The sequence below is a fragment of the Suncus etruscus genome, chromosome 10 (genome assembly GCF_024139225.1).
Source record: "Suncus etruscus isolate mSunEtr1 chromosome 10, mSunEtr1.pri.cur, whole genome shotgun sequence".
Taxonomy (NCBI): domain Eukaryota; kingdom Metazoa; phylum Chordata; class Mammalia; order Eulipotyphla; family Soricidae; genus Suncus; species Suncus etruscus.
Window position 1 is genome coordinate 7,193,875 of NC_064857.1, and position 1,153,433 is coordinate 8,347,307.

The 1,153,433-nt window shown below is 36.2% G+C and overlaps 6 protein-coding genes, 6 non-coding genes and 3 pseudogenes across 13 annotated transcripts; 7 read left to right on the forward strand and 8 right to left on the reverse strand.

The window, feature by feature from the left end:
* Positions 1–137,844: 137,844 nt before the first annotated feature.
* LOC126021030 (U1 spliceosomal RNA) lies at positions 137,845–138,004 on the reverse strand. Its single transcript, XR_007499652.1, has one exon. It is a non-coding gene; the product is annotated as a U1 spliceosomal RNA (small nuclear RNA).
* A 78,343-nt stretch (positions 138,005–216,347) lies between these two features.
* On the forward strand, positions 216,348–739,992 carry PIP4P2 (phosphatidylinositol-4,5-bisphosphate 4-phosphatase 2). The gene is made up of 8 exons (XM_049782130.1): positions 216,348–216,353; positions 685,729–685,864; positions 708,775–708,923; positions 714,673–714,779; positions 716,102–716,222; positions 725,663–725,715; positions 738,425–738,515; positions 739,633–739,992. Exons 2-8 carry the CDS (start codon positions 685,759–685,761, stop codon positions 739,774–739,776), a joined length of 771 nt encoding a protein of 256 aa, XP_049638087.1. The 5' UTR covers positions 216,348–216,353; positions 685,729–685,758; the 3' UTR covers positions 739,777–739,992.
* LOC126021540 (U6 spliceosomal RNA) lies at positions 294,822–294,928 on the reverse strand. Its single transcript, XR_007500047.1, has one exon. It is a non-coding gene; the product is annotated as a U6 spliceosomal RNA (small nuclear RNA).
* Positions 362,183–362,285, reverse strand: LOC126021765 (U6 spliceosomal RNA). The gene has a single exon (XR_007500240.1). It is a non-coding gene; the product is annotated as a U6 spliceosomal RNA (small nuclear RNA).
* On the reverse strand, positions 384,802–520,383 carry SLC26A7 (solute carrier family 26 member 7). The gene is made up of 18 exons (XM_049782122.1): positions 520,191–520,383; positions 495,655–495,765; positions 493,570–493,742; positions 471,915–472,079; positions 449,184–449,336; positions 443,281–443,363; positions 441,887–442,034; positions 431,761–431,874; positions 416,730–416,807; positions 415,485–415,580; positions 410,386–410,492; positions 409,889–409,955; positions 408,710–408,847; positions 406,045–406,093; positions 392,135–392,235; positions 385,993–386,047; positions 385,812–385,915; positions 384,802–384,837 (listed from the first exon to the last, which is right to left on the reverse strand). Exons 1-18 carry the CDS (start codon positions 520,381–520,383, stop codon positions 384,802–384,804), a joined length of 1,971 nt encoding a protein of 656 aa, XP_049638079.1.
* Positions 440,772–440,904, forward strand: LOC126021139 (small nucleolar RNA SNORA51). The gene has a single exon (XR_007499749.1). It is a non-coding gene; the product is annotated as a small nucleolar RNA SNORA51 (small nucleolar RNA).
* LRRC69 (leucine rich repeat containing 69) lies at positions 559,769–634,254 on the reverse strand. 2 transcript variants are annotated; one of them, XM_049782126.1, is made up of 8 exons: positions 634,072–634,254; positions 609,962–610,088; positions 604,172–604,244; positions 599,832–600,027; positions 596,869–596,940; positions 578,553–578,654; positions 573,359–573,538; positions 559,769–559,879 (listed from the first exon to the last, which is right to left on the reverse strand). In XM_049782126.1, the coding sequence occupies exons 1-8, from the start codon at positions 634,252–634,254 to the stop codon at positions 559,769–559,771; spliced, it is 1,044 nt and encodes a 347-aa protein (XP_049638083.1). The 2 variants fall into 2 exon arrangements, with proteins under 2 accessions (XP_049638083.1, XP_049638084.1); XM_049782127.1 differs by lacking the exons at positions 596,869–596,940; positions 599,832–600,027; positions 604,172–604,244; positions 609,962–610,088.
* Positions 592,674–592,791, forward strand: LOC126021258 (uncharacterized; annotated as a pseudogene).
* Positions 596,602–596,700, forward strand: LOC126020999 (uncharacterized; annotated as a pseudogene).
* OTUD6B (OTU deubiquitinase 6B) lies at positions 647,670–665,627 on the reverse strand. Its single transcript, XM_049782128.1, has 7 exons — positions 665,467–665,627; positions 664,350–664,501; positions 662,348–662,428; positions 656,247–656,559; positions 653,349–653,410; positions 649,282–649,388; positions 647,670–647,922 (listed from the first exon to the last, which is right to left on the reverse strand). Exons 1-7 carry the CDS (start codon positions 665,549–665,551, stop codon positions 647,838–647,840), a joined length of 885 nt encoding a protein of 294 aa, XP_049638085.1. The 5' UTR covers positions 665,552–665,627; the 3' UTR covers positions 647,670–647,837.
* Positions 739,993–753,399: 13,407 nt separating the features above from the next.
* C10H8orf88 (chromosome 10 C8orf88 homolog) lies at positions 753,400–774,878 on the forward strand. Its single transcript, XM_049782415.1, has 6 exons — positions 753,400–753,472; positions 755,693–755,766; positions 759,376–759,451; positions 768,754–768,860; positions 773,956–773,974; positions 774,823–774,878. Exons 1-6 carry the CDS (start codon positions 753,400–753,402, stop codon positions 774,876–774,878), a joined length of 405 nt encoding a protein of 134 aa, XP_049638372.1.
* On the reverse strand, positions 774,749–960,907 carry NECAB1 (N-terminal EF-hand calcium binding protein 1). Its single transcript, XM_049782416.1, has 12 exons — positions 960,895–960,907; positions 960,043–960,151; positions 910,363–910,388; positions 899,990–900,087; positions 835,176–835,312; positions 826,777–826,898; positions 823,582–823,658; positions 816,720–816,773; positions 791,882–791,994; positions 784,659–784,736; positions 783,312–783,403; positions 774,749–775,043 (listed from the first exon to the last, which is right to left on the reverse strand). Exons 1-12 carry the CDS (start codon positions 960,905–960,907, stop codon positions 775,015–775,017), a joined length of 948 nt encoding a protein of 315 aa, XP_049638373.1. The 3' UTR covers positions 774,749–775,014.
* Positions 960,908–1,033,964: 73,057 nt separating this feature from the next.
* LOC126020841 (class I histocompatibility antigen, Gogo-B*0101 alpha chain-like) lies at positions 1,033,965–1,042,766 on the forward strand (annotated as a pseudogene).
* A 42,402-nt stretch (positions 1,042,767–1,085,168) lies between these two features.
* LOC126021087 (small nucleolar RNA SNORA29) lies at positions 1,085,169–1,085,310 on the forward strand. Its single transcript, XR_007499700.1, has one exon. It is a non-coding gene; the product is annotated as a small nucleolar RNA SNORA29 (small nucleolar RNA).
* A 3,890-nt stretch (positions 1,085,311–1,089,200) lies between these two features.
* LOC126020996 (U6 spliceosomal RNA) lies at positions 1,089,201–1,089,306 on the reverse strand. The gene has a single exon (XR_007499626.1). It is a non-coding gene; the product is annotated as a U6 spliceosomal RNA (small nuclear RNA).
* Positions 1,089,307–1,153,433: the final 64,127 nt, after the last annotated feature.

Below are 1,153,433 nucleotides of genomic sequence, written 5' to 3' on the forward strand. Positions count from 1 at the left end.
CTTTCTTTCTTTCTTCTTTTCTTTCTTTCTCTTCTTTTTCTTTCTTTCTTTCTTCTTTCTTTCTTTCTTTCTTTCTTTCTTCTTCTTCTTCTTTCTTTTTCTTTCTCTTTCTTTTTCTTCTTCTTCTTTTTCTCTTTCTTTCTTTCTTTTCCTTTTTTCTCTTTCTTTCTTTCTTTTCTTTCTTTTCTTTCTTTCTTTTCTTTTCTTCTTTCTTTCTTTTCTTTTCTTTCTTCTTTTCTTTTCTTTCTTCTTTCTTTCTTTCTTTCTTTCTTTCTTTCTTTCTTTCTTTCTTTCTCTTTCTTTCTTTCTTTCTTTCTTTCTTTCTTTCTTTCTTTCTTTCTTTCTTTCTTTCTTTCTTTCTTTCTTTCTTTCTTTCTTCATTTCTTTTCCTTTCTTCTTTTTTTTTCTCTCTCAAAACATCTTGTTCTGCATCATATTTCTATGCCTTCTTAAAAATTGAAAAAAAGTGAATGGTATCAGGAGCAAAGCAGTCTCATGAACATTGAGTGGAAATAAAAAATGATCAGACCTAAATATCCAACCCAAAGTCAACAACACTAGAATCAATTAACCCAAACTCTGACAAGCTAGACACAAAAAGGACTTGATACACCAGCAGCATGGATTCATGCTGGGAACAGTGGCAAAGGTATGTCAACACTGGTGGTGGGAATTGCCCTAATTCGCTGTTGCTATGTAACTTAAAGATAATTGTAAAAGACTTGTACTTCAAAATTAAATAAACAAAAACAATAGAAATACTACTGCAATTGATTTGCAATCCACTTTGGTCAAAATAAAGAGTATTAATATAAAAAATAAAATTAAATAAAAATTACTTTATTTAAAAAATAGCAAGAAATAAAGACTCACAACATCCTTCCTATTTTGTCTGAAATTCATTCATTTCCTTACGGACCAGAGCCCTGGGGATTTAGCAGGCCTGGTGCTAAACAGTCTTTGAGCAAACTGTGACACAACAAGCTGGCATCTGTGCTAGGAGTATGCATTAGGCGCCAGGAGTCATAGGCAGATTCGTTTCACAGTTACTTCTATAGTATAGGAAGTGTTTGGAAGGAAAAATTAGCTCCCTTGGATCAAGTGTTAAACAATCAGCACAGGTCATACTACACACCAGGAGCTCAGCAAATATTTGGTACAGGAAGACTTGCCGTGTTAACCAAGAGAAAAGTTCGTGAAATATGGGGATAATTAAACAAGTACACTTTGAAATATAACCTCTAGTCGGCTACATCATTTCATAATGCACTTAGCAGAAACCAAAATGACTGTTTCAGAAATAATGAAATGGTGTTCAAGAAGAGCTTTCAAAATAGGAGCGTGTCCAACCACAGCAATATTAATGTGAATTTCATTAACTTAATGTCATGATTTCATTTTAAAACTAACATCCACAATCGGTAATTAAGTTTTGGGGTGCTTTTCTCTATATCTCTAGGAACTTGGATTTCCTTCAATCCTACACTGCCCCTGTGAACTTGAATGATTCAATGCCAATAGAGTCCTTACAGCAACTTTAATCGCCTCTACATCTCTCTCCCGCAAAAAAATGGAATTTATAAATGCAGGTGTGGAAACATAATTAAAGACATAATGTTTTCCATCTCTTCTTAACCACTGCTTTACTTCATTCATGTTCCAGTTTGTACGCCTTGCTCTCAATGGAATAAGTCACAAGAGAAAGTCACAGATGCTAAGAATACGTACACACTAAATTAATCCTTGCCATTTGAGAGAACTGAGAAGGAAAATGTGCAAAATCCAATGCATTGGATATCTCATGCCATGACTTTCCATTTTGATTCCTCTTTATATATAAATGTAGGCATCAATTGCAAGTAAGCACAAAACTGGTCCTTGAAAATGTATATAATCAAACAATTGATATGTTTTTCAGGAAAATAGTTACTGAATATGTGTGTGAAATGATATAAAAAAGCCCATCTGAGAAAGACTGTGGAATTTTATTAATAAAAATTTCTGATTACTTAAACATTAAGACAGATATTTTAATATGATACATATTTACTAATGATGATCAATTACTGATGTACTAATTTTTCTTTGGCATTGTCTATAGCCATGTAATGATCCTGACAATCCATTTCTGAAGTTTTGAAATTATTAATCTTTCTTTCACTTCATAATGCATAAAGTCAGAAATAAGATGATTTGTTCATCCAATGATACTTTTCTAGATCCTAGGATTCCTGTCTTTAGATACACAGTTTTTAATGCTTCTATGCCACATTCTTTCAATGGATACTCAATGAATAATTTGTATATTACAGTTCTTTCTTGATACTGTGATGACAAAAGATGATTGATTTTATACTTATCTCTCAATGTGGTTTTGAATATTAACCATAGTTATAGAGTATAATATTGAGACCTAGAGGTAAAAGTCAATTTTATTAAGTTTTGATAACTCCATTTTTCTTTGTATTGTAAAAAAATATAAGGTAAATATGTTTTTGTCTGCAAGAGGGTAGGATGTGTTGTGAGTGGGGAAAAGCAGATATTGTTGAAGGGAAGGTAGTGCAATTGGTGTTGGAATATTTAATGTCTAAAACAATTGATGTATGAACAACTTGGTTAATCATCATGCTATAAAAATGGAAGAAAGAGAAATGAACTCTCCTTTTATGAAAAAAAAAAAAGCTCAAATTGGGGCCAAAGAGATAGTCAATAGGTAGGTTTTCACTTGCATTCTGCCAACAAGGATTTGACTACCTGTGCTGCACTTATTGGCAAGAGTGGCCCTTGAGAACAAAGTGAGATATATAAAGTGTGTGTTCTAATATATTTTATTTCTTTTACCTATCTTGATACCACATAATAGCAATTTGGGTAGGTTGTCTAAGCATGTCTGTCAAAATATTTTTCAATATATTATTTTATCTCTCCTCTAAGAATAGGTTCATGTATTATTCTTTTCAATACTACTACTACTACTACTACTACTACTACTACTACTACTACTACTACTACTACTACTACTACAACTACAACTACTACTACTAAATACTTATTAAAGCAGACACAATCTATTCTAAAATTGCTTACTGCATTCCAGGGCACAGTATTTATTTTCTAGATCCTTCCCTTCTCCATCCTTCTCTCTCTGGAGAATCTCAGTCTCAGAATCATCCTTCAATAGGACTATTTTATTCATACACACACACATAGAGTTAGCATCTCATTTCTCTGTAATGTACTTGGAAATTCTAACAATGGAAGAAAAAAGTGGACAAATGCTTTGGAAAAAAAATCAGGAACTCATTTGCCCTACATGTTGACCAAAATTTGAAAATTTTGAGATTTGTTCAACTCTCCTTTTTAATATTTACTTTGAGATAGACACTTGTTTTTTGATGGTGGGGAGTGAAGTTGGTTGAAGTAGCTCCCAAGTGGTGCAGGTTGGGGGATATATAATCCATGATTGTCCGCCAACATGGTTGGCAGTCAGTGCAATGGACCAAAGATTGGATGCGATACTCAAATCACCCCAAGGTGGTGCTCAGGACCTCCAATGCTATATCCAGCAATGAACAAAGAATGTTGTGGTATAGAGAATGAAACCTGGTCAGGCTCAGGCATATGACTAACTTGATACAGCTCACTATTTTTTCACTTTACCACATGCAGTTTGGAAATCTTGTTTCTTTTGAAATGTTTTTACTGATATAATTTAGTATTTTAATAAATACATTTATTAACATGTGTAAGAAGTCATCCCTAAGTTAAAAAAGTGTTCATTGATTTTTTATCTCTTTATTTAAACACCATGATTACAAATATAATTGTAGTTGGGTTTCAGTCATGTAAAGAACACCCCTCTTCACCAGGGCAATATTCCCATCACCAATGTTCCAAATCTCCCTCCTCCCCACCCCACCCCCACCTGATGTTCATTGATTTATTGTAAGTCACTATTTAAATAATTGAACAGGGAGTCTATGTACTGATTCCTAGTAATACAAAAAAATATTTGTGCTTTCTTTAGAATACTGCAACTTGATGTCTCCCTTTGCAATGTGAGATAACTAAATCTGCTTATTCCAGAATTTTTTTTTTTTTTGGTTTTGGGTCACACCCAGCAGTGTTCAGGGGTTACTCCTGGTTCTACACTCAGAAATCGCTCCTGACAGGCACAGGGAACCATATGGGATACCCGGATTTGAACCACCATCCTTCTGCATGCAAGGCAAATGCCATATCTCCATGCTATCTCTCCAGCTCCTCCAGGAAAATTTTGACATTTAAATAAGGTAGTATGTAAAAACAGCCCTTCGTAAAGTGAATGTCTATGTAAATGCAAAATCATAATGATACATTTTCATATTTTTTCTTTTGGAGGCCATACCTGCGCATGATTAAGGAATATTCTTGGTTCTCTACTCATGTAAACTCAGGGGACCATATAGGGTGTTAAGGTCATATCGGACATACAAATCAAGTATTCTATACATTGTACTATTGTTCTGATATCAAAATAATATTGCTTATGATGATATAGCCTTTTAAATACACAATACATTATATGTATAAAATAACAGAGTTTGGGACTTTCAAGATTTCATCTCCAATTCCATAGCCAGTTGACACAGTCCCTCTTCCAATGACTCAAGGTTTCCACCCTCTCCCTTTTATATTCCTTAACAAACTTTAATAAATTCATTCATCAAAATAAGTTTATTCATCAAATAAGTTCATTTATCAAAAATAGTGTTGACTTTCATTGTTTTGATGTACATAATTTCTTCAGCTATAAATCAGCAAAATATCCAAGGCCATTGGACAATGTTCTTATGTTACTTCCAGTCCAACTCTTCATTTCTATCCCATCTTCCCTTTCCTTGGCATAGTGCTATTCTTAGTGTAAGTATAAATTTTTTTAATAATTTTTACTGTAGCACCATTATTTATCAAGGTGTTAATAATACAGTAACTTTAGGCATAAATTTTACAACACCAATCTCACTTTCAGTGAGATCTTCCCTTCACCAGTGTTCCCTATCTCCAATCCATCACCATAGTCTGCCTAGTGCAGGCACAAATTCACTTCACATTGCTTGTTATAACACAAAGGATAATGGAGTTGTAAAAATTTAGAACAACGAAGCTTAATTTAAATGATTGTTATATCTATCCATGGTGTTATATAAGTCATAGTCTAAGGATTTCCTGGGCTGTGATTGGTGCTATTATTCTATTATTATTGGTGCTATTATTATTCTGTTACTATTTAGGCTCACTGAGCTTGGTAGATTATGGGTAACTTCCCCATCAGATTTCCTGTAATAATACTGGGCTGAAACTGCTCTAAAATATGACCAAATGGTCCATAATTTATAGATCTAAGACAAATTTAGTGGCTTGAAAGTTTGATAAGGTTGTAATGTTTCTAAGCTGTTTTAATTGGAGGGTAGAGAGAGTAGAGTTGGACTGCTGTCTTTTATTCAGAAAGAGTAATCTGCCCCATTTTTACCCTTTTCTAAGAATGCCACAGAGGTATCAGCCAGAAGTGAACTACCCGGGAATTATTAATTGTCCTTGTTTTTTTCTTGGAGCTTAATAGAGGATCCTGGCTATTTTCTGCAGGAAAGATCTTCTCCTAATATTTAAAGGATTTGTCTTTGTTACAATAATATCATATCTATAAAAGATTGCCTGAATATCACATCCCATAACATATTCAATTACTAAAATCTGATCAGTTTATCAAAAAGAAAAATGTAATAACTTTCTATTGTTGCTTTCTTATTTATTTGTGGTCGATTTATTTTTTTTACTTTTTGGGACATATCCAACAGTATTCAGCACTTTGTGTGCTCAGGGAATAAATTTGCTGGGGTTCAAGCCCCAGAAAACAGTTTTTATATGGACAATAGCCTTGTTTTTATGATTCATCTCAATTAAAATTTCTCTTTGCACCTTAAAAGTCAATGCATATTTCACTATTGTTGGGTTTTAGATGATGTTTTTGTAAGTTATTAACATTTTCTCTATCTCTATGTTCTGCAAAGATTTTAGTAAACACTCATTAGGTCATTTTACATATAATTTTAAATGTTCAGAACATTGGGCACATTTTTCAAAGACCATTAAAATTTTGTTTAATATGTTCTCAATGTTGGACAGCAGATCTTTTGAATCACTCATCTTGTAATACTGAAATTTGGTACTCACTAAACTACAACTCTCTATTTCTTCCTCTTTCTAGCCTATGGCTGTGGCTATTTACCATAAGAAAGCCAATCAAAATATCAGTATAAAATTTCTTCAGATGGAGACTAAATCACAAAGAATAAAACAAACATTCCAGGAGATAAGAAAACACATAAAATATTTCTAAGCATTTAGGATCCTCTGGACAGCGATGGGAGAGGCCACATACAAAACACTAATTCCTTTCATAAGACTTATTACCTCATAACCTAATTACTTACCAAGACCCCATCTCTTAAACCAATGACATAGGGAATTAGTTGGAGTTCAACATGAGTTTAGATGGACTAAAATTTCAGTCTGTCATAATGATTGTGTGGTTGATGGCTGATTTTAGATTTGTGCTTACCTGACTTTTTTTTTTTTTTTTTGGTGGTGGGACACATCTATTAAGGCTTAGGACTTACTCCTGGCTCTGCATTCAGGGATCATTACTGACAGGCTTGGGGACCATTCAAGGTACCAGCCATCGAACCTGGCTTGGCTGCATGTACCTACTGTATTATTATGCTGGCCCCATGTTCATCTGGCTTACTGCAACGTTTTAGCCAGATTTTGGACTTCTGTAGATATTGTGTTCCTTGGACTTATGTTTCTGTGGAATTGAGGGCTCAAGCTTTCTAGCTCAACATCTTGCTCATGTCATTCCTGCTCTCTATGCTTCCACCCACCCCACCTCAGTACTATTTCTAAGCTGGGGCTAAATAAATAGATTCAATCGTTAGAACTGTCAATCCAGTACATGCATGCTCCAATTAACCAAGCAACCAAGAAGATATTTTAAAAATAGGCTTGAAGAGTTCAGTGTTTATTCTCTGAGCAGGTTTTTCAAATTAGAAATTAACATTTAAGAGAAAACAAACAGAGGGTTGTGGCAAACCAGGACTAAAAAAACTCACATTAGCACATGATCATGTGGATTCTTTTTTCAGGAAAAACATTCCAGATTCCACAGATTGTTAGTGGAAAAAACAAACACAGAATTCCCATCCACTTTCAAGTATGGCAGAGTCTGCACCAAACTTGTCTGTTTCTGCCCCTGTTTTCTCAAAAGCACAAATTGCGACCTTAGTAAAAGATTAAAAGTGGGCAGAGCTTAAAGTATATAGCAAATAGAGAGGACATGGAAATGTTTGTTTCTAGCCTCAACACCACCGTTTTTAATCTTAGCATTTAGATCATTAATGTCTTCATATAAAATATAATGTCTTCATATAAAATATAACAATAAATAATATTCTTTGTATGATTTTTCCAAGGTATTTTGAATTAAAAATAAGGAACCCAATTATAAAATATTTAAGGTACATTCATTTACTGGTTTTGTTAAATTGATTTTTTTCATGTAGTTGTCTATTATAAATCAACTCTAGAGGGGCCAGAGCAATAGTGCAGTGGTAAGTCATTTGCCTTGCATGCGGCTGACCCAGGATGGACCCCGGTTCAATCCTCAGAGTGCCATATGGGTCCCCAAGCCAGGAGTAATTTCTGAGTGCAGAGCCAGGAGCAACCCCTGAGCATCACCGGGTGTGGTCCCCAAACCAAAAACCAACCAACCAATTAAGCAAACAAACAAAAACAATAAAAACCCCAATCATCTCTAGATTTGGGCTTCCCTAGATGTGGGCAACAATACACAGTGCCATTGTGGTAAAGTTGCTTTGACAAGAAAAATACTGACTGTGTTATTTACTGATAACTATGGTTATATTTCTCACTATGATTTATATTTCTCACTATGATTAATTTTTGAGCTTGCAATTCACAAAAATCCTGGATATCTAGTAATTAGATGCTGGATGTACATTATAGATCTCCAGCACAACTACAGACATCAAAGAATATTTAAATGAATTACAAAGAATTTTGAAAAAAATTTTGCTTCTTATTCTTTATTGTTGTTCTAGACTCTTGCTCTCTTCCCCATTTTTTTCTATCTTTCTCTCTGCTAAATCAACTATGACTGCCTCCGGCTGTTATGAAATTTGAAAACTGGCTGAGTATTTATTTGTTTTGTGACAAATACTCAAATACTATAATATGAATATCAAATACTGTGACAGTTACCCTAACAATATGAAAATCTTATTTCATGACTTGAAGTAGAGATTAAATAATAAAACAACTTTCATAAATCTGGTGAAAATATATGTGTGTTGAAGAAGAAAGGGAATTCACACAATATGTCCTTTTATTCTAACAGGTTGTAGGTTGTGGCATGCAAATACAGTGTATTTCTCTCCAAATATTCTAGATTGAATTCAGTATTAGAAATTGGTGTATATATACATATATAGGCATATATATGTATTTTAACATGGGGCCAGTGAAGAACCAAACTCCAAAGTTTCTGGATGAGTTTTAGTTTCTTAGACTATAGATAGGAATAGAGAATTTCATCATAAAACGTATTTTATAAAATATAAGATTAGAATATTTTATATAAACTTTATATGACTTAGAATACAAGGAAGCAGATGGTTGCTCACATTTATATTGGGAAATATTTGGGTATCAAGTATAATTGAAATGCTACAGAAAAGCATAAAATGTAGAAACAGCCACCTTCCTTATTTATCATATATCTCTGTTAGTCATTATTTTAAGGAGACTCGTGTGATCTGGATTTAATCTCAAAATATTTATCAGTCACAAGGGTCAGCCATTTTCATTCTATTGGTCTCTCTTCAGACCTTTATTGGGACCCACCAAGTTTCTCTTCATAGGTTTCCTTCTCTGAACCCAAGTGTAGAAACAATCTTTGAGTTTTAGTGCAAGATGAAGATCCCTTTAGGGCCTGTTGCACCACATCAGGCATTATAGAGATGAAGAAAGAAAGAAAACCACACAAGGAGTAAACTCTAAAAGTAGAGAATTGTTTCTTCTTTAAAATCTCCACAGAAGAGTTGGAGCAATAATGCAGTAGTTATGGTGTTTGCCTTGCACACTGCCAACTGGGGTTCCATCCCTGGTATCAATCATCTCCTAAGCACCACGAGGAGTAATTCCTGAGTGGAGAACCAGGAGAAACCCTGAAAATCATCATCACTCAGTGTGGTCATAAACACCTATAACCGCCATAGTGATATTTTTGTATCTCAACGGTGACTAGGATATAAATGTTCATTCATTTTAAATCTTAAATATTTAGAGTCATGGAAAAATAATTAAATGGAAACAGTGGAAAGAAGAACAAAGGGAGAAATCATGAAAATAAATCATTTCTTTCTAGTTCTACACATGCACTTGTTTTTAGCTTTGTTTTGTTTTGGGGCCACCCAGTGACACTCAGGGGTTACTCCTGGCTATGCACTCAGAAATTTCTCCTAGTTTGGGGGACCATATGAGTCACCAGGGGATCAAACCGTGGTCCGTCCTAGGTAAGCACATGCAAGGCAAACGTTCTACGGCTCTGGCCCCAAGTTCTACATATAACAATTGAATCTTCCATACTTGTGACCCTTCGTGAAATAAGAAGTCCATTTTGTCTTTGATCATTAAAATTTCTTCTCTATTGCTGAGCTGTGGTGGAGTGGAGAATGAAAGAAGTGGAGAATCTTACATTTGTTCTAGAATTGGTGACCTCCAAACTGACTGGCTCCCAGTTTATTTGATATTAAAATGAAAAGAAAGTAAAATTGCCATAAAAATTTTCTTACTCGGGGCCGGGAAGGTGGCACTAGAGGTAAGGTGTCTGCCTTACAAGCGCTAGTGTAGGACGGACCGCGGTTTGATCCCCCGGCGTCCCATATGGTCTCCCCAAGCCAGGGGCGATTTCTGAGCTCATAGCCAGGAGTAACCCCTGAGCGTCAAACGGGTGTGGCCCAAAAACAAAAAAAAAAAAATTTTTTTTCTTACTCAACAAAGTGAAACAAGTAGCTATAGTACTTTTTTTTTTATTTTTCAGGGGGGGGGAACACCCAGTGATACTCAGAGGTTACTCCTGGCTATGTGCTCAGAAATCACTTGAGACTTGATGGGGTGCCATAGGGAATGCCAGGGTATCTAATCATAGTCCTTGCTGGGTCAGCCGCATGCAAAGCAAACACCCTACCGCTGCACCATCGCTCCGGCCCCATTTATTTTTAATGTTATTTTTAATGTTAACTAGTATCATAATATTTTTGAACTTAGAGTTAATACCAAGAGAAATTTCCTAGCCATAAAAAAGAAAAGGGATAGATTTTAGGTTTTCTGAGAGTTATTAGTATGATCTGCGACATTCATGATGGGTCAATCATTATTTTATCATTTTATATAGAAGGACATGCAGCCTTCTGCTAATATACTACAGTCTATGATTCTTACAAGATAAACCATTCCAGATGAATAAAGAAAATACTAAAGTCTTAAAACTTCCTTTTATTATGAAAATATTTTAAAGAATTGGTGTCTAAAATTTAGTTTTTCTGTACGAATCCATGTATGGGTTTGGCAAGTTTAGCAATATTTTGTGTACTGCAGAAGTCCTGGAAGGTAATAATATGACATCATGAAAAGTTGAGTAATCGCACAACAGGAATTAATTTTCCACAACAAAGAAACTTCTCTTGGTTAAAAGTCCTTATCCTCTACACTAGAAATCTGAAAGATAACATAAACTTGAGAAGAATTAACTCTCATTTAGAGTTAGGATTAGATTAGTCCAGGTTAGAGTTAACATTCTGTCAATTCTAATTGCAAACTCAATATAATGATTTTTTTTACCCCCTAAATTGCTAACTTTTATTTTTACTTGGGACTGAAGGAATTGGCCAATCTGCACATATGAATGGATTTAGGGGAGGATGACTTTTATTGTCACTTTTAATGTGACTTTTATTTTATTCCCATGTGTTGTGTTGTGTTGTAGCTAGATCTTATTTCTGAGCCTCTTGCCCTGAGCTTTTTAGACAGAATTGAATTTTCCTATTTAGTTTTGATGCTGTAAGGCTCTGTGGTTATGTTTCTGACACAATCTCCACTTAATTAAAAAATTATTTTGTTGTTGTTTTGGGGCCACACCATGCAGTACTTTGGGCTTACTCCTGGCTCAGCACTCAGGATCAGGGAACCATATGGGATGCTGAGGATCAAATGGGGCAAGCATCCTAACTGCTGTCTTTATATTGCTGGGCAATTTTTGCTTTAGAGATCTGTGATTTGCATCACCATTGTTGCCAATATCCAGCTTTTATTTGACCACTAGTGTTTGGATCCATGCAATGTCTGCCCATTATTACCACATACAAGATTAATCTTAGCTAAATGGTCCTTGTGGCCTGAAAGAAGAAAATGCTCATCTGTGTTCTCTCTCTACTTTGCAGCATCTTCATAAACTTTGACAATATTTAATTTCTTAAATAACTTTTATTATGACCAATATGAATTGCAAGTCTTTCAAAGTTGTATTTAAGGTACATAGTGACAGTGAATTGGGGCCATTCCCATGACCAGTGTTGACCTCCCTCAGCCACTGTTCCCAGCATGCATCCCGTACCTCCACCCTTAGTCCACTGGACTGCTAGTGTAACAGGTCCCCTTTGTGTATAGCTTGTTGTAGACTGGGTTATCTTGATTATGTTGTCATTGCCTTTGGGTTTGTTGTTTATGTCTGATCATTTTTTATTTCTACCCAATGTTTAAGCGTTTCTTTGCTCCTGGTACCATCCACTATTTTTCCCCCTCAATTTTCCAGGCAGAACAAGATGATTCAAGTTCTGTGGTTCTGTTGGGGGAAAAAATCTGGGTGGAGCCCTCTAAAAGCTATAAATATAGATTTAAAAGAAGAAAGAAGAAAATAAAACAAAGTAAAACAATTAAGAACATAAAAGACAACAGCAACAGACTTGATGGGCTCTTCTCTAAAAAGGGCTAATTCTTTTATACAACAAGTGCTTATTTAGTGCCTGATGGATGCTGGATGTCTTGTTGAAAATCAGGAATCCCTGGGTTGACAAAAGTCCTTGTTTTAACAGAGTATAGACAGTCATGAGAAAAACCAGGCACTGTTGGAGGAAATGTAGGAACTTTGACAGGAAAAGAATTTCTCTTTGATGGCAGCACAGTAGACACTGCTCCGCAGACATATAAGAATTGAGACCTTTGACAAATAAATGGAGTTGGAACAAGGATGTTTTAAACTAAGTAATAGGAAGCTCTAAAATGAAATATTTTCTTTTCATTTTTTAAAAACTTTATTTAGTTATTGGTTGATTGGTTAATTTTTGGGCACACCCAGAGGTGCTCAAGGATTACTCCTGGGTATGCACTCAGAAATTGCCCCTGGCAGACTGGGGGACCATATGGGGTGCCGGGAATTGAACCAGGTCCTTCCAGGGTCAACAGCATGCAAGGTAAATGCCCTACAGCTGTTCTATCTCTCTGGCACCATGAAATGATTTATAATCCCCACAGTGTTGGGCTCCTGAAATCAAGAGGTCACCATTGAAATTATGACTAAGTTATTGGTCACAGGTTAAAATTTTGCATTGGATAGGAAGCTGGCATCCAGACCTGTGATCTGCTGTGTCAAACCTTGATAATAATGCTCAGCAGTCCTGTGGCATAAATAACACAGGTGAATAATGGTTAATGTCACAACTGACCCACTAGCTTAAGTACATGTCTACCATGAAGCCAATACCTCATGATATGTACTTCTGCTCTTTTCATTGTTGTCAAGCAAGAGTTAATGAAGATTTTTTTTCCTACTGTCATTGCCAATTTACTGGCAGAGCTGAGCCTTCGGATGGAAGAGATGTTAGAAAAGGGGAAGAAAAAAGAAAAAAAAAAAAAACAGGAGCAGCTGCTTTTGTGCTCCTAGGCACAGAGAAAAAGCAGGCCAGACTAGTCATAGGCAGAGGAAGGGGTGAACCGGGGGACAAAGAACAGATGGAATGTGATGGGGGCACAGAGAAACAGATTTGTGAAATACAGAGACAGGATGAAGGAAATACAAAGCAGGACTAGTAAGGAGACTCTGGGCAGAAAAGGAAAGAAATGGTGAAAACATAGGAAAGAACAGAATAAAATCAGTGGGAGATAATGAAAAATAGAAAGATAAAATGCAAAAATAAAGAGAAAAAAACACCCTTCTTCAGTCACCGTCTGGTTTCCTTTGACAGTCTTCTTTCCTGAACAGGTGACAGAAGCCTGAGAATATTACACATGACAAGTCACTTGCCTTGTATGTCTCATGCTCCTTTTTCCTCCTCCTTGTACTGGAAGAAAAAGCCAGATATTAAATCTCTCTTTGGGATGGGGAGAGAACTCAAAGGGCTAGACCTCAGACTTCACATTTGAAAGTGTTGGGTTTGATCCCTAGAACCACACAATGTCATATTCCACCAGATCTGCTCCCTCCAATATCCCCTATATATGACCTTCCCTAATATTATATGACAGAAAAAGAAGAGAATGAGGGATTTGGAGCCTCAGGTGCTCTGTCACTGACAAACTACCCGATGATTTTCTGTAGGCCAGGTGTCTCTATTTAGATAAAGATTAAAGATTAAACAAAAGCTTCTTGCAAATCAGGCAAAAATCATCTTTTCCTCTGAACAGAACTTTTACAGTTATTTTTATATTTTATTTTCCTTTCATTTGGGAGCCATGTCCAGGAGTGCTCAGGCTTTACTCCTGGTTCAGTGCCAGGACTTTCTCTTGGCAGTGCTGGAGAGAGAATTTTGGTAGAGTGCAAGGTTTAGCCTCCACCCTATATCCTGGCCCCTAGGATGTATTTATTATTCTCTGGTGATATGATGCTTCCAGGTCAGGTAGCATATAAGCTTTTTATTACTAGTCACTGGGTCATGAACATGGTTCAATAGAAGCAAGAAGGAAAAAGTAACACAGTAAACAAAAAGAACACTTACTATTCTATTTCCAAGCACCAGGAGTACTTATTTCAATAGTCAGTGATTAATTAATTATATAGAAAACATTCAGTGACTACGATTTCTTGTCTTTCACACAGCTAACTACTATAATTCAAATATATACAAAACAGACCAAATAGATCCCAAACAAGCCCTTTAGGAAGCTATACTGTACAGAAGGTCAAAGAATAACAATTATGGCCATTCAGCAGGAAGTGGAAAAGATATTGGGTGTGATTGGGTGTGAGTGCAGAGTAGCAATGTTTTTAAATGCTGAAATATCTCTGTTGTCTTTCTTGTCTTCATAATTTATTAATGGTGTTTTGTTCAGCTTCTTATCTTGAGTCCCTTTGTTCTTTAATCCTCATATTGCATATATGTCATATTCTCTGACACATGGACCTGTGATAAACACTCATCCAAGTTCTGTTTGCCATATTTCTATGTGCTGAGCTGTTGTCATCTGTTTCTCTAAAATGATATTTCTTTGTATCTCACTTCATTTTCCCTGTGCCCCCACCCCCCATTATCACTTATTTTGGCTCAATATCTTTTACTTTTGAAATTTTTACTTTGAGGAAACGATCTTATCAACTTATCAGCAAAAATGTCTTAGGAGGTTTGTAGACATTTTAGGATGCATTCAAGATGCTTATTATCTCAAAGTTATTTCTTTCACAGGTACCAAAGTCAAGTTTTCTATGTTCAGATAGAATGAATAAAAAACATACATCTATTTTTTTTTCAGAATATCAAAGAAATTTATCTTAGAAGCAAAAAGAACTCCTTCTTGTAAGTTATTCACAAAGTCTGTTGGCTGTCAATTTTGGACGTAAGGTGAACATTTGGGGTAGAAATTCATTTATTGCTCGCAAAAATGTGACTTCCTGCTTCTAAGAATAAAGGCCTGAACAGACTTATTATTATTAGAGGGAGGCTCCAAAATGACTTCTTAAACTTCAAAAAGGTCTTACAAAACAGCATTCTGATGAGTAAAATGCACATGAATTAGAAGCATATGTATTAAATTTCCCTTAAAATACACATGGGCTTAAAAATTAAAGAGGGGAGACTCTTGGCAAAAATCTATTTTAAATTTGGCTAAATCCAAACCATTTGAAAAGTTATGTTTGAGGAATGGTACAAAAGACAGATTAAAATTCTTAAACACATTTGAGCATTAAATATGTTTTACTTTTTTTTTTTTAATGAGTTAAGCTTTCTTGAATAAGAAATGCTGCATTTGTTTAAATTTTTCCTAAAATGAAGGGGAAATTGCCTGGGAGCAAAATTCATATTTTTTTAAGCATGCTGAACACTTGGGGGGAAAAAGCTAAAAATCTTGACAATCGTAAATCAAAGACATGGCTGACTGCAGGAAAAATAGGACTTTATTCAAGAAAGTTGTGACTTTTTTGTCCTGTTTTATTGCTCATGTTCCATTAGGAAAAACTAAATCTCTTTCTAAAGCTATTTCTTCATCTCGCTTATTGGTAATGTCATACTTTTCCCCCTTTCAACCACACCAGTGCAAGGAAACACACTCTCATACATAAATTTACATATAGGAAACCTAAATTAACTGATTAAGTCATGTGATGGGTATGAGGGCAGAGGAAAAACATTCAATATTGAATATAGTGTGCTTAAAACAAAGAATAGTGCCAGACCCTCATTTAAGTATAATGACAAAAATATGGAGGTTTTGAACTGATTGATTGGATTAATTAGAACCTAGAAGAAATGAGCTAGGGTAAAAAAAATTATTAAATTCAATGTCTATGAGAGAAAACAGTTGGAGCTGGGTCTAACTTTTTCTTTGAAAAAATATGAACGTTGCTCAATAAACTAGAAATTGAGCTCCCATATGACGCATAATACTGCTTCTGGTAGGAAGTTTGCCACAAAGAGTGGGGACTGTATTTAGGGCAGATAAGGGACCACTATGACAATAATTACTTGGAATAAATCTGGGCATGAACTGGGTGATGAAAGGAGATAAAGTGATATGTGTATTTTTCCCTTTTAGCAACTATATTTATTGCAAACTAGTGTTTAGGCAGAAAAAAGGAAAGATAAAGAGAGAGAAAGTTGGCAAGTGTCTGCCATGGAGGCAGATAGGAGGGAGGCCAGTTGTGAGGGTGAGAAGGGAACTGGGGAAGGGAACTAGGGATATTAGTAGTGGAAATATATTGGGGCCGGCGAGGTGGTGCTAGAGGTAAGGTGTCTGCCTTGCAAGTGCTAGCCAAGGAAAGATCACGACCGAGGTTCGATCCCCGGGCGTCCCATATGGTCTCCCCAAGCCAGGGGCAATTTCTGAGCGCTTAGCCAGGAGTAACCCCTGGTGTGTCAAACGGGTGTGGCCCGAAAAACCAAAAAAATAAATAAATAAATAAATAAAAGGAAATATGCACCGGTGAAGTGGTGGGTGTTGAGCATTGTATCACTGACACTGAAACATGAAAAAATTGTAACTGTACTTTGTAAACTGTGTTTTGTGATCAAAGTAAAGTTTAAAACAAGAGATCAGCTGTCATTTATAGAACCTTAAAATAAAGTTAGGTAGTATTTAAGTTAGCCATAGAAATATTTGGTTATACATTATAAAATCATGATAAAGAGAGGCACAAAGCTAAATAAAACCCTAAAATTGGCATGAACTTGTAAAAACTTTTTAAATAAGACATCAATTCAGAATACTTGGAACCAATAAATTTAACATTTTTATCTTTTTTTGAATGTGTATGTATGGTTATGTATGGGTAATAGTCTTCAAAGATCAAACTAAACAAAAACAGAACTTGCAAAGTTGAGTATAATGAAAAAAGTCATAATTTATGATATGTTCAGAGATACTTATTTATTCCTAGCACTGTATCTTATATTTTATAAAAAAGACAAATAAAAAATTGTCTTGAATATCAGATTGCCAAGATTCTATAGTAAATCCAAATTTCATATCTATCATCAATATTATCTGTATTCCCTTGAGCCATTTGTATAATCTATAAAGTATGGGATAGTACCAATTTTTTATAGATACATTGCATATTAGTGAAATTCTAGAACTTAATACATAGTGAAAATAGTGATTTGTCTTCACAGGTGGTGAATGTAGAATTCTGCAAGAAGAGAGGAAAGAGTGGGATACTACAATAGTAGTAGGAAGTAGGTAAAGAAATAAAAGCCTTGGAGTTAAGCACTTGAAACAGTTTGTTGTTCTCTCTGCAGCAAACCAGCCCAAAATTTAATGCTGAATTAATTAATATTTACTGAATCTTACAAATCTGAGGTTTGAGTCTGAGCTGGTCAGCTATCGATGACCTACAACTGTCAGGGGTTAAGATTATAGGACCATTAGGAGATTCGAAATGACTGAAATATCTCAAAAATGGTCTTTATTCCTCTTTTTGACTTGCTTTGACATTCACATGACTAGAGGTTTCCTAGACATAAGACAAAATAAATTTTACAAACTGAAAAATGGATGACACTCATTATTGGAGAAAATGGCACAATTAAATAATGGGATAAGCTAGAAGGTAGAAATAAAGTGGAGGAGGATCACTGCCACAATTTTCAAAATCCAAATAAAAGTTCTTACATTTATGTGTTCAATAAATCCTTCCATGGCTATTTTTTCTAGTTCATGAATTTAAACTAGATCTTGGCTTAAATTATTTTTATTATGCTTGAACCAGGAACTTGTGGTAATATCAGCTTCCTGTGGAACAAGCTCTCAGGTCCAGGGAGAACCAAACAACTTAAAGGCATTTGTATACCATCACCATCACTCATATTCTGAGATAACTAAGTGTAATTATTCAGAATCTATAGTGAGGTAATGCATGTGTTATCATGTAGTGTTCACTAAACATCCTATACATTTGTTCAGGTTACAGGTGTGTATCTGAGACCAGTCAATGTATATGTGCAATTGTCTGCCTGCTTCAATTCAGTGCCAGAATAAAACTCAGAATCAGGGAAAATCTTGTGTTTAAAACAAAAATGATGAACTGGAGAGATAGCAAGCCGTAGGGTGTTTGCCTTGCAGGCACCAAACCAAGAGGGATGGTGGCTCAAATCCTGATATCCCATATGCTCCCCCATGCCTGCATGGAGCGATTTTTGAGCAGAGAACCAGGGGTATCCCCTGAGCACTGCCAGGTGTGACCCAAAAACAAACAAACAACCCCTCAAAAAAAAACCAAAAATGATTCTGTAAAAACAACCTTTTCCTAAGTTATTCTGATAAATTGCTTTAAATTGTTCTGAGCACATCAGAGAACCCCACGTGAAATGAAAACGATAAAGGGACCCGGAGGAACTACAAATGAGAGTAATGATGAGTAGTAAACAATGTGACCCCAAGGGAATGGGGGACATTATAAAAAGTAAATGTAGAAAGATAAAAAGGAGCAAAGGAGAACAAGTAATTTTAGAAAAAGAGCCATATGATGGACTGATTTCTAAAATGGAAACATGTGGATGAAATGACACTAACGACAATAAAATTGACACTACAAAAATATGACTATTATAAGAGCTTTTCTTGTATATTCCAAAAATTATTTTACTGTATTCTTCAGTGAGTTAGGAACACAGCCTCTTGGTCTCTACTGGAAGTCAGATGTTGAAGACCTCCTACTTATTCACGTGTCTAATAAGCCCCAGGGCCTAATAAATGCTCTCAATCACCGAGAAACCATTCGTGCTTTGTTGTGACTTGGACTGGAATAGATCAATAGCTCCCTAACATGTTCATTATGTTTAATATTTTATGCATATATAAGATGATTGATCATCTAAACTGTTCGGATGTGATTACTCATCTTAAGTTCTGCTCCTGGGCTGCTTGTTTGCAAAAGGGCTTTGTTGTTAAGGAACAATAATGAAGTACTCTAGGTTTATTTTCAGCCATAAAGATAAGATCCATTCAATTCTCAAGAGTTTTGAAGATGCTGAAGGTAGTAAATAATCCCTGCTGGTCTATAATAAATGAATTTTCTAATAGTTAGAGTAATGTTCACCAAGTATTCACTTGTGGGTTTCTAAGAGACAAACTCTAGAAATAAATTGGGTGTGAATTAATATGGTTTATCTGAACCATGTGTTTTTATTCTACTGAGTATTAGATGATATATCTGTTGGCATGAATCTAGGATATTTCTTATTTAGTTTGGGAAGTTTTTCCACAACACTTTTGTATTTCTAATATCTGTGTTTTATCTGTCGGACCATGACACTATTGACTCCATGGTTTTGTGACTTTTTTTATGGGGTAGTATTTAAATTCATTTTTAAAAAACTCCAAATTTGGGCCCGGAGAGATAGCACAGTGGCATTTGCCTTGCAAGCAGCCGATCCAGGACCAAAGGTGGTTGGTTCGAATCCCGGTGTCCCATATGGTCTCCCGTGCCTGCCAGGAGCTATTTCTGAGCAGACAGCCAGGAGTAACCCCTGAGCACCGCCGGGTGTGGCCCAAAAACCAAAATAAATAAATAAATAAATAACTCCAAATTTATTTTAGACACTGTAGTCTACAAAATTATTCATAATCTAGTGTTTCTGCCACTTAATATTCCACCACAAATAAAAATTCTTTTCAACCTGGTCATCAATGTATCAACCTCCATGAAGCCTGCTTCTTTGGTACTTAGGAATAATTTACTTAATAATTTGTGTACTACTACTGGGAAATCAGAACTAAAATTACAGGGTGTTGTGCAATCATGTAAGTGGTTGGGTGGTTCAGAAATTTAGGATCTGTAGTGCGGGGCAGATGAGCTCATAAGGCAACAGTTATGATCCCCAAGGGCTGAAGGGTTCCAGTTCAACCAGCTGTGAGACTGAGATGTCCATGAATTTCTTTTCTGCCTATTGAGCCTCTCTTTTGAGAGTTAAACGAGTCTGCACACACATGGTGGAAGGCTCTGATTCATGGGCAAGGCTGCGGGGTGCTGTGGAAGGACAGAGGTGCACGGGAGACAGGCTGATCTCTTTCCAAAACTCCTCGGAGATGCCCATCCCATAATCGGCATATCTAAGTTTCTTTTTCCAAATGGACCTTAATGTCTCTTCTAAATTGGATTTATGTCCTAATTTTTTTTTTTGGTTGTTGTTGTTGGTTCACACCTGGCCGTGCTCAGGGGTCACTCCTGGCTCTGCACTCAGAAGTTGCTCCTGGCAGGCACAGGGGACCGTATGGGAAGCCAGGATTCGAACCACCCTCCATCCTGATTGATGCTTGCAAGGCAAACGCCCTACTGCTGTGCTATCTCTCAGGCCCCTGTATGTTCTAATTTTGTTAACTGCTTCATAATTTCCACAGTCCCACTGGCTGTTGAAGATTATTTTAGTTCTTCTGACATCATTTCCCAGAGATCCCAAGCCCTATCATTTCTCTCTCTAAATGATTTGAGAATTTCTCATTTTCACTTTCTTCTGTCACTAGTCTACTTGAAATTTTAATTTTTTTTCTTCAGGTAATTGCAATTTAATAAATGCTGTAAGTGGTTTACATTGTATCCTGCTCATTTATTTAATAGATAATGCCTACTCATCCATTCATTTATTCAGTAAACATTTACTACATGTGGCACTCTTTTAAGTACAGCATAGAGAACTACACTACAGGGACATAAATCTCTGATATCTTGGGGCTTGCATTTCACTAGAAGAGCAGGGACTGTAGAATATAAAGTATACAGATTTCTCTAGCAATAAATGATAACGAGAAAAATCAAGCAGTGAATTTTTATGAAGTCTTTGCTGGGAAAGTAGAAGAATATTTAGATATAAAGTTTTTAAGAAAATGTAGTGGGCCCAATTAGAGTGGGAAATAAAGGAGGCATCAGGACCAAACAGGTGTAAGACTACGAAGTAATAGGATAGGTACAGAGGGGACCACATATCCTAGCAGCCCTGGGGGTGAGGGAAGAGGATATGGGAGGTAGGACAAAAACGGAGGAGTAGGGAAGACAAACCGGTGATGGGAATCCCCCCTGATTTTATGTAAATATGTACCTAAAATATTTTATGTAATATGTACAATATGTAAACCACTATGATCAAAATAAAAATTATGTTAAAAAAAAAGAAAATGTAGTGGGAAGTCACAGTTGATGTATTTTGAGAATAAAACACTGAAGGAGGGCCAGAGCAATAGCACAGTGTAAGATATTTGCCTTGCACGCTGCTGACTTGGGATGGATCTAGGTTCGATCATCGACATCCCATATAGTCCCCCGAGCCTGCCAGGAGCGATTTCTGAGCGCAGAGCCAGGAGTAACCCCCTGAGTGCAGCTAGGTATGGCCCAAAACAATAACAACAACAACAACAACAAAAAAAAAAACTGAAGGAAAGAGAAAACTATAATTTAGATAGGGTAATAATAGATATTTAATGTATAAATCTCCTAATCTCATTGCTGAAACTGGAGCCAGGGAGAAAGCATGCACTATTCATCTATTCAATTCATCTCTGGCATTGTTTGGCTCATGGACCATAGAGCATCACAAAATGTAGTAATGGGAGGACTGTGTAATATGATCCAGGAGCCCCAGAATAACACAGGAATGGGAATACTGAATCTTCAGTATGAGCAGCAAATGTGATGCCATGGAACATCATAACTGGCCCCTGACCTTCTGACCACTGCATAGGAAACTCAGAGTAAATAAACAAAGATGTGTATTTTTAATGATATAAAATGCATGTAATTTCACAAACTTTTATGTGATGATTCAAAACACAGTTTTGACAGCTGCTATGTAGTCAACTTAAGCTTCAAAGACAGTATGCACAGTCTTCTAATGATGGTCATTTTAAAATCCAGTGTCATTTTGGGAGTTCAGGGTTGAGAGATAATATAGCAGGTATGTCATTTGCTTCACATATAGTTGTCCTGGATTTATTTATTTTATTTATTAATTTTTGTGGACAAAAATTGAGACAACACATTTCTTCCTTCTTAGGTCATAATTTGATGTTCTTTTTTCCCCTTTCTACCAATTCTTTTTTTTTTCTTCTTCATCACACCCTGATGAAAACATATTCAGTTGTTCTATTTGCAAATGAAATTGCTAAGAACAAAGGGTGTATGTATCTTGTCTTACAGCTACAAAACTCTGGTTTTTTACATTACTTTTATGTTATCTCTTATATTTTGTTTTTTCTTTCTTTATTTTTTTTAAAAAAAATTCCCATCACCAATGTTCTAAGAGTTTCTTCTCCCCACCTCACACTGGTCTGTACTCTAGACAATATCTACTTCCCTCATTCAGTCACATTTTGTTATGATGGTTCTCAGTGTAATTATTTCTGTGACTGCACCCATCACTCACTCACCTATGGGTTTTGAGAAAAATAAAAGACATTTATGTAATGATTCTCAGAGACAAAATAGAGGAGGACTGGAAAGTCCAGCTTGTGACATGAAGCTCACCAGAGAGAGTGATGGGTGCAGTTGACCTGGATTTGACCCCAAAAATACCCTCTATAGTCCTAAAGACCTGCCAGAAAGTTTCCATGAGCATGTAACCAGGAGTAATCCCAGAATACTGTCCAGTGTGCCACCCAAAATAAACAAAACATTTAAAAATGTTTATATTTGGGAGCTCACAGGTTATGATTTCTTACCACCTTGATATAAATTTACGACTATTTCCAATCTTTATTCGATTTGATTTAATGACACACTAGAACAATTTACAGAATGTAGAAAAGAGCTGCACTTAGAATTAGTAAATATACATTTTTTATTTATAAGCTTGTTTTGTTTTGTTTAGAGGCCACACACAGTAGTACTCAGGACTCATTCTTGACTGCACACAGGAATCACTCCTGTCTGGGTTCGATGGACCATATATAGGTTTCCAGGGACAGAATCTGGGTAAGCCTTGTGCAAAGTAAACACCTTATTTACTGTATTTTATCTCCAACATCAGGTAAAAATTTTATCAGCCAAAGGAAGAGATTCATAGAAAGAGGTTTGGAAGGGTGTTAATGCAATGGCAAGTGATATTGCACACAATATTAGCTCCTTTGTTTCTATAGTTTTTGTTGTGGATTTGCCTTTATAGGCAAAAATTATTGAGTCATTCACTGGTCATGTTTCCATACTTATATTGATAACACATGCTCAAAATTTCAAACCCACTCACCACATCGTTGGCATTTCTGACATAACCCTTATGCTGATGTGTATTATGAATACATTATCAATACATTTATTTTTAATATTAAGCTAAGGACAATGACAGTGAGCAACAAAGACAAAACTATTATCACTCTTGATATCCCAAAGGTATATTCTAATAATATATCTCTCAGAAACCAAGAATAAGGGAAAATCAACATTTTTATAACACAATTTTCTCTCATGGAGTATTATCTGTGAACATCAACAGGTTCTGTAAAGATTTTTGTTCTAGAGAAGAACAACAAGGTAAAAGTTAGCTTTGATAGATCCAGAGTGACAGAACCACATCAACATTTTAATAGTCACTCAGCAGAGCTAGATGCAAAAGGGAACAGGAAGTGTGAGCCTTGGCTAATGACAGAACTCCAGAAATTTACACTCATTTTAGAAGGGGAAGAACATCTGGACCAAATTAGTACTTTCTTTCCTTTTTTTTTTTAAATTAAACAATGACTATTTAAGCACAGTGCTTACAAAATTGTTCATGATTGAGTTTCAGTTAAACAATTTACACCATCTTTCACCAGTGTTCATTTCCTGTCACCAATGGCCCCCAATTTTATTCTCACTCTCCAGACATTTTAGTTCTCTTTCTCTCTCACTCACTCTCTCTCATTTTTCTGTTTGCCCCTTTTGACACTGTGGTTTTTACCCTTGCTAATGAAAGGGCACATATACATCATTTTATCCCCTTTCAGCACCCCATTTTTGTCCAGAGTGATCAGTTTCAAATGGTCATTATCATAGTGTGGCCCCTTCTCTATCTCAACTACAATCCCAGCTCTTTATTGCAAGCATTCTACCATGGACTGGTCCTCCTGGCCCTCATCTTAATTGTCTCTAAATATTATCACCATACTGTCTTTTATTATTTTATATCCCACAAATGAGTGAAATTATTCTATGTCTATTATTCTCCCTCTAACTCATTTCACTCAGCATAATCATATCCATGTTCATCTATTTATAAGCAAATTTTGTGACTTCACTTTTCCTAATAGTTTCCTAGTATTCCATCATACATATGTATCACAGTTTCTTTAGCCATTCCTTGGTTTGCGGGCACTTGGGTTGTTTCCAGATTCTAGCTATAGTAAATAGCGCTGAGAAGAATATAAGGAAGGCAGAGGGCTTTTTCTGAATGGCAATTTTTGATTCCTGGAGTGGTATTGATAGATCATACAGAAGCTTAATTTTATATTTTTGAGGAATATCCATATTGTTTTTCAAAAAGGCTGAACTTGTCTACATTAGAAAGAAAATGAGAATCCCTTTCTCCTTGGATCCACACTATCACTGATTACTTTTTTGGTCTTTATGATATCTGCCACTCTGTAGTGTGAGATGATACCTCTTTGTTGTTTTGATTTGCATCTCCCTGATGATTAGTGATGTGGAGCATATTTTCATGTGACTTTTGGCCATCTGTAGTTCTTCAAGTTAGTACTTTGTATCATATTTGACATAATTTCTATTCCAAGTATTTTTTTGAGTGGGCGTCACACCCAGCAGTGCTCAGTACTAGTACTCCTGGTTCTATGCTCAGAAATCACTCCTGGCTGGTTCAGAGACCATAAGGGATGCTGGGATTCGAACCACTGTCCTTCTGCATGCAAGGCAAATGCCCTACCTCCATGCTATCTCTTCCGCCCCTATTCCAGGTATTCTTAATTCTTCTAGAGAATAATAGATTTCCAAATTATTTTATCCTGATCATATTTCTTCATAAATTATTAAATATATTGTCTTTCAGGTATGCTGGTAATAAATCTACTGTGTGTGTGTGTGTGTGTGTGTGTGTGTGTGTGTGTGTGTGTTTAAAAAGCTTTGTTTGGAGTGTTGAATGCTAAATTGATTTTTTCTTTAAGTATTTTGACGATATTTTACCCTATTTTCACTTGTATTGTTTCACATGAAAAATTTCTTTATTCTTTAATTCTAGTCCTCTGTTCACAAAGTGTTTCTAGTTTTGTTTTGTTTTTTTGTTTGTTTGTTTTGGTTTTTGGTTTTTGGGTCACACCCGGCAGTGCTCAGAGGTTACTCCTGGCTATCTGCTCAGAAATAGCTCCTGGCAGGCACGGGGGACCATATGGGACACCGGGATTCGAACCAACCACCTTTGGTCCTGGATCGGCTGCTTGCAAGGCAAACGCCGCTGTGCTATCTCTCTGGGCCCGTTTTGTTTCTTTTTTAAGGGAAGCAAGGTCTGGCTGTATTTGACTATTTTTTTTCAGTTTTGAAGAGTTTGATTATGTTGGCTTGATAGAGTCTTATTTATATTTCTCATACTTGCAAAGGCAGGTAGTAGTATTTTATTAAATTTGTAAAAACACCATGTTTATTCCATTTTTTCTGACAACTATCCAAAGAAAGGAATAATTATTCCTCATATAATATTATGCTATTTTATGCTATCTCACAACTAAGATGCTATGCTTTTCTTTATTAAATATTTTCTCTTTATGTTTAATACCATTTTGTAAAGTTTATATTTTTTCTTCTACTAAAAATTCTACCAGAAGTCTAATTTACCTTTAATTCCATTACCATGTACTTTATTTTGTTTTGTATACTGCAATTTTCATCACTAGAACTTTATATTTGGATGTTTTGAATAATTTTTTATATCTATCTATAGCTAACATTCAATTTTTGCTGCAAATAATTGAACATACTTAATTCAATTCTGAGATGTTTAAGGATACAAATGAAGGCTAATAAGATCAAGTTTGATCAATTAGATTTCTTCTTTATCCTTCTCTTGCTTTGTTGAATATCTGGCATTCTTAACTGGATGTCAAACATCTTGATTCTAGTTTGGTATTGTCGTTCTCATTCTTCAGCTTTGTTGTAGATGTAGTTAGGTTATTTAGGTTTACTTAATAATCTATAAAATCTTTATCTTTATAAAACATATAAATATATGTATATAAAATATCTCTACAGTTATTTTTTATAATATTTTAAGTATATTTTATCATGGTTTTAAAGATTTGTTAGACCTAGAATCATGTTTTAGGCTATTTATTCTCAAGTTACTAAGGTAAGGCTTGTCTGAGCACTCTCTTCAATACACAATATATATTTTAACTTCTGCCAAGTTGGCACAAACATTGTTCCTAGTGTGTGAGCTCTAGGTACAATAACTTCTACTTTTAATTGGTCCTTACCCTTGCCTCGTGTATTTTATCAACGTTATGCTAATTAGTATTTTGCGAAGTAAAGATAATTTTACATATTTAAAGAGATTCCCATGTATCATCATTCCCCACTTCTCTGCTCTGTGATTATCATCCTCTTGATTTTTATCTCTTTTACAACTAAGAACTGTGCCCAACTGCATCTGTGTTTTCCTTGTGCCAAATCCTGGAAATAATCAGAAGACATTAAGTTTTAAGCATTTTCTGGGACAATTGTAGGATTAAGTTTGTAGCTTTTTGTCATTAATGGTTCATTTTTTATTACCTGATTTTCAATAACCTAAATGATTATTTAATATAGTTACTTTTTATTTACTTGTTTTAGGTAGAAGGGTCTATCTCTTTCTTTTTTCAATATCTTGATTAAAAGTAGTGGTCGGGCTGGGAAGGTGGCGCTAGAGGTAAGGTGTCTGCCTTGCAAGCGCTAGCCAAGGAAGGACCGTGGTTCGATCCCCAGGCGTACCATATGGTCCCCCCAAGCCAGGGGCAATTTCTGAGCGCTTAGCCAGGAGGAAGCCCTGAGCATCAAACAGGTGTGGCCCGGGGCCGGGAAGGTGGCGCTAGAGGTAAGGTGTCTGCCTTGCAAGCGCTAGCGTAGGACGGACCACGGTTCAATCCCCCGGCGTCCCATATGGTCCCCCCAAGCCAGGAGCGACTTCTGAGCACATAGCCAGGAGTAGCCCCTGAGCATCAAACGGGTGTGGCCCAAAAACCAAAAAAAAAAAAAAGTAGTGGTCATTAATAATTGGAGGGAGAAAAATGGATGGTACCAAGACCAGACAGTCATATGTTCATTTGGTGGAAATAAAAAATTATCAGACTCTAATACCAAATCCAAAGTCAATGACAACAGAATCGATACTGAATCTACATCCAGCTGTTCAAGGGGGGAACAGTTGCACTAGCATTACAGGAATAACGGAGGGAGATGTGGGATGTATGCCGGGAACAGGGGTGGAAGAATCACAACACTGGAGGTGGGAATGTCCCTCATTCATTAACACTATGTGCCCTTAAATATTACTGTGAAAGATAGGTAATTCACTCTGACCACAAAAAAAATTTAAGAAAGACTTAAGATGCAAAAAACAAAACAAAAAACATAGTAATTTAGATTTTGGGGTGATATTCATTCTGTTTCTTTTTAAATATAATTATGTGTTCAGAATGGAAAGATGCTTATGTTTGAGATAAATAGAGAACTATAAAGTTTTTGTGTTAAGTAAGAGTTGTCTACCCTCCAAAGTAATCACTTGGAAACAAACAAATCACAATGTTTTGTTTTTAAACAATAAGGCTATTTTATAATTTCTGAGTTTATTTCAATTCTAACTTTCTAGATATGATAAAAAATAATTCACTCAAATCATATTTGGTACATTATGTATAAACTACCCTATTTTTATTTCCTTTGTATACTTCTGGGGACAGATTTTTAACAAATCAGTAGATTAAAACAAACACACACCATGTGATTTTAATGTTTTTTTTTTTCTTTAAGTAATACTTTTAGATGTTTATCAGTAACACTATTTTTTTTGTTTGTTTTTATGTGTTTTTTTTTTTTACCATATTGGCTTACATATCTTTCACAGTAAAATTTCAGGTACATATTGACATTGAATCAGGGGGAATTCCCATTACCAAATTTCTCCTCTTCCACTCGTTCCCATCTTGCATCCAAAACCAAATCAAAACAATTTAATCTTTGCCTTAAAGCAACTGAACTTCCAATAACTTTATAAAGCATATGTCACATGGGAGAAGTTTGTAAGAAGAGGTTGATCTGAAAGAGGGTTTATATAGCGTATTGTTCTTTGACAAAACTATAGGAAGCTGAATGCTTAGTACTTTCATCTACAGAAAATCAGGATTAGGAATACATGATTATGGATAATACTGGATTTCAAAATGCTTTGAAGCAATAGTCTGAAAGTTGTTATTGCAGCCACTTAATTCTTTTTATAATTTGTATTCATTGTCTTATTTTTTATTACTTTTATTTTAGTTATCATCTGGAGTCAACTCTATCTTCATTCTTATCATAGAGGTTATCATCAGACAAAAATGATGAACAAAATTTTTTAGAAATTCTGGGCAAGACAGAAAAGCTAACCAGATACAGAAATACAGAAAAGCTCCACAGCAATAAAATAATGGAAGTTTCATTGGGGGTGGAGAAAACAGTCTTGAAGTCTGGGGAATGGATAAATTAAAAAAAGGGGGGGGGGAACAAGCTCAGAGCTCAAAGAAACAGTTTAGAAATTTAAATGGAGCTTGAACTTTAATCCACAGTCCTCAAACTCAAGCCCATCAAAAAGAAAAAGGAAGACTACACAGGAGTGGATACTATCTTCATTTCAATGGGGCAGAAGAATAAAAGCACATTCCCCCCTCCCCTGAATAATCACTACCATTGAGAATTTATCCAATTTTGAACCTTCGGGTTAACGAAGAGGGTTTCTTCACTTCACCAAGGGGTTCATTTTTCACATTTTTGTTTTTGACTATTTACTACCACATTTCAGAAGTGTTTGAGATCTTTTCTTTTTCAATCTCTGCCTCATTTCCATGCGACACTCTACAGTTTGCCTTCCCCCAGTGCATAAAATTATCACTTCTCCATTCTAATTAGCTTCCAAACTGCTTCTTTTGTCACCCCCACATTTATGATATTGGCTCCATATATCTTGATGTCTTAATTGGCTTTTGATTCATCTCATTTTGCACATGTCGCCAAGTGCTCCCCCTTTTGCTTTTATATACTTTTAGGGTTGTTTTATAGTGTAATTTTTTTTTTTTTTAGTATGTCCTTTTTCAATTCTGGTTTTCTCCTCAACATAGCTCAAATCTGCTCTACTGGCAACATATTCAATCTCTAGGGAAAAAAATAAATAAATAAAAGCCCTTTACCGAGTTATAGTTTTTATCTGTAGTGGTGTTCAATCCACTGCCAAATAAATTATTTTAAGCATTTATTGTTTTTTTTTTTTTTTGCTTGATATTCCTGGACTTTTGTCAGTGATGACAATATCTTTCTATTGAAGCTAAGAAACTTCTTTCTTGCAAATCACATTTGTGATAGCTTGTAATGCCTTGAAGACTTTAGGAGGTAGACATCTGAAAAGTGTGATTTCTTGACAGACTGTTTATGTTCTAATGTGTAAAATCTCCCAAAAATCTGCTCTGCCATTTCTGTTGCCCGTGGGGTTGAGATTTCCAACGGCTCCGTATGTTAGTGGTTGTCTAATCATGTTGTCTTGCTTGTCTGTTCCCATTGACTGTCACTCAGTAAAATAGTCCATCAAAGTTTCTAAAAATGTAAAAATAGTTCTTTTCCTTAGGATTTTAAGTTAAATTACTCCTGCCAGTTCATTGCACATAGCAAGAATTTATATTGACACATTTCAATGTTTAAATAAAAAAGTAAATATAGTAGTTAAAAGTGAGAGGAACAAATATGAAAATATAAAACGCTTCAAGCTTTGCTATTGTGGTAATAATCATTAAAGTCCTTGGTTGGTTATAGTTTTCGCTTTGCCTTTGAAGACTCCAGTTCTGAGTTGGAGGGTCCTGAGCAAAGTGAAATGAGTGATTCTATTTTAAACTGTCATTAAAAGAAATTGCTTTTAGCTCATTTGTATGGAGAGCATTAAAAGCTACAGAACTCTCTGTGAATCTTTTGAAAATTGGAAACTTAGGACAAACAAGTAGGTGGATTTTCTATTTGAGTCACTGACTCAGCAGATTAAATATTCCCTTAATTGCCTCATCTCTAAAATGGTGATAATGAAAATCTTTAGCTTACTAAATTGTGGTGAGAATTAGATGACATGATGAATGACTTGAAGCCTGCTCTGTTGAAAATACCCTGCAAATGCTAACTTTATTATTTGACTTAATGGGTTGAATCAAATTATACTTAAGTCCACATTGTATCCAATACATCTTAGGAGATATTATACTCTTCTGTGTCCAGAAGAGTCACCTTGAAATTTTTAGGTGGAGGAGACACTAACGTTAGAAAAAAAGTGCCAGGAATTATTGTGATGAACACGAAATCATTTTCATCAAGAGCACCAAAACCATAGTACTCTCTCCTTATGCTCAACTTCATCTTGAGGGACCTAGCCCCATGTATGAGATTGACTCCCAGAATGATCTCACTTTCCTTTCCGTAAGTTCCAAGAGAAATGAAATCATGGTTGTGAATCAGAATTTAACTGAACATTCCCTCTCTTGATTTCCTGGATTATTCCTTAATGAATCTTGTTAATTATGTTGACTAATTGGTACCTGGAACTCAGTTTAGAGCCCATTCAGACCAATGACCAAGCATGGGACAAAATTCCTCTCAGCCATCAAATACCATTGCCCATTGGCCACATCCAGGTTTTTAGCAACCCACACTGTCATCTTTCTGGTCTTCAGTTAATGTTTTTTTCTTTCTTTTTATATTTAAATATCTTTAAGCATTATGATTACAAATATTTGTAGTTGGGTTTCAGTCATAAAAAGAACACCCCCTTCACCAATGCAACATTCATATCAACAATGACCTCCGTATCCCTCCTCCTCCCTTTCTCTGCCTGTATTCAAGACAGGTATTCTATTTCTCTCACATAAAACATTGTCATGATAGTTGTTACTGTAGTTATTTCTCTAACTGCACTCTTTACTTTTTTGCGGTGAGTTTCATATCATGAGCCAGTTCTTTCAGCCCTCATCTCTATGGTCTCTGGGCATTATTACAATAATGTCCTTAGTTTTTCTTAAAACCCATAGATGAGTGAAACTATTCTGTGTCTATCTCTCTCCCTCTGACTTATTTCACTCAGCATAATAGTCTCCATGTCTATCCATATATAAAACAATTTCATGACTTCATCTCTCCTGACACCTGCATAATATTCCATTGTATATATATTATATATCACAGTATATATACACACACACATATATATGTATATATACCGGTTTCTTTAGCCATTCATCTGTTAAAGGGCATCTTAGTTGTTTCCAGAGTCTGGCTATGTAAATAATGCTGCAATGAATATAGGTGTGCAGAGGCATTTTTGTATAGTGTTTTTAGGATATATCTCTATGAGTGGTATAGCTGGATCATATGGGACGTCAATTTCCAGATTTTTTTGATGAAATTCTCCCCTAAATATGATCGAGTACTTTAAAAAAGAGAGAAGATGAATAGTCAACATCTGCCTATATTTGAGAAGGGTGAAAATTAACTAGTTACTATTTTTAAGTAGTTTCTTTCTTAAATGACCACACTTTTGGTTTAAAACAAGAGAAGTGTATCATCTTGTAGTTCTGCAGGTTAGAAGTCAGATTAAGAACTTGTTTGTCTAGCAACAAGTGCCTCTTGAACCATATTCTTTTGGGTGGCTCAAGAGGAAAATGCTTATTGTTGCTGCTTCCAGCTTCCTAGGCCACCTGCATTTCCTGCACTTGGCCCCCTCCCTTCAGATTCAAGACCAGAGGACTAGGTTTGTCTCAGATCACATCACTGTCATTTTTATTAGCCACATTTTCTGACTCTTCAATCTCTCTATTATAGTGACCTCTATGATTATATCAAGCTATCTGGATAATCCAGGATTATCTCCTTATCTCAAAGTCTTCTAATTGACAACTCTAATACCCTCTGAAACTTGAATTACCTTCTACCTTGTAACCTATGAATTTACACAATATGAGGACAAGGTTGTGAGAATCTTTCATGCAACGTTTTTTTGTTTTTGTTTTTTTTTTATTTTAATTATGACAACAAAGATGCAAAGAAAGAGGACAGGGTAAAGTTACAGTGGAAGCCCAATCACCCATAAACAGAATTCTCGGTAGTCCCATGGATGATATCCCAGCCTTGAACTTTCAGCCAAAGAAAATTAAGAAAAACAAAACTGAACCCATGTACAATACAATTACTTTGTCCCTCAAATCCCCAGTTGTAGTACATACTATTTCTTAGCAGCACACAATATAATCTAAAGACATTAGACTTATGTAACTCCTTAAACATTGAGGACAAAGTACATTTATCTAGTTCCATGCACATGCTTACTAGTTTAAGTTAACCTCAAAAGTTTTAGTGGGTTGTTTTTCTTAAAGATTGGAGTCAAGGGAACATTCATGCAATGTTTTAATTTAAATACCATGCCCATCATTTATTACATATTTTATTGTATGTTTTATTAAAGGGAAAAATTTCATAGGAGAAATGAGTAGCAAAAACAAACTACTTAAATGTTCTGTGTAAACTCTCCAGTCAATTGTAGAGTCTCACAAATAATGACATGGGTAAACACTGAGTAATACGAGGAAACATGAATCTGCTCTCAATACTCCTGATGGAAGTGGTGGGAAGTCTTAATTAGAAGAATTCTACAAAAATGTAGTTTCAGTTGCTATAAATGTTGCAGTGTCAAGGTATATGATGTCTAAAAATGGGATAGTGTCTTTCTTCAAAATTCATCTGAAAAATGTTGAGTGAGCTTTTGCATTAAAAAGTAGATGAAAGGGGTCCGGAGAGATAGCGCAGTGGCGTTTGCCTTGCAAGCAGCCGATCCAGGACCAGAGGTGGTTGGTTCGAATCCCGGTGTCCCATATGGTTCCCCGTGCCTGCCAGGAGCTATTTCTGAGCAAACAGCCAGGATTAACCACTGAGCAACCCCGGGTGTGGCCCAAAAACCAAAAATAAAATAAAATAATAAAATAAAATAAAAAAGTAGATGAAAAGTAGATGAAAAAGAAACAAGGAAAGGGAGAATAGAAGCATTACTGGGGAAAGACATTAGGATGCCTCAGACAGACAGAAGGATAGCAAATGCAATCAGAGTTGCAAAGCTAGAAAGGAGAAAAGGGGAATCTGGCCATAAGATTACCTCATTACTTTCACACTTATCCTTCCTTGGCTTAGTGAAGTATCACTGGAATGTGCTAATAAGAAACCAGCTGAAACTGAATATGTGCATTGTTGCTTTTGCCTTTTGCTTAGAAAATACCTCTCAGGGTAGTTTGGTGAATTGATTCAGAAGGTTCCAGCACCAGAAAAAAGAGTCAAAAAATGCCAAATGAATACAAAGGGATCGTTTGGAATCCTATGACATAAGACTAAAGAAGTAACTGGGAGAATAGGAGAATGTGCTTCTTAGAGAGGAAAGAGAGAGAGAGAGAGAGAGAGAGAGAGAGAGAGAGAGAGAGAGAGAGACAGACAGACAGACAGACAGACAGACAGACAGACAGACATCACATAAACAAAAACACATATTGAAAGTTATTTCAAAGTTATTCCAAGAAAGATTCAATATAGGTAGATGATGACAGGAATATGTTAAATATATTGATGCTCTCTTTCTGTATCTTAGGTATTGCACCTTGGCTACAACATTGGTGGGGGACCTATCGTTGTTACTCCAGTCTCTGGTTGACCTTAGTCCTCTCTAACTATCCTACTTCATTGCATCTAATGCCATTTCATAAAAGTTTATGGTTTTTGTACCCAGGTGGTTCTTGCTTTGTTTCTTTGTTTCTGTACCAGGCAATGTAGGGTAGATTGGTTTTGTGGCATAAATGACACAAGAACTTTGGTGGTGTGTAGGTGAGGTGCTCTGCACATAGATATAAGCTGCACAGACTGAGGCATGAAGCTGTATTCCCCAACCAACAATAAAAATAAACTTCTATTTAGAAACAGCGTAGTAAAATTTCAAGCTCAATGTGTCTGTCCCTACCTTTACCTTTACAGAGACTTGCATCCTAGCTCGAGATAAAAGACCATTTTAATTAAGGGTAGCTGAAATAATGGGGGTAAATGCAGGTTGGTGTGGGATTTCTGAGAAGGGGTACCTAATTCAGGATTGAGAAATCAAAGAAGGGTTACTAAGTCAAATGATAGCTAAAAGAGTCAGTTGAGGAGAGGCGTTATGGACCTCACAGAGGCAAAATTGTTTTGGGCAGAAGGGACAGCATATGAGATCTCAGGCGCTCCCGAAGAACCAGAGTTTCATTTCTTTTAAGGAAGTTAGAAATCAAAAGAGGTGTTCCTTTTATGATTGAAACCCAACCACATGTTTATAATCATAGTGCTTAAATAAAGATATTATTTAACAAGAAAAAGGATAAGGAAAGGAGGAGGTGGAGAGTGTGCAATGAATACATGGCCTTGATTTCTTTCATTTTAAAGGTTATCTTCTGCAATGATATCTGAGGACAGTTAGTGGGGGTGAGAGGGTGGTTGTGAGAGAGAAAAGGGTCTTTGGGATAAGAGTGGATGAATACTAATACTTTGACTATGGACATAGTGTTAAAGAACGGCAAATATAAACCTTTAATATCAATACTAATTCAAGCCATGATGCTTCAATAAAATTATGAATTTATAAGTCAAATTTAAAAGAAAGCTGGTGGGTGCTAAAGAGACAACAATGCCTTACTCATAGTTTATTTATGTGCAATCTCCAGGACTGCATATGGTCCTCTGAGGATCATCACGAGTGGTCCTTGAGCTCAGATCCCAGGTGTAAGATCTGATTGTGGGTAATGGAGACAGCGAACATAACTTTGGCAGGGAGAGGGCTTGGCCCATGTCTTCACCCATGATGGCCAGCTTTCTGCTCTGTGTAGGTTGGTGTTCTCCTAATCTTTCATGGCTCAATTTACCAGTTTGTTATGGAACATTGTACTTAAATCTTTAAAAGTTAACTACCAGGAATATTTCTATTTTTCAGTGATGAGTTTGTGAGTTTAAGACCCTATAACCGCTGTATTTGTCTCATTTATTTTTTTACATTTTTTCTGTTTCTTTTACTATTTACTTTAATTATCATTATAATTTAAGTAACATGTTGATATTATTATAACTTATGTTTAGATATAGTTAACACGACTAATTGTCTCCAAAGTGCCCATTTTCTACTTGACTGTTCCTGTGTTACTTCTAGTCTACTTTTCCATTTCCTAAACTACTCCTTGGTTTTATAATCAAAGGCCAAGGTGATTCTATTTGTGTGATATTTATAGTTTCATACTATAAGTGTGATGCTAGTATATGGTTGAGTTTTCTTCAGTCATTTGCATTTTGTTTGGGGGACCTTACCCAGGTCTTACTCCTGGCTCTTCATCTACATAGCACTTCTGGCTGGAGTTGGGAGACTATAAGGGATGCCAAATTTTGGACCTACACCATCAGTTTGCAAGGAATATGATCTAGAGTCTGTCCTATGACTTCAGTCCCATTTTTTTGTCTATATATCAAGGATAAATAAGATCATCTCATAATTGTTCAACCCCCTTAACATGTTACATCCATGCTGAAGCAAGCTTCTTGATTATTTCTTCATATTTTTTCATTTTTATTTATACCACAGTTTCTTTTTCCATTCATTGACATTTAGGCTATTGCCTTATCCTGGCTGTTATACTGTGCATTATAATAAACATGGGCCTGTACATATATATGTGTATATATATATATATATATATTATTCTATTCCCAAACACAAAAACATTAACTCATATATATATATATATATGAGTTAATGTATATATATATATGAGTTAATGTTTTTGTGTTTGGGAATAGATACTAAGAAGTGGAATTTCTGGGTCATTTAGAAAACTGTTTTTTAGTGGAAATCATTTTCTGGTGTTGGTTTTTACAGGGTTCGTATTAACATATCGTTAATTTTATTCTTCTCTTAAGAGCATGCTGACCTGGGCTATTTTGTTCCTAAATTGTCATTTAATCATCAGAGTTTTCTTTGTGTTGCTTAATGCTGTTATCTAGTCTGATTATGACTGTTACTTATTCAAGTCCCTTTGCAGGTAGCCTCTAAGAATTAAATAAATAAAAAATCAAAATAACTGTAGAGGTTTTCCAAGTGAGTTTTTGACTCAACAAAATTTCAAAGATAAACAAGAGAAACACATTTATAATTAAATCATTGATACTGACACTTGTGATTATTTTATTATTAGTTTTACCTTTAACTCTTAAAAGTAGTTCTTTTATGTCTATTTTACAGATGCAACACCGAGGCTAATAACATTAAATATATTATAACAGCTAATTAACTATGAGAAATATAAATGGCTCCTATAGGTATATGTTCTTTATATTTATTTGCTGCCACTTAAGCCATGTTTATACTGTTCAGTAAAGAGGAAATGATTTTAAGGCTCTGTCCCATTGCCTAAAGTCCTCAATTCCCTTGATACCAGAAGAGGAGCTGCATAAGTCTTAGAATCTGAATGCTCCTAAGCTAGGAGAGTGGTGCTCAGAGCATTCAAACACTGATTCTTTGAACATCGTAGCAAGTCGCTATCGAAGTGGCTACTCAGCCCAGAACTTGGAGTGGAAATGATTCTTGATGCTGTCATTCAGCAGGAAACTGCTCTTATTTCTTAATTTCCAAATAAATTGCCCCCACTTTCAGGTCTCTTTCCTCAGACCCACTCTCTCCTGGTGCAGTTCCCGCTAAGTAAGTTTCTCATATGGTGCTGCTGAGTGATCTTGAAGCAATACTTCTTCTCTGATCCCAGCAGTCGGATTGTGCTTTGCATTTTTGTTTAAATTGATTACTTCCCAGGTTCGTCTTCAGACCTGCTGAGTGAACATGTTTCTGATTACCTCCTCCCAGATTGATTAGTTGTACTTTTCTAAATGGAATCTAATTTTCCTCTTTTTGCCCTGTATTTGTAATCTCATTAGATCCATTTGTATTAATTCTTAAACTCCTGGTGTGTGCCACAGCTTCCAAATTTGTAACATCTGCAAATTTTATTAACATGCTGTGTGCTCTTTCACATCATTAATGCTAACCATCAATAATCAGATTTTAGTGAAGACAAGAGCTTTAAATCCAACCCCTATGGTCCTCACTAGTTTGTTCCATCCCCCAAAATGTCATTTGTCATCACTTCTTGTTTATGACCATTCTACCCAGCTAACATTGGGGTGATCATATTTTCTCCAAATCTAACGGTCATTTCAAAGCAATACTTTAAGATTAAATTTCATATTTCACAATGTAAAGTTGTTTTTTGGCATAATCTTGCCTTTTGTGTGGCTCTCATTAAAAATGTTCTGATTTTTCAAAAGCATTAAAAGGAACTAAACTAAGAAAGTATTTAGGTCATATTTCTTATTTATAAATCTGCTTCATACCATTTCAAGTCATTTTATAATTGCAAACTGATTTGATAGAGTGTATTATTTTTTAATTGTGAAGAAAATGAATATTTATTGGACATCAGTGTGCAAAATATCAAGGTCCCTAAATTCTGATGAATGAGTTTTGGAATTTGCTTAAGTTTCGAGTTGAATTTACTAACAAGTTATGCCTTTGCTGTTTTCATATGCATTTTATTGTTTAAGTTTCTTCTTCTAAAAGTATTTATAGTGTCTTTAAGTATTCCAGTATAAGAACTATTCAATTTTTGGCAGCATAGACACAATAACATTATTCATAGGATGAGTTTTTCACTTTAATATAATTTATTTTTGACTTTCACTTCAGCGTATACCTTACTGGAGAAATATCTTTTTCTTTTGAAAAATTTTAGGTTGCCTTGTGTTTCTCTTGGGCTCTCTCTCTTTTTTCATTGTTGTCTTTACTTTTATCCCATTTCTGTTTCTAGAATAGAACTTTTGCAAGTGTTATTCTGCTTAATTCTCACACTTATTATAAAGTGAAGTTATAAACTTCACTGATTACATTTATATTCATTAAAAAAGCAGTGCTATATTCTTAGGGATTTTTATTCATAATCCATTAAAATTTTTCATAATATATTTAAAGAACTTTTACCAAATGTAAAATATTGGACATTAATCAAGGAAAACTATTAATGTATTACTAATGATTATAATTTCTATGCAGCGGTTCCATTATTTTAGTATAAGTACATATTTTAACTTATTTTTGCATGAAGTCATAGTAGATGAAATGTAATAATAATTCCATTTTAACTAAAAATTGAATTAAAAAATCTTGTAGCACCAACATTTTGCTATGTAATAAGAAAGGTGGCATTTATTGTTGATATATGCATAATTAAGGATTAAAACTAATATTTATTATAATAAAGTATATTTTAATTAATTTCCTATACTGATAACTGACAATAAATAATATCCAAGTAATAATATAATCAAGGTTTATATATTTTGGATACACAGATTAAAAAATATTAGTAGAAAAGCCTAATCCTATAAGGGTTTACTTTTCTGATTTTAGAAATAAGTAATTCCAGAGTTGTGCCTGCTTAAATATTAAACAGTTAAATGAGTCAAATTTCTTCTAACTTGTTGCTGTCATCTTTTGATGATAGGATTTGCTACTGCAGGCACCTGTTTTCCAGTTATAAAGAGAAAGAGAAAAAAGGAAAAAGATGTTTAGCCAAGCTCATCTTACATGATTTGAAGAAAGATCAAGAAAACAACTCTCCTGTACCCAAACCATACTCACTAATATACTTCTGTTTATTTTGTTTGTTTATTTTGAAGAATGGGGTTTGGATCACACCAGGCAGTGTCCAGAGCTTGCTCTTGGATTTTGTGTTTAGGGATTACTCCTGATGTGATTGAGAGAACCATAGATGGTATTGGGGATAAAATCCATGTCTGTCTTATGTGAGGTAAGTGCCTTAAGCACTGTAGGTTTAGTCCTAGATTTGTACCTAATCTTTCCTGTTTGCAAAGGAATTTATGAAGAGAATATTTTTAACACCTTGAAATAAAAAGAAATATAAATGTCCTCTCCTTGTTTTCTCCTTTTCTACAAGAATTTCCTACCAAGAAGATCAAAAGCAGGGATAGGGTAAGATAACTCTATAAAAATATGGTAGCTTTTTAAAATACAATTGTAGTGTACTCCAGTAAGTTGCTAACATTTAACAGACTTGCTTTTTCTTAAAAAAAAAGTCATTTTTATTAAGATCAATATAAATTACAAGTCTTTCACAGTTATATTTTAGGTACATAGTGCGAATGAATTAGGGCAATTCACACCACCAGTGGGGAAGCCTTTTGTTTTTATATATATTAAAACTAGAGATTAAGGCACTTCTCAATGCCATATGGTTCCTGACAAAGTCATTCTTGTAGTTTGAGATCTTGGTTTTGACACAGGTCCAAGGGTGAAGCCTAGGATAGTCTTTCTTTGTGGTCCCAGGAAAATTTCTGCTTAGTTGTGGTTGTTATAGTCAGTTTTTTGTAACTAGAGATATTGGTTCTTGTAGAGATCCTAGGACAGAGTGTCTTCTGATTTCATCTTAACATTGAATGGTGAAGTAAGCACCCTGCCCTTAGATCAAGTTGTTGCTATTTTCTCATTGTCAGGATGTCTTATGGACCTACTCTGAAGCAGGTTGGTGCCAGGGAGGCATTCAGGCCTCCAGCAGAGAGAGTTTGATTTCTGGTACTGGTGCCATAAACTGTACCAGTACCAATGTTGGGATCTGAGGTTCAGGGTTGTGTGGTTTATGTCTAATCCATTGAGGCCTAACTCATGTCTTTATAACAAATGATCAGGGTGAAAGGCAGCCTTTCCCGATAAATGTATGAAAACCTATTTCTATTCAATAAGAATTTCTTTCTATATAAAAGATTTCCCCATTTTAGTGCACCTATGCAAAAAGGAACAATGCCTCATGATACTCCTGATGCATATGGGGGTAAAAATAACAAGCTAAACAATAGCAATCTCTATAACCTTATTTTAACCTGAGCTCATAATGCAACCAAGACTTTTCTACAAGACTTTACTACCAAGCAGATCGAAAGCAGGGATAGGGTAAGATAACTCTATAAAAATATGGTAGCTTTTTAAAATACAATTTTAAAATACAATTTTTAAAGTACAATTGTACTCCAGTAAGTTGCTAACATTTAACAGACTTGCTTTTTCTTAAAAAAAAAGTAATTTTTATTAAGATCAATATAAATTACAAGTCTTTCACAGTTATATTTAAGGCACATAGTGAGAATACATTTAGGGCAATTCACACCACCAGTGGTGAAGCCTTTTGCTTTTCCCCTTGGCCTTTCTGGCCAATCAATCAATCTGACCAAACAGATCATTGAACCTTCTTTCTTCATGGGATATTTTCTTTTTAACCAATGCAGTATTTTCCCTCTTGTTTTACATCGATGTTTGTATTAACACATAGATATATTGATCCTAGGAATATTGAAGTGTAGCTCTTCCTGTAGTTTTTATATTTTTTTATTTATTCATTAATTTCCTCAGTCATCTGTTACTGAATGATGTTTTTTGGCAAGCGGTATTCTTTTTTTTTTGATATGTTTATTATTTTTTATCTAAACAACTTTATTACATACATGATTGTGTTTGGGTTTCAGTCATGTAAAGAACACCACCCATCACCAGTGCAACATTTCCATCACCAATGTCCCAAATCTCCCTCCTTCCCACGCAACCCCCGCTTGTACTCTAGACAGGCTTTCTATTTCCCTCGTACATTCTCATTATTAGGATAGTTCAAAACGTAGTTATTTCTCTAACTAAACTCATCCCTGTTTGTGGTGAGCTTCCTGAGGTGAGCTGTAACTTCCAGCTCTTTTTTCTTTTGTGTCTGAAAGTTATTATTGCAAGAATGTCTTTCATTTTTCTTAAAACCCATAGATGAGTGAGACCATTCTGTGTCTTTCTCTCTCTGACTTATTTAACTCAGCATAATAGATTCCATGTACATCCATGTATAGGAAAATTTCATGACTTCACCTCTCCTGACAGCTGCATAATATTCCATTATGTATGTGTACCACTGTTTCTTTAGCCATTAATCTGTTGAAGGGTATCTTGGCTGTTTCCAGAGTCTTGCTATGGTATTTAGTGCTGCAATGAATCTAGGTGTAAGGAAGGGATTTTTGTATTGTATTTTTGTGTTCCTAGGGTGTATTCCTAGGAGTGGTATAGCTGGGTCGTATGGGAGCTCGATTTCCAGTTTTTGGAGGAATCTCCATATTGCTTACCAATAAAGGTTGAACTAGACGGAATTCCCACCAGTAGTGAATAAGAGTTCCTTTCTCTCCACATCCCCGCCAACACTGCTTGTTCTCATTCTTTGCGATGTGTGCCAATCTTTGGGGTGTGAGGTGGTACCTCATAGTTGTTTTGATTTGCATCTCCCTGATGATTAGTGATGTGGAGCATTTTTTATGTGTCTTTTGGCCATTTGTATTTCTTCTTTGTCAAAGTGTCTGTTCATTTCTTCTCCCCATTTTTTGATGTGATTAGATGTTTTCCTTTGTAAATTTCTGTCAGTGCCTTGTATATTTTGGAGATTAACCCCTTGTCTGATGGGTATTGGGTGAATAGTTTCTCCCACTCAGTGGGGGGGGGGGCTCTTGTATCCTGGGCGCTATTTCTTTTGAGGTGCAGAAGCTTCTCAGTTTAATATATTCCCATCTGTTAATCTCTGCTTTCACTTGGGCAAGCGGTATTCTTAATGAAAGAAATAGATAAAACCATTTCAAACACATAGCCAGGAACTTATTAAAATACGATGACTAAATATTCTAATATGCTGTAATCAGTTTTGTTGGACAGAATCCCATTAACAGAAAGCATATTTTGAAGCTCTGCAACAAGGATGGCAAATGGACAGCTATCTCTTACACACCCTTTATCCATTTCTAATTCTATACGTGGACTCTTTCTCTGGAACCAAAAGCTTGAGACTTTGTATCAGCCTGAAAAATCATTAGCACACAAGCCTCAAATAATTATTTTTAAAATAATATATTTAAGCACCATGATTATAAAACAGTTTGTAGTTGGGTTCCAGGTATAAAAAGAATACCCCCTTTCACCAGTACAACCTTCCCACTACCAATGCCCCTCATCTCCCTTCTCCCCACACTATGCCTGAATTCAAGACAGGCATTCTATTTCTCTCACTCACTACCATTGTCATGATAGTTGTTACTGTAGTTATTTCTCTAACAGAACTCACCACTCTTTGTGATAACTTCATATCGTGACCTGGTCCTGCCAGCCCTTATTTCTATTGTCTCGGGGGATTATTACAATACTGTCTTTGATTTTTGTTAAATCCCACAAATGAGTGAGACTCTTCTGTGTCTATCTCTGTCCCTCTAACTTATTTCACTCAGCATAACAGTTTTGATGGCCTTCCCTATATAGGAAAATTTCACGACTTACTCTCTCTTGGAAGCTACTGCTTCAAATAATTATTATTGGTTTCTTGCCTTTCAAGAGGGTGAGGTTTTACTCTAAACGGACTGTTGAAAAGAAAAACCAAACCAAATGATAACTATACATACAGTGTTGGTATGAAAAACCTAGATCACTGTCAACGACCCTTTCCATCCTCAATGCTTATTTTCAGATCAATGTGTATATATATATACCTGGCTATATCTGGCATATATTTGGTTTCAGGGGCCTATGTAATTTATATTTTCATGCAATTTCTAGCATACTAGGAAATCCTGACTTGATATAGTTGAAAGCAAATGCTTCTTCAGAATTTAAGCATAGATATCATATGTATACTCTTGAAATTGGTGTTTTCATTTTTCTTGTTCCCAGTATAAATATATAAGCTTCTATTGAAGACCTTTCTAAAAATGGAAATATAGCAAAATATAATATCCCATGATTTTTTAATTGCTTAATTTATTTAGGCTCCAAATTCCAACACAGGATATAATAGAAAATAACATAACAAGGAAGCTGTAATGTACACAAACATGCTGGAACTATTTGAATGTAAACATTTTGAGAGTAAATATACCAGGCTGTTTGGTCCTAGATTTATTAAGAAAGCAGGTGCATGTGACAGAGAACATTCTTGTGAAAAAATTCATGTATTTTCTATGACCAATTATAAAATGTATAAAGGTTTCACTGGAAGTTTATATTAAGTTTATTTATTTAGTTTATATTAAGCAGGAAGTTGAAAAATCAGCATTGTTTTGTAAAATTTTAAAACAATATAATTAACAAGGATCTATTGCAAAGACTAACTGAAGAATTTTCTACTTACTGCTACTGGGTTTATCTTTAAAGTTCAGTGATAGGTTTAATTTCTTGTGATGTAAGCCCCGGCATAATATTATTGTCTGAATTAGCTCTACTTTATGGACGTCATTTTTGTTTCTTTTTATTTAAATCATGGTGTTTTATAAAATTAATTATAGTTGAATTTTAGACAAATGTTTCAGCACCAATACTATCACCAGAGTCAAAACCCATCCACCAATGTTCTCATTTCCCACTTCGTCTTCTATCATCACAGGTTTGTTTCATTAAAGTTTGGGTCCCAAAATTTCTTTGTTGTTGTTTATGTGGCTTGGATATTTAGTTATTTCCTTTCTTCTTATATAATTTTTTATTGAGACCAATGTGAATTACAGTTGTATTTTAGGTGCATAGTGACAGTGAATTAGTGCCAATCTCACCACTTGACCTCTTGAGCTCTCTTGGCCATAGTTCCCAGCATGCCTACCTCCGCACTTAGCCCCTTGGTTTGCTTGGGTAGCAGGTACCATTTCTGTATAGTGATTCTATTGCCATTGACTTTGGTTTGGGTATTTAGGATTGTCCATTTTATTATTTCCACTCAATGCTCCTGAGACCTTTTGGCTCCTGGGTCCCATCCACTTCTGAGTCCCATTGTTGTAACACATCTGTCTTTCTCCTCCACTCAATTTCTTTCCTTGCCACTATAATCAAAGCCCAAGAGTGTTCTAGACAAATCCCATTTTAACCATTGCATTCCTTCCCACAATTATTCTAAATGACAAATATAGATAATATCATCCTGTTTTGCCCTTCTTCGGGCTTACAGCATTTAACGTAATATCCTCCAGTTCCATCCATGTTGCAGTAATTGCATGCTTGCAATGTTCCTTATGGCTATGAAGAATTGATTTTACTACAAATGCACCAAATAATCATGATCCACTCATCTGTTGTTGGATATCTAAGTTAATCCCAACTCTCAGCTATTGTATTGAGTGCTGAGATGAATAGCAATATGCAGTTATCCTTTTGAATAAATGATGATTATTCTGTCCTAAGGACAGATTCCCAAAAGAGAAATTACTGGGTCATACGGCAACTCGATTCTGAGCTTGCTGAGAACCCTCCATACTGTTTTCCATAGAAATTGGACCTCAATATTTCCATCAACAGAGGATGAGAGTTTCTTTCTCACCATATCCCTACCAAGACAAATTGTTCCTAGAATTTTTGATATGTGCCATTTTCACTAGTGTAAAAGGATATCTTATTGTCTTCTTAATTTGGAGTTTCCAAATGATAAGTGGTGATAAGCATTTCCCATATATCTGTTGGCCAGCTATTGGTCTTCCTCAGAGAGGTATCAGTTCAATTATTCTTCTGCCCCCCCCCCCCTTATTTTTCAGTTTTTGGGTCACACTCAGCAGCACTCGGGGGTTACTCCTAGCTCTATGCTCAGAAATTGCTTCTGGCAGGCTCAGGGGACCATATGAGATGTAGGGATTTGAGCCATTGTCCTTCTGCATGCAAGGCAAATGTCCTTCCTCCATGCTATCTCTCTGGCCCTTTTTCTCATTTTTTGGTGGGGTATTTAGATTTTAACCTTTGTGAGTATTTTTATATCCTAGATATCAACCTTTTATCTGATTTGCTGAGTGCAAATAGTTTCTTCCACTCAGCTGCCTTTTAGTTTCAGCCAGTGTTTCCTTGCCATACAGAAACATGAGTTTTATGCAGTCCCATTTACTCGGATTTGATTTTAAAGCCTTGGCCATTGGCATTGCATCTTTCAATACTCACTTGAGACTAGGTCTCGGTCTAGAAATAATACTTGTGTTAGTACATTTTAGTAAAATTATTTGTGTGACTTCAATGCTCAGGGGTTACTCCTGACTTGGGGAACCATATGGGACACCAGGATCGAACCATGGTCCATCCTAAGTCAGTGTGTGGAAGGCAAAAGCCCTACTTCTTGCGCCACTGCTCCAGCCCACAAAGGGGTCTTTAAAGAAAGATAATCAACACTTCCTTCACATTCTAGGTAACTTTATATAATGAGAATAATGAAGAGTATGGATGTAAATAGGTATAAGTTAGATGTGTGACCGCAATTGCTTCTAATTTTGTTTTAAAATCCTTTGGATGAATATGTCAAGGCTAATTTTTGTTTCTATATTTCTATATTTGAAAAATAGCCAGACACTGCTTATGGTTACTGTGGATAAAAATCTTCTTAAGTTGTTGCATGCTATATGCTTTCATCCTTATTTCTGAATTCTCTAAACTAAAATGAAACAATTCTGTGTATATTTGAGGATGATTATGTAAAAACTAGTTACATGATGCTAACCATTGTTCATTTATGCTAATCTGGCATCATTAAAAACAAAAACATAAAACATGTTTTATAGATTTGGTCCTCTGCAACTAAAAGCTATTTTATTGTTTTACTTTTCAAAATCTAAAAATAAAATAAAGCATGTCTGATTAAGATTTTTACTATGTGATTGATGTTAATATTAGAGAACTTAAATATTTTCACCAGGAATAGCATTCACATTTTATGATAATGTAACTTACTACTTTCAATGTATTAATCAGCATATTTAAATGTATCTTGACATTGCTTATTTTCTAAGCGAAAAACCTAGTCAGCCTAGAAATGTGAATCTGACTATAATCACCATATAAATAATTACCAAAACTGAACTTATTATTACCCACTGTGAAATGTTTAATTTACATTTTTATGGTTTTAAACTAGTAATGTACAACTTTGATTATTAGCAAACTATGATTGCCTGAGTGCCACTTAGGAACTTGATTTGGTTTCTAGATAAGATGTTCCGTAATCACCTAACATATTCACAAAACAATGACTGGGTCTCAGAGAAAAATAATATGTGTAGAATATCATATAAATATCTTCACACTGACAGCAAATAAGCGAAAACTCTTGTTATAGTGAAATCATTTGGTTTACAATTTTTTTTTAAATATAGTAATAGTAGTGTAAGAAAATTATTTACAAATTAGAAATAGGCAAATGAGAGGGTTTTTTTTCCTTATTATTATAGAACTAAAACAACTAGACTTGGTTTACTATTTGCTAGATAATTTCGAGCATTATAAGAATTGAGATAAATTCATTTTTTTCCAGTAAAGATGTAAATAAGATCTTTCAATAAAAGAAACACCTTCAAAATGTTTCCATTTTGGGCTTTTTGTGCCCTAACTACTTTCATGTGGAATAAAGCAACCTTACCAAATATTTCTTTCCAGGACTGGAGGAGAGACAGTATAATGTTTAGGGCACTTGTCTTGCATGTAGCTAACTGGATTTGATTCCTGGCATTCTTTCATGTCCCTTGAATTCCTGAGTGCACTATTGATTATGAACCAAAATCAAACAAAACTTTTTTTTTTGTATTTACCTGTTTGTTTGCTTGGGGGGACCACAAGGGCTAATCTAATGCAAATTTAGTGCACATGCCAGTCTCTTAAGTGCTCCATGGATCACATGAGGCTAGGGAGTAAACAGAGACCTTTTGTTAGCAAAATATGTGCTCTATTCACTTGAATTTTCTTCCAGCTTCCCCAAATATTTATTTTTAAATCTCCTTACATTGAAGCCGGAGTGGTGGCACAAGTGGTAAGACCTTGCCTGAGCTAGCCTAGGACAGAACTAAGATCCCCCGGCATCCCATATGGTCCCCCAAGCCAGGAGCGATTTCTCAGCGCCTAAGTCAGGAGTAACCTCTGTTCGTCACCAAAAACCAATAAATAAATAGATAGATAAATAAATAAATAAATAAATAATCTCCTTACATGTTAGTATCTCAAAAAATGTTTGACCAAGTTTTAGCATCTTATTCTTCCAAAATAAATTATAAAAGTAACTAAATCTTTGACATGTATTCTTGTATGTGCTATCATGATTTTACCTTTTTGAAAAGTATTTGCTGTTAACTAGCAAACCAACCAAACAAGAATTGGGAACATTGGGAACATTCATCTATTCTACCTTTTATTTCTGTATTCTACCTTTTATTTCTCTTTCATGAAAATTTTAAATTTATTTTCCAAGGTCTTATTATGCTTAGAAATATTGATCATTTTTTTATTTCATATTTTCTTGTGATTCCCAAATGAATTTATTGTTTAGAGGCCATAGAGAAAACAAAACAAAACAAAACAGGTAAGGCACTTGTCTTCCTGAAACTCACTTGGGTTTGATTCCAGGGTGGAGAGCACACACACAGAAGGGACCACATATATCAGCAGCTGTGGGGAGGGGGGGGGCAGTAAGAGAAGGGGATATAGGATGCATGCTGGGAACAGGGATGGAGGGAGGACAGCATTGGTGGTGGGAAAGCCCCTGATTCAATGTCACTATGTACCTAAAATATTACAGTGAAAGACTTGTAAAAAATAAATGAATAAATAATAAATTTTAAAAAGATACCTTGGGACCAGAGTGGTAGCACAGTTGTAATGTTCTTGCCTTGCACGCAGCTGACCCAGAACAAACCTAGGTTCGATTCCTGACATTCCATACGTTTCCCTAAGCCATGAGCAATATCTGAGGGCAGAGCCAGGAGTAACCCCTGAGCACTGCAAGGTGTGAACCCCCAAACCAAACACTAAAAAATAAAATAGAAGACTTACCTCTCTATGCTTGGGGATTACTTCTGTACTCAGGGTTTATTCTTGGCAGAATGTGGGAAACTGTGCAGTTCCAGGGATTAAAGCAGGGTTGTTCCTTGCTCCATAGTATCACTCCACCTCAAAACATTTTTTTTTATTTAAACCCCATAATTTACAAAGTTGCTTATAATACAGTTATTTCAGGCATTCAATGTTCCAGCACTAATTCCACCACCAATGTGACCTTCTCTTTATCAATATTCAATATTGGTATTGAATACCTATGCTCATTTTACAAAGAAGCCTAAAGTTTACTGGAAAATTAAAATATACAACTATTTTCCCTATGCCCTCTGACTCCCACAAGATCTTTCTTAGAGTTGTAAATTTGTTATAATTGATACAATTACTTAGCAAAGTCCTATGAATCTAAAATTTATTGTTCTCTTCTTATGCAGTTTAGATAAATATATAAATTTACATAGCACTTATTATGGTACTACATGGAGTATTTAAACTATCCTAAAAATTCTGTGCTTCCACTTAGTTATCTTTCCCCAGACTCTTGCTATTACTGGTATTTTTGCTATTCCCATACTATTGCTTTTCCCGGAGTGTCATATAGTTAGAATCATGTAGTATATAGTTTTCTTGGATTTAGTTCACTCAGTAATATGCATTTAAGTTTCCCCTATCTTCTTGTGACACGCTAATTTATTTTATTGTTTGTGACATAGCTTAAGTTCTCCAACTGAAGAATAAATATTCTGTTGCATACAAGTTTCAGCAAGCACAAAGATACTATAAATATTCATGCTCAAGCTTTGGATGGACATGGTGTTTATAATTCTATTGTGTAAATTTCAAATAATATGTATACTAGGTCTTATAGTAATTTTATATTTAGATTTAAAAATCCTCCAAACTTCTCTTTTATGTAATATTTTCCATTTTTCATTCCCATCAACAATGAATGAATGAAAACTCCTGTTGCACTAAATCTTTTTCAGCATTTATTAGTATTGTTAGTACTCTGGATTTTAGCCATTGTATTAAGGATGTAATAGTACTTATTTTTATTTTATTTGATTATCTCTGATGATATCTAGTGTAGAATCCTGAAATTTTTATTTTGAACTTTTTATAATTCCAGCTGTAAGAGTAGTTATATGGAACAGTTCTTATTTAAAAATTTCTAAAACATTTAAACATAAAATAAATTTTAGACAGGAAAAAATTATAATTCAATGCTAAGGACCATGAGGACAAAATAATAAGAAAATAGTTAAAATGGGGCTTCTGAATTATCCATGAAAGAGAAAGCTCTATTTTATTTTTATCCTTGATATTAACAGTTGAGATCACTTATTTCTCTAATATTTTAAGATTTTCAATGTAAGGATCTACAGTCTGCTGTAGATGCTCCTAAATCCCATAACTAGGGATTGAGAATTGGTGCTGCCATGATTTCAGTGCTTTAGTTTTTGAAAATTAGGTTCTTGCTTTATATTCAAATCTTTCCTATTTTATTTACTTTATGCCCTAAAACCCCCTGGCATAGGCTCCAGCTCTGTAATAGAAGGTTTCTACTATACTCTGGTTCTTTAATGGCTTGGTTCTTCTGTTTATTATTTCTTTCCACTTAATGGAGAAAATCTTGGGAGTCCAACATCTTTTGTTTCTTTTGTTTATCTCTTGCTTTTTGTCTGAACCTTGTGTCTGAATTTTACATTTTATATTATTTTTTGATATATGATACACATTTTGCCTTCCTATACTCCTTGTTTTAGTAAGTATTCATTGACTATTTGCCCATGCCATGTTCCTGATGGTCTTTAATGCTTTGGATTATACACTAGGTTTGTGATTTTTTTATTCTTCTTCATAAACTGCTCTTGAGTTCTCGTCCATATGTATTTGTTCTTTCCTAAAAGCTCAAGTTAGGGATTGGAGACATTTTTTAATAGATAAGGAACTTACCTTCAGGGGGTGATCCCTGAATTTATTATATTCAAGGGTAAGCCCTAAGTACCACCAGATGTGACCTTCCAACCCCCCCCCTCCAAATTTAAAGAAAATAAAAGATTGGGTTAGTTACACTTTCAGTGTCTTATTTTTGAATAGGCTGTTACCCTATCTACATTTCTCAGTATCACTCATGACACCTTTAGGATAAAGGGAAAAACAAATTTTTCTCTTCTATTTTCTTCTACTTATATGATGTTTAAATAGTCCTCAAATGAAGATTCCTTTGTTATCACACAAATTTGTGACCTGGGGAATTTCACATGGTTTATCAATAACTCAAAGCATTGCTTTATGCAATGTATAAATCGTGTTACCATCACGGATTATGTGTAATATGCATTAACAGAAGTTTATTAGAATTATTGCTTTTTCCCAAGTTCTCTGAAATATGTATTAGAAATCACAAACTTTAGAATGCAGAGTTAATGTAGTCATTTTAATAAAATTCTCCAGGTATATTAAAATATTGTAAGTGATGGATAAAGGAATACACTTTTATCAAACAACTGGAACTAATCATCACCACTGTAGCTAACTTAATTAAATTTTGTAACTGCATTTATGGATTTTATTCCTGAACATTGTCTGTGGATATTTTGCCTAATCCATCCTTGTAACTCAGAAAGAAAGCAAATTAATATAATTAATATATACAATTTGATTAGCACTGTTAAACATAGGAAACTTAAGACTTTTGATAGGTACTATTGACCTTTTTCCAAAAACTATCAGTATTGTATCACACTTGAGACATGTTAAACTTGACGTTTTAGTAACTATCCCAATTATGTGCCGTACTTATTATTTACTAGATATTGATAAGATTTAAGAGTTACATAGTTTTAAATTTTAAGAGAAATCTCGAGCAGTTAATACTATCTCTGTTTAATATGAAAAAACAAATTGAAGTAGAGCTATGATGTAATGTGTTTAAAATCATAATAACTTAATTAATGGTGCTTTCGTTTCATCCCTAAGTTGCATTAAAAAGGAAAGTGCCAACTTATCTAACTAAAGAGCTGGAAAGTTGTATAATGCATGATTCAACTTCTCTGAAAAACAGTAGCTAGCAAACCAATCACTGGCTTCCTTGTCTGCATCTCTGTGGCGCTGACCTCCACTTCTTTGCCCATCTTGTTCACTTTTATTCCCATTTCCTGACTATGTCCTCCCTACCCCCACTCTAAAGATCATCCCTGGTGTCCAGAAGGCCTTATGAATTATCTTCAACTGGAAAGAGTTTGTTCTTAGGTCCATTAATACTTTGAGTATTGGCTAATATGCTTGTCTGATCTTGCATTTGAATGCATTTCCCTAATATCGAATTCCCAAATTGTTTTAAATTCTCCATTAGGATCAGTTGGTCTTTAAAAATGTATGAAGGGTTGATGCCTTTTGATGGGAGTCTGTCAGTCACTGTCTATGGCTGGCATAGAGGTTCTATGATAAGGCTGTATGCTACTGCTGGCCTTAAGCAGACCCACCGCACAATCTTCAGTGGACAGAGTAATATCTTAACCTGTCTCTAATATAATGTTGTTTTTTTATCAGCTAAGTCAGTTTCTTATTTCAGACTGCTTTATGTTTCTTCTGAGCTACGAATTTCTGAGATAAAAGTGAACAAGTAGAAGATTGTAAAGAAAAACATTCTTAAGTATACCCTATCAATTTTTGAAATTCACACTAAAAATGAGCATGAATCTTAAAGATGGAAGGGAAAAATAAATTATTTAGACAAGGTTTTAAAAAGACAGTTTTTCCCCAAAATAAATAATATTTAGAATAGTGTCTGCTATTAGAATGCATCAAGAACAACACAAGAATAGGGGTAATATTGATTTAGAAGAGTTTGAAAGTCTATTCAAAGACCCAAATGATGAACCATGCTGCGCTGCCAGTTACTTCTCTCTTATTTTGAATTATGACTGCAGAGAATCAGACTGGACCAATCGAACAAACTGTGGCATTTGTAAAAATTTTCTTTAAAGAGAAAAAAGAACACTCCATCTTTCTTTTGACTGCAGTATGAGACCCAAATTTTCCAAGGCCATTCACTACTTCCTATATAAAGCAATCATAGTGGTAGCAATCTGTGTTCCTGCTTGCTGAGATAAGTTTACTGATGCAGGGTGTTCAGATTATACTAAAGTTGGGGGTACTTATTTGGAGAAAAATGGTTTCAATTCATGGTCTAAGGGAAAGGTTTAAATATATGTGGACCAAGCGAATATTGTCTGTAACCCTGTTATAAATATATATTAATTAAGGTTTCCTGAGCTAAAATAGATCAGTTAAATAATTTTGATTTGCCGTGTTCATGTTAACTCAGTTACTACACTTGACTTGTAGCGATAAGGCCAAGAAACAATGTTTGTATTAATTCAGGATATCTTCAATTGTTGCTGTCTTTATGGCACCTTAGACCTATTTCTATAACTATTTTGAACCATTGTGCATGCATCATAAAATTTTGAATTCCTTTGGAATCAGATCATCAGTTGGCATAAACCAAATTATTAAATAACATGCATGGAAAAAAGGATCATTTAAAATTAAAATAAAACTATTATTTTTTTTTTACCCAGAAATAAATCCCAAGATTTTCTTTCCCTAAAGGAAAACTGGAGCTAAATTGGTTTAGAGCTTGGAAGAATTCAACGAGGTTAGCGAGAGAGGGCTTCAGCATTCCTTATTTTCTACTGATGCTGACCAGTAAAGACACCTCTCTCTATTTCTCTCAATTTGAAGAAAGACACTTCAGTGGACACAATACAACTCTCAACCACGGGTTCAGGGTATTATACCCCACAGCAGGAATCCTCTTCATCCTGCAGGTAAATCGGTTTCCATTATAACCCTCAACTGCTGGCAAGAACACAGTTAAGGACTGAATTAAGTTATTGCCGCAATTGCAAAAAATTGGACACAACATCTTTCCATTTCCATTGAAGATATAATGACAATACATAAGGCTTACTTGAAGTGGAACAAATATACCCAGCAGGCTTATGGGAGCATAAATCTGTCTATGACAACTGTAATAGAGTTACACAGGCTGCTGCTTGTTAATCAAGAGTTTAAGTTTTAGATGGAATAACCATTTTTCTGTGGATTTTTGTGGTTTTGTATTTTTTTTTAAGATATAATTTAACTTTTCTCCTACACATTAGATCCTCCTGATCTCTGGTTTCTTTTTGATCTCTTCTCCTGTTTGCTCATCTTTAATGTAAATGTACCTTATGGATTGTTGAACTTTCCAGAGACTCCTGCTGCGTTGATTAATTGCTAATGAATGCTAATGAAGGAGTGAGGTGAATCTACACTATGATGTATTTAAGGGATGATTGATTAGATTTAGCACTGGCTGTCAGGAGAGTACTTACCACAAGAACAACAAGTCCATAAATATGCAGGGAATGGTTGACAGTCTCCCTCTGTGACTCTGGCCTTTCAAGTCAAGTTCCTGGGTTCATTGAATCAGAGAAAGAACTAACCTTTTAGGTCTTGTAACGAAAATAAATTTTTCGTGTTAAAAATATGCTAATTTTGCTAATGGGGTGTAATGAAAAATTGATAATCAGTGGATATTTAATTGCTGGAATGCTATTCCGCATCATTTTTAAGAGAAAAATTAATTTTTGCTCAAAATGAGTTTGATCACACAATCAGAAAACAGATCCCTAAATGAAAATTAGTTGGCTTTGTCAAGAAGAGAGTGCATCATTGTTTAATAAATGGAGGCATATTGGTTTATTTAGAAAATATAAAAATCCGTTTTTATGGTTGTGAAAATGGATTTTTACTTTTATCTCTTCTAAATGACCCTTGCAGTTGCAGAACTGCTTGGCAAAAACAAACAAACAAACAAACAAAAACCCTGAGTTTCTTTTCATTTTGTTGAAGCAACCTGAAAACAAAGAAAAATTGTTTAGGGGTTCAGAAATTATGCAGTTTTAAGAAGTCTGGGTGGCCAATTCCTGCCTGTTTTTTGAACATTTGAGAGACCAGAAAGGATACCAGAAATAGAGTCATTATTGCTCATAAACCTGGCTTTTGAGAACATAATTTTGATTTGTGGCCACAATAGACTTTATTATTGCATAAATTATCTGTTCTTTTCACCAACATACTCATAGTTCGTTGGATTTATAGACTCCTTCAGTGAGGGCCACCCTATTTTTCTTAGGTGATACAAAAGTAGAGAAGAAAATTACTTCCTGAGGGAGCTATTGACAAAAGAATAAACAGACAGGAATAGCTGAAACAAGTGTGTTCAGTTCATCTCCTAAAATTTCAAATCAGATGTTCCAGGTCTCTCACCCAAGAGAGATGTGAGGGATGCACCAAAAGAAATGGGAATAAAATTTCTTTCACATAGAAGGAAATGTGGATAGCTATATTGGGGGAGAGCATATTCCCCAGTTTAGAACAATAAAAACAATTTTCTTCATCTCAAATGAACTAAAACATCTACAAAATAAAAAGAATCTATTTAAAAATTACAGATGCGTTACACATTACAAAGCATCTTAACATTGAGGGATGTTACAATAAACTATCAATTTTTATGCATGATCTCAGATACATGCCAGAGCCCAGAAATATTAAGCTGAAAAATTACTGCTTCAAATTTCATTCTAAAATTTTAGGAACATAGTCACTAAAATGTATATAATTTATCACATGAGATAAATGTACATCTGATTTACTAGATATAATATAAAACTCATGTATACAAATGATTGATTTCATCATCCCTATTTTGCCTTGCATTATTTTTACAAGTACAAGTACATAAAAACATGAATGCTATTTATTAAAAATAAGTACAAATTTTTCCATTTAAAGCTATATCAGATTGAATTAGTCTTATTTTACATGTCTTATTTAGGGAGCATTTATAAATTTTTATTATATGAAACTAATAGTATATTTCATGTTTATTTTTTATTCATGGTATAACAGAAGCTATAGTTAGTAAATTGTACTCAAATCAGTTTTTAACATTATCATATGTATTTACATAAACTTGTAGATTTAGCTGATAGAATGGGACTGTTATTTGACATATGGAAGCTATAGAGCACTATATGTGTAAAATACTAATAGACTTAAAATGCATATACTATATCAATATGGTTCTACTTTTTTCTGAACTTTGTCCTTAACTTGTATGATCTGTTTTCTGATACTTTTATTCACATGACTGATATGTTAGAGCACTAAGGAGATATCAAAATATAATTGCTTTCATATTGACATTATTTTGTAAGGATAATTTAAATATTGAATGACTACTTCCTGAAGGGAAGTTTTGTAATAAAATTTTAGCAAAGCAAATATAACTCTCTCTATATTAAATCTTACATCTTGACCACCGGGTTTTTCCAATGATGCAAAAATGGCTCAGCATATAGTATTATAATATTTTTATTATACTGTTAATTAAACTTTTCATGTGGACTTAATTCCAACACTGCATCAATTATCAGAACCTCAAAGTTCTCTGACTCCACCCTGTAAAGTCAGTTCTATATATGACATTCTCAGTTCAGATGATTTTGTTCATCTGTTGTCCCTTACAATATTTCTTTATATCCCATGACAAGATATATTTTTAATTGTAGAGGCCATTATATCTACACATAATTATTTATATATTTTTGGCTTGGAAGTGCTCAGGGGTTACTCCTGGCTCTGTACTCAGAAATTACTCCTGGAAATCAAGAGACCATACGGGATGCCAGGGATAGAACCCAAGTCAGCCACATGAAAGGCAAATGCCCTACCTGCTGGGCTATATTGCTCAGGCTCCATCTCTATGCATTTAAATGATTAAAGTTAAACTCCTAAAATCCCACAAAATTATGAATCAATGATAAATTGAGAAAATTATTTTTAATAAATTATATCTTTCTCTTTTTTGTTTTTAAAAATTTTAAAAAACAGTAGTATGAATTGCATTTTAATATGAACACTTAATCGATAAATCCTACAAATATATTATTTAGTAAGAATGAGGAGATGAATATTAAGAACATTTTAAAGGATGGGCCAGAGCGGTGGCACAGTAGTAGGGCTTTTGCTTTGCACATGGCTAACCGAGGATGTACCGTGGTTTGATCACAGGCATCCCATATGATCCTCCAAGCCAGGAGTGATTTCTGATCTCAGACCAGAAGTAACCCCTTAGCATCACCAGGTGTGGTCCATACTCCACCCCAAAAAAGAACATTTTAAGGGAAAGTCTAAATAGCCCAGTAAAGGCATACAAGTGGGTTTTACCCTGAAAAGAGTCTGTTTATTTTGTGTTATTTTTTTGGGTTATTCTTTTTGAGTTTTTATTTTTATTTTTTTTTATTTAAACACCATGGCTATAAAGCTGTTCATAATACAGTTCTCTTCCACAGATAAATTTGTTCATGGTTGAGTTACAGTCATACAATATACAACAATAGACGGGATTGGAGCTGTGGCACAACTTGTAAGACACCTGCCTTGCTCACACTAACTTAGGTAGACATCGGTTTGATCCCCTGTGTCCTATATGGTTCCCCAAGCCAGGAAAGATTTCTGAGTGCATAGCCAGGAGTAACCCTTGAGCATCACCAGGTATGGCCCAAAAACCAAAAAAAAAAAAAAAAATCCCAAAAAAACAATGGACAGTGCTCATTATGACAATGTCTTGATAAAATACTTCAATATACCCAGTATGACACTGAGAAAACTGAAATAGATAACTGCACATCACAGATGTATGTTTTAGGATCCACTCATTTGAGTATGTATTTGTAAATTGCTATTATTTTGTGCTATTTTGTTTTGGACTCACATTCAGTAGTACCCACAGATTACTCCTGGCTTTGTGCTCAGGATTCACCCTCAAAGGATTTGGGGGACAATATGGGATACCAAGGTTCAAACTCAGCATGACTACATACAGGACAAATACCCTACCTAATATTCTAGTTTTCAATCTCAGAAATATAGGCTTGACCTCATAAAATATTATATTGTAGATAATGCTTCAGTATATAAGTTAATAAGTAAAAAATTTTAATAAAATATATAAATTTAACAAAGCACTCAAAAAGACATAGAACTTTCAGTATATATTAAGTATTAATTCCTAAAAACATAAAATTCCTTACTAAAATGTAAACATATTTTTCTTAATTTCTTAGAGGTCAACAATAAATGAATGAGTGAATGTCATACTCAATATCAAAGTTGTTTTTTTTTTTTTTACCATTTTATTTTACTTTTCGGGGAAGGGTCATACCAGGTAGTGCTCTAAGTTGCAACTGGATTGTCCAAGTGCAAGGCCAAGACCCTACTGCTGTGCTATCTCTCTGGCCCCATCTTGTCTTTTAAAGGATTTCTTAAGGGGCCAGAGAGATAGCATAAAGATAAGGCATTTGCCTTTCATGCAGAAGGACGGTAATTTGAATCTCGGCATAGCATATGGTCCCCTGTGCCTGCCAGGGGCGATTTCTGAGCATAGAGCCAGGAATAACCCCTGAGTGCTGCCAGTTGTGACCCAAAAACCAAAAATAAATAAATAAATAAAAATTCTTAAAAGTTTCTTGCATCATGGGCCGGAGCAATGGTGCAGTGCATAAGGCATTTGCCTTGCACTCACTAACCTAGAACTAACTGCGGTTCTATCCCCCAGAGTCCCAGATGGTTCCACAAGCCAGGAGCGATTTCTGAGTGCATAGCCAGGAGTAATCCCTGAGCATCAACGGGTATGGTCAAACAAAACAAAACATAACAAATAAATAAACAAAAATGGCTCTTGCAACACTAAAATTAATGCTATGATTTCCATTGGCTGTTTCCTGCCCACAAAGCTCTGACGTTTTCCTTAAAATCTAAATGATAATCTAACTGGATAGTGTTCTTGTTGAGATGTCCTTTGATTTTATTTTTTTAGTTTTGTTCCACCATTCTCTTCTGGTTGGTACTCTCATTTGATAGATTTTTCAGTTAATCTTATGGACTTTCCTTTTATGTAAATTCCTTTTGTGATATGTCTGCTTTCAATATTTTTCTACCCTTTGTATGATCTCTTTGACCAATCTAAAACCTTTCTTTTTTAAGTGATTTTCCGCATATATAACCATGTCATCTGCAACACTGAGAGTTTAGATTTTTTTTTCAACTCCAATGCCTTTATTTCTTTTTCTTATTTGACAGTAGTATATTCTATAATTATTTTTTGCCTGAAAATAGCAAAAAAAAAAGTTATCATCTTTATTTCAGAGGGAAGGCTTTCAGCTTTATTGCCACTGAGAAGAATGTTAATTGTGTGTTTGTTGCTTATGCTACCTATGTTCCTTCTATCTGCAATATTTAGGTTTTTCAAGAAAATCATAAATGGATGCTGAATTTTGTCAAAATCATTTGCTGCATCTATTGACTGATGATGTTTTTTTTATTTTCTTTCCCTTTATTAAAATTTTATTTTACATTAATGAATTTATGTATGTTAAACCTCTCTTTTATACCTGGAGCAAATCCCTTTTGTTCAGGGTGTATGATCCTTTTGATTGCTCTATTTAGTCCACTAATATTTTACTTTTTGGTTTTAAGGACTCACCAGATTGTGCTCAGGACTTCTTCCTGGTCCTGTGCTAAGGGGACCATAGATGATATTAGATATTGAACTTGAATCAGTCACATGTATTATCTTTCTGCCTCGTCTTAAAGAGTTCATTGAGAATCTTTGCATCATTAGTTATCAAGGATATTAGCCTTCAAGATTTTTTAATACTAGAAGTTTTTATTTATAAAAATTAATAAGATAAATTTCTATGTCTTCAGTATGTTGGAGATCTCTAGGTTTATTTTCATTGACGTCTTAATCATATTTACAAGTGAAACCTTCTGAACCAGGGTTATAATTATTAGAGTTTAAATTGCTGTTTTAATGTGTTGTTCATGATTTGTCTGTTGAGATTTTCCACTTTGTCCTGTCTCAGTCTTGAGATTAATATGATTACAAAAAATATTTCTATTTTTTTTGGTTTATTTAGCTTGATAAAACAAAGTTGTTCAAAGTAACCTCTTATTATGTTTTATATTCTTTGTTTCTAAGTTCTATTTTACAATTTCTCACAATTTGTCTCTAACCTGATTTATCTGGGTTTCTTTCTTTATTTTGTGAATCTATCATTGAGTTCGCCATCTTGTTTATTATTTTTATTAAAATTTAAGATGTTTGAACTTTATCTATACACCATAATTTACAAAATTAATCATAAGAAAAACTGTTTCAAGCATTCAGTGCTCCAACACCAATCTCAACGCCAATGTGACATTTTCTTCACCAATGTTCCTACTTTCCCACCCACCCCACAAGCATGACTCCTTAGCAAGCACAAAATAATTTATTTTATATTCCTTGTTACCAAAAAAAAAAAAATAGCAACTAGAATTATCAAAAGATAGTTCAGTAAAAGAAAACTTGTGGAAATTGTTACATCTCACCATAGTGTATCTAAAGTTATTGTCTGAGGATTTAATGAGCTGGTTGGTACTGGTGGAATCTATTATGTTATTGCCTTCTTTTTAAATTTTAAGTAAAAAGAGGTTTTTTTTTTTTTTTTTAATGTTCTGAAGAAGGAGCGGGGATAAGAAAGAGAGATTAAATAGCATGCTCAAGAAAGAATGCAGGATTCTCCAAAGGTAGAGAAAGCCTCAGTTTAGAGCCAAAAGTTAAAATATAAAAGTATATTTCTCGGGCCCGGAGAGATAGCACAGCGGCGTTTGCCTTGCAAGCAGCCCATCCAGGACCAAAGGTGGTTGGTTCGAATCCCGATGTCCCATATGGTCCCCCGTGCCTGCCAGACAGCCAGGAGTAACTCCTGAGCGCTGCCAGGTGTGGCCCAAAAACCCAAAAAAAAAAAAAAAAAAAAAAAAAAAAAAAGTATACTTCTCAATAGAGGATGACCTGTGCTACAGCATGTGCTCAGACACCATGTACCCAGGTAACACATTGTGAGACTGCGATACCATTTTGACTCATTGAACTTAGTGAGCTTCTATGAAACTTTCCCAACAAATTTGCTTTGCACCTACTGGGATCGATACTGCAAAATTTGGAGGTGTCATGCCGCAATGTATGAGGTAACATGCTCCAGGAGTTGTGAAGGTGGGACAATTCAGTGTTTTGGTGTCTTTTCAAGATTAGTTGTGGAGCTGTGTCATTTATATGCTGGAGAATGTTGAATGGGGGTATGGGCTGCTCAAGCTTTCGGCAGAGTAGAAAACTGGCCCACCCACCCTCCATTCTGAGAAGGCTTCAAAGTCCTTAGCTAGAGACCATTCTACCTGGGACAATTCGGCCATTGCCTTCAAGCTTTCCATCTTTTTAAACTTAGTTCAATCGTGGTTATTTTAAAATTTTATTTTCTGGTTTCATGACTTTTTTGTTTTTTGTTTTTTGACTTTTATCTCAATCGTTACTGCTCTCATTTTTATTTTTTCCTCCCTTTTAATTTCCTTGATATTAATTTATTGTTTCTTTTTATTAGGTCAAGATATGGAGCTAGGGCTTTGTTTTAAGCTATTCATACTTTGCTGATGTAATTCTGTATTGCTATGAAAGTCTCCCTCAGTAACCTTTTTGTTTTTCCTCAGGGGTTCTGCTAGCTTATGTCTTCACTCTCATTCATTTTAAAGAATTTTTTAATTCCTTCAATTTTCCATTTGATTCAACAATTATTAAACAGTACATTATTCAATTTTGAAAATAAATCTTGGTGTTAATTTAATTAAATATTTTACATTTAATAATTTAAGTAATTAAATAATTCCATTTACTATTTAATTAACCATCTGTTAATTTGTGGCTAATTTTTGTTTTTGTGGCATGGTGCTGGTGGTAATGAATCTAGTCTAGCATTTATGAAAAATAATATGGAGATTCCTCAAAAAACTTGAAAATGAGCTCCAGATGATCCAGTTGTACCACTCCTAGGCATTTACCAGAGAAAGACAAAAACACAATACAAATATCCCTTCTGCACACCTATGTTCATTGAAGCATTATTTATAATAGACAGACTCTACAAACAACCAAGATGCCCTTCAACAGATGAATGGCTAAAGAAACTGTGGTACATATACACAATGGAATACTCTGCAACCATCAGGAAAATGAAGCCATGAAATTTTCCTATACATGGATGGACTTGGAAACTATTATGCTGAGTGAAATAAGTCAGAGGGAGAAAGATAGACACAAAATAGTCTCACTCATCTGTGGGATTTAAGAAAAATCAAAGATAATATTGTAATAATACCCAAAGACAAAAGAGATGAGGGCTCGAAGGACTGATCCATGATATGAAGCTTACCACAAGAGTGGTGAGTGCAGTTAGAGAAATAACTGCAATGACAACTATCATGGCAATGGTAGTGAGTGAGAAAAATAGAACGTCTGTCTCAAATACAGTCAAGGAGTCAGGAAGGAGGGAGATAGGGTCACTGGTGTGGAAAGATTGCACTGGTGAATGGTGGGTGTGTTTTTTAATAACTGAAACCCAACTACAAACATGTTTGTAATCATGGTGATTAAATAAAGATACTATTAAAATAATATAATTTCTACTTTATGACTTTATGGACATTAAATTGCATCCTAAAATGTGATGTATCTTGAGTAATGTTCCATGTGTGCAGAAGAATAATGTATGCATGCTTTTCTGAAGGTGGAGTGTCCTCCTGTGATTGTCTATTAGATCCATTTCTTCCAATTCCTCCTTAAGGACCCTTGTTTCTTTATTGATGTTTCTGTCTAGTTGATCTGCCCAATGATTAGAGTAGGGTATTAACATCTTCCTTACTATTGTGTTGATGTGTCTTCTCTGGTTTATTACAGTTGCTTTATAAACTTTGCTGTCCTTCATTTACTGTAGATATATTGCTACGATTTATGTCTTCTTGATGTATTGATCTCTTAATCAGACTGTAATGTCCATCTGTGTCTCATTGTCTCCCTTAGATTGAATGCTATTGGGTCTGTACAATTTTTTTTTCTTTTTCTTTTTGGGCCACTCCTGGTGACCCTCAGGGGCTACTCCTGACTATGCACTCAGAAATCACTCCTGGCTTGGGGAACCATATGGGACACCAGAGGATAGAACAGTAGGCAGTCCTAAATTAGCGCATGAAAGACATGTGCCATCACTCAACCCCAAGGTGTGGTACAATTTTAACTGAAAAGTCTAATTTGAATTTTATGTTTTCTTTGTATTTGTGGCTCTGCTTCTCTTCTCCCTTGTTACTTTAAAGAGATTTCTCTCAGTTCTTGACATGTTGATATTTCTATTTTTTTTTTAATTTTTGGGCCACACCCAGTGGTGCTCAGAGGTTACTCTTGGCTCTGCACTCAAAAATCTGTCCTGACAGGCTCAGGGGACCTATGAGATTCTGGGTATTGAACCTCAGTTGGCCAGTGAAAGGCCCTATCTGCTGTGCTATCATCCCAGCCTGAATGTTGATATTTCTTGATATTGTTTGGGTCTATTTTGTTTGGCTCTCTATATCTTTTGGGTCAGTGTACAAGTTTTTCTGCTCAGTTTGGGGAATTTCTTAGCAGTATCTTTTCTACAAGACATTTTTCTCATATTTCTCTTTTAATTCCTACTGAAATTCTTATGACTTGCAGGCTATTCCTTGTAAGATGATAAAAGAATCTTACATTTTCTTCCATTTAAAAAATATATTGGCTGCTACTTCTTATTTTGTTATTGTTTGTGTTCTACATCTGGTTATTTTTAGGGTTTATTTCAGGTGCTGTGCTCAGGGATCATTCCTGACAAGTCTTGGGAAAACATATGGGATCCCAAGGATTAACTCATGCCAGTTACACACAAGGCAAACACCCTACTCACTATACTTTTGCTCTCTAAGACCTGCTACTCCTTTTTTTTGGATAATGTCATGTGACTAGTTTTAAAAGTCACTAATTTGCTGTTCACCTTCTTCCATTCTTCTACTGAGTCCTGCTATTGTGTTATTTAGCTCATTCCTTTCTGCTTCTATAATATTCTATTTTTTCATTAATTTCCTGAATTTTTTTTGACTCTTACTTTGACTTACTCAGTTCACTAAACTTATGAAGATAAGTGTGGCTCTGTCATTCTCAGGCAGCATCAAAAGAAATTGAGGGCTTTCTTAGATTTTAGTTCTGAAAATTTGAAGCTGAATTCCTTTAATTTTTTTCTGTCACTGTAGAAAGTTAGGATGAAGCTCTAAGTTCCAGATGTTCTAAGAATTATCCTAATGCTCTTATTTGCATTATGAGACCAACGTCTATGATTCTACTGATTTTTAATGGCTATAAATATCTTGTGATTTTCTAAATGTTTGGTTGGCAAACATTCATCTGGATGGCAAAGAGAATGGGGCACAGTGTTCTGAGTTGCTGTCATGCCTAAATTCTAGGTTATGAGGATCTGGCCAAAAAGATTCACAGTTGTTGATATATGACATTTGTTGCGGCTTCAGACTGATCATATATACTCAATCATGACTGCAAGTATCTGCACCACTTTCAGGATATAACCTCTGAACCAAAACCCAATGGATGCAGCTCACCTCCCGGTATCTGCCTTCAGTTGTACCTCGAAAATAGCAGCTTCAAATTCCTTTCTCAGTAATACATTTCCTAGTTGTGTCTGTGCTGCCCTGTTTCCCCTAAAATAAGACTTATATTAATTTTTATATAAATTTTATAATTTAATATAATTTATATAATTAACTAAATATAAATATATATTTAATATCATTAATTTTGCTTCCAAAGATGCATTAGGTCTTATTTTCAGGGGATGTCTTATTTTTCCATGAAGAAGAATACAGTACACATTTATTGTTAAGTTAAAATAAAGAAAATGGATTACCTATATATAGTACAGTACCTGTATATGATAGTTGTCAACACAAACCAGAAAAACTGTGACTCATACAGTATCAAGAATTTACTCACCTAGCAACCAATTTATGTTAAATTAATTTTTATTCTGAGATAGAGCCTAGGGGATGCTTATATTTGGGGCGTGCCTTATATTTTACCCAGAAGGAAACCTGTATGTAGATCTTAGTTTTGGAGGACATTCTATGTTTGGGTAAACATGATATTATCTGTGCTGGATAACTTTGACTCCTCTCTCTTCTCACATGGTGGGTACAAGCACATATTGAACTATTTTATATTTTCTCTATTAGGTGTTCTTCAACTTAGGTTGAGAGTTAAATATAATGTGCCCACTTTGGGAGAGCTTCCTTGAGTAATGAGATGGCTTCTTTTCTAAGCCTGTGGACTGTGGACAGCTGTATTTGAATAAGGGTAATGGGGCTAATGCTATGAGTTTTATGGAGACTGAAATTATAATGCTATAGGAGAAGAAATGTGACTGTGACTCTAGCTGAAACAGAAACTGAGTCACGGACTCTATAGGATGGTGTTCACCTCCATCAAAACTACCCCCAACACGAGCCAGGTGTGGTTATATCATTCTTTATTAAACTTAAGAAGTCCTGAGCCTCTGAAGCTTGTGATATTCAATACAGAAATAAGTTCTATGAGAAGCCAAACTGTTCAGTAAGTATCTGCGAGAGTAGGAGGGAGTCAGAGGAAGGGAAGGTAATGTGAGGAGGCTGTGGAGTGGATTGGGTCAGTTCAAGGATCAATAGCCCCCTATTGCTCTTTTGGGGCAAGGCCAAGGTCTTCCTGGGCATGACTTACCTTGTAAATGGAAGATTCATTCTTGAGGATCTGGGCAGTGGACAGCAATAGCAACTTTGCTTTCCTGTTATATATTGTCTGTGACTTAGCTAGTCCCTTTATCCATCAATGTTCTGTAAATTCTTTGAGCTCCAGTCCCACCCACCTTTGATTGGTGTTTTCTGTGGTACAAGACATCTTTTCACCTTCACACTGTTTCTGTGCTGGGAAGTGCTCCTTAACTGAATTCCCTTAGTGCTATGTTCCACAGCGTTGAGTCTTCCTAAATGGATGGTAATTTTCCCCAGAATTCCTATAGAACTGTCCCTTGGGAGCCATCTTGGGCTTGCTCTCTCTCCCACAACACTTTTAGTGTTCATCCATGCTGTAGCATGTGTCAGAATTTGTCATTCATTTTTATGACATTGAATAGCATTTTATGAGATGCTTCTTCCATATTTTGTTTAACCATTCATCTGTTGACAGGCATTTGGATAGATTCTGCCTCTTAAGTATTTTTATAATGTTGCTCTGAACATTGTGCGCAGATTTTATTCCTTCGTGAAATTTCTGTCTTGGTTTAGGGCCAAAGACAGAGTTGCACAGGACTTCTTCCTGGTCCTCAGATATCACTACCTGACAGGCTAGGAGATATATATGAAGTGCTTGAATCAAACCCCAATCAACTGCATGCAAGGCAAACTTCCGACATGTTGTACAATTTCTGCAGCCTTGATTTTACTCCGTTTAAAATAATTTTATTGTATTTTTTATCATATGACTAAACATTTCTCAGTCTATGAACCTTTTGGATTATCCTCCTTAGAACATAATTCATAAATATTTTTACATTAGCCCAGCTCTAGCCTCTTTACATTATATTTTCTCTCTACTCTCCCCCATATCCTCAAAAGTGCAACTAAATTAAACTAAACTAAACTAAACCCTCCTAATTTCCACTGACTTGAAAAAACACACAGAGGTATAATATACAAAATAGGACATGAAACTTCATTATTAGTGAAACTTGCTTAATAAGTTTTTATTTCCTCATTATACTGCATATCAAACTCCAAGTTATTATTAAGATATTTAATTGTGAAGTTCTCATTAGCAGCTCATTATTGTGCTCCTCCATACATCCTGTTTGTTTTTAAGTTTCCTTGTAAAGCCCTGTTCTCAGAATGTGACGGTGTAAATGCCAGAGAATATCTATTGCCATAGCATTGGAAATGTGTCTGAGATTCTTACAAAATGAATAGTTCAGTAATTAAGAGCTTAACCTTCCAGGTAGAACAAATAAACCATAGCCAAGAAAAAATGACCAATGAATGCACCTTAAATTAATTTTCTTCCTAACACCCTCATTAATACCTAATTGCTAGCAAACAGATACGAAATAAATTCCACAAGTATTGCCCAGGCAGAATGCAATCTGTGAGCCCAATTAATTTCTGGTCTGTCATGGTACTCAATTTAGATAAACTGGCTCTTTAGTAAATTGTTAGTTTCCTGACACAGTCAACAATTACCTTTTAAAAAAAGATATCCAACTCTGTGAATGAAAAGCAATCCTTTTTTACTCTCACTATTTGTTTACCCATCAAAAAAGTATAGAGTATAGTTATGCATCTATATCAATGTATATGATTGTTTTAAACATAACATCCTCAAACCTAAATAGCATGTTCTTCATCATCTACTTTTCTTTCTTTTGTTTTTAAGTCAAACATAATCTATTTCATTATGTGCACCTGATAATAACTTTTAAAACGTTATGGTAAATAAAAATGACCATAACAAGAAGAATATTCTTTATTTAAATATTTTGAGTCTTATTAATCTCTTTATTTAAACACCTTGATTACAAATATGATTGTAGTAGTTGGGTTTCAGTCATGTAAAAAAACACCCCCCTTCTTCTTTCTTGTTATTTGTAACCTAACCTGACAATCCTGACCCCCTACCCTGAATGACTCTTCTAGGGATGACAGTGGTGAACCTGTGAAGGGTCATGCACCATTTCTGGACATCTGTATTTTCCGAGAAGTTGTTGCAACACCCTTCGATTAATATAGCCAAAGGCCTGCATTAGATCAGAAAGAACCACATACCACAGATGGCACTTTTCACATGCCTTTTCCGGGAGCTTGTGAAGAGAGTGAAGATCAAGTTCACAGCAACACGTCCTCCTCTGCAGCCATGCGTGCTCTTTGGGGAAAGTGCTTTTTAGCATATGGGGATGCAGCCAGTTGAGAAAGATTCTTGCCAGAGCATTATCAAGAGTAGATTGACAGGAGATCTCCGAAGTAATTTTCACGCTCCATTCCAACACGTTTGTCTCATGTGGAGACATTAGAATTGCAGCTTTGAAGTAACTTGGCAGGATTTTATTCGCCCCCAGAGACAACTAATTGTGAGAGATCCCAGGGTTAAAAAGAAGCACGCCATCGAGGTAGTGATTTGGTGTAACTCCTCTGATTTCTTCAGGTAGTTCTTGCCCACCATCTTGGATACTGCTTTTTTTGGTCCCCTGTTTGTAAGAATATTCATGTCTATTCCTACCAGATTAGTTCTACTCTGAAATCCTCCCTTCTGCCATTTGAATGGTTTCAATGTAGCGTATCAACTGAGAATGCACCTAGTCACTTCTCCTAAAATATTGGTGAAAAGAATGACTCAAATTTCTTTTCATTTAAGTTGGTCATTGCAACCAACTTGGAAATTTTTATTATCTCTAGTAAAGACAATAATTATCAACAATAAATCGACTACTATTAAAATAGTAGCCTGTATTTAACAAATGCTGATAATGCAATGTTTTACCTATTAGCTTCATGTGTACTTTTTCATATTTAAGCCATAGAAAACCCTAGGGAGCTCAAGAAGATCAGAGGTTAAAATCTATACGAAGTCATAAGCACTAAGTGGTCAAACAGGATATGGATGTTAAGTAGCTTGAATTGAACACTTTTTTTTTTTTAAAGTAAAAAGTAGGTTTTATTTGGAGGTGCTGAGGAAGGGGAGGAAGATAATATAAAAGAGAGAGTAATGAATAATGATTCAAAAGAGAGCATGGGTTTCTCCAAAGGTGGACTGAACCCTGATATACAGCCTAGTATGGAATTAGGAAAGTACACATTGTAATCATTTGATACATGGGCAACTATTTTGTCCTCAGACCATCATTTTGTGGTTTTTGTTTTTGTTTTTATTTTTAATTTTTTTTCCCAACAGAACCATAGAACATATATCAGCTTGTTCTGCCTCATAAATTGAGAAAAAAAATGTGGATAGTATCAGGAGCAAGCTGTCTCATGAACATTGAGTGGAAATAAAAAAAAAAAAAAGATCAGCCCTAAATATTCAACCCAAAGTCAACGACAATAGAATCAAGAGACCCAAATTACAACAAGGTATACACAAAAGGACCTGTTACACTAGCAGTCCCCGGGGCTAAGGGTGGAACCAAGGGAAGCATGCTGGGAATTTGGGAGGGTCAGCACTGGTGATGGGAATGGCCCTAATTCATTGTCACTATATACCTTAAATAGAACTGTGAAGGACTTGTAATTCACACTGGTCTCAATAAAAATTATTAAAATAAAAACTTAAAAAAATAAAACAAGCTCTATAGAAGTAATCAGCCAGTCCAGAGATAGGACCTCCTTCTGAAAATGAATAAGCCTTTTTGATAATTACCTACTAAAACAGTCTTGCAACTTATAACCATATTTCCCAATATTGTGAACTTGCTTATCTACTTGTGCAGATATGTGCCACTCTTTAAAAGGTTTGGAGAAACTATGGTCAGAGCTGTACTGTGCACACACACACACACACACACACACACACACACACACACACACACACACACACTCACACACAAACACACACATCATCCCCAAAGAGAAGTGTAATTGCCCCTCAGCTAATAAATAATTCCTGACTTAAGCTTTGTCGAGTGCTTCTTTTCTTGTCATCCTGGGACATAACACACATCTCAAGAGTGAATTGAACATTCTTAACTACTTTGATTTACTGCTGTTTAAAAGCGAATATTTCCCATAAACCAAGCATTTCACAACTATTGCACTCATTCATGATACTTCTTTGTGTGTTCCATGATCATATAAGTATTTCTCTTATGCTACTTTCTATGTCGTTTCTTCCATCATATCTGTGTGCTCTTATTTAATTTTTTTTTTTAATTTTGGGGTCACATCCAGTGGTGCTTAGAGGTTACTCTTGGCTCTGCACTCAGGAATCATTCCTGGCGATGCTCAAGGAACCAAGCAATGTAAGGATCCAACCCCAGTTGGCAGCATGGTAGGTATGACTCTTACTGGTTGTACTATCTTCCCAGCCCCCAATTTACTTTATTTATGTTTCACTGAGGCAACTCTACATGAAAACAAAAATCTTATGTTTTACCACTTATTATACCTAATAGTACCAACATATGTAAAGATACATGAGATAGTGTTAAGAAAATGGATCAATAAATTTAGAAATATTATTTTTACATTAAGTCATTCAAATTTAATTGACTTTTAATGCCATAAACCTGAGTTTGTGTATTAGTGCCACATGCATAGTATCTTCAGATATTGAGATATTCTCTTTGGAATTTTAAAATAGTATCACTTTCTTTGGTGAAGAATTCGCTCGTTCTTGCAGTTATTTTTTGATATCTTGATCATCAATTAATTGAGATTCTCTGTCACTTGGGATCTACTTGAGGTCTGTCCTGGGTCAGCCCCTGTGCAAGGCAAACACCCTACCACTGCGTCACCACTCTGGCCCCATCCATAATTTTTTAATTGTTGTCTTAATTTCTGTTTTTTTTTAAGCTAGTTTGCTGGAGAGTTATCACTTCCTTTTATTTTTATTTATTTTTATTTTATTTTTACAATAGTTTCCTTTGGAACATTTTTGGTTCAGAAAACTAACTAGTGTTAGTTTCTTTCATTTTCCAAAAGTAATTTCTGTGACTTCAGGGTTGGAATTTTCTTTTGTTTCTTAGGCCTTGATGGGTGGACCGGAGAATATATCTATGAGACTAAAAACCACATCCAATTACACTGTTACTAGTTAGATGAAATGAGGTAGAGAGTTCCACACCTCCATTTCATTCAGGACTTTAAATACTTTACACCATTCCATTTGGATCTATAGAACTTCTGTTGAGAAATCTGTTATCATTTTTGTTTTGTTTTGTTTTGTTTTGTTTTGGGTTTTGGGACACACCCGTCGTTGCTCAGGGATTACTCCTGGCTGTCTGTTCAGAAATAGCTCCTGGCAGGCATGGGGGACCATATGGGACACTGGGATTCGAACCAACAACCTTTGGTCCTGGATCGGCTGCTTGCAAGGCAAATGCCGCTGTGCTATCTCTCCGGTACTAACATTTTTGTATTTCATTTGGATAACTTCCATTTTTTTCTTGCTGTTTTCAAAATTTTCTGTCATTTTAAAATAAATATAAATATGTGTATTAATGTTTACCTTTGTGTTGAAATTCCTTAACCTCTATATGGATATCCAGTTTGGGGAGGTCTTTGTTAATATTTATTCTGGTAAATATTATCTCTTTCCTTCATTCTCATATGCTTCTAAAACATCCATAATATGTTGTTTCTGATTTTTTTTTTGTGGGACAGTGATTTGGGGCCACATCTGGCAGTGCTCAGGACTACTCCTCCTAAATACGTAGGAAAAGTTTCCAGTGGTTCTTAGGAAATATGTAGTACCAAGAATAGAATTCATACAAAGAATGTGATCCTGTCCTTTGTATTATCTCCCTGGAACTGAATATTATTTTTTGTTATCCCATTAACTTGATCATTTTTTTGTCCTGCTCTTTTTGGATGGTTTCACTACCCAATCTCCAGTTCACTAATTTCATTGGCAGCTTTGTCCACATGATTCTGAATCAATTTGTATTTAACTCTATCAATAGATGTTTCTTACACCTGTTAGAAAAATGGAGTCATGGAGCTAAAGAGATAGCACAGCGGCATTTGCCTTGCAAGCAGCTGATCCACCACCTAAGGTGGTTGGTTCGAATCCCGGCATCCCATATGGTCCTCCGTGCCTGCCAGGAGCTATTTCTGAGCAGATAGCCAGGAGTAACCCCTGAGCACTGCTGGATGTGGCCTCCCCCCTAAAATGGTGTCATGAAATTTGTCAATAAATGGATGAATAGGAGAGTATTATGTTGAATGAAATGAGTCATTTGCTTATAAGTGGATGGATATGGAAAGTATTATGATGAGTGAAATGAGACATAGGGAGAGGGATAAACATAGAATAATCTCACTCATTTATGAGATATTAAAAAAATTAAAGATAGTATGATAATAATATCCAGACGTGATAGAGGCTTACCAGGCCATCGTAGGAAGCTTGGGACACTTGGGACAATAACTGGGTGGTGAATGAAGACAAAAAGATATACTGTGGGTCCAGAAAAATAGCACAGCGGCATTTGCCTTGCAAGCAGCCGATCCAGGACCAAAGGTGGTTGGTTGGAATTCCGGTGTCCCATATGGTCCCCCGTGCCTGCCAGGAGCTATTTCTGAGCAGACAATCAGGAGTAACCCCTGAGCACCGCCAGGTGTGGCCCAAAAACCAAAAAAAAAAAAAAAAAAAAAAAAAAAAAAAGATATACTGTGTATCCCTTCATTAACAATAGTGCAAACCACAGTGTTTAAAAAAGAAAAAAGGAAGAGAGAGAAAAAGAGAGGAGCAAAAACCTGCCCCACAGCCAGAAAGGGTGAGTGTGGAAAGGAAACTGGGGACATTGATGGTGGGAAATGGGGAAATGTTCATAGGTGAAGGTTGGTGTACAACTATGTAATCACAATGTTTAAATAAAAATAAATACGTAAATAGATATTTCTATTTAAATTGATTGCTTCATTATTAAACTCTGTGATATCTCCTTGGAAATATAAATTAATATGATAGCTCATATCCTTCTTCAAATTCTCATTATAATTCCCCACTTTTAAAAACATTTCAGTAAGCATCATTATGATAGTTTCTGTGAATTTCTCTACATGCCCTTTAGTCATTTTACATTAAAATATCATTCCTGAGTTTTGTCTTTATCCATCAGTTTCAATAAATTCCTGTCTCCTCATTATGTTTGGCGATCTGTGTTTCAGTGAAATAGCTATCCTTCCATTTTGTAACGGGCTTCCTTTTAATTGGAAAGTTACAAGTACTGGCTTCAATAGTGTCTTACATCCTGCACTTTCTACCCTAATAGCCATAACATGTATTACCTCACAGGTAACTAAAATCTAAGAGTCATTGTATAGCTCAAGAATCCAGCCTATAACTTTAGGAGATGAGAAACACAGAGGTGCCTTTTGTCATGTGTCAATGGGACATACTACCTCAGATTTTGTGTGCTTTCAGCTAGGAAAGCCTCAAAAATGTTGAATCCACTGACCACGCTTGTTCACATGTCTGCTTCTACTCTCGGCCAAAAACAGTTGAAGCCAATATCAGGCTGATGCAAAAACATTTGGCAAATTGCCCGGAAGCCTGGTGAGTCCAGATGGGGAATGTTCTGGTGTCTAGTTGGAAGTTCACTGCCAGCTTCCTGCAAGGTTTTCCCCAGAAATGTATCTCAGCTGTAATTGCAGGTGAGAATAGCATAGAAAGCTAGAGGCTAGAGGAGTGGCAAAGGGCAAATGTTTCTCGGGGCTATCCCATCTATTCCTTGCTGGTTCTATGCTGAAACTGCACACTCGTGGGACCTACAATTAGTTGGAATCCATAAGCAGAAAAACTGTAATGCCAGGGCCACTGGTGGGCTTTCCAGGAGCTCAGTCTGATGCAGACATGGGCCTCAAAAAATTGTGAGTCTGGTGATACTGGTGGCGATAGGCCTTTTCAGAGGAGTGGCCTACTTACTTTTAGAGAACTAGAAAGAAAACTCAAACGTAGATAGGGTGGGTCTTGGAGTGATGTGCCATCTGGCGTGATGGTGTTTGCATTAAAGTCATAGGGGCCGGAGAGATAGCATGGAGGTAAGGCGTTTGCCTTGCCTACAGAAGATTGGTGGTTCGAATCCTGGCACTCCATATGGTCCCCCGAGCCTGCAAGGAGCAATTTCTGAGTGCTGCCGGATGTGACCCAAAAACCAAAAATAAATAAATAAATAAATAAATAAATAAATAAATAAATAAATAAATAAATAAATAAATAAATAAATAAAAATAAAAAATTTGGGGGGCCGGAGAGATAGCACAGCGGTGTTTGCCTTGCAAGCAGCCAATCCAGGACCCAAGGTGGTTGGTTCAAATACCTACATCCCATATAGTCCCCCGTGCCTGCCAGGAGCTATTTCTGAGCAGACAGCCAGGAGTAACCCCTGAACATCGCCGGGTGTGGCCCAAAATCCAAAACCAAACAAAACAAAAAGACTGCATTAAAATCACAGAGACAGATTTGTTTTAGGATGGAAAGCACAAGACCAGTTGTTCTTACAGAGAGTAGAATTTTAAGAGTACGGCAGCCTGAGATACAGCACAGCAGTAAGGCATTTGCCTTGCACGAGGCCAACCCTGGACGACCTCGGTTCGATTTTCTGCGTCCCATATGGACCCAGAGCCTGCCAGGAGCTATTTCTGAGAGCAAAGCCAGGAGCAACCCCTTAGCGCAGCAGGGTGAACCCCAAAACAAAACAAAAAAAACCAAAAAAACAAAAAACAAAAAAACAAAAAAAAGAATTCTAAGGGTATCTAGCAGAGAACAGTATTTATTAAGCAGGTCTTGGGCTGGTAGGGGATCAAACCATCTGTGCAGCCACTTATTAGGTGGCTGGTTGGTATGGTTGGTTTGTTTACTTTCCTATAAACCAAGTGGAGTCTTACAAGGGCTTCTGCTGCTCTGTCACATAAATTCTCTGGGAAGTTGTGTTAACTATCCAAATTTAATTTCTCAGTTTACAGGAGGAACCCAGTGTTCTTCTAGGGGGTGAGTGGAACTCTCACTAGAGATTTGCCCCTGAGGTTTACTAATTTGGAGGGTGAGTTCAAATATGGTCCTGGCAGTACTGTTATGGGCAAAAAGGTTGTAAAAAGGTTAACCAAAATGGTGCCTACTAGACTCTCATCCCATCTGCATTCCCAAATGAAATGCCTCATGGACTTAATTGCAATATGAGGTTTTTTTCTCTTAATGGGCCAGGTTATATTGTCACTGTTTTGGTCTCAGTACAAGAGAATCTGTTTGCAGGCTTCTCAAGCACTGTTTCGTAGTGCCAACTTTTCCTGTGGTTTTTCGATGTTTCCCCCTTCTGGGTCTCAATATAGAGGTTCCAAGCACCTGTCTCCACAATTCTGAATCTTAGAATTGGTAATGATAGTTGTTAAGTACAGTATATTCTTTCCTTCATACTTTCCATACCGACCATACCCTGGGAAATATTCTGAACTTTAGTGATATTTCAAATTATGCTTTTGTCCAGTTCAAATTGTTCTATTGTCAAAACAGTAAGAATTTCGTCCTTAACTAGAGTTTCCCTGTCTCTATTCTGTATACCTTACCATGAAAGATCTATCCATTCAGGTTTCAGGTCTATTTCTGTGAAGATTGGTCTTATTTTTGCAGAGATTTGTTGTGATCACTGTAAGAGATATAGCATATATTCTTCCTAGTTTGTCATCTTGGACCTCTCTACTTTTCAAATATGATGGATGAATACAAAGAATCAAATTTGTGATCCATTGCGAAGTTGAAATTTAAGTATTGGTACCATTAGATTTGTGAATAAAATTAATCTCTCTTTTATTTAAATATTTTTTCAAATATTTTTAGTTTTTAGAATAATTACTTTTACATATTGGCACATTGGGGAGGGAATGGGCCACACATGGAAGTGGTCAGGATGCAATATATAATACCAGAGAACAAGTTTTGCTTGGTTATGTGCCTTAATCACTGCACCATGTCCTCTAAACTATGCACATTTTAGCATAATTGCAAATTAGTTTTAAATTATTAGTCCCAAAAGTTTCTTGCTATTATACAGATGATTTTTATTTCTTAACTATTTCTTTTGGATAGACCATAAAGTTCAAATATAATTTGGGGTATTAGTATTTTCAACACAGTCATGCCATCTCTGGTAAAAATCATAAAAACAGTTCTTTCTTTTCAATGCATTTATCTTAATATATTGCTATTGCTTTTATACTCTTTAAACAATGCAATGCAGAATAGGAAAAATGAGGAATAGAAAAATGACAGCATTGTTCTCGTTCTGAAAAAGAAAATAGCCTTTCTTTATAATGGTTAATTATAGTTTTTATATCCCTTTTTTAAAGAATTATAATGTTTTTTTCCTAAATTTCTAGATGGTTAAGAATTGTCATCACTTCAGCTCATGATACGAAGTTCACCACAAAGAGCGGTGAGTGCAGTTAGAGAATAACTATATTGAGAACCATCATAACAATGTGAATGAATGAGGGAAGTAGAAAGCCTGTCTAGAATACAGATGGGGGGGTGGGGAGGAGGGAGATTTGGGACACTGGTGGTGGTAATGTTGCACCGGTGAATGGGAGTGTTCTTTACATGACTGAAACACAACTACAATCATATTTGTAATCAAGGTGTTTAAATAAATATATTAATAAAAAAGAAAATATATTAACTCAATCTAACAAGAAAAAAAGAATTGTCATCAGGATCAAAAATTAAAATTTACCTTATTTTTCTATATAATTTATTTAAAAATATTTTTATTTATTTTTAATTGCTTTATTCAAGCATTATGGTTACAAAGTTAGTTATTGTTGGGTTTCAGTCATACAATGTACATCAACCTTTACTGTCCAACTCATTCTTGTCTTGATCTAGGGCAGGCAATTTGCTATTTTCTCTCTACCTCTCTCTCCCACTCTTTCTCTCTCTTCTCTTTGATACTGTACTTTGCACTATTGTTAATGGAGGGGAGTCTTGCTGTGAGTTTCTCCACTTTCAGTGCCTAGTTCTTGTCCAGAGTGATCAGTTCCAACTATCATCGTCCTGGTAGACCCTTCTCTACTCTAGCTACAGTTAGCATTCTTTGTGGCAAGCTTTCTACCCTGGACTGATTCCATTGTCTCCATTTGTCTCCATTGACTCTGGTTATTACTACCATATTATCTCTTGCTTTTATTATATCCCACAAACAAGTGACATTATTCTATGTCTATTCCATTCTCTCTGGCTCATTTCACTCAGCAAATAGTCTCCATGTCCATACATCTATAAGCAAATTTCATGACTTCATTTTTCCTAATGGCTAAATAGTATTTCATTGTGTAGATGCACAAATGTTTCTAAAGCAACTCATTTGTTGTCAGGCCTCTGGGTTGTTTCCAGATTCTGGGCACTAAATAGAACTGTGCTGAAAATGAGAGTGCAGAGGCTATTTTGGTATTGTGATTTGTCTTCCTGGGTTGTATTCCTAGGAGTGGTATTTCTAGAGCACATGGAAGCTCAATTTCTAGATTTTTGAGTACTTTTCATATTGTTTTCCATAAAGGCTAAACCAGTCTGCATTCTCAAAAAGCTGTAATGTTAATCCTCAAAATCCAGGAGTACTGCACATGTCTCTTTCGTTGTGTCCTACTTCAATTTTGAAGCAATGTTTTGTATTGTTTCTATTTCTGTACCTCTTTAGTTAAGTTGACTCCAATATAATTGATTTTCTGATGCACAATTGTGTATTGGAGTACTATTTTTAATTTCTTTTTCTTCTTTATTATTTATATAGAGAGAAACCATGCACTTTTGCATATTAACTTGTAGCCTGCCACTTGACAGGCTATCTATATGTATGTGTCTATATACAAGTCTATATATAAGTCTATATACAACTCTAAACAAGTCTGTTGTTTCTAGATGATTTTTTTGTGCAGTCTTTAGGATTTTCTACATACATTATCATGTCATCTACAAACTATGAGAATTTCACTTCTTCCTTTTCTGTATTGATTTCCTTGACGTCTTTTCTTGCCTAAATGCTATGAAAACTTCTTCCAGTACTATATTGAATAGAAGTGGTGAGAGGGGTAAACTTGTCTTGTGCCAGATGGTAGAGAAAAAGATTTTAATTTTTCTCCATTGAGTATAATGCTTGCAGTGTGGGTTGTGATACATGGTTTTGAAAATATTTAGTAATATTTCTTCAACTCCCATCCTATTGAGAGTTTTTATTATGAATGAGTGCTGGACTTTGTCAAATGCTTTTGCATAGTCTATAGATATGTCCATATGGTTCCTATAGTTTATTAATATGGTGTATTATATTGATTTAGTTGCATATGTTAAACCATCCTTGCATCCCTGAAATGAATCCTACTTGGTCATGATGTATGAGCTTCTTGATGAGCTGTTGGATTCAGTTTGCTAGTATTTTATTGAGGATCTTTGCATCCATGTTCATCAAAGATATGGGCCGGAGCTCTCTTTTATGTAGTATCTTTGTCTACTTTTAATAACAAGGTGATGTTGGCTTCATAGAAATTCTTTGAGCCTGTTTTCTTTCTTAGATGTCCTGGAAGAGCTTGAAGAGGATTGGTAGTAGATCCTCTTTAAGGTTTGAAATAATTCACAAGTGAATTCATCTGGACCTAAATATAGGTTTTTGGGAAGCCTTTTGATTACCCTTTTTATTACCCTTTCAATTTCCTCAATCATGATATGTTTGATTAATTATTCTTGATCATTTTAGCTCAAATTTGACAGGTTGTAGTAGTTCCAAATTTTATCCATTTATTCCAGGTTCTCTTGTTTTGTGGTATAGAGACTCTCAAATTCCTTTCAAATTACTCTCTGATTACCCAGTGTATTTCTGTAGTGAGCTCCCCCTTTTCATTTCTAATTATGAATATTATTTTTCTATCTCTATCTTTGTCAGTCTTGTATGTTCAATGGAATTATTTTATATTGCTTTTAATTTTTAAAAATATTTTATTTAAAGCATTGTAGTTTACAAAGTTATTTATTGTTAAGTTTTAGACATGCAATATTTCAGGGACAATCCATTACCAATGTCAACTTTGCTCCACCAATGCTCCGAAAGACCATCCCATCCCTTCCCTCAGCCTCATCCTACCATCATAAAAGGTACATTCTTAAATTTGCTTTTTAAGTTCAGGTATTGTTCTTTTTACTGTTGTTGACTTTGTGGTTTGGATATTTAGTTCGATCTTCCTTAACTCCACCAATGCACTCAAATCCCCTAGTTCCTATTCCCCATCATTTTACATCTACATTTCTCTTTCTCCACTCCATTTCTTTTCTTCTCAGTTTATACTCTGGGTCCTAAAGTATTCTAGGCAACCCCATTTAAATAATTTTATTCACTCATGCCATTGTTCTAAATAGCACATTAATATATATAATTCTGTATTTATCTTTCGTCTTCTGAATGACCTTACTTAATATGATATATTCCACTTCCCAAAAGTAGAATAATTATGGCAGCTCAATTCTGAGTTTATTGACAACTGTTCAAACTGTTTTTCAAAGGTTGAAGCAGAAAAAATTTCCAACAGCAGTGGATGAGAGTTCCCTTTTCACCACATCTCTGACAACACAGATTTTTCACAGTACTTTGGATATGTGCCTTTCTCACTGGTGTAAGATGATATCTAATTGTCATCTTTATTTGGATTTTCCTTATAATATGTGGTGATTGGAATGTTTTAATAGACTCAAACAGAACAACACCAGACATAGTAATTAAAATATCAAAAACCCAAGAAACAAATTGACTTTTTAAAGCAGCAATGAAGAAGAAAATCTTCACTATACAGAAAAGAAGATAGGAGTCACAACATTCCTCCCTTATGAAATTGGTCAAGAATGAAAGAAAGTAAAAAAAAAAAAAGTTGAATGACATATTCAAATTACTGAATTAAATTTAACCAAGAGTCCATTACCAAGCAATGGGAGAGGTGTATAAAAATGTTCTCGGACCAAAAAGAACCAGCAAAATTCACAAACAAACTATTCTAAATGAACAAATGAAAGATTACTTATATAAATGAAACAACTGATTGTACAAGCAACAGCCCTATACAGTAAGCAGCACATTAGCCCCTTATATCATAAAATACTTGCAAGTCAATAGGCTAAACTCTCCCATCCAAAGGTACAGAGCTGTGTGATAAATCAAGAAATAAAACCTATCATTTTGCTGCTCACAACCACAACTAAAAATCTAAGGATAGACACAAGCTCAGAGTAAAAGAATAGGAAACAAGATAAAAGCCACCAGAAAACAAAATAAAACAAAACAAAACAAAACAAAAAAAACAATGCTAGGGCAAGTCATACTTATATGAGACAATTGCATTAAGCCTAATGAAACTAATTTGAGACGAGATTGAGAACTAATTATTGATCAAAAAAAAAAAACAACAAACCAAGAAGGACCAACACTAATCAACATATACTTTCCAAATTTTGAGTTGGAAATTATCACAAACCTAGATAAGCACATGGATGAAAACATGATAGTAGTGGGAGATTCTCAGCATGCTACTCTCTCCATTGAATAGATCCAGTAAGCAGAATTCTGTTAAGGACACAAAAGAACTGAATGAGCATCTAGAAAAGCTAGAATTATTATTATTTTTTACAGAACTTGTGAACAAGAATTCCCCAGGACAGGTTACATTTTCTGACACAAGTCTAACTTAGATAAATTCAGAAACATAAGAATCATATTAAGCATCGACATTTCGACAGAGAAAAAAATGATTATAAAACAATGTAGAGAAATTCAAACACCTGGAGCTTGATCAACATGCTGTTTTAGAACAGTTGGATCAAAGATGAAATGGAGCAAGAAATACAAAGAGTGAGACTAATGATAATGAAGAAACAAAGTACAAAAACGAATGGGATAGAGCAAAGAGGAAATCTAGTCTACAGTCCAGCACCAGCCAGCCAGCCATCAAAGGGGTCCGTCTTTTTAAATAAGACCCTAATCATGATTGGCTGACTGAGTCTATAAACCACTTTCTCCAGGGGGGAAGACTGGGTCTGGAGAGTTCGTTGGAGTAAATGGATCAAGCTGTTTCTACCCTGACTATGGCTTTTCTCCCTAAATTGGACAGACCCTTGACTACTTTCAGCTGTATCCCTTTACTTTACCTGACCCTCAATCTGACCTTACCCTGGTCCCAAACCCATCGCTCCCTCTTTATCTCTCTCCTGGACTAGTGGTTTGTTATAGGCTGCTGAGTTCCTCCAATATATAAGACTGAGATATTTGTCATTCTTGCCTGCAAGGTCTGCCCCACGAACACCAGCAGTTTGGGCCCATCTCCAGCAGCTCAGCTCTTGTAGAAAAAACTCACAGTGATAAAGGTATACAACAGGAAAGAATAAAACGATAAAATTGACCATCCAAATGTACACTTTAAATATCTAAGAACCAACAACAAAGGAACCCAAACACTAGTAGAAGAAATAATAAAAACCAGAGCAGAAATCAACACAATGGAAACTAATAAAAGCAATACAAGGAATCAATTATACTAAGAATCAATTTTTTTTTCAAAAGTATAATCAAGATAGGTGGACCATTGGCAAGACCCACAAGTACAAACAGAAAAGTGCTCAAATAAATCGGATCAGAAATAAAAGGGGAGAAATTATAACAACCCCTAGAAATCCAAAACATCATGCAAACTAGAGAATATAGAAAAAATGAGCACATTTTTGGAAATGTTATATTTAAACTAGATGAGGAAGAAGTAGCTAGCCTCAACAAACAAGAAAAATGAAACAATAAGTAAGGATAAACCCAAGAATAAAACTCCAGGCCCATAGGCTTTATAGGTGAGTTTAATCAAACATGCAGAGAATTACTGCCACTAACCTGTACCAGGGGTCTCAAACTCTAGGCCCGCATGCTGCAAAGGGCCCGTACAATATTTTGTGGCCCTGCCCTAGAGGAATCCTTTTTTGTTTTGTTTTGTTTTAGTTATTTGGGTCACACCCCCCAATGTTCAAGGTTTACTACTGACTTTGCACTCAAGGATCACCCGACTTTGCCTCCTGTGGCCCCTAGGTAAATTGAGTTTGAGACCCCTGCTAGGAACCCTCCCTATCACTTACTATGAAACTAACATTTATGCTAATTCCCAAAGCTGACAGTGATACTACCAAGAGAGAAAACTACAGAACAATCTCACTTATGAACACTGATGCAAAAATCTTCAATAAAACTTTATCAAATCAAATATTAAAATTTTGATTTCAAAATTACATCAAAATATATATTATAATCATCTGGGTTTCATCCTGTGAATGCAAGGATGCTTCAATTATGCAAATAAATTAACACGATATACCATATTTTCCGGCATATAAGACGACTTTTGAAACAAAAAAATGTCAACCGAAAATCGGGGGTCATCTTATACGCCGAGTATATCCCCAAAAATGTTTCAATATGCCGCTAAATGAAAATTGTCTGAATATTGTCACAAAAGGAATTTTCCAACTGGATCCTGCACCAATCACTGCCAGGCTGCTCGGACCCTTCGCCTCTCTGACTCAGCCAATCCAAGCAGACTTTTTAGGCATGCAAATTAGACGATGTTCTGCACCAATCACTGCCAGGCTGCTCAGACCGCCTCTCTCACTCAGCCAATCCAAGCAGACATTTTAGGCATGCAAATTAGACGATGTTCTGCACCAATCACTGCAAGGCTGCTGGACCTCCTCTCTGACTGAGCCCATCCAAGCAGGCTTTGGGTGCATGCAAATGAGACAATGTTCTGGACCCGAATGGACACTGTCAAAAGCCTGTTCAGATGGCCAGAGTCAGAGAGGAAGTCTATGACAGTAGAACCTTTGGACCTTTGCTTGTTGGGATTGGCTCACTGTGGTACAGACAGTTGCAGCACAGGAACGTTCTGTCTGATACAGGAATATAGGCCTAAACCTATGTTTTAACTGCAAAATTAGGGGGTCGTCTTATACGCGGAAAATACGGTAATACATCAGTAAAAGAAAATAAAACTAAAAAATCTTATTAATCTAAGTGGAACTGCATTTGACGATCTACTCATAATTAAAGCCATAAACAAAATAGGGCTGGAAAAATTTTTCCTAAGATAGTAATAGACATCTGTAAAAAGCCCATAGCCAATGTTATTATTTTTACCCCCACCCCACCAATGTTATTCTTAGTGGTGAAAAATTGAATGCATTCTTATGAGGTCAGGCACAAGGCAAAGGTATTCTTTGTCTTTACTATAACCAGTGGTCGGCAACTTGCTGCTAGCAAGCCACATGTGGCTCTTTCCACTTTTAATTTGGCTCTTCTGTGTGCCAGGCGGCCACTCCAGGAGTCAGAACTCTGCTCCTGCCTCTGTCAGTGCAAGCCCTGTGTGGCTCTCAAAATAAATTTCAATCGTGGTTTTGGTGAGATTTGGCTCAGTTGAAAAAAAAAAGGTTGCCGACCACTGCTAACCTACTGAAATTATTGATATGAACTGAGCTTTTAATGTGCTTTTTGTATTAGTATTAGGCTAATGCTGATTTTATTGAAGATATTTCTAATTTTGGAAGTTTATATAAAATTGCTGCTTTCTTTTAAAGTATTCGTAGAACTCTGTGTGCTATATAGGCATACAGTTCTGTCTGTGGGAAGGGTTTGAACTAAAAATTTAACTTACTGATAGAAAGAGTTTTACTTAGTTTAAAATAACATGTGTGCCTTTGAAGGAATTTATCACATATCATTATGTAAAATAAATATACATACATATACTAGATTCTTGAGTAAAACATATGGACTTTAGTGCTTTATTACCTTTCTTAGAAAAATAAATTTTCCCTACAAATACTGCTATAATTGTGTCTCAAAAAATGGTATGGTGAGAATGGGTTATGAATTAAAGAGAAGCACAAAGACAAAATTAAAGGGAATTTGGCACATTCCTGTGCCAAATTATTATTAGAAAATTGTATGCATGCATTGCTATCACTAACTGTATTTTGAATCATGAAACTATCTTTTTTTTTTTTTTACAAATTTGTTAGTTATAATTGATGGTGGGAATGCCCCTCATTCATTATCACTATGTGCCTTAAATATTACTGTGAAAGATTTATAATTCACTTTGACCACATAAAAATAAAAAAAAATTGTTAGTTGTAGCCATATTACAGCATGTTACAAAATCGCTTTAGCTATTTGTGGTTCCAAAGAATATCAGGACTGTTTGATACACTTCTTTGAAGAACGTCCTGGGTATCCTTAAGGGGATTGCAATAATGCTTTAGGGAATATTGGCATTTTAATGATACCAATCCTCTCAATCCAAGAACAGGGTATGTGTCTCCATTTTCTTGTGTCCTATTTTACTTACTTTTTTTGTGACTGAAGCCCAATGACTGTCATTTTTGTAATAATGGTGCTTAAATAAAGATATTATTAGAAAAATAGTATATTGCAAGCCCTTTTTATCTTAGATTTGTATTTTTATTGTGTTTCAACTTATGAATACTGTCAAGATGATATTAATGTATGTAGGTAAAATTGTGGCTTTATTCATCCTTTATGTATGTATATATTTTAATTTAATATATTTTGAAGCTTTATTATAGGTGCATAAACATTTATCTCCTAGATAAACTTCCCCTTTTTATCATTATATGATACTATTTATTATAACTGGTAATTTTTCTTGTTCTTCATCTGATAGTATATTGCCACTTTAGATGAAGAATTATTATGAAGTATGATTAGAAAAGTAAATGTTATCATGCAAAATAGAAAACAGGAAAATAGGAAGATCCCAAATCAATTCATCCTTTAGGTGAAGATTTTATTTGACAGAAAACTTAGCTTGTCTGTTACCTGCAATCCTACTGCAAGTATAACATTTAGATAGTATTCTCTTTAGAAGAAAGTAATGTTGAATTTTAAGTGGAATCACTTAAGTCATCAACAACATATACCCTTACCCCAGGAAACCTTGTGACACTTTTCATTAATTGCACCAATCTTCTTTTGAATTATTTTTATTATTGTTATTACTATTATAATTATTTGGTTTGGCCAAGGTTAGTAGTGCTCAGGAATTATTGCTGGTTCTGCACTCAGGGAATGTAGAAACCCAGATATAATAAACGTGTTGTTTATCTTTAAGGTGTCATGATGTCACTTATGAAACATCACCCTGTAACTGACTGTGCCCTCCAGTCAGAGCTGCCAACAAAGAACAGTTAGAGCTTAGGTATATATAGGGAATGTCTGACAGTTAAAAAGAATCTGAAAAAGAGCCAGGACAGAGCCTGATGCTGTGGAGGATCAAATTCAGAGAAATCCTGAAATGTCTGCTGAACTGTCCACTTGGCCACTTAGCTACTTCTCCGGTGATTTTGACACAAATTTGTGTTTTCTGCTCCCCCCCAACCCTACAACATCAAAGGAGACATTTTTATTTCAAGGGACTATTCCTAGATGAGTGTCAAGGATTGAACCTGGGTTGGCTGCATGTAAGACAAGTACCCTTTTTTAGCCCCTTTCTTTCAGGGATTACCTTCCTTTCCTAAAATTAAATTCATTGCTTGAGTCAAGTACTCAAGTATTTTTTAAGAAAATCAAAAATCTTTTGCTAACTGTGTCACGTCATCTATAGACTTTGGTTTGGAGACTTTCATTGAGAGAGAACTTAAAAGAGCGACTCTATAAATTAAGCTCTGAAAATTTCTTTAAATCAACATAAACTTTTTAAGTGAAATGGCAGTTACTAAAAAGACTGTCTCATGCTTATTCAATCTTTCATTGGTGATACAACCTGGAAAGTACACTTGAACATTCTAATTTTCAGTATAATAGAAAGAGGAAGGTTTTCATTCTCTTGAATGCAAGATTTTGTATCTTTCTAGTAAAAAAAAAACTATTCTCAGGGAGATTCATAACAAAGAAAATTCATTGATAGGTTCTCTGTATCTATGTTTAATGCTAAACGTGCTTATATTTTTCTAATTTTTTTTTTTTGGTTTTTGGGTCACACCCAGCAGTACTCAGGGGTTACTCCTGGCACTACACTCAGAAATTGCTCCTGGCAGGCTCGGGGGACCATATGGGACACCGGGATTTGAACCACCAACCTTCTGATTGTGAGGCAAATGCCTTACCTCCATGCTATCTCTCTGGCCCCATTTTTTAAATGTATTTAGTATGTATTTCTTTACTTTGATTTGAAGGTCAAATACAGTGGTATTCAGGTTTTATTCCTGGCTCTGTGATGAGGGAACACACCAAGTGAGCTCAGGAGACCATATGGGTGTGAAGGATTGAATCTTTGTGGACCTTCCTTAAGCAAGGTAAGCATGCTACATTCTGCACTATTATCACTCAGGCTCAAATAGTTTAAAGTTTAAACATGCATCACTATTTTCCAAAGTAATTTGGCAGATCACCTCAAAGTTATTTATTTACACAAAAAAATTCAAAAATTTCTGAAAAATGTTTTTGCACTTCAACATAGCACTATTTAAAATAGTGCATAATTAAAGGCATTTAATGTTCACTCTAGTGGAGTTGTTCTATAAAGTCAGTATACTCATTATATGTTCCATCATAAGGTCATATAAAAGTATGTTTTTGAAGAATGTAGCATTTTTCTATAAAAAAGAAATATTAAAATCTTTATTTTACTCTAAATTTGCTACATCATGCAGCATAGACACCTCCATTCTAGGGAAAGCACACCTCCAGATGTATCCATTATGATTTTCCTGGAGCAGTGATCTGATATTCCCCCAAGAAATATTGTAGCCAGCAGGCCCTTTGGTGGACGTTAATTATACCCCCTACGAGGATTACTGGCAATATTTCTGATATTCATGACATGATAGTGACTTTACAATTTCTTTCTTACTATCTGGCACAGTCTCTCTCTTGCAAAAATACAGGCCAAATTTACAGGCTCAGTCTATGACTCGGGGAAATTTTCAGCACCAAAACTCTGCTGCTAGTTTCCCCTGCTGGCCAGATAAATCTGCATTTCTAAAGCATAGTTTAGTGGTCAGTGAAAATACAAATTCGCTTTTCTAGTTTCAGCTTCTAGTTGGTAAACAAAGAGTTCCTATCTTCCTTGCTATTTGCTATGGCTATTCCCCAAATTGTAGCAAAACAAGTTTCTCATCCTTTGTCATCAGAACCTCCTTCTAAACTAGAACACCCCTTTCTCCTTATGTTACTTCCTCCTTTTCAGCTCGGGATTCTTTTCACCTGTATTGGCTAGTTTTTGATATGTATATTTTAGGGCCTGTCTTTTGTCAACGTGGAAATGCCTTTCATACCAGAGACTTGTACATAGTTACCAACATGGAGGAATAAAGTTGTCTCACGGTTTATTGAAGATGCGGATCCCCATACAATTTATTTTGTGTGGTTTCATTATTTCAGATTTCAGATTTCGCCGCCTATGCAACCCACTCTCCCTAAAGTTGATTCGTTGAAATCCCACTGATGGCTGTAGGACAGAAGCCGCCTCCAGCATATATTTATTGAGTAGATATTAATATGTAGACAGATGTTAGAAAAAAATTTACTTTATTCTTAATGATTGTGGGATAATGGTGCATTTTCTTTATTTTGTTCACCTCTTTTGGTAAAAGCTAATGAGCTCTGTCTGAAGACTTACATTTTATAAATGTATTGAAAAAATAAAGAGTATAAACAGTGTCCTATTGATGATATTATTTGCTGGGAAAAATGAGAAGATTCAGCAAGAGAGGACATTCACATTTTATCTCAAAAACCAACGCAAATATTCAGAAATAATGAAAAAAAAAATAGTGCTTTTAGGTGTAGTCTGAACCCTTTTCTTGTTGTTATTCCCATAAAGAGTAACTAAAATATGTTTTCTCTGCCAAAATTTGTACAGGGAATTGTTTGGGATCATTATGTCAAAATCAAGCCTAGTGAGTTCTTCATGTCTTTTTCTTTTTTAAAAATTTCCATCTCCTAGTATGCATTATTGCATACTGACCATTATTGTACTGAAGTGATTTGATTCCATTTACACAATCGCAGTTCTTGAATTATTTGGATTTCATTTTAAAATTTATAATTTAATTTTTGTTATTGTTAACTTCAGAATCAGGTAGGATGTTTCTAAATTGTCAACATCTTGGACATTAATAATGAAAAAAAATTAAGAATCTGATATATATATAGTTATTTACTTAATTACTTAAGTTTAATAACCATAATATACAACATTCTAAATTATGGAGTTTCATGCATACAATTGCCCACCATAGTTACACCTTTTACCAGACTATGTGCTTCTGCTTCCCTTTATCATTGCCTCAGACTTTCCTCCTTGACATGTTAATTCCTCCCATCTTCCAGTCATGGTAAATTTCATATTGGGTAGATACAGAAAGACTTCTATCATGTGTATATAAGAAGCATAGTAAGATTCTTGAACAAATGGTTCAAGGCAACAGAACCAAAACCTAATCTAAGAACAATTATTTATAGAACTGCACTATTTCAACTAATGCTCCGACTATTGTAACTTTGTCACCAAATTGCTCTACTTTGCAAATAATTCTATCCTTTAATATTACAAGGTCAGTATTTCATTATGTTAAAAAATACAGGTTTGGGGCAGGAGAGATAGCACAGCAGTAGGGCGTTTGCCTTGCATACGGCCAACCTGGGACGGACCCGGATAGGATACCCTGCATCCCATATGGACCACCAATCCTGCCAGGAGAAATTTCTGAGAGCAGAGCCAGGAGTAATCCCTGAGCGTTGCTGGGTGTGCCCCAACACAAAACAAATGAACAAACAAACAAAAATAAAAGAAATACAGTTTTAGAGAATAAAGCTTGGAAATTGTTGGACTGGTATTGTCTCTGGGAGCACAAATGATGATCTGTTCTAGAAATAGTTTTTTCAATTGTCATATACTTTGAGATAGGGCGACTTGCAAATCATACCTGATTGTGCTCAGGGGCTCTTTGCTCCAATATTACTCCTGGTGCTGCCCAGGAGAAGAGGTAAAGTTACACGTATTTGAAATAAGTGGATTGTAAACAGGAAAGGTGCCTTATTACCTCCTTATACCTGATTTAAACCAGTTTCTATACCCCGAATTAGTATCAAAAATACTGTTCCAGGATGAAGGATTCACCAATGAGATAAAAATCTTGATCACTTGTCTTTTTCCTGGGTGTCCCTTATTTTTGTGCTAATTTATGTTTTGGGCCAAATAAGTGCCAAATGATAAATATATTAATATTAAAAGATTTAATAATTTATCTAGTTTAACTCTGTCTTACTTCTTCCATAAGAATGTCAATTTTTCTTGTATCAATTATAAGCCTTTAATCAATAGTCAATGTTGTCATGTCCTATATGAAAATGAGTCATTATTTCTTAAAGTGTTCAGAAATCTAAGCTTTTACATGAAAGTAATATTCGAATTATCCCAGGTAAGAAGAATAAGAAACTAACATCAATGATGTAACGACAAGATGTAAGAGTTCTTTTATGAGTTTTATTATGCTATTTTATTTATGTGATGATTATTGTTCTTATTTTAACAATAATAAAATAACTTAGCTTGCTTACTTAGATTTCTATAATTATATTGCTTAGCTTTCTAGAGTTGTTTTCATAACCAGTTGAATAAATAAATGATATCTCACCCATATATTTGGCTACAAATCCAAACAACTTTTTAACAGAGGCATGCTCACTTTTGTTGTTAATGGTTTTTAATCACAACTAATTAATTTGGAATTTCTATTCCATGAAGTCATTTACACCATTGCAAGTAGCCTTTACTTTTATGTGCTAACTGAATGTAAATTTAAATGAGGCAAAAGTAAGGAACACTCTGTTCTGTATTTTGTTTTTCCTTTAATTATTTAGATTATGCATGTCAATTTATTGTCTTTTTCTGAGCCTCAGTTGCTTATCTGTAAAATAAGTATATGATTAAAATATCCCTTTCTCAGCTACTTTTATGATGATGGTAATATGATTACTTAGTAAGCTAAAAAGCACTGCATAAATATTTATGCCTCACTGATGTATCTTATGACAGGTGTTTCAGTTTCCTAACAACTTACCCAAAACTGGGATAGTTCAAATAACCAAAATGTATTCTCTTACAGCTTTATACATTAGAAATCTGAAATTATGTTTTCATAGAACCATTGCCTCTCTCATGCCTGAAAGAAATAACTTTTTTTACTCAATTACTCTGTATTTTTTCAGCAATCTGTGAAATTCCTTAGCTGGTTAATAACCACTTGAATTGCATAACTGTTTTCTCCCTATTGTATATGCATCATTTTTCTCTGTGCCCAGATTTCTCCCCCTGTTTAAGATTGAAGCATGACACACTGCTCTATTATAGATATACCTGTGTAAATTATTTTCAAATATGGGGCCAGAAGTATAGCACAATGGGTAGGATGTTTGTTTTGCATGAATTGAACTGACTTTAATCCCCAGTCTAAGCACTGCCATGTGTAGCCCAAAAAAATAAAAAGAAAAAAATATTTTCAAATATAGCCACTGGTAGTGATAAATTCAGTTTATCTTTGAGAAGGAGCACAATTTAATCCAGTACAACAAAGTAATGCTAAAAAATAGCAAAGATAATTTAAAAATAATTAACACAGTGAAGACTGGGTGAAGTTGTAGCCATGTTTGTATTTTTAAATAAGTAAAGCAAATAATCCTATTAATTAGTTTACTAAAGATCCGGATTCATGTTGACAGAATCTGCTAATTTCTGGATGTTGAAAGAATAATCCTATTAAATGATAAAATGAAAGGGGATTTGAAAAAAAAAAGAAAAAAAAAAAAGAAAGGGGATTTGAGATTTCGAAGTTCACCAACCAACATCCTTCTGAATATATCACAGTTATTCACATAATGTGATTTTTTAAACCTTTGGACAGCAAAGAAAGATATTTTAAGTAACCAATGCATATTAGTCAATTTGGAAATTAAGTGTACGGTTATTTATCATTTTAATTTAAGTGAATGAATCTTAAAGGGTATTTCTACACCAACAGCATCAAAATAACCTGAAAACTTATCATGAGCTTCTGAATTAGAAGGTTCTCTGGGAGAGGAGGTTCATAAATGCAACTTTAACAAATTATTTATTTATTCAAATGAGATTATATAATTAAGTGCTTCTTAACCAGTGGTGCAAGATTACTAAATCTATAATATTTATAAATCACATACTTGTCTTTGTATATATCCCTCCTCAAATTCTGAATTATAGACTGTGAGATAAGATATATGAAAAATCTACCTATGATGCAAACATTTCAGATTTAAAACTACCCCAGTACTGAAGAACTGTACCAGTGTCAGAATTGTTTCAGTAGTTGGTTTTTTGTTTGGTTGGTTGTTTTTTGTTTGTTTGTTTGGTTGGTTGGTTGGTTGGGTTTCGGGTCACAACCGGCAGTGTTGAAGGGTTACTCCTGGCTCTCTACTGAGAAATCACTCCTGGCAGGTTCTAGGGACCATATGGGATGCCAGGAATTGAACCACCATCCATTATGGGTTAGTGTTGAAAAAAGCAAATACCCTACCACTTTGCTATTGCTCTGGCCCCAGTATTTTTCTTTTTACTCATTAATTAATGTATTTATTTTTAATTTAATTTTACAGGACTGGAGCAGTGGCACAGCAGTAAGGTGCTTGCCTTGCATGCGGCTGACCCAGGATGGACAGTAGTTTGATCCCCGGTGTCCCAGATGGTCCCCCAAGCCAGGAGCGATTTCTGAGAGCAGAGCCAGGAGTAAGCCCTGAGCGTCACAGGGTGTGGCCCAAAAGCAATACTACTACTACTACTACTACTACTACTACTACTACTACTACTACTACTACTACTACTAATAATAATCTTATTTTCCCTCTTTCCCATTCTTTTATTTCTGAACACCGGAGTCACAATCTTAGGTTTCAGAGCTCACCAAAGAAAGACATCACGCTTCTTGGCCTTCAGACAAAAACTCTATCACTGAAGTATTCTAGAGCCACTTAAATCGGTAATTAGCTTGGAATGAGTGAAATCAGAGTCAGGCTTTGGTATCCAAGACCTAGGAATTTGTTTGATGCTGTCCTTGGTGCTGATTTAGCTTCACCTGAAGCATCTTGCTTCGTGTCCTATTGATGCAAGTTTTGTGTTCTGCCACTGAACTGTTTGATAACATTTATCCATCATACCTTTTCCTGACTCCAAGCCATGAATTCATGTATTTGAAGGACACAATTAGTTAAATTAGTTGTAAATTTTGTTGACCCCAATCCGATTAATTGAAGTTTAAATGTTAAGGTGAACATTAAGATTTGCAGTGCTTTTGTACAGAATGTTAGCCTAAACAAATAGTGATACACATAAAAATTATGTAGACATAGAATATTTATTAGACACTCATGTTTAAACCTTGGGACTGAGGACAGGTTGAAGTATATTCTCAACAGTCTAGTGGATGATATTGAATGTGTTATTAGGTAAGAACATGATCTAGGTGCTGGAGCAGTGGAGCAAGCTGTAGAGCAGTTGCTTTGCATGTGCTGACCTAAAGATGAATGGAATTTGATCCCATGGCGTCCCATATGGTCCCCCAAGCCAGGAGCAACTTCTAAGCACATAGCCAGGAGTACCCCCTAGAATTACCGGCTGTGGCCCAAAAACGTAAAAAAACTTAAAAAAAAAAAAAAGAACCATGACCTAAATTATTACTGTCTGTTGAGTATAGAGCAAAGTTTCTAGGAAATTGAGATTTTTCTTTAGTCAATAATTGAATCAATTTTCCAAGGAGGAACAAGTTTTACCTTAAAAGTGTTTTTCAGCAAATAGATAAATACACATTGTTTTTCTTCTATTTTCTAATGTTTGTTTTTGAGAAGCAATTTGACATATAAATGGATTTTTTCAAAGCTCGTGGGTTGTTATATATAAAAAGGCTGTAAACAGCTAAAATGATAGCTTCTAATTAAGAGCAAGACAATTATCCCCATAAAGTACTCAGCTTCCCTTAACTCTCAGGCAAGGATCCACCTGTCATGTTATTTTTGGAAGCAAAGTTTCAAGTGTTCATAAATTGCAATGGCATACCATTGTGTGTAGCACAAGTTTATCATTAATATGTATAACAAACATCAGTGTACTGTCAAACAGGGGTTTAAGTCTCAAGACTCAAAGATAGTTCTGTTAGGCATAAGCAATGAAATTCAGATGTATCTTTGGCTGTCAGGGAGAAAGGAAATGGTTTTACTTTTAAAAGTTATACAGTGAAAACCCTGTTAAACTGATTAAGGAGTTTCAGACATAGTAGAAAACTCAGCTTCTTAAAAAATATCTCAGACTATTGCAATTCAGCCTTAGCAGGACATTCACAGTTTTGTGAAGAACTACAAATACTGACTTAACAAAATTTCTTTTTTTCCAGGAACATTGGTCCCAATAACTCTTGCAAATTGAAAGCAGAAGAGAAGAGCTATTAACAATATTGATTTGAAGGCTTGAGATGTAATGTGAATAGTTACACACAATGTTCATAATTTGAAAATCCATACCTATTCAGTTTCAGAAATACAAAAATATGAAATAATCCCTGCTTTCAAAAAGAAACCTCTAAAAAGAATATCCTTACATTACAAATACAGTGAGCTCTCACTGTGATACTGCTTCAAGTCATCAGAAAGAAGGTGTGGAGAAATTGAATCTTGTCAGTTATGAATTTTTCCAGACTGTTTAAACAGATATTTTTGCTGTACTTCCTTTCACCCTACCACTCTGATCTGGGCTTTAAGCTTATACATACTATAAAACTACTAGTTTTTGCTTGCTGCTTAGCAGTTTAGTCATTCTCTTCATGACGGATGCCAAGCTGGGTTTTGGAAAATGTCTGTTATTTGGATTCAATCTGATGGATTCAATATGTGTAATATATAGATGAGACCTTCCTAGGTAACAAATGGGTATTCGGGCATATTCTTATGAAATCATTTTGTATGCCATTCTATAAAGAGCATGATTTCTGAATGGTTGGATAAGAGAAGTGTAGTTTATCATTCTTTGGAGTCTTGTAAATCTGTCAGAAGTTATTGGACTCAACCCATGTAATTCAATAGGTAAAGTGACCTAGAAATATCTGTCTTTTCTCATTTCACAAGGAAAGTTTTAAAAAATAAAAAGAAAGGATGCAGTGAAATGCATTTATTTTCCTTCCCTTTTACCTGAGTTTTGGTAAGGTGCTCAAAACATTTCTTATTTAGTTCTGTTTACAATTCATTTCTTTTAATTACAGCCAGCTGTTTTCTCTCAAGAGTAGCCTGAAAAAGAAATATTGTTTGGATAATCCTTTCCCAAGCCTATACATTCTTGGGGGTTAGAAGGGACTAAATCCATAAATGATTTACACTCCTGTTTGCTTCAAGGGCTTTATAGTTTCCCTTTAGTCTCCTCCAAACACAAAAGGTATCCGAAGCAGCAATCCCGACTCACCAAGTACAGAGCTCATTTATTCAAAATGGAAATAATGGACAATTTTTTTTGGACAGAAAAATTGTTAAAGAAAAAATTGTCTGCTTTAGATACAATTGATGATAAAGAGTCATGGTAGAGATTGCAATCTTGTCTTTCCTTTTCTTTGCATTAAAATGCTCTAGTAAATTATTATAGAATTTAAAAATTCTATAATTATACATAATTAATATTCCTCTATGGAATACTAAATAAACCATCATGGTGAGGATATACAATTGCAGTGGATTCTAATAAAAAATAAGCTTGAATATGTTACTAAATCAAAGTCAAAGTTAGATCTTGAGGATTCAAAGCATAGAAAGAGAAATGAAATGAATGGTTGTATTCATAAGAAAAAAGGTATCAGTTTTTTCTTGGTTGTTTGCATAAATGCCACTAATACTGCCTTCTAATAATGCAGTGTTAGTGTCTATGACTTTTATCAAGCATTTTACTTAAAGAAGTGACTTTTTCATAAAGGTTTCTAATGGGTAATATGTTTATAGGACATTGTAATGTACTTAAAACCTTTAATAAGCTTTCTAGTAATAAGATAACTAAAATTATTCTAGCATAATACATTCTTTCTTGACACAGTACCTCCTTCAAAAATTATCTTGCATCTAATCTACACTTTTCATTCTGAAGTAGTGATTCATATGAGGAAGAGAAAATAGCAAGACCATGACCATAACTTTTAGAGCCTAAAAAATATGGATGTACCAGGAGCAAATTACTCACATGTTTTCTAGTTAAATCAAACACTGGACAGCTAGAGTTATAAAAAGGGCAATAAAGTTTTTTATAACAAGCAATAAATACAAATCTCTGTTAGGACTGATTGAAAAAGACCATTCTTCATAGACTCTATTTGGTTTATTTCTGGATACTATCTTTTCTGCAATTATATTCAGGAGACACTTTGCATTACATTCATGTAGTTTAAAAAAATTTTAAGAGTTACTATTAGAAAAGAAGTCATTGACTAATTTTATTCTAGAAAGTTAAAGAAATATTTTGTCTTTTTTATTATTTGTTAAACATGCCAATAATTTAATAAGTTTACTTAGTCCTCTTATATATGGAAAGTTCAGTGTTCTTCAGTAGCCTGTCCAATTAATTGATCCATGTTCCAATCCGACTACCCATCTGTGGATGCATTCACCTGTCATTTATTAATATCTTTATTTTGAGTGTGTAAAAGAGACATATATTAGTGTGAATAAAATCCACTAAAATGGCATGAATAGTAAAAGTAGGAATTTTTATCTGAGGACCTGAATTATGCAGCAACAAAATGGAGTCATCTGCAATGTATATTTTCTATCTTTGCTCCAATTTTATAAGACAGATCGCAGTAAAGCCAGAGGAAAAAAATCAACACTGTAAGGTAAGGAAAGTTTATACAAAAGACAGGTGCCATTTCTAAAGCAAGTCCTTATTAGATCCAGATGTTCTACAGATTGTATCGCTTAGCAAATAATGTGTTTTGAAACTAAACTAAACCTTGTTTGACACTCTCCTAAACTTTTCTCCTAGTTGTAAGAGAATACGAGAGTTGTGGAGGAAAATACGGTGAAATTCTGAAATGCTATAAAAAATATACTCATAATTTGTTTGGGGGAATTTTGGGGCTACACCCGTAAAATGCTCATAATTTATCATGGCTCTGCACTCAGAGATAACTTATAGCAGACTAACGGGGATCAAATCTGGGAGTGCAACCTGCAAAGCAAGCACTCTAACTACTGTATTCCCTTCAGCCCCAATTCTCATTATTTTTAAAAGTGGGTACACTTTTCTGTAGTAAATAATACTTAAAAAATACATTAAATTTATATATTTGATAATTTTGAATAAATCATCACTAAAGCTAGAAGGGAAAAGTACATTTTAATTTTTACTGAAATACCATTGCCTAATGATAATTTATAGGTTACAGGTTAGATCTAGATTATAATTGCACATCCGCATTTACTTCATTATTATCATTATAAAAGTATAGTTTCTATTCACATAGCAAAAAGATAAGATCTGGCTATGTAGGTCAGCTTAGATCAGGGGTCTCAAACTCGCGGCCCGCGGGTCGTTTGTGGCCCTCCGTACAACATTTTGTGGCCCGCAGCTGGCCTTCAAATATCGCAGTATTCGCAAATATTCACTTACCGAATAATCACAATAAAAATTGCATTAGTAAGAAAAAAATCGCATTAAACATTTGCATACCCCGAGCAGTTTCGTTAATGCGATTTTTTTTCTTACTAATGCGATTTTTATTGCGAATATTCGGTAAGCGAAATCCCTTTTGCGGCCCTGCCTCACCCCGACTTTGCCTCCTGCGGCCCCCAGGTAAAATGAGTTTGAGACCCCTGGCTTAGATAAAACTGGAGAATGCTATACTAAATGAAATAAGTCACAGATAATAAAGACAAATATGATGTCGCTCATTTGTGAAACAAAATAAGCAAAGATACTCCTAAAAGTTGCAAAATTTATACATGCACTTTTGTGTGTTTAGTACATTTAAAGTCTTTTTTCATAATTACTTTATTTAAGCACCATGGTTAAAAATTGTTGAGTTGAGTTTCAGTCATAGGATATACACCCCTTTATCAGTGTACATCCATTTTTTGACTCAGTAAAGTATTCTGTCTAAAGACATCAATGTTTTTTTTTTTACTATTGCTATTATTGGAAACATGTATGTCTTGGTTAGGGGCTTTACCAATATAAACTATGTTAAAGATAGATCGTTAAAGGCCAAATGTAAATTTAAAGGAAAATATACAGAACTCATATATTTGAAAATATTAATAGATTAAATATAATATATAAATATATTGTGTTTATCTATGTACTATCTGAAATAGAGTTCACACTGATAGGGTTCAAACCTCCAAAGTCAGGGAATAATATGTGGTAAGGGGAAAGAGATACTGATACATTCATATTGATATCTAATTGACTTTAGATTCTACAACTCCTGGGCTTTATTGAAGGCAGAATTGTATGAAATCTAACAGCATTTGATATTGAATTAGGTTATTTAAGAGTAAACTTTGGTCTCACCCAGAGACTAATATTTAAATTCATTGTAAACTACTTAAGTGTTCTGAACTTCAATTGCCAGGTGGATAAAGCAATTTGTGATAAATTTAGGGGATGAAATATTAATACAGCTCTCTACATTCATCATATTCTGTGCAAAAGCACAAAAACTTTAAGTACAGTGGTCAGAGTTACTAGGCCATGAAAATATGAGTGAACTTTGATTTCCATTGATTTGTTTCCATCAAAGACCATCATATTCAAAGCACAAATCATTGCTTAAAGCTATACTTACATATTTATAATTCAGTTATAAGAAACAACTGTATTAATGGGTTACTATTTATTTTTGAATGTACAAATAAAATAACAAAATTTTAAATGCTTTAAAAAATCTCTTTAGGGGCTTGCATGGGGCTGACCCAGGAGAGACCTCGGTTCGATCACTGGCATCCCATATCGTCCCCAAAGGAGCGATTTCTAAGTGCATACCCAAAGTAACTTCTGAGCATCATCAGGTGTGCCCCAAAAATCAAAACAAAACAAAAATCTCTTTAGTTCAATTTCATCTTGAGTTCTTAGGCCAACAATTGCTTATCACAAGTGAACAAGAAACAGTATAAAGGACTATCAATTAAGATATTACAACAATTACTTGATTATATTGATTTTTGTTCTGTGTGGAGAAAGAATGATCAAGCTTTATCTTCATTAATTTCCATTCATTATTAACTATACAGACCATGTTTTACATTAATCAGAACTTTAATAACTGAAAGTTTGTAGTATTTAATCTACATCTTTCCTTTGTTCTCTCTTAACTCCTGGTAATCATTTTCATCTCCCTTTTTATAAATTTTTAAGTTGTACAGATATGTGATATTATGTAATAATTATTTGTCTCTGGCTAAATTCACTTATTACATCACCCTCCTGCTATATCTGTGTTATTTCAATAGCACGATTTTTTTATGGTTAGATAGTATTCCCTTATGTACATATCACATATTCTATATTATTTCATATATCAAAAGAAAATGTATATGATCTTGAAGACTACTGTAGATGATTCTAAAATAAACCTAGAGTAGTTTTTAAAGCTTTAGTACATGAGAGATTGTACAAAAACCAAAATGTGGCAAAAAATTTTAATAGGGTTGGCTAAAGAGTAGAGAAGGTATCATACTTGCCTCGCATGTAACTGACCTGGGTTCAATCCCTGGCACCCCATATGTGACTGGAGCCCTGCCAGGGATGAATACTGAGTGCAGAGCCTGCAGTAAGCTCTGAGCATCACTGGGTATGAACCAAAGATTGTTTAAATGAGATTTATATAGAGGAAACATTTGTAATAAATGTTTATAGATATGCATAAGTAATTATGTGTGTATGAAATAATTTTAGTTAGTTTCACATTAAAGCCAGTTTAATTTTGCAGCAGGTAAATAAAAATTGTTTGATTTTATTTCCTAAGTTGTAATGTTTCCTCCCTTTAATTTTTAATTGTAAGTCTTTTATAAGACTTTTATAAGAAACATGTACTAACTCAATGTATGTGCATATCCTTATAACAGCCTGTACAGTTCAATCCGTTCTCTAATATTTAACTGTATTTGTATGCAAGCAAATGTGAATATTCAGAGTATTTTTCAAAGGACTTCTCTTCTGGCCTTTGGGGACTTCTAATCAAGATTGTGAAACAACTTTAACTGAGGCTGGCCTTCCAGGCATTTCACCTTAATTACCTGTTCCCTGTATAAATCACAGCTTTCTGCCTGTCATTTTTCAGCCCTCTCCCCCTGTGAATCTAAACCAGGTGACTATGCGGCTATGTTGGAAAGAGAAAAGTGACAGAACACACCTGAGCTTCCATTTTGCCCAGGGCAGTGATTATTAATGTGAGAAATCCAGAGTGATGCAAAGTGGCCAGAGTTTCAGCAAAATTTATTGCTTACAGCTTTGGGGTCCCCTGGCCTTTACCAGCTGTTCCACACCTGGACGTGGAGTGCAGAAACATCCCTCTTCAATTTATCTTTCCTGGACTTGTTGCTTATGGGACTCAAATGCCAGGTGACAGGGCTGGGAAGCAGCAGGGAGAGGCTCCACCTGCATAGCCTTGAATTCCCCAAAGAGCTTTTGTTCTGACTGGAGCAGACACCAGTTTTAACAGTACATGAGCCTCAAATTTGTGACTGGGAATGGTCCCATGCAAATTCATCTTTTCAGTATGATCTTGAGTCTAATCTGAAACCAATTGATTAGAGGAGGAGGAGGTGAGTTCCATGAAGGTTCAAGGACACTGTTTTTCATGAGACAATGAGTACAACAAGCAATTCTTCTTTGAAGGTCTCATTTGTTTGTCTCCAGAATGCCAGAGGAGATATTATACTTTCACATGTAGTGATTTGCATAAAGTAAGCAACTATTTTACTCCCTGAACTGTCATGTAGAGTGGCCCAGATTAGGCCCAAAGTAAAGGTTGTCATGGAATGAGTCGTTTTATTGAACTCTAAGATGCACACACTCTATTTCACAAAGAGAAAGCATAGTTTTATTTGTAAAATTTTTTTTTCTTAAGGCACTGTGATGTACAAAATTGTTTACAATAGAGCTTCAATGTTCCAACACCAATTTCACCACTACTGTGACCTTCCCTGCGGCTCCCTCCCAACACTGCCCTCAACCTGCGTAGGTACATTTTAAAATTTTGGTTATTTTAGTTTGGGTTTCATGTTGACAGTACCATTGGTTCTTGTGATTAAAATATATACCCACAGCTCACAGGATCATTATGGATATTGTTCTATATACAACTTGGAATACTCTACAACTTCAAGTAATGATTCGTGCATGTAAGTCACTAGAAGTTGGAAGCATCCATTTTTGTTTGTTTGTTTTTTGTTTTTGAAACCACAGCTGGTGATGCTCAGGGTTTCTCCTGGCTTTGTGCTCAGAAATTGATCCTGGCTTGATGGACCATACTGGATGCTGGGAGATCAAACCACGGTCCATCATAGGTCAGAGCACGCAAGACAAACACCCTATTGCTTGTGCCACCACTCCGGCCCCAGAAGCATCCATTTTTAATTATGTTTCTCTACCTAACCAAATAAAAATATCTTAAATTATCTGTTTCTTCATTTATAAACTGATAGTATTATTAAATAGTACTTTTTATAGTCATTTTTTGGATGATATGAAACAATGCAACATGGCAAGGTAAATTTTATCATCTCCCCTATCTGATGCTTGATAATAAACTAGAAAAAAAAAACAAATAATAGTAACAAACAGACACTTTTCCATTATAAAGTAAACTTTTGCTAAATGAAAACTAACCTTGCCAGTATAAAAAAGTCTGAGTTTTTTTTTATTTATGTGTTAAAGATCTTTCTCCTCATCTAACACCAAAGCCCAATGGAGGTGTGCAGAGGAAAGAAAAGCCAGAATGTTTAGATCTCCAAGATAAACCCTTCTATGAGTGATAACTTCAAGAAATTACTGTGTAAAGAGGTGTTCTTCTTTTGGTTATGAATTAAATTGTTTAAATTTAAAGAATAAACAGTATTTTCCCTTTTACAACAGATAAACCTATTGATCTAGTTTAAATATATTTTATTTAATTACATAACCATTGTTTATAAAGTTATTGATGAATGAAAATTAGGCATTTAATATTCCACCATCAGTCACTACTTATGTAAGTTTCCTTTCACCAATGTCCCCATTAACCTTCCTGCATCTACCGTCATTCCCACTGACCCATACTCAGACTGTCACCATGATAGGCACATTTGAAAGTTTTGCGGTTATAAATTAGATCTCATGTTTCAGTATTGTATTATCTGAGAGTTTAGATTATGATTATTAAATTATTAAATTATCAAATTATATTTATGCCATTCTTCCATCTTACTGTTATACCCAGGCCCTATTTCCTCTATCCACATTACTTCCTTTGCTCATCTTTTTCCCTCTCCCTGCCTCCACCCCTATTGGTTTCTTTCCTTCTCTGACTTCAATTTTCTCTGGCACCAAGGCTGACTGAGTCACCTCCACTTCACTGCATTACATTTTCTTGTCACGTATTATAATATTGAAATAAATGCATAATTTTGGGGGAAGAAGGCACACCAGTGACGCTCAGGGGTTTACTTCTGGCTATGTGCTCTAAAATCGCTGCTGGCTTGGGGGACCATATGGAATGCCAGGGAATCAAATTCTAGATTGGCACAGGCAAAGCAGACACTTTACGCTTACACCACCTCTCTAGACTCAAATATATTACTTTATTTTGGGGGGGGGCCACACCCGTTTGATGCTCAGAGGTTACTCCTGACTAAGCGTTCAGAAATCGCCCCTGGCTTGGGGGAACCATATGGATGCCGGGGGATGGAACCGTGGTTGCTTGCAAGGCAGACACTTTACCTCTAGTGCCACCTCACCGACCCCAAATATATGACTTTTTAAAGTGTAATTGGAAGCCTGCTTGATTCTTTAATATTCTTTTAAAATATATATTTTTGTCCTAGAAAAAGAAGGAAATGTTAAGACTTCTAAGGTGACAGGTCAAGCATACCCCTATTTTTCTTTTCCTTTTTTTTTTTAATTAGATGTCTTTTTTTAAACACTGCATTTTAACAAGTTGAAAATAATATAGTTACTTCTGGCATTCAATGTTCCAACACCAATCCACCATTCTCACCAGCTTCCCAAATGTCCCCAAATCTGCTCTTTGGCAGGCATAAATATTTTATTAAAGTAGCTTGGCACAAACTAAATGGCAATGGGATTAAAAAAAGAAACTTTAAAGGCAATTTTGTGAGAATGGTCATATATTCTAAAGGGGTTGTTATGTCAGTGTCTGAAGATCTACTAAGCTATAAAATGTGTAGAACATTCTCTTGTTGGTTTAGTTATTGACCTATGTGGCTTGTATGGTAATTTCATGTTCAATTTGGTATATTCCTAATGAAAACACAGTATTAAAATTATGTAGCCTTATGGTTTGAACTAACTGAGCTGATATGTTCATATGGTGAAAGCAGTGATTTGTGCGGCCCCTCCAAAGGGCCCTAGTATGATCAGCGAGGAGGCTTGTATGTCCACGAGGTTTTATGCTAGCTATGCCTCTCTTTTGAGATTTAAATGAATCTATGGTTTCCATGTCCATCCATGTAAAGAAAAATTTTATGACTTCATCTCTCCTGATAGCTGCATAATATTCCATTATGTATATGTAACACACTTTTTTCAGCCATTCATTGTTGCAGGGCATCTTGGTTGTCTCCAGATTTTGGCTATGGTAAAAAGCGCTGCAATGAATATAGGTTTGTAGAAGTCAATTTTGTTTTGTGTTTTTGTGTTCTGAGGGTATATCTTTAGGAGTGGAATAACTAGATTATATGAACCTATAAACTATTGTGCTGAGTGAAATAAACCAGGGGGAGATATATAGACATAGAATAGTCTCACTCATCTATGAGTTTTAAGAAAAATAAAAGACATTATTGTAATTATGCCCAGAGATGAGGGCCTGAATGATTGGCTCACAATATGAAGCCATACCACAGAGTGATGAGTGCAGTTAGAAAAATAACCGCAGAGCCGAAGAGATAGCATGGAGGTAGTGCATTTGCCTTACATGCAGAAGGACAGTGGTTCAAATTCTAGCATACCATGTCGTCCCCCAAATGTGCCAGGACTAATTTCTGAGCGTAGAGCCAGGAGTAACCCCTGAGTGCTGCCGGGTGTGACCCAAAAATCAAGAACCAAAAAAGAAAGAAAGAAAGAAAGAAAAAGAACCACGGGGCCGGGAAGGTGGCGCTACAGGTTAGGTGTCTGCCTTGCAAGCGGATGGACCGCGGTTCGATCCCCCGGTGTCCCATATGGTCCTCCCAAGCCAGGGGTGATTTCTGAGCACATAGCCAGGAGTAACCCCTGAGCGTCAAACGGGTGTGGCCCAAAAACCAAAAAAAAAAAAAAAAAAAGAAAAAGAACCACACTAATAACTACCATGAAAATGATAGTTAGTGTGTTAGAGAAGTAGAATGCTTGTCTCGAATTCAGGCAGGAGGTGGGGAAGAGGGAGATGGTGGGGGCATTGGTTGGGAAAATGTTGCACTGGTGAAGTGGGTGTGTTTATTTTATGACTGAAACCCAACTACAATCATGTTTGTAATCATGGTGCTTAAATATATTATTTAAAACATATAAATAAATAATTGAGTCTATGTTATTGGTTGACTGATCAGACATGGAAGAAAGCTTTGAATTGTGGGCAGGATGCTGAGATTTCTCTAAGTATAGAGGCACAGGGAAAGGAGGTCATCTTGGCTTTAAACTATCTCTGAAGATGTCAACTACAAAACCAGCAAACCTGCTATGTTTTGGTTCCTAGGCATGTTGGCAGATTAATGGAAAAGCAGTGAATCTGGGACATCAGCTGGGTCTCAGTGGAAGGGTAGTCTGTTTATACAGCTTCCAGGACTTCAGCTGGGTAGGATATTTGCCACACTCCCTTTCCTAGGGACCCAACAGAGTCAGCTGTAATATGTATCCAAGACTCTTAGCTATTAGTTTTATCTCTCTTTTTAGAGTTCGATGAGTCTCTCCCTATTGCTTTTCTTTTTTTTTTTTTTTTTTTTTTTTTGGTTTTTGGGCCACACCCGGCGGTGCTCAGGGATTACTCCTGGCTGTCTGCTCAGAAATAGCTCCTGGCAGGCACGGGGGACCATATGGGACACCGGGATTCGAACCAACCACCTTTGGTCCTGGATGGGCTGCTTGCAAGGCAAACGCCGCTGTTCTATCTCTCCGGGCCCCTATTGCTTTTCTTGATATTATACCAGCTAAGACCTGCTAAGAGAATTTTGTTCCTTTCCTTCTTGGAGGAATGTTAAAACTACTCTTCTCAGAGAACCACAGGACTTCATGCTCTCTTCCTTCAGGTATAAAACATTTCTTTTCTTCTTTTGCTGAGTCTAGAAAAGATGTAGGTAGCAATTACAGTGTATTCATTTAACTTCTTTAATGGGTTGTGATCTGTGAAAAAAAAAACAGTATGATTAGATCTACTAAGATAACCAGTTCTTGATTCCTCTGTTGGAACTTAGAAGGTAGCCTTCAGAATATTATAATGTACAGTAATATTTATAGCATTACACAGATTTTATAAGAATGTGCATCTTAAGAGAGTTAATACTTATTGGTTTTAAGGGTGTTAGGAATTGAGCTCCAGAGTATTTCAAAAATCCTTGAATGAGAAGATATGGAATATATAGTTAGGGATCTTTACTGATAAATATAAAATCATTTTGGAGTTTTTAAGCCATTGTAGACTTTGTTAGAATCTGTCACTCAACCTTTGCAAAGCTGACATTTTATTTAGTATTCTTCTTTTTCCTGTTTGCCCTATTTTTCTTTGCCAATAAACATATACACAAACAAACATATACACAAATACAAACACAGCAATACACAAAAATATGTAATCATGAGATAGTATTTTAATATGATACCTTGAATTCTTAGGCTCCTTGCTAAGAGCTACAACCTACCTTCTCGCTAAGCAAGGAAATAGTTGACAGTAGCTAAGTTTACTAAAGCAAAACTGCTCTGGACAACTCGGCCAGCTGGAAAGCTTTTTGTCCTCATAATTGATTTTAAGCACTAGTGCTTTTTACTAGCAACACAATTACTCCCCGCTGAAACACATGAAAAGAAAATCAGACATTTAATCAGCTATATTCAGAACATTGCTTCTCTTTGCCTTAACTGTGACTTTGTGGCCTATAAGGGGATCTTGCAAGAGGTTGGGTAGATGATCTTATGTATTGTCAATATAATTTATCATTCAATAGTTGTTTTTTAAAGCAAACATAGAGCTTATCTTTGTTGTTGTTGTTTATTTGGTTTTTTGTTTGGCCATATTCTGCTGTGCTCAGTATGTGATCCCTGGCTCTGCCATGGGATCATAATGTGGTGACAGGAATCAATCCAGTTTGGATACATGCATAGTAGACACCTTTCTTGCTTTATTCTTTCTCCTGTCCATACTTGTGTCTTTCATGAAATCTCAATTCTTAATTTTGAATATCTTTGCTTTCTGAACTTCTAGTTCTGAGTCTCCACTACTAGGAAACACTGGCGCCCAAAACTGCTAGAATCAGATATAGATATTATCTTTGACAGTAATAGACTGCTCTACTATGCTGATCTTCTAAAACCAGGGAGATTGGTTTACTTCTGCATATCAGGAAGAGCTTCAAATAAATATATATGCATTGTTAAATGAATGTATTAACATAATTTGCTAGATGATTTTTTCATCATCTAGAAAAATGAATTAAGCATGGCCTCAACAATATATTTCTTAGACACTGAAATGGCACTTTGATGCTGTTGTACAATGGAGTTGTAGGCTAATTCATTTCTTGTAAATAAGTCGTGGAATTGTCTGTCTTCTTTCTATGATAGACATCAATATTTAAAAATATACCTTTTCATTTGCAGTGCTACCAGCAAATTTATAGTTGGTACGATCAACTTTTGTTCATGAATCAAAATGAGAACACGCAGGAACGGAAACAGGTCTTATGATACCTCAAAATCATACCCCAGAAATCTGGATCTCAGAGACAAGAGAGATGAGAGCTGGTAGGGGCAGCTCATGACATGAAGCTCATCACATAGAGTGATGAGTGCAGTTGGAGAGATGACTACACAGAAAACTATCATAACAATGTGAATGAATGAGGGAAGTAGAAAGCCTGTCTCGAGTACAGGTGTGGGGGGGTGGAGAGGAGGGAGATCTGTGTAATTGGTGGTGGGAATGTTGCACTGGTGAAGGGGGGTGTTCTTTACATGACTGTAATCATACAACTATAATAATACTTGTAATCACGGTGTTTAAATAAATATAATTATAAAAAAGATATGAATTTGACACTTTTGCTTACAATTTATATTGTTCAGGATTTGTATGATGAAGGTAGAATATTCCCTACACATACTGCTGATACAGATTGCAAACTTGGAAAATGACCATCGATAAATTAATAATGAAAACAGTTTTAAATATATTTCTCTTTCTCTTAAAAAAATCTGGCTCCTCCTTCAGTGAAGAAATTCAGATTTATTATCCTTTTCTTTTCTTTTTTATAAGAAGGATACTAGGTACAGATAGTAATCAACTACATCTGAAACATTTTGAATAAAATTATTCTTATATTTTAGAAATTTACTGAATAAGTAATAATATGATCTTAATTTAGACTTCTACAAACTGCTTTTGCACAAAATTTGTTTGAGCACTCTGAGAGCTTCTTGATTATTCAAAGCATTATTTAAGAATAGATGCAATCCTGGGCTAAGATATTTCAGCAGGTCGGATGCTTGCCTTCCACGTGGCTAACTGACCAGGTTTGAATCTTGGTGCCCCATATGGTTCCCAGAGTCATGTCAGGAGTGACCCCTGAACAAAAAGCCAGGAATCTGAGTACTGACCATCTCCTAGTGTCCCCCCCCCCAAAAAAAAAGAAAAGAAAATCTGACCCATTTGGAGGGGAAAAAAAGGTGGTCTTGGAGTGAAAATGAAATCTTAACTATTTCAAAGCTAAATTTCAGGGTAATTTTGTGAGATCAATGAAAAAAAAGCACAAAGTGAGAGAGAGAGAGAGAGAGAGAGAGAGAGAGAGAGACAGAGAGAGAGACAGAGACAGAGACAGAGATAGAGACAGAGAGAGACTCTATTAGCTAAACAAAAGTATCTCGGACAAAAAAACAGTTATCTTCTGTCTCCATCTTAAAAAAAAACATTGAAATCAAGATTTAAAGCCATTCAAAATAAAGGGAAATAATATATACATTTTTTATGACATGAAAAGATCACCTAGGTTTATAAGTAAAACGGTTTATAAGTAAAATGTGTCTTGGTGTACATCTATTTGGAATTTCTTTTTCTTTCCTGGATCTATATGGCTCACTTTTCTCAGTTTGAAGAAGAACTCTTTCCTTTCAGAAATACTATGATGCTGCCCTAGATGTTAATCATATTTATCTTTGTTTTTTTTTAATTAACTTCTTTGGGGTTGGCTTTTAGTATTTTATTTTTGTTTTGTTTTGTTTTGTTTTGGGTCACATCCAGCAGTACTTAGAGGTTACTTCTGGCTCTCTGCCCAGAAATCGCTCCTGGCAGGCAGGAGGGACCATATGAGATGCTGGGATTCGAACCATTGTCCTTCTGCATGTAAGGCAAATGCTCTACCTCCATGCTATCTCTCCAGTCCCTAGTATTTTATTCTTAAGCTGACTGATTCAAATGTTAACTTTTGCTTTTGAAAGTTTTTTTTTTTTTTGAAGTTCATCAGGATTTCAAGTCTTTTTGGGTTTTTGTTGTTGTTGTTGTTGTTGTTGTGTTGACTAATTCAAGTTTTGGCATGAATTTATCATGCTCATAGGAGGAGGTAAACACAAGATTTCCCATTTGGTCACCTTATCTCACCCACTCCTAAAAAGGACATAATTTAAAAATGCCATAGGCCAAAAGTGGGCAGAGTCCTTCTTGAGGATCTAAAGATCAGTTTTAAGTGAAGAAAGGGAAAGAGGATGAGGACCACAACAATACCAAAAGGAAAAATCAAACAAGAAATCCAATGAGCACTACAGCAGTAGACATATGCACCACACATTAATCATGCTTCTGAAAAAAAAAAAAGTCAAAACGGAGCACAAAAGAAGAAAGGAAACAGCAACAACAATAACAAAACCAAAAAAGCAAATGCAAAGGCAAAAAACAAACAAACAAAAACAAAAACAAAAAAGGACAAAACTAAAACTTGTGCTGGTTCCTTTTTTTTTTTTTTTCTTTCCTTCTGCATAGGCACAGTAAATATTGGGTAAATTAGAAAGGGAATTCCCTTGGCCTAAGTGATACAGGGTTCCTCCGCCCTTTAAGCATATTGTCATGGGATTAACTACAGACTGCATGTGTGTTCATTTACTCTCCCCTAGATCCTTCTGTGGTGTATGGGAGATATCTGCTCCGTCATGAATAATAAAATCAGACCTCTGTATTTGGAGATCTTGGTTTCTGTATCGGTCAAAGAATGAAGTTTATGAAGAAGTCTTTTTATTTTTTTTACCCCATTCTATTTCTTCTCTCTCTCTCTCTTTTTTTAATTTTGTTTTTGCAAACATAACCACATAACTGGAACCATCTTGCTCTGCCCTCAAATTGAGAGGCAAATAACAGAGGGTACCAAGTCCAAATAACTGTATGATCATTAAATAGTAATAAAAATGATCAGACTTAATCACCAAATCCAAAGCCAACAACAACAGAATCGATACCTAACCTACAACAAGCTAGATACAGAGGGGATCACTTATATTAGCAGCCTAGGGGGTAACGGAAGGGGGGTATTGGATGAACTGGGAATGAGGGGGGAGGGAGGTCAACTTCCTTGGTGGGAATTTCCCCGTTTCAATGTTAATATGTAGCTAAAATATTACTATGTAATTCACTTTGATCAAAAATAAAATATAAAAAAGGACATAATTTAAGTACTTAAAAGCTTTTGTATGTTAAATCTTGCTGTAGATTATACCTCCTTTTCAATGCCCTAAAGCAGTAAATAGTTCATAAGTCTTTATCTTCCAAATGTAAGTTAACATGAAATAAAAACTTTAAGGGGAATAATACATCTAGTTGCATATCAGGATTATCTTTGTAGAGCATCTGATTATTGAACTCCGATTAACGGGAGATTGTTCATATATTATTTAATAGTTACCAATTTTGCTTTTAACATAACTATTAATTCACAACTCAATTGAAGTATTTTTTATATTTCTCTGTTTCTGTTAACATATTCATAGTCCCTTCAGTTTCTTCAATGTCAGGATTTTATTTGTTAACGTTCAAAGTAAGTATTGTTTTCTTTAATGAAGTGTCTTGTTATTAAGCAAGAGGTAAGAATAAATGGTGGGGGTGGATCATAAGAAAAATAAACATATATGAACATATAGGTATGATTTGGAATCAATATAATAGATAATTTAATTCTAAAACAAAGACTACTGGAGACTGATAAATTACTCCACATTGCTTTGGTTGAATACACATATATAAACAGTATTCTTTTGCTTGCATCTTAGAAGTTTGAATTTAAATTTTGGAAAACTAAATTAATACCTCTTCTCCAGTAGGTTTTTATCCCCCATGGGCCAAAACATACTTTATTCATCATTAAGTAGTTGCAACATGATTTTACTATTTAATTACAATCAGAATGAAAATGTCAGTATTCAAGATATATTTCATAAGAACAAAATCATTATTTTGACACATGTCCTCCTACACTATGTTGACTCATAAAAATTCCAATTTATAGGTCAGCCGTGTTATTATTTAAGTATTCATTTTATAAGTAATTTATCTAAGAGTTCAGAAGTTACAATGCTTGAAATAGCTCGTGGACATATAATTAGGAATTCTCTTTGGCTATAACAAGCAAGTGTGATAATTCGTTTGCATTCTTTTTTAGTTTAGTGTTATTAAAAGCATATTCCAAAATGTGAAAAATGTGAGGCTGTTACTTTCACAAGTTTTACATAAAAAGTTTTTCCTTAAAAAGGGATGTAAAAAACGTTAGTATTTTCTACAGGTACCACTTTTACTGTTGTTGATTTATAATCCAGTTGTACATAAAATACTGACTCAAAAGATCCGAATCCAAGTAGATTTTTATTGAGACATATGAGCCTATCATTAGTTTAAAATTGAGCAAGTATTTCAGGGTTTTGTCAAAGAATAAAATGTCAAGCTTTATGAAATTCTCTTAGTAAGAAAAGCAAATATAAAATAAGGTGAATGGGATAACCCTGCCCGGTTAATACTTTCAGTAGTTATTCAGTAGTTATTATGAATTAAGAGTAGTTATTAACCAATAGAAATTGTAGAACTTATTTGCAGGAATTTTTGTAGGTTGGGTGAATATCTAATTCTAATAGATATTATCTATAATAGAATTAGATAAATCTCTTCATAAGATTCAAGCAAAAGAATACTGTTTTCTGTCATTTCCTTGTTTTAGGATCACATCCAGAGGTGCTCTGGGGTTATTCTTGGCTCTGCCCTCAGAAATTACTCCTGGAAGTCTCAGGGGACTATATGAGATCCACCTGGGTTGGCCACATGCAAGGCAAATGTACCCACTGTGCCATAGATCCAGCCCCCCAAATATTGTTAATATATTGATATTATTCTTATGAGCCAGGAATTTCTGTTCCCTGACAATTTTATGCATAGGTATGATTTGAAATCAATATAATGGATAATATTATTCTAAAACAAAGGATACTAACTTACAGTACTGGAGATTGATATCATTCTACTCCAAGTTGCTTTGGTTCAACACACAAACCCATATATGTGTGTATATATATGTACATATATACATGTATATGCAAATCCCTAACAGTCTTTATAGTATTTGTTTAAGAGAGTGTTTGTCTTACTAGGAGATAGTCTTAATTTTTATAAAGATAATTTTAATCTACTCTTAAATCCTCTCTAGATTTTCTAAATTTTTCCTAATGTTCAAATACACTATACATTAACAAAACAAACAGATTATTTGAGAATATATACCTATTGATACCAGAGAGTTGTGAATTGAGATCATGATGCTTTGGTTTTTTATACTTAAAAACAAATTTTAAAACACACTCTAGATTGTGTTTTGGTATCCTATTTTCTGCCTGCATTGAGAAGCAAATCAAAAGTACAGCATTTACTATCATGTTTATGAGAATATTTTTCATCAGTCTCAACAATATCTAGTATCTGAGACCCACTGAAATACCTCTGGGCTTCACTGTCAAGAAAGCTAAAATCATCCTGAGCACTAGTGTTTTACATTAGTATAAAATTGTGAATTCTTGAAACCAGGCTTTTCCAGAATTTTTTTATCATCATATATCCTGGATTTGTGGTTGAATTGATTTATGAAAGCAAAATCTCAGGGATGAGTCTGGTGATTTTTATGATCAACTATTTCTTTCCTGTTGCTTGTCATAACCTGAAATTCTGGCTTTAAATACTGGAAAAAATTTTTAATCCTGCAATACCTGACTCCACCCCAGTTGAATTACATCAGAATCACTAACTGAAATTTTGTATAAACAAAAGTACTATGTAATCTTAACATATGGCTGATTTTGGAAAATGACTTTTTGCTAAATTTTTAGCCCATCCAATTTTCTTGGCCTTTCAATATACATTCTAAAATTAAATTCATCCCCGAACATCATTTTACTATCCTGTCACTTTTTTCCCATTTATCCTGACTTAAAATAATTCATGCTTCTATTTTATCATAAGTGATGAATAAATGAATGCAGAGAGCAGCCAAGAGTAAATATAAAATATTCCAGAATATATCCCAGAATATCAAAGGATGAAAGCAACCACTTTCTCCCAAGAAATTTCACTTCTTGACTTTTTTCCTCAATCCAGCATTAAAAGCAGTGGATTGAGGCAATCTGTCCAGCGATAGAAACAAAATCCTAAACACAGCTGTGCCTGTGATCTGATGGAGGGACTCAGCAATGTAATAAGAGAAAACAAGAAACATGGGTAAAGATGGGGGAAGAGAGCATATCCTTTACCAAAAAAGAGCCAGTTATTTCTCAGTGTGGGCAGAACTGATACTAGATGCTGCCATTTTCTGTCACCCAGCAAGTACTGTAATACAGTAGCACTAGTGATACATGTTCAAATGAAGGACACATTCTGGAAATTTAGATAATTTCTATGCTTATTCTCAGCCTGCAAGTGGTTATGTATTTTTACTCTTATGAGATGGCCTATGTTTCCCTGCTTCTCACCAGGAATAATTACACTGATAATACTAGTCTTTCTAGAGCATAAGTATCTCTTACTAGCATTCTATAAACAAACCCTCACCCTCCATTGATCAAAGGTGCTTTCAGAACCCACACTAGTCCATTATACTCTCTCTGAACATATTCATGGATGATAACCTTATTTCTCAAAGGCAGTAGTTAAAAAAACTTACCTCTGTGTTGTTCTGACTGTGGTAATGCTTTCAAACCAAGACCATGTACCATGAATCAATAATGTAAATAGTTAACATTTACTGAGTATTGATCCTGTGGTAAACTTTTTATTATATATTAACCAACTTAATCTTTACAAAATACAAGGAAATTAACAATAATATTACCTTAATTTTTTAAGGGAAGAAGTGAAACACAAAGAAATTAATTGCACAGAGATGTTCGATTGGAATAAAATATCTAAGATGTGAGCCCCAAATCCTGCATATTCAATCACTTTACTATGATCATGACATGCTGACTCATCATAAAGACTTCATCCTGGGTTTCTCTAACTTCACACATGGGCATTTTCTTATTCTTAGTCTGGTCCTTCCACTGGAATTCACCTTTGCACTTTAACTAGGGAGTTTACTCATATCCTTTTTCAAATATTTTCATCTATCCCAGTAGAAAACCAGTAAGATCCTAGGAGAGCCACTAGCTATTTAAGAAGTTTTTAAAAATTCCCTTTAGCATGCCAAAGAGAAATATGAAGCATACAACAACGGGCACCAGGTCTCAGGAGAGAAACCGACAGTGAGAGACCATCTGTTTCTACTCATATCTGTTCAGGCCATCTGCTTTTGCTCAAAATGCTGCATGAATTCTACTTAGGGTCATTTAAGGTCAGAAGAACCATCAACCTTTTAACTGAGTCTATCCACACGCTCACCTTGCCCTCTACTGCTGTCCTCTGGGCCTGAGTCATTAAAGACCCAGATCTTCGTTCAGCCTTGACAACTAGATTGAGAAATGGTGCTAAAATATTAGTTAGGGAAACCTTCCCACCACACCACATGAACACGAGGTCAAGTTTGTATTACATTGTTTAACATGAGGCATTAAAAGGAGCAAGAGAACATTACATCCACTCTACCCTAGTCGTATAAGTCAGACAGTTTGACCCAACAGACTTTTCATGCGATTCAAAAACAAGCCTCAGACTGGGAAGATAGAATAAGGGTAAGGATGCATGCTAGACATATACCCAACTTGTATTTCATCCTTGGTATAATAAAGCTTCAAGAGCATTTTTCAGAGTGGAAGTAGAGGCTCCCAATTATAGCAAGGATGGCTTTGCCAGTCCCCACAACCATGGGATATGAGGAGCATTAAATTTCTGGACCTAAACACTATCCTGGTTGACTGGCCAAATGTCTTGGCATGGTCCTGAGGTACATTTTTTATTACTTGGGAATGCTTCTTCTGAAAAAGGACTAAAAATCCAAGATTAGCAAGAATTCAAATCAATTAATTACTAGAAACTTTCTTTATATTATCCTTTGTATGTCTCCCATGTCCTCTTTACACTCTCTTATTGCTACACACTTGTGATTAAGACTTCCATACCAACAACCAACAATATCAGTACCTGCCTGGAGAAATGTCATCTATGAAATATGTACTGAGAAAATTTACCCAAGATCAACATTGGGTGCAGCAGAACAGCTACAGAGTAGAAGGCACACTGGAATGGCAAGGTCTAATCTGGGTGAAAGAATAAATTTGGGAGCAGGTAGAGACAATGCTTAGACATGTGACCCCCCAAGTAGGTAGCCACTTAGGCAGCTGAAAGATAATATCTCATTTATAAAAGCTCTCCAGAAACCTTTCTCTCAGTGGGGAAGATTGACAGTGATATTTGATCAAAGCACTTGAGACTACAATAGAAACATTAAAAAAGCAACACAAAAACAACAACAACAAAACAGAAAACATAATGCCTTGTTGGTGAGGATTGCAATCCTACAGACCCAATCAGTAGTAAACTGATTTCATAAACATAGATTTCATAAAACTCTATGCAATAGAGTCAGAGTGGAAATGTTTAGAATGTCCAGAAAGCTTAAAGAAACAATGGAACGTGCAGTGAGTAAAACATAAGAAATGAGAAAAATATAAACAAAAATATCAACACTAAAATATTGGGTAGATAAAATTAAAAATTCATTGGAAGGCTCATTTGCTGAAACAGATTTTTTTATTAAACATAACAATACTTGTCCTGGGAATATAAATACTCAAATTCACAATGTTAAAAAAAAAAAAAAACTTCACTGCCATATTCACTTTAGTTCTATTTACAATAGTCATATCCTGGAAAAAGTCCAAGTGGACAAAAACAGATGATTGGATAAAAAAATTAAGGTATGTTTACACAATGGAATACTATGAAGCTAGTAGAAAAATAATAAAATTTCTTATGCATAAATAGTCATGAAGCAACCATCTATGTTGAGCAAAATTAGAATAGGAATGGATAGAATGATTACACTCATCTGTGGAATATTAAAACAACAAAGGCCCGTAATATAAAAATAAAACCCAAAGGCAATAAAAAAAAGTTGGTGGGAAGCACAGATAAAACAGAGACTTTACAGATATAATAGTTGGAAATAATAGTTTCAAGTAATCACTATGGATAAGATAAGGAATGGCAATTGAAAAGAAGCAAAGTGATATGCATGATACCTCTTTATTAATAGTATTAAGAATCACATTAACTAAAATGAAGAGAGAGAAAGAATTAAAATATCTGCAAATTCAGGGTGAAGGAAAGAAAGGATACCTGGGGAAATGAGTGATAGATTTTCTTAGTGAAGAGATTAAGTGTTGGAACATTATATGACCAAAACTCAGCTATCAACGGCTTTTTAACTCTTTAACTCACTGTTATTTAAATTAAAAATAAAAGAAAAGAAAAAAATAAATAACCAATACCATGAGAAGAAGGGGGTGAAATATGATTAGGCTAAAGGAGAAATTGATATATTTTCAGGCATGATGCTTTAGTCAACTCAAGACTAAAATGAGTATCTTATTTCCCTATCTGCGTAGCTTGTTATTGGGAAAAAAAGGATTTTATTGCATTTATGGCCTTCCCTTTCTGCAAATGTGGGTTGTACCAGAAATGATGTGACTTTCGATGTACCAATTCTCTATAGTTGAGACTAATCCTGAAAGGAATGATAAGTAGAGAAAGTATGTCGACTACTATGTCTGTATCTGGGCAAAAAATCATTTTAAAAAGGGAGGTTTATGGTGTGGTATTTTCATTTAACTTGTATATATCTTCATGCTCTAGAGAATCTTATATGAGTTGGGAGAGATTTTGACCTAAAGAGGATGAACTCTTCTATGACTATTATCCTGCCTTTAGATAGTTATCTCTCTAAGCTATTTAGCCGGGCCTCTGGGGATTGGTCATGGTTTCCTGTGCTTTTTCTTTTCTTTTATCTTTACTATGGGTTTCTTCATACCTACTTATTTCAAGAATCTTTCCTGTACTCTTTTTCAATCTTCTTTAAGTTATAACATTCTAAATGTATCTTCTCACCACATTGTTTTTAGTTATGAGCTAACTTCCTTACATGTTTGTTCAATGCATGGAATTTTTTTCAAGCAGATTCCAAACTTCAGAGAAAAATAATATGCACTGTTAGTGATGCAAAAGAATATCTTAGTGCAGCTTTCTTGAAGTACAGAATTTCACTCTGCATTTTATCCTTAAAATGGATGTGAACTTCGTATTCTATTCTATACATATGTGCCAGATTTAATGTTAAAATAATGTTTAAATTACTTAATAGTAAAGTTTATTTTCTTAGTGCATATAAGCAACTTTACTAAGTTCTTGTAAAGGAGAAAAAGACATATTGAATTATTTTTTGAATTTTTCAGAAGAGTGAGGAAGGTGTACCTGAGTGTTTAAGGTGTCAGTCTTTCACAATAATATAGAAGTCAGGTAATCTGAGTTATTAATATAGGCAGATATATGTGTTTTGATTATCATAAAGGTTAAGAGTTCTTACAAATATTAAATGGTTTGTTGAGGTTTCATTTGTTTATTTAAGATCCAAATTCAGTGATGCTCAGATATTATTCCTAACTCTTACCTTAGGAATCAATCTTGGTTGACTCACGGAACAATCTGAGATGCTGGAAATAGAACCATGGTTAGTCATATGCAAGTCGAGCATACTACCTGCTACACTATTGCTCTGGCCTATTAAATAATTTTTTATCTGAACTCTTTGCATCAACAAATGACCTCCTACCCCAAACCTTGAAAATAGGAGGGTCGCTCTGAAATAACTGTGGTAGTAATAAAGCCACTCTAGGTTTTCACTGATTATAGTCAACATAAAATTTTTCTTTACTCTTTTAATATATTTGTATTTAATATTATAAATGAATGTTTTGAGAAGCACATAGTTGAATTTAGATTTTTTACATAATAAAATTCTACCTTTAAAAAAAAAAGAAAATAAAATAGGAGGGTCCAAAAGATTTCTCCAAAGACTATTTGCATTAAGTCAGTATTTTGTGAATATTAATTGTGTAAAAACTCCAGGGGACACAAAGAGCAAATACTCTTATGGGTTTAATGTTTTTATATACTCTATTCTTGCCCCACTTCCAAAAACATGAAAAGACTTTTCTTTAATAATCTTGTAAGGATGGTAAAATGTTATTGTTTTATTTTATATTTTCTTTTGCTTGTGGGACATACCTGGCATTACTTGGGGCTTACTATTGACTCTGTGCTCAAGGAACAACCCTAAAGTGCTCAGGGAACCATATGTAAAATCATTTTGACTGTGTGCAAGACAAACATATAATCTCTTGGTCTTGAATGCTCAAGTTTTAAATCATGAATAATCACTACTGTTTTGTGTATTTTATTTAAATAAAATTACTTATCTAAGAAATGATTTTATAAGAGCCTTCTCTGTACCATGTACTGTCCTAGAATCTGTGTCAATAACAGAGAGCAAAAAGTTTACAAGGTTCTACGTAATACAATTGTTTCTGGCATTTAACATTCCAACCCCAATCACCAGCATAACATTTACTTCATCATTTTCATCAGTTTCCCAACCTGCCCATAGCCTTCCCTTAGGTACTTACAAACTATATACTTAATATTGTGTGTTACACAGGAACTCGTACACATCACAAAGAATAAGAACAATCAGTATACTGGCAGGGATGTGGGGAGAAATAAACTCTTATTCACTGCTGGTGGAAATGCCAGCATTTATGGAAAACAATATGGATATTCCTCAAAAAACTGGACATTGAGCCCCCATTTGGTATACTTATGTGGTAGACTGAGGTGGTTGATTAGTTGACACAGGTTGGTGGGATTGGTCTTGAAATACTGTATAACTAAAATTGATCATGAATAACTTTGTAAATCATAATAATTTATACAAATATTTATTTATACTTAAAATTGGTTGAAAATATAAAATATGTTTTGCCATAAATGTTAGTTTACAATAAAATAATGTGCATGAAAAAAGGAGATGGTAGTTATTTTTAAGAAAGAAAAAAGAAAGGAAAGCAGAAAGAAAAAGGAAGGAAGAAAGGAAAGAAAAAGGAAGAAAGAAAAAAAGGAAGTAAGTATAGAAGAAAGAAAAAGGAAGGAAGAAGGAAAGAGAAAGTAAGAAAAGAAGGAGGCCTGAGAGGTGGCACAGGAGGTAAAGCATCTGCCTTGCAATCGCTAGCTATGACGGACCTTGGTTACATCACCCAGTGTTCTATATGATTGCCCAAGTCAGGGATAATTTCTGAGTGATAGCCAGGAGTAACCCTGAGTGTCAAATGGATGTGGCCCAAAAATCCAAAAAAAGAAAAAGAAAAAAGAAAAGAGAGTGAAGAAAAAAAGAAAAAGAAAGAATGAACAAAAGAAGAAAGATAAAGTGAGAGATAAAGAAGAAAGAAAGAGAAAGAGAGAGAAAGAGAAAAAGAAAGAAAGAAAAAGAAAGAAGAAAGAATGAAAGAAAGAATGAAAAAAGAAAAAGAAAGAAAGAAAGAGAAAGAAGGAAGGAAGGAGAAAGAAAGAAAGAAAGAAAGAAAGAAAGAAAGAAAGAAAGAAAGAAAGAAAGAAAGAAAGAAAGAAAGAAAGAAAGAAAGAAAGAAAGAAAGAAAGAAAGAAAGAAAGAAAGAAAGAGAAGGAAGGAAGGAAGGAAGGAAGGAAGGAAGGAAGGAAGAAAGAAAGAAAGAAAGAAAAAGAAAGAAAGAAAGAAAGAAAGAAAGAAAGAAAGAAAGAAAGAAAGAAAGAAAGAAAGAAAGAAAGAAAGAAAGAAAGAAAGAAAGAGAAGGAAGGAAGAAGAAAAGAAAGAAAAAAGAAGGAAGGAAGAAAGAAGAAAAGAAAGAAAGAGAAGGGAGGAAGAAGAAAAGAAAGAAAAAGAAGGAAGGAAGAAGAAAAGAAAGAAGAAAGAAAGAAAGAAAGAAAGAAAGAAAGAAAGAAAGAAAGAAAGAAAGAAAGAAAGAAAGAAAGAAAGAGAAGGAAGGAAGAAGAAAAGAAAGAAAAAAAGAAGGAAGGAAGAAAGAAGAAAAGAAAGAAAGAGAAGGGAGGAAGAAGAAAAGAAAGAAAGAAAAAGAAGGAAGGAAGAAGAAAAGAAAGAAGAAAGAAAGAAAGAAAGAAAGAAAGAAAGAAAGAAAGAAAGAAAGAGAGAAAGAAAGAAAGAAAGAAGGAAGGAAGGAAGGAAGGAAGGAAGGAAGGAAGGAAGGAAGGAAGGAAGGAAGGAAGGAAGGAAGGAAGGAAGGAAGGAAGAGAGAGAAAGAAAGAGAGAGGAAGAAAGAAAAGAAAGAAAGAAAGAAAGAAAGAAAGAAAGAAAGAAAGAAAGAAAGAAAGAAAGAAAGAAAGAAAGAAAGAAAGAAAGAAAGAAAGAAAAAGAAAGAGAAAGGTAGGAAGGACGGAAGGAAGGAAGATAGAAGGGAGGGAAAGGAAGAGAAAGAAAGAGAAAGAAAGAAGAGAGAGAAAGAAAGAGGAAAGAAAGAAAGAGAAAGAAAGAAAGAAAGAAAGAAAGAAAGAAAGAAAGAAAGAAAGAAAGAAAGAAAGAAAGAAAGAAAGAAAGAAAGAAAGAAAGAAAGAAAGAAAGAAAGAAGAAAGAAAACAAAAGAAGATATGTTAGTTTTAATCTTGCTTCTGATAAGGGCAGGTAACCTTAGGAAAGTTAAGGCATTTTGATTTTTATTTCCCTTAATTCCATTTGTATGAATTCTCTCACCTTCTCTAAAAGTTCTTCTTTGGGTTGGTTGATTTGTTCATCTATGTATTTTTTGAACTTGCTGGCTAGTGAATCTTTGATTTCTATTGCCCTGGCTTTCATTGCCACTTTTAGGTCCTCATCTATTGGGCTCGTGCGTTTTGGTGGATTTGGAAACTTGCTAGGATTTCTCTCTTTCTATTTCGTCTGCTAGTGTCTTCCTTAATTTTCTCATATTTCTTTGCATTTGGTGGTTTAGAGTGTTCTGCCCTCAGGTCTCAGTCCTCCTTTGTCACCTGTGGTGTGGGGATGGGTCCCTTCTCTGGAGTGGTATGATGGTGGCAGTCATTGATGTTTGGCCCTGCCCTCAGGTCTCCTCCCTCCCTTTACCTGCAAGAAGGTGCAGGCCCCCTCTCTGCGCCTCAGCCCTTATGTACTGGTAATCAAGGGTATTTTATTTTATTTATAAAATAGATGGCTAAATTTCAATTAGTCCCAGATTCTATTACTGTAACATTCAAAGAGCTTAAACTAATTATGCTAGAAATAACACATTCATTGTAAGTGAAAAATCAAACATAGACATATATTTTCAAATAAATTGTAAATATATGTACATATTTTGCATATTTTCTAATTTTACATATTTTCTAATTTCATGAATAAAATTAGTTTTTTAAATAATTATTAATGAATGTGCTTTATTAGACATGTTGCTGGAAGTTTTGACACAGGTACATATGGGTTTTTTAGTTTCAATTAATTATAATTGAATTAAGTGCTGGGATTATTCTGATTAATGTATGTTTGAAAATCAACCAGTAAGGACTTTGTAAATCACAATAATTATAACAAATTAAAATAAAACGAAAAAAGAATGTTGCATAAATGGAATCTTTCAAGATTAGTCTTTTTTTCCCCATTTTTGTGTAGTTTAAGTTGTAGTGTGGAAAAAGTAACATTCCTTCTTATTAACTGGATATATGACAGCTTAATCTATCTGCCCATTAAAAGAAATTTGGCTTGTATATAATGCTTGTAAATCACAAATAATTATAACTCTGCTATAAAAACTATCTATATAGTTAAAATTATAATTAAATTAAATTCAGTAAAAGTTTGTTATATTTTTTGTTTTAAATTATACATTTCAGCTTAGTAGTCATATGTGGCATAGAGTAGATATAAAACATATGCATAATTTCAAACAGTTTTATTCGATAGTGTTAATTTATAGTTTCTCTTTTTCTTACATATTTCTGGGTACTTTCCATGATATATATATATTTTTCCCATGACATATGTATATATATGGAGTATATATATTTTGTTTTTCAACCAGTGTTAACAAGTGACCGGACTTGGAATAGATTCTAGAATATCCTGATAAGACGTGTAAACTTGAAACTCTCATGCCCTTTTAATATTGTTTATTTCTCTTAGTATATACAAGATTATATCTTTAAGTTGAAACAGTCTAGGGTCACTGACCACTTTTTAAAATTTGAATCAATTTCCACTGACTTCAAGTATATTGTCACTTAATTGCATCTATAAAACTACTTAAAATCACAATTTTACAAAGAGCAGTTGAAGATGAACCATTGAGGTCATCCCCTATGCATTTAGAACTCAACTGTAAGCCAGGAAGAAGACGTAATCTTATTTGTTTTAGAGATATGACAGAAGCCAGTCACAGTTTAATGAATTCAGGATTGTTTTCATTTTGATTGCATGGGACAGATCTGTTAATAGAAACAATGTATAAATAAAGAATATCCAGAAAAGGATGTTGAATAATGATGATGGTAAGGGGGAAGGCTGTCAAGAACGAAGGTCTGCAAAAAATCATCTTTCCAAGAGAGACATAAATTGGCTTTAAGCAGATGCTCCAAGACCCAGATTTGTTGAAGAGGACAGCTTTATAAATAGATGCACAATATTCAGCCAGCTGTTGGAAATAATTGCCAGGCAATATTTAGTGATGACAACCTGAAGAAAGTCATCAAGGCGATTATTTCACACCAGATCAGTCCAGCAGATCGGTTGAACCCTCTTGCCTATTGTGAGTGAAATACTCATTATTCTTGAAATGCCAACATAGCTTGCTCGCGTTCCCTATAATAAACAATGACTTCAGCGGCAATTGTATTGTTGTAGCAGAGTTATTAATAATTTCGTCTGTGACAATTAGCTCAGTGGGTGAAAGTTTTAGAGTATAAAAAGTGAAGTCCACTGTGTTTCTTTATTTAGACAGAGACTCTGTCCCAATTTCATTTTCTAGTGTCCCAATATAATACACTAAGTTATTTTATTGTTTGCTATTTGAGGTTATACATCCAGTTCTGCTCATGGATCACTCCTAGCTCTGTGCTCAGGAATCATTTCCGGTGATACTTAGGGGACTTTAATGGATGCCAGAGATTAAACTGGAATCAGCCATGTGGAAGGCAAATGCCATTCCCACTCAGCCATGCCTTAAGGACACACTTCTCTCTTCTTTTTGCTCATGATTACTATCTATTTGGCCCCCAAACACTAAGTTCTTAACACTGGTTATGCTAGTTAATTCTATAAATCTTTCAGTGAAACAGTAATATGTAGCTTCATAAGCTTTCCCAAAAAGGTAAAGAGATGGGAACACTCCAAAATACATTATAAGAAGCCAATATGTGATTCCAAAGAAAAATGAAAAAATAATACAAAAGAAAGTCATCAATACACATGGAAAAAAATCCTCAACAAATATGAACTAATGAAGTCAAACAATACCTCAAGACCAAGTGGGATTTTCCCAGAGATGCAAGACTTGTGACTGGGGCCACATTTATAATAATCATGAAACTTCAGGGATGCAGTTTCAGTTATGAAACAGCAAGGATAGTTTTTATTCTTTTGTATTTGAGCACTTTTAGTTGTAGTAGTGCCAATATGTCTCCACTTTTGCCCTAATTATTTATTTAAAGCAATATAACATGGAGTAGGTTTGGTGTCATATAAGTTATTCCTTTCTGTCTCATTTATGGGCATATTTCTTGACTGTGAAATCTAAAGAAGTTAGGTTAAATCTATGTACATCTTTATTTTAATAGTTAAACCTAGTTTGGGGAATAGATATTTTTGCATGCAGAGAGATAACTGTTCAATTTTAATGTAAATGAGTATTAAAGAAAAAGAAACCAGTTTCAAGGGTCTCTCTTGTCAAATTTGTCATCTTTTTAATATGTTGTGTCATGACCTTAATAATTACTTATAATAGAACAAATAAAAATCTGTGGCTCTAAAAGAAGAGTATAGGGGAGAGAGTTCATTTACTTCCATTAAAATGGTGTTTTCAATCTCTTTGAAAAATTATAATGCAAGAAAAAGAATAAATATCTTGACATATTTTCAAAAGAAATGAGAGGTCAATCTACTAAATTAAAGGAAACTGTCCTTTACATAAGAATGTTAGTTTATAATTTAATGTCAAGGAATTATAAAACTGGTAAAGTCAACGTTTTCAAACTTTTAAGAACAATATTATGCTAGGCATAGAACAGCAGTGGGTGTTCAGGTCATTATGAAGATAATAACTGGGAATAGCTAATTTACACACTGCATAAGTGTCAGTTCATACTCTACTTGCCAAATGTAATGAGGAAAATGTACCTTTACAATAGAGACATCTCTTTACTTTCTACTCTAAGTGACCAAACAAGGTAACAATAAATGTCCAAAGGAAGAACTGATTGTACCACATAATTGAGTTGGGAGGGGCATGGTGATAGGGAGGGAGGTTGAAGTTCTTGGAAAAGGGAGATGTGTACACTGGCAATAGGTGTGGTAACAAAATGATGTCAAGAAAAACAATTATTAATAGTATGGTAGACCAAGTAAATAAATTTTTAAAAGAGGAAAAAATGAATTAAAAAGAAAGAAAGGAGAGTTGGTTTGGTAAGGTGATTCGTGGACAAAAAAATATATTGTCAATAGATTTCTATTTTAAATCAAAAGATTGAGAATATTCGGCTCATTGACCATACACGTCTTGTTCAATTATGTGGTTTGTTACTGGTTCACTTGCTACTGACATGTATGCTTTTTTTCAGGTACCCATGGCCCTCTATTTATACTGTAAGAGCCGAATGATTTTACAAAATTTCATAGAGCCATTGGCAGAAAAAATTTTCCCAGACCAATAAAAAAAATCCAACAATATATGATAGCAAAGTATTCTATATAAAATGTCATTGATTTTTCTTAATTTTTTTTCTAAATTTTTTTTAAATTTAAAATTTGTTTTAAGAACAACAGAAGTTTGAAAATGAGTAGCTCTTTAGATTGCTACTACAAAATTATTCATTTCTAGGATGTGATTGGACATAGTACGATTACAATTTAAGAGGTACTTAGAAGATATATATGCTGAAGCATATTTATGTCTTTTACTGACTTTCATGGTATTCTTTAAATATATAAAAACAAATATTTTAGTCATATTTGGTAAATGTGGCAAACATCATAATGACTGACTTATATAATTGGTAGATTAATGCTCATTTTTTAAACCTTTTTGTTTTATATGTATAAGACTGATCTGCACACAAAAGGGGGCATATATATTTTATATGTTCTATTTTGTGTATACAGGTTCTCGAGTGATGGTACTACAAGTCAGATGCTTGTTGATGCTACTACAAGTCAGATGCCTTGCAAGCACTCCATCTGAATTTAATCTCTGGATCCCCATATTTTCCAGAATTTTCTCAAATTTTCTAAGAATGATCCCTGAGCATAGAGTCAGGAATAAACCTTGACTACCACTGAGTGTGGCCACAAGACAAAACAAAACAAAAAGATTGTGTAAACAGATGAAACTAAATCTCTAAACATGCAATAAAAAATTTGTTCAAGATTATTTGTATGTCTAGATGATGATGCTTTGTAGGGAGTTGGTGGACCCCAATTCAACTTGTGAAGTAATTGCCAGGGCATACCTAAGCTTTTAGGGGGGCTCAGCCCACCAGATGTATCTTCAGATTTTCCTGGTTGGTAGAACTAATTTAACCCCCATGGGGTTTCTCAAAAGGCCTGCTGTGGACGCCTTTCTCCCCTGCATGGATGGTTGAGGAATTTCCAAAGAGATGCCTGGCAGTACATTTTCAAACAGTATTTGACTATCTCTCCTTTGTATATATCAGGCAAAATAATAGCCTCTATCAAATAATTTGGCTCAGAAATTCCAGCACCAAAGTTTATTTGAGAACCCCTTTTTCTGGATATAGTCAGCCCTAAAAGCAAAGACCATTTTTCTCTTTGCAACTGCAGTTTCTGGTAATCAAGGGCGTAACCAGAATGCAGATCTTGACCCTCCTTTAGAAATAGGGAAGCTCATTCTTGGGGATTTGGTTCCTCCCTTCACTTAACCTCTAGAACTATAGAGTCCAGCCTAGAAAGATCAAGTTTCTAGGTATTTCGTACTTTCTCCTAATCCTGACTTTGCATTTAAAGTAAACTTGCAAGGAGTTACCTTGAGTTTGACCTTCTCTCTTGTAACTTAGAATTTTTACAGTCACACCCATAGCTTAGGTATTGTTATTGTTATACTAGGCTTTCTGATTACAATTATTCTTCACCTGTGGCTAATTTTACCCCTATAAATTCCCCTGCTCAAAAAATTAAACGTGTTGACCCCACATACTCTGTGTGGTTTCACTTATTTCATATTTCACATTTGGCCGCTCGTGTTTCCCGTTTTCCTCCCGTGAAAGGACTCCGTTCTACTAGGATTGCTATATTCTTGCCTATAGCAAGTAATGTCAGTCCATTTTGGATAGACGTGTCTTCCTTTCTTTTAAATCTGTAATGCATGCACAAAATTTATGTGGTGTCAATAGAGTGATGGATGTTCCCAGTACTCTCAAGGAATTATAGACATATGTGGCAACCATACCATATTGACTGCCATGAAATGAGAAGAAACATGGCATGGCGGTGAAACCTGGGATAAAAGTAGAGCCCAGGAATCTAAGAGCAGAGAAAATTTGTCAAATTGCATATAAAAGGGATTAAGATAATAGTGAGCATAAGGAGGCAAGATGTATGGAAGACATGTGGCATGAGAATGTGCCATATGGTGTTGGAAGGTGGCAAATAAAGGGCGAGTGCCCTGAAGAGATGATGAAGGTAAAATCGCATTCATGAGGACCAGACGGAGGTCAGCACACTGCAAGTGGGTGGCAATTCTATCACAAGGTGATGGGAAGCCTAGAAACAATTCAGAACTAGCAGCATGGTGAAAATAAAGGAATCCACTTGAGCTGGTGAGTGGGCGATTTTGAGGTCAGGAAAAGTCAAGTGATCTAAAGCCAAGCCAGCTTGGAAGAGTGAAAACAGTATGAGCTTCAATATAGGATCAATCTAATTTTAAATCCTGGCTCAGTTGCTTACCTGTTTGACCTTGGAAAAAATAAGTTGTGGCCTCAATTTTATCTCTCAAAACTAGTAAGATACAATTTTGAGTAGAGATTGTAGATGAACAATGAACTTTTAATTTATTCCCAGAATTGATTGGATATTATAATATGAGAAATACCCTGATTTCATTTTATACATAGTAGTCTGAATTTTATACATAGTTTGAATTTTATACAAACTTCAAAAGAAATTTAGAGATGATTGTAATATATTGGAAGATTGGTACTTTTAGTGCTATCTTATTAAGGAAAAAAGAACAGCAAGGTAGAGGATAGCTATTAAGTAAATAAATCACATTAAAGAGTCGATTAAATTTATTTTACTTATTAATTTATATTTTATTTAACACAATTTATTGAGGATACATACACAGTAAATTTATTTAAGTAATGTTGCATATAGTGATTTAAATATTTATAGGTACCTTGTTCTACACCAGAAATGTGTCCAAGGCCCCTTTCCTTGCCCCTATATTATTTCCAGATTTCCTAGTCTGGATTCCATCTTCCTTTTATCTCATTCCTTAGTATTTTTATTTTTTGTAATTTGTATCTAGTGTTTTGCAAATTGTTGATACCTTCCATTATCTTACCAAGATACCAATCTATATTCTACAGAGTAGTCAGAGCATATGGCATTTGACCTTACTCTTCTGTTTTACTTCACCTAGCATGAGCACCTTCCATTACCATCCAATTTTCAGTGAATTGAATGATTTTTATCATTCCTTGTGATTGCATACTATCTCATTATGTCTCTATTCCACAACTTTATTATTCACTATTCTGTCATTGATAACTCAGTTGCTTCCAGATCCTAGCTATTGTACTATGAGCTGCAATAAAAATAAATTATATTAAGCACTACAATGAACATAGTATAGGTCTGCATATATCTTTTTTCATCTGAAAAGATAGATGATTTTGTGTCTTGGGAGTGGTTACCAGCAGTGAAATCACTGGGTCACCTGGAAACTCTATACTTAGTAACTGTTGTTTTGTTTTCTTTTCTTTTAGGAACCTCTATATTATTTTCCAAAGAGCCTTAACTAGAAAACATTCCAGCCAGCAGTGTGTGAGAGGTTTTGATTTTTTTATAACATCCTAACAACACAGGTTGTTTCTAGAATTTTCAATCTATGCCATTCTCATGGATGTGAGAGGACATTTCATTTCCATCTTAATTTGAATTTTCCTGATAATTAGTAACTGAATGTTTTTTTACGAGCCTACACTATCTTTTCCATTTTCATTTTTTTTCTTTTTCTTTTCTGTGTCTTTTCATTTTCTCTTCTGTATTTTCATGCAGATGTTGATTTTGTTAACGATCTTTGTATTTTAGATATTATTGACAGTAGCCTTTTTATATATATATCTTGTGAAAATATTTTCTCCCATTAAATTGGATGCCTTTTGATTTTAGCTTGCTTCTTTTGTCATGTAGAAACTTATTCATTTGACACAATACTATTTTTGTTTCTGTTGTTTATGCCAGTGAAGTCTTACCATTGAAAATTGAAAATTTCTTTGAGATCTAAATCCTGAAATGTTCTTGTATTTGTCTGTATATTTTATGAAATTTGTTCTAATCTTGAGGCCCTTTTGAACTGACATTTGTGTCAGTTATGAGATGCAGATCCAGCTTTATTTTCTTTATGTGTTGCTATCTAATTTTCCCAACACCATTTGTTAAAGAGGCTACTTTTACTCAACTTCATTGATCCTACACCTTTATGGTAATTTACCTGTACTTATATCTAAATGTTTATCATTGGGCTCTCAATTCTAACTCATTGAATGTCTTATAATATGTTTTTGTGCCAATAACATGCGATTTTGATTGTTTCAAGTCAAATAATGCAATACTTAGCTTTATTATTTTTTTTCTCAGAATGACAGGTTATTCTAGTGTCTTTTTTTGGGGGGGTTGGTTTTTGGGTCACACCCAGCAGCGCTCAGGGGTCACTCCTGGCTCTATGCTCAGAAATCGCTCCTGGCAGGTTTGGGGGACTATATGGGATTCCAGGATTCGAACCACCAATCCTCTGCATGCAAGGCAAATGCCCTACCTCCATGCAATCTCTCCGGCTCCTTCCATATAGATTTTTAATGATTTTTTTAATTCTTTGAAAAATTTTATTGTGATTTTGACAAAGATTGCATTGAATCTATAAAATAATCGAAGTAGAATGATCATTTTGGCCATGTTGATTTTTCCAAACCATAAACTTGGACCATTATCTAATGTACTATTCATATTATTTTCTTCTGTGACTTGTAGTTCTCCAGGTAAAGATCTTCATCTTTCTTGTTATGTTTATGTATAGATCCTTGATATTTGGGTCACTCTTGTGATAAAACTAGTATTTTAATTCTCTGTCTCTTCTAGTTCACTATTGGCATGTACAAATTCAATTGAATATATTTTTGTGTATTAAAATTGTAGTTGCTATTTTTTGTATTATTTTTGTTGCTAATTGTTTTAGTAAAATCTTTAAAGTCATTTATTATTTCAACATGTATCTTATGGGGCCAGAGTAATAGAACAGTGGTAGGGCATTTGCCTTGCACGAGACCGGATGGACCACGATTGGATACCCGGCATCCCATTTTGTCCCCCGAGCCAGGAGTGATTTCTGAGTGCTGAGTGCTAGTCAGAAGTAACTCTTGAGCACCACCGGGTGTGGCCCAGAAAAAAAAAAAGAAAAGAAAAAAAAAAAAACAAGTATTCCAACACCACGCATTTTATCAGAGTGTCTGCTTCCCCCCACCATGTGTCAGTCATTCCTTCCAACTTCTAGACCTTGCCCTGGATAAATTTAGCTTTATAAGCCAGGTTTTGGATTCTGTTGTCTTTGATCATTTGTTATTCCAAAACTATGTTTTTTTTTTATATCCCATATATGAGAAAGCTTATTCTCTATTTGTCCTAAGTAGAGAACTTTAAATGTTGACCCATATTTAAGAAAATTATAAAATAAGGCAAGTTTGCAACAGGATCAGTGAGCTCTGTGCTTGAATATTACTACACAGAAAATATTATGTGCATCCTGAACTTTAATTTTATGATATGGCTGCTTTAAATTATGTACAAATTTTGAAATTCAAATTATGTGCACATTTCTTGTAAATTAGTCTCTATATAAATTTTGTGGCGATGAGCTCTAGGATATATGTGGTGCTCTGTCTGTTTTGTACTTTTAAAATTTTTCACTTCCAAAGAACAAATTTTGGGCAATTATTTTGAGATAGATATTCAGGTTTACATTCAAATGCTAAAGACAAATTTGTTTCTAGTATAACTTGGTAACTGAAGAGCATTCTACTTTGGTATTTTCACGTTTCATAAACTTTTCTCCACAGTATGTACTGAAGAATATAACTTGACATTTAAACAAGAAGAAATTGTCGCATTTATTCATACATAGGAACCACCAGATGTAGTCGGCATCATATTTAAAATATTTTCTCACCTTGTGTTTATGGTAGACAACATAAATCAATCACAGGGCCTGAGAGATGGCTCTGTGGTAGGGTTTTGTCTTGCATGTGGCTTACCCAAATGGACCACAAGTCGATTCCCGGCATTTCATATGGTCCGTCAAGCCAGGAGCAATTTCTGAGCGCAGAGCCAAGAATAACCCTTGAGCATCACAGGGTGTGCACCCCCCAAAAAATAAATCAATAAATCACAGTAAATATTCTTGCACCTCTTCTACTGAGAATCCTCCATAATGTAGCATTCATTCTAGGCCATTGATACCAATTAAAGGCAGTTGGCATGATTGATAATTAACATAGCTAATCATAAAAGGTTATATGTAAAATATAATATTTATATGTAAAATAAAAATTAGAATGAGTGTATATTATTCAGAAAAAATATTTTAATAGCAGAATTGAAGAATTATAAAAGCATTTTATTTGCCAGTATTCCTCAAATAAAGTTATTCCTCATTACATGGTATTGTACCTGGGGAAAGGAGAAGTAGTTCAAAAATTAGGAACAGAATTACAAACAACAAATTCCCATGAAAAGAAGTATGAGAAGCTTTTTGGAATAAAACAGTTTAGAAATACTGAGGTTGGGAAGAGAAGGACATTAAGGAGAAAATAGAAAAAAATCGTATTGGGGTGTATGTAACTGAAAGAATTGACTCTAATGGAGAAGAAGCTTTCATCAAATAATAGCAGACATTAATGTTTCTGAGTTTCATAAATTTTGTACTGCTATATGCTGGTGGGTCTATGCTTGTAGATTGAAAATAGTTTAGAATTATTACTTAAATCAACTCTAAATGTGAAGTTATCAAAATATATTTAATCATGATTACAAAAAATATTTTCAAGGGCTGAGAGATAGCACTGCAGCAGGGCATTTGCCTTGCCTACAGCCAACCCCGGAGGATCCCTTATGGTACCTCAGCCTGCCAGGAGCAATTTCTGAGTGCAGAACCAGGAGTAATCCTTGAACACTGCTAGGTGTGGCCCAACAATCAATCAATCAATCAATCAATAAATAAATCTTTAAAAATATTTTCGTATTTTATAATAGTAAAATTATTTCTTAATTGATTTTACTAAAATTGTTTTGGGTAAACTCTTTCCAGTTGATTCATTTTTAGGAGTATGGGCTGTGGCATTCTACAACATGTGGTACTCCTAAAAAGCATTATGTAATTTATCATGTCAAATGATGTGTTTTATCACCTGTCCATTCTTCTTAAATATTTATTTAATCCCATAAGTTTTCAGCTACGCATAATTCACCCTAACCTCTTCGCTAAAACAAAACAAAATTAACAAAAAATAAATGAAAACGCAATTTGAGTTCTATGTATATTAAAGCAGAGATACCAATATTAACATGTATTAGAATATTTTGCTTGCTATTTAAAAAGCACTAACATTTTGATTTGAAAGTCTAAACTTTGCTATATTTGCTAAATCAAGTATAATCTTTGCACTATTCACTCTTTCAAGAATACATACCAGACACACTATATATAGTAGTTTGATGGCTATAAAGCTTCATAGAAAAATGAGTGCATTATGGTACAGTCTTTTGTGATGTCAGCTTCTACTACAGCATCAACACAAAATTCCAAAGGCACTCTGGGCTCTGGACTTAATGGAAGAATTTAACAATCCAGTCTGTTGTCCTGGTGTTTTCGAGTTGCTCAGGGCTGGTTTTCAGCAGTTCATTTGGCAACCCGGTAGGAGAGGTTAATTAGCAGGGAGAGCTGAAGGGAGCAGGAGTCCTCTGCCCTCTGGGAGACTGGAAGACAAACAAAGAAGTTGGGAAGTATTTATTTTCTCTGTTGGGGAATTTTTTTCTCCACAGGACTTGAGTTCAAACGGGGGCCAGCACCTTGTTGCCTCTACATGAGACACAGCATCAAAGTGCCCTGAAAATGAATGATGCTTAGAATGGGATCAGAGACTTGTAGTCGAGAAGGCAAAAGGGTTTTGTTGCTCTCCAAAAATCAAAAAACTATTGATTGCTGCAAGTAAGTGCTTGTTGTTACTTGAAGTTTAAGTAGATTCAGTTTTGTGCCCTTTGAAAGTGCCTTGCCGTTAAGAACTACTGTAGAATTTAGTGCTTGTTTAATATCAGGTGAATAATTTGTGATCAACCATGACTGTTCTTACAGGTCTGATCTCCTGGTCAAGAAGGGCATGGTGCTTTGCATAATGTATATTATATTTAAGAAATCATCCTTGAAGGGGTCTTAGAACAATACACTTCAGCATGTGTCTTGCTTTCAAGACTATGACTTGAATGCTGAGACATCAAACTCTTTTAGTAATATTTTTACCACTGTCTAGAAAGTCACTCTAGAGTCTAGAATATGGTAGTTGGCAGTAACAGAAAATGAATGTCTACTAAACAGCATCAATTAGATTTGCAATCACTGATATACATGCTACTGTACTAGTGTAAGGTTAATCATATGTGTGCCTACCCATTTTCTATATCTACAATTTCTTTACCAAGAGTCTGGTGTGCACAGAATGCACAATAAGGAACATCGAGGTTGTGGATAGCTTTCCATCTCTATTTCTAGCTTGAAGATTAAAAGTTTTTGGAATCATCCTTATCAAATTATAAAAATAACATCTTGTGGATGTTAGAGTAGAGTGGGTACAGTGCTTGCCTAACACATAGCTGACCCAGATTTGTTCTCAGGCATCCTGTATCATTCTCCTGAGAACCATCAGGAATAGTTCTTGAGTGTAGAGCAAGAAATAATGCCTGAGCACTGCTGCATGTTGAATTCTCCAAAAATAAATATTATAAATATTTTAAATATTTTAGAGCAATTCTGTTTGCAACAAAACTTAGGAAAAATAAAATTTTCACTCTTGTGTCTTGCTTAAACATACATAAATCTAACTCCATTGTTCATATCACTTATCAGAACAGGATTTTATTGTTTTTATTAAGGATAAACCAGTGCGAATATACTTAATCATCCAAAGTCCATAGGTTATCTTTATGTTCACTTTTGGCATTTTAAATTATGTTTGATTTTCTAAGTTATATAAATTAAGTCTCCCATATCTTTTAATAGCCTGGCACTTAATTTCCTGTTACCCCTGAATATTATTCTGTTATCTGTATATACCCATTTCCTGATATGTCTAACTCTCAGAAGACTTCATAATTATTTTCCAGTTTGGGCAAATATGAATAAAACAACTACAAGCATTCTTGTGCAGGCCTTTTACTTTTTTTTTTTTTTTTTTTTGGTCACACCCAGCAGTGCTCAGGGATTATTCCTGGCTCCAGGCTCAGAAATTGCTCCTGGCAGGCACTGGGGACCATATGGGACACGGGGATTCCAACCGATGACCTCCTGCAAAGGCAAACACCTTACCTCCATGCTATCTCTCTGGCCCCAAGGCCTTTTACTTTTCATTGGCTTTTTGAACATGTTTTTAGGTCCTTGGAGGTAAATAAGTAGAGTTCTCACTGGATCGTGTGGTACAATATGACTAGACTCATGAGATTTTGCCAAGCTGTCTTCCAAACTGGATATACTATTTTGTATTCCCACCAGTTCCTATGGTTCCACTTTCTCTCCAGCATCTCTGTTGTCATTGTTTCAGATTTTGACAACCTTTTAGTCAAAAAGGATATATTGTGATATACTTCCTGCTGCTGTTTGGATTTACACTTTACTGCAAAATGTATGAAGTGGAATTTCTTTTTTCTTCTGTTAGCTTCTTTGGTGAGGAGTCCGTTATGAACTTCAGAATGTTCATAAGTCATATTTGTCTTTCTTTATTAATTATCAGGGCCACATCCTGTGTTATTGAGGGGCAGGGTAAGTCCAAGTATTACTTCAGAGGAATTGAGATTACTGCTTCTATATTTTAGAATTGCAATGTTACCAAACTGTCGCTTGAACATACACACACACACACACACACACACACACACACACACACACACACACACACATGCATCACTACCGCAGGCTTTAGGACTCTTCAACCCACTCCTCCATCTAACCCCATTTCCATCCAACTGTATTCATTGGACATTGTCTGTTCCCTTAACTTATTTCTCTCTATAATATATCACAAGGTGATCTAATGTTAGTCATGTTCCTTTGGACTGATTCTGCTAACCACAGCCACTTTTAGTTTTATTCAGATAGCAGAAACCAAATTTCTCTCTTATATAATCTCAGGAATATTTCACTAAATATATTGCATCTTCTTTAATTATTCATCTATTAAAATAATTTAAAATTACATTTAATTGAATTTCTTCTGTTGTATCATCCTTGTATTACTGTAACAAATCCCATTTTATATAATTTCATTTGGCTTGTTCAAATTTTGTTAGTTATCTATACTCATAATGGATACTATCATGTTGTTTTCTCTTTTGTGTGTAATGTTCCTGTCTGCTTCAAAGGAGTGTTTGGAAAATTCCTAATACTTTCTTTTTTTAAAAAATATGCTTCTTTTTGTGTATGTCTTTTAACTCACTAGTAAGACAATATGAACTTGAGTTTTTCTTTTAGTGAAAATTTTTAAATACTGAATGCATGTCTGGGGAATATTCTCTAAATTTTTTTTTTTTTTTGGTTTTTGGGTCACACCCAGCAGTGCTCAGGGGTTTTTCCTGGATCCGTGCTCAGAAATTGCTCCTGGCAGGCTCGGGGGACCATATGGGGTGCCGGGATTTGAACCGATGACCTTCTTCATGAAAGGTAAGCACCTTACCTCCATGCTATCTCTCCGGCCCCATTATTCTCTAAATATTTAAGTCTATTCCACTGATGTGAGGTTCTGTCTTTGTTTCAATACTATGCTGTTTTAATGACTATTGCTTTGTAGTACAATTTAAAATGGGAGAGAGTGATGTCTCCCATCTTCTTTTTCTTAAGGGTTGCAAAAATCCCACAGTGATATTTGAACATACTTTCTGTTATATTCTTCCAACATTCCTTATTTGCACTAGTCCCTTTTAGAAATACTAGTTGAGAATTTGCTTTGGTCTAGTAGACTGTTTGTTTTGTTCTTTACACACTTGAAAATCTGTATGTGCCACCACAGATTTCTATTAGCCATATCATTAAGACCATTGCCTTTATAGCCATGTACAAATTTTTCCTTACTTGGAAAAATTTATTTCTTTCCTGGAAAACTTTTTTTTAGCGATCATAGTTATAGATAGGAAACTTCTATTCCCACCTTCTTGAATTCTTTTATCATTCCATCCATACACAGTGCATCAAATGATAACTTTATGACCTAGAAAAAAGTACAAAAGTATAGAATTCAGAAGGGAATACAGAGCTGGAGTATGGCTAGGATCCAAATCACAAAGCAACCTGAATCAAAAGAAAATCTCTAATACCTGCTCACAGCTGGAAAAAAATCATAATTGTGTTGCTTACTTACTTTGTGCACTAGTGGCTCATGTTAATTACAGGAGATTCCCTGCAATTTCCCACAAGGTATAACAATGGGCCACAACGTCTCCAGTTATTTCTATTAAAAGTAATGACTTTTCAAAGCAGCGACCGTGTCTTGCATGACTTTACTGTCACATTTTCTTTAATGAGACGGAGTATTTAACTCAGCCTTTCAGTGCATCCTATTCCTTATGAAAATTTTTGGACGTGTTTTCTGATTATTTTTTAAAATAGAGGACCGGATAATGCTGCCTTGCACTAATAAATATCCTCTGGTAATCTTACCAAATCTTTTGATATTTAGCATTCTTAACTGGGCCATTTTATCAGCTAAAATCGAATATGGGCAAATCCAAAGTTCTAGGTGATAATTTTGTGAAGAAAATGAAAGGTAGAGATCAAGGAATCTGAGAATGAGAAATTAACAATTACTGAATTGGAGCCATCATGATAATACAGCAGACTGGGTGTTTGCTTTGCCTGGGTTTGACCTAGGTTCCATCCCTGGCCAGATTATGTAATTTCTGAACACAGAGCTAGGAGTACATGTATGTGGCACCAAAACAAAAACAATTACTGAATGCAGGTTATGCACTTAATTCTTTCAATGTAAATGTCTCAACCCTGTAAATAATTTTCCTTTACACCTTTTCTCCCAAATCCAGGAATCAACGATCAGAAAGGCTGCATTAATTAGTTAAGGAATTTAAGACACCACAGTATTCTCTAACCCAGAATTGAATTATCCGTAAAGGCCCGAGGCTTATCAAAATAAGCTTTACATATCCACATTTGAACTATAACCTTCACTTAATCATCTGTAAGACTTCTCCTCAAAAGGAAATTTACTTGATATGTGATCCCTTTGTGTTTTGTATACATGTTAATAAGTATTTTAATTAAAATATATGTTGGAAAAATGACATTGACATAGATGTATTTATAAATAGAAAGGAATCACTTTCTGCAATTCACTGTTTATAGAGACAGGCAGTCATATATATCTTTTGTGTGTGTGTGTGTGTGTGTGTGTGTGTGTGTGTGTGTGTGGTTTTTGGGTCACACCTGGCAGTGCTCAGGGGTTATTCCTGGCTCCAGGCTCAGAAATTGCTCCTGGCAGGCACAGGGGACCATATGGGACGCTGGGATTCAAACCTATGACCTGCATGAAAGGCAAACGGCTTACCTCCATGCTATCTCTCCGGCCCAAAAATACCGTTTTTGTTTGTTTGTTTGTTTGTTTGTTTTTTGGCCACACCCGTTTAACACTCAGGGGTTACTCCTGGCTATGTGCTCAGAAATCGCCCCTGGCTTTGGGGGACCATATGATGGGACTTGCTGGGGGATCGAACTGAGGTCCATCCTACGCTAGAGCTTGTAAGGCAGACACCTTACCTCTAGCGCCACCTTCCCGGCCCCTGTCATATATATCTTATGTAGTTTATATCACTACACTTCACAGATGCTAGTTATTTAGACCCAAACTTCGGTTATCAGTAACAGAGATCTGAGTGAGAGCTAGATCAACAATCAATCACACACAAATGAAAATTCTCAAGGGAGGAGAAACCACAAAGATGATAAATAGAGAAAAAGTTCAGTTATTTTTTTTCTATTCTATATCAGTGGCCAGAATTATTTCCCCTGTGACCCAAAGGAAGGAAAGAATTCAAGGTTGATCATGTTTTCTACTTTAAAAAGGAGGGAGAGTTACCACAAGAGACTGAGATGAACAAATGTCCACTCTTAGAACTAAAATGAACTGGACTGCCTCAGAAACTGGACTCCTTGTATGTAGTGGGAACTGAAAAGTAGTTAGAGAAGTCTTAGAGATGATATCCTAAAAATATCATGTAAAATAAATTTGGAGATATTAAGAGCAAAAGATCCATATAATTTCAAGGAAAATTATTTAACTCATACCATGATTTAATAATAAGCAACATTATTTTTTTCTAATTAAAATTTCATCTTTTGCTTTACTAGTTGTACTTCCCAAGTCAGAATCACATCAAATTCACATTTTCCATGCTTAAAAATTGTGAATGGAATTGAGATCCTCAAACAATATCCATGAAATATTTGTAATTTAAGTTGAAAACAACATCAATTAGTCTTTAAGAAAGGTTCATGTGGCCCAGAAAGAGAGAGTACAGACACACATCTTGCTTGCAGCTGACCCTGATTCTGTCCCTAGCAACATATGGACCCCCAGCATTGCAAAATACAGTTCTGGAGGTCTCATTAGCAGAATATTCCACAGTACAACCAGACTTGGGCACCATCATATTTTCAACCCTTGATAGTCTAACCTGGTAACTCAGAATTAAAACAAACTGAAGAGTATCTTTTTTGTTTATTTAGTTATTTAGCTAGTTTTGGGACCACACCCAGTGACACTCAGGAGTTGCTCCTGGGTCTGCTCTCAGAAATGGCTCCTGGCAGGCTCAGGGGATCATATGAGATGCTGAACATTGAACTTGGGTTCTTTAAGTGTCATCTGCCTACAAGGCAAATACCCCACTGCTTTGCTTACCCTCCATTACATGAATAGTATGTTAATAATAAAAACTTAAAAATGGAATATCATCTTGATAGAAACTGAAGAGCATCTTAATAAAAATGGTTATAAACTGAATAGTATCTTTCACCTAAATATTATTTTTTATTTTTGGGGGGGAAGGGTTATATTTATAGCTGGAAATAATCAGAAGCCTCATGGCAATAAATTCAAAATCACTTCAATTACTGCTCAGGGGATCAGATTTGGTACAAGGGAAGCACCCTTGCACTATCTTTCTGGCTCTTGAAGGAATTGTCTAAACACAAATAAAAATAGCAACTAATATCTAATAACAACAAATAATGTTGACATACTTTAAATATACAGTGAAAAATAACTTTACAATATTTTTGTAGCATTCCTGTGCCAGGCTATTTACTTATTCAGAATTAGTAGTTATTTCCTCTTTAGAGAAGTTGTTTGAATACAAACTGCAAAGCCAGGTTTAGCTCTAACAGTGAAAACACACCACAGCAAGCCAGTGTTTAGCTCTAACAGTGTTGATGAAAACTGGGCTCCTGATATTTGCGTTCTCAAAAAGTGGGGGCTATCATATGAGAAGTGTGAAGCAGAAAAGAACAAGAGTTCTGATTCCATGATTCACCAACTGTGGTTCTATCCATGTGTTAACATGTTCACCCATTTGTATACACATTCGATAGACACCCATGAGCACATTCTATGTACAAAAACTTAAATATGACACAGTTTTGCTCTGATAGACTATTTTAAATATAAACAATTGATCATAAAAATCCCAATAATGTACAGAGGTAATAATAATAGTAAGAGAGATAACTATACTGACAGGAGGGAGGGATTCAAGCTGACAGGATGTCAAGGTGAAAAGATCTAGGTTGACAACACAGACCAGGATAAAGCAGTATTCAGGTATATAAATCATAATTCACAAAACACAAAGCCATAAACTGTAAAGGTGAATTTAGAAATGTTTGGACAATATTTATGAAGAATGTATGAAAAAGGCACCATGAACTCATTGTGTGGTGGTATATGCATTTAAAGCAGTTGTATATTTTTGTAAAGGACTGTTTTGAAATTTGTTGTTGCCTTTGGGTTCAGGGTTAATTCTGGCTCAGAACTCAGGAATTACTCTTGATGAAACTCAAGAGACCATATGGACTGATGGAGTTTTTTTGTTTTTTGTTTTTAATTTTTTTTAGCGCGAACACAGTCCCCCACTACCACAAATTATGCAGTTCGAGTTTCCCACATTTGGGGAAATCGCAGGGGTCAGCACACCCGGAGTGCAATGGGTGAGCCTCGCCCTGGGGAAACCACCTTCGTGATCATGGTATCTCCCCTGCCAGGTCAGTATCATGTGCAAAGCAAGTGCCCCAGTACTATCATTCCATCCACAGTTTTAAAATTTTAGTATTTAGTGAATTAAAATGTTGACAAGCAAAAATTCGCTATTTTAATAACATTGTTTTAGATTTATTTATAACAGTGAAACATCGCTTTTCTCTCTACCCAAGACTTTAAAAATCAAATACGAATGACAGCATCTTCTTCAAAGTTATCTTGAGAAATTTACAATGAAGTTAGTTTCCTTAGAACTAGCAGCCCTCCTCACTATTATAACTCAGGTTTTTTTTTAATTTTCATTAGTTAACATTTTTTTTAATTTCTCTTTTACCTTTATTTAAACATCTTGATTACATATATGATTGTGATTAGGTTTCAGTCCTGTAAAGAACACCCCCTTCACCAGTGCCACATTTCCACCACCAATGTCCCCAATCTCCCTCCATCCCACCCCACCCCCACCTGTACTCCAGACAGGCTTTCCAGTTCCCTCATTCATTCACATGATTATGGTAGATTTCTGTGTAGTTATTTCTATAACTGCACTCACCACTCTTTGTGGTGAGCTTCATGAAATGAGCTGGAAGTTTCAGCCCTCCCCTCATTGACTCTGAGGATTGTTGCAAAGATGACTTTTATTTTTCTTAAAACCCATAGATGAGTGAGACTATTCTGCATCTCTCTCTCTCTGTCCCTCTGACTTATTTCACTCAGCATAATAGACTCCATGTACATCCATGTATAGGAAAATTTCATGACTTCATCTCTCCTGACGGCTGCATAATATTCCATTGTGTATATGTACCACAGTTTCTTTAGCCATTCGTCTGTTGAAAGGCATCTTGATTGTTTCCAGAGCCTGGCTATTGTGAATAGTGCTGCAATAAATATAGGTGTGAAGAAGGGGTTTTTGTATTGTATTCTTGTGTTCTTAGGCTATATTCCTAGGAGTGGAATCGAATGGGAACTAAAGTTCTAGATTTTTGGAGGAATCTCCATATTGCTTTTCATAGAGGTTGGACTAGAGGGCATTCCCACCAGCAGTGAATAAGAGTTCCTTTCTCTCCACATCCCCGCCAGCACTGATTGTTCTCATTCTTTGTGATGTGCGCCAATCTCTGTGGTGTGAGATGGTATCTTCATTGTTTTGATTTGCATTTCCTGATGATTAGTGATGTAGAGCATTTTTTCATGTGCCTTTTGGCCATTTGTATTTCTTTTTTATCAAAGAATCTGTTCATTTCTTCTCCCCATTTTTTGATGGGATTAGATGTTTTTTTTTCTTATAAAGTTCTGTCAGTTCCCTGTATATTTTGGATATTAGCCCCTTATCTGATGGGTATTGGGTGAATAGTTTCTCTCACTCGGTGGGTGGCTCTTGTATCCTTGGCACTATTTCTTTTGAGGTGCATAAGTTTCTCAGCTTAATGTATTCCCATCTGTTGATCTCTGCTTCCACTTGTATGGAAAGTGCAGTTTCCTTCTTGAAGATGCCTTTAGTCTCAATGTCATGGAGTGTTTTGCAGACGTGTTGTTCTATATACGTTATGGTATCAGGTCTAATATCAAGGTCTTTAATCCATTTGGATTTTTACCTTCGTACATGATGTTAACTGGGGTCTATGTTTGCTTTTCTGCAAGTGGCTAACCAGTTCTGCCAGCACCACTTGTTGAAGAGGTTTTCCCCTGCTTCACTTAGGATTTCTTGCTCCTTTGTCAAAAATTAGGTAATTTTATGTATGAGAGTTAACAATTTTTAACATGTTTCTTTTCTTTTCTTTTCTTTCTTCTTTCCTTCTTTCTATCTTTCTTTCTATCTTTCTTTCTTTCTTTCTTTCTTTCTTTCTTTCTTTCTTTCTTTCTTTCTTTCTTTCTTTCTTTCTTTCTTTCTTTCTTTCTTTCTTTCTTTCTTTCTTTCTTTCTTTCTTTCTTTCTTTCTTCTCTCTCTCTCTCTCTCTCTCTCTCTTTCTTTCTTTCTTTCTTTCTTTCTTTCTTTCTTTCTTTCTTTCTTTCTTTCTTTCTTTCTTTCTTTCTTTCTTTCTTTCCTTTTCTTTTCTTTTCTTTTTTTTGTTTACTTGGACCACACTCAGTGGCACTCAAGGATTACTCTGGCTCTGCACTTAAAAATTGCTCCTGTCTTGGAGGACCATATAGGATGCTGGGGATCAAACATGCATCCATCCTGGGTTAGCCCCATGCAAGGCAAATGCCCTATTGCTGTGCTACCACTCTGGACTCTTGAACATGTTTCTTTTTTAACATAAATAAACATTTTTATTTTTTAAATAATATTTTTGTTTAAGCACCATGTTTACAAACATGTTTGTAGCTCATTTTCAGTCATAAAAATAACACCCCCTTTCCCAGTGCAACATTCCCAACACCAATGCCCCCATCTCCCTCCTCCCTACCCCTTGCCTGTATCCAGACAGGCATTCTACTTCTCTCACTCATTAACATTGTCGTGATAGTTATCAGTGTATTTATTTCTCTAACTGCACCAGTACTCTTAGTGGTGAGCTTCATATCATGAGTTCGGTCCTTCTGGCCCTCAACTCTATTGCCTTTGGGCATTATTACAATGTATTTTATTTTTCTTAAAACCCATAGAAGAGTGACACTATTCTACATCTAACTCTCTGACTTATTTCACTCAGCATAATAGTTTCATGTCCATCCATGTATAGAAAAATTTCATGGCTTCATCTCTTTTGATGGCTACATAGTATTCCATTGTGTATATGTACCACAGTTTCTTTAGCCATTCATCTGTTGTCGGGCTGGGTTGTTTCTATATTCTGTAAATACTGCAGATATGCAATAGGTGTGCAAAAGAATTTTTATAGTGTTTTTGTGTTCCTAGATTATATCTCCAGGAGTGGTATAGCTGGATCATATGGGGGCTCAATTTCCAGTTTTTTGAGGCATCTCCATATTGTTTTCCATAAAGGCTGGACTAGAAAGCATTTTCACCGCAGTGACTAAGTCTTTTTCTCTCCACATCCCTTCCAGTGCTGATCTCTTTCTTTGTGATGCCAGTCTCTGTGGCATTAAGTGATAACTTATTGTAGTTTTGATTTCCATCTCCTTAATGATTAGTGATGGACATTTAAAAAATTTCCATTCACATTAGTGTCATACAAGTTCAAATGTAAATTAACTAAAAAGGTTAAGGATCTATAAGAAGAAAACTGCAAAAATCTGCTTCGTTAAATAAAAGAGGACACAAGGAAATGGAGACACATAACTTGTTCAAAGACTGGGAGGATTAACATAATTAATATAGCAATACTTCCCAAAGCATTGTATGGATTTAATGCAATTTCTCTAAGAATGCCCATGACATTCTTCAAACACTTCTGAACTACATTTGGAACAAGAAACACCCACAAATAGCGAGAGCAACCCTTAGGAAAAAGAATATGGGAGGCATCCTTTCCCCAACTTTAAATTGTATTACAAAGCAATAGTCATTAAAACAGCTGGTATTCAAATAAAGACAGACCCTCGGATTAATGGAATAGACTTGAGTGTTAAGAAAATGTTACTCGAACACACAATCAATTAATCTTTGATAAAGGGGCAAGAAATAAAAATGGAGCAAAGAAAATCTTTTCAACAAGTAGTGTTATGACATCTTGTCTGTCACATAAAAAAAGTGAATTCAGACCTCCATTTAACACGATGCACAAAGGTCAAATCCAAATGTAGTAAAGACCTTTATATAAGAACTGAAACCATATGATGTTGAATTACATATTAATTATAGAGTTCTGGATGGGTATGGATGGTGATGCATGGAGGGTGAGAGGCCTTTCTCCTCCAGCCCAAACCAGGCCCCTTCCATCCAGCGGGTCTGTAGTTATCAGGAAATGATCCACAGGCAATCAGGTTCAGGAGACATCAGCTTTATTCAACTAAATCATTAAAAAAAAAAAAAGAAGAGCATGAGCAACAAGAATGTGAAACATTTCTCTTGAAAATATGGCTATTGAGTCATTCTCAGTAGGTTTAGTAATCTCTTGTTGCTAGTTGATCATTGTTATTTCTTTTGTTTCTAAATATTAGATGGCTTCAGATACACATTGACGTCTTCAGATATACATTGATGTCTAAATTGGTTTGTTCCTATAAGGATGACAGTATTAAAATAATTGGAGCTGTCTCACATTTGCAGTCACAAGATTCTGGAATTCCAATCACTATTGCTATTACTGCAGCTTTTGTGGGGTGTGTTTCTGACTTCCATAGCTTCCAGAAGTTCTAGAAGTTAGGGAGAGGGTACCTGCGGTCACTCCAAGAAAGTCCTGATGTCGGCCCAAATATCACATACCTGGAATTTGGGTCAGATTGGTGCATCTTCAGAGATTTGTAAATGAGTGGTGGGTGAATCAGGACCTCTAGAGAAGCTTGTGTGGGGGTGATGGGTACAGCACACATGGTTTGGCAGGACTGGGACTTGTTTGGTTCACCCTCTTCTCCCAGATTGCCAGCTTTTCAGTTGCATGTCCAATGTAGTCATAATTTTTTTACAGCTTGACTTATATCATCAGAAACAGAGTGAGCCTGTGGAGTTGGCCTGATGCAGACACAGTGACTCTGTGCTTTATTTTTATAAAATCAGCCTCTGGGTATTCATAGGTCAGGCCTTGCAATTCGACCTATTCAGGTCTGGAATGTATTCCTGTGAAGTCATAGGGAATTTGACCTAATTTGGCTTGAGCCACTCCTGAGTTGAGATGAGATTACCAATTGAGTAGAATTATAAAGAGTGATTTGGTATTTCTGACCTACAGTCAGCTGGAGACTAGAGTTGGATCATCTCACCTATGAAATTTCCCTGAGGGTTGATGGAAAATGATTTTAAATGCTAATTACTACATGTAGTCAATGCTCTGATAACATTTAGAGCATTTTGATTTATGATGGATATTAAGTAAAAGCAAGGGTGAAACCCAGTGGATTTAAGCATACTCAGAATGTTTGGGCACAGTAAGAATATTAAGAGGTCTTTTCTTTTTCTTTCTTTTTACTAATTATTTATTTCAGTCCAGAAACTTTTCCCTCAATAACTCCACTATAAAAACTGGCTCAATTCTGATGGAATCTTTAATCATTAAAAAAAATTAAAACCTAAGTGTCACCTTGAATTTAGAAGCAATTTTAAGTAAGAGCCTTGAGTATTGAAGGAGGTCAAATACAGAACTAAGTAAAATTTGTAAGGGAGGGTTATTTTGTCTATGTATGGACTTATTTAGAAAGGAGCACATCATATAGGATCCAGGAAAAGACATTTTCTTCTCCCATCTCTCCAATCCCCATCCCTATTCTGTTGATAATTTCTCAGACCATATATTTAATTCCCAGAGATAAAGAATGGATTAGATTGTATGAATTTAGACCATAAAAGCATTATTGGGACTGTTCTTTGACCTCTTACCTGTGGCCAGTTATTTAACCTTTCTAAATTTCAGCTTATGAAAAATTTATAATTTTATGTGCATTTTTTAACATAATTTTTATTTTGATCATAGTGGCTTACATATTGTTGACAATAATATTTTAGGTACATATTTACATAAAATCAGGGGGGATTCCCATCACTGGTTTGTCTTCCCTACTCCTCCATTTTTGTCCTACCTCCCATATCCTCTTCCCTCACCCCCAGGGCTGCTAGAATATGTGGTCCCCTCTGTACCTATCCTATTACTTCGTAGTCTTACACCTGTTTGGTCCTGATGCCTCCTTTATTTCCCCCTCTAATTGGGAGGCAGGAGTAGGTAGTTCAAGTTATGTGGTTTTGTTTGAAGAGGAGAAAAGTAATAAACTGGGGTAAAAGTCTAATATGCCGGAAATAAGCAGAATTCTTCTAGAGGCTCTCGTCATCGGTTTGAGAGACGAAGGAGAAAAAGAAGGTGAAACACTCCACCCCTACGAAATGAAGTGTCAAATATCTATTAAGAGTTCCAACAATAACGCTAAGCACCACAAAAACAGAGTATGTGCATTTTTATACAGCTATTCTAAGCACTAACTGCACAGGTTTTACATGCAATGCATAAGAAAATTATTCTTCCTTTATTTTGGTTTGTTTGTTTTGGGCCACATCTGATGGCACTCAGGGATTATTCCTGGCTCTGTGCTCAGAAATTGCTCCTGGCTTGGGGGACCATATGGTATGCCAGGGATTGAACCCAAGTCCGTCCTGGGTTAGCCTATGCAAGGCAAACACCTTACTACTATGCTAACACTCTGGCTCAAAATGATTCTTCCTTTAATAGAATTCAGAACACCTGGCTTTGAGTTTGGGTTTTGTCACTCTATGTTCCTACAACATTTCAATCTATGTCATATTTTGCTTATCTTCAAAATTAAACAAAAGTATTTAATTAGAGGAAAAGACTAACATGAAAAAGTGTTTTGGATTACATAAAATGTTAGAATTATTTTTTAATATTTTTAAATACTGTAATAAATGGGCCTGGAGCAATAGTATAACTAATATGGTGTTTGCCTTGCACACAGCTGACTTAGGTTCAATCCATGGTACCTCATACAGTCCCTCGAACTTGTCAGGAGTCATTTTTGAGTGCAGAGCAATTAGTAAGCCCTGAGCTCCTCTTTTATGATGTTAAACCAAACAGAACACTGTAATACATTATCATCTATAAAAGTATTTATATGCATATATGTGTGGTGGGTTGTACATGATTACTTGTGGAATCTAGTCTTGTTTCAGTATTTCACTCTGAACTTAAAAAATTGAGTTAGTATATCCATTTCTAATTGCAGAGGTCCCTATTAAAGATATGAAATAAAGTATTTTATTACTAAAAATTTAATTTCTTAGTTCATCTGAATAAAATAAACACAATTTTCTATTCTTTCCATGCATGTAATTTACTAGCTATCTTGATGAGTTGAAGATGATGAAAATCAGCCTTTTAACATTCTCTTTCAAATACAGCACAAATGTTTTTTGAGAACTCTGAAGATTGTTGTTTAGTTGTATATAGACTTGGCATGACACTGCACTGAATGCAGCAATACCTTCGCAGTTAGAAATCTGAGGCAAGAATTCCAAGTTTCTTTCTTATATTATTAAAATAATATAATAATTATTACATGATCATATATAATATTATTATACTTATATTATATCCTATTTAATTATTATATATTGTAGATATCATGTTTTATATAAATATATTATATAAGTATTATGAATTTATATATAATATTATATATTACACTATACATATTCTATTCTACTAGAATAGAATCAAGGGACCTAACTTCAACATTCTAAACTTAAAGGGGCCTGTTATACTGGCAGACCAGGGGGCAAAGTGTGGTGGTATAGCATACATTATGAGGTCATTGGTTGAAGGAAGTTGACACTTGGTGGTGGGACTGGCCCTCTCAAATTCAACCATAAAGGATTCTGTTGGTCATGATTGTTTCAATAAAATAAAATTCACAAATAGAATAATCAGAAAAAACGATTGCATATTATTAATAATTACTATAAAATAATATATTAAAACCAGTGATGATAAGATTATTATTGTTCCCTGGAGTCCACAATCTGAGCTACAGAGCAATATTGATTTGCAAAATGCTTTGACATATACGTTTGGGTAACAGGGATTATTGTCATTTTCCATGTGCACATAAGGAACAAATAGTATAGATCACTGTAAAGCATGTTTCAGAAAAGTTTACATGTACCCAAACAGTTGCTTAACCATTACAAAAGGAAAAGCATTTTTATTACATTTTTAGTGGAAATTCTTTACGAATGAAGTTACTCTTTCTCTTCGGGACTATTTTCATAAATCAATCTGTGGTTGAGTCCCCATGGAAAACATATTTCACTTACGAACTTTTATGCTATGTCTTTGTTTGAAGACGAATGTGATTGATTTTACAAGACCAATTGTTTGATCAGATTAGTTTATTGGATTAGCCTTTTAAGATCACTCTGATTTATTTGTTTTCCATGAAGTATTTATTTAAGTACTTTATTGCTGCTTATCCTTGTACAATTTGGGAAGATTGAAGAAAGAATATTAGCATAGAACAAAATTCTGCTTACGGCCTTGGGTGAAAGCCATAGGAGTTATATGAGAAAGACATCATTAATTCGCATACTCAAGAGGGCATATGATGGCCCTTTTATAGTAGCTGAAATTCAGAGGAAAACAAGTTGAATTATATTATGCACTGGCCTATATTCAATAAAGTAAAATATAGACAGGGGTATAGAATTTCCCATTTGAAAAACATTGTGTGCTGTTTCCCATTGCTTAAGTTTACATTTGAGCCTGCTAAATTCTGTACTTCCCTAAAAAAGCAATAATTCAGTTAAAGATTCCAGTTCAAAGATCAAGGAAATCAAATTTAATTTCAATAATATACTTATTAAGGTCAAACAAGTTATAGTCTATATTAGAAAGGACATGTCCATATTGTGTTTAGAAGGAAAATGTTCATACTTTTAACGTCTACATTTCTCATGTGAAAAAATATGCCTTTAGAAATTTAAGTTTGATTTCTTAAAAACAATTTGAGGATATACTATATACAAATCTATGAAGTACTTGAACTAAGCATTAGTTTTAAAAAGGAAGAAACCAAGGATATTTCCTACTCTGTTACTTTTCTTTTTACATAAAGATATTTTCTTTTTTTTTTTTTTTTTTGGTTTTTGGGCCACACCCGGTAATGCTCAGGGGTTACTCCTGGCTATGCGCTCAGAAGTTGCTCCTGGCTTGGGGGACCATATGGGACGCCGGGGGATCGAACTGTGGTCTATCCAAGGCTAGCGCAGGCAAGGCAGGCACCTTACCTCTAGCGCCACCGCCCGGCCCCATAAAGATATTTTCTAACACTAAGAAATCATCAACTGTTTTTGAATGCACTGTGAGAGAAGTACGAGTCCAGTAGCATTACAACAGAACCTTGAAGGTTGTTAATTTGAGAAACAGCAAGTTTGCAGAAATCCTGACTTAGTCACTAACTTCAAGATAATGTCTTCATTTTTCTTAGCTCAGCCTCCTACTTTTTTAAAAAGTGTATTCAATATTAGTAAAAGAGAGGCCAGAGTAGTGGATCAAACGGTAGGGCATTTACCTTGCATGCATTAGCCTAGGACAGACCACGGTTCAATCCCCCAGCATATGGTCCCCCAAGCCAGGAGCGATTTCTGAGCGCATATCCAGGAGTAACCTCTGAGCATCACCAGGTGTAGCTCCCCCCAAAAAAAACAAAAAACAAAACAGCAACAACAAGAAGAGTAGTAAAATAATTCAATTAGGCGCTGGAGAGATAACACAGTGGTAGTGTGTTTGCCTTGCACGCTGCTAAACCATGACAGATCTGGGTTTGATCCCCAGCATCCCATACAGTCCTTGAGCCAGGAGTGATGTCTGAGCACAGAGCCTGAAATAAAACTCTTAGCTACACCTGGTGTGACCCAAAAAAACAAAACAAAACAAAATAAACAAACAAAAAAGTTTTCAATTAGATAGCCACAACAAAAATGTTCCTAAGTATTTAAAAAGTGGCAAATTGTCAACAAACATTACCTACCTCAAGAGTCAACACCATTCCCAAGTTTTCTATGCAATGAATTTTTTAGAATTTCATGTTTTCTGGTTACCTAGTATATTTTGTATTATTAAAATGAACTAGTCATATTCTTTTAGGTCAAATAAAATCATGTACTATCATTTCAACTCTGCATGTGTGGATTTTTTTTCATGTGTGAATTATTATTTTAAATTATTTTTAAGGGGCCAGAAGTGGTAGGATATTTGCCTTGCATGTGGCTGACCCAGGAAGAACATGGGTTCGATCCCCAGGGTCCAATATGGTCCCCCAAGCCAGGAGCAATTTCTGAGCGCATAGTCAGGAGTAACCTCTGAGTGTCACCAGGTGTGACCCAAAAACCGAAAAAAAATTTTATTTTTAAATGTGTGGATTTTGGCAGCATTATTCACTCGATGCAATATGTTCCCAGATACAGTGAACAAATGGTATATAAATATATCGAAGTGGCACTGTAAATCTAGATGTATTTATCACAAAGCTTCAGAACTGATACAAGACTACCACTCAAGACCTCCTAGTTCAGTGTCTGCAAGCCACGGCTCGTGCCCACCACTAGTTCAATTCAAATTCGGACTCTAAATTGAGTTTGGTAACTGAACAGGAAAAGAATTTGAGGGTAGTCATATTCAAGGGTAGCCAAACCTTTGAACGTTCTGCAAATGAAGTCTGAATATGTATCATTTTCTCTTCAATTTCATCACCTTACTTAGACCCTGTCAGAAAATTTCCTGAGACACGTAAGATGGAAATAGCCTCAGTTGCTGAGAAAACTTTGAACAGTGCTAAATAGAGCAATTGTATAAGTATCTATATGAACCACGCAATCCAGGCGATGAAAACATTTTAAGGACAAGAAATTTAAGATGACCATCCATCTTATCAAGATATTCCTGATTCTGGCACTGAAATTATCCATGGAAAGCCTTCATCCTTATGCCATCCAGATTAGTTGATTACTGTCTGCCACAAATTTCTCCCCAGCTGACCACAGAAAATTGGGCCAACTTCTTCTTAACCAGGCTATTCCTTGAGCTGTAATACACATACCCAATGGATTGGGGTGCAAGATACCAACTCCACATTAATGACAGTGAATTTTGCTCAAAGTATGATGAAAGAAAGGAATATATGTGTAATTTAAAAATATTATTGAGGTAGCATGGATAGAACAATATCAATATTTATTCTTTGTGGGTTTTTTTTTTGTTTTTTGGGTCACATCCAGTATGCTTAGGGGTTACTCCTGGCTCTCAACTCAGATATCAGTCCAGTTCAGGGGGCCATATGGGATGCTGGGGATCAAATTCAAGTCCGTTCTGGGTCAACTGCGTGCAAGGCAAATGCCCTACCACTGTGCTACTACTCCAGCCCCAATATTAATTCTTTGGTGTATACAATTACTGTATCTCCACCAAACTTTCTAAGATTCTCTATCACCTATGTTGCCTATCATCTACTTCATCTCCCTAACTACCCCTCAACTGGATAACATCAGTTATATTGTGATTTCAAGAATTTATTTTCATTGGATGCTTCCATTCCTTTGCTTTCTTTACATGTCCCATGTGAATACAGAAAAACAAGATACTTACAAATTGAACATACAAGTATGAATTGTTTTGATCTGGGGCCACATCTTTCATTCACAGAGCACATTGAAACACAAAGAAAACACCAAGATGGGTCCCTTTGTATGTGCACAGGATATGTGACACTATCAAAAAGGCATTTTTATTTTATAGATACGTAAGTGCAGTAATGTATAATTGTGTAACTTAGGTGGACTATCAGTATTGTAAGGACATTGGTGGAGTTTCTTGAGCACTTTTGTGGTAGTAAGGGTACAATTATTTTGTGTACCAAAAGCATAAATGGTCACATGGTTATAACCATATTACATATTACAATAAAAATAAAGTATGTTTCTATAAGTGTGTCATAATTTGAGTACTTGCCCAATTTTATAACTAAATATATTGCTTATTGCCATTGAAATGACTTGTGGTGAAGCCTTTTTCTTCTCAGACAAAATCTGTATACAATTTACTGGCAAAGAGACTAGAATTCACTTGGAAATGGATCTTTGATCAAACAACATCTGGAGAAATTGCAGAGACTGGTACATCAACAAGGCTGTTCTCAGAAGTGAGGTCAGGAATCTAATGAGTTATATTTCTTAGTTGCACAACAATTAGACTTTATCCTGTCATGTGAGTAAGTGGATGATAGATCGTATGTTAACAGAGTGGACTCCACTCACACCATATTTCTCTAAAGATTTTCTTCAATCTCATATTGAGTTTTGATTTTAGTTTTCAAAAATCATGAAGAATGTTAATAGGTTCTCATTAAGTGGGATAGATTACAATCTAACACAAGAATAAAATAAAATAAATTGTATTACATGGTAGATAGTAATGAATTCATTCAATCTATTGTGTATGATCTCTACGCAGTTCAAAGGATCAAATTAGATACTATAAAAATCAATCATCCTAGTAATCTATATGAAAGTAAAATAGTAATAATTTGGGCAGAAGCTTACCCACTTTCATTTGGTGGGATACTTTTTGAAGAAAATTCAAATTTGTATATGTCATGGTCTTTCATGCTGTTGTCTTCTTAAAAGAGGATTTACACAAGATGACAAGGTTCTGAGACTTCTCTGACTCAAATGCCAGAAGTGTAAAATTCCCCTTTGGAGAGAAAATGTTAGCTACCATACAATATTCATTTTGCACTTTCCAAAATATAGGAAAAAAAATCTGTGCAACATACTTGAAGAGTAGGAATTAGCAGGAACAAAATTTGTAAGGCAAAAAAGACCTCACATGAAATAGGCTATGAGAAAACAAATTATTTCAAAAGCACAGATAAAATTATATTTAACATTTGGCATAGTATAGCAAGTGATATAATTGGGAAAATTTATTTCTGAACAGTGAATGTTCTAGAGCAGAAGATATAAATTTTTCAGAAATAATAGAAGCATATAAATTTGCTACCATGTCAGTTTAAGTTAGAGAAGTTTATGTCCTCTTTTCTTCCTTTTCTTTCTTTTTTTAATGTTCAGAGTTTCAGAAATGGTTTACTAGAAAGAGTTCTATTTTATAATAGTGATATTAAGCTATACCTGTTATATTCTTAGTAAAAGGTATAAAATGAAATGACTCATTCCCTAGAGGTATCCACTTTACCTATCATTTTTTAATCTGTTGCATTATTCAACACATGGACAAAAATTTCTACAGCAATTTTTTTTATCTAAATAGAAATGTAAATAAAATGAAAATCTAATTTTTTCTAAATAGAAAAAAACGTATACATGTAATGATAACATAAATACAATTGCATATTCTTTGTTCTTATTTTAGAATAATATTTTTTAAAATTAATACACTTATGTGATTTAATTTTACTTAAATTAGTCCTTAATCCTATGTTAAGGTATATTTCTCCAGTTTATCATCTGTCTTTTCACTTTGTTTAGGTATTTTCTTTACCATGAAGGTTTTTAAAATATTTTAAATTTGGCCAAATTTATCAATTTTTTATGACTGTATTTTTATTGTAAATTTTTTCAAGTTAAAATAAAAAAGAAATACCTCTTCTGTTTTGTAACTGCTCTTGTGACCTCAGAAAGTTTTTTCAGATAAACGTTTTATTAATCTAAAATTTATTTCAATGTAAGACTTCAATTTAATTTAGTATCTAGTTACTGAATCCAATACTAGTTTTGGAGTAACTGAATTTTTCTTTTCCTTAAAAATGGAGTGCCAGGTTGAAGCAATAACATAGCAGATAGGGCTTTTGCCTTCACGGGACCAACCTAGGATCAATCTCCAGCACTGTATATGGCCCCTGAGCCTGCCAGGAGTTATTTCTGAACTCAGAGCCAGGAGTAACCACTGAATGCCACAGGGCATGACCCCTCCTCCAAAAATGGAGTGCCAAGAATAGTTTCTGGAGAACTTCTAGTAAAGAAAGAGACAAAAATCTCAGACAAAGGGAAAAAAGTGAGGCTAAGTGTGATAGCAGCCTTCGAACTTCCAACCCATCCACTGCTTGATTTTAAACTTTTTAGAGAAAACTCTGAAAACAGCAACTACTAACATCATTTATATTCGGTCTTCACCTTCTACAAGCTCCAGGGTAAACTTTGCATAGGCATTATCCCATTAATATAATGCCTTCGCTTAGGCTTTATCCCATTAGCTCATGTAGGTCATGAAACTGTCACCAATTGCAAGGTGAGAAATATGAAGGAATGAAGATTTATTAACTTCCCCCAAATTACACATCCAGTAGATAGAGCAGAAGCTAACTTGAAATTTAACATCTGTTTTCGCGTTCCTGAAATATAGGTCACATCACATATCTCTGATCTCACTTAAGCAGAACCTAAAATTGTTCCGGAGAACAACATTTGCTTCCATTATGCCCTTTCAATTGATAATTATTTGTTTTCCCCAAGACAGAAGAAAGATGGGGTTCAAATCTAGATGCAGAGACACAATTGGGTCTGTTTCAGAAACTCAGAGAACATTGAAAAATGTATGAAGCAGATTAGAGTAATTGGAATGAAAAAAGACACCTTTATGGGGACCGGAGAGGTGGCACAGTGGTAGGGCATTTGCCCTGCAGGCACAGACCTAGGACAGACATTTCTGAGCACATAGTCGGGAGTAACCCCTGAGTGCCACTGGGTGTGGTCCAAAAAAACAAAACAAAAAAAAACCAACTTTCTGAAAGGTGAAAAAAAATCACTGAACCACATCAAATGGAAAAAAAAATTAGGTCTATGATGACAGATCTGTTTTATTCGGTTGATTGATGATATCATCAATAAGAGAAAATCCAGTATAGTGAATATTTCAAGGATAGAAGGATTATTTAGTGTTTAACTAGAAATAACTAAGTGGTTTGCTAACTACAAAAACTTAAATAGAGATTGATTTTGGAGTATCAGGCTTGAAAAAATCAATTAACAGAATATAGAAATGAAGATTTTGAAAACTATTGAAACAGAACAAAGTTCAGTATCTATGGTACAAAATAAGAAATAGATTCCACTAATATTAAAAGCAACCAAATTAAATTATATAGATATAAAATATTTTTTACCCTGTGGTAAGACCATTGTTGATCTTTTTTCAGATTAATTAGAGAGGGAAATTGAGTATACATTTTAGTCAGTTGAAGTATTTATAAAAGTTGCTATTGACTTGCTTTGCTAGGTAGCTTAGAAGGCAAACAATGAATATTCACTAGGTATATAACATTGGAAGGTTTTCTTAGTGTTGGGGATTGTGGAGAACGTTAAAATGAAAAGAAAGCATAGAGTTCCAAGAGAGAAAGGATCTTTTCCTATAGGAGACTGGAGAGGAGATGTCTGTCAGGGAAGGCTGATTTTATCCTCCAAAATTGAAAAAAATGAGAGGGCACAAATTTCCAGTGATAATTTACATAAGTCATGGGAATGTAAAGTACAACATGATGATATAGTGATTTATAAGATATTGAAGATTTGAGTTGCTAAGGTTTTAATTATAAGAAAAATATTATTGTAGGTGTCATAATGGATGACATTAGGTCTTTATTGTTGTGATAGTTGCATGATATGTTCAAACATTGAATCCTTTCATTGTACACATAAAACCTATACAATACTATATATCCATTATATCTCAGATTCAAAGAGAGGACAAAAAAGAAAGGTGACGTTGGGTACAAGGTAAGTTTTCACTTTTCATAACCTTGAAGTTTATAATAAATGATTATATTCAACTGAGAATATAAACAGTAGGATGATGTCATTTTCTTAGGTAAAATTGTAAAATTGTATTGATTCTAAAGACATTTTAGATGCTGTATATTTTTGACAAAAGATAAAAGTGTTTAACCAAACCCAAAGTCAATGACTACAGAATTGATACCCAATCTACAATAAGCTCTACACAGAGGGGACCAGTTACACTAGCAGCCCAGAGGGCACTGGGGGGAGATATGGGATGCATGCTAAAAACAGGGGTGAATGGAGGATAATACTGGTGGTGGGAATATCCCTGATTCAATGTCACTGTGAAAGAATTGCAATTCTCATTGGTCACAATAAAAATTATTAAAAATTATAAGAGAGTTTACTAGTAATTTACCTTACTTTATTTGGCAATTAAAAATCAGATGTTATAGGACATTGATTTAAATTGTTGGTGTCCATTCTTGGTGTTGCTAAATAGACGATTATTTGGTAAGAATAATTTTGATGGCTTTTCTGGAAAGTATATTGTAGAGGCGTGCAGCATGCATGTCTCTATTTATTAGGGAAGCATGCACCAGATGTAGCTTTTGGCTTTCCTGGTGCAGTGCCTAATTTTTCTCCCAAGAAGTATCTGCCAGAAGGCCTGTTGGAGAAGTCAATCATTGACCCTTGCATGGATTACTGGCTATATTTCTGACATGGCTGTGACATTACATTTTCTCTTTACCTTTTATTTGATTTTGTCTCCTTTTCTATTACAGAAATTCGGCACTAGCTATCCTGCAGTCACAAAGAAATTTCAGTACCAAAGAAAGCCCGCCAAAAGCTCCCTGCTGGCTAGTTTATTTGTAACTCTTATTTCAAGTATAACCTGGCGCCAGCAACTTGTTTTTCTGGGTCTAGCTCCATGATGGTAAACAATAATTTCCGTCCTCCCAATTTCTCTTTTCCTTTCAACCTGCTTCTCTCCTCCTGTTTCTTGAAAAACCTGTTTTTTGCTTACCCAAAAACACCTCCACTTCATCTTTCGCCTTACTTCTAGCAGGGCTCTTTCTCACCAATATCGGGTAGTTCTTTGATATGTAGATTCTAGGGTCCAGTACCATTGTGTTGTCCCTCCTAATGATCCTCTGCCCTTTGTTTTTCCTGAAATTACCTTGCATACCAGAGTTGTGCTTAAAATGTCATCGGCTGAAAAGTAAAACTGTCTCTCGTCTCATGGACGTGGGTCCCCATACAATGCATTTTGTGTGACCTCAATTATTTCATATTTCATATTCGTCCACCTCGTGAATCCGCTTTCTTCCATGAAGGTTTTTCTGACCCCACTAAGGTTTTGCTTAGGGACGCAAGATGTCTGCAGCAGGATATTACCTAAAAACTTTACCTTTTAAGCAACATGATCAACCTTTTAGTTTAAGTCACCTTTTTATTTATTTGGGGAAGGGGTTACACCAGATTATGCTCAGGCTTCACTCCACCAGGAGTGATAACTGAACCAAATGAAGTGCTAAGGAGAAAAGCTGGATCAACTTTATGCAAGATTCTTTGCCTGTTGTTCTATCTCTCTTTTCCCCTAGTGGCATTTTTAAAATATGAATATAGGGATAATACATTGAGTTTTTTAAGTACTGTGAACTTTCATCGGTTTTCACAAGAGAAGAAAATTTGGAGTCCAATGTGCTATTGTGGCAGGAAGATCAAGAATGAGTAGAATGAACATTAAAAGTTTATGAAAGGCTTTACCTTTATAGTTGAGAATTTATCAATTGGCAGATATCTTGAATATTCAAGAGAGATTGCTTAAGCCAAATTTGCTTAACTAAGCATTTTCTTTTAGAAAATTATATGGGTATGGAACATACAGTGAATTTCAATTTTAACAGATATTGAAAGTCATATTCTCAAAGTCAATATTGATAATGCATCAACCATAGTAACAATCTTAGCAAGATAATGTTTAACTATTTCCACTTCTTTCTTATTTCACTTATAGATGTATCACTTTTTTATTTTTTACATTTGGATGCTATTTTTTTAAGCAGCCCTCTTCAATCTGGTGGTTTTAAACCTTGTGTTTCCTTTGAGAATTTGTTTTGTAACTTGCGTCTAAGGAGTAGAAGATGTTATAAGTAATGCTACTGTACCACTGAGACCAGGTGGTAGAAGATAGAGCTTCAGCCTGGCTCTCTATTTTTTGGAATAATTATGCAACCTAGTTATGCTTTAAAAAGAGAAGCTACATCAAAGTATGTATTTAAACTGACAACCTCATTGTAGTTCCCAATGTAGAAGCCTCAGAAACTCACAAATACAAGTGAGAAACAACCAGTTCAGAGACTCGAGGGGAAAACTAATCCACAAAAGTAACTCTATGACAATTGGAGAAAATAGTAATAAATGATCACTGTTGTTTTACACCACTGAAGTTTGGAGCATTGTAATTATAATCAGAACATTTAATTAAGCTTAAAGATTAAATCCGAGTTTACAAAATGTATGAACAAACTAAGGGGAGGGATGGGGAGAATCAAGTAACACTAAAGATGATGGTTGGTACAATGGTGAATAGTCATAATTTTGTACAATAATACCATAAATTTTAATGACATCGTAACAACCTTATACATAATAACAAAAGTACAACAGTGCAAATTTAGAGGGAAATTTTGTTGTTGTGTCATTTTGTTTGGTTTATACCCAATATTCATACCCACTGTAATATTCATACTCACTGTGTTCAGAGCTTTCTCTTGCTTCTAAGCTCAGGGGTTTCTTGTGGTTTGGGGAACCATCTGGGTGTATTGAATCCCACTTGGGAGCTTGCAAGGGAAGTTTCCCTACCTTCTATTCTACCTCTGTAGCCCCTAAAGGCAAATGTTTCATTCAGGAATATATTAAAGTCATCAAGCCTTTAAAATTGTCACTTTTGTCTCCTTCAAGCTGTTATATATAATGTGTTATTGTCTTTTAATAGATGTAAAAATGTGGGGTTTTGTGCCATTTTTTGTTAGAGATTTTGGGTCATACATGGCTAAGGTTGTTTCTCTCATCTCTGTGCACACTAGGATCATTCCTGGCTTGGGAACCTTATGTGGTGCCAGGGATAGAATCCAGGTTAGTTCTATGCAAGGTAGGCTCCTTCCTCACTTTACTATATGTTGAGTCCCAAGTTTTTAAGAATATCATATTTGTTCTTGCTTGGTTCTAAAAGTGAAAAAGAATAAAATCCAAAGAAGATGGAGTAGAAGTGACATAAAATAGTGGTGGAAGGTTTTGGGTACTTTGGTGGTGGTGAAGTAATATTGTTCATAAAACCCACAAGCATTAGCATTATTGAAACCCTATTACCTAAATAACAAGAATAACTTAAATTAAATCTTCTTTGAATAGCTGTGAAAACTATTAACACCATTTGACCGAATAGAGAAAACACACCATCTACTTTACAGGATTTAAACTCTTAATATCAGGGATTAAATGGCATAATATAGGATTTTAAATTTTTGGAGTTCTGACTTTCCTAATGATCATGGGAGTATCAGAAAACATTGCTTATCTAGCACAGTTGGTTCCAAGAATAAATCCTATAACCCATAATGTAATGAGGAGTTTTTTTAACCTCCTAAATTTGTATTATAAAGAAAAACACCTGTTAGTTCAGCTACTACAGATAAAAAAAAAAAGTGTTTCTAAGTAAATTGTCCAGGAGTAACTGTGCTATGAAAACTTGATGTTTCTGGATATGATGTTTTTTAAAGACTGAAGGTGTTTTTTTTAAATTTTTTATTCCAAATACAAAAAAAAATCCAGTTTTTTAAATCATAAAACGAAGAATGTTCAGGACAAGAGAAATAGGGCATGAGTTAAGGTACTTTCCTTGCTTGCAAATGAATTTGGTTTTATTCCTGGCATCATATATGGTTCTCAGAACACTACTAAGAGGGATCGCTAAGTGCAGATCCCTAAGTTTAGATCCCTAAGTGTAAGCCCTGAACACATTTGGGTTTGACCCCAAGGACCAAATAAAACTAGCATATAGCAAAGGATCTTTACTAAAGTAGATGCTAATTTATCTGATTTCTCTGCTTTTGTAATATCTTCCTAGAACTTAAGAATATTATATATGTATCTGTTGTCAGATTAGATATTAAATGGGAAAACAATATCAAAAATTCTAGAAACTGTCTTTATAGTAAAATAAAATTTTATTATTATTTAACTGAACTTCATGACTTTTGAAACTTTCTAAGATTCCTTAGCCAGGCCTGAGTGACTTCTCTGAGAACTCTGAGTAACTCTCTAGTTTGAGATCTTGTTTGAAATCTTGGCCCATCTAGGTAAAAGTACCTACTCTTGTTTTTCCAATGAATCACACTTTTAAACCAACTAACATAAAAATAGGTGTTTTTAGGACAACAGCTCTCTTTAACTTCTCCATATTTGTCGAATTCTGTAGAATTTAATTCATTGCAGCACTATTTACAGTGGTCAGACTCTGGAAGCAACCAAGATGCCCTTCAACAGATGAATGGCTAAAGAAACTGTGGTACATATACACAATGAAATATTATGCAGCTCTCAGGAGACATGAAGTCATGAAATTTTCCTATACATGGATGTACATGGAATCTACTATGCTGAGTGAAATAAGTTAGAGGGAGAGAGTGACACAAAGAATAGTCTTACTCATCTGTGGGACTTAAGAAAAATAAAAAATATTATTGTAATAATGCCAAGAGATAATAGAGATGAGGGCTGGAAAGACTGCCTCACAATATGAAGCTCACCACAGAGTGATGAGTGCAGTTAGGGAAATAACAACACCAACAACTATCATGACAATGTTAATGAGTGAGAGAAGTAGAATGTCTGCCTTAAATACAGGCAGGCGTGGAGAAGATGGAAGATGGGGGGGTCATTGACAGTGGGAATGTTGCACTGGTGAAGGGGGTGTTCTGTTTATGACTGAAACCCAACTACAATCATGCTTGTAACCATGGTGCTTAAATAATGATTTTATATTTTAAAATAAGAAAGAGAAAGAAAGAAAGAAAGAAAGAAAGAAAGAAAGAAAGAAAGAAAGAAAGAAAGAAAGAAAGAAAGAAAGAAAGAAAGAAAGAAAGAAAGAAAGAAAGAAAGAAAGAAAGAAAAGAAAGAAGAAAGAAAGAAAGAAAGAAGAAAGAAAGAAAGAAGAAAGAAAGAAAGAAAAGAAATAAAGTGAGAAAGAAAGAAGAAAGAGAAGAAAAAAGAAAGAACAAAAAACCCCAAAAAGAACAAAATGATGACAAAACTATCAAAAATAGTTTAGCTATCTCTGATAACTCATATTAGAAACCATCATCCCCCAAAGCTTCAGTGCTCCTCCTTTTGTATAACACAATGTTTCTGGTAACAATTTAATCCCACCTCTACCCTCAGCAGAGTGGAGAGCAGCTGGCAATATGTTCCTTTCTAATTTTTTTTTTACATAATTACAGATGGTCACCAACCCTTAGCTTTTCTTGTTATACACAAAAGCAGGTCAGCATTTTGAAAAAAATCTGTACCCATCGGATATATTTTGTTCTTTAAATTTTATCATCCACACTTTTATATTATTTACACTCTTATTTTTCTTTGTTTTTCTTTACTTCTATAGGCCAAGTTATGGGACCCAAACTTCATGCACCATAGAAAAAGATCAAACAGAATTTTTCAAATGACAGATATTATCTATAAAGCTATTAGGGGACCAGGTTCTAAAATTCAATCTAGTGGTATAGACAATTGAAAACAAAACCCAAAAAAATTTAGTCTCATTACTGTGGTTTTGTTTAGAAATCTAATTGACTGCAATTTAACTTTAGCATCACTTCACTTCATAGAGGAAGGTGATGGCCATTCAGAATTTTGAGAGATTTGGCAATAAAAGTAATGGAGAGACACATGAAGAGTCGGGGGTTGTATTTATGGCAGTGCAGGGACCACTGTGACCTGATAATTGGGAATCATCACTCTGGACAAGAATTGGGTGCTGAAAGGAGATAAAGTAATATACATGATAACACCTTCATTTGTAATCTTGAAAACCACAGTGCCTAAAAAGAAAAAAGGAGAGACAGACAGAGACAGAGAGAGAGACGAAAAATCTACCAAAGAGGCAATCAGGGAAAAGTGCAAGGAGGTCAGGAAGGAAACTAGGTACATTAGTAGCAGAAGTGCGCACTGGTAAAGGGTGTTGCTCGTTCAGTGACTGATATTCAATCATGAACAACTTTGTAACTGTAGTTCATGGTGATTCAATTAAAGTATTTAGTTATAAAAAAGAAAAATGTGGAAAGAGAGGGAATGAAAATATTTTTAGAGGGGCCGGGCGGTGGCGCTAAAGGTAAGGTGCCTGCCTTGCCTTCGCTAGCCTTGGACGGACGGCGGTTCGATCCCCCGGTGTCCCATATGGTCCCCCAAGCCAGGAGCAACTTCTGAGCGCATAGCCAGGAGTAACCCCTGAGCGTTACCGGGTGTGGCCCAAAAAAAACCAAAAAAAAAAAAAAAGAAAATATTTTTAGAGTGAAAAAGCTTGAAGAGAGAAAAATGCGAGGAAAGGGTGTGTAAAACTTAAAGAGAAAAACATGAGAATGTAGGTTTTTGGGAGAGTAGAAAGAGATATACAAGAGTGATTTGACTGGTCCATAGACTTTATTTGAAGAAGCAAAATTGTGTGGTATGTGCAATTTTGACTTTGACTCTATACTGCTATTTTCATTTTTTTCTGATTTATAAGAAATTCTTTTACATTGTGAATTTCTTAGTGCTCTTTGAGAAATAAAAGCAGCTCCTTATTTTTTGCTTCTTGAAGTCATTATTTCCTATGTGCTTTTGACAATGTTCCTTAGATAATATCTGGAGCAGATACACATCCTATTTCCTTCTAAATTCCCTTGGCGACTCAAGTCTTTAAGCTACATTTTATTTTATTTATGAGGTTTTTGTTGCTCCCTGTGAAAATGATTGTTTTATTTTAATTGCATTAAAATTCTGTTTTAAAATGCAAATGATTCTAATTAACTTGCACCCCTAATGATCCCTTTCTGAGTACTTAAGGGTTAGTCATCATTTATCTATTTTATGTCTTCTGCATCTTTTAAATTCACACCTTTTATTAAAACAATCAGATGTCCTAGAAACCTATCCAAAATACTTGGGTATGAATCCATGTTTTTTTTCAAGTTTTAGATTTAACCCTCTTCTCAGGTGCAACCCACTATGTGAACAAAAGCTTTTGGTGGCCTCCTCCCTTCAGGGATGCTTTTATGGGTGATATCAAAGCTGAGGATGTTATTTGGAGTAGGCTGAAAGCAAATCCATTTTCTTAAGCTGGATTTTAATTAGTCAAATGGGACACGTTAATGTTTTTCATTTGAGTTTCAGGGAAAAAGGAACCAAAACATTGAAGAACACAGCAGGCAACAAAACAATTCAGGTCCTCTAACCCTTCAAGAACCTGGGGTGGCCCTTACTCATTTTTTTAAACGAAAATATTAATCAAAAAGGAAAAAAATGTGGAAGCCTAAATATTACCCAAGAATCTGAGCATATGTGCCACTAAACTGCTAAAGGCTCGGGTACAAGGCATATAGCATTTCTTTGCAGCACAGTTGCTTATCAATGAAGCATGCATGCAATCAAATTAACATAATTGGAGCGACTATAATTATGCTATCATTTTGTTTACTTTAGCACATTCTGTTGAGGTATATGGGTAGCAATATTTGCTATTGAAATATTGCCCCCTTGCTGCACGCAGGTAGTTTAATCATCCTGTTTATTCTCCTTTCCTTGTGGCATTGCCCTCCTCTGCCAAGGTAAGGAAAGTGTTAAGACCTTGGAGCCAGCAAAGTAGAAAAGAAAAACAATGAGCTAATCAGGAGCCCACAGCCACCAAGTTCCAAGAACAGACAGTTTTGCAAAAGCACAATGGGGAAAGAATACTCCCCAATTCAGAGAATTCAATCTAATAAAAAAATGATGGCGGAAATTGATTTCAAATGGAATGTATTTTGTGTATTCATCAGACAGAGCTGGTCCCTCTCTGTTCTAAGCAGGAGAAATAGCTGAGGTCTCATTGTGGAAAGAGAAAATAAAGGGAAAAAAAAAAAACAGCAATGCTCAGTGGGGTTTTTACACAAAATACCCCATGATATAATTAGTACCAAAAGATTTTTGCTGTGACCTTTTAAGTGAGGCTGCAGCAATGATGAGAGAAGGTTATTTCTTTCTAAACAAGAATCCAACTCCTACATCTTGCTGGTAGAGGTGCTTGTGATTCTCCTCCCAACAGAGCTCAGATATAAGAACTTCACAAGCCATCAGGACTTTGTACATCACTCCTTCCCAGCATCTTCAAAGGGCTTGATTTTCAGAATTCGTTTACATGGCTGTTCTGTGGTGCAGAAGAGGTTACACAGGTGTTGCAGGCCTTTGAAGTTTTCTTTTTCACTCACGGTGTTTGTAAAGGGAAGGTGTGGTCTGAGGAATTCCCCATGGATCCCACTGAAGGCGTCACGCCAAGACGAGCAGATGTTGGTGTCACACTCAGAGGCAATGAGTGTAATATCTAGGTTTTCATAACTATGCTTAGAGCATAAACAGAACACAGTAAAGATCAATAAAACAGGAGGAGACATGCTCTCTGCCCTCTCAGCCCACTGTGCTCTCAGAATGGCTCCTGCCTACATTTCCTAAGTTCCCTGGTAGACACCAAAAGTCACAGAAAATAGAACTGGCAGGTATGTGCCTCCTTAAAGGCAAATAACGTATCCTTTGCCCAAGTTCAAGACCTGGTTCGAAATCGTCTGCCAGATGTTTTTATTTGCTGGTGGTTATTTAAAATTGTTTGTAGGATGGGCTTATTTCATTCTGATATCATTCTATCTAGAAGTCTTCAAATGCATATGACATGTGTGTTTCTCTAACAAAGACTCGGTAGTACTATTGAAGACTGAAAACGGTTTGTAAAGCCGCCACAAAACCATCCACTCATGAACATGCTGAGCAATAGTTTATAATGATCCTAAGAATAAAAAGAATCATTTCAAAGAGCGTGAGAACCGTCAGTAACCCTGTCAAAATTCCCTTTTCTTGATCACTGTATCTAACCCCCCAAAAAAGAACCGCAACCCTAAGTGTTGGTGGTTAATGAATGTCTTACTTATACTTGTCACTTTTCAAGAAAATTTTCTTCTTTTTCTTTTTTCTTCCCTTCTTCCTTTTTTTTCTTCCCTTCTTCTTCCTTTTCTTTCTTTCTTTCTTTCTTTCTTTCTTTCTTTCTTTCTTTCTTTCTTTCTTTCTTTCTTTCTTTCTTTCTTTCTTTCTTTCTTTCTTTCTCTCTCTCTCTCTTTCTCTTTCTTTTTCTTTCTTTCTTTCTTTCTTTCTTCTCTTTCTTTCTTTCTCTCTCTTTTCTTTCTCTTTCTTTCTTTCTTTCTTTCTTTCTTTCTTTCTTTCTTTCTTTCTTTCTTTCTTTCTTTCTTTCTTTCTTTCTTTCTTTCTTTCTTTCTTCTTTCTTTCTTCTTTCTTTCTTTCTTTTCTTTCTTTCTTTCTTTCTTTCTTTCTTTCTTTCTTTCTTTCTTTCTTTCTTTCTTTCTTTCTTTCTTCTTTCTTTCTTTCTTTCTTCTTCTTTCTTCTTTCTTTCTTTCTTTCTTTCTTTCTTTCTTTCTTTCTTTCTTTCTTTCTTTCTTTCTTTCTTTCTTTCTTTCTTTCTTTCTTTCTTTCTTTCTTTCTTTCTTTCTTTCTTTCTTTCTTTCTTTCTTTCTCTCCTCTTCTTTCTTTCTTATTGCTACACACAGCACAGCTCAGCGGTTATTCTTCCTCATTCTTGGCATTTCAGGAACCATATGGGATGCCTAGGATTGACCCCCTGTCAATCAGGTAAAAGACAAACACCCTCCCTGTTATTCTATCACTTCTGCCCCAAGAGAATTTTTTTAAACTGATTGATTTATCTAATAGTGTTTACCTGACAATTACCCCAAAATACTCATACTATATACACATTCAGGGTAACTCATTGCCAATCACTGATTTAAATAGGCAGATACAAGGTAGGTCTCCTTCTCTCTGCAGCAAACCTTGTTCTTTGATGATAAACCTAAAGCTTGAGATAGACTAGGACCTTATTCTCAGTTTGATCTTTCTACTATGCTATCAAGCCTCCCACAAAATTTTTCTGTTAAGAGCATCGATCTTACTGCACTCAAATGTAAGTTCTAATTCTTGATGATCAAGAGAGTGGGAAAATCTATATAATTTATACTACTATTACTTGGGCTCTAAATAAGACAAAATGTGGTCTACATTTTTTAAAAGAACAGTATGTACTCAGAGCAGAAAGCATTCTCTGGTTCTAACTTGCAATTCTATTTTTATTTTTTAATTGACCAAAGAAAGAAACAAAAATGGGTTGAAAGTTATTTTGACAGATAGTTGTGGTTTTTAATGGCCCAGGTCCTCCACAAATCTGGTTCAGGTATGGTTCATCTTTTAAAAATAGACCAGGACTAGCTAACTTATTGAAATTCTTTTCTCCTGTTTTTTTTTAATTAATAAAGTTTGTTATAAAACATTTTAAAAGAGTTTTTATGAACATTACATGAATTGATATATATATATATTATATAATATATATAATATATATATAATAAAATTTTTAGTTGCTTTTTGTATTTTGGCCTACACCCAGAAATGCCAAGGAGTTACTCTTGGTTATGTGTTCATGGATTGCACTTTGTGGTGCTGGGAGATCATAAGGGATGCTTGGAATTGAGCCTGGATAAACCACATGTAACTGCTTAACACTTAAAATATGATTATTTAATAAAATTAATCTTTTAATTTCATTAAATAAAAATAAAAACCATTAATTACATTTGTATTTATAGAATGATAAAAGAGAATATAGAAATAGATCTATATAAGCATCAACGCAAAAGTATGACAAAAATAACACTTATAAAGGACACTGCAAATGAGGAATAAATGGATTTAAATAAAATAACTGGGCCACTGGATGTAAAAATAAAAGTGCAAAGTTTTATATGGCCCCAATCTTCATATGAAACAGTCAGTTCTTGAAATTTTATACCTAAATGTTAAAGGCAGAACAATAAAACTGCTAGAAAAAAAATCTAAAGGCTATATCTACTACTCTGGTATTACATTTTTTTTTAAAATAATTTTTATTGTGATCAAAGTGAATTACAAGTCTTACACAGCAATATTTAAGGTACATAGTGATAATGAATCAGGGGCATTTCCTTGATCAGGAAATAGCTCCAGGAGTGGCCCTCAAGAGTCTGTAGTAGCCAAGGGCAGGTAGGGGTTAAAGAGTTGTGGGCTGATCCACTCCTACCTGCAGTCAGAATCCAGAGAGCTCAGTTTCCTGTGTTCTTCTTGATCAGGAAATAGCTCCAGGTGTGGCCCTCAAAAAGAGTCTGCAATATCCAAGTCCAGGTAGGGGTTAAAATAAATCAGGGCCATTCCCACCACCAGTGCTGTCCTCCATCTACCCCTGTTTCCAGCATGCATCCCATACCTCCCTCCTTTGCCCAATGGACTGCTCGTGTAAGTGGTCTCCTCTGTGTATAGCTTGTTGTAGATTGGGTATTGATTCTGATGCCGTTGACTTTGGATTTGGTGCTTAAGTTTCGTCATTCTTTATTTCCACTCAATGTTCATACAACTGGTTGCTCATGGCATTAAATTTTATTTAAAAAATTAAAGTACATTTGACTTAAAGGAAAAGACTGAGAATGTGGAATTGATTAAAATTAAGAAACTTTGAAGCCAATGAAGATAGGACTGCTGGTAGGGAACCTGCCTTACACGTGGAAATCTAAGTTCCATCTGAAATACCACCTTTATTGGCGCCTCAATTCTTACCATAAATTGAGCTGGACCTTCCAGCCCTCCTCTCTTTTGTCTCTGAGAATTATTGCAAAAAATGTCTTTTATTTTTCTTAAAACACACAGATGAATGAGACTAGCCTATGTCTATCTCACTACAAAGAGTGATGAGTGCAGTTAGAGAAATAATTACACTGAGAACCATCATAACACAATGTGAATGAATGAGGGAAGTAGAAAGCCTTTCTAGAGCACAGGCCAGGGTGGGGTGGGGAGGAGGGACACTTGGGACATTGGTGAAGGAAATGTTGCACTGGTGAAGGCTTTTTTTTATTAAAAATAATAAAGCATCTATCACTGTAAAAATATTTTTTTTACCAGGAGTGATCCCTGAGTGTAGAGCCCAAAACAAGTCCTGAGCAATACAGAGTGTCTCCAAAATATCTTCAAAATGAAGAAACTTTCAAAATGTCTTTATGAGATTATTAACTTTTGAAGCAAGTATTTTGGGGCCAAACCTGGCTGCACTCAGAATTTGCCCCTGGCTCGGAGGCCCATAGGGGATGTTGGGGATCGAATCTGCATCAGTATAGGGTCAGCCTCAGGCAAGGCAAACTACTACTGTGTTACCACTCCGATACAGATATTTTTACTGAGAGAAATTTAAGAGTATGTTAGGGAGAGAAAAGAGAAAGGTGCATGCTCAAGAGAGAACATGGGCTTCTTCAGAGTAGATAAAAATTATGAGAATTTTTGTCTTGTCTATTTTGGGGGCCACATCTAGAAGTGATTAAGCATTACTCCTGGATCTATGCTCAGAAATAGCTCCTGGCAAGTTTGGGGACCATATGGGGTGCCTGGGATCAAATCCAGGTTGGTCCCCACTCAGCCATGTGCAAGGCAAACATCCTACACCCTACCTGCTGTGTGCTATTGCTCCAGCTACAATATATATATTTTGTTTTTTATATTATTTAGATAGATACCTAGGAATTGAATTGTTTAAATATATTGTAACTCTGAATTTAGCATTTTGAAAAACTTCCATCCTTTTTTCAACAAACTGGACAGTTGACATTCCTTTCAACACTGTACACCAGTTTTTTTTCTCTACACTCTTGCCAGCACTTGTTTATAGTTTTTTGACAGAGGCCATTCTCAAAGATGTGAGAGTATATGTTACTGCCGATTTAATTTAGATTTTCCTGATAATGCAAACATTTATTTTCAGTTTAAAATTGATTTATTTTTTCAACTTTGTAGCAAATTTATTTTTCTCATATATTTATTTAAGAACCATGATTACAAATATCTTTTTAGTTGGGTTTTAGTTATATATTAAAAAAAAGAACATCCCCCTTCCTTCACCAGTGCAACATTCCTACCACCAATGCCCTCCATCTCTCTCCTTCCTCACCCTTTGCCTGCATTCAAGTCAGGCATTCTATTTCTCTCACTAACTACAATTGGCATGGTAGTTGTCAGTGTAGTCATTTCTCTAACTGGACTCACCACTCTTTGTGTGGCAAACTTTATATTGTGGTCTGGAACTTCCAGCCCACATCTTTATTGTCTCTGTGTATTAATGCAATAATGTTTTTTCTTTACTTTTAATAAAACCCACAGATGAGAAAGACTTCTGTATCTATCTTTCTCCTTCTGACATATTTCACTCAGCATAATAAATTCTGTGTACATCCACGTATAGAAAAATTTCATGACTTCATTTTTATTGACAGGTGCATAATATTCCATTGTGCATATGTACCAAAATTTCTTTAGCCATTCATCTGTTGAAGGACATCTTGGTTGTTTCTAGAGTCTGGCTGTTATAAATAGTGCTGCAATGAATATAGGTGTGAGGAAGGGATTTTTGTATTGTGTTTTTGTGTTTCTAGGGTATATCCCTAGGAGTGGTATAGATGGATCATATGGGAGCTCAATTTCCAATTTTTGAGTTGCCTCTATATTGTTTTCCATAAAGGATGGATTAGACTGCATTTCCACTAGCAATGAATGAAAGTTCATTTCTCCCCACATCCCCACCAGCACTGATTGTCACCAGCACTGATTGTTCTTCTTCTTTGTGATGTGCACCAGTTTCTGTGGTTGAGATGGTACCTCATAGTTGTTTAGATTTGCATCTCCCTGATGATTAGTGATGTGGAGCTATTTTTAATGTGCCTTTTGGCCATTTGTTTTTATTCTTTAAGAAATTGTTCATTTCTTCTCCCCGTTTTTTGATGTGATTAGATGGTTTTCCTCATTAAGTTCTGTAAGAACCTTGTATATCTTAGATACTAGATATGTAACCAATATATATGTTTTAGTACATGTTAATATATGTTATATGTTATAATATGTTATATGTTTAATATATATGACATATATTACCAAGAGATATGTTTTAATAGTCATAGAGTACAAGAAGATGATGGTAACATATAATCTTACTCCTACCCCATTTACCCACACAGATACATAAAATGACAAAGCACCTTCATCCAGATATATAAAATATACCTATAAACCTAAACAAAATGCAAATAATTTAATAGAATAATGGAAAATTTTTAACAATTTTTCACATGACTTTATAAAAGAAAATATATTATAAAATGTTTTCCAAATTGTACTCACAATTACAAGAATATAAATAATAAAAGAAAATAAATCATTGCTGCACACTTGCTAGAATTGCTAAAATGTAAAACAGTTGTGGGTACATGGAAAATCAAAATCTTAAATAAAATAATAGGGAATATCAATTGGTATAATTGATTTTGAAAATCATATCTATATAATACCTATTACATTATTGATTATAGATAGAAATGCAGAAATATGAGCTCCAAAATATGCATGTATTTGCCTTCATTAAAGTACTATTCATATGAAATAGCCCTAGCTAGAAAATAATACAAATGTTCATAAACAGAAAAAAGATATATTCAAATAGTAAATTATCATGCAGCAATGAAAAGAATTAAGTACTCCTATGTATAACATGCATGGTCTCACAAACACATGGAATAAAAAAAGCCGATTACAAAACTCAATATACTGTGTAAAGTAAAATAGCCTATATAGAGTACAAGACAAACAGAGAAAGGCAATATATAGTGGGAGAAATCAGTATAATTATGACCTTGTGGAAGAAAGAGGTTCCTGGAGAAGCCTTTTAAATGAGGCTTGGTAACTTTTAGCAATGTACAGTTAAATTTTTTTTTTTGGTTTTTTTTTTTTTTTTGGTTTTTGGGCCACACCCGGTCACGCTCAGAGGTTACTCCTGGCTATGCGCTCAGAAGTTGCTCCTGGCTTGGGAGACCATATGGGACACCGGGGGATCGAACCGCGGTCCGTCCAAGGCTAGCGCAGGCAAGGCAGGCACCTTACCTTTAGCGCCACCGCCCGGCCCTACAGTTAATTTTAACCTTTCATTTTTCTTATTTATTATATAAATATTTTAATTTAGAAAATATTTATATCAGTATAAAGGTTTATACACTGTATGGAGATAATATATTTTTTGGATTTTTTTATTTTTCACAGCATTATTTATGGAACATAGTGATAACGAATGAGGGGCACTCTCACCCCAGTGCTGTCCTCCCTCCACCCCTGTTTCCAACATGCATCTCATATCTCCCTCCCTTTCCCCCCAGAATACTAGTGCAACTGGTCTCCACTTTATAACTTCTAGATTGTCTATTCTGTTGTTGTTTGTGATAAAAAAGGATAAGAAGAAAAAAAAAAGAAAGAAAAAAGAAAGGGAAAAAAAGGAAGAGGAAAAAAATGGCTGCAACTACCAAAAACAGAAAGAGAAAAAGAAGAAAAAGGCACCCGGCTAATGAGAAAAGAAAAAAAAAATCACCAAATAATAACCACAGGAGTGAAAAGGGAAGAGAAAAGTGGAGGAAAGAAGGAAAATAAAGTCAAAAACTAACAAATCAAAACAAAACAAGAAAAAGAAGGGGTGCTGCAGTGGTAGGGTTTGGTGTTCCCTCCACTTTTTTTTTTTTATAGGCACAGTAAGCATTGGGAGAGATTGGGAATTCCCATGGCCTAGGAGATTCAGGGCTTCTCCGTCTTGGAGCGTACCATCATGGGATCAACCCCTGGCTCCATGGGTGTTCATTACCTCATCCCAAGGGCTCTGTATGTGGTGCCAGGAAACTTTCCTCTCAGTTGTGGGTGAGACAATGAGGCCACTGTATCCAGCGTTCTTGGTATTTTACAGGTCCTAGGACAGGGTCTAGGTTGGAGTCTTTACGGTTCTAAAGGTTCTGTTCCATCATTGTTGTGTACAGTCTTCTGTATCAGATGCTCCCTGTTTTCATTCAGTCCCCAAGCTGAAGTATGGGATATTATAGATCTAAGAGTTCTGCTCGGTCTCTGTTGTCCAAGTTGGGTTTCTGCAATAAGAAATCCTTTTTTTTTATTTAATAAGAGTTCTGGTCTACAGTCTAGGGCAGGGTTTTCCTTATCGGTCCCAAGGATAGTTCTGCCCAGTCGCAGCTGTCAAGTCAGTTTTCTGTACATGGTGCTCTTATTTTTTGCTGTTCAAAAGACAGTACATCTTCTGGTTTCTATCCAGTGTTAGGTGAGGTGATAAGACAACTTGGTCTTGGGTCAAGTTGTCTTTTCCTTGTTGTCATATCATAACTGGTACAAGTTAGTGCCAGAGCTGTGCAATTATTCTCCCAATGGAGTTGGTTCCTGGAGTTGTTGCCCAGAGCTGTATCAGTTCTATATCTGGGATCTGGGGTTTGGAGTTGAACTGACACTGTCCAATCTCCTGGAGACTGGGTTGTATCCACATGACACATGTCCAGGATGGGAGGCACCCTAGTGTTATAAAAAGTGTGAGGTGTTATCCCTAGAAGATAAGGTCTTATTTCTGAGTCTGTGGTTTCCCCTTATTTACTGTGCCCATACAAAAATTTATGGTTTCATATTGAATTGCTGGTGCTATTCTGGGTAAGGATAACTGGTTATACTCACAATTTCTGTGGTCCATTTTTGATCTGCCATTTTTATCCCAGGCAAGGCTTTAGTACCAAACAGCACCAAAATGGTAAGGATAGCAAAAATATGTATATATTAAAATAGAACAGATAAATAAACCTGTGTTTAAAAAGAAAAAAAAAGAAAGAAAACAAAGGTATTTGAAGACAACAGGTGATAGTTGAGTTTGAGACATTTTTGTGTGTGTGTGTGTGTGTGTGTGTGTGTGTGGTTTTTGGGTCACACCCGGCAGTGCTCAGGGGTTATTCCAGGCTCCAGGCTCATAAATTGTTCCTGGCAGGCATGGGGACCATATGGAACACCAGGATTTGAACTGATGAATTCCTGCATGAAAGGCAAACGCCTTACCTCCATGCTATCTCTCCAGCCCCTAGTTTGAGACATGTTTTGTGGCATTACGGAACCCTATATTATCCTTGAACTAGGGGTTTTGCTGAAGCTGATTCCGGTATCATGCAATAGTCCATAGTTTGATGGGGATGAGAGGGGCCACCAAGCAAGGGTCAGCGGGCGTGTTGGTTGTAGTTCTTTGTCAAGGCATGAGATGGGGACCAAGAGGGTGTCTTTCAATGAGGAGCTGGATGGTGGTCTGTTGGGGCAGAAGGTCAGTACTGCTGTCTACCCAGTTAGGAACTGAGGATAAAGAGGGTTAAATAAGGGGAAGATAATGGTTCAGGGTTGGGGGATGAGGGGGTAGGAGAGACACAGGGGTGAGGGGAGAGGCAGTACATGATAGAGACTATATACAATACATAGATGGACTGTTTATGGTTTAGTCTTGGAGTCAGTATGAAGAGTCATGTCCACAAAAAGACTAGACAATAAAGGTCTATTTGAGTGTTTTATCCAAATCTTGGGCATCCTGATTCCATTCCTAGGAACAGTCTAGGATCAGGAACGTTTTTGGATAATGCTTAAAAAGTATATTTGTCACACGGGTGCATTTTTGCTTGGTTTTGAAAATTAATATTAGTAACAAACAATACAGGGGGTCCAGTATGCGTAGGAGAGGGGTTTCCCTTCTCCGCCCGCCCCCCAGGGCCCGAGTTGCCAGGGCCGGCCATGAAGACCAGTCTGGCCTGGGGGGTCTCAGTCTCCTGGACCAAGTGTTCAGTCCAGGAGGCCTATGGCCCGCTGTCTGCCCAGAGACCCTGACATACCAGAAAAAAGAGGGACAGCTTTCCTGGCATGTGCGCTCTGCTGGGTCCAACTGAAAGCTCCTGAGAGATAATATTAATATATCATACTAATCAGCAAAGTACCAATATCTATCTACCATAGACCATTGGTCTGTTTCTTTCACTCCTTATGCCTCCTAAGAAACTATTAGCTACTGCCACAAAACACACACTTTAATAAACCTCTTGAGTTCTTTAGTCAGAATCTAAAAGCTTGTTTTTATTGGGTATTGTATATTCCTTTACATCTATGTGGTATATATACATATATATCAAAAATTAGTAAAATTATTCAGCAAAGAGACAGGATGTAACTGTATCTTTCCTTCCTGCTTGTTTCTCTTAGCACAACCACCTTCTTGTTCCATCCATGTTATACGTTAAGGTATGACTTCATATTCTATAATGTCCATGCAATATTCCCTGTGTACATAGAAATACATTACTCGGAGGAGCATTATTCTTAGATTTTTGGTTATTGAAGATAGAGCTGTGATGAGCATATATCTTGTAAAAATTCGTGTTTTTGTGTTCTTATGATAGATACCTAGAAATGGAATTGTGTTTGCCTGTAGGTATATTTTTAATATTTTGAAATTTTTTGATATTGCTCAGCATAGAAACTAACCATCCAGTATATTATGCAACCAACAATGAATAAAAGTTCTGTTTTGGTTTATCAACACTTACTGCTTCCAGCCCTTTAAAAACACATCATCTGGTGCTGGAATGATTGCACAGTGTATGGTATTTGTCTTGCACACGGCTGACCCAGGACACACCTGGGTTCAATTCCTGGCTTCTCATATGGTCTCCCAAGCCAGGAGTGATTTCTGAGAGCATAACCAGAAGTAACCCTTGAGCATCATTGGGTGTGACCCAAAAATAAAAAAATAAAGAATAAAAATCCACACACATAATATGTGCTGCATAAAGGGATAAAACTAGGAAATAGATAGTATTTAAAAAATTGTCAAACCCTTGGCCTTGTATTTACAAAGATTTATTATTAAGAAACTGAAGACAAGAGTGGAGATTAACAAGGTGGAGTAGATATGATGCAGGGTCTTAGGCATTTTGGTGGTTGGAGGGTACAGAAACTTTGTAATATTATAAATGTTAGCATTTTTAACCATGTAATCTATGGAGGAAAATTAAAAATATATCACCAAACACGTGCAATTGGATCCTATCTCATATTGAAAAATTATATGCAGAGGTTCCTATTACAAGGGCAGAGTTTTCTTATGGAGGTTGAAAAGAGGTACAAAGAAACTGATTTTTCACTTTGTTGATTGATTTTCTAATTCACCTGTGATGAACATGTATCACAGAGTGATAAGAAACAATTTTTCTTTGATGACAGCAAAAACAACAAAAACATAATGAAATAGGAGGGGAAAAAATAAAGACCAAGGTGAGTTATTTTAAAAGATAATGAGAGATATCCACTCCTCTACAATTCTCTGTAGAGACAGCAATGTGACTAATGCTGGATACACTGTTATTTGGACTAACGTCTCCAGGACTTGTTTTGGACTGAGTGTGGGCATTCTCCTCCATCTTCTTATAGATCCAGAAGATCTGGCAGTCAAAAACACACCCCAGAAATACAGCCACCATGTCTGCACCCAGAAAGCTCCAGAAACTTATTCTCTATCTAAAGAGATATAAATTAAGCAGTAAAATATCATAAATACACCTGCCAATCAACTAAAAGCTGGAAGTCTTGGGAGGAGAGAGTAGACTATGTCTCCACCCTGCCAAAGTTACCCTTGTTGCATTCAGTGCTCATAATCACCACTTTGCCTATGGTCCTGCTTTACCACTCTTCTATGATTCTCTGTAGAAACTCCAATCTGACAAAACTTCAGGTCTGTCAGTATTTGGGTTAAGATCACCAATAATTTTTTGAGACATCTTCTCGTTCTCCTTCTTGTACTTCTGGAAGACTTGGTAGCCAAAAATTCACCCACAAAAGCCACAGTATCAGTAATGGTGCTTTAAATTTCTAGACCATTTAGTCACATTTTTAGCAAAGCAAAATCTTCATTTTTTTGTTTTATACTGTCATCCCCATAGAACACACACGTTTATATGCCAATGTGTAGTTATAGTCACAGTGCTCAGAAAACAAATGAAATAATAGAATGGTCAGCTTGTAATAAGAGTTTACTAAACCTTCTGAAAGTGATTTAATGACCTCATTGGAGATACAATAATTTTCAGAAATTTTCTTGTTGCTGTACTTCTTTTCTTTTTTCCTTCTCTTCTCTTCCTTCTATTTCATTTTATTCTTCTTATAGATTTAGATAATTTTTGTTCTCATTTACCTATTGACAAATGTATTATAAGAATGAGAATTTGTGAATTTGTGAGAAACTATGAGAATTTGTGAAAAGTGCTCTTTAAATAAAGTAAATTAAAACAAAAATAAATAAAGATAATAAGATATCTAAGTGTTTTCATACACTAAGAGAAAAGATAGAGAAAGGGAATGAGATTTTTATTATTTTCTGATACCATGTAGGGAAGCTATAGACATCATTTATACAGTTAACTAGAATTTGCTTTAAACAGGAATTACTCTCTTTATTAGATTTTATTATTTTTTATTATATTTATTATTATTAGATTTTATTATTTTCTCTTTATTAGATTTCTTCCCATGTGTACTATAGTCAGGCATTTCAAAATATCACTTTCTATAACCAGTTCATTTTTTTCTAGTGAATGAACATAAGTAAATTGTCAACAATGTCAACAACCCAAACTACAGTAAAATATACACATTTTCCTTTGCCTATAGCAAAACCTTTATGTTGCAGGGCCTTAAGACCTTACAACTATTATTAATCTTTTTTCCTGTCTTATTGTTTGCCAGCTAAATAACACTTTTCCAGGACTCTACTCTTTGATATTTGTGTTACATTTTAGTACCTTAGCCCACCTGCCAAAATCTTCCTGAAATATACGATTCAATTCTATTGATAACTTTTGGTTGAAAGTTGCATAATTTCCCTAGTCTAACTATTAACAACTCACTAAATGTTTCTAAATGTTCTTTAATACTAAGATCTGCAATTATGAATTAACAACTAAGCTTGATAGCAAAGTCAAACTTGATAACCACTCTCTATGACTACTTGGCCAAGCAACTACTTTACTCTTCATATCAGATCCAAGTTCTCAATGTTCAGCCTTTATGTGGATTAGACTAGTTGGACATCTAACCCAAATATCTTGTCACCAAACCAGGAATCTTGTGGGCATGTCTAGTCCCCCACTACAAGTACATCTTAAGGCAAGAAAAGTAAGTGATTAATTTTACTTTCCAAGACACCTAGAACAAAAGAAATTAGATTATTAGATAGTTATAATTGCTTGTAGAGTTACCTGAATTTTTTTTACTTCAGGAAGCATAACTTTATGCAGTAAGCTGATTTATGTCTGTCATTCTAAAATTTATCTTAAAAGTCCTAGTCTCTGAATCAGAGAATGCATTGTATTGGATATCAGACCTTCCCAGATGAAATTACAGTAAGATAAAGTCATAGAATTGTCTCTCATCCAAGGTTACTGATGTCCCATAAGATTAGGGTAGTAATATAAAGATAACCAGTGAAGTAACTAGGTAAAGCAATGGAGGAATTTAAAACCCAAAATGAAAAGATTCATGAAAGAGAGATCTTTTTCCATGGATTTCTGTTCTCCATGAATGATAAAAAGGCAAATTTCTTTTGTATCATACTCATCTCTGGTACTTGACTATGAAAGTCCTAACAAATTATACTACTTATTAAATCTTATTACCTTTAAAGTGCTTATTAAAGTTCTACTGTGACTTTTATTGTCCTCTGACACCACTTTTCTGCCTCTGTGAAGCTTCCCGTGCTAGTTCTTCTTTAGCAAGTGTCCTTCATCCCCACACCGCATTGCTCTTCTCTTAGAATGTTGTTTTCTGATTTTTCCATCAACAATTGTCTTTTTCTGTTTGCTTTTTGGGTTGTTATTTGGGAGGGTCACATCTGCCATGACTCAGGTCTTACTTTTGATCACACTCAGGGATCATTCCTGCTGAAGTTCAGGGACCCATTCATAGTGCTAGCAAATAAATTCTGGTTGTCATCAGACAAAACAAATACCCCCCTCACTGAATTATCACTCTGATTCTCATCTACATTTTTTCTCTTTAGCTTTGCCTTTTTAGCAAACTTGCCTTAGGTTTTTTCATTTACCTGTCTGAGGAAAATATTTATCAAGAAAATTATAAAAATTTGTTCTTTAGGGGCTGGAGTGATGGTGCTAGAGGTTAGGTGTCTGCCTTTCACACACTAGCCTAGGATGGACCTCAGTTTGATCCTCCAGCTTCCCTTATGGTCCCCCCCAGGAAAGAAACTATTTTTGAGTGCATAACCAGGAGTAATCCCTGAGCATCAAATGGGTGTGGCCAAAAAAGAAACAAAATAAATTTATCCTTTAATTTAAATTTACTGGTAACCTACATTTTATCTGTCAACCTGCTATCTTCTCCATTGATATGGCATCCATATTTGTCAATGTTCTTGTTATGGCATAACTAATTAAAATTAAGGGAAATTTACATCCATTTGAAAAAGTGCAAAGCTAGAATAAGAAATTGAGTTCAAAGCATTCTAACATGCCCTCTAACTTTACAAAACAGTGAACATTTAGTTTTATCAATTATCTTTCTTTATTTGTAAAATGTCAATCTATTCCATGTCAAATCAGACTTAGAAGGAGAAGGCACACTTTCTGTGACTTTCTGTCACAGAGCAGTCTCATTCTACTTCATTCTGGCTCCTCTAAATTTTTGAGCTTTTCTTTAATTTCCAAATCCTTTAGACTTGCTCCAAACATAACCAAGGCAATGTCCAATTGCTCATTCGCTTCATTGATCTCTCTGCATCCTGCTAGCCAACTCTAAGGAAATGTTTTCCATTCAATTCTTTGGTATGAACCATTGGAGAGCATACCCAAAAATTCACTTATAACCCTCCAAAACCCAGTTCCCTTATCCACCATCCACAAATACTTTGAGAGAAAAGACTCTTAATTGTACAGTAACTTGCATAAAACTACTCTGCAAGTATACTGATTTAAATTTTACTCATGATCTGCTTGTCAACTCCAGAAAAGGAATCAATAGTATATTCTGTGACTTTGCTTAAAGGGATACATAGTTAAGTAGTTTAACAAATACAACATGGGCTATACTATAGTTGCCCAGATTAAAATGTTGATTAACTACCCAATGTTCCCATTTAGACTGATATTCCTTAGGAAACTTGCCAAAGCACATGCATGTCCTGTTAGCATCGAAGAAGTTAAATAGAAAGCCACTTCCTGCTTTCCCTGAATACATGCTAGAAAATAAGAAACTATAATTAAATGCAAATGTGGCACTTTTCACAATATGTTAGGTTGGTGGTTCTAATTATTATCATACATACCATATTTGATCTGGGAGAACATGTGAAAATGTTTATAGACTTTTTACGTTATGGTTTAACAACACATATAAACATTTAGGTACAAAAGGATTGTAAATTTTGTAAAGAAGCATTGAATTACTGTCAAAAAGAGAAAAACTTTAGCAATTATCCCTGTATTTTTTGCAAACTTTTTTTGTCACAGAACAGTTTTAGAAAGTAAAACTGTAAGAAAACCCAAATTGAGGACGTGAGACTGAAATGTGTCAAATAAACAGAATATATTTTGTTGGAGCCATCTTTTAGGACTTCTGGGACTCAGTACGAATCTCAGAATTGGGGGGCAAGGGCGAGTCCTGAGCCTTTCCTATTTTTTGTTCTACTCTTAAACTGGGGGGGGGTGTCAATATGATCATTCAGTGTATCAAAGAAGCTTCTGTTTTATCAATAAACTACTATGTCCCAAATACTTTCTATACATAAACACTATTCTTGACCATTTGCTCTCTCTCAAATAACAAATGCTTCATCCAAGTAAAATGTCTTAAGTTGGGGCACAGTAGGAATGGAAGTTCTTTGAACTCTGCTATCCCAGGTTTCATCCCCTGCATCTCATATGGTCCCCTAAGCATTACCAGGAATGACTCTTGCATGCAGAGTCAGCATTAATCTCTGAGAGGTGTGGTTTAAACCCCCCCAAAAAAATCCTTAAGTTTTATATTATTATTACTTAACTAATTATGAAAAGGATTAGAATTACAATCAAATCTATGTATGAGAACAAAAGTTTCCTCTACTACTGGAGGATGAGCTACACTTGGTCTGGACAGCACCTCTCAACTGTTGGGGGGGCGGTTAAGTTAATTAAATAAGGGCAATAGGCTGAAATAACTCTAATCCTTAGCCAGTCAGCAGCAATTAACCAAATTTTAAGCCTGTTGGTTGATGAAGGTTAAAGAATTGAAGCTTAAGAGCAATCATAATTAATAAAAACTTTCTCACATTTCTTCCACTTCTATATAAAATTTTCTATCTATCTCCTGTCTGCAGTATTTCTAACTATTGGGTGAAAGCTGCCCAATTTTAAAACTATCTATTTTTAATCTTTCTATTGTAATTCTTTTTTACCTTTTAGCAGGGTAAAAGGATTTTTATAATTTTTATATTTGAAATTGTATTTGATATTTTAATTTTTTAACTTTGTATTGCTTGCAGAAAGATGGCAAATAGCATCAAACATAGCATCAAACATCTCATTTGAGAAATTTGCATGCCGTCAATTTAGAAAATATCAGAGTTACATCGCCTGAAAGAGTTCTTTCCTTGTACCTATGGAAATTTTGAAGTGTATTTGCATGGGTTTTGGAAACATTACCTTCTGGTGTCCTTAGATCTCTAAGTCGAAGGCAGCTAAGTGAGGAAAAAAATTGGTCTGGGCTTTGGTGTTGAGACTTACATAATGTGTCATCTTAGACCCAAAGTCATGGGAATTATCTGTATGACAACCTGACAACTACCACTATGGTAATTACCATACTGGGAGAATTCTCTATGTTTAAGCATGTAGCTAGTCCGGTCAGTTTGGACAGTTTCTCCTAATGTTCTTTTTTTTTTGGTTTTGCTTAATGTAGAGCTCAGTTAATCAAACTCAAACAGCTCAAATCCAGGGTCAACTATTTACTACTTAACTGACAGAGCTGAGGGTACACCAGAGGGAGAAATTGCAATCCCCAGTTGGAGCCGCAGATGAGTTCTGTGGTTGGAGTGAAGTTAAGATGCCCCAAAGTCTAGACAGAGCGACTCATCTTGAAAGGTGGAATAAGGAGTCATAGAGAGGGACAGTCATAAAAGGAGTCGGCTGGCCTAATAATGACTAGAAGCAACCTGTGAGGGCTCCCTTCTGACTTACACCATTAGAGATAATCATAGTGATTTATAGAGAGAGGGGAGTAGAGATCAACTGCCTTCCTTCCTTCCCCCTCATTCCTCTAATGCATTTTGAAGTTTGGTGATATCATAGGAACCACTTTCCTTCATTTCTAGTTCTGAAGCATATCACAATTATTCTTTTTAGTCATCAAGTAACATTTTTTTTTAATTTTTGTAAATCGCATATTCAGGAGTTATTTTTTTGTTTTCTTTATTTAACACCAGATGGTTGGGTACTGACAGTAAATAGCACAAAGGCAACAGAAAAGTGTTCGGTACAGAAGCAAATTCATTAAATCCACCTTTTTCTGCTGATTTCCATTTCCAAGGCTTTTTAGGACTAGGATTAGTACTGGTGCCTAGTGTTGGGACCTGAGTTCTGAAAAAGGAGGGATGGCATTTTGTAAAGGTCACAGGGCAGCCTTCTTCTCAGGTTCTGAACAGGGAAAGATACCATTTTGTAAGAACCACATGGTGTAAGTCATGTTAGATCTTCACAGGTCAATTTCCTCAAACTACCTGGCCATACCAGGTAGCCTATCAAGGAAGGACAAGGAAACAGTAGGAGGGTACCCCTAGATATTAGCCAATCATGTTAAGGATCATCAGAAAGCTGGAACCTCGGTATATCCTTCCCCTATATAATCTTCCTCGTGACCTTGGGCAGGCGTTATTTCCATTCAGAGGTGGCTCTGGCTGGCCAGGCTGGGGGCCTTGTTGGCAGATGGATTAAGTATTAAACTTTATTCCAGTTGTGTGGTCTCGTCCTTCTACTCTGGACCCTAACACTAGAAAAGGAAAAGGCTGCAACTGATTCCACAGGGAATTCAGTACAGGGGCTATTAAAGTACCCTGAACTACCTCTTTCTTCTCCATTGACCTCACAAGAAAAACATTCTCTTACCACCTTCTATTCAGTTTTTTTTTTTTTTTGCTCCTGTCTCTCTCATTCCATATCGACTTTTTTGTGCTCTTTTATTTTTAAGAACATCGGTAACACAAAAAGGTCAATTAAAAGCAGGAAATATAAGACTAGCTCTTAGGATACTTGGCTACCATTCTCAAGGCACTTCAAATTAGGTTCACCCTAATTTGGTGAAGACAAATAGTTTTTATTCAAAGAAATTTAGACAAAGAGGAGAAAAAAGTAGAAATATGTGCTCAGGAGAGAAGGAACTATATGCCAGAATGTGAAGAAGTCAAGAATAGCTTCTTGGGAGGAAGTTACATGCAATTTCTCTAACTTGTCTTGGCCTAAGCCTTTTTGCATATATAAAACTCAATTATGAGCAACTGTGTAATCATGGTGTTTAAGTGAAAAGAAAAAAAGTGATAAACATTCAAAAAATCATTAATCTGGGTATTGTCATTGGGAAAACCTTGAACTCATAATAAGTCTTTATTATTCTTATTAAGACCTTATGTATTTCTGTAGCTTTTCTTTTTCTGAGGGGATCACAAATCTTTGCTGTGCCTCAAATTATGTGCCTGGATGGATCTTAGTTTTGCCATAATCAAAGAGTTTGGGGTTTTCATGTAGCAGCCTTTGGGCTGTTTCAAGGATGGACAATTTATATTTAAGTTTTATTACTTCTTAGTGACTCGAAACCAAGGCTCTGATAAGAATATGCCTGCCACATTTCCACTAGAGATTTCACATCCGTAAATCTTTAAGATTACGTGGATTTGATTCCCTTGGCGATCCTCAGGTGACTTAAATGAAGTGGGAAGGAGGAAAGCGACAGCTTTGTGAAGGGAAACTGATGCTTGCTTTCTTTGTCTCCACTCTTCATCATCCCAGGATTGATTGGAAAGATCTAGAACTGTGAGCCTTGCTTTAGCAAGGAAAGCAGTCAATTCTAATCCCTACCTAGGCCTTTCTTTCAGGTCCCTTATCTCATCTTTCCTCACAAAAAAAATTTCAAGAAGAAATGAAGTAAAAAGCTTTTATTTGGAAATGCTTAAGAGGAGGAGGGAGAACCTCAGAAAGAGAGTGAGGTGCTTAAGATAAAGCACTTTGAAGAAAGATTTCTCCAAAGATGGAAAGAGGCCCATAACACAACCCAACATGAAGGGAGGAAAGTGCACATCTCAAGAGGGAAGAATAGAGTGACATGTGCATGTGAGTACCGTGAGCTTTAGCCCAAGAAGCAGGTACCTCACTTTTTTGTTTTGAGTTGGTTAATAAAGGGGTTTCTCCAAACCTGGCCCATGGGGTGCTTTCTATTTACATAAGAGTCCTTGGTCAAGGTGCTTTTCCAAAGGGTGGTTGATGTTCCTGTTTTTGGGCATTTCATCCTTGGCATTCATTCTCACAGAGGGAAGTTTCTGGATATGTTCTGGCTTTTTTTTATTACGTTCTGACTCCAGTTAAAGATCTTATCAGGCCATGGTCACTAGACTAACTGTTTTGAACTGGTCTTTGGAGACTGGCTGGTTTTATTACATCCAAGAATTTGTTGCCATGGGAGGCACCTTCCCACCTACCTGTCTGCTGGCCTCAGATTGATGGCCCATTTTCTCTAACTCTTTCATGTTGACAAAGGGCATGAATTTGTCTCTGTAAGGAAATGAAATCTCATACTACTTAGTATGAATAGGGCCTGGGCAATGAATTATTGGTTTTCAAAATTGTCAATCTGAGAGAAAAGTCAGATTAGACAACCATTTTTATTCGTATAGTATTAGGCCCTAGAGGAGAAAAGCTTTCTCTGGCCCAGGGAGGGCAGAGTGTTTAAGAATACAAGAAAATTATGACCAAACAGTCTAATCTTTTGTTCTTTTCTTTTGTATTTTATTAATCTATTATAAAAGAAAATTTAGCTTTTATTTCTGCTGACCTTCTGTACAAAGACATAATCAGATGAAAAGAATTGTTACTTAGCATTTAGTGTTGGGTTTTCTTAAGAAGTTTATATATATATATATATATATATATATATATATATATATATATATATATATATATATATATATAAGAAATTTTGAGTCCTCAAAGGCTTCTTAGCAACAATTTGATCTACTTTCTATTGGAGTATGATTGCTGGAATATATAAATGGAGATGATTTTATCTTCAAGAAATTAGCTCAGTTAGAAATTCTATTAATGTTTACAGCAGTGGGATGGCTTAAGGTAAATTCATAAGATCCCTCTTATTTAGTTCTTAATCTGAAGGGTATCCAGTTTTCTTGGTTTTTACTAAGTCTTAATCTACTAGATTGAATGTTGGTTGAGATTCTCTCTTTTAATATGATAAAGCAACATTTTTCACATTTTTTAATAGTTTTTATCGAGGCCAATGTAATTACAAGTCTTTCACAGTTATGTTTAAGGTACATTGTACCAGTGAATTGGGGGCAGTTCCCACCATCCATGTTGACCACCCTCTGCCATAGTTCCCAGCATGCTTCTTCCATTCTTCTCAGTATGCACCCCATACTTACACCCTTAACCCCCTGGACTGCTGGTGTAACAGGTCTCTTTTGTGTATAGTTTGTTGTGGTTTGGGTATCTTGATTCTACTGTCATTGACTTGGGTTAGCTATTTATGTCTGATCATTTTTATTTTTATTTATTTGTTTTGGGGGGCTATATCTGGTGTTATCAGGGTTTTTCTTTGGACTCTTGCACTCTAGAATCACCCCTAGCAGTCTTTGGGGACCTTTTGGGGTGCAGGGGTTCAAACTGGGTCGGTTCTATGTAAGGCAAGCACCTTGTACTATACTGTACAATGTATAATGTACTATATCTCCAGCCTATTTATTTTTAAGCTTTAATTTTATATTTTTTGTTTTTGTTTTTGTTTTTGAGTCACACCCGATGACGCGCAGGGGTTACTCCTGGCTATGCGCTCAGAAGTCACCCCTGGCTTGGGGGACCATATGGGATGCCAGGGGATCGAACCGTGGTCTGTCCTAGGCTAGTGCTGGCAAGGCAGACACCTTACCTCTAGTGCCACCATGCTGGCCCCTTGTTTTTAAGCTTTAAAACAGAGTATAAAAGAGTGAAATAAAGGTGAAAGAAGAACTATTGTCATTCTGCAGTAAATCTAGAAATTATTTACTTAAGCAACTTTTTAAAACTATTTATGAAGCAAAATAGTTTTCCCAAATTTCTCAGTACAGGTGAGGAATGGGATCTCAGTACAGGCAGTTGGTAGAGCACAATTCTACAACTGACACCAGCAAAGGTGTCAATAATAACTAAAAATGTATGTTTACCTAGAGCATATAGAAATTGGTGTGAAGTCAAGCTACTGGACCTTACTGCTAGGCAGGGTTGCCAGAAGGAAGGCCCAGGACTCCACCAGGTTCTAAACAGTATGCAAAGCACAACACTGAGTTTTTTCTCTTTCTACTTACTACACTGAGTTACTTCTCTTTCTATCCCATTTAGTACCTTCCCATGGAAAATAGTTTTTACTATTGTTTAAGCATCTCTTCCTACATGGGAAGGCTCATTGAATCCTTTAGCTATTTTCCACTGCATTGGACCAGGAATTAGTAATTTCCCTTGCTTAATAAACCATCCATTAGTTTTCTTTTGAAAATTTGGTTGCAATGCCCATTGTTTCTCTCCTTCAGAGTTTTCTGGCTTAATAGGAATTTTCTTCAAGTGGCATATAAATCCAATAATTAAACCAGATTTAAAGGCACTCTTATTAGCTATGGCATGTGCTTGGCTATTTCTCTTAATTATATCAATATCTTCTTTTTAATGGTCACTGCAGTAAATGACGTCTATTTGGGAGGCTTAGAGCACTTCCAATAGTGTGAAATTTTATTTACATTTTCTTAGACTATTTTTTTTAGATATCCCCTTTCCTTCTATACTGTAACATTAGACTGTAGGTCTAAGGAAACACATTTAAAATTATTATAGTTATTTACTCTGAGTTTGTTAGTCAATGGGCAAGCTTGGGTAAGAATTTATTCTGCCTTCTTAGCTAAAGTTCCCCTCAAAAGTCTTAACTTTCCATTATCCTGGTCAGAACCTTAGCAATATATACACCTTTCTGGGTGAACCAGATAATTGTCATCAATAAACCTAGTTTCATTTGGATTATCCAGAGGTATATCTTTTCATTCAAACCTAAGATAATTTACTTGTTCAATCACTTGTTCAATACTTGTGTAATACATGTATTTAGCACACATGAACTATACTTTCATGGGTTTCCCATGATGAAAACAAAAAATGTTAGATTAAGAGTGACAAGAGTCACTCACGAGGAGTCTAACAGTAGATTTCTGGTGTTTAGTCAGTCTCCTACCTGTCAATTATTGATGATTTCTTTATTTCTGAGATATATATTTTCAAAACAGGAGATAAAACATAATTTTAAGACATTACATGACCGTTGGATGGCATGGTGTTGGAATAAACAAAGATTCTCCCATCAATGGAATAAAACTAAATATCTTGAGACAGATACCAGGCATATGATGTTACTTTTTGAAAAAGGACCAAAAAATAAAAAGTGAAGCAAGAAAAGTCTCTTTAACAAATGGTACTGAGAAAATTGATGTGCGAGAAAATAAACTCAGATCTTGTTCTAACACCATACGAGAAGGTCAAAGCAACATATATTAAAGATCTTGATATCAAATCTAAAACCATGAGGTACATAGGGAATATGTCAGAAGAACTCTCCATGAAATTTTCATTCTTTAAGAATGAAACACCACAGACCAGGAAAGTGAAAGTAAATATAAAATAGGACTCAATTAAATAAAGAAGCATCTGCATCTTTTTTTTTATTCTTATATATTTTGTTTATTGCAGTACTATTTACAATAGTCAAGATATGGAAGCCACTTAAGTTAACAGATAAGTGAAGGATTGTGATTAACATATACAACCAAATGTTACTTAGATATAAGAACAAATCAAATTTTGCTTTTTCCAAGGGGCTGGAGTGATAGTGCAGTAGCAGGTCATTTGCCTTGCATGTAGCTGGCCCGAGATGGACTGAGGTTCGATTCCCAGAATTTCATATGGTTTCCTAAGCCAGGAGTGACTTAGAAGCACAAAGCCAGGAGTAACCCATGAGCGATGGTGGGTGTGGCCCCAAACCCCCCAAAAATATTTTTGCTTGTCCCAATAACATGGATAAAACTGGAAGTTTTGCTAAATGAAATAAGACAGAAACACAAATACTGAACTAGCTCACTCCTTTAAGGGATATAAATAAAAAACAAACAAAAAAAAAACATTAGAGGATAGAAGACAACGCAAAAGGGTGAAGGGGTTCAATATTCTGTGGTGGAGGGAATATTGACATTTTGTAGTAAGTGTTTTGTGGTAATGAATTTGAAGAGATGCAACAGTTATACTCCTTAAAATAGATGCGATTTTTTAAACCAATGTTACCTCACTTCAGAAGTTTTAGGGACTCTGTTCACTATGTGGAATTGTGGTGTCAAGGTTACACACAATAACCATTGCCCACCTCTGGGGAAAAACTTCACAACTAGAGATCTTTCCAATCGTACTTCATTGATGGTGAGAGGGGGTTTCTCTCTTTGTCTTTTTCATTTGCCTGAGTGCTGCCTTTTTAAATCTTGCTGGGAAACTTCAATAAGTCTGTTTGCTAGGATAATTTTTATAGATTAATCCATATTTTGGTACAGGTTTGTTTGTATCATGGGAAGAGATAAGCAGAAATCATGTTGCCATTATGGACAAGGTATATCAGAATACAAACTATCATTATTTCCTTGTAACTACAAGTGCAATTTTGTTCTTTTTTTTTTTAAGATTGTAACACACTGTAATATTTCTTAGCACACAAGGCAATCTAAAGCCATAAAACTTACATAACTCCTTAAACATTACAGGCATAGCATTTTTTTTTACATTTCCATATTCATGCATATTAGCTTAAGTTAACCTCAAATCTTAAGCGGGTTCTTTTTAAAGATTAGAGTCAAAGGAGCACAGCAAAAATGGTGTTAGAGTGGCAATTGTTGTTTGCATAGGCCCACCAAAATATGAGGGACATGGAAAGAAATAACCTTGGCCTAAATACAAAGAGACCTGACCCCTGAAGTTTCCTGGCACAAGAACAACTCTAGGCTCCAGGCAAGCTAGATCGTCCAATCCAAGACATTGTCTGTAGTGCCAACATACTTTTATTTTTCACACAGTCTCTGTGTTGGTATCAAGCTTCTGTATTAAAGATCCTGGAATCTGTATATCCAACATTGAAGTCAGGATGTGGAGCGTCCTCTGGTTTCACCTCACAGTCAAAGTGCAACGCAGGGAGCCCTGTCCTGTAAGCAGGTCGTTGTTGTTAAGTCTTCTCAGTGTTAATGGAAGTCTCTTTTGAGCAGGACAATGTCTGAGCAGTGTAGAGTCTTCCTTGGTAGAGGATTGATTCCAGGTGATGCTATAGACCAGCCTGGATGTTTTGTGGATGGCTTCCCTGGTTCAGGGAAATGCCCTTTCTTCTGAGGTCTGTGCCAGGTCGTTATGTCAATGTTCAGGGTGTAAGGTCCCTTTGCACTATAAGATTTGTCTGTAACAATAGGATCTTATTTATATGTATACTATTTTCCCATTTTAATGTGCCTAAAGCATCTGCATCTTAATAGAAAGGATGACCAGAATAAAAGGAATGGAGAGATTACTCATTCAATAGCCATCTGATAAAGGGTTAATATATTTAAGATGATAGTAAGAAAATAAAGCTTAATAAGAAAAAACATCCAACACCTTCAAAAATTGAGAAGAGATGAACAAAAACTCAAAGAAGAAAAAACCCACAGATTTCTGTAAGGCACATGAGAAATGTTTCATATAATTAATTATCAGAGATATAGAAATCAAAATAATAGTGTGATATCTTACACCACAGGGACTGGCACACATCAAAAAGAACAAAAAATAAAGAGCTGAAATTGATGTAGGGAGAAAGGAGCTCTCTTTCACTGTTGGTGGGAATGTTAACTGACCCAGTCTTTTTGGAAAGCTATGAATTTTTCTTAAAAATTAAAAATTGGGCAAGAGAGATAGTATGGAGGTAGGGCATTTGCCTTGAATGCAGAAGGACGGTGATTTGAATCCCGACATCCCATATGGTTCCCTGAGCCTGCCAGGAGCGATTTCTGAGCGTAAAGCCAGGAGTAACCCCTAAGTACTGCTGGGTGTGACCCAGAAACAAACAAACAAACAAACAAACAAACCCAGAAATTGAGATTTTATTAAACACAGCAAGACTTTTCCTACAACTATAACATAGCATCCCAAAAATAATACAGAAAAGCCCTCTGCACTCCTGTGATCATTACAGGGATGTTTACAATAGCCAGAATCTGGAAATAACCCAAGTGCCCAAGAAAAGATGAGTGGATAAAGAAACTGGTACATCTACATAGAGAAATGCTATGCACCTGCTGTGTAAAATAAAGTCATGAAACTTGCTTAGATAAAAATTTACATAGATAGAATATCTATCTATGTAAGATATCTATCTATGTTGAGAGAAATGATTTAAAATGAGAGAAGAAACAATTAATTATTAATTATTAATCATGGGATATTTGTATATATACTATGGGTGAAGGGATTGTTGCATATATATGTATATTAATATTTTACCTATCAGTCAGGGTTGCCTCGGAAGAATCCCTGGTTTCCAGATTATTGTTGGTTTTTTCTTAAATTTCAGAGAAGGGCCAAGCAATAGTGGCAAATCTGGATATTCATTGTTTTCCATAGCAGAATGATTTCAGATTTTGAGCAGATCTGCCATTAGGATCTGCCCAAGATTGACAGGCATTACTAACAATAGCTGCTAATGTTGAATCTGCTCTTAAAATTTAATCTCGACAGAGGCTCGGCTGGGCTCAGAGCACTCCGCATGCCAGGATTTCTGGGTGTCTTTGCCTGGTATGTTGGGGGCTCTGGGCAGGACAGCTAGCCACAGGCCCCCTGGGCTGACCACCTAGTCCAGGGGTCCAAGGTCCCCCCAAACCTGGTGGGTCTTCAGGGCCGCGCCTGGTTAATTGGGCCCTGGGGGGAGGGGGGGAGAAATTCCTCCCTAGGCATCCAAAAACTACAGAGGCACAGCTGGGCTCAGAACACTCCGCATGCCAGGATTTCTGGGTCTTTGCCTGGTATGTTGGGGGCTCTGGGCAGGACAGCTAGCCACAGGCCCCCTGGGCTGACCACCTAGTCCAGAGGACCAAGGTCCCCCCAAACCTGGTGGGTCTTTAAGGCCACGCCTGGTTAATCGGGCCCTGGGGGGGGGGGGGAGAAATTCCTCCCTAGGCATCCAAAAACTACAGAGGCTCGGCTGGGCTCAGAGCACTCCGCATGCCAGGATTTTTGGGTGTCTTTGCCTGGTATGTTGGGGGCTCTGGGCAGGACAGCTAGCCACAGGCCCCCTGGGCTGACCACCTAGTCCAGGGGTCCAAGGTCCCCCCAAACCTGGTGGGTCTTCAGGGCCGCGCCTGGTTAATTGGGCCCTGGGGGGAGGGGGGGAGAAATTCCTCCCTAGGCATCCAAAAACTACAGAGGCACAGCTGGGCTCAGAGCACTCCGCATGCCAGGATTTCTGGGTCTTTGCCTTGTATGTTGGGGGCTCTGGGCAGGACAGCTAGCCACAGGCCCCCTGGGCTGACCACCTAGTCCAGGGGACCAAGGTCCCCCCAAACCTGGTGGGTCTTTAAGGCCACGCCCGGTTAATCGGGCCCTGGGGGGAGGGGGGGAGAAATTCCTCCCTAGGCATCCAAAAACTACAGAACTGCGCGGGGGCATGAGCCCCCGCGCGTACTTCATGTACTTCATGTATTCAGAATATTCCTTATTCTTTTTTTTTTTTTTTTTTTTTTGGTTTTTTTGGGCCACACCCTGTGACGCTCAGGGGTTACTCCTGGCTATGCGCTCAGAAGTTGCTCCTGGCAACATATGGGGACCATATGGGATGCCGGGGGATCGAACCGCGGTCCGTCCTAGGCTAGCGCAGGCAAGGCAGGCACCTTACCTCCAGCGCCACCGCCCGGCCCCTATATTCCTTATTCTTATGTTATGTTTTGCATATACAGAATGTTTATTTTGTATTCTGCCCTTTCCCACACCCATACAAAGCTCTTTTTTACTCCTTAACTCTCTAACCCCCTCTCAAACATCACTAACCTACATTACTCTTTTTAACTTCAGTAGTGTACAATCCTAATCACAGTCCAAAAATGTGCATTGTGTGTGACAACCCCAAATTGTTTCAAGATACATAAAATGGACACGTATTTCTTTAGAATATTTTGTGGGTTTTTTTGGACAGCTATAATTCTTACTAAATTTTGTCTTATACAGTGATGATTCTAACACTTTTTATCTTCTCTTTTTGAGCTGTTTAACAAGGAATTTTGGTGGAAGAGTCCCCCAGTTTATTGCTTATGATTGAACCATGTCATGGGAATCATTGGAATTGTTCTTATGGCCCCCATATGCACCAATAACACCACGTGGCATTGCTTCTTATTTGCATAGGCACATTAAAATGGGAAAATACTATACATACAAATAAGATCCTATTTAATAGAGATTGGAACACACAAATCTTGTAGTGCAGAGGGACCTTACACCCTGAACATTGACATAACGACCTGACACAGACCTCAGAAGAAAGGGCATAATCCGTTCTCCCCTGAACCAGGGAAGCCATCCACGAAACATCCAGGCTGGTTTATAACATCACCTGGAAGCAATCCTCTACCACGGAAGACCTACACTGCTCAGACTTTGACCTGCTCAAAAGAGACTTCCCTTGACACTGAGAAGACTTAACAAGGACAACGACCTGCTTACAGGACAGGGCTCCCTGCATTGCCCTTTGATTGTGAGGTGAAAGGAGAGCATGCTCCACATCCTGACTTCAATGTGAGATATGCAGATTCCAGGATCTTTAATACAGAAACATGATACCAACAACAGAGACTGTGTGAAAAATAAAAGTGTGTTGGCACTACAGACAATGTATTGGATTGGACGATCTAGCTTGCCTGAAGCCTAGACTTGGTCTTATGCCAGGAAACTTCAGGGGTCGGGTCTCTTTGTACTTAGGCCAGGGTTATTTCTTTCCATGTCCCTCATATTTTGGTGGGCCTATGCAAACAACAATTGCCACTCTAGCGCCATTTTTACTGTGCTCCTTTGACTCTAATCTTTAAAAAGAACTCACTTAAAATTTGAGGTTAACGTAAGCTAATATGCATGTATATGGAAATGTAAGAAAATACTATGCCTGTAATGTTTAAGGAGTTATGTAAGTTTTATGGCTTTAGATTGCTTTGTGTACTGTTAAGAAATATTATAATGTGTTACAATCTGGGGACTTGAGGGACAAAGTAATTGTACATGGATTCTGTCTTATTTATCTTAATGTTCTTTGGCTGAAATTTCAAAGTTAAGATATCAGCAAGGGGACTTCTGAGAATTATGTTATGGGTGATTGTCCTTCCACTGTAACTTTACCTTGTCCTCTTTCTTTGTACCTTTGTTCTTATAATTAAAAATAAAAAAAAAATAAAAAAAAATTTAATCTCATAGTTGAATTCTGAAATCTGCATATATTAAGGGAAGTGCATACTACAAAGAGAACAGGCATCCTTTATGGATTTACGCAAGCAAGCATTATTGGCAAGCATTAAAAAATACCTAAAATTTTTAGAGAGAAAAATGAAAATCTTTCTCACTTTAGTCACAAAAAGATGAATTCTACCAGGGACTGCAATGAAGTCATATTGGGTAAAGAATTTGCTTTGCATTCAGCCCACCAGAGTTCAATCCCCTGCATTCCATATGATCTCTTCAGCCTGCCAGAAATAATTTTTTAGTGTAAAGCGAAGAGTAACCCTTGAGCACCAGCAGATATGGCGCCCCCAAAATGAAAAAAAAAAACAAACAACCATAAAACCCAACAACAATAAAAGGAACAAATCTACCTATTTGCTGTGCAACAGAGTCGAGAGGAGTTATTTAAATCAATAAAGGTAAAACATTATTTTAAACAATATTCTTTCTGTTTAGTGCATTTCCTCCATTTTGCAAACTTTGATTTTCTGTACCTTTTTATTTATAATGACAACTCTGTACTTGGCAATACTTGTTAAGGATTTTCTTTCCTGCAGAATTTTCTGAACACAAGACATTAGAACAGACCTATAAATTGCAAAAGGCTTCAGAATGCTCACCACCAAAGATCTTGTAACACACTATATATGGTCTGAAAATATGCTTCACATTGTGAATTAATAAAAATATATTAGACTTCAAGAGTTTTATACTTCTAATTTCTTGGAAAACATATAAAGAGACTAAAACACACCAATTACTATGAAACAAGAAAGATTTCATATGTACCGTTAAAATTTATTTATCTTAAATCAGAGACTAGATTATTAGAGACCTGGTGACAAACAGTCATGGAACAAAGTTGTTTTAATAATGAATTATGTTTTATTTTACTAGACAGTGTAATTTGAAGAAACTGATTAGTCATTTCCCACATATTTTCTCCATAACATTTTCCACTCAACACTGAAGTCAATGGATGCCTTACAACTGCTTATATTTCTTTTCTTTTATTTAAACAAGTGGTTATGGAGTTTTTATTATTGCATTTCAGTCATACAATGTACATCACCATTAACCCGTGAAAATTTCCTACAATCAACATCCCCAGTTTCCTCCTATATTTCTTTCTACCTGCCTCTGGATCATGCATTTTACTTTTCTTTCTCTCTATTTTTCTCTCTTTCTCTCCTCTATCATGCCCCATTGCCCTCTTCCTTTTAGACACTGTTGCTTGCATGATTGTTAATGAGAGGATACAGTTAATGCCACTTTATTTTCAAACAGTACCCAGATTTTGTTCAGAGTGACTAGTTTCATCATTGCTATAATGGTCCCTTCTCTCCCCTCACTAGACTGCTCCACTATTTGTGGCAAGCTTCCTACCATGGACTGATCCACCTGGCCCTCATCTCCATTTTCTGTAGATATTATTATATCATACTATCTCTATCTTATGTTCCACAAATGAGTGATATTATTCAATGACTAATCCTTTTCCTCAGACTCACTTCACAGCATAATACTCTTCATACATGTATAAGCAAATTTCATGAGCTCATTTTTATGAACAGCTGTGTAGTATTCCATTGTGTAGATGTACCAGTTTCTTTAGACACTCAAATGTTCTCAGTCACTAGGATTGTTTCCAGTTCTGGCTATTGTAAAGAGTGCTGAGTTGAATATAGGAGTGAAAAGGATTTTTGGTACTGTTTTTATGTATAGGTATATACCTTGAAGTGGTATTGCCAGATGCTCAATTTCTAATTTTTCGGATATTTTGTTATTGTTTTACAGAAAGACTGGGGCAATCAACATTCCCACAAGCAGTGAATAAGAGTTCCTTTCTCTCCACATCTCCATCAGCACTGATTGTTCTTGTTGTTTTTTTTTTTTTGTGATGTATGCCTGTTTCTGTGGTGTGAGATAATATCTTATTTTTGTTTTGATTTATGTCTCCTTAATGTTAAGTGATGTGGAGTTTTTTTTCATATGATACGGCCATCTATATTCTTTACTGAGGAAATTCATTACTATTTATTACTTCTCATTTTTGGATTTAGGATTTTATTATTTGTTTTGCTTTGTTTATTTGCTGAGCTATACCAGTGCCTCATATACCTTAGACGTTAACCCTTTGTCAGATGGGCATTGGTAAATAGTTTCTCCCATTCCTTGTGTAGTATTTGTATCCTAATCATAATTCCTTTGAGATGCAGAAGCTTCTCAATTAAAATTTTCCCATTTGTTTATCTTTTATTCCATTTGCTTGGCCAGTGTTGTTTCTTTCTTAAAAATACCTTTAGTTTCAATGTCATGGATTTCTTCCTACATTTTCCTCTATGGACCTTACAGTTTAAGGCATGATATCAATGTCTTTAATGCATTTTGTTTAACCTTTGTGCATAATTTTTTTTAATTTTTATTTTGATCATATTGGCCTACATATCTTTCACAGTAGTATTTTAGGTACATATTAACATTGAATCAGGGGAATACCCATCACCAAATTTGCCCTCCCCCATCCTCGTTTCCTTCCCGAAACCTATATCCCTCACCATCACCCCCCGGGTTGCTAGAGTAGGTGGTCCCCTCTTTGTCTAGCTTACTATTAGTGATCATATATCTGTTTGGTCCTGGTACCCTCCCTTGTTTCCCCCTCTATTTGAGAGGTGTAGCTCGATAATTCGAGTTATGTGATTTTGTTTGAAGAAAAGAAAAGCAATAGAATGGGGTTAAAAAAAATCAAATAAGCTGAAAATGGGCGGAGTCCTTCTGGAGGCTTTCAACCTCAGTTGAGAGAGGACATGAAAAATGTAATTGAAACACCACATCAATACAAAAAGAAATATTAAATTAAATATCCAGTGAGCACTACAGCAATAAAGACAAGCACCACACAATAGTCCCTGTTCTGAAATCAAACCATGCCAGAGTGCAAAAAGAAAGAGAAAAATAAAATAAAATAAAATTGGAGACATCAACTTCAATATCTACACCAAAATAAAGACTTCAATAAAAATAGATCAATCAATAAATATATATGTGGAAAAATGACTATTTTGTGCTTTTTTTTCTCTCCCCACCCCCCTCCGGCATAGGCATAGTAACTATTGGGGATATTATAGAGGGAATTCCCTTGGCCTAGGAGATACATGGTTTCTCCACCCCTGATGTTTACTGTCAAGAGATTAACTATAGACTTCTTGCATGATCATTTACTCTGCCCTCGGTGCTTTTGTGGTGTATGGAAGACTTCTGCTTCCTCATGGATAGTAAAATCGGATCTCTGTATCTAGAGATCTTGGTGTCTGTACAGCTCAAGGAATGGAGCTTATGATGAAGTCTTTCTTTGTGGTTCTAGCAGTTCTGCTTCTTCAGTGTCGTCTTAATCCATCTTCTGCAGTTGGTGGTCTTGGTCATTGTGTTGCTCCTAGGATGGAGCGTGGGATAGAGTCTTTTGTTATGCTTCCGGAAGACCGGTTCAGAGTTGCAATTGTCTCAGTCAGACCTTTGGAATTGGAGATCTTGTTTGTTGAACAGATCGTAGACCAAAAGCTAGGCTAGAGTTTTTTGTTGTTGTTGTTGGTCCCGGGATGCATACTGTACAGTCCTGTTTGTAACAACCAGTCATCTGTATATAGCGATCTTGACTTTTGCACAGATCAAAGGGTGACAAGTCTTCTGATTTTGTCTTATAGTTGGCTGGTGAGGGAGGACAACTTGCTCTTGGATCAAGTTGTTCCCATTTCCTCGTTGTCAGGTTATCAATTTAGAACTGGCGCATATTGCTATCAGAGCAGCATTATGGATGCCCTGGAGGGGATTTGGTTCCTGGAGCTGTTGTGGAACACTCTGTCATTTCTATGTCTGGGATCCAAGCGTCAAGGCTGGATGGTCGGTGCCTAATTCCCTGGGGTCTAAGTTGGTTCCGCATGACATACATTCAGGGTGGGAGTGTACATAGTTTTTAATAGAGGTCTCAGTTAACATTTTTGAATGGAGTTGACCAATTTTCCCAACATCACTTACTTGCTCAAGAGTTTTTCCTTTCCTTTATATTTATAGCCCCTTTATCAAATATCAAACACCTGTGGGTCAGTCTCAGACTATTCAAGTCTATTCTATTGATCTGAGGGTCTGTCTTTATTATTATCATTATTTATTTTTAGTTTTATTTATTTTAGTTTTATTATTCTATATGAATTTCAGGAGTGTTCGATCTATTTTTTTCTGAAAAATGTCCTGGGTATCCGTATAGGTATTGCATTAAGTCCGTACAGTGCTTTGGAGAATCTTGATATTTTAATAATGTTAATCTTCTCAATCCATGAGCAGGTATATTTTTCCATTTTTTGTGTGTTTTTTTTTTTTTTTTTGCTTGGAGCAGTATTTTGTAGTTTAGTTTTTATAGGTCTTTCACCTCTTAGTTAATTTGACTCCAAGGTATTTTATTTTCTATCAATGGGATTATTTTTTAAATATCTCTCTTCTCTTTCATAATTTATATGTAGAAAAGTCATAGATTTTTTGTGTATTGCCTTTTTTGTATTTTTTGTGTGCCTTACCTTGGTAGCTGCCACTGTACTATATAGAACTCTTGTTTCTAGAAGCCTTTTTATACAGTATTTAAGATCTTTTTAAATATAGTATCATGTCATCTGCAAAGAGTGAGGCTGCTTGTATTTTTAATGTGACCCATTTTTTTAGTCTTGTTTAGTCTGTTTCAGCAGCTTCCTTAGCAAATTGAAAGATTTCCAAGACTGGATGTTCTCTGTAGATGGGAGAGGAGTTAGTACTAGAGTTTAAGTGAAGCTCTTTGAATGTGCCTTTAAGCCTGAAGCATTAGTGACATTTGTATCTTTCCTAAGCACTTTAAGGGAGATATTTAGAAATAAAAGCTTAATTTTCTACACTTCTGCATCCTTTCTAGGAGCAGCCTATGAGGCAAAAGAAAAGAACCTAAGATGGTGTATTTCTGACATTCTCACTATCAGATTGATTTTTAGTTCAAAGAATGGATTCTCTATTTTCATGGATGATATAACATCAACCCCTTATGTAGGCATTGACCTGTATGTCTTAGATGTTAACCCTTTATCAGCTCCCATGTCCTGCATGAGACACCCCTAAGAATTGCAGGAGGGGATGCCATCCCAATAACCTGGCACAGAAAACCCTAGAAGTTGTACAAGAATCATTGAATTGGACATCTTCATTTATGGTCCCTGCCTTTAATCTCAGACATCTTGAAAGGAGGAACATGGCTTCTGTTATTACTACATCCATGTTCTGTTATTGCTACATCCATGCTGAGGGTTTTAAGCTTATTCCTTACCACAAAACTTGTATGAGAGTCATTTGGATTGGATGTGTCATCACTGACCTATGCATTCCCACCTAAGTGTCATGGGAAGATTAATTTGGCTTCCTTGCACCATGAACACTTTGCATGCTTAGCCTAATTATGATGTAAGGTATGACATTACAATATGACAATCTGAAATACATACAATCTGACATACATGCAATTTGACATACATACAATACATACATTCAGACATACATTATGAATACTCTGTATACTTAGCCTGATATATGACTTAAGGTATAATATTACAATATGACATACTTAATATATGACATTACAAAAGCACTATCACTGGATCTGGGTCGAAATTCCTCTCTGACTTGCTGGATAGCAGCCTGCTACCTGAATTTATTGCATGTAAAACTCAGCTTGTGCTCTGGCCTCAGTAACATTCCAGTTCCTTCCTAGGGATTCATACTACCCTGCTGAACCAGTCAACGGTTAGGGAAAAGAACATGGTCTACTGGCATAGCAGAAATGTCACACAATTAACATTGGTATTTTGGCCATGCTACAGAGATATTCCCAATAGAACATGAGGCATCAACATATTTTCCTGAGGTTATCTCTCTTTTCTGGAGGTTTTTGTTTTGTTTTGTTTTGATTTGTTTTTGGTTTCTGGGCCACACCCTGTGATGCTCAGGGATTATTTCTGGCTATGCACTCAGAAATAGCTCCTGGCTTGGGGGACCATATGGGACACCGGGGGATCGAACCGTGGTCCATGTTAGATTAAAGCATGCAAAGCAAACACCCTACTGCTTGTGCCACCACTCCAGCCCCTTCTCTGGAGATTTTTATCCTTAAGTTTCTTCACGTTTCTCCTGGCTTATTTACCAGTTCTGTTGTATCTGAACTGGAGAATGAGTGCAATAGGCTTGAGCAAACAATTCTTCCTCATTTTTGCTCAGCTTACCTCAACCACCTGTGAAAATGTCTGGTGTGGACCAGGACTAGTAAATTGTGTTCTGAACATCTTTGAAATGCAAATGTTTGTCTCCCACCAGTGCCATGAGGAACTGTCAAACTGCACCTGAAGTCCACCTGTTCTGGACAGCACAGTAACAGGTCCTCACCACCTGAGTTCTTGAGAAGTCAGAGATTCTGGCTGAAAGCAAACGTTGCTATTTTAGGAAAATTAAAGTCACTCCTCACGTTGGCACAGGCATTATATACATATCTACTGTCTTGCCCTGCAGAAAAGAATTTCAGAAGACAAAATAGTGGAGGAAAGTCATTTTATTAAAATAAATTTACTTAGAAAAATGTGAGAGGATAGAAAGTCATTTATATGTTCAGGAGAGAACATGTGCTTCCTAAAACTGTAAAAAGTTCACTATACTAATTTTAAAGTATTATTGAGAAAAATAAACATATGTATTAAGACTTGTCCAAAATACAGAAGTATTGCATGGTTTACTAAGGAGATAAGAGAAATAAGAGATATAAGAGAAATAAGTTAAAAGGTGGACAGGTTTTAGTATTTTAGAGTTCTAAGGAGCATGTTAAGAAATCAACACTTTAATGAGAAATATCAGATTAAATGGAATACAGAAAATATACATTTGTAATTTTTGTTTCTTTCTCTTTTTTGGGGGGAGCACATCCAGTTTTATTAGGACTTATTCCTAATTCTGTACATAGGAACATTCCTGGTAGAGCTCAGGGTACCTTTTAGGAAACCAAGGAACATGACTTTGATATGGGTCCCTGTAATTTTCTTTCTGTGGACAGAACTATAATATTTTGGCCATGCAAGGGAAGCATCAAAAATACAAATATTTAAACACAATAATTTATTTTATTTTATTTGGGGGTGATTTTTGTCACATCTGTGCTCAGGGTTACTCTTGGTTCTGCGCTCAGAAATTGCTACTGGGAGGCTCGAGGGACCATATGGGATGCTGGGAATCAAACCCAGGTTTGTCTGATGTTGGCTGCATGCAAGGCAAATGCCCTCCCTCTCTGCTATTGCTCTGGCCCCAAAGCATAGTAATTTAAATATTCAATCTAACAAATTAAGGCATGAAAGAAATTAAAACATCAAACAATGTTAAAGTCAATTTTGTACTACATTGTAATTTTGTTGTTGTTGTTGTTGTTGTTTTGGCCCAAACCCAGTGATGCTCAGGGGTTATTCCTGGCTATGCACTCAGCTGGCTTGGGAGACCATATGGGATGCCAGGGATTGAACCGAGGTCTGTCCTGGGTCAGCCCCATTCAAGGCCAGCGCCTTACTGCTACATTACTGCTCCAGCCCACTATTTTTAAAACATTTACAAGAAGGAAGTTTTACACACACACACACACACACACACACACACACACACACACACACACACACAACACACACAGGTGTAAAAGATGAATAGAGGGGTCATACTTGCTATTAAAACAACATAGATAACAATTGCTTTCAAAAATGTAGAGGAAGAAAATCTTTGTACATTATTATCAAGAATATAAACTGGTGTAGGGATTATGGAAAATGGTATGTTTGCTCAAGAAATTATATTATGAGAGCTGGAGTGGTATGGCAGTAAAGTGGTAGGGCATTTGCCTTGCATGCAGCTGACCTAGGACAGACCACAGTTTTAATCCCGGCATTCTTTATGGTCCCCAAACCAGGAGTGATTTCTGAATGTAGAGACAGAAGTAACCCCTGAGCACTGCCAGGTGTGGCCCAATAAAACAACAACAAAAAATAAATTATATTTTTAATAAAAAAAACTCACCTACCACACGATCCATATATTCCACTATCAGATACAGCCCCAGAAAAAGTAATATAATTATCTTGAAATTAAATCTGTGCCTCTAAGTGTATATATATATATATATATATATACACACACACACACACACACTATAGTATATATGTATTTTCACAATAGCAAAATGTGTGGGAATAACCCAAGTCTGTCAATGTAAAAACAACTACAAACATAGGTACACAATATGTTATATGTATGCCTACATCTACATTCACACATCAGTGGAATATACATCTGATGGAATTGGAGGGCATTATATTAAGTGAAAAATGACCAGAAAGACAAGTAATGTTATCACTTACCTGTGGAAGAAACAGAGTTTTTGACAGAGACTGGGGTATAAGGGAAGTAAAAACAGAGATTTGTGAAAGGCTATGTCCCTTGAGTCTGATTAAGATTTGAGGTACTATTTTAGAGCTCCCATTTATTGAGAATTGAACTTAAATATTTACAAATGCAAAAGAAATAATGTGAGGTAATGGACATGCTAATGGAATAAGAAGTCAAATTCCTGCGTATCCATGGGCATTGCATTTTGCACTTGCTTTTATTCTGTTACATCGTTTGCATGTTCTGTTTCTAGAAGTCACAAGAGGCCACATGCACTTTGCAGTTTTGCTCTGACCTTCACTCCTGGTGTGTACCAGTGAATTTGTATGCCACAGCAACACTGGTAGTGCCAGATAGCAAAGCTACAAGGACCATAATAGCCCTGACTCACAGTCTCACACTGGTACTGCCGTAACTTTCACTACTGAAACATCCACACAGTTTTACTGCATTATTTCTAATAAGGTTATAGAACTTAATAAAAATGCAACAACAGCCATTGCTGTACAAATACGTGATATCATTATTTGTTAACACATCTGCTCATTTATGTGTCGTATTTATAGATAATGGGATTTCAGAGACATAGATACATACTTAAAAATCTGTGTTTTAAGCAGATCTGGGTTTGAATCCTGATTTTGCCACTTAATCTTATGTTATCTTAGACAATATTTTTTATAACATTTACATAAACGCGTATTTTTCTATAGGTGAAATATATGTGAAATAGAACTACCTGACAAAAGTATTCAAAATAAGCTGACAGTTATGTGAATGTTTTATTGTTTTCTAAATATATTTCTTTTTTCCATTTGTTTGTTTTGGGGGCCACACCTGATGACACTCAGAGGTTACTCCTGGCTCTGTGCTCAGAAATCGCTCCTGGCAGGCTGGGGAAACATATGGGATGTCGGGGGTGGGGGGGATTGGACCTGGGTCCATCCTGGGCCAGCTGCATGCAAGGAAAATGCCCAAGCACTGTGCTAACACTCTGTCCCCTCTCAATATATTTCTTACCCTACTCTTTTCTCAAAATTGTAACATAATTTTCACTCTAAAAATTTGAAAAAAAAACACAAGAGATACTAAACATTAAAATTATAGTTCTAGCTAAATATTCTTCTTCTGACATTCAAACTTGCTATGAGCTTGTATTGATAAATTTATTTATACACACTATTTTATTTATTTTGCAATCTCATAATCATATTGGCAGAATTACTGATACCCTTTCAAGTGCTATTTAATGTACTTTACATGTAATATTGACCTCATTGAAAGGCTGTACTTCTCCAGTCAAACAGCTAAAATGCATTTATTTCTTGGTTCTTACTGATTAGTATCATATTCAGATAGCCTCCTTGAATCTCACTATTACTAATGTGTAGACTGACAATAATAAGAGTGCCGTATCATTGATAAACACTGAGAATGAGGTGTGATGTGACTGTAAGGACTGCAAAGTTTAAAAAAGTTGTCCAATTATTTTTCCAGGGAGAGAATTTACCTCCAGAGTTCTAGCTCTCAACCTTTGAGTCCTACTTGAGTTAGATTTTAGTTTTAGGCTATTAGTTCTGCAAAGGTTTTATTACTGGCTTTATGCCTGGAGTTATACTCTCTTTGGTGCTTTCAGTTCTAACGTCAGAATTTTTTACTATCAATAAATCATTTATTGGAGATACTTAGAAAATTCATTTTCTGACATTCATTACTACCATATTTAAACAGTCAGTTTAGCACTTGAATTTGTAAATCAAATAGGTAAAAAGCATGCATTTCTATCAAATATTTTCAAAACACATATAAGCATTTTAGAGTATTAAATACTTGAAAACATAGATAAGCATTGTATATTCAACATTTAAAAAACATCTAAAAGTCAACATTGTTATGGAACAAAGACCTCAAACATATTTAGAATTTTAATAATATAATGACTGTGTGGATAAATGGATCTGGCTGGGGGAAAATGTATGGTAAATCTGTAAGAACAGATAATTTTATTCAATATTTATATTAAAATCTATATTGAGAATATTCATTATTTTTCTTTGTATTTAACTGTTCTTTAGCTTCTGTATTTCATACTTAGCAGAAGAAAATCTGAGGGCTAATGGTTGACCAATGCCAGGCCATCATTTGGAAATAATTAACTTAGACAGCAAGCATGAACCTAACATGTGTAGGGCTAATGTGAAGCTCAAAATAGCAGATGAATTATTTCATTTTTAAGTATCCATTTTGCCAAAGAGCCATGAAGAAGACAGGTGTTTGATTCCATTCCCTACATCTGCCTCACTCACAACACAACACTGAGTTCTCTGATTGTACCAGTGGAGCATACTGGTGTCATTTTCATTTAACTGTCACCAAGGCAATCATTTTAATAATTTACCTTTATTCTATTTTTTAAATTTTGGTACTCAGGGTTTTCTTCTGGTCTACACTCAGGAATCACTCCTGGCAGGCACAGGGAACCACATAGGATGTTTAGAATTAAACCCAGGTTGGCTATGTGCAAGACAAGCATCCTATACAATGAACTATCTCTGGTCCCCACTTTTTCTGAGGTTAACAAACTTCCAGGAGCTCCTACATCAGAATGGAATCAGACATTATGTACTAATTAGTCTCACACAAGAAAAATTATAAACTTCCATGATTGATCTTGCTCTTTGATTATAACTCTTACATGGACATGTCAGAAGCGTCCATTTTAGGACATGGGCCTTATTTATCCTTCTGCAAATGAACTTTCTATGAGAAACAGGCAGCTCTTTGATCAACGCTCACAAAATATCTTTGGGGCATTCCATTAACATTTTTGAGGATGGTGTATTTCACAATCAGCAGCTAAAAAATCTTCAAGGACATTCTCACAAGGAGAATACCAGATTTCCCAACCTGAAACAGATGTGCAGCTTCTCCAAGCTCAGCCCCTTAGACCCTTCCTGCTCAGGGAAGTATTACCCAGATGTTGCTACCTAGATCTTCAATGACTTGCATACTTTGTCTGACATAATAGGTCAGTGACCCGGCTCCTCGGTTCAAGTTAGAGGTAGAGTACAAATGTAGCAGAAAACGCAATTGCGCAGCATGGCTGCTGGTGGCTGGTCTCTGCTTTCACCCTGGTTATAAACTGAACGGTGTTGTCTGATTTTGAATCAAACTCCTATGCTCCATTTATTTTAGTCACGCTCCACTGACATACGGTTAGTCAAATGGACAGAAGTTAACCTCAACCCCTCCATCCTCCAGAAACACTTAAGTATGTTTCATCTGATTTAACATCAGCACATATGTGCCTTACAAATCTTTGTTAAAGACCACTAACCTCAATGCTTGAGGAAAAAATTAAATGAATTTAAAACATGAAAATAAAAAACAAGGATGTCACAAGATTGCTTTTGTGAAAAACTGCCTTATCATCAAGATTGCCAACTGGAGAATGTTTCAAAGGTAATGCTACTACAAAGAAGAAAAGTGAGGGTTCTCCCCACAAACATATGTTTTGCAGCTGAGCCCTGCTCTCTGTTTTGAATCTTGTTTCATGTGGTGTCCTGATTCTCTTCTTTGGCTGAAAGCCAAACATCTCTCATGATACTTTTCCTATCTTCCCAGATGTTAGATTCAGTCACTGAAACATTAAACCCGGAGTGAAGTAGAACCCCCAAGAACCCCCAAGCCCTGAAGTGTTCAACTGACCTCTCTTTTCAAAGGGGAAAAAAGTAAAACAAAAGCCACTCGTGCTATTTTGAAAAATGTTTGGGGAGAATTAAGTTTTTCCTAAAATTATTCCTTCCTCTTCTTACTGAGATGTGACTGAAGTGAGAGAAAGGAAATGCAAAGAAGGGAAAGCAATGGAGAATTCTTGAAAAATTGGCAAATATTATATATATATATATATATATATATATATATATATATATATATATATATATATATATATATATATAAAGATTCCAAAATGGTCTCAAAGGATAGAAAAGTCACTGTGACTCTCATTCGCTTTTGGAAATGTCAACTGGTCCAACCTTTATGGAAAACAATATGGACATTCCTCACAAAACTAGACATTGAGTTTCACATGACCCAGCATTATCACTTAGATGATTGCAGCACTCACAGAAGCTAACAGAATGTGGAAAGAACTCAAGGGCCCAAGAATAGAAGAGTAGGTAAAGAAACTATGGTACATCTACATGATGTAATATTATGCAGCTACTAAGAAAAAAAGTTAGAAATTTGCTTATACATGGGTGGATATGGAGAGTATTATGCTGAATTAAATAAATAAAAGGAAGAAGACTAGACAGAATGATTGCACCCATTTGTAGATAATATATATATATATTCTAGATAATATATATATATATATATTGATAGAGACAAGTCAGAGCGAGGAGAACTAGTCCATGGTAGGAAGCTTACCACGAATTGCTGGGGAGTGAAATTAGGGCAGAAAAGGGATCGCTATGACAAAGAGATGGGCAAAAAATGAGTGCTGAAACATGCATGATACCCCTTCAGTAATAGTATTAATGTCACAGTGTATAATTGGAAGAGAGAGAGAGAGAGAGAGAGCAAGTGAGCAGAAGAGTCGGGCAGGGGGCAGGGGGGAGGGAAACTATGATATTAATGTTGGGAAATGAGCATTGGTGCAGGGTTTTGGACATTGTTTGACTGAAACTCAGTCACAAACAACTTTGCAACTGTGTGTCTCCTAATGACTTAATTAAATAATTTCTTTAAAAAAATAATAAAATAGGGGGCCGGAGCGTTAGCACAGTGTTAAGGCATTTGCCTTGCATGCAGCCAACACAGGATGGACCCTGGTTTGAATCCCAACATTCCATATGGTCCCCCGAGCCTGCCAGGAGCAACATCTGAGTGCAGAGCCAGGAGTGACCCCTGAGCACCGCTGGGTATGACCCGAAAGCCAAAAATAAAATAAAATAATAATATAAAATAAGTTAAATTAAAATAAAATAAAACAAAGTAGTACTCCCTGAAAATAAAGAAAAGTAAAGAAAATGCACCTGTGAAGGAAATGAGGTCATTGTTACAAACAAGCCATGTTAAAGAGCATGTGTATTGATGTTAATTGTATTGAGAAGATGGGACTTTCTGAAAGATGAAAAACTTAAGGTTAGCTCCCATACATTCTGCTTACCAGATGTTAAAGGTTTATGGCTAAAATAATCGCTTCAGGTCTTCCTCCACTCAGATTGAAATGGCAGAGAAATAGGAGCACCCTGGTTTTTCAGGAGTAATCTGATTCCCCAGCATGTTTACCTCTCTCCTGAAAACTTTTATTCTTGTTTTCATTTTTTGGGCTTCTTTATTTATTTATTTATTGGTTTTTGAGTCACACCCGGTATCCATTTCTTCCAGGTTCTCATATTTAGTGGCATAGAGTTTCTCAAAGTAGTCTCTGAATACCCTTTGAATCTCTGCAGTATCTGTAGTGATCTCCTCCTTTTCATTTCTTTCTTTTTTGGGGGGAGGGGGGTTGGGTCACACCCAGCAGTGCTCAGGGACTACTTCTGTCTCTATGCTCAGAAATTGCTCCTGGCAGGCTTGGGGGATCATATGGGATGCCGGGATTCGAACCACCGTCCTTCTGCATGCAAGGCAAACGCCTTACCTCCATGCTATCTCTCCGGCCCCAGCTGTTTTATTTTTTTGATAATCTTTTTGCAGCATTCACATCTCTATTAGATTAGTAAGGAGACTGTCACATAATTTCTAACTTAATTTTCAGATTTGCTTTTGTATGAGTTCTGAATGAAATTATCCAAATATTTGTAGTGACAGTTATGACTCATTCATAGTCTACATTTTTAATAGTGGAAGTAACATGGCTACACTTATACTAACTTTTATTTATTTATTTTTTTGTTTTGGTTTGTTTTGGTTTTTGAGCCACACCTGTTGATGCTCAGGGTAATTACTCCTGACTATGCACTCAGAAATCACTCCTGCTTTGGGGATCATATGGGATGCCAGAGGATCAAACTGTAGTACATTCTAGATTAGTGCGTGCAAGGTAGACACCCTACCGATTGTGCCACTGCTCTGGCCCCTAATTTTATGATTTTGCTGTTCATAGTTACTGTACCTCACCACCACCAAGGTATCCAAGACTTCCATAACTATGCTGTCACTTCTTTTAGTTTGATTTTCAACTCCCCTGACACAACCATTGCCTGAATAATGACAAATCTTGATCTTGGGTAATCAAACCGAAATGACAAAATTTAGGTTAATATTTTTCATTAATTCTCAGTCCCTTTTTACTTAAAGTAAACATCTTTTCTGCCTACACTCTTTCACAAATATACCTTCAGTTCTTTGTAGAGAAACCTACCGATTCAGGAACAAGTCCTCCTGTGTGGTAACTCATGTGATCTGAGACAATTGATACTATTTTTATGGATGCAGGCTAAAAGATGTCAGGAACCCTATTGTACTTTTGAGATCTATAGTCAGAAATCCATTCCTCTGATCCCCAGTCTTTCTGCTGTTATCATAAGTATAGAAAACAATTTCTACTTGGATCTCTTCAAGTTCTTTTCTTTGTTTATGGTATGTCTTAGTATTTTACTGTTGAGTGGCATTTTATTACATAGATATACCATATTTTGTTCATTGATTCATCAGTTACTGAACATATGGGTTGTTTCTACTTTTGAAATACATGCTGCTAGAACATTTAGGCACGAGTTTTTGTGTGGGCATATATTTTGCTTCTACCCAAAAGTAGAATTGATGTTTCAAATGATGACTACCTGGTTTAACTTCAAAACATTTTTTTATTAAGACACAATGATTTACAAGTTTATTGATAGTTGAATTTTAGACAGGATATTATGTGCTCCTTGGTGAGTCACACATTGTTGGACTCAGAATAAATTAGGCCATAGTAGGCTGTGATTTTTTTGTTTGTCTGTTTGTTTGTTTTTGTGTCATACCAAGTGGGACTCAGGGGTAACTCTTGGCTCTGCACTCTGAAATCACTCTCGGCAGGCTCGGGGGACCATATGGGATGCTGGGGATTGAACCTGAGTTGGCCACTTGCAAGGCAAATGCCCTACATGATGTGCCCTGGCTGTGATTATCTTTTAGTAAAATTACTCTTTTAGTTTTATTTTTTACTTTTTATAGAATGTAGGTATCACAGAAACTTTAATCTAGAAATATGTTCATGTGGCAGAAAGTAATTTAAAATGCAAGTCTTCTTTATTCACAATTGTCTTCTCTATTCACAATTCTCATATATCTTCCCTTCTTTTCTTGAAGGAATTCATCAACAGATTAACCAGAGCCTCAGATTTCTTTTCTTTTCTTTTCATATTTTTGTGATTTTTTTATTTGTTTGTTTTTGGGGGCCACACCTGGTGACACTCGGGGTTACTCTTGGATATACTCCAGAAATTGCTACTGGATTGTGGGACCATATGAGACATTGTGGGATCAAACTGTGGTTTGTCCTAGGTTAGTGTGTGCTAGGCAGACACCCTACTACTTGCACCACCTCCCCTGCCCTAAAGCTTCAGATTTTCAATAAAAATTCCTTCGCTCTCTTAGAAAATGGTCCACACTTGTCAATTTTCTCATGACTTAATGTACTTTCATAAGTACATTGATACTTTCTGAAGTACATTTGTACTTATATTAGGGCTTTACTTTGTCTTAAGTGTCAAAGAGGATGTGGAGAAATTGTACAGTGTGTAAGGAGTTTTACTTGCGTGAGTTCAGCTAGGAGTGATCCCTAAGCACAGAAAGAAGTAAGTCTTTAGAGTATAAAGATTTCTTGGGATGTGAAGAATAGATTTGCCATTTCTAAAATAATTTCCAGATCAAAATAAAATTTAGAAAAGAAACTGAAAATAGCTTTCATGACAATGATTTCCTCACCTAATCTGATATTTGGGTAACACTACAAAGAGAAGGGGCTGGAGAGATAATAAAGTGAATAGCTAGGACATGTGCTTTGCATGTTGCTGGCCTACATATGATTCCTACTTAGCATATTATATAATTCCCCTAGCAGCACCAGGAGGAATTCCTGAGTGGAGAATCAGGAGTTACACCTGAGTATTGCTGGATGTAGCCAAAAACAAACAGCAAACACAAACAACAAATAAAGACTACATGGACGGAAATTAAAAAATCAACTCCTAGAAAAAAGTGATGGTGAGCTGTGAGTTTCATCATTTTGAAGCCAATTCAGAGTAGCTCTCACTTAATGAAGCTCACCACAAAGAGTGGTGAGTGCAGTTATAGAAATAACTACACAGAGATCTACCATAATCATGTGAATGAATGAGGGAACTGGAAAGCCTGTTTGGAGTACAAGTGGGGGTGGGGTGGGATGGAGGGAGATTTGGGACATTGGTGGTGGGAATGTTGCACTGGTGAAGGGGGTGTTCTTTACATGACGGAAACTTAATCACAATCATATTTGTAATCAAGATGTATAAATAAAGATATTGTATAAAAAACATGAGCTCCACCCAAAACAATGAAATAGAAGAGATGAGATATTTCGGGGGGCAAAAAAGCATACAGGGATAAACAAAGCTTACAGAGAGACATAATGCAAATATAAAAGAGTATATCATTGCTGATTATTGTTTCAGTGTAAAGAAATAAAAGTTTGATATCATAATGTCAAAAAAAAGAATAGCTCTCAATTCCTCTCAGAAAACTTTTTTTCTTCTCTCGTCTAGTAACTTTTATTAAATTTTATCTGTTAATTTGAGAGAGAGTGATTCAACTTGCTGCTCCACAGTTGAAAAATTTTAGTAGACCAGAAATGGTTTCTTTTACTATGATGAACAGAAACAAAGAATTCAAAACAATGTGACATGAAAAATTCTGACCAGGACAGGTATTGACAGGACCAAACTGGTCCAGCACAAATTAGATGAAATTTGGCCAAATTGGGATGCCTCAGAATGGGACAAGAACGTTTTATTAAGTTAAAATGTTTCCTACACTCCTTATTTGTTCTTCATATCAGTTCTCACCTCCACCCAAATTATTATTCAGTGCAGGAATTAATTATCCACAAAATTAGAAGAATTTGCTTCTACGCTTTCTAAGTATTTTCTACACTTTCTAAGCTGTCCCCGCTACTGGGTGAATAGAAGAAACACAAACTCCTGAATGTGCAACATGAATATTTTAATTTCTAAATGTCACTCTCTGATATAAACAAGCTAGATGATATTTTATTAGAGTATTATACCAAAAAAGTCAAATTTTCTAGTCACGAAAAATAACTCAATTAAAAACAAAAGGACAAGACAAATTAATTTGCTTTATTAAAAAATACACAATCCTGTATGTTAAATACACCAATAGTAGTCACATTGCCAGAAAACAAGAAGTAAGTCTCACATTTATTTTGATATATGTGCAGATTTCTTTTTTCCTTCCTGATCTGCAAATGTGCGATATTTCATTTTTAAATTAAAACTTCTGTCATGTTTCCAATAGCATTGATACACAAAAATTATTATTATAATCATTTTAAAGCTAAAAAAAAAACAAGAACAGTTAGTTCAATGGTTCTAAATCTCCAATGTCTTAACAATGAATGATTTTGGTAGTGCTTATATTCTTAAATAGAATATATTAAATACAGTTCAGATTCTGTAGTTCTAACCATCTCCCAATTGATATCAGTGCTGCTGGTTCCTGAACTGCATTTTGCATACATAGGTTTTTAGTCCACATCTGTCATACCTTTATTTATAGCCAACTAAAAATACTTCAAAAGAATGAATGAAAGGGTTGCAGATAAGATAATGTAATAATAAAGACAATTTTACAGCAGATATCTCTAGTACGCATGTTGGTGACCTAAACAGCCATACTTCTCTTCTGTTATTACTCCTGCCATGTGTTATACAATTTAGGTGCTAAATGTTGTAATATTTTCATCACTATCAGCATATCACATAGGTAACAGTAGCAGTAGCAGCGGTAATAAGGGTTTCTTGCTGATTGACTGGCTTTGCTGTTTTGTTCCCACTATCATCCAGTGCCCCCACCCAAATACCAGAATCTGATTTATTATAAGACAAGTTTCTATGTCTCAACTTAGAGTGAAACTCTCTCAAGAAGCCTAGCTAAAATTTAATTACATGAGTGTCTCTTCCTCCTCCTCCTCCTCCTTCTTCTCTTCTTCTTCTTCTTCTTCTTCTTCTTCTTCTTCTTCTTCTTCTTCTTCTTCTTCTTCTTCTCCTCCTCCTCCTCTTCTCCTCCTCTTCCTCTTCTCCTCTTCCACCTCCTCCTCCTCCTCCCCCTCCCCCTCCTCCTCCCCCTCCCCCTCCTCCTCCCCCTCCCCCTCCTCCTCCTCCTCCTCCACCTCCTCCTCCTTCTCCTTCTTCAATAGTATCCTGAGTCTGCTTTCACATGATCATTAACTATATTATTTTGAAATTATCTGTTTATATGATTGCTTGCATGCTTCTTCAAGAATGGTATCATCTTTTATTATTCTTTATGATCCTCAGTGATTAAGAGAATTGTTGAGACACATCAAGCACTCAGTAATATTTAAGAACATCATGCTGCCAGTTATTCCCATACAACTCAGAAATTCTAATTCTATGGAATCAAACAAGCTAAGAAAATATATACCAAAATAAAATAAAATTATTATATCATATCGTAATATATAATAAATATCATATATAAATCTTATAGAACTCATATATAATATGATATGCATTATATTATGTTATAATTATTATATATAGGATATAATACATTATAATGTTAATGTAATATACATTAATTTAATATATAAGATTTTATGTAATATAAGTCATACCTTATAAAATATTATTATATTAAATTTATATTATACAATGGAATATAATTTTAATATTATTGTATATTATAATACAATGTTATATTTTAAAATATACACTGAAAATATGTATGCATTGTTCACAGCAGAATTATTTGCAATTTTTCTAAACTGGAAATGTAGAAATATTTAACAGCTAGTTAATGAAGAAAAAACTTCACATACAAGAAGTTATGTTAAACAACATAAAAGGAGTAAATTACTGACACATGGTACTACTGAGTTAACTTATTTTTTGTCTTATCTAAGTATTATAGTACTGCACCATAATGTTTATGTTAGATGTATAACATGATATATTGTATTTATAAATCATAAAATGATTATCATTAAGAATTGTAGATAACATTCATTCGTCATACACAATTCCAGTTTTTTTCTTGTAGTGAGAGATTTTAAGATCTAGTTTCTCTACAATTGCCCAACACCTATAGTAATATTGATTATAATCCCCATGAAAATAAATTCTAAGTAAAAGAAATGAGTCGTTGATGACAGAAATTGTGCCTGGTGAAGGGTGGTGTAAGTTCTATAAAACTCAACTATCGATAATTTTGTTCAATTTTTGTTTATGGTGCTTAAATGAAGTAATTAAAAATACAGAAATGAGTCTCAAAAATATATTACAATCCATTTATAGTATCTATAAGAAGCAATAATTTTAATAAAATTTTAATAAAAGGAGACAGAGTTTTAATAAAAGGTACCTAGAAGCAAGGGCAGGAATATAGATAAACTTCAAATGTTATGATAGTGTTTGAGAAATCAAATAAATTTGAGGTTACAATGATAATAGTATAGGAGGTAAGGTGCTTTGTCTTGCACAAGGATGACCGGATTCAATCTCCAGCACCCCAGAGAGTCCCCCAAGACAATCGGGAGTAATGCCTGATGAGTACAGAGCTAGGAGTAATTCCTGAGCACTGCCAAGTGCTCCTCTCCCCCCCAAAAATGAAAAAGTGTCTGAGGTAAAGGAAAAATTCTAAAAGTGTATTATGATCATATTAACATGACTACATATACTAAAATTATTTAATTGGAGAAACTATATATGGGGACAAGAGAGAACAAAGATTAGAAATATGATTTTATCATTTATTTGGAAGCTACCCAGATTTTAATGAATATACTAATAAATGATATCACCTATCTATTTATTTTATTATAATAATCATAACTAGCCTCTTTATAAAATGTATTCTTACAATAGGCAGACTGAGTGTTTCTTTTGATTGGGCCAGCTAAATATCTTTTCTACATAGATTCATTCTTTTCCTGCTGTGAGCAAAGTCTGAAGTAGTTGTTTCATCTGTTTCATCACTAAGAGACTGTGGCTCTTCCCTTTATTGTGGGATTGTCTTCCAAGCAGTGCTCGGCTTCATTAATTGACAATTAATTGACAATTTAATGATCAAACCCAGCAATGCAATTGCTGCTTGGGTTCAGAAGTTCTGGGATTCCCAGGGTCAACTGCAGCAGTGCTTGGGAATAATATGGTGTCAGGGATCAAACTTAAGCCTTGCTTATGCCAGTTAGACTTTACAGCCCACGAGTTACCATCCTAGGCTTTGATTCTGCTTTTTCTGAAAACATTCTTACATACCTAATGTAAAAGCATCTAGACATCTTCAGAGTTGTGGACTTTCATGAGTTCTAGAAATTTCCAGTATGCAATATGACATGGTACACACTGAATCATCGTCTTCTTTCTTTATTACTTTTCAGAAGTTTATTTCATTATTCCTAAGACCATGCTTTGAGCACTACAGATTCCTTAGAAATTTGATTCCAAAATTTCACCTTCAATATTTTTTCTTCAGAAATTACAGTGATCTTCCTCTTTTCTGTTTATATCTTTAAGTCACATCACTTTTATTTTATAAATACATTTATTTAAGCATCATGATTACAAGCATGTTTGTAGTTGGGTTTTGGTTATATTAAAAACAAAGAATACCCCCCTTACCCAGTGCAACATTCCCACCACCAATATTCCCCATCTCCCTCCTCCCCCACATGCCTGTATTTGAGACAGGCATTCTACTTTTCTCACTCATTAACATTGTCATGGTAGTTGTTAGTGTAGTTATTTCTCCAACTGCACTCACCACTCTTTGTGGTGAGCTTCATGTCATGGGTCAGTCCTTCCAGCCCTCGTCTCTACTGTCTCTTTGTATTTTACAATAAAGTCTTTTATTACACTTCTGTTCTAATTTATTATTGTGCTTTTTTTCCAGCAAGTATCTTTGTTGTACATCCCCTGAAGAATCTTTTTATTTTTTCCAATTTTATTTTAATAACATGATTTATGCTATTCATAATATGTCATTTAAGGTAACGAATATTCAAACACCAATTCCACCATGCAGTGTGACCTTCCCTCCACCAATATCCTCAATCTCCCACCACCATAATCTGTTTCCATACAGATATAAATTTACATCATATTCCTTATTACAACCCTAAGGCATATAGATCAACATGGTTAATTTGAAATGTCTGTTATTCCAACCCATCATGTTGTGTAAATCAGTGTCTAAAAATTTACTAAGCAGTAGTTGGAGATAATTGAACCCTCTGTGTTACTATGTTGGCTCACTGAGGTAGGTAGATTGCTATATAACTTTCCCATCAGATGTCCTATGATATACTAGGCTGACATTGCTATAATATATTATGGTGTCAACTGTGCAACTACGTAGTCCAGGATTTATAGACCTAAAAGAAATTGGGTTTGTTGGAAGTTTGATAAGGTTAAGTCCTGGTGCTGGGCCATTTCTGTCAGAAGGTGTAGGTGATGGTGTCCAACTGCTGTAGTTCATGCAGAAAGGGGAAAATGCAGCCCTCTTTCTGAAAATGCCACAGAGGTATCAGCCAGGATCAGGCTTCTGGGAAGTATTGGCGGCCTTCATTTTCTTTTGGAGCTTAGCTGGGCTATTTTTTTGTTCTGAGAAGAAGGCCTCTTTTTTTTTCTTTTACATTAATTTAAGTTTTTAATATTTCTCCATTTTTATTAAAGTACTTTTATATACAATACTGTTAATTATAGTCACATACATATATTGTTTCAACACTATATGCACAGAGTGTTGACTTCCCTCCATCAATGTCTAAGACATGTCCCATCCACATCCCCAACCTATCACCCTGTAGCTCAGTTTCGTAGATCAACATCTCCAACCCTATTGCCATTGATCATTGGTTGATCCCTTGCTATAGATCTTCATATCCTACATATGAGAATGCTCATTTTATACCAGTCTCTTTCCTGAATGATTTCACTTAGCATGATATTTTCTAGTCCAATTCACAGTGCCTCAAATTACATGATATGAATCCATCTTTAAGCAGTTGCATAATATATTCCTTTATATATAGTATACTACAACTTTCTGATAGCTTCATTGAAACTTACTTAGAGGAGTAGTATGCATTCAATAGATAATTCAGGCTTCTCCAGAGAGGAAAAATGTATGCAAAGAAATATAGAGACAAACAAATATGTGTTCAATGGAGAAGAGCACGTCAATTTATTTTAAGTGAGGTAACACTAATTTCAAAAGTAATTTTTATAAGTATAATGTTATAACACATCACTAAGGTGCCAATATTCATAAACCATAGTCTATTGGGTCCCTTAGCTTACTCCACACTACCTTGACAACGTATGTTTTGTAGTCAGTCTAAGGATTTATTTTAATTTGACATTATTATTTCTTACTTTGTTTTATTATATACTACATTTATGTGACATCTGCTAATACTTGCATTTCTTCTGAATCATTTCACTTTGGTTGACTCCTTCATGTTTCATCCATACATAAGACGAAATTTTATATTAACTTACAGTTGAATAATATTCTATTGCATATATACAAAGCATATCTTCTATTCATTCATGTTATTGGGCATGGGTTGTTTCCAGATCTTGACTATTATTAATAAAGCCACTGCAGTGTTGCAACTATCTTTTCAAACTCAGGAGGGTATTTTTGTATTTTTTTGGATAGAGACTCATGTGGAATTGTTGGTGGTCCAATTTTTAATATTTTAAGAGATCTCTATAGAGATTAATCCAATTTACATTCCAGCCAACATAAATAAATTTTTTTTCCTCTACATACTCTTTCAGTGTATGTTGTTTCTGGCCTAGTACAATTTATTCTCTCTGGTATGAGGTGATATCTCATTGACCTCTTGATTTGCATTTCCTAATAGTCTTTGATGAGGTACACTTTTTCATGTACTGCTGGGAAGTTTTAATTAGAAATGTACTGTTTAGATCTTTCTCAACTTCTTGGTAATATTTATTTTTTCCAGTCATTGAGTTTTCTGTACTCTCTATAAGTGTTGACTTTTACCCCTTTTTTAGATCTATAATGTGCAGATATTTCTTAAATTTTCTTAAATTTTTTGATTTGATTACAATTTTCTTTTAATAAAGAAGAAACTTTTGATTTGATGTAATTTTATCTGTTTATGTCAGTTTTGTTTTCTGTTTTGAATCTCCCAAATTTAGTATCATGGTATATTTTACTTATTCTATGTTGGATATATTTATGGGAAATGAAATACTCCCGTGTAAGACTTTTTTTTAAAGGTATACTTTATTTTAACATTGGGGTTTAAGTTTGCTTCTTTTATTTCCTATTTCAATTCCAATCCCACTACCAGTGTAACACTTCCTCATTCATTGTCCCCGGATTCCCACCTATCCCCAAGCTTACATCCTTGGTAGTCTTGATATAATTTACTTTATATTGCTTATCTATAACTAAATGATAATGGAATTACCGAAAAGGCTACAGCAAAAGAAAATTTGCAAAAATTGTGTTATTTTATAAGACCTTTAAGATATATATTGTCTGAAGATTTACTAAGTTAATTAAAAATTGTGTTATTTTATAAGACCTTTAAGATATATATTGTCTGAAGATTTACTAAGTTAATTACTAGTTGGTCAATTGGGTTATTAGTTTTCTATACTACTTTGATATCTAGTTTGGTGCATTACTTTTTCTATACTACTTTGACATATAATTTGGTGCATTACTACTGGGGTGTCAGAATTGAAAACTTTGGAAGTGTTGTATAGCCACATATGCCTATTCTGTGCCTTACATGGCTGCAACTATGGAATTTCTGTGACTGTCAGGGCTTTGAAAGTATGGAAGACTGGGGTAGTGGTATAGGGGGGCTGCTCATATTAATTTTACAAAGACCCTTAAGTTCTCATTCAAAATACTCATTACCTGGAGTTTTGATTAGTTAGGTATCTCTGCAGAGGACAGTAGTAAATAATGAATGTTGGGGTATTGACATGGCAGATATTGTGGGTTGTGAGGTCAACACATGGGGCTTTGGCAGGTCTGAAATCTAATACACCTCTTCTCTTTATAATGACCCAGTTTTAAATTATGAGACTAGTGTACCTATGATAAAATCTAAGTCTTTAATCAATTTTGCATTAAACATAGCTTATGATGGGAGCTAGTGGTTCAATTTCAATGTTTTTATGTGAGTGATCAATTATTTCATTAAAAATTGCTAAAGAGATTTTCTCAATTTTAGAAAAACATTCTTGAGACATCTTTTTTTTTTTTTTTTTTTTTTGGTTTTTGGGTCACACCTGACAGTGCTCAGGGGTTACTCCTGGCTCTATGCTCAGAAATCGCTCCTGGTAGTCTCAGGGGACTTTATGGGATGTCGGGATCCAAACTATCAACCTTCTGCATGCAAGGCAAACGCCTTACCTCCATGCTATCTCTCCGGCCCCAAGACAGCATTTTTAATTTATTTTTTTTTGTTTTTGTTTTGGGCCACACCCGGTGACGCTAAGGGATTACTCCTAGATATATGCACTCAGAACTCGCTCCTGGCTTGGGGGACCATAGGAGAAGCTGGGGGGATCAAACCATGGTTTGTCTTAGGCTAGCACAGGCAAGCTAGATACCTTACCGCTTGTGCCACTGCTCCGGCACCATTTTTAATTTACTTTTTTAAGGGAAATGCATATGTCAACATAGTTGATTATAATACGTTTCTTTCCAGATAAGTGAAAGATCAGGAAACGGAAAGAAAAGGTTAAATTCATGTGTTAGAAAAGAGAAAAAAGAAATAAAATAAAACTCACTTGTGAAAATTATTGCATCACCAATGAAGTCATTAATACAATGGCAGAAGGTTTAGTAAGTTCTTGTGGTTATAATCAGTCTGTTAAATCGAGGTATTCCTTTAGGGATGACAGCATCTAACAAATAAAGTTGTCCAGAAATTCAAAGCTATACTGCTATGAATTTTAGGGGCATATACTCAGCTGAAAGGACTCCTGGAAGAAGGCCTGCTTTGAACATGGCTATTGAATTTATGGATGTGATTATAGCTGTCAGGATTTCTTGAAAGAAGTAAAGTACTGGGGAAAGTGTCCATATTTACTCCAATAAAAGTCGTGTGATATCACTTAAACACCCAACATACTTGAAGTGTGGTCAGATCAGCCTCCCCACAAAGAATCATAGAGGGTCAGTGATGAGGCAGACTAGTGGGCAAGCAGTGATGAAGCAGCAAGCATGTCTTCACAAGTAGTGAGTTGGCCCACCCTTCTCCCAAGATGGCCAACTTTGTGCTGCATGAGCCAGTGGAACCAAAATCTTTCACAGCTCAGTTTACATTGTATTTGAGAAAAGAATGAGTCTATAGAGTTGGCCTGGTTTGAGCATGATGACTATGTTTGTGGGCATGGAAGATAGTTGATTCAATAAATATACTTCTGATTATATGGAAATATGCCTTATGGTTCAACATGTGGAGAATATTCCATGTGCATTGGAGAAGAATGGTTATTCAACGCTTTGAGTCTGTGTTTGATCTGGCTATTCAATGTGTTTCTGAAGCCAGCAAAATATTGGATTCAACTTTCTGATTTATTTTGCTGCTCTGTATCTCTTAATTGGTGCATTTAGTCCACTGATATCAAGGGAGATCATTGTTATGGGATTTTATGCCATCATTTTTAGAAATTTGGTATGTTTAGGGGGTTCATTTTGCCTTAAAGTATACTCTTAAATTCTGCTTTTAAGGTAGTTTTAAGGCTGAAAAGTTCCTGAGCTATTGTTTTTTCTGTGAAACAGTATATCCTTCCTTCCAATATAAATGATAGTCTGGTTGTGTAAAGTATTCTTGATGAGTCATTCATTTCACTGAGTTTTCTCACTACTGCTTCAGGCCTGTAAAGTTGCTTGTGATAAATACACTGCAAATCTTAAGTATGGTTCTTTGTTATTTCTCTTTTTGATCTTGCTGCTTTCTGTAATCTATATCTATGGTTTTTATTTTTCTGTATAAGATTGCCTTGATTTGCCTTAATTTGAATCTGTTCTAGCTGCTAATCTTCAGACATCCAGGTTGTGTGTGCAAGCAATACTTAGCTCTGGAAACTTCTTTATAAGTGTTTTCTTCCGGTTCTCTGTTCCTCCCACTCTTAAGCCAACTTTTCCAAAGCTTAGTATAAGTTTCACAAGTCACAAAGTCAAAGTAGAGTTTTAGATCTGCTAAGTGGGATTTTATAAGTTGATTTTCTAAATCATTATCACCTTTATTATGCAAAAAATATGCTTGCAAATATGTATTATAGAAATATTTCCTGCATTGATTTTATAAGAAAAAAAGCACACAGGACTATTCTATTGTAGATAGAATTTTAAATATTATAAAAAATTATTCAATATAAGATCAGTCTCTTATGTCTGCTGGTTAGCAACATATCAAGTATATATTCTATAACAAATGCAAGTTATTAAAAAACATATATGACCTAGACTGTGGACTTTAGTTCTCTTTATTTGGATTTTCATTTGAAGTGGACTCATCTTAATTAATATTTATTATATAAGCTCTTACTATGGACTAATGCATTTGGTTTTTCAGAAATGTCCATTCAAATCTCCCCTATGCAAGATAAGTTCAAATGCCTCAGTAACTATCTCATTTTCCCTTTCAATTTAGTTACAAAAGATGAGCAATGTTTTTCACACAATGTTGAAAAAATTGCTTCCCAGCTGGGATACTGTCTTCTTCTAGTTTTTAACCAAAAAATATCAGATGAAGAATTTTTAAATGTTGGCACACCTTTAATTACTGTGCCTAGAATAAATGGCTGTTCTAAGATGGTTCAAGCATTATTTTCTATACACTGAATAGCTACAGTGTTGTTACTTATAATTCAAAGCTAGCTGGTATTTTCAAAAAAAAAAAAAGACATGTGGCATCCGGAAAATGTAATTAATTTGATGGTATAAGCTTTCATAAATTATCAAGTATTCCCAGTAGCAGCCATGAAAATCTTAGAGAGAACATGAGCTGCCTTTAAATTGCTTCATTTGCTCACAACCAGGATTATTTTAAGGTGGTTGAGTTGCTACTGGTATTAAAAGATGTGTGAATTATTAATAATGCTAATGGCTAACTCCACCTTTATATAAGGTGATAGAGATTTGGAGGCACACACAAGCCAGCATCAGTCTCGAGGCTGTCATTCTTCCTGCTAATGAACTGCAGCTTACAGAAATTAATTATGGGGGAAAGGTTGATGTTACCCCCACCACCACCACTAGGAATGAAGTCTCTGGGTTCCAAATCAAAGATTGCCGAGGAGGAAGTGCAGAGGCTGCACCTCCCAATACTCAGTTCATGTTGTGTTCTTTCTGCCAGGAGCAAGTGACATGCTTGACTGCACAGTGGGAGAAGAATAACTTAGGGAAGGAGTTTTTAATATTCACAATAAGTATAAAAAGCAACTCTAGCTAGACAAAGCAATCTGCTTGCTAGAACAAATCCCAGGGCCAGAGCAATGGATTCTGAGTCGGAGATCTGGGTGACCTAAAATTTTTCATTGCTTATGAACATAGTGTTTGCCAAATAAACAAGGTGATATGCGACCTTGCAAACTTTCTAGACATATTTATACATATATTCATAGGCATATTTGTAAATGTATACATGCACATAAAATCATGTGTGCATGTAAAGATAGATGAGTTGGGAGAGTGGCTTTTTTATTTTTTTGGTCGAGGGTGGAAGTGTCAGGGAGTAAATCCAGGGCCTCATATATACAGAAGTACTGTATCACACAGCTACATCAAAGGCCTTAACATAAGTTTTTGTTAAGTGCAACTATGAATAGTATAATTCTGCCATCTGAAATAATAAAAGAGCAATTATATTCTGCTAAATATTAAGGTAAGAACTTAAGAATGTCTTAAAGAATTGCCTCTTGACAATCAAAGGAAAATACACAAATAATGCAACCTCCTATTCAAAAACAGAATAGTTAGTCTTGAGAGAATGTTGTTACTTAATTTTTCATAATGAGGTAGTAAGACCTAACCTATTGTTTAGTCAATTTTATGAAAGATTTGAGTACCTACATAGATTTATAGAACTGTGTAGTTTGGAGGTAACTACTGTCATAATGATTCTTTTATTATGTAATAAGATGGTTGTAGAAGGGAAGAGAAATTAGAAGAAAAATTATTTTATACAACTAGAATAATTAAAATAATAAGTTTTATTTTTATTATTATTTAAATTTAAGTGAGAATAAATAAATCTACCTACATTAGAGTTTGCGGTAGAATCTGGAGACATTAGAGTTATATTAGCCATTTTCTCAACTGCACAATTGCCTACAACTGATTTTCAGGCAAATTTACAGAAATATTCTCATCTTCTTACTTGCTGGGAATAAAAAGAAATGATAAATGGGCTCTATGAATAACTTGACTTAATTTGAACTGGAACTTGGGAAAAACACTCATTTTAAGAGTTGGTTATTAACACTAACAGATCAGAGCCATAAAGGAGCTATAAGATTATTTCTTAAATACGAAGAAAAACATTTTCCTAATAATGTCATACACACAGGTTCAAGTATGTTATATAATTTGATTCTTCCATTTATGTATTTATGTAAACCATATTAGGATATATTAACTAAGAATTTTGACATTTATCAAAGAATTTTCACACATTGAATAAACAAAACACAAATTGTTCCACTATAAAACTGCCTATCTTCTGAAAAAACTTTAGGTTATATATTCTGACATTAGAGATGAAAACATACTGTTAACAAAATATAATTGCTATAATATTATGCACGATAATGGTAGTAATGACCCTATACAGCTCTGCTATCTTTAGTCATAAGAACTACAAAGTTAATGGCATTGTGTCCACTTACGGCTTTCTGGTACAGCTTACTCAGAGATCTACAGAAAATACAATGATTAGTTTATCTATCTCTCAATTTATCTACTTATCCTCTGTTTTGCATCATTTAATTATTATCTATTATCAATGTATTCATCTTTCCAATCTACTCATCTACCATCTATTTCCTAATTTTCATCAATGTAGAAGTATGGCACAAATCAAAAACTAGTCAATTTCTGATAAGAATTTCTAGCTCAGTATTTGCCAAAGTCCTTCCAGTCATATAAATACAAGAAAACATTTAAAAGTATTAAGGGACCAAAGCAGTGGCGCTGCAGTAGGGCTTTTGCCTTGCACATGGCTGACCTAGGACAGACTATGGTTTGATCCCTTAGCATCCCATATGGTCCCCCAAGCCAGGAGCAATTTCTGAGTGCATATCCAGGTGTAACCACTAAGCATCACTGGGTGTGGCACAAAAATAATATATATATTATTAAATTACTTATGTCATCTTAATGATCATCTTTCTGAAAAAAATTTCACTTAGAGGTCAACCTACAGATAAAGGGAAAGGTAACAAAAGTAGCATTTTAAGGAGAGTGAGAAATAAAATATATCTACATTCATATATTCATTTATTCATGAATTCTATTGAAGGAAATTAGAATCTCCTGCTATATTCATTCCCAGGATCATGACAAGTCTGAAATTGGCTAAAATATATAACCTCAATTACTAAATTTGGTGGAAAGAGGGTTGATTAATATACTGAAACAAAAATATTATAAAAATAACAAAACCATTAGAAAGGTTGATTGAGCTGCTCAATTTGATAAAATATGAAGATGTCACCATTGTTTTCTGTACTTCCAAAAAGTATAACTTCATTTTTACAGCTCTTTAAAAGAGGTATTTTTGGGCTTGTGCAGATGGAGAAGAATGAATGAATTCATCCGTCCATCTGGTAGAGAGAGTGTGAGTCAGAACCAGGAGTATAAATCATAAGCAAACCCTGGACTGGAATTGGGGAATATGTGTCCAAACTCCACATTCTGCAGATAAACACTAATGTTTTAAAAATCAATGCATCCAAGCCTGTAGTCTTTGTAAAAATTATCTTAAAATCTTGGTAGAGTTATTGTTTTAGTGAGGATGCCTGGGAAGAGTCTGGGATTTTATGCTTCTAATAAATTCTCAGGGGTCATTGCTGCTCTGTGGGGTACACTGAAAGTAATGAGTAACAAGATGACTTTTGCCAAGTCTGCCAGCATCTTAGCTGATACACCTGACTTTTCTCAGACATTCTGTTTATGCTAAGTGATATAATTTGTGATACTAAAACAGGCAATAGTTTGATTCTTACTTATTATTAATTATAGATATGCTTCATTCTGTCTAGATATGGAATATGGAATATGCATTTGATTATAAAAGGTGGATTCTGTGATAAACTTTCTGGATTCAATTGCAGTTTGCCACTTACTAATGGTGTGAACGTGGAAGGTTTTCTACCTTCTTTGTTGTTTAATTTCAACTGTAAGGTAATGATGGTAATATTTACCACATAGGGATCAGTTTTGTTTTGATATTACTAGATCATAAATTAGTGACAGTATCTGATTTAAAATGAGCACTTAAATAATTTTGGAGATGTTAAAAATAAAATAAAAAGTAGTAGAATAAGACAGATCAGTGGTTACAAAAAACTGAAACTAAGAACCAGAATGATAGTACAGCAGATAGGGTATTTGCCTTATAAGTCACCTACCTGACTTCAGTCTCTGGCACTCCATATGTTCTGCTAGGAATGATTCCTGAGTGCATCCCAAAGTAATATCAGGTGTGGCCCAAAACAAAACAAAACAAAAAAACACAATAATAATAAAGCCATACAGAACAGAGTCAGATTTAACAGCACCTATGTGATGCTAAAATTGATTTCAATAGTTGGTGATAGGACCATATTAAGAGGAGATGTATTTTTAAATCTCTTGGAAAATACTGAAAGTGATTTGTTCTTGATATTTGTAACACTAAGTGAAATAAAATTGAGTGTATTGTCAACTTGCTCTAGAATTGTAAGAAAAATTTTATGTGTCAAACACTGATTTTTCCTCAGATACTTACTATTCTACCTTTAATTTTCTAAAAGACCATGTAGAATTGGGTTGTGACCATCTTGTCATAGGTGAGATAACCAAGGCACACACACTACATGAAGATCCAGTGCCACCTATTAGCTACAATAGCAAGCACACCATTTAATTCAACTTGACTGACTAACAAACCATGGAAGTCATAGATTGTGAGCCCCGTGATGTTGAAAGAAAATAGTATGAGTTATAGTAAGCAAAGTGAAGCTCTATGTACCTAGAAATTACCCCTGTAATTCTCCTAAAATGATCACATATTGAAGTTCTATAACCCAACACTTCAAAAGTTGTGAGGAAATGAGAGAACATGTCAATTCTTACACATAAAAATCAAGTCATTTTTTTCCAACTGTCGAATGTTGGTATTTTTTTTCTGATTTAGGTATTTAGGAGAAGGAATATGAAAAAATAATATTTTCTTCAATCACTCTTTTACCTCCCAATTTTCCAACCCTCTTCAATATATATCACCATGATTCTTGTAACTTCATAGAAGTTCTGTTCTCACCTGAGACTATTTGCTTAGAATTCATTCTCTTATGTTACTATATATCAGTAAGTGTTCTAGATGAAAGAAAGGGTATATGCTGGAAACATCTCATAAAACTACTTAAAATTGTATTACAATTTTTCTTCTCTCCCAAGACAAACTTCAGAAAAAAGTAACCAGTCTTCATACTGAGAGATGTCATGATCCCTCTGTCAACATTATTATGTAACATCTTGATCTGCTAAAATATTCATATTGTCTAAAATGTATGTCTGGTACTTTTATATCTAAATGCTTTAGGAATTAAAAACCTATCCTTGAAACTTGTTGATAAACTATAGGAATATATGCATGTATTTTTGGCAATGTGCATTATTTGAATAAAAAGGATATTTTAATGTAATTATTTATGAACAATACAATACAGTATTATAAATATAGAAAATGTTGGGATGACAAAGTCCATGCAAAGCTTCATTAATACGTTTTCATCATAATTTCTGGTAGCCTTATAATAAATCAAAATTACAAGAAGCTTAAAAATATCAAATTCATGGGGCCAGAGAGATAGCACAGGGGTAGGGCATTTGCCTTGCACACAGCCAATCCAGGAAGGGTGCTGGTTCAAATTCCAACATCCCATATGGTCCCTAGTGCCTGCCATGAGCAATTTCTGAGTGTAGACCCAGGAGTAATGCCTGAGCATTGCTGCATGTGTCCCCAAAACATATATACATATAATTATTCGACATAATTTTACAGGATTTTATCATCTTTAAACTCCAATCTGAATCACTAAACTATCCCCAATTGCTCCTTTATCAGAAAAGACCAGTGATTTTATGTAAGGAAACCCTCAGTCCCACCACACTACCTGAATGTCATTACTTTGGATGAGGTACAGTGGGGGAAGTCACTTGCTGACTTGCCATTGTCTTCAGTCAGTGGTAATTCCCTGTTCCTAGTGCCTTCTCTTTTGAGATGCTATTAAATAAAAGAGCTTGAGAATGGAATGAAATTTAAATACACACATACATACAGACCCATCTTTTCTCCTTTAGCTACATGTAAACTTGACAGCGACTCTGATTCAATTTTATTCTTTTAGTTACATAGACAGTCCAGCTCATGATGGCTTATTAAATACAGGTGAGAGAACATAAGTGAAAGCATTTCAAATAGAAGCCAGATTCCTATTTTCTTATTAGCCCAATAATAAAATCAGCCTTCCTCCCCCAAAAGTGCATTGCTGCAGGTCATCCTAGGCGTCTGAAGCACCACCGAGTGACTAAAGATTTTCATTCTGATGGCTCAATGGTCATCACTTCTATTCCCAGGTGCAAGCATGGCAAGGTAGGAGAAGTGACTGAACTTCCTCTGCATTGATTTATATCTCCAGGAAGTGACTGTTTCCACAGGAAAGCAAGTGACACTAGCTTTTTGCTGCTCAGCAGAGGGTGTTGGCTTGATGCTGGAGACCTCTGTGACGCTGACAGGTGCAGCAGAAAGCTAAACAGCTTCTTCTACACTGGTTCAACTGATCATTCTTTAAATCCCCACGGTGCTGGCATCAGAAGGGCCCTGGGGACAAACAGAGGCCAGCTTTCTCACTTAGAGTTTCCCTTTCAGTGAGGCCTGACATTTTTAAGACTAAGCTGGCAAACACTCTATGATGACAGCCTCAGAGGAGCCTCAGATTAAGTAACCACCATAGCTGGAGTTTATAGAAGATCTTTCTTAGCACTTAACAAGTTATTTCATTTTATCTTGGGAGTCTCGCTTAGAAAGCAGATAGGAGTTCCCACTTCTGTTTCCCAGCTAAAGCAACAGAAATGTGGATACCAAATGTGCTTCTGCCTAAATAAGATTAAAAACTAGGTGTTGTGATTTTTCAGTTGAAGACTGTCTCACTGTAAGACTTAGAGATAAAAAAAATAGGACATTTCAAAACACAAGACAGATTTACAAAAAAAAAAGAAAAGAAACCAAATATAAATCAAAATGCAAAAAACAAATCAGGGCCCATTTTCTCTTCTCTTTAAATTGACATTCTAAGATTCAAGTATGGTTTATTCCTGATTTTTATCTTATTTTATTTTGTGCTTTTTACTATGAGTCAAATTTTTCAAAAAATATGATATTTTTAAAAGTTTTCATTGGGGCCAAAGTACAGTAGGCAGGACACTTTTCCTTTCATGTGTCTGACTCAGATTTTTTTACTGGATCAGATCAGATGTGATCATCCATACAGTTCCCCAAGCACCACCAGGGGTAATTCCTGAATGCAGAGCCAGGAAAATGCTCTGAACATCTCGTAAATGATTAAAAAAAAAGAAAATTGAGCAGTGAACCGTATTTAAAACACATAGTGACTAATGTAGTTTTTATTTTGTCATTTTACACAATGCTTCATTGATCTAAGGAGTGAAAGTCATCAAAATTATTCTCAGATTAAAAATCTATCACTTTTAAGACCAATTAAGAGTTTAATTTTCCACTGAATTATTCTACTTCTAGTATGGAAATAAGTGTAAGTCCAGAAACAAAGATAAAATAAAAAATATAAGGCATATATAGGATGAGTTTTCAACTATGTAGCTTCCTCGGGTACCAGTTTGGTCACCTCCGTGATCAATTGTATCTTTACAGCAGTATGAAGGATTCTCTTGTTACACAGATATTATGCATAATCTCAGAAAATTTTAAATAAAGGATCCATACTCTAACCATATAAACATCAGTCTTTGTCCTGCCATTATCTAGAGGAAAGATCTCACTTCCTCTCATGAATAAGAAAGATGTTTTGAACATTCTGAACATTTCTTTGTTGGAAAACTTGTAGGTATCTCACCTAATCTATTTTTAATAATATTTCTATTTCAAAATTGTGATTACAAACATGATTGTACTTGGGTTTCAGTCACAAAATATGCTTATATATGCTTCTCTCCATGGTCCTGAAAATGTAAGACCATCAACTATGAATATTTCTAGACTTCTCAACTATTTCTGATTTATCACTATCACTCCAGCACCATTACCACCTTGCACTTGACCTATTTAATCACTCTAAGTTTTGTAAGTATCATTAAAAGAGGGTAACTAATTCAAAATTTTACTCCAAAATAAATATTTTTAAACAAAAAATACTGTATGATTTTATTTTGCTTGGTGTAATGACCTGGTGTTTTTTTTTTTTTTTTTGGTTTTTGGGCCACACCCAGTAACGCTCAGGGGTTACTCCTGGCTATGTGCTCAGAAGTTGCTCCTGGCTTGGGGGACCATATGGGACACCGGGGGATCGAACCGCGGTCCGTCCAAGGTTAGCGCAGGCAAGGCAGGCACCTTACCTTTAGCACCACCGCCCGGCCCCATGACCTGGTGTTTTAATGGGAAATTTTATTCCTAAATATTACCTCCCTCCATATTAGTTAACTTTCTTTATAGGCACATAACACATACAGTGTCTTATGTAACTTTCTATAATCTCAGAGGACTTTTAAAAGCAACCACAAAAAATATTGACTTAAGAGATTTCTATTGACTTGAGTCCTTGAAAATTTGTTATGGGAAGAGTATCTTTGTAATGAATTGTGCTGAGTGTACTAAGAAAGCTGAATTTTACAAAATTGTTGATCACTTAGATACAGCAATGATTGCTGGAGGAGCATTTTAAGAAGAAGTGACATCCTCTGTAGCAATAAACTAAGCCTCAAGAAAAGTGTTAGTGCCATTTGAAAAAATAATAATAAAATAACAAAAATACTTATTCCTGATGACTCTCACAAAGCAACAAGAAGCAAAGCAACAATTTCAATCAAATCAGACTTCCCAGGAGTCCTCAAGCAATTCTTCATCCATTTCAAGAGATCAATATTTAATCTTGATTAATGGCAAGAAAACAAATATAGAAATTCTTTTCTCTTACCTATTTAGGAACTCAGTATAGGCCTTCACAGAAAAAATTAGGAAATAAAATGAAAAATCATTTCCCAACATGAAGAGAAAATAAGGCAGGGTGGGGAAAAACAGATTTTTTTTAGATCAAACAAATGAGCTTTACTGTGATCCAAGAACCAATTACTTTCAGTGATTTAAAAATACATGTCATCTTAATATGATTCTATTACCAACTATGGAAATGAATTTTAGTATCACATAGGTGCTATGAACAGAGTACCCAAAGGCAATGAAGGTGCTCCATGACTGTGCCAAATATTTCCTATGCCACATTTGCATAGAAAATAGTCTAGATGGGACCTCCCCAGCTCCCCAAAATACCAAAGCAATTTAGAATGAGAGTCCAAAACATACAAAAGTTTTATCTGCTTCAGGCAGAAAAATTGAAGCCAGTGGGTAATTTCACTTGTTGATGTTTTTCTTCTCAGGCTCCTTCACTTCTTCCCTATCTCCTGACTTAACTTCCTGACCTTAATCTTGTCTAGTAGGATAGCAAAATGTTTGTGCCTTGTGCCATATGTTCTGTAAAAAAAAATGTCCCTATGTAATTTATATGGTAGACCCCTCATGCTGCATTTTTCAAAACATTCCACTCTTGCATTTCCTCAAGCTTCAAGAAATCTACTGTGTTCCTACCCCCTTTTCCATGCATCATATCTGAAATGAATGCTTTCCTCAATTTTTATATGTTTGATTTTCTGTGAGTAATTCTGACTGACATGTGAATGACTTCAGATTGGACATTTCTTCTTTGAGAGACTCACAGGTCCATCGATCTTAGTATTCTTCAAAGTACAATGAAGTCATTTGGCTGGGAGAATAAAAGACTGCTCTTACTAATTCAAATAAGTGAAATTTTCCAAAAGGATGCAACAAGAAAACATCTGAAGATAAATGCTAAAGTGAAGTGAGTGACTAAGCATTTAACTAGAGAATTATACTTTCCCATAAATAAGACTATAATTCTGGATTGTTTGTTTATCTTGTTCAATCTAAGATGCTTTTTTTAATTAAATAATTTTATTTTGACCAAAGTGGATTACAACTCTTTCACAGTAATATTTTAGGTACATAGTGACATTGAATAGGGGCATTCCCACCACCAGCATTGTACTCCCTCCATCCCTGTTCCCAGCATGCATCCCATATCCTCTTCCTTTGTACCCCCAGGCTTCTAGTTGAAGTGGTCCCTCTCTGTCTTGATTGTTGTAGAAAGATGCTTTTATTATTTATTCTTGTATTTTAGTAGAACTACAAGTAACTACTGTCCTAGATATTGGTTTTTATTTTACTTTATTTTATTTTACTATCTTTTTTGGGGGGGTTTGGGAACCATATCCTAAAACACTCAAGACTTACTCCTGGTCTACCTACATTCAAGGATCACTCTTAATGGGTCATGGAAGAGAAAAAAAAAACACTGAGACTTCTAATTGAACCCTGCTCATTCATGAATAAGAACGGCATCTCCCCACCTTACACTCTTTCCTTTTAGGTGAATAATTAAATGCTCACTTTGCAGTGTACCCTAAAACGTTATATTGAAATATAACAGTAGGGTTGGTTAAATCATTAGAATAATTGTCTATTCAGAAAAAAAATTATTTCTGTGTATTCTAATCAGCCATCAAAGCAGATGTGAGCTTTTACTCTCACACTTTCTCAATGATTTCAAATGGCTGCAACTATTTTATGCAGTTTAAGGAGAAAGATATATTTATTTTCAAAAGTAAAGTAAACTTCTAAAATACATTATGTATACAAATATGTATATACAGGTAAATCTATAATATATTATAGGTTCTTTGTTACTCCAAAACAAGTACTAGAAAGTAGGAGTAGATTGCAAATACATGACTCTAATTAGAAATCAGTGAAGAAATGAGTTGACTCATCCATTGGATTGGTTTGTCACTAATGGCTATCATCTAATTAATATTTGAAACTTCACTACTCTATTATTTAATTATTTTTTATTTTGGTGCCATACCCGATGGTGTTTAGGGCTTACTACTGGTTCTGTATGCAGGAAAAACTCCTGGTGTTATAGCAAATGTTGTACTCGGGATCAAATGCAGGTCAGCCATGTGCAAGCACCCGACCTGATTTACTTACTGTGTTATCTTTTTAGTTGATATTACTGTTACTTGTGATTTTTACTATTGGCTCTCACTTTACTTAATCCATTGTCTTCTAAAATGCATTAAGTCAGTTTCCTCCCAGGAACATGTATATGTTTCAATGCTTAATTCAAATATTTGTTCAAATGTCACATCCGCAAATACTTTTCTATTCATAATCCTCTTCAATCAAAAAATAACTCCCTGCCACTTTCTAGTCCTTTACACTGCTTTATTTTTTTCTTGGTATTACAACAGGTCTTCAAATAATGTATTTTGTCATTTTTTTAATGTCGTTTTGTTGTGACATTGGTAAGAAAAGTAGCCTTGAGTACTTCACTCCTTGCTAGTTCATATGCTCTTGCGTAATTTGAAAAAAAAAAACTAGAAAATGGCTTTAATAGTATAGCTTTCTTTTTTCTTCCTTCTTTTTCCTTCCTTCCTCTATCTCATTTTTCTTTTATTTCTATTATTATTTTTTTACTTTCTTTCATTCTTAACAGACAGGAACATTTTATGTCACATGTTTCATAGTCAATATGTAGTGTCTTTATAATATATTTATTTAAGCATCATAATTACAAACATGTTTTTACTTGGGTTTCAGTTATAGAAAAGAATACCCCTTTTCACCAGTGCAACCTTCCCACCATAATTAGTTATGATTTTATATTGATTTTTTATTTTAATCATCATGAATTTTAGAGTTACTAAGTTATTCGGGCATGCAGTGTTCTGACACCAGTCTCTTCACCATTGTCACTTTCTTAAACCAACTTTTCCACTATTTGAAATAGATCTCATTTTTACTTTGTGCCATCATTAAGATATATTTGCCAGTGATTTTACTCCTTTTTTGTATTAAGCCATTTATTTTTGTTGTTGTTGTTGTTTGTTTTATTTTTTGGTTTTTGGGTCACACCCGGCGGTGCTCAGGGGTTACTCCTGGCTCGATGCTCAGAAATCGCTCTCGGCAGGCTAGGAGACCATATGGGATGCTGGGATTCAAACCACCGTTCTTCTGCATGCAAGGCAAATGCCTTACCTCCATGCTATCTCTCCAGCCCCAAGCCTTTTATTAATAAAGAAAGGGTGAACATGCCAAGACTTAAACTCAGTAGCATGAGGGACAAGAACTTCTACAGTCTAACTTTTCTCCTACCCCACCCAGTCTTATTATAGTAAAACAACCTCACTTCAAACTATTATTAATCTGTAAATAAATTTCCATTCTTCTATGAGACAGATTTGTCAATGTGTGCTTTTCCTTTGTTCATCGACCTTATTCTATCAAGAATCTTATGATGTTGGTGATGTCCAATATGGCAAATACCAGTGCAACTTCTAGTTTATGTCATTTCTTTTATAAAGATTTTATTCTTGGGGCCGGGTGGTGGCGCTAAAGATAAGGTGCCTGCCTTGCCTGCGCTAGCCTTGGACGGACCGCAGTTCGATCCCCCGGTGTCCCATATGGTCCCCCAAGCCAGGAGCTTGGCTTCTGAGCACATAGCCAGGAGTAACCCCTGAGTTTACCAGGTGTGGCCCAAAAACCAAAAAAAAAACATTATTCTTATTTAAATTTAATACCATCTAATTTTATATTATCCAACATCAACAACAGATTATTTTACTCCTTCAACAAGAATAAAATCTCTCGATTCAAATCCCAGAAATAACATATACATTATGCAATGTAAATTCTCCTAGTTCTACAACAAAAGTTAGCAATCTATGACTCATAGACATAATCCATCCTGCTTCCTATTTTGTTAATAAAGCTTTATTGAAATGCAGCCATGCCTATTCATGCCTGTATTATTTATGATTGCCTTCAGCCAGACATGTTGCATTTGAATATTTGCAACAGATGCCATATGTTTAATAAGCTGAAAATATTTATTATTTGATCCCTTACGGAATGGAAGTTTGTAGCCCTAGGTCTACAATATAAGGTAGGTGCTGTGACTCACAAAAGTACAGTTTTAAAATACAGCATTTTTCCATATATATTTGCCACACCTGTTTTATTAAAAAAGGTTGAGATAAGCATCCTATAAAAATAAAATGGATATCAATGTATATTTTTTAATTTTATGATATCAGAACAGAATTGATCTTCTTTCTATCTGAGATTGGGGACTACTCAAGGCCTTGTTTTTGTGATGAGGCCCAGATTAAATATGGAAAGGCAGAGATTTATACCTGAACTATGTTTGGAGATGGCTCATTTTTTTTAACTTTATTTATCGAATGATTGATTGGTTTGGGGGCAACAACCGATGGCACTCAGGGGTTACACTTGGCTCTGCACTCAGAAATTTCCCCTGGCAGGCAGGGGAACCATATGGGATGCAGGAATCGAACTGGGTCCCTCCCAGGTCAGCTGCATGCAAGGTAAATGCCCTACCATTGTGCTATCTCTCCAGCCCCTAAAGATAGTTTATTCTAATAAAAAGCTTTGATTTTACTTTGATGGCATACAAGACAGGATGTTTTTCTTCATTCTTCCTCATAAGTCTAAAATCTGAAATGACCTCCCTAGTCTATTGACCTAAGCTTCTCTAAAGAGAAAATTAAATAGAAATTTTAACTAGGAGAGAGTTTCATAGTCCAAAGATGAGAGGCAGAATTTTTAGTGGTGAGAGAGAAGGCAGATGAAAAATATGGGAAAGGCATTCAGTTCCCTGAGTGTTATCTTAATTAATAAGAATAAATATGTTTCCTGAATCTACTTTTACAATAATAACTAAAATATTCATGCTTGGTTTCCTGAATTCTTTGTTATTTGATAGTAATGAACTAATGCTTGTATCCATCCATCTCTGTCAATGTAAGAGGTTAAAAGTTGTCTTGCATGTTTAACCTAGACTGTGATACCTTTAAAATAGTCATTAATTTGGGAAAAACGAAGTTATCTTCTGTGATGGTTCCAGACTTCAGTATAAAATGGAACAGAAAAACATTGGATTTGTCATTGAAATAAAGTGTGTTCTCTTTCAGATCTAACAGATTTTAGTGTATTCAAAGATGTTTCAATATAACTGGACATATGTAGGCAAGTGTTCGTGGTTCTTTACAAAAGCAGATTTTTTATAAATTATTTTACACTATTCACCAGCAGAAGGGGCAAGCAAGCATGACAGTGCCATCCCTTGCCTGACATTTGACAAAAGAAGAGAAAACACATGCATTTTCACATCTGTTCTTGTTCTTTTGTATTTTCCTGTTGTTGTTGCTATTGTTCGTTTTTGATATTTTTGGGGCCTCACCTGATGGCACTTTGGGGTTACTACTGTGCTCAGAAATTACTCCTGGGTGGCTCAGAGAACCATATAATATGCTAGGGATAGAACCTGGGTCAGCTGCATGCAAGGCAAACGCCCTATCTGCTGTGCTATCACTCTGGTCCCTGTTCTTGTTCTTTGTTTTAGCTTAGGTCTGTTAACAAATATACCTGACTAGGTATAATTGATAAACTATTAAAGGCACTTTAACAAGAAGAGCATTAAAAGCTAATAAAAAGAAAAGGGAGAAATTGTTTGACTTACATATGGCAGGTACTTTCAAAAAAAACTAGAGTGACAGATATTTTTAAAACTCGGTATTGTTCTAGGAAAATTCCTGCAGTACCATGGTGACTAAACTATAAATAACTTCGTTCCTCTTTGCCTCCCACAACCACACTAAAATGTTTAGTTCTTTGTTTTATTAAAAATTTACAATAAAATTGTTATTAAACCTTCTATAAGTTACTTGGTATTCTCTAAGTCCATTATTGAAGCTCACCCGATTTTAGTGATAGGAAATTTTAAGTTCATTGACTCTATCACACAACTGATCAAATAGCAGCGGGAGAGGATCAATGACAGCTCAAATGTGCCTTTTCAGCTTATAAACTCTGTTCTTGCACTTTCCTATTTGTTTAGAGACATGGCTACATTCTCACCCCCTGCCTGTATTTGAGACAGGCATTCAACTTCTCTCACTGGTGAAGGGGTTGTTCTGTTTATGACTGAAACTCAACCATAATCATGCTTGTAATCATGGTGCTTAAATAAATATTTTATAAAAAAAAATAAACTCCATACATGAGAAAGACAAAAAAAAATAAAATAAAGAGGCAAGATTGGGTGGCAAAATGTTGTTACTTGAAACTTAAGAGTTTGAATCCTCCCTTTACTCCATTGCAGCTGGGGATTTGATTTAGAGATTTAAATTTAAAATACAGTTACGTTGGTTGGAAATGGCAATATAATCTAACTCACTGGTATCTACTTTGAGTGAAATAAAGAATTATTTAACAAATGCCTGAAAAGGAACGGACCGTCATGAGCCACGATCAATTTTGCTTTCCTTTGACTTTGTCTTTTATATTGAATCATTCTGTATTTACCCAACTAGCCAGAAAAGACAGAGGCACTTAATATTTAAGAAAGCAGTTCAAATTATTGTGTTAAATTTCTATATGTGATAGAATTTGTTTCAAAAATAATATTGTGTTTGCAATGGTTAAATCTTTTAATTTTACCATTAGTTTTACATTCTTAAACATCATGATCTTAATATACCAAAGATCAGAATTTTCAAGCTCTCTCTCTTTTGCAGGTGGGAAGCCAGGAGTAGGGGCAGACATTGTGGTGCGCAGGAGTTATTTCCTGTCTTGTCCTCAGGTATCACTTCTGGAGGACTCTGGAGTTCAAGTGGATGCTGCAGATCACACCCAGGACAGATAGATACAGGGCAAGCTATACTATCTCTCTGGCTCCTTCAAGCCATGTTTATTTCTCAATAAGCTTTTAAAGGAAAATATCAGAAAAAAAATTATTTTCAAGCTCCACCAGAAATGATCAACTGAGCAACAATCCATTTAGCACTTTCTACCTTAATTTGGAAATTCAAAAGCGTTATTATATGATTTTGCTTCTGTTATCCTTACCATCCAATCAGAGATGTTGATTACACAATAAAGTATTGTTTTTACTACAATCATATATATAATATAAACAATAAAGAATAGCAATAAATAACTTCATAAGGATGACTTTCTGAATGTACCTCCAATTAGCAGTCTGGTAGAGGAGGGGTAGAGCAAACTGAAATCTTATTTTCTAAGTTCTAATATGATGTTTACCATTCTGTCTTATATCCTGAGGGAAATGCTTCAGCTGCACTCTCTGTTCTCCTGTAATAATACCTTAGATGATTAGATAAAGAATGTGGCACAGCTGCAAGCGATCAGCAAGGTTACACTTTACAATTTAAATTGTATTAGAAAAGATAGAAAATACTGTGGAATAAATATGTATAAGAAGTCAAAGAATGTGATGCTAAGTTGTTCCTTTTCTCTTTCTAATTCTACATTTCCTAATAGTGCCCTAGCTAATTTAATAGTAGATTAATTAGCTGGTTCCCTTTATTCCTTTAATCTAATATCATAATTCTAGTAGATATTGTAGGGAATGGAGAATAAAGAAGATCTAGATCAGACAATTTATTAATGATTTAAAATTGGAAAAGACACAAATATTTAGTACTGTGGCAATCTTAAAAAAAACTTTAGATTTTTACATTTTTTTCGTTTTCCATTCTAAAAGCCATGAGATTATTTTATCTATATACTAGTAATTTTCCAGTATAAATAACATTGTTAATCACCTGTAGGTAAATCTGAGATAAAAATTAATCTAGAAGGCAACCCTTAAATTTCACCAAATAGTTATTCAAGAACCAAATATGTTACATATGTTTATATATGACACATAATATATATTTTACATACATGTCTTGTACATAATTATAGAAGAAAATTGAGCTACAATGTACAATCATGTTTACCGGTGTTATTAATTCAGTCCCTACCTATAATCCCATTGCTCTCAAACCCCATTGCTTCATATGTAAAATTACGTATGCCAGGTATCCATTACAATGAAAAAAAATTATGCCAATTATGAGTTGTGTTCAAATATCTGAATTCAGACAAGTCAGTAAGTCCATCTCGTCTCTTTTACACAATTAATTCAATCGAATTAAGATAAACTGGGGTCATTTGCCAACTGAAGATTGGAAGTATAAAAAGGGTTCTCATTTGTGTCTTGGCTGGTGCTTCATGTAGGGGGGACACATTGACTTTTCTCTCCCGTCTTTATGGCATGGTGACTATCTCCAAAGAACAAGTTCCCCCACACAACTAAGCCAAAGCAGAAACTATCAGGCACTTAATCTTAGAATCGATCATTGCAGCATTTAAAACTGTTGAGAGCCTGCTAATACACAAAAAGAGGAAAGTAGACCCATCTCTGATCCTGCATTACATGAGAACTGGAGCATTTGAAGTGGCAGATATTGCTGTGGCCATTTTTACAATAACCATCCAAATGATACTATCTACCTCTTAAACATATTTTCCTAATCTACTTTTGTCTTTCAGAAAACCACTTGATAAATGTTTAATATTTTAAAAATATGTTCAAAAATCACTTTCCAAAAACAATGAAATTAAAGCTCAGCACTCAGTTTAATTTCTACTCATGGTCCTTTAAGTCCCATATCGTGGATTCTCCAGTGACTTCAAACCCTTAGAAATCAGTAGAGTATGGCAGTAGTTCAATGAATTGTGAGAAAATGTTTTTAGTGAACTTTGCTAGTGAGACAGTGCATTGCTGTCATCAAGTCCCTGCTTGTATTATTATACTTAATTTAATATTCTTTTGTTAAATATTGCTCCTTTCTGCTTTTTGTATGAAACAGACAATAAAGAGAGGTTAAGCTAAATACATCCAGAGAAGTTTGGCCTTGATTTACCTTTGACTAAGAGCTTTGCTCTGCCCAATGGTTTTTTATACTCTTTGACACATGCAAACCCAGACCAACTTAGAAAATTTTATTCACAAATTAAAAATTAAACCTAATGTCATTATAAAATATGTCTGTTTATATGCATGTGCTCACACACACTTACAAGGCAAAGTACTCAGTTTGCTGATTGGCAAATTAGCAATGTATTATCAATATCCTGATTCTTATCAATGTAGTTATATATAAGGCCAGTTGGGAGAAAATAAACAGATCTGACAGAAACTTTCCCCAAATGTTTCCCAAATGTTGTAGGAAGCCCACAAAGAAAAATCCCTTAAATGTTTGTCTTTCCCTTAGAAAGTTGTTCTTGCTACATGCCAAATATTCAAACTAAATAAAATCCCCAAATTATTCATAATTTCACATTTTCCAAATAGTTAATATTATCCCAAAAAAGGAACACTCAATTAAAATCTGTTTACCTCCAACTTTTATTTTGGCATCAAACTATTAAACAAGAGACTGAGAAAGTCATTGAGTATAGTAGGAAAAAGATGTATATTGAACTCTCAGAAAAATTGCAAGGTATATTTTCTCATTTGTGAAAAAAGTAAAATTAAATAATGTAGTAAACAGAGTTTTCATGACTTCTATTAAACGGTTGCTTCCATTAATGACAAATCAAACCATCTAAAGGAAAATAGTGACTTAAGATATAAATATCAGCTAACACCTGACTTTCTATTTATTTATCTTCAGTCTTTGTGTCTTTAGTAACCCAGCTCACAGTATAAAGGTCAGTGGTAAAATTTCTGTGCTGACAACATTTATATTGAATCCTGAGAATCAATTTGAGCATTATAATACATATGTAAAATGTTTAGTTTATTAGAGTTTAGGTAACATACTTACAATAGTATTAATATCTATAGTTACTTATCCCACCAGTGCCAACATGCCAAATACTCTCCACCAATGTTTTCATGATATTTTTCATTCTATCTCTTAATTTCCCATCCAAATATCATCCCACTGCTTGATAATCTCAGTTTTTTTTTATTTTTTATGTTTATAGTTGGGTTTCAGTTATTAAAAGAATACCTCCCTTCACCATTGCAACTATCTCATAACAATGCTCCCCCATCTCTCTCCTTCCCCACTCCCTGCCTGTATTCAAGACAGGCATTCTACTTCTCTAACTTATTAACATTGTCATGATAGTTGTTAGCATAGTTATTTCTCTAACTGCACTCACCACTTCTTTTGGTGAGTTTCATATCATGAGCTGATCCTTCCGGCACTCATTCTATTGTCTCTGGGTGTTATTACAATGTCTTCTATTTTTTCTTAAAGCCCATAGATGAGTGAGACTATTCTGTGTCTATCTCTCTCCCTCTGACTTGTTTCACTCAGCATCATAGTTCCCAGGTCCCGCCATGTATAGGAAAATTTCATGACTTATTTCTCCTGATGGCTGCATAATATTCTATTGTGTCTATGTACTACAGTTTCTTTAGCCATTCCTTTGTTGAAGGGCATCTTGGTTGTTTCCAGTTTCTGGCTATTGTATAGTGCTACAATAAATATAGGTGTGCAGAAGGTATATTTGTATTGTGTTTTTATATTCCTAGAGTTTATCACTGGAGTGGGGGGCTAATATCTAAGATATACAAGGTACTGACAGAATTTAAAAAGAAAAAAATCACTTGGCCTAAGAGATATGGGGTTTCTCCGCCCTTGGGGTGTATTGTCATGGGATCAACTATAGACTCTGTTTAGGATCATTTGTTCTCCTGGTGGTGCTTTTGTGGTGTTTGGAAGACCTCTGCTCTGTCCTGGGTGATACAATCAGGCCTCTGTGTCTAGGGATCTCAGTATTTGCACATATCCTGCGGTGGGATTTATGATGAAGTCAGTCTTTGTGGTTCTAGAAGTTCTGTTCCATCAGTGTCATATTTACTGTGCCAGGGCAGGAGGGAAAAAAACAAAAAGCACAAAACATTATTTATTTATTTTTTATATATATTATTTTGTTTTCATTTATTATTATTATTTTTATTTACCTATCTATTTTTGGTCAATTTCTCTGTTTGGGTGTGTTTATTGAAGTTGTCTCCAGTTATACTTATTCTTTCTCTTCCTTTCTGTTCTTTCTTTATATGCTATGCCATGTTTCTTATATCAAGACCATGGCGTTTTTTTTTTATTGTTTTGTTTGTTTTGTTTTGTTTTGTGTTTTTTGTTTCTGTTTTTGTGGTTTTTTTGTTTTGTTTTTGTTTTTGTTTTTGTCTTTGTTTTGGTGCTTGTCGTTATTGTTGGAGTACTCACTGGATTTTTGACACTTCTTTTTGTACTGGTGGAATGTTTCACCTTTTTTCTCTCCTTTGTTTCTAAAACCGATGATGAGAGCCTCTAGAAGAATTCCGCTTATTTTCGGCATATTAGACTTTTACCCCAGTTTATTACTTTTCTCTCCTTCAAACAAAACCACGTAACTTGAACTAGCTAGTCCTGCCTCCCAGTTAGAGGGGGAAATAAGGGAGGCACCAGGACCAAACAGGTGCAAGACTACTAAGCAATAGGCTAGATACAGAGGAGACCACATATTCTAGCAACCCTGGGGGTGAGGGAAGAGGATATGGGAGGTAGGACAAAAATGGAGGTGTAGGGAGGACAATTTGGTGATGGGAATTCCCCCTGATTTTATGTAAATATGTACCTAAAATATTATTGTCAACAATATGTAAGCCACTATGATCAAAATAAAAATTATATTAAAAAAAAGTAAGTGCTAAATTACAGGGCTAGAATCAATCCAGAAACATGTATTGATTTTCTATTCTCTGCAAGTTACCAAGGCATAATTATGTAAGGCCAGCTTCATACTAAGAATGGAGTAATATTATTAAGATGTAAGATATATTCAAACAAAATTAATTGAAGAGAAAAGAGATTGGAAGAAGGAAAGAACTACAGAAATATAGATTTTCTTTGGTGCCAGAGAGAGCTATCTAGGTTTTAGAGCAGGAAAATAAAAAATGAAAAGTTTTAGGAAGATTAATACAAAAATTCAGTTAAAAGATAATCACTAAAATAGAGCAGGCTGGTGTCTAGGGATATTCTTCCTCTATTAATCAGAGAGTTGTAAGTTGAGGATTTATAAAACATTTTAGCCAAGTACTATTTGATATTTTATGCAAAAATTATCTTTTTTAAAAATATTCTATACTGTTTATAATGGTTTGTCACAATTCAATGTTTCTCCTTCCTGAGTAAAAAGTTGCAAAAAATTAAAAAAAAAAAAAGAAAAAATCTAACTCCATCAAAAAATGAGAAGGAGAAATGAACAGACACTTTCTCAAAGAAGAAATAGAAATGGCCAAAGGCATATGAATAAATGCTCCACATCGCCAATCATCAGGGAGATACAAATCAAAACAACAATGAAGTACCATCTTATGCCACAGAGATAGGCACACATCACAAAGAACTAGAGCAATCAGTGCTGGCGAGGATGTGGAGAGAAAGGAATTCTCATTCACTGCTAGTGGGAATGACATCTAGTCCAGCCTTCATGGAAAACAATACGGAGATTCCTCTAAAAACTGGAAATTGAGCTTCCTTATGATCCAGCTTATTTTTTTGTCCAAAATCTAGGTCTTTTCTTTGTTCTTTTCTGTCTATTTCCTTATTTTGTCTCTATATGCCACAAATGAGTGAGAAAATCTGTTATTTGTCTTTCTCCCTCTGACTTCACTTTGTCACTTATCAAGAAGTGAAAAATCAAAAGAACAATGAGCTGTCATCTTACGCTAGAGTCTGACAGATATATAAAAAATAGGAAATAATCTGCGTTGGTGGAGAGGTGATGAAAAGGGGAACCCTGTGCCAGGGCAAAGTACAGTGGGCAGGGCATTTGCCCTGCAAGAGGCTAACCTGTGTTCAACATCCAGCATCATTTATGGTCTTCTAAACTGCTAGAAGTAATTACTGAGTGCAGAGCCAGTAGTGACTTATGAATGCCACTGAGTGTGGCCCATCAACAAAAAGTAAAATATTGAAAGAAAAAGGGAACCTTCATTCACTATTGTTGTGGGAATATAGCCTGGTTTATCCCCTGAGATTCCTCCGAGTAAGAATCGAGTGTCTATATAATGTAATCATTCCACATAGTGACATCAACTTCCCCCAAACACAAAACTTTATTTAAAAAAATATAAGCACATCTATGTTTACTGTAGTACTTAGTCCAATAGCTACATATGCAAATAATCCAAATGTCCAATGGCTGATGGATGGATGGATGGATAAAAAGTTGCATAATGAAGTATTATGAAGTTTCAGGTACATATTGCAATTGGCTGCAACATGCAGGGAGCTGGAGGATATCTCGTTCAGCAACATAAAGGTACATGTGGGAAGAGATGCAAATGCTAAAGTGGGCTTGCTGTTTTGGAAGGCAGAGCTACCATTTCTCCAATACTGAAAAATATTTTAAATATATACTTTTGAGACACTGTAAAAAAAAATCACATCAGATTGATATGTTGAAGGATGTAAGTAAAGGGAGGTGGCTGATGAGGGTAGAGCACATATTGAACATACACAAGGTTTAGGTTTAATTCCTAACACCGTCTGGCCTCTCTAGCACTACCCTGGAAAGGAGAGGTGACCCTCAACCAAGCTAGCCAGCTCTCCGCTTTCCACCCCCAAATCAATGCCAGTGTACATTTTCCCAATGTAAGCCTGCTCATTGGATTTCACCATTTGTCACAAAGGAATTACTTAATCTTTGTGACTACCTTCAGTTCCTAGATTTCTGATGCTACTAAATTTTTAAAAACTTCAACTAAAACTACGATGACAAAATAAAGTAGCCTTGAGAAGTACAACATCTGGACTTATATGCTTCTTCTCTCTTATATGATGGGAGGCTTTCAAATCTCTGATTGTAGTGAAACAAATTAAAGATGTAAAACAATTGTTTTAATTAAGCCTCAGGTATTTCTGATCCTAAAGCATATGGATAAATGAAACCTACAGTTAACTCCAAAATATTGGAAGTCCTGCCTCTGGGGAAAAGCTGGAGAATTGTTGTAAGGTCTTGGCTTCAGCATAAAATGGATTTTGCATTTTTTTTTAGACCTCTGCCAGTGATATATGACCGTACAGTTCAGGAAAAGTGTCTCCAGATTCCATATGCCAGACAGTATCCAAGACTCCACCTAGGCTTTGCCAGGTTATACTTAGGAGATATTCGGTCCCTGAAATTGAGCCAGAATTAACTTCCTGCAAGGCAAGTCTTAATTTCTTTACCTTCTCTTCAGTGACTTCACTAAGCTAAGTAATCAATGGATTAGATTAGATTCACAGGGAGAAAGAGAATTTTGGAAGCATTCTATTGGAACATGTGTTAATTACCTATAGCCATTGTACAAACTATCACCAATGCAGCAGCTGAGAGTAATATACATTTATTATCACATTTTCTGTGAGTCAAAAATTTGAAACTCCTTTGGGTCCTTTGCTTCCAGGCTTCCCAAAAGCTACAATGCCAATGATGGCTTGAGTTTCATCTGGAAGTTTAAGTAGAGGAAAGAATTGTTTTAAGTTGAGGAGTTATTGACAGTTTTCAGTTCCTCAGTGGACATTTAACTGAGGATTTTAATTATCTGTACGGTGTTTCAACTGAAAATCTTTATTCCTTACTGGTTGCTGCCAGAGGTTTTTGTCATATGGGTTTTTCACCAGGGTAAAGTACCTCACTAAAACCTGCAAGCCGAGAAAATAACAAGATCTGTTTGCAAGATGAAGTTACAATATTTTCTAGAAGCATTGCGTTACATTTCTTTTATCATCTTAGTTAGTTGCAAGTCACTATGGCTAACCCTCTTTCAAGGAAGGATCTTAGACACAGGCCAGAGTACTAGTAGGCAGTAATTAAGGGAGGCCCATTTGAGTATGTACACAACTTGAAGTGGTTGAAGATTAGAGTTTTGGGATTGAAAGAGAGTTTTGACTCTTCAGGATGATAGTTTTTAGGATAAAAACCACAGCCCTGTATAGGTGAAATCATCAGCAAATTGAAGTTATAAGATTATTTTTTTATTCAAAGTCTTAAGAGAAAACGAAGAGATATGACACTCTTTATGAGACAGACTGTGACAATGGGTGAAAATAACAGACATAGTTCTTTTCTGTATACAGCACAGCATTGCTTCAAGTATATAAAATAGGGATCTGGAACAGGGATAGAAGTAGTGGAATTCAAATTATGAAGTAGGTTGGAAATTGTGTCCTTAGGCTTTATTCAACTTAAAAATATAATTTATTAAAAGTTACAAGATTGCTCTTGTTTCTTTGAGCAACTTTGTGTATATTTGCTGTGTAATTAAACACCTAAATATTTTGAGAAATATATGCCATATGTTTAGTAGTTTTATATTCTTCCCTTTTTTCTTCTGCCTCAGTGACCAAGATTTTGATTCTTCTAAATTGTATGTAAGAATAGGAAATCCCAGGGGCCGGGCGGTGGCGCTGGAGGTAAGGTGCCTGCCTTACCTGCGCTAGCCTAGGAGACGGACCGCCGTTCGATCCCCCGGCGTCCCATATGGTCCCCCAAGCCAGGAGCGACTTCTGAGCGCATAGCCAGGAGTAACCCCTGAGCGTTACCGGGTGTGGCCCAAAAACCAAAAAAAAAAAAAAAAAGAATAGGAAATCCCAATATCAATTAATTATTTGTTTTTGAACAAAATTCTGAGGAAGGGAGATTGGACTATTAAAACAGTTGCCAAACACTTTTAATTTGTACCAGAGGTTTAAAGGAATCAAGTTACATAATATAGAAATTTTATAATAGGGGCTGGAGAAATAGTACAGCAGGCAGGGCTCTTGCCTTGCATGCAACCAACTGGTTTAGATCCTCAGAATCCCAAGTTCCACCATGAGTTGAGCCCTCAGCACAGTCAAGAGTAAGCTCCATCATGAGCACCATGATCTGTAGCCTTCCAAATTAGAATAATAATTGAGAAGTTATTGATATTCTCACATTATTTGTGGTGTTATATTAATTTGATATTAATATAAAATTAAGAGAAGTTGTTGATATTCTCATATTATTTGTGGTGATATTGAATGTTTAGCATACAAAACCATAAATAATTTTGTAATCATTAAACTAGCTATACATTCACATACCAAATTATTCAAACAGGACCTTAGTATTGATGTCCTTCAATTAATAATAGATTTAAAAAGACTATACAAAAGAAAAAAGAAGAGATGAAGACAGAAGATAAATATGATGCTAATAGTTTTCCTTCAATAATTTTATCAATACTTTACTGGAATTTATATTTCAAGGACCATTACAAAGTGTTTATGTGTCTTCTTTCTTTGGAACAAAACACCTCAAACTCTTCATTGAATGAAGGGAAGAACAACAAAAGACTTCAATATCATACCATTTTTTTAAATTGGTCTAAAATTTATTTTCTAAATAATTTTCTTTTAATTTATGAAAGTCCATTTTCTCCTAGAGATTTAAGGATGGTGTTTCAATACCACCTTATGTCTAATATATATCAAAGCAGGAGAGTCTAAAGGATTAAAATGTCTAAACTTTATCACACATTTGTGTCTGCTGGCAAGACTATAGAACAGTTGTTAATATTGAAAATGAGATGAAAGATGTTCTAAATTTATCTTATCAGCACTGTCTTTCAACATAATGATAGTTACTTGACGCTATCAGATTGCTTTTCAGTCAGTTGAAACCAAGTCTTTAAAGGCACAGATTCATTCAAAAACTAGGGCTCAGAAATATAGAATCATGCCAAGTGAAACAGATATATGTTCAGTCACCTAGGAACCATATTTTCACTGCATTATGGTGCAAATAGAAAAAAGCACTGTTCACATCAATTTAAAATCATACTTAAAAGTCTTCAGATGGAAACCATATATTTGTCCAATATTCATATATAAATTAATATGTACCATCTGGGTTACATCTGGCAGCATAAAAAATGTTGTGTTATGAACACTAAAGGTGTGAGAACCATCAAGCACATCCAAGTTGATTTGGCAGGTTCTTTACATGCTAAGATTTAACCTAGAAAGTATATAGATATGTAAGAACCAACAAAGATCAAAAATAAAATAAAAGAGATGGGATGCATTCATATTGATGAAATGGTCAAATAGCATTCTGCATCAGGTATTAAATAAAAGGAAAATTTATTTTTCTTTGATCCCTAGTACCACATGATCATCCCTAACAAGTATACACCTAACATGTAACCACGGAGATCCCTAAGCATGGACCAAGTGTATTTGGGCATCCTTGGCATTGTAGGAGTAAGACAGCATCATATCAAGCTCTAGATTGAATAGTCAAGCCCAGTTTGTCAAATACTGCACGAATGGCTCAGGCTTTCTGAATATTGTTTAGCAACTCTTTTTCCCTTTCAAAATATAGAGCATTGCATAGTAAAATCTTCATGCCTTTGTCGCTATTAGGAAAATATCATTTATAAAGGTATCACTAAAATAAAACAAAATTCTTTCCAAATTAACACATCATCCCTATTATTAGAACTCTTCACTAAAGACTACATCTGAACTTAATACCCTTTCTTCAATATAAACAAAATTAGATTTTTATTTTGGTTTTGGGGACACAGCAGTGATGCTCAGGGGTTGCTCCTGGCTTTGGGCTCAGAAATACCTCCTGACAGGCGCAGGGGACCATATGGGATGCCTGGGATAGAACTGAGGTCCATCCTAGGTCAGCCATATACAAGGCAAACGTTCTACCACTGTGCCATCACTACAGCTTTTGAACAAAATTAAATTTTAAGAAAGGATAAAATAACTTCCCTGGGCTTCAGTTTCTATGTATTTCAAATGCAAAGCTACAAAATATGATTAATAATCCTGCTTCCTTCATGGGTGCTGAAATTCTAAGTGGGATATATATAAATGAACAAGATTGCAGATGGGAAGCAACCAGTGTGACCATATTTATAATGAACACTTATTCCATTAATGGGCAAAATGATGAGAAAAGCAGTAAAATGCAGTAATAGAATATGCCTAGTTTTCTTCAATCTGTAGGCAGCTAAAAACAAATGATGCTTTAGCCACACCTTAGGACTCTCCCTGATTGTGGCACTAAATAGAATGACAAGTGTGCTTAGTGACCAGTGGAGGATGGGGAGAGAGAAAGCTTCTGGGAAGAGCTGAACCCAAAGTATCTGTCTGAGTACCTTGAAGCCCTCAGCAGGATGTCAAAGGCAAGTTAATCTGTTAGCTAAGATTACATGGTGCCCCGAGCGCCATCTTTCTCTTTCTGGCTTCCTGCTATTTTTATGCAAATTAAATGAGTCCTTAGTGAAGCCCAAGGGAAAACCCGGAAGGACTAGAAAAGCCAAAGCTGGTAGGTACCCTGGGAGTTGCATGCCAAGAGGTGACACAGACTTCAGCCTGCAAGGCAGAGAAGTCAGAGAGCAAACAGTCCCAGGGGTGCTTGGTGTGTGTAGAGGGTCCAGCAAGAGTGTGACTGGCCCATGATGTGTCATTTTGACAGTGTGGTTCAGAGGACGCCCTGTGGTCCAGTACAAGCTGTCAGCACTGTACAAAAATTACCATAAGCTGAAGCCTGCAACTGCCATGCAAATTCAAAGAAGGCAAAATGGGCCGCATATTGAGGCAACTCTTCTGAGGCAGATTCATGCTAATTAAATTCATAGACCTGATGACTCTAGTCCAAAGGCCATTTATTCTCTTCAGTGGCTGTCAGGGTCTGGCTGTCCAACTCCTCGTGGGCTAATCTGTTCCCCTACTCCTTGGTCACTGTGTGTGGTGATCCAGATCTTCTTGACCTTCCTCAGAAACACCAGTCTTGTCCCTTCTTCCCAGTGTTTCTCTTCTTGCAGACTTTCTAACTTGTTTCCTTGGCTTTTACAGGTCATTTCCCCCCCCCCCCCCCAAATGCCAACTTCACAGTGAGAGTTTCACTACTTAAAATTCATCATCTTCTCATCTTTCCTTCAAATCTCTCCCTTTCTGCCTTTTATTTTCAAAGTCTACTTAACATCTGATTCATTTTCCAATTTACTTGCATCACAGTCTATTAAGTTATCATTCTGCTTATTTGCCTGTTATTTTAGCCATTCCTCTCTTCTCAGAATCTAGATGACTAGAAGAAACAAAGTAGGATCACAAGATAAAAGAACATGCATCGTGAGGATGAAATGGGAATCTTCCTAAAAACAAGTGCCAAGGGCAAATATTCTCCTTAGTGTTATGAATGGAAAGGAGGGAGAGAAAGAAAGTAGAGTTTGGGGGAGCTTTCTGTTTTAAAGCTAGTCTAATATGTGAAATTACAATGTGAATAAAGACATAAAGAAACAGTATGTTTTATTAAACTAACACAAGAAAATATAACTATGTGTATTAAAATACTTCAGAGAACCAAATATAGTGGGTATATGTGTTCATTTAGAAAGAAATAGAAAATTATCTATTAAAAATTGACTATCAAACTTATGGATTTGCTATCTACACACTAGAAACATGACAACTTAACAAAAATAGTTCAGTTTAAAATTACAGGTCTGACAGTAAAGAAGAGGGTGATAGTAGGGTAGACTCTCATTCAAAGCACAAGAACTAGAATTACAATTGCCTAAGGACAGGAAGAGAGTAGTGCCAGTTAAGCAAGGAGGACATCCTCTCCTCTCTTAACCTTATGTTTTATTTTGGTTTATATGAAGCCCACTGGCATCGATAAAAGCAATCTTTTTCTTCAGTCAACTGCCTCAAATGCTAACCTCTGAGACATCATCACAAATGCACCAGATAATATTTTACCAGTTTTCTGTGAATCTCTTAGCTATTAGATTTAAATGAGACTGATCATTTTATTAGTTGACACATTAAATTAATCATCACACTACATAAAACCAGAGATCTGATCATCCATGCTATATGACACTTGATGTGCTAAATTTGATACTCTGTTACATATAAAATTTAGACATGCTACTTGTGTACAACAGGATCGCTGCATTTATTCACAGATGATAGAGATTGGTAAAAATTCAAGATTGAAAATTGCTTGAGGAGTTTAAAGCAAGACTCAGAGAATTGATTGCACATCAAGTGGCAACTAAATCTTGAACCATAATTTTGGATAGACAAATCAAAGAAAAGAAAAAATCTGGGGAAGAGAAGAGAAAGTTTATTTACATTTATTTGATTTCTCATTCAAGCTCATTTGTATCGGTACCAGAATCACTTAATTTTCAAAAATTCAGGATGACTATTTTTTAATCAGAGTAAACTGCCAGTTCGAAATTCTCTTTTTTCTTTCCTTGCTTATTTCTAAGCCTTGAAGTTTGTTTAAAGTCACTACATTGAGGAGAGAGACTCTCTGATGCTTGGTGATAATCTCCAATATTTAGAAATATTTAGAAAGCTAAATATTATGCTTTCTTTTCCGTACTATGGAATTATTTTCAGAAAGAAAATTATATAGCCAATGTTTGTCATTACACATTATTTGATCCAGATGTTCGTAGGTCACTAGTTCTTATCTTTTAAATAAGAGTAGAGATGATGATCTTTCAATCTGTGCCAGAATTTAAGGAAGCAGGTGAATGCCTTTTCCACTTTTCTTTTCTTTTTCCTTTTGCCTCCTGCATTTCAACATTACAGAGTCAAGAAGTAGTTACTGAAAGTAGATAATGTGATATGCAGGACACCCCTTCAGCAATAATACTGCAAACCACATGTCTAAAACAAAAGGGAGACAGAGAAATATATATGTATACAAATATACATATATAAATGTAAATATATGGATATATATGTATGTATAGAGAGAGAGAGAGAGAGAGAAGAAAATGTCAGAGAAAGAGAGAGAAGAAAATGTCTACTTCTGGGGCAGGCAAAGAAAAGGACAGGAAGGAAACTAGAAATACGGTGTCTGGAAATGTGCACTGGTGAAGGGTTTTGTACATTGAATGACAAACTTAAGCAACTCTTTAATTGTGGGAAAAAACTGTATTATGAACGCCTTTGTAACCATGTTATTTAAATAAATAAATTTAAAAAGGAAAAAGAACTGCAAGATGAATAGAAAGAACTTAGATACCCAATCATCACATAAAAAAAACTGGCCAACAATCAAAATAAACTCACATAACTGATGTGCAAGAAATCAAATAAAGTAGGAAGATAGCTCAAGGAGCTGAGTAGATGTTTTGTATGCGAAGCCTCCATGTTTATTCCTCAGTACCTCATAACACCAGTCTCTGCTGGAAGTGACTGATAAGTCAAAGCTGGTTACGGCCCCTAAGGTCTGCTGGATGTGGACAAAAACACCTTAAAATATTAAAGGATAGAAAGAAAGCAAAAGAGAAGAGAATGAGAGAGGAGAAAGAAGAGGAGAGAAGTGAAAGGAGAGATAAGAGAAATGGAGGGCAAAAAAGGAAAGGAGATGGAAATTTAGAAAGGAAAAACGTTTGGATACAGATGCAAGCATTACTTTAGCAAATTTAGTTTTGTGGCTTTCCTGAACTAGGTAGAGAATGAAACTCAGTAACATCCAACTGTCTTACAATCATTTTTGTAATCTAATCCCAGTCATGAAATCATCATCTAGTATTAATATGCAAGAAAAATTTTCCTAGTGATATTAGTCCTTTATGAATATGTTTTAGGAAGAAACCAACATCTTTCTCTCATATTTTATAAAAATGCTTTGACATTTAAATTGAAGTATTGCTCTTGATCATTTTGTCACACCCTAAGTGCAATAATCCTTCTGAAGTATTGGAAACTTCCAGATAAATGACGAGAGATGTTAGCCCTAGTTAAAGTAATTGGATTAGAAGTGATAAACCTCAATTGAAATAATCTTCTATTACTTCCTGTAAATGATGACATCATGACATTCGATGGGATTTGCCATGCAATCATAGCACACAGATTATATTTTTTAGACAGAAAACCTGAAATAGGTCCTACTTTTTCCTAAAAGGTGCTCTGCTTAGCTTTACTGATATATGCCTTTATCTGTTCTTTTCTGGTTGCTCCCTGGTTGTAGCCAGTGCATAAAAAATTCTTAAGTATTCATTCCTGGAATTACATTATCATTGATGCTCATAGTTGAAAACTTTTAAGGTGACAAAACTGATTTATTGTCAACAAGTTATTCATTTTGGGAGGCTACCCCAGCAGTGGTCTGTAGAACATATTCACTCCCAGGAATACTACTTCAGTCTTAGAAAATTTATTGCTCAAATCCAGAAATACTTTGTCTCTTCACATACAAAGGAGCTCAGGATCCTGCAGTGGTACCGCAAGCTGTCTGTGCTGGGAATCTATCAATGTTGGAGAAAACTCCAGTTCCTTCAGTTATTTCCAAGCAAACTGCATATTTATTTTATAACGGATATTATTAGTCAATAATCAAATATATTTTAAGTATTTTTATTATAATTATGATTTACCAAGTTGTTCACAGTACAGTTGTTTTAGGCCTTAAATGTTCCAATACCAAGACCACCACAAGTGTGACCTTCTCCCACCATGTTCACCAATTTTCCATACAACATCCCTATTCTGCCCCCTTAGCAGACACAAAAAAACTTCACTTTAATATATTTGTTATAGCAAAAAGGCAAAGGGAATTATCAAACCTTTGTGGTCATTATTATATATCACAATATTGTTACTGAAGTCATTGCCTGTGAACTTGTTGGGCTGATTATTGTTCTTAAGCCTTCTATATTATTCTTAGGGTCACTGAGCTTAGTGGTCTTTTATCAACTTTCTCATCAGATTTGGAGGTGGCATGTGGTCATATATATTGTCCTGGAGTTATGACACTGGAATAATTTGGTATGTTGTCAGCTTGATGAGGTTCAGATGTGGAGCTGGACAATTTTTATTTCTGAATGTATTACATATGACTATGAGCTGCTGAGTCTTGAAACAGAAAAGGGAATGTCACCACACTCATATCAAGAAGACCCAAGAGTTGTAACCTAGGACTGGTGTTCATGGGACAACTTGTCAGCATCATGTTCCTTTACAAATTAGTTGTGGAGCTGGGTCATTTTCTTCCAGCTAAATGGTGAATGTGATTGGGGGTGGGGGTGGGCTTTCCAATGATGTTGGTATGTGAATTGGTGGGATGTTTGTATGGAGGATTCAACCAACCCTATTCCAAGAACATCCTGGACTATCAGTCAGTGAACTAGTACCACTTTGGAGGATTAAACTGTTTGTCATTCTTTTTGTGTTTAGTTATGGAGCTGGTAGTAGGTGTGGTTGTGGGCTGCTTTGCCTTTTACCTATTCTTATTCTGAGTATACTCCAGAATTGTCAGTCTGAAACAGGGAAGATTTGGCCCCATTGTGCTCTTACAAGATCAGTTGTGGAACTGGGCAATCACATATCTTACTTCTAATATTTGGGGAGCACAAACTATCTACCCACATTCTTATATTTGTGGGGCACACCCAGTGATACTTAGGGTATACCCCCAGTTTTGTGCTCAGGCTAGAAACTTCTGACCATATGGAGTGCTAGGAATTGAACTTGGTTTAGTCACAAGCAAAGTAAATGCCCTTCCCACTATATTATTTCTCTGGCCAATCCCCAACTTCTTTAACTTTAGTTATACGAGGCATTTATTCTATTATATATGACACCAAACTACATACTTGGAAAAGTCAACAGAAATTTGGCTCCTTCACCTAAATGTTAGATCAAATTTCTGGAGTGGCAGAAAACAGCCTTCCTGGTGTCTATAGACTCAAGAATTGGAGATATATGAAAGGATTCCCACTTGAGTATTTTTTTAGTAAGCAAAAGAAATACCTTGAATATAGTGAAATAAGATCACACACTGAGTATCCTGGATTTTAACAAGGTACAATTATTCTATGTACATTGTTTTCCTGAGATTAGTAAGAATTCAGTTTCGACAAAAAACAAAGCTCATATTTAATTTTGAGTCTATGTTGTACAATTTTGGAAAGTGATTGTTTCTGATATTTTCAGTCTCTACCTGGAACTCTACCAGATTAATGAACTGAATGCTCCTTATTATAAAAACCAATATATCCCTATTTTTTTTTTAGATATTGGGAGTGAAACGTGTCTTTCTTTTGAAATTAGGAGATTATGATTTGTTTTTACCTATTAAATATTGAAACAGACGTTTAAGGCAAAACCTTCATTGAAGACTATATTTCTTCATACAGAATGAGAAAGAACTGGGAAGAAATGCCTTTGTACTAAGGTTTAAGAATACTTGTAAATAATAGAGAATATGTAACTACACAAACAAATTTGAGCTGGCTCTAGTAGTTTGGTATAGTGCTGTTTCTTTTCTGTCTGCTTACATACACATCGCTTCCTTGGGCAAAAATCATGAAATGACAGCATATGAAGCTCAGAGGTCTTGGCAATTAAAACACCTTATAAATTAAAAATTACTAAAGAAATGAGGTCGTTAAATATGCACACTGAAGTATGTTGGCTATTTCAGAGAAAAGTGAATAAATAAATTATTTTCTACTAATAGTTTTTAATAAGAGAAGGATTTTGATACTTATTCAGTTCTTGTAATAATAGGATGACTACTCTAAGGTTTGACATATTAATAAGTCACAGCAATGAGGATCAGGAAGGCTAAGTTTTTACTTAATAGTAGGAGAGCTAAATTTGAAAACTTTTATTTCGGAATTTTTTCCCATTCACTGTTATATGTGCACCCTTAAACATACAAATATAAAACTAGCACAACTTTCCCACTTTTTTTGTTCCAATTCTACCTACTAGAATCGACAGACCTTACTACTTTTTTAAAGTATTTCCATACATTTAAGGAGTCACTGCCCCCTAGTGCACATTAAAGACACTCAATCAAGGAAGAGAACAGCTGTTTGTGAGTTAAGAACTCAATGTCTATTTCCAAGATCCCAACAAAGTTTTATGCTCTAATTTCCATTTTTTTTTCTGGCCACACCTGTTTGATGCTCAGGGGTTACTCCTGGCTAAGCGCTCAGAAATTGCTCCTGGCTTGGGGAAATCGAGCCGCGGTCCTTCCTTGGCTAGCATTTGCAAGGCAGACACATTACCTCTAGCGCCACTTCGCCAGCCCCTCTAATTTCCTAAAAAAAAAACAAAACAAAACAAAACAAAAAAAACCCTCAATGCCCACACTAGGAATTTTCCATAGAAAAAATTTTCAAGGTCCAACTGTCTATTGATATTTAAATATATATGTGATATATTTTATATATTTAATTTTTAATAATAATTTAAGCACAATGGTTGTACATGTAATCTCAATGACTTACCTTCTAATCCCCAAAGAACCAAACAGTGAAAGGAATAGTTGTCAGTAAAATACAATCTCTTAAAATGATATTTTCCAACAATGACTCTTTGGCAATGCTAATGCTGCTTCTTATCTTTGTTTTCTATTAGATTGATGGATGTGGTTCCCTCCATTTCTATTTCCAATATGAAACTGGTATTGGCAGCAGAGGCAGGCCTCACCGGTGAGACTTGGCTGCAGTGAAAAGTTTCTCACCTTGTTTATACACAATTTTCTTTGGTATTTATTTCATGCTATGTCTTAATCTGCATCTTGGTAGTCCCTCCTCCCAACTATAGAAGGGTGTAAAAATGAAGGGAATACCAGAAACACATTTTTATTTTTAGACATACAACTATTATTCATGGATCACTGACTAGGTTCCACATACTGTATCAAATCAGGGAATTTAAAACAAGTCAGGGTAATACCGATGGACCCAATTAGCTTATTCTACGATATTGTATTTTTGATTTTAGATTTTGTTTAATTTTCGTATTCTTGCATGGTTGAACTAACATTCCAAGGTTCAGTTTTGAGAACCTATGTAGCTGATATTGCCAAGAGGATGGCAGCAGGTCATTTGAGAATGAGATGATTTATATGACTCAAGCAAAATATATATCATAGTTTCAGCATATTGACAAAAAAAAAAAATCAAACGCCGATAGCCAATAGCACATTTTTATAACAAAACTGAGACTATCTTCAGATGCTTGTGTACACTGAAAGACAGCGTTCAAGGAGCAACTTTTTATGATTATTATTATATGATTATTATATTATTATTTAATTATTATTATAAAACACATTCAACGAATTGATTCCAGGCAAACATTGCCAACTTTGACTCCTTTCACTGATCAACAGCTTTAATTATGCACCTAGACCCTTCACAAAAGGTTTTTCATGCAAGTACCTTATTAGAAAATGAAATGTCACTCCTAAAACTGATCCTGCTTCCTTCTCTGTCTTAGCCCACAGCTTTTGACTTCAGCCCGCACACTTCCTTTTCCACCCACATGTCGCATCCGCCATCACCGTGAAGTCGAATCTTTGAGTGCATGAATGTCAAAACAATGTGCTAATGTGGAACCCAGCCACCCAAGTTTGCTCTGAGCACAGCTATTGCAAAATCCAATCTATTTTATCACTCTGTCTTCGTGCTGGATTTAGCAGCTTCATAATTCCACACCTCTGTCAACGAGACCCTCATTATGCAGGCTTCTAAACATTTTACTTGGGGAAAGAATAAACAACATATTTGGTACTAATGAGGTGAGATATTGCTTTTTATTTGCATTACTGTTTAATGATTGTGATATCTCCAGCACTTTAAGCTCTGGGAGCTTGTTTTGATTGATGTAGTTTTTCAGTGAACAGCTCTTGCAGACAACCAGCTACTTGCACAGTGCCATTTGTCACATGTTCCGGATGTATGGCTTCAGAATTATAGCAAAACTGGAGCGACTCTCTTCCACTCACCATGGTTGCAGTACAGGTGAGAATGCAACTCATTGCGTTTATGTTGTGGCATGCACATTTAAAATGGACTGTTCACTAACCAGAGATTTTTTAATCATAATATGTATTGGGTATTTTTCTTTCTCCTTTGATATGCCAACACTTTTAAATGTTTCTCCAACCCCAATTTATCCTAGTTATTCAGCCCCCCCCAAATCCCTTATTTGAAAAAATTAAGTTAATTGGTTCCATCATATAAAATAAATATTTAACATTCACTATAAACTAAGAATGATAATAGAAATAACTTTTGTTTTCTAAATGGAAAATTTGGGGAACAAGAGCATAATTATAAGTTAACTTCATAAGCAATCAAATGCAAAAGTGAAAAGAAAAGTCTAAAGGTTGTGTGGTCAGGCAACTTTGTGAGTTCTAGCTATATAGGTAGTATTTTCCCAAATTCATGCTAGTGTTTAATTTGTCATGCTGGTTCTTATTAATAAATAAGATTCAAAATACTATCATTCTTATTAAAATCTAAGAATTAATGCAATGCTACACATGAAATTTCATTGTAAATAGTTCTGGTATACAACAGACGTTCAAAATATTTTTGATTTTATTATTATTGTTGTTATTGTTATGAAACCAGTAGTGAGGCAGGTATATAGATAATTGATAACTCTATAATGATGCTGAAGCAGAATGCTCACAAGAAGATTAAAGGAGAGGAATGTCCTTTTTATTTTCATGTTGAATATTTTGACTGTGAAAATAAAAGGCTACTCTGATTTCACACTTTAGTGTGAAATGGCCTTTTTCTGACACTTCAGCCAATTTAAAGACTTCAGTGTGTCTACAAGATATTAAGGAGTTTTTAAATTATGTGCCTTGCCAGTTGGCAAAGGAACTATTCTAAAATAAAAAGCAGTTCTATAAAACAAAGGCTGTAAATAGCCAGTCTTAGAATATGCTGAGGTTGTGACCCCTAAAATCCAGTGAAAACGAGTCTAGTCTAGCAGAAATTATAATCCAAATTATGTTTTTTAAAAAGTATAGAATTTGGCAAGTTCCATATACTCACTCCTTTCTCAAAAGAGATGTATACAAAGTTGGGAAGACTCCTGGGTACACTGGACATGAAGCTGAAAAGGACAACCTCAGAAAAGAGGGAGAGCCAAGTTCCCATCCTAGGGTAACCACACCAGCTGCACACACCACCCACAACTGCTACTTCATCAACAGCCCAGCTTCACCACTTATCTATGGTTCTCTGCAGATACCAATTTGACCAAAGCACCAAGTATACTAGTATTTGGGGTGACATCACTAGGACATTTTGTGATTCAGTGAAGACACCCTCCCCTGCCTTTACTCACTTGTTGAGGGCTTCATAACTCAAAACAAACCCCCCAAAGTCACAGTATCAGCAAGATTGCTTGAAATTCTCGACTGAATGACTGCAACTTCAATTTTTTAATACTATTATCACCAGAAGAATACAACAATTTAAATGGCAATGGTTATCTGAAGAAACAAAAAATGTAACAGAATAATCATCTAGAAACAAAAGCTAAACCTTCTGACAAAGACTAAATGACCTCATTTTGAGATAGAATAATTTTTACAATGTTCTGTTTTTAAATTTTATTTTTCGGCTTTTGGGTCACACCTGGCATTGTTAGGAGTTACTCTTGGCTTTGTGCTCAGAAATCAGAGACACAGGAGCCATATGGGATGCTGGGATTCAAACTACCTTTTACTTGAATCAGCTTTGTGCAAAGCAAATGCCCTACTGCTGTGCTATCTCTCCACCCCACCCCCCCCCACAAATATTCTTGTTGCTGTACTTTTTTCTTTCTTTTCTTTTTTAAATAATTTTTTTAAAAATTTAGTTTCACTTACCTGGAAACAAATATATTAGGATCAACTATGTCAACTATGTAACACGTACTAATTAAATTAAGTAATTTATATATTAAAAAAGGTCTAGGATTAAGTTTGGAAACTTATAGCTGGAAAATTATATTGCTGCACTTCTAGTTTTGTATTTATAACTGTCTGAAGGCCTGGCTATAAATCCAGATTTGGGATACTCACCAGTCTATAAAGAAAGTTATAATCTATTCAAATCAAACAACTATTGTGAGATTCACATTGGATAATTTAATGGAGCAAATTCTAAAATACTTTATATATTCTGGGTACTTACTCTCACTGAGGTGGAAAAATAAGTTACTATTTAATTAGCAATTCTATTTAAATTTACTAATGACTTTGCTTAATTAGTAAGCATGAGTCTTAAGACTAGTAAATTTGTTTTTCCTTCCAAATTGCTTGGGGTGATCTGTCCGCATTAAAATTGTTAAGCCATTTTATGGGAGAAGACACAGTCTCAATAGTAGACTGCACTTAAATAGCTGAAGATTGTGTGAGCTACGACATTTATACAGGACAAATCTCTGTGGTTTACATGATAATAAGATAGGGAAAGAAGATACTACAAGTTGAGTAAAAGGAAGTTTGACCATGAATAAACTGATTTTTTAAAATTATTTAAAATTTTGCATAGCTAATGGGTGCGTTTGAACTCAATAGAGCATCTGAATTCCTCTAAAAAAAATTAAGGGTGAGGAGATAGCTCAAATGACAGTACATGCTATGTGACTGCCTAAACTTGAGGCCCATCTGTTTCCTTAGCAATACCAGGAGTGATTCCTGAAAGAAAGAGAGAAAGAAAGAGAGAAAGAGAAAGAGAGGAAGAAAGAGAGAAAGAGAAAGAGAGAAAAAAAGGAAGGAAGGAAGGAAGGAAGGAAGGAAGGAAGGAAGGAAGGAAGGAAGGAAGGAAGGAAGGAAGGAAGGAAGGAAGGAAGGAAGGAAGGAAGGAAGGAAGGAAAGAAAGAAGAAAAAGCAAGCAAGCAAGCATGAATTTTTAGACTTACCAGATTTCTCTTTTTCTACTGGAACAATCTTTAAGATGCCATTTGCTTTCCATAAATAAGTGTTTATAGTTAAGTTCTAAATTTGTATAGTTCCAAGGAAATGCCAAGTTTAATATTTATTTTATAGATTACACAGTGAATTTCTACATTAAAATAAGTATTGGCTAGTGAAAGTCAGTTTATGTGTCTGTAATGTTTTGGAATATAGTAATCATATTCTGCAGTGAAAACAAAATAAAGCAACCCCAGATAAATCAGAATTAAATTAAAATTTAGGTACATGTGACTATAATCAGAAAGGATTATGTAAATAGTTGAGCTTGGACACAATAGAGAACTATTTTCATTATGCATAGTTAATGCGTAAAATGCTGCTGCAATTTATGTGATTATAACCAACATGGTTGGCCTCCTGAGCAAGAGAAATAGGTGTTGAAGATCCACTTAACTTACATTTTTTCCAAATCAGTGGCAATGAGCTGCCAGTTTGCCCTGCAAGAAAGGAAGAAATTAGTTGAAAGAGATTACTCATAAATTATCTGAAGGCTTTGGTGTTGGAAACACATTTCAAAATTTTACTCGTTTTATGGCATTTCTTACTTTCCCCTCTATTATTAATACAGAACAGAGATAGAATCGGGTTTCTTTAATAAAATATCATGCCTGTATCCACAAAGGCATGGGAAAGGCATGGGAATCAACCTTTCTAAGAATTAATTCCTTTCAAACCCTCCAGCTTTCATATATTGTCCTTTTATGAACCATCTTTCTGACCCTGCCTGAGGCAGGGTCATAAGAAGATGGTGACACTCGTGCTGAGAATAGCAGCGCCGCTGTTAGGCAGAACATTTTTCATCTCATACATGAATCTTGACAAATGTAGATGCTTATTAGCCCAGTGTCTCTTGATTCTCGACCTGCTGCCATTTCTTTTGATGCCCACAGTTATCCAACCGCTATTCCTTTAGATGGTCTCCTGGGGCCAGCTTGAATAGACCCAAGTTTTAGCCCAAGCCTGAGATGCAAGTTTTCATTCATCCTATTTCCTTTCTGATTCTTAGAATATGTAGCTTAAATTACATTTGCCTTGGTGGTGAGGAGAAGCGGGAGGTGGGAGAAGGGAAAGGATAGGTAACTAAATGACAATATAAATATGCTCATTAGAATTTACTGGTTCTATAAAAAAAAGAAAGAAAAAAAATAAAATAAATTACAGGTTCTCATAGAGATTATCAGATCAATAGAGCTATACACCATAATGGGTGAGAAAAGTAATAGGTTAGATAAATATAGTATGAAACTTTTTAATATACTCAGCGTTCCATGGATCCATTGCCACAAGTCACTGTAATGAAATATGAGTACAAAATAGTGCATACTCTGCTTTCAATTTGAAAATTAAGTTTCCTGGGATCATACAACTCATCAGAAATCTGGAAAAATGAACAAGGAAAGACCTCTTGTTGCTCCAACTGTAATATAGAGATATCTTCCAGTAAACTCTATAGAAACATTCTCACAATTTTCTGAGTAAAGTGTCAATGCATTTCACATGTCTTTCATTTTTATTCACATAAGTAAATATCCACAATAAATATTCATTTCCTGCTAAATTTGGGGCTGTAGAAAAAGTGCTGATGCAGAAAATGATTCTAAAAGCTGAATATGAATGTCTGGTTCTATTTGCTTATTTTAATATACATCAATAGATTCACTAGCTTGACTTTTAAGACAGAGTTTAGTAGGCAAAAATTAAGAAACAGCATATGCTTTAAAATTTCTTTGGCCTAATTTGTCTCTCATACTATATTCCATAATGATATATTCTATATCTATCAAGATGAGGTAGAAATAAAAATTACTAACCACGGTTCTGAAGACATAGCTGAAGTCTGGACTGAAATCAAAATGGAGCTTTCTTATTCTATCCATCATGATTTACAAAGAATCTGTTATAGAAAACTTTCACTGGAAAGAGTTCACATTTGAATATTAACATATCAAAGTTGAGATGCTAGCAGAAATCATGTAATATTGAAGAGTTGTTTTTTGTTTTGTTTTCATTTTCACTTGTTTAATTTTTTAATATCCGAATGTCTGGACTTCATCCAAACTAAATTTAGTAGAATATTTGGAAGCTCAATTTAGGCATCAAAATATTTTTTTAAAAGTTTTCTAGATAATTCAAATATAGAAAGGAATAGAGAGTACAGGGTTGAGATTGATTCCACTAATTCCACTAGCCCTGAAAATTAAGTTTTTGTCTTTTAGGGATAGTATGAAATTTTAAGAAAATTTAGTATGCAGTAAGGGAAGGAAGTTTTTAATTATAAATAACCTATCACCATATTAATAAATTCTGTTAGTAAAATGTATTAAATAGTAGTCTGAGCCAAGCAAAGTGACAGGGGTTTACACAAATGGCCAAATCTCAAGGTGAACATTTTTCTATCTTTAAGAAAGACTTCAATTACTTCTCTATCCAGGGATCAACCAAAAAATAAGATCAAGAATAGCTAAAGATTTTTTCAGACATTTCTCTAAATCTCTTTGTTTGCTTCCATTTTCATGTTTTACAGATTTAATCTATTTGAATTTATTCTCCACAGCCTGAGGACTGTTGAAACTAATTTTAATAGGTAGCCACATCCTTTAAATCTTTGAGTTTGCTTTCTTTTGGGGGGCAGACATACCCAGTGATGCTCAGGGGTTACTCCTGGCAATGCATTCAGAAATCGCTCCTGAATTGGGGGAACCATATGGGACACCTTGTATTGAACCGTGGTCCATCCTGGGTCAGCAGCGTGTGAGGCAAATGCTCTACCGCTGTGCCATCGCTCCGGCCCCTAGAGTCTGTATTCTATCTTTGATTTCTACTGAGCTCAGTGACTGCTAGAATTCCTTGACTAGATTGTTGCTCTTGGAAGAAAATGTTCTTTTATTATTCTTATTCTATAGAAAAATGGGAGAATAAGTTCAATGCAGAATGAGGGACAATAATTACAACTCCGAAAGAATATATGAAAATAGAAGTATCATATCCAATGTTTTTTTTTAACTCACAAAGAACCCCAGCAAAGTATATGCTTATTTATTCTCTTTAGAGATGATACAAACCTCACAATATTTATTCTATTGACCTGTGGTAGAGTGGAAGAAGAAAAGATTTACCCAAAGGATACTGACTTTGAAAGGTCTCTATGGTTTGGGTCATTGCCCTAAGATTCCGATTGGCATGAGCTTTGAAGATTTGTACATTTTAATGGCATGATTTTGATGGAAAATTTTTGCTCTCTACAGCAAAACTATAACTATCGATTTTTCCTTTAGGAAATGTGATTCTTCTTAGATTTGGGGATTTTGCAAAGAAAAAGAAAGACAGATCATATCAAGCAATATTCAAGAAAGAATCAGCACTTTCAGCCTGAAAAAAGAAAAATAAGTATCTTCTTCTCAAGATTAACAGGTACCCTTTAATTTATTTTGAAAATCTAGAGCTAGTTGTGTAACTCCATTGCATCTTTCTGAAAGTATTTGTGTTCCCCGTGAACACAGTATGGGACTCCTCAATCTTTCTAACATCTCCCTTTAATTACGCAGCAGGCCCCTCAGTACTTTACTCTCATAGACCAGCTCCACAGCTAGTCGACCATTGTGTTGAACACAGTATGTGGCCTCTCCATTTTTGCAAATAGCTTTCTCATAGAAAATCTCACCTGAAGACTAATGGTTTCACTACAGATTGTCTCTCCCAAGTGAAAATATCCCATTTTTATTATTATATATTTTCTTACCTAAGTCACAATCCTTTGCAAGAAAAACCATGAAAAAATAAAATGCATTATTGCAAAGCAAAACAAAATATGAAAACCTCAAGATGTTAATTCCTTATGTAGAATACATTTCATTTTTTATATTTTGACACAAAATGTTCATATTTTATTCATTAAAAATTCTGGTTTTTAATTTGCAAATAAAGTCTTTTAAACTTTTTCTCTTTCACACATGAGTTTATATTTACATGCATTGATGTTTGGAATCAACTTTGAATGTTTTTATTTAGAAATTAGGGACAGAAATACTGTCCATATTTGAAAGCAATTAAGAAAGACTTGTCTACAAGATCACTTCAAATATTTACTGAAATCATAATGCACCTGGACTCAATTTAATAGTGAAAAGTTTTGTCATAAAAGAATAATAAACACCAATAATGTTGCTTCATTTTTCACTCATTCCTTTCTTTCTTCATTAACCATCAAATGTTAAAAGGCATGTGGTACAATTTACTGGAGAGCGTGTAATCAAGACTAAGACATTGTGGCCTCAGCTATTTGGAATGTAAATGGTATGAAAATGATAGAAAAACTCGCCCTTCAGGTTCACAGAAGTCAGAATACTTTCAAGTGTTAATTCTAAATGTAGTATGTATATATGTTGATTTTCAATGTGTGCACCTGAAACTTACATAATGTTATGACTCAATTTTTTAAATTTTATTTAGTCACTGCGAATTACAAAATTATTCATGATTGGGTTTCAGGCACATGGTGTTTCAACAACAATTTTTATTCCAATGGCAATTCTTTTTTATTAATATATTTATTTAAACATCATGATTACAAATATGATTGTTGTTGGGTTTCGGTCATGTAAAGAACACCCCCCTTCACCAGTGCAACATTCCCATCACCAATATCCCAAATCTCCCTCCTCCCCAGCCCATCCTGCCTGTACTGTAGTCGGGCTTTCAACTTCCCGCATTCATTCACATTGTTATGATAGTTCTCCGTGTAGTTATTTCTCTAAATGCACCCACTACCCTTTGTGGTGAGCTTCATGCTAGACCTTCCAGCCCTCCTCTCTTTGTTCTTTTACCAGTGTTTACCCCACACACTTTCATATCATTCGTCAGCCTCTAGGGCAGGCACTTTTTTAATGACATTTTGCTTGTTGATTTATAAGACTGTTATTGATATGGTTTATGTATAACAACACTCCACAACCTTTTATCACTCCCTTCTCTTGTCTCAATTAGTTCTCCTGTGTTTCTTGGTATCTCTCATATGGGGGGGGGGCAAAATCATTCTGTGTTGATCTCTTTCCCTCTGATTAGGTTCATCCAACACAATACTTTACAGATCCATACATATAGAAGCAAATTATTTTATCTCTTCTTATGATCAATACTCCATTGTGTATATGAACCATTGGTTCTTTATCCAGTCATCTGTTTTGGGGACTTGGTTATTTCCAAGCATTTGTTATGTGACTAGTGCTGCAAGAAACATAGGAGTGCAAATGTCTTTTCTTTGTTGTTTGTTTTCTTTGTTGAGCCCTTGGGTGTATTCAAAAAAGTAAAATTTTCATATCAAATGAGAGTTCAAATCCTAATTTTTTTGAGGAATGTCCATCATTTTCCAGAAAGTTAACATTCCCACCAGCAATAAATGTCTATTTTTCCATGGAGACATGCAACTCTTTTTCTTGTTCTTCTTGATGTGTGCCAGTCTCTGTAGTGAGAAGAGGCATTGCATTGTTGCTTTGCTTTGCATTTCTCTGAAAATTAGGGGTGGCTGAGCATGATTTCATGTGTTTTGTCATCATTAGTATGTCTTCTTTGAGGAAGTTTCTATTTTTTCTTCTCCCAAATTTTTTGGAGGGTTTTGTTTATTGGGCCACACCTGAAGGTGTACTTAGGTCTTCTGGCTCTAATCTCAGGGATCACTATTGTTGGGGTTAGAGGACCACATGGGTTGTTGGGATTGATCCCAGTCAACTGTCATGCAAGGCAAGAGCCCAACCTACTCTTCTATGACTTGGCCATAGGTCTCACTATTTTTTTGCTAGAGTTGGGATTTTCTTTTTTACATTTATGCTAGTGCTTTATATACTTATATATGTTACTACTTGCTTGACAAACATGTTTTCCCAGTATGTGGGATGTCTTGGTATTTTAGTGACCACTTCCTTTGAAGTAGAGAAGCTTCTTAAATAAATGTGATCTCTTGTGTATCTTTGTTTCTGCTTGTTTAGTTACTGGTTTTGCCTACATAAAGTTGCCTCTATCTTCAACATCATGGATAGTTCTGTTTATGTTTGCCTGAAAAATAACTACAGAAAACTGACTTTGACAACTGTGACTGGGCAGAACTTACCTTGAGACCATTAAGGAAAACCCTACCCTAGGGTATAGCTCAGGTCTCCTACAAAAATCAAGATTTTTTTAGTGCAGAGGCCCAATTCTGACAACAGAGACTGAGCAGAACCTTTGGAACCATAATTTCCTAGACTTCGGCTTAGGGAACGAGCAAAAACATGGAGCACATGAGACAAAAAACGGAACACACCAACAATGTTAAAACAGTACCTTAAAGACTCTATCCTAGGCTTTGTCCTAGGACCTGCACAAATACCAAGATTGCTTGCTACAGTGGCCTTATTTTCTCATCCACAACCGAGAGGAAAGGTTCTTGACACCACAAACACACACACACACACACACACACACACACAAAACAAACAAACAAACAAAAAAAACCTGGGATATGGCAATGAGAAGGTATGGAGCCAGTGGTTGTTCCCATGACAATGTGCTTCAAGAGTGGAGAAACCCTGAATCTCTTAGACCACGGGAATTTCCTTCCTTCCCCAATACTTACTGTGCCTATAGAAAAAAAAATAGTGGGGTAACACCAAGCCCTGCCACTGCACCACTTTTTCTGGTTTTCTTTTGCTTTATTTTTTTGTTTGTTTTTTGATATTATCTCACTTCTCTCTTTTCTCCCACTTTTTTCTTTCTTTTTCACTTTTGTGGATATTATTCGGTGATTTTTTTCCTTTCTATTTTAGTAGTTGATACCACGTTTTTTCTTCTCTTTTCCTTAACCTTTTTATCTCCAACAGAATAGCATAACTTGAATCATTCAGCCTCATAAATTGAGGGGGGAAAAGAATGATACCAGGACCAGTCATATGAACACGTAGGGTAAATAAAAAATGACCAGACTGGAACATCAAACAGAATGGATACGCAACCTATAACAAGCTGTAAGGTGGAGACCAGTTTCACTAGGATTCTGGGAGGTAAAGGAGGGAGATGTGGGAGACAAGCTGGGAACAGGAGTGGAGGGAGGACAACATTGGTGGTGGGAAAGCCCTTCATTCATTGTCACTATAAACTGTAAATAATTCTGTGTAATGAACTGTAGTCACAATTAAAAAAAAAGATTAGCTGTCCATATGCCTGAGTGTCTGTCTCTTGATTTTTAAGTCATATTACGTTGGTGAGAATATGTGCTTATTCTAATACCATGCTATTTTAATTACTATAGCTTTGTAAAACAGTTTGAAGTTGGGGTTAGTGATGCCTCCACTCATCATTGTTTTTTATTTAAGATTGCTTTGTCTATGTGAGTGTGTGTAAGGGGGTGGGCATTTCATAAGAATTTCAGGAGTATTTTTATCTGTTTGAAAATATCATGGGAATTTTTAAAAGATGTGTTAAATCTGTATAATGCTTTGTGGATTGTTTTTTGTTTGTTTTTTGCCATTTTGACAATTTTAATCCTTCTAATTCATGAATGGGGAATGTGTTTCCATTTCCTCATGTCCTCTTATTTATTTTTTGTAGTTTTTGTAGTATTCTTATTATACATTTTTTCACATCTTTTGTGTAGCTTATTTTCCCAAGCAAATTTTTAAATTTCTGTCTCTTTTATTTCAATATTTGCATATAAAAAACAAGGACTTTGTGTTGATTTTTTTAGCCTATCACTTTATTATCTAAGTCTTTTCTCAGAGCTATTTTGTGAAGCATTTAGGACTTTCTAAGCAAAATATAATGTCACTCTCAAATAGAGAGAAACATAATTTCTTTTTTTATCTGATGGCCCAATCACTTTTCCTTGCCCAAGAGCTGTGGCTCTATTACTTGACTAGAAGTGATGAGAATGGTTATTCTTCTCTTCTACCTGCATAATGCAATTTTATTTTCAAAAGAAGAAAGCTATAGGGGATGGAGAGATAGCATGGAGGTAGGGAGTTTGTCTCACATGCAGAAGGACGGTGGTTCGAATCCTGGCATCCCATATGGTCCCCTGAGACTGCCAGGAGTGATTTCGGAGTGTAGAGCCAGGAGTAAACCCTGAGTGCTGCCGGGTGTGACCCAAAAACCAAAACAAACAAACAAAAACAAAAAAAAAAAAGAAAAGAAAAGAAAAAAAAGAAAAAAGAAAAAGAAAAGAAAAAGAAGAAAGCTATGAAAGATTAAGAAATGAGTGAGGAGGAAGAAAGCATTGGAAGAAGAAAGAAAGATAGAAGGGAAGGAAAAAGGAAGAAGTATTCACTGTATTAGATTATAGAAGTTTCATTCAAAATTATCACAACCCCATTCATAAATCTGTGAACAAAATACCTTTATTTCTTATGTGTTATTTAAGCCTGCTTTTCTTTTCTTTTTTTTAATTTTTATTGTGGTGGGGCCAGAGAGATATAGCATGGAGGTAAGGCATTTGCCTTTCATGCAGAAGGTCAGTGGTTCGAATCCAGGCATCCCATATGGTCCCCTAAGCCTGCCAGGAGCAATTTCTGAGCATAGAGCCAGGAGTAACCCCTGGGCGCTGCCAGGTGTGACCCAAAACCAAAAAAAAAAATGTACGTAGTCACAGTGAATTACAATTATTTCACAGAAATATTTAAAGCATATAGTGACAATGAATGAGGGGCATTCTCACAGCTAGTGTTGTCTTCCCTCCACCCTTGTTCCCAGCATGCTTCCCGTATCTCCCTCCTTTAACCCCCATCATGCTAATGTAACTGTTCGCCACTTGTTCAGCTTGTTGTAAATTGAATATCGACTCTGTTGTCATTGACTAGGGGTTTGGTGTTCAAGTGTGATCATTTTTTATTTCCACTAAATCTTCATTCCCCTTCTGGTCTGGGTACCATCCATTTTCCCTCTCGAATTGTGAGGCTGAACAAGAGAATTTCAGTAATGTGGTTCTGTTGGGGATATAAGAAAAGATAAGGAAGAAGAAAAGAAAAAGGAAAACAAAAGTAAAGAAAACAAAGAAACAATAAAAGGAATAGGAGGAGTTTGTCTGAGGTGTTATAAATTCTCTTTAGAAGGAGAAAGGGAAAAAAGAAAATGGTAACAAAACAAAGCAAATCAAACAAAAAGAAAAGAAAAAAAACAAAGAAACAATAGAGCTTTTCAAGGTAAGGTAATCTTCACAAAAATGACATTGTGAAAATGTCCCTGTTAGCATCTATTCATTTTTCTATCCTCAGGTCTTCAAGACAAGATGTGATCATCAGGAGGCTGCTACTGCCACTTGTGGCCCAGTTACACTGGCTTTGTGTGGCCCATTCACTGACCATCATCCTGCTTATATCCGTGTTGTTGTCTTTACAGTTGTCTTTACAGGCCATGAAGGACATGCCACATTACCCTTCTGAAAATTGATTTCCGGCCTTGTTTAGAACAAGCAACTTTAAGAATTTCTCCACTCTTATTGATCACACTATTTATCATTAACTTTCTCAGAAACTGTAGAGAATATTCTATTGAAATACGCTAGATTTCTCAATCTCACATCAATAAAAGAATTACTGCTATTACACAAGGATAAGCCCTTAATAAGAAATATAAATTGCTATTATTACAAATAATTCATTAGGGGCCAGAGAGATAGCACACCGGGTAGGGTGTTAGCTTTACATGTGGTTGATCTAGGTTTGATCCGCAGAATCCCATATGGCCCACCAAGCATTCTAGGAGTAATTTCTGAGTCTGTACAGAGCCAGGAGTAACACCTGAATTCCATCAGATGTGCCCTTCCTACTCAAAAAAGCAAACTAAAACAAAAAACTCTTATCTCTGTGTGTGTGTGTGTGTGTGTGTGTGTGTGTGTGTGTGTGTGTGTAGTAGTTGCAAAAAAAAACTTTTGCTTTTGCTTTTATTTTCCAATTTGCTCCTAGAAATGATTGTAAAATTTCAGATGTAATGGTTCATATTTTATAGGCAATGAAAATTGGATAATGAGATTGTGTTATGTATGAGCTACACATTGATAAATTGCCATTGCCATAATTTAAATACAGTCTTCTGACTTAAAATTCATTATTAACATACAGGTACTGATGAAAGTTCATGTGCACTTATTTTGTTCTGAAAAAGTTATATAATTATATGTTTTAGGTTTTTTTTGTTTGTTTTTGTTTTTTGTTTTTTGTTTTTGGGCCACACCCGCGGTGCTCAGGGATTACTCCTGGCTGTCTGCTCAGAAATAGCTCCTGGCAGGCACGGGGGACCCTATGGGACACCGGGATTTGAACCAACCACCTTTGGTCCTGGATCGGCTGCTTGCAAGGCAAATTCCGCTGTGCTATCTCTCCAGGCACATATGTTTTAGTTTTTAAGATAACAAATCACAAAGACAAAAATTTATTTTGTCTTCATATTTGACCAGCCAGAGTTACATTATCAAGGATATAAGCTTACTTAACTTTCTTTTCTTCTTTTTCTCTTTCTATCTTTCTCTTTCTATCTTTCTCTTTCTATCTTTCTCTTTCTTTCTTTCTTTCTTTCTTTCTTTCTTTCTTTCTTTCTTTCTTTCTTTCTTTCTTTCTTTCTTTCTTTCTTTCTTTCTTTCTTTCTTTCTTTCTTTCTTTCTTTCTTTCTTTCTTTCTTTCTTTCTTTCTTCCTTTCTTTCTTTCTTCCTTCCTTCCTTCCTTCCTTCCTTCCTTCCCTTCCTTCTTCCTTCTTTCTTCTTTCTTTCTTTCTTTCTTTCTTTCTTTCTTTCTTTCTTTCTTTCTTTCTTTCTTTCTTTCTTTCTTTCTTTCTTTCTTTCTTTCTTTCTTTCTTTCTTTCTTTCTTTCTTTCTTTCTTTCTTTCTTTCTTTCTTTCTTTCTTTCTTCTTTCCTTTTCTCATTCTACTGCTTCTCATTCATTTTATATTTATTTATTTATTTATTTATTTATTGGGGCTACACCCAGCAATGCTTTTAATTTAGTTTATGTGAAATCAGGTTTAAAACACCTCATAAAAAACATTTTAATTTAAGATGAGCATTATTTGGATAAATTAAGTATGCAAAACAGTAGCTGATGATGCCTTAGCTGTCACTCAATAACTTTTTCCTCTCAGAATTTTCCTCTAGAAGCAATAAAACAAAGTGTCTAATCTTTGCCAAAGTTGGACCAGTGATTATATAGGGTGACAGCATTTTCATTGCCTAGGAGACAGTTTAACTAGTTCTTGCATTGGACTCCTTAAACATGCATATGGAGCATTCAGTGTATGAATGAAGCATGTGTGATCTTCAGGGAGAGCTGGCCAAAGTGCTAAAGTGCATGGATTTTAGATAAGTCAGTGTGAACATGTGGCACTGTGTGAATAAATGTGATAGTGCTATCAGAATGAGCCTGCATCATATTCTTACTTGACACGTTAAGCAAAGCTTACAGTTCTGTGCTGTGATGATGATGAATTTTTTTTTCCACAATTGTTTTGTCATTCTAAGGCTTAAACTCAAGAAAAGATTTTTTTCCTTACTACAAAAAGCACAGGAAATGCCCGTAATAGTGTATTCTTTACCTCCAGGATCGAGAATCACTTGCTCTCAACATTCTACAGAGCTCTTAGTCTGTTGAATGGCCCCATAAAATACTTTATTTGACAGCTGATATTATACTCTTAAGTTGCAGTGACACATTCTTAATTTAAAATTATTTGACCAGATGAAATATAGGTGCAATTTTTGTATTTATTGATGCTATAAATAAATTCATTAATATTTACCTTCTAATACATTGATATAACTTTATGCATTTATTAGCCTATCTGCATTGATGAATATATAATAAAATCTACTAGTGTTTGTTTTTGTTCATTTTTTGATTTGCATCTTATTTTTCCTTTAATTTATAATTATGTACATCTTCAATGTATTCTTCATGGATTATTTTAGGATAAAGGCATTTTTTAATACTGGGCTTCTCATAAAATCTGTATCAGAACCAAGTAGGAGTGTTTTATTGGGAAATACAACACAGAAAATATAAATGAAAGGGAGGTAATTAAGGATGAAAGGAGAAGCAAAATCAAGATTTCTTTATGAATTTGTTGTGGCTCAATTAATGTTGATTCCATAAGACCTATGAATAAATAAAAAGCATATTTTATGACAGTATTTAGGAAAATAAAGGAAGAATTTATTCGTGTGACCTTGTAGTCCATTAGTAGAATTACTAATGTAAATTACAACTGAATGACTCCTTCAAACTATACTTGAATGAGTAGATAGATATTTGTCCAACCACCACAGCATTATCAATGGAAAAATTTATGAAGTACCTGAAATTCCTTTTAGGTATACACATGTGAAATTCTCTAGAGCCAAATAACAACTGATTTTTCTATAGCCTTAATAAGCAAGCATCTATGGTGGTTGCTAGGAGATCTGTAATAAATAAACCTATTTAATAAAAGTATTTTTAAATATGCCATAGGAATTATTTATTCACAAAGAACATAAATTCAATATCCTTCTCTTTGGGTATATAATATAAATATATATTCAAGGGTAACATGTCTATATACATACATAAATGAAATTCCCAGAGTAATTTAATAGTAACATTTAATTCTATTGTATACAAATATTTAGATTAAAAATTCAATGAATAAACATACTAAACTTATATTATTATAATTCTATGGTATATATAATGAATGAAATGAACATTGAAACAATAAAAATACATTTTAAAATATTATATATTTTAGTCATAATGGGTTGATGATTGATTTCATTTTTACTACAGTATTGGTGATTGATACCAAATCAAATAATTGGTGGGGTAAAAATAAAAACTGAAGAGTAAAATATTGAAGGAAAGTATTGAAATTGTGAAATCTTCCTGTATTACTTTCTTTTTTTTCTTTTTGGTTTTTGGGTCACACTTGGCAGTGCTCAGGGGTTACTCCTCACTCTATGCTCAGAAATCGCTCCTGGCAGGCTCGGGGGACCATATGGGAATCCAGGATTCGAACGACTATTCTTCTGCATGCAAGGCAAACATCTTACCTCCATGCTATCTCTCCAGCCTCTTTTGTATTACTTTCAATAGTTGTTACTCACAACATTTGAATGATTGTCTCATAACATTTCATCAATAGGATTATTAATTCATTAATGCATCATTATTTACAAGGATTTACCAAGTTATTTATAGTTGAATTTTAGGCACATCCACTTGTTGGTTATCCACTCCAGGTCACAAAAACAATTATTCAAAAAGACATTTTTACACCACATTTATTGCAGCACTTAGCTCCATAGAAAGGATAAAGAACTAATCTAGGATGATGAAGGCACAATTTCCTATTCAATTCTTGCCTCTTTCCCAATATATTTAAGATACCCAAACCTGTTTTACTTCTGTTTTGTTTTTTGTCCCCTGGGAATATTTTTGCTAGCCCGATTATCTATTTTAATTTTTCCTGGGTGCATTATTTGCTTGCCTCGATCATATTCTAAAATTCCCAAAGTGTTTTGTACTAAGTGCATTGATCCACATAGGTGAACATATATCAGTGGTGGTAGTGGTGTTGGGATGATGTTCATGAGAAACTATAAATTCATTGTAAACCATAGAATCTCAATTTAAAATGTTTATTTATTTGTATTAATTTTTAACACTTATTTACTTATTTTGATTTGGGGGCAACACCCAGGGGCACTCAGGGGTTACTCCTGCCCTGAGTGGCTACATAGGTGGAATTTGCCAAAATTATTCATCATCGCTGTATATGATGATAACTATGACGATAAAAATACTTGGAGAAAACAATAAGCTAAGACCTGAGGAGAAAATTTAAGAAATGAAGTTTTTGAATGAGGATATGAAAAGCTCTGACATATTCCTGAATTCTGAAAGGCTTTTATGTGTCTAGAAGTGTGTGCATGCTCTGAGGAAAAAAATTGAAGTCTTATCTTTCTTATCTGGCTGTACTTTCAACTATACCTGTTAGAGTATTTAAGACTGAGTTGGATGGCATGTAGAAACTAAGTTTCAAAACATATAGAATCCTCCCATAAAAATTGAATTTTCTTTTTTATTTCCAGAGGTCATCTTCGTAAAGTCACTAGATAAGCATGATGTTAACTGAATTCAGAACTTCAATCACTCCAAACAGCAAAGAATATCAATTTTATAGAACTAGTTCAGAAAGTTCAGTAAACATATGAGACTAGTTTCAACATATGTCAAAATGCAAACCATAGGAAGAGGATTAAAATATGTTTTATAAAGTCATTACATTGTAATACTTAAATAATCTCATTTTAACAAACAATACAAAATATGCAAACAAATAAAAAGGGGTCCATTTATGGGAAAATCAATGAATAGAAAGTCTGATAATACTAATGTTGGAATAAAAAATAACTTTCAACCGTGTATATTTTAACTATAGTTAAATGTTTCAGGAAACTAGGTCTAAAAAACTTAAATATGTATAAATCAAATGATGAGGAAAATATTTCATGCAAATAATAATCATAAAATAAATAATATATTAATATCACACAAAATCAAAGTTAAGTAAAAAATTTTATGAGACACAGAAGACATTATAAATAGATAGAAATATAAAAATAGAAAGTTTAATTAACCAAGATGATTAAATAATTAGAAGTCGCTGGAAAATAGTACCAGTAGTAAGGTCCTTTCCCTGCACACAGTTGACCATGCTTCAAAGCACGGAATGTCATATGATTTGTTAAAAACTGCTGGGAATGCTCCCCCCACCCCAAATGATAAAACTGCATGCTCCTTTTACTAAGCCAAAAATAAATGGAATATTTATTAATAAACAATAAAGAGGATCAGATATGTGACTTCATGGTAAAGTGCCTACCTGGTGGTTGTGGGCCTCAATTCTAAACCCAACACCACCCTACATCACTAAGTGTGGTCCCCATGACATTTCAGATGACAATTTCTAAGATTTAAATAAATGTGCTATCTCCAACTTGGACCTTAACTAAATATAGTGAGCGTAGGAACCAGAATGTTCCAGGACGTTGTAGCAGCAACCAATGGGAGAGGAAATGTAAGGGAAGGGCTAACGGGAGCATAAACAGCTCAACAATGATAAATATTGACATTTTCTATCATTGATATCTAGGTAGAGAGTATAAAAGACTAGATTAGATTTGAAGGTGATAAATCAGCTAAGGCTAAAAGGAACAACCTAATATAAAGCAGAGTACCTCAAAACTGCAGAATATGTTTTCTTCTCAATTGTACCAGGAAGATTCTCCAAAATGAAAAGTATAAAACAGTAAGATAAATGTCAATAAATTTAAAGGATTTAAATCTAGCATTTGAGAGCTAACTCAGTACTTTGAATGCAGGAGGCCTGAGTTCATGGGATGCTCTCTTAAATATCAGCAGGAGTGATTCCAAAATACTAAGCTGGGAAAAACCACTAAGTACCACAAGGTGGAAGTCCAGAAACAACAGCAACAGCAGCAACAACACAACAGAATAAAAATATCCAAAATGTTCTAGGGCAGTAATGGAGTACAGTTAAAATCAGTCATTGGAAATCTTAAACTTTTGAAATTATCTATAAATTAACCAAATATCCCTAAATAATAAGAAAAAAGTCAGGAGGAAATACATACAATATTTTTAGTTAATTAAAAACATAATCCCCGATTATCAAGTTCATGCAACGTAATAAAAGAAGCACTCCAAGAAGATTAATAGCTGTCATCACTTACATTAAAATAAAAAGCTGTGTCAGAAAGATAGTTAAGGGGTTAAGATGCATACAGCTTCACATATGGTTCTTTGAGCACAACCAAGAGTGATCACAGAGTCAGGAGTAAGCCCTGTGCACCACTAGATGTGACCCCAAAAATCTGAAGCAGCAGCCATGAAAGTGAAGCATTACTATAGAGCTAACTGGAGCAAAGGAAATTCTAAGAGCATAATCTGGATATTATTTAATTAGCTAATTAGATAAACTGAAAGAGTTGAGCACATTCTTAGAAATGTGCAATCTGTTAAAAGTGTCCCAAAGGGCCAGAGAGATATATAGTAGCTAAGGTGCTTGCTTTGCATGTGGTCCACCTAGGTTTAATTATCATTGTCCTGTAGTCCTTCCAGGAGTGAATCCTATATAATACTTTATTGTATAGAGACCCTGAGGACTACTGGGTATGACTCATATATTTAAAAAAAAAGGTGACTCAAAAAAAGGAAAGTATACATAAACTAATATAAATTAATTAACTCAGTAAATAATAAAAATATCGATAGATTTAAATTTTTCACAAAAAATATCGAGAATCACAGTCTGACTGGTAAATTCTGTAAAATGATTAAAGATTAAAGAAATATCAATGCCAGTTCTTTCAAATCCTTCCAAAAAAAAACTAATGATAAATATTCTTTATGAAGATAGATGTTAAGCATGTGATTAAAGTAACAAGCAAAATCCTTCAGTATAATAATAAAATTGTATTATTATACTCATATGTCATGACAAATTGGTATTCATTCCAAAATAAATAAAAGTGATTCAGAATATTAAAATAAATAAGAGCATTTATTATATTAGAAGAGCAAATATCGAGCGAGCACCAATATTGGATAAATATTGCAGCAGGATGTCAATAGTTGCAAGAATTATTTGAATCCAATATAATGTTATTTTATAATTAAAAAGAAGAAGAATAGGGAACCTTTTCAATCTGAAAGAGAACACATAAAAACTTGATTTTACTCAGTGCTAGAGGGAAATGATCATTCTGAATAAGGATTGGGTTTGAAAAAAGATATGGTGATATGCATGGTACCCTTTCAGTAACAGTATTATAAACCATGGTGCCTAAAAGGGAAAAGAAAATGTGTCTGCCATAGTTATATGCTGGAAAGGAGGGTAGAGGATAGAAAAGTGGCAGAGAGAAGTTGATATAGGTGAAGGTACTGCAAAATAAATAATGACTAGAATAAAAGTCTATAAAAGACTGGAAGAAAAGCGTTTGCCATGATTAACCAGATAAACTAGCAATAGCCAAGATACATAAAAGCACTCGTCAAATTTAACAACTTAAAAATGAAAAATAAGAAAAAAAAAAAACACAAGCAAATACTTGCTTACAGAAGACAGCCAGGTGGCAAATAAGTATATGGAATAATGCTCTTTATGAAGGGTCATAAAAAATATGTACAATCTCACATCAGTGAGACTTGGGGTGCTATTCAAAATTAAAAGTGAAAACAAGTATTGGTGTGGGAGCCAGAAAGACAGCACAGCGGTAGGGCAATTAATTGCCTCTCACACAATCGACCCAGGATGGACGGTGGTTCATATCCTGGGATTCCACATGGTCACCTGTGCTTGCCAGGAGTGATTTCTGAGCACAGAGTCAGGAGTAACCCCAGAACCCGCCGAGTGTAACCTAAAAACCAAAAATAAAAAAGTATTGGTGTGGATATGGGGAAAACGAACTTTCATCCACTGGAATAGTATTCTGATAAAAACAATGAAATGCCAATATTACTTTACCATGAATGAATGTTGAAAAATGATATGTGAAGTAGGCCAGCTACAAATTTTGTACATATTGGTAGAGATATCTTTTAGATGATATAGCTGTTTAGATTAGAAAAATTCATGAAGACAGAAGGTATATTAATAGTTACTGGACTTTGAAAGAGAAAAATGGAGGGTAATTGCTTAATAGTTTTGAATTTTCTTTTGGGAGTGATTCAATGTTATAAATTTATATAATAGTAATAGCTGTGTGACATTGCAAGTATTCAATGATACCATTTTTGAATGATTAAAATCATAATTTTATGTTATGCAAGTTTTATCTGATTTTTTAAAAACCTTAAAGTTTATTTAAGTATAAAAACTATTTTCTCCTAATTGTACAATTAAAACACTATAAAATTAAATACATATAAAACTACTTGATTTTTAATGAAAAAATATGAGTATGATTTTTATTTTGTATACCTAGAATATTTTTTCTCATTAAAGGTAAAGAAACAAGCTGTAAAATTATTTGAAAAGTATTCCTAGGCAGCTGTCTGAGGAGAAGGAAAAAAGTAGGCTTTGCTATTTAGTATGGGGATTGGGTTGTTCTTTTGAATTAAGCAAACACAAATATTTTTATCTCAAATCATTGGTTTCTCAGGAATAATGGATTTTAACTATAGCTTCCAGTTATATTCATTTAAATTCAAATTTGTGGCTAAAATCAAAACTCTTTCAAGTAAATTAAATAGACACACAAATTTATGTCTATGTCTCTAGCACTGGAGGTAGGAGCTCTTTGATGTAATTAAATCCTTCATCATTTGGAGCCATTCTAAGAATGCACTAATTGTACTCACACAGGAAACTTTCAGGCAATAAATCATGAGCTAGGACTCCCTTCCTCGAGTATGATTATAGCTCGCGTTCAGCTCAAATGTGCTTTCTCTCAGGGCTCGCTAATGCCTTCAGTTGTTGCGGCATATCAACTTCCTTCTGAACAAAATCGTAATGGAATGCAGAGGGCATCCTTCAAGATGTATTTGTTTCAAGGTATGGAGGAGAGGCAAAATTATAAAAAGTCAATAAAATAAGCATAAACAATTTTGGACTTGATATCAGCCATTTTACTACTAGTAATTTACTTACTATATTAACATTGTTTTTTCATCGCTCATTGACCAGAAATAAAAGTTTCACTAATGTTCATTGCTCTCGAAATAAGCAGAGTATCTTTCAGTAAGATAGACAGGAACAAAATAAATAATAAATAATGACCACTTGATGTGCCTGATACAATGACTGAAATATGCACATTGAGAACACAAACCAGAACTGTATAAAATGAACTGGATGACACGGGACAGTTTCTAAGAGATAATGTCTTTATATGGGTAAGAGCAGACAACTAGATAAAAAAAAAGGAAAAGGAGAAAAATTCTTTTGAAAATATTTCATAAAAATACCTACACAAATACATTTCTCCTTAAAACATGACTGTTGTACTAGTTTTAACAACTAAAATAATGCACTTTATATATTATATAAATCATATCAACTTTTTTGAGTTACTCTGGTTCTTAAAAGCATTAATATTTGTAATTTAGGGCAGTAGTGTTAACCTTTATGATGATTTACCTCACCTTTTCTTGCTGCAGAAATTTTAGGCTCTTGTATAAGATATTATGGCAATTTCCTTTATTTTTTTCTTGCTGCAAAACAAAAGGTCTCATGTCTTTAAATTTTCTTTGGTGCTATTGATTTGTAACAGTTTCATTAAAGTCTGTTTTTTCACTTTTCATTGGATACAGTCTAAATTCTTACAATGAATATGACAATACAAACAAAAAAGAAAAATAAATCTGCAATTAAAATACATGGGCAAATAAACAAAACACATAATGTACAGGTAAAGCAAAATAACAGGTAAAACAAAATATATTTTGCTTAAAAAATGGTCAGATTAAAGGTGACTTTATAAACCCGGAGAAACAAGCAAAGGATTGAGGCAACCAGAGTCAACTCTGGTTGGATACCTGGCACCACACTTAGCAACTGCACTCTGCCAGGAATGACCCCTGAGCACAGCCAGAAAGATGCCTTGAACTTTGCCAGGTTTGGTCTAAACTATTTTTAAAGGAACAAAAGAAAACTTTGTATGCTTAGCTTAAGGAGTTTGACATTACTATTTTAAGAAAACTTCAAAAAAAATTTAAATCACAGCAAAAAAAAAAAAAGAGAGAGATCAAAATGTGTTTTATACAGGATACTTTTGAAGAGGTATAGAATTTCAGAAAATTTTAGGAAATGGGCTAATGACATATTTTATGCATCATAAACTTTACCCAATTTATAGCATATGTCTACCAAACATTAGGAGAAACTTTTGACATGTAGGTGTTTGGTCTTATACCAAGGAAAAATTACATTTTTTTATTATTATAAGTACTATTTTCTCAAAAGGAATCTTTTTCTGAGTCAGGAGAACATGACAAGCTACTAGTTAGAAAATAAGTCTTTAATCAGATTTTAAAATGGATAACACAATAATAAAGAAAATTCAATCTCTTGAAAGCAAAAAGGCAAACAGCCATCACTTCATATATCAGGTCCCTGTCATTTGCCTCTGATAATAGACATATAATTAATTCCAAAGTAATTCCCAGTCCAATATATAAGATGAATTAGACTTTTTTTTGTCAATTTGATTTATTTTTTTAAAAGCAAAGGAAAATAACTAGATCACTATGGAACTCAATCAAAGTGATAGTGCTTGTTTCATTGTAGACAGTTTATAGTGACTTTATCAGGCGAATCAACAGTGTGGTAACAGCAAACACTGCAAAGGTCACAATGAATTTTAGAACCATAATACACAACTATTTGGCAACACCATCAATTGCTCTGCAGTAAATGATGCATATAGATATGCCAGGATAAAGTAGAAAAGGATTGCTATGATTACAGATAAAGCATAAAGTATAGACTTCCCTCTTTTATTCTCTCTCTCTCTCTGAAAACTTTCATCTCCTAAATTGAAACAGTGTCTTAGTGTCCTGAACAAAATCTCTCCTTCTAGAAAAAAAAAAGCACCATGAAAATTAACGTCCACTAACATCAATGTTTGTTTGAAGTAAAGAGTCTATTATAACTCCATTAGAAAAGAATTGCTGTGGCATCAAATTACTGTGGGAAACTTGTCCACACTCCACCTTTCCACACACACATTGCTAAGACCCCGTAGAGAATCCATTAGTGGAACCCACAGTCACAGTAGCCTATAATTTTTCTTTGCCTTAGGAAAACAGTAGCCTGTAATTTTTCTTTGCCTGATATATTTTCTTAAAGCTGTCCCTGGCTTAGTCTCATGAATACTGTCATCATATCAAGTCCAACTAATATCTGTTTGGACACCTATGAGACCAGGGTCCACAGCATATGTGACAGGCTTTACGGAAATAGGCTTGCTTACTTTACTAAGTATCTTATCAGTAAGCAAGAAATTACTTTTCTCTGAACTCTCGAATATTCATTGTAATTGAATTCTCATTTCTAAATGCCTCTCAAATATTTAGTTTTAGTTTTGTCTGTCTTCAAAAATTTTCAATTAATCTGTTGCCGATGATTTATATCAATGATTTGATACCAAGTTTTTATCAAGCTTCAAATAAATGATTTGAAATGTAACTATAGTGTGCTACATACGAGTATTTGATTTTTATGCAAGGTCATACTTAAGGATCATAATATAATGCTCAAATATATTATGTTAAAATACATAGGCTAATAATTTAAGACAACATTTCTTATGAGCATAAAATATTAAAATAATGATTAGAGTATTTTAAGCGTCAATTATGAACTATGTATATTCGGACAGCATAAAATATTAAAATAATGATTAGAGTATTTTAAGCGTCAATTATGAACTATGTATATTCGGACAACATTTTAAATATTTACGTTAAAGAGAATAAAGGATATTTAAACAAACAAGGTCTACAAATATATATATATATATAAACATTTAAAAATTTATTTATTTGTTTTTATTTGGAGCCATCCCTGGTAATGCTCTGTGTTTAGTTATCACTCCTGGGAATCTGGGAAAACCATATGAAGTGCTAAGAACTGAAACTGGTTTGATCTCATGCAAAGCCAGTGCTCAAACCAGTGTACAATATCTCTAACAGAAAAGGCAACTTTTTAATTTTTCAATTTAAAACTTATTTTATCCAAATATTAACCATGTTAAGTTAAAGTTTATAAATGAAATGATTTGAGTACTCTGTATTAATTCCTATAAAGACTTATGAAATAGCAAAACATTACAATGAGAATTTTATATTTTCAATCTTTACCTAATAACAATGTAGCTTTCCCCCCAATTTAATGGTTTTTACGTTCTTTAGATGGATGGAAGTTTGATTGTACAAAAAATAAAATATACAATATTTTCTAGTACACATATGTAAATCATATTTTACAAAATTGTGATTTTTGAATCTGCATTAACTGTCCTTTAAAAGAACACAGTCATCAAAAATAGAGGCGGTGAACTGTCCAAGCAAGTGAAAAAAAAAGATAAACAAATAGGACTATGTTAAACAGAGAAGCTTCTGCACCTCAAAGAAAACAATGACTAAGATAAAAAGATTACTCTAGAATGGGAGAAACTATTTACCCATTGTCCATCAGATAAGGGATTATTGTGTAAGATATAACAGACACTGATAGAATTTTACAAGAAAAAAAAATCTAACCCCACTCCAAAGTTAGGAGAATAAATGAACAACATTTCCTCAAAGAAGAAGTACAGATGGCCAAAAGACACATGAAAAAAATGCTTGACATCACGAATCATTAAGGAGATGCAAATTAGGACAACAATGATTCATCATCTCTTACCACAGAGTCTGGCACACAACAAAAAGAACAAGAACAACCAGTGTTGGCACAAATGCTGAAAGAAAGTGACTCTCATTCACTGCTGGTGGGAATGTAGACTGGTCTAGCCTTTTTGGAAAACAATATGGATATTCCTCAAAAAACTAGAAATTGAACTTCCATAAGACCTCCCAATACTCCTCTAGGGATATACTCTAGGAACCCAATATCACCATGAAGATAAGTCCTCTGCATTCCTACATTTGTCTCAGCACTATATGCAATAATGACCAGAATCTGAGAACAGTGCTTGAGAAAAGACGAGTAGCTAAAGAAACCGTAGTACATCTACACAGTGGAATACCATGCAGCTGTTAGGAAAAAAAATAAAGTCATAAAATTTGCTTATGTGGGAATGCCAATGGAGAGTATTATGAGGATTTGATAAGTCAGAGAGAGGAATACACATAGAACATACTCACTAATTTGTGAAATATAAGGAAAAAAGATAATATGGAAATATTAGCTAGAGACAATAGAGATGAGGGCAGGGAGTCATGGTAAGAAGCTTGCCACAAAGAATTATGAGTGTAGCTAGGGTAGGGTAGGGTCCACTATGATGATGATAGTTGAAACTTATTACTCTATATAAGAACCAGGTAATAAAAGGCCTATAAAATGATATGAATGATACCCTTTTATTAAAAATTGTGCAGGGGCAGGAATGATGGTACAAGCAGTAAGGCATCTGCCTTGCCTGAGCTAGCCTAGGATGGACTGCAGTTCAATACTCCAACGTCCCGTATGGTCCCCCAAGCCAGGAGCAATTTCTGAGCGCATAGTCAAGAGTAAACCCTGAGCATTACAGGGTCTGGCCCTCCAAAAATAAATAAATAAATAAGTAAATAAAAATAGTGCAAACCAGTGTCAAAATAAGTGGGGGGGAGTAAAATGCCGGCCCCAGAAGCAGGCAAAGGAGGGTGGAAACAGACTAGTGATATTGGTGGTGGTGCATATACACTGGTGAAGAATGGTTTACATTCTATGACTTAAACCCAATCAGTAATAATTTTGTAACCACGGTGTTTAAATAAAGTAATTATAAATAATTTTAAAAATAGAGATGGTGATCATACGGCAATAGGCTATTTCTGCTGTAAAGAAACAGACACAGTCCATATATTTTTCATTTTCCTATATATCTAGTCAAAAATTAATATAGACAATTGGCATAACATTTTTCTGGAATTATCACACTTCTTTTCTTGAATTTCAACCTTCATTTGACTCCTCATATGTTCCTCCTATTTTTTTGCTCACCTATATTTACCTTTCCTTTCCTATTTCTATCCTAACGTTCCAACTTCAAATAATGGAATGTCTAAGAATATTCAGTCCTGACATCACTTCCTTTAGATGCTTGCTCACCAACTCTTGGCATTCCCAATCTTGTCATATGATTCCAAATATGCTCTCCATGCAAGTGACATGTAGGTTCATTACTCTCACCTATCTTCAAAATATATCAAACCATCTCTGAATATCCAATTGTTTTTGACCATTTGTGAAATATCTAAACTGCATCATTTAAGATCATTAAACCATTGACTCTTCACCCCTTCTATTGGTTCTCTCAGTTGCACTATATCAATAAGTATGTTTATTTAAATTAGAATAATTTAGAATAATAAATAATATTTTATTTATATAAACATAAATTAAAATGTAAACACATATATATTTATTGTTAAGTATAAGTAACAATTATAAATAATAATTTAGAATAAATTAAAATTATTTAAATAGAATAATTCTATTCTTTAACTACTTGGACCAGAAACAATTTCAAGTTTTCCCTTGTTGCTTCTTGCTTTCACAACCCAGACTTTTATCTATTAATAACTCCCATTGTTTCTACTTCAGAATATTTCCAGTATTTAACCATTTCTCACTAGACCACCATTAGCCTCTACTTTAAGCTAAAGCAATTATCAACTGATAATCATAATAATCTGCAATTTTTATTGCTGCTTATTATTCTACTACTTATTTCTTACAGCCTGACCATAATATCTCCTTGTTACACATTTAGATAATTCTTCAATTTGATTTTTTCATATTGCCTTATATTACTTAGAATCAATGACTGAGTTTAAACAACTGTTTACATACATATGTACATTTCCCTTTTTTAAACCTCATTTTATAGCATATTCCTCACTCTTCCTGCTCTGCTGCTGTGCTATTTTTGTTCCTGAGATATGTCAAGCCTGCTGACAGGCCAGAGCCTTGACAACTGCTATTGTCTCTGACTAGACCACCATTTGTATCCTTATCTGGCTTTGTTCAGGGTTTATTCCTGATTTGTTCTTAAAGATGACACTTTGGCAGGGGTTGGGGGCTATAAATATGGTGCCAGAGATCAAACCTGGGTTGATGTGAGCAAGGCAATAGTCCTGCCTGCTGTACTTTCTCTTTCTACCCTAGCTTACTGTAACTTGTAGTATTTTATTTAGAGCACTAATGCTGTTGAAGTTCATTTGCTTATTGTTAGCCTCCCTTTCCTCCCAGGTTAATATTCCTTGAGGCCAAGTCACTTTTGTCCAAAGATATAATGTCCTTTCAAAGACATCTGGGAATCTAATAAAGTTTGTTATTTCTAATTCAGGGGAACATGCTTTACCATTTTTGTGTTGTAAAGTAATTTTAAAAGTTTCTGTTTTGAAGAGAGAAGTGTCAGCTTCCCAAGCTGTCTTTCAATTTCTCAAAAACCTGCTTAAAATATAAATGATTATATAAGCTTTAAAAAACAAGTTTGCTGCTTTGGCAAGGAAATCACTAAGGAATCTCTTACTATTTATTTGCTGATACTTTCTACATTACTAAAGTTTCTAAATTATTTTTTTGGTAAAATTACCCTATAAACATTTATCAGTTTTAAAATGTTTGTTTAGTTTTCTTGTCTAAGATTATGGTCATCAATACATAATTTTATTTACCCTATGCATTTGTTTAAATTAAATCTTAAATCTGTTAACTAGACTCACTAGCAGCAATACTTTAAACATTAGACTTATGTACTTAACACATATATTCCAACTATAATTTTAAACTATGTCTCATTTTTGGTTAAGTAAATTCAAAAAATTCTGCTAGAAGTTGCTGTCCTCCAGATAGTCTTAGTTAAAGATACCTGTTGATGATACATTCCTGGCATTCATCACACTGATAGAGTTTTATTCTCCCTATTTCTAGTAAATGTGAGGAAACAAATGAACTAGATTTATTGACTGGGTTTGTATATTATATTGCTATTTGTCAAATAGCCATAGATAGCACTAATTTTTTTTCTCAGCATGTTTTAGTTTTAAGTAAAATGAATATATCTGCTTTGTATTTCCCCCCACAATAAAAAACCCTTTATTTTTATGTGTATATAGTATATTTATATACATATGCACACACAAACACAATCTTAATTTGGTTTGAAAAAAAAAACAGTGATGAATGACTCAGATTTGTATAGAACATTCTTCTAAGGAAGTAAGAAAATCTTTATACAGCTTATTTTCCAGTGCTTCAGAGTAGTAGTGTAATATGATCCCAGTTGGACTTCCTTTCAAAAACACACCAATGTATCCAGCTACAAATAAAAAAATTTCTTGTGAGGAACAGCTATGAATGAGCAAAGCAATTCTCCCATAGTGATGTACAGTAGGGCCATACAAAAACAGGTAGTTAGAGCAGTTATGTCAAGAAAACCCACAATGTGATGATTCAAAGGAATCTCTTAGTATTTTCCCTGAAGGGGAGAAGTTTGTGTCTCACATCAGATACCTCTAAAAAGAAATTAATAAAAATTCAATAATAAAGGGTTATTTGCTTACATATAAACATAAATATTACTGAAGCTTAATATATATGATTAAATATAATAACTCAGGTTTGAGACTAGAGCCTAATTAGTTTGCTGAATGAGACTATTGTTCATTTTTAAGTAATTTTGGTCAAAAATGTGATTCCTTTTTGACATGTCTTTGAATAATTTACATTCTCAGAACAATTACTTTATGACATATAAAGTTTGTTCATTTGTTTCTATTGATGATCAAATTGTTAATTATCACCTCAACTCATTGGTTACCGTCATAAAACTAAGCCATATAATTGGAATTCTTACATTCTGGGTTTTTGTTTGCTTTTTGTTTTGTAGTAACACCCGGATGTCCTCAGGGTTTAGCTTTGACTTCATTCTCAGGGATGATATTTGCAAGTCTCTGATGACCTTACAGGGTATTAGGGATCAAACCTATGTTAGCTGCTACAAGGAAAGTGCCGTGACCACTGTATCATTATTTCTGTCCCCTTGCATTACTTCTTATCACAAGTACTTGTGTTCACTGTTTTCTTCTTCAATAGGGCCTTGTTCACAGTAATTTATTCTTAGAGTAGAAATTGAATACGGCAAAGTTGCATCCTGAAGCTAGTACTGATTCTACTTTGTCCAACAAGAATAAAAATTTCTCAGAATATAAATAGTTTAAAGATACTGTTTTCTCCTGTAAATGGCACACAGATGGTGCATAACTATTCTCTGAATCATTTCCAATAATGTGCACTCTCTTTAATAGAGAGAACTGAAGATGGTTGAGGTTCTATGAAAATCTTTAGAACTTGTGTTTTTCTAGCTTTTAGATGGAAATTTTGCTACTTATGAAGTTATTTTGGGGGGAGAAAGTTTCATGGGAATGACATTGAATGAAATTTAACAACATCTGTCTAATAAAATATTTTAACATATTTTCTAAATTATTTCATGGATGGTTAAGACTCTCAAAACCCAAACACTTTCGATTTCACCCCACATGCTGGCTAGTTTGTAGGCTCACAGATGGAGCTTATAACAATTTTATTTAGATTTCACTCTTCCTTGAAAGATATATCATACTGTTTCCAGAACTCTACATATTTATTTTCTTGAATTAAAATATTCACTTTACCCTTTTTATTTTCCTTCTCTTTGATACCTTACCTGTTAAGGCGATGAAAACAAAGCATTAACAGGTAGACAAATGGGTGAAAGGGAGAAGAAAAAAATAAGACTAGAATCTTCAAATTTCATGTTTGCTAAAGAAGGTTTACCATTCAACATAAAGTCTATCATTGACATGCCTATGACCGTAGTCTTTCTGATGTGTCAATATTTCTCACCTGGGAGTCAAGGATGACTCAAAGATAGTACTGGAAAACCTTGGGTGTCAGGAAACATAGCAACATGTGCCATTCAAATGGAGAATTTATCTGTAATTATGGCTATTTTCAAATGAATGTAGAAATACCAAGTGCCTAGCATAAAGAGAAACTCACGGTGGCAACCTTAAAATAATTTACAGAGGTTTTAGACAAGCCCAACAAAATTAAAACATGGTATTTCTAAATGAAACTATTAAATCCCTAAAAGAATGGTTTACACCTGAATGTGTTTTTGTTCACTGTTATGCTATGCCAATTAATCTACTAGTGTAAAGGAAGGCAACCCTCCCCTCTAGGGAACCTGGCAGGTACAGTCCAGAAAGAGAAATGCAGATAGATGAAAAGGAGCAACATGAAATTGTTCAGAACAAGAGGCCATGTTTGCCAATATTTCAGTGAAAGGCACAGCACATTCAGTCCAGCTCGAGTGAACAGCCATGACAATTATCTATCAGAGGGCCAAGTCAGTCCCTATCATTGGGAATCTTCTTGAGTCTGTGGGTCACTATTCCAGTGGCAGTTGGAATGCTCCATATCTTCAACCCCAAGTGAAAGAGACTATAAAATAGAGTCACTGCACAAAATAATCCAGACCAAGGGGGAAACACAAGTATTCTGGCAATCATCTCCATTATATCAAGAGTGAGTTGCCTGCCAGAAAGATCATTTTTATAGGCTACAGAGACATCCCAGGTGAGGAGGAGTAAGAACACCCTAAGGACAGACAGCGCAGACTATCCTGAGCCAGTCTTGCCCAGGTTTACATGTAAGACAATCTCTGTTTGGGGATAAAAACAAGTTGCAAACAAATAGATACAAAGGTACCAGGGATTATTTTATTATTAGCCAGCAAAATCTCTACATTTTATTATGATTTCATTCTACCCGTTTATTTCTGGGGTGTCACAACAGACATTTTATAGTTTTCTATGAGTCACTCATGTCACAAATAACATATATTTATTTCCCTAATGTCACTTTGCTATATGTACAGAAATCATACTTATGACATCTTATTTATTACTTTAACTTTCATGGTAGAAATATAATTGAGTATATTAATTTGTCTTAGAAAACAATATAATTTCACATTACTCTGTGCAAGAACTTGAAGAAATAATTACTGACATATTCTATGAAGAAAAACAAGACATCTTGAAATTGACTAAAATTATTTAGTCATAGATATGACAAAAAGAAATGCTGTATTATATTGTTGTTGAATATAAGAAAAATTAATGTAGGGTTTTCTAACCCATATAACTATAATTTGTCTTTGGACATGTGGTATTTTAACAAACAAATTGTAAGTTAATCTAGGTCAGTTGTTTTTAAATACTGATCCGATGATTTAAAAAGTTTGAAAACCACTGGACCATAACAAAGTATATGAACAGCTGGTCTGTGGACCCCTGCACAGTACAGAAAGTGAGGGCATTCACTTAGTTATTAAAAGATTAAAAACCATTAGTTTAGCCCATCTCAAGAGTTATTCTGTGCTGGTGTCATTAAGTTTTGAAATTGCTCCAACCTATATTCTCTTTAATATGTTATTTGTAGCAATATATTTAGATGATTATCATGAAGGATAAAAGAACAAAATATAAAAAACCTGAAACAGTAAGATATATAGAACAAAACATAGGTAAGATACTTCATGACACTGAGACTAAAGACATCTTCCAGAAGGAAACAGCACTCTCCAAACAAGTGAAAGCAGAGATAAACAGATGGGAATATAGTCAGCTGAGAAGCTTCTGCACCTCAAAGGAAATAATGCCTAGGGTATAAGAGTCACCCACTGAATGGGAGAAATTATTCACTCAATACCCTAGGATAAGGGGCTAATATCCGTAATATACAAGGCATTGAGAGAAATAAACAAGAAAAAAAACATCTAACCCCATCAAAAAATGGGGAGAAGAAATGGACAGACACTTTGACAAAGAAGAAATACAAATGGCTAAAAGGCACATGAAAAAATGCTCCACATCACTAATCATCAGGAAGATGCAAATCATAACAACTATGAGGTACCATCTCACAACACAAACATTGGGACACATCACAAAGAATGAGAACAAGCAGTGCTGGCGGGATTATGGAGAGAAAGGAACTCTTATCCACTGCTGGTGGGAATGCCATCTAGTTCAACCTTTATGGAAAGCGATATGGAGATTCCTTCAAAAACTGGAAATTGAGCTCCCATATGATCCAGCTATACCACTCCTAAGGATATACCCTAGGAACACAAACATACAATACAAAAATCCCTTCCTCACACCTATATTCATTGCAGCACTATTTACCATAGCAAGACTCTGGAAACAACCAAGATACCCTTCAACAGATGAATGGTTAAAGAAACTGTGGTACATATACACAGTGGAATATTATGCAGCCGTCAGGATAGATAGATAGATAGATAGATAGATAGACATTTATTGTAAATGCAGGCATTGAAGATAAGACTGTAATGCAGATTAGATGAATAATATAACAGATAAGTTACTGAGATACCATCATTATTATTTTTATTTTTGTCAATTACCACTATTGCTGCCACTATACTTAACAAGTTAACAGGAACAGGGTCAGCAAAATCAGAAAAGAGAAGGAAATTCAAAATCTTTTCTAGAACCAACTCGGTCTTTTATGTTAAGTCACTCAGTGATATTATATCTTCACAAACAGTAAAACTGTATGCCTACCTTACATTTACCCCAAGGATTTTGCTCACAATACCTTTCTCATCTGGAATGCCTTCTTTTTTTTCACCTCTATCAATTCAAACTTGACCTTTGCTGTTATGCTCAGCTGGAATACCACCCCTCTAAGAGATTCCTCATCAATCTTTTATTCTGTAGAACACCTCAAGCAATTATAGAACATAGACTTTAGTGCTTGTATTCTGTTATATTTTGTTATATTTTCAGGCATTGTTTAATAAATATAATTTTTTCCTCAAGCCAGGTATCCATCGCAGTCCTGTACTCTGCTAGTATTCCCTGTAATTTATCTGATTGAATTTTTTAGTCTAAAGATTCTTAAGGAAATATTTAATTACATGGCTTTATTTCTTAATTCCATTTATATTACTAATAGACAAAAATAATTCAAATCATGCTACTCCTAATTTAATCTGCAAACATATATATTTAATTTTGTGTATATTTTATCTGTTTTTTAAATATTTTATTTAAACCCTTATAGACAATTAAATACAATTTTGTGGATAATTAGTAATTTTAGCAAAATATTACTCACCTCATTTTTAGATTAGCTGCTGAAATGAACAAATACTCAGGAATTCTGGCTACTCACAAATACAATTAAGTTTATGTAAATAATGAGGAAATGATAAGGCATGATAAATTTTCCCACTTAGAAAAAATTCAAAAAGAAAAGGCATGTAATTTTAAAAATACCATATAGCTTGTCCATTTTCATTTTTCTTTCTCATAAAACTGTTTGATATTGTATAGACAATGCTAATATCTATATGATGACAACATGTTCACCATTAATGAATTGCCATGTAAGGGAAAAATCAACATTATTTCATAAAATTGATGAGATACAGCTGATGCATCTTATTTTAGATGGAACCACCATGCTCAAATGGATTTTGGAAGTTTATATTTGAATCCTTCAAATTTAGAAAAACAAAAGATATGAACAAATAGAACATGTTTTTTTTTTCAATGCCAAACTTTTAAGAAAACCAACAGAGAATTCCTGAGCAAACGAAGACAGGTTTCACCTCTATTAAGTCTAGTGAGAGTGTGTTGAGAAGTAGGGGAAATGCTTTATTGATCACAAGCAGAAATTGTCTCGAGAAGCTTCTACCTTTACAAATAAAAGCTTAGTTGAAAACTGTTGAGATATTGAAAGCATGACTTGATTCCAAGGTGGAGAAAGACCACTTTTTATCAGAAATTTTCTGCATTCAGCATTTTTCTTTACTTCAAGGTACAGAAAATAGTATTAAACAAAGAAATCATAAATTATGTGCTGCCATATTCTAATTACACCATAATTTTTCTTTGAATTTGATAATAATTCAGACTCTGACAGTTCCCACTGAAGTGTAAGAACATTAAATGAGAAACTCTAAAACCTATTTTCCAAAAAAGTACTGAGGTAAAAATCAGCATCTTTGCTACAGGATATAAATCTTAGAGTTAACTAACTTGGATTCAAACTTCTGCACTTTCATTAATCAGTTTTGCTTTCTTATTAACAATTTGACCTGACTTATTTAACTGTTTGATTCTATTACCGGTGAATCGTGCTTTACCATTCTATGATGAGATTTAATAAAATCCGAAATAAAATATTATTTGTAAACCATAAAGTCACTTTCTTAAAAAGCTGGGCAACTAGATCAATGACTTTCTGATTGTTATTTATACCATCAGGGATCATATGTATATAAAGTAATCACACATTTCCATTTATTCAACTTGTTGAATCCTCTGTTCAATATCTCCTAAATATATGAAGAGTATTAAATTGAATAATGTGGCTATGAAGACATTTAAGAGTAAATAAGTTTTGCTAGGGAGTTTCTAGTCTGAGGGGAAGGACAAAAGAAGGTGTTAAAGGCTCTCAATGTCTGAATTACTGAAATGTGGACATACCAAAGGAGGATGCTCTTTTTTTTTTAATTAAAATTATTTTTATTTTTAAAAATTAATATCTTTATTTAAGCCCTATTATTATAAACATGTTTGTAGTTGAATTTCAGTCATTAAAAGAACACTCCCTTCGCCAGTCAACATTCCCACCACCAATACCTCCCATCTCCCTTCTAAAATGGCAGCCTTATATTCACTTCTAGTTCTGCCTCCTCTTCTCGAGGATGATACCCAAAGACTTTACACCCCCTCTTTGAAATCTGAAAATCAGTGCAGGATTGATTAGATTTAGATAAGGGTCTGGCCCTTCTCTCATGTTGATTATCCCTGTATAATCATACTGTAACTGAAGGTCATTCATGCCACTCAGTCCATGTGACTGGGAGCCATCTAACACCAGGCTTTTCTCTATTGTTTGTCTTGTTTTCTTTTCTTTTCTTTTTTTTTAGGGGATGTTGAAATAATAATTTCTTTTATTTTTCATTATCAACCTAGTGCTACATTATTCAATTTTCTTTTTTAAATAATTTTTATTTTGACCAAAGTGGATTATAAATCATTCACAGTAAAAATTTAGGTATATAGTGACATTGAATCAGGGGCATTCCCACCAACAATGTTGTCCTCCCTCTACCCCTGTTCCCAGCATGCATCCCATATCCTTCTCCTTTGGGTATCGATCCTGCTGTCGTTGGCTTTGGATTTGGTATGTAAGTCTGATCATTTTTTTATTTCTACTCAATGTTCATACGACTGTGTGGTCTTGGTACCCTCCATTATCCCCGAAGTGCCCTGCTTTAGTACCATTCACCCGGAGCTGGACTTGGACAAATAAAAGCCAAGACATGATTGATTGAATTTCCTTAGAATAATAGTTATGTGTGGGCAGAATCTATATAGATGTGTTTGCATTTAGTCAGTCAAAATAATTTCTTTAAATGTACAAAATTAATGATGGTTCCAAGGAAAGAGGGCAATCATATTAACATCTAAACAAATATATTAAAGTATAATCCAATATGTAATATCAAAAATATAAATTGTTTAGAACAAGAGATATTAGAAAGAGATTCCTTCACCTCCCACATCATGCCATAATCTATTTTCTGGTTTTATGACCAACCAGATTCCTTTCATAGTACCCTGAAATTCAAGCATTTTATTTTGCTTTCTACATCTCTCTGTCACTTATTCTCACAGTCATTCCTTAAAGGGCATGACAGTTTTTTTACTCTCTAAATGACTTTTTTTCTGGGAGGTGTCATGAAATTGTTATGATATAAGATCCTGGCAAGAAATATCAGAGAATATGTTAGGCAAGGAAGGAGGGTTTGGCATAAAAAGAAACTCTTTGCTTGATATATTACTTCTTAAATACTAAATATGTTTTCAAATGTTATTTAAATCTAATATAGCTTTTATGTCATTCTAAATAAATCACATTTTATATCTAATTGTAACTATTTTATCTCCACTTCCTTTTAAAATTAAATTGCATTTTAATATTTAGTTTTAATAAATTAGTTTTATTAATTGGGTATCTTCAAACATATATTTTTAGCATTTAATAGGTATACATTCATATAATTATGTTTTCTGTACACATAAAAGTAATTTATGTATGAATATTAACTTATAGTAAGACATTTTTAAATAATGTTTTTACAACTTTAAGTTAAAATATTTTTTCAATGTCAAGTTGCTGCTATTTCTTAAGTGTTATAGTTATTGTTTTTATTCTCTTCCTACAACAATCTTTCAAATAAAATCAAGGACTTCAGAAAAATATATGTATTTTTGCTTACAGAAATATATAATTGGAAAACTTTAAATATTTGGGGTTTGGGAGAGAAATAAATAAGTAAAATTTAGAAAAAATATTAAAAAAATAGAAACATGCCTTAAGTCATATTCCATAGATCCCAAAGACTGATCAAATATAGTCACCCTTCATTTTTCTAACTAATTAATTTTCCTTTAGATAGTCCTCTGGCTTGATGTAAGGATGTCAGTTTTTTACCATACTTCTAACTACCTCTAGAAATCTTGGAGTATTTATTTTATACTCTCAAAATATTTTCTATTACTCATCAGTCAATTGGGATAGCAATGTGACCCTGGGCTCTCTTCCATGGTTCTGAGTGAGCTGCATTTCCATATCTTGGGGCTGATATATATAAAAGAAGTGGTGGATTTCTCTAGTAAGGTCATTCCTCAGTTCTCTAAAGCACCCGTACTATGTAATTTTAACAAGGTTATCGTTAAAAGAATGAATACAAAGAAACTATAATGCAAAATACTTTGACTTGCTTGTTACTGAAGACTATATAATTGTCTTTTAGCGCTATTTTCTGCTCCTTAGACGTTGAACTGCTTCACTGTATTAAAAAACTTAATCTTCCAGGGGCAGGAGTGATACTACAGAAAATAGGGCACTTGCTGTACACATGTATGGCCAATCTAGGTTTGCTGCCAGTGGATACCACAATTGTCTTTGAAGCCATGCCAGGAGTAAACCCTGAGCACAGAATCAGTAGTAAACTCTGAGTGCCATTGTGTATGGCAAACCAACCAACCAATCAACCAAAAACCAAACTTATCGTCGTTGTCTATGTAAGCCTCTACAGGAATGTATGGAGATTTCTCAACAAAAGAAACTAAAACAAAACTAAGAATAGAACTCCCAAAGGACTGAGCAATTCCATTTATTAGCATCTATCATTGAAATACATAAACATTAATCTGAATATAATAACCAGGTTATAAAAAAAAACAAATGTCCAACAATAGACACAGGAATAAAGATGTTGAGGTATATACACACAACGGAATACTATGCTGTCATAGGAAAACAAAAATGTTGTGAATTATCTCATGCTAATATATATATGTATATGTACATATATATACATACACACATATATAATATATATATAAAAATACATATATATATATATATTGGAAAGAGAAGGATGATTTGGATGATCTCCCTCAACTGTGGTACACAAAGAGCCAAAAAAAGGATATAGGAAGTCTAATTTATAACCCAGGCTGCTGGAGAATGGAACCAAGCATAACACATTGAGAACAGGGGTTGAAGAAGGAATAAACAAGGAATGGAATAGAACTGACACATGGAGTTGGGTAGGGGAAGATGGGCTAGTTGGAGTTAAATAACTGAATATACCACAATAAAAACGTCAACACTAAAATAACCATAAAAAACTAATAGTTTTTTGTTTTTGTTTTTTGTTTCGCTGTATTAAAAAAGAAAAAAATATATTAAAGAGCAATATTTATGTACTATATGGTATGAATATGTTCAATTTATTAAATCTCCAACTGAATATAAAGCACATATAAATTTAAACATGACTTCATATTTCTCTAATAATATGACTGTTTCTCTAAATCTTCAATGAATTGATCCCATATTCATCTTATTAACATGTTTAATTTTGACCAGTCTGATAGGCTAACAGCAGTAGTTTATTATTTTTGTTTGTTTGTTCTGTGAGTCACACTTATGGGAATTCAAGGCTTACTCCTGGCTCTGCTAGGGTTAACTCTTGGTGAGGTAAAGAAACCATCAGTGGTACCAGGGATCAGATAAAACCTTGGTCACTCATCTGATAAGGGATTAATATCTATGTCATTTAAGTCACTAGTAGAGCTTAACAAGAATAAAACATCTAACCTCATTCAAAAATGGCAAGAACAGATGAACAGAACCTTGCTCAGATAAGAAATGTAAATGGCCAAAAGGCTCATGAAAAATATGTTCCACTTCTAATCACCATGGAAATGTAAATCCGAGCTACAATGAGATATCACTTCACACCACAGACACTGGACATGCAAGAAAGAACAAGAACAGCTAGTACTGACTCTTGCATTAAGAAAGGAATCTTCAGGGCCAGGAAGGTGGCGCTAGAGGTAAGGTGTCTGCCTTGCAAGCCCTAGCGTAGGACGGACCGCGGTTCGATCCACCGGCGTTCCATATGGTCCCCCCAAGCCAGGGGCGATTTCTGAGTGCATAGCCAGGAGTAACCCCTGAGCGTCAAACGGGTGTGGCCCAAAATCCAAAAAAAAAAAAAAAAGAAAAAAAAAAAGAAAGAAAGAAAGGAATCTTCATTTACTGCTGGTAGAGATGTTCAACTCTTTGGAAAACAATGTGGATATTCCTCAAAAAACTAAAAATTAAATTTCCACAAAATCTAACAACTACACTCCTGTGGGGAAATGCACCCCAGGAGGTCCAGAAACACAATCAGAAAAGCCCACTGCATTCCTATGTTCATTCAGCACTATTCACAATAGTCTGAATCTGGAAACAACCTAAGAACCTGTGAACAGATGAGTGGTTAAAAAAACAGTGGTACATCTACACAATTGGAATACCATACAGCTATTAGGAAAATGAAGTCATGAAATTTGCTTATACCTGGATTGATATAGAAAGTATTATGCTGAGTAAAATGAGTTAGAGGGAGATAGATAGACATAAAATACTTGCACACGTTGCTGAATGTTATAAAATATATAATATGGTAATAATAACTGGAGATAATAGTTAAAAGGCCAGGAAAACCAGTCCATGGTAGGAAGCTTACCATAAACAGATAAAGTGATATGCATAATACTACTTCAGCAACATTCTTGCAAACACAGTGTCTAAAACAGTAAGAGTGAAAGAGAAGAAAACTATCTCCCACAGGCAGGCAGGGTAGATTTCAGAGGGAAATGGGACATTGCTGGTAGGAAATGTCCACTGGTGAAGAGTGTTGTGTACTATATGACTAAAACTCAATCGTGAACAAGAAGGTATTAGGAACAACTTTGCAACATATGCTGTTTAAATAAAGTAATTTTTTAAGTTTAAATGATGTTTTCATGTAAGCATCATGAGTAAAAACATGTTTATAGTTGAGTTTGTTATAAAAAAGAACACCATCCTTCACCAGTGCAACCTTCCCGCGACCAATGCCCCCAGCCAATTTTCTTCCTACCAACCCCTTTGCCTGTATTCGAGACAGGCATTCTACTTCTCTAGTTCACTACCATTGTCATGATAGTTGTTAGTGTAGTTATTTCTCTAACTGCACTCACCCCTCTTTGTGGTAAGCTTCATATCATGGCCATTTCCTCCAGCCCTCATCTCTATTGTCTCTGGGTATTATTACAATAATTTCTTTACATACTATTCCATTTTGTTTCATATAAAAGAACTTCTTTATTCATTAGCTTGTCATTAGATATTCATGTTATATCTATTTACCATCCATATACTATCTTTTGAATAGCCTAGTTTCAGTGAACTTGAGTTCTTATCTTTTTTATTTTTATTTAAACACCATGGTTACAAGGTTGTTCATAATACATTTTTTTCTCACAAATAAAGTTGTTCATGATTGAGTTACAGTAATACAAGGTACAACCCTCAACAGTGTGCATTTCCAGCCATTAATGCTCCTAGTTTCCCTCTCCGCCTCCCCATGACCTCTCCCCTTCCGATCTCTGGAGCATACATTTTTCTTCTCTATGTCTCTTTCTCTTTTTCCTTTTTTCCCCTTTTCGACACTTTAATTTGCAGTACAATGCACATGAACCACCTCCAATGTCTCCAGTTTCCTTCCACACACCCTTCCCCATGTGCCTCTGGAGGAGGCATTTTACTTGTCTCTCTCTTTGTCTCTCTGAATCCCTCTCCCTTTTTCTCTTTTCTTTTTTGACACTGCAGTTTGGGGCTTTTATATTTTAAAATAAATATTTTTGTGTTGGGACATGGAATTACTGGATCATACATATAGTCTATTTAGAAAGTTTGTCTTCTATCCACAGTATTTTTTCTCTACACACTTTTCAGAGGCTGAACCAGATGACAACCTCGAAACAATAAATGATGGTTCTTTTTCCACTATGTTTCAGACAACACTGGTTGTTTTTAGTCTCTTTTGCTCTCTCTCAATCACTATTTTTTCTATCTTTTAATTGTAACTATTACATAGTTGTTTATGGTATGACTTATAACATTAAATAGTAATATTATGAGTAGATACCCTGGTTCCTTAGCTGGAAGAAAAACAACATTTTTGTTGTGGGGTTTTTACTTGTGGTCCTAATCACATTGAAATAACTACTTTTTTTTTTTTATATGGAACGCTTCACGAATTTGCGTGTCATCATTGCGCAGGGGCCATGCTAATCTTCTCTGTATCGTTCCAATTTTAGTATATGTGCTGCCGAAGCGAGCACTGAAATAACTACTTTTAATAGCTATTTGCTGGAGGTTTTTTTTGTCATAAAGGAATGTTGCATTTTATAGTGCTTTTACACATCTTTTGAAATAATCATATGCTTTTTTTAAAATTTTATTATATTATAGGAACCCATATCTAAAACTGAGCTATCAGTGCATATCATGAAGATAATACTTAACCTGCCAAGCACAAGAGGGAAACTATTATCTAATGATTTTCTCTGTTGTTTTCCTGGCTGGAGATATGACCTATTTGTACTCCTAGAATCTTTGTATTAAATTAGCCTAGATCAAGGACAGGTACAACCACAGTACTTTTGAAACACTCTCCATTACCTTGACTGGGTTGGTTGTTCTGCTATCTTTATATCTTGTACTCTTCCATAGACTACACAGGTCTTTTTCTACACACCTTCTGTCCAATGAAGAAAGATTCTCTTCTCCTCTGTGACCTCTTCATTGTAAGCTATGCTAATCACCAAGTTATAGGAGGAATTTTAATCTTATTCCAAGCAGTGGTGAGCAGGTAATCTGTAATTATTTCCTCCTGAGGAAATGTTTCTTTTATTTTCTCCTAAAGTCCTTACTTAAACTATCTAAAAATATAGTATAATCATTAAATTTGCATCATACTAAATATTCAAGATAATACTGTTTTTGTTTTGGGGCCACAACCAGTGACACTTTGAGGTTATTTCTGGCTCTGTGCTCAGAAATCATTGCTCCTGGCTCGAGAGAACTTAGGGACACCAGGGATCGAACCCACATTTGTCCTGGGTAAGCCATGTGCAATGCAAACACCCTACAGCTGTGCTACCACTCCTGCCCAAGCTATTATTTTTAAATAATTTTATAAACCTTTATTTTTGTTTCAATACATTTTGTGGTAGACGGAATTTAAAGACTGTTGCCAATATATTAATTTTTTATTTTTAAGTGAAACAAGGTAAAACATAAATTTCTCTAAAGTGGAAAAAGCCAAAATACAGAAAAAAGCAACGTACATGTTCAAGGGAGACTGCAGGCTCAAAGAGCAAGGCAGAGTATGGACATGATCTATAACAATTCCCACAGGATAAGAAAAAAGCTAATTATGTAGTATTTCCTTGATTAGATTATATTTTATGATAAAAGTGAACATACATTTCAGGTGTAATTAAAGTCCTCAATTATATATTAATATATAGATAATAAATTAGATTACCACTGGGGAGAACTGTGTTTACTTTTAAAAATCTTAAAATCTCTTTTAAGACTGAGAATTTTTTTTTTATCATACTTGAAATAGCACCATACAATTAATATGCTTGATAAAGCAAGCTACTAGGATTTCTGCTCTTGCAAGGGAAAGAATTACAGTAACAACCACATAAATATTGGAGGGGAAACTAAACCTAAATGAGATTCCAGCCTCAGAAACACTTGTATTGTATGGAGCTGAGCAAGATCCTGAGTAAGATCCTGAGCCAAAGGCTCATATGAAGTGGCCATTCCCAGATTCCTTACCCATGTGAACTATAAAATAATGGATGCACAAGGTTTAAGTTATGGAGCTGTAGTGATTTGTCTTGCAGCTATAGAAAACACATCTTTAAGCAACAAAATTACTGAGCACATAATATTCTTGATTTTTAAAAACTTCATTTAGCACTTGGGATCCATCATTGAAAACTAGGAAAAGTATATCCGTCAATAAATTTATAGTGTGAACTGAAGAAGTGAGTCAATTTTAAGATCAACTGAATACTATCAATAATGCCTCCCTTTTATTTCTGACTGTCATGTTCCTTGGGCATTTCCCTTTTGTTAAAGTAATATTAAATAATTCAAATAGTACATCTTTACATTTTTATGTTAACACTGAAAATGTTCTTCATACAACAATTCAATAAAGTAAAAGAAAATTCAGTGGAAGGTCTAGCATATAATCTTCCACATAATTCAGAAAAATATTTTCATATTGCTAATAACAATCTCCTAAAAATAACAAAATCTTTGATTTATAGAACAGATCTGCTTCTTTATTTACTTTATTTTAGGAACCATGATTTACAATCCTGCTAATGGTAGGGCTTCATGCATACAATAGTCCAATGCCATATTCTCCATTAGAGTTTCAGCTTTCTTCTATCATTTTCCTGACCTCTTTCGCATATGACCTTTCTCATCCCCTGCTGTGATTTGCTTCCTGCTAAAGATAACTTTCAATTTCTATTTTCTTTGGGCACATATTTTTACTTTTCATATTTTTACATATATATACATATATGAAAAAAGATCATTCTGTATCTATTCTGACTAATTTTACTCAATATGATATTCTCCAGATTCATCCACGCAATAGTAAATTTCATGATTCTGTTTTCTCTTATTGTAATGTAGCATTCTGTTGTGTTTATATATGAGAATGTCTTTATCCCATCAATTGTTCTTGGACATGGGTTATTTTTGTTGTAATTGTTGTTTTTCACATTTCAGATTATTGTTAATAGTGCTGCGATGAACATAGGAGTGCAAATGTCTTTTTTTCTAAATAGTACTTGAGCCCTTGGGAGAGATTGCAAGAAATGGAATTGCTGAGTCCTTTGAAAAAATGCAGTATTCTTTCCATTTCTGCTAAAGTTTTCTAGAGTCAAAATACCTCCACAAAATGGGGAACACATTGATCAGACACAGTCATTAGAAGTGGATTGAACAGTTCCTCTGGTAGCAACAATTGACTCATAAACCAATCTGGGGCAATAGGGTTCTCTAGGGTGTTTAATAGCTTGGAAGATAGGGCTTCCAGCAGCTAACCTGACTTACAAAAGTAAAGTGCTAATTAAAAAGAAAACCTTAGAGATCATTGAAGAAAACTCAGTCCAGTGTTATTTTATGTTCTCTTTTTTTCATCAATTTTACTTATATCCTCTTTGCTTTTGTTTCTAAATAATGAGCAGCTAGAAAAAGAAGAACTAATTGACAATAAGTACAAGTATATGAACAACAGTGAGAGTATGTGCAAAAGAGGTTGGCCTGGTTTGGAACAGGAGTTGAGAATAAAGTAAGAATGAGTTGTTCAGTATGGTGGAGCTATGTCAGAAAATATATTTAAAACTGAAAAAATTACATGATGTTTCTTCTGTGAGATCAGAAGAAAATATTTTTGAAAAATAATTGGAAACTGCGAAGTTGGAAAGGCAGGTATTATTTTTGTTAAATACTTCATTGTTCATCTAATTAGGTTAATGTTTAAAGCTAAATATTGGATAATTGAAAACAAATCTAGTACTGTTGTGGGAAAATAAAAGGAATAGAATATTGCTGGGTTATTTCAGTGTGGGTTTGAGCTAAGAAAGTGACACTAAATAAGAGGAGGAGATATTTAAAGCATTCCAGAGAAATATGAAAGTGAGAGTCTAGAATGATAGCACAGCTAGTAGGGCATTTGCCTTGCATGCATCCAACCTGGGTTTGATCTCAGGCATCCCATAATGTTCCCTGATCCTTTCAGTAGTGATTAAAAGAGGATTAACTCCTGAGTGCTTCCAGGTGTGTCCAAAAAGCCAAAAAAAATTAAAGCAAAAGTAATATGCATTTTCTAGAAAAATATGGAACGTTGATACCATGATTAAAATAGACAAGTCAAAGAAGATTTCCAGTTATGGTATACACCAAATCATATATCAATGTATTTTATACATATATAATTACATTTATATTTCTGAAATTCTCAGATATTATGAAACTTTCAGTAGACTAATAATAGCTTTCATATTAGGGATAAAGAACTCTATGATGAGTGCTTTATAGCCATTGTCAAAATGTATCCTTACAGTTTTAAAGGGTTTTGTTTGTTTGTTTGTTTGTTTGTATGTTTTTGGTTTTTGAGTCACACCTGGCAGCACTCAGGGGTTACTCCTGGCTTAATGCTCAGAAATCACCCCCCACAGGCTCGAGTGACCATATGGGATGCCAGGATTCGAACCACTGTCCTGCATGCAAGGCAAACGCCCCAGCTCCATGTTATATCTCTCCAGCCCAACAATTTCAATGTTTTTAAACAAGCTGTTTTTGCAGCTTTCCCCCAAACACCCACAATGACTCAGAGTCCGGAAGTAATAAAACTGAAATTTTTTATCTTCCAAGTCATCCATGCTACAGTGACACCACCCAGATTCTGCTTAATGAGCATATTTTCTTGAGTTGACCAACATGACTCTATCTAACTGCGAAACGGAAACTGAAGAAGGTGAAAGAAATATTCAGATGTATTTTGTTTGTTGTTTCTGAATCACACTCACCTGTGCACAGAGTTTACTCCTGGCTTTGAGTTCAGGCATCACTTTTGGTGGTGCTCAGGAGTCTAGGGGGTCAGATGGGGTGTCAGGGATTGAACTCAGGTCTAGTACATGTAAATGAGCTACCTTGCATGCTGTGTATCTCTCTGGTTCCATATTTAAATTTTTAAAATCACTCATCTAGAAATAATTGCATATGGTTTGAGAATGATGGGATAAAGCTCTGGCATTAAATTGAAACAAAGCTATTGAACAAAGATGAGTTCTTGAGCACCCATTTTTTAAATTATGTATTTTACAGTCCAAAAACTAAGGAAATAGTCACAGGAAAAGGAAACTCAGAAAAAATAGGTTATTTAGAAACAGATCTTTTAAAGTATATGATATTTTAGAGAACAGGAAGAAGAGACTTATAGATGATGGATATCGTTATTTAGGTCAAATGCAGCTAAAAGCCCAAGATAGAACTGTGAACAACAGAAAATGCCTGCCTTGATTTCAAAATGACTGTAGAAATTGAAGTCGTACTAGTAGAAGGGTTTGCAATTGTTAAACCAAAGTCTAAGGTATCAAAAAAAGAAGAGTATATTCCTACACACACAGAGAGAGAGAGACTGAGAGAGAGAGAGAGAGAGAGAGAGAGAGAGAGAGAGAGAGAGAGAGAGAGAGAGAGAGAGACAGAGAGAGAGACAGAGAGACAGAGAGAGGCAGGTCAATCTTTTCACATGCATCTTTCATTCATCTGATTCTGTATTACATGATTACAGAGAAATATATTCTGTATTTCTAGAACTGCAATAACTATTTTATTTATCCTTTGATCCTTGCTACCTGGTTCTCTTAGCTACTCATAGATTGCCTGCCCATTGCTTTGCAAGTATTTATATGCTCTAAAAGGAACAAATATTGCTGTCACTGTTCTAAATCACAGTGACTTAGAACAGGCAGAAATTCATTACGAGGAGAAACAAGGAAAGGACTGTGGCGTGATCAAGCAAAGAGGACAGACTTGATCTAGCTTTTTAAAGGAATTCTTTGCTTTTCCCACTGTTACCTGTCTGGCCGCAAATCACTTAGATCCAGATGGAGCTAAGCTTGCAAGAGCTGATTTTGTGGCAGAGGCCAGGATTGGGTCACTTTTCAAAAAGGGAAAAGTCAGTTGTCTGCAAAGGCTGCCCTTCTCCTAGATTTGAACATTGAAATTTTTCATGCAGTTGTGCTAGCTCCACTTACGTGTTATAAAACAGACAAGCAAGATGAAATGGCTGGTAATTTATACTAGAAACTTGCATTGGATTCTACTTGGATGACTTATTAAATAAAGGATATTATCAATATTACATCTGTCATAAATGAAAAACTTCATGTTCAAATAGATCTAATCCATTCATTGTTTTATGAGCACATGGGCTCCAGGGAGTCACAAATCCAAATGATATCCCTGAGTGATGCATTTTATATTCTCTTTGCAGACATGCCTAAAAAACTTTGTGTGAAATTTTTAGCACAATGGGGGTTTTCCTTATTCCAAGTGATCAAAGGAAACACACACACACACACACACACACACACACACACGATTCTGAAAATTATCAGAAACTATTTCTGTCCTACTAAAATAATTATGAAAAAGATAATAATGGCAGATGAATAAATATGGTCTGAGAAAAACAAAATTGTTTGAAGTCCTTGGTTTCTTATTAGTTGAATACGGTCATTTGATAAGAGATTGAATATGAAATCTAGGTCTCCTCCATTTGGTGAATACTAGTTAACTTATCCATTGTGCTATGTAACAAAGCTCAGGGAATTAAAAACTGCATCAGTTTTCTTATTTACGTAACCATATTCACTATTACAAACAGCATTTTCTTTGATTTATAATGCTTATCGCTAGTAAATGAATTCTAATATTGTTCTTATAAGATATAATTCATTTCCTATGAACCCAAGTGTAGAATAAAAATGAAATAAATGGCAATTTTCTGGAGATATAGCATTTTCTTTAAATGTCCACCTATAATACCTTTCTGTAAGAGGCCATATTATTATTTTAATTTTTAGTTAAATAACTGAATTAAGCTGAATATTTAAAAAAAATAAAAGAATTTTAACTGCTAAATTTTAATCATATATTTAAATACTTTAGAACTATAACCCTAGGCCTCTAAATATAAGTTCTTATAAAGCTACATGCACAAGAAAATTTTCCAAGGTGTATATACATTATTTTACTGAGAGGGATTATCAAGTATCCAGAGAAGTAGATAAAAAAGTTATTTATTGAAGGATTGAGGTATCAGTAGTATTAACTGCAAGTCCAAAAAGTATAAAGGTTATCTACCAAATAATGGAGATTGTGCTACTTTAATAAATTTAAATACTTGAAGATCATTAAGAACATTATTAAATTTTGGAAAAATAAAATACAACCTATATTTATATATAAACCAAAACTCTGTATTACATATAATTTAACAAAGATTTTTAGGAGTAGGAATAATCTTTGTACAGTGGCAAAAACAGCAAAATGAAAAATAAGGAAAAAGGAACTTTATCAAATTAAAAATATTTTGCTGCACAAAATAAACTTCAGCTTAAATAAAACAATAACCGACTAAGAAGCAGAAAATTTCTGCACGCAGCACATTAGAAGAAAGGTTGATATCCAAGTTCTATAAAGCACTCAAAAAATAACATCAAAAAATAATTCAATGACATCATTTTTAAATTTGGAAAACAATGAAAAACACTTTCTCAAAGAAGACATATGGATGCCAACAGTCATATGAAAAAGTGTTCATAATAACTTATGATTAAAGAAATGCAAAACAAAAAACTGATGTCTCAATAGTGCATCAGAAAGTCTGGAAACAGCCAGTGTAGGAGGGAGCATTTGGCAAAAAACAAAAACAAAAACAAAAAACACCTCAACCACTCTTGATGGAAAGGCTATTCATTGTGAGAAGGCATCTATCCAAAATATAGGAACAGAACTATCATATGACTTAGTGTTAGCACTTCTTGGCATCTATTCCCTAAACATAAAAGCCTTCATTTGGAAGAGAGAGAGAGAGAGAGAGAGAGAGAGAGAGAGAGAGTGTGTGTGTGTGTGTGTATACCTGTATCTATGTATAATGCCACACTTGGTATAATAGCCAAAATATAGAAGCAACCCAAATGCCCAACTACACATAAATTGATCAATAAGTTATAGCATATATACAATATAACCTATATACATATATCACATAGACAATATACTGTGGATATTGTATATGTGTATATATTGTATATATAGTATATGCACATATCTACATTTTATATATACATTTATTGTATATATACATTTGTATGTATAATATGTGTATCTACATTACAATATATATGGCTTGCATGTATATACAATGAAATACTATGCAATTTTAAGAAAAAAGTCATACAAATTTACAGAACTAGAGGATATAAGCTTATTGACGTCAGTCAAAAGGAAGGATAGATAGAAAATAATTTATCTTGCATATGGAAAGTAAAGATACATAAAAAGATAGCAATAAAGGACCAATAACAATATAATGGGAAAACTGGTCCATACAATTGAGCTGGGTGGAGGGGTTGTTCAAAGAGAATGCTGTTAGGATCCTTTGGGAAGGGAAGTATTGCACTGGTGATGGGTGTGGTTTTATATACATCAATGTACAAAAGTTCTCTGCACTGCTATGTTCCTTGCAGGACTATTTACAATAATCAAAATCTGGAACAACTCAAGTTCCTGAGAACTGATGAGAGGACAAAGAAACCATGTACTTTTTCTTTGTTTGTTTGTGTTTTGGGCCACACTAGGTGATGCTCAGGAGTTACTCCTGGCTATGCGCTCAAAAATTGCTCCTGGCTTGGGGAACCATATGGGATGCTGGGGGAATCAAACCACAGTCCATCCTAGGTTAGAGCCTGCAAGGCAAATGCCATACTGCTTGCGTCATAGCTCCAGCCCCCAAAACCATGTACTTTGACACTGTGAAATACTACGCAGTCATCAGGAAAATGAAGTCATGAAATTTGTTTATAGCTGTAATAATATGGAGAGTATTATGCTCAACAAAAGTGAGTTAGAGAGATAAACAAAGACAGAATGATCACACTCATTTGAGATCATGATATGAAAATAAATAAAAAAGAGAATGGCAATAATATCCAAAGGCAGTAGAGACAAGGGCCAGTAGGACCAGTTTATGGCAGGTAGCAAGTCACAGTGTAAGAAAGAGCAGTTGGGGTAGAGAAGCAACCACGGAGAAGTACAACGATAGTTGGAAACAATCACTTTGGACAAGAACTAGGTACTGAAAGGAGATAAAGGGATACGATATACATGATACCCCTTCAATAATTTATTCATGAACAGCTTTGCGTATCTCAGAATGATTCAGTTAAAGAATTTATTAGAGAATAAAAACACAATTACCTATATTCATATTTGAAAACTACTTAAGTTTATAAGTATGCATAACAAATAACAAAGTGGTATCTTAAATTTTGAAAATAAATTGGTAGTTTTATTTCAACAAAATTAAGGTAAAATTATGTGCATGAGAAATAGTTAATAATATTGCAAACTACAGCCTCTCAATAAGATTTTTCAATAAATTTTTAATAAAAATATATAGTTTTTTAAAAATAACCTAGGTAGTGCTCTTTGAGATTTTCTTGACAGTACACTGCATTAAAATGAGTCTTTTAAAATTTAACCAATTCTTCAAAATGCATGAGCATTGTAAAAATTATCTTTACTCTGAAATCATATTTGCATTTTACCATTTTATTTATTTAATTTTTGCTTATCTTCTCAAGCCAAAAGAAAAGACAACATGAGATTTAGGCCACAGTTACTGTGACCTGTTAGTGCAATAAAGAATCAACCCATGAGTGTATGCACACACACACACACACACACACACACACACACACACACACACACACACACACATATATATATATGGTCTACATTTTAAGAGCATTGAGTCCAGAAAATAAAATAAGGTTTAGAAGAATCCTTGCTAATGGAAATGATATTTAAGCTTCAATAAATATGACATGCTTAAAAGTACAGAAAGAAAACGATTCTTGTTTTATTTTTTTATGGGGGTAAGGGGACTAACTTTTGGTTTGTTTATTTCTTTGTAGAAATCATACTTAGATTTTCTGCTTTCAAACATGCACATTATGTGGTCCCAAGACAACTTAAGAGTAGAAAAGAGAAGGGGACTGGAGAAACCACAATGCATAGGGTGCTTGTTTTGCATGCAACAAACCCGGGTTCATATCCCTGGCACTCCATATTATCCCCTGATCCCTCCTGGGAGTGCTCCTTGACTTGACTCACAGACAGTAGTGTATCCTGAGAATTTTTGGGGTGGCCCAAATAATAAAAACTAATAATAAAGAAAAACTTCTTATTACTCTGCCAATGAGTGTAGAATGTACCAATGGTGTCTGTGTGCTCTCTAATCAAATAAAAAAAATTGTTCCTAGCTTGCTAAAGGTAGTTTTAAAATGATACTTTTTAATTATTTAAAATAATTAATAAAATAATTAACAAAATAAAATACTTAATAGAAATTTCAATTATTTAATAAGCATAATTAAAATTATAATGTAAAACAGTAAAATGTTTCATTTATTTGAGCATCTTTCTATATTAAGGTTGTTCTCACATATATAGATACTTTTATCTATAAATACATATAGTTATGCACTAGTTAATAGAGTATTTTCTAACAAAAATCTAATTTTGGGAGGCTGGAGCAATATTACAGCAAGTAGATGCTTGCTTTGCTTATGGACAACTGAAGTTAGATCTTTGGCATCTCATAAAGTTTTCTGAACACCACCAAGAGTGATCCCTGAATACAGAGAAAGGTGTAAGCCCTGAACACCACTAGGTGTGGCAAATAAATTTTTAAAAAGCAACGTTTATTTTTTTAGGATAAAATGCATTTATATACTTAAATAGCCATATTTAGATTCACCTTTAAAACTTTACCTCTCCTTTCTCTGACTATAATGTGTATTTGTATTTAACTAATTCAATACTTTTTACATTTTAGCACAAAGAATTAATACTCTTAATTTTTAATTGTATATATCTGTAATAAATAAAGTTTTAAAAATGACTTCACCAACTTATCATTTATTTAGAGTTTAGTGGAATTCCAGGAGTTTTGTTCTGATCATCTTTGCCTGTGTAAGCATCACCACCTCCACAAGAGAAATAAAGAAATTTCATGTGTGAAAGATAAAAAAATATAGTAAGGGAACAAAAAATGGCCCAAAGAATCACAACTGTAAAGCTTATATATGTAACTGAACTTACTCACTTTAGTGAGTCAAGGGAAAAGACAAGAGGATTCCTTGGAGCCTTGGTGGAAGGAAGCAGAGGTAATTGTAATGTTTGAATAAAGTTTGCATGAAAAGTATAATTAAAAATAAACATTACATGTTTTTGTCATCATCTATTAGTTAAACAATCATAAGTAAAATTGATGATGATCAATAGGTATCACAGATTTTGGAATATGAACTCATACCTTTTCCTTTTAATATATCAGCTCATAGTTCTTATACATATCAATATACCCAGTATTTCTAAGAATATTTCATACCTTTTTGCTTCATCTTTCTTACTTACTAGGAAACTTCTTGAGTAATAGTACATTGTTGTTTTGCTTCTATAATAAGCAGTGTAAACTTTCAAAGCTCAAAAATAATTAACAATGGATTAAAAATATATATACACATCATCCATTTACATGAGGTCATAAAATTACTGATTTATTGAGTTAATAATAAATTATCATCTTATATGCCTGGTAGAAATTATCACCTTATATGCCTGTTCTGTTTGGCAGAATGTAGTCTAGATGTTTAGTACTTTATTGTCCCCTTGACTTTTTGTTCTCAGGAATTCAGAGTAAAGACATTTTAAATAAGAAAATAAAGCAAGACATGAGATAAAAGTAGTTCGATATACAACTTTTCTCACACTAATCCCATGTGAAATCAAACTGAGCCATCCATATTTGACCTGGTTACTAAAATGGATGGCAGATAATCTACAGAAAGATGATGGTAATAAGTTTAAAGGAGTGTGGGTTGCTTAGTTTAAACACATTCTATCAATGTGAGTTTTTACTCTTCTTAGAAGTCATTCTTTATAGTGTGTCATATCAATAAAACTAGGAAAGCTCAACATTAACAGGTATAAAGGTATATAATAAGAAGTCTCTGAGACTTCCAATCCTTATTGTTTAGCAGAAAAGTTATTTTTACTTGCACTTTTAGTGCTAACAGATCGCTGGCTGAACTATCATTTCTCTCTTCAGTATACGCGGCCAGGTCTTTGCTAAATTGGCTTGCAACACCAGTGTCAAAAGTAACTTGCAGCCCTGAGTCAAATATTGGAATTTGTCTCTTTGTATGTAGACATGCAAGGTTGGCTTGCCCATACAAAAGAAAACCATTCACTTTATTTCTATCTATTTAAAATATCTTAGAAACCATTTGATAGTAAACCATTTTCACCCAAAGGGAAATAGTGACATCTGGTGGAATAATCTAATTTTATTTCAGGTTGGTCATTAACATTTCTATTTACTCAGAGAAAGTGTTTAAAATATACATTCTCTCCCTGACGAACAAATGTGTCTTTATGATGAATCTAGCACCTGTCATATATACATCATGATGCAACTCTATGGTGCCTATACTAGTAATTAATTTCTTTCTTAAAATAAAATATGTATATTTTAAGTAGATGTCAAGAAAAATAAATCTAAAAATTAATTACAAGAATTTGAGTTTTCTACAATTCTAATCATTTCAGCAATACAAAATGAAAGTCGCTAGCAATAAGGTACATACAGAAGTATGTCAGTATACTTACCAAATGTGCATGAGTTTGTGTCTCTATATGTGTGTTCTTGGGAGACCAAGCAACATAAAAGTAAGAACATCCTGGTTGTATACTCTTAAGAGGTTGTTATGAAGTTGTACATCTTCATATGTCTCTATGGTATATAATTGTTTAAAGTAAATTCTCGGTATGTTCATAATGAGTGAAAATGTTACTCTAAATCAAAGTGCTAGCCTAGTGCTAGTAAAAGTAGACAACAGCAGTAAGAGTTCATTTTCCCATGATTATTCATTTTACTAGATGTCTTAGAATATATATCATGTGAAACCATCACCTACTGATAATTTTTAAGTAAAGTCAACTTTTATGTTGAGTGAATTAAGTCAGAGGGAGAGAGATAGATACAGAATAGTCTCACTTATCTACTAGTTTTAAGAACAATGAAAGACATTATTGTAATAATGCCCAGAGACCATAGAAATGAGGACTGGAAGGACTGACCCATGATATGAAGCTTATCACAAAGACATGTGCGGGCAGTTAGAGGAAAAACTACACTAACAACTATCATAACAGTGTTAATGAGTGAGAGAAGTAGAATGCCTGTCTCAAATACAGGCAGGGGTTGGGGAGGAAAAAGTTGGGGGGCATGGGTGGTGGAAATGTTGTAAAGTGAAGATGGGTGTTCTTCTTATGACTGAAACCCAACTACAAACAAGTTTGTAAACATGGCATTTAAATAAAGATATTATTCAAATACAAATTATAATTTATAGAAATGAAAGTATTAATACTGTTGTTAAAAAAAGATAATTCGTGTCTCCATTGAGTTAGATAAACAGCAATCTTGCAAAATATTTCTACTTGGATTCCCTGAGACTGAGGTTAGGTCATTATACTAACTGTGTAAAATTGGGCAAGGTAGTTCATTTATCTTAGTAACTGAAAACAAAAATGTAATAGGAATAATGTAAGTAATAACTGATAAGCATAGGCTAAGCATTTGGCAGGACTAATGGAAAATGATGCTTTGTCACATACAGCAATTTATTCTCTATTATATGTTATACAATTTTTGTGTAAAATAATTGCTGTGTCACATATTTATTATTGTGTGAAAGTTTCTTGGAGCATCTCATTTTGCAATTTTAGGAAAAAACAGAGATACACAATATTTGAGACCTTGGAGTCCACAGATTAATATGTTCAGATCCTGGCTCTGTCTCTTAGCTTCATGATCTAAAGCAAGTTATTTTATTTTCCTATGACCCAGTATCATAATCTATCACAGAAGGAAACAAGGTATCTTAATGAATATGGTTTCTTGTGTCTTTATTATAAGGAATGTGTTGCATTATATAAGGGTTATAAAATATTAGCGCTTGCTACTGCAACAAATAAAATGAAATAGCAAAAATATATGAGGTTAGTATTACTCTTCCAAAAAATTAAAGAGGATGATGGGAGGCAAAAGATCCATTATATAAAAAACTCATAAGTGAACATTTCATGGCCAATGATCACTTGGATTGCTTATTCATTTCTAAATATATATGTATATTTATGTATATACATACTCAAAGGGAAATATACTTTACTTCTTTTTTTATACAGAAATTATCTGAGCTGGATCTTAGATTATTGTCCTTGCAGAACTGGGGGGAAAAGACTAATCATAACAGTCTTATAATTAAAAACATAACTTAACATTGTTATGTTAATCACACTTGTCCCTAGCTTTCACTAGCTGGAAGACAAGTCCAATTTGAGCCTATATTTTGTGAGGAATATTTTTAGAAAATACCTCATGCTAAAGTAAAAAGAAAATTAAATATACAATGTTCCTAATGTCAGACACTACGTTTTTAAGAGACACAGAGAAGTCTCTCTTACCTAAAATCAATTCACTACTTATTTTAATAATTGCCTGGGAGTGGTGGTCAGGACTATTTTTAAACTCTGTAAGATTAGGTATTTAATTGACTTTAGAACCACTATGATTGTAAGTCACACAAATAAGGAGCATTGTCAAGAGGCAAAGACTGTGCCACAGAGAACTGAGTAAAAAGTGACAAAATTCCATTGGAACGAATGAGGTCTCAAAAAGGGTCCTTCCAGAGGGGAGAACAAGATAGTAAAAATGAAAGATAAGCACAATGAATGAAAAGGATCCTGATTGACTATCAAACAGATTACAGACATCTAGAAATAACCAGTGAGACATCAAAAAAAAAAAAAAAAAGACTGGGGAAATGGAGAAATGAACTTCATATTTGTATTTTCAAAGTGGCCAAATGAAATAGCTTAAAATTACTGACTAAAGCAGAGAAAGATGAAAGAAGAACGTGGGAAATAAATAAGAATTTATTTGTAGACAGGATACCTATACCTGACTATGTGAGACAAAATATGTGAACTCATGTAGTTGAAAGAAAATTTAATGGGAATTTTATTGCTTTCTTGTATTTTCAAATGACTCAGATGACATATGTTTTCTGACATGTTGCTAGGACTTTCTGAAACTAGACTTCCTTAGTCATTCACCATTCATGAATTAATTCAGCAAATATTTATTGATCTTTTTCTCATCTCCTAAAATGTGCTGTAAACAGATTCCCTATATATTAATTAAATATTCTCTAGTGATAAAAGTACAGAAAGTATTAATTAAATACAATTTAGACTGGAAAAAGCTATGGGAAGGAGGATTATGAATGATTAGTGTATCCAACTAATAATAAAAATAATAGCAATATAAATAGTAACACTCTTATATGTGAGGCTCAGAGATCCATAGTGAGGCTGTGACAAAGATCCAAAGGAAAGATAATGAGGTAACTAACCACAAATTGAACTAGGGGAAAGGAGTGATGAGCAGGAAGTGTACGAGAAAGAGAAGAGAGAAATATGGTGTGGTGTGTGATGATAGGTGTGGTGTTGTAACGACATCTATGAGAAACCATATAGTATTGTTTAATATATATTGAACATCCCAAATGAAATTAATTAATCCAAAGCTAAATAAATTAATAAATAAAACATTTTAATAGGAAATATTTTAGAACATTCTAGAGGTGAACTGATTATATAAAGAACTGAAGACAAGAAGTAACATTACACACCTGAGAAACTTCTAGATATTCTATTAAACTGTATCCAAGGATGTGTTGGAGGACTGTTATGAGTAGTATTGTTTTATTGACATTTGCATCTCACACTTTTTTTTATTTAACCAACTTTATTACATACATGATTGTGTTTGGGTTTCAGTCATGTAAAGAACACCACCCATCACCAGTGCAACATTGCCATCACCAATGTCCCAAATCTCCCTCCTCCCCACCCAACCCCTGCCTGTACTCTAGACATGCTTTATATTTCCCTTGTACATTCTCATTATGAGTAGTTTATAAAAGGCAAATAAAAAGAATCTCTATTGTTGTCTATCAGATGAGGGGGTCAAATATATAGAACCATAGATGTTTTTTATTGTACTTCATCTTGTGAATACAAAACTCTCTCACTGCGCCAGAAGGATAGTACAGGAAATGAAGACTCCTTTCATGCTATTGACCCTACTTTGAATCCCCACCACCATTTATGGTTCCAAAATAACCGTTAGGGACACTCCTGAACATAGACAGGAATAAACCTTGCATACTACTGTGTGTGATCCAATACCTCTTCTTTTTTGTTACCCTAAAAAATGCCTTTCTTCATCATTTGATACCATTAAACTATAGAAGTTAAGAATTGGATAAAATTACTCCAAGGAATATACCCTAGGAACACAAAAATACAATACAAAAATCCCTTTCCTACACATATATTCATTGCAGCACTATTTACCATAGCAAGACTCTGGAAACAACCAAGATGCCCTTCAACAGATGAATGGCTAAAGAAACTGTGGTACATATACACAATGGAATATTATGCAGCCTTCAGGAGAGATGAAGTCATGACATTTTCCTATACATGCATGTACATGAAATCTATTATGTTGAGTGAAATAAGTCAGAGAAAGACTCAGAATGGTCTCACTTATCTATGGGTTTTAAAAAAAAATGAAAGACATTCTTGCTATAATTTTCAAAGACAAAAGAGAGGAGGGCTATAAGTTACAGCTCACTTGATGAAGCTCACCACAAAGAGTAATGAGTTTAGTTAGAGAAATAACTACATTGAGAATGTATGAAGGAAATAGAAAGTCTGTCTAGAGTACAGGCAGGGCTGGGGTGGGTAGGAAGGAGATTTGGGACATTAGTGATGGAAATGATGCACTGGTGATGGGGGGTGTTCTTTACATGACTGAAACCCAACCACAATCATGTTTATAACCAAGGTGTTTAAATAAAATATTATTTAAAAAAAGAATTGGATAAAATTAGCTCCCAAATCTTAGGTAGAAAACCTATCAACATTTCTCTTGAAAATCATTTTATATTAATTTCAAAAATTGAGAATTCACAACATGTTGAGACAACACTTTATTACTGTTAGAAAGCTAGTTACTGGAGACCAGAGAGACAGAGCAGAGGATAAAACACTTTGAACATAACTGATTCTTGTTTGGTCCCAAGGATCTCATATGGTCCTATAAGCACCATAAAATTTCCCTGAGTACAGGGCAGGAGTAAGACCTGAGTATAGTCAAATGAGAGGAAAGAAAGAAAATAAAGAAAAAGGAAGGAAGGAAGGAAGGAAGGAAGGAAGGAAGGAAGGAAGGAAGGAAGGAAGGAAGGAAGGAAGGAAGGAAGGAAGGAAGGAAGGAAGGAAAGGAAGGAAGGAAGGAAGGAAGGAAGGAAGGAAGGAAGGAAGGAGAAGAAGAAGAAAGAAAGAAAGAAAGAAGAAAGAAAGAAAGAGAAAGAAAGAAGAAAGAAAGAAAGAAAGAAAGAAAGAAAGAAAGAAAGAAAGAAGAAAAGAAAGAAGAAAGAAAAGAAAAAGAAAGAAAGTAAGAAAGAAAGAAAGGAAGGAAGGAAGGAAGGAAGGAAGGAAGGAAGGAAGGAAGGAAGGAAGGAAGGAAGGAAGGAAGGAAGGAAGGAAGGAAGGAAGGAAGGAAGGAAAAGAAGAAAGGAAGAGAGGAAGAAAGGCAATGAGAAAAAAGAAAAGAGAGGAGAAAGGAAGAGAAGAAAGACAAAATGAAGGAAAGGAAGGAAGGAGACAGGAAAGAAGGTATTCATAAAATTTATACTCAATCAAAAATGATTTACACTTTCTTCTATTCATCTACAAAATCCAGTGAAGTAGATTTGCTTAAAAATATCACATAAGTTAACAGTAAATAAAATTTTGATAGTGGTTTGGCAGAATAGAGAAGCTGTAAGTGTAAGTTGGCCAGGAGAAAAACTATCCATGAAAATGTTCAGAAACAGAGGCATATTATGGAACTGAGAATGGGAACATTCATGAAAGATCATATAAGAAAATTCAAATACCCAGATTGCCTCCATCCTCATAAAAAGTAAATTGTTCCTCTTTTCTGTGCAAACATACTGGATTATTTTCTGAGCATTTTTGAGTCATAGATTTTCCATGCTTTGACCCATAGGTGTACCAGATGATAGATAGTCTTATGAAGATTTTGTGTTATAGTATTAGCTTAAAATGGCATATTTTCTCAGAGAATACTACCCTCACAGTAAGGGAGGGTCCTTGTTCAAGGAGACAGCCTTAATTCAATGACTAGTAGATGTCAGAAAAAGAATAATCTTTTTTGGTTGTGGTTGTTGTTGTTGACACACAGTATTGAAGCTCTGGACTTGCATCCAAGATTCACTCCTGATGGGCTCAGGACACCAGATAGAATGTGAATGGTCAAACCTGTGTGGCTGCATGCCATGTAAGTACCTTACCCATTGTAATATCCCTGTGGCCACTCTCCCAAGAAGTCTGATCTTCTTGCTCTCTGGTAGATGTATGAATTATAGCAATGACAAAATTTTTCATATAAGTACCTGGTAAGGGCCCGGAGAGATAGCACAGAGGTGTTTACCTTGCAAGCAGCCGATCCAGGACCAAAGGTGGTTGGTTCGAATCCCGGTGTCCCATATGGTCCCCCGTGCCTGCCAGGAGCTATTTCTGAGCAGACAGCCAGGAGTAACCCCTGAGCACCGCTGGGTGTGACCCAAAAACCAAAAACAAACAAAAAAAAAACAAACAAAAAAAATAAGTACCTGGTAAATGGGTGAAACCACATCCCTACCCAATTTTCCCTCTTTAGTGATGAGTCTAAAAGTATTCCTACTAAACATATTACACAGAGTCTATTTCTAGGGAAGTTCAAATTAGCATAATTACTATAGAATATAAAAATATTCCTAATTTTTATTCTTCAGGAAATGATGTAATATTAAAGAGTAAGTCCAAATTAATGCACAGTAGAGTGAAGAGGAATTTGGAGCACGTACATGATGAATATTAATGCTAATTTAGTCTCAAAAAGATAAGATACTTCATTCATAAAATAAAACGTATGGTGTTATAAGAACAGAACTTTCAGATAATAGGAGCCTTGGGAATTAAAAATGCAGTAATGAAACAAAATTTTTAATAAACTATTTGAAAGATAAGACTGTAGAACTTTCCAGATATGAAGCAAAAAAAAAGAAGATTAGAATATGAAAGACTATGTAAAAAATTAGAAGATTCAGGAAGTAAAGCATTTGACAAGTAAGTTACAAAAAAGCAAAAAATTTAGAAGTACAAAATCATTTTAAAAAATGAAAAAATACCAGAAAATTTCTCAGAACTGTGAATCAAGCATTTTTAAATTGTTTCTCTACACAATGAATAAAACGTACCCATTAATTAAAACCACTGAGAAATTTCAAGTGACCAAAAAATAGAATTTATTCAAAGCCTCTAAGAAAAAAATAAATAAGCTAATATATGCAAAACAAAAACCTGAAACATCTCTGAAGATAAGAAAATTATAATCCACACCTTATCTTCCAATTCCGGATCTAGAATTTCTAGGCCCAGAAATCATTTCAAATCTGTAGAACAATAGACATTTTTGAATACTTGTGTGTTTATACTTATCTTTTCTGAGTAAACTACTGGATAAAATGTTCCAACAAAATAGGAAAAAGAAAAAAAGATACTATATGACTGAGATAAAAAGATAAAGGGGCTGGAGCGGTGGCGCAGCGGTAAGGTGTTTGTCTTACACAGTCTGACCTAGGATGGACCGCGGTTCAATATCTGGGGTCCCATATGGTTCCCCCAAGCCAGGAGTGATTTTATTTTTTTTTCTTTTAAATATTTTTATTGTGACCAAAGTGAATACGAATCTTTCACATAGATACATAGTGACTTTGAATCAGGAATATTCCCAACACCAGTGTTGTCCTCCCCCAACCCTATTCCCAGTTTACATCCCATATCTCCCCCATTTTCCCTTTGGACTGGTAGTGTGACTGGTGCCCTCTATGTATAACTTGTTGTAGATTGGGTACTGATTCTGTTGTCGTTTATTTTGGGTTTGGTGTTTAAGTCTGATCATTTTTTATTTTCACTCAATGTTCATATAACTGTTTGGTCCTGGTACCCTCCATTTTTTCCCCCTCAATTCATTAGGCAGAACAAGATGATTCGAGTTATGTGGTTCTATTGGGAAAGAAAAAAAGAAATAGCTCCTGGCTTGGGGGACCATATAGGGAGCAATTTTTGAGTGCATAGCCAGGAATAACCCCTGAGAGTTACCAAGTGTAGCCAACAACAACAACAAAGATAAAGGGAATTGCGAGGGCTACAGATTCATCAAGATAGAAGCTTTTGGATTGAGTTTTGCAGAGAAAAATTTGCAAAGAAAAAAAAAAGTAGATCCAAGTGATTGACTTGTGTTTCCTCCTGGATTGATTGAAATCCTGCTGTTTGGGAATGAATTAACAACAACAAAATCACCCGGAGAATAAACAGAGGATAAAAGTATAGAATAGGGGCTGGGAAGGTGGCGCTAGAGGTAAGGTGTCTGCCTTACAAGCGCTAGCCAAGGAACGGACCGCAGTTCGATCCCCCGGCGTCCCATATGGTCCCCCCAAGCCAGGGATAATTTCTGAGCGCATAGCCAGGAGTAACCCCTGAGCGTCAGATGGGTGTGGCCCAAAAACAAAAAAAAAAGGTATAGAATAATTGTTAAACATAATATTGCATAAAACAAAATAGCAAAATAGCATTCTAATATCATATATCACATGATCTTGAACTATTTGCATTAAATAAATTGATTTGTTCACATTTATTTAACTATATTGGGAGAAAGAGAAGGCGAGATGCTAGAGAACCAAAATCACATTTTTTCATAGTAGAAGTTATCAGATTTTATTTCTTTATTTTTTTGTAAAGGCAGAATTTACATATCAGATATATAAGGAAAAATAGTCCCTGTAGGTTGTCTGCTTTCTGAGCATAATTATACTCTCTGGGGCTCTATATTAAAAAATTAATTGTTACTCTTCACTAAGACTATCCTTCATGTACTTTAAACTAGAGCTTGTGTTCTTCAGTTTTAATTTATGAGGGCTGAAATCTCCTTGTTCATTCAAACTAATCTGCATCTTATGAAATTATTCTCATATTTCCACAGCTTTCTATCCTCCATAGGACGACATCTAGAATGTGGATGTACTGTGAATGAGTCTAATTTATAGCAACACTATCACTTCTGTTATTCAGTATTATAGTCTATTAAAAGCAACAAAGATATCATTTAATTTCCTATACCCAAATAACAATACTTCATATAGAAAACTTCAGGTCTTTTTAGTATATATTTTAACTACTTCTCCAATAGGATTTGAGCATGAGTATTTTCTTTATCTTAGGGGAGTTTTTAGTATTTCTTTCAGTTTTATTGCAGACTGACTTAAGCTCACCTTAGTCAAACTAAAAGGAAAATGCATTTGGGTCTTATTGAAGAAGATGTGAACTGTCTCTTCCAATTTTTGGTCACTCTTACTTTTATTCAGATCTTGAGTAAATGGTGCATGCCACCAAACTCAACAAGGTCAAGACCTTCAGTCACCAGCACACAAGTTTCAAGTTAGCAACCATCTGTTAGTCGGTTATAAGTTGCAAGTTATTCAATCATTAGAAAATTATCAAATCTGGCTAGGAGCCAGCTAGTTGGCCAACTCTATGGCAGTCCTCTTTTTTATTTTTTTTAGCTATTTATCAACTCATTCACTAAGAAGATAACTGAATACAGTTACATTAATTACTCCTTTGATCTATTTTATAAAGAAATTCAAGAAAATGTGGCCATTCTTACATTATTAGTTACTTAAGATAAAGTGATGTTATTTGACTTGTTCCAATTTTATGGTAATAGCCCAGGAACACAGGTTTCTATTTTAACCCAATTTTCTAGAAATAATTCATTGTCTTGGGATATAGTATTTTCATTTTTGTGGGTTAACTTAATGTGAATTTGTAAACCAAAGCATTTGAGTTTCTCTTTTCCTACTCTGAAATCCTACCTGGATCAGGAGCAGCTCCATTCTGGGGGTCATGCCATAGATATTTAAATTGTAATGAGCCAACCCTGCCCTCCCCAGGTCCAACTATTCCCAGTGCTTTCTGACAACGGACTAAGGATATAGCTTTAAGTCTTTCGCTATTCCCAGGCAAAGAGTTTGTGCTTTGACATTTGCATTTATCTCATTATGTTTGATTGGCATATTGAGATCCATAAGCTTGTGGATAATATATTGCCAAGGATTCTTAATTAAGCTGGTTGTGCAAAAAAGGCATCAAAGTCTCCTGAGAAATGTATAATCTTTGCCAGTCATTCACTTTGAATTTGCCTAGCTGCCCTGGTGGTATAGGAGTAGAGCCGCAGGGAAAACTGGGAACTTGGCACAGCCACCAAAGCTTTTTTACAACTTGGTTTTGCCATTTGAGTCGAGAGGAAAGGGAGACTGTTAGGAAAAGGGAAAGGGGAATATCAAAGTCAATCTCCCCCAAGTATACAAGAAACACAAGAACAGAATAAATGACAGGCCAACTTGTCCTAAATAAAAAAAATAATTTAAAACGTTTTTGACTTTTTACTTCATATTTACTAGTATCGTCTTCTGGAGATTTAGAGTTGAAAAGCTGAGGCAAAGATAAAGTCTCTACAGGATAGAGACTATACATCTTTCCAGACTCTATTGAACAGAATCTTCTCAAAGTATGTTCGAATGTCAGCTTAGAAAAGTAAGTTCTCATTGATAACCACAACTGTGTGGAACATTTCCTGGCACCATAAAAAACAAACAAACAAACAAACAAAAACCTTGGGTTTCAATAATGAGCATGGCCTTAGCCTATAACTGATCCCAAGTGTGCTTCAAGGATGGAGAAGCCCTGTATCTCTTAGGCCAGGGGAATTTGCCTCTCTAATATCCCCAATTTGCCTATGCAAAAAAAAAAAAAAAAGTCTTGCCACACCAACCACCTTCCTATTTTTTTCTTTATTGTTTTTTTTTAATCTGGTGTGGTTTTGATTTTTGTCTTTTTCTTTCTTTCTTCTTTTAAATGTAAAATCATAGTTTCTACACAGGAGCTCATCCCCCCCTTTTTTTTCTTTTTCAACAGAACCATAGAACATGATCAGCTTCTTCTGCCTCATAAATTGAGGATAAAAAAAGTGGATGGTACCAGAGGCAAGCAGTCTCATATATATTGAGTGGAAATAAGAAAAGATCAGCCCTAAATATCCAACCCAAAGTCAAGGACTATAGAATCAAGAAGTCCAAACTACAACAAGCTATACACAAAAGGGACCTGTTACACCAGCAGTCCAGGGGTCAAAGAGGAGCGGTATGGGATGCATGGTGGGAACAGTAGTGGAGGAAGGACAACACTGGTCATGGGAATGGCCCTAATTCACTGTCACTATGTACTGTAAATATAACTGAAAGACTTGGAAGTTACATTGGTCTCAATAAAAAGAGTTCTCAAGTCTCATTGGAGATGCAGCAGGATGCTGAGAGAAGCGTTTTAACAATCAGTTTATTCTAATGTACATAAGTTGGAGAACAATTGCTGTAAAAGAATATCTGCTTGTATTTTTCAAGGTGGAAATCTCTTGAAGGAGATGGTTGAATGCTTAAGGCAGGGGTCTTCAAACTACGGCCCCGCAGAGCAGTCTGATCCGGCCTGCCAGCAGTAAGCGCTGTTTGTTTGCCAAGATACCTGCCAGCATATACACTCAATGTATATCCAAATATCAGGAACCATGCAATCAAAATGGTAACCATCTTTGGTAGCACTTATGCCTGTGAACAGACTTTTTCAAGAATGAAACATCTGCAATTTCCAACCAGATCAAGATTAACTGATGCCCACTTGCATCACTTGTTACGGCTGGCAGTGACATATATGGAACCGGACATTGACCATCTCATTAGCCAAAAGCAGGCCCACAGTTCCCATTGAAATATTGGCACGTGATCTGTTTATTTATAAATGGTTTTCATTTTATTTATATAAGATGTGTGCAGTGTGAGTAGGAATTAATAGCTCATATAGTCCGGCCCTCCATCTCTCTAAGGGACCATAATCCCGCCCCCACTTTAAAAAGTTTGAAGACCCCTGCTTTAAGGCAAGGTGAGAACCACTTGTAATTAACTCCACAGGTTAAAAATAAAGGCTTGTTTACTTTCCCCATATTATTGGGTTAACTGAAAAGTATAATTTAGTAACCCATCCTGATAGCCCTCCCTACTCTGAGGCAAATATTACACAATTCCTTGTGTTATCCCTAGGTGTTTTCAGGATATATTTTTTTTAGGCTCCATGCAAAAATTGGCAGAAGGACAACCTGATTTCCACCCTGACTCATTGAAATCAAGGTAACTTCTTCCAGATTTCTCTTTGGCCTTGGGAGAAAATTAATTAAGTTGACTCCAGACATTCTGCATCCCTCTCTTTTCCTCCTTCCTCCCTCCTCCAGTTCAGGAGTCCTCCAGGCATCCCCTTTACAACTTGACTTCAGCAGGATGCACTTGTTTAAATGTGGGGCATTCCGTGAGGAGGGCACCATTGGGAGATAGTCTGCCCTGCTTTCTTGCTACCCTGTCGCTTCCAAATGAAGACACTCTCAATTTTGTTTGGAAACTCTAGGCGATGCCTCTCTTAGCACGCTGTGACTGGGACCATCAGCTCTGCAGTACCTACTTAGAAACTGTTAAATGCTGGGAATGGTCTTGGGCTTCAATCCAAGAAGGGTTTGGGAGCATTTCGTTTATTTGTCATCTCTTCAAAATATCCCTATGGCATGCACCCCTCCCCAGTAATTGCTCTACCAGGAGGCATTGGAGGGTACTAGCTGCAACAAATGCATTTAAATCTTTTCAATCTGTGGATTTGTAGGTTGGTTTAGGTAAATGCCATTCTTCCCTTATACATCGCCCAGAATTTCTGCATGGACTTGAGACCAGGAGGACATTTTTCTTTAAATTTGGAACATCATAAATAAAATGCCCAAGGTGGCGTACCCCCAAAGACTTATTGGATATGGCCTTTATCCTAATACTTATCGCCAATGTAAGCACTTGCAAAAGCCAGCAGGAGTGTGTTCTGAGTGCCTGGTAAATTATTTCTGGCTTGTCAGAAACTTCACAGTGTGTTTTAGCTTGATGCTATCTAGTTCAGTCACTGTTCCATTGCCCTCTATTGGACCTAAAGGCAGTATCTCTTGGAGAACTTCTAGATTTCAAATGGCAAAGAACTTTATAAACACAAACCGATCAGCTGCATTTCATGTGTGCCCCAGGTAGAGGTGAAGTGATTTACATATTCCTTTAGACATACTCTGATTTTCTCACCACTCTGGTTTAGTGTGCTAAATTTTTTAAATTTGTGTCAATCTTACAATACTTATGATCAACATTATAAAGCAATCTTTGTCCTTATAGCTTATCATTTCTTTAAAATATCTACATTACAACAGACACATATTTAAGCAAAGTCCTATGAATACAGTAGCCATTTTAAGGCTTAAATTGATCAAGATCAAGGGAATTCAAAAATGATTAAAAATGGAAAAATATATATTAAACAAACACCACCATCAAGATAAAATAGCTCTATTATGATATTATTAAATATATAAATATAAATTAACACTGCCTTATCGTACCAGGTTTTGGGACAAATAGAATGACCACTGATTATGGTAAAAATATTTTTATTTCAGCATGCAGCTGGCCTCAGTTCAATTCTCTGCCTCCCTGTGGTCCACTGAGCCTTCTAATAGTGATTTCTGAGCACAGAGTCAGGAGTAACCTCTGAGCTCCACTAAGTGGGACCCAAATAACAACAACAAACAAACAAACAAACAAAAAGATTAATGCTAGCTCAAAAGGCTGGAGCACATGCATTGCCATTGCATGGGGAGAATTAAGAATTCCTTTCCCCCCAAACACTGCCAAGAGTGACACCTGGGCAAAGAAAGAATTATTATCACTGGAACCACATACGTGCCAAAGTCATCTGGAAACCACTTTACAACTTTGATCACAAAGCAATCTTCCCTTCTTGAGAGAGCAATTCTGACCTTACTATATTTAATAAGTTGTGGCCAGCAGCAGTTTTCCCTTAATTATGTAGTATTCTGTGTGCCAGTTATTGATTTACTGTCTCTGTAATCTTTCCTTCCCTCGCTTTGTAATACTGATGCTGAACCCTGCTCATATTTTAACTGCCATCTACCACACTGCTAACGGTTTGTCAATAGGGACCATCAGAGAACAGCAAGAAAGAAGAGAATTTCCTTCTCAATTTCAGTGCATTATATTCTTTGTTTCTCTTAAAGCTACCAGCAGTATCAGGGAGATCTAGTAACATTATCTAGTGTTTTGGGGGAGCATCTCTGTGGTAGGCTATTCAGGGAGTGGTGCTATAAACCATCATGCAGCTTCCAGGTGAGTCTCACAGTGATTATATGTTGCCACTCCTGTGAAGTGGTACCTTAGTATGTTCCTCTCTAGCATGCATTGAGCCACAGCAGTACTTCTTTTTTTTTTTAGTATTTTTTTCTTTATTTAAACATCTTGATTACATAAATGATTGTGATTAGGTTTCAGTCATGTAAAGAACACCCCCTTCACCAGTGCAACATTCACACCACCAATGTCCCAAATCTCCCTCCATCCCACCCCACCACCATCTGTACTCCAGACAGGCTTTCCAGTTCCCTCATTCATTCACATGTTTATGATAGTTCTCTGTGTAGTTATTTCTATAACTGCACTCACCACTCTTAGTGGTGAGCTTCATGAAGTGAGCTGGAAGTTCCAGCCTTCCTCTCATTGTCTCTGAGGATTATTGCAAAAATGACTTTTATTTTCCTTAAAACCCATAGACGAGTGATACTATTTTGTGTCCCTCTCTATCCCTCTGACTTATTTCACTCAGCATAATAGACTCCATGTACATCAATGTATAGGGAAATTTCATGACTTCATCTCTCCGGATGGCTGCATAATATTCCATTGTATATATGTACCACAGTTTCTTTAGCCATTCATCTGGTGAAGGGCATCTTGTTTTTTTTTCCAGAGCCTGGCTATTGTGAATAGTGCTGCAATAAACATAGGTGTGAGGAAGGAGTTTTTGTATTGTATTCTTGCAGTACTTCTGAGGAACCAACTTCTTGCTTCCAAAGTTCTTCCTCCTTGATACTTTCAGAATCAGGCAGTCCCTTTAGCTGTGTGTGTTTCTTTTTTTAATAATTTTTATTGTGACCAACGCGAATTACAAATCTTTCACAGTAATATTTGAGGTACATAGTGGCATTGAATCAGGGCCATTCCCACCACCAGTATTGTCCTCCCTCCACTCCAGTTCCCAACATCCCCCTTCTTTGCCCCCAGACTGCTAGTATAACTGGTCCCCTCTGTGTCTAGTTTGTTGAAGATTGACTATTGATTCTGTTGTCTTTGACTTTGGGTTTGGTGTTTAAGTCTGATACTTTTTTATTTCTACTCAATGTTCACATGACTGTTTGGTTCTGGTACCATCCATTTCCCCCCCTCAATTTATGAGGCAGAACAAAATGATTCAAATTATGTGGTTCTGTTTGATAAAAAGAAAAGAAGAAACAGAAAACAAGCAAACAAAAATACCCGTAGGAGTCTGTCTAGAGGTTATAAATATCAATTTTAAAAAAGGGGGGAAAAAGAAGAAAAATATAAAGAAAAAAACCCTCAAAAACAAAAACCTACAATAACAAAAAATAAATAAAACAAAGAAATCAAAAAAATTTTTTAAAGCCACACTCAGTTCTATCTCTAGGGAAGCTCGGGGGACCATATCTGGTGGGGAAAGGGAGGGATGCAACCAGGATCAATACATGAAAGACAAATGCCCAACCCACTGTACTATCTCTATAGCTCTAGGTTTCTCTTTATCTATACTGCCAGTTCATCATTTAGAATTTTCTGCTGACTGAAGGTCTGCATAAAAAATATACACTGATTGTGTGGTTGTTATTTTTTAAGAACCAACAGTTGGTTTTTATTTATCTTCACCATGTATACTTCTCTTTTATAAAATAAATTTCTAATATTTTCAGCATCCTTTTATCTCTCCTTGCTTGAATTTCTTTTACTATTTATTTTTTAGCATCAAAAATCACTTTATTATCTATAATTTTTAATATAGGTGTTTAGGGCCATAAACTTCTCTCCTGGAATAAACCCCACTAATTTTAGCCTGTGTTTTCTACATAATATTTTTGAAGCTTTTTTATGTTCAAAATTTTCTTTTTCTGTTTTATTCCTTTGGAATTCAGTCTCCTACTCTTCTTTCTTTGCTTACCTCGTCCATTATCTTTATGTTTCTTATTCTACTAGGGTCAGATAATATTTACAATTTCTTTCTTTTCTTTTCTTTTTGTTGTAAACCTTATTTCTTTATCCTCTTCTAATTGAGTAAATTTTGGTATTTTATCACCAACTTTTCTGCCTTTGTCCTGAGATTGGACCTGTTTGTTCTCTTTATTAAATAGACATTTTAATTTTATTATGCTTTTCATATCCAACATCTCTGGACATTTAAAAATAACTATAATCTATTTTGAGAAGTACTACTTCAGTTATTTCAGTTTCTTCTAATTTTGTTAATATTTCATTCTTTGATAGAGTGGCTTTATCTCACTTCTTACTTTCAGACTAAATATTTTAAATACACTTTCCATAAGATTACCATTTTTTGTTGTCAAAATCTTTTTTGAAGATTTATCTTTCTCATTATGTTATTATAGGTTTTTGCTATTTTTGCTATTTATTTTTGCAATAGAAGACATGGATATGGATTGCTGAAAGTTCTATTTTATTTTTCAAGAAACTTGAACAGGTAGGGAAAGGTCAATATTTTGGAGGCTTTCTTCAGTTATTTCTGTGGGTGGGAAGGTCAGCCTGTTTATAAAACTCCTTGCCTTCCTCTATCCCCTGGTGATTTGACCCATTCCCAATATAAATGCAAAGTCCACAGTCTCAGATTTCTTCTTCAGGGCAAGATATCCTACAACTGATTGTTTCAAAGGCAGGCACATTTTTATTTCCATGAGTAAATTTGGGATAGTTTGCCTGCCACATTTTGTCTGATCCAAATTTCTTGGATTTAATATCATACTAACCAATTTCAGAAGACTTTATAGATCTCCTTTATTTCTTTTATAAAAATTAATTGTAATCTTAGAGATCTGGGCATCCCTTCTTTTCTGAAATTCTTTCTGCCTTGTTTTTAGCATAACCATACCTCAGGATGGATCTTTGTACGCAGTAGAGATTAGAAATTACCTCTAACTATGCTAACAACTATCATGGCAATGTTAATGAGTGAGATAAGTAGAATGCCTGTCTCGAATACAGGCGCGGGGGTTGGGGGGAGAGAAGATGGGCATTGGTGGTGGGAATGATGCACTGGTGAAGGAGGGTGTTCTGTTTATGACTAAAACCCAACTACAAACATGCCTGTAATCATGGTGCTTAAATAAAGATATTATTTAAAATTAAATAAATAAATAAAGGCATGTTTCCCTGGTTCATCAGGATTGTAAAGAAACTAACCATTCTGCCTCACTACAACCTCAAAAATCACTACAATTAATGGGCTACTTACAGCATCAGTTTCAGGAGGCCAATTTTCACTTCTGTAAAATTGCTTACTGGATTACAAGACTCTTGTGTGTCCTAAAATCCTGGCCTAAATTCCACTCTAGTGTCATTCTCCTCTTCTCTTTGGTCTCTCTTTCAACTCTGACAATGCCTTAAAACTTTTTGTCATCACATTAAAAAATATAGGTGTGTGGACTGATCATGCATTATTCCCTGAGAAAAATTAAGTTGATTACTCTTTGTGCTTTAAAGAAATTTTTCTTCATTGCATTTTATTCTGCAATGTTTTCTGAACCACTCCCTTGATAGGGCATATTATTTTTATTTAAGTCCTTGAGAATAATGAGCTTATTAATAACATTCTTGTTCATTAATTCAAGAGGATCTATGGACTCCTATGGTCCTTGCATTGTTTAATACAATTGTTTAGTGTTTAGTATAGTATTTAGTAAAATTACAAAATATAGGAACAGCCCAAATGCCCAACTCTAGATAAATGAATCAAGAAATTATGTGGAATTTGATTTAACTATAATAATGGGTAGTGGGAATTAAAACTTATTGATACTTTAAAGTGATGCAAAGATATGATTCTGAGAGAGAAGTCAATCAAAAGAAAAGAAATAAAAATAAAAAAAAATCTCTGTGTGAGATTTAAAGACAGGGTTAGGGAGCAACAAATGGCCAAAGGCAATAGAACTGGAAAGTTTCTCCACAGAACTGACATTATGAGGATGGAAAATAGGGTGTGCAAGGGAGCTTTGGGATTTTGGTGGAAGGAAGTGAGTACATGATGTGGTATTGATATCATGTATGCATAAAGCCATCCCTAGCAGTGTTCTAAATCACAGTAACTTAGAAAAGTTCTTACTATAGTCTTATTTGCTAAGTTAATAATTTATATTTATTTATCTGGTTTATATTTATTTATGCTGGTTACTTTTTCCAGTTACAAGTTATATATTACTTCTACTTCTTTTGAACAGTGATTTTAATTATTGCCAAAATGCTAAAATTTATTTTTAATACTGAATTTTGTTTGATTCTCCCATACTTATGAGCTTTGTTCTGTCAAAAACTGAAGTACATTTCAATCATGTTTATATTAAACATTTGTAGAGCCATGCAGGAATCCATTTCATTAGCCTTTGTTTAGTCCCAATATCCATGTGAGCCTTTGCTAGCTGTGATCTACTAGAACTTGTCACTCTGGCTAGTAAAAACGCAAATGATTTTCAGTCTTTGTGAACTTTTTTTGACTGTTGTTCAGTCTGCTGTTCCCAGGTAGGTGTTCCTTTTACAGTCTCTGTTATTTGCATAGTCATTTGAATTTCTCCTGTATGCACAGATGGGTATAAAGGCAAACTTAAGGAAACCCCTCCACAGATTTCTGCAGCTATTTCTATGTATAGTTCCCTCCTCCATGATTCTTTACTTTCAAATCTTGTCTCCTCGACTCAGTAAAATTACTGAACTCTGTTTGGATTTTTCTATCTACACATCAATTCAGAAACTGCTACCAGACACACAGCTGCTAAGACTCTAGGTCTCATTATCTTTGTTTCTCTTTTCCGAGAGCAGAGTTTGGCACTATGTATTATTTTAGTCCTAAAATGGTTGTTCCATACATTTTTTTCCACATTTTAGTTGCTCACAATTGTCACAGAAATCTTGGAGAAGCTAATCTTTCCTACTCAGAAATAAAAAATTCTGCTAATGTCTTTCCACAGAGGAGATATAAATGTTTTATAATCTTTTGATTATTTTAATATCAGAAATACATTTCAGTGGTTGCTTCTGATTTTGTTTTAAAGTCCCTTGTTAGTTTTATGCCTATATATATAATAATGATAAAGATCACATATTTTTTTTTCTTTTTTTTTTTTGGTTTTTGGGCCACACCCTGTGACGCTCAGGGGTTACTCCTGGCTATGCGCTCAGAAGTTGCTCCTGGCTTCTTGGGGGACCATATGGGATGCCGGGGGATCGAACCGCGGTCCGTCCTAGGCTAGCACAGGCAAGGCAGGCATCTTACCTCCAGCGCCACCGCCCGGCCCCAAGATCACATATTTTTAATTACATGAATATTATATAAGGTCTAGGATGAAAGTTTTCTGTATCATGGAAATCTGGTGGTACTTTGAATTGACACTGGTATCAATTCACAATAGGACAAAGGAAATATAAAAATATTACTATAGGGCCACAAAGTTTTATATAGATTTTCTCCTTCATAGTTTCTCCTCCTGCCTTACTCACCACTAAGGCAGAGATTAAGGGGAAAAAGAAAAAGAATATTTTAGGGCCGGAGTAGTGCAAGCAATAGGGCATTTGCCTTTCACATGCTGACGTAGAACAGACCGCAGTTTGATCCCCGAACTTCCCATATGGTTCCCCCAACCAGGAGTGATTTCGGAGCGCATAGCCAGGAGTAACCTACAAGCATCACAGGGGGTGGCCAAAAAAATATATTAAATTAGGAGTTGCCTTTCTGTTCATGGTAGGACTATTTTAGGTCCTAACTCATGAGAGAATTAAAGTGTGATGAGGAGCCCAGAGATTATGAGTAAGGAGGTTGTCTTGCACACAGCTAACATGAGTTGGTCTTGTGATTGCCTATAGATCCCCAAGCCCCAAATCACTCCCAATAGGAATGATTCCCAAAAGTAGAACCAGAACTAAATTCTGAGCTCCACTAGTACAGCCAAAACAGAATTATGCAACAAAAACAAAGCAAAATACACATCAATGTGGATATCAAAAGCAAAATCTTGAGTTTTAATGCCTGTTTCCCTTGTTTTCACATATCCTCTGTATAAAGCAAAAACAGCTTTGTGCTTCTATACTCTGTTTTATACTAATCATTTTCTGAGATTAAAATTTTTCAAAACATTTAATATATAATTTCCCACTAATTTATAAAACGTAAATGACTATTATAATATGCAATTGGTACATATAAATAATATGTAATCTCAATATATTAGCACATATTTCTAAATAAGATATTTTATGTAAAATATGTACCAAATATATTTTACTAAATATGGATTACATATAATGCACTATAATTATCTCTAATACATATATAAAAGGAACATATTATTCTACTTTAGGCATATATTAAAATTTCTGCAGGTTTTGGATCTAGATTACTATAGTAAGAAGACCATCACATTTAAAGAGGTCACAATTTTCGTAATTTTAATTTTCATATGCACATAAAATACATTAAACTAAAATATATTAATTGTACAAAAGTAGTACATTTAAGAGAGCAATATGTATGTTTTCATTTTAAAGTACTTTATTCAAAAAAATGTTTACCATCATCTGGGCTTTTAATGTTAATTGTTTAGCTGGTAGAAGATTACAATAGTGACATCAAAGTCACTGATACTAAATTACACTAATGGAATGATAATTAAATACTGAAAAGCTTTTAAACATTGCAAGAATGACCAAAATATGATAACGACATGAACTTAACATATGTTTAGAGATTTACTGCTCCAGAATTGCTATAGATCCTTTTTATAATCAAGAAATAGTATTTGTGAATGGTCGTCAGAATTAATTCAAGTTAATTTCTTAAAACTTTAAATTACAAATGATTAGAGAATGTTTCTTTTCTAGTTTCTCAACCCTATCTGATATGGATCAGTGATTCGAGGTAAGTGTGGTTCTCGTGCGTGACATATCTCTTCATGTTCTTAACAGGATTAAAGAAAGATAGCAATATTGCATTTATTTAACTGCAGATCTATAACAGCACTATTCATATAGGTTTATTGTATAGAGGGCTTTGAATTAGTCTTCAGAAGTATCTCAATTGGTTTCCTTTGTTTTTTGGGGTTTTTTTTTTTGTTTGTTTGATTGTTTGTTTGTTTTTTTACCCCATTGCCTTCTCATCTGGCGTTTTCCCCGCCCCTTGGGGGTGGGTTTTGTTTTGTTTTCAATAAAGGCTACTCAGGAGGCCTGAGCTGGGAGCTGCCATCTTGGCTTGGAGCAAATGGCTTGTGGTGAACAGCGTGTAGTGTGAGTTTCTTGCCTGCTAACCCTTCCTAACTGTGTGGATTATTTATTGCAGGAAATTGCTACTGGACCAGTGTCTCTTATCTTACCCAGATATGAGGCATGGGATTCCTTTCCCCCCTCTGGGATTGTGGAACACACAACCTACCATTCAGCAGTTTATCTCTAAAAAAGCTTATTCTACTTGATGTCCAATTATATATTTCCTGTCTTATTTCTCAAGTGGTCCCACACTTGGCCAGAAAAAATATTTACCTATTGCTCTAAAGACACCTTTAAAAATAACCATAGCAATAACATATTTAAACTAATTTTATTTAGTCAAATAAAATTATATGCATGATTATAAAACTATGAATCAGAAAGACAACAAGGAAACACACATCCTGTCTTCTAGTTATAATTATAGTGCAATGAACTAATAAATTCTTCTTTAATTGTGTGTGTGTGTGTGTGTGCGCGTGTGTGCGCCATATCTTGTGGTGTGCAGAGGTTACCCCTGCTTCTGTGCTCAGAAATTGCTGAGTAATTGCTCTAGTAATTTCTTAGTATGCCTTTTCTGGCCAAAGAATAACTTGATGCCTATTTTAAAATCAATGAGTGCCCAAATGATGTTTTGCTGCAGTATCTGGTTTTGCTGTAGTATTTTCTGTAGCATCTGAGGGTTCACAGGTTATGAACCCTCAAGATAAGTGTATCTCAAGGCAATATCCAACATCCAGAGTGATGTCTCCTAACATTTGATTCAATAATAATAAATCAATTAAATGCTTATCGAGCTCTTCTGAATTGCTTGAACTGGTTTTGGATAGAAAATAAGAAGAAAACACTTAAGAAATAATTAAATATATATCAGTGAAGCATAATAAAATGAAAGAAACTTTACAAGTCCTTAAATAAGTCTAAAATTATTAAGCACAAAATCTCTGCATTCTTCAAACAATTCTGATGTCTGATGCCTGGGACACTCTGAGTCCAGCCTGCAAGGTAACTTAATTACAAGTTCATACTATGAGTCTACATCTCATGGGTTGACTAAGGAGTCTTTGTTGAAGTGTAAAAGAGTTAAAAGGTCAAGAAGGCAAAAAGAATCAGGGCCATTGAGGGCTTTGTATGTCATTAAAAGGATTTTAAAAGCCATATGCTCTCTCAGAGACAGCCAAGATAGACATCGTAAGATGGGAGAAATATAATCTGTAGATCAAGTCCTAGTAACAATGCTGGCAGCAGCAGCAGATTCAAAACCATCTGTAGCCAGTTTAGCAAACAATCTGGAATGCCACCAGGAGCAAATTAAAAGAGTCAGTCCTGGAAGAAATGAAAGACTAGCCTGGGAAAGTGAAGCATTGCTTGCTGTAGAATGCAGACAGCCTATAATCTTACAATATGCTAGAAACCACAAAACCATTTTTTTCACCGCCTATGTAATACGAAGATTAAAAGTTAAGATAAGATACGTAGAAAAAAAACACGCATGGCAGAACTGCCACACCAAGGTAGTGATTATGATTCTTAATTCCAGTAGTGCTGCTAGTGAAGTATAAACCAAAGAGTAAGAATTCAATTCTGATACTTTTTGTAAAAAACGTGTTTTTTATTAATAATTTTTATTTCAACCAAAGTGGATTGCAAATCATTCACAGTAGTATTTCAGGTACATAGTGACATTGAATCAGGGCCATTCCCACCACCAATGTTGTCCTCCCTCCACCCCTGTAATGTTTTTATCTTGCTAGCACCACATGCAAATAATGTTAAGGATGATGATCAAATATGGTGCCAACAACTTAAATAATAGGCCTTAGTGGTATCTGAAGTTGATGTATAGGTCATAATTATATATAAATTATATAAATATTGCAGCATGGTTTGGTTTTGTTTGAAAATGAATGCACATCTTTAGTAAAATTATGTTGCTTCTCTAGTAGGCTTAAACATAAAAAAGTTTTCACCATCATGAGCCAACAGTTTCATGTGCCATATGTAGTCTAAAATAACTGAAACTATGAAATATTGCTATTATTTATCTTTTTCTTTAGACTAAGTATGAGCTATTACTTTGACTCTTTCCAAACCCTTCAATGATGTTTTTCAGTGAAAAAATAAAGCCTATGCTCTATACTTGGAAATGAATTTAGCATTTATAGGTGTGCCTTAGTATCTGACAGGTGTTATTCATAATTCAGTACACTTAAAGACAGAGTCTCCATAGTTAAGTATCTCCATTTCTTTGCCCCCTTTATGTCTGCAGTGCTTATTCTGAGAAGTGCCTGATCCTAGTCACTTGCAAAATGCCAGGTAAGGTACCTTTCTTGTCTCAGCTATGCCATTAAAGAATTAGGAAAAGAGGCCAGAGAGATAGCACAGCAGTAGGGCGTTTGCCTTGCATGCAGCCGATCTAGGAACAAAGGTGGTGGCTTGAATCCTGGCATCCCATATGGTCCCCTATACCTGCCAGGGACAATTTCTGAGTGCAGAGCCAGGAACAAAAGGGAAAAGGGAAGAACAAGTAGTGAAGATAAAAATAGCAGAGAACTTTCCCTTTCTCTGGCAAAAAGCTGCTGTACACATCCAGGAGGCTAAAAGAATACCAGACAAAATAGATCCTAATAGAACAACACCAAGACCAATGGCAACACCACCAATCCAAATGGCAAAAAACACAGAGAGAGATGAACTCTTTAAATCAATAGGGAGAAAAAAATACATCAAGTGGAAAGGAGCATAATTGACTTTTTAAAAGAAAAATCCAAATGTTGGCTTAAAGCAGCTTCTTAGTGATTTCTTGATCACTCTTTTGGTTTTATTTATTTATTTGTTTATTTATTTGTTTGTTTTTTGGGCCACACCTGTTTGATTCTCAGGGGTTCCTCCTGGCTAAGCACTCAGAAATTGCCCCTGGTTTGGGGGACCATATGAGACGCGGGGGGATTGAAACTCGGTCCTTCCTTGGCTAGCGCTTGCAAGGCAGACACCTTACCTCTAGCGCCACCTCACCGGCCCCTTGGTTTTATTTTTATTTATTTATTTATTTTGCAGAAACCCAAATAATTACAAACTAAAATTTACTAGAAATTTAAAAGAAAGCCTAAACCTCTTTAAAAACAAGACTTGGGGCCGAAGAGGTGGCGCTAGAGGTAAGCTTGCAAGCGCTAGCCAAGGAAGGACCGCGGTTTAATCCCCCGATGTCCAATATGGTCCCCCCAAGCCCCCAAGCCAGGGGCAATTTCTGAGCACTTAGCCAGGAGGAACCCCTGAGCATCAAACAAAGCCCAAGACACCCCCCCCAATAAAACAAGACTTACCCTACTCAGGGACAAACTGAGAACATATAGAATTTTACATTAACTACACAGAACTTAATGACATGTGAGATAAATAGCTGAGGGATGGTTGGTTATTTCATCATGATTTATCAGAAAATAAAAAAAAATTAACAAAGTAACAGAGATAACCTGTCTGAAAGGAATATTTCATTTCTAATTCTGTTTCAAAATGTGATATGAATTATTGTTTTGACGTTGAAGAGAATTGTTTGAATTCTTTGCCAAGGTAGAATTGTTTACCAAGGAACAGACTATGGAAACAAAAGGACACTCAGATAGCTCAAAAATAAAAAGGAGAGTCTCTTCAACAAGTGGTGTTGGGACAGCTGGTCAGCTACATTCATCAAAGCGAACTCAGACCTCCATCTAACTCCATGCACAAAGGTTAAATCCAAATGCATTAAAGAACTTAATAGTAGACCCCAAACCATAAGGTATTTAGAACATGTAGGTAAAACACTCCATGACATTGAGACTAGAGGAATCTTTAAGGAGGAAACAGCACTCTTCAAACAAGTGGAAGTGAGATAAACAGATGGAACTAAATTATTTACTTATTTACTTATTATATACTTATTTACTGCTGAGGGAAATGTTGTCTAGTCCTTTGAAAAACAATATGGAGATTCCTCCAAAAACTGGAAATTGGGCTCCCAAGTGATCCAGCTATACCACTCCTAGAGATATGTCTTAGGAACATAAAATTCCAATACAAAAATGCCTTCTGTGCACCTATATTCATTGTAGCGCTATTTACAATAACTAGAATATTGAAACAACCCAGTTGCCCTTCAACAGATGAATGGCTAAAGAAACTGGTACATATACACAATGAAATACTATGAAGCTGTCGGGAGAGATAAAGTCATGAAATTTTTCTATACATGAACAGACATGAAAACTATTATACTGAGTGAAATAAGTTAGAGGAAGAGAGAGAAAGACAGAAAATAGTCTCGATCATTTATGGGTTTTAAGAAAAATAAAAGCTATTATTGTAATAATATCCAGAGACAATAGAGATGAGAGCTGGAAGGATTGGCCCACAATAGGAAGCTTACCACAAAGAGTGGTGTGTGCAGTTAGAGAAATAACTACAAAAACTATCATGACAATGGCAGTGAGTGAGAGAAATAGAATGCCTTTCTTGAATACAGGCAGGGGATGGGAGAGGTGAGGGATGGGGACATTGATGGTGAAAATGTTGTACTGGTGTTCTCTTTATGACTGAAACCCAACTATAATTATGTTTATAATCATGGTGCTTAGATAAAGATATTATTAAAATATATAAACACATTTTCATATAATTATAAACATTGATTTTATTACTTTCATTTATATTAATTGATTATTGGAATGCTGTTTACCAGTATGCAGTTATTTTTGCCTTTACACATTAGATATAATACAGATTTAAACTAAGTGCCTTAATAGCTAATCCAGTTGGATAGCTCTGATGATTATTCCATTTAAACTAAATGACAACTTTTGATTATCTACTTCACAGTGAAGAAACTCAGTAATGAAGTGAATGTAATGAAGAAAAAGAGTAGTTTTATTGAAAGTGTAAAAAGTGTCAGGCACATTCAAAATTCTTTATATTCAGCAGTCGTTTACTCAATTCACCTTTATAAAGAGCCCTTAGAGCTGAGGACTCCAAAAATGGTGATCAATGAGCAGTATGACCAGAATTAAAAATTAGGTTAAATTTTAAAATAAATTATTTTAAATGTAAATGGCCAATCCAATACTTTAGTAGTTTAGATTTGGCCTAATATATAGATGATACTGTTGTCTCCATGAATATCTAAATGTTTCTTTCAGTCATTTTTAACATATATTTTCATATTACTTTGAAAATAGAGCCTCATAAAATGAGGGGGAAATATGGATGGTACCAGGACCAAACAGTAGTATGAGTACTGAGTGGAAATAAGAAATGATCAGACCTTGGGCCCGGAGAGATAGCACAGAGGGCGTTTGCCTTGCAAGCAGCCGATCCAGGACCAAAGGTGGTTGGTTCGAATCCCGGTGTCCCATATGGTCCCCTGTGCCTGCCAGGAGCTATTTCTGAGCAGACAGCTAGGAGTAACCCCTGAGCACTGCCGGGTGTGGCCCAAAAACCAAAAACAAACAAACAAACAAACAAAAAAGAAATGATCAGACCTTAAACACTAAACCCAAATTCAAAGTCAACAGAATCAATACCTAATCTACAACAAGCTAGACACAGAGGGGACCAGTTACACTTGCAGTCCAGGGAGAAAAGGGGGGAGATATAGGATGCATGCTGGGATCAGGGTGGAGAGAGGACAACTGGTAGTGTGAATGGCCTTGTTTCATTTTCACTATGTACCTTAATTATTACTGTGAAAGATTTGTAATTCATTTTGGTCACAATAAAATTATTAAAAAAATAAAATAGAAAATTTTATATAAATACTAATTTATATATGCATATACAATGATAAATATATATAATATCTGAAAATAACTGACACTCACATGAACTATGTAAAAAGCTGGTAAAATTTGAAAATAGTTATCTTTTCCATGACCCAGCAAACCCTGTCCAAACTTATATTCTGAAAAAGTTAAAATACTTTTACATTGTGGGTGAGAGAGATGGAGAGATAGTGCCTTCCATGCAACCAACCTGATTCTATCCTCTCCATTCCTTATGATTTCCCCAGAATGCCACGAATTATCTCCGAGCACAGAGCCAAGAGAAAACCCTGAGCACTGTTGGATATTTTCTCAACATAAAACAAACACCAACACAAATATACCCACACAGAACCTGTGTGTATAATAATCAAATACTGGTAATAATTCCAACATCAATTAATTGCTGATTATATAAATAAAATATAATGCCTTCTTACTGTAGAAATATCTTTGAACTATAAAAATAGCAAAGCATGATTCATGCTTCAACATAAATGAACCAAGAAATGTTAAGATTTGTGAAAGAAGTCTGTCACAAAAGACAACATGTTGTGTTTCCATTCATATGGTATATCTAGAATAAGCAAATCTGTTTGCTTATTCACACAAAAATACAAAGTAGCTTCTTCTGAATCTAGGCTCTAGACTAGAGAATAGTAAATGGCTTATCATGGCTACTGGGAATATCATATTCTAAAGTCTATTAGTGAGATGATTGTATATATCCGTAAATGAACAGAAAACTTCTGATTACATACTTTAAAAGTTCAACTTTATTGTGAATGAATTATATCTTAATAAAGTTATAAAATTTGTAATTATAAACACATTTCGAATAATATAAATTTGTTAATTCATGAAAACGATCGAACACATTCAGAAGTGAAGCACTGGCTAGATATGTATGGCAAGCATAATTAGGATAATTATGGTACAATTCTAGTGTAGTGGTTAATAAACTATTAACGATAGATCATTAGAATGATTCAAATATTCAAATATTCAAAAGAATATGTGACCAATCCAATCCAACTTTTATCAAGAAAAATGACCACAAATAGATTTAAGTTTAAAAGTGTCTTGAGCAAACAATTAAAACATTGGGGCCAGAGAGATAATACAGTGGGTCAGGTGCTTGCCTTTCATGTGACTGACCCCTAATCAATTCCCAGCACCACTTATGGTGCCCAGAGTCTGCTAGGAGTGATCACAGAACCAGAAATAATCCTTGACAGCACTGGATGACAGCACTTTTTATTTTTAGTAAAGTTCTTTTTTTTTTTTAATTTTTTTTTATTTAAACACCTTGATTACATACATGATTGTGTTTGGGTTTCAGTCATAAAAGGAACACCACCCATCACCAGTGCAACATTCCCATCACCCAAGTCCCAAATCTCCCTCCTCCCCACCCAACCCCTGCCTGTACCCTAAACAGGCTCTACATTTCCCTCATACATTCTCAATATTAGGACAGTTCAAAATGTAGTTATTTCTCTAACTAAACTCATCACTCTTTGTGGTGAGCTTCCTGAGGTGAGCTGGAACTTCCAGCTCTTTTCTCTTTTGTGTCTGAAAATTATTATTACAAGGGTGTCTTTCATTTTTCTTAAAACCCATAGATGAGTGAGACCATTCTGCGTTTTTCTCTCTCTCTCTGACTTATTTCACTCAGCATAATAGATTCCATGTACATCCATGTATAGGAAAATTTCATGACTTCATCTCTCCTGACAGCTGCATAATATTCCATTGTGTATATGTACCACAGTTTCTTTAGCCATTCGTCTGTTGAAGGGCATCTTGGTTGTTTCCAGAGTCTTGCTATGGTAAATAGAGCTGCAATGAATATAGGTGTAAGGGAGGGGTTTTTGTATTGTATTTTTGTGTTCCTAGGGTATATTCCTAGGAGTGGTATAGCTGGATCGTATGGGAGCTCGATTTCCAGTTTTTGGAGGAATCTCCATATCGCTTTCCATAAAGGTTGAACTAGACAGCATTCCCACCAGCAGTGGATAAGAGTTCTTACTAAATCCTTACCTTTCTGTTATTCTGAAACATAGCTTAGATCCAACTTGAAGCCAGTGTATAAAGCAGGTAGAAATCTTCGTGCTCCCATAATTCCAGGTGCTTTAATAAAACATCTGATCACTTGATTAGTTATAGTAATCTGATAAAGCAACAGTTAATTAGAGAATAACCTTTATCGTCTGCAAATTATTTTATGCATATTATTGTATTTGACTTTCCTACGCATCCAGCAAAAGAAATGTCATCATTATATTTCTTTTGCTGCTGGGTAAAGGAGGATTTAGTGGAGAGTTTTAAGAGTTGCATAAAAGTTACAGCAATCATTTGGAATGTGATTTAGAACTACGCCTTTGGTTGTCAAATATTTCTTTTTCAGACCACAGTATGTTGTTAGGAAAAGATTAGTAGCAAGCAAACAGTAGTATGGAAATATATGCTAATATGCATATAACAGCATATGCATATAAAAGCATAGTACCACATATATCAGACCAGATAACTGCATCTTCTTTCATCATTCAGTTTGGTAGAAATAAGACTGTCATAACAAAACGTCAATGTAAACTGCTTGGAAGTTAAATATATTGGTTTAATAAATGTGTTGACTGTTCTATAATTGCATCTTGCACTACAATAAAATTATCTGTAATTTACAGATTACCCTGACCACAATTTTTTTAAAGGTTAAGGACACTTTATTAGCTAAAGTAAAAAATGTCTTACAACTAAAAAAACAAACAAACAATTATTCATGCATTTTTTTGTGTGTTCTACTTAAGAGTAGAAGGTTTAGTGTCACACCCAGAGGAGTTTAGGGCTTATTCTTGGCTATGTTTAGAATTCACTCTTGGATATGTTCAAAATGTCATAAGAATTGCTGGAGTTTGGACTAGATTTGCTGTATGATAAAATGCCTTTATCATGGTATTATCAGTTCTAAAGTGTTTTATTTTATTGCTTAGCTTTCAAAAAAAGGTAGCTTGTATCATAAAGACCATAAATCAGTGCTACATACTGAGTTTCTTTGGAATCAAATAAACCTGAAGTAGATAGATGCTAAATTTTGTAACTGTTCATCTTTATTTTATAGTCCATTCACAATATTTAAAGTCCCAGAAGCTAGTATTCATCACATTTCATCATAGCCTATAAGCCAAAAATATACAGGAAGATAAGTCAATTATTAATATTAGAAACTAAAAAATTAAAATATATACTTACATGATAGAATACAATATAAACTATGATGGGATTTCACAGTTAATATCTCACTACTGCGTCTTATGTGTATTCTTACTGGATGACTAAAGTTCCTAGAAACATTTAACCTTTTATTCTAGATAGTTGTGTCATTTTGAGTTTAGTTTCTTTTAAATAAGAAAAATACAAATTATTAAATGCAATTGCTTTGAAAGAGGAGTCAGGAGGTTTGAGTCACACTCAGTGGTGCTCAAGACATACTCCCGGTTCTGCATTCAGGGATCACTCCTGACAGTGCTTTAGGGATTGTATATATGGTGGTGGAACAACATTCAAGGTATTCAATGCCTGTACTATCTAATCCAGCCCTAAAGCATAATTGCTATATTAAAGTTTAGAATCTAGATAACAGATGCTTGCTGATGAAATAATCTATTCACTTGCTACTGAAGAAATTAAGCCTCAGAAAATTTCTATTAAAAGCATCTTCTGAAGCATTTTTAGTAAAATTGTGTCTAATAGGAAATCATATTTATAATATAAAACAATAACTACATTTTTTCATGATTTTGTTATAATTAATATTCAAGTAAAACCTGTACTTTTTCCATATAAAATAAACACAGTTCTTGACTTTAATCAGTAAAGTCAATATGTAAATATTATAATATGTAAATAAAGTAAAGATGCCTGGAAATTATGAATTACTGATTATATGAATCTCATATAGTGATAGACAAGTAGAAAAGTCACTTGCTTTGTGTACGGATAATTTAGGTTCAATCCTCAGCATCCCATATGGTCTCTGAGCACAACTAGAAGTAGTTCCTTAGTGGAAAGCCATGAGTAATCCCTGAGACTGATGAGTGTGATTCAAGAAATAAACAAAAAATAAACAATAGATTTATGAGTGATTAATATAATGTCAATATTCTTTTTCTATTAGTAAGTTCTTTGAGACCTTCTGTGGCTTCAAACCTGCTGTAAATCCAGGTTTAACAAGTTACTAGCTTATTTTTGGAGTAGGATTCTTTTTTTTTTTTTCAGTACCACATAACCAATATAAAAAGAAAAAATTTACTAAAATTTATTTCTATCTTATCTGCCCCCATAACTGCTTAGCACAATAAACATGTAAAAACATAATTTTAATTTCTCTTGAGAGTTCTTAAATTTGACTCACAAATATTTATCTACTACTCCAATATTTTTGAAAGTTGAACATAGAGGTGCTTAACTAAAGAATATCGAGTTAGAAAGCAATGTTCTCATTCAACTCTTTTTTAGTTCAGTCACTGTTCAGGAGAGGAGTCAGGAATGACAATGGGAAAAAGAAAAGGATAAAAAGAAAGAAAGAAGGAAGAGAATTTAAGAGTGGGATTATGACTTAAAAATCAGATAATCCTTATATTTTTCTGGCTGTGAACACTGAAATATGACAGAGATATATGGTAGGTAAGTGGAGATGAAGAAGTACTGTTTTATTTCAGACCCTTCTGAATCTTACCAAATTCATCTCTCTATCATCTATATGTTGTACTATCAGGCCAAAAATATCTTCATTTACATTAAAATATACAAATTTAGGAGCCAGAACAATAGCGCAGTGGTAGGGCATTTGCCTTGCACTCAGTTGATCCAGGACCTGGGTTTGATCCCTGGCATCCCATATGGTACCCCAAGTCAGAAGCAATTTCTGAGCACAAAGCCATGAGTAACTCCTGAGCATCAAGAGGTATGGCCTGAATACCCCCAAAATAAAATAAAATATACAAATTTGCTATAGAATTAAAGTATGTTGTTTATAATAATTTGTCAACATAATTAGCTAAAATTATATAAATTTATATCTAAACTTGGAAATGAACAAATCACAAGTAAAATAAAACAGCTTTAAAACACTAAAAAATATGAACAATAATATGAATGACTCTAATGAACAATAAAATGAATGAAAGACTGCATATTCTGATGCAATGTATTGCAGACGTAAGAGTATGAGAAGAGGACTGAGAAGCCACAGAATTCTATTTAAATAACAATGCAGAGTTGCTCAAATTTATTATTGGTGGTATTTTTATAAGCATATAAAACTTCCCAAGAACAAAACAATCTAGTTGAAAGACTTCTGGAAAGAGAAGAGATTTCTTGAGGGCAGCCAAAGGGCATTTCTCTTTGGCTGTATGTACCCTGACCAAGAGGTGTTGACTCAGAGGTGTCATCAGTGGCCCAACTGTGCCTCGGTTCTACTCATCTGGGCATGTAGGGGAGCAATTCTCCAGAATCCTTGGGAGATATGTCTCTTTTGATTCTCACCTGGCCATTCTCCTGTCCAGTACCTTAGAGAAAGGAGCACCTGGTGCCTCCTGGTCAGTCTTTGGACTCTTGGAGTTAAGCAGCCCATAAGGCAGAAATATGACAGCTGGAAATAGATCCCCCTGAGAAGTGGAACAGAGGAAATTAGTTGCACTTCCACCTGACACTGCTCCTGCAACCATTCTGTCCCCAAGAGAAAGTCCAGATGACAGTCCTAATTTTGCTATACTTAGACTTCTTAATGTAAATTAAAAAAATATATTCACACACTGGCCAAAATAATGATCTCGTTTATTTGTCTTTCAAAAGCCAGTCCCTCAACTACAATGACAAATGTAATTCCTAAATTTATAAACCAAAGAACCAGATTTTTATTTTCCACATCAGCTAATTATGTCAGAGAAGCTTATGCTTTAAACAGCAATGTGTGAACTCTTGACTATCTTCCTATGTTTCTGTAGTTAATAAGTAAATGAACAAATGGAGACAAGGGGTCTTTAATTTACCTTTCTACATTTCAACTCAACAAGAATGGTTGACCATTTTGAGTTTCCATATAAGAATAAATATTTAAAGCAAATAATTGTAGTGATGTGGGGAATAAGTAATAATAATGTCTTGGAAACATATTTTTCTATTTTTAAGTTAATTAACAATAAAATATAGCCTACTGAAACTTTGATAATCTATTGTTCTGTTACATGGCTCTGTACAATAGCACTGAATCCAAAGATGATCAACTATACAGGATATAATTCCTCTATCTCTAAATTCTGAGGACTTCATTTCCAGTGAAGTGCTATTTTTATCATGTCTGATGATTTAGATTCATCACCTTATCAATATTTTATGAAGCTGATATATTTTTATTTTGTACAAATAATGTTGATAGCCGTTTACTTATTAAAATTTGTTCTGGGGGCCAGAGCGATGGCGCGATGGTTGGGCATTTGTTTTGCACACGGCTGACCTAGGACAGACCGAGGTTCGATCCCCACAGCGTTTGCTATGGTTCTCCAAGCCAGGAGAAGTGATTTCTGAGCACAGAACCAGGAGTGACCCCTGAACACTGGATGTGGCTCAAAATCCAAAAAAAAAAATTTTTTTTTTTTGAAAAATAACCTGGATTGTCAACATATTGAAAAGTAATGTCAGAAAAAAAGTAATGGCATGGTATATATGTATGTATGTGTATATATATATAGAAATATATATTTCTATATATATATATATATATCTTTGAGTAGATAGAATGTACCACTTACTATATGTAGTATCATGGTCATAGACAATTTCTTTTTAAGTATTAAAAAAATTAAAAGTGTATCATAGTGACAGTCTACTTAATGTATTTAATACAAAAAACAATATTTACCAGAAAAATAAGAGAGTTTCATAGCTCTTTAGAACAAAAATCAATGGTACATGTTTCAGATATCTTAATCAATTTGGATGAAATGAAATATATAGATCAAACAACTAAATTTCTCTGGTTTAACTAGCATATATGAATTAAGTTATGGTAGCTGAATTAAGCACAATAACAAGATAATTATTTTTGCTTCCTGTTGATTAAATTAGGGTCTATGTTTTATAAAAGTAAATATGGAAAGATCAACAATTCTACTAGGGGAATTTTCCTGGGCATTGGGAATTCAGTGAACAGTCATCCTTCATTTCCTTGCCTCAATCCTTATAACAGATTTTTATTTATTTTTATTATTATTTATGATTTTTGGGCCTCACTCGATGACATTCAGGGGTTACTCCTGGCTATGCACTCAGAAATAGCTCCAGGCTTGAGGGATCATATGGGATGTCAGGGATCGAGCCCAGGTCTGTCCTGGGTCAGCCACATGCAAAGCAAATGCCCTATGGCTGTGCTATCACTCCCTGCCCATAATTCAGACTTTTAATAATGTAGAATTTCCTATATTCACAGAGACTATAGTTCCTGTACAACTTGGGAAGTCATTTATTATAGGATCGCAGCCACACCAAGACTGCAAAAATTCTTTGATTAGAGAAAAGTGATTTTCCATGCTTTACCTCAGGACATTTTTTTTATTCCTATTTCAAAAGGGTTTTATGTATTGCATTAATACTCTACATGCTGGATTTTAGCGTGATATTTTACATGACACGCCAAAGGTGACCAACAAGAAAGCAGATAGTTTAAATTAATTTAGAATGTCTGTGTATTTCTCTAAGGGAAAAATACAATCTTTTAGAAGCCCTCGTAAAAGTCAGTAGTGAAGAAGTTGAATAAAATGAAACTTTTTTTATGGATCTTTTTACCTTCAACATCTGTCTCCCCAGATTCAGATTTAAGCATGCCCTACATTCTTCAATTCACGGAAAGACCACCTATAGCTCCTCCATACTGAGGAATTGAAGAATTCATGAGATAAGCTGAAAGGATTTCAAAGTAGAAAAACATTCCTTCTCTCACATCTCTGTAACCCGAATCACCAATTTCTCTGAGCTGAATGCATGTGAAAGTTACTAAATATAGCCTGCCTGTTTGACCTTGGGTGGGATTTCCTTCTAACTTCTGCAATTTCATTATTTTGATCAATGTTTTATTATACTGTGTATTTAAGAGGTTCCACGATTTGGAAACTGCACCAAAGACTACCCAGCCCTTTTGGAAATTATAATTATTATTTATTTATTGTTAAACCATGGATAAATGCCTATTTAAATCTCCCTTTTCAAGAAGATAACTGTGCTAAGTAGTTAAGGTAGGGCCATGGGTACAGAGAACAAGTCAGCTGTTTTCCTCTTGCAGAGATTAAATTAGCAAGTTTCTGATTTTTTTTTCTCCCATCAAAAAATGGGGAGAAGAAATGAACAGACACTTTGATAAAAAAGAAATACACATGGCCAAAAGGCACATGAAAAAATGTTCCTCGTCACTAATCATCAGGGAAGTGCAAATCAAAACAACGATGAGATACCACCTCACACCACAGAGATTGGTGCACATCACAAAGAATGAGAACAATCAGTGCTGGCGGGGATGTGGAGAGAAAGGAACTCTTATCCACTGCTGGTGGGAATGCCGCCTAGTACAGCCTCTATGGAAAGCAATATGGAGGTTCCTTCAAAATCTGAAAATTGAGCTCCCATTCAACCCAGCTATTCCACTCCTAGGAATATACCCTAAGAACACAAGAATACAATACAAAAATCCCTTCCTCACACCTATATTTATTGCAGCACTATTCACAATAGCCAGGCTCTGGAAACAACCAAGATGCCCTTCAACAGACGAATGGCTAAAGAAACTGTGGTACATATACACATGGAATATTATACAGCCATCAGGAGAGATGAAGTCATGAAATTTTCCTATACATGGATGTACATGGAATCTATTATGCTGAGTGAAATAAGTCAGAAGGAGAGAGAGAGATGCAGAATAGTGTCACTCATCTATGGGTTTTAAGATAAATAAAAGTCATTTTTTGTAACAATCATCAGAGACAATGAGAGGAGGGCTGGAACACCAGCTCACTCCATGAAGCTCACCACAAAGAGTGGTAAGTACAGATATAGAAATAACTACACAGAGAACTACCATAATCAAGTGAATGAATGAGGGAACTGGAAAGCCTGTCTGGAGTACAGGTGGGGGGGTGGGATGGAGGGAGATTTGGGACATTGGTGATGGGAATGTTGCACTGGTGAAGGGGGTGTTCTTTACATGACTGAAACCTTATCACAATCATTTATGTAATCAAGATATTCAAATAAAGAAGGAAAATAAATTAGCAAGTTTCAAGTGAGTAAATTCTTTCCCAGAAACTTTGGGGATATTCTTCTTGGAGAGCTCAGTTCCTTTCAATATAACTGGTTCCTTAACATTTGCCAAAGCATGGAGACAGAGCGGTGGTGCAGCAGTAGGGCGATTTTCTTGAACACAACTGACTCAGATGGACTTTGGTACGATCTCCCAGCATTCCATATGGTCCCCAAGCCAGGAGTAATTTCTGAGCACATAGCTAGGTGTAACCCCTGAGTGTCACCCTGTGTTGCCTAAAGACAAAACCAAAAACAAACAAAAATCATTTGCCAAAGCATACTTTTTTCTAGCATTATTATCAATAGTGTCTACAGTTGAATTATGTTGAGTTTTATGTATGTAGTCTTTCTCCCCAATTACCCCATAAAATTAATAATTTTCCCAACAAATGTTAGAACCTTTTCTTTCTAACTGTCTGTACATCCAGTCTCCACCAACAGTAATAAATAACATTATCCTCTGGAAAGAAAATTATCACAGTTAGAAAACAAAGAGAAATTCCAATTTCTGCTTTTGTCTACACTGAATGCATAGTTCCATTCTGTGCTCTCTCAGATATCTAGATCTGGGGATTCCTGAAATATGGTTGCCATCCCCATTCAATTTCTATAACTCAATTCATCATTAAAATTTTGACATTTTAAAAAGAAGAATGAGAAGAAGAGGAAGAAGAAGAACGAAGAAGAAGAAGAAGAAGAAGAAGAAGAAGAAGAAGAAGAAGAAGAAGAAGAAGAAGAAGAAGAAGAAGAAGAAGAAGAAGAAGAAGAAGAAGAAGAAGAAACACAACTGTTTTTTTTAAGAAGTTGCTAGTCTAGTGGGTTTTTTTCTTGTTTTGTTTGGTTATCTTTTTCTTCTTTTTTCCCTTTCTTCTTTGAAATAAAAAATTTTTTTGGTCTTTGGGTCACACCCGGCAGCTCAGGTTGACACTAAGATTGGTTATATAAGATAGATGAACCCATGTATAGTTGGCTTAGAGCAGGGGTCTCAAACTCGTGGCCCGGGGGCCGTTTGCAGCTCTCCATACAACATTTTGTGGCCCACGGCCGGCCTTCAAATATCGCAGTATTCACGATTATTCACTTACCGAATAATTGCAATAAAAATCGCATTACTAAGAAAAAAAAAGAATAATTGCAATAAAAATCGCATTACTAAGAAAAAAATCGCATTAAACATTCGCATACCCCGAGCAATTCCGTTCGGGGTATGCAAATGTTTAATGCGATTTTTTTTTTTACTAATGCGATTTTTTATTGCGAATATTCGGTAAGCGAAATCCCTTATGCGGCCCTGCCTCACCCTGACTTTGCCTCCTGCGGTCCCCAGGTAAATTGAGTTTGAGACCCCTGGCTTAGAGAGTTCCCTGCTTTTTAGCCTTTTGGAAAAGTGGCAGGCTATTATGATGTTAAGGGTAGGGCATCTTTATTACCCTTCTACATGTATCGAGTTTGGAAAAGTCACTCACTCAATGCTAACCAGGATTCAATCTCAGTGTGAGAAATTTAGCATTCAGCAACATTCATCTTCTTTAGCACTGTCCGCTACTTTGGAGGTGGTGCAGAGAAGCTTTTCATGCCCACACAAAGACAAGATTCCAGTCTGCTTCAAATTTCTGGTCATAGGAGCCTGTGTTAGAAACCATTACTCTGGTACAATAAAACGTCCTGGGATAGGCCTGATGTGGCAGTTCATATTTTAAAGTCAAAATGACTAATCCCTGGTTATAAAAATTAGACTCAAACACCTCTAGATTCAGGAGTTACCCAATTTTTATGGTACTTCAAACAATGAACTTCAGTCTTGGTAAACAACTCCAGGATTAGTGAGGAGGAATATTCTTCATGCACCAATTTTATTACTATTATTTTTTTGTATTATTAGTTTGTTTCTCAGCAGTGAACAAAAGGAACAAAAATCCTCATCTGAACAGTTATGTTCTTGCTTGTCTTGGAATTAGAACCAGTCTAAAATGACCTTACTTTTCTTAGGCTTTTACAGTTATATGAAAATCTAAGATTCTGGAACATTTATACTATGGAACTTATTTTTATCTTCTGACACATATGTTCACATTATTTCTCTTTACTGAGCTTTTCCTTTGAGGAGAAGCAGAGACCCAATTTTCACAAAGCTGTTGGGACGTAAGCTTAAGCTCCTAGGCCCTGTACTTGTGTGAGTCCTTTTTATCCCCACAAAAGACTCTGGCGATAAGTTTACATTTTGTTGGAGTGTGGAAGTAGGTGGTGATCAAAGATCTTGGAGGTCACTTCAGGGATACCCAGTCAAGCAGGACAGTGTTTCAGAGATAGGTGCTTAGGGTGCTGTGCTGCTTGGAAACCCGAGGGACGCCAGGAACCATCATGGTGGTGGTCAAGAGTCTCCAGGATCGCACGTAGCATTTCCTCAACCATGTGGTACTGTAGATCAAATCCAGACCAAGTTCATGTATATACCCTAGAACCTATATTGCTTCCTGGAACAACTCAACTTTATTAAAAAAAAAAAAAAGACATTATAAAAATGAGAAAACTTCCCCATCATTTATTGTGATTGGTACGTCTTTTCGTGTCTTCTCACTCTTGGTAGACTCTCACCCTTAACTGATAATGTTAGCATGACTGTTACTTTTCTTTCATTTTATTTTTATTTTGACTAAAATAGATTACAAATCTTTCACAGTAATATTTTAGGCACATAGTGAAATTGAATCAGGGACATTCCCACTACCACTGTTGTCCTCCCTCCACCCCTGTTCCCAGCATGTATCCCATTTCCCTATCCTTTGCCCCACGGGCTGTTAGTGTAAGTGGTCCCTTCTGTGTCTAGCCTGTTACAGATTGGGTGTCAATTTTGTTGTCATTGGCTTTGGATTTGGTGTTTCAGTCTGATCATTTTTTTATTTCTACATAATATTCATACGACTGTTTGGTCTTGGTACCCTTCATTATTCCCCCCTCCATTTGTGAGATGGAACAAGATGGTTCAAGTTGGTGATTCTGTTTAAAGGAAAGAGAAAAAATATAAAATAAAATGGGGCAAAAATCAAACAAGCAAAATATGGGAGATGTTACTTTATTTTCTGCTCTAAGGAGAATTGAGATATGACAGATGAAATTCAAGTTAGTTGAATATTTTAGAAAGTTTCAGTGAAAGAAAGAAAAATCACAGGTCATTGATTTGGCATCATATTTATGTTTAAAATTGGCATTAAAGTCTTTAAATGTAATATAAAACTGTAAAAGCATGCACAGACAAATTAAGAAAAATTATTCTATCATGAGAAACTGGAGGCAACAAAACTAAGTATACCAAAATTAACAATTCTTTAAATTGAGAGATTATTTTCAAATGAAAACAATATTCAGCTTGAGCATCTAGTTAACAGAAACATATCGTAATATATGATAAATATTTAAATTGTATTATTACTAAAGTGACAAGAACAGTGATAAAAATAATAAACTAGCCAGACAAGTATCCTAAATACTACAGTAGAATAGTACTGCTGACAAATTTTTAATACTAATTTTTTATTCAAAATCTACATAAAATAGTTATTGCACAAAATCATACTTGAAATGTCACTAAATGTTGCACCTGAGACCAAAAAAAAGTTTTATTGCAGAATTTTTACAGTGTAACAGGTAAATGAAATGCTATGACTGTAAGCATATCAAAATTTGATTCTACTTTCAAATTACCATACAAGAGTACACATGTTACTCAATTATGCTAAAAGAATTTCTTATCTGCTCTGAAAATGCCACATAATTTTTGTTATATCACAAGTTCATAAAGCATATGTGAGAAAAAAATATTTCAACATTGGTGGTGGGAATGCCCCTGATTCAATGTCACTATGTACCTATGAAATTACTGTGAAAGATTTGTAATCCACTTTGGACAAAATAAAAATTTTAAAAAAAGATGAAGATTTAAAGTAAATAAGTATTGTGGAAACAAATCCAGAAGTTAATTAACTAAGACTAATACGATTTTTCTGGATTTGGGATAGTTTGTAATCTGTCTATTTTGTTACAATTTAAATACGTGATTTCATTTTTTCCTAATTCTAAATAAATACCTGTTTTATACCTAATTTCATAAAACTTTTCTAAATTAAAAGGGGGTTAGTTTCCATTTATATAAGCTCCTCTTCTCAAGAGGCCTCAAATCTACTTTTAACCTTACTTTAGAATGCCAGAGGCCAGACAGTTCAGTCAACAGGCTATGTGCTATTTCTCTATATCATGCCAGAATCCATCTTTTATAAGGAGAGTTCCTACTTCTTTTCAGGCACTAGCTTGTGAGTGAAAACTGATTAAAGCCCAGAAGACAGTGATTCTCAAAGCTAACTTCTATAGTCTTCTTCCTGGTACAAAGGACCCCACTACAGAATTTCCCAGTTTCTTTTAGACTCTGTCTTTATTTTAGAAAGTTTTAGCCTAAAGTCTACAGAGCCTCCCCAAATAGATGTTCAATCACATATTAATTATTTGCATGTAGTTAGAAGATTTAATGGTAAGTAAAGTTTTATACATTTAATCAGTCTGACTTAGTCAAATCAGCTGGTTTTGCTTTATTTATTGTAATTATGTTATTGTAGGTTCAGCCAGCGGCATTGGAACTGAAAAACCCTAAACATAAGATATCAAATATGTTCTGCACCACTCCTCCTTCCACCCACCTCAGGCCATCTGGTCTGTCAGTTGGCCTAGTTTTTCCTCATTTATCCATAGCGTCAAGAAGTCTGGCAGAAAATAGTGAGGCAAATTAAATAAACCATGAATCAGTTTATTTAAAATAATTTCAACCTTTTGGGGGATATCTAGTTATTTACTAGTATGAACAATCAAGTTTATTTGAAACATCTTACCTTATTTATTAGAAACAGCCCTGGTCCCATGAGATTCAAGCAAGGCTGAAATGGTGACTTAACATCCTAATTTGTATTCCAAATGTTTGACTTAAGATTTCAGAAATGACATTGCAATCGAGCAAAAAAGTATAGAAGAATCATACCTGGAGATATAAAATTGTACTTCTGAGACTAAATGTTTTGGTAAATAAAAATGGTATTTGTAATTACAAGAAATCCAAAAAGTGCTTGAAGCAGTATTTTACTACAGTTGAATGTTGATGCTGCTTGGTACTGAGAACACTGGATTTGGAAGCAGACAAACCTGGGTTTAAGACTGAAATCCAAGCACAAACATGTTTGTAATCATGGTGCTTAAATAAAAATAATAAAATAAAAATTAAAACACCCGATGTTGACAAGTTCTTGAACTATCTATGGTTAATTTTTTCATACAAAAAGGTAACGTACCTGGGGTTGGAGCAGTGGAGCAAGCAGTAAGGTGTCTGCCTTGGTTGCACTAGCCTAGGACAGACCATGGTTCAGTTTAATTCCCTCGGCGTCCCATATGGTCCCCAAACCAGGAGCAATTTCTGAATGCAGAGCCAGAGGTAACCCCTGAGCGTCACCGGGTGTGGCCCCAAAACCAAAAATAAAAAGTAACATCTCAGTAATGTAATTGATATGTTAAATGAGAATATTTACTATTATATAAAAATAATTGGCATTGATGAAAGTGAGACTTTTTAAACCTGTATTAATAAAAGGTAATGATATTTTAAACAGGATATGTCTATAATAATATCTAGGTAAGGTATCTTTACAGTTTATTATAATTTGTCAATATACCTTTTTATTATTTGTGTTTGGGCCACACCAGTGGTGCTCAGAGGTTACTCCTGGCTATCCCTCAGAAATTGCTCCTGGCTTGGGGGACCATATGGGACACCGGAAATTGAACTTAAGTCCATCCTGGATTAGCTGAGTGCAAGGCAAATGCCCTACTGCTGTGCTATCACTCGGGCCCCTTGCCATTTTTATTTTATTTATTTTATTATTGAGGTATCATTACTATAATATTCAAGTCATTGTTTCATAGTTGTCACCACTATTGTTTAAAAATCTTTCTGCCATTTCCATGGTTCTTTTCCCCTCCTATCCCCTTAGCTTCTTCAATACTGAGTTTTATTGCTTATATCTCAGAATTTTTTTCCAATGTGTATTCTTTAATCCCTTTCTTTTTCTTAATTATCCATTAGGAGTGAGATTATCCAATATTTTATTTGTTTTATCACAAACAACTGTATGTATAAACTGTTCTGACATCAGACCTTCCTTCAGAGTGTCTACTTCCCTTCTCTATTATTTCAGGATCCCTCCTATCAACAGTCCCCTCAACCCTCATCCTTGATAAATTCAGGTTTGTAGAGCAGTTCTCAGGTTCATTGTGATGTTTATATGCTTGCACATGGTCAATCATGGAAAGAGAGAAAAAGAGAAACAATTGTTATTTTCACCAATGGCTATATGCACCCTTTTCCCTACATATACTCTGGCACTAGTAGTTGTTGTTTTAATTTTTCATTAAAGCACTCTACTTTTAATGTGTGCTTGTCTCACTGATGTGCAGCATTATATAATTATTATGATTTTCATTTTTCTAATTATAAGTGATGGAGAGAACTTCCCTATATAACTGACTATTCATATGTTTTTTTAAGGAAATAGTTGTTCAAATCTACTTCCCATTTTTTTTGATAAGATTGTTTTGTTGTTATTCAATTTTACAAGTGCTTGATATAGCTTGGAGTATTTAATTCTAGTTTATTTTGTGGTGCCAAAAGTTTTTAATATGGAGTATTTTATTGTGTATATATATATATGGTAGCTTCTTTATCCATGTATTTGTTGGACATTTGGATTGTTTCCATATTTTGGCTGTTGCAAATAAGGCTGTAATGAACATAGGTTAAAGATATTTTTTGAATAATTATTTGTTCCTCAGGAAGAAGATATTTAATATAAACTGTAATTGTTAGCTTAAAGTTCTATTCATTGTCATAATTATTTGTATTTAATTGATTATCAGTGGTCATGAATATTTTTTCATGTGCCTATTGACCATTTTTTACCATATTTTCCGGCATATAAGATGACTTTTGAAACAAAAAAAAAAAGTCAACCGAAATCGGGGGTCGTCTTATACACCGAGTATATCCCGAAAAATGTTTCAATATGCTGCTAAACAGAAATTGTCTGAATATTGCCACAAAACGAATTTTCCAACTCGATCCTGCACCAATCACTGCCAGGCTGCTCAGACGCCTCTCTAACTCAGCCAATCCAAGCAGGCTTTTGATGCATGCAAATTAGACGATGTTCTGCACCAATCACTGCCAGGCTGCTCGGACCGCCTCTCTGACTCAGCCAATCCAAGCAGGCTTTGGATGCATGCAAATGAGACAATGTTCTGGACCCAAATGGACACTGTCAAAAGCCTGCTCAGATTGGCCAGAGTCAGAGAGGAAGTCTATGACAGTATAACCTTTGGACCTTTGCTTGTTGTGATTGGCTCACTGTGGTACATACAGTTGTGGTACAGGAAGGTTCTGTCTGATACAGCGAATATAGGCCTAAACCTCTGTTTTAACTGAAAAATTAGGGGGTCGTCTTATATGCTGGCAAATACGGTATATCTTTTAGATAAAGTGTGTTCTTCCTTTATCCTCTTTTTGTGCTATCTTCACAACAGGAAAAAGAGAAAGTACTAAAATAAATTGGATCAAAAGTGAAAGAGGAGAAATGATATCAACACCCTCTTAAATTGAAGACATGATATTTCTTTGAAAAATTCTCCTCTTTTAAGCTGGAGAACCTAGAATAAAATGGTCAGTTTTAGAAACATGTAACTTCCTTAAAACTGAATGTGGAAGAAAAAGAAAGCCAAAACATGAAAATCAGAAGCAATGAAAATTGAAAAATGAAACAGTAATTGAGAATCTCCCCGAGAACAGAAGTCTTTGTCTAAATATGTTTACTGGTGAGTTAGATCAGATTTTCAGAGAAAATTTATTTATGCTGACTCTTAAACTCTTCCAAAATACCAAAAAAACAGGGAGCATTCTTCTATACCCAAAGCAGAGACATTCCTAAAAAGAAAACTTCAAACCAATCTCCTTGGTGACCATCAATGCAAAAATCCTCAAAATGCTGAGAATAAAATAGCACAGTATAAGAAGTTATATACTCTGATCAAGGCTGATTTATCCCCAGAAAGCAAGGATGGTTCAACACACACAAATAAATTAACTTAGAACATCACATTAGTTAATATATATATATATATATATTTTATATATATATATCATATGATCCTATAAGTGATTTAGAATAAGATTATTACAGGATCCAATTATAAAAAACCTCTATAGGGGCCGGAGAGGTGGCACAACTATAGGGCATTTCCCTTGCACATGGCTGACCTAGGATGAACCGTGGTTGGATCTCTCGGCATCCTATATGGTCCACCAAGCCAGGAGCAATATCTGAGTGCAGAGCCAGGAGTAACCCCTGAGTGTCACCAGGTGTGGCCCAAAAAGAAATAAAAAGAAGAAAAAAAGACCAGTACATCAACAAGAAAATTTGTGAAAATTATTGCATCTTGCAAAGAGGTCCTTAAGCTATTGTCAGAAACTTTAGTAAACTTGTTGCTAGTTATCATTCCGTCACTTCTGAACATTATTTGGCTTCAGATACACATTGATGTCAAAATTGGTGAGTTCTTCCTAATGAGGATTTCAGTAGTTAAAATATTGAAGTTTTGGGATGCTTCTCTCCAGGAATTCAAAGCACTATTTCTTGCAGTTTTCCTGGGGTCAGTTTTTGGTTCTCAGGGCTTCCCTATTATGAGAAGGCTGGTGGAGGATGTCTGCCAAAAATAGTCCTGGTCATATTAACCCTAATACCAACGTAACTGGACTTTTGAGCAAATTGGCCTCTCTACAGAGGAGAAGTTCAAGAGGAGTTGTGAAGAAGTGGTAGGGTGATGGGGACAGTAGTAGTAGTTTCATCAGGGGAAGAACTTTGAATCCCCTTTCTCCTGAGATTGCCAACTTTTAGCTGCATGGCCAGTGTACCCTTTTATGGGTTGGTTTACCTTTCTTTCTAGAAAAGAGTAACTCTATGGAGTTGGTCACATGTCCAATATTATTCTTAATGGTTAAAATATAAAATATAAAAGTATTGCCACTGAGAATGGTACAAGGCAAAAGTGTCCACTGTTTTCACTTTATTAAATATTGTATTAGTATTCATAGCAACAGGTGTCAGGCAGGAAAAAGAAATGAAAGAGATCCAAATTGGAAAACAGGAAGTCAAATTTTCTGTTTATAGATGACATATACAAAGATTAAAGAGACCATTTTTATAGGTCTGTCTTTGTTGTTATTGTTAGGCTTTGTGCTTTATGCTTGTTGGATAGGAGGCCATTAATATCATCATGTGGAATGCAAATATTTTTTCAATCAATAGAATTTGTTTATTTTATTTCATTATATTTATTTATTTTTATTTTAGAACCACTTCCAGTGATGATTAGTAGTGTTTACTGCTGGTTGCACTCCTAGAACTTGAAATACCACATGGGGTGCTTGGATTAAATCCGAATCAGCCACATGCAAGTATTTACTCTACTCCATACTCTCTGAACATTTTATGGCCATTTGTTTTATTTTTTTCTGAAAAGCTTTTTAATTTATATATAATTACTTTATTTAATCAAAATTAATTACAAATTAATCACAAATTGATTTTAAAAGTGTTCATGGCTTTGCAGTGAGGTTTTGAATTCAATTACCATGTTATTTAGACCTAATATTTCTGTTTGAAGTCTTATCATTTCTACTCACATATCCTCTTAAGTCTAATGAGCCTTCAGCTTTATGGTTTCTTTGAGTTCTTTGAAGAGATTTAACATTTCTTCTCTAAAGGTTATGTAGGTGGCTGATGTTGGTTGAGTCTTTAGAACTAGCATCTTCAGGGACTGGAGGGTTCAGGACAGACAGTTCAATCCCTGGCGTCCCATACAGTTCCCCAAGTCAGGAGCAATTTCTGACTGCATAGCCAGGAGTAACCCTTGAGCATCATCAATGTGGCCCAAAAACCAATGGAAAAAAATGAATTAGCATCTTCAGTCACAAGGTGTGATGGGGTTCTGTGTTGTTTACCCGTTGTGACCTTTCTATAGTGGTGGTGTTTTTAATGTGCTTTTGTGGGACTCCTAGAAGAAATGTAAGGCCACAAAGTGGATGGGTACACTCTTGCTTGGTCATTTCAAAGTGGTACTCTTTTAGTTCAAACTTTTCCCACAGTGCCCACAACTGCTCTTGCTGCTTCTGGTAAGCAGTCCATAGTTTTTTCTCTCAGCACTACTCTTTCCTGGACTCATTCACCTCAGTTAAGTTCAAAATGTGCCCATTTGTTTGGAACCTCATGCATTTTGCATTCCATTCCACCTTTAGTTTGATAGAGTAACATTTGTTTAGTTCTGTTTCTGCCATATTTGCCATGATATTGTATCTTTGAATACCTCTCTGAGGTAAAGGACTTGGTTTTATATCAAGGGCTGTCATTTTGATTAACTTTTATGTATGGCAGTAGGTAGAGGCCCAGTTTATTTATTTGTTTAAAAATGTAACTAGTCATTTTTCAACAGCATCTTTTAAAGCAACTTCTATTTTGCCATTTTATATATCTATCCACTTTGTCAACGAGTTAGTTGTTTATAAATTTGAAAGATCATATCTGAAATTTCTGTTCTATTCCATTTATCTGAAAGCCTGCCTGACTTTGGTTTCTTTTTGTTTTTTTTTTTTATAAAAATAATTTTTATTTTGACCAAAGTGGATTACAAATCTTTCACAGTAATATTTTAGGTACATAGTGACATTAAATCAGGGGCATTCCTACCACCAATGTTGTCTTCCCTTAAGAAAATTTTTTTCATTTTTTCTTTATTTAAACATCTTGATTACAAATATGATTGTGATTAGGTTACAGTCATGTAAAGAACACCCCCTTCACCAGTGCAACATTCCCACCACCAATGTCCCAAATCTCCCTCCATCCCACCCCACCCCGACCTGTACTCCTGACAGACTTTCCAGTTCCCTCATTCATTCACATGATTATGGTAGTTCTCTGTGTAGTTATTTCTATAGCTGCACTCACCACTCTTTGTGGTGAGCTTCATGAAGTGAGCTGGAAGTTTTAGCCCTCCTCTCATTGTCTCTGAGAATTGTTGCCAAAATGACTTTTATTTTTCTTAAAACCCATAGATGAGTGAGACTATTCTGCCTCCCTCTCTCTCTCTCTCTCTCTCTCTCTCTCTCTCTCTCTCTCTCTCTCTCTCTCTCTCTCTCTCCCTCTGACTTATTTCACTCAGCATGATAGATTCCATGTACATCCATGTATAGGAAAATTTCATGACTTCATCTCTCCTGACAGCTGCATAATATTTCATTGTGTATATGTACCATAGTTTCTTTAGCCATGGAATACATTAAACTGAGAAGCTTCTGCACCTCAAAAAAATAGTGCCCAGGATATAAGAATCACCCACCAGTGGGAGAAACTATTCACCCAACACCCATCAGATAAGGGGCTAATATCCAAAATATACAGGGCACTGACAGAACTTTACAAGAAAAAAACATCTAATCCCATCAAAAAATGGGGAGAAGAAATGAACATACACTTTGATCAAAAAAGAAATACAAATGGCCAAAAGGCACATGAAAAAATGCTCCTCGTCACTAATCATCAGGGAGATGCAAATCAAAACAACAATGAGATACCACCTCACACCACAGAGATTGGCGCAAATCACAAAGAATGAGAACAATCAGTGCTGGTGGGGATGTGGAGAGAAAGAAACTCTTATCCACTGCTGGTGGGAATGCCGTCTAGTCCAACCTCTATGGAAAGCGATATAGAGATTCCTCCAAAATATGGAAATTGAGCTCCCACTCGACCCAGCTATTCCACTCCTAGGGATTCACCCTAAGAACACAAGAATTCAACACAAAACCCCCTTCCTCACTCCAATATTTATTGCAGTACTATTCACAATAGCCAGGCTCTGGAAACAACCAAGTTGCCCTTCAACAGACAAATGGCTGACTTTGGTTTCTAAGGAACTCTGTGGAGCAGGAAAGTTTTTACAGAACAAAATGCACTTAAGAAGACATGAGAGTAAGAGAGGGATGTCTGTTCAAGACAGAATATAGGCTTCTCCAAAGTAAATAAAAGGCCAGCCGAAAGAGATAGGTCAAGGTAGAGCCAAAGCTTTAGAGAACAAACCTGAAAGTCTTTCTTCTGGTACCACGTGGTTTTGATTACCATAGCTTTGTAAAAAAGATTAAAATCTGCCCATCAAATATCCCCATCTTATTTTTTCTTAGAATTGCTTTATATATCCATGGAGCTTCATCATTCCATTAAAATTTTAGTGGTATTTATTTAATGTCTTTAAATAATTCCATGAGAAATTAATAGAGCTATATATTTAAAACTATTCCTTAAATAGTTATCCTCAATTTTTATAAAACAAACATCATCTTGATGAAAAAAATCAGACATTACTAGAAAAGGAAAATCTCAGACCAATATTCCTGGTGAACATAGATCCAAAGATCCTTAATAAAAATTGGGTGAATCTAGGAGGGTTGAGAAATAGTACAGTAGAAAGGGCACTTGTCTTACACATGGCCAGTCTCAGTTTAATCCCTGCCACAACATACGATCCCTCAATTCTTCTAGGAATTATATATGAACACAAACCCTGGAGTAAACTCTGAGAACTGCAGACGCTGGCCCCCAAACAAGCAAAGTCAAATGAGCAAAACAGTCTTGTTGAATTAAACAAGCAATACATTGACCTTCCTATATACCATGTTTATGTGGAAGTTATCATAGGGGTTTAAGGATGGTTCAGTAATCATGATATACTTAATTTGATACACTAAATATCAAAAGGAAAGACAAAACATCTCTACATATGTAGAACAAGTATTCAAGACACCCAATAAAATGGGATTGGGCAGAACACACTTCTGTATTTTAAAAGCCATATATAGCAAACCCAGAGGTATCATGTCTAATGTGGAATAAAATAAGCCTTTTCCTTTAGGAGCAGTCATAAGACAAGTATGTCCACTTTTACAACTATTAATAATTAAAAAATAAAGTACTAATTCTTGATCCATTGCAATTAAACAAGAAACATGCATTCAAACAAAAAATGGTAGAAAGTCAAACTCACTATTTGAAGATGGCATGATAATGTACAGAGAAAACTCAATGCTTCATCAAAATTTTTGAAACTATAAACTATAACAGTGTGCAAAAATCTTTTCTTGTAAATAGGGGTACAAAAGACAAATAAGGGGCTGTAGTGATAGCACAGTGGTAAGGTATTTGCCTTGCATGCGGCCGACCCAGGACGGACCTGGGTTTTATCCCCAGCATCCCATATGTTCCCCCAAGCCAGAAGTGACTTCTTTTTTTTTCCTCTTTTTTATTAATATCTTTATGTAAACACCTTGATTACAAATATGATTGTTGTTGGGTTTCAGTTATGTAAAGAACACCCCTCTTCACCCGTGCAACCTTCCTATCACCAATGTCCCAAATCTCCCTCCTCCCCACCCCACCCTGCCTGTACTCTAGACAGGCTTTCTACTTCCCTCATTCATCCACATTGTTAGGATAGTTCTCAATGTAGTTATTTCTCTAACTACACTCATCACTCTTTGTGGTAAGCTTCATGTCGCTAGCTGGACCTTCCAGTCCTCCTCTCTTTTGTCTCTGAAAATTATTGCAAAAATGTCTTTTATTTTTCTTAAAACCCATAGATGAGTGAGACTATTCTGCGTCTATGTCTCTCCCTCTGACTTAACTTCACTCAGCATAATAGATTCCATGTACATCCATGTATAGGAAAATTTCATGACTTCATCTCTGCCAAGAGTGATTTCTGAGTGCATAGCCAGGAGTAATCCCTGAGAATCACTGGGTGTGGCCCAAAAACCAAAAACAAAAAAAAAACAAACACAAAAGAATTACACTTGTCACTTCAATGCCTACATATGGTCTCCCAGCAGCAACAGAAGTAACCTTTGGGGTTAGAGTAACAGACCAATGGGTTAGGCACTAGAGCCTCACTTGCAGTAGATCCTAGCACCCCAAATAGTACCACAGGCATTCTCAGAGCCAGGAGTAATCCCTGAGCACCACTGTGATTCAAAAATAAAACGTGACTCCTAAGTACAGAGCTAAGTGTAGCTTCTGAGAACTATCCGGTGTATACATCCTTGTACAACAAACATGGCTGGAATTTTAGTACAGTGGTTAGGGCATATGCCTTGCTTATAGCTGACCTGGGTTTGAACCCTAGTAACCTATATAATCCCCAAGGCCTGCCAGAACTGGCTCATGAACACAGAGCCAGGAATAAGATCTTAGCAATGTCAGCTTTGTCCCAAAAAGCAAAATGAAACAACAAAATTGCCTACCTATTTTTCTTCTTTATTTAAATATTTTTTCTATCTTTATTTGAAGATAAAGATGCAAAGCAAGGACAAGGTGAAGTTACAGTGGGAAGGCAATCTCCCATAAACAAAATTCTCAAAAGAAATCTTCTTGATGACACCTTAATTTTGAATTTTCAGCCAAAGAAATTAAAAAAATAAAACAAACCACATGCACAATTACTTTGTTACTCAAGTCCCCAGATTGTAGTACATCATAACATTTCTTAGCAGTACACAAAGAAATCCAAAGCCACAAAATGTATGCAACTCCTTTAACATTAAAGGCTATAGTATTGTTGACACAGTTGATCATAATACATTATTTCATTAAGGATGAGTCAAAGGAGCACAGCAAGGATGGTTAGTGTGACAATTGTTTATCACATATATCCATATGTCACATCATATCCTTGTATTGTGACCTTGACACTGCCCTACAAAGCTCATCTCTAGTCCTTTACTGCCTCAGTCTCAACCATTATTTCCCCCCATTTACCCATTTTGCCTTCAATACCGTACAGGTCAATCACAGACCAAAGTGGTTCACTGAATTTAACAACCCACCCAACTATTTCAAAATTTCCCCTCTCTATATATTTTTGTCTGTCCTTCTCTTTGTCATTTGTTAAATAAGGAAGTCTGTAGAAGTGTCCCTCCATTGAAAGTTTATGTTAGAAGAAAGTCAAGGAGATTGTTAGACTTGTTCTAGCATCCCCATAGGCAGCAACCACGTCATGTGGCATTGTTCTTCCTTTGCATAGGTACATTAAAATGGGAAATTATATTCAAACACGTTCTTATCTAATAGAGATGGGAACACTCAAATCTTGTAATGCAATGGGATCTTACACCCTGAACATTGTCATAAAGACCTGGCTCAGGCCACAGAAGAACGGGCATTTTCCATTTACCCCTGAACCAGGAATGCCATCTACAAAACAACCATGGTTGTGTACTACATCACCTGAAAGCAATCCTCTACCAGCGAAGACCCTGCCAGTTCTCTGGCATAGACCTATTCAACAGAGACTTTCTTTTAAGTGGTGGTGCTAGAGGTAAGGCATCTGCCTTTCCTGTGCTAGCCTAGGAATGACGGCGGTTCGATCCCCTGGCATCCCATATGGTACCCCCAAGCCAGAAGTTATTTCTGAGTGCATAGCCAGGAGAAACCACTGAGCATCAAATGAGTGTGCTCCCCACCCCCCAAAAAGATAATTTAGTTTTTACGATCTATGCACTTAACTTCTAGTTAGCCACAAAGAACATAATAGATAATACAAAAATTTAGTAACAAAACATCCATTGGAAAACAAATCAGTAATTTTAGGGCTTCTCATTTCTACCCTCATACATTAGTTTATTGACTGCAACTAGAAAATATATTTTCTCCAAAATTACTCTAAGATTCAACACTGTTTTTAGCTCCTATGAAGCAAAGATGAAGAGTATTTAAGATTATGTTAAATATCATTCAACAACATAATTTTCAAAAGATCAACTGCCTGATACGATGTTAAATATAGTTGAATGTTGTCCCACACCTCTGTGTCACTTCTCCAAGCTTTCATTGGATGCAATTTGCAACAAGCAATATATTAAACCCCAATAAATACTCATTATAATGTAATTACTGAAAACTTTTTATTGTAACAGTAAAAGCAGTATCTCCAAACTATACAAAACAGAAAACAGATCTCTGAATTTATCTCAGGGCAGAAGATGGATTTTAATTTGAAGACATACCAAATGAAATTTGGGGCACAAATATTTTAGACTAAGTTGATCTATTATGAGTAATAACAGCATATGGCAGTTTATCCATGTCATAGGAAATGCCCAATTCAGATGGAAACCCATGTATACTTCAACAAAATTATTAACAGTAAATAAAAATAAAGTAGGTAAGATCAAATTAGACATTCTATTTCAGATATACATAAAATTCTTCCAAAAATGCAGAATAATAGAAAAAATATCTTATTTGGATTAAGTTAGCAAGTTAACGTACTTTTATTTTTCTTTCTTTCCTAATATTATTATTGCTATTATTTTCTCTTTACATCCTTTTTATGTCTCTTGACAATTTCTTTTAAGTCAGCTAAGCCCCAGAGAATTAAAGAAGGCATTTGGACTTTATGGTTTTCTGTGTCTGAGTGTGATATCCTGAGGAAAAAAAGGAGCTGTGCAAGAAACTATTAAGTACCAATGAGTGAGCACGATGTGGAATGTCTGAGTTATGTTCTCAGAAACAGATGGCATGTCCCAGAATTCCCTGAGCAGCCTCAGGCTTTTGATGGTGTCAGCCCTGTTGTAAATGAGTTTTCATAATGAATTTACTGTTAATTCTTTCTCACACACAGACCATTAGAATCACATTAAAGAGCTGACTAAATGCCACCTAAACGCTGAAAGATACTGTCTTTTGTTCATTGAAAAACAACTAAAGAATTTTATATCTCAAATTAATCATTTTTTAAAAGTTTGAGGGAAGTAAGATACTTTTGTGCAGCCAGAGATGCAAAGGTACTCCAGGATATTATACTAGACAGGCAGGATCCCCACTTGTCAACACATAATTATGTTAAAGATAGTTTCTCAATGTAAATTTTACCAAAATACCTTTATTTTTAAAAATTATTTTGCTTGGGAGATAGATAGTACAATAGAAAGGTAACATGCCTTGCCCACATCTGACTCAAATTCAATCCCCAATACCTCAGATGGTTCCCTGAGCACTGCCAGGAGTAAATCTTGAGCAGAAAAATATAATAAATTATGAACTCTATTGAGTGTGGTTCCCCAAAAATAAACTATTTTGTTTAGTCATTTCCCTTTTAAAAAATTTTAGTAAATGAACAAAAATAAATATTGGTTGAAGTAAATGATGTAAATGTTTCTATGCCAAAAGATTTGCTAAGGGTCACCAAATACTTTTAAAATATCCAAAATTTCTAGTAGTTTGACCCTTGTGTTCTAAAAATATAAGAGAGAAAATCAATGGGTAAGGCTACAAATAATGTGACAGAAACAAAAATCAGAGATTATGAGTATTATTCAAATGGTGCCTCTGTGGAGGATGCAGATCAGTGGTAGAACACTTGCACTGCACATGTGAGGCCTTGAATTCATTCACTTGTCCTGCAAAGAAAAGAAGGATGTTTAGAGGAAATAACAATGTATTTTAGAAAACAGCCAGGTGTGATCAGTTTTGAGAAAAAGCAATGTTTTATACTGCTTAAAGTAACAAAATCACCAATAAATTCTGTTGGTTGGGTACTTACTATGTTTCATGCACTATACTAGATATTCTATGCATTATCTTCCTCATAAAAGTGACAAAATAAAAAATACAATTTGCAATTGCTTCTTTCATGTTGCCTCTATGTAGTTCCGATACCTATCAACCATTAAGTTATACTTTTGTGCCTTTAGATTGTAGTACTTAAGAAATGTTCTGAGTTGGGATTTTATGTTTTGGAATCCTCTCTTGATTTGTTCTTTTTTAATTCCTTACCTTGCTGTTTGTTTCCTCTTTTATTTCTTCTCAAAACACAATACAAAAAAAAGTGGCTGGCTACAGTCAATACACAAAATACAGTTGTATTGTTTATACAAATAACTCAGAGAAGAAAGAGATCAAAAAAGCTATTCCATTTAAAATAGTGTCCAACACTATTAAGTACCTAGGAAACAGCATAACAAGAGATGGGACACCTATATCTAGAAAAATTCAAAAAACTTTAGAAAGAAATTGAAGAGGAACTAAAGAAATAAAAGAATATGGGGCTGGAGCAGTGGCGCAAGTGGTAGGACATATGCCTTGCACGCACTAACCTAGGACGGACCACAGTTTAATCCCCTGGTGTCCCATATGGTCCTCTAAGCCAGGAGTGATTTCTGAGCACATAGCTAGTAATAATCCCTGAGCATCACCAGGTGTGGCCCCAAAAGCAAAAAATAAATAAATAAATAAATAAATACAATGGAATACTATGTAGCTGCCAATAATGATGCAATTTGTAGCAACATGGATGAAACTAGAAGATATTGCTAATGAATTAAGCCAGAAGAAGAAGGATAGAGAATGATATCACTTTTGTGTGGTATTTAGAATAACTTTATGAAGAAACACAATGGTTTAAATGATAGTTGTCTCTAAAACCATTATATCCAGAGATAGCAAAGAGAAGGAACTGAGTAGAAGAGGAGAAACACAAAAGCTTGTATTCTCTTCTGTACTTTAAAGAGACCTTCAGCAACAGATAAAGCTGTTTAGATTGAGCATGTGTTCAATCACCTGCTCTTTATAGATGTCTATAATAATATTAAATTTTTAATATTAAACTCTTCATGAATTTGTATGTCATCTTTATCCAGGGACCATGCTAATCTCTGTGTCATTCAAGTTTAGTATATGTGCTGCCAAAGCAAGCACATGTTCTAAGGCTTAATCCATAGAAACAGGTATAGAATGCATTTGGAAGCCATGGACTCTCACTACAGTGCTTACTATAATAATTTTAGTGTCTTCATTTTAATGTCTATAATAACTTCTTGGCCATTTTGTTCACAATGGCTCTTGGAGCTATTAGTTGGTCACCCTAGTTTCATGTTTCAGTGCTGTATAAAACTCAAAAGACAGTTCTCATTAAGTTGTCATTAATATCTTGACAAGTATTCTAATATATTCATTTTCCATTTGATTATGTATGCCTGATAATATGATCTAATGTTTCTGTCCACAGATGAAACAAGAATACACAACTAGATTCCATAGGGTCCTGCTACAGTACTCATTCATTATGTATATTATTGCAATTCATATTCAATTCAAGCTAGTTTACTATTATGTCATAATGCTCAGGATTTCATTTTTGCTTTCAGTAAAGAAACCTGGATGCACAAGAACTGCTTGATGATACTTCATGGTGTAGACTCCTTTTACAGTGCTCATAACCATACCACTTACTCTTCTAGACTTGAAAATTATGATCCTTCTAAGAATGCTCTATATACAATTTAACTCAGGAAGCCTTTCTTCAGTAAAGTTTAACCTCACCAATGATGATTTGCCTACAAGATGGTAAACTTTTCCATCTGATTTACCAGCTTCATAATTTTAAGTGTTCTGAGTCATTTCACCTGGGTCAGCTTTTCAACATCAACCTATGGATCAATATTCATTGTCTATGTGTGTGCAAGAGTGTATGTGTTGGCCACTTCTGTATTTGTCTAATGCTCGTCTGTAATGTACATGTCTGTCTATGTTATAAATAGTCCTTTCTCCTGTTATAAATAACCCTTCCAATCCCATACCACCTCTTATCTGTTTTTCTTCCTATTTAACCCTTCTTACCCTCATTTCTTAACTCCTCAGGAAGCTGAACATTTCCCGCACCCCATCCAGCTGCCAATCAGCTCCCAAAGTTAAAGACAACTTTCCAGTAGGCATTGCCTCAGCCTGGGAAGAAGCTATCACTTCCACTGTTGCTGATGTGGTCCCTTTCCTCCTCCCTCCCTTTGCTGTGGACTACTGCTCACTACCAAATTTAGTTTTTGAAAAAACACCAGCTCAAGGACATTTTCTCATCTGTGACTGCTGGGAGCCATTTTTCTAACTCCACAAGACCAAGTCACAGACTGCAAATTTGCTCCAGATTTTACCCCCCACCAGACTATTTCAAAAGACTTAAAGGGGATATGTAAATTTCCTTCATATAATTCTTTAGATATATTTCCTTAATAAGTATAATTCTTATTGTCTATTTCCTCATGTAGAGGTAGTTTTTCCCATCCCCCTCTTTTTTTAAATCTGGTTAGTAGGAAATCTTGTCGATAAATTTTTCTTGGGTTCTGAGTTTAACCTCGAACCACATGATAATCAGAGTTGTTTAGCTTGTTACTTTTACTCACATATGCACCAGTATCATGTGTCATTGTTTCTTTTTGTATAGGCACATTAAAATGGGTAAATATTATGTATGAAAAGAAGTTCTTATCTAATACAGATGGGACTCATAAATCTTATATTGTAGTGGAGCCTTTCACTCTGAATATTTTTTAATGACTTGACATATGTTTCAGACAATCAGATAATGGCTATTCACCTCTGAAATTTGGATCCCATCTATGGAAGCAGCATGATTTTCTGCACTAGCATCAGGAATCAGATGCCAGGGAAGGTCCTAATGCTGCCCTGGAACAAATTTGCTACAGGGTGGGTTCATATGATACCCCGATGACTTGAAAATAGCAACAACTTGCTTTCAGGGGAGGGTGACCTGACTCATAACCAAACAGTGAAATGAAACCAGAAGACACTCCATAACACCCTGACTTAGACAGAGTAACTGTGCAAAAAACCAAGATTCCTATTTACATAAACCTGACTGCAAGAACCATGATTGAGAAGAACTTATACTGGGACTATGAAGAAAGATTTTGGGGTTAGATAACTTAGTATGCCCAGAGTCTGTAGTTGTTGTGACAGGATACTTCATGGGTAGGGTCTCTCTGTTTTTAGGCCATAGGTTTTTCCTTTCAATTTTCCCCAATTTTTGCTGTGCCATTGAAAAAAATAATAAAAACTGCCACACACACACAACCTGTTTTTTTATTTTGCTTTGTTTTCTCTTCCTTTTTTTGTTTTCATCTTTTAAATTGAGGCTCCTGCCTTTTTGATAGAACCTTGGGACATGAATTACTTTGTTTTACCCCACATTTCTGCATTATTCTATAAAATAAAGATGGAAAAAAGAAAGAATCAGGGCCAAGGGCTAAATGATCTCAAGTGCATTGATGAAGAAGAAAAAAAAAGACAGACCTAAATATATATGCCAAAGTCAACAAGAGAATCAAGGAACCTACACTTTAACAATCTAAACTTAAATGGGCCTGTTATATTGGCAGGTCTTGAGGGTAGACAGTGATAGTATAGGATGCATATGAGATTATTCATGAAGGAAGGTCAACACTGGTGGTGGGAAAGGCCCTGATTCATTTGATATATGAAATTTATCTATGAAGGACTGTGTAGTTCACAATGTTTCAATAAAATACAATTTAAAAAAAATTAAAAATCCTCTCCCTTCAATGAAAACCTAATTCATTTGCTTTTTTTATTTCCTGGGTTTTTCCTTTATGTATCATGAAAAGGGATTGGATATAATTGGATATTATTACACACAATCTTGTTAAGAATTTTATGAAATATAGAACAAAAAATTAAAGTGTTGGAACTAGAGAGAGAGTACAGCAAGTAGTGCCGCCATCTTACATGGAGCCAACTCTGGCATTACATATAGTATCTTAAACCCTATCAGGAATGATTCCTAATCCAAGAGTAAGTTTGGAGCACCACCAGGTGTTCCTCCCAAAAAATAATTACGATTATGGCAGTGATTTTCTTTCTTTTTGCATTTATATAATGATGATGACAAGTAAAGTATTTCAAGCATTTTTAGAACAGAAATCAAATACTTGATGCAAAATTACATTTTGTTTCCATGTTTCTATGTTTATATTTTATGTATATAAATGCATTTCATATTTAATATTAGACAGTGAATATTCATGAGTTATTTAAACTTGAAATAACAATGTAAAAGATAGTCTTGAAATTTGAGGGCAGATTCCTAAATGCAAATAATGCTAGTGGGAAATCTGTTGCTATTTCTTAGCATATTATTACCCATCTTGCACCATTGTTTAAAGACTCAGAATGGCATTGAAATCTGTTGATCTCACTGTTCAGTTTTCAGCACTGACAAGACTAAAAAAATATTCTCAAAGAAATAAGTAGCCAGAAATAGGGCCAACAATTTAATAGCTCAGTAAGTAAGAGACGACTATTCTTTATTCCAATGATATTCAAAAATGAAACAAATATTTCATTTTTGCATTTGAATCAGATATTAAAGGACATTTCAATCAGGTTTCATTTTCATGAAGATTAAGTTCACATGAGTGGATATATTCTTTCTAAGGAACACTATTTTCAGGGTAATAATGATGAAGTTTCAAGCTTTTAAATGTTGACAAAGCATATTGAATTTCACTTTCCATTTCAGATAAGCAGCATTCAAAAATTTTTGCCAAAATAAAAATATTCTAATAACTCCCATATCCATATACAGCTGAAATAAAATGCCTGCTTATTTTTGAGTGTATTCATCTTATTCTGTGTAAAAAACACTTGAGATAAATAACTGAAAAGAAATTTTCTGTTCATTGAGATAGTAGTTTTGTTCTTGCAGACACTGCAGGAATTCTTTCTTCAGTTCCATAAAGCAGGAAAGTTCTTGATGGCCATTTCACTTTAGAGATGATTTTTTGACATTCTGAATCAGTGCTCGCAGCCTGGATTTGCCCCTCTTAAAAATTCCATTAATGATCTTAACTGTGTCATTTATCACAATGTCTAGCTGAGTTGGAAGCTTTTTTTTTTTTTTTTTTTTTTACAGTTGCTCCCTGTAGATCAGACTAGGTGGCAGACTGGTCATTGAAACCACTGATTTAGGTCATATTGGAAAGTGGGAGACTGAAAAGTTATTTTTAGAAACTGGAAACAGTTGAGAAAAGGTTGTTGAAAATTTGTGGGGAGAGGCCAGAGCAGTGGTGCAGAGGTTGGGCATTTGCCTTGCAGGCAGCTGACCTCAGACTGACTTCGATTCGTTCCCCCCAGGGTCCCATATAGTCCCCCAAGGCAGGAGCACAGAGCCAGGAGTAACTGCTGAGCAACACCTGGTGTGGCCCAACTCCACCAAAAGAAAAGAAAAGAAAAGAAAAGAAAAGAAAAGAAAAGAAAAGAAAAGAAAAGAAAAGAAAAGAAAAGAAAAGAAAAGAAAAGAAAAGAAAAGAAAAGAAAAGAAAAGAAAAGAAAAGAAAAGAAAAGAAAAGAAAAGAAAAGAAAAGAAAAGAAAAGAAAAGAAAAGAAAAGAAAAGAAAAGAAAAGAAAAGAAAGAAAAGAAAGAAAAAAGAAAAAAAATGATGGGGGCAAATTAAGGAAGAATTAATTGCCTGCTACAATGTAAAATACTAAAAATCGATTTTATGGGTATGGCTAAGGAGAATGACAGGTAATTTGATTAGTGTCTTTTGTCTATATTATTGTAATGTTTTTTCTTTCTTTAGCTACAACTGATAGAGGACAGAGATGAGCTCCAAGAGAAGTTTCCTATTAGAAACTAGAAGGTAAAGAAAATACAGAAAGGTTAGGGAATGTTCTATTGAAAAATATAAAATATGGGAAGGTTGAAGTGGTGAAGGCGGATGTTCTTTATATGACTGAAACTCAGTTACAATCATATTTGTAATCAAGATATTTAAATAAATATTAAAAATAAATAAATAAGTATTGGAAAGAATGTGTACAAAAATTTAAAAATGCCATATTTTTGGTGAAAATATATATGTATATATATATAAAGAAAATTGTAAAACTGGGCCAAAGCAATAGCACAATAGGTAGGTCATTTGCCTTACATGCAGTTGTCACAGGACTAATCCGGGTTCAATCTCCAGCATCTCATGTGATTCCCAGTGCCTACCAGGAACAATTTCTGAGCACGAAGTTGAGAGTAACCCCTGAGCGCGATTGAGTGTGACTCAAAAACCAAAAATAAAAATTAAATTAAATGGATTTATTCTTGCATGCTGGCATAACATTCTCAACAAAAAATAGTATTGCACAAAAAAAAATCAAGATTTTTTATTTTTTTGAAAATGATCCTAGTCAGATATACTGAAAGTTATAAAATAATATGAAAAATCAACACATTTAAATATGATTTTCAACATCTCATAACCATGATATGGTTTTATTACTGACACATTCTCATTTCTTCCAGTAGTTTTACAGCTGTACAACTTCTGTTTTTGTATTTATCTGCACAGAACATACATAGAAATTAATGCTTGAAAGCAAGAATCAGACTGCTTGAATTCCAAACCTAACTATACTACTTATTTGCCATATAAACTTATTTATTTATTTCTGTGTGTTTTAATTTCATTTACTTATATTTCCTAGAGTTACCCTAAAGATGAAATATATTAGTTTTTGGAAAGTGCTTTAAAAAGAGGACAGAGATGGGCATATAGTACCATGTTATACTATAAAGGTACTTTCTATTACAATTTGTGTTTATGTACTGCAAACATTTCTTATCAAATATGGGTGTTCTAGGTATTGGTATCATAAATAAGATTTACCTATTATCTTTTATCAGTGTTACTTTTAATTTGCAACATAATCTCAATAACTACTAACTTTGAAAACTGTATATATATAATGTGCTATATGACTACTTAGATTAATTGTCATAAAAGCATTTGTTGTTATTTTATAAAAATTTAAAATGGTAGCTAAGTCCACTCTAAATCAGTCCAAAGGTTTTCTGAGTGTCCAAGAACAGATGAATGGACAGAGTGGCTGTGGTATACACTGTGGTATACACTATGGAATACTATTCAGCTATAATAATAATGAAACTAAGGCTAGAGAAATAGTATAAGATTAAATGCTTGCCTTGCATAAAACTTGAGTTCAATACTAGCACTATATATAGTTCCCTACAATGAGCTATCCCTGAGCACAAAACTGAAATAAAACCTGGGTTCTTACTGTTGAATTTGGTCATTAAACAACAACAAAAATAAAACAAAAAAATTAAATCATGCAGTTTGCTGCTTTGTGGCTAGAACTGGCTTGTATCATGTTCAGAAAGAAAAGAACAGACACAGAATGATCTCTTTTATCTGCAGACTGCAAACAAAATAGGCAATAACAAATGGTCAAAGACAGCATATCCTGAGAACTGGTGTATAAAAATGATTTTGCCAAGAGCAAAGACAACAGTGTGGGAATTGGACACTTTGGAGAATGTGATGCCTGAATGTTCTATACAGGAAACTCTACCATTCTCAGTATTCTAATCCTGTGGGGCTTCAAATAGAAAAATTAAGTTTAGATGTGTCTAAAAATCAAAAAGACCAGGGCCTGAGGGCTGGAGCACATGCTTTGCATTCAGGAGCTCTGGGTTTGATTCCTGATACCACCTGGTCCCCTAAGTAGCAACAGGAATAGCCCCCCAGGCACTTCTGGTTCAGTATCCACATGGAAAAATAAGTCAATAAAAATCCCCATGGCAGTTTTATATTCCCCAAATAGATAGAGATCTGTCTCCAAATAATTATTGATGCCACATTGGGTGCATGGCACCAAACCAAGTAAAATTTATGACAATACTATAAGAAAAAAATACTGGCATAAACACTCTCCCCTTGCACTAAGAGAAACAGGAAAACATAAAAAGACCTTTCTAGAAAAGAAGAAGAAGAAGAAGAAGAAGAAAAAGAAGCACTTACAGTCATTCAGTTGCAGACCTCTGATTTTCAAAAGACACCTCAGAGACTAAAATCAAATAGCCAAAATGTGGATTGCCCAAGAAGAATAAACCCAAGAACCACTCCAAGGCTGCAGAACTGAAACTTGACCAAGTAACATGTCTTGGAGTCCAGAGGAAAATACCTTGATGATAATGTGCTCAGTCTTTTCCACAGAATTACTGAAAACTCCTGACTGACATATACTTTTCATTCTTAGTCTTTGTATTTACTACTTAAATTTGGGGCTCAGTATAGTGAGTAGGGCACTTGCTTTGTACATGATCAGTCAGGTTCAATCTATTGTGCTCCATAAGATACCTCAGCACCAGCAGAAGTGATCTCTGAGGACAGAACTAAGAGTAAACTCTGAGAATGTCTGGCTGGGACCCAAAACAAAAATAACATTAATTTTAGAATTATTTTTCACTTACTGAAAGGCTACAGATAAAATTCTCATATACCAATATACTCATTTCACTGTCCCAAACAATATTTCAAGTAACCATATACAATCCTGGCATATTACTGGTATAGAAGTAAATTTTATTTTATTCAGATTTTACTACTTTTTACTATTTTACTGCTTTTCCTCAAATGCCCTAATTTTTCTTGTTTTTCTATTTTATTGTTTATAATATCTTTATTCAAACACCATGATTACAAACATGTTTGTAGTTGGGTTTCAATCATAAAAAGACCACCCCCCTCCATGAGTGTAACATTACCGTCACCAATGCTCCCCTATCCCTCCTCTAATTTTTCTAATGTTGTACTTCAAGACACTAGGTAAGAGTGAATTTATTTATCTTACTCTTCTCTAACAGTCTCATTTGCAATTTCACCATCTAGAGGGATATGAAGTGTTTTGGCTAGATATACTGAAGACAGGTTAGTCATTGATTCTCAATTTAGTATTGTTGTGTGTTTGCTTCTTATGGAAGCTACAGTGATATTAGTGGGGAAGGAACTTGCCAATTTGCATGTGGCTGAGCCAAACATAGTATGCTATATGATTTGACCCCATCCAAATCTCACCACGAGTAATAGCCAAGCCCTAAGCATAGCTATGTGTGACCTCACACAGTAACAAAAATATTATTCTACTCCTCCCCTAAAATTGAAAGAATATGAAATATGTGTGGAATCAGAGGAAGGTTTTGGTATACTGTTTGATAGCTATAGCTTAGGCACATCCTTTTGTAAGAACTGTCTTTATTGCATCTTCTACCTGGAGATGGTTTCTATGGTCATACCCTTAAAATTGGGCTAGACTTGTAGGGGGAAATGATAGGAAAAGCATGTTTCAAGTCTTCCAGCTCACCAATCAAGAGAATTTGTAGCTCCCAATTTTATCATCAAGGACACTTAAGACCACTAAGTTACAGATGGGCCAAAGTCAAAGACCACATAGGTTGGAAGAGCTCTCTCTGCTGTTCTGTTTAAGCCCAGAACCTTCGAGCTCACCTGTTAAATACCATAACCTGAATTGGATGCAGAGCAGACCAAAGAAATTATTGAGAACAATAAATCATTATGTATTAGTGATTTGTTAAAAATGCATAAACTAAGATAACTTAGCTAATAACTCAAAAAATTACTTTTAATATAATGTCAAATGTTCTATCCTAATGTTTTCTATACCTAGGTTTTGAGTTTTTCATTTATCTCTTTATATTGCAGTCGTTTTACTTTTGATCAATGAATATTCATTTTCAAAAAAATAAATTTTGGATGCATACAAGTTTTGGGGGATAAGTAAGAAGGAGAAAGTTTGGGTTACACTTAGTAGAGTTCAGGACAACTAACTCTTATTTCTGTATATAAATAAGATATATATGGATGTAGAGATATTTATGTACATATATATCTTATAGCTGTAATCTAGTGTTGCTGGAGATTGAACCAGGGTTGGACATGTGTAAATCAAGCACATTAACACCTGTTATCTCTCTAGACCAGAAGGTCATTTACCTTTAGAAATAGAAGTTCAATCAGCTTTAGAAATCTTTCTTTCAGCCATGCCTCCAACTATTATCCAAATATAAAAACGTATTAGCTCAATTAATGATAACAATTAGCAAGCAATAAAAAGTATATAAAAATGCAAGGAAGTCTCATTTCCTTGAGTTCTCCAATCATTTTGGGAACATCTTGTGAAGAGCCACTGTATTTTCCTAAGCAACCACACACAATTTTGGCTTTGTGTTTCAAAGTGTCTGTGTGTCATTACCAGTATGAACAAAATTAAGGATAAGACTATGTAGATTCTAACAACCAAAAAACAGATGATTAAAGTAGGAAACTTGATAGAAGTATTTAAGTGCTATCTTCATAGCACCCAATAGTACTAGGAATAGAAACAGGCACTCCGTGTCATTTTTTTTTTTTTTTTTGCCTACAGTGCATGCCTAACCTCTCATTTCATGACAAGTTGGTGCTTGGGGACCATCAAGGCCACAGTTCATAGTGTCCTGGGGGCTATGGAGTAAAGAGCATCAAATTACACAACTGAGCAATCGCCTTTCATATAAATGGTATCTTAACTGTAGGTACTAAAGAGGTAGGATTTTAGCTTTCCTTTCTATGTATTTGTCTTTCTCTGAGGTATCAAATATTTCTGAGGTTAAGAAATTTCTATATCCATGTTATCTAGCATAGTACCTAAAATATAACAAATATTTAAAAACTTTTTAAATACTTGGTGTTCAATGTTCTGAATGGTTTTCAAATGTCAGAGAATAAGATCTTAAGATGGAACATTTGAGAAACTTAAAAATGAACAGACTCAATAAAAAGAATGTTGAAGGGGCCGGAGAGATAGCATGGAGGTAAGGCATTTGCCTTTCATGCAGAAGGATGGTGGTTCAAATCCCGGCATCCCATATGGTCCCCTGTGCCTGCCAGGGGCGACTTCTGAGCATAGAGCCAGGAATAACCCCTAATTGTTGCCGGGTGTGATCCCCCCAAAAAAAGAATATTGAAAAGTAGCCATTGAGTGTGGAAATTTGAAAATAGATATTGTTCCGTACAATAGAACAAAAGTAGTACAGCATGTAAGGCACTTGTAATTTATACAGAGCCAACCTGGGTTTCATCTTCAGCATCCCATATGGTTCCCCGAGTACCATCAGGAATAATTCCTGACTGAAGAGTCCCAAGCACCACTGGGTGTGAACCCAAAACCAAAAAAAAAAAAAAATAGTAATCATTTTTTTCTAGAAGACCTCAAAAGTGTGATGAGCAATGGAATACAATACAGCACTAAGAACAAAAGCATGCGATTTGTAGCAACATGGATGTAATCAGAGGAGGCCATGCTGAATGAAATCAGGCAGAAATGAAGGGATTATACAAAACAATTTCTCTATGTGCAGTTGTTAGCAACCAAGGGCCATAGGGAACACAATAGGAGAACTGCTCTACACAATTGAGTTGGTGGGGTAGGAGGTTGAGAGGGAATAATGTTATGATACTTGTGAAAGGAAGGTTGATATAATAGAGATTGTGTAGTGTTGGAATTTGTGCACAAGAAACTATTATTCAAAAAATTATAAATTACAGAATCACAATTAGTATACTTTTTCAAGAATGCCCAAATAGAGTTTTAACAGAAATTTTATTGGAATCTCACAAATAGACTGAAATTTGCTTTGGTATTCAGTGTTTGCAAAGCAACAACTTGAGAAAATACAATTCAAAGATATATGGATAAAATAAAAGTTTGACTTAAGATACTAAGAAATATCTTTAAGTGTGATTTGTAGGGCAGAGGGTAGAAAGTCTGTCGTGCGTGCAGCTGACAGAAATTCTGTTCCCAGCAACTCATACGTGATTGATTGATAGAACAATGCTCAATAGCAAGAAGGGAATAAAATGCAATAGCAAGATGAAATAAAAGTAGCAAGTTGGGAGGAGAAAATAGCAAGAAGCAAATAGGTACGAGGAACATTTTGTGACAGATTTGATTGGAAGGAAAGACAATTCAAGTAATGTTGTTCAGACAACACAAGAATATGTAGGTTTATGGAACACTAAACTGACCAAATTTCAGGTACACAGATCTTTGTGCTGAAAGGACTAGGGCTTTTTGGAGAGAGTGTGGGCACCCTCCTCCCAAAATCCTTCTTCCAGGTGGCCTGGCAGCTTTGTACACACACCCTAAAAGTCGCAGTATCAGTATTAGTGCTGTAATTTCTGGACAACTTCAAACTTTATTTGATGCTTTCATCCCTATAGGAAAACACCAATCTAACTAAATGGACAGCTAACAACAAGAGCGTACTATACCTTCTGCCATTGTATTAATGACTTCAATGTAGATAATACTTTTAAAATAATAAACAGTAATATATAATAGTTTATGATCAATATAATAATTATATAATGTATGTGAATGTATATGTATTTACATTTCTAAATATATAAATTATAAAATTGTATGTATTTACATATCTAAATATATCAATCATAAAAATGATATATATTTAGATATCTAAATTTTATTTACATATCTAAATATATCTAAATTATATGTTTATAGTTATATAATTCCTATTTTAATGCCAATAATGTATAATGCATAATAACATGATAATATAAAAATAATTCAATAATTTTTATAAATGTGCTTGCTACTATACTTTTCCTTTCTGTTTTTTTATACTTTTTCTCCTCCTTTCTCTTTTTTATTTTTCTTTCTATTTTTTTCCAATAACTTTGCTTTTACTTATCTGGAAACAAAAGTATTATCATCAACTATGCGATACATTTTCTTCAAGTAAATTAAAAAGTGATCTAGATTTAAATGTTTGTATATTTAGGAAGTCAGGTATAGTAGGAAGTTGAGATGGAAAAATATATGATGTTGAAAAGGTATGATGACATTTATAAAAGGAAGACTTATATTTAGGAGCCCCTTAGGAGTGGGATTTAGGGCAGTTAAGTATCTGGTTTTAGGAAAACAGTAATTGTAAATTACTGAGCAAAGAGAAATGGAAGTAAAGAGTCAATAATAAAATCCTATCTCAGGCTTGAGTTTAGAAATTTTCAGTGATACTAATCTGAAGAAATTCAAATTCAAATTCCTCACTTCTCACTTCTCAATAATATGGCACCCTAAAAATGTTGGAATCCAGAATATTGAAATGACATATACCAGATACCCATTCATTTTATTCATATTGGAAGAAAATGTTTTTTATTGTTTGAGGGCTAGGGTTATACCTATCTGTGGTTAGGCCTTACTTTTCCTTTGTTCTCAGAGATCATTCCTAGTGAAGATGTGGGGGAGTGAGGGATGTATATTTGCAGGGGTCATCTCCTTGCTTGCAACGATCCATAGTCCTGTCCTATCTCTATGCTTTTATAAGTAAATTATTTTGTTTTACTTTAGTTTTTGGGCCACACTAGTGGTTCTCAAGGTTTACCTGTGGCTCTGTGAACAGAGATTACTCCTGGTGATGCTCATGAGATCATATATGGAACTGGGGATGGAATTCAGATCTAGACAAGTGCCTCACCCAATGTATTCTCTCTACAGTCTCTTAGTAAATTTTTGAACAAATATATTTATGTGCTTCTTTATTATCTACCTCATACTGGTTTGCACTGAGAAAGTAAGACAAAGTATGTATCCTCCGGAATTGATTGCATATAAGTTACATAACATTCACATCAGAACAATTTCTGAATTCCTTTTTTCTAATTGTGAGATAGAGTCTAATTACATACTTTAAAAGTTACACTTTTTAAATCCGATATCATTGGAGCATTTAATTCAATTAAGCCTACTGCCCATAGGCAAAAATAATAAGCTTTTTAAAATGTGTAAGATACAGGCTTACACATTTATATGTTTGCCAATTAAATATTAAATATTTTTTTATCTTCTTATAATAGTTTACATCAACCTTGACCCCAAACTAAAAGTAGCTGAGTAATATTGTTGGCACAATCTCTTTATCCCAGCTACATATGTGCAAAATGAAAGGTTTAACTATAATTCATTCTGGTAGCATTAGAGTGAATTTCAATGAAGGTGTAGAGAAGAAACAATTACCCACAGAGCCTAAGGCTGGCAAGAAAATCTCTTTTCTTATGATGTGTTGCTAATGCGTATGTGTGAGAAGAAATCTGAAAGACGGTGCCATTCTCTTATATGATGGCAACAGTATCTGTATTTTTTTTAAAAAAGTATAAATTTGTGGAATAAGGAGGTTTACTAAACTATTCTGTGATCAAGCATATTAAACAGAAACTTCCGGTTTTATGAAATACTTCCAAAAATACATAAAGAAAATGACAATATAAAATGTATAGGGATCTAAAACTAACACCCTTAGCTTTGATATAAATACTGACATAAGTCATGATTTTTTAAATAAATCTTTATTTAAATACCATGATTACAATCATGTTTGTAGTTGGGTTTCAGTCATAAACAGAATACCCCCCTTCACCAGTGCAACATTCCCACCACCAATTTGACATTGTTTCTAGTCTAGTCACCTCACTAAAAATCCATTTCTGACACCCAAGTAAATATACAAAGACTCTCACTGTAGTTCTTTCTATTGATCAACAATAACATCATTGATTGATGGGCAAGCCCCAATAGAGCAATTAATTAACACAGACATGCCAAATAATTAGAACACAGAAATTCTTCCAAACACCGGACTCAAGAAAGCACATTGGATGGATTCAAAACTTCAAGAACAAAACTAAAGCTGACAGTTATTTTAAACTCCTTTCCCCAAATTTAACCTCAGTGGAATACTGATTCAGTAGATCTTGGGGAAGGTGCTTGAATTTAAATACCCATAGTGATTCCGGTGAAGATATTGTAAGGATCACATTCCATCTAAAATTTGGGAGAAATTTGGCACCACCATTTGATTAGTTTAAATGATTAAGTCAGACTCTTCTATTTCAACATTTTCATTGGCGGTTCTAAGAGAAGCAATAAAAAAAAAAAGGTTTACACAAGACAAAAATTGTATGTCAATCCCATTTTTGGCAGCCACACTGCTATTCTCAAATTTTAATTCCAGAGCCAAAGCAAAGGGCATGGGTCCAAGCCCCAGGAAAATTGCTATGTGGAAAGAATTGCTTGGCTTCTTGAACCCCAGTTTTACCACGTGTATGCCTTCGGGGTAGGGAGAGGAGAGAAGGGTCCTTGACATCCAAAAATGCCTTCATCACTCAGCTTGCCTCCCCACAACATTCAGGCCACCTCAGCCTTCCCTCTACACTATCACACCATTCCCATTTCTACTTTTATCAGCACACTGAGTTCTCTAAATGTTATTTCTAGCTACGCTTTCTCATCAAAAGTTAATGTGATTTTTTTATTTGCAAGTCTTTGATGATGGTACTCAGCTGATCAGATGAATTAGGTCTTCCTATGATTACCCAGTATGTGGCAATTACTTTTATGTGCTTTTCCCTTCCTATAATAATTAATTCCAAATTAGACATGTGAAAGTAATAAAAAAATGTTGGGACCTTTAAGACAGTGAAGTAGATATACGGACTCAGGATACATAAAGACACTCATCCTGAAATCAGATATTCAAATAGCTCATTATCCAAAATCTCATATTAATATACTCTGCTAGCTTATGTAAGTCTGATCTTATCCTTAGGTTAAGTTCTTTCCCATATCAGGTATTTCACTGTCCTTCCTACACTGAACTCTCTCAGACATGGTTAGACTATATAAAGTCACCTTTTATATTTAAACAATAGATTCTTTTTTCAACAAAGAAAATAAAGAATGGGGAAAGTGCAATAGTATAGCAGGTAACATTTGTCTTGCATGGGCCAACCCTGTTTTGATTCCTGGCACCATATCCTTGAGTACAGAACCATTATTAATACTTGAGCAACACAGGACATAGTCCAGTAACAAAATTAAGTAAACAAAATAATAAAATAAGGACCTTGTAAACTTGAGAACCATGTTCAATATAAATCAATACATGGGGAATTGTGGAAATAGTCTATTAAACATGGATATTAATTTAAAAATATACATTTTATAAAAGACTGTCTTTCTTTATTTCCCTAACATTCCAATATCTAAAAATGTTTCAAGGAGCTGGAGATATAATACAAATATCAGGGTACTTGCCTTACATGCAGCTGACCCAATTTCTAGCCTGGCACCCCATATGGTCCAGAGTCCAGTCAGGAGTAATATCTGAATGCAGAACCAAGTCAAACATGGAGCTTGCATGGATCTCAAAAACAAGCAAAAATAAGTTGCTTTTCAACAGGACAAGAAAAAATGAGTATGATTATCAGCAACATCAGGAGAGATGAAGTCATGAAATTTTCCTATACATGGATGTACATGGAATCTAGTAAGCTGAGTAAAGTAAGTCAAAGGGAGAGAGACACACACAGAATAGTCTCACTCATCTATGAGTTTTAAGAAAAACAAAATGCATTATTGTAATAATGCCCAGAGACAATAGAGATGAGGTCTGGAAGAACTGACCATGATATGAAACTTACCACAAATAGTGTTGAGTTCAGTTAGAGAAATAAGTATTTTGACAACTATCATGACAATAGTAGTGAGTGAAGGAATAGGATGCTTGTCTTGAATACAGGCAGGGGTGGAGAGGATGAAGAAGGAGTGGGGCATTGGTGGTGGGAAGGTTGTGCAGGTGAAGGAGGGTTTTCATTTTTATGACAAAAATCCAACTTACAAACTCGAATATGTTTATGATCATGGTGCTTAAATTAAGATGTCATTAAAAAATGAAGTCTCTCTGCCTCTGTCTCTATCTGTGTCTCTCTCCTCTCTCCCTCTCTCTTCACTCTTGGGCTCTATTCATAATCTCCTTGAATGCACTAATTTGGACTACAAGGTAAGCTGTGTGTGTGTGTGTTCGTGTACTCAGACAGATGGCTGAGTACAAGCAGGCTTCAGAGCCTAGACAGACATAATACAGGCAGGGCCTAGACCCAGGCAATGAACAGATGCTAAGCACAGGAGTCTCACCCATTAGTACTATGGATTAGTGATAGCCAGATAAGAAAAGCTCAAATTTTAGGGAACTATTGTGGTATAGTCCAAAAGTAGACCAGCAATATGATTTTAGAAGTCATACAATGGACAGGGCAATCTGAGAACAGAACATGTGATGTCATATATGGATAAAAGAGAAGCCTGAACATTTATTAAGAGACTTAGATCCATTTTAGACTGCACAACGAGTCTCATTTTATAAACTCTGAGTCTTGTTTCCAAAGCTTTGTACAACCCTCAAGAACACAGCAGTACAGGAAAGCCCACTTTTGTGCCAACTCGCTAACTCTCTTATATTCATTGTGGAATTATTCAATAGCCAAAAATGAAGAAGAAGAAGAAGAAGAAGAAGAAGAAGAAGAAGAAGAAGAAGAAGAAGAAGAAGAAGAAGAAGAAGAAGAAGAAGAAGGAGGAGGAGGAGGAGGAGGAGGAGGAGGAGGAGGAGGAGGAGGAGAAGGAGGAGGAGGAGGAGGAGAAGGAGGAGGAGGAGGAGGAGAAGGAGGAGAAGGAGAGGAGGAGGAGAAAATAAAGAAGAAGAAGAGGAGGAGAAGGTGGTGGAGAAGGAGAAGAAATGAAGAAGAAGATGATGAAGATGAAGAAGAGGAGGAGGAGGAAGAGAAGAAGAAGAAGAAGGAGAGGAGGAGGAGGAGAAGGAGGAGAAAATGAAGAAGATGAAGAAGAGGAGGTGGCGGAGAAGGAGAAAAAGATGAAGAAGATGATGAAGATGAAGAAGATGAGGAAGAGAAGAAGAAGAAGAAGAAGAAGAAGAAGAAGAAGAAGAAGAAGAAGAAGAAGAAGAAGAAGAAGAAGAAGAAGAAGAAGAGGAGGAGGAGGAGGAGGAGAAGGAGGAGGAGGAGGAGAAGGAAGAGGAGACAGAAGGGAATCAACAAACAGATGTCTGGTTTAAAGAACCATGGTACATATAAAAAATGGAATGCTACTTAGCTATAAATAAAAGGTAAAATCATGAAGTTCTGCTAGTGGGATGTATCTGGAGATTATCATGCAATGTAAAATTAGATGAGGGACAGACACCGAATGACCTATCTTTCTCATGTGCAAAATAGAAAGAATCATCATAGAAGAATAACAGATGCCCAAAGGGAGCAGAAACAGAACTTATCTTCAGCTTACCACCAGGAGTAGAATTAGGGATGGGATACTAAGGCAAGTGTGAAAAGAGCAGACAATCTGGTGGAGAAGGGAATGCTTAAATAGTCTATGTATGAAACCCTATTGGAAAAACTTCGCAAAGCAAGGTGACTACGGTAAAATTTTAAATTGTTTTAAACACTTTATACACTTGTTAGAGTAATTCTTATTAAGGCAGAAAAAAATGATGATTTTAGTCAAAATGAGTTTCCAGTTGCTGAATACAAAAAATTTCGGAAATGTTGTATGGCACATACTTTGGAAGAGCCCCTTTAAGTGCATGTAGATAGTTTTGTAGTAATCTAGTTATTTTTTTCTTCTAACAAACATGCAGAGGGGTGGGCCAGAACTATAGTACAGTGGTAAGGCACTTGCTTTGTATGCAGCTTACCTGGGTTTGATCCCTGGCATCCCATATGGTCCTCTGAGTACTACCAGGTATGACCCCAAAACAAGCCAGAACAAAGAAAAACATGCAGGGATTTGAGAGATGATACAGTAACTAGGGTGTTTGTGTTGCATATGGTAACATGGGTACAGCACCTCATATGGTCTCTTGAGCATCACTAGGAGTGTCTCTCAGCACAGCACCAGGAGTAATCCCTGAGTAACACTGGGTATGCACTCCTCACAAAAGTACTTTTTAATAAAAAGCAAATGAAACAAAATAGAAAACTTTTAATGTTGTTAGCACAAGGATTCTAAAGACTAGAAGAAAAACTAGCTAATTCAGTTGTCTTCTTTAATTGGATGGATAATTGTTAGGATACATTGCAAAAACATACTGTCTCAGTCCCTGAAGGGCCAGGAGTATACTGCAAGTTTATTCTTGCCTCTTGTATATTTTATGTTTAAAACCTTACCGGGGAATCCAGGTAGGACTAATACTGTCTATCTTAAGCTATATCTCTCCAAGCAGAATAATTTAACAGGCAATTCATAATTATTGTCTTAAATGTATAATTATCACAAAATATTAAATGTAAATAAAATGCTATCAACTGTCACCCAAATACAAAAGGTTTTTATTGTTTTATTTCTGATTTTGTTAAGTAAACCACACTTGGCTGATGCTGAGGACTTGCTCCTGTCTCCCTGCTTAGGCTCACTCCTTTAGGATGAGTTAGGATCATTGGGATCAAGTCCAAGTCTGGTTTATGCAAGGCAAGTGCCTTACCACTATAATTTTCTCCACTCACAAAAAGGTTTTTAATTCTAGAGAATGAACTATTCCATGTTGTGGACAAAATTATGCTCACACCTGGTTAAGTTACTGAATGTGTGAACATAACATCATTGGTTTTGGAGCTAGCATCTATAACAAGATGACAAATACTAAAAAGGTTTATAAAATTGAAATATAAATCCAAAGAGTTGAGTGTCCTTATACAAGACACCAAACTCTCCAGCCAGTAGGACATAGTAGCATGATTGTTCTTGAGAAGGCTTCTCTAGAAATGAATAAACTAATAAATTGATCTTTCACTTTCTACTCCACATAATTTTAAGAAACAGTTACTAGTTGTTTAAGCCACATCCACATGACATTCTATTAAAGGAGCCTGAACAAGCTAATATACACCCATTAGTCATTACCATGCTTACTTTCTGCTATTCTCTTTCCTTGATTAGATTTTGGTCTCAGCATATACTATTTCCAACTTTAGAATCAATCTCCTAAATTTCTTTTCAACAGTATACACAGACTTCAAATAAAATTTAAATATGTACATTAATTAAAATTAAAACAAAAATGGGGCCGGAGAGATAGAATGGAGGTAAGGCATTTGCCTTGCATGCAGAGTTGGTGGTTCGAATCCCGGCATCCCATATGGTCCTCCGAGCCTGCCAGGAGCGATTTCTGAGCATAGAGCTAGCAGTAACCTCTGAGTGCTGCTGGGTGTGACCCCAAAACAAAACAAAAATATTAAAACAAATGATATAAAACTGGGAAAAGAAAATCATATAAATTTAGTCTTGTAGCAAAAGGACCTTTATCAGCTATCTATAAATTATTGCACAATATCCTACAGTCCAAGGTTGAAACTCTGTAAAAACAAATTCCAAGAAAACTGGACATTTCTGAGAACTTTCAACACATAAGACTGTGTGGTCAGTCTTCAAAAAAAGCAGTATGTATTATTTGCCTTGAAAGGGAGTAAATGCTTTTGAAATAACATACACAAATGGTATTTAAACATAGTAGTTATCATATTTCAATTTATTTCCATGAAAACTGGCTATTACATGCTGCGTTAGTAAAAATAACTATAAAAATAATTAAATGCATGAAAATATACAGAATAAACATCACACTGTAGAGTACATGATTTATTTTAAACTAAACATCTTTGGAATATGAAAGCACCACTTAACTTCCTACTTAAAATCTATCAACAAGTCACTGATAGAAAGCAAGTTCCATGTCAAACCATATCATCATAATACAGAATGTTTGAAAACATACTAATATATTTGGTAAGCACAAAATGTCAAAGTATATCTATATGAGATATTGACACATTAATATTTTCATTAAAAAGAAAGATCTTTTCTCATTACATTGTAGATTTTTAGAACAAAGATCTGTCAAATAAATTACTGAAAATCAATTCAAGCAAGACCTTATAACACTTGAATTATATAATGGGGCACGAAACTTATAAAGAGAAAGACATAATAAAATTTAGGGATATTTAATTTGCATAAATATAACATTAACAGTCTTTCTGGGCTATATAGTTTATGATTAATTTATAACGTGAGGGTATATATCATTCAATTAGTTCTTAACAATGATGTAGGTTAGGCTTTTTTATAATTTTATTTTACTAGACTGTTATCAGTTACCATATATAAAATAGAGATATCATAAAAATAATTTATTCTGACTAGAATATTCTAGCAACAAGACCATAACGTAGTTCTTATATTAGTCGTACATGCTGCTTTTAAATAAAAACTTATGTTTTAGGATTTTGCATGTCGGAAACTCATATTCAACTAATGGATGATAAAATCTCAACTCCATGGTGTTCCTCTAGATCAATAGTCATAGATCTTGGTGTGGGGGGGAGTAAAAAAGAGGAAAAATAAAAAAGCTTGGACTGGAGCAATAGCACAGTGAGTGGGTAGGGCATTTGCCTTGCTTGCAGCTGATTTGAGTTCAATCCCTGGCATCCCATATGGTTCCTAGAGCTTTCTGGGAGTAATTTCTGAGCATTGATCCAGGAGTATCTCCTGGACCCAAAACAAAACAACAATAAAAGCTTAATGTAGTACCTCATTAGGTCTTCTTCTGCTATAAAACTATTAACAGTGACCAGAAAGATAGTTCTGGGTTCATGCCTCAGCATCCCACATGGTTCTCTTGAACCTACCAGGAGTAATTCCTGAGCTCAGAGCCAGAAGCAACCCCTGAGCACCATCAAAAACAAAACAAAACAAAACAAAATAGTATGAATATTTGATACTTAAGTTACTGACTTTAAAGTTTTAGTTGTTAAAGTTTTATTGTGAACACTGGGGATATTGCACTGGTGAAGGGGGGTATTTGTATGACAGAAAGCCAACTACAATTATGTTTGCAATCATGGTGTTTAAATAAAGACATTACAAAAAAAATCCTGCTCAATGCACACTTTACTTTTAGGGAAAAGTTGCACAGGAATGTATGAATTATACAGAACTAAATGTATTTCTTTAACTTCTCTGGATTCATTTATTGTCTCAAGGACTAAGAAATTAAGGATAGTATTATCAATATTTATCATTGGAATAGTTTAACCAGACACAGTTGCTTAAAATTTCTTGTACTATAATAACTTTTTATCCAAATATTACTTTCATGTTTTTAGAAATAGTATTTGATAGGAATAAAAGTTGGTCTTACTCATTTCCATCCAAATGAATGAAGAAAGGAAAAGGGTTTCTCTTGTGAAAATATGTTCGTATGGTAACTTGATATTAAACAAAATGAAATGGCTTGATTCTTTTAAAAAATTTAAAAGTTTATCCTCTTTTGTTTTAATAATTGTCATATAGTATTAAATATCAAAGTTAAGAACCTATAAATGTTTTCTATACATTTTATAGGGACCATTATATCATTTGGCAGGCACTAGAATTTATTCATACAAAAGCCCATCAAAACACCTAAATGGCCAATCTTTAGTTTTTCTTTTAACCTACTTGTTCACTTTAAAATATTTCTGTTACTGCTGATTATAAAAACATTACAATGCCTTAAGACTTAGCTATTATTACCTAGAAATTTTTGAGATGTCTTCAGTTATCTATTAAATTTCTATATAAAATATGAAATTCTGTGTAATTGCACGTGATCAGTAATATATGTAGGATCATAAAAATAATAACTGACATATGATGTTAGTCAATTATCCTGATGGTTTTATGGTTTACAGATGATCAAATATCTAAATTCTCTTTGAATAAAAGAAAAAGAAAAAAAATACCATGAAGACCAATCAATCTTTCTACATGGATCTAGCAAAATAAACGTGTTATATCATTTTATAGGTTTTCTTTTTGGAATAGGACAGTTTTAAAAACTACATTCCAGTCATGCAGATGAAGAGCACAAAGCTATTAGACTGGTATTCCTTTCTCATTTTGAAATGGTATCTGAGGGAAAATATATAAATTTTCAATTTCACATTCCCTAAAAACAAGGAATCTTTTGTTGTGAAAGTTCAGGTTAGTTATCAGATCCTCAGTATTTTCAATGTTCACAGAAGAATAGACAAATTGAAAAATTTGGTTTTGTTGAGCTATAACTTCACAGTTATCTTGGGAGGGCATTCAAAATTATGATTTCTACTTTGTCATTTTAAATTTCCCTTATTTTCTATGAATTTTATGTCCTATTGCAAAAAGTTACATTTTCAAGTGCATTTTAAATGGTTTATATTTATTTAATGGTTTTGATAGGCAATAACATTTATTTTCTAAAATATTATAGATGCCATAGAATTTTACAATGGCTTACAAATGTTTAAGTATCTTGTGATAAAGTTTTCAGTTTTATAAATTGACTTAGAATCCAACAACATAAAAGAATTAATCTCTTGTTTACCTTTCAGTATTCTAAAACTTAATGCATACCAATTTTTTTAAAATAACAATAGAACAACCAATTGATCCTTCTTTTTCACAAAGGTTAGAAAAAGTATTACTAGTGTTTATTTTTTTACCAGTAGCTATGCGGTGGCTGTCACATTATACTTGTTGCAGAGGTCACCTGTGAAATCTAACCAACAACAAGGAAGTTTGTACAAAATGCTAAATCATGTGTGGTTTCTTCAAAGTAGTTGCTAAAGACAAGATCCATATGTACGGCAGCGAAAATATCTCAGACTTCGCTGCAGTCATTAAGTTTGCTCAAATTCTGAAACAGAAGATGAAGAAATGAATCTATACAACTGACTTGATTCAAAATGGTACCTAGTCAAAGAGAATAACTGTCCGGTCAAGCCAAGAAAAATGGCATTCTATGAGGCATCACACGATAGAGTCATCGAGTTCAAAGTCAAGGTCAGCATGTATGTTGGTTTTGAAATATGCCAGACCACATACAAGTGGCATAAATCCCCAAGTCTCTTTTCTTCACATCAAACAAATGGGTTAAAATAATAGTTGTAGCAAATATAGTGAGTTAATAAAAGTAAATGTCCAAAAAGATTACTGGAACATAATGAACATTTTAAAATGTTGCGTTTATTATAATAAGGCTATCCATAGTAATAATTTTGATTATTACTTCTTTATAAATACATACTGGTCTGATTGCCTATAATAAGAGTCATTCTGAGAAGCACCAACGACTATTATGGAGATGAGAAAAGGCAAAATGATTCCAAGTCAAAGGAACTTTGGGGGAAAATTTAGAACAGGTTTTAAAGTAACCACAAAGCCTAGAATTTTGAAGATTACTGACATTATATTGTCATATGGGTGTTAGATAATATATCTAAATGTGACAAAAGAAAATAAAGGAGTAAAGCAAAGGTTATCAGAAAAGGTAAACAGCCATAAGGTTGGGTATAAGGTTTTGGATTTGACAGAGCTGGAGTAAAATTCCCAAAATAGTCTATTCTGAAAGGAAACATTTTATAATAAGTGGTTTAAAAGTAGTAGGTGATCACCAAAACCTTTAAGCAGTAATATTGATGGAAAAATGATCCAAATTATTCAACAATATTCAACAATAGCCTAAGAAAAATTGAAAACATCTCTTGACTCATGACAAAGAAACTTAAGGAGAAAGGCACTTTTAATATAATAGGCTACAATAAAAATGGGGAGTTCATGCTTAAAAATTATAGCGTTTTTTGGAACTGCGTGCCAAATTTCTTGACTCACCTTATTTGAATGGACACCACATACTGCGGCAGATATAGATTCAAAAAAAATTGGTTTCTCTGAGTCTAGATTTCCACTGTAGCTCATCGCTTTTACCAAGGAGGCTTCAAGAAAACATAGCTGGTCAGTATAGAGTAACAGAAGCAGCTCATCCAAAATTAAAAGAAGGACACTTCATTACCTGTGCAGTGAGCTAATGATAAATCAACACTCCTGCTTTTACAGTCCATGTAAACCTGGAAGAATTCAAATAGAATGCTTAAAATTTACTCAAAATGGGCAAGAAATAAAAAGGGCTTCAAACAGAGAATTTTTATAATAAATATATGTCCATAACACAAACACTGCTTAAGATCCCAATCCACCAGAAGGAAACATTGTTATACAGTCAAGCATTCCTGGCAGGAAAACCTTGAAAATGCTGATTAATGCAAGAGGACATCTATTCTGAATAACTGACCATTTGTGCATATTCCTGGTATCTCTAAATCCTATCAAAGATGATAAATACTTCTTCTCTATAATCAATGCCAAATCGGATTAACCAACTTTCAGATTGAAGTTTATCAAGATGAGATGCTAATTTGTAAACTTCACAGTTGAATATCACCATGTTTAAAATCCATACATTTTCAATTGGGAAAATTTTTTGAAAGTTATGATCTAAATTTAACAGTCACTCATCAAGACTCAAAGAATGTAAGTCTAGACATTTTAGTAACAGGAGAATGGTTTGGTCATATTACAAGAAGATATCTTATAGAGAAGATGTAAATGACTGCATTTACAATGAATTCTACAAGTATATGCATCCCAAAAGCACCTTTATTTTTTAATAATATAGTTATTTAAGCACCATGATTACATGTTTGTAGTTGCGTTTCAGTCATAAAAAGGACACTCCCCTTCACCAGTGCAAAATTCTCTTTCAGCAAGAAGCACTTGTCTGTAAGCTAGAATTGTAAAGTAGTTGACAGATCATTCTGCACCTGAATCAATCAGATGAAAAATAATTTAATTAAAAATTTGCCATGAATGGCTCCTGTCTTTATCTGTTAAAATGATAAATTCAAGGTGACCTGTTTACGTTTGAACTTTCTTTGTCTCAGTTAAGCATAGGGGTTAGGGGTAGGGGTGCTTTGTTGATGCTGATAATAATTATCTTGAGTCTACTGAGCTCCCCTATATGTCCTAAAAAGAAAAACAAATAGAAACCACTTATTTTCTCCAATTTATAGGTACTATTTTTTTTCCTGGGCATTATTTTGTTTTTGGCTACACCCAGCAGGTTCTGAGGGCTTACTCCATGCTCTGCAGCCCTGTACTCGGAAATAACACCTCGTGGACTCAAGCGACTGACCATATAGGATGCCAGAGATCAGACATGAGTTGGCCACATGCAAGACAAATGCCCTATTCACTGTACTAGTGACACAGACCCAGAAATGACACTTTTTTATCATTTTAAGAAATGTGTTGGATGGAGAGTTAGTACAGAAGTTAAGGTAATTGTCTTGCACATGGATGCTCAAGTTCAGTTCCCAGCACTGCACGTGGCCTCTGAGCCCCCACGAAGGGTGACCCTTGAGTCCAGAGCCCTTAGCACCTCTCGCTGTGGCCCGAACTCCTCTCCTTCTTCCACAAAGAAATGATGTGAAGATTGATGAGAAAGTGCAAATGGCAAGATGTGTGAGGCTCTGAGTCCACTTCCTAAAAATGAGTGTTCTCCCCAGCAGCACTAAAGCCTGTGAATCTGATGATCCCCAACACAAAAGGAAACAATCCTTCTATGTATAAACATAAGCACATAAGCTAGAATTGTGAACGATGAGAATAATACCTCGGGTAATAAAGACAAAGGAAGATCATAATACTGACTAACTGATACAGCTTGGTTGCATGTTTTAATGTTACTGGTCATTCTAAGCATCACAACAAATTGAAGTAGTTATTTCTACATCCAGCCTATAAAAGAGCAAACAGTACAGATCCATAGGCCTAATAAATACTGAATTTATTAGTTCACTACATCAGAAATTATTACGAGGCTAGTATTTGAATCAAGGGTTTACCTATCTTTAAAGCCAAAACTGTTACTTTGTACGAGGGCCACTCCTGACTTTACTCAGGGTTTATACCTGGCTCTATGTTCAGAGATCACTCGTGCCAAGCTAAAGACACTGATCCAGGGTCAGCATTATGTAAGGCAAGTGCTCTACCCACTGCTCCAGCCTTATAAAACCAACATTTTAAACAAACATAAAAATGTACTGTAAGCATCATGAGAGAAATCAGCAGCATTAAGGAACTGGAATGAACCGCCTTATACAAAATTATTGGTGTTGTACATAGATTAAAAATACCAGGTCATTGGGCCAGAGAGATCGCCCAACCCAGCAGTTTGCCTTCATGCAGCCAACCCAGGAAAAACCTTGGTTAGATTCCCAGCATCCTATATGGTCCCCGAGCCTGCCAGGAGTGATTTCTGAGTGCAGAGCCAGGAGTAACTTCTGAGCCACACTGGGTGTGGCCCAAAAGCAACACAAACAAACAAAACACCAGATCAGGTGTGAAGCAATAGTACAGCAGGGAAGGAGTTTGCCTTGCAAGTGGCTGGCCAGGATCTGATCCCTAGAACCCACATAAATCCCTTAGACCTGAGATAAAGAATCCTTGAACACAAAACACAGAGTCAGAATTAAGTCCTGAGTTAAGTCCATGTAGCTGAGAATTATGGAAATTGACCCAAATTACCTATTAGCCCTGCTGGAGTCTATATTTCCACCCCCAATTACAAATTCATAAAAACAGATGGTTTGCTGCCAATTTTTATTTAAAATATATTGTTGACCTTTTTTATGAATTTATTGTATATAATTTTTAATTCAACAAAATAAAGGCAATAAAGTTGTTATTTATCGATCTAGCACTTGGATTATTATTTCCTCTATATTTTGGGCAGCCAGGTCCATCTTTTTCCTGCCTTGGAGTCCTGCCTCTAAAACAGGCAGCTAAAAAGTCCTAGCTTTTATTGACAATAAATGGTTTAGGGCCCAGAGTGATAGCCAAGCTGGGCTTGCATGCAGTCCACCTGAGTTCAAATCAATCCATGACATCCTATATGGTAGTCCAAGCACAGCCAGGAGGAATTCCTGAGCACAGAGCCAGAAATAAACCCTGAGCACTAAATATGGTCCAAAAGCAGAAACAAACAAAAACAAAATGGTTTAATTATACCAAAAATGCACATTCTGGTCTTCTCCAGAAACCTGTTGTTTCTTCATTGGGATCCTTGATTATCTGCTTCAAAAGTACCTATATTTGTTAAAAATAAAGATTTCTGGCCCAGAAACAGGACCAACGAGACTGGTTTAAACCACCTTAGCTAATCATTCTTGATTCAAATACTTTTGGGGTAGAGCCAGGGTGTTTCCAAATGGTGTTCAGTATCTAGAGGGCCTCTCTCAGTGACTCTTGGCTAACCAATCTGTGGCTCAGAAAGAGCTGGAAGTTCTGTGCCTCTCAAGCTCTGTGAGCTTGGTACCTCCAGGACTGCACCAGTCAATGCTCATAAAACTATGTGATGCCAAGGATTGAACCAGGGTTGTTCCTCATTCAAGGCATATACTTTAACTCCTATAATCTCTCTCTAGTCCCTGAATACAAAGAAAAAAAGTATTTTTCTAGACCTTGACAATACAGAATAAATATGTTGAACATAAGAAATCCTCCAATAAAAAGATATTATGTACCCCATTCTATTGCTTTTCTTGCCTTCAAACAAAACCACATACCTCGATTTTTCTAGCTCTGCCTCTTAAATAGAAGGGGAAACAAGGGTTCCAGGACCAAACAGATATGTGATCACTAATAGTAAGCCAGACAAAGAGGGGTCCACCTACTCTAGCAGCCCGGGGGGTGATTGTGGGATATATGGGTTGCAGAAAGGGAACTGGAATGGGGGGAGGACATAGTTGGTGATGGGTATTCCCATGACTCAATGTTAATATGTACCTAAAATACTACTGTGAAAGATATGTAAGCCATTATGGAAAAAAATGTGTTTTTAACCAGAAACTTTCTTTGACTTATATGTATTATTATTATATCAATTATATGTTATGTTATGTCACTATATTATGTTATGTTAGTTTACCTCATTATGCTAATTAATTTTGTCTTTTGAATAAATTCTTACAATAAAAAATAAGTCCTCAGTGTAAAAAAGTTCAAGAAGCAATGAGGTAAATTATAGAAACAAGATTTCAAAGGACAGACCTATCTATACTTTGTTATCCTGAAGCATTTTGTAGAAGTGGGTCTACCTGTTTACATCAACATTCAGCTCATACTTGGCACTGAATTTCTATCTCATTTGTCTCCTCCAAATTCTTATATTAAGTACACGGTGCAATAAAAAGAAATGTAAATGGTCTAAATAAAAATATATTATGGGTTTATAATCTCAATTTATATGTAAGAAAATATAGAGTATTTCAGAAAAATAAGCACCTTTGTCCAACTATGCAAAGCTTTTATAGAGAAGAAGAAAATAAAGATATTTAGGGAGTGGGGGCGCTGTGGATCAAAGCCATATTATATTCAAGGATTACTATTGTCTCTATACTTGGAGATCAGTCTGCTCAGAGTATTTGGGGATCATATGTGGTGTGTGGGTCAGCTTCATGCAACACAAGTGCCTTACCTTCTGTACTATGTCTCTGGTCCCAAAAGAAACATATTATAAGAGGTACAGGAAAGCATATCCAAAACAAACACCAGATTTAAGACTTAAGATATGTACAATATAGTTTCATATGCATAGTCTATCGTTAGAATGTTTGCCATTCTAAAACTGTTTCCCTCCAAGTTCTAACACGTTGTAGCTAGCATTGAGACAACACTCTCGTACAGTTACTAGGCTTCACATTTAAACATTAAACATTTAAACATTAAAACTCATGCAATGGCCAAAAGACACAAACAAATGCTCTACATTACTAATCATCAGGGAGATGCAAATCAAAACAACTATGAGATACCATCACAAGCCACAAAGTCTGGCAAAATTCAAAAAGAACAAGAACAATCAGTGCTGGAGGAAATGTGGGAAGAAAGGAACTTTTATTCACTGCTGGTGGGAGTGCTGTCTAGTTCAGCCTTTATAAAAACAATATAGAGAGTCCTCAAAAAACTGGAAATTGAACTTCCATATAATCCAGCTATACCACTCATAGGGATATACCTTAAGAACACAAAAACACAATACACACCTCTATTCATTGCTGCACTATTTACAATAGCCAGACTCTGGAAACAACTCAGATGCCCCTTAACTGATAAATAAATAAAGAAACTGTGTTACATATACACAATGGAATATTATGCAGCCGTCAGGAGAGATGAAGTCATGAAATTTTTCTATACATGGATAGACCTGGAAACTATTAAACTGAGTGAAATACGTCAGAGGGAGAGAGACACACACAGAATATTCTCACTCATCTCTTGGTTTTAATACAAAACAAAAGGCATTATTTTAATAATGCCCAGAAACAATACAGATGAGGGCTGGAAAGACTGATTCATATGAAGCTTACCACAAAGAGTGAGGAGTGCAGTTAGAGAAATAACTACACAGATAACTACCATGACAATGGTAGTGAGTGAGAAAAATAGCATGCCTATCTTGAATACAAGCAAGGGTGGGGAGGAGGGGTTTGGAGGACATTGGTGGTGGGAACATTGTACACAAGTGAAGGGGGCTGTTTATATATACATATACATGTATATATGTTTATATATATGATCATGTATATATAAGCATGTTTACAGTTGGGTTCAACTACAAACATGCTTGTAATTTTTTTGTAAAGTTCTGTCAGTGCCTTGTATATTTTGGAGATTAGCCCCTTATCTGATGGGTATTGGGTGAATAGTTTCTCCCACTCAGTGGGGGGTTCTTGTATCCTGGGCGCTATTTCCTTTGAGGTGCAGAAGCTTCTCAGTTTAATATATTCCCATCTGTTAATCTCTGCTTTCATTTGCTTGGACAGTGCAGTTTCCTCCTTGAAGATGCCTGTAGTCTTAATATCCTGGAGTGTTTTGCCTACATGTTGCTCTATATATCTATGGTTTCGGGTCTGATATTGAGGTCTTTAATCCATTTGGATTTTACCTTCGTACATGATGCTATATTCTTTTATCTACTACATGTACTATTTGCTTGAATAACAAAATAAAATAAGTTTTTACCAATAGAAAAAAGTACCCTTGCTGAAGGCAAGGGAAAGAATCAGTGCAAGTAGAAGCTATATCAGTACCTCCACGAGGACAGAAATTCCAGAAGAGTCAAAAAATGTCAATCCACTGCAATCCAAGATGAAAGAACACTTCTCATTTGTGCAGGTCTGGGAAGCTTCTTCTGCAAGAGGAACAGAGATCTAAGAGAGAAGATTTCTGCAGCTGACCATTAGAAAGCGAAACAAATTCTGAACACTTTTTTTAGAGTTTTGTGTTTTTCAATTAATTACTACTTTTTCATGAATTCTGATTTTGATGATTCAAAATATTTTCTCAAATCATTGTTCTATAATTTAGAGAGGAAGATGGGGCCATACTCTTTCAGTGAATGTAACTAAATGCAAACTTAAGGGATATTGAAAGGCAACGTAGGGCCCAAGTTAAGAACTGGAGATTTCAAAGATTTCAATGGTCCTTCAACAATTCGCAATATTTCTTTTGTGAGTATCACCTGAGGCAGAGACCTATTTTGTGCAGCCTAAAATGAGGCAGTTTTGGTTCATTGCCAGGCTTGTCTCTTAGCCCTGAAAGTGACTGTGTGAAAGGCACTAAACATAAAGCTTCATTTAATCGTGGTAAATCGATTTCAGAATGCACTTTATGGGAATCTTTTAAACTTAGCGTCTTATGATCTCCTTCTCACTAACATCTTTTTTTGAATTGATATATATACATACATATATATAAATATATATATTTTCTTTTCCTTGCTTTCTTTTTATTTTTTAAATGAATTTTTTATTTAAATGCTGTGCTTACAAAAATGATCATGGTGCTTTCTTTTTATTTTTATTTATTTATTTTGGAGGAGGCAGAGCTTACTCCAGGTTCTGCACTCAAGAATCACCCCTGGAAAAGCACAGGGAATCATATGTGAAGTCAGAAATCAAACTCATGTTAATAGAAAGAAAGGAAAACACACTGCTGGCTGTACTTTAGCCCCATATTCTAAGCAATGACAGATCATGTCCAAAGCTTCCTCAGAAGAGATGTGGTTTTCAGAGCAGATGATGTAGGTAAAGAGTTCTCTGCCTTCAGTAGAGAGTCTGTTAAGTAAATTCCAATTCATAAATAGATAGGATGTTTTCTGAAAAAATTACTTTTGAATTGGGTTATCTTTGCCATTTTAAAATGGCCACAGAAGCCTCCTATAGTGCCCCCCCAAAAGTGTGAATGAATATGGTTATTTTCTAATTAGCAATCAGGAAAGAGAGAGTAAAAAATTTTATACCCAAATGGCTCCTTCAAGGTAAAATAGAGAATAAACTCTGAACAATTATCTATAACCATAATTGTTAGTTACAAAATAATGTAATTTAACATATTTCAAATGTTATTCTATATGTAAAGGATTTGCTTCCCAAGATTCATTTTTAGAGTTATGCTAATATTTATTAATTGAATGAGCAACTACAGATCATTTAATACATTTTAAGATTTTTGTTTGTTTTGTTTTTTGTTTTGGGGCCATACCCGGTGGTACTCAGGGATTACTACTGGCTATGCTCTCAAAAATTTTTCTGGCTTGGGGGACCACATGGAACCCTGAGGGATGGAACCTTGCTCTGTCCTAAGTCAACCATATGCAAGGCAAATGCCCTACCACTGTGCCATCGCTCTGGCCCCCACTTTAAGATTTTTGAATTGTGTCAAGTGATAAATATGTCAAAAATATTTTATTTGCATATATATCCAAGAAATCCAAGGATAACATTGGATATGATAGGATAGGATAGAAGACACATGATTTGAAATGAAAAGGAATGGAAATTCACAAGAAGTCTCTTTCAAATAAAACAGGCATCATGTCAAGTAGCCTTGAAAGAACGATATAGTGCATATAGACAGATATATACATGTACATATATATATATAATTTACTAAAGTAAAAAATAATGTGAATGTGCAAGTATTCTAATCATAAGGATAGTTCTGATTTAAAATTAATAACACCTCAAATCCCTTCTACTTCTATTGAACCAACATTTATTGGTCGAGCCTACTGGGTAAGACTACCAATAAGAATATTTTCTGTTTCCCAGTGTTCCCATGGGAAAAACAGCTAAGCTGAAAACATAGGTTTAGGTTCTGCTTATATTGACCTATAAAAGCAAATTAAGGGCCGGGCGGTGGCACTAAAGGTAAGGTGCCTGCCTTGCCTGCGCTAGCCTTGGATGGACCGCGGTTCGATCCCCCGGTGTCCCATATGGTCCCCCAAGCCAGGAGCACAACTTCTGAGCACATAGCCAGGAGTAACCCCTGAGCGTTACTGGGTGTGGCCCAAAAACCAAAAAAAAAAAAAAAAAGCAAATTAAGACTGTAAGGCATATTGAAAGTAGCCACATCCTTGATCACTTAGAAGTAATCACTGCTGCTCACTAATTATTTAAATATACAGCCTTCCTTGACTAATGCAAATATTGTTATTTCGATGAACACACACACGACCACATATCACACATATTGGAAATACATTAATTAGTTCATAGTTAACTTTTATTATACTTAGTTTAGAATTTCAAAGACAGTATTAAAAGTTGTTTGGATATTTGTCTCATTTTATCTGGCATATGTATTTCTTATGATTTATGCAAATTTTTTTATCCAATTTAGAAACATCTCATTGACTTTTTAGGGATTAAAATTATCTGACAATTAAATATAATATAATATTAAAAGTCCCAATAATCTAAGTGTGTATATATACATGAGATACAGATTCTGTATTTTTTTACACAGTTTGTTATAAAAATTTTAGTAACACTAATAACATTTATAATATAACTCAGGGATCTTGCTTGAAAGTCTCAGATACTTTGAAACACTTGCTTTAGAAAATAAAATTATTTCTTTAAAGACATAGAGCATTACAGTATTCATATCAGCTCATTTATATATCTTTTCAAATATATATCAAGTGTGTATGACTCTTAATACTATGTTTAATAGCAACATGCTGATAGCTTGAAATCAGTAAAACATATTTGTACAAGGAAAATGGCAAATGTGGCATATCACTGCTTCTTCATCATCCCATATCCTAAAAAACTGACAGCATATCACAGTCTAAAGGTGAAGCACCCTTGTAGAGAAAATAATCAGAAATTTTATTTATTTATTTATTTATTTGTTTTTGGTTTTTGGGTCACACCTGGCAGTGATCAGGGTTTACTCCTGGCTCCCCACTCAGAAATCGCCCCTGGCAGGCTCAGGGGACCATATGGGATACTGGGATTCGAACCAATGACCTTCTGCGTGAAAGGCAAACGCCTTACCTCCATGCTATCTCTCCAGACGCAGCAATTTTATTTTTAGTGTATTGGTATAACTTTGGTTTGCAAGAGGATTAAGTCATTACATTGTACAGTAACTTTTGTCACAACATCTCAACGTCGGATGCCCTATGAATAGTGGTGGAGATATACTTGCACTATGGTGAACGTATGACATCTCTGACATCTCAACTAATAATCTTTAAATCAGATCTTAAAATTGAGATCAAGATTAAGAAACTTGTTTGTTTTTCTTATTGAAAAGATTTGTTAAAGAATATAGAGATTACAATAAGTTACAATAAAATATTCTTACTTGGGGGCTGGAGAGATAGCATGGAGGTAAGGCGTTTGCCTTTCATGCAAGAGGTCATCGGTTCGAATCCCAGCATCCCATATGGTCCCCCGTGCCTGCCAGGAGCAATTTCTGAGCATGGAGCCAGGAGTAACCCCTGAGCACTGCCGGGTGTGACCCAAAAACCACAAAAAAAAAAAAAAAAAATTCTTACTTGGAAATGTTCTGTCATTAATAACAATTATTAATTATTTAGAAATCATAAGTATTAAGTATTTAATGATAACTATATTTAATTTCAAAAACACTAAATATTAAATAAAATTCTTCAGAGATCTTTACCATTAGTCCTGTTATTCTAAAAATTTAAGTTGGTGGTCATAACAATAAGAAGGTTGGTACAAAGACATAATAATTTGAATGAATATCAGCAATTGGTCTGTTTACAAAATATGCCAGTGCATTGTAATTTTTAAAATAAGCTAAATAAATTATTTGGATAAATAAAACATGACTTCTGTTATCTCTATTTTTAGGTAGAAAGACATAGCTAATCAATCATAACATTTTTTCTTCATGAGATCAAACACAACCTTAAATTTTGTTGTTTTTGTTTGTTTGTTTGTTTGTTTTGGGCCACACTCGGTGAAGTTCAGGGTTTATTCCTGGCTATTTGCTCAGAAATTGCTCCAAGTTCAAGGGACCAAGTGGGACACCAAGGATTAAACCGAGGTCTGTCCTAGGTCAGGTGCGTGCAAGGAAAACACTTTACTGCTGTGATATCACTCCGGCCCCAACCTTAAATTATTTTTATCAACTCGTTGTTTCAGAAAGTTGCTGATATTTAATAACAAATTTACTTGTCAAACTAAATTTGAAAATGATGAGTAAAAATATTATCTGCTTGTGTGCTATCTAGACAGAGCTCTAGGGGATCTTAAATAATAAATTCTACTATCATTTTTTCTATTCTCTTTTACTTATTATGTAATTTCAGCTCTGAATAAGTATTAATTATAAAAATGTTTGGGTTTTTCAATAGTTACACAAGAATTTCCCTTTCATTGTTTTGAAGCACACTTTCTTTGACTTCCTATTTATGTTTTAGTCTGCTCTCTTGTTAATTAAAGTCTATGCACTTTAAATTTTTCAAAACAAAACAAAGAATATAATGCCAAACCAAGGAAACATGACATATAATTTTGGTAATAAGTTAAGAAAACTATTTCAAAATAAGCATTCAAGATAATATTTTATTCTAAATTAATAAATGACAACCTTAATTATAAAATTGTAATTCTCTCACATGTAAATTTAAGTACAATAGCCATTTCTGAAATATTTCCAAAATTAAGTGAAGTTTCCTTTCACACAGTATCCTCTGCCATTATACTGATTTTATTATAATAATCTTGTGTTCTAAGCTTCTAAGTAAATCAACGAGTGCAATAAAAATCAAATCATCATAGGAAAAAGTAAAGTGAACACAGTTAATACCCTGCCTTAAGCAAAATGAGGGAAGCTTGGAGCATGTGCAAAGGAGACAACTAATCTATACACATGTGGGACATGGTAAATGATGGGCTTTTGTCTACAAAAAAACAACATTTCAGGAAGAAATTAACCATCAGGTGTATGTGGGCAATTAACTCCAGACTGTGGAAGCCAGATCTTTCCTGTGGTATATTCATTATCTCTTTTAATTAAAAAGTATTCATAGTCACATCATTTTGGAGAATGCCTTTCATATACTTCAAAGGGTTTAAGACATTCAGTGAGTCACTCACAATTTTTAAAAAGTATTTTATAACTATATAAATGATTGAGATGCATACTTATATCACTAAGTTCTCAAAGAAACAAAAAATGTGATATATAGGACAAAAATCACAATAGTATCTTTGGCAAATATTCACATCTTAAAGCAACTTGTTAGTTTCCCCATTGATTTATATAGTCAATTTTGTGTACTGACATCTAAACACTGTGCTAAGATATGGATAAGACTGAACAAAGGGACTAGAATAATAGTACAGAAGATGGGGACCTTTCCTTGCCAGCAGAAGACCGAGTTTCAAACTCCAGCACCCCATTAAGGTCCCCCTAGCCCTGCCAGGTGTGATCATTGAGCACAGAGCCAGGAGTAAACTCTGATCACTACTAGGTATGGTCCAAAACTAAAACACACAGCAACAACAAAAAGAACATAAGAAACATAAGGAAAATTTTGCTCTCTGCTTCCAAGAAATTCCAAGACAAGCTTAAAACCACTCAGCTAACTGTAATTGTAAGTATTATAAATGTTAAGAAAATGCAGAGTTCACCCTTAGGGAGAAAACCAGGGAAAAACCTCAGCCTCCTAGTGCCTGTCACTTTGTCTCTGTCTCTGTCTTGAAGTGTCACTACACTTCAAGCATGAATGAGGAAACAGCACAGACTTCCATCATGCTTAGAGAATGAAGATGCTGTAGCTATGATAACTTGACAAGGATAGACCACCTACAGAGTCTCTCAGATAAGGGCTTTAATGGAAAAAAATGGGATGCTCAAAGAACTTAAAGAAAGCATGGAACAAACAGAATGAACAACAACCAAGACTCAAGAAATATGAAAGCATAAAATGAGAAAAATTCAGACTGAACTAACAGAACTAACAAACTTGATAGGTAAAATAAAAAACTCACTGAAAGGTCTCATAGGCAGAGTAAGTGCTGCTGAGGACCAAATCAGTGAACTGGAAAAAGAGCTACATAACAACTCTATACAATAGAAGAGGTTGAAAAAAAGCCTTAAAATAGATAATCAGCTGCTGGAAAATATTCTCAAGGAAGGCGAACAGATGAAAATTGAAGTATAGGATAAATTCAACAGAAACAACATAAGAATCACTGGATTCCAGAGAACTAGGATGATATTCTCCATGAAAAATTAATGTTCAGGGCCCAGAGAGATAGCACAGCGGCGTTTGCCTTGCAAGCAGCTGATCCAGGACCAAAGGTGGTTGGTTCAAATCCTGGTGTCCCATATGGTCCCCCGTGCTTGCCAGGAGCTATTTATGAGCAGACAGCCAGGAGTAACCCCTGAATAATGCCAGGTGTGGCCCAAAAAAAACAAAAAAAAAATTAACGTTCAAGGCCAGTACTACAGAGAAGTTCCCAGAGTAAAAGAGTGCATGCAACCAAATCCTGTTGCCTGAATATTATCAGCTAAAATATATTCAAAGAAAGCATTCCATGAACATCAAAGTCACAATAATAGCAATATAGATAAGGACAGATAACTTATTAAAGATAGAAATTTTATACTAATAAGCATCATAGAAGGAATTACAGTAGTGTAGCTAAACAACCCTCAAGGCCCCAAAACAATGATGGGATATAGTGACAAAACTTAAAGAAATGAGTGCTTCATGAAGAATATTTCACCCAACCAGACTTACATTCAGATCTGAAGAAAAGATACAGAATTTCACAGATTAACAACAGCTCAGAAATTTTACAGATTTAAAAACAATCTTATGAGAAGAAATATAGTGTCTACTTTGAATAAAGGCAGACCCAACAAACACACCAAACTCTTATAAAAAGATTACACCAATTCCATGACAAATATCTCTCTCAATGTCATGTACTAAATGAACCAATTAAAAAAGAGAAAATGGTAAAATAGATCAAAAATAGGATCTAACATTTCTCATCCTAGAAGAAACACACCTTCATAGTCAGAACAAGCATAGACTAAAAGTCAAAGACTGGAAGACAGTCAAGTAAACACTCCCTTAAAAAGGCTGAGATAGCCATACTGATATGCAATATAGACTTTAGGATTAAAAAAATTATGAGACAGAAATGGAAATTTATTTTTGTTGTTGTTTTTTTTATTTTGGTTTATGGGCCACACCCTGTGACGCTCAAGGGTTATTCCTGGCTATAAGTTCAGAAATCGTTCCTGGCTTGGGGGACCATATGCATGCCAGGGGATCAAACTATTCTCTGTCCTAGATCAGCCGCATGCAAGGCAAATGCCCTACTGCTACGTCACCACTCCTGCCTCAGAGATGGGAATTTCTTACCAGTCAAGGGATGTGTAGAACAAGAAGAAATCACACTTCTAAACATACATGTACCAAATGATGGGGCATCAAAATACTTAAAAAATATATACTACTGATAAACTTGAAGAAAGACATCAATATCAACACAATAATGGAGACTTCAAACTGCCTTAATATGTCATCCAGTTTAAAATGTAGCAGATATACTCACACACACACACACATATATATATAAACTCATATATATATATATATAGAGAGAGAGAGAGAGAGAGAGAGAGAGAGAGCTCTTCACTCCAGAAAATTGGATACACATTCTTCTCCAATGTACACAGGACATTCTCTAAGAGAGACCATATGCTGGGCCAAAAAAATACCTCCGTAAAATCAAGAGGATACAAATAGTTTCTCCTATACTATAAAGCACTAAAAATAGAAGTCAATTTGTCAAGTTGACAAGGAAAAATAACTTTAAACCTAAAAATTAAACATTTCACTGTTGAACAACCAGTAAATCAGAGATTAAATCAAAGATTTAATTAAATCAAAGTTTCCTGGATACAAGTGAGAATGAAAACATGAATTATCAAAACCTGTGGGATACAGCAAAAGTTATATTAAAAGGAAAATTCAGAGTTTTACAAGCATTCATCAGAACAGAAGGAAAGGCCTATCTAAATAACTACATGGAATACCTTAAAATTATAAAATGGTCAACAAAATGAACAAAAAATAGGTTGATGAAGGAAATAATGAAGCTCAGTGAGGAAGTTAATGAACTGGAAACCCAAAAAACAATTGGAAAGATCAAGGAAAACAACAGTTGGTTCTTTAAAAAAATAATCAAAGTTGATAAATCATAGCAAGACTCAAAAGAAAGGTAGAGAGTGAAACTTAATATGCAGAATCATCAATGAAGAGGGGAATTTTTATAGGGATCGCATAAATCTGTGCAATGATTTAGGAAGTATTGACATTTTGATTGTTAATCCTTGAGTTTTTAAACTATTCCATGCATTCCTGAAATAAATCCTGATTCATTCCTGGTTTATGAGCTTCTTAATAAGTTATTAGATTCTATTTTGCTAGTATTTTTTGAGGATCTTTGTATATGTGATCATCAAGGAGGGCTATAATTGTCTTTTTTGTAGTGTCTTTGTCTGCTTTTGGTTTGAGGGTGATATTGGCCTCGTAGAAACTATTTGGTATTATTTCTGTTTCTTTACTTTTCTGGAAGAATGTGTAGACTGAGGATTGGCATTGTCCTCTTTTATAGGCAAGAGAGAGATCACTAATAAATCTATCTGGACCTGGGCTTTTGTTTTGGGAAACCTTTTGATTACTCTTTCAATTTCCTCAATTGTAATAGGTCTGTTCAGGTATTACATATCATCTTTATTCAACCTTGAAAGATAGTAGGCATCCAAACATTTATCCATTTCTTCTAGGTTCTCTTATTTTGTGGCATAGATATTTTCAAAGTAGTCTCTGATTACCCTTTGAATTTTTGTAGTTTCTGTAATATCAATCCCTGGTCTTATTCCCCAATGCATAGTATCAGCTATGTTTGTTCTGCTGGAAACCTTTTTGTGTATTCTCACTAGTCTTTCTCTTCTCTCCTTGTGACCAAAATGGAAGAAGATGGGGCTTTCAACTCTTCTAATCTGTATCAGAACCACCCTACCCTTAGTTCTCATGTCACTGAAACAGCATTTTACATCAATCATCACAAATCCTGGTTTTAAGCACTGTCTCCAATAGATGTGACTACTTTCTTTTATTGGAAAAAAACTTAAAATATTATTTTTATTGAATTAAGGGTTTATATTTACAAAGTCATTTATAGATGTGTAGACTCAATTATAGATGATTCATAGGCAAATAATATTCATTTCAATACTAATGACACCACCAGTGTAAACTTACCTCCACCATATTGTTCCCTTTGTTTCCACATCACCCACCACAACTTGTCACTTTGGTAGGCATAGTTAAACTTTGTAGTTTAGATCACTGATATTTTCAGTATTGTTTATTTAGTCTGTGCTCTGGTCATATATCTATATAATGCTCATACATAACTGATATAGTCAAGACCCCTGACCACTGTTCCACCATTACTTCACTTTGTCATCTTCTTGAACTTTTGATTCTTTCTTTCCCTGTACATCCCTTTCTATAATCCACCTACTTTCAATAAGGACTTGAGTTTTTGTTCCATTTTTGACTGAATGAGCCAGAGAAAGTTCTTTATAAGTTACCTAAGTTTTTACATTAATAGAATAAGAAGATGTGAAATAAAATTAGTGTTTACCTAGTTTTACTTCAGTCCCATGAAACCATCCCTTGAAAATTGATGAGCTAGACAAATATTGTCTACCATTATGTTTTTCATTCACTTTTCACTATTTTCCACTGGAAAATAAAGCTAATAGAATGAAAATTCTAAATACTTGTTTCACATTAGAAACGTAGTTAGTGCCATGAAAGTTATCTTAGTTTGAGCATCTGCTTTGTATGTTTGCTGAATGTTCCTCGAACTGTCATGAGGGTTGGGTATGATCCCAATGGTTCTGCTTTTGTGACTAGCTTCTCTGTTCACTGTAATCCCATAGTGATTTCCTGCAATACAACAGCCAAATGTGTATTAAGCACTATGAATAAAGGACAACCACCATTCCCAGCAACAGAAACAAATGCCATGTGAACATGCCCAACCGGTACAATCTATGACAATGTGAGCCCCACAGTGACCCCTATATGGTGCACCAACAGGGGTCTGCATGACAGTAGTGTGGCCCTTAAATGCCTGAGTACAACTCAGGTATAAATGTGGCAATCACAACAATAAGAAATAATAAAGGCAAATGGAAGGGGAATAAAAATAAAGCTAAGAGGAAATATGTACATATCTAACTTCTCTAATTATATGATTGCATTTAGTAACTGAGTGCGTGAAACAGGTAGACTCTTTTCTATCATTTGGATGTCAATTTATAACTGAGATCCAACCTGCACTTGATGCTAATATTTCTCTGCATGAATCTGGTTGGGTTCCTGTCCTTTCTACCAGGACTGCCAAGGAAGTCTTATCATATAATGTGTAGATAAGTGAATCAGTTGCACCAACTCACATCAATATGGGTTATCAAAATGGATTACATTTTCTACAAAACTTGAAGCAAGTATGAGATTTGGACTGGAAAATTCAGAAGTGGTTCCACCTAGGGCTGAGTAAGTTAGATTGAAGGGCTCAACTGACAGACTACTGCAGGTATAAGGGAAGATAGCTTGAGAAGATAAGGAAGAATTTTAGATAAGTGAGCACATGATCCTCAGCAGGGAACTTAGCTTATTATGCTTAGGTACAGATTCATTTTGGGACCAGAGTGATAGCACAGTGGTAAGGCATTTGCCTTGCACAAGACCAACACAGAATAAACCTTAGTTTGAATTTCAGCATTCCATATGGTACCCCGAGCCTGCCAGGAGCAACTTCTGAGCTCAGAGCTAGGAGTAACCCCTGAGTGATGCAGAGTGTGACCCCTTTCCCTAAAAAGTACAGATTCATTTTAAGCAACCTATCATTATATCACAGGAATAATATAAAGCTAAGATGACTTCACATCTCAACTTGCTTGTGAATACTATGAGTTCCAATTTCATTGAGAAACATATTCAGAAAATTATCAGGCTTATGAGGCCCCCAAATATAGAACAATTTGTATATGCCTGTTACTTTTTAAAAAAAAAAAGGGGGGGGCCTTTGCATTGTATTCAGGTTTGAGTAGTCACAAACAATACTATTGTGGGCATTCTTATCTAGTGTAACTTGCTGCATGTAAACTATCATTCTTTTAGGATATAGTAATAAAAATGGAATTGCTAATGCTAGAGTTTATATATTTTCAAATTTAAAGATTATTATTGAACTTTTTCCCAAGGTATTTGCAAGTGTTTTTACTTGCAGAAGCATATTTGTCAATGTTACATCTATTGTGTTACTGGAGATATTATGTGTATTTCCCCAGTAATTCCTATAAGTAATAGTAGTAATAATATTAAGAAAAAAAACAAATATGCATTTACATTTGGGAAATTTTTCAATGTCCTTTTATGGATTTTGACTACTTTAAAAATAAAAGTCTTCTGACTTTTCTTACTCATGACTTTATAGAGAAATGAAGACCTTTCTCCATTTTATATCTAGTTCCATATTTCACTAAGGTTTATATTTCCAGTTTTTTATTTTATTTAGTTATTTATTTATCTATTTATTTATTTTGTTTTGGGGGTCATGTCCACAGGTGCTCAGGGTTTACTCCTAGCTCTGCACTCAGAAATTGCTCCTAGCAGCCTTGGAAGATTATATGGAAGGCTGAGGATCAAACCTGGATCTGTCCTGGGCTGTACTATCACTCTGATCCCCAGTATTTTTTTCATTTATGCTAACTTTTAAATAAGCAAATTTTCTTACTCTCAACCATGGTTTGATCCCTGGCACAAAATCTGGCAAAGTGCCTACCAGTGTGACCCCAAAATCAAGCCAAACAAAAACAAATGTTCTTACCTCTGAGGCTGGGTTGATAGTAGATAGTACAATATAAGGCACTTGCGTTGCTTTTGACCAATTTGGGTTTAATCCCCAGCATTTCATAAAGTGTCCCAAGTCTGCCAAGAGTGATCCTTGAGTGCTGACTAAGAAGTAAGTCCTGAGCACAATTAGGTGTAGACCACACACACACACACACACACACACACACACACACAAACACGCACACACATGCACACATACTCTTATCTAGATATATATATAATGAACATTAACTTATGTTTAATATTCTATATTTATTCCCCTTTAAATTTATACTTTGTCTAGCATGTCTTTGTACCTTTCTCCAAATGGTACTAGGGAGATGAAGTATCCCTTGTACCACTTGCAAGAAGTCTAATTAATTCATAATGGGTACATTATTATCTGGGCATCAAGTACTAATAATGTCTTTCCCTCACTGCTTGAAAGTGCACTTTTACCATAAATGTAATATCTTCTATTTTATAATCTCTGCTCTCTAGTCTGTCCTATTATATGGCTGTTAATAGCATACTCCATTGATTATTAAGTTTTATCATGTACCTTGATACCAGCATACTTATCCTCTTGTTCAATATTTCTTGAGAATCCTACCTGTTCATCTCAAATTTATTTTAGTGGTGTTTAGTGGTAAAAGGCTTTCCAAGAGGTACTCAGAAGGCTGAGGAATCATTTCTACTGAATCTCATCTAACTTGGGCTAGCCAGTCAATGCTAGGGTCGCAGGATGTGGCATTAGTGAGACCTGTGGGCTACAAATCACCTAGGATACCCTCGATATACTTGGTTGACTTCAGGGTCATACTCTGCGGTGCCTACGAGGTCATGTGCTGCTCGGTATCCAATATGAATTTGGTGTATGAAAAAGCATGCACCCTAACAACTGCACTTTGAGCCGTTATCTGAGTTCTTACTCAAAATTTAGAATAAGGGGCTGGAGCACAACGGTAGGGGGCTTGACTTGTGAAAGTCCAATCTATGTCAGACCCTGGTTCAATCCCTGAAATCCGAAATGGTACCCTGAGCCTGCCAGGAGCGATTTCTGAGTACAGATCCAAGAGTAACTCCTGAACTTCTGTAACTTTTGGGTGTGGCCCAAAAAACAAAACAAAATAAAATACTATTAAAAAAATCTAGAATAAGTATGCTGATTATCATTAAAATTTCCTAGTAAGCTTTAAATTGGAATTGCATTTATATCTCTATATAGATTTTATATAAATATAAATAAAATATAGACATTATATAAATATATAAATAAAATATAAATAAATTTATATAGATTTATAGCTATACATTTCATTGAAGAACCACCATCTTTTCAACTGAGTGTCTAAACAATGTCTTCCCCATTTGCTTAACAAAACAACTATTTAAGTGCCTCTGGTATGTTTTAAAATTTTGACATTTTCTTTTTGCAAAGGTTTACAAATTTAAGTTATTATTAATACGGAGAACAAAAGAAAATAAAAGATGACAATGAAGAAAAACTATAAAAAAAGATGAGATGAAGTAGAAGGAAGTAAAAAATTATAGAAGAGCATAGGAAAAAAAGCAAAGGATAAGATGAACTGAAGATGAAGGACAAGAAAGAAGAGAAAAAAAGGAGAGCAGTAGGGACAAAGAGAAGAAAGGGAAGATGATTTGTACTTTTGTCTACATTCAAGACAGAACATCTGGGCATGGCTACTTTTATTCTATTTAGAGATAACTTACCATTACAGTTGCCATTAGAGAGAGAATTGAGCAATGTATTTTGCTCACACTGGAAAAAAAGAAATGTAATAATAATAATTACATTTATATAATTACATTTATAAATAATAATAAAGAAAAAGAAAAATAGCATGAAAGTTTTTTTCCTGCTAGACGAATATTGTTATCTTATAAAAATTTCATGTTAAATCATGAATTTTTAATAACCTATAAGAACAACAAATATCACAAAATAAAATTGTAAAATAATCATTTTAGCCCTAAGTGTTGGGGGCTCTGCAAATAATTGATATTAACAACTCAAACTTCCTTTTAACAGAGCATCTTCTGCAAGACTGTTCAGGAATGAAACAGTTATTTACTTTTTCTGTAACACATCATCATTAATTAATCTATTAATTAATATAACATTCTCTGGGCAAATGTATCACTATACAGAGTTAATAGGCTATCTATAATCTCATAAAATACCCCAAAATATTATGTATTAGTGAAAACTCTATAGAATGAAAATGATGCTGTATTTACAATTAAATTTTTAAAAATTGACTGTCTCAAAGGTGATCCCATGCTGATTTAATCCATAATGATGCAATAGTATTAATTTAATTATTATTATTATTAATAATTTAATTGATTTAAATAAATATATAAATATTTATACATATATAGATAAATTTTATTAATTAAATTAATAATTTACCATGAATTTAAATGATAGTAAATCCATAATGATTTATATCAGTGTTAATGGTGATGTGATAATGATTTTCATTTCTTGAGTACTTACAATAGACTAAGGACTTATTAATACTCAATGTAATCCTATTAAATTACTAATTTTATTTTCTAAACAAAGAAAAAACTAAATATTGGAAAAGTTAAATATCTAGGATAGTCACAAAGTTCATATAAACGGGTTCAAACAAAATAATTTCTTTTTATTTCAAATCAGATGCCTTTAACCACTATTTTATACTGCTTTTCCTATTAGAATAAATTTCCATTTAAAAAATGGTGGAGAATATCTCATACCAAATGGTAAAGATGATATCTTTCAAGTATAGATTTGAAAGCTACTCACTGCACAATCATTTTACGTATTATCAGCTTTCCTGTATTGTGAGATCCAGGCAATATAATGATAGCAAATGATTGGTGATTAAGTGTGTCCTTTCAGGGAGAATAAGTGATTATGAGAGTTTTATTTCATTACTCATAAAAATATATTGCTTAAATCTCATAAAATTTTCAAATACCTATGTTTACCCTCTAAAGACAGGACAATTCTTATACTCTGGGGTCCACACGGATATGTTTTCAGAATATGGTATGGAAAGTGGAAATTATGACTTTACAATGGAGAAACTGGCAGAGTCGGTGATTAAGCTGACCTCAGTGATTAGACTCAATATCAGCCCAAGCATCTAGATTTAGAATGAGAAAGGTGAAACATAAAAGATTTCTGAACTCAATTTAGGTCCCAATAGCTCATGTGTAGCAATCCCAAGCAACCAAGATTCAAAGTGTATGTTTTGAATATAGTAGATGGCTTAAGGAGTCAAACGAAGGCACATTTAATCTTATATTTGTTTTAATTTAGAAAGTTCTTAGAGATAAAAATTTTTATGATTGATGATGATTTTGGCATCAATTAATACTCTGCTTATTTTACTTTTTTTTTTTTTTTTTTGGTTTTTGGACCACACCCGGTGAAGCTCAGGAGTTACTTCTAACTCTGATCAGAAATCGCTCCTGTCTCAGGGACCATATGGGACTCCGGGGATCAAACCCAGGATCGTCCTGGGTCAGCTGTGTGCAAGGCTAACACCCTACCGCTGCGCCATCACTCAGACCCCTCATTTTAATATATTTTTATTATTTCTAGAGTTAATCTAATAGTTCTCTCTCTTGGTAAAATAGTCCTTTAAAAGGTTGTAACATATACTTTGCATGCTAGAGATGTGGGTTTGACTCCTGAAGCACTTCAAGGTACCCTTAGCACTATTATAAGAGATCCCCAAACACTAAGCTCCTAAGAATTTTAAGTGTACCCCTCTATAAAGTTTCTTTTAGCTAAGAAATATTTATTATTCTAAAAATTGTAGTACCCAAAAAAAGTGATATGTGCTGGATTGAAAACAATGAAAATGATTACCTAAGAACTAACAAGAACCACATAAAAATATAAGGTTTTTTGGAAGGCAAGAGCTCTCATAACTCTTAAAACATATCTATAAAAAATAATTTTGGGATATGACGAAGAAAAGTTATTCATAGTGACACTGTGCCATGAAACATGAAACATGAAATCTATTATGCTGAGTAAAATAAGTCAGAGGGAGAGAGATAGACACAGAATAGTCTCACTCATCTTTGAATTTTAAGAAAAACAAAAGACATTGTAAAATGGCCAGAGACAATAGAGATGAGGGCTAGAAGGATTGGCCGCAATATGAAGAGTGGTGAGTGCAGCTAGAAAAATAACTACACTGACAACTATGATGACAATGTCAGTGAGAGAAGTAGAATGCCTGTCTCGAATACAGGTGGGTGGGAAGAGGAGGGTACTTGGGGACATTGGTGGTGGGAATGTTGCACTGGTGAAAGGGGTTTTCTTTTTATTACAAATAAAAAAAAATGACCATAAAACAAATGACCATACCTTGCTGATATCATCAAGTGGCTGGTTGCTGGCATTCTCTTTCTGAATTATGTTCATTATATCCATCTGAAACTTCTTTGCATTTAGGAAAACAAGTGGATTGTTTATGGAGATAATCTTCACTTGCTGCAGAGTTTCCTTTTGAAAGAAAAAGGTATTAGACTCAGACATGTTAATCAAATGTAAAAACTGGTAATTCTCTCCAAGCATCTAAAGCTTCCAAGTCCAACTGTCATTCAATCCTGGAAATAATTACAACATTTACTTTATAAAATGTATTTGGAAAACATTTGATCATACTCATTATAAAATATGTACTTCCTCTTTATCACATAAGATGCTAAGCTAGATAGCACAGCAGGTAAGGTGCTTGCCTTAAATGCAGATGACCCAGGTTTGATCTCGGGCACTGCAAATAGTGCCGCAACTATTGTCAGAACTAATCCCTGTGTGAAATGTCAGGAGAAAGCCTTTATCACAGAAAACTGTAGCCCCAAACCAAAATAATAATAATAATAACACAATTAATAACAATTAATGAGATAAGTTTTAAGCTTTTTTTTTCTTTCCATTCACAAACTTTGGGGGCAATTAACAGCCTAGACAATACAGAGAATAATAGGAAGACACATTTTCCAAAACATATCTATTTCATTCAATCTAAAACATTCAAATTAATATTTAAATAGCACTTAATAATCAAAAAGAGTTTCCAAATACCTGAAATAACATAGATCACAATTCAACTATGTATTTTCTGAATCTTGTTGCCTTCTAAGTGGATGCTAATATAAGCATCTTAGTGTTTGTTGCATGTTAATATCAAGTATATAACACTATAAGTTAATAATTATTAAAATATTATTATATTTTCCAGATATATTATTTGCTCTTTATAATATCTTTGAAACTCTTTAACCAGCAAAATTTGTTAATAATTTCACAAAAGAGGGCCAGAGCAATGGCACAGTGGTAGGGCTTTTGCCTTGCACGCAGCTGACCCAGGACGGACCTGGGTTTGATACCTGGCGTCCCATATGGTATCCCAAGCCAGGAGCTTTTTCTAAGCACAGAGCCAGGAGTAACCCCTGAGCATCACCAGGTGTGGCCCAAAATAAAATAAAATGAAATAATAATAATAATAATAATTTCACAAAAAGGAAAAATAACTAAACTTACACCATCTGTTTCAGTCTTCACTTTAAATTCCAATTCTTTTATGTTTTTAACATTCAGTGTATTTGCTCTAGAAGTAAAGCAAGATAAACTGTCATTTCTTAACAATTAACAAGAAAGGAAAAAGGGTAAATAAGTTCATACTAAGTTCATATATGAGAACATATATAAAATAGTTCTGGTGCTAAATCCTGAATTCCCATAAAACATCAGAAACCTATGTTTCTGGGGACTGGAAAGATAGTACAGCAGGAAAGACATTTGCCAACATAGGTTCAGTATCTGGCAGCCAATGTGATTCCCCCAGGCATTGTCAGGAAGCACAGAGCCAAGAATAAGCCCTGAACACCACTGAGTGTGGTAGATAAAAAATATATCTATGGTTTTAGAATCTCATGCCTGGGTGGTTAAAACAGATGATGATGTAGAAATTAATCAGTATTATACATCTCATCTTGGCTCTGAGAGTCACATATCTCCAAAAATTAATTATTTCTTACCTTGGAAAGCGACCAATCACGATAGCTATGGTGCTCAGAACACCAAACAGCAGTCCCACATTAGCAGCAAAGCATATTGTAAATATATATGTACTGACCCATATTCCCTAAAGAGAAATGAGAAACAGATGAGTCTTGGGACAGTCTTATCATTCCCTTGATTGCTAAATTTCCTCTCAATTCCATTCAACTTTGTTTCTGATTCCTGTGACCAAATCCTTCAGCAAGAATATATTATTCAAGAGAATACAAACAGAAGACCTGAGCACAAAAATAAATTCTGATCCCAACACATTCTCAGTGAAGAGGAAGCAAAAAAAAAAAAATCATACACATTTATCTTCCAACACTGCCAATTCTGAGTTCATATCAAACATGTCATGACAGATCTGGAAATGGCTGATTAGTGTGTTCAAAGACACGCTCTATATTTTTGTGGTAGTTGTGGAGTGTTAACAATATTTTAAAGGAGTGTGAAATAGCACCGCTAGAACATACACATTTATAAGAATTAATGCCATATCAATTGAAAAGCATGCCCTACTTTTCTATTTCCTCATTGAATGTAATGGTATATGCCATTGTTTACCATTTTTATAATCTCCAAATTATTTTTTGGAGAATTGCTATTAAAAATTAATGTGGCCAATTACTTCATAAGTCTCTTCTAAGCCTAATGTTAAAATAACTAAATTTAATGTCATTAAAAAAAGGTCAATACCATTATGTTTGTGAGAAGCTCACTTTCAGAGAAATGATGTAAATGAAAAATGTAAAGCCAACTTAGATCTTGATGTATTTTAAAGTATTGCAAGAAAATTCTATTTTTCCTCTACTTAGAATTCTAGTGTTATTAGTTTTATTTTTGAATTGTTGCAATGCATCACCTGAAATTTTTATCGTTAACTTTCAAATAAGATATTGTAGTATAGTTGGCATTTCAAAGCCAGTTTTTGGGAAAAATACCTTTTAAAGCAAACTAATTTATGAAATCTAGAGGGTTATATTTTCAAAACAAAAACTGCATTTATCAAACAATACCTGAACAAAATTTCAAACTCTTTTACCTCAAATTATCTGCAGCATTCTTTTTACATATCCCATTTTAAATTGATTTTTCTGTGTTATCATTTTACAGCATCTCCAACTACAGAATTGGATTCTACATGCAAATAAAAGAGTTAGAAATGTCTCTATGTAATCTGAAAATAGCAGAGATTCTTGGAGGGGGTATATGCTTCTTTTATTCAGACAAGTTTGAAACAAATAATGTTTCTAAAGGTACTTTTGACTTGAAATGCTTCTTCTTTTCTGTACTATTCATCTACACTGGGCTTGAGTGTTTCTTAATGATGGGCTATTTTGCAAAGCTAAACTCTTAAAAGCAAATGAAGGGATTTTTCTCCTAAAAATTATTTTGAGAGAGAGCGCAAACGCATTCTGAAGTAAAAGAGATGTCTTTTAAAATGTTCTCATGCTAAGACCTCTCACCTACAAATGTACTACTAAATTTGCACTTATTATCATATCATCTTCTGCTTGTCATTTAGTAGGTTGTACACTAAGATATCGTTCATCTGTTCAGTCAGTAATTTAAAGCTTCTATTGTAGTGTTCCTTTTTCCTTTCTTAATGTTATTACCCTGTATAAAAGCAAATGCAAAATAAGCCTTTAAGTTTTGGATGTCTTCTCTTGGGATCAGGGGACATTGAGCCATACTCTCTTACTTTCCCTCCAAAACAACCCCATCATGCAAGAAATTTTTGCGGGGATAGACCAACCAAGGGTGCTCAGGATTTAGTATTGGCTCTGCAGTCATTAATAATTATCTGTGGGTTCAGAGGACAGTATGGAATGTTGAAGATTGAATTTGGGACAACCCTGTACAAGGGTATCTGTCCTCTGTACTATCTTTCTGCCCTCAGGCTGTAAGTTTTTGCTCTTTCCTTCCAAATGCCACGATTAATCTGTTTCAGACTTGACCCCAATGCTTATGAACCTGCTGCAGTATGGCAAAATAAGACATCATCACAATATTCCTAAGTACAGTTTCTTCTGTTCAACCTTCATGACTAAATCAAGCACAAGGAACTGAGGATTCTGGGACTGACATTTAAGAAAAAAGAGCCAAACAAAATACAAAACAGAGCCTGAAGGCCAAGATTCATCAGAACAACCAAAAATTTTGGTACCATCTGGTTTTATTTTTAAAGCATATTAACTCTCTCACAACATCATCTATTGTAGAGCTAGCTTATAATGCTTACTTATTTCCTAGGGCTACAATTAGAACATTTAAAAAATCAGATGGAAATTAATAACATATATCAGTAAATAGAGCCATCGGTCAGAGAAAATCCACACAGTATTCTCTACCAATTATCCTTAAAATCTCAAATGCTCGGGGGTGGAACATTAATAGGGTTAATGGGGCAATTGCCTTGCAAGAGGCCAAACGGGGTTCAATCTCTAGCACCCCCTATGGTCTCCTGAGAACCACCAGGAGTGATTCCTGGGTAGCATTATACACTGCAGGGCGTGGCCAAACAAGCATAGCCTGAAATATTTCAGATGCTGATTTCCACAGTTGTAAGAAAAATGTGAGCTCTTGTATTTCCCCTTTTTTTTCTCCGTTGTATGGTTGTGTTTGGTCTTTTCACTCAAAGCCCTCGAATTCAAGCTAACCATAAAGGTGATGTAGGTAGGGATCATATAAAACTTAGGATGAATGCTGGGAACAGGGGTGGAGGAAGTGGGTGTTGATAATTGATGGTGGGAATGCCCCTGATTCAATGTCACTATGTACCTAAAATACTACCGTGAAAGATTTGTAATCCACTTTGGTCAAAACAAAAAGTATTAATAAAAAAGAAATACTGTTTCTTACAGAGCCAACACTTTAATAATGTTCTACTGTAGTGTTACCCCATATTTTCTTTTTTTTGCTTTTGGGTCACACCTGGTGATGCTCAGGGTTTACTCCTTGCTCTGCCCTTAGAAATCACTCCTGGCTTGGGGGACAATTTGGGAAGCTGGGGATCAAACCCAGGTCCATCCTGGGTCAGCCATGTACAAGGCAAATGCCCTAACCACGGCGCCATTGCTCAGAACCTCATTATATATTTTATAAAGTGCCTTAAAAAGCATCAGAGCAGGAGAGATAGTAAAGTAGGTAGAGCACTTGTCTTGCATGCAGCCACCCTGGCTTCATCATTAGCATTCCATATGGTCCCCTGAGCCAGCCAGGAGTGTTTCCTGTGTGCAGAGCCAGGAGTAACCTTGAGCTTCACCAGATGCGACTGTCCCTCCAAAAATAAATAAATAAATAAATAAATAAATAAATAAATAAATAAATAAATAAATGCATCAATGGAAAGCACAGCTTAGAAGCTATTCAATCACTTCACCTCATTCACCCATGGACTCTCATTTAGGTCGATTAAGTTTCTCTAAATCTGAATTATATCTGCATTCAAGGTGCTTAAACTAATTTCTGAGTCTGTAACTCATAACTTTAGCTTGTAATTCCTACTACATCACTAATCAATTGAAAACTAGTTTTACCAACAAATATTATACAAAAAATTTCTGGGAAGGGGATCCTAAAAGGGGACCTACACCCAGTAACACATAGAATATTTATGGCTCTGTGCTCTGGGGTGATATGCTGGTATGCAGAAGGAGATTGTGCTGTACAGAGGATCAAACCAGAGTTGGCTGCAAGCAAGGCATGCATCTTACTGTATAGTTACACCATATGCTATATTTCCAACTTCAAGTGAGCGAGTTAGAAGATTTGCTTCACAAAATAACTCAAACCAGGTTGAGGGTGAAACACACGTAGTCTGGAAATCTACCTTGTATCAAGAAAGAGCTTGAATACGAGAATACTGCTTTATTGCGTATAGAGACCACCCTGGGTGGGGGAGTAGGACAGAGTAAGGACAGATAGCTTGGGCAATCCTGAACCAATCCCACCCAGGTTTAAATGTAAGAGATCTCTGTTTTGGAGTAAAACAAAGTTGTGAGCAAACAGATAGAAAGAAACCAGGGATGATATCGATGTACAATATAACGCAACCTGTTCATGAAAATATCCTACTAATAATGCCTCTTCTCAAGATGCCCATTAAAATCCCCTGAAATTTTTGGATTCATTTATTTCAAAGGTTACTCCTGGTTTTACACTTAAGGATGATTACCAGTAGTGTGTAGAAGATCATGTGGTTCTGAGGATCAAACCTGGGCTTCCTGCATAAATAACATGTTCTCCTTTTGGTATTCAAAAGAAACATGCTCACTATTAAGATGCTCACCTTGTTTGATACAGCAAGCATTTCTGTTTTTTATAAAAATAATTTTTATTTTGACCAAAGTGGATTACGAATCTTTCACAGTCATATTTTAGGTACATAGTGACATTGAATCAGGGGAATTGCCACCACCAAAGTTTTCTCCCTCCACCCTCGTTCCCAGCATGCATCCCATATTCTCTCCCTAACCCTCCGGGTTGCTAGTATAAGCAGTCCCCTCTGTGCCTAGCTTGTTGTAGATCGGGTATCGATTTGTTACAGCAAACATTTCTTAAAGTCAATACTGGCTTTCCATACGTGTTCTAAGTGGATGTATTTGAAGTAGCAAGTACTTGCTCGATGGCATCCCTTCTAGAGTCAATAGATAAAGGGAACTGGCAATCCAATATTTGCTCACGTTAACCATCATTTAAACAGTCTCATACAAATTCATTAATATCTGGCATTTCTTTTCTCTATCTTCTAAATATTTTACATGTGATATTTTTATTTCGAGTCTGGAAAATAAGTAAGTTGGTAAATGTATGTTTCCAAGGAATTAACATGTTTTCTCAGTTGGAGAGATAGTACCCCCAGTACCATATGGTGCTTTGAACTACAACCTGAACGGTGGTGACCCAGTGTCCAGGGAATAACCCCTAAGCCACAAAGCATTGTTTTAGGAAGCATGCTCCATTGTTTTATAAATATATATATATATATATTTACTGCAAACAAAACACTTAAAGCCCTTTTGGTAATATGTTTAAGCAAAAGAGGAAGATGTAAAATCAAATTTGTACTCACCCAATCGATTTTATCCACATTCCAATATTTTTTTAAATCTCGAAACTGGATTAGCATTCCCTTCAGTCCCACGACAATAATGCTTGCAAGAACACACTACAAATTAGAAATAAGTTGAAAACAGAAGCAAGAGAAGGACTAGAATCTAATTTTTCAAAGCAAAAAAAAAGATTTTCTTTGAAAAAAGTGCTTACCAGTGAAAAGCAATCGCCATTTAGAAAGTAAAGTCATATTCATTTACTTAGAATTAAGCCATTTCTATTCTCTAGGAATATTATATCAATTCTAGAAATTCAAAAAATAAAACATTTGATGCCATTCTAAAAATACTTGAAGTAGTGAATTAATTATAAGAGTGAATATTTTATGGATAAATGTTCCCTAAATGATTCACTTCCATTTGTTTTTAAATCACTGTGGAACACATTACTATATCTATATGTATTGATTTATTAATTTTTCTAAATACCAGTAATGTGTCTTCAACTGAGGATATTGAGAATTATCTCCATTAATGAACTTAAGTTTTGAAAGATTTTTATAGGGTATGAATGAAGAAATAGAATAAGAAAGGAGTTAGGACGTAAATGCTTTCTGAAGACCAGGATGTGGCTTGTGTCACTTCTGTGCCAAGTTTATGAAAGGCAGATGAGTCTCTGATACCAGAGCTTTGAATGACTTCAGAAAGGGATATCTTTTATTTATTTGTTTGTTTGTTTGTTTTTTTATTTTTGGTTTGGGGCCACATCCGGTGATGCTCAGGGGATACTCCTGGCTATGCGCTCTGAAATAGCTCCTGGCTTGGGCGACCATATGGGATGTCGGGGGATTGAACTGTGGTCCATCCTAGGTCAGCCATGTGCAAGTCAAATGCCCTACCGCTGCACCACCGCTCCGGTCCCCAGAAACAAAGATTTTAAGGGTCTCTTGCTTCACCCAGATTTCCTACAAACTGTGTTCTAATAAATATTCTTCTAAAGTCTACTTTCATGACAAAAACTATCGAGTTCCTCCATCTCCCAAATAGTCATAGACTAAACTTGATTTCATAATGTCATTTTCATAAAACAAACAGAAAAGTGACATGTTTTCTTCATTCTTCCTCTTCCCACTTCATCTCTTTCAGCCACAGTATGTCACATGTCTTTCACATTTTAAATCACTGAAACTATACTCCAGAGATATATAATACACAACAACTCATATTTACAGTAAAATAAAAAAGTAGTTTAAAAAATACTATACCATGGGCAGCCAGTAAAGTAGAGGTCCTACTGCATAGATGACTATCAGGACAAAAATACAAGAAATTAAACAAGCCACCTGTAAAAGATAAGACAGACAAAAATAAAATCTTAAGCTTTCTTATTCTATAGTGCTGAGCACTTCAGAAGAAAATCAAACTCCTTTCATCCTGATTAGAAGAAACCAAGTGTGGGCACATGATTGCTGAATTGTGTAGACTATTCCCTCCTATATTTTGCAGTGGAGGGAAACCCAACATGACAGCTGACAAACTGATATAATCAAATGATGTTAGGGAGGAGAGAAAAACCATTCCACACACAATCAATTTTTATCACACATCACAGCAATGGCTTTTGTTTGTTTAGTGGTAAAAGTGACATTTCAATTAAAAGTTTTCTCACCCACTGCTCAGCTTGCCTCCTCATCTTCTAGAAAGTTGTGTGGGCAAAATCTGACTATGTAGAATAAGGCTTTACCATTGAACTCTTTACTCTCTTCTTTGGAGTTGAAAACCCACTTTCACATAAATAAACATTTATAACTTAATGTGACTTAATAAAATTGTTTTTAAAAAGCTGACCAAATTGTCAGCTTTGCAAGATCAAAGACACACAGACCATATAGATCCTTTATAATTATGGAAATAACAAAGAGAATCAGAATCTGTTATAGTGGTTAAACTTAAAATTATTTAATAAATATTTATATACTAATAATTTAATAGCAAGCATTTAATAAATATCCATAAAATAATATCTAATATCTAATAACATTAAATAACATTAAAAAACATCAAGCAGTATCAAGGGCTAGCGAGGAGACATCTCAGGCACTGCTTCAGGGAATGTACTATGATCTTATTACTCGAAAAACCATTCAACAGTATAATTAAAGCATATATACACAGATTTCTCGGAACTACCTAAGATAAAGAAAATGTGTCATGTAAATGTATGCATGTTGATATTAATTTATTGATTTATTATTGTCACCAAAAAGTTTAAAATAACTGAATTGTTCACCAGCTGGTAAATGATTTTATAAAAATGGTTATATGCATATAACAAGCCACACTCAGTAAGAAATATTATTAGTACAAGTAAGTTATAGATAAAATTCAAAACCATTAGGACAGATAAAAGCTAGACAACAGTCAATATTTAATGAAACTATCAGCAGTACTCCAATGCATATGGAAGGGAAAACGAATTCTTCTGTGTGAAATAAGTCAGTAGGAAACTAAAGGTTTTCCACTGAAAAAGAAGTACAACATATTTTACTATAGTCATCATTTAGTAATGATTTAAATAAAAATAAATTAAAAAATATGATCCCTGTTACTAAAGAATTCTCCACAGAGTAAACATTTCCTAATATTATCCATGTTGCTTTATCTATTTTTGTTACATTTACAGATTATCTTGATATAGATCAGTTATGATTTTTATTTTTTTGTTTGTGTGTTTTGGGATACACCCAACAGTTCTCAGGCCACTGAGTTAACTACTGGTTCTGTGCTCAGGGATTACTCCTGGTTGTAGTAGGAATTAAACCTGAGTAGGCTGTAAGCTAGGCAAATGCCTACTACATCATACGAGCTCTAACTCCCCAAATCATATTATTATAGAAGTCACTTTCAAGGATACTTGGACCCAGCAATTCTGAGTGTCATCATGGTGTTTACATGCAATATAAGGATCAAACTTAGGGTCTTGGACTTACAAAGCAAGTACTCTGCCACTTAATCCATTTCTCTAGCCCTGAAATAATCTTATTTTCAGTGCTTAAGAGTAACATATAGGGGGTGAAGCGGTGGCACAGTGGTAAGGCATTTGCTTTGCATGTGTCTGACCTAGGAAGAACCACACAGTTCAATCCCCTGGTGTCCCATATGGTCCCCCAAGCCAGGAGTGATTTCTGAGTGCACAGCCAGGAGTAACCCCTGAGCATCACCAGGTGTGGGCCCCCCAATAAAGAGTAACATATGTCTCTCTAAATTCAAGAAATTTAAACCATTTTAGTAAATATAAAACCTTTAAACATTTTAGAGAAATCAAGTTAAAAATACTTGAATCTAAATAATAAAACATGTTGATCACATGAAACCAATTGTTAAAGTCAAAGTTCCATATATATCTTAGCCTCTACCTGTAAAACATCTTTTTACAAGGATTTCTTTCAGACGGAGCATCTATTCTGGACATTAATGAGAGATCAAGTGAGTTTCATCCTGGGATACAAGGATGATTCAATACATGCAAATAGTTTTGCATCATACACCAACCACATTAGTAAAATATAAATACTATGATTATATCAATTAATACAGAGAAAGCTTTTTGACAAGATCCAAAATCCATTCGTGTTTAAAACCCTCAGCAAAATAGAGGTGAAAGGAACTTTCCTCGAGATAGGAATAGCTGACACACTTGCTTCTTGGGCCTAGGCATGTTTCCTGCATCTTCCTTCTTGAGATGTGCATTTTCCTATATCCCATATGGTTCGCTGAGCATTTCCAGGAGTGATTCCTACATTCAGAGTTAGAGTTGAGTGAGACCAGCAAGAGTGCAGATGTCATAAGCAGCGGCCAGAGTTTAGATTAACCTCTAGGTAAGGTAAATGAACCAGACCCAGCTGTCTGTAGGAGTGGTGGTGCAAGAGGTAGGGCATTTGCCTTGAATGCGCTGACCTAGGACAGACTGCGATTAGATCCCTCGGTGTCCCATATGGTCCCCCAAGCCAGGAGCAATTTCTGAGTGCATAGCCAGGAGTAACCCCTGAGCATCATCGAGTGTAGCCCCCCCAAAATAGGCAGGTGGAAGAAAATAATGAGGTTCAGAGCAGAAAGTAATGAACTGAAAATAAAAATATTAATCCAAAGATCAATGAAAACTAGAGTTGGTTCTTTAAAAAATTAAAATTGATAAACTACTAGCAATACTCACAAAGAAAGAGAGAAACTTAATAAACCAAATTAAAAATGAAAAAGGGGAGATTACTACAGCCTCTACAGAAATTTAAAGGGTAATAAGAAATTACTTTGAGAAAATCTATGCCAGATTATAAGAGAACCTGGAAAAAATGGATAAGTTCTTGAACTCCTATAATCTCCCAAAATTCAACCAGAATGATCTGGCATATCTGAATAAACCTATCACTATTTAGGAAATTAAAATGGTAGTCAAAATCTTTTCCAAAACAAAAACCTGGGCCCAAGTGTATTCAGTAGTGAATTCTTTCAAATCTTTCAGAAGAACCCACTGCCAATTCTTTTCAGGATCTTTCAGGAAATTGAAGAAACAGAAAAAATTTCAAATATGTTTTTTGAATCTAACATCACCCTTATACCAAAAGCACACAGAGATGCCATAATAGAAGAACTACAGACCAATATCTCTAATAAACACAGATGCAAAGATTCTCAAAAAGTTATAGCAAATAGGATGCAATGGCTCATAAAGTATGTCATACACAAGGCACGCAAAACTGGTCAACATATGCAAGTCAATCAACATAGAACATTATTTCAACAAAAAGAAAAACAAAAGAACATGTGATCATATCAATAGATGCAGAGAAAGCATTTGACAAGATTCGACCCCCATACATGATAAAAAAAAATTCTCAGTAAGATCAGAACTGAAGGAACCTTTCTCAATATAGTAAAGCCAATTACAATAAGATTATGAAAAATATTATACTCAGTGGTGTAAAAACTAAAAGCCTTGCCTCTAAGAGCTGGCAAAGACAAGATTGCTGCCTCTAACCACTTCTATTCGACATACTAGTGTAATTGCCATAGCAAATAGGCAAGAAAAAGATATTAAGAACATCCAGATAGGAAAGAAAGAAGTTAAGGTCTCACTGTTTGCAGATGACATAATACTACATTTATTAAATCATAAAGACTGTACCAAAAAGCTTCTAGAAACAATAGATTTGTATAGTAAAATGGCTGGCTACAAAATTAACACTCAAAAAATCTATGGCGTTTTTATATAGAAATAGTAATAGAGGAAAAAAAAGATATTACAACAATAATTCCATTTACAATTGTGTCTCAGAAAATCAAGTACCTTGGAGTCAACTTAACTAAATAGGTGAAAGACCTATACAAAGAAAACTATGAAAATAGTTCAAAAAATACAAGAGGAAACAAGGATATGAAAACATATGCCCTGCTCATGAATTGGGAGGATTAACATAATTAAAATGACAATATTTCCCAAAGTTTTGTATAAATTTAGTGCAATCCCTATAAACATTCTCATGATCTTTTTCAAAGAAGTGGATCAAACACTCCTAAACTTTATTTAGAACAATAGATGCCCATAAATAGCTAACACAATACTTGAGAGAAAGAAGATGGGAAGCATCACTTTCCCCAACTATAAATTGTACTATAAAGTAGTAGTAATTAAAACAGCATAGTATTGAAATAAAAATAGACCATCAAATCAAGGGAATATACTTGAGTATTCTGAGATGCACCCACCCCCCAGTTTACAACCAATTAATATCTGATACAGGGGCAGCATATACAACATGAATAAATGAAAGCCTCTTCAACAAATGTTGAAAAATGCTGTGAAAACTGGTCATTATATGCAAAAAATGTGAACTCATGTGTTCTCTTTAACACCATTCACAAAGTTCAAATAAAAGGGTTAAAGATCTTGGCATCAAAACTGAAATCTTAAGGTACATAGAGGAAAACAAACAAACACTCCATGACACTGAGACTAAAGGCATTTTCAAGGAGGAAATACAACTGTTCAAGCAAGTGGAAGCAGGGTTAAACAAATGAGACTATATTAAACTGAGAAGCTTCTGCACTTAAAAGGCAAAGGTGAAAAGTTTACCAAAGGAATGGGAGAAATTATTTACCCAATACTCATCTGATATCTAAGATACAAGGTTCTGACAGAACTGAACAAAAAAAAAGATTAACCCCATTCAAAAATGGTGAGAATAAATGAACAGACATTTCCTCAAAGAAGAAATACAGATGACAAAAGGCACATAAAAAAATTATCCACATCACTAATCATCAGGGAGATGAAAATATAAGATTGTGGTATCATCTTACACCACAGAGAATAAAACCAGCACAAAGAAGAACACAAAGAACACACACACACACACACACACACACACACACCCCACACACACAACGGCATGGATGTGGGGAGAAACAGACTCATTCACTGCTGGTGGGAATGCCATCTACTCCAGCCTTTCTGGAAAAAATATGGAAATTCCTCAAAAAAAAAAACGCTGGAAATTGAGCTCCTATATAATCCAGCAATATGACTTCTAGAAAACTACCTTAGGAACACAAAAATGCAATATAAAAATGATCTCTGCACTCCTATGTTCATCACAGCACTATTTACGATAGCCAGAAGAACTAGAAGCAACCCAGGTGCCTGACAACAGATGAGTGGCTAAAGAAACTGTGGTATATGATATATCTACACCATGAACTACTATGCAGCTTTTAGAAAAATGAACTCATTAACTTTGTTTATACATGAATGAACATTGAGAGCAGTATGCTGAATTAAAGGAGTCAAAGGGATATGGTTAAACAGAGAATAAGATCGTTCATTTTTGGGAAATAAGGAAAATAAAATACAGAGACTATATAGATAAAAATCAGGAGATTATTCCATGGTAGGTATCTTAGCACAAAGAGCAGAGAGTGCAATTTGAGTAGAAAATGTCTAATATAAAAAGTATAACCATAACAACCCTTTATTGCAGTAGTACTAACCACAATGTCATAATGAGAGGGAAGAGAAAGAGAGAGAGAGAGAGAGAGAGAGAGAGAGAGAGAGAGAGTAAAATAAAAATGCTTGTCCCAGATGCAAGAGGGTGAGGATGGGTGGGAGGGGAGAGGGCATCAGGGAGGATGAGAGGAAAACTGTAACACTGATGGTGGGAAAAAAGGACTAATAAAGTTGTTATGTATTATGTTTCTGTAACTCAATCATGAACAACTTTATCTGTGAAAAGATATGATGAGCAACCAAGTCATCGTGCTGTTTAAATAAAAATAGTTTTTAAATAGTAAATGTATAAATTTATTTATAAATGAAAAAGATAGTAACAGCTATCTATAAAACGTCATCATAAATATTATTAATGGTGAAAAACTAAAAGCATTCACTCTGAGGTTAGGCATAAGGCAAGAATGCCCAATGTCTCCACTCTCATTCAACATTGTTTTATAAGTTTTACCAATAGCAATCAGACAAGAGGAAGAAATCAAAGGAATCCAACTTGAAGAGAGAAATATATAATATTCTTAAGAATAATAATAGTAAGAATCATTTAGCCATAACATTGAATCAGTTATAAGTAGGAAAGTCTCTGATAGAAGAATCTAGGGAAAAGCCCATAGCATAAAAACCTGACAGCTGGACACACTTGAAGAACTGTGACAGATTCATGAGTGTCCCTATAATAAGGCAGAAATAGATATGGTAAAGGAAACAGGATTTCTTATGTTCCTAAGAAAAAGCAAGGCACGGGGCTGGAGAGATAGCATGGAGGTAAGGCGTTTGCCTTTTATGCAGAAGGATAGTGGTTCGAATCCTGGCATACCATGTGGTCCCCTGTGCCTGCCAGGGGCGATTTCTGAGCATAGAGCCAGGAGTAACCCCTGAGCGCTGCCGGGTGTGACCCAAAAACCAAAAAAAAAAAAAAGAAAAGAAAAGAAAAGGAAAGGAAGGAAGGAAGGAAGGAAGGAAGGAAGGAAGGAAGGAAGGAAGGAAGGAAGGAAGGAAGGAAGGAAGGAAGGAAGGAAGGAAGGAAGGAAGGAAGGAAGGAAGAAGAAGAAGAGAAAGAAGAAAGAAAAGAAAGAAAGAAAGAAAGAAAGAAAGAAAGAAAGAAAGAAAGAGAAAGAAAGAAAGAGAAGAAAGAAAGAAAGAGAGAAAGAGAGAAAGAGAGAAAGAGAGAAAAGAGAGAAAGAGAGAAAGAGAGAAAGAGAGAAAGATAGAAAGAGAGAAAGAGAGAAAGAGAGAAAGAGAGAAGAGAGAAGAAAGAGAGAAAGAGAGAAAGGAGAGAAAGAGAGAAAGAGAAAAAGAAAGAATGAAAGAAAGAAAGAAAGAAAGAAAGAAAAGAAAGAAAGAAAGATAAAAGAAAGAAAAAGAAAGAAAAAAGAGAAGGAAAGAGAAGAAGGAAAGAAGAAAGAAGAGAAAGAAGAAAAAAGGAAGGAAAGATGAAAAGAAAGAAGGAAAGAATGAAAGAAAGAAAGAAAGAAAGAAAGAAAGAGAAAGAAAGAAAGAAAGAAAGAAGAGAAGGAAAGAAAGAAAGAAAGAAGAAAGAAGAAGAAAGAAGGAAGGAAGGAAGGAAGGAAGGAAGGAAGGAAGGAAGGAAGAAGAAAAGAAGAAAGAAGAAAGAAGAAAGAAAGGAAGAAGAAAGAAAGAAAGAAAGAAAGAAAGAAAGAAAGAAATAAATAAAGAAAGAAAGAAAGAAAGAAATAAAGAAAGAAAGAAAGAAAGAAAGAAAGAAAGAAAGAAAGAAAGAAAGAAAGAAAGAAAGAAAGAAAGAAAGAAAGAAAGAAAGAAAGAAGAAAGAAAGAAGAAAGAAAGAAGAAAGAAAGAAAGAAAGAAAGAAAGAAAGAAAGAAAGAAAGAAAGAAGAAAGATGAAAGAAAAGAAAGAAAGAAAGAAAGAAAGAAAGAAAGAAAGAAAGAAGAAAGCAAAAGAAAGAAAGAGGAAGGAAGGAAAGAAGGAAAGAAAGAAGGAATGAAAAAGCAAGGCACATGATGGTTATATCTAATACAGGGCAAAAGATGGGAATTACCTATGTATAGGACTAGACTATGGCCCACTTAGCATAGGATTAACTATACGTAATCCCTCACCTTATACAGGGAGTGTATGATGAGGCTGGTAACAGAGGAGTAGCACACGAAGGAAAATGAGTGTCTTATTATAAATTGCCCTTTTTAGAAATATTAAGAGCAATGCCTCTTTAATTTTATCTTACACAGGAACAAAAGGATTTATTAAAAAGTCAAATAAAGAAGGCTGAGAAGGCTTGGACCAAAGCAGTACATGATTGGAGACCTAAACCTGGACCACCAGACATATATTTAAAATAGTGAATTTATAACATATTAAATATAATAAAAAATCCTGCTCCCAACTCAGGCTGGGCAGGTTTCTAAAATCAAGTAAAGATTAACCACATTAAACATGCGTCTTAGGTCATGTAGTTAATATAGACAATTACCAGAGTGTCATTGTCTAGAAATAGTAAGATTAGATCTAATTCTTGATGAGGTCAGTATGCTTAGAAAGTTGTTAATAATGTGTTAAAATCAGGAACATGTAAATTAATGTATTTTGATCTTTTGCCAATATCCTGCTGTTAAACATGTAAATAAACTAGAGAAATAAATGCAGTTTCTCTGTAGCTGAGGCTCAAGCCAAAGCTCTTAGCCACTTTCCAGCATTCAAGACTTCGCGTCTTTTGTTACACTGACCCCTTGCCCACCTGTCTTCTGAGGCGGACCCTAGTGCTGCCCTCCAACGGCCGAGTGTTCTGTGGCAAGGGACCTATACCATGATAACTTTAAAACACTTAAGAAAGAAATTGAAAAAGACCTGAAGAAATGGAAAAAGATTCCATGTTTATGGATTGGAAGAATCAATATTATCAAAATAGCCATCTTACTTACAGTACTGTATAAACTTACTGCAATTCCTATCAAAATTCAGGTAACATTAATCCAGGGTGTAGCACAGTCAATTATAAAGTCTGGAATCATGAAAAGACGGCATAATGTTTACTGAAAAACAAGAAACTGGGAGGCATCTCATTGCTTAACTTGAAGCTGTACAAAAAAGCCATAGAGATCTAAACAGTATTTTATTAAAAAACAACAACAACAAATTTTGACCAAATCATTTGTATACACTACCCAATATCCAATGACAAACCTTCAAGTATGGTCAATTTTTGTCAAGGAGATGATAACATGTATTGAAATGAAGACAGCTTCTTCAACAAATGAGTTTGGGACAATTGGATAATTCATGTTAAAAAATTAAATCTGGATTCATACCTTACACAAAAGGCACCTCAAAGTAGATCAAAAACCTTGAGGTCAAACCTGAATCCATAAAGTACATTGAAGGAAACATAGGCAGAATATTCCAAGATCTAGACCTCAATGGAGTTTTCCATGATCTAATGCCAATAGCAAAGAGAACAGAATCAAAATTAAAAAAATAGGAGTACATTAAACTAGAAAGTTTTGTAGAGCAAAAGGAACACAATCTAAAACGAAAATATAACTGAGTGAGGAGGGAATATTTGCACTCAGATATCAGATAAATGCTTGATATTTAGGATTTACAAAATACTCACAAATATTAACTTCCCTAAAATCTAAAACCTTATCAGAAATGAGAGAAAGAAAACAGACACCTCTCTGAGGAAGGCTAACAGGCAAATAAAAAATGCTCATAATCACTTATCATCAGGGAAATCCAAATCAAGATAACAATGAGATAATATCTTACATCAATGAGGATGGCATATATCAATGGTACATGAGAATAATCTGTGTTTGCAAAGATGGGATAAAAAGAACTCTCATCCACTGCTGGTGGAAATGCTGCCTGGTCTAACCCTTTTGGTAAACAGTATGAAGCATTCTTGATAATCATCAAGCTGCCGTATGACACAGCCATTTCAATTTGAGGTGTCTATCCCCAGGATAGAAAAATATTCATTCAAAAGGACATATGCACATCCCTATTCATTGCAGCACTCTGTACAATAGCTAAGAGTTATAATCAATCTAGATGTGCAACAACAGATGAGTGGATCATGAATACTACTACAACATAGTTGTAAGAAATCATGCAAACATGCAATTCATTGTAACATGAATATAACTGATAGACATCATGCTAAATAAAATAATTCAAAAGAAGGATAAAGGCAAGTTGACATTTATATGTGGTAATTAAAATACCTGCATGAGGGAATAAAATAAATAGCATAAATGTTTTTATTTTAGATAGGTACAGGGTCAACGGATTTCAGCTATATTGGTATTATTAAGGAAGGACAGAATTAAATATCCAATCATGGATACATCAGCACTGAAATAATGAGACACAAACTTTAAAAGGTGCCTGTGATGATGGCAGGGTTGGGAAGGTATGGATGAGAACATGGATGGAGGGAGGTTGACATTGATGGCTGTATTGGTGCTAAAACATTGTATGTCTAAAACTCAACTATAAATGATTTTGTACATCATAGTGCTTTATATAAAAAAAATCTAAAAAAAAATGTACGAAAACAATTGTACTGGTACCACAGAAAATGACTCAGTGGTTGGATAACCTAGTATGCCTGAAGCCCAGAGTTGGTCTTATGTCAGAATACTTCAGGGGTAAGAGTTCCTTGTATTTAGGCCAAGGCTTTTCCTTTCCATGTCCCCTATATTTTGCTGGGCCTATGCAAACAACAATTGCCATCCTCACACCATTTTTACTATATTTCTTTAACTCGTCATTAACAAAAATCCTAAAAAAGAAAAAGAGCTTGCTAAACCTTCTGCTAGAGTTTGAATGAGTTCATTGGTGATTTAATAATTTTCAAAAATATACTTGCTAATGAAATTTTTATTCTTTCCTTTCTCTTCTGTCTCTTTAGTTTTTCTTTTTATTTTCTATTTTTTTAAAATAACTTTGCCTTTGGTTATTTCTTAAACAAATGTATCATAATCAGTTGTGTCAACTATGTATTTTCTTTAAATAAATTTAAATAAATCTAAAAATTTTGATACTGCCCATAAATGAAGAAAAATGAATTTTGTAGCTCTTCCTTTCACATTCACACTAAAGATCTTTAACAATCATAATGAAAATCTCTAATTATTAGGTAGCTTAGTGACAATCCCTTAGTGACCATGCTCAGTAGAGCAGCATGAATATACGTTTTTGTTGAGTTTTATTTCCTTGATTGGGAGTTTTTTTATATTTGTTTCATGTCTTCTGAAGTCTGAGAAACTGTGCAGTGCATATCTATAAATAAAAATTTCTCAGAAGTTTCATTATTTTATTTTTTTTTGTTTTGTTTTGTTTTGGGGGGTTACACTTGGCAGCGCTCTGGGGTTACTCCTGGCTCTACGCTCAGAAAGCAAGCACTCCTGGCAGGCTTGGGGGACCATATAGGATGCCGGGATTCAAACCACCATCCTCCTGCATGCAAGTCAAACGCCCTACCTCCATGCTATATCGCCGGCCCCAAGTTTCATTATTTTAAATGATTCAGAACGAAGATGAGAAAGTGTTCCTCTCCTTTTTATTCTGAACTCAATTGAGAAATAACATTACAGGTTTTCTCAAAATCATCTCTCCCTTAAACGTTCAATGCTGCCTATCACAAAGATTAATCAGGTTATTTTATTCTTACTAAAACCACAATTAGAAAAGCAGGCAATGTCTTAAAATCTCCAGATTCTATGTTCACTGAAAGGACAAGTATCTCAAAACTTGCTATAGTACAACCAAACAAGAAATTTTCAATATTAAGTATTTAAAGTATTTTAAATTTGTTCTTATAATGAAGGTACTATAAACGATCAAAAAAAGAGAACAATGAAAGCAATTACTTGCTGTTTAGATATGTGTATGAAAAAAGCATTTGTTAAATCACTTAATCTTCATAACAATAACTTAAGTTTAAATGGTTAAGTTATTGTGTAAAGTCAGACCATATTAGTGTTGAGACAAAAATAATACAAAAAATACAACCCCATGTAATGGAAGCTAAGCCCTTGACCACTTATTGTACTTATCTAGCATAAGAATACAAGTTCATCTGAATACACAGGGAAGTTACCCATACTTCATCTTAAGAAAGCAAGTGAAAAATTACCATAGAATTGTGAAATTCTATAGTGACAAGAGCCCACAGAGGAAGAAATGATATGTGGGTACCATTTCTATTAATTCAAAATTTAGATTATAATCACTTAATATTGTAAACATATAAAAAGTTTGCTAAAATATGTCATGGTGGTCTGCATGATGAATATATGCTTGAAATTAATTGTAAAAACTAAATTTTATGAGGATTTTGCATCTTAGTCAAAAGTTATGGCAGCTATGCCAAATGATTGTATTTTTTACTCAGAATTATTTCCAATTGTTCAATGGCATATTCATTGACCATTTCATTAGTTTGTTTTATGTTATACTTGAATACACACCTTCTTACACATATTTTTCTTGATAAGTGTCTGCATAGTCAAGAATCACATTTTGTTCAAATATACTTTGATTCCTGAAAAAAATGACTTAATATACTGTTGTGTTCCTAATTTTTTATAAATTCACAATAGAATTTGAATATAAATTATTGCCATAGTGCATATAAATCAATTATTGTAGAGCATGAGTTTATGTGTAAAAAATAAAAATATATCTACTTGACTCTCCAATGCTGATATGTATAAGTTAGTCTAGTTTTTTCCCTCTCAACATTTTCAGGTAGAAACTAAGGATGATCCTACACAAAGTTGTGTAGATGTGTGGAAGGGTTTATCTATGAGTTTACCTATATAAAAATGCTTGACACATCATACCTCACACCTAATTCAACATATACTTCCATCATTACCATGACCTCATAATTACAGCAGTTTCTTCATGATGTTAGCTCATCAATAACTTATAATAATATATACCTGGCATATTATTAAGGCATAAATGCCAAAATTTGAGTTTCTAAAAATACACATTTCCCTTAAACTAACATGTTCAGACATATTTCATATATACATGCCTTAAATTTTAATATAAAAATATTAAGAACTTTTTATATATCAAATCAAAATATATTTTTTTTAGAAAGCAAAGAATAAATATGAGAACTGTTTAAATTAGATCAACCAAACAAAAATTAATGTTTCCACTAGAGGGAGTGTTGGTTCAACATTTGCTAACAAGCTTTCAGTACAGGATTTTTTTTTTTTTTTTTTTTTTGACCCTCCTTATCAGGAGAAAAGAGTTCCAGGGTGACCAGAGACATTACAAAAGGTTATGCCCTTCCTTGAATGCAGCCAAACCAATTTCAATCCCAATATCCTATGTGGCACCGTTAGCCCATCAGGAGTGATCCCTGAGTGTAAAATAAAGAGTAAGCATTGGTAGCCTCCCAAACAAAAAAGAGGCAGATTTTTTGTCTTGTTTTGTTTTTTGTTTTGTTTTTGTTTTTGGGCCACACCCGGCGGTGCATAGGGGATACTCCTGGCTGTCTGCTCAGAAATAGCTCCTGGCAGGCACGGGGGACCCTATGGGACACCGGGATTCGAACCAACCACCTTTGGTGCTGGATTGGCTGCTTGCAAGGCAAACGCCGCTGTGCTATCTCTCCGGGCCCAATGATATTATTTTTTTTTTACAAGTCTTTCAGTTATACTTAAGGTACATAGTGACAGTGAATTAGGGCCATTCCCACCATCAGTGTTGACCTCCCACTGCCCCTGTTCCCAGCATGTATCCCCACACTTCCACCTTTAGCCCCTGGACTGCTAATGTGACAGGTCCCTTTTGTGCATGGGTTGTTGTAGCTTGAGTCTCTTGATTCTATTGTCATTGACTTTAGGTTGGGTATTGAGGTCTGATCATTTTTTAATTTCTACTAAATGTTCATGAGACTGCTTGCCCCTGGTACCATAGACATTATTTTCTCAATTTATGAAGCAGCACAAGGTAATTCATGTAGTATGGTTCTGTTAATAAAAAAAAAAGCAGGAAGGAGCCTCTGTGTAGAAGCTATGAATATAAATTTAAAAAAAGAAAGAAAGAAAAGTAAAAGAAAACAAAAACAAAACAAAACAAAATTTTAAAAAATGGAGAGGGGCTGGTGTGGCAAGTTTTTTGTTTTTGTTTTTGTTTTGTTTTGCATAGGCACAGTAATTGGGAAAATTAGAAAGGAAATTTTCTTGGCCTAAGAGATACAGGATTTCTCTACCCCTGAAGTATATTGTCATGAGATCATAGGCATATGCCATGTTCATTATCTTTTTAAAAAATTATGAAGAAAAAGGCATCATCTGATGAGAAGAGTGCTCTTTTTTTTTCTTTTTTGTGGGTAAGTAGAAAAATATTCAGAGAAACCCAGTTCTTTCCTTAAGCTTTATGGGCAGAAACAATCTCAGTAGCATATGGGGAAGAATATGATTTATTTGAAGTGATTTTTTTTTTTGCTCCCTTCTTCCACACTGACCACAGTGTGATTCTCACACTCATGTTGCTAATCTGAGAGTCTTGGTCAGAATAGGGGAAAATGTCATTTCTTCGTAATTTTATTTAAGCACCATATTTACTAGCATGATTGTAGTTGGGTTTCAGTCATAATCAGAACACCCCCCTTCACCAGTGCAACATTCTCACCAAGGATGCCCCCTATCTCTCTCCTCCCCCACCCTTACCTGTATTCGAGACAGGCATTCTACTTCTCTTATTCATTAACTTTGTCATGCTAGTTGTTAATGTAGCTATTTCTCTAACAGCAGTCACCACTCTTTGTGGTGAGCTTCATATTGTAAGCTGGCCCTTCCAGCCCTTCATTCAATTGTCTTTGGGATTATTACAATAATGTCTTTAATTTTTCTTAAAACCCTTAGATGAGTGAGACTATTCTGTGTCTGTCTCCCTCTGACTTATTTCACTCAGCATAATAGATTCCATGTTCATCCATGTGTAGGAAAATTTCATGACTTTATCTCTCCTGATGGTTGCATAATATTCCATTGTATATATGTACCACAGTTTTTTTAGCCATTCATCTGTTGAAGGGCATCTTGGTTGTTTCCAGAGTCTGGCTATTGTAAATAGTGCTGCAATGAATATAGGTGTGAGGAAGAGATTTTTGAATTGTATTTTTGTGTTCCTAGCTATATCCCTAAGAGTGGTATCGCTGGATCATCAAGAAGAGTAAAAGGCCTGGCAGACTTTTCACCATTGCTGAGCTGTGTAGTTAGTTACCTGTGTCTTGGCTCCTGTGCTGTATAAGCAGGCAGTCCTCCCCCAGGCAGCAGCGCTTGGTATGCAGAAGAAAAATGAGGCGATCACATTGCTGAGACCATGGGCCAAAAACTCCTGCGAGATTGATAAGAAGAAATATATCATTCCTTAATCACAATTTATGCTTAGAAACTACTAGTATCCAAGTTTTACAAAGAGCAAGGCTTGTTTGGAAGTCAACTTTTATTCTCTCTTCTAGTCATGATATGACCATTAAAATAGAAAGGGTGAACCTGAGTACTCATGGGACCAGAAACTACTCTAAGCACTTTGCTCATTTAATCCTGATACATCCTTTAGAGAGGTCTGTATATAGTTTGGGATGCCAATTTTCACTCCTCCAAATTACTAGAGGAATCCTATTCCTGACACACTAACAGTCGTGTCCATTATGCTAAATTCAGTGATTTATACTTCTTCTTCTTCTTCTTCTTCTTCTTCTTCTTCTTCTTCTTCTTCTTCTTCTTCTTCTTCTTCTTCTTCTCCTCCTCCTCCTCCTCCTCCTCCTCCTTCTCCTTCTTCTTTTTCTTGTTCTTTTCTTCTTCTTCTTTTCTTCCTCCTCCTCCTTCTCCTTCCTCTTCCTTCTTCCTGTTTCTCCTCTTCCTTCTTCTCTTTCTCCCTCTTCCTCTCCTCCTTCTCTTTCTCCATCTCTTTCTCTTCCTCCCTCTTCCTTTTCCTCCCTCTTCTTACTCTCTTCCTCCTTCTCCCTCTTCCTCCATCTCTTCCTCCCTTTTCCTCCTCTCTTTTTATCCTTTTCCTCCTCCTCTTCCTTCTCCTTCTTTCTCCACACTCTTTCTCCTTCCCCTCTTCCTCTTTTCTCCTCCTCTTCCTCCTCCCCTCTCCTCCTTTTTCTCCTCCTCCACTGTTCTTTGCTTCCAACTTCTCTCATCCCAAGCTTTTATTTTCTTTTGGGGGCCACACCCAGCAGTGTTCAAGGGTTACTCCTGGCACTGAAATTAGTCCTGGCAGTCTTGGTGGACCATATGTGAGTCTGGGGATAGAATCCAAGTCATCTGCGTGCAAGGCAAATACCCTACTTATTGTGCTATTGTTCCAACCATTATGCTATTGCTCTGGCCCTGGTGATTCTTATCTGACAAAAACAAGTTGCATTTAACATAGGTACTCACATTTTATATAAGACTTCTAGTTTGCTTCTAAGACCTCAAGCTCACCTAATTTCTTCCAACCTTGCTGGCCACATCTTCATTTCCTTTGAAGTCCCTTCTCACCTAACCAGTTGCAAAGATCTAACAATTTTCCCAAGACAGCAAATCTAACCAAATCCATTGTTGAAAAACCCCAAATTACAATCTATAAATTGGATAATTCTTGTGAACTTCAAATTCATAGGACCTAAATCTCTATATGGAGGATCAAAAAATCCTAGACACAATTAAGAGGAACAATTACTCTCTGCCACCCCTAATGTGGTCCCAGTTCTCTAAAAGTTGTAACCTATTCTCAAGTTCTAATTTCTGGGGATCAAGAGATTCTCTTTTCTACTTCCCTTCTACCAAATGGGATCTCCAGGCAATTCAGACTTCTCAGTCCTTCATTGCTCTCATGACACAAGTTATCTAGTGTCACCCGATTATTTATTAATGAAGTGTCTTCTTGTTTCCCTCCTTCTAACTATTTTCTATAAACAACAGAAAAAAATATCCCTGACCATAATGAACTGATAGTCTGGTGAGAGAATTATGTCATTATTTTTTAGGGGATACTACTGGCTTTGTATTCAGTAAGTATGCTTCGCAGGGGACCATATTGAATACCAAAGATTGAATCCAGATCGGTTATGTACAAAGCAAGTGTTTTACTTGCTTACCTAGCTATCTGACCATAGAACATACTGATTTAAACAATGCAATATGAAAAAAAAGGAAATTAAGGTGTGGAAAAATCTATGTTGATCAAGGAAGGCCTTGAAAAGGTTTGTAGACACCTAGTGGAACAAGCTTCCTGACAAAGGACCCCATTGATGCAAATGTGTAGAATAATAAGATGTGTGGGTTTTAAGGAAAAGGATGTAAAATCAATGAGTACAAGATATGATGGAGGGTATTGAAAGCTTTCCTTATCTTGAAAGTTTTTCATCTGAATAGATAGAAAGCAACAGGAGGACGTGAGATGAGTTAAGTCTTATTATCATGTTCCTGGTATTCAGGCCAGTGTCTGCTATAGAGTAGGATTCAATATACATCAGTTACATTAATATCAGTTACATGAATAATTCTGCATTTGTGATTGAGGAAGCTGGGGTCCAGAAGAGTTACAGTCATAAAATATCAAAGTGAGGCTGGTCGAGCTGCACCTGGTTTAAGATTGAAGGCATCTTGTCTTATTCAATATGAAGTTGTTCTGATAAAGGGAGAGACGTGGCAAAAGCTGGCTCCCTGTGTGTGACACCAGGCGGGGAAAATCCGCGAAAGTACACCGGCCCAGTGGGGCTCAGCTGTGAAAGACTGTGAGTGTGACCTGTCTATGTCTGTCTACTGTCCTCTTGCGTGAAACTCTTGCGAGTGGGGCAAAAAGAGCCTCCAGAAACCTCGCTCGCCCAGATGCCATTTTCAGGGAGGGACTTCAGAGCATAAAAACCGGCTAACCTTTGCAAAAGCTGGCTCCCTGTGTGTGACACCAGGCGGGAAAAATCCGCGAAAGTACACCGGCCCAGTGGGGCTCAGCTGTGAAAGACTGTGAGTGTGACCTGTCTATGTCTGTCTACTGTCCTCTTGCGTGAAACTCTTGCGAGTGGGGCAAAAAGAGGCTCAGAGGAGCACGGCCGCTCCGCTTCGCTACGCGGCCATGCGCTCTTTCTAAGGAAAGAACACCATTGCAACAAGAAGGAAAAATCACACTAAGAACGGCGCTATATCACAGAAGCAAACATTTCTCTCTGGACTGTCTTCTCTGTTGCATGCTCGGGCCTAAGATTTGACCCAGTGTGAGGCTTCATCCACGGAGGACTCCCCTCCCTTAGAGGCAAGTCAGCCCATCCAGAAAGGGAGGAGCCAGAGGAGTGTGCTGCCTACATCATATAGACAATGAATACCACCACAACACGTAGAAAAACCCACAATACAAGTGTGACAATGGGGAAACAACGCAGGCCAGCATCAGACATAGAGAATGAAGATGACAATTCTGAGGACCAGATAATGACTGAACAACTAATCAACCTCTCAGATAAGGACTTTAGACTAGCAATATGGAAGGTGCTCAACAGACTCCAAGAAACCATGGATCGAGTTGAACAGAACACTAATAAGAACCAAGAAAATATGAAGGCAGAAATGACAAAACTCCAAACTGAAATAACATGTCAACTAACAGGACTGAAAAAGTCAGTAAACGAAGTGAATGACAAAATGGATAAGCTCTGGGACAGGGTATCAGAAGCTGAGAATAGACTTGGTGCTGTGGAAGATGAGATACATAACAATTCCATACAGCAGGAGAGATTGGACAAAAAACTTAAAGCAAATGAGCAGACAATGGAAAAATTAGTCAAAGAATGGGAACAGACGAAAATAGAAGTCTATGATAAGATCAACAGAAACAACTTAAAAATCATTGGAGTCCCAGAGACCCAGGAAGAAAATTTCCAGGAAGAATCAATGGTCAAGAACATCATTAAAGAGAAACTTCCAGAGCTAAAGAATATATGTGATCAAATCCTGCATGCCCGAAGAGTACCAACCAAAAGAGACCCCAGAAAAACCACCCCAAGACACATCCTAGTCACAATGACAAATCCCACAGATAGAGACAGAATTCTGAAAACAGCAAGATCAAAAGGGGAAATCATGTTCAAGCAAGCTTCCCTGAGATTTACAGCAGACCTGTCACCAGAAACGCTCAATGCCAGAAAGCAGTGGTGGGATATTGTGACAAGACTGAATGAAATGAATGCTTCACCCAGAATACTATACCCAGCAAAACTCACTTTCCGGTTTGATGGAAGAATACATGGTTTCACAGACAAAAAAACAGCTCAGAAACTTCACAGACACAAAACCAGTCTTAAGAGAAAAACTGAAAGACCTAATCTAAGACAAGACTACCCAAAAGACACACCAAATTTTGAAATAAAGATGGCGTTAAATCCCAGGACAATTCTTTCTCTCAACGTCAATGGACTAAATGCACCAGTTAAGAGACACAGAGTGGCTAAATGGATCAAAAAACTCAATCCAACCTTCTGCTGCCTACAAGAAACGCACCTGAATAGTCAGAACAAACATAGACTCAAAATAAAAGGCTGGAGAAAAGTTATCCAAGCAAACAACACCCATAAAAAAGCTGGAGTGGCCATACTAATATCAGATAATGCAAACTTTATACTCAGGAAGGTTGTAAGGGACAAAGACGGACATTTTATATTAATCAAGGGGTACGTAGAGCAGGAAGAATTCACTCTCCTAAACATATATGCACCGAATGAGGGGCCAGCAAAATATTTAATACAACTGTTGACAAATCTGAAAAATAATATCAACAACAACACAATAATTGTGGGGGACCTTAACACGGCTTTGTCAACACTGGACAGGTCAACCAGACTGAAACCCAACAAGAATATACTAGACCTGAGGAGAGAAATGGAAGAAAGAGGCCTAGTGGATATATATAGGACACTCCATCCCCAGAAACCTGGATACACATTCTTCTCCAATGTACATGGGACATTCTCCAGGATAGACTACATGCTGGCACATAAAACATACCTCCATAAGATCAAGAGGATAGAAATTTTGCAGACTACCTTCGCTGACCACAAGGCTCTGAAATTATTTGTGAACTCCAAAGGGACTCAGAAGAAACACTTTAACACCTGGAAGTTAAACAGCCTCATGCTCAATAACCAGTGGGTCCGAGATGAAATCAAGGAGGAAATCAAAAGGTTCCTGGAAACAAATGACAATAAAGACACAAACTCTCAGAACTTATGGGACACAGCAAAAGCAGTACTGAGAGGAAAATTTATAGCTTTGCAAGCACACATCAGGAAGGAAGAAGGAGCTTACCTGAGTAGCTTAATGACAGCTAATAGAACTAGAAAATGCTCAACAAAAGGACCCAAGAATAGGAAGACAGAAGGAAATAACAAAGCTGAGAGCAGAAATCAATGAAGTGGAAACTCAAAAAACAATCCGAAAGATCAACGAAAGCAGAAGTTGGTTCTTTGAAAAAATAAACAAGATTGATAGACCACTGGCAAACCTAACAAAGAAAGAGAGAGAGAGAAACTTGATAACTCGTATCAGGAATGAAAAAGGAGAGATCACTACTGATATGACAGAGATTCAAAGGGTAATCAGAAACTACTTTGAAAAACTCTACGCCACTAAAAATGAGAACCTGGAAGAAATGGATAAATTCTTGGACTCTTATAATCTTCCACGGTTGAAGGAAGAGGATGTAGCATATCTAAACACCCCCATCACCATTGATGAAATTAAAACAGTAATCAAATGTCTGCCGAAAAACAAAAGCCCAGGCCCAGATGGATTCACTAATGAATTCTATCAAACTTTCCAAGAGGAACTACTGCCAATCTTGGCAAGACTCTTTCATGAAATTGAACAAACAGAAACACTTCCAAATAGCTTTTATGAAGCCAACATCACCTTGATACCTAAACCAGACAGAGACGCTACCAAAAAAGAAAATTACAGACCAATATCACTGATGAATGCAGATGCAAAGATCCTCAACAAAATCCTGGCAAATAGGATTCAATGCCTCGTTAAGAAGATCATCCACTACGATCAAGTAGGTTTCATCCCAGGAATGCAAGGCTGGTTTAACATCCGTAAATCTATCAATATAATACACAACATCAATAACAAGAAAAATAAAAACCACATGATCATATCAATAGATGCAGAGAAAGCATTTGATAAGGTCCAACACCCATTCTTGATCAAAACTCTCAGCAAGATGGGAATGGAGGGAACCTTTCTCAATATAGTGAAGGCCATCTACCACAAGCCAGTGGCAAATATTATCCTCAATGGAGAAAAACTGAAAGCCTTCCCTCTAAATTCTGGCACAAGACAAGGCTGTCCTCTCTCACCACTCCTATTCAACATAGCACTGGAAGTACTTGCTATAGCGATTAGGCAAGAAAAGGATATCAAGGGAATCCAGATAGGAAAGGAAGAAGTCAAGCTCTCACTGTTTGCAGATGACATGATACTCTACTTAGAAAACCCTAAAGACTCTATCAAAAAGCTTCTAGAAACAATAGACTCATATAGCAAGGTGGCAGGCTACAAAATTAACACACAAAAATCAATGGCCTTTCTATATACCAATAGTAATAAGGATGAAATGGACATTAAGAAAACAACCCCATTCACAATAGTACCACACAAACTCAAATATCTTGGAATCAACTTGACTAAATATGTGAAGGACCTATACAAAGAAAACTATAAAACTCTGCTCCAAGAAATAAGAGAGGACACACGGAAATGGAAACACATACCCTGCTCATGGATTGGCAGGATTAACATCATCAAAATGGCAATACTCCCCAAGGCATTATACAGATTTAATGCCATCCCTCTAAAGATACCCATGACATTCGTCAAAGAAGTGGATCAGACACTTTTGAAATTCATTTGGAACAATAAACACCCTCGAATAGCTAAAGCAATCATTGGGAAAAAGAATATGGGAGGAATTACTTTTCCCAACTTTAAACTGTACTACAAAGCAACAGTTATCAAAACAGCATGGTATTGGAATAAGGATAGGTCCTCAGATCAGTGGAATAGGCTTGAATACTCAGAAAATGTTCCCCAGAGATACAACCATCTAATTTTTGATAAAGGAGCAGGAAATCCTAAATGGAGCAGGGAAAGCCTCTTCAACAAGTGGTGTTGGCACAATTGGATAGCCACTTGCAAAAAATTAAACTTAGACCCCCAGCTAACATCATGTACAAAGGTAAAATCCAAATGGATTAAAGACCTCGATATCAGCCCCAAAACCATAAGATATATAGAACAGCACATAGGCAAAACACTACAGGACATTACAGGCATCTTCAAGGAGGAAACTGCACTCTCCAAGCAAGTGAAAGCAGAGATTAACAGATGGGAATATATTAAGCTGAGAAGTTTCTGCACCTCAAAGGAAATAGTGCCCAGGATACAAGAGCCACCCACTGAGTGGGAGAAACTATTCACCCAATACCCATCAGATAAGGGGCTAATCTCCAAAATATACAAGGCACTGACAGAACTTTACAAGAAAAAAACATCTAACCCCATCAAAAAATGGGGAGAAGAAATGAACAGACACTTTGACAAAGAAGAAATACAAATGGCCAAAAGACACATGAAAAAATGTTCCACATCACTAATCATCAGGGAGATGCAAATCAAAACAACGATGAGATACCACCTCACACCCCAGAGAATGGCACACATCACAAAGAATGAGAATAAACAGTGTTGGCGGGGATGTGGAGAGAAAGGAACTCTTATCCACTGCTGGTGGGAATGCTGTCTAGTTCAACCTTTATGGAAAGCGATATGGAGATTCCTCCAAAAACTGGAAATCGAGCTCCCATACGATCCAGCTATACCACTCCTAGGAATATACCCTAGGAACACAAAAATACAATACAAAAACCCCTTCCTTACACCTATATTCATTGCAGCTCTATTTACCATAGCAAGACTCTGGAAACAACCAAGATGCCCTTCAACAGACGAATGGCTAAAGAAACTGTGGTACATATACACAATGGAATATTATGCAGCTGTCAGGAGAGATGAAGTCATGAAATTTTCCTATACATGGATGTACATGGAATCTATTATGCTGAGTGAAATAAGTCAGAGAGAGAGAGAAAAACGGAGAATGGTCTCACTCATCTATGGGTTTTAAGAAAAATGAAAGACACCCTGGTAATAATAATTTTCAGACACAAAAGAGAAAAGAGCTGGAAGTTCCAGGTCACCTCAGGAAGCTCACCACAAAGAGTGATGAGTTTAGTTAGAGAAATAACTACATTTTGAACTGTCCTAATATTGAGAATGTATGAGGGAAATGTTGAGCCTGTTTAGGGTACAGGCGGGGGTTGGGTGGGGAGGAGGGAGATTTGGGACTTGGGTGATGGGAATGTTGCACTGGTGATGGGTGGTGTTCCTTTTATGACTGAAACCCAAACACAATCATGTATGTAATCAAGGTGTTTAAATAAAAAAAAAATTAAAAAAAAAATATCAAAGTGAAATTTGGATAATGGTAACACCTTAACCAGTATATCTCTTTGGTTCTGCAAAAATGGCAGTAAGCAAAGCCACATGATTTTGTCAGAGTAGATTAAAAATATGATCAACAAAATACCATCTGTTGATGTTGTAAAAATAGACTCTGTTATTTTGCTTTAATTTTACTATGAAGAAAATTACTCTTCAATCATTGAAATCTATAATTAAAAATAAGCCCCTTAATAGATGAATGGTTAAAGAAACTATGGTACATATACACACTAAAATATTATGCAGCCATCAGAAGAGATGAAGTCATAAAATTTTCCTATGCATGGATGTATATGGAATCTATTATGCTGAGTGAAATAAGTCAGAGGGAAGGAGATAAACACAGAATGGTCTCCCTCATCTATGGGTTTTGAGAAAAATGAAAAACATTTGCCTAATGATTCTCAGAGACAAAATAGAGGAGGACTGGAGGTTCCTGGCTCGTGACATATAGCTCACCACACGGATCGTTTAGTGCAGTCACAGAAATAATTACACTGAGAACTATCATAACAAAATCGGACTGAATGAGGGAAGTAGAAAGCCTGGCTAGAGTACAGGCCAGTGTGGGGTGGAGAGGAAGGACACTTGGGATATGGGAATGTTGCACTGGTCAAGGATATATATAAATATATATATATATATATATATTTAAAAAATCAAAAAAAGAAAAAAAAGAAATGATAAGGCCTCCCAATTCTTACCACAGGCTGTGTTCTTTACACTGACTGTATAGAAAGAGGAGGTACAGTAAATGCTCCTCATATACACCTCAAACCAGGCCTTTTGCCTGGTCTGCATTGTGAATGGGGGGGGGGGGACAAAAAAAATAAAATAAAATAAAAATAAGTCAAAAAAATAAAAGTCAAACTACAATTATCAATATACTTGTATTCTCACCTAAAAACAAATAAAAAGAACATAAAATTCCTGGTGCTATTTTTATCTAGATATTATGCTATAAAATGTATTATATGCCCATATGTGTGTGTGTGTGTGTGTGTGTGTGTGTGTGTCTGTGTAAAATAAACAATCCCTGAAGGCCATGTTTTCAACTTTCAATGAAAAACATAGAAATTTTATGGTTTTCTTCTACCCATTCCAAAAGTTTTATTTTACAAAAATTTAACATAACTGGGATCTTGAAGTACTTCATGATATGAGATATATGTCAATACTTACTATGCCTATGCAAAAAATTAAAAACCCACAAAGTTTTGCCATACCAGTCCTCCTTTTTTTTTTCTTTTCTTTCTTGTGGTTGTTTCTTCTTTGTTTGTGATTTTTTTGCTTGTTTTGTTTTGTTTTTGTGTGTTTTTTTTTCCTTTCTTCTTTTAAATTGATATTTATAGCCTCTAGACAGATTCCTCCCATTTTTTTCCTTTCCTTTCTTTTTCCAACAGAACCACAAAATTTAAATCATCATTCTCTCCCTCATAAATTGAGGGGGGGAAATGGATGGTACCAGGGGCAATCAGTCATATGAACACTGAGTTAAAAAAAATGATCAGACTTAAATGTCAAACCCAAAGTCAACGATAACAGAATTGATACCCAATCTACAACAAGCTAAACACAAAAGAAACCTGTTACACTAGCAGTCCAGAAGACCAAGGGGGGAGGTATTGGATGCATGCTGGGAACAGTGGCAGAGGGAGGTCAACAATGGGGGTGGGAATTGCTCTAATTCACTGTCACTATGTACCTTAAGTATAACTCTGAGACTTGTAATTCACTTTGATCACAAAAATTATTTTAAAAAAATTATTTGAGATATAAAGAGACACTAGGGTATACTCCACCTGATTGTCATCAACTGAATATTTGAAATTTTTTGCAGATCTTTGAGCAAGAGCCAGGGAAGCCACATAGCCTACAAGTGCAAATCCAAATGCCTCCCTGAGGACTGCAGATAGGATGTTCATAGGAGGGGCTCTAGGCGGAGGAATCCTGTGAAAAGGAAAACCATCTTGATTGACATCCTCAATCTTCATGTAATTTCTGTAACAACTTTCACTAAAATTCAACGGTGGTCCTGACTGAAGTTTACATAAAAGAAGTGAAATACTCATGAGAAAAATGAAGCAATCTTGCCCTGAGAAGCTCTTTGCTTTCAACATTACTAGTAGAAAAAGAGAATAGCAAGAAATACAACAGGGAGAGCACTGCGTGTCTAATTGACATTTATTCCCACTGCATTTATTTACATTTATTATTCCCATTTATTTATACTCCAGAAAGTCAGACTCAACAAAATGTTCTTGTATCAGAACAAAAGCAAATCTGGAGCATTCCTAAAATTGAACCTTTCCAAATACAGGGGCTGTATTTCCTCTTTTGAGTACTACATAAGCTTATGTGTAACCTAAGTTGACTGAGTTACAAATTTGAGCTATTCTTTGAATTTTATGTTGATTTCATAATCATAAATTATGTTTTAACTTGATCTTTTACAGTACACATAATTATGCATCAGGACTTTGAGAAAATAAAAATATGTACTCATCTACACTGTTCCAAAATATAGGACTATTCTTAGTTGTTTCTGAGTATTAAAACTAAAATATTTCTTTCAATTTTCAATTATTGTCTTGCTGTCATTAAAACCAATTTGAGCAAAGTATTGTGATTTATTTATACATGGTAATAATTCAAGAGATTTACCTTTCCTTTGAGAAAGAAAATTTATCTGGGTAAAAGGTAGAAGAAAAAGAGAGCTCCTATTGATTTCACACCTAGCAAGTAAGTAGAACGCTTAACTCTTTCATGTTAGTCCTTTTATTTATTCTCCAACCAATCCTAAACAATATACCACTCTGAACATGGTATAGAAGAGAAGAAAAATCATTTATATAATTTAAGAAATTACTATTTTTCTACCATGTATACTTTTTAGTTTTATTATTTATTTTAAAAAAGTTATGGACCATAAAAATAGTATAGGAGGTTAGGCGCTTGCCTTTATTGTGCTGAGCCTGGTTCAATGCCCCAAACCAAATATAGTTCTATATGCACTACTAGGGCTTATCCCTGAATATAGATTTAAGAATAAGTCCTGGGTACTTCTAAGTATAGGCCCCCAAAACAATTTCTTTGAAAGAGAGATATGAAATTCATACACACTTACACTCAATTTCTTCCTCCATCTAAAACAAAACCAATAAAAATACAATAGCATAAAAGAGAACTACATTACCCTTTTGGAATGTGACCAAGTACTTCTAAGCCATATGTGTCTTCCATGTTGGAGTAATAACAAGCAATTGATGCAACAATAATCTGGTCCAATTGAAAAACAACAACAAAGAAAATTATTAGTTTCTTCGATGCTTTACAACTATCTTAGGGAAAACATTATCCATGTATTTCATGGTTGTCAAGAGCAATCTAAAAGCATATTGATTTTTTAAAAACAATATATTTTCAAAATCACAAAATCCCTGAGATTTGAGAGAATTTAATTTAGTCTTTAAATTCAAATATCCCCAAAATGTGATTTTCTATGATCCTCATTGGTACCAATCCAATTAAGTCTGGTTTCAAAGAAAGCAGAACATAAAATATAAGTGTGTAAATTATAACATTTATATGTGTGTCTGATCAAGCTACACAATATAATTTCAATATTTTTCTCTCGCTATTTATGAGTGCTTTATGGTAATATGCTTTCTCTCCATGATTGCAACCTAAGAATTAGCAATATTTTATCAATATTCCTATTATAGTTTAGCAATGGAAAATTATTTTCCTCCTTGAAATTTTTTTGAATGTTGAGTTTTTATTATTGTTGAGATAGAAGATTCCAGTTAATAATATATTGGACTCAATGCTTTTAAAGTGGCCTTCTTGAATTTTCAGACATCTAAAACATTTATATGATACATGGTCTATAAAGTATGATATATGATGAATTCATGTGCATTCTATCTGTGTCCATAAACATTTTAAAATTATATGCTTAGGGGCTAGAGAGATTGCATGTGGTTGACTCAAGTTCAACTCCCAGGATCTCATATGGTTTAGCGAGCCTGCCAGGAGTAATTTCTGAGTAACCAACCCCCTGAGCACTGCCACAGATGGCCCTAAATTAAATATTTAAACAAAAATTATATGCTCAGAACCCAGATCAGTCAATTTTGATTTTCTTGTCTCCCACCCGAATGCTTCCCATATATTTTCACTTTCTCCCTTTTTCCTTCAAATGATTTTAACAAATGCCAGGAAGTTACATGATTATATTAATATTGAATTATGCACATATTAAACTTCTTATTTTTTTAGAAAAGATGCAAGCCTGTTGCTTAGCATACAATTGTTTCACAGATGTAGTAATGAAAAAATGGTGTAATAAAATCACACAAAAAACATTAGGAGGGGCTGGAGAGATAGCATGGAGGTAAAGCATTTGCCTTTCATGCAAGAGGTCATCGGTTCGAATCCCAGCGTCCCATATGGTCCCCTGTGCCTGCCAGGAGCAATTTCTGAGCATGGAGCCAGGAGTAACCCCTGAGCACTGCCGGGTGTGACCCCAAAAAAAAAAAAACATTAGGAATATATCTAACTACTAATACCCAATAATATTATTTCCTGTGTATTTCTGTTCCTTATAATTGTACTTAACTAAATTTGCAGAACATTGAGAAATATCAAAAAATTCTAAAGAGAAAATGACCCTGAATAATGTTTTGGGGTTACACCTGACTGTGATCAGTTATAATACTGGCTTTATGCTCAGGAATCTCTTCTGACTGTGCTTGGGGACCATATGCATTAAATATTTCTCTAGAAAGAAAAGGCAGGTATCAGGGATACATAAAAAAAAAACCTGAAATATATTTTGCATATAGTATCCCTAGATTGATTCCCATTCTACATTTCCCCAAAACACCTTCCGTAAGCAAGCCTCAAGCACCAAATCAGGTGTAGCCCCTGAATATCTTGTGTCATCATAAAAATGCAATGAATACTGTTGGACATTGCTCAACTTTATTATGACCTGATAGAATTTTCTAAATAAGATAGTAAAAAATATTCAAACCATTAAGTTAGAATCAGAAGTTCTAACATGTTTGTGTTGGTAATTGTTAAGTCAGTTATCCAATTTAATTGGAAATAACCTACACATAATAAATAATAAGATTTATATCAAATTAGGAAATACTGTCAGCTGTCAATGAATTATACTATGGACAAAAATTGAATCCTTATTAAAATAGTGCCAATGAAAATATTAGGGCGGTATTATTGCATAATAATCATCTTAATTTTTTTTTTTTTTTTTTTTTGTGGTTTTTGGGTCACACCCGGCAGTGCTCAGGGGTTACTCCTGGCTCCATGCTCAGAAATTGCTCCTGGCAGGCACGGGGGACCATATGGGACGCTGGGATTCGAACCGATGACCTCTTGCATGAAAGGCAAACGCCTTACCTCCATGCTATCTCTCCAGCCCATCATCTTAATTTTTATTTAGCTTTTGTTTTATTGTTTTCTTTTGTTCATTTCATTAAGATCACTTTTACTGTTTTGCAGACATTTCATTACAAATTCAGAGGCCTTATTTCTCCAAGGATATTTTCAGTTCTCAGTTTCATGAAACATGTATAAAAAACTTCACAAAATATAATAAGTATGTTTTGATATCTATAAGACTTTGGAATTAAATTACATGTCTGGACAAAATTTATGCAATTTTAAATTTTAAAATTATACTGTTAAAATGTTAATAAGCCCAATATGTTCTACTCATATAAACCTGGAGGTTTTTTTTGTTTTGTTTTGTTTTGGTTTGGTTTTGGTATTGGGGTTACTCCTGGCTCTGTGCTCAGAGATTGCTCCTGGTAATCTCAGGGGGCCATATCGGAAGCCAGGAATTGAACCCAGGTCCATCCTAGGTCCACCATAGCAAACGCCCTACTGCTGTGCTATCATTCTGGTCCATATAGTTTTATTTGAAATACACACAGATCATATATATTGAAGTAGTTCACAAATTATCAAGCACATGATTTATACAAAACTACTTAGGAAGAAAAGTCACCCATTATTTATATAAAAATAAGTTTTATTCCTCAGTTACCAGTGTTCCTACATGACATAAACCAGTTCAATAGTATGAAGTGATATTTTAATTAGGAAAATTATACTCACACCATTTTTCACATATATGTATAATCCAAAAGCCATTATAAAAGACTAGTCAATTAATGAAGAGAACTGTGATTGTGCAAACATTTTATTGTCAAAAAATGATTTGTTTAGAGTTCACACATTAGAATTCACACATAAAGACTCTGAAATTTTCAAGGCATATTTTAAATGGTATAGTCCCCATTAGAAAAGTACCGTGTGGGCCCGGAAAAATAGCACAGCGGCGTTTACCTTGCAAACAGCCGATCCAGGACCTAAGGTGGTTGGTTCGAATCCCATCCCTGTGTCCCATATGGCCCCCCATGCCTGCCAGGAGCTATTTCTGAGCAGACAGCCAAGAGTAACCCCTGAGCACTGCCGGGTGTGGCCCAAAAACCAAAAAAAAAAGAAAAAAAGAAAAGAAAAAAGGATTGTGTATTCTTCAGCTGGTATGTTGGGGGCTCTGGGCAGGACAGCTAGCCATAGGCCCCCTGGGCTGACCACTTAGTCCAGGGGTCTGAGATCCTCCCACGCCAGACAGGACCCCATTCAGGAGTTCTCTTCTTACTAGTATTCATTTTCAAAAGCGCGACATATATACTTTTTAACAACACCCAAAAATGTTCTTAATTCTCGACTATTTCTAGGGAAAAAAAATGGAATTCCCTAGATTTGGAGGATAATATTCAAATAGGTCTCTAAAATCAGTGTAGATGTAGACGTGACTTCCTATACAGTGGTCCTCTCTGACTGCCAAGCCTAATCCATAAACAATTCATCTATGCAATATATATATAGCCCCTCTGATATATTTCCCCTCCTCCACACCAGAGCCCCTTCTACTCCCTAATCTCCCAATCCGGATTCGTTATCTTCCCCTTAATTAACCCTCTTTACCCTCAGTTCTTTAATTTGTTAGGCACCAAGACCAACCTCCTGCCCCAACAGATTCTGCCCTTTCGCACACCCCTACAAAACTCATTATTACTCCTTAACTCTCTAACCCCCAACCATCAGTACCTCACATTTACCCTTTTTAACTTCAGTACTACACAGTTCTAATCACAGACCAAAGTTGTGCATTGGATTTAACAACCCTCAACTATTTCAAAAGACAGAAAATGGACACATATGCATTTTGAATATTTTATGTGTATTTTCTTTAACAGCTATAACTCTTTCTAAATATTCTTTTACCGTGACGATTCTACCCACTCTTTATCTTGTCTTCTCTTTGTGAGCTGTTCAATAAGGAATTTTGGTGGAAGAGTCCCTCAGTTTAATGCTTATGATTGAACCATGTCATGGGGATTGTTGGACTTGTTCTTATGGCCCCCATATGTGCTGATAATGCCACATGGCATTGTTCCTTGTTTGCATAGGCACATTAAAATGGGAAAATACTATACATACAAATAAGTTCTTATCTAATAGAGATTGGAACACACAAATATCGTAGTGCAATGGGGCCTTACACCCTGAACATTGATATAATGACCTGGCACAGGCCTCAGAACAATGGGCATCCTCTATTCACCCCTGAACCAGGGAAGCTATCTACGAAACATCCAAGGTTTTTGGTAACAACACCTGGAAGCAATCCTCTACCAGGGAAGACCCTACCATGGCCCTGACATCAACCTGCTCAAAAGAAACTTCCCTTAACACTAAGAAGACTTGACAACAACAATGACCTGCTTACAGGACAGGGTTCTCTGCATTGCCCTTTAATTGTGAGGTGAAACGAGAGGACATTCTGCACCATCCTGATTGCAATATGGGATATGCAGATTCCAGGATCTTTAATACTGAAACATGATACCAACAACAGAGACTGTGTGAGAAATAAAAGTGTATTGGCACTACAGACAATGACCTGAATTGGACAAACTAGTTTGCCTGGAGCCTAGAGTTGGTCTTATGCTAGGAAACTTCAGGGGTAGGGTCTCCTTGTATTTAGGCAAGGCTTTTCCTTTCCATGTCCCTCATATTTTGGAGGGCCTATGCGAACAATAATTGTCACTCTAATACCATTTTTACTGTGCTCCTTTGACTCTAATCCTTAAGAAAAACAACCCACTTAAACTATTGAGGTTAACTTAAACTAATGTGCATGTGCATGGAAATGTAAAAAGTACTTTGCATTCAATGTTTAAGGAGTTACATAAGCTTTATGTCTTTAGATTGCTTTGTGTGCTGATAAGAAATATTATGTACTACAATCTGAGGACTTGAGGGACAAATTTTACATGGGTTCCGCTTTATTTTTCTTAATGTTCTTTGGCTGAAAGTTCCAAGTTAAGATATCAGCAATGGGACTACTGAGAATTCTGTTTATGGGTGATTGTCCTTCCACTGTAACTTTACCTTGTCCTCTTTCTTTGCATCTTTGTTCTCATAATTAAAAATAAAAATTAATAAAGAAAAGTATCGTGTATTATTGTGTATTACAATAAAATAAATAAAATCCCTTAAAGAAACCAGTCATGACCAATGAAGCTAATCCTTTCAATAAAACAAAATAAAATCTTTAACAATAGTGTCAATTAGTCTACCAATAATGAATATTTGACAACTGATAATATTACTATACATATTGTATTGATGCAACATTAATAAAATTTGGTAGCACTCTTATGACTTTCAGGAGAGTTATGCAAAGAATTTTCTGATTCTTGCCATGAGAATCGTCTCCTTATTTAAAATCTTAGGACCTAGTTATGTGAGAAAGAAGAGCAAAGATATGAAAAAGGCTATGCAAATTAAAAAGATTTGTGTTTTCTTTTTAAAAATTATTGTCTCAAAATGTTTTCTGTTCTTCCATTAACATAGAGACATGCAAATTAACTGTATTTAAATGAGAGACAGGATTAGTTGTGAGTCTCTGTCCACATAATAGTGAGGCTCTTTAAACCACCCCAACAATCAGCCAACATTGTAAAGTAGAATACTAAATGTTGATTTTATACTTACCAGAACTAAATCAATAGGAAGGACAACTTTAATTTTCCTTTTAAACTGTTCATTCAGTTCTTTAACCAGAACAAGCACAACAATGCTCAGCAAGGATAGAAGTAATGCCTCCAGACGAACAGACTTGATATTTTCAAAGACATATGCATAAATCTAGAGTGAGAAGCAAAAGTACAAACAATAAAGTCACCTATATTCCAGAATTTACTGAGGTTTTCCTAAGTACCTGAAGAATGGAGAGAGGAAAACTGGAGCATGAAAGGTTAGAGAAGGCATAGTGCTAAGATAAGGCAATTTGAAACTTATTAGTAGGCTCACAATTATTTTTCTTTTAAGTCTTCCATTAAAATTAGGATTTTGTGGCTTCTGCTTGGGGGCACTATTAGAGTGAGTGGCTTTTCACCTCCTTCACAGACAATTGCGAGCTAAATGTAGATTATTCATTAAGAGAACTGGAAGAAAACAAGATTTCCTTGAGTCCTTAAACCCCAAAATCAAACATATATGTACAAGATTCTCACAGAGCTGCTGAGTGCTCATATTTAACTGATGCTGGCGTTTAACTGATATCAAGTATTTGGCATCCTGTAAAATGTTACTGTTTTCATTCACATTATTTATATCAAGGACTCAACTTAGCTTTTAGGTCTACAATGATGAACATATAAAACACAGTCTTCCTGAAGTTTATAATCAAGTGAAGAATTTTCTTTTTTTAAATGGTTCTTTGAGATTTTTATTTATTATTTTGATCAAATCTTATTCTCAGAACTTTCAAGATCTAATTGAAATTAAAATTTTTATTTTGTCAAATTTTTCTGAGCATCTACTCATGTAGTATGAATTTATTTATTATTTATTTTTTAAATTAATATCTTTATTTAAACATCTTGATTACAAACATGATTGTGGTTGGGTTTCAGTCATGTAAAGAACACCCCCCTTCACCAATGCAACATTCCCATCACCAATGTCCCAAAGCTCCCTCCTCCCCACCCCACCCACACCTGTACTCGAGACAGGCTTTCTACTTCCCTCATTCATTCACATTGTTATGATAGTTCTCAGTGTAATTATTTCTCTGACTGTACTCATCACTCTTTGTGGTGAGCTTCATGTAGTGAGCTAAACCTTCTAGCTCTACTCTTTTGTCTCTGAAAATTATTGCAAGAATGTTCATTGTCATAGAGATATTTGTGGTCAAAAGAATTCTCCCCATAGAAGCTAAGTGGGATTTAGCCTAGACAGAAAATAAATTTTCTGGACAGAAAATAAATATTCTGAAGAAAATGAAGTGAGGGAAAAAAGCCTGAAGAAAATGTCTGCCTCCAAAGCATACTTTAGAAGACTAGATTATAAATATGAGGAGAGGACTCTATCCTTTCCTGAAAATTAAAATTCTTAATGTAAGCAAGCCTATAGAACTTTACCTATATTCATTTTTTTCCTTAAACTTAGAAGACTGTAGGGCTAAAGTGATAGTACATAGGGTAGGATGCTTGTTTTGCATGTGGCCAATCAAGTTTGGTCCCTGGTACCACATATGGTCTCCTGAAACCTGACAGAGTGATTTTGAGCATAGAGTCAGGAGTAAGCTCTGAGCATCAAGTGGATTGGTGGAGAAAAAATAAAAAAATAAAAAGAATCTACCAAATATCTAAGTCAAAGTCAACAATTATAGAATCAAGAGACCAAATCTAATATTCCAAACTTGAAATGGGCTTGTTTTACTGGAAGGTTGGGGGGCAAAAATGGTTGGGGGGATACACTCTGGGAATATAGGGAAGGGAGGTTGACACTGGTGATGGGATTGACCCTGTTTTATTCTATATCTGAAACCCAACTATTAAGGACCTTGTAAATCACAATGGTTTCAATTAAATTACATTAAAAATAAGTGGTTCAATAAATATATAAACAACTTATAAATCTATATAAGACATTGGTGTCAAATACTTGAGTATTTGTTTCTGACTTGGCAAAAAGGCAGGATAATTGTAGAAACAATGTCAAAGAAAATAATACAAATAAAGTCTTTTCTAAAACTGGAAGTCTAAATGTCACAAGCATTGTCATCAATAATTTAGGATCACTTGCTAGTATGTAACTGAATAAACATCTAATCAACTCACATGAAAAATAAACTTGCTGAACCAAATCGATAGTATGTTGGGTTGGACCCCTGTCTTGCTCACAGCCAACCAGGGTTCAATCCCCAGCACCACATATGTCCCCCTGAGCCCTGAGCACAGAAACAAGAGTAGGCCCTGAGCACACTCAAATGGCCTCACTAATAAATAATTAAATAAATAAATAAAGTTCCAGAGCTACCCTGTGTAGCAGTATGACACTCTCCAACCAGATACACCAAAGAACCATTAGGCCTACTTGACCAAAGACAGTATCAAGACTCTGGGAATCAAGCCTGGTACCTGATACAAGTTGGATATGAAATCAGCCTCTATGTCTGCTATTACAAATATTTTATAATGCAAGAGCATTTGATACCTAAGTGATCATATATGGAATGTATATTACTTTATATAAGATTCTGTACTTAATCTGGACTTTCAGAAAAATAAATCACTTGTATAAATGTAAATGTTTCAAGTGGATCTTAAGTGTGTGTAGCCAATGTCTCCTGATATTGGAATATGCTTTATAATCACATTTCTTGAGTTAGCATGTAATCCAGAGGTTATTAAATCTCAATATTAGACGGTCCTCAATCTTCAGTTCACATGGTTCAATCTTCTGTACCACATGGTCTTCCACATTTTTCTGGGTACAAACTAAGATACTCTTTTTTAGTTTTTTGTTGTTGTTGTTGTTGTTGTTGTTTTTTCTTTTGCTTTGTTGAGCCACACTTTGCAGTGCTCAGGGATTACACCAGGTTCTGCTCTCAGAAATTGCTCCTGATTTGTGGGACCACATGGGATGCCAGGAATCGAATCCACATCCCTCCTGGGTTAGCCATGTGCAAGGCAAATGCCCTACTGCTGTGCTACCACTCTGACCCCACAAACCAGGAGACTCAAGTGCTGTGTTTTAGGCCCTGCACTGAGCTGCTGGTCTGTTGGTACAGTATCACTGGATTGTCCTTGAACTCCCCAAGCACCACCCAGACTCCCCTAAAAACCCAACATTTGTCTAAGTATATTTCTAAAGTTGAATTAAAATCATATAAAGTAATTTTATCATTAGCTCATAGGAATAAGCCCTGATCACTACCAGGTATAATTTCCAAAATAAGAGTCAATAAATATATCTGGAATAGAAACTATTTCTACAGTAATATAAATTGTTAATATTTTTACCCTCTCTTATATTTCAAGCATACTTTGATCAGAAACAAATATACTACCAGGCAATAAATCAAAAAGAACAGAACAGACTCTAGCTTCTTAAACTGAGCATTTCAATCCAATAAGGGATCATATTATTAAAATTGGGGATAGGTTTAAGTAAAGTTTTAATAATTATTAAGTAAATGATTCATTTGTACAACTATTAGGTATCTATATACTAGGGTCCTGTGAGAGTTCTTGAGTAAAAAAGAGGTCCCAAGTGAAAAAAGGTTAACGAACTCTGATGCTGAGGCTGGAGAGATTGTACAATGGTAGGGCATTTGTCTTGCATGCAAACAACCCGGGAGGGACCCAGTTCAATTCCTGGCCTCCCATATGGTCCCACAGCCTGTTAGGGGCTATTTCTGAGTGCAGAGCCAGGAGTAAACCCTGAGCACCACTTGTTGTGGCCCCAAAACCAGTCAATTAATCAATAAATAAATAAAGTGTAAAAAATTAAGAAATTCAGATATAGATGAAGCCTAGGTGTCCCTGGATGACTTAGGTGAAATGAGGAGAGGCCATAGCCTCAAGAAGCAAATCTACTGCTTTCTCTCTCTCTACTTCTGGACATTCCAAAATACCTGAGGAAATCTAGGACTATGAGTCTTGCTTTGCTTGGGAAAGTAAAATCAGTCTTAGGCCTTACCAGGCCTTTCTGGTTCATCACCTTTCCTCATAGAGACAATATTCAGGAGAAGAACAGTGAAGCAATAATTGCCAAATTCATTTGGAAATTCTGAAGAATGAGAGGGAGAAGAGGAGAGAGAGTAGTGCACTCAGGAGAGAGAATGCATGACTCTCCAAAGGCAGAGCAAGCCAGTTCGCATCCCAGAGATAAAATATGAAGATCAGAAAGTCCAGTTCTCAAGAGGGCAGGGGAGGGCAAGGTGTGCATTCAGACACCGTGTGCAAGGGTTGACAACACTGGGTGCAACCAACACATGGGACCATGTCTGACTCTCCTTTGTTCATAGAAATCCTTTGTTATAGGATTTGTAACAACTTGCCCCTCACGGGAATTTCCACTGCTAGAGTGGTTATCAAGGGGAAAGGTAGAGCAATTGATGATCTTTTTTGTTTGTTTGATTGCTTCAGGAAATATTTTATTTTTAATATCTTTTTTAGGCACCATGATTACAAATATGTTTGTAGTTGGGTTTTAGTATAAAAAAGAATACTCCTCTTCACCAGTGCAACATTCCCACCACCAATGACCCCCAACTCTCTCTTGATCTCCTTTTCCTGGTCTTTGTTTCTGTTGAAGCTTCTCTTATTAAGCCTTAGTTAAAGAACCCACAATATGTATCATGGTAGTCAATCCCCAGTACCACATGGTCTCACAAGAAGAAAACCCTGAGCACTGATCCTGAGTAGTAGCTACTGCTAGTAGCTCCTACTAGCCAGCACCCCCAACTCTTCAAAAATAAATAAATCAATAAAATCAGATTGGGGCCAGAGAGATAGCACAGCAGTAGAGTTTTTGCTTTACATGTGGCCAACCTTGAAGTGACCTCTGTTCAATTCCTGGCATTCCACATGGTCCCCAGTGCCTGCCAGGAGCGATTTCTGAGTGCAGAGCCAGGAATAACCCCTGAGCACTTCAGGGTGTGGCCCCAAAACAAAAAATACAATAAAATAAATCTATAATTTAAAAATAAATAAATTCAGATAAAATAAAATAAAATGAAACTTCACTGGCTGAAAGAGAATAAGGGCATTAAAGCTACTCCAAATTCTTTGTCAACACAGTCAAAATAAAGACAAGCATTAAAAAATAGTTGTAAAATCAATATATTAAAGAATGAACAACTTGGGACTGGAGAGGTAGCATAGCTAGAAGGGCCTTTGCCTTGCACGTGGCTTACCCAAGTTTGATCCCCAGCACCCCCTTAGATCCCCCTGAGACTGCAAAGAGTGATTTCTGAGTGCATGGCCAGGAGTATGCCCTGAGTACCACCAGAGTGGCCCAAAATACAAAAGAACAACAAAAAAGAAATAAACAAGAACTTTACTTGTTTCTTTTTTTCATAGTATACTAATTTAGAATATATTACTTGGCCAGATAAATAGATAAAATTAATTGGTATTTTCCCTAACTTTGATATAGACAGTAAGATATTCACAGAATTTTGGTAGCAAGTTTTGATTGCCCAATCATCAGTCACTCTTTACTAAAATCTCAGAATCAAAACTCAAATACTAATGAGGAAAATCTATACAAAGGGTTATAGAATTGCCAAGAAACTTTTCCAATTTTCTGATTATTATGATCCAAAGATAAAAATCAACAATATCATTAAGTTCACTTGTTAGGAAAAATTAACATTTAAAGGGACCAGAGCTGTGGCAGGGGGTAGGGTGTTTGCCTTGCACACAGATGACCTAGGACGAACTGAGGTTTGATCTCCCCAGCGTCCCATATGGTCCACCAAGCCTGGAGTGATTTCCTGTTGTTGTTGTTGTTTTGGTTTGGGGGCCACACCCAGGACGCTCAGGGTTTACTCCTAGCTCTGCACCCAGAAATCGCTCCTGGCTTGGGGGACTACATGGGGACGCCGGGGGATTGAACAGAGGTCTGTTCTGGGCTAGTGCGCACAAGGCAGAGGCCTAACCGCTTCAGCCCTTAGCCAGGAGCGATTTCTGAGCACATAGCCAGGACTGGACCTTGGGCATCACTGGTGTGGCCCAAAAAAACAAACACAACAAACAAAAAAAAACTGAGGAAAAAAAAGAATAACATCAAATACTCAAAAGTTGTTCCTTGTATTATACTTATGACATTAAAAATTATTCCAGAAAATAGACCATATAAAGAAAATGGAAGAAAGACAAAAGGGAAGAAAGACAGAAAGAGAATAAAGAAAAGAAAAAGGAAGGAAGGAAGGAAGAAGGAAGGAAGGAAGGAAGGAAGGAAGGAAGGAAGGAAGGAAGGAAGGAAGGAAGGAAGGAAGGAAGGAAGGAAGGAAGGAAGGAAGGAAGGAAGGAAGGAAGGAAAAAAGGAAGGAAGGAAGGAAGGAAGGAAAGAAAGAAAGAAAGAAAGAAAGAAAGAAAGAAAGAAAGAAAGAAAGAAAGAAAGAAAGAAAGAAAGAAAGAAAGAAAGAAAGAAAGAAAGAAAGAAAGAAAGAAAGAAAGAAAGAAAGAAGGAAGGAAGGAAGGAAGGAAGGAAGGAAGGAAGGAAGGAAGGAAGGAAGGAAAAAAGGAAGGAAGGAAGAAAGAAAGAAAGAAAGAAGAAAGAAAGAAAGAAAGAAAGAAAGAAAAAGAAAGAAAGAAAGAAAGAAAGAAAGAAAGAAAGAAAGAAAGAAAGAAAGAAAGAAAGAAAGAAAGAAAGAAAGAAAGAAAGAAAGAAAGAAAGAAAGAAAACTAAGAAAATAAAGGAAGGAAAGAGAAGGAAGGAAGGAAGGAAAGAACAAAAGAAAGAAAGAAAGAAAATGAACCAAGAAAACGAACCATACTAAATTTGTTGTAATGTGGATTTCAAAAACATGTGTTTGCAGTAATAAAAATGACCACACAAGAATGAGAAATCTCCTTAGGGTTTTTTATTGTCTGTCTGGATTAAACTCCAGCTTATAGAGCAAAGCACATCTCACAAGAAGACGCTCCAAAAGAAAGAGCCGGCAGAGATTCATTACAAACAGCCTAAAGAGTACAATAAAAATACTAGTTTGTGAGGGGTCTCATTCTAGTAACTGCCATGTGGACCCACTCAGGGAAGTCGCAGCTAAAACCGACTTATAGAAGATGAGTAACATATGGAGATAGATGGGGCATAGATATGGCTACATTTACATACAAACACATTATGCTAATAAGCCCAGGCATCCTAAGAACGCATTAAATCTTGCATTTGTAGAAAAGTCCAATCATCTAAGTATGCTATCACACAATAAGATTCAAGGATAAAAGTTCTATTGGGGGTTTGGGGGGACAAACCCAGCAGTACTTTTATCCATGCTGCAGAAGACAAGATTTCATCTTTTTTTTAAATAGCTAAACTGCATCCATTATGCATATATTTAATCCCTTTAGTCATGGATAGGCAGTTAGATTGTTTACAGGTCTGATAATTGTGAATAATGATGCCATGAGCAAAGAGGAACATTTTTGAATGAATGGTCTTAAATTCTTTAGATAACACCTAATAGAGGCATTGCAAGGTCTACTATATATTGCTTAAGTAATGAATGCTTTCAGGGGTCCTCAAACTTTTTAAACAGGGGGCCAGTTCACTGTCCCTCAGACCATTGGAGGGTCTGACTCTAGTAAAAACAAAACTCATGAATGAATTCTTATGCACACTGCATATATCTTATTTTGCAATGAAGAAACAAAACAGATACAAATACAATATGTGGCCCGCGGGCCATAGTTTGAGGACCACTGCGTCATTTATGCATGGGCAGTTAGTTATGACTCAAAGGGTCATTTTTGCTAATCACTTTTGGCATTGCTTACCTTCAGGATGCTGGGTCCTGAGTCTCACTTGCTACATACAAGACATAGATGTTCCCACTACACTATCTGTTCCTACTATGTTCTGGTTTCAAGAATTCCTTTTTCTCTGCACCAACACAACTTGTTTCAGGGGGGTTTAATATAGATTCTCCTCCTAGGTGTGGGGTTACATATCATTGAGGTTTTCATTTGAATTTCCTGAGGATTACCAGTGTAAGATTGTCTGGGGCCGGGTGGTGGCGCTGAAGGTAAGGTGCCTGCCTTGCCTGCGCTAGCCTAGGACGGACCGCGGTTCGATCCCCCGGCGTCCCATATGGTCCCCCAAGAAGCCAGGAGCAACTTCTGAGCGCATAGCCAGGAGTAACCCCTGAGCGCCACAGGGTGTGGCCCAAAAACCCAAAAAAAAAAAAAAAAAAAAAAGATTGTCTCATGTGCCTGTTGGCTATCTGTATGTCTTTAAAAGCTGTCTCAGGTTATTTGCGATTCTTTTCTGTAGAATTGTACGCATTATTTATATATCTGGTCATTAAATTCTTATTTCATTTGTGTTGTGCAAATATACTCTCCTAGTCACTACATTCCTTTTCATTTTTGTATTTGTGTGTGTGCTTTCAGTTTTGATTTTCTATATAAAATGTCTTTTTTTTATTCAGTGTAGTACCCATTACCTAATTTTGTTTTTGGTTTCTTTCTGATATCAAAGTTTAGTCCCCAGAGACGTCTCAGTGGTTAGTATTCAAGAGGATGTCATCTATGATTTCTACTGTGTATTTTATGTTTCCAGTATAAATTCCAAGTATTTTATCTATTTTTATCTTTTATGTATGGTATTACATAATTTACAACCTTTTCATGTTTCTCTTAGCTGTGGGTGCCTGAGTTTCCTATCACCATTTGTGTCAGAAATAGAACATTTACTAAATCTCCTTATTAAAAATGTCAATATTGTAAAAATAAACTTTAAGATATTTTAAAGAATGAAATGGCATGTTTGTGATGTCTATGTGATTTTATAATATTATTTTAAGGAAGAGATCTTACTGAAACAGTTCATGGGCTTTTACATACACTCCACTTACTTATATAAACTCTTCCCATTTGATTTGGTAATTCTTCATTCATTTTTTTTAGGCCTGTGAATTTTGAAGTCCTGGAATATTGCCTAGTGGACAATGAGTACTCAGAGAAACTGAGATAGCAAAAGTGTTATGGTCATAGGATTTAGTTAATCTGGGACACTTCATGGCCCCACAAACACTATTGTGAGAATCTCCAGCACTGCCAAGATTGGCCCTGGTGTTACCCAGAAATACGGAGACTGAACAGATCTGCATTCTTGGGCCCAACAATTGAACTTCTATCTCATTTAGTCAAATGTTAATTAGAGTGGCCTTCATCCACCTTTAGAACTGCTTAGGGAAAGTTCCCCCATCTATATTTCTATAAATAAAGGTCGATTTTAATAAGTGAGCATAATAGCAAGGAAAAGAAAGACCAGGCCTTTTTTGCACACTGGCAATACTTGGCTATTTTGTTTTAAAATATCATCGTATACTATGGAGTCTTAATATTTGGTAATTTAATATATCAAATATATTGACAAATTAAGATGTATGCCTTTTATTCATTGATTCAACATATTCACTGCAATTTTATTATGCACAAGGGACTGAGCTAAAATTAATGCTACTCACTAATTGACCCTACTGCAATTTAAGTTTTGATAATTTCATTTGCCTTTGTGTTATAACAAGAAATTTAAAGTAAATTTGTGTCTGCAAGAGGGCAGGCTATGGTGGTGGATGGAAAACTGGGGACACTCACTGGTGGAAAAGGGTCACATACACTGGTGGTAGAATTAGTGCTTGAACACTTAATGCCTGAAACAAATGTATTATGAACAATTTGATAAATCATGGTGTTATAATAAAAATTTGAAATTGCAAACTAAATGATGCAAGTAGTGCATCTTTGATATCATCAGGCTAAACAGTCTATTTTAATAATTCTATTTTATAATAAGCAAAGTACAAAGTTAGGAATCATAAAATGAAAGTTATTATTTCTTAATTATTAAAATTATTTTAAATTATTTAAAAATTAAAGTTTTGGTTAGGATAAAAGGAAAAGGCCACACTTTCAACATTTTTATGGTTCAAATTATATTTGTGATTCTAACAAGGCCCAGCAGAGAAATGCATACACTTAAAGAATAAAAACCAAATTGTGTCTACTGTTAAATCTATGAAACAAAGGAAACCATCTTAAATGTTTAGTTATGTTAACTAGTGTTACAGAGCGGATTTTTCTGTTCATTTTTTAAAGATCCAGAAAATCCTGTCAATCATCAAATCTTCCTTTCACCAGTATTCTGCTTGCTGTGGGTTTTGATAGGATAAAATCACCATGATGGAAAAAGTAATCTTAGTATTTTAAGTGTATCATTTTAGGCCAGGGTTCCTTAGAAGTGGCAATATCAATATTTTTAAACTATATGAAAAGGAAACACAGATGATAGAGCATTTGATTTGCATGCAGCAGAGGAAGGTTAAATCTCTGGTGCTTCATATGGTCCTTCAGGCCAGAGTGAGTGGTGCCCGAGTGCAGAGCCAGGTACAATGAGCATCACCACGTCAGTGTACCACCAGGTGCAGGCCAGAAACAAGAGGGGTATAGAGGAGAGGAAGAGAGAAGGAGAGAGAGCTTCTACTAAGCAGAGAGATACTTAAGATGTTACACAGAGAGAGAACACCAGGTGAAGAGACAGAAAGAAAATGCCCATCTAAAAGACAACTAGAGCTTTCAGAGGAAACTCAATATGAGGTGGTATGGATTTCACCTCAAGTGTTGATCATGTTCATATTTATGAAAATACTTGTCAGATACATAAAGGCATTAAATAGAGATCAACAGCATATAAGTGACCAAAGAAGCTGAGATAGGTTTAGACATACATGAGGAAATGCTACTCAACTCTGAGAAATAATGAGATCTCACCTTTCGTTGAAACACGGACAGAACCAAAGGTCACGATGTTAAATGAATACATCAGAAAGATCTGACTCCTGTGTCATATTGAAAATTCTAATATTTAAAATGTAAAACCAAATATAAACAGTAAACGAATAGATAATGTCCAATGAAAACAAACGGCTAGACTTTGATCATTGAAATGGGGGTACCAACTAAAGGGAGAGATTTGGATAGAGTTGACCAAAAGGGTTCTATGATCATTCTGTGATCATAAGGAATGGTGATGGTAAGTAATGGAGTGTAAGGAATGGTGATGGTACTTTGGTGATGGCTGTAGTATGAAGATATTATATTTATCATATAAACATTTACTTTAAAATAACTAATGTGAAAGGGGAAAGCCTAATAGCTCTCTCTACACTAATTTTATAGAGATAGAAATCAAGGTTCCAATGACTAGTGACTTATGACAGGTGACCAAGCAGAACAAGTGGCAGAGTTTCATAGCCTGTCCTATAACTAATGCTTGAATCATGTCACCAGCACTTATCTCACTATTCTTTTCATTAAGCATAACACGTCATTATTTTTTAAACTATGTGGTTTTTATTTTTGCTCTTAGGATATGAAGGGGAGATAGTCTTCCTTTGAAGGGGAGGCTTCCATGGAACAGAGAGGATATGATTTGGGCATTAGCCATAAATTCAATGGCAGATGTTTGCTTTGCAAACAGTCTCTCTCATCCCTGAACTTTGGTCTTGAATGCAAATATCAGAACGTGTCAAGACAGGGAGGTACTTAAACATTCCAACTTTATTCTAGAATTTCTATAATTATTCACAATGGAAAAAATTTGAAAATAATATTCTAAGGAGAAGATAATCAGATAAATAAATTGTGGTAGTATAAACACAATAAGATACCTTATTGGCTATTATTGGCTATTAAAAAAGGTCAAATCATGTCATTTGCCATAAAGTGATCGGAACTAGAGGGGACTATGCTGAGTGAAGTCAGTTGGAAGGAGAGTAATAGGGAAAAAATGACATCACATAGAATCTGATAAAAAAAAATCACAGGAAGAAAATAACAAATGACCAAAGGCAAGGGAACCTGAGAACTGTTCTACAGAGCTGAGTTTTTAAGAGTGTGTGCAGAACCGAGATCTCTAGATACAGAGATCTGATTTTATCAACCAGGACAGAGCAGAAGTCTTCCATACACCACAAAAGCACCAAGAGGAGAGTAAATGAACTTGACAGGAGTCTATAGTTAATCCCATGACAATATACTTCATGGGCGGAGAAACCCTGTATCTCAGCCGAGGGAATTCCTTTTCGAATGACCACATTATTTATTGTGCCTGCGCAGGAGGGAAGAAAAAAGGCAAAAAAAGCACAAAACAATTTTCTTTTTTAGTTATTTATCTAGTTTTTGTCGATTTCTTTGTTTTGGTGTGGTTATTGAAGTTGTCTCCATTTATATTTGGTTTTTTTCTTCTTTTCTTTTCTTCCTTTATGTGCTCTGCCATGTTTTTTTATCTCAAGACCATGGCCTTTATGTGGTGCTTATCTTTATTGTTGGAGTGCTCACTGGATATTTTACTTGACACTTAGTTTTGTACAGTTGTGGTGTTTCACCCTCCTTTTCCCCTTCATCTCTCAAACCTAGGATGAGAGTCTACAGAAGGACTCCACCCATTTTCGGCATATTTGATTTTTTCCCCCATTTTAGTACCTTTCTCTTCTTCAAACAAAACCACATAACTTGAACTATCTAGTCCCGCCCCCCAATTAGAGTGGGAAATAAGGGAGGTACCAAGACCAAACAGGTGTAGGACCTCTAAGTAGTAAGCTAGGCACAGAGGGGACCACTTATTCTGGCAGCCCCAGGGGTGAGGGAGGAGGATATGGGAGGTAGGACAGGAACGGAGGTGGAGGAAGGACAATTCAGTGATGGGAACTCCCCCGTTTTTATGTTAATATGTACCTAAAATATTATCGTCAATGATATGTAAGCCACTGTGATTAAAATAAATATTATATTTAAAAAAAGTGTGCAGATCATGGATGGACCAGGTCCTAAAATAACAGGAGAGGAAGGAAATGAGACACTGGAGGAGGGCATGTTGTTGGAATGTGGTATGCACAAAATTCTATCATAAGCTGCATTATAAAATCACAGTGATTTGAATATTTTTTTCTTTAAAAATTTAAGTTAAATATTAATTTTCATTTATTTTTAGTTTATGGGTTCAATATATCAATTTAAAAATAAAATTTAAGTTAAACATTAATTTTCATTTATTTTTTAGTTTATGGGTTCAATATATCAATATCTTTATTTAAACACCTTGATTACAAATATGATTGTAGTTGGGTTTCAGTCATGTAAAGAACACCCCCTTTCACTGGTGCAACATTACCACCGCCAATGTCCCAAATCTCCCAAATTGGCAGCAAAAACACCTGATAAAGCCAAATAAAAATATTCTATAAAAATAACTAAATAAAAATCTAGAAAGTGACCACACTAACGAGTTTGACACATAAATTGACAGTTTTCTTGTACAGTTACAGCACATTCATCCCAATAAAAAACTAACCCTAACAAGCAGATGGGAGAATAAAGGGCAGAATTGTGTTCAAGGAACAAAATAGGCTTTCAACTGCAATCAGCTAAATTTCCTAAGCCTATTTTAGGTAGGTATTTTTTACACAATGGTATTTCTAAGTTCTCAGTAGAAGATGAGTGTTACAGTGTCCTCCTCATACTTTCATCCACCTTCCATCATGCTACCTAGTTTCCTTCATTAACACTATCTGAAATAATCTTATCTATCAATTTATTTATCTCTCCTTTTCCTATTTCACAGTACTCAGTATATCAATAAAATTATATCCTACCAAGGGCACCACTTTATAATTTCATTTTTTAAGTTTATAAGTTTTAGAATTTTAACACTCTGGTTACAAGGTTGTTTATAATATAGCTCCCACACACAGAGAAAGTTGTTCATGATTCAAATACAGTCACACCATGTACAACAATCTTCATGAGTACACATTTCTTTTTTTATAATATCTTTATTGAAGCACCATGATTACAAACTTGCTTGTAGTTGGATTTCAGTTATAAAAAAGAACACCCCGCTTCTCCAGTGCAACTTTCCCATCATCAATGCACCCCACCTTTCTCCCCTTTTTGTCTGTATTCGAGACAAGCATTTGATTTCTCTCACTCACTGCCATTGTCATAATAGTTGTTCGTGTAGTTATTTTTCTCTCTACACTCAGCACTCTTTGTGGTCAGCTTCCTAGCCAGTCCTTCTAGCCCTCATCTTTCTCTGAATATTATTACAATAATATTTTTTTATATTTTCATTTTTAATGCCTATGAAGTGGTCAATAATTATTTATTCATTGAATCTATTGTAGAGCTTCTTCGATCAAGAAAGTATAATCATCTTTTCTCATTGATTTGTAGCTTTTAAATCTTCCCCAGATAATTCTGTTGAATATTTTTAAGTTGGAAGACTCACATTCGGTCTAGCTCTCTAAGGTCTGAGATGAGTCACATTACCCAGATATATCTTCATCCTGTCCCAACAAGCTTTCAATTTATATTTAAATTTCACCGCTAAGAATATCTAGTTTCCTTTTCAAAGACCCCTTATAACTATCTTTGGTGCTTCCAAAATTGATGTTGGTACAATTTTCTCTGTGCTTAAGAATTTGATATCTCCTATAAACTTTGCTTACATATCATTATATCATTAAGTATTTTAGGATTATGTTAAGATCTAACTCCCAAATCCCCCTACTTCGCAAAATAGCATGCCCAAATAGAAGAATATTAAACTAAAAGCTCAGTCTCAGATTTGTTTTCATGAGGTTAAACACACACACACACACACACACACACACACACACATGAAGTAAAGAATGCAACACTTTGTTTTTAAACATCCTATGTAAATTGCTGGTAAATAACTGTTTCTCACATTAGGATCGAATTCAACCATTATTGGTCTCATGGTCAATTAAATCTCCAATCAAAGAGTGTTCTAGAGGAAGTTTGGTATGTTAATGGCCAGATACAACATGGGCACATGAAATTTGCTTGGACCAAATGTATAGCTAAACATGCCAAGACTCGTGGCACCCAGCCATCCCTTGTTTAGAAACTGTTTATTTGAATTACTTGAGCTCTGGATTTTGTGGTGATTTATTTTTGTCAATGTCTTGTAAGGGAGGGTGGAGAAATCTTAGTGTAAGATGGTTGAATTACAAAATTATTGGCCTTCTGATGCAGAATTTTAAAGTGATTTTTGCTATAAATTCCCATATAATTGTTTCGCATCCAAATTAAGTCTGCCACATTTTCTATCCCCTGCGTCACTGATTGAATCAAGCTTTAGCAAAACATTCCTTTCCTCTCTCTTTCAATTTATTCTGTCCATTTTTCAGCGTCTATTGAACAGCCTTGCAATTCACAATAGAAATGTCACAATAACTGAGAAGAAAATGTGGTCTTTTATAAACCACCAAAGTGTGTTCTTGATTCAGAAATCCCAAAGGACCCATGTTTTCAAAGTGGATTTGTTCCCCACATATAAACCTCATTTGTAAAATCTAATTGTGACCTCATTCTCTATAAAAGAAAATGTTTCATTGGCTCTCATTTCTTTCTAACATTTCTGCCCCATTTCATGAAAGTCCCTGGTTCCTGATTTGCAAATTCCAGCAGTGAGCAAATTACAAAAGTACTTTGCTAATATTTTAGGGAGAAAGGTGGAAATCAAACCCTTTTCCACTTATGGAACCTTTCAAGTTTTAAGGGAGAAAATGAAAAGTTCAAGAAAGGCAGTTGACTATATTGCCAAATTTGCATTATGCTCTTGGGTTTACTGTAAAGAACTGTACATAATTATTTATAATAATACTCACATAAAGTCATGCCAGTGAAATTAGCTTTGCCAAATTTATCATCAGCTGCTACAGGCTGAGACACTGGCACCGTCTCAAAGAAATCCACATGTGCTAATACCAAGTAGGAATTCTTGCAATTTTTATTATGCCTTTAGGGAAAATATCCTTTCTAATTAGAAATATGCCAACATTTCTCAATTAAATTGTTTTTAATTCCATGGAAGACTACACTTTTTCCTCTTATCTGTGGTGGGAACTATAAGAGGCAAATATTTGAATCATATGTGGGGTAGAGTGCTAAGAATGGAACCCAGTGTCTCACATATGAGAAGCATGTTTTCTATCAGTGAATGTTTAAACCTTCAGATTTGGGATATTGGTGATGGGAATCTTGCACCGAAGGGGGATGTTCTTTACATGACTGAAACCCTCTATAATCATATTTATAATCAAGGTGTTTAAATAAAGATATTAATAAAAAAAAAAGAATGACAAGATAGCATAACCAGTAAGGTAAGTCCTATGCACAACCCAAACACCCAAAGGAAAAGAAAAGTGACAGGAATAATTTGGTTGATTAGTGAGATACAATCTTAAACCAAAGTGATATTTATAATATTATTTCTGATTATTTTAAAATAAAATCTTGTACTATTTATAATTTATATGAAATAGATTTAGAGCTGCTTTTTGGTTTAACTTGAGTAAATAAAAACATTTTAAATAAAAATAGTGTGCCCTGAGGCTGGAGCAATAGCACAGTGGGAAAGCATTTACCTTGCATGCAGCCAGGACAGACCCCAATTCGAATCCCAGCATCCCCAGTATGGTTCCCATGCCTGCCAGGAGTGACTTCTGAGGGCAGAGCCAGGAGTAACCCCTGAGTGCCGCTGGGTGTGACCAAAAAACAAAACAAACAAACAAAATAATGTGCTGAAGAGATAGTACGGTAGATAAGAAGAGTGTCTTGCATACTGCTGGCCAGGTTCTAGGCCTGGCATTTCATCTCATGTTTCCCTGAGCACTGCCAGAAGTAACCTCTGAATATTGCCAAGTGTATCCCTAAAACAAAAAAAAAGACTAAAAATACACTATTTCTTTAATTTTGTTGCCCAACTTTGATTAATAATTTTAGATAAATTTATTTTAAAATATTTATCTTAGTTATATTTAATCATTATGTATTAAAACGAATGTAACCATTTTATTATCTTATTTGGAATATTCTATAGAGAAAAAGTAATAGTACGTAGTACTTAAAGAGGACTTTTTAAAATATCTGTAAGGGAGTCAGAACAATAGTACTGCAGATAGGGTACTTGCTTTGCATGCAGATCTTCCAGAGATCTTTGGTATATCACAGTTCCCTGAGTACTGCCAAAAGTAGTTCCTGAGCACAGACACAGGAGTAACCTCTAAGCATTGATGAGTGTCATCCAAAAGCAAAACAAAACAGTAACAATAACTATACATATGTTTATATATTATATTACAATTTATATATACTCTCTATATATAGATATAAATATATTCTATTCTACATTATATGTGCTATACACACATACACACAAATATATGTATATATATATATATATATATATATATATATTATATATATATATATTAGGGGTGAGATATAGTGTAGTAAGATAGCCCTCTCCATAGACTTGCATGAAGTCAATAATGGTTCCATCCCTTGTACTGTTCTGCCAGAAGTAATTCCTGAGCTCAGAGCCAGGAATAAGTCCAGGTGTGACCAAAAATTACACATATTTTTAATTTTTTAATAAAATACCATAATTTGGGCCAGAGAGGTGGCTCTAGCGTAGGACCGACCTTGGTTCGATCCCTCAGCGTCCCATATGGTCCCCCCAAACCTGGAGTGATTTCTGAGCACATAGCCAGGCGTTACCCCTGAGCATCAAATGGGTGTGGCCCAAAAACCAAAAAGAAAAAAAAAACATAATTTGCTATATTCCATTATGGCTACTAGAATAAAGACAACAACTTCTATTTAGTGAAATATTACTCAGGTACTAAGCATTTTCTTTCATGGATGAATCTCAATAAATATAATGAGAAGTAATTTATAAAAGAGGCAACTGGGAGTAAAAGTTAGTAGTCATTAGCTTTGATAATTTATCCAAAGGAAAGCTAAGGTCTGTTTTGGGAATTTGTGATTTTGAAGTTCTTTCTCCAGTTGTCTCCCTTAAATGGAGAGCAAAATGTTTACTATCTCTCTGATTTCATAATTTCTAAATAGAATACTCTAAGCAACATTTATTCAATATATAAATAAAGAAGTAATTATGATTGCTTAAGAAGCAACCATCATTTTAGCAGAAATATGGGTGTAGATTTATCAAAAGTGTTTGGATAGTGGTAATATATTAAGTGTATTAAGTGTTCTGTGGTAACAGTATATCCTAAATCACATTCCCAATCTGTTACCTAAACATTTTTAATAATAAAATTAAAAGTTTATAAATATGTACATAATATCTAAAAAAAGAAAAGGAAATATACATTATGTGTTAAGGAATTTAATAGGATTACATTTTTTAAAAAATAAATCTAATTCTCTCTACTTCTCAAATGAAATTAAAAGATAATGAGTGTGTTCTAAAGGCAATCTTTGCAGAGATAATTCCAGAAATTCTGGAAAAAGCATTCAAAGATAGAGGGAAAATCATGGTCACAGCTTGGACTAATAATGGTAAAAAAATAAAAAAGCTTAAATATTTTTTGATTTTATTTCATTTTAAATTAGAGTTAGTTACATAATCTTGCACAATAAAAGTAAAAGATAGTAAACACATTAACTCAGATCTACTTCATAAGATATATTGATGCCTCTTCTATAATCTAAGATAAAAGAACCAAATTGAACAATTCCTGCTAGGAAAGGAATGGATACATACTGAAACAAAGCAAATAAAGACTTAGAGACTTTAGTTAGACAAAGTAGAAAAGACAATTTTTTTTCCTCGTTTTATTCAAGTCAAGACTTCTAATATCTTTATAAAGCTGATTTTTTAACTGAACTAGGTAACCCTGCCACCCCCATTAAGAAAACAAACTATATGACGATAACAGAAGAAATCAACTCAAAAGTGATGTGTAATGAGATAAGGATGGGATACTATCAAAAGACTGTGTTTTCTCTCCAAGTTGATAGGGAGAATGGTTATTATCAGAACAAATTAATAAACATTATTATTGGTCAATCCTTATTTTAAAATAAAATAATTCCAAAAGATTCTGTGAGTTAGGAATGGTAACTGACCTATTGTGTAAAGGTATAAAATATTTGATAAAAAGAGTACTGACATTTTTTTTCTCTCATTTGTATAAGAAGCTCCAAAAAGAGTATATTGGGCCAGAGAAATAATATAGTAGGTAAGGGCATTTGTCTTGCATGTAGCTGACTCTTTTTCTAGGACCAGCACCCCCACATATTACCCCAAACCCACTGGAAGTGAAACATAAGCACAGAACCAGAAACAATTTCTGGAGCAGTTAGGTTTGATCCAAAATCTAACAAACAAAAATATATGTAACAATTGTGAAAGTTCAGAAATAATTATTGTCAAAGATTAAACAAAGCCCAATATATATTATTTTTCTCTGTTCTGATTTCTTTAACAGGATAACCAAAGAAACTCTTTTGCCCTCTGTTCTATTTCTATGTTGAACTCATTTCTGCTCCTTTATAATGCCACTGAAATGATCCAAGGAAAATTCGATTTTATGGTATCATCAAATTACACAATACCAAAGCACACTTTCCCAATGTCTGATAACCTAGGTATGATGCATTATTTTTTCCTTTTTGGGGTTTTATTGGCCATACCTGACAGTTTTCAGGGACAATTCCAGTCTCTGTACTTAGAAGTGACTCCTGGTGGTTCTCAAGGTATCTAATGTGGAGCCCAGGTTCAAGTTAGGGTCATGACAGTCACATGACAATCAATTCAAGCACCTTACCTCCCCTACTATATCTCCAGTCCCTTCCCTCAATTCTATTTCTTATCTAATGCTATATCTCACAATTTTTGGAATTGGCATTGCAATATTATTATCAAAGTCGAAGCTCTATTAGCAACTGATCATGTGAATTAAAGTCAACCTGAACCCCCAATTTAATTATTTAATCTAATTAAATTAGATTTCTTTCATTGTAAGAACTTCCAAAACATTCCCTTCACCCTGAAAAGCCACAGTGGATGACCTTCAAGCAGTTAAGGAAGTTTGCAACTGATCTCCCAAGACAACAAAATCTAACAGTCCATGTAGCCTATAGTACACATTGCCATAGGAGCAACAAGCTGACAGACCAATGCCACCCTATCAGGTTACCCTGTTTCCTTTCATACAAGAAAGAAAAATATTATTATTTCTGTGTATAAAACTGAACTGCCAGTTTTTAACTTTCTCCAACTGTCTCTCCTTACTATAGTGTTTATGCCAGCATTTCCAATTAGGGAACAAGGCAAAGATAAGCATTGATTTAGTTGTTTTGTAGACTTGGTGTCTCCAAAGTCTTAACTTAATCACCTAATAGCTTATAGCTACTTTGTTTGATCTGGAGCTTGGAAATATGTTGCTCCCAGGCTTGTTTTAGAGTCAGCATTTTATATTTAAGCTTTCTTATAATAAATGAATCATTAAGCAAGATATTACCTAAATAATAAAACTTCAGAAACCGCTTCTAGCTCTCTGTGCTTACTTACTCTAACAACTACTTTACCAAGTAATCATTAATACAAATATTTGTACAAATAGCTAGTATTACTTTTTACATATCAAAATGGTATTTTTAAAAACATAGCTATCAGAACTTGATCTTGCGATACTCATTAAATGAAGGAAAAATGGCAATTGACACAATTTTCCAAGATAAAATTTCCCAAGAAATTGTATACCCATTCTTTTGATCCAGTAATTCCATTCCTAGTATTTTATGTTAGTGAAATCATCAGGGATGCAAATAACAGGCAAGCATAGCAGATATTCATGTGACCTGTATAATATAACACCACAAAACCACTTCAATAACAGAAATTGGATATATAAATTTATGGAATTCCATAGATTGGGCTCCTATTTAGCCAGTTAGAAAATTAGGATAAACATCTTCTCATTATAAAATATTGGCATTTAGTACATAGCACAGCATTAAATGTACTGTAGGGGAAGCAATAATAAGCTACCCCTAATTTTGCTTTTCAGCCTAATGATATTTTGGGGGGTAAGGTTAACAAGCACTCAGGTTCAGAAACCCCATCAGTGATTCTATGCCTAGTTCAGTGATATGAAGCTTTTGGACTGCAGTGCTGGAGATATCTGAAAATATTAGGTTGATTCTAGAAGCTTCCAGGGCCACACCTGTCAATGCTAGAAGAGCCATGTGTTTTGGCAAAGAAACCATATATCTTAGATACTATCTCCAGGTCCCAGCATCATTCTTTTCAATTTGTTTTGAGTTTGGTGGAGATTATATTGAGTTTTTTACTTTGAGGAAGATGTAGGTTTGAAAGTGATATATTAAATTATCTTTCAGTGAAAGTAATTTGCATTCATCAAGAAAATATATAATTGTAAGGGTATGTTTCTCAGTACTAGGCAAAAATGGATGAGTAAATTGTAAGACCCTTGTAATGAAATTCCCAACAAAATCCTATAGCAAACCTTATCACAGTTAACTATTCCTGTTCACTTTCCCAAAACTCTCTTCCCCCAGCTCTTTCTTTGTTTTAATTGGTGATGAAAAAAATAAAATGAAAATTCCACTCACGTGTTCTAGATATTTTTTGACTTTTTGATAGTAGGTGTAAACACAGGAGTGTGAATAAATGTATATATCTATACTCCAATTTTAAGTTTACAGATTATGTATATAAATTGTAGGTGACATTTATATTTTTATTTTAATGAAAAGTTATAAAATGAGTAATATATATTCAAGAGAATGGAATAATGCTCTTGAAGTCACTAGAAAAACAGATTCAGGAAGTTACATATGTATTTATATTCATAGATACACATATATCATATCTTTCTGAAAGAACAAATATTATTTCTGCAGCATTTCAATCTGTCAAGCAAATATATTACCATAATTCAATTTTGAAATGTATATTATTATGTACTCAATAAGTAAAATGTTATCTTCTAAGTGACAAGTTTGTCAAATAAAATAAATCTTATATTCATAAAAAAATAATTGGAGGTGCTATTTGAACATAAGTTCTAAGCCATTTTTATCACTTTACTAATTCCTGAATTTCTTCATGACTACTTGGGATGTACATGTTCATAATTTTTTTTCTCTCATTAATTTTTTAGAGTAAGACCCTCCTCAAGTGACAGATGAAAAATCTATGCTATAAAATTAATTCAAAAGAAATGTGGTTGTCCTTAGATTCATTAATTTCCTAATGAACCTTAAATAGAGCCTGACTTATGGAGCAGAGATATAAAGTCAACTTCAAATAATACCAAAACAATGAAAGATTATTAAGACAATATGACACAACTGGCCACATATGCAGCTGTGTTCCATAGGGGTTCACACGGTCTTTAATAACTGTCTGCTCTTGGAGGTCCAGCTACCAATTTTGAATAGATCTATGACTTGATCCAAAACAAACTTCACAATATTGAAAGAATGTAGTTGTGTTATGTAGTTAAATCAAACCACAATTCCAGTGGATGGCTTCCATTAGGAGCTGGCAACATCTGGCACACAAATACACAAATTTCATTTTCTACACATAGCCTCAAATTCTACCATAGTCAGTTGTTTACTATAGAAATAACTGAGTCCAACATTAGTACATAAAAACTCCTTGTTCAACTGGTTTTCTACCCTGGATCACATTTTAAATACTCTGAAAGTTTTATTTAAATTCAAGTTTCTTTAATATATAAAATATCTGTACTACAATTAAGCAAATCCTGTTTTGTGAAATATAAACACACACCCAAAATATATAAACAAAGACATATGGAAAACTCACGTAAAAGAATCCAAGTGGTCCAGATATATATGGCATTTTTATTCCCAAGAGATACTTGACTTGTGAAGTCACAACGTGTGTGGCGGCTCCAGTTGTCATTGCACTGATCACAGGCTCAGTGACTAAAAATGTGGCACAGCCCAACTGAAGCACAAACATGGCCACCTAAGAGGAAGAAGAAGAAGATACAGTTTCCAAAGATTTCTAGAGAGATTCTGACTCATTTTCAATTTCATTATACAAAGATAAAAACTCATATTAAATGGATTTCCTACATTTCTGTATCTAATAACTTGAGTTTTCTTAAGAACACTTCTAGGTTCTAAAACTTTATAAAAAATTTTAGGTACTTTTGAAGTTACTTTAATTAAATATAGAGATTCTCCTACATATTAAATATAGGATTCTGAGGCCAAAGAAATAGCAGACTAGTTAAGACATTTGCCTTGCTCGCAGCCAAAGAGATTGAAAGGCTATAACTTAGGATAGCCAGTAATCATCAAAAACAATCATTATCTTTAAGTCTCTCTCTCCTTGAAAGCATTCTACTCTGTTACAGATCATTTAATATCCAGATAAACTTATCAGCTCTGAGTAGAAATTTTGCAGTGAGTACAGCTGGGCAAAAGAAGTCAGGAAGAATTGAACTTATTCTCAGTGTCAATAGTACAATGATTATTGGTCATATGGCAAAAATAATTTTTTAGAATTGACTTAGTCTTTATACACAACTAAGTAAATTTTATCATAGAAATTTACACTTTTAAAAGCAACATTAAATTACATTCATGAGTGTTTCCACTGGAAAAAGGGACACATAGTCTGTCATTCTGTTATATTCTTTCAAAATACTTATATTTAGGACAGGTATTCATTTTTATTGAAAAAAATAGATTATTTTAATAAGAGGAAAGAACAGGGCATCACCTATTAAGAGTTCACAGTAATGGAAATAAACTGAGTATATATTGCATATATATGCTAATTCTGAGTGCATAGCCAGGAGTAACTCCTGAGTGTCACCCGGTGTGGCCAAAAAAAGAAAAGAAAAGAAAAAAAATATCTCCTGGTTTGGGGGACCATATGGGATATATGGGATTCTGGGGGATCAAACTGTAGTCTGTCCTAGGTCAGCACACACAACCCTACCTTTTGCGCCACCGCTCTGGCCCTGTCATATTTATATTATTTAAGAAACATCTTGAAGTACCAATACAGAAAACCAGTCATTGGATTTGAAAATACAGAAGCAATTTCTTACATTTCTCACTTAGAAAACTTAAAATAGTTTCTTGATGAAGAAAACAAATACATTTGACTTATTTGTAGCTTAGCAATCCTTTTTTTATTAAAAGTGCAATCAAGAAAATAATGATTGTGCAGAAATAAGACGATATTTCTACATAAATCAAAAGTCAATGCAGCACCTCTGCTACTAATAACTTTTCAAAAAACTCTGTAAATGGATCCAATTGACCGATATTATAAGAAAAAAATGACACACACTGAATTAGCAAATAATTCTTAGTTCATGCTCTGTTGATTTTCATCCCAGAAATGCAGTTAAGAAAAAAACATTAAGCCAAGTTTCTCAAACCTCTTTCTGCCCAGTTCCTTCCAGTTAATATCATTGGCTTTTACAGACCAGAAAGACAAAATTAGTGTATTATCAAGATAAGGTGAGCATCAAAGTGTTGGGTTATCATCTCAGTTAAATGTAGCAGACAAGCAATCTCAATGGTAAAACCTTTTTTTTTTTTTACTTATTTGATTGTTTACAGGAAATTTTATGTATGCATGAAACATTGGAAAGTTCTTATGTATATGTCAAGAAAATTTACTTTACTTTCTTTTGAGAAACAAACTCTAGGGAGGATTAGTACAGATTATTATACCATATGATTTGTTTTATTTTTCATAAATTTTAGCACCTACTTAAAGATCATAATGATTGATCTTGCCTGTGAAATAAATATAACTAACCAACTCACTTCCAGTTAATCACTATCTTCTCGTCACAGCTTTCATCTTATTCCTAAATCCTGAATTTTTCATTCAGGATATTTTATTTCCATAAAAAACATAAATGAAGAGAATTTAGCCATGCTTACCGTACCATAATGTCATAATTAGTGAATGTTCCATGTTCATGCTTTAACAAAATCTTCCCAGAAAGAGAAAAATATCCCAAAATAGAGAATTCTTAATTTTGAAAAGTCAACTAGTTCCTTAGAACCTCATTTCAATTTATAACAAACTATTCAAACAAACAAAGTATGGAAGAACTATTGCGAACAAACATATACAGGCATGCACAGAGAGAAATTATTCTCTGGATAACAATATACTACAAAATTTCCAGGATCAGAGCAGTGGTGCAATGGTAGGATGGACCGCAGTTCAATCCCAAGCGCCCCATTTGGTCCTCCAAGGCAGGAGAGATTTCTGAGCACATAACCAGGAGTAACCCCTGAGTGTCACCAGGGGTGGCAAAAATAAAATAAAAACACATATTTTTTTCCTGAGCACCACCAGGAATAATCCCTGAGCACACAGTCATTTATAAACTGATGTGCCCACCCTGCAAAAAAAAAAGTCTCTTTTTCTTTAGTCACCATTCAAACAAAGCTCAAACATTTAGTCAATTAGCATCAAAAGGAGGGATCTCACAAAGGATCTCACATGAAAGGCTGATGTTTCCAGTTTGGAATACCATATAACCCTGAAACACAGAGTTTATCTTAGAATTTAAATATGTAAGATGAAAATTGATGTCCTTTCTAGAGATTATCCCAATATCTGAATTTAACATCAATGTTGAAGTTTCTTTAACTAATAACTTTATAAATAGCAGTATGAGCTCCATTAATAAATAGTATTGATGAAGAGATCATTTTCATCTGACTAGCTAATTTATAAAATCGTTCAGTTTAAGAATTCATGAGAAAATAAAGTAATGCTGATGTTCTGGTGATGCTTCTATTAATGCCATATATATTCTATATACATTGAATATATCTTAGATATTAGACAAATGATTGGAAGATTTTTGTATACTGAAAAAATAAAAAGTCTTGTATAGCAAACCATTATCCTACTAAAGCAGACAGAATATACTATGCAGTTCATATTTTGTCAATTTGTCCATAATCTGACTTTTATAACATGCTAAATTATATATTTGTTCATTCAGTGAATTTTCATTAAATCTATCCTGTGCATATAAAATATTATTATAGAATACAGAAACAAAGACAGTTCACATCTGAAAAGATCAAGTTGAGATTATTAGGGTGTTGGAAGAGGTAATTATGATGTTAATAAGTAGGAGCTTAAAGAAGAATAGAGGTATGAATAAATTTAATTGCATAGGTATATAGGAAGGTAAAGTATAAGAAGCTTTGGAAAAGAGCATTAAAAATCCCTAATTTGTATTGGAGAAATTTGAATTAGGGCATTAAAACTCAATAAAAGCTTGTGTAGTTTTGAAATCAGGCATGCACATGTGTGAAACAAAGCTAGATTGCTCATGGAACTCCACTGAGAGCTGTCCAGGTTCTGTCAGAAAAAAATTCCCATGTGATCAGAAAACTTAAGAAAAAATGTAATGATATATATGAAGTTGTGTGGAATTAAAAAAACTCTAAATATTAAGTTATAATTTGTAAAATGAGATCCTGGGGCTAGAGAGATAGTACAGCTATCTCAGGTTTGATCTCTGGTATAACAAATGGTCATCTTTGAGTGCAGGAGCAGGAGGAAGCCCTAAGCATAGATGGATGTGGCACAGAGAGAGAGAGAGACAGACAGAGACAGAGACAGAGAGACAGAGAGACAGAGACAGAGAGAAAAAATTATACAGAAATAGAAAAAGAAAGAAGGAAAGGAAGGAAGGAAGGAAGGAAGGAAGGAAGGAAGGAAGGAAGGAAGGAAGGAAGGAAGGAAGGAAGGAAGGAAGGAAGGAAGGAAGGAAGGAGTAAGAAAGGAAGAAGAAAGGAAGAAAGAAAAATAAAGAGAGAAAGAAAGAAAAAGAAAGAAAGAAAGAAAAAGAAAGAAGAGAAAGAAAGAGAAGAAACAAAGATAGAAAGAAAGAAAGAAAGAAAGAAAAAAGAGAGAGAGAGAGAGAGAAAGAAAAGAAAGAAAGAAAGAAAAAAGAAAGAAAGAAAGAAAGAAAGAAAGAAAGAAAGAAAGAAAGAAGAAAGAAAGAGAGAGAGAAAGAGAGAAGAAAGAGAAAGAAAGAAAGAAAGAAAGAGAAAGAAAAGAAAGAAAGAAGAAAGAAAGAAGAAAGAAAGAAAGAAAGAAAGAAAGAGAAGAGAAAGAAGAGAAAGAGAGAAGAAAGAAAGAAGAAAGAAAGAAAGAAAGAAGAAAGAAAGAAAGAAAAAGAAAGAAAGAAAGAAAGAAAGAAAGAAAGGAAGAAAGAAAAAGAAAGACAGAAAGAAAGAAAGAAAAAAGAAAGAGAGAAAGAAAAAAGAAAGAGAGAAAGAAAGAAAGAAAAAGACGAAAGAAAGAAAGAAAGAGAAAGAAAGAAAGAGAGAAAGAGAGAAAAAGAAAGAAAGAAGAAAGAAAGAAAGAAAGAAAGAAAGAAAGAAAAAAGCAAAAGAAAGAAAGAAAGAAAGAAAGAAAGAAAGAAATAAAGAAAGAAAGAAAAAGAAACAGACAGAAAGAAAGAAAGAAAGAAAGAAAGAAAGAAAGAAAGAAAAAGAAAGGAGGGAGGGAGGGAGGGAGGGAAGAAAGGAAGGAGGGAATGAGAGAAGGTAGGAAGGAAAACATTCAAACATTGATAAGGGTAAGTCCTAAATGTGATGTAAGTGCAGATACTCTAGAAAGGGACAATGTTTCTGTTTGCTGGACGTGCACATCTGGAAATGCCCAAAGCTTTCTCCTGGCTCTATGCACAAGGTCACTCCTGTTGGAACTCAAGGAATCACATGCAGTACTGGGCACCTAGCTATGGAAATCTTAAAACTGAGCAGAACTTCTGTAAACATAATGTAAGACTATCGTAGGCTTCATCCTAGGATTGGTGCAAACACCAAGACCACCAACTACAGAAGACTGAATAAAAACAACCGTGATAGAACAGAACTTCTGGAACTATAAAGAAAGACTCCATCCTATTGCATGTGCAAATACTAAGATCACTAACTACAGAGGCCTGATTTTATCATCCACAATGGAGTGGAAAACTCCCACACATCACAAAAGGATCTAGGACAGAGTAAAAGAAAATGTATGGAGCCTGTAGTTACACCCATGACAGTATACTTCAAGAGCTGAGAAACCCTGTATCTCTTAGGCCAGGAAATAACCTTTCTAATCTCCCCTATTTTTACTGTACCTATGCAAAAAATAGCACAAATTAATATTTTTAATTTTTTTGTAATTGTTGTTGCTTGTTTTTTATCTTTTATTTTTTTTTACAGATTTACTTAAAAAATTTTTTTAATTTTTATTTTGACCATATTGGCTTACATATCTTTCACAGTAGTATTTTAGATACATATTAACATTGAATCAGGTGAATACCCATCACCAAATTTGTCTTAGCCTTCTTTTCCCCCTGTGCTTTGATTCATCTTTATTTCAGGACCATGGTTAACAACCATAGTATTGGTTGTTGTCTTTATTGCTGTGGTGCTCTTTAGGTTTTTTTTATTTGTTTGTTTGTTTTTCTTTTGTTTTGGGGGGTTTTGATTTTTTGTATTATTTTTATGTTTTCCTTCTTTTTTCCCTTTCTTGTCTTAAACTGATTTTTATAGTCTCTAGAAGGACTCATTCTGTGTTTTGCTTGTTTAACTTTTTGCCCCCCTTTTTTTTCTTTTTTTTTCTTTTTTTTTTCTTACCTTCAAACAGAACCGCATATCTTGAACCATCTTGTTCTGCCACACAAATTGAGGTGGAAATAATGGAGGGCACCAAGACCAAACAGTCATATGAACATTGAGTAGAAGACTTAAACACCAACTCCAAAGCCAACTACAAAAGAATCAATACCCAATCTACAACAAGCTAGACACAGAAGGGACCACTTATACTAGCAGCCTGGGGGTGGGGGCAAAGGAGGGCGATATGGGATGCATGCTGGGAATAGGGGTGGAGAGAGGACAACATTGGTGGTGGAAATGCCCCTGGTTCAATGTTGCTATGTACCTAAAATACTACTGTGAATGATTTGTAATCCACTTTGGTCAAAATAAAATTATTAGTAAAATATATATATACTACTATATAATTAAAAACTCAGTTTGTTATCACAGAATAAAATGGCAAAATATAATAAAGACTTAAGTGACTATATAGTGATATAGATTTCTGACTAAAATTTTTAAATGAGGAATTGGAATAGCACTTGTTTAGAAGAATTCTAACTCTAGAAGGCCCCCACTCCTTAGCTCTTCATATAACATAACTCTAGACTTTTTACCTAGGCTCTGTATATAATGATTTATTACCAAAGAAAACAGATGGAAATGTGTAAAATAAAGGTATTTTACATTGAAAAAAATACCTGACAAATGCTAGCCATGTCAAGTCATCAAGGGTAGCACTAGTCACACTGATCGAATAATCACTGGAAATTACATGATGAAAATATTTCTTTTCTCCTCTAGTCTTTTGACTAAAAATCCATGACTTCAATCTAATCATTAGGAAAATATCCAGCAAACCCTTATTACAGACCATTCTATAGGATACCTGAACCATAGTTCTCAAAACATATAATACAATTAAATAAAAATTGCTTAAAATCATAATATATATCATATATATCATAATCAATAACTATGATTCAAATGGTTCTTATTTGTCACTAGAAAACATACTAAGTTAACATTAATAACAGAGGAAACTATGGACAGATGAGCTATAAAGCAACTCTATTTACTAACTTTGCGACTTTAAGGTAAGTCTAGGATTACCGTATTTTGAAATAAAATCTTTATTTAAAGAAGAGAAAATAGCCTTCATCTTTCTTTAAGATCTTCAGGTAAATCTTCATTTCTCCTAGGCATGTGTGCTAGGCATGAGGGAGTCCCTGAATTTATATTCAATTGGTCCATAGGGAAAATGATAAAAGCACTTCAAATGGCTGGATATTAGAGTGATGACTTCTTTAGACAGAAGCACAGGCAAGCCAAGTATATTCTCAAATAAAGAGAATATACAAGAGATAAAATACATAAAGAGAATATACAGAAAATGAGCCACTGGATTTCAGGAGGACAAGTAATGCCACTAGCTAGGAATAAAAGAATACCTTGACACTTAACCAATCCACCAATTCAAGCCACAAAGAAATTTTTAGAAGATATTCTAGAAAGGAGATTTAGTGTAAATATAAAGCAGGATCACATTGGAATATGTTAAGAAGGTATGGTCTCCCATTTTAAAGGTATCTAGTTAGCTAACAGGGTGTGCAAGAAAATAAGACAAGAGGTTTTAAAGTCAGAGAATCATTTTAAAAGCAATGGAAAGGCAATTTTTACAGGGGTGACATCACTCTTCCATACATTTATTACACAACTAATTTTGCCAAGAAGTATGTTCCACACTGGCTGTAAAACCTACTCTGTGTTTTGGTAGGATTAATCAGATGATAGAATGTGGAAGAGAACATTAAAAATTCTAGTATAAGAGAGAGAGAAAAGGCAAGAAAATGAGGGGACTAGTAAGATGTGAATGAGAAGTAATAAAGGTAGGAATGAAGGGTATCGAGTGTATATGAAGTACAGAAGAGTGATATTACTATAAATCAAAACCACAGAGCCAATAATACTGACAGCAGAGATGTTTCCACACAACCAAACTGAAAATGTGCCAATAAGGGAATTAGGCTAAGGGATGGGAGAACAGGTGACGAGGGAACCTGTGGGCATTGATGGAGGGAAGTTAACTCTGGTGGTAGGTTTGTGCTGGGACATAATATGCCTATAGTATAGGGGCTTACTATGAATAACTTTGTAAATCCAAAAATATTTTTGTAAAGGGAATTAAGGTGGATACGAATAGAAATGAAGATTAGAAATGAGCCAACTTTTGGATTACCCATGGATGAAATGAAATTATATGCTTAGAAAACAAACACAATTTTATTTTTCTATTTTTTTAGTATGGAAGATATCCAAAAATCACTGAATCTAAGAGCTATTTTTGTTTTCATTTACACAGTTAATTGGTACATCATAATCTGCATACTTCTCAGGTTTTTCTAGGAAAAATATAATAGTTTCTAGGTCAAGAGACAAAAATAATCAAAATTTCCAGGAATGGACCACAGTTTTTCTTCTCTATCCTCTCTTTCCCCAGCTAAAGAGAACAACATTATAAAATAAAATGACTGGAGCAGGACTTGATTAAAATACATTGGGAAATAAAGAATCACTGGGATAATTATATTCTTATTTTTCTGAGGATAAGGGAGGTTGTGAGAAGCAGTAAGAAATTCAAGGTCTTACATTTGAGCTGGATAAATCTGATAAAATATCGACATGACCACGCATTTTCTATACCTTCTTTTTATATAGAACTATGCTAAATTTAAATAGAGTTAGATATATTCTCTAGATTTTGTTGGGGGCTGGAATGAAAAAGCAGCACAGTAGAAAAAGTTAATGTTGGTTGTTAGACATAATGACAACTACTATCGTTTATTTTTTATCTATTCAAGTTATTTAAGACGTATTAACACAGTGCCATCTTCTCTAAATAGAAAGATAAAGAGTATGAGATTTAAAAGATTCTCAATAAAGAATGGGAACTAAATATATATAATTTATTTCCTAGGAGATAAAATCCTTCCTTGTATGTCATGAGCAATATCTCGTTGCAGGATGTGGAGGGAAAAAATCTCACACAAACATGTCCAGAGATACCAGGAAAGAATTCTCTGGAACAAACACAGTTGGGTAGATCCTGGAAGTACAAGGAAAACAAATACAAGGGGAAAAAAGTACAAGTGGCATGAGAAAGGTCATTGAAGGCCCTTTGAGAAAGGGAGGCATGCAGATGAGCAGCCAATGCTCATCTCTCTACAATCTCTCTACAACACCTAACACAAGTTGGTGCTACTAAGGAAATAAAGTGTGGTAAAGAACTAGTATGACGCTTGGTCCAGAAGCTGCTGAACTGTGTTCCCTTGCTTGCTCTCTCAGTATCAGTATCGACGACATTAGATTTTAACCTTTCTGAACCTGCAGACCTGTGGGTATAAAAAGTGGGAAGATTTATTCTAACATAAAAATGATTTCCTAGGGCCAGAGAGATATAGCATGGAGGTAGGGTGTTTGCCTTGCATGCAGAAGGACAGTGGTTCAAATCCCAGAAACCCATATGGTCCTCTAAGCCTGCCAGGAGTGATTTCTGAGTGTAAAGTCAGGAGTAACCCCTGAGCACTGCCAGGTGTGACCCAAAAAACAAAATTAAAAAAAATTTCCTCCTGACTGCAATGATTCTGAAATAATGAAACAACATTGAAAGCAACTTTAGAGGGTCTTCTTCTTCTTCTAGTACAGAGAAATAAAGATTATCATTTTTCTGAAAGCAATAAGCATGAATGTTATATAAGCATCCTGAATCTTTTTTATATTAATTATTCTCTCATTTAATACTCAAAGTATCAAAAGTTTAAAGGCAAAAAGAAATGCTGAATGTTATATTGTAAAAACTTGGGAAAACTCCAAAGGTACATGAATAGGGGCAATACTAGATGCCCCCACTTCTCATAAAACAAAGGTCAAAGTGTCTCCTGAGAGAATAAATAAAGCTATTAATGACAACAATAGTTTTCAATAATTTTAAAGTATCTTAACTTTTACTGAGTATTTGTTGCCCCCCTAAAATGCTCATCTATATTGCATTTTAAATAGTTCCACTTTGAGCTGAAGTTACCAACTCATTGCTGAGCTCACCAGCGATTTCTAAGAAGGGGCTTTAAAATGAGATTTATAATGAACATTAGCAATAGACAGTGGTGGGGGGGGGGCGCGCTAAGCAATAGCACAGATAGGGCATTTGCCTTGCACACAGCGGATCTAGGACAGACCCAGCTCGATCCTGGGCATCCCATATGGTCCCCCTAGTCAGGAGCAATTTCTGAGCAAATAGCCAGGAGTAACTCCTGAATGTCACAGAGTGTGTCCCAAAAGACCCCAAAACCAAGAAAAAAGAAAGGAATAGATAGTAGGACCAAAGAATATTATAGAGCTTAATTAAATCTATGAGGGAGAAAACTATCGTAGTCCATTACAAGTTTGTATAAGCTCACTCTACTAGCAATATAAAAGAATGGTAAGAAAAAATAATTTGTTTTGAAAAAAATAACAATGAATAAAAAATTTGAAGATATTTGTTTATGATATATACAGAGCTTACTTAAATGATGACCAAATTATAAAATCTGCTTATTCTGGAGAAAGCAACCTACAGTTGCATAATTACCCCTATTACAAAAGTCAAGTAAACAAAAAATGAACTAGAATATTGAAGGCTAGAACACAATTAATACATTCCTGTCTATGCATGAAGAGGATTGTATCATTTTCTTCAAATATTCATAAAATATCCACCAAGTTTATATATCTTAGTTATAAATAAGCAGTAAGACTAAACAAAGTAGTTAAGACCAAAATTCAATAATACCAGTTGGTATTTACAAAATTGAAAACCAAAAGGAATCATTCACTTAGAAACATAAAACTCTTGGTGGTGGAAATGGCCCTAATACACTGTAACTATGTACTTTAAATATAACTGTGAAAGACACTCACATTGGTCACAATAAAAATTATTGGGCCGGGCGGTGGCGCTGGAGGTAAGGTGCCTGCCTTGCCTGCGCTAGCCTAGGACGGACCGACCGCGGTTCGATCCCCCGGCGTCCCATATGGTCCCCCAAGCCAGGAGTGACTTCTGAGCGCATAGCCAGGAGTAACCCCTGAGCGTCACCGGGTGTGGCCCAAAAACAAACAAAAAAAATTATTTTAAAAAATCTTTCTACATAAATAAGAAACGTCTATTAAAAGAACAAAATTTCTAAAAAAATAATGATAGGAAAATAAGATAATAATCTATAAAATGCTTCTGTGTTTATTATTATAATGATCCTGGTAAATCAAGATATGAATAGTTATTGACACTGTAACAACCCTGAGAGGTGGAGTTGAGATAAAACAAATCATATTATTTACAAAGATTCTGAAAAGCAATTAGATAAAAACAAGATATAAACAACACTAGATAAAAATATGGCTCTATTTAGAGGTCATGCATAAAGTGATCAGCCCTTGTAATATGACTCTGAAATATGGGATGCCTAGTAATTCCAAAGTGGGCCAATCTAAGATGCCTTCTGGACCCCACACACATGTTTCACATGAAAACATATTAGGAAAGGCTACCAATGACTCACTCAGACAAGCGGTGATGTTATCTTCATGATCAAATTTTCCAGATAACTCTTTGGACCAAGCTATTGCTCACCAGCTGAGCAGACTCCCAAATCTTGACTTTAGGATCACTAATCTTCCTTCTTTTACTGAGTTTAATTGTATATTTCTCTAGTTGCAATGCAATCAAATCATGCTGTACTTACATGCGATTCACTTCAGTCCTAGCAAAACCCCTTCACTCCATGAGAATTGTCACTTTTTGAGATCCAAACCTCATATTACAAATAAAATTTAGCAAAGGGCATAAGAAAATTCATAGCACTAAATATGTCACTAAAAAATTAAAACATTAAATTGATCAGAGCTGATGCTACAACTCAGGACTATGGCATGCATGTTTTTTGCATAAGAGTTCCAAATTCAATTCCTAACACTGCATCGTCCCCCAAAACACAGCAAACTCTTACTCTAGTGACTCCTGAGCACTGCTAGTGAGTGCTGCTAGATCAGTAGGTCAACCAGCACTGCCTTTTAGCCCAATTCAGTCCACCTGCGTTGCTGTATTGTTGGGGTGACTTCCAGAAAGAGAAGATACCTCTTGGTTTTAAATTAACTTGTTTGCTCAGATACTAGAAAAAGAAGAGAAAAATTAACTAAAGGAAGGACATAATAAGGCTTAAAGCGTATGGTAGCAGGAAAAATATCCTACTATTTTAAAATTCTGTGGTTTAGTCAAAGAATAAAATGGGAAACAAGGGTCTGAGAGATCAATGGATAAGGTTGCAAACTTGCATACAGGAGGCCAGATTCAATACTAAAATACTGCCATGAGTGTCTTCTGAGTAATGAGCTGAGTTTAGACACTGAGAACTGCTAGTGTGACCTTCCCACAAAAGGAGAGGGAAATCACAAATGCATAAACCAGGGAAATAGCTCACAAGGCTACAGGACATGCTTTATATTTTTTTTCTAAGCACAGCTGAGAACTTCAGAGCACTGAATAAGTTTATGTCCTGAGAACTTCTGGGTGTGACTTCCAAAATTAAATATTAAGGGGCCAGAGAGATAGCATGGAGGTAAGGCGTTTGCCTCCCATGCAGAAGGACGGTGGTTCGAATCCCGGCATCCCATATGGCCCCCAAGCCTGCCAGGAGCAATTTCTGAGTGTAGAGCCAGGAGCAACCCCTGAGCACTGCCAGGTGTGACCCAAAACCAAAAAAAAAAAAAAAAACCCAAAAAATAAATTAAATAGTAAGTAATAAAATCATAATAATGTCTAATAGAATGATTAATAAGAGTAAATCATTTTAAAATCATAACAAATTTATTTTGAGAACTACACACAAATAAATTTGAAAAGCTAGATAAAAGTATTCATTTTTCCCCACTCAGCATCCATTTATATCCTCCATCCCTCATCTCCTCCCTTCCCTTCTCTCCCTCCCTTTCTTCCTGCCCTTCCTTCCTTCTCTTTTCTCTTTTCCTTCCTTCTGTCCTTCCTCCCTCCCTCTCTCCCTCTCTCCCTCCCTCCCTTCCTTTCTCCCTCCCTCTCTCCTCTCTCCCTTCCTCCCTCCCTTCCTCCCTGCCTCCCTCCCTTCCTTCCTTCCTCCCTCCCTCCCTCCCTCCCTCCCTCCCTCCCTTCCTCCCTCCCTCCCTTCCTTCCTTCCTTCCTTCCTTCCTTCCTTCCTTCCTTCCTTCCTTCCTTCCTTCCTTCCTTCCTCCCTAAGAAAGAAGAAAAATAGATCCTCCATATTATGAACTCCTCTGGAGCTGGTAAGATTACTCAGAAGTGACATCCACCAACCAAAAACATCCCAATTTTGCAGCACCACCCCCCACTTGGGAAGCAAAGTTCATGTGGAACCACAACAGACTTATGTTAGCCAAATCCATATTGAAAAACAAGAAACTTAGTGACATCTCTTTACCTAATTTGAAGATTTACTACAAATTCATCGTGATCAAAAAGATCATGGTACTGAAACAAAGACAGAATCACAAACCAAGTTGTCAGAATAGAATATCCAAGAACACACACCCAAATATACTGTCAACTAATATTTGACAAAGGAGCCAAGAATTTGACATAAAACAAAGAGAGTCTCTTCAACAAATGATGCTGAAACAACTGAATAACCATGTGTAAGAAATTAAAGATTTATCCATATCTCAAACCTTACATAAAAGTCAACTTAAAATGGGGCTGGAGTGATGGCACAGCGGTAGGTTGTTTGCCTTGCATGCGGTTGACCCAGGACAGACAGCGCTTTGATCCCCCATCATCCCATATGGTCCCCCAAGTCAGGAGCAATTTCTGAGCATAGGAGTAACCTCTGAGCGTCATTGGGTGTGGCCCAAAATTCAAAAAAATAAATCAACTTAAAAATGGATTAAAAGCTCTAAAATCAGACCCAATGCTATAAAGTTCATTGAGGAAAACATAGGTAGAACACTCGAAGACTTATACTTCAAAAATGTCTTTGATGATAGGATAATAATGGTAAAAGTCATAGCATCAAACTTAAATAAATGGGACTATATCAAACTAAAAAGTTTCTGTATGGCAAAAGAAACATGGACTAAAATCAGAAGACAGTTAAAGAATGGGGAAAAAATTTGCACTCAATACATCAGATAATGAAAGGGTTGATATCTAGGATATAAAAAGCCCTCAGAAAGATCAGCTCCACAAAACCTAAAAAAAAAACATCAATCAAAACTGGAGAGAAGACGATTCTCTGAGGAAGACTAACAGATGGCCAACAGACACATAAAAATATGTTCATCACCACTTATCATTAGGGAAATCCAAATCTAGACAACAATGAGGTACCATGTAACACCAGTGAGGATGGCACATTGTGGGTATACCCTCCCCCAACTTTTTTATTCCACCTGAATGATCAGAACTGCCCATACCTGGAATGGGGGGGTAGAGAAGTCTGCAGGGGGGAGAGAGAGGGGATAAGAAGGAGAGTTAGAGAGAGAAGTGGATGAGAGACATCATCATCAGAGAGTCAGCATCAGATTCAGCATTAGCGATGGAGCATCATCAAAGCAGCAGCAGCAGCAGCATCACCAGAAGCTTCTAACCTGAAGCCAGTTAAAAGCCTGGAAAAAGCAGCTGAGAGGGAGACAGAGGCCGAGAGAGCCAGAAGGAATAGGGAAGTAGCTGCTAGGAAAAGGTTTAGTATGGAGTCCATGTGAGGAGGTCCGCATGGCGGTAGGGACAGTGAAATAAAGCTGGCTGACTCCTGGAACTTCAACTGATTGCCTTGTGAATCTCTCCACCCTCACCCTCACCCTGCAACCTTCAGACCTGCCAAGCCATGGGGGCTGCGGAAGCCAGGTGGAGCCCAGAAAGGCGTCACCATCCCCTTACCTACAATAGGACTCATTAATTTATATTAAGACAACAGCACATATCATAAATAATGGGAACTATCTTTGTTAGCAGGGATGTAGTAAGAAAGAAACTCTCATCCACTGCTGGTGGGAATGCTGCCTGGTCCAATCCCTATGGAAAACAGTATGAAGCGTTCTCAGTAAACTCAAGACTGAGCTGCATATGACCCAGCAATCCCTCTCTTCGTTATCTCCCCATAAGATAGAAAGACATCGTCCAAAATTATGTATGCACACCATAATTCACTGCCGTACTCAGTACAATAGTCAAGACCTGGAATCAACCTACATGTCCAACAACAGATGAGTGGATCATGAAGATGTGGTACGCATATATAATGGAATACTACATAGCAGTAAGAAATAATGCAATCATGCAATTTGTAGCAACATGGATGGAACAAGAAAGCATTATGTTAAATAAAATAAACCTGCAGGAGGATAAATATAGAATGATGTCACTTTTATGTGGTATTTAAAATAACTCCGCTAAGAAACACAACAATCTAAATGGTAGATACTCTGAGTACCTTAGGTGCCTGGGTATAGCGAGGAGAAGAGAACACATCAAATGGAAAAGAAGAAACAAAAAGCCTTTGCTCTCTTTTATACTACAAAGAAACCTGCAACAATGGAAACAGCTGTTGGGATTGAACACCTGTTCAATCAACCTTTCACTACAAAGGCCTCAAATAATGTTCTAATGTTTTAATCCACAAAAACAGGTGCTGAATATGATTGGAAACCAGAGACTTCCACTGTAGTGCTCATTATCAGTATGTTTTAGTGCCTAAATTTTATTATGTACAAAATAACTCTTCAAATTCTTGTCTACAGAAGTTCTTGGAAATATAGATTGGATACCTTACTTTCACAATTCTGTGCTCTATCATAGTAGACTCTGAATACAGTGCTCATGTTGACAATGTCTTGACAAAATACTCCAATTAACTATTTCCTTTTGATTACATCTGCTACCATGATCTAACGCTTATGTCCATGGAGACCACTGGAACTGACAACTGCACACCATAGACTTTTGTTACAGGACCTGATTATTGAGTTTGTTTTTGCAAATTACTATTATCATTTTTTCTTCCTTTTCAACTAAAGCTACATTACTATTATATTATAATGCCCACACTGTCGGCTTCTTTTCAGAAAAGAAACCTCGATGCATAAGACATGGTGGATGATATTATATGCAGTGAAATCCTCTTATAGTGCTCACTACCATATTGCTTAGTACTTTAGATGTGAAAATTATTTACATTTTAAATTAAATTATTTAAATCCTAAAATGCTCCATGCACAAACTAACCCCAAAAGTTTCATTTAGCAAAGTTTACCCTCGTGGTTGGTGAAGTGCCAAGAATTGGAAAACTTTTCCTCTCTGACTTTTTATTGGTCTTTATTAGAATTATTATTATTATTTATTAATTTATAAGGGTCAAGCCTCCAACTACAACCTATGACTAGATCTCTAATGTCTGTCTATAAGTGGGTGGGAGTGTGTATATAATGGACTCCTCTTTGTTTGCCTAATCTGTATTGTAAATAATGTCTATACTGTATATAGCCCCTGTTATATATTGTCCCTCCTCCCCTCACCCCCATTCACCACCTTACAAAATTCCTTCTATCCTTTCACCCTCTCAATCCTGACCCATTATCTCTCCTATTTAACCCTCTTTACCCTCAGTTCTTAACTCCTCAAAAACCGAGACCATCTCCATCCTCCGAGACCATCTTACCCCAGTAAGCTGCCACCTGGCTTCCAAAGTGAAAGGACACCACTTCAGCTCCAATCTCTCAACTCAGCAAGAAGAAGCAGCCATTGCTCCTGCTGACTCATTCTCTGTGGCCATTTATTCTCCCACCTCCCCTCAAAGTGGACTGTTGCTTACTAATGGATTCAGCTCCAAAGGGACCCCCAGCTTGAGGACACTACCTGATCCCTTACTGCTGTAAACCATTTCTCATAGTCCATAAGACCACAGTGCAGGACAAAAATGTGCCCTGGATCTTATCTCCTCCTCAGACTATCTCAAAAGACAATGGGGATATCTACATTTTTTGTATTTTTATTTCCTTAATAGTTATAAGTCTTAGCATGTTTATTTCCATATAGAGAAGAAGCATTCTCCATTTCCCCCTTTTTATTTTTGCTTGTTTTGTTGTGTATGTAAACATTTTATGGGATTATTGTATTACTGACCCTACCCGGATCGGTGATTGTGCCCTACCTAGGGTGTGACCTGGCATTCTGCCCCCACCCTAGGGTGGGACCTGATTCTGCTTTCACCATTGGGTGGTATCTGATCCCACCATTGGGTGGTACCTGATTCTGGGGGATAAAAACAAGGGTCTATGGAAGGTGGGGGGCTTTTGGCTAGAACTGATGCTGAGGCTTTGGACTTCAGTCTTGTCCACCAAATAAAGCTAATATTTTCACAAGCCTGACTGTCTGCGAGCTGTTTACCCACCGCTTCACCTCAGAACCGCCGGCTCAAAAGGAGGGGAAAGTCCTCATCTCCATCCCTCCATCAGTCAACCTCTTTGGGGGCTGACTTGCAGCACTGCTTACTAAGAAATTCTAGTAGCAAAGTCTTGCTTAGGATAAGAGCTCAGATCAAAACCAGGGCACAGAGATTGTAAAGGTTTTTTTGTTGTTGTTGTTGGGTTTTTTGTTTGTTTCTTTTTTTTGCTTGTTAGCTTTTTTAGGCCATACCTGATGACGCTCAGGGGTTACTCCTGGTTATGCACTCAGAAAATGCTCCTGTCTTTGGAAACCACATGGAATGGCAGGCGATTGAACCATGTTCAGTCCTAGGTTAGCATTCAAGGCAAACTCCCTACTGCTTGTGCCACCGCTCTGACCCCAGGTTGTTATTTTTCTCCCCAAATGCATCAATAATATAATATGGCAACATTCCTTTTTGTGTAGGCCCACTAAAATGGCGAAATCTTATGTACACAAAGAAATCTTTATCTAATAGGAATAAGAATCCATAAATTTTATAATAGAGGGTGCCTTTCACCATGAACAATTGTCATGGGGACTTGATCTACACCTAGTGCAGTTGACATTGACTGTCCAATCCTGAACCCAACCTTAGAATTGGCACCATTCCTTGCACCAACACCAGAAATCAACACCACCACCACCCCTGCTGGAGGGCCTAATACTCTTCTGGCACCAACTTGCACCAGGGTAGATTCAGATGACACCCTGATGATACAAAAACAACAACTTGATCTAAGAGCAGATTGTCCTACCTCACAACTTAACGGTGATATAAAATCAGAAGTTCCTCTGTTCTAGGATCTGTGCAAAAGCCAAGATCACTAATTACATATTGACTACAATGGGTTGACTACAACAACCACAAATGAGCAGAACTATTCCTGGCACCATAATGAAAGACCTTGGAGCTTGACAACATGTCTGGAGACTGTAGTTGGTCTCATGACAGTATTGAGACACCCTGTTTCTCTTAGGCCAAGGGAATTTCCTTTCCAATTTCCCCAGTGTTTACTGCATCTATGAAAGGTGAAAAACTTGCCACCTAATTTATTTTAATTTATTATTTTTTTCTTTTTCTTCTTTTAATTTTATTTATATTAATAGCTTCTAGATAGGGGTACCCACCTTTTATTTTAACAGAACCATAGAAGATGAATCATTTTATTCTGCCTCATATTTCTATGTCTTCCTACAAATTGAGGGAAAAAAAGTGAATGGGACCCAAGAGCAAGTAGTCTAAGGATCATTGAGTAAAATAAAAAGTCAGATCTAAATACCCAGGCCAAAGTTAATGACAATAGAATCAAGAGCCCAACCTACAACAAGCTATACACTGCTAGTAACATTAGTCCAGGGGCTAAGGGTAGAGGTATGTGATGCATGCTAGGAACAGGGCAGAGGCAGGTCGACACTGGTGGTGGAAAGGACCCTAATTCATAGTCACTCTGTACCTGAAATACAACTGTGAAAAAAACTTGTAACTGACATTAGTCTCAATAAAAAAATTAAAAAAAAGAAATGTATTTTCAAATAATATATGATCTAGCTCCATGAACATCATTTGACTTAATATGACCAATATAACTGAATACCAATATCATTTGTTCTAATATAAATCTTCTCATTATCTGTATTTTGACAATCGTATATATTCATACAAAATTAATGATGTCAAACAAAATAGACCAAGGCAAACAAACTCGTATATATGTATGAATGTGGCATCAGAGTACTACCCTAATATTCAATGGATATATAATCTTAAAGAAAAGTAAAAATTACTAAGAACTATGTCCCAAAGATCCAATAGACTCGATCCAAAAAAACTCCAGGGTTCTGGCTTACAAGGAACAGATGAATTTGGAGGTCAAAAAAAGTACAACCATCTGCTTAAAAATTGGCTAAAACATATCCAGGATCATAACAGAAGACAACGGAAAGCAGATGTTTGATGAAGTTATAAGAAAAAACATGTAACTCTTTGGATGGAACTTTACATGTAATAAAAGGCCATGAAAACCAAATTATTTTTATCATCTTTAATAATATCCTGTTCTATGCTTGTGAGCCTAGGGAGTCTGATTCCAAGAAAGAGATGTTTCTTTTAGAAGTTGTCAGGATACCAGCTTTCACTTTTATATTTTATTACCATTGAGGTCTTGATTCAAATACACTAGACAACAGAAAATTATAAAATTATTATTTTAAGATAACAAAATGATTAAAATGAACCTCAGAGGATTTCTGGGTCTTATCGCTAATTATAGGAGTGTTTATAAATACTCATAGACACTTAAGCTTATTATTTTATGCTTAATAAGATAAGAGAAAAATTAAAATCTAATAAAAACATAAATTCAAATGGAAACATAAATAAAAGTAATGGGACATAAAAGAAATATTATTTTGTTGTTATAGAAAAAACTCTCAATTTAATAAAAATAGATTAAGAAAAGCATATTGCATATATGTGAGAATATTCCATGACTGAATTAGCAGTTCCCATAGATGACTATTTCTGAATTGGACACAGATGACAGGGCTTTAGGGATATACACAAAAGCCAAAAAGAAGGAAAACTTAACTAAATATGACTGTGAAACAAACTTCAAAATCACTGTCACCATCCATAATTTTAAAAACTATATCAAATACTTCAGGCAATTGTTTTGTAGTTCATAAAAGTATAAAAAAAAGTATGAAAAAAAAGTTCATAAAAGACCTCAGCCATAGAGAATACTTATAGGCCTTCTAGTCTGAAAGCTTTATAAGCAAAGTTGAAACTTACAGGTATACATTTTACTAAAAAATAAAAACTGTGATTAGCGTGTGTATTAATACCAAGGGTAGTTTACTAGCCTTGAATAAAACAAACCTAGATTCAATCCTTGGCATCCCTTATGGGTGAGGCCAAAATAAAACAAATAAAAGAAAAGAATATGATGACTTTGAAATCTTATTCATTTTACATTCTTCATTCTTTTTTCATATTCTACATTTAAAAAGAAAATATAATTCTAAGAATTTCAATATATCAGCCCCTCAAAAATCACAGCCTTCTCCCTTAGGGTCCAATTCTTGGCAATTATCAACTACTTTACTACCTTCTTTATATTTATACAAAATCTTTGACTCTGTATATAGAACCATACTATAAAATTAAATTTTCTGTCAACCAAGAAGTTGGGATGTTTATATATATAGGAAATTCAGTATAAAAAGAGGAAGAGGAATCCAAGAAATCTATGGTCAGTATTTCTCAACACTTATTTAATTTTACAGCTGAGTAACTAATTTGGAAACTTGTTGAAGACAGCAAATTACATAGTTTAGTCATTTGAAGAAATAGCCAAGAGCAGACACACATGCCTGAAGCTGAAAGTGACAAAAAATGGTTCAGATCTCTGGTCAAAATGAATTTTGGCCCAAACTTAATTTCATTTGTGACTAATATGGGCAGAAATATTACAAAATCCTCAAATTGAGGGAAAGATATCCCAGGAATGGAATTACAGCTCCCATCCACAATAGGACATTTTCCTTCGACATTACCCAGCAATAATAATCTACTCCCTGGTGCCTCATTGCCTTATAAAAAGATCACTACTCAGACCTAAATACCAATCCCAAAGTCAAGGACAATAGAGTCAAGAGACCCAATCTACAACAAGCTATACACAAAGGGGACCTAATACACTAGCAGTCCAGAGGGCAAAGGGAGTCGGTATGGGATGCATGCTGGGAACTATGGTGGAAAGTCAACACTGGTGGTGGAAATGGCTCTAACATACTGTCACTATGTACCTTAAATATAACCGTGAAAGACCTGTAATTCATATCACACATAAAATTATTTAAAATAAAATTAAAAAAATAAAGATCACTACTTTGTAATGTATTGTTTTAGAAAATTCATTATATTGATTTGTTCATTTGTGTTGGCAACACCCAGTGATTCTCAAGGTTTACTGCTGACTCCTGCTGGGCGCACTCCTGGTGGTGCTCAGGAGACCTTTAAGGAGTACAAGAGATTGAACATGGATCAGCCTCATGCATGAAAGCATCCTTCTAGCTGTAGTACCTCTTTGATCCTAGAAAGCTGATTCTCCAAAAAAGTCGAGTTGCTTCTCTGTTGCACTGACTCATTCATTCTAATTTATCCATTATCTAATAATTATGCATGAAGGACATTGTATGTCCATGAAGCTAGAACATAACTGTCCTCAAATCAGAGAAATAAAAATAAATTACAACTGCCTTTGCTTTGACACTAATCTTTATTTTTCTCTCACTCCTGTATTATTTAGTATTACTCCTGTATTCCCTGAGTATTACTCACCTGAATCACACCTCCCAAAAAGGAAACAGCTGTAGCAACACCAATTCTTTGCATCTCGAAATCAGATAACCCTAGCACACTTGTGTTACTCTGGCTGGTCATGTTGTAACTGTTCTGAGGAACAAGCCGTTCCACTGCATTGGCTGAGATTAAGGACGTCAAGGCAAACGTACCTAAAAATAGAGGTGTGGAGAATCTATGAGGAACAGAATCAAATGAAGTGATTGATTTCTACTTTAATGTTGAATCCCCACTGTAAAACAAAACATCTATTAGAAACTTTCCTTGCACCCATGTTCCTCCACTCTTTACTCTAAGTCATGGATTAGGAAGGAAGCTGGCCACATGATGAGTGACCTTCTCTAGGAGATTTATTGAGGTTTGATTCCCACCGAGCTCCCAGACAGGAAAGGCAGTTCCCATTTCCCCTGCCTTATTGGGACAAGGAGAACAATTCCAGTTGTAGAGATCCGCAGAAAATAATTCACACAGTGAAGAGGTACAAGAATGGGTTCAGGAAATCCAGTGCTCAAGCAAGGAATTCAAACCACCCAAGCTTTCTGCTCTTAAGATGGAGAGCAGCTCAGTGGAACAAGAACAAAGAATGAGCCCTTGCCTTCCTCAGACCCCTGCTTTTATGGACAAGAATCAGGGCCCGGGGCCGGAGAGATAGCATGGAAGCAGTGCGTTTGCCTTGCATGCAGAAGGACTGTGGTTCAAATCCCTGCATCCTGTATGGTCCCCCGAGCCTGCCAGGAGTGATCTCTGAACGTAGACTCAGGAGGAACCCCTGAGCGCTGCCGGGTGTGACCCAAACACACACACACACACACACACACACACACACACACAGAATCAGGTCCCACACTAGGGTGGAAGAAGTATACCAAGTAAGGAATAATCCAATATACCATCAACAGATCACGCCCTAGGGTGGAGTACAAATATTAATTTGGTAGGATCAGTAACCCAACAGCCCACATATAGACAAATTCCTGCAAAGGACAAACATACCCACTCATTGTTCCTTACTTTTTATTTCAGACCTCCATAGAGATTGTTCTAGGGACTGAGATGGCTTGTATTTGAATGTAAGTCCTCAATTTATCACTAATATTATGTCAGCATATTTCTCAGATTCTAAACAATCTAATCCATAAGTAGAGAGAGTCCTATTTGCATCTCGAGGTAGAGGGAATATAAACAAGATGATAAATCAGCAACATGCTTCACTCAGTGACTAAGTCAGTGCCCTTTGCTTGAATTTGAGAGTCTATATTTCCATTCTTACTATACAAAATATATCATTTGAAGTTTGGGCCAAATCTTACATGCCACTGGGATTCATCTCAGAACCTCCAACTCTTGATTAATTTTTCTACTCCCTGTGGTCTCATAGTAAAAGAAAAAGACTTGGCCCAAATACATTTGGCTTAAATACACTTGGTTTAATATTTTCCTTTCCATGTCCCCCATATTTTGCTGGGCCTATGCAAACAACAATTGCCACTCTAACACCATTTTTGTTGTGCTCCTTTGACTCTAATCTTTTAAAAAAAAAAAACCACTTAAACTTTTGAGGTTAACTTAAATTAATATGCATGTGCGTGGAACTGTAAAAAAAAAACCATGCCTTCAATGTTAAAGGAGTTACATAAATTTTGTGGCTTTAGATTTCTTTGGGTACTGCTGAGAAATGTTATAATGTATTATAATCTGGGGGTTGAGGGACAAAGTAATTGTGCATGTGTTTTGTTTTATTTTTCTTAATGTTTTTTGGCTGAAAGTTCAAAATTAAGGTGTCAGCAAGGTGATTTCTTCTGAGAATTCTATTTATGAGTGATTGTCTTCTCACTGTAACTACCTTGTCCTCTTTCTTTGCATCTTTGTTCTCATTATAAGAGAGAGCAAGAGAGAGAGAGAAAAGAAAAACCAGCATGACTACATGAAGATAGTCAAAATTATGCATGCCATAATTTTTAGCTGAGTAAATCAGTTGTTTTTGGAAATGTAATCAGTGCTTGGTGATAACCTCTGGCTCTCTTCCATTAGTAATATGAGAAATATCAACCCACAAATTCTTACCTGTAGCAACATGTCGTCCCATTCCAAATATGGCATAAATAACAGCAGGAAATAAAGACCCATATAAACCAAAAACTGGGTGCACAGCTGAGAGTATGGCAAAGGACAACCCTGTGAAGATAAAGAAATCAGGACTATTTTATAATACATTGCTTATTACACATTGAAACAATATAGAAGCATGCAAACAACCCCCCTGAAATTTCATAATATTAGAAACCAATGATAAATTGATAAAAATATTAAAATTAAAAGCACAAGGTAAAATGACTATTGGTTATATGGACAAGAGAAATCATAATTTAATTAAGTATTCCTCTTGCTCAGTGTAACTAATGTTATTGTCCTAAGTAACAGATAATTCAGTTCTTAGATCAAATTAATATTCAATGTGAAAAGCAATTATTTTTTGATTACTATTTTTGCCTGGTTATAAAGATATCTAGAAGTGAGCCTTGGATTGGTGTATTTTTTATTTAAAATTATAATATCAAAACAACAAAAAATCAACTAGCAACAAATCACTTAGCAAATAATGGCTTAATGAGTTTACTGTGAGTTACATCAATTTTCACAAATTTTCTTACATTTGGGGGGGGAGACTTAGGGAACCACACCCATTTGTCATGCTCAAGGGTAACCCCTGGCTCTGTGCTCAGAAGTCACTCCTGGCAGGCTCTGTAGACCATATGAGATACTGGATATCAAATCCAGGTTGAGCATGTTGAGCAAGGCAAATGCCCTACTTGCTGTGTTATTACTCTGTCCCCACTTCTGTACTTTTTTAAAAAATTTCACTACTACTTATCTGTAAATAAGCAATATAAAATATAATAGTTCATGCTTGCCAGTGTATAGGCTTATAAATGAGTGAAAATTCAGGACAATAGTGAAGAAAAATTTACAGTGACAGTGGGATTTATCTTAGAACAATTGTGTTATGAGAAACTATGTAATATAATATTTCAGTAAATTAATAAAAAATTCATTGTAAAATGACAGATATCAAAATATCTGCATACACATTTGGAAATATATTTTTACATATCATATATTATTTGCACAACAGTACAATAGAGATAAAAGAAAACTAGTAGCTTTGCCAGTAGCTACTCCAAAACAACTAAGGCTAAAGTGAAGAGGCTGCTCATTCAATTTGCCTGGTTGACTGACTAAATGGTTTAGCCTAAGGATGTACCTAACAGTGGCAGGGCCAAATTGGAGCCCATGTTTCACTAAAGCAGGTCCTAGATTGTACTCAAGTAAAGGTTCTGAAAGAAAGAATAAACTACTTAAATTATTTAAATAGTCTTCGGGCTAATATCACTAGGTTTTTGGAGAAGGTAAAGGCACCTTCCTCTCATCTTCCTTCTTCTAGTTGCATACACACCCCTAAAAGCCACAATATCAGTAATAGTGCTCTGAATTTGTGAACAATTTCATTTGTTTAATGCTGTCATCCCCTATAGGATCACACCAGAAAAGGAACGTGATTCAAATACTGCTCTTAAGAAAGAAACAGAACTATTTATCACAGAAAATGTAATGTTTTTTTAAGCTTCAGACATCTGATTCAGAACATTTTCAACTAAATTTGTATTACATCAATTATTCATGATGATTTTTTGTTTTAGTTTGTTTTTTGGGCCACACCCTGTGACGCTCAGGGGGTTATTTCTCCTGGCTGTGCACTCAGAAATTGCTTCTGGGGGCTGGAGGGATAGCATGGAGATGGTGCATTTGCTTTACATGCAGAAGGACGTTGGTTCGAATCCCGACATCCCATATGGTTCCCCAAGCCTGCCAGGAGCGATTTCTGAGCGTAGAGTCAGGAGTAACTTCTGAGCACTGCCAGTGTGACCCAAAAACAAAAAACAAAAACAAAAAATAAGAAAGAAATTGCTTCTGGCTTGGGGGACCATATGGGACACCAGGGGATCTAACTGCGGTCCATCCTAGGTTAGTACATGCAAGGTAAATGCCCTACTGTTTGCGTCACTGCCCCACTCCCAATTATTCATGATTTTAATGGAATTATAAAATAATAGCATTTACAAAATGAGCAATGGACTTGAAAATGGGATTATGTAATCACACATACAGAGTCATTCTGATAACTTTCAGATTTTGTTGGCTGTGACTTCACTTCTCTTTTGTGAGGTCTCATAACAAAGAGTCACAAACACTTGTTTTATATTCATTAGGGAAATATGAGAGCAATATTTTATAAAATGACCCTTTGGATATGGAGCTTCAAATACCTCCCAGAAAACTACTGATATACCAAACTCCATGGAATAATTAATTCCATGGAATGATTAATAATGCCAATCCTTTTTATAAAAAACACTTAAATTTTATTATGTGCTGACTTGTGTCCCTAAAACTTTCAAAAGTTCTTCAACTTTAACACTTCAAAACATGATTTCCTTTGGAAACAGTAACATTTCAGCTGTAATTAATAAATAGAATAAAGTGTACTCCAAATCCATTAAAACTAGTATCTTTCTAAACTAATGTCCTTTAAGGAAAGAGACTACACACACACACACACACACACACACACACACACACACACACACACACACGATGAAGACAAAAGCACAGGGAATACTTCCACATGCTAAAGAACACCAAAGATTGATGGTAAAGTTCCAAAACTTGGGATAGAAACATGGAACAAGGGCCAGAGAGATGGTACAGTTTGCAGGGTTCTTGTCTTGCAAGAACCACCCAGGTTTGATCCCCAGCATCCCATGTGGTCCCCCCTGGAGTAGTTTCTGAGTCCAGAGCCAGAAGTGATCCCTGAACACTGCTGGGTGTGGGCCAAAATAAAACATGGAACAATAGTTTCTCCCTCACAGCTCTCAGAAACAACTTTGCAAACAGCTTAAGGTTAAACTTTTAATATTTATAGAAAACATATTTCTGCTGTTTAATTTTTCAAGTTATGTTTTTATTATGGGAACCCTAGTTAGTATACAGGTGACAGCTTCTGGAAGAAGGACGTTTAATACTGGGGAGCTACACTTCACATTTGAAACAGGATCAAAGCCAATTGCCCTTTATCAATATTAAATGCATCATAATCATGTAATCTATTCCTCATTGCATCTAAGCAATTTAGCTTCTAAAAAATAAGAGTCTGGAGATAATTTATTGAATGCAAAAGACTGTCTTTTGAAAACTGCTTAATCAAAATTCATTTCGAAGTTAAAAGACCAAATCAATCTCTACAACACACGGTGCTATCAGTAGAAATTGTGGTTGCTTGAAGCTCGGGCACAAAATTCTTAATGCATTCAGCATCTGAAACTAAGAAAATGGAGTCTATTGAATACTAAGTACAAATGTGAAGAAAGATAATTCAACTACTTTTCAAACTTTGCTTAGTCTGTGAAAGTTCTGCAGAACTTTGGAGTTTCATAAACTGCAGTTTTGACAAAAATTATCCCAGACTAAATGGTACCACTAAACTGGTACTAGATTATTCTGGACCCTTTTTAAGTTAGAAAAAGGAACATACTACAGACAAGCTCATTTATTTTGATGTAACTAAGGACTGGGAAACTGCCACTTATAAAAATATTGCTATCATTACCCCTGAAATTTTGAAAACACCAAACAAAGACATTTAGTTTGGTTAGTTTTGAAGAAAATCATTTCTCAAAACCATGTTCAAGTACTCTATTCAATTTGTTTCAAGTTGTCAAACAATGCTTTTCAGTTCTAAATGTTGGGTGCCTGGGTAAATTATTGCCTTTGGCTATCATTCAGAAGAATCTGTTAATTTGAAAAATGTGTTTAAAAACCAAGTTGACACTGATTAATGAAGTTAATCTACTTGATAAGACATAGCATTACCCAAATATAAACTCCTCAGTGAAAATAGTTTATGGGAGAAAAATTAGCCCATGATAAGAGCTAATTTTGTCATTATTAAATTATTGTCATTAAAATTAGCCAATGACAAGAACTAATTTTGTTATTACTAAATTCTTTTTATAAATTCTTGAAGTTGGGAATAAAAAGGTAGGTTAATGATATCTTTCTTAAATATAGAGTATAAGAGACATTTTAATACATATTACAGAATTTTGTCTGTGCATAGAATTGCTAAAGATAGAAGCACTTAAAAGTCTCTACTCCAAGGAACAAGTTCTAAGTGATAATTGTTTCTTGAAAGAAAGTTTGGAATTTGGAGAAACTACTAATAATAACCAAAGAAAGGAAATTAGTCAATCCTTTGCTATTTATTATTATTATTATTTAATCACTAATCAAAATCTCTATGATTACCATTTTTCAATGGCAATGAAAGGGTAATTTATGTGAACAAAAGGATGAAAATCAGGGTGAACTTGAGATACTTTGCAAGGTTAACAGTTGGAAAGTTGTATAACTACCTTATGAAACATGAAAGTATTGATTTCCTTTGTCCATCCCTTTTTATTTTTCTCCATCTGCCCCTCTGTTCCCCTTTTGTCAATCTCCTTTATTTTGGTTGGTTGTTTAGGGGGTCACACCGAGTGGTGCTCGGGCTTACTCCTGAATCTCTGCTCAGGGATCATTCAGGGGACCATATATAGTTTCTAAAATCAAAGACAGATCAATACCATGCAAGACAAATGCCTTAACCCCTGTACAATGTCTTCAGACCATTTCCCTATTTTTAAGCTGATCTCATATTATCCCTGCTTCAAAAGAGCTAGTGAAAATTGTAAGATGGGGAGTTGATTTTACAGGAAATATCTAAATATAGTTGGAGAAATGGGAAGAAAAGAAACTTGAGTCACTACAAAAAGTCTATCACCTGCACATTTCATTTTTTTTAGATCTCTTTAAATCTCTCAGGAATAATTAGTACATATATAACACCAATAATGAAAACTATCCTAGATAAGTATGCATATACATTCATACAAAATCAAGTTTTTTTATTGTGGGGAATGCTTCAGGACAGGTTTCTTGTAGTTCCTACAACAGGAACCCCATGTCATACAGATTATTTATAAGTGCCCAAGAAAAGCACAGCTGTGACATTCTTGGAAAACAACATACAGGGGTTTCTCTTTGGAATAACTGATGATCCTCAGAATTCCAAGCTAATTACTTACTACAAAATCCTTAGTACTGTCATGAATTCACTTTATATATATATAAATATATATATATATTTATATATATATACATGTATATAAATAGCAGAGAGTAAATAATTATACAACCATTCCAAATTGATCAAAATTGACCACTACAATTTTGGACTAGCTAAATTCTTCCTTGTTTCCGACTGGATTTCACAAATTAGAAGAACACAATGGTAGAATTTAAGAATTTAGTATTTCCTTTCTTTTTCTTTTCCTGCACCTTGTCTAGAACATGAAAAGTATGTCATCTGTAGTCTTCTTTAATAGGTTATTAGCACCTAGAGTAAAACATTTGCTGTCTTTTATTTTATTTATTTTGGTTTGGGATTTCACACCCTGTGGTGCACAGGGCTTACTTAGTTCCTGGATTCTCCTGGTGGTGAACAGAGGAGCATATGGGGTTCCAGGGAGAGAAACTGGTTTAGCAGCTATCTAAGGCATGTACCCTATTCATTGTACTATCACTCCAAACCCCAAAATTTGCTGTATTTTCACCTATAGGCTCAATTGTTCCATCTTCTAGCAGGAACACTAAAGTTTCAGTTTCTTCCAGGAAATCATGCCTTTCACCAGTAATGGGCTGAGAATAAGAGGGGTGAACACAACCCCAAACAGCAGTTAAACATATAAATACAAGCTCAATTGGTCGATTAGAGATGTGTACTCCTTTATGCAAAGCATATGGGATACATGTAATATTCAAAAGAATTTAGGTACTTATTCTTAGAAATTTAGATGATTATATGGTTTTATCACAACCTAATAATAATTTATACCTAATGCTATCCAGAATAATATGTTCAATATAAATCATAGGAATGGCCTGAATGCCTATCAGATAGATAGGATTAAATTAAAAATTTATGTAAGGGCCAGAGTGGGTAGCACAGCAGGTAGGGTGTTTCCTTGTAGGAGGCCAACCTGAGATAGTCGCTGGCATCCCATATGGTCCCTTCGCCTGCCACAGACCATTGGGTTCTTAGCACAAAGCCAAGAGTAACCCCTGAGCTCCCCTAAAACAAACAAAAATTGGCATAAGAGTACAGTAAAATATCATCTAGATATCAAAACAGACTGACTTTTAACCACCTCTATTAATCTGGATGCATAATGTTGTACATGAGAAAGAAGCTGAAGACATCTTTTTAAGAATACTGAAGAAAAATTTGATATGACTGCTAGTGATTTTTACATCTCTCTAAATTTTTTTTTATTTTGTGGATTTGGGAACCACATATAGCAGTGCTCAGGATTTATCCCAGGGTCTGTGCTCAGGGTCATTACTGGAGAGTATCGAGGGACCATATTGTGTTCTGAGATAGAATCCTACTAACCCAGGTCAGTGGCAGGCAAAGCAATACCCTATCTGTTATGCACTCTCTTCTGCCACAATCTTTGAAAAATTTTTTTTTTTTTTTGGTTTTTGGGCCACACCCGTTTGACGCTCAGGGGTTACTCCTGGCTATGTGCTCAGAAATCGCCCCTGGCTTGGGGGGACCATATGGGACGCCGGGGGATCGAACCGCAGTCCGTTCCTTGGTAGCGCTTACAAGGCAGACACCTTATCTCTAGTGCCACCTTCCAGGCCCCAATCTTTGAAAATTTTTAAAGACATATTTTGGGTTGTTACAATAAAGTTTTGTTGCCAAAATTTAAAAACAAGATCAAGAAAAGTTGAGGTCTTTAAATTCTATTATTGTGTTTAAACTATAATAAGTGAGCACCAAAGCAAATCCTGATCTTTATGAGCCTAAATCTCTGGGCAATTTTCAAGTTTTCTTTGAAAAAGGAAAAGATAAAATTACAGTGTAAGAGTAGTCCAAAATTCCAATATTTATTTAGAGTGCTAAATCATACTGAATTATAAATTTTAAAATGCTAATTCCGAGATCAGATCTCCAGAAAAATATTTAGATTAATTCACTATCCAATACAATCCTCTTAATATTTTCCCTTTACAAGCTTAAACTGTTATTCTTTGAAGACTTCTTCATAGGACAAGGATTCTTGCAATGTTCTCTATAGACCAAATAGGAAGGTAATTTTGGCTCCTTTTCACATCTTAGACTTTTGTAATTCTTCATCTCAGGTGTTTTTGACCTCGCCTGTCTCCTGCAGTTCTGCGGGGGCTGTCTAACATCATGCAGGGTTCTCTAACGGCTCTTCTGTTTCTCACGCCCTAGAATTTCCCTGTGGACACCTGCATAAGGGATTCTGCTAATGTCCAGAGGCACCGCCAAGTGATTGATTGATCAAAGGAGTGCAGTAGGGAAAAATAATAAATGTATGGGTAATGGTACAGAAGTAGTGCTTTCACCTTGCACACAGTAGACTTGGGTTCAAGCTTTGACAACTCAGATTGTCCCCAAGCACAACCAGAAATAATGTCTGAGCACAGAGGCAGGAGTAAACCCTGAGCACCACCAGGTATGGCAGAAAACCCCAAAAAATAATAGTTTAAGGTTTTTTTTAAACAAAAGTAAGGTTTCCTTCCTCTTCACTAACATGATCTGGAGGCACATCCAATGCCTATGTGTATTGGGGGGTAATCAGTCACATCAATAGAGCCATCAGCCACTCTTAGAGGTGAGGAGCTCTATTGCAGGCATCATCTCATTTTTGCTTCCCAATCCCTCAGTCCAATATTCTAGACATTATTTTATGGCAGAACAGAATATGAGTTCTCTGACTTCGTGTCTAATTTCTAAAGGATCAGGATTAGATAACTCTATTTAAGTTGACTTTCTTTTCTTTTGTTTTCTTTTCATTATTTTTTGTTTTATATTTTCACCTTTTGGCTACACCTAGAGGTAACTCAGATATGTGCTCAGTAGGCCATGGGGTGCCAGGGATCAAACCCAAGTTTCCTACTACCAAAACATGTGATCTGCCTCTCTATGGCTCTAGTTTTCTTTTTAAATATTGATAGATTGACATTATCATCTTACCTTAGTAACAAATTCATAATATCAAGTGAAATTTAAGCTATCAAAGAGGAGAAATGCTTAATAGTCAGATTTTAAGTTTTCTTATGCAAAATGTAAATATTTAAGAATTGCAGATATTATCAGTTTCTTGACAATGCCTTTGCAGTAATACAATTCTGTGAGGTTTATCTGGTCTCTGTCAGCATCAATCTTTTGCAACAATATCCTCTTCACAGACCTCCCCCCAAAATATCTATGGTCTCTTCAATATCCCAGACATAAGAAGAAAAGGAAGTTGAATTGGGAAGAAATTCCACTGGATCAGAGTGGGCAGGAAATAACCTTGAGTTAGAATATTCGTATTTCTAGAAAGACTAACAATTCAAGAAAGTATCTTGTGACTATTTTAAAAGTATAGATTATTTTCTGAAGAAAAAGGGGTTCCAGGAAGTGCACTGTTGAAAGATGGCTATGAGGAAGAACTTGTGCCAGACTATTCCAAAAGAAAAAGAAAGCAGACAGATGAATGACAGGACCTAATTTCCTGAAGTATCCGAGGATGACAGTATTTGAGGGTATGCATGTAAGTATAGACACAAATATGCCTCACATGTGCCATGTAATTGTTTTCTCTTACCGTAAATCACATTCATATTCTGATATTTCCAAAGTAAGAAGCCTGTTCCATTTTTATTGTTTTTTAGTAAAGAAATTACTTGGACCAGAAAGCTAACTGAGCAGGCTTGCTTGCCTAAACATTGACTTTGAAGTACTATTTGGAGAAGTCAAACCACCTCCAGGAGTGATCCTTGAGCTCAGGGACAAAAGTTAAGAACTGAGCACTGCTTGGTGTGACACAAAGTTAAGAGGGACAGAGAGAGATGGACAGACAGAGAAAGATATTATTTAACTCTAAACATTATTAGAAATTTTAGAGCAGAAGGGGGAGTGAGTAGAGTGAGAAAAACATGCCTTAATCACAGTGGCTGAATCATAATGTGAACACCAGACCACTGGGACCTGAAATGATAGTATTTTTTACATCATGGGACTAGAGAAATAGTACTGCAGGTAGAGTAGCTGTCTTGCACATGGCATCCTCAAATTCAATCCCTGATATCACATTTGCTATTCCACACCCTGCCAGGAATGATCTCTGAATGCAGAGTCAGAAAGAAACCCACTGTGGCCCAAAGAAGCAAAAAAGGAACTTTTCAGACTGTGATAGTATAACATAGAAATACTGGTGTGTACCACCAGTGGCTCACATTTAATGTGATTCAATCAACAGAAATTACAGCACATGCATCATTATCTTAGTTCCTTCCAAAATAGATTATACACAGTATAATCCTCTGAAAGTATTAATTTCCTATGTAGATAAGCCAACTACTTCCAAAGAAGTTTCAATCATTTCCCTGCAAAGAAGCAGACTCACAAGAATATGAGGAAAATAGGACACAATTGCTAAGTTCTATCTAACTCAAAGCAACCTAAGGAGCAGTTGTCTGAGAAGACCAGTGAAGATAGGCATGGTGGTACATGGCTGGTCCAGCTTTCCATGGGATCCAAGAGGAGAAAAGACCCAAGTTGGCCACATGAGATTGGATGAAGAAGATAATGAACTTTCTCTGTGTACTGTTTCCTTCTTTAATAGTACCCCCAATTAACATAAAATAAGCTGAATGATGGTTATTAACTTTGCAACAAACATATCTTTTTAATGTTATTCTATAGGCTGAGAGGAGATAGCTAAATGGGATGAATCGCATGCTTGCAAACAGCTGGCCAGCTGCAATCCCAGGCAGCACATGAACTCACCCCTCAACCAGAAGTGACACTCAGTACTGGTCAGAGTATGGCCCCAAAAATCACTTTTCACCCCCCCAAATAGAAAATTAAATAAGTATAACAAATGCCATTTTACTCAGTCATGGACACATACCAGGATGGAATGAGTTCTAAATGCTCTTTAGGTTTTTCTCCATTCACTTTTTAGGGGGAATTTGTTTATTTTCATTCCTATTTCAATTTAAGCTGAGTTGAGAGGATGTAAAATGGAAAGAGATAAAATATGTTCTCGTTCATGCAAAGAGGACCTTGAAGTGTTGCATCAGATCTTTCTAGAAACTCATATTAGTAATAGCTAGAAGTATGATTCAAAGCACCAATCCATGGCTAATAAAAGGGGTACTCTCATCAATTTTAAATGGTTAGAACTTCTCTGAAAATAATGCTGAGAATGAGCATAAGCATGAGAATAAACAGAGTGAAAATTTTGTTGAAACATCTTTCATCAAATAGCAGAATCAAGAACAAGTGTGTTCTGGACTTGTAAGCACAGTTCCCTCAAGCACGTCACTCACATCTACCCTCTTAAGATGAGAACTTTCCTACATTCATACTAGGCTGTGTACCTGGGTTCCCTCCACCTTTGGAAGGGCCTGTATCCTCCCTCTTGGAAGAGCCACATCCTGCGCAGCTCAAGAGTTACTCCTGGCTCTGCGTTCAGGACTCACTCCTAAAGGGCTCACAGCATTCTTAGTGACTCAATACAGGGCTCCAGTTGAACAATAACAGTTCAACAGTTCAACCAAAACTGGGCATGCAGTTGTGATAGCGTTGACCCAGTCTTAGGTTTACAATGATTTGGGCATGATTTAACTTACAGGCTTAATACCAGAAGAGGGTTCTTTATGTACTTCCCTTGGAAGCAGAAGTGTGAAAGTCAGGAAACACTTGGTAGTCTCAATTGGCCAATGAGGGTCTATTTGTCCAGGAGACATCTTCTATTTCTTAACCAATCTCAGTGGCCCTCCTGCCATTCTTAGGTCAGGAATACATGAAATCAATGGGTAGGTATGCGTGTGTGTGTGTGTGTGTGTGTGTGTGTGTGTGTGTGTGTGTGTGTGTGTGTGTGGTGGCCAGTCCTTCTGTTTGGAATCAATTCATCATTTTTGTCTGTGTGAAAGGCTGGACTGTTAGAGTCAGGTTAAAATGAGAAATAGAAATCCTTATACCTGGGAAAAATGCATCATCAAAGAAGTCTAATTAATTTGAAACCTAACAATTTCAAAATATTAGGTGCTTTGGAACATCTTGAGACCATATAAGCTAAAAGGTTTCTAAAGAGAATATTAGACCTACCTACAGAGAAGTCGAAAAATCTGTATTCTCATAGAAAAAGTTTTTCAGTCTTTCTCTTGAAAAAAGTTAAGAATAGACCCCAAAATTCTCTTGAACTTCAAAATTTTAAATGTTTAGATAGAGTTGCCCTGACACTCCCACATGAGATAAAAACTCGAGACCACCTCCTGCGCTTTGTATTGACCTGATCTACCAACTCATTGTGCTGATTCGATCATTGTATCTTTACACTGGTCAACCCTGGATAACCACCATGTAACAGATAAAATATCAATGTCTTTATTAATCCAATCCTCTGCTCTGCCCTTGGCCAGTTCCCACAACCACTCAGTGAATAAATAATGAGGCATCCCAAAATGAAGTGTTCTCTAATCTTGCTTTGTTTATGAAAAATAAGCCAGTTTTATTAAGCCATCTAGCAAATTAAAGATAGAGATAAAACTTTTCTGTTACTTGCCTTTTTGTAGAAATCAGATTCTAGTTCTATGTAAGTGATTGAATAAAAAAGTACTCTTGATTTAAAATGAAATAGAGATGAAAACAACTTTACACATTATAGCATCCCAGTTTATAAGGGGACCCTAAACTGTACATGTTGTCACTAGTTTAATTCGGATAGTTAAAGCCAGAGCTTTATGATAGAGAACTTCAGCTGACAAGGCAGATATGCTCTTTCTTGAGCCTGCTAATAGGCTGAAGAACTTCTAAATAAAACATCAATCTTGGTTCCAAATAAGCTCTCTTAGTCTCACATGCATACTCATGTTTAAGAAATTGCTTTTCATTCTTATAGAAATATTTGTAGTACTATATTGCTTGGGTTCTTGCTTTAACTTCTGTCTCTTTTTTAACTTTAACTTCTGAATCTTTTTGTTTTTTTTTGTTTGTTTGTTTGTTTGTTTTTAGTTTTGGGGCCACATCCGGTGTTGCTCAGGGGTTACTTCTGGCTATGCACTCAGAAATCACTACTGGCTTGGGGGACTATATGGGATGCCGGGATTTGAATCACCATCTGTCCTGAGTCAGCCAAGTGCAAGGCAAATGCCCTACCTCTGTGCTATTGCTCTGGCCCCTTCTCAGAGAGTTTTCTAAGACAGAAAAATGTTCTGTCTTCCCAAGGGCATAGAAAAGGCATTTTACTCACCCAGTTCAAATCATGCTCTTCCCTTTTTCAGAGTTTCAGATCAACAACTCTGAAACCCAATGAATCATTGTCTGCACCTCATTAAAATTTCACCCCTTAGGTAGGCAGAGTCGACAGTTCTTTGGTCAGCATGAAGAAGTTCTAGAAAACTGACCCTCACCCATTTTCCTCTTAAAATATTTGAAGGTGGTGATATCTCTAGGGGGGAGATGAAGCAGGCAGGTAGATAGGGAAATGTCCCCTTATAGTAATGAGTTACTATAATTGAGACATTATAAAGCTAAGACATGGATTTCGATTATTCTCGTCTTTACACTAAGACAACCAGGATCCATCTTGTGGATTTGGAACTAATGTATCTAATAAGAGAAGTTCTACCAGGAACAAAGACCAGGAAAAGAAAGTCAAAGAAGATCAAGTGATCTTCCCTCATCCCACAATGACTAAAGAACTCTTATCTCTTAGAAACCAACCCCCCCCAGAGGTGTGGGTCAAGGGTTGGTAGAATGAAGCTCACCACAGAGTCGTGAGTACAGTTAGAGAAATAACTACACTGACAACCATCATGACAATGGTTTATGAGTGTTTGGTATACAGGCCAGGAATATGAACAGATACGAACATATATATTCACATGAGACTCTGAGTTTAATCTCTATCTAGCTTTATAAAAATTTTTAAGGATAGCCTATGCATTCTTTTTTTAAAAAATTTTTTCATTTAAATGGTGGTGATTTAAAAAATGATTCATGGTTCAAGAACAAATCCACAATGTCAACCTCCCTCCATCAAAATTCCCAGAGTACATCCCATGTCACCACCAGCTTCTGACCCAGCCTGCCATCATAATAGGCACTTTGAAACAAATAAATGTGATTTTAATTAAAAGGTTTTTAAATACAATCGATCGACTCTTATGTGAAATTTGTAGTTCAGAGAAGGTAATTATGGGAGACAGTTTTATTAGAAGAAAAGAATTGAAGTAAAAAAAAAGTAGGAAGTACATTTTTATAGCTCTTTCCTAGAAGTTTCCAACAGCTCTAAATTTCTAAAACTCTTTCTTGTGGTTCATTCTTATAACTAAGAATATTTTCCAGGGGCCAGAGAGAGAGCTCAAAGATCTGGAACATGTGTTTTGCTTATGGGAAGCCGTGGTTTGACCCTGAAACCTTATGAGGCCTTACTGTAAGGAACCCTAGATCAAGAGTCAGTCATAATCCCTAAGCACCTCAAAATAAAAACCAAAAAAGTTTTTATCCTGAAAATTACTTTTGTACATTTTTTTACTTTGTTGTTGTTGTTGTTGTTGTTGTTGTTGTTGTTGTTGTTGTGCCTAACCTGACTCTGTTCAGGACTCATTCCTGGCTCTGTGCTCAGCAATCACTCCCGGTGGAAATGCAGTGACCATGTGCATATTAGCAACTAAACAGGGTTCAGTAGCATGCAAGGCAAGCCTGCTCCCACTATACTATCTCTCCAAAGTACATCCAAATTTTTCTTTCCCAAAACTTGTGTTCACTCTGTCCCAGTATGCCATGGCCTTCCAGAGCCTCTCTCCTTTCCCTTTGCTAGTTCCTCATTTACTGACCTATAAATGTTCCATGAGTTTCCTTCCATTCTAATTTCTTTGTTAATTTTTTTCTTACAAATTACAAAAATAAAAAAAATTTTTTGGTTTTTGGGCCACACTCGGTGATGCTTAGGGTTTACACCTAGCTACTCACTCAAAAATCGATTGCTCCTCGCTTGCGGGACCATATGAGATGCTGGGGAATCAAATTGCAGTCCTTCCTAGGTTAGGGCATGCAAGGCAAATGCCCTAGCGCTTGAGCCACTGCTTCAGCCCCACAAATTAATTATTATTGCATAGCTTTCAGTGGTCCTCAAACTATGGCCCGCAGGCCACATATTATATTTGTATCTGTTTTGTTTCTTCATTGCAAAATAAGATATATGCAGTGTGCATAAGAATTCATTCATAAGTTTTGTTTTTACTATAGTGAGACCCTCTAATGGTCTGAGGGACAGTGAACTGGTCCCCTGTTTAAAAAGTTTGAGGACCCCTGGTTATGTTATGCTTATATATATGGATGTATCTATGTTAGGTATTCAAGAAGTCTGTATAAACCCCTGTATTCATTGCAGCACTATTCACAATAGACAAAATTAGGAAATAACCCATGTCCAAGACCATATATATGACTAAACAGAGAACCTAAGGCACATCTATACAATAAAATACTACTCAGTTTTAAGAAACAATGAAATTTTCTGTTATGAGAGATCTGGAGATCATGCTGAGTGAAGTCAAGTAAGAGAGAAATACACAGAATAGTTTCTTTATATCTGGGATATTAAAAAATTAGCAAGAAAATAAAAATGCCCAAAGGCAGCATTCATGGAGAATTTGTCTTCAGTCTGAAGCATACCATGCTACCTAAACAAAGCTGTGCAAGCATCAGCCTATCACATGTTTCACTGTCTTTTTCAGGACCAAGATTCTGTGACCCACCTCTCATATCAGACTTAGAATCACCCGAGCACAAGATACAAGAGCTCTCCTTATTAATTTCTGCTAGTTTGGGGCTAATCCCTTATTCATTCATTTTTCTTTTAACCAGGAGTCTAATTTCATGCCTCCCATGAACTCAAGTCCATCGACCAAAATCTGAGACACACTCATGTAGAGAACTAGAAAAAACTTTCAGGCCTATCCATATGCTTGACCCTCTAACCCTAACTCAGACACTTTGGAAAGGGAAAAAGTCTAAATAGGACTCATTCTTGAATAGGAGAAATGCAGGTACATATGTCTTTGTTTTTTCCTTTTCAATGAGTCTTTATTTAACTATGCAGACAGGAGACAAGGACTATGGGATCCCTCAAGAGTAAACTCTGATATTTCTCTTTAACTTTTCCACAAACACATGAAAACCTCAGCTTTATAAGACATAAAGAGGCATCCCACAAGTCTCTTGTTCAAACCATTTTAATCCATTTAACTGAACTATACTTTGCCAATTACTTAAATGCAATACTGATCAACATTCCCAGATCTTACTTACTGTGTTGTTGGGGCCTCAAATGCTTCTCTGGAGAAAGTATTTCTGAAAATGCCATTTCACATATCACACATCAAATCTTGCCCATTCTCACTTTATCTCTATTTATCCTACTTTAATTATCAATTATTTATTTTCTGTTAATCATAGATAGATTGACAGCACTCAATAAAATACTAAATACAAACATAAAATTCCTTGGCCCCACCCTCAGTTATACAACTGACTCTACACAGAAAGAGACTGAAACCAATACTCTGGAAACTTCCATTATGAAAATGTTCCCACCCTTCAATCCCCACACCGGAATGATATTTTCAAGACTGAAATAACAAGATCATATTCTCAGACACTTCAGTAAAAATTTCTGAAGAAGGAAAAAATAATAAGCCCATGAAGGCTGGATTTGTTGTCTTATGCTTCTTTGTCTCTTTCCAAGAACATGTGAAAGATGGTGTGTTTTTTAATAGAAATAAAGAACCCTAGGAAGGCAGATTAGTATTCTTGAAAACAAAATAATTAGGTGGTAGTAGGCACTTCCAAGAATTACACATAAGAAATGAAAACCAAACTGTGTGGGTCCTGATGAATGTTATTTTCTTCTGGTAACTGGTTTGTGGTGTTTTGGGATTATTATTAGCAAACCACAAGTTAATCAGCAGTCTGGTTCACAACACCAACTGGCTCAGAATGAAACACTATTTACCAATGAGTGCCCCTGGATTAATTTACATAAACATAAGAACTACAATTATATGAAATCCAAAATGTTTCCTGGGTTCACAGACAGAATTGCAATTGTATTCAATGGTTCTAATCACTCAAGAGGTTTTATTAATTACAATTAATCAATGACACCAAACATTCACCGTCATGAGTTTTTTCAGGTAAAAAAGCCTCATGATCCACAAATCAACTGATTCAATATTAGAAAGAGTAAAACACTGAAAGTTGCCCCTGGATCAGCACTTACCATAGGAAAGGGAACACTGAGACAATAAAACCCTCGCTCACACTATCACAAGTGCTATATTTCATTTTCAACAAATATTAATGCTTGTATTCTACACAGAACACTTTGTAGGGGGTCGGGTTCCATTCAACAAAAAACACTTGGATCTTTAAGCGGTCCCTACAAGCCTATGTGAAAAACTTTAATAGGAATTAAAGGGCAGTCCCAAGATTCAGAATAGTCACTACTAATACTTGGATGCTGGTCATACTAGGCTCTGATCAGAGGAGCAAATAATTTACATGAAAAATAATATTTCCCTGTGCGCTAAATAGTACAGGACGAAGGCTCATGCTTTCCACCCAACTAACTTCAATTTGATCCTCAACACCACATGGTACCCTAAATTTCACTAAAAGTAAAAGGCAGTCCCCAAGACCCCATGCAATATTCCTTTTATCCCCAGCACCATGGGACCTTTGGGACACCATATTGAGTTTTATGCCTTGTTTCACAGAAGTAGTAGTTCCAAACACCTCTGAGTCCCATTTGGGAGGTCAGTCCGCCCCCAAACAAAGCAGCATGTGATACAGTTATATGAGTAAATAAGGGTACAATAGAGGCAAAATGAACAGAGGTAATAAAATTTTTTCAGCCCTGCAGTTCTCTATTAGAAAGCTTGCAACTAATTTTACCTTGTTTTTTTCCTAAGATGAAGCAGTGACTCAGAGATCATAATAATTTATCCTAAATTTTCTAGATATTCTGGTTTAATCAGACTTGTGTTCTAGCATAAATATTTTTCTAATTTATGTCAAAGAGAGATTTTATGTCAAAGAGAGATTTTAATATATAGCCAAGGATAAAAATGATCAATTTAAAACCAGTGCAAAAATATGAATATTATCTATTTAAGAAAAATCAGTATACATCAATATCCTAAAGCAAAGCAAGCAATTCTAATTCATCTTTCAAATAAATAATTCTCAAGCTTCTGCTATTACAATTAATAACAATTAATAACCCACTTCTGATCTTTTCTTCCCTGTGAATACTCTGAACCCCTAGTCTTGTGTTTGTATTATTTTTATCTCTGGCTCTCTTGGAATATCATGCAAACTCCCCCTGGGCAATACTACTTCCCTGAGAATTACCAGATATGGAACCCCCCAAAAAATTGAAATAAGATATTTGTATCTAAATATCTACATACATATAAGAAATAACATGCCATTATAAAATCTCAGGTTCACTTATTTAATGAATGCTTACTATTAAAATATAATAGGTGCTATTAAAATTAAAATTATGTTTAAAATTATAATATTTCCCTGTAATGAGACAGATTCCCAAATGAACCAAGAGCCCAATCCAAAATTCTGCCTCAGTACTAATGATTTAAAGACTAAAAGAAAAGAACCTGTAGATTCTAAAATTAAATAAACTATAATTCAATAAACCATACCACACAACAAATCTGTCTGCTCTTTGATTTTGTGATTTTTTTCTGTTTTTTTTTTTTTGGGGGGGGGGGCTTCTCAGAAGTTACTACGTTTGGCTATGCTCTCAGAAATCGCTCCTGTCTTGGGGGACCATTTAGGATGCCAGGGGATTGAACTGCAGTCTGTCCTAGGTCAGCCGCATGAAAGGCAAACTTTCTACAGCTACGCCACCGCTTTGGCCCTGATTTTGTAATTTGCATTTTATAAAAACTGTAGATCCCTTCCTAAGTCTTTGACTTTGAAAAGAAATGTCGTGCTTTCATTTAAACAGGTTAGAGAGTTTTATATTAAGGACAGAAATGCACAAATATTTCATTAATATACAAACTCTCATTACCCTACACTTCAGAAAAATAAAAATCATAATTTCTAAATGAAACCTGGAGCTCTATTAAGAAGCTAGGTTATTAATAGTATTTGAAGAGAAGAAGACAGCGTTACTAGGTCTTGCAAATATGTTTATGGTGCTCTGGGCAAAGTATATTTCAGTTTAGATTTATTTTGTAATATTTAGCTGCCATTTTTCCTGGAGAAGAGAAAAAAAAGCATTAGCAGAAATATACAGTGGTTTAGAAATATATAGCTAATGCTAAGATTCTGTACCTAAAATGCAGAGGCTATGAGGTAAATATTGCCAGACAAGCCTTTTTAATATTTTACTGAACAAATCTATTTTATTTATATCTATTGTTTGTTTATTTGTTGAAGTAAAATGATTAAATTTTATTTTTTATATAAAATCTTTATTTAAGTAACATGGTTACAAGCATAATTATAGTTGGGTTTCTTTGCAATACAGTTCTCCAGGAATTTACAGTTGTTCCACATGCCAGTTAAGCTACCCTTAGGAGTGCAATGAAGCTTAGCTTTCACACATTTGTTTTGGTGCCAACAATGCAACACATTTTGCATAACTTTAAAGAATATCTATCTTTTGTCTGGGGCCCAAAAGGCCATGGTTTAGACACCAGGCAATTCTATGACAACATAAAATCTTCAAGATTTGGGAATAAAAGTCCTACATGATCTTTGGAATGCAAGGCAAAAACATTCTCAGATTCCTCTTCAGTGGGTTAACTTATAACAAGTCAAGCATTAAAAGACCTCTATCCTTCCTCAATTGCTGAGTTTTCAAACTGGAAAAAAAGAAATTCTTTTCCCCAGGTAGTTACTCAAGCCATAAAGTAAATTAAACAGTGGTCAAGTCTCCACTGCTTGGCTTGCTTTGGGGACTTGTGTTTAAGTCAACCACGTTTTTTTAATTCATCTTCAAAATACAACTTGGAGTGGGAACCCACAAAACATCAGCTAAAGAATGCTAGAGGCACTTACCTTTGATGAATCAAAAATGCTCCCAGAGTTTTATATGCTCCAAACAATTAAACAATATTCGGATCTAAACCAAGAATCTAATTTCAGCTGTGAGAAAGATATTAGAGTGATAAGGTGCTTGCCTTGCACATCCCCAACCTGGATTTGATCCCTTGCACCCAGTTTGGTCCTCCAAGTCCCACCACCAATGATCACTGAGTTCAGAGTCAAATGACCCCTGAGCACCAACAGGTGTGGCTCATAAATAAAATAACCTATGTCTGTAATCTTTCTCTGAAGCTTACATTCAAAGGTGAAATAGTTCAAGGCATTTAATCAAAACATGTTAGACACATGTTAGAAACATCTTGCAAGAGAAACAAATCCAGACACTCAGAACTAGCTGGAATTATCAGCAGGAAGTATGGTTGGACATATATGAGAGAGGAAAGTGGCAAAGTGCAAACTGAATGCCTTGTCTAAAGGGGCATCCATGAATTTCCAGTAGGTTTGCAGGGGGCATATCCGGTGATGCTCAGGGGTTACTCCTGGTTATGCACTCAGAAATCTCTCCTGTTTTGGAGGACCATATGGGACGCCAGGGGATGGAACCAAGGTCCGTCTTAGGTAAGCTGTGTGCAAGACAAACGCCCTACCACTGCACCACCTTTCCGGTCCCTCCAGTAGATTTGGCCACATGGATACATGGAATCTCTGGTGGCTGTGTTGTTTTATTCTGTTTTGTTTTGTTTGCAAGAATTTTTTTATGAGAAACAGCATTTTTTGTTTGCTTGCTATTATTGCTTTTCTTTGGGGGGTACACACAAAGGTGTTATGAGTTGATATCTGACTCTGCTCAGAAATCACACCTGATGGGGCTCAAGAGAACATATGTGGTGCCAAAGATTGTACCAGTTCTCTCACATGAAAGGTGAGTGCCACTTTGGTACTGCTCCAACATAGCATATATAAAATATTTATACTTGTTAATATTATCTAGATAAAACTCAATGCTGAGACAAAGGAAGCACATCTTCTACCAGATTGGTCCTGTGTTTCAAGTTTGTAGTTAGAAAAGTAAAAAAAAAAAAAAATTAGAAAAATTTAACTATGCATCTTCACTCTGACTTGTATCTTCACTCTAATTTTATGATTTGTTTGGAAGGCTTATAATTTAAAATTATATTCTCCTAATGTGTGAGCATACTATAACAATGACAGAATTCACTAAATTAAACAAAATTAATTTTTAAAAATAAGAATGATTGAAAATCAACTTCTGGGGGCTAGGTGATAGCTCAACATACTAGAGCCTACGTTTTGTATGCAAAAGTCCTGGGTTCAATTTATTGGGCCAGCCACCCAAGTAAGAAATGAACCCCAGAACACAGCTGCAGTAGATCTATGCACCACAGGGTCTGGCACAAGAAACACACACACACACACACACACACACACACACACAACTTCTATAAGCTACACAATATATGTTAATAAGCATAACTTGTATTTTTTTCCTAGAAATAAAGAATAGCACAGAAAGATTTAAAGTCCTTGTTTAAGAAAGTACAAAAATATTTTAGTATAATCTGTTAGGGCCTATCATGGACATATGAAAAAGTTACATAGTAGAAGGAAAGAAAACATGCCAGGAAATTGGGAGAGAGACATTGTCAAAGATCTGTTTGAGTAGACCTTTGTTTTAAGGATCCTAGATTGCTAGTTACCTAAAAATAAGTAACTTCCCACGGAAAAAAACTGCGATGTTTTCAAGAAGGAAATTTGAATGTTTAGATTTTTCTCACGATTCTTGCTGCAATATGGAATATAGTCAACAGGAGGAGACAGAGTCAAGAATGAAAATACACACAGACCTGAAACAAAAGCAGTGCATGAAATCAGACTAATGATATTGGGAGAAATGAACAGAAAGAACGTGGTGTTCACCCTAAGGTAGCGAGTGGGCAGGGGTGAGAATGACTTAGAGATTCTATGTAAGAAGGAAGTTGCTTCTACCACTGAGCACATAATCTCCAGAGCCACATTACCTGAGTTCAAATGCTTTCTATTCCATTCATTTGTTGTGTAAAGTAGAGCAACATCCATTTGCTACCTATCCTTTTTGAAACTCAGTTTTGTATGCAGGTCAAGTGTTCACAGAACACAACAGTATGACATGGGCGCCTAAAAGAACCGTTTAATGGTAGTGCCACACTGGTTATAGAATAAATTTTGAAATTTAAAATAACTTGAATTTGGCATGCATTTAGAAAATTCTGGCTTTAGAAGAGTGAGTTGCTTGTGACATGCTTTTGGGAAATCCTCACTTAGTTTTGGTGAATATTCAGAGGTTGGGTGAAAAGTAAGTTTAAACAGCTCAGTGATGGTAGTAAAAACCTCTTATACATATAAAATAGCCTGAGACATTTTTGGAAAAAAGGCCAGTATCTAGGTCTTCAGAAAACTGAAATTCAATTATTCAAATAGGAGACAAAATTGGAAAGATGCATAAGAAAGCCAAACAAGTAGCAGGTGAAATTTTTTTTATGGCAGGTGAAATTTTTTTAAAAAATGTACAAATATTAAAAATATAGCTTTAGAAGAATACAGTCAACACACAAAAAAGATATTGATGAGTCAAGTATGATAGTAAAAAACAAGTCCTATATTTAACAATGGTGAAGTCTTTAATGAAGTAATTGAAAATGGCTTTTATTGTACATATAAAATATTCAAATGTCAGTTTTGATTCTTAATTTTAATGCATTTCTAAAGTGAGAAAAATATCAAAAGTCAGCTCTTAGATGAAACTGTCTCCATATGTGTAGATCAAAAGATAATTTAATTCAACAATTCAATATAATTTAAATACACTGAGAAACAGCAAACAACTTCAAAGTTTCCTAGATGGAAACAGCTATTTGTTCCTATTGTCTGTGTCATAATAGAAGAACAAATTTTCTCCTTATTTCCTCTAATTTTGCTAAAGAAATTGAGCCTGTAATGATAGCAATATTGCATTTACACAAATAGAAGGCAATGATTGCCTTCCTGAGTATGAATGCTGCTATAGTTATTTCCCTTGTCACTTTGTCTTTGAAACCTGCAGGGATGAACCTAATGTAATTTGAGAGAAAGGATGTCCACACATTTCCAAATAACTGTCTTCTATTACCATATTAGTATTATTTTAAATCTTAATTATTGTCACAGTGTTGAATAGAAAGGTCAAGAATATTGGTTTTAGAATCAAGTCTTGACAATATTACTTACCAGAGAAAATTACCTGATAAGACCCAGGAAAACTTTCATTGCTGTCTCCATTTTATTACAGGAAACTACAAAAAAGAGACTATTGTCTTTTTGTATATATTGGAGTAGAAGATAATGTATATAAAGGTTTTGACATGGTGTTCTTTAGAGCCTCTGATATTTTATATTTCACCTCTATACAATGAGTCAGTAAGTCAATTTGTGAGTGAATAGTTTAAAAAATAATAGCCACTTTTAGAAGAATTAGTCTTTTCAAACACCAATTAAAAATACTTTCAAACACCAACAGAAAAGTTCTATCACTAGACCCTTTCCAATCACTGATGACCTTCCAAGAGAATGAGTAGACATATTCAAAACTTTATTTTCAGTCCTTCAGAAACTTATATCTGAATAAAATCCACACAATTAACTACAAAATACTTCTTTTTTATTTTATACTTAATTAAAGCAGAAAAGGGTCAGGGATGTGGCCAAAATGGTAGAACACAGGCCTTGCATATAGGAGGCCCTGAGTTTAATCCTTAGATTCCAGAATACAAAACACCTTACTCTTCTGAGCACTGTTTACCTTATCTATGCCAAGTAAAAACCTCACAACAGAACAATAAAAAATGTAAAAGACAACAGAAACTCATAAAATACTTTAAAACTATTCAATAAAATTATGTTTTGAAAACCCAAGGTTTCATATTTCATATCATAGTGATGTTTTAGTTTAAATTTAAAATTAAACTTAGAAAATATATAATTGAAAATGCCCTAACTTGCTATTGACTTTGTCTTGTTTTGTTGTATTTTGTTTCTGTGTGGTGACCACACTCAATTCTTTCAGAAGTTATTCCTGTCTCAGTCCTCAGGAATCATTCCTGGTGGTGCTTGAGGGACCATAGGGGATGCCAGAATCAAACCCAGGACTGCCATGTGCAAGGCAAAACCCTACCTCATACTATCACACAGACCCTTACTTTGCATCTCTTCCAAAGAAAACTATACTTTGTCATTGGCAAGATGGTCATTAAAATATAAAGCAGGGAAATAAGATCCCAAAATGTAAAACAGTATAATGTCTCTTAAAGTCACCAGTACAGATGTTCTTAATCAAACTAAAACCACAAATACACAAACCAGTTTGTTCCAGCTACAGAATAATTCAATTAAAAAAGTGCTTATAATTTAACAGTACAAATAATAGCTCAAGCCAGGGAGGTAGTGAAACTGCACAGAAATATAAGCCTCCAGAATTTCTGCCAAGGAACATGTTCCAAATTCCCAAGACTGAGAAATCAGTTCCTTCCCTTGCTCAAATAGAAAATGATGAACTACATTAGTAAATAATAATTATACAATGATACAATAAATATACCTTTAATGAAAGTATACATGTACTAATATATGTCTGCATATGTGTAACCTAGAAGAGTTTTGAGCACACATTTTATTTAGAATCTGCTATGGGTGAGTAAAATCTGATTTATGACCATTTTTTTCTTAAATTTATTTCTTAAATAAATAGATACAATATGTCATATGAGAGAGAATTAAATTGGCATGCACAGTAATGCATAACCTCTAAGGACATACAGAATTCTCTTTGCAAATAATGATCTTGGCAAAAAGCCTCCTTTATGTTTAGAAAACTCAGTTCCTTGCTCTGAGCAGCCCTCAAGGCTATCACAGGTAATTGTGAGTTGGTAATTAGTCAAAAAACAATGCATTGAAGCCAAGAGGCATTTTATAGCTCTATTCAGCACAAATAGAAAGTGATCCCAGCAAGGTCAAACTATTAAAACTCCCACAATTGCTGGTCTTTCACTCTCACCTAGCATAAATTTTAAACAATGCAAATCTGGAATGGCATTCAAAAATGGGATGCAAGGCAGAAGAGCTACCAAAAAGAAGAGCCTAGGTAAACTTTTTTATAGAGCTATACAATGTGCTTATTTCTCCAACGTTAATTAAATATACATTTCATGAGCTAGAGAGCCAATCTAGGTCACAGGATTCTTCCCAGAAAAGAAGACATCAACGCTTTATAAAACCGGAAAATCAAATGCAGTTACATTACCTTGCGTTACCTGTTGAACTGCCAGCATTATTCCAGACACTGTATCTGGAAGCAAGTTTTCTTTCAGATTGTAATACGGTGCCCATTCCAAAATAGGTAGGCGCCTTTTACACCACAGCTTAATATCTTCACAGTGTAGACTATGGATCTTGTTCCAGAAAATGCTTTTCTTTTTCCTTTTTGCCCCTGTCATTTTTTTTTCAGACTCTCTCTTGCAGAAGGAAACTTCTTAAGACAAGAAGAAGAAGAAAAAAAAAAAGTCGTTGCAGAACACCTTCTTTCAGAGCCAGGCTCCAATTTCTCTGTTGTTTACAATGTCCAAGCCATCCAGAAAAGAGAGAGAGAAAAAAGAAAAAGAAAGAGAGAGAAGAAATATTAACAGAAGTATTCCAAAAAATACAACTCAGTTGTATGTCTTATGATGATAGAGCTAATTATTCTAGTTGAAGAATAGAAATGAAAACCTGGATTTTTTTATCTGAGTGAGATGGAGAAATAGCTCCTTTGAATGTGATATTTTTCTAATGTTGGAAAAAGAATGGGTTCAGTAAGTTGGTCTAGAGCTTCTCTCACGAGTAATTCTTATATTCACTATACTCTTAGGTTTTTTTGGCTCTCATCCCAATGGCTAATGAGGTAGTTCTGGGCGTGTGTTGGAAGTGGGCTGGGTTATGCGAATTTAACCAGGAAGCCAGTCCAGTCCCTCCCTCCATACTAAATACATACAGAAACATCAAACTGCCAGAAGAATGTGTTTTGTAAAATACAGAGAGACTCTGGCCTTCTTTCTGTGAGAAGTTTTTGGGTTGTTTTTTGGTTTGCTTTAACTTAAAAGACAACTGCCAATTTAAAACTCAGAATTACTGCTAAATGTTCTTATCTTCTTTTTTTTTTTTTTTTTTTTTTACCGGTAGAAGAATTCTCATTCACACAGAAACTCTCAGTCAGCCACTGGGCAGTTGGTAACAGAAAAGTCAGTTCTTAAAAAACACACTGAAATTTCATTTCATGCGCTAAGAAAAAAAGCAAGTACTTGTGGCTTAGGTTCTTCCCCATGTCTAAAATAGTTCATTCAGTTTTCTTGACTTCTCCAAGTCGCATAATGCTACTGTAAGTGCAATTTCTTGAAGAACAATGTGGACATTTCCAGCTATCACTGAAAATCTCCCCCACAGCACTACAGTTTTGGTTTTGCTGTTCTTTTCTTTCTTTCTTTCTTTCTTTCTTTCTTTCTTTCTTTCTTTCTTTCTTTCTTTCTTTCTTTCTTTCTTTCTTTCTTTCTTTCTTTCTTTCTTTCTTTCTTTCTTTCTTACTTTCTGTCTGTCTGTCTGTCTGTCTGTCTGTCTGTCTTTCTTTCTTTCTGTCTGTCTGTCTGTCTTTCTTTCTTTCTTTTCTTTCTTTCTTTTTCTTTCTTTCTTTCTTTTTTCTTTCTTTCTGTCTTTCTACTTTCTTTCTCTTTCTTCTTTCTTGCTTGCTTTCTTTTCTTTCTTTTTTTTCTTCCTTCCTTCCTTCCTTCCTTCCTTTATTTCTTCCTTTCTTTCTTCCTTTCTTTCTTTCTTTCTTTCTTTTTTACATGGGGGGAGGGACAGTGTTTCTCATTTTCAAAAACAATGTTACAGTTTATAGTAAAACAGATAGAACAGGCTGTCAGAGATTTTTATTTTAGGATTTTTTTTCTCCCAGCTCCTTAAATAAAAAAAGCTTACATTTATGGGCTCTGCTATTGGAATTAAACCAAAAAGTCAAATACATTAGCAAAATAGTAAAGCCAAGAAAAAAAATACCATGTATATAGTTCTCTAAGCCTTTTAAATGTCTTTTGGTCCAGAGAGTAGAAAACTGTTTTCTTTGTTATTCCTTTAGAATGACAAAGTTCTTGGAACACTTGGCTACTTCCAAGGTCCCAAGAAATTCCCATTGTTTTTAAATTAAGATAAAAAGCAATGCCCTCAGCTTTCATAAATGATATAACATGCTTTCCATCTATTAAAATATACCTTTTGAAAAATGTCAGTAAATCTTAAGTACACAGTGATAAATGTACACTTTATTCATATAGAGAGAATAGAATTTGCTCTGCATTACAACAATTGAAATATTGTTTGTGCTTCTAAATTTAAATTTAAAATATTCAGTAGTATATATTTTGTCCAAAAAAGGGACCAAAAAGAGACTGAAATTAGCTATTGGCAGCATTTTGACTCTATCCACTTGGTGTGAGAACTAGATTCACCAAGTAAGTAAATCAATTTTTATTAGAGATGCTATGTAGTTTTTTTTCTTCCCATACAGTAGTCTGTTTAATTTTGTAAATTCCTTTAAACAAAAAATAAAAGCCATATATAATACATATAATCAATACTCAAAATAAACATTTATAATAGTTTTTCAAAACACTATAGGGCATATTTTAGATCTCACATTGAGAATAGATGAGAATTTCTCTCACATTAAGAAGGTTTTCTCACAATGAGAAAAATCATTAAATTCACCAATTGACAGTTATTACATTTGTTATATTATTATTTACAGAACTATTTTAGGGACACATCTCAGAGCTTACTCTTGGCTCTTTATCAGAGGTCACCACTTAGTGGGGTTTGGAAAGCAATATGGAGTGTCACATATTCAACCTATTTGGCTGCAGAGCAAGTGTTCTACCTAATGTATTATCTCTCTGACCCTTTAATAAACATAACTTTACAATGTTGAAACATTCTCTGCATTCCTGTGTTCATTATAACACTACAAAATAGCCAGAATCTGGAAACAACCCAAGTGCAAAGAACAGATGAGTGCATAAAAAAAATACTTGCACATCTACGCAAAGGAATATTACTCAGCTCTTAGAAAACATGAAATCATGAAAGTTACTTCTAAATTGATAGGTATAGAAAGTATTATGTTGAGCAAAATGAGTTGAAGGAGAGAGAGAGAGAATAATCACACTCATTCTTGAGATAAAAATGAAAAGATACCATGGTAATAATAATCAGAGACAATAGAGACAAGGTCCAAGAGGACTAGTCCATGGTAGGAAAATTGCCACAAATAGTGGGGGACAGAGAGGACAGATATTTGGAAATTGTCATGCTGGACTAGGACTTGGTGCTACAGGAGATAAAGTTATATGCATGATATCCCTCAGCAATAATACTGCAAACTAGTGGTTCTAAATGGAAAACAAGAGAGTGAGAAAGAAAGAAAGAAAGAAAGAAAGAAAGAAAGAAAGAAAAGAAAGAAGAAGAAAGAAAGAAAGAAAGAAGAAAGAAAGAAAAGAAAGAAGAAAGAGAAAGAAAAAAGAAAGAAAATAAGAAAGAAAGAAAGAAAGAAAGAAAGAAAAAGAAAGAAGAAAGAAAGAAAGAAAGAAGAAAGAAAGAAGAGAAAGAGAGAGAAAGAAAGAGAAAAAAGAAAGAAAGAAAGAAGAGAAGAAAGAAAGAAAGAAAAGAAAGAAAGAAAAGAAAGAAAAGAAAGAAAGAAAGAAAGAAAGAAAAGAAAGAAAGAAAGAAAGAAAGGGAAAGAAAAGAAAGAAAGAGAAAGAAAGAAGAAAGAAAGAGAGAGAGAAGAGAAAGAAGAAGAAGAAAGAAAGAAAAGAAAGAAAGAAGAAAGAAAGATAAAGAAGAAAGAAAGAAAAGAAAGAAAGAGAAAGAAAGAAAGAAAGAAGAAAGAAAAGAAAGAAAGAAGAAAAGAAAGAAAGAAAGAAAGAAGAAGAAGAAAGAAAGAAAGAAAAAGAGAGAGAGAGAAAGAACGAAGAAAGAAAGAAAGAGAGGAGAGGAGAAGAAAGAAAGAAGAAAGAAAAAAGAAAGAAAAGAAAAAGAAAGAAAGAAAGAAAGAAAGAAGAAAGAAAAGAAAGAAAGAGAAGAAAGAAAAAAAGAAAGAAAGAAAGAAGAAAAGAAGAAAGAAAGAAAGAAAGAAAGAGAGAGTGAAAGAGAGAGTGAAAGAAAGAAAGAGAGAGTGAGAAAGAAAGAAGAAAGAGAGAAAGAAAGAAAAGAAGAAAGAAAGAAAGAAAGAAAGAAAGAAAGAAGAAAGAAAGAAAGAAAAGAAAGAAAGAAAGAAAGAAAGAAAGAAAGAAAGAAAGAAAGAAAGAAAGAAAGAACGAAAGAAAGAGAGAGAGAGAAAGAAAGAAAGAAAGAAAGAAAGAAAGAAGAAAAGAAAGAGAGAAGAGAAAGAAGAAAGAAAGAAAGAAAGGAAAAGAAAAGAAAGAAAGAGAAGAAAGAAAGAAAGGAAAGAAAGAAAGAAAGAAAGAAAGAAAAAGAAAGAGAAAAGAAAGAAGAAAGAAAGAAAGAAAGAAGAAGAGAAAGAAGAAAGAAAAAGAAGAAAGAAAGAAAGAGAGAGTGAAAGAGAGAGTGAAAGAAAGAAAGAGAGAGTGAAAGAAAGAAAAAAAGAAAGAAAGAAGAAAGAAAGAAAGAAAGAGAAGAAGAAAGAAGAAAGAAGAAAGAAAGAAAGAAAGAAAGAAAGAAAGAAGAAAGAAAGAAAGAAAAAGAAGAAAGAAAGAAAAGAAAGAAAGAAAGAAAGAAAGAAAGAAAAGAAAGAAAGAAAAAAAAAAAAAGAAAGAGAGAAAGAAAGAAAGAAAGCAAGAAAAGAAAGCAAGCAAGCAAGCAAGCAAGAAAGAAAGAAAGAAAGAAAAAAAAAAAAGAAAGAAAGAAGAGAGAGAAAGAAAGAAAAGAAAGAAAGAAAGAAAGAAAAAAGAAGAGAAAGAAAGAAAGAAAGAAGAAAGAAAGAAAGAAAGAATAAAGAAAGAAAGAAAGAAAGAAAGAAAGAGGAAGAAAGATAAGAAAGAAAAAAGAAAAAGAAAAAATAGAAAGAAAGAAAGAAAACTAAAGAAAATAAAGGAAGGAAGGAAGGAAGGAAAGAAGAACAAGATAAAGAAAATAAAGCAAGAAGAAAGGATGAAGGAAGGAGGAGGAAGATGAAAAGAAAAAAATAAAAGAAGGAAGAAGAGAAGAGGAGGAAGAAGAAAAAGGAACAGTTAGAGGACAAGGAAGAGGAGGAAAATGAGGAATAGGAAGAGGAGGAGTAAGAGGAGAATAAAGACAAAAAGAAAAGAAGAAAAGAAGAGGAGTAGGAAAGAAGAAAGGAGGAAGAAACAAAACAAAATTTCTAAGAAGCTGGAGAGAGCATAGCGGTAGGGGTCTTACCTTGTATGTGGCCCCTGTACCCCAGCACCCCTGTATCCCTGTTGTCCAAGACTCACTAGAAGTGATCCCTAAGTGCATATCTAGAGGTCAGCCCTAAGCACATATCTAAGGGTAAGCCCTAAGCCCCACCCAGGTGTGACCCAAAAACGAAAAATATTAATATAAACAAAATCCTGGGAATTAGAATAACATTTTCCTAAACATTTTATTTGGTTTGGTTATTGTTGTTTTGTTTGGGGGGCACATTGAAGGATGGTATGGGGCTACTGCTGGATCTGCACGCAGGAATCTGAACTCCTGGAGCACTAGGGTGACCATAGAAGATGTCAGGGATCAAACTCAGGTTAGCTGCAAGCAAGGCAAGTGCCCTAATGGCTATTGTTACCAGCCTTTTTAAGTATAAATCCATAATTTTATTTTCAGAATTTTCTCCAGTCCTTGTATTTACACACTATGTAATAGAGTACAGAGGTAAAGGTGTTTGCATTGTACACAGTGTCCCACATCACCACAAATGGACAGTCCCTGAAGTAGTTTAGAGTGATCCTTGAGCACAGAGCCAGCTATTAAGTAGCCCTTCTGTGCAAACCAAGTATTTCCCAAATTCCATGCCAACACACCCAAGAAAAAAGCCAAAAAAATCTTACTCCACTACTCAGATTTACTTCTACTTATGATCAACAATACCTAATTTTTTTCCATTACAAAAGGAGTATCTACACACAAGAGTCTATGAGTAATATTATTTCACTTTAGCCTAGATTGCTTATCTAGATCATTTTAGATATCTAGATAAATAATATCTAGACAGATAAGCTCTAGCTTATCTACAGGATCCTTCCTACCAAGTCCCCAATCAATGTCTATACAAATAAAAAGGTAAACAACTAGTTTTTAAATTATTTTTCTGCCCTAAAAAAGAAAAGCAATAAACATTTTCTTTGGAAAATAATAAAACACACACACACACACAAAAAAAAAAAAAAACTTCACTATGGCCATGGATAATGTATGACTTAAGAATTTGTAAAGATAGCAATAAAAGAAATTACCTAGAATAGTATTCAAAATTCACCTTCTAAAATTTGCTTGATCGTGAATCTATGACTGCTGGTTTCTGGGAACATTAATCCTCATGGTAAAAAATATATATATTTAGAATTTATTAGGGGCGGAGGGTGGACATATAACACTGGTGAATGGAATGGCCCTAATTCACTGTCACAATCTACTTGACTATAATTATGAAAGACTTGTAATTCACGTTGGTCTCAATAAAAGTAAAAAATTAGAAGCAAAAGAGAAATATGTGCAAATTAGAAGATTACTATCATGCTTTTCTTAAATTTTGTCATTCCCCAGATTTGTCCTCAATTTCTTCAATTATTCACTGTGCTTTTAATTTTTTTTACCTTTAATCCATTTGTATTTTTGTATTTAAAATGAATGTTGTGTAGAAAGAAGCAAAGTTGACTTTGATCTCTTAATCCAATGTGACACACCTGTCCTACTCAGAATATTTAGGCCCTTTATACTTAAGTGATTGTTGATATATTTTGTAGAGCATTTAAATCTACCATTTTACTATTTATATTATGTTTATATTATCAGGGTTTCTGAGTATAATTTTGGGATTTTTTTTTTACTTTATTGATTGGTTGGTTGGTTGGTTGGTTGGTTGGTTGGTTGGTTGGTTGGTTGGTTGGTTGGTTGGGGGGCCACACTCAGTGGTGTTCAGGGGTCACTCCTTGCTTCTGTACTCAAAATCACCACTGGTAGGCTGGGGGATCATATAGGATACCAGAATAAAACTGGGTCTCTCCCAGGTCAGCCACATGTAAGGCAAACACCCTATCGCTGTGCTATTTCTCCGATCCCTCTGTTTATAATTTTGGATTCTTATTTATGATACTATTTTGTTTCCTTTGTTGCTTTATTAATTATAATTTTTATTGTGAACTTCTGATACACATCTTTAAAATGCCAGAAACTATCTTCATTCAAGTGAAGATATTCCACCTTAAAAATAAGGTCTTTATAATTGTATACCTGTAGCTTCTTCTGTGATACCATTACCAGACATTTATGCTGATACATGTTATAAAGCCACAATTCAGGATTACAATTAGACTTAAAATAATTTATATAAATAGTTTTAAATATTTTTTATTTAGCCAGAGGGATAGTAAAAGCTTTTAAGATTTTCCTTTTATCCTACTTATTTTCAGCAATCTTTGTCTTCAGAAGATCCTGATATGATTCTTTAGCACGGTGCTCAAAGTACTTTGCAGAAGAATTCTTAACCTTAGATCTGGGAGTAGCCAGATGAAAATCAACTAGAAAAATAGCACTAAAATTGATATTTTAAAATTAACTAACAATAATACCAAATAAAAATCTGGAACCATCCGCAAATGGAATGTTAATTCTAGGTAATTACATGTACACATATACTGTATATGTATATATATTTATATATATTGACTTTAAAACGTATCTCCTGGTGGTAAGTGGCTACTTCTGAAACTACAATTAGGATTTATTTCTGTCTGTGTGAAGGGCTATCTATGGTATCAGAGACTGAACTTAGGTTTGACTATATTCCAGGCTAGTGCCTACCAACTGTACTATCTCTCTCAGGCTCCAGGGTTTAAATATTTGAGAATGTATTTATATTGAATTATGTTAAGTATATTTATATTAAGTATCATATTAAATATTTGTGAAAACTACTTCCCTTGGATATAGAATTCTAGACTACACTTGCTCTTCTTGTTTTTGATGCTACCATTGTTGCTTTCTTTACAATTTAACACTTTAAATATATGATTCCAACATTTTATTCTGTTATTGTCTCCAAAGCCTCATGGAGAGAGCATTATTTCTTATTTTACCAGTGTCTCCCTGATGGCACTTTTTATTTTCTAACAAAATATTTTGCTTAAAAGATGTTTTCCCAGTCATCTGATTTTTAAATTACTTCCAAAAAGAGTTTTTCCTGCGCATATTTTATCTCCAAAGGCTTTTAAGACTTTCTGTTAATCCTACTTTAGTTTTCAGCAATTTCATTAAGATGTACTTTGGTCTTTCTTTCCCAACATAGTGGCATGTGTGTGTGTTTGCACATGCTCTCACATGCCAGTTCTTAAGTCTGTGATTTTAGATCTTTATCACATTTATAAAATGTTTAGAAATGAAAGTATTTTTTTCTGTTTATAGTCTTTAAAAATGCAAACAAATCCAAATAAAACCCAAAACAAATCTTAAGCTATTAACATCCATAGTTTAGGGATATTAAAAAAATAGTATGTTACTAATATTCAAAGACTATAGAGTTGAAGGTCAGGAGGACTGGTCCATGGTAGGAAACATGCCAATACGAGGAGCATGTGCAGTTAGGTCAGGCAGGGGACTACTATGACAATAAGAGTTGAAAATGGGTGCTGGAGAGGTGGCACAGCGGTAGGACATTTGCCTTGCACGCAGCTTACCTAGGAAGGACCACAGTTCAAGCCCCCAGCATCCCATATGGTTTCCCAAGCCAGGAGTGATTTTGGAGAGCATAGCCAGGAGTAACCCCTAAGCCTCACGGGTGTGGCCCAAAAACAAAAAAACAAAAACAAAAAGAAAGAAAACAATCACTCACAAGGACAGAGTGCAGAAAAAAGAATAATATATGTGTGATACTTCTTCAATAACAATTTTTCAAACCACACTTTTATTTTGAGAGAGAGAGAGAGAAAGAGAAAAGAAAATTGTCAATCGTAGAGACATGCTGTGGGAGGAAAAAGGGGAGGGCAGGAGGAAACTGGGAACACTGATGATGGAAAATGTGCTCTGAGAAAGGATAGGTGTTGGATATTGTATGACAAACTCAATAATGAACAACTTTATAACTGTATATCATGATGATTCAATTAAAATATTTTATAAAAATCCCAGTATATATTTTTAATCATCTTTATTGAGACGAATGTGAGTTACAAGTCTTTCACAGTTATAGTTAAGTTACATAGTGACAGTGAATTATTGTAATTCCCACAACCAGTGTTGACTTCCCTCCACCAGATTTCCCAGCATGCCTCCCAAACCTCCACCCTTAACCTTCTGGACTACCAGTGTAACAGGTCCCTTTTTTGTTGTAGTTTGTCTCTTGATTCTATTGTCATTGACTTTGGGTTGGGTATTTAGGGCTAATCTATGTTTTATTTCTATTCAATGCTAATGAGACTGCTTGCCCCTTGTACCAGCCACTTGTTTGTTTTGTTTTTTCTCAATTTATGAAGCAGAACAAGCTGATTCGCATTCTATATTTCTGTTGAAAAATAAGTGGCATGAGCCCCTATAGAGAAGCTATGAATTTAAATTTAAAAAGAAGGAAGAAAGAAAAAGAAAAGGGAAAAACAAAACCACACCTAATTAAAAAGAAAAAATAGAAGGGGGGCTGGTGTGGCAAGCCTTTGTTTTGTGTGTTTGTTTTTTCTTTTATTTGAAATTGAATTGTTATGTCTTAAAGTTCACTAATATTATATCCCACAATATCCACTCATTGTCAATGTCCTTCACTGTATTTTGTTCAGGGATTAAAGGAAGACCTTAAAATCTTAATTAACATTCTTTTATTTTATTTTATTTTTTGGTTTTGGGGTCACACCAGCAGAGCACTCAGGGGCTACTCCTGGCTCTACACTCAGAAATCGCCCCCGGTTCTTCTGCATACAAGGCAAATGCCTTACCTCCATGCTATCTCTCTGGCCCCCTTAATTAACATTTTTAAGTGGAATCAAATCTAATAGTCTTTGAGAAAAACCCCACGTTGATTCCCAGTAATTTATGAATCATGAGATTTCACCTTGGCTAATGGTGAAACTTGAGTTTCTCCTGACCATGTATCACTAGAATTGCTTCTTATTTGAATAAGTTCCCTTATGTCTAGAGACCTCACATTTATGCTGACTTCTCCTTAGCTAAGTGAACACTGTATGGCGAAATTTCTAGGCTTCTCACAGAGTATATATCTCTGCTTTATGGTACTCTACAACATGAAACAGGTTGGTTTCTGCTTTCTAAACTCAGTTTCTTCCATTTTAAAAGACCAAGCAACTCCACATAGGTTTTCTTCCATGCCTATGCTCTACAGCACCATTGCCTGGAAATGTTCCAAACAATAATCAACATTGGGGGTAGATCATTTGTTGCCATTCTCTCCAGAATTAATATTCTCTGTTACTTGCTACCCTAAATTTTAACATATGTCTTTAGGTCCTTATTTATTTATTTATTTATTTATTTATTTATTTATTTATTTATTTATTTTATTGCTTTGGAAAGCAAGAATAGCATTACAAAGAGCTAACTCCTTCCTGATTCTGTGCTCAGGGATCATTTCTGGCTGTGCTCAAGAACTCAGAGGTGAACTCAGTTTGGCTGTGTGCAAAGCAAGCACCTTACCCTCTGTACTATCTTTCTGACCTCATTCGACCTCATTTGGCCAGACTCTTATCTGTTTCAAGCCAAAAGGCTAAATCTAGCCCCTGCTCCTGTAGGTGTCAAAAAAACAAAGTTATTTATATAGCATTATAACATCATTATGATGCTTTCCTCATGACTTGCAATAGGTTGACACTTTTTTAACATAATTTTTATTTTAATTGTAGCGGCTTACATATCGTTCACAGTAATATTCCAGGTGCATATTTACATTGAATCAGGGGAATTCCCACCACGGAATTGTCCTCCCACAACCACTCCCATCCTGCCTCCCATATCCTCCACTCTTCCCCCCAGGGGCTGCTAGAATGCCTGGTCCCCTCTGTGTCTAGTTAATTATTTAGTGAGCTTATAACTGTTTGGTCTTGTTGCCTCCATTATTGCCCCCTCTAGTTGGGACACTTTTCCTTAAAGAATGTGCTACTGAAATTCAACTAAGTATTCTGACTTTAAAAGTGTAAACAATGCCATAAAATTAAATGCTAACTTTTTCCAAACTGTTGAGTGATAAAATACCTATCCTTGAATTTGTACTCATAGCTTTTACAAAAATATAATCACTAAGTTTTATCTAATATCTAATATATTGAATATATCTAATATAATAATAATATAATAATCTGGAGCTATTCAGTGTACCTGAATATTTTTCAATACAATTACTATTGCTAATCATATTATTTATTATTTAGTATAAAATATTATGATAAAACATTAAAAATTAAATTAAATATTTAATATATAGTTAATAAATAATTGTAAATTATTATGTATTATTAGTCCTACTAATATTAATAATTCTGTACTTCAAGTCAGCATTTAGCTATTCTTCCAAGCATAATGTTCTCTATGCTAGACAGCTCAAGTTGCCATTACACTGCATAAAACTAGTGTTTCATATAGCTCCCAGTTGAGGAACATTGGCAAAGTTCCACGTCTGATGATATTTGAGCTCAGGTCACCAGGACATTTTTAGAATTAGTGCCGTTGTCCTCTAACCATCCCCACACTCACATTTTTGTGCTTCCATAAGACTTAGAAGCCAAAAACACACCCCACTAAAGTCACAGTATCTGCAACTGTGCTTTGAATTCCTGGACATCTTAATTTTTTGAAAGAGATACTGTCTTCCCCATAGGAACATACCAAGTTAGATGCCAATATGTAGCTGTCTGTGTAGCTGAGGTCACTTAAGGTTGAGAAACAAATGAAGAAATTGAATGGTCAGCTAGTAACAAGAGCTTACTAAACCTACTTATGACGACTTAATCAGCTCATTGAAGATACGAGAGTTTTCACAAATTGGCTTGTCATTGGACTTTTTTATTCTTCTCTTCTTAAGTTTTCTTTCTAATATTTTTAAATAATTCTCTTATTTCTTGGAAACCAAGTGGTTTATGATCAACTTTATCAACTATATGATATATCCTCTTTAAATAAAGTGAATTTTAAAAAATAACCAAATGTAGCCCCCCATTTCCAAGTACTGCTGGGTTACCTGATGTTCTCCAGCTCTTTATCTTCTAAAGAATAGGAAGCACAGGCTAATAATCACTGTTTAGGGCCGCAAATCCTCTTTTGAGAGACAGATGCCCCCCAAAAAAACTTCATAAAATATTTACTTTTTCTAATAATTTTCTTTATTTTTCTGGTAAGTTGTCAAGTCACTACTATAAAGATATAAAATTATAAATATTTAATTTGTTTAATGCATAAAAATGGGGCTTCTTTCTGTGATTACTCCCATAGGAAAATGTTTTTAATCAAAACATTCTAAAATTACACTGTGGCTTAAAATTTGGGGCATAGTTAACTCCAAGGTATTTGAGTTTCTGTGACACTATTGTGAATGGGATTTTTAAAATAAAATCTTTATTTAAGCACCATAATTACAAGCATGATTGTAGTTGTGTTTTAGTCATGAACAGAACACCACCCTTCACCAGTGCAACCTTCCCACCACCAATACCCCCTCATAGCTCCCCTACCTCTGCCTCTCTCATTCATTAACAATGTAATGCTAGTTGTTAATGTAGTTATTTCCCTAACAGCATTCACTACTCTTTGTGGTGAGCTTCATATTGTCATCTGGTCTTAAATGGGAATTTTTAAGGTCCATTTTGTCTCTATTATTATCTATGCCCTCTGCACTCCTATGTTCATTGCAGCTCTATTCACAATAGCCAAAACTTGGAAACAACCCAGATGCTTAAAAACAGATGAGTGAGTAAAGACAGTGTGGTTCATCTACATTATGGAATACTATGCAGCTTTTAGAAAAAATGAAGTCATGAAAGTTTCTATACACTGGAAACTATTATGTTGAGTAAAATCAGTCAGAGGGAGATAAACACAGAATAGTCTCACTCATCTGTGGGTCAAGAAAAATAAAAGATAGTATTGTAATAACACCCACGGTCAATAGAGATGAGGGCTAAAAGGACCGGCCCAGGATATGAAGCTTACCACAAAGAGTGGTGAATGCAGTTAGAGAAATAACTACACCAACAACTATCATGACAATGGTAGTGAGTGAGAGAAATAGAATGCCTGTCTCGAAGACAGGCAGGGGGTAGGGGAGGTGGGTAGTGGGGGGCCTTGGTGGTGAGAAGAAGCAGGGTGTTCATTTTTTTTATATCTGAAACCCAATTAAAATCATGTTTATAATTATGGTGCTTAAATAAAGATATTAACATTAATAAACAAACAAAACTAAACTAAAAGTTATCCATTTCGGGGCTGGAGCAGTAGAACAGTTGTAGGGGCTTTTGTTTGCCTTGCACACGGCTCTGGGTTCAGTTTCTTGCATCCATAAGTTCCCTGAGCATCACTAGGATTGATCTCTGAGTGTTAAGTTAGGGGCCAAAAACATACAAACAAAATTTGGCATAGTTTGTTCTAGTTTTTCTTTGTTGATTTTTTTCTCTACGTGATCAAGCCATAACTGTACACATAAATTTTTATTTCATTGGGCATTATAAGTTTTTACTATAACATAAAAAACTCATAGAAAACAGCATTGTCTAAACATAATACATTATTTTTTCACAAAGAAACTATAATTTATTAACTCATTTTCCTGAAAGAAGAAAATTTTGTCCTCCAGTGGGTTATTTGAAATTATGACAGCTAACATTAGGATTCATATATTTGGATAGTTATAATTATACTTATTATAATCATATATAATTATACAATTTTTATAATTATATAAGAATTATAATTTTAAAACCAAATTATTTCCTTTGAAGTAGAAATGTTAGGTTTCAGCACAGAAGACATGTTGCTAATAATGTAATTATGACTATTGGGGGTTTAATATCTTACACTAGTTTGTATATATTCTTTCCCGAAGTCTCTCTGAAATATTTTTCAACATTTTTTGATGTCATATATTGATTCCCCAAGCATTGAATGATATCTAGTTTTCTGGATCAATTGACTTTCCAAAATATTCAGAGCAGTCATGATTATAATTCCCAGGAATCTTGAAACATAGAACATATTTTTCTTTCGAAGTAGTTTTTATTTGCTGATTAATTTGCATATATGACAAAATAATTCATATATTGGCAACCCTCCTATGTCTTGTCACCATAAAGCATGCAATAATACTCAGAGAATAAGTGCTTAAAAATATTCATCCTGAGGATGTCAAATAGTGCTTTTAAGCAGAGCCAAATAGTAGAGTCAAGTAAAAAAAAATAGATACTTAGAAATTTATCATTTATCAGAAGATAAACTATTTTAGTTTATTGGAAAGTCAAATTAAGGGCCAGAGAAATAACTCAGCAGGCTGAACACAATGTTTGCAATTTTTTTTCTTTATGCCATTTAAGTTTTAGTTATGGGGGCACAACCTGGTGGTGCTCAAGGCTTACTCCTGGCTGTTTTCAAAGATAGTTCTTGCTAGTGCATACAGGGCTATAGATGGTGCCAGGAATTCAGAGGTCACATGTAAAGCAAGTGCCCCTGTATTATCTCTTCAACCCCCATTCCCATTGTAAACAGGAGGCCAGTGTTCAATCCTAGAACTATACATGGGCCCACAGGGACAGCCAGCCAGAGGCAATGCTGCAGCATAAAAACAAGGCTATGGGACCCCTGAGCAACATGGTGTATGGATCAAACACCAAAAAGAAAGAGAAAATGAAACCATAATTTTAATTCTCGCTCTCACTCAGAGCATGAGATATTTACACAGAAATTACAAGATTAGCAATGTATGCAGTTCTGATGATAAAAAAAAAATACATTAACTAGAGAAAGTAACTTAATTCCAAAGAGACATTACTTTTTATTCATATCATTTGAAGAACAAAAAATACATTTAAAAAATGCTACCATAAAGTCAGAAGACCAAGCAGCAAATTGGCAAGCAAAACCAAAATCCCAAGCCAACTTTCAAGGACATTAAGAGAGGATTTAGATAAGAGTGCTCCAAGTACACTGCCTGGCTTATGGGAAAGGCACTGATAGCTACTGTTAGCTCTTTAAATGTCTTGCACTAGTCACCAAATTGCTTGAAAATTGTATATTTCAATAGTTTCTAACTAAATAGTTAATATCCTTAATGCATTAAGTGTGTCAATAAGGAACAAAGACCATACATGATTTCATTACTCAAAAAGTTTAGTAAGAGGGACCAGAGTGGTGGCGCATGCAATAGGCCGTTTGCCTTGCATGCGCTGACCTAGAACAGACCGCAATTCAATCCCCCAGCATCCCATATGGTCACACAAGCCAGGAGCGATTTCTGAGCGCATAGCCAGGAGGAACCTCTGAGCATCACCAGATGTGGTCCAAAAACCAAAATAAATAAATAAATAAATAAATAAATAAATAAATAAATAAATAAATAAATTCAGTAAGAACGAAATAGTTTCTTCCTCTCCTGGGAGAAACAATCTTATCCAGTTTATAATTTTTGTAAACTACTCTAGACAGCCTTCACATTGAATAATAAATCAAAAGTAATTTCATTTGCTTTATTTGACCTCAAAATTTGGATTTTGATCACATAATTTATTTATTCCCAAGACATGTTTATATACAAGTATCTCCTCTGGAAACATGCGAGCCAACTCCATTCTCTTAGCTCAGATCTATGTGATATTCTCAAAGTGACTCAGAGATTCCTAAAATATTATAGACTTATGGTATTTACTGGCAAAATTTAAATTTGATTAACAAAAATTGTCATCCTTATGCTGTCCAGTTTATATTAATTAATGGGGTTTTAGGAGTACAAGTGCATGCCTTACATGCAGTCATTCAGTGATTAATCCCCAGCAATGTATATGGTCCACCAATTCTTGTACAGAATGAAATAAGCCTCAACCACAGCTGGATATGAACCAAAAAGACAAAAGATAGTTTAAAAATGTTAATTAGGGGCCGGAGAGATAACATGGAGGTAAGGCATTTGCCCTTCATGCAGAATCCCGGCATCCCATATGGTCCCCTGAATTTTCCAGGAGTGATTTTTGAGCATGGAACCAGGAGTAACCCCTGAGTGCTGCCGGGTGTGACCCAAAACAAAACAAAACAAAACAAAACAAAAAAGAAAGAAAAAAGGGGCTGGCGAGGTGGTGCTAGAGGTAAGGTGTCTGCCTTGCAAGCACTAGTCAAGGCAGGACCTCGGTTCGATCCCCCGGCGTCCCATATGGTCCCCCCAAGCCAGGGGCGATTTCTGAGCACTTAGCCAGGAGTAACTCCTGAGCATCAAATGGGTGTGGCCCCCCCAAAAAAATTTTTTTATGTTTTTTTTTTAGTTAAATTTTTTGAAAAGCAGAATTGAGAAGAATTTTGAAGTAAAAAAAAAAAACAACTATAAATGCTTTGAAAGTAAATATCTATAGGAAAAAATTTTGGAGTTAAAATTTCTATCAAATGTTCAGCAAGAAACTTTGTAAAAATCTATTAATAATATCTGTATGGCATTAATGGGAGGTGACCTGTCATAAAGTATAAACTTACCATATTGCTCTAGGAGTTTTTGTCTAAGGAACTTCTTTATGAAAGCTGACAGAACTTGTCTCTCATACTTGGAGAGCTTTTTATTGTTTCTTATCTATAAATAACTACTAACAACCTGTTAGTTAGTTAGTTAGAACAAATATTTGTTCATGCATTATTTTAATTATCTATCAAGAAGTCACTGATTATGGACAGTCTACCAAGCCAAGAAAAATCCTCTATCAAATTAACTATATACTCTGAAAGTCTGAAAAACATTGAATCATTAATACTGCTAGAAGGTGAACAGTAATATTATTTAGGGTGCCTAACAACAGATGAGTGACTAAAGAAGCTGTGGTACATCTACATGATGGAATACTATGCAATCATTAAGAAAAATGAATTCATAAAATTTATTTATACATGGACGGACATGAAGATTATTATACTGAGTGAAATTAGTCAGAGAGAAAGGATAGGCTATCATTAAGAAAAATGAATTCATAAAATTTATTTATACATGGATGGGCATGGAGATTATTATGCTGAGTGAAAGGGATAGTCAAAGAATAATCTTACTCATTGTCAGATATAAGAAATAGAATATAAAGTATGGAAATAATATTCAGAGACAATAGAATTAAGGGTCAGGAGGTCCAGTCCAGGGTTGGAAAATTGCCACAGAAAGCAGTGAGTGCGAGTAGAGAAGGATCTACTAGGACAATGAAAGTTGGAAGAAACTGATTGCTCTGAACAGGAACTAGGTGCTGAAAGGAAAGAGACACACAATTCACCTATCCATTGACAATAATACAGACCACACTGTCAAAAGGGAGAGAGAGAGAAGAGAGAGATTTAAAAAGAAATTGCCTGCCCTAAAGACAGGTGGGGATAGGGTGAGAATGGGAGGCAATGGTGACATCAGTGGTGGGAAGGGTACACTGGTGAAGAATGGCATATACATTTTGTGACTAAAACCCAATAAAGAACAATGTTGTAACTATGGTGCTTAAATAAAGCAATTAAAAAATAAAAAATATGTTTTTAAAAAAGATAGTATTTAGAATGTAACCCAAACATTTGTTGTATCACAATGGGTTACTCATAACTAAGAAATACAGGGCTGGAGAAATAGTGCAGTGGGTAAGGCACTTGCCTTGCTCTCTGCTGACCCAGGTTCAATCCCAGACAGGTATCCCATATGGAGACCTTCTCCAACCTTCCAGGAGTGATTTCTGACTGCAAAATCAGAAGTAATTTATGAGAAAAGTTAGGTATGGCTAAAAACAAAGAGAAAATAAAACAATAAAACAAGACACAAATTATCAGAATATTTGAGACACAAAGTAATACTAAGAGGAAAATTTATAGTTTTGCATGCATTCATCAGGAAGAAAGGGCCTACAAAATTACTTAATGGCACATCTTAAGAAATTAAAAAATGGGGCCTAAGTGGTAGGGCATTTGCCTTACACTCAACTCACCCAGGACGAACCCGCGTTCGATTCCCGACATCCCTTATGACCCCCTAGCCTGCCAGGAGCGACTTCTGAGTGCAGAACCAGAAGTAACCCCTAAGCATAACCAGGTGTGGCCCCAAAACAAAAACAACTAAAAACAAAAACAAAAAATTGAAAAATAAACAACAAAATGAGCTGAAAGCAGGCAAGAGAAAGGAAATAATAACACTTAGAACAGAAATTAATTAACTGGGCATCAAAAATAAAACTATGCAAGAGATCAACGAATGCAAGAGTTTTTTCTTTGAAGAAATAAACAATAATGATAAGCCATTAGCAAGACTCACAGAGAGAGAACATTAATGAATCAAATTAGAGATGAAAAGATGGATATTACAGCAGATATTACAACAGACAGAAATTCAAAGGGTAATCAGAGATTACTTGAGAATGTTTAGGCCAAAAAATGAGGAAACCTGGAAGAAATGAATAAATTCTTAAACTTCTATACCTCCCAAGGTTGAACCTACATGATCTGAAATATCTGGCCAGACTTATCACCAAAAAAATTGTTTAATGCCATGCACAAAAGTCAAATATAATCTTGATATCAGACCTAAAACCATAAGGTATATAGAGGAAAATATAGGCAGAACATACCATGATATTGAAGCTATAGACATCTTCAAGGATGAAACACCACTGGCCAAGCAAGTGGAAGCAAAGATAAACATCTGGGACTACATAAAATAAGAGGCTTCTGAACTTCAAAGGAATCATTGCATAAAATACAAAGACTACCCAGGGAATAGGAGAAACTCATTTGATAAGGGGATTATATCTAAAATATATAAGGCACTGGTAGTCCTTAGCAAGAAACAATATCTAACTGCATCCAAAAATGAGAAAAAATGTATAAGCCTTTCTTTATAGAAGAAATACAGATGGCCAAAAGACACATGAAAACATGATTCACATCATTAATCATTAGGGAGATAAAAATCACAAAAAAATGAAGTATCAACTCATACCATAGAGACTGTACACATCACAAAAATACAAGACCAATTAGTGCTGGTACATATGCAGGGGAAAAGGAACTCTCATTCACTGCTGGTAGTAATGTCAATTAGTCCAGCCTTATGGAAAACAATATGGGTATTTCTCAAAAAGCTAAATGTTGAACTTGGATTAAGCTTCCCATCCCATCAATGAGCCCAAAAACGCAATGCAGAAAAGCCCTCTGCAATCCTATGTTCATTGCAACACTATTCCCAATAGCCAGAATCTGGAAAGAAGTCAAATTTCTGAAACAGATGAGTGGATAAAGAAACAGTGTTCCATGTACAAAATGGAACACTACGCAGCTTAAAGGAAAAATGAAGTCATGAAATTTGCTTATACATGAATATGAAAAGTATTAGGGTAGGCAAAATGAGTCAGAGGGAGAGGGATAGACATGGGATAGTCGCACTCATTTTTAAGATATGAAAGAAAGATTGTATGAAAAAATTATCCAGAGACAATAGAGACAAAGCACTTGGTTCATGGTAGGAAATTTGCCACAAATAATGGGGGCAGAGAAGGAACCACTATGACAATAATAGTTGGAAATGATCATTGTAGACAAGAACTGGGTACTGAAAAGGAGATAAAGTGATAGACTTAGTACTTCTTTTGAAACAATATCATAAGCCTGTGACTGAAAGGTAAGAAAGGAGAGAGGGAGAATGAGAGTGAAACAGAGAGAGAAAGGAGCAAAAAAATTGTCTGCCACAGAAGCAGACCTGGAAGTGGGCATAGGGGAGGACAGGAGGGACATTGGGACATTGGTGGTGGAAAATGGGAGCATGGATACATTGAACACTGGTTTTCCACAAATTATTTCTTAAAGAACTGTTGGGACTCCCAGGGTTTGCCCAAAGAGTTAAAGACACCCATGAAATCCCTGGCCAACCTGGACAACAGTTGATAGCAATTGCCTGAGGACTAGGTGTTGCTCAGACCTCCATCTAGCACTGTGAATTTTCCTGGCTGTCTTGCATGTGCTCAGGGGGCTTCAGGGATGTACGGAGTGACATTCATCAGGACTGAGTCAGCTAATTTCATGGTATGTACCTCAACCCCTGTAGTAGACTTGCAGTCCCTGACTCTTGTTAGCTTTATAATATTCATGACATTCAATTGGTCGAAGAATTAACTGGAGAGATTTGTGTAAAGTGCGAAACACTAAATAGAATAAGAATCTATCAATAATAGGCAGGGTGTGGTGGTCTATAGGGCAAGCAGTATGTTCCAATCTCTTAGTAGTTTGTTTATTTCTCTTATCAGAATTACTATAATAATCTGAGCAATCAATATTAGTTTGATTTCATGCTGATGAAACAGATGTTATTTCAACTGTAAACAATATATTTATAATAAAATCAACAACAATACTTCTTGTGAACTTTTCCAAAGCTAATGAAACTTCCCAAATTCTGTGACACAACAGTGTCACCTAGTGGTTGTTTAGTCGATAATAAATAATTAAGAACATGGATTAAAAAAATTGCCAAGAATAAAACTGTGTAGAATTGATCAAATTTCTATCAGGGGTGACTCGGTGTTAGTTAATATTTTTCCTAACCTATATAAGTCATTTTATTGTTTAATCAAAATGATCCAAGATTTTTCTCATGTGTTTTAATTATTATAAAGTTGCTTTACCTACCCTCACTGGATGGTCTCTAATATATATTGTTAAAGAAATAAATTCCTAAGAGGTGGAATAGAAGTGACTCCATTCTAGAGGCAGGTACATAGGAAAACTGGGGAGGGAAACTGGGGTCTTTGGTGGCAGAAAATGTGCATCGGTGAAAATCGCTGTACATTGTATGACTGAAGACTATGAGAACCTGGTATCTGTTAAAACAAAAACCAACTGTATTACATACAACCTTATAACCAAGGTGTTTAAGTAAAGTAATGAATTAAAAAAGTGATGTAGTACAGGGGGGAAAGGGTTTCGGGCACCTTGGGGTGATAATGGATAGTGCAGTAACTTAGTACATCAATATTCTAAATGTTAACACTATTGTAACTATATTTTATAACTATAATAAAATATCAAATTTAAGTTAACTTCTATATTTGAGTCTTACTCAATTACCAACTTCGTGTGTGCGTGGTTTTGGCAGTACTCAGGGGTTACTCCTAGCTCTGCACTCTGCTATTGGCAGGCTCAGAGGATCATATGAGATGCCAGGGATCTAAGCCAGGTCAGCTCCATGCAAGGCAAATAAATGCCCGACTGCTGTGTTATCGCTCTGGCCCTCAGTTACCAACTTTAAATTTAATCCTGCTGGGGCTAGAGCGACAATACAGTAGGGAGAACATTTGTCTTGCAGTAGGACAACCCAGGTTCAATCCTCGGCATCCCTGAAGGTCCTTCTAGCACCGCCAGAAGTGAGTGATCCCTGAACTCAGAGTCAGAAGTAAGAGCTGAGCAGAGCTGGTTATTGCCCCCAAACCAAACAAACATAGAAACAAAATAAACAAGTAATTTATTTAAAATTTTAGGTGAGGGAGATCCTCAATCTTAGGTCTTACTCCCGTCTCTGTGTTCAGGAAATTATTCCAGGAAGTGTTTCCAGAATCCTCTGCAGATCCTCTAGAGATCAAGCCATGGGTCAGCCACATACAAAGCAAGCCCCTTGGCTACTGTACTAACTTTTTGGCTGTCTTTCTCAAGTGATCAAGATCAGTGTTTTCTTTGGGGAAAAAGAAATCTTAATTTCTACCCTAAACTCAAGTTTAGATGTACATTTTTATTATAAATTGTTTCTGTACTAATTAGGGAGTCTTGTATATTATAAATATGTTCTGTATCTTTTCTCTTAGAGTTCATAAAGAAAATATTTTTATACCTCAAGGATTTGGGGGTAAGATTTTATTCTGACTCTATTCAATATATCTTAATGAATTAATTTGTTTGTTTGTTCTGGGACCACACCCGGCAAGGGCGCTCAGGGGTTACTCCTGGTTCTGCACTCAGAAATTGCTCCCGCAAGGCTCAAGTGACCATATGGGATTCTGTGATCAAACCCAGGTTGGTCATATGCAGGAGAAATGCCCTATCCTTTGTGCTATTGATCCAGCCCTATTTTGGGGAGTCACACACGGCGATGCTCAGGGGTTACTCCTGGCTATGTGCTCAGAAATTGCTCCTGGCTTGGAGAACCAAAAGGGATGCTGGGGATCAAACCCAGGTTTGTCCTGGGCAGCCAAGTCAAGGCAAATGCCCTACTGCTCACTCTGGCCCAGAGGCTTATTTTTTATACTCTATAATTTTTATAATCTCAGTGATGATCAGCGATGAATACGCTAACCTGCAGAAATTCCACACATAACAAAGCCTGGGTCTACTCTGAGGACCATATAAATATATATACATATATATATAGATGTATACACAAACACATATATATATATACATATATATGAGAAAAAACAGATTACTAACTCATGGCACATTTTCATGCAGGAATCTATGATGACTATCATAAGGAAAGCTAAATCTCAACAGCAGAAATCACAGTCCCCTTGAATGAATTAACTTGGGTAGTGTGAGGAAGAGTGGTATGAGTTTTCCTGAAGTCATTATTTATATTGACATGTCTGAGATATCCAAGTTGTGTTGACTGTTGGAACAAAATATCTGTATTGTAAGATGGGAAGAGAGATTGTTTTGAAACAATATGATGTTCTCCTTAATGTTGGTTGTCTCAGTTGAGAGCATTACCTTTAAATTTTTAGTTTCTAACTTTCTTCCTTTAATTGTGAACAGGACAATATATCATGCAAGTGAAAAGACAGTAAAGATACATTCAATTTACTCCCTAAAGTATTTCTAAAGTATTTTCACAAATACTAATGGGACCCATACTATTCTACTCCCTGAAAAAAACAGTAAGAGTGATTTTAGGTATATATAAATATACAAATATATAATAATATGTAATATAGAAGTTTAATATATTATAATATAATTATATATAATATATAAATAAATATATATACCAAATGCTTTATAGGCATTCAATGTCTAGCAACTATTCTATGTCATGATTTATCTTATAATTGGAAATCAAGTTTTATAAATTTTATAGGAAACCAATAAGTACTTCCTAATACATGAACCATCTGAGGAGAATTTTTAGGATTTACTCTGAAAACAGGAATTTAAAATTTTTAGGTTACTTATATGGAGGAAGATTACTTTTAAGTTACTGATATGATTGACATATGTTACTAAAATAAATTAAGTCAGCAAAGTAGTAACTCCAAAATATATTTCTGACCAACATTTATATCCAGAACCAGTCACACTTTGAAGAAAAAAAAAACACTAAAAACTTTCAGAGAACTGAGAATAATACAAGTTAAAAAGAAGTTAAAGTAAGTAGGAAAATAAACTCTAGATTTACTGAAAACAAGCATTAATTTCATCATTTTTTATTAACCCAGTCTTCAACCATCTTCTATCTTATCATTTAGAATAATCAAATCTTTCATTAAACTTGAATGTAGAACATCATCCTTTAAGGTACTGAAAAGAGAAAAGATAAAGAACAGAATGTAGAGTGACAGGGATAGAAATAAATAACTATTGTTAAATATTTAAAGAATAACACTTACATAGTAAGCCAGAAAGTTTTAAAAGAAATAGGAATTCTAGATCTCTGAAAGACATAGATAGATGTAGTTGAGAAAAACACATTGAATCAAGCAGAAACTAAGCATCCTGTATAATTTTAAACAAGTAGGATTTGTAGAATATCAGGAACATATCTGTCTTCAAAATGAGGCATTAAACTAAAGGTTCTTTCCCATATATTTTGGTAAGGAAGCAGCCTACAGTCTTTCCACTCTGTCTCCTCAGTAACCAATTTCTCCATTTTCCTTCTCATATATCTCTCCTATCCTTCTGGGATTACCTTTCTCTACATTCTTGCAAGGATCAACCAGATCTATCTTAATTATACTGAAATAAATTATCCTTTCCTTGGGGGTTATTGACGTTCATCGGTGTCTTAAAAGGAAACCCAGGTTACATAAAATCAATCAAGATCATGGAAGAATCTGGAAGACTTGAGATATTCAGCCACTTGGAAATATTCTCAATAGACTGCAGGCATCCAGCTAGCATGCGGCAACATTCTTGGCTAGAATTGACAAACTGTAATTTTTCAGTAATCACCAGATTTAGAAATCTGGTGCAAGCCTTTCCAGGCATCACAGAACTACATCTCAAGGAATCACCTATTTTACAAAGCATATTTTGTTTCACCTTACAAATTTTGATTCTTTTACATAATAGTTAGAATATGGTAGATGTCTGTCAACAAATACTAGCATCACCAAATCAGTCAATGTTTAGTCCTGACAACATTTTCACAATTTTCTTTCTTTTCTCCTATACCCAATGTCCCCTATACCAAGCCACTGTGATTGTTTTACTTGCTTCTAAAACTCAACAAGATCAGTTTGAGAAGAGAAAACTGATTATGGCAAATATATCCCCCAAATAACCTATCAGAACTAAGTAAAGAATCTTCATAATATTTAAGACACACAGCAGTTGTAAAAATGTTACTAAATAATAAATAATCCTTTTCACAAAGAAAAGAAATTTGGAATTTGCAGTAAGATACTTACTTGGTATCTATTACATTAAAAAGATTCATGTTTTCTCCACATATATGTTCATAACATTCTGATTTATAACATATCTTCACATGTTCTATTGAATAAATTCATTTTATTGGGTAAAAAAACTGAACTGTCTAAATTGAAAGACTAAAATTTCATGAATATTTTTATCAGGAGGGCAGCCCTATAAAAAACCTTACTTCTTATGTTTATTGTCCATTAGTTACAAAATATGTTCAGAAACAAATAGCTAATCTTAGTTCAGTTTCTCTTTTCTTAACCTTTAATTATCTTCTAAACATATTTTCACCTTAGAAATCTGGCTTTTATTACAGTACACTCTAACAAGATTGTACAACATTATAAAGATCACAGCATTTATTTTCCTACAAGGTGATGTAAAAATTTCCGGCATTTTAATAAAGCAGCTTCTATTAGGTCAACGGAAGGCTAAGGTTGAAATGAAAATGTTTTCTGAACCCTGTTTCTGCTTGGTAATGGAAAAGAAACAAAACAGAAAAGATAGAACAATAAACACACACACACATACACACACACACACACACACACACACACACACTTTCCTGCAGTATACAGTACATACCTGTTGGTCAAAATCAGAAACGTAGGAGCTGTCTACTGGTTTCTATTTTATCTCATAGTTTTAGGATTTAAAATAATCCTAAACTGCAAATTGAGAACACAGTAATTCAAAATGCCTGAGTCTTAATCCTCCAGGAAAAATAAACCCAAGAAAGGCAAAGAAAAACATTTCATTGCAGCTATAGTTAGACCGTATTAAGTGGTTCCCTTTTGAAAATAATTGATTTGTTTTTATTTAAAGGGCAGCCATTTAGTTATTGATAGATGAATTGTGAGCATATAATATTCAATATTAATCCCAACACCAGTGTCAATTTCCCATCAGTGTTCCGATATTCCTCCCTCTACACTCTACCAAATATCACTAGTCATCTTAACAGGCACATTTCAAAGTTTAGTGGTTTTATAAGTGCTATAGTTTAAGTGGTGTGTTTTCAGTGTTGGTGAGTCTGTGATTACACAGCTATATGACTCTCTTTTTTTTTTTCACCAGAAGACCCAGGAATCCTGACTCCTGTTTTTCCATTTCTTCTTTCTCATCTTCACTATGTTATTTTCTATCTATAACAGGCTTCTTGTGTGTGATTTTTAGATTTCTCCCACTAGCATAGCCTTCTCTACAGTTATCTTTATTTTCCAACATCACAACATGCATAACAGAGCTTACTTGAATCTAAAGAAAGGTAGATTTTTTTGCCAAAAAAATTTTTTGCTTGATTGATTGATTGATGGATTGATTGATTGGTGTTTGGGCCACACTCAGCGGTGTTCAGGGGTCACTCCTGCACTCACAAATCACCCCCAGCAGGCTGGGGGGACCATATGGGATGCCAGAAATCAAACCGGGTCTCTCCCAGGTCAGCCACATGTAAGGCAAATGCCCTACCGCCCTGTTTTCAAATAAAATTAAAGTGCCTCTTTTTCAGGTAGGGCACTAGCCTTGAACATGGCCAACCTGGGTTATATCCTCTGCATTCCATGTGATCCCTGATTACTGCCAGAAGTGATTCCTGAGTGCAGAGCCAGTAGTAAGCTCTGAGCACTTCTGGATGTGGCCCCCAAAATTAAAAAAAAATGAAAATAGGTCCCCAGAGTGAGTGCAGTTCCCTGAAGCCACTCTACCTGAGCACACAGAGACCCCTGCATCTGCCACCTTTGGGTAACCTAGAGCAGCCTACCCCCCTGAACCCCAGAGTGGACATGAGACTCCCCAGGGGCTGAGGGCAGCTACCAGGTGGTTTTGGCTGAGGAAATTTCTTCTGCTGGATCTCGGAAGGGGCGGAGCTCCATTGATTCCCAATTAGGGGAGGGAGATAGAGAGCTAGGCTCAACAGCGTCTGCAACCATTGTGGCCAGGAGAGGAACTGCACCGGCTGTCAGGAATAAGAAGGCAATTGACCAGACCCATTGAAGGAAGGCTGACTTCCAGGTAGCAGAGAGAGGGCGAAGGAGTTAGGCTCAACAGCACCCTCCACCATTGTGGTCAGGAAAGGACCTGCACTAGCTGACAACAAAAGGGAAAAGCAACGGATCAGGCCACATAAAGAGCACAGGAGGAGCCAAACCTCAGCGATCTCATACAACAGCACCTCTAGAACCACCCTCAGGGAAGGGACCCATCCCCACGCCACAGGGGATCAAACAGGCTGAATTTAGAAAGCACAGCACTCCAAAGCACACCAATAAATGCAAAGAAATATGGGTAAATCAAGGAGAACCCTAACATCTGAAGATACGGAGACAAACCCTAGCAAGTTTCTAAGTCCACCAAAATGCACAGATCCATGGGAAGGTGACCTAAAAGCAGCCATGAAGAAGGAAATGCAAGAATTGATTAAAGAAATGAAAGAAACGCTAGCTACCAATTATAAGAAATTTATGGATGAAGAAATAAGCCAAATTAAAGAAGAAATGTTAAAGAACATGAGATTCCATACAAAAAGAATTGAAGGAATCAAAAGACAAAGTAACAAGCCTTACGAGCAAAAACAGAGAGTTGGAGAAGCACATTGAAGAACTCAAATGAAAACTGCAAACAAAAAATGAACAAGAAACTAACAAAGAAATAAAAGGCAAAGCACTGGAAGGAAAAGTCCAGTATCTAATGAACAAAGACAAAAGGAACAATCTAAGTATTGTGGGTATACCGGAAGGGTAGGAAGTAGGGAAAGGGGAAGAACAAGTAGTTAGGGAAATAATAGCAGAGAACTTTTCCACCCTCTAGAAATAAACTTCAATGCTAATCCAGGAAGTGAAGAGAGTCCCTAATAAAATAAACCCTAATAGACCAACACCAAGACATATAGTAATCCAAATGGCCAAAAAAAAAAAAAAGAGAGAGAGAAAGAAGAACTCCTTAAAGCAATAAGGAAGGAAAAAACCTCAAGTACAAAGGAAGGGACATAAGAATCAAACCAGATCTCCCATTTGAAATAATTCAAGCAAGAAGACAGTGGAATGACATATTTAAACAACTGAATGAAAGAAATTTCCAACCCAGGGTCCAATACCCAGCAAAACTATCATTCATATGGGGGGGCAGACTAAAAGCATTCTCAAACAAGAATGAACTTGAATTATTTGTGCAAACAAAGCCAATCCTAAATGACCTACTCAGAGACGGATCACACAATCCAAACCCCTGATTGTAACAACAACCACCCTACACAACACAACTGCACAACAGTCATCTCTGTCAATAATCTCCATAATGTCAACGGTCTAAACTCTCTAATTAAAAGACACATAGTAGAGAACTGGATTAGGAAAAATAAAATGGACTTCTGCTGTCTGCAAGAAACACACCTACAACTTCAGGATAAACACAGGCTTAGAATAAAAGTATGGAAAGTAATTATTCAGGCCAATGGAAAACAAAAAGGAGCAGGAACAGCCATTCTTATATCAGACCAAATTGCATTCAATCTCAAGAAAGTGATCAGAGACCAAGAGGGTCACTACTTACTGATCAGGGGAACATTAGATCAAGAAACACTAATCCTGGTAAATATCTATGCACCTAATGTAGAGCCAGCAAAATATGTGAGGCATCTTCTAGCAAACCTGGAGAAATACATGAAGGGAAATGTGAGAATAGTAGGGGACCTCAATACTCCACTATCACCACTGGACAGATCCATCAAACAGAAAAATAGCAAATACATAAGAGCTCTAAATAAAAAATTAGAAGATCTAGGGCTAATAAACTTATATATGACCCTCCATCCCCAGAAAGCAGAATACACATTCTTCTCAAGCCCACGTGGAACATTCTCCAGAATAGACCATGTCTTAGGATAGAAAGCCAACCTATATAAGACCACAAATGTAAGGATCATTAGAAGTACCCTATCAGACCACTATGCAACAGAGGGCAAATGACTTTAAGAAGAAGCAATGGAGAAAAACTAATACCTAGAGATTAAACAACATACTGCTCAACAACAGCTGGATCAAAGAACAACTCAAGGAAGAAATAAAAAGATTCCTTGAGACAAATGATAATGAAGAGACAACATGTCATAATTTGTGGGACACAGCAAAAGCAGTAATTAGGGGGAAACTCATAACAATACAGGCCTATGTCAAGAAACAGGAAAATGACAAAATCAGCAGTTTAAAGGATCACCTCAAGGAATTGGACCAACAGCAGCAGAGAAATCCAACCACAACCAGAAGGCAAGAAATAATTAAAAAAACAGAGCAGAAAAAAACAACATAGAAACTAAGAAAACAATACAAAAATCAATGAGACCAGGAGTTGGTTTTTCAAAAAAATAAACAAGGTAGACAAACCACTGGCAAAGCTCACCAAAAAAAAGAGGGAAAACACCCAAATCAGTAGGATCACAAATGATAGGGGAGAGATTACAACAGAACCCCAAGAAATACAACATATTTTGAGATCATATTATGAACAACTATACTCAGCTAGGCTAGAGAACCCAGTAGAAATAGACAGATTCTGGGAATAATACCATCTTCCAAGACTGGAAAAGAAGAACTAGAAAGCCTAAACAGACCAATCACCTCAGAGGAAATTAAAGATGTAATTAAAAAAATCCCTAAGAACGAAAGTCCAGGCCCAGATGGATTTACAGGTGAATTCTATCAAACATTCCGAGAAGACTTACAACCACTTTTCCATAGGCTCTTCCAAACCATAGAAAAAACAGGAATCATGCCCAACTCCTTTTATGAGGCTAATATCACACTCATTCCCAAAGATGACAAAGACACCACCAAGAAAGAAAACTACAGACCAATCTCACTAATGAACATAGATGCAAGCATACTCAACAAAATCTTAGCAAACCGAATCCAGCACTTCATCAAAAAAATCATACATCATGACCAAGTGGGTTTTATACCAGGAATGCAAAGTTGGTTCAACATACGCAAATCAATCAACATTATACATCACATCAACAAGAAAGACAAAAACCACATGATCATATCAATCGATGCAGAGAAGGCATTTGACAATCCAACACCCTTTCATGATGAAGACACTCAGCAAAATAAGGTTAGAAGGAACCTTCCTCAAGATAGTTACAGCTATCTATGAAAAGCCTACAGCCAACATTATACTTAATGGCGAGAAACTAGAAGCATTCCCCCTAAGGTCAGGAACTAGGTAAGGCTGTCCACTTTCTCTACTCTTATAACCCTAGAAGTCCTAGCAATAGCAATCTGACAAGAGAAGGGTATCAAAGGAATCCAAATTGGGAAAGAGGAACTCACACTATCTCTATTTGCAGACGATATGATGATATACATCAAAAACCCTAAAGAGTCCGCAGTAAAACTCCTAGAAACAATTAACAAATACAGCAAAGTGGCTTAATACAAAGTCAATACACAAAAAACTGTAGCATTTCTATATACAAACAATGAAGTCAAGGAGAGAGAGATTAAAAATACAATTCCATTTAAAATAGTATCAAAAAATATCAGGTACCTAGGAATCAACCTTACAAGGGAAGTGAAAGACCTATACCAGGGAAACTTCAAAACACTTCAGAAAATATTGAAGAGGATCAAAAGAAATGGAAGAACATCCCATGCTCATGGGTAAGTAGAATCAATATAGTCAAAATGACCATCCTACCCAAACTCCTATATAGATTTAATGCAATACCCATCCAAATACAGACATCATTCTTTAAAGACTTAGAACAATCAATCATAAAATTCATCTGGAACCACAAAAGATCCAGGATAGCCAAATACATACTAAAAAATAGGAAGTTGGGTGGCATCTCCTTACCTAACCTGAAGCTATACTATAAAGCCATAGTAATTAAAACAGCATGGTACTGGAACAGAGACAGGACCTCAGACCAGTGGGTCAGAATTCCCAGACATAAACCCCCAGATATACAGCCAACTAATATTTGATAAAAGAGGCAAGAACTTGAAATGGAACAAAGAAAGTCTATTCAACAAATGGTGTTGGTACAACTGGAAAACCACATGTATGAAAGTGAAAATTGACCCATACCTCACTCCTTATACAAAAGTCAACTCAAAATGGATCAAAGACCTTGAAATCAGACCCGAATCTATAAAGTTTATTGAGAATAAAATAGGCAGAACACTCGAAGACCTATATATCAAAAAGGTCTTCGAGGATGGAGCACCAATGGCAAGAACTTTAGCACCAAACATAAACAAATGGGACTACATCAAACTAAAAAGCTTCTGCATGGCAAAAGAAATCTTACTTAACACAAGAAGACAGTTAACAGAATGAGAAAAAATCTTTTCACTATACATATCAGATAAATGGCTGATATCTAGAACATACAAAGCACTCAGAAAGCTGAGCCCCCAAAACCAAATAAAGCCATAAAAAATGGGGAGATAAATAGACACTTCTCTGAGGAAGACAGAAGGATGGCCAACAAACACATGAAAACATGCTCACCTTCACTCATCATCAGGAAGATCCAAATTAAGACAACAATGAGATACCACCTTACACCAGTGATGATGGCTCACATCAAAAATAATGGAAACAATCTCTGTTGGCGGGGATGCGGTATGAAAGGCACTCTCATCCACTGCTGGTGGGAATGCCCCCTAGTCCAACACCTATGGAGAACAGTCTGGAGAGTGCTCAAAGAACTCAGAATTGAGCATCCATTTAACCCAGCAATTGCTTTCCTAGGTATATACCCCCAAGTTAGAAGGACATTCATTCCAAAATACGTGTGCACCCCACTATTTATCACAGCACTCAGTATAATAGCCAAGTCTTGGAACCAACCTCGATGTCCAACAACAGATGAATGGATCATTAAGATGTGGTATCTATACACAATCGAATACTACATATAGTCAGAAATGATACAATCACAGACTTTGCAGCAATGTGGATGGACCTAGAACATGTTATGTTAAACGAAGTAAGTCAGAAGACAAAAGATAAACACAGAATGATAGCACTATTGTGAAGCACCTAAAACATACAATTTATACACAACTAATACTCAACAATCAAATAACTGGGTTTAACAGGGGAAAAACTCCAAACACTGTAATAGTCAACATATACTTGGGAGCAGTACCCAAGCTACATGAAAAAGGAACAACACAAACTCTTGACTACACATTATACCACAAAGAAACCAGCAACACCAGAAACAGCAGCATAGAGAGAACAGGTATGTAATCACCCTTCTAAAACAAAGGCCCATAATAATCCCTTAGAGATTGTATACAGGATCACAGGTAAAGAATACCACGGGAAATCACTGACTCCAATGGAAACATCCCATAGCACTATGTTTTAATGCCTTTATCTTACTATATTTAAAATAACCTCTCAGCTTTTCTGTCCACAGGCATTCTTGGATACAAAGGGTGGACAAACTAAGATGGCAGCCCGGGGCTTTATCACACGAGATACCATACCCAGCTTGCACTACAAGATGGTCCCGAGAAAACTCTTTAACATACACTTTATCTCTAGGTTATACCTTCTTTTAGGATCAGTACAAAGACCAAGACCACCAACCACAGAAGATGGATTAAAATGACACTGAGGGAACAGAACTTCTATAACCACAAAGAGAGACTTCATCATAAGTCCCACTCCTGGACCTGTGCAGATACTGAGATCTCTAGATACAGAGGTCTCATTTTATCACCCAGGATGGAGCAGAAGTCTTCCAAACACCACGAAAGCACCATCGGGAGAGTAAATGAACCTGAACGGAGTCTATAGTTAATCCCAGGACAATATACTCCAAGGGTGGAGAAACACCGTATCTCTTAGGCCAAGTGAATTCCTTTTCGAATGACCCCAATATTTACTGTGCCAGTGCAGAAGGGGGAAAAAAAGCAAAAAGCACAAAACATTTTTTTTATTTTTTATATATTATTTTTTATCTTTATTTATTATTTTTTATTTTTATTTACCTATCTACTTTTTGTCGATTTCTTTGTTTTGGTGTGGTTATTGAAGTGGTTCTCCCCATTTATACTTATTTTTTTCTCTTTTCTTTTTTTATGTGCTCTGCCATGTTTCTTATCTCAAGACATTGGTTTTTTTTTTGTGTGGTGCTTATCGTTATTGTTGGAGTCCTCACTGGATTTTTGACACTTCTTTTTGTACTGTTGGGGTGTTTCACCTTCTTTTTCTCCTTTGTCTCTCAAACTGATGATGAGAGCCTCTAGAAGGATTCCGCCCATTTTCGGCGTATTAGACATTTACCCCAATTTATTGCTTTTCTCTTCTTCAAACAAAACCACACAACTTGAACTAGCTAGTCCTGCCTCCCAGTTAGAGGGAGAAATAAGGGAGGCACCAAGACCAAACAGGTGCAAGACTACTAAGTAATGAGCAGGGTACAGAGGGGACTACATATTCTAGCAGCCCCGGGGATGAGGGAGGAGGATATGGGAGGTAGGGCAAGAACGGAGGTGTTGGGAGGACAAATCAGTGATGGGAATCCCCCAGATTTTATGTAAATATATACCTAAAATATTATTGTCAACAATATGTAAGCCACTATGATCAAAATAAAAATTATATTTAAAAATGAAAATAAGTGTCACTTTTTTGTTTCCTCAAAAGTATACATGTTCAACAGATGATACAAAGATAGAATTTATTCTGATAAAAAAAATCTATGCCTTTTAAGAATTAAAAAGAAATTCAAATCTTTGACTTTCCTTTTCTAGAACCTATTGGACTCACCAATATTTAGTTTACATCTTCAATTTACAGCATCTAAAATCAAGCTCAATTTTCACTAAATCTCTTTCCTCTTTCTGAATTCCTTATCTCACTCTTAGACACTACCATTCTTACAGACTTCAGAATTTGTTTGTATGTTTGTTTTAGGACCACACTCAGTGGTGCCCAGGGATTACTCCTGAGTCTCTGCTCAGAAATTACTCCTGACAGGCTTAGGGGGTCATATGGGATGCTGAGGATCAAACCTGGGTCAGCAGCATGCAAGGCAAACAACCTATCTACTGTGCTTTTGCTCCAGCCCCCAGATACCAGAGTAGTTTACAAATTTATGTCTACATTCCCAATAATTCTTTACCATTCCGACAGTTGTTTCTGTCTTTTAAAAAAATTAAATCTATTTCTCATTTTTACTTTCCAAAACCCATTCTCTCAACCCCATTGAGGGTGGACTATGCTATAAAATTTAATTATCTCTTTTACTGTTGATTTTTTGTTCCCACCCACTCTTTAATTCTGTGCTAATAGCTTTAGTCATTCCCTGTAACTTATTATGCAGTACCTGTAAAGCAAAAGCTTTCTGAACTTCACAGTCCCTCACAACATTGATTATAGGTACTAGACATATTCTGTGGCACCAGGCCAAGATTTTCTCATATGTTCATCCTCATGACAATCCTATGAAAGATTATTCTAAGAGAGAGAAAGAAAGAAAGAAAGAAAGAAAGAAAGAAAGAAAGAAAGAAAGAAAGAAAGAAAGAAAGAAAGAAAGAAAGAAAGAAAGAAAGAAAGAAAGAAAGAAAGAAAGAAAGAAAGAAAGAAAGAAAGAAAGAAAGAAAGAAAGAAAGAAAGAAAGAAAGAAAGAAAGAAAGAAAGAAAGAAAGAAAGAAAGAAAGAAAGAAAGAAAGAAAGAAAGAAAGAAAGAAAGAAAGAAAGGTTACAGAAGAGCCTCAAAGAGGTAAACAAACTTTCCCACAGTCATATCACATGAAGGAGAGAAACATGAGCAAAATGTGCCATGTAATCAGCAGAAAGAAATAGTGTCCATTGGAGGAAATTACCATAAAAATGGTAGATTTAAGCGGAAAAAAAAATGGCTGGAAAGTTGTGAGTGTAAGAAAAGAGGAAGTTGGGAAAGAGAAAGCATGGAGGTAAGGTGTTTGCCTTGCATGCAGAAGTCGGCAGTTCGAATCCCAGCATCCCATTTGGTCCCCCGAGCCTGCCAGGAGCGATTTCTGAGCATAGAGCCAGGAGTAACCCCTGAGCACTGCCGGGTGTGACTCAAAAACAAAGAACAAAAAAAAAAGAAAAAAAAAAAAAGAAAGAAAAGAAAAGAGGGAGATAAGAAAAATTAAATGAATGTTTTTGTAAGTAATGTTAAGGAATATGGACTTTATCTAGATCTTAAGTGACAATCCTTGAATGTTTCTAATACTAGATCATACCAACTAATTCATAACATACAGGCACTGGAGTACCCCAAGATGGAAAAAGGATAAGTACACAGTATTATAGTCATATTATAGAATTATATTTAACAACAATAAAAAAGAACAAACATATTATATAGATATGGACAATATGGATGAATCTCAATGTCACATACTGAGTGAGAAAAGGTTAACAGAAAGCAGTATATATATATGTATATATATACATATATATACATATATACAGTATCTTCCTCATGAAGTTCTCTGAAAGGTTAAAAACCTCATGGAAAATGACCAAAACAGGGACAAAGACAGCAGGTAGAAATGCTTTGCATGGATCCAAATTAGGTCAATACTTCAACACTGCCAGGTGTGCCCCCAAAACAAAAAAGAGAAAAAGAAGGAAGGGAGGGAGGGAGGGAGGGAGAGAGAGAGGGAGGGAGGGAGGAAGGAAGGTAGGGAGGGAGGGAAGGAGGGAGGGAAGGAGGGAGGGAGGGAGGGAGGGAGGGAGGGAGGGAGGGAGGGAGGGAGGAGCAATTTCTGAGTGAAGTGGCAGGAGTAACTCCTGAGAGTGTCAGATGTGCCCCCTCCAAATAAAAAAAAAAACATGTATAAGTGGAGTAAGATAAATTCACTTTTAGTTTAATTATTCAAGGTTTTGAGATGTTATGTGGGGAAAGGAAGGACCATCTACACTGTTGTTCCTGAGGACACAGAACACTAGATTATCTGACCTTAACACCCATTCTGTCTTATTTTGTGCTTTATAGAATCATCCTGGACTTTTGGTTTTGCAAACATTCGATTCTTTCCTTCTCTTTTATCCAGAGAATACACTCACCCATTCACTTCAGAGCTCTGATCTAATATTAACTTTCTCAGAATCATGGCACTTTATATAAAACTATCCCTCTCAGTCTCTCTTCTGATTTCTATTTTACTTTTCTTCAAATTACAAACCATCACATTTTTCCTATATTTATTGTTTGCCTTTCCCACCACTTTAGAATGTAACATTTAGACAACATGGCCTCTACTTATCCATTTGGATTGCTACATGCCTGGAATAGAGAGCAGCATCCATTAGAATGGAATTTCTCAATTAGTTTTTCTTACATGAATAAGTGGAAGGACAATAATTTGTAAAGAAGAGAATCAACATTATTTTAGATGTGTGAAATTCTAGATTTTTTTGTATTGTTGTTATGTTTTTCTTCCTTTTCCTCTTTCTTCTCTTAAATTGATATTTATAGCCTCTAGAAGGAGTCCTCCCTTTTTTTGCTTGTTTGATTTTTGTCCCATTTTATTTTTTTCTTTCCTTTAAACAGAACCTCATAACTTGAACCATCTTGTTCTGCCTCACAAATTGAAGGTGAAATAATGGATAGTACTACGACCAGTCATATGAACATTAAATAGAAATAAATAATTATCAGTAAACACCAAATCTAAACCCAACAACAATAAAATCGATACCCAATCTACAACAAGCTAGACTAGAGGGGACCACTTATACTAGCAGCCTGGTGGGAGGGGGTAAAGGAGAAGGATATGAGATGCATACTGGGAACAGGGGTGGAGGGAGGACAACACTGGTGGTGGGAATGCCCATGATTCAATGTCGCTATGTACCTAAAATATTACTGTGGGAGATTTTTAATCCACTTTGGTCAAAATAAAAATTATTATAAAAAAAGAGAAACTTGAAATTTTGAGTTTAAAATGATACTATCTACCCTGTAAAGATAAATGAAAGCATTGAAAGTGAGTTTCTTCAAAAAAAGAAATAGGGCTAAGGGAGAAGAAAATACAACTGAGTGAAAAATCTGATAGAACACTTGTTTTTGTGAAAAGGACATGGAAGTTTTGAAAAGACTATCAGATATGTAAGGCAAATAATGAGCAGAAGGCAAAGAAGCAAGAAGCAAAAATGACAATGAAGTCTGAGTGAGCAGGAAGAGGAACCTGATGTAGGACAAGTGGTTTGATAGAAAGTGCTAAGAACCGCTTAAAAACTGAGAGTCATGGAATAGTAAAGTAGAATTCTCAGCTATGGACCATGAAGAATAAAAAGGACAGAAATGAAAAGTGATCAACAAACAGAAAATAAAGAATCTAGGACAACTGAACTGAGTTCAAATCCAGGATCATCCTGGATCCACCAGGAGTAATCCCTGAATGCCATGCTGGGAGTAAGCCCCAGTATTGCTGGGGTTAGCCTCAAAATTCCACTTATCAAAAAAAAATTTTTTGTGTCGTGAGTTTCAAAAACTCGAAAAAGTTAAGTATTTGATACATAAATGTGGAAGTTGAATGAATATAATTTTCTCTCCAGAATCAAGTGTTTCTTTTACACTTCTTTTTCATTCTTTTCTTTCTTTAGATTTTTCTTTCTTTCTTTCTTTATTCCTCTTTTTCTTTCTTCCTCTTTCTATTTCTTTCCCTTCCTCCTTTACTTCCTTCTTTTCTTTCTTTTTTCCTTTTTTCTCTTATTTTCTCTTTTCTTTTCTTTTCTCTTCTTTTCTTTTGGGCCACAACAGTAATCTCCTGATAAGTCTTGGCTCTGCACCTAGGGATTACTCCTACTGGGGCTTGAGGGTCTATACAATCAAACCCAGATTTTCCATATGCAACGTAGATACCTTACCACTATATAATTTATCCAGCACCAAATGTTTAATAAGTTGTGACTGAATTGGAATTGGAAGTATTGGAAAAATGAAAAAATAAATTAATAAAAAGTTGACTTTTTAAACAATAGATTATATAAAATACATATCCTCACTCAAAATAATTTTGCTGAGTTGTTTACACTCAATAAACCTAGATAGAAAATTCCTCTAAGTGATTTTTAAAAATCTATGACATTTTGTACTTGAAGTTCTGTTTTTAATTAAAATGCATTCTTGGTTAATGGAGCCTTCAGAAGTCCTGTTTCTGTGTCCCTGTTGTCTTTAGAAGTAAAAGCCTCTTGGCTGTGCTCAACTAATTTTCTCAGGTATGCCTGAGGAGGCTCAAATTTGTAAAGGAGCTTGTTCTAAGGTGAACTGATAAAAAGGTTTAGTTAGGAAAGGAGTAGAAAGCCAGACCATAAAATATATGGAAGATGAGAATCTACTCATCTTTGCATCAAAGAGTTAGATGAAAAAACATTTCTAGTGGGGTTTAGCAAACTTACTTTGGTTTACCTCTCTGGGTCTCAACCCTCCACCAAAGAAAGGCCTTGAAATCACTGAAATATTTGTTAGAGCAGAGATTTGTAGGACTCAACTCCTCATGTTCTTATTTAGCAATTTGAAGAAGGGTCAGCTCCTTTGCATTTTAGCATGTTCACTAATGACATGGACATTTTCACACAGAACCACATTGAGAAAAAAGAGCAAAAGGCCACACGAACTATCCTACCTATTTTCATAGCTTCTTTCTTTAAGTTTCTGTTCTCTTTCAAGAAAGTTAAAGTCCTATTTATTTCAGCATGACTGTTCTGATATCTGGAAGTTCCTCTGGCTAATCAAAAAAGGGGGGCAAGAAAAGACATATTAGGAGTTACCAGGCCTATTGATTTTTCACATTCAATTCATTTTCAAGTAAAATCAAAGTGAAATTCTACTTACTGCGTGTGTCAGTAGCTCTTAAAAATATAAGAGCTCAAGCTGAAACAATAGTACCACAGGTAGGGATTTACCTTCTATGCAGCCAACTTGGGTTCAAACCCATATGATTCCTGAGCATGTAAGGAATAATCCCTGAGAGCAGAGTCAGGCATAAACCCTGAGTACAATAGCGTGTGCACCCCTTCCCCCAACAAACAAAAATTGAAAATTCAACTGAAACCATACAAAATTACTACAACTCTCTCGTACTAAAGAACTAGAAAACTGAAGAACATTCAAAAAATAAGTATTCCCTTCAAAGAAGTTTTGTGGGGTTTTATTTTTTTGCCTTTATTTTAGGGGGCGGGCCACACCCAGCAGCACTCAAGAGTTACTCGTGGCTCTGTGCTCAGGAATTGCTCCTGGATTGGGGGACCGTATGGGATGTTGGGGATCAAATTTGCGACCATCCTGGGTCAGTCACATGCAAGGCAAATGTCCTACCACTGTACTACGACTCTGGCTCCTCAAAGAAGTTTTCATGCTCATTTAAACATGGCAAGAAAAAAGTGACATCCAAATGTCATGATAATCAACACTTTCCATTAAAAATGTTTAATGTCAAAGAAATGATATCTAGAGTCTAAATAATCTAAAGGTTGATTGTGGTGTCTAATTTTAATTCTTATAAGTTATCTTTCTGGGGCCAGAGTGGTAGCACAGTGGATAGGGTGTTTGCCTTGCACATGGCTGAAGCAAGTTCAACCCCTGGTATCCCATATGGTCCCCTGAGCCTGCCAGGAGTAACTTCTGAGTACAGAGCCAGGAGTAACCCCAGAAAGCAGGTGGTTGTGGCCCAACTTTTTTTAAAGATTATTTTTCTTTCTTATCTTAATGTATTGATAGACAAAAGAAGATATACAGCAAGCTATTCTAAGTACAATCTTTCATGCAAAACTGAGGGGCTCAGTCACATGAGGCTTTAAATGCAGTGTTTGCTCACTCTATACTTTAGCAATCCCAAAGACATTTTTGTTCCGTAGACCAAAACACTTGTAAGAACAAATTAAGACTCGAAGAGGTACTAGATGAAGATTTCCACTTGTCTTCCAGTTCTAAAAAGAAAAAATTAAAAATGAGATTAATGTACTTCTCAAGAAATATTTTGAAAAAAAAAATAAACATGTTTTCTCAAATTTCAGAAAATTTATTTGGAAGAACACACTATTTGGGGAGGTTTGACTTATTCTTTTCATACACACAAATACACAACTTACTAAGAAAGTCATGCTCAACACTGAGCAAAAAGAAGTGGTAGAAACTCTGATTTTCTCAAAATATATTACTACATTGTCTAACCATAAAGTAGGGAGGAAAAAGTAAAAAGGGTACAAAATCAACATAAAACTTGCTTCTGTCCTATAGGGATATTAAATTGGTCAACATATCAATTATGTTTTTCATCGAACTGTTAGGTTCTTCCTTCTAGAAGCCATTCCAAAGAAAAAAAGAATTACACCAAATTTTTGTCAACAGTCTGAAGTATTCATGAAAATTTTCTTTAGATATTTTTATATAATTTTACATAAAGCTTTTATACTTCAAGTATCTCTCATCTTATTTCTTAGTACATAAAATAAGTTATAAATATCTGTTTAGTCAACTTAGTATACTTGTCCTCACAAACCAGTAGTTGAAATAATGGAAACATCAAAATCTCAGCACCCGTTTGTTTTATAAACAACTCTCAAATCAACACAACTCTTGACAATGTAGTTGCCAATTATACAACCAGTAGTTTCTTGAATTGATCATACTACTTAGCATCATCATAAGGTTCATTATCATCGTCACAACCCATAGCAAGAGATTATATTACTGTTCTGTTCAGTCTTTCACAGAAGAACATTGTGTCCCTATTTAAGGTTGAAGAACCAAAACAGCAATAACCTTTTAACCCTGTTTATGAACTGGTGGAAGCCCAAGAACTGCTTCATGCTTCTTTACACCTACCTACTCCACGGACAATAAAATGCTCAAAAAATAATGTAATCAGTCTAACAAAATAGTGCAGAATCTCTACAACCTGACATCTTTATTAGAATCTAGGTGGTCAATGAATAAATATTTAATGGAAACCTCAATGGGCTTTCTGGCTCCTTTATCTAGTCTACCTTATGCAAAAATCCACCTGATCTTTTTCTCTTATTTTTATATTTGGGACAAACCTTGCAATATCCAAAACTTACTCCTGGTTCTCCATAGAACATGAATATCTTGTTCTGCCTCATAAACTAAGAAAACAATAAATTAAGAAAAGGGGGGCAAACAGTCTCACAGACATTGAGAGTGGAAATACAAAATGATCAGACTGAATTACCCAACCCAAAGTCAAGTACAATAGCATCAAGAGACCCAAATTACAACAAGCTATACATAAAAGGGACCTGTTACACTGGCAATTCAGGGGCTATGGGTGGAGGTATAGGGTGCATTCTGGGAATAGGGGTGGAGGGAAGACAACACTGGTGGTGGAAATTGCTCTAATTTATTGTCACTATGTACCTTAAGGACAACTGTGAAAGAATTGCAATTTTCACTGGTCTCAATAAAAATTAAAAAAGAAAACTTGCTCCTGGTTCTGTGCTCAAAGACCATTTGTGTAAGTACTTAGGAGAATATATATGTGGGGGAGATTGAATCTGGGTTGGCTGAGTGCAAGGCAAGTGCCCTCCATACTCACTGTATTAACACCCGGGCATCACCTTTTCTTTTCTATTCTCCAGTTTCTGCTCATCTATAACAGGAGAAAGAGAACAACTGATACCATTCCCTGGCTCAAAATATAGCCATGTAATTTAGGTCCAGTAAAATAAACTAAAACAAGATATCTAATAAAGCTATCAGTCTCTAGGCTTGTCTTGGATCAACTAAACAAGTTTCAAGGGACATAATATAAAAAGTTTGTCTCAGGGTAAAGTCAACACAAAAGGAAAAATAAAACAATAGAGAAGGCTAAATTTCTGAGATAAATTTGGATATCTGTCCCACTTGGGATTAAATATTCATCCATATCCACCCTAAGTCTTTGTTACTTGAATTAGTGTATGAATTGAGTTTCTTCAAATTTTAAACAAAAAATTCTGAAAAAAGTCCAAGCTGTCACATTTGATAAAGTGCCAAGGACACCAAACAAGCCAACATCCAATAATCTTTATAGAATGTAGGAAAGAAACAAAATATAAACAAAAATATCTATAAACATTAAAACTTTATCTAATCACAGGTTCTGAATAAGAGCAAAGATGACACAACCTTGGGTTACATGTTAATCAACATTTCCCAGGATGAGAAAATGGTGAACTGGATTTTGAAGGGTAACTGGGTTATGACTGCTTCAAAATACACATTAAGGACATCAAAAGGACATTAAGGGTAAAGTAAGAGAGCAAAAACTCAAGAATGTGCATATGGTGTTGAGGAAAAAAATCTGATATAAACAATAAACACACTTGTAAAATGTTGAATGATGCAATATTAACAATGACTCCATTATCCCAGAGGTAAAATGAAGCCATAAACAACCCTCCATGAGACACATTATGTGTAATATTTTAAATATATATGAGATCATATTGACTAATTAGATTTTAATGATGTTGTATGGAGATTGTACTAAAAGAATTCATGACAAAAGTCCAAAGATTTTGCCCATTTTTTTAAAATCCTATTGTGTTATGGAGCTCATCTTAAACTGGAGTTTAGTCAAAAATAAAGCAGGGAATATATCTCACTCAGCTCCTGATTAAGAAACTTGGACAAAAATCTAGAGCTATGAACTGAGAGCAGGAGGTTAGAGAAAGACAAACATCAAGAAACAAGTGGAACATACAATTATTCTATGTGGTTTACCCAGTTTCATCATGAGTTGAAAAGTTTGTAACAGTTAGAGGCATTTTCTATTTTCACTGTGGTTTTACCCATGTCCCTGGTGTCCTTAAGATACTGTATGGGCAGTTTGTGTTGGCTCTTGTTTTTAGAAGGAATGCAGTGTCTCTGTCCCTCTTCCCTGTTCTAGTAGATATTATTGTTCAGTTAATTAGAATAAAATGTCTTGCTTAACTTTTTAGGAAATTTAACAAAGGCCATTATCTGTCTTATATTGAATATAAAATTTTGCTGGTTATTACAGTCTCTAACATAATGATTAATCTTTGTATATTTCTAAGGGGTATGACTTGTATCCTGAAATTTTACTCTGAAAAATAAATCCAACACAATTCTTTATCAATTCACTGTTTTCATCTAAAGTCAATGTCTTCAGAAATGTTTTCACTAAAAAAATACTAATATTATACTTCTGATGCCCATTTAAATTTCTATTTCCACTTATGGAAACATCATAACCATTTTTTAGCAATATTGTGTACATTTATAGACATATTACAAAGGGATAATGACACACCTTTTTATAAAGGACATTTCTTTTACAGACTTTAATTTACAAAACCTCTTGAGTCTGTCAAAAATAATTACTGTGACCAATTTTACCAGTGACCTTCACTGACCATTCTTAAGAACCTGTCTTATTTGAGCTATAAGCAACATTTGCTGCATTGGTAAGTGTTCTGTGAGTGAATTGGCAGAGAAATCCAAGCAGAGTAAACTTCAGAGATAATAGAATCAGATAAAGTGAAGTCAGAGTGAAGATCATTCTTTTGAGAAATTTTGTATTAAAAGGTAACCCCAAAATGGTACAATGTGTTAAAGGAATTTGGAGTTAGGAGAAAGTTCTCTTTTTTAAGTGTGTATTGCGGTAGGCATGAAAAATTCAGAGAAGAAAAAAATGACATAATTGGGAGCAAAGATGAGAGTTTTATCATCAAACAATTGAAAATGTGTACTACTATAGAAATTTTTTTAGATAAGGAGAACCAATGATAATAATGGGCAATAGGCTTTTTGCACATCCTTACATATGCATTGAATATAAGCAAGTTTCATGTGTAAATATGCATGAAAATATATAAAATGTCTTTTGTTATGTGCATGCAAATCTGTAAAATGTACAATAAATAAAAAAGTCTCAAGTAATGAGCTGTTAACTGGAAAAAAAATAATTACTGTGTTGGTCATTATTACAATTATAAATTGAAACTCTGATAGGGACCTTTTAGTCAAACAAAAGTCAAAGAAAAAGAGAGACACCAATTCCAGACTGCATGCTTAATATATATCTTTTAGGTAAATGTTTTATTTTTTATTTTTTATAAATAAGTTCTCTAATTGAATCACTGTGAGATACAGTTACAAAGTTGTTTATTATTGGTTTCACCCTTCACCAATGCACCAACTTTAAATAATAAAATGATATATTGCAAACTAAGTTGTCTCTCCTTACCATTTTACAGCAAAATATGTTATTTTCTAAATCAAACAAACATATAATTATTTCTTCTTGTTGGAGGACAACATAATTTTCCACTTAAGGTTAAATATACCCTATTTAAATGTACCTAAAATATAATCTTTTTATTTGTTCAATGTTAGAGTTGAGGGTTTTTTTTTAACTATTCAACTGATGTAACATTTATTTATTTTATTTATTTAAGGCATATTTACAATGTTCAGGTTAAAAATTTATCAATATTTATTTATGTTAGACAGTATAAAGTGATCTCTGGATTTTGTGGGATTTGGGGGGGGGGGGGTTACTCATTTGGTGGTGCTAGGGCTTATTCCTGGCTCTGCATTTAGGAATCACTTAGTGGTCTCAGTAGACCTTACATGGTGGCAGGGATTTACCTGGGTTGGCTATGTGAAAGGTAAGAGCCCTACACACTCCAACCAAATTTCTGAATAAACTTTCAATACCATATGAAACACAATAGAGAAAAAAACTATATGGTGATTTCCTGTTTTCTTGGGCAAATACCTGAAGGCATAATGCCCTTTGTGCTTGTCCCTCCCCTAAAATATTTCACCTCCTGATTCTTGTAATGTATGAATATATGTTAAATTATATGGAAAATGGAGATTCACAGAAATAATAAAGTTAAGGACCTTGGGGTGAAAAGCTAAGCTTGTACTATCTAGGCAAACCCAATTCATTCACAAAGATAATAGAAAGTTGGCAAGGCAGAAGGTATAAAACATATGATTCGAGTGGGACGTGATTGGTTATGCTTACAGTAAGAATGGCGGACATCACAGTATGTGGATGGTCTCTAAAATCTGACAAGGGTAAGAAATAAAAATCTCTGTACTTTTCAGAAAGGAAGCACAGGAACTTGATTTTGAAGAGTGGGGCGCCCACTTGATGGTGTTCACGACTTGGTCTGTTACCAGGAGTACCTCCTAGCAGTGATCAGTAAACATCTGCTGTTTTAGGGTTCAAAATTGAGTTTGGTGCATTTATTACAAAATTCCTTGACCTCTGTACTACCTATCTTTCCTCTCACAGAGCTTTTATTTCTTAGAGCAATATGACCCATCTCAGACATCTGACATACCAAACTCCAAGACATTAAAATTTTTGTTGTGAAGATATCATGTTTATGGCATTCTATTTGCTGGAACAACAATAGAACACTAATGCTGGTCGTGGTTCAAATCATCAGGGTCATGAAAAAATTGACTATGATAAGCCCACTCCTTGTATAGATAAATCAAGGCACTTTGAAACTAGAATAGATGATGGCATAAACTACAAATGATACAAATGAGGAGACTTATAGAGCTATAATGAAAAGGAAAGGTTCTTATCTTAGGTTTCAGTCAGTTTAGACAGAGAAAGGCTTAAATCTAAGCGGACTAAATTTTACATTAAGTCTTGATAATAGTATGTCTTTCAGCCTCTTACACCAATGTAGTGTGTGTGTGTGTGTGCGTGAAGCAAAGTGGTTTTTATTGAATGAAACTTGCTTCTAAAGATGTGAGAGGAAAGAGGAAATGTGTCCAAAAGAAAGCACAGACTTCTCCAGAGTGAAAATTAGAAAGTAAAAACAGACAAGCAACTGAGATATGTGTTCAAAGGAGAACATGGGCTTGAAGAGCAAGCTACCAATGTCAAATTTTAATTCAGTTAAAGAATACTTTGCAGAAGTGTGTGGAAAAGAGAATGATTATTGGAATGCGCACATTTTAAGAAAAATACATAGAAAATGGCTTTAATGTTTCAATTGAAGATTATATATTCCCAATTAAATTATCCATTCATTGCTTAAAACACACATTTGAGATGAAACTGGAGTGATACCTCCCAGATTAACTCATTTTGGACTTTTGTTTTGATATTTTTTTAACATTCACACCCCTCTAAGGTGTTGTATATTCAATCAATTATTTATCCTCTTCTCTCCTTCAAGGTGTTTTTCCTTTCTTGTATTTCTACAGCTATATCTAAAACTTGAACTAAACTAGTACTTTGGTCTTCTTTTTTCAGTTTCTCTTCTCTTCAATTTTTAATTAATTCAGCAAATACTTCCAAACAATATTTTAAAATTGCTTTTTCTTTATACCATAATTAGTGGAATTCCATTTTCTGACTGGGTTACGTTTAATTTCGTTCCATCCTTTGATGTTTGCATAAAATTTGATCCTTATTTTGTTTAAATTTTCTACTCAAATTCCCATCCATAAAATACTTAGTTGGTGCTATTTCAGTACCCAATGAAGATTTGCTCTGTTCCATGGCATTTCTTCTGGAATGTTCTCTAATTTATTTTCCCCGATATGACTCCCTCTGTACTTCTCAGATCCATCATTCAACTGGTCCTCCAATTTTCTTAGAAACCCCAAAGTAATTTCTATAACCATTAATTTAACATTTATGGGTAGTGTCTTTTACACATCTTTAGAAGTGTAAATACTTGAATTCTAACCATTTAAACAAACTAGAGCCCATTTTTATATGCATTACACTTAGCATTCAGGGGTGGAGTTTCTTATTTAAAGCAAACTCTCAAATGCACATGCAGTAAATGAAGATAATTTTTAAAACCCAGGTTAAACAATCAGATGAAATTTTTTTGTCCCGACCAGTGGTGCTAAATGTAGAGTAGCACTGTTAAGTTGTTAACTGTTGGGAAAGACAGTCATACATTTAGATTGGACTGAGACTCTCTAGGTTTCCTACTTCTTTTCCAACTACTTTCACCCTCAAAAACATCTTGGCTTAGGTTACTCCACTTTAGGACATCATGGACTTTGATAAGAACAGAAACCCACAAAAAAAAAAATACTGCTTGTGTTCTAATTTCCCATCCAGTAAAGTGGCACCCTTTGTCTACAGAGTTATCCCGTTCTTTAGCATGGCCCTGCATTATCAAAGTCCTTCGAAATTATCAGAAAGTGAGAACGTGTTGGTGTTGAGCAACTGCAGAAAAGAATTCAACTGAACTCAGTTGAATACAATTTAAGATGCCTTGAAAGAAAATAGTCCTGTATACTGACTATAACTGGGAATCTGTCCAACAGCATAAGAACAAAAGGGCAATTTCTCTAAAGGGAGAGGAAAATTCAATGAGTTCCCAAAAGAGGAGAATTAATAAAGACACAATGTGTGAGTTAATTTATATCCTATAATTGCTTTTGCTATTTTCCAAATTAAATAATAAAGAACATACGATGTCAAATTTTAAACAATAAATACATATTATCTCATGACTGTTTAGAATTAGATCTGTGATGCCTTCTGATTGTTTTCATGCCTAATGTACATTAAATGGACTAATCGCTGCATAAATGTTTTAAAGCCCACATTCATTTCCACAGTTGATTGGCTGAAATGATCAGTTTCATAAATTATTGTCAGTGGTATCTAAACAGTAATAACTTTTTACTACAAAGTAAGATTTTGTCCTATAAAAATGAGTAACATGATTAAACATAATCTTATATTATGTTTCATTACTGGCAGCTTGTCATAAAAAGGGAATTAAGGTTGCAAGTTTTCATTTATTTTCATAAAGTGGATCAACGTTTTCACTCATTTGTAGTAAAACCTATTCAGTTTAATCTCTTGTGAGGGTAGAGTTTAATTACATTACATCATTCAACACTGAGTTGAGAGTTCATGTTCCAAACGGTTCCCTCCCTAAACTCTTCCACTTTAAAAGAATCTGGGGAAATGTTAAGTTCAACTAACGTAACTGTATGAAATGAAAACCATCATATGCATATATTGGGCACACAGACACTCAAATATTTGGAAAGGATTTTATGAAATTACTTAGGTTACTATAAGTAACTAGTTCAAATATGGCCCAAGTTGGTAGTAACGAAAAAAGATTAATTTTTATTGCTATTTCAAGTATTCATATCATTAGTAGTTAATACTCAAATATGAATTATAGTGAAAATGATCATTCTAGAACTGCAAATGAGTAACCGAGCTCATATAGTAAGCTGTATAACATTTAGAGAAAGAAAAAAGCATCTGGTAAATTATAATAATGGTTAGCTTTCAAGGCTGAGTGCATTTTTCATAGACTATTTTCCAATCATATTTCACTATTTTGTAACATTAACATGACATAATTTTGCGTTGATCTGAGTAAAGCAATTATAATTTAAAATGTGGCAATTCCTAGTCATTTTATGTCATGAATAAAGGCCCATTTATTGGCAAATATTCATTCCCTCTTTCAACCATGCAGTCAGATGGCAAACCTTGTTGGGAACAGAACATTTTGTAAAGCATAACAGGATAACCAGACAGTAACATTATCAAATATGATCTCCCTTCCTAATAACTATTGACTCTATATCAGCATTTTCTAAATTTAAATCCAAGCAAGATACTTTTAAAAATTGATTTTTTTCATAAAATGTAAGACATAGAGGCAAATCAGTTTTTATATAATTTATTTAAATGAGAAACCCTAGATTAAAAAAACACCTATTTACCAACATTATAAATTCAACTATCATCCCCACGTATTTTGTGTATTTTTTTGCTACATAAAAAAGAGAACTAAACAATTCCATTTAATTTCAATTGCTGAACACCTGAAAATATTTAATTTTTATGATTTTGGGACATATTGAACTAATCAATAAACTTGTAATATAATTTATAAATTATGACATTTATAAATGACTTACAATGTTGCTGCCATATTTCAGTCTTCTTAAACTTACAGAACATTGTAAATCCAAACTTTTAATAATTGTAGGCTTAGAATAAGTAATTTATTCTAACCAAAATGTTTTTCAAACTTTCTTCTTTTATCTCCCATGTCTTTTACATATCAACTTATCCAGACTCTATTTATTGATTGATTGATTTAACTGGGTTGCTTGTTTAATTCATAAAATAAGGTAATTCAAGAGCATTAACAAACTATTCTGTAAGAAGTGGAGATACTTATTTTTAGACATAGTTAATATTTAATACAAATACTTGTACTAACTTGTTGGCTTTATTTTTCACTAAGTTAACAAAATAATATTCTACATTTTCTCCAACTTTAGGTTGTGTTCTAGTGTGGTTGTTGTGTGATAATAAAAACATTTGTATTTTGCCTCTAAATAATGTAAAGCTTATAAAATCACCACCCCAGAGGGAGGAAGGAGAGAGGGTGGGAGGGAAACCTTAAGCATCACAATTATAAAGTTGTTCATAGTTAGGTTTCTGCCACAGAATGCATACCACCCTTTCACCAGTGCACCTTTCCTGCTACCAATGCCTCCCACCCCAATCCCTGTTTGGCTCTGGGGCAGCCATTTTGTTTCTCTCTCTCTCACTAACTCTCTTTTCTTTTTGACACTGTGGTATCAGGGATGTCACTTTATCCTTTCAGCATCCAGTTCTTGTTTATAATGGTCAGTGCCAACTATCATTGTCATACTAGTCCCTTCACTACTCTAACTACACTCACCACTCTGTGTGGCAAGCTTCGTACTGAAGCTTCTGACCCTCATCTCTGTTATATGGTGGATATTATTATTATTATCACAGTGATATTATTCTAGGGCTGTCCCTCTCTGAATTAATTAAATTAATTAAATTAATTAAATTAATTAAATCAGCATAATAATATCCAGATCTATCCACATATAAGAAAATTGTATAATTTTATTTTTCCTAATGGCTGCATAAAGACAAACTTAAATTTGAGTATTCTGAGACTGATCCCATATAAAAAAATCTATAAATCTTTGATAAAGGAGCAAGTAATACAAAGTGGATCAAAGAAAGTATTTTTAACAAGTGGTATTAGGATAACTGGTCAACTACATGCAGAAAAATCAACTTGGATCTCTCTTTAACACGATGCACAACAGTAAAATCAAAATGGATAAACACCTTGATATCAGACTTGAAACCATAAGATACATAGAGGAAAGAGTTGACAAAAACATTTCATAAAATTTAGACTAAAGGCATCTTCAAGGAAGGGGAATGTTCTTTTTTTTTATCATTGAAACCCAACTACCAACATGTTTGCAATCATGGTGTTTAAATAAAGCTATTAATTTAAAAAAGAAAACATCCTTGTCAAGCAAGTGGAAGTAAAGATAAACAAATAGGGCTACATTAAACTTAGAAGATTCTGCACCTAAAAGGAAACAGTGACTAGGATGCAAAGGCCACCCACAGAATGGGAGAAACTATTCACCCAATACCCATCAGATAAGAGGCTAATATATAAGATATGCAAGGTACTGACAGAACTTAACAAGAAATAAAACATCTAACCCCATCAATAAATGGGGAGAAAAACAGATATTTCCTCAAAGAAGAAATACAAATGGCCAAAAGACACATGAAAAAATACTCCACATCACTAATCATCAGGGAGATGATCTAAACAGCATTGAGGAACACCATCTCATACCACAGAGACTGGCACACATCACAAAGAACAAGAACAATCGGTGCAGGTGCAGATGCTAGGAAGAAAGGGACACTTCACTGCTTGTGGGAATGCTGCCTAGTCTAGCTTTTTTGGAAAGCAATATGTATATTCCTCAAAAACTGGAAATTGACCTCCTGTATGAAACAGCAAGGCCGCTCCTAGGGATATACTCTAGGAACACAATACAAAAATGCCATTTGCACTTATATATTCATCACAGCACTATTTACAATAGCCAGAATTTGGAAACAACGCATGATGTCCTACAAGAGATGAAACTGTACATATATACAATGGAATACTCAAGTCCTTTTTTGGTTCCTTTTAAAAAATTAAAGCATTTGGAACAAGCTACTCAGTTGCTTAACCTAAAATAGACACACACAAAAAACAAAGTTAATTGGAGAATCCTTTTAATTTAATTTTTAACTGGAGCTCTATTTATTCAAATTTTGCATTTTCAGCGAAGATTTTTTTATTCTTTTTGTTGTTTCCAGAAAAATTGTTTAGTGTCTATCTAGAAGGCTTCCCAAATAGTGCCCAGGAGTCACTCTCAGTGATATTTTGACCTAGCTTCTGGTTGATTGCTGAGTGCTCAGATGCTACAGTAGGACATCTGAAGTAAGGGTACTGGTGGCTCAGGGACAGCCAATGCTGACTGTGGGACAGATCCTAAGCATAAAGAGTTCTGAGCAAGAACAGAAACACTAGTTCTGTTTTAATGTATTTTCCCAAATTGTACATAAGGGAATGCGGAATCAGTCAGTATACCTGTTCTTTTTCAAGGCTGTCGTTAATTTGTACTCTATAGAAAACCCCTTCAAATAATACTGAGATATGATTCTTTCACCACTTTGCTGCCAGTGGGGATAATCCGACCATCATTCTGTTATAATCTGACCCTCTGTTATAGCTTCCACCCTCAAACACAAACTTTTAATATAGACAACTAATCTATTACAATTATAAATTATAATTATATTATATAATTATATATATAAATTATAAATATCCTGTAAATAATTCCCAAACAAACTGGATCATTACCAGGAAATAAATAAAGTTAGGTTTTTTACAGAATATACAAAAATTAATTCAAAATGGATCACAGACTTTATCAATGATATAGAAGAAAATCTAGTGGGTGTGGAACTCCTTAACATTGGTCTTATCAATGATTTTCTAGATGTGACAGCAAGAACATGAAAAAGGACTGGAGAGATAGTATAGTGCAGAAGTAGTACAGTGGAAAGATTGTACAGTGAAGAGAGAGTCAAGCAACTATGGTGTTGGCCTCCCACCTACCCTGAAAGGAACATAGAAAAGGAAAGTCAAACTATAGAACTGTATAGTCAAAATTTAGAACTATAATTAGAACTATAGCAAATTGAAGGTCCTACATAGCAAAGAAACAACTAAAAGGCAAAGAACTAAATGGGGAAAATTATTTGCAAGTCGTATTTTCTAGTAAGTTAAAACCCCAAATATATATATATATATTAAAAACATTACTTTTAGATGCGAGTCAACAAGCTAGTACCAATTCCCATGTGTACAAAGGTTTAAAATAGTTGATAGCAATCATCAAAAATACACAAGATTGGTGTTTGCCAACATGTGGAATTAAGGGAAAACTGTAGCATGCTAGGTGGAGATGCAATTAGTATAGTGTTAACAGAAATCAATATAGGCTTTTAGTTTTGCATCTTTTAAAAGATATAGTCATTTATTTTATTGTTTTAAATAAGCAAGATCTCAAGTTGTCATCTATATTAGTTATTAATAAAGAAGAAAAACTTTGACCTACCTGGAACTACCTACCCTAAAACTTTTTAAATACAAAAGGAAAGAGGGAGATCTTTTTCTACATTTTTTTATACCAAAGTGAGAATGGGGGCAGAGTGGGTGTTGGTGGCAATTTGAAGAGGCAATTGGAGTAACAATCTGACAGAATGAACTGTTTCTACTCCTGATTGTGGCTTTTCTCTTTGATTTGGAAAGACCTTCAGTTGTATCATTTTGGACTATTTATCCTTTACTCAGTATACTTGTTTCTTTTCTCCTGGCCCTCAATCTGGCCTGACCCTGGACCCAAACTCAGTTCTCTCTCTTCATTTCTCCCACTCCGACCTAAGGGTTTGTCATAAGGCCCCTGGTTTCTCTATTTAATCTTGTCAGAGTCTTGCCTGCTTGGCCTCCAACAAACTGAAGGCCCCCACAGTCTCTGGCAAATTTCTTTAAAAGTTTACAAAGAAAAACTAAAATAACCACATAATCCAAAAAATTCTTGCTTCTGAGTATGTAAGGAAATAAAATGAAATCACAATTTCTAAATATATCTACAGTCTTATGTTCATTGTAACGTTATTCACAAAAACCAAGCAATGGAACAATATGTCTATACCTCAGTGAATACAATAACTGAGTACAATAAAATATTATTATTCAATCCCGAATAAAAGAAGGAAATCCTGCTGTTTGTAATAAATTGGATGGGCCTTACGGTATTGTGCTAAATGAAATGAGACAGAAAAGAAAGAGAATAGTTATGTCATTTACATGTGAAATATAAAAAGAAAAGTATTTAATATGAGTGGTGGTTAACCAGAGGTTGAGAGGTAAAAAAAATGGGGAAAAATTATATGTCAATGTTACAAATCAAGTTATTAGTGATTGATTTAGCTAAGGGCAGAAAGTCTTATGTTCATATTCCACAAAAAAGCCACTTGCCTTATTAGGAGGAACAAATTCAACACATTCCAGCCATGTTGTTAAAAATGACTTTCCACAGATTGTACATGTTCTTGCTTGAGAAATCAAGTCCTTGATCTGTGGGTACCATTTTATTGCTTGCATTAAAAAATCATTTTTTACCGCTAGTTGATATGTTATAAATCTTGCTGCTATTTCCTAAATGATAAAAAATATGATTTCTCTGATTATTTTTAAGGTACTTACTTTATTACATTTTATTCCTATTTTACTAATTTATATTTTAGGCTCATTTATTATAATTTAGGTTAATAACTCTTAGCATATAAATAAACCATATTATAATTAAATGATATTGAATGTAAGCTTAATTTTAAGAACTATAATAACAGCAAGTTTCTTTCACTAATCTATGCCCTTACATACTGAAGTTTTCTATAAATTTTTATTAATAATTTCATCTTAATACTTGTAAGTACAATTGTTTCATTTTTTACATCTCACTATAATAAGCAAGATTGAACTTACAGATTTAGTGTCATATTTACAACGTAGTATCTAAATGCTTACTAGTTGGAGCATCATTCACAAATTATTAAAATCTATATAGACTGTATTATTTTTAGGTTTTCCTTCCTTTTTCCCTTTCTTTTTTTAAACTGGTATTTATAGTCTCTAGAAGGACTCCTCCCATTTTATGCCTGTTTGAATTTTTGCCCCCCTTTTTTCTTTTTTCTATATTTTTCTTACCATCAAACAGAACCACATAACTTGAACCATCTGGTTCTGCCTCACTAATTGAGGGGGAAATAATGGGGGGCACAAAGATCAAACACTCTTATAAACACATTGAGTAGAAATAAAAAATGATCCTACTTGTACACCAAATCCAAAGCCAACTACAACAGAATCAATACCTAATCTACAATAGGCTAGACACAGAAGGGGCCACTTATATTAGCAACCCAGTGGGCAAAGAAGGGGCGATATAGGATGCATGCTGGGAACAGGGGTGGAGGGAGGACAGCATTGGTAATGGGAATGCCCCTGATTCAATATCACTATGTACCTGAAATACTACTGTGAATGATTTGTAATCATTTGTAATTTTGTCAACATAAAAATTATTAATAAAAACTGATCTAATACCTTAGAAAAACTTATTAGAAATTCTGAATATCAGTAGATGTACTAAGACCCATTCAATCAAAATCTGAACAACTTCCCCTAGGCATCCTGATTGTAAGCATTAAAGTATGTTAGTCACCGCACTGAGTAATGAATAAACCCAACAACAAAAAGTAGTAATTTTTATGAATATGATAGCATATAATAGCACTAAGCTAACCATATAGATATCTATACTATTTTATGTACAATAATCTAATATTAACAAAAATGATAGAAAAGAAATACAAACTTCCATTATCATTATCAACATCTTAAAGTTAAAAACAAATACATGAGATAGGAATTGCATAAAGTTAGGACTTTAATGAGAAAACAAACAAAATAGTTTTGAATTACACCACCAACTATCTATTGTTTATGCCCATAGCAAAATATTCTTTATAACTGTTATACAAACTGCTTAATTTTAATAGTGCATGGGACTAACTCATGCAGTATTTTTTTGGCCAAAGCTCTAGCTTTGATAATAATATTGAATAGTCAACATTAATCTCTGATAAGTATCATTGGCAATATATATATGCATTTGTTTATGTAATCTTTCATTGCTCATAAAATACAAAGAACAGAATCTCTCCCTGTTCGTTATTACTCCATCCCTCCTATTTATCACACATCTGGAAAAGCTGTCATTATAGAGGAAACAGGCTTGAGTATGGGTAACAAAGGATCTGATCTTTTTACAAGATAACCTCCTCCCCATTAAAATCATTCTCTAGGGTGGTTACATAATGAAATCATCCAGAAAAAAAAAAAAACAGTATTCTTTTACACTCTTACTAACTGAACTCCTGCAAAATGAATACATATAATATATATATATATATTTTCTACTTATATTCAAGATGTTTAAACAGAAGAACACTAGTTGTGATTCTAAATCAAATAATAACTTTAGAGGTTAGATTTTAGCTCCATAAAGTCAATGGCTAAATCTCATTACAAACTGCAGAAAAAATAATAAAATAGTTAGCACTCCCAGTAAAGATAGTAGAGGAATTTCTAAAACACATCGGACCTATAAATAAGTCACAGTTCACTTCTTTCATTTATGATTTTTGGAAAGGAAAATGTCCAGTATATTTATTGACAAACGTGATGTCCAACATTGGGATGGATCTTAAAAAGTCTTACATTAGCCATTATGTATACAAGTCTAGTCTTTGCCAGAGTGTTACTTTAGAATAGCATATGTAATTAAAATATGGCAACTGCTGCAGATCAATTAACCATGCTGTGCCCAATGTGTTGGAAGAAGAGTGTGGTCCCTCAACTCTGTGAACCCCACCATAATTAGTAAGTGAAGAGGGTAGATGAGAAGACTCAACTAGTACCAGCCACCTATATAACCACCTATTATAAAGTCCTAGTCTCTCTGGGACATACGTATTAGAGGAAATGTGGAGAATGCTCAAAATATGGAAAACTTTCTTGAAAAGCAAGTATTGATATGACAATATAATTTACATGTGATAAAAATTGATAAAAGTTGATAAAATATAATTGACAAAAACCAATACTAATCCTTGAAATTAAACAAGAAATTTTGGAACTGTTGCATGCATAATCAATCATTAGTGCCTGTAAGATCTACACTGAAAAGTAGTGTCAGGAGCAAAGATTCTAAATCCAAGTATCCTAGATAAACAGTGAGTGAAAATTCTGGCTCCAGGAGTTATTAAGCATGTAGCTGTACTTTGACAAACACTTAACTTCTCCAATCTTAGATACTTCAACCATAAAATAGAAATGATTTTAGTTTTAGTGCATATAATTTAGAAAAAATAAATTAGATAACATGAATTAAACTCTTAGTCTTACCTATTCTGATTTATGTGTTGGTATAAACTCATTATCAACATTAAATTTTGGTTTGGAAAGTTTCAAAGTTTTGCACTAATGATAGAGGCCAGAGATATAGTTCAGAGGATAGAACACTTGGAGTAGGGCTGGGATGGTTCCAGAATGGATCACTGAGACAGTAATAGAGGGAAGTGATCCCTCTGTCTGGACAAAGACTAAGTGTTGTGCTGAAGAGAAGTAAAGTGGCATGCATGATAACCTATCAGCAACAGTATGATAAACCACAATGCCTAAAGAAGAAAGCAATAGGAAAAAAATAGTGCTTACCATAGAGGCAAGCCCCAGGGTAGAATGGAAACTGGGGACATGGGTGAAGGGAAGTAGTAGACACTTGTGAAAGGATCAGTGTTGGAACATTGTAAATCTGAAACTCAATTATGAATAATTTTATAACTGTAATTCACAGCAAGTCAATAAAATTAAATAATGAATAAATAAAATGTACTACTTCGAAGTAATAGAAAAACTCATAATCACAAGCTACAGGTCAGTAGTAAATCTAAATATAAACCAAAAAGTAAAGAATAAAATGGAAAATTACAGACTGATATTTATGATGAATATGTATGGCACGGTGATTTCACAAAATCTTGAAAAATAAAATGCAACATCTCATCAAAGGAAAGAACAAGAGGGATTTAATCCAGATATATAAGGATGGTTCAACATACTCAAGGCACCACCATCAACAAAAGTTAAAACAAAGTTAAATATAAAAGCCCAATGATATTGACAGGTAGTGTAAAAGCATCTTACGGTCCAACGTTTATTTGCTTTTTTAAATACTCCATAAATTGAAAATAAATGGCATATACCTCAGCATAATAAAATCATTACTGATAAACTATTTGAGTAAAGAGAGTTCCAAAGTGCATTATAGCCAGATGAACCAGAAGGAAGAGAAGAAAACTAAAGCTCATTTATTGAAGCTGATATAATAGTACAATGGGTAGGGAACTTGTCTTGCGTATGGCCCGCTCAGGTTCAACCCCTAGCATCTCATGTCTCCTGTGCACCTCCAGAAGTAATTTCTGAACATCGCCTATGTGTGACCCAATAGATCAAAATAAGTAAATAAATAAATAAATACGGCTCATTTATCAGCAATATTTTATGTGAAATTTAGAATAAAGTGGAAAATTAATAAGTTCAATTGTACAATCAAACAAATTAATTTTCAGACGATTATGCTTAGCAAAATTAATAAAGAAGTAAAAGACTGAGTAATTTCACTCATGCTGATATAAATTGCTGAAGCAAACAAACTGGCAAAATAAAAACTTCAATTTCTAGGCTCAAAGCTAGCTTGGTCATGTAGAAGAATAATGGTACAGGAGTCTCTGGTGTTGAGTTGGCCAATTTCAATTTAAAATCGTCTCGTATTTAAAAAATTCTGGTTGCATGGAAAGTTCTAAAAACTTCAGTAGAAAGTTGGTCGCTGGGGCACAGGTAGAGGGGGGTAATAATTTAAAGAAGAGTGTATTAGGACAGTGGTGAGAGAAAATGTGCTTGCCAAGGAGGCAATCTGGAGATGGGGACAAGATAAAAACTGGAAATATTGGTGTTGGGTGCAGACATTAGTTAAAGGATTGGTGTTGGAATATCGTATGTCTGATATTCAATCACAAATAACCATGTAACTTTGTAATTCATGATTATTCAATAAAAATAAAATTTTAAAAGAAAAAAAACAAGTACTTCCTGCATAAAGGAAATGTAGAAACAAATTCATCACTTTTATTTTTTTGGTTTTGGGGTCACACCCAGCATCGCTCAGGGGTTACTCTTGGCTCCATACTCAGAAATCGCTCCTGGCAGGCTCAGGGGACCATATGGGACGCCGGGATTCAAACCGATGATCTTCTGCATGAAAGGCTAATGCTTTACCTCCATGCTATCTCTCCGGCCCCTCGTCTCTTTTCTTTTAACCCAACAAAAATATGTCCACTTCTTTGATTTTAATCACTTTGGAAATCAAATTGATTACATCTGATTCTATAAGTGAATAAGAAAGATTATGTTTATGATATGCTTTTCCAATAGACTAGGGTTACATGAATCATTTTGCTAACTTGTTATAAATGGTAAAATGAAACTCTTTAAAACATAAATTATGGGTTTTAGTTTGAAGACTTATATGAATGATAAAAGTCTTTACCTGTAGGCTCCAGACATAAATCTCTTGTGTGGCTTTAAATGGTTGCTTCAAAAACAATGGATTCCCCTCACAATAGAATTCCTTCAGATTAATATTCTGAAACTTTTCAAAGCAAAAAAAAAAAATGCTTCATTATACAGAAAAATAACAGCCTTCACTTTCAAATTTACATTTTCAATAATCTGTGTAAAATTATTTTATTTAGGACTATTATTTTATTGATTATTTATTATTATTCTATTTATTTATCTGTGTTAGTACTTTAAACAACAGGACATATGTTTAGCTGTAACAAGAATTTAAATTTTCATGCAGGCCACGATCTTAGAGGCCGCTGATAACACGCAACTGAGTCATCTTTTCAGAATCATAGAACTAGTTAGTAACAAAAGAGATCAAAAAATATTTATGTATAAAATGTGTTTCTTGAAATTACTTAAATCTTTTAAATTTCCTATATACCATTATTTTAAATAGTAGTTAATAATGTTGAATTCTGTTGCACTGATTTGTGAAGGGGGGGTTCTTTGTATGACTGAAACCCAAGTACAATTATATTTGTAATCATGATGTTTAAATAATAAATAAATAAATAAATAATAAATAAAATGTTGAATTATTTGGCCCTCTGGAACCCTGCCTTTTTCCTTCATACAATTTGCAGAATCTAACCATGGACACCTGGTTCATCCCTACCACAACTTTTCCAGTAGTAATCATAGAGTTATACCTGAAGCCAAGCATTGATTGGGATTAGGGGGTGAGGTTTCTGCTTCACCTGACACCCAGAAAAGGGACATTGCCTACAACTGATGAAATGTTCTCTGGAATGATATTACTCATAAGGATAATGTCACATTAGATAAAGATGCTAACTCCTATTTGGTTCAAAGTTATGGCTTGGCTTTGGGTCAACAATCAAAATAAAATAAAGTAGTAATTTACATATTGGTCATTCTGGTATTGATCCTTATCAGTATTATAATTTATATGTACGTGCAATGCGAAATGCAGAGGCCAACCTTTCTAAAACAAAGCACCAATCCTTCATAATCCTTTGGACCTCTCTCTGTTCTCTGCACATAAACTATATAAGTTCATCTGTGTAAAAGAAATTATTAAACCTAGCTATACAGTTCTGATCAAAGAAGGAATGTTTAACCAATTTAAAATGTTTAACTATTTTTCTTTACTTATTGAATCTCTTACAATATAAAGAGCATTAATGGACTGTAATCTATTCATTTTAATGTAGGATCATACAATATATTATTATCGCCATGCTTGTCACTTTACAGGTAAATTATTCTAACTCCCAATAAAGTCTGGAAATGGGTGCTGGATCTATTCATCTATACAACAGGTAGGGTACTTGCCTTGTATGTGAATGGCCTAGGCTTAATTTCCAGTATTGTGTATGGTCCTCTAAGCAACACTAGCAGTTATTACTGTGTGCAGAGCCACGAGTAACTCTTGAGTATTGCCAGGTGTGACCCAAAATTTAAAAAAAAAAAGTAAATAATCAAGGAGTAAGGGGTAAAGGGAACTAGATAAACATATATAATTCTATTGGGAAAATAAAAGTTTTGCTAGAAGCCCCATCCAAAAGATTTCCATTTCTATTTCCCTGCCAAATATTATGATACCTGGAAGTAGGTAAAGAGAAAAGAGCTAAAGATAGAAGCTTATATCAATTTCCCAAAAGTGTCGTTATTTATTTATATACACACACACAATACACTCACATATGAATAAAGTCTTTCTGAACTGGTGTGATATTTCATATACTATATGAAGTTTAGCAGATCCTTTATTTTTTACTTGTTTTTATAATGTTATATGTACACATTATAGTGTACAGAATACACCAAATCCTTCCTGCATAGGTCCCCAACATTTGCAGTACTATATATTTTTATCATAAAACTACCTTAAGTTATGTGTATACACACTTATATACATGTATACATATAAATATATACATATATTCACATATGATGCCTCTATTATGATCTTTCCAACTAAAATATAAACTCCATGGGCCACAAAAATAGCTCAATAGCTTGAATAGTTTGAATGAACTCAATAGTTTGAATGCTTTGCATGCTGGACCCAGGTTTGATCCCGAGAAGTTATATGGTTTCTCAACTACTTCCAGAAGCCACCTCCAGCACAGATCCAAGAAATTTCTGAGTACCACCAGGTATGACTCCAAAACCAAAATATAAGAAAATAAATAAAAATGGAATATAAAGAACTTATTTTCAGAATGCCTGCAACAATGGTTCTAGCATTCAAGATATGCTAAGGTATGTTGACAAGGAGCTAATAAAAAAGAAAATGAGACAGGTAATTTAAGTATCTCTACTCAAAGGGCTGGAGCAATGGCTCAAGCAGTAGAGCATTAACCTTGCATGTGCTATCCTAGGATGAATCATGGTTCGATTCCCTGGCATCCCATATGGTCCCCCAAGCCAGGAGCAGTTTCTGAGCACACAGTCAGGAGTAACCCCTGAGTGCCTCCGAGTATGACCCAAACACCAAAATAAAATCCATATCTTAAAGATGGATATATTATATCTTCAAATTTTATATCAAATCTTTTCTATTTTAGTCAGTGGGGCCAAGTTTACTGTCACTGATATTTACCAGCTTTGGAGAACCAACTCTGAGCAAAAATTTCCAACTTGCTTTCAGTAAAATTATGTTGGTATTGAAACCAACTCTACTGGGACTATATACCACCCAGAAATTGATAGATGCCCCAAATCAACACTTTTCACCAAGAGTTTGCCGTCAAACATTTTACCAGCAAGCAACCATATTTCCCATTCTGTTTCTTGCGATGGAAGCACTTACATAAATATTCCACCTTCTCTCCACCTGTGGACTTCTCTGAATTTTCAGCACCACGGCCTTCTCTTTCTTTCCCCAATTAACAAATCTCAAAATCTCTTCCAGATCACAACTGAGATTGGGACAAAATTCAAGCTAATTCCCACCACCATGGGAATATTGCACTGGTGAAGGGGATGTTCTTTACATGACTGAAGCCCAATCACAATCATATTTGTAATCAAGATGTTTAAATAAAGAAAAATATTAAAAAAGAAGTCCTAATAAAAAAGAAAAACTGAGATCAAGGATTCAATCAACAATTATTACTAATTTTTTCCAAAATTAAATGATCCATTGCATGAATAGAGCAATAAATGAGACTATTCTTACTCATCTGTGGGATTTAAAAAAAATAAAAGACAGTACGGTTATAATACCCAGTGACAATACAGATGATGGCTGGAAGGACTGGCTTACAATACGAAGCTTACCACAAAGATTGGTGAGTGCAGTGAAAGAAATAACTACACTAACAACTATCATGACAATAGTGGTGAGTGAGAGAAGTGGTATGCCTGTCTTGAATACAAGCAGGGCATGGGGGAGGATATTGATGGGGGGCAATGGTGGTGGGAAGGTTTCACTGGTGAAGGAGGGGTATTCTTTTTATGACTGAAACCCATCTACAAGCATATTTGTAATCATGGTGATTAAATAAATATATTATAAACATTTTTAAAAGCAATAAATAAAAATAAATCCCAACTTGTGAAAAAAAATTCAAGTAAATGTTGTGACTATTCAAAAAGCATGTGGAGAAAACATCACCAAGACATAGGTGGGGGAAGAGCACAAACAACTTCATAAAGAATTTTGTGTCTGTCAAAATGGAAGGGAAAGAATCTATAAGATTTTTGTTTTTGGCTGGCAGTCTGTATTTAACAAAGAACAAAACTTCTGCTCTCTTTATGAGCTCAGGAATATTTGGTGAAACATGTCATCTGAAATGGTCTGAATTAAAATTATATGGGCATGTAAAATTAATCCATATATCTTCTTCTCCTCTAACATTATATACAAACTACTTAATGGCTGGCTGTTATTTTGTTCTTGCTTTGTAGACTAATTCATGGATCTAGAAAAATCAGCTGCAATTTCTCTTCCTGCTAGAACGTAAAAATATACTAGCATAAATAGAATTTTATCAGTCTTATTCAGACATTCATAACTGTATATTCTTTCAGTTTATTACTGCAAGCTCTAATCCATGCATTTTCTCAAAGTCTCATATTATTGTATGGGGTTTTTAGATATATATGTGAGATTCTTGGGAATAGAAGTAGAGTTATAATTTAAGTTTTATCTCCAGAACCATATGGCCATTCAATCTTCCCTGAGTATAGTCATGGAGGTAATCTAAGCACCACAGGAGTAGTCTTGATGGTTTTTAATACCTCAGAGAACTGCATATTGTTCTTCCAGCTCTAACCTGCCATCTCAATTGACCAAGTTTCACTTGGTGTAAGCCCTGCATCCTTTGAACACTAGATCACCAAATTAATCTTAATTTTAAAAATAGCTAGGAAGAGATAACTTAAGGGAAAATGGTGGTGGAGGAAAGCAGCACAATTATATAAGATTTGACATCAGGGGGCCAGTGAGGTGGCGCTAGAAGTAAGGTGTCTGTCTTGCAAGCGATAGTCAAGGAAGGACCATGGTTTGATCCCCCGGCGTCCCATATGGTCCCCCCAAGTCAGGGGCAATTTCTGAGCGCTTAGCCAGGAGTAACCCCTGAGCATCAAACGGGTGTGGCCCAAATAAAACAAAAAAACAAAAAAAAATTTGACATGAGGAGTTCCTTTATGACACTTGTATTACTGTTTGTGGTAGGAAGAATACATGAGCTTTGACAGTGTGAGTAAAATAAGAATTGGTGCATAATATATATTAAGCACTTACTATGTTTCTGATCATTTCCATTTATTAGGCCAGTCAGTTATCCAAAATTACAACAATTATCATTTAATTATCAACTTTATAAAAATTAAAGAAATTCAAGTTCAAGAGCTTTAGACAATTCAGTCATAGACATAGAGCTAAAATCTACAAACCTAAAATCCACATTCAGCACCCAAAATTTCATGTTTTCCAGGACATAGTGTTACCTCACATAAAGATAGCACACGGAATATTCATTACTACATTATGGCTTGCAAAAGAAGCCACTGCCCAAAGTCTTGACTCATCACATTTCATTTGGAAAGCTAATTTGTAAGTCCATCCCTAAAAGCCTGTTTTATTTTATAGCCAATTCAAAGATCTTTTGTAATATGCTGTTCCCTGCAGGAATAATAGAAAAGGAAACATAACCTTGAGGGCTGGAATTTAAATCCAGAGCTAGAATTTAAATCCAGATTGCCTTCTGATTTCACCCATCAGACTCCCTCAATGCAGAGGATCAAGATATATTCAATAGTATATAGAAAGAAAAAAAACTGTATGAGTGTATTAGTCTTGTGTTTGTTATTTCATGCTACCAGGATTTTTCAAAGACACATACCCAGAGAAAAAACTTTCAGTTTAGAGGCGTATCTAAACATCTGGATATAAGCAACCATCAAATAATTTTACTAAATTGTCACCAAGTCCTTATTTATAAGCATAACAAAAGGAAAGTGAGCAAAAATGTCTATCCTGAAACAAAACCACAATTGCAAAAACTTCAAAGTCACCCTCAAGTGACACATTCATCTTTCCTAAGTGTCACCTGCTAAAACTTCTTCTACCAGTTTTCTGAAATTCAATTAACAATTTAATAGGCTAAGCTTTCTATTGTTCCAGTCTTCTGTTTAAAATTGTTTTCTTGATTGATTTCTCACTTTTCTGAGTGTATCCTTCTTGAAAGCCCCACTTACAATTACCTTTACCTTTCCTTTTATCTAAGGTATAAGAATGCCAGCAACAGAGCTAAAGAAATAATGCAGAGTCAAGGTGCCAACTTTGTATGAGGCTGAACCCCAGTTTAAATTCCTCATACTACATATGGTCCATGAGCCCACCTGAGGGAATTCCTGAGAAGATAGTCAAAAATGGCCCTTGAGCCCTTTTGGGTATACCTCTACCCTCTCCCACTACCTTGCCAATAAAAAAACAGACACAAGTCTCTAGAAATACTCAATAACTTAACTTCGTTTTTTTTTTTCTCTGCAACAAGAAGAGTAGATAGTCTTCATATAGGAGGATTTTATACAATACTAACTGTTCTTTATAACTACCAGGCACACACTCAAAAAATAGTCTATATTCTGGGCTTTCCAAGTAACCTTCAGACTTTACTCACTGCTAATAGATTTATGGGGAGGAGGGGTTTAATAAATTTTTGTACTCAATGGTTATTGGGAGAAGATTTTGAAGCCATTCCCACCAATGCTCAGGGACTGTACCTGGGTCTTTGCCCAGGAGTGACATTGGTGGTGGTCAGGGATCCAATTGTAGTGCCAGAAATTAAACTAGAATTACCTGCACTGCAAGGCAAACACCTTGACCACTATACTTTGTCTCAAGTCCCTATGTGCCTTTAATAATCTTTTTTTTTTCCGTTTTTTTGGGCCACACCCGTTTGATGCTCAGGGGTTACTCCTGGCTAAGCACTCAGAAATTGCCTCTGGCTTGGGGGGACCATATGGGACGCCGGGGGATTGAACCGTGGTCCTTCCTTGGCTAACGTTTGCAAGGCAGACACCTTACCTCTAGCGCCACCTCACCGGCCCCGCCTTTAATAATCTTAAATATCATATTTTCCAAAGCCATGCATCTACTTTCTAGTTAAGTTAAACCCTATAGAACCATAAAGGAGCAGAGAAGCAGTAGCAAGAAGATTCAGATTATTGTCTTTAGACACTCAATTCAACCATTTCTGCATGATAATGAAAAGAACATGTGATCTTTACTATTAAAACTGATATATGATGATAAATCGTGAGATGATTATAAAATTATTAGTTAACAATATTTTGACCCTGAAGAATCATAATTTGGAATTTAGCTTCATTGTACCAGCTTTTTTTTTTTTTCTGTTTTTTTGAGCCACACCCGTTTGATGCTCAGGGGTTACTCCTGGCTAAGTGCTAAGAAATTGCCCCTGGCTTGGTGGGACCATATGGGATGCCAGGGGATCGAACCACGGTCCTTCCTTGGCTAGTGCTTGCAAGGCAGACACCTTACCTCTAGCGCCACCTCACCGGCCCCTCATTGTACCATCTTAAGCAAGGTGTCACAATCTCTTTTAAAAATCTCAGTTTTCACACTTAAAATTTGAGGTTAACTTAAGTTAATGTGCATGTACATGAAAATGTAAAAAATACTATGCCTCTAATGTTTAAGGAGTTACGCAAGTTTTATGGCTTTAGATAGCCTTGTGTGCTGTTAAGAAATATTATAATGTGTTACAATCTGGGGACTTGAGGGACAAAGTAATTGTACATGGATTCTGTTTTATTTATCTTAATGTTCTTTGGCTGAAAGTTCAAAGTTAAGATATCAGCAAGGGGACTTCTGAGAATTATGTTATGGGTGATTGTCCTTCCACTGTAACTTTACCTTGTCCTCTTTCTTTGCATCTTTGTTCTCATAATTAAAAATAGAAAATTAAAAAAAATTTCAGTTTTCTCATTATTTCTCATTATTGTGCTGATAGAGCTATGCTGACCAGCCCCTGAGCACTATAGAATATGCTCCCACCCACCCACCAAAATAAAGAAAAGAAAAAATCCATGAAGGTCCTGGAAAGATAATATAAGGCTAAGGCCCTTGCATATGATTATGGTGGGCACAACCAAGGATCATTCCTGAGCTCAGAGCCAGGAATAGCCCCTGAACATTGAGGGGTGTAGCACCAAATCCAAAATAAAATAAAATAATGCTACTAAAGTTCTCATCATAAAACCAAACATATGATTTTTCAAAGAAAAGTAGCTATCATTATACTTGATGTTAACTGTTCTGTAACCTCATTGGCAATTATATTTGATGTTTACGTTCATATAACCTCCTTGGCAAGCTACTGTTTACACAGTGAAGTGTGGATCTTCTGAATTGGTCTTTGTCTGTAAAGACTTTGCACAATACAGAACAAGGAATTTTCTTGCCAGATTTCCTAAAGAAGAGGTTTTCTTATTCTAACAATTTTCTGATTCAAACTTTCTTGGCCAAATTTCTTGACAGGTCTAGCTAGTTATTTACTTGACACAGGAGTGACTTCGCCCCTAATTATATTCTAGAACATTTCATCCTATGTTCATTCTAGAACATTTCTATCCCTAGTCACTGTACCTAACCCACCATTATACTTTTTCTGTACAGTTAAGTGATTTTTTGACACAAAAAAATGTCGAGCAAGTTAATCTTTATAGAGCCTCTTTTAGTTTTCAGCAAATTCATTGCCCCAACACCTTATAAAAATCCTAAAAATAATGAGAAATTTGATCTTCTTACTGCCTACTTTCCCTAAATATCATCAACAGAGTGACTTCACTCTAAAACAAGAAATTTTGGAAGTATCTAGAAATGCCCTCTCAATAAAGAATTGGGATTTTATTTTTGTTTTGGTTTGTATTATATATATATATATATTCTTATATCCCAAGCATTTTATATGACATAATATGAGACTTAAAAAATCTAGTCAGTATATAGAAAAATAAATTATAAAGTAAACAAGTATGATAAATAATAATTTGAAATACTTGGGTATTCAAGCAAGATATTAAAATTTTAACAAGGTGCAGGGGGATGACTTAAAATATTAGAAAGCATGTTTTGCATAAACTAAGACTAGGTCTAAACCCCAGGACTACATGGATCCCTGAGCATGACAGGGTGTGGTCCCAAGTTTATAAACAATTAGATAAATTTTTCACAAGCATCACCGCTAATTTTATGCACCCTAAAATATGTTTGCTATGATTCTCTTTTTAAGAAATTATAGGCTTATCAACAGAGAAATGGGTAAAATATAAAAATTTGGAGAATAAAAACCAGACTGAAGTGATACTACAGCTGTTAAGATGCCTAGGTTCAGTGCTCCATACTACATATATGATCCCAGGAGTGAGCCAGGAGTAAATCCTGAGCAGCTCTGGGTAAATGAAATATTATTGTATAAAAATAAATAAAGATTAAATTCAGGCTATTTTAAACTTTAACATTTACAATTTGAACCAGAATTAAGACTTCATTATGGAAGACTAACCAACCATGAATGAAAAAACTTTCAGAACAACCCCCTGCGTGTTTTAGACCTCTCTGTGTAATTCTAATGGTATCAGCAAGATTTCTCAGTTGGGGCAAATCCAAAAAACTCTTGACAATGCCAAATATCTTTGGAGGTAAACCTTACTGAATTGAAAATCACCATCTTCAACTCACTTCTTTATTTCAAGTCTCACAATTTACTGTCACTTCCTTGCATAGAGCACGGCACTCATTTTTGGTTTAAAAAAGTTTATATCTACACAATCCATCCATCATTCCATGAATCCATCCATTATCAATTCAATCACACGTACATGAATACATTATCCAGAGATATTTGAATCCATCCACTGTTCTGGAGCATGGGTATCTATTAACTAAAAAGACAAAAATGTTTGCCTCCATAGAGTTTATTCAGGATTATAGGAGGGGGTTCATTTTCTCAATGAATATTAATGCCTCAATGTGTCTCATAGGAAATACATTACTAGATTTTAATTAAAGGTATTCTTTCTCATTTTTATTAGATTTAATCTTTCAAAAGTACGAACTCTTGTTTTGAAATCATTTAAACTGCAGCTGTGCCGTAATCCTAGCAGCTTCTCATATTGTCTAATTTTGAGCAAGTAATTCTATCCTTTCAACAAATGAGGTGAGCATTTCCTAAACTTTGGAATCACCATTTCAAATAAAGACAGAATTCTTTTAGATTTCTGAATAACAGGGTTTTTTCCCACTTTTATTTAGGTATTATGAATAATAATACCATTAATAATAGTATTTTGGCATACTATTTTCCAATTCCACACCCATCCATCTCAACTTTCCTCCACAAGTATCTCATGATCCCCTCCCTTCTGATACACTATTTCTTTTTCACTACTTGGCTAGAAGAATAAAATTTCCAACAGTAATTAATGACTGGTTGCCCATCAACATACCTTTGAGGCAATTATAAGGATCCCAAACACAACCAATTTTTAATTCTAACAGCATATATAGAAATAGAAAGTCAGAACTGAGATTGTTTTATTGATCAGAAAAGAAGCTGGATCTCAAATCTTATTTGAGTCGTCACTATTTGGACCAGAGTTTTACCCAAATTCTTGTTGGTTTCAGGATGTCTCATGAATTTTTTCGTGCTTTTTATTTCAAAAAAAGTCTATCTCAAAAAACTTTAAATTAGAATGACTACTAAAGCATTAATGTATAATTCAACACTCCTCTTCTTGCTCCTTGTAAGAAATAGCAAAATTCATGATCTCATTCTCATAAAAGTAATGACAGGCAAAGCATTAAGTCAAGTTTTGGAACTCACTGATTCTATACTAGCTAAGCTTACATCACTTACATAAAACCACAGGGCCCACAAGGGGTTCTCATTAGGCAAGCATTGGCTTCTTTCCATTTTCCTTAAAGGCCATTGAATGTTATTTAAATGTATAACTCCTAATAAACTGCACCCTTGAAGGCACACTGAAAACCAAAGAAAAGGATGCAATTTTTATATTAAGGTCAAATTTTAGAGAGGCCTGTAATGACCATTAAAGATGGGATATAGTTTTCTTGAGTATTCAGTCATGACCAAAGTAAACCACTGATATGGAAACAAGAACAAATGTTGCTCTTCAAGTTCAAGACAGAAAGTAAACAGCAAGTAAACTGATATCTCTGTTTTTTCAACAAAGTAGATACTTAAATGAAATCATTTGATTGTGGACAGCTTCAGAGATGTCCTTGACATAGCTTTATGAATATTTTGCCACATATAATTCTCACACTTTGATGCTATTTTATCACTGTCATGGCAAAAAGGCTTTTAGAAATTTAAATACTTTTTCTACAAAGCAAACATCATAATTTCATTTCTCTGAGAACTTTCTCTCCCACAGATATAGATTTTTGACTAGTTAAAGACATTTTTTGATCATTTATATTGACATCTAACAAAATCATCCTTCCAAGTATTCAATTTCCCAGAAATACTTCTCTTCTTCCAACGTTAAATGACTCCCTGGGAATATTTTATGTATGTTCTACTTATTTGTGTGGGATTACATCTATGAAAAGTCAGGAAAAACTCATTTAGAAATTATGAGATACTGAAAAAGAAAATGCTTTCTTCACTGAGCCCAAAGATCTAAAAATAACAAAATACATTGGAGCTTTGAAATGGAGTTAGCTTTGTAAATTAGACAAATATAAGGTTAAAAGCAACAATAAACCTAGGGTCTGTTCATGCTAGATGTCAGCTCAGCGGTAGGGCATTTGCCTTGTGGGCAGCTGACCTAGGACAGGTTCCTAGGCTTGATTCCCCCAAGGTCCCATATGGTACTACCAAGCCAAGAGCTCTGAGTGCATAGCCAGGAGTGGCCTTTTAGCATTACCTGCTGTGGCCCAAAAATAAAAAAAATAAAAAAAAATAAAAAAAGGAAAGAACAAGACAGAGATTACTGATGTGTTGTCTCTAAGTGTAGTACATGCTGTCAGGACCAGTAGGCTAGTCTCAATAGAGCTAAATAAATAAAGTCAAACTTTTTGTCTTTGATGAGTGTATAGTAACTCCCTACATCTTCACTGCACAAGATCATACAAATTTTGACTTTGAGATAGGCATTAATACTTAAGCAAGATTAAATCTAGGTGTGAGGAAAGCCAAATTAAGTATGATCATTTATCCTAAGATGCCTGACTTAGACAGACATTTGGTCCAGATCGTTGTAGTTAGTGTGGTGAAACTATTTTCAATAAAGGGCTGAAATATAGATGAGCTTTTCACAAGCAAAAAGGGAAGAACTTTTTCTCTTTATGGTTGGCTCAGAAAATGTCTTTAAATTCGAGAACCCTGTATTCAATTTTATTTCTCATCTTCAAGTACAAATAGATGAATAACATTTCTATAAACATTACTGGGTAATGTTACCAAAGTAGTTACCAAATTGCAGGTCTGGTTAATAGAGATAATTAATTATGATATGTCCTAAGTCAAGAGCTAATATCCTTATAAGAGAAACATAGAGCTAGAGAGTGTAGGGGTTAAGAAAGGCATTCACTTGTCTTGCATGAGGCTGACCTTAGGTTAGCCTCATTAAAGTAAAGTCCCCCTGAGTTTGTAAACCAGGTATGGTTCAAATACCTTTCCCACAAATAGATGAGAAAACACAACATAGTAGTTAAGGCTCAATTTCTTTTGATATTTTGTTAGGACAATCTTAAAACTTAAGAAAAATTTCAAAATTGGTAGTGTTTCTTGGAAAATTCTTAAAACTAGTAGCACCACTTTCCACAGTACCTGAACTGATAATATTCCCATAATCTTTGCTCTTCCTTGGCCCCTATTTTAGAAATGCTATTGTTTGTAGAAGAAGTACAGCTGCCAGCTTCCTGGCAGAAAAAAAAAATGGCTTAACTCTTCCACCAATCTTCAGAAGAAAATATTTTGGTGGTGCCTCTAATAGTTCCCAGGAAGTACAATCCAGGCTAATGCATCTGTGGCATTGTCAGAAAGTTGGTGAGAAGACAGACTCCCCTTTCTGCTTGGACTGCAACAGCCCAGCGCCACACACCTTCACCTTCTGACAGAAACAGTTTAGCTCTCCATCTTAACTTTATCAAATTTCCAAGCCACCAAACTTGTTTCGTATCTGCAAATCCTGGATCACGTGGTTCATGTAGTCACAAGACAACTTAAAATTGTATAGTAGACTCAACCCTTAATATCACAGAAAATATTTGAAAATTACATGGTAACTTAACCAAGCTCAGTGAGCCTAAACAGTAGTAAATCAGAAGGCACAACTATCACTTATCAAAATCCAGTAAATACTTAGACACTGACTTTAGAAACACCATGGACAAATATAACATTATTTCAAATTGACCCTGTTGATCTATGTTTTGATCATTATATTTGTCTTTATGTTGTAGGAAAACTATGGTTATGGATGAGAAATTGGGAAATTGCTAAAAAAAAAAAAGTCACACTGGTGGTTTGAACATTTAATGACTGAAATGACTGTATTGTGAACAGTAAATTGGTAAATCGGTATTATAATAAAATTTTCAGAAAAAAATAAAAAGAAGTACAAATAAATAGCATTATATTTTGGATCACTCATTTCATCAAAGATTTAGTTTTCAAAATCCAATTCTAGCGATTCTTAAAATGTGAAAAAGAAGTAAAAATGATAAAGAAAAGATATAATACCTAGTAACTAAAATTTACATATTGGGGTGCAGAGTAAGGCACTTGCTTTGCATGCTACTGGCCCAAATATAATCCTAAGTACCCCATAAGGATTCCCAGTTTACCAGAAGTTATCCTTAAAAGCAAAGTCAAGGGAATGACCCAAGTAGAGCCAAGTGTGACCAAATAAAACAAAGAAAATCACTTATCGGGATCATGGCAATGACTGAAGCTCATGCTTTGCTTGCAGGAGACCCAGTACTCACCACGTGGACCCCAGTTCTACAGAGCACCAGGAGGTTATCCACAGTACTACAAGGGCTGGATATAACACAAAAATGAATTTTAAAAATAATCAATAAATTAGTGTATTGATCCACTTTACTTTCTTCTGGTCCCAAATTAGAATAATTTTGAATATTTTACTTTTCCTAGAGTTCACAATTTCACCTTTTTCATTTGTGATCTGTAATGAACTGAAGCTTGTATTCTTTTTCCTTTCAATATAAACTACTTTATTATAAGACCATGTATCACATAGTTGACATAGTTCATCATAATATATTTTTTTCTAGGTAAATGGGAGCAAAATTATTTTAAAAAAAAGAGTAAAGCAACAAGAAAATTTGTGAAAATTATTGTATCTTGCAATGAGGTCACTTATTCTGATATGATTTCTGAGAAAGTGTTCTTCCTCCCCACTCACTTGGGATATTGGTCATGGAAATGTTACACTGGTGAAGGATTTATATATATGTATATATATTTATATATACTATATATTTATATATATATTAATATATACTTATATATATTAAAAGATCAAAAAAGAAAAGAAAAAATAAGGCCTCCCAATTCTTACCACAGGTTGTGTTCTTTACACTGACTGTATAGAAAGAGAAGGTACAGTAAATAAAAAAAAAAGATTTCTGATAAAGAGGAGTTGTGATTACTGAGCCCCAGTAAGAACTCAGCCAAAACTTCTAAAAAATTCGGGAGAAAGAAAAATGGTGGAAACAGAGCAGAAGCTCTAGCAGCTGTCATAGTAGCAGTGTAGGAGAACCTACAGATAGGCAGGGAGAGCAAGCAGCTCAAACCCTTGAGGCCCAAGAGTGAAACCCCCACAAGTCCCCAAATACAGCAACAGGGCACCCAACTCCTTGAGTGGAAAAACCGACCTCCACTGGCTCAAAATCAAGTTCCTTGGGAGATTGCTGAACCAAAACGTAGCGGTGGTGACCCAGTGAATGGACCCTAACATTGTCCCAACTTTGTCCTGGTGAACTGAAGCTCTGGAGAGCCAAATGGGTTCATTGCCAGGCCAACCTCACTGGAAACAGACATTCATAAGTGCGGCTGAGTTTGCACAGCTGGAATTTTGAAGAGTTATGCAAGTCCAACCCCATGGCCAAGCTCTTAGGATGTGGATGTTAAAGTGCAGCTGAGCCATTGAGGCGGAGGCCCTGGGTTTTGGCTATGAGAGGGCAATAGCCAGATAACAGTCCAACCTCAGCGGTGAGGCCTGGGAGCTGCTCTACTTGTGGGCATCCTTTCACCCACTCCAGTTCCTCTTCCCTGATAACTCAGGTAGGGTTCTCAGGTCCAGTGTACATTTTCAACTGAGGTCCCTGCACCTCTACAAAAGTATGGCCTTATGCCAGGCAACAGCAGAGCTTGGAGCTATGGTAACAGAGGGCAGTTTTGGGAATCAAAGGGACTAATTAGATCTTAGTCTTAAAAAAAATGGCCCTGAGCAAGCTACTCCAACGACAACAACAACAACAAAATTTAAAAAGAAAAGGGGGCCAGAGAGCCAGAGAGATAGCACAGTGTTAGGGCCTTTGCCTTGCACTCAGCAGACCTGAGACAGACCCGGGTTAAATTCCAGGAATCCCATATGGTTCCCTGAGCCTGCCAGGAGCGATTTTCTGAGCACAGAGCCAGGAGTAACTCCTGAGCACTGCCAGGCATGACCCAAAAACCAAAAACACAACTGCTCTGTCTCACTGTGTAGCTTCACATTTCTTCTAGAACCCACCACAATTCATTAAAATACACACACACACACACACACACACACACATACACACACAGTGCTAAAGTCACAAAGAAAAGGCAACACACAACCCCACCAAACCTAGTGAAAGAAGATGATAGTTATGAGAACCCAACTAACATCAGCTACTTATCTATCCTCTCTGAAAAGGACATTAGAGGAAGGATACTCAAAAAACTGAAACAAACAAAAAAGAAACAAGAACAGGAGTCAGTAAGATATGAAAATAAAAATGAGACAACTTAAGACAAATATGGCAAATAAAAATGTGGTAGGGGAAGTGAAAAACTCACTTGAAGGCCGCACCACAAAGTAATAACTGCTGAGGGCGATTTTAGTGAGCTAGAATATGAGCCGCATCATAACAACTCTATACAACACAAGAAGCTGAAAAAGAGTCTTAAAATAAATGAACAGAGACGGGGGAAAATCCTCAAAATAAACTGACAACAACAAATTTATTTGGGATAAATTCAACAGCAACAATATATATAATAGTAGAGGTCCCAGATATACAGGAAGAAAACCCCTGTGAAAAAGCAACAGTCAAATTAATAATTTCTGAGAAGTTCCCAGAGCTGAATGATGCATGTCCCTACATCCTGTATGCCTGAAAAGTACCAACTAAAAAAGGCTCAAATTAAGGTACCCCAAAACACCTCCCTCACCCCTCCCTCACCCCTGCCTGTCTCTTGGCAGACATTTCAAGTCTGTCTCTCTGTCTCTCTCTCTTTCTTTCCTTTATTTTTTTTTTGTTTTAGACACTGGTTTGCGCTTTTGTTAATGATAGGATACCGTGCCTATAACTTTATCTCTGTTCAACACCTATTTCTTGTCCAGTGTGATGAATTCAAATTATTATTATCTTAGTGGTCTCTACCCTCACTGCACTGCTCCACTACTTATAGAGGGCTTCCTACCATGGAATGGTCTTTCTGGCCCTCATCTCTTATTTTTTTAATTATTATAATATTTTTTTTTATTTTGGGACACACCTGGCATTGCTCAGGGTTTACTCCTGTCTCTGTACTCAGAAATCACTCCTGGCAGGCTCAGGGGACCATATAGGACACAGGGGATAGAACTTGGGTCTGTCTTGGGTCAGTAACATGCAAGGCAAATATCCTACTGCGGTGCTATCAACCTGTCTATTGTTTCTGGGTATTATTACCACACTATAATTTTTTTCTTATATCCCACAAATAAGTGAGATTATTCAATATCTATTCTTCTTCCTCTTACACATTTCACTCAGCAAAATACTCTCCATATGAACTATGGACCTTCAGAAGAAGTTCTAAAGAGAAGCTATAAAATAAGAAAAATTGTTACCCAAAAACTATATTTGTGGTAATTTCCTGAGAGTGATCAGAAGGCACAGGATTGCCTTTGAGGTCTTTTTTACCCATCACTCCCTTCCAATTAGAATCCTGTTCTCGGGAAATAGCAAAATCTGAGTCAAGAACCTATTTTCACCAATTTGAGGAAATCTATAGCTGAAGGGGGACAGTGAATCTTATACAAAAGGAATAAAGAGCTGAACTCAAAATGAAAGTTAAAAGTCCTCTGGTATTTAACTTGGCTTCAACTGGGGAAAATGTGAAAAATGGTTCCTTTCTCTTACTAAAAATAAACATATCACCCCACCCCAAAACTTTAGAAAATAGAGGCTTTGTATAGGCTGATAAACAATAGTTTTCAAGGACCAGCCCACATGGAAAATTCTGTAACCTGCTTTACTAAAACCCAACTTCTTGATTCTCTTTCTACATAAGTGGCTTCAGCATGCAGATGACAAGGTTTTCTGGGGTGAATTCACCATCTTATATTCTGCACTGGATCCAGCTTTTATGTTCTAGACCTAGATAGACCTTAAAACACCACGCATTATAAGCCTGGTGGCTTTTGCAAGCTTACAAGATGGCAGCCCTCATGGACCCCCCCCCCCAACCACCAATGGATCCAGGAATATCTGCCTTCACCACTGTCTCGCCTGTTATAATAGCATTCACCACTGGTCTCGCCTGTCATTCTAGAGTGGCATCTAGGTTTCGTGAATATTTCTGGGAGACTATACACCAAAATTAGTGGCTCAAGAATTCTTTATTGGCATCAGAAAGATAGCACGGCACATTATCAGGTTCTTGCTTTACATGCATGCCTGACTGAATTTGATCTTAGCTTCACATATGAACCACCTCCCCTCGAAGTATTGTCAGGAATGACTCCTGAACACAGAAGCAGAAATGACTCCAAAACAAACAAAAACAAAACTTTACTGACAATGAATACATTTCTGATTTATGGGCTTCTAATTAGTACCTTTTATGTGGAAACAAGTTTGCTCAAATATAAAAGCAATATAAAAACATGAACATTTAATTCTGGTAAGTTTGAAATTGTCAAGACCAAAGGGATTATTTCTCAATTATATGAAATAAAGCAAAATTATCTTAAATAAAGTAAAAGCAAATTTTATTGATAAATGGAAAATTTTTCACTTATGTTTTTAAAACAACTAATAGAAATTTTATAATTGGATTACAAAAAGGGATAAAAAAATTTGTGATCTGGAAAATAATGTGTTCACTCTGGTGTGCAAAATAATAATAAAGAACATGTAACCATAACAAATATATTAAAATATTTATGGTAGCAATCAAGATCTTTCTGTTCAGAATAATTCAGCAGGCAGAGAAAACAAACAAAAATAAAATGTACTCACTTTGGTAACACATAAACTAAAACCGGGAATGATATAGAGAAGATAAGCATGGCCCCTGCACAAATTTATGAAAATTTATGAAGCAATTTATGTAAGAAAAAGAGAACAGGTCTTGAAAGATTAGAATAAAGCCAAATCTTCCAGTCATTTTTGTAGTCACTCAGGTTTCCAATGACTACAGATTTTACTGGTTGCTCATATTTTTTTCTAATCCTAAACATAATTGTTTTTAATTATAAAGGAAATGAACTCTACTTACCCCATGTGGAAAAATCTGGATAAAATTTCCAGCTATGTCTAGAATTCTTAAGTTTTTGAGATCACAAAGTCCCTGTGTCAGAAAAGAGAGAGATGTTTTCTAAAATGTAATGTGTACATTTATTTTAAATTCAAATTTCCTTGAACTGAACATCTTTCTTAATTACCAAATGAACTATTTGCAGGGCAAACATTCTACTCACTGGACTATCTCTTTGCCACTTTCAATTCATTTTAATTCACTCTTTTATATTTTGTAAGGTTATGATCCAGTTTAATTTTATTTTTTATATGTGGCTAGCTAATTTTTTTAGAATTATTTGTTCAAGGTTATTTCTCCACTTTATGTACCCAGATATTTAGTCATAAAACTCTCCAAACAATCAGTGTTGGCTGGATTTTGTAGAAAAAGAAATTTTTAACCATTGTTAGTAAAAATCTCATTTTGTTATATATCTATAAAAAAAATAGTATGAGACTTCTCAAAAGGGTAATAAATAATTAAACCTCCAGAAGATCCGGCGATTCTAGTTCTTGGCCTCTACCCTAAAAGCACAAAAATGTTAATTTGCAAAGATATTTTCATAGTTTTGTTCATTGCAACACTATGCACAACAGCCAAGATATGGAAATAAAGAAGTGCCATAGAAAATTGAGTGAATAAACAAATTTGGATATACTAGTCAATTATAAGAAAAGATGCAATTCATTACTACATGAATAGAATGGGATAATATCATGCTGAGTTAAATGAGTAAAGTGGCAGATTATCTCACTCTTATGCTAAGTGAAATATAGATAGATAGATAGATAGATAGATAGATGATTGATAGATAGATAGATAGATAGATAGATAGATAGATAGATAGATAGATAGATAGATAGATAGATAGATAGATAGATAGATAGATAATAATGGAATAAACAATGAGTAAAGAAAACATTTTGAAAGTCATTTATAGAACTAGATCTAAGTAGTATAGCTGGGGATGAGAGAAAGTGAAGGACAGTAGAGGACAGTTGTTAATGGATTGATGATGTGTTCAGGCTAACAACATTGCATTCCTAAAATATAGTAAACCACAGGGCTTACATTAAAATGTTTTCATTTTAATAGCATTTTACAGCTAACATTGAATTCAATGGTGCAAAACTTCAACCTAGATTTAATCTCTGGCATTCCATATTGCCCCCACCCCCGGCACTATTGGGCCTGATTTCTGAGTGCAGAACCAAGTGTAACCCCTGAACAACATTGATGATTGCCCAAAACCAAAAGAAAAATAATTATCAAAAAAAATTTAAGAAAATAGGGGCTGGAGAAATAGCCCCTGGAGGCTATTAATAAGAAAATAGGGGCTGGAGAAATAGTGGTAGGGGGTTTGCCTTGCACACAGCCAACCGAGACAGATCCAGGTGTGATCCCGGCACCCCAGATGATCTCCCAAGCCTGTTAGGAGTGATTTTTGAGCACAGAGCCAGGAGTAACTCCTGAGAGCCTCCGGGTGTGGCCAAAATAGGGGAAAAAATTAAGAAAATAATACTATTATACTATAACACAAAAATTAGCAGTAATTTAGCAGTAAGCTTAATTAACGTGAAAGATTTTTACACTGAAAACCAAACAATACTGATTAAAGAAATGAAAAGTAACTCAAACAGAAATGCATTCCATATTCATATACTAGAAATTTTATATATATCTTTTTTTATTTGATTTTTGGGCCACACTCGGCAGTGCTCATGGGTTGCTCCTGGCTCAGAAGTTGCTCCTAGCAGGCTTGAGGGACCATATCGATGCTGGGAATCGAACTAGGGTCCATTCAGATTGGTCGTGTGCAAGGCAAATGCCCTACAGCTGTGCTATCTCTCCAGCCCCTATTTTTATCTTTTAAATGTTTCTGCTATTCAAAGTATAATTTCAAAGCAATAATTATAAAAAAAAAACCAATGGCATTCTTTTCACAAATAGAAAAAATCCTAAAATTCATATAGAACTTCACAAAAGATTCCCAAATAGTTAAAGCAACTTTTAATAAAACACAAATTTCATGGCATTAAACTTCCTGTTTTCAAAATATATTATAAAATTCTATATAATTAAAATTCAGAACTAGTATAAATAGACTAATTTTGATATTAAAATAAAGTAAGGAAACAGAATAGAGTCCTGAAACAAACCATGTGCATCCATCCAATGTTTGATTAGTATGTCAAGGGCACAGTGAGAAAATATTAACCTAGACAATAAATGGGGTTGGAAATTGATAGCCACATCCAAAAAAATTGGTACTGGTTCTTTATACTTATGCAAAATATCTAATAAAATGAAGAAAATAATTATATGTAATATCTGAAATGATAAAACTACCAGAAGAAAACTCCTTTATATTAATCTGTCAAATATTTTTGGACATGACACAAAAACAAGGACAATAAAAACAAATATGGATGAGCGAAACTAAAATCAGACCAAAATCTCTGTTATTCTTCTTATAAAAATGGTAGAAAATTCTTTGTAAATCATATATATATATATAATATGGGTTAACATTCAGGTATTATATTTTGAATACTATACTATATATTTTCAAATACTATATATTTGAATTCCATTTGGTAATACCTTTTCTGCCAGTATTGCTCATTGGTCATTTGGTCTCCAGAAGGAAATTAAAGAACAAAGGAACTTATTCATTCTTACTCAGGTCAGTTCCCTAGACACAGAGCAGGTTAGAAAAAGGCAGAGTGATATGGAAGAAAAACCTAGCACCTATTTCAAGGCCAAACTATACTTACCTTTTGTTATATGTATATATGTAAATATAGGATTACCAGATCAAATATATAAGGCTTATTTCATTTTAGGCAATGTTTTAAGTTTAGGTATTTCCAGGTAAAATTTAAAACTTTCACAAAAAAATTATACATTGTTCAAGTGGCATTTGTTTTGTTTTTTCTTACCTCTGGTAAAGCTTCAAGAGAGTTCCTGACCAGAAGCAGCTTTTGGAGTTTTTTCAAGTGTTTAATCTCTTCAGGTAGACGAGTTAGCTTATTGTAGTTAAGTTGAAGTTCAGATAGATTCTTCAGGAAACAAAGTTCTTTAGGAATACTGGTCAGTTTGTTACGATTTATGCTCAAAAATTTAAGCTTGGATAATCTAAAAAGAAATAAATAAAGTATGTGGATGAAACTCAGAAAAATGAGATAGAACACTTTATAAAAACCACTTATTGTAAGTTATGGTATTATTACTTTTGTAGATCACTGGTGCCTTACTTCAGGTAATCTTCACAGTTATTGATATGTTAGTATAAAAATCTTTGTTATAATTGACTGACAAAGATATTATAAATCAATTTCTTCTGCATAAGTTTTGATCATCAGACCTGATTTTAAGAAATTTATATTTTTCTCTTTTATTCATATATATGACCATATTGGAGAGAATTTAGCAAAATCTTAGAGAGCAAATGCATACATATATATAGAGATACATATAGAGAAACTGTCTATGATAGATTTAGGTTTATTATAACAACACAAATAGCTACATATGTAGATTTATAGATATTTAAATTTTGATACTTTGTACCAAATTAGATGTGAAGTCAACATAATGTGAAAAAATATTCATCTTACTTTTTTTGTAGAGAGATAAGCAGCAGTATATATCAAGGTCTAGAAGGAGATATAGGTAGAAACATAAGATCAGGGTAGAAAATATCATTAGGTAAAGAGGAAAGTATCAAGAAAATTTGACAGGGCTGGAGCGGTGGCGCTAACGGTAAGGTGTCTGCCTTGCGCACACTAGTCTAGAAAGGACTGCGGTTCGATCCCCAATGTCCTATATGGTCCCCCAAGCCAAGAATGATTTCTGAGCACATAGCCAGGTGTAACCCCTCAGCGTCACTGGGTGTGGCCCAAAAACCAAAAAAAAAAAGAAAAAGAAAATTTGACTTTGCCGTAATAGATGCAATACTTGATACTAAGATGCTTAAAAAGTCAGTTCCCAGAAAGAATTAAAAGATAAAACAAAGAAGCAGTTGAAGTAGAAGAGAGAAGAGCCAAGAGTTTCCCGATATGAGGATTGAATAATACAGTATATAAGAAGCCCAAAGAGAATAAACCCCAACACAGAGTTCATGAGATTAATTAAGATTTGACTAATTGTAATTAAAATGGCAAGAGACAAAGACTGGCATAAAATATTAGCTTTAACATCTACTTATAGCAAGATAAATAGGCTGAGAAAGATAATTTTCATAAGATAGGGAGCTGTTTTTGTTTTAGTTTGGAGGGTTATACCCAACAGTGCTCAACGTAACTCCCAATTGTGCTCTAACAGGGACTTGTGGACATGAAAGCAGACTCTTGAAACATTTTTTAGGCCCCACATTATTCATACTGAGAAAACAATAACATTTGTGCCACCACATAGGATCCATCAAGCACAGCCAGAAGTGAATCCTGAACAGAACATTTCTGAGTGTGGAAAACAAAACAACAACAACAACAACAACAAAATAACAATCTCACAATCCCACCCCACCCCAAAAAATTTTGAAAAATTTGTGCAGTATGGAGAAACAAATGGGAATTTTTCTGTATTAAATCTCTTCATAAAATAGTAACTATATAAATTTATTCTACTCTAAATCATAGTTTTCTTTCAAGACATTAATAGTTGTCTGGTCATCATTCATGTAATTGAGGGAAGAAGAGAGAAATAAATATCTATCATTGTTTTATTTCCACAGAAAAGAAAGAATACTCTTCCAAGAAAAAAGTAGAGCTGACACTTGAAGTTTCATCATGCTCTCCTTCTCCAGAGATAAAGAGTAACTTTACTGATTGGTGAATTTGGAGAAAGAGCTGAGCCTATTGGGCTAATTCCTTCCTCTGCCTCTTTTAGAGAAAATTTGCCTTCAAAATGCTTCCATATTCCTCTTTCCCTAGAGTTGTGCATTGAGCCTATGAAAGAGCTGTTTCGAGGAATAACTTTCTCCTGTTCATGAATCTCCATACAACTCCGTTTTTTCTGTCCCAAAAAAGCTGAGAAATAATACATAAGATTCAACAAGAAGGATATCAAATGCCAGCATAGGGTTGGCATAGTCATTCTCAGACTCCCTACTAGCATTTCCTAAAATGAACCATAGCCACTCAACTCCCCACCTTTCTTGCTTAAGGTTAACTTCTTACTTGATGGCAGAGTGAGAGAAGGATATTGAGCTGTGTCTCAATATCCTTTTATTCCAATTTAACCATTAAGTAAATGGTTTTTTATCTAGAAAGTAATAAAATTTAGGAATAAAAGTGAAGGAAAATAAAAATAATAGTAATAAATGCAAGCATCCATTAAGTTTGGTGTGTCTGCTCCAACCTTAAAACTCTTAAATGGATTAAATAATTTAACAGTCAAAAGACCAGTGAGATACACAAAAATATTCCCTAATTTTGGAAGTGAAACATGTAGGTATAAGGCTATTAAAAATTTCCTCATAGTCAGAAAAAGCAATCCTGGGGTAGAGCAGTGGCACAGCAGTAGGGTGTTTGCCTTGCACTCAGCTGGCCCAGGTCAGACTGTGGTTAGATCCCCCGGCCTCCCATATGGTCCCCCAAGCCAGGAGTGATTTGTGAGTGCATATCCAGGAGTAACCCCTGAATGTCACCAGGTGTGGCCCAAAATCCAAAAAAAAAAAAATTAAAATGCAATCCTATTTGTGAAGCAACCAGCTTCCAACTTAGACACGAAGAATATGGAGAAACCAAAATTAGCTATAAAATAGTGTGAGCCTATATAGTTCACAATCCTACTTTTTTTCCATGAAAGCCTTTATATTCCTAACATATAGCCTTAGCTTTTATGTCGCTCTTTAAATATTGCTTTTTTCACACATTCCAAAGAGAACTATTTTTTACTAAATTGTGATAATAGGATATATTTTAGCTGCATGGAACTCAAAGCTCATCTATTCGAAATTCTTATTTTAAAGACTAGAAAACTAAGCAACAAGGTAATAAATGTACTTGCCCTAGGTCCCAACACTAGTTGCAATAAGATACTGTGAGGCCCTTTTGTCAGATCTTTGTCTTGCTTGTTTTTAATTAGGGGATCGGCCTGGCTCATTGCTCAGGGTCACTCTCAGTAGTGCTTAGGGGGCCAAGAGTTGCTGACAACTGAAGCCAAAGCTCTAGAGTGCGAAAGCTTGCCTCCCACCACTTGAATTATCTTGTGTGACAAAAAGTCATTATTTTGTCAATTTTGACAAAACGTACGAGGGTCCTTTTTATCATTGTGCATTCATATCAGTTGATAAACTGAATTAATTAAAAAGTAAGCAGGTAATTATTGGCATTTTTGTCCTATTTCTCTTCTACAGAAATTAGATTGACTCCAAATCTTTTCTTGTTACCCTCACATTACTTCCTCTCTATAGAAATCAATTTGGGAAACATAATAAATAAATTGGTAAAGAAGCACAGATAAAGATGTGTGAATTGGAGTATGCATTAGGTGCTGGAGAAAGCCCTTTTTTTGGAAAACGTTCATGGTCTTCAATCCTCCTTTTAAAATCTGGATGCTTTTACTTTATGATACATATGGTTCTGTTCAGTGGGCAATAAAGAGAGTCTCTTAAGTCAATTCCAATAGATTTCTCTCTCCATCTGTCAGAGAAAAAGCCCAAGAGGGTGTTTTTGCCTGAAAAAAGACAAGGCTCTCAGCTGGCTCCAGAAAGGTTCTATTAACAGCCCATCTGTGCAGATGTGCAGGAGAAGAAACAAGGGTACTTATGTGTGTGTGTGTTAATGATTGTAAAATGAGGTTTTTTATTTTTAATTTTTTAATGAAAATGGAGTCTTGGTTTTAAATCCTTTGCATTTGTATTATCTTTTCCATGAATCTGAAAATTGTTTCTAAAATTCACATAAAATAAAACGTCATTCTGTAGCTGAGCAAGTTCCAAGCAGAATTGAAAATTCAATAACATAGTGAGTTGTAGAACTTCAAATTTCAAACTCCCACTTTTACACTAAGACTCCCAAGTCATTCTGGTACAATTTTTTTTACCCTTAGACGCCAAATCATACTGGCACATTTCTCAGAAGTGTTTAAGGATTACACTGCTTTACATGAATGGCCTTACCTCAATTCTTTAGATGCCATTTTGCTATGTATAAATCCCACAGAGACTTTAAACCAGGTACAGATGTATAGCATGGATATGAAAGGCACTTGGTAGAGGGTGATGAGATGGACCGGAGAAGGGGTTACCAAGTTTCACCAGAAACCAAATTACCTTTGGAATGTTTCAGGAATCTGCGTAAGCTGGTTGTTGTTCAAATTAAGCAGGATCACGTTTTCTAAGCCATCTGCTAGAAAATAATTTGAATGACTGTAGCTTTCTGTTAGAAAAACTATAATTTTAGGCACTTTATTTAGGCACTTCATGTATTTTTCTTTTTGTTCTTGCTTTGGTAAAGACTCGCTCTTTAAATGGTTGATAACAGACTTTATATTAACTCAAAAAAGAAGAGGGAGGCCAGAGAGATAGCACAACAGTAGGGCTTTTGTCTTGTATGCAGCTGACGCAGGACAGACCCGGGTTCAATCCCCACCATCTCATTTGGTTCCCCAAACCTGACAGGAACTATTTCTGAGCACAGAGTCAGGAGTAACCCCTGAGTGCCACCTCCTGGTGTGACGAAAGAAAAGGAAGAAGGAAGGAAGGAAGGAAGGAAGGAAGGAAGGAAGGAAGGAAGGAAGGAAGGAAGGAAGGAAGGAAGGAAGGAAGGAAGGAAGGAAGGAAGGAGGAAGGAGGAAGGAAGGAAGGAAGGAAGGAAGGAAGGAAGGAAGGAAAGAAGGAAGGAAGGAAGGAAGGAAGGGAGGGGGGAGGGAGGGAGGGAGGGAGGGAGGGAGGGAGGGAGGGAGGGAGGGTGGGGAGGAAGGAGGGGAGGGAGAGAGGGAGGGAGGGAGAAGGAAGGAAGGAGGGAAGAGAGGAGGGAAGGAAAGAAGGAAGAAAGAAAAGACAAGAAAGAAAGAAAGAAAGAAAGAAAGAAAGAAAGAAAAGAAGAAAGAAAGAAAGAAAGAAAGAAAGAAAGAAAGAAAAGAAAGAAGAAAGAAAGAAAGAAAGAAAGAAAGAAAGAAAGAAAGAAAGAGAAAGAGAAGAAAGAGAGAGAGAGAGGAAAGAAAGAAAGAAAGAAGAAAGAAAGAAGAGAAGAGAAGAAGAAAGAAAGAAAGAAAGAAAGAAAGAAAGAAAGAAAGAAAGAAAGAAAGAAAAGAAAGAAAGAAAAAAGAAAGAAAAGAAAGAAAAAAGAAAAAGAAAGAAAGAAAGAAAGAAAGAAAGAAAGAAAGAAGGAAAGGAAGGAAGGAAGGAAGGAAGGAAGGAGGAAGGAAGGAAGGAAGGAAGGAAGGAAGGAAGGAAGGAAGGAAGGAAGGAAGAAGAAAGAAAGAAAGAAAGGAAGAAAGAAAGAAAGAAAGAAAAGAAAAGAAAGAAAGAAGAAAGAAAGAAAGAAAGAAAGAAAGAAAGAAGAAAGAAAGAAAGAAAGAAAGAAAGAAGAAAGAAAGAAAGAAAGAAAGAAAGAAAAAAGAAAGAAAGAAAGAAAGAAAGAAAAGACTGATAAATGGTAGATAGATGGATTGATGGATGAGTGGGTAATGGATGATGGATAGATAGAGATAGTAGATAGATTATTATATATAATCTGAAAATCTTTAGAATTAGTTTAGTTCTCATTTCAGCTTGTGAGCATATTCTGAATCTTTCTCCCCCTCTCAATTTCTCTCTTCCTTTTTCTCACTCCTTCTCTCTCTTAGTCTCTTCCATTTTTCCCATTACCTGTACTTTCTCTTTTTTTTATTTTATTTTATTTTTTTGAGGGCCACACCTGATGATGCTCAGGGGTTACTCCTGGTTATGTGCTCAGAGTCGCACCTGGCTTGGTGGACCATATGGGACACTGGTAATCGAACCCAGGTCTGTCCTGGGTCAGCCGCATGCAAGACAAATACCATACCACTGCACCACCGCTCTGGCACCTATTCTTTCTCTTTTGAAAAGAATTTTTTCCCTTCTTTTCTATATTTTAGAAGTCACTCCACACTCTCTGAGCTGTGTTCACAAACAGGGAAGACACCGTTCTGACACTGAATTGACTACACAGAAAGCAGATGATATGAGTCAAAACACAAAGGTGAGGAGAAAGGAGCAGAGGAGAGAGCCACAGGGCTGGCAAGAGTGGATCTGGTGGGAATTTGCTCAACTGAAGCTCAGACTTTACAAACAGGGCAGCTGCCTTTCTCCCAGTTCATGTCAATTATTATCATGAGGGAATATGATAACCATATTACTAAACTCTCTTTTGCAAAACAGGCACAAAAAAAGGGTCAGAGATACAGATTCTGACTGAATTCCCTTTATTGGCAATGTTTGACATCTCAACTTTTTTTTTAAAAAGTTGGCCAAAATAAAACTAGTCTCTGGGTGAACTGGGCTCAGCCCACAGGTCATCAGTGTTCAGCTCTGCCTTGCTTCATGAGATTCATTCCAAAAAGAGCTTTACTTTCTATCATCCTCCTGAAACAAGACCCAACGTGAGACATATGCACTCCAGGTCCAGTCTATACCTGTCAGAAAGGAAAGTGTCATATAATAAACACGACACACTGTTCAACTCTCTGACACCAAATTACTTTGGCCCTGGGATAATCAGCATCTGACAAAGAATAAAATGTATATCAGTCAAAAAATTGGAAGTTTTATTTTAGTTTTTAAAACTTTATTTATTGTTTGATTGGTTGATTGATTGGTTTGGGGGCTACACCCAGCGGTGCTCAGAGGTTACTCTAGGCTCTGCACTTAGAAATGCCTCTAGCAGGCTGGGGAACCATATGGGATGCCAAGAATTGAATCAAGTCCCTCCAGGGGCTGCTGCATGCAAGACAAACGTCCTACAACTATACTATCTCTCCAGCCCGCCAAATTGGAAATTTTAAATTTCAATAATCAGAATAAAGAAATGCAAAAATTAGGCATAATAGAAGTTACTCTTTGTGATTATATTTTTGAAAGCCTCAACTTATGAGCAACCCAAGAGGAAATATCTTTATAAAATATTAAAATAACACAAATCTAACACAAGTTAGACTGCACAACATATCATTTACATATATAGAAGGTCTACCTAAATTTTCCCCTCTCTATGGTTCATAAAATAGTTTTGTTGGAAGGAGGGGAGGAGCAGTGGCGCCTTGCCAACGCTAGCCTAGGAAGGACTGTAGGTCTATCCCCCAGAATCCCATATGGTCCCCCAAGCCAAGAGCGATTTCTGAATGCATAGCAGGAGGAGTAATTCCTGAGCGTCACCGAGTGTGGCCCAAAAACCAACAACAACAAAAAATTAGTATTGTTTGTTTGAATGTTCACAGTTTTTTCTTATGTCTAAAGTGTCTCCTTCCTAAGTAAAATATGACTGAATCATTCATATATAATATAAATAGTTTTATATACAGTATGATATATAATAACTAATATTTCTATCTAATGTGTATATATAATGTAATTATTCAATGAGTGTGTGTAACCATTATCATTTTAGGGAATATATTTCTTTAGGAAATATGATTTTAAAGTACTTTAAAGAGAGGGCATTGGAGCACATTTGTAGTGTTTAATAATCCACCCCAAATGTAAAATATAATATGAAATATATTAAATATAACATAATATTATATATTGTGTATAATTATTTTATATTATATAATATAATTATAGGCTATATATTATATAATGATGTATAATATATCATAAAATAGAATAAAACCTTTATATGCTGCTTTATGATGGCACTGATTATACACAGCATCCAAAATAGAAAACATTACAGCTTATAAATTCCATAACAAAGCTTTAATTTTGCTACTAAAAATATATGATGAAGTTACTTGAATAAATTAATAATACAATAAAATCCTGGGATATACAAAAAGATTGTTGGTTACTAGAGGGACATGAGGGTGAAACATAAGGTAAGGTCATGTACCATGATAGGAAAACTCAACTTTTGTTGGTGATCATTAAAATATACAGATGTCAAATTAAAATATGGTATGCCTCAAACATGTAATTTTATAAACCAATATAATGTCATTAATTTTTAATTATCTGGATTTTCTTTCATGGTTTCTATTCTAATAACTTCACTTTAATTTAATAAAAATGTGTCATACTGACTAGAGAAATATACAAATAAGAGAAAGCCACCTATTCTTTTTTGTTTGTTTAGGGGCCACATCCAGTGGTTTTAGGGGTTACAGCTCATTCTGCACTCAGAAATCACTCCTGGCAGAATCAGGGGACCATATGGGATGCTGGGCATTGAACCCAGGTCAGCCACATGAAAAGCAAAAGCCTTTCTCACTGTGCTATCACTCTGGTCCACTTATTCATCCTTTTTTTTTTTTTTTTTTTTTTTTGCTTTTTGGGCCACACCCAGCGATGCTCAGGGGTTACCCCTGGCTGTCTGCTCAGAAATAGCTCCTGGCAGGCACGGGGGACCATATGAGACACTGGGATTCGAACCAACCACCTTTGGTCCTGGATCGGCTGCTTGCAAGGCAAACGCCGCTGTGCTATCTCTCCGGGCCCATCCTTTTCTATTTTTGAAAAATTCTTCTCAGATCAATTGAAACTTAGTGGCATGAACAAATATTATAACTAAGTACTGAAACGATAAATAAATTTATAAACAAGTTTTATTTATTTGATTCTCAACTAATTTATTCTCTAGCCTCCAAAAGAGATTTTTCATTGAATAGTCAAAATAAACACCTGATTATAAAAGGGAAAATCCACTGACAGTGCTTTTTTATTCTCTTAGGTCTACATATAAAAAAAATATATTAATTGAAAAAAGAGGTTACACTGTCCTAAATTTATTTTTTTTAAAAAATGGGTCCTGGGCCTAGTGAGATGGTACAAGTAAGTAGGACATTTGCTTTGCACACAGCTGACCTGAGTTCAATCTCCAGAAACACATATGGTCACCGGAGCACAGCCAAGAGACATTCCTGGTATTATAGCCAGGAATATCTTCACCAGATGTGACCCCCAAATAAAAACAAACACAAACAGGGCCCTTCTAAAGCCAAAGAGATATTTCAAAGGTTAAGAAGCATGCCTTGCGCATGGCTAAGCCTGATTCAATTCCAGGCACTGTATGTTCCATGAGCATAATCATGGTTTAAAATCTGGAGTAGCCCCTGTGCATTGCTGGTGCAGTCCTAAAACAAAACTATGAGATTAAAGAAGAAGAAAAAATAATTCTTTTCCCTTAAATATACTGTAATGTTATTAGTTACTGGTATTTTGTTGTTGTTGTTGTTGCAGGTTTTGACAACATTCAGCAGTGCTTAGGGGCTACTCTTGGTTCCGTGGTTAGGGGCTACTCCTGTCAGTGCTTTGGGGAATCATGTGATGCAGGGGGTAAAATCCAGGCCTCCTGCAAGCATAGCACAAGTTCAACTCATTTTAACTATCTTTCCTGTTCCCTGAAATTTTCTGTTTCTTTTTATTTTTTTATTTTATTTACTTATTTATTTATTTTTGGCTTTGGGGTCACACCCAGTGACGCTCAGGGGTTACTCCTGGCTACGCACTCAGAAATCGCTCCTAGCTCGGGTGACTATATGGGATGCTGGGAATCGAATCCAGGTTTGTCCTGCTAGTGCTCCAGCTCCTGAAATTTTCTTGTTTGTTTGTTTGTTTGTTTGTTTGTTTGTTTTTGGGCCACACCCGGCAGTGCTCAGGGGTTACTCCTGGCTGTCTGCTCAGAAATAGCTCCTGGCAGGCACGGGGGACCGTATGGGACACCGGGATTCGAATCAACCACCTTAGGTCCTGGATCGGCTGCTTGCAAGGCAAATACCGCTGTGCTATCTCTCCGGCCCCAAAATTTCTTATATTAAGAGTGGGACATGAATATCTTCAATCAAGATTAAGGTATGTAAATTTTGTATCTAATTTATTCCTACATTATTAAATATAATATTACTTTGAAACTTCAATATTATCCTTCTTTGAATAACTTACCACACGCTTCAGCCACAAATGTATGAATATTATTTTCAAATAAATGGAGCTGCCTCAGGAAAGTAAGGTATTTCAGTTCTGCTGGAACTTCTTTTAAATGGTTATTCCCCAAATTTAATGTTGTCAGCTGCAAGCAAAAGAGATTTAATACACTCAAATATTATTCCCCTTTAAATAAGAAACAAGTTTTTGAGACCCATGTAACCTATGAAATGTAAACATATCTTAAACAATTATTTCACATAGATCTAAAAATATCTTTATAAAAATGCATGTATCATGTTCATTGTTAATTAAATCATACTTAATTTTCAATTAAGTACTTTAGTATCATTAAAATTGTTATACAAACCATTCCAAGGATGTTTAAAAATGTAATTAAAAATTAATCCACTAACTTGAGACTATCCTAACACACAGTAACCAATAAGTTGGAAAGTATTAAAAATCAAAGGAAATAATTTTTTTTTTTTTTTGGTTTTTGGGCCACACCCGTTTGACGCTCAGGGGTTACTCCTGGCTATGTGCTCAGAAATCGCCCCTGGCTTGGGGGGACCATATGGGACGCCGGGGGATCTAACCTCCGTCCGTTCCTTGGTAGCGCTTACAAGGCAGACACCTTATCTCTAGCGCCACCTTCCCGGCCCCGGAAATAATTTTCTTAAATCAAAAACATCACCAAATATATGATGTATTCCCAACTAACCTTTTTCATCTTAGTGAGTAAGACTGTTCTATGTTCTAGTACACGGATACCTACCATGGGATAAGGGGTGAGCAGAATGAGAAGGGGAAAACTTCCATCTCATGCTGAAAGATCACAAAGTTTGAAAATAAAACTCATAGTAACATGGTGTGGAAGAAAAGATATGCCCCTCGTGGACCTGTATGCGATGACAGATTAGTCAGAAGAAGAACCACATATGCACGGTTATAAGGCTTGAAATCCTCTCTGATCATAATCTAATATATATATCGAAGGTACAAGATTGTTCACAATAGATTGTTGACAATTCTCCCAGCAGTGTTCAGGGGTCATGTGGTACTGGAAAGCAAACTCAGGCCTCATAATTTTCTTTGATTGTACATTCCGAACAGTGTCTTTTTTCACTTCTAAACAAAATTCATTAATTTCATTAAAAACCTTCTAACCAATATATTAATATAAATCTTATTAAGCTCAAGTACCTTGAAGTCAACTTAACTAAAGAGAAGGATCCTGGAGAGATAGCACAGCAGTAGGGTATTTGCCTGGCACCGGAGCCAACCTAGGACATACCCAGGTTCAATTCTTGGCATCCTGTTATGGTACCCTGAGCCTGCCAGGAGGGATTTCTGAAAATAGATTCAAAAGTCACCCCTGAGAGCCACCAGGTGTGGTACAAAAACAGAAAAAGATGTGAAGGACCTATACAAAGGAAACTACAAAACACTGCTTCAAGAAATAAAGGAGAACACAAGGAAACAGAGACATATAACTGTTCATGAACTGGGAGGATTAACATTATTAAAATGTTAAACATTATTAAAATACAATACTTCACAAAGCATTGTACAGATTAATGAAATGCCTTTAAGATACCATGATATTCTTCAAAAATGAATCAAACACCCCTAAAATTAATTTGGAACAATAAACACCCACGAATAGCTAAAGCAATACTTAAAAAAAATAAAGACTCAAAGCATCACTTTCCCCAATTTTAATCTATACTGCAAAGCAATAGTCATTTAAACAGCATGGTATTATTGGAATAAAGACACACCCTCATATCACTTGAGTATTCAAAGAATGACACCTCCCTCCAGACAAACAATCAATAAATCTTTAATAAAGGAGCAAGTATAAAGTGGAGCAAAGAAAGCCTTCGTTGAGGTGTTGGGACAACAGATGAGCCACATGCCAAAAAGCAAACTCAGACCTTTTTTAAACACCATGCACTAAGGCCAAATAAAAATGGATTAAAGACCTTGATATCAAATCTGAAACTCTAATGTAGATAGAAGAAAATATAGGCAAAGCATTCCATGACATTGAGACTAATGGCATCTTCAAGGAGGAAACAGTACTCCCCGAACAAGTGGAAGCAGAGATAGACAGATGGGACTATATTAAGCTGAGAAGCTTCTGCACCTCAAAGGAAATAGTGCGTAGAATACAAAAGTATTCAAAAGTAACCCCTGAGCTCCACAAGGTGTGGTCCACCCTGGTGGACCACCCACAGAACGGGAGAAATTATTCACTCAATGCCCATTAGATAAGGGGCTAATATTGAAGATATACAAGGTACTGACAGAACTTAAAAAAACTAACCCCATCAAAAAATGGGGAGAAAAAATGAACAGATACTTCCTTAAAGAAATACAAATGCCCAAAAGACACATGAAAAATGCTCCTCATCATTAACCATCAGGGAGATGCAAATTCAAACAACAATGAGGTACCATTACACCACAGAGACTGGCACACATCACAAAGAACAACAACCAATGATGATGCCCATGCAAGGAGAAAGAAACTCTCATTCAATGCTTGCTGGAATGCTTTCTAGTCCATACTTTCTGGAAAACAATATAAATATTCCTCAAAAATCTGGAAATTGAGGTCCCATATGACCCAACTATATAATTGAGCTTTGACAAATCAATACATTTATAAGGACAATAATTGACAGGAAAATATCATTAATATTGAAAATAATTAACAAATACACTTGAAGTTTGTATTTAAATGTTACCTGGTAGGGCCTGAGCAATAGCACAGTTGTTGGCCATTAGCCTTACATGCAACCAACCCAGAACTGACCTGGTTTGATCCCCAGCATCCCATATGGTCCAGAGCTGCCAGGAGCTATTTCTGAGCACAGAAACAAAAGTAACTCCTGATCAATGCTGGGTATGGCCCAAAAACCAAAAAAATGTTTTTAAGTGTCATCTGATATTTGACATGATGCATATTAATGATTTAAGCTGATATAACGATACAGTAATTATAAAAATTCATGGGCAGTTTTTGCCTCTGTGTATGTTTTTCTCTGAGAATAATAATTATTCAGAAATTTAAAAAAGAAAACATGTTATCTTAGAAACCATTCTGTAAGGGAAGATTGAGAAATCTTCATGTTGGGCTGGAAAGAGAACTCAACAAAAAGAGCTAAGTATATAGTCTACCCACAGAAGGCCTAGTTTGAGTCTTTGCATAGCACGGCACACCATAGACCTTACACTTACCAAGAGTTACCTAAAAAAAAAAAAATATATATATATATATATATATATTCTGACAAAAAGATAACTCAATATCTATAACTTTTGTTTATTCTTATGAGAAAAATGCTTCTTTTGTGACCTAAAAGAGCACAAGGGTCAAGAATATGGCTCTTAAGTGTTGCATGTGGTTTAAACCAAGTGGGTCACATGAAAAGTATTATCCTTAGGCACTATATTCTCTAGTCCCAAGAATTCAGCTAGAGAAACATGGCAAATTTTGACTTTCTAGACTCTTCAGCCCAATAGATGCAGGATTGTAACAGAAAACGAACACTTTTGTCTTTGTGATGCCATGCAAACATGTGATAGAGAGGGAGATATAATGCATATCCAGAGGGTAGGAAAGCTGGGAATAAATTTCACCTAAAACTGCATCTTTACCTAAAATCTTCCTGGAATCTGTTCTGCTTCCCTTGTACCAAGGCAAATTTCTTCTGAGAGCATGGTCTAAATAAATTACAAAAATCTATGACTATTGGGGCTTTCCAAGACAAACAGTAGTCTGACAACTGAAGTAAAGAGAAATGAAAGTTATTTTAATTAGAAAAGAGATGGGGATAGAATCCCAAAGGAAGATTAAGTAAAATAAATGTAGAGAAAAGCCACTGGATTTAGCAACTTAAACGTGACCTTCAAATTAAGGGTGAAGTCTAGGGTAAGAAAATGAAGTAAGCTGTTGAGAAATTATGAAAATGATTCACACAATTATTTGCAGTCTCACTTGTAGGATACTTAAAATGAACAGAAGTTAGATTTGGCCCCTGAAATATCAGTAATAGTGTATATGTACTAATAGAGGTAATCTTATAGAGAATAAGAAAAAGATAATTTAAAGAGAGACATAAATTCAGAATAAATCTCTTTAAGAGATGAGAATAACTGGAAGCTAAACACAGTGGATAAGGTGGTTGTCTAGCCCACAGTGATTTTAGTTCAAAGCCCTTAACCCCATTGCTACCCCAGAATGGCATAAAGTCCCACAATAGGTGTGGGCCCCAAATTAAAAAACTTATTTTTGGAGGGGAAGAGTGCTAAGGGGTTACTCCTGGCTCTGTGCTCAGAAATTATTTCTGGCATGCCCAGGGGAACATATGAGATGCTGGATATTAAACCTGGGTCAGCCATATTTAATTGCTCCAGCCCAAAAAATATTTTATAAAAGATGAAGACAGAATATAAACTACACAAGACTAATGGCAGAGATATGACCCAATTATAATATTGTGGGGGGATGCAATTAGGAGAGGGAACAGAATTGATTACATACTTTGCATACCAGAGGCCCAAGTTTAATTCCTGGCATCACATGATCTGCAGAGCTCCATCAGAAACCATCAACCTAGTAGAAGCCCCTGAAGGTTGCTGGGTGTGATGTAAAACTTACTTCATAGATCCAAAGTAGGGATATAAAAAGAGATTACAAAGGATAAAACATTTGCTTTGCATGAGGCAGAAGGAGGGAAGATAGATTTCCAGCATCCTATACAATCCCCCAATCCCACCAGGAGTGACTTCTGAGCACCAAGAGGAATAATCACTGAGCACTGCCAGTTGTGACCCAAAAATAAATAAATAAATAAATAAATAAATAAATAAATAAATAAATAAATAAATAAATAAATAAATAAATAAATAAATAAATAAAAATGGGAACCAGAGCAGTGGTGCAGCAGTAGAGTGGTTGCCTTGCACGCGGCTGATTTAGGATGGACAGTTTGTCTTAGTCAATGTTTTGTCTTAGATAAAATAAAGAAACTCTTATAAAGGAATGCAGAGATTAAAGGTTTGTAGGATTTGGTGATGAGCAGATAAAGAATTCCTGACTGAGGCTCTATTTTTTCTCAATGAAAATATTCATAGTATTAATTTTAAATTTATGTATTTATAAAAATATGATATGGTGTTTGAAAAAATGTATTTTGTTATTTGCTTTGTAATTTTGTGGAAAATTTCAAGAGTCTAGCTCTTCATCTACATGTGTAGGTTATACCACCTCTGCAAAAATAATAAGACAATTCTCCTACCAAAAAAAAAAAAGAAAAGAAAGCAATCTTGGGGCTAGAGCAATAGCACAGTGGGTAGGAAATTTGCCTTGCACGTGGCTGATCTGGCTTCTATCCTTAGCATCCCATCTGGTCCCCAAACCCACCTGGAATGATTTCTGAGCACAGAGCCAGGAGTAACCTCTGAGCACCTCTCTGCATGCGGCCCAAAACAAAACAAAAGAAAGTGATCTAGAAGGAGATGTAAGATGTTTGAAGAAAAGGAAAAGGCAAGTTGAAAAACAATGTAGGGAAATGTAGTAGGTTGAGGACAAACACCTCTGGTTCTCTGACTCAATGTCACTCAAAAGAGAAGGTATAAAATGAACAAATGGGGGCCGGAGAGATAGTACAGTGGTAGGGCATTTGCCTGGTATGCAGCCAATCAAGGACTGAAGGTGGTTTGAATACCAGCATCTCATATGGTCCTCTGAACCTACCAGGAGTGATTTCTGAGCCCAGAGCCAGGAGTAATCATTGAGTGCCACTGGGTATGACCCGAAAACCAAAATAAATAACTAAAATGAACAGATGGTCCAGAAAAAAGCATTTTATCTGAATGACGCATTGAGACCCGGGTCTTTTAGCTAGAAAAGGCAGCCACAGGAAACTTGGAGCTACACAACAAAGAATATGAGAGAAGATGAAGAGATTTTTTTTTAGATTTTACTAAAATTCTCAAATTTTAAAGTATTTCAAAGTTCAAGCTACTATGAAGTGAACAGAATTAATGGAGTCTGATAGATAAAAGTCTCTGAAAGACATAATAATTTTTCTTCCTTGGTGACATATATGCCTGCTTCATCCTAAAAAACATAAATTATGCTTAAGCTCCAGGGAAATGAATAAACAAAGGCTGTTACCTTTGAGAAATGCATCAAAACCAATGTAATTTTCTCATCGATTCATTTATACTTATTATATGTTACGTGCCTAGTTCTATGCTAGAAGAGAGAGATATGCAAGAGTCTTCCTCTCCAAGTACTTTTACTTTGGGAAGTGACACCAATAATCATAATCCAAGTTATTTCTGTTACCATTGAGTTTTATATGTGAAAGTCAGAAAACAAGATAAGTGGGCTGAGGTAGTGAGAGCACAGCAGTAAGGCATTTGTCTTGCAGGCAATCAACCCGGAACAGGCCCGGGTTTGATCCCAGGCATTCCATCTGGTCCCCTGAGTCTGCCAGGAGTGATTTCTGAGTGCAGAGCCAGGAGAAACCCCTGAGCACCACTGGGTGTGCCCCCCCCCCAAATAAAACAAAAGAAAAACAAGATAAGGGGGCAGAGAGACAGTACAAAAGGCAAGGGTGGCCAGGATCCTGATTCAAATTCCTAGCACCACAGAGATTTCCCTAAGCACTCAGGAGTCACTCCTGAACACAGAGCCAGAATGGAGCCCCTGAACAAAAAAAAATTAAAAGACAAAACAAGATAATAAGATGGAGAGTAATTTGAGGCTATTTCTCTGGTCATGACCCTCAAAAATTATAACTTCTCATATTCATTAAGAGCTTTTGTAAGCAGACTCATATAGTTGATAAAATGAGAGTAAGCAATTTTATATCTTCCTGGAGAAGTCATTGAATAATGATAGCTTTAAAAAAAAAATCTCATAAGGACATTATTCTTACTAATTTGTTTAGCTTTCTGAAACTTTACCCAATTCTTCCCGCAACAATCAGGAAAATACTGTTTTATTCCCCCTGCTCTGGCTCCCAAAACCATCTTTTTAATATTTTGAAGTTTTGTTACATTCCTTCTGAATTTGTTTCATTCTTCCTTAACCATTTACCTCAGGACTAACTAGTTCCCAGACCTTCACCATCCTAATTTTGTTCTCTGAAAACATGGCACGGTAGGGGGAGACAGGAAATTTGATCTCACAGCCAAGATATGAGCCAGACCATGGACTCTCCCTTGGGAAAATAACTACACCTCCACTAAGTGACAGAACATGGCAGGCTCTCTTTCAGCAGCACCAGCAGTATTTTGCTGGTGCATAGTTAATTTTGCCTCTGGCCAACGAAAAGCCCGACATTAGCTCTCAAGGAAATAACCCACATCCTGGACTTGTGAAACTGAATTCTTTCATTCCTTTAGTGCAGAAATTTAGTTATTCCTGGAAAAATGTAACTTGTTAGCTTTGGCTCTAAAGACATCTCAAGTGAATGTAATGTCACTAAAATTTAAAATCCAAATTTGGACAATGTCAAAGGGTGCACAAGCATTGTTTTTTCTACACCTCCCTTTTGCCTAATACACTTACCATTCTTGTAATCCAGTTATAGTTCAAAAATCGCAAACCTAGAATTTATTTCTCCTCTACCTAAGTCACCAAGTCCTATTCCAAATAATTCTTTCAAATGCCTCTCTTTTCTTTAAGCAGGACCAACTGCAGTAATACTGCCAGTTTGTGTTACTGCTTTTTGTAGAGCACTATATAACCAAATAAGGGACTCCCCAAAACGGGATGTGTTATACAAGTCCCTTTATCTAGCCCTATGAGGTTATATATGAAGTTACCTAAATCATCAGCCCATGAGCAATTTTCCTAAACATTATGCTCAAATATTTCTAAATTCCTTGTAGTCTTTTCTACACTTTTGTATTTCTTCCCTGAATAATAGTTTCTGGTCCATGGGAGGTAAATATAACTATTTTTTAATGGAAGGAAGGAAGGAAGGAAGGAAGGAAGGAAGGAAGGAAGGAAGGGAGGGAGGAAGGAAGGAAGGAAGGAAGGAAGGAAGGAGAGGGAGGGAGGGAGGGAGGGAGGGAGGGAGGGAGGATAGGAGGGAGGGAGGGAGGATAGGAGGGAGGGAGGGAGGATAGGAGGGAGGGAGGGAGGAAGGGAGGGAGGGAGGAAGGAAGGAAGGGAGGTGAAAAGGAAGGGAGGGAGGGAGGAAGGAAGGAAGGAAGGGAGGGAGGAAGGAAGGAAGGGAGGGAGGGAGGAAGGAAGGGAGGAAGGAAGGAAGGAAGGAAGGAAGGAAGGAAGGAAGGAAGGAAGGAAGGAAGGAAGGAAGGAAGGAAGGAAGGAAGGAAGGAAGGAAGGAAGGAAGGAAGGAAGGAAGGGAGGGAGGGAGGGAGGGAGGATAGGAGGGAGGGAGGGAGGATAGGAGGGAGGGAGGGAGGATAGGAGGGAGGGAGGGAGGAAGGAAGGGAGGGAGGGAGGATAGGAGGGAGGGAGGGAGGAAGGAAGGGAGGAAGGGAGGATGGAAGGGAGGATGGAAGGGAGGATGGAAGGGAGGATGGAAGGGAGGGAGGAAGGGAGGGAGGATGGAAGGGAGGAAGAGAGGGAGGAAGGAAGGGAGGAAGGAAGGGAGGAAGGAAGGAAGGAAGAAAGGAAGGAAGAAGGAAGGAAGGAAGGAAGGAAGGAAGGAAGGAAGGAAGGAAGGAAGGAAGGAAGGAAGGAAGGAAGGAAGGAAGACATAGAATTAACATCAAAAAGGACAATCCACCGTAGCAGTGATGCAAGCTGTAGGGCATTTGCCTTGCATGCACTAGCCTAGGATGAACCATGGTTCAATCCCCCAGTGTCTCATGTGGTACCCCAAGCCAGGAGTGATTTGTGAGCACATAGACAGGAGTAACCCAAAAAAAAAAAAAAAAAGAACAATAAAAGTATTTGTGGTACCTGAGAGATTATAAAGCAGTTAGGGTGTGTGCTTTGCATGTGGCCAATTGAGTTTGATCCCCCAGCATCCCATATTGTCCTGTGAGTACCCCTAGGAGAGATTCTTGAGTGCAAAGTCAGTAGTTACCTCTGATACCATAGGGTGTGGCCCAAAAATGAAAACAAAATAAAAAAAGTATTTGAGGAGCCAAAGCAATAGAGCAGTGGTAGCGTGTTTGCTTTGCACTAGGCCAACCTGGGACGAATGGGTTTGATTCCAGGCATTCCATACGGACTCCGGAGACTGTCAGGAGCAATTTCTGAGCGCAGAGGCAGGAATAAACCTTGAGCACTGCAGATGTGACTCAAAAACAAAGACAAAACAAAAAAAAGTATATGAGACTAGAAAGCAATAACAAGGGCTGGAGAGATAGCACAGCAGATAATGGTTTGCCTTGCACACTACCAGGTATGACCCAACACCCCTCAAAAAAGAAAGCAATAACAAATTCACAAATTAAGCAATTTTTTTAAAATTTGGCTTTATCATTTAAATGTATATGTTTAACTGTTTATAGTCAAATATAAAGCTATGGCACTCTATATCTTTGACCTGGATGGCTATCTAATGATACTTTGCTATATTGATTCTGAATCTCAGATGTATGCAAAAAAAAAAAAAGGCAGCATACAAGTAGAGATGAAATTAGTTGTTTCTCTAAGATTCTATGAGCATGACCGATTTACATAAGGGGGGGTTGTTTCTAGATGATGCAAAGTTTTTATTTGTTTGTTTGTTTGTTACACCCAGCAGCTCTCAGGGGTTACTTCTGGCTCTATGCTCAGAAATCGCTCCTGGAAGGCTCAGGGGAACCATATGGTATCCCGGGATTCGAACCACCATTCTTCTGCAACTTCTGCATGCAAGTCAAAAGCCCTTCCTCCATGCTATCTCTCTGGCCCTGATAATGCAAATTTTTATATTAAGCTATGCTGCATTCTGAAAATTTTTTTCACCCCACTCTACTCAAGTAAATATAATATGGTTTATAGGTCCTGGACACAAGGGAAAAGGTAACCTCTTTTCCTTCAGAGTTATGAAAAGACTTCTTTGAAAATTGTTGAGAATTGGAGTCATAGCACAGTGAGTAGGGCTTTTGCCTTCCACAGGGCCATCCTAGGTTCAACCCCAGGCATTTCATATGGCCCCCAAGCATAACAGAAGTAATCTTAGAGCCAAGAGGAAGCCTTAAGAACCAATGAGTGTGGCTTGAATCAAACACCATCCTTACTGATCGATCTTGGTAAGTGCTTTCAACCTTGTCTTCTATCATACATTCTGATAAGATGTAGTACCTTTCTTAATAATGAGCAAAGTGCTCCTGATTATGCCTCTCAATAAATGACTGATGTGGTTATTCCAATGATACCTAATGTCATTGTAATAAGGGGTTCAGTTACATCCACTGGTGCTCAGGAGCTATTGCTAGAGTTGAACTGCAGGTTCAGTCCGGCTAGTAACAGTCTTGGGTAGAAGTAGAAGCAACCACATACAAGTTCTTTACTCCCTGAACTCTCTCCAGTCTACTGATCACATTCTGTGAGTGAAAATTTTAATAATATTATTCTCATTTTACAAACTTAGAAAACATGAACTAATTGAAAAACTGGAACAGAAATTAGTATTTGGAAATGTGTTATGAAAACTATACTTCCTATGTTGTTAATAAAATAAAGACTGATTCAAAAGGCAAAGAGAATTTAAAATCTATCATGCTGAGTGAAATCAGTCAGACACAGAATAGTCTCACTCATCTATGGGTTTTAAGAAAAATAAAAGACATTTTTGTAATAATTATCAGAGACAATAGAGAGGAGGGCTGGAAGGTCCAGCTCACGATATGAAGCTCACCACAGAGAGTGGTGAGTGCAGTTAGAGAAATAACTACACTGAAAACTAACATAACAATGTGAATAAATGAGGGAAGTAGAAAGCCTGTCTCAAATACAGGTGGGGTGGGCGGTAGGGAGGTGGGAGATTTGGGGTGTTGGTGATGAGAATGTTACTCTGGTGAAGAGGGGTGTTCTTTACATGAGTGAAACTCAACTACAATCATGTTTGTAATCAAATTGTATAAATAAAGACGAAAAAGTACAAAAAAGGAATTTAAATTTATTTAAAAGGCAAAGGGAGGAGGGATGAGATAGCTTTAATAATAATTACTATATATTAATATTATACATTATAATATTCATCATAACAATATAATAGTATAATGATAATTATTATAATGTATAATTTATAATTATAATTTTTATTTTCATTTAACACAGTAAATGGTATGAACTTTAACAACAATTAAAATTTTAAACTACCTTTGAAAAATATTTATTCATGAAAGCTACATAGACACGTAGAGTGGGCGCACTTTTTCCTTGTATGCAGCTGCGCACTGTGGTTTGATCACCAGTAACCCAAATGATCCTTTGAGCAAACCAACAGGGATCCCTGAGAACAGATCCAGACAGAAGCCCTGAGCATCACAAGATGTGACTCAATGGAAAACAACATTTTTGTGAATTTAAAAAATGCATTCAAGGATTTTTAATTTTTTTCATTTTAGGCATATCATTTAAATTATTGTTTTAGGTGCAGGGGATCAAACTAGTGGCCTCACATATACAAAATAAGTAATTCACTACTAAACTATGCCTTTGAACAGGCAGGGGTTTAGAAAAGGAAAAAATATTTTGATCTTCAACCTCATCAAGTTAAAAAAGGGCCACAAAGACCCTTTGGCATGAAGGTTACTCACCAATATTTCACAGAGCATAAGGTACTCTCCATCTCCCCTGATCCTGGTTTACTCTTCTTCTTTATTCTAATCATCACCTCTCATCTCATTCATTCAATTTTTTGAACTAGAACATCATAAATTCTACAAACACACACTGTTATGTTTTTCTTACTGCTTAGTTACCAGTTTTTATTGACTGAGTTACAGACTGTGCTAAACACTTTCATGTGGAAAATAGAGAGCATTGAGGTACGCTAAAATTTAGTGATTTGCACCGCGAGGGAGCACACAATATATATTAAGAGTATTCTCTAGTCTTGTTATGTTTTGCGTATGCAGAATGTCCATTTTGTATTCTGCCCTTTCGCACACCCCTACAAAGCTCAGTTCTACTCCTTAACTCTCTCACCCTCCTACCATCAGTAACCAACATTACTCTTTTTAACTTCAGTACTGCAAAATCCTAATCACAGACCAAAGCAGTGCATTGGAACTAACAATCCCCAACTATTTCAAAAGACATAAAATAGACACGTATATCTTTTGAATATTTCATGTGCTTTTTCTCTGAAATCTATAAGCCTTACTAAATATTCTCTTATACAGTGACTATTCTAACAAATTTTTATCTTTTCTTCTCTTTGTGAGCTGTTCAATAAGGAATTTTGGTGAAAGAGTCCCCCAGTTTAATGCTTATGATTGAACCATGTCATGGGGATTGTTGGACTTTTTTTTATGGTCCCCAATATGCACCGATAACGTCACGTGGCATTGTTCCTTGTTTGCATAGGCACATTAAAATGGGAAAATACTATATATCCAAATAAGTTCTTATCTAATAGATGTTGGAACACACAAATCTTGTAGTGCAACAGGACCTTAGACCCTGAACATTGACATAATGACCTGCCACAGGCCTCAGAAGAATGGACATTCTCCATTCACCCCTGAACCAGGGAAGCCATCCATGAAACATCCAAGGTTGTCTATATCATCACGTGGAAGCAATCCTCTACCAGGGAAGACCCTACCGCTGCTCTGACTTTGACCTGCTCAAAAGAGACTTCCCTTAACACTGAGAAGACTTAACAACAACAACGACCTGCTTACATGACGTATTGCGCTTTAATTGTGAGGTAAAACTAGAGGACGCTCCACATCCTGACTTTTGAATGTGGCAGTAAGAGTCTCAATCAGTTACAGAATCCAAAATCTTCAAACTCCTATCCTGGACTCTTTGCAAATCACAAAATGCTCTCCTTAATGAAAATTTTTCCAGACAATTCAATTAAAATCTGTGAGAATGAGTAGTTTTGAACTGTATGAATAACCCAAAATCATCATGAGTTTTTTAATAAAAGGAAAAAGAGCTGCATTTAAAACAAAAAGTTCTACAGTATTAGAGAGAATCATTTGTGGAAAAGTGCTAATTTGTGACAGTTAAATAGTAACACCATTAAACTGAGCAAGGGAAGCCTTGTTTCAAATCATTTTAATTCTTGAAAGGGGTTGAGTCAGTTCTCTAAGGATTTTGAGATTAAGAAGAAAGAAGTCAAAGTTGAGAATCTTAGGCCTGAGAAATTAAAGAAGCAAGGCCAGACACAAGGTTGTCCAATCTCATCCCCATTATAATTTTGTTTTTGGTTTGGGGCTGCACCCAGAGGTGTTTCTCAGGGGTTATTCCTGGCTCTGTGCTCAGAAATTGCTCCTGGCGGGCTCTGGGGACCATATGGGATGCTGGGAATCAAACCCAGGTCCATCGTGGGTTGGCCACATGCAAGGCAAATACCCTACTGCTGTACTATCACTCCGGCCTGCCCCTTCATTATTTAATAAAGAATTGGAAATCTTGCCTCAGCAAGTAGGCAAGAATGAGATATTAAAAGCATCCATATTAGAATGGAAGTCAAATTATTGCTATTGTGATAGTCTATTTAAAAATTCTAAAGAATATACAAAAAATAGAAACAACAAGTTGTACAGTAATGTGGTAGGAAACAAAAATCATGCAGAAATAAACGGCATTCACATAAAAACAATAAAATAGAAGAGACTAAAAGAAAATCAACTACAGAGGCTGGAGCGATGGCACAGTGGTAGGGCATTTGCCTTATATGCGGCTGACCTAGGACAGACTGAGGTTTAATCCCCAAGAGTCATATATGGTCCCCTGAGCCAGAAGCAATTTCTGAGTGCATAGCCAGGAGTAACACCTGAGCATCACCGGGTGTGGCCCAAGAACCAAAAAGAAAAAAGAAACCCAACTAACTAAAATTATGTTTGTAATCAAAGTTTTTAAATAAAGATATTATTAAGAAAAATATTTTACTTTAGAGATAATTGAAAACTATGAGAAGCAAAATATAGCATTGAAATTTCTTAACTTTATAATAAATTGAAATGTTTATGCTAAATAAATAAATAATAATAAAAGGAAAAAAAGAAACAATCCTATTTATACTGTCCTCATAAAATCAGGTACCTGAAAATCAACAAAATGGTGGGAGCTGTACAGATAGTACTGGAAGCAAGGCACTTGCCTTTCACATGGTTTACCAAATGTTTAAGAACAGATGACTGAATAAAGAGGCTATGGTACATATACATAATGGAATACTCCTTGGATATAAGAAAAGACAAAACCATGCAGTTTGCTGCTACATGGCTGGAAATGGAGAGTTTCATGCTGAGAGTCACTCAGGACAGAATCAGAATATTCTCTCTAATATGTGAGAGAGACAGAATTAATCTCTTCTATATGTGAGCTCCAAGAAGCATTGTAAGGGAGTAGCAAAGAGCTGATCTACTGAACTAAACTTAACCATGGTGGAAAGACTGCAGGAAAGGATGTTTCATAGTGTGACCCTAACACCATGGTAAAGAGAAGGGGCCCTCTGATGAGTAGTGAAGGGTTGAACAATTGTATACATGAAATGCTCTCAGATAATGGAAATCACAGAACATTTTTTTTTAATTTAATGAAGACTGGGAATAAACAGATGCCTACTAAGAAAGACAGATGGTCAGTAGGCACAGGAAAAACTGTTCATTGTCACTTGTTATCAGGAACATCCAAATGAATGTGGCATGAGATATCACCTACACATGTGAGAATCATAAACAACCTGTGTTGGTGTGGATGTAGTGAGAGAGAAACCCTCACCAACAGCTGGCTGCAATTTTTTTGGATTCAACGTGTATGGAAAAAATATACGGAGATTCCCCACAACACTTTTAAAAATAACTCCCATATGTTCGGTAACTCTACTTCATGGTCTCTGCCCCAAGGACATAAAAGCGCATATTTGAAAATATTTATGCACACCAATGTTCACTGCCGTACTCAGTATAATAAGTGTCCAGGTACTGAAAGGGGAGAAACTAACAGGTTAGGCACCCCTCCATTTAAAATAGCACAAATCAGAGCATCAAAAATCAAAGAGAGGGGCTGGAGTGATAGTGCAGCTGTAGGGCATTTGCCTTGAACACAGCCAACACAAGAACAACCTGGGTTCGATCCCTGGCGTCCCATACAGTCCCCTGAGCCAGGAAAGATTTCTGAGCACATAGCCAGGAGTAACCCCTGAGTGTCACTGGGTGTGGCACAAAATCAAAGAGAGACAGAGAGACAGAGAGAGAAGGAGGAGATATAGAGAGACACAGAGAGAAGCAATTTGGCTGCTCTATAACAAGGCAGGAGGGGTATAAGTGGTGTAAAGAAAATGGGAGATATTAGTGATGATGATGAGAAGGGTGCACTGGTGACGCTGAAGTACACTGTATGACTTACACCCAACAATGAATAAATTTGTAGCCCCAATGCTTTTAAAAAGCAATTATAATTTTTATTAAAAGTGTCCAATGACTGATAAGTGAATAACAAAATTCTGTTAAATATGCACAACAGCCTAAAATACTGCTGTGAAAGATTTGTAATCCATTTTGATCAAAATATAAATTAATTAATTAAAAATATATATACATAACAGAATTCTATGCAGCCACTAAAAGTGGATTGTAACTTGGAAGAAACTGGAGAATCCTTGTGAAGTAAAATAAGTCCAAAGACAGACAAGGGCTGGAAAGATAGTACAGCGTGTAGGACATATCCATCCCTGTAGCTGACCTGGGTTTAATTCTAGTCCCATATAGTCCCTCAAGCATGCCAGGGGTAATTCTTGAGTACAGAGGCAGAAAGAATCTCTGAGCACTGCTGTGTGTGTGTCTCAAAACAGAAGAAATGTCTTGGTTTTTTTTTTTTTTTCACTGATTTGTTGTATAGAGAACGACATAACAAGATAATGAAAGGTATTAAATGTGGTCCTATATTAAAGAACTTAAAAGGCAAAGAGAGAATTGGGAGAAGGAAGAAGTGGTCCGAAGTTAACATAGTGACAAGGGGTCAGGGATTTAAACACACCAAGGGAACAGAGGTGAGGTAACCTGCATATATCTAAACCACCAGATCCAATACTACTATAAACGTGGCGGCCCACATACAATAATTCAACTTAAAAATGTACCTGTCCCGTGATTTGAAGAGCTTTTACTGGGATCACAGAGAAAGATTTTGGGGTTGGACAACCTAGAATGTCTGGAGCCTGGAGCTGGTCTTATGCCAGGATGCTTCATGAAGAAGGTTTCCCTGTTTATAGGCCAAAGGTTTTTCCTTTCTTTTTTCCCCAATTTTGCTTTGCCTATGTAGATAACAACTACCATATACACACCTTTTTACCATATTTTTCTCTTATTATTAAAACAGAGAAAAGAGCTTACTGAACCTTCTATTGTTGTAGTCATGACTTTACTGGAGATACAATAATTTCCACAAATATAGTTGCTACTGAACTTTCTCTTTATTCTTTTTTCATACCTTCCATTTAATTTTTAGTTTTTCTTTTCATTTTATTTCTACTTTTCTCAATAACTTTGCTTTCCCTTATCTTGAAACAAATGTATTATGATCAGTCATGTCAACTATGTGAAGCATTTTATTTGAATAAATTTTTTTTAAAAAAATGTGCCTGTCAGAGGAACAGGTTTAGGGATGGGGAATAATAGTCAGAGATCATTGGTGGAGGAATATGTACACTGCTGTTGGGGTAAGAGTTGAAACACGGGCCCGGAGAGATACCACAGCGGCATTTGCCTTGCAAGCAGCTGATCCAGGATCAAAGGTGGTTGGTTCGAATCCCGGTGTCCCATAGGGTCCCCCGTGCCTGCCAGGAGCTATTTCTGAGCAGACAGCCAGGAGTAACCCCTGAGCACCGCCGGGTGTGGCCCAAAAACCAAAAAGAAAAAAAAAAAAGAGTTGAAACATAGTATTCATGAAACCCCATTCTCAACAAATTTGAAAAGCTAAAATACCTACATAAGGAAAATAAACTTATATGAGAAAAGTACATTATAATAATTGTGTGCATATTTACTAACAATAGACATTGTGGGCTTTTTAATTCTCCATGAGACAAAATAAAGATTTAAACATAGTTAAATAGAATACATTGTAAATGTCATAAAATGAACTCTAGAATCTGGGTGGTCTGGGAGGAGAATTAATTGTAGATGATAGATGCTACAAAGTATTATCACAAAATAGGACTAAAGAGAAACTGGAATGAATGAACAGATACAATAATAAGTTTTGGAATAACATTGAATAAAATAAACATTATTATTGGGTGTTAAAAAAAGGAACATCCGATATGGATGGAATCAAGAAAAAAGATAGCTAAGATTATGTAGGTAAAGGAGGATAAGAGAGAAGATAGTTGCTTTTGTGGCTAAGAAAATAGTTTGTATTCCAAAGTGGTGCCCTAGAGTTAACACCCACTCAACTATTTTAAAAGGCATAAAAATGACGCATATCTTTTCAACATTTTATGGGTGTTTTCTTTGACGGCTATAACTTTTGCTAAATACTTTCTTATACAGTGATGATCCCCCCCCCCCATGTTTTTTATCTTCTTTTTGTGAACTGCTCAATAAGGAATTTGGTGTGAAAGAATCCCTCAGTTTAATACTTATGTTTGAACCAAGGTATGGGTCTTGTTGGAAATGTTCTTATGCCCCCATATATCTGATAGCACCACGTGGCTTTATTACTTGTTTGCGTAGGCACACTAACATGGGAAAATACTATACATACCAATGGGTTCTTGTCTAATAGAAATGGGAACACACAAATCTTGTAGTGCAATGAGACCTTACACCCTGAACATTGACATAAAGACCTGGCACAGGCCTCAGAAGAATGGGCATTCTCCATTTACCCCTTGAGCTACAGAAGACATTTACAAAACATCCAAGGTTGTATATAACATCACCCGGAGGCATTCCTGTACCAGGGACGACCCTACAGCTGCTCTGACATCGATCTACTCAAAAGAGACATCACTTAACACTGAGAAGACAACAAGAACAATGACCTGCTTACTGGACAGGGCTTGCTGTATTGCCCCTTTATGGTGAGGTTTGTCTATAACATCACCTGGAAGCAATCCTCTACCACGGAAGACCCTACCACTGCTCAGACATCGTCCTGCTCAAAAGAGACTTCCCTTAACACTGAGAAGATTTAACAACAACAACCTGCTTACAGGACAGGGCTTCCTGCATTCCCCTTTCATGGTGAGGTGAAACGAGAAGGCACTCCACATCATGACTTCAATGTAGGACATGCAGATTCCAGAATCTTTAATACAGAAACATGAGACCGACAACAGAGACTGTGTGATAAGTGTGTTGGCGCTACGGACAATGTCTTGGAGCGAACGATAACTTTCCTGAGGCCTAGAGCTGGTCTTATGCCAGGAAACTTCAGGGGTAGGATCTCTTTGTATTTAGGCCAAGGCTATTCCTTTCCATGCCTCTCATATTTTGGTGGGCCTATGCAAACAACAATTGCCACTCTAACACCGTTTTTACTGTGCTCCTTTGACTCTAATCCTTAAAACACACCCACTTAAAATTTGAGGTTAACTTAAGCTAATATGCATGTACATGGAAATGTAAAAAATACTATGCCTCTAATGTTTAAGGAGTTACGTAAGTTTGATGGCTTTAGATTGCCTTGTGTGCTGTTAAGAAATATTATAATGTGCTACAATCTGGGGACTTGAGGGACAAAGTAATTGCACATGGATTCTGTTTTATTTATCTTAACTTTCTTTGGTGAAAGTTCAAAGTTAAGAAAAAAAAAAAAGAAAATTGTTTGTTTTTTAGAGTAAAATACTTCTTTTTTTTCATTTATTTAAACATCTTGATTATATATATATGACTGTGATTAAGTTTCAGTCATGTAAAGAACACCCCCTTGACCAGTGCAACATTCCCACCACCAATGTCCCAAATCACCCTCCATCCCACCCCACCCCCACCTGTACTCCAGATAGGCTTTCCAGTTCCCTCATTCATTCACATGATTGTGGTAGTTCTCTGTGTAGTTATTTCTATAACTGCACTCACCACTCTTTGTGGTGAACTTCATGAAGTGAGCTGGAAGTTCCAGCCTTCCTCTCATAGTGTCTGAGGATTGTTGCAAAAATGACTTTTATTTTTCTTAAAACCCATAGATGAGTGAGACCATTCTGCATCTTTCTCTCTCTCTCAGACTTATTTCACTCAGCATAATAGATTCCATGTATAGCCATGTATAGGAAAATTTCATGACTTTATCTCTCCTGACGGCTGCATAATATTCCATTGTGTATATGTACCACAGTTTCTTTAGCCATTTGTCTGTTGAAGGGCATCTTGGTTGTTTTCACAGCCTGGCTATTGTGAATAGTGCTGCAATAAATATAGGTGTGAGGAAGGGGTTTTTGTATTGTATTCTTGTGTTCTTAGGGTATATCACTAGGAGTGGAATAGCTGAGTCGAATGGGAGCTCAATTTCCAGTGGCAAAAGGGTCAAAAAGATGAATCCAACCTTCTGCTGCCTACAAGAAACACATCTGAATAGTCAGAACAAACATAGACTCAAAATCAAAGGCTGGAGGAAAATCATCCAAGCAAACAACACCCTCAAAAAAGCTGGGGTGGCCATATTAATATCTGATGACACCAACTTTATACTCAGAATAGTGGTAAGGGACAAAGATGGACACTATATACTAATCAAGGGATATGTACAACAGGAAAAATCAGACTATTAAACATATATGCACCCAATGAGAGACCAGAAAATTATCTAATACAATTACTGACAAATCTGAAAGAAGACATCAATAATAACACAATAATTATGGGAGACCTCAACACGGCCTATCAACACTTGATAGGTCAACCAGACTGAAACCCAACAAAAACATACTAGCCCTGAAAAGAGTAATGGAAGAAAGAGGACTAGTAGATATATATAGGACACTCCATCCCAAAAAACCTGGATACAAATTCTTCTCCAATGTACATAGGTCATTCTGCAGGATAGACTACATGCTGACACATAGGGAAATAGTTTAAGAAGATGCTGCACATTATTTTCTCTTTTTTTCACTTTTTTTATTTAATCAACTTTATTACATACATGATTGTGTTTGAGTTTCAGTCGTGTAAAGAACAGCACCCATCACCAGTGCAACAATCCCATCACCAATGTCCCAAATCTTTCTCCTCCCCACCCAACCCCCACCTGTACTCTAGACAGGCTTTCTATTTCCCTCGTACATTCTCATTATTAGGATAGTTCAAAACGTAGTTATTTCTCTAACTAAACTCATCCCTGTTTGTGGTGAGCTTCCTGAGGTGAGCTGTAACTTCCAGCTCTTTTTTCTTTTGTGTCTGAAAGTTATTATTGCAAGAATGTCTTTCATTTTTCTTAAAACCCATAGATGATTGAGACCATTTTGCGTCTTTCTCTCTTTCTCTGACTTATTTCACTCAGCATAATAGAATCCATGTACATCCATGTATAGGAAAATTTTATGACTTCATCTCTCCTGACAGCTGCATAATATTCCATTGTGTATATGTACCACTGTTTCTTTAGCCATTCATCTGTTGAAGGGTATCTTGGTTGTTTCCAGAGTCTTGCTAAGGGAAATAATACTGCAATGAATATAGGTGTAAGGAAGGGATTTTTGTATTGTATTTTTGTGTTCCTAGGGTATATTCCTAGGAGTGGTGTAGCTGGGTTGTATGGGAGCTTGATTTCCAGTTTTTGGAGGAATCTCCATATCACTTTCCATAAAGGTTGAACTAGACGGCATTCCCACCAGCAGTGGATAAGAGTTCCTTTCTCTCCACATCCCCACCAACACTGCTTGTTCTCATTCTTTGTGATGTGTGCCAATTTCTGGGGTGTGAGGTGGTACTTCATAGTTGTTTTGATTTGCATCTCCCTGATGATTAGTGATGTGGAGCATTTTTTCATGTGTCTTTTGGCCATTTGTATTTCTTCTTTGTCAAAGTGTCTTTCCATTTCTTCTCCCCATTTTTTGATGGGATTAGATGTTTTTTTCTTGTAAAGTTCTGTCAGTGCTTTGTATATTTTGGATATTAGCCCCTTATCTGATGGGTATTGGTTGAATAGTTTCTCCCACTCAGTGAGGGGCTCTTGTATCCTGAGCGCTTTTTTTTTTTTTTTTGAGGTGCAGAAGCTTCTCAGTTTAATATATTCCCATCTGTTAATCTCCTCTTTCACTTGCTTGGAGAGTGCAGTTTCCTCCTTGAAGATGCCTTTAGTCTCAATGTCCTGGAGTGTTTTACCTACGTGTTGTTCTATATATCTTATGATTTCAGGTCTGATATCGAGGTCTTTCATCCATTTGGATTTAACCTTGGTATATGATGTTAGTTGGGGGTCTAAGTTCAATATTTTGCAAGTGGCTAGCCAGTTGTGCCAACACCATTTGTTGAAGAGGCTTTCTTTGCTCCATTTAGGATTTCTTGCTCCTTTATCAAAAATTAGGTGATTGTATGTCTGAGGAACATTCTCTGAGTATTCAAGCCTATTTCACTGATCTGAGGGCCTGTCTTTATTCCAATACCATGCTGTTTTGATAACTATTGCTTTGTAGTACAGTTTAAAGTTGAGGAAAGTAATTCCTCCCATATTCTTTTTTCCAGTGATTGATTTAGCTATTCTAGGGTGTTTATTGTTCCAAATGAATTTCAAAAGTGCCTGATTCACTTCTTTGAAGAATGTCATGGGTATCTTTAGAGGGATGGCATTAAATCTGTACAATGCTTTGGGGATTATTGCCATTTTAATGATGTTAATCCTGCCAATCCATGAGCATGGTATGTGGTTCCATTTCCGCGTGTCCTCTCTTATTTCTTGGAGCAGAGTTTTAAAGTTTTCTTTGTATAGGTCCTTCACATTTTTAGTCAAGTTGATTCCAAGATATTTGAGTTTGTGTGGCAGTATTGTGAATGGGGTTGTTTTCTTAATGTCCATTTCTTCCTTATTACTATTGGTATATAGAAAGGCCATTGATTTTTGTGTGTTAATTTTGTAGCCTGCCACCTTGCTATATGAGTCTATTAGTTTTAAAAGCTTTTTCCTAGAGACTTTAGGGTTTTCGAAGTAGAGTATCTTGTCATCTGCAAACAGCGAAAGCTTGACTTCTTCCTTTCCTATCTGGATTCTCTTGATATCTTTTTCTTGCCTAATCGCTATAGCAAGTACTTCCAGTGCTATGTTGAATAGGAGTGGTGAGAGAGGACAGCCTTGTCTTGGCTGCACATTATTTTCATGAGCCCCGAGTCTGATCCCCAGTACTACATGGTCTCTTGATTAATGTTGGTGTTAACTACCACCACCTACAATTAAAAAAAGGCTTGCTTTTTATTATAAACTTGTGGTAGCATTTGACTTTCTTAAAAGAATGCAGTATTATTTTGTTAAAATAAATAAATAAACAATACCATGAGATAGAGAGGAAGACCAAAGGACTAGAGCACATGGCTTGCATGAGGATGATCTGAATTCCATTTCTGACACCACCTGGCACCATAAGCACCAAGCCAGCAGATATATAAACAAAACAAAAAACTATAACCAGGGTGGAGGAGGGAAAGAGGGCATTGGTGGTGGAAATGTTGCACTGTTGAAGGGTTCTTTTTATAATTGAAATTCAACTACAAACATGTTTGTAATCAAAGTGCTTAAATAAAGATATTAATTTTTAAAAAGAGACTATAAGAAAAATAAACAACTAGATTAAATCATCCAGAGGAAACTTGTTCCCAGCTCAGTCAAATTCTAAATTTCTTTGCATGGATACTTCTTTCAGAAAACCTCCTTATAAATTCCCAATCTTTATTTTTCTAGAACTGTAGCTGTAATTTTTGCAGTTACTAATGTTGTGTGCATGGAGTGGGGAGAAGTTAGTTATACTCTATTTGGCCACAGATAATAAACCGAAATTAATTACATAACCTAACAGGAAATGAGGTGAGTGAAGGTTCAAACTATATGGTACTTTTGTTGAATTTTGTATCCTGAAGGCAAAACTAACTGCAATGACTTAGCTCGTTCTGTTGATCTTTTCACTGCTGATGACAGCTGAGACTTGGACAAAAAGAAAACTTCCAAGTGAATAGCTATTGCCTTTCTCCCAACCCCAAGATTTTTTACAGCTGGAGTTTCACATTGTTAGGAGAACATATTTGACACAAGCATCTGGGATGCATTCATGTCAACTCTTGCTCTTTTATTTAAAAGACTGGCCTCTTTAAAAATGACTATTTTAGAAGAAATGAATGTTCCCTCCTTCCCATTTGCTGCCAATAGTCATTTTCAAAGTTGAGACTATGCTAGGAAATTGAAAAGGAATGCCCCCCCCTTCCAACATCCCAATGGGCTCCTCATTCCATATACAAAAGAGTCATGGGTGTCCCCAGGGTCAACATTGTCTCCAAGATCCTCAAACCCACTTCCAGATTATGTCACCAAGGTAGGTAAGATCCAGGCTCCCACCTGCTTCTTTTTTTTGTTTGTTTTTTGTTTTTTGTTTTTTGGGCCACACCCGGCGGTGCTCAGGGGTTACTCCTGGCTGTCTGCTCAGAAATAGCTCCTGGCAGGCACGGGGGACCATATGGGACACCAGGATTCAAACCAACCACCTTTGGTCCTGGATTGGCTGCTTGCAAGGCAAACGCCGCTGTGCTATCTCTCCGGGCCCTCCCACCTGCTTCTTAGATGACAGTCTGCAGAAAGATGAGCAGAGACCTGAGTCTCTTACTTTTTTGTGATGTGAATAAAAGCATGTGAAAGGAATGAAAGAGCTCCTTCCCCATCTCACTATCATTAACTTCACACAGAGAAACTTTCTGGCACTTTCCAATTCATCCCAGTAAGCTCTTGAGGGAAGCCAATCTCTGATCTCAGAGATCAGAGCCATCTTAATCTCCTCATCAATTCCTAGAGATATTTAAGTCCTTACCTGGGTTAGGTATTTTATCTCTTCACTTATATGGGAGATGAGGTTGTTCTGAAGGTCCAACTTCCTCAGGCCAGTCAAATATTCCAATCCTGCTGGCATCTTTGTCAACCTCTTTCCATTCAAGGTGACAATCTTAGTATTTCCACCACCCTTCAAAGCTCTTAGTAGCAACTTTTCAGCCATATTGCTGAAAGGGCATGAGCAAAGGGAGAGAAAATTATTAGAAATTACCACTCAGGAGGCCTGGAGATTTCGGTTTGTGGCATTAGTGTCATGGAAACCAAAGCATTCTAAATCTATTGTGATAAAGGCTTCTTGAATGATAATTTCTAATAGTTATTCTCTTCCTTTTCTCAAGCCCTTTCAGTTTTATAACTGAAAAATTGTTATTAAGAGCTTTGAAGGTAGGGACCAGAGAGATAGCATAGTGATAGGGCATGCTGGGAACTGGTGTGGAGGAAGGACAATGCTGGTGGTGGGAATGGTACTATTTCACTGTTCCTATGTACTTTAAATAGAATTGTGAAAGACTTGTAATTCACAATGTTCACAATAAGATTATTAAAAAAAATTGTAATCTGAGCTTAATCATGCTACTAGAATTAACTGCCATTTACAGAAAATATGAGGTCTAGAGAACAAGCTCAATGTTTACCGATGCAGTCAGGTGAATCTAGAACATGAGGATTTCTACAGGGCAAATGACACTGGGTTCCACAGTCAATTATATTGAGCAAAATGAGAAACCATGATGAAATAAATGAAGCTTGGGAAAGGGCAGCTAAATGCATTGTATGAAGCTTGTTTAGTTCCTGATTTCAATAGAGGTAGATCATGAAATCATTTAGGAAAAATTTGGAAAGAAAGGGTATTAGATGATAGCATGTGACTGAATCTGTTATGTATGTGATAGTTTATTTTTCTAAATAAAATCATTTAATTTAGAAAGATTTATTGAGAGGAATGAGAGAGGGAAACAGGAAGGAAGGAGGGGTGTTGTACCAGAGCATGGGTTCCTCCAGAGAGGAAAAAGCTTTATGAATTGTTTTTTAAAGATGTGCATCACACTGCGAAATTCATCTGTGGAGACAGTACAGCAGGTAGGGCTCCTGCCTTGCAATCAACCGGGTCGAGTTCAATCTCCTGCATCTCACATAGTCCCCTCTGTACAAAGCCTGGAGTAATTCCTGAGTACAGAAACAGGAATTACATCTGAGCATTGCTGGATGCGACCCAAAGATAGAGAGAAAGAGAGACAGACAGATAGACAGGGGAAGCAGACAGAAACAGACTGGGAGACAAAGACAGAGAAATGCATCTGAGGGCCCAGAGAGATAGCACAGCGGTGTTTGCCTTGCAAGCAGCCGATCCAGGACCAAAGGTGGTTGGTTCGAATCCCAGTGTCCCATATGGTCCCCCGTGCCTGCCAGGAGCTATTTCTGAGCAGACAGCCAGGAGTAACCCCTGAGCACCACCAGGTGTGCCCCCCCCCAAAAAAAAAACAATAACAACAACAACAACAAAAAAAAAGAAATGCATCTGAAACATTCAAGTGAAATGACACAATGCCTTAACTTTTTTATTTCAAAAATGAGTAAAAGAAAAGATTAAAGATTGACAAGAAGCAGAGAAATGCTCAATGAGCTGAGTGTATTCTTTGCATGCAGAAGTAAGGGTTCAGTCTCTGCACCATATGGCTCCCCAAATATCACTCAGAGCCACCTCTGGGCACTGAATTAGAAGTAGCCCCTAAGCACCACCAGATGTTGCCCTAAATCTAAATGAATAAATGTATGTGCTGGCAAAGTTTTACAAATTATTGCTATTCAGTAATAAACTGTGGGAATATATGGGTTCATTACACTATTCTCACTTTTAGTATGTACTAAACATTTCAAAATGAAAAACCAAGAACATTTTGTTTTGGAGTGTGGGGGCACACCTTCTGGTCTTCAGGGACCACTCCTGTCTCTCTGTTATATATGACAGCTGGAAGTGTTCAGTGGACAATCTGTGGTGTCAGGGATTGAACTGGAGTCCACAGATGAGATTCTGATGGCCAAACCCAGTCAACAATACACAAGACAAACACAAATACCTGCTGTATTATCACTCTGACCCCCCATACCTTCTTTTAAATTTAGAAATTATTCCACTCATTTATTCTACAAAACCTGAGGAGTACCTACTCCTACTATGTACTTTACCCTAGGGATGGAGAATAAATTAAGGAGACAAAGCTCTCTAAATATAATTAAATTCTAGAAGTATAGGAAAACCAACAAATGGAAATTAAGTAGAAATCAGATAAGTGAAGCAAATACGCTAGATAGTGTTTGAGCTAAGGAAGAAAAGGCGGGGAGTGTGGGAAGTGAGGAGTTTGTCATCTTAAATAAGAGGACCAGAGATAGATTTTAAGGATTCTGTTTCGCAGGAGGAGGCTTCAGGGACTTATGCTTACCCTCTATCTTTCTTCATTCTATACTGACAATATTTCCTAGGAAATATCATTCTGTTATTATCTAAAAACATCAGTCTTCATTGTTTTTGTAATCTCATATACACTCATCTTTACAGTAATCTTGTGTGGTTACTATTCCAACTGACAATATCCAAACAACAGTAGTTTGCTTCAAATGGGTAAAAAGGCCACAACGTGATACTGATCTTCATTAATTTGCTTAAACTAGAACACATGATAGATTGTTTCATTCTGTTCTTCTTTCCAACGTACAACACCAGTCAGTCACCTGTTCCTGTTATTTATTGTTGGGTAAAACTTAATGGTGCTTAGAAACTTTTTTTTATAATAATTTTTATTTTGACCAAAGTGGATTACAAATCTTTCACAGTCATATTTTAGGTACATAGCAACATTGAATCAGGGGCATTCCCACCACCAATGTTGTCCTCCCTCCACCCCTGTTCCCAGCACGCATCTCATATTCCCCCCCTTCTTTGCTCCCTGGGCTGTTAGTATAAGTGGTCCCCTCTGTGTCTAGTTTGTAGATTGGGTATCGATTATGTTGTCATTGCTTTTGGATTTAAGTTTGATCATTTTTTATTCCTACTTAATGTTCATACAAGGGATTGGTCTTGGTGCCCTCCATTATTTCCCCCTCAATTTGTGAAGCTGAATAAGATGGTTCAAGTAATATGAAGGAAAGAAAAATAAATAAAATGGGGCAAAAATCAAACAAGCAAAAACTGGGAGGAGTCCTTCTAGACTCTAGAATCTAGAGGCTTTAAATAGGAAACTTTATTTTTTTAATTTACACATCCACAATCTGAGTAGTATTCAGTGGAGATTGCTTGACCTGCCAGTATAAAGTATAACAGGCCCATTTAAGTATTTTTTAAATGATATCTTTATTTAAGCACCATGATTACAAACATGTTTGTAGTTGGGTTTTCAGTCATAAAAAGAATATGCTCCTTCACCAGTGTAACATTCCCCCTACCAATGGCCCATCATTTTCCTCCTCCCAACCCCTGCCTGTCTTCGAGATAGGCATTCTACTTCTCTCACTCATTAACATTGTCATAATAGTTGTTGGTGTAGTTATTTCCCTAACAGCACTCACCACTCTTTGTGGTAGGCTTCATATCATGGCCATTCCTTCCAGCCCTCTACTTCAGTTCTTGAACTAGTTCCATCAGCATCAATGTGGTCCTTTCTAATGCATGTATTTCAGAATTCCAAAGAAAGCCCAGTTTTGCACTTAATACTCCTTTATTATTTTTCATATTTCTTCAATAGAATAGTTTTTCATATTTATTATATTTTAATTGCCTTTATTAAGTTTTATTTCCATTTTTATTTAGGCACTCTGGTTTACAATATACTGTTAATCATAGCATTTCAGGCATAACACATCCTAGCACCATATCCACCACCAATATCAGCTTCCTTCGGGCTGGAGAGAGAGCACGGAAGTAAGGCGTTTGCCTTTCTTCCAGAAGGACGGTGGTTTGAATCCCGGCATCCCATATGGTCCCCTGTGCCTGCCAGGGGCAATTTCTGAGTATAGAGCCAGGAGTAACCCCTGAGCACTGCCGGATGTGACCCCCAAACAAACAAACAAACAAAATTATTAGCTTCCTTCCATGAATATCTAAAGGTTCCCATCAGTCCCTCTTTACTTGGGCAAACTCAGTTCTGCTGACTCTCAGGTTTTGTTGCCTTTGGCCTTTTGTTATTTTCTTACTATGCTCTCTTTTCCACATCTGTGAGATATCATTCAAATATTTGTCTTTTCCCTCTGACTTCACTCAACATGTTATCCTCCAGTTTCATTCATATGGCAAACTGTAGCATTTCATCTTTTATTCTAGGCCAGATATCTGAACTTCAGTTGAAATAACCTGCATGGCATGAGCACAGGTCTAAGTTTTGTCTATTAAATGAACTGAGTATTTAATATTGGGGTTATCTGAAAGAACCTTTTAGAGAATGCCCACTAGTAACAGTGCCTTTAAGGAATATAGACTCTAGTGTATACCATATTTTTCATACCATAAGACACACTTTTCCTCCCCAAAAGATGAGGGGGAAATAGTCTGTGCGTCTTATAGAACAAATGGCCCCTGGATCTGAAGCCTGAACATTTAAAAAATGTTTTTATTATTCTATGATGTAAAAAAATGTTAGGTTCAGGGGTGGAGAAACCCTGTATCTGCTAGGCCAAGGGCATTCCCTATATAATATCCCCAATAGTTATTGTGCCTATACAGGGAGAAAAAAAAGCACAAAATAATCATTTTTCCACATATAAATTTATTGATCGACTTTTGACATCTTTATTTTGGTGTAAATATTGAAGTTGATTTTATCTTATCTTTCTCTTTCTTTTGGCACTCCGCATGGTTTGATTTCAGAACCGAGACTATTGAGTGGTGCTTGTCTTTATTGCTGTAGTGCTCACTGGATAGTTAATTTGATATTTATTTCTGTATTGATGTGGTGTTTCAATTTCATGTCCTCACTCAAACTGAGGTTGAAAGCCTCTAGGAGGACTCTGCCATTTTCAGCTTATTTGATTTATATTTTTTTTGTTTTATTTTTCTATTTTTTCTTATTTTTTACGCCATTCTATTGCTTTTCTTTCCTTCAAACAAAATAAATAACTCGAATTATCGAACTCCACCTCTAATAGAGGGGGAAACAAGGGAGGGTACCAGGACCCAACAGATACCGTATTTGCGGGCGTATAAGATGACCTTTCAACCCATAAAAAACTTCCTAAAAGTCTTAAAAGTAAGTTACTTCTTAAAAGTAAGAGGGGTGCAGATCACTCGTCCCTGAAGCTGGAACAAGTTTCAGCATGCCATATACCAGCATATAATATGACTCCCGACTTTTAGGAAGTTTTTCATGGGTTGAAGGGTCATCTTATACGCTGACAAATACTGTATATGATCACTAATAGTAAGCTAGACAAAGAGGGGACCACCTACTCTAGCATCCGGGGGGGGGGTGATGGGGGAGGAGATATGGTTGCAGGAAGGGATCAGGGATGGGGGAGGACAAATTTGGTGATGGGTATTCCACTGATTCAATGTTAATATGTACCTAAAATACTACTGTGAAAGATATGTAAGCCAATATGACCAAATTAAAATTTAAAAAATTTAAAAAAAATGTTAGGTAAATGTGTTTAACCAGCTTATTATAAATATACTTTGGCCTCACAGGCTGATTGTTCCCAGTTGTGTGGGGACGTAAGAGTTATTTATTTATTTTGTTTTTTTTGGGCCATACCTGGTGGTGCCCAGGGGTTACTCCTGAGTCTGCACTCAGAAATTACCACTGGTTCAGGGGACCAAATGGGATGCCAGGGGATCAAAACGTGGTCCCTCCTGGGTTAGCCACATGCAAGGCAAACACCCTACCACTGTACTACCACTCTGGCCCATAATACTTATTTAATAAGTACATGCTTTTCTTGGGCCCATGCACAAGGTGCTTGCATCATCACATTGCCCACAACACCCCTTTTGAGATAGGGACCCCTCTACTTTCATGTTGGGTCATATATACAGAGGCACTTGTGACCTTTGGAGAAGCCTGCATTCTTTTTTGAGCACATTACTCTCTCCCTCCTCTTCCTCTGTTGTTTTGGGATCTTTGCTTTTTTTTTTTTTTTTTTTCATGCATTCTCCATGAATGTCCAACCAAAGGAGCTACTGATCTCTCTGCTGTAGGTTGTGGGTGTCAACCTCAAGTCATGTTGACCTGAGCTTTCCCAGCAGCTGACAAACAAAACCTCCAAAAAAATCCATCCTTATGGCAGAACAAGTTAAATATGACCAGCTTTGTTGTTTTTAATATCAGTCTCTGACCTCAACATAGGACAGAAACTTCAAGTTGATATTTATTCATGTAGCCAGAGCTATTGACTTACAAAAATTTAAGCAAGTTTAAGCAGTTCTATCTCTTTTCATCAGTAAAATAACAAGAGAGAATACCAATCTCGTCCACTGAGATTGTGTGGGAAAATAGCTAGCTAAGGGTTATAAAATACTTTTGAATTAGAAATTGCAACAAGAATGCTAAAATATACCATGCTGGAATCTCAAGCATCTTAAAGCAAAAACAATCATTCATTTTGAGGGGGCTTATTTCATTTATTCAATTTAAAATATAAACACACAAAAAAGCAGGCTACACCAGGAATCCTATGACCAAACATTCACAAAAAACTGAGGCTCAGACAGAGAGGGAAACCAAAGCATTGATTTGATTTGGTAAAGCAAGCTTATTATGCAATTAAAAATGTTTGTAGGCCAGGGTAAAGCTTTTCCAACATGAACTGATGGTTTCTTTAGAAATCTATGCTAGAAATTTGCCTATAATAAAGAATAAGAATATTTGCTTTCTACAGTACCTAAAATGTAAAAAGGTAAGGGGTGGGAGAGAAGAGTCTGCCATAATGACAGATAAGGGGTTGGGGAGAACAGGGAACATGGGTGGTGGGAAGAGTACACTGGTGAAGGGATAAGTTAGAACATTACTCAAAATCAATAAAAATTAAAAAGAGAAAAAGACTATGGGTTTTTCTTCATTTATTTTCTTTTTAAATATGAAAATGAATGGGTTGGCAACTTGAGGTTCTCATAGGCATATGTGCCAGTTACTCGCTACTTATGTGGTGTAGCAAACTATTCATTTCCAAACTCTTCAAGTGCTCATTTCCATTATCTGAAAAATAGGGATAAAAATAACCAAGAACATATATTCCTGTGGGGGTCAGAACTAAAGCATTTAACACTTTGACTGGCATATAATTGCTTAATAAAAGCAATTATATTAGGCTAAAGAGATAGTACAGAAATAAGCACACACTTTGCATGTGGAGGACCCCGATACCCAAAACCACTTTATTCCCTCTTAAACACTGCAGGGTACAGCAAAACAGCACTCTGACTGAGGGGGCCCATGAGTGGATCTGTTAATGATGTTCTACAGAGAACTAGATTGATTATGAGGTGCTTATGATAGAAATGAGTGGTTCAGACGTTCCACCAGAAAAAAAAATTTTTGTGAAAAATACAGTCAGCGACTCTCTTTTTGTTGCTGAGTAGGGATAAAGGATGTGTATGTACTTGGGACTATACTCAGGGTCTTCCATATGTGAAGCATGTACTGTATATCTAAGCCTCAATTCGCACTACCAATGGAGTACCAAGGATCAAACCAGCATTGGCTACATGCAAGGTAAGCGTCCTAAGAGTACTATCACTGACCCTCATCCTAGATTCTTAAACTGTGGTCAAGACCCCATATATGAAGGTGGAAAGCTTTAAGAAATTCATTTTAAAATAAATGTATGGGGTCAAAAACAAAAGGGAACAGCAAATATGGTGCTTGGATGCACAATTCAGTCCTTGGAACTGCTTATACATACACTTCTGGAAGTCGTCTGAGCACTACTAGCAGGAATCCTCAGATTCCTGAGATTTATAGGAATCCTGTAAATCCTGAGAACAGAACTAGGCATAAGCTCTGAGTACCACACTGTGTGGTTCCAAAACTAAACTAAAGATAAATAATAAATGTATAACTAATTACCAAGAAATATTTGATTTGTATATACTTGGTTTTTATATACCCAGGGTCACATAAAATTTTCTCAGGCAAAAGGGGTAAAATGTGGAATATGTTTAAGAAGCCTCCCCCACTTACAGAGCTGTATCTCTGATCCCCATAATTACCAGCTCTTAATTTTATCAAGTCATTAAAATAACTCACCCATTACTACCAAACTTTAGAAAAGAAAGTTTACACATTTTGGCAAAATAATATGATCTATAACACTTAATAAACTTAGTGAGTTTACTAAATGTTCATACTAGAGAGAATATTCCATATAGCTTAGTAAGTGTTCACAGTAATTTATGCATAACATCAAAAATGTTTTAAAAATGACTTAAGAATATCATTAACAAATCTGACTTTTATACTGATTGATAGCCTTGGCAGCTTATTTCCAAATTTAATACATGTGTCACTATTATATCAAATGGCCTAGAGAGTTCAGTGAGTGGGTTAGTCACACTTGCCTTGTACTTGACAAACTTGGGTTTGATCCCTGGCACCAAATATAATCCCTTAAACCCCGCCAGGAGTGATCACTGAGTGCAGTCAGGAATTAGCCCTGATGCAGCCAGGTGTGCCCCTAAAACAAAAATAAATGTAAATTTGTAACTAATTTAGCAAAAACACAAAGAAAGTAGAACAGAACTACTATGAAAAATTTTAGTTTCTTATCTCAAAAACCAGGCCTACATGTTGTCAAAAATACCAAAGATAAGAACAAAATTTCCCACCACAAGAATCTCTTTTGTGAATAACCTTGACAATCTTATTTCCATCATAACTACCCAATGACCAGAGGTCACGAAAGCCAAAATATTTTTTATTTATCATAAATTATACAGCATAAACTTTAATATTTTATTTTTTTCTATAACAAAGATTGAGCCTTCCTATAACAAACATGCTTAAGTTCTCAAAGATTAAATGTATAGTACAAGCTTAAAATAATAAGAGCTAAGGTTAAAATTTAAATCCAGGTCTGATCCGCTCAAAGACTTCAGATCAAATAAAAATCCTTAATGCTGTTTACCCAAATATTTTAGCTTTCTACCTTTATTTAGGATTGAGTACTTTCCCATTTGGGTAAAGTTATAGGACTAATTCCAGAGAATGAAAATGAGAATTATTTTTGAGCCACAGAATCTGCTTGAGCAGGACTTTCAGAAAACTCTCTCCTGGAAAAATACGGGGTAATAACTCCAAAGAGCTTAAATCTCAGAATACAGAGACATACAGAGAATCTTATTCATTGGAGACAAAATATAGTATCAAAAGAATATACTGAAGTTTGGCTTTAGCAGTTGTTAAAATATTAAAGATTATGTAACTAATTCTATCTGAATTTTATTGAGCTTTTCAACCAAAATTAGCAACAAAATCCATTATTTAATAAGTGGTTCTCAATTTGGGGGGGGCAGGGAATATTTAGCAGTATCTGGATACACTTATTTCCCTCACATCTCTAAAGGAGGTAAGACCACCACTTTGTTGGTGAGAGGCCAAGAATGTTACAAAACATTTTATTATGCATGTGACAATACAAAAAGAATCATCCAGACCAAAATGTCCAAAGTGTCACCGTTGAGAAACTCTAGGGCCTGAATTAACAACAGAAATTCATTTTTTAAAACAGGGTCATTACCACAGAGAAAGACTTTGGGGTTGGACAACTTAGCATGCCTGAAGCCTGGAGCTGGTCTTATGCCAGGATGCTTCATGGGGGAAGGTCTTCCTGACTTTAGGCCAAAGGTTTTTCCTTTCTGTTTTTTCTTTCTATTTTCCCCGTATTTTGCTATGCCTATGCAAACTGCCACCCACCCACCCACACCCACACCCACGCACACCTTTTTAATTGTATATTTTATCTCTTATCTTTAAAATAGAGAACTTACTGAACCTTCTGCTATTATATTAATGACTTTATTGGCAACACAAAAATTTCCACCAATATACTTCCTACTGAACTTTCTTTTCCTTCCTTTTTCTTCTCTTCTTAGGTACAGGAGCGATACAGTACATGGAGGGTACTTCCCTTACACACAGCTGACCTGAGTTCCATTGCTGGTACCCTATATAGTCCGGCAAGCCTGCCAGGAGTGATCCCTGTGCACAGAGCAAGGAGTAAATCCTGAGCACAGTTGTGTGTGGTCCCAAACAAAACAACAAAAATAGTTATTAAAATAAATAAACAAAATGAAAATAATAACTGGAGAGAAAGTTGAACAGGCTGGAGCACACACTTTGTATACAGGAGACTCAAGTGTGATTCCCAGCAAGTTTCCAGGCACCACCAAAGGAACATCACAAAGTGCACTAAGGCAGTAGGAGAGAGAACAAATGCTTCCCAAAATGTATTTTCATGTTTGAAATTTGGGTTTTGTTGGGTTTTTGAGCCAGATCCAGTAATGCTCAGGGATGCCTCCAGACTCTGCATTCAGGCATTATTGGTGGTGGTGGTGTGGGGGGGTGAGGATGGGGAGGACTATATGGGATGTCAGAAATCAAATCCAGGTCTGCTTTCAAAAGGCAGACACCTCGCTCTACTCTCTCTCCAGTACCTTAAATTTTAATTTCAAAAAGCATTAGCAATTCATTAAACTTAGTGGTGCCGCATTTGCTTGCATGTATGAAGCCATAAATTTAATTCCTGACACTGAAAAAAAAAGAAAAGAAAAACACCCAAATAATAACTTAAAAGGTTTAAAAACATTGTTTTCACCCCAAGATGGAGAAAACACTTTAAAGATTTAAAAAAGGAGAGTTCCTTTTCTATGAAAACCTGAGAACAAAGAATAAAACTGAGTTATATGGTGCTGCCAATTAAAAACCTAGAAAGAGAACTTACTCCTCCTGCTGGTTCAGACTTACAATCTTATGACATACTGGTAATTATATACAATACATAAATACTATAATGTATATTATAAGAAAGATTATAATATAATCTTCCTTATAATCATGTAAACAAATATTCTTTTTATTTTCACAAGGCTTAAAATATACTTCTCATTAATTTCTCTGAATAAGCCAGCCTTCATTCTTCTAAAAGATGTGTTTCAACCTGCTTTCTCAGAGTTCCAACTGTGATTGTCTGATTCCCCATTCTATCAGTCAGGAGCGTCATAGTCTCTATGTGCATCTATTAATTTCAAATTGCTTAGAGGTAGGAAATCTGTTAGTATATCATCCTCAATTATAGGAGGAGGAAATATGGGTTGGAGAACAATTTTAAATCAAATAGCTTTTTCTCTATTTATAAACAATTCTACGTTATTTTTAAAAATAACAATCTGAACAAACCAGAACTGATTTTAGTAATACGTTTTTATTATTTCTCTTTTTGGCAAGTATCAGATAATATGAACAAAGCTATAGTGCTTTACTCTAAGACACATAAACATTCCTTTTGTTTTAACAGGTTGTAGACGTATTTAAATAGATAAAATCATTGACTAAAGACATATTCCGAGACTGATATATTTTTCTGAATTTGGGTAAAAAGAAAGCGTATGAAACAACCATTAGACCATCAACAGCATACTACATTAATACATACCACTTTAAAAAAAAAAAGCATCTGCCATCTTTTATAAAGACTTCAGCATTAAGATAGCTAAAAAGATTTTTATCTGATGTTTCATGAAATAACAGAAGCTGATTACATAAACAGCCTCACATTAATGTCACTTCAAAAGTAGTGAATTTTAAAACCCGTTTAAAGAAAAAGCTACCAATAAATTATCTTGAATTCTTTAAATATAGATAGAATTTATAACTGTTTCACAATTCACTGCCTTCCAACTTAGTGCTTATCATCAGCCTTTAGGTAACAGTACTTCAAAATAAAACTAACATGGTTAGTATTTTACCATTTCATTCTTTTTATAAAGTTCAGCCTGCTCATTCCCCCCAAAATCATATTAAGGATTTCAAGAGAGGTAAAATTTCTAATATATTTCATCTTGCAGGTAGAATGGTTTTGATCTGACTTGGAGGTGTTGAGGGTTGGTAATACCTGGTGTCGCTTAGGGCTTATTCCTGACTATGCTCAGGGATCACTTCTTCTATCTCGATCTTTGACTTATAACTTCAAAGCCATACTTATTCTCATGGTCACAATCTCAATTAATTATTGTTACTGTTAGCTGCTAGATCCATGAGACAAAACACTATCTCCTTTTTAATATTACACTCAATATGAACTTACAAAAATTAGAAGCATTTCAAAGAACAAAACCTAAAGTATTATAAACTTCAAATTGTTACTTATATATCTGACTTAAAAAATATTCCAGACTACAAGATCTCATTTTCATAAGACTTCCTTACAGAGCCAAAAGTATTTCAGGATGAACTGGGTACAGGTTTTGCCTGTGGGAGGATATGACAAAAAAAATCAAAGGTACAGAGTCTACCCAAGTACTGAGCCAAGAATTAGCCCCTGAGCACTGTCAGGTATGCTCAAAACAAAACAAAACAAACAAAAAAACCAACAAAGACATACTTGTACAATATTATCAACACATTGTGTCTATGGGTATTAATTATCTTAGAAGAATAAATACTGTTCAAAGCAAGCTGAAATCTGAGCTCAACAAAACATGCATGTTAAGAACTACTGTATACTGTTTGACAATAGTTACAGGCTAAAACAGCTTACCCCCCAACTTTCTTGGAGGAAAAGGTGCAAAGGAAGCAAAGCAGCAGAATAGTCATAGGGAAAAACACCAGAAAACCATGACAATAATAAAGATAATTAAAAAAATTACTCTAGTCAGAAATTTAAGAAATGGCTAGGAGGCTGAGAAAATTGTACAGGGAATTTGCCTTAAACTTGGTAGAATCAGGTTTGATTCTGGATTCTATATGGTCCTCTGAGCCTTCAAGGGACGATCCCTAAGCAGAGTCAAGAATAAGCCCTGATGTATTTTTGGTGTGTACCCAAAACAAAAAAGAACAATTTTTAAAAGGGGGAAAAAAAAATACAAATGCATTAGAATAGTAATCAATCTATTGGACCTTTTAAAAAAACATACAGAAAATATCTAAAATTCTTTAGAAGGTAAAAATTAGACAAGGAAGACCTATTTACCTTTGTATAGGTCTCTTCCTAAAATTTTATAAATGATTTCTTATGAATATTTGAAAATTCTGAACTACTAAAACAAGTTTCTGAGCTAACTTCAATGGAGCTATTCTAAATTTTTCAGGGCACTAATTTTATCAATTCTAAGGAAATTGCAATCGAGTTCATTTTCTAAACATTTATTAATTTGCCATCAACAAAACATGATTACAATTATCAAGAGTTTGAGTCACTTCATTTCTTCAAAACATTATAGTGGTTATTGAAAGCAATGAGACGGAAAAGATATCTCAGCTGTATTCGAACACAGAACAAAATGATCAGAAGCATATTCATAAAAAATAAAGTCACTGAATAAGGTACCATCTTGATTTACGAATGATATTCTCCACAAAGAACTTGAAAGTCTTTTTTTTATACCACTAAAGGACACTACATTTTAAAAAACCTGTTGGCAAGTATTGCCATAAAACTGATTCCAGGGAGTTCTGCTTTTCAATAACATTTCCAGCAATCCAGACTTGGCGTGAATACTCAGATCGGCACATTACAATAAAACATAATTGTGCAAAATTTGACAAACTAGCTGCCATTTTCAGTTTCTGTGCTCCCCAACCGTGTAACTGAATTATAATGTTCTCCTAGGCCATATGCGTGTCTCATATATCTGAAAGATAAATAGAGAAATGATCATTGTAACTCATTGTATATGGATGTTTATTATATAGATAAAAGCAAGCACCATGAACAAATTAATCCACTGGGTAGCCTTCAATAGATGGACATTTGACTTAGAACCTTGGCACCGCGGCTGGAGAGAGAATGCGGCAGCAAGTAAGGGTGTTTGCCTTCCACGTGGCTGGCCCAGGTTCAATCACCAGCATCCCACATGGTCCCCAAAGCTCAGAAAATTCCTGAATGCAGAGCTAGGAGGAGGAAGTCCAGAGCTCTGGCAGGTGTGGCACAAACACAAAAAAAGGGCAAAAAACAATGAAGAACTTCAATGTCATTTGAGAGGCCTCCTCAATTCTAAATCAATCCTAAATCAGTTGACTTAGTAACTGCAAGCAGAGCTGTAAAGGCAGATAAACAATCTTTGGACCAGTGGTGGTAGTTGGGAAACAACTGCTAATAAAAGCACAATAAATTTGTATTTTTGTCTATAGTCAAGCCTTTAACTTTGAGGGCTGAAATGCAAAGCAGTACAATTAATAAACTTTTCGAACTGTGTTTCAGTGAGTTCTCAATCAGAAAATATATTTAAAAATAAAAAGAAGAAAATATATTCTTATAAGAAAAAGTTCTAAGAAATAAAAAAATCAAGCAATATGAAAATAATTTATTAAAACTTTCAGCATCATTAATATCTAATAGAGAAAATAAACAAGCTAAGTCTTAAACTTTATCACCTTTAGAAATTATTTTATTCTTATGAGGTAAGAGTGATAGAGTACAGCAGGTAGGGGACAATGCCTAGCTGACTCAGGTTCAATCCCCAAATCACATCTGGTCCCCAAACCCTGACAGAAGTGATGCCTGAGGACAGAGCCAGGAGTAAGCCCTAAGCAGTGTAGGGTATGGTTCTAAAACAAAAATTTTTTACTTTATTCATGCTCACACACAAAAATAACTAGATTTAAGATTACCTAAGCTCTATGTATTGGCAAACTAATTCTCTAGCTACCTAGAACACAAGCATGATTAGTACAGTTAAGGATCAATATATTATTAAACACCATAAAGAACATTAAAATTATTTGTATTGGAGACAGAGCAATACCACAGGGTGGGGTGGGCATTTGTCTTGCATGTGGTCAACCAGGTTTTGATCCCAGGTATCCAATATGGTCCCCTGAGCCTACAAGTAGTAGTTTCTGAGTGTAGAGCCAGGAGTACCCCCTGAGCTGGAAGTAACCGGGAGTGCCCCCTGAGCTGGACGTAACCCACAAACCCAAAAATATTTTTTTGTAAAGGCAGATAAGTCTTAATATGCTAAATCTAGTGGTAGAAATTTCTAGGTACTTACACAAGCATTAATGGTTTTTTGGAGTACTCTTCACCAACCACAATAGAAGGTGACTCTGCCTGTATTATCTCTATAGGTGTTTGTAAAATATGAGACAGGGCTCTTAGCTACAAGAAAGAAAATATATTAGCAAAGAAAATAATAACACAACCAAAAAAGAGAAAATAATAGCACATATCTTATTTAAATCACAAATTTCTAAGGAACATACGAAAAGGACAAGCAGAGTAGAAATCGCAAAGAACCCTACATATGTGGGGACATAATAGCGATCTGTGGAATAAACATAAACATACTATTAATTAATTAAATTGAATACACAATTTTTAAAACCTGGCAGTACATCAGCTTTTGAGATCTATCAATGCCCCATTTCATACTGTGGGGGAACAGACTGGGTTCCTAATCCAAGATTAATGTTTTCCAAATTGGGAAGACGAGAATTGGAACATTTAGGGAGGAGGGCAATAGTGGCCTCAAGTGTAGTTGTGCCAAACATAATTTAGTTGTTCACTTACAGAAAGAAAATTTTCAGGGCCAGAGAGATAGCATGGAGGTAAGGCATTTGCCTTTCATGCAGGAGGTCATCGGTTCAAATCCCGGTATCCCATATGGTCCCCTGTGCTTGCCAGGAGCCAGGAATAACTCCTGAGCACTGCCAGGTGTGACCCAAAAACCACAAAAAAAAAAAAAAGAAAGAAAGAAAGAAAGAAAGAAAGAAAGAAAGAAAGAAAGAAAGAAAGAAAGAAAGAAAGAAAGAAAGAAAGAAAGAAAAGAAAGAAAGAAAGAAAGAAAGAAAGAAAAAGAAAAGAAAGAAAGAAAGAAAGAGGAGGGAGGGAGGGAGAAAGGGAGGGAGGGAGGGAGGGAGGGAGGGAGGAGGAGGGAGGGAGGGAGGAGGAGGAAGGAAGGAAGAAGGAAGGAAGGAAGGAAGGAAGAAAAAAGAAAGAAAGAAAGAAAGAAAGAAAGAAAGAAAGAAAGAAAGAAAGAAAGAAAGAAAGAAAGAAAGAAAGAAAGAAAGAAAGAAAGAAAGAAAGAAAGAAAGAAAGAAAGAGAAAGAAAATTTTCAGGGCAGCTGAATTTTATTCTGAAAAGGGGGCAGTAGACCATATAAATTTGGAGATTAACCTAGTTTTTTGATGCATTTAAAATTCCCCATAATAAAGGGCTTTAAAAATAACCACTCAGACTATATCCAACATAATTTAGAGGGAGGGAGGCGAGGGAAGGAGGGATGGATGGAGGGAAGGAGGGAGGGAGGAAGGAAGGAAGAGAGGGAGAGGAAGTTTGTTTTTCACAAGTTTTTAATATTGCAATTAGGAATTCTTAAAATGTTTTTCCATGCATTTTCCTAGCTATCCCTGAGAAATTTTTAAGTAACCCCAGGCATATGAAAAAGGCATTTAAATTAAATATTTACTACTAATAAATCATAACTTTTAAAACAAATATTTTATGTTCCCCAATATTTAGGTTTAGGGATCTAGGTTCTGGGGATCTAAAGAAATAATATACAGGGGCTGGAGTGGTAGCACAGTGATAGGGCATTTGCCTTAATCCCTGGCATCCCACATGGTCCCCGGAGCCTGCCAGGAGCAACTTCTGAGTGCAGAACCAGGAGTAACCCCTGAGCGCCTCTAGGTGTGGTCCAAAAATCAATCAATCAATCAATAAAATTAAATAAAAGTAATCACTCTAGCAGTGCTCAGGGGACCATATGGGATGCCTGAGATTAAACTCAGACTGGCTACAAGCAAAGCAAGAGCTATTAAAATTATTAATGGCCATGATACCTCTCAAGCCTTGTGTATCTCTTATTTTAAAAGAATTCTAAGATAAACAAATAAAGAGTGAAGGTCCTATTTTAAATGCATTTTTCTCTCCTCTCCCCCTAAAAGGTTTTTCTTAATTTAAAAAAGCCAACTATTTTTCTAAAACTCCTTAATTTGTGGTCTCTGTAAGAAGTTTAGGTAACACTAATTATTACTAATACGGTCACAAAGTCACTATGAACATTTCTTTAGTTTCTGAGACACAGAAGAGGCAGATAAACGAATGGACACAGTTCCCTCTGGTGGCTCAGAAAGGGTAGAATGACAGCAATGCTGAGGAAAAATATGGAAGTATTTGCATTAAGTCTCTCTAAATAATGTAGTGAAATGAAACATTCAAGAGGCAGGACAAAATGACCCTTGCTTCTCCTCCTCCATCTCTTCCTCTTCCTCCACTTAGATCCATCCATCTGGTACTTTAAATAGTTTACGAACTTTTCTTTTTTCTTTTGATTTTTGGGCTACACCTGGTGATGCTCAGGGGTTCCTCCTGGCTCTGCGCTCAGAAATCACTCCTGGCTTGGGGGAACCAGATGGGATGCTGGGAATCGAACCCAGGTCCATCCTGCTGGGTCAGCCGAATGTAAAGCAAACGCCCTATCATTGTGCTAATCTCCACCCTATTCCCAAATTCTATCTCTGAATCAAATCTCTGCTGTATCGAATGCCCACAAATAACCATTTGCTATACAAACAGTTTTTATTATTTTTAATTCAATAATGAGGAAACTAAGCCTTGCAAGGTCAGCTAACTCTCCAAGCATCATAAAACTACAAAGAGGAAAGAAAAGACAGAACTTAAACCTTGATCTGCTCTCTTTGCCTGACTTTCCCATACTTCAGGCTACTTACTGCCAAAGGTACACTTAAAGGAGTTTTGTTTATTTTGTTTTGAGAAAAGTTTGATAGTATGACAAAAATAATTTAGAGCTATAAAGAAATCCTGATTTAGGGGCTGTCTTTCACGTGGCAGACCAGGGTTTTTTGATCCCTGGCATCCCATAATATGGTCCCCCAAGCTTGCCAGCAGTGATTTCTGAGCACAGAGCCAGGAGTAACCCCTGACCATGATGGGTGTGGCCCCAAAACTAAACAAACAAACAAACAAAAATTCCTGACTTACTCCCAACAAGTTTCTAAACAAATAATTTCCCCAAATGTGAACTTTGGTGTATCAAAGGCTCCTCTCAATTCTATTGGTAGCATAAACTGGAATTGATAACAACTATGAGAATTGCATTAAATTTCATGAGGGACCAGAGCAATAGAGCTGTGGGAGGACATTTGCCTTGCACGCAGCTGACCCAGGACACAACTGAGTTTTATCTCCGGCATCCTATATGGTCCCCCAGCCAGGAGCGATTTCTGAGCACAGAGCCATTAGTAAGCACTGAGCATCACCGGCTGTGGCCCAAAAACCAAAAATTAAAAAAAAGAAAGAAATTTCATATGAACACATTTTTTAGAGCAATACCACAGTGGGTAAAATGTTTGCCTTGCACATAGTTGACCTGAGTTAGATGCCTAGTATCCCCACATGGTTCTTCCAGCCTGCCAGGAGTAACCCCTGAGATCCATGGGCGTGGCCCAAAAATACCAAAATTTTGCTTCTGTGCCACATCTATGTCTAAAGGTTACAATCAGCTCATGATCGGAGGGCGGGGGGTTTCCCCCAACAGTGCTCTAAGGAATGTGCGATGCCAGGCTTCCTAACAAAGCATTTAAATTCAGGCCTGTCCATTAGAATTACCTCTCCAGCCTTGTGTTCTACTTCAGATGCAATGGAAGATCTTACTCTTCACAACGTGATTATAGTTAAATAGTAAATTGTATTGAAGTACAATGCTCAATAGAACATGAAACACCCAGAAAAACAAACTTACTGTCAGTAGCAACCCCACAAATAAATACACTTATGAAAAAGTTTGATACAGTATTAAGCACTGCAAGATTTCACTACCCCAAAATACACACTGAATCAAACACCTAAATTAACTACGCATTCAAATGCCTTCTGCTAAAATAAAAGAGGAAATATATATTTTGATATATATATTCATATATACTATAATATATGAATATATAAAGTATATATTATAAATGTATTTATAGTATATACATTTTTATAAAGGGATCATCAAAGAAAAATCTGGAATCATCTTCAAAATGTGTCCAGAAAATACAGATGGAATTTAGAAAGAGCTTAACTAATTGAAAATACTATGAATAACGACTTACCTCCAGCTGACCTCCCCATGCAGCTGTGTTCACCACATCCTCACAGTACTTTCCAAACTCCTCTGTAGACAACAGATTAAAAAATAAGATAGCATTTAATATTTTGTATAACTCATGTTACAAAATCCCTTTTTAGCCCCATAATTCCTGGAGAAACTGTCCAATGTATAAACCTCCTTTTGCTCCTATAACTGTTATTTCCCTAATTTAATTCACTGTCCAGATCCATTTTTTGGTTTTGTTTTGGGGCCACACCTGGAGGTGCTCAGGAACTACTCCTGAATCTGCACTTAGGAATCAGGAATGACTTTTGGAGGGTTCAGGTATCAAATCTGGGGCGGCTGCAGGCAAGTACCTTACCCACTATATTATCACTTAGGCCAAGACCCTTATTTTAAGTTTCTAAAACACTCTTCCATTCAAGAGTAAAGCAATCTATTTTTATTTCCTTCCTTCAGCATGAGACCTATGTAATGCTAAAGCCTACTAACAGGAAGGCTAAAATTAAAAAATACTGTGTCTGTACAGACAGATTCTCTATTCATATCCGATGAAAAATGTGTGAGAACGACATACAGAAAAATACAAATGAGGAATAGTGCAGAGATTAAGGTGGATGCAACTGACTCTTGTTTGACCATGAGCCTAGGAGCATCACCAAGTTACTTGTGAGCAAAGAGCTGGGAGTATCATCACCTGATTGTTTTGGGGTTTGACGCCCAAATCAATGAAAGTGAAAATACAAACTCATTGGGCCAGAGAGCTAGCACAGCGATAGGGCATTTGCTTTGCATGCACCCAATCCAGGATGATTGGTGGTTCGAATCTCAGCATCCCAATGGTATCCTGTGCCTGCCAGGAGCTGCCGGGTGTGACCCAAAAACAAACACAAAAACAAAAAAAGAAAAGAAAATGCAAAGTCATGGAGCATACAAACTTATCGTAGAGTGCATGTCTGACATATGTGAGGCTCTGGATTTAATTCCCTGAAACACACAGAAACACACAGAGAAACACACACACACACACAGAGAAACACACACACACACACACACACACACACTACAAGTAAGCTAAGTGACCATTTCCAGTGATAACACCAGAGTATACTAATTACTGTATTGGAATTATTTCCTTATTTTCACCATGATCCATTTTAGATAAATAAATTTTTCATGTCAGCCTATAAGAAATGAAAAGATCTAACTCGAGTCAAATAGCCTATATTGAACAAATACACATTCATATAGAGTTTAAAAGAGGAAACAGCCTTCCTATCTATACGTATCTCACGAAGTACTAAGTCAAAAAGGAACTCATTTTTCTACATTCATTTTCCATAGGCAGGATACATTCGTTCTAATAATGGTCCCTCACTTCCAGAAACTGGTCAAAGCTTACCTCTTTCTCTGTTTAACTATGTGAGATACGAACTGATGAACATTTTTTATAATACAGATGAATCTTATTTTTAATTGTCTTGCATAAGATGTATTTTAAAAACAAAATGCTAAGTACTTCAACCATTTTTTGTTTTGTTTTGTTTTGAGCCAGAAGTGGCAGTACTCAGGGATTACTCCTGGCTCTGTGCTCAGAAATCGCTTCTGGCAGGCATGGGGACCTTATGGGATGCCGGGATTTGAACCAACATCGGTCCTGGGTCGGCCACTTACAAGGCAAACACCCTACTGTACTGCTGTACTATCTCTTTGGCCCCTGTCTTCAACAATTTAATAAAGCAAAATATACTAGTTATGCTGAAATCATAGAAAATAATTGAACAACATTTGAAATTCTTTGTTTGTTTGTTTGTTTGTTTTGGGGCCACACCCAGTGATGCTCAGGGATTACTCCTGGCTCTGTGCTCAGAAATTGGTCCTGGCTTGGGAGACCATATGGGACACCGGGGATCAAGCGTAGGTCCATCCTGGGTCAGCCATATGCAAGGCAAAAGCTCTACTACTGCTGTGCTATCACTCGGGCTCTGAAATTCTTTTTACCTCTAAGTATACATGAATTTTTCTTATTCTCAGTAGCAGGAAATATTTTATTTAACAATAACTGTTGGAGACTGTTTGGCATAACTAAAAGCCCTTTATTCTAAAATCAAAATGGAGTCTCTGAAAGTCTGAGCAAAAGTGCCTACGTGACAATTAGCAGGCTGCCAGCCTGAGCAGCTAGAGAGATGTGGCCTTTGCCCTTGGACCTAAAGAAAAGGGGAGTCATTGCATTCCTCAGAGCTAGGGGAGTCAACCACAGGCACCAAGATGTTCCCATAAAGATAGAGGCTGGTGGGCCTGGGCAGAGATTAGATCTTATACTTTGTTGCTCTACGACGGTATGGGCCTCATGATTGATGAATGCCAGCTTCCTGATGTACAGCCTTGTTAATTTTGAAAAAACATGATGTGCCTGTGGAAAGTTACAATTATTCCAAGAATGCCTTGCCCCTTTTTCTTTGTTTGGCCTGACTATAAAAGGCTGTCCCCCTCCCCAAATAAATGGGCTCTTGATCGGAACTTTTCGCCTTGAGTCTCCTTGTCTTCCCAAATCCCTCTTTTCTTTCAGGCTGGGATCCCCTTCGTGAATCGTGAATAACTGTTGTGGTCTCCAGCCTCTCCCGCGCGTCGGGATTGAGGTCCCTGGGGGGCCGCAAATAGCCATTAAGTTTAACAACAAACAGGAAAGGTAATTAAATTGGACCTAGGAGAGAATATAAGGGTTAAGGCATTTTGCATTCCTCTGACTTGAGTTCAAATACCAGGGACCCAAATGATCCCACAAGCATTGCCAGGGGTCACTACCAAGCACAGTGCCAAAAATAGTCTGAGTTCAATGCAAGTCTCTCCACGCCCCAATGATATGATATGACATGATATGATATGATATGATAAATACCTGAAGTATACATAGCTCCTGTATTAGAGTTTGTTAAAAATGGCAGAAAGTCTTCTGCATGGCTCTGCATATATTCGGCAGTTTGTCGTCTTAAGGCGGTCACGGTCAAGGGGCACTCTTGTGCCTTCAGCTGATCTTCTATGGCTCGATACATGCAGTGCCCATCAGACTGAATCTGTTTGATTTCCAGCTGTCTCGAGGCTAAGATTTGAGCAAGCTTTTCACTTTCTAAGTGTCTGGCTCCCGTCAAGTTTTCAATTTCAGCTTCTGCTATTCTCTCTTCCCGTTCCTTCTGCAGGGCAGCTTTTTTATCCTAAGGGATGTAGAAAGTTAATGTGTGGAAAATCAGGATTCATTGTTATGAATAGTAAACTAATGTTAATTTATTTAAAAAAAAATGAAACTCTGATTCTCAAAGTTTTTGTCATTTTTTCCCCCCTTTTCCTAGGGCTGGTAAAATGTTCTATTTTTGTGAACTCCTTTAAAGAACAATATTATCTGTATGTATAATATAGCTAACTCTGGCTCTGGACTGGAACAAAGAAAACCTTCAAATTTTTCTCAGACGTCTATTTGAAAACTGCATGCCAAGTTTCTAAAAGTTTTATTCTTTTCAAGTACAATCTTAAAACTGAGTTGTCTTAGGGCTTTATGCACATCAGTAACTTCAACTTCTGAGTTGATCTTAGCTTTTAAATTTATCATTATACCAGTGAGACATTAATATACAAAATCCACAATGAGACACAAATACACGTTAGTCTTTAAAACAGTGCATGAACTCTATCTTAAATAAAAATGTGTGCATGAAGACACTCTTTAACTGTAGTTAGTGAAAAAACATTTCTTATATAAAAAATTAATTACACACTACATTCTCCTTAAGATCCCATTATTAACCTCAATACCTGCTTCAAAGATCTGCTGTGTACCCTCCAAAATGTTTTCAGTGTATTTAAACAAGGCCAAAGAGATCATACAGCTAGTAAGGCACTTGTCTTGCATGCAGGAAACCCAGGTTCAATCCTGACACTCTCTATGGTTGCCTGAGTGCTGCCATGAACCCAGCCCAGAGAGCAGCACCAGGAATAAGTCCGGAGCATATAGCTTGATGTAGCCCAAAAGCATACAAATAAAAACCCTGATGAATGTAGTTAAATACATACAGCTGTACCAGTGGGAAATATGTAAGAAAAATTTTTAGCAAAAATGCCATTATTAATATGTATTAAATATATGGTTAGATAGAATAGTAGAGGAATACAGTAGTTGAGCCATTTGCCTTGCACACAGCAGACATGGATTCATTGCCCAGCACTACATAAGGTCCCCAAAGCCCAGCCAGGAATGACCTGACAGTATAGTTAAGAGGAAGCCCTGAGCACAACCAGAATATATGCATATATATCCTTGTGTATATATAACACTGTTAAGACACAAAATATTTCAAGTGTCTTTCTCTATAGAGTAGGCTCTCTATAGTGTAAACTTGTGTCTGTGAGTATATGGATATAAATATATATGCTTTGATGTACATGTACCCTTTCTATTTTTTTCTACTATGAATAAAAAAGCTTGTATATTCCAGGTGAAAATGCTTTTCAATTTAAGAGAATAAAAATACTTAAAGACTAAAAGGAAATAATTACACTAATTACAGTGAAATACTTGATGAACCCAGCCTTCATTTGCCCAGCTTAACTACCTCTGTGGGGCAGAAAAAATGGGATGAGAATTTTCAATGTAATATATTGTACTACATGCCTATAACATGCCACATCAGATGAGGAGAAAATGACCTAAATTCCCTGAATCAAAACCATTATTATTTCCCCCTATAAAACATAAACCAATTATTCCTCCCAAGTCATGCCAGAAGAAATATCAACCAATACATCAGGTGGCATACCTACATTTGTGGATCACAATAATATAAAAATCTTAAAACACAAGATGGCACTACTACTCTAAAAGAGGCTAAAAAAGCAATTTCATAGGAGAGAAGAACAATCAGCACCCAAGCTATCATTTTATAAAAAATGCCTCATTTTCTGTTCTGAGGAAACAAAATGTAGAAAAATTTTTCTCCAGGCACCCGAGAAACAGAATTTGAGCAAATGGCAACTGGATGTAAGGACAGCATGCACTAGTCACTGAAGAGTGAGTGGTACTATCAACAAAATTACCTAAGTTTCCATAGTTCTTTAAAAAAAAAAAAAAAAACCTTATTTATTGATTGGCTCTTGGGCCACACCCAGCAGTGCTCAGGAGTTACCCCTGGCTCTGCACTCAGAAATCGGCTCAGGCAGGCTGGAGAACTATATGGAATGCCAGGAATCAAACCAGGTCCCTCCCAGGTTGCATTTGCAAGGCAAATGCCCAACCCCTGTACTATCTCTCAGTTCAGTCTCCATAGTTCTAACACAATCAAATCACATCCCCTCCCTCTTGCTCTGCTTAAACCTCATGAAGCACGAGTTTCCTATCCATGTCTTTAGACAGGGAATTCTTCTAGATCTTTTCACCCAGCCAAATATAGTTTTTCTACAATGGCACTGACCAAATGGCTTTCTACAATCAAAGTACTGGAGTACTGGCAATAGAATAGCACTAATAAAATCCAATGACACTGTATACTAGATAAAAAAAAAAACACATTAATTCATAAGCCTACATACTATTAGTAAAACTAAAGTCATGTCAACATAATATAGCTAAAGCAATGCTGAAAAACTCCAAATCTCATTAAAACTCTTAAATTTCCTCACAAAAAAAAAAAAAACCTCTTCAATTTCTTAATCTTGAAATCCAGTTCTGTTCAATTCTAGCATATCCTCTTACTACCATACCAAAGAGCATCCACTGGTATTAGCTGAGTTGTTATGAGAAATTAACATTTCTATTTTCTAGATTTAGAAAGAAAAGATTTTATTTTCTTTACAATACTGCAATACTCATATATGACTGCTCATGTAGTTCTAACCATATTTTTCTATCAGACAGTGGCATGTTTCCCAAAGATAAATAAATACCTTTAGTGGAGCTGGAGAGATAGGACAGTGGGTAAGGCATTTGCCAACTGGCTTCAACCAATTCCTGACATTCCATATGGTCCCCTGAACCCACCAAAAGGGATTCCTGGGTAGAGGGCCAAGAGCAAAACCTGAGCCACTGCCAGGTGTGACTCCCCTCCCCAAACCTGCCAAATAAAAGATTAATTTTATTAACCATGAGTTAATTGGTTTTCAAGAGTTATGCATTTAACAAAAAGGTGTGAAATAATCTATCATCTAGCTATTCATCCTATTATAAACTTTAGTGTTTTGTTTTAGAATCTTATTTATGTAACTTTTTATTGTCATTAACCATAAATGCGCCTGAAGTTTTGAGAATAGAGAGCTCAGAAAGATTTTCATTTCCTAGGTTGTTTTTTTCTTCTTGCCTTAAAGTATTATCCAGGAGGAAAAGAATAATTTTGATAAAAAAAAAAAAAAAAAAAAAAAAGGAGCTGAGTCCTTGTTTTCTCTATTGTTTTCTTTTTTTTTTTTTTTTTTTTTTTTGGTTTCTGTGCCACACCCGGCGGTGCTCAGGGGCTACTCCTGGCTGTCTGCTCAGAAATAGCTTCTGGCAGGCACGGGGGACCATATGGGACACCGGGATTCAAACCAACCACCTTAGGTCCTGGATCGGAAGCTTGCAAGGCAAGCACCGCTGTGCTATCTCTCCAGGCCCCTCTATTGTTTTCTGATCTAATTAATTTCTTTTTACTTCATTATTTCCTTTCTTCTGTTTGTTTTCAGTTAGTTTGCTTTTAGTTTCTTAAGATGCAAGGCCAAGTAATTGCTCTAATATCATTTTTTTTAGAATTAAAATGTGGGGCCGGAAGGATAGCATGGAGGTGGGGCGTTTGCCTTGTATGCAGAAGGACAGTGGTTTGAATCCTGGAATCCCATATGGTCCCCCGACCCTGCCAGGAGTGATTTCAGAGCACAGAGCCAGGAATAATCCCTGAATGCTGCCGGGTGTGACCCAAAAACCAAAAAAAAAAAAAAAAAAAAAATTAAAATGTGCATAGAACAGGGGAGCTGAATTTGCCTTACATGAAGTAAACCCAGGTTTGATCCTCAGCATCCCATATGTATATGGTCACCCATGTACCACCAGGAGTAGTTTCTAAGCACAGAGCAAGAGCTAGGAATAACTCCAAAGCACTACAAGTGTAGCAAAAAAAAAAAAAAAAAAAAAAAAACAAAAAAACAACCCCCCCCTCAAAAAAACAAACTTGGGGCTGGCTAAAGATTACAGTAAGGAGCTTACCTTGCACACTCCAGACCCAGGTTCAACCCCCAGCACCACATAGAATCTCATTAGCCATAACAGAAATGCTCCCTGAGCACAGATTGGAGTGGCCCAAACAAAACAAAACGGAAAGAATTAAATGGGCTACTAAGATGTATAAATTACTAAATAGAGGCCATTCTAACAAATACTTGATGGTACTACTGCCAAGTAAAATTAGTTCTTTGTTTTTATCTATCCAAACTAGTAACTCACCTATCACAAAAGAATGCATATTAATTAGAAACCTCCCAGATACCACGAAACCTTAAATTCACAACTTTGATATGTATTCAAGAATAAAACTGACGGTGGGTCATGAAAAATATTTTACTATTTGCCACTTACTGAATTTTTCAAACAAGTATGAATGGTGGGGTGTGACTCAGTGATAAAGAAAATTCTGCATGTGCAGGGGCCTAGAGACACAGGGGGAAAAAATTTCTTCAGTGGGGGCTAGGATGAATGCTCATAGGTTACAATATATGCTTAGTATATAGAGACCCTTGCCATGCATAATTCTCTAAGCAACAACAAAAGGAGCCAGAGACATAGTATAGCAAATAAGGCTTTTTTTTTGTCTTGCACATGGCTGACCCAGGTTTGATTCGTGGCATTCCACAGTTCTCTAAATCCAGCCAGGAGTGATTTTGGAGTACAGAGTTAACAGTAAATCCTGAGCACTGCTTGTGATGGTCAAAAACCGAAGAGCAATTCCAGAGCATCAAGTCAGAATTAACCACTGGACAACACCAGAAGTGTCCATAAACAAATAAAGAGGGAACTGAAATGAATAAACCATGTCAATCCTGTTGTTAGCAAGATAATATCTGGGACAAAAATTTGACTCAAACCCCTTTTCTTGTTCAAAATAAAACAATCATTCCCATAACTTTGATTCCCAATATGCATTCCTTCTAATTAATTTCCAGATAGTTCTGGATGGCACAAAATTTCACTCCCACATCTACGTGTGTGCGTGCTCTGTCGCCTACTTCAATTACTCTACCTCATGGTCATTTTTTAAAATTTCAACTCATTATTTCTAAGCATAATGACTTTTCCTTCTCTGAATTTTCATATAAACCATTACTAAGTACCTATCTATAAAATCTTATACATTTTATATCTTGGTTTATGTCTAGGTTCAAATCCTTATTGCTTCTCTTAATCTCCATTTTTAACTTTGTTGGTGTTTTTGTTTTTGGGTTACAGCTAAAAGTGTTCAGGACTTACTCCCAGTTCTGTATATAGGGATTACTCTTAACTGGCTTAGGGGACCATACAGGGTCACAGGGATCAAACCCGGGTCAGCATGTGCAAGGCAAGCACCCTACCCACTCCAGTTCCTTTCAGAGTACTTTTAAACCAAAATATGCATCAGACTGACTTGGGCCAACAGACTAATGATTTGGAATTATTACGTCTGGGAAAATACATTTGTGAAAATGTACCCCCTCTTTATTTACACATTCCCTGTTAGTCCCACAGTCCAATAAAAATCGCCAACCTGTGTCATTTAACATTGCATTAGCCTACTCCCTATAAAATGAAAATAAATCTGCTTCATAGATTATAAGGCTAAATGAGATTAGGTATCATCTTTTGAATAATACCTGGTACACAGCAAATGAATGTAAATTCAGGTGTTTTAATGAGAAACTCTCACCACTTTGCTTCCTCTATTTCCTTCCTATACAATAGGTAAAATAGTACAGAGCACAGGGCCATAATTTAAATGCTTGGCGACACTGTTTTCATACCCTTCTCTTCTGTGCTTTAGTTATCCGAGGAGCATGATTCTCGAAATCCAAATTGGAAATGTCAACAGCAACAGATTCGACCTGCAGAAAACAAAAAACATGAACAAGTAGATAAAATTTCTCTTAGATTACTAAAGTATTAGATCATGATATTACAGAAAAATAAATATGTGTGGGTCCACAATTTAAATATGAATAAGAGGTCTTGAGAAATAGTAGAGTTTAAGGTCTGCTGCAGGCCAAGGTCAATAGACACTGCCCAGGGAATGATCAAATGCACAAAACCTGGAACTGCTCCCCCACCAAGTATTGTCTTGGGGTGTGACTCATACCTCCCCAAGACAAATTATAAGTATAGCACTAGATACCACATTAAATGATGTGTTTTTGTTTGGTTTAGTCTCTTAGTTTTTGGTTTTGGGGTCACACCTGGCAGCACTCAGGGGTTATTCCTGGCTCTGGGCTCAGAAATCGCTGCTCCTGGCAGGCTGGGGGGGGGGGGGGGACTATATGGGATGCCGGGAATTGAATCTGGGTCAGTCCTGGGTTGGACACATGCAAGGCAAACGCCCTACCACTGTGCTATCACTCTGGACCCTAATTCTCTTAATTTTTAAGGGAGAGTTTGTTAGATTCCCAAGTTTGTTTGGTTTTGGGTTTTTTTTTTGGGGGGGGGGATGTCAAGGAGGGCTGGTATTGACCAACTCAACGAGGCTCAGGGGTTACTCCTGGCTCTATATTCCTGGTGTTCAACCACATGGGGTGCCAGGATCAAATTACAGTCAGCTACATGCAAGCAAATGTTCTATCCACTGTAGCATCTCCCTAGCCCCTCAAGTTTTCTTATTGCTCTCCAAAATGCTTGTTCCCATTTACTTCCCTTTTAGAAATTCATATTCCATTAATTTAAGTATTTTCTGTAAATAACTCATAACGAATCATCTTTCCCTTTCCAGTGTTGATAGTATTTAGAGAATAAATTCCTATGCTGACAATTCAGTCCATTACTGGTTTCCAAGTAAGCAGCATAGAGCTTTCTCAATATTAATTAGGAACAACCTTCTGAGTCTCCTGACCCCAATAACCACTTGAGCTTTTCATTCCTTTCCCAGGCAACTACAGATAAGTATAAAGGTCATATAATTTCTCTTAAAGAGTAAAACCAATTTTGGGGTTTGGGGCCATATCTGACAATGGTCAGATCTTATTCCTGGCTCAGTGCACTGGAACATTACAGGCAAACTCAGTGGACCATTTTGGATGCTGAGGATTAAACCTGGGTCAGTTGGGTGTAAGGTTAAGTGCCCTGTCCTGAGTTCTGAGTGTAAATCCAATCTTAAACAAAATTCTACTACATATTTACTGAAATAAAAGATGCCAGATATTTAACTATTGGAATTAGCAGATAGTACTTTATTAGTGCAACTATAATCTCAGCTAACTTAGAGGATGACACATACATAACATATATTATATTCTAAAATAAATTCAGAAGTATATAGATTTATGACTCATACGATAAAAATGTCAAAATTAGATTATGACTTTAAAGAGTGGTTGATATCAACTTTTGTGAAATTAGAATTGGGTAATGTTGTATATGTAAACATTTCAATGGCATTATTATGTTACTGACCCCACCCTGATTGTGATTGTGCCCTACCCTAGGGTGTGACCTGGCATCCTGCTCCCACCCTAGGGTGGTACCTGATTCTGCTCTCACCATTGGGTGGTACCTGATCCCACCATGGGGTGGTACCTGATTCTAAGGACTATGAGGAGTGCCTGGGATCTATCTTAGGTTGGCAACATGCAAGATAAGCACCTTACCCAGTGTACTACTGCTCCAGGGCCCCTAGTCACCAAAAGTATTAATAAAAAGTGAGGCCTAAGCAAACTGAGTGGCTTTTTATTTCCCTCCGATTTTATACCTTCCTATAACAAGCAGTTCCCAAATGGACATTTGTTTGCAATTGCTGAAATCAAACATTTCTTCTACTACCTTACTGTCCTTAGATGCCAATTTTAATTGTTCCAGCTCCTCTTTATGCTTCTGCTCCATCTCTGCTTCCAACTTAGCAACATCTTCAGTGAGTTGTTTCCTCCTCTTCTTGTCATTCTTGGGAACAGCATTCTTCATACCCTGAATTCTGGCTGGAAAGACACCAACGTCATTAAGTCCCCCCCAAAAAAATCCAAAATGGGAATAAAGGCAGGGAAAGGAGAGAAAGAAGAAAGAGTGATCCAGAAAGCCAGAGCCATCCCCTAGGAGTCATTAAAGCAACTGCAATAATTTTAACAACTATACTTGCTACTGAACTTTCTCTTCTTTCTGTTGCTCTTCCATTTTATGTTTTAGTTTTTCTTTCTATATTTTCCCAATATCTTTGCTTTCCCTTATCTTGAAACAAATGTAGGATGATCAGTTATGTCTAGGAGGTGATGCATTTTCTTTAAAGAACAAAATAAATGACAACTACATGACCAAGGTAGTGAGTGAGAGAAAGAGAATGCCTGTCTTGAATGCAGACAAGGGGTAGGGGTGGAGGAAGATAGGGGGGTATTGGTGGTGGGAAGGTTGCACGTGTTAACAGATATACTTTTAGTTACACCAGCATTCTGGGGGATAAAGGAGGGAGATAAGGGATATATGCTTGGCAACAGGGATGAAGGGAGAACACTGGTGGTGGAAAGGCCCTCATTTATTGTCACTGTGTACCTTAAATAGCACTGTGTAAGATTTGTAATTCACTTTGGGCACAATAAAAATACATAAATAAAATAAATAAAAAACCAGCCAACTGCAGACCAGAGCAAAGCTAAAGCTGTGACCCCTCCAACCCCCCAAAAATAATATACTCATTTACAAAATTATGAGTCTAGTTTCAGGGTGGGGTGGTCATAGAGAAGACAAAAGCAAAACACACACACACACTAACACACACACACACACACACACACACACACACACACACAAGATTGGCAAAGGCAACCAACCACTTGGGTAACTGGGCTCAAAAAATGGGAACAGGGGAGGCAGGGTGGCTCAGTGATGGACTCAGACCCAGATCCAATCCAGGGCCATCCTCAAGTCCCAGGCCCCTCTCACCCCCCGTCACCTTGCAACTCCTTCTTCTCCTTACGATGCCTTCTCACCAGTTGCTCCTCCTCGTCCAGCTCCTCGGAGGTCAAGATCGCCTCCATGGTTCGGAGGATGGAGCCAGATCCACACGCTGGGGGCGAAAACCTGCAAACCAGGCGAGCATGGCACCTTCCACCCTTCAACTCTCACCCGCCACGCCATTGGCTACGGCGGGGCCTAAGTCCCGCCTTTCAGGCGGGTCAGGACGCTTTTCAGGAGCGCTATTGGCTGTGGCTGTACCTAAGAGCCGCCTTCAAGGCGGTTTCGGACTTTGATCCGCGATTCCATTGGCTGCAGTAGAGTCTCAGGCCCGCCTTGGAGGAACGTCCGGACTCTCACCCGCGAAGCCATTGGCTGCGGTGGGGCCTAAGGCCCGCCTTTAAGGCGGTACCGGACTCCCTCAATGGCCTCACCATTGGTTGCATCGGACTCTCTCACACCCTCTGCCTATTGGCTACGTCTAGTCCTAAGGCCCGCCTTTAAGGCGGTTCCAAACATTCACCAGAGCTATCATTGGCTGCACACTGTTAGTCCCGCCTTCAAGGCGGTTCCGGATCTCGGAGACGCCCCAAACAAACACCACCGTTTGCGCTGTTGCGCATGCGTTTTTTTTCCTTGGGAGGCGGCGTAAGGAGCGAGAAGCGCGTGGGGCGTGGCTTTCCCTACCACGTGGTCACAGTCCCGACTTGCTATTGGCTCTCGCCTGCGTCGCGGAGAGATGACGCCACAGCGCCATCTTGGCTCGCTTGTTAGTATCTCCGTGGCTGTTGCTGCGTTGGGATCTCTTCTCCGTCTCTCCGAGGCAGCTGACAGTGTTTTGGGCTGAGGTAAGAAACGGCTCCAAAGAACAAATTCTCATGACTGATACAAGAAATTTCACCAGTTGTAATTGAGAAATGAATTTTCTTCTTTTCATTTTGTTTAAAATTCTCTATTTCTCAATGATTTGGCTTTGTGTCATCCCCAAGACAGAAATAAATATTGTAGCCTCAGTGAGATGTCATTACAGTGGGGGAAGCATTTTCTCTCACTGAGCCATTTGGATTATTTTTTAAATTTAAATTATTTTTTAAAAGATGTTTGAAAAGGTGTCATTTTTAAGTCATGCAAACAGCAAAGCCTATTGCAGTGAGCCTCTTAGCGGGGTTCTGTGTCCCAGAATGTCAGTTCTACTCCCCGTCTCTCTCTTGCAGGCCCCCGCCTTGGGATTCGACAAGATGCCTCCTCTGGAAACCGAGACCGCCCAGGAGGCCTACGAGCGGGGAAGGTTCGAGAGCCGCGTGTCGTCGCAGGAGCTGAGCGGCCTGTGCAGCATGATCAAGAGGCTCATGACCGACCGCCTGAGACAACGAGAACCCCGAGTGGGAGCCGCCGCCGCTGCACTTGCAGCCTTGGTGCGCCAGCAGCCTGTGGCACCCCGAGTGGGAGCAGCTGCAGCAGCTGTCTTACCTGGCCAGCTTGTGGCACCCCGAGTGGGAGCAGCTGCAGCAGCTGCCTTACCTGGCCAGCCTGTGGCACCCCGAGTGGGAGCAGCTGCAGCAGCTGCAGCAGCTGCCTTACCTGGCCAGCCTGTGGCACCCCGAGTGGGAGCAGCTGCAGCAGCTGTCTTACCTGGCCAGCCTGTGGCACCCCGAGTGGGAGCAGCTGCCGCAGCTGCCTTACCAGGCCAGCCTGTGGCACCCCAGCCCGTCATCGCCCAGCCAGAGGAGCCCGAAGATGTGGCCCCGCCACAAGAGGAGCCAGAAAGCAGCAGCAGCAGCAGCCCCCCACAACCAGAAGGCAAAGCTCGAGGGGGCCCAGGCCGATCCAGGCGATTCAACCTGCGCCTCATTGGCATCCCCGAAGCCGAAGACAAGGCCAACGAAGCCCAGGCGATCCTGGAGCAGCTGCTGGCGGAGAATTTCCCCGAGTTGCAGAACGGGGCGAGCCTGCAGATCGAAAAGGCCCACCGGGTCCCTTCCAGGTTCGATGAGAAGAAAGCCACCCCCAGGCACATCCTGGTCACCTTCCTGCACTTGAGCGACAAGGAGAAGGTCGTGCGGCTCTCCAGGCAGAGGAAGGAGGTGACCTTCCAAGGGGTCGCTGTCAGGCTGGCCTCCGATTTCTCGCCCCAAGTGCTCCAGGCCCGAAGGCAGTGGAGCAGCGTCTACCGAGTTCTGCAGGAGAAGGAGTGCCAGCCGCGCATTCTGTACCCTGCCAGGCTGTCCTTCGTCTACCAGGGCAAGAGGAAGACGTTCCTGGATATGCAGGCCTTGAAGAAGTTTGTCGCCCAAGTGCCCTCTCTGGGAAATCTGCTGCGCGATGTGTTGCTGCCCGTGGAGAATGAGCCCTCCAAGGAATAAAGGGGACATTTGAGCCTTTGGGTGGGGTGGGGTGGGGTGATGTTAAATGTGAAACATTTTAAGAGCCTTCCAGAAAGGATTTGAGTGGGGTGGGGTGATGTTAAAGAGTTTGAAAAGAGTGTTCTAGAAAGGATTGTACAACTAAATGGAAAGTTTGTGAAGAATGTATGTCTCTGAGACTGAAAAAGGTGTTAGAAACTAAATCGAAACAAACGGTTTTATATCTTGCATGTAGTTTTCAAATACGCATGTTGTTCAATGTGCTAGACTTTTCAGGTAGTAGACACGTACTTTTATATTCCCTTTATTTTTAGTGTTGAGGGAATGCTAGTACCGGTTTTGTATCTTAATGCTGCTTACCGTAGTTTTTCTTGTTTAAAGCACCTGAGGGTAGCGAATATCACTTTGTTTTATATATATCTAGGGAAAATCAGTGGTTATTATTTTGTCTACTGGTTTGTAGTTAAGTTTTTCATTGTGATGATATAAGTTAAAAATTGAGCCATCACTTGTCTTTGGCTAGAAGTGAAATAATAGTAAGACAATCAGGAAAGCATTAAATTAACAAAGAAGGTGGCTCGAGGTAAAGGTAGTTTTTCACACTAAAAGTCCTAAAAGTAGATTGATCTTCAACCCTAGATTTTCATGCTGGCATGAATACTGCAGGGTTGTAGATAGTGTGAATCATAGAATAAGGAACATTTATATTATGATTTTAAAACTGTTAACAGTGCAATTTTGACACGTACCACAGTCTATGTACCATTTAAGATACTTTATGTTATGAATAATACTGTATTCATGTTAAATATAAGGTGTTGCGTGGTATTACTGTTTGGTACTTAAGTTTGTAATATTGTGCACTTTTAAAAAAGCTATGCTTCAAATAAAGCGTATTTCGCAAAAGGATGTTGGATTCTGATTTCAAGACTTATACTTTTAAACGAATCAAGTAAATGAAAAGCAGAGGTAAGCATAGTTAAGCAGCTGGCAGCAATTGTTTCTGAGAAACGAGTTAATTATACCCCTATTTTTAGTATCCATTTTTCAGACCTCCATATAATATCTATTGCTCTGTGATATTTTATTGAAAAGTTTAGTCTCAAACTTGTTACAAATGTACTATCAGATCAATAGCCTGGGATTTGTGCATTAAAAGATATTCAATATCAAGGTGGTAAAGCATTAGAAAGCCAATCAACAACAGAACCAGTTCAAAAGATACAGAAAAGTTCCTTTTATGGAAGCAGACTAGTAAGTGGGAAGCAGATGGAGAGGAGGGGCACTAATGTAAGGGATTGTTCTGGAAACATTACCAGAAACTCAAAATTTAGTGGTATTGTAAATAAAAGCATGGGCCTGAAGAGATGGTACAGAAGAGAGGGCCCTTGACATTTATTTCTCATTTATTTTTTTATTACCTTTTATTTTTTTGAAGACTACTATTTCTTTTTGTTTCACAGTATTTTTTTTATTGTAACTGAAGTTCATTTACATAGAATTTATGATACATAGTCACAATAAATGAAGGGCAATCCCACCACCAATGTTATCCTCCCTCCACTCGTTCCCAGCATATTTCTAATGAGAGCTCTCTCCTGATTTGCAGAATCTACGTGTGTGTCCTCATTTGGAACAAAGAGAACTCTGTTCTCTGTAAAGATAGCTAATCTTTGGCTTGGTTTCACTTGATCACTCCTCAGGTTCTTAATGTACTTAAAGTGACAATCATCATCTTTCCTAAATTTTTTCTTGGGTTTTTGTTTAGTATTTTTTTTATTGCATGTCTGTAATTTTAAGAATTTTGTTTTGCTTTAAATGTCAGCAAATGACACTAAAGTACATCCTCAGTGGTATCCCATATTTCCTTATTTCTGCTTTTATTATATTTTGGAGGGGTGCTCACACTGGGAGATGCTTAGAGGTTACTCTTGGCTCTGGACTCAGGAGCTAACTCCTGGTGGTGGTCTAGAGACCTGGGATGCCTGGATAAAACCTGGGTCAGCCATGTGCAGATCAGGTACCTACAGCTCTTACTGTTTCTTTAATCCCATGTTGCTTTTATTTTGGATCCCATTTATTCCCAGTCTCAGAGCTTCCTCCATCTTGATCCTTTTTGCTTTTTAAGAAGTCAAGCTGTTTTTGCCATGGTTTTTTGTTTTTGTTTTTGTTTTTGGATGCTTAGGACGTAGGAATATTGTCACTCAAGTTTTATTTAAAAAATAAAAAGTCTTGGGGCCGGGCGGTGGCGCTGGAGGTAAGGTGCCTGCCTTGCCTGCGCTAGCCTAGGACGGACAGCGGTTCGATACCCCAGCGTCCCATATGGTCCCCCAAGAAGCCAGGAGCAACTTCTGAGCGCATAGCCAGGAGTAACCCCTGAGCGTCACAGGGTGTGGCCCAAAAACCAAAAAAAATAAATAAATAAATAAATAAAAAGTCTTATTTGGGTCAAGTCATGTTTCAGAGATGCCTTGTCAAAACAGCCTACATAATGTTACCCTACCTCTAAGCCTGATCTTGAGCCACAAGTGAGTCAGAACCAGAGAAATAATAAAAAGGTTAAGATGCTTGCTTAGCATGCAGCTGCCTGTAGCTACTACTTTGATTCCCAACACTGCCAGACCTGGTTCCTGAACACTGGGAGGTGTGAACCAAAAAAACAATGGGCTGGACAAATGGAACATGAAGTTGGGTACTTGCTTTTCACGTACTCAACCTAGGTTCCAACCCTTGATATATTTCAGGAATGGTATCTGACTGTAGAGCTCTGAGCATCACTGGATGTACCCCCTCCAAAAAAAAAAAAAATGGGTTTAGTCAACAGTGGGTCATATATGACCATGGTCCCAAAACTTGTTCCCTATTGTCAGTGCTTAGTGTACACAAGATTGAACAGTATTTTTTTACTGGCACCAGTCTCATACTTCTCATGTTTACTCTATTACTGTAAATCATTTTTCTTTGAGCTTGATTTAATCTCATGTTGTTTTGTTCTTTATTGCCTCTAATGGTACAAAATGTCTTGGTAATATTGCCAGAGACCAAGTCAAATGACTGACCTGGAAATAAATTAACATTTGATTCAGGACTTTAAAAGTAAAAGTGAAAAAAAAAAAAAACAGTGCTAGTCTCCATGTTCTGTTCTACCAAACTTAGAATCTTGAAATGCAGTTATATTACAGTCTATTAAAGATAATGAAACAAATTTAGAGAAGCTATGTTTTTTTTCTTTTTGATCACACTGTCAGTGTTCAAGGAGGTGATATTTAGTGTGCCATCCTGGATTATTCAGTGTGCTACACCCTCTATCCAGTCTCATGAAAAATGTGTAGTAATACGCTAAATATTAGAAATCGTGTACTTCTAAACACCATGATGATCACACACACACACACACACACACACACACACACACACAAATTAGTTGGTGATACTGAAAATATACTGTGCCCCACTATGATGCTGTTGGTGGCATAGCAATTAAAGAATTGTTGATATTTATTGCATGAAGTGAGAGTAAGTGTTGAGCTGGATGGGGAAAGAGACAAACCTATGAGGACCCTCCCATGGGACAAATTGAGGTAGAAGACAGTGGAAACCTAATGTGTGTGTCTTAACTTGTAATCAAAATATTTGGGGATTGGAGAGAATTGAGGGATTCAATTCATGGCACCACAATACCCTTCCCAATAATTCCCCTTGTGACTGGTAATCCCTGACACCCCTGGGCCTAAGCAGTTCATCCAACAATCTTATCATTGAACATCTAGCCTGGTGGGCTAAGAATTATGTGTAGAATTCTATGATCACCACTATTTGGGAACTCCTGTATCTCAATTTTTAAGTTAAAAATAGAAAAATAAAGACAGAAATACTTCAGGGGCCAGAAGATCATACTGCTGGTAAGTCTATTCTCTTAAACATGTATCTGTAACTTTCATGCAAGGAAAAAAACCTTTGCATCATAAAAACAGATTAACAAATGATAGGATGGGGTTAGTCAGAGGTTATGTGGACATATAGTCCCAATAAAAATACATCTAAACCTAAAGGGAATACAACTGATCTTTACATGCTGATATAGAGAGAATTTAGCTGCAAATTAGTTCAGAGAAATAAATACAGCATTATCCCATGTGTGTATATACCCAAACCCTCATGTTATCCTTATTTGGGAAATGGCTAAATAGATGAACACTTCTGAGATTGGGTCCTGAACAAAGGCAAGAGCTCCATTTTTTTTTCTTCCAAGTATCTGATGGGGGATGGACTTTCCAGGCACTTGGCAGGAGAGTACAAAAGCAGAAAGTCTCTTTGCAAAGCACGCTTGGACCATTTCAAGGACATTTTGAGCACATTTTGCAGTCATGGGCAAAGATTATCTCAAGGACAGCAGGAGCTCATCTTGGAGTCAAGGTGCACCCATATTTCCTGGCTGCTAAGCTGTTCAGGATGGGAGTAAGGTTCCTGAAGGCCAGAGGGGCCTGTTCCTCATTATTGGGGTGACTAGGGGTCAGTTTCTTCCTGAGGATCAGTTGAACTCAGTTCTAAATATAAAGATAGTTTTAATTTTTTTTTTAAGGTGAGAAACTCCCAGCAGTGGACAGGGCTTCCTTCTGCCTCGATTCAGGAATCACTTTGAGAGGTTTGGGGGAACTATATGGTTGTCCAGAATTGAACCCAGGTCAGCCACATATAATGCAAATACCCTACCCTTTGTATTATCGCTCTGGCTCTGAGAGTTTTTCTATAATGTTTTTATATCCTAAAGTTAATGTAATTTTTAAAATGCACATGAATTTTCTGTCTCTATCAATTATATATCTCCCTGTCTATCTGTCTTTACTGCCCTCAATTGATCTTTTTTTTTTTTCATTTAAGTTTCTGCTATATTTTCCCTGGGTTAGTTAGTAACTCTTATGTGATAAATGACTACTGCAGTCTACTAGTAAATTTGATATGATCTTCATAAAGGAAGCATAGGTAACTATTCCAATAACAAGATCATTAATATAAAACTTCACAAGTGAAAGTTTTTGCAAACTTTTATTTCAATTTAGTACTGCTCTTAAATGCTTTTGAATAATGATGCATTAAAAGGAACATTTTGTCTAGAAATTCCACAGCAAAATAAAAAATTCAAATATGAAACTACCTGCAAAAATAATTATTTGCCTAATGGATTGTTCGTATTTCTTATTTAAATGCAGAAATTAATTTTAGTTAAGTAAATTCTTCTATACAGTTAAGTAGTAAGTAAAAATCATTTGGAATATAAATAGATATTACTTAATGAGGCGATTTACCTTTCTCAAAGACAAAGACTAATATTATGGGGCCGGAGAGATAGCACAGTGGTAGGGTATTTGCCTTGCAAGCCCCCTATCTGTGATGAATCCAGGTTTGATTCCTAGCATCCCATATAGTCCTCCAAACCTGCTAGGAATGATTTCTGAGTACAGAGTCAGGAGTAACCCTTGAGTACCGCTGAGTGTGGCCCAAAAACTAAAAAAAAAAAAAAAAAAAAAAAAAACAAAGGAGAAGATTAATATAAGTATTGCTATAAAGAGCAATAACATTAATGGAATCTAAGCTCACAAATAATTTTCCTTACTGAAATATTACTTCATTATGCATTCAGATGCCTTTTTAATTATTGTTCTTTTACCTTTTCATCAACAACTTTTTTAGCTGATAATATACACATTATTTTTTTTTGTCATAGCTAAAGATTTTAAATTCCTTAACTGTATTACCATGTTTTCTTCTGCTAGGCATTAGTGCAGAAACTTAGGATAACAATTGTCAATATTCAGATGTTACTAGTCTTGGTTCTTTGCCCAAGGGTCACTCCTGGCAGTGCTCAATGTTATCCTAGGGTATTAGGGATAGAAGTTGGGTCAGCAGTCTGCAAGGCAACAGTTGCCTTAACTGTATCTCTCTAGTCCATCAATATTTTAATTTTTAAAGTACATATACTAGAAAACCTCAAAAGTATAAACTATGCTTTAATTTTTAATTTTTATTTTTATTTCTTTGTTGTTGTTGTTGTTTTTGGGGGGTCACACCTGGTAGCACTCAGGAGTTAATCTTGTTCTGCACTCAAAAATCGTTTTTTGGCAGGCTCAGGGGACCAGGATTCTAACTACCGTCCTGAGTTGGCTACGTGCAAGGCAAAGACCCTACCAGTGTGCTATCTCTCCAGCCCTAAATTTTTATTTTTTAAATTTTGTTTGTGTTTGGGGAGCCATTCTCAGTATTGACCAGCCTGCGCAGGGATCCTTTTGATGATTCAAGAGAGCATTAGGGGAGTGCCAGGGACCAAGCCCAGGTAAGCTCATGCAGGGCAAATGCCTTACATGTTGTACTGTCTTTTCCAGCTTTTTAATATTTTTAATGTTACCACATTTAACAATAGTACTTGGTATACAATAAATTATCAGTAAGTTATTTTTTATGATTAAAGAGAAAAAGCAAACTAGTTGATTTTGAAACTCTGTAATCAAAGACAAACATCAAAAAAGCTGTCATACTCACTAATCTTGGGAGCACATTTTGTGATGGTTCATGTTAGTTGATATTTAGTTAATTATAAATAGGAGAAAACAATGGTAGAAATATTTATATAGAGTTTCTCTGTTTCAATTTAATTATATCTTCAAGATATTTTCCATTTTTTAGAAACAAAATCACACATAAGAACAAATTGTTCTTTTAAGGGACCTCCCCATTGGCATTCAGGGAATCTCCTGGTGACTGCCAGAGGAGACCTCCAATGTACCAGCCAGTAATACACAGACCATGTGGGACAGGTATGGAAATTGGTTCAGGCACATGAAAGACTTAATCTTCTGAACTACTTCTCCTTTATGAAACCCTTTACTATTTCTCTAGTCCCAATGTCTTATATCAGCTCAGCCAAAAAAATTATATCACTTGGTTATTAATCTGAGCTTATAGTATGTATAGCAAAGATTTTATTTTCTGGAGAACAGAACTTTTTATTTCTACTTAGAATTATTTAGTTGCATGTTTTTTGTTTTGGGGTTATAGTTGTTTTTGTTTTTACTTTCTGTTAAATGACTCCTATTAGTCAAGGGGGAGAAAAGGAAGATAATAAAGGCTGAGATTTTTCTAAGAAAACAGCTGCATGGACTGAATAAAATTAAATGTTATTTAAGGATCAGAAGAAGATCACAGAGAGGATTTATTTTGTGTTCTGAGATTAAAATATTTTATGGTTAGCAGAATTGTGACTTACAATAGATGTTTATCCATATGCCAGCCTTTATAATTTGTGATTATGTTACCTTACAAGACAAAAAGGCCTAGAAGAGTTAGTATACAAGTTATGGCATTTGCCTTGCATGTTGCCAATATTGATTCGATTCTCAGAACTTCATATGAACCCCTGGGCACTGCCAGAAGTTACACTAAACCCAAAGCCAGGAGTAAATCCTGACCAAGTTGGCTGTGGCCCAACCATTGAAATTTTGCTCTGTGAAAACACAGAAGGATGCTAATAAATTTAAAAAAAAAAAAGTGAAAGAATCGAGAAATTGGAAGATACTGCAAATCTCTTTAAGATATGGAAGAGATGAAGGAAGGGGTCATGAGCTAAGGATTTTGGTGATCTCTCAAGCTTGAAACAGGTAAGTAAATATTCTCTTTCCCTGTGTGTGTGTGTGTGTGTGTCTGTTTTGTGTGTGTCTCTTTGTCTGTGGAGCTGGGGTGGAGGCATACATATCTTTGAGTCATATGACTAAAAGGGAGAGTGGCCTTGAAAGTGAGTGGCCATGAAGATATGATAGGGCTAGACAGAAAATATTTTCCATCTCTTCTCATGGTTCTGGGATTAATAGGAAAAGAAAAAGAATGAGGCATGAGTTCCAGAAGCAGAAGCAAATAGTTTATATCTACATTTTGTGGGTTAAGAATTATAGATAATATAAAGAATGGGCATATGTAGAAATAGTACATAATAGAAAAATTTGCTATTAAAAATATCAGCACAGACAAAATCAAAAGACAATAAATTAAGAAAACTATTTATTTTATTTACTATAGGTATCAACTTTGAAAAGTTCCAGATTCAAGGTAATGTATTCAGGAGATTATAATAAGGAGAATATCCAAAAGGAGTTTCTTGAAAACATAATGATTTGGATGATGTGCCATATACATACAGCTTACCACAAAGAAACAAAAGTGATAAAGTATCTAACAAAGTGTTTGTTTGGGGGGTGAGATTTCAGTCTATTATGCCCTTATATCACATTTTTGGATCTGCTAACCTAAAAATAGAAACAGAGAGGCAAGAATTAATTCATAGAACAGGGGAGCACTGAGGTCACTGTACACATCAAAGAATTTTTATTCACAAAACACTTCAAAAAAACAGTTTTGGTGGATATGTTATTTAAATGGTGATTTATTGTTTCAAGAGTCTTCCTTATTGAGCCATTTCCAATATGTGACTCATTCTTCCTGGGTTTGTCTCCTTACATATTTCTTAGAAAGGAAAAGCACTTGGAGGATCACCTAAGGGAAAATTTTAATTGCTAGCTATCAAAGTTGTCTATCTAAATCTGGGCTTTTCAACTTTTTTTACACTTGTGGACTGGCACTGATTAGTCTCTAGATCAATAGCTGAAAACTGTTTTTCTGTCTAACATTTATTTATCTTTTCTTGTCCAGAAGCTGAGTATTTGGCTGCCTCTCAGAAAAAGAACAACCAGGAATATAATTTAGCTATATTTTCAGGAACAGAAAAAACTATGTTTCATTAATAACTATATTTTTAATTAAGATTCATAAATAAAATTTTAAATGATAACTACATGATACTCTCCTGTGAAAAAAATGACCAATTCCAATGACAAACAGGGATATTTAAAAAAGACTGAAGATAAATTTATATATAAAATTTCCTATTAAAATATTAAATAGTAAAAATAATTATAATATGCCTTGTATTTTTCTAGCTTATATCAAATACTGTGCTCAGGGAATCACTTTTTGCTGAGCTTAGGGGAACAAATGTGATGTTAGGATAGAACCTGGGTAGGGGGCCTGAGTGATAGCACAGCGGTAGAGCGTTTGCCTTGCAAGCAGCTGATCCAAGACAGACGGTGGTTCGAATCTCAGCATCTCATATGGTTCCCTGAGCCAGGAGCAATTTCTGAGTGCAGAGCTAGGAGTAACCCTAGAGCGCTACTGGGTGTGACCTAAAAACCAAAAACACAAAAGAACCTGGGTAGGCTACCTGCAAGACAAGCAGCCTACCTGCTGTAATTTATCTCTCGCTCTCCAATCTCCTCTTTTACCTTTTTCCATCCTTATTTTATTTTCCTGTCTCCTTTTTTCAGTTTACACTGGCTTCCTTACTTACAGTAATGATACTGCATTAAACTGTCCATGTTCTCTCCCCATTTCTTTGTTTGCTGTCAAACTTGGATGCAAATGTCAACCAATTCAACTCTAGTTCTTCCATATACAAAAGCAATATACTCCCTCCAATCAAATTCCCAATTTCCCCTTACTCTTCTATATCATTCCATAAAATATAGCACCATTAGATATTATATATCTTATTATTAATATATCTATAATCAATATCAAATAATTAATACTAATTAAATATAATTAGTAATATTAGTATATATGCATATTATGCATTATATTAATGTGTACCATTATATGAATAATGCGTATTATATATGTTTTATTAAATATTGTATATTTTATATAACATATATTATGGTATATTGCTAATATTTGTATATTCTATATCCATATATATTAAACTGAGTGAGGGATACATCTGTCTTCAGTTCTATGGGGTTTTTAATCTGGACAAGGCCTGACACATAGAACATATTCAATTGCTGAATGGATAGAGAAATAGCACAAACATTCAGAAAAGTAAAAAAAGAGACTGATGGGGTCGGTGAGGTGGCGCTAGAGGTAAGGTGTCTGCCTTGCAAGCTCTAGCCAAGGAAGGTACCACGGTTCAATCCCCCGGCGTCCCATATGGTCCCCCCAAGCCAGGGGTAATTTCTGAGCACTTAGCCAGGAGGAACCCCTGAGCATCAAATGGGTGTGGCCCAAAATCCAAATAAATAAATAAAAAGACTGATGAAATAAATTAGGTTGTAGTGCTTAAGGGTTAATCAGACAGACAAGATAATCAAAAACTTAGAAGTGCAGAATACAAAACTAGAATATAATTCTATACCTCAAGGAAGGAATGTTGGGATAGTCAATTTCTAGAGAAGTACCAAATACATACAAATACATAATAAAGAAGTTACCTAATTGGTTACTGAAACTCTAGAAAAAGAAAGTTTCTCAACATCAAACGTATATTTTTATTTGTCAACTGCTTATATGCTTCTCAAATAAGTTTCTGTTTAATATGTATGTTCACATGTGTACATGCGTCTCCAAGACTAACAGAATTATTTTCAAACAACTTTTTTCTTTGCATATTGTATTAGCTATAGATACTTTCTTGAGCTGCCATAACAAAATGTCGCAGATATTATTATTGAAGAGTAAGAGTTTCGTTTTCTCACAGTTCTAAAGGCACAGTCTCACTGGTTTGATTTCTGGTGAAGAGTATTTCTTCCTATTGACTGACTGACTGACTGCCTTTTGCTGTGTTCTCACAGGTCCATGCCTTGGAGTGAACTTCTTTATAAACCCTATATTATCCATTAAGGGAGAGAGAGAAGGAAAGTTTAGCTCTCTGCAGTTTATTCTCACACTTAGAAAACTGTTTTGTGATCTTATTTAATGATAATCTAATTTAATCTTACTTATTAATGCCACTTCATCTATTTAGTTCTGGCATATTGTACCAAATAATAGTATTTGTCAAAAATATTTGATTCAAGAAAAAAAAGATTTCTGAACTACATGCATTTATGGCAATTAATATTTCTACATAATCTCCAGATTAATAACTGAACTTGGTGAGGTACAGATGAGAAATAACAATTTTCTCAAAATATTGCCTAATATGGGGTGGCAAGATAGTACAGTGGATAGGGGACTTGATTAAACATGGCTGACCTGTGTTCCATCTCTGGCACCTTCTCTGGTTTCCTGAACACTGTCATGAGTGATCCTCGAGTGCATAGTCAGGAGTAAGCCATGACCACTACTGGGTATGCCCCTCTCAATAAATCAATACTGCCTGAAAGTGACATTTTATTTGTTTATGAATATTTATAAAATGAAATTTTTATTTTTATTGGGGTTGTTGTTAGGCCTGGCAGTGTTCAGAGGACTTGATGTGGTGCCATGGATTGGACTGGGATCTCTCACAGAGCACGAACTTAATTGAGGTCTTCCACATGCAAGGCCAGTGCTCTACTTCCTGTACTGTTACTCCAACCTTATTTATTATTTTTCCTTCATTTTTATAGCAGTACTTACAGTACTGTTCCTATATTTATAGCAGTCATTTGCAATACTGTTAATGACAGTTTTATGCATACTTTGTTCCAATCTATGTTCACCACCAAAGTACTCACTTCCTTCCACCAATGTCCCATGGGCCCCTCCTTCAACCAGGTTAATTTAGTTCTATAAGCCAACTTTTAAATTATATTGCCTTTGGTCATACTAGTGATGCTTTAAATTCCTTTGCTTCCTGTAGCAGATAACTTAACACATCATCACTTCTTAGGTTGATTATATAACTTCCTGGTCAATAATCAAAAATCCATTAAGTTTAAGTATAGAGAGATAGCCCTTCATTTTGAGAATGTATCAGTTGGATAAAACTATCTGGGAAGTATAGTGGCCATTATTTTCTTTTGGAGCTTGTTGGCGAGCTGGGCTGTATTTTTTTGTTTTGTTTTGTTTTGTTTTTGTTGTTGTTGGGAATATCCTTTTGTATTTATGTAGTATCTGCTGTGGCATGTCCTCTTTAATTTTAGATTCTCTCTCTTTGTGAATCCTGCTAATGTTTTTGGTGATCTAGTTTATTTTTTCAAAGAACTAGTTCTTGGTTCTGCTTATCTTTTGGATTTTTTAACTTAATTTTTATTAATTTTTGCTTTAAGTTTTATTATTTCTTTCCTTCTCCTTGCTTTGGATTACATTTTTGGAGGTCTTTTACTAGCTGTATTCTTCCAAGCTAGTCCCATCAATCACTAAGCATGGTGGGGTTCTATGCTGCTTCCCCATTTGTGTTGTACTGGACTTGTCAGGCAGTTGAAAGAAATAGTTGAGCATTGTTTTTTTCTTTTCTGGAGCCATCCCAAGCAAAATTCTTGTTACTAACAGTTGTTTAGAGGTTCATGTGAGGCTCCATGAAGACTTTCCGTGTCATTGAACCTGCCACTACGCAGCCTATAGTTTAGCATTTTATGATTTCTTACTATCACATCTAACTTTATGTAATTTTTTGGGAATAGGCAACTAGAGGTAGGATTAAGCTCTCCTATCAGCACGCAGCACGGTGGTTTTAAAGGGTCAAGATACTCAAGAATGAAAGCTAACTGCAGAAGCATGATACCTGTTCACTGTGGAATATGAAGGAGTGTGGCTAAGGCAAGATGGAGACCCACCTGGAAGGTCTTTGCAAAGAAGTTCAGAAACAAAATAGTGGCCCATAAGGGAGAGACAAAGCTGCTGTTTTTCTACCCTGTTGGGAAGGGACAAATCTTTCTTACCATGTCTTTCTGGAAGATCTACGAAGATTTGGAAGAATCTTTAGAAAACCCATCAAAACCAGGATTTTTGTCTTTAGGGGAGCTTTTGATTACTCATTCAAGTTCACCGATAATAATTGGTATTCTAAGTGTTCTGCTTCTTCTTAATTGAGAGATGATATAATTCCAAGAGTTTATTCAATCAATAGTTTTCTCTTAGGTTCTCCTAAAAGAAATTTATAGCATAAAGCTGTGCAGTGTATTCTCAGGTTATTTTTTATATTTATCTGATATTTGTTGTAACTTCTCCTGTCATTTCTGATAAAAGTTAGACTATTCAGTGGGGGTTTCCAGATAGCAGGGGATTGGTTAAAAATGATTATCTTATACCATTTTTAGGAAGACAACAATTTCTTTATGACTGTCAGAGGTATTTATGAGAAGTAATGTAAGTTAAATTTAACTTATATAAATGAAATACACTCACTTGGCTTAAATGGATTTGATCACATGGGGATTGTTCAAGCCTTCTCTTAATTTTATTTACTTAAACAGTTCATGGTTCAGAAGTCCAACAGCTCTCACTTGGCTAGATTCAAAGAGTCAACAAGGCTAAGTTCCTACCTAAAGGCTTCAAAGCAGAAGTTACCAAAGTTAACACCCCTTTTTTAGAAAAAGTCACTAATGCTCCCTGAAAAACTACTTTCTTAAAGCAAACAAACAGAAGAACAAAAGTATTCCTCACCCACCCAGTGGTCTCTCTAGCATTTACTATTACCCCACTGACTAGTGCCGGCACTTCTTGAAAAACACTGATTTAGAAGAAATTAGAGAACTTTGTGATCCCTGTGTACAGAGGCAGTAGTCTACCCCCAAAATTTCAGGTTTTACCTCAAAGCAAAAAAAAGAAATAAAAATAAAAGGAGGAAGAAGAGGAGAAGAAAGAAGCAGCACCTGTAGAACTGAACCAGGGTACATCAGGTAATAGGGGTTGGGGGTTGGGTGGTTGGCTTTGCTTTGGAAGTTCCACCTGATGCTTTCTAACTCTAGGTACTTGTTATGAATCCCTGCTTGGAGTCAGTTGTGGATTGAAGCTTCCTACCTGCTGTATTATTGCTCTGGCCCAGAATCTGTGGGACACAGCTTAAGCAATACTAAGATGAAAATTTGTAGCTCTGCATTCATTCATCAGAAAGAAAGAAGGGGCCTACATAAATAACTTAATGGCACAACTTGTAAAATTGGAACATGAACAATAACATGAATGAAAAATAGGGAGACCATAGCTTAGAGCAGAAATCAATTAATGGGAAATCAAAAGAAACAATCTGAAAGATCAATGAAAACAAGAGTTGGTTCATCGAAAAAATAAATGAGATTGATAAACCACTAGCAAAACTCACAAAGAAAGGGGAGAGAGAAAATTAATAAACCAAATTAGAAATAAAATGATGGAGACTACAAAAGATACTACAAAAATTCAAAAGGTAATTAGAAATTACTTTGAGAAACTCTGTGCCAAAAAAATGAGAACCTGGAAGAAATGGATAAGTTCCTGGACTCATAAACTTACAAGGTTAAACCAAGATGATTTAGTATATGTGAACAGATTCATCACTATTGAGAAAATTAAAATGGTAATCAAAAGTCTTCCCCAAATGAAAGCCCAGGCCTAGATGGATTCATTAATGAATTTTTACAAACCTTCCAAGAGGATCTCCTGTCTATACTTTTCAGGCTCTTCCAGGAAATTAAAGAAACAAAAACACTCTCAAATAGTTTTTATGAAGCTACTATCACCCAGATTCCAAAAGTAGACAGAAATGATACAAACAAAAAGAGACCTACAGATCAAGATCCCTGATGAATACAGATGCAAAGATACTCAACAAAATCCTAGCAAATAGGATTCAACACTTCATCAAGAAAGTCATATACCATGACCAAGTAGGATTCATGCTAGAGATGCAAGGATGGTTTAATATATGAAGACTTTTCTAAAAATAATATGGATATTCCTCAAAAAACTGGGGTCAGCCACATGCAAGGCAAAAGCCCTACCACTGATCTCTCTGGCCTCAAGTGACAACAATTAAAAGCACTGCTATTCATTTAGAAAATTAAAGGCACTGTACTACCTCTTGACTCCCCAAATACTTAGATTCCCTCGGATGATACCAAGTGAGTAGTTGTGTTTTGTGTTGTGGATTATATTGTGCATACTGATATCTTTTGCAGGAGTTTCTCAGGAGAGTGGAGATTTTAGTCCCTAAACTGGAGACCAAGTTTGTTGTACCTGCACTGGAAAGAATTCAAGCCTGAGTCTGAGAAGTATGGAATTTTAAAAGCTTTATTAGAGTTGAATATGTACTTAAACTAGAATTCCTGTGTACTTGAATAAAAGGTAGTACTGTTTCTAAGTAAGATTTAATTTATGGAAGTAACAGTATATACACTCAGAGTTCAAACACATTCCAGAGAAAAGAGCCCCATTTGTTTACAAATTTCTTAGTTCCTTATGTATAGAAATGGGGGTGGTGAAATATTCTTGACCTTTCAGAAAAGAGGAAGGATTTGGAGGTGATGATTGCCCAGAGTTAAGGAGCTACCCAGACTCTCTCCACAAGGCATGGAGAGTCTCCATGGCAATTGTACATTGTCATAGTGGGAAGGACCTAACTTTTCCCGTCCAACTATATGATAATGCATATATAATGAAGCTGGGTTATCCATAGATTACTTGGTCCTTCATTTTGAATCTTCTTTGTACTAATCCTTCTTCTATGCCAAAGGGTCTTAGACCTCATTGTTCTCAACTTCAAGATATTTAGCATCTGTAACTTATTAATTCCTTTCATAGAAATGCTTGTTGGGGCTGGCGAGGTGGCGCTAGAGGTAAGGTGTCTGCCTTGCAAGCGCTAGCCAAGGATCAGGACTGCGGTTCGATCCCCCGTCCCCCCAAGCCAGGGGCAATTTCTGAGCCTTAGCCAGGAGTAACCCCTGAGCATCACATGTGTGTGACCCGAAAAACCAAAAAAAAAAAAAGAAATGCTTGTTAAGCTTCCCAGCAATGTCTGTGACTAGACAAGAGAAACATGATCAAAGGAGAGGGAATATGATTTTAACAGGTTAAAGGACAGGGCTCAATAGTTACTGATCCTCCATTATAGTTTCCAGCACAAATAGATTTGCTTGCTTGCAACATAATTGTATTGTAGCGGTTATGTTCTGTGAAATTTTCACAAAGACAATTTTCCAAGGGAGCAAAGGTTTCTGAGTCTTTCTTCATATAGGCCAGTGGTTTACTACATTTGCAACAGCTGTGCTGCTTGAAACTAGGCTGCAGAAGAGATGCCATCATTCTTGACTTTAAATTTTCATTTTAGGATTCCCAGCTGATGCTTAATGGATTTTCGAGAAGGCTGTATTTTGGAGAGCAAAATAAAGGCCCTTTGAAAACTATTTTTAATGAACTAAAATAGGTTTATATTTTAATTTTAGTCTTTTTTTTTTGGTTCTTAAATGGTGATGCACAGGGCTTACTCCTGGCTCTGCACTTGGTAATACTCTGGGTGGTTTTGGTGGGACCATATGGGATGTCTGAGATTGAACATGGGTTGGAGACACATGCAAGGCAAATATTCTACCTGCTGTACTATCTTTTCACCCCCAGGTTTATTCTACTTTTGCATACTGTACCCTTCTTAATATAATCTAAAGAACAGTTTTAAATACTTAAGAACAGCTTTCCCTTATTCCCATTGAAATCTAAAGCTGGACTACCAGCCTCATTTTGCTTTTCTTTTTGGTTCTGCTACCTCTCAGGTAGTGAAAGATATAGGCCACACCTCACTGATTTTTGTAGCACCTGTAAGCAGTTATCAAATAATAGTTGAAAACTCAAAGAGCGATTGCAAAAAAACTACGGTTAGAGGTCATGACTTTTCTATTGCCTTTAAAGACATTTAAAATATCAATTTTGGGGCTGGAGCGGTGGTGCAAGCAGTAGGCTGCTTACCTTGCACATGCTAACCTAGGTTGGACTGCTGTTTGATTCCCTGGCAACCCATATGTTCCCCCAAGCCAGGAACGATTTCTGAGCACATAGCCAGGAGTAACTGTGTGTCAGCAGGTGTGACCCAAAAACCAAAATAAAATAAAAATTAAATGTCAATTGTTACATATTGTTGTTGTTTGTGTGGTTGTTTTCAGAGTATAACCAGCTTGCTAGAGTTAATTTCTGGCTCTGTCCTCAGGGATAACTTCTGGTGAGGTTCTTTGGACCATATATAGGGCTAGGGTTCAAATTCAGGTTAACTGCACACAAGGCCAGTTGCCTTTAGGAACTGGACATAGCTCCAGCCCTTATTCTTATTCTAATTTGTGATAACAGTGTTCAAGTTCTGGTCTTGAAAGTACAAAGTCACTGCCACAGCCCTGCCTGCTCTATGGACTCCCTCCCCATTCCTATTGATTTGATCTGCTTTTTATATTGCGAAAAGAAAAAAAAAAAAAAACAAACCTTAAAAAAAAAATCAACTTAAAATTCAAAAAAAAAAAAAAAAAGAAAAAGAAAAAGAAATCAATGAGAAAGCAATGTGTCTAGCTTTTAAAAACGTTGAAGGGTTCGACATCAAAGCCGTCACTCTAGAGTGTGACCTGACACCATAGCCTATGAGTCCAGGACAATATGAGACAAAACCCACCCAAGGGAGAAAAAAAAGCAGGAAACACCAACTTCCCCTTAGACAACAGATGGTGCAAAAAAATAAAAAAATAAAAAAAGATTTCCTAACAAAGACTGCAGCCAGCAAGAGGGAATTCCCAACTCTCCCAGCAGTAAAGCTTTCCCAGTGCAATGAATTGCTGCAGACTTGGACCTCCTAGAAGCCCCCCTGAGACCCCCTAAAGGAGCCAACTAGGACTCAGCTGGCTGGCAGAAGCCACCCAGTGGCCCTGGAGTCGCAGGCCTTGGCCCTGAGCCCCTTCCAGGCTGCAAGTGCAGCAGAGAGAAAGCAGAAGGGGAAGAAGAGGGGGGGAGGGGAAGCAGTCAGCCCCTTCCCCACTCATCCCTGCAGTGCTCCCCGCCCTGCTTCTCCCCTCCCCTCCCTTCCCTTCCCCCCATGCATGCTCCCCTGCACCCTCCCATCCCTTCCTCCAGCCTCCTGCCTTGTGACACTTCCCGGGCCCTCCCGGAGGCAGCAGAAACAGCAGCTGCTGCAGCAGCAGCAGCCCGGGCTGCAGCCCGTTCCTGGACCCACCATGGCTGCAGACGGGCTGGATGAGCGCTCCCCATTGCTGGCGACCTCCCACTCGGGCACCGTCACCCCCAGCGCCCCTCCGTACCTGCTGGACAGCAGCCCCCGAGGTAGGTGGGAAAGAGCCTGGATGGTGCAAAGAGGCGACCTGGAGCCCAGCAGAGCCAGACCAGGCCAGGACTGGGAGAGGAGGAAGAAAGGATGGAAGGAAGGAAGGAAGGGAGGAACGATGGAGGGAGGCTGCAAGACTGGCTGGCTGGTTGTGTGTGTTGTGCTGTGTGTGATGCATTTTGTGTGTATGAGAGACAGACAGACAGACAGACAGACAGAAAGACTGCACCACCAACCGACTAACCATGGATGCCAGATGTGTGTGTGTGTGTTGTGCTTTGTGTATAGTATATGTATTTTGTGTCTGTGTGTGAGAAACAGAGACACACACACACACACAGAAAGAGACAGAGAGACACAGACAGACAGACAGACAGACAGAGAATGAACCACCAACAGACTTAACCAGGATGCCTGATGTATTTGTTGTGCTGTGTGTATAGTGGATTTTGTGTCTCTGTGTGTGTGAGAGAGACAGAGAGATACACACAGAAATAGAGAGAGACAGAGAGTCTATGTGTGAGAGAGACAGAGAAGCACACAAAAAGAGACAGAGACAGAGAGAATGAACCACCAACAGACTTAACCAAAGATGCCAGATGTGTGTGTTGTGCTGTGTGTGTTTAATGTATGTTGTGTGTATGAGAGACAGACAGACAGAGAGACTGAGAGAGAATGCACTATCAACCCACTTAACCGGGGATGCCAGCTGTGGGGTGTGTTATCTCATCCACTTCTAAACCCGGACAGCAAGATGGAACATGCATTTATTTCTCCCCCCTTGCTGCTGTTCCCCAATAGCCCCCCTAAGAGCTTGCTGCTGCTGCTGCTGCTGCTTCGGGGAGGTGCTTCGCTTCTTTTCACAGTCCCTCACAGAACAGACCCATTCAGGCTGCAGAGAAATGTTTGAGTTCTGCTCCGCTCACCTTGGCATCTGTCCTTGAAAGGGCTTAACTTGAAAAAAAGGAGGTGTCTTCTCTGCTGCACCCACCAGGACTGATCTTCACAGACAAAAAGGAAGAGAGAGAAATCAATATTCTTAATAGGTCTGAAATGCCTGCCCTTGTTCCTCCTACTTGCAAGAAGCTTTAGTGATGAATGAGACGAGAGGGAAGCTGGGAGATTTCTGACAGGCGACTGGGTAGGAAGGAAATCAAGTTATAAAAAAGTAGCCCAACTTAATAATACATGTATTTCTATTTCCTTCTTTCTTTTCTCATGATAGACTGAAAAGATGGGGATCTCTCTTCCAAACCAATTTTTTTTTTTTTTTTTTTTACTCAAAGGTCCATCTATGTTCTATGCATTGTGGTTGATTTCTACAGATAAGGTGGGGCCAGGAGTTGTAGAAAATGGAAGACATGACTCTGAAAAAATCAGAGTAGTGAAGGATTGGTGAATTGTGACACTTGCAAATTCAGGTTTAAGTGCTCTCTGTGTTTTAGCTGAAGATGAGGGAAATTTAAAAGCCCAAGGAAGCCACAGCGAATGCTTTTGAAAGTCCAGGCAGATCAGATTTCTTGTATGGCTTTTTCATAGTTCAGAGCTGAAACTGGAGCAGGCGTAAAGCAGGTTGAACTCGTTTAGTATTTAAAAGTGCCACTCAACACATTATAACTTGAAAAGCAGCGGTACAGATCTTTATCTAAGCCTGAAGGAGTAGGACAAAAGAAGATGGTTAGCTGTGAATAAGCGCACAGAAAACCCACCAGTCATATTTGTGGATCAGGAGCCCGGAGTGATAGCACAGTGGTAGGGTTTTGCCTTGCACACAGCATATCCAGGATGGATGGTGGTTCGAATTCGGGCATCCCAGATGGGAAGTCTGCTAGGAGTGATTTCTGAGCACAGAGCCAGGAGTAACCTCTGAAAGCTGCTGGCTGTGGCCCAAGTCCCCAGGCCTCCAAAAGGAAGCGTATTAGTGGATCAGCATTAATCTATGTGGGGGGAGGAAGATTTCTTTTCTTTCTTCTTCTTCTTCTTCTTTTTTTTTTTTTTTTTAATTTTAATTTGCTGGGGATTGAACTCAGATCAAACCAGGGTCAGCCGTGTGTAAGGCAAATAAATGCTCTACCCACTGCTACTGCTCTGGTCCAGGAAGAAAGGTTTCTTTAATCAGCACATTAGATATTAATATTTGACCCTACCTGATGGTGTGGTCTAGAATCTTTACTTATGCACCCCCTAATTGTTTTATATTATTGTTTTAATTGTTGTTTTGCTTTTTAGAAGTTTGTTCTGAAATAAATGGCTTTATGATTATCAATATGTGCTCAATTTAGATGACTGCTCATGTTATAAAATGTCATGTGAAAAATTTTCAGATGAAAAGGGATTACAAGTGGAAGAGTACTGGTATAGAACAAGTTGATATAACTTCTTGGTTATTTTTGATTTGTTTGATTTTGGGGTCACATCTGGCAGTGCTTGGGGGTTTCTTTCAGCTTGGTGCTTGAGGGGCTAGAGCAGTGACACAGTGGTAGGATGTTTGCCTTGCATGCAGCTGACCTAGGATGGACGGTAGTTCTATCCCCCTGTGTCCCATATGGACCCCCATATGGAGCCAGCCAGGAACGATATCTGAGTGAGGACTAACCACTGAGCATCACCAGGTGTGGCCCAAAAACCAATTGGTACTTGAAGCTTGTTCCACCAATGCTTGATAGAGAGACCATGTAGTACCAGAGGTTGAACCTGGGACTTCTGAGTGCAAAGCATACCCTCCAATTATTGGAACTAGCCCCTTCCCCCAATTCCTCAATGAATAGTTTCATTTAGTCACTATAAAGTTTATTTTAAAAAGTTTTTTATTTTTTATTTGTTTGTTTGCACTGGAGGGGCTGATCTTGGGGATAGTTTAGTGGCCAAAAACCTGGCAAGCCTGAGATCCTTAAGTTCAATCCCTAGTATCTCCTGTGGGCACTGAGCATGGATCCAGCTGTTAGCTGTCTTGATCTACAGCACTACAGTGGGATGAGTGAGTTCCAGACACTGCTACTGATGCGTATCATTACACTGGAAAGCACAACAGCTATTAGGTAAATTAAGGCCTTTAAAATAGGTTCAATTTGTGTCAAATAATTCTTATTTCTATCTCAATTATTTTCTTTTGGTTTTGTTTCCCCATTGCCTTTCATCTAGTTTTTTTTCCCTCTTCTTGGGGAGGGACTTGAATTTGATTTCAATAAATGGAAGGCAGGAGAGCCTACCTGGGGCTGTCATTTAGGCTTATGGTTCCATGTGTTGGGCTTGTGTGTGAATAGCTTGCAGTGTGAGTTTTCTTGCCTACTATATCTTCCATACCTGTGTGGATTACTTATTGAGGGGAATTACTACTGGACCAGTTTCTCCTGTTCTCCCTGGATAGAGGGTATTGGATATCCCTTTCCCTCTGGGAACTCTGGAATAACCAAACGTCAACCGAACTCCCATACAACGTCTCATTGCAAACAGTTATAGAAACAAAAAGATGTACCAGCATTGTGAGGGTGTGTATGGGCTTCAGGTTGTGTGTTATAAAAAGTGTTTGAGCATCATGACTAGATGAGTCTGAGCTCCTTAAGTGAACACCCGTGCAAACATCACAATCGAAAATGTGGAAACAGGGTCAGAGACACAATAATAGCAGGTAGGACACATGTGACTGACCTTGGTTCGAGCCTGGACCCTGCCCTGAGCCTGTCAGGAGTGATGCTGAGTACAGAGCCAAGAGTAAGCCTCGAACAGACCACGTGTGGTTCAAAAATTAAGTCAAATTAAAATATGGGGCCACCCCTATTGACCACCACAATCAGATGTGTGATGCCCAGGTATTAACAAAAGCAGCAGCACTTGAGGACTTTTAGAAGAGTAAATTAATAAATGATATTTTAAAAAGTGCTGGAAATGTATCAGATGTTAAAATAGCAAATAAAAAGATGGAGCCAGATTAGGAAGTTAGACAGCTTCTCTGAGAGATGACTGAAGTCTCGAAGTTGAGTAGTAGAGGCAACTTAGCAGACGAGTCATTAGGTTAACATTCTAGGAAAATAAAATGGTATAAAACAGTATGTTTAAAAATACCTAGCTGAATAGGCAACCGAGTATTTATTCAGTGGGTACCGAGCTTGCTTTGTACACAGCTGACAACTTTGATCCCAGTACCACCTATGGTTGCCAAGTCCACCAAAATTGATCCCTGAGCACAGAGCCCAGAGTAAGCCCTGTATACAACTGGGTATGGCCCCCAAATAAAAAACAAATAGGTAAATAAAATGAGAGCTTCTCAAAATTTATCCTAAAGCTAGGCTATTTCCGTTGTTGACTGTATTCTTCGTACCATGATTTTTTTTTTCCAAACTCTCACATTTGAATACACAGAGAAAGCAACATTATATGTTCAAATATTCAGAGTTGGAGACCAAGAATCAGAAGGCTCCTGTTATAAGAATTGTGGATGATTAATATCAATACAACTATGTTTCATTTTAGCATATCTTATGGCACTCTGGCGGGGCACTGAGAAATGGAATCAACCCCATTTATTTAGTTACCACCAATATGCAAAGAACTTATTTTATATTTCACCCAGGACTCAGGGCTCAGCACCATGTTTATATTGATATCTCTTCTTGGATATTTGAAAGTACTAAAGTGTATCATATCTAACACTAATACCCACTGTAATATCACTTTGCCCCCAGAAACTCCCATTTTCAATGAATGATGGAAATAATAAGACTCACCTAAAATTTTTTTGATCAGAGCTTCCAAAAAGGTGAAGAGAAGCCAAGAGAAAGCATAGAATCAAGTGGAAGAAAGTACTCGAGAAAGGAATGGTTACACTTATGGGGCCAGAGAGATAGCACAGTGGTAGAGTGTTTGCCTCGCATGTGGCTGACCTGGGACAGGTTCAATTCTCTGCATCCTAGATGGTCCACCAGTCTTCCAGGAGCGATATTTTGTTTTGTTTTGTTTTTGGGCCACACCTGGTGAAGCTCAGGGATCAGGAGCCAGGAGTAACCCCTGAGCACAGCCGGGTGTGGCCCATTAACAACAACAATAACAACAACAAAAACAAAAACAACACCTTATTAAGTTCAGGGCCAGAGCACTAGTACAGTGCTCTGCAATTGCCCTACGCACTTGCTTTATCCACTGTGACGAGATTTGAACCCCTGGCTTCCCATATTGTGCTGTGAATTTACTAGAGTAATTTCTAAGAGTAAAGCCAGTGCTCTTCTGAGCACCACTAACTATGCCCACCTCCAAAGAAACATCCACCAAAATCGAACAAAAACTTATCAAGTGCTACTATAAAAGGTAATAGAGAAGGACTTGAAAAATGTCCTTTCTGGACCAAGGAGATAACTCCAAAGTTGGGAATGCGTTCTGTATGTGGGAACCCTACAAACAATCTACATACAATCTCAGGGCTGCACAGTCCCCTGATTCCCATAGCATTCAAATCAGGGTTGGCTAGGTGCAAGGCAAGTCTCTTCACCTCTGAACTATCTCTCTTGGCCCTGTGACAGGAGATTTCCAAATCAAGGAGGATTCTGTGTTGGAATTTGACCACTTACGGACAAGTGAGATGGAATAGATTAGTTTCTTAAGCTTTTTTTTTTTTAACCATGAACTGCTTCCTACCTTATCTCCTTCTTGTTGCCCCTTGTCCTAGAAGGCTTGGTTGACTTCCTGGTATCCTGCTGTGGCACCAAATTTGCATGATTTTTTTTTTAACTATGACCCCCTTGAATGTTCTGGGGGAGGGGTCCCAAGCAGCAGGGAGACTAGACTAAGAAGACCAGAGGAGTCTTGTAGACCAAGGCAGGAGGTGGAATTGTATTATGCAAATTGTGTTGTATTATGAAGATAATGGCCAAGTTTGAAGGGTTTAGAATAAAGAGACAGAAAATGTTTTACTTATTATCCTTCATGTATATTTTTTTGTCATAGAAGCCATATTCAGCAGGGCTATTCAATGCTCAATTCTGTAATTTTGTTGGGAGTTTTTCGGGGAGGGGGGTCCAACAGGACTATTCCCAGCAATACTAATGGACCATGTGGTACCTTGGATTACATACAAGGCCTGATTCCATGAGAGGCATGTGTTCTACCACTTGAGATAGATTCCAAATCATACTGAGATATTTTACTATTTGTTTTGGTGTCATATTCTGTGGGTGAGGGCTCCAGAGCTGCTCCCAGCAGCCCTTGGGGGTGCGATGGGTCTGCAGTGCTAGGGATGAAACCTGGGGTGCTCTTATGCAAAGTTAGTGTTCCAGTCCTGTTAGTCTTCTCTTGGCCTCTGTGATGTTTTGCCTTTGTTGGGTTTGGAGGCTACTCTGGGGTTATTCCTGGCTCTCTTTTCAGGTTATCACTTCTGGCAGTGCCTGGGGACCAAATTGATGTTGGGGATCAAATCAGGGTCAACTGCATGTAGCACAAGTGTTTTAACTCTTGTTTTTTTTTCTGTGCAGAAATGTAATTTTCTTTTAGGGCTACTCTAAGCAGTGCTCAGAGTTTTGCATTCATGTTTCATTACTGATAAACAGGGCTCAGGGGACCATATAGGGTGCCAGTGATAGAACCCCAGGTAAGTTACATGCTAGGCAAGTGCCCTGACCACTGTACTACCTTTCCAGCACCAGAGATATACATTTTTTTGAAAAATTTTTAAATAATATATATAATTAGGGGGGATCAAAAATAATATCTATAATTAAGCACCTTGATTACAGACATAATTGTAGTTGGGTATCAGTCATATAAAGAACACCCCCCTTCACCAGTACAACATTTCCTCCTTCCTTCCTTCCTCCCTTCCTCCCTTTCTTCCTTCCTTTCTTCCTCCCTCCCTCTCTCCCTTTCTTCCTTTCTTCTTTCTTCCCTCCTTCCTTCCTCCTTTCCTTTCTTCCTTCCTCCTTTCCTTCCTCCCTCTCTTCCTACCTTATTTCTTCCCTTCTTCCTTTCCCTCCCTCCCTCCCTCCTTCCTTCTTTCCTTCCTTCTTTCTAATGTCCCCCATCTTTCTCCCCACTTTCAGCCGGTATTCGGGCCAGAGACAGGCTTTCTACTTCTCTCACTCATTGGCATTGTTATGATAGTTGTCAGCTATTTCTCTAGCTGCACTCACCCCTCTTTGTGGTGAGCTTCATATCTTGAGCTGGACCTTCCGGCCCTCATCTCTGGGTCATTATTACAATAATGTCTTTTATTTTTCTTAAAACCCATAGATGAGTGAGACTATTCAATGTCTACCTGACTTATTTCACAGAGATATATTTTTTTTGAGACTTCTGGCTTGGTGAGTGGAGAGTAAATTAATAGGTGAGGAATACATAGAGAAGAACTGATATGTTCTAATCAGGAATCTTTTAGAATGCAAGAGGTGACTTGGTCAGATTCATGGCAAAGGGAACTTAAAATATGAAAGCTGATTGGATTGAGGGCATATTTTAAACATAGGGCAGTAGCATATACTGATGGATTAATCATTACTAAGTCAGGAAACCCTGTCTTCAAAAAGACTAAGGTAAATGGTGCTTTTTCTTTTAAGATGGGCTAATAGAAAGAGAAGTCTCTCTCTCTCTCTCTCTCTCTCTCTCTCTCTCTCTCTCTCTCTTGCTCTCGGTGTGTGTGTGTGTGTGTGTGTGTGTGTGTGTGTGTGTGTGTGTGTGTGTGTGTGTTGGGGCTGGAGGGAGGGATGGTCAGCAAAATCAATGTTCTAATTTTATATAGGTTGAATTTGAAATCCTTTTACTCTTTGTTCAGACAAAAAATGTTGAGTAAGCAGTTAGATGTCAAGTTTGGAGCCAGAGGAGATTGGGGTTAGAGAAAAATTCTCTGCATCATTTATATATGAATGTAAGATAATACTACACTGTGGTGGGAGATGAGGCTTTCAGGTTCCTGTTTGCAAGCTTTTCAAGAAACTTTTAACTTAGAGCATTCTGCCTGTATTTTTCTTTTTCTTTCTTTCTTTTTTTTTTTTTTAGGGGAGTAGGGTGTTCCTAAGAGGTAATCAGTAGACTCAGGAGCCCTTCTCCTAGATTCAGAGTTGGTGGTTCAATTTAAGAACTAGAGATATTGCCCTTCCTTCCTCCCTTCCATCCTCCCTCCCTCCCTTCCTCCTTTACTTCATCCCTTCTTTCCTTCCTCCCTTCCTTCCTCCCTTCTTTCTTTCCTCCTTTCCTTCCTCCCTTTCTTCCTTCCTTTCTTCCTCCCTCCCTCTCTCCCTTCCTTCCTTTCTTCTTCCTTCCCTCCTTCCTTCCTTCCTCCCTTCCTTTTTCCCTTTCTCCTTTCCTTCCTCCCTCTCTTCCTACCTTACTTCTTCCCTCCCTCCTTTCCCTTCCTCCCTCCCTCCTCCCTCCCTCCCTTCCTTCCTTCCCCTTCCTTCCTTCCTTCCTTCCTTCCTTCCTTCTTTCCTTCCTTCCTTCCTTCCTCTTCCCTCTCCCTCCCTTGTTTCCTTCCTTCTTCCCTCCTTCTTCCTTCCTTCCTTCCTTCCTTCCTTCCTTCCTTCCTTCCTTCCTTCCTTCCTTCCTTCCTTCCTTCCTTCCTTCCTTCCTTCCTTCCTTCCTTCCTTCCTTCTTCCCTCCCTCCCTCCCTCCCTTGTTTTTTAAAAAAAGAGAAAAAGAAGAAAAAGAAAAGAACTAGAGATATGGTGCTACTCTGACTCTGTGGTGCCAGGAATTACCCATTTCACTATGGAGGTGCTCACAGGATGCCAGGTCTGTACATTACAGTTTAGGGGACCACGTGGAGCAGAGGATTCAACAAGGCTTGGCAGAATGGAGTCCATCTCTCTGGCCCCTAAGGTAGAACATCTTGTTAAAATCTTGTAAGATTTGCCAGATGGGTAAAGATATAAGGCAGATGGAAACAAAAATTAGACAGGAGAGTAAACAAGCTGGGTATTCCTAACTCTTTGAGGATAGTAAGCAATTATCTGGGAAGTTATCCAAATGGAAACCTTAATCTTTCCCCTTTGGGGAGAGAAGCCCCAGTTATAGCTTTGTGTGCAGCTGTTTTGTGTTTCTTTTTAATCAGGATGAAGAGATATTGAATAAATAACCTGGGAAGGGCATACTTTAATAGCTCATTGAAGGGTTGCATTATTTCTACTTTCCCTTACTTTATTTGAGAAGCTTCAGTGCTTTTTTGCAGTAGAATAGTGGTCCAGAGGAGTTTGTGTTCTTTGTTATTTCTCTAGACCTTTTCCTCACTGTGATTGTAAAGTGATTTTATTTTATCTTTTATGTCTCCATAAAGAATTAAATACGTGAAGAGACGGACAACATAGCTCTTCTTCCTGATAGGTGAATGGTTCATAAATTGCACAAATAAATTTCTTAAGAGTCTCAGAGTTGAATTGTCATCTAGTATATCTTGGACTGGAAACTCTGTTACTTGAGTTCTTTATGCTAGTTTTAGCTGTTGATTTTGGAAAAATTGCTTTGCATAACTGGGGCCCAGATTTTAAGTTGAGTTATATAATTTTTGCCTTTATTATTATATTTTGTGATAAAGATGTTCTTAGTAAGGAATCTAAATATCCTGAGGAGAATATGACTCTAATTTCATAGTGTAGGTGGTTATTATCTTTATTTATCTCACTCTTATTTCTGATGTCTTTTTATTTGAATTTCTGGTCTGTTAGTATTCATTTGAAAGTTGGAAAAATAGTATATTGAATGCTAAGAAGAAATGACATGGTTCTTTTAAGTATAAGAAGCACAGCAAACTTATAATATTGATTCTTCTTTGTGGGGTAATGAGGGGTAGACCTGTGGTGCCTGAGTGGGGGGCTAAATCTGGCACTCCACTCAGGGATTGCTCTTGGTGATCTTGGGGTCATGTGGTGCCAAAGATGATGGGAGCCTGTTGAGCTATCCCTTTAGACACAATATTGATTCCTTTGTAGAAATATTTGTATGCACCATCATGGCCAGTTATTTTATTCAAGTCATATATATTATCTATTTTGTATTTTTTTCTCCTATCAGGCTCAGAGGACCATATGGGATGCCAAAGATTAAACATGGGTTGGCCATGTGTAAGGCAAAGGCCCTACCCGCTATGTTATTGCTCTGGTCCACAAATCATATATTTTAAAGTCAACAATTAATTTTCTGGGACCAGAGTGGTAGCACAGCAGTAGGGCATTTGCCTTGCATTTGGCTGACCCAGGACAAACATGGGTTTGATCCCGAGAGTCCCATATAGTCCCCTGAGCCAGGAGTGATTTCTGAGCACAGAGCCAGGAATAATCCCTGAACGTTTGGTGTGGCCCCAAAACAAAACAAAACAAAAAACTAATAAATTTTCTATTTTCCTATTTTAAAGTGGAAACACTTAAATTTACCAGAATTCATCAGATGGTTTTATGTTTTTAATTTTTTCTCATTAATTGATATATTATGTATTTATTTATTTAATTTTAGTTTTTGGGCCACACCTGGTGATGCTCGGGGTTATTCCTGGCTATGCACTCAAAAATCTCTCCTGGCTTGGGGCACTATATGGGGTGCCGGGGGATCAAACCACAATCTGTCCTAGGCTAGCATGGGCAAGGCAGATCCCTTGTGCCACTGCTCTGGCCCCAATTTTTCCTCATTATAAAAGCCAATTTATTAGTTTGCCATCAAGAGTTTTTAGATCCAAAACTTATCACTTAATTATGTGTGTGAATCTTACTTTGTCTGTCACCAAAACTCTAGTTTTGGTGTCAAAGTGTCAAAGAAAGCTCCTGATTGGTTAGTTTTTGACTTTGTCATTTCTGTGGGGTTTGGTAAGTTATCAGATGAGATATTTAGTTTCAGTGATTAAACAAGATGTGAAGATTCATCCAGAACAGTATTTCTGAAAGGAATAGCAGGGAACAAATGGCCCCTGAAGTCTCCCATGATAATTCAAGGAGGCAACAGATGAAGACTCATGAATGTGGGGAGGGACCACAACACTAGAAAAGTTGACTTGGGAAAGAAAACAAGGTATGAAAGGGACACACAACTCTTGTCACCTTCCAACATTGCTTACTTCCTGTGGGCCTCAGCCTTTTTCTGACTTCCTCCATATTTCTTTTTCTTTCTTTCTTTCTTTCTTTCTTTCTTTCTTTCTTTCTTTCTTTCTTTCTTTCTTTCTTTCTTTCTTTCTTTCTTTCTTTCTTTCTTTCTTTCTTTCTTTCTTTCTTTCTTTCTTTCTTTCTTTCTTTCTTTCTTTCTTTCTTTCTTTCTTCCTTCCTTCCTTCCTTCCTTCTTCCCTCCCTCCCTTCCCTCCCTCTCTCCCTTCCTTTCTCCCTCCCTTCCTTCCTTCCTTTCTCCCTCCCTTCCTTCCTTTCTCCCTTCCTTCCTTCCTTCCTCCCTCCCCTACCCCTTCCTCCCTTCCCCTCCCTCCCTTCCTTTCTTCCTCCCCTACCCCTCACTCCCTTCCTCCTCCCTTTCTTCCTCTCTTCTTTCCTCCCTTCCTGCCTCCCTCTCTTGCTTCCTCCCTCCCTCCTTTCTGCCCTTCCTCCCTCTCTCTTTCTTCCTCCCTTCTTTCCTCCCTCCCTCCCTTCTTCCTCCCTCCCTTCCATCCTCCCTTCCTTCCTTCCCTCCCTCCCTTCTTCCTCCCTCCCTTCCATCCTCCCTTCCTTCCTTCCCTCCTTCCTTCCTTCCTTCCCTCCCTCCCTCCTTCCCTCCCTCCCTCCCTCCTTCCTTCCTTCCTTTCTCCCTCCCTTCCTTCCTTTCTCCCTTCCTTCCTTCCTTCCTCCCTCCCTCCATTCCTTCCTTCCTCCCCTACCCCTTCCTCCCTTCCCCTCCCTCCCTTCCTTTCTTCCTCCCCTACCCCTCACTCCCTTCCTCCTCCCTTTCTTCCTCTCTTTCCTCCCTTCCTGCCTCCCTCTCTTTCTTCCTCCCTCCCTCCTTTCTGCCCTTCCTCCCTCTCTCTTTCTTCCTCCCTTCTTTCCTCCCTCCCTCCCTTCTTCCTCCCTCCCTTCCTTCCCTCCCTCCCTTCCCTCCCTCCCTCCCATCCTCCCTCCCTCCCTTCCCTCCCTCCCTCTCTCCCTTCCTTCCCTCCCTCCCTCCCTTCCCTCCCTCCCTCCCTCCCTCCTTCCTTCCTTCCTTCCTTCCTTCCTTCCTTCCTTCCTTCCTTCCTTCCTTCCTTCCTTCCTTCCTTCCTTCCTTCCTTCCTTCCTTTCTTCCTTCCTTCCTTCTTCCTTCTTTCCTTCCTCCTTATTTACTGTGGAAGCTATGCCAAGCAGTTCTCAGGAATCACTCCCAGCACACCTCTTTGGTGCTGGATATTGACCTTTGGTCTGTACTTTTTCTGACTGTGACATCTCACTATTGAGCAATGTTGATGCAGAAAATCAACAGAGATGGTAAATAGATTTAAAATAAGAAAGTGTTCATAGATAACCTTCATTATTAAGCTTATATATAGTTCCCCAAAATAAACATGACTGATTTTTGTTAAGATATTAGGTTCAATTTCTGGCACCACATATGGTCCCCCAAGCCCACCAGGAGCAATTTCTGAGTACAGAGCCAGGATGAGTTCTGAGTAAGTCCTGTCAAGCAGTAGTGTCTTTTTCTGTTACATCAAAATATTATTAGCAAAGTATTTGCATGATACCCAAATGAAAATAATTTAAAACTGTATTGTTATTGCAATTATGAATTCACTCACCATGTCTCACTGAAGAGATTTACATTAAGTTTACCTTCTCTTCACCAGTGCATATTTCCTGTCATCATTGGCTGCTGTTTTTGAGCTTACAATAGATGAAGGCCTGTTGACCTTTTCTGACATCAGAGCTCATAGAGGGACCTTATCTCATATCTCTTCAGCTACAACGTAGGACTTTCTGGAGCAGCAACCTCAGCAGAGGAGTCAATTGATAGCTTTCCAGGCTTTTTTAGCTGCCCTGTCTTTGCAACTCACCTGAAGTTTTGATAGAAGGTACTGGATCTCGGCTTGGCATTCTGGACAACAGAGATTTTTTTAAACTGGAGATAAACACTCCTCATTCTGTCCTTAGCCCACACCTTTCACCAAAATCTCAAGAATGTTTTCTCACAAACTGATCCTTTAAATATTCCTGATTATCCTATACTCATAGTATCCTAAAATGTCTCTCACTTTCTTTATTTCTTTTTACTTTTTTTCTTTTGGTTTTTGGGCTACACCCAGTGACGCTCAGGGATTAATTTAGACTATGCATTCAGAAACCGCTTCTGGCTTGGGGGGCCATGTGGAACCCTGGGGGATCCCTGCGGACCATCCTAGGCTAGCATGCATAAGGCAGACGCCTTATGCCCTGTGCTACCACTCCAGCCCCAGATCTTCTCAGATTTTATATATAATTGGTTTTAGCATCACAAAAAATTATTTTTGGATAACCAGTTCCTTAAATATTATTTTCTTGATTCATATTTTTCCTCTCCATGTTATCCCTTTAATAAAGATCCCATTAATTTTTTCAATGTCATCATAGAATTCTCTCAATTCTTAGTTTAATCAATCCCCTTTATTAAATTATTGTCTTTAAGGATGCAAATGTCACTGTACAGGGTCTGGGATGGATGACTCAGCCCCTGGATTTACTGAAATTCTATATAAAAGGTCTTTCAAAAGTTGCAGTTTATGGGCTCTAATTTTTTTCTTATGGAAGACAAACTTAGATTATAGAATCCTTAGGATTGTCTAAATTTTTAATGTGTGATTCAAGAATTTTAAGGGAATTTTCAGAATTGAGTGCTTCTGAGATAACACTTCTCATGTGGATGAAAAGATTTTCTGTGTAGATGAAGTATATATCATTTTAAATAACAAGTTTGGTTTTTTAATTATTTATTTTATAATTATCTTTATTTAAACACCATGATTACAAATATGATTATAGTTGTATGATGACAGTCATGTAAAGAACACCCCCTTCACCAGTGCAACATTCCCACCACCAATTTCCCAGATCTTCCACCTCCCCACCCCCACACCTGTACTCGAGACAGGCTTTCTACTTCCCTCATTCATTCACATTGTTATGATAGTTTTCAGTGTAGTCATCTCTCCAACTGCACTCATCACTCTTTGTGATGAGCTTCATGTCATGAGCTGTACCTACTAGCCCTCATCTCTCTTGTCTCTGAGATACTGTTAAAAATGTCTTTCATTTTTCTTAAAGCCCATAGATGAGTGAAACCATTCTGCGTCTTTTTTTCTCCCTCTGACTTATTTCACTCAGCATAATTGATTCCATGTACATCATGTATAGGAAAATTTCATAATTTCATCTCTCCTCACGGCTGCATAGTATTCCATTGTGTATATGTACCACAATTTCTTTAGCCACTCATCTGTTGAAGGGCATCTTGGTTGTTTCCAGAGTCTGGCTATTGTAAATAGCTCTGCAATGAATATAGGTGTAAGGAAGGGATTTTTGTATTGTATTTTTATGTTCCTAGGGTATATTCCTAGGAGTGGTATAGCTAGCTCATATGGAAGCTCAATTTCCATACATTCCTTGTGAAGAAATCTCTATATCGCTTTCCATGAAGGTTGTACTAGATGGCATTCCCACCAGCAGTGAAAAAGAGTTCCTTTCTCTCTACATCCCCGCCAGCACTGCTTGTTTTCCATTTTTGTGATGTGTGCCAATCTCAGTGGTGTGAGGTGGTACCTCATAGTAGTTTTGATTTGCATCTCCCTGACGATTAGTGATGTTGAGCATCTTTTCATGTGCCTTTTGGCCATTTGCCTTTCTTCTTTTTCAAAGTGTCTGTTCATTTCTTCTCCCCATTTTTTGATGGGGTTAGTTGTTTTTTTCTTGTATAGTTCTGTCAGTACCTTGTAAATTTTGGATATTAGTCCTTTATCTGATGAGTATTGGGTGAATAATTTCTCCCACTCAGTGGGTGGCCTTTGTATTCTGGGCATTATCTCCTTTGAGATGCAGAAGCTTCTCAGCATAATATAGTCCCATCTGCTTATCTCTACTTCCACTTGTTTGGAAAGTGCTGTCTCCTCCTTAAAGATGCCTTTAGTCTCAATGTCCTGGAGTGTTTCACCTACATGTTGTTCTATATACCTTATAGTTTCAGATCTGATACCAGGTCTTTAATCCATTTGGATTTTACCTTTGTACATGGTGTTAGCTGGGGGTCTGAGTTAGCTTTTTTGCAAGTGGCTAACCAGTTGAGCCCACACCACTTGTTGAATAGGCTTTCCTTGCTCCATTTAGGATTTCTTGCTCCTTTATCAAAACTAGGTGGTTATATGTCTGAGGAACCTAAGTTTGGTTTTTTTGATAGTTATAGTGGGTAGAGTACTAGCTTTGCACCTCCACCTCTTCCTGTCTTTGAGAGAGGCATTCAATTTCTCCCACTCACTATAATTGTCATGAGAGTTGTTAGTGTAGTTATTTCTCTAACTTTACTCACCACTCTGTAGTGAGCTTCATATTGTGAGGTGGTTCTTCCAGCCCTCATCTCTATTGTCTATGAGGATTAATTCAATAATATATTTTACTTTATTTTTTATTCATTAATTTTTTTTTGTTTTTGGGGCCATACCTGGTGACTCTCAGGGGTTATTCCTGGATGTGTGCTCAGAAATTGCTCCTGGCTCAGGGGACCATATGGGACGCCAGAGATTGAACCCAGGTCCGTCCAAGGTTAACGCATGCAAGGCAAATGCCCTACTGCTTGAACCACTGCTCTAGCCCCTAAAGTCTTTATTTTTCTAAATCCCATTGATGAGTGAGACTATTCTGTGTTTATCTCTCTCCCTTTGACTTAATTCATTCATCATAATAATTTCCATGTCCATTCATGTCTAGGAAAAGTTCATGACTTCTCTCCTGATGGCTGCATAATATTCCATTGTGTATATGCACCACAGTTTCTTTAGCTATTCATCTGCTGAAGGGCATCGTGGTTGTTTCCAGAGTCTAGCTATTGTAAGTAGCGCTGCAATGAATATATGTGTGAGGAAGGGATTTTTGTATTATGTTTTTGTGTTCTTAGGGTATATCTCTAGGAGTGTTATAGCTGGATCATATGGGAGCACAATTTCCAATTTTTTGAGGAATCTCCATATTGTTTTCCATTTTCCATAAAGGCTAGTGTAGATGGCATTCCTAGCATCAGTGAATAAGAGTTCTTTTCTCCCCACATGCCCGCCAGCACTGATTGTTCTTGTTCTTTGTGATGTGTGCCAGTCTCTGTGGTGTGAGATGGTAGCTCATTGTTGTTTTGATTTGTATCTCCCGGATGATTAGTGATGTGGAGCATTAAAAAACAAGTTTTAAAGTTTTTAGACTTTTAAGAAAAAAAGCACTTGACCAATAGAACTTTTTGTTTGTTTGTTTGTTTTTGTGCCTGAATATCGAATGCTGAGATGACAATGAACAATTTAGGGCAGTCATTTAAAATAAATCTGATAGGGGTACAGACCAACACGGGTTTGATCCCTGGCATCCCATATGATCCCCTGAGCCTGCCAGGAGTAATTCCTACAAGCAGAGTCAGGAGTAAACCTTGAACGCCATCAGCTGTGGCTCAAACCCAAATAAAATAAACAAAATAAAATAGGTCTGATAGTGGAGATGTGTTGATTGTTTTAAAGTTCAGTAAAAACAAGATGAACAAATAAAGTTGCTAATTATTGTATATTTACTATTGATATACTACAGTTCAAGAATTTTGGTGCTTTATAAAAGGAGGTGAGTTCTAGATGACAAATATTTGTTTTCATTTTTCCGCACTATACCTACAGCAATGCTCAGAGGTTACTCCTGTTCGTAGTTTTAGGGATCACTCCTGGCTGGTGTGGGAGATCATCTGGGATGCCAAGGATATAACTCAGGTCATCTATGTGCAAGCAGGCACCCTATACCTTGTATTGTTACTCTGGGCCCATATAGGTGAAGATTTTCTGACAAGAATACCATAAATAGGAGCTGGAGTGATAATACAGTGGGTAAGGCATTTGCTTTGCCTATGGTCAACCCAGATTCAATCCCTGGCATCCATATGGTCACCCAAACCTGCCAAGAGTGATTCCTAAGAGCAGAGCCAAGAGTAACCCCTGAATGTCACTGAGTGTGGCACAAAACAAAACAAAACAAAAACCATAAATAACTCTCAGCTTACAGTGTAAGTAATAGACAGAGAACTGCAATAATAGACTTATGTAAGGAAGCAATTAGGCCAAAACATCTGTCATTCTTTTGATCTCTCCGATTGAATTTCATTTATTGAGTGGGACATACCAGAACCGTCATCTCTCTGAGAGCATGTTCCATATAAGATCACTTTTTATCATCAGTAAAGCCTCATGATCTGGTCTTGCAAGAAGAATAGCAGTAAAATAGTGTATTTTCTCAAAAGAAGAAATAAATCAAGTAAATTTCATTGATTTATGGAAGTCACGAATTTGCCATTCAATAAATATTTAGTAAACATCGGTTATATACTATGTCCCTTGGCAAGACTGGGTGAATTTGTCTAGTATGATTGTCATCTTATTTAGTTTACCATATTTTATTTATTTATTATTTTTTTGTTATGGTGGGGAACACAACTGGCATTGCTCAGAGATTACTTCTGGCTCTGTGATCAGGAATCACTCTGGGTAGTTCTTGGGGGGTGCCATAGGTAGTGCCAGGGATTAAATCTGACTCAGCTGCATGCAATGGCAAGTGTACTATTTTTCCACCTCTCCATTACTTGACTTCTAATATGCATTTATTGTTCTTTTCCACCCCTTAATCTTTCAAGCCTCCAAGAGAATAGATTTAAGCATTCTTGAAAACAAAGTGGAGACTGTTTTGACATATTGAAAGTAATGTAATGGAAATTGTAGAGGTCTTCATTGGCTCTGATATAATTCAAACATACTTTACAGTCACCCAATAAAATGTTTTCCTTGAATCATAGTATTTACCTGGATTATATTGTCTTTTTTATGCAGTTGACACATGTTGCCCTCTGCTTTACTTTTGATTTCATGTTCTCTTTGTGAGACTGTATTTTCTTACCTTTTATATTCCTATCATGCTATAATAAGGAGACAGAATTGTTTAAAAAATAGTTTTAGTTAAAGCAGTACGATTTTTAAAGTTATGCATAGTTGAGTTTTAGGCATAGAATACTTCAGCACCAGTTTTATTACCAATATCAACCACCCTCACCAACTTTCCCAAATTCCCATCCCCCACAGCCTCTGCCAGCACCTTTTTTAGTTTGGTTGTTAAAGTTTGTGTTTCATAATTTCAGTGTTCTTGACTCTGTGGTCTGGATATTTAGTTCTGTCCTTTAATACCACCAATAAACCTGAGTCCCCCTTTCTCCAGTCCTCCATTATTTCACATGTGTTTCTCCTCCTTAATCCTATTTCTTTTCTTTTCTTCACTATGCTTTGGGCCCAAGAGTGTTCTTGACAAACCCCATTTAAATTACTGCATTGTCTCGTGCAGTTATTCTAAATTCCACATATAAATGATATCCTGTATTTATCCTTCTTCTTCTAGCTTACTTCATTTAACATGGATAGACACAGAATTCTGGAAGAACTACTTTGTGTGACTTTATGGTTCAAGGAAAAGGCAAGAGGGCAAATGTTTAAACATAGTAGCTATCAGGAAGTTTGTCCTGAATTCCTAGTGATGAGTGAATCCCCCCCCCCAGGATAATGTGAGATCTGATAGTTACCTGCCAATTCCATAGGCACAGATGATTGGTTCATTGTCCTTTGATCTGTTTTTATCTTCTAATTAAAATAGTACAGGGCACTGTGTTTTAATCTCAAATTCTTCCAGAGATTTAAAGCTATTTTTATTATCATTTTTTTAATTTCATTGTGGTCAAAATGAATTACAATTCTCTCACAGTAATATTTGAGGCACAGAATGACAATGAGTGAGGGGGCATTCCCACCACCAGTGTAGTCCTCCCTCCATCCCTGTTCACAGCATGCATCCCACATCTCCCTCCTTTACCCCCGTAATGCTAGTGCAACTGTACCCTCCTTGTATTTTTAAATGTTTCATTTTTTTTTATTTATTGAGGTACTGTGATTCAAAGAGCTGTGTTAATAATGGTTTCCAGGTATGAAATTTCAATACCACACCCCTTATCAGTTTACTTACCTCTTTCCCCAAGGCTCCCATGGTGTGTTGAGAAAGGCTATATTTATGACGTAAGGCATGTAGAGCTCCTTTAAAAAGTTTTGAGTTTGGCAGTATTTTGGTTTAAGCTCTGAGAAATTTTTCATTTGTTATTTCACAGTCACTTCTTTCAGAACCTTGGCTGCCATATAAATTTGATTTATTATGAATCATTGGAATGAATAATATTTATGGTTAATATTTGACAGTTTGAAAAAATGCACATGATAAACACCAAGGATGACAAGTGTTAATTTTTGGAGTTTTTTTTTTTTGGGGGGGGTAAAGGGGGAGGTTGGCCCATACCAGGCAGTGCTGAGGACTTCCTCTTAGCTCCCTGCCCAAGTATAACTCCTAGCAAGCCTTGGAAGACCATATGGAGTATGGGGGATCAACCCTGGGCCACTATGTGCAAGGCAAGGGGCATCTCTGCTGTACCTGCCCCGATATATATATTGGTTTTTGGGTCACACCCAGCAGCGCTCAGGGGTTAGTCCTGACTCTGCGCTGAGAAGTCACTCCTGGCAGGCTCAGGGGACCATATGGGATGCCGGGATTCAAACCACTGTCCTTCTGCATGCAAAGCAAATGCCTTACCTCCATGCTATTCCCCAGGCCCCACCTGCCCCAATATATAAAGCCATCTATAATGTTCTGTGCTCTAATTCATTTTCAGTATCACAGACATCAGAATTGATAGTGAATAGATAAAAAGCAATGTCAAAAATAGCTCTTTTCATAATTAGCTATTGTGATTGTGCTTTATAGTGTCACAAAAACTCCAGAGATATCAGTTCTCTTTTCATACTTTTAGGAGGAGCCTTTTCTGTCCAAAAAATTACCTTTTCATAAATTAGCTCCAGGTACCATTAGCTAAGTTATTTATAGAACAGAATATGAAATCCTTACAGTAATAGTAGTATATCTAAATTCTTTTTCACACTTTCCTAAAAAAATATATATATATTCCTAATATCTAATTATCTAATATCCTAATTTCTTTCTTCTTCCTTCCTCTCTCCCTCTTCCTTCCTCCCTCCCTCTTTCTTTCTTCCTCCCTCCCTCTTTCTTTCTTTCTTTCTTTCTTTCTTTCTTTCTTTCTTTCTTTCTTTCTTTCTTTCTTTCTTTCTTTCTTTCTTTCTTTCTTTCTTTCTTTCTTTCTTTCTTTCTTTCTTTCTTTCTTTCTTTTTTTCTTTCTTTCTTTCTTTCTTTCTTTCTTTCTTTCTTTCTCTTTCTTTCTTTCTTTCTTTCTTTCTTTTTCTTTCTTTCTCTCTTTCTTTCTCTCTTTCTCTTTCTTTCTTTCTTTCTTTCTTTCTTTCTTTCTTTCTTTCTTTCTTTCTTTCTTTCTCTTTCTTTCTTTCTTTCTTTCTTTTTCTTTCTTTCTCTCTCTTTCTTTCTCTCTTTCTCTTTCTTTCTTTCTTTCTTTCTTTCTTTCTTTCTTTCTTTCTTTCTTTCTTTCTTTCTTTCTTTCTTTCTTTCTTTCTTTCTCTCTCTTTTTCTTTCTTTCTTTCTTTCTTTCTTTCTTTCTTTCTTTCTTTCTTTCTTTCTTTCTTTCTTTCTTTCTTTCTTTCTTTCTTTCTTTCTTTCTTTCTTTCTTTCTTTCTTTCTTTCTTCCTTCCTTTTCTTTTTTCTCTTCTCTTCTCTTCTCTTCTCTTCTCTTCTCTTCTCTTCTCTTCTCTTCTCTTCTCTTCTCTTCTCTTCTCTTCTCTTCTCTTCTCCTCTCTTCTCTTCTCTTCTTTTCTTTTCTTTTTCTTTACACATCTAGTGGCACTCGGGAGGTACTCCTGACTCTGCACTTAGAAATCAGTCTTGGCAGGCTCATGGGACCATATGGGATGCTGGGGATTGAACTCAGGTCCATCCTGGGTAGGTTGTATGCAAGGCAAACACCCTACCACTGTGCTATCTCTCCAGCCACTGCCCCTATTTTCTTATTTTTCATTCTTCTTTTTTTTACTTTGTTCATTTTTTTTTCTTTTTACCATCCCTCCTTTGTTGCTTTGCCTGACTGCAGGCCACATATGGTTGTGGTTCTCAAGCATGAAGTTCTAGAAGGTGCTTGCACAAGTACCTGATGGTATCTTACTCACATACTCTGGCTTTTGTGCTCTTAGCAATGGGACAGGTGAGTGCTGTTCCACTTCCATGATGCTCACTGCACATCCCATTCCTCGTCAACTGGCTTGCATACCTTGGTGCTAAATGAAGGGGCTCATTGGGGTCGCATACCTTAATGGGGCTCAGAAACACCCAGCCACTGAGTGCCACTGAGGAGTGCACAATGTTGGCGTGAAGTTCGAGATAGACCTCTGATCAAGCGTAGAATATCTGGGAGGCACTGAGGATCCTACCCAGGGCTTCATGCTTGCAAGACAAGACTTTCATAACTGAGTCAGCCTCTTTCTAGGAATTTTCAAACAAATATAATAAGGGCTAAGTGACGTTCTGGGGCCAGAGAGATAGCACAGTGGTAGGGTGTTTGCCTTGTATGTGACCAACCTCAGAGAGACCCAGTTTGGTTCCCAGCATCCCATATGGTGGATGGAACTTAACTCATAAGTAGTTGAATTTCTTAGATTTTTCATGACAGTAAAAAAATCAGAAGCTCACTAAATATTTTCTTTTTGTTGTGTGACAAAGGTCAGCATGGTGGTACTTGAATGAGCCATTTTCTATGATGATAAGTTTAGTTTTCCTCACTTAATTTTTTTCTTCTTGTCTTCTTCTAAAACCCTAATTTGGGACTAAGGAGGCATTTTGAAGGACTAGAGTACATGCTATGTATGCAAGAGCCTCAAATTTGATCATGGCATTGCATGGTCCCCAAAGCTGTCCTGAACAATATGAAGTACAGTTCCCAAACTCAAACCACGTGCACTATTTTGATCTTATTCCAATCACCTGTCATTATATTGTGTCTAGTATAAATAAGCTGATGGCTTTAGGGTAGCATTCATAATGGACCATAACTGACATGGCTACTGCACAATGTATGTATATATATATATATATATATATATATATATATGTGTGTGTGTGTGTGTGTGTGTGTGTGTGTGTGTGTGTGTGTGTGTGTGTGTGTGTTTCAAACTATGTTCTAGTGAGTAGTAGAGAATTTCCCTTTCCCTGGATTTGGTTCTCATGGTTTTCTGAGCACCAAGCTGGGTAAGGCCTAAAAGCCAAAAACACTGGCCCCTACAAAAAGCAATAACATCAACAACAATAAACTTTTGTTCTCATTGACTGTTTTTGCTTCCAAGAGGCCAACTCATTAATGTGATATATTTGGGAGGGGGTTGGGTCACACTCAGCAGCAGCTTTCAGGGCTTACTCCTTGCTCTGCACTCAGAAATCTCTCCTGGCAGGTTTGGGGAACCATATGGGATGCCTGGGGATTGAACATGGGTCTGTCCTGGGTCAACTGCTTCCATGCAAGGCAAACGTCCTACCGCTGTACTCTCATGTGATTTTTTTTTAAATAAGAAGCAAATCACCACTTTCTTATCGCATGTGCTATATTTTGAGTATGGGTTATTAAAAAGAAACTTCATTATTGGAGGTAAATGAATGCAACCTGTTTTGTGTTTTTCCCAGAGTTAAGTGTTTAACTTCTCCAAACAACCCCAGATATATTTTATTTCTGAAACTAGGATCAACTGACTATGATTAGATTACTAAGTAAAAGAATGGGGCAATTTTTCAAAGTTTTTCTTCTTCGTTTTCTACTGCCGAAACAAGCCATCATATCTCTGAGACTGACTCAGGGCCTGCTATCTTTTCAGCAGAACTCCCACCTCCATATACCGCCATTGCCAGTCCAGATGCCAGTGGGATTCCAGTAATAAACTGCCGGGTGTGCCAATCTCTCATCAATTTGGATGGCAAGCTTCACCAGCATGTGGTTAAGTGCACAGTCTGCAATGAAGCTACAGTAAGTGGATTATTTCCATTCATAACAGCATTGTTATTTGACACCCATTCGCGAAAAGAAGTATTCCAGTAAGGTTACTTAAAAGTAGATGTGGGCTGAATACTGATGTGGTGGAGGAAAGGCCCAGTTACTTTGACCTGCACAGGATATGTTGGGCACAGGTGAGAGAGTGGGGGGGAGAGTGGGGTGGGGGAGAGGGGAGAGGGGAGAGAGAGAAAAGAGAAAGAGAGAGTTGGTAAGCTCAATGACATGAGAATGCAAAATGCAGAGGTGGTTTATTTGCTTAGCTAGCTAAGGGTCCAAGACTTCCATCTGAAACTAGGCTTCTAGACAAGGACCCTGAGCCACCATTTCACTCAGATGATATACATATAGAGTATCAATATATATTATAGACCAACCCAGTTGTTTTCCTATTGGCACCTGCTACATTTCAACGAATACATCTAATATTCCATTGGGTTCCACTTAATGTTAAAATTCTGACAGCCTGATTACATGATAACAGACATTGTTCTACACCCACATGGGATGTCCCAGCCATCTGGTCCTAAACGATGTTCTCTCTTCATCTCCAACTCCTGTTTGAAAATCACATTCCTAGAGGCCTACCAGCTAGCAAAGGGAGTATACAGAAGCTAATAGGCTTTTTAAAAAGTTTAGCAAAAAAGCAGAAACTTTCATGGGGAAAGCAGAAATCTCAGCTAGAATTCAAGTGGCAACCAGTAAAAGGAAGGCCATTACAAGGTTATTTAAAGAATTATATATATTTAAGGATCAGAGTGCAGGTATAAAAAGGCAAGACTACATAAAGAGTCAAGGGTATATTCCTCAGAGAAAAGTGCCATTTCAGTGCTAATATCTAGTCTCTATAGGTATAGAAATAGGTTCAGTTATTGGAATGAGGGATGGGATAATTTGTGAATAAATACAGTGGCCAGGTGGGTTGGGGTGAGGGAATTGTGGTGTCCTGCAGTACCTGTCACATGGATTTTAACCATATTTGATCACTTTATGGGGTTGTTCTGGAAACTGGAAACTAGAGCAGGTGGGTGTGATACTTAGCATGCAAATATATTATAATGAGGGCACAGTGAAATGGAGCGTTATCCATAGGCCAGCTGGTCCATCATCTTGGATTATCTCGAGTCCTGTGGATATTCAGTTCAAGTAAGTCTCGAACTCATTGTTCTTACTTTATCATGCTACACATAAACTCATTTATCAAAATCACATGTAGCTTCCCATTATTGTATCTGGCTTAGGAAAGAGACATGATAAAAGAGGGGAACTGATCAAAGAAGGGAGGGAGTGTCATGTTGACATATTAAAGGTCTGTGTGCAGAAGTTCCTTGTCCTTGTAGAGGCACAGCTGTAGTTTCTTAAAGGGAATAATAACATTGTTATTAATTTTTGCAGAGTCTGCACAAAGCAATGTTTTACTGTGAGAGGAGGAAATGAATTCATTTCATTCATTCATTCATTCAATCATAAAAATGAATCTTATTTATTTCTCTTCTAGATTGGCTGTTTACCACATTCATATTGAATGTGCTCCAGATTCAGTGTATTATTCAGTTTCATTTTTAATACTTTCTTTCTCCTATGCTTATTTGTTTTATACAAAAATGCTTCCAGCTATTTAAATTCCTCCAGGAATTAAAAGCACTTCAGGTTAAACCTAAATATAATAGGTAAATGTACTCTTTGTGTTCTAAAATGAAATGATAATCTACTTATTTTACTTTGTAGGGCTAGGTCTCGAATTCAGGACTTAATGTATGTAAAGTGCCCCACCACTATCCACTGTCCTTGATCCTAAAATGAGACTGGTAAAAAATATTTATCTTTAGTGTCTGTCTACACCATGACTGAATCAACATTGATTTTCACTAATGAAACATTTTTAACTCAAAATGTGTACTTTGAACTTATTATGTTGAAAACGTTTTCAGATTTGTTTTTCATATGTAGGATTTCTGTGATTTTTCTATCATTTTTCTGATAAAACTTTTGTGATTAAGCACCCGTTAATGCCAAGATGCTTACAAAGAGATTAGTTTTTTATTTTATTTCCTTGATATGATTTTAGTGAAATGTTAAAAAAATTGAAAGTCCTCCACCCCCCCTTTTATTTAAAAAAAATTGAACTTAGGGAACAGAAATAATATTTTAAGGAAAATTTGTACTTTCAAATAACAAACTGTTGCACTAAATATATTTTTGTTCTCATGTTAGGTTTGGTTAAAAAATTTCAATGACAAAATCTTTAAGCTTTAACTTAGTTTTTAGTACTTGTACTTTTTTTTTTTTTTTTTTTTAGAAAAATCTTTAAAAGTCAGCTAGTGATTATGTTTCTAAGAACCATAAAAGTAGATATTGGAACTTAGTTTATACAAAGTTCCTCCCTGTGGGAGCTCCTTTCCTTCTCATTTACTTTCCACTAAAATCTACATTCTAAAATATTTGATATTGGGTTTTCTATACTTTATGGAAAAAAACTGAAATTAAACTATAGGACTGGGAGATAGTTCAAAGGGGACTAGAGCTCATGCTTTGCATATGGTGGTCTTGGGTTTTATCTCCAGTATCCCGTATCTTCAAGCACTGCTGCTTGTGGCCCCTAGTGGAAGTAAAGTGACTTACAAAACCAGATCTTCAGTCATGAAACAATATACTTTAATGTGAATTGTTTTTTACTGTAAGGGAACATTATTTGAAGGACTTTATAATACGTTGGGAGGTACCTACAAAAACCTTTATTTTTTTTACAAGATAATAAAGTGATTAGTAAATTCAATTACTACTAAACTTATTTGCTATTAAACTTTATAGTGTACCTTTTCTAGAGCTCATAAGCAGATAACAATTGTTTGCCAAATAGGAATTGTAAAAATACTTGCATGCAAGTTTTCCTTGGATTGGATGTTATTGCTGATTTATTCTCTGAAAAGTTATTTTTTAAAGATTTATTCTCTCATATCTCCATCCATTCTAGATGGGCTTTAAAATTTGCTCTTGCATTCGAAACTAAGGACAGAAAATTAATTTGATTTTGCACAAAGCTTAACCTGTCTGGATTTTGCCAACAGCCTCAATCTAAAGCAGTGTTGAGTTCATATATTTTAGATATAAAGAAAAATGTGCTGACATTTTTATATCATTACTACTCCTATAAGTAAAAATAATTGTAAATATTCCTGAAAATATGAACTGTATCTTACTGATTGCCTTTTGTGGAATTATACTAAAAACATTGAGAGCTGATTTAACTTATGACTTGCTAACATTTACAGTGTAATTCAATCTTTTGTCTGTGAATGAAGAGGGGTTAAGCCACTAGGGGCTTCTCTCTAGAATTCTAGGTTGAAAAGAACAGATGAAGTGAACAAGGGCCCAACAGAACATTCCTTTATGGTCCCTACCATCCTCCCCCCATTCAGTTTTACTGTGATTTCTTTCCACATCTCCGGAAATAGGGTATCAGTAGATCTGCCTTTTGAGCAGCCTCTACTGACAGGAATTTGATATTCTTAAGTAGAGTAACAAAATAGAGCAAAACAAAACAAGACCATTGGGAAGAGAACTCTGTGTGTGTGTGTGTGTGTGTGTGTGTGTGTGTGTGTGTGTAAGAGAGAGAGAGAGAGAGAGAGAGAGAGAGAGAGAGAGAGAGAGAGAGAGAGAGAGAGAGAAAGAGAGAGAGAGAGAGAGAGAGAGAGGGAGAGAGAAACTGTGTCCAAAATACAGACAAATGAAGACACATTTTAGTAAATCTTTGAAAATATGAAATTTCAGACTGAAGGAGACTAGTTTATAGGCCAAAATAATGGAAAACTCTCAGGGAAATATAGATTTTTCGCTGTATAAATATTAGTACACTTGGAGCTTCACACACCAGGGATGGAAACCTACCTCTACTTATTAGTAGCCTTGGGGCCTTCTCTAAATGATGGTTTCCTCTTTTGATTATAGTTGTAATCTCACCGTAAAAGGATTTTTTGGGGGTTTCAGTGGTAAAGTGCACCATATTGTCTGACATCCAAGTATATTTGGCCAAGATTATAAAATCTTGTATGTAAAGACAATGCCATTCCTCCCACCCCCATGCCCTCTTCCTGCATGCCATTTCACTGCAGGCCAAATATGACATTGTGGACCAATGCTGAGAATCAGGGCTTAAAATCTAGTTCAATTCATTTGATTTAAAATGTATTCAACTGAGGTCTGGAAGTTAGGTAAGAATAAAAGAGAAGAACAAATCTTGCCATATACCAAACACACATTTAGCTCATGGACATTTTTGGATATATAGAAATGATCTCATGGGGCCAGAGAGATCCCTTGCATGTGGCCCACCTAGGAGCGACCAGGTTGATTTCCAGCATCCCATATGGTCCCCCACCCTGCAGGGGCAATTTCTGAGTGCAGAAACAGGAGTAACCTCTGGGCACAGCTGGGTGTGGCCCAAAAACCAATCAATTAATCAATAAATAAAGTTGTTGTTTTTTTTTTTTTTTTTAAAAAGGAATAATTCCTTTGGGGCTGGAGTCATAGCACAGTCATTTGCCTTGCATGTTGTTGACCCAGAACAAAAAAGGGTTTGAGCCCCATATCCCATATGATCCCCTGAACTGCCAGGAGGAATTTCTGAGCACAGAGCCAGGAGTAACCATGAGGACTGCTGGGTGTGACCCCAAAACAAAACAAAACAAAACAAAACAAAAGAATGATCCCCAATTCTGTTTTGCTGGATATATTACATAAAATACTACAATCTTATATTTGTGAAGTTTAGCTTTTTTAATTTCCCCTCACTTTGGGCTTAGACTTAGCTTATTTTTCTCAGTGCCATCGTGGGTTATTTTAAATTCTAGTGTAGTGTGTTATCTTTGGTATTATTCTTGCTTTGAAACTTCTGTGAAGTTAAAAAATTGCAAGTATTAAAAGCTACTAGCAGGGTTGGCAACAGAGCAAGAGAAAATACCATGGGTCGGTTATTTGCCTTACATGTGGATGACCTGGGTTCAATCTCCAGCATCTCATATGGTCTCCCAAGCACTATCAGGAGTAATTCCTGAATGCAGAGCCAGGAGTAACCTCAGAACATGACCAATTATGGCCTCCAAATAAAACAAAACAAAAGCTACTCGAAGTGGTGGTATATTTTTTTTTTTTGGTTGTTATAAATATACTGAGTGAACTTTAACTCAAAAAAAATTTTTTTTTGTTTTTGGGTCACACTGGCAGCACTCAGGGGTTACTCCTGGCTCCATGCTCAGAAATTGCTCCTGGCAGGCTCAGGGGACCATAAGGGATGCCGGGATTCGAACCACCATCCTTCTGCATGCAAGGCAGATGCCCCACCTCCATGCCATCTCTCCGCCCCTAATTCTAATTTTTTACCTGTTCTTCCTTTTATTCTTCTGATTAAATTGGGTCTTCCCAGATGGAACGAGCCCTCAGTGAATGCACTTGGCTGCCCTTGTTTTATGAACTTTAAAAAGAATAACACTAAATATATATTAAAAGGCCACTATAAACTAATTTTGAATCATGCCCTTCTACAACTCTCCAAACTTCACAGGATGTTTGCCCACAATTGAGCTATTGTGGGCACTTTTCCATAGACTATGCTTTAGTAGTATTATAATTCTTAGTTTTCAAGGAATTATTTCCTTTTAAGTTACAAGTAATTTTTGACAGTCTGTACTTCGGCTAATATTTTGTGTTTGCATTTTCCCTTATCTAGCCAATCAAAAATCCCCCAACAGGAAAGAAATATGTTAGATGTCCTTGTAATTGTCTCCTCATTTGTAAAGATACGTCTCGGAGAATAGGATGTCCGAGACCCAACTGGTAAGAGAAAAATTCAGTTATTCTTTCATTTGTCCATTCAACAAGCATTTACTAAAGACTGGTTATAAGGAGATTTTGTTCTGAATTATCTTTATCTGCAAAGCAATCACAGGACTTATTCTTTGTTAAAGGAATGAAATTCTTAGCCTGAATATAATAGATTTTTATAAGATCATCAAGAGATTTTTTTTTTGATATTATGTAAGTGCATCATGCACTATAGTAAATCAATGTCATTTTAACTATTTTAAAATGTCCACTTGTGGCTGGGAGAAAGATTCAAGGGTTGGAGCGCATGTTGAGAATCCTCAGTTTAATTTCTGTCACAATGTCTTCCTCTGACCCCCAGAGCACTGTCTGAGCACTAGTGGCCCCTAAACATGGCTTTAAAGGATGATTACGCCCCATAACCTGGCTATGCACTGAACCCATTAGACTTGCATTGATGCATTGGGTGTTGCTGGGAGTGGCCCAAGCCTCTTCAGCACTGCTGGGAGGCCACTTAATTTACCTTTTATAAACATTCAACTTGACCTACAAGTGTTTTAATTGGTATTCTATACACCACTGCATGCAACATTAATTTCTTTGCTTAGCATAATCTGCACAATAAATTCTGAATTATTTACCCATGTCAAGTGCTATTATAGATGATCTAAGATACAAATATATCACAACCTTAACTATGTTTTTCATTATGTTCTCTAGCCTTTGGGTCATGATATGAATCATTTGAAGACTCATCTGATGAGAGGCTAGAGAACAGAATGAAAGGATTTTCTGATTTTCTTTTTTGTTTAAATCTGCTTAAATGGCATCAAAGAATTCCTGTCTGCTCTGAGAACTTAGATTGAAAATCAAGACTTTTGTACTTTCTTGTCATATATATATATGCATTTCCATGTATTAAAACATTAAATAAAATAAAAAATGATCAGACTTGAACACCAAATCCAAAAAAACCATTAAATAATAATATTAAAATATTAAAGTATTTTAAAAAATATTAAAAAAATATTTGGATTTACTCAATCATCAAATTAATTTGTATTCCTCTCTAGGGAATGACATTTTCTGTTCTAAAATTATAGGATGATTTACATTTATAAAAAGTTGAAAATTACAGATAAATCACTTCTGAAGTTATTTAATTCTCTCACAAAAAAAAAAACATATTTTTTTTAACTTTGAAATGTTGCCTATTTCTGTTTTCTATAAATTGAGCCAAACTCTGCTGTAGCCCTCGTTTCGAATTGTATATTGAAGATTTAGCTCTCAGTTCATTTTTGGAATAATGCAGTTGATGTCTTTCTCTTTCATAGTAGACGCATAATTAACCTTGGCCCAGCAATGCTTATTTCTGAACAGTCAGCTCAACCTGCGTTGCCAAGCCAACCAGAAGGAACCAGGGTCGTGTGTGGACACTGTGGAAACACATTTCTGGTGAGTAATCAGACACGTGTCATAAGAATATCACTTAGCGGGCCCGGAGAGATAGCACAGCAGTGTTTGCCTTGCAAGCAGCCAATCCAGGACCTAAGGAGGTTGGTTTGAATCCCGGTGTCCCAGGTGGTCCCCTGTGCCTGCCAGGAGCTATTTCTGAGCAGACAGCCAGGTGAGCACAGGTGAGCACTCCTGAGCACTGCCGGGTGTGACCAAAAAAAAAAGACTATCACTTAGCAAACCTAGGCCATGAGTATAAAACATTTTAAAATGATTATTATAATTTTGATTTGTCAGAAAGTTTACTAAGTTCTGGTTTCTATCATTTTATTCCTTTTTTTGGTTTCTAACATTAAGTGGCTTCAGTTACACATTAGTGTCTAAATTGATGTGTTATTACGGGGATGACAGTATAAAAAAAAAAAAAAAAACTGGAGTTGTTACAGGGCCATGTGGTCCAGGAATTCCAAAGTCTATTGCTGATACTGTGGCTTTTTGTGGGTTGTAGTTTTGATTTCCAAAATATGGAAACTACAGTATGACAAGGCAGGGAGAGGGTGCCCCTTCTCCCTCCAAAATATCCTGGTGATGTCAGCCAAAATACCGGAATACCCGGAGTTTTGGTCTGATTGGTGTCTCTGAGGAGAGATGTAGATGAGTGGTGAGGCAGTACTACGGGCAAAGCAGCAATTGTGGGTGCAGAAGGTAATGGCTTAATAAGCAGGAACTTGCCTCCCCTCCCTCCCAAGATGGTCATGTTGCATGTTGAAGTACCTATCATTTTTTATGGCTTGGTTTCCATCTCTTTTGAGAATAGATTGAGTCTATGGGACCATGCAAATCTATTTAAATAAAGAATTATTAAGCTTCTAGAAAAAATGGGGTTTGTCTTCTATATATAATTTATTCCCAAGATCCATTCCTCCAAATAATTTCAAGTCTTTTAGCTGCTCTTCTGACATTTGGTATTTTGGTATTGTACCAAAATTGTTCATTCGTTCTTCTTTTGATTAACTTCAACATTTTTGACATTGCCTTTTGTACTGAAAAAATCTGGATGAAGATTTATCTATCACCCTTATCCTCAGATCTTTCCCTATATTATTAGTGGAATTAAAAGAGTTTATCTGTTTATTTAGGGAAATTATTTTCACAGCCGAGTAAATAATTTTTACTTTTGTGTGCCTTTTGTATTTTGGGGGGATTGTTAATAGTTAACCTTTCCTTTTAGATTTTTAAATATTTCTATGTCAAAATTATTTGTCTTTTTCATATTTTATAGATCAAGAGAATTTCAGTTCATGTAGTCAAACATATCAGGGAATCTATCACTTATTATTACTTTTGTTTTTGTTTTGTGTTGGTTTGGTTTGGTTTTGGTTTTTGGGCCATACCCAGTGTTGTTTAGGGGTTACTCCTGGCTATGTGCTCAGAAATCACTCCTGGTTTGAGGGACCATATGGGATGCTGGGGGATTGGTACTGTGGTCCATCCAACGTCAGTGCATTCCAGGCAAATGCCCTATCACTTGGCTATCGCTCCGGCCACCACTTATTATTACTTTTAACCACAGTTTTTATCTGGGAGTTGTCTTCATTAGGAACTTTAGGATTCCTTTCAGCTCTCTGTGATGCGGCTCTCATGTGGCACAACTCTGGATAATCCTTTTTTCTTTTCTTTCTTTCTTTCTTTCATTCTTTTTTTTTTTTAGGAGTTCTTCTTCCTTTAGCCTTTGAAGAGAAGGCAAAAAGGAAATAAATTGTATGCTTTTCCCTTTCAAATGAGTTCTAATCTTATCTCATCTTCATTTTATAATTGGTCCAGATGCAGAATTACAGCTTTCTAGAGGAGGAATTAGAGGTCAATTATTTCCCCTCATAAATTTAAAGGCTTTTATCCACATTTGATAAGATCTGCCTCCTGGTCCTTTTTGTGTGCTCTATTTTTTCCCTCTCTTATTTTGTCTTTTCTTCTTGTTTTTTCCTCTGGTCTTATATTGTATTAGAATGTGAATCTTTGTGAACTCATAGGTGGCCTTTCTAGTACTCTTCGTATTTTTGTTCTCCTTCTAGAACTCTTTAAGTTTGATCTATATTCTATCATCTATCTGAATTGATTTTCTTTTTGGAAGTGGAGTTTGAGTGATCCAGCAGTGCTCAAGGGCTATTTCTGGTTCCATGCTCACAACACTCTTGCCCATACTAAATTCTCATATATTAGAATCAAACCATAGTTAGGTTTATGTGAAGCAAGTGCCTGAATTCTTGGATTATTTTCTTACCATATTCCTCAGTTAGAATGTATTTCCTTTTTAGTTTTGGTCTTTCACTTTATTGGTGTCCTTCTTTAATCTTTATTTGGGAGTGGAGGCTGGTGGGTCTTTCCCACAGATCTTCAGTCTATTCTTGGCTTTGTGTTCAGGTTGACCTCTGGTGATGTTTAGGCCTCCTTATCATCAACTATATCTTTTAAAGTAAAAAAATATGAGTTTCAGATAACCTAAATGAAAGTTCTCTTTTACGTCAGAGGCCTTTCCAGTTGTGCTCCCAGAGATCTTTTCCCAGCAGTGCTGGGGATTGGTCTCAGGGTCTGGACCATTCAGGCTGTGATTTAGTCCTTGAAGCTTCCATATTCCTCAGCCAAGATCAATCTTAATTTTTAATTTTATTTTTGTAATAATATCTTTATTTAAACACCATGATTACAAACATGATTGTAGTTGGGTTTCAGTCATAAAAAAAAACACCCCCCCTTCACCCTTGCAACATTCCCACCACAATGCCCCCTATTTTAAAGTGTATTCTTTTATTATCTGATTATGTTTTTATTTTTCAAATAGCATTCTTTTATTTATGCCATCCTTAAGATGCTATTCTGTATTTGTTCTGAGGTTTGCCTTTTGTTTTATCTTTTCTCCTGTGTTTGTGTGTGATAGAGATTTTGCTGGGTTCTATTTATATTGGGTTTGTAATTACATTGGCTGTAATTATACTGACTGTTTACAGTAAATAGTAAATTTCTCTCCTTATTTCTTCCATTCCCCTCCCTCCTTAACCTCCTTCTTTTTCTCTTTTTCTCTTCCTTTTTCTTTTCCCATCTCTTTTCTTTAGAAGATTTGTCAACCATTAGTGTTAATAAGTATTTATTTAGTGCCACTTCCTGTGGGGCACACTTTTCTAGAATTTTTATTCCAGAGTTATGTCTGGGAGCATGCCTGCACATTCTAGGAGTTAAGGAAGCTGGTAGGGATGAAGATTCCTTCCACTTTTTAGATTTTTATTTAATTTCATTTATATTCGCACTGTTTCTTTTCAGAAAACATTCTTCTCTTGTATGTGTTAGAAAGGGAGGAGGGATTCAGTTTGAAATGTAGAGAGAAGCCTTTACAACTCAATTTCATGTGTTTATAAGTATTTAATTTTGAAATCACATGGTAGCTTCTGTACCTTAAACATTTGTTCTTACTTGATATAAATCAATGTGCTTTTTCTCTCTGAAGGTGATCAATTTCTGGAACAACTTTCATTAATTCAACTCATTGATGAGCCTCCATTCATCAGTGTTTAAATATTTAAATCTATACTGTTCTTTGTACTTACGTCATTACCCATTTTTAAATCTTTTTGCAATAATTCCAATGAGATTGTCCAATTTTATTTAATTTTCTTGGATTTATTTAGTAAAATGAATTACATTTTCTTAAAAATTAATAAATGACTAAGTCCTTGCATTTGAAGATAGACTTGAGAAAAGGCAGCACATTGATTTCTATTTGGGGGATCTAATGTTTAGGAGGCCCAGAAATCAGTCCCAGTGACACCCAAGGTGTAGTTCAATGCCAGGGACTGTGGGATGAATACAGCTGGAAAAATGCAATTGCTGAAGTCATTAGTGCCCCCTGGTGGTGTTCAGGGGCCAGTAGGGTTACACTTAGCTTTGTTGGGTAATAAGGGATGTCATGTAGAATGAGATTAGAATCTGATAGCCAGGCATGTGTTCCACTTTTTTTGTGCTATATCTTTAGCCCCAACAAGTCCCCCCCCCTTTTTTTGCATTTTGGTTTTTTGGCCACACTGGCAGTGCTCAAGGGTCTTTTGAAAAATCACTATTCCCCTCACCTTCCTCTTCGTGGTGGGAAAATTGTACTGGTGAAGGAGGGAGTACTTTTTATGATTGAACCCAACTACAAACGTGTAATCATGGTGCTTAAATAAAGATACTATTTAATGAAAGAAAATAAAACAAAAATCACTATATATTGGCTCAATTTAGAACAGTAAACTGTAGGCACTGATATAAAGTAAATTGATGAATTAACTGTATATTCAATACACATAGTATCCTTTCCTTTCTTGAAAATAAACAGATTATTATATTTTGAAATACTATAAAAATCTTCAAAAAATGGGATGTAACAGAAGGCTCAGGGAAGTGTGGTTGCATGTACAAGAACCTAAATTTGATCCCCAGCATTGTACAGTCCCTTCAGCTTCTCTTAGTCTATCCTATAGGCCAGGTGTGACTTGAGAGTTCAAGCTTTGGACCATGTGACTCAATAGTCCAAGGATCATTGCATGGTTCCCTGAGCTCTGCTTGGAGAGCACCCAAACAAAAATGAATCTCTGAGTCTCATTTGTTTTCATTTCACCTCAGTGATATCCTCTTTACAATTAGCTAGTTTGATTGCTCAATTATATTGTCTATTCTAAAGTTGCCATGATTTATGCTGGTGGCACATTATAAGTGGGATGCTCTCATTGTTCAAACATAGAGATGGTCAACACTGGGTTACGTGCTGAGAAACAGGAAATCACAATTCTTGCCCTTATGAGACTTTCTAATAGGTGAAGGAGAAAGATAGCTACACAAATGAAGTATATGGCATTGGTTAAGCTACGTTACAGAAAGTCAGAATATTTTTGAAAACACTCTAAAGCACCTAGTTTAGGGAAATGGCATTTTTTCTAAGATTAATAGGAAGCTGTGGTAAACATGTAACTCTAAATTCTGAGTATAGGAGGGTTGTTTATTTTTCTTTTTTCTTTTTTTTCTTTTTTTTTGTTTTTGGGCCACACCCGGTGACCTCAGGGGTTATTCCTGCCTATGCGCTCGGAAATCATCCCTGGCTTGGGGAACCATATGAGACAGCAGGAGATTGAACTGAAGACCATCCTAGTTTAGCATATGCAAGGCAAATGCTCTACCGCTTGCCCTATCGTCACTGCTCTGGCATAAGTAGTAGTAGTATTTTTGTTTTTGGCCAAGCCCAGTTGTCCTCAAAGCTTACTCCTGGTTCTATGCCCATGGTGGGCTGGGGGACCATATCAGATGTTGATGATCAAACCACGGTTGGCTATGTGCAAGACAAACTCCCCATATGTTGTATCTTAGAAATCATCTATCCCTGGTCCTAAAGCGGAACTATTTTAAAATGAGGGGCTGGAGAGATAGCACAGCGGTAGGGCATTTGCCTTGCATGCGTCCAACCTGGGAGGGACCTGGTTTGATTCCCAGCATCCCAAATGATCCCCAGCCTGCTAGGGTCAATTTCTGAGTGCAGAGCAAGAGTAACCCCTGATCGTCACTGGGTGTGGCTCAGAAACCAATCAATCAATCAATCAATCAATCAATAAAGTTTAAAAAAAATAAAATGAGAGTGAACATGTCCATTTAAGTTTGGTTCTTTCTGTGAGAGAATTTTCTCATTAATTATCATTCATTAGATATGAGATAAAAAATGAAGAAAATGAAGTTCAGGTTAGTCTTTGTTGACAGTTATTTTTGAAGCTAGTAACTAAAATAAAATAAAATAAAAGCAATTATATAGGGACTTGGGGATGGCTCACTGGTGCCATGTGGTGTCTTGCACTCATACTGTCCACAGGAATCCACTTCTTGGAGTGTGATTTTGGAGCCACGATTGTTTGGGGTTCATAACACCACAATCACATGTGTGCAACCCTCAGTCATCACAACAATAATAATAAAAAAAGAGAATCACTAAAAAAAATTTAAACAAGAATCCTGGCACTTTCAGTGTTACCTACACTATTTGTTTCTATCAAATGTGATTGGTTGGGAAGCTAGAAATATGTTACAGCCTGTGGACACTTATATTGCATATGAATAGAACCCCGATTTGATCTCCAGCACCCCATATGTTTTCTTGAGTCCAATCAGGAATGATCCCTGAGTGCAGATCCAGTAATTCTGAGTACTGAAACACTGAGTTCTGAGCACTTTGAGCACTGAGCTCTCAAAGCCCTGAACACTGCCCAAGTATGGCCCCTAAACAAACCTAAAATGTGATTAGTTCTTATATATATATTTTTTTTGGTTTTTGGGTCACACCCGGCAGTGCTCAGAAATCGTTCCTGGCAGGCTCGGGGGATGCTAGGATTTGAACCACCAACCTTCTGCATGCAAGGCAAATGCCTTACCTCCATGCTATCTCTCTGGCCCCAAGTTCTTATATCTTAACTAGAAAAAGTGACTTAGTGACCAGCATTCCCAACATAAAGGAGAACATGGGAAGGCTGTTAGCTATGATAATGATGCTACAATAGGAAGGAATGATGTTTGTTTGTTTGTTTGTTTTGGCAAATGAGGGTATTCCTGTGTTCAGGGTAGTACAATAGGTTTAGACTGGCTAGTGGGGAAGTGGGGAAGTCAAGACAGAATGGCAGTTACCCACTTATAGCTGCTTAATTAAGTGGGGACTTGATGATTAGCTTGTATGATTATGGCATCGATGCAGATTAAATATAATTAACCCCAAATAAAGCAGGTTTTTAAGTTTCTTCCATGTTACATTTTAAGAGACTCAAAAAAAATATTAGCCAATAGAACCTGACCTTTCTGCCATTGAAGTTGCATAGTAAATGTTTCATTACAATTTATGTTGGAGCTTTCATGCTAAAATGGTTTTCTTACAGATTCTCTCTATTGAAGTTTCTCTCTACTGGGGGGGGGGGTATATACCAGCAGTGTTCAGGGATCTTTTTTGGTGGGGCTCAAGAGACCAATCCAGAAATCCAACCTGGATTGACCTGTTTAAAGCAAGCTTCCTCCCTACTGTACTTATCTTTATGGCCTCATGGATGATATATATGTATTGATATACAACTTATACATTTGATCGCTAAACTGAAAAAATAACTTTTCTTCTGAAATATTCACTGATGCAAGCTTTTTTTTACATGAAATATAGTTATTGTGAATTGTTTACAAAAACATAACTAAGATACTTCCTGAGAATTATCTTATGTTGTGTGGAAAACATTTTGACTATCCATAATTTAATAAAGCCCTGTTAACCTTTGAGTTTTAGAGTTATGAGAAGAGAAATGGATGGTCTGAAAATCAGTTATAATAGAGGTTTTGGCAATAAAACTGTTAAAATTATGGAATGCAATTCTTTTCAAGCTGTAAAGAAAATATGACTTTTTGTTTTGTTTTTATTCTGGAATATACCTACAACTACTTAAGGATTACTCCTACCTTTGCACTCAGGAATTTGGGTGGGGATTCAGGGGCCATATTGGATGGTGAGGATTGAATCTATATTGTCAATATGCAAGGCAAGATCCCTACCAACTGTACTATTTATTGCTCCAATCCCAGAAAATATATATTTATAAGGAATTATGTAGAAAAGGAAAGAGGATGAAATGTGAGAAAGGCATTTTTCCCATTTTGTTTTTGGTCCACTCTTGGTTGTATTTGGATTATTCTTTGCTCTGCACTCAGGAATCACTCTTGAAGGTGCTAAAGGGAGCACATAAGTTGCTGGGGGGTCAAATCCATGCAAAGTATGCAAAGCAAATACCCAGTACACTCTACTATTTCTCTGGCCCAAGGAAGACATTTTTAAAAATGTAGTTTTTGTGGTAAAGATGGTTTTTATTGATATAATATTTAATTTTTTGAGGCAATGTTTCACTCTCTAGGATAAATGCATTAGGGATGAAACTTCATAACTCTTCAAAGTATATCTTGTTTTTATTTCTGTTTGGGGACCACACCTGAAAGTGCTCAGGGGTTACTCCTGCTCTGTTACTCCTGGTGAGACTAGGGAAGTCGAGGATTGAACCTGGGATGGCCATGTGCAAGGAAAGCACCCTACCTTCTGTACTAGTGCTCGGGGCCCCTCTTCAAAATATATCACCACTTCATATACACCAGTAAAATTTTAGAATTCCTTCATCCTCTCTCTCTATCAGAGTTCTTCCCCCACCTTTCTATTGCTCCACTCTCCTGTGGAAATACCAGTTCTGAGGTCTGAATCTAAGCCTTTGTTTTGTTTGGCTTTGACTATTTTCTGGCTTGTTATTTTCATATCTGACATCTGAGGTTATGGTCATCTAGTACTTGTCATTTTCATTATGACTTATGCACACTCTTTCAAAAACTTTAACCTATTACCAGTAAACTTTTTCAAGCATATTATTTGTAGCCCACTGTAGAAAATATCCTATCTACAGCGACAATAAAGAACATTAAAAAATTCTGGGGCCGGGAAGGTGGCGCTAGAGGTAAGGTGTCTGCCTTGCAAGCGCTAGCGTAGGATGGACCGCGGTTCGATCCCCCGGCGTCCCATATGGTTCCCCCAAGCCAGGGGCGATTTCTGAGCGCTTAGCCAGGAGTAACCCCTGAGCATCAAATGGGTGTGGCCCAAAAACCAAAAAAAAAAAAAAATTCTGCCCTAGAAGTGTATTTTTATTGATAGAAAAATCTGGGCCCAGTCCAGGACCTAAGGTGGTTGGTTCAAATCCTGGTGTCCCATATGGTCCCCCGTGCCTGCCAGGAGCTATTTCTGAGCAGACAGCCAGGAGTAACCCCTGAGCATCACTGGGTGTGGCCCAAAAACCAAAAAAAAAAAAAAGAAAAAGAAAAAAAAGAAAAATCTAAGACAGAAGAACACGTTTTTGGATTTAAGTTCAGTTAATTTGTTTTATTTATTTGTGAGTTTACCCAGGAAAAAGAATTAGTAGTTGGATGGTAGTCATGAACTTAAATAATCATATTTTCAAAAGCCTTTGAGATTAAAACAAATATTGAGAGGTCTTATTTTCTCCAAATAAGCAACTTGTTTTTATTTTAAGAGCTAGTGGTGAAGACATAGAAAATGTATTTTTATTCCCTTGGAGTGAATTGAGACACAAAGCTGAAAGAAATGAGCCTTATTGCTTTTGGTCTCATTGATGCAAACTGAAATTGCACCAAAACTTTGGGAAAAAACCATGGGAACTGTTTCTAAAGGGGATCCCAAACTTTATTTTAAGGGTAGGGGTAGCTGATAGATTCATGGGGAATTTATTGCTTTTTCTGTGTTTCCTGATAACAGTTAAACTGGAAGAAATGTCTTTATCAGATTGGATAGTTTTCAGTTTGCCTTTTTAAAAATTTCTTCTTTCAATCCATTTCTATTTATTTTACAGTGGATGGAACTGAGGTTCAACACTCTGGCAAAATGCCCACACTGCAAAAAAATGTAAGTTTTCTACCACTGAAAATACTGCTGAGAATGACTTTAGAACAATTTTAAGGCACTCAAAATGGTCACTTCAGTGTATTTTTATGTTAAGATATATTGGGGAATTAATAATGCATACTTACATATTTCAAAGACAAAAATGGTTCATCTTTAAAGTTGTTAATATACTGTATTTGCTGGCATATAAGACGACCCTTCAACCCATGAAAAACTTCCTAAAAGTCGGGAGGCATATTATATGCTGGTATACGGCATGCTGAAACTTGTTCCAGCTTCAGGGACAAGTGATTCGCACCCCTCTTACTTTTAAGAAGTAACTTACTTTTAATACTTTTAGGAAGTTTTTCTTGGGTTTAAGGGTCGTCTTATACGCCGGCAAATACCGTATCTCATTTGGAATTATAATTTTCTAAAAAAATAAGTTCCAAAGATAGTGAAATTATTAAAAAGTGTTAGTAATCTGGTAAAGATTTTCTGGTATCCTAAGGTAATGCAAAATCTGCTTTTATTCATTGGGCTGTAATAACAGAGAGCAGTAAAATTGGGAGTGTAAAATCAGGTCATTTTTGGCATTTCCTAGGAAATAAAATCATCTTATGACAAAGTTTGTATAATTATACAATTACTCTAAAATTATTTATATTAGCAATTCAATTTATCTTTCTTCCTAAATAGCATTTGTAAAGGATATTATACAACTGAGAAAAAAATGAAGATATTTTAGTGGAAAATATTTTAGGACCACCTTGTTGGGAAGTCAACAAATAACTACACGATTCTGTGATTTTTCTGCAAGGACTCATGGGAATGATGCTTCTTGTACTGGATATCTTGATATAATGCAGTAAAAGTAGCCAATTCCTAATCATCACATGGTCTGTGTTGGAGAAAACCTAGAGTAGCTGTGTCCTAGGGAAGACTTGTTTCTCCTGCTCTGACTCTGATTGCCTATGTGAAATGTGAAAAAGAGCAGGACATTGTAGACTTAATACCCAAGTTCCATTGGTTCCTGACACACTCAACTACTGTTTCATGCATTACTGAATCCCAAACTTCCAGAGGAAACGTAGGTACATAGCATCTGTGGTGGCACAAATGAGGCATAGAAAGCCAATTGGGGTGTGGTAGGAATTTACCAGACTCCTAAGCTTTCAGGAGTCCTCCAAAAACCGACCTTGCAATCATACTTTTCTATGAAGATGGACATAGGTCTGCTCTAGTAACTCCTCTGCAGACTTCATTTTGACAAGACCTTATTCATTTTCAAGCTCAGATTTCCAAAATCAATGTGAATTAAAACTAGATCCAAGGGGCTGGAGAGAGAGCACAGCGGTAGGGCGTTTGCCTTGCAAGCGGCCAACCCAGGACTAAAGGTGATTCTAATCCCGGCATCCCATATGGTCCCCCGAGCCTACCAGGAGAGATTTCTGAACACAGATCTAGGAGTAACTCCTGAGCATCGCCGGGTTTGACCCCAAAACCAAAACCAAAACCAAACAAACAAACCTGGATCCAAATTTAGAAATCAGACTGGAGTGCTCTGACATTTCAGTTTTTACAATTAAAAATGAATTCCTAGTTTAATTAATTCACATTAAGAATATGTAAATACCTCAAAGTAAGAATGGTTTCTAGGAGAAAAGAATTGAAAAGTGTGTGTGTGTCTGTGTGTGTGTGTCTGTGTGTGTGTCTGTGTGACATTTTCTGTGATAGGCCTGTGAGAATAAAAATACTTATAGCTTCTGGGGAACAGATTAAAAATTATTTCTTTTAATTCTTTATGGGGAAATGGAGTCCTCCTGCCGACAATGATTAGGGGTCACTCCCAGTGAATCCCAGTGGCTCAATGCTAGGACTCCACGATGCTGAACTAGGGAATTCTAGACTCACAATCTGACTCTCTGTCATCTCTAGGGCTACATTGAACACAATGTGGCAGTGCTGAGGGAGGATGACCGGTGAACTTGGGTTTGAACTTGGGTCCTTGCTGCATGCCTTAGTTCCTGACCACTGAACTATCTCCTTGAGATAATTATTTAAACTCTTAACTTTATGAAATCCAGCAGAAGTTTGTACACCGAAAAGCAGAGAAAGGTCTGCAATTTAGCCCCAAATGTCTAAATAGGTATATATGCTTCATCCACATGTGTGCTCTCTTTGTATTTTTATAAAAAATAAATTTTAAATATTTTAATTAATGACACTACAATTTTATAGAGAACCAAAAGCATGACTGTCTTGTCTTGTGATTATCAGACTGTAACTATAGAAATAGTTGCTTTGTCTACACTTAAAAAAATAGCTGTAATCTCATAAACTGTTTGGGTGCCAGGAATCTTCCACATCTCACAGACTAGGAATTGTTAGAAGAATTACGCATTTTGTTCAAGGAATTTGCTTGGTTATTTAAAACAGTGCTGATATTTTACTACTAATAAAGAAGTATTGAATATTTAGATACCCCATGATTAGTTAAAATATTCCAAGACAATGTAGTAATGTGGTGAATTTGTATCAGTAACTTAGGGAAAAAAAAAACAGAGGATTCACATGAATAAATCAGCACAGATGTCAGTCTTTTTAAAAATTATTTTATTTTATTTTTTTATATATTTTATTTAAACATCTTGATTACATACATGATTGTGTTTGGGTTTCAGTCATGTAAGGAACACCACCCATCACCAGTGCAACATTCCCATCACCAATGTCCCAAATCTCCCTCCTCCACACCGGACCCCCGCCTGTACTCTAAACAGGCTCTCCATTTCCCTCATACATTCTCATTATTAGGATAATTCAAAATGTAGTTATTTCTCTAACTAAACTCATCCCTGTTTGTGGTGAGCTTCATAAGGTGAGCTGCAACTTCCAGCCCTTCTCTCTTTTGTGTCTGAAAATTATTATTAATATTAGAAAGATGCTTATAGAATTGAAACCACATTTTGGGTAGAATTAGGGCATTCATTACGGACTTGAGCAAAGAAGCTCTGAGATGAACACACAAGGATTTCTTTTCTCTTTGTAAATTTTTTTCTCTTTGCTTTCTTCTTTTTAAAATGAAGAATTATCTTTTGATCCTTCTGAGATTCATTATATTAAAAATTTGAACACAATGTACAGTATCCTAAGACTGTAGTTGAGATTTCAAGATTACAAAATGACTATGAAACTGACTGGATACATTTATCTCATAATCTTTATTAGTGAAAGATTCTCCTATTAGGCTCCAAAGACCAAAATACACTTTTTTTTTTTTTTGGTTTTTTGGTCACACCCGTTTGACGCTCAGGGTTACTCCTGGCTAAGTGCTCAGAAATCATCCCTGGCTTGGGGGGCAAATATGGGACGCCGGGGGATCGAACCGCAGTCCTTCCTTGGCTAGCGCTTGCAAGGCAGACACCTTACCTCTAGCGCCACCTCGCCAGTCCCCAAAGTACACTTATTTCTCTTTTTTCTTATCTTTTTAGGTTTGGGGGCTATACCCAGTAGTTTTTCCTGCTCAGTGCTTGGGGGTTGCCTTACTGAGCTGTCTATTTAGCCCATGATATCACTGTTTTTGACCCCTGCAGTCATTGGTGTTTTTGTAGCTGAAAAGTAAATTTCTATTCAGTTGTGCTGTTATGGCTACTGACAGACAAGAGATCAGTATATATATATATATATATATATATATATACACACACACATATATATATGTATGTATATATATGTATATATATGTATATATATGTATATATATGTATATACTTATATATATTTTTTCCAGAGGTTCCCAAATTGGCTTACAGTTTCCTTTTTTAGAAAAAATACCACGGTACTCCACTGCAAATCAACCTTCTTTAAGTGAACCAATTGAAAGCACCTCTGGGTTTATTAGAAGCTACCACCTTCCAACATAGTTGTAGGTCTCCCTAGGTGTCCATGTGGTCCTCATTGGAAAATTGATGAACTCCTACAAAGTAATGCTCTGAAATGTAGCTTGGTCTCTATCTCCTTGCAAATGTTGCTCTAGGCCTACAACTCATTGCAGTGTCAATGTAATCCATTGTATATTACTTCATATAGTATCTTTATCACTGTTTTTCTACTTATGGACAGAATGACCATCTACCACTTTAGCATCATTTTCCCTTTTCAATTTTGTCTTTTTAGTTTGATATTCACTTGTTTATTTATTTTCTTGTGTAAGCCACAGCTTAGGGCTTACTCCTGGCTCTATACTCAGGGGTCACTGTTGATTGGATCAGGGACCGATGGGGTGCTGGGGATTGAACCTGAGTTGGCTTTGTGCAAGACAAGCCGCCTCCTCCACACTGTACTTTCACTCTGGTTTCATACTATATTCTTTCATAGTTTTCCTTTAAGCTAACAGAGTTCTAGAGTGTTTAAAGGGCTTAAAATGCAAACTATAATCATGCTTTCAGGGACAATAGTATTATAGGTATAGGGAAAATAATTGATAACCACAGTCAGATTTTAAATTGTTTGGAAAAGATTTCACCATGTTCCGACAGGAAGAGCTTCTAATTCAAACAGGAAGGGGAGAGACTACAGAAAGACCTTCTAGGAAGGAGGCCTGCATGAAGCTATGTAATTAAAGGTGAGAGGGAAGGACGTGAACAAGAAGGTAGTATGGTTCTTTGTTGATGGAATCACCCTCACAAAGGTACAGTGGAATCAAATTGTTAGGTGTGCTGTTAAGGAATTAGATGAGAAAGTGATGTAAGTGACCTTACATCTAAGAGGCTATGAATGCAATCAGTAAGATAGACAATGCAAGGCTTAGAGGAAATTTATGAAATGTAAACAGAGCATTTGTTTATATTTATTTATTTATTTTGGTTTTGGGGCCACATTCGGTGACATTCAGGGATTACTAGTACCCGGTATACTCCCTGACTCCTTGAAATCTCTCCTGGCTTGGGGGCCATATGGGATGCCAGGGGATCGAATTGCGGTCCATCCTGGGTCAGCAACATGCAAAGCAAATGCCCTACCACTGTGCCACTGCTCTGGCCCCTATTTTAAATAGGTTATAAATATATATAAATATATGTGTATATATATGTATATATATATATATATAGAGAGAGAGAGAGAGAGAGAGAGAAAGAGAGAGAATCTCCTTTGTTGTAGTTAGCTGGTGGAGTTAGTTTTTTTTTTTGCCTTTATTTTTTTAAGTTCAGCTCCACATACTTGCTTATCAAGATTTAATTTGGATCAATATGATCATGACTTCTCCTTATTTTGTCAAGGTAATAACTGGCAAAGTTCTATATTAATATTTTGGTCATTTTCATACTACATGCAGCAGTGCTTCACATTATTTCTGCCTCTGTGTTAATGAGTCACTTTCTGAGGTTCTTGGGGGATCATAATTGGTGCTGGAGATCTAATCTTGGTCGTCTACATGAAAGGCAAGAGCCTTAATCTAAATTGTACAGTCTCTCTACTCTGGATTTATTTTTTCTTTTGGGCCTCACCCACAGCACTTGGGTCACTCCTGTCATGCTCAGGGAACCATAAGGGATGCTGGGGATTATACCAGATTGCTACGTGCAAGGCAAACTCTCTACACACTTTGCTATCACTTTGGTTGGTCCCTCTGGGGGTACTTTTAAGTAAAATTTAAAAAAATTGTTTTTATTGTTATTTGTAGTTTGCAGTAATGTCAGTGTCTATGATTTTGATATATAGTCACTGTACCTTACCACCACCAGTGTTCCCAGGACCTTCCCAAAATTTACTTCTATTACTTCTAGTTTGCCTCTGCCTCTTTATTTCCCTTGTCCCTGCCCCCTGTTTTGTAATCTTAATTTTGTAGTTCATGGCCAAAGGTTGTTATCATTCTTCAATACCTATTTTATTGTTTTGTTTCTCTTTATGCTTTAGATGAATGGCATTATCTAGTATTTTTCCTCTCCCTCTGACTTATTTGCCAAATAAATTAACTTCTAATTTCATTAAAGTTGCAGCTAACAATAAAATCTCATCTTATATTAAGGCTGCATGGATTCCATTATGTATGCATACTGTAACTCCTTTATCCATTCATCTGTCCTTGGGCATTTGAGTTATTTCCATATTCTAGCTATTGTACTAAGCACTGCAGTGAATGTCACTGTGCAGATATCTTTTCAAAACAATGTTCTTCTGGATTTTTTTTTGGGGGGGATACATGCCAAAAAGTAAAATTGCTGAATCATTCTCTATTCTTACTGTTGAAGGAATCCCCGTTTTATTCTGCTTTTCATAGAGGCTGAACCACACAAAGTCCCACCAGCAGTGAATGAAGCTTCCTTTTATCACCATCCCCACTGTCACTGGTTGTCATCAGGCTTTTTGATAGATGCTATTCTTACTAATGTGAAATGATACCTCATTGTTCTTGATATTCATTTCCCTGATAAGCTTCAAAGAACAATTTTTTATATATCTACAGCCTTTCAGATGTCTTCAGGGAAATGTCTATCTTTTTTCCCATTTTTCTATGGGGCCATTGTTTGTTCTTACCTTTTGTGAATGTATTAACTCTTTATAGATTAATATCTTTACTTTTCCACTAATCTCTTACTTGGTATTTTTGGTTTTTCTTCAGTGTCCTTGATTTAAATACCCCTGATCTAATTTCTCAAAAAACAGTTGTCTTTTGATATTTACTGATCTTCTAAAATGTCTTTCTCTCCTATCCTCTGCTTTCTGTTACCTCCCATTTCTCTGAGACCAATGAGGCTACCTATGGACTCTTTTGTATGCATGCATTTTTTTGTTTTGTTTTGTTTTGTTTTTTTATTTTTTAATTATGAGAACAATGATGCAAAGAAGACAAAGTAAAGTTACAGTGAAAGGACAATCACCCATAAACAGAGTTCTCAGAAGAAATCCCCTTGCTGGTGCCTAAATATTGAACTTACAAAGAACATTAAGAAAAATAAGGCAGAACCCATGTACAATTACTTTGTCCACAAGTCCCCAGATTGTAGTACATTATAACATTTTTTAGCAGTACACAAAGCAACCTAAAGCATGTATTATTTTTTAATTGTTTTTCGGCGTCCTTTGGTGGTACTCAGGGCTTACTTCTGGTTCTGTGCACAGGGAACACTCCTGGAAGTACTTGGGGATCATATAAGGTGACAGGTTTTGAACCCATTTTGGCTATATGCAAAGCAAGCACCTTAATCATTACTATCTCTAGTTCTTTGTCTTCACACATTCTGTTTAAAAGCAAAGATTATATCTATGCTCACTTCTATTTTGAGAGAGATGCAAATTTCTTTCTTGCAAGACTTATTTCAGTTCAGATAGATAGCATGGTAGGTAAGTACCCACCTTGCATGAGACTACATCAACCATGACCCTAGTTTGAATCTCAGGCAATGAATATGGTCCCCTGAGCATTATCATAGGGTATTTCTGAGCCAGAAATAAACCCTGAGCACCACTGCATATAGCCCAAAAGCCCAAAATGCCAAAGACGTGGTTTCAAGACTTATCTCTCCATTTCATTGTAGAAGATAAAGCATTCTTATCCTGCATTAAGTCACTGAATTTACTTTGACAAATTCATGTCTATGTTATAGCTTCTCATAAACTTGTTCAGCACACACTTTTTTTTTTCCTGTAGGGATTTGTACTGTTGGCCCTCCTATATGTTTTTCCTCAAAATTTATTCATTTGTTTTCAATACCACTTTCTTCTGTTTCTCTCCAACTTGCAAAATTTCCTTTATGATATCTTTTTTTGGCTACCCTTCCACTTCCAAATGGTCAAATATTGCTATTCTCAAGAGTTGGAATTTGATCTCATTGGAACAAATTCATCTGATTCAAATTCATTTGATCTCATCTGGATTTTCTCCAATGTACTTGTGTCTTTTATTTATCATTGATTACTCAGATCTCTTTGATGCTCAAGGTATAAATTGATGACATATAGTCCTTTTTTTTTTTTTTTTTTTTTTTTTTTTTGGGTTTTTGGGTCACAGCTCAGGGATTACTCCTGGTTCTACACTTAGAAATCGCTCCTGGCAGGGTCGGGAGAACATATGGGATGCCGGGATTTGAATCACCGACCTTCTGCATGCAAGGCAATGCCTTACCTCCATGCCATTTCTCCGGCTTCTATAGTTACTTCAACCTAAGTGTCCATATATATCTCAAACACAATCAATCCATTTTCTTCCCTCATTTTATTTATTGAAGAATATGTTAATGAATATTCACATTTCTTCAGGTACCCATTTCAAATGATAATAAGACCTGTCAGTTCTGTCTTGGTATTTCAGTTTCTTCTCTTATGCTCTAATTATTCTTAGTTTAGTTGGATTAATTTAGTTTAGTCAGGTCCTTTCATCAGAAATTTCTGCAATAATTTTCTAATTTTTCGTTTATCTTTTAACCTTATTACAATCTCCAAATGCAAATACTTCACATCGTCTTGTTGAAAATATTGTGGTAGTTTCTGAAGTAGTGTCTGAAGCCTACAATTATGCATGTTGTATATACAAGCCAATGACATGTCATTTTCATTGTTAACTTAGGTTTGTCTGTAATATTTTCTGAAGAATATTTTCTATTTTCTGTCAATAATGCATCACATAGATTATTTCAGCTCCATTGACTAAAATCTAAGATTTCAATTTCAAACTTCTTCACAAGTATCTAGTTCTAATCATTCTGCTTTAGGTGTCTGCATATATTTTCTAGAGAGAGATTGGTTATGTTTTCTTTTATCTCTAGACACAAACCCCTGGATCCCATCCTCAAAAAATTTACTTTCCTCAAATATACAAAATGCTTTTTTGATTCTTTTTTTTTTTTTTTTTTGGTTTTTGGGCCACACCCGGTGACGCTCAGGGGTTACTCCTGGCTATGCGCTCAGAAGTCGCTCCTGGCTTGGGGGACCATATGGGATGCCGGGGGATCGAACCGCGGTCCGTCCTAGGCTAGCGCAGGTAAGGGAGGCACCTTACCTTTAGCGCCACCGCCCGGCCCCCGCTTTTTTGATTCTTTAATTTTATTCTTTTATATCTGGCATGACCTAACAAGCCCCTCTCTTTTTCCTTATTTCTGAAAAATGTCTGCTTAGCATTACAGGCAACTGAAGCATGACTTGTTTTTGCTACCAACCAAAAGGACCCTTCTATGTAATAAAGGTTACTCTGTTGCTTATTTCTTGAGCAAAATATTTATATTTTTTATATTTGAACAGCTTACTACTATCAGTAAGATGACTTACTTATTTTACTTATATTCTTTATTCTTTTTTTTTGTTTTTGTTTTTTTTTTGGGTCATACCCAGTGATGCTCAGTGGTTACTCCTGGCTATATGCTCAGAAATGGCTTAGGGGATCATATCGGATGCTGGGATTGAACCCATGTCTGTCCTAGGCAAACACCATACTGCTGCACTATCATGCCGGCCCCAGACTTATTTTCCTAGCTATTCTTTTTTTTACCTATCGTTAACTCCCACCTAGCAAAACCTTCACTAGTTATCTTACTAAAAAACAAAGCCACTGTAAATATAATTTCTGACACCTTCATTTCCAGTTATTCTTTTTGATTGTTTGCTTGTTTGTTTGTTTGTTTTACGACCACATCTGGCAGTGCTCAGAAGTTACTCTTGCCTCTCTGTTCAGAAATTACTCCTGGCAGGCTTGGGGGACCATATCGGATGCTAGGAATCGAACTCAGGTCAGCCACATGCAAGGCAAATAAATGCCTTATCCACTGAGCTATCACTTAGATCCAAGGTGTTCTTAATATTGATGTTTAATAAGGGAGTATTTTAAGGGAAAGATTAATAGTTTGAAGAGTAGTTTGAGAAGTATTACACAATCTCTCTTGAGGATTCAGTATCCACATTTTTGGGTATTAGAAGCTTTTGGCTTTAGATACCCCTTTATGTATTAGTGCTGTAATGTGTAGCATTAGGAAAATACTCGAGTATAAGAAAGAGGAAATGGCAAGTAGGCTGTGCTGAGAGCATTTTCTAATGCAAGACACTAGGCATTCTCATTTCAGAGCTTAGGTGAAGAATGAACAGAGGTAATACTATTTCAATGAAAAATATTTTGAAATGAACAGAGAGTGACTTGTGAGCTAGAGATTGTTATGGTTATAAGAAGATCCTCATACGGTTTCCTTTTTAAGCCCATGTTCTCTCTTGAATATATAGGACTTCTCTTTCTCTCCCCTGACATATTTCTAAGTAAATTTCAATTCACCAAATAAATAAAAGAGTCTTATAAAGATCAATTTATTCTGTACCTTTACTTGGGGGTGGGTCACTCCTGGCAGTGATTTGGAGCTGCTCTCAACTCAGTGCTCGATCACTCTCTGTAATTCCCAGAGTACCATGAGGTGGTACTGGGTATCAAACTTGGGCTTCCTAGAAATAAAGAATCTCTCTCTCTCTTTCTCTCTCTCTCTCTCTCTCTCTCTCTCTCTCTCTCTCTCTCTCTCTCTCTCCCCCCCCAGGTGGGTGGGAGAGGAGGAGAGGAGAGGAGATGTGGGGAAAGGAGGGGAGGGGAGGAGAGAAAAAGGGAGAGAGAAGAGAGAGTGGGAGAGAGAGAGAGGAGAGAGAGGAGAGAGAGAGAGAGAGAGAGAGAGAGAGAGAGAGAGAGAGAGAGAGAGAGAGAGAGAGAAGAGAGATAGGAGAAACACCAATCAAAAGGGAATGATACACCAGAAAGGGCCGGAATGGTAGCACAGAGGTAGGGCGTTTGCCTTGTAGCAGCTGACACAGGACAGATGCGGGTTCGATCCCGGCATCCCAAGCCTGCTAGGAGTGATTTCTGAGTGCAGAGCCAGAAATAACCCCTGAACACAATTGGATGTGGCCTTCAAAAACAAAACAAAACAAAACAAAATAAATTTTTTTCAAAAAAAAAAGATACAGCAGGCAAACATATTAAAATGTTAATGTTAATGTTATCAAAATAGTAGACATTGTTCTTCTCCCCTTGATTTTAGTAGAACACTGAATCTCTTCACTCAGCTAGAAATCTCACTTTCTGGACTCCCTTAATGGCTGTGTTAATGTCAATGATTCAAAACAAAAACTCTGAGTATAACTTCCTGATATTCCTGATACTTCCCTTAAGGAAATAATTACTTGTCTTGATTTTCTTTCTTATCTATTAATTGACTGGAAAACCTCATTTGCAGCAAGAGACTTGTTTTTTAGCACTGGCCATAGCAGTAATCATGGAAGAGAGTTCTCGACCAGTTTTTGAATTCTTATATGCAAGAAAAAAAAGCAAACTATGTTTTTGTTTTTGTATCTGGAGCACACCTGATGGTGCACAGGGCTTACTCCTTTTTTTTTTCCATTTTTTTATTATAATAATTTTTATTTTGACCAAACTGGATTACATATCTTTCACAGTAATATTTTAGGTACATATTAACATTGAATCAGGGGATTCCCATCACACAAGTTGTCCTCCCTCCACCCCCGTTCCCAGCTTGCATCCCATATCCCCTTCCCTTACCCACCGGCTGCTAGTATAAGTGGTCCCCTCTGTGTCTAGCTTGTTGTTTGCTTTTTGTAAAAAAATTATTCATTAATTGAATTGCTTATGGGCCATACCTGGCAATGCTCAGGAGTTACTCCTAGCTCTATGCTCAGAAATCGCTCCTGGCAAACTTGGAGCACCACATGTGATGTCAATTTGACAAGTAAAATTGCTGTGACAAGAATGAAAAGTTGTTGAATTTGGAATTTTGATGAGAAAGGCATAAGACATTATAATTTTAGCGATTTTTCTTTATTTGTTTTTGTGCCACACCTCATGACACTCAGGGTTTACTCCTGGCTATGCACTCAGAAATCGCTCCTGGCTTAGGGGACCATATGGGATGCCGGGGGATCAAACATAGTCCTAGGCTAGCGTGGGCAAGGCAAATGCCTTACTGCTTGCACCACCACTCCAGCCTCGATTTTATCAATCTTTCATAGGTTTCTTTTTACTTTATAATCTTCATTCTTATTTTCCATATTTTCTATATTAATCTACACATATTTAAAAAAACAAATAGCATGTTAGGGTAGCATTATTATTTTTTATCTCCATGAAAGATTATTTTTGGAAATGTATCTTTTCGGGGTGTCTTTCAAGTGACACTCAGGGGATCCCCAAAGCCCTCTCAGTTATTCTCAGCCAACAGAATAGGTGTGGCTTAATTCAAGGGAGGACCTGAGGATGCATGCTGGGGACCCCTGGGCCGCACTTCACAGAGATATGAGGATCATATAGTTCTGAGGATCTAACGAGGGCTGGTCATATGCATGACATGTACCCATGTATAGTGTCTCTCCCTGAAAATAACATTTTTCACTTGGAATACTAACCATGGTATTATTTGAATCTTGTTAAAGACTAGTACTTCAACTTTAAGGTCATTATCATGATACAAATTCACCACTTTTTCACATGTAAATTTTATCTATTTCTAATTTTTGAGCCATACTGTTTAGAGTTAAGAGATCCATATTTTGCCAAGACTAGAACAAGGCCATATTCATGAGTCAATTTATCTTTGAATCTCCAATAAATTTACATGACATTTGTGTGCATATTCTCATTTCAAATGATGAGAAATAAAGGAAAGTATTTGTCACAGAGGCCAGATGTAAATACTCCCAGAGAGATTAACAGGAAATGCTCATTTTTATTTCTTCCATGAATTTTCAGTTCCTCTGTGGGTAGTGCACTTCCCCGAAGACGCTGCTGTGCATATGTCACCATTGGAATGATTTGTATTTTCATTGGTGTTGGATTAACTGTGAGTATTATTCTACTTCCTGTTGGGATATTTTTCACCCAACTTCTTTAATAGTAATATAAACGATGAGGCCTAGGACAACTTAGTGGTTCTGGGGCCACTCAACTTACACCCAGTGATGCAGGGGAGGGACAGACAATGTGATGAGATTGAGTTCAAGGCCTTCCATATCCTGAGCACATTCTATATTATTGGGACCATGTCCTCACACTCCCATGGACCTTTTTATTCTTCCAGTGGATCTTCACATACAAGTAAAATGGTGTCTTGGGATCCCTCTGAAGGTCCCAGTCATTGGGAAATTTACCATCCATTTAACAAAAGTTCATTGTTTTTTATTTAGTGCAGTATCAATTTTGCCATGGTGGGAGTCAAAGCAATGCTCATTCATGGAGGTCTGAAAAACATTCTCTTTATGTAAGTCTAAAGATTATTTTAAACATAGGATGGCTTAATTTTAGAGAAGGCTGAAGTTAAAAGATAATGTCACATTGATTAGGAGAGAGGGACTCATGTCTTTTGTGTTCATTTACTCTCCATGCATTGCATCTTAGTTTTACTTGGCTTTGCATTACCACTAATGACCTTGTTCTGTTAGAAAAAAAACTGAGGCTAATTATAGTTTTCTTTTTCTTTTTGAGACACACCTGTGGCACTTAAGTCTTGCTCAATAGCTATTTGTGCAGGGATCATTCCTGGCACTTCTCAAAGACTAAGTGGTGCTGGGGATTGGACCAAGGCAAGCATCTTACATGCTATATAATATCCCCAGCTCAGTCAATACAAAGATATTACAGAGATTTTTACCTTCTTTAGATAGATCAGCATTCTTCTATTTTTTTACACCTGAGTTTCAGCACAAGATTGTAGATAGTTGTTGGTTGCACACCACTGACTTAGAGGATGATATTATTTATGTCATAAAATTGTGGTGTGACTAGTAGCACTGTCTGACAAAGTAATTTTCTCAGAATAGTCAGGAGATATACCAATTCATTATTTCATATGAACTTTGTGGCCTCAGAAATACCTTTTATTAAAAAAATTACATGTAAGCCAATATGAATTGACTAAGCCGATATATGTTCAAATTTTCTTACCTTTGTTTTTATTTTAGGTTGGCACCCAAGATTTTTCAAGACGATTTCATGCAACCTATGTTTCTTGGGCAATTGCTTATCTCTTAGGTTTGATCTGCCTTATTCGAGCTTGTTATTGGGGAGTAATAAGAGTGAGTTATCCAGAACACAGTTTTGCCTAAGTTTGTTTATGAGTCAATGATGTGGGACGTAGTATCAAGCAGTTCTTGATCAGCTTCTCTGGGCATCTTTAAATCATTCATGCTAATGAATTCCATTCTAGCTTATGTATAAAATTTCAAGATTTGGGGGAAGCTTAAGGCAAATGCTCACAGCACTTCACTATCTGGAAGTAGTTTGTTTTGCTGCTAGATTTTCAAGCTCTAAACTATAAAACCAGTATCTTCATATTCTTTTGTATATCTTAATGATATTTTAGGTTTTTACCAAACATTACATATATCATTGCCCTTTAATTAATTTTAAATCAGTTAGTCCATGACTTATTTGCTTGCGAGTAACTCCGAGAAGTGTTTGTTTCTAAAATAGCTTCACATTTATACTTACATTTTCATTAAACATGATCCAAATTGCTTGCTTTAAAATCTAAGCAATAGACAATTGCTTGAACTGCTTACTATATAATTTTAACCTAAGATCATCATAGTGACCTTATTCAGGAATAAAGGAGTGTACTTCAAAGACTTGACATTCTTGTTAGATAAAAAACATTTCTAAACACTATATGCCTGTTTTATGTTGTTTGTAGAAAAATATAATATTTTGGTAGTAATTTAAAATACAGGATTGAATGTATTGTCTATTGTTGGATATACTGTCGGATAAATGTCTTTTTTTCTCAAAGATCATTGGACTTTTGTCTTTAATTTGTGTCTTTTTTAAATTTGTCTTATAAAAGTTCTGATCTAGATTTATGAATTTAATGTTAGTCAGCTATGTGTATTCCTTTAGAGGGCTTGGAGGAACTATTTCACATAACATGGTTTTTATTTTTGGATTTTTGGGGGCCACACCCTGTGATGCAAAGGGGTTACTCCTGGCTCTGTGCTCAGAAATCGCTCATGGTTTGGGGAACCATAAAGGGTGCCAAGGATTGAACCGATGTTCATCTTGGGTCAGCCGTGTGCAAGGCAAATGCCCTACCGCTGCACCATCACTCCAGCCCCATTTCTTTTTCTTTTTCTTTTTTTTTATTTCACATAACATGCTTTTAATAGCTAAAAGCTTTTACATTAGGTTGTTCTCTAACATTAGATCAAGATAAATTTTTCTTATTGATATAATTATGGACTACTTAAATGCAAAGTCAGATATTTTACACTAGCTAAAATGTTGAGATTAGAGATAGATACTCTCACCATTCTTCTCAAATATAGTTGGTCAGATAATGAACTAATTACCTGATCAAGAAAACAGGTCAACAATAATATCAATAGTTTTCTAAGCATTCACTCAGATTAAAGGAATCAGCTCTTGCACTGCCCATCTTTGCAGTTTTGAAAAAGAAATTGCTTAGTTGAAAGAAATGTTCAAAAGCCGTTAGTGTATTAGAATTAGGTCAGATGATCTGAATGAATTGTTATTTCAGGGATAAGAATAATATTTGATATGATTATGTTCCTCATTTGTATAACATGTACTCATCAGAGACTTTGGGAAAATATATGTGACTTCAAAAGAGTAAATGATAAATGTATAATGCAGTTGCTCAGGATTATATGTACCTTTGAAATAAAGTAATAAAGATTATTGTTCAAACTTCTTTGTTCTATTCAATTTTTTAAAATATAATTTTTATTTTAATCATAGTGGCTTACATATCATTCACAGTAATATTCCAGGTACATAGTTACATTATTGTTAAATTTACCTTGATACTTTATTTTACCAAGCTTTTTTTTTTTGGTTTTTGGGTCACACCTGGCAGTGCTCAGGGGTTACTCCTGGCTCTATGCTCAGAAATCGCTCCTGGCAGGTTCAGGGGACCATGCTGGGATTCAAACCACTGACCTTCTGCATGCAAGGCAAATGTCTTACCTCCATGCTCTCTCTCCAGCCCTCTACGTAGCTTTTATCCTTAAGAATTTATGAGTTTCACTATTCTGCAATATTTTAAATTATTTTCAGAGTTTTATCTTAAAAACACACTTCAGTTCTAGACAGATGGATAAGGCATTTGCATAGGATTTGGCTGACCCAAGTTCTATCCTGAACAACATATATGGTCCTCCATGTTCTGCCAGAAGTGATCAAAGAGCACAGAGCTAGGGTAAGAGCTGTGGCACAGTGGCAGGGCATTTGCCTTGCATGCTGCTGACCCAGGACACCCCGGTTTGATCCTCAGTGTCCCATATGGTCCTCCAAGCCAAGAGCAATTTGAGTGCAGAGCCAGGAGTAACCTTTGAGCATTGCTGGGTGTGGTCCAAACAAAGCAAAACAAAAGAGCACAGAGCCAGTAGTAGTAACTTCTAGGCACAGATATAAGTGTGTTTTCAAAAAATAAAACAAAATATTTTAAATTCACTTATAATACACTGAATTAGGCATGATGTAGAAGTACATTTCTAAAGTTTAAGTTATTGTAGCATTAACTATTTATTAAATTCTTTTTCCTTTAATTTAAAATTTCATATTAAATTATATGCATCATGATCCTATTTCTTTTGGAATATTACTCCCTGCTGCCAGGAACCTTTATGATCTTGCAGATTGCTTTATTTCCAACATTTTTGAAGTGTATCTAGAGGGGAAGCACTCAAGATCTGTGTCATGAATGAATACATTTTTTAATTTACTTGGATTTTATATTTTGCTTCAAAATGCATAGAAAATTTTACTCAGTATTGTTATAAAGATGAATCCAAATAGTTGAATACAAGTAGAATTCAAGTAGATAGTTGAGTAAAGAAATACGAGTAAAGAAAACAAAAAATGCAAACCCCTGAAGATATTTTTCAAACAGGACCAAGAGTTAATATGGAAAAGTGTGGATGAAATAATATTACAGCATTGTCTTCCATGCAGCCAACTAGGTTTGATCTTTGGTATCCCATATATCTCTTCGCCCAAACTGCCAGGAATGATTTCTGGTTGCAGAGCCAGGAAGAGCCCAGAGCATTGCTGGGTGTGACCCCATAAGAAACATAAAAAATATAAAAAAAGAGGGGCCGGGCGGTGGCGCTGGAGGTAAGGTGCCTGCCTTGCCTGCGCTAGCCTAGGACGGACCGCGGTTCGATCCCCCGGCGGACCATATGGTCCCCCAAGAAGCCAGGAGCAACTTCTGAGCGCATAGCCAGGAGTAACCCCTGAGCGTCACAGGGTGTGGCCCAAAAACCAAATATATATATATATATATATATATATATATATATATATATATATATATATATATATAAGAAATAAAGGAATGAGGAAGGAATTCACAAATGGATACACAAATATCTAAAAAACTCATTTCTTAATTCACGTTCAATGTCTATTTGAAAAGGGACTTCAACTACTATATGAACAAGGAAGTAAGGTAATATTCATGTTTGTTTGGGGGCCACACTTGATGATGCTGGGGACTTCTCCTGGCTTGGTCTTCAGGAGTTGTGTCTAGCAGTGCTTGGATAGTGGTATTAGGGATAGACCTTGGGGTCCCAGCATTTTGTAAATAAAACACAAGTGCTCCAGAATTTTACACACACTTGCAATCAATATGTGGATACACATAATTTTTGACCGAAGTAATTCTGTCTATAGAAATTTATCCTATGTTGTTATAGATAAGAGTACATATACATCTGTATATTGATATTTTCAGTATTCACAGATAATTCTGATGTAGATTTTTTGGAATATTACTCTGAGAAATTTTTATAATATACCAAAGTATCCATAGTTTCATTTGTGTAAGAGAAGTTTTGATGATATTTGAGTAATTGCTAACAGTTTTTGGATTTAGTTTTGATTAAGGAGTGCTTGTGCTTACATGCTGAGATAATTTCCTATTGGTGGTTTATGCAGGTTATTATAAAAATGTTTGCATTTATTTGATGTTTCGATGTATTTGTAAGCACTGAAGAACCTAATGTTTGATCTTCTATATAGGTTAACATTTAATCTATCATAGTCATAATTTTACCATTGAAGAAATACAGGGAGGTAACAATTAGGTAAAAGTCATTATACTTATGTAATGGAGCTAGTCATAATTTGTCTATATTCTTTCCAAGTGTGTTTTTTTTGCATTAGTGCATGAGATTCTATTGTCCTTCATAGAAGTGAAAACTTTTGTGCCCTCTGCTGTTCATTGTATGTAATGTATCCGTGCAAAGAAAACTAGAAAATGTCGCTCTATTCATTCATTAATAGAATATTCCAGGTTTTTTTGTTTGCTTGTTTGTTTTTTGTCCCTGGGCTTCCCGAGAGCTACCTGGAAACTTTTCCAGTCCCAGTACTTCACTGAAACCAAAGAATATTTTGAACTGTGTGAACCATTCCTAAATTCCCCTCAAAATTTAGAACTATACTTTTTGTCCCTCGGAATTAAGTTCTATTTTACACTGATAGAAACCATTAAAAAGACAACATTTTCTACACTGTGGCCCATTTAAATTCAATTATTCCCTGCCATAAATTATATCTTGCTGATTTAAAGAACTGAAACAGATGATTAAGTAAAGCAAAGTGACTTGATGGTTTAAAAATGGTAAAAAAAAATTGTTAAAATAATTTAAAAACAGACATTGATGTTTATAATATAATCTATAATATTAATATAATATGCATTATATGTTCATAATATATAATTATATGTCACATATATAACTGTAAGTTATAGTGTATATTTTATATATTAGATATTAAGCAATATATATCTATATATCTATATGTTATAAAATATATTAATTAATATTAACACATGCTACACATGTTAATATTAATATATTGTTAATTATATTATATATAAATATATAATACATATTAATTATATTATTGATTATTATATAATTAATATAGAATATAATCTGGATCGAGTCAGCCTCTAATCTAGACTGGATCAGCTCCAAATTAGGTTTGGGTCAGCTGCCAAATTAGGATTGGGTCAACTCTCAAATTGGAATCGGGTCAATCCCAATCTGGATCAGTTTCCAATCCAAAGTGGGACAGCTCCCAATCTATATTGGGTGAACTCCCCCATCAACTCCCAATCCTGGACTGGATCAGCTCCTAATCTAGGCTGGGTCAGATCCCAAATTGGGACTGGATCAGCTCCCAATCTGGACTGGGTCAGTTCCCAAACTACCTTGGGCCAGCTCTCTATCCGGACTGGATCAGTTCCCAATCTGGATTGGATCAGCTCCCAATTTAAATTTGGGTTAACTCCCAATCTGGACTGGGTCAGCTCCCAATCTCTATTGAATCAACTCCCATCAACTCCCAAGCCGGACTGGATCAACTCCCAAACCTGGACGGGGTCAGCCCCCAATCTGGACTGGCTCAGCTCCTAATCTAGACTGGGTCAACTCCCCTTCTAGCTTGGGTGAACTCCTCATCTAAACTGGATGAACCCCCAAACTAGACTGGGGCAGCTCCCCTAATTGGAGAAGAGGCCCAGTGAGTTTGGGTCAGGCCAGGCTGCCCCCCATTTGGCACAAGGCAGGCCTGCAGGTCACAGGTCACATGGAGGAAGGGAGGCCTAGGGCTCGGCTGGCTCCTCTTGGCGCCCTTGCGACGGACACCCCCCGCTTGGCAGCGGCAGTGACGCCTCCCCCAGGCTCACAGTAGAGGCCTGCGCCCCACCCAGCGCCCCACCCAGCGCCCCACCCGGCTCTGGGCACACCCTGGTGAGTCCCCAAGGCTGCCCAGAGGGCCTGGCTCAGAGAGGAGGGAGAGGAGGCGCAGGAGAACCAGGCCAGGGCCCTAACTAACGGTTTAACGGTCCAGTCGCCTGCCTCGCACCCTGGGCCTCGAGCTGAGCTGCCACTAGGCCTGAGCTGTTCCCCTGGGCTCAGTGGGTTCGCTGCTCCCCCTGCAGTGCTCCTGGTCTTGAGGTGGTAGGTAGCCAGGGAGGGGGAACCCTAGTCCTGGGGCACCCCGGTCTTGGAGGGTTGAGTTGGGCTGGGTTGGGACTGGTGGGATGTCTGTCCCCCCCTCATTGGGGAGTTTTGTTGGGGGGTCAAGGAAGGAATTGAGGGGGCTGAGTGAGGTGTCATTTGAAAAAAAGGGGCTCCCCCAAGTGGTGCTTCGGGGTTTCTGCCTGGTGCCATTTTTACTCCCCAATGGGGTGTCAGTGAGTCTATATGAGGGTTCAAGGAGGATGGATGGGGTGTTTTGAGGGCCCCCGAAGTGGTGCTTCAGGGGTCCTGCCTGGTGCCAGTTTCTTTTATTCTTATATAGTTATTATCATAAAAACATCTTCTATAGACTGTAGAAAATTCTATTAGTTGTTTTAATAAAGTAGATTATATTAGGAGATTTGGGGACTTTAATTGTTTTTTAGCTGTCAGTATTACTAAATTTCTAGTGTATAAAAATTTACCCCAGTATCATAGAAATAGAATCAAAGAATATTGTTTAAATAAGAGAAAATGGCTTCCTATATTTTTGCTAGCTCATAGAAAGGAGTAACCCCTGAGTGTCACAGGGTGTGGCCCTAAAACTAAACAAAACAAAAAGAATCATTTCCAAAATGCACTTTTGTCTGCTATAGTTTGTTATGTTTTAAATCTACCTAGGTAAAATTTATACCATGTATTTGAGGGTTATTTATTACTCAGAAAGTATCATCAATGCTGCAGAGTTCAGACATTATTAACAATATTAGGCTTGGGCCGAAGAAATAGCACGGTGGTAGGGCGTTTGCCTTGCACGCAGCCAAACAAGGGTGGATGGTTGTTCCAATCCCAGCATCCCATAGGGTCCCCCAAGCCTGCCAGGAGTGATTTCTGAGCTGAGTTGCTGGGTGTGACCAAAAAAATACCCCTAAAAATATTAGTTTATATCAGATTGTGATTACACAAGAGGGACATGCTGGAATGGACTGAATGCTGATTCTACTCTTAAGATGGAATATCTTTCACTTATAACAAATGTAACTATACTGTAATTTCTGTTAAAAAATCATTGTGGACTTCTTCACAACTTTCACAAAAATAACATTTTCCACAGAATTTCCATTTACTATTTGCACTACAAGTATTACGGATTTTTTAAAATTAATACCTTTATTTAAACACCTTGATTACAAACATGATTGTAGTTGGGTTTCAGTCATGTAAAGAACCACCCCCTTCACCCGTGCAACCTTCCCATCACCAATGTCCCAAATCTCCCTCCTCCCCACCCCACCCCTGCCTGTACTCTAGACAGGCTTTCCATTTCCCTCATACATTCTCAATATTAGGACAGTTCAAAATGTAGTTATTTCTCTAACTGCACTCATCACTTTTTGTGGTGAGCTTCATATCCTGAGCTGGAACTTCCAGCCCTCCTCTCTGTTGTCTCTGAAAATTATTGCAAGAATATCTTTTATTTTTATTAAAACCCATAGATGAGTGAGATTATTCTGTGTTGTCTATCTCTCTCCCTCTGACTTATTTTACTCAGCATAATAGATTCCATGTACACCCAATATTTACTGTGCCTATGCAGAAAAAAAAAGAGAGAAAGAAGCACAAATTAACTTTTTTTTTTGGTTTTGCTATTGTTTGTTGCTTTTGTTTCCGTGGGTTTTCTTTTCTGTGTGTTGTGCTTTTTTTTTTTTTTTTCTTTTATTTCAGGCCCATGGTTATTGTGTGGTTGGTATCTTTATTTCTGAGGTGCTTTTCGAGATTTTTGTTTGATTTTTTTTTTGTGTGGATTTTGGGTAACACCCGGCAGTGCTCTGGGGTTACTCCTGGCTCCATGCTCAGAAATTGCTCCTGGCAGGCACGGGGGACCATATGGGACGCCAGGATTAGAACCGATGACCTTCTGCATGAAAGGCAAACCACCTTACCTTCATGCTATCTCTCCAGCCCTGCTGTTTGATTTATTTAATTTAATTTTTTTAATTTAATTTTTTATTTAATTTTTAATTAAATTTTAATTTTTTAAATTTTTTATATTATTGTTAGGTTTCTCCCTTTTTCCCCTTCTCTAAAAATGATATTTATTGCCTCTAGAAGGACTCCTCCCATTTTTCATTTGTTTGATATTTGCCCCATTTTATTATTTTTTTTTCAAACAGAACCACATAAGGAGGGAGGACAACATTGGTGGTGGGAGTGCCTCTGATTCAATATCACGATGTACCTAAAAAATTACTGAGAAAGATTTGTCATGCACTTTGGTCAAAATAAAAATTAAAAAAAAAAAAAAAGGTTGGACTAGAAGGCATTCCTACCAGCAGTGGATAAGAGTTCCTTTCTCTCCACATCCCCACCAGCACAGCTTGTTCTCATTCTTTGTGGTGTGCACCAATCTCTGTGGCGTGAGGTGGTACCTCATAGTTGTTTTGATTTGCAATTTTTCATGTGCCTTTTGGCCATTTGTATTTCTTTTTGTCAAGTGTCTGTCCATTCCTTCTCCCCACTTTTTGATGAATTAGATTTTTTTTTCTTGTAAAGTTCTGTCTCAATGGGGTGTCCAGTGAGTCTCTGGGAGGGCTCAAGGACGATGGGGTATTTTGGGGGTCCCCAAGTGGTGCTTCGGGGTCCTGCCTGGTGCCATTTTCAATGAGGTGCCTAGTGAGTTCATGGGAGGGTTCAAGGAGGAGGGATAGGGTGTTTTGAGGGCTCCCAAGTAGTGCTCCAGTGTTCTGGTGCTAATCCCAAAGGGGTGCCAGTGAGTCTGTTCAAGGATAGATGGGGTGTTTTTGAGAGCCCCCAAGTGGTGCTCCAGGGTCCTTCCTGATGCTAGTTTCAAAGGTGTGCCAGTGAATCCATGTGAGGGTTCAAGGATGATGGATGGGGTATTTTGAGGGCCCAAGTAGGGGTTAGAGATGACCTGGGCCACCCCACCAGTGTTCAGAGGTTTCCAGGATAAAGTTCTTAGAGCTCTTAAGGACTGAATAGTACTGGGGATAAAATTAGGGTCAATCATATGCAAGATAAGCAGTGTAACCACTGCACTACCTCTCTATCCCAGTAACTTGGTGAAGCTTAATATATAATATTATATTAATATATAATAATGACAGATATATATCATATTTATATCAGGTTTGCTAAATGTTGTATCTAGCAGACTTATATTAAGAGCCAGTAAACATTAAAGAGAGGAGAGAGAGAGGGGGAGAGGGAGAGGGAGAGAAGAGAGAGAGAGGGGGGAGGGGGAGGGGAGGGGGAGGGGGAGAAGAGAGAGGGGAGGGGGAGGGGGAAAGGGGGGTTGTAGTTGGGCTTTAGTTATATAAAAATAGAAAAGAAAGAAATGTTTAGGATTAATTGCAATTTCTTTTTTGGTGGGGGATTAACAAAAACGAATTGTGGAACTCCCAGTTGAAAGTGAAATGTGAGTTCCATGTCATTCTATCCCAGTGGCCACATACTGTATTTGTTCCCATTTTTTTTCTTCACTTCAAAATAAGATACATGCAGTGTGCATAGGAATTTGTTCTTTGTGATGTGTGCCAGTTTCTGTGGTGTGATATATCTCATTGTTATTTTAATTTACATCTCCCGGATCATTAGTGATGTGAAGAATTTTTTTCATATGTCTTTATGCCATGTGTTTCTTTTTCCCCTTTGAAGAAATGTTTGTTTATATTTTCTTCCCATTTTTGAGTGAGGTTAAATTTTTTTCTTGCTAAGTTCTATGAGTGCCTTGTGAAATACTTATTTGAGATAGTTACCATTAGTTTTATAAGAAACTCTGTAGGGACTGGATCAATAGCAAAGTGGGTACATGTGGTGATCTGAGTTCAAACCCTAGCATCACACCTTTAGTCTGCCAGGAGTAATTTCTGAGCTCAGAGCCAGGAATATTCCTTGAGCACTGCCAGATATTGCCTCCCAAAAAAACTCTTGATGATTTTTTTTTATTACCTTTAGGTGCTACAAACTTTTGTTGTCCATTTTAGAAATGCTGTAAGTGAAGCAGACATCATTTATAGTCAACTTACTTTATTTACTGGCCTGATTATTCATTATTATTTTTCAACCTAAGCTGCCAGTAAGGCTTTGGTTTGTAGAGTACCATCCTTCATAGATTATAATCTTATGGATCAGGATGGCAATAATTCTAAGTACTTACCTTTTTAATTAATGATGTTTCATACACGGTGGTGTTATGAAGTATGCTTATAACCCAACAATTATCTATAATATTAATCTGTGCAGGCAATGTCTCTTTGTAGTCACCTATTAAAATTAAAAAGGAAATAAAATACTATTGGGCGTAGACATTTTAGTTTCCTTAAAGAATGTGGATTCATAGCTCCAATTTTGCTTCAGATTTTTTTTTGTTTTGTTCTGATTTTGAGCCACACCTGACTAAGCTTAAGTCTTATTTCTGGCTCTGTGCTCAGTGTTGGCTCCTGGCAATGCTGGTAACTGGATCCAGGTCAGCTGCAAGCCAGGCAAGCATCTTGCCTGCATGCACTGTCTTTCTGTGCCCCCTTTTCGTTTGGACCCAGGGATTACAAAGCAGCTTCAGGCGTGGCCCTCAAAAACAGTGTGCTGGAGCCAATGCAGGTGGGGGTCAAAGAGCCGTGGACCGAGCTACTCGTACCTTCAGTCAGACTCTGGAGAGCTCCACTGTGCCCCCTTTTCTTTCCTTACTCCAAATTGAGAAGGTTGGTACTAATAAGATATTGTTATACACATATGTTTATTTATTCTGAAAATTCACAAACTAGTTCTATGACTCCCTGACTCTGAAAATCCTTAGTTTGAACATGAATTGGTATTGCTCAGCAACTTGAAACCAATGTGTAGCTTTTCCTCTGGTTTTGGCTAAATAATGAGAGTGCAGACAATGTTTGCTGCAAGTGAGTCTATTGTATTCTGATGCATTGGTTATTTAGGAGAAGTGAATCAAAAGTTACTACTTAGCAATACTAGAATTCTAATTCAAAATGTAAACAGTGTGTTAAAGCAATATTAGATGGAAATTTTTACCTTTATTTAAAACATTTCCTTCCACATAGAGAATAGCTAATACATATTTGAAAATATTTTGTTTCCTACTGTATAAAGTATACTGATTACAAAAGCATGCTATTTTTGAAAATGTTTTTTGGGGCATCCATACCTGGCATAACTTGAGGGTTATTTCTGGCTCTATGTAGAGAGAACCATGCTTACTGGATTGTACCACAGATCAAATCTAGTTTCCTGCAAGCAAAGTTTACACTCAGCTGCTTGATCTTTTCTCCAGCTCCTTTAGAAGGTTGTTAATAGGTATATTGAAAGACCAGGTAGCGTCAATACAGTGGAATACTCTACAGCTGTTAGAAAAAATAAAGTCATAAAATTTGCCTATCCATGGATGGATATGGAGACTATTATGCTGAGTGAAATAAGTTAGAGGGAGAGAAATAAACACAGAATAGTCTCACTCATGTCTGATATTTAAGAAAAATAAAAGACAGTATAATAATAATAATAATACCCAGAGAGATGATAGAGATGAGGGTTGGAAGGACCAGCTTATCACAAAGAGTATTAAGTGTAGTTAGAGAAATAACTACACTAACAACTACCATGACAGTAGTGATAGAGAAATACAATGCTTTGTCTCAAGACAGACAGGGAGTAGGGGAGAAAAGAAATGGGGACATTGGTGGTGGGAAAATTACATGAGTGAAGGAAATTGCATTTTATGGCTGAAACCCAATTTAAAACATGCTTGTAACCATGGTGCTTAAATATATGATATGAAAAAATGTAAAATTTCATTATCTGACTCAAAACAATAAAAAAGAACAGGGAGCAGTGTTACCAAGGCTGCTGATTATTTGGAATTCTAGCTTGCTTTTCTCCAAACTTCCAGAAAAATATTTTCTTAGCAACTGTTGCTAATTTTCAGAGATTATTTATAAATTTCTGAGAGTAACATTTAAATTATATCCAGAGTCACTTTTTAAGTCGATGAAGGTACTTTGGAACTACAAGGGAGTTTTTTTTATGGGCTGCAGAGATAGTACAGCTGGTAAGGTACTTTAATATTCCCTACCTGGGTTTGATCTTGGCACCATATATGATCACAGTCATATGAACACAGTCAAACATCCCCTGAGCAGATCAAGGAGTATTCCTAGAGCACAGCCAGGTAGGGCTTGAAAAACAAGCAGAAATTATTTAATTATTAATATTACTTAGGAAACAGATTTATACTCTTCCCACTATAACCTCTTTTGCCTGAGAAAATTTTATGTGGCCCTAAGTACATATGTATATATTATATGTATGGTTATATAAATATATATTCATGCCACAACATAGGGAGTTCAGCCCACCAGATGTATCCTCAGATTTTCCTGGTGGTGCAAACTGAAATAGCCCCCACGGGGTTCCTCAAAAGGCCCGCTGAGGACGCCTTTTTCCCTCTGCGTGGATGGTTGAGGAATTTCCAAAGAAACGCTTGGCATTATATTTTTGGCCATTTGGCTTTTTCTCCTTTGTAAATCTCAGGCAAAAATTGTGGCCTCTATCAAATAATTGGGCTCAGAAATTCCAGCACCAAAGATTTCAAGAGAACCCCTTTCTTGGATAATATTTAGAACTTATAAGTTAAAACAATGTTTTCTCTCTTTTATGTTCTTGCAGCTGAAGTTTCTGGTAATCAAGGGCAATTTGAGGTTGATTGTTAAAAACTGTCCTGAGTGTCCCGTTTTCTTTTGCAATTAGCTTTGCCTTGCTATGGTAATTATCATTCTTTACATCTGTGACTGGCTTACCCCTATAAAAACCTCTGTTTGGAAAATAAACTCATCGCACTCTTGCCAGAAGATGTGTTGACCCTACCTACTCTGTGTGTGTGGTTATTATTTTTTCGACATTGTCCCGTTAGGCCGCCCGTGCTCCCGCTTTCTTCTCCTGAAGGACCCCATCCCACTAGAATTGCTGAGATGCAGGACGCCTGCAGCCTATTCACACTTTTGAACACTGCCAGAACTGATCCCTGAGTCCTGCCATATAGATCCCTAAAACAAACAAACAAAAATCTCCACCAACTTTAATAAAGTTAGATGCTCTCCTTTGGAAGTGTACTCCAGAGTTTAAGAAGCTAGGACTTAGAATAATGATATGTTTATGAGCATATGGTATCAGTTGTTTCTAATGAGGTGCTATGTGGAAGTTTTGACGTTGCCTTAGTTGGATATGTTACCAGAATCTAAAAAACGCCTGTGTCCCACTAAGCCAAGGCATCAGAAGATTTTATATAAAGTCTTTGGAAGATAAATTATAAAGCTGTACATCAATATACATTTATAGCTTTATGAATATAAATTTATAGCTAATAAGACAGTGCTCCAGATAACTGAATATAAAGATCAATAGGGTATCTTTATTGGTCTCAACTTAAAAATAAATATGTATGTATTATGACATACTTTAGAAAAATTAATAAAGCAAAACAGATAGGCCCAGTGGAGGCAGCATATGGTATTTCTGTTTATTATCTTAATATAAACAAATCGAATGCTTCTCTTGGGTGGTGGTTTTGCACCTTCACTCTTTAAGTAGGCAATACATAATTGTGACATTCAAAGAATGGTATATGTGGTAAGGCATCTTGAGAATATTGTTCCAAAAAAGAAAACCTTCTGTTTTTTCCCCCTTCCTGAAGTATGGAACCTCAAGATTTTGGCGATAATGGAAACCAAAAAACTTATTGGTAAACCACTTCAACCTGCAAGGCCTGTTCGTCATCTGACTTCTTCCCCTGGTGAGTAATCTCTGGTATCTCTTCATTTGGGGGGAACCTTATGGGATGTGGGAGAACAAACTCAGGTCAGCCACTTGCAAGACGAATGCTCAACCATCTGTGCTACCTCGTTGGGCCCCTATCACGTTAAATATTCATAGGTTAGGGACTAATTATAGTAAGGCTAAAGAAAAAATTGCTGATGGTGGATATGCAAAGAAATGATGAATAGTGATCTCTGTTTGAAAAACTTCAAAGTTTCACAAAAAGAAAGGATCCTTTTTTCAAGGGCTTGGGACAGAGGAGAGACGCTAGGGTGCTTATCTTGCAATTGTTTGACCCGTTTCAATTTCTGGCACATTTTATGGTCCCCCAAGCAGTGCCAGGAGAAATTCCTGAATGTACAACATAATCCTTTAAAAAAATGACAAAACTTCCCTCTTTTTTTCTTTTGTTATTACTGTTGGTTTTGCTAAGACTATGGTTTCATAAGTGCTTTGCTATCTTGCTCAGAAAAGGTGTTTTTTTTTTTGTTTTGTTTTGTTTTTCTGTTTTTTGGCTATACCCTGTGACTGATGCTCAGGGGTTCCTCCTGGCTATGCATTCAGAAATCGCTCCTGGCTTGGAGGACCATAAGGGACACCAGGAGATGGAACCCTGGTCCGTCCTAGCTCACCTCATGAAGGCAAACCCCCTACCACTTGCGCCACTGCTCCAGCCCCAACTCCAAGGATATTACAGGAGTAAATGGTGATGAGCAACTATTCCCTGATGCTTTTTAATTTAATTTTTTAAAATAATATCTTTATTTAAGCACCATGATTACAAACATGTTTGCAGTTGAGTTTCAATTAAAAAGAACACTCCCCCATCACTAGTGCAACCTTCCTAAGACCAATGCCATTCATCACCCTTCCCCACTCTCTCCCTGTATTCGAGAGAGGCATTTTTCTTGAGGAATGGTTTTTGTTGGGTAGAAATTTTTTTTTATCAAATCAGGAATTAATTTTGGCCTTTATCAACCTTTTTTATGCCCATACTCTCTAGTCAACTGGTGTTTCCAAAGAAATCTTTATTAAAAATGACTTTGAATACTTATTTAAATTTTTTTTTTTGGTTGAAACCAATATGAATTACAAGTCTTTCGCAGTTGTATTTCAAATAGTGACTATGAATTAAGGCCATTCCCAACACCAGTGTTGACCTCCCGCCATCATAGTTCTCAGCATGCATTCCATACCTCCACCCTTAGCCCCCTGGACTGCTCGTGTGACAAGTCCCTTTTGTGTATAGCTTGTTGTAATTTGGGTCTCTTGATGCTATTGTTGATTTTGGTTGGGGTATTTAGGTATGACCATTTTTAATTTCTACTCAGTGCTCCTGGACTGCTTGGCCCCTGGGTTCCATCCACTTTTTTCCCCTCTCAATTTGTAGGAAGACAAAGAAATATTAGGCACAGCAAGGTGATTTATGTTCTATGGTTCTGTAAAAAAAAAAAAAAGTGGGTGTCAGTTCCTGTGTAGAAGCTATAAATATAAATAAAATTAAAAGAAGAAAAGAAAAAAAATAAATGAATAAATATGGGGGCAGATGTGCAAGTTTTTGCTTGTTTGTTCACATAAGCATAGTAAATATTGGGAAAATTAGAAGGAAATTCCCTTGGCCTAAGAGATATAGGGTGTCTCTACCCTTAGAGCATACTGTCATGAGACCAACTACAGGTTTCAGACATGTTGTCAAACCCCAAGGTCTGTCTTTATGGTGCCAGGAAACACAGTGAATATTTTTGTGATGTTTTACAAGCCTCAAAGTCCACTCTGCTCTCCTCTAGTAGTATTTATTCTCTGCATTGATTATAAAACTTTTATTAAAGCCATAACTTATGCATTTGTGAATTTATGAATATGCACATGCAAACATTTGTTTTCTGAACTCTTCACACTTACATGCCAATCCCATAACAGAATGCCTAAACATTTTAAGGGGTCAACAGCGGTATTGTGTTTGCCATGCACACAGCTGACCCACAGCAGACCTGAATTTGATCCCCAAGCCAGGAGCGATTTCTGAGTCCAGAGCCAGGAGTAACCCCTGAGTGTCACTGAGTGTAACCCCAAAACCCAAAACCAAAACATTATGAAAAGAAAATATTTTAAAACAATGCCTGGAAAGTCTTGGTTCTTGACTGATTTATTGAAGTTGCAGAAATTTTATATAGTTAACTTTTATTTTCCCTAACAGGAGCAGTGTTTCCTTTCAACTTTCAAGATGAATATCCATGTGATACCCAGTGCTTGCAAAGTGGAGTTAGCAGAGTAAGTTTTAGAAATCATAATAAAAATGAAGCATTACTTACTGAAAAAATAACAGTTGTTGATGGCTATTGTCTGCCATGTACCCTGCTCAATTCTTTTTAAGCATTAGATCATTTTCAAGCCTTTATAAAATACTCATTATAGTTATTGCCAACTATTTAACCTAAACATGTGATAAATGCTTTTGACATTTTGCTTGCTATATATTTGTATGTGTATATTTATATGTTATTAAACTCACTAGAATGTGTGGAGTATTTATTTTTGCTGTTCATTTTTTATCATATATTCATTTAGATTTTTATCTTTTTTAAAAATATAGTGAAGAACCATGATTACAAACCTATTTGTAGTTGGGTTTTAGTATACCACTGCAATATTCCCAACCACCAATGCCCCCCCCCAACTTCTTCCTCCCCAGTGGAGTGTGTGTGTGTGTGTGTATATATATTTTTTTTTTGTTTTTGTTTTTGTTTTTGGGTCATACCAGTTGGAGTATTTTTTTAATTAAGGGATGCTACAAGCTATGCAGAGGACTTGGGGATGGAGTGGTGATTATAGCTAATGCTCTGCCAAGCTATTGAGGCTGATTGTTATGTCACTAGTCTTGTAAGGGTTTTTTTTTTTGGTTTTTTTTTTTTTTTTTTTTTTTTTTGGTTTTTGAGTCACACCCAGCTGTGCTCAGAAGCTACTGCTGGCTCTATGCTCAGAAATCGCTCCTGGCAGGCTCGGGCAACCATATGGGATGCCAGGATTTGAACCACCTTCCTTCTGCATGCAAGGCAAATGTCCTACCTCTATGCTATCTATCCAGCCCCCGTCTTGTAGTTTTTTTTTTTAATAGAATCTTCTTTCTAATTTTTGCTCTGTTATGACAATACTTTTTTTTGGCTTATACTGTAAAAGAAACAACACAATTCTACCTTTGATTTTATCTTTAAAACAAAATTAAAATTTTATTTGACCTTAATTGAGTCCATTCCCAGCACTCTGTGTAAGACCATATTTCTGGTTGTCATACTTTGGCTTTGACACAGCTTGTGGTATTTGAGGCTGTTGGGTGTTTGGGGGAGGGATGTTGTGGTTCTGGAGATTGAACTCTGGTTGCAAGGTTTGTGCTCCAGCACTGAGCCATATACCCATCCTTAAATTCATGCTTCTGTATGGCAGAGATGGAGAGCCTTTCTTTTATTTAGGGCTCTTTATATACTTATAAAGTCACACATAGCCCATGGTATAGTAGCACACAAGTTGCAGACAGTTATGGAGAAAACTATGTCTGTTATATACCAAGGCCACAGCGAGTGATATTGTGAGTGATATGGTGGGGGCATTTACAATCCTCCCATATGGTATAATGTTCTTCCTGAAACATGTTAACCTGTGTGTGTGTGTGTGTTAAATCATTACCTATTTGCAAAGTCTGATGTGAAACAGTAGAATTTTGTGTTTCATGGTTCTGTGGACTGAGTGAAACACAACTACTTGGTGGTCATTAGTGGTCCTTTCTCATTATGTAAGGCATATGGCGGGAGTCAGAGAGTATCTTGGACTGGAGGTTAGATAACTTAATTTTGGAGTTGCTTTGTTCTGAGTGCGGACTTCCCAGCACTCAGGTGCCCCAGTTCTTTGTAAGGATCACTTAACAGATGTCCTCTCCATCTGTCTTCTATATCCTACACCATCTATTTAGGTTTTTGGATTGATGTCTGAAGACACAGAATATGGAAACTTTTAGACTTCAAATATAGGAACAAATTATCATGTTTGTCCTAATGACTGTCCTCCTCGAGTCATGGTTGGAAAAATTTGCCTCTTGAAGTAGGATGGTCAAAACTGGCCACTGTTGGGGCCGGAGAGGTAGCATGGAGATGGAGATAGGGCGTTTGCCTTGCATACAGGACAGTGGTTCGAATTCCGGCATCCCATATGGGTCCCCTGAAACTGCCAGGAGTGATTTGTGAGCATAGATAGAGCCAGGGGTAACCCCTGAGCACTGCCGGGTATGACTAAAAACAAAACAAAAAAAACCCCAAAACTGGTCACTGTTGATCAGTATAAGAGAAGTTTGAGTTTTCTTTTACTCATAGTACTGTTCTTAATTTTGTCCAGATGTTTAATAAAGAATTTTAATAAAATATTTTATACGTGGCCTTTTATATTGCAGACATTAACTCCTGATGTGTTACATCTTCTGTTTATCTTTTGTCTTTTACCATTATTTATAGAATATGTTACATTTTCATTTTAAGAGTGAAAGTTGGTATGCATTTAACTTTTTCTCTTTATCTCGGTTTATATGAAACACTTTTCTTTGCTATAAAACAAAGAAAAGCACAAATAGGTTCTCTGGGATTACATTTTGGGTAATATATATGTATATATATAAAACAGAACTTTTATTTGAAAAATATTAAAACAAAGGAAAAAAACAGAAAATTAAACCATACCTGTTTTCCTCAACAGATTTCCTTCACTTAAATCATTCATCTTTCAGTTTTTAAAAATAGCCTTATATCATGTTTCTCAGCATAATTTCTGTTTTTGTTCAATAAAGATCCATTTTTTTTTAAAAGTACTATTTTTCTGGTGCCAAGGATTACACTAAGGTTACACATCTAAGGCTGCTCTCCCTCACTTGCTGAGCCATATTCCCATAAGTACTTCCTAGTGCCATCAGTACCGTTTGCCATCTTTTTCCTAGTTGATACCATTGTGGGTTTTAGTTTGCTGTTAGCAAGACTTCCTCACACAGGCAGTGCCACAGAATGGAGCCAGTGTGGCAAGGCTCTTGTTTGTAGACCCAGTGGTACATTATGACAGGCTTTCTGGTCTGGAAGATGTCAGCTACATTCAAATCTAATTTTATGTGGCGGAGCACTGCCACCCCTCTTTTCTAGACCTCCCCACTGTGCTGTGAGTAGGCTTCAAGACTTTAAACCCCTAGTGATGGTGCATGCTGGATATCTATTTGTGCAGTGCCTGATCAGTGAGGGGAAAGACCATGCACATAGTTCAATATTCTTGCATTTCCTCTTTGACATTCTCCATTTCAGCTTGTGTGATTTAGGATGATGTTTCAACCCAGTCCTTGTGTTCTGCACACTATATGTTGATGTTTTATGGATGAATGATTGGCATTCTATTTTTTTTTTTTGAATTTTGGGCCACACAGGTGATGCTTAGGAGTTACTCCTGGCTATGTGCTCAGAAAGGGGGGGTTATTCTGTTTATGACTGAAACCCAACTACGAACATGCTTGTAATCATGGTGCTTAAATAAAGATTTATAAATACATAAATAAATAAACATTAAAAAAATATAAAAAGAAATCGCTTCTGGCTCAGGGGACCATATGGGATGCCGGAGATGGAATCCAGGTCTGTCCTGGGTCAGCCATGTGCAAGGCAAATGCCCTACTGCTGCACCATCGCTCTGACCCCAAATTGACATTCTTGAGAGAAAGTGGCATTGGAAAAGCAAGCTATGTTGCCATTTTAATAATATCACTCTCTCCAACTAATAGTTGATGGGAATACATCTTGGAGTGGTAAAAAGGAGATTGCTGAAATTTTAACACCTTATGTTTTCTTTCCCCCACCCCATTAGTGTAAGACGAATGGCATGCAGTCCTTTACTCAAGGTCTCAATGAGCAACAGCAACATCAGTCTCCAGTTAAAAAAGGTAAAAATTTGACTAGCAGTTCAGTGGCTTAATATCCATATTTATTTAATATAAATGTTTAGCTGGAAAATGTATGTATAATTTTAAATGAACACAGTAGCTCTACCTATATATCAATTTCCATATTCTTTCTGTATTTCTTTTTATATTTCTATATATTCTTTCTATATTTCTTATATTCCAGGGCATACCTGGAAGTGCTCAGGTTTTAGTCCTGATTCTGTGCTCAGCTATCATTCCTGGTGGGGTTTAAGGGACTATATGGAATATTGAGGATCGAACCTAGGTAAATGGTGTGCAAAGCAATTTTTTCATGTGTTTGTACTTTTTCTTCAACCCTAGTTACACTTTATTCTTTTGCTTAGTTTGTTGATTAGTCGCTCAATTTGTCCTACAAAAGAGGGCAGATAACTTTTTTGTTTTTGTTATTGTTGTTTTGAGTCATGCCCAGAGGCACTCAGTTTACTCCTTGCTCTGCACTCAGAAATAACTCCTGGCTGGGTTGGGGGAACGATATGGGATGCCAGAGATCGAGCCTGGATTGGCCACATACAAGGCCAATTTCCTACCAGTTGTGCTATCTCTTTGACCCTGGGGGAAGATGACTTTTAAGAACAGAATAGTAACAACAACTTTAAAAGATTTTAACTTCTTTAAAAGAATTTGAGACTCCTATTGTCTCACTCATTAATGGGTATTAAGAAAAAATTTAAGACATTATTGTAATCATACTCAGGGACAATAGAGATGAGGGTTGGACCGGTTAGTGGTGAGTGCAGTTATAGAAAGAACTACACTAAAATCTATTATAACAATGATAAGGATTGAGAGAAATACAGTACCTGTCTCGAATACAGGCAGGATTAGGGGAGGATCGCGATGGGGTAATTGGTGGCTGGAATGTTGCACAGGTGAAGGGGGCTGTTCTTTTTCTGACTGAGGCCCAACTGCCAACATGTTTGTAATTTTGAAATTATTTTAAATAAATTAAATATATAATAAATATATAATGATATAATGAGTGAAATTGCAATTGTCCCATTTTCCACTCAAAATGTTACTTTCAACTCAATCTGAGATGAATGCCCCACTTTTTTTTTTTTTTTACTCCTTTCCCATTCTCCTACCTTTCTAAAAAGATATGTTCTTATGAAGAATATTACTCTGATGGCAGGAGAGATAGCACAGTGACTAGAGCCTTGGCATTTCCCAGAAAAACATGACTCCCCTGTATACTGCCAGGAATAATTCCCGAATGCATGGCCAGGAGTTTCTTGAGCACTGCCAGGTGTGACCCAAAAGGCAAAACAACACCACCAAACAAAAGTATTACTCTACAAGGAAATCTTCTTTTTGGGAAAACTAGATAGCTTATTTGCAAAAATGAAATTGGAACAGTCATACACCTTCAAAGCAGGTTAAAGACTGAGATTAGGGGGCCTGAGCTATAGCACAGTGGTAGGACATTTGTCTTGCACTCGCCCGACCCAGGTTGGACCCGGATTCGATCCCCGGTATCCCATCTGGTCCCCCAAGCCTGCCAGGAGCCATTTCACTTTTTCAATTAATATCTTTATTTGAACACTTTGATTACAAATATGATTATATTTGGGTTTCAGTCATATAAAGAACAGCTCCCTTCACCAGTGCCACATTCCCAACCCCAATGTCTCAAATCTCCCTCCTCCCCACCCACCTCCGCCTGTACTCTAGAAGGCTTTCTACTTCCCTCATTCATTCACTTCATTATGATAGTTCTCAGTGTAGTTATTTCTCTAACTGCACTCACTGCTCTTTGTGGTGAGTTTCATGTCATAAGCTAACATTTCAGCCCTCCTTTCTTTGTCTCTGAGGATTATTTTTGAAAAAATGTCTTTTATTTTTTTTAAAACCCATAGATGAGTGAGAATATTCTTCATCTATCTCCCTCCCTCTGACTTATTTCACTCAGCATTTACATGGATGTACATGGAATCTGTTATGCAGGAGCCATTTCTGAGCGCAGAGACAGAAGTAAACCCTGAGAGCTGCTGGGTGTAAACCACTCCTACCCAAAAGACTAAGATTAGACCATAATCTATAAAAATTTACTGAGGAAAACATAGGCAGAACTTCCCAGGATATGAACCTGTAGTCTTCACTGGTGATACCTTTGGTAAAGATACAAAAAACAAATAAACAAACAAATAGCGCTAAATTAAGTTTTGCATGGATTTGGACTAAAAAAGGCTTGGATTAAAATGAAAAACACCCTACTGGATGGGAGAAAATAGATGCAACACAATACAAGTGTTGATATCCAAGATATATAAAACACTCATAAAACTCAACAACAGAAAACCAATAATACCATAGGAAATAGGAGAGAATAACAACAGATGCTGTCTAAAGGCATATTAAACAGAGTTTGTCTCTTATCAGGGAAATGCAAGTTAAAACAGTAGTGAGTTTTCTCAGAGCTGATATTATCTCAGTGATAACTGAAGGAGCCAAAGCAATAGTACAGAAGGTAGGGTACTTACTTTGCATGCCTCTAACTCTGTTTAAATGCTCTAGACCCCACTTGGTTCCCAAACCTATCAGGAGTGATCCCTGAGCACAGAACCAGTAATAAGCTCAGAGTACAGTTGGAAATTTGTAAAACAACAAGCAGAAATGATTCTATTTGCATTTTGAGATAGCTTACTTTTTCTCAATGAGATATTGAAGTTATTGGAAATTTGCTCATTTTTGCTATGATATGTTGATGCATCATCTTGGAAATGAGAGCTCCCACAGCAAAATTTCCCAATTTAGGAGCAATGGCGCAGTGGTAGAGTGCTTGCTTTGCACATGGCTGACCCAGGACCAACCACAGTTCGATCCCTGGAGTCCCATATGGTTCCCCAAGCCAGGAGCGATTTCTGAGCGCAGAGCCAAAAGTAACTCCTGAGTGTCACTGGGTGTGGCCCAAAATCCAAAAAAGAAAAAAAAATCCCACTTTAGTCCCCTCTCCATTCTTTTTTTCTCCCCTGTTTATGCCACAGTTAAGTCAAAAAAATTCAGCTATAGCAACATAGTTCTCTTAATACGACCGTTGCAGTTACACATATGAACATTTCTTCTTTCATACAGTCCATTAAGTTTTTTGAAATAATACTTGCTTTACTTTTTAGTATGTAACTACTTTCAGTTTCCCCTCTCAAAATCTCTTAACAACTTTGTGTTCAATATTGTCCTTAACATTATTAAAAATAACATTATTTTTATTTACTTGAGAAGATTTTCCCCTGATATTTTCATATTTCAGTATGAACTTGCTGCTCTTAATATTGCCAGGCTATATTTTATTATTATTATTATTATTATTATTATTATTATTATTATTATTATCATCATCATCATCATCATCATCATCATCTTGGGTTTTTGGTGTTTGGGCCACACCTGGTGAGGCTCAGAGTTTACTCCTGGCTATGTGCTCAGAAATTGCCCCTAGCTTTGGGGGGAGCCATATATGGGATGCCAGGGGATCGAACCATCCTAGGTTAGCATGTGCAAGGCAAGTGCCCTACCGACTACTGCCTGTGCCACTGCTCCAGCTCTGCCAGGCATCTTTTAAGCAGAATGTACTTCTGTTATTTTAACTACTCGCTTTCATTTTTAGATTCCCTTTCTTTATTTTGTATTGAATATTTTAATCATTTAGAAATAAGGTGAGAGGCAATGACTAGATTTATTTCTGCAAATCATTTAACAATACATACCATATAAATATGTATCTTCTACACATAAGATTGCCAACAGTTTTCTCTATCAGATTTATCACAGTATAACTATACTAAATGAAACATTTTGCTAAGTGAAGGAAACCAGATGCAAGAGATCTGAATTATATTGTTGTATGTTAAGGGAAATTGTTCCTTTAACAAAATCAAAAGGTGTTGTGGTAGTCTTCTGGGCCAGACAGGTCAGACACACACCCAGAAAAGAATAAAATAAAATAATTTGGATCTTTTATAAGGAGTAGGAAACATAAGACAAAATAGAATAGGAATTTGTGGCTTTATACTTTAGGTTATAGGCATATATATAATCTGCTGATTGGTTATGTGAATTATCCTGGGCTCTGCTCTTCTGAATATTGATATGCTTTTCTAACTCCTTAATGTCTTTGTTAACTTAAACAGTGGGTCATAAGTTGGGGCCAGGGTGCTTGCATGCTTTTCATGGCTCCTGAAGTGACCTCAAAGCTTGGCTGCTCTTGTGTGTTTGTCTCTCTGCAACTGATTCACACATAGACTGAAGTTGAAAATTCCATTCTGACTCCATTGTGGTAAATCACCACAGTATCACAATATTCATTAGTTATAAGCAGATTACTCATGCTTGCTCAGATGGGTTTAAGAATAGAGATTGGCTACAACTGGGGAGTTATGGTATTGTTGGATATCATTTTTCTAATAGATTTTGCTGCTGGTTTCACAACTTTATATACTCAACTGATTATGCTTAAAGTTGCTTATGCTCAACTTTAAGTATAATCAGCTTTATGCTTAAAGTTGAGTAATTTCTATCATAGCTGTTAAAACTAAAATGAACAGCTGAGGACAGAAGACAGAGGATGAAATGGAAAAGAATTACCAGTACTCTGCTTGGCAAAGTCGCCTAAACCTACCAAATGAAACCTTGCAAGGAGGCAGGTTTCTGTTGTAATATTTTATGGTACTTCGCTTTGTTTTCCATTAGTAAATTGCCTCTTAATTCTCCAAAACCCATTATTATGTTGATTCATGCTCCTTACAAACGACACCCCCCACTTACCTATTGTTTTGATATTTAGATTCCCTGTTTTGTTTTGGTTTCCCTAGATTTTCTAGTGGTCTGCCTTTGTATAAGTGTTTTCCTTTTCCATACCCTACCTTGGCTAATAGATGATCTTCAGCCTCTAAGTTGGGATTATCTGATGAGGAATTTTGCGCATATTTGTTTGATATTTTTCTTTGATTTTTCTCTTTGATTTTCTGTTTTATATCTTACTATTAACTCCTATTATCGACATATATAATGTAATTATATTAAATTAAATTGATTTAGTCTTGGGGGTTGTTGTATCCCATGGTACTCAGGGATTCTGCACCTATTTCCTGATTCTGCACTCAAGAATCACTACTGGCAGTGCTTAGGGGAGCATATGGATGCGAGGGATCAAACCTGAGTTGCTGAGTGCAAAACAAGTGTTTTACCCACTGTACTAATGGGTAATTGGGACTCCAGTCCCAATTCTCTAGTCATTTTTTTTTTTTAGAATTTTTCATCTTATATTTTGGTTTTGAAACTTCTCAACTTTGTTTCTTGGATAGCACAGTCCAGAGAACAACTTGATATTAAAAATGAGAAATTAACTCTTATTAGAAGATGTACTCTTTTCTATCATTGGAAAAGGGTCACTTTTTCATGGCATGCTAGTATAACATGTACTTCTCAACAGAACAGTGACTATCATTTGTCCCCATGTCTGTCTCCTCCTTTTCATCTTTCTTTTCTTATTCTCAAAAGTTAGAGCACTAGTCCTCAATTCCTATTTATTTTTAAAAATAGCTTTAGGGAGGCATAATTCATAAGCCGCAAACTCATAACATTTTTTTTGACCATAACCAGAATTGCTCTGGGCTTTATTCTGGCTCTGAGCTGATGGACCATTCCTGGCAGTGCTCAGGGGGGGACCACATGGGGGTACTGAAGATCAAACCCAGGTCTGCTGAATGCAAGTAAAAGGTATAACAGGTAAGATTACCTGTTATACTATTGGTCCAGCCCCCAATTCACAAATTTATATACACATTTAAAAAATAAATGTTCATAGTTGTGAGTCATCAGTAAAATTAGATTTGGAACATTTTAATCATCACAAAAATAGCCATGTTTAGGACAGGGATCTATCGCTCATTGAATTCAATTTTAATTTTTTTAATTTTTGTTTTTTTGGGTCACACCCAGCAGCACTCAGGGGTTACTCCTGGCTCTACACTCAGAAATCACCCCTGGCAGGCACAGGGAACCATATGGGATGCCGGGATTCTAATTACCGTCCTTCTGCATGAAAGGCAAATGCCTTACCAAACGCTCTCTCTCTGGTCCCTGAAGTCAATTTTCTAATCCATCCTGCCACTTCCTCTTAATTGGTATATTTAGTTCATTGACAGAGAGATTATTGCCATAGAATTTTGTGTCATCTTTCTATAAAAGTTTTATGTGTTTGTTGAGTTTTTCTTAAAGTAGCCAAGTAGCATCTTAGGTTTTTTCTTTCTTTTTTTAGTTTTGGTTTTGGTCTCATACCTGGTGGCGCTCAGGGGTTACTCCTAGCTCTGTGCTCAGAAATTGCTCCTGGGAGGCTCAGGGGACCATGTGGGATGCCAGGATTTGAACCACCATCGATTCTGGATCGGCTGCGTGCAAGGCAAACACCCTACTGCTGTACTACCTCTTCGGCCCTTAGTTCTTTTCTTAAAGGTAGTTTTGAGTCTATGAAGTTCCTGAGCGGTTGCTTATCTATAAAGTTGTATAACGTGCTTTCAAGTCTGAATGAGAGTCTTGCTGGGTTAAGTTTTCTTGATGAGCCACTCATTTCATTAAGTTTATTTCACTATATTCAACCACTGTCTTCAGGCCCAGATGGTTTCCATTGATACATCTCTGTAAATCTTATGGATGCTCATTTGTATGTAATTTCCTTTTTTTTTATTTTGCAGCTTTCAGTATTCTATTTTTTTTTAATTTAAACACCTTGATTACATACATGATTGTGTTTGGGTTTCAGTCATGTAAAGAACACCACCCATCACCAGTGCAACATTCCCATCACCAATGTCCCAAGTCTCCCTCCTCCCCACCCGACCCCCGCCTGTACTCTAAACAGGCTCTCCATTTCCCTCATACATTCTCATTATTAGGAAAGTTCAAAATGTAGTTATTTCTCTAACTAAACTCATCACTCTTTGTGGTGAGCTTCCTGTGGTGAGCTGGAACTTCCAGCTCTTTACTCTTTTGTGTCTGAAAATTATTATTGTAAGAATGTCTTTCATTTTTCTTAAAACCCATAGATGAGTGAGACCATTCTGCGTTTTTCTCTCTCTCTCTGACTTATTTCACTCAGCATATCAAGTTTCTCTCTCTTTCTTTGTTAGGTTTGCCAGTGGTCTATTAATCTTGTTTATTTTTTCTATCTATTAGGCCTTCATCATTCTGACTAGGATGTGCCTTGAGAGATTTTCAATTGGGTCTGTTTTTACTGGTACTTTTCTGGCATTCAGGAAGGTGGGTGCAAGCATTCTGTAGCTCTGGGAATTTCTCAACAATTTTTCATATTCTCCTATTTTATTGTCAGTCTGTATACCTTCAACTATTTCTTTAAGCTGTCGAACATCCCAAGAATCTCTATTCTGAAGTCCATTTTAGAGAGGTTTTATAGGGGATTAGTATCGATCAAATCTGCAGGATTGTAGTTTCCAGAAGGCATAGTGGTTTTCTGTGCTATTTTATTATGGTTCCTTTCGTAGTTTCAAGGTGCTATTTTTCTATATCACTGTCAGTCCTCCTATCATAGGAGCTTATATGAGTGAAAAATTATTTTGGGAGGCCACGTTCCTGGTTGTGACCTTTGTGGGTGGGCTGTGAGTTCACTTGTTTGGGCAGGTTCAGATAGCTCTGTCTACCACTAATAGTATTTTTTTCTTGTTTTCTACTTACTGCTAGTAGGACCTCTGGTTATAGACCTTTAACTATAGTATTATTCATTTGTGTTCTCTATTTCTTAATCTCCTAATTTTAAATTTATCAATTGAATTTTTTAAGCAAAAATATTTTTCCTTTTAGCTACATATATGTACATTTTTTCTATTTTCTTATTTCTCTTCTTAATTGCAGTAATTTTATTAGATAATTTGATAACTTAACTGTTTACTTATATGCCAGGTTTTATTTTGAATATTAACATTTTTAAATTTATAGTTTTTATTTTCAAATGATTTGAAAGCTTGTACTTGAATTTCCATCTTAATTAATAATTAGGGGAAGGCAAATTAAAAATACATTAAGAAATCATATACCGGGCCCGGAGAGATAGCACAGCGGCGTTTGCCTTGCAAGCAGCCGATCCAGGACCAAAGGTGGTTGGTTCGAATCCCGGTGTCCCATATGGTCCTCCGTGCCTGCCAGGAGCTATTTCTGAGCAGACAGCCAGGAGTAACCCCTGAGCGTCGCTGGGTGTGGCCCAAAAACCAAAAAAAAAAAAAAAAAAAAAAAAAAGAAATCATATATCGGGGGAATGGCATATATCAAAATGTCTAGAGACAGCCAGTATTGGGGAGGTGGTAGAAAGGGAAACTCATCCACTATTATACCAAATCTTTATTTAGCACTTTAAAAGAGTTGATCTATTGTTTTTGAATAAACTATCTTGGTGATAGTTTGTGGTGATTAATTCTGATGAGAAATCGGCATATATTTTTCCTTTGAAAAAAAATACAGATCTATTGTACCTGACACAATCTCTGATAGGCAAGTAGTTGTATAAAAATGTTAGTTGAGTTTATTTTGATTATATTACATTTTAGTTCATTATAAGAATTTATTAGGATTTTGTTTTGAAAAATTTAATTGCGGATTAAGGGTTACTGGCATCTACCATATTTTTTGCTTTGTAAGAGGCACTCCCCCACCCAAAAAAAAGATGAGTAAAATGTTTGTGCATCTTAAAAAGCTGAAAAAAATTTTATTTCTGATGTAAAAAAAATAAAAAAAAATTAGGTTAAATGTGTTTAACAAGCTGTGGACTGGCATCTTGTAAATATACTTCAGCCTTGTAGGCTGGTTGTTCCCAGCTGCCATCTCCTGATAGCATCTCGTATTGCACCATTTGTTTTAGAATTTTTTTTTCTTGTTTTTCTCATCTAAAATCGATGTGCGTCTTAGGTGTATCTTATAAAGTGAAAATATTGTACTTCATACTAGATATGAATAATAGGTAAAAGACATGATAAGAAATTTATGAAATGTTTCTTTCCTTCAATTTTTCCTCTGTTGTGATCTTTGCTCATGTAAAAGAAAAACTGAAGACAACAATTTTTTTACATTTTTTTAGGTCATGAAACTTATGATCTGTTAAATAAGATAATAAATACTAATATATATAAAAATTTAAGTTTTCTATATGTTTCTAAGTTTCTCAGTGGACATTTGAGGGGAAACCAGAAAGAAACAAACCAAAAGTAATAGGGGGATAGTTTATGGATATTTTATAATATTTCATTTAAAATTTACAGAGAGAATTAAATATAGCAGAGATTTCTTGTTGAAGCTCTCAAGTGTTTCCATCTGCAGAAGGAAACCAGACTTTCTGCCTGATCATCCCATTGTACTCCAAAAGCCAGTAAGTACATTTCTTATTTTTTTTAAAGTAAGTACATTTCTAACTTTATATTGTAAGTGTAATTTATCAATAATTTCCTACTTTAATATGTTTTTTTTGTCTTTTGGGGGGTTATTTATGGGCCATGCCTGGTGGCTCTCAGGGTTATTCCTGGCTCTACATTCAGAAATTACTCCTGGCAGGCTTGGGGGATCATATGGGATGCCAGGGATCAAACCCAGGTCTGCCACAAGCAAGGCAAAATGTCCTACCTGCTGTGCTATCTGGCCCTGACTTTTATGTTTTAATTCAAAAATATTTGTCTCTAATATTTTCATTTATTTATTTATGTATTTATGTATTTATTTATTTATTTATTTATCTCATTCATTGTGAAAGTGAGAAAAGTATGCAGCTGAATGCATAATAAAATCACTTATCATTACCTCTATTTAAAACCAGACTAGTTTTATTTTGTTTCTGAAAGGGTATGCAAAGAGTTTCTCTATTATCAAAAACTATTTTTACAACATTCTTGGTGTTGATGGGGTTGGTATACAGTTAACTCACCTCACTACTACCCAAGTAGCAAGACATCTCAGTTCATTTTTTTTAGATGATGTTGTTTTGCCATAGCCAGAATTGCTCAGTTGCTTCTCCAAGCTCCATTTTCAGCCTGCAGATATGCTTCTCTGGCTCCAAGAGTACCCTATATTCACTTCTAAAAGTTCTGTGTTGTTTTATAATTATATTTTATAATCTACTTGGAACTGATTTTATTATATAAATTGAGGATTAGGGATTAAGTGCTCCCTCTACATAGATGCTATTCTTGTATTAGCTAGCAATATTTATTCAAAAGGATAGCTCTCTGCTACCTTTTGACAATGTATGCGTTTTTTTAAACCCTCAATTCAGTTGTTAATCTTTCTTAAAAGTATAAAATCAACATTCCATTTATTCAACATGTCTTGGTGGGGGGTGGCTCCCATTAGGTCCACAGGAGATCCAAAGTTCATGCTTGGGAAACTTATGTTCCAGTGATCTAACCTTCTAACCTGGATTCTAATTTAGTCAATAAAACACATAATAAATAAATAAGAAGTATCATTTAGGATATTGTTTGGAAAGCATGTGAATTTTTCTATGAATCTTACATTTGAAATTGTAATAACATAGTGTTTCCTGATACACTGTTCAAACAAGTCACTTAATGTTTTTTCTCTTGTTTTTGGGCTACTCCAGCAGTGCTCAGGAATTACTCCTGGCTTTAAAGCTAAGGATCACTTCTGGAAGAGCTCAAAGGGGACCATATAAATAAATATGTGTTTTGAACCCAAGTTTGCCTTTTGCAAGGCAAGCTCCTTACCCATTGAAATATCACTCTGCCCCCCAATTCACTTAACTTTCTTTTTTGGGGGGGTTTTGTTTTGGGGTCACACCCTGTGACACTCAGGGATTACTCCTGGCTATAGGCTCAGAAATCACTCCTGGCTTGGGGGCACCATATGGGACACAGGGATCGAACCAGGGTCCATCCTGGGCCAGCCACATGCAAGGCAAATGCTCTGGCTCTTCACTTAACTTTCTTAAAGCTTAATTTTGTAATTGCAGAGAAGTATGACAAATACTGGTTCTTAGGATTAAATGAAGTAATGGGTCTGGGTAGTAGAGTGGTTATGATGTTTGCCTTGCATGTGGGTGCCATAGATATCACTGGCACCATACATGATACTATTACATATAATCCAGGAGCACTGACAGGACTGGCTTAAACACTGAAAGTAAAATTTATGAAGTGATTGTCTTGAATTATGCATTCAGTACATTTGGACTTATGGTCTTTACTTCCATTTTGGCCAGAATTTGAATTTTACTAGTCTTTTCATAAACACTCTTTTATTAAGTAAAAGCAACTGGGATTTTGTCAAGCCAAGAATAAAGGTATGTTGTGGTGGTTCCAATTAGAGATATATGCTTCCTCCTATATTCTGCATTGTGTGAACTCCTTAACCTTTGAGAATATAGTTTTTTTCCCCATAATTACAATTAAAATTTCTTTAGCTTACTTATAACGTTTATTACTTTTTTAAATTTAAATGTTCTACCATAGACTTCCAGTTAATTGCTTTTCACATAAAAAGAAAACATATTTCAGAGTATTCTATACAGAAATTACTGAATTTAGGGGCCGGAATGGTGGTGCAAGTGGTAGGCCATTTGCCTTGAATGCTCGAGCCTAGGATGGACCATGGTTCAATCCCCCAGCATCCCATATGGTCCCCCAACTCAGGAGTGATTTCTGAGTGTATAGCCAGGAGTAACCCCTGAGCATCACTGGGTGTGGCCCAAAAATCACAAAAGAAAAAAAAGAGAAATGACTGAACATAGAAACATGTACATGAGAGTTCTGAGAATTTAAGAACACATTTCCCTTGTTTTGTAAGAATAATTGCCCCGATTCAATGTCACTATGTACCTAAAATACTACTGTGAAACATTTGTAATCTACTTTGGTCAAAATAAAAATTATTTAAAAAATCTTCCTGATAAAACCCTGTGGGGGGGAAAAGAATAATCGCTGTACAAAATCCTAATCTTTTTATTTGCTGACTTTTACTTTTTATTTTGAAAACAAAAACTTGACGCACATTTCGAATGAACTTCACACAATATAATTTATTTGGGTTGATGCACTAAAACATTGCTTCAAGAACTAGATTTCACAAATACAAAACAGCAGGTTTACAATACAACGTAATATACTCAAAATGAATTATGTATGGATTTTTAAACACAGAAGTGCTTATTATTTGACAAATTCTAGTTGCCTATTAATTTCTATGGTAACATGCATTTGATCAGTGTCACAGAATTTAGCTTGTTTTACCTTTAGTAAAAACTTGCATGTCATTAATAACTTCTTTTGTATTACAGGAAAACAACCAGTTTTAATTAGTCATTTAAGAACAGAAGAATTTGAAGATAAAGAATTTTTTCATTTTATATTTTGGACACCTGCAAATGAAGTGGATCTATAACAATAACTATAATGGATTGTGACAATTTGTTTTAATTTTGATGGTTGAGTATTGGTATCTATTAAAATGAGAAAGATATTAATCAATTTCAGCTTTTGCAGGCCTTTTCCTGCATAATTTGGGAAGTCGCACTGGGAAGTGTAGAGATCTGGCTAGTAAAGGGGAAAACTGTATTTAGATTGTACATGCTACTCGCAGTTGTTTATCTTCATTTGTAATAATGGAATGGAAATGTAAACTGTAAAGATTCTCAAATATAAACTATTTACTACAGTGTATACATGGTACATAATTGTTGCTTTGGACATTTCTTTTGTTCTTTTTATGATTTCATACCAGACTTGAAAGAATTTGTTACAAATATTTCCAGAGACTTAGGAGGATTCAGGATCATCAGTGCATAGATTTTATTAAGGAGAATAATTTGATAGGCATTTCTTTTTGAATTTATCAATTTGTCTAGGTTTTGATAGTAACTAAATATTGTCTAAAATTCCTAATTACTAATTGAGATGAACTTTTTGGAAGCAATAATAAAAAATGAAATAGATGTCACTAGTCACAACTTTGAATCAGACCATTTGAACAGAAATTAAACAATCCCTAAACAAAACTGAGTTTTATTTCTAAAGAGAGGAAAAATTTAGCATTAGTAAATAATTGAGGTGCATTAAGTTTCAAATCTGTACTTTCTTCAAACTAGAACATGTATGGATGAAGAATTTTGGTTTAAATTTTTGAGTTTCTGGAAAATGTATACAATAAATTTCCTGCAGTTTGTCACTCTAGATGCTACTGCTGGAAAAACAATTTTGTCCAGGAACATTTAAAATATGATGATATAATGGTAAGTAGATAAATTCTCTTTGTTCTACTTTTTAATTCGTTCAGATGACATGCCCATCGAAGGGATCCAGGCCATTATTTGGCAGGAAATGTATTTTAAACAATTTGGAACAACTTAAGCCTTTACTGATCTTTGGTTTATTACCAAGATTCAAATTTTAGTTCTGGTAGGTTTCTCAAATTGGTCTTCTAGTCTATATAATTCCCCCACAATGGACAGATCTTTAATAGAAATAAAATTTCATTAAAATTGCATGTATTTCTTACTTAAAAAATAATATAATACCTAGAGCTCAGAGGTTTTTTTCCCAATGTTTTGTATCACTATTTCACTTTATATTATAGATTTCTATAAATATGGGTGTCTGTCTTACACAAATATATGTAATATTTGTGTAGTTGTGTATAAAGCTGGGGATATAATTATCATATATTTGGTTTTCTTTATTAATTAACCATTCCCACATTATTTTATACTATATATTTATATTCTAGTTTAAAAAATATAGAATATTTTCCAATTTGTCATCTAAAGAGTCTGTCTTTAGATTGGGCTACTAGGTATTATTACTGAAAACCTCATCCAGTCACACTACTGTCCTGCTTTAGCAACTATGTAGTATTTAAAAGGTTTTTGAAAAAGATTTTTGTGTTTTCTGAGATTTAAATGAACCAACTAGAACAATATTTTGGTTGGCTATGATTTGTATTTTTTAAACCATTTATATCCAATATCTTCAAGAAGAGTGTGTCAAAATCTCCCTAGGGCTCAAAGTACTTTGATTCTCTATTACTGTACACCATCAAGAGTAAGATTAAAAAGACTTTTTTTTATTTATTTGACTTTGTCATCTTTAGTTAGCTGGAATAATTGTTGTACATCTGTACATCTCCATCAGTGTTGTTCTTTGCATATTCATTAAAAAGTTGAGCCAGGTACCGTGTCATATTATTTGTTATTTTTAGAAATAACCAAGAACAGGACATACATGTGTATATGAATGTATACATTTGTATGTGTGTATTTTTACCTAAAAATGGACACCCTGTATCAGGTAGAAGCTGGGGGGACAATCACAATTTTATTGGTTTACTTGAGGATTGAGGCTATACAATGACATTGACAAGTGTTAAGTATTTTCATAAATTAAAGAACATCTTTGAGTTCAATATTATTTAGAAAACAAATGTGTTGTTTAACTTACTATTTTTTTCTGACTTTTCCATAGTTGAAAAAACAGGAAAAATGTAACTTAGAGCTTATCCCTGGAAGACCTATGGTTTCAAAGAAATTCAGACTAGAGGACAACATGATAATTCATTTCTACATGCATTTCATTAGCATCATTATCAAACATTTTTATTAAAATATTTAATTTATAAACATGTAGGATGGAGAGTATATAAAGTACATAATTAGGTTCCAGTGAATAGTCATTCTAATGTTGAGATAATAAAGAATAGAATGTCTTCTGTCTTATACTTCCCTACTGCTTCATTTCTAAAGTGTTTACTTTTGGTTGTTCACTTGCTTTGAAACTTTGTTTTAAAAATATTTGAAGGCCTGGTTTAACTATAAATGCTGCTTTTCTTAATGATATCTCTACTGATCACAGAACTAAATCATGTGACATGAAATTTGAATCAGTTTCAAATTTCATGGTTAAAACTCTCCTCCTTTTTGATTGTTCAACTTGTAGATAGTAATTTGTGACAAACTATTTATTTGTATTACATTAATATTTGGACCAAAAGTTATCTCAATATTAACCTGTGAACAAAGGTTTATTATGTGTTGATAAATTCTACAGATCATAACTGAGGTTGCTTTATACTTATATACTAACTTTTAAGTAATTACAGGATGAGTTGGAACGGGAATAGACATTATTGAGAAAATAGACATTCTTGAGGAAAAAACTTACAGAAAATTACTTTAAAAAATCACAACACACTGATTTAAACATTATGACAAAGCTATGAAAGTTATTCTAAGCATTGTTGTTTACTTTAAATATTTTCCATAATTTCATTACAATTTGGATCCTTTTTATAAACTTTTCTCACACATTGGATTTTGCCATTACATGTTTCAGGTTACAGCATAGCAAAACAGCAGCAAATACCGAGACCAATGAACTTTGAAAATTGAGCTAAAATTCACACAAAGAATAAACTTATAGAAGACATTTTAGAAGATACTAATAACGACAGATAACTCCTTAATTCACACTCTAGATAAGAACTCGTTTTGCACTTGAAACCATAAGGGAAATATGTAGGAATTTCTAGTTGTTGTTCAGGATCCACCATGAAGCTGAAAAGAGAAAAATTCTTATTTAATCTGTGAATATAACTTATTAGTCAAACAAATATACACAAAATTCCAAATAATTTTTTTTGTAATTTTTTGGACCTCACCCAGCTGTGCTCAGGGGATACTAGGGGACAAACCTGGGATGGCTGCATTCAAGGCAAGTTTCCTACCCACATTTCTATATCTCTGGGCCCCAAATAATTGTTAATATATTTATTTCTTTTAGCTTTTATTTATCTTCCTAGTCTACTTCCTTTTTGAACAAGCATTGAACTCTGTCGATGAAAATCTGACTTGTAGCTATCATTTGTCATGTCATGATAGTCTAAACTCATGTTAAACTATGTGTACATGTATACATATATATGTAAGCTTGACAAGAGTATAATATCACTTTAAGATTTTAATGTTTTCATCCACACCTGCTGTTGTTTTGAGATACTCCCAAATTAGTGCCCAGAAGTTGTTTCTAGCAGTGCTTGAAAGGATCATGTGGTATTGTGAATTAGTCTTAGACCTCCTGCATTCATACCATGCATATATCTGTTGAGTTGTCAGCCTGAGATGATAAATGTACTGAAAATTATGTTATTGTTTCAACCTACTTAATATTGGTAGGAATTTGGAAATACTTGGAAATTGCTTTTATGTATAGATTTCTGTCTGAGTGGAAACAAGTGAGTCTGTTCAAAATATCATTTAGCATGTCTATATTGTAAATTGGAATTTTCCCCAGTGAATACAAGTGTCCCAAAGATATAACTTTGATAAATGTGTTTTGCTTTTGAGAAATATCAATAAAAATGTGTTATTTAAAACTGCATGGATAATATGCTAGCAATTGCAAATGATATTTTTTCCCTTTTCCTTTAACACCATGATTACAAAGTTGTTCATGATTGAGTTGTTTATGATTTAGTCTTACTGTGTACACTACTCTTCACCCATGAACATTTCCCACCACAAATGTCTCTGGTTTCTGTCCAAGCCTTCCTGCTGCTGGCCTCTGGCATTTTGCATCTGTCTGTCTGTCTATCTGTCTGTCTGTCTTCTATCCTCTACCTACTTTTAATTTATCATCTGTCTATATCTGTCTCATTCTCACTCTACAGATCTATCTCTATCAATAGATAGATATCTCTCTCTCTTGTCCTTTTAGACATTGGCTTGCATTATTAATGAAGAGATGCCCCACATATCACATTATCTCCATTCAACACCTAGTTATTGACAAGTCATAAGTTCATATTATCATCATAGTAGCTCTTCTCTGCCCTCATTACACTGCTCCACTATTTGTGACAAGCTTCCTTCTATAAAACTGCTCCTCCTGGTCCTCATCTCTATTGTCTCTGAATATTATTACCACACTATCTCTTTTTTTGTTTTTTTTTTTTGGGGGGGGGCACAACTGGTGATGTTTAGGTGTTACTCCTGGCTTACACTCAGAAACCACTCTTGGCTTGGGAACCACATGAGGAATCGAACCACTGTCCTAGATCAGACACGTGCAAGGCAAATGCTCTACTGCTGTGCCACTGCTCCAGACCCTTATTTTTCTTATGTCCCATAAATGAGTGAGATTATTCTATGTCTATCTCTCTGACTCATTTAATTCAGCATAATATTTTCATATTCATCCATGTGTAAGCAAATTTCATGCCTTCATTTTTCCTAACAGCAGCATAGTATTCTATTGAGTAGATATACCATTGTTTCTTTAGCTGCTCACCTGTTGTCGGGCATCTGGGTTGTTTCCAGATTCTGGCTATTGTAAATAGGACTGTGATGAACATAAGAGTGCATATGGCATTTTTGCATTGTGTTTTTGTGTTTCTAGGGTATATCCATAGGAATGACATTGGTGGATCATATGAAAGCTCAATTTCCATTTTTAAGGAATAACTATTTTGTTTTTCAAAAAATCTGTAACCAATCTACATTCCCATCAGCAGTTAATTGGTCTCTCTTTCTTCCTGCATCCATGCCAGAACTAGTAGATAATATTATTTGTGATGTGTTCTAGTTTCTATGGTGTGGGATAATACCTTATTGTTTTGATTTGCATCTTCCTGATGATTAGTAATGTGTAGCATTTTTTCATGTGCTTTTTGATCATCTTATATTTCTTCTTTAAGAAAATGTTCAAGTCTCCCCATTTTTGAATGGGGTTAGATTTTTGTTGTTGTTGTCGTTGTTGTTGTTGTTTTGGGTTTTTTTGGGCCACACCCAGCGGTGCTCAGGGGTTACTCCTGGCTGTCTGCTCAGAAATAGCTCCTGGCAGGCACGGGGGACCCTATGGGACACCGGGATTCGAACCAACCACCTTTGGTCCTGGATCGGCTGCCAGGGGATCGAACCGTGGTCTGTCCAAGGTTAGTGTGTGCAAGGCAGATGCCCTTCCACTTGCGCTACCACTCCAGCCCTGTAATTTCTGCTCTAAGTTTTTTTTTTTTTGATTTTTGGGCCACACCCGGTAATGCTCAGGGGTTACTCCTGGCTATGTGCTCAGAAGTTGCTCCTGGCTTGGGGGACCATATGGGACACCGGGGGATCGAACCGCGGTCTGTCCAAGGCTAGCGCAGGCAAGGCAGGCACCTTACCTTTAGCGCCACCGCCCGGCCCCTGCTCTAAGTTTTATCATTTTCTTCCACCTGCCTACTGTTGGCTCCTTTGGCTGATTATTTTCCAATTTCTCAATTTGTACCATTAAATTGTTTATGTAGATCTTTCTTCCTGATGAATGCTTACAAAGCTACAAAGTTTTCTCTCAATACTGATTTTGCTGTGTTCCAATAGTTCTAATAATTTGTAATTTTATTCTAATTTGTTTCTAGGAATCTTTTGATTTCCTCCTTAATTTCTTTCTGACTCACTCATTGTTCAGTAGTGAGCTTTTTAATTTATCAGTGTTAAACTTATTTATCTATTTCTTTTTATAATTCACATATATTTTTAGTGAATCATGGTCTGAGAAAATATTTGATACAATTTCTATCTTCTTGATTTTATGGAGGTATGCTTTATGGCCCAGCATTTGGTCTATCTTGGAGACTGTCCCATGTTCCTTGTATGGAGAAGAATGTATAGTCAACTTTTGGGGGATGGAGAACCCTATATATGTCTACTAAGCTACAGTCTTCCATTTTTTTCTTCAAAGTCAGTATATTTTTGTTAAGTTTTAGCCTGGTTGATCTATTAAGAGATGACAGAGTGGTGCTGAAGTCTTCAACAACTATTGTGTTGCTATTGATGTCTTTTGTCTATTAGCAGTCATTTTAACTATTTTTCTGGCTTCTTATTAGATACATATATGTTTATGAGTGCTATTTCTTCCTTTTGTACATATCCTTTGATTATAAGAAATGACCCTCTGTGATTGTCTCTAATCTTTTTTGTCATCCGATATTTTTATGGCCACTCCAGCCTTTTCAAGGGAGTTATTTGCTTGGAGGATTGTCCTACAATGTTAGACTTTTAGTCTTTGTTTGCTCTGAATATTCAAATATGTTTTTCGGAGGCAGCAAAATGTTGACTTCAGTATTCTGATCTATATTGCCACTCTTGTGTATCTTCTTTTACTGTAGTCAAAAATGTTTTTCTTTTGCAAAGGATATTCTGTTGCAAAAGTAAGAATTTTCATATCTTTTTTGTTTAGCCATTTATATAGTAAAAGACCTATGCTGACATAGAATTGTATATTTCATTTGATATATTTATATGTTTATAAAGGTTATAGATTAGATTTTTGATTTGTATTTTAAAATTTGGATTTGTTCTGATTTTGCTTTATTTCTTAAGATGTATCTTGGATAACCCACTTAGAAGTCTTAATAAAACAAAGATGTCATAATATGTGAGTTAAATTGAAAAGTCAAGCATATTCATTTGATGTATCTAACATGAAATTTAATTTGTACTATTTAATATGTTATCTAATGTGCTATTTAATTTCATGCTTTTATTTAAAGTATGTCAAATGGCATGTTTTTAATATTTAAAAAGTTTAAACATTAAATTATTTTAAATGATCCAAAATATTAACTTACTTTAAATCTTAATTATAAAAGTTTTTAATTATTCATAATATATTAACAAATTGAACAACATTAATAACTAAAATGGCATTAGTTTTATTGTTTGTGATAAACTTAGGCAAAGAACCAGTGCCTCATATATTACAGAATATATTCTTTCTTATTAAGAATTAATAACCTCCAATGACCTAATGGCAATATTGTGGGAAAACTGCATATGAGGCCACTGATCCTCATCTTGCCTCTAATTTTCTGGGCTAGAAGCCAAGGCTGCTGCTTACAAGATTGCTCCATGATGTGAACAAAAATAATCACCAGTGTCCTTGCTAATTTTTATTGCAAAGAACAGCACATTTATCCTTTTTGGTGGTTTTCAAGATTATGTTGCACAAAGTTTTCATTTCATTCTGATCAATACTGTACATATTGGAGTGGCAACTCTTATTGGCAATTTATTTTGGATACAGGGCAGATGCAAGACTTTCAGACACTTAACTTCCTCTTCCAGTTCTTTTGCTAGTTATAACTCAAGTTTTGGAGTGTTGAGCTGTATCTCAAATTGCTGAGGGACAGTACATATTGCCCAAGATCAAACAAACATATTGGCTTCATGTAAGATAGGCATCTTATCCTCTGTACTATCTCTAGCCTGAACCTAAGCCTTTTTGTTATTATTATTGTATTTTAGGACCACACCCAGTGGTGCTCAGGGCTGACTCCTGTTTCTGTTCTGGAGGATCACAACAGGGGATGCTATGGGGGACCATTCTTGGTATCAGAATCAGACCTCAGTTAGCCAACTGCAAAGCAAGCGCCCTACCTACCTGCAGTACTATCTGCCTGACCCCACTTGAACTTTAGCATGTAAATGATATGACCAGACATGTCAACATGTATCCAGGTCCAGAACCAGGATGATAAAGTTCTTTTACTAGACTTGTGAATTAGCGGCATCTGTATTTGCAGTTTGGTTTTGCATCTAAAGGTTGTATTCTGGGGTTGAAGAAATAAATACATCTTTGTGTGTCCCACAATGCTGAATGAATTTTCTCATGTGAGTGATCAAGAAACAACCAATTGTAAAGTTTTCCATTTAAAATATGGCCATTATAACCACAATAACAGAATAATGTCAGCCAGCCCTCTGTGATAAATATTTATCTTATGTAAGCCCAAAGCAATGTTTTCTATATATACAAATAGGTATATATGTATAAATTGACATATGAGTGTAACATTGCATAGAAACAAACGTAAAAATGACACTAGAGAAAATAGATGTGTGCATACAATTTTAGGGACCGTAAACATATAGAATAGTGAAAAGCTGTAGTTGTCATTTTGTTTTTTGGATCCCATACCTTGTTGGATCTTTCGTTATACTAGATTATTTTGTACAAAATGAATAGCAGAAATTTTATCATTCTACTTTGGTAAATTTAATACCACTTTGGTGCTCTTTATTTTCTTTATTTTCAAATGTTTTTTTCATACTAGCTGATGCCTTTTCAGTTGCCTTTATAAATCCAGATTGAAGATGATTAGTTCTTCCTAAGTTAAAAATTGTGTTGTTGAAGGTTCTGTTTGCATATAATCATGTGAATATATGATTAGATTTTATCAATGATATTATGTGGACAGATACTTCACATTACTACAAATATATTTCTTGAAACATTTTTAATATAGAGAAACATTATAGATATGTCACTTCTCCTGAAATCACTGCACTGTGTCTCTAATTTTTTTTTTCATTTTTATGGTTTTGGGCTACACCTGTTGATGCTCAGGGGTTACTCCTGGCTGGCTATGGGCTCAGAAATCACTCCTGGCTTGGGGGACCATTTGGGTCGCCAGGGATCGAACTCAGGTCTGTCCTGAGTCAGCCATGTGCAAGGCAAATGCCCTACCACTGCATTATTGCTCTGGCCCCTGCATTGTCTCTTAAAATAATGCTTCAGTAAAAGTTTATCTACAGAAATTAAAATCTGAAATCAATTTTACACTTAAGCAAATAACTTTGTATACTTAAATACAAAGTATTTTTGAATTTATTGCCTTTTCAATGTTGCCCTAATTTCATTTTCATAGTACTTGTAATTTTATTAGTGAGACTGGAATTTGGATAAAAAATTATTGTTAATTTAAAAATTATAATTTTATTTCATAAACAGATCATAACCCAAATACAAGCACTAGACTGGAAAAATATAGTGAGCATTTTCTAAATTAGGGAAGTGAATTCTTTTTAAGTTTGAATAGCCAAACAACAAACGATTGAATGTCTATAATTCTCTTCTCATATCTACATGTTCTCACTAATCAAAGGCTTCAATTAGATCTTACTTTGGCTAATTCCTGAAAACTGGTCACCTATTTAAGATGCTCCCTAACCCCCACTCCTGTCACCTGTCTTATCAGAGTCTTCTCCAAACACCTGACTTTATTCCTCCTACCTCAAATAAATCAAATGAGACTGAGTGGCCCTCTTGGAAATCTTAATGTCTCTCTATTATTTTAAAATTCCAGGACCACAGAGAGATTATTACAGGTAAAATACCTGCCTTGCAGGTGGAAAATTGGGTTATAAACCAGGCCCCATGTGGTCCACAAAACCACCAGGAGTGATCTCTGAGCAGGGAACCAAGAATAAACCTATGCAGAGTCTGTTTTGGCCCCTAATTAGCCCCTAGAATCAACATTCAAATTCCTCATTATGACATTTTCACCTCATTTCCTTCCCTTTCTCATTTTCTTGTAAAAGCTTTTTTGCCTTAAGCGTATGTGGCACCAGGTGGCCAAGCACATTTAACATTGCTTTCATTTATCATGTCTGTAATTGACCTCTACAAAAGTATTCACTATAGGCCAAATCTCATATTTCATGCTCCAGTTGAAGAATAATCTTAAAAACATGGGACTGGAGAGATCGTTCAACATGTACGTTGCTTGCATTGCATGCAGATAAGCTGGGTTTAATTTCCAGAACCCATATGGTCCTGGGCTTGGTAGAAGTGATCTCCAAGTTCAATCCAGGAGTAAGACTTAAGCACTGATGATGTGACCCCAAAACAACAACAAAAAAAGTCTTAAAAGTTAGCAAAAAAATACCTTTTGATTTTTAATTGGGGGGCAATATTCAGCTCTGTTCAGAAATTACTTCTAGTGGGGTGCAGGACTATTTGTGGTGCTGGGGATTAAATCTGGGTCAGCTGCATCCCTTCCATGTAGTACTAGCTATCCTATCTGAAGCATCACTTCTTTAAATCCAATTGCACATTTTGCTTCATCATAACTATTATTTTATGCCCCAACTTTGGTTTTCTTCTTCAAATTTTCTCTTATTGGACAGAAAACATACTATATATAGAAAGTCCCTTTTTACTTCCAATATATTTTTCTTCCAGTATAATGCTCAAAGTTGGAGCTCAATCAGTAACTGGAAATAAGCTAAACACTCTACAGACTAGCAGATATTAATGTTCAGTAAAATTATTGATCCGGTAAATGGGTAGAGAGATGAATAAATAGATCTTGCTTTTCAGTTATATCAATAGAGAAGTTTTGTTAGGCCAGATTTCTTCATTTAAATTCAAATTTCTCTTTCTATTTTTCCCCCAATTATAATATTTTAGTAATTATTATAAAATATTATTGCCATATTATCTATACTCTATATGGGTTACTTTAAATAGTATTCAATACAATCAATTACACTGCTAAAGTATTAATAATTTTATTTGAACTTCATTAGATTTTTTTAAGATTCCGACAAATGATTATAATATTTAATATAGCCAGTGATACAAGTAATTGACTAAGAAATAAATGCAATAGAATTAATACACAGTTCTGTTACTTTTCTCCACTCAAATTTTAAGGTATATATAAGTATATATATGTATATATAAATAAAGAAATAATATATAGAAGCCACTGACTGTGTGTTTGTGTAAGAACATATTATCTTTTTTTTTGTTTGTTTGTTTTTGTTTTTGGGCCACACCTGGTGGTGCTCAGGGGTTACTCCTGGCTGTCTGCTCAGAAATAGCTCCTGGCAGGCGCAGGGGACCATATGGGACACCGGGATTCAAACCAACCACCTTTGGTCCTGGATCGGCTGTTTGCACGGCAAACACCGCTGTGCTATCTCTCCGGGCCCAACATATTATCTTTTTAAAATGCGAAACAATCCAAAAGCACAGAAGCATTGGGAACACAAGATAATTACCAGGAACCAGCATAGTTGATATGAGTTCTGGAGTTTCCAAGAAATCCACATTACTTCTTTGGAATGTCTTGCTATAATTTGTCTGAAGGTGACTAAATAATTATAAAGTAGAGCATTTGTTATTATCTTTCCAAGTAGAATGCAGTAGATCAAATCCAGTAAAGGCAAGGCTTTGTATGACTAAATTAAATATCTGAACAAAGATTGATTTTATGGTTACAAAGCTTTGAAAAAATACCCTGGAGTAGTTTTAACAATTGTTACCAGAATTTTAAAACACATTTATTAAAACAAAGCATTGCAGGTAATTTGAAAAAGATAGACTAGTTACTGTAAAATGTTTTTATAGAAGGACAGTTCTTGGTTGTTGAGATGTTTAAAAAATATGATAGCTAAGAAAGTATAAAATTTCTATCTCTGGAGATTAAAATAAATATAAAACTATAGGCTTGGAAATACAACATTGAGTAAATGACTTATAAACCACCTATCAATGCCCCAAAGTCTATTTTATTAAGCATTATAGCATAGAGTGCCTTAAAAAAAAACTACAAAAATAAAAATTTAGATGATATATATATTTACTAAGTGTCAAGGAATTCTTTAACTTCTACTAATTATGCAAATTAAGATCAGCATCAACATAGAATCTTAGAATAACAAGAATTTGCTTCATTTAATTTTTCTGATAATTAGTTACTCACAAATTAATTTTATTATTAAAATGTAATGAAAATACTTTAATTTTAAAGTTTTATTTTATTATATAAGAATATTTGGCAAATTTAACTATATATTCAATATATACAATATGGTACATTATAGACTAATGACTAATTTTTTTGTTTTTAATATCTTTAAACACCTTGATTACAATCATGATTGTGGTTGTGTTTCAGTCAATGACTGATAATTTTTAATCTTCACCCAACAGTAGTTACAATTTTTCTTTGTTATGTTAAACATTTAGAAAACTTAAACAGTGATTATCCCAACTATCAGATATAGTTTAATTATAAAATAAACATCATAGAACTTAGGAAAAAATAGGAGGTAAATTCTTTTCCTTATCTTTTTCTATTCTATAGTCTCCTCTTTATCAGATATCATTGGCCCATGTCTCATACGTCTTAAATTATAAGCAAAATGGTAAATACTTAAGGTAGGGTCAATATCAAAAGTTACTTGTACTTAAAGGGAAAAAATCAGTTTCTGATTAAGTAAGTTTCTTAAGTGATATTAGTAAAACACACAAATGGGAACAGGACAGATGATGTGAAAAGGAAAAGAGCTTTCCCTGTTCTAAAATTCTAAAACTGCCACCTCTTTGGCAAAGCCTTCACTTACCTATTCCATACACTGCTGTTCTCCCAGAATTCATAAATCATGTAGCGAGATTCATTTGAAAGCTTCTGTGTAGAAATACTAAAATAAAAAACAAACAAGGAACAATCAGGGAATTAATGAAGCAAAATATCTTTTCTAATCATCTATGTATATAATATCTAACTTTATCTGTTATACAAAATACCTATGTATCTGCATGAAAAATAATATTTGGGTCAACATTTGCTTTATATGTTTGTTTCACAGAACTAATAGTTAATTTTCTGGCTAACTTTCATATCATGGTGGTTATTGCACTCTATTCACAGGCATTATAAATGTAACTTCTGTAACATTTCACACTCATTTAAAATAGTTTTCTATTCTCCCAGGGTTCAGAAAAGTACCAGTATTCATTCCTGCTTTCAGCCTCAAATGTAGCCATTTATACCGGTTTATCATATCTAAATCCTTGTTAGTATATATATTCCTGGGTTGACATCTTTTGTTTAAAGTATAGTTGCAGGTCATTTAAATCACCTGGACCATACAGTCGCCATAGAAATGTTTCATTATTTTCCAGTTCCCAGTGGTCTTCCCATTTCATACACAATTGCCCACATATACTCTTGTCTAAATTTTCTTTTTGTCCAGGCTAATTTTAAAAATCTACAATCTGATCATAATTGTAAGTTGTTTTTTTTTTAATAATTTTTAAATTAAAGTCCTCTAAGATTTTAAGTTTCTCCAAATGATTTTTTTTAATAGAAGACACATATATTTTTTCCAGTCCTTTGATTAGCTCAAGGACTCCTAAAAACCTAGACTAAATTTGGGGGGACTGAGGAGAGGGAAATTTCTGATAAGCTAAGATTAAAAACTGAATTTTATTCTGTGATACTGAGGAGCCGTAAAAGGTTTAACAAGAATGTCATAAGACACTGGGGGAGAAGAACTTCTAGAGCTACAAAGAAAGACTTCATCATAAGTTCCACCCCTTGACGTGTGTAGATACCGAGATCTTTAGATACAGAGGTCGGACTTTATCACCCAGGATGGAGCAGAAGTCTTCCAAACAGCATGAAAGCACCAAGGGGAGAGTAAATGAACCTGAATGGAGTCTATAGTTAATCCCATGACAGTATACTCCAAGGGTGGAGAAACCCTGTAGCTCTTAGGCCAAGGGAATTCCTTTTCGAATGACCCCAATATTTACTGTGCCTGTGCAGGATGAAAAAAAAAAAAAGCACAAAACAATTTTTATTCTTCTATTTTAATTTATCTATTTAGTTTTTGTTGATTTCATTGTTTTGATGTGGTTATTGAAGTTGTTGTCTCCATATTTATATATTTATTTTCTTCCTTTCTTTTCTTTCTCGGCTATGTTTTTATCTCAAGATCATGGCTTTTATGTGGTGCTTACCTTTATTGTTGGAGTGCTCACTGGATGTTTTATTTGACACTTCTTTTTGTACTGTTGGGGTGATTTACCTTTTTCCCCTTCGTCTCTCAAACCAATGATGAGAGCCTCTAGAAGGACTCCGCCCATTTCTGGCGTATTTGATTTTTACCCCAGTTTATTACTTTTCTCTTCTTCAAACAAAACCATGTAACTTTATCTACCTAGTCCCGCCTCCCCGTTACAGGAGGAAATAAGGGAGCTACCAAGACCAAACAGGTGTAAGTGTACACTAAGTAGCAAGTTAGGCACAGAGGAGACCACGTATTCTTGCAGCCTCGGGGGTGAGGGAGGAAGATATGGGAGGTAGGATGGGAACGGAGGTGTAGGGAGAACAATTCGGTGATGGGAATCCCCCTGATATTAAGTAAACATGTACCTAAAATATTATTGTCAACAATATGTAAGCCACTATGATCAAAATAAAAATTATAGTAATAAAAATGAATGTAAAATTAAAAAAAAAGAAAAGAAGTTGGCCTTAAAAAGATCACAATGGCAATGTGAGATTTGGTCTGGAGAAATATCGCACAGCAGGAAAAGAAATGGACAAGTTAGGAAGAGTTTAGGGACAAAACTGAGCGAAATCAAGGTAAAAATAGGGACAGAATTCCTTTCAGAATGGAGGATAAATACAAAAAAGTATATATAAAAATTTAATTCTATAAGTCAATCTTGTTAATACCCATGTTTTAGAAGATATTCAGATTGAAACCCCCAAATGACAGGCTAGAAAGACAATATAATTGATTTAATAGAGAATAAAGAACATGCTAGTGTAATGATCAAACTAAATAAACATGTTTTATTGTTTGACCAGTAGGTGGTAGTAACTACACACAGAAATTTTAATATTTTTTATTAGCTCTGTTTTTAGTGTTCTTCAACTTACCTAGTTTTGTTGATTAAGGTAGAATGTGTGAATACTATTAGTCTAGCATCCATCTCAAACAAAGGCTAGTCAAAGAATCAAAGAAATAAAAAAAAATCAACTTATTCACCCTCATAAGAAATTTAGTAATGGGTTTGGGGGTAAATTCATGATTTATGAAATGAACTGTAAATGTTCACATTCCATCATAATCTAAAAGGGCTCCAAATTAATATGACAATGCCATTGAAAATTTCATTTGGTTTGTTTTGGCCACACCAGCTTTTGCTCAGGGATCATTGCTGCTGGCTCTATGGGCAAGGTAAGCACCTTACCAACTGTACTACTATTCCTACTCCAGTAAAATATAACAAAGACATTCAGGAGATAATTTTTGAGGTAGTTAATTTTTTTCCATACATGGCTGTGCTCGGGTTTACTCCTGGTTCTGTGCTCTAGAATCACTTTGTGTCAGTACTGTGCTGACATGTAGTCAGGATAATGCCATTGATTTCTGTTCTGTACTTGTTTCTTAAATTCCCCAGAGTTCAGACTGTGACTTTAGTGAGGTCAATGAGATTTCAAGAAATTATGCTGGGGAGAAATGGCTTCTGGAAAATAGCTTGGTAGGGGGGGAATTTATGATTTCCCCTACTCTTTCTTTCTGACTTTAGGTCAGCTTGTCCAAGAACAAAATAGCAAATCTGAAGAAAGCCCAATTTAAATTATTTTTCTTTCCAAAGGAAAATAAAGATGCCAAAATTGTCTCACAGACTAGATGCTTTGGGGCAAGGGTAAATTTGACAAATACATGGTAACAAGAATTAAAGACATTGCTTCATGAAACCATCAATTGCCTATGCAAAGGTGATTAGAAAGACAAAATAATTTGCAAAATAATTTGCAAATTTGGGGTAAATGTGGGACCCTTGTGAATTATTGACCATTAGTCTGCCTTCTCAAAGTATTCCTATATCCTATGTTTCTTATGCAATGGCTAAAATTGAACTTCCTGGCTAAGCTATACTTGTATAAAGACAAGGTTTTCATTCCTGACTCTTTGAGATCCTAAATGCTGTCAGTTGCTGGAAATGTCAGTGAAATGGTTTCTGGGAGGAAAATATGACTAAGGAAAGTCTAGAATTGGGGTCATAATTAAGGTGATTCAGATTGGATTCTCCCTCTCTGTCTCTTCCTTTCTCTTCACAGAGTCTAGTTACTGAAAGAGGGACAGTTCTCACATTTCTTCACTCCAAGATTTGGACTTATTTTAGTCAATTTAAGAATGCTGATAAATGGAATACAGTGTACCAGAGAGGACCATTGGTATCTCAGGATAATTTTATGTTTGTGGTCTCACGTTTATTCTTAAAATCTACATGCTCCCTAGGCCTTCGATGTAAAATTAAGAAAACACATAAATTCTAGAAATTGATGACTGTTTTCAGAAATTTCATTCTACATAGTTGTGAACAAACTTTAGGACAGGATTATGCTGTACTTGCTCATAAAGTATATCCTATTTTCCCAACTGTATTCTAAGACCCTTAAAAGCAGTATATTTCATTTCTCTGATCTTAGATGTACTTAGAATACATGTAAGTATTCATTGGACACTTGTCTATATTAAGCATGGTTTAATGAGCCTTCACCATTCACAAATAAGTGAAAGAGTATTAAACTCTGTGTATGTGGAAGGGGCATACTGTACAAGGGTCCCACAATTTGATCTTTGTGGGTTTATACCAACAACTGTTTCTAAAACTCAATTAACTGATGACTATAATAAAGATTTTAAAACCCTCAAACATCTGTGCGACCTTGTTAACTTGAGAAAGAACAAAATCTTTGTAGTTCACAGGATTGGATTTAATAACATAAGATTCTTTTTCTGTAATTGGGAAAGGAGATGACTTATATATTCTCTTAGTTTACTGAATCAAGTATAATAAAAAATTTAAGATTGACAAAATAAGAAAAAGCGAACATGAGTATTTGGAAACAGACAGATTTGGACAGGTTGTTTGATGCATTGAATCTGCTTTCTTTTTAGCAGCTTGTAGTACACACCCTTAAACTATTTACAGTAAATTAAAAAATAGTTATAAAATAACAGTTTAATAAATTCTTAATTTCTACTTTAAATTTATGACAGCATTTTCTGTATAATCATTTAGAGGCTGAACTAAACAACAGCAGGAGAATCAGGAACTACAAAACTCTGCTTTTCACCAAACTAAAATACACTAAAACACTCAGCGCCTTGGTGTGAGTATGCCCCATTGTATCAGCCATTAATTGATAGAGAGGAAATTGCATTTGATTAAATAAGATATCCAAATTTAAGTAGGCACATTGGCATTATGTGTATTCCACACATTTCATTCCCATGGTGATTTTCTGATGCTCACTCCACCTGGTAAAGTCTACCGGTGAATAATCCAGAAATACTAGAAAATTAACAGTCATAAATGAATGAAGCATTGTTAAGAAACGAATTAGTCATGTAAAGCAAAAGGAGAGGTTGAGAGCTTAAATTGATATCACATGCGAAAGTTACATTCCCTTACTCTGTTTCATGCTGGGAGCCAAGGGAACAATTTTTCATGGTTATTAAGAGAACAGAGAGCAGCACGCATCTAAAATCTACTTTCTTATTCTCCTGTGGCCTATTACCCTTACTCTGAGGCTGAACTGGAAGCTTCATGTCATTTCCTCAACACACATTAAAGCGGTACTTCAGAACCTTAAGAGAAAACCACAAAATGTTCTGCCTAATTGTGAGGAATATAACCCATATCTCACTATTGTCAAATGTCAGACCAGATCCGATGTTTTCATTAGCCTTTTTGCAAAAGGCTAATGAAAGCTTTGCTATGGGTATTCTGGGCAGACCATAAGCATGTATGGAGGTAGATATATATATAATTTTTTAACCATAGATATATACATATATTTTAAATATACTTTATTTTAAATACAATCTTTTAGGGAATATAACTTTGCTTTTCCAGATGCTCAAAATTGCTATTTACAATAAAACAATTTTTAGAACTACATGCACTCTCGGTACAACAAATGTATTTATTTATTTATTTATTTTGGTTTTTGGACCCCACCCAGTGAAGTCCAGGGGTTACTCCTGGCTAGACGCTCAGAAATCATTCCTGACTTGGGGGACCTTAAGGGATGGCGGGGGATTGAACCACAGTTCGTTTTGGGTCAGCTGCGTGCAAGGCAAACACCCTACTACTGTACCACTGCTCCAGCTCCCCAAATTTCTTTTTTTTAATTTTGTTTGTTTGTTTGGGCCACACCCCACAGTGTTCAGGAGTTACTCCTGGCTCTACTTTCAGAAATCACCCCTAGCTTGGGGGACCATATGGGATGCTGAGGATTGAACCTGTATCTATTCTGGGTCAGCCATGTGCAAGGCAAATGCCCTAACACTGTGCTACCACTCTGGCCAAAAATTTCTAATAATTATTGCAATGAGGTTTTGGTTTGTGTCCTCCAGAGCCTGCTGTTAATAAGAATAAAAATAAAGGACACCAGTATCTCCTGTGGGGTTTTTCAAAGTCATGGCTGGGTCGATGGTTAGCTGGCCCACATAAAGGACACTGAGCAAGACTTTAGACTCCAGAGAGAAGACCAACAAGGTATGGGGTGGGGGGGTGATTATAATAAAACAGCGGCATACAGTTCACCACCTGTTTCCCAGTACTCAGTGGATGACAAGCACTGTGCAGAACAATTCTCATGCCCATGTGCCCATCTTATTTGGTTTGTGTAAAAGAAACTGGGGTATAGAGCTAATAAGGTCTTTCCTAAAACTATAAAGTCGCCATTCTGTGCTGGGTTCCAGAGTTAGACTTCTCAACTAACAAAGTTATCTGCTGGAGCATGAGAAAATTAGAAATTTCTCAGAGGAACACTGTTGCGCCCTGACATAAAAAGATAAGTTTATGTGCATACACATGGGTGATTAAACCACTTTTCCTAAAGCTTTATTTAAAGAGCATTATAAAAAAGCTTAAAGAAACTACCTAGGTAGGGGAAAATTGGATGTGGCAGTTCTGCAGAACTGCAGAAGCAGGTGAATTCTGTCCAAGTTCTACTACCCTGGCCTAGTGTGTAGGTGGGTCCATCCTGGGAGAAGAAAGGCAGTTTTGCAGAAAGGGAAATGAGTAAATTATAAAGGGAAAATGCTACACAACTGGGCTGTGCACAGTGCTGTGATGAAAGAAAAATGAAGAATGTGCTGAGATTCCTCTGATTGGTAGGTATAAAGTCAGAATAAAGGATTTTTAATAAGATACTCTGACAATTATAAAAGTTTTGAAAGAAATTCTATGATCAATTCTGCAATAATTGTTTCTGGAAAGTAATTTTGCTTGCTGTTTATTGGGTCTCTTGGGGTGCAGAAGTGGAAGAAGAGAAATCGTTTGCATATTTGAATAACCCATAATAGTAGAAGTCTAGGCGAGGTGGCCACAGAAGAGTGTTCTTTAATGATGAAGGTTTGCAAAAAGGTTTTCAGACATGGTGCAATTTCTTAATGGCTGATCTGTTTATTAGGACCAGAGGAACAGCTGCCAATGGTCAGATACACTGAAAATACCAGAGGAATAATTAAATCAGAATGTAGATTTTGCATGCAAAAGGATTTAAGGTTTTTGTTTGTTTGTTTTTTGACTGTAGGAAGCTCCGTATCTCATTCCCAAGGTTCTCTCAATTTTTCTTTTTGATGAAGTTCCTAACAATCAAGTATACATAGAGCGCAAGGATCAAAGGAAAACTCCCAGTTAAACTCTGTCAAATAAATCCCCCAGAGGCTAGCAGGATCAGTCTAATCTCATATAAAATTCTCACATGCAGTTTCTTCAGACCCCACCATCCTCCTCAGACACTTACCGCAGGCATCCACTCTGCGAGGAAGCACTCTCCACGTAGTGTTTGAGAGCAAGCTGGAATTCCTCCAAGTCCTCTTCTATCACGGACATCTGACGTTGTACAAGCATGATGTGCTGCCAGGACAGGGCAAGTGTTATTGTGTTGACTGTTGCTTTGCTTAAACCAACCTACTCCTCATTCCTCCTCTCCATCCCAAGCAACTGATTTTCATCTAAAAATATGAGCAGGCTGGGGCAATAGCTCAAAGGGATGAGAGTATATTTTTAATGTTGATGCCTTCATCATCTCTTGTACTGCATGGCATGGTTCTCTGAGCAATGTAGAAATTAACCCCCCTAAATAAGATGTTAAGGGTAGTAACTCCAGAGCACCACAGGGTGTAGCACTCCTAATCAGAACTAAAATAAAAATATGACCCCAAAAATCTCTTAATGAATGCAAGTAATGAGAGTATATAAGCTAAAATTGGGCAGGATATATATATATGTATTTTGATGAATATATATCATATATATATGTTTCTAGAAAAAAGAAAGTATCTCACTATATTATTCTTTTTAAAAAGCAGTGGTTCTTTATTAAAATAACTAGGGGAAAGTAAATTGTATTTATATCAGAATATCAGAGTAGATCTAGGCTTTGGAATGTGTAAGAAACTTCCTCAGGAAACACTGATGTGTGGCTATAATGGGACAACTGGCTAAAGTTATCAGAATTTTAGAGGCCTATTTATTATGTACAATGAACAACTCTATTTTTCTTAGATATTTTACAATACTTAGAAATACTGTAGGAATTATTAACAAAAATTCAAAAATCATATGTTCACTAATATCTGCCAAATATACAATAAACCATCACAAAGAAAAGTTCTATAACCTAGTAAACATTTGCAATAGTCCATTATAAATCTCATGAAGCTAGAGGGAATCCATGTTTAATAGATCATTATGGGTTGGATGCCCACTGCTTCTTATAATAATTTCTATTATTGTGAAAAGAGTTGTAATTCTTAGACTTTTGGTGTGAACACACTTGGTGATGCACACTTGGCTATGTGCTCAGGAATTGCTCCTGGCTTGGGGGACCATATGAGATGCCAGGGAATCAAACCATGGTCTCTCCTAGGTTAGCACATGCAAGGCAAACATCCTATCACCTGCGCCACCACTTCAGCCCCTCTGATACTTTTACAAAGGTCTGCCTATGGACTTTTCACAGAATTGTGATATCAATATTTTTACTTTTCTCATTTCAGGAATAGGAGTGAATCATGAAACACAAAAGTGAAAATAAAGATTGGGGATAACTGTGTGCAGACACAGTTCTAAGAAACTGAGACAGACTGCCAAGGAGGCCCTCTTTGTGATTCAGAAGAGCAAATTTCACATTAGGGCAGTGTGTCCTGAGGAAAAGATAAGCATTAGAACAGGGGAAACGGTCTTCCAGTCACCCCAGATTGGCTTTGCTTAGCCACAAAGTCCCAAGAAACTGAGGCAGACAGATTGCAGCAGAGTCCTCTCTGTGACTCAGAAGAGCCATTTTCACCCCAGATCAGTGCATCCTGAGAAGTATGCAGAAGCTCTGCTTTGTTACACAGCTCACAACTCTTACAGTCAATGAGCCCCACCACAATTCATAAAAAATGTACCACCACACTGCAAAGGTCACAATGGAAAAGCAATACTTAATGAATGATGATAGTCATGCTGAAGACCCAACTAATATAAGTTATCTACATAACCTCTATGATAAGGGCTTTAGAGAGGAAATGTTGAGGATGTTCAAGATAATGAACAAAATCATGAAGCAGAAAGCCAATGAGACTCAGAGGATATGAGAGTAGAAATGAGAATAACAAAGTGAAGTGAATAATAACAAAGTAAGGACCATCTAAAAGAGGAAAATAACGTGTACCCTGTTATTTAGGGACAGAGGTAGAAGTCTCAGGTTTGCTGTTTCTGAATTTTCTTTCTTAGATGACTTTAATTAGAAATGCCAATCCTCTAAACGTATTTCTGAACCATGGGTCATATGCCTCCAGTGGGCCCCCAAGAAATGATAAGGGGGGAGCCACAGGTGAAAATCAAATAAATGGAGCCTACCACATAGATGACCAACTGACAGGGAAGGGAGAAGGAATCACAATCAGAAAAAAGTTGAAAAACGCTGCTCTGACCACAGTTTTGGAACAGCATCTGATTCCCAATAAAATTGGGAGAAATACATAATTGAAGTTGAGAGCACATGCCTAGCCTGTGTGAGGAAAGAAATTGAGTTTTTTATTTCAGGTTATTATATTTTAACTATTATATTAGTAACTTTATATGTCCAGTGATTTTGTGTGTGTGTATGTGTGAGTGTGTGTGTGTGTGTGTGTGTGTGTGTGTGTTTGTGTTGCAGGTAAATACTAGGTTCTAAATTTAGCTATTCTACAGTTAGAGAAAAAGAATCATGATGTTCCAGGATGTAGTAGCGAAATAAACAAAGTGTGAAACTTGTTTAAGGAATAACTAAAACTATGATTACTAGCTCATAAAATTGCATGTAAATTGATTTGTGGTCTATTAAATTTTGGAGGCATTATATTATCAAAAACATCTTTTCCCTCCCATCATTTCCCTTTGATGTTGTTTAGCATTGTTGTTGCTTTGAGTGGGTCGCAAGCATATTTGCCATGCTTGCACACTGCTGTGTATCCGAGATCACACACTTTATTATATCAAGGGATCCCAAGGACAGTACCATTAAGACTGCACGTTTGTGTGGTTCTGCCAGGGATCAAACTCAAGGTCTGAATAAATTCTTTATCTCACCTTAAGTTTCTTTCTTTCTTTTTTTTTAATTTTAACCTTAACTAGGAGGCATAGGGGCATAATATTGTATGCTTAAATCATCTTTGCATCACTGGAATTAATTATATTTGGTCATGGTGTATAGCCTTGATGAATTGTTGGATTCTGTTTGCTAACATTTTATTGATTTTTGTAACTGTATTCATCAAGATTTATAATTTTTTTCTTTTTTCTTTTGTAGTATCTCTGTCTGCTTTTGGTATCAGAGTGATGTTCATTTCATAGATAGTTTCTGTGCTGCTGCTTATCCATGAAGCTCTGCATTCTCTCTTCAAACCTGAGAGTCTGGCTGGGTAAAGAACTTGTGGCAAGGTATTCATTTTCATTTCATTGAGTTTTTCACTATATTCACCACTGCCATCAGGCCTGGAGGGTTACTTGTGATAGTCTATAAATCTTGAGGATTATTTTTTGTACATAATTTCTCTTTTTTTCCTTCCTTCCTTCCTTTTTCTTCTCTTTTCTTTCCTTTTTTCTTCCCTTTTCTTTCTTTCTTTCTTTCTTTCTTTCTTTCTTTCTTTCTTTCTTTCTTTCTTTCTTTCTTTCTTTCTTTCTTTCTTTCTTTCTTTCTTTCTTTCTTTCTTTCTTTCTTTCTTTCTTTCTTTCTTTCTTTCTTTCTTTCTTTCTTTCTTTCTTTCTTTCTCTTCCTTCTTTCTTTTTTCTTTCTTCTTGGTTGTTTTTCAATTTTATTTCTTTTTTTCTTTTTGGAATTTTGGGCCACACCCTGTGACACTCAGAGGTTACTCTTGGATATGTGCTTAGAGATCGATTCTGGCCAGTGAATCAAACCAAAGTTTGTCCTATATCGGCCATGTGCAAAACAAGTGCCCTACTGCTGTGCTATTTCTCCACCCCTAAATTCTTTTTTTAAATCTTGCTTCTCTCAGTATTTTCATCTATCATTATGACTATGTATCTTGGCAGCTTTTATTTAGGTCTTATATACTTGGTACTCTTCAGGTATTCAAAATGTGTGCATATGCATTCTTCAGCTCTGTGAACTTCACAGCAATGATATTTTTGACTATTGCTTTCTCATAGGGGTATTCTTCCTGTCTGTGGGACCTCAATGATTTCTACTAAGTTTAAAGTTCTTTTCTAACTTCTGTTAATGGAAGTATTACAAAATTTACCTTCTAGCTCACTGATTCTGTCCTCCACAGCTTTTACTATGCTTTGAGGCCTTGCAGTGTGTTTTTTATATTGCCTACCAAGTTTTTCTTCTTGTTATTTCTGTTTAAAATTTTTTAAATTTTTATTCTTGAGTCTTATAGGTTGTTTACCCCATGGCTTCTTTGCACTCTATAAACATCCTCCATATTTTCCTCTTCAATAATAAAGTCCTTATTATAGAGGCGATTCATGTGCCAGATAATTGGGTCCTCAGAACTTCCATCTTCACTTATTAGATGTTGTGGGGTTCCTGATAGTCTTTCCATTGTGACCGTTAGAATGTGTGTGTGTGTGTGTGTATTTTTTATGTGGTGGTAGGGCAGTTCAACAAAACAAAGCATCTGTGTTCTTTTCTCGTTGCACTCGCCTGAGTTTTTTATTCCAAAAGCTTCCCACCATCACTGCAGTTGCTAATCTTTGGCCTTGCCTGTCTCAAGACCAAGCTTTTCTCTGAGTACAGGAACTTTTGTTCAAAATGAAGACTGGAGCTGAGACCCTGCCTGGGTCACCAGGGAAGGGGTACCATGCCAGACAAAACTGTACCCAAAATCAGAGCAGTTCCCCTGCTTCACTATCACCGTTGGCTATCTCATCGCTTGTCATCTCATAGCTATGCTGCTGCTACCTGTGTGGCAAAATCACTGAGCCCTTTGCCTTTGTTTGTTTGTTTGTTTGAGGGCCACACCCAATGATGCTCAGGAGTTCCTCCTGGCTATGTGCTCAGAAATCACTCCTGGCTTGGGGGACCATATGGGATGCCGGGGGGATCTAACCTTGATCTGTGCTAGGTTAGTGCTTGCAAGGCAGACACCCTACTGCTTGCACCACCGCTCCGCCCCCCCAATTTGCCTTTTTTAGCCTTGTCCTTGATCTAATACCTGTGTCCCACAAGGTTGGCCCACAGATGGGCTTGCACCAAGCTTCAAAGTACCTTGCTCTATTGTGGGACCAAGTCAGGGCGCCAATCACTGCCAGACTGCTGTTACTATTATCTGCTTCCAGGAGTGCCACTTTTGTTTAAGCCCACCATTGCTACCATGGTTTTCTCCAGTAATCTTCCTAGAACCTTGATTTTCAATCTTGTGACCAGCCACTTCTTCATCTCCAGGAATCTGGTGCCTTGATGCTGGGATCAGGGTTTCAGGTATTTCACTTTTGAAGTCTCACAGGGCAGAGCTGCTCTTGACATCCCCAGACTTCACACTGCTGCTGCTGTAGCAGCTGCTATTGCTGCCTGTTTCTCTACCCCTCTTTCCTCCCAAATCTATTTTCTTAGCAACTTTCAAGTATCCAATACAGTATTATCCAGTAAATTTATATGCTTTACATGACAGCCCATGAATTCCCTGCCTTATCACTTTAGTTCGAACCTTTTGATCTCATAGACCAGTTTGCTCTCTCTTGGATCAATTTTACCATTGCACGTTATGTCAGGGCACAGAGATACATTTTTATCTGTAGGTTGGTCCGACTTCAGGAATCTATGCCCTGACTTGACAGAGAAAACTAATTATTTTCCAGAAATCCAGGATTGTTAACTAAAAGCAGGATGTGGAGGAGATTTTTGATGGTCTCCCTGGTGTAGAATCTATGCATTCTTTATATGAAGAAAAGGATGAAAATTAAAATTTGATAACCAGAGGGAGCTTTGGATCACATTAAACTGTGCACCAAAATACATTCTTAAATTTAGACACACAGCTAGCTAGAGTCCACATGCCTTCAGCATTGCAAGTCAAATGCAGTGTTAACCACTAGAGACATTCTTAAGAGTCAGATTATAATGACCCCTTTGAAGTCAAGATTTTAATGATAGGAGCATCCTGCAGATTCTTTCTCTCTTTTCTCTTTGTAATGGCACTGCCAGCCGAAGCAGCATTACATCACTGGGTCCAAGTATTAACCCGAGGCTGCTCCCATTATATCAAGCACCTCAAAAAAGATTCTGACACCATCACAGACAAGAGTAGACAGTTTTTTAAATTTTTTGGGTGTTTTTGTTTGTTTGTTTGTTTGTTTGTTTTTGGGTCACACCTGGCAGCGCTCAGGGGTTACTCCTGGCTCTACACTCAAAATCACTCCTGGCAGGCTCGGGGGACCATATGGGATGCCGGGATTCAAACCACCAGCCTTCTGCATGCAAGGCAAATGCCTTTACCTCCATGCTATCTCTCTGACCCCAAGAGTAGGCTATTTTACCAAATCATTTTTTGACACAAAGAACAGACCTTTATTGTATTAGAATTTGTATTTTAGGATTATTTGTTTCTAGAGCCTTATCTTCTTAATAAACTAACAAATTTCAATTGAGTTATTTTAATTTCCTTCAGGATGAAGGAGTCATCAGTAGACAGAAGACAATAGTTCTCTCTTGTAAAGCTATGTAAAACAACCATTAGCTTCCTTATGACTCTCTCAGGATGCAGTGTTAATATTAACAACTAAATATGCTAATCGCTGCCAAGATTATTCTGGACATGTACTTTCGAAAGAAGTCCAGAGTGATTTCTTGCCTGTAATTGTCATAAAATGATTGTAACAATGCCTAAGATGATTTGATTTTCATGGGCTTTCTAAATAAGATAAACATATCCAACTTCACCACAATTCTTTCAGTCTGAAAGCAATGCAAACCAATGGGGTTGATTACAAAATGACCAGAATTCTCTGTACTAGTACATTTTGCTTTTTTTTTTTCATGATACAACATTATTATTACAACACTATTATTCCCTTCTCAACAAGAAGGGAATTAAAGGAACATTTCTCAAAAAAGTGAAGGCCATTTATCACAAGTCTATGGCAAATATTTTACTCAAATGGGTAAAAACTGAAACCTTTCCTCTAAGATCTGACATGAGACAAGTTTCACCCTCTTGTCACTACTATTCAATATAGGACTAGGAGTACTTGCTATAACAGTGAAGCTAGAAAAATATTAAAAGTGCATTGGTGGTGGGAATGTTGCACTGGTAAGAGGGGGTATTTTGTTTATGACTGAAACCCAACTATAATTATGCTTGTAAACATGGTGCTTAAAAATAGATATTTTTGTTTGTTTTGTCATTTTATTTTTTATTTATTTATTTTTGTTTTTTTTTTGGGGGGGGCCACACCCGGCGGTGCTCAGGGGTTACTCCTGGCTGTCTGCTCAGAAATAGCTCCTGGCAGGCACGGGGACCATATGGGACACTGGGATTCAAACCAACCACCTTTGGTACTGGATTGGCTGCTTGCAAGACAAACACCACTGTGCTATCTCTCCGGGCCCTTCATTTTATTTTTGACATGCATTTTCAGTTCCTTCCACCAAGATAGCCTCTGTTTCTAGTCTCTGAATATGATCTTAATAGATAGAAAGTGACAAAACTTACATGCCAATGTGAGGCTTAAACCTGAAGCAGCCTTTGTAGTTAACTCTATTTATGTTAAGACTCATGTAAACAAACTGAGAGAACAGGGCCAGCAAGCTTTCTTTTAGTTTAAACTTGGCCACTCATATAGTTTCTGCCAATATGCACTCTATTCTGTCAGTTTATATTATATGATTTTATTTTATTTTCGCTATTTTGAGGGATGACCATACCTGGTGGTGTGCAGGGCTTACTCCTGGATTTGTGCTTAACAATAACTCCTAATGTGTTCAGGGAATCATGTGGGATGTTGAGGACAAAACCCATGTCATCTATGTGCAAGGCATATGCCCTACCTGCTGTACTACCTCTCTGACCCCTTTCCTACTATGTTAGTGTGAAATAGAATATAAATAAATGAACATATCTGTGTTCTATCGCAAGTTCATAAATACAAAATCAGGTATGTAGCTACAGTTTTGCCAACCATTAAGTGAGAGGATTAGATTGCAGCACAGAACACAATAAGAGCCAAGACCTCATAGAAATCACAACCAAGATCAGCAAAGCTGACTATAAATGCCTCTGGAACTAGCAAACCCTTCCAGTTGATCCTGTCTTTCTCCTTTAATTTCCTCATTTTAAACTCTGCTGCTGACTTTTCATATTTGGGGGTATTCTAACTTTTTTTGCATGTGGATTTTTAGTCTCAGATTACTGTAGCCAGGAAAGATGCCTGATTTCAGGCTGTGAAGTATTCCTTCATGCCCCAATATATACTCTATTACTGAGGACAAAACAGGTGCATTTGAGAAGAACTTGTCTTTATTTATCTGGAGATGGAATTTATTGTATTAAGTCCATCTCTTTGGTTGCTTCTTTTAAGACCATTATTGACTTGTTAACTTTTTTGGTCTAGATTTATAAATTGTGCACCTCCTATAATTAGTGTCGCTGTCAATCATGTGTCTTTACATTTGTTTTTTTTGTTTTGTTTTCTTTGTTTAATTTTTATTGTGGCCAAAGTGAATTACAAATATTTTACAGCAATATTTAAGGTACATAGTGACAATGAATCAGGGCCACTTCCATCACCATGGTTGTCCTACCTCCACCCCTGTTCCCAGCATGCATCCTCCTGTATCTCCCTCCTTGACTTTTTTTTTTTTTTTGCCATGGTGACCTCCTGATTAGTTGTTTATCAGTATCCTTTTTAAAATAGAAGTCCATTTTATTACATATCGGAACAGATTTTACTTCCTTTTCTCTGCATTTTTGGCTGAGATCTAACAATTCTAGCCTTTCACTTTGAGTTAATTTTGTCTTTGTATCAGATGTTAAGCTTTTGTATGCATAAAACAGACATAAATATCCAGCCACTCAGTGTCTTTTTATTGGTGATTAGATCATTTACCATTTGTAGTTTAGAATTATATATGGGGCATACTTATTGTCATACTGTTTTTCTGGTTATTTATAGCTTTGTTGTTTTTTTCCATATGTTTGGTCTTTTCATGGACACAGTGTACCCTGAATAAAAGCCATCTTTTCTTCTAAAAACTGTTCTCTTCTAAAGATTTTTTTTTGGTTTTTGGGCCACACCCAGTGATGCTCAGGGGTTACTTCTAGATATGCACTCAGAAATTGCTCCTGGCTTGGGGACCATATGGGACACCAGGGATCAAACCAAGGTCTATCTTGGATCAGCTGCAGACAAGGCAAATGCCCTACTGCTGTACTATCACTCCAGCCCCTAAAACTATTTCTTAAATATTTTTGAGGGAGATTTGAGTTACTGATAAATCCTATCACCTGCAAATTATGATAATATAACTTCCTTTCTAATTTGAATCTCTTAAATTTCTTTCTCTTGATTATTCCTGTGTATCACTACCTTAAATATCTTAAATAATAATGGCGGGGCCGGAGAGATAGCATGGAGGTAAGGCGTTTGCCTTTCATGCAGGAGGTCATCGGTTCAAATCCCGGCGCCCCATATGGTCCCCTGTGCCCGCCAGGAGCAATTTCTGAAAATGAAGCCAGGAAAAACCCCTGAGCACTGCCGGGTGTGACCCAAAAACAAAAACAAAAAAAAAAAAAAAAAAAAAAAAAAAAAAAAAAAAAAAAACAAAAAAATAATAATGGCAAATTTGGACATACTATACTTAGTCCTTATGTCTCAGAGAAGAGGTTGTTGGTTTTTCACCATTGAGTAAAAAGCTAGCTCTGGATTTGTTGTAAATATTTCACTAAATGAGGAAACATACTATCCCCATCTTGTTGAGAGTGTTCATTATGGAGTGTTGGATCTTTATAATAGCTATCTATATGCCTGTTGATATGATCATATGAGTTTTGTTCTTTGTATTAATATGGTGTATAACCTTGATTGAATTCTGTATATTAAGCCATTCTTGCTTTATTGAGATAAATACTAATTGAATATTAATGTATGATATTTTAATGTATTGTTGAATTTTATTCACTAATATTTTGTTGATGATTTGCATCTGTTTGCAAATCAATATCAGTATAGATTTTTGATTTTTTTTGTTAGTGATGTCTGCTATATTTATCAGGGTAACAGTGACTTCATAGAAATTTGTAGGAGTCCCATTTCTTTGTCTTCCCTATATTGAAGTATTTTCCTTCTATAGTCATTTTGTTGAGAGTTTTTCCATGAATTGGAACGGAATCACATCAGAAGCTTTCTCTGCATCTATTTGTATAGTTCACATACTTTTTATAACTCTGTTTTATGTGGCATATCATATTCAGTGATATATCAGTTAACATGCCATTCTTGCATTTCTGAAATGAATCGCAACTTGTTCATAGTTTACTGTCTTTTTTTATATAACATGAATTCTACTCAATATGATTTTGTTGAGGATCTTTGCATTTAACATCATCAGGGATACTGGTCATATCTTTTTAAGTAATATCTATGCTTTGTTATTAGGGCCATCTTGACCTCACAGAAACACTTAGGAAAAATTTTTGTTTCTAAAACTTTCTGGAAGAACTTGAAACTCACTGATCTTCTTGGATCAGGAATGTCTGTCTCCCTCCTTGCATTGGAAAATTTCAACTGTTGTTTATTTTTCCATTAATTATTGGTTCCTTAAACAATATAAAATGTCCTATTCTTTCTGACTAAACTCTATTTTGTCTTATATGACCATTGTATTAACATTTGCCTGTGGGGCCGGCGACTGGCGCTAGAGGTAAGGTGTCTACCTTGCAAGTGCTCGCCAAAAAAGGATCGCGGTTCAATCCCCCGGCGTCCCATATGGTAATCTTGTGACTTCTTAATTATTAAAATATAGAAGAAAAATTTGCCTGTATGACTGTTTTCTATCCTTTTACTCTGAGCCTGGATTTATCCTGAGAGTTCAAATTTGTAAGCAGCAGAAGGTTAAGTTGTTTCCTTTCCATCCAATCACTCTGCCTTCTGATGAGGCAGATAATTCCATTGACATTCAGCAAAACTATTGACATAAATAATTTAGTGCAGTTTTTCCATAACAATTTTGTGATTTTATTTTATCTTTGCTTGGATGTCCTTTAGTTTTTCTACTTTCACTTGTGTATCTGCCCTTTGAAGACCAAACCATTCCTTCTGGCATATAAAATTTCACAGGAAGCTCACCACAAAGAGTGATGAGTTTAGTTAGAGAAATAACTACATTTTGAACTTTCCTTATAATGAGAATGTATGAGGGAAATGGAGAGCCTGTTTAGAGTACAGGCGGGGGTCGGGTGGGGAGGAGGGAGACTTGGGACATTGGTGATGGGAATGTTGCACTGGTGATGGGTGGTGTTCTTTACATGACTGAAACCCAAAAACAATCATGTACGTAATCAAGGTGTTTAAATAAAAAAAAAATAGTAAAAAAAAAAAGAAAGAAAAATCTCATGGAAATCTAGGGGGTTTATCATGTTAATCTATCTCACGTGAAGATTGGCTTTACCTTTCTTTTTATATGTTTGACTTTTTTCTTTGTTTCTTTATTTTGTTTTCTCTTTATTGATGTTTTAAATTCTATGTATCTTGCTCTTCTCCTTGCAAAACCAAGCCTGTCGATAGCTCTAAATTTGTGTGGGTCTGGATGCTTGTTGCAGATATGTGATCACACGTGTTGTAGTAGCTATAGTAATAAGATATATCAGTCCTGGACTAATCCGAGTTGCTGGTATAAAATCAATGTCTATTTGATCTGAGAAGTGACTAGTAATTATGGTCATATATATACATTGATGATGACCTTTAGATCACAGATATCTTGTAAGAGGTCAAGGGTGTCTGAGCTCTTAAATCTGGAAGGCAGCAAGTGGCTGTTACAATTTCTTTATTGTGACAGTCTGTGTCTGTGTGTGCATAAGTTTTGTGTTGATACCTCTGAGGTGGTACCTAGTCCTGATCTTGCCCTTGCACCATAAATTTGGGCCTCTTGCCCAACTGAATATACTTTGGAAGATGTAACTTCTTTATAAGTATCTGAGAAAAAATTGGACAAAGCTGAGCACATTAGCTTGACTAAACATGAGTTCATAAGCCATGAATTTGTTTTGATATTGAGCACCAATGGTTGTAGCTAAAAAAGAAAACACAAAGGGACAAAACCATATTGACATTTTAGTGGTTCATATATTTTGTTTCTCAAGGTACTTGGTATAGAATTAAATAACAAATTATCCCTTTTGATGGAGCTGGATGGTGATGGGATGAATGGAGGGGCCTTTCTCTGCCATCCCAGGCCAAGTGGCTTCAATCCACTCTAGGCGGAGGGTATCTGGGTTCAGGAGAGTGGCAGGTAAAAAAACTCATATACAGTCAGGCTTCCAGAGAAATAACATCTTTATTTGCCCTGGCCAACATGTGTGGCCTATAATCTTAAACCTATTTAAGCATGGTCTTGTCAGCTTGCCCTGCATCTAGCTTCTTTCAGCCATCTCTCCTCCAACCTCCATCATGCAAATTCCCTTTTCCCCTGAGGTCAAACCTTTTTCTTACCTACAAAAGACCCCTCCCAGAAATGGGAGGTTTTTCTTGTAGGTAAGGTTACATAGGAATAATGAGGGGTGAGGTTATATCTACCCCTCCCTGGATATAAAAGAAGGGTAGTAATCCTGACTCCGCCTTTAGCCAAAGGCAGATAATATTTCCATAGCAGCAAAGTAGAAAGTGAAAAATTAACATATTAGCCTTTTCCAAAAACATACCCTTTCTGCAAAGTATACCTATAACTTAATGCTTTTTTACCCAAGCACTATTCTGGAACTTCCTTGTTCTTATACCTTTAAATGCTATTTAAAATCAAGCATTTTATCCTGGAACTTTTATGTTGCTATATTTCTCAATGCTATATAACCTTTTTCCTGGAACGTTCATGTTCCTATTAATTTTTCTCTACACACAAAGTACAAAAGCATATATACAGGACATACATTTTGAAAACAGGCTAGTACATTAAAATACACAGTAAAACATTATGCCATTGAGAATATTAACTATGGAAAACAATAAAGCACATTTAAATTGGCAAGAAAATGACATAAATCAAGAGATATACCTGAAACAAAGTTAGAGGCAGGCGGTTTTTAAATCAAAATTTTAGTTGGGCTACGCTGTTTTTTCTCCCCCCTTTTTTAAAAAAAATTTTTAGACCACCATCTAATTGTTCAAAAGTGAATACACTGCGGACTTTTATTCCATCACCAACACCAATTGTACAGACATGTAAAATTTGTATCTTCCCACTTTATCCCTTCACCTAAAACCATTTGTCTATGCTGGTCCTGTTCCACGTGGCTTCACTTCAATGGGGCCCCAGCCCCGCAGCTGGGTCCATTTGTGCCCTTCACTATCCTGATCTGGAGGGCGGGTCCCAGTAGGAGCCACTCGCTCCTGCCTCTTGATTGGGAGCTTTTCGCTGCTTTTGAAATTCTCCACCACATGATGTTAGCTGGGGGTCTAAGTTTAATTTTTTGCAAGTGGCTATCCAATTGTGCCAACACCACTTGTTGAAGAGGCTTTCCCTGCTCCATTTAGGATTTCCTGCTCCTTTATCAAAAATTAGATGGTTGTATCTCTGGGGAACATTTTCTGAGTATTCAAGCCTATTCCACTGATCTGAGGACCTATCCTTATTCCAATACCATGCTGTTTTGATAACTGTTGCTTTGTAGTACAGTTTAAAGTTGGGAAAAGTAATTCCTCCCATATTCTTTTTCCCAATGATTGCTTTAGCTATTCGAGGGTGTTTATTGTTCCAAATGAATTTCAAAAGTGTCTGATCCACTTCTTTGAAGAATGTCATGGGTATCTTTAGAGGGATGGCATTAAATCTGTATAATGCCTTGGGGAGTATTGACATTTTGATGATGTTAATCCTGCCAATCCATGAGCAGGGTATGTGTTTCCATTTCCGTGTGTCCTCTCTTATTTCTTGGAGCAGAGTTTTATAGTTTTCTTTGTATAGGTCCTTCACATATTTAGTCAAGTTGATTCCAAGATATTTGAGTTTGTGTGGTACTATTGTGAATGGGGTTGTTTTCTTAATGTCCATTTCTTCTTTATTACTGTTGGTGTATAGAAAGGCCATTGATTTTTGTGTGTTAATTTTGTAGCCTGCCACCTTGCTATATGAGTCTATTGTTTCTAGAAGCTTTTTGATAGAGTCTTTAGGGTTTTCTAAGTAGAGTATCATGTCATCTGCAAACAGTGAGAGCTTGACTTCTTCCTTTCCTATCTGGATTCCCTTGATATCCTTTTCTTGCCTAATCGCTATAGCAAGTACTTCCAGTGCTATGTTGAACTGTCCTAATATTGAGAATGTATGAGGGAAATGTAGAGCCTGTTTAGGGTACAGGCGGGGGTTGGGTGGGGAGGAGGGTGATTTGGGACTTGGGTGATGGGAATGTTGCACTGGTGATGGGTGGTGTTCCTTTTATGACTGAAACCCAAACACAATCATGTATGTAATCAAGGTGTTTAAATAAAAAAAAAAATTAAAAAAAAATATTTCAGTACTAATAAAAAAAAAAAAAAAAAAAAAAAGAAATTCTCCACCACAGCTAGGGCGCTCCCTGCTGCTGCTACTGCAGCCTCCCTCGGAAGAGGACCGCTTGTCTACTATCAGGGATGGGGCAGTCTGGTGCTTTTTGGTGAAAGTGATTGCCGGCTGCCGCTGCAGCAGCTGTTGCCACAAGCTTCATATGAGCCCCTCCAGGTAGAATTTTGAAGTGAAGCTCTTTGCCACGTTGGCCGTGGGTCTGGGTGTTCAAAGCTAAGGTCATGTAAGCCAAAGTCCGAAGTTTCAAAAATCAAAATCCAAGTCCAAGTCTGAGGGCCATAGTTCAAAAAATCAGTCCATTTAGATAAACTTTTTCTTTCTGGTCCATTTCTAATTAAGGCCTTCCAGGCCCTCCATCAGTGTCTTAGGAGGCTGAGGTCTTTGGGAAAAGGATTTTCTAAAACAAAGTCTCAGTCCTGGGCCTTAGATGGGGGTAATCCAAGTTTTCACCACCCTTGTCTCAATGGCCTTTTTGCCCACAGGAGGGGTCTCGGCAATCTTTGAAAATGGCTCCAATGTGGTAGCCAACAGCTTTGGGCTCACTGCTGCTGAAAAGAGCCAAAATCAAACTCCAGAACAGAAATTTCACCATGCTGTCTTGATCCAGGGTTCAAATCCAATTTCGGGCGCCAGAACTTAACTTGGATTAAGTTCAGATACCTATGTATCATCATTACAATGGCCCCCACTGTGCAAGGGTGTGTGTGCCTCTTCCTGCAAAATAGGGGCCTAATTCACTGCCCCAAAGATGGGCTTTCTTCTGCTCAACCTGAACATGAATGGAAAAATGTGCTTCATTTTACCTGATACAGGTTTGTTAGCATCTCTTCGAAGGATCTCTGTCTCCGAATTACTTTTGGGCTTTGTGCTTGCCCCAGGAGCTCCCCCTGGCCTACTAAGACCTAGATCATTGAATTTCAAATTCTATTTTTTTTTTGAATGGGGAAAACCTATGACACTTGCTCAGCACTCACTGCTCACAGGAGAGTTTTAGAAGCCCTAGAGGTTTAGTGGATGTGGGAATCTTCACTGCAGCCTCACACCTAATTGTGAAGTATATTCTCTTTTTTTAAATATTTTATTTAAACACTTTGATTACATACATGATTGTGTTTGGGTTTCAGTCATGTAAAGAACACCACCCGTCACCAGTGCAACGTTCCCATCACCAATGTCCCAAATCTCCCTCCTCCCTACCCGACCCCCGCCAGTACTCAAGACAGGCTTTCCATTTCCCTCCTACATTCTCATTATTAGGACAGTTCAAAATGTAGTTATTTCTCAAACTAAACTCATCACTCCTTGTGGTGAACTTCCTGAGGTGAGCTGGAACTTTCAACTCTTTTCTCCTTTGTGTCTGAAAATTATTATTGCAAGAATGTCTTTCATTTTTTTTAAAACCCATAGATGAGTGAGACCATTCTGCATTTTTCCCCTCTCTCTCTGACTTATTTCACTCAGCATAATAGATTCCGTGTACATCTACATATAGGAAAATTTCATGACTTCATCTCTCCTAACAGCTGCATAATATTCCATTGTGTATATGTACCACAGTTTCTTTAGCCATTCGTCTGTTGAAGGGCATCTTGGTTGTTTCCAGAGTCTTGCTATGGTAAATAGTGATGCAATAAATAAAGGTGTAAGGAAGGAGTTTTTGTATTGTATTTTTGTGTTCCTAGGGTATATTCCTAGGAGTGGTATAGCTGGATCATATGGGAGCTCAATTTCCAGTTTTTGGAGGAATTTTCATATCGCTTTCCATAAAGGTTGAACTAGACGGCATTCCCACCAGCAGTGGAGAAGAGTTCCTTTCTCTCCACATCCCCACCAACACTGTTTATTCTCATTCTTTGTGATGTGTACCATTCTCTGTGGTGTGAGGTGGTACCTTATAGTTGTTTTGATTTGCATCTCCTGATGATTAGTGATGTGGAGCATTTTTTCATGTGTCTTTTGGCCATTTGTATTTCTTCTTTGTCAAAGTGTCTGTCCATTTCTTCTCCCCATTTTTTGATGGGGTTAGATGTTTTTTTCTTGTAAAGTTCTATCAGTGCCTTGTATAGTTTGGATATTAGCCCCTTATCTGATGGGTATTGGGTGAATAGTTTCTCCCACTCAGTGGGTGGCTCTTGCATCCTGGGCACTATTTCCTTTGAGGTGCAGAAGCTTCTCAGCTTAATATATTCCCATCTGCTAATCTCTGTTTCACTTGCTTGGAAGTGCAGTTTTCTCCTTAAATATGCCTGTAGTCTCAGTGTCCTGGAGTGTTTTGCCTATGTGTTGTTCTATATATCTTATGGTTTCAGGTCTGATATCGAAGTCTTTAATCCATTTGGATTTAACTTTCGTACATGATGTTAGCTGGGGGTCTATGTTCAATTTTTTGCAAGTGGCTAGCCAGTTGTACTAACACCACTTGTTGAAGAGGCTTTCTTTGCTCCATTTGGATTTCTTGCTCCTTTATCAAAAATTAGGTGATTGTATGTCTGGGGAATATTTTCTGAGTATTCAAGCCTATTCCACTGATCTGAGGGCCTGTCCTTATTCCAATACCATGCTGTTTTGATAACTATTGCTTTGTAGTACAGTTTAAAGTTGGGGAAAGTAATTCCTCCCATATTCTTTTTCCCAATGATTGCTTTAGCTATTCTCTGGTATTTATTGTTCCAAACGAATTTCAAAAGTGCCTAATCCACTTCTTTGAAGAATGTCATGGGTATCTTTAGAGGGATCACATTAAATCTGTATAATGCCTTAGGGAGTATTGCCATTTTGATTATGTTAATACTACCAATCCATAAGCAGGGTATATGTTTCCATTTCCATGTGTCCTCTCATTTCTTGGAGCAGAGTTTTATAGTTTTCTTTGTATAGGTCCTTCACATTTTAGTCAAGTTGATTCCAAGATATTTGAGTTTGTGTGGCACTAGTGTGAATGGGGTTGTTTTCCTAATGTCCATTTTTTTCCTTATTACTTCTGGTGTATAGAAAGGCCATTGATTTTTTTGTGTTAATTTTGTAGCCTGCCACCTTGCTATATGAGTCTATTGTTTCTAGAAGCTTTTTGGTAGAGTCTTTAGGGTTTTCTAAGTAGAGTATCATGTCATCTGCAAACAGTGAGAGCTTGACTTCTTCCTTTCCTATCTGGATTCCCTTGATATCTTTTTCTTGCTTAATCTGTATAGTGAGTACTTCCAGTAGTGAGAGAGGACAGCCTTGTCTTGTGCCAGAATTTAGAGGGAAGACTTTTAGTTTTTCTCCATCGAGAATAATATTTGAATCCTATTTTTCAGGATTTTGTTGAGGATCTTTGCATCTGCATTCATCAGCGATATTGGTCTGTAATTTTCTTTTTTTGTAGCATCTCTGTCCGGTTTAGGTATCAGGGTGATGTTGGCTTCATAAAAGCTATTTGGAAGTGCTTCCGTTTGTTCAATTTCATGAAAGAGTCTTGCCAGGATTGGTAGTAGTTCCTCTTGGAAAGTTTGAAAGAATTCATTAGTGAATCCATCTGGGCCTGGGCTTTTGTTTTTTTCGGCAGACATTTGATTACCATTTTAATTTCATCAATAGTGATGGGGGTGTTTAGATATGCTACATCCTCTTCCTTCAACCGTGGAAGACTATAAAAGTCCAAGAATTTATCCATTTCTTCCAGGTTCTCATTTTTAGTGGCATAGAGTTTCTCAAAGTAGTTTCTGATTACCCTTTGAATCTCTGCCATATCAGTAGTGATCTCTCCTTTTTCATTCCTAATACGAGTTAATCAAGTTTTTCTCTTTCTCTCTCTTTGATAGTTTTGCCAGTGGTCTATCAATCTTGTTTATTTTTTCAAAGAACCAACTTCTGCTTTCGTTGATCTTTCGGATTGTTTTTTTTTTTTTTTTTTGGGTTTCTACTTTGTTGATTTCTGCTCTCAGCTTTGTTATTTCCTTCTGTCTCCCTATTTTTGCGTCCTTTTGTTGAGCACTTTCTAGTTCTATTAGCTGTGTCATTAAGCTACTCAGGTAAGCCCCTTCTTCCTTCCTGATGTGTGCTTGCAAAGCTATAAATTTTCCTATCCATACTGCTTTTGCTGTGTCCCATAAGTTCTGATAGTTTGTGTCTTTATTGTCATTTGTTTCCAGGAACCTTTTGATTTCCTCCTTGATTTCATCTCGGACCCACTGGTTATTCAGTATGAGGCTGTTTAACTTCCAGGTGTTAAAATTTTTCTTCTGTGTCCCTTTTGAATTCACAAATAATTTCAGAGCCTTGTGATCAGCGAAGGTAGTCTGCAATATTTCTATCCTCTTGATATTATGGAGGTATATTTTATGTGCCACCATGTAGCCTATCCTGGAGAATGTCCCATGTATATTGGATAAGAATGTATATTCAGGTTTCTGGGGATGGATTGTCCTATATATATATATCCACTAGGCCTCTTTCTTCCATTTCTCTCCTCAGGTCTAGTATATTCTTGTTGGGTTTCAGTCTGGTTGACCTATCCAGTGTTGACAAAGCCATGTTGAGGTCCCCCACAATTATTGTGTTGTTATTGATACTATTTTTCAGATTTGTCAACAATTGTATTAAATATTTTGCTGGCCCCTCATTCGGTGCATATACGTTTAGGAGAGTGATTTCTTCCTGCTGTACTTATCCCTTGATTAATATAAAATGTCCATCTTTGTCCCTTACAACCTTCCTGAGTATAAAGTTTGCATTATCTGATATTAGTATGGCCACTCCTGCTTTTTTATGGATGTTGTTTGCTTGGATAATTTTTCTTCAACCTTTTATTTTGCGTCTATGTTTGTTCTGACTATTCAGGTGCATTTCTTGTAGGCAGCAAAAGGTTGGATTGAGTTTTTTGATCCATTTAGGCACTCTGTGTCTCTTGACTGGTGCATTTAGTCCATTGACGTTGAGAGAAAGAATTGTCCTGGGATTTAATGCCATCTTTATATCGAAATTTGGTGTTATTTTTTGGTTAGTCTTGTCTTAAATTAGGTCTTTCAGTTTTTCTCTTAAGGCTGGTTTTGAGTTTGTAAAGTTTCTGAGCTGTTTTTTGTCTGTGAAACCATGTATTCTTCTGTCAAACCAAAAAGTGAGTTTTGCCTGGTACAGTATTCTAGGTGAAGCATTCATTTCATTCAGTCTTGTTACAAATATCCCACCACTGCTTTCTGGCCTTGAGTGTTTCTGGTGACAGGTCTGCTGTAAATCTCAAATATGCTCCCTTGAATGTAATTTCCCTTTTTGATCTTGCTGTTTTCAGAATTCTGTCTCTATCTGTGGGATTCATCATTGTGACTAGGATTTGTCTTGGGGTATTTTTTCTCGGGTCTCTTTTTGTTGGTACTTTTCGAGCATGCAGGATTTGATTACATATATTCTTTAGCTCTGGATGTTTCTCTTTAATGATGTTCTTGACCGTTGATTCTTCCTGGAAATTTCTTCCTAGGTTTCTGGGACTCTAATGATTCTTAAGTTGTTTCTGTTGAGCTTGTCATAGACTTCTATTTTCATCTGTTCCCATTCTTTGACTAATTTTTCCATTGTCTGTTCATTTGCTTAAAGTTTTTTTCCCAATCTCTCCCACTGTATGAAATTGTTATTTATCTCATCTTCCACTGCGCTAAGTCTATTCTCAGATTCTGATACCCTGTCCCAGAGCTTATTTATTTTGTCATTCACTTCGTTTATTGAATTTTTCAGGCCTCTTAGTTGACATGTTATTTCAGTTTGTAGTTTTGTGATTTCTGTCTTCATATTTTCTTGGTTCTTATTAGTATTCTGTTCAACTCGATCCATGGTTTCTTTGAGTTCGTTGAGGATCTTCCATATTGCTAGTCTAAAATCCTTATCTGAGAGGTTGATTAGTTGGTCGGTCATTATCTGGTCATCAGAATTGTCATCTTCATTTTCTATGTCTGATGCTGGCCTGCGTTGTTTCCCCATTGTAACATTTGTATTGTGGGTTTTTCTACGTGTTGTGGTGGTATTCATTGGATAAATTATGCAGGCAGCCACGCTCCTCTGGCTCTGCCCTTTCTGGTTGGGTCGACTTGCCTCCAAGGGAGGGGAGTCCTCCGTGGATGAAGCCTCACACAGGATCAAATCTGAAGCCCGAGCACGCAGCAGAGAAGACAGTCCAGAGAGAAATGCTTGCTTCAGTGATCCAGCACAGTTCTTAGTGTGATTTTTTCTTCTTGTTGCGATGGTATTCTTTCCTTAGAAAGAGCGCTCGGCCGCATAGCGAAGCAGAGCTAAGTGCTCTGCTGGAGCCTCTTTTCGGCCCACTCCCAAGGGGTTCATGCGACAGGACAGTAGACAAACACACAGGCAGCACTCACAATTTTTCACAGTCCTAAATTTCAAATTCTACATCTGCTAGTAAGAACTGACTCAAAATTTTTCATCTTGTACGTCATAGATCTATCATCTTTGGAGCTTGTAGTTGATTCCTTGACACATGTTTCTGGCTTTGGACATCCTGTGTTTAGGTTAGAAGTTTTTCTCTACTTTTACTTGTAATATGCTTATGCAAACAGCTGCTCTTTTCTTATTGCTTAGTTGTTTCTTTTTACAATTATAGAAAATATTATTTACTTCTGTACATTATTATTGTTTCTTTACTAAAAAGGGGGAATTGTTGTATATAAAAATATTTCCATAAGATTATTCTTTGCCTGTTGTCCCACCTTGACCTTCCTGGTGGGGGCACTGTTGAGAGCTGAATAGATAGCTTGGGTGGAAGGCATTCGGGGTCTTTTGGCAGAGTGTGCTGGCTGGCTCAAGGTGTTTTGGAGCTAGCAGCAGGCTGACAAAGGACTCTCTTCGCCCAACCTTTTACCCCTTAACCCTCCTGTCTGTGTGGATTATTTACTGTAGATAAATATTACCAAGATCTTCCCCCAAAAGGGGACAAGGGGATGGTAATCAATTTCTCATTCTGGGAGCTCTTTGCAGATTCACAAACAACCAATAAAGGAGTAAACAGGACCCAACACTTGGTACTTAAGTATTAATTTTCCATACATCATAAACTCATAACCTAGGACCTTAGATCTATTTATCTTGATTATACATTTGTTGCAAGTCAGCCCCTGAAGAGGTTGACTGATGGAGGGATGGAGGATGAGGTCTTTCCCCTCCAGCTCAGAGCACGCGTCTGCCACCCTGTCCAGCCGACGGTTCTGAGGTGAAACAGCGGGTAAACAGCTTGCAGACGGTCAGGTTTGTGAAAATATTAGCTTTATTCAGTGGACAAGACTGAAGTCCAAAGCCTCAGCATCAGTTCCAACCAAAAAGCCCCCGCCTTCCACAGACCCTTGTTTTTTATCCCCCAGGATCAGGTACCACCCAATGGTGGGATCAGATACCACCCAATGGTGGAAGCAGAATCAGGTACCACCCTAGGGTGGGGGCAGAATGCCAGGTCACACCCTAGGGTAGGGCACAATCACAGATCAGGGTAGGGTCAGTAACATAATAATCCATAAAATGTTTACATACACGATATACATTTGTAACTTTATTATAGTAATAATAAAACTGAATTTCTATGGATTCTGTCTTTATGGCTCACTTGATATAATCCATTAAGAATATTTAAATATGCTTTGCTTGGAATTCTCTTTTGATTGCCATTTAGCCTGTAATATTCTCCATTTCCTCTCTAAGTTCACTATACCTACTCTCCAAGGACTGCATTTTATTGAATTAAGGAATATTTGTGGAACAAACAAAATATGCTTTTTTTTAACCTCTAGGAGTGACCTTTGAGTACAGAATCAGGTGCAAACCCTGAGCACAGCTGGATGTAGTTCAAAAGCCAAAAAAAAAGAAAACAATTTGTTTTAGTTGTTGATTATTTTATATTTTATAAATTCCATATAATAAATTCTATTTATACTTTATTAATTTTAAGGAGCTGAGGTTATATCAGAAGTTATAGTATATTACAGAATTGATAGATTCTGATAAACTGATAGATTTATATATCTTCATGATTGTATTCTCTTTCTTTCTTTTTCTTTTTGTTTTTTAGTTTTAGTGGGAAGGATGCATACCAGGGGTTGGTTACTTCTGTATTCAGGAATTACTGCTGGTAACCATCTTGGATGCTGGAGATTGAATCTGGTTGATCATGTGCAAGGCCAAAACACTAGCTGCTTTCATACCTGCCATCCTATTGTTCTAGCCCCCTTGCCAGTTCTTTTAAAAATGCCCTTTATACACTACTGAATTAGTAATGCAGTGTGGGTTGATAGATCTTTTAATTGACACTCCACACCCCCTCTGTCAGGGAACAGAGAATATGACAATATGCAATTGTATAAACAATCCTGCCCTAGTTTTTCTCCCTCATAGATGTTGAGAGAGGAGTCTTAAATTAAGAAATTATTTAAGAATAGACAGCATATTATTTTTCTCTGCTGGAGGGTATTTTTTAAATGCAAATCTAAGAGATGATACTGATGCAAGGTCACAAGGTCACAGTCTAGTATCTACAGGACAACCCACAGCTGTTAATCTGGGTAGGTTTTCTGAACACTTTTTTCCCACCAAACCCATTACTTAAAATTTCTACTTTCTGATGTATCAATTCATGTTACATTTATGTTTTTAATAGGGGGGCATTGATTATGTGGTACAAACACAGCTTATATCTGGGGAAAGTGTCTGTACATAATTCTAATCATCAGAACCACAATTAAGCTTTTCTTTAAACTCCCTAAGCCTCCTCTCTGGACAGATCCATTATGTTCTGAGTTTGGACAACACACAGCCAAATGTCTGTGTGAGACTCGATAGAATCTTAGGAGAATTATAGAGGCAATGTCTCTGGAAGAAATGCACAGTGCTGAGATAAAAATTATTTTCTTTCTTTTTTTCATGCAAATATCATTACTCATCCAAGATCTATATGGTAGATATATGTTGCCTAACATATTAAAAAATTGATTTTTAATAGGTATCCAATTTTTGAAGAGAGTATCACAGCTATTGGTACACAGAACTTACTCCAGGATCTACTGTTCTAGCAGGGGTCCTCAAACTTTTTAAACAGGGGGCCAGTTCACTGTCCTTCAGACTGTTGGAGGGCCAGATTATAGTAAAAACAAAAATTATGAACAAATTTCTATGCACACTGCATATATCTTATTTAGAAGTGAAGAAACAAAATGGGAATAAATACAATATGTGGCCTGCGGGCCATAGTTTGAAGACCCCTGGTAGAGGTTGATATAGCATTCCTCAGGGGACCATATGGGATGGCATGGGTTAAATCTGCATGCAAAGCAGGTGCTTTACCCGCTGATATAGCATCAGCCCTGGTATCTCAATATTTTAAAATCAAAATTTCTATTAAAAATTACAAGTATATATTTGTCAAAATAAAATATGCTATAAATCCTCAAAACAAGCTAAATACTGTAATGCTTTTTAGTGAGTTGCTTTACTCATTAATTTATTTCTGTAATCTCTCTATTTAGGATCATTTCATTTTTTTAAAGCTCTTGTAAATTGTCACCAATCTGGTGGCTTCTATTCAGAAGGAGAATTTAGTGTTTTATTCCTCTAAATAAGGATTTTCTTTCAAAAAGTTATTTCTAAATATCTATGATGTACTCAATACAAGGTAAATGCTGGCCATATAGTCACAAATAGGGCACATTTCAGTTCACTCCAACACTCAGCAGAGCTAACCTTATGAAATGTGTTTATAATAGAATCTGATTGTATGTTTTGGCAGAAATAAATCACTGACTTATACACGAAAATGTTTATGAATGTGAATGAGTTTCATGCCCCGTGCTTCTGTAAAAACTCTGAATATACATTGGCTTCCTGCAAATAAATGTTGTCAGACATCTGTAAAATCACTTTTTATCCTTTTCTTTCACCTTTTCTGAATTAATTAGCACAAATACCCTTATTTACATTAACCCCAACCCTTAGGAGGTATGTTAGTTGTATATTAAACTCTGGCTAATAGAAGTGGCAGGGAAAGCAGCAGAAAGCAGCAGAGAAAAGAATTTTGGCTAGCTTTCTTTTAGTTAAGATCCAAGGAGCTGCTCAACAACCCCTGGGTAAAATGCACTTTTTTTCTGTGACTCTGTCTTATTTCTTGTGCAAAATTAAAAGCTGAGACTCCACAGATTGGCATGCTTGAGTGGGCTGTCAACCCCTGGGAAACCAGTCAACCAAAGAGCCCCAGAACTACCCTCACAAATCACAATTAAGAAAAGACAAAATGAAATATATGCACTATATTTGAAAATTTTTCAAATTTTCACTGAAACAATAATGCTAAAAAAACCCACACACCCATTTATTCCAAAACACACATTTCGAATAGTGATCTAGAAAAAGTACTTACAGATTTGGTATTCCCATCAATAACTTCTTCTTCTAGTGGTTCAAGTTTGAGATCCTTCAATTAATGAAAAAAATAAAAATTAAAAGGGTGAGACCAAAATTTAAAAGATTAAAAGAAATAATATATATTCAAAGGATTAAACTAAAATCAACTCATTATCTTAAAAAAGATCAAATCAGTCTGGCTTTTAAAATTAAGCTGTTCCAATAAAGATTAGTTGTTGCCATTGCGCAACTTAATAGGAGTCCTTTTGTTTGTGTTTAATTTATTCCTTTATGTTTAAGCCAGTACCATTTGACAAAGCAGATCACTGACAACTATCATGACAATGTTAATGAGGGAAAGAAGTAGAAAGTCTGTCTTGAATACAGGCAGGGGTCGGGAGGAGGGAGCTGGGGGCATTGGTGGTGAGAATGTTGCACTGGTGAAGGGGGTTTTCTTTTTTATGACTGAAACCCAACTACAATCATGTTTGTAATCATGGTGCTTAAATAAAGATATTATTATTATATCTCATCTCAATAAAGGGAAACAAAGTTGAGAAAAGATTCATAAAAAGAGAAAGGAAAAATTAGAACGAAGAAAGAGAAATAATTGGACTGAGTTCTTTCACTATGAGTACGGTCACATTTCCTGGAAGATCATAATAGACATTAACACTTCTGGTTTGTTTGTTCGTTTTTACTTTCTAGAGCTTTCTTCCAAAGACTTAAAAAGAAAATAAATATACTATTGACATTTGCTAGAAATGAAAGAATTACAGAAAGACCCTAGAATTTTGAGGTAGGGTCAATGGAAATTGATAATATTCCCAGTAAAACTAAGTATGGGATTTCTTAAGTACTTTATTCTGGAACCATTTATCTTATCATTTCTAGCAAGAGTAGATCACACACAATAATTTCTTCAAACAGATATGAAATGAACTAAGACCATCTAGATTGTGAAATAACATAAATTGATTAACAACAGAAATGTAGTTCTAACTTTTCTTCTGAGGTATTACTTTAGGTGAGTAATTTAAATTCTCTAGAATTATCTTTGGATTCCTTAGGTTATCTAGGATCCCTTTGAAATCTTTTAGAATCATTTGGAATCCTTTAGATTTCTTAGGGGGTAACAAATCATCAAATGCAACAGAACCTGAGAGCTCTTCCCCAGAATTGGCTTTATCAAGAATGAGCAGGAAATTGAGAGCTGGGACAGGAGGGGACCCTGAGACAATGGTGGGGGGAAGCAGACACTCTGGTATAGAGTATGGCATTAGAATGCTGCATGCAAAAATATTCAACCATTAACAGCATTGCAAATTATTGTAAAAAATTTCCAAAACATTATATAAAAACATCAGCCTTCTCTGTTCATGGGTCTTTTCTTAGCTGACATTCTTCTTTCAAGGGTTACTCTTGACTCTACACTCACTCGTGATAGGCCTGGGCCTCAGGGGTGGCATGTGGTGGAAAGCCATCTGGGATGTCAGGAATTGAACTTGAGTCTGCCAAGTGCAAGACAATGTGGTCATCTTAGATTAAGTACGTTAAGTTTCTACCCCCATCTTTATATCATGCTGCCCTTTACAGAAATTTTAATAAGCTGAAATTGCCTGGTTCACAGATTTTTTTTTTTTGTCTTTTCAGAGTTATCAAAGACCTTACTTTTGGGGACTGTTGTATTCCATGATCAGCCAAGTACCCAGCATAAAGCAGATACTTAGTAAATGTTAGTTGAATAAGCTGAACAGAAATGCCCTCTAATGTGTAACTCTTCTGTGAAGGAGACCTACAACACATATAGAAGGGAACAGGATCTTACAGATAGAAATGAGAACATGGTCTCTTTGATGGCTGTAGATGTATCCTTTTTAGCTTTTTCTTTCTTTATATCTAAGCTAGAAATAAAGCTGTATGGGCACACTATTCTCTTCAAATGGTGCTGGAGTGACAAATTTAAGACTCTTAGGAGAATAAAAAGGTTTTCTATTCCTTCACAATAAGTTGATAATTCATAATTAATTCATATAACAGTAATTCATATACACATTCATAAATTTATTAATAGATATATACATCCATTCATACTTCCATTCAGATAATTTATCCATTCATTATTCATATTTTGTTCATTCATACGATGTTCATGAATGAACATAGTGGGAGGAAGAGTGAAGACTGCATTAGAAGGGAGAGGACAATGGTGGAGGGTCATGGACACTATGAAGTATGTAATAGGCTGCATTTACTATCTATATAAACATTAAAAATTCTAACACTATTGTAACTATGATTGCTAAATTATAATGATAAGAAAATAGAATAAAAGAAAAATGGTTTGTGGTTGTGTTATGTAACAGAAAATGTTTTCTGCTGGGGCTGAAGAGAGAATATAGCAGGTAGAGTGCTTGCCTTGCATGCAGTCAATCAGGTGCAACCCGCAGCACCCCAAATTGTCCACAAGCCCTGCCGGAAGTGATCCCTGAATGCACAACCAGGAGTAAACCCTGACCACTGTTGGATGTAACCCCAAAGAACAAAATTGTTTTTTTTTTTTTGGTAGAATTTAAGTAAAGCGTGAAACATATATTATTACAGAAGCTAAATTGTAAAGACTTCTATTTTAATTTCTCCATCTCCACCTGAGTCATCCTGAATGTGGTTTGACAATGCAAGGGACATTTAGGAGAAATGTCTCTCACTGGAGAGAAGGCAGCACAGTGTTTACCAGAGATACACTTCCTTCTAAGGAAGAGTTCCAACCTTGTGCTACCAATTGCATGAGACTAGAGAGTCAGAAATGAAATAGGACATACTTAGCTTGCCTGTGACAACTAAGAAGGTTTTTCATCTAAAAACTTAATTCAGCACAGTATGAAATACATTGTAGAAGAAGAAAACTGATCTGGCAATGTTTCTCTCTTCATTAATGATGATCATACTGAGTGCCACACAGCTGGAGTCTCTTGAGGTAGAACATCACATTGTACTTTCAGCAAACCTGTTAGATACGGTCCTAAAAATAAACCCTTTCATATGAAGATAGGGATCTAAGAAAAGAGTCCGGGGAAAAAGTAGATGTGATGCTATTTTGATTTAGAGTTTAGTTGGAAAAAGAATATGACCCATGATTGATTCCTTTATAAAGAACGATCAAACTGGAAGACACTAAATAAAAGCAGAATTTTAAAACGTTTTTTTAAACAGATATTTGTGTTCTTTAGGTGGCTTTACACTTAGTAATAAAACACACAAGTTGCAGCAAGGCTTCTAAGATATATGAGTTCTATTTTGGATGTAATTTAAAATTAAAAAGTATTATATTGAATGACTACTATTGAATACAAAGTTATGAAGTGGTCCATGATTAAGTTTCATCGTACAATGGTCGAGTACCCATCCCTTTCCAGTGCTTACTTCTGTCCATCAATGTCTTCAGTTTCCCTCTTGCCCCTTCCGTCTGCCTCTGTGGCAGATAATTTTCATTTTTTCTTTAGGCATTGTGGTTTGCAGCACTTAGTGAAAGGATATCATGCATATCACGTTACCTCTAGTCAGCACTCAGTTCTTATCCTTAGTGATCATTCCCACTGTCATTGTCATAGTGTTCCCTTCACTGACCAAGTCTTCCTGCCATATTGTGGCACGCTTTCTGCTAAGGACCAGTCCTCCTGGTCTTTATTTTTATGTCTTAGGGTATTCTTCTATTACGTCTCTTTGTGTCTTGCAAATGAGTGTGATATTTCTATGTGTTTGAAGCTATTACTTTTCCTACGATTTTAAAAACTCTGTTTGCATATTGATAGATAAAAAGTCGGCTCAGAGCTATGCTTCACAAAGTGAGTGATACTATTCTTTTGTTAAAGATGGCGCTAGACTGTTCCAGAGGGATTGTAGTATACTAGTCTTGTGGGGAGGAATTGTGGGGTGTTTTCCATTTGCTCTATTCAAAGAAAGTAGATCTCCAGTGGGTGCTGAGTGAAGTTGCTTTCAGAATATGGGATGGTAGGTCAAATAAGATTGGAGATTTTTTACTATAGTTATCTGTTCCCTAAGAAGTCTATGTAAATTTAGCAAGAGAGAACAGTGGGTGGCAAAGAGACAGGAATTCTTCGAGCATACTTTCTTGACTTTGGGTTACTGCAGAGCCCCCCTTTTCAGAGACCATATTCATCATCATGATATTAAGCTTCACAATCTGTTCACCTGACTTCTCCCCTACAAATATTTGTCTCTTCCCATTTCTATTGTATTCAAAAGCAAAAATAGCTAATGTATTTCTTTATCACTTAATTTTCATTTATCTCTTAATAATATAATTTGTCTCAGAAACCCTGGACCAAATCTTTAGATCAAATTTAAGACTGCCTTGTATTTTAACCCCAATCATTTCAATGGTCCACTTAACCCTTGGAATGGTCTGGTTTCAAATATTCAAGTCAGCCTTTTTCGTCTTAGTCACTTTCTCTAAAGCCAGTTCTCATTAGCTATGCTCTCAGTATGTGCAGTTCTAAAATTTGCCCTTTAGCGCCACTGCTGAGCACCGACTGAGTTTTGTTGTCTGAATTGATTTTGCATTTCGATGTACATTTCAGCGTTTTAATCTCACAAGTTTTGGGGTATGTCACTTGACTGTTAAAAAAAAATTCCCCTGCTGTCTCTACAGCCAAGTCCAAATCCCTTGTCTGCTATTTAAGATCATCCATACAATGACTCCACTCATCTCAATTTTTATTCATTATCACTGTATTTATCATTATTATTTATTATCACTTCTCTAAATAAAAAACTCCATCCACACACATTGATCTACTTCATCTTTGCTGGAGTCATCATCTTTCCTGGATAATAGCTTCAGCTGCTTTTTATTTAATGAATTTTTTTTTACTTTTTTTTTTTATATGTCTGCTATAGAGGCAGGCTGGAGGGAAGGGAGGAAAACTGGGAAACTTGATAGCAGGAAATGAACACTGCTTCAAGGCAAGTGTTGGGACATTGTGTGACTGAAACTCAACCCTCAACAGCTTTTTAACTATGTATCTTACAGTGATTTAATGGTTTTTTGATATTTTACATTACTAGAATAAATGTTAGCTGATTAGCATGTAAAGTTTAACTTATATGGCAACATAATGATTCATCTTTGATTTGATTCAATAAAGCTGGTAAAATATCTTTTTGGGGATGCCATACCCACGATTACTCAGAAGTAAAGTTATCTTTGAATCTGCACTCTGGAATTAGTCCTGGCTCGGGGAATTTTATGGTATGTGGAAATCACAGTCGGGTTAGCTATCTGCAAGGCAAGTGCCTCACTGTCCAGCCCCTTTTATTGAATATTTTACAGATTCAGTGTTGTGAGGCTATTCACCATGATCACGATGTTCTCCCTTTCTCTATTCAAAAAGCTTCAATTGATTTGAACAGTGTGAAGCAGGATGACAATTTTGAAACAGAATATTTAAATATACTAGCATATTTAAATATAGCAATATTTTGTCTCTTGACTGCTCCCAAATCAGGTCTTCAGTCTGTATTTCATATTCCACAAACTTTTTCATGATATTTTTTTCAAGGGTTAAAAACCTCCTGATTAAAGAGGCATCTATTAAATTTGGAAAGACAGCACAACAGGTAGGGTGGTTACCTTCTACATGATCAATCAGGGTTTGATCCTTGGGATTCCATATGATACCTTGAACCCCACCAGGAGCGATCCCTCAGTACAGATCCTGGAGTTAACTCTGAGCAAGGCTGGGTGTGGCCCCCAAACCAAATAAATATACAATGATTAATGCAATCAAAATTCCTACTTATTTTTAGGCCCTGCTTAGGTTCTATCACCTCATGAGGTCCTTGCCAGGTACCACAATTCACTGTTTATACCTGTGGGTAAACACCTGTAAATTTGGACTTCACTGCAGCTAGTCAGCAACATTTACTTATCATTAACTAGAAACATAATTATATGTTGTCACATATGTAACAAAATATAACTCACTCTTGGGGGATCTTTTTTAAGATTGTACATTCCTTACAACAGGTAACTTTATCCCAAATATAATATTCCTTGATATCTAGTATGGATAGAAATCACAATATATATATTGGTTTGACACTCAGGGTTACTTCTGGCTATGCACTCAGAAATCTTTCCTGGCTTGGGAGACCATATGGAAGGCCAGAGGATTGAACCCCGGTTTGTCCTAGGTCTGCCGTGTGCAAGGCAAATTACCTTATCGCTGTGCCACTGCTTAGGCTCCAGAAAACACATATTTTTATTGACTGGACAACGTTGCTCTTTTAAAGTTGTTTGTGGGGAATATGACAATAAAATCAGGACAACTTGGAGGTATTTGAATTAGTCAATAAATATACTAATGTGAAATATAAAATATAGTCCAGAACAATTCATTATCACAGGGGAGCTTGCTTGCTTCAAAAAGGTAGATTTAACACATCAATTTATCAATTTATCTATATATATATGCATATATATATATACACTAGCTTCTAGCAGTTAGGTCTATGGTCACATCTTTTTTATATCATGTGGTAATTTTCATGAATAACTTTGGAATATTCTCAAGTTTTTAACCAGGCAAATAAGAGTTGCCTTGAATATCATTTAACATAGGGTTATGTCACTGATAAGCTAACAGACAATGCAAATTCATGTACCTCTCAGTTCAGTCCTACATACTAGCAAATAGAGTTAGAAGGTGAACTCTAATGTGAGCTTCAGTATTGGGGGGGGGAGATTCTGACTGATATTTTATGTATGGTACAACCATGGATACAGGGGCAACAAGGAATAATAGGTCAGAATTCACTGAAAAGAAAGAGGAGAGAAAAAAAATGGAAGTACTTACTTTTTTTTCCAGTCTGTCAATTAACTTCTGGAGTCTGTTTATCTGGGTCATCCACTGGTTATCTTCCTCTAGCAAGCCTTTGGGGGAAAATCATTAGGACAATGTGTATGAAATATCTACTCAGAAAGAGGCTCTTTTGGCTATTTCAGTATTTTCCCTCTGCCCTGAGGGAATCATGTAGTACTGGAGACTAGTTCTATGCATTAAAAATATTCACAGAAATATTTCTAAGTTATTGATTTCCACAGATTTATGCATCCCAGTGGACTCATTTTATTAGTCTGTTTTTTTCTTTTTTTAATGTTGCTGCCTATACAGCTTTTAATATTCAAAAGAATCTATTCTGCAGAACTATTTTTTTGAAACTATAAGCTAGCTGATTTTTCTTTGAATAAAGCAAAATATCCATCAATAACTCTAAATTTCTAGAGCAAAGACAGAAAAATGCATAATCCTGATGATAGCAAGGTATGAATTATGGAAATAAAAGACATGAATCAATGGAATATTACTCAGCTATTGAAAAAAAGATGAATCTATGCTTTTAACAACAACATGGATGAAACTTGAGGTGATTATGCTAATCAATATAAGTCAGGAAGTTATGAGAGAAACTTCCTCATAAGTGTGGCATAAATAACCATAACGAACAAACTGTCAATAAACACATACAGACAGCGTCTTTTTTTGGAGGGATTTGGGCACACCCAGGTTTTATTACTGGCTTCACACTCAGAAATAACTCATGATGGTGTTTGGGGGAACATGGAGGATGCTGGGGAAAGAATAGAGGTTGGTAGTATGCAACACAAGTTCCCTACTGTCTGTATATTTGCTCTACACTTCCCCCCCAAAAAAAGAAACCACCCAAACTATCAGACAAGGTAGTTACCACAGGAAAAGAAGAGTGATGTGGTGCTAGAAAATTATGGGATAAGGGGTCATTCTTAAGGTGTAGATATTTGGAATTTTGGTGGAAGCATAATGAATCCATGCACACAAAGATGTGAAGTGGTTGCAAACTAATGATCCTTTTTCATATAAATTATTATATAAATATATGGACAATGCAGCTAGTGTTAGCTTTCCTACATACTAATTAGAATATACTTATATTTGTGACACACTGGTTCAAAGAGAAGACTTTTAACAAATACCTGCTGATTTTTATCAAATGATTTAACTCTGAAGGTCTTCATTTCTTATCTTAAAAATATGGGAATGATAATATTACCAGCCTCATAAAATCACTCAGGATTAAATGAGAACTGTAAAGTATACTCACATATACAAGTGTATATTTATATTTGCATGTGTATCTGTCCACAATTGCATCTTTATCATTTATATATGTGTATGATCTCAGCACCAGGTTAAGTATTATATAAATTCAACTTTATTTCAGCTGATTTACTATATTATTATATTATAAATAGGATGCAAAGTTACAATAAAAAGAGTAGTCATCTGAGCTTCTGCACAAACAGCCTGGAATTCTTGTGTCCTTACAGAAACCTGTCCAAAATATTTTTTCAGGCATTTTCAGAAAATAATATTATTTAAGTTATTTGATAGCAGTCTATTTTTAACTCCCGACTATGACAGCTTTGTTTTAGTTTTGAAGAATAAAAAGAGAAAACAAAAATTATTAAAAATTTTGGCATGTTTCACTAGCATTTTCTTTTATAGCAGGCTTCTTAGGTAAAATATCTTTCAAAACCATTCTGATACGAAAGTAAGCAATAGCACTGCTATAATGAAGTGGTTTCAAAATCATAAGTGTACTTTAAAATTAATCGGATTAATTTATGAACAAAGGTCAAACCTATATATACTGCTTTTCTATTTTTATTTTAATTCATAAATTAGTTAACACATTTTTGTCATGGGTTGTTTATAAAATAATCTAAGGTGGCTATCATATCCAATTATAATGTGTAATTATAGAATTATAATTATATTTTATATTCTAAATTCTGCAAAAGAATGTATAATGTTGTTTGAGCATAACATTGTTTTCTATAGGATTCAAATATAAAGAGAAATTTATTGGATTTTGTTGTTGTTTTTGTTCATTTTTGCTTCACACCTGGACTCAGGGATTACTCCTGACAGTTCTGGAGAATCACATGGTAACTTGGGAATCAAACTTAGGTTGGCCATGTGCAAGGCAAGTAGCCTACTTACTGTACTATTGTCCCTGCCCCCAAAGCAATGTATGTTTCAACTCAGGGTCTAAATATTATTATTTTCTAGTCATACATGGTAGACTATTTCAATGCTTCAATTTAGTCCTGATACAGAACTATACATATATATACTTTTCCTGTAGACTTTATAAATTTTCTCCTAAAATGTGGGGAAACATAATTTCTTCTTCATAGTTACTGGATATGGATATGTATCATTTGACTGATAGCATGATAACTTCTAAGATGCACTTAGTTTCAAATGCATTGTTATTTGGCCTGGGTGTTTGTGATTTTGAAATCCATAAGAAGTGGTAGACTTATCTAAGAAAGCTATACGAGAAATAGAGCTGAATAAATTTATAGGTTAGAGACACATCCATCTAATTATAAACCAAATCAATGTTGCCCAGAGCTTTATGAAAGAAAAATATATTTGCTGTTGTAATCCCTGAGATTTTAAGATTGTTTATAGTAAAAAAAAATGACTATTAATACATACAGACTTTGACAAATGACTACATTCTCAGGGTCACAGAGGTAATACTAACGATCTTAAATGATGAAAGCACTTTGAGATTTGTAAGTAGAGTCTGTACATTTAATTTACAGTTGGTACTTTAAGTAAATTTAAGGCATGCTTTAGCAGCCTTAAAAAGCTAAAGCATATAAGGGTATACAGTATTTTAAAAAGGGTTCTCCTTCTATTTGAAGATGAAAAGATTTCTATAGGTTTTTCACAAGTCTTTCATTTATGAGGAGATGGAAATATTTTCTGCCCTATCTGCCATCCCTATGTGTTAGCTGGACACAACTGCAAGACTTCTGACAGAACTGAAATAGGTTTGTCATCTTAGTTGCTAAAACTTTAACTTATTGCCACTGGCCTTAGACTTGTTTGATAAAATGAAAGCATGTTATTGCACTTCTCTTTATCTTCTTAAAAATCAGTGTGAAAACACAAATGGAATCCAATTTGAGGGGAAGAAAGACAAAGATGCTTTACCTGAGCCACTGAGAGTGAACTGAGGGCTATTGGGGGAGAAGCTGTTATGTCTTTGCACTCGGCGATTTGATCGTTTTCCAGGCCACTGAATCGACAGCACTTCTGGCTTTGTGGGTCCTTGCCTTGAATAAAAAAGTCAATATTTAACCATAAAGCCAAGGCTTCAGCTTGCCCCCAAAGAACTGATCTCTAGGCTTCAGCCATAATGATGTTCTAATGTGGAAATGACTATTGATATGTTCTAGAGGCCCAATGGAATCTACTGTAATAGGTTAGGCTAAGGAACAAAGCCATGAGCTTTTCATTTATTTTTTTTTTATTAACATCTTCAATTAAAACTTGTACCTTTACTTGTAATGTCAGAACCTAGTATATTTCTTTTCTGATCTAAACAATTAGATGGAAGAAACTGGTTTTGTGTATGCTAGGCTAATCTATTTTGTTTAGTTGGAGAACAACCATGGGAGGTTTTGTTATTTTTTTCTCACTCAATTTTTACTTGGATTCTTTCACTGTATAATTATAGTTTTATAAGCTTCAGACAGGCAAAGTAAAGTACAGTTTGGTATCGTCACTACTCCTGGAGATGAGTATTTATTGGAAGAGACATTTTATTGTCTCTGGAATTCTGAGAGTACCCTATATATTGGTCATTTATAAAAATATTTTTTGCTTTATCATGAGGTATATATGGACATCTCATACACCTAAAAGCTTTTATAACCCAAATAAAATGACAGAAAATTGTAATGGATTTTTAAAATATCTCTGTGAAGATGTTTTTGTCATTAAAGGGAAGAAAGTCTAACAGGTACTCACAAGATTCCCACATATTACCAACTCCTCAAAGTCACTTGGCTATTTAGTTATCAGCTCAGCCAGTGAGTCTGAATTTATGTACTTCTCAGAAATTCTGAATCACTTACTCATATTCCTGCCATTCACTTTTCCTTGTGCATCTTCAATAATCTAATCACCAAGTGAATTTGTGTCCAGATTAAATAACTCTTGACATTATAGAATGTATTGCCCAACTTGGACAATTGGACACTTTATACAAGTTTTTAGCATCTACATGTAATTCTGTATTTCTTGCATTATGTCCACGGAACAAATGAATACTTTAAATTTAATTTGAACATTCAAAACCAGAGTCTATATATATTGAAAAGTAGAAGAATTCTATAATGGGTAATTTCAATAAACAAAAGCTTCTATTACCATAACAATCTTCCCACAGAGGTAATACTGCACTACAGGTGTTTGAGTATTTATATTCACATATATAATATATTTAACTTGTTCCCTATTTTCCATTTATAAGTTTGATCTATTACCTTCCTAATATAAAAAGCTCAGGTCAATGGTAAATACACTGAAGTATCTAAAGAAATTTCTAAGATGGTTGGTTGATTAAAAGGACGAGCTGGGCTTGGAAGATAAGACTTCAGTTTCTCTTTAAGCTTTTCTAGTTGAAATAAAGAAATAATAGCTGGAATTTTAACAATTATTTTGGATCATGAGGTAAACCTGATAATGAAATGCATCCACTTAATATATTGAAAAGACAGGGCTGACATAAATGTGCAGTAGTCATACATGGCTTCATATATCTACCAGGAGAGTCATTAATAAGAGGTAAAGTCCATATATGTTAAAAGCAATTTTTCTTATTATGTTAGTAATATGTAATACCAATTTACCATAAATTAGTAAGATCTAATACTTATAAAAATATTTAGTATCACCCTATATAATTCTTTCTCATCTTTTCTGTTAGAACTCTTCATAGTCCTTTAAAAATAACTGGATTTCGCTTTTAACTTAGTATACTTCTTGGATTTATAGCAAATAACACCTAATTGTTCACAATAAATGGAGTAGCATGAGAGAAAAAAATCTTTGAGGCAGTAGATACAAACACACCTCTTATTGCCCTCCAAAGTCACTCTACAGAGTAAATAATTTTTGAGTACAATGTCATTTCTTTGCCCAATTTTGAAAACACTGCTTGATTGCATTCTATTTTATGTTGTCATGGAAAAAGCTACTTTGAGAAGAGGGTCCTTCATTTATTATTTGATTCATTTCTTTGGAACTTCTAATACATTTCTCCTTGTATTCAGTATTTAAAATTTCATAATGGCATGTCTCAGAGATTTTATTTTTTACTGTAATGGTCTCTAATTTTCTATATCTACTTGGATATTTATGACCATGTCCTGACAATCACTTGTTTTGGAAAAAAATTTTAATACTCTTTCTGTAATAACTAGACAACTGTATTCACCTATTGATTTTCTTATGTCATTCAGTTCTTTTTCTCTTTGCAAACATGTCATTACACACTTCTAAATCATCAGAGGTTTTAATTTTGGCCAGAAGAATCATTCTTTGAGACTTTTGTATGCTCTGAGATTTTACAAATATATCTGTCCTTAATTCATAAATGCAGTATATTCTCTTTTTTCAGAGGATATTGTTAGTGTCTTTAATGTTTTTCTTCTCTTTGGGTTATTTCTGTTTCACCTCAATTTTTTCCTTTGTCTTTGATTTGTTTGATGTTTGTTTGATGCCTTTGCATTTCACCTGTGACAAAGGAAGGAGCTCTAAGAAAGATCAGGTGTCAGGAATTACCCAGTCATTGCTCCACCATAGAATAATCTGGTTAGACTCAGTCCTTTAGATAATTCACTTGAATTAGTGAGATTTTTCCAAGAAGCACCCATTCCTTCACCCCCCAATAAAACATTAGATATAACTGTCAGTACACTGTAAGCATATTATAAAATTTTAATAGTCATTCCTCAGCCTGTATATTTGCCCTTACTACCTCAATTCTGATATCATGACCTATTTCCCAACTGTTCCAAGGTATATCTGTGTACCTTTTTCAAACAGCACAACTCTGAACTTTCTCAAGGAAAATATCATCTTATTGTTGAGTCTTCAACAATATGTCCAATATGTCACCTTCCTTCAACCCATTCTTTTTTATTTTTTTAACTAAAAAAAGTGTGAGGGGTATGCGTTTGGGGTTACACCTGCAGGATTCTGGGCTTACTCCTGGCTCTGTGTTCAGGGATCTCTCCTAATGATACTCAGGAGATTATAGGCAGTATTAGGAATCAATTCAGGGTTCTCCTTATTTAAAAATATGCCTTAATTATTTCTTTGGCCTCCATTTTTATTCTTTGAAAACATTTTTAGGACCACAACCAGTAATGCTCAAGGCTTTCTCCTGACTCTGCACACAGAAATAATACCTGGTCAGCTTGGTTGAGCCTATGGGGTACCGGGGATCAAACCTGGATTGGGTGAATGCAAAGCAAATGGCCACTCATGTAGAAGGCTTCGGCCCTACCATCTCTTATTTTTAATAGCACAATACCTTTATTTTTTTAATAAATAGTATATTTATTCAAACATGAATGATTTCAGTCATAAAAAAAACACCCCCTTCACCGGTGCACCATTCCCAACACCAATGCCCCCAATCATCTCTATTCTTAATAGCACAAGCTAAAAGTCAATTAATGCGTCTATATGAGGTTTTGTGACATCAACTACAACATATCTAAGCTGCCTATTTATACTCTGACTTACTTTTGTATTTTTATTTGTAATTTTATTTATATTATTATCTCAGAGCATTGCGAGATAACTCCTGGCCAGGCTTAGCACAGTGATGTGAACTGACAGTTTAGTGTTTGGTTCAGTAGTTCTCAGGGCATTGCAGCCACAACCAGTCATGCTGAGGGGCCTGAAGGCTTGAGCTTTCCAATTCTCATGGTTTTCTTCTCAGGGCTTTACTCTGCATTTCAAAATAAGGTGTCATGAGACCTACCTTTCCATCTGTCAAGTTTCTGGCCCTGTAGTTATTTTCTCCTTTATAGTTGGTGGGTTTGTTACTACTTTATTTTTTAATACAGGCATTTTTAAGCCATTCTTTTGAAGGGTTCAAATGATGAGCAAAATAAATCAAAGAGATTTATGCTTACTGTGCAATACTAAATCCTCTCTATGAATTTTCTTATGGTACCAATACAAGACAACATTATCAAATTTTAGTGGATACTAAATACATCATTAGAGTAGTCCTCTCTATTTAGGCTAAAAAAATTTAAGCCGTTCCTTTACTTCCATAATAGAAAAGAATAAAAATAACTTCGGAGCCCAGAAGAAATTTATTATAAAATCTATACAAAGAATAAAACAAAACAACAAAAGAATAAGGCAACAAATGAAGATTCAACGATAAAGAGAAATTCACATAGAATTAAACTGTGTTTCCAGAAGTCTGGTTGGAGAAAAAAAAAGTGAGATTTATGTGAAAGAACAGGCATTTGCCAGGGGGAAACTTCAGGATAAAGCAATAATTTTTCTTGTCATTGGCTATTAGGTACTTTCAAAGATGTGGAATTAATGTGGTTTCCATTCAGTCAGTTTCCAGGGCCTCTTCAAAGAATGTTCTAGAGTGCTATTTGAACGTTTCACCTCTGTGACATTCCAGCTGGACACATCCTTTGTAGCTGAAATTGCCATTTTCACATGAATCAACAGAGACACTTGGCACAACATGGCATGCCAACTCATTACTTGTAGGATGCAGGATACCATGTCATTCTGCCCTGGGGCTGAGAGCAGGAAGAGATGATTTCTCAAAATGTTCTTAATTCCAACAAGATTTTGTACCTCTAGGACTCCCAAATATTAAAATCTAAAGGGATACTGATGCTGAAGGGAAGACAAGTTATTATAATTTCTGAATTTGAAAGTGACTTGAACGTATATTGTCTTTACTTGAAACAGCTTGGCCTGCCAAGTAGGCAGGTACTTGATGCTGAAAGAGCCCAGAGCTGACCAGGACGTCTCTGTGGCCTCCAGCCTGTACCATATGGTCAGGCAGTCATGGTGGTGGCCAATGAATTGGCTAGTTGATCAAATTCACTGTCTTGGAGTCACCTTCTGCATCAGTGATCACTGCTTTAACTTTTATTTGCTTCTTTCACTATTTATCTGGCCTTCTCCCTTTGTGCTCCTCATTGAGTCACTAGTTTGGCTCTCATGGCTTCTAGGAGCTCCTTCCAAAAAATCAGATGTTATCAGGGGTGTACCATCCAAGGTGAGGCCAAAGATGAATGGTCTGTAAAGTCTTTTCTCATCACTCTGATGTTGAGTCCTCCAGCATCTAAGGGACTTGAAAATTTATATTTTATTTTTTTAAGAATTTATTTATTGATTGATTAGGTTTTTTTTTTGGCTACACACAGTGGTGCTCAGGGGTTACTCCTGGCTCTGCTCTCAAAAAATGCCCTTGGCAGGCTGGGGAACATATGGAATGCTGGGAATCGAACTTGTGTCCTTTTTGGATTGGCCATGCACAACTACCACTGTGCTATCTCTCTGGCCAAGGACTTGAAGATTTCTATGATGATGAAAAAATGACTGGCACTGGCCCTAGTCCTCTCTCAGGCTCATAAAAATAGAGGGAAGCTAGGTAGCAACCAACTATCAACTAAATGGATAGGCCAGGCAACATTGCCATTTTGTAGGTATGAGCTGCCAGAGTTTATTGCAATTTTAAGTGGCTAGGTGAAGGTAATTGGTACTACTACAGCAGTTTTCACATGCTAAAATCTATCCAAGAGAATATTTCTGTCCCCAACTCTTTATCATACTATGCAGAGTTGACCCTGCCTCCTCCAAAGCCAGCCTGAACTTGCTAACAGATGCAAATGATATGGCAAACATTGTCTTCTTCTGGTTCCACTTACATCTGGCCTCCATATAAATTCCTCAGTCGCAATTTTGGAATTTAAAAATTATATATATATATATGTATACATACATACATATACATGCATATATGTATGTTTGTTTTGGGGCACATCTAGTGACGCTCAGAGCATTCTTTGGGCTTTATAACTCATGTATTATTCTCTTCAGGATTGGGGGTCTCTCAGAAATGCCAGGGATCAAATTGGGGTTGGCAGAGTCAAAGATAGCACAGCGGTAGGGTGTTTGCCTTGCACACAGCTGATCCAGGACAACTGGTGGTTCGAATCCCGGCATCCCATATGGTCTCCCAAGCCTGCCAGGGGTGATTTCTGAGTGCAGAGCCAGGAATAACCCCTGAGCGTCACCTGGTGTGACCCAAAAAACTAAAAAAATAAAGATTTAAATCGGGGTTAGTCACATGTCAGGCAATAAGGCCTCTACTCTAGGTCTGCACTCTCTCTAGCACTGTAACTTCAATTTATTTTTTAATTTTAATATTTTTAATTTTTGTTCATCCTCATTTATTCTCAGAGCTTATTCCTTGCTTTGTGCTCAGATATCACTCCTGGAGGTGTTTGGGGAGCCAAATGCAGTGCTCAGAATAAAACTTCAGTTGTCTACATGCAAGGCAAGTGCCCAGCCTACTAACTCTCTGGCTATTAATTTAATTGGGGGGGGGGAGGTTGAGCCACACCCGGTGATTCTCAGGGGTTACTCCTGGCTATGTACTCAGAAAGTGCTCCTGGCTTGGGGAACTCCAGGGATCGAACCGCAGTCTGTTCTGGATCAGCTGTGTGCAAGGCAAATGCCTTACTTCTGTGATGTTGCTCTGGCCCTGGGTCATTATTTTAGACTTTCCCCCACCCCTTTGAAGGACTGTCAGGGAATTTAAGGGGAGAGTTGGGCATAATTGCTTACCTCCAATTACACACAACAACATTCCCTGACATCCCACTTGGAATATATTTTATTTTTTGAGCTTTTTTTTTTTGTCAGATAGGAAGAAAAGATTAGTTCCCGGTGTCCTCTTTGCTTAAAAACTACATTCAACTCTTTCTCACTAAACACAGCTGTGATGCAGCTGTTGGAAGTGGCCACAAAAATTCAATCAGTATTTCGTTTAAAAAAATAGTTCTTTGCACTATTTATTATATGGTGGTGAATGTAAAGCTCTGGTTTACAGGAGGTAACTATTAGAAAATAACCCCAAAGGGTAGGAGAAAATAAAAAAAAGGAGCAGAACATTTTTCCAAAGCTCTTTTCAGGTGGAAAATGAACCATTCTATAGAGGAAGAATATCCATTTTGTGTCAAGGAAATCCAAACAAAAGAAAGAAATAGCAACCTCATTTTCTCATTAGGGACACAAAATCAATTTCATTGTGCTTCAAGAAATTTGTTATATCTTGCTAAAACCCAAGGAACCTGTATTTTTGCTTTTCAAAGGCTAATTGTTACATGATGCCATTTATACCAAACCATCCCATGCAGTGAGAACAGGAAGTTTATCAGGCAAAAATGTCACACAGATGTGCTGGAGAGAGCACATACTTATCCATGGCATGCTCATTACCTCTGAGATTACAGGCATTTTTTTTGTCCAAATTTGGTAACACTCATTCATTTTGACATTGTAAACACATGCTTGAAAAAAATCCTAGTTTTTTTCAGAGATGTCCTAATAATTATAGATCCATTAATTTGTTGAGAAAAATGAGCTCTACAGCTGTGCCTTTCACTAGTTTGCTGAAGAAATTTACTATGATCCTCCCTGATCTAAAACAAAAACAGTTACATAAGTTATATCTTTAGGTTTAGAGCCACACATGCAGAAATATGTCATTTAACAAGAATTTTGCCAAGACTTTCTTTAGCTTCCAAGGAATAAACAAGAGAATATACCAACTGTTGGCTGGAATCATTTTCATGTCTGTTTTACACATTTCTTATTCACTTCTGTTTAACATTAGTATCTCAAGAAATATAAATATTTATCACTAATTTTCTCAATGACTTTAATGGGGTGTATGAGATTTTTGAAATATTTTCTTATTTACCTTCTTTCCTTAATCAGATTTCTTGATCATTCAAGTCCCCTTTATATTTAGGTTCACTTGTAATTTACAGGGTGAGTTTAAAGGTCATCTGGAAGCTACTGAAGTTGTGTTTATACTCTATTGTAGTTCATCTTTTACCCCTCCAAAATCCCTTAGCAATTTATTTGCTCTCTTGTATTGTATTTATTATGTGTATCTTGCATTTTAGAGTCTGTATGTTTATTTGTGAAATAGACTTTAGCTTAAGGGTTTTTATCAGGGTTTCTTTTAAAGACTTCATAAACTATTAAAATTTGTTGCATAGGTACCTCAGGGAAGATCACTTGTCTTGGGATCTCAGCAAGTAATAACATTTAAAATGGTCGACTAAATAATAAACAGTAAAAATAGAAAGGTCATTTTTAGCAGCAAATATAAAGTAAATGCCAGTCTAGTTCTTTGTCACCCTTTTATAGTGTATTATATTTCATTGTGGCTTTCACTAATTTAAGTAAGATCTCTTCATCTAGTCTTCTGTAAACCTGGGTACTAAAGAGATCTCTTATGAAAATGTTTAACATGCCTTTCCTGGCGAGTTTGCTCCTCGGTGATCTCCATCGCACATTCCAGTGAAGTCTGGAGAGACTGCAGTTGATTCAAGGTCTCCTTCAGTAAAAACCGAGTTACAAATTGCTCCAAATTGGATGCATCTTGATAGCCCTAAGGAAAACCAAACAAATGCAATTAGAAGAGTGAGTGGTAGGGCAAAACAACCAGGTGAATAATTTTCTCCTCATGAACCTATCAGTACCAAATTAATCAATGAGAAAAGAAGATATATGAGCTGGAACATAGCTCTCCACCCTGGGGAGGGGAATAAAGGTCTTGTAAATAGACTGGGTTGGTCTTCTGACACTCACCAAAGGTTTAGAACAAAAATCACTAGATTTATGGGAAAAATACCAAGAACAAAGGGCAAAAGAAATATCTGAATAGAAGCTTGAAATGTGACCAAAGGTTTGCTCTGCATTTCCTTTTTAAAATAGATCATATGATCAAATATATAAACCTTAGACATGACAATTCTTCATTTCTGATTCACAGCTCTTCCAATCCTTGGACTTTCCTGGGTGGGATAGTGGCAAGTTCATTGATTGATCTACGATGTGATAGATTTTGGAAGTACCTAAAGGTGCCAGGAAAATCAATCATGTGACTGAAAGATTCGGCCTTGCAAACACCCTTTTCCCTCCCCTACACACCTTCAGGGAGAATAGAGTCAATGATGGTATTAATCATGCCCATATAAAGAAGACTTATAACAACTCAAAAAATAAGGCGCTAGAAGAGATTTTCAGGCTGGCAAATATGGGAAGAATAACTCACCTCAAGAAATTTGAGCACTACACATTGAGGATCCCTACTACTCAATGAGCACTACAGATCCTCATTGTCTTCTCAATAGCTTGAGCTATGTATCTCATATAATTATTGCTGAATAAAATTTATTAAAATAAAAATAAGTGACTAGATGATGACCTCGTCATTGTCTAGTTTCACTATTACCAACTAAAAGTAGTTATATTTTAGTAATTGATTTCATTTTTTTCTTGGAGTATTAACTATGCCTAGTGTTTATTATTTCAAAGCAAAAACATTATGCATAGTTATTACAAAATTCTGAAGTTATTATCTTTGGAATATTAACACTGTTTATTAAATTTATATATGGTCCTCCCTCAGTTGCTTTAACATTCATTTGCATCTAAAACATAGTGCAATATTTCAGCCACAAAATAACCATTGAAACTGCTCCATGGCTTCATAAACATAAAAACTAAAATTGCAAAGCTAAATCTAGATAGACAGAAGAGTTGTGGACATTGCTTCCAGTTGCCATAGAGTATCTGAAAGTTTTAGGGCAAATTAAGAAAGAAAATAAATCCAGCATGAAGTGAAACAAAACTACTTCACCGTTTTAGGCCATAGGTGAGCCATCTAAATCTTATTTAAAATTTTTTTAACTTAGTTGAATACTTTAATTTTAAAAATTATTGATAGTTGAGTTTTAGGCATGTTGTATCTCAGCACTAATCCCACCATCATGTCAACAGCATCACACGTGTTTCCAATACTCCATTATTCCACCACTCCTAATCCCCACCTGCCACTATGACAAATACTTGACAAAGTTCAGTGTTTGTAGCTTAGATCTCATATTTTCAGTGTTGTTGAGTCTGTACCATTGGTGTATAGCTATACAATTTTTCAATATCTCTAGTATAACTGAAGTTCTGGTCTCTGTTTCTCCATTACTTCCCTTGATTTCTTTCCTTCTTTTCCTTTATTCCCTAAGATCTGGGTTCAAGGGTGATTTATGCTACATTACATTACACACACTATGTTACCTTAACTTTTACTATATTTCCTCATTCTATATTTGACTTTCTACAGTCTTGTGTGTTAATGGAAGACACATGTTCATTAAAAATGAATAACAGAATTTATTTGGCTTCATTATTAAACAAAATATTTATTAATGACTGAAAACCTAAGGCTAAAATGAGTAATGACAAAATAATGTCAAAACATGATATCCTGGCCAGCCTGTGGTTGCAATAATAAACTCAACTAAATAGTTTTTTGTTTGTTTGTTTGTTTATTTACTGAAGAACTTTACTAAAATAATACTTGGGTCCAAGAACAGATGAGAAGATAAAAAAAATCTGTGATATATCTACATAATGGAATACTATGCAGATGTTAGAAAAAATGAAGTCATGGACGGCTATCGAGTTTATTATGCTAAGGAAAGTGAGTTAGTGGGAATAGAATAGACATAGAATGATCACACTCATTTATGGGATATATCAAAAAGATAGTATGATAATAATATGAAAATAATAAAGATGAGGATCAGGGAACTGGTCCATGGTAGGAAGCTTGCCACAGAGTGGGGAGTACAGTTAGGGCAGAGAAGAGACTATTATGACAATGATAGCTGGGAATGATCACTCTAGACAAGAATTGGGGAGAAAGTGAAATACATGATATCTCTTCAGTAAACATATTTCAAACCATAGTGTGTAAAATAAATAAAGAGACGGAGAGAGAAAGAGAGGAGAGAGGAGAGAGAGAGAGAGAGAGAGAGAGAGAGAGAGAGAGAGAGAGAGAGAGAGAGAGAGAGAGAGAGAGAGAGAGAATGTCTGCCACAGAAGCTTTTAGGGGAGAGGGAAAGAGAGGACATTGGTGATGGTAAATATGTACTGGTAAAGGGATGGGCATTAAACATTATATGACTGAAACTCAATCATGAACTTTATAACTATCTCATAATGATTCAATTTAAAAATAAAATTCAAGTGCCAAAAATAAAATAAAACACTTGGGTCTCAGATATTTTGCTCACCACCTAACTAGTCCAGCACACATTCTCATACAATGCTTCTGGAAACTATAAGTTAGAGTTTAATAACTCTATGGGATCCTAATACATATTCTTTGGGAATTTTTTCTGTAAAATTCTGAGAACTAGAGGAAATATGTTCTGTTTATAGAACAAACCCAATATCATGACAAATCGTGTATTTTTTCTAATTTGAAATTTTAAAAAAATATTAAATCTGACTCTTTTTAGTCTATTCTTTAGAGGTAAACAACATAGAAAATATATCTATTGATTATATTTAATCAGTACTTTATTTAAAAGTGAAAACTTAATGTCTTTAAGTGACACCTAAGAAGCAAAACATAAAATTATCCTGTAATCATAAGAATTTTTGTGAGCTGGTTCAAGCTTAAAAAATATACAAAGTTCGGGGCCCGGAGAGATAGCACAGCGGCGTTTGCCTTGCAAGCAGCCGATCCAGGACCTAAGGTGGTTGGTTCGAACCCCGGTGTCCCATATGGTCCCCCGTGCCTGCCAGGAGCTATTTCTGAGCAGACAGCCAGGAGTGACCCCTGAGCACTGCCAGGTGTGGCCCAAAAACCAAAAAAAAGAAAATATATAAAGTTCTTTAATCAAATAGCTTGCTATGTAGTGACAATGAAAGCTTAAAATACTATTTATCAAATAAAATTAATCATTTTCCTTTTAAATTCAAATTTAATTATAGAAAAAAAGAAGTGTTTCAGTGCTGGAGTGATAGTACTGGAGGTAGGGTGCTTGCTTTGCATGTAGTTGATCTGTATTCAAGGGCACCCAATTGGTCCCTGAAGTCTGGCACAAGTGAGCCCAGAGTGCAGAGCCAAAACAATCTCTGAGCATAGCCCAGTGTGACCCTCCCAAATAAATAAAAATGTTAAAGCAAGATATTTTGATGCAATTAACTCCTAGACTCATTGAAAATCAGTGTTTTTTCACTCATTTGTGACATGTGCAAAAACAAAACCAGATAAGAGAGTATAAAATGATAACAAACCTTGGACTATCCCTGCATTATAAAACAGAGATTACCAATCAGGTGGGGAAAGGAATGGAGGGAATAAAAAAGTGAACTATAAATAACAGAAAGAGAATGGTGAAGGATCTAGGACATGTTGGTAGTGGTGAAATATATTAATATTAATCAGACATCAAAATGATAAGCATCAGCACTATTGTAAACACGTAACAACTAAGTTCTTATAATTAAATAAAAATAAAAATAGAAAAAATACTGTTTCCATGAGAAAAATGATTTGGATAGCCTCCTATCCATAAGTTATGGAATTTTTTTGGTTGTGAGATGGCATTGGAGCTTTGGTGGTGAGTCCTATATATATATGGGATGTTAGGCTAACTTCCTAAAACTCTATGTTATAAAACACTGATAAGTTAATTAGTAAAACAAAAAATAAAAAATAACACACTAATAAGATAATACAAAGAATATAAAGAAAAAATGATGCTCTTGATTCTCTAGTCATTTCCACATTGTTAAAATATAAAGTAAAATGGTCTTATCAAATGCATGAAAACATAATTGTATAGTATGAAATTATGCCAATTATATTTGCATTAAAGTAAATGGTTTTACCTCTACTTGTAGAGAAGACTTAGAAAACACAATTATATACAATGTGGCTATACATATTGGTTTATGATTTTCTTCTATAAAAGTTAAATATTTGTCATGGAAGAACTATAGGAGTTGATTATTTTTTTCATTATCCAATCTAAACACACTCATTTAATATTAGCTGTCTAGACTTAATGATCTTGCCTCTATATTGCTGTTTGTCTCATGGTGCTCTGGGCATATTCTCTTTATGGTTGACTATTAACAAGACAAACTAGGCAGGCTATCGTGGTGGTTGGAAGATTGAAGACACTGGTAAAGAAAAGGTCATACTGATAGTGGGATTTGTGTCTCAATATATAACACCTGAAATCTTTGTATTAGAAACAACTTGGTGAATCATGGTGAATTAGGTGAAAGAAAAGACCAACTCCTAACTTCAAGAATGTATTGCTTGCTGTCTTTTTAAAGAAAGATAGCATTTTATTGCATTTATGCAGAATTTTTTATTGGAAAATAAGGACGAATTGTAGAGGGCAAGTATTTATACCATTTGTTTTATGCATTAAATTTGCAACCTAAGATGAACGTGGTTTGACTGAAATGTTTAAATAAGAAGGGAGCAGTTTTAACACCTTAATTTTGTTTTGGTTTAAAGTATTCTCATTTCACCATAAAAAAATAGTCCATTCTTACAGTCTGCATAATTTTTTCAGTAGAATTCAGTAGGCCATGCTCATGTTCCCATTAGATTGGCCAAGTTTTTATGCAGTGACACAAAGGGGATCAGTATTACCACCCATTAATTTCTAAGTGCTCTCCAATGTGCCTACAACTTTTTTCCTAAATAGGAAGTTGACGAATAAATTGGAGATTCAAAGAAGGACAAGAAAAAATGCATAAAGAGGACTTTCAAAAATAATTTTTAGCATCAGAACAAATACAATTCACAATCATTAGCTGTAGTACAATTTCTTTCTTTAAAGATTATTCTTTTTTTGTTTTGTTTTTATTCATATCTTTAAGCACCATGACTACAAACATGATTGTAGTTGGGTTTCAGTCATAAAAAGAATACCCCACTTTACCAGTGCAACATTCCTACCACCAATACCCCGAATCTTCCTCCTCCCTACCCCCTGCCTGTATTAGAGGAGACAAGCATTCTACTTCTCTCACTCATTAACATCGTCATGGTAGTTAGTGTGGTTATTTCTCTAACTGCATTCACCACTCTTTGTGATGAGCTTCATATCATGAGCCGGTCCTTCTGACCCTAATCTCTATTGTATCTGGGCATTATTATAATAATGTCTTTTATTTTCCTTAAAACCCAGAGATGAGTGAGTCTATTCTGTGTCTATCTCTCTCCCTCTGACTTATTTCAATAATTTCCATGTCCATCCATGTATGGGAAAATTTCTTGACTTCATCTCTCCTTACAGCTGTGTAATATTCCATTGTTTGTATGTACCACAGTTTCTTTCGCCATTCATCTGTTGAAGGACATATTGTTTGTTTCCAGAGTCTGACTATTGTAAATAGAACTGCAAAGAACATAGGTGTCCAGAGGGCTTTAGGTATGTGTTTTTGTGTTCCTAGGATATATCCCTAGGAGTGGTATAATTGGATCATATGGAAGCTCAATTTCCAGTTTTTTGAGGAATCTCCATATTATTTTCCATAAAGACTGAACCAGACAGTATTCCCACCAGCAGTGAATGAGAGTTCCTTTCTCCCAAAATCCTCAACCAGCGCAATTTCTTTTCAGCTTAGGCACTAAAACAATCTGAGAGCAGAAACTGTTTAGGAAAATATTAAAAACAATTCCTTAAACATCATTAATGATAGTTATTCAGAGTAAGTAAACAATCACCCTTTAATAGAACTATGCCCTCAGTCTCCCCGTATTATAAAAAAAATGCTTAATGGTGTGAGCTTTTCTGTAGTCACAGAGGAAGGGAAAATAATTCCTTTGGGCAGGAGAGATAATACTGTGAGGGCAGGTAACACTGACCTCAGTCTGATCCTTATTGATTTTTGATCTCTCTTGGAATGATCCCTGAGCACAGAATTAAGAACCAGACATGAGAACCACAGTGTGGTCCTCCCCTCCCCTCATAAAAGCAAAAGCAAAACAAAAAAATCCTAGATATCTTTTTCTAAATTGGTTCCTTCATCATTTAATTTAAATGTGTGTTACCCTACACTATAATATTCTAAAGAAAAGGTTACCCCAAATTACTTGATCTATATTGCTCATCTTTTGAGAAAATGAAACGACTCAGTGTCCTCTGAAAAATCTGCCTTCTTTGAAAGAGTAAACAGAAAATGCCTTTGAGTTGCACCAAAGGCTACTATAGCACCCTTTAGATCATAACAGCATCCCCAAGGGCCAAAAGTTCATCCTTTTATCTACTTAGGGAAAGACTAACTTCTAGTAATTTAATACTAGGGCAATTTTGTTGAGTGCAAAATATGAATTATGATGCTACCATTAATAACAGCAGGTCAATGGGTCTAGACTGTTATTTTTAGTCTTATTTTGTTTCCTGACAAATCCACCACATTAGTTTTTTATATTGTGGGACATGGGTAGCAGGAAGAGCACAATTTTTTGCCCACTACACCATTATCCTCTTGACTATCCAAGGTTAAACAGAATCTCAAGTAGCTTCTTTTATACACATGTGGAATCGCTCCTTACTCCCAATGTGATTCTTCAGTCTTTTATAATTTTTGAAAGAAAATACAAATATTACAGTATCATTTGCTCGTTGATTTTCATTATTTATGTCTTCAGTTCTGGGGACTTAATTTAGAATCTCAGACTTGACAAAGCCATAATCTGATACCAGTACTATATTATTGATAAAATTCTTCTAGTCAGTAACTCATAATTCAGGATTATTAACACTTAATAGATACCATGATATTGACTGCAAATAATTTAAGTAGATAGATGCTCATAATTTGTGGAATTTGAAGTTGATAGTTGTCTTGACTAATAAGTGGTTTATTTTTGTTCATATGAGGAAGAGCAGCAAAAGCATTGTAGGGGGTATTCGTCAAGGTAACATTTTCTTTTTTCCTTTCTTTTTTTTTCTGTGCCACACCTGGTATGATTAGGGTTTACTCATGATTCTGTACTCAAGAATCACTACTGGCAGGACTGGGGTGATTTATGGGGTACCAGAGATTGAGTCTAGGTTAGTCATGTGCAAGGCGAACACCCTACTCACAGTACTATCACTCCTTGAACTTCCCAGTTCGAGATAATATATTCAAGTTCAATTCTGAATGAGTTCTGACTTTGCATGAGTTTTGACTTTTCATCCTTTTACTATTTCTTAAAAAAAATCACATAAATTTGCAGCAGAGCGATGGCACAGCAGGGAGGGCATTTGCCTCAGGTTCAGTTCCCTGCATTCTGTATGGTTCCTCAAGCCTGCCTGCCAGGATTAATTTCTGAGTGCAGAGCCAGGAGTAACTCCTAAGCACCACCAAATGTGGCACAACACTCAATAAACAAACAAACAAATACGTTTTTTTAATTGAATTACTGTGAGATACACATTTATAGTGTTTTTCATGATGGAATTTCAGTTATACAATATACAACACCCTTCACCAGTGCATATTTCTTAGCATTAATGCTCACACTTTGCCTCTCCTGCGGCCTGCCTCTGTGGCAGTCATTATCCCCACACTTTTTTTCCTTTTAGACACTGTGCTTTGCAATATTGTAATTGAAGAGTTATCAGGAATTTTACTTTATCTCCTTTCAGCACCCAGTGTTGTGCAGAGTGATCATTTCTAAGTATTGTCAGAGTGGTCTCTTTTCTGCTCTTTTTACATTTCCCTACTATTTGTAGCAAGTTTTCTACCATGATCCAGTCCTCCTTGCCCTCATCTTTATTGTCTTTGGATGTTAGTTTATCTCCACTGAGAATAATATTTGCCATTGTTCCTTCCATTCCCATCTTGATGAGTTTGGATGTTAGTTTATCTCCACTGAGAATAATATTTGCCATTGTTCCTTCCATTCCCATCTTGATGAGTTTTTCTTATCAAGAATAAATGTTGGATCTTATCAAATGCTTTCTCTGCATATATTGATATGATTGTGTGGTTTGATATGTTTTTGTTGATATGGTTTATTATGTTGATTTATTTGCATATGTTAAACCATCCTTGCATTCCTGGAATGAAACCCACTTGATCGTGGTATATGACCATCTTGATGACTTGATGAGGCATTGGATTCTATTTGCCAGGATTTTGTTGAGGATCTTTGCATCTTTATTAATCAGGAATATTGGTCTGTTTTCTTTTTTGGCAGCATCTCTGTCTGGATATTATTACCACACCGTTTTTTTATATCCCCAAAATGAGTATGATCATTTAATACCTATCCCTTTTCTTTTGACTTATTTCACTCATTCATCTGTTCTCAGGCACTTGGGTTGTTTACATATTCTGTCTACTGTTAATAGTGCTGCAATAAATATAGGAGTGCAAAGGACTTTTCTGCATTGTGTTTTGGGGGCCCAAGGTTATATTCCTAGGAGTGGTATTGCTGGGCCAATTGAATTTTTTTTAATTGAAAGCTTTTATTAAGCTCATTTTTTGAGGAATATTCATATTTTTTCCAAAAAGGCTAGACCAGTTGACATTTTCACCAGCAGTGAATGAGAGTCCCTTTCCCTTTCTCCCCACATTCACACCAGCACTTGTTATTCTTGTTTTTTTTTTTTTTTTTGGTGGGAGATGGTTGCACCCATCAGTGCTCAGGGGTTACTCCTGGCCCTATGCTCAGAAATTGCTTCTGGCAGGCTCAGGGGACCATATGGAATGCTGGGATTCAAACCACAGACCTTCTACATGCAAGGCAAATGCCTTACCTCCATGTTGTCTCTCTGGCCCCAGCACTAGTTATTCTTCAATTTTTTTTTTTTTGGTTTTTGGGCCACACACCCTGTGGTGCTCAGGGGTTACTCCTGGTAGGCACAGGGGACCATATGGGAAACCGGGATTCGAACCAACCACCTTTGGTCCTGGATTGGTTGCTTGCAAGGCAAACACCGCTGTGCTATCTCTCCAGGCCCCTATTCTTGATATTTTTGATCTGTACCAATATCAGTGGTATGAGATGATATCCCATTGTTGTTTTGATTTGCATTTCCCTGATGATTAATGATGTGGTGTATTTGGTGTCTTTTTTTATCATCTTTATTTCTTCTTTAAGGAGGTTTCTATTTATTTCTCCTGCCCATTATTTGGATTGGGTTAGATTTTTTTTTCTTGTGAAGCTCTACCAATGCCTGTATATCTTTGATATTAACCCCTTATCAGATGGATATTGAATAAATAGTTTCTCCTATTCTGCAGGCAGTCTCTGTATCCTGTTCATTGTTTTCTTTGAGTGACAGAAGCTTCTTGGCTATTATGGTTTTATATAGAATGATTTTGTTAGTGTCTGATATTTCTAAAGAATTAACAGCAAATGACTAGCTACTTTATCCTCACTCCATTATAGTTAATTAAGAAATTGTTCTGCTGAGACTTTCTTCTTAGTGTGATGACTTTTTCACTGGTGACTCCCTAGATAATATCAAGAAGTTAAAAGAACCCAGATATTACATGAGGTAGAAGTGTTGATGGCCTGACATTGAGTGAGGTGTCAAGCTGATCTAAGTATTTGGGAGATAAAATTACTTTTGAGTCAGTTATAAAAATTGCTGCTATCTTCTCCTCCTTGAGAAAAAGAAAGAAAAATAGCTTGCTTTCTAATATTTAACCTTTCAACCTCAGGTCAAAAATTGCATTTTGGTAGCAATTCCTACCCTGAATTACCACTTCTCTTCAGAAGTTAGGTATTTCTTTATGTTCCTGTGAAAACATTTCCCTATGGGGATAAATTTTTCATTATTATATATTGTTTATCTTGTTGTTTTCTTCCCTCTCTCCCTTTCATAGGATAGTTATAGAAAAGGAAGGTTTATGAGGTTATATCTTGATTATCTTTACCTCAGGGATGCCTATAAGAAAGTGCCTAAGACCACAAATGCACGAGTACTAGGCAGAAAACAAGCAGGTTCTAAACACAGCCTTAAGTTGGCATGCCTGAGAGCTGAGAGTGTTCTAGTCTCTCTCATATTTGGCATTTGCCAATTGTCTGTGGGGGTTGACTCGTCCTGTGTGTTCTGAAATAAAGGGCAATGTAACTGGTGGTGGTGGTGGTGGTGTTTTTAGTGGTGGTGATTTTGTTTGCTTTTGTTTTGGGGGATGGTGGTGCTCAGGACTTACTTCTGGCTTTGTACTCAAGAATGGTTACTAGTAGGCTCTAAGGATCATACAGAATGTTGGGGATCAAACCCACGACACTCGAATGCAAAAAAGTATCCTACCTACTGTACCATCACTCTAGCTCCAATATAGTCTGTTCTTAACAGGTTAACAGTCTATTTTATCCTTTTTCTTATTCTGGATTTTAAGCTTTAGAATGCCAGACCAAATTGGCAGAGCTCCAATCTTCCTTTTTCCCCTTAAATATGCAGCAGATGTCCCTTTGAAAGGCAGTGGCCAAAAACAAAAAACAACAACAACAACAAAAAAAAACAGATGGAAAATTAAATAGATAACAAGCTGTAAAATGTCAAAGTCTGGACCTTTTTATTCTCAACAAGTATGTGGCTGTGAAGGTACAAAAAGGAATCTTTGAATATAAAAATCCAAGGAAGATAGATCTGTTGGTTTATGGCATATGCTCTTTTGGACAAAGTCTTCAATGCCAGAGACAAGTAGAAGAATTTCTAGTCATCTACTGAAACAACACATATCTACAAACCATATCTGATATTCTGACACTACCTTCTTTTGTCAAATGTAGGCTAGTCCTTCTTGGCTTTTAGGAGGCACATGGAATATTGAAGATTAAATTTCATGTTTCTTAGATTCCAACAGTGTCTATGCATGGAAAGTTATCAGATGCATTTATCATTAGATTGAACTATTTTTAAGGTTACATTAATATTTGCATTTTTGCTTTGGAAAAGCCATTTTAATCTACATATTTATTTTTTTGAACTGTAACAGGGCTAACACTTATTTAAGCAAACAGTAGAGACTTTGGGAGTGGGAGGCATTAATATGGACAAATGGAATGTGCGGGTGCTGTACACCTGAACTTTATAAAAAAACGAAGTTACAATGCAATAGCAGTTTAAAACAAAGTAAAATACTCATCAAAACCCAAACCCCAGCAAAACAGCCTAGCAAGGAAAGCATCATGCTTTGAAAGCAGGTTTCTGAGGGGACTGGCAGCTTGTACATCTCAATTGTCAGATCATTTTCCAGAAAGTAAGATCTTGCCCATTTGGGTGATGAAAGAGTGTAGATCTTAGCTATTAACCACTATGAATCATCCAAGCTAATTAGAGCAATCAGAGCATCAGACTTCCCTGTTTGGATATGGCCTATTTGAAAATTAATCAAAGCAATGACATCTCTCTCAGTGTGGTCTTGTTTACGAGATCAGACACAATCATATTTAGCAGGAGGGGCAAGGCGTCTGACTGCCTTTCATCTCAGCCCCTGCAGCTCTCACTATTCTGAGAGAGACATCTGTGCTGGCTTCTATAATAGTAGAAAATCACTTTGACAAAAGTAAGGTTGTCTTTTTTTCTCTTTTTCTATAGCCGCACAATGTTAGTTACTTAGAAAGAAAACTATCTGGCTTACATTGTATTATCTAGACTATATATTAAACATTCTTAGACTTTCCTTTGAAATGAAATAAAAAAAACTTAAAAATAAAAACATAAAGAAATGGGAATTCATGTCATGCACATAGCCAAGTGGGGTTTGTTTCTCACATACTATGTGGTTCCTGGAGTCCCACCAGAAAGAAGCCTGAGCACAACTGGGTGTGGTCAAAGGACAAACAAAGAAACAGAAATATGAGAGAAAGAGAAAAAGAAAGGGAGAGAGAGAGAAACACAGAGAGAAATGGGTGGTTTTAAAAAGGAACTGAAATTAATTCTAGATAGGAAAGATTATAGGGCAAAACAAGAGGTTATATTAGTTTTAAAGATTAAGGAAATTAGATTTCTAGGTTAATGAGGAAATAAAGCTAGAATTTTTAATACATTAAATAACTAATAAATTTAAGTAATTTTCACCCTCTCTTCTTCTGTGTTTGGGAGGGCCACACAGGCTATACTTAGGACTCATTCCCAAATCTATGAACAGAGATCACTTCTGGCAGTGCTTGGGGGACCATATGGTAGGTTGGCCATGTGCAAGGCAAGCACCTTACCCACTCTCATATCTTTCTGGCTACTCCAAGCTCTATTTTAACTAGACATTTTGTAGTGTGAAATCATAAAGGAATCATACCACTGAGGATTTTTACATGGCTAAACTCTGTTGCATAGGAATAAAGAATCATCTCATATAGATATCTTTTCTCTAAGGTCTTTTCGATTGCTCTGATTCCCACTTGGAGGATCTAACAAGAATTTATGCCCTTTGTTAACCATGCCCAAAGAATAATCCCATTCTTTAGGAAAGTAATTCTCCTAAAGATGTGGAATTTCAGCAAAATATGCATTGATATAAAGACAGTCAGACATGCAGATTCAAATCAACATTTTTGTTTTTGTTTTTGTTTTGGGGGGAGTGTCACACCCTGCAGAGCTCAGGGGTTTCTTCTGGCTCTGCACTCAGAAATGGCTCCTGGCAGGCTCAGGGGACCATTGGGATGCCGGGAATCAAACCAGAGTCTGTCCGGGGTTGGCCTCGTATAAGGAAAATGCCCTACCTCTGTGCTATTGCTCCAGCCACTCAAATCAAATCTCTAAAGTAATAGCTAATAGATGAAGACTCAGATTATATTCAATAAAATCGAATAAAAGTGTGGTTATGAAGAATAAGTCTGAAGAGGACTAAATTCTTATCATTGTCTCTGACACTCAGCTATTACATTTGGGAAAGTAATATTTCTCAGTCCTATTTCTTTAGTTATGGATATGAGATGTTGAATAATAAGTATATTAATAAATTTGCTAGCAATATATATATATATTTGCTTTGAGCATCAAAATATGTGATGCATAGGGGTCATTTCTAACTGCGCTCTGAAATTACACCTAGTGGAGTTTGCTGGACTATATGTGATGCCAAGGATCAAACCTGGTTTGGCTGTGTCCCCATGTACTATTACTGCCATGTCCATTATAAAATTAATACAGCAGTGAAAAGCAGACAGTATGGTGTCCACTGAACTTTTCATTTCATACATTGGAGTCAGATATTATAAATTTAATTGATTCTCTAATGGAACATTGAAAGATGGCCATATTGGTGGCAGAAAATTTTATTATCAGGCAATTCACACACACACACACACACACACAAAATAATAAAAAATAGCACACAACTCCTCACCATTTCAGCACATGCAACAAAATTAGCTGAAGTGTTATTGTGAGCCTCCAGTTACAAGTGACTAAGGACACTATTACTGACAATAACAATATCTGCATTGCATGTTATCATTGGATGTAAATGAGTAATTAGAGGAATAATAAAGGAAACATGGAAGATGAAACAAACTTGTGACAACTGTAAAGTGCCCTCAGAATGTGTACCAGAAATAATTTGGGATCATCAGCTAAAGAGAGATGAGTGCTAGAATAAAAAATGACAACACAGAGTTAAGAGAAAATATTTGCCCACCACCCATCAGAAAAAATTTTAATTTACAAGATACATATAGCAATGGTAAAGCTTTATTATAAATACATTAAAATGAGGCAGAAGAGATAAAAACAAACTTCCTCAAAGAAGACATACATATGGCTAAGAAATATATCATAATATTCGAAATCACTGATAGCAGAAAAATGCAAATCCAAACAACAATGAGATATCATATCACAACACTAAAACTGGCACCCATCCTAAAGAATGAGCACAACCAGTGTTGACCTGTATATGAAGGAAACAAAAACCTTTCTTCACTACTGTTGGAAATGTTGGATGGCTTAACCATTTTTGGAAATCATCATGGACATGTCTCAAAAATATGACTCAGGTATTCCAATTTTGTACATTTACTCCAAGGGCACAAAAATCTGTGTTCAGAAAAGACATTTGCACTCCTATGTTCATTCCAGCACTAATCACAATAGCTTGTATTTGTAGCTATTTAAAATGACCAAGAACAGACATGCACTCCTATTTCTATGTTCAACACCACATATAGTGCCTAAGTACTGCCAGGAGTAAGGCCTGAGAAAATCAACAAAACACTATGGCAAATATATATAATGAAATGCTAATAAGCTATAAGAAAAGACAAATCAGGAGTTGGGGAGATAGTGCAGTGGATAAAGCACTTATCATGCATGCAGAAGACCTGGTTTAATACTGGCACTCCATATGGACCCCCAAGCCCACCAGGAGTGATTACAAAGTGCAGAGTCAGGAATAATCTGAGAACATCATTGAGTGTGGAAAAGAAAGGAAAGAAAGACAAAAAGGAAGACAAAATCTATTCAATTTGTCACTGTGTGTATATATGTAAATGTGCGTGTATTACTTTTGGGCCACAGCCCAACAATGCTTACTCCTGGCTCTGCACTCACTCAGGAATCACCCACTTCTGGTGGTGCCCAGAAAACTGTTTGGGACGGTAGGATTTGACATGGTTTTGCCTCATGTAATTAAAGCATGTGCCTAACCTGCTGTACCCACTCTGGCCCATTTGCCACTCTGTGGAGGGACCTGCAGAGTATTATGCTGAGAGAAGTCATCTGGAGAAGAGAGACAGACACAGAATAATGTCTTACATATATGATTCATTAAAACCCATAGTAAGAAACAACAAATGGTCAAAAGCTCATGTATAAAATGGATATTTCTGGTGAAGCAGGATGAAGAATGTTGAGGTGAAGGGGCGGGGAAGAATAGAACGTGAAGGCATTACTCTGAAACATTGGTGGAGGGAACCAGGCCCTCGGGTACTGGGTATGTTGTTAGAATATTTATATATGTGAAACCTTACCATTGATCGTATTGTAAAACTGTAAATCATGGTAGTTATAATTTTTTATATTTCAAAACAATGTTACAGTATAAAAAAACTGCTAATGTAGGTTGTTAAATACTGGCTCTTTTGGGGGCTTTGCAGTTCTGCATAGTAAATATTTTAGATTTTGTGAAATCATAGGTGATGACATAACTTGAAATTGTAGTAAGAATACCGAAGATCCTTAAATGAGTCTGGCTGTATTCATAGGTCATTTAAGACACGTGCTTGACAGAATTTGATTTATGTTTTAAGTGCTCTGATCACTAAAATAAGCATTAAATACCACAGACTGCCAACAAAAAAGAAAGAGATAGCTATCTGGTATGCGCACTGGTGAGAAACAAACTATCTGGTAGAGTTATGCCAAAGTAATCCCTAGGTTCAGTTAAAATTTGGTAGTAAAAATTAAAATTTTAAGGAGTGTTTCCTATAATCACTATAGAATTGATTTGTGTACTTTCCCTTCTTTTATTTATTTTACAGCAAAAATAGAACAAACACTTTCGAATTTCATATGCAGCAATAAATCTTGACAAATAGCTAAAGCAGTTCTTGTGAAAAAAAAAGATAGATGGCACTATTTTTCCCAACTTCAAACTACTATATAGTGGTAGTAATAACAACAGCATGGTTTTGGCATGAATATAGACCCTCAGAGCAAAGAAATAGACTTGAACATCCTAAGACAGACCTTCAGGAAGATGATGTTTTGATATACATACAAATTGGAGCAATAAAAGCCTCTTTAACAAGTGGCACTGGGGAACTGAACAAGTTGCATGCAAAAAAAAATTGAACTCAGACCTCTTTTAACACTGTATACAAAACTCAAATCAAAATGTATTAAAGTTCTTGATATCAGACCTGAAATCATAAAGTACACAGGAGAAAATCTAGTTAGAACTCTTCCTGACATTGAAGCTAAAGGCAACTCAAGGCTGAAATATTAGTGAGCAAGCAAGTGGAAACAAAGATAAACATATAGGATTGCATTAAACTTAAGAAATTTCTTCACCTCAAAGTAAAGAAGTATTAGGATACAGAGACTGGCCACATAATGGGAGAAATGATTACTCAAATGATAAGAGGTTGATATGTAAAATATATTAGGCAGTGTAAGAGTTTAACAAGAAAAGAACACCCGACCTCATAAAAAAAAGTGGGGAGAAGAGATTAACTGAAACCTCAACAAATAAGAAATATAGATAACAAAGAGTGCATGAAAATATCTCGACAGTATTAATAATCAGGGAGATTTAAATCAAGATAATTATGAGATATTTTCTCACACCACAGAAGAACAAGTACAACCAGTGTTGGTATTGATGCGGGAAGAAAGGGACTCTTATTCTCTCTTGGTGGTAATGTCAATTGGTCCAGCCTTTTGGAAAACAATATGGATATTCCTCAAAAAACAAGAAATTGAGCCCCTATTTGACCCAGAAATATCTTTCCTGGGAATATACCTTAGGGTTCCAAAAACACAATTCATAAAATTCTTTGCACTCCAATGTTCACTGCACCACTGTTCACAAGAGCCAGCATAATCTGGAATTAACCCAAGTGCTGAGAACAGTAGTGAGATAAACTATGGATGTCTACACAATGGAATACTATAAAGCTGTTAGGAAAAATAAAGTAATAAAATTTGCTTATACATGGATGAATATGGAGCATTTTGCTGAATGTAAAGAGCCAGAGGAACATTGAATGATCAAATTTATTTGTATGATATTGTATTAAAAATATAATGTGGTAATAATATCCAAAGACAATAGAGATGAGGGCCAGAAGGACTAGTCCAGCCACAAAGAGGGGAGTTGTGAAGTTAGGGCAGAGAAGGGACCACTATTACAATGATAGTTGGAAATGATTACTTTGGACAAGAACTGGATGCTGAAAGGAGGTAAAGCATGGTACCTTTTCAAAAACAATAGCGCAAACCACAATGTCTAAAAGGAGAAAAGGAGGAGAAAAATAAGATAAGTGTCTGTCATAAATACAGGTAGGGAGAGGGCAGGAAGGGAGAGCAGGAGGGAAACTGGGGACATTGGTAGTGGGAAATGTGTAATGATAAAGGGATGGATGTTGTCTGATTAAACTCAATCATGAACAACTTTGCAACAACCACATAATAATTCAATTAAAATTATCAAAATCTTTTCGTAGTCCAATAAGATAAGTGAATATGTAAAAATAACTACAATGTTTGAAAAATGCTAAAAAAATAAAACAGTTTCCAAAACACATGGGGCCGGAGAGATAGCATGGAGGTAAGGTGTTGACCTTTCATGCAGAAAGTCAGTGGTTCGAATGCCGGCATCCCATATGGTCCCCTGAACCTACAAGGAGCGAATTCTGAACATAGAGCCAGGAGTAACCCCTGAGCACTGCCGGGTGTGACCCAAAAACAAAAACAAAACAAAACAAAACAAAAAAAAGTTCATGGCTAAAATACTTACCAAATTACTCTCAACAGAATGCTTTTCTATTTCCATGGTGCTGGAGGCCAGGGTGATGCTTGGCCAGATTAACTAATCCTGATATTTTGTGGCTCAGATCTAGCAGTGCAGTGTTTGAAATGGACTCAGGGGAATGATATGTGTGTTTGTGCTACTTCAGGGACTTAGTCATCTGTGCTGTCTTACCTATAACAAGTATGTGCCATATTACTTGAGTTACTTTCCTGTCCACAACGGTGAAGTTTTTGAACACAGTGCAATGTTTAATATTTATTTGAAGAACATAGAGATCAGTAATGTAATGTTTGCTGGCTATGCCCTGCAAGTATAACTGTATGGTGCTTTAAGATGGAAATAAAACAGCCTCATTTTGCACTTCTTTATATTAAAATGCCAACACCTTAACCCAAATGAAAAAGAGTGTCACTAAGTGTTTGAGCTGGACACTAAATAGAGATAGGAATAACATAAAAATTCATTGTTTTCTGTCACAAATAATTGTTGTCATGAATACAGATGTGTAGGTAAAAGTCTTAGTTGAGGTGAGAGAGATATGTTTGTTTGTTTGTTTATTAGATATTTTGGTTACACCCATTGATACTCAGGGGTTACTCCTGGCTTTGCACTCAAAAATCATTCCTGGCAGGCTGGGGGGACCATATGGGATGCTGGGAATTGAACTACTGACGGTCTTGGGTCAGCCGCGGCAAGGCAAACGCCCTACCACTGTGCTATCTCTCCAGGCCCATATATTTAATGAAAGTTTTTCATACAGAAAACCTGTCAGTATCAGAAAATTACCAAATTTCATAGGAAATGAAGTTATCAAAGATGATCATTACAGAGGTGACTCCAAATCTCTCAATTCCTCTGACTTTCAGAGGAATTCATACAACTCTCTTAGGCTAAAGAAGAACATGGGTATCTGTCCTTTCTCCACATTCTTCTATCAAAAATGACCTCCTGATCAGTGAGTGGAAAGACAGAAGATTTCAACATCATCAGACGTGAGGGAGAAGATTCTAAAATTATCCTTAAGAGAACTGTTGGAAGGAAGTTTCAGGGCAGAACAAGAGCAATATAAGAAGAAGGGAAAATGTTATCTATTTACAGCTGAATTTGTCTTTAAACTGATAGTAGTTAAAAAAAAAGCAAAGTCATATTTAGAAACCAGATTTATTTAATCTGGTTTATTTTACAGATTTATTTAATCTGTATCCTCAAATACATCAGCCATAAAAGGTTTTTCTCAGAAAGTTTAATGGCTTTCAAGTAAAGATTTTTCTACACCTTTAGTAGAACAAGTATCTCTAACTTGTCAGTTTTTTAATTTGTAGTGTTCTATTTCTTTTTAATATCTGAGATGAATTTTCTGTGTTCCATATGGAATCAGACACATGAATACTAAAAGGTAAAATTTATATTCTAGAAGGAACAATTCCTAGTTATAAGCTCGCTATTCATCAATCTTATTTTTCATCACTGAAATAAGATCACTCAAATAATCAGCATGATTTCAAATATACTTTATGTCACTTAAAAATAAATCAAGAAACTTGTAGAGTCAATTTAATTCAGTTATTACATAAACAACAAAAATAAAATTTCAAATAGGCACTTTGAGCTCTGGACTTGAGGGAACCATTAGAAAATGAAATGACTGGAACTGTGATGAAATTCTGATAGGCATCTTGATCATTTTCTACAAACAGATTCATTCTAATCAGACTTAGATTTTTTTCCTTTGCCATGGCAACAGATGTACATGATTGTACCTAGGAGGTTGCAATGATAATCTTCATTATGTTCAGAAGAGATTCTGGATTAAAAATTTAGAGATTAAACTAAACTGAATAAAATTACTTTATTGTTTCCATGTAATTTTGAATAGTTTTTAACTCTACGGATAGTGTGACTTGCTTGCCACCAACAGTGTGACTGTTGGCAAGACAATCTTCTCCCTCGTATTAATTTTACTTTATCAAATCCATAAAATGTGAATGTTCCTTTCTATGTCTTTCCAGAACAAGCAAAGGCTGTGTTCACTGTTTCATCTTGAGTGGGGTAAAAATAGAATCATTTGTTCCTTGTATTTCAATATGTGAAACATGCCCACATTGCCTTCTGCTTTATAAAAAAAAAGGTGATGAAGAGCAAACTGATGTAGTATGGTCATTCTTCCAATTGTTTTTTGGTATTCTATTGATAGTGGAATATCATAGTTTACATATACAAGGACTGTAGCCAGTTGATAGTTGATTCACTTCAATGTAAGTAGTTACTACTTGAATGAAATAAAGGCCAGCATTCTAATAATTTAAACATATATAACACTATGTAGACCCTCAGAGAAAAGCCAAAGAGTGCTTCTAGTCCTTCAGACAATAGAGGGTACTTCTTTGTCACTCTGTTAAGTATTAATGAGGACATCAAATATCCTATTGGGTACACTGATTAGAAATAAGAATAATTTTTTGTACCAGTGTATCTGGCGCAATGAAGGAATAATGAATTTTCTCCTCAGACACTGTTTCAGAACATTTCTAAAATCTTTAGGGGTTTATAATGCTTAGCACCATTATAATCTGGTACTAGGCATAAGGACTGACCTAAAATACATATTGTATGATTTTGTTCTTTATTTTAAATATCTTTATTTATACAATTTGATTACAAACATGATTGTAGTTGGGTTTCAGTCATGTAAAGGACACCTCCCTTCACTAGTGCAACATTTCCATCATCAATGCCCCAAATCTCCCACTTCCTTCCCCCCCCACCCCCCGCCTATATTTGAGACAGGCTTTCTACTTCCCTCATTCATTTACATTGTTATGATAGTTGTCAGTGTAGTTGTTTCTCTAACTGCACTCACCACTCTTAGGAACAAGCAGAACTGGAATCATAATACAGAGAAGAGGGCACTTGCTTTGCTCATAGATGGCCAGCTTTTTTTTTATTTGTTTGTTTTTGATTTTTTAAAAATTATTTTGGTTTTGGGGTCACATATGGTGACACTTAGGGGTTACTCCTGACTATGCACTCAGAAATTGCTCCTGGCTTGGGGGGACCATATGGGATGCTGGGGGATTGAACCACAGTCTGTTCTAGGCTGAAGCTTGCAAGGCAGACACCTTACACCCTGTGCCACTGCTTCAGCCCCAAGATGGCCAGCTTTTGATACCCAACACCTTATATGATCCTTTGAGCCCACTGTGATAAATTCCTGAATACTGAGACAGGAGCAAGCCATGAGCAGCTAGCCACCAGGGAGTGTACCCTTAAAAAATCACAAAGACCCTACTAGATCAAAGGATGGTATGAAGTAAAGATATATAATATATAAGATAAAAATAAAAACAAACACTATATTCTAGTACATAGAACAAGGATGGAACTTGTGCATCACATATCATAATCTACCCCAGGATTAGATAGATGTAAATAATTTGCTTTTGGTGCATTCACAAATCCTTATTGCACTTTCATGTTACTTTTTTGATTTTGGGTCACACATGTGATACTCAGGAGATATTTCTAAGGTTGCTTACAGGATTACAGGGGATGCCAGTGATCAAACCTGGGCCAATCGCTAAAAGGCAAGTACCCTATCTTCTGCCATATCACTCTGGTCCCAAATTTTTCTTTGTTAAAATTTTTTTATTATAACATTGTTATTTACTTTGTTGTTTATAATAAAGTTAGTTTAGGCATTAAATGTTCAAACACCAATCCCATCACCAGTGGCCCATTTTTCTATCTACCACTCTAGCCTTCTTGCAGGTACAAAAATATTTACTTATTGTTTGTTACAACACAAAGGAAAATGGAATTATCAAAACTTAGATCAATAAGAGTCAATTTGAAATAATTGTTCTACCTCTCAGTGGTGTTACTAAAGTCTTTGAGGATTTACTGGGCTTTGGTCAGTGCCAATTGAGACTTCTGTGTTTCTGTTTAGACTCCCTGAAATAGGTGATTTTCTATGTCACTTTCTCATAAGATTAATTTTGATCCTATTGGACCAACACTACTATAAAACATGGGTGTCCAGCTGCACATTTCCAGATCTGGAACATATATGATGGCTTGCAGTTTGATAAAGTTAAGTTTTGGAGCTGAACCATTTTTGTCAAAGGACATATGAGGAGTGGTGCATGAGTCCCAATACAGAAAGGGAAATCTACCCCCACCCATTCTGAGAATACCCCAAATTCTGCACTAGATCACCTGGGAAGACTCATAGGACATAATGTTTTGTTTTGTTTTGTTTTGTTTTGTTTTGTTTTGTTTGAGCATAGTAGAGGTACCAGGCCACTTTTTACTGGGAAGATGTCAGGTACCTTAATTTATTTTCTGTCCCAGCATTTCTCATCTTTGTTCAGTTTGATTTTGATCCCACTCTTAGCAAACTTTCAACCATATTTTACTGTTATAAAACTTAAAATTTATTTTTCCAGAATTAAGTGCTGAAAGGAGTTAAAGTGACAGGGATGATACCACTCAGTAACAACACTGCAATTGCGATTTTGCTATATTGTGATGTTTAAAATGGGAGGAGAAAAAGGAAATGAGAGAGAGAGAGACAGACAGATAGACAGACAGAGAGACAGAGAAACAGAGAGAGACTGTCTGTCTCCATAGATAGGAGGAAAATGGGGACATTAAGGAGGGGAAATATGCACTGGTGAAGGGTGTTCATCTTGTATTGCATGACTGAAACTCAAACATGAATAACTTTGCATCTGTGAGGAAACAACCGTATTATGAACAACCTTGTATCTATGGTGTTTAAATAAGATAATTAATAAAAATTCATTGTCTAGAAACATTTGTCTTTCAAAACTTGTAACAAATATACCTTTAGTCAGTAGCCAAAATCTATATGCCCAAGGACATTCAAGTGTCCAAAGACAGATGATTAGATAAAGATAAAGTGGGGAATAGAAAGAATAGACAATAAATAGTCATGGGGTAAGAGCTTGACTTCCTTAGATCTGAATTTATTCTCATAAGGAAGTTTTAAGCTTGACTATTAGTTTTTCAATCTGCTTTAAATAAACTCTAAGGACCAGATATGATAGCCCAGATAGGCCAGATAGTATATAACTTGCACATGCCAAGCTGAGTTTGATCCCTGGCACCACATGTAGTTCCTTGAGCCCTTGAGCCCTGAGCACAGAGCCAGGAATAAGTCCTTAGAACTGCTGAGTATTGCCCACAAAAATAAGAAGAAACTCATAGTGATGGACTTCACTAGTTGTAATTTAATTGAGACCAAGTCTGATTAAGACACAACTTGAGGTCACACCATACCTCCTACAAAGATATGTTACCAATATCTTACTCTGAATGTTTGGTATTGTTCCTAGAAAATATAGAAAAATTCTACAGAGCATAAAAAACATGTGAAAAATAATTATTATTCACAGTCTGTAGCAATAGTAAATACAAAAGGGAATTATTTTTTTTACTTTTCTTTTTTTTAATTTTTAATTTTTAATTATGAGAGCAAAGATGCAAAGAAAGAGGACAAGGTAAAGTTACAGTGGAAGGACAATCACCCATAACATAATTCTCAGAAGTCCCCTTGATGATATCTTAACTTTGAACTTTCAGCCAAAGAATATTAAGATAAATAAAACAGAATCCATGTACAATTACTTTGTCCCTCAAGTTCCCAGATTGTAACACATTATAATATTTCTTAACAGCACACAAAGCAATCTAAAGCCATAAAACTTACATAACTCATTAAACATTAGAGGCATAGTATTTTTTACATGTCCATGTACATGCATATTAGCTTAAGTTAACCTCAAATTTTAAGTGTTTTTTTTTAAGTATTAGAGTCAAAGGAGCACAGTAAAAACGGTGTTAGAATGGCAATTGTTGTTTGCATAGGCCCACCAAAATATGAGGGGCATGGAAAGGAATAACCTTGGCCTAAGTACAAAGAGAGCCTACCCCTGAAGTTTCCTGGCATAAGACCAACTCTAGGCTCCAGGCAAGCTAGATCGTCCAATCCAAGACATTCATACTTCTTCCTAGAGCACTAGAGGCCAATTTTCAGTGTTTATGCTTGATATGCTCTGCAAATCTTTGAAAAGAAATACTTCTGAAATATATTAGTAGATTTTATTAAAAAAAAGGATGGAATTACATTTAATCATGAGGCATAAAATCCCATGGTCTTAAAAAAGAGTTCTGTAGTGCCAACATACTTTTATTTTTCACACAGTCTCTGTTGTTGGTATCATGATTCTGTATTAAAGAGCCTAGAATCTGCATATCCTACACTGAAGTCAGGATGTGACGCGTCCTCTCATTTCACCTCATCATTAAAGGGCAATGCAGGGAGCCCTGTCCTGTAAGCAGGTCATTGTTGTTGTTAAGTCTTCTCAGTGTTAAGGAAAGTCTCTTTTGAGCAGGTTGATGTCTGAGCAGTGGTAGGGTCTTCGGTGTTAGAGGATTGCTTCCAGGTGATGTTATAGACAAACCTGGATGTTTCGTGGATGGCTTCCCTGGTTCAGGGGTGAATGGAAAATGCCCTTTCTTCTGAGGCCTGTGCCAGGTCGTTATGTCAATGTTCAGGGTGTAAGGTCCCTTTGCATTACAAGATTTGTGTATCCCAATCTCTATTAGATAGGATCTTATTTGTATGTATAGTATTTTCACATTTTAATGTGCCTATGCAAAAAAGGAGCAATGCCATGTGGAGTTATTGGCGCATATGGGGGCCATAAGAACAATTCCAACAATCCCCATGACATGGTTCAATCATAAGCATTAAACTGGGGGACTCTTTCACCAAAATTCCTTGTTGAACAGCTCATAAAGAGAAGAAAAGGGTGGTTAAAATCGTCACTGTATAAGAGAATATTTAGTAATACTTAAAGTTATCAGAGAAAAAACAAAATGTTCTAAAGATATTCGTGTCCATTTTATGTCTTTTGAAACAGTTTGGGGTTGTTACACACAATGCACGGCTTTGGTCTGTGATTAGGATTGTGCAGTACTGAAGTTAAAAAGAGTAATGTGGGTTAGTGATGTTTGGGGGGGAGAGTTAAGGAGTAAAAATGAGCTTTGTAGGGGTGTGGAAAATGGCAGAATACAAAATGGACATTGAGGATACGCAAAACATAACATAAGGATAAGGAATACTCTTAATACATGCAGTGCGCGCGAGCCCCACGCAGTTTTCCATATGTAGACTGGTCAGAAATTGCCAGTGACAAACTTAGTGCAACTGAGCAAATCTCAGCACACCCCAAGTTAGGACCCACCATGCCTGGCTGCCTGGGCTGCCACCCTAGAAGGCCTGGAGGCCGGGGGCAGAAGAGGGGAAGGCTGAAGGCCTATCAAAGCTCCCAGCGCACCAAGTTGGGGAGAAGGCCATTCACATGGGGTCTCCCCAAACCCCATGCGGCTAGAGCTAGCCTCCAGCTTAATAGAGAATGGATAGAGAGCTGGAAGCCAGGATCTGCCTGCCCTACACCCTGTGCCCTTCCCACCCTAGAGCTGGGGGAAGGACGGGGAAAGATTAGGACCCCATCCAGGAGGGACCTCCCAAAACCCACCTTGGCCTGGGATGCCATCCCAGAAGGCCTGAAGGCTGGGGGCCGAAGAGGGGAAGGCTGGGGGCCTATCAAGGCTCCCAGCGCACCCAAGTTAGGGAGAAGGCCTTCCACATGAGGTCTCTTCAAACCCCATGCCAGCTAGACTAGCCTCCAGCTCAAGAGAGGATCGATAGAACCAAAAGGGAATTATTTTTTTAAATCAATTGATCCTTTTCAAAGTTATCTAAATTATCTGTCTTTTGTAGCTTTTAGTATACAGCTTCTGATTCTTAGAGAATTAAGCCTCCAAGTTTCATTCCAGTACATTTGCCACAATTGTAACTTGTTCAGTTTGGGTTTCAAAAAGTCAATAAATACATTCATACTTCTTCCTAGAGCACTGGAGGCCAATTTTCAGTGTTTATGCTTGATATGCTCTGCAAATCTTTGAAAAGAAATACTTTTGAAATATATTAGTAGATTTTATTTAAAAAAGGATGGAATTACATTTAATCATGAAGCATAAAATCCCATAATCTTAAAAAATAACCAGATCTATTATACCACCAGACATATAATGATAGTCATCTTAACTCAATAATTTATGGAAACTATTGGAGAGTTTCAAAATTCAAGAAATTTCAGAATTTATAAAGAAAATACCCAGAAGAGTCCATATATCATATGATACAGCTGTCTCGATGGCAGTGGTTAATACCATATTAATTTTTGTATTCTAATCATGAATATAAAAATAACTTTAGCATAAAAATTTGGATTATGGAACTGTACATATGTAATAAACTTGCACAGTAAACCAATTCTTTCTTGAGCAATTCTCATGAGGCATGTGGGAATAAGAGTGAAAAAACTGCCAAGAATATAGATTAAATTTTTTTCCCTCCAAAACCTGGAAATTGAGCTCCCATACAATCCAGCTATACCACTCCTAAAGATATACCCTAAGAACACAAAAATACAATACAAAAATTCCTTCCTCACACCTATATTCATTGCAGTGCTATTTACAATAGCCAGACTCTGGAAACAATCAAGATGTCCTTCAACAGGTGAATGGCTAAAGAAACTGTGGTACATATACACAATGGAATATTATGCAGCCATCAGGAGAGACAAAGTCATGAAATTTTCCTATACATGGATGGACATGGAATCTATCATGCTGAGTGAAATAAGTCAGAGGGAGAGAGATAGAAACAGAATAGTCTCACTCATCTATGGGTTTTAAGAAAAATAAAAGATATTTTTGCAAAAGTCCTCAGAGACAAAAAGAGGAGGGCTGGGAGGTCCAGATCACGACATGAAGCTCACCTCAAAGAGTGATGAGTGCAGTTAGAGAAATAACTACACTGAGAACTATCCTACCAATGTGAGTGAATGAGAGAAATAGAAAGCCTGTCTAGAGTACAAGTGGGGGTGGGGTGGGGAGGAGGGAGATTTGGGACATTGGTGGTGATAATGTTGCACCGGTGAAGGGGGGTGTTCTTTACATAACTGAAACCCAACTACAGTCATATTTGTAATCAAGGTGTTTAAATAAAGATATTAATAAAAGAAGAAATACACATGGCCAAAAGACACATGAAAAAATGTTCCACATCACTAATCATCAGGGAGATGCAAATCAAAACAACGATGAGATACCACCTCACACCCCAGAGAATGGCACACATCACAAAGAATGAGAATAAACAGTGTTGGCGGGGATGTGGAGAGAAAGGAACTCTTATCCACTGCTGGTGGGAATGCTGTCCAGTTCAACCTTTATGGAAAGCGATATGGAGATTCCTCCAAAAACTGGAAATCGAGCTCCCATACGATCCAGCTATACCACTCCTAGGAATATACCCTAGGAACACAAAAATACAATACAAAAACCCCTTCCTTACACCTATATTCATTGCAGCTCTATTTACCATAGCAAGACTCTGGAAACAACCAAGATGCCCTTCAACAGACGAATGGCTAAAGAAACTGTGGTACATATACACAATGGAATATTATGCAGCTGTCAGGAGAGATGAAGTCATGAAATTTTCCTATACATGGATGTACATGGAATCTATTATGCTGAGTGAAATAAGTCAGAGAGAGAGAGAAAAACGCAGAATGGTCTCACTCATCTATGGGTTTTAAGAAAAATGAAAGACACCCTTGTAATAATAATTTTCAGACACAAAAGAGAAAAGAGCTGGAAGTTCCAGCTCACCTCAGGAAGCTCACCACAAAGAGTGATGAGTTTAGTTAGAGAAATAACTACATTTTGAACTGTCCTAATATTGAGAATGTATGAGGGAAATGTAGAGCCTGTTTAGGGTACAGGCGGGGGTTGGGTGGGGAGGAGGGAGATTTGGGACTTGGGTGATGGGAATGTTGCACTGGTGATGGGTGGTGTTCCTTTTATGACTGAAACCCAAACACAATCATGTATGTAATCAAGGTGTTTAAATAAAAAAAATATTATATATCAAAAAAAAGATATTAATATAAAGTAATAATACAAAACTAAAAATTTTTTTAAATCTTTGTTTAAGCACCATAATTATAAACATGTGTTCAGTCATAAAAAGAACACCCCCTTTACCAGTGCAACATTGCAACATTCCCACTACCAATGCCCCCCATTTCCTCCTCCCCCACCACCCCGCCTGGGTGGCTTTGTACTTTTCTTACTCATTGACATTGTTATGATGGTTCTCAGTGTAATTATTTCTCTAACTGTACTCACCACTCTTTGTGGTGAGCTTCATATTGTGAGCCAGTCATTCTTGCCCTCAACTCTATTGTCTCTGGGCATTATTATAATAATTTTATTTATTTTCTTAAAACCCATAGATAAGTGAGATTATTCTGTGTGTCTCTCTCCCTTTGACTTATTTCACTCACCATAATATTTTCCGCGTCCATTCATGTATAGGAAAATTTTATGACTTCATTTTTTCTGACAGCTGCATAATATTCCATCGTGTATATATAGAGTACAATTTAATAAAGGAACTTTAATTGCAGCTTTTTTACCTTCAACTTCTGAAGGCATTCATTTATAAAATATTTCTTAGATTTTTGGAAATACAGAAAATATTGTAGCCTTCAAATATTGCAGTATTTGTAATTATTCGCTTACCGAATAATTGCAATAAAAATCGCATTAGTAAGAAAAAAAATCGCAGTTTCGTTCTGGGTATGCAAATGTTTAATGCTATTTTTTGCGATTTTTTCCTACTAATGCGATTTTTTTTATTTGCTTTGCGCCTAGCTCAGATGTCATTTCTGCTGCTCCTGACCGCTGTCCCTTGCATTATCAGAGGCCTAAGGGAGAGAAATTTATTACAGAATTAGATTTTGTCATACCTTCATCATGACTTCTTCAAAGCCTGCAGTGAAGAAATATATTGATGATGAGCACAGATAATTTCAGGGAAAGTGGGAGACGCAGTATTTCTTTGTTGAGCACAGGGGCATCCCCACATGTCTTATTTGCTCAGAGAAAGTTGCAGTGCACAAGGAATACAACTTGAAACACCATTATTCAACTAAACATGCTGAGAAATGTGCAAAATATCAAGGAAATGAAAGAGCCAAGTGGGTTGCCAGTCTTAGGCATGTCTAATGAGGCAACAAGATTTCTTCAAGAAAGCAACCAAAGAGAATGTTGCATCAGTCCAAGCTAATTACATGGTTAGTGAGATGATTGCTAAGGCAGAGAAACCATTCACAGAAGGAGAGTTTGTTCAAAAATGCATGTTACAGGCTGCAAGTATTATCTGTCCGAAAAAGAAAGGTCAGTTTAGCAAAATTAGCCCCTCTGCCAACACTGTGGCAGAGCCCATTTCTGACATGTCAAGTGACATTTATCATCAACTGTGTGAGAAAGCCAAATGTTTTGATGCATACTCAGTTGCTCTTGACACAGATATAACAGATATAACAGACACTGCACAGCTCACAATTTATGTCTGTGGTGTTGATTGCAATTTTGAATTGACAGAGGAGCTGCTCACAGTAATTCCAATGCATGACCAGACCACCGCTAATGAGATATTTCGGCATCTGTGTGATGCCATTGAGAATGCAGGTTTGCCATGGAAGAGGTTTGTTGGAATAATAACCGATGGAGCGCCATCGATGACAAGGAGGAAAAATGGATTGGTGGCACTTGTTCAAAAAAAACTTGAAGAGGAGGGTGTAGAGAAAGCCATTGCTCTTCACTGTATCATCAGCAGACCCTTTGCAGTAAATGCCTGCCATGTGACAATGTGATGTCTGTTGTTATGAAATGCATCAACCAAATCAGATCCAGGGGCTTAAAGCACAGGAGGTTCCGTGCTTTTTTAGAGGAAATGGAGTCAGAATATGGAGATGTACTCTATTTCACTGAAGCACGTTGGCTCAGCAGGGGAAATGTCCTGAAAAGTTTTTTTGAGTTGAGAGAAGTGAAAGTCTTCATGGAGAAGGATGGGAATGCTGTTTCTGAGTTGAATGATCACAAATGGCTCATGGACTTAGCTTTTCTTGTTGACAACACACATAAGCTGAATGTACTAAACAAGATGTTACAAGGCCCGGGGCAGCTTATCAGTGCTGCCTATGACAAAGTGAGAGCATTCTCCACAAAACTTGTGTTATGGAAATCCCAGCTCTCTCAGACAAACCTTTGCCATTTCCCAGCATGCAAGGAACTTGTGGATGCAGGCATACCATTCAGTGGTGAGAAATATGTTGATGCTATTTTTAAGCTAGAGAAGGAATTGGATCACAGATTTGCAGACTTCAAAAAGCACAGAGCCACTTTCCAAATTTTTGTGGACCCCTTTTCCTTTGATGTGCAAGATGCCCCTCCTGTGCTTCAAATGGCGCTCATTGACCTGCAATGCAACTCTGATCTCAAAGCCAAGTTCAGGGAGATTAGTGGAAAAGCAGACATGCCTGGGCAATTTTTGTGAGAATTGCCCCCCACCCCAGCTTCCCTGAGCTTTTCCCAATGTTCAAGTGCACCATGTGCCTTTTTGGGAGCACATATTTGTGTGAAAAGTTATTCTCCACATTGAACTTCAATAAGTCAATGTACAGGTCTAGACTTAATGATGATCATCTTCAAGCCATACTGGGTCTCAACTGCTTCCTCTCTAAAGCCAAATGTGGTTCATATTTGTGAGAAGAAGCGCTATCAAGTCTCTGGCAGCAAGGAATGGCAAAAGATGCCATGTTCAGAAGAACTGTTCATGATCTTCACTCAATGTTCTATTCATGCTCAGAAGAAATAATTAAAACTGTTAATAATGACATTTGAGGACTTTTTTTTTTGTGAAATCCCTTATGTGGCCCTGCCTCACCCTGACTTTGCCTCCTGCGGCCCCCAGCTAAATTGAGTTTGAGACCCCTGTCTTATACTATGGTTAAAGGCCTGCGATATTCATATTAAACATTACAGGATAGAAAAAAGTTACCACCATTTCCATTCTAGTTCTCTACCAAATTTAGATTCAATTTTTTATTTAATGGAGTAAGATACTTCTACTCACAATAGAGACAAGAAAGCAGGCATTCATAAGATTGTTTTGACTTTATTACTCCATGGATGGGCAGGGGATACTTTTGGTTCATTTCAAAATATTCTCTATGCAGAATACTGGGCAATGCCTTGCATGCAGCAGAAGCTACCACATGTGTACTGAATCAGATTGCAAAAGCACTTTCACTGCCTCTATGCCTTCCATTTTGTACTAGTTTTTCAACAGAAGACCGTTGCTGTGGCTACTTCTCAGTTTCTCAAATTCAGAGGCATTGGAGCCTGTTCTTGGAGCTATTTTTAACTTTGGTTAGGCAGACTTCACAGTCCTCCTTTATGCTCCAAGGTGGTTGTAGGAGTGTATGTTCTGTCACTGAAAATGATATGTTTTGATCATATTAATGAGAAGATGGCTGACTCGGAGCTGTGCTTTCTTTTCAGTTGCTCCCCTATATTGTTAGGAATGAATGTGGATGGTTAGATCATTCTCTTATTGATATACATTTGCAACTCCAGAAATCAGGTGTCTCTACCCTGAATTAGCCATGTGGTTGACTTCATATGGATATTCATGCCCTTCTATGCATTCTATGAATTAAAGATCTCAGAAACAGAACTCTGACTGAATGCATTATTTGGTTGGCAGAGATCAACTAAGTATCTCTCTTCAAGAAGGAAAGTTTCATGAATCACAGTATTTTCTGTTGAAAATGTTATGATGGGAGCTGGAGTGCGTACAACAGGCAGGATGTTTGCTTTGCACATGGCCCACCTGGATTCCCATATGGGTCTCTGGCTCCCTATATGGTACCCGGGATACCACTAGCAATGATTCCTGAGTACAGAGATGAGTAAGTCCTGTGTTTTACTGGCTGTGGCCCAAACACACACACACACACACACACACACACACACACACACACACAAATTCATCATAGTAAATTTCTGACTTAAAGTTAATTTTTTTCTGCAGAATCAATATTTCAAGCTGTTCAGTTCTGTAAAATTCTCTTTCTACCCTGCAGAAACAAAATGCACCGGTTGTTGTATTAAGTCTAATCATACGGGGCCAGAGAGATTGTACAATGTGGAAGAGATGCTTGCCTTGCTTCAGGCTGATCTGGGTTCAAATGCCAGAACTCCAGACAGTCCCTAGAACACTGCTAAGTATGATCTCTGAGTGCAAACCCAGAGTACACATTAAACTTTGCTAGATGTGGCCCCTAAACAAGCAAACAAACAAAATTATTCATATATAAAACTTTCTATATTTTTATATAATACATTTACTATATTTATAGTACTTTTAATATTAAAGTTTCAGAAATACCATGTTGTTATATCATATTTACCACTTGAATTTCTGCAATATCCCACCACTATCTATAGGCTCCTTCAACCCCACTCCTATACACCAAAGTCAGAACTCTGAGGCAAACTCTCAGGGTCAGTTTTCACTGCCCATTATTTACAGGAGGTGATAATTTTTCACAAACTATTGAAATATAGAATTCAAAGTTAAAATTGACAAGTAAATAAAATCAGGTTTTCTTTTACTACTATGTATTTCTTTATATACTTATAAAATCCACTATCTACTATCATTATTGTAAACATTTATCTGGTGGAAAAATTGAAACTCTTCAAAACATATAATTATATATGTTTTGTATCTAGTTTATGTATCCACCTTTTTCTTGCCACTCTTTAGAATATCAGCATAAATAGGAAATTCTGTTCCTACGGAACTCTAAAAATATTACTCACCTGCACCTACCATGTTCTGCCACATTTTAATCTTGGTTACAGCTTTCAAAGTGTCAGAACAGAAGATCAGAAATTGAAGATGTGTCATAGATAAAAGAATTTTAAAGACAAGTTCAACAAATGGATTAAGAAAAAAAAATCCGGGGCCGAGCGGTAGCACAGCGCTAAGTCATTTGCCTTGCAAGCAGGCAACAAAGGACGGAACGCAGTTCGAATGCTGATATCGCATAAGGTCCCTTGAGCCTGTCAGGAACAACTTATGAGCACAGAACCAGGAATAACCCCAGAGCGCCACCGGGTGTGACAGAAAAACAAGGGGAAAAAAATTCAACTGTGAAAAAATTTGATGCTTATACATAATCTTGTATGAAAACAAAAACAGTACCCACCCCCAACCCCTTTACAAAATTCATAGTTATATGGGTTCTATAGTTAAAATGGCAAATTCCTTTCTTTGTCCATTTTTTCTGCAGCTGACTCCTTGTCCAGAGCCCTGACGACCTCCAGACCAAGAGAAATCACAATGACTAGAGCTGAGCCATTTGCACTATATACATTGGTAAATCCATAAAAATATTTTCGTGCCCAAAACAATCATTCAAAATTTCAGAAACAATCTTTGGTGAAAATCCTATCAATCTGTTCCAGCCTCAATATCTTTATAGAATCTGGGAAAGATAGTCACTAGCTCTCCAAGCAATGCCAGGTTGGATTGTACTCAGAGTCCATCTTTTCTTCCAGATGATTCACCATCAGTAATGACCGAAGCATAGCCCCAGCAAGTCTGGGTTCTAAGTATATTTTTAAAATGTGTTCAATGCCTTAATTAACCATATTACTATACATCTTAAGTCATGCACAATAGATTCATAATGGAATCTAAAGTAGGTTGTATGCATGAGAATTGAGAGTTTTCAACATCCACTGGAAGAACAATACCTAGGCGAAGTGTCTAATTGACTTCTGTAGTATCAGAAGAAATAGGGGCTGGAGTGATGGCCCAGTGGTAGGATGTTTGCCTTGCATACACTGACCTAGGATGAACCGAGGTTCAGTCCCTCATATGGTCCTCCAAGCCAGGACCAATTTCTGAGTGCATAGCCAGGAGTAACCCCTGAGTGTCACCAGGTGTGGCCCAAAATCGAAAGAAAGAAAGAAAGAAAGAAAGAAAGAAAGAAAGAAAGAAAGAAAGAAAGAAAGAAAGAAAGAAAGAAAGAAAGAAAGAAAGAAAGAAAGAAAGAAAGAAAGAAAGAAAGAAAGAAAGAAGAAAGAAGAAAGAAAGAAAGAAAGAAAGAAAGAAAGAAAGAAAGAAAGAAAGAAGAAAGAAGAAAGAAAGAAAGAAGAAAGAAGAAAGAAAGAAAGAAAGAAAGAAAGAAAGAAAGAAAGAAAGAAAGAAAGAAAGAAAGAAAGAAAAGAGAAAGAAAGAAAGAAAGAAAGAAAGAAAGAAAGAAAGAAAGAAAGAAAGAAAGAAAGAAAGAAAGAAAGAAAGAAAGAAAGAAAGAAAGAAAGAAAGAAAGAAAGAAAGAAAGAAAGAAAGAAAGAAAGAAAGAAAGAAGAAAGAAATAGGACAAGTCAGGTCAGGTACAAAGTAAATGGATAACTGGGCACCTGTGATAGAACTTGGGAAGGGCAAAGGAAGTCATCTGCATAAAAGGACCTTTATATTAGAAGTACAACAGAAAAAGAGAAACTAAGGTAAAAATATTGAATATGAATATGGGTGAGACAAAACTCACACTATAAAGTTAAATGAAAATTGGAATAGAGAGAAAGGCATGGCTACCCACATGGGCAAGGAGGATTTATATTTTGTTGGACTTTGTGAGCTCCGGGGAAGGAGTTTACATTTTTTTCACTTTGGGTAATAATAGATTATTAAAAGCTTTTTAGATGGAAGGAAACTTTATTTTTGAACATATTTCTCATTCAACAGATGGGTGCAGGTTCTTTAGATAATAATGAAAGTTAAATGAGTTAGGACTCCAGTAAAGAATCACAGTCAGGAAAATATGTTAAAGAAGTAAGCCAGAAGAAGAATAATAAATACAGAATAATACTACTTATTTGTGGTATTTAGAGTAACTGTATAAAAAAATCAGTGGTTTAAGTGGGAGTTGTCTTAATTTCTTAGTCCTGGAGTATAATGAGGAGAAGGAAACAAATTGAGTGGATAAGGAGAAACATGAATATGAAATAATGGGGGCCAGGGGAGAAGTGGTCTTACATGCATTGGTAGAGTTAAAAAGGTCAGAAATAAATATCCATGCCAAAATATACAACAATGAAATCAAGAGACCCAAACTTTAACAATCCAAACTTAAAATAGGCCTGTGATACTGGCAGGCTGGGGGCCAGGAGGTGGTGGCGCGGGATGCACTCAGGGAACATTGGTGAAGGGAGGTTGACACTAGAGGTGAAATTGGCCCTGATTCATTGTAGGTCTGAAATCTAAGTATGAAGAAATCACAATGGTTTCAATAAAATTAAAAAAAAAACAGTAAAGAAAATAAAAAAAATCACAGAGAGATAGTTCAGTGGTAGAGTGAGGTCTTGGATTTGATTTCTGCTATTGCCATGAATTCATATTTGAAACAACGATGTTTGTGATGTTTCTGTCTACACCATCCAAATAACTAGATTTCTAGAGAAATGTGTAAGTGTAAAAGTTATGATATCGATGAGGTACCTGGTAATAAATTTAGAAAAGGATGTGAAAGATATATAAGTGATATAATTGTTGGGCTAGAGAAAGAATGCAGTGAGTAGGGCACTTGTGCATGCACTTGACCTTGATTCGATCCTTGGCACCCAATATGGTTCACCAGGAGTGATTCTTGAGTGCAGAGCCAAAATAGTGGCTCCTCAAAATATATCATTGTGCAATGAAAAAGAAGATTAAGAGGTGATTAAAACGATCTTTCTCAATATTAGAAGAATTAGCATTATTAAAATGACATCCACTCTGATATGTTATGATAGAATCAGTGCATACTATCAAATTCCCAATGACATTCTTCAAGGAAATGTAACAACTTTTATTTGAATTTATGGAATAACAAAATACCCAGTCAAAACAATCCTGAGGGGCCGGGAAGGTGGTGCTAGAGGTAAGGTGTCTGCCTTGCAAGCGCTAGCGTAGGATGGACCACGGTTTGATCCCCCGTCGTCCCATATGGTCCCCCCAAGCCAGGGGCGATTTCTGAGCGCTCAGCCAGGAGTAACCCCTGAGCATCAAATGGGGGTGGCCCAAAAACCAAAAAACAAAAACAAAAACAAACAAACAAACAAAAAACACAAAAACAACCCTGAGAAAAAAGCAAAGTGGCTGCATCAGGCTTGTCAACATCAGATGATGAAATAGTTATAGTAAACACAAAGTGTAGTATTAGAATACATACACATCAATGTAATAGCCCCGAATCAAATGCTCACATATATATGACAAAAAAAATCCCCAAACCATTAAATATATTTAAGAAAACACAAGCAAAATACTGTGATACTACAGACTTCCAAGAATGTATTTGGAGGAAATATGGCTTTCGTGGCAAAAAAAAAAAAAGTAAAAAATAAGAAAATCAGATTATATCAACCTAAAAAGCTTCTGTATATCTAAAGAAAATATCATTAAAATGAATGGACATCGTACAGAACGTGAAAAAAATTTTTCATACCATACACCTGTGTGAAAGTGTACTGATATTCAAGAACCCCAAGTGCAGCCATAATAATAAAAGTAAATTAAATAAAAAATAGGAAGAAACACTGAATATATTATCACCAAAAATAAAATACAACTGGTTAAAGGGAATATGAAAAAGATTCACTATTAATATAACTGGAATGCAAAATAAAATGACATGATATCAACTCATATTAGTGAAAATGGTCTATGTCCAGGCTTCTTAAGTTGTGTGTCATGACCCTGTATGGGGTCAGATGACTAATTGTGGGCATCAACAAAAGTCTTTAAAACGTGTTTAAAAAATAATTTTAGGGGTCACATCTGCAGATGCTTAGGGATCAATCCTGATGGGTTCAGGGAACCAGTTATAATGCTTAGTAGCAAACCCAGGTAGGTTTCATGCAAGATAAATACCTAACCATTGTTCCAACCCCTTAAAAATATTTTTTTGGCCACACCCAGTGACGCTCAGGAGTTTCTCCTGGCTCTGTGCTCAGAAATAGCTCCTGGCTAGGGGGACCATATGGGACACCGGAGGATTGAAGCACAGTCTGTCCTAGGTTAGCGCGTGCAAGACAAGCGCCCTACTGCCTGTGCCACCACTCCGGACCCTAAGAAAAAAATTTTTTTCAATTTACTGTTAGTAAATGCTTGTTCTGTATATCTATTTTATATAGCCATATATGTGGGGTTGTATAAAAGTTCTTGGACAAAAATAGCATTTCAAGTGGAAATATTGGGTGGGGGGGTGTAGCCAACGTAGATATAATCAGGGGCTACTTCCATTTCTATTTGGTGAACCATGAGGTACTAGGGAGGAAACAAATTTAGATCTGTTGTGTGCAGAGCATGTGCTCAGTAAAAAGAAAATACAAAACTTAAGAAGCCCTAATCTTAATTTTAAAAATACATCACAACAGCAAGTACTGGTAGGAGAAATAGGAAGCCTGAATATACTGTTGGTTGTATGTAAATAGGCCCAGCCTATATGGAAAACAGTATGAATAGTTCTCAAAATAGTAAAAAGATTCAGAAGTGGGGCCAGAGTGATAGTGTAGTGGTAAGGTGTTTGACTTGCATGCATCTGACCCAGGATGGACCTGGGTTCAATCCTGGCATCCCATATGGTCCCCCAAGCCAGGAGTGATTTCTGAGTGCATATCCAGGAGCAACCCCTGAGCATCACTGGGTGTGGTTAAAAAAAGATTCAGAAGTGAAGATATGGCAGGTAAGGGGCTTGCACTGTATGCACTCAATTCAGATTCAATCCCCAGCACTGTACATATTCCCTCGAGAACTGCCAGGAATAATCCTTGAATGGAGTGCTCAGGAGTAAGTGTTGAGTACCATTATATATGGATACTAAACAAAAATAAAATGAAAATTTACTAACTAAATCAGCAATTCTATTCTTTGGTATATATAAAAATAAACATAAATCACTGTCTTGAAACAATATATAAACATCTATGTTCAATACAGAACCATTTATAATATTTAATTTAGAAACAAGTTACAGTAACAATGAGTGAAAAAAGCAAATATAGTAATATTGACAATGGAATAGTATTCAATTATAAAAATGAGATCTTTGTTCCAAGATGGATGGGAGTGAATAAGTGAAATATATCATAAGAACAGTAAAGGTATGATGATATCACTTAGATATGGAATATAGTAAAACAAAGTAAAGTTATCTAAATAGCCAAATGAAAGCAAAGCCTTGAATAGGCAGAACTGAGGGTCTCAGGAAGGGAAGGAGAAAACTGAATCAAAAGAGAAGGAATAAACAGTTTTGATGTGGTAATGTGGTTTAGAACCATATATTTAGAAGAGATATAAAACTATACCTGAAAACATCCTTGTAAATCAATGCTACTTTAATAAAACAGTAATCAAGTAGATAAAACATAAAATGTTTCTTTAATATTATACTATTTTAAACACTATAGAAGTTTAAAAAAGTGAGTATATATGGCAATTACTGATCTAATTAAATGATAATTATGATGCTAAAATGATATTAAAACCCTCATACGAAAATAGAATAACATTGTTATATTGGACTGAGTCAAATGTAACTAAGACATTTCTCTTTCAATAGACAAAATATTTGTGAAATAACCACTCATTCATCCCAATTCAATTTATCTGTAAAGTTTATTTTTATAAGTTATTAGAAAAGACTTAATATGCAATGGGGAAAAAGAGCAAATACCTACATATTTTGATCTTCTTGAGAACAAAGTAAAATCCTTAAACATAAATATATTTTCACATTTTACACAACTGACAACTTGTTTGGTGTAACCAAAATTTCTTAACCTTTATCCATTATTTTAGAGAAAATTTTTAATACTGGATGAGGAAAAGATTGCTGGCATTTTGGGGCTTATGTTTAATTCATTAGGATAGTTAACAACTGAAATGGAATCAGATCAAAGACCTTTAAAAAATTAGACAAACTGGGCCAGAAATGTGCCTTAAGAAGTGGAATATATTCTTTTTTAAATTTTTTATTTAAATATTTTGATTACAAATATGATTGTAATTAGTTATCAGTCATGTAAAGAACACCCTCCTTCACCAGTGCAATATTCCCACCACCAATGTCCCAAATCTCCCTCCATCCCACCCCATCCTCACCTGTACTCCAGACAGGCTTTCCAGTTTCCTCATTCATTCACATGATTATGGAAGTTCTCAATGTAGTTATTTCTATAACTGCACTCACCACTCTTTGTGGTGAGCTTCACGGAGTGAGCTGGAAGTTCCAGCCCTCCTCTCATTGTCTCTGACAATTGTTGCAAAAATGACTTTTATTTTTCTTAAAACCCATAGATGAGTGAGACCATTCTGCGTCTCTCTCTCTCCCCCTCTGACATATTTTACTCAGCATGATAGATTCCATGTACATCCATATATAGGAAAGTTTCATGATTTCATCTCTCCTAACACCTGCTTAATATTCCATTGTGTATATGTACCACAGTTTCTTTAGCCATTCGTCTGTTGAAGGGCATCTTTGTTGTTTTCAGAGCCTGGCTATTGTGAATAGTGCTTTAATAAATATAGGTGTGAGGAAGGTGATTTTGTGTTGTATTCTTGTATTCTTAGGGTATATCCCTAGGAGTGAAATAGCTTGGTCAAATGGGAGCTCACTTTACAGTGCTTGGAGGAATCTCCATATCGCCTTCCATAGAGGTTGGAAGAGACGGCATTCCCACCAGCAGTGGATAAGAATTCCTTACTCTCCACATCCCCACCAGCACTGATTGTTCTCATTCTTTATGATGTGCACTAATCTCTGTGGTGTGAGGTGGTATCTCATCATTGTTTTGATTTGCATCTCCCTGATGATCATTGATGAGCATTTTTTCATGTGCCTTTTAGCCATTTGTATTTCTTTTTTTTTTTATCAAAGTGTCTGTTCATTTCTTCTCCCCATTTTTTGATGGAATTCAATTTTTTCTTGTAAAGTTTTGTCAGTGCTCTGTATATTTTGGATATTAGCCCCTTATCTGATGGGTACTGAGTGAATAGTTTCTCCCACATGATGGGTGGCTCTTGTATCCTGGGCACTATTTCTTTTGAGGTGCAGAAGCTTCTCAGCTTAATGTATTCCCATCCGTTTATCTCTGCTTCTACTTGTTTGGAAAGTGAAGTATCCTCCTTGAAGATGCCTTTAGTCTCAATGTCATGGAGTGTTTTACCTTATAGTATCAGGACTGATATCAAGGTCTTTAATCCATTTGGATTTTACCTTCGTATATGATGTTAACTGGGGTTCTATGTTTGCTTTTTGCAAGTGGCTAACCAGTTCTGCCAGCACCACTTGTTGAAGAGGTTTTCCCTGCTCCACTTAGGATTATTTGCTCCTTTGTCAAAAATTAGGTGATTGTATGTCTGGGGAACATTTTCTGAGAACTCAAGTTTATTCCACTGATCTGAGGGTCTGTCTTTATTCCAATACCATGCTGTTTTGATAACTATTGCTTTGTAGCACAGTTTAAAGTTGGGGAAAGTAATGCCTCCCACTTTCCTTTTCCCTAGGAGTGCTTTAGCTATTCCAGAGTGTTTATTGTTCCAGATGAACTTCATAAGTGTTTGATCCACTTCTTTGAAGAATGTCATGGGTATTTTTAAGGCGATCGCATTAAATCTGTATAATGCTTTGGGGAGTATTGCCATTTTAATGATGTTATTCCTGCCAATCCATGAGCAGGGTATGTGTTTCCATTTCCGTGTGTCCTCTCTTATTTTTTGGAGCAGGGCTTTATAGTTTTCTTTGTATAGGTCCTTCACGTCTTTGGTCAAGTTGACTCCAAGATATTTGAGTTTGTGTGGCACTATTGTGAATGGGATTGCCTTCTTGACTTCCTTCTCTTCCCTCTTTGGTAGAGTCTTTAGGGTTTTCTAAGTAGAGTATCATGTCATCTACAAACAGTGAGAGCTTGACTTCTTCCTTTCCTATCTGGATTCCCTTGATATCTTTTTCTTGCCTGATTGCTATAGCAAGCACTTCCAGTACTATGTTGAAGAAGAGTGGTGAGAATGGACAGCCTTGTCTTGTACCAGAATTTAGAATTTTAGTTTTTCTCCATTGAGGATAATATTTGCCATTAGCTTGTGGTAGATGGCTTTAACTAAATTGAGAAAGGTTCCTTTCATTCCCATCTTGCTGAGAGTTTTTATCAAGAATGAATTTTGGACCTTATCAACTGCTTTCTCTGCGTCTATTGATATGATTGTGTGATTTTTATTTTTCTTCTTGTTGATGTTGTGTATGATGTTGATAGATTTACAGATGTTAAACCATCCTTGGGATGAAACCTACTTGGTCAGAGTGTATGATCTTTTTTTTTTTTTTCCGTATGATCTTCTTGATGATGCATTGGATCCTATTTGCCTGGATTTTGTTGAAGATCTTTGCATCTGCATTCATCAGGGATATTGGTCTGTACTTTTCTTATTTGGCAGCATCTCTGTCTGGTTTTGGTATCAAGGTGATGTTGGCTTTTCATAAAAGCTGTTTGGGAGTTTTCCGTTTTTTCAATTTCATGGAAGAGCCTGGCTAGGATTGGTAGTAGCTTCTCTTGAAAGGTTTGAAAGAATTCATTAGTAAATCTATCTGGGCCTGGGCTTTTCTTTTTGGGCAGATGTTTGATTACAGTTTCAATTTCCTCAATAGTGATGGGGGTGTTTAGATATGCTACATCCTCCTTACTTAACAGTAGAAGGTTATAAGTGTCCAAGAATTTATCCATTTCTTCTAGGTTCTCATGTTTAGTAGCATAAAGTTTCTCAAAGTAGTCTCTGATTACCCTTTGAATCTCTGCAATATCTGTCGTGATCTCCCCCTTTTCATTTCTAATACGGGTTATCAGGTTTCTCTCTCTCTCTCTCTCTTTGTGATTTTGCCAATGGTCTATCAATCTTGTTTGTTTTTTCAAAGAACCAATTCTGCTTTCGTTGATCTTTTGGATTGTTTTTTGGTTTTCCACTTCATTGATTTCTGCTTTCAGTTTTGTTATTTCCTTCTGTCTCCCTATTTTTAGTTTCTTTTGTTGGTCATTTTTAATTTTATGAGCTGCATCATTAAGTTATTCAGGTATGCCCCTTCTTCCTTCCTGATGTGTGCTTGTAAAGCTATTAATTTTCCTCTCAGGACCACTTTTTGCTGTGTCCCATAGATTCTGGCAGTTTGTTTCTTCATTATCATTTGTTTCCGGGGAAGTTTTGGTTTCCTCTTTGATTTCATCTCGTACCCATCGGTTGTTCAATAGCAGGCTGTTTATTTTCCAATTGTTAAAGTTTTTCTTCTGTGCTGCTTTGTAGTTCACATCTAATTTCAGAGCCTTGTGGTCAGAAAAGTTAGCCTGCAAGATTTCTATCCTCTTGATTTTATGAATGTATGTTTTATGTGTCAGCATGTAGTCTATTCTGAAGAATGACCCATGTACATTGGAGTAGAATGTGTATCCAGGTTTTTAGGGGTGTAGTGTCCTATGTATATATACTAGTCCTCTTTCTTCCATTACTCTTTTCAGGGCTAGTATGTTTTTGTTGGGTTTTAGTCTGGCTGACCTATCAAGTGTGAGGTTTCCCACAATTATTGTGTTATTATAGATTTCTTCTTTCAGATCTGTCAGTAATTGTATTAAATTATTTGCTGGTCTCTCATTGGGTGCATATATGTTTAATAGTCTGATTTCTTCCTGTTGCACATAACCCTTGATTAATACATAGTGTCCATCTTTGTCCCTTACAACTTTTCTGAGTATAAAGATGGTGTCATCAGATATTAATATGGCCACCCCAGATTTTTTAAGGTGTTGTTTGATTGGATGATTTTCCTCCAGCCTTTGATTATGAGTTTATGTTTGTTCTGACTATTCAGGTGTGTTTCTTGTAGGCAGCAGATGGTTGGATTCATCTTTTTGACCCATTTTGCCACTCTGTGTCTTTTAGTTGGTGAATTTAGTCCATTGACATTGAGGGAGATTATTGTCATAGGATTTAATGTCATCTTTGTAGATAAGTTTTCTGTGTTTGTTGGTCTCTCTTGTTTTAAAGTAGGCCTTTTAGTTTTTCCTTTAAGGCTGGTTTTTCATCTGTGAAGTTTCTGAGTGGTTGTTTATCCATGAAGCTATGTATCTTTTTTTCAAACCTGAACGTGAGTGGGGCTGGGTGCAGTATTCTCTGTGAGGCATCCATTTCATTCAGTCTTGTCATACTATCCCATCACTGTCTTCTGGCCTTCTTGTGACATGTCTGTTGTAAGTCTTAGGGATGCTCCTTTAAATGTAACATTCCTTTTTTATCTTGCTGCTTTCAGTATTCTATCTCTATCTGTGGGATTTGTCATCATAGTGAGGATGTGTCTTTGGATGTTTCTCTTTGGGTCTCTTTTAGCTGGTACTCTTTGGGCATGCAGGATTTGATTGCATGTAGCCTTTAACTCTGGGAGTATCTCTTTGATGATATCTTTGACAGTTCATTCTTCCTGGAGATCTCCTACCTGGGCCTCTGGGACTCCAATGATTCTTATGTTGTTTCTGTTAGGTTTATCAAAGACTTCTATTTTCATCTGTTTACATTCCTTGAGTACTTTTTCCATTGCCTGATTATTTGTCTTAAGGTTCTTTTCCAATTTCTTCTGCTGTGTTGAGTTTTTCTGCATCTCATCTTCCAGCATGCCGATTCTGTCCTCAGCTGCTTTTACCCTCAGGCCATCCACTGAGTTTTTGAATTGAGCTACCGTGTTTTGCAGATCTGTTATTTTAGTTTGGAGTTTTCTGATTTCTGTCTTTGTGTTCTGTTCAGATCGATCTATGCTTTCTTTGAGTTCTACAAACATCTTCCATATTTCTATTCTAAACTCCTTATCCAAGAGGTTAATCAGATGGTTGTAAGTTTTTAGATCATCCGAGCTATCATCTTCATTCTCTGTGCATGATGTTTGCCTGCGGGGTTTCTCCATTGTCACTCTTTTAGTTTGATTTTTTTTTCTGTGTGATGTGGTAGGGTTCATTGGTTAGAAAGTGCACACCCCCGCAAAGCGAAACAGAGTGGTGCTCTTCTGGAGCCTCTGGGAGAGCTATTTTTCTGGACCCTTTTCGGCCCACTCCCAAGAGATTCAGGAGACAGAGCAGTGGAAAAACATGCACAGGCAACACAGTTTCTCAGTCGGGAACCACTGGGAAGGTGTAGATTATCCCAGCCTGACATCACAAACAGGAGACCTGCCTTTCTGCAGAATACTGTGGGTAGCTGGTTTTCATGGTTGGACACAGTTCCTTGGCGTGCCAGCCTTTGGATGAGCCTCTGGGAGAGCTATTTTTCTGGGCCCTTTTTGGCCCACTCCCAAGAGGTTCAGGAGACAGGACAGTGGAAAAACACGCAGAGGCAACACTCACAGTTTCTCATAGTTGGGAACTATTTGGAATATATTCTTAATATGTGCTTGTGCTGGATTTGATGCTGGTATAGCATGCCCCCAAGATCACCTGTCAGTGGCGTCAAACCAATGGCAGTGGGCCCCTTACAACTCAGAAAGACCCTACTAATAATTAAACAATATATTTTCTATGTGCAATATATAATGTGTGCTGAAAAAGGGAAACTTTCTAATGTTACTACCAATGAACTACTTTGTATATTTATGTCCAAAACTGTGTGTAATGTGAATAGAGTTTCATTCACAGAGTAAAGATGACAGCCGGGAAAGTGATTTCCTTAGTAGAGCATCTACTTTATATGTTTGGGTTTGATCCTATGTGTTTGGGTGATCTCCAAGTACTGCTAAGTGATGCTCTGCTCCTTAGAATGGAACTATAGGGTTTGCCTGCCAAGAACCATCATCATTACCACCACCACAACAAAAGAATGAACAGCAATAGTATGACTGAAGTGAATAAAATGCTCATTTTAAAGATGAAAGGAGGAAAGCCACACAGGTATAATAAAGGAACTCATTTAATTGGCTCCCACGTGACTGTCGCTATTCCCTTTGCTAAAATACTTTCATACAAAAAATACTCTCATAAGATACTCTACTGTTCATTGATTACACTCTAAATTTTCTGGCCAATTTCCCTGTCAGTGTAAGTTTTCCACTAACATTCAAAACAACTTAAAGCTTCCAACATAAGGAACTTTCTGAATTTCTGAATTGCCCTCAGAATGAATTGTTTCTCACAAGTTACTTTCTGTTCTTTTCATGAAAGGGTTTACTATATTTCACTGATCTCTGCACATAAATCTTTCTCCTTTGAAGTTTATCTCAGATTCCATTTACTCCTTCCTTGGCAACTTTTTTTTTTTTTTTTTTTTAGGAAGTAAATTACTTGCTTTATTTATTTTTTTGTCTAAAATAGATTAGTACATTCAAAATTGTATTTCTGGCTATATTCTTTTTTTTAAATATAATTTTTATTTTGATTATAGTGGCTTACATATTGTTGACAATAATATTTTAGGTACATATTTACATAAAATCAGGGGGGATTCCCATCGCCAAATTGTCCTCCCTACACCTCCGTTCCTGTCCTACCTCCCATTTCCTTTTCCCTCACCCCAGGGCGGCTAGAATATGTGGTCCCCTCTGTATCTAACCCACTACTTAGTAGTCTTGCACCTGTTTGGTCTTGATGCCTCCCTTATTTCCCCCTCTAACTGGCAACTTTACAGATTAGCAGAATAAAGGAATACATTCTATGTATGGTCTTTTCCTTCAGTGTTGTGCAAACCATTCTTAATTATTCCAATATTATATATCTTGGATTAATTACCCATTCTTAGTAACAAGATCACAAGAAAAAGATAGGGTGGTTATTCTTCTCATTTTTCTTCATTTTTTTTTCATTTTTCTGAAATTCCTACTTAGAAGCACCAGACAAAGGAAAGAAAACAAAGAACCAGGGACTATAGAAATAGTTCAGCAGGTAGATCACTGCTTTGCAATGTTAAGGTGCTTGCCTTGCATGATGTTGATGGGGGTTTGATCCCTGGCATTCTATTCAAGGTACCACCCTGAGTGATCCCCTGACTCCCCTTAGGAAATACCAGGAGTAATTCCTGAGCACAGACTGGTGTAACCCATTAGAATTGTTGCATATAGCCAAAATACACAATCAATCAATCAATCAATAGACCAGAACTGGGAAAGAAAATTATCTTTATTTGAAGACAGCATAATTTTTGCTTGTTTGTAGGCCACACCCAGGAGTACTCAGGAGACACACCTTGACTTAGGCAAGTATTGAGTCAAGATTTGATCCATGATCAAAGCACAGCTGCATTGCTAGGCAAGTGTCTTAACCTTTGTGCTCTCTCACTGACTTATAGACAACAAACATACTTTCATATATGGAAAGCCCCAAGATGCTACAAAAAATTAGATTTAGTCAGTTAATTCATTTAAGTTATTTACATTAAAATGAAAAGAAAAACCAGTAGCCTTTCCATACACTAATAATACATTTTCTTAAAAATATACTAATAATACTCATAATAGCATAAAAATACTTGGACATAAATTTCTTTAAATCTGAATAAACCAACCTAGCAAAAAATTTTAAATGAACAGAAAAAGAAATAAGGCTGTGATTATCACAAGCAGAGAGCAATTGGAGGCAGCCTCAAAGAAAGGTACAAACTTCAGTTATATGATACATAAATAATAGGGATATAATGTATGACTTGAGCTATTAAGAGAATAAAATTTAATAATTTCATCATAAAATGCACTTTTTTCTTTCTTTTCTTACTTATCTACATGAGATGATGAATATTAGTAAAACTGTTTGCTGTAATCATTTCACAGTATCTGTAAAACCAAACAATAATATTACCTATGCCTAAAACTTGTGATGTAAAATGATTATTCCTCAGTACTGCTAGGAAAAATAGCTGGAACCATTTTTGCAACAAGGATGCTTTAAAATTTTTGTTTAAGATGTTATCTATTCATTTTAGCATAAATATAGGAAGATAGATTTTTGAGCTTGTCATACTTGTTTTGAGTCTATATCTATTTCATTAAACACACATTTATTCATGTCGGTTGTTTCAAAAGTCAAAGATAAAATATGGTTCTCATTATTTCTAGGCATTGCAGTATATGACTAAGACAATGGACATGCATGCCACTTATAATCAACTTGAAATTCTTAGTGAAGATAGATATGAAGAAACAACCTCACAGGCATTCTAGATGTGTCTCCAGAGACATATTAGAACAGCAAGTGGCATCACATATTATTGTTTTGTAGGACTACTTGCTCCATATAGTCAATGTATTTCTAAATATTCTATTTACATACATAAGGATTTGGCAAAATAAATTCACTCTCAATAATATTTAGTATTTATAATTTGCAATAATAACAAACAATATAAAGCAAAAAATCTAACTTTTTAATTATTTTCAGACCTAAGAAATACAACACAGCTCCATATTATTAATTATCAGGGGAATGCACATCAAAATAACAATGAGATATCATCTCACAGTACAGAGAATGGGACACATTATAAAGAACAAGAAGTGTTGGAGTGGATGGAGAGAAAAAGGGACTCTCCTCTGCTGGTGGGAATGCAGCCTTTTTAGGAAAACAATATGGGTATTCTACCAAAACAAAAAGAAAGAAATTGAGTCTATATGATCAAGACTACCACTGATAGGGATATATTCTAGAAACACAAAAACACCATGCAGAAAAGCCCTCTGCATCTTCTGTTCACTGCAGCTCTATATAGAATAGCCAGAATCTGGAAACAACCCAAGTGCCTGAGAAGAAATGAGTAGCTAAAGAAACAGTGGTGCATTTATAGAATGAAATATTATGCAGTTATTAGGAAAACTGAAATCATACAATTTCCTTAAATTCAGAATGATATGGAGATTATTATGTTGAGTGGAATGAATCAGAGCAGAGGGCTAGACATAGAATAATCTCATTTATTTGTGGGATATAAGAAAGAAAAAAGATCATATGGTAGTAATATCTAGAAACTATAGAGATGAAGGTCAGAGGACCAAACCATGTTAGGAAACTTGTCACAAATAATGGAACAATGCAGTTAGATAGATAAGGGACAATTATCACAATGATAGTTGGAACTGATCACTCTGGACAAAAACAGGATGCTAAAAAGTGATAAAGTGATATGTATGATGCATACCCTTTCATGAACTATATTGACCAATGGTGTCCAAAAGTGGGAAATGAAAGAGAGAGAGGAGAGAGGGAAAGAAAAAAGAGCGTGAAAGTGAGAGAAAGAGAGAAAGGAAAATGTCAAGAGACAGGCAGAGGGAAGGGTTTGAGAGGTCGAGAGGGGAAAATGGGACATAGGTGGTGTGAAATGTACACTGGTGAAGGGTGGTGTACTTTGTATTAATGAAACTCAATCATAAACAATTTTTAACTATGGCTCTTAAATAAAGTAATTATAAAATTAAAATGAATGCTTGCAAGAAATAAATACAACACATACCAATTTTTTACTTTTTACTCTAAACTTTACTTCTCCAAAACTATAAATGGGTCACATTAATTTTGATCCTCATGTCATAAGGACTCACACTCAATCTATTTCCTGAGAAATGTTTTTATTGACTTTCTCTTATCTTGTTTTTATTACATTATTTTTTTTAATATTTCAGATATCGACTTTTTTTTTTTGAAGGGCTCTACTTCCATCAACATTACTAAATCTTGGGCCGGGGAGATAGCATGGTGGTAAGGCATTTGCCTTTCATGCAGAAGGATGGTGGTTCGAATCCCGGCATCCCATATGGTCCCCCGAGCCTGCCAGGAGCGATTTCTGAGCATAGAGCCAGGAGTAACCCCTGAGCACTGCAGGGTGTGACACAAAAACCAAAACAACAACAACAACAAAACATTACTAACTCAGAACTCTATACTTTGGTAAAATAAAATCTTTAATTTAAGTCGTGTACTTTGTGCTCATCAATTCATTAAGCAGACATCTTAGTCCACATTTCTATTAAGAACATAAATTCCAGTAAGATATTTAAAAATAATAAATAAAGAACTGTCAGAGACAGAGTGACAGCACAGCAGGCAAGGCACTGGCCCAGCCTGATGACCTAGCTCAGTACCAGGCAACCTATATTGTTTCTTGTGGTTCTCCAGGGGTATGTAAGCCCTGAGCACTGCTGATTGTGATTGCAAAACCAAAATGAATAATGATTGCAATGAAGGAAATAAACAGCTATTCAAAACCATAAATACATAACAAAACCATAGCTGAAAATAACTTCTCACTCTCTTATATCTGGAAATGGTAAGGAAAAAAGACCATGGGTAGAGAAGATGTAAAAATATCTGAAAACAGAAAGTGATCACAAAGATGAGTGAGTCGGGATCCTGGTGAATCAGGAATTCACTTAAGATTCACTAAGATTTATTGTGAAAAATTTAGGAATCTGTTGTATTTCTTTTAACATCTTCTCGACTTGAAGGGGGGTGTTCTTCTTGAAGGGGGGTATCCCTGTTGTGACTAAATGCCAACTACAGTTATGTTTGTAATCACGGTGTTTAAATAAAGAAATTATTTAAATATAAAAAAGATTTACTTTTGGATAATCAAAGAAGATGAAAACACACAGCAAAGATTATATGCAAGATACATTGCTTGAGAGAGAAGTTAAATGCCTGTGCTAAAGACAAATGGGGTAAAAGGATGGCAGGGAACTTTACACTGGTGAAGGGTGATGTACATTCTATAACTGAAACTCAGGAATAAACATTTCTGTAAGTGAGATGCGCTGGCCAGTCTAGTCAAAAAACCCTGGTAGTTTCTAAAATAGGTCTTGTTTTTCCTCCTCCAGACACGGGAACAAGCCAGTTCATCTATGTGAGGGAGCAGAATCCCCAGAAACCCGAGAACTGTGGTGGGTTTTGGCTGAGACACTGATGGTAAGAAGGGTTGGGGTGTGTGAGAAAGAGGGGGTGCTATTCTTCACACCTCTGAGTAAGTGACCTGTGGAGAGCTGAGTGCAATGTACCTCAAGGCTGTTCTGGGAGACAACTTGGTTTTGGGCGAATGAATTGCCACAAAGGTTCTCAGACACCCACTTCTGCTGCCCACGGTTTTTAAATAAAGCAATTAAAAATATATATTGCTTGTTATTTATCTACTCAATCAATAAACATTATGAAAGTATACTGTGACGAGTGAATTAGAGTGACATGTCCATATACATGTATAAACCATAGTTATTTCTGAATTTGAACAGCAGATTCTCTTGCAGAACCTACTCTCTTGTTTATAATTTTGTTTTCATTTGGGACCACATGGGTGGCGATCAGTGATTATTTGTGGCTCTGGCTCACGGTCACTCTTGGCAGTCCTGGGGACTGAACTAGGTTTGCAGCTTAAGTGGCTTCATGCAAATCAAGTCTTTATAAAGTCTAAGGAAGATAGTATATAAAGGCTTTCCTATATTTCTCTACTAAAATATCTGTGGATCTCTGAAATTCAAGTCTTATTTCTTCCCCCAAATAATTTATCTGACTACTCAATGAACATTATTATTTTACCTTTTTGAGTATCAACTTTATTCAATTTATATCATTGTATTATAAGAAAATGCCAGATGTTCAGTGTTTTACTGTTTCTTTTTGTACCTGCAAATATATAAATATATATGCTATTGTCTTATAGTTTAGTATGTGTATCTTTTTGTGACATAGCCTTTAAAGTTCACTGAGTGTTACAGAAAATTTTTATGCCCCTAAGATATATAAGATTTTAAAACAAAGAATTGTAATGTTTTGGGCCTTATGGTCTTAACGTAGAATTTGAAGTCATATAACAATAGATATAAAATAGGTTTCAAAGGTGATAAAGCAGAAGATGTAATTAGCAAGTCGAAAATGACTATCAAAATTCTGGCTAGTGTTTTTAGGAGACTGATGAGATAAACTGGTTATTAAAATATATAACAATACATATCACTGTTTGGAACAATATAATAAATAAAAGAAGACCGATGTCATGTAAAGAGAGTAGCATTCCAGATAGCAGTTAACTTATCAAATATATATTCAAAACAATCATTTTACAATATACCTCTATACTGCCAATATTAAACTGGAAATATGGGCAGGCAGAAAATTTATAAAACCAGTAAAAATATAAATATCTGTGTCAAAATTTATTTAAAAGATTAAAATTATAAAAATTTTAATGAGACACAAATAAAGCTTACATAAGAAGAGAAATATAAATCTATAGATACATATATATGCCCATTCGTGAGAAGGAATAATATTATCAAGAGAAAAATTCTCTAAATAATTCTTTATAAATTTATTGCAGATACTATAAAAAATTCCTAAGGATATTATAGAATTCACATTTCATAGGATGTGAAGAAGTAAACAATAGCAATACTTTTTTAATCAAAATGTTCAGTCAAAAATAAACCTCTATTGCAAAAATAGATAAGTTAGGTTTAGACTTTCACAGTTTTTAATACATTAAATATTAGGAATTCCAGAATTAAGACTGATTGATATGATTTAATAGAAAATTCAGTGAGTGCTGATGTAAAACTGGGCATGAAAATGAAGCAAAAGAAAGAGTTGAAATAAAGACGAATCAAAGCACACGAAAATAAAGGCAAAGAAAAAAACACGCAACAACTATTACAAAAAGAATAAAAATAATTTAATTTGTGCTATTTTTTGCTTAGACACAGTAAAAATTGGGGAGATTAGAACCACATAACTTGAAACATCTTGTTCTGCCTCTCAAATGGAGGGGGAAATAAGGGAGGGCACCAAGACCAAACAATCGTACAAACATTGAGTAGAAATTAAAAACATGATCAGACTTGAACACCAAATCCAAAGCCAACGACAACAGAATCGAAAGCCAATCTACAACAAGCTAGACACAGAGGGGACCACTTATACTAGCAACCCGGGTGGTAAAGGAGGGGGATGTGGGATGCATGCCGGGAACAGGGATGGAGGGAGGACAATATTGGTGGTGGGAATGCCCCTGATTCAATGTCACTATGTACCTAAAATACTACTGTTAATGATTTGTAATCCACTTTGGTCAAAATAAAAATTATTAATCAATAAAAAAAAAGAGTTGAATCTTCATTGGGTAAAAGAATGAATTGCTAAAGAAATTGTTGAAATAATTAACTGTACTTCTACTTGGATGCATTTAGTACTTAAGTAAATGTATTCAGAGCTATATTTTTCTGTATTGTTCATGAGAATATTAGCTTTTCATTTGGATGTATTTCACTGACCCAGTAAGTAAAAAGCTAAATATGTGCTGTTTTCACCAGCATGTAGCTTCCTTCTTTTCTAATTAAACTTCTTTCCTGATGGTAGTTTATTATGTATTTTAAAAATGTATGAATTTACTTATCTAAAATGTGCTTATAAACCATTTTCGATGTTTCCACATTTAATTATTATTTCAGCACTTAATTACCACCTGCTTCTATCTATAATTTCTCTCATATGTTTCTCACAAATTATACTTGTCTCTGGACATTAATTTGTTCATTTGGATAAATTAAAATAGAAAATAGAACCTTACCATAGAAACTGGAAATTTTAAGTCTCTGAAGTATTCACTATTTCATAGACCAGATTTTTTGTAGTCATATTGAATTGGTTTAAATTATACTAACTCTGTGATGCCAGTACATCAAAACCAATATCACACTGTGATTCCATTTTTATAGTTTTGAATTGAATATATTTTTATTTGCCTAATGTTTCTAAGTAAGTTTCTATAAGAAATAATAAAATATATATTACAATATGTGGAAAATGCAACACACTCTGCCAATGTTAGTTGACACTTCTATTATTCATCATTCCCTTTTTGTTCATGGCCACACAAAGTGGTAAAGACAAAGGGACAACCAGACATTGAGCACAGTCTGGTAATTTTGCACAGTCTGGTAATTTTGCTCAGGAAAGCCTGTTTGGATTTTAGATTGGAACAGCTACAAAATGTCTGTAAAGAACTTATTATGTGGTTGCTACCTGGCTGCCAATTCATTTTGACTTGCCCTAGAAACATCACTGTTCATTCCTTTGCAAAATGGACATCTTATCTTTCTAGCCAATAGTCATGATGGTCCATACTGGATGAATCTCTGCCATCACTATTTGAACACAATTAATCAAAATGCTCTCTTCCTAACTTTATTTTTTATTTTAATTTTTAATTTTCTTTAAAAATATTTAAATAATTGTTCTTTACAAAGTTATTCATAGTTGGGCTTTAGACATACAATATTTCAGTACCAATGACATCCAATGTCAATCTCCCTCCATCAATGTTCCCAAAGTCCATCCCACGCCACTACACCCCCCCAACCTGCCATCATAATATGCCCATTTTTAATTTTGTTAAACATTGGGTGTCATGATTTCAGTATTGTTAACTTTGTGGATTAAATATTTTGTTTTGTACTTTGCACCAATGAACCTGAGTACTCTTGGCCACTGTCCTCCATTTTCAAAATTTGATAGTCTCTTCCTCCACTCAACTTCTCTCATTTTCCTCTATACTCTAGGCCAAGAGTATTCTTGGAAACCATCATTTAAACCATTTCATTTCTTTATGCAGTTATTCTAAATACCACATATAAGTGATAGCATCCTGTATTCATCCTCCTTCTTCTGGCTTCATTTACATAGTGTCTTCCAGTTCCTTTCATGTAGCAGTGCATTGCATAACTTAATTATTCTTTACAGCTATGTAGTATTCTACTGTGTATATGTATCACATATTTATGATTAACTCATGTGTTTTTGGACATCTAGATTGACCCCAACTCTTAGCTATTGTACTGAGTGCTGTGAAGAATAGTTGTGTGCATATGTCTTTTTGGACGAAAGTTTTTATGTACTGGAGATAGACATCCCAAAGTGGAATGTCTCGATCATATGGCAGCTCAATTTTTTTTTACTAAAAACCCTCCATACTGTTTTCCAAAGGAGCTCCATCAGACAGCATTCCCACCAGCAGTGATATTTCCTTTTTACTACATCCCTGCCAACACAGATTATTCCACTATTTTTGAGTGAAATATTCTTGAGGAAGCTTTCATTTTGTTGATTTTTTTCACTATCTCCCACCACTGCTTTCAAGCCTTGGGGTTACTTGTTACAAATTGGGGGCCGGAGAGATAGCATGGAGGTAAGGCGTTTGCCTTTCATGCAGGAGGTCATCGGTTCGAATCCCGGTGCCCCATATGGTCCCCCGTGCCTGCCAGGAGCAATTTCTGAGCCTGGAGCCAGGAATAACCCCTGAGCACTGCCGGGTGTGACCCAAAAACCACCAAAAAAAAAAAAAAAAAAAAAAAAAACAAATCTGTCGTAAATCTCAAGGATGCAGATGATCTAATCTTCACACCTTTAAATTATCCCCAAATTCACCCTCATATGAATTGCATCAGATCTTGGCTCTCAGCTGGCATTCCCTGCTTGCACGAGAGAAAATAGATTTCCCTTTTTAGAATTCTTCACAAGTCGTTAAGTTCATTAGTTTCATGCAAGAAATTCTGTCTCCTGTATCCGAAGAGTCTTTCTTTTTGCAGTATTGAACAAAAAAATCTGGCTATAGTGGGAATGAGGACTCTAAGACTTAGTTCTGATACAGGGGTTCTCTTCTGTTTTGCTAAATATAAACCTCACACCCACCCTGTTTATTCTACTTTCCATGCTCTTGATTCTTTATTGCCTCCTCCCCCAAACACATGCATAAATCAAACCATTGCAAGGGAAAAAATGGAATATCAAAGAAGGTCTGGAGAAAATTTTTTTCTTGTAGATTGTGTTTAAGAAAAATAATTATTTTACTTTTACTTTTAAACATTTGAAAGATTATAATAAAAGTTTAACAAGGAATGAAAATATCTGTGTTCTAAGGATCTATGTAATATTTCATTATTTCATGTGTGATATTAATTCAAAGTATCATTTCTATACTTTGCCTGAAATAAGGGACACATTAAAAATCCTATTTAAGATTATAGTATTTAGGGGACGGATTGGTGGCATAAGCCATAAAGCGTCTCTGTCTTGCACACTATAGCCTAGGATGGGCTGTGGTTTGATCCCACTTTCCATATGTTCCCTCAAGCCAGGAGCAATTTCTGAGCTCATAGCCAGGATTAATCCCTGAGAGTCCCTGGGTGTGGCCCAAAGAACAAACAAACAAACAAAAGTTTTAGTATTTAATGATAATTTTGCTATTACTTCTTATTTATAGGAGAAAGGAAATGTTGAAATTAAAGAATCTATAGGTACTAGAGAGAAAAACTTGAATTTCAAAGAGAAAGGAAAGAGAAGAAAAAGATGAAATAGGGCAATGCAGAGACAAGAGATTTTGGCCCAGTCCTGATACAATTGATGAATTTTATTTCCTTAATATCACAGAGATGTGTACTGGGGACATAGATCAATGGCGAAATACTTGCTTTGCTTGTGAAAGGCCCTGAGTTTGATCCTATTACCACACACTCATAAATCCATTGAAAATATATTGTTGGAGGTACTTGTTTCAAAAGCCACTTTCAAAAACTATTTTAATATAATACATTTCAATGTTTAAAAATTTTTGTACTTTTACTCAGAAAGATCATTACACACACACTTTCTCTCTCTTTATATATGCATACATACATGTCTATACATACACACATATATATGTATAAAGGTAGACTGAAAAGAACATATGGGATGTTGGGAATCAGACTTGGTTTGGATGCTTTCAAGACAAATGTCCTAGCTGCTATATTATAGCAGCCTTTATTAATAATACTTTTAAAAACTCCATCCTTCTGGAGCCGGAGCGATAGCACAGTGATAGGGCATTTGCCTTGCACATGGCCGACCTGGGACAGACCCAGGTTTGATTCTCAGCATTTCATATTGTCTCCTGAACCTTCCAGGAGAGATTTCTGAATGCAGAGTCAGGAGTAACCCCTGAGCACCACTGGGTGTGACCCAAAAAACAAAACCAAAAGATAAAATACTCCATCCTTCTGTTTGGATATGAAAACTTCCTTTAAGGCTTACCGGTGAATAAGCGATCTCATTCATCTTTAGATAACACAGTATAAGATGAAATTTATCTTGAACACCTAAATCTAATATTTGCTTTGGGATTATAAGTACTAACTCATAAAGCAAGTTTATTTGATAATCCTTAGTAGAAACAGGGAAAGCAAAAAGACAAACATATTGGTTGCAGTGAAGTTCCAAAGTCAAACAGTGGGTGTGCTTTTAGCTAGCTTCAAAGTTTTCAAATAACCAATGAATTGTGTTTGTTCCTAAAAATAAGCTAAGAAAGATAAACTAGTAATGAAAGGACTGAGGCAAAAGAAAGAGGTGGAGGAAAGGAAAAGAATGACAATTTATATTGGTAAATGCCAGAAATGTAAGCTAAGAAATCACAATCTATATTATGCATCCTCTGACACAGAAGAGAAATAAATGTACTGCCAGTTAAAACAGACCCAAATAGCTTCCATTTCAGTTTTCATAAAAGCATGGAACAGACAGTTCTTCCTATTGAGACAGGACTTTTTATCTAAGTCAAAATACATATTCTCAAAAATAAATTTCATACTCTGAGGAGTTCAGAGTGTTTGAGATTGGAGATGATATCAGTTAAGAATGGTTTGAGAAATGTCAAAACTGCATTTCAGTCATCTTGGAGCTCTTATGAAAAGTACCTTTCTAATTTTATTTTGGACCTGATTTTCCTTTTTTAAAATATTAATGACATTATTCCCAATTAAGAAGTATGATCATATAGAATAAATTTCCTTTGGGGTGGCACATCCAGCAGTGCTCAGGACTCACATCACTCCTGGTAGACTTGGAGAACTCAAATATAAATTGGCTGTGTGCAAGGCAAGTGCCCTGTACTCTCCCTAAAACGCTTCGCCATTAAATGTATTTTTAAACGTTAGTGTTAGGGAAACAATTTTGTATTTAAGAAACCAAAACCAATAAGCTCTGTGGCTTGAGTAATGAGAGTAAGGCATTTGTTCTTTATGTGACCAGATTAGCTAGTTCTGGTTCAATCCCAGGAGCATACATGGTCCTCTGCACACTGACAATGATGTTACTTCTGAGCATAGAGCCTGAAATAGCACCACTAGATCTGGCCAAATAAATTTACACCATTGCCTTCCATGGGTGTTTGACTAGGAGAGCTTTACTGTCTGAATACAAGAAAAAATGTGATTTTAATGCTAATTTTGAGAAAATAGAAAGATTAAGTACTTGCTTTTGCCTCTATCTAAAAGAAATTAGTGTTTCTTAAATGCACTTAAATAACTTTTTTTTCTTTAAGGAGCAAAAGCCCTTACTTTTTGGGCTATATAAATATTGACTTAGTCAATATAATCATGTTATTTATTTATGTATGTTGGGTATTTGGGCCACACTCAACAGGAGATTCTGGAGATTGAACCAGAGTGGCCACATGCATGGCAAGTGACTTAAATCACTGAATTGCTTCTCCACCCTTCAATTATTACATTTTTATCAAATGGATTTTAATTGTGAGGTCCTATGTTAAAGGCCAGTTAGTCAAAAAGATATATTGCCCTTTATCCTTCCATACAACTACAAACAAGCAAAATACATCTACTCATACTGGTAATGAACAATTATCAGAGAGCTATTCTTCTCAGTTTTAGATATAAAATAAAAGATAGTTAACAAAAGGAGAACAAATGAAATAAAGATAAAGTGGTTAGATAAGTCCTTTCTAAGATACGTTATCAAAGGTGAGGCCTAAAATAATGGAGGCACACAACTAAAAAGTGTATTTAACCTGGGCAATTCATTCTCTCATGCCATAACTCAATCCTTTTTTAGTTCTATTAATAAGGTATCGGATCTATGCATATTCCATGCACTCATTCTATCTTCTGATAATCCCTCTCTTCAGTTGCTAAAACCTCAATTGGAATTGTTAGTAATCCTCCTGAATCATCTTTTTTCTACATTTTCACACTAACTCTTAAGATAGCCCTGATATAGTTGACTGTATGATTTTTCATATTTATGCTTACTATAGAGGCTGATTTATCTGCATGAACGATATAGGTCTAATTCCCTAGAATTAGCACCAATTTCTTGAAAGGTGTGTTCTCAGCACTTACTCACATCAATTCCTACAGTTCAACCTTACTGACTAGATTTACTTTCTTGAATGTCCTTTGTTTACTGACACAGGACAGTCACACATGATGTTCCTTATCTCTGGATCTCCTTGGCCCACCTTTAGTCATTTACTTAATCTCTAGTTTTTCAGGTATGATCTCCTCTAGTATGAATAGAGTCTTGCATTTCAGCACCACATTCTATGACAATTGTTTATTCACAACCTTTCTCACCACTACAGTAAGGACAGCTCTTTGTATCGTCAGAATGGAGCATAGCATCTGGAAGGTAGCAAATAACATATATAAGTGTATTATAAATGAATGTAATATTCACTATCAAGAAAATTAAATCCTAGTGAGAAAAGTCTTCAGAAAACAATAGAGAATAGGTATGCTTTTTAGAAAAATATCATTTTCGAGGGAGGGACTTCAGAGCATAAAAACCGGCTAACCTTTGCAAAAGCTGGCTCCCTGTGTGTGACACCAGGCGGGGAAAATCCGCGAAAGTACACCGGCCCAGTGGGGCTCAGCTGTGAAAGACTGTGAGTGTGACCTGTCTATGTCTGTCTACTGTCCTCTTGCGTGAAACTCTTGCGAGTGGGGCAAAAAGAGCCTCCAGAAACCTCGCTTGCCCAGACGCCATTTTCAGGGAGGGACTTCAGAGCATAAAAACCGGCTAACCTTTGCAAAAGCTGGCTCCCTGTGTGTGACACCAGGCGGGGAAAATCCGCGAAAGTACACCGGCCCAGTGGGGCTCAGCTGTGAAAGACTGTGAGTGTGACCTGTCTATGTCTGTCTACTGTCCTCTTGCGTGAAACTCTTGTGAGTGGGGCAAAAAGAGCCTCCAGAAACCTCGCTCGCCCAGACGCCATTTTCAGGGAGGGACTTCAGAGCATAAAAACCGGCTAACCTTTGCAAAAGCTGGCTCCCTGTGTGTGACACCAGGCGGGGAAAATCTGCGAAAGTACACCGGCCCAGTGGGGCTCAGCTGTGAAAGACTGTGAGTGTGACCTGTCTATGTCTGTCTACTGTCCTCTTGCATGAAACACTTGCGAGTGGGGCAAAAAGAGGCTCAGAGGAGCACGGCCGCTCCGCTTCGCTACGCGGCCGTGCACTCTTTCTAAGGAAAGAACTCCATTGCAACAAGAAGGAAAAATCACAATAAGAACGGCGCTATATCACAGAAGCAAACATTTCTCTCTGGACTGTCTTCTCTGTTGCATGCTCGGGCCTAAGATTTGACCCAGTGTGAGGCCTCATCCACGGAGGACTCCCCTCCCTTAGAGGCAAGTCAGCCCATCCAGAAAGGGAGGAGCCAGAGGAGTGTGCTGCCTACATCATATAGACAATGAATACCACCACAACACGTAGAAAAACCCACAATACAAGTGTGACAATGGGGAAACAACGCAGGCCAGCATCAGACATAGAGAATGAAGATGACAATTCTGAGGACCAGAAAATGACTGAACAACTAATCAACCTCTCAGATAAGGACTTTAGACTAGCAATATGGAAGGTGCTCAACAGACTCCAAGAAACCATGGATCGAGTTGAACAGAACACTAATAAGAACCAAGAAAATATGAAGGCAGAAATGACAAAACTCCAAACTGAAATAACATGTCAACTAACAGGACTGAAAAAGTCAGTAAACGAAGTGAATGACAAAATGGATAAGCTCTGGGACAGGGTATCAGAAGCTGAGAATAGACTTGGTGCTGTGGAAGATGAGATACATAACAAATCCATACAGCAGGAGAGATTGGAGAAAAAACTTAAAGCAAATGAGCAGACAATGGAAAAATTAGTCAAAGAATGGGAACAGACGAAAATAGAAGTCTATGATAAGATCAACAGAAACAACTTAAGAATCATTGGAGTCCCAGAGACCCAGGAAGAAAATTTCCAGGAAGAATCAATGGTCAAGATCATTATTAAAGAGAAACTTCCAGAGCTAAAGAATATATGTGATCAAATCCTGCATGCCCGAAGAGTACCAACCAAAAGAGACCCCAGAAAAACCACCCCAAGACACATCCTAGTCACAATGACAAATCCCACAGATAGAGACAGAATTCTGAAAACAGCAAGATCAAAAGGGGAAATCATGTTCAAGCAAGCTTCCCTGAGATTTACAGCAGACCTGTCACCAGAAACGCTCAATGCCAGAAAGCAGTGGTGGGATATTGTGACAAGACTGAATGAAATGAATGCTTCACCCAGAATACTATACCCAGCAAAACTCACTTTCCGGTTTGATGGAAGAATACATGGTTTCACAGACAAAAAACAGCTCAGAAACTTCACAGACACAAAACCAGTCTTAAGAGAAAAACTGAAAGACCTAATCTAAGACAAGACTACCCAAAAGACACACCAAATTTTGAAATAAAGATGGCGTTAAATCCCAGGACAATTCTTTCTCTCAACGTCAATGGACTAAATGCACCAGTTAAGAGACACAGAGTGGCTAAATGGATCAAAAAACTCAATCCAACCTTCTGCTGCCTACAAGAAATGCACCTGAATAGTCAGAACAAACATAGACTCAAAATAAAAGGCTGGAGAAAAGTTATCCAAGCAAACAACACCCATAAAAAAGCTGGAGTGGCCATACTAATATCAGATAATGCAAACTTTATACTCAGGAAGGTTGTAAGGGACAAAGACGGACATTTTATGTTAATCAAGGGGTACGTAGAGCAGGAAGAATTCACTCTCCTAAACATATATGCACCGAATGAGGGGCCAGCAAAATATTTAATACAACTGTTGACAAATCTGAAAAATAATATCAACAACAACACAATAATTGTGGGGGACCTTAACACGGCTTTGTCAACACTGGACAGGTCAACCAGACTGAAACCCAACAAGAATATACTAGACCTGAGGAGAGAAATGGAAGAAAGAGGCCTAGTGGATATATATAGGACACTCCATCCCCAGAAACCTGGATACACATTCTTCTCCAATGTACATGGGACATTCTCCAGGATAGACTACATGCTGGCACATAAAACATACCTCCATAAGATCAAGAGGATAGAAATTTTGCAGACTACCTTCGCTGACCACAAGGCTCTGAAATTATTTGTGAACTCCAAAGGGACTCAGAAGAAACACTTTAACACCTGGAAGTTAAACAGCCTCATGCTCAATAACCAGTGGGTCCGAGATGAAATCAAGGAGGAAATCAAAAGGTTCCTGGAAACAAATGACAATCAAGACACAAACTCTCAGAACTTATGGGACACAGCAAAAGCAGTACTGAGAGGAAAATTTATAGCTTTGCAAGCACACATCAGGAAGGAAGAAGGAGCTTACCTGAGTAGCTTAATGACACAGCTAATAGAACTAGAAAATGCTCAACAAAAGGACCCAAGAATAGGAAGACAGAAGGAAATAACAAAGCTGAGAGCAGAAATCAACGAAGTGGAAACTCAAAAAACAATCCGAAAGATCAACGAAAGCAGAAGTTGGTTCTTTGAAAAAATAAACAAGATTGATAGACCACTGGCAAACCTAACAAAGAAAGAGAGAGAGAGAAACTTGATAACTCGTATCAGGAATGAAAAAGGAGAGATCACTACTGATATGACAGAGATTCAAAGGGTAATCAGAAACTACTTTGAAAAACTCTACGCCACTAAAAATGAGAACCTGGAAGAAATGGATAAATTCTTGGACTCTTATAATCTTCCACGGTTGAAGGAAGAGGATGTAGCATATCTAAACACCCCCATCACCATTGATGAAATTAAAACAGTAATCAAATGTCTGCCGAAAAACAAAAGCCCAGGTCCAGATGGATTCACTAATGAATTCTATCAAACTTTCCAAGAGGAACTACTGCCAATCTTGGCAAGACTCTTTCATGAAATTGAACAAACAGAAACACTTCCAAATAGCTTTTATGAAGCCAACATCACCTTGATACCTAAACCAGACAGAGACGCTACCAAAAAAGAAAATTACAGACCAATATCACTGATGAATGCAGATGCAAAGATCCTCAACAAAATCCTGGCAAATAGGATTCAATGCCTCGTTAAGAAGATCATCCACTACGATCAAGTAGGTTTCATCCCAGGAATGCAAGGCTGGTTTAACATCCGTAAATCTATCAACATAATACACAACATCAATAACAAGAAAAATAAAAACCACATGATCATATCAATAGATGCAGAGAAAGCATTTGATAAGGTCCAACACCCATTCTTGATCAAAACTCTCAGCAAGATGGGAATGGAGGGAACCTTTCTCAATATAGTGAAGGCCATCTACCACAAGCCAGTGGCAAATATTATCCTCAATGGAGAAAAACTGAAAGCCTTCCCTCTAAATTCTGGCACAAGACAAGGCTGTCCTCTCTCACCACTCCTATTCAACATAGCACTGGAAGTACTTGCTATAGCGATTAGGCAAGAAAAGGATATCAAGGGAATCCAGATAGGAAAGGAAGAAGTCAAGCTCTCACTATTTGCAGATGACATGATACTCTACTTAGAAAACCCTAAAGACTCTATCAAAAAGCTTCTAGAAACAATAGACTCATATAGCAAGGTGGCAAAATTAACACACATAAAAAATTAACACACATAAATCAATGGCCTTTCTATATACCAATAGTAATAAGGATGAAATGGACATTAAGAAAACAACCCCATTCACAATAGTACCACACAAACTCAAATATCTTGGAATCAACTTGACTAAATATGTGAAGGACCTATACAAAGAAAACTATAAAACTCTGCTCCAAGAAATAAGAGAGGACACACGGAAATGGAAACACATACCCTGCTCATGGATTGGCAGGATTAACATCATCAAAATGTCAATACTCCCCAAGGCATTATACAGATTTAATGCCATCCCTCTAAAGATACCCATGACATTCTTCAAAGAAGTGGATCAGACACTTTTGAAATTCATTTGGAACAATAAACACCCTCGAATAGCTAAAGCAATCATTGGGAAAAAGAATATGGGAGGAATTACTTTTCCCAACTTTAAACTGTACTACAAAGCAACAGTTATCAAAACAGCATGGTATTGGAATAAGGATAGGTCCTCAGATCAGTGGAATAGGCTTGAATACTCAGAAAATGTTCCCCAGAGATACAACCATCTAATTTTTGATAAAGGAGCAGGAAATCCTAAATGGAGCAGGGAAAGCCTCTTCAACAAGTGGTGTTGGCACAATTGGATAGCCACTTGCAAAAAATTAAACTTAGACCCCCAGCTAACATCATGTACAAAGGTAAAATCCAAATGGATTAAAGACCTCGATATCAGCCCCAAAACCATAAGATATATAGAACAGCACATAGGCAAAACACTCCAGGACATTACAGGCATCTTCAAGGAGGAAACTGCACTCTCCAAGCAAGTGAAAGCAGAGATTAACAGATGGGAATATATTAAGCTGAGAAGCTTCTGCACCTCAAAGGAAATAGTGCCCAGGATACAAGAGCCACCCACTGAGTGGGAGAAACTATTCACCCAATACCCATCAGATAAGGGGCTAATCTCCAAAATATACAAGGCACTGACAGAACTTTACAAGAAATAAACATCTAACCCCATCAAAAAATGGGGAGAAGAAATGAACAGACACTTTGACAAAGAAGAAATACGCATGGCCAAAAGACACATGAAAAAATGTTCCACATCACTAATCATCAGGGAGATGCAAATCAAAACAACGATGAGATACCACCTCACACCCCAGAGAATGGCACACATCACAAAGAATGAGAATAAACAGTGTTGGCGGGGATGTGGAGAGAAAGGAACTCTTATCCACTGCTGGTGGGAATGCTGTCTAGTTCAACCCTTATGGAAAGCGATATGGAGATTCCTCCAAAAACTGGAAATAGAGCTCCCATACGATCCAGCTATACCACTCCTAGGAATATACCCTAGGAACACAAAAATACAATACAAAAACCCCTTCCTTACACCTATATTCATTGCAGCTCTATTTACCATAGCAAGACTCTGGAAACAACCAAGATGCCCTTCAACAGACGAATGGCTAAAGAAACTGTGGTACATATACACAATGGAATATTATGCAGCTGTCAGGAGAGATGAAGTCATGAAATTTTCCTATACATGGATGTACATGGAATCTATTATGCTGAGTGAAATAAGTCAGAGAGAGAGAGAAAAATGCAGAATGGTCTCACTCATCTATGGGTTTTAAGAAAAATGAAAGACACCCTTGTAATAATAATTTTCAGACACAAAAGAGAAAAGAGCTGGAAGTTCCAGCTCACCTCAGGAAGCTCACCACAAAGAGTGATGAGTTTAGTTAGAGAAATAACTACATTTTGAACTGTCCTAATATTGAGAATGTATGAGGGAAATGTAGAGCCTGTTTAGGGTACAGGCGGGGGTTGGGTGGGGAGGAGGGAGATTTGGGACTTGGGTGATGGGAATGTTGCACTGGTGATGGGTGGTGTTCCTTTTATGACTGAAACCCAAACACAATCATGTATGTAATCAAGGTGTTTAAATAAAAAAAAAAAGAAAAATATCATTTTCAGAAATTTTACAGAAAAGAAACACTTCCTTACTTTTTTGGTTTTGCCCATTGCTTTCAGGATAGAAAGATTCAGGTCTTCAAGTGCTGCTAACACATTTTCATACTCTCCCAGGTGCTGAGAAAAGTATTCTAAAAAGAAAAAATATTAAAATCATTTCATATTCCCACTTAGGCAGTCATAAAACAACCAAAAACCTCAAATATGTATTTCATAAGTAAGTAAGATGAATAAAACTGGGAGATTCTCAAGTGAGACTAACATATCAACATCCCCATTTTGTTAAAATATAAAAATAAATATAAATATTTTAATAAAATGGGGATGTTAATATGCTAGTTACTATTATTCTTGAAGAAAGTTTGGAACAATAAAAAGAAAAATATAAATCTGGATCTACAGACCTTAGTTTCTATTAAAATGAAATTGCTCTCAATGATACGTTACTAATGCCCTAGGTTGGAGCTTAAGCTGTGAGTAGAAGTGTAAGCATTATTTTCAGCTGGTGAAGCTTAGTATCAGTCAAACTACTTTATAAAATGCTACCTAGGGGATGAATGTCAGGCATGTAGGACTCCAAATGAGGAAAAGTCAGATGAGAGAAACAGGACATTTAATACATTTAATACAAAAAGGAGGAAATAATTCCCCCTGGCTTGATCAAAGGGAAGCGCTGTTTATTCACTGCATCACTGAGCATGCATTTGTTTAATGATTTCTGTGAGTCATATTCTAAAATAGGAGCATTGACTACAAAGAGAAAAAGACAGAGTCTCTAATTTAATTCTTAAATGGACGTAATGTGGGCCTAAAGTATTGCCAATGCTTATATATGCGAGGGGCACAGTATTACTTCATTGTGCCAACCACCAAAATGTCAATATACTGCCATCACAGACCCTGGACTATTTCAGCCTAATCCCTCCCAACATATGTCCTACCTCAGTAACATTAATCCCTGGCCAGAGTGTAAGGGTTGTGTTCATTACACATAGTCTATATTTTTATGAGTTTCTTCTCTATATACCATATATGTATAAAACTACCTGGTTTTTGTCATTCTCCTTCTGACATACTTCACTTAATATGGCCCTTTAAAGTCACATCCATTTTATAGCAAAGAGCTAACTGAATTTAATCTTTTCCTCTTGTTGAGTAGTATCCATTATGAATATACATTAATATTTTTATACACCTACATGTTGTTGGGCACTAAGTTTTTTTTAAACATTCATGTATATTATAGTGCTGCATGAACATGGTTGTGCATTTATCTATTCAAAATGGCATTTTTGTGTTTCTTGAGTAGATACATAGGAGTTGAATTTCTGCTTATACAGTATACCTATTTTTAATTTATTGATAAATTCCGTGTTTTCCAGTGAACACAGTGAAGCGGTTGACATTCTCACCTACCATAGTGAGATATTTTTCAACTAGTACTGCAGAAATAAATGATTGTAATAAATCCACTGGAAGATTCATAGATGGCTAACTGAAATCATAGAGGCAAGCAACATATTGTCATGCTTTCAGATTTATGTGTAGTTTAATGAAGTTATGATACAAAGGGTAAAACTGGGAATTTGAGAAGAGACAGCAGGAAAGTTAAATGCTAAAATTAGTCATTAGAGAGGAGGTTAGAAGTGTTGGAAGTAGTTTTCTGTTGCTCTAAATTTTGTCATGAAGTCAAAGTCAGTATTCTTGACCATCTGTACCAGAGTCCTCTGGAAAAGGTTCTGAAGTCTCTTTGCTCAAATTGTGATCTGTGGACTAGCCACATTAGCATCACCTGTAGACTAGTTAAGATGCAGTATGTCAAGCCCAAGACCTGCTTACTGAGTCAGACCTGCATTTTTAATTACATCTTTATTTATCATTGAAGCATTATGTGAATCGAATATCATCAGAACCTACAATCATTTTGTAATACACAGCAGGTAACTGCTTTTGACTGAAGTCCTGCATCTATAATAGCTGGCAATTAGGAAAAAATCATACACATAAAGAATAAAAGTCCATATTGTCCTGAAAATACTTGCAATTTATATGAAGTTTGGTTTGTTTTTTACTAAGTTGAAATTGGAATTTTCATAAATTCACAGATTAGCTGTAGGCCTATTTATGTTTGAGACAGACACTTCTAGAGAATTTCTTAAAAATAAAAACTAAGAGACTTTTTACCAAATCATAATTTTTGAACTGACCCCAAACATCATTATTTTTAGGAGATTTTGATGCAGATTAAATCTGAGAAACATTGTGGACAGCAGGGAATCAGGGGACAATTTTAGAAGACTGTTTCTCCCTCAGGTTTTCCTATTTAAAAGATGATCTTGAGTATACAGTGGGAGATTTGTGGAAGAAAGGTGACAACAATAGGAAAGATAACAGTAGTATCAATTGCCATATAGGATTTCATCACAGACAAGGATTATAACAAAGGTAGGAGAAAGAAGTGGGTAGGAGCTGAATTTTAGAAATATACCTCTAAATCCCAAGTTGTTGCCAACACAATGGTGTTGAAGTGGCTGAGCTTGGACGAATGTTTTATTCTTGTTATTATGACTCATGCTACTCATTTGACTCACGATGTGATGTTAAGTGTGGGCTGGGCAAATGTGTTTTATCCATAAGTAATAAAATTAGAAAGAAGGATTCAGAACAAATAGTGGTACTTTAAAACTCTCTCCCAAAGACTGGAAAGATAAAAGCACCTGATTTACCTGTGGCCTACCCAAGTTTGATCCCTGGCACTGCATCTGATGCCATGAGCACCAACAGTCACTGGTGTGGTCCCTAAATCCAAAATCAAAACCAACCACACACCCAACCAAAAATCATGTCTATTTGACACTAAAATATTTTCTTGAAGAAAATATGTTCTTTCTTGATTCTAAAAGAAAATTTCACAGAATCTCCTTTGCCAGCTGTCAGGAATGAGTCCATTTTAACTCCTACCATTTAAGTTTTTATTTATTTTGCATATTATTATATCCCTGTCTTAGACCAAGAGAGCCCACAGTTTCCCAGGCCATAAAGTGAAACACCTTGGACCTTAACTTATTTATGAGAAAACTGGATGTCAAGAGAGGGTAACAAAGATATGATTAGAATAAATACCAGAAGGTCCCTCAATAAGAAATAAAGTCCTGTGGAATACAATAGCTTTACTAACCAACTGAAAACAGAGGATGCTATACCTCTTCTGTCTTATTATGACAAAATAAGGAGGGTGCAAACTGGCAGAACACCTTTGGGGAACAAATTGGAATGTTTGTGTCTTTGTATCAGTCCCATAAGCATGATTATAAACAAAATAAATTTTGTGAACAGGAGCACAAGGGCATATATTAGTCACTACACTGGTTCTCTCTTTAATGAGAGTCCTTTTTCTCATCCCTTACTCCCAATAAACTTTCCTGGCCATTACAAATGTCAATTCTGGGGAAACTATTATGTTATTTTTAATTGAAAACACTAATAACTGCATATTATCTATATGTGAACTTCATGGGTAAGCACAAAATAGAATTGCATCACACCTCTGGAAATGTATGAGACTCAAACAACATCAATTTAAGTGAAAAAACTTTGAAATATTTTAAAAATATTTTAGATACCAGTTAGAATAAAAGAATAAAAACAGATTTATTGAAAGAGGGTTTAGAAGCAGATATTAGATGAAAAGAAAATGATCTCTTCATGAATATTCAATATATCTGTTCCAATAAAACATTAAATCAAGGCCAGCTTTGCCTGTCCCTGCTAAATTATCAATGACACATAACTAAATTACAGTTTTTGTTTTGTTTTGTTTTCTAGTCTGCATCTCATTCCTTCAAGATGTTGAGTTCTCAAAGTTGGCCTTAGAAGACAAAACCAGAACATTCACTTCTGTCAAGAAAATGTACTGGAAATGGATCTTATCACCAAGCCTTCTCACCGTTTAGATGAGTCGTGTCCCAAGATATATGTACTAGACAGAAAAGAAAGAGAGAGTAAGTAGAAAGATAAAAGGAAGGAGGACCAAGCTAGGTGTTAGGGTCCAAAGCAGTAGGAGAAAGAGAGGCGACAAAACAAGGCAGGAGCCAAAGTTCTGTAAATAGTTTTTCCAGAAATACAGAAGTGACCCCTCCAGCAGGAGACTGCTCACCCCAGGCAAGCACTTTAGACTGAGTCTTTATATAACCCCCAGAACAACTGGCATCCTGTAGCAGTTACAAGGGGCGGGGTGTTTGGTAATTGCCTGATATTCCCTTAAAGGGACAGTATTCACTAGGGAAGAATGAATGGAAGGAGTGAAAGGGAAGGTACTGAATAGAAGTATCTGCTGACAATCTAATAATATGGGTTATTGAAAAGGAATACAGTTCAGCTTTACTCAAAATATTTTAAATTTTTTTATTTTACCTATGTCCCTGGTATCTTTGATTCTATCAGCCTAAAGTAGAAGTTGAAACTGAGTTTCCAGCACTTACAGGTTGATACAGCCTCTAGCACAGCCTAAGTGAAGGCAATGCAATCTCTCCGCTCCTCCCAAGGGTGACAGAGAGCGTTTCAGGCAGCTACAGAGATGAATATTGCATAACAATCTAGTAAGATTCTTTTTTAATGGATATTATCAGTACCTCAGAACTTTTATAGATCTTATTTACAGACTTTATCTTACTGTTAAAATTTGGTAGGCCATGAGGTTAAAAATGAGACTACTGAATATATTTAATCTTGCACATGAAGCTTTATTGCCAATTTGCTTACAGAGCAAGTGCTCTAGCTACATGAACTTGCATTGCAATCAGTCTCCATCCATCTATAAATATCTCAAAATACTGAGCTGCCAAGTTCATGATGTGCAAAAGAACTCAGTAAAAAATGAGTAAGGTTAAAAAAAATAACAGTTATAACTGAGTAGAGTCAAGAAGGTAATAACGTTGTGTTGGTATTTAAGTCACAGTTAATCAGCTTCTATGACAGAATTTGAAGAATTATATAGTTAAATTGAGTTATATATGCTAATAGGAATAAAAGCCTATATTTAACAAGACCTTCAAAAACTTATAAATGGAGGCTGAGTGATAGTACAGTTGAAAAGGTGTTTGGGGGCCAAAGTGATATCACAGTGGTAGGGCATTTGCCTTGCAAGTAGCTGACAGGGATGGACCTGGGTTTGATTCCTGACTTCCCATATAATACTCTGAGCCAAGAGTAATTTCTGAGTGCAGACCCTGACTGTCACCGGATGTGGCCCAATAAAACCCAAATAACCCCCAAAATAATAATAATAAAAGGTGTTTGTTTTGCACACAGGTGACTCATTTGATCCCCAAGATTTTATATAGACCCTTAGCCCACACTGATCAGGTTTCAATCTTTAGTACACCATGTAGTCCTCTGTTTTCATTAGGTATGATCTCTACACACAGATCCAAGAGAAAACAAGTGAGTGTTGATCAAAATCCCCCAAAAGTATGTAAAAAGGGAGGCTGGAGAGATAGTATTGTAGATAGGATACTTTACTTGCATGCAATTGACCTGAGTTTGATCCCTAGTACCACATGTGATTCCTGAATGAGCCAGGAGTAAGCTCAGAGCACCATAGGGTGTAGCTTTCCTACAAAAAATACAAAACAAAACAAAAGCAGGTGAAAAGACTAAAAGACTTTGACACATCTGGTACTGTCCATGGGTGCGCCTGTCAGAAGAACCAAAACTTTTGAATAATTAATCTTTTAGGGATTGGCCATACTCCACAAAACTATAGAAGTGACATCAATGAGTTTCCTTCCATGCAGTTGGGTTCTGGAAAATGGGAGAAAACCTAAAGCTCATTAAAAGGAATTTGAGTGAATCGATTAAAATAGATGGGACATCTGTGAACTTATACTATTATAAAGCACGAAGAAACTGTATTATGGATGAAGAGGAGGGTGAGGAAAGAGTGATAGGTAATCAAGTTCACTTAATTGGTCCTTTCAAATCATCCACCACCAAAGATATAGCCAGTCAACATAGATAATGAGATGGCTGGAGGTGGGAAAACAGAAGATATAGAAGGTAGCCCCCAACCAGGTAACTTCCTCTTTGGTACCTCACCTGTGCCCAGGCAGATAGATGCCCAGAAAAATAGAAGTTCTTACTCACTTGGCCTGAGAGCAAAGAAATAGGGCATTGCTGGGCTACAAGCATTAAATAATCACACTGAGAACTACCATAACAGTGTCAATGAGTGAGGGAAGTAGTAAGCTTGTCTAAAACACAGGAGGGTGGTTGGGAGGAGGAGGGTGATGGGGAGCACTGATGATAGGAATGTGGCACTGGTAAAGGAGGGTGTTCTATTTATCACTAAAACTCAACTACAATCATGTTTGTAATCATGGTGTTTAAACAAAGATATTAAATAAATAAATAAATAAATAAATAAATAAATAAATAAATAAATAAATAAATAAATAAATGTAACCTGGAAATTTCCAGTGGCAAATCCCAGAGCAGCAAGCCCCAAAAAGGAATGCAGGTAAGAGGGTACCAGGCACAGATCTCAGACTCAGAAAATATACACTAGATTGAGTACATAGGGCCAGGTTTGGATATACTAGAGGCAGGTAGACAATGAGGAGCAAAACTAAGTCTCACAAACCAGTGACCGTGAAGGGACAGAACCAGTGATGTCCAAGCTGGGCCAAAAGAGTGGTTTAGACTTTGAGGGTGGATCTAGAAACATCAACTGAAGCTTACAATTTTTTTTAAATATCTAGAGTTCAGTGTGTAAATCTTTCATACATTACTCAAGGAAATATTCAGGCATTAGCCCATTTTTTTATGCTGACAATAGTGTACAGAGCTCAATTGTGTGAACTCAAAGTTGGAAACAGCTGTATGCATAAATTACTGTCAACTGAGACTGGGAAGGAAGGAAGGAAGGAAGGAAGGAAGGAAGGAAGGAAGGAAGGAAGGAAGGAAGGAAGGAAGGAAGGAAGGAAGGAAGGAAGGAAGGAAGGAAGGAAGGAAGGAAGGAAGGAAGGAGGAGGGTGGGAGGAGGGAGAGAGGAAGGGAGGAAGCAAGGAAGGAAGAAAGGAAGGGAGGAAGGAAGGGAGAGAGGAAGGGAGAGAGGAAGGGAGGGAGTGAGGAAGGGAGAAGAAGAAAGGGAGGGAGGTAGGAAGGAAGGAAGGGAGGAAGGGAGGAAGAAAAGAAGAAAGGAAGGGAGGAAAGATGGAAAGAAGGAAGGTAGGGAGGTAGGAAGGAAGGGTGGAAGGAAGGAAGGAAGGCCAATCTCTAGGCCAGTAGTAGCAGATATTAGGAGGGAAGATGTAACTAAGACTGACATTTTATCCTATACATCTATGTAATTTCACATTGTTAAATTAATTATTTATTCTTTTCATGATTGAAATGAAAGCCTTTCTTTTAAATGCATGCTTTGTCTTAGTGCATTTTGAATACTAAGTCCATAGTGTTAACAAAATAAGTAAGAACAGTAAAAGGTGTTGGATCTTTAAACCCTTTTAATTGGCTCCTAAGAAAAAGCACATTAAATCAGGTTTTCATGGCAATCTAATGCTGTTCTGTCACAGAGGAGGGGCAATTCTTGCAGGATATATGCGACTTGACACATTTCTCTTTTGCTAGCACTGAAGCATTTGGTTTTGATTAGATTCCAACTTAAATATTTACTTTATAGTCACAAAATAATGAGAAAATTAAACTTCACTTTGGAAACTTAAATCCTATTCTTGAACAGAGAGGAGGAGGATCATAACACATGATTGGAAGTACAATATCTGTGTTTAAAAATAGGAAAAATTTTATTGGATTATACTAGTACCCAACTAAAATAGTCTGAGAGAGAATTAACTGAGCTTTTTCAATAAGTAACATGGTAGTTTCCTAACCTCGTTTCATAATTACAGAAGACACAAACTTAAAACATGTTTCGAGAATTGGGTTTAAATATATAAGAAGCAGAAGAAATAAACAGAGGGACCGGAGTGATAGCATAGTGGTAGGGTGTTTGCCTTACATGTGGCTGACCCAGATGGACCTGGGTTTGATCCCTGACATCTCATATGGTCCCCAGAGCCAGAAACGATTTCTGAGCACAGAGCCATGAGTAACGCTTGAGCATCACCTGGTGTGGCCCAAAAACCAAGAGAAAAAAAGAAATAAAAAGAGAGTGGGTACATTATTGGGGGGTATGCCTTGTATTGCTCAGGACGTATTCCTGGATCATTGCTCATGGAGTTATTAGAACTTTTGGAGTTATTAGAACCAGGGCAGTTCCCATTCCAGGCACATGTCTCACCTCCTGTACTATCCCTCAAGCCTCAGGTATATATTAACTTTTACTGATAATAGACAAGTACTAAATGTTTGTACATATAACTTTGCATTCCCATGGTCTTGCCTTGCAGGACAGAGTGCATGATAAACAAAATTATCAATGTGATTTAAGAAATGATGACTTTAAAACATCTGAGGCAAACGAGCTTCCCAATCTTGTGACACTATGAACATTATCTTCTCCTTTCTCTATGTTATCTCTCTGCTGGCAGGGACTTGATTATATGGACAAGAGTGGGCCATAATCTTTATAGTCAGGGCTATTCATAACAAAGTTTAATGTTTATGGGTCTTCATGTGCCCATTAGCCCAGTTGGCACAGTATCACCCATGTGTCATGCTCTGTTATCTCTTAGAGCCTGTTAGTATTTTCCTCATTTGTTTTGAACCTGCTAGTGCTTTCTATAAACAAAAGCATGACTGAATTTGGCATCATAATAACTTAATTATGAATAATATACCTGCTTTTCAACTAGGTATTTCTCAGTGAACAGGATATAGATATACTGCCATAACATAGAACAGTTTGACATTATCATTAAAAATATGTGCTTAGTGGCTATCATATTCATTTTGTTAAGTTACTCTCTTGCATATCTGTATTCTAATATTTTGTCCTAGCATGATATTTAATGATATATACAGATCTACCACCAAGAATATCACAGGTCATTTTTTATGTTGATGAAGTTTAAATGCATAAGAATAATATGATGGGCCCGGAGAGATAGCACAGTGGTGTTTGCCTTGCAAGCAGCCGATGCAGGACCAAAGGTGGTTGGTTCGAATCCCGGTGTCCCACATGGTCCCCCGTGCCTGCCAGGAGCTATTTCTGAGCAGACAGCCAGGAGTAACCCCTGAGCACCTCTGGGTGTGACCCAAAAACCAAAAACCAAAAAAAAAAAAAAAAAAAAAAAAAAAAAAAAAAAAAAAGAATAATATGATGTTTAAAAATTACCCCCTCTTCAGTTAAGAGTTTTCAGAGAAATGCATCTCAGGTCACAAATATTACTAAGTAGCCTAGAATATAAGATCAAATTTAGGTAAATATTTCTATAGATTTATGTTAAAATAGAAAACTAAAAGCTTTTAATTTTTTTTTTGTTTTTTTGTTTTTGTTTTTGTTTTTGGGACACACCCGGTGACACTCAGGGGCTACTCCTGGCTACGCAGGGGCTCAGAAATGGCCTCTGGCTTCGGGGACCATATGGGATGACAGGGAATAGAACTACGGTCCTTCCTAGGCTAGCATGCACAAGGCTTACCACTTGTGCTACCGCTCCTGCCTCTAAAAGCTTTTAGTTTTAAGAGAAAGCCTGTAGTTATTTGAAGATGAATAATTTCGTAGTGTCCCAAACATTTTTCCCGAAAACAATGAAAGGTCTTTATATATTGAAATTTTAAAATTTAAACATTTCTCACTTCTCACTAAGTCAGTTATTTTCTAACTGAATTTTTTTTTTTTTTTTTGGCTTTTGGGCCACACCCGTTTGATGCTCAGGGGTTACTCCTGGCTATGGGCTCAGAAATCGCCCCTGGCTTGGGAGGGGGCATATGGGTCGCAGGGGGATCGAACTGCTAGCGCTTGCAAGGCAGACACCTTACCTCTAGCGCCACCTTCCTGGCCCCCTAAGTGAATTTTTCAATTCATTCATTCCAGAATGAATCAAGTAAGTGTGATACAAAGTTATTTGCACATGCAAAATGATAACAAAATTATTGTACAGTATATTAGAAGATAATAACAACATTATCTTAAATGACATACTCAACTATATTTATACATATTCAAAATGATGAAATTTTTTTCTTTGAAAACTAATCATATCAATAATTTTTTTCCCATGAAAAAGACTTAAGTCTTTCCATCAGTGAAATATGTACTTGAACTAAACTCATGGAATAAAGATAAATTCCTTATGCTCTCAAATTTCTCAAATTTTATTTTACTCCAGAACTCCTAGCATAAAACATTCACTTCAAGACATGTAGAAATATATACCATTGTTCTCTTTTTTATTTTAAAGTGAGTAATAGATTCATTTGGTTGTAGAATAAAAACTTACCGCAGAGCTCTTCTGTGTCAAGATTGCTGAAAGATAAAATTAAAAAATATTATAACTTAAGTAGGCTTTTAACATTTTACAATATTTAATTAAGCTTAATAGTTTCCCAAATTCATGTATTTATGTTAATAGATCATACATAGTTGGGAAAGTATTTTTTATAAATGTTACAGTACTATACAGTCAATTATATGTTATAAATAGTAACTATATTAGATTCTATCTTTGAGCAGGTAATTTCTGTATTTGTGTTTCTCCCTGTATCATGGTGGGAACAAAGTGCATAGCAGTGAAGAATGATAATTCTTCCATTTATCTTCAGTGTCACTGAATACTTCCTAACTCTCTGCTTCATCCCCAAGTCCCAAGATGAGGGTGATGATTTGTTTTATGGCAGTACTATAGTATTTTAATGTGTTATTCTATATGCTAAATGAATACCTTGCCAAATGAATAGTATAAATGTTGGCGTTATACAGCAAATAGGGTATTTATTTGCCTTGCATAAAGATGATCTGGGTTCAATCCTGGCATTCTATATGGTTTTCAAACCACTACCAAAAGTGATTCCTGAGTGAAGACTTAGGAGTTAGCTAGGTGTGTCCACAAATAAAAACAAATTTAAAAAGAAAAAAGATTAATGGACTGAAAGGAAACAGAGACTATGATTCCAAATGTGGTAGAACTGCTATTTCCATACTCAGTTTAGTCTTTGAAATAAATTTGATTCAATGCATATTTCAAATGATTTCCAATTAAAAGTTACACTTCTCTGTATTTACTTCTGTACAATGAGCTTCTAATACTCTAGTATCATATTTGTGATCTAGATAAAATATAAACAGCTATAATTTTTTTTGTTAGAAAGGTAATATTTGGGGGCCGGAGAGATAGCACGGAGGTAAGCCGTTTGCCTTTCATGCAGAAGGTCATTGGTTCGAATCCGGCATCCATCTGGTCCCCCGTGCCTGCCAGGAGCGATTTCTGAGCATAGAGCCAGGAGGAACCCCTGAGCACTGCCGGGTGTGACCCAAAAACCAAAAACAAACAAACAAACAAACAAAAACACGTAATGTTTGTGACCAAGGAAGAGATAATATAGGAATGCAGAATGCTCCATTCAGTTCCAGGCAAATGCATCAATAAAATTCATTGATAATAAAGTAGAAAAAAAAATCACCATATAAGCAAAGCTTAAATGAGAACATCATAAAATCCAGCAGTCATTCCTAATGATTGCTATTGCCGTTTTGGGGCCACAGTTGGCAGTGCTCAGGGATTACTACTCGCTCTATATTTAGGGGTCACTTCTGGTAATATTACAGTGACCAAATTTAGTTGTTGGAGATCAAACTTGGGATAGCTGTGCATAAGGCAAATGCCTTAAACTGGGGGGCCGGGAAAGTGGCACTAGAGGTAAGGTGTCTGCCTTTCAAGCGCTAGCGTAGGATGGACCGCGGTGTGATCCCAGGCATCCCATATGGTCCCCCCAAGCCAGGGGCAATTTCTGAGCTCATAGCCAGGAGTAACCCCTGAGCATCAAATGGGTGTGGCCCAAAACAAAAACAAAAAACAAAAATGCCTTAAACTGTTGTACTATTTCATTAACTCCCATTTCTAATATTTAAAAAAATTCAGCAATGGCTATTGAAGTAAACCTCTTAAACATTATTTAAAAAGAGACAAAAATCAATTGCAAATACTGATGAACTAAAAATCTTTGTATGTATAAAGGCTGTCACAAGTCAAACTCAATGCAAATAAAACGTGGTCTCACTTGCCTAAAGGTTCAGTCAGTATCGCTGGAGAAATGGATACTGATCTCAGCATTCCAAACACTGAATATTTTCGCAAAATCCATCACCAACTTTGCAACATAATTTTAAACTCAGCATTTTATCCTAAGACAAATATTTTATCTTGGATAAATGATAGCTCTGTACTTACACAAATCTTTCATAAAAGCAATACTTGCCATCAAATGGAATACGTAAAACCATTTGCAGTAAGTTTTGTATGAATTCCTCTTTATCATCATCACTATACATATTCAGTCTTATATGTCAGTCATGAAATATTTAATTGTTTTAGATAAATTAGGTTGCAAAAGAATCTAAGGTAAATATATCATATTTCTAGTTTCTTATAGTGCAATTTATCTTAGAGATAAATTAATGTATAAAATTAAATTCAATATGAATGTTGCTATAAGAAAGAAAATAACAGATAAAATATCAAGACAAAAAATCAGAGGTTATATACAGATATAGAAAGCAAAGAAAAATAAATTTGGGGCCTGAGCAATAGCACAACGTTGCACACAGGTCGCACCTTGATTCCATCCCCAGGCGTCCCATGTGCTCCCCCAAGCCAGGAGTGATTTCTGAGCACATAGCCAGGAGTAACAACTGAGCTTCACTGAATGTGGCCCCAAAACCAAAAAAGAAATAAAAGAAAAGAAATTTAACTATTTGCAACCAATACAAATTTAAATTGTAAAAGTGTTATTAAATTTCAGATAATGCTTTTTAGATAAATTAGGTTATCAGTAAAGAAATGGATCAAGAAATTGTGGTAAGTATACAAAATGGAATACTATGCAACTAAAAGAAAATAGGAAACCATGCACTTTATAGCAACATGGATGGAACTGGAGGGTATCATATTAAGTGAAATAAGTCAAACATAAAAGAATTAATCCAAAATTATTTCAAACATGTTTAGATATTAGAGTGTTGGGTCACACCTTATTTTATTTCAATACAAAGAATTCTGCCCTGATTCCCTCTTCACCCAAGACTTTTGAAATGTAAAATAGCAACTAGAGTGAATTCACTCCAGATAAATTTCTTGTCTGTTGCAGGACCCTCCTCCAGCCTGGGGGTGGATTGATTGGCAATAAAAGCGGTTGGTTTGGTGAGTTCTGCACCATGAGTTTGGAAGCCTTCCAGTCCTACATTTTTCACCCTATGCCTATCTTGGATTATTAATTTTTCATGGCTACTCTACTCTAAACCCATTTTCCCAAGGTTGGATTACCTATGGAACCCAACATATGGCACCCAGAATGGGGACTTTAGACAAAATGGTGAGTTGACATGATCCCCTGGTGGATCATCACTATAATGGGGCCCTCCTATTGAACTGATAGTGTCATGCCCTTTATTAGTGCAGTGGCATGTGCCCTGACCAGCTTTATATTGTTCTAATTGATTTATGTGCATTTTTCACTCTGGAATAAACATGCCAAACTCTCTGGAATTTCTTCCTTGCATAGGTCTCAAGAGAGAGAGGTGTCTTTCCAATGGTAATTGTGATCTAAAGGCCATCTCAGGGTCAATAATTTATCATTTACTACTGGTGTAAACCAGAGAGACCTCCATCTCCCAAATGGAGTGCAGATGCATATGATGCATATGATCTGCCAAATCTAAAACATATGGATATGTTGCATATGATGATTGGCTAATACCTATTTGAATTCAGTCTTAAATGGCTCAGTAAAAATGCACTTCTTTCTTCATCCACCTGTCTTCACCACCACACCCCCTCACAGAGACTACCCTACATGAATCTCATAATTACCATCTAGGCTCCATGAGTTTTGCCTATTCTTTCTTTTCTTTTTCTTTCCCTTTTTTTTTTTTTTTTTTTGGTTTTCTGGGTCACATCCAGTGATGCTCAGGGGTTACTCCTGGCTATGTGCTCAGAAATTGCTCCTGGCATGGGGGGCCAAAATGGACACCATGGAATCAAACTGCAGTCTCTCCTAGGTCAGTGCATACAAGGCAAATGCCCTACTGTTTGCACCACTGCTCTGGCCCCAAGCTTTACCTTTTCTCCACTGCCCATCTAGAAGATAATCTGCTTCAATTATGAAGGCTTGAAAATAGGCTTGCTCAGCCACTTTAAAAAGGCCTGTGCCTTGTATGTACTGTAATAAATACCTTATAGGCTGGAGCTTTGGACCCTTCCAGATTTTCATGTAATAGCTAAAATTTGCCTAAGCCATTCTCAATATATACAGTGGAAAATGTATGAGGCCAAGGCAAAACTCCACACCCTGGGTAATTATTGGAGAAAAATTTCAGGAGTTTGGTTAACCTATGACATGCTGATAGGTGAAAGACATTGGGCAGAGATAAGAAAAATGTCTGCCTTGCCTCATGCTATTTTAGTACAGATCTGTGAGGCAGTATTATGGGCTTGGTAAAAGATTGATGCTGATACTGAATTTAAAGGAATTTTTCCCAGGACTTTTCAGGAAGTTTTTCAAGGGAGTTTTCCATGGAATTTTGGGGGAAACTTACTAATGCAATTCATCAACAGAGACAGATTAAAAGTAAAGAAAACCAGCAGCACTATTAAATCAATTATCTTTAGTGAATGCCATTAAAGATTGTCATGTGACCTTGCACCCTGTCAGAGAGAGATGACATCGTGGGATATTTAAAGGCATGTCAGAACATTGGTTTAATTAAACATCGGGCATGTGTGAATGCTATAGGGGCCTGTACAGTAAAGAGGATAATTGGGCTCAGGATAATTAGATGATTAGATTAGTGATCAGGCAATTAGATTACATCACAATTAGATTATGTTCATGCAATCTCTGCAGGGAATGCGTCTCCCAGTGTTGCCCCTTTGAGAGCATCCAGACCTTGCCCAATGTATTGCAGGGAAAACTAATAGTCAAGAGACAGCCCCGAGTCTAGTAATCCTGCTCTAGAAACTGAAGCAGAGGCAATCCCAAGGTTTCACAAGCTATGGGTAGATATTTTAATTGTGGCGAATCAGGGCATTTTCACAAGGACTGCAAGACTCTCCTGGACTTGTTTTCTCGATACTTGGCAAAGGTCCATCTCTAGGCCCTACAGAATCAGGGGACATGACTGACTACATCTTTCCATCCCAATATTGGCCCACAAAGCTACATTCAATAGATTCACTGCAACATGATACCTGCTACAACAGGAAGTTCTGCCTTAAATATCCCCTGCCCTGACACGATAAAATTATCAACAGCCCAATGCGTCTATAAATTATATTCTAAAATAAAAGAGCCAATCCTGCCAGGCACTATAGGTCTGCTCCTGGGAAGAAGCAGTCTGACTCTTAAAGGAATCACTTTTAATGTTGGGGTATTAGATCCTGATCATGCTTGAGAAATAAAAATTGTCATTTCAGTACCAACTGTTTAGACTTTTCGAAAGGAAAAGCACATTGATCAACTCCTATGGATCACTTCCATTTGTAATACCTGGCCAGTCCAATTGCCCTTGAACTTGTTCAGTAGCAACAACCCCATAGGAGCTTCTGATGGCCTTTACCTCTAATATTATATAAAGGACAAGCACCCACCTATAACTCTTGAGATTCATAGGAAGGAGTTTAAAGGTATAATTGACACAGGTGCTGATTTTCAACCATCTCTCCCCAAAACTGGCCTCATAACTGGGCCCTGCAGGAGATACCTTATTGCTTGCATGGAATAGTCACCTTGCCTTTTTCCTCAGTCTGATAGAGTGCTAAAATGGCTAAAATTAATTGACCCATTTTCAGAATGGAATTATCTGTCTTTATTATATAAATGAAATTGGGGAAATGGCAGTTGTTAATTTACTTAAGGAATGTTAATCCTATTATGGTTCCCATGGGCACCTTGCAACCCAGCCTTCCTGCCCTGGTGACAATTCCTAAAAACTGGACATAAGTCTGGCTTGCTCCCCACCAGCACACATCAATGCGAGTGCCATCAAACCCACCAACCCTAGGGTGTCGGGACCCCCCCACATTGAAGAGCCCATGAAACATGCTATTGCTGCCTTAGATCTATTCAGCAGATGAAAGGGGACACATGTATTTCTTTCTATGTATTTCTTGTAAAATAATGTTTTTATTATACCTATGTATCAGGGATAATAGCATATGGGACTAACTAAAGACCAGAGACTAAAACCTAGTCATAGTGCCCCAAAAAATACCTTGTAGCTCTATCTATATTTCCTTTTCTGTATAGTTCCAGTTAAATGGAATCTTATTGAAAGAAAGGAGTTCCTGTCTATTATAAATAGAAATTCCAACATAACAATGTTTCTGTTATGTTCTAAACCCTAGGCATTTGTCATATTGGCTTTACTTAAGCTTCAGTTGCTCTGAGATTCACTGTACAGCCCTAAATTTTAGGTTCCATCCATGGAATGAGGAGCAGGCTTCAAATCACCCTGGCTATGATAGAAACAGGGCCAGGCTTCATGCCATCCTGGCAATGACCTGCAACTGGTGCAAGCTTTGTGATGCCTTGGCAAGAATGATGAACTTGAGAGAGCCAAGGGTTCTAGTGTGATGCCAGACAATGACAGCCACTAAGGAGAAGATGAAGGAAAAGTAGATTTTTACTTTCTGCAAGACCTAGAACAATGGCCCTTTGGGGTTAGACAAACTAAAAGACTAATTTGAAGCCCGTAGTTGAAAATTATGACCAAATGGGGCCGGGCGGTGGCGCTAGAGGTAAGGTGCCTGCCTTGCCTGCGCTAGCCTTGGACGGACCGAGGTTCGATCCCCCGGCATCCCATATGGTCCCCCAAGCCAGGAGTGACTTCTGAGCTCATAGCCAGGAGTAACCCCTGAGCGTCACCGGGTGTGGCCCAAAAACCAAAAAAAAAAAAAAAAAAAAAAAAAAAAAAATTATGACCAAATGCTTCTGGGAAAGGTCACCATGCTGTTATCTAAGTTAAAAGTGTTCTCTTTTCTTTGTCCCACCTTTTACTGCACCTATGCAATGCAACAGCTACCTTGACCACTTTGCTGTAAGCTCTGCTTTGAGGGTTTTCACCTCTGTATAGAACAATAGAACAATAGAACACAATCTGTCTGTCCCATCTCATAGTTTTTTAAAAAAATTATTTATTGATTTATTGATTGGTTCCTGGGCCACCCAGCAGCACTCAAGAGTTACTCCTGGCTCTGCACTCAGAAATTGGCCCTGGCAGGCTGGGGAACCAAATGGGATGGCAGGAATTGAACCCGGTCTTTCTTAGGTTGACCACATACAAGTCAAACACCCTACCACTGTGTGATTTCTACAGCCAGAGCTCTCATCTCATATTTTGAGTTCAGTATCAGTGTAGGGAGAATTTTTAGATCAGACCTTATTTTACAATATAAAGACTTCCAGTACAAAGACTCCCCCCCTCACTCTTCACACTCTTCATTTAAGGCTTTTGAACCCACCTAGATTGCATTAGTTCCATATAGGTACTTTTATCTTTTACTGGAACCTCCCCCACCCTGGGGGTGGACTGAATGGCAATGAACATTGTTGGTTTGACAGTCCCACACCATAAGTTGGAAGCCTTCTGGTCCTGCATTTTTCACATTTATGCCTAGCTTGAATTATTACTTTTGCACTGCTACCCTGCTCCAGACCCATTTCCTTGGGTTTAATTAATGCATGTGAAGCCCAACAATAGAGAATTATATATATATATATATATATATATATATATGTATGTATACATATATATATGTATGTATACATATATATTATGTTTTGGGGGGGCATACCCAGCAATGCTCTGGTTATTCCTAGCTCTGTACTCAGTAATTATTTCTGGATGTGCTTGAAGACCATGTGAAATGCCAGGAATCAATCAGGATTAGCTGTGTGCAAAACAAGCACCTTACCTCTGTATTATCTCTCCTGAACCAGAATATGGAACAATGACCAACTGTTCACATTGGAATATATAACCAACTATAACACAGAGACTGGAGGGAAATGAGGCAAAGCAAGCCAGACTAGAAAAGACATATGGGTATAAATACCATAAATTTTTCACACTATTATAACTTCCTAAACTCTAATAATTTAAAAAGAAATAAAACAAACCAGTAAAGTCTCACATGATAATCTAAGAAGTTTCAATTTTCTCTAGAAATAATAAGCCAATATGGGAGGGGCAGAAAAGAGCAGATAAATGTGGAGGTGAAACTAATGAAACTTGGGAATAGATTTTATTCAGATTTAGGGCACTTAAAAATTTTTAATAGCACCATTTCAAACCTTTGGGCCATTAAGAAACATGTCATTTCCTGACCATAGTGTTCTTACAGAACTTCATATTTGAAAGAATATTAAAGGTCAGTCATTTTGGTTTTGTATTTTGCTCCTTCAGTATGGTTCAGAAGTTCATAATAAAATTCATTTTGAACTTCAAAGTAAGAAATGGTTTCTGTCCATTACTGAAAATTAACATTATTTGAAAATAAAATATAATGGTACAAAATAATTTAAGTGACTTAGTTCTATCTGTTCTTTAATAAAGACCAGGTTTATAAAGTGGTAGAGTGTATCTGTGTTACACTGTCTATAGTGAGTAGTGAAGCACTATTCTATTTTATAGTTCATGTTCATGAATGAATTCCAGTAGAACTGATTTTTACTGAGATACATTTCTATCCTATATAAACATTACATATATATAAGCATACATACATATTGATAGCATATGACATTTTCCTGCTTCATTACATGTTTATAACAAGAAATTCTCTAATAGTTCAGCTATTCCAACATATTTAAAAAGCAAAGAAAGCAAAATTTTAAAATGCCATTTACACTATATATTATATGAACTCATTTGATATTTTTTTACAGGCCACAAAGAGTGATACTCAGGGACAACCCCAGTTCAGGAATTGTGCCGATGATGGAGCCTGTGTTTCCTGCATACAAAGTGTCTGCTCTGACTGTTGAGCCTTGTCAATGTATTCGTATCAAAATACAAATAAAGAGATGTTTCTCTGAAGGCCAAAGAGGAGCAAAAGAGCTAAATCATCAATGACAGCCTGATTGACAACTGTGAATTTAAAATATAGAAAGTAAGTAAAATGTTTATTAGATGAAGAACTAAAGAAACTGTAGAACAGAGTGATGGTTGTGATAGGGCCCTGGGTTACTCATGAAAGGAAGTAAATCCTCCAGTGATGGGTGTGGGGTTGGGATGCTGTATTCAAGTATCAGGAATACATTGTAAGTCTTTGTCTTACAGTAAGCATAAAAATTACTCAAACTGTGTCACTATAGACGCATTAACAACTACAGGGCCAGAAAGACAGCTCAATAGCTTTACCTATCATTTTCCAGTAAGAGCATTAACAGTGAGAAAGAAGAGGTTTGGAGAGACAGTATGGGTGACAGAGAGCATGCCTCTCATGTTCAAAGCCTTCAGTTAGACCTTTGGGACACATGGGCCTCCAAGCACCATTAGTTATGACCCAGATCACCCTTGAACACCAACCAGCTGTCAAACCCAAACTGCCAGACAGAGCACTACTGAGAAGGGCTCCTACAATGAAATACAAGAATAGGACTCTGGTGATAGCACAGTGCTAGGTCATCTGTCTTTCAGGCAGCAAACCCAGATTGTGTTTTGGTTTTGGTTTTTGGGCCACACCCTTTGATGCTCAGGGATTACTCCTGGCTATGCGCTCAGAAATCACTCCTGGTTTGGGTGACGCTATGGGATGCTAGGGGATCAAACCACGGTCCCATCCTAGGTTAGTGGCGTGCAAGGCAAATGTTCTACCACTGGCTATCACTCCGGCCCTAGCAAACTCAGATTTGATCCCCAGCACCCTATGCATGGTTCCCTGGGCAATACACTGAGTAATCTCTAAGAAGCACCAGGCCAGAAGTAAGCTCTGAGCACCACCATGTGCTCCTTCTCCCCCACCAAATACATTACAAACCATGTACAGGTTTTATTTCATATTAATAATATTACTATTTCCATTATTAAGACATTTATTAACGAGCAAAAGAGTTGGTTTCAGCTTCCAAATATATTTATCTCTAAACAGTATTTGAGGCAAGAACATGATTCAATGAACACATGCTTAGTTAGCTCCTAATGGAATCAGTGTAGCAATGTCCCCATGGGTTTACTGGCATACAGTCAGATTGGCTAATTAACAAACATGCTTGGCCATCATTATGTTCTTTGTTTTACAAAGTAATTTGCCATCTTTCAATTCACTAAAGATATTCTAAACAGAATAGGTTTCCATTATCTTCGGGGCATATGAGTTAAGTTAAGATTGACATTTTCAACAAAATAGGATAAATAAAAATCAACAGAAGCAATATTTCTAGATTAGACAAATGGCCAAATATTAACCTTGAAAACATTTTGGAAATATTGACTTCATAAACTATTTGAAAAAGATCATAAGAGTATAGTTAAGATCAGAGGAACATAGGTTTATTGTAGCCTAGAACTGGATATTTCTCTGGGGAGAGAAAATATAAAATAAAATCTCTCTCTCTCTCTCTGAAGGGCTGAGGGGGGCACTCAGTGATTGTGTTCTTCACAAATGCAAGCAACACCAAGAGTGAAGTTACACCCACACACACACACACACACACACACACACACACACACACACACAACACACACACACAATTGCTTTAACCACAAAACCATCTCCTGGCTCCCTGGAGATTTTTTATAGCTGGCTGAGCACCTAACCAGATTGAAAATTTTCTAAATATGGACTTTCGGGTCCAAGCCCTAGAAATGATGCCTCTAAGACACTTTCAGAAAGAGTCTTATGTATTTTGTTGACTTCAAGAAATAAATTACATTAAAAAGAGATCAAGATGATGTTGGTAATCAATTTCTACCTTTCCTAACACTTTATCTTTCAGGTTAAACAAATATGCAAATAAGTGGTGGCATAAATTTTTGTTCTAATTATATAGCTCATGGTGACAGCATAAGCTTCATAATTCTATACACATATACATAATTCCTTTGTCTCTTCTGTTTGATGTTAGAGGTCTAAGAAAAGGTTAATCTCCATAAAGCAGAACATTTCACCTGATTCTATTCTGGGCTAAGCAGAATAGCTGAAAAGTAAGGCTGAATTAGTAAAAAATATATCTCCTGGAATGTGCAGTTGGGAGACAGCATAGCAGGTTGGGTAACTTTTGTGCAGCCAACCTGGATTCAATTTTGAGTACCACACAGCCACCTCAGCATCACTGGACACAAGCTTAGGAGAAAGAGTGGCATGGGTATCTGTAACTATAGGACTCAAGCAGCACGACATCACTGGGCTTTTGTGATGGACCCATAGTCAGTTGACCAAGAACTGCCCTTTGGTCCCCTGACCACTGCTATTGAACTTCTCCCCCAAATTCTTCTAAGTTGCGTTAAATTCCCTCTGCATCCTTTCTTTAGAGTTTGTTCCCTTTGTAGCTTCAATGATTGGTTATGAGTCTAACTCTACTTTTATCTGGTCGGTACTCTTTCTGCCATAAACTTTTCCATGTTTGGACTTTGTTACTATAAATAGTAGTGCTTTTTCACCTTCCACCTCATGACTGTGAGAAGTACCTGGATAACTTATTAAACAAAGATTTCCAAGTCCTATGCCAAGATAGTCCCTGAATGGGAAGTTGGTCTATAATTTTGTATGGAGCAGTACCTGCTACTGGTTCCAGAACTACAATCTGAGTAGCTTTTATTGACAGTTCAGAAGGGTCACCTGATCTCAGCTTCCTGTTTTGAATGATGGGTTCTACAATTCCACCATCATGATCCATAAACACTATCTCTCAAGTCTGCACTGTCCCTGCTTCACTTCTACCATCTTGTTTGGTTGGGCAATAAATGAGAAGCTTCTTTCCTGCAGATATTTGGTGTTTAAAGGGTGTTCAAATCACTTTTCTCCAAGGCTCTTATTTGGGCAGATTCAAAGCATAATTAATGTTAAAAAAAAAAAAAAAGAACCTGCATTTGTCTGGTAAAAAGTTATGGTTGGAGGCCACTGCAGTGGATCTTTTAAGAAATTCTTTACAAGTGGCATTTCATGTTCAGAAAAAATTCTAATTATATAGCTATATCCATTTGCTAATATCGGAGTGAGGAAAAATTCTAAAATAAATTTAAAATGACCATAAATTGTTTTTAATCTTACAGTACTGTGTAACTGCAGAAAAAAATGTAGCAAAGGAACAATTGTAGTGACTGAAGATTATATTCTTAACTGCTAGGGAAACTTTAGCTCTAATTGGCTGACAGACTTCTGTTGTATTCTAGCACTAAAAACAGTTTCATGCCTGATGCCTTCAGAGTTTTAAAATATAACTGTCCAGCTCTCCATTTCTCCTTCCACTTTTATTCATTCCTTATTTTCTGCTGTCCAATACCTGCCCCAAATTACATTAGAATTCCCAGAAGCTACTGAGAGTTTTCTTTTTCTTTTCCTTTTTCTTTTTTCCTCAGTGTCCTCACTTATTAAATTGGTTCTATCTTCTGCCAAATCATTGTTCTTAGTTTTTGGTTTTGTTTGTTTTATGTTTGTTTGTTTGTTTTGTTTTTCTTTTTGTTTGAGGACTACCCTGCTTTTTCTAGTACTTACTCCCAGCTCTATGCTTAGGGATCATGTGGAAGGTTCAGGGAATAATGTGATGGGAACCAAACCAAGGTTGGATGTATGTAAGCAAGTGCTCTACCCTCTGTTTTATATATCTGTCCCCTTATTCCTTTTAGTTTTAATACAGGGAGAAAATGAGTCTTTACAATCTAGATATGTCTCCTTTTTTGTTTTCTGTTTTTTGTTTTGTTTTGGGGTGACACTCTGGTGGCGCTCAGGGGTTACTCCTGGCTCTGCACTCTGAAATAACTCCTGGCTTGGGGGATCAAATGGGATGCCTGGGATCAAACCCACATCCCTCCTGGGTCAGCTGTGTGCAAGGCAAAAACTCTTCTGCTGTGCTACCACTCTGGCCCTAGAAATGTCTCTTGGTTGCTCTGGTCTTCCCCCATTCTCAGTAACATCATTCCTTATCTTTGGATTACTTCTCCTCAACATATGGATGGTGGGAATTTTTGTCATAGCAGTTCATTTTCAGTCTCTCTCAAGTCAATCTGAAGATCACAGGCATGTGTGGTTACGTATGTTCTTTCTCTCTCTGATGTATGGTCCCAGGCTGAGTCACAGTTTGCCAAAGCTAATTGAAGTTGGGTTTGCATCCCCTGGCTGAAAAAAAATATGACTAACTAGTATAGAAAACTTCCAGTTTATGAATATACTTCATTTCCACCCTGAATCAAGATCACCTTCCCTTTTACAAGACAGAGTTGAGTCTGTTGGCTGGGTCACTGTAATCTTAATCCTTCCCTGCATTTCTCCACCTAAAATTATTTCTTTTGTTGCTCTTTCTCCACTTGAGATTCAAAGATCTCCACGGCAGTGCTTCTTCAGATCTCTGTATGAGGAAAGACTTCTCAATTTCTGATTGTTTTGTTTTGTTTTGTTTTGTGTTTGGGCCACACCTGGTGACGCTCAGGGGTTACTCCTGCCTTTGTGCTCAGAAATCACTCCTGGCTCAGGGGACCATATGGGACACCGGCGAGCGAACCGAGGTTTGTCCTAGGTTGGCCACATGCAAGGAAGGAAGGAAGGAAGGAAGGAAGGAAGGAAGGAAGGAAGGAAGGAAGGAAGGAAGGAAGGAAGGAAGGAAGGAAGGAAGGAAGGAAGGAAGGAAGGAAGGAAGGAAGGAAGGAAGGAAGGAAGGAAGGGAAGAAGGGAGGGAGGGAGGGAAGGAGGGAGGGAGGGGAGGAAGGGAGGAGAGGGGAGGAGAACAGAAGGGGAAGGAAGTAGGGGAGGGAGAGGGAAGGAACATGGGAAGGGAACAGGGAGGAAGTAGAAAGGAAGGAGAGGGATAAGTATAGAAAAGGAGAGGGGGGAGGGGAGTACAAAAGAAGGGAGGGGAAGGGAGGAAAGAAGAGGGTAGGATCAGAGAGGGGAGGGGAAAGGAGGAGAGGAGACAGAGGGGAGAAAGGGGAGAAGAGGAGAGGAGATGAGAAGGGAGGAGAGAAATACATAAAGCTAAAACATAAGAAGTTCTAGCTCTGTACTTGGAAGCCATAGCAAAACCAGACTGCTATGGAAAGTTTCAAATGATCCAAGTTTTCTTATCTCAGTGTGAACAGACACCAGTTGCGGGTCGGCTTCCATCTGTGGCCTCCACACTGCTATGTTGAAAAATATTTTGAATAATCCTATTTAAATTTCGGAACTGCCTTCTAATAAATGTGAAACAGCAACAACAACAAAATATGGAATAAAAACTGATTACTCCTTTGGATTTTGCATAGAGAAATTATCTCTAATAATTGTATTTTAAAAAAGCCCATTTTTCTGGTGTTCATTCATTACATGTGTGCATTTTATTATCTTTATTTTATTATCTATATTTATTTTAATCTTTTTTCTACTTCTCTTTTGGTGTCTTTTGACTAACTGGTATAGAAAACTTCCAGTTTATGAATATACTTCATGTCCACCCTGAATCAAGATCACCTTCCCTTTTACAAGACAGAGTTGAGTCTGTTGGCTGGGTCACTGTAATTTAAATCCTTCCCTGCATTTCTCCACCTAAATTTATTTCTTTTGTTGCTCTTTCTCCACAAAATTTACAATACACTTCATCACATTTTTGTGTCACATCATTCCAATAGCACACCCATCCCAGGAGTGCCAGAATCGCACCACCAATGTTTCTGGCTATTTGTTGTTTTCTTAATATATTTATCTTTTACCGCTCTTATGGTAGAGATCTTTATTCCACTTGTGATAAAGGCCTTTATTTTTATAGATAAAACTAAACTCCTTAAATGCCACAAAGTTGTAAATCAATAATAAATTGATAAAGAAAAGATTTTGCAAAAGCTACATTTCTTTTTGAAGATCTAAAATTAAAATTATTCTGAATAACTCTATGCTAGTGATTTACAAAATAACGTAAAATAGATAAATCCTATTAGTAAACCATTTGGCGTTAGTGATAAAAATTTTAAGCTTTTAATGATTTAACAGTGTATTTATACTAAAAAGAAAATATTGGAAAAGCTCATTTTTACTACAAAAAAGAGATATCCTAAACCTTAGAGGTTTTGCAAATACTATCAAGAAAGAATTAAACACATCAATCCTTTATGTAAGGCAGCCCTTCATGTATATATCGCCTTTATATATAATGCATATGTTCAATGATTTTTAATATAATGTAGACTTTTAGCATAATATAAATGATAATCATCTTGAATTTAAGAAACTTATGACTAGGAATACCTAAATCTTTTCAAAAAGGAACTCAGAAATAGAAAGGTTACTTTAGAGAGCAGGACACACACATATATATATGATATATGATGATATAACATCCTTAAACTTTCTTTTTTATGTGATGAAATATTGCTATAGATATTCCTGAATTTGCCATGCTCATAAATGCTTCATCTTTTTCTCTAAACTTCAATTTTATGGGATTCTTTAAAACACCGCTTTTGTTTTGAGAATTCAATCTTCGTCTTCAGGTCGACAATATAACAGACAAGTAAAATAAATGCAAAAATAATTCAATGCTATGGAGAAATAGTTTGGGGAGTGAGAAATGAATTTAAAACTGACTGATGAATATGGTGGGAATACATCCTTCTGGATTTACATAAGTTTAGGTTATTGAAAAGCGGAAGAATTTGCAAAACAAGAACTATATTAAATTAAATATACAAAATGTGCATTATATGTGAAAGGAAGGACTTGATTACATGCCACCAAAAAACTTCTTTTGTACTACTTGCATATTCTAATGTTCTAAATTTTGTATGTAAATTGAAAAAGGGAAAGTAGGAAATGTTTTATGCAAATATTTCTGGACATTTTATATTTTCAGTATCTGATAGATATTGCTATTCTTGCTGTATTTTCATTCTGTTCACTAATTTATTACCTAAAAATATGGCTGAGCAGTAATGCTATATATATATATAATTGGTTTTTGGTTTGCACCTGGCAGCGCTCAGGGGTTACTCATGGCTCCACGCTCAGAAATCGCTCTTGGCAGGCTCAGGGGACCATATGGGAAGCCGGAATTCAGACCAATGACCTTCTGCATTAAAGGCAAATGCCTTACTTCCATGCTATCTCTCCGGCCCCAGTAATGCTATATTAAACAGTCTCAATGAAATTGACAAATTCAAATTCAAAATTAAATAAGAATATTCCTCCAAAGATCTAATATGGTCCCTTCCAAATTCATCAATAAACTTGCTGATTTGTTTATCTCATATAATGTTTTTGATTATTCAGTTTTCTAAAAATATATTTACATTATTACAGACATAATTGTTATTACAAAGAACTTTATCTTCACTGTACAGACAAGTCACCTATTTATACGTATCTATACACAGCCATAACATTCAAGAGATAAAATGGCGCCTCCAAGGACAAGTTTATCACTCCTATCCTTCCCCTAACCACGCAGTTCTCTTCCAATAGAACATCTATTATTTCCAGTTTTATGTGTGCCTTGCCAAGAACAGTATATATTTACTAACACATTTAGGTACTTACATACTTAAAAAAAAAACATGTTGCTTATATACTTCTTTTTTACAATAAAAAGTATCTCACTGTACAGGTTATCATATATCGCTTGATTTACCCGAGAACTTATTTGTTTTGTCCAAAGCCTGCAGTGCTCAGGGCTTATTCCTGGCTCTGTAATCAGGAATCACTCCTGATGGGATCATATAGAGTGCTGAACATCAGCCACAATCAAGGTAAGAACTCTAACTCACTGTACAATCTTTCTGATTCCTAAATGACAACTGAGTGTGATCTCATTTTTAATAGCTACATAGTTTTCCACCAAATAAACATATGTCATGTATGAATGTATGCGACTCTAAAGTCTATAACCAATGAGTATAAATGTTCAAAGAGATTACTTCCAAACTAATTAACAGAATGTATATAGGAAATAGTCCATGTCAGGATGCCCCAAACTGCTCTAAGGCCTGGCAATTCCCTTGCAGTGAGCTCTCTTTTATGATGTGCTATTCCAATATATACTTTCATGCTTCATTTTTTGCTTTTAATATGCTCTCTGGGACAGTATCCCATAATGACTGAACATCATCATGAGTAAGTTTCTGGAAATTATGGAAGTACAAATCTTACGGAGATGTGTAAGTTTGAACCTGGATGCACATTTTACTAGACATTTGGTTTTAGAAAAAAAATTTCTATTTTAAGCTGCAATTCCTTAATGTTTAATTTTTTAATACTAAAATATATTTATAAAAGGGCTGTTTATAAAGATGAAATAGTCTTCAAATATATAATGCCTTTACCCCAAAGCCTAATACATAATTAACATCCCCCAATAGAAACCCTTTGATCAAGGATCCAAAATGTATGGAGTGTCTTTATTATTTGTCATTGACAGAATTTTCTTTACCCTGAAGCCCTGGGATTGATTTTCATTGACTGAGAATTCTTTGGCATCCTATCTCCAGAAGATGATTTATTCAATGACAAAGATAAAAGAACAAATGAACAAGACACATATTTTCCATTTATTTCTTGCCCCGTGAAAAGGAAATTTATGCAAACTTGCCTAAATGAGAAAGGGAAAAATGGAACTGTATGTTATCATTGCCAGTAACCTTGGCTACATCAGCAAAGCAAATTTCTGTTTATAAGGTTTGCCTGTGAAGAAATCTCTATTTAATTCTTTTGCATGAGTAGAAGCTTACTATTACTATTATTTTGAATTAAAATAAGTAAATTAGAAGACTCCCACTGACATTCGGTTGACATCTTAGATATCTTTTTACCAACAATATTGCAAAGGAGATTTATTAATTCTGTGAGATATGGAGATGGGAAAATAATTTGTTTTTGTGAATAATAAAAAATATTTCTTAAAGAGTACCTATCAAGGATAAATTTAAATTTAACTCACTACCCCAAATCTAGATAATACATTACTTCCTTCATAGTTTGTTTCCTTCTGTAGTTCCTCTCTTTTACTCTAAGTTCTGTTTCATTTTCAATGATGTTTCTATTCATACCAACCTACTTCAACTTTCCTTTTCTGAACCCTAAACTTTGATTCCTTACCCTTCCAACATTGCTGACACCATTGAGAATCTAATTCATAAATGTCACGAATTCTCTCAGTGCATAATTGTAACCCATCCCCCCATTCTTCCTGTATAACTTGATCTTACCTGCAAGACCCATTTCTGGGAGTGGTCTTGCTATGGGTAACTTTACCTGTTAGACCCTCCCATTCCTTGGGAGGTGTCTTGGAAGGTTATAAAAGGTTTTGCCTAAGGAGCAAAAGGGAATTAGGGATTTTGCTCATGTGGAGAGGTAGCAGGAACAGAGATGGCTGAGATACAAGTACAATGCAGGGCTGAATAGATATACAGCATAAATGGTTATGATATAGGCCACACACGTTGGCCAGGGCAAATAAAGATATTATCTCTCTGAAAGCCTACCTGTGAGTGAGTTCTATATCCACCTCTCCTGGACCCAGATACCCGCCTGCTGAAGGGGGTTATAGAGCCACGTGGCCTCGGATGGCAGAGAAAGGTCCCTCCATCACCATCCACCACTATCCAAGCCCATCCTAAGGGCTGTCACACTACACATCATCTGAGCAATTGCACTCACAAAAAATGCATTTGATAATTTAAGAACCTAGACCTATTCTTGACATTTTAATTTCTAGAGAATTTTCCTTCAACAAACCAACTTGCTAGTGCTCTTGGTACCAAATGCTGTTGAACCAATAGTACGATTACTTAACACAACTGCATACTTGTATTTTGTTGGTATATAACATAAAAATATGTTATATCCTATTTAGATCAATAACTTTTTAAGCACATTGGCAATATATTTCTTAATTTACTGTCATTTTTGTGTTATATAAATAGTTCTTAAAAACAAATAACTCTCAGAAGTCACCAGGAATAAACAATAGTTGTTGTGCCCTGATTTTCAACATTGGTTGAAATGTTTCTTGGGGACTACTCGAGTCACTAAGAAAACAAACAACAGCACAATGCCTTTCCCTAGGTATACCGAAGTGAAAGATCATTCACTGTACTTACAGGATATAGATAAAATCCACACTGATAAGACCCGGCTAATTTTTGAGATCACAGATTTTCTATGGTAAGCTCTGAAAGTGTACATTTTTGCATCAAATGGTCTAACATTGAACTATACCCCTGTGAGGTGTACATTTTGTTGATTATAGAGCTCTGAGCAAGCTTGATTGCCATTGTTTAACTCAGAACTATGCTTTGAGAGATATGACTTCAAAATTTTTATAATACTACACCCTTTTGCTAAAATGTCAGTACACTATATTTAGAACTGAAATAATTTCCTATGGAAAAGACTAAAGTTGGGCTGGAGCAATAGCACATTGGGTAGGACATTGGCCTTGCATGCAACCAACCTGGGTTTGATCCCCAGCATGCCATATGGTCAATCAAACCCACCAGGAGTGATTTCTTAGGGCAGAGCTATGAGTAACCCCTGAGCACTGCTGGGTGTGACCCAAAAAACAAAAAAAAATAATAAAGTATTAATATTAAAGACATGTCCAGAGTTCACATTTAATTGGGCTTTGGTACAGTCCTGACATAGTGGCTTTTAGTTTATATTTTGGGGCCACATCTAGCAATGCTCAGACCTTATTTAAGGTTCAGTGATCACTTCTTGCAGTGCTAACTGCCAAGTTAGCACTATCAAGTTGGTTAAGTCAGAGGACCTTATGGTATGACAGGAATCAAGTAGGCAGCATTCAAGGCTGTATTATCTTTCCAATCTGGTGATTTTTTTTAGTTCCCAAGAGACAATTATGTAGAAAAAGTTGAGTTTTGGTGACAAGTGACTGATAATAAACTCTCCAACTTAGGGTAATTGATCTTTCACACTTTCTAGATACATAACCAAGTTCTTTTTTCTTGTTGTTTTGTTTTGTTTTTATTTTGGGGACACACTTTGTGGTGCTTAGGGGGTTACTCTTGGCTCTGTCTCAGGGACCAAATAGATTGCTAGAATTGAACCCAGGTCAGCTCTATGCAAGGCAAATGCCCTACCTACTGGAGATCATTCAGGCCCTTACCCAAATTCTTAACCCTGAGGTTGAATTTCCTTCAAATAAAGTAGACCTGAGTAAACTTAACTGTACAGTTTGCTTTGAGAAAGAAAGGAGATGAATTTTAAACTATTCGACAGTGATAGGAAAAGAATTGGCATTCATTGTATGTAAGCTACTATAGTTAATTTATATAACAAACATACTCGTACACAGATAATATGAACACCATAACCAATGCCTAAGAGCCCAGACCTTTTAGAATGAGTACAGGGACTTCCCATTCAATCTCAGTGTTCTCTTTTTAGCCTTGATTCCCTGAGCTGCCCCTATGTTACTGTGCTACAGTTTAGTTATCTCATATGTTGTTACTGATTAGCAATCTCAAATAATCTGCTTCTTGTTAGCTCAGTAGAAACAGTAGAGAAACCATGAATGGAGCTCATGAGTGAAAGGGAGTTTGGATAGCTTGCCTATATGTCATAGTAAGATCTCTCTGAATGAACTCCTTGACTTGATGGTACCATCAAAAGCACGAAGTCAGGTGTAATCAAAGAGTAGTTTTCCTGCACATAGGTTCTAAGATTCCTTTGATTAAGTCCTTTGCTCTGGAGCTTTTGATTTCAGGAGAGATGAGAAAGCTGAATAGGCCTTTGTGCAATAAAAATCAGTGTATAACTAGAATCTGTAAATAACATCAAATGGTATGTTTATTTTAGAGTAATTGCAAAGATAAATGGATAAAAAAGATATGGTAACTCTATATTAATGATAAGACAAGAATATGGGATGGGGGAGGTTGAGGCAGCTGAGGATTGGGGGTGAGGGGAGCCCCTGAGTCAGTGGCAGAGGGCAACAGACCCTCTCTGGCAAAGGAATGTTGTTGGATGTTGAAACCTTATCAACAGTTGTAAAATTGTGAATCAGGATGACTAAAATTAAAAAAGAAACACAGTGTTAATGTGCACTTGGTTTCAATTATGTAAATTTGTTTCTTCTGTTGGGTTTCTGAAAATCTTTGCATAGGGATGAAACTGAATAAAATGAAATCGAGTATGAATTTTGGGAAAGGAAGCTCACACATGGAGGTGCTCAGGGCTTACTCCTAACAATATGTTCAGGAGTCCGCCTGGCAGTAGTTAGAGAGCCAATGTGGTGCTATGGATCAAACTGGGGTCTGCCATATGCAAAGTATCTTATATTCTGTACTACCCATGAATTTTGAATTTTGGGGGGTAAAGAGTGAGAAGCCCAAGTAGAAGTCAGGAAACTCCTGCCCCCCCCTCTGGAAATTCTCCAACAACTGGTAGTTTAATGTTCAGAGCAAGGAGTTTCAAGGAATTCTGGTGTCAAAAATTGCCTGTGCCATTCCTGCCATGTTCAAGGGCTCCCAGATATAGGACCAACACCTTAACTCCTATACTATCTTTCAATTCCCTCTAGTAGGCATTTTAATTTTGTATCCCTTCTCTTCAAAAGATAAAAAAGAAACAAAACCAAATAGTTGAAGAAAACATCCCTGTGTTGCTATAAATAAAACGCATGCTCAACACACATTATTAGTTCTGCATTTCAGTCTCTTTCATAAAATGTGTTAGAGATATGTGGAAAAACATACTATAATATGAATGCTCAATTCAAACTTTCAAGACACCAAGTTTGGTTTGATTCTCTGATCTTCCTTATGAATTATGTGGCTTAAATAAATACTAGATCAAGCTTTGCTTGGTCATGCTGCCTTTGAAGGCCATAACACAGAAATTTAAAAAGTGGGCTTTTTAAACACTTGGAATCTGGCAACTATTAGCTTGCATTAGGACTAACATATATAGAAGGTTAATAATGTTATTTTCTATAAAGAGTGACCATGAAGGGACTAAAGTAAAGATATTTCTTTTCTTTTTCTTTTCTTTTCTTCTCTTTTCTTTCGGGGTATGTTTAATACCTGATTATGCCCAGGGATTATTCTGTTTTCTGTGGTCATTCCTGGTTGGACTCAGGAATTATATTTGGCACCAGGATTAATCTGAGTTAGCTGCATGCAAGGCAAAAGCTTTATCCATTGTATTCTCTCTGACCCTATGAGAAAATTTTTATTTATTTTTCAAATTTATTCTTTTTTTAAACTTTATTTACTTATTGGTTGACTGATTGATTGGTTTGGGGGCCATACCTAGCCGTACTCAGGGATTACTCCTGGCTCTACACTCAGAAATTGCCCCTGTCAGGGTGGGGGACCGTATGGGATGCGGGAATCGAACCGGGTCCTTCCTGATTGGCAGCATGCAAGACACTCTACTGCTGTGCTATATCTCCAGCCCCTCAAATTTATTCTTAACCATTCCCTTACCCACACTAAGAGTAAAACACCTATAACAAATATTCATTTCATTCATTTTAGTGGTGTTTATGTGTACTAAAGGATGAAGGAAATACATACACTTAAATAACAAGTAGAAATCGAATAATTTTAATAAAGACAAAGGTATGTGAACTCTACTAATGAGACATGGACAAAGTAGCAAAAACCTTCTATCTAATAATCCTGTGCTCTTCACTCTAGCATTTCCCCCAAAGCGTGTTTAGTGGGTGTTATGGTGTTTTGGAACATATTCTGGATATTTTTATCAGCTCTTCACATTTGTAACAAGTGCTCTTTATCTGATGCATTATCTTTTCCAGACTGCTGCTTCTCCAGATGTCTCTAACATAAATCAGTTCTTCTCCAGCTTAAATCTTTTTTTTTTCTTTCCATTCTTCATTAACTTTACCAATTCTTCACAAAGCATGTTTGGCAAAATTTACTGCTAGTACATAGGGCGCATGTTAAGTTATTGAATGAATAGCAAAGGCATTACTATCAGAGATATTTCTTTCTCTTTTAAGGGAAAACTTGTTAAATTTACTCTTGCATTTTAAGAAATGACCCTTAAGGTCAAATATGAAACTACATTTACCTACCTACCCTGCCTTTCTTCTTCCACACCTTTTACTTTTTATTCTCATATCCGTTATTTATGTACTCTGTTTCTTTCTGACAAAAGCAAGTTTAAGCACATAGTGAAATCATTGCCTCTAAAATTTAATGCTAAACCACTATTTCATTATAAGAGTAAATCAGATAATCTATTAAATCAGGGGTCCTCAAACTTTTTAAACAGGGGGCCAGTTCACTGTCCCTCAGACCATTGGAGGGTCTGACTGTAGTAAAAACAAAACTTATGAACGAATTCTTATGCACACTGCATATATCTTATTTTGCAATGAAGAAACAAAACAGATACAAATACAATATGTGGCCCACGGGCCATAGTTTGAGGACCACTGTTAGATATTAGTAATCCAACTGTGATCAGTCATATTTATCATTTGTATGCACAAAGAATTCCTATTAAAATGCAAGTAAGCAGAGTTGGTAGAGTAATTCCAGTTCTAACAGGTTATTATTTGGAAATCCCATTAAAATCACACACTGACTTAGTGTTACATTAAAGTTGACATATTTATAATAATTAAGGATATGCCACTTAGCCCCTCTTAATCTCTACTTCACAGAATTTAGTATGTGTTGAGTGGCATAAATCTAAAAAAAAAACTGTAGTGATACATAATTAGGTGACAAGACCCAGCACCAAATCAGCACTGAACTCCAAGTTGTTTCATTTTACTCAGATACTTAGCAAGCATTGGCTCAGGCTTAGAAACCACAGTAATAAAAAAAAATATATAGCCTAGCTTCTGAGCAAAAATTTCTAAGCTGAAAGTTTGTTCATAATTTTTAGGTCACAAGACTGAGAAAATAAAATTATATAACTGCAGGGAACTTCTAATATAAATCCTCATTTAACATTTTTTTAGAAACTGATTACAAAGATAAGCAATGACCTAAAATTATGTGACTGACAGAACCTGAATTTGAATTTATGTATCGTGGGCCAGTCCTCATCACACTTTCCTATGTATTAGTCTTCTATTGACAGGCATAGAAGATCATAAAGTTCAAGTGACTGGAAATGGAAAATGAAACTTTCATTTTTCTAGAATTTCACGGAATGTACTTTTGAAACTACTTTATACAAGATGGTGAAAATTTAATCTGTCAATTCAGGGTCATTCTCCTCCACTCCTTGGGAATATGACCTAACCTATAGAAAAAGCATGTGAGAAAAGAAGCATAGTTTCCTTTTCATGATACATATGCAGTTTGTGTGTGCATGTGTGTTTACGTTTAGGGCCACTAACAGTTGTCCTTAATATCTACTCTTGCCTCTGTGCTTAGGTATCAATCCTGGTGGTGTCAGTAATTCAACAGAGTCAGTCATATGCATGGCAATCACCTTACCCACTGTAAAATCTCTCCACCTAACCTTTGGCTCAAGTGAATTTTGCCTTGTTCCCAAACTCCAAACCTTTACAATTCTTCACTCTCTCTGTGCCATTTTTTTTGCTACTATTACATGTAACATTCCCAAATCAGTATCTTTGCATGTAACCCTCAGAGGGTCTCATACAAGGCAAATGTGTCTTCACTCTCTATCACACTGACCAAGAACAACCATCTCTTCCTATTTGGACATGGGCACAATGCTCATATTTTTTGTCTCAAACGAACAAAGCAGAATATGGAGGGAAAAAAGCTCAATGATAGATGGTTGGATAAAGAATCCAGTTACTTGTCACATGTATATATCTATAATGTAGTACACAGCATTAAGAAAAATAATATTTTATTAATTTGATACAACTAGAGAAGATCTAAGGAGCATCAACTTAAATGAGAAAAAAGTAAGAGGAGATGAATAAATACCCACTCATGTCATCCACCCAGGAAATACAAGAAACAGAACATGGGTATAAACAGTCTCACTTAAGGACAAACCTTTGGCTTTGATTATAAAATTGATATTATCAAGCATAGGGGAGGAGATGAAGAGACAGACCAAAAGTAACCCAAGGACAATCATGAAGGTTCTTAAAATCCTTTGATGGTGGAAAAAGTTCAGTAATTTTGTTTATAAAAAGCATGAAACTAAACATTGACCATGATAACCAAATAGGGTAATAAAAATAATAACATATTTAAAATAATGAAAACTGGAATCTAAAGATAAACAAGAATAAATTTTTAAAAGTCATTTCAATCCAATAAATGTTCTCACAGAAACATTTAAAATACTATTTCTCCAGATAGGTGCCATGTCAAGACAAGCTGACACATTCAATTAATTCTCACTACCTTCTCTTGCTTATTTTCTTTGCTACTCTAAGGTAATAAGGACTAAATTAATAGGAAGAAATAATGCCAGGTTTTCTAGAGTAAAAGATGAGAAACCCTAGTTTGCATTTTTAAATGCAATGTATAATTATAGTATTTATATATTTACTTTGACTTACTAATTAGAGCTTTTTAATATGCCTCTTGAAAGTATGTTTTCATTTTTCACATTTATCTTTTGTCTTAAAAATACAAAGATCTGATTTTAAAGTTAGGGATTTGTTTATCTCCCACTAATTACAGTGTTTTAAGTATAACTAAATCAGTAATATATGTCATTAATTGAAAATTATATTTATATAATAAGCAATGTTATAAGATTTGGTAAAAACTACATAAGTAGATTATTTGCCACTAAGAAAATATTTGAAGTATTGTTGCTTTTAATTAACTTGGTGTTAAAATTTTCATAAGATCTTTATTTTTACATCTTCATGCAAAATCAACTTAAACACCAAACCCAAAGTCAACGACAACTGAATAGATGTCCAATCTACAACAAGCTATACAAAGAGGGAAGCAGTTATGCTAGCAGTTCGGGGACGAATAAGGAAGATATGTAAAGCATGCTGGGAACAGGGGTGAAGGGAGGACAACAGTGGTGGTAAGAATGGCCCTGATTCATTGTCACTATGTACCTTAAATATTACTGTGAAAAATTTGTAATTTACTTTGCTCACAATAAAAATTATAAAAAAAATTAAAGGGGCCTGAGCGGTGGTGCAAGCAGTAGGGTGTTTGCCTTGCACGTGCTGTCTTAGGATGAACTGCGATTCGATCCTGGGAATCTCATATGATTCCCCCAAGCCAGGAATGATTTCTGAGCACATAGTCACACCCTGAGTGTCACCGGGTGTGACCCCCAAAAACATAACAACAACAACAACACACCTGAGAAAAAGTCATATGGAACATTCTGAGCTCCAAATAAAGTCATCACAAAACCTGTACATCTAAGTGACAGTGTTTTTAGAGCATTTGTGCCTCACAGAAAATGTCCTATGCTGGAAAAACATGAAAATGTGGCTAGCTTTATACTATTGGGAATGTCGGAAGGGGAGCAGAAATATGCATTTTAATTCCCAGATGATGCTGATAGAACTGGCCAGGGATCACATTTCAGAATCCAAGCTTAGGAAATGAGAAAAATCATCAAAATCAAATCCATATACACAATTTGGAATGATTATCTTGGGAGCGTCTTAAATTGTAAAGACATGATTCACCTTGCCCCAGCTGCATGTGTTCAACAAATAAGTTTGTGTAAATTTTACATGAAGTCTATAATGCTTGGCTATTAATACTTTATCAGGTGAGTGGAGGACAAATATTTTCTCCAGTCTGTGGGATGTCTTTCCATATTGGCCCTGGTTTCTTTTGCAGTATGGAAGTTTCTTATTTTGATGTAATTCCATTTGTTTATCTTTATTTCTGTTTCTTGATTACTAACAACATTTAAGACAAAGTAGGATATATTACATCAAATCATACAAATATGATATTTAATATAAATAAGGATTATTTCTGGATTTTGGGTCAGATCCAGTTGTGCTCAGGACTTAATTATGGCTTTGTGCTCATGAATCACCCCTAGAAGTATTCAGGGGACAGAATCAGTCACATGCAATTACCCTATCCGCTATACTAACTTTTCAGCCCATTTCATACAATCTGGCAGAAAAAGAATATTATGACCTATTTGGGAGTGTTGTTAACTCAGCCTTTAAAAATGTTTTATTGTGCTTTGCTTTGTTTTGTTTTTAAATCACATCTAGTGGTGATCAAGGCTTATTCCTGGCTCTATAGGCATGGCATCACTCCTGGTGGCGCTTAGGGGAACATAGAGGGTGCCAAAATTGAACCCAGATTGACTCTGGACCCACTATACTATCTCTGACCTTGGAGTTTTTTAGTGTTTTAAAATCTGTCTACAATTAATAAGCCTTTATGATCAGATTGATATTTTAAATTAATAAAAATAGATAGCAATTTCCATCACCAGATTATTTAACTCATTTGTGATATGGTAAGACAAAAATCAGTGAAACAGACAGCATCAAATAAAGAGAGGCCTTTTGACTTGGATTACAAAACAGAATAACAATGGAAGGAGGATGGGTATAAAGAGATGAATTAGAAGTAACATGAACATATTGATGGAGAATCATAGGCTTTTTGGCATAGTTGTGTGCAGTAAATATATATCACACTATAAACATTGACATGACCATAATTACGTCACTTCCACTATAGTAATATAACTTCTAAAATAAAAAATAAATAAAATACACTGTCTTCCCTACTAGCTTAATTTAAAGAGTATGAGACTCTTACAATAAATAAAATGTTTAAAAAATGTAAAAAGGTTTTAATCATGCACATGCAAGGCCAGACAGTCCAAGACTCATTTAAAGAGCAAAGAATTCTAGTTGACAAGCTGCTTCAGCCCACATAAAACAAACAGTGAATAACAACCCCAAAGCCCACCCACACAGGCAGGCCATTAAGAGCCTGCTGATAATTTCCTTGCAAATAGATTGTCTCTGCAGTATGAGATTCAGTTAACCAGTTCTCCCTCTTTCCCAGAGCTTATCATTAAGGGATGCAAAAATGATTAAAACATTTTTTTAAATAAGGCAATATCACAGCAATTTGGTGTTCACATAATTTGTGTAGGATGCAACTTCAAAACCAAAGACAAAAGTTGGTCTCTTAGGTCAAAGATGAGGAGAGATTTCTTCTGGCCTCAGTGTCTAATTTGTATAGAATTGCACACAGACACAACACACAGACACACACACGTCTCATTATTGAAGGTTCCAAATTACTTCTCAGGTCTGTCCTATTTTCATGCTCTCTGTCTTTAAAAATTCCTCTACAAATCAGATTTTTAAATTTCTGAGCTGTCATACCATATCACAACTAATAATATGTGATAAGGTGTCTAAGAGATGATACAGAAGATAGGGTTCCCTTGCACGCATCTCTCCTTGGTTCAATCTTCAACACTCCATATGCTCTCCTGATCACAGAGCCAGGAGTGAGCCCTGAGCACCACCAGGTGCCTCACTGTCAAGAATTTGTTAATACTGTATACATGAAACTCTACCATGAATAGTATTATAAGTCAATTAAAATGGTGAAAGTATATGCATATAAGGCCAAGAAGAATGGCTTTGCAGCATATAGACATGAGTTCTATCCCTGATGTCACCACATGTGCTGATCCTGGCACACTCATCTGGCAATAGGTGATTTCTGGTTGTCCCACAGCAGTGTTTATGGGCACCATATTAAGAATAAAGGCTTGGTCTGAGCACGATAGCTAAGAATTACAGCTAAAAGATTTATGGGCTCCATTGCCAGGACGCACAATCTCTGGTGAGTCCATGCACAGACACCATGATTAAAGGAGTACAGCCTTTGGTGAAAACATTTTTGAGTGTGCAAGTGTCCCATCCAGGGTGAGAACACTAAAAACATCAGCAACAATAATGAAAGGAATGAGCAGATAAAGTTTCTTTAAATAGAACTTTCTTTTTTTTTTTTTTTTTTTTTTTACTGTGAAGAAATTAAACATTGAGAAGATACCCAAAATCTTCATTAGCTTCCAATATTCTCTTCTTATTGAGGTCTAGTTCCTTTGAACTCCTTGTGTGTTCATCTTCTTTTGCACAGAAAGCCCATTTTTCTAAGCAGTGCTGCATTCTGAGACATGCGTAGAAGAAAAGTTATTCCTGGAAACTGGAATTCACATTTTTAAGGTTCTCAATAAAAACCCCTTAATGGACTCTTGATTCAATGTTGGTTATTTTATTTAACTACATTTTAATAATGTGCTTTAGTCACTAAATTGTTAGGTTGATCTGTACCACTTTGTTCTTTTCTGGCCAAGCTTTTTTGTTGTTTTTGGTTGCTTTGGGTTACACCCACTTGAGTGCTTACTCCTGGCTCTGTGCTCTGTGCTCTCAGCACTTCTGCGGAGGTTCTGGGGATTGAATCCAGGTTAACTGTACGCAAATCAAGAGCTTTACCTGTTGTACTCTCTCCAGCTCCAGGAAAAGCTTTTGAACCATTAGATTTCCATTGATTGAAGGCAATGCTACCTCTACCCAAAGACCAGCAATATCCTCCAAAGAAGAACTAGGACAATGTGATAAGAACAGACAAAGAGCATTGCTTCACAGACACCAAGATGTTTCCCAGTGTTCTGATGCAGAATAGAAGAATAAGCAATGCTATTTGCTTCATTGTGACTGCACTAAAAAAAGTGCTATGCTCAAATCAAAAAACGTCACACATTTACATAACACCTTCCTCATCTGGCAGACTAAACTGCTTCTTCATATTTGTTTCAAGAGCTTTTGCAAATTTTTTGCTCGAAAATAATATTAGCTCCACTTAACATTCTATGATAGCAGAGCACTGAAAATTTGACTTGGTCAGGGCCTTCAGAAACAGTAAGAAGATGATGGCTCTGCCATGTTCTCTACAGTAGGAGGCTGGAGAAAGAAAAGCTAAGAATCTGGTTGTCCAAGTTCACCTCCTTTTTCTCTGTGTGACTTTGAAAGAACTAATCTGTATTTCAGTTCCCTCATGTGTAAAATGGGCTCAATTGTAGGTTATTGAGCGGAAAGCAATTAAAATAGAGTCTAAAACCTGGCAAATGTTTTATAAATGCTAACCATTAATAATACTTCGCCTATCAGAGTCATTAGCAACTAAAATATTTCCAGATTATAAATATTTAAGCTAATTTGAAAATATGAGGTATTGACTTTCAAAATGCAATTCAATGGCTGGAGCAATAGTAGAGTGCATAGAGTGATTCCCTGGCATAAAGCCAACCTGGGATCAATCCCTGGCACTTCATATAGATCCTTGAGCCCACAAGAATTGATCCCTGAGTGCACAACTAGAAGCCCTGAATACCACCCAGTATGACCCCAAAATGTCAAAATAAATAAATATATTTTTTAAATTCAAAATGTGAATCAAATAAAAAAATTTTTCCCAGGTTATCTCTACATTGACCTTTCTGTATCCAAACTTGAGATCACCCAGCAATGCATTTTAAGAGATAAATTAATGTAGTCACTTCTATGTTTGTTTCAGAAACTCCAAGGTTCCCAGAATCTTTCACACGTGTTTTCTGGTTTGCTTCTCTGGGCTCTTTCACCATTATCCTTTCAAAGCTACAGATAAACTGAATGTCTTCAGTTTTCTCCAACTGTCACATTTTTCTCACCTAAAGACTTTCAAATACATGTCTGACTGGAAACCTCTTGTCTCCATTTCCACCCACATACACAACTCTTCTTGGTTGATGTATTTGACTCTATGTAAAAATTACTTTTCCAGACTACAGAAAGTGCAGAAATAAGGTTGTTTTTTTTTTTCCTTGCATGCACCTGGGTTCAATCCTTGGTACTCATATTTGGTCAGACGCCTGAGCACTATCAGGAGTGTTCCCTGAGCACAGAGTAAGGAATATGCCCTGAGAACTGCCAGGTGTGGCCCCAAATAATAATAAATAAATACAATAAAAATAAAAGTGACTTTTTCATGCTTAGTCCTATTGTAGCCATATTTCTCTGACATAATTAACAAATTATTACTTTCTAGACACTCTGTTCATCAGAAATTCCTTTTCACCATTATCCCCCTAATACCCCCAAACAATACCTGGCTCATAGTAGGCACTCAGCAACTCTTTGCATAAAGAATAATAAACCCAGGGGCCGGAGTGGTGGCACAAGCGGTAGGGCATTTGCCTTGCATGCGCTAACCTAGAATGAACCACAGTTCGATCCTCCAGTGTCCCATATGAATTCCCAAGCTAGGAGCGATTTCTAAGCGCATATCCAGGAGTAACCCCGGAACATCACAGGGTGTGCCCCTTCCCCCCCAAAAAATAAAACAAAATAAAACAAAAATAATAAATCTAGTTTCTATTGGCAAAATGTAATCTCAAACAAGGGTTGACAACTGTGTTAATATTCTTATTCTTCATTTTGTTTTTGGTGGGGACACATTCACCAGTGCTTAGGGATTACTCCTGACTGCATTCAGGAATCATTTCTGGGGTGCTAGGTGTTAGATTACACCTTATTTTACCCAAAACAAAGATCATCCCTGATTCTTTTGTCTCTGTTTACAACTTGGTTTTATCCCCAAAATCAGACTGTCTTACATGTAAAACTGGGAGGGACTGCTCTTACCCACCCCCACTCGGAGGTGGGGTATTCTCTGTTCTGAATAAAATCAGTTCTAGCAGGCAGCAACCTCTCCATATGAGGTAGAAAATTGCCATAGTGTTACACCCTAAACCTGGTTTGGATTATTTCATGCGTGACCCTTCTTCAGACTCATTCACCCAGGGTTGATTTTAAAATACGGGTGATTTTAAAGCCAAGTATCAACTAGTTTCAATTATGTGTAAGGCAAAGCACCCTCTCTGATGCACTTTCTCTCCAGCCCCTTTTAATTTATTTATTTGGAAGAGGCGAGTGTTCGCACCACATCTAACAGTACTCAGGTCTTACTCTTGGATCTGTGCTGAGAGATCACTCCTAAAGGTATTCAGGACACCATGTCAGATGATGAGGATCGAACCTGGGTCTATTGAATAGAAAGCAAGTGCATTACTCACTGTAGTATACCTCTACTATAACTAAAGATTTAGTGTTTAACCATAATGGATATTTATTCTCCCTAATCTCTAGGATCCTCTCCCTTAGAAGTCCCAAAAATACCTTCAATGTATTTTGTAGTAATGTTTTAAATGATTCATTACATTTTTTGCTATATTAATAAAATGTAGGTTATAAAAGGTTATGTTGATGAGTTAATTGATTTAGAAATTAAAAAAGAAGATGAAACCTGTGTAATTGGTTCTTTGCTCTTTTGACACAGTATTGAGTATATTAGATAATATATTAACCATCTTTCCTCATTTTTCACCAAAATAAAAATAGGCAGCATCTTCACCTATGTATTCATCTTAAATATTAAATTGCCAATGATTCATGCTACTCCATTTTAAGAAGTCTTGTAAAACAAAAAGGGCTTTAAATAATAAATCATGAACAGGTTCTTCTTGTGTGGTCTATGATTGTGGAAGGGAAATTTCTATCATGAGCTTTGAAAGACAATGTTATAACACTAATAGTTACTGTCAAATTATAAAAGTAGACACAATTTCATTTTATCTCCTCCGATTTTAAAATTTAAGGTCAGATGGAAATTCTCCTGATTCAGAGTCTATTGATCTATTATTTTCCAAATAATAATATTTCATTCATTTTCCTATCTATATTATGCCCTTAAATGGTTGACCATTGGCTAAAGTAAAACAAAGTTATTTGCTTGTAAAATAATACTCATGAGTTTCTAATTTGGGGAAATTATTCTTAAAAATAGTTCATCTTCTGCTAGCATTCTAGCAAATTTTTATTCAAATAGGATATTCACATAAAAATCCTGGGAACAACTTGGTTGGTAGTGTTGTGAAAAAGGAATTCTAATCCACTATTGGTTGGAATGTTATCTGATTTAATCCCTATTAAAACAGTATTCTCAGTAAACTCAGGAACAGCTTTTATAGGATGCAGCAAATCCACTCGGGGTATCTTTCCCCAGAATGAAAAAACACATTACATTTTATTTTATACAAAAAATTAACTATTGGAAAGTTCTTGGTTAAAGAAAATATTAGTGAATAAAAGTGATTTTTCACTTCTCAATTAGGAAAGAAGAGCCATTGAGGGTTCTTTTGCAAAAATAAAAATTATCCTTCAGCTTTCCATATATATTTAGAAAATAATTTTCTATTCATTAATATGTAGAAATTCCACAAATATAAGTAATATTTAGTAATTTATTCATAATACACACTATTAATGTAGATGGTTGATAAATACTTATTGAATAAATAAATGAACAAGTAAGGGAAGATGAATAATTGCCTAGAGGTAGCAAACTCATCTCAAGTAATAGACGTCAAGTTTGACAATCAGAATTTCCATTTGAAAGCTATTCACAATTCAAAAAGAAAGAGTGAAGAATGCCAATCTCAAGTCTCTATTAACCTCAACCTGTTGGCAGTGGAAATAGACAGATGGAAGATATTATTATTAATTATTAATGCAAATGATCAAAATCCTCATAGCCTTCCACAGGTAGATTTTTAATTATTCAGAATCTTTGCTTTGAATCTAAATTCCAATAAAATAAATTCCCAAGAAAAAAATTCAAATAAAATTAAATCATCAACCCTATTAGCAGTTGTGTCAAGAATATGCTAATCTGATGCCCATATTTAGCTTCCTTCTTATTATATTTGAGTTAATTGCTAAATGCTCTTGCTCATTAGTTTATTATTTTCAACTGAGAACCCTTTTAGGATAAGGAAAGAGAATCTCATTCTATGCGACAGGGTTTCTTTTTAAGCATTGAAAACTGTTTTACATATAAATGCCATCCCAGGAACCCTATTAAGACAAAGAAAATTCTTCAGTTGAACATGCTTTTAGCGATTAAGCTTTTCTTTTTTAATTTACCTGTACATTTCCTGGCTTTTAGTTTATCAGTGCAGATAACTATTTCAAAGGAGAAATAATTTTTTGTACTATATAAGTTTAATTGGGAGTCCAAAACCAATTCATCACCAACAGAAGAGTCAGGTTATTTTTGTTTAGTTAAAAGAACTGATCTTTGACATGAAGAGTAAGGTGAATCAATCAGGTGTACACTCTAGAAGTCACCAAAAAAAGTGACTTAGTAATCTTTTTTATATCAAAATCCCTTTCCTATAGCTATCAAAGAACTAAAAACTTATAGAATATAGTAGAGCAATTGTTAGTGTGAATAGTTTCCCTGTTCCAAAGGGGCTGATTTGAATCTGGACATAAGAAGCCACTAGCAGTCACAGTGATGTCATATAATTTAAAGATACTGTATGCATAGAGCTGGACCAGCCACATTATGATCTGCTTCTGCATCTCATCTTAATTTAATTTTTTTTTATTTTGACCAATGTGAATTACAAGGCTTTCATGGTTATATTTAAGGTAAATAATGACAGTGAAGTAGGGCTATTCCCACCACCAGTGTTGTCCTCCCTCCACCCCATTTCCAGCATGCCTCCCACACCTCCCACACCTCCCTACTTTGCCCCCTGAACTGCTAGTGTAACAGGTTCCTTTTATATATAATTTGTTGTAGATTGGGGGTCTTGATTCTGTTGTGGTTGACTTTGGGTTTGGTATTTAGGTCTGGCCATTTTTATTTACACCCAATGTTTGTGAGACTGCTTGCCCTGGTACCATCCACTTTCCCCCCCCTCAATTTATGAGTAAAAATAAGCTGATTTGTGTTCGATGGTTCTGTTGAAAATAAAAAAAAAAAAAAAAAAAAGAAAAGAAAAGAAAGCAAGTATGAGCCCCTGTGTAGAAGCTAAAAATTTAAATGTAAGAGAAGAAAGAAAAAGACAAAGACAAAAAACAAAACCACACCAATTTAAAAAAAAAAAAAAAAAACAAAGAAAAAGAAAATAAATGGGGGGAGGCTGCTCAGGATAGAGTAATTACCTTTGACTAGCTTTTCTGCATCTTATCTTAAAGCACTTAGAGATAATACTTCTCATGATCTTGCTCAGTTTCACTGCACAGTCAGTGCCCCTGTCCTGCCCACCCCCCCTCCCACTCTGCCCAGTTCCTTTCCCCATTTTCCTTCCTCCCAAAGGTTGTGTCTGTTCCACAGATCTCAGGAGGAGATACCAATACACCTCTCTACAGATGTCCCATTTTAAGACTGCTTTAAAAAAAAGAAAAATTTCTAATCTGCTGTGATTGAATGTCACATGGTACAAAGAAAAGCCCTCATGTAGTTATGCAAATTTTTGGATTTGAAAAGGAAACAAACAAACAAAAAAAGATAATCTAATTCTAACAAGAGCAAGCTTTTTTATTTTTATATAGGGGGATATTTTATTCAAGGTAAAAGTTCTAAAGAAAAAATGTAATTGTTTTTATCTTTTCTACAGCAAATTTATAATCTTAAAATTTCTTTTGTTTACCAGCAGTCATTATTAGAGCCTTGTGACACTTTTATAAATTTTGTAATGTTGAAAAACTTTTATAAACTCATATAACAATCTGATTATCCTGTGGATTGATAATAAAAGAATATGATGTATAGTTACATTTTTATTTGAGAAGAGAGAAATAAAAAATAAATAAAGATGATGTATGAAAGCATAAAGAATAATTTTAGAAATTTGGAGAATGATAAGAAAAGAAATAAAGTGAATGGTGGGGAAGGGCATGTGATAGGTAAGAATGGGGAAATATAAAAGTCAAGAGAAAATAGTTCTCTGAGAATAATGTAGACAAAATGTCAATAGAAATATCCAGATGTAACTATTTAGGTGATATAAATAAAGCATAACAATATAAATAGAAATGTGGTAACTCAATGTTGTGGATGATTATCTCAAGTACTTTTATATTAAGAAAACTGTGTTGCAATGACTTTCATGTTTGTTTTCATTTGGGTTTGGGGGATATTTTTAGTTTTTATTTTTGTAATTTGTATTTATTTCAAGAATTCATAAGTCTTGAGGTGTCATAGAGAAAAAAAATTATTGTTCCACCTAACTGACCTTTCTTGAAGATAACACAGCTGTGTGGTTTCCCTGCATATATGTCTTTGTATAAGAGAGAAGCTCTGAGCTCCAACAGTGGTAGAGATAATGGAGAAATATTCATTCACAGTATGAATAGGATCAAGGAAAAAAAGGACATACTTGATTGTATTTGGACATAGCACATAGAATAGAGCAGAAATGGTCCCCAAAGTGACATTTTTCATAAAACAAACAAAACAAGGATCTAAATTTTACTGGTTTGACTTCATACACTTGGTGGATACTATCAAGACAAAGAAAAAAGAACAATGCTACTACTGAATAAATTATTCATCTGAATTCTCCAGTAGACAATTTTTCTCTTTGAGTAGTAATCAATTTTGCTTCACATTAGTAAATGTGTCACAACAGTTAAGAGAGTTCAATAAAGATTACAAGTTCATTATTAAAATAATAAATTACACCCAGAAAATAATTATCCTTATAAGATGAAAAATACAAACCTGAAAAAGTCTTAGAGCAATGTTCTTTAATAGAAATGATTATAAGCAGCAGCAAAATTCTGCAGCTTTCTAAGGAACAATGGAGAGAGTAAAGCCAATGTTGAGTGACAGAATAGAGGTGGTTGGAGGACAAGTCCAAAAGTGGAAATAAAAGTAGGTAGAAGAAAGAAATGCACAAAGAATGGAAATAATGTCCACAGAGGAAAAAGTTAACATTGGTACAATGTGGCAACTCCCACATGTAAGAATCCTACATAATGGATTTAAAAAGAGAAGAGATAAAGACAGCAATTAAAGCAATTACCTCTATACTGTACATCCAAATATATTTTACTGCTAAAGAGAATTCACCAACTTTCTACCAAGAATAAAATACCTGAAAGTGAAGTTTAAAACTGGTCTTAAAAATATTTTGTTTCCAGCTCATGAAATTCAATAGCTAAATATCAGAGTTTCCTGAAATAGCATTGACAGTAAAAAAAAAAAAAAAATCTGAGATTTGATTTTAGGTAGCCCTCAGATAAACTCAATCCTTTGTAAACAAATACCTGCCCATATTACCTTTAAAGGAGAGCTTGTTTAATCCTTATTTGTTTAATCCTTACTCAATGGGAGAATTCTTTTTATCAACAATGCAAACTATAGGAATTTAGGAAAAAAATATAGGAAAGCATAATGATGTTGACCATGAAATAACTTTACAGGAAAGAAAAGCATTTTAAAAACAAATTATCAGGAACCAGTCTGTTTTATTCCATTTCCTTACGATCTAGAAATACACAAAGAATGTAAGTGGACTTCAGAAATTATTAATTTGTAAGGCACATGCCAAAATGAGTACATTCAAGGGAAATTCAACAGATTAGTTCAGATCTAATGTCCAAGTGGGATGAATAACAGAAACTATAAGATATAATTAATATTTCTCTTGGTTATAGTCATAGTTTTTCTCAATTTTCAATTCTTTAAGACAAGGACAGATAAGAGAGATAATACAGGGTTAAAGTGCTTGCCATGTGTGCAGCTGACACTTATTTGTATCCTCAGTCCCACATATGGTCCCCTAAGCACCACCAAGAATGACCCCTGAGTATAGAAACAGGTGTTAAGACTTGATCGCCAATGGGGATGGTGAAAAAGAAAAAAGAAACAAGAAAAATATGATGTGTGAAAACTTCGTAGAGTACAAATTACAAGCTAGGTAGGTGAATACTGTGAAAATTTAAGGGAATAAAGATGAGGTTTTATTCACTAAGTCAACCTAAGGTTGGGTAGTTCATGAAGATAAATCTGGAAGGAACAGGCCGGGCGGTGGCGCTAAAGGTAAGGTGCCTGCCTTGCCTGCGCTAGCCTTGGACGGACCGCAGTTCGATCCCCCGGTGTCCCATATGGTCCCCCAAGCCAGGAGCAACTTCTGAGCACATAGCCAGGAGTAACCCCTGAGCGTTACCGGGTGTGGCCCAAAAACCAAAAAAAAAAAAAAAAAAAATCTGGAAGGAACACAGGGCCAAAACATTATCAGCAGTCAGGTTCCCTTTCATACTGTTTCTAAAAAGAGTGATTTTCAGAGATCATGCATGGGATCCAAGCCCAAATTTTGCTAGGATTCTTAGAAAATAAAAATAGTCTGTAGGAATTAGTCAAGCTCGAAACAATATGAACCCTGAACTTTAAATAACCAACCTAAAATCTCAGCAAGAGATTTTTTTCTAAGAGAACTGTGACTCAAAGAAACTCTCCCGTCTGAGTACAAACCAAATCACTTTATCTCAGATTTTTTCAGGTCAATGATCGAGGTAATTATTACTTTAAGTCAATTTAATTTATGTTTCTGTCCCTCACAACCTAAAGTCTGACTTACATTATCTTTTGCTCTGCTGGGAATTTGGCCAGACCTAGCCTAGGGGAAATCATGAAAAACCCATTAAAAGAATATTGTTTCTTCTTCCTTAGCATCACAGCCACTCTCAATGCTTCATTCAGTGTGCAAACACTAACTTCAATCGTTGGGCACAAAGGATCAGTTAACTTGGGCCTCTTTAAAAAATAGAAAATTCCTTTGACTCTCTGTTGGCTTTAAGGAAGCTACTTAATGCCTAAACAGAAGCCACTTAATGCTTAAACAGAAGCCGAGATGGTGCATAGTTCTTACAGCTATGTTTTGGAACAGAAAGAATTGCTCCATATAGATTGCTTTTTGACTAGTTTGCTGATAGCAAATCCAAGATTTGTCTCAATATGTGCAACATTTTTATGACAGAGTTCCTTCATCTATTCATTGCTAAAGCTTAACCGAGGCCCATTTACTTGCCTTGTGCATTTAAGCCTGCTATACTCTAGACCAGTGGTTGGCAACCTTTTTTTTTTAACTGAGCCTAATCTCGCCAAAACCACGATTGAAATTTAATTTGAGAGCCACACAGGACGCGCACTGACAGAGGCTAGGAGCAGAGTCCTGACTCCTGGAGCGGTGGTCTGGCACACAGAAGAGCCGAATTAAAAGTGGAAAGAGCCACATGTGGCTCGCGAGCCGCAGGTTGCCGACCACTGCGTGTAGACCAATGTGTCTCAAATGGGAACAATATGACTTCCTCTGAGACTGTTAGATAGATCCAAATATATATATATATATATATATATATATATATATATATATATATATATATATACATATATATATATATATATATATATATATATATAGCATACTTAGGAGGCATACTATGAGACTAGGAGACTAACATGTAGGATGGGGGCACCACAAGAAGATAACAAAGTTTGAAGAAAGCCAGAGCTGGACAAAGGTTGAGAAAAATTGCTTTAGATATCCATGTCCACTTGACTCTTTGTCATTTAGCTGGACCCACATTTTTATTCCTCTTTTCTGAGTTCTGGACTATGTACTGCTCAGTCATGCCCTATTTGTTATGCCTAAAACCTGCTATTATAGCCTGCCAATAGAACCTCTAGGGACTTGGGTTTTGGTTCTGCCTTTCTAGTCTTCAATTTCAGTTGAATATGGAATAGATAATATTTATAGGGTGTTCTCTTTCCACTATTGGAACTTTTCAGTAACAATGCAGTGTAGACTTTCTAAACTCTTTTTATATTTCTACTTTCAACAATATGCTGATAGTACAGGTGTTAAGGTGCTTGCCTCGCCCAAAGCCAACCCCAATTTGATTGCCAATATCACCTGTAGTTTTCTGAATACCACCTGGAATGATTCCTGAGCACAAAGAAAGAAGTATGTTCTTGAATACTGTTGAGTTGGCCCAAATAACCAAAATTAAGCATGTCTGAAAGTGTAAACATCTCAGAGGAGATAAGGACTATTAACCAAAGCTTCAAACTTTAGAATATAAATGTTATAAAGAAATGTAAGATATATAGTTTTTAAAATATCAGCAAATAATCCAAAGGTCTTCAATATAGGTTCTACACCTTATTATTATAATTATTCTCCAACTATTATGTAGGCTATTTTCATCAATGGTATATAAAAACTTCCTTCAAACATTAAAAAGACTTGTGCTAAAATATTTGTATCCTGGGACCGGAGAGATAGCACGAAGGTAAGACATTTGCCTTTCATGCAGAAGGTCATTGGTTCAAATCCCGGCATCCCATATGGTCCCCAGAGCCTGCCAGGAGCGATTTCTGAGCATGGAGCCAGGAGTAACCCCTGAGCGCTGCCAGGTGTGACCCAAAAATAACAAAAAGAAAAAAAGAAAAAATCCCCCAAAAGACCCCCAAAATATAAAATATTTGTATCCAGCATAATCCCAATAAGCAGAAGAATAAAAGGTAAGTGTTAAAGGAGAAAATTTTTAACTAAACAAAAAGTTTTTTAAGTTTTCAGAACTGACTCAGTATGCACCATGATCTTTTAATAGTTGAAGAGATTTCTTTTTCTTTTTTCTTTTTTGTCCCCACATCGAGTGGTGCTCAGGGGTTGCTCTTCTGGCTCTGTGCTCAGAAATAGCTCCTGGTAGGTTCAGGGGACCATATGGGATGCCAGGGATGGAATCCAGGTCGTCCTGGGTTGGCCACATTCAAGACAAACACCTGCTGCTGTGCTATCGCTCAGCCCCTGGAGATATTTCTGTCACTTTCATGAACTTCAGTAATTTAGCAAGTAGAGGGTTGAAATCACAGCTTTCAGCACTTGAAAATATTTTTAGCCTAGAACAAATAATACTTCACCTGATGACATTAGCGCTTCATCTCTAGTTAAGGCCCCATTTATAGGCCCTGAAAACTTTCCCACACATTTTTTCTCCCTGACATTAAAGCCATACTTCCATCTAGCCTACCATTTGGTCTATTAGTAATCTGGAACTCCAAAGTACAGTATACTGAGATTCATTTTGGCTTCCCTCTACCTAGGTGCCAGCTAATACCTTAATACCTTAAGAGTTATGGTGATTTACTCCTGTTTTTCTCTAAGTGAAAAATAAGAAGACTTTTGTTGAACCATAGAAGATTCCCCTTAATCTAACAATTTCTCTTCTATCTATGCTGTTCTGTTTGGTGATTCTAATTTGTAAGGCACCAAAGTAGGGCATTTATTTTGGTTAAGTCTGGACTTCAAAAACTCAAATTTAAAAGCTAAGGAATCCAGTATTCTTTCCTAAATAATGATTTCTTTTCACAAAATTAGAATTAAATATTTAAAATTACTTAACAAACATTCTTTTGGCTGGAATCGCTGTTTTCAGGAAAGTGTCAAAATGGGCACCATGGAGGAAAGTTGGAGAGGCACTTGATAGGTTCTTCAAAACTTTAGAAAGCATGGATGGATACACATAAAAAATGATATTGGGTCAGAGAGATAGTACAGTAGACATGGTGCTCTCTTAACATACTGCCAGTCTGGGTTCGATCCCCAGCATCCCTACAGTCCCCAGAGCACAGACCAGAGTGATTCATGAAGGCAGAGCCAGGAAAATCCCCTGAGCATAACTGGGTAAATCCCCAAACAAACAAACAAACAAACAAACAAAAATGATACTGTAGCTATAAGGGGGATGAACACCATTCAGAAAGGAATAGATTTATGGCAAAACTAAATCTATGATGTAACGCAGTAGGTCACTGAATTTGTTGTAAACAAAACAAGATCCTTGCCAATACAATTCATATCTAAGCTCTTTTTTTCCTACGTTTAATAATACTTTAATCCATCTGCCAACAAGACCCCCATACTGGCCAGCCATCTCCCCGAAGAAGATGAGCCCCACTCAAGGTCATGAGGAAGATTATATAGAGAAGAGATAGGGAGGTTCCAGCTTTCTGATAATTTTTTAAATGACTGGCTATTGTCTAGAGGTACCTTTCCTACTGCTCCCTTGTCCTTCCCTGATAGGCTACCTTGGTATGGCCAGGTATCTTAGGGCAGGGTCTATGTCTTATGGAAATAGGCTTGTGAAGACCTAGTATGTGGCTTACACCAGGTGGTTCTTACAAAATGGCATCTCTCCCTGCTCAGAACCTAAGAACCATGTGGCCTTTACAAAATGGTGTCCCTCCTTGTTCAGAACTCAGGTTCCAACATTCCTTCCTCTTCTTACGGATCTGAGTCAAATCTTTGACTCTCCTGTGGTTCTTCATTCTTGTCCCTACTTCTGGGCACATACTGGGACCTTAGTACATCTGTGCTTTTAATGGAACACGTGAAAGACTCTTAAGAGCCATGAGAGGTTTCTAAAATGTGTGAAGAAAAATGATCAAAAGAAAAAGAAAGCCAAAAAGAAGATACTTGGGTTCGACTGAAGTGCCAACCTATTTCACCCTGAATAGCACATGTGAGAAACAATGAAAAAAAGCCAGAGCTGATGGGACCTCTTGCCTATGGTGGATGTTTTTACAAAACAGCAAACCTCTGGACTATAAATATGATTTATTCTCTTAAATCAAAGCAGATGCTCTTTCCTATTAAAAAAAGTTGGAAGAGACAGAACAAGGCTAATTAAAATAATTAAGAGCATGGACTATAGCTCATTGTAGACTGTAGATTTTACATACATGAGGCCAAGGATTCAATTCCTGCATTTCTGCAAAACTGAACACAATTGAATAAATGAAAGAATAATGAGGCATTAACATTTTTAATTTTAAGAAAAAGAGTAAATATATTTGACCTGGGAAGAATTAAAATGAAACTTGACAAAAATTGGGGAAATCATGAAAATTCATAAGGTGAACATTACATTTTCTTAATAGTGTGGTCTATTAAAAATGTACATTTTTAAAGCTTGTAAATTTAAATTTTTCAGCATTTTTTTCCAACTTACATTTATTTATTTACTTATTTGATTTTTAGGCCATAGCTGGTTTTGCTCAGGACTTACTCCTGGTATTTTGACCTTGGGATCATCACTCTTGGTAAGTTTAAGGGACCAAATGGGGTGATAAAGATTAAATATAGGTTGTTTCATGAAAAAAATGCCCTACCCTCTATATTCTGTCCCCAATATTCATTTGATACTTTCCCCTTATAAGTACATATCCTATTGTAATCTCTCCAAATAAGATGATCTCTTGTTTCATGTTCCATACTCAAATCATTCAAGATAAATCTCATATAATTTTTCCAAATATTCAAAAAAAAAGAAAATATATTGATTTTGTAAATAATGACTTTTTAATAGATGGGAAAATGCTGAACTTCTGACATCCACAAATGCCTCCTACCATCAGTTGAGGCTTCATTTTTTTTATTACAAAATTTTGTAATAACTTCTAATAATAATTAATAATTTCTAATAATAATAATAATTTCTAAATAACTTCTGACATTTATATGTTAGACATGAAATTTCTGACAAAACACTCATCATCTTAAATTTCCAATCAAAGAATTCATAGGACTCTTAGAATTCTTATTAAAGCTTTAGTAATACAATTGGGGGAGGGCTTAAACTTGCAAACACACAGGCTGGCAGCTAAAATTATATCTCCCTAAGCACATTCTTTAATATAGAGAGACTTCTTTATGGGGCCGGAGAGACAGCACAGAGGTAGGGCATTTGCCTTGCACGCAGCCAATCCAGGACGAATGGTGGTTCGAATCTCAGGATCCCATATGGTCCCCCGAGTCTGCCAGGAGCAATTTCTGAGCATAGAGCCAGGAGCAAAGCCTGAGCACCACCGGTTGAACCCAAAAACAAACAAAACAAAACAAAGAAAAAAACAGAGACTTCTGGTTGGAAAGTTAGCCTTAAAATAGAATAAAATAGAATAAAAATAGCCTCTGTGTTTCAAACTTAAAACTATTTCAAACATTAATAATAGTCACATACCGGGGCCGGGCGGTGGCGCTAAAGGTAAGGTGCCTGCCTTGCCTGCGCTAACCTTGGACGGACCGCGGTTCGATCCCCCGGTGTCCCATATGGTCCCCCAAGCCAGGAGCAACTTCTGAGCACATAGCCAGGAGTAACCCCTGAGCGTTACTGGGTGTGGCCCAAAAACCAAAAAAAGAAAGAAAAAATTTGGGGCCGGGAAGGTGGCGCTAGAGTTAAGGTGTCTGCCTTGCAAGCGCTAGCGTAGGACGGACCGCGGTTCGATCCCCCGGTGTCCCATATGGTCCCCCCAAGCCAGGAGCGATTTCTGAGCGCATAGCCAGGAGTAACCCCTGAGCGTCAAACGGGTGTGGCCCAAAAATCAAAACAAAAAAAAAAAAATAATAGTCACATACAAAAGTATTTTGTATGTCTCAAAATATAAATTCCTATGAATGTACATATATTTCTTTTTCTGTCTGTTATATTATATTTGCATCCAGGATAGAAAATAGTTCTTAGTAGTTATTAAAAAAGACAGTAGCTCCAGGACAATGTGTGTATCATTTTTCAAATATACATTTTGATTTTTTTTTAATGAAAGAACAAAGAAATGAATAGAAAGGTAAAAAAACATAGAATTTGTTTCGGAAATTATGAACACTATCTAGATATATGTGGAGGGGCTATTATAATATGCTTTACTTGTCCAAACTGCTTTAGGAGACCCAGGAGACAGTACAGCAGGTAGGGCTTATGCCCTGCACATACAAACCTGGATTCCATCCCTGACACCCCAGATGTACCCCTGAGAAGCCCCCAAAAAGTAATCTCTAAATCCAGAAACAGAGAAAACCCTGAATATTCTGGCTGTGGCCAAATTTTTAAGCAAGCAAAATATTTTTGGGGTAGATTGGTTGGTGATATATGATGATTAGATATTCAGTGGTGGGAATATAGTTACATTAATCATATATACCTGAAACTTATGCATTGAAAACAATTAGTTTTGAAATCCGTTCCAAAACCTAATTTTAAAAATCATCACACAGCTCTATGGACTTGTTCATTTACAAACAACCTATTACAATTCATAAATTTGTATGGAAATTGTGCACAGAACTTTATATACTAAATTTTCTATATTAAAATGTATATAAAAGCTTAAAGCCTCATGAATAGTCAAGGCCATCCTGAGAAAAATAATCGAAGTAAACTAAACACAAGGTATTGGAATAAGGATAAAATGTCAGATTAAAGCATTACAACTGATAGTCCAATTAGATTTAATAAGCACTCAGATATATGAGCAATTAGTCTATGACAAAGAAGCTAAGAACATAAAGTGGAGCAAGGAAAGTCTCCAGGAAATGATGTTAGGAAAATTCGATGACCAATTGCAAAAAAATTAGAAACTGTATTCATATATAGCATCCTATATAAATATTCATTCAAGGGAATTAATGAGCCAAGAAATTAGACCAGAAATAATAAAATACATTGATGATAACACAGAAGTCACTGAGATTTGAAACTCAAATATATTTTCACTGACTTGATTTCACCTGGCAAGGGTAATGAAAACAATAACAAGTAAGTCAGACTATATGAAATTCAAAAGTTTTTGCATGGTAAATGACACTCAGGTTTGAAAAAGGACACCCTACCAATTGGGATAAATATTTGAACACAGTACACAAGATAAAAGATTAACATCCAAAATGTATATAGAAATGATAAATTTCAGCAACAAAAATACCAATAATCCCACCAAAAGAAAAGGCATTGCTAGGTCAGATGGAAGCTCAAATTCTAGATTTTTTTAGGAATATCCATATTATGTTGAGAAAAATGAGTAAAATGAGTCAAAGAGAAAGGACTAGACATAGAATGAACCTACTCATTTGTGGAAACAAAGATAGTATGGTAATAAACCAAAGGCAATAAAGATGAGGTCCAGGATGACAGGTCCATGGTATAAAGTAGTATAATTTGGATTTTGGGCCACACCTGGTGATGCTCAGGGATTACTCCTGGCTCTGAGCTCAGAAATCACTCCTGGCTTGGGGGACCATATGGGACTCCGGGGATCTAACCAGGTCCATTCTAGGTTATCTGCATGCAAGGCAAATGCCCTACCACTGCACTATCACTTCAGCCCTAATTTAAGAACAATTTTTGAGGAGAAATCTTTACTACCAAAACATGTTCTCACCATTTTTTTCCACAAATATTGTCAGAGTAGACATGTCACTTTTCAGACATGAAATAAGGTTTGACAATGCAAACAAGTGTACCTTCTCACAACACAGACAAGCGTACCTTCTCCAAGGAAACAAGTCTGCTAACAAGTATATTTATGACAAAGAGAACTGAGTTTCCATAGACAGGAGTAAGGAGTTAAGATAATACTGTTAGAATATACTACTGCAAGGAACAGAATGTTATGTAAATAAACAAGGAAGTGCAGAGTTCTGAGAGAGGAATGACAAGATGACTCTATGGCTAAATCAAATCAGCAGGTATCAGGAAGGGCAATCTTGGGGGCCTCAGGGAACATTCTAGGTTCCTGACTCTGTTGCATACTAAAATTATGATACAAGTGGAACCATTATGGGTCCAGCCTCTGTATTAAATGGTGCCTTCTGGCCAAGCCTTTATCTTAATCAAATAACAGTTATTGGAATATTGAGTAGAATATAGCATATTTTCTCAGAAGATAGGTGGATGGGAGAGTACAGAGCAATCACTAAAACAATTAATACTTATGCAAAGTAAAAGTTAAAACTGTTCAAAACAAAAAAATATGAAATTTCTATTACAGTGTCTAAATTAGTGTCCTTTGAAGATCAAACATTAACACCAATATGTTTTTTTTTTATTTTAGGAGATAGGGTGAATATTTGGCGTACATCTGGCAGTACCCAGGGCTTACTACTCTGTGCTCTGATCTCAGAGATCACTACCGATGTTTTCAGTGGACCATATACAATTCTAGAGAGTGAACTAGGGCTGTTTCATCTAATGCAAGACTTCTTTTTTTTGTTTTGTTTCGGTTTGGTTTGGTTTAGTTTGGTTTTTGGGTCACACCAGGGGTTACTCCTGGTCTAAACTCAGAAATAGCTCCTGGCAGGCGTGGGGGACCATATAGGATGCCGGGATTGGAACTAATGACCTTCTGCATGAAAAACAAACACCTTACTTCCATGCTATCTCTCCGGCCCCTAATGCAAGAGTTCTACCCTCTGACATATCCCTCCAGCAATTGACATTGTCTTTAAAAAAGAATTTTATGTCTATAATTCAGTACTTCTAGTAAATTTGATCTCCAAATAAAATTAATTTGAACACTATAATTATCAGAGAAAACATTTGTCACTAATATACATGCAGATGTTGGTAAATATTATTATATGCTTTTATATGATTCACTGCTATAAATCTTTAACGTTTATATAAACGAATGCTATGCCTGCCAAGGGACGTCAATAAAATACACATATTATGTAGCAAATCATAACAAGACCTATTGAAACTTTATTTTCCATTAAATCAGAAAATGCGTATTTAAAAATATCTGTCACACAGTTCAAGAACTATGACTGGATAGTGTCGAACATTAACAAGAAAAATCAACATGCCTGACAAACTACTAACATTGTAATGTCAACATCTGAACCTTAAAGGCAGACTCAAATCATTTTTATTCATTCAACTTTCATTTTTCAGAATGTTACAACATGACCTCCTTTTATTTCCTACATAAATATTATTGTCTGACATCAATTTATAGATTTGCTAATATCTGTCATCTTTTTCTAACTTCAAGCCCCTTAACATTATCCTTCAATGCAGACACATAGCTTAAGTTCCTTAATAGTTTCCCCTGGAGGAGGTGCCAATGTCGAAATACTTTTGCAATTCCAGGATTAAAATTCCTCCTTTTCTGTTCTTTTTCCCTCAGGATTATTCTTTTTTTTTTTTATTTAGTTCTGTCATTTTTTTTGATCCATTCATCAGTAGTTGGACATTTCTTCTTCTTCTTCTTCTTCTTCTTCTTCTTCTTCTTCTTCTTCTTCTTCTTCTTCTTCTTCTTCTTCTTCTTCTTCTTCTTCTTTCTTCTTCTTCTTCTTCTTCTTCTTCTTCCTCTTCTTCTTCTTCTTCTTCTTCTTCTTCTTCTTCTTCTTCTTCTTCTTCTTCTTCTTCTTCTTCTTCTTCTTCTTCTTCTTCTTCTTCTTCTTCTTCTTCTTCTTCTTCTTCTTCTTCAACAAATATTCCCATCACCAATGTCCCAAGTGTCCCTCTTCTCCATCCCATATCTGCCTCTACTCTAGACAGGCTTTCTACCTCCCTCATTCAGTCACATTTTATTATGATGGTTCTCAGTGTAATTATCTCTGTGATTGCACCCATCATTCTCTGTGGTGAGCCCCATGTCGTGAGCTGGACCCTCCAGTCCTCCTCTATTTTGTCTCTGAGAATCATTTCACAAATGTCTTTTATTTTTCTAAGGATTATACTTATTCCTTTGGTATTGAGAAAATACTTTATATATCCATTCACCTCCAACTTCCAGGATTTGCCTTATGCTTTCTCCTCTGATTTGAAATATTTCCCCATTCATTTCTTGACTTAATCAAGTCCTTTAATCAGTCTCCTTTAAAGATAGCTGCCAGCAATTTAAGAAATATTTCCTGAGTCTACCATATGAAGGACTTCACTCTGCCATTTCATAGTTCCTTTATGTCCTAGGTATCCCCTTAAATCAAAACACTTATCATATTTGAATGAAATGCTAGTTACAGAATCTATAAACTATACACTGATTCCACAATGAGTTTTCAGTTCCTACTATGAACTTGACATGTTTAAATTTATTGAATAGCATGGAATTTTTTACGCTCTTATCTGCTAATATTTTTTCACAGCACAAAACATTTCAGATGGGAGGTGAAACCCAATAGCAGTCAAATTTATAATCTGATTTGTTTGTTTTTAAGTAGTCACATCCTTGAGTAAGTTGTTTTAATCTTTGCATTTGTCTTACTAGTTTGCCTCAGGAAAACATCTGGGCAGACTGTCCAAAGCATTTTCTTGGGGTGCTCGCTAAGTACTTTGAACCATCTCAACATATCGCCTAGATCATGATGGACTTTTTTATTAGCAGTAGTCTATCTAACAGGTCTCAAATCATGGTATAAATGGTATATAGCATGAAGAATGTGATTTGGATCATTTATTCAAATCAAGCACTACACTTCTACTGTTCAATACACAAAATTTCTCATTATTTTACTTATTTGCATTACATAAGACTATAACAAAAACTTTACAAATCTTATATTCCTGCAAAAGGGAGATATGCATGTGTAAATTCGATCCCTGTATGCACAGGCAATTTAGAGAAAATTCTATGCCCTGCATTCCTTAGGTAATAATAACTGGGGATTTAGCACATAAAATTTTCCAGATAGGAACTACAATGTCTTATTATGTTATATTAATTCAACAATGACCTGAGGACAATTGTTAAGTGAAACAACCTGAGCTACAATCTAAGAAGAATAACTTCTTTTTAAAAAAGTAACAAATAATACATACAAAATGTAAAGTATGTATTATTTAGGCTTCTGTCTCATTTTCCATCAAAAATTTTTTGTTTGTTTTTGGGGGCCACACCTGGTGACTCTCAGGGGTTACTCCTGGCTATGCACTCAGAAATCACTTCTGGCTTGGGAGACCATTTGGGATGCTAGGGGATCAAACTGACCTTACTGCTTGTGCCACCAATCTGGCCATCCATCAAAATTATTTTCAAATAATTCCCTGTAGAAGATCGTTTTCAACTTCAATATTCCATTTTTAAAAGTCTTTCAATTATATAGGGGATCTATTTCAGAACTTTTCTCCTCTCCTTCATTGCCATCTACTTAGTCATATTCTACCTTGTTCAGAAATCCAATATCGAAAAAGTTCCTTACTTGGTATTGTGAGTATCAATGGTATGGAAGAGCTCATGTAATTCTTCTCCACTTAGGACACCATCTGCAAAATAGGCTTTAAATTCTTCAAACGACAGTTTTCCATCATCTGAAATTACATAAGCAGAAGAGAAGCAAATCATTTTAAAATGGTTCATTATTTTATCTTTAAAATCATTTTTCAAAACTTTTCTTGTATCTGTGTGCAGGTTAATTTGTGCACCTATTTATTCAAAAATAATGATTCAAAGTATTAATCATACAAAATTTAATATACATTAAAGTTAATAGATAATATGTCCATATGATAAAATGCCTATGTAGCTTAGAATATTTTTGGTTATTTTTAAATCATAAACATTCAATACACTGGCCATTCCAAAACTATATATAGCAAAATAAAAGTCCAAGAAATATACAATTAGTTAGTATTTTACTTCCAGATACAGTTCTCCAGGATTGTTAAGTGTATTTAGAAAGGTTGTTACAGAGTGTGGAATTGCTATTATATTTCAGCAGATTATGTATGCTCCTTTGCTGTATAATTTGTTGGAGAGGAACATAAACAACAATGAACTACTCCTGGCTCAGTAATCTAGGGTCCACTTGGGGGACTATAGAGTGCTGGTAGTTGAAATCAAGTACAAAACAGTAATCCAACCCATTAAGTCATCTCTGTTGCCCACAAATGAATGTTCTTAAAGACAAATATAGGTCTATTTTATTTAAAACATTGTGATTTACAAAGTTGTTCATAGTTAAGTTTCAGACATACAATATTTCAGCACCAATCCCACCTTCTATGTCAATCTCTCTTTATCAATGTTCCCAGAGTCCATCCCGTGCCATTACTTCCTGTCCCCATCCTTCCAGTATAATAGGCTCATTTTAAGTTTGGATGGTTAAACTTTGGGTCTCATGATGTCATCATTGTTGACTGTGGCTTGGACATTTAGTTCAGTCTTTTTTAACTACACAAAGGCACCTGAAACGACTTGGTTCTTGGCCCCCGTTATTTCATATTTGTGTTTCTCCTCCTCCACTTAATTTCTTTCATTCTCCTCACTTTCATTCTCCTCATTTCTTCATGCATTTATTCTAAATACCATATACAGGGGCCAGAGCAATAACACAGAGGTAGAGTATTGCCTTATAAGCAGCCGACTTGGGACAGACCTAGGTTAAATGCCCTTACCTGTTTTACTATTCCTCTGGCCCCCAATAACTCTGGGTCTTTAACACCTATGTGATTTTCCTTACACAGACAGGTAACATAAAAGGCAAAAGAAGACCAATCCTTGATTTTTTAAATTGGTATATAAAAGTTCTATCATTTAAAATGTGCTTAAGTGATTTCATTTTTTTAAAATTATTTTTGAGCTACACTCAACAAAGAACAGGGTTAACTTCTGGATCACTCCTGGCAGTGCCAGAGCTTAAACCTGGGTAGACTACCTACAAGGCCAGTATTTTAACTGCTATATTATCACTCTAGCCCTATTATTATCTGTATTTATTTTATATTTTCCAATTATTATTTTTAAGTATAAGAACCACCAAGAGCTTTAAATTTTCATTTTACTTTTTACTTTTTCTTTTTTCTTTCCTTTTTCTCTTCTTTTTTACATACTTTTAAACTTAATATGTATACTAAACCAAATATCCGGTTAATTTCTACTAACAGCTAGGTAGATATATTGCATAATATGTCTAAACATTCTGATCTGGATCAAACACAGGTATTACTGACCTCCCAGAATATCCCTAGGCTAGTCTAGCTCAGCCCAGTTCAGTTTTTCAACACCTCAGCAACTCATTCCTAAAAAAAAAAAAGTTTAAAGCAATGTTTTTTAGTTGCCTAATTTTGTGTTCTTGTTTTGAAATGGACTGTTATAGGATCATGCCTCAAATAACTCTTGTTCTAAGATCGTGCTTTAAGCACATTCTTTCTGCTGCCTCTATTTTAATAACAATGATAATAATAGTAGAAGTAGAAACAGTAGTAGTAGCAGTAGCAGCAGCAGCACAGCAGTGGTAGTCATAGTGAAATTTAGAGTTTAAGGCCAGACCACATAATTTTAAATAAACTCAGAGAAAGGTCAACTATGTTCAGAAAAATTGCAAACAAAATATGTCATTCTGATAGAAAAACTGCAAGTTGCCTTTTGGTGTCAAACATTACAATTTATCATCATATGTACATGGAATCTATTATGCTAAGCGAAATAAGTCAGAGAGAGGGAGAGAGAAAGATGCAGAATGGTTTCACTCATCTATGGGTTTTAAGAAAAATGAAAGACACACTTGCAATAATTTTCAGAGACAAAAGAGAGGAGGGCTGGAAGTTCCAGCTCACGACATGAAGCTCACCACAAAATGTGATGAGTTTAGTTAGAAAAATAACTACATTGAGAAGTATCCTAACAAAGAGAATACATGAGGGAAATAGAAAGCCTGTCTAGAGTACAGACGGGGGAGGAGGATATTTGTGACATTGGTGATGGGAATGTTGCACTGGTGATGGGGGGGGGGGTGTTCTTTGCATGACTGAAACCCAATTACAATCATGTTTGTAATCAAGGTGTTTAAATAAAATATTTTAAAAAATTATCATCATAGAAGATCAGGTCTCATGAATTTGAATATTTTGAAAGTCATGTCCATTAAAACAATTTAACTGTTTTGTTCCATTTCTTAAAAAATAAGCAATAAAATTAAAGTTGAAATAAAATGTTTTATACAAATTATAATTGATTTATTAATGCAAAACTATGTTGCAAGGGGATTTTTTTCTAGTTTCAAAAATGATGCTTTTGTTCAACATTAAGACTTAAGTCTAGGGGCCGAAGAGATAGCACAGCGGTAAGGCATTTGCCTTAGACGCAGAAGGACAGTGGTTCAAATCCCGACATCCCATATGGTCCCCCGAGCGTGCCAGGAGCGATTTCTGAGCATAGAGCCAGGAGTAACCCCTGAGCACTGCTGGTGTGACCCAAAAACCAAAACCAAAACCAAAAAAAAAAAAAAAAAAAAGACTTAAGTCTAAAACTTCCAAAGTAACTCATTGCATTTGCTCTTGGCAATCAATACTAAATCAACTACTTTTACTAGTCTCACATGTTTTTTTTTAAAAAAAAACTTTTGTGTGACTGCCATACTCAGCAAAAATAACCATTGTTGTCATGAATGTAGAATGGATGTGAGGAAAAGGGGACCTTCATTCACATCTGGAGTCTAATTTTGTGCTCCTGTCTAAAAGGGATATTTTAGTTTAATGCCTGAAGTGACCATTTAAACTTTAGCCCACATAACTTGATATATATAACAAAGCAAATTTAGTTTACTACTGGGCACCTCTTTTAGATAATACGTATCATTTCCAAGCAGAGAATGGGACAGAAACCTAAGAGTATGTTAAGTAGAGAAAGGAAAAGACATTGTTGTCTACATTCTGACTACAACAACCGCAACTGAGCAGAACTTTTCCTGAGACTATAAAGAAAAACTCTATTCTACACTTTGTCTTAGAACCTGTGCAAAAACCAAGATCTATAATTACAGAGGTCTGACTTTGACAACCACAACTGAATAGAACGTTTCCTGACACCATAAAGAAAGACCTTGGGGGTTGACAACTAACATGTCTGGGGCCTGTAGTCAGTCTCATGACAGTATGCTTCAAGGGTGGAGACACCCTGTATCTTGTAGGCTAAGGGAATTTCCTTTCTAATTTCCCCAATACTTAATGTGCCTATGCAAAAAATAAAATAAAAATAAAAACAAAAACAAAAAATAACTTGACACATCTGCCCTCTTTTATTGTTATTTATTTAATATCTTATTTAATTTTAATTTTGTATTTTTCTCTTTCTTTTATTTTCTTTCTTCTTTTAATTTTATTTAATTTTATAGATTCCAAACAGGGGCTCCTGCCTGCGTTTTTATTTTTTACAGAACCATAGAATATGAATTATCTTGTTTTGCTTCATATTTCTATGTCTTCTACAAACTGATTTTAAAAAAGTGGATGGAACCCAGGGGCCAAGAGGTTTTAGGAGCATTGCATGGAAAAAAAAATGGTCAAACCTAAATATCCAAACCAAAGTCAATGACAATAGAAACAAGAGACCCAAAGTACAACAAGCTATACACAAAAGAGACCTGTTACACTAGCAGTCTAAGGGACAAAGGGTGAAGGTACGGGATGCATGCTGGGAACAGTGGCCGAGGGAGGTCAACACTGGTGGTAGGAATGGCCCCAATTCACTGTCACTATGTACCTTAAATATAACTGTGAAAGACTTGTAATTCACGTTGGTCATAATAAAAATTATTTTAAAAGGACAAGAGAAAAAATGAAATTAATCTACATTTTATCTACAGCTTAAATAAACAGAACATTTTTATTATCTATATTTTATAAACATGGCTATATACATTTTTAAAATAAAGACAAAAGAAAAAGTGAAATCGATCCATCATTTTTTATCACTGTTATCTGCAACAAATGCAATGCAGTACAAACATATATCAAGGCAGGTTGTCTTCCTTGTTGAATATTTCATAGCTATTGATGAGCTGTATCAATAGAACTTCAGAACATATGTGTGGACAACTAGAGCAATGCTCTTCCTTTTACTAGAAGTGAGTTTAAGCAATAATGTACACACTTTCACATGTAAACACTAAATAACAAATATTCTGAAAACCCTACCTGGTTAAAACCTTCATTTTTCAAATATGCTGATAATCCTACCTGGTTAAAACCTTCATTTTTCATTGACACATTGGAAAAAGTACAAAAAAGAAAAAAAAAGAATTGAATCACATTTTAACTGGAAGGATGAAAAGTACATTTCCAAAGTCTACTTTGGAAATTTGCTTCTTTAGGGCACTGTGCTTTAAAAACTGTTATTAGTAGGGCTTCATATATGAACTATTCAGCACTACCCCCTACACCATATATCCACATTCCTCTACAATGGTCCCCCTACCTCATCCATTTGGTAAGCTTCCTACTGAAGACAATTGCCCAGCTTCTGTTGTTTAGTCCCTTGTTATTTATTGTTATTTATTTATTCACTTGTTATTCCCTTGTTCTGTTTATTCATATTCTACATCTAAGGGAAATTATTCTGTTTCTGTACCTCTTTTTCCGAATAATTTCATTCAACATGATATTCTCCAGATCCATCCAGGTGGCAGTAAATTTTGTGATTGAATCTCTTCATACAATCCATTTATGTATATGTACGAAAGTTTCTTAATCTAATCATCTGAGCTTGAAGATTTGAGTTGTTTCAGATCTAGGCTATTGTGAACAGTCTGCAATAAACATAGGAGTGCAGATAATTTTTTCTAAATTGGGACCTTGGGGTAGATGCCCCTACAGAGGATTTCTGTGTCATATGGAAGCTTAATTCCTAAGTTGTGTGTGTGTTTTGAGAAATGAATGATGGTGTACAGTTTGGTGATGATAGTATGAACATAGAGAAATGGATATATTTATAATACACTTGGGTAATATAATCAAGAGGAACTATGATCAGTTTAAAGTGATGAGTGAGAAATACAGGGAGCTACACTTCACAATTCTGAGCAATTGAGTTAATGATGTCTTCATTCTTTGTAAGAAGAGAGCGCAAGGCAAAAAGCAAGGACTTTTGGAGGCCTGAGAGATAGAAAAGGGCTAAGGAGCTTGTCTTGCATGCAATCAATGCTACTTTGATCCCTGGTACAGAAGCAGAACTAAACCCTGCACACAGTTGGATGCAGCCCTTGTTCCTCAAAAAACAAAGCAGGGTAGCAAGATAAAGAGCTCTTTTTCCATCCTGTTCAAATTTGGCCTATAGAATCAGGCCAACTGGAGGAATTTATGAATCTAGGAAAGGAAAGGTGGGGAAGGAAGGGAGAGAGAGAGCTGAAGGAGAGAGAGAAGAGAAGGTGGGAGAGGCTGAGTTACATGCTTTCTGAACACAGAGAAATTGAGATCTTAAATATCTATTTAAATTCATAGATTCTACACAGGGGCTCATCCCATAGAACATAAATCATCTTGTTCTCCTCAAAAACTGAGAGAAAAAAGTGAATGATACCAGGGTTCTTGTCCCAAGAAGACAAGTGAGGGGAAAACCTGGATATAGAATGACCTGGAAATATCAACAAAATTCTTTAAGTTTTAGAGTTTGCACATACTTTTATGTTACAAGGAGTAAGAGGCTAACACCGACTGTGCACAGGATTCAATGATGTAGATATTATTTGAGATGGATTTTCTAGTACTCTTTTTAAATGAAAACTATATGTATCTTTCTTTCCTATCTTTTACTCTTTACTGAAGAAAACTGTTTACAAACAGAGGTGGTGTATAATATGCCTTATTGAAAACAGAAATTTTAGTTTATAGTTAAACAGGTTTGTACATCCTAAATCTCGTGTTTCTAAGGTGTGGATGAAGGCTCTTCAAGTGTTTTTCCCCATCAATAAACCAATAACTCAAGCTTTATAACTCGGTGTTTCCCTTACTGCTTGGACTAAGAGAAATATTTGTAAAAAGTAAATCTGGGAGTAATTTATAAGGAATTCAGCAACAAAAAAGTAAAATCCCAAGTTTTGAGCACCTTTTATGTGAACCACTGGGATTTGATCCCTAGTACTCCAAAAGTTCCCTGAGTACCACCAGGGGTGATTCCTGAATACAGAGCCAGAAATAAGCCCTAAGCATAGCTAGGTATGACTCTAGAACAAAAAATTAATTAAAAATATGTGAGGGGTAAAAAACACAATCTGAACAAACACTACACCACAAAGAAAGGAGCATGCTAAATAAGCTCTTGAAAATATTTTCAATCGTATTTATTATCCTCCTAGCAATTAATAATAAATATAGCAATAGGATATGTGTATCCAGTAAAATAGCTGAGAATCCTATCCTGTAAAAATAACCCAAAGCAACCAAATATAGCTCATTCCTGGCTAAGATTTGGAGCAACATGATGTCCATTCTTTGCTGCTAAGAAAGCAAATGGTGCAGACACTTTGGAAGAACTTCTACCATTTTCTTTTGTAGGAGTAATATTCCTATGAATTTACTCAAATAACCAAGAAAAATATCTATACAAAAGCATATGTTATGAATTAGGAATAATATTATGGAAAAATGAGAAAAGTTGTATTCATAATCATAAAGATAGAAAATCATCAAGATGTCTTTCAATAGACACAGAGATAAAAGGCATATCTATATAATGGGATTCCGTAAAGTAGAAAAAAATAGATATCAAGCCACGGAACAGCACAGATAAATCTTAAATGTATATTGCTAACTGAAAAAAAAAATCACTCTAAAAGGCAACTAGGTTTCTTATTCCAATTGTTTGACATTCTAGAAAAGACACATAAAGACAGTAAAAAATATAATTAATTGTCATGAGTTCAGAGGAAGGTGGGAAATTTAGAAAAGAGATAAATGAGATCTGGGCATTTATTTTAAGTAGGGAAGCTTATATATGATATGATATGAATAGTTTTTGCTTTATGGTTAGTTCTTTTATATTTTTAAATAAATACACTTTTCTCAATATTAAGACAGTAGATTCATTTTAATATAATTTTTATTTTGATCATAGTGGCTTACATATTGTTGACAATAATATTTTAGGTACATATTTACATAAAATCAGAGGGGATTCCCATCACCAATTTGTCCTCCCTCCACCTCCGTTCCCGTCCTACCTCCCATATCCTCCTCCCTCACCCCCAGGGCTGCTAGAATATGTGGTCCCCTCTGTACCTAGCTTACTACTTAGTAGTCTTGCACCTGTTTGGTCTTGGTGCCTCCCTTATTTCCCCCTCTAACTGGGAGGCAGGACTAGCTAGTTCAAGTTATGTGGTTTTGTTTGAAGAAGAGAAAAGTAATAAACTGAGTAAAAATCAAATACGCCAAAAATGGGCAGAATCCTTCTAGAGACTCTCATCATCGGTTTGACAGACGAAGGGGAAAAAGAAGGTGAAACACACCAATAGTACAAAAAGAAGTGTCAAATATCCAGTGAGGACTCCAACAATAACGATAAACACCACAAAAAAACCATGGTCTTGAGATAAGAAACATGGCAGAGCACACAAAGAAAGAAAAGAAAAGAAGAGAAAAAAATAAGTATAAATGGGGACAACAACTTCAATAACCACACCAAAACAAAGAAATCGACAAAAAGTAGATAGGTAAATAAAAATATAAAAATAATAGTAATAAATGAAGATAAAAATAATACATAAAAATAATAAATGTTTTGTGATTTTTGCTTTTTTTTTCCTCCTGCACTGGCACAGTAAATATTGGGGTCATTCAAAAAGGAATTCACTTAGCCTAAAATATGGGGTTTCTCCACCCTTGGAGTATATTGCCATGGGATTAACTATAGACTCCGTTCAGTTTCATTTACTCTCCCCTTGGTGCTTTCGTGGTGTTTGGAAGACTTCTGCTCCTTCCTGGGTGATAAAATCAGACCTCTGTATCTAGAGATCTCAGTATCTGCACAGGTCCAGGAGTGGGATTTATTATGAAGTCTTTCTTTGTGGTTCTAGAAGTTCTGTTCCCTCAGTGTCATTTTGATCCATCTTCTGTGATTGGTGGTCTTGGTCTTCGCATTTTTTTTAACCCCAGACATTGATACCTGTGCCCTTGTTTTCTTTTTTCTTTTTTCTACTTTTAGAAAATTTTATTGACAGGGACAGAGCTGTGGCCCAAGCGATAAGGCGTCTGTCTGCCTTGCCGGCGCTAGCCTAGGACGGTCCTCAGTTCGTTCACCAGGAGTCCTATATAGTCCCCCAAGCCAGGAGCGATTTCTGAGCACATAATCAAGAGTAACCCCTGAACGTCAACAAATGTGCCCCCCAAAAAAGAAAATTTTATTGACCTTATAATTTAAAGAGCCCTACTCTGGACTATGTGAAACTTTCAAGTTTCTGTTCTTAATATTAAGTGCTCTTATGTTTTCTATAGATTAATAGAATGAAGAAAATGTATTATTATTTGAATGAATAAAATGTTATCATGAGAACATTTACTATGTATTTGACTGATTATATTTATCATGACAATTTAAGGAAGTATATATCTTCTATTTCTATGCATAAAACAACAGAAAAATCAGAATAGTACAGCAGGTAAAAATCTAACATACAGCCAGCATAGGTTGACCCCCAGCATCACATATGATCCCCCAGGACCATCAGGAATGATCTCGACCACAGAGCCAGGAGTAAATCTTGAACACAGTAGGGTGGACCCCCCAAAGCAAATACATAAAAAGATTAATTAGCTTAGCTGAAATTGCTGAAAGCACATAACCTGGTACACAATTTTGCATGCTGATCTGCCCCCAAATCTGGAAGAAAACAGAACACTCCAACTAGGTATCTGACTCTTCACTGACTTTGTATAAAATATTTACTTTATATGAAAGTTCTTTTCTCATTTAAACTTGTTTTTTTCTCACTTGGAATGAAAAACTGTTATCTTGAGGAAATGAATATGATTAATTTTTTATAATTAAAAGAGGATGTGCTTCCAATTTAATAAGAAAATGTTTTTGTGCAAGACTGGGAGTAAAACAACAAGAAAACTCAGTCTTAGTTATTCGATGTCTCACAGAATAATAGGTGAAACATTTAGCATTTGTGGGCAATGCAGATTCAAATTTCCAATATAAAAATATTCCTTTTATAGGGGCAAATTATGCTGCAAAGTGAATAAATGTTTTAATATAGGCTTTAGAGAAAAAGAATACTGTATGAATTTCATTACTTTCTTGTCCCCACTTTCTCCCCCACTGGATAATCACTGCTTTCCCAGTAGTTTTGTCTCCTCTTCAAAAAACTATTTATTGTTTTTGCCTTGCTAACATTCAATTTCTCTTCTTTGGGCAAAAAAATTAATTTTCATTGAAAGATCACCTATCCTTCTTCAAGTATTTTAGATCAAGCTATATTCATTTAATCCCATGTTGGGGATTAGTATGTAATTAAAATCTAGAAAATTGGTTAATTCCATCCCTTTGCTGCAGCTTCAAAGACAGATACATAACTTTCATTGACTAAAAAGTAAAATTTAATATTGTTGCTAAAATGATTGTAAAAGGGATGCACTCTTTATTTCAATTTGTTAAACTGATAAGACTGGATGTAATCACACTTGGTAAGAAAGGCTGTCATAAAATAAAGCCAATCAGAGGGAAACAAAAACATAGGTGGAAAGAATCGAAAAAAACAGACAATGAAGACTTTTTAGGTACTGCTAAAATACCTACAGAAATACCTAGAATTAGCTATGCCTGGTTCTACCATATACACTTTTTAAATAAATATCTTTATTTAAGCACCATGATTACAAACATGTTTGTAGTTGGGTTTCAATCATAAAATTGTAGCTGGGTTTCAACCATAAAAAGAACATCTTCCTTCACCAGTGAAACCTTTCTACCACCAATGCTCTCCATCTCCCTTCTCCCCCATCCTTTGACTGTCTTCGAATCAGGCATTTTATTTCTCTTACTCATTATCATTGTCAGGATAGCTATCGGTGTAGTTATTTCTGTAACTGCACTCAACTTCATATCATGGACTGGTCCTTTCAAACCTCATTTCTATGATCTCTGGGTGTTTTACCAGAGTACCATACAATCTTGTACTTTTCTTAAATACCACAAATAAATATTCTGTGTCTATCTCCCTCTGACACATTTAACTCAGTATAATAGTTTCCATGCCCATACATGTATACAAAAAATTTATGACTTCATTTTCCTGACAGCTGCATAATATTCCATTGTGTATATGTACTAAAGTTTCTTTAGTCACTCATCTGTTGTCAGGCATCTGGGTTGTTTCAGATTTTGGCTATTGTAAAAACAGCTGCAATGAACATAGGCATTTTTTGTATTGTGTTTTTGTGTTCCTAGAGTCTATGCCTAGAACTGGTATGGCTGGATCATATGGAACCTCAATTTCCACAAACCATTTACCATAGCCATGTCAAATATTATACTTAATGTAGATGAATTAAAAGTCTATCCTCTAAAATCTGGCATAAGACAAGGCTGTCCGCTCTCACCACTCCTCTTCAACATAGTACTGGAAATGCTTGCTATAGCGATCAGGCAAGAAAAAGATATCAAGGGAATCCAGACAGGAAAGGAAGAAGTCAAGCTCTCACTGTTTTCAGATAACATGATACTATATTTAGAATACCCTAAGGACTCTACCAAAAAGCTTCTAGAAACAATAGATTTGTATAGCAAAATGGCAGGCTACAAAATTAACACAAAAATCGATGGCCTTCTTATACACTAATAATGATAGAGAAGAAATGGTCCTTTAAAAAAATCCTATTCTGGGGCCAAAGCATCAAGCAGTAAGGCCTTGTCCACTCTAGCCTAGGATGAACCATGGTTCAATCCCTCAGCGTCCCATATGGTCCCCCAAGTCAGGAGCAATTTCTAAGTGCAGAGCCAGGAGTAACCCCTGAGTGTCACTGAGTGAGGACCAAAAACAAAAACAAAATAATAATAATCCTATTAACAGTAGTGCCACAGAAAACCAAACACTTTGGAGTCAACTAAAGAGGTGAAGGACCTATACAAAGAAAGCTACAAAACATGGCTTTAAAATATAAAAGAGGCTGGCTGGAGAGATAGCACAGCGGCATTTGCCTTGCAAGCAGCTGATCCAGGACCTAAGATGGTTGGTTCAAATCCCGGAGTCCCAAATGGTCCCCAGTGCCTGCCAAGAGCTATTTCTGAGCAGACAGCCAGGAGTAACCCTTGAGCATGCCAGGCGTGGCCCAAAAACCAAATTATGTGTGTGTGTGTGTGTGTATGTGTGTGTGTGTGTGTGTGTGTGTGTGTGTGTGTGTGTGTGTGTGTGTGTGTGTGATACATATATAATGCACAAAGAAATGCTCATATTGAAAGGTTAACGTTATATACACTTGTTGGGTCTATCAGTAACAGGAATCACAAACTCAATTGTACTTAAACTAATGTGAATTAGCTTTTGGTCACTTCAAATAGAATTGCTCTTATTTGTTAACCATCTTTCTTTTGTCTTTTGTCTTTCATTTCTCTTCAACTTTATAGATTTAATTCAGAACAATTAGTCTGCACAGTTACCTAAAGTCCAAAGAACTTTTCCTTCTCTAACTCATAAATATTGATACATTTATCATTTAGCCATGCAATATACCTTATTTTGTTTATGATATTTCTCAATTCTTTCAAAGATTATAACTTTTGATCAATATTATGCTAAGCTCTTGAAGTTATTGCTTTATGTATCTTCTCACTCAGAAACCCTAAATTGAATTGTTTTATCCAGATATATTTCACAAGAATGTAAAAGAGTTTTGTGTGTATATATCTACATATATATATATCCATTTTAATAAGCTTTACATAATTTATTTACAAGTGAAACAATTCTTTAGTAACTCTAATGAAGGCAGAAGAGAACTGAAATTATTTTTATTGAGTTCATCGCAATAATGTAAACTTTTATATTTTTATATATTTCAAATTTACTGCACCTTCACCACTAACTACCAAAGTGTCCAAAACTCACTGTCCTATATATCTATTTTATATGTCTTTATATTCCTTCTGTTTCCACTCCCTCGAATTCTCAAAGGTCGAAGGTTGGTAATCATTTGTTGATGTCTATGTCCTTGTTACTTCTCCATCTATACAGATGAGTAAGATTAACAGTATTTTTCCTTCTCTTTCTAACTTTTCCTCACTTAACATGATTCCCCTCAAGAGAAACTTAAGTTCGTTTAATATCCTATATACTAAACAATTTTGGGGTTTTACTTATCTTGCTTATTTCTAAAAAGAAGCCCTACTAATTTAGAATTAGTAGTTCAGAAATTGAATATATATAGAAGTTCAACAAATTACACAAAAGTTAATCTAAGTACACCAAAATCTATATAATTTCTGTATTTGTGTTATCATCATATAATAGCTTCTCACAATGTTTGACAAATAATTGAATGCATTAAATGCTAATACCAAGATTGAAGGTATTATTCTTTTGATTCCACATATCTACTAGATCATGCCACCTTCAAACAGGGCCATTAGCAAATCTTTTATAATCTTTTGTCTTTTTCCTTTAAGTTCCATTAAATCACTTAATATTGTTCATATATAAAAGTTTCTATTTACAGATTTCAACGATAGAGCACAGTCATAGCAAATGAAGCATCCTAGCTTTAGTACCCTATAGTACTTTTGAATTAAAGGTAGATATGAATATAATTATTACTTAATTTTTTACAAATTGGAAGAAAAATTATTTTCAAATAGATGTTGGCGATTTCTTCCAGAAATGTTTTAATAAAAAATAGCCATTTCCAAAAAATAACCACTACATGCCTATTCATCTGAGAGAACTATAACAAAATAGAAAATTTACATATGGCGATGATTTGAGGGTAAAATCAAGAAGACACGTGCATTCTTTCCCACTTGAGGCCATGACCAAGGTCAGAGAGGGCCAGGCCTGGCCCACCACAGCCTTTAACTCACATTCAAAGTAAAGCATAGCAAATGTTCCCAGAGGACATACAAGAAGAAGAAGGGGGCTATGACTTCCAACATACTCTGAACCTGACGATGTTAATGAGTGAGAGAAGTAGAATACCTGTCTTGAATACAGGCAGGAGGTGGGGGAGGAGTGAGTTGGGGGCATTGGTGGTGGGAATGTTGCATTGGTGAAGGGGAGTGTTCTTTTTATGACTAAAACCCAACTACAATCATGTTTGTAATTGTTGTGTTTAAATAAAGATATTATTTTTAAAAAATTGCCAGGACTAGAGTCAGATAAATAGAAGGCACAACAGTTTTGCTTTGGTTTTTCTGTTATTTGGATCAGAGTTGATTTTTTGTTGTTGTTGTTGTTTGTTTTGTGAGATTTTTTTCAAATACTAATTAAAAAATGGGAAGAAAAAAAAACAATTTAGCAGAACCTAACAGTTCAAAGAAAGCATGATACTTGCATTCTAGACATTGAAGTCAGCTGACAATTTAAATTTCAACACTAGGTATATCATTGAACAAACTTCTGACGTTTCAGACTATTCATTGATAAAACTGGGATAATGATATTAATTTCCTTGTCAAATTATTTTAGAGATATAATGAAATTAATCTTAGCATAGTATCTGGTGCCTAATAATCCTTTGATGGCATCATATAGTGCTATTGCTATAATATAAATTTCTTTTAGAATCTGAAAGTTTCTAATAGCCACATAAGAAAATATATTAAATTTAATATAGAACTAATTACATTTTTAAACATTTAGCAATACAGATGTGATTCAGAATATTAAACAAAATTTTTACTTCTTGAGAAACACCATCTGACAATATTCATCATGAAATGAGACCAAAAATCACAATAAATTAAGAATTCAATACAGAAGACAGTATCAATAGTATATAACAGCTTAGCCACAAACTAGAAATCTGACTTCAGCTAGGCATGAGGAGCTGCCATTACTACCTCTGTCTCTCTCATTAGACAATTCCAACAAATTACCAAATCTTTGCTAATTATCAATCTGAAAATTATCTGTCAGTTTATCTTGCTCACCATTGTCATGAGTTTATTGCATACTGCTATGGCTCTAATCTGGGGGATTCTACAGTTAGCCTAGGTACATAATTCTGAAGGCTTGAACTAGGGTAGAGATTTGGGGGTAATAAAAAGTAATTTAAATTCAAAATATTTTAAAGTTGTCATAAACAGACACTGTTAACAGACGAGAAAGAGAAGCCTCTGAAATTTTTGCTTGGTTGCTAATTTGAGTATGCAAAAATTGTACGCTCCTTATGTTTACAACTTGATAATCTATGTTCAATGACTAATTCTTCTGCATTTCTCTCCAGCTCTGAGTCTTTATTCCTGCTTTTCTTTCTCCTGGAACCCCTGACTTTCACCTATCCCACATTTATCTGGAGGCATTATAACTCAAGGTTTTCCTCAATGCCTCAATTACCTGTCTCTATGAACCCCACTGGTTTCAATGAATCAGTAATGATTAATCATCTTGATTAAATACTATGAATCAAGCAATGTCTGCACAATAAATATACAAATACATAATATATTCATTCCTTAACTCCAATAAGGAAAAGGAACATATGCACAAACTATGAGATCTGATAAGTAGTGCTGCGTGTTGTATGTTATGAAACTATAAAACAGAGAATAGTGAGGAATTAGTTAAAAGCATGTATTCGCCAAACATACAGGTACTTCGATGGCGTTTTGTAATTCATTCATCGTAATGGACATTTAAATAAAGTATGAGGGGGGGCAGAGAGTTAGCACAGCAGTAGGACGATTGCCTTGTAGGCAGCTGACACAGGATGGACTCCATATGGTCCCCCGAACCAGGAGCGATTTCTGAATGCAGAGCCAGGAATAACCCCTGATCATCACCAAGTGTGGCCCAAAAACAAACAAACAAACAAACAAATAAAGCATGAAGATTTAGGCAAACACCTCAAATCACACTTCCATATGACAAAACTAGCTTATAAATCAATCTAGAGTTCCTAAACCATTTCTCTATGAAACTGAATTCTAAAAAATGTTTTATTGACTGGATTCCCTTTAACTAAATTCAAGCCTGAGGACATTTCTAGCAGGGTAAGTTATGCAGAAACAAAATACTGAAAGCTGAGGGGTTTGAAAATAATATTTTTTAGTGATGATGAAAAGCATGAGAGTCCGATAATGCGACACTCAGGAACCTAGGTTTTAGTCTATGGGCAATAAATGTAAGTAGCAAAAGATGAGGTTTTTTTTTTTAAACTTAGTTTAAACCACCTAAAATATATTCCAATAAATTATCTAGTTCAAGCAAATTATAGCAGAGATTGGAGTGCATATTATTTTATAATTTTTTTAAAGTTTTCAATGAAATATTTTTTATTTTGACCAAAGTGAATTACAAATCTTTCACAGTAATATTTTAGGTACATAGTGACATTGCATCAGAGGCATTCCCACCACCAGTGTTATCCTCCCTCCACCCCTGTTCCCAGCATGCATCCCATATCCCCCTCCTTTATAATTCTTTTTTATCTTCCTCTGCTGCAATTCGCACACACATGCATACTGTACTAAGTTTAAGTTCATCTCATTTACACCTCAGTGCTTAGGATGGCATATGACCATTAAGAGCATTGCCTAATAGCATTAAATAAATAAAAGAAGATGGTGAAAAAGGCAGAAAGCTGGCTAGAATTTACTATCTTCTATCTTCTAATCATACACTATGACTATCATTTCAATGTATAGCTTTGGGACTGGAGAGATAGCACAGCAGTAGGGCATTTGCCTTGCATATGGCTGACCTGGAGGGACCAGTTTGATTCCCAGCATCCCATATAGTCCCCCCAGCATGCCAGGGATGATTTTTGAGTGCAGAGCCAGGAATAAACTCTGAGCACAGCTGGGTGTGGCTCAAAAGTCAACCAATCAATCAATCAATCAATGAGTTAAAAAATAATGTATAGCTTTCTTTAATTTAATAAAATAAATTTTAAACCTGTATAATAAATAACTGATCCATGTTTCAAAATAAAAAAAATAATATCATTTATCTGTGAAAAACAAATTGTAGTATGAACAACCATGTAGCCATGGTGTTTAAATAAAAAATAAATAAAACAAAAATACATATAAAATATATGTATATCTTTTTCCCCCATTGCTGGGCATTGATCTAAGCTCTAGTGTGTCAGTGCATGCAAGGCCTGTGCTTTCTTGCTGAATCACACTCTCAGCCCAAACTACTGCCACTTTGAAAGGAAGGCAGTGACACACTGGTTATTTTGACACCAGGAATACAAGGTCGACTTAATCCAGCACAGCAGGCTTTTCAAGTCAAGGGGAGCCTTTGATGCATGATGTATAATGTAAGTTTCTTTTTTTCTTTATTTCATTTCATCTTGTTTTAGCCTATTTTATTTTTGGACTATACTCTTATGTGCTCAAAGGCTAGTCCTGGCTTAGCTCTTCAGTTGTTCTCCATGATACTTGTAGGCCGTGTGATACCTGGAATCAAACTTCAGCCACCAGCACACAAAGCAAGCTCTCCAGCTCTCAAGTATTCTACCAGCCTTAAACTATTCATGAACACATATTAAGATAACTTCTTAGTTTCCAGTGTGAAGTATAGAACTGAAAAGATGTCTTAGACCTAGAGAACCAACTCCAAGAACATCTAACAAGTTATGATAGGATTCCTGAATTGGGAAAACTATCAGAGCCGTTCACAGGCCTTAGTCAGGTCATCATGAACAAAATCTATGATAATCACAGATGGACAGACAATTCAGCACTCATGGGAAGATAGACAACACTATCAGTTTCAAAACTGCAAACAAAATTAAGTTCACAAATGAACATGAAAATAGTTCATACATTTCGATAATGACCCAAGATTCAAGGACCCTTGTAAGAAATTATCTTACCATCCCATGTTATCTTATCATATCATGCCATGTTATCTTACCTTATCTTACAGCATCTTATCTTACCATACCTTGTTATTTTTATCATATCCTTCAACAAGTTTAGAGGAAAGCATTGTGTTTATCTCCATTTTACAGATGAAAAAATTAAGACAGTAAATCCCATAGTAAATGGAATGGAATTGAAATGAGGTTATCTGACAGAAAAATCATAAAATTAACCATAAAGATATGGACCTACTGAAGCTAGATGTAGCAGAAAACAATGATTTGGGGGCCTAGAGATAGAGTTCAGTGAGTTCTTAGGGTATTTGCCTTGCAGGAATCCAATCTGGCTTTGATCTCCAGAATCTTTTCTATTTTTAACTTTATTGATTGATTAAGTAAGCCACACCCAGCAATGCTCAGGGATTACTCCTGGCTCTGCACTCAGAAACCACCAATGACAGGCTGGGGGAACCATATGGATGCTGGGAATTAAACCAGGTCCCTCCCGGGTCGGCAGCATGCAAGGCAAATGCCCTACCGCTGTGCTATCTCTCTGATCCAAATCCCCAGCATTCTCTCTGCTTCCCAAAACTTACCAGGAGTGAACCCTAATTGCAGAGTCAGAAGTAAACTTGAGCCAGGTGTGGCCTCCAAACCAATAACAACCACAGTAACAGCAACAAAAACAACACAAGGATTTCAAAGGAAACAGAAAGAGAAAGAAATTCTGTCATAAATCATAGAAAATGCTCATTGTAGAAGCCACATTGCAGGGCAGTTGGATTTTATTCTCTAAGCGCCAAGATCTGAAGCCCACAGCAAGGTCTGACTGCTTAGTCTCAAGGTGCCCATGCAGTCATATCATGAGCTCAGTAATTTCATCAGACATTTTCTGTGACAACTGATAAGCATTGTTTGGTAAAGATAAGAATTTTTACAGTTTGGAGTGCTTGGAAATAAAAATGTCTCAGTTATAGCAAGAAACTATATTTTAGAAAAAAATACTATGGAACTAGAAAATATGTTTGCTCTTGCTAAAAAAAAATTATTACAATCCAGCTCCCACTCAATTACTCCCACATCTTGCATTTCTTGATAAGCACACTTTGTCAAAAAGGGTGACTGTGAGGGCAGAAGGTTTTTTGAATTTTTTTAAATGATTCACTTTTAGTAGACTTTGCTTTGACTTTCAAGCTGGTAGCTATTTACAGTTCCTGATTTCCAATGGTTCAACTTGCAAATTTATAAAACAGTGAGTTCAACTTTAAGATGGAGCAAAAATGACTTTAGTTCAATAGAAATTTTTCCTTATACATATAAAATGTTTACCTTTATTGAAGGTAAATAAACCATTCAGTTTGCCTGTCTCCTGGTACTTTAGTAACAGTAAACCACAGCTCTATATCAAGCAAAATATTATGGATGTAAATAACTAATATTCTACAGTGTCTTTTCTCAGCTGTGTTCATGATTGGTGGAATCCCCCAAAACCAATTTGGTTTTTACTTTTAGTATAATAAAGTATATAAGATGGCATCTTTTAAACCAACTCTAGTCTAATGTAGCTGTTCTGTGAACCTTTAAGGTAGGTTAAGGTTATTTCTTAAATAAAATAATTTCAACAAAACCTAATCACATTGTAAGTCCAAGAAAACCTATCGGAAAGCATTTAAAAAATAACATATGCCTGAGAACAAAAGTGAGCAGAGGACTCTCTGAAAAACCTACTGCATCTTTTTCTGATTTGGTTTTATTTATTTTTCTCAGATAGAAAAATTAGTTGGGGGGGGGTGGAGTGATGGCGCAAGCAGTAAGGTGTATGCCTTGTGTGCACTAGCCTAGGATGGACCAAGGTTCAATCCCCCGGCGTCCCATATGTTCCCCCAAGTCAGGAGCAATTCTGAGCACATAGCCAGAAGTAATCCATGAGCATCAACAGGTGTGGTCCAAAAACCAGAAAAAAAAATGGTAAAAAAAAAAATATTAGTGGGACAAGATGAAAGGACAATTACTTTGATGTCAATCATATACATATTCTTTAACATTTTGATATCTATGTGTAGCTAGAATCCCTGGTTAAAAATCTCACAAAGTGCTGTGGAGTACATTCGAGGTTGGGTAATGATGATTGACTAAGTAGCATATCAAGATGCAGAAAATGTAAGATCACAGATTTCTGGATGACATTAACATTTTGTCTGTATTTAGGGAAAATAGTCCTACTTATTGAATGTGTTTTACACCCCTTTATCTGAGTTATATTTTTACACACTGATTGGCTAAGCCAAACTTTAAGCAATCCAATTGAAAAACCCTTTTCAATTCTCATCTAAACAGTGAACACTGGTTTTATTATGATCCAATGATGTTTTTGAAATAGTTTCAATGATCATCTGCTGTTAGAGTTTTATTCTTGAGATTATTTCCTTGAAGTGGATTGGTTATTGGAAGAGAGTTAATTATTGAGACTAAAGAAATAGTAGAGCAAGCAGGGTGCTTGCTTGCCTTGTACAGAGTGAATTTATGTTTGATCCTTTGCAACTCAATATTGTCCCCCAAGCACCAAAAGGAGTAATCCCTGATCACAGAACTGGAAGAAAGTCATGAGCACTTCTGGGTGTGGTGCCAAAACAAAATAAAAATTGTCATAATTCAAGGCTAGATAGATAGTACACTGCAAGTACAGAGCTAGAGATAACCCTTTAGCATTTCAGGGTGTGCTGCAGCCCCCCCACCCCCCGAAAAAAGCAAGATTTATGAAGTCTTAGCACCATGAGTAGGGTATTTGTGTTGTATGCAGCTGACTTGAGTTTCATCTCAAGCATCCTATATGGTACCCCAAACTTACCAAAAGTAATTTCTGAGTGCAGAGCCAGGAATAATCCCTGAGTACTGTCAGGTATGGTGCCAAAACAAAGCAAATTAAATAAACAAAAGCCCAAAAGTTATAAAATTATAATTCAGATTACTAAGAAATATTTAATGTACTAAATTAATAAAACTACTCTAAATGCCTAGTTCATTTTCCTATGGAAAACACTATGGAGGGTTCTCAATGGACTCAAAATTGAGCTTCTATATGACAAGCAATCCCACTTTTAGGTATCTATCCCCAGGACGAAAAAACATTCATCCAAAAGGATGGATGCACATCATTATTCATTATAACACTCAGTACAATAGCTGAGACTTGGAATCAACCTAGATGCCAAATAACAGACTAGTGGGTTGTGAAGATATAACAAATATATACAATGGAATATTACATAGCTGTAAGAAATTATGTGTTCATGCATTTTGCTGCAACATGGATGGAACTAGAATATATTATGTTAAATGGAGTAAGCCGAAGAAGAAGAATAAATACAAGTTGATATCACTTACATATGTTATTTAGAATAACTGCATGAGAAATGCAATGGTTTAAATGGGAGTTGTCTCAAACACCCTTGGCTCCAGAAGTCATGAAATTTTCCTATACATGGATGTACATGGAATCTATTATGCTGAGTGAAATAAGTCAGAGAGAGAAAGACACAGAATAGTTTCACTCATCTATGGGTTTTAAGGAAAATGAAAGACATTTTTAGCAGTATCTCAGAGACAAGAGAGATATGGGCTGGTAGGTGCAGCTGATGACATGAAGCTCACCACATAGAGTGATGAGTGCAGTTAGAGAAATAACTACACTGAGAACTATCATACCAATGTGAATGAATGAGGGAAGTAGAAAACCTGTCTCGAGTACAGGTGTGGGTGGGGTGGGGAGGAGGGCGATCTGGGAAATTGGTGGTGGAAATCTTGCACTGGTGAAGGGAAGTGTTCTTTACATGACTGTAATCATACAACTGCAATCATGTTTGTAATCACGGTGTTTAAATAAAGATAATTTGAAAAAAAGAAATTGAGTAGAAGAGGAGAAAAAATATAAAAGGATGGGACCCAGGGACCAAGTGATTTCAGGTGCATTAGTGGTACTGTACTGTTACTACTGGCTGTTGGGCAGATAGGACGGTATGGGATGCACTCAGGGAACATTGGTGAAGGGAGGTTGACACTGGTGTTGGGATTGGCTCTGACTCATTGTATGTCTGAAACCCAACTAGGAAGAACTTTATAAATCACAATGGTTTCAATGCAAAAGAATTAAAAGATTACATGTAAAATCTTTACAAAGCTAACTTATAGTTCTGAATATACTTATGCATGTGTAGAATGAAATACTTGCATATTTACAGATATAATCAAATAAAAAGGTCACCAACTTAGGATCCAGATGGTGGTTCAAGCTGGTTATCTTGTTAACATACAATGTAAATCAGAGAGAATTATTTAACCTCTCTTTTTTTATCTTCATTTTTGTGAATTGGGAAATATATTTTTTAAAGTTAAAAAGTTGAGTAACTACTATTGTCATTACTACTTTTTATGAGATAGACTGTATTACAAGCATGATTTCATTGAATTATCAAGACAGCCTTATAAGAAAAGATTATCTTTCATAGATAAGAAAACTGAGGTTAGGGGAAGCAAAGTGTCTTGTTAAATGTCATAAAGGTTTGTATTCTCACCATTATTCTGTTTTCTATTATGTAAACTATATAATTACTAAAGCAATAACAATATAGTAACTAAATGATGTTAATAATTAACTCATACAGATTAATAACAGCAATGTTATCTTGATTTTTTCATACTAGATTGCATTTGTTTTTCAATTTTCAAGGTCAAATTGTTGGCAATGGAAGTTTTTATCGAGTAAAATATATATTTTGAGCATCTATGTTGCAACAGGTATTTTGCTGATTGCTTTTGGTGGAATAGAAATACATTGTTCTCTGCAATCACTTGCTTGCAAAAAGTATGTGAAGCTAGAATGGATTCAAGTTCATTGAGAAATGGAAAGACCACTCAAAGAAATCAATTTATATATTGGAATCAAAGATATTGCTTATCTAGCCCAAGTCATAAATAAGTGTTTAACACAGAGAAATGTTGTCCAAAAATTAAAAAAAGCAACCAACAGAAAAAGAAAAATATTAAAAAAGAAACCAAACCAAAAATCTCTCTAAGACTTTATTTTATATCTTGCCACCAATATGGATTTTCCCAGTAGAGTCTCTTTCATGCCAGATAAATTCCAAAAGTTAAATCAATACTTTGGCAGGCTAACTATCATACTGCTTATCAAGTCTTCTTCCCTTTGTTATTCCGTCACCAATTATGCAGTCCATGAGGAATTCTATTATATAAGGGACTGTTAACGAGAGTTCAAGTAATGTAGCAGCTGTTTTTGCAAATAGAGTCTGTAATGAACACATGGTGCAGAAAAATGTTTAAGTTGATATCTTCTCATTTACATTTGATTACCTAGTATTCCTTTTCCTTTTTCAATTATGCAAGTAAATTGTCTCCCCTCAACAAGACAACACATATCTCCACTGAAACAAAAATGATTGAAATGTTGCTACCTATGTTCAATAGTCAAGGTACAATAGTCGAAAAAGCTATTTTGAGCTTTCTAAGGTTAAAATGATACTGAGTGTTAACAATAGTCAAATGAGCAGGTGTATTTATTTAAACTTTTTATGCACTATAATTTATCAGGCTGTCAATAATAGGATTCCAGCCATGCTTCAACCTCATACCTACCACCAGTGTTAATATTCTTTCACCAATATCCCCAGAATCCCTCCCATCTCTCAGCTTGCCTCCTTAAAGGCACATTTTGAAGTTTAATTGGATCCTATACTTAGAGTCATGTTGGCTGTGGTAGTTTAGATATCTACCAGTATAAATCTTAGGGGCAAAAACAGTACTACAACAGGGAAGGTGCTTGGCTTGAATGTGATTGACCTAGGTTTGATTCCTGGCATCCCATATGGTCCCCCAATTCTGCCAGGAATGATTCCTAGGCAGAGAACAAAGGATAAGCCCTGAGTATTGCTAAACATACCACCCCAACAACAAAGTTAATGTTGTGAATGCTTGACACTAATCTGGGCATAGATGTATCGCCATTAATATTTCAAGAACCTCTTGATATAGAAGTCACTCTCCATTTTATAGACTAGAAAGCTAAGGGAAAAGAGTTATTACTGGTCTAACCTTCCTGATTTCACCTCTACTCCTTTTACACCAAAAATGAGAAAGGGAAATGGGCAAAATTCAGTGGGCAGAGAGAAGGGAGATAAATAGGGTCTACTAGTCAATTATTATAAATTCATTCAGTGAGCAGTCATGTATGTGCAATAGTAGCTGATCATAGTAGTAACTCAGAAGACAAGTTCCCTGCCCTAGAAAATGATATGGGAAAGGCATAGAAATTCCACTTTCCCAAGTATGGAGAGCACAGAAAGAAATGGTACTGTGTTGGGAGGGGTTCTCAGATGCAGCATCCTGTGAGCAATGAGAATGAGGATTCAGAAGCTGGCTAAGAGAAAAGATGGGAGCAAGGCAGATATTCAAGTAGGACATCATTAAGTGTGGTAAATACCAACCCTCAGTGTTTCAAAGGAGGATAAGTTGAATTCATGGCAATAAGAACAAGCAAATTGCTGTGGTGGCATACTAGAATTGGAGTTGAGGAGAGAGATTAAGGACTGGGTGGGTATTCTATCAAGACATCAAGGAGGAGTAAATATGGAACTACATAAGACCACAGGGAGCAGCCAGTGCTAATGGCTACTCTACCCAGTATATTATATGATACACTAAATCACTCTGGTTAATCATGTATGCTTACTATGATTATGGGTTATAAGACATAGGTTTTAAGGATAGAAGAGTGATAGCTGCCAAGGTAATATTTTCAATTAGCTGTTTATGACATAAGCAACAGACAGTATAGCCTGAGAGAACTAAATGTTTATAAAGAGGAAGATTAACATTTGTTTGAGCTAAAATAATAAGTAAAATGTGAGGTAGGTGACATGAAAACCTATAGATAATTCAAATTATACTCTGAATAACAAGCCTAATGCTGAAGAATAGAATAAGAAAAGAAGATGGTGACAACATTATGGCTGTTTAAAAATTTAATCAACTGACTGAAGAGAAAAAGTGCTGCTGAATTGATAAGCTATTAATTACTCCAACACAGTTTGAGGAAACATTTTGAATGATATACAAAGTTAAATAGCAGAGGAATTTGGAACACTTTTATTCCTCCTGGATTAACATCTTTTCTCTTGCCTTAAAAGGTTGATAATGCCAGTTAAGCTTTTTTGATCTGGTTAGCTTAGTAGCTAATTCGACTATAATGTATGTTTTAAGTGGTTTGCTTTGGATTCTGTCTGTGATCCCTATCCCTAGATTAAAAATATATATTGTATTTAAAACAAAAGAAAGGACATTTTTGTAAATTTTTCAGAAAACTCTGTTGATAATAAATTTTATTGTGTACTTATACTAGAGTAGCAAAATAAATTCAAAAAGCTCTGATTTGGAATCCTATAAAAGAAAATGGATTTTGATGATGATATTTTATGCAGACATTATTTAAACTGCAGTTCACTGGACAATACAGTTTTTCTTATTAGTATTTCTTCTCTCTCTCCATACATTATTACTCCTAGTTATATTCTTTCATCAAGGCTCAGAGTCATGGGATAAAGCAAGGCTGGTCATAATGGATGCTTTCAGAAAACCATCTTAAAGTGCTGAAGTCAACCACAATGCTTCTACATTTGGAATGAAAATTCACACACACTAGTCTCATATTTGTATTTATTGATTAATTTTAGATTATACTGTATTAAATCTAAGTCATATTATATGCAAACATCTGGTTTAAAGCCTTGCATCTAGTAAATATTCAATGTATAGAAATTGTTATTAATTTAAAAACAAACAAATTTTTATTTATTAGACTCTGGAAAATTCAGAGCCCCCAAAATAAATTTTTTTATTTCTTAGGCATAAATTCCCACATCTCATACATTATATATAGTTCTTTCAACTTCTTGTGAATATTTGATGCCATAAACTTGCCTCAATTTCTTAGTGAAAAAAGTTAACATTTTATATGTCAATTATTTCTTGAGTTCTTTACTCTCTGCCACATTAGTCTTTAGAAACTGATTTGAAAAGTAAAATATTAATGAACAAAAATTGTAAAGTTTTGTTCTTACCATTTTTGTCTGCTCGCCTCAGAATCTGAAAAGGAAAATTAGAAAAACGTATGATTTTTTTCCAAATATTGCAATAAAAATACTCACAGATTATTAACCCATTTTTAAATAAGACATTCAACTTTAAATAAATTTCAATCTGCCATATGAGGTGGTGTAAGTCATAAAACTGAAAGTAAGTCAGATTTTATTAATTAATAAATGTACAATGTACCATGATATATCCACATAATGGAACACAACTGAACAATGAGTAAAAATAAACTCTCAGTATATGGATAAATTGGATAGATTACATAAATTATATTGAGTAAAAAAATCTAAAAATAAAATAGTATCTAAAATATGGTTCTGTTTGTGTAAATTTGAGAAAGTGTAAACTAACCTAGAATGATAGAGAACAGATTAAGGAAAAGTTGTTTAAAAATTAGCAGACAAGGGCTGAAGCAATAGCACAGTGGGTAGGGCATTTGCCTTGTATGCAGCCTGACCCAAGATCAATGCCTGGCATTCCATATAATTCCCTGAGCATACCAGGAATGATTTCTGAGCACAGAGCCAGGTTAACCCCTAAGCACTGCCAAGTGTTCCCCCCCCCCAAAAAAAATAAACAACAAAAAAGAATTAGCAGACAGGGTAGTGGATTACCAGTGGACATAAAAACACTCCCATGTTAGGTATGTTCATTACCTTGTTAGTGATATATATATATATATATATATATATATATATATATATATATAAAATATATATATAAATGTAACATCACCCACCAAATTTAAATATATGCACTTTCAATATTTTAATCATATATTAATAAAACTCAATAATGTAAATATAATTTAGGATTAACAGGTATTCCATATTAACTATACTAAATCTTTATTTACTATGCACTGATAGTATTATTTTGGATCTATTTTGCTTATTTATATTGGAAGGAAGAGGGGAGAGGAGATGCTTGGGACTATACCTAGAAGTCATCAGGTGTTATAACTGGAACTTTGTCTAGGAGTGACCCCTATATTGCCTGGGGGACCATGGATGATGACAGGGGTTGATGACAGTCACATGCAAGGCGAGTGTCCTACTTTCTGTACTATTTTCCATACCCAATTTTAATAGGTTTAATAGGTTTAAATGTTTATGAACTGCTTCACTATCAGATCTTTGTTAAAGGTTTGGTTTGTTTGTTTGCTTGGGGGCCACACCCGGAGGTGCTCAGGATTCACTCCTGGCTCTGCACTCAGAAACCCCTCCTGGCAGGCTCAGAGTACCATATGGTTTGCTGGGGATCCAACCTGGGTTTGTCCAGGTCTGCCATGTGCAAGGCAACCTGCTCTACCACTGTGCTATCTTTCCAGCCCTCTTTGTTAAAGATTTCTAAGTTTCTTCTGCTACTCTAGGCATGTTGCTCCAGAGTTAAGCAACTTAGACTTAGGCTTGACAAAACAAGCTCTGGCTACAGTCATACTCAAGCACAAGCAAAGCACTTAAAAATTCAAGTTGTTTGTTTGTCTTTGGGGTCCCTTCCAGTTATGCTTAGGGCTTACTCTGGCCTCTCCTCAGGGATTGGTCCTCGTGAGTCTTAGAGACTAAGTTGAGAAGGACTGCATGCAAGACAAGTGCCTTACATGCTGTACTAGCTCTCTGACCACAAAGTCAGTAATTTTTCCTGAAGCTATAGATAACAGTTGACTTAGAATCTGGCACAAATATGGGGCCAGAGGGGTGATGCAGTGGTAGGGTGTTTGCCTTGCACTCAGCTGACCTAGGACAGACCTAGGACAGATCCCAGGAGTCCCCATATGGTCCCCAAGCTAGAGCAATTTCTGAGCAGAGACAGGAGTAACCCCTGACTATAGGGTGTGGCCCAAAAAGAAAACAATGAAATAAAACAAAGAAAAAAGAATCTGGCACAGATAATACATTTTTACTATCCTATTAGTTGAACTTGTTGAAGGTCAAATCCCCATTAACTATGAATATTACCTGATTTTGAAAGAATATCTATGTTGATGTTAAATTCAGATAAGGTTTAAGTGAATTGGATCTTAAATTCGAGGGTTTAGAATTTCTCTTAGGAGAGATTCAGAGAGGTGGTGACATGGAGGTAGAAAGAAGGTCATGTGATGACAAAGGCAGATAATCAAGTGCTAGAGCTACAAGCCAAGGGGTGCCAATGGGCATACAACCACTCTCAGAAGCTAGAAGACAGGGATGGGACAGATTACCCCTTTTATCTGCCAGAGAAAGCATCTTAATTTTATCCCTGTCTCCCACATGTTCTAAAAAATAAATGTTGTCCTTTAAACCATCCTTTGTGTAGTAAGTTATTATGGAGTCCCAAGGAAATATTATATAACCTAGAAATATGGTCCCCCAGGGCCAGAGGGGTAGCATGAAGTTAAGGTGTTTGCCTTGTATGTGGAAGAATGGAGGTTCAAATCCAAGTATCCCATATGGTCCCCTGAGCCTGCCAGGGGCGATTTCTGAGCTTAGAGCCAGGAGAAACTCCTGAGTGCTGCTGGGTGTGACCCAAAAACGAAAGAAAGACAAGAAAGAAAGAAAAGAAAGAAAGAAAGAAAGAAAGAAAGAAAGAAAGAAAGAAAGAAAGAAAGAAAGAAAGAAAGAAAGAAAGAAAGAAAGAAAGAAAGAAAGAAAGAAAGAAAGAAAGAAAGAAAGAAAGAAAGAAAGAAAGAAAGAAAAGAAAGAAAGAAAGAAAGAAAGAAAGAAAGAAATAAAAAAGAAAGAAAAAGAAAGAAAGAAAGAAAGAAAGAAAGAAAGAAAGAAAGAAGAAAGAAAGAAAGAAAGAAAGAAAGAAAGAAAGAAAGAAAGAAAGAAAGAAAGAAAGAAAGAAAGAAAGAAAAAAAGAAGAAAGGAGAAGAAAGAAGAAGGAAAAAGAAAAAAAAACAACATGGTCCCCCAAGCCAGGAACTATTTCTGAGTGCAGAGCCAGGAGTAACTTCCTAGGAGCATCACAGGGTGTGGCCCAAAAAAGTAAAAAAATAAAATTAAATTAAAGTAAATTAAAGAAATAAAGATAATATAAAGAAAGAAAGAATCTGGTACAGATATTAATTTTTTGCTATCCTATTGGTTGACCTAGAAATAGATATCTCTAGTTTATATAAATATTTATAGGTTATATAAATTCATATATAAGCTAGAAATATTCAGCTCAAAAGAAACTGTGCCCCATGACTAAGAATTTGGATCTAGGGATACCTTTTGAGTCCCCAGTTAGGCCATCCTGGCAAAATGATCTCTGCTTTTTACTACAAGAGTGAAGGGTTGTTATGTAAAAATCTTTGCAAAGAGAGGATATATTTTTTGTTGTTGTTAACAACTATCAAATGGGCCCTTAATCCATAAGAAAAAAATATGGATAATAAAATGCACAGCTATCTCTTATAAACACCAAAGAAAATGCCCAATTTGTAAGCACAACAGTAATATATCATTTGTAATATGATATAAAATCACCACCTGTAATAGAATATAATGCACAACTATGACTTAAAAAGCACCAAAAATTTTCCTTTATCGTATTGTAATTACAAGTCTTAAATAAGGTAAAAAGAATACTTGAAGATTTTTCTCCTAAACTTTAGGTAATTATGGATAAATTAATCATTTATCCAATTTTTTATCATTTATACCTCATAGATCCATGTTTTATACATCTGAGAATTTCTCACTTTGTCACTTCTTGGTGGCCAGTTTAAATCATGAATATCAAAGTGTCTGTTGTGCTGGCTTTTACTATAGAAATATGATGTTCTTTTCCTTTTGTTCACTTCATGGACATGAAGATTAGATGAATTAATTACTACAACGTGTTTTATGAAAAATGCTACTATTATTACTAAAATTCCTGCTCATGAAAATTTTCTAACAACAGGCATCTGTTACCCTGACTTGACTAGCATGCATAAGAAGCTCATCCTTCTTAAAAAAGAATCCATTTAATTATTTCAGGAGGACTGTTTCCATAGTTCTGCGCTTTTCAGCAGAATAAAGCACGCATTTTTTTTACAACATAGTTATAATTTTAGTAGGAATTGAGGAAATTCCTTATGTTTATGAGTTTTTCCCTCTAAAAATATTGTGTGTGCTGAGAATCAAGGAGACCCCAAGCACAAGCTATTTCCTATCTTTGAGAAAAACTAAGATTCTATTCCAAGTTCAGTTGTGTCCTTATGAGTTCAGTGTCAAAAGTAGGAAAGTCTTGGGTCCCAAGTAATAGCACAGTGGTGAGGCATTTGCATTGCACACAAAAGATCCAGTATTCAATACACAGCATCCGATATGGTCCCCCACACCTGCCAGGAGCGATTTCTGAGCTCAGTGCCAGGAGTAACCCCTGAGTACCATCTGGTGTGGCCCAACCATCCCCCACCCCCAAATAAAAGAAAAGGAAAGTCAACCAATAGTGTCTTGGACATAGAACTTTTGTCATTTTTATTTCATCAAGAGCAGTCTTAAACAACAGCCAGGCTCTTGGAGAAGAAATTAAGGCAGAGGTTTTTGCTTTTAAGATCATTCTTTGTAATTAAATATGAACAAAACTCTGCTGCAAAGTTTGCCTTTCCACCCACAGACTAATAAAAAAAAGTGCACAGTAGATAGCAATTGAATTAGTAACATTATGCCAGCCTAGAAATCTGGGCTGGATTACTTTACTGGTTGTTGTTTTTGTTTTGTTTTATTTTGGTTTTAATATATAAAATCTTTATTTAAGCACCATGATTACAAACATGATTGTAGTTGGGTTTCGTCATAAACAGAACACCCTCCTTCACCAGTGCAATGTTCCCATCACCAATGCCCCCCATCTCCTTCCTTCCCAACCCTTCTCTGTATTTGAGACAGGCATTCTACTTCTCTCACTTATTATTACTTTATTGGTTGTTATCACAAGATACATAATAAATAAGTTTGAATAATTATCAAACCTAATACGTAAATATAGCTAGCATTTTATGACAAATTTCAGATCACATATTTTATTTCAAAACTATGATTTGATGGCCTTGACTAAAATTACTTCATTATTCTCTAGAACTAGTGCTAAATGCCTTCTCCATTGTGTCCTTAAAAGAATATCAGGAGGTGACTTAGGGGAAGGTGGGAGTTATAGACAACTTTACAGCAGGGTGTACAGTAAATTGGTATATTAATACTGTAAGCCTGAACTAGCCTATAACTCTTTTATGGAAATGATATTAATTTTTGATAAAAATAGAAGAAAAGAAAGCTGACCAGTTACTTAGGTAGAGAAACTAGGACATAGAAGACAGAAGTTAATTCTCATCTAGAGTCAATCCAAAGGAGGATAGTTTTATTATCATGACACAGATGTAGGAGAATGGGCATTGAATGGGCATTGAAATAGGTGGACAAATGGGTGGAGAAAAGCCTATAATATATGCAACCTCATCTTCTCGATTTTTCCTACAATTGTCCTATTAGACAAAACAATCATTATAGTAGGATAACAGCAAAACTAAGTTTTTCTTATTTCTACTAGTTCCTAAAACTAGAAGGCTGGTATCTGCCTTGCCAATAAGGCAGACAACTCTGGGCTTCCCTGGCAATCTTTCAATGAAACAATGTCATAAATCAAGTGTTTACTGGCAAAATAGGTGTGTGGCTGCAATGGAATTCCATCACAGAAGCACTGTACATCGTCCACCTACTCTATATACAAATGAGTATATTTGAGACACTGGAATTAAGTATCTTTACACAAAGAAAGTAGGGTTTATTTTTAGGAAGCCCTTCTCTGGACAGAATCTGTGCCTTCTATTGGAGATATCCATAGGCATACATGTTTGCAGGGGGAAAGGAGAAAATAAACTGCAGGTGAAGTCCTCTTTCTCCTTTACAACCTCACTCCCACCACACCACTTCTATTTAAAAGGCAAAAGAGGGTCGAGAGAGATAGCACAAAAGCAGTAGGGCAATTGCCTTGCATGCAGCCCACCTGGGAGAGACCCAGTTCAATTCCTGGCATCTCATATGGTCCCCCAGCCTACCAGGGATGATTTCTGACTGCAGAGCCAGGAGTAGCTCCGGAGTGCTGATGAGGAAAGGGGCCCAAAACTTATCAAACAATAATTAAATAAATAAAGTTTAAAACATAAATAAAAAGCAATACAATGAAGATAGGATGAGTATTATGACACTTGCTAAGCCATACAGGCACTTGAGAAATAACCGAGCCAGGAGTAGCTCAGAGCATCTCCTGGTGCGGTGGTTCAGGCCAAATTCTCCCTGACTGAAAGGTTAAAGGACATATTGTCTAGGGAAATATAACAGGTTCCGGTGGGTATAGATACAGTGAACTCCAGTTGTAATCTCTCTTACTTTAGGCAATGAACTGAATGTTCCTTCTTCCTTCAGTAGAAGAGTAGACTACATTACTCAAAGAGGTTTCTTATTTGCTTTATTTTATTTTTATTTATTTATTTATTTTTTGCTTTTGGGGCCACACCTGGTGATGCTCAGGGGTTACTCCTGGCTATGCGCTCAGAAATTGCTCCTGTCTTGGGAGACCATATGGGACGCTGGGGAATCAAACAATGGTCCTTCCTAGGTCAGCACTTGCAAGGCAAATGTCCTACTACTGTGCCACTGCTCTGGCCCCTCTTATTTGCTTTTATCTGCAATGCAGCAACCTGTAAAGTAGTTGGAAGAAGGAAATATTTATCACCATCTTGTTTCTTCCACAGAGGTGCCCTCCAGAACCAGTACATTCATCCCTGTTTCTGTCAGGTGCATAGAGGAAATGTATTACAGAGTGGTATAGGAACAAGCTTTGGTAGCAACCCCAGGCTTCCAAGTGCCTCTAGAGATATTCCAGAGTATTTATACAAACTGACACTTAATGCCATCATTTTCTTTAAAAAGAAAAAGCAAATCAGCCTTATAAAGAAATAGGCTCCATATTGGTTTCTACTGTGGCTATTGTTATTTATGCATTCAGCAAAAAATTGATATAGTAACAGGCTCAATATACACAGCACATTTTTTTCTTTTCCTCCTCAACTTCCTACCCTAAAGAAGTCCTAACATCATATTCACAATAATCAGAATTGAATGCTCCTTTTCTTACAGGTGCTGATTTGGAAGTAAGAAAAAAGAAGCAAAAGTCAAGACTTGTGGCAAATAGCTCTCTGAGTTTCTGATGTATATGGCTAGTTTATTGCCAACTGAATAGATCTAGTCATGTCAATAAATGTATCAAAAATAAATTATTCAATGGTATTAAAATGCATACCTTAGAAATCTCTGCTTTCCTAAAACTTGGTCTTTGTGAGACATAAAAATCTAATTGGTAGTACTTATGCTACACCTTGAAATAGGAGATATCTATCACCTATTTATTATAATCAGAATAGAATTCAAAAAGCAATCTGCCCTAGCAATGCTACTAGAATACATTAAAATAATCAAATAAAATTATGCTTTACATTTTCTTTTTGATTTTTCATTACGATCCAGGAATGAAAATTTCAAAATCCCTAACTCAAAAATCCTTGCTATTTCACTAAAGTGCTAGAATTTTCACAAAGCATTTTGAAGTGTAAACAAAGTGTTCTTCTCCCTGAAAAAAAATCCAGTACATTTTGTAGATTTTAGCATATAAGTATGTCAACACTTCTTATGTAAATCAGACTTTTATTTTTATTTTAAATTCCAGAAATAGATAAAGGAAGGCAAGAGTTTTCTTTCTGGAGAGTGTAGATTCCTTAGGACAGGGATCTGATTTGTCTGCAGAAATTGAGAATAGCTGTGCATATAAAATATTTAATGAGGGCCAGAGTGTTTGTCTTGCCTATAGTCAACCCAGATTTGATCCTTGGCACCCCATATGGTGCCCCACACATTCCCAGGAATAATTTCTGAGTGCAAAGCTAGAAATAACCACTGGGCATTGTGGGTTGTGACCCCAAAACCAAAAAAAAAAAAATACCATTAAATGATATGCTAATTTCTTTCTTTCTTAACAATTGAGATGGGAAAGGAATAAAAATGGCTAAAGTCATCAGATCTGGAGATTTTTTCTATAGAACTAGGCTCACTTGAGAGGTGCAGGAAATGTCTGAGAGGGATCCTTGGGACACTTCTCAAGTGTCTTTGAGAAGAGTCCAATGAATGAAATATGCACAAAAAGTGAATTAAAAATGTTATAAATCACAATACCTCAACCTCAACAACCCAAAAAAAATGATAAAGAAAAAGAAAGAAAGAAGTCATAGTTTGGACAATAGGCTAAGGTTGTAATGTGTTTCAGGGAAGAGGTTTTCCTATTTTAATAAGCTACAACGCATTCATCTTCAGAACATCACCAGAATTTACTAACTGCTTTTTTTTAAAGTCACACAGATACTTGATCCCCAAGGGGCAACAATGAAATTGGATGGGAATGAATGGAATCAACTCCACAGCAGTTCAGCCATGGACCTCCTGACTACAACCTGGAATTCATGTCCCTTAAGGATTTCTTCCCCAGGAGTGCAGAGGTTCAACTTCCACCCAGAACAGCTCCCCCCGGGTCTTTTGGTATAGAAAGTCCAGACCTTAATGAGTACAGTTGAATTATTAACATCAATAATACCATGTGATTGATCCACACAAATCAGAGATGGCTATTCAGGAATAATGGATTTACCCATCCAAGTGAGTGAAGGAATGGGAATAAACACTTAAGTTTTTGATTGGAAGGAGATAGTTGGCCAAGAAGGCAAGTCCCTAGAGAAATGTCTGTGTTGTTATTTATATTGTTATCTAAACCTGACCTTAATTATTGATAGAGATTTTGTCCTCTATTATAAAAGAGCTCCATGAAATGGATATAGGAGAGCTTATCATCCCCAACTCATTATCTTCACCATCTCTCCTTCACCACTGATACTAACTGAATTTCTGATTTTCATCTTCCCAGAAAGAAATGCAGTTGGCCTCTGTGGCCTTCACTTGATTTTCAAAAATTCATAACTCAGAGAAGACAAAACACTCAACAATTCTCAATGCCCTTTGCTCATTTCCTATCCTGCTTAAACAGTAAGTGATCAGAAGTATATCCCCCCCCCAACTCCTTCCTTGTACAAAGCAGCAATGTGACAACTGGGGACCCCCAGAGGCAGGAATCTGGCAGGAGAAGCAAGAAAAAGCCATACAACCCAGAGATAAAGAAAAGCTAGGCAGGAGAGAGAAAATTGGAGAATAGAAACAGCACAGAGGCAAGCAAAATTAAGAAATCAGAAATAAAATTCCTCCAAGACTAGAAAACACAGCAGGGAGAAGAAACAAAAAAGGTAGGGGGGGGGAGGAAGGAAGAAAAATAAAATAAAAGAATGATCCTCAGATCAGAGAAATGGAGAAAAGAAGTCAATAAAGAAGCGATAGGAAAAAGAAGGATGAAAAGCCAAAGAAGCCACAAGTGATGAGCATAATAATAGTCATTACAGCTTGGAAAGGGGGACAGAGAAGGAGAATAACATGGAATAAAAAAAAAAATCAGGAAAGAAGGAGGTGTCTTGTCAGTGAGAAAAGAACCATCTTAAAACAGATCTTGGCAGTTTTAGTGGGGGGAAAATTAAAGAAAGAAATGGAAATGGTGGGAGTGGGGAAATGTGCTTGCAAAGTAATTGCATTCAAAAAGAACTGGGGTTCGGATCGATTAGGTAGGGGGCACCAAGATTGCACCAGTGGGGACAGGACTGTCCCTTGGTTCCTTTAAAGTGGCCTCTCTGGTGACCTAGACTTGCACATCCGGCAGCTCCTCCAGGTTTGGAGGAGGAGAAGCAACTTTGGGGATCCCTGTGGAGCTCTCTGCACCCCCTCAGCAGGTGTGGGACAGCTTTGTTCCAACTTGCCAGGCTGTTCTGGGTTCTCCTGCGGGAGATTTCCCAGGATAGAGAGAGGAGATCTGGGGTCCCCGCTGGCTCTTCACCCAGTCTCCCCATGCACCCCTGGTTGATGTGCCTACATGGGGACCTCCTTCTCCCCACCGGGCAGGATCCGAATGCTAAAGGACCCCAAAGATGCAAGATACTCACGTCTAGGAAGATAGACATGCCTTTGGACAGCTGCAAGGCAGAGCTGAGCTCCTGGGAGGAGTTGGTGGAAGACGGGGAGGTGTCCCGGGAATCGTCCATCCTGCAGCCGGGCTGAGGCGGCTGGAGGAGAGGACCGGGGTGCAAACGCTGCAGCAGGCACCAGCCTGGCTGGTCCTCGCCTCTCCTTGCGCTCCCCGCGCGCTCCCACGCGCGCCTCCCCTTCCCCGCGGGCGCTGCAACTTAGCAACGCGCAGCCCAGGGATGCTGGATGCTGGATGCTGGGGAGCGGCTCTGGCCCCGCAGGCAGCTGGAAGGGGACGGCAGCTCTGTTTGCAGACTCAGGAGGGGTGGTGGGGAACCAGGAGACCGGATTGTGCCAAGGCTGCACATGTGACAGCTAGCACATGTGTTTTTTTCCAGCAGCCCTGAGCGCACTCACTAGTGAGGGAGAGGATATGAAGAGTGATGGGCCAGGGTTAGTTAGGTCCAAAGAGGTTTGTCTGCCCCTTTTTTTGGAGAATTGCATTTGGAGATTGGATTCTTATTAGGTGGCACCTGAACCAGCCGCCTCTGGGCCTTCCTTACTTGGGATCTCTTACAAGTGGCTCAAATTTCATGCTGCATTTCCTGTACAGGATCATGGGCATACTAGTGGGTATCAAGCCAAAGGAGAAGACAGTGCCAACACAGAACCTGGGAACGTGCCTCTTCATGCCTAGTCAAAGCCCCAGGCCCCCCACTCCATGTTTTCCAAGCAAAATTTGTAGGTAGGAGACTCCAGCAGAAATGCCCCCATCTCATTCGGGATTCCAACGAGTTAGTTTCTCTGCATCTGGCCTGGACTCCAAGAGAGGGAAATCTATTTAAAAAGTAAAGGAGCTATTATTCATCTATGCTTGCAAGGACCAGACAACATTGCCTTCCTTTTTTAAGTTCCACACCTGAGCTAGCTCACTCTTCAATTTCTCAGCCTTGCCCTATAGATTTGTGTTGGCAAGAAACACACCAAGTACTTTTTAGGACTGTCTGTTGCTGGAATCGCCAGAAATGTATGACCACACAGCTTTAAAATACAGCCTTGGGAGGCCAGAGAGATAGCACAGCAGTAGGGCTTTTGCCTTGCATGCAACTAACTCAGGAGAGACCTGGTTTGATTCCCAGTTTCCCCTATAGTTCCCAAGCTTATTAAAAGCGATTTCTGAGTGCAGAGCAAGGAGTAACCCCTGTGCATCTCTGGGTGTGGCCCAAAAACTAATCAATAAATAAATAAAGTTTAAAATTAAAAAATTTATACAGCCTTGACACTCTTTATACCTATGGAAATTGGGCTGGTCCCCTGGAAGAATTATGACGTTATGAAACAAATACTCATCTTCTACTTCTAGTTCAGTAAAAGACCTCATAATTTTGCCCCCTATGGTGCCAGAGTGATAATAAAGTTTCTGCCTTAAACAGTGCAGGCTAGGGTTCATTTCCTGCATCCCATATGGTTCCATGAGCCTGTCAGGAATAACTTCTTATTACAGAGTCAGGAATAAGTTTTGATTGAGTACAGACAGGTATGCCCCCCAATAAAATAGTTTCACCCTCTTTGGTGGAATGCTTCATCCTAAAGTTTTGGCTTTCTTGTAGGAAATCTGGTTTTCTGGGCTACCATGCTGGGAGGAAGAAGAGTCTCCTTGGAGTAGGGGACAGTAGTACCTGGCTAACAGTACTATCTGAGCCTAGCTTAAGTAGTTCTTGCCTCTGCAGACCAAACCTGATTAAAGAAGCCATCCTCCATTTCCCATTTGATGTCAAAAATTTGAGACATGTCTAGCGATTTGTGTTAGACCAATTGGCACAGAGAAAAAGCCATATCAGTAATATTATTGTTAAGTCTATTCTGACTGTGAGCCAGTGAAAACTTAAGCAATAGGCTTTGGGAGTTAAAGAACTCAGGATTTGTTGTTGTTGTTGTTGTTGTTGTTGTTTTATCAAAGCTGGCCCAGCTGACCTCCTGCTCTAAACACCGGGCCCCAAATCAGATCAGAAGTTTCATTTTTGCACATGACCAAATTTATGTTCCATCCAAATATAGTCCCCTGAACCCTACCAAGAGTGATCCCTAGTGCAGAGCCAGAAATGAGCCTTGTGCACATTTTGGGAGTGCCCCTCCCCCCCCCCAAAAAAAACAAAATAGAAACCAAGGTTTTATTTTATAAGGTATCTGATGATGGGAATGGGGCATATGCAGGCAGAGAGCAGGACAATATGAGAACAGAAATTCTCTAGCAAATGGGAGTTGCAAAGCAAGGACAAGACTATTTCAAGAATATGAACATATTGGAAGGACATTACATAGTGGTTAGAAAGCATAAATCTGACTAGCTCAAGGACATCCAGTATGCAATCTTGGCTATGCTACATCATCCAGACTCAGATGCCCCTGGAAGTTTTTGCTCCTTTGGTGTTAGTATGAAATGTGAGCGGGGATCTAATTTTCCTTTTACTTTATAAACTGTAGCATTTGCTCTCGTTTGGGGCTAACCCTGGTTATGCTCATGAATAACAGCTGGTAGTGCTCAGAGGACCATATTCAGGCACCAAGAATCAAAATGGGTCAGTCAAGTGCAAGACAAACTACTTAATCCCTATACTATTTCTCCAACCCATGTCTGAATATTTAACCAATAGAATTTGGAAACATTTTTTTGTTTTGTGGTTTTTTTTTTGTTTTTTTGGGGGGGGTTCTTTGGTTTGTTTTTTGGGCCACACCAGGTGGTGCTCAGGAGTTACTCCTGGCTGTCTGCTCAGAAATAGCTCCTGGCAGGCACGGGGGACCATATGGGATGTCGGGATTCGAACCAACCACCTTTGGTCCTGGATAGGCTGCTTGCAAGGCAAATGCCGCTGTGCTATCTCTCCAGGCCCTGGAAACATTTTTTAAGTAATCACTTCTTCATACAATTAAGGGTTTGTTTTTTTTTTTGGGGGGGGTGGCACACACCCAGCAAAGCTCTGGGCTTACTTCTGACTACCTACTCAGGAATCACTCCTGGTGGTGCAAAGAGAACCATATTAAATACCAGAGATTGAACCCACCCAGATTAGCTACATGCAAGCCAAATGCCCTACCAACTGTACCAATGTTCTACAACTACAATTAGATTTTTTTGTTTTTCATGCTTTTTGGACCACACCTGGTGATGCTCAGGGGTTACTCCTGGCTTTGGGCTCAGAAATTGCTCCTGGCTTTGGGACCATATTGGATGCCAGGGGATCAAACCTCAGTCCATTCTAGGTTAGCATGTGCAAGGCAAACACCCTACCACTTGCGCCACCACTTTGGCCCCCACAATTAGATCTTGAGGCTCCAAAAAATAAGTTTTTTTTCTAACTATTGAGTGCTAAAATAGCTTAAGACAAAACTTTAGAAACACTAAATAATATTTATGTTTTACCACCAGATTAATTTTTGATTAGCTCAAAATAGGCCCTGAGCACTAGCTTTTTAAAAAAGACTTTTAAGGCACTTGCATGTGCATCCAGGATTAAGAACCACTGATCTTTTCTGTACTAAACATCCAGAGAAACTGTAGAATGTAATATCAGAAGATAGAGAAGGTCATAGGATGAAGACACTTGAAGTTCAAAGATACAACTCAGCATTAATTAGAGAGTGTGTCAGGGATATTAAATTTAATCAGGGCAAATATTGATTGGAGCAGGGTTTTAGAAATATTAATCTGGAAATTCTATGCATTTTTAACTTAAATAAAGCAACCTTATTAGATGAACTTTGGCAACTAGTCATCAAAAGAATATATCAAACCTAAAGCATACCAACTATCAAATGAAAATTGGTCACTTAAATTGCAGAAGAAGAAAAACTGAAAGGTTTTCCCCATAAACGTCAAGCTACCAAATTTACATTTGTTCTTGAAATGTGATGGAAGGTTGAACAGGTATTTTGTTGCTGTTGTTTTTGTAACAAACACAACCAGGTTCATGAACCCTTAAATTCAGCTTTGCAGTTGATATTTTTATACAATCTGTGGGAGCAAAAGTAGATGAAGAAGGCTTTGTCTGATAATAAATGAATAGGAAAATCAGTAGTCATAATTCAAACACAAGTAGTTATTTGGAACACTTTAGAATAAAGGTTCCTCTTCACAACCAAAGCAAATGACATTTTCAGGACTTGTGGGTTATTTATTTTCTCTAACAGTGTATCAAGAAGACAGTCAAGTTATTCAACAACCATTTATTTAAAAATATTTTTCAACACTATGCTACTGTGGCTGACTTCTCTAGTTAAATGATAAATAATGTTTGTAGAAGACTCACAGAGAAATGAAAGGCAATTAGCTTCTCATTCATAGCCAAATACAGTCAGTTCTCCAAAGTGGAAACCCATCATATTTGGGATACTTTTTTTTATGTAGACAGCATGCAACTTTGAAAACTGTTTTCACACATCGCTTTCCCGAAACACAGATGCTTCGCTGTTGTATGTAGTATAACAAATAGGAGACAGCTGACTTAAGGGAGGAAATAGATCTTACCAAATTGTTTGTAGCACAATTCTCACAGAAGGGGAATTAGAGGAAACAGAATTCTTATTTCCAACTCTCATAATTTTGTGATAAGCCTTTGGTATAAAAGGTATTTCTAATGCATCAGAAGATGATATCCAAGTGGGAAAGTATTGTATTCCAATCTCTCTCAGTTTCATGGAGAAATTATTTAAACTAGTTCTCACAACTAGGGACCTTTTATGTCTTTCAATTCTATAGATAAATTTGGGCAATGACTCTGAATCTTTTCAGTTAGTTTAGTAGATATTCTCATTGCTTTATCAGCTTAAATGTTTTTCTCACTTTGGGCCAAGGAGGGAAAACAGAACTTTCCATCAAACCCTGATCGAGATTATCAATATGATGTTCAGCAATGGAAGAGCAGAGGAGAGATCAGAGAAGGGAATGTTACCACAGTTTCCAGAGGAAATGGACATTTTGGAGGAAGATAAGACAATAAATAGAGGTCTAAGGATATGTGTGATGCCCTATTAGTATTAGAAGTATAAACCAAAGTACCCCCAAAGAAAAGTCTGTCTCCCATTGGGTTGGGAGGCAGAAAAATGGGGACATTAGTTCAGGGAAGTGGGCACTGGTAACCCACTATATTTGGGATTTATGGACCATTGTATGCCTGAAACTACTTTGTAATTTTGTGATCCACAGTGATTCAATTAAAAAATTAAAAATTACTCTTTGACCGAACTGTTTCTGTTTTTTTTTTACCCCTCTTCCAATTTCTTCCAACCATTCTCCTACTCTGTTTCTGTGAGTTTGAGCATTGATTCCTGCCTAATTCTTTCACTTAGCATAATGGCTTTAAGGCTCTTTCCTGTTATCACAATCTTTCTGTCTCGTGAAAGAACATTTGGTTGCATGAAATTATACATGTACTGTATGTATACATATATTTCTATATATATTTCTCCATCTACTTTTTTCATTTACTTATTGCAGGGCACTTTGATTGTTCCCTTTTGTTGTCTATAGTTGTCTATGATTGTTATAAATTTGTTGTATGGTTTGTTGTAAGTGACTCTACATTGAAAATAAGGGTATGTGTATTTCTTTGAGATCCGTTTTTTATTATACCCAGCACTGGGATAGCTAGATTACTTGGTAATTCTATGACTTGTTTGTGGGGAGCTTCTATATTATTTTTCAAAGTGGAAAACGATTATGAGTTAGTGTCTATGTCTGGATGCTGAGTAACTAAAGCAAAAATGTCCACCTGTTCAAGAGAACCATTGAATAGGTTACATATGTGGCTTGGTGGGTGGAAAATACATTGCATATAGAGACCCCTACCTGATTAAACTACATGGGCCAGGCAGCAATCGAATACCACAGAGACTGATCACTGCTGGGGTTTGGACACTTCCAGAAGTGTCTCCTAGAACAATAAAGCAAAAGATAGACAGACTAAAATCTACCCTTAGAGGAAAAAATAGTTTCTAAAACTATGATTCAGACACTTCTGCTTCATGACAGGCATGGCTCAGGAAATGATGAAATCTTTGCCCTTGAAAATGTGACTTAAGTGGCATCATCTTAGCAGACAATTTGAACAAAATATGACAAGCAATTGGCATTGCAAACTAAGAGAGGACAAGCAGGGCACATCACCCCATCAGTACCTAGTCTGCATGAGCAGTTGCATAATCGCAGCTGGCAAAGTAAGCTCCAGAGCAGTGAGTCCCACGGGTCCAAATAATTAAGAAATGGTTATTTTCCTACACATTTTTAGGATATTCAAATATGCATAGATATGCAAATCATATTTGGCATACAATACCCTGTATCATAATTGTATATATCAGTATATTTTCATATGTTTAGTGTATGCATATACATTTAAACATATATACGTATACATTTAGGCAACTCTAAATATGTATAATTGGGTAACCATGCATCATAAAACTCTGGTCTACTTAATTTTTTCTCAACCCTGATCTCTTTCATCTGGTACAAACCAAAGGAGCCTTCATTAATTATGCATGGATTCAGTCTTGGTGCCTTATATGCAGCTTTCTAAGGAGCAACTTTCATTTGTAAAACCCAAGGTGAGTTTTTGTGTGAAAGGGACTTGCACATGCTTGACACGGATCTCAGTGCAGGAGGTCGTCATCAGCACCACTGCTAAAAAATTATGATGTAGGAACCAGAAATTGCACCTACATGCATGGAATGATACCTACCAGATAGATGGGTTCTAGGGAGCACTGGAGTCAATGCTACTTTGAGATTGCTGCCTAACACTCGGAACTGTCACTCGAACTACTGATTGTTTTCTTTTCATTTCATACTTATCGTGGCTTTCTGACTTGATTCCTTCTATGTTTAGTCTATTTCATAGACTCTCTAATTCTTAAAATTGTTTAAGCTTTCACAACTTGTTGAAGAGTGTCTGCCTTTATCAATCCATCCAAAAGAGGAACCTAAGGTAAAAAATAGATTATTCCCTCAATGTCCCTCCCTTGCCTTTTCTTCAGTGATACTGCTAGGCTTATCTTGGAAGCTACCTTGTGAGACCTCTGTCATGTGAAATCAGAAAATTGCCAGGGACCAGAGCGGTGGCTCAGCGGTAGGGCATTTGCTTTGCACAAGGCTGACCCAGGATGGACTTCTGTTCAATCCCCGGAATCCAATATGGTTCCCCAAGCCAAGAGCGATTTCTGAGCACATAGCCGTAGCACCCGAGTGTCACCAGGTGTGCCCCACCCCAAATAATTGTCATCTTTCATCTATGACAGTGCCCCATTCTCTTGGTTTCCCTGCCTGAATCTGTCTTCCAGTCTATGCTAATTCTTTAGACTGTGCTTTTGAAGATGAACTCAAGCAAGCATCATGCACAGCTGCCCAAAATCTCTTAAATATTCACTGGAGCCTTCAAGAAAAATAATCCCTTTTCCTGTATCATTTTTATTAATCTCGTCATTTGTCTCCCTCTTCTCCCCAGTGTTCCCAAATTTCAACCTTCCGGATCTGCAAAATAACCAGAATGAATAATTAGACAGATTCTAATTACAGAAGATGAAGACTTCATTCCTTCTTTCTTTCCTTTTTCTCTCATTTCTTTCTCTCCCTTCCTGCCTTTCTTTTTTTCTTCCTTTCTTCATTTATTTCTATCTTCCTTTCTTTCTTCCTTCCTTCTTTAATTTTTCTTTCTTTTCTTTCTTCCTTTCTTCTTTCCTTCCTTTTCTCTCATTTCTTTCTCTCCTTTCCTGCCTTTATTTCTTTTTCTCTTTCTTCACTTCCTTCTGTCTTCAGTTTTCTTCCTTCCATTCTTTCATTTCTTTTACTTTTATTTCTTTCTTCCTTTCTTCTTTTCCTTCTTTTTCTCTCATTTCTTTCTGCCTCTCCCTCTTGCCTTTATTTCTTTTCTCTTTCTTCCGTTCTTCATTTCTTTCTTCGTTTCATTTCTTTCTTTTTCTTTCCTTCTTTCCTTCTTTCTTTCTTTCTTTCTTTCTTTCTTTCTTCTTTCTTTCTTTCTTTCTTTCTTTCTTCTTTCTTTCTTTCTTTCTTCTTTCTTTTTTCTTTCTTTCTTTCTTTCTTTCTTTCTTTCTTTCTTTCTTTCTTTCTTTCTTTCTTTCTTTCTTTCTTTCTTTCTTTCTTTCTTTCTTTCTTTCTTTCTTTCTTTCCTCTCAATCAGGCAATATCATGGGTTATTTCTGGCTCTGTGCTCAGAAATAATTCATAACAGGTTCAGGGATTAAGTCTGCATTGGCCGTGTGCAAGGCCAACACTCTACCTACTGTGTTATTGCTCCAAATCTTCCAAGATTTTCTTTTTGTCATTGTTGGCTATTAAATCATGCAAAAACTAAGTCAGGCTACTTAGACCTTAGATTTTTAACAACCCTCAATTAGAAGTAATAATGGTCTCTGCCTCACAGATGAGTGTTTGGATAAGTATTTTATTACATAATACATATAAAACACCAAACCCAAAGTCAACAACAACAGAATCAATACCCTATCTACAACAAGCTGACACAGAGGGAACAGTTACACTAGCACTCTGGGGGCAAAGGAGGAAAATATGGGACACATGCTGGGAAAATGGGAGGAGGGAGGACAACCCTTGTGGTGGGAATGGCCCTGATTCATTCTCACTATGTACCTTAAATATTACTGTGAAATATTTGCTATTCACTTTTGGCACAATAAACATTATTAAAAAAACATTTAGAATCTACTTTTCACAGAATTAATGGCATAGAAATGTGACTATTATGACTTGCCAACATCAGATTGAATATGAGTCAACCGTTCTCCTAGGCAGTTGCCCTAGAATATGTGGTTTCCATTTGTAATTAGCCTGACCATCAACTGAGTATTAAGAATCTGCTCAGGCATTTCTCCTGCAAAGCATCTTTCTTGCTACTCCCACCAATCCCTAGGGTAGGATTAGTTTTCCATCTTCATTCTCATAACACTCTCTGCATACCCCTTTCATGTCTCTTATCACACTTTGGGAAATTATTTTTTTAGTATCCTCTCTGACTGCCTGTCTATCTTCTAAGATGCAAGTGCACAGAACTATATTTTATGTCTCGTGAATTGCTAGGCACATAAAAGGCACTCAATAAATGTGAAATGCATGTAAGAAGGAAGAATTAAATACATTTCATACTGCCTATGGGAATCAGAGTAAGAGGTTGAAGGATGATAGCTGCTTCCTTGTCATCATATTCAATTACATAAATTGATGGTTTAAAAAGATACAATAAAAAGCAGAGGGACTTCACAATCTGTCGCAGAATAATAAGCACGAAATCATATTTCTAAAGCTGCATGCAACTGTTGAAGGAGTACCACCATCCCTGAAAGGTCAGCTTATGAAAATATAAAAAGCAGGTCTTTTAGTTTAGCAACTACCAATATTTGGAATAACCAGGCATGTCCCCAAGAATCAAGACAGATTATGGCAATAAAAATGTGAATGGTAGGGCCGAGAGGTGGTGCAGGGCATAAAGCGTCTGCTTTGGCCCCGCTAGCCTAGAACAGACTGTGGTTCAATTCTCTAGCGTCCCATAAGGTCCCGCAAGCCAGGATCGATTTCTGAGTGCATTGCCAGGAGTCGCCCCTGAGAGTCACTGGGTGTGGCCCAAAACAAAACAAAAAGTGAATGGAGTTGTGACTCGACTTTAGAAGGAATCAGGGCAAATAATTTCTCGATGACATTGGATCTCCCTCTGCAATTTTATTTCTTTTTGATTATTTTATGTAAACACTGTAGATGCAAGTTGGATTTACCCCCAAAACACAAAGTTATTAGTGATAGAGTTTCAGTTATGCCATGCAATGTACAACACCCTTCACTAGTGCCCATTTCCACCACCAATGTCTCTAGGTTTTCTCCTGCCTTTTTCTGCACCTGCCTATGAAGCTTACAGTTCCTCCTCCTCTCTCTCTCACACACACAAACACACACACACACACACACACACACACACACATACACACACTTCCTTCCTTCACCTCATTCTCACCCCGCCTCTAGACACTGTGGTTTGCAATATTGTTATTGAGAGGCACCATGCCTATCACTTTATCTCCTTTCAGTACCCAATTATTGTTCAAAATGATCATTTTCTACTAGCATGGCCATTGTGGTCCCTTCTGTGGCGTATCTACTCTCCTGCTATTTATGTGAAGCTTCATACCAGGGACTAGTCCTACTGATCCTTGTCTCTATTATCTCTGGATATTATTATCATACTATATTTTTTAATATATCCTCCAAATTATTGCAACATTTCTGTGCCTACCCCTCATCCTCTCCTCTTACTCATTTTGCTCAACTAAATACTCTCCAAGCCATCCAAATATAAGGAATTTCATGATTTAATTTTTCCTAACGAATGTGTAGCATTTTATTGTGTAGCTGTACCACAATTTTGTGTTACACAAATATCGTGTTTCTTCAGCCATTTATTTGTTCTCAAGCACTAGGGTTGTTTCCAGACTCTGGCTATCATGAATAGCACTGCCATGAATATAGGATTAAAGAAGGCCTTTTTACATTGTGTTTTTGTGTTCCTAGGGTATATTCCTAGAATTGGAATTTCTGGGTCATATGGAAACACAATTTCTAGTTTTTTGAGGAATATCCATATAGTTTTCCACAAAGGATGGACTGTCACAGGCCAGCTGAGTCAGGCAGCACTGCGAGGTGGTTCAGAGTTATTCGATAGAAGGATGGGAGCAGGAGTGGATTCTTAGACCAGACACACTCAAAAGTAGTTGTAACTGGGTCTGATTTATTGTAAGTTCTGCTTTATATTTAAGCAAAATATTATCAACAGTAGGGGCCGGAGAGATACCACAATGGCTTGTGCCTTGCACTCAGCGATTTATTTCAAAAATATCATTTGAGGGGCCAGAGTATGGCGCAGTAGTAGGGCATTTGCCTTGCATGAAACTGACCCAGGACAGACTGCAGTTCAATCTCCCAGCATCTCACATGGTCCTCATTCCAGGCGCTATTTCTGAGCACATAACCAGGAGTATCCTCTGAGTGTCACCGGGTGTGCCCCCCCCAAAATTAACAATAGTAGGAAGTTGTGTAGATCAAGTGTGACATGTATTTTGCTATAAAATAAACATGATGTGTCAGCAAAATCATTGACAACCATCTAAATGTTATATGTATAGTGTAATTTATGTCATCAGTATCATTTACCATAAATAAAAATCAGAAAAATATTTATGACTTCCTCTTGGATATGATTCTTGCTAGTCAACTATTAATCGACAAAATATAATTCCATTGTCTATTTAATATTATACCAAAAAGCTATTACAAAAAGAGGGCAGATGCAATTAAAAGACCAAACACATTTGTAGCCTACACAATACTAAATAACTGACAAAAACCATTATGATTGATTCTACCAGCTTGGAAAAATATTATTATAGATTCTACCAGATTGAGAAAAATATTATTGTAGATTACTCCATCAGCTTAGAGTACAGTGTGCTTCAATAATTCTTGTTTTAATGCCAAAAGCAAAGGCCCATGGTTTTTTTTTTTTTTTATGTACTCGGTATTGTTAATTCTATCATACATTAATGTTTAAAAAGTTTATTGCTGCTACCCTGCTAAACACTAACCTACTGCACAACTGGCCTTTTCTCAGCAGTGTCTCCCAGGACCAGACCCCATTTTACTGGGGGGAGGTTTGGCTTGCACTCAACAGTCCTGCTGGTAGTCAGCCATCCTGCTTGTAGGCCTGGGGTTATGGCAATGGACCAGTTGGCATTCCCACCAGCAATAAATGAGATATGAGAGAAGCAAATTTAACTCTGCTGCTTATCAGTCATGAAGACTTGAGCAAGTCATTTAACATAGAGAAATACTGACAGAGATTCAGTAAAATTTGGGGGCGTGGGTTGAGATGAATGAGAATAGATAGAAATTTGGCTGTGAAAAATCTCGGGGAGATACTTAATAAGCTTTGCTTATTAGCAAGTCTCAGCATATTGAGCATTTTATAAGATTGAGGAAGTTCTCAGTGATACTGGTGAAAGTTGTTAAGAAGCAAAGAAAATGAAACCAAAAATAAACAAATATAATACATCAAATAAAAATCTTTTGTACATCAAAAGAAACTCAAACAAATAGAAATACAGCATACTCCTTGGGAGAAAATATTTGCACAAAATACTTCAGATAAAAGGCTAATATGCAAGATCTATAAAGCTCTCACAAAACTCAATGACAGGTAGGGCCCTTGCCTTGCATACAGCTTACCAGTATTTGACTGAAGGCAACCATAAGGACACCTGAGCCCTTCAGGAGTGATTTCTTTTTTTTTTTATTTCTCTGTTTTGTTTTGTTTTTGGGCCACACCCGTTAACACTCAGGGGTTACTACTGGCTGCTCCTGGCTTGGGGAACTGCCTTGTTGGTGCTAGCCTAGAAGAGACAGTGGTTAGATCTCCGATATGGTCCTCCAGGAGTGATTTCTGAGTGCAGAGCCAGGAGTAACACTTTCTTTCTCAATAAAAAGAAAACCTCTTAATCCCCTCCCCAACATAATAACTAAAAAAAAAAAAAATCCAACAACCCCTTCTAAAAATGAATGGATATGAACAGGCATTTCTTCAAAGAAAACATACAGGTGGCCAAAATAAATATGAAGAGTGATCTTAGCCTCTCATGACTAAAAAAATGCAAATCAAAAAATTTTATCTATCATCTCACACCAATGAGAATGGCAAATATAAAAAAGCTTGGACACAGGTAATATTGGAAGAGTTGTGCTGAGAAAGCTGACATCATCCACAACTGGTGGGAATATCATTTAGTGAAATATCTATATTGGGAGCAATATGGACATACTTTTAAAACAATAGAAATAGAACTACAAAATGACCCATAAATACCACTTCTTGGCATCAATCACCAAAACACAAAAATATTCATCTGAAAGGATATAAGCACTACTATATATTCAACACTTGGTTCAATAGCTAATCTATGAAAATTTCTCAAGAACTCAACTCCAGATGAATAGATCAAGTATTTGATTTGTAAAGGTATATATATTCATGTATATATGTATATATTCATATATATATATGTGTGTGTGTGTGTGTGTGTGTTGGTAATGGAACACTATGTCTCTCTAAGAAATAACAAGACAAATCAATTTGCATAGAGGATGGTACAGGAAATTTCATGCTAAATGTAGTCATAAGGAAAGGAACAGATACAAAACGTTCTTTCTAGTATGGATATGCAGCCTGGAGATAAACATCAAGTAGAAAAAAACAACAAAGAATTAAAGGCACAAAAAAGAAAAATTGATCCAAAGAACTTAAGAATTTTGGGGAGAAATGGCTAAAATGAATAAACCTTGGGTATCTTGGTAGAGAGAGGTGGGTACACTGGTGATGGATGTAGTGTCGGACTTAAATATTCATGAAGAAATCATTAGTAGTAGTATAAATTATAGGGCCTCAGTCATAAACAATAAAAAAATTAAAATAATAAAAACTTTATTGAAGGGTGAAAAAAACCATTTACCCCAATTAAAAAAAATAATGCAAATTAACTCGAGCATGATTTGATTTCAGAACCGAGACTATTGTGTGGTGCCTGTCTTTATTGCTGTAGTGCTCACCGGTTATTTAATTCGATATTTTTTTTCTGTATTGTTGTGGTATTTCAATTACCTTCTTCACATCCTCTCTCAAACTGAGGTTGGAAGCCTCTAGAGGGACTCAGCCCATTTTCAGCATATTTGACTTTTGACTTCTTTTTTTTCCTCTTATTTTGTACCCCATTCTATTGCTTTTCTGGCCTTCAAACAAAGCCACATACCTCAATTTTTCTAGCTCTGCCTCTTAAATAGAAGGGGAAACAAGGAAGGGTTCCAGGACCAAAACAGATATGTGATCACTAATAGTAAGCCAGACAAAGAGGGGTCCGCCTGCAGCCGGGGGGTGGGGGTGATGGTGGGGTAAATGGGTTGTAGAAAGGGAACTGGAATGGGGGGAGGACATAGTTGGTGATGGGTATTCCCCTGATTCAATGTTAATATGTACTTAAAATACTACTGTGAAAGATATGTAAGCCATTATGGAAAAAAATGTGTTTTTAACCAGAAACTTTCTTTGACTTACATGAATTATTATTATATCAATTATATGTTATGTTATGTCACTATATTATGTTATGTTAATTTACCTCATTATGTTAATCAATTTTGTCTCTTGAATAAATTCTTATAATAAAAAAGAAAAAATAATGCAAATTAGTCTTTAATTAGAGAAATAAGAATAATCTGACTCAAGAATTTCTCTACAACAGATCCAAGTTATTTGAGCCTTTTGTGTATGTGCTGCTGGGAATCTAACATATTTTACTTTCTAAATCACATTCCTGGCCCCAAGTCAAGGTAATATTAATAATTTCAAAAAGTAAGCTACTTATTTTGCTACATTAAAGACTATATTCTAGTCATATTGCTGTTCTTCTGACTAGCATTTCAGAATCTATAATGTAAACCTCATAATAGATTTTCTGAAGGGAACTTCCTTTTTAACCAGTCTATCCTAGAAATATATAGAGTCAAGCCTATTAACTGCAGAATAAATACATCATTTGATATACTTTATGGGTGAAATTTTCAGGTCAAATTTACTAAAGCAATTTACAAAGTGAATTAAACTTGAGAAAGTTCTCAGAGCTTATCATGAGCAATAACTTTCTTCTTCCAATTTCCTTTTGGAGTCACATTAGTCTGCTTGGATAAATGGAAGGGGAGTGGTTTGGTTTTTTTTTTTAATCACTTTATAAGAAATGACAATGCTAATATAACCCCCCCAAAGAAAAAAGAAGGGAAAATCTCTCTGATGATTGTTAACTCTTTATATCCTTTGGCCCAGTGCATTTACTTCTCTGCACTTTTTTCTTGAGAATAAATAGCAAGTATTATAAAGATATGTTAAACAATATTGGCTAGTAAAGAGAATCTAATACAAAGTTTATACAGTCAAGCCCTATTTGGAAGTATAATATTATGGTAGGCAGGGTGATAGGAAAGAAAACTCCAGAAGAAAAGGGAAAAGAGGAAGATTAAAGCTGGTTCTTTGTGACCAGATCTTAGTGTGGACACAGATGCACCAAAAGACAGTCAATGGTTCATGTTATGATTGCCTGGTTTGACTGTATAGAATCTTTCTATCTTTCCAGACAAATTATACCTACCCTCTGGGTACACCTTATACTTTAAGGTTGTGCTACTTGGCTCATGGGCAGTCTACAGAAAACAGTCAAATTTTCCCCCATAAATCCCCTCAGCACTGTACACCAACCAGGTTTGGAAATTGTGGGAAATGGATGAAAACTCTTCCCATACAACTATAGCAACTATAGTTTCAAGGAGGACAGAAGACAGGGTGACTACAAAGACAGCCAAAGCCCCATTGTGAAAGAAGCTTAAGAGTAGTCTCCCTTATTGTGTACAAACAGGATCACGTCTGCCCCACAGTCACAACAAACATCTATGTGCATTGAAACAGCTTGTAAAGATGACTTGAGGATTGGCCTCTGTGCAAAAAAAAGAAAAAAAAAGAAAGTGATAGAAATCATAAGAAAGGATGGGAAAGCCATAGTCTCTCAGGGATTATTAAAATCACAAAGGAAATATGGGCATGAAATATCCTATCAAGGGCAGAAGTGTTTACCCTTGTGTTGTGTAACCCAGCACCTGGGAAATGCACCAGAACAAAGAGCTATTGTTCAGATGAAAGGAATGGAGGAACTTTTCATTTTGACTACTGCTTCTACTACATTATACTGTATGGTATAGTATGATATTTCAATACCATATCTTCCACCAGAATGTCTGCTTCCCTCTAAGTCTCAGGAATGCCCCCCACTACCCTATCCTCTTCCAACTGTAGTACAATTAACTTTGTTGATCAGTTTTCAGGTTCTACTGTCTTGGGCCATTTCTTATTTACCTTACTATGCTTCTTCATGTTGCTCATATGACAGCGATCATTCTGTATCTGTCCCTCTCTTTCTAGCTGATTTCACTCAGCATGATATTCTCCAATTCTACATATATAGTGGCAATTTATATTATTTTACTTTTTAATAGTCAAATAGCATTCCATTGTATAAAAATACTATAGTTTCTTTCAAATAGGTTCTTGCTTACTCCTTAAATCATTAAATCTACCACGCAACTTTCACAGCATCTCAAGAGAATTACTCATACAATATTGTCAGTTATACCCACAAAAATTTTAATTTTCTTACATGAAATACAAATAACTAGATTTGCACTTGTAAACACAAAAAATTATCCTTTCCTACAATGATAACAAATCCTGTTTAAAATGAAACTCTGCTGCAAAGTGAAACAGTGATGCAATAAAATTATGTTCCAAAGTACTACATTTTAATAAATGAAATGACATGCCCGTGTTGACATTGTTTCCATCTGAAAATGCTTAGGATTTCATAATTCTGTTATTCTAAGACTTAATGCTGTTATTCCCCTGGAGGCAGGCCCACTTCTTGCCAATACAGGCTAAGTAGAAGTGATAGGCAGATGACAAAACTGAAGTTAGAAATGAACCTGCTTGCTAAGTCTGAAGTCCAGCAGAAAGAGTCTTGTAAGCAGGAAGTCAGACAATCAGCCAATGTCGGTGATTCAATATGAAGTTGGTGTAGGAAAATTTTGGTTCCCAACACAGAAATAAGATAAGTGTAGAGAATCTAAGAAGAGGTGATATTCTGAGGCAGCAGCATGTTATCTACCTCAGAGATGTTTTTAACTAATGATGAAATAATATTGCCAAAAGAGTAACAATTTTAGACTTTATTCAGAACAAATGTAGATATGATCATTTAACATTCACAAAGAATATATTTGTTGCTGTGATATTTTATTTTACTCATAATTCAATTATAAAATTAAATTATTTCAAGGTTTTAGAATTTTCTAGATGTATATTTGATGCCAGTCATATCTGCCTCACACTGGTGATGTCCTTAATGCTTGCATTATTGTACATCATTGCTTTGTGCCAGCCTTAAGCATCTTTTTATAAGGAATTGGCTGGCAGGAATCTTTTAAGGTATATAGTTCTGACTATCCACAGAGTATCCTATGTTGACAAATCTCTAGAATCTAACCTTACATTTAAATTCCCAACTCAATTAACTTCATTAGAACCACCATTAGGCACACTCCCATTTTTTTTAAATATTGTTCATTTTTAAAATAATATCTTTATTTAAGCATCATGATTACAGGCATGTTTGTAGTTGGGTTTCAGTCATAAAGAGAACACCCCCCCCCTTCACCAGTGCAACATTCCCATCACCAATGCCCCGCATCTCCCTCCTCCCTCACCCCCTGCCTGTATTAGAGTCAGGCATTCTACTTCTCTCACTTATTGCCATTGTCTTAATGGTTGTTGGTGTAGTTATTTCTACTGTGCTGTTTGCCTCAGATCTTGCTGATACTGAACCATCAAATAATCATGTGACACTTAATGACTGGGAAACATTCTGAGGAATGAGTCTCAAAGTGATATCTTCATTGTGAAAATATCATAGAATTTTTACAAACCCAGATGGTTAGCACCTTCTTTACACCTTGGTTGTACGGCTAGACTATCCCACCACCATAAATATGGGTTCCACCATTGACTTAGATGTCATTAAACATTGCTGAATGTGGCCCCCAAACAAAATGTCACTTGAATCTCATTAGGTGCTTGAAAAACATTATCACTGAAAAATAAACTTCAAACTTTTGAATTAGGGAATCTTAGTTCTCTTGAAAATATTTTCCTATCCATGAATGTACATGGAATCTATTATGCTGAGTGAAATAAGTCAGAGGGAGAGAGATAGATGCAGAATAGTCTCACTCATCTATGGGTTTTAAGAAAAATAAAAGGCATTTTTGCAATAATTCTCAGACACAAAAGAGATGAGGGCTGAATGGTCCAGCTCATGACATTCACCACAAAGAGTGGTGAATGCATTTAGAGAAATAACTACATTGAGAACAGCCATAACACTTCAAATAAATGCAGGAAGTAGAAAGCATGTCTAGAGTACAGGTGGGTTGGGGTGGGGAGGAGGAAGATTTGAGACATTGGTGATGGGAATGTCGCACTGGTGAAGGGGGGGTGTTCTCTTTATGACTGAAACCCAACTACAAACATGTCTGTAATCATGATGTCGCACTGGTGAAGGGGGGTGGTCTTTTACATGACTGAAACCCAACTACAATCATATTTGTAATCAAAGTGTTTAAATAAAGATATCAATAATAAAAAGTGCAGGAAACTTCTAGAAAAAGAAAATAGTTGACAGCCTAGTAGTGGAGACCAAGATGTATCGCTAAAATTGAATAGAGAGATGTGTCAGTCTAAAATGTAGCAGTAGCTAGCTGATGAGTACAGAAATCAGACACTAGCAGACTACACAAAAAATTCAAGATAAACTATGCAAGTCTTATAATCAAGCCAGAAATAAACACTGCAAATTAAGAAATGTGTGTGGAAGGAAGTTAAAGTCTCTTGACTTGAATTAATTACCCTCCTAAGACTAATTCTATGTTTCACTTAAAGTGGTCAAGGTAATTTTTTTATTTTTTCAGGAATAAATAATATAACCTTCATTCAGTCAGACAATGTCTGTCCTCCTAGGAACCTCATTCTCATGATGATAGATTCTAGTAATGTCACTAAATAAACATTTGCTAAGTGAATGAACCCTAATATCTCCAGTGCCAGCTTGAATGTTTCTGAAATATCTAGAGTCTACTTATTACTCTACATAATATTCATAAAGCATTTGAGTCTCATGACAGAAGCTCTTTGCTGAGCGTATGCAGTTATCTCTCTCTAAAGAATAGTATGAAGATTAATTAATTTCATAAAATGCTTCAGGAATAAAAATTACTTTATAAGACTAATTATGAATATCACATTGATGTGAATGTCATGAATTTCTAACACTGGAATTGAATGAAATCTACTTTTTATCCTATAAAGATTATCAGTGAAGTTGACTTACCATTTATCTTGTGTACTATTCAGGATTTGTTTTAAGCAAAAATATAGGTTGTGCATATTATACCACAGAGACAGCTGAGCTGGTGAGCAGCCAGGAAATTAACACTAACTACTTTTGTTTTGAGTTCATTGAAGTGTGCAAGCAAGCCTGGTTTCTTATCATTTAAAAAATGTACGAAAGAGCAGTGTTCATATTATTATGCTAGCAAACTTTGGAAAAACAGCAAAAATTTTTGTGCAATTTTTATTATTTGTTAGATATTAAGACATAGTCCATGGAAAGAAATTAAAAAATGCAGGCTCATACTTAATGCTCAATAATTATTGATGTAACAGCAAAATTGAATAGTCATAATTAAAATAATACAAACAAAATACTTGATACTGACGCTGTCAAATATATTCAATAGATATTATATACATTATTTTTATTGCGTAACTATATAAAATTAATAGCAAGCTTTAAAATGTTTCTTTCCATTCTGGGATCAATCATAGCAAGATTTTAATTTGGCATTTGAAATGGCCATTTATAAATAATAAACTTGGGGTTTTATTTTTAAGAGAACACAATTGTTATGATTGTATTAATAAATATTATGTGTGATTTTCTAGATTATGAAGTCAACCTCTTACATCTACTTATGTCTTCTTACTACTTATGTCTACTTACATCTACTTAAGACATCTTCTCTATGTCTTCACCAATGTTCAATATCAAATGTCAAAATATGTACATGCAAGATAATTCCAAGTCTCATGTATGCATTATACACAGGGAGCACCTGTGTCATATTTCTCATATGATGATTTTTGCACTTCCTACCATATGTAGGAGCTCAATGAACACACATCAAAGCTCACAGAGCTCAAAAAACTCATTTACTTAATAAAGCACAAATTTATTTCAAAGGCTATATTTAGGAATGGCCATCTAGAAAAACATGACCAAGGTATGGGGGAAAGGATTTGAAGCCCTCACTAATTACATTATTTACACATCTCCAACATAAATAGTCACTGAGTATAAGTACCATTGATTAATGGCAATGGTCATTGGCAATACAACATTTTATAAATGTATTTATTTTGTTTTGAGGCAACTCTGGTGGTACTCAAGGGTTATCCTTGGCTCTGCACCCAGTTATCATTCATGATTGTCTTGGAGGACTTGATTGTGCTGTGGATCTAACCCTGAATGCTGCAGGCAGAGCAAGCACCCTACCCACTGTACAATAGCTCTGACCTGGCAATACAACTTAGCCTTCATCCCTTTCTCCTTCCTGTAGGTCTGAAGGGAGGCGATGCTAAATGTTCCAAACCTCTAGGAATCATTTGTTTTATTCATATAATATCTAGCCCTCATTCTTAGCTGCTTCCTAAAATCATCTCACCAACAAAACAAAAATATGTTAATTACTCTCAATACTAGGAAAATCTAAAGGTTTTGTGAATTATGTATTAAGTATTGTGAATGAAGAAGAAATATATAAGATTATTGCAAATTTGGGGCTGAAGAGATAGCACAGCAGTAGGGCTTTGGCCTTGCACTCGACCAACCAGGTTTGATTCCTGGCATCTATATGGTCCCCTGAGCCTGCCAGGAGAGATTTCTGAGCACAGAGCCAGAATTAACCCCGAACACAGCTGGGTGTGACCCCAAAACAAACAAATACAAAAATTAAAAATGGGAATATTGCAAATATTGGTAACTTGAATAACCAAACTAATATCTTGGACACAAAATGTATCGCTTGTAAACAACAATATTGGGACTGGTATAACATGGTCCTGGAAGATCAAATGGTCTCAAAATAACAACAACAAATAAGCTGGTGTAGATTGAGCCAAAGAGATAGTACAGTGGGTAAAGTACTCACCTTTCATGAAGTGTACTATTCTGTTTGATCCCTGGCATCAAATATGGTTCTCTAAGCATACCATGAGTAATCTGGGTGCACAGAGCCAGGAGTTAACCTGCATATGACCCAAACAAAATCCAAATAGTAATACTGTACTGCTCAAATTGATTTTTATAAATCTATATCTTTATTTGGAAGACAAAATTATAAGCATGAAAACTACCACTATTCTTGGAATGTAAAACACAATTTATGGAATATGAAAAATGATGTTCAATTTGGTACTCTCCATATGTCTATTTTCAATCTCCATATACTGAACTTAGTAACAGAACATAGATTATGAAAGCTAGATATAAAAAGTTACTTGTCTCCCATTGATAGAATTTTTCAGGCACAGAAACTGACTTAGAAATATATAGAATCTTTAATTTTAGGTGTAGAATAATAATCTCCAATCAGGGAAACTGACATTTCTGAATGTCATAGAAACTTCTTATTTTCTATATTAAATTAAACTATTAAATATGGAACCTGGAGGTCCATTGCGGAATTTCAAACTATAAGCGTGTATTATGAATCAAATTCTAAGTATGGATTGTATGTAATTTGAAACTCTACTGTTGGAACTTGTGTTTCAGTCATAGACTGTGGCTATGAATGAAGCTAAGATCTTGGTTCATAATGTATGTATTACCAGGCACCAGACTTGGCATCTATTTTTATGTATAAATCTTAATATTAAACTGTAAAAACTGTACCCTAAAAGGAGCCTCATAGTCTTCAAGCATGGAACCTGGATCTAAAAGTGGAGAGTCTGGTTCTATATCTGTGGAATCTTGGTCTTTAAATATGGGAACTGAACAAACGTTCAGAGGCATAAAATTTATCATAGAAAGTGGTGCTTTTTTGTAGTTCTAAAAAACTTGTCCTGACATGTGAAAAGACTTTATACTCTCAACTGCTGAACATAACTATACCAATGTGGGTTCAGATCTTTTAAGTAGAAAATTTTATATTGCAGTTATGGAAAGGGAATTCAATTGTAAATAATTTCTACCCAGATGTATAGGGTTATTTCCTCTAGGAATGTAATTTAGGCTGCTTTTTCTGAATCAGGATTTTTGAGACATGGATAGAATTTAGATTTCCATGTGTATAATGTATTTTCCCTATATGCTATAGTTTCAACTTGGAAAACCAGAATTTTGAAAATGAAGCTCAAACCTAAAGATGATATCTAGATGCACCTGCTCTTCTAAGCCTGAAATATTAAAATTAAACTTCTGAGAATTAAAAATTAAAAGTATTCAAACTGTAGACATAGACTCTGATTTCCCATGGTTGGAACTGACCACATCCAGGGAAACCTGGATTTCTGAGAGTGGGTATTGAATTTAGCCTTCATTTATGGAGAAGTGTACTTGAGTATGTTTTTGTGTGGAATATCAATTTCTATGTACAGAGCTGTCGAAACATGAGCAGAACACTTGGCATAAGATCTCAATTTTATGCATAGTATATTATCCTACATACATGGGACACAGCACTCTACATGCATAAAGTCAATCTACATGGCTGTAATGTGGCATGACAAATGTGTAATTCCATATTACACATATGTTATGGGCTTCTTCAGTCTTAGTAGAATTTGTATTTTGTAAATCCTTATTACAAGTCAGAGAAATATAAGGATTCTAGAACTCCAATTCCAAAATAAAACATAGAACGTGCTTCTACTCATGTGGAATTTGGCATTCCATATATGGAACCAAGATTTCAGTTATAGGTGTTATTTTATGTTAATAATAACAAAGGCAGCCAGTGTGCTTCAGATCCTAAGTTGCTTACTTCTTCATTATTGGCTGAGTTCAAATTTCAACAAGGGGTGTATTCTGTTTATAACTGAAACCCAGCTACAAGCACTTGTAAACATGGTGCTTAAATAAATATTTTATATAATAAAATAAAGCTTTATATATCAAAAATATTCCAAATGGCATCACACTTATGTGATACACTTATGGGGCTGGAGAGAGATAGCACTAAGTAGTAGGCCATTTGCCTACAACTTTCATGCAACCGACCCAGAAGGGACCCTGTTTGGTTCCTGGCATCCCATATAGGCCCTCAGCCTTCCAGGGGCGATTTCTGAGTGCAGAGCCAGGAGCAACCCCTGAGCGTGGCTGGGTATGGCCAAAAAACCAATCAATAAATCTATTAAGAAAGTATTTTTTAAAAAAAATTTTATACTTACACTTTACAGGCAACATTTTTGCCATTGATAGCCTTGCTGTTTTCTATACTAAGATGGCAGTGTCTTTTGGAGGTTCCCTAACCTGAAGATTTCTTGAGGTAATATTTAATGATACTTCCTACCTATATACTTCTATAGCTTCCTAGTTCAATATCCCCTTTTCCTGAGTGTTTCATTTCATTGCTTCTCTGGATTCTCATCATAAACCTCTGGATGAAATTCTAATACTGGTAAAGAATTCTTTTCCATATAACTGTCCAAATATTACACTATAAAACTTATTGTGAATCATTACTTCCTCTTGTAGCAAGTAGCAAGTAATAATCGTATCTCTATATAAGTCCCACATTCCTTAAACTAGCCCCAAGGTTAAGTCGTTCAATGTATGTATCTTCTTTTAATAGTGGAACATGGTTCTAAAACTGTAGAAGCTGTTACTCCAAAAAGGAATATCATTCACTTAAAATGGAATCTTGTCTTCTTCAATCAGAAATGGAAATGCCATAAGTGAAATTTCAACCTTTAAGTGTATAAACATGCAAGGAAATAAAACTCAATAAGGAAAATCTATATTGCCAGGATTGATTTTGACTTGGATTTAAATGTTGACTATCCAATCATAAAATCTGATTCTCTACAGAGGACTAAAAACAAATAAACTAGGACATAGTGTTTGGACACTCATGAATAATATAATGCTCTAAAGGTTGTTGATCATTGCTTTTGGATTGTGAGAGTTGAGTGGTTTAAATTTAATTTTTGTTTACATTCTTTGTTATAATTTTTCTGTAGTTAGAGAGATTTTTATAGTAAAAATGTTTCTCTCAAGCTATGCTTCTCTTATCAGAAAAAAAGAGAATGTTATATAGTGCATACATTGCATTACAACACAATCCTTAAAAGGAACTCTATGATCTCTTGTGCCTAATTTCTATTGCTGTGGCTCTTATGCCACCTTCTGGTCTAAATATAATTCAACTATTTGAAAATGCCTGACAGCAGCAGTTAGAACTTTAATGTTAATTCAGAAATTACTCACCTAATTTCTGAATTGAATATCTATTTACATATCAAGCATAAACATTTAACTCAGTTAAATGTTTGATCGTATTAAATGAACTCAATGCAATAAGCAGAAAACCTTATTAGAATATCATTTTACAGATACACTGAAATGCATTCTTGAATAACTCTACATAGCCCTAAAATAATGTTAATGAAGTTCTAAATATTGTTCTAGGTGCATTATTAAAAGAAACATAATATTTGGAATAAAGAAACGAGTTTAAATACCATCTCTGTCACTGATTTAGTTACACTATTGCTAATGAAGGGTACCACGCATGTCACGTTGTTACCTTTCAGAACCCAATTCTTGTCCAGAACGATCATTTGTCATAGTGGATACTTCTGTACCCTATCAACATGCACTATTTTGGGGGGCAAGTTTCCTACCATGAACTGGTCTTCATCTTTATTGTCTCTGGATATTATCATACTATTAATATTTTGTATCTAACAAATGAATGAGGTTATTCTGTCTATACCTCTCTCTCTGATTCATTATACTCAGCATAATAATCTTCATATCCACCATGCATAAGCTAATTTCTTGCACAGTAATTAGTATCCCCATGTTTTACTACACTGAGTTAAAGTATGGTCAATGATAAGGTTTTATGAAGTGTTCCAACACCACCCACATCTATCACCAGAGTGTCTGTTTCCTTCCTCATTATCTCTCAGGCCTTTCGTAAATTTTCTATTGAAGATCAGTTGTTTTCTCTTCCTTTGAGAATTTGTTATTCCCTTGTTATATTTCTTCTAAGGAAAAGATCATTCTCTCTTTCCAACTAATTTGACTTAGCATGATACTCTCCAAGGCGCAGAGCAAATTGTATGATATCTTCTTAAAACTGAAATTTATTTTATTGTGTATATTAACCGTAGTTTCTTGAGCAAGTTATGTGTTCTTTGCTTCCAAATTTTGACTACTTGGAATATTGCTGCAATACAAGTGCTTTTCTGAATAAAGATTTTAGGCTCTTATGGTAAATGCCAAAACATGGGATTGGGTCCTCTGGACGTTCAATTTCTAGTTATTTGAGGCATGAACATATCGGGTTTTTTTTTTTTAATTTAAATTTTCACTGATTGACATTCCAGCGAGTAGTAGATAAGGGTTTCTTCATACCCACATCTATACTACACAATGTTGATTCTTTTTATTCTTATTGATATGTGCCAGACTCACTAGTTTGAGATGATTTCTTGTTGCTTTGATTTGCATTTCCTTGACAATGAGTGATGTAGAACATTTAAAATACATATATTTATTAGTCATCTGTCTATCTTCTTTGAGTGAAGAAGTTTCTGTACATATCCTCTCCCCATTTTTTCATATGGTTGTTTTTCTGTTAATTTCTAATATCTAACTGGATAGTTGCTTTCTTTTTTAATCTTAGCATATTTTTAATTTAATTTTTCAATAAATAAATTCTTTAGTGTAATCACCATGCGATTACAAAGTTGTTCAGAATTGAATTTCAGCCATTTCTTCACCAGTGAACATTTCCTGCCACTAGTGTTTCTACTCTACTCCTGCCTTCTCCCTTGCCTGCCTCTGTGCAGATATTTTTCCTCTCTCTCTGTTTCTTTGTCTCTCTCTGTCTCTTTGTCTCTGTCTCTCTCTGTTTCTCTATTTTTTATTTCCTTCAAATACTATGATTTGTAAAATTGTTACTGAAGGGGTTATCACTTTCTCCTTTCAGTACCTATCCCCATGATTTCTTTAAAAAAAAAACTCTGATGGCACTTTTTAGTAATTTTTATTGTGGCATTTATTTCTTGCTCCCAGTCATCTGTTTTATCTGTTTCCTCAGATGAAAACACAACTTCATTTCTTTTTAAGAGTGATATGTCATAACTATTAACCAGTTCAAACATTACAACTGGTCAGCATCATAATAGGCAGTCACCATATTCATGTTTGAGTTTATCATCATTAAAATTTATGAACTTAGAGAATGGAACATAGTAGATGCTAAGCAAATGTTTTCTAATCAAAGACAAAGACATAGATGAAGAAAACGGAAGCAATTGGAAGTTTACAGAAAGAAACAATTTCTGCTTCTTCTTATTCTTCTCTATCTGATGGCTATGACAATGCAAATGTTTTACTTCACTCTATTTTTATTGTTGAATAGTTTTTTTTAAAGGAAAGCACATTTTCCTAAGAAAAATATAAAACCATTGAAATTATAATAATAAAGTGATAATTATTTTTCTCTATAATCATTTTCCATAAAAAAACTTGGTATTTCTTCTTTTAGTGTGTATCAGCTTTCAATATATTATCTGAATACATTGATTTATACACAAATATTTCAGAAGTTCATACTGATTAAAGTAGAATGTTCATTAGCTAATTGTTGTTGCTCTTGTTGTTGTTGTTGTTTTGGGATCACACCCAGCAGCATTCAGTGTTTATTCCTGGCTCTACACTTAGAAATTACTCCTGGCATGAAGCCAGAGAGATAGCATGGAGGTAGGGCATTTGCCTTGCATGCAGAAGGCCATAAATCTACAATTTTCAGAAGTAGCAGCAGCTCTCCAATTTATTATCGTTACGATTTTAGAATGGAAAACAGTGCTCTGAGTACCCTCCATGAGAAAATGGGGGGTCTTGATTGCAGGGATCCACTGAGGTCTCCATTGAGGGTGGGGTCAAAGGTGTGCAGCTGCTCAGCTTTGCTTCTATGCTGCATGCTCTTTCTAACTAATTAACCTCAACATAAAACGTAGAAAAAATCAAATTACAAGTGTGGCAATGGGGAAACCTTGTAGGCAAACATCACGCACAGATAATGAAGATGATAGCTCTGATAATCCAAAAAATACCAACCATCTGATTAAACTCTCATAAGAAGTTTAGAAATAAAAGAAAACATAGCTCTAGCTAAACAGAACAGAAAGCAAAAATCAGAAAATTCCAAACTGAAATAACAAATCAGAAAAACACGGTAGCTGAACTAAAAACCTCAATGGAAAGTCTCTCCAACAGGGTACAGCAGCCAAGGACTGAAAGATGAAATACAGAACAACTCCATACAGCAGAAGAGATTGGAAAAGAAACTTAAGGCAAATGATCAGACAATGGAAAAAGTACTCAAGGAATGTGAACAAATGAAAATAGAAGTCTTTGATAAACTCAACAGAAACAACATAAGAATCATTAGAGTCCCAGAGGCCCAGGAAAGAGATCCCCAGGAAGAATCAACAATCAAAGACATCATCACAGAGAAATTCCCAGAGCTAAAGATTGCATGCAATCATATCCTGCATGCCTGAAGAGTACCAGCCAAAGAGACCTAAAGAAAAACACCTCAAGACACATCCTAATCACAACGATGAATCCACAGATAGAGATAAAGTACTGAAAGCAGCAAGATCCAAAAGAGAAATTACATTCAAAGGAGCATCCTTAAGATTTACAGCAGACATGGCACAAGAAACTCTCAAGGCCAGAAGACAGTGGTGGGATATTGTGACAAGACTGAATGAAATGGATGCTTCACCTAGAATTCTGCACCCAGCCCAACTCATGTTCAGGTTTGAAAGGATACATAGCTTCACAGATAAGCAACAGCTCAGAAACTTTACAGATGCAAAACCTGCCTTAAAAGAAACACTGAAAGGTCTGCTTTAAGATAAGACAGACCAATCAACACACCAAACTTATACACAAAGATGACATTAAATCCCATGACAATCATCTCCCTCAATGTTAATGGACTAAATGCACCAATTAAGAATCACAGAGTGGTTGAGTAAGAAATGTCTGACTGTGGGGACTGCCAGGTGAAGTGCTGATTGCTTCACCTGCGAAGTCTCCGCCCTGTTGTGCTTCTTCTGAGGAAGCTGAGGACCTAAAGAGAAGCCTGTCCTGTGCTCTTTTGTCTTTCCCGAATCCTTCAATCTCTCCTCAGAGCCCTGGGAAGTGAACCCCCAAAAAACTGCATTCTGAAGCTACCCAGCGAGCCAGTGAGTAAGAAATGGCTGACTGTGGGACTGCCAGGTGAAGTGCTAATTGCTTCACCTGTGGAGTCTCCGCCCTGCTCTGCTTCTTCTGAGGAAGCTGAGGACCTCAAGAGAATCCTGTCTGTGCTTCTCTGACTTTGCTGAATCCTTAAGCTCTCCTCAGAGCCCTCGGAAGCGAACCCCCAAAAAACTGCATTCTGAAGCTACCCAGCAAGAAAGTGAGTGAGTAAGAAATGGCTGACTTTACAAGCCCAGAAAGGGGAAGCCGCTGAACTCTGCTGGAACTCAGATGCCAGCACCCCTATCTGCCTGTCTTCTGTGCTGTGCACCATTTTCAGCCTGATTTTATCCTGTGTGTGACTCATCTGCAGAGGGTTCGCCTTCCCTGGAGCCTTTCCTGGAGGTGAGTTTACATGCCCAGAAAGGGGAAACCGCTGAACTCTGCTGGAACTCAGATGCCAGCACCCCTATCTGCCTGTCTTCTGTGCTGTGCTCCATTTTCAGCATGATTTCATCCTCTGTGTGGCTCATCTGCGACAGCTCGCCTTCCCTGGAGCCTTCCCTGGAATTGAGTTTACAAGCCCAGAAACGGTGGAGCCAGAGGAGCATGGCTGCTCTGCTTCACTTCCGGGCCATACACATCATTTAGCCAATGAATACAACCACAGCACGTAGAAAAGCCCACAATACAAGTGTGACAATGGGGAAACAACACAGGCCAATGCCAGACATAGAGAATGACAATGGCAACTCTGATGACTTGAACATGACCAACCAACTAGTCAGTCTCTCAGATAAGGAGTTTAGAGTCGCAATATGGAAGATGTTCTCAGAACTCAAAGAAAGTATAGAAGAAAACACTAGTAAGAATCAAGAGAATATGAAAATAGAAATCAGAAAACTCCAAACTGAAATTTCAGGTCAAATAACAGGTCTGAAACTCAGTAGATGTATTGAAGAAAAACATGGTTGAGGTTTCCCATGGGTTAACAGCAGCTGAGGATAGAATTAGTACACTGGAAGATGAGATGAATAACAATTCCATACAGCAGAAGAAATTGGAAAAAAGCCTTAAAGCAAATGATCAAACAATGGAAACATTACTCAAAGAATGGGAACAATGAAAATAGAAGTCTACGATAAGCTCAACAGAAACAACTTAAGAATCATTGGAGTCACAGAGACCCAGAAAGAAAATCTCCAGGAAGAATCAATGGTCAAGAACATCATTAAAGAGAAACTATGAGAGCTAATGAATACATGTGATCAAATCCTGCATACCCGAAGAGTACCAACTAAAAGAGACACCAGAAAAAACATCCCAAGGCACATCATAGTCACAATGATGAATCCCACAGATAGAGAAAGTATTCTGAAAGCAGCAAGATCGAAAAGAGAAATTACATTCAAGGAAAAATCCTTGAGATTTACTGCAAACCTGTCACCAGAAACACTCAAGGCCAGAAAGCAGTGGTGGGATATAGTGACAAGACTCAATGAAATAAATGCTTTGCCTAGAATACTGCACCCAGCAAAACTCACTTTCAGGTTTGAAGGAACAATACATGGTTTCACAGACAAACAACAGCTCAGAAACTTTACAGACTCAAAACTATTCTTAAAAGAAAAACTGAACAGCCTACTTTAAGACAAGACTGACCAACAGACACACCAAACTTTTATATAAAGATGGCACTAACTCCCAGGACAATTCTTTCTCTAAATGTCAATGGACTAAATGCACCAGGTAAGAGACACAGAGTGGCTAAATGGATCAAAAACCTCAATCCAACTTTCTGCTGCCTACAAGAAACGCACCTGAATAGTCAGAACAAACATAGACTCAAAATAAAAGGCTGGAGGAAAATCATCCAAGCAAACAACACCCATAAAATAGCTGGAGTGGCCATACTAATATCAGATGATGCAAACTTTATACTTAGGAAAGTTGTAAGGGACAAAGATGGACATTTTGTATTAATCAAGGGATACATACAGCAGGAAGAAATCACACTCCTAAACATAAATGCACCGAATGAGAGGCCAGCATAATATTTTAAAAAATTGTTGACAAATCTGAAAAATAATATCAATAACAACATAATAATTGTGGGAGACCTCAACATGGCATTGTCAACAATTAGTAGGTCAACCAGACTGAAACCCAACAAGAAAATACTAGATCTGAAAAGAGAAATAGAAGAAAGAGGCCTAGTAGATATATACAGGACACTCAACCTCCAGAAACCCGGATACACATTCTTCTCTAATGTACATGGGACATTCTCCAGGATAGACTACATGCTAGCACATAAAACATACCTCCATAATTTCAAGAGGATAGAAATTTTACAGGCTACCTTCGCTGACCACAAGGCCCTGAAATTTTATGTGAACCACAAAGGGACACAGAATAAAAACTTTAATACCTGGAAGTTAAACAGCCTCATACTGAATAACCATTGGATCCGAGATGAAATCAAAGAGTAAAACAAAACATTCCTAGAAACAAATGACAATGGAGACACAAACTATCAGAACCTATGGGACACAGCAAAAGCGGTACTGAGAGGAAAATTTATAGCTTTGCAAGCACACATCAGGAAAGAAGAAGGGGCATACCTGAATAGCTTAATGATGCATCTCATAGAATTAGAAACTGCTTTACAAAAGGACCCAAAAATAGGGAGACAGAAGGAAATTACAATGCTGACAGCAGAAATCAAAGGAGTGGAAACCTCAAAAACAATCCAAAAGATCAACGAAAGCAGAAGTTGGTTCTTTGAAAAAATAAACAAGTTTGATAGACCATTGGCAAAATTAACAAAGAAAGATAGAGAGAAACTTGATAACTCGTATAAGGAATGAAAAAGGAGAGATCACTACTGATATGGTAGAGATCCAAAGGGTAATCAGAAACTGCTTTGAGAAAGTCTATGCCGCTAATAATGAAAACCTGGAAGAAATGGATAAATTTTTGGACTCTTATAATCTTCCACGTTTGAATGAGGAGGATGTAGCATATATAAACACCCCTTCACTATTGAGGAAATTAAGACAGTAATCAAATGTCTGCCCAAAAACAAAAGTCCAGGCTCAGATGGATTTACTAATGAATTCTTTCAAACCTTTCAAGAGGAACTTCTACCAATCCTGGCAAGAATCTTTCATGAAATCGAAAAAACAAGAACACCTACAAATAGCTTTTATGAAGCCAACATCACCTTGATACCTAAACCAGAGAGAGATGCTACCAAAAAAGAAAATTACAGACCATTATCACTGATGAATACAGATGCAAAGATCCTCAACAAAATCCTGGCAAATAGGATTCAATGCCTCATTAAGAAGATCATCCACTACAATCAAGTAGGTTTCATCCCAGGAATGCAAGGCTGGTTTAACATCCATAAATCTATCAACATAATACACAACATCAACAACAAGAAAAATAGAAATCACATGATCATATCAATAGACACCAAGAAAACATTTGATAAGGTCCAATGCCTGTTCTTGATCAAAAGTCTCAGCAAGATGGGAATGGAAGGAACCTTTCTCAATATAGTTAAGGGCATCTACCATAAGCCACAGGCAAATATTGTCCTCAATGGAGAAAAACTGAAAGCCTTTCCTCTAAATTCTGGCACAAGATAAGGCTGTCCTCTCTCACCACTCCTATTCAACATAGCACTGAAAGTACTTGCTATATTGATTAGGCAAGAAAAAGATATCAAGGGAATCCAGATAGGAAAGGAAGAAGTCAAGCTCTCGCTGTTTGCAGATGACATGATACTCTACCTAGAAAACCCTAAAGTCGCTACGAAAAAGCTTCTAGACACGATAGACTCATATCACAAGGTGGCAGACTACAAAATTAACACAAAAATTAATGGCCTTTTCCTAGCCGCTCTGGGGGTGAGGGAAGAGGAAATGGGAGGTAGGACAAAAACGGAGGTGTAGGGGGGACAATTTGGTGATGGGAATCCCCCCTGATTTTATGTAAATATGTACCTAAAATGTTATTGTCAACAATATGTAAGACACAATGATCAAAATAAAAATTATATTAAAAAAAAACAAAACAAAAAAAAAATTAATGGCCTTTCTATACACCAATAGTAATAAGGAAGAAATGGACATTAAGAAAACAAGCCAATTCACAATAGTGCCACACAAACTCAATTATCTTGAAATCAACTTGACTAAAAATGTGAAGGACTTATACAAAGAAAACTATAAAACTCTGCTCCAAGAAATAAGAGAGGACACGCGGAAATGGAAGCACATACCCTGCTCATGGATTGGCAGAATTAACATCATTAAAATGGCAATACTCCCAAAGCATTGTACAGATTTAATGCGATCCCTCTAAAGATACCCATGACATTCTTCAAACAAGTGGATCAGGCCCTTTTGAAATTCATTTGGAACAATAAACACCCTAGAATAGCTAAAGCAATTATTGGGAAAAAGAATATAGGAGGAATTACTTTCCCCAACTTTAAACTGTACTACAAAGCAATGGTTATCAAAACAGCATGGTATTGGAATAAAGACAGGCCCTCAGATCAGTGGAATAGGCTTGAATACTCAGAGACATACAATCACCTAATTTTTGATAAAGGAGCAGGAAATCCTAAGTGGAGCAGGGAAAGTCTCTTCAACAAGTGGTGTTGGCACAACTAGCTAGCCACTTGCAAAAAATTGAACTTAGACCCCAGCTAACATCATGTACGAAGGTTAAATCCAGATGGATGAAAGACCTCGATATCAGACCTGAAACCATAAGATATATAGAACAACAAGTAAGTAAAATACTCCAGGACATTGAGACTAAAGGCATCTTCAAAGAGGAAACTGCACTCTCCAAGCAAATTAAAGCAGAGATTAACAGATGGGAATAGATTAAACTGAGAAGCTTCTGTACCTCAAAAGAAATAGCGCCCAGGATACAAGAGTCCCCCACTGAGTGGGAAAAACTATTCACCCAATACCCATCAGACAAGGGGCTAATCTCCAAAATATACAAAGCACTGACAGAAATTTACAAGAAAAAAAACATCTAATCCCAACAAAAAATGGGAAAAGAAATGGACAGACACTTTGACAAAGAAATACACATGGCCTAAACACATGAAGAAATGTTCCACATCACTAATCATCAGGGAGTTGCAAATCAAAACAACTATGAGGTAGGTACCACCTCACACCCCAGAGTTTGGCACACATCACAAAGAATGAGAACAAGCAGTGTTGGTGGGGATGTGGAGAGAAAGGAACTCTTATCCACTGCTGGTGGGAATGCCATCTAGTTCAACCTTTATGGAAAGCAATATGGAGATTCCTTCAAAAACTGGAAATCGAGCTCCCATATGACCCAGCTATACTACTCCTAGGAATATACCCTAGGAACACAAAAATACAATACAAAAATCCCTTCCTTACACCTGTATTCAGTGCAGCACTATTTACCATAGCAAGACTCTGGAAACAACCAAGATGCCCTTCAACAGATGAATGGCTAAAGAAACTGTGGTACATATACACAATGGAATATTATGCAGCTGTCAGGAGAGATGAAGTCATGAAATTTTCCTATACATGGATGTACATGGAATCTATTATGCTGAATGAAATAAGTCAGAGAGAGGGAGAGAAAGATGCAGAATGGTCTCACTCATCTATGGGTTTTAAGAAAAATAAAAGACATTCTTGCAATAATAACTTTCAGACACAAAAGAGAGAAGGGTTGGAAGTTACAGCTCACCTCATAAAGCTTACCACAAACAGGGATGAGTTTAGTTAGAGAAATAACTAAGTTTCGAACTATCCTAATAATGAGAATGTATGAGGGAAATAGAAAGCCTGTCTAGAGTACAGGCGGGGATTGTGTGGGGAGGAGGGAGATTTGGAACATTGGTGATGGGAATGTTGCACTGGTGATGGGTGGTGTTCTTTACATGACTGAAAGCCAAACACAATCATGTATGTAATAAATTTATTTAAATAAAAATATTTAAAAAATACAAGAAAAAAATCATCTAAACCCATCAAAGAATGGGAAGAAAAATGAATAGACACTTCCTCAAATAAGAAATACAGATGGCCAAAGGCCACATGAAAAAATGTTCCACATCACTAATCATCAGGAAGGTGCAAATAAAAACAACAATGAGTTACCATTTCATGCCACAGAGACTGGCACAGATCATAGAGAACAAGAACAATCAGTGCTGGAGAGGATGTGGGGAGTAAGGAACTCTCATTCACTGCTGTGGTAATACTGTCTAGTCCAGTCTATAGAAAACAATATGGAGATTCCTCAAAAACCTGGAAACTGAGCTCTCATATGATCCAGCTATATCACTCCTAGGGATATACACTCGGAACACATAAACAAAATACAAATATGCCTTCTGAATGTCTATCTTCATTGCAGCTCTATTTACAATAGCCAGAATCTGGAAACAAGCCAAATGTCCAACAACAAATGAGTAGCTAAAGAAAGTGGTACATCTACACTATGCAACTGTCAGGAAGATGAAGCCATGAAAATTTCCTATACATGGATGGACATGGAAACTCATCGTGAATAAAATGAGAGGTAGAGAGATTGACAGAGAATAGTCTCATTCATCTGTGGAATTTAAGAAAAAATTCAAGAGAGTATGGCAATAATACTTAGAGACAATAGAGATGAGGTTTGAATCAGGACAAGCCCATGATATGAAGCTTACCACAAAGATTGGTGAGAGCAGATAGTGAAATAACTACACCAACAACTATCATGACAATGATAATGAGTGATAGAAATAGAATTCTTATCTCCAAGGCATTCATGGGCAGGGGGAGATGGGGAACATTGGTGGTGGGAAGGTTGCACTATTGAAGGGGTCTCTACTTTCTTATGACTGATACCTAACTATAAAAATGTTTGTAATAATGGTTCTTAAATTAAGATATTAATAAAAATAAAAAACTAAAATCTCACACATTAAGAATACTAAAAATAACCCCACAAGATAGTAATCTGGGAACACTATGGCCTGGTGAGAATCAAAGCAAAGTTGGCCACATGATAGGCAAGCGCCTTAATTTTTATATTGTCTGTGGTCTGTGGTCATGTGGTCTTAAGGGTCAAAACTGAAATACCATTATTTCCAATTGCTTCAACCTGTATATCCTTTACTTGAAAACCTCTATTGTCTAAGGCAGATTTTCTACATATTTATACTTTATTCTTAATTTATTTCATTTTTTTTTTTGTCATTTTGTTTTGGGACCATATAGGATCCCGGGGAAGTAACTCAATTAACTGAATGCAAATAAGGTTCTACCATCTGTGCTTTCTGGACTCTATTTCATTAACAGGGACTCAGAAGAAAACTAATCTGTCACCCCCCTCTCTCTCCCATCAGGTCCTGGATCCTCTTTTCCCCCAGTGAGGGGGCAGGACAGCTCCTGTCTAAAACCTCCTTTCCCCCCAGCACCATCTCTTTACTGTCTTTTGAGTCCTTTATCCTTCATTTCAAAAAAGTGCTGCTCCTTCACATTTAAACAAAAAGGTAATAAATAAGTAATAATAAAATCTTCCAAATACGTCCCATTTCCCAATCCCATGTCTTCTACCTTTGGCCTCATGTCTCCCATGCTGGTTCCTGGGATGAAGTCCAAGGCTTACCCATGGGTGATCTACATTGATCACACCTATAAACCTCCTTAACACATTGGTTCTACACTTACCAAACTGGCATTTTATTTTTACCAAATGGACATAAGCATGTAGTTGCAAAAGTCTAATATTTCTACAAGGATAAATATAGAATTAAATCCTCAGGTTCTAAAACTTACTGGAAAGATGAAGGTCAGGACACAAATAGCGGTCTGGGAAATAATCCACACACACACACAGATAAACACACATGAAGGGACAAAGAATTTTAGGAGTTCCCACATGTTTGCCCTTTGCTCCTATGAAGCAGCAAACTCTGTGGAGGTCCAAAAACACAAGAGAGCAGTTTCCCTCAAAATCTGAGTATTTAATCTGAGGTTGAAAAGACCACACCTAGAGGTGGAACCAGATGGTCTTAACACCCATCCAAAGTGCTACATTCAAAAATGTTTTCAACCAAGGAGAATAAGGCATATGCTGAGAGAAGTGAGCTCAGGTAAAGCCCACAATTTTATTAATTCATAGAGATCCCTAATGTTCACATACCTGTTTTCTGAATCAGAAATAGACTTCTTTCCCCTTGCATGTAACTCTCTTATTGTTACTAAAATTTATTATCCAAAATGATCCGATAAAGTTACTAAAATATTATTCCTTGAACCAGAGAAATAATACAATGGGCAGGGCACTTGGTATGCATACAATGGACAGATTAAATCTTTGGCACCCTCCGAGGTCCCCTGACCCCAGGCAGGAGTGATCTCTGAGCCAGAGAACCAGGAGTAACGTCTGAGCACAGCTGGGTGTGGCCCAAACTAAAATCAAAAAAATAATTTCTATATATGTGTATGGATCTTATTTGATTTCCATTTTGCTTCGGCCAAAACAACAGATCAAATACAGAACAAAACATGAAAATCCAGTGGGCTTGTAATAAGATAATGAAGACACTAGAAAATTTGAAGTATCCACTGTTAGAATCCCCTTTATTTGTTCTTTTTCATTTTTATTTAGGAGCGGAGCCTCCCAAGAGGAAGTGGTGTTCAGGAAGAAGTGGTCCCAGGTCCCAGCAGTGCTCAGGGATCATGAAGAGCCCAGACAAAACCTTGGTAAGCATGTGTCATTGAACCCAATGTATTCTTCTTTAGAAGACTTTTCTCTTAAGATGCAATGGGTTGTTGATTGTAATACCAATGGAATTCATTTAAGAACCTTTAACTCAGTTTTCTAGCACAGTAAACAGTGATAAGCATAACCCAAGTATACAAAAGCATCTGTGGATCATTCCTAATTTGTAAGCCTGGGTCGAGATCCTGAAATGAAAATCACTCTGTGGGGAGCTGAAGTCTACCAGTCTCTAGCAGTCTTTCAAGAGACCTGAACAAGGATGCAGCCCGCCTTTCCTAAGGTCGATCTAAAAGGTTACGTGAGGCATTGTAACAAATCAAAGGGAACACTGCGGCCAGTAACCTTGGGAGAAAACATATTTACTTGGCAGGACATATTTTGGACACATCCCATGGGTTGGGAGAAACAATTTTTGTGGTCTATGTGACCAGGTCCTAGAGAGAGTTATGTTAGGGGACCATGGTTAATTATGTAGCTAGACAATGTTGGAAGTTTTGGGGAAAAAACTTATGCTGTTATCTGTGTAACCAAAGGCCTTGAGAAGTCGCTCACAGTGCTTTCCCGCCATGTATGAAATATACTGAGCTGCCCCCTTTGCAATAAATGAATAAATAGCTGGTTCTTACTGGTTTCCCATCTTCTTTGTCTGTGTGTCTTGTGTGTCCTTTGTCTTTATCCCACACTCCCTCCAAGAATGTAATGCACCTATTGACTGATGTCCCCTTAGGGGACACTACACTTGGACACCTACGTGACTCAGTCCAGGGAGCAGGCCAAAGGGAGACAGTGTGAGAAATGAGCCAGCAGCTGGGTGTGGATCTCAAGGTCTCTTGACCCCAAGGTGGCATGGGGGGCGGGGGGGCCTGGAAAGCTCAGTGCTGGGGATTCCCGGTGTCCTCAGTTTCACTTCTCCCTTCAAACCTGTGTCAGCAGTCTTCTGCCCGAATACTCATGACATAACTTCAATCCACACTACCATTGGGTCTAGCTGTGTGGAATATCTAATTAGAGTTTCCGCAGCTTCAATCCTCATTCCACCCCCAGGCGGTTCTAAAGTAGTAAGGACCTGCCCAGACTGGGTATCCCTCAAAACCCAGAAAATGTGGTCCTTGAAGTTCCAAATCTTTGTCCTGATGCTTTTGGGTGGCCTAGCTGTAAAGCAGACTTCTTCCGCAGGTGAGTCTGGTCGGGAGGGAAATCCGTTGCAGGTAGAAAAGTGGGGACTCTCAAAGTTTCAACTCAACCTGCACCCCAAGACTCACCTTCTGAATTCCATGGTCCCTTTGCATCTCCAGAGCCCCTTCCCAGCTGTTGCTTCCGGGGCCTGGCTGCAGGGGTTGCAAAGTCTGGGGCCTAGTCTCACCTTCTCCCTCTCCCCCACCCAGGTGCACACTCCCTGAGGTATTTTGACACCGCCTGTCAGTGCCTGGCCGCGAGGAGCCCCGTTTCATAGAAGTGGGGTACGTGGACGACGATGGAGTGGCGGGCCCCGTGGGTGGACAAAATGCAGCCCGAGCACTGGAAAAGGAACACGGTGAATGATGCCCTAGGCCGTGCACAGACTTCCCGAGCGAACCTGAACATCTTGCTCCGTTACTACAACCAGAGTAAAGACGGTGAGGATGGGGGTGGGGGGCAGACCAGGACCCGTGGCCATCCAAGGGGAGGTGAGGAAGGAGCTGGGTTAAGCCCCTAATCCAGTCCCATGCTCCCTTTATCTTGATTAAGCACTGGAAAGAACTTGCTGCTAGTTTAGAAAAAGAGAAACCTCCCTCTCTTCCCTTCCCTTTCTTCTTCTCCCCTTCCCCCCCTTCTCTCCCCTCCAGCCTCTTACCTCCCCTCTTCTCTCCTTGCTTCTTCTTTCTCACCTCAATCCTGCTTTTTTTCAAATATACTAAATCCTCTAGCAGGGTTAATCCAGGTGTGGCCACAAACACACACACACACACACACACACACACACACACACACACACACCTCCCCCACAAAAGCAGAGTGTCTTTTTTTTAGGCAAAATAAACAAAATAGCCTACCAGAGCAGAACTTTGTTTTTAGTGACTATATTCTATATGGACCATGGACATGTCAAAGAAAGGCTCTATTAGAAACCTAGTTTTATTAGAGTAAAAAAAGGCAAGATGTCAGTCTTCTTCATAAAACTTTATGAATTTTAGACCACCGTAACTTCTACATGTCCCTGACTTGCTAGTTACAATTACTAATGATTGCATGTTCGGAAAACACATAGTTTGGGAACCAAGGAGATAACTCAAAGTATTAGAACACTTAAGGTTCTGAGTTGGATCCCTGGCACTATAGCTTCACAACTCTGGACTCTGGAATTTACAGTTCAAGGACACGGTGCTAAGAATCACTGGGAGTGGGTTCCAGGGCCCCTCAAAAATTTCTCAAAAGGTAGATGTCATTTCCTTAAAGTCAATGGATAATGTGTTATTTTATTATAAATAAAATTTTATGACACTGTTTTAGTCATTATTTTTACAAATAAAATGTCCTCACAATCATACTGGCTATTGTCAAATTGTCCTCTTGCCAAAATAAATGTAAGTTCATTCTTCAAAAAAAAAAAAAAAAAAAGAGAAACCTCTTCATTTTACAAGAAAAGATTCAAAGAAGGACAAAAATAGTACTTCGTTGGTATCAGCGATTCCAAAAGGAACTAAGATTGAAATCCACTGATGCTTTAGAAAGTTCATTTCTTCAAGAACGATAAAAATCATTGATCAATCTTAGAGAGAGGAGAGAGAAAGAGGAGAGAGGAGAGAGAGGAGAGAGAAAGAGGAGAGAGAAGAGAGAGAGGAGAGAGAAAGAAGAGAGAGAAGAGAGAGAGGACAGAGGGAGGAGAGAGAGAAGAGAGAGGAGAGAGGAGAGAGAGGAGAGAGCCAGAGAGAGGAGAGAGAGGAGAGAGAGGGAAGAGAGAGGAGAGAGGGAAGAGAGAGGAGAGAGGGGAGAGAGAGGAGAGAGGGGAGAGAGAGGGAGAGAGAGAGAGGAGAGAGAGAAGAGAGAGGATACAGAGAGAAGAGAGGAGAGAGAGGAGAGAGAGGGGAGAGGGGAGAAGAGATAGAGAGAGAAGAGAGGATAGAGAGAGAAGAGAGGAGAGAGAGGAGAGAGAGGGGAGAGGGGAGAAGAGATAGAGAGAGAAGAGAGGATAGAGAGAGAAGAGAGGAGAGAGAGGAGAGAGGAGAGAGAGGAGAGAGAGAAGAGAGAGGAGAGAGAGGAGAGGGGAGAGAGGAGAGAGGAGAGAGGAGGAGAGAGAGGGAGAAGAGAGGAGAAGAGAGGAGAGAGAGGAGAGAACAGAGAGAGGAGAGAAGAGAGAGGAGAGAGGGGAGAGAACAGAGAGGAGAGAGGAGAGGAGAGAAGAGCGAGGGGAGAGAGGGAGAGAGGAGAGAGATGAGAGGAGAGAGAGGAGAGAGAGAGAGAGAAGAGAGGAGGAGAGAGGAGAGAGGAGAGAGAGAAGAGAGAGAGGACAGAGGGAGGAGAGAGAGAAGAGAGAGAGGACAGAGAGGACAGAGAGAGGAGAGAGAGAGAAGAGAGAGAGGACAGAGAGAGGAGAGAGTGAGAGAGAGAGGAGAGGAGAGAGAGAGGACAGAGATGACAGAGAGGACAGAGAGAGGCGGGAGGAGCGTCGGGGATGGTCGGGGTTTCGCTTTCAGTTCCAGGCTGATCTGCGGGAGGAGAGTCGGGCTGGGTCCCGGTCCCGCTCGCAGTTCTTGGCTGATCGCGCTCAACGACGACCTGCGCTCCTGGACCGCGGCCGGCGCGGCAAGTGGGAGCGGGGAAGGCGGCTGAATAGCAGAGGAGCACCTGCACAACACCTGCGTCCAGTGGCTCCTCGGACACTTGCAGAACGGGAAGGAGACGCTGCTGCGTGCAGGTGCGAGGGCCTGACGCTGAGGACCCTCGGCCTCCCTCCTTGGACTTGGGAGACCGAGGGACCCACCTGCTTTCCACTTGTTGGCAACACACTCGTCCCCAGGTCCACCCTGTGTCCACAGGAACCCCAGGGACCCAGGTCCCCCTGAGGGAAGAGATGACCACCTCTGAAACAACCGACCTCCAGTTCCGTAGAAGCCCCCCTCGACTTTCCCAGACCATGATCCCCGCTGAGCACATCTTTCTCTCTACCCTCCCTTTTAATAAAAATCTTTATGTAAGCGCCATGATTATAAGCAAGTCTGTAGCTGACTGTCAGTCATAACAGAACACCCCCATCACCACTGCAACATTGCCAACACCAACACCCCCCATCTTCCTCCTTCCCCATCCCCTGCCTGCCTTCAAGACAGGCTTTCTCCATCCCTCATTCACTGACATTCTTAGGATAGTTCTCAGCGTTAGTTATTTCTCAAACTACACTCACCATTCTTTGTGGCAATCTTCTTATATTCAGCGGGTCCTTCCGGCCCTCATCTCTGAGAATTATTTCAATGCTTTTAATTTTTCTTAAAACCCATAGATAAATGAGACTATTCCGAGTCGGACTTATTTCACTCAGCATAAAAGATTCCATGTATAGGAAAATTTCATGACTTCATCTCTCCTAATGGCTGCATAGTATTCCATTGTGTATATGTATCACAGTTTCTTTAGCCATTCATCTGTTGAAGGGCATCTTGGTTGTTTCCAGAGCCTGGCTATTGTGAATAGTGCTGCAATAAATATAGGTGTGAGAAGGGGTTTTTGTATTGTATTCTTGTCTTCCTAGGTTATATCCCTCGGAGTGGTATACCTGGATCATATGGGAGCTCAATTTCCAGATTTTGAAGGAATCTCCATATCGCTTTCCATAGAGGTTGGACTAGACAGCATTCCCACCAGCTGTGGATAACAGTTCCTTTCTCTGCACATCCCCGCCAGCCTCTGTGGTGTGAGGTGGTACCTCATAGTTGTTTTGATTTGCTTCTCCCTGATGATTAGAGATGAGGAGCATTTTTTCATGTGCCTTTTGGCCATGTGTATTTCTTCTTTGACAAAGTGTCTGTCCATTTCTTCTCTCCATTTTTTGATGGGATTATATTTTTTTTCTTGTAAACTTCTGTCAGTGCCTTGTACATTTTGGAGATTAGCCCCTTGTCTGATGAGTATTGTGTGAATAGTTTCTCCCATTCTGTGAGTGGGGTTTGTATCTTAGGCATTATTTCCCTTGAGGTGCAGAAGCTTCCAGCTTAATTATTATCCCATATTATATATATTATAGCCCTATTGCCCCATGTTATCTCTGCTTTCACTTGTTTGGAGAGTGCTGTTTCCTCCTTGTAGATGACTTTAGTCTCAATGTCATATAGTGCTTTACTTACATGTTGTTTTATATACCTGATGGTTTCAGGTCTGATATCAAGGTCTTTAATCCATTTGGATTTGATCTTTGTGCATGGTGTTAGATGGGGGTCTGAGTTCGCTTTTTTGTAAGTTAAAGATCTGTCTCTTGCTTCTTCATTCACCCTCCAAAATCAGTGTCTCTGCGAGACCTGAGTTTCCTAGCCCAAACCGTCTTCTAGAATTTTCCAAGGACTAGAGTTTGATCCCAGTTCCCTGAGCCAGGCTTGTACCTGGGTGTGTATTTGTTTGTTCGTTTTCTGAGTGTGGATATTTGACTTTGAGCCTCATTTCAACTCAATGACTTGTTCATTCTCATCCTGGAAGTAAACCAGAGTATGAATTTTCTCATTATTCCTCCTCAGAACCCCCCAAAAGACACATAACCCACCACCCCTTCTCTGACCTTGAGGTCACCCTGAAGTGTTGGGCTCTGGAATTTTATCCGTCGGAGATTTCCCTGACCTGGCATCGTGATGGGGAAGAACTAACCCAGGACACAGAACTGGTGGAGACCAGGCCTTCAGGGGATGGAACCTTCCAGAAGTGGGCGTCTGTGGTGGTGCCTTCTGGACAAGAGCAGAGATACACGTGCCATGTGGAACACCAGGGGCTGCCAGAGCCTGACATTCTGAGATGGGGTAAAGAGGGGATAGGGCACAGGGCCTATTCTTAGGGAAATCAGATTCTATTATGGGGAACTTCAGAAGGTAGGGCCTAAGCCTGGAGGTCTCATTCTCCTTTTCCTTCCCTTCCCATTGGTCTACTACCACCACAATGGCATACTTATTGGCTTGGTCGTCCTTATGGCTTTGGTCATTGGCGCTGTGATGGGAACTGTGATCTGCAGAAAGAAGCTCTCGGGTTTGGTGGTGGTATAGTGGTGGTGGGTGCGGTTGTTTAACTTTGTTTATCCCTACTTTAGGGGTCACCCCACACAGAATTTCTCCTGTCTGATTAGTGGGAAATTTCACCTAGATCCCCCAAGTGTTGCTCACACTCATTCTGTATGTACAGTTCTCAGGTTTGTGAAATAAAAGATAGTTTCACCTCAATAAGCTAGTGATGAAATTGATTCTTGGTGGGCATAGGTCACAGGAAATATCCCTTTTGGGCACTGACCTCCTGAGGAGGCTGGTACAGTCCAGGAACATCTTTTATCTTCAAGTTTCCTGATTCTGCCTTCAGTCTTCAGAGTTCGAGAGCTTCTCTTAGATTCTGAGCTGGAGAGTTTCCTGTGGTCTCATGGCCCAATGTTCTCCCTGACCTCCTGTACCATTTTTTTCTCACAGGTGAAACAGGAGGATAGAACTCTCAGACTGCAAGTGAGTTTGGAGTTAGATGGGGAATTGTTGCACCGTGGGGATAGAACACAAAGGAGCCTGGGGGTAGTTCCCCTACCCAGGGTTCCCCCTTTAGTCCTATCACAGGGCCTCTAATCTTGTGCTGTTTGTTCTTCCTTAGGCAACAGTAGTGCCCAAGGCTCTAATGAGTCTCTCATGAGCCCCAAAGATAAATCTCAGGAGGCCTGACAAGGGAGGAGTTGGCTGAGGTGAGTGGGTTTGGGGGTTCTTTGAGAGGAACATTCTGAGTTCTGGTTCAGGATGTCACCACTTCTGAAAGTCATTTGAGTCTGTTCATTGTTCTTTTCACAGTGTGAAAGATCGCCCCTGCATGGGGCTGAGGGATGCAAGATATCCCCATGCTTCCACTTTATTACTCAAGAACTGCGGATCCTCTTCTGCCAAGGAACATGATTGTGTCTGTTGTCCTGTCACTGTGTGGAGGGGAGACGCTGGCCCACCCCCACCCACCAGGCCCTTCTCTACCCTGACCTGCATTCTCTTTCCTGATATACATGCCTGTTTTGTCACACACAGAGACAGTCCAAGGCTATTCCCATCTGCGTTAGGTCGTTTGCATGAATTAGGTTTCTCCCTATTGAAATAAGTACCTAATTTTCATTTTTCCTAATTCCTGTTTGTTTTTTTTTTCAAGGTTAATAAAGGAGATCTTTGAAATTTAAGAATAAATAAATGGAAATTCTAAAACCTTCCCAGGGTGCGCATGTGTTTTGTGTCTATCACACATGTGCAATATAGGAATGGGGACAGAGTCTGTGCTCAGTCTGCCTGAGTGCATTTTGGGTTATGTGTGGTCAGCAGTCTGAGTCATCTCTTCTGTTCCTTTTTGGTCCCTCAGTAGCATCTTCTCGCAACAGGATCTTTATCACAGCAACTCGGGCAATACCCAGGCCTCACTCTTTCTCAAAACCTTGGGCAGTGAGGGCTGCTGCCCTGCTCAGTGTGTGCTCAGGCCTGGATCTACTCCTCAGCTCCATCTCTCTTTATTTGTTGTCTGTGGAGGACAGTAACTGTTTTCTTGTTCACACATTGAAGTCTCATTCCCTCCACTTGTGTCTATCTCTGAGCCTCAGGAGCCATTTGTCTTTCATGTTCCCTCAAGACCCAGCAATCCCTGAATCCCTGATTCAGGATTCTCTGTGGTATCAAATGATGGATGTTCAGAATCCTCTATTTCTTGGCTAGCGCTCTCTTCTAGGACTGTATTATGGGATGTTCTTTACAATTTCCTGACCTTTGTTCTAGGAACTATGTTTCTGAATCAGTCAGGTGAGGGTGGTCTAATTATTTCTCACCTTTAATGAGTTCCAGGTGGGTTTCCATGTTCTCTAGAGCCTGATCTCCCTTTCCCATCCCACTACATCCCCATACTCAGTTTTAGCCATTTTAGAGTCTGTAATCTGAGAACATAGATTATAAAGTAGTCTCATTTACCCTAAAGTTTAGCATTTTAAAAATGGGATTTATGAACCCAAGACTCTTTTCTTTGAAAAGAGAAGATGCTGTGTACTTTGGTGGGTAGGAGGGCTGGTACGGAATAAAATAAAGGAAGATTGATTAGTATTTGTGAGAAACATGGAAGTGGTATTGATGTTACTAGAAGGAGACACTGCTAAATTTGTCAGGACAACATGTAGACTGAAGTTACAGTAAAAATCACTAATATTCTCTGGAATAGGACATTGATGTACATGATACTCCATTCATTTGTGCCAGATATATGGGTGATATTTTGCTTCTGGAATACATCATAGAATGAAAACCATGCTTTGGGCTGTAGCAGTAGTACAGCAGGTAGGGCACTTGGATGCAATCGACCTGGGTTTGATCCTGGGCATTTCAGATGGTTCCCCCAAGCCCACCAGGAGTTATCTGAGTTCATAGAAGGAGTAACCTCTGAGCACCACCTGGTGTGGCCCCCAAAACAACAAAAGTAAATTTAGGTTTTATTGGCAACTAGACAAACATCTGGATTTAGGTGGGATGTCTGAGCTGGACCAACTGATTTGGGAGGTGACTTCAGGTAACCCTTAAAGGTTAAATATAACTAACTTGGAGAGAAAGGACAAATACCAAGTCCTAATTTCCAGAGCTGGGGAATCTGATCATATCCCACACCGAGTACAGGTCTCACAGATGTGACACTGTGTGTAAGGCACAGAAGCAGGGAGTCCCCAAATGCCAGTGAGCACAGGAGTTCCTTGGATGGTTTGCAGAAAGTCTGAAGTTGAGGAGAGTCTGGGTTTATAACATGGTTGGATGCCACAGCATGCAGCATGGATGTTTCCATTTTAAGGGAAGCACACCCAGATGTGTCTATTGGCTTTCCTGGTGCAGTGCCTGATTTTCCCCCAAGAAATATATCAGCCAGCAGGCCCGTTGGAGAAAGTCAATCATAATCCCTGCCTGGATTACTGGCTATATTTCTGTTATATTCATGACATGGCGGTGACATTATATCTCTTTCTTATCATTTGGCTTTGTTGTCTCCCTTGCAAAACTATAGACCAAAATTCGGCTTCAGTTATTGTGCAGTCAGAGAAATTTCAGTACCAAAGACCGCCAAAGTTCCCTGCTGGCTAAGTATATTTGCAACTCAAAGATCAGTTCAGCCAAATTAGCTGCAACTTGTTTTTCTAGTCTCAGCTTCTTGGTGGTAAACAAGATCCTATCTTTCTTGCATTTTACTATTCCAGCAGGCTGCAAAATTGTAGCAAAACCAATTTCTCCTTCTTGGTTATAAGAACATGTTTCTAAACTAGAACACCTCCTTATGTCACTTCTTACCTTTTAGCTTGGGATTCTTTTCACCTGTATTGGCTAGGTTTTGATATGTATATTCTAGGGCCTGCTATCATTGTCTTCCTTCTCCTAAGATTCCCTGCCCTTTGTTTTCGCAGAAATACTTTGCATACCAGAGTTGTGCTTAAAATGTCATCAGCTGAAAAGTAAATTTGTCTCACACGTCTATTGCAGACACAGGTCCCCATACAATGTATTTTGTGTGGTCTCATTTCATATTTCATATTTGTCTATTTCGTGTGCCCGCTTTCTTTCATGAAGGAATTTTTGTCCCCACTAGAAGATGCTGAGATGCAAGACACCTGCAACAGTTGGAAATGTGGCGGCTGGTTTCAGATCCATGTTAGCACCAAGAACAGAGACCAGACCCAGTGGCTGTTCATCCCCTTCATCCTATGAAGCTTGTACATAAGTGATAAAGAGTGGACATTTGTGCTCCAGGCTCCATATGCTGACTCAGGGAGAGGCCTGAGTATTTGCAACAAGCCCAAAGCAGTCCTGAGAGTCAGCAACATTGGGAACCATTGAGTCAGTCATCTGAGAGCATCCTGGATAAGAGGGGCTTACATCCACATTGAAATTGTTTTCTCCTGGAAAGAAAAAGATAAGAGACACCCGTGCTGGAGGGTTACATTTACTTCTCTGCCATGGGGTATGGCCAGTGGAATTAGGAAGTGGATATGAGCACAGCATAAGGAAAATGCCCAAGTCTTATTTCCTGGGTGGATTTCTTCTTAGTGTAAACCTTAGACTCCACATTTTCCGAATATGAGATTTAGTAAAGGGCTAGAGAAATGTGAAATGTATCTGTGTATCATGTAATACATGGCAATATACATGTAGTACGCAATAGACATACTCAGAGCAGACATGATGTACCTGCAGAGGTCAGTATGGACATGTGGAATTGGTCATCAGAGTGATACCACAGCCAGGAGCAAAACCCTCATCCTTTGTAGGTCACAGCCCCATGGATCCATTGTTCCCACTGCAAGCCACAGATGTCTCTACCCACACTCCTGACTCTGTGATGCTAGACACAGGGCCTTGAGTGAGGAAAACTGTCACTGCTGCTTCTGCAAATGGGACCCTGCTGCCACTCACCATGGTTACAAAGCACCTACACCAACCTCTGTGTCACCATGTCCTGACTCAGAGTCCAGCATTTTATACATTTTTTTTAATTTAGGTTTTGGGGAAGTGTGACACACAGTAGTCCCCAGGGCTGACTACTGTCTGTGCTCAGGGCTCACTTTTAGGATCAGGGTACCATTTTAGATGTCTGAGACTAAACTTGGATTGGACATGTGCAAAGAAAGTGCTCTACCCACTGTCATATCACTTGGGCATCTCTCTGTCAGTGATAAATTTTATAAAGGTATTTCATGATTACAAACATAGCATCATATTGTACTTAACATGTCAATAAACAAATCAGTCATTTTCCCAGAAGGGTAAGTCCTTCCTCAATTCACCAATTCTATTCATATTACATCCTTTTAACAATCAATCCAACTCAAATTCAATGCAATGGAAGATTCAAAACAATAGCCATCTACTCTTATCTAAAACTACAATGTCTATTTTAGAAATAACTTCATTTTCATCACCACCTTTATTTCATCCCTAAAATGCAGATTCCTTGGCCCACTGAGGACAGGTGTAGTAATTTTGATAAAGTACCTCAAGAAAAAAAATATTGAAAATACTAGTCCCCTCACAATGATCTGAGGTTTATGAAATTGTAAAATGTGTTGAACTCTAAAGCACACTTTGAGTACCTGCTTGTGAATGTGGGATGGAGTAGGATGGTAAAGAAATATATTAAAAATGTAAAAGTTATTCAAATTTATTGCAGATAACAAAGAAATATTGAAATAGCACCTTGCTGTGGGCCAAATACAGCAGATGTGCAATTTAAATAAAATAAGCAATTATATAGAGATGAATAAAACAAATTGCATTGCCTTTGAAAAAGAAGCCCTGGAATGAAAATTACCTACATTTATACTGATGGAATGAAATATGCAATAAATATATTTGGTAAAATGGTTGCCAACTAAACTCTCACATTCTATTCAAAACAATTTACAGCTGAATTAAGTAGTTAAAATCAGAAGCAGAAAGGAAATCACATAAAACAAAAAATATAGAAGCAGTTTTTCTCATAGATGAGAGAAATTTATTCAAAAAATAAAGAACAAGTAATAATGTTATGACCTAATATTTTAAACTAATATATCAAAATATTGTAAGAACATTACAAGGCAATGAAAAAGTAAATGCATGTGACATGAGTGTGTGATTGTTCATGTCTAATGACCTCCTATTTTAGACATGGCAATAATTAAGCAAAGTTTATACCTGTCAAAAAGTTTGCAGATTTATTTTATCAGCTATCTAGTTTTTCAAATTAAGATGTAGACACAACTCCAATTTAGTAAGCATGTAGTGGCAGAGGTGAGGGTTGAACAGAAATAGTGGGCTCTGAGTTTCCTGGCTAACTTTATCATCTTTTATCTGCTATAGATAAAAAGACACAGTTTCAAGGTCTAAATTCTCAAAGCATACTCACAAAAACCATAATGCAGAGCATTTTAAAGCACAAAATATTTAAAGCCATTGAGTAGTTGATTATGATCCCATATTACTGTTAACACTAGCCCTTTGCCCCTGCCTCTTGGTGCAAATGCAAGAGATATTTAAAAGGCTTGGATATGATTTAGTTTTGTTTTATTGGTTTTGAGGTCACACCCAGTGATAAACTCTAAGGGGTTGCTCCAGGCCCTGCCCTCAAGAATTATTTCTGGCAGTGCTTCATGGATCAAATAGAAGCCCAAATATTGAACCCAGGTCAACTGCATTCAAAGCAAGCACCTTACCCACTATATTATCTCTCTAGTCCCTGAAATTGATCAGATTTAATTATAATGTTTTTAAAATAATGCATTTTCCTGCAACATGGATGGAACTAAAGGATGGACTGACAGACACATGACTTCCTGCATATATATGAATGGTAAACCAGAGTAAAGTGAATATTACTAGGAGAGTAATAGCAATTTTACTGTGAGATCAAGAGGAAGTCCTTCACTTTTACCCTGGCATTTGGAATAAAAATTTATTTTGTCTAGTCTATTATAAATTATCATCATTATTATAATATACTACATTAATCATTTAAATGTATTTGATATTATAAATCATCACCCCAAAGCACAGAAACAACACCATAGAGAAGGAGAGTGAAGAAACAGCATCATCAGAGAAAAATATTTCAGCCTACATAAACTATAGTGAAGTTTCAGTTTAGAGGATTATGGATGAGGTTTCTGTCAGGTATAATTTGGATGGAAATAATCTTATGTATTTTGTAGTTTTTCAGGAGAATGCATGTGTATTGATAAGGAGAAACTGTGCCTGTACATCATGAAATAGATGTATCTGATCACACATCATGTACAGAAAAAGGAGGGAAAACATCAATAGGGGTTTGCTTTTGATATGCTAACGGTGAGAAAGGTGAACTGGATGTCAAGGAAGGCTGCAATGCTTAGTGTCCACAAACGAAGTATTTTTTAACCATGAATCTTTTGGAAATTTTCAGTACAAAGGTGTTTGTAAGCTTTGTCTTGACCCAAAGTCAAACTAATATGCCAAGGTGGCTTCACTCAGAGAATTGTTCCATCTATCTTCCAAACTATAAACCTCAGTCAGCCTAATGTTGCTCTCTTTCTTTTATTTTTGGGGTTGTTTTGGGGCCATATTCAGAGGAGGTGTTTAGGGTTTACTTCAGTCTCTGGACCTAGGAGTTAATCTTGCTGTGTTTGGGGAGCCATATAAGGTACAAGAGGAGTTAACCTGGGTCAATTGCTTGCAAGGCAAGCACTCTGCCCACTGCATTCTCTCTCTCTCTCTCTCTCTCTCTCTCTCTCTCTCTCTCTCTCTCTCTCTCTCTCTCTCTCTCTCTCTCTCTCTCTCTCACTCACTCACACACACACACACACACGTTTTTGCCTTCTTAACCCTAGAGCATCCTTAAGTTTTGGGGAGGGAGAGAGTAAGGGCATGAAATTGCAAAATGCTTTGATAATTTGATCATAATATATGATAATATAAATGGAACTTTCTCAGTGTCTTGCTTGGAGTGCTAAGATGACTGTGGATTTGGTTTTATTTAACTTTTGTATGAAATGTCTTAAGAGGAAGGGGAAGGGTGACAGACAGCATTTTGTACACAAAGCTGAAAGCTTCCAAATAGAGTGGCCTCTTGAAGAAAGACATACCTAGGATTTTTAAATGGTGATTTGGGATTGAACCCTCCCTTCTGTAGGGATCACAACTGCCAATTTCAGAAACTGCTACAGAGAAAACTATGAGATTATTTTTTTGAGAAAAATAAAGATGTATGAGCAGTTGGAGAATTGTTCATATAATTCTTCAATTTGATTTAAATTTGATGCCAATATTTTATTCAAATTGATTCAATATAATTTTCTTTTTAGTTAGAACACCTGAGCTGTTAATAAAAATATTAAAGTGTACTTTATGGTGTTCAAACCATAAATATAATTTAAATATTATATACTCCTATAGGTCACACTAAATAAGGACATTATCATGCAAAGAGCTCAGTCTTATGATTTTGCTAACTTTATTTTTTCCTAAATAAAACTTATCTATTTTCAGAGTTTCAAAAATCATAAATGCTGTAGATTTAAAATTCTTCTGTGGATAATTGGCAACATATATTTAGCATGAATTTCTAAACAGGGTCAGACTGCCTAAACTTTTCACTTTTTTTCCTTTTTTATTTTTTTTATTTAAACGCCGTGATTACAAGTATGATAGCAGTTGTATGATTTCAGTCATATAAAGAACACCCCCCTTCACCAGTGTAACATTCCCACCACCAATGTCCCAAATATCCCTCACACCACACCACCCCACCCACACATGTACTCAATACAGGCTTTCTAATTCCCTCATTCATTCACATTGTTAAGGTAGTTCTCGATGTAGTTATTTCTCTAACAGCACTCATAACTCTTTGTGGTGAGCTTCATGTCGTGAGCTGCATCTTCTAGCTCTCCTCTCTTGTGTGTCTGAAAATTATTGCAAGAGTGTCTTTCATTTTTCTTAAAACCCATAGATGAGTGAGACCATTCTGCATCTCTCTCTCTCTCTCTCTCTCTCTCTCTCTCTCTCTCTCTCTCTCTCTCTCTCTCTCTGACTTATTTCACTCAGCATAATAGATTCCATGTATAGGAAAATTCCATGACTTCATCTCTCCTGACAGCTGCATAATATTCCATTGTGTATATGTACCACAGTTTCTTTAGCCTTTCATCTGTTGAAGGACATCTTGGTTGTTTCAGTCTTGCTATGGTAAAAAGTGCTGCAATGAATATAGGTGTAAGGAAAGGATTTTTGTATTGTATTTTTGTGTTCATAGGGTATATTCCTAGGAGTAGTATAGCTGAAAAAAAAAGTGAAACTTTTTTACTTTTCACTTTTTTTTTTATAAATTAGATTATTCACTGTTACCTCCATATTGGATACTATTATTGTATACTATAATGATGCACAATTATCCTTGTTTTACATCTTTGGAACTTTTTTAAGTCGGTCATCCAATAAACATTGTTTTGGGAAAGTAAACATTAATGAGCTAGAGTTAGGGGGGTTGTTTGTTTTTGAAGGTTTTTTTACTTGTTTGTTTGTTTGTTTTGTTTGGGGCACATCTGGTTTTGCTCAGAGCTTACTCCTGGCTCTGTGCTCAGAAGGCCATATATTGTGCCAGAGATCAAACCTGTGTCAATGGCAATATAAAGCAAGTTCCCTACCTGCTATAATATCACTCCCTCTTAGCTTCTGAATATTTTTAGATATTATTTTATATCTATAAGGTTGTTAAATATTTTATACTTAGATTTATTTTTCAGGGAAAATTTACAACTCTATTTGGTTTTCCCCTAGAACTCCCAAATTCTAAACTCTTGCTTAGATTAGTTCTTTATTTCCTGTTCTACATTTTCTGAAAATGTAAACCTACTTGACTTTTAGTTCTTTCAAAATAAATTTAGAATTTTCTGTTTACTAAAAAACATTTCATTTGATTTTTATGCTAAAAAAGCATGACTTCAGACTTCCTGTATTATCTTACATAAATAAATGAAAATTAACAATATTCACATTGAAAGATTCTTAGACCTTATACTATTTGGGAAATAAAAACCTAATTCTGATTTGCAGTGAAAAGAAATAAAAAAGAATAGGAAGGCCTATTTACAGATGTCAGAAAGAGAGAGAATATCATTATACTTTTCATATTCAAAATGTCTTTCTAATGAGGAGGATGTCTTCTGTCAGAATAGTTCCTGAAATGCTTCCTTCCGTATTGCCAAAGGTCAACCATTTATCTAGCTGTGGATTAATAAAGTCTCCTCTGTCCCTCACTTCCTGCCTTTGGTCTCTTTCTATATCCTGATCAGAATAGAAGGCTTGTTGACTAAAGATGGAAAAGCATTCAATGACTCCTCATTACTTCTTTCAGAGTTTAGATGATTTCTTATTGCATCTTGAAATGAGGCTATTTAAAGAGTTTACCCCAAAAGTAGGTATTCAATCTCTTCCCATTTCCTTATAGCACTTTGAATCAATAATCAATAAAAGGAATGCTTGTTCCTCCTTTATATTTCTCCTTACTTTCATTATGATGTTTTGTGTTGTCTTTTATAGTCAAGAGCATTTTTCTTTTTTGCTGTTTGAGTTATTCTTTTGAGTTCTATGCAAATCCCCAAACTGCACTAAATAGCTTTGTTTTCCTTCAGGAAGATTTTGTGAAAAAATTAGAGGTGAGGCTATACTAAACAGTTACTGAGGTCCGCCCACATAAGATATGCCCCTCAAAGATTTGGCAACTGGGTATATTTCATTCACTCATTATTCATTCACTCACTTATTTTTGAAATATTTATGAATTTATGGAGAAGGAATAAAAACTAAGTCTGAGGGGTTTGTTTTGTTTTCTTTTCCTATGCTCAAAACTAAGCCTGAGTTTTAATTCTAACCTTGACATTCACTAAAAGTGGAACTAATTCTGGAAAGTTATTTAGTCTGTGATGTCTTTCTTTCCTCTTCTGTGAGTTCACAATACAATTGTAGTCTCCAGGTCTGGTCAATAGCTCAGAGTTGAGCTTTTGCCTAACAAGAATAAGGCCCTATGTTCATTCTTAAGTAATACATGATTTTTGCACCCTCATAGCCTCCAGAATTGCTGAAGAAGTTCCACAAAAATAAGATGATGGACTTGCAGTAGTTCAAGAACAAAGGCCATAGCTACAAGAATTCTTATGATAGAGTCTCACTTTAAGATGTAACATCTCTTCTACATGTTCAGATTTAAGTCCTAGAGGTGTAATTTTGTGTCATTTTTGGATAGTTAAAATAACTTTCAGTTCAGACTTTAGATGAAATATTTCATTTTTAAATTTGTGATTTTAAAATTGAATATGATACTAATATTATTTACTGATTTGATATTTCTTCATCAATTATTATGGAATCTGACTTTATTTTCTTTACATTTGTATTTGTAAAATTTATTTAGTTGCTACCTTTTTAAAATGTAATACAATAGTAGATATACAAAAAATAAGATGATGTAAAGAAAATACTTTAACCAGGGATTAGGCAATGTCAATGATGTACTATGAAACTAACTAGTCTGTACTGGATATAACATGCTCAGGATTAATTTAATTTTCCAAAAATAAGAACAACCAATTGGGCCACTTGTCTGATTGAATTGTAGAAGTAATTATGCCAAAGAGAAATATGCTCATACTTCTGAATAAATAGAATATGTCCTTTTAAATAAAGACTTATCTTCATTTTGTAAAGAAAGAGAAAATATTAATATTTGATGGCTGGAGCCAGAATGGAATAAGTGGACTCTCTAATTCCTGAGAAAAGCCACTATTACCTGCAGAAACTTGATTTTTCGGTGTTTTCTTTATCACCAATTATAAAATGTGATTTAATTACTTTCCTCAAAATAAAATTTCCCTATAGTTAGAATAGATAATCATCTTTCTATGTTTTTGAGCTAATTTTGAGAATCTGTTTGTACCAGTATAAATTTATTTAAAAAAACAATATTTTCAGGTATGAATCATAGTACAGTAGGTAGGACAATTGCCATGCATGCAGCCAACCTGATCCCTAGCATTTCACAGAGCCCCATAAACACCCCCAGAAGTAATTCTTGACAACAGAACCAGAAGTAATTCCTAAATATTACTTAGTGTGGCCAAGAACAAAAAATTAAAAATTTTAAATTGAATACTCATACATTATTAGACAAAGTAAGCCATATTAATGGTTAACAAAAATACTCTCTAGGAGAAGGATCTCAATAAAATTGGAAGCTGTGTTGATAATACTGCACACTGATACCTTAGTTGTGACTGTCATGTGAACTAATATGTTTAAATTAGATATGTGGGAATTTTCTGTAATCTTTACAAATTTACTTTAATCTACATTAAATTTGCCTTAAATAACAACTAAAAAATGTTGCTACAGTCCTATTCACACATTCTTTTGCTTTAAAAATAAAGACTACTGGCTAAAGAGATCTTATTTATCTTGATTAGGAACTAAAAGTATGTTTTTTGTTTTTAAAAGTCAACTTTTATTCATAAACACTCTAATGTGGGGGATGGAGGCAAGCCAACCACCTGCAACCCAGTTGTTTCAAGTTCAAAGAAAAATAAACTTCAGGAGATAAATAAATAAAAGCCAATATCATATCAACTGCTCTACACTAGATTCTCCTACTCCCCACATCTTCCCAATAAAAAAGAAAAAAAATAAAGCTGTTACTAAGTAATCATGATAATAATTATTGGTTTAAAACATTGTCATATAGATTTCATAAAACAAATAATTATGATAAAAATATATAGTAGTTCATGGAAATATCACAATATATAAAGGTTATATTTAATAACAATAAAACATTAAAAACATTTGTACATGCAAAAAAAGAACAAAAAAAGACCTCATATGAATATGAAGAAAAAGGCATCTTTATAAACAGCTAGTGGGAATGTTGATTGGTTTAGCTTGTTGGTAAAAAATATGGACTCTTACTAAAAACTAAGAATTAAAAATCCCAAGAAACTGAGGCAAAATGGAAATAGAGTACTCTTTGTGATGGAGAAGAACCATTTTCACCCAAAGTAAGTGCAAGCCAAAAAAATGAGGCAACTTTGTTTTACTCTGAAACCTCACATTCCTTTTATTCAGTGAGCCACACAACAAACATAAAACATATTACCACACTGCAGATGTGTCCATAGAAAAGCAACACAGAAACCCAATGTACTTAATGAAAGAAGATAGTAGTTTTAAAAAGAGAACTAGTACATTGTCTCTGATAAGGACTTTATAGAGAAAATGTTGAGGATGTTCAAGAAATTCAAAGAATCCATGGAATAGACAGCCAATAAGACTCAAGAGAATTTGAGAATGAGAATGAGAAAACTTCAAATAGAAATGAAAGAACTGAAAAACTTTATAGGTGAAATAAAAATCTAACTCTAAGGCTTGGCCAACAGAGTAATAGTTGCTGAGGACAGATTTGATGAGTCAAAAGATGAGTTTCACAACATCTCCAGACAACAGCAGATGATAGAAAGGAATCTTAAAATAAATGAGCAGAAGATGGAAAAATTCTTAAAAGATGAACAGACAATAATAGAAATTGGGAACAATTAAACAGAAAATAACATAAGAAGAAACAGTAAAATACAAAATTTCTGAGAATTTCCTAGAGTTGAAGAGTAAAGGCACCAACATTCTGGATACCTGAATAGTAGCAGCTAAAAGAGACCCAATGAAAAACAAAGTCACAGCCTCGTCACACTGGTAATGTATACAGATGGAATACTGAAATCAGGGTGGTCAATAAAGAAAATTACATGCAGAGGAATATCCTTAAGATTTACAATATACTTATCATAAACCCCCTTTAGGCTCTAAAGCAGTGATGGCATATACTGAAAAAACTCAACAAAGTGAGAGCACCAAGAATACTTCACCCAGCTAGGCTCTTATTTAGGTGAAGGAAGAATACAACTTCATAGTTAAACAACAGTTCAATAACTTTATAGAATCAAAACAAACTTTAAAAGAAGAACTATAGGAATACTTTAAGGAAAATCCCACAGACACACTCAACTTCTAAAAAAGGATTGGATTAAAATTTTATGTCAATCATATTACCCAATGTCAATGAATTAAATGTAAAAATTGAGAGATGTGGAGTGGCAAAAAGATCAAAAACTGAACTGAATATTCTGCTGCCTGCAAGAAATATATCAGAATAGTCACAGAAAACAAAGACTCAAAATCAAAGGTTTGAAGACAAACCGTCAAGGCAACAACTTCATTAAAAAGGCTGCAGGAGCCATATTCATATCAGAAAACACACTTATGTTTTATAGCAATTATAAGAGATTGTTTCTTAATAATTAGGAGAAATAACCTCCTGAATATATGTACCCAAAGAGACAACAACAAAATAATAAATAAACTGCTAGTAGACTTGAATAAAGACATAAAAAGCAGCACAAAAGTAGTTGGAGACTTCAGCACAATTATGTCACCACTTGATAGATAGATAGATAGATAGATAGATAGATAGATAGATAGATAGATAGATAGATAGATAGATAGATAGATAGATAGATAGATCAACCAGGCTAAACGCAACAGGATATACTGGTTTTGAAGGAAGAAATGGAAGAGAATGGGGTAATAGATATCTGTCTACTATATAAATACATACAAATGTGTGTATATATGTGTAAATATATATACACATATATATATGGCTTTCACCCTAAACACCAAATACATATTATTCTCCAATTCAAGGGAACCACATGCTGGGCCACAGACATAACTATATAAAATAAAGATAGGAATTGTATTAACTTTCTTCTCATACCATGATGCACTAAAAATAGTAGTGAGATATAAACAGAAATGAAGAAATAAATTTAGCACCTGGTGGGTCAGAAAGTAAATTAGAAGATTCATAGAAATACCATTTCTTTAGCCACTCATTTGTTGAAGGTATATATGTTAATTGTTTCTATAATCTAAAGAAGAGAATATAGTTTTGAGAGAAAAAGTAATAAATAACTGGTAGTCAAAACTTTGGTTTAAGGAAATCCATGAATAAAAATATGACGTATTTGATGTAAGATATAACAGACATAATGGAAAGAAAGTTTCAAATCATAAGGAGAAAGAGGAAGATGTGAGAATGAAGGCACGAATTATCAGAATTTGTGGGTCACAGCTAAAGCAGTACTAAGAGGAAAAATTTATATCTTCAAAAGTATTCATCATGTAAAAAGACCTTACAATAATAGTTATTGCACACATTAAGAAGTTGGAAAGTGAGGGCCCGAGAGATAGCATTGAGGTAGGGCATTTGCCGTGAATGCAGAAGGATGGTGGTTCAAATCCCGGCATCCCATATGGTCCCCCATGCCTGCCAGGGATGATTTCTGAGTGTAAAGCCAAGAGTAACCCCTGAGCACTGCTGGGTATGACCTAAAAACAAAGAAAGAAAGAAAGAAAGAAAGAAAGAAAGAAAGAAAGAAAGAAAGAAAGAAAGAAAGAAAGAAAGAAAGAAAGAAAGAAAGAAAGAGAAAGAAAGAAAGAAAGAAAGAAAGAAAGAAAGAAAGAAAGAAAGAAAGAAAGAAAGAAAGAAAGAAAGAAAGAAAGAAAGAAAGAAAGAAAGAAAGAAAGAAAGAAAAAAGAAACAAATAAATAAAGAAATAAATAAAGAAATAAATAAAGAAAGAAAGAAAGAAAGAAAGAAAGAAAGAAAGAAAGAAAGAAAGAAAGAAAGAAAAAGAAAAAAGAAATTGGGAAGTTTTTAATAAAATGAGCCAAAACATGGAAGAAAGAAATAATAAAACAAACAGAAAAACTATATAAATGAGAAACTAAAAGAAAAATCCAAAAGATCAATGAAAGCAAAAGTTTTTTTTATTTAAAAAAAACTAATAAACCATTAGCAAGATTCACAATAAAAGAAGTAAAACCTAATAAACCAAATCGTAAGTTAAAGGGTGTTGTCAAAACATACTTCAGAAACTCAAATTGTAATCATAAATTACGTTTTCCATTTTTATGTTTGAAAATGAAGGGTACGTGGAAGAAAGAGATAAATTTGTGGACTCCTAAATCCTCTCAAGTTGAACCAAGATGATGTGGAAATTAAAAAGGTAATCAAAAGGCTTCCCAATTATAGAACCCAGGCCCAAATGCATTCTTTTGTGAATTCTTTCAAATATTCAAGAGGACGTACAGCCACTCTTTTTCAGTCTTTTCCAGGAAACTGAAGAAATAGTAACAAACACAAAGAGTTTCTATAAAGTTAACAACACCCAAATACCAAAAGCTGACAAAGACATAAACAAAAACAGAGAACTAAAGACCACTATCCTTGATGAACACAGATGCAAAGATCCTCACCAAGATACTATCAAATAGAATCTCTATTTGATACTATTGATATTAAAAAATCTATTGATATTTCATCAAATTCATGAAAAAGGTCATACAGAATGTCCAAGTAGGATTCATTCTGGGGATATAGGGTGGTTTAAAATATGCAAGTCAATTAAAATAATACATCATATAAATAAAGTGAAAAATTTTATAATCAAAGTAATAGATTCAGAGAAAGCATTTGGAAAGATCCTTTTGTCATGATAAAAAAAAAACTCTCAACAAGATGGGAATGGGAATAATTGAATTTCATCAATAAATTCAAAATCATATACCAAAATGCTATGGCAAACATTATACTCAATAGGAAAATAGTAAACGCCTTTCCTCTAAGATCTGTTGCAGATAAGTTTACCAATCTTGCCGCTTTTATTTAACATAATAATAATAATAATTATAATAATAATAATAATACTAGAAGTACTAACCATAGCAATTAGGAGAGAAAATGATATGAAGGGCATCCAGAGAGGAAAGGAAGAAGTCAAGCTCTCACTATTTGCAGATATCATGATCTAGAAAATCTTAAAGACTGTACAGTGAATAAACTAATGTGATCGACATTAGTTAAATATTTTCAAACGAATCAACTTTGTCAACAATATTCAGTAGTTTCATTCTGTGAATTGTAATAGATTTTTTTTTGTTTTTGGTTCATATTCTATGATGTTTTGGGTTTACCCATTACTTTACAGTCAAGAAATACTCCTGGTGGGGATTGGGCACTAATCTCTTTACCACTGTTTATATCTCTCACCAATTAGTGTAAGGCAAAGCACCCTACCCACTGCATAATCTCTCCAGCTCTGAAAGTGTATCTCTTTTTTTACCTAAGTCAAATATAACTTAAGTTTGAAATAAAAAATAAAAACTTGGACAGATAGCAGACCAAACACTTGGAAAAATTACAGAAGGGGACACAAAGCCTAGATGAGGTAAAATGACATAAAAAATGTGGCAAAGTGGCTGCAGAGATAGTAAGGTAAAGAGGGTATTTGCCTTGCACATGATAGACTTGAGTTCAATTCCCAGGATTCCTTATTGTCCAGCAAATCTAGCCCTGAGAAATTCTTGACTATAGAACGAAGAGTAACGCTTCAGTACAGCTGTATGTAGCCCTAAAACAAAACACAAAGCAAGCAAACTAACGAGGCATAATTTGCATTTATTATATGCTGCTCCTAAACATGCAATTTTTCAAAAGAGAAACATGGAAAGCAGTTGGTTGGAAGCAAAGATGGAGGCTTCCTAGGATAATGAATCAGAAAGACTAGCCTTAAGAGATTTAACTAGTGGCCTTCTGCTGCAGCAGTGGAAAATGAATTGGACAGACTTAAGTGAAAGTAAAATGAGTAAATTGAAGGTATCATGGATTCATGGGACTTGTAGCTTTCATAGAATCAGGGAACAAAGGAAATCTAGAACTGACTTCTAATAACTAACTTCATCCTCATCCAGTTTAGATAAATAAAAGCTAAGGAAGTTGATATCCTACCTTTACCATTAAATATGTCTTAGTGAATTTGTGCTATTATAACAGAATACAATTCTTTATGTGACTTATATCAAAAGAAGTTCATTTCACACAGTTCTGGAAATTAGAAAGTCCAAGGTCAAAGGACTAAAAAATTTAGTGCTGTTGAGTACCTACTACAGAACACAGGGTTGAATAATTATTATGCAGTCAGTCTTATGATAGGATGCCTCATGGGTACAGATCCTAGTTTTTTAGGTCAAGGGTATTTCCTTTCTAATTTTCTCTGCATTTGCTGTCCCTATGCAAAACCAAACCAAAACAAACAATAAAAACTGCCACTCCCTCCCCTTTTTAAATTCTACTTGTTCTTCTAGATAGGGGCTACCACCTTTTTCATATAATCTTGTGGCATGAATTTCTTTGTTTTACCTCATATTTTTGCAATTTTCTACAAATTAAGAAAAGAGTAAAACAAAAAAGAGAATGGGGCTAAGGGACCAAGTTGTTTCAGGTGCATTGGTGAAGAAAAAAGAAAGGTCAGAACTAAATACTCAAGCCAAAGTCAACTACAATAAAATCAAGAGACCCAAACTATAACAATCTAAACTTAAAATTGGCCTGTTACACTGTCAGGCTGGGGGCTAAGGATAGAGTTATGGAATTTACACTGGGAAATTTGATCAACACTGGTGGTGAGAATGGCCCTAATTCACTGTCACTGTATGTTTTATACCCAACTATGAAGGACTTGTAATTCACAATGGCCTCAATAAAAATTTGAAATAAAAATAAATAATACCATGTAACTTATATATCTTATAAATTATACCATCTAGGTTTAGGTAGTTAAACTCTATGACATTTGTACAGTAATGAAATCATCTTATAGTGCATTTCTCAGAATGTGCTGTGGTTGTTACACATAATTATTACATATAATGTTTTTTTTTTTTTTTTGCTTTCCATATGGTCCCTGAAGCCAGGAGCAATTTCTGAGTGAATAGCCAGGAGTAACTCCTGAGAATTGCCATGTGTGGCCCAAAAACCATATATATATATTTGTTTATTCTGAGATTTCTGTTCTACATTTTTGCTTTCTGGACCTGTTTTAATGAAATAATTCAACATTTTGATTATAAAAACTATATTATTAAAATTAGGAAATATGATACCTTCAATATTTTTCTTCTTAAAATTACTTTAGATCTTTGGTATCTTTGGTAATTCTAAACGAATGTTAAAACTATTTTTTCTGTATTTGTGAAAAATGTCATTGAAATTTTAATGAGACAGCAAATGTAGGTCACTGTGGATAGTATGAATAGTATGGACATTTTAACTATGTTAGTTGTTCCAGTCTATGAACTTGGAATATTTAAAAATTTACTTGCATTTTCTTCAGTTTCTCTTACTAATGTTTGATAATTTTGCTACAGATTTCTAACTTCTTTTTTTTTTTTTTTTTTTTTTTTTTGGTTTTTGGGCCACACCCGGTGACGCTCAGGGGTTACTCCTGGCTATGCGCTCAGAAGTCGCTCCTGGCTTGGGGGACCATATGGGACGCCGGGGGATCGAACCGCGGTCCGTCTCCTAGGCTAGCGCAGGTAAGGCAGGCACCTTACCTCCAGCGCCACCGCCCGGCCCCTGATTTCTAACTTCTTTAGTTAAATTCATTCCAAAGCATTTTTATGCAATGGTAAATGAAAATGTCTTCTATTTTTTCCTCAGGATAGATCATTGTTGATATAAAGAAATTCAAGTAAACATGTTTAACTTAACATAATGTTTTAAATAATTTATTAATTTTTTTAAAATAAATTTTTAATTGATCAATGATTTTTTTCCTCTTATGGTCTAGAGCTGTGTTACTTACTTGGTTGTGTTCTTGCACATTCTGTTGCGTGCTTCCTGGGGATTGCATAATTGGTTATGATGCTCACACAATTAGTTACAGTGCTCCAAAAATTTCACACTGTGGCACTAGGATTTAAACTTACGTTATGTCGATTTACATCTCTGGGCCTCTGTCCAATTTTCTATAGGAGCTTTCCCAAGTACCTATACACTGTTATTATTTCCGGAATCCCTACTGGTTGGGTACCAATGTTATTTTCAACATTTGCTCCCAATAGATAACACATATATATGCACACTAATAATGCAACTACCAAGCAGAAATGCCTAGGAGTATACGTATGTGTGTGTATGTGTGTGTGTGTGTGTGTGTATGTGTGTGTGTGTGTGTGTGTAGTTTGTCATTTGAGAGATTGTCTTCAGGCACATATAAAACAGAACTGTTTTTTGATTGAAGTAATCTTCATTAGTTTTTTTTCTCTATGGGTTGTATCTGTTTCAGAATTACAAAGGGACTCTGGGTCAGAGTAGTAGCGGTAGAGCATTTGCCCAGACAGCTGACCTGGATTTTATTGCCAGCATCCCATATGGTCCTCCAAGCCTGTCAGGTGTAATTCCTGAGTGCAGAGCCAGGAGTAACTCCTGAGCAATGCCAAGTGTGGTGAAACAACAACAATCAAACAAACAAATAAGCAAAACAGGGGCTTCTATAATGTGTGCTACTTTCAGTGCAAGTAAAGCATCTACAGATAGGCAGAAATCCTGCTGCTAAATGATCAATCCAAATGGCACAAGATGTAGACATTAGCAGGGGAGAATAACTCTTTAAGGAAGATGAAATAATCTGCCATTTTAAAATGCTCTTTGAGGTCATGTTCATCTGGTACATTTCTTGGTGCCAAAGAAAGCGAAGAGCTCTTGCCAGCTTCATTTTCTTTCTTCCAATATTTTGGATCAAAAATTCTCCCATCCCAGCATCCTGAATTCATCCTGAATGCTCCCCATCCAGCATTCTGGATGAAAAACTCTCCCATCCTTGAATTGTCTATAGCTGTCATTCTAGAACTCTTATCAGGGCCAAAGAGTTTCAAAATCCTCTTCAAAACTCATAATATTGACTGAATTTGGCAGCAACTTACACTGGAAGCATTAAACCAAAGTGCTAGCCTGTGTTTCATTTGATTAACTGAAACCTTGACAACCATTTTACTGACCATGATTCCATAAGCAGCTGTGGTTGAAGGCCCCTGTGAAGACCGGCTGACTTGAGCCAAGATATTTACTTCTGGCAAAAAGGGAAGGTTGGGAGCAGCCAGCAACAATATTGGGAGTGAAGGAATGCTCTGACTGGTGGGTGAGTCAGACAAATGGAACTCTTTGCTATTGCATTCTTTGGTTTTAATTAATACATTTATTCTTTTGCTTTTGATAGGGAAAATTATCTAAATTATCTAAATTATCCCAAATTATCTAAAATATATTTATTATTCATTGATTATTTGTCTAGGTGACTGCAATATCTCTCAACCAATTTCCCTTATATTTTCTACAGAGTGATATATTTTATTAAACTATTTAGTTAGTTCACAATTTAATTTTTGTCTTTTATTTTCCAAATTTATTTTATTTTAGTTGTTAATAAACCTACCAAAAAATTGTTCACGGTTGAGTTTAGAGTATACAATGTTCAACACCAGTCCCATCACTAATTTCTTTCCACAGTGTCTGTGAGTTCTCTGCCATCTTCTCAGCCCACTTCCTTATTACATTGACTACTATTTACATTTGGTTATTTTAGTCTAGGTCACATGCTTACAGTGTTGTTGGCTCTGTTGTTTAGATGTATGGAAATACCACCAGTTTATATACCACTATTTTTTTTTTATCTCAGTGGGTTCTGCCCCTGTTACCGTCTTAATTTCATTCTCAATTTCTTGCCTTCTCTGCCCTTTGCATTCCTGTATCTAGGATCAAGACTAATCTAGGTTGCCTCTCTTTACCTAGAGCAGGGGTCTCAAACTCAATTTACCTGGGGGCTGCAGGAAGCAAAGTCGGGGTGAAGCAGGACTGCATAAGGGATTTCACAAAAAAAAAGTCCTCAAACGTCATTATTAACAGTTTTAATGATTTCTTCTGAACATGAATAGAACATTGAGTGAAGATCATGAACAGTTCTTCTGAACATAGCATCTTTTGCCTATTCCTTGCTGCCAGAGACTTGACAGTTCTTCTCACAAATCTGAACCACATTTGGCTTTAGAGAGGAAGCAGTTGAGACACTCAGTATGGCTTGAAGATGATCATCATTAAGTCTAAACCTGTACTTTGACTTATTGAAGTTCAATGTGGGGAATAACTTTTCACACAAATATGTGCTCCCAAAAAGGCACATGGTGCACTTGAACATTCGTGAAAGCTCAGGGAATCTGGGGGGCAATTCTCTCAAAAATTGCCCATGTCTAAAGAAACTGTGATACATATACACAATGGAATATTATGCAGCTGTCAGGAGAGATGAAGACATGAAATTTTCCTATACATGGATGTACACAGAATCTATTATGCTGAGTGAAGTAAGACAGAGAGAGAGAAAAACACAGAATGGTCTCACTCATCTATGGGTTTTAAGAAAAATGAAAGACATTCTTGCAATAATAATTTTCAGACACAAAAGAGAAAAGAGCTGGAAGTTCCAGCTCACCTCAGAAAGCTCACCACAAAGAGTGATGAGTTTAGTTAGAGAAATAACTACATTTTGAATTGTCCTAATAATGAGAATGTATGAGGGAAATGGAAAGCCTGTCTAGAGTACAGGCAGGGGTCGGGTGGGGAGGAGGGAGATTTGGGACATTGATGATGGGAACGTTGCACAGGTGATGGGTGGTGTTCTTTACATGACTGAAATCCAAACACAATTATGTATGTAATCAAGGTGTTTGAATAAAATATATAAAAAAATTGCCCATGCATGTCTGCTTTTCCACTAATCTCCCTGAACATGGCTTTGAGATCAGAGTTGCATTGCAGATCAATGAGCTCCATTTGAAGCACAGGAGAGGCATCTTGTACATCAAAGGAAAAGGGGTCCACAAAAATTTGGAAAGTGGCTCTGCTTTTTGAAGTCTGCAAATCTGTGATCAAATTCTTAAAAATAGCATCAACATATTTCTCACCACTGAATAGTATGCCTGTATCCACAAGTTCCTTGCATGCTGGGAAATGGCAAAGGTTTGTCTGAGAGATTTCCATAACACAAGTTTTGTGGAGAATGTTCTCACTTTGTCATAGGCAGCACTGATAAGCTGCCCTGGGCCTTGTAACATATATCCTGTCTTCATTATATATAGAGAGATATATTTCTTCTCTTTTCATTTCTTTTTTTTTTTAACTAACATCGTTATTTAAGCACCACGATTACAAACTTATTTGTGGCTGGGTTTCAGTCATAAAAAAAGAACACCCCACTTCATCAGTGCAATATTCCCACCGCCAATACCCCCCCCCAACACTCTCCTCCTCCATCCCCTGCCTGTATTCGAGACAGGAATTCTATTTTCCTCACTCACTACACTGTCATGATAGTTGTTGGTGTTGTTATTTCTCTAACATCACTCACCATACTTTGTGGCAAGGTTCATACCATGGGCCTGTCCTTCCAGCCCTCATCTTTATTCTCTGGGTGTTATTACAATAATGTTTTAATTTAATAATTTAATAATTTAATAATGAGTGAGACTATTCTGTGTCTATATCTATCCCTCTGATTCCTTTCACTCAGCATAATAGTTTCCATTTCCATCCATGTGTAAGAAAAATTTCATAAATTCATTTTTCTGACAGTTGCATAGGATTCCATTGTGTATGTGTACCATAGTTTCTTTAGCCACTCATCTGTTGTAGGGCATCTGGGTTCTTTCCAACACAGAAACTAACTAATTAACTAAATAAATAAATAATTAGCACTGCAATAAATATAGGTGTGCAGAAGGTCTTTTTATGTTGTGTGTTGTGGTTTGTGTTCCTAAGGTCTATCCCTAGGAGTGGTATAGCTGGATCATATGGGAGCTGAATTTCCAGCCCTTTGAGAAAACTATATATTGTTTTTCATAGAGGATGGACTAGACAGCATTCCCACCAGCAGTAAGTAAGAGTTTCTTTCTCTACACATCCACCAACACTGCTTGTTCTTGTTCATTGTGATGTGTGTCAGTCTCTGTAGCACGAGATGGTACCTCACAGTTGTTTTGATTTGCATCTACCTGATGATTAGTGATGTGGACCATTTTTTCATGTGTCTTTTGGCCATTTGTATTTCTTCTTTGTCAAAGTGTCTGTCCATTTCTTCTCCCCATTTTTTGATGGGTTTAGATTATTCTGTTGATAAGTTCTGTCAATACCTTGTATATCATATATGAATCCATTATCTGATAGGTATTGGGTGAATAGCTTCTGTAAAGGGCTTATATATCCTAGGCATTATTTCTTTTGAGGTGCAGAAGCTTCTCAGCTTAATATAGTCCCATCTGTTTATTTCTGCTTCAACTCATTTGGAGAGTGCTGTTTCCTCCTTGAAGATGCCTTTGGTCTCAATATCATGGAGTGTTGTACCTATGTGTTTCTTTTCTTTTCTTCTTAATTTTTTGAGCCAGATCCAGGATTGATTAGGACTTACACTTGGCTCTGTGCTCAGGGATCACTCCTGGCATGTTTCATGGAACCATATATGTTGTGCTGGGAATTGAACTCACATCAGCTACTTACAAGGCAATCATCCTGCCCACTGTACTATCTCTCTGGACCCAGAAGAGTATTTTTAAAGGCATACATATTTATGGCATGTAGCAACTTCAAATTGCCTGGGGATTTCCATCATTCCTAGAATAAAATCCCAATTCTTTGTGTGATTTACAAGGACCTTTCCATCAGTTTAATCTTATTCCTTGCTATTCTTCTTCAATTACTGTGGATCATCAAGTGTATTGAGTTTATTCCCAATTTACCCCCTTAGTATTTGAGGACTTCCTTTTCTGTAAAGCTCAGAAGAATTTTCTTAATATAAAATTTTATTTGTAGAGGCCTGATTTTATCATTCACAACTGAGTGGAAAGTTTCCTGGCACTATAAAAAAGACCTTGGGCTGTGGTAATGGGAATGTATGGAGCCAGTCATTTTTCCCATGGCAATATGCTTCAATGGCGGAGAAACCCTGAATCTCTTAGGCCAAGGGAATTCCTTTCTTATTTCCCCCCAATACTTACTGTGCCTATGCCAAAAAAAAAAAAAAGGAAGCACAGAGCATTGCCACACCAGCACTCATTCCTTTGGTTTTTTTTTTTCTTTTTCTCTTTTCTCTTTCTTTTTTTCTTTCTTTTTCACTTTTGTGGTTATTATTTGGTGATTTTTATTTTGTTGCTGGGTGCTTTTTCTTTTTTTGATAGTTACAGTTTGTTGTTGTTGTTTTTACTGTTGTTTGTTGGTTTTTTTTTGTTTTATTTTTTCTGTTGTTGTTTTCTTCCAGCAGAACCACACAACTTGAATCATCTTCTTCTGCTTCATAAATTGAGGGGGGAAATAAAAATGAATGCTACCAGGACCAAGCAGCCATATAAACATTGAGTGGAAATAAAAAATAAAAAATGATCAGACTTAAACACCAAACCCAAAGTCCACAACAGAATCAATACTCTATCTACAACATCTATCTACAACTCTATTTACAACTCTATCTACAACATCTACAACATGTTATACACAGAGGGAAACAGTTACACTACCACTCCGGGGGGCATAGGAGGGAAATATGGGACACTTCCTGGGGAAAAAGGGGTGGAGGGAGGACAAACATGGTGGTGGGAATGGCCCTGATTCATTGTCACTATGTACCTTAAATATTACTGTGAAAGATTTGTTATTTGCTTTTGGTCACAATAAGAATTACTAATTATTTTTTCCTGTTGTAATAGAAAACTAATTGGTACAGATAAGCAGAATCAAATTAAACAAATAATTCTTACTATGTTTGTCTAATAGAAATAGCAAATCCTATATCATCACTTAAGAATGAATTAATGCACTTGGATATCATATTATTTTGTTAGTAATTATATTAATTATTTCTCAAATAAATAATTTCATCTTTAGATATGTAAATCTAAAACTCAAAACTTACTAGATAATATTCCATTTGTCACTCTGGATATTATATTTTGATTACATAAAGCCTAAACTTAATCTTGGCTTTTAAGGTAAAATTAGGCTGCAGTAACAAAGAGCTAAAAGTATAAAGTGGTTGAGTGAAGGCATTTGTTTTTCTACCATACAATAGGCCTGGTAGCTCAGTGGAATATTTACTCTATAAAGACCTTTAGAAGTTAGATTCCTGCCATATTAATGCTGTGTGGCTTCTAGGGACTCTTTGCTCCTCTGCATAATGAAACTAGTTATTGTGGGCTGGCCGAAGAGATAGCACAGCAGTAGGGCATTTGCCTTGCAGAGAGCCAACTCAGGACCAATGGTAGTTTAAATCCTGGCATCCCATATGGTCCCCTGAGCCCACCAGGGGCGATTTCTGAGCTGAGTAACCCCTGAGTGTCACTTGGTGTGACCCAACCCACCCCCCTGACAAAAATAAAAACTAGTTCATTGCCAGAATGAAGCATCTTTTCTCATAGAAAAGGGGGAAATAGTTTCTACTTGGTTCTATCTGTCTAATTATAAATGTAAGAGAATATTTTTTGGTGGTGGTAGAGGGGACACACTAGCTGACTGGCATACTAACATAGTCAGTGCTATACTTTGTAAGTGTACACTTTGGCATAGCACTCTTACTCCCACCCTATATTGATCTAATTGAGAAACCTGAGAAAGGACTAAAAAGACCAAAATATCTTTATTGCCTGTGGAAGTCACAATAAGGCTTAATGTCTGTTAGCCAAAGACTGTGACTATGCTTAATCTCGGAATGAGGTAAATATCATTATGTTTAAGGTGGCATTGGAGCAAAGCAAATCATTCTATGTGGCAGGTAAAATTTGCGCTTGAAGAATAAAAGAACAAATGTCTAGTCAGCCCAAAAGGATGACTCTCGTCCAATTGAGAATTCTAAGGCCCAATCATTCTAAATTTTTCTGCTAAATGGATCAATAAGCAGTCCGACTGCTTCTAAAGTAGCATGAGTATGAGTGATGGAGTGGAAATCCCTGATAATCATTCCTTATAGAGTAAGAATGAGAAAAGTACAAATCTAACAAAAAAAGAACTAAAATAGATGTCTGCATCAGTCTCCAGTATATTCATTTATTACTTCTTCACTTTCTGTTTGAACACCTTCTGCCCTTTTCTTATCTTTAAGAATGATTTCTCCTCTTATTTCCTTCCCAAAAGTAAACACTGTAGACCTTTGAACAGCAACTCCCGTTTAAATTACATAAAATTACATGAGAATTAACATAAGATTGTGACTGGAGCGATAGTACAGCGGTAGGGTACTTGCCTTGCATATGGCAGATCCAGAACAGACCTGGTTTGATCCCCAGCGTCCCATATGGTACCCCAAGCCAGGAGAGATTTTTGAGCATAGAGCCAGGGTCGTTACCGGCTGTGGCCCAAGAACAAAAATAAAAAAAGAATGAACGTAAGATTACTTAGTGAAAATAAGTGCTTCAGAACTAGCACCAGACAAGGAGGAAGACAAGACCTTATGCCAGAAAGCAAATTACACCATCTGCAGAGCAAAATGGGCTACAGCTTTGACTTCTTTTACTCTAGAGGTGCTCCTGTAAGGCCAGCATAAATAGACATAAATCAAATGGAAGTCTGGATACCATGCAGAGACTTTAGAGAAGATAAATAATAGAAAGGAAAGACAAACATTGCAATGTATTTCCATAAAGTTCCAGTGTGCCTGCCACCCTTCCCACCATCAACTCTTCTGTAGCTTCAGTCTCTACTTGCCCCTAAAATAGCAAGACCATGCCTTCATCTTCCTCTGCCTCCTCAACCTACTCAAGAGAAAGAGTAGGATTAAGGCCTTTGTGATGACCTGCTTCTTCTTAACAGCAAATATAAAATATGTATTAATCTATAGTTTACGCTATCAGTAAGGCTGTAAATTCAAAAGAAGTAACAGGATACACCCAGACGTTTAACTGCAGGCAATTCCACTCCCCTAATCCTGATCATGAGCCAACTGTGTATTCATATATTTTCCATCTCAGTTGAAGAAATCTTTTGGACCTAAACACTGAGCTATACTACAACCTCTATTCTTCCTTCTACATACCCTGTACCTAAAAGGAACAGTTCAAATTTATTTCATCTTTTTCTCAGCCCAGCACTACTAATAAAATTGTTCTTACTTTTTTCTAAATGATTTGAAGTAGTTTTAGTAAGCTCTCTTTCACTTGACCACTCTTTATTTTCTGTGAGCCTTTCTTCTCCAAGATTTTCATGACAGCTCACTCTGCCTCATATTATTTTCTTAAAGACATATGATGTTCTCTACTCTATGCTATCTCTCTAGAATTCATCTTTGATCTTTTTTCCATTATATAAACACTCCATAAATATCTAAATTTAAATCATTAAGACCATGGATTACCAATACACAATCATCTCTGATTATAATTCTAGTATAAATCTTTCTCTATTTACTTCCAGAGTTGCCCCTTAAATTCCATATGTCCATATTAAAATTTAACATTTAACTGAAAACTTGGACATAAAAATACCAGTTATTTTCATCAGGCACCAATGAATCATTTTTATTCCTATGCCTTCTGCAACCTCTCATTTAATTGTATAATAAAATTACACTTCAATTAATCTCTTCTTCACTACTGCACCTTGTAGGTCTGGGCTTCATATATAATCCACTTTATACTTTCACAGAAACAGAGAATTGCACACATTGTCAGTGTGGTTGTTTTCAATTAAATGCTTATTAAATACAACTAAAACCTAAATGTTAATGTAAAATCAGTAATCAATAACTCTTTTATTTTTTTAGGTTAGAGCATATAAGACAAATGCCCTACAGTTTGCACCACCGCTTTGGCCCCTCAACAACTCTTTCTAATACTTTTTATCCTTGCTATTAAAAAACCTAATGCCTAATGTTTATGTTTTCTCCTCATGAGATTGTGCTTCTAAATTAATCATTTTTGTCATAGAAAAATGGAGTGAATTTATATTAGTCTTGGAAACAAATAGCATTGTAAATTTATGAGATGGCTTTAACAGAGAAAATTATAGAATAGTTATTTTAATTGTAATATTACTAACTGTAAGGTAGGGGGTCCCATTGTGGTAAATTATGTTAGAGCTTATTACTTACAGTCTCTTTTTATTCTTTTTTCGGTCTCTGAGGTGAAATGAGTATTAATGAAAACTTGTAAGCTCATATATACATATTGTATATGTATAGAAATGTAATCACACTTCATCTTGTAACAACATTAAACTGTTTAGAATCACTGTGTCCCCCATGACCCCCAAAATGGAGTTCTGACATGGCCACATATGGTATAGGAATTCCAAGCACTGTGACTGATACTGTTGTTTTTGTGCAATTTTTTTTGACTGCCAGACATTCCAAAAATTATGAAAAGGCATGAGGAAGGTACCCACACTCTCTCCAAAAAGTTCTAATCATGTCATCCCATATACCAGCATACCTCTAACCTTTTTTTAATATTATAATTGAATCACCATGAGATAATAGTTACAAAGTTGTTCATAATTGTTTCAGTCATACAATGTCCAATACGCATCCCTGCACTAGTGCATGTTTCTTGCCACCCGTGCAACATTCTAAACTTTTGATCTTTTTTATTTTCCTGACTCTATGATGCTAAGGATTCCTGCAGTAAAAAAACATAAGGCCCCTGAATGTAGGAATGATACCTGAATGCAGAACCAGAAGTAAGTCCCTGAACACTGCTGGGTATGACATCCCCCCCAAAAAAAAGTAATGAAAATTTATTAAAAAATAAAAACATGCAGGCTGAGAGATATCATGGAGGTGGGGCATTTGCCTTGCATGCAGAAGGATGGTGGTTCAAATCCAGGCATCCCATATGGTCCCTGAACCCGAACCTGCAAGGAGTGATTTCTTTTTTTTTTTTTTCAGTTTTTCTGCCACATCCATTTGATGCTCAGGGGTTACTCCTGGCTAAGTGCTCAGAAATTGCCCCTGGCTTGGGGGGACCATATGGGACGCTGGGGGATCGAACCGCGGTCCTTCCTTGGCTAGCGCTTGCAAGGCAGACACTTTACCACTAGCGCCACCTCACCAGCCTCGAAGAGTGATTTCTGAGTGTAGATCCAGGAGAAACCCCTGAGCGCTTCCAGGTATAACCAAAAAAAACCCAAAATAAATAAATAAATAATAAAAACATGTATAGATTGATTTCATTAAAAATTCACAATCTTAGTTGAGTATATTTACTCTTGGTTCCTTCCTCTTCATTTACCCACAACATCTACTGAAATTCTACGTTCTGTAGACTTCTGACTCCATCACCTGACCTTATCCTCAGTTATGACTTCCAAGGATGGGTGAAAACAGTTAACACACTGATTTTTTTATACATCTAACATGTACAGTTTATTATAAATGCAACTAGGCACCAGTTGTTTTTCTGAAACAAAACAAAACATCTATGATATGCCACTCTAGTTTCACAGAAACAGCTTTATTCTGATCCCTTATAGAATCACACACATATACAATATCCAGATTCTGAAAAAGAAACTTCAATTAAATTACTTATTAATTAACTCTTCAAATTAAAGCTGTTTTCTAAAACAAGGTATCAAATGATAAATTATTTACTTCCTATTTTATTTTATTTTATTTTATTGGTTTTTGGGTCACAGCCAGCAGTGTACAGGGGCCACTCCTGGCTCCATGCTCAGAAATTGCTCCTGGCAGGCTCAGGGGACCATATAGGATGCCGGGATTTGAACCACTGATCTTCTGCGTGCAAGGCAAATGCCTTACCTACATGCTATCTCGCCGGCCCCAGCTTCTCATTTTTTTTTAAATGTACTTATTCTGAAAGTTCAACTATAAAGCAGGTTGGACCCAGGTTAGTTATCAAATAAAAAAAAAAAAACATTTTGGGGGCAAGAGTAATAGTACAACAGGCAACACTTGCTTTGCATGTTGCTGACCTGGGTTTGATCTCTGGCATTCCTATGGCTCTCAGAACACTACCAGGAGTGATTTCTGAGTACAGACCCAGGAGTAATCCCTGAGTAGTTCTAGATAAGGCCCTAAAACAGAAACAAAATGTCTTCTGGTTTTTAAATAAAGATGAACAAAAATCAGAATTTAACTAGATAGGAATATATGAATATAATACACAATTTTGCAGCTAGAGTACACACTTTATTATCAATACAACTAAATACCACTTGTTTTATAAATGTCATTTTAACATCAGAAATATAATTAAAGGCATTTTCCTAACAGATTTTGCCATCTCATCTAATATGATAGTGTGTATAAATCATTGCCGATCTTTCTCCTGTAATTGACTGCATCATCCTTGAAGACAGAAAAAAACTCTGAATTTTCAGAGTGGACCAATCTGAGACTCATTAATGAATAAAGAATTATAGTACCTGAAGCTTCCAGGTCAATGTTAAGTGCGTTTAATCCGGTAATTAGTACTTCAGAAGGTTTAGGAGGCTGTGTCACAAGTAAATCTTATAGCGCAAGTGACTAACAAGGTGTGACAAGAATATTTTATTTTTATCTCAATTATTCACCTTCTGTTTTTTTGGCTCCGGTGTGAAATTCACTATTTTTTGGTTTGTATTTTTCTTGCTGCTTCACATTTATTTGTCATTCCTCCTCCACACAGCTGTTCCTATTTAGGAAATAAATTAAGTTGATTGGGGGAAAAAAAAAAAAAACCTAAGTTTTCCTGAACTGAAAATTAATAGTGCTTTTAAATCGACCACTTTTCCCCCCAAACCCAAAGCTTTCAGAATTGATTTGACTCTAGATGTGTTATTAAGTTGACCGTTTTCATTAAAAACTATTTAGAACTGGGGAGATTGTCCCTCTAAGCTAAAGTACATGCTTCTCATGCATGAGCCACGGGATTTATCCCTGATATTCCATGGCACCCCAGCACTATCCACAGACATCCCTGAGTTCTGAGACAAAGTCGCATTCAGCACTGCCAGTTATGGTAAAAAAACAGAACAAAAATGTTATTTGATATGAAATAGGACACATCAAGTCCTTTACTTATTTATTTGGGTTTTAAAGCCACTTGGTGATGTAACTGGTTACTTCTGTTCTGGGCTCAGGAACCACACTTGATTGCTTTTTTAAAGATAAATTATTTAGTTGTGATACTGTGGATACTTAAAGTTATTCACAATTGAAGTTTAGTCACAAAGTAAAACTCCCTTCACTAGTGCATATTTCCTGCCACCAACGTCTCCAGTTTCCCTCCCATGCTCCCCTCTATCCTCTCACCAGCTCGCCTCTATGGTACACATTTTTCTTCTTTCTCTCTATCTCTTACCCTCTCTTCCTTTTTTTCTCTGAGACTCCTTACTTTGTTGTATTGTTATTAAAGGGGTATCATGGATATTACTTAATCTCCTTTCTGCACCCAATTTTTGTCCAGAGTGATCAGTTCCAACTATCATTGTAATAGTGGACCTTTCTCTGCCCTATTTGCACTCCCCTGCTATTTATGGCATCCTGCATAAAGTGGTCCTCCTGGCCCTTGTCTCTATTGTCTCTGTATATTAATGCCATACTATATTATTTTTATAATGCATCAATGAATGAAATCATTATATGTTTGTTCATGTCCCTCTGACACAATTGTTCAGCATAATATTCTTCATATCTATCCATCTATAAGCAAATTTTATTATTTCATTTTTACTAACAGTTACATACCATTGGATACATGTACCACAGTTTCTTTATCCAATCATCTTTTCTCAAGCACTTGAGTGTGTCCAGATTCTAGATACTATAAACAGTGCTGCAATGAAGATAGGAATACATAGAATTTTTCTTATTGTGTTTTGGGGCCTCTAGGGAATATTACTAGTAGTATTGCTGGGTAAAATGGAAACTGAATTGCTACTTTTTTGAGGAATATCCATATTGTTTTCCCGAAAGCCTGGATCAGTTGGCATTGCCATTAGCTGTGAATGAGTCTCTTTTTCTCTGTATCCATGCCAGCACTAGTTGCTCTTAACCTTTTTGACATGTGTCAGTCTGTGTGGTGTCAAATTCTCTCATTGTTGTTTTGATTTTCATCTCCTTGATAATCAATGATGTGGAACTTTTTTTTTTTTTTTTTTTAGTTTTTCGGGCCACACCCATTTGATGCTCAGGGGTTACTCCTGGCTAAGCGTTCAGAAATTGCCCCTGGCTTGGGGGGGGGGGCATATGGGACGCCAGGGGATTGAACCACGGTCCTTCCTTGACTAGCATCTTGCCTCTAGCGCCACCTCGCCGGCCCCGGAACATTTTTTTTTCTTGTGCATTTCCAGTGCCATTTAATTTTTTTCAGGGGTAAAGGCACAAAAACCAATGCAGAGATTTCTACTGATCTCTTTTTCCCATTTTTATTTGTGGATAGATGGTTAAGTTCTAGTTTTGACACAAATATCTTAGAAATTAAGCACTTATTAGATGGGTATTGGGTAAATAGTTTCTTCCAGTTTGTGGGTAGTCTTTGGATCAAGTCAACATTTCCTTTAAGGTGCAGAAACTTCTTAGTTTAATGTGGCCCTATTTTTTTTATCATTATTTCCCCTTACTTGGTCATTGATGTTTCATCATTGAAGATGGTATTAGCTTTAATGTCATGGAGTGGTTTGCCTGTTTTTTTCCTCTATGCACCATATTGTTTCAAGTCTTATATTAGGATCTTTAATCCATTTTGATTTAATTTTTGTGCACTGCATTAAAGAGTGGTTTGAGTTTATTTATTTATTTATTTATTTATTTTGCATGTAGTTGACCTGTTTTGCCAACACCATTTGTGGAAGAGCCTTTCCTTGAACTACTTCATATTTCTTTCTCCTTTATCAAAGATTAGTTGATCATATACCTGAGGGTCAGACTCAGAATATTTAAGTCTATTCTAAAGATCTGAGGATCAACCTTTATTACAGTGCTGTGCTGTTTTAATGACTACTGCTTTACAGTACAGTTTGAAGTTGAGGAAAGAGATGCCTCCTATCTTTTTCCACCCAAAGATCAATTTTTCTATTTGTGGATGTTTGTTTTTCCATAGAATTTCAGAAGTGTTTGATCTATTATTTTTTATAAATGGCATGAGTTCTTTTTTGGCATGAGTTTTTTATAGAAATTAGATCTGTTTTGGCCATTTTAATGATGTTAATCCTCCCAACTCATAACCCATGAGCAGGAGACATGTTTCCAATTCCTTTTGCACTCCTATATATTCTGATGCAGGGTACTTTAGTTTTTGTTGTGTGGGGGTCATTCACCTTTTTAGTTTATTCTTATTGTGACTGGGGCTTTTTCTTTTAATTCTATTACTTTATTTTATTTTTGATTTATAGGACACACCTGGTGATGCTCAGGGTAACTCCAGGCTGTGCACTCAGAAATTGTTCTTGAGTTGGGGAACCATATGGGATGCTGGGGGATAAAACTGGGGTCTGTCCAAGGCAAACACCTATCGCTCTAGCCCCTATTATATTATTTTGTATATACGATTCTATGGATTTTCACACATTAGTTTTGTAGGCTGCCACATTTCCATAAAAATCTATTGTTTCTTGGAGATTTTTATAGAGTCTTTAAGATTTTCTATATATAACATCTCAACTGCAGTGAGCTTGACTATCTTTCCTTTGTGGATGCCCTTGACATCATTTTCTTTCCTAATTGCTATGTCAAGTATCCAGTAATATATTAAATATTTATTTAAATATTAAATATTGATATTATTTATAATATAATGTTATATTATAATAATGTATTAATATTATAATAAAATACCAAGAGTGGCCAATCTTAGATGAAATGCTTTTACTTTTTCTCCATTGATATGTTTTCCATAGGCTTGTTTTAAGTGGCTTTGATTATATTGAGGGAAATTCTTTCAATTCCCTACTTTTTGAGAGTTTTATCATAAATGGGTCTGAGTTTTGTCTAATGCTTACTCTGCATCTATTGCCATGACCATATAATTTTATTATTTTGATTGACATGGTGCATTATGTTGATTGACTTGCATATCTTAAACCATTATTGTATTCCTAAGATGAATCCTACTTGGACATGGTGTATGAAGGACTCTCAATTTTTGGTATCAGGATGCTGTTAGCTTTAGAGAAACAGTTTGGAAGAATTTTCTGTTTCTTCAATTTCTGGGAAGAGCCTGAAAAGGAATGGCAATAGGCTCTCTTGAAGGCTTAAAAGAATTCATGATTGAATGATCTGGGCTTGGGCTTTGCTTTTAAGAAGCCTTTGATCACCATTCAAATTTCCTCAATATAATGTCTGTTCAGATAATCATCTTAATTCAACCTGTAGAAATTATTTATAGGAGTCCAGGGTTTTATCCATTTCTTTTAGGTTCTTTCAATTTGTGCTTAAATATTCTAAAAGGTATCTCTTGTTTTTATTTGAATTTCTGTAGTTTATATTGTGACATCCCCACCTTCATTTCTGATTCTGTTTATCATGGTTTTCTCTCTTTATAAGTTTGCTAATGGGTCATTGGTCTTATGATTTTCAAAAGACAAACTTTTGCTTTCATTTAGATCTTTTGGATTGTTTTATTTTTAGTTTCCAGTTCATTATTTTCTGCTCTAAGTTTTATTATTTTCTTCCTCCCTGCTTTTGGCTCATTGTATTGGTCACTTTTCTTCTTATTAAGCTGTACTTATAAGTTATTAATGTGGGCCCTTTCTTCCATCTTTATGACTGCCTAAAAAGCTATATAATATCCACTTAATATTGCTTTTGCTCTGTCCCACAAATTCTGTGAATTTGTGTACTCATTCTTATTTGTATCTAGAAATATTTGATTTCCATTCTGATTCACTTGTTGTTCAGTATCCAGCTTTTTAATTTCCAGGAGTTAAAGTTATTTCTCATTTTTGTTCGTAATATACTTCTATTTTCATTTTTATTTGCATCATGGTATGAGAAAATAAATAATTCATTTTCTGTCCCCTTGATTTATATTTATGGAGGTAAGTTTTATGGCCCAGCATATGCTCTATTTTGGAGAAAGTTCCACTTGCATTGTAGAAAATGTATATTGAGCTCTGTAGGGATAAAAAGCCATATATATATATATATATATATATATATATATGTATATAAATGTATGTATATGCATATAAAATTATAGATAGGTAATAAGATGGGGACATATATATATACATACATATATTACCGAATATGTAAGATGACACCAGCTATCGACCCAAAACAAAAGTGTTCACCCATCTTCCTCTTTCTGTTAAATCTCTTGTTTGATATGCAAAAGCCCACATGGATCACTCTGTCCTACCCTGCTATGATTGATTTCTTTTGTTCTGGGATAAAAAGAAAAGGCAGTTTTGGCTTGGTACTCAGAGAGAGACCACGTAAAGCCACTTGTTCCATGTTTCTTTCCTGACTGGCTTGGTTTATTATTTCTTTGCCACATCCTGCTTCTATAGACAAGTGTGCATAGGAGTTAGAGATACAGTACATGGGTAATCTTACAAACAGTGCAGATGTTATTTTACAATATATATGTAGTGTGTATATAGGTATATATTTTATATATGTACATGTCTAGATATAAGTATATATTTTTCTTTTCTTTTTTTCTTTCTTTCTTTCTTTTTTTTTTTTTTTTTTTTGTGGCTTTTGGGTCACACCCGGCAGTGCTCAGGGATTACTCCTGGCTCCATGCTCAGAAATTGCTCCTGGCAGGCATAGGGGACCATATGGGATGCCGGGATTCGAAACGATGACCTTCTGCGTAAAAGGCAAACGCCTTACCTCCATGCTATCTCTCTGGCCCCTATATTTTTCTTATATATGTTTCTTATACATATATTTTTTCTTATACATATATATTTTTTCTTCCATTTCTTTCATTAAAGCCAATATATCCTTGTTGAGTTTTTAGTCTAGTTAATCTATCAAGAGGTGAAAGAGTAGTGTTGAATTTTCCAATTACTATTGTGTTGCTACTGATGTATTTCTTTAAGTCTATTAGCAATTGTTTTAAGTATTTTTCTGGTACCTTATTTGTGCATATATTTTTCAAGAGTGTTATTTCTTCCTGGTGTACAAATCCTTTGATTAATTAAAAATAATACTCTCTGTCTCTTATAACCTTTTTAAACCCAAAGTCAATGTCATCTGATATTAGTATGGTCACTATAACCTTTTAAATTAATTAATTTACTTGAAAAATTGGATTTTAACCTTTGACTATGAGTCTTTGTTTACTCTGACTGTTCAGATGTGTTTCTTGCAGGAATAAAAATGTTGGATTCAGTTTTCTGATTCTTTTTGCCAATTTATCTTTTAATTTAGTCCACTGAGTTGAAAGAGATCATAGTCATAGAATTTTGTAGCATCTTATTGTAGAAGTTTGCTTTATTTGTGGGATTTATCTTGCTTAAAACATCGCTTCAATTTTTCTTTTAAAGTAGGTTTTGATTCTATAAAGTTCCTGAGCTATTGTTTATCTATGAAGTTGTGTATCATTCCTTCAAACCTGAATGAAAGTTCGGTTGGGTGCTGTGTTCTTCTTGAGGCATTCATTTCATTGAATTTTTCACTATTTTCCTCCACTGCTTTAGGGCCTGAAGAGTGGCTTGTGATAAATATTCTATAAGCCTTTTTTTTTTTTACTTTATCTAAAGAAAATGCATCAAAGAGTTCACCATAATACATTTGTTTCCAGATAAGTTAGAGCAAGGTTATAAAAAAAATAGAACAAAAAAAGTTAAATAAAGAAAAGAAAGTTTAAACAAAAAAAGAAAAAAAGAGAAGTACAGTAGAAATCACATTTGTGAAAATTATTGTATCTCCAATGAAGTCCTTAGTACAGTGGCAGTAGGTTTAGTAAACTCTTGTTGTTAGTTGTCCATTCTCTTAAATTGGTGTGTTCCTAAACGGATAGCAAGATCAAACAAATCAAGTTGTCCAGTAATTCAAAGCATTATTGGTGATACTGAGGCTCTTTGGGGGGCATGTTCTCAGTGGCCAGGCCTCCTGGAAGAAGATCATACTGGAGGAAGGTGCCTACAGTATCTCCAAAAAGCCCTGATGATATTGTCCCAAATACCAGCGTACTATATGTTTGATCAGGTTGATGTCACCAAAGAAAATCATAGAGAGATGATGAGGTAGGGACACTGTCAAAATAGATAATGGATAGCAGGCATGACTTTGGAAAGGTTTGACAAAATGTGTTGTAAATCTTAAAAACGCTCTTGTTCACGTAATTTTCTTTTTTGATATTGCTGCTTTCAGTACTCTTATCAAGATATATGGTTTTCATCATTGTTTCTAGAATTACTTTGGGATGTTTTCATTTGGGTCTCTTCTAGATAGTACTCGTGGGCATCAGAATGTCAGTGCTTTTGCTCATCATCTCTGGAAACTTCTCAGCAATGATATCTTTTACTGTTGCTTCTTCATAGGGGTTTTCTTCCTGGATCTCTGAGACCCCCAATAAGTGTTACAGTATTTCTATTGAATTTATCCCAAAGTTCTATTGTCATCTCTTTATGCATTTTGAGGATTTTTTCCAATTTTGTTTATTTATTTGAAAATTATTTTCCAACTTCTGTTACCTGTGTTATTCAGCTCATCTTCAATCTCACTAATTCTTTTCTTGTTGGTTTCTGGATTTTTGTTTTTTGGGGGGCCACACCCAATGACGCTCAGGGGTTACTCTTAGATATATGCTCAGAAATCACTCCTGACTCGGGGACCCATATGAGATGCCAGGATCAAACCCAGGTTTTTCCTGGATAGGCCACATGCAAAACAAATGCCCTACCACTATGCTATCACTTCGACCCCAGTCTCTTTCATTCTTTTCTCATCAGCTGTTCCTCTGCTCATGAGGCTTTATAGTGAGTTTTTCATTTGCTTACATTTTTCTTTAGTTCTATTATTTGTTTGCAGTTTCCTCATTCTTATTCTGATATCTTCTTGAGTCTTGTTGGCTGTTCATCCATGCTTTCTTTGAGTTCCTTGAACATCCTAAACATTTTCACTCAAAAGTTCTTATCAAAGAGATTTTTATAGTTGGCTGGTTCTTCAGAAATACCTATTTTCTTTAAGGGTGGTGCATTTCTGCATTGTTTTTTTTTTCATATAATGGTGTATTTAATGTGTTATCAGTCAGAAAAAAATATGGGGCTTTCAGAAGATAGAGCTATAGCACAAATGTATAGGGCATTTGTCCAATCTGGGTTTGATTCCTGGCATCCATATGGTCATCCAAGTCTTTCAGAAGTAATTTCTGAATGAAGAGCCAGAAATAATTCCTAAGCACAGCTGTGGGTGTCCCCAAACAACAATAACAAAAATGTGCAGCTGTGGATCAAAGGAGACTGCCATATTCTTCTCAGGGTACACTGACTTGATGTGAAAATGGACCTTCTGAGTCGCAAAGAGAACTCTGCTGCTGGTCTGTCTTTCTGCCTTGTTTTCTTTTGACATCACTCCTGATTTTATAGTGTTCTGGATCACGTACACTGTTTTGTCAATAGAAATCATACAGCTTCATAAATTTCTTATTAATAGAGTAACTGAAGTGCAGATATTTAAGAAAAAATTTACAGGTGAACATAAGATAAAGAATGTTCATAAAACTTTGAACTCATCAATCAGACTGAGAAGTGAGCAGCTAAACATTTAAGTATTAAATTAAATTTTTCATTCTCTTGCTTTTCAAATAAGTGTACATCTAGAGCTAAATCTGGTCAAACAATACATTTTGGGGTGAGGTTAAAAATACTCTTTTTTTTTTTGTTTTTTTGTTTTGGTTTGTTTTTGGCCCACACCCGATGGCGCTCAGGTGTTACTCCTGGCTATCTGCTCAGAAATAGCTCCTGGCAGGCATGAGGGACCATATAACACTCCGGGATTCGAGCCAACCACCTTAGGTTCTGGGTCGGCTGCTTGCAAGGCAAATGCCGCTGTGCTATCTCTCCGGGCCCATTCTTTTTCTTTAATATCCTTCCCACTAATGTTTTGAATAAAGGTTATAGCCAATAAGATATGATAAAAGTAAAATCAAGAAATAGTAAATGTGGGGCCTGAGCAATAGCACAGCTATAGGGCACTTGCCTTACACACAGCTGACCCAGGACGAATCATGGTTTGATCCCCCAGCATCCCATCTGCTCCCCCCAAGCCAGCAGCAATTTCTGAGCACATAGCCAGGAGTAACCCCTGAGCATCATCAGGTGTTAGCCGAAATAAATGTCACTTAACATGGAAAGAACATTAAGTATTAAAGTTGTTTTTCTTTTATCTTTTATCTGTGGAATTGGCAAGCATCTGGAGGGGGAAATGCCTAAAGTAGAATCAAAAGACCTCTTGCTTTCTTTTCATCTGGGCTTCAGATTAACAGTACTGTGCCAAAGTCTTGCTCATTAGGACTCTGATTTAGTGCCAGAGATTTAGTCAAGAATATTTTGCTTAGATTATTTCATTGATACCTAAAGAATCAGAAGATGGGTCATTTATTTGACTCAGGAGTCCCAACAAATCTCTTCTTGTTACTATTCTTTTTTTTAAAATTTATTTAAACACCTTAATTACATACATGATTGTGTTTGGGTTTCAGTCATGTAAAGAATACCACCCATCACCAGTGCAACATTCTCATCACCAATGTCCCAAGTCTCCCTTCTCCCCACCCGACCCCCGCCTGTACTCTAGACAGGCTCTCCATTTTCCTCATACATTCTCGTTATTAGGACAGTTCAAAATGTAGTTATTTCCCTAACTAAACTCATCACTCTTTGTGGTGAGCTTCCTGAGGTGAGCTGGAACTTCCAGCTCTTTTCTCTTTTGTGTCTGAAAATTATTATTACAAGGGTGTCTTTCATTTTTCTTAAAACCCATAGATGAGTGAGACCATTCTGCGTTTTTCTCTCTCTCTCTCTCTGACTTATTTCACTCAGCATAATAGATTCCGTGCTTGTTACTATTCTTATTGCAGTGCCTAAGGGTCGGTACTGTTATGCACTCACTGGTAGGGACTTGGAGGTAGTGAGGTGGAAAGAAATAATAGGATTAAATTCAGGGGCTGGCATGTTCAAGGTATGTGTTTTATCACCTGAAGTATATCCCCAGTTTTGGGGCCTCTTTTCAATAGAAATGTATGTAGAGAGGGCCCGGAGAGACAGCATAGCGGTGTTTGCCTTGCAAGCAGCCGATCCAGGACCTAAGGTGGTTGGTTCGAATCCCGGTGTCCCATATGGTCCCCCATGCCTGCCAGGAGCTATTTCTGAGCAGATAGCCAGGAGTAAACCCTGAGCGCCGCTGGGTGTGGCCCAAAAACCAAAATACTCCCCAATAATAGACATATTTACTCCTGATATATATAAACAAAAGCATTGTATTGTTTCTATATGGAAATTCACTCCAATACTTTAAATACTTGCTTCTGATACATAAACCTCCCCTTTCATAGTCACAGTACTTTAGGGGAAAAGGCTGGTATTACTGGTAAAGTGTGTGATATTTATACAACTGCCTTTTTTCTTCTAAAATCAAAGTTTTCCAATCCCTGTGGATCATCAAACACATTTTTCTTTCCTCTTGTTTCCAATTGGTGTTTATTCACTGAGCAGGCAAAAAACGGAGGCAGTGGTAATAGATTGATTAGGTGAGTCACTTTCTTTTCTTTTTTTTTTAATATATTTTTATTTAAGTAACATGATCATAGTTGGGTTACAGTCACAACCAGAACACCCCCCTTCACCAGTGTAACATTACCTCATCCCCTCTTCCCATCCCCTGCCTGTATTCGAGAAAGGCATTCTACTACAGTTATTTGTTTTTAAGTTCAGTAAGTTGTATTTTTTTTCCCTTAAAGGATAAGAGTAAAAAAATATAGTAAAGGTGTGATAGTGGCAATCGCCATTGTTTGCATAGGTCCAGAAAAATGGAGAAAATGAAAAAAAAAATCCTTGTCCTGATTATAAAAAGGTCTCACCTCAGAAGTTTATTGGCATAAGACCGACTCGGGTTCCAGGCATACCAGTCTGTCCAACCCAAGTCATTCTCCGTGGTCCCGGTGAAACTTTTTCACATGTTAGCTATTGTTGGTATCAGATTCTTATATTTAAAGACTCTGGATTCTGTGCATTTCTTTCATCCATGTCAGGCTGATGTGGAGCATCCTCTAGTTTCAGCATATCATTCAATGCGGAGCGATCTGCTCTGCATGCAGACTGTTGCTGAGTCGTCTGGGTGTTGGGAGCACTCTTTGGAGTAAGTCAATGCCAAAGCAGTGGTAGGTCTTCTCTGGTAGAGGCTTGGATCCTGGTAATGTTATAGACAATTCTGGTTGTTTCCATAGATGGTACCCCATTGTTCAAGTGTGTGTGGGCGATGTCCATTCTTCTGAGGCCTCAGCCAAATCATTATGCCAATGTTCAGGGTAAAAGGTCCAATTACATTACCAAATTTGTGTTCCCATCTCTATTAGATAAGAACTTGTTTGCATATGTATTATTTTTCCCATTTTAATGTGCCTATGCAAAAGAGAAGCAATGCCACAAGATACTGTTGGTACATCTGGGGGCCGACGAATAAAGTCCAACATTCCCTGTAACTTGGTTCAAACCTGAAATCTATAGAGATTCTCTTCTACCAGTATTGCTTATAAAACAGATCTCAAAGGGAGAAAATCAAACAATCAAATAACAAGTCCAGTGGGCAAAATTGTCACTAGATGAGGATGTTCGAAAAGAGTTATAGATGTTAAGGGAATACATCTGAGATATACAAAGGAGATACATGTGTCCCTTTTATGTTTTAGAAATAGTCAAAAGGGAGGGGGGTGTTTCTGAGACACCACTTTGGTCTGTGATTTGGACAAGTGAAGAGCAAATGGAACCATGTCCTTCCCTTGTTGTCTGCTGAAGCTTCAGACTCCCCGAGAGGTGTTTGCTTCCTAATTGCTGGAAGTTGAAAATTCACCAGTCCCCTCCCAGCCCCTTTAAGGAACAAGGAAGCCTGGGATCTCTCTTAAATTGCACCTCGCTGGAACTCACATGCTGGGACCCTGAACAGGTGTCCAGGACTAACCCTGGGGATGGGGAGGAAGGAGAGAGAAGGGTGTGGAAGGCAGCGGAAGCAGTGGAAGGCAGCACTTAGGTGAGTCACTTTCTCTCCATTCTCACCTCTTTTTAACTTTGGAGAACAGCCTACCCACCAAACAGCAGGGTCCTTTTGTTTCTTTTTTCTTTCTAATTCCATCTGTCAGGACTGCCTTTGGAATTTAAAAATTCCAGATACTAAACTGCCAGAGGTTATTTAAGCCTAACAAGCTCAAGAAATGAAAGGCTTTCTTGTATTAAACTTGTTTTATTAAAAGCATTGCACAGTGGCTTTGAAATCAAATTCCAAGTAACAAAATTTTTTACTGTTTTTTTTTTTTTGATATGTAGGCCCTTAAATCATCTAAGCCTTAGAGAAATATAGTTTAGAAGTAAAAAGTTTGATGCAAGTTTGGGATATCCTTTATGAACTCTAGGGCCAAATACCATGAAATAACATCCCCAAAGATAACTTAAATTTCTAAATAACAAAAACATAAAATTTGAGTTTCAAAATACGTTTACTAGTATTGATGTTAGTGAAGGCCTGATAGCAAAACACATATACAGAACAATAAGATTTATAAATCAGTGTATGGAATTAGATGAAAGACTGATGTTGACCTCAAGCCTACAAATATTGCCCAGTGGACCCAGAAAATTGCTCACTCATTATTCGCCACTTTTCTTAGCCTTATTGGGGATAGCACTTAGAGAACTATTACCCATTGAAGCAACTGTTTTGAATAATGATAATAACATATGTCTTTTGTGAGAATCATTTCAGTATCACAGTTAAACTTAATAATAAAGAGAACCTTTGATCGCTGTAAGACGCCATACTAGGATTTCCGAAGTCAATGCTAATGATTTATCATTGCTCATGTTTCAAAATAGTTCTCGTTTCTACTCTTACCTCACAAGAGACTGACTGACCCGCATTCAATCACAGCACCACATAGTCCCCTGAGTCCTGCCAGTAGCGGTCTCTGAGCACTTCCAGGGGTCACTACTGAGCAGTGAGTCAGGAAAAGATCCTGAGCATGGTCAGGTGTAGCCCAAACTCACCTCCATTACCCATCCTACAAAGCATTTCTATAGCCAGAAACGTGCATGTAGATAATTTTTGCTGACTTCCATGTACTATTGCTTTATTTAAACTCAGCTGAAATATTTACAACAAAAAAGGAACATTTTCTAAGGTTATTTCTAAGAATATTTGCTCATGTTTGTCTTTGCTTGCCCCCATTTCTCATTTAATTTAGCTACATGTCATGTGACAGCAAATATAGAACCAAGGAGATCTTTGTTCTACTTGCCTCAGATATGAGTTTCAATGAGTTGTAAATCTTAAAAACACAGAGGACCTTTATATTTCCTTCTATTATTATTTACACTTTTTTTGAGGTTGAAGATCAGTACAGATTTTATAGTATATTTCTCCACTTTATCTGAAACTATTATTATAAAAACATCTTTAAAAGCATGATTTATTCAAGACACAAAATGTGTTTTAAACTAACAAAAATAGTATTCAGATAGTTAAAAAAAAAAAAAGAAAGATACACCACTGACACAAAGCTAATTTTATTTTTTTTCCATCTTTGAATATAGAACCTAATTGTTTAAAATGGAAAAAAAAAAAAGGGCCAGAGAGATAGCACAGGGGTAGGGCAATTGCCTTGCATATGGCCAACCCAGGAGGGACCCGGTTAGATTCCTGGCATCCTATACGGTCCCCAGCCTGCCAGGGGTGATTTCTGAGGACAGAGCTAGAAGTAACCCCTGAGCTGAACCCAGCTAGGTGTGGCCCAAAAACCAATCAATCGATCAATAAAAAATAAAGTTAAAATATAAAATAAAATGGGGAAAAAAAAGCACTCCTGGACTAGAGAGATAGTACAACTTAGCATAGCACAGTGTGTATATTTTATAAGTTGGTAAAATGAATGAGGACTCTTCAGCATCACTTCTGCCACAGAAACAAATCTGGGGAGTTGCTTTGTTTATCCACTAAGGATTTGTGGGAAACAGCAACCTCATTCTCTGAGTTCTACAAAGACAATAACAGAAATGATATTACTGAACTTTGGCTTGTGGGTTACTGAGTTTTTAGTTTGGTTCCAAAACCTATGATGGCTGCAGAGCCTTAACACTCACCACATGGGGAAGAGGCTTTGATTGTCATGTGCTAAAGCTGATGAGGTTCAGAGTTTCACTGCCACACTCCATTTCTGGCAGAACATCACTAGGATGCTAGAGAATTAAGGTCTCCCTCCTATACACCCCCCAACTCCCCATCCAAGTCCTGACCTTTTGTAATTTGTGCCACTACTTCAGCTTCCAAGTCATTTTCTCTAGATCTATCTCCCTTGCTCTTCCCTTTCCACCACATTATGGGCATTTGGATAGGTACTTTAAAACAGCCAAGGTAGGATTGTGGGGGGAAACTGAGGTAGAGGAGAGAAATTGGGGACACTAGAAGACAACTAACACTGAGATGAGATGGATGCTGAACCTTGTCTAAAACTCAACTATAAATAACTTTGTAAATTATGTGCTTTATACACTTTATTTTATTTTTACTTATTTTATTTTTTTTATTTTATTTAAACGCCGTAGTTGGACTTCAGTCACCAAAAGAACACCCCCCTTTACCAGTGCAACATTCCCACCACCAATGCCCCCATCTCCCTCTTCCCACACCCCTGCCTGCATTTGAAACAGGCATTCTACTTCTCTCATTCATTAACATTGTCATGGTAGTGTTAGTATATTATTTCTTTAACTGCACTCACCCTTCTTTGAGGTGAGTTTTATATGGTGAGCAGGTCTTTTATTTATTTATTAATTGTTTTGATTTTGGGGCCACACCTAATGACGCTCAGGGGTTACTCCTGGCTATGCGCTCAGAAATCGCTCCTGGTTTAGAGGGACCATATGGGTCCCCAGAAATCGAACTGAGGTCTATCCAGTGTCAGCCATGTGCAAAGCAAACACCCTACCGCTGAGCCACAGCTCCCGCCCCAAAATAAAACCCTTTTTAAATGAAAAGCATAGGTACTTTATAGGCTAGAGATACTCAAGTGATAAATTGATTAGAGTTGTTGGATTTCCAAAAATAGTTTCCAGTCGTGTTTTAAAGAGATCTCACAATGATGTGCTCTAGTCTTTAATATTACATCTGCAATTCTGAAGAATATTTCCTCAGATTCTATTTAATAAAAGTTAGTTTAGTTTGTTATATAAACTAAAATATTACTTTTTTTTTTTACATAAATTCTTTATGGGATTCAGGGTAGTCATAGCTTTTGGGAGGTCTCCTTTCAATCACAACAGTTTATAGTTTAAGTACAGCACCCGGCAGCACTCAGGGGTTCCTCCTGGCTCTATGCTCAGAAATTGCTCCTGGCAGGCTCAGGGAACCACAGGCAATCATGAGATTCAAACCACCGGACCTTCTGCATGCAAGGCAAATGCCTTACCTCCATGCTATCTCTCCAGCCCTAAGTACAGATTTCTTAATATTGAAAATGTTAACATTTCCCATCTGACTGTCTACCCCATTATTTTCTATGGGTAGATTTTAGTGGCTGTACTTCTGGGATAATGTAAAATGGCCTTGATATGGAGAGAATATTTATTTGTGTTCTCCTCCTACATGAAATGGCTAAACAAACAAAAAAAGTTAACAAAAAATGTAAATATTGAATTTTTTTAATTTTTGTACCACACCCAGCAGTGCTCAGGGATGGATTACTTTTGGCTCTTTACTCAGAAATCGTTCCTGGTGGGCTTTGGGGATCATATAAGATGCCTGGAATCAAACCTGAGCATGTCCAGGGTCAGCACCCTGCAAGGAAAATGCTCTACCACTGTGCTAAAACTCCAGAACCTAAATATTGAATATTTTAGCAAATACCTTTGAAACGACAATAAACAACAAACCTAGTTAATATTTTTTGTTTATTGTCATCTTATTGTATTGTAGTTAGTTTTTCATATAATTACTTTAATTAAGCACCATGGTTACAAAATTATTCATGAGTGAGTTTCAGTCACAGAATGTACACTACCCTTCGCCAGTGTACATTCTCTATAACAAATGTTCTGAGTTTCCCACTCATCTCCCCACCCTTGACTCCCACCTGCCTCTGGAATAGGCATTTTACTCTCTCTCTCTTTTTTCCTTTCTGACACTATGCAAACCTAGTTAATATAATATGATTTTTTAAAAGAACCCCCAAAATGAGTGGTTTAATTAAGGTGTTCATTTCTAATCTTAAAGTCTAATCAGGCTAGAGTAGTAAAAACAATTCTGCTCCAGTAGTACATTGGGGCCCTTAATTCAGAATTTCTATCATGTATCTCAGCCTTTAAAAGAGGTGAGAGAGGGGGCCAGAGCAATAGTGCAGTGGCAGGGCATTTGTCTTGCACATGGCTGACCCAGGATAGACCGTGGTTTGATACCCTGGCATCCCATATGGTCCCCCAAGCCAAGAGCGATTTCTGAGCGCATAGCCAGGAGTAACCCCTGAGCATCACTGGGTGTGGGCCAAAAAAACAAACAAACAAAAAAGGGTTGATAAAACATGTTGAAGGTATTCTATTCTAATTAAGGAAGTTTGTGTTTCATGCCTTATTTTATGCTGCTATTTCTTTGGTGAAAATTTGTTCATATAGCTACTGCAACCTGCAAGTGAATTTTGGCAATCGTGTTTTAGCTTTAACTTTCCCACTATGGACTATAGTGGAATGGTGTGTGGGGAATTCATAGTATGTGGCCACTCGCTGTTAATCTTTTCAACTCTCCTATTGGTATATATGTATAAATTAAATAAATAATTGATGAATAAATGCATATTTATCATTTTCTTTGCTAACCTAGAAAATAACATCAACTTTCCTGAATTCTAACATTTCTAATTATGTTTGACATTAATTGTCTTAAGGAAAGAAATTATTTTTCTACAGTTCAGAAGTCATTCTGAAAGAATGACTTGTGAAAGAATATCTTGTTTTATAACTATGTATAAACTTTATTTTGTTAAAAAAAAAACGATACTTTTTTTCCTTTGGTTTTTGGGCCACACCTGGTGATACTCAGGATTTATTCCTGGCTCTGTGCTCAGAAATCGATCCTGGCTTGGGGACTATATGGAACACCAGGGGATCGAACCATGGCCTGTTCTAGGTCAGTAGCATGCAAGGCAAATGCCCTACTGCTGCACTACAACTCCAGCCCCCCCAAAACAAGACACTTTTGAATAATTCATTTGATGACTTCTGTGAAGTGTTTGGCTTGTCCTACATTGATCCCACATGATTTCCACATCCCCCCATCCCCCCATCCACCTTTCTGTTGCAGATAAAACAAATTACTTGAAGAGATGGGTCTCAGTCAGTGACTTAATTTATATTTGCATCTTATGAGTTATTCAAAGGACAAGACGGGCAGAAGGGAATTAATAGTTGACTCCTGTTATATAAGGCACATGCAAAATTTTTTTTAAATTTTGCTTTTGTTTTGGAGCCACATGCAGTGATGTACAGGGGTTACTTCCAACTCTGCACTCAGGAATTATCACTGACAGTGATTGGGGGACCATATAGGATGAGAGAATTGAATTTAGGTCAGCCACATGCAAGACAAGAGCCCTAACTACTAGTATTGCTCTAGTCCCAACACAGACACATTTTATCTTCATTTCCAAACCCTTAGTCTCTCTGTAGTAGTTTAGAAGTTGGATGATGGGAGGAATTATTTGTTAACCTATTCAAGCTTCAATAATAAGATAGAAAAGAACTATATAGTGAAGTTTTTGTTTCTCACATGGCTTGCAAACATAAGATTACACATGAGAAAAGCTTCTAAAAGACTACAGAGGCTATATTTAATGTTATCAAATAAAAAGTATTATTTTGGTCCAAAGAATTTGTTTTCAGTTTAGATTCAATTTGAGTTACTTTGCCAGCCAAAAAGGAGCAAAATATAATGCTCCCTTTTCTTATTCCACCCACTCCAGGCTTCTACCTTCCACCCCTCACTGTTCAATTACACCACAGGGCAAAGTTTGTTTATGAACTTTGAAAAAAAGAGAGGTATAAATGTGTTTACCTCCTTCATTATGAGGATTGGAAAAATACCTCCTTGGAAATGCTCTGAACAAGCTGAAAAAGGAAAGCACAAGAGGGTTCATATAACCCAGACATTATAATAATAGGAGCATTCAGAGAATGTACAATCCAGTCATTATAAGAACATTCAGAGAACGAGAGAACAAACAGAAATGATTCTTAGGTGCAATTGCTAAATCATCAATTAACTTAAGAAGAAGAAAACTTGGAGCTGACATCAAAAGCTCACTATGTATTATTATGCATTCTATGTAATTAGGATCAAGGTCTTCACAACCAGACTCAATTAATGATTCGTGTTGTGTTTGTAAAAGACTCTTGGGTACTGCATGGACCTCCTGCAGAGCTGAGACAAGTGAGGCTGAAAGGCAAGGTCTGTGAGCTTTCCTCCTGTACTTATAGCTAACATAAGAACACAGAATTAGAACTCTGGAGTGATGGAATACAGCAATTTCTGATTCCCAAAGCCCCTCAAAGACTCTAACACGCAAGCTTAAAAAAAGTTACAAGTACTGATGGTGGTAGAGTCCTGCATGGTTTCCCAGGCTCACACAAGCATTCTGTGCAGTTCCCAGGTTTAACGAGCTTTTCCACAACTCTGTACTTCGGGGTTTCTTCTATTTGCCATGCTGTTCAACACCTCCACTGTCAGCAACTACAGACTCTTCAGAAATCCTTCTGAATAATAAAATCACCCTTCAAAGTGCCATTTTATAAATTTGTTTTTTTATTGAATCGCTGTGAGAACCACAGTTACAAACCAATTGGGGGTTAAGTTCAAATTGTTCGAGGTTCAATATCCAAGTTTTCACAGGTCTACATTACTTGCCATGATGTCCTCCTCAGTTTCCCTTCTGCCCCTCCATCCTATCCAAGCCTGCCCCTGTGGCAGATACTAATCTCTCTTGATCCCCCCCTTCTCCTTCCTCCCCCACTTTTAGGCACTGTGGTTTGCAACACTTAGAGCATCATGCATATCATCTTACCTCCTTTCAGCACCCATTTCTTGTCTGAGTGATCATTTCCAACTATCATAGGCATAGTGGTCCCTTCTCCACCCTAACTGCATATCTCCCTCTTTGTGGTAAGTTTCCTACCATGGACACCATTCTTCCTGACCTTTGTTTCTATTCTCATTGTATATTAATCTCATACTATGTTATTTTTGTTTGTTTGTTTTGGACCACACTCAGCAGCTCTCAGGTGTTACACTTGACTCTGTTCTCTGAAGTTGCTCCTGGCAGGCTTGGGGGACCATATGGGATGCCAGGGATCAAACTCAGGTCGGTTGCTTGCAAGGCAAATGCCTTACCCGCTGTGCTATTGCTCCAATCCTGTTTTTTTTTTTTTATTCCACAAATAAATGTGATCATTCTATGACCCTCTATGCTGACTTATCTTACTCAGTATGATCCTCTCTATGTCTATCAATGTACAAAATAACTAAATACTTTATTAATTTGCTTGTCATCCATGTGTAAGGACCATCCTAATAATCTCTGTATTGGTTTGATACTAGTTTCTGTACTGCCAAAAGAGTATTCAATGAGGAATCAACTTGGCTGCCCAGGGGACCACATAGGATGCCGGGGATCGAACCAGGTACGTCCTGTCCTAAATCAGTCACATGCAAGGCAAACACCCTACCACTGCTCTATCACTTCAGCCCCAGGTCCTTTCTTATTATCACTTTTGGTAAAAAAAAATTTTCTGACTCTGGGATGGTCAGTCTTTTCTGAGTGCAGTGATTATAACTCTCAGTGCTACGATTGTTGACTTCCTTAACCCTGGAAGAGAATTTCTGATGTCAGGGTATCATCTTTAATATAATCCCTTTAAATGTCTGTATCAAATAAATGTTGCTCAGAAATAATTATTGAGTATCCACTTACTTGGTGATCTCGCCAACAAGACTGCCTACTCTTTCTGTGCGTTTCCTTATTTTTTTTTAATTCTTTTCTATTAAGTGAAGATGATTTCCCTTTTTCGTGGGAGGAAGACCCTCATTTCTTCTTCAGCTGAGAGCAGAGTTGAGAGGGAAACACATGAAGACATGAAGTGAAAGACCATCAGACATGTAGATTATACTACTGATGAAAATTTTAGAGTATGACTTTCCTCCCTAACTCAGACCTTAGGAGAAATCTTATGTAAATACAAATTAAAATTGTATTTTATGTATCTGATTTATGGAAGGTGTTAAAAATTCTTACGAATTTATGTATGCATGCCTAAAAATGATGTTTTCCCCCCTATGGAAATTATCAGTATCAACTCTTGATCGTATTTTCTAAACTGAGAAACCAGACCTGTAAGCAATATAATATAAACTTTTCTTGATTTCCAAAGAAAATTTCCAACAAAACTTTAGGGCCATTTTCTAGTAGTTTATGTGGCGCTAATGCAAAAGATAAACACTATATACATCGACATGTATAGCAATAATTATAATGACTGAAAGGATTGGCATAGTCATCTGTCATTAGTGATTCTCAAAGTTAATCCTAAGTTTCCACAGAATCAAAAAACTATTGATGAGCTGGAGAAATAGGACAACTAGTAGAGCATTTACCTTGCAAGTGGCCAACCTTGATTCTATACCTAGCATCAAATATCGTCCTTCACATTTCACCAGGATTGATTTCTGAGTGGAGAGCTATGAGTAAGCCCTGAGCATTACCATGTGTAGACCCCAAACAAAAAACACAGAAACAGACAAAAAAAAAATCTTGAAATTTGTAACAGAAAATTCTCTGATCATTCTTACTTGGGCATATATCTGTGCAGTGAGTAAAATTTTTCTGTTTTTACTCTTACTAAGCAAACCAATTTCTTTTTTGGCATACCTTAGTCTTTTTTTTTTGTTGTTGTTGTTTTTTTCAGAAATACTTACCAGCCATCTTTGACAAGGTCCACTTTTGAGTCACTATGTAATGAGGAGTGAAGATGGGATGGGGACTTGTGGGCCAAAGATTCTCCTGGAAAGAGGTGTGTTTAGTAAAAATGGAAAGTGTGTTAACATAACAAAGGCAGAACAAGGCTGGATAAAACTTGCCATTGACCATCATAAATACCATGTTGAACAAGAAGGGGTTGTAGAAAAATAGTTGGATTCAAAACTAGTGCTGGGGTTTTCAGGATGACTTAAGTTGAAAGAATTTAGATAAATACATCCAAGGAGGAAAACTAAAGAAACTAATAGAAAGGGCCACATTTTAATTCCACATCTCCTAGAACCATTTGGATTCAACTAAAATACAATAAGATCATGTTGAATTTGGAATATAATTGAATAAATACATTACTCAGAAAGAATAAGCTAGTAACAATGAAAGAACAGCTTATATAGGGTCCTGTATACGCATTAAAATCTTTTATCTTCAGCAAATCTAAAAAGTTGTTCAAATTATTTTACCTTGCTAGCTGGAGAATTCCCTTGAATAACAGAGCTGTTCTGAAGTTGCCATTTGATGTAGTATCTAGCACTGCATTATCTTGGCTTTCAGGGCAGACTCTAGAGGATGCCTGGCATTTGTATATATTTGGCAATTTCATGAGAAATTCATATTCTGGTTCCCTTATATAAAAAGAGCCAGGTACTAATTTTGACCACACAATTCTAAAACCCCCCCCCAAATCACACTAATAGGAGATGTAAATGAAAAGCAAAGAAGGCAAAGAATCATCGGCCACTAAATATAGCAGTGGGCTAATGAGCGTGTGCAAAACAAGCTGCATGAATAACTAATTACAATGAACTAATTTTAACTGGGAGCTTCAATAATCACATGCAAAACATGCAATGATTTATCACGATAGATCACTGGCTTTATTTAAATGTAAGTACACATATTTATGTATTTAAATATAACACTCCTTTCTTTATGTGAATATTATGTGAATGCAAGCATATAAACACATATTAAGTATACTATGCATGAATTAATATACAAAAGTTAAATATAGCATGCATGTACTATATATTTATATTTAAGTAAAGCTGATCTTGTACAGGACATGGGACTTCATAATTATGAGTTAATTTAGAGTAATTAGATATTGAATATTATTTTTGTTTGCTGTGGGTCATACCTGGCAATCTCTAGGGCTTAGGCTTGACTCTGCATTCAAAATTCATCCTACTTAGAAGGCCATGTGGGATTCCAGGGTTAGAAGCTGGGTTGGTCACATGCAGGTCAAGAGCCTTACTCCTGTACTCACTGTATTATCATTCTGGCACCTGCATATTCCTAATCATCTCTTCTTACCTTGCATTTAAATTTGAGGTAACAAACTTTGATTGATTCTCCTTCAATCTCATTCCCCCTAGCAAAGTAAGTTACCCAAATAATGCTCACAATGGAAACTTCATTAGCAAGAAAACTGGAAAACAATCTATCCATTCTATACATAATGCCCAAGGAATCCAAAAGATCAATCAACCTTTATTTGCAATGAAGTATAGACATGGAAATCATGCCCCAGGTTATCACAGGGGGGAAAGAAACTACATCTCCCCAAAATAAATTCAATTAAGTCCTCCACTGAGAAACTCCATAACAATTAGGAAATAAACTAAGGCTGCATGTTTCTACATCATTGCTTTGAAACACTCAGCTTCTCTACTTCTATTGACTTCTCCAGACCTTATCCTATTCCTTATCTTCCTTTATCTCAATACAACCATTTCACATATAAAAGCCTCATTTTCTTTATGCTGTATTAAATACCGAAACTGTCCTTTCTGCTCAAAATTATAGTGTGTATCTGGACACCGGAGAGATAGCACAGCGGTAATGTATTTGCTTTGCATGCAGTTGACCCAGGAAGGAACTGGGTTCAATCCTGGGTATCCCATATGGTCTCCCAAGCAAGGAACAATTTCTGAGTGCACTTAGCTAGGAGTAACCCCTGAGCGTCACCAGGTGTGGCCTAAAAACAAACAAAACAAAATTATAGTGTGTATCTGAAATCATTTTGTTTGGTGATGCTCAGGCTTATTCCTGGCTCTGCTGTCAGGAATCACTCCTGCCGGTGCTCAGCGAACCATATAGGATGCCTGGAATCAAACACTGGTCAGTCACTTGTAAGGCAAACAACTTACCTGCTGTAATAATTGTTTTGGACCCTGAACTCACTATTATACTCATGCTTCATGTATGCTCAAGTCTCTGAACTTTGCTTTTTCACTGAATCCTTAAGATATTAGAAGATATTAGTGATTTTCAGATCTAAACCATCTTTTCTCATTCTCTGGTCTTGAATTCTTGCTTTATTGGATGGGCACGGTTGGCCTTTCTTCTCTCATTTTTGGTGACCTTGGATATATGTTATTCTTTTTCTTCTCACAATTCCTGAGTTTACCTTAACATTGAAACCTAACTCAAAGTCTTGAGGAGGTGATTTAAATTTGTGTCAGTTGTTTTGAATGTATTAGCCTCTCATCTGTCTAAGTATGCCAGTCGGGTCCCAGCAGGAAACAGAAGCCACAGGAAACAGAATATAATTAAAGAAGCTTCACAAGCAATGGTAGTCCATCAGTAAACTATTACCAGAAATGAAAAAGCGAGGCATTGTTTTTAAGAGAGCCAACTCTACAGGAAGGTTAGCCATGGGAAAACTGATTCACTTCCAATACCACTTTTATTTTATTTTTTTGGGCCACAACATGGTATCATTCAGGTTACTCCTGGCTCTGCATTCAGGAATCATGACTGGTAAGCTCAGTGGATCATATGGGATGTTGCCAGGATGGCATGTGCAAAGCAAATGCCCTACCTGCTGTTTTATTGTTCCGGCCCTCCACTTATATTTTTCAAGCCTTGTTTTTAGAATTTTATAATTTATTTCAAAATAAAAGTGCCCCTTCAATTTTTACAAGAAAAATTCCATACAAAATCATACAGTCAAGTCTTTTTAATACCTATATTTTTACACTTTTTATTATAAACTATGAGTTACCAAGTTGTTCATAATAGTCATTTTAGGAATTAAATATTCTAACACCATCCAGTTTGACCTTCTCTTCACCAAACCATTGTCCTAATTCTCTCACCCACCACCATATGGCTCCATGCAGGCATAAACAAATTTTATTCACAAATTTTTTTCTTTTTTTTTTTTTTTTTTTTTTTTGTGGTTTTTGGGTCACACCCGGCAGTGCTCAGGGGTTATTCCTGGCTCCAGGCTCAGAAATTGCTCCTGGCAGGCACGGGGGACCATATGGGACGCCGGGATTCAAACCGATGACCTCCTGCATGAAAGGCAAATGCCTTACCTCCATGCTATCTCTCCGGCCCCACAAATTTTTTTCAACTCAAAGGCAAATTGAGTTATCCAAATTTACATCAATACAGGTCAATTTGAGATGATTGTTATAGATCTTCCTGGTGTTACTAAAGACAGTGAGTCTTCAATGGATTGATTCTCTGGGCTGTGGTTGGTTCTAGTTGATTCTTTTGTGTTACTGTTTAGCTATGCTCACTCAGGTTGATAGATTACTATGTATTACTTTCCAATTTGATTCCCTGTGATACGACTAGGCTGACACTATTATAAGATATTTAGGTGTTGTGTGGCCACATGAGGTTGTGCGTCAAAACCACTTATAAAGCTGGGTTTCCATTAGTAGAACTGGGTTATGGAGCTAATCACCTTTTACCCCCTTTCCCTCAAGACTTCTTTTGTCAACTTTCATTTGTAAAATCCAACTGGAAAACAATGACACAAGAGTTTCAGTGATGGCACTCTAGAATTCAGCCTCCTGAAAGGCATAGTGCAAGGTGGGAGACAGTGCAGTCAGATAGAGGTGGAAAAAGAAAACCCAGCACATAAGTACACTACCACTTTCTTTCATTCAGTTACAATATTTTGTGTAAGGCTGGAGTGGCAGTACAGCAGGTAGAGTGTTTGCCTTGCATGCAAGAACCAATCCTGGTTCTTTTTCCAATATCCCATAGGGGTCTTGAGCCTGCCAGGAGTGATCTCTGAGCACTGAGCCAGGAATCATCCCTGAGCACTGGCAGGTGTAGCTCAAAAACAAACAAACAAACAAACAAACAAAATAGTGTGCCAGGACATTTGTAGGAAATACAGGGGAATCACAAAATAAAAAAGATTTGTGTTTTCCTGGTGATTCCCCTTCCTTGTGGGAGACAGGAAAGCTAAAATTCAACAAGGCAGTTTCAGATGCTATGAGTCCAAAGAAAATGCATATGTTGGGCCTGGCGTGGTGGCGCTAGACGTAAGGTGCCTGCCTTGCCAGCGCTAGCCTAGGACGGACGACAGTTAGATCCCCCGGCGTCCTATATGGTCCCCCAAGCCAGGAGTGACATCTGAGCACATAGCCAGGAGTAACCCCTGAGCGCCACTGGGTGTGGCCCAAAAAACAAAAAAAATGCATATGATGAAACAGAGTATAACTCTATTAAGGAAGATTTTCACCATAATCATCTCTGAAATTGACAATAGCACTTCAAGAGAATAATGATCAAATTTTAAAATGTAAAGTTAAAATAATAAAAATTCAAAGTCGTTTTTAATTCAAAAGGGTCATAATGCAAATCATCTTGGGGATAGAAACCAGCGTGGAAGAGACAGAAGGCCGATGTGACAGGAGGGATGATGAGATAATCAGTCAAGGGTAAGTGGAGAATAGATCACAAAGTACCAATTCTATGTTGGGTATTGTCTGGCAGAGGGATGGTACAGTTTAGATGCAGGTGTGCGTCTGCCACACGAGTGCTCTAATCATAGGCTGTTTGGCAGCTATAAATTGGCTTAATGCTAAGTGTCCTTGCAACTTAATTATACCCCTTAGATCTACAGATTAGAGGATAAGAAGGTAATTAATTAGTGGTTGGGAGTGTGAGAACAGATCAAAGAAGTAGGGAAGAAGAGCTACAATAGGGAAAAAAATGAGTATAACTTATCTTTAGAGGTAGCTTGTTCCTTTGAGCTAGCCACATAAATATTTGTGCAGTCTTTCTTTAAATTCAGGTGGCCTGAGTCTCTTATATTCTTGTAAGAAAATACTCTAATGTACACACCAGTGTCCCAAAATTTCATTCCCCCATTCATTCCCCAGTTCGTTTCACTTCAGTCTGTTCCATTATATATATAAAAAAAATCTTTTAAATATCAGAAGCTTAAAACGACCACAATGAGAGTCTTTCTCACCTTAAATAATTATCATCAAGTGATACAGATTTTTTATTTTGCATTTTCTCCCTTTGGGAACAAGACTGAGAAAACATCTATTCTTGAACATTGTTGATTACCATGGCAAAGAAGCAAAAAGGAGTTCTGGAAGATCTTGCATCAGCAGGTAAGTGCTGTGCTCATAATTCATGGCAGACCATTCTAGGCACAAGGCTACCAGGAAATATAAACCTACCATATACTTAGAAGAGACCAGGAAATATTTGGCACACCCACCACCAGTCACATTCATATTCAGGGCTTTCATTGCTCTCTATATCAGCAAGGCCAACATTTCTAGGCAAGAAACCCCATTAAAAAAATCTTTTATTTGAATTCATAATCAGTGATTAGCATGCTATTAATGGACTATGCCATGAATATTTCAGCTTTCACCTATCTGGTCAAACCCTTTAATTTTTCCACAAATCTTTATCTTTTCATTCTCTTGGCCATTGCTTCCATTATCCACCATCTCAAGAAATTCACATTTTCTTTGACTTTCCTCCTCTCTTCCAAAATCTCCTCCTCAAGTCTACAGGTTCTTTGAGTTTCTTCTATCCAACTAGAACCATGATCATCATCAACTTCAGCCCTTCATGGGTAAACATTTTTATTGGGGGAAAATTTGTTTGTATCAGTAATGTAGATTTCAGTTACAAAGCATTAAGATTAGATGTTTATTTATACACTGCTGCTAAAGGATTAGTTTTCATCTACCACCTGATAACCATTATGTCTGATTAACACATACTGGCTTCCATGTAACTACCATTTAGATCTTAGGTCCCAGGAGATTTTACGTTTTCAATTTCTTTATCTTTCACAAAGGAATGAAATCATCTAATGTTTGTTTTGCTCCATCTGGCTTATTTCCCTTGGCATAATGCCTTTGATCCCTGATGATTCTTTCCCATGAATGCATTTAGCTTCCACTCTGCTTGTCCAGTCTTTTCTTTGAATTGGAAAAATTTTTTTTTTTTTTTTTTTGTGGTTTTTGGGTCACACCCGGCAGTGCTCAGGGGTTATTCCTGGCTCCATGCTCAGAAATTGCTCCTGGTAGGCACAGGGGACCATATGGGACGCTGGGATTCGAACCGATGACCTTCTGCATGAAAGGCAAACGCCTTACCTCCATGCTATCTCTCCAGCCCCGGAAAAATTTTTTCATTAACAAAGAACATCTTTTTTTTTTTAAAAAAAATAAGTAATGACCCAACTTGAATAAATCCAGTCTAAGGGGGTAGTGATAAAAACAAACAAAAAAAATCGCAACAAATTTAAACAAAACGTTCAAAATGGTCATGAGTTCTTTTTAGGTGAAAACACCCAAAACACCTACCTTCTCATGTACACCAAATTGGATGTGGTCATATGAGAAAGTGTAGGAAGTTTCAGAGAGGAAGTAAAAAGGGTTAAATGCAGCTGAAAGTGAAAGCTGCTCCTTCACTGAACCACAGAAGGGGGGGGGGTAATGCTATAAGTAGTATATGGCTTAGTTGAGGGATTCTACCTGACTTAGTGAAAGCCAAGATGGATTAAGAAGAAAGGTATTAAAAAAGAAACAACAAAACAAAGACAGTAGGCTTGAGATATGAAAGAACTCAACATGTCTGGGTTAGATATTTGGCAGGCAATTGGACAGATACTAGGTCATCCAGAAGTAAGGCACTCAAGAACAGAAGAAGTCTTAAATTATCAGCACCATTTCAGGCACAACATTAATCATCCTACTTTTACCTTTAGGCGATGCTAAAAAAAGAAATTTGGAAAAGATCTGAGCAACCCTAACGGTAGAGGTGCAAAAAAAAGTGTTCAAGCCAAGTCTGAGGAGTTATAGATCTTAAGCAATGATCTCCGGGTAAGTTTTGTGGAGAAACCTGTGGAGGCCCTTGGGTCTGGCACTCCACAAAATCTCAAAACAAATTAAAACTCAAAGTAATAAAAGTGTTTCTTCCCTGGGTGGGCCTCTGGAGCAGTCCAGCTCATCTCCCTGGGCTGCCCAAGGAGCAGTGCTCGCCAGTTGCAATGGGGGAACTGGGACTGGCTGCAAGGGGCAAGGATCTTCTCGCCTTCTTGCAAAAGTTAGAGAAGGCACCAAAGACCCCTTAGGGCTTAACCCATCCACGGCCCCCCAAATCTTGCCCTCAGTGGACAAAACCACCATTTCTAGGGCCTGTCCTAGGAGGCTCCTCCCTCCCAAAGGAGCCCCTCCTGCACTTGGGCACAAAGACCACGCCCACAGGGACCCGCCCACACGCACATAGGCCACATCCACACACCAGAGACCAAGAAGGCAAACCACTCCCTTCTCCTGAAGCCCCGCCCAGCCCCAGAGATCCCGCCCAGAACGAGGAGCAGTTTCCAGAGGCCCCGCCCACACAAAGGGGCACCTTCCCCAAGACGCCCCGCCCACAGACACAGAGTCCCCTCCCACGCAGAAACCCCGCCCCCCACAGGAGGTCCTGACCACATCCCCAGAGGCCCTCCCGAGACAGAAGCTCCGCCCCCGCACAGACACCCCGCCCACATACATAAGGACCCACCCACACGTACAGAAGCTCCGCCCGCACGGTCGTAGATCTCGAAGCCACGGACACAGAGCACCCGCCCACGCGGAGAGTCCCCGCCCACACAAGAGGCCTCCGCCAATAGGAACAGAGTCTCCGCCCACACACGCACAGCCCCGTCCCCGCCCACTCGCCCGCCCCCGGCGGCCTCGCCCCTCGCGGCCGGAAAGGCAAAAGGCACCCTCAGGGCTGACCCGGGGAGGGAGGACCCCGGACAATCCATTTTCATCCCGCCCGCCCGCCCGCCCGCCCGCGCGAGTTCCTCCCTTCGCCGTCGGCCCGGGGCCGGGGGAGATCTCGGGGGCGGGCTCCTTTTGTGGGGGACCCCTCCCGTTCTCCTCCCGCCGCGGAGCCGAGAGCGGCGGCGGAGGCCCCGGGCGGAGGGAAGGGCGAAAGGCGCGGCCACGCCGCTCGACCCCGCCCGCTCGGAGGCGGGGCTAGACAAGCCCCTCCCGTTGTGGGCGTGGCCGGCGCGGCGGGTCGAGCGACCGTGCGCGAAGGCGGCGCGGGCAGAGCCGGCTCGGGTCGGGTCGGGTCGGGTCGGGTCGGTCGGGTCGGTCGGGTCGGTCCGTCGGTCCGTCGGTCCGTCCGCCCGGTCCGGCCGCCGGCTGGGCGCGGCGGCGGCGTGGCCGAGGCGCGGGCGTGCTGCTGGCGGGGCCTGGCGCTGGCGTGCCCGCTGCTGGCGCTGGGCTTCGCGGCGCTGGCGCTGCCGCGGCTGGTGGCGGCGGCCGAGGGCCTGGCGCCGCTGCCGGGCGCGCTGCTGCTGCTGGCGGGCGTGGTGGCCGCGTCGTTCCCGTGCGGCTGGGGCTACGCGGCGCTCAACGTGGCGGCCGGCTACCGCTTCGGCTTCGCGCGCGGGCTGGCGCTCGTGGTGGTGGGCGTGCTGCTGGGCACGGGCGCGGCGCACCTGGCCTGCCGCCGGCTGCTCGGGGCGCGCGTGGCGGCGCGCGTGCGGGGCAGCGAGCGGCTCAGCGCCGTGGTGCGCGTGGTGCAGGGCGGCGGCGGCCTCCGCGTCGTGGCCCTGGCCCGCCTCACGCCCATCCCCTTCGGGCTGCAGAACGCCGTCTTCGCGGTGAGTGCGGGGGGTGGGGGGTGGGGGCTGCGGGGGCCGGGCCGGCCCGCCCCCGCGATCCCGGGACTTGCACCCGACGGGTCCTGGTGGACATTCTGGGGCTCCCCGACCCCTGGGACTCGCAGCCTGGGGTCCTGGGTGACTTTCTGGGGCTCCCGACCCTGGGACTTGCACCCCGACGGGTCCTGGTTCACATTCTGGGGCTCCCCGACCCCTAGGACTTGCACTCCTGGGGGGCCTGGTTGACTTTCTGGGGCTCCCGACCCTGGAACTTGCACCCCTACGGGACCTGGTTGACTTTCTGGGGCTCCCGACCCTGGGACTTGTACCCCTAGGGTCCTGGTTGACTTTCTGGGGGCTCCCCAACCCCTGGAAATTGGACCCTGGTTGACTTTCTGGGGCTCCCGACCCTGGGACTTGCATCCCTGGAATCCTTGTTGACTTTCTGGAGCTCCCCGACCTCTGGAAATTGGACCCTGATTGACTTTCTGGGGCTCCCGACCCTGGAACTTGCACCCCTACGGGACCTGGTTGACTTTCTGGGGCTCCCGACCCTGGGACTTGCACTCCTGGGGGGCATGGTTGACATTCAGGGGCTTCCCGACCCCTGCGACTTGCACCCCTGGGGTCCTCGTGGACTTTCTGGAGCTCCCCGACCTCTGGAAATTGGACCCTGGTTGACTTTCTGGGGCTCCCGACCCTGGGACTTGCACCCCTACGGATCCTGGTTGACATTCTGGGGCTCCCCGACCCCTGGGACTTGCACACCTGGGGTCCTGGTTGACTTTCTGGGGCTTCCCGACCCTGGGACTTGCACACCTGGGGGTCCTGGCTGACATTCTGGGGCTCCCGACCCTGGGACGTGCACTCCTGGGGGGCCTGGTTGACTTTCTGGGGCTCCCCAACCTCTGGAAATTGGACCCTGATTGACTTTCTGGGGCTCCCAACCCTGGGACTTGCACCCCTGGGGTCCTGGTTGACTTTCTGGGGCTCCCCGACCCCTGGGACTTGCAACCCTGAGGTCCTGGTTGACTTTCTGGGGCTCCCGACCCTGGGACTTGCACTCCTGGGGGGCCTGGTTGACATTCTGGGGCTCCCTGACCCCTGGGACTTGTACCCCTGGGGTCCTGGTTGACTTTCTGTGCCCCCCTGAACCCTAAGACTTGTACCCCTGGGGTCCTAATTGGCTTTCTGTGCCCCCAACCCCTGAGACTTGCACCCCTGGGGTCCTAATTGACTATCTGGGGCTTCCCAAGGCCTCCCAGACACATCAGAACCCGTAGTAAGATCCACAGGACCCCTCCCCCTTTTAATTTTTTATCTGAATTTTAAGAGAGACTTGGACCCCTGGGGTCCTGGTGACTTTCTCTGGTTCTCTGATCCCTGGGACTTGGACCCTGATTGACTTGGACTCCTGATTGACTTTCTGGGGCTACCTGACCCCTGAGGATCCGGATGACTTTTCTGTAGCTCCTGAGGCCTCCCAGACACATCAGACCCTCCTTAAGAGTTAAAGAAAGCCCCCCCCACCCCTTTTCTCTTTTGCATCTGAATTTTGGGATGAGGTCTTGGAGGACAGGGGCAGTGGGAATGTGTTTTGTTTTATTTTTAAATATCTTTATGCACCATGATTACAAACATGTTTGTGGTCTTGGGTCTTAGGGAATGTGTGTTTTCAAACAGCTTGTCATCCCATTTTTGGCCAAGCGGTGGTGGTGGTGGTGGTGGGGGGTTTACAGACGGACGGTATCATGTTTCTCCAGTTCTCTGCTCTGTGTCTGTGGCCTACATGCAAGCAAAGCGTCCAAAGGGACTCAACTTTTCAATGACTCAAAACAATACTTATAAAAAAATGGGGGGGCATGTAAGTAAATGTAAGAGAACAATGGAAGTGTTATTACAGGACCAGGGATGTGTCTCCTCAGCTAGCATTTGCAGGTGCAACGTTTAGTTAGGGTTCTTTGTTGCCCCTGGAAAAGACTTTCAGCTCTTTTACTCAGATTTAAGTGTTGCTAGTTCATATGCATCTTCATACAAGGGACTGAAGAATACAGACACTGCTAGGGAGTTGTAGAAAGTCAGATCTTCGCAAACAGTGATTTTGGAAGGGATTTCCCACCTTTTCTGCCCTGGCTTTCCTCATTTCCTCTTGTTTTGGGTGTCTTCTGGGAGCAGGGGACCACATCTGATGGTGCTCAGGGCTGCCTACATGGATCTGAATGGGTCACAGGTCCTCTTGTCTGGCTTCGATGGCCATATGGGGTGTTGGGGTTGAACGCGGGTCAGCGTCATGCCAGGGGAATGCCCTGCCTGCTGTCTGATCTCTTGCCTTGCTTTCCTCTTTTCTGAAGTGATGGTGTTGAAATAGTTTCGCGTTCCCCAGGTCGAGTTATTCAAGAAGCCAGAGTTCAGCTTCCCAGTGACTCAACCTTAAAGCCAGACTTAAAAGATGCACACATATAAGGAGATACAGGGTTCAAACTGCAAGAATTAATGCATTTTCATGTATCATTCATGATTCTGGCACATGTTAGAAAAGTGATTAGGTTCTGAAAACTTTCTCCTTAGATTTTGTGTTAGACACAATTCTCATCAAACCAAGTCACATGAAATGAAGGTTCCTCCCTCAATTTAAAAAAAAAATTGCTGACCTATTAAGTCTTGTTTATTTTTGACCAACAGCTCCAAGATTTTCTTTGAAGTTAACTTTGCTCTAGTCTCCACCTTAGTTATCTTTCACAACTTGCAGTCATTGGAAGCATTAAGATGAACATTGACCGTGTTTGGGGTTAAAAATGTAGTTTCTGATATTTTGAAGTAAAAGTTGGGACTAAGGAATCTGAATTTTGTTAGTCTTATTCCATTCTCCAGCATAACTTTGACCCTTGAGTCTTTTCCTGTTGATCTGCAGTATGCCTACTCTGTTCTTTTTATCCTTTTTTTTTGTTTTTGGAGGTCGGGGGTAGTATTTTGGACCATACCAGCTGTGCTTAGGACTTACTTCCAGCTCTGCACTTGGGAATTAATCCTGGTGGTACGCATGGGATCATAGGAGATGCAGGAAATTGAACCTATGTGGGCAAGACAAATGCCCTACCCTTTCTGTACTAATCTTCCAACCCCTCCACACACATTTTTAATCTCTCCTTAATCAGTTCCACAGACACAGTTGACTGGCCTAATCAGTGGATAGGTCTGGTGTGCTGGAATTCTGTCTGCTGAGAAGCTCTTAACCTTGGCCAAGTTGATCATTGTCTCTTGCTTGTTTGTGGAATGAGCACATTAGTAGGATCTTCTTCCTAGGATCGCTGGGAAGATTAAGGGCAAATACATGCAACAGCCTGGTTTAACAAGCACACCTTTTCACTTCTGTCACCCTTCTTGCTGTTAGTTGCTCCTTTACCCAAGGTTATCTAGGAAGTTGATAAATGTCCAACTTTGCCCTCTGATTTGACAAGACTCTCAACCCTTGTTATCTATTCTTCCTGTTTCTAGAAGAAGCGCTTGTTATATATTAATTAAAAGGGAGGTTCTTTGGTTTGGGGGGTCACACCTAGAGGGGTTCAGGTGCTGGGGATTGAACCTGGCTCATCGCGTGCAAGCCAAGCTCCCACCTATCTGTATCTGTAGCATTTCTCCAGAATTAAAGAATTTTCTTTAATATGTTAAATATTTGAGAAATTCTCTTTGTCCTTGGAATAAGGTAATTGTGTAGTTGAGAGGTGACTTGGCCAGAGGCAGCTCTCCACCTGACTTTGTGGGCTTAAGATGAACTAAGAGGAAAGCCCTGTAACCTAGAAGGTTCCACTCCACTGCCCCCTGAGGCCAGACAAATGAAAAACACAGCTCTCAAGGGATCCAGAGCTTTGCCACATCTGCATACACTTCTTGTTGGAAGAGTCACAAGAAAGGAAAGAAGAGAGAAGGAAAAGGGAGGGAAGGAAGTCAGATTGTAGATCCTCTGTGGACTGGCCCCTTGAGGTACATATCATTTTAATTGCAAAGAGTCAGGCTTTGGAGGAAGGATGATCTCATGATGGGCACTTGTTATCATCTTCAGGCTTTGGGGCAAGGGCAGTTCTGGCTTATAGTCTTCGTCTGGTTTCAAGTGATTTCTTGAAATCTGTGTTGGCACAATTTCACTGAGGAGGAAACAGACATCTTTCTGGAATTAGTTCCTAGTTACCTAGCTACCAAGTACCCAACCTGAAGTTTGGACCCAAGATTGGTGGATAGGGGATGTTATACTATAAAATTCATCAGTGTTGGTTTAGAATCCTGTGGGCATATATTATACCCCCCTATATGAATAGGACAGTGCCATTCTATCCCATTCTATCCTCCACACCTCCCCCCCAAAGACCTCTTATCTACTCTTTTCACTCTGCTTTCTTTTCTAGGCCTTAATTCCCAGAGTGATTTGTTTATTAGATATCTGCTCAAACCAGAAGAGGATTAGTTGTGAAGACGTTGTATATATTCTCTTGATTTTGTTCATTTCTAGTTTTCTGAGTTAATTTGCTTGCAAAGGTAGTTTTTGCAGCTAAAACATTTTACTCAGTTTAATCAAAGTACATACTGACTTTTATTTTTTTTCTTTTTCTATTTTTGGAGGGGCACTATTCTTCTTCAATGGGGTTTTGGAATTGGGAGCCACTCCTGGCCTGAAGGTTCTGTGCTAGGACCCAGCAATGCATTTTAACTCCCTGTTGGGGTCCCCTTGGGCCACATCCAACAGTGCAGGGATCACAGAACTGAGGTCTCCTGCCTGCATATCTTTAAGGCTATCTCCCCAGTCCCCACAGTTGTAGGAATGGCTGCACACTGGAGGTTTGGGGAGCTGTTTTTATTACTCTGGCCCTTGTCTTCCTACTGTCTTTCCTCCCCCACATTTGTCTAATCACCTCCTGTGGCTTCTGCCTTTTGCTTGTTCCCTCTGGCCCACTGCCAAGCATCTCCGCTGCCCCACCTCCTTGCCATGGACTAGGCTTCCTCTTAAGGTTTTCTTTTTTCCAGAAAGGTATTTCTGAAATGCAAATCAGAGGTTGGTACTGCTTCCCTGGAGACCTTCCAATGAATTTGCTTTTTCCTTCAGGATAAGTTTCAAATCCTCATATTTTCCTAGTCCGTTTCTGCCTGTCCTAGTCCCTATTTGCTGAGTTCAGTTTCTTGACTTCACAGCACTCCAGATGATAAATATTGTCTTTTTGGTTCAAAGAACAGATTGAATCTGTACACTCCTGCAGCTTCGGGAGAAACTTGTTTTGTTGTTTTTGTTTTTGTTTTCTTCAAGGGGGTCTGGAGGGATCCTTCTACTCAAGTGCTGGTAAAACTGGTTAGATAAGGAAAGGACTGTGACACCTAATGTAGATGAAATTCTAGGAATGAATGAAGCTGCCTACCAGAAATTTATTCCTAGTTGAAAATGGCCAGCGTGCTCCAGAATACTGAGTAGTAAGCAATATGTTCTCAGAAGGTCTCTCTCGAAGTAAGAGAAGTACTTGAACATACCTGGAGATCTAGTTGTAAAATAAGCCCCTATGATTCGTTATTTTGGGGATGTTTTGGGAGTACAAGAGGCACACCTGGCTCTGCACTGGGGCTATAACTTGGCGGACCACATGTGATACTTTAGCCTTGAGATTCAAGCTACTGTTGTTGCAGCCTAACTGCAGGCAAGGCAGAAAGCCTAAATTTACCTTATTTATATACTTTATATAATATATATATAATTTATATATATATATAATTTATATACTCTCCTGCTATTAAAGGTGACCAAAGCTGGCCTGGACCCATGTTAGGGTCCACGGTTGGAGATATCCGAGCCTAGGGAGAGATCCCAGGGATCAGGGATGCCCAGGGCCTGAGGAAAGCCCACCACTCAAATGAGGAGACACAAACCTTGGAGGATGCAATCACATGTAGGTTTACTTCAGTCATGGAGCTCCGGGTCCACTCACAGCCACCTGTCGCAGCAGGAATTTCCGTCTGTAGTGAGACTCTGAGCTACTCCTTATACAGGTTTTTAAGGAGTTTTGCATGGTAATTAGCAAACAGGTTAAAGCATTTCATAGGTTGTACAGATTGTATGAATTTGCATTTTACCAATCACAGTCTCAGAAAATGGCGCCTGACCTCACAGGTGTTCCACTCTGAGCCTGATGTTTTTTCTGATAAAGGTAGTCCTTCTAGGTGGTCCCTAGGTGTGTACTGATTTGCCTCGGGGGAAGGTCCCCTGTGCCAGGGTGGAGTTGTCACTCTGGATTGTGGGCTTGACAATGGGAAAGGTCATGAAGTTCTTTTGTTAAAGAAAAATCTTCTAGCAAGCTAGTGACAGGAGCAAGATCAGCATTAGTCTTAACAATTTTTATGTTTTCTATATCACCCCATTGTTGTTATGCTGTATTTCATAGTGCCGATTGCCTCTTGAAACTGCTTTATCTCTCTGAGCTGGCTAGCTGGGGAGTAATCCCCCCCCCCCCCCGCAGGGCAGTGATGTCATGTACTTAAAACTTTTTAGCCAGCAAATGACAAAAGCAAAATTAGCATGTTCTTGACTCATAACTACTTTTGACCTAACGTTTTACTCTTAGTTATTAAGTTATGTTTGTTTGTTTGTTTGTTTGTTTTCAAAGTGCCCAAATGTCTTTTTGATCTCTTTCTTAAAGATCCTGTTATTTCCTCAGTATGCATCAAGTGAGCAGAATTCTTATCTTCTTGAGCCAGTCCACTAGCTAGCCTGGGGCCCCATGGGCAGTGAGGCTCTGCCTTCCTGTCAGGGGTTCTGAAATAATTTGCTGGGGAAAAAAAAACAACTTTAAAGGCAAGGAGGGGTTTTTCTAAGGGGTTTCTTGTTTATTATATTATTCTAAACTAACAGTCTAAATCTACTGTTCCTAAATACTATTATTTCAAGCTCTCAGGTAAAACACAAGAACTCAGAATTTAACCCAAACTTAATGTCTGGACTCAAGGCCAAACTTTCAAAATCAAACATTTCCAAACTCAACACTGCCTGAATGAATTGTTTTTAATTTAAAAAAAAAATCATGAAAATAGTCTGTTACGTGTTACGGTATTTACTTTTGACCTTGCAACTTCCAAAGGGTGTTGGTTGATTTTAATTGCTGTATAGGAGATCTTATAAAGTCATTTTCACTCTCCTATTCATTTACTTATTATTGGATTTTGGACCATACTCAGTGTTTCTCAGGGTTTCCTCCTGGTTCTACTCAGGGATTACTTCTCCCAGAGCTTGGGGCACCAGATGTGTGCCAGGGACTGACCCTGGATTGGTCATGTGCAAGGTATGCTTCCTACCTGGTGTAGTATCTCTCTGTTCTCTCTCTTTTTTCTTTTTAATATAGGTAAAGCTTACAAAAGTCAAGGACTGGATAGATTGATTCCTTGTTTTAAGTTCACAAGGAACTCTTGTCCTTATCAACTTTAAATCTTTGAAATATAAATAAAAAGGCATAGCATAAAAGACCTTTCTCTGAGACCAAATCTGGTAGTACAGAGGGTAGTACGGTGTTTGCCTTGCATGCATCTAGCTTGGGTTCCATCACCAGCAACCCATATGGTCCCCAGAGAACCACCAGGAGTAATTTTTAAGTGCAGAGCCAGGAATAACCCCTGAGCATTGCCACTGTTGCCCCCTAACAGTCAAATTTCTTTTTTAAAGGAGATCTTTGTGTCTAGCACATTCCAGTTTACAGATAAATTTGTTTTCGTGATCTCTGTCAATCATCAAAATATCAAACATTGAAACAGACTTGGGCCCAACAAATTTGAACTAGTTAGAGGTAGTCTTTCAGGCTGTATTTTCTGTTGTGAAATTTGTGTAATGATACTGTGATAAAATGTCATCTTTCCATTATTTACTATTTCCCTTCGAGTTCTAAATGGGGGACATGGAGCTTCATTTTCTTCTTTTATTATTTAACAAATACGTTCATTGCACTAAGTGTTGGCACTGTTGCTCCAACTTGCTCACATTACCTATCATGTTGCTGCCAAACCTATTCTCATTTTATAACCTAGGCTCTTGAGACAGAGTCATGATTAGCTTCGAATCAAAGAAATCACAGAGTTTGTAAATAGACAAGTTATGAATCTACCCATAATTATTCAACTTGGGGTCTTAGAAAAAAGCATGCTACTCAAAGACCAACTCGTCTTGCCCACAGAATTGCAGCCCATATTAAGCATGGTTCACTTTCTTGGGTGTCCCAGAAAGTTTCCTATGGTTGAATTTGACATCGTCCTCAGATTTTAAAGTAGATGAACAAACTGAGGTGTTACTGGACAAGGCTCACTGATTTTTGGCAGCATGAAAGGAAAATAACTTGTCCCATAATAAAACTAGTACTTAGAGTGGCCTGAGAGATAGATCTCTTGCTTTGCGTGAGGTCGATCGGGTTTTATCCTTTCTGTCCCACCTGGTTCCCTGTTCCTGCCAGAAAGTGATCACCAAGTGCAGAGCCAGGACTAACTCCTGACACCGCTTGTTTTGGTTCCAAAACAAAGTCAAAAAAGTAATGAGCAGAGATACACGAATAATATTTCATGCATATAAAAGTTCTGTGACTTTTCAGTTTCCGTTTTTGTAAATAGTATCCATGAGGATGCATATTCATGTTTCTACTATTTGTGAGGACCTGCCAGCTGAAAGATTAGAGTGGGGCGTAGTCAATGAGTCTCCACAGGGTCTGCAAAGCCCCATACAAAATAGTGACCGCCTTGATCCCTGCCAGGAGTGATTGATCCCTGAGCGACGAGCCAGGAGTAAGTCCTGAGCATTGCCAGGTGAGACCCATAAACAAAACAAAACCAGTAAAAATGAAACAAGTATTGTCACTGAGCTAATAACATGGTGACAGTCCTGCGTTCTTTCATGCTTCTGGACCATTCCAGTGTCTGTTCCTTACCACTGTTCTTGTGTTATTTGAATCAGCCCTGCCCTACCTGTTTGGCCATGTCAGTTCTATATACTCAAAGTCCACGGGGTCACATGTCATTGCCTTGTTTTCTGATCATCCTGATAAATTCAGATCATCCTGACTTGCTACTCTCTCTGACTTCGCTTAACTGCTCTCCTCTGACTCCATTCAAGAGGAAGGGAGAGGCAGGTTGTCACCCTCTCTTAGAGCTGAGGGGTGTTCTCTTTGTGAACATTAGAACCTAGTTTATTTTCAGAGGAAGCAAAGGCTGGGGGTTCCCCTAGAAAGTGCTGACAGATCTGAACACCTCTTCCGGCAATTCTTGAGTAACCTGCCTGCATAGAGCAGGAAAGCGGTGATTTCGCAGACCAACCCTGTGCTCAAGGCCTGTACCACCACTTTTCCTCAAGTCTTTAGACTCTTGGCTCCTTGCCAGGTATCAGCTAGCAGAGATAGATATGTATGTATTTCTTTATTTTCTTATTTTTTAAATGTATTTATTTACTTTGGTTTTTGGGTCACACCCAGGAGTGCTCAGGTGTTACTCCTGGCTCTGCACTCAGAAATCGCTCCTGGCTAGCTCAGGGGACCCTATGGGATGCCGGGAATCGAACCCTGCTCCATCCTGGGTCAGCTGCTTGCAAGGCAAATGCCCTACAGCTATGCTATCTCTCTGGTCCCTATGAATCTCTTTTAATATGTTCTTGGTGTAGATTCCAAGGAATGCCATGGTGGGTCATATGCAGGTTCTACTTTACATTTTGATTTGCAGGGGCTGTGGGCCCCAAATTATGCTTAGAAGATCCCAGGTCTCCTCTACCAGCCTGGATCCATGTAAGGACCTGAGGGTGTGGTGCTGCTGGCTGCTTTTGGGGCTTGGAATCCTCCACAATTGTGCACAGTAACACATGAGGGGGGCATTTGATGTGGGGTTCAAGTTCAGACTAGACACATACCATCTGCCTAAACCCCAATGCTATTTTTAATTTTTGAGAAGTATTTCTTGGAGGCTACAAATGTCATTTACATGCAACAGGAAATAAAGGTTTCTTTTTCTTTTTGTTTTTATTTTTATTTACCTCCCAAGTAGAGCTCAGGAGACCTGGAACTACTCCCAATGGTACTAATGTGGAAAAATCACAAATCAGGGTCAGGTGTATGCCGCTCATAAGCCATAAGTGGCTCCCCATCTCCCCACCAATGGTTTCCTTTTTCTCCACATCCCCACCAACACTATCTGGTTTAGGTCTTTTTGATAAATTAATCTGATGGATTCGTTGGGGACTCAGAGTTCTGTGTCAGCTCCTTAGTGGCTTTGGTAAGGTGATTTGACTTTCATGTTCTATATAAAACTCGAGATTTGAGACTTAAGTTTCAGAATTTGTTCTTTAAAGCAAATATTGGGCCAAAGAGATGTATGCAGAGGAATTTGATTCCACATAGGTCCCCTGGGTCCATCCAGGAGTGATCCCTGAGCACTCCTCAGTGTGACCCCCCCCCAAAAAAAATGAAGAGGCATAATTCTCAGTAATAGAAGAATCTTTTATTACAAATCATGTTTTATAAAATACCAGTTTTGTCATCTTGTTTGTGTTGCAGATAAGATGACAAATTCAGATGCAAATTAAGTTGTAATGCTTGTAACTATGCCAGCACAGCTAATGATGAAGTCTTCTTAAAAAAGATTAATTCACTAATAGTGTTAAAAGTTCAGATGTAGTCATAAAAAGGAGATAGTTTGGAATCTTTGTAAACATTTTTAAAGTGTAGCAAATGCAAAAGAAAACAATAACCCACATTTTTTATATTTCTTTTCTTTTTCTTTTCTTTTTTTTGGGGGGGGGTTTGGGCCACACCCAAAAATCTCTCAGGGGTGACTCCTGGCTATGTGATCAGAAATCACTCCTGGCTTGGGGGACCATATGGGATGCCATGGGATCGAACCCAGGTCCGTCCTAGGCTAGTCCAGGCAAGGCAGACGCTTTACTACTTGTGCCATGGCTCCTGCCCCTGTATTTCTTTTTCTAAGTTATTTTTCTTTTGGAGCCACATCCAATGCTACTTAGGGCTTACTTACTCCTGGCAGCCAGGGTTCTAACCTTTTCTTTAGTTTCTAATCCTTTTCTTTAGACTTAGCATATTTTTTAAATGAATTTGCTTTTCTTTTAACATATTTTTTTTTACCTTTTACTGAATATATTGAACATTTTGATTCAATACAAAGTGAGTTCGACCATATGACTTAGAATAAACTATAGTAAGTAAAAATGCATATATCAGGGAATCAGGTTGCAGGGTAAGAAGGCACCCGAGGTCATTGGTAGGAGGGTGTAGTTTGGGGTTGCTGAGTCAGACATGGTAACATATTGTAAGGCTGAAGCCTTATTGTAAAAAGCTGTGTAAATCCTGGTTCTTAAATTAAAATTTTAATGACCATATCTGTCAAAAATAATAAGCATAGTTCATCATGATTATAAAAGAGATCTGAGTACATGCCTTCCATGAGCAGGATCTTAAGTTGGAATCCTGGACTTGCATGGTGCACCCCTACTCCTAAGTACTACCTGCTGCACTACCTACCCCAGTTTATCCCCAAGCACTATTTGGAATTGCAGAGTATTGTAGAGTGTGGCTCTATTAAAATATATATCAAACTGTCTGTGTATGAGCCTGGTAGACAGAAAGACTGACCCTGCTGTTTCTCAGCCCAAGACTAGATTCTGGCGGCATCCGCCTTCTTCCACTGGAATATATGCACACACTATGTACCTATAAGTAGGCATGTGCTGATGGTTAGATAAATGAGGAACAACTAAACATGGCTCTCCTACCACAGAATGGTCTAGGGAAATATCAGATCGCTAAACGTTTAGTTTCTCTCCTGAGGGGAAGGGAAGGGAAGGGACAGGACTGAACCATTCGGTCAGCCTGGAAGCTGCACTGGGAAAGGAAACAGGAGAAATGGAGGACAAGTAGTTGAACATTTAGCACTTTCACCTGAATGGATGGGAGCCAGGATTTAAGTTTCCCTGCTCAAAGGGTCCATGTGCAAGAAATATGAGCCAAGATTCTTCTTGGATTCGATGTGGCTGGAACATTATGTGATCTGAAGCCTCTAGAGGTCAAGGCAGGGAGCACTTCATGCTGCAGCTGTATTTCTTAGTAATAGAAAAGCTTGTAAACAGACAGGACTGAATATGCATTGGTTATGTCTGTGTGGAGGGGGCCTACCTACCTGTGCTCCTGTGCTTATTCCTAGCACTACACTCTGTGACCACTCCTAGCAAGATTTAGGGGACCTTATATGGTTCCAGGGATAGAATCTGGGTCAGGCACTTGGAAGACAAGTCTCCTTGTCTTGAAGACATTTGGGTCCAGGGGCCGGTGAGATAGCACAGCAGTAGGGCATTTGCCTTGCACGCAGCTGACCCAGGACAGCCGGTGGTTCGAATCCAGGCACCCCTTATGGTCCCCCAAGCCAGCCAGGAGCAGTCTCTGAGTGAAAACCAGGAGTAACCCCTGAGTGCTGCCGGATGTGACCTCAAAACAAAACAAAAAACATTTGGGACCAGAGTTTAGAGCACAGCAGATAGGGTGTTTATTTGCCTTGCATGCAGTTGGCCTGAGTTCCATCCCTGTCATCCCGTATGGTCCCCTGAGCCTGCTAGGAGTAATTTCTGAGTGCAGGAGCTAGGAATAACACCTGAGTGCTGCTGAGTGTGGCAAAGACAAACAATAACAACAACAACAAAATAAAAACAGAAAGTAAACTCTATTTCAGGGCATGATAGTACACATGTAGAGGACTCTTAGATTGCATGTGGCCTATTTGTATTCCATTCTTAGCATCACGATCACCTAGCCCCAAGCCTTGTTAGTGTGGTCCCTGAACGAAGAGCTAGGAGTATGCCCTGAGCACCACTGAGTGTGGCCAGAAAACTGAACCAAAACAAACAAGCTACATATTTCCTAAGCCCAGGGGTTAGACAGTAGTATCATATTTCGGGTCTTTATGGATAGTAGCATAGGAGACAAGGGGTTGGAGCGATAGTAGGGCATTTGCCTTGCACAATACGGGTTTGAGCCTCAAAATTGCATAAGATCTCCCGAGGAGGAATTCCTCATGTGCAGTCAGGAGCAGTAACTCCTGAACACTGCTGGTTGTGGCTTCCTGCAAAAAAAATCTAATTAAAAATTTTTGATGAGTAAGGGGAAGCCGAATGGGTTTCTCTGAGATCAAGTATTTAAGTTAATTATGTTTTAACTTTATTATATCCATGAAAAATCTGTTTCCCATTGTTAAGTCATTTCACACCAGCAAAAACTAAGTCAAGCTGAATTTAGAAGGTTTTTGTTTTATTGTGTTGTGTGTGTGTGTGTGTGTGTGTGTGTGTGTGTGTGTGTTTGGTTTTTTTTTTAGCCCCTTTAAGAAGCTTTTGCTTCTTTCTGTTTGTTTGTTTTGGGGCCATACCTGGGGGTGTTCAGGGGCTGCTCCTGGCTCTGTACTGCACTCAGAAATTACTCCTGCCAGGCTCAGGAGACCTTATAGGATGCCAGAGATTGAACCTTCCCACTATACTGTCTCTCCCACCCGCTGATGCTTCTTTTTTTTTTTTTTTTTTTTTTTTGGTTTTTGGGCCACACCCGTTTGACGCTCAGGGGTTACTCCTGGCTATGTGCTCAGAAATCGCCCCTGGCTTGGGGGGACCATATGGGACGCCGGGGGATCGAACCGCGGTCCTTCCTTGGCTAGCGCTTGCAAGGCAGACACCTTACCTCCAGCGCCACCTACCTGGCCCCTGATGCTTCTTTTTAATGTAACCTTTCAGAAAGGAAATATAAATAGATAAAAACACCTGCTTTATATCTCCAGGGTAAGTCACAAATAATTTGATAAACTTAGATTTATGCTTTGGACAGAAGGTTCTGTAAAATCATTTGAGCGAGAGTTTTTTCCTGATCCAATGAAATCTCTAAATAGCTATTTGATTTCCTATGTGAATTTCAAATTCGTAACTTCATTATATTTAAAGCCTGAGCATTCTGACATTGTGGAACCTTCTAATTTATTTTAAAAGATGACTCATATTTTACATATTGGTTCATTAACTCATTTTTTTTTGGGCGGGAGACTTTGCTTTCTTTCTGATTTTTTTTTATAATTTTTATTTTGACCAAAGTGGCTTGCATATCTTTCACAGTAATATTTTAGGTACATATTAACATTGAATCAGGGGAATCCCCATCACAAAGTTGTCCTCCCTCCACCCTCGTTGCCATCTTGCAGTATACGTATGCATTTGCTACATTCTAAGTTCATTCAGATGAAAGATCTGTATTCTTCAGTTGATAGGACATGTGGCTTGCATGTGGCTGATTCAAGTTTGATCCCTTATATTCAATATATTTTCCTGACCACTGCCATGAGTTTTCCCTGTGCTCAGAGATAAGAGCAAATTATGATGAGCACAGCTGGGGTGCCCCCCCCCCCAAAGAAAAAAACAACAAACATTGAGAGGAATCTCCCTAAAATTTAGTTCTATTTATATTATTGACTAGATTTCTCACAGCCTTGGAAGTTGTTTCTGTTTTACCCAAGGACTTTAGAGGTGTGTGTATGTGTGTGTGTGTGTGTGTGTGTGTGTGTGTGTGTGTGTGTGTATATAGTTCTTTTTTTTCCTGGGTTTTGGACCATACCTGGCAGTGGTCAGGGCTTACTCACAAGGACTGCACACAGCAGGTGGGTCACTGCCGGCAGTCCTTAGGAATTGTATGACATGCCAGAGGTCCAACCTGGGTCAGCTAGATGCAAAGAAAGCACCCTGCCAGCTCCACTATCCTATCTCTGCAGCCCTTCTGCATTTTATTTTTAAGAATTTACTTCCATGGACCCATTAAGCACCCAACTGTATTTATTGCCAGCATCACAATTACAGCTTGTACTTTGCCTCAACACATTGTGCCTCCCGGTTTGTTCTCTTTCTGTATATTTTTTTAATGCCTGTTTAACATTCAGTTTTTAGTATCTATTGCAAATGTGTTGTTCCACAGTTGCCTGTTGACTCCTAATTCTTCCAGCTCATTCCAATACCTCTTTCCTCTTTAATTCTAAGGGTGCGATCCTTTTCAAGTCTCCCGTTCTGCCAGTTTTTCTGAGATGTGTACTTATTGATCTCTGAGGCACTTGTGTCTTTTTTGTCTCACAGCTCCTTCTGGAGCATCTTCTGTAGTGCAGGCATTGGGTCTGTAATTTAGTGAATTGTTACCTGCCAGTCAGTATGGCAGATGTCAAACTGTCGTCATAGTTTTGGCAGCCTCAGAGGTTTTGTTGTTGTTGTTGTTGTGACTTGTTTTCTTTATTTTTTTGTTGTTGTTATTTTGGGGCCACACCCAGTGAGGCTCAGAGGTTACTCCTGGCTATGCCTCAGAAATCACTCCTGGCTTTGGGGAATCATATGGGACACCAGGAGATCAAGCCGCTGTCTGCCCTAGGTTAGCGCATGCAAGGTAAATGCCCTACCGCTTGCACCACCGCTTGGGGCCCTTCTTTGGTTATTCATATTTCTCTTTTGAGGAGCCACCACGGACTTGCCCTTCCTTTTTGTTTTGACTTACTTTATTTGGTATCATCATCTCAGGTTCCATCTATGTAGCTGCAAAGGCCAGGTACCATCTGTTTGTGTTTGTTTATTGTTTTGAGGTGATCACACCCCCATGTCAGCAGCTATTCCTGGCAGTGCTTGGATTCTTGGTTCATAGTTTGGTTTTGAGGTCCCCCACCAGGTGATGCTTAGGTCTGACCCCTAGCTCAGCCCTCAGGAATTACGCTTGGCAATGCACAGTGGAACTTTAGGGGATGCTGAGGATTGAACCCAGTTCAACTGTAGGAAGGCTAGCATTACCTGCCGTGTTGTTGCTCCAGCCCCAAGAATCCATTTTAAATGACTTACAGCAACAAATTGGTTAAAATGGGCTACAATACCTAGTGGTAATAGGATAGCATATGTGTGATGGCTACTACCTTTATGTGTCTATTGATTACTTAATAGATATAGTACACATATTTTTGTTTGTTTTTTGTTTGGGGCCACACCTGGTGAGGCTCAGGGGTTACTCCTGGCTATGTGCTCAGAAATCGCTCCTGGCTTGGGGGACCATTTGAACACAGAGGGATTGAACCACAGTTCATCCTAGACTAGTGTAGGCCAGGCAGATGCCTAACTGCTTGCACCACTGCTCTGGACCCAAATATATATATATATATATATATATATATATATATATATATATATATATATATATATATATATATATATATATATGTTTGTTTGTTTTGTTTTGTTTTTTTGGGTCACACCCGGCAGCACTCAGGGGTTACTCCTGGCTCTACGCTCAGAAATCGCTCCTGGAAGGCTCAGGACCATATGGGATGCCGGGATTCAAACTACTGACCTTCTGCACGCAAGGCAAATGCTTTACCTCCGTGCTATCTCTCCAGCCCCCAGATATTTTTGATTCTAAAAACCATGTATGGTAGTGGCTATTATTTTCAGGTCCAAGAACTGAAGACCATTGAATTCTTAGATTGAGTTGCCATTCTCACGTTACAGAGTTTTAATTCTAATCACCATTTATATATGCTATGAGAAATTTCTAGATGAGAAAGACTTACACCATTGATTTTTGTGATATGATGTGTGTGCAATTTTTATTATGGAAGAAAGGAATCAACCAAAGTGTTATTTTTCGGTAGTCCAGTAACAAAATCAAATTTTAATATTTGTTTCATTCTGAATCCATCTACATTTATCATGTCTTCCCTAGAAGATTCAGAGTAAAGTATTTCAATTTCCTGAGTTTCTTTTTTGGGGGGGGGCGCACCCCATGGTGCTCAAGGGTTACTCCTGGCCATTCGCTCAGAAATTGCTGCTGGAGCCTGTAATGATTCCCTTGGGGCAGTATACTTCAAGGATGGAGAAACCTGTATCTCTAAGGTCAGGGAATTCCCTTTCTAATCTTCCCAATATTTACTGTGCCTATACAAGAAAAAAAGAAGAGAGAAGCACAATTAAAATTTTTTGGTTTTGTTATTGTTGTTGTTTGTTTTCCTGTGAGTTTTTTTTTGTGTGTGTGCTTGTTTTGTTTTTATTTCAGGACCCTGGTTATTGCGTGGTCGTTATCTTTATTGCTGTGGTGCTTTTTTTGTTTGTTTGTTTTTATTTTTTATTTTTTAGTATTGTAGTTATGCCTTTCTTCCTTTTTCCCTTTCTTCTCTTAAATTAATATTTATAGCCTCTAGAAGGACTCCTCCCACTTTTTGCATGTTTGATTTTTGCCCACTTTATTTTATTTTATATTTTCTTTCCTTCAAACAGAACCATATAACTTGAACCATCTTGTTCTGCCTCACAAATTGAGGGGGAAATGGTGGAGGGTACCAAGACCATACAGTCGTGTGAACATTAAGTAGACATAAAAAATAAAAGGTCAGGTGGGGCCGGAGAGATAGCATGGAGGTACGGCGTTTGCCTTTCATGCAGGAGGTCATCGGTTCGAATCCTGGCATGCCATATGGTCCCCCGTGCCTGCCAGGAGCAATTTCTGAGCCTGCAACCAGGAATAACCCCTGAGCACTGCCAGGTGTGACCCAAAAACCACCAAAAAAAAAAAAAAAAAAGTGATCAGACTTAAACACCAAATCCAAAGCCAAAGACAACAGAATCGACACCCAATCTACAACATGCTAGACACAGAGGGAACCACTTATTCTAGCAGCCCTGGGGTGAGGGGGTGGAGGGGGTTGTGGGATGCATGCTGGGAACAGGGGTAGAGGGAGGACAAAATTGGTGGTGGGAATGCCCCTAATTCAATGTTGCTGTGTGCCTAAAATATTACTGTGAAAGATTTGTAACCCACTTTGGTCAAAATAAAAATTAAGAAAAAGAAAGAAATTGCTCCTGGCTCGGAGGACCATATGGGACGCCCAGGGATCGAACTGTGGTCTGTCCTAAGTTGGTGCATGCAAGGCAAATACCCTACTGTTGCCCCACCACTCCAGCCCCTATTTCCTCAATTTTTTGTTTGTTTGTTTTTTGTTTTTTGTTTTTGGGTCGAACTTGGCAGAGCTCAGGGATTACTCCTGACTATGCACAGAAATCGCTCCTGGTAGGCTCAGGGAACCATATAGGATGCCGCAATTTGAACCACCGACCTTCTGCATGCAAGGCAAACGCCTTACCTCCACACTATCTCTCTGGCCCCTATTTCCTGAATTATTCTTAGCAAGAAAAATCACTTGCAAAATGCTGTGCCCCCTGCAGAATGTGAAGCTGACCTTTTCTGCATGAGGCAGTCATTCCTTTGAATTTGCTTTTCCAGATCACTGACCTCTCCTTACCCAGCTACCTGATGGCATCCTCCGTGGGACTTCTTCCTACCCAGCTTCTGAACTCTTATCTGGGGACCACCCTGCGTACCATGGAAGATGTCATCGCCGAACAGAGTGTTAGTGGATATTTTGTTTTTTGTTTACAGGTGAGTTCCAGGCTGTGGTTGATCTTTTAGTGAGGAGCTCACTGCTGCTTTAAACCTGATTTATTACAGATCATTTAAGAGGGTTTTTATAAAGTCTTTCCTTGCTCTTTCAGTACAACTACATATTTTGACATTTTAAAGATAAAGATATATCTTTACATTTTGAATTATGTAGGTGTGTAAAAGTGTTTGGAACGTACTTGGCACTAAAATTTCTCTTTGAAAAATGGCCACAATAAAATTGCGGGTTTTTCTTTCCCATGAATGTGGTTTCATTCACCATCAAGCACTCTTTTTTTTATTAATACTTTTCCTGAAAATAATTTTAGTGAAATTTGGGAAATTTTTTTCTTGTCATATTTTAGATTATTATACTTGTAGTGAAGGCTTTTTTTAAAAGCCAGTTTCATAGAGAACAGAATTTTTTTCAAAGTATTTTTACAAATATCTAAAATATTGATTCTATGACAAATCCAAGTCATGTTTGTATAATGGATTATTACTATGATGCAAGCTCATAGTTTAAGGTATAAGTTTTCTTTTTCAGCATTTTGATAGAGAAAATATTTTTAGAAATATCTAAAATATCGATTCTATTACAAATTCAAATCATGCTTGCAGAATGGATTATTACTATGATGCAAACTAATTTAGTTTGAGGGTATATAAAGTTTTATTTAAGAGGGTGTATAAATGGTAAATATGGCCATTTAATCAGTGCCTTAAAATTGCCTATAGATGGAACTGGAGGATGTCATGCTGAGTGAGATCAGTCAGATAAAGAAAGGGATAAAGAGTAATCTCCTTCTTAAGTGGAATCTAAAGGTACACAGCAAGGTAGCAACAAATGGCCAAAAGCAACAAGACTGGAGAACTGATCCACACATTGAAGTGTAGGGTGGGAGGATTTTTGAAAGGGAGGGACACTAGAGCCAGTGGGATAGGGAGGTTGGTACACTGGAGATGGGTGTATTGGAATGATATCTGTGGGAAAGCACCAAAAACAGTATAGTAAGTCACAGAACCTCTATCAATTAAAAAAAAAGTAAATTGCCTACAAAGGAGTTAAATATTTCTTTATCGTAAGACATTTCATTCTGATATTTACCAAAATATAAAATCATAACATTTTTTGATGATTTAATAAGACAATGATAATTAAATTTTGGTAAGGGTTTGTAGAATAACAGGTTCATTATGGAGTGCTGGATGGAGGTGGATGATGGTGAGATGGGTGTTGGGTGAGGCCTTTCTCCTCCAGCTCGGACCACACATCTGCAACTCCCTCCAGACTGTGGGTCTTAGCATGGCAGCGAGGAAAAGACACAGCAGTCAGGTTTCAGGAGACATCAGCTTTATTCAGGGCCCTAGCCAACAGGTGTGGATCCTTAATCAGCCCTGCATTTAACTTTGTCTGTCCTAACTGCATCCTGCCAGCACTCCTTCTGCTGCTTCTTCCTCCATCTCTCTTGCTGAATCTCTCTCCAACCCCTCAATTCACTTCCCTGAGGTAATCCTTTTGATACTTCTCAAAGACCCCTCCCAGGTAAGGTTATGTAGAAGATGGGGGTGGGGTGACAAGGGCTCTATATTGTGTTGTGTGTGTGTGTGTGTGTGTGTGTAGTTAATGCTTGCCAAATGTGTGTGTTTCTGTGTGTGTGTGTCTGCATAGTTAATGCTTGCCAAAACCCTTGAGAGGTACTTGCTTTTATTATTTGAGAGATGTTAATGTGTGTGTGTGTGTGTGTGTGTGTGTGTGTGTGTGTGTGTGTGTAGTTAATGCTTGCCAAATGTGTGTATTTGTGTGGGTGTGTGTCTGCGTAGTTAATGCTTGCCAAAACCCTTGAGAGGTACTTGCTTTTATTATTTTGAGAGATGATTTTACATCTTTCACCTGTGGACTCATTGACATCACATTAGAAGCTTAGAATTATCATGGCAGGAGTATTTTCACCATGGAAATTTATGGGTTCTCTAGATTCTAGATCAAATGTTTTATCTCTACTCCCCAGACCTAACTTACCAGCACACCATCAAATCGTGATTTTTCTAAGACATAGCTGCAAGGTCCAGAATCAGGATTTCACCTTTCTCATAACCAATAAAGTACTATTAAGCATAGCACACTAATTTTTTCTGGTAGTTTATTTTTGATTTGTAGTGTTAAGTATACAGTGTCATTTTTCAGATTTACTATAAATTGTATAATTGTCAAATGTTTGGGCTACTGCAAGACATAGAACTAGAAATGATTTTCTTTGTACGTATGTAGCATATATGAAAATCAAAATCAAGCCTGAGAATGTTAATATGAATCATAAATAATGGAGTTGACTCTAAGAAAGCATTAAAATTTATTGAATATTGATTTTTAGGGTACAGAGCTTTTCTTTTTTGTTATTCATTTATTTTGATAAGATAATCCTTATCTAGATTGAAGTTTTTATTTTTATTAATGTATTATATTAGTCATATAGTAAGTTTTCAGTGCATTATATAAATACGTAATATACATTTATAATCTTACCCCCGGTATAAGGTTCTGTCAAATGCCACATATTCAGCCTTTTAGTATATTTTAGCATAATTTGTTTTTCTAGTTTTTTTTGCAAGCCTATTAACCATTTAAAATATCTTTTTGTTCTGTTTGGAGTCACATAAGTGGTCATTGGGTACTACTCACTTTCATGGTTCTGGATGTTGCTACTAGTCTTAGGGGCATCAGGGGATAGTGGGAATTAAACAAAGCTTTGCCTTGTGATATCTCCTCAGCCTTGGAATTCCTTTTTCCTCTTGATTATATGTAATTTCCTTTGCTTTTATGACTTTATGCATTTTAGCACATTTCTCAGTAATTACCAAGTTGCTTATGCATTTGTCAGTGGTGTTTTTAATCTATAGAGTTTTCTCTTTTCTGGTTTTACCCTTTCCTTGAGCAAGCAAATTTAAGCTCAGGGTACAAAAGAGAGGAAAAGCAAGTATTTCTTAGACTTAGAATTTACAAAAGAAAACATCAGTCAGCACAAAGTGGCCTTGATTTGATTTATTGTTGTGATATATAGCTTATTTTGTTTCAGGAAGGCTCTGATTCAGTTTACAAAGAACTTACAGGATGAAAAGAGAGGATTAAGAAAAATGAAGCATAGATTTGAGTCAGTAAAGTTTCCATGTTGTTCTTACTGTTTGCTAGAATAAGCAGACGGAGATATAGCCTTAATTTGTATTCATGAGTTTTGTGACCGTGTAGAGAATTCACTGAATCTAAAACCTTCAACTAGTACTAAGTAAGATATTCGCAGAACAATATAGCTGTTTCTTGAATTGAAACTTACCTAGATTTATGAAATTATCTTTCAATTCACTTTAGTTCTTGTCTACCTACAAGCCAGAACCCATTTCTATATAAACCCAACGATTTCATGTGCTTTGAATCATCTCTTTCTTTAGAGAACTCAGCTAGAATGGCAATATCTTTCATGATAAAAATCTTTTTTAGCCTTTTCAGCTTTACCCCACATCCATCTTTTTGTTCTTACTCTCCCTAGCCTTCCTCCCTTTCCATTATCCTCAGTGAAAGGTTCTGACTTATCTCAACTCATCACTTTTTTCATGTGGTTTTATTGTTTATTTTGAGCAATTTATTTTGTGTTTAGGGATCTCTCCTGACAGGCTCAAGGAACTTTATGGGGTGCTGAGGATCAAATTCTCGTTAGTCTTGTGCAATACAAGCATTCTACCCACTGGACTGTCTTTCCAGCCCTATTCACTCATAATATTTTTATTCTTTCTGCTACTTCTTTCTTAGTTTTCATAAGATTGCCTCTCATTCCTTACTTCAGAAGTTTCCTCTGGGAAACTCCTCAGTATCCAGGAATCACCTGACTCAGATCTGCTCAGATCTGTCAGCAAACTCAAATTAAACAGTAAAAGATCTCACTCTGTTCCTAGTAAAGCTTTTTCTTTTTTTTTTTTAACCTGCATTTGATTGATCTTTTTTGTTTTAATCGGGAAACCAATTATTTGGTTCTTGGATCTATGGAGTGCCTGGGAAAAATCCCTTTCAAAGATCGGGCTGGTTTATCCTTATTGGGAAATTGAAGCACTCCTACGGACTAAATTCACTTTCTGTAAATTACTTTGCCATATCCTTCACCCAGACTGCTCTTTCTAAAGTCATACTAACCTTTCTAAATCCCAGCATCTATTTTCTGTACCTCGGTTTTGAATCTAAGCTCGTGTCCATCTGGAGATTTCTCTCCTTGGCAAATCCAGTTATTGTGTTGGTGTTTTTATATCTATTTGTGTAAGAATCCTCATAATTCATAATCTCATTTAATCTGTAAAGCCTGTTAGTTAGTGAGCTGCTTTGGATGTGATAATGGCACTTCAAATATAGTTTTTTTGTTTGTTTATTCAACTGTATGGGGCTTAAATTTAGGGCCTACTAAGCTAAACAAGTGATCTTAAGGCTGATCTAAATAATCTTCCCAAATTTAGCATTGAAACAAAACTTCATATCTCATTTATCCTTTCTTCCCAATGAATTTGCTAGTGATTTTCTTCTCTTTCTGTGGTATTTTCATCCATTGATAAGGTAATATGGTAGAAATACAAACTTAAATTTAATTTCCAAACTAAACCTTACTACAGGGTAGAAAGACGCTCTCACTCCTAGCAGTGTCCTGGAATCCATGCAGCACCAGGGATCCAGCACTGGACCTCTATATGCAGAGCATGCACTAGCCATCTGAACCCTCTCTGAAATCCAAATACGCATGCAATTGAAAACCCACCTTTAAGGGCTTCACTAGACCTGCCTGTTGGACACTCTTAAAAGTGCCCCTTGGCACAACCTCTCCCTCTGTTTCCTTCACTCCTTCAACACTTGGGTTTAGAATACTTTTGCCGTAAGAAATTATCCTATGTCTAACTCAGGTTAATACATTTATAATAGGTATAATCGAAAGAGATGTCTTCGGATAGATTAGTGTAGCCTTTGGAACCTGGGTGGACATTAAAACAAGATGATCTCTGGCCCTTTTGACTGAGACCACTTACTTTCAGCACTGAAGAATTGTTTGACAAATGTATTTCAGAATATATACAGTGGAGAGTTACACTCTTGAGTGTTTATATGTTCCAATAAAGGGTCCCTAGAGTCTTCAATTATTACAGAGGGAGCACAGCTTCCTTTCTCTCTGGGAGAAGCACGTAGCAGTGTAAGGGCAGGAAATTATATCACTTGGTAATAGCTGAACGTAGAAAAGAGCCCACTTTCAATTTGGTTTAATTCATTTCTTTCTCCCTCTTTTTTATTTTATAATTTAGACTATTTAACCTTCAGAATGAAAGATTTCTGATTTCTTTGGAAACCTATTTGAGCTTAATTTTTTTAAGTGGTTTTTAATCCTTAAAATGTGAGCATCATTACTAGTTCTTTTGCAAATGATAGTGCATCCATCTAATGGATCATAAAATGGACATTTACAGGGACCATACTATAGCAGGTAGGGCTTTTGCCTTGCACATGGGTGACCCCAGTTTGATTCATAGCATAACATATCCCAAACCCTGCCAGGAGTAGTACCTGAGTGCAGAGCCAGGAATATTTGCAAAGATATAATAGTATGTTAATTATATTACTAAAACCTAGCCAGCATTGCCTCTATTAAAAACCTTTATTCATTTTTTTTCTTTTGTTTGTTTTTTGGGTCACACCAGTCAGCACTCAGGTTATTCCTTGCAGGCTTTGGGGATACCACCTGGGATGCCAAGGATTGAGCCTGGCGGGTCAGCTGCATGCAAGACTATGCTGTTGCTCCATTCCACTTTTTAAAATTTTTTTTAATTTCTTGAAGGAAGCTTTTTAGTACTTTAGCTTGATCCAACTACGCATTTCAGATCTATAAATAGGACATAAGTTTGCCTGATGTTGATCTAACACCACGTAATGGTTACCTGGAGGTTCTGACCTTCTCTTGACAGTAGAAACAGTCAGAATAATTGCGTATAAATCTTGAGAAATCAAAAAAAAAAAAGCCACAACCTTATTGCATCAGATTTAAGAAACATCCGGTTTTGAATATTTCTCAGCCAAGTAGTTAGTGGATTTATTTTCTTCTATAAGATACTGTTCATTGTAATTTTTTGTTTGTTTTTTTGTTTTGCAGATTATTATAAGCATAGGCCTCATGTTTTATGTAGTTCATCGAGCTCAAGTGGAACTGAACGCAGCAATTGTAGCTTGTGAAATGGAACTGAAAACCTCTCTGGTTAAAGGAAACCAACCAAATAACAGTGGATCTTCATTCTACAACAAGAGGACCCTCACATTTTCTGGAAGCGGAATCAATGTTGTATGATGCCAACCACGTGGGTGATTGTCACGAACCTCCAGTGTGGTCCAGTGTAGTCCCAAGGCCTAAGGTCTTACAGACATCTCTCTTAGCAGACAGAAAAGTTGGAAACGTATAGACGTCGGCACAAACGAAACGGACGGTTCAAGTTGCACAAATTTTTCTAAAGCCAAGATTTGTTTCCTGGATAACTGACCTGTAAATGTTGATGCAATTTTGGCTGTACCTCTTTATCTTTTTTTTTGCCTCTATTGGCTTAGAGATCTGCACTTTAGTTTTGTTTTGTTTTTAATTTTCTTTCTGGGTACTTGTAAACAGAGAGCCTCTCTTTATTTCCTTTTTGGCTTAGTGTCTTTCTAAAGCCCATGCATTCGTTTTTATATATCTTTGCTTCTTATAATGTTGATCTAAAGTAAGCAAATATAAATACAGAGGATCATTGGATGTTTTTCTGCTTTTGGTAGCCTTCTCAGAAAGGAGGAGCAGCGTTTCTTTCTTGTTTTATTGTTCCAAGTGAAACGACTTTGTTTTCCTTTTTCTAACTGTTTAAAAAAATAAACATTACCTTGTGTGGTTTAACTATATTTTGCAAGTATCACATTTTTGCACAGCCATTTATACCTGTTCACACAAGCTTAAATCCTACATGGTGGGACTGAAGTGCTCTTACAAAATCTTTTCATTTTCACTTTTTATCATCTGCTACAAAGCAAGAGGGAATTTTTCTTAATGGGTGGTGGCCCAAATTAGAAATTGTGTTCTAATCCCATTAAATTGGCTTTTACTCTTGTTAGATCTTTCATCAAAGGGCTGCATTAAAATGGATTGTTTTCTTTTCAGTTTTCATCATTGGGCTTTGAAATAAAAATGCTTTCTTTAAAGTGGTGTGTTTACCATCATGAAGTTGTCACGCAGGTGGCCTTGTTTGAAAACGCCTTTCGAACAAACCAAGCTTTAATATCTTGTGCATAATTCCATTGAAGTACATATATATTTGCCCCTATATTCAGCTTTACAATCCTTCATGGTTCATACCCAAATTTGCATCCTATGGCCTCGTCGAGAGTCAGTTTGTTTTGTTTGTCTTCTGGTATTTGTTTTTCTCTGATAAGACTCAGGAATTATGAAATGTGAAATTTTAATTCTCTCGATTCTTTCTCCTCTAGCATGAATTGAGTATTTATTAATAGCACTTATGAGTATGAACTACCATAATTTGGCATACAATTTATGATGTATTATTCACTTATCACTTTCTATATAGTTTAATGAGAACTGAATGAATTTTAGTTTTACAACCCAGATTATAAATATGAATGCAAAATTTCTTGTAGGGATCTCTTTTTTGGCTCTGATGATTCTCATTATCAGAATCCACCCTTTTGCCTTTTCATTGGAGTAAAAATTATTGTGTGGATTTGCTAAAGTATAAAAATTCCTTGGAAGATTATTTTAGCTTTATACTAAAGATCCAATTGGTCATTTTAATGTTTAAACTTAATTTGTTTTATGGGAATTGTTTTCCTTCACATTCATTATGAATTAAAACTTGTTTTTCTCACCTTTGAATAACAGTGAAGTTCTTTTATATGCTTATTATACCAGGAAGGCCTTAGTGCAAATAATCTGAGATACAACTGGATCTATAGCCATTAATTGGCCTCCAAATCTTTTTTAGTAGAAAAACAATTTAGTATTGGGATGTTTTTAATTTTTTTGGAATTATTTTGCTGCAGTTTATATTGATTTTTGTGTAATAATTGCAGTGGACAGTAATTTGATTTATTCTTTTCTGATTAACTTGACAATATTTTCCTTTTGTTTCTTCCTGTCAGTTAGTATTTGTTAAAGGAATTATAACTTATGTTCACTACTTCCTTGTGTTACATTTCATGATTTTTGAAGTGCATTAATGAGCATTTTGTAACTTGAATTATTTCCCCCAATGAATACTTTCTGTTAGTTTGTAATGAATTCTTCCAATCATTGCAGTTTGCCTGATACTTTAAATAAAGATGTAAAGGTAAAAATACTTTTTCTGTATTCTGCCAATCATAATTTTATATAATAAAATCGTTCCTTCTTACTTAGATTTATATGAATTTTCTTTTCTAAAATACTAATCTGAAGACATGGCAGTTTTCTTTTCCTTCATCATTTCCAGCTTCCAGTGAACAACAATCCATTATTATGCTATATGATAGTTGATAGATTTGTTCATTATAAATTGTCTAATGCATTTGCCAAGTCTTACTCAACTTCATATTTATTTCTTTGGGAATCCGTAGCCAGCTGCGCTCTGTGCTTATTTCTGCCTCTGCACTCAGGGATCCTTGTAGGCTTGGTGGTAGCAGAGATTGAACCGATTTTTATAATTTCTCTTAAGCCTTCACTTCATATCTGATGCTATGTCTCAGTTGATATCTATGCTAAGATTTGGATTCTACAGAATCCTTTTGTGTCACCCAAATAATTTCCTCTAGTCACATTGTACTTTTATAAAATTTAAATGTTTGGGGTTGTTCAAATTGTTTAAGTATATGTAAAACTTGTGACTATTTTCAAAAGCATATGCTATATTAAAGTTCTACTTACAAGGAAAGATATTTCCATTTTGAATTCCAAGGACTTTTTCCTATACATGATTCTCTGGTATATTGTTACAGTGAATTCATGTATTTTCTGCTAAATTCTGTTGTGTTAAAAATCTTAAGCTAGCATTTTTATTTATAAAAGATAAATAGAATAATTTACTAAGTACTTTTGATGCTTATTTCTTTGTAAGCATCTGCTTTATGAAATAACCTAAAATCTCAAATTCTAGTTTATAAAAAGGAGCCAAACAAGTATTTTTAGACTGTGTTTTTAGTTTCTTTTCAAAAGAGACTGGGCTTCTTGAGGACAGCCATACTAAGTGCACTGTACTAGTACAGCACGTGGGGTGCTTGCCTGGCACTTAGCAGACCCAGGTTCAATTCCTGGTACTGTCCCTTGAGCCCAGAGTTAGTGATCTCTTCGTGTAGATCCAGAAGTAAGCCCTGAGCACACAGCTGGATATTTTTCAAAATTCAGAGCCAACCATATTCTTCATTTGTGTATTTTGTTACCAGTTGCAAAACTTTGGCAGATGGCTTCTCCTGATAGTTCAATTATATAACTATAAAATATTTTCATAGCTGCCAAGCTGTAAGTTTGATGGCCACTCTTATTTATGTTGGCAGTAACTGAACAATTTATGAGCCATAAGCTTCACCCAGCACTTTTGTGTTTCTTAAATGCAGTCCTGATTTGCACTAATCTTGGGAAAAGTGCACTTATACTTAAAGAGTGCTTCAGGAAGTCCTTGGTGCGTAGCAGGGTAATAGCAGCAAATTTCTGCCATTCAAAAATAAGGGCTATTTAGTTTTGTTTTGTTTTTGGGCCACACCCGGTGACGCTCAGGGGTTACTCCTGGCTATGTGCTCAGAAATCGCTCCTGGTCTGGGGGACCATATGGGATACCAGGGGATTGAACCATGGTCCATCCTAGGTCAACTGCATGCAAGGCAAACGCCCTACCGCTGCACCACCACTTCAGCCCCCAAAATAAGGCTTTTTTTTTCCTCAGGGGAAAAGGTTTATGGGGATATTAACAACAGTGACTCATGGACACTGATTCTCTGCTCAATACACTGTTCCCAGTGATCAGTTTACATGCCTACAATTTAGCTTAAACATTGTTGATTTCTGGTAGGTATTTCAGGATGTAATTTTTTTTTTTTAAATCATATCTTTGGCTGATAAGCCATTTATAGAAGACTGACTGAGGAATCACCTTGTTGCAAAGAATATTTAAAAATCAGGAATTCTATGGGTTCAGGGTGATAGTATAGTGGGTAGGTGTTTGCCTTGCACATGCTTGACCAGAGTTTAAGCCCCATTACCTCATGATTCTCTGAGCCCCAAAAAGGGTTATTTTTGAGTATAGAGCCAGGAATAAAGCCTGAGTAAACAGCTGTGTGGTGTGAGCATTTCCGAAAAGACAGGAGTTCTAGAAGCTTCACATATTAACTAAATTATCACTGAATTCCACAATAAATCGTAAATTGTTACTTAAATTATAAGGTGATCATTGCAAATAGTTTCCTGATGATTTAAAATCATTTAAAATGAATAAAGTCTCTTGGTAATTGGTAGTCCAGATCATTTGTGTTCCTTAGAAATATGCTCCGTGAGAGGGAGACATTAAAAAGGAAGAGAGAACATGCACTTTGCTAAAAATCAGAATGCTTATGATAGATATGATAGGGTCTTGACGGGAATGATTATGGCTATAAAGAGATCCTATGAAAAAATGATTAATTTTATTTTAGGCACCAGTTTATAATGCTATTGATCACAGGGGTTTATGCAAAGCACAATCTCTCACCATACCGTCCTCCAGAGGCCCACTTTTTTCATCATTGTCCCATTCTCCCTTAATTCCCTCTTTCCAAGCCCTGTAAGTACCTTCTTCTAAAGACCAGCTCTTCCATATTTGTAATCACGGTGTTTAAACAAAGATAATTATAAAAAAAAGTGAAAAAATAGAAAGTTTTAAAAAAATAATTTTAAAAATTCTTTTAAATTTAAAAAAGTTAATAAAGATTAAAAAAGAAGTGCAAAATATACATAATTGCCCAGAGCAATTGTACAAAGGGCAAGATACTTTGCATATGGTTAACTTGGGTTCTGTCCCCATCACAAAGCAATACCATGAGTAATTCCTAAGTGCAGAGCCAAGAGTAACCCCTCAGCGTTGTCACGTATGACCCTCAAGAAACAAAACAAAATGCATAATTAAAACTTAAAAAGAAAGAAAATGTGGGGCTGGAGAGATAGCATGGAGGTAAGGCGTTTGCCTTTCATGCAGAAGGTCATCGGTTCGAATCACAGCGTCCCATATGGTCCCCTGTGCCTGCCAGGAGCAATTTCTGAGCCTGGAGCCAGGAATAACCCCTGAGCACTGCCGGGTGTGACCCAAAAATCACAAAAAAAAAAAAAAAAAAGAAAGAAAATGATACCATCTGAGATATATGGTTCATATATATTTATAAGTATATATAAGTATATTTATATAGAATGTAAAAAACTTACTATTGTAAAGTAGATGTTTAGAGGGAATTTTTAAAATTCCTATTAATTAGGAAACATTATTAGTAAAAAAATTAAATTTTTAAATCCAGTCTGCTTTATAGTCATTGACTTAAGACTATTGTACTACATTGACCTCAGCAATAAAGGCAGGGGATAGAGTAGTTTTCCACTCCAATTTGTTTTTCTGCTCACAACTCTGAATCTTAAGTTAATTCAGTTATTTGTGCCATCACATTCTTTAAATATACAATCGTACAGCTTTGCTAACAATAGGTTTCGTAGTCTACTGAATTAAGTGACCTTGGAACAGATCATGGGAACATTGGATTTGAGAGTATCTCTGGTTGGTAAAGGCTGATAAAGTGCAGATAAAGGCTTGCTTATTTTTGATGGGGGTCTTGGTAGGACAAAAAATGGAGTAGAGGGCAGGGGATTTAGCTCCAGGGATTAAAGCAAGTATCTTTCATGCTTGAGGCCCCAAATTTAATTTGAAGCACTTAGTGCTCCCCCAGGTGCCACTGAGAAAGGTGATGGTGACCTCTAGCACTGTAGGATCCAAGCATCAAAATATCCAGCCTGGTTGGCTGAGTCACATACACACACACACACACACACACACACACACACACACACACACACACACCCTTAGGACACATCAAACACACACTCTTAGGACACACACACACACACACACACACACACACACACACACACACACACACACACCCTCTTTAGGATCCAAGCATCAAAATATTCAGCCTGATTGGCTGGCTGAGTGTTCCTTCTCTCTCTTTCTCTCTCTCTCTCTCTCTCTCTCTCTCTCTCTCTCTCTCTCTCTCTCTCTCTCTCTCTCTCTCTCTCTCTCTCTCTCTCTCTCTCTCTCTCTCATTGGCTCTCTCTCTCTCTCTCTCTTCTCTCATTGGCTGAGTGACTCTCCTCTCTTTTCTTCCTCTGTCTCTCTCCTCTCTGACTCTGTCTCTCTGTCTCTGTCTCTCTGAATATGAGTTCTACTGAACCTCTAAGGAAATAACTCCCTGTCGCCTAAGCAAATTATTCAGGAAGACCATTTATATACAGGGATGCTACCTATATTTTGTTGTTGTTTATTTTGGGGTCACACCTGGCAGCGTTCAGAGGTTATTCCTGGCTCTGTGCTCAGAAATTATTCCTGGTGGTGGGCTCCGGGGACCATGTGGAATAGCTGGGTTTGAACCTGGGCTGACTGCATGCAAAGTAAATACCCTACCCATTGTTCTATCACTCTGATCCCTGCTACCTGAATTGGCAGAATTCATAGCCTACCCGTCTCATATTTCACCTCTAGTATTGTTGATGTCTCATAGGTATTGCAGCATTGTTCTTAGTTTCAAGGAACTGTAACTAAAAGGAACACAATGTAGAAGGAAGTGGTTAAATACGTTATGATATATCCATGTAACAGATTTGAGTCCTCAACAGGAAGATGTATACTAGCAAATTTGTGGACTGCACAGGAAGTGTTGTGAATGAGGCTGAAAACTAGGTAAAATCCTGGTTTTTCGTTTGTTTTTTTAAATGGAAATGTCCTGTTTCCCCTTTCTATGCATTTTAGTTTCTAAATATTGAGTTTCTGAGCATGTGGGTATGTGCATCCCCCATCTATAGAATCAAATGTGCAATATGAAAGGAAGCTTGCTAGTTTGAAAATAGATTGAGAGGTGATATGATATGATGGATGGGTTTAAGGTAAATGAGTGTGGAGTAAAGATGAAAGAGAATGAAGGAAATAAAACCAGAAATAAAAAGTAGAAAACTTGGCCAACTGGAAAAAGAAAAGATAGATCAATAATGCATTCTTTGGCATGGCAAGTCGTTCTCCTATAAAAACTTCTTAATTGAAGTATCATTCCACTCAAGGAGTTGATGTAATATGATAAAGATGCTATATTGAAGAGTCCATTCCTTTAATGTGCTCTGTCAGAGGTCATACTTGGCAGCAGCAACACATTTTGAGAACATACCCTGTAGTGCTGGCAGGGGTCCTCAAAGTTTTTAAACAGGGGGCCAGTTCACTGTCCCTCAGACCATTGGAGGGTCTGACTATAGTAAAAACAAAACTTATGAATGAATTCTTATGCACACTGCATATATCTTATTTTGCAATGAAGAAACAAAACATATAAATACAATATGTGGCCCGCGGGCCATAGTTTGAGGATCACTGGTAGGGCTTTCTCTGCGTAATCTATACTCTCCTCTCAGGGATCACTCCTAGCAGAGCTATTGGGACCACATGGGGTCCCAGGGTTAGATCTGGTATCTTACATGTATCGGGTTTACATGCAAGGCAAGAACTCTACCTACTCCACTGTTTCTCAGGTGCCATCAAGTTCGTTATTTTTTTTTTTATTGAGACCAATGCCATCAAACTTAGTTTTAAACTTATTGAATTGTTGCAGTTTGTAGTTCCAAATTTTTCCTTTTATCAATATACCATCCTTTGCATTATTAATGAGAAAATAAAGTTGGATTATCTGGACTGTCAATCTTTTTTTCTGTAAGTATTTATGTTTAATGACTAGATTTCTAACAATAAAATGACATAAATAAAAATAAAATATCTGTCCAGTGGAGAAAATAGAAGAAAGTGAAGGAGGAATAATCACACCAATATGTGTTGAGATCAAAGATAGGGTTTTAGTCTGTAGAAGCAGTAGGGTAAATTAGAAACAGAACTTGTGACAGGAATGGGGAGAATGGGGTGGTAGGAATGAACTTGAAATGGAACTCATTCAACAGTTAGGAAAATCTGAATTGAGTTTTAGGATAAACACAAGTTTCCTGAGACTGTGTGAGAGAAAGAAAGGAGAGAGTTGAGGAGAATGAGGAAGAGGGGGTAGAGAAGGAGGAGGAGGAGGAGGAGGAGGAGGAGGAGGAGGAGGAGGAGGAGGAGGAGGAGGAGAGAGAGAGAGATGAAAAGAAGGAGAAGGACGATAAAAAAAAAGGTGTAAAAACAAGAAAAAGAAAAGAACAATGATTGCCATAGAGGCAGGCAGGGACCAGGAGGGAAACATGCAACATTGGTGACAGGAAATATATACTAGTGAATAAATGGGTATTCGGCATTGTATGACTAAAACTCAGTCATGAACAACTTTGTAACTATCTCAAAGATTTAATTAAAATTATATATATAATAACAATATGTATATAATAATAAAAGTGCCAGGAAGTACTTTTGCAACACAGAGTAGACACTAAGGAACCTGTTCCACTAGCAGTCCAAGGGGCTAAGAGTGGAGGTATAGGATGCATGCTAGGAACAGGGACGGGGGAGATCAACACTGGTGGTGGGAATGGGCCCATTTCACTGTCACTATGTGCCTGAAATAGAACTGGGAAAGACTTGTAATTGAATTGGTCTCTATAAAAATTACTTTGAAAAGTATTTTAGTGTCTTAATTTTAATATGTCTATAATCACTATTTGCTCTTTTTGTTTACAGTGGCTTTTGGAGATATAGATCAGTTACTCCAGTTTTGCATTACAGTGCTATATTTAAAAAAAAAAGAGTTCATAGAATTATGAATGTGTGAGAGTCAGGGACCAGAGAATAGTTTAACATGGAATATTATGAAACTTGGTTTTTGTATTCAGCAACCATGAGAGTGAAGTCTGTATTTTAGATCATGTTCAAGAAGTTTAGAGGGACTAATGAGTCAAGATTATCATTCTCTGAAGACTGGTTTGGGAAGAAATGGTCTCAATCATGAGATATCAAAATGAGAAAGGACTATTTTTGAGGACAGAAAACGGTTTGGAAATGGAGGCTGAAGGTGTCACAGAAAAACTGAGGGCTCCTTCTGTCCTGCTTTGAATGGTTTCTTAGGGATGAGCAGCTTCTAAAAGGTGGGAAAAAGCTTATCTGGAAATATGAGATATTGAAGATCAGGAATTGGATGTGGGGATACTAAAAAGTGTTGTTAAAGATAACTTGCTTCTGGTTTTAGCAACTGATTATTTAGTAGCCATTTGAGCATATTAAGAAGGACAAAAATAGCAGCTTGGGGGAGAAATTTGACACTTAAGTATTGAACATAATTGAGAAGTCTGGAATTTAGAGGCAGAGCTCTGAGTTGAGGTGTGGACCAAAAATGTAAATGTAGGACTCATTAATGTATAGAATCGCTGAGAAAGATAGATTATAGATAGATAGATGATAGATAGATAGATAGATAGATAGATAGATAGATAGATAGATAGATAGATAGATGATAGATCAGATGCAGAGCAAGAATAGACAGTGAAATCCAAAAACTAAGAATGATAACTCTACAGATGAATTAGAAGAAAGAACATTAGAAAAAAACAATTATTATCAAACAAATTAAATAATAATTTATCCCACTCAGACTTCTAAAATGGAATATAGCTAGGACTCTGAAGATTTATCCAAGAGGAAGATAAGCACAATGCTGGCTTGGTTAGCTCCTCTCTGAGGAAGTGTTCACTTGAAACTACCTCTGAGTGCAGGAGGAATTTATCTCTTCTGAGCATCCCCATTGTTGGACTGAAACAGCATGATCTCTACCTCTGCATTTAAATTCGCACCTCAATAGACTCGCTCCTTTAAGATCTTTGGGAATAACTCTATTCCTCCTGGGACTCATTAGACGTTTCCTAGGGTTAACAAACAGCTTAACTCTTTGTCTTATTACATATGTAAGACGGCAGCTACTTTCACCTTCAATTTTTCTTTCACCTCTTATGTAATTGTAAAAGGGAATTGTAAAGGTTTCCTTGAGAAATACAATTGACTTTGGCCATATAATGTTTAAAAGTAACTATTATGGGTGATATGAAATATATTTAGATTGATATTATATATATTTATGACTGCTGGGAACACAAATTTAATAAACAGCATTGGAGTTCTATAGCTATAGGTGGTAAGCCTTTGAAGATATCCCAATATAAGTGAGTAGGAAAAAATAAAACATTTAAGTAGGCATAAAGACATTTTGTTTTGGTGATGCAAGGGATTGAATCTTCAATTGGTAGAGCAGCATCTTCTGAATTACATTTTGGGTTCCTAAACTGAGTGTTCTTGATGGCACTTGGTAGAAGGGGAGAACTCTGTAGAAGGGTTCCAGGATTTTGTTAAGAAATAATCATCAGAGTGATTCCAAGGAATTCATTCCAGTGTCTCTGGACTATTTGTATGGGAAAATATTGTTCCAGATGATTTGGGGGAGAAAGGATGGCTGTCAATACTAAGGCATTACTCCTAGCTCTGCTCTCAGGAATTACTCCTAGCACTGCTTGGGTCCACATGGGATGCTATGGACATAACCCAGGTCTGTTGCATGCCAGACAAGTTCTGTGAACTATCTTTTTATCCCCCTGCTCAACATTATTTTAAGAGAGTTGAAAGATAATGAAAAATCATACTGGATGTGACTTTTTGCCAGAGTTCTTTATCAACTCTGCCAATTGTTGGGTAAGGTTTCTGTCGATAGAACTTTGGCCCTGATTTCTTTTGAGATTCCTTTTGTCTGTCCTCTTCACTCTTATGAACATAGTTATAATTCTTAAATCCTAACCCTCAATGATGTCAATAATGAAATTAGTAGCAGCAGTATGCCAAGTTGCTGTTGCATAACCAATAAAGCAGAATAAGAACAGTCTGTCTTCCTTATCCTCAGTCTTTGCATAGTTTATTGTCTTCTTTTTCTTAGAATAGATTGGAGACTTTGATAAGGGATCTCTTAAAACTGATGCATAGAAATAAAATGATTGCTTTATTTATTTTTGGAGTCTTAGAGATGCCTACTTGGATACACTCAACTTTCTTCAGTGCCTATATATATATATATGGTTTTTGGGCCACGCCCGGCGGTGCTCAGGGGTTACTCCTGGCTGTCTGCTCAGAAATAGCTCCTGGCAGGCACGGGGGACCATATGGGACACCGGGATTCGAACCAACCACCTTTGGTCCTGGATCAGCTGTTTGCAAGGCAAACGCCGCTGTGCTATCTCTCCGGGCCCTGCCTTTATATTTTGAGAAGCTTTTGTCATGCCTTCTGTCTTGCTGTCTGGTCTATCACTACAGTGACAGCATCTAGAAGAGTACCTGTCACCTAAGAAAGACATATCAAGTATTTGGTTTGATATAGTAACATTGATATGATCTTGTGCATATGGACTATATACAACAAACTTCACTGAGTTTCTATTAGTTATAGAAGCTACTGACTGATCATGTTTACCCTTCATCTTGATAGAAATGCCAGGGTATATAAATTAATCCTCACAATTATTCTGGAGAACTTTTCCTGCTCTGGATTCTGAAAAACAGACATTATATTATAGAATTCAGTATAATAAATATGAATTCTGTTTCCTAAAATTAATTCTCTTGCTTTGCTTTTATTTATATAGTTATACACACATACATTACATATAATATTTATATTACTTTGGGGAGGTTTACTCAGGAAGTCCAGGGGCTCCAGCAGCAAAACTAGGCCAACTGAGCTGGTGAATAGTAGGGCTGAAGCATGCAGTGTTACTCAGTGCTACTCAGACCTTATGATGCTATAATTACTGAAATAAGCCTGGTGGTGCTTGAGAACCTTCAGAGTCAGGCTAGTAGTGTGCAGGATCAAGTACCCTTGCATGCTTCTTGTGTGTACTGTCATTTTCATATTAACTTCCTAGCCCCAGAACATTTGTATTTTTATTGGACTTTAATGTTAAGAATTTTAGCATTTTATAACCAGGGGTTATTTTTAGAATTTAATTATATTATATAACATTAGTTATGGAAGAGGGAAAGATAAAGATAATGAAGGTCAGGGAGATGGCTTAAAAAGCTGGGATTATGCTTTATCTGAAGGAATTCAGGGTTGGGTCCCTGTTGTCTCATTGTTCCCAAGTGCTATAGGAAGTGGGTCCAGAATACCTTTGAGAATGCCCCCAAACAACCCCAAAACAATGAACCTTTATCATATTCTTTGCTCTCTATTTTCTTGTCATTGGTATAAAATTAACTCCTTGAAGAAATATGTATTTTTAATTTTTGCTTGCATTTTTATCTTTTTCCTCTCTTCTTTATCTTTTGGTGTATGTGTGAGTGGGTCAGGCCCAGATGTTCCCAGATGTTCCCAGATCTTACTCCTGACTTTGCGCTGGTGAGGCATGAGAGGGCATAAGGGTGACAGGGATCAAACCTAGGTTGGCTTGCAAGAAATGTGTCCTACCTGCTATGCTACTGATACAAATCCAATACTGTTTTTTGTATACTGAAATGTTTCTCTTTATTTTCCATGTCCTAAAATGCCAACCAACCAAAATGAACATTATTCTCACTAGGATAAATTATATCCATATCATCTGTAATCTTATAAAATATTCCTTTTAATTGCACAGGGGCTATTCCTCATTGTGCTCTCAGTGACCCAAAGGGCCATATGTGATGACAGGAATCAAATCCAGGTCAGCTACATGCATGGCAACTGCCCTTTCTTCTATACTATCTCCAGCCTGCAAAATATATGATTAATTTCTAAGTTTTTGGACAACTTTGTGATATTTTTTTTCTGTTGTTGATTTGCATCATAATTTTATTCTTGTCAGAGACTATACTTGTATATATTAATTTATAAAATAAATTTTAAAATTGAGTTTATTTTGACAAGAAAAAGCCCCCTGAGAACTATTTTTGGTTTTGTTTTTTAATATATTTAGGCATTCACTTCCTTTACAAGTACTGTGATTAACTTAAATTTTGTGGCTCTTTTTCAAGACTTCATGAAATTTACATTTGAATATATAAATGTTCATTATTATTTTATTGAAAAGTCTATATTATCTTAATATAATATAATTTTATTATATTATTCATATATTATATTAACCTAAGATAGCAATATAAATATGATGAAAATAAATGTAATGTAGAATATAAATTTATTTTTGAAATAGATATTTATATTGCTAATCCCATAAATTATATTCTGATTAATGATTCTATGATATGCTTGGAATTATCTTTGAAAGAAATGTAAGCTACTTCTAATTTAGTTGTTTCACTGCTGTTAAAAGCAGAGTATGTAGATTTCCATAATAACATCTAAGGTTTTCTCTAGTGACCCCTTCATATTCTCCAGGGAAGTCTGTATACCTCCTTATTCCATGTATTCATTCTGGTTTGCTCAATTCAGAAAGTTCCAGGGAATGTAGGTTTAAGATAGCTGTTAACAATTTTGAAACTCCTGCAGGGTTTCAAGCTTAAATCTAAGTCCTTTACAGAGATACTCCAACCCTATGAAATAGAATCAACTAGACCCCCCACTTTCTTACAGATGAGACTCTGAAGGTAGAGAACTTTCTTGGTTAGGAAATATGCTTGAGAGCACAGTTTGATTCAAAACAATAACCCCTCAATCATGAGTGGTCAGCAGCATGCTCAGATATTGAAACCCTCAATTTCTGGAAATTCTGGGAGGAACTTGGAACCCTGAATTTCCAGTCTGCTTATGGTTGTAAGAAGTGTGCATTGATATAAGTGTATACAACATCGAGATGTCTAATTTCTATATATGCCCCATGTAAAGAAGTTGAATGAGCATTGCTCTAAAGCCAAGAAAACATTTAGTGATAAATATATTGACTATGTCTTCTAACTTATAGCTGATACTAAAATGAAATTTTAAATTCAACAGTCTGTAACAAGGGAAACCTGTAGGCTGCTTCTTGTTCAACTATTACACATACAAAAGTTTAAGAGCAAAGTCAGAAATATTTTTCAGGGTAGTGAAGCAATCTTATAGTGGGTAGGACACTTTCTTACACATAGCCAATCCGTGGACCTAGGTTGGATCCCTGGCATCCCACATATTCTCTCTACCCCCACCAGGAGTGATCTCTAAGTTTAGAATCAGGAGAAATTCCTGAGTAGTGCTGGTTGTGGCCCCCAGATGAAAATAAACAAGTAAACAAAAATAAACCAATACCCCCAAATTCTTTTTTTAAATTTTATCATGACTCATCATTCTTAATAATAGATAGGTCAACAGTTGTTATAGCTAGAATTACCATGAAATCTCTACACCATTAAAACAGAACTTAGTTTTTGATAACTTCATTTAAAAATATTGATTCTAGGTACCATAAGTGACAATATTATTATAAATGACTGGATTTTGTGCATACAATTTTCTAACACCTCATATCCACCAGTCTGTACTATTCCCTCTCTTATTCCTACCATGATAATCTCAGTGCTGTAGACCAGTTCTCGGGTTCTAGTGCTTTGGAAATTTGTTATTCCCTTGATATGCATATTTATATCCCACTCATCTGTCCCTATTATGCCCTCCAAATCCACCTATGTAGTATCAAATTACACGAATCCATCTGTTCTTACCACCTTATAGTATTTTAAGGTATAACATAGATGACGGTTCATTTATTCAGTCATTTGTTCTTGAACACTCGGTGTATATCTAAATTCTCGCTATTATAAATAGTATCACAAGAAACACTGAAGTACAATTGTCTGTTCTGATTAGAGTTTTGGGTCATTGGGGTAGATGCTAAGCAATGGAACTGCTGTGCAATTTGTAAGCATAATTCTTAGTATTTTGAGAAGTTTAAAAGTAGTTGAACTAATAGTTCATTAGCAGTGAAGCAGTGGATGAAGGTTCCTTTTTACACTACATCCACATCAGCACTGTTTTTCTTGTTGTTCTTATTTTATTTAGTTTTTAATGTTAGCAAATCTCACCTGTGTGAAGTGCTTGCTATCTTATTGGTTTTTTGTTTCGTTTTTGTTTTTTAAGATTTATGGTCACTTGGGTAGACTTCAGTGATTTCACAGGTAGGCCATTTATTCAAGACAATATTGCTCCTTCACCCTCATTTTCAACACGTGAGTTTTGTTTAAAATGACAGATTACTAAATACAATTAGTAAACACGTAGAAATTCAATGGGTATGTTAAGAAAGGATATTTCATAGTGAATTGGCAGGCTTTCTGCTTTTGCAAGTTATTTTATTGTTCTGACTTGCATTTTTCTGATAAGTGATGCGCCATCTATATATGTTCTTTTTATTTTACTTTATTTAAAGAAAATTAATCTCATAGTTGAACATAATATGTTTGTTTCCAGATAAGTGAGAGAAAAGTTATTAAAAATAGAAAGAAAAAAGATAAAAGAAAAAGGAAGAGAAGAAAGTTTAAAGAAAAAAAGAAAAAGTACAGTCGCAAGCACAGTTGTGAAAATTATTGTAGCTTCAATGAAAATCATAAGAACTGGGCCAGAGCAATAGCACAGCAGCAGGGCATTTGCCTTGCACATGGCCCACCCAGGACAGACCTGGTTCGATTCCCCTCATCCCCTATGGTCCCCTGAGCCTGCCAGGAGTGATTTCTAAGTGCAGAGCCAGGTGTAACTCCTGAGCAATGCCGGTGTGCCAACCCCCCCAAAATAAAACAAACAAAAACAATCATAAAACCTATAAAATATTTTAGAAAGAATAGGTACATATAGTTAATTTGCAGGATACAAAGTGAACATGCAAAAATTCATGACTTTAAGGCCAGAGCAGTGGCTCAGCAGGAGGGCGTTTGCCTTGTATGAGCTGACCTAGGATTGACTGCATTTCAAACCCCCCCCCCCCCCGTGTCCCATATGGTCCCCCAAGCTAGGAGCAATTTCTGAGTGCATAGCCAGGAGTAACTTCTGAGGGCCACAGGGTGTGCTCCAAAAACAAACAAAAAAATTTATGAGTTTCTATATATAAAAATAATGGCTCTCTCCCTTCCTGGAGCAGGATTCTTAGCCAACACGGGCGGGCAGCTGGCAGGCCTCCACATGTGCCAGCGGCCCCTTAACCCGGCCTAGGGTAGGGGGGTTTGGACATGGGTCACCCGACCCCCCTCTCCCCCTTTCCTCCGGATCTCCAGGTGGGTTTCTGGAAGGAGCTGATGGGGCACCCTGGGTTTTCCCCACTCCCTGGCCGGGTCCGGACCCTGGCCTAGGATGGGGCTTAAATCCCTGTCCTTCGGGCTTGGGAGGGTCTCTCTCCCTTCCTGGAGCCGGATTCTTAGCCAACACGGGCGGGCAGCTGGCAGGCCTCCACATGTGCCAGCGGCCCCTTAGCCCGGCCTAGGGTAGGGGGGCTCGGACATGGGTCACCCGACCCACCTCTACCCCTTTCCTCCGGATCTCCAGGTGGGTTTCTGGAAGGAGCTGATGGGGCACCCTGGGTTTTCCCCACTGCCTGGCCGGGTCCGGACCCTGGCCTAGGGTGAGGCTTAAATCCCTGTCCTTCGGGCTTGGGAGGGTCTCTCTCCCTTCCTGGAGCCGGATTCTTAGCCAACACGGGCGGGCAGCTGGCAGGCCTCCGCATGTGCCAGCGGCCCCTTAACCCGGCCTAGGGTAGGGGGGTTCGGACATGGGTCACCCGACCCCCCTCTCCCCCTTTCCTCCGGATCTCCAGGTGGGTTTCTGGAAGGAGCTGATGGGGCACCCTGGGTTTTCCCCACTGCCTGGCCGGGTCCGAACCCTGGCCTAGGGTGGGGCTTAAATCCCTGTCCTTCGGGCTTGGGAGGGTCTCTCTCCCTTCCTGGAGCAGGATTCTTAGCCAACACGGGTGGGCAGCTGGCAGGCCTCCGCATGTACCAGCGGCCCCTTAACCCGGCCTAGGGTAGGGGGGCTCGGACATGGGTCACCCGACCCCCCTCTCCCCCTTTCCTCCGGATCTCCAGGTGGGTTTCTGGAAGGAGCTGATGGGGCACCCTGGGTTTTCCCCACTGCCTGGCCGGGTCCGGACCCTGGCCTAGGGTGGGGCTTAAATCCCTGTCCTTCGGGCTTGGGAGGGTCTCTCTCCCTTCCTGGAGCAGGATTCTTAGCCAACACGGGCGGGCAGCTGGCAGGCCTCCGCATGTGCCAGCGGCCCCTTAACCCGGCCTAGGGTAGGGGGGCTCGGACATGGGTCACCCGACCCCCCTCTCCCCCTTTCCTCCTGATCTCCTGGTGGGTTTCTGGAAGGAGCTGATGGGGCACCCTGGGTTTTTCCCACTCCTAGGCTGGCTACAGAGGTTGGCTAAGGGGGTGGAGATTGATCTGGGGGTGGCAGATAGCTGCTCAGCTATACTTAGGCTGTCACTGGCAATTTTATACCAGTCTACATTTTGCAAACCACGCGGGGGCTAGCGCCCCCGCGTGAACATATGCTCCTCCCAACCATTAGTACCCCAGATTTACTCTTCTTAAGTTCAGTAACACACAGTTCTATTCTCTGACCAAAGACATACAGTAGATCTAACAAATCCCAGAACTACTTAGAAGGACAGAAATTGAACACATATTGAACACATATATCTTTTGAATATTTTATGGGTATTTTCTTTAACTGATGTAACTCTCTATATATTTTTCTACTGTGATGTTTCTATCCACTTTTCATCTTGTCTTTTCTTTGTAAGCTGTTCAGTAAGGATTGTTGGTGGAACTGTCCCTCAGTTTGATTCCTATGATTGAACTATGTCATGGAAACTGCTGGTCTTGTTCCCATTGCCTCCAGATGCACCAATAACGCTTCATGGCATTGATCCTTGTTTGCATAGACACATTAAAATGGGAAAACACCATACATACAGATAAGTTCTTATCTAATAAATCTCAGTACAATGAACCTTACACCCTGAACATTGATATAATGACCTGGCACAGGCCTCAGAAGAATGGGCATCCTCCATTCACGCCGGAACCAGGCAAGCTATCTACGAAACATCCAAGGTCTTTTATAGCAACAGCTGGAAGCAGTCCTCTACCAGGAAAGACTCTACCAAGGGTCTGACATCGACCTCCTAAAAAGAGACTTCCGTTTACACTGAGAAGACTTGACAACAACAATGACCTGCTCTACAGGACATGGTTCTCTCTATTGCCCCATAAGTGTGAGGTGAAATGAGAGGATGCTCCGCACCATCCTGACTACAATATGGGATATGCAGACTCCAGGATCTTTAATACAGAAGCATGATACCAACAACAACAGAGACTAAGTGAGGAATGGAGGTGTATTGCCACTACAGAGGATGACTTGAATTGGATAAACTAGTGTGCCTGGAGCCTAGAGTCAGTCCTGTGCCAGGAAACTTCAGGGGTAGGGTCTCCTTGTATTTAGACCATAATTTGCCTTTCCAGATCCCTTATGTTTTGGTGGGCCTATGCAAACAAATGCCACTTTAATACAGTTTTTTACTATGTTCCCTTGACTCCAATCCTTAAGAAGAACAACCCACTAAAACTTTTGAGGCTAACTTAAACTAGTAAGCATGTGCATGGAACTAGAGAAGTGTACTTTGCCTTCAATGTTTAAGGAGTTACATAAGTCTAATGTCTTTAGATTATATTGTGTGCTGCTAAGAAATAGTATGTACTACAACTGGGGATTTGAGGGACAAAGTAATTGTATTGTACATGAGTTCAGTTTTGTTTTTCTTAATGTTCTTTGACTGAAAGTTCAAGGCTGGGATATCATCGATGGGACAACCGAGAATTCTGTTTATGGGTGATTGGGCTTCCACTGTAACTTTACCCTGCCCTCTTTCTTTGCATCTTTGTTTTCATAATTAAAATAATAATGAAAAAATAAAAAATAAAAATAAAAAAAAATAAAAAGGTTTTTAAGTAAAATAAAAATAAAAATAAAAATAATGAAGGAGAAGAAAGAGATATTTAAAATAAAACAATCCCATTCACAGCTGCTCCTCAGAAAATTAAACACCTCAGGATCTATTTAATTAATGAGATGAAAGGGAAAGAAAACTACAAAGCAAGGCCCCAAGAAATAAAATAGGACACAGCAAGGAAGTGGAAACACATCCCCTGTTCATGGGTTGAGAGAATCAACATTAATACAATGGCAATACTTCCCAAAGCATTTTAAAGATTTAAAGGAATTCCTAAAGAAATACCCATGACAATTTTCAAGGAAACAGATCATAAACTTCTGAAATTTATATGGAACAAACCTCCATGAATAGCTGAAGCAAATCTTGGGGAAAAGAAGATGGAAAGCATCACTTTCCCCAACTTCAAACTGTACTATAAAACAGAAAGCATGAAAACAGCATTGGACTAAAATAAAAACAGCCTCAAATGAATCGAATAAACTTGAATATCCTGAGACAAGTAGATGACCAATTAATCTTTTATAAAAGGGCAAGGAATTCAAAGTGGAACCTGAAAATCCTCTTCAACAAATGGGCTTTGGAAATAAGGTTAACTACCTGCATAAACGTCAATTCTGACCTCTCTTAAATGCCAGGCACAAAAATCAAATCAAAATGAATTAAAGGGCTTGATATCAGACCAGAAACCATAAAGTACATAGATGAAAAAGGTAGGCAGAACTCCCCATCACATATACCACAGGTTTTTTTAAGGATGAATCACCACTGATCAAGCAAATAAAAACAAAAATAAACAAATGGGATTACATTAAACTGAGAATCTTCTGTACTTCAGAATAAATGGTGACGAACAACAAGAAGACTCACCTACACTATCTAATAAAACATTAATGTCTAAGGTATATATATGATATTGGTAGAGTTTAACAAGAAAAAAATGATTGGGGCTGGGAAGGTGGCGCTAGAGGTAAGGTGTCTGCCTTGCAAGCGCCAGCCAAGGAAAGATCGTGACTGCGGTTCGATCCCCCAGCATCCCATATGGTCCCCCCAAGCCAGGGGCGATTTCTGAGCACTTAGCCAGGAGTAGCCCCTGAGCATCCAACAGGTGTGGCCCAAAACAAATATCTATTTTTAGTACATAATGGTCTGAGATTATAGTTGATACAATTTCTATCTTCTTGATTTTATGGAGGTAGAAAGTTTGATCATGCATGTGGTCTATCTTAGAGTATATCTATATATATTTATATATTTTGGGGGGAAACTCAGCTCTTTGGAATGAAAAGCTATATTATATATAAATATGTATAGACATATATTTATACATATGTATAGATATATATACATACTTTTCCCCTCTTTTTTTTCATTCTTTTTCTTCTCCCATTTCTTTCGTCAAAGAATATCCTTGTGAAAACTCCAGTCTTTGTTATTGTTTTAGTTATTTGTGGCTCTGTACTCAGGAATTATTCCTGGAAGGCTCATAGGACCATATGGGATGCTTAAGATCTAATTTGAATGGCTCTCTGAGGCCAAACACCCTACCTGCTGTATAATCTCTCTGGCCCTGGTTACTAACTCCATTTTTAGTGCTTATATGAACTGCCTACTTTTTAAATAAAACAGAATTGGCAGTTTTTACAGTTTTGTTGCTAGTGATTATATTGGGAGCCAAAGTGGAAACCACAATAGAGTGTTACAACCAAGACCATCCCCTTGAAAAAGTAAAAAGTCAACCCAACAAACCATTTTATTCAAATGTTAGCAATTAATGGTAGTCTTCTTGTCCTCAAAAATCCTTTCTCTTGGTTTGGAGATCAGAGATTACATAAGGCTCTTTGGAAAAGTAAGTTAGAAAACTTACTTTAGTGAGATGGGATAAGAGACTTCTGCAGGAATGCAATCCAAGCTGGTGAGAGTAGTTAAGAAATTCTTGGAGGATGAGTCTCTATGTTATACAGCTTTAAAGATCATGCAACTAACCAGTCATCTTGATATTTTGCTCTTTTCCCACCAATTCTTGAGCCTGATTTAACATTAAACATACAGTGCTAAAGAACGTATCTTGGAGTAAGAGTCAGGATCAAGGCCAAAAGGAGTGTGTGGTCATAATAAGTGCAAATGAGGAACATGGTGGAGTTTCTGAGGTTTGCTCACTTAGCCCATGACTGACCTCCTGCTTTGACCTCTACTATCTCTTCAGAATGAGGTTCAGACCTCCACCCCAGAGTTCCACGTCTAATCTTGCAGAAAAAAAAAAAACAGGGAAATAAAATAGTTTTCTTTAGGAAATACGAGAGTAAAAAGAAGTATGTTCCAGAGAGAAGGCAGAGGAAGAGAGGAAAGAGAGCCTTATAGCAAAGCAAAGGTATTCCATACCCCAAGTTGGGGTGCAGGTGACTCTCTGGAATGGAGTGTGTCCACACGATAGAGGAAAAAAAGAAGGAATACACAAAGTGTTGTGGATAATGGGCAATTTTCAAGACAGAGTTTGTGCTGCTCATGTCTCCAACGTTGGTTTATTAGGCTTTCTAAGGTGACCTGGCTTGGGATCCACTGATAGTAGACATGGCAGAAAGATTGCTGAGATTTCTTAGTTGGGTCTTTGGCAAGTTTGAGCTGCTTCTCTCTATTTGAAGCTGAAACTGAAGCGGGCAGCGGCAACTTTATTTTTCAGATCACATACCAGTTCTGAGTTCTTGAAATCCACTTAAAATTTATTTCCAAGGATGTCTTGGCAGCTGTTTTAATTTGAACACATTGGCATTGCTAACAAAATAAAGGCAAATAAGATTAATAAGTAATGTTTTTAGGTTTTGCACACACAAATACACACACACACATATGCACATGCATGCACACAAAAGCATTGTCTTGTTAAGTCAAGACCCAAATTGCTCAGTAACTCTTGAGAAGCTCTTAAGTGACTTTGGAGACTTCACATCATTTTAGCACCAGGATGAAAGATGGAAAAAGTTGTTTAGTACCCTTAAACACCTTAGGAATCTACTCAGGGGAACCTAACTGACAATCCCAATGGACAAGTAAAGGAATGGTGACGCATAATGACTTAGACACTAAAGTTTCTGTGTTTCAATGATTGGTACACTATGCATTAATCATGGAATTTTAGGTAGAAATATGGTTTGTGGATTTCCAGATTTTTACCTCAATAGAAATATTCAGGTAAAAATTATGCACAATTTAATTAATCAAAGGGAGAGGAAACTAGTCTATTTATTACAATATTCATAGAATAATTACCCACAAACTCATGTTTAATGCAATTTAGTTTGTTAGTGTAGTCCATCTTTGGAGCTTTAATTATAGGTCACCAGACCTGGATATCAAGTTATGTAGGAAATAGCTGGAATGTGACAAAAGTGAGCCTAAAGTTGTAAGATTCTCTAGAAAATTATTACAGTGGATAGAGTCTTCCTTGCATGTGATTTACATGGGTTTTATTCTCTGTACCTGATATGTCCCCTGAGCACTCCAGGAGTGATATCTGAGTACAGAACAAAGAATAAACCCTAAGTGCCACCGAGTATGGTCCCCAAACCAAAACAAACTATAACAAAGCACACCAAACTAAAACAAAGCCCCAACTGCCCAAAATTGTTCAATGTGTCAATAACAATGGACCATGATCAAAGAAATTACAACTCAGGAAGAGAAATTTTTCTGGGGGGGTCAAAAAAAGATAATGTTATTCTGGGATATTTTATTTGTAGATCTGAAACAATTAGAGGCAGATCTGAAAGCAGTGGCTGGTGATCATCTGGAAAGATAAGGACTGAATGCTTTGAGAAAGAAAGAATGACAGCTGGAGCCATGGTGCAGTGGTAAGACATTTACCTTGCATGCAGCTAACCTAGGACAGACCACGGTGTTCCATATGGTCCCCCAAGCCAGGAACAATTTCTGAGTACAGAGCCAAGAGTAACCCCTGAGAGTCACCGGGTGTGGCCCAAAAACAAAACAAACAAATAAACAAAAATTTTAAAAATAGAATGATAATAAAGTAAATGATCTTATAATCTTATATGAATAACCTTCACTAGAGGAGACAAGTCTGCAAGTAAAAGAGATGGCTCTACTGCATCAAATATAGACCCTTAGGATATTTTTTCTAAACCAAAATTATTCCTCAACAGAAATAGAACTTCTGTTCTCACAAAACACTGTCCATGACCCTGACACTATTCCACCAGTGCATGGGTACCTTCCAGTACAGGTTTTTATTTGTCCTGGTTGTCAATTTCAGTGCCTGAGTGAAAGAAGTTCAGTAAGAAATTATTGAGCTGGTACCACCTTCCAGAACTTATGATCTTGCTATTGCAGTAAATTGGCCAGCCAACATGTTATATCAAGGCATATGTAAGATATTTTATGCTCGAGATTCTGAAACAAAGGTAATGCAATTTCAAAGACTGTCCACAGGACCCTTTTTATTTCTTGATTCTAGCTTCCTTGAACTGATTTCAGCTCAGGCTGTTTCTTTCCCTAAGTGACAGCAAGGTCACTATTTCAATCCTCCAACATGATCCTTTCCATGTTATCCTGTCCCTGTGTCTTATGGAGATGGAGTGTTACATGCTTGTTGGCAAAGAAACATATATACATTGATAAATGCCACCAGTTGGTTAAAAAAAATGGGTTGACATTGAACTGTAGCTTTTTCCTGACGAGAAAGGGGCCAGAGAGCAAATTATCATCAAGAAAAACAAAACCATGAAAGGCAAGGACAGTAAAGACATGGATCTGAGAACTCACACCTCACTGGCATTCACCAGTGGTTCTGATAATAATAAGGTATAATCTGACAATAAGTATAAAAAATATGGGTCCAGAGTGGTGGCGCAGCAGTAGGGCATTTGCCTTGTATACGGCTGACCCAGAATGAACTGTGATTCCATCTCCGGAGTCCAATATGGTCCCCCAACCAGGAGCAATTTCTGAGCGCAAAGCCAGGAGTAACCCCTGAGCATCACCGAGTGTGGCCCAACACCCCCCCCCAATGTATGAAATATAATAAGTCTGAAATTTTTGAGCACCAATTTGGGTCAGAATTGAAATGCATTCTAAATGTGTCCCTGTAGACATATAGCTTTTTCTAGCCAGGATTGTGTAGGACCCTCCTTCAAGAAAAGACACTCACCTCTCCCGGCACAGACAGCTGCCAAATGCTTTCTGAACTCTCACCGCTCTTCAGCACATATGTCTCCTGAGCCTATCTCTTAAGTGGTGCATACTATCCTCCTTCATCCCTGCATTGCTAATTGAATTACATGCTTGCTTGCTGTAAACCATGTTACATAGTCTATGAATAAAATCATATTATCATTAGTTGCATTTGGCTTGAATTGTACATAGAAATTCTTTGCACTTAGTATTCTTGAAATAATCTCCTAAAGACAAGGAAAATGTCTGCCGTAGAAACAGGCAAGGGAGAGAATGAGGGGAGGACGGATGAAGGGTTGGGGCTTGGACATTGTATGGCAGAAATTCAACCATGAACAACTAGTAACTGTATTTCATGATGATGCAATTAAAGATTTTTTTATTTAAAAAACACTTCTCTTATTACTGGATACCACTATTGATTGCTAAGGAGAAGGAAGGGAACAGTTTTTGAATCCAGGATATGATATGGGGTTAAAAAAAATAATGAAAGGCTACAACAGGCCAGAATAACAGGTAGGACTTTTGTCTTGTATGTGGCCCACCTAAGTTTGATCCCCAGGACCCCTTATATTTTCTTGAGTCAGCTAGAAGTGATCCCTAGACACAGAGTCAGGAGTAAGCCCTAAACACTTCCAAGTGTGGTCCTTACATCAAAATAAATAAAAAATAAGATCAAAATGAATAATTCTGTTCTAAAAGTCATTTAAAAAGTCATCAAATGTCAACATGGAATCATGTTCTGAAAAAGTAGGAGATACGATTAAAATAGTCACTTCCCAATCCTTCATCCTACACCAACATTACAGGGTACTATCAAAGAGAAGGATGTGGTCCAAAATTCTCATTCCTGCTTGAGATGAGAAAGTTCTGTAGATGAGAAAGTTTTGGAAAAAACATCCAACTGTCTGTCAAAGAATTCCTTTGTCAGAATTAAAGAACTGATTGTTTTCATTTGTTTGGTGTAAAAATAAAAATCACAGGGAACCAGGGAGAGAATATGAATGGATAAGCTAACTCATTTTATCATACAGAGGTTCATGAGCATCACTGGTGTCACTCTGGAGGCCTCTATTCATACATAAGTTGGCCTAAAGGTGCCAAGCACTGCAGGGCCCTGCAGCTCCATTTCCTTATATTGAACTGAACCTGACTATCAAGGAGTGACTGTTACAAAGACCCCTGTATCTAGGAGGTCCCCAACTGACCAGCTGCCAAAAAAGAAAATATAAGTCAAATGGAGCCTGTTTAGAGTACAGGCGGGGGTCGGGTGGGGAGGAGGGAGACTTGGGACATTGGTGATGGGAATGTTGCACTGGTGATGGGTGGTGTTCTTTACATGACTGAAACCCAAACACAATCATGTATGTAATAAGGTGTTTAAATAAAAAAAAAGTTACATGGAAATTTCAAACATTTCTATTGAGTCCTAAATAAATAATTATATATGACATAGAAGTATGGTATGCATATTCAAAATCAACTATTTATTTGCTATGGGAAGCTGTGGCAGGTGACTTAAACTTTGCTTTTTCTTTTTAACTTTGGGGTAAAGCCCTGAATAATGCTCAGGACTTTGGTTCTGTGTTCAGGGATCACTCCTAGTGAGATTAGGGGACCATTTACGGTGCTGGGGATCAGATCCAGATTAGCTGCATACCAGGCAAGCACATTACTATCTTTCCAGCTCCAAGATTTTCTGTCTTATTCTCTTCATCCTTAGAGGTTAGATGAGAGAATATTCACTTTATAAATATCGAGTTCATTGTTCAGCACCTCAGCCAAGATTTCTGGATATTATATTATTATTGTGGTGTAAGAATTTGTTTTTTTTATTATTGTGATAAAGTAAGATAAAGCAAGAGAAAACTCAAAGTTTAAATTCTTTGAGGTTTCTAAGTTGTGTCAGTAATTAGGATGCACATGCTCTGCTAATATTTTCACCATCCACATCCAAAAAGTTTGTATCACCCCAAAATGAAATCCTAAAGCCTTTAAACAACTCCCATTTCTACCTCTCCTCCAGATCCTAATACTAACCATCACATATCTATTCTATTCTGAGTTTGCCTATTTTACTTACCACATATACATAAGTAAAATTATGCATCTGTACTTTTATGTCTAGCTTATTAATATTTTTATAGTGAAAGGGAAAATACATACTTTATAATGATCAGAATCAGCGACTACATCCCTCAGTAAGCCTAAATTCTACCATCTTTTTTCTTAATATCTACTAACTTCCACAATCTTAATAGGAGAAAAACTGACTACACTAACTGCTTTAGGAGTCCGAGATATTTCCACAAGCATCATAGAAAATCAGTAATATTGGTGGCCTATAAATTCTGAATGATAGCTCTTAAATGCTCTGATATTTTGAATATAGAGGAGGATAAACGTTTGCAGCATGGTTAGTGTAGGAATTTCACACCATTTCACAAATAGTGAAATATTTCACTATTCACACTGTTTCACAAAAGACGTGATCCATTATACAGCAGGTGGGGTGATTGCCTGGCCCACCTGGGTTCAATACTTGGCATCCCATATGGTCCCCTGAGCCACCGGAAGTGATCCCTGAGCATAGAGCCAGGAATAACATTCTTGAGCACAGCCAGATGTGACCTCAACTCTTCCCCCCAAAGGCGAATAGATGGGGACAAGATTGGAAAACAGCAAGGGTCTAAATCAAAAGATAAGATGAGTTATTCAGATGAAGCACTATTTTAAAAGTTTTCTTTTTACTCAAGTGTAACAAGGACAACAGTTTCTTTTTCATGTGTATTTGAATTAAATGAGTAAATTTGTTTTCTTCCCTGACAGGACTTCATTCCTTCAGTTCCACATAATGTGACTTTTTTGGACAAAAAGCAAGAATTTTGAAACCTTTGAGATCAAATACCAAAGAAGTAGTTTCTCGAACTACGAATCACTCAGATGAAATCTCTTTACCTCTTTTTTGCCAATGACTTTTTAAAAAATATTATTCAAAGTGGATTACAAATCTTTCACAGTAGTATTTTAGGTATATAGTGACATTGAATCAGGGGCATTCCCACCACCAATGTTGTCCTCCCTCCACCCCTGTTCCCAGCATGCATCCCATACCCCCCTCCTTTGCCCCTCAGGCTGCTGGTATAAACTGTCCCCTTCTGTGTCTAGCTTGTTGTAGATTGAGTATTGATTCTGTTGTCACTGGCTTTGGATTTGGTGCTTAAGTTTGATTGGTCTTGGTGCCCTCCATTATTTCCCTCTCCATTTGTGAGGAGGAACAAGATGGCTCAAGTTGTGTGGTTCTATTTGAAGGAAAGAGAAAAAATAATAATAATAATAATAAAAACACAATAATAAAACAAAATGGGGGAAAATCAACCAAGCAAAAAATGGAAGGAGTTCCTTAAGAGCAGAGAGAGAAAGGAAAAAAAAAACATACAACAATACAAAAAAAAAAAAAAAGAAAAAAAAGAAAAAAAAGAAAAAATATATCAAACAAAATCAAACAAAAAACTTGAAAAGCTCCAGAGCAATATAGACAGGAGCCACACAATAACTATGGTCCTGAAATAAAAACAAAACAAAGCACAGAAGAAAACAACAATAACAAAACTAAAAAGAAATTTGATTTGTGCTTCTTTTTTTTTTTTCTTCCAGAGGCACAGTAAATATTGGGGAGATTAGAAAGGGAATTCCCTGGGGCCGGTGTCTGCCTTGCAAGCGCTAGCCAAGGAAGGACCACATTCGATCTTCCGGTGTCCCATATGGTCCCCCTAAGCCAGGAGCAATTTCTGAGCGCTTAGCTAGGAGTAACCCCTGAGCATCAAATGGGTGTGGCCCAAAAATCAAAGAAAAAAAAAAAGAGGGAATTCCCTTGGCCTAAGATATACAGGGTTTCTCCGCTCTTGAAATATACTGTCATGGTCCTACCCTTCTCTGTCTTTCCTGAACTCTGGAAGCTCTCCTCAGAGCCCTGGGAAGCGAACCCCAAAGAAACTACATTCGGAAGCTACCCAGCGAGCCAGTGAGTGAGTGAGTGAGAAATGGCTGCAGGTGGGGGTTTCCAGGCAGAGTGCTGATTGCTCTACCTGCAGACTCTACACCGGGCTGTGCTTCTTCTGAGGAAACTGAGCACCGGAAGGGAGCCCTGTCCTACTCTTCTCTGTCTTTCCTGAACTCTGGAAGCTCTCCTCAGAGCCCTGGGAAGCTAACTCCAAAGAAACTACATTCGGGAGCTACCCAGCGAGCCAGTGAGTGAGTGAGAAATGGCTGCAGGTGGGGGTTTCCAGGCAGAGTGCTGATTGCTCTACCTGCAGAGTCTCCACCGGGCTGTGCTTCTTCTGAGGAACTGAGCACCGGAAGGGAGCCCTGTCCTACCCTTCTCTGTCTTTCCTGAACTCTGGAAGCTCTCCTCAGAGCCCTGGGAAGTGAACCCCAAAGAAACTACATTCGGAAGCTACCCAGCGAGCCAGTGAGTGAGTGAGAAATGGCTGCATGTGGGGGTTTCCAGGCAGAGTGCTGATTGCTCTACCTGCAAAGTCTCCACCGGGCTGTACCTCTTCTGAGGAACTGAGCACCGGAAGAGAGCCCTGTCCTACCCTTCTCTGTCTTTCCTGAACTCTGGAAGCTCTCCTCAGAGCCCTGGGAAGCGAACCCCAAAGAAACTACATTTGGGAGCTACCCAGCGAGCCAGTGACTCTCCTCAGAGTCCTGGGAAGTGAACCCCAAAAATACAGCATTCTGAAGCTGCCCAGCGAGCGAGTGAAAACTACGCCTGACCAGTGGGGCCCGACTGTAAAAAACTGTGAGTGCTGCCTGTGTGTGTCTCTCTGCTATCCTGTTGCGTAAACCTCCTGAGAGTGGGCTGAAAAGAGGCTCCAGAAGGCACTTAGCTCCACTTCGCTACGCAGCCGTGCGCTCTTTCTAAAAAAAGAACACCATCACAAGAAGTAAAAAACCACACTAAGAACTGTACTGGATCACAGAAGCAAGAATTTCTCTCCA

Bases quoted from the DNA above. Each gene is read 5' to 3' on its own strand.
- OTUD6B (XM_049782128.1), bottom strand. From the start codon at position 665,551: ATGGAGGCGATCTTGACCTCCGAGGAGCTGGACGAGGAGGAGCAACTG. The intron at 653,411-656,246 runs GTATTTATCATA...TGTTGTCTACAG, and splicing joins AGGAGCTATGTATACTTCAG to AGGAGTTTGGAAAGTACTGT. The intron at 649,389-653,348 runs GTAAGTCGTTAT...TCTTTCTTGTAG, and splicing joins CATGGGGAGGTCAGCTGGAG to CTAAGAGCCCTGTCTCATAT.
- NECAB1 (XM_049782416.1), bottom strand. The intron at 826,899-835,175 runs GCATGTTAAACA...TTTTTATTCAAG, and splicing joins GAGCAAACTCGCCAGGAAAG to GCAAGGACCCACAAAGCCAG. The intron at 816,774-823,581 runs GTAAGTACTTCC...CATTAATTGAAG, and splicing joins TTGACAGACTGGAAAAAAAA to GATCTCAAACTTGAACCACT.
- PIP4P2 (XM_049782130.1), top strand. From the start codon at position 685,759: ATGGCTGCAGACGGGCTGGATGAGCGCTCCCCATTGCTGGCGACCTCC. The intron at 716,223-725,662 runs GTGAGTAATCAG...TTTATTTTACAG, and splicing joins ACTGTGGAAACACATTTCTG to TGGATGGAACTGAGGTTCAA. The intron at 738,516-739,632 runs GTGAGTATTATT...TTTTTATTTTAG, and splicing joins TCATTGGTGTTGGATTAACT to GTTGGCACCCAAGATTTTTC.
- C10H8orf88 (XM_049782415.1), top strand. From the start codon at position 753,400: ATGGAAACCAAAAAACTTATTGGTAAACCACTTCAACCTGCAAGGCCT. The intron at 753,473-755,692 runs GTGAGTAATCTC...TTTCCCTAACAG, and splicing joins TCATCTGACTTCTTCCCCTG to GAGCAGTGTTTCCTTTCAAC. The intron at 755,767-759,375 runs GTAAGTTTTAGA...CCACCCCATTAG, and splicing joins TGCAAAGTGGAGTTAGCAGA to TGTAAGACGAATGGCATGCA.
- SLC26A7 (XM_049782122.1), bottom strand. From the start codon at position 520,383: ATGACAGGGGCAAAAAGGAAAAAGAAAAGCATTTTCTGGAACAAGATC. The intron at 408,848-409,888 runs GTAAGTTTAGTT...TTCTTTCAAAAG, and splicing joins TGAAGACTGAAACAGATGGT to GAAACTCTGCAGCAAGTGAA. The intron at 386,048-392,134 runs GTACTGATATAG...GAATTCTTCCAG, and splicing joins GAATTTCTGTCCTCGTGGAG to GTTTACATGGACTGTAAAAG.
- LRRC69 (XM_049782126.1), bottom strand. From the start codon at position 634,254: ATGGCTGAAAAGTTGCTACTAAGAGCTTTGAAGGGTGGTGGAAATACT. The intron at 578,655-596,868 runs GTAAGTAGAGTT...TGCTTTGAAAAG, and splicing joins TCCAGATTTTTCCACATGGG to TTTCAGAATATTAATCTGAA. The intron at 559,880-573,358 runs GCAAGTGGCTTT...TTTTCTTTTTAG, and splicing joins AATTTGTTCCTCCTAATAAG to AACTGGAAGACAAGTGGAAA.